Below are 856,373 nucleotides of genomic sequence, written 5' to 3'. Positions count from 1 at the left end.
TGAGACCACCGCTGGAACTGTTTTTGTGTTTGGTAATGAATAGGTGCACATATGATTTACAAGGATACAATGTTTTACTAGCGAGTTGCTAAATTTATTTTAAAGCTCAGATTTTCTTTAGTTAATGAAGAGAAGTGAAAGCACTTGCATTTTAAAAATATTAATATTTCATGTTTTGAATAAATGCGAACATACCGGCAAGCTGGTGTAGCTCTGGGCGCAGCCATCTTGGGAATGCGTGCATTGACGTCAGGCTTTATTACAGCCGTGAGCGCACATAATAAGAGTTAATGTGGGGGGAATATAGATTATTTAGCTGGGTTTTAACTATAGTATGCTTAACTGGCGAGAGTGGATATATAATGTTTAAACAAAGGGAAATTACGCTAACATTTTAATAAGTGTGAATCAGTTAATGCAGATACTGTAACATATTTATAAGACTATACTTTAATGAAGGTGTAGTGGATTAGTCCTGGGGAGGGGCTAGTGATAAGGGAGGGTATAAGTACCTGTGTATAGCTCATTTCTGGGGACTAGATTTGAGACTCCAATGAGGCTGGAGTGACTGAGTAGCTGTGTACTCAGTGTGTAAAATCTGTTAAATACAGGCTTGTGGATTTGTTTTTGTTAAATTATTAGTGTTTTGTACTGCCAGTCTTCACCCGAGGCTTAAATAAAAGCTTACTTTTGACATTTTAATCGCGACTTCTGACTGTTTTCTGCCACATGCAATAGCCACTTGACCATGATACTTTACAAGGACCTACAAACTGAGTTTTCTAGGCCTTTTGAGGCCCAGGTGAATATACTGCAACTATCGTTTCACCAAATTGCTGCTTATATTGTTTGGGACTGTGTTGTGATAATATATTGTGTGGAGTGGAATAATTGTAATACTTATAGCCCCCCTGAAGTGACAAGTAGTCTGTTAAAATATTTTATGGAAGGTTTAAGTGGTTTTACTTAGTAAACAGTTGTAGGCATTTTTAGAATAGGTTTTGTTTGGCGATAATGTGCAAGGTGGTTGAAAGGGGGGAGTTTGCAAATTGTCTGATAAAATAAGTTGTATTTGATTGTCTAAATTTCCTGTAATAAAGAAATCATACTTACCTGTTTGTGTGGTTCCTGTACACTCATTGGGAAGGTCCGGGTGGTCAAATCCAAAAACAGACTGTGGGCAAAGGGTTATAAAGATAATTATACAAACTTATACTTACCTGGAATGAACAATATATACTATGAGGGAACCCTGACATATACAACAATAAAACCATTATAAATTAAATAAAAAAATAATTGTAACACAATACATGTTTTCACTTTCTTATTTAAGCAGTGACAACTTATTTGATGTTTTAGGTCTCTTTCTGTTAATAGGATAGTACCAACACAACAATCAGGGTTTGATTCTCTCCTGATAGCTTTTTACAATTCTGGAGAGTGGCTGTGAAGAAAGATATGCCAGACCTGAATAAGTATAATGAACTTCTGTGCCAAAAGGTCATTGGATCTGAGACACTGTGGGATGTGTTAACAGGTTCTCAGACATTTTTGTATTTGTTTATCAATATAAATTATTTCATAGGGGCCTGTGGCAAAGTGGTACGTGCAGGTGCAGTACAGTAATCCAACAAGAAACGACAGACAAACAAAGTACGGGTGAAAAGGTTTCTGTTTATTTTAATCCAGGGGTCTGATGACCAAACAGAGACAAACAATGATGGCTGGCAATGAACAACGATGTGTATTGCACAGTAAATAATGATGGGTTGCAGTCCCGTTTACAATAAACAATTATCCCACAAGAACAATAATCCCAATGCAAATACCCAAACACAAACAAGACAATGTAGACAGACTGACAAAAAACAAACAAAACACTCACATTCTTTTTAAACACAGAAATGCAGGTCCTTTCGGTTCTGTTTCAAAACCACAACAAAAAGGACCAGCTTATGATTCTCCTTCCCCCTTATATACTGTCACGCATGACCCCTTGGTAAACGAATGCAGCTGCCTTTACAATTTGCGGCTGCTACATTGTTTCCCTTCCGGGTCAATACGTTTTTGTAACGGAATCTCGCCTTTTTCCAGACTGACTGACTTCCCGACCCGGGGAAAGACCTGTCAGGCCAGCCCGTCCAAAGAACTCTGTCCTCGCTGCTTAGCGCCCTCACAGGTCGGGAGGGAGATTTACAACCAAGATTCATTATATTTCTGTCACAGGGCCCTAAACTTAAAACTGAAAAAAGAAAATACTAAACACTACTTTTCTTATATATGTATAGTGTTCTCCACAAAATAAGTTTCCACTGAATATGTAAAAAACTTTTAAACATCAAGGGTATTAATATTTGAATAAAAAAAAAAAAAATTCCAAAAAATAGATTTTCAGTCTCAGGGATATAAAAAGAGAAAAAAGAAAGTGTAATATACTATGGATTATGAGTTCAAGATACCAATAAATCAGTATAAGACTGCAATGACGTTTTTGCATTTTTAAATGTATAAACATTATTTGGCATATCTCAGAAAGTTATTGCCATTACATACTCACATTCAGGCCCCATGTTGGCTGTTGTTTTGGCTGGTCTGCACTATAGGATGCTTGAATTTCCCTTGGGCTGAGACATGATAGTATTTCTCAACTCACTGTGTGTTGTCTTATTCAATATCCCAGTCATAAAATATCACTTATTACTGTAAGGTGACATTAAAAAAATGGCCTTGCTTTTAAAATTAAGATTTGTCTAAATACCAGCACACTTCTTTATACCAGGCTTACAAATACCAACAGCTGTGCATATGGAGAGGATGTTGATTTTGTACCAGTGAGGAAGTTTGTACCAGTGTGACAATACTTTATAAATTAAAAGACAGCTGTATTTAGATAATTTTACAGGGTCTAACATTCTTATTTTTCTTATTTAGAACATACCCAAAGTCAGTTGTCCAATTGAACTTAATGCATCTGTAGCATGGGCACTCTGGCCCCCCTGCCAAATTGCCCCCCCCAAATAAAAGTATATTAACATACATTATTAATACACGTTACAACAACAAAACAACCAGCACTATTGGTGTGTCTGTCAAAGACTAAATGAGTTAAAATTAGATTTGGATTTTTCAATATAATATTACAAATAATAACTGAGCTACATGTATATATGTAAAGCATAATATATAATATACATTCACACACGCATATCTATGATTTAATTACTATTATATATATATATATATATATATATATACAGTGCCTTGCGAAAGTATTCGGCCCCCTTGAACTTTGCGACCTTTTGCCACATTTCAGGCTTCAAACATAAAGATATGAAACTGTAATTTTTTGTGAAGAATCAACAACAAGTGGGACACAATCATGAAGTGGAACGAAATTTATTAGATATTTCAAACTTTTTTAACAAATAAAAAACTGAAAAATTGGGCGTGCAAAATTATTCAGCCCCTTTACTTTCAGTGCAGCAAACTCTCTCCAGAAGTTCAGTGAGGATCTCTGAATGATCCAATGTTGACCTAAATGACTAATGATGATAAATAGAATCCACCTGTGTGTAATCAAGTCTCCGTATAAATGCACCTGCACTGTGATAGTCTCAGAGGTCCGTTTAAAGCGCAGAGAGCATCATGAAGAACAAGGAACACACCAGGCAGGTCCGAGATACTGTTGTGGAGAAGTTTAAAGCCGGATTTGGATACAAAAAGATTTCCCAAGCTTTAAACATCCCAAGGAGCACTGTGCAAGCGATAATATTGAAATGGAAGGAGTATCAGACCACTGCAAATCTACCAAGACCTGGCCGTCCCTCTAAACTTTCAGCTCATACAAGGAGAAGACTGATCAGAGATGCAGCCAAGAGGCCCATGATCACTCTGGATGAACTGCAGAGATCTACAGCTGAGGTGGGAGACTCTGTCCATAGGACAACAGTCAGTCGTATACTGCACAAATCTGGCCTTTATGGAAGAGTGGCAAGAAGAAAGCCATTTCTTAAAGATATCCATAAAAAGTGTCGTTTACAGTTTGCCACAAGCCACCTGGGAGACACACCAAACATGTGGAAGAAGGTGCTCTGGTCAGATGAAACCAAAATCGAACTTTTTGGCAACAAAAACGTTATGTTTGGCGTAAAAGCAACACAGCTCATCACCCTGAACACACCATCCCCACTGTCAAACATGGTGGTGGCAGCATCATGGTTTGGGCCTGCTTTTCTTCAGCAGGGACAGGGAAGATGGTTAAAATTGATGGGAAGATGGATGGAGCCAAATACAGGACCATTCTGGAAGAAAACCTGATGGAGTCTGCAAAAGACCTGAGACTGGGACGGAGATTTGTCTTCCAACAAGACAATGATCCAAAACATAAAGCAAAATCTACAATAGAATGGTTCACAAATAAACATATCCAGGTGTTAGAATGGCCAAGTCAAAGTCCAGACCTGAATCCAATCGAGAATCTGTGGAAAGAACTGAAAACTGCTGTTCACAAATGCTCTCCACCCAACCTCACTGAGCTCGAGCTGTTTTGCAAGGAGGAATGGGCAAAAATTTCAGTCTCTCGATGTGCAAAACTGATAGAGACATACCCCAAGCGACTTACAGCTGTAATCGCAGCAAAAGGTGGCGCTACAAAGTATTAACTTAAGGGGGCTGAATAATTTTGCACACCCAATTTTTCAGTTTTTTATTTGTTAAAAAAGTTTGAAATATCCAATAAATTTCGTTCCACTTCATGATTGTGTCCCACTTGTTGTTGATTCTTCACAAAAAATTACAGTTTCATATCTTTATGTTTGAAGCCTGAAATGTGGCAAAAGGTCGCAAAGTTCAAGGGGGCCGAATACTTTCGCAAGGCACTGTATATATATATATATATATATATACACACACACACACACACAGATTGATAGATACAGATTAGTAATTCAATTTTTTTACTGTAAAGGTTATGTATTTAATCACACAAAGATCAATGTAATGTAAAGAGATGATAAATAACAAAAGCAAGAAAAGTATAAACATTACGATTAAATACCAATTAAAAACTATACATTTTTTTGTTTTTACTCTGTCACTCTGAATCACAAAACTACATTGTCACGTGACTCATTTAGGACTACGGTGGGGGGGACACAATTTGCCCTGACAGCGGTGCTGACGGTGCTGGCAGTGGCACGGGGAACTCTGGGTGTGTGGGCACTTGTCACTCCGGACGCAGACCTGCAGCTGGCTTTCGCCATGCTTGCCTCAGTAGCAGTTGTAGCGGCTGCTGGGGTTGGCTTGGCGGTTGCCCTGTTGACTCTGAAGCTTTCGGAAGCTCCTCCCCTTCTGGCACTGGAGAATGCAGAGGCTCCTCCTCTTCTGGCATTCGGGACATCAGCAGCTCCTCTGGTTCTGGAGATGGCAGCAGCCCCTTCCCGTTTGGCACTGGAGGTGGAAACAGCTCCTTCCTCTTTGGCACTTGGGTTGGCAGCTCCTCCTTCTCTGGCACTCAGTCAAGCAGTCCCTCTTCTGGCTCTCAGGCAGGCAGACCCTCCTTCCCTTGCACTTGGGCAAGCAGCCCTTCCTCCTCTGCCTCTGGGAATGGCCGTTCCTCCCCTTCTTCCATTTTTGGGCATGCAGTTCCGCCTTCTCCGACATTTATTTATTTTTTTATTTCAACTGCAGTTCCGCTCAATCTCTAGGGGGTAACCCACCTCTAACACCATATGTAGCAGGATACCGTCATGGCCCAAGCTGTTACTGGCAGGAGGGAGACAGGAAGCTGCAGTTAAAGCACAAATCTGCTCATTTATTTAACAAAACAGGAACGAAAATAAACAAGGCACAGACAGGAACCAAAGTAAAAGGTTTAAACAAAACAAACAAAAAAAAAATCAAACATAAAACACTCCACTATTCAGGCTGGGCATTTGCCTTTACTGAATATACTCCTAGCTACCTCCAACTAAACAAAGGCTGTCTCCCTTTATATAGCATGGGGCTGGGGCTTGGTTGACCATCAATTATTCAATCAAGGCCCCAGCCACATTCTCCACCTGGATTCTGGCAGGATGGAATTAACCCCATCAGTATGCTTGTTACCACTTGGGGGAAACAATATCCACAGCAAACTGTAAGGACTGATTGGTGTCACTGGACTTCATTGATTAAGGTCATTGCTTTTGTTAGCATGTGGGAAAAGTTAAGCCATGGCCCACACAGGTCCCATATTTCAATCCATTTGAGCAACTGTGAAAGCTTTAGTGTCTCCAGGAATCCAGCAGAATCATGTGGAATGTATGCAGCTTTAGTTTAAGGAGGACCAAGCAAGTGCTGAGGGGTGTTCCTAATAAAGGGATACCATAGATTGAATTGAGTCCAAGAGGGAATTCTAATGCCATCTGTTTTACAGTAAGTGTGAAGACATTAGCACAAGCTGGGAGCAGCATTGGTCCTGGGTATTGGCTCTGGTTACCAGTTCAATAGTTTTATTACAAATGCTGGGAATTACAAAGTTGCTGAGCTGGTCAAAACAAGAAATGTCTGGCTTCCAAGGGTTATATTTCAGAAATGGATAGAAAGCAGATGCGAAAACTTCACATTACTTTGTAATGAGACCAACCACAAAACTGTAAAACAAGCAGCAAATCAATGACATCCTGGGAATTAATTAACCTTATTTCCTCTTCTTAGAGGCTTCATGGAGCTGTAAGTTTAAGGGCAGTGTTAGACAGATCCATGTGTTCTCATGTATTAAATGAGTCTGCTACAGTAAGTACAGTATAACAGAAACCAATAAACACTCAACTGTCCATTAACAGTACTGAATTTTGCCTGGGCCATATGAGTCATCCTTGGTTTGATTATACTTCAATCAAAGTCTTCAACCACCTTTTAACAATACGTGGAGATTGAACATCAAGTCACAGCAGGTTTTTATTTTTTTATTAAAGAAAGACAATTTCCTCTTGGACTTATTTTTGTCATCAGCAGTTACTATTCTGTCTTTAACAGTTAATCCTGGCACCCCCATCACTTTTGTAGTTAAGTGAAGTATAAACTAAAAAAAAAAGGAATAATAATCTTAATGTTTAAAACAATAAACATTACTGTGTTGATCATATTCTTGCAATGTCTTTTTCAAGATAATCAAGATTTTTTTGTGACATTTTTCTCTGTATATCTTGGGTTATAAATCACAGATGCCACTAACAGTAGAGCGTCCCTCAGTGGAAGCCAGATTGTGCAATTTTGAAATACTTGTACTGTAACACTTGAAATGTATTTGCTTACAATTGTAAGTCGCCCTGGATAAGGGCGTCAGCTAAGAAATAAATAATAATAATAATAATAATAATAAATATACATTCTATTTTCCAGTACTACTTTAGATTAAATTGAAGTTCTCTGTTCCCATGCCTCATTCTCTGGAGATATGTTGCTGCTTCACTTCTAAATCCTAAGTAATTATGCCTCAGCAGTGTCTTCTAGAGCAGGGATTTTCAGCCGAGGGTATGTGTATCCCAGGGGGTACTTCTAAGGATCACAGGGGGTACGGATGACTCAGAAATGAAAAAATAAAAATGAAAGCAAAAGAAAATAATGATCTTGAATTTATTTTTTTACAGTGTTATATATTATTTCTAAACCATGAAAATGACAATGGACTAAATAAAGAATTCATAAGTGACACTGTTCTTCATATCAAACACTATGCAGGTTGACTAGTGAAAGACAAAGTGAAGAACATGTGAAAATAACTAGCGCAGGTCTCTGCACATCAGACCTTTACATGTTTGGATGTAACAATACAATCACATACATACATACTGTACATACATACAGTCGCAGACAAAAGTATTTGGGCAGTTAAAAAAAGAGAAAACACACAAAGAAAGTGATTTCTGTCATTTCTAATTGTTCTATTGAAAGATATAAATTCAAGTAGAGATTCAGTTTTATAATAAAACAACAAAGTATCATATAACATGCATACAATGAAATAACATGCAAAAACTAATCTCATCCTTTGACAAACATATTTGGGCAATCAACATATTAAGTATGAAACATATTAGTTGCTAATTATTGAAAACCAGCACCTGATGATAATTATAGAATAAATAAATACATAATCATCAAGTGCTGTAAAATAAATTGGAAATTTGTGATTCAGAAAAGCAACAAAAATGGTTAAAACTGAAGAGTACAGCAACAATCTCAAAATGGAAGTGATACAACTAAACGAAAAAGGAGAAACTACCAGAAAAATAGCAGAAAGACTATTGTGAGGGCTATCATTGACAAACACAGGAGAACAGGAACTACTGCAACTAGGTCCAGGTGTGGAAGACCAAGAAAGATTTCAGCAAAATCTGGAAGAAGAATCGTTTGAGCAGCCCGGCAAATGATTTGACACAAGAATTGAGAGAAGATGGTCAAGAAATTCACGAGCGAACAATTCAGTGATACCTTAACAAGATGAATGTCCATGGGCGAAAACCAAGATTTTGTTAAAAACAATACACAAAAGAAAGTGATTGGAGTTTTCCATTGTATACTTGAAGAAGCCTGATGATTTTTTAAAACCAAATTTTATGGTCAGATGAATCCAAAATATAACTTTTTTCACCAAGAAAGCAACAATATGTTTGGAGGAAGAGAGGAGAAGAATGTAAAGTTCATCATGCCCAGTGTTAAACATGGTGGAGGTTGTGTGATGGTATGTGCTTGTTTTTCTTCCTCAGATACTGGCAACCTTTGTACTGTAGAAGGATCAATGAATGCTGCAAAATATCAAAACATTTTGCACTCTCATTTGTTACCCAGTGCTAGAAGGCTTGTTGTCCGGAAGTTTGTATAACATCAGTATAATGACCCTAAGCATTCTGTGAAGTCTGCAAAGGAATTTCTGAAAAAAAGGAAGATTACAGTTATGCATTGGCCATCTCAGTCCCCAGACTTCAATCCCATCGAGATGTTGTGGATTAACTTGAAGGCTGCTGTTGCAAAAAGGAAACCAAAGTCGATTGTAGAACTCAAAGCTGTATGTGTTGAAGAATGGGCAAAAATATATCCGGAAAGATGCCAGAAACTGGTTTCAAAATACAAAAAAAGACTGCAAGTTGTAAATTTATGATTATGTATTTATTTATTCTGTAATTATCACCAGGTGTTGGTTTTCAATCATGATAATTGTCAATAATTAGCAACTTAATGGGTTTCATACGAAATATGTTGATTGCCCAAATACCTGAAGTATGAAATTAGTTTTTGCATGTTACTTTTCATTTTATGCATGTTATGTAATATTTTCTTGTTTTATTATGAAGCTGAATCTACTTGAATTTATATCTTTCAATTGAACAATTAGAAATGATAGAAATCACTTTCTTTGTGGTTTTTCTAATTTCTTTAACTGCCCAAATACTTTGGTCTGCCATTATACATACATACATACATACATACATACATACATACATACATACATACATACATACATACTGCGAGATAGCAGGGAGGGGGTTAAAGCTTCCCTGAAGAAAAACATGTAAAAATGCACATTTGTTTAGTTTAATTGGTTTATTGTTTTGCTTTTCTGTCAATCAGTTTTTGTTAATTGTTTTATTGTTTAATTATCCCCTGCACCTGGGCGACAATTGTAAATTGGGACCAGGTACAGGGTATAAAAGGGGAGCAGTCAGAATGCTCGGGGCTGCTGAGTAGAAGGAGGCATAAGAGTGGTGCTCTGCTTCCGAGCAGTCTGAAAAGAAGTGCGTGCTGTGTTAAGCCCGCGTAGTTTCTGTGTGTGTTGGACAGGTAAACGGCTTAGCCGTCCTATGAGATAGTCAGGGAATAACCTGTTTAGTTAGCGCTCCAAAACGGAGCTAGGTGTTTATTTTGTGTTTTGTTGTGTTTGTTTTATTTTTGTGTTTATTAAAATATAGCGCGTCAGCGCAAGAAAAAAATCAATTTCTGTGTACTGGGTCGTATTTTTAAAAGGGGCACGAACCTGTGAGAGGTGCGAGTCTTCTACAATACATACATACATACATACATACATACATACATGGCTAAGTACATCTTTTGCCCTTGCTCTAACAGTAATATACTGTACATGTTACTCTTTTCAAATTATACGTTAGCCTTTAGGCGTAATTCGGGGGATGACGTAGAGGGCTCTCTCCCTCTTTGTGCTGCCTTTTTCTTATCCTATATCCTTTTCTTTAGCCAGTCTTACCTTCCCTCCATGGCGTCCTGCTCGGCAGCGTCTGCTGATTTCTTCCGGGTGGAAGCTTGTGACAAGGATGACAGAGGTTTGAGACTCAGAGACAAAATAAAATAAAGCTTTTTAATAAACAAAAATAATCAAATAAATAGGCACAAGGGCCAAACAAAAAGGTTTCAAAAACACAAAACAATCAACTCAAAACAAAACTTACAAATAAAGCTTCCAGGCTGGGCGTTGCCTTCACTGGTTGCAAAACAAACAGAAACCAGCACACACAGAAAACACTATCTTCCTCTCTTTCTAGAACTCTCCCTAGCCGGGACCTCTCCCCTGGCTTTAATCCCCTGTGGCTGGAGCCCAATTAATCAATAATTGCTGATTATTCAATTAAGGCTCCAGCCACATTCTCACATGTTTTCCTGGCAGGGAGGAATTTAACCCCCTCCCTGCCAGTCCCAACCATGTTCATAAAGACGGGGCAGTCCCCCGTCACAAAGCTGATCCCAGTTCAGCCTCATTTAGTATTTCCAGCTAACCACACAATGCAATGCTCGCTTCGTCAATTATTAGAGCATGGCCAGCGCTGCTCCATGTATGTTATTGGCTGCCCCTCCTGTCTATCTCTCTCTTTTTCTGCTTTAACCCAGCACTATTTCCGCTTCCTTGTCTGTGTTTGTTTTTTGTTCCTCCTCCTCCCCACCTCTGCTCCTTTCTGTATCGCACTGTCCGCACAGGACTCCCTCAGTGGGGGAAGTGAGTCTCACTCCCCCGGCTGTCTGGGTCGGCCTCTCGTCTCAACCACTGCCGCCCGGCTGTTCCTCGCCGGCCTGAGGGGACCCCCGGCCACATCCTATTCTTCTGCTGCTTATGCGCTAAGCCTTCCAGGCCTCAACCTTGCTGTCCCATCTCCTCTCTTCCATTTCAGGTCCAGGACCAGTTCAGCCCCCTCTTGCAGTAGGCCGTGCCTCCACCTGCCGGGGGGGTTCTCTGTTTTCGTCTCTCCTAAACGGACCCGAGACACTTTTCCTAAGCTCTCCACGCCGCCCAGCTGCCAGCTTAGCTGCCTGAGGATGCTGCACTGAGTTGCGAAGGATCTGTCCTTTTGTCCTGTTTGTCCCCTTCCTGTCTCTTGCTACACTAAACGCCCAGCAGCCAGAGGATGCTGCCTGACCCGTCGGGAGCGAGAGTCAGATTTGTTGTATGTTATGTGTCTAAACTTTGCTCTTTCTCTCTCACTTTTACGTCACCCAGAAGTCGAAGGATGCTGCCTGACCCGGCGGAAAGTGTTTATATCTAATCCTTTGCTCTTCTCTTGTCCCTCTCTACGTTGCCCAGCAGCCAGAGGATGCTGCCTGACCCGACGAGAAGGGAAAACTCTTTGTCTACCCTATCTCGTCCTGCTATCAGTATCTAACCTCAATGTTACTAAGCACCATTCCCAAACTCCATCCCTTAATCTTGCCATCCCTCTCAAACTCGTCTCACTCTTAAACTCTCAAATCTCTTGCCCCTCTCAAGCCTCCTAAGCAACCGGAGAAATCCTCTCATCTTGTCTCATTCTCAATATCTCACTCCCAATTTTGCCTCCTCTCAAGCCCTCGTAGGCAACCAGTGAACTATTGTTATTCTACTAAGGATATTTTTTTCTAATTACCCAAAGAGTTTAAGGTAATATTATCGTCTTTGATCAGGTAACTACTCAAGCATTTTATTTATTTCCCTGTTTTGAATTGCTCCACCTGAAGCATCAGATCTATGTTAACATGTTCAGAATAGTGTTACCAAAAAAAAAATGTATATATCATTTTAAATACAAACAAAATGTACTTTTGTTAATGTCTAGGATACTAAATTCAATACATTTTATGTCCCCTTGAGAAGCTGCCAGCTCCTGCTGTGCAGTGGTATTCCAACAGCTAATGATGTTCCTGCCTGGTGACCAGAGAATGATGAAGAAGCTTCCTTCTCACTGAGTTCCTAACCAAGTGCAACTTGGGCTTCTAAAGCTCATCATTAAAGTATCAAACAAGATTACTCTGAATGATGACAGCCTTAGTGGATTTTTGTGGGGTTTGACCACCATCTTGTAGTAAATAGCAAATACCACTATGCACAGAGTCAGTAATGGTTTTCCACTTGCTGACAACTTGACCACACGGCACAGACTGCTATCCTCACTCTTCCCACTGAAGACATTCACAGAATTTGATTGAAAGAAAACTTGTAGGGGTTGGTGCAGGTGCTGTCCTCAGCTGTTGATTGATAAGACAAGACTGGAGGTTATTTGAGAACATAGATTTCCATGTCTCAGTGTCCTACGGCAGGTGGTCTTCTAAAGACAATGCAAACACATATTGACTGAATCTGTTCTGAGGGCACAGGTGGTCTCCTACAAAAGATGGCCTTTAACTTATTGTTTTTATCTGCACTGTATTGCTGGCTATTGGGAAGTTATATTTTATAAAAGACAAACTATTATTTGACCTGTTACAATCTCTTTGAAAAACTTGCCAATTGCCTTAATTGCCTGTGTAGAGGGACATGATAGGAATGAAAAAAAAAACGTGTTTGTCATTTTGTTTCTGAAACTGTAAATAAAGTAAATTAATGGATACTGAACATTATCCCTTCAGCAGAAATGTATTAAACAGGATACCATTAATAGTTTTGTGTTATTTTTAAATTTATTTTAAATCAATGTCAACATTTGTATTTTCTACTTGTGTATGGTGTAATTCTTTCGCTATCAACACAAGTCCTCAGTTTTCCTCACCAATCAATGCATGATAGAAAGGAGACATGTCTTTGCATCTCAATGGCATCTGACTATTTATAGAAAAACGAAACAGCAAAAGTTTGTCTTGCTGGTTTTCAAGAGTGGGCTGAGACAAGTACTGCTTTGCTTATTGATGAGAATTGATCGTACAGAAGGTCTTCCTAGATAGAAAAGTTATTTGATTGTTCTTCTCAATACAGTATTAGTATTAGTATTCCGGGCCTCCCATCACCCTATTAATTAGCATTTTATTAATAAACCATACCCAGTCGCCGACATAAAAAATGTTTTTTTTTTCGAAACAGAAATGGGTTAAGTAATAGACTTATTCAATCAGGTTTTAAGGAATACATATATGTAGCTAAAACTGAAAGAAAAGTATGTCCCAGCAGAGCACATTTAATAACAGGGTAATTACATTTAATTAGAATGTGTATAATATGACTATACAGTAATAAAATGAGAACTCAGAAATGCCTTTCAGCAAACCGGTGGCAGGCAATATATTGAATGTTACTCTTAGAGCTACATTTTACCCCAGATGTTCTCATTTAAAACTGCTGTTTTTGCTTTAACACCTGCATTTCCTTTGGTGAGAGACACTATTTTAGAATTCTATTTTAGTTCAAACTGAAATTGGAGTGTATTCAAGTTATGGACAAAGAAGTTACAAAAGTAGTTTCATACAATTTAAGGATGTGTTCCTACGGTATAAGCACTCTACGGTAAAGGGAAATTGCTGCTGCCAGTCTCAGCTCTAACTGAGGAATCGAAGTTAAGGTTTGTCTGGAAATGACACTGATGGAATTGTGTGAAGAGTGTGAGAGGGAGGTAGCACCCATAGTGAGAACTGGGAGAAAGTGGGCAGCAAAGGATGCAGTGGAAGATGCAAAGGCTGCCCTTTGTATCAGTGATATCATGGGGCAAGTACAACAGGGAAGAGGAGGCCTTGGTCTCAGTTCAGCTCCCACGAGATGGCACTAAGCAGCTTTAGCTGAAAGGAGAAAGTTGATAGTTACTGAAGTACAAAAGCAGGAGGAGAGGGTTTGTGTCAAGGCAGGGTCCCAGGCTAAGCAGAGATAATGGATGAGATAAGAATGAGGAACAGCCAATGGAACAGTGGAGGATCAGCTTCCTAATCTGGTCCATATATGAGCTTTTTTCATCACCGCAGAAGGGGAGAACCCTGCATGTCCTTTGTGTTCATCACCAGCTACCCTGAAGCACATTCTTACAGGATGTAAGGTGGCTCTGAGTCAGTGTCGCTTCACTATCCGCTATTCTGAGTTAGCCACTGTAAGATTATTTTATAATCTTTATTAAAGTGTATACTGCACAATAAAGGGTTTACAGTATATTAAACCCATAAGAGTGTAGGATTTTTGTATCAATTTCTATTGTTTCTTATTCTTGTGTGTCAGGAATGAGTGCAGTTTTGACAATGTCGATTTGGGGTTTACTGTCAAGGGTATGAGATAAGCAGTGACAGAATTTCACAGAATCCGACATAACACCAGCAAAAACTTATCATGTGTGGACAAAAACAACTGGAGCCATGCCATCCTGTCTTCCATTCACACAGTATATTATCCCCTTTTATCTGCATATTATCTGTTTAATAATAACATGTATGTAGAACTTTATTAAACTTGCTTATTAATAACCATATATGGACATTGTTTGTATTTCAAATGCTGTGCATGTCTTGTGCTAGAGTGGATTAAACTCTATTATGTATAAATTATGATGCAACCAAGCGTCTGTGGCTCAGGTACATCCTACTGAGAGCGGAGTTAGCTGCTATGTTTGTATTCTATTACTACAATAAACTATACCTTTTTTACCACCTTTACACGTCAGTGGTGTGTATTTTCTTAAACCGCTGTGGTGGAACAGCAGGGGTGGAGAATCCAGGTTTATCCAGTAGAGGTGGACTGTCGGGATTTTGTTGCAAACACCATGTTCTTAGAGTTAGTGGATTCAGTGGACAGGAGTTGTGGCATATACTGAAGGCTCTATTTGAGGAGGCAAAGATAAGTAGTTGATTAGGCAATAGGTTGATTGGTGACTTCAAAAGTGAGGTGATGAAAGTTAACATCAATGAAAAGGAATGGATGGCTAAGGTAAGTAAACTGGGCTGGATTGGGTGGGGGGATGGAGGGGAGCGATGCGGGGATGCCAGCATCTCTGTCGAGCCTTCCCAAGGTGTTGTGGGCTAGTCTCTGAAACACAGAAGACAGGAGATGCCCACCTGATGACCCCTGCAAAGTGCCCCACCCAGCCCATTCCATACGGTTGCCTTGCAGATGTGCCAGGGAGACTGAAAATAGACTGATCCCTGGAGCTAGCATTATACTTCAGCCATCAACACTGGGCCAATAGGAAAGCCATGTTACCTGGCAGAGAAAAAGTGCTGAAGGCTCATATATTACAGCAAAACTACATGTTAGTGCTGCTATCTCATTTTATCTTTCAGAAAGTCGAGTACAATATAAGCATGAAGTAAATAACACCTACTCTCCTGTAATACAAATTATTTATACTGTACCAGAAAATCTACTATGCTCTGCATTAAGTCTAATATACTGTACACTAGTAATGTTTTTTTTTTTATGCAAAAGTGTTTTGAAACTTTAATTTTCATCTAATTATTCACTGACAAATAAAGCAACTGTTTTGGCAGTACATACTACTGAAGTGCCTACCAGCAGTGTTGTGGTTCAGCACTCAAAAAGGGTCCCATCCTTTAATCTTTAACCTTATGCATGAGGAAGTTGGACAGGGAACAAAAATACTAGAAAGGGAGTATGCCCTGTGACTGGCACATAATCAGATTTGCAGGTGTTGGCTGGAGGTCCACAGGGACATCTGAATTGTTACCCCAACGGGACCCCTTCTGGAAAGGATCCCCATAATCCATTGGGAGATTCCCCAAGCTGGGTCCATACCTCCAGGATCCTGTTGCTTTGTAACATTTGTTGCTTAAAGTACATGGTGCTACCAAAATAATCCCAGTTAATCTTATCTAATATATATTGCTATAATTTCATTGGTCTCAGATTCTTGTATATGAAAAACACTCACATTATGGCAAAGGTGAATTTGATTTTTTTTTAATGGTAATTTATTTTAAGCTGTCGGAAAATTATATTTATTGAACACTCCTTTCAGATACTTCAATACTGTACATCCGGTCAACTTCCTAAAGTCGCATGAAGGAAACAAATCAAAGTCATAGGAAAGGCAGTGATTTGTACTGAAATGCAAGCCAATGCATCTAGTTTCTGTGAGTTTGAGTTATTTTAAAGAAAATTAATGGCAAATATTTAGAATGTTCAAAGGGTCATTGTCTAAAAAAAAAAAAAAAGGTATGTTCAGAAAAAAAGGAAACATTCTAAATGTTTGCCTTTTATTTTCTTTCAATAACTCAAACTCCTTCACATGTGTTCCTTCACTGGGAATCACAGCATAGAAAAGAGTGCGAGATGCGTTTGCCATTTCTATTGATTATAAATGCTATGAAAAAATATCACACAAAATGTAATACATATTTATCATAATGTGTGCCTCTTTCATGTAGGAAAATGTGAGTAATAATGGTAATACATATCAGATAAGATGTACTTGAATTGATTTGTTAGCTATATGTACTTAAGTTTGGAGAGTGAAAAAGAGGATTGGGTTAATAAAAAAGCTTGCCTGTTGATCTTCAGTCCCTCTGATAGTTTAGGTTGCAGTGATGAGGCAGATTTTGAATAGGGCATTTCAAATTGAGTAGAAAAAACAATTGTAAATCAATAAAAAAAAAATTAACAAATAAACTGAAAGAAATGAGAGCCTTTTTGACTGCACCTGACACTATGGTGTGGTGTGGTGAGGAGCAATCACTAATTAGATGACAATTAAAGTTTAAAATTACAGAAACAAACATGATTATTTTGGACTCCAGGTAATTATTTTCTTCATTGGTTTTATTAGGAAGCTTGATCATTTTCTGAAAATGTTTTTTGCTTTAGTTATTTATGAACACTTTTCAGAAAATGGTGTCCTAATTTAGGATAGATCCTGAGGCCATTGCAATTATTTTTAGTAAGACAGCTGCCGAGCCATGGGGAATGAGTGGGCTTTAACTTTGCCCTTTAAACATTAACTCATAAAGACTGGTTGTGGCAATGGAATTCAACACCACATGCCAATGCCGTAATTCTTGTCATTGTCACCCACCAACTTTGACACTAAGTCATACGGAAGTAGTTATCACATTAGTAATTAACCCTCATTCTTGCCCTTCCTCCCCAATTCTGACCAACAAAAATCGTGGTCAGAATTGGGGAGGAAGTTTGGTCATTGATAAAGGTCTCCACACACCGGACCACGACAAAAAAAAATAAAACATGTATTTTTAATTTTTTTTTTAAATTTTAGTAGTCAGCAATTGTTTTTTTAATCATTTTCTCCCAATTTAGAATATCCAATTATTTTTAGGCTCAGCTCACCGCTACGACTCCCACGCTGACTCGGGAGCGGCGAAGACGAACACATGCTGTCCTTTTTTCACACTGCAGACTCACCAGAGCTACCTCAGAGCTACAGCGTCGGAGGACAATGCAGCTCTGGGCAGCTTAGAGGCAAGCCCGCAGGCGCCCGGCCAGACTACAGGGGTTGCTGTTGCGCGGTGAGCTGAGGACACCCTGGCCGACCTATGGACGATCCCAAGGAACGGACGATCCCAAGAGGACACACCTCCTCCATGAAATAGGGGAATGCTGGGAAAGGCTGTGAACGGGGAGCCACTGCCTGCGTCCAGAGCACGGACTGGCGTGGCTCAGCTGCTGTCGTCCAGAGGACCTGCAAAAAGTTTGCAGCGTGCCCCACCAGTGCCGGCATGGAGCTTACAAGCAGGGGGAACACTAGCTTCTGAGGCAGCCTCGGAATTAGGCTCTGCCTCAGCAGGACAGCGCAGGCTCCTCTCCTTCCTCCATCTTGGTGGGGACAGAGTCCTCACCCCAGGAGGCCTGGGGAGACAGGGGCAGGTACTGGGGCAGGTGATGGCGGAGCCTGCTGCCTTGTCAAAAGCTCTAGGACCTGGGCCATCTGTGCCTTGAGGTCCATTATGTCCCTAGTCTGCTTCGAGCACTTAACCCGTCTCGCTTGTGGATGGGGAGTGGCTACGAGGGGTCGACACCCGAGCCTGCACACAGGGGATATCCTGAGAGGGGCTCTGGGACAATCGGAGGAGCGGGCGGACTGGGAAAGGTAAATTACATTCTAGAGCGTTGTTAGCTTCAGAGGGTGTCTACTTGTAGAATAATTACATCTTTTTGATAACATGATTGGCTGAAACAATCTGTGAGGTTTATAATTTAAGGTAGACAAATGCTTTGAAAAAGCAAAACAGCATTTAACGATGGTATTACTGTTAAAGTGTCACAGAACCCCCTGCGGTGTTTACAAGAAACACATGACTATTGAGCAAATCGGAAATGCTGACGACTTACATCAACAGTTTGCTGTCCAGGTGTGCATTATTGAACACCATGTTTCGTTTTCTTGTATAGTGGTGCATTATCCAGCGGTTTCAACACCTCCACTTCTGTCTGAAAGGATAGTGCACATTTGCTAAATTTGCCTGGGTCCTTGTAGGAAATTCGTAGTATAAGGAAATGTGTCTAATCTGAGTTCATTTTAACGAGAATTGACTGTAATGTGTAGGATGATATGAAAGCTAGTGTTTATATCAATTCCAATACAGGGTAATAGATACTTTTAATGGATAATATATAATGGGCTAAATGCACTAAGCACATATTTCAATTCCGTATTTGCACATCTTAACCAAATACATTTCTCTTTGAAAAAATCATAATATTTATGTAACTTGATACATTACATTTACCTTTTAACAAAATTATAAGATCAATAAAGTTCAAGAGAACATTAAAATAACATGTAAACATCAGTTAAAAACACTCCCAAAAATTAGAAAGTAGCCTCAAATGAGGACAGTGGCACTTAACGGGTTAACATGACATTATTACAAAGCATGTGCAGGTTGAACTTAATCAGGCTTTTAACTTGTAACTCCCACAAAGTGTATTTTGGATCGTTTAAATTTTTCTTGGGCTAATAAGGTATTTTGGCAGGCCACTGCTTTGTATCAGAGAAAACAAAGCCATGAGAAAATCTGCTTCACCTGCTTAAATGAGCTTCTTATTTTTATTATGTTTGTGGTTCTTATCTTGTCAACAAATTCCCTACAGTGCACATGGCTGCACTATTAAATGCACCTCTAGAAAAGAAAGGCACAATTGGCTTCTTCATGGGGTACCGTATCATTCTTTGAATTGTTGCTAATAATTGTATTAGATTTTGAAAAAAAATAATGCCTTGTGTTTTATTGTTGCTGTTTTTTTTATCAGCAGAAACAGTCATTTACTGTATTTTCCATTTCTTCAACGACCACAGTCACCCCCATGGGTAATCACTTGCTTCAGTCTCTGAGGTCTTTTTTTAATCAAAGAGTCTCATGTGTTGCAAAGTTATATACAGTAAGTTGTCTTCAACTGACATCTCTGTCTCGGTTACTTTTCTTGTGAACTATAAACAGAGGCAAGGGGAATTCAGAGAACCCAAGTAATTCCTAACACAGTAACACCCTACTATAAAGCTGGTAACCTTAAACACGAACATTTCTTTTGAAAGTTTTCACATCTTCATTCATATCATGAGTCGTTTGAACAGTGGACTTGGGAACATAATGGTACACCTATAAAAATCATATAGTAACTGACCATAGTAAAAACATAGCAAAGTGTAATAAATCATAAGCTAGCTTATAAAGCACTAAGAAGTATGGTAAAGCATATTAAAAACATGGCAAACCATGGTATACTATGATGAATGAGTATAACCACAGGAAAAGCATAGGGAAACTGCAAAATTATAGTGCAAATTTAGCAGAATCAATGTTTATAAGTGTATATCTACCCAAAGGTTGTAGAGTGGTTAGTGGTTGATAGCCCATTGCCACACCTCCTGAATTGCACCAAGGTTATAATTATGGTGGTGATATCCTTATAGCAGATATTAAAAAGTAATAAAAAAAAACATAACAATTTGCAGTTAGTTATATAATAGTAACACTTCAAAAAAAATTTTTAACACAATTTAGGAAAAAAAATGTAAGAGCAAACTAAGCACTTTGTGCAAAAGCTTAGTAAATCAGGCCCAATTAAATCCTTATAACAGATGGTTTATTTTCTACAGCTGGTTAAATGGATGCAATTGATGTAATATGTTGTGAAGGTAACTGGTTAAACACGTGGTCCTCAACACCAGCTTGCCTTTGGCACAGTTTTACATGTACCAGAACTGCTACTAGTTTCACAAGACTGCATACTGAGTTGAACTTGCCATATAGACAGAGCTATACATTCCTGAACAGTCTCAGGACATGGGATGGCATGGGCCCTGTGGTTATGTAAGTGCACAGGGGTTTTTTTCTGATATGGTGGAATAAAACAATTTAACTGTATAAAACTAGAAAGAAAGAACTTAGTAGCAGGGATGCACAGTATAATAATATTTTGCATATATTGTATACAATCATAATACTGATCTCTGAAAATGTGTCTTTAACCTTTGCACTTTGTTTAATATAAATGTATTGAATACAGTTATTAATATAACACTAAGACTCTGCATCTCTGAAACAAAGGGTGCAAAAATAAAAACGTGTTAATAATTAATTATTGGCCGGGTTCTGCTGAGTTGTGAATTACGTTTTAATAATAATACATATTCAGTACAGAACCGCAACTGACAGTGTAGTGGTAAGTCGTCGCCTCCCTCCCAGCGTCCCCCGCTCATGTGACTGAAAAAAATGCTCTTCTGCTATTAGCAGTCTGTTCAAAGCGAGTACTAGCGGTAACTGTATACTTCCAGACAGTTGGGAGCCGCAAACAAAATTGTTGCCTAAGTTAGGAATATACATGTAGCTATTTAGAAAACATTGCATCTGACACACACTGGCACTCAACTCAGTTTACAGTGTAAATGCAGTACAGTGAGTGGGCACAACATTTGACGGATGCACTGAATCATTTATGCCTGCATTTTTTTGTTTACTGTATATTCACTTATTGCTGCATCTGCATTGATCGCCTCGGAAATAAAAGTTCCAGGAGTTTGGAAGTCGATGTTGATTTATTGCATGTCAGGTTTTATTCATCCCTGCTCTGCTTTCGCGTACCTCTCCACATGGTCTATTTTAAGGAAGAGACAGATCAACACCTGTTTTCACTGATCTGGATGCTTTGACAGTTCCTGTTCCTGATGTCACTGGCATCCTATTTTGCTCCCTTGTCCCTCCGGGTGTATTGCACTTAGGCACTGAGCTGAGCTCGAGCCATTTACTCTTAGCTTCAGTTTCTTCATTGTATTTTTTCTGTGATTCTTGACTTCTCGTTTCACTCATTAAAAGGATTCTACGGATCTGCGTGCTACTACACTTTACTATAAGGTTAATCATGGCTGAAGCAGGACGTCCCGAAGATCAGAGAGAGGACTCGGTTGGGGACGAATTCAATGAAATCATCAAAACCAGATCGGGTAAGTGAAACTTTCTATTGAAACGAAACGGGATTTGTAATGTAAAAAGTGTAAATGTATTAATTGTTCTTGTTTTTCTGGTTGTTTAAAGGCTTGCAAACCAAAGTGTCTTTGCTAGCACTTTCTGCTTTTTTTATTTTATTTTTTTTACACATTTGGTAATCTGTTGTTCAGTTTTGGTTAGGAGTTTAAAACATCCTGCTACTTCGAGTTGAATGCAATTGAAAGAGCGTGACCGTTATTGTATATATGCGACAATATGTTTTAACTTTGCATTTTTAAGTTACATTGTTGTTTATGCAGGGACGGTCATTGTGCGTTGTGACTGATGTCAGGTTAAGTTTATTTTGAGATTTGTTTTTTATTATTATTATTTTTTTTTTTACAAAAGTTGAAAAAGTTATTGTGGGGATTTATATGATTCTATGCAATGATACTTAGTAATACCATACTCTTTATTGTTATTTTGTTGTCTTTTTAGTATGTACTACTATTGCAAATTATTATTATTATTATTATTATTATTATTATTATTATTATTATTAATAATAATAATAATAATAATAATAATAATAATAATAATAATGACATATTGAAAGTTGTTTAAGGCATAGTTGTTTTTAATGACATACAGATTTGAAAGTTTGGCCAATGGCTGAGCTGGTAATTAATAAATTATCATTTGGACGTGACCTTTTTGCGTTAATGATTCAGTCAATACTTCATGGACTCGTTAGCAGAGGAGGTAGACATTATTTCTGCTGTGTTTGAAATAGGACGGGTCATTCAAGACCCTAAATAGCACAGCTGTAATGTTTCCCTCTGGTGTGAAGTTTCAGTGCCCCTTTTGGAATCCAGCCATGTGCTGTGGCTTACCATTCTTAGACTAGACAGCAAAACTTAACACAATGTACTTCAGTTATGATATGCAATATATTCTGAGCTTTGTTGTAAACTGTATAAAAATAAGCATTATGTAAAAGAAGAAGCCAATAACAAACACACTGCTACTGATGTACACTACGATATCTACAGTGAAATGAAGGTCGCCAAATTTTAGGGCAACGGTATTAAGATCTGTTAAGAACACTGAATAGACACCAGTGTCTTTACAGTTGGTACACACCTGTATTCTATGATTCTCTCAATACAGTTCCATTAGAGTTTACTGTATAACTGAAACATTGTTTTAACCTCTGCAGTATTAATGATTCTGATCACATGCTTTTTCACGTATATATTTTTCTTCATGCTTACAAACCGTCCGATGTCTGATGTAAGCCACTTTAAATTAATCTTCAGGGGATGCTTTGTTTTGGGTCACACAAAAAAAGCATTGCTATTTGAATAGGTCACAGGCCTCTATCCAAGCTGACTTGTGTTGGTTCAGATTCAGTAGAGAACAGAGGCACACAGCGAAAGGTAATACAGTCGTTAAGGTTCCGGAACAGTTTTTGATTGGGGGCGTTGTGGTAGTGCAAAAAACACGTATACAGCTTTGCTCTGTTCTAATTACAGTGCAATTATTACAAAGAGCACAACAGGTTCTGTTTTGTTGAAATATTATATCTCTTGTAAAGGCCATTAACCATTACGTTGCAAAATGTATGTTTAACTTTTCTTTTTTTTTAGTAACACATGGTAGTCAAGTTAGTTTTGTAATGGGGGCTCTACAACATTTTAACACAATGCTCCGGGGTTGTGCATTTTATGTTTGACAGTGTACTTGACTGGTATTACATAACAGCATAAGAGTACCAACTGGTTCCTTGAGATACACTGAAGTGTTAACCTACTGAAACGTATGTAAAAAAACATGAAATACAATTTGTTTCACTCACAGAAAAAAAGACAATGATATTAACATGCATTGTAAATATACAGTACCACAGTATATACAGTACAGTTAGAATTATAATGTTATGTGTTAACATCACGTGTACATCATTTTTGTGTTGTATTGCTAGTCCCTGTGGCAAAAACAACTTACCTTTTCAGACCTCAAACTAATGTTCACTGTACTGTACATGCTTCAAAATTACAGTCTGCACTGCTGTTGTGGAACTGAGGTTAAAAAAATTAAATACAAATCATAACTTATTTCCTTAATTTGGAAATGCATATTTAATACTTGGCATTATCCCAGCAGTACAAAGGAGTCTTTCATACAAAATCAAGTACGTGCAATTAGTTCTAATGGCTTGGGTCATAGTCTTAGCCATATTAATTTTTTATGTCCTGTTGCTATAACAACATTTTCCATTGGCCCTCCTGTAGTGCCAAAGTGTGCTGAAAGTCACAAGGTATTTTTGCTGGAGAATCATTTTACAGATTTTACAGTTCCAAAGAAAACATTAAACACATGTGTGTGAGGAGAAAGTAGCCCTACAGATGGTGGAATGCCTGCTCTTTTTATTGAGGTATATCCCAGACCATGGTGGGAGTGCTTTGCCTTTTGACAAGGAGAATCCTTAATAAAATAATCAGACGTTTATGGGATTAAAATATGCAATTCTTAGAAATAATGCTGTAATACAGTACTAATACTATCAACAAATGACCTATGCAGGGTTATCACACTGTAGAATTTTAGATGTATTCTGTTTTATAGTATATTTAAAATAACAGTGCTGTATATTTGTCAACCTCAGGGCTTGAGGATCCTCATTTTCACAAGAGTTATTCATAAGATATGAATAAGCTAAATTATTTTTATTCAAGCACTGTAGCTTTGATTATAACCAGCTGCCTGCATTGAATAGGTACAGTGGTTGGCTTCCTCACAATAGTATAAATGACACTTTATCAGAGAATATTTTATTGTATGTAATGCTTTTGGCAGCTATATTTTCACCCAAAAATGTAAGGTTAGGAAGCAGACAGTCAGTCCATTAAAGTATTAATGTTTGGTTTGGTTTCTTTACAAAATAATACAGTGAACCTTTTTTTCCCCCGATGAGGTAGTTGCGTTGAATGTTCCCAAAGCAGCCATGTGTCCTATAGCCAGCTGGTGGTATAAGGAAGGGGGTCAGTGAATGAAGTGTGTGTTGGTGAAAGTGCATCCCTGTGGGTTTGGCACCATTGCAGTGAAATATCTGCCTGAAGGTTGTCAGACGACCTCATAACACCTGAGTATATAATAAGCACATGGCTCTTGCAATGTTACATGTAGTCGGGTGAAGGGGCCTAAAGCAACATGAAACAAATTGTAAACCGGAACCCTTTTTTTTATCAGCCACTAGGGATAAAAATAATTAGTGACTTCAAAGAACAGTACAGTCAGCACCCGTTTGTCCACCTCTTATTAATCCGTCATCTCATTTGGCCTCGGTCAGCAGTGTAACAGATTGATTCTATTATAAAATACTACATATAACCGTCACACGTGTTTTCCAACACTGTATTTTTCAGTTACACAAGCATTATGTTGCTCATTATTTACTCTCATTAATCTTTCCCAAGACATGCGCATGGGCTAAGAACAACCAGGAAGCGACAGGAACGCACACGTCAGTAATGACTGAACTGTGTAGGTAGCCGACTATTCGAAATATTTTTTTATTTGTTAACTAACTGAACAAAGTTCAAAGTTAAAGTACTGTATCATTGCACTTGATAAAGTGAAGCAAGTGCTAGCCAACAGTACTGCTCCTGTCATAAGTAAGTGCACTTGCACTTTATATTGTAAGTATAATAGTCTTTTTTAATGTTTTATTCATTACTGTTGGTTTCAGTGTTGTAAGCTGTAGGCTTGAAGTTTTTGTTTGAATGTATTTTTCACTGCCTAAAATACCATTTAATGCAGCACAGTATAGAACGGTGAATGTTCTTTTCCAGTACTGTAACTTCAATTGCAATATAAACTGTATGAATGTTGTTTGGAAATTCATTTTTTATACAAAACTTATGTGCATTTATGGACTTTTTCTGGTATAATGGTGTTATATACATATTTGTTGTGCATATGAAATCAAACCACTCTAATGGAATTCTCACACCCAAAGGTTTTCATGCAGGTAGGTATATAAAGGATATAAATGAGAAATCAAGGTGTTCTAGTACATTTTTTTTTTTCTGGTTCCGCATCATAATCTAGTGGTTTTATAAAACTGTCACTCATGTATCAGTCGTGGGAACCTGTGACAGTACAGTAACTGGCAAATCCTGATCTCCAGCCAAATTGAACATATTTGGTATCCAGACAGTTGTCAGCTAGCATTTTTGTTACCTTATTTTTGTTACATTGACACGGTATTTTTGTAGTTTGTTATGCTTTACCATAGTTTATCTGTGATTTATAATATATAGACTTTTAATACACTTTGGATAAGATTTACAAAACATTTTACTCATTTTTATACTAAAACAACTTAAAAGTACTTACAGTCACCTATATTTAACAAACAGTGTGTTAAAACTAATGGATCTGTTTTGTAAAATATAGCTAACTGGGAAAAATACAGAAAGATCACCCAGATGGAAAAAAAATACACATTTGGCAGGCTGTTTATAGTTTTATTTGTGATGGAACAGAAAGCAGAAAAATATGTTAGAAGTGGTAGGTGTGTCTAAAGCAATTAACATAAAAATGGAATTACCAGTATCCAACAGAAAAGAAAAACTTTGATAAGCAGCCTTAATGACTCAGAGAGGCAGCAGTCTCCTAAATCTCCAGTGTAACCAGCATTTCAGCACCAGCATGGCCTCATTGTCCATATCTTTCTTTTCTTTTGTCTATATAACAAAATAATAGATGTGTACCTTATACTGCCATTTGAGAGAAGCAGGTTTCTAAAGAACAAATCACACTAAAAATGCAGTGTGCCAGATGTTTTTATTTAATGGATTCAGCATTATAATAAGTGGAAAACAAGACATGGCAAGAAGAGAACAAAAATGCTAATAATTTGTGCTTCACAGCTTGGGTAATTCAGTTGGTATCACGTTGGTCATGGCTTTTTGTTGACATTCAAGTATTTTCAGCTGTCTCTTGAATTAAAGCTTGAACCATTACAGATGAAATAAAATAAACCCATCCATCCACCTGCTGTACATGTAGCCTTAACTAATGTAGAGCAATCTGTCTGTGCAAAAGTTTTAGGCAGGTGTGAAAAAATGCTGTAAAGTAAGAATGCTTTCAAAATAGACATGTTAATAGTTTATATTTATCAATTAACAAAATGCAAAGTGAGTGAACAGAAGAAAAATCTACATCAAATCAATATTTGGTGTGACCACCCTTTGCCTTCAAAACAGCATCAATTCTTCTAGGTACACTTGCACACAGTTTTTGAAGGAACTCGGCAGGTAGGTTGGCCCAAACATCTTGGAGAACTAACCACAGTTCTTCTGTGGATTTAGGCAGCCTCAGTTGCTTCTCTCTCTTCATGTAATCCCAGACAGACTCGATGATGTTGAGATCAGGGCTCTGTGGGGGCCATACCATCACTTCCAGGACTCCTTCTTGTTCTTTACGCTGAAGATAGTTCTTAATGACTTTCGCTGTATGTTTGGGGTCGTTGTCATGCTGCAGAATAAATTTGGGGCCAATCAGATGCCTCCCTGATGGTATTGCATGATGGATAAGTATCTGCCTGTACTTCTCAGCATTGAGGAGACCATTAATTCTGACCAAATCCCCAACTCCATTTGCAGAAATGCAGCCCCAAACTTGCAAGGAACCTCCACCATGCTTCACTGTTGCCTGCAGACACTCATTCGTGTACCGCTCTCCAGCCCGATTGCGAAGGGAAGTAAGCATGATATGTCTTTCATCTGCTGCAGTAAATTTCCTTGGCCGACCACTGCGTCTACGGTCCTCAATGTTGCCCGTTTCTTTGTGCTTCTTCAAAAGAGCTTGGACAGCACATCTGGAAACCCCTGTCTGCCTTGAAATTTCTGACTGGGAGAGACCTTGCTGATGCAGTATAACTACCTTGTGTCTTGTTGCTGTGCTCAGTCTTGCCATGGTGTATGACTTTTGACAGTAAACTGTCTTCAGCAACCTCACCTTGTTAGCTGAGTTTGGCTGTTCCTCACCCAGTATTATTCCTCCTACACAGCTGTTTCTGTTTCAGTTAATGGTTGTGTTTCAACCTACATATTGAATTGATGATCATTAGCACCTGTTTGGTATAATTGTTTAATCATACACCTGACTATATGCCTACAAAATCCCTGACTTTGTGCAAGTGTACCTAGAAGAATTGATGCTGTTTTGAAGGCAAAGGGTGGTCACACCAAATATGGATTTGATTTAGATTTTTCTTCTGTTCACTCACTTTGCATTTAGTTAATTGATAAATATAATCTATTAACATGTCTATTTTTGAAAGCATTCTTACTTTACAGCATTTTTTCACACCTGCCTAAAACTTTTGCACAGTACTGTTTATATAATTTTTTCTTCCATTCAAAATGCGCTTACAAGTTATCAAACTTGTTTGCATGCTGCATATAGGCAGCAGTGGGATTATTTTGAGATACGCACATGCCTCAGTGGTTTGTTGCATTTTTTCCCATGCGATGACATACACTATTAGTAATGTATTTTTAATTTGTGAACTTTCAGTATTATAAATGTACTTTTAAAACATCAAAACACATGTCAAAATAATGCAACATTCAGCATGACACCGAATATGTGTCATGCTGAATGTTGCATTATATATTATAGACTACCATTATAGATGTGTCGTGCATTAGAGAAGATTAAATAAATTACTTCTGGATTGGATACTCTGCGCAGTGAAGTACAGTACATTATTTCGTTTTTGAGGTAGCTGATGATGGCATAGAATAGTAAAACAATATAACGACCTCGTCTTTCACCATGGATATTAAGATACTAAGTTAAACTAAGTTATTGCTTTTCTTATGTTAACATCTGTTAACGTCTGTGTGTATATGTTTCATATTGCAATTTTGTTATTATATTTTTCTGTGTTTGGGAAGACTTCAATATTATCGATATCAAAATACGTGCACGATATCGAATACAATTATCATATCATTGCCCACCCCTATTTTTTATGCATTTACAATAACAGTTCCTCTGTCTGCATGCCCTGATAATCAGAAAAGCAGGAACTAAAGTTAACGATTAGTTAGCTGCACATTAACTTCAAGCTAAAGCCAGCTGGCAAGGGCTGAAACTGTATGTAAGATTGGATGCAAAGGGACATGATATATCTTTATCCATAATAATTTGAGCTTTTATTTGCATCATATGGTTGTTTCAGAACGCAATACAAAAACTACCATTTGAATAAACATGATGTGTTTTGTAAATATTATTTTTAGGGGAATATTCCAAAAAATGCAGTGACATTGTAATGCCCAAATGATATATTTCCTTAGTGATCTGTAGGCTCCAATCATGATCAACATGCTCGTTGGGTTATTAAATGGCATACCCCTCCCATAAATACCATTTATTACGTTCTGTGTGGTGGGGGGTTGTTCTAACTATTGAAACGCTGTATCAAGTATGATGTTGATGTAATGTTAACTACTAAAAGGTTTCTTTAACGATTTTTATGAGAATGCTGGTTTTAATTACTGCATCTAAAGTAAATCTAAAGGGCAGCAGTGTGGAGTAGTGGTTAGGGCTCTGGACTCTTGACCGGAGGGTTGTGGGTTCAATCCCCAGTGGGGGACACTGCTGCTGTACCCTTGAGCAAGGTACTTTACCTAGATTGCTCCAGTAAAAACCCAACTGTATAAATAGGTAATTGTATGTAAAAATAATGTGATATCTGTATAATGTGAAATAATGTATAATGTGATATCTTGTAACAATTGTAAGTCGCCCTGGATAAGGGCGTCTGCTAAGAAATAAATAATAATAATAATAAATACAGTATGTAGTCCATGCTGGTAGCAGCAAAATACACCAAGGTAGTCCCCACCTTTACAGACAGAGCACACAGCAATGTGTTTGAAAGCAGCTCTGGGGGGATGCATTTCCCTGAAAGAACTGTTCAAGCTAAATTCAGTGTAGACAGGGATGATTAAGTGAATTCAAGTTGAGCCATGGTTTATATAATTTTCCTTGGCCAGTAGGTCAGTATTATTGTACTCATTCAGCTTGAACAAAGAAGTATAGGGGTCGAAAGAGACCACCCATATTCAGCGCCTTGACAACCGCAGTAAATTTAAACAGGATAACTGCATGACTGTGTGTTCATTGATTAACTGCTGGCTATTATTATCAGGTCAAATACTTTGGTTTCTGCACAAAATGTGACAATGATTTCAATGATTCTTAACTCGCTTTCTTAAATTGACTTGTCTTTCTCCACTGAACTCAATTAGTGGAAGCTTGCATCCCTGATGCAGTATCCATGATGCAGGGTCTTACTAAATTAGAGCCGGAATATATGAACCAAGCAAAAATGAGGTAATCAGACAAGCGGCACAGCTAATAAGTTGCTGATTAATTTTTACTTTGATTAGGTGCAGTCTGTAGGGTATAACTGGTGATCAGTGGCATATCAAATTCTACAAACTTTTAACAAACTTATAGATCTAGACTGTTAAAGCAATCTGTTCATTTAAGAGTGGTTTGTGTTGCTAGGGAAATCGTCCCCAGATTCACTAAGAGAGAACAATGCTGTAGGTAGAGAAGCTGGCGAAATGCGTTAACAAGGTGAATATTATAAAGGAGATGAGCACTTGAGAGTCCTGGGAGATTAGAACCGATTTAAAATGATATACAGTATTTCATGGTAATTCAAGGTTAGTTTCTTGATACATTGCTTAAAGTGTTACAGAACCCCCAAGAAACATTTTACCTTTGCTGTATCCCATGTTGCCTATATCGCAGATTTTCTTTTTCCACATATTCCCGATTGTTTTGATATTTGTATTCACAAATCATGGATAAATCAATAAGGGAATTATTTTCTTTCAGCTTTCTTGGGAACGTTCGTCAGTAGAAAGTATTTTTTCTTCTAAACACTGCAGTGTATCCAGTTCATGCTCCCTCCTGCAATAATCCTAGTGCTGTTATTGAAATGAGTGGTGTATTGTGGATACAGAAAATCTGAATTGTTGCATTAGTTTTTCTCCTGAAAGATTAGTTTTTCTCCTTTCTAAATTTTGAAAAATGTATTGCCCTGTTGATTTATGAGCCATGTGATTAAAAACGTCAAGAGTCGGCAATTTGTTTAAAAATAAAACAATGCGATACGGACAACACGGGACACAGCCAAGGTAAGGTAATGCATTTCTTGCAAACGTTGCAGAGTGTTCTGTAACACTTTAATGTCATATAAAAATACATTCCTGTTGATATTTTAACTAGGAAAAAACTGGTGCAGACTTATGTGACAGGGCTAAGGCCTTACATGTAAATAGTTTGATTGTGTGTGTTTACATTATAAATGGGGCCATTCCCAAATTGGTTAATTGATTGTCAATTTGGGGATGGTCATCTGTATAAAAGAGCCAGATCCTTTGTTGTTTGGTTAGTTTAGGGAAAGGACTGGGAGCAGCAGGTTGTGCTAACACCCTCATGCTAACCAACAGATGCCGTGTGGGGACAGGTCACCCAGGGTAAAATGCATTAAATATGCCCTGGCAGTTTCCGCTTGGAACAGTGGTGTCATATTTCTTCTACTTTCTGACAAGCTCCAAGTATCCCTGGGGAGGCAACCACCCCCTCCTTCCACAAAAGCATTCAGAAGACTACCATGCTATAATTGTAATCATATTAAATCCATACACCCTTTTTGTAAAAAGAGAAATCCATGCTGCAAAACATAAAAGCTTGCTTAAAGAATTTAAAGAGCAAGGACATTACATTTTGTTCCAGCTTTATAACTGTAACCTTACCTTTTGTTTGTTGTTTGATAAAATTGTTTGATAAAATTATTCCGCATGGTGCAGTGTCTCAATAATGTTTTATTTATTCTTTCAGTTTGATATTTATAAACATTCAATCAATCAATCAATCTATATTTTATATAGCACCTTTCATAGTGGACCACTTTACCCTTTTTCCATTAAAAAATAAAACCTACTACAAAAATAATAATAAATACATTTCCCAGTGCTGCTGGGCAATGTCCCGCCTTCCTGATTTGCATCTATAAACCCGCCCCAACTACTGAGTGACAGCACATTCCTACATTTCTGTTGGAGACTCCGCTTGCGAGATTTAAAATGAGATTACAATCAGGATGGAGGCTTGTTAGCGGGATTTAAAGATGTATTACAGTTAAGATACAGAGGATGTAATACAGAATTGTGGCGAAATGTACAAAAATGCCTCCACACAAAAACCCAGAAGAATGTGCCCGTGACTATAAGGATTTAGTTGTGGAAGCCAGCAAAGGAAAGAAGGTACAAGTGTCTAAGTACTGTCGAGTTACTACTATACATATTTTGACAGAAAAAAAACAAAAAACGCTCAAGCATTTTGGAAAGTAACCAAAAACACTAATTTCATACAGTATATCAAAAGTGAAAGCCCCGAAAAAAAACGATTTACATAAAACTCGAAAATAGCTAAAAATAAGCACCGAAAAATACAATTAATAAAACCTGAAAAACAGAAGCCCTAATTATAAGTGATTATAAATAGGGCTACGATTTTATCATAGATGTCACGGTGGTCATGGAAATCTTGAAAATGATGAATTTGAACAAAAGTGAAATCTTGGAAATGGATGTAAAAACACATTTGGCTAGGCCCTGCTTTTATTTCCTTTAAAATGCAGTATCTCATGCACTGAAAATACAAATCTGTAAATTGTTTGGTTGAGTATGCACGCAGGATTTACGTGTAGCTATGTAGCACAGCGAATGAGATTTGTATTTTGTAGCTGAGCGAGCGTGTAAATGAACACAGATCATATGTTACTGTAAACTCTTGGTTGTGATCTTCACATACACACAGCGCTTGTTATTTTTTTTTAAACAAAAACGTGAGCTGCATCTTCAAAAAATATTAATTAATACTTTTACTATTTTATTTCTTGAAACTTTTTTCAGTCTGTTGAAAATAAAACTCCCTTTCTCTAAAATTTAACATTGCTAAACAAAATACTTCAGACTGCCGTTGAAAATCTTTTTTTTATTTCTTGCAAACTAGATAAAACAAGAGGTTCTTTATAGCTTCCCCACATTGTCTAGATGAAGACATTTCTGAGTCAACATAAACTCCTAGGTCTTTTTCATAGATTCCTTCTTCAATTTCAGTAACTCCCATATGATATTTATAAAGCACATTTTTACTGCCTGTGTGCAGTACCTTACACTTTTCTCTATTAAATGTCATTTGCCATGTGTCTGCCCAGTTCTGAATAGGGATGTCACGGTATAACGGTTTTACGGTAAACCGTGGTATAAACTGCAACGTTTTGAAACTGCAACCGTTTTTCTATACCATGATTACCGAGTTCATGCAGCTTAAGGTGATATGGGCACGTTTTTTTATTCATCGTTTGTCCATCGGTGAGCCACTGTGTTCATTAGAACTAACTAATGAACACAGAAACCTCAAGTTCTTAAAACTGCCATGCATGAGATTATCCGAGTAGGCTATTAAATAAGTGACATCATATTTAATATAAACCGTCCTACTAAACAACGATCGGTAGCAAACGTGATGTCAGTAAATGAAACACAAATACTGGAAAATATCAGCAAGAACAAGGCACTGTAACTTTTCATCACTGCCTTCCTATTAATTTACCAAACCAAAGAAGTAACAGCAGCTATTATCTATCGTATCGGTCAAGAGAAACGCAGTAAGCACACACCAATGTAGCATCTTAACTAAGTCTAAGATGCTACAGGCATTTGTATTATTTTTATTTTAAAAGGTATTGTAAAGATGTTGCCGTCTCCTCGAGTTGACAGTGTTGTAGGGATTTTGGTTTTATGTATTCAAAAATTAATACAATTTTATTCCCATTTAAAAAAAAAAAAAAAAAAAAGTCCCCTAGATGCTGCTTAACTTTGCAACGGTGTCATACCCACCTTAACTTTTCTTCTTTCCTTTGTGTTCGTTGCTGTTAACACGCAGTCCGTCTTCTCATCATTAAGTTTTGCACTGCTTAGAGATCAGTGGGCGGGACCTGCATGTCTTAAAACGCACACGATTGGCTATTGCTAGGTAACACTTTGCTTCTCTTAACTAATAGGATGCCGTCCAAACTGATAAAGATGAAGAGGGTATTCAGTTGCAGTGGTCACATCCTTCCCCGCTATCGTTCCAGACTGAGCCCAGAACATGTTAATATTTTGGTATTTCTCCACAGTAATTTGAAATAAAAAAGCAGCATTATTTTGCTGAGCCTGTGTGAGCTGGAGTGAACACTACTTCCAGTTAGGTAGTGCCTGACAGAACTGTAGTACCAGTGTGTTGTATTTGTTTTAAAACTTTAAATTAAAGTTATTTTTCTTGTTAAAAAATTACTTGACTTGAGTGTATTTCTTTACTCCAGGGATCTCACTGACTCCAGCAAATACACTTTCATTGTGATAGTGCAAACATATTGACAATTCCCTTAACATTCCTGTTGCCTCCAGTTTACCATAAATAGCCTTATGTCTATTTTATCATAATTTTATTAAATTATAGTTAGTTGCTAGACAGCATGCATTTAGATAATGCATAAGTATGTCCTTTTTTAGAATACACATACATTGTTATTGGTTTTGTATTAAACTGGGGGCTGAAAGTTGATATTTCTTCTGTTTTATTTAATTTTTTTTAATGCAAGGAAAATGAAATCAATGCCATGATTTTGTTAACTCATAAAAACCCAGTAAACTTTAAACAATAAAACAAAAATTATAGGGTGCCAAATCTATGAAAACTTGAGAGATTAAATGGAAAATATAACCAATATTAAAAACAAATACATTGCAGTACTTTATTGACATCCCTTCTATGTGATTTCATAATCTTCTTTTTTTTTTAGCCACCATGAAGAAAGCTCACACTGTAAATTTTACATGGCAGTTTTATAATGTTTTTTATTCCTTTCTGAACTCAAATACAGCAGATGTGTAGGGAAATAGTTTCCCTTAAAAAGGCCAGCGTTACTTTCCACTGCCCATAATCTGGGATCGAAAAGCTTGGACTACAATGCCAGTAAAACAAAGATTCAGCACACACTCTTCTGAAAAAATAAATTAGGACCTGGGCAAACATTAAAAAGGATTTGAGGGCTAGACTGACTTTTCAGTATTTGCCAGTTTTGGCCTCAACCCTGTTCTGAAGGGGTTTAAAATGCAAAATCATAATTTTCCTTTATGCTTAATCCAGGCTAATGGTTTGTCTGACCAAAGACAAATTCAAATCAGCTGCTAGCTGCCCTCAATACATTAAAAAAGCAATTGAATGCACTACCCTGTCTTTTACTCTTTTTTACATTGCTTGCAGGCAACTCAGTGGCGGTGGGTAGTAAACAGTGTTATCCGAGCCACTCTGATTCTGCACCATAAAACCGAACACACAGACCAGTGACCCGTGATCATCCACTAGCCACAGCTGTCTGATTAGTGGCAGAGGAACTACTATATCTCTTCTCATGTTAACACTGTCATCAATCTTTGAGAGACCACTGCTTTTATTTGTTTATTTATTTGTTTATTTAGCAAACGCCTTTATCCAAGGCGACTTACAGAGACTAGGGTGTGTGAACTATGCATCAGCTGCAGAGTCACTTACAATTACGTCTCACCCGAAAGACGGAGCACAAGGAGGTTAAGTGACTTGCTCAGGGTCACACAGTGAGTCAGTGGCTGAGGTGGGATTTGAACCGGGGACCTCCTGGTTACAAGCCCTTTTCTTTTAAAAGAGATTTGTTGATTTGGATACCTTTGTGTTTATATAAATGTCTGCATGTACTGTATGTCTTTATTACAGATTCACTTGTATTCTCCTCTAACCAGTGGTGTAGTGGGTAAAAGTGTTTGGTGGCATTGAACAGATACATTGTTATTGACCCTCAGCCAACCAGAGCCCCCCATACAGTTCTTTCCCCTCTCAGGTGCTGTTCACAAGTGAACAGTCATAGACCCGATGGTGCGCTTCAATGAACAGTTCTGTGAGCGTCCTTTCTCAGGCTAGGAAGAAGGCTACTAGCACCGCCCTGCAGGTCCAGTGTGCCTAACAAAAAAACATTAAGAGAACATAAACAACCAATCACAGAACACTCACACACACAAATGGAACACTCAGTCCAGTGGCCACGCCCCCTGCTCACGCTACAGTTCTGACTGAGAGCTCTCAGCTGTCAGTCTCGCACGTATCGCAAATATCTTGTCTTTACCCAGGATTTGCATATCACAGGAGAGTAGACATGAGTTAACTGTATCCCTTATGAGAAGTGGGTAAACACTATATTGCCCAAATTAAAAGTGGGTAAACACTGTTTACCTACATATACCCTCGACTACACCACTGCCTCTAACCCTCAGCTGTCTTTAAAATGTGTGAGTGTTATTTTCCCGAGCTGGCATTGTAATCGGATATCAAACTACATGTAACAGAACACAGCTCAGTGCTCTAGTCAATAGCCACCTGTTGTTTTAAAGCACATGTGTTCGGAAGCATGGCCATTCTGTGAATTAAATGGGTATTTTTACAATGTGTCTCTGTGACACGATGGCTCGTGTAGTGACGTCAGACCAGGAATGAATGGACAGAGTCTGTTTAGTACAGTTGCGCCGGTTTATTGTAAATTAACAAATAAAAAGGTGTAACAAAACAGCAACACAGAACAAACTAAATGGCACAGTGGCCAAAACAAATATACAAACAAAAAACTAACAAACAACAAGTACCGTGCTGGTGTTTCCAACACGAGTAGCAATTGGTTTCTTTTATAATTTATTTCTCCTGTCTCTCCCATACCACCTCACTGTACACCCAACCCTGTGTGCGTGAAATATTCATTCTTTTATGCAGTTGTACTGAGACTCGATTGTTAATCAATCATTCACTTGACTCTCGGCACAGTCTGCACATGGACTTATTGTGCACTTCCCGTGCCCCCATACAAATACCCACTTTAATCTGCACGTGAAGTGGCTGTGCATTTCCATGTGCCTATATATAAATTTACATTTTACATCACCTGTCCTACATAACCCACTCTCCGTGCACCACTACAATAATACATATAACAGACAACATATAACACAAAATACACACAGGGGAGGGGCACCCTGCCACAGTCTCGCACAAAACTTGTTTTTATAAAACTTAGTCGAATACCTCAACAAATTATGTTAAAATAAATACCGTAATTAGTTTGATTCCAGGACAACACCATTTGTTCTTAAGGATGAGCAAGATTGTGCTGAAAGATAACACAGGTTGTCCTGTGAGGCTGTTGTAATTTCTAGTTTGCTACAACTGTGTTGGTGTTTCTCATCAATTGGCCAGCTTGTCAGGAGTTGATCTCTTTATGATAGCAACATGTGGATTACATAGTTCTCCTTCAGTTTACATCCAGATTACATCATGTTTCAATAGGTTGTGGCTAGTCCCAGACCAACAGTGTTTGTTCAAAATAAGTCACACTCCATACTACTAGATAGTGCAAAGACGAGGTGTAGTAAGTATTGAAGGAAAGATCGACGTACGATAGCACTCTTGCACTGTGAAAAAAGTCAGAATAGTCAGAAATGGCCCAAAGCAGTCCTGCAAAGTTCAAGGGATCTTAGTGAATGCAGTTTAGACAGCAGTAATTGGAAACATGCCATACAGTCTTATTTATTTGCAACGCCCCGCCAAATTTTGGAAGTAACCAGCCAAAAAGTAGCCAAATTGTGTTTTTTAAACTAGCCAAAAACGGCCAAAAACCTGTACTTACATTTAAGACTTAAATATATATTACAAAAGCATACATACATGCTACATATTTATTAAAATAAAAATAAAAAGAAGTAGGCAGGTTCACCATTTTCTTCAGCCGGATTTGCTGAATGCAAGTGTGGGCATTTGTGTGATTTGTCATTTTATTGGATGCTGAGCTTCAGAACCAAATCACGCCCCAGGGGGAGGGCGTGGTAGAGTATGCAGGGCATTGTGCCGATCGAAGTCCTGCACTGATGACAACCTCATAATCAAAAGGAATAGAAAAAAAAAAAAAAACACATGCACAGTAACAATATTTACCTGCGAGATGTTTTAAAAACAAGCCAAATTTGGCTGGAAAACTGCCAATCTGGCAACCCTGGTCCCAGCACATAAGTTTCAATTCTACGAGCTACTGTGTATATGCATCATGTGTATATGTTTCTTGATCAGTGGGTGGAAATAGAGAGAAAATAAAATAAAGCTTTTTGTTTGTGAAGATTGCCTGCCTTGGAAGGAATGCTGTATTTTTTTCAAATGGCAATTAGTGGTTATCAAGCACTAGGAGCGTCAATTTATGCCAAATGTAAATTTGAAACGGCATGAAACAAGGATTTGTAAAGGCTTCAATGTACAATGTAGACTGGTCTGGATAGGATCTCCACATGCAATACTGAAGTAACTTAATACAGATTCGCTGTTGGAATAATTTGAGCACCATGGGTGCTGTAGGTGGTACAGTTTCAAAAAAGGTACAATGTTTCTGTGTATGCTGGATATTTCCTTGATTCCATCTGTCTGTAATTTAATATTATGTAACTGGCAGAAGTGATTTTTAAAGTTTGGGTTGTCTTTTCATCATCATCTACTTGCTGCAGGGAGAGGCAGAGCTGAAGTGACAGAAGTCTTTCTCCTCTAACAGCTGCTACCCTGTAGATAAAATGTTTATGATTCAAACACACTTTAGGGTTGATATACTACACATTCATATTTATTTAGTTGTATATTTGCCGGTTGTATATTTACATACACATATTTTGGTATGTGAACAACATTTTCACAAGTGAAGATAGCTGAATAGCACAGTTTGTAATATAAGGCCATCTTCATGCGTGCAATACTAAATCATGCTCTATCTTTTTATACAACATGTGAATTAGAATCACACAGGTCCCGAGTACCTCCTCAACCTGCTGACCCGTTGTGATCCGCTGTGATCCTGCCTGCAAGCTGAGGTCCTCTGCCTGCTTGTTATCCCCAAGTAAAAGTGCACCACACTTTGGAACTCTCTCCCAGCTTTGGTTGTGATGCTCCCACCGTCGCTTGCTTTAAATCTGCTCTCAAGACCCACTTGTTCTCTTTTGCTTTCCATGCTCTTTAAGCCTGATATCTGCTATTAGCTGCTGTGTTGCTGCTACTATTTCATGTATTATGCACTTTCCACTGTATTTAATGTATTATGCATTTTTTTTTTTTTACTGTATAGCATGTATTATGCATTTCTCTGTATTTCTTGTTGTTACTGCATCTTGTAAAGCACGTTGTGATGGTGATCCACTATGAAAGGCGCTATATAAAATAAAGATTGATTGATTGATAGAAACACAAATATTACATAATGCTTGGAATACATAAAGTCAAAGGAACAGTTTTTTCAGGAGGCAAAATGTTACAGTACACGTAGAATGTTTCAGTTCCAATACAATTGTACTGTTCAGTTTTATAACTTACAGCTATGACAAAACTTTGGCATCACCTAGAATTTTAGAATTGAGACATCATTTTAAAAAAAATAAAATAAAAAAAGAATATATGAACATAATTAAGATATTGTATTTAACATCATGCAATCAAAGAAACTACCAATGATATCACAAAAGTCTACTGGAATCCATAATTGTAGTACAGTATTTCATGTCCCTTTTTTCAGTTTTCGTTAAGTATATGGAAAACTACAAAGCAGTATGTAATTAATATGTTAACATGACATTATTCAACCGGTTTCATTTGACTTTAGGAAGCAAAATGTGTGAAATCTATAGGGTGATGCAAAACGTTTGGCCATAGCTGTACATTTGATAGTAAAAGCTGCTCTTAACTTTAAAGTAAAATTATATTGCAAATAAAATAGTAGTAGTTACCAAGATATATATAAAATGAAATTGACAGTAACAATAATTTCAACAAAATACTAAATTAGGCATGACAATGAAGTGCTTCACTTTAAGTAACTGACTGCGTTTTCCTGATTGAAATTGTATGGCTATTTCCTATCGTAGTAGATAAAGATCACCAGTTGGTGACAGCAAACATTCAGCCTTCAAAAGAAAAGACTGCAAACTAGATTCAGCTTTTGATAATATTAATAAGGAGCGTTAACCAAGACATTAAAATGCATTTTCTAACTAACCAGTAGTATGATCCCCTCTTGTCTTGTCTTGAAGGTGCATTGGTTCTTTGCTCACCCGGTACATGTTTTAATTTGAGAATGTACAGATCCTTATAATACAACACTATACTATATATTAAACATTGCTGTTGCTTCTAGGAACGAAGTCACTTTCTGTAAATCACGTGTACACCAATGGTCTAGCTGCAGACCAGTGACCGACAGCACAGGTAATACTTATGCCTAAATGCAACTTTTTTGATCTATAGCGTTAGGCTTGCAAAATGAGGACATCCCTGGGTTAAAGTATACAAATAAGCAATGAATGAACCAAAAGTTTATCATCAAAACAAAAGGGGGGATTGGGGGCAGTGATGAGTTTTCTCAAGCTATGTAAATGAGATGGCAGTACATTGTTTAAAAGTGGCTTTTCGTCATAATAGCTCATATACAGTTAGCATATGTTAATAACATTATTTGTCTAGCATATAGCATGGTTGGCTGATTTAAATGAAGTTGATTTAAATAACTTAATTTAAATCACTTGATAATCATAATTTAAATCACTTGATTTAAAAAAAAAAAAATCATTGATTTAAATTATTTTTTGATTTACTACCTATTTTATATAGTTTCTCAAGGAAAATAACCTTTTATTAACACAAACATCTTAAACTCTGTCTATAAACTAAAACTCTAAGGACTGTATTCTGATCACAGAACAAATGCGAGTGCAAGAGCGAACGGCGCTTGCCCCCGATTCTGTGGAGCATAAATGGAGTGAAGTCGTAAAAAATAAAAATACTGCACTGAAATGGTATTCTGAAGACATGTCTTGCCCTGTTATAGAGCACCTGCCCCATCATTAACATATTCGCCGAAGTGATTCTGATGACAGTGCAATGGGGTCCCAAATAGACAATTGAGCACTGTGTGAAGACCCGCTGAAACCAGGTTTATTTAGTGGTAAAATCAGGAACGATAACAATTGAACACACTATAAAAAGCAAAGTAGTCATAAGTAACAACTGTGTGTGTTTGGACTGACACAGAAAGAGGAAATCAAAGAAAGAAAAGTAAAAGAAAAGAATGACTGGGATGAATGAGGGGTATTTCTTCTGGTGTACTCCATCGCTACATTCTTGTAGTTTACATTTAGAGGATGCCACAATGATAAATAAAGTGCTTTATTTATGTATTCATTTAAGATTGAGTAATTTAGTTTGGTATGTAACTATTCACAAACCACCATTTCCAGCATCCTTGAATTTACAGTTTGGAGGTACTGTAGAGCTACAACTACAGTACTACAAAAAAAATTCGATAATTAAAAATAAATCGATTAAAAAAAATAATAATAATAATCTGATTTAAATCAAATAAATCAAATAAAAAAATAATAATAATAATTGCCTACCGTGACATATAGTAAGCTGTTTCTATCAGTTCTCTGTTATGTTAATATTAAAGCAAGACTATAGTTATTATATATTGTGGCGTACCAAAGATGATATCAGCATTTCTGACAAAGCAACAAAATGAAGTATGTTTATACCTCAGAGACTAAAATGCTATGTATGCTTAAAGAATAATAATAATAATAATAATAATAATAATAATAATAATAATAATAATAATAATAATAATAATAATTTTGGTCAAGATAACACTGTATTCTAACATATGTGAAATTAAAGTAATAAATAAAACAAGTCAAATACAGTAAAATCACTGCTTGCATGACTAGAATGTCGAAGGGATGTTTTTTTTTGTAGCGCATCCATAAAGGTTTCACAGTGGGGTATCAAACACTGTTGTGCTCAACCTTGATTTAAGAAACACAGCTGGGTGAGAGTTCTTGTCTAATCAATAAGGGCTGAGATTACAAATCAAAGACCTTTCATTGCTTTGAAACCACACAGACACCTCTTCTGGGGCAATATCTTACTTTTTAGGTTATTCATACAAACTCTTTCTTTTGAATCGATCGGAAAGGATAAAAGAGGCAGTTATTTGTCTGGGTCTTAAAATAGATTCCTACATGAGAAAATCTCATTTTCTTGTGCTAAAATATTGATTGCGCTCTGTGTAACAGCTATTTATATCGCCCCCTTGTGGTGAATTAGTAAAACATGCTGGCTCTTAAGGCACTTAAGTATGCAGCTACTCAAAGTTTAAATAACTTGTACTTTGAAGGATTTGAGCATTAAAGCTTTTTTTTTAACTGCACTTGGCCCCTTAACACTTAAATAATTTCAAACAAAAATGAAAAATACCGTATCCTCAGAAAAGCTGTTTTGTTATGTACAAGTAAACATTCTTTCAGGTTCAAGCATATTGCTTTCAGAATGATGTGCAGTATATGTGGCCTGACAGTCAGGTTGGTTGTACTTCCAGAGTCTTCAGTACTGTGAAATGAAAAGATGTGTGTCTTATCTGAGGAAGACTTTTGCCATAGAGAATAGTTGTAATGATAAATGTAAGCAGGAAGGTTTCTGCAGTACCTCATTAAAAGAACATTGGGGAAATGAATCAAAATAATGTAATGTTTTACATTAATAAATTGTAAAACATGTGTCAATTACAACCAAAACACTCACTCTATTAAACTTTAAAAAACGCCTTGTGAAAGGATGGCCACGGTCAGGTCAAAAAAGGAAGAGGTCGACACAGTGAACTGTAGTTGAACGCTGGGTAGGACACATGTATTGTATTTAACACATACAATAAAAATAAACTGTTAGAAACAAAGACAATTAATACAGTAAACTCGGGTAGGCAAACTAGCCTCTGTTGTGGCACTTGACCAGTGTGTACTGAAAGCACAATTTGCTACCAGTCCTCTCTCCTTTCTGGCATTCTGCACCCTTTTTATATCCACACTTAAACCATAATTAATTAATTGATTAACCAACTGGCAACCAGTCAACTTCCTCACATGACTGGATTGGAGGAAAAAAAAAATTCCTCTGAATAGAGGAAACAAAACAAAAACTAAAACATTTACACTACCAATTCTATTTAGTGTATATAGGAATCAAGTTGCTTAGTAAGCACGGTCTTCCTCAAATTACTATCAAGCATCCCTTTCGCTTGTTTTGCAGCTTTGCCCAGTTTATTGCTTATTCAGTTTCCCAACTAACATTTTATTTTCTTTCAATACTTTTGCATTTGGCTTTTTTAGTTAGTTTAGCATCATTACTTATTTATTTAAGTCTAAGTAATGGTCTACACAGAGTAATTTAACAGATGCAACAGACTCAACAACATTTTTTAACTCAAACTTCCAGCTTCAACTTTTCACTTAGGAATTTTTTAACAAAGGTTTAAGTTAGAGTGCACAGCACCTTTCATCAACAAGCCTAAAAAAACAAAAAAAAACAAAAAACAAAAACACAGCCCTAGACACCTGAACACCCAGACTAAGTGTGAAGCTGCGGTTATCCCGCCAGGTATCAACCAGGTAAGTCTTGTCATAACTTTTGGTTTATGTTACTATATTCAAATTTCTGGGTGGCTCAACTGGGATACATGGTGAGCTAGTGGATGGGAATGGATGCAACTGGAATCTCTTTCCATCAAAATGCTATTTTCCACTAAAAATGTGCTCCTGAAAATGCCACCGGCTGAAAATAGACCTGTAAAAGACACTTGATGTTCTATGTACATAAATGGATATAGACTTTCCTGTCTTGTCTAGACAGTATGTTCAAATATGTATAAATGATGTATATCAATACCTAATTCACGGGGCGTGAGCTGGGTTGAAGAGTAAGGCAGAAGAAGCAGCAAGGAGCTGTTAGTAGGACAGAAGGTGGTCACTGACTGAGGGCGACGATGCCGACACATCCCAGGGGTAGAGGACCCAGCAACCGAAATGAGATAGACAAGATGATCGCTGACTGAGGGCGACGATGCCGACACATCTCAGGGGCGAAGGACCCAGCAATCGAGGACAGGATAGAAAAGAGGTCGCTGACTGAGGGCGACGATGCCGACACATCCCAGGGGCAGAGGACCCAGCAACCGAAAACACTAATGAGGGTTATGACTCGAAAAGCCGCCCCTCGAGAGGAGATTGGAGAGGTACCCAGCATCTGAGACTTCTGTAAGAGGCGCTCGTAAAACCCCTGATAGGCCGAGACGTCACGCTGCCTGGGACCTGAAATAAGGACAAAGCATTGCGGTTAGTATAGGACTCAGCACGAGTGACCACGTCCTGAAAGAGAGGCAGAATAGAACAGAGCCTCGAGTAAGGCAAGATGAGCGCAGGAGCTGCGACAGGACAGAGTTTGGCCGGGGGTCCGCTCTGACTCACATGGTGAGAACCCCCCTGAAGGTAAGGGAGGCGGATGCCTAGCCCTGAGGTCGGGGAAGTGAGACTCACTTGCCCCCCAGAGACGACCGATGCGAAGGCATGTAAGAAGGAGGAGGAGGGGAGGAGGAGGAAAACGAAACACTAGACAGAAAAGGTGCAGGTGATCAGGGCTTAAATAGAAAATAGATGCTAATTAACAGGAAATTAGAAAATTGGGAGATTGAAAGATTGGAAGCACCCAGCTCCACGCCCCCTGAACCACGCAAGCTAACATTTCACGGGGCGTGAGCTGGGTTGAAGAGTAAGGCAGAAGAAGCAGCAAGGAGCTGTTAGTAGGACAGAAGGTGGTCACTGACTGAGGGCGACGATGCCGACACATCCCAGGGGTAGAGGACCCAGCAACCGAAATGAGATAGACAAGATGATCGCTGACTGAGGGCGACGATGCCGACACATCTCAGGGGCGAAGGACCCAGCAATCGAGGACAGGATAGAAAAGAGGTCGCTGACTGAGGGCGACGATGCCGACACATCCCAGGGGCAGAGGACCCAGCAACCGAAAACACTAATGAGGGTTATGACTCGAAAAGCCGCCCCTCGAGAGGAGATTGGAGAGGTACCCAGCATCTGAGACTTCTGTAAGAGGCGCTCGTAAAACCCCTGATAGGCCGAGACGTCACGCTGCCTGGGACCTGAAATAAGGACAAAGCATTGCGGTTAGTATAGGACTCAGCACGAGTGACCACGTCCTGAAAGAGAGGCAGAATAGAACAGAGCCTCGAGTAAGGCAAGATGAGCGCAGGAGCTGCGACAGGACAGAGTTTGGCCGGGGGTCCGCTCTGACTCACATGGTGAGAACCCCCCTGAAGGTAAGGGAGGCGGATGCCTAGCCCTGAGGTCGGGGAAGTGAGACTCACTTGCCCCCCAAAGGATGGACCCCCGGCACCTCACGAAAACTCCCACACCGTGCGACAAACAAGAGACAGTACATGCCTACGCATAACATAAACAAAAGACCAGAAGGACAAACAGGACAAACAGAGGGAGATTAGTAATTTGTTAGTAGGATGCGACTATGTGTATACCTGCCGCTCAGTGGAGAGGAAAAAACCCCTTGAGGCCAATTAGGGGAAAACCTCTGGTGGCTCCGGCAGACAGGTAGCCCCCACTCCGGGCATGCTAGCGATTTTAAAATGGGCTGCAACTTTATGAGAGGAGAATGAATGAATGAAAGAATCCACTGCAGAAGAGGGCCAACTCCCCACACTCATGATCTGACTGTGATTGATGTTGGCCCCTGCAGCAGAGGGGGCTGTGCCTACAGAATGATTTGGGGGGTGGGGTAGGGGAGGCGTGCTCTGGAGGCGAGGTAGGTTGAGATCCAGTGACGAGTGATCCGAGGAGTGGGGTAGAGTAGAGGAGGGAGGCTTGCTCTGGAGGGTGGAGAGGTGGGTTGAGAACCAGTGATGAGAGATGATAGGAGCGAGAGGAATCAATTAACTGAGGGTCCTTGGGGGGGGGGGGGGGTAGAGGAAGGAGGCTTGCTCTGGAGGGTGGAGAGGTGGGTTGAGAACCAGCGATGAGAGGTGATAGGAGTGAGAGGAATCAATGAACTGAGAGTCTAGGGGGCAGGGGGGGGTTAAGGTTTCTTGCTCGGGAGATACCTTGATGTTGAAAAGAAGGGAAGATAGGGGATTCTACTTGACAGCTAAATGAACTAACCATGCTGAAATTGATCCATCTTGGAGGTACGGCCAAATGATGAAGTACATTAGAAGCAGAAGAAACTTCGAGTTCTGAGGAGACTGAAGAAGGCTGAGATGCAGAGAAATACCTTGACATTAAAAAGAATGGGCAGATAGGGGACTCTGCTTGACCGCTGAATGAAGTGACCACGCTGAAATGGATCCGTCGTGGAGGTACACAACTGAATGATGGAGTAAAATTAGAAGTAGAAGAAACTGTGGATTATGAGCTCCTGAGAAGACAGAAGAGGGCTCAGATGCAGATGATCTCCATAGGTAGATCCTTGTATGGGGTGAAGTGGCATTTCCGAAGAGTAGAATGAGCAAACAGAGAATGTTCATTGATGTAGACAGGCGGGAAGGGGAGGCAGAAGGGAAGGCTCTTAAGAATCTCACGAAGGGTCAGGCGAACTGCTGGTATGGAGAAAATGGGGGGGGGGGGGGGGGGAGAGAGAGAGAGAATCCCTACCATGGATGATGAAAGCCAGGATCTGGTTTTGTTTGAAGGAATAGGATGAATCTGATTCTGGGCACAGAAGGCTGAACACGCTGATCAAGCTGTCGAATATGAAGCTCTCGAAGAAGGGCGAGGGATGCAGACATGAAATGCGGAGCAGATTGAAGCAGGTTACTGAGAGTAGGATTCAGTCAAATAGCAGCTGATGAAGCTGGGGAGTCTGGAGGGGGGAGGGGGGGGGGGGGGGGGGGGCAGCAGACGGGACCAGCTGACGGAACTTGGATACCGAAAGTAGAGGCCGAAGGGGAGCTGGAATTGAGGGTTGAGGTAGCGGCTGGAACTGAACGAACATTGTAAATTGACTGCTGGGGAAGCTCAGCACCCTTTGTGCTCCATTTTCTGGAAACAAGGGAAGAGAGGAGATGTCGACCATCCTATGTGTTAGTTAATACAGGATCGATCAGCGGTCTGCTACTATCCTGTCCGCTTGAAATGGAAAAGGTGAACTCACGTTCAGAGATTGGGTTTCACAACTCCAGTCATTCTCCTAGTAGTGGAACTCCTCAACTCATAATCAAGACGGATTTCCAGTCTCATACCACGTCTCTCACCATGCATTAATGCTGTAATATTTGAGAGGATGTGAGGACATCCGAATAGATTGCTGAGAAGGTCAAGCACCTCGTATTTTGATTAGATGGGGATTAGCATTAGCCTTGGTTGTGGAATGCTGTGGTGATCTGCATATTGGAGGAAAGCGGAAGCGTTGGAAGCTCTGGAGTAGTGCAGGTACAGATTTAAACTGTAAACTAAAGCAACTTTGCATGCTATAATAGTGAGTAGATCTGAAGAGGAAGCAGAGATCTGCTGCAGTGAGGAGCAATTAACAGAGAGGACGGGATCTGCTGAACGGTGCAGAGATCTAAAGAAGTAACGATGAAGCGCGGTCAATGATGAGCAGTGGTCTGCTGCAGAAAGAGATCTGCTGAAGCAGTGATCTGTTATTGTGAATGGTGGACTACCATTGGTAGAGTGTGGTGGTCTGCTGCAGAGCGCAGAGATCTGCTGAAGCAGTGATCTGTAATGGTGAACGGTGGACTGCCATCGGTAGTGTGGTGGTCTGCTGTAGAGCACAGAGATTTGCTGAATGCGGTGGATATTGGTCTTTGAGTGAAAAGTGATTTAGATAAAGCCAGAGATGAAGAATGCATAGAGCTGAGGCCGCTGTAGAACCTGAGAGGATAAAGAATGCGTTGCTCTGAGGCTATTGCAAAATCTATTGATTTGGTCGGGAACAGTCTGAGTGTATTGTCTAATCGCAGGGTAGGAGGACACTTGACTGAAATGATGATAGTTGTAGGACATGGTTTCCGTTTCTGACTGGCAGCTCACGTTGCTGAAATGAAAACTTGAAGGTTGAATAAAGTGCCTTGGTGAAATTTGTCGTTTTGAAGGAGAGAAGCCAGATGAGGAAGCACGAATCCGGGAACAGGAAGAGGTCACTGGGATGGAAGCCTGGTGCAGGGAAGCTGGAAGTTAACGTGACGGTAGATTCGGAGCATCTCAGAAAGCCGACAAGTGCGTGGCTTCATGACCATGTCCTCGAAGGGCGGTGGGGGGGGGGCAGGTAGAGTTGAAATTGAAGAATGTCAGTTGATATAGATAGACAAAGGATGAGGCAGGAGTGGAACTCCCGAGAATAACTGCGAGAATAAATAGAAAAGCAGTAGTGTCCGAGCTTCGCAGCGATACCAAACTCGTTTAATATATAGAGAGAGAACTTGTGGTATTATACTGCCATCCAGAGGTTATGATTGGAATTAAACCATTGACTTGAGTGAAGCAGGGTAGAATCTATGAAGTTATTACAATTAAAATCCTTGTCTATGTAGAACAACATTTGCTTATTCCCTTAGATTTAAATAATAAATGTTCTAGAGATGTTAGGACAGTTAGTCATGTATATAAATAAGTAAACGCAGTACTTAGAGGTCATGATTCGGCGCGTTGAATTCGTCTCCACCAGTTGTGAAAGCGCAGCAACAGGAAGCCGGAAGACAGCAGTACTGAAGCACAGAGCACGCAGAGCCTGATGAAGCTGCCTGGTCACCATGACAACTTACCACTCCCCGCAGTCACTCAATGACGGCGTTACCGTGGTAACCGTGGTCTGTAAGGCGCCGGTGGAAAAGTTGCAGTGCAGCACTATCGTTGGAGCATGTTGTGACCAGTCAAACCACGAGCCGACACTGGTTAAAGTGGGCAGGATACGTCTTTTAAAAGGTTGAACGTAGCTAATTGAGGTCCAGGGCAGGATCTTCCGATGGAACGGTAACTGTGCTGGCTCTGTGGGAGCAGGGGAGGGGCGTCTGATTGCAGGCGAGGAGTAAAGAGAGATTCCGCAGCCAAAGCTTAATGGTGGATTTAATAGATTTAAAGTAGGGCAATCGCTGACAACGTGAATGTCGATGTCTTGTCGAAGGAGCTTGAAAGTTTAGCAGAGGACCAGTCTTTCTGAAAAAGTTGCAGACAGGTTGAGTAATGACGCTGCGCTTGAACGGCGCTGTTGCTGGATGGAACAGGAAAGACAAACGTTGGAGCTCTTGAAGCCGAAAAGAGACGCTGTCTGAAAAGAAGGATCACCTGAGCAGGTAGGAAAATGATTGATAATATATCTTGGCAGCGCTGTGCAGAGAAATGACCTGCAGAGCGAGGCAACGAAGTTTAGATATTTAGCGGTGGAGCACGAAACGACGGCGTCTGAGCGTTTGCTACAAAAACGAAACACTAGACAGAAAAGGTGCAGGTGATCAGGGCTTAAATAGAAAATAGATGCTAATTAACAGGAAATTAGAAAATTGGGAGATTGAAAGATTGGAAGCACCCAGCTCCACGCCCCCTGAACCACGCAAGCTAACATTTAAACCCAGCCACACATTGCCTACTGCTTGTATTAAAAAGTAATCCATGTAATAAATTCACTTATGTGTAGTTACAGACTAAAAGCACTTCTTGCCATTGTGTTACACCAGTCTTGTAATTTTTAAGTTCTGACTTCAAGTGAAAGAATGGAAATCTCTTCAGCATTCAGCAGCCTATTGCCTTCAACAATCGGGGTTCAGGGATCCATTAAGCAATTCGGAGATGGTACATTAAATTGTAATTATACAGGAGACCCTGTACTCACGCTGAATGTGATTAAAATAAATCTGGATGCTTTATCTCAAGATGAAGTGCTATTAAAAACAGAAACATGTCATATCTCTGAAAATAAAGGGTCTCCTAACAAGCAAATTACTGTCCATTTATCAAGCTGGATTACCAAAAAGGCATGCATGCTATAAAACCAACCTAACTTTGTCTCTGGGTTTACATTTCAAGGCTATCTTTTACAAACTCTCCTATAGTTTTTTTCAGTGAACCAGTTCTGCATTATGTGGTGATAGACAAGCCTTTTACAACTCTTGTGAAAATGAATGGGCTGGGGGTCACACAGGTTAAAGTGGCTGTAATTACCATAACATGGTATTAGGGTGGTGGAAATGATGTGTGGAGAGTGGATTAAAGTTCTGTAAGGAACACAAATCGTAGCTGTAGAACATTGTGGAAAGCTTTTAGAGACAATAATAGGAACCGAGCTACAAAGCTGTCACCCAGTTTATCAGTGCCCAGTTAAGTCTTAGTGTAAACCCACCATGCATATGCAATAGAGTGGTCTTTTGGCTGGCGCACTATTGTTTTATCTAAGCCAGGAGTATTAAATGATCTGCAGAGTTTCTTTAGGATGCGCAATACTGCTCCTGTTTCACTATTAAATCATAGTTAGTGCTGTGCCATACCTGGTCTAGTTTTACCGTACAAAATCATAAACAGCAGCATTTGAGTACGTACTCAGAATGGACTGAATAAAAATTGATTTTAAAAAGCAATACATGTTAAGGTATGTTCCATTATAAAAGTTGACCATAGTAAAAGCATAGCAAAGTGTAATAAAGCATAGTGAAAGCATGGTAAAGCATAGGAAAGCAATGTAAAGAACAATGATGTATGGTAACACAAAGAAAGAAGTTTTCTTGTATTTTTAAGACTACCTATAGTAACATCAGTAATCAGACCAGGGGTATTGTCAATACTCATTGACACATATTAAGTAGTGACAGACAAATGACTAATCTTTTTAAAGATCCTCCATTGTATTTATACTCAAAGGGTAAAAACCTAAGAGATAGATTGGTGAGAGCAGACACTAATTCACAGCCTGTTGGGACAGGCACGCTGAGTGGGAGTGTTGGGAATTTTCCTTGTCAACATTGCACAGCTTGAGCTCATAGTCTTGAAATTAAAGAATGTTTACATCCCCTAAACTCCAAGAACTTTATGATTGGACTACTGATCACCTGTCAATCTAATTATGTAGATAATTACGTTATGTCGTGTCCGTGTCCATCTCTATATGTTGGTAAAACAAAACACTCTTTGCGTATACGGATTGGAAGACAAGATATAAAGTATTTAGTTTTTTTGGCATTTTAAAGAGGCACAACATTCATTCTCTTTCTGATTTAAAGTTTTTTGATTTAGAAAGAATTTGACCCCATCGTAGAGGTGGAGATCGGGACAGTAAAATATTACTGAGAGAAGCCTTTACATTAGATACATTATTTCCTAAGAGGAAGAATGAGTATATGGGCTTGCCATGCTTTCTTTGAATGTAATATATGGAATTGTGAGGTACATACACTGCATTTTTACACTTATAAGCTTTCAATTATTAACTGCGGATTTGCATCAAGCCAATGTGTTCATTAAATAATTTTGTTTGCAGTTAATTGAATGATTGTATCATATAATAACTTAATTTATTTGGTATGTGTAACTTGAGGCTTATTTATTTGTGTTTTTACTATACACAGCCAGCCTCTTAACACAGGTGGCCTCTTAAAAGAGGGCCCATAACTGAATTTTCGATTTGTCTCTGACATGCTTTCCTGTAGTTATGTATGTCTTACATACACTGTAAAAGCCAGAAGATGTAATATGGACAAAAGGAAGTATGCCATTTAATAACATGCATTTAGATAATGCATTTACAAAACAAATTATTTTGTGAAACTAATGAATGCTTGCCTGTCTCAGGTCACACAAAATGTTTTAAATCCTTTGCAAATTTCAATGCCTGGGTCTGCCTTTCAGGTACGTGTTGATTCATTGCATCCTAAAACCAACGCCAGCATAAGCATAAGATCTTTTTCAATTACCACGCACATTGTTTTCATACTCTTATAAAAGAAGAGGGTGAAACAGAATCAGTAAGTCAATCAGGACATCAAGGTACAAAGAAGCGACTTGGTTTAGTAATTAACAGTTTAATTAAGATATTGAATCGGCTCAAAACACGGTCACGTGAACAAAAATAAAAACCTAAAACTTCAAGCTGTAGTTCTTTCCATTTCAAAATGCTGTATCTGCGTCTTTCTAGTGCCACATTTTTCTGCAGTTTTTCTGGCACTTACTGTCTTTACAAGTTTAATAACTTTAACTCTGTCATCTAGGGTGAGGAACTTTTGTTTCTCACGTTTTCTCTCTTCCTTTACAAGAGAGCACTGTTATTTTATTGATTATGGATAAAAGACCTCTAAAATGGTTACTGTATTCCTTTGAATTTAGGACGTACCATTTAAAACTTTTCTTCCATTTAAAATCATTTTCTTATAACAATAGCCCAGTGTAAGGGTGCTTAATACAGGTTTGAGTCTTTGCTGGGTAAGAGAATTGTGGTCGCTGGTCTTGTTAGACAGGTGGTCGCTTAATACATTTAAATAAAAGTGGTCACTTAGACCAGGTAGTCTTTAAATAAAGGGGTGGTCGCATGAGCAGGCTTGACTGTATGTGTGTGTGTGTGTGTATATATATATATATATATATATATATATATATATATATATATATATATATACAGTGGCTCTCAAAAGTATTCACCCCCCTTGGACTTTTCCACATTTTATTGTGTTACATGGAATCAAAATTGATTTAATTAGGAGTTTTTGCCACTGATCAACACAAAAAAGTCCATAATGTCAAAGTGAAAAATAAAATCTACAAATTGTTCTAAATTAATTACAAATATAAAACAGAAAATAATTGATTGCATAAGTATTCACCCCCTTTGCTATGACACACCTAAATAAGCTCTGGTGCAACTAGTTGTCTTTAGAAGTCACATAATTAGTTGAATGTAGTCTACCTGTGTGCAATTAAGGTGTTTCACATGATTTCAGGTTAAATACACCTGTCTCTCGGAGGTCCCACAGTTGGTTAGTACATTTCCTAACAAAAACTACATCATGAAGACGAAGGAATATTCAAAGCAAATCCGGAATAAGGTTCTTCAAAAGCACCAATCAGGGGTAGGATATAAGAACATTTCCAAGACATTGAATATCCCCTGGAGCACAATAAAGTCCATTATTAAGAAATGGAGAGAATATGGCACAACTGTGAACCTGTAGAACAGGCCGTCCTCAAAAACTGAGTATCCAGGCGAGAAGGGCACTAGTCAGGGAGGCCACCAAGAGGCCTATGGCAACTCTAAAGGAGTTACAGTCTTCCATGGCTGAGCTGGGAGACACTGTGCATACGGCAACAATAGACCGGGTGCTTCACAAAACTGGCCTTTATGGGAGAGTGGCAAAAAGAAAGCCATTGTTGAAAAAACTCACATCAAATCTCGGCTAGAGTTTGCCAGAAGGCATGTGGGAGACTCTGAGACCAAGTGGAAGAAGATTCTATGGTCTGATGAGACCAAAATAGAGCTTTTTGGCCTCAACGTTAAGCGCTATGTTTGGCGCAAGCCTAACACCGCACATCATCCTGAGAACACCATCCCTACCGTGAAGCATGGTGGTGGCAGCATCATGCTATGGGGATGCGTCTCTGTGTCAGGGCCTGGAAAGCTTGTGAAGATAGAGGGCAAAATGGATACAGCAAAGTACAGAGAAATCCTGGAGGAAAACCTGCTGAAGTCTGCAAGAGACCTGGGACTTGGGAGAAGATTCATCTTCTAGCAGGACAATGACCCTAAATATACAGCCAAAGCCACACTGGAGTGGCTTAAAAACAAAAAGGTCAATGTCCTGGAGTGGCCAAATGGCCTGGAGTGGCAAATGTCCTGGAGAGTCAAAGCCTGGACCTCAATCCAATTGAGAATATGTGGAAAGAGTTGAAAATTGCTGTTCACCAAAGGTTCCCATCCAACTTAACAGAGCTTGAGCAATTTTGCAAAGAAGAATGGGCAAAAATTGCAGTGTCCAAATGTGTAAAGCTGGTAGAGACTTATCCAAATAGACTCATGGCTGTAATTGCTGCCAAAGGTGCCTCTACCAAATATTGACTCAAGGGGGTGAATACTTATGCAATCAATTATTTTCTGTTTTGTATTTGTAATTAATTTAGAACAATTTGTAGATTTTATTTTTCACTTTGACATTATGGACTTTTTTTGTGTTGATCAGTGGCAAAAAAATCATAATTAAATCGATTCTGATTCCATGTTGTAATGCAATAAAATGTTGAAAAGTCCAAGGGGGGTGAATACTTTTGAGAGCCACTGTATATATATATATTTGTTCATTTAAATATATGTGTTATGATCAGCATTGTTCGATGTCATTGACCTCTCAATTTAAATACATGTCAAACATCACCTTTGAAAATAATCTGTAGATGTCTGCAGGACACAGAAACACAGAAACCCACATAAAAATGGTGTAATTTAGGGAGCTGATGATCATGTTATTATGACACATGGTTCTAAAATAGCAAATTATCATTTTCTGTGGTCATTGCGTGGTCAGAGGTCAAATCCAAGATGGCTCCACATCTGAAAATAAACCTTAGGGTATGTAGAAACACTGTAGAAAATTTCACACTTTTATGATAAAATGCACAATACCTTTTCTTATCACCTTGTACTATAAAGGAACCCAAAATATCCACCTTTCATCTTTCCTTTAATTCAAGGAGATTGAAGAGTGGGTGTAAGAATAGGTTTTGAAATATTTAATTACTTCATTTTTTGGTTCTCAAATTTGACTGTTAGGCATGGGTTGCACATCAGTGAAAGTTTCAATTTGATGAATTAATTAATTAGAAATAAATGGATTTTGCAGTACAGGACTGTTCTACTTTTCAAGGTTGCGATTACCCATACTGTATGAAAAACAACTTGCAGCTCAACTGCAGTGAAAGTGCTTTCATTCCATAGAGATAGCTGAGTAATGTTGAGTTTAACTGCTATGTGACTGTATAGTATAGTAAAAGAAATGCATTGCTTGCTGCCCCCTGATTCCACATTTTAACTACTGTAGTTTTTATATATTTTTGAAATAGAAAATGCAATTAGAGAATAGAAGTTGCTTTCATTATATAAAGCATAGAGTTGCTTTCATTATCCCTCAACTACCAGTTCCAAAGTAAATACCTGGTTTTCAAATAAATTCCACGTTTTTTGTTTCGTTTTTTTTTTGTCAGCTGTTGAACAAGGAGGAATACAGATACTCTGCTCTGATTTTGAGGGGTTTGGGATCTGCTGACAGAGCACAGAGAGATAGAGGGTAGCAGCTGGACATCCAGTGAATGCCTGATGTTTATTTACAGTTGTTGCAGTTCAAGGCTGTATTTATTTATTGCATTTATATATATACAAAAGTATCGCAAAGCACAGTACAGTACATAGCAGAAAAAAAGAACAAACCACAATATATTTGTATAGCATGTCACACCTACAACTGCCACAGTAAGACCATTGAAATAACAGTATCACATAATAATACAAAAGCAGCGACTTTAAAGTTACATTACAACCCACTAAGATAAGAACGCCTTTTTATAAAAGTGCGTTTTTAGTCTTGACTTGAAATCTGTAACGGTCCCAGCTTCCCTGCCAAACGAAGGCAGAGCATTCCATAATTTAGGAGCTCTACAAGAAAAAGCCCTACCTCCCGTGTTGCTTTTGTTGACCCTAGGAATAACCAGCAGCCCCGCATCCTGTGATCTCAGAGTGTGGTTTGGAAGATATAGGATCAGTAACTCCTGCAAATAACTAGGTGCTAATCCATTCAAGGCCCTGTAAATTAACAGCAAAATCTTCAAATCAGTTCTATACTACACAGGGAGTCAGTGTAAAGAGGCCAAAACAGAGGTAAAATGTTTACTTTTCCTGGTTTTGGTCAGAATTCTAGTGGCGGTATTCTGAACAATCTGCAAGCGGGATACCACACGTTTTGGGACCCCAGAAAAAAGTCCATTACAATAATCAATAATAGATGAAACAAAGGCATGCATTAGTCTCTCGGGATCAGATCCGGAAATAAGTTTGGCTATATTTCTCAAATGGTAAAAAGATACTTTAGTAACTTCCCTAATATGAGTCTCAAATGACAGATTAGGATCAAACTAATTTCTGGTTTAAGTTTTGATGAGAGACTGCAATGGTCGAGCTCATGTAATCCTACATTTAATCATACATTTCCTTTAAGTTGGTTCTGTGATCCCACTAGCATAACCTCTGTTTTATCTGAATTCAACATTAGAAAAATCTGTAACATCCAATGCTTGATGTCTGTAAGGCAAGTAGCTAATAACACCCAGGCAGAAGAAATTCCTGGCTTTAGGGACAAATATAGCTGGGTATCATCAGCACAGCAATGGAAGTTCACTCCGTGTCTGCAGATAATGTCACCTAATAGTAGCATATATAATGAAAACAGCAAGGAGCCCTGTGGAACACCACAGACAACGTCCAATAATGCCAATTTTTACCTCCCCAATAGTGACGAACTGAAACCTATCAGAAAGATAAGATTTGAACCAGGATAGGACAAGGCCCGACAGTCCTATTGTGCTTTCAAGATGATTCAGTAGGATGGAATGGTCTACATTATCAAAGGCAGGACTTAGTTCAAGAAGAATTAATACTGATTGTGAAAGCCCTAGTCAGAGCTTATCAGCAGATCGTTCACAACTCTGACAAGGGCCGTCTTGGTGCTATGTGCAGCACGAAAACCAGGCTGAAACTTCTCGAATATACCATTAAGAGTTAGAAATTTTTGTAATTCTTCTTCTTCTTCTTCTTCTTCTTCTTCTTCTTCTTCTTCTTCTTCTTCTTCTTCTTCTTATTTATTTCTTAGCAGACACCCTTATCCAGGGCGACTTACAATTGTTACAAGATATCACATTATTTTTACATACAATTACATTATTTTTACATACAATTACCCATTTATACAGTTTTTTTTTTTTTTTGTTTTTTTTACTGGAGCAATCTAGGTAAAGTACCTTGCTTAAGGGTACAGCAGCAGTGTCCCCCACCTGGGATTGAATTGCAACAACTCTCTCTAGAACCTTATCTAAGAATGGTAGGTTGGAGATTGGCCTACAGTTATTGATGACTTCAGGGTCCAAATTGTGTTTCTTAAGCATAGGTTACTTAACCACAGCTACATTAAGTGCTGAGAGAACTATACTGGAGGAAAGTCAGTTCCTGTAAGGTAATCAAAGCAAAAGCCCCATAGTAACCTCAATAGGTGTAGTTGGTAAAATTGTGCTGGAGTCCTCCTTAATAGAAGGTGTCTGTGGTATCTCATTTCTGGTGTCTAGTATTTTATTTTTAAAGAAATGTAAGAAGTCATTGCAGCTGTGAGCCAGTGTCAGGTAGGACTATATAGCGGGTGACGGTAGCTCTTGCAGAGTATAATTTGACACGTTACAGGAGGGGAGATTCAAAGCTGCTCAGCTTTTCTACGCTTGCACACCCTGGTGATGAACAGCTACTTGAGAACACCAATGAAGCGCCGTCATTCCGTCCAACCTTAGACAGCTTGTTTACCTGCAGCTGGCTTGAATGTGCCTGACAAGCCAAGTCTCCCTGTCACAATTACAAATAATAACATATGACTTGCATCGTCCATTATTAATATTTAGTGTTTTTTATTATTCTGCAAGTTGGAGCCTGGATTACAAATCTTCCTAGTTTTGTAACAGTTTTGGGACACATTTCTACAAAAATTTGTAAATGTGGCAATAGCATTATGGAGTAAATGGGAACCTCACTTTACACCCTGAAAAGCAGAGGTCACTGCCTTAGCAGGTCTCATCAGGAAGCTAAAATCCTCTCTTCATTACCCTGTTAACTCATGCAAGTAGTACAAAGAACGGTTAGATATAAATTCACAAACTGTTTAATGTTATATCAGTGGCGTGCCGTCAGGACCCTCAAGGTATTCTCTGCTGACCAGGCAGTGCCAAGTAAACCGTCAGTCAAATGACATTACGTTGCCTCACTCACTTGCGTACAGTGTGCTTGCTTATACTATGAAACATACTACTCTAATTATTATTTGTTCATTTGTCAGATGCCTTTTTCCAAGATGACTTACAGGGTTTACTAGAGGTTTTTTAAGAGTCTAGGGGTTTCCTGAAGGGGATGTGATCAGCCAATAAGAGATCTGCATTTCCACCACATAAGTCTAAAACAACGACCAGATAATACAAAAAACAGTTGAGGGTATTCTCCGTTTCAGTTGAAGGTCTTCAGTGAGTTTAACCAATAGGCGAGTTGAAGAATGTCCTTTTTTTAGACAGGCGACCATTCAGGAGTGAGCAGAGGCTGGCCATAAATCTCCCAGGGTATTCTGTGCCTCACTTGAAGGCCCTGCTTTAGCAACCAATGGGAAAGTCAAAGCTCTGATAGCTGACCAATCAGTAGTGAGCAACCCCAAAACATGAATATTCCTTGGTCAGCACTGCAGTTAGGAGGATAGCTGGATTTCGCACGATATTGCTTATAAATATACATTGGTAAAGACAAATACCTTTACAACATCTCATTATTTCGAATTTTATTTTACACTAAAATAAAAAAAAAAAATGTGAGAAAACGGAGACATCATAGTCGATTTGGTTACGAATCCTTTTTCAAGGAGAACTTTCTGTGAAAAATTGGAGATTGTTAAAAAAAGGGAGATATACACCACAGATCCCCGAGCTGACACAGGAAGGGAAATGATATACTTGGCACTTTCAGAATTCAAATTATGAAAGGTATCTGTGGCTTACAGGTAGCTGCCACTTAAAAAAAAGGAGGTATATATTGAAGGATGGGATTTGACACTACCATCAGACAGTTTTCTATAAATAATCTAAAATCCATGCAAAATGGATCAAGAAAAATTATGTCAAATAACATGGTTAATACTGTATGGACAACAGTGCCCTTGACTCTGGTTTCTTTCAGAGCTGACCATAACTCCTTAGGGTAATCCCAGGCGAGCTGTTTCACTCAGTGAGCCCTGTAATAATATCTATCCCGGTAACCACACATGCACTCATTGTTTTAATATTGTATCGAACAGCCTGTAAAACACTAGTTACATACTGAATAACCAATGCACAGCTGGCACTGTTGTTTGTAACAATTTCCATAACAGTGTAAGATTAGATGTTCTGGCGATAGATTTTTATTGGTTGCTTCTAATTGCATATGCTGGTTTCTCAATCAATATGATAGTTAATGCAAGATAAACGTCAACACAGCCTACTGCCTGGTAAATTACAGTTCAGTCAGACCAAACCAAACCCAGGCAGCTGTATTTTCAGACATACGCCTGTTTGAAACAAATAATCCTCTGAGCAGCTCTATGCACATTGCATCAATCAACCTTGCCGGACAAAGTTGGTTCAATCTACAGCCTGGCAAGAGAAAGCAATACAAGTTGTTTTGAATGCCACAAATGGTTTTAGCCTGCCTTGAGCATGAGATCATCTAATAATTCAGCCCCCCCTCTCCCACCCCTTGCTGTTATTTTTAGTACAAAGTCAGTTATGTGGAGCTACCTGATTATCCCCGGGTGTGCAGTGGCTGCAGATAAGTCTTCCATCCAGCTCACACGCTTGGTATGTAGAAAGTGGGGTAGAGCAACAGATTCATATTTTGCTTATGGGCATAACCAGCACTACCCACCTACCTTCGGACCTGCACATTTTAGGCCCAATTTTGATCACAGGGCAAGGCATGAATACTAAGGCAAATGTTTTTAGTGCTTGATTATATAGCTAGTGCTGAGACATAAATCCCTTGTCATTTCTGCTTTGTTACCATACCCCACAGACTTTAGGCGTCCTAGTGCAAATCTGCCTATTAAACTCTAAGAAGCACCATCTCTTTACAATTATGTCTGGATAGCTTTTGGTGTTGTTTCCATATAATGAATGCTTCTGCTAACCCTCGCCATTTAACTACCTATCTACCTGTAACTGCATCCCTTCTAATAAGAAAAAAATACCACATACCTTGTTTTGGTCGCTGCGACTGTGGTTTCTCAGTTTTCTGGATGGGCCATGACCATAATGGTATGGAAATTCAATAGCCAAGCCATTATCTGACTCACAGCCCCCTAGTATCCAACATGCTATTTTTTTTAACCCTGACTAGCGTCAGGTTTTCTGAAAATCAGTTGCTGCAGGGGGTGGTGTTAAATGATTGACAGCTTAGTAATTATGCTGTTTACATTACAACTGAATCACTGCACGGCAAAGCAATTAGCTGTCGGAACAGCGGGACAAAATAAATATAAAAAAACTCAACACATGTGCTGACCTTTTCAGAGGGTGTAATGGCTGTCAAATGTGAGACTGGATTTCTACTGCTCAAGTGTAGAGCCCTAGTAGTGCTGTAAACACAGCTGCAGCTGCTGTTATCTCTTGTATTCAGTTGCAAACATTACAAAGAATATTACTTTGACTCAGAGAATATGAGCATACACGTCAAAACAAAGACCAGGCTTACTGTTTGAAAAAATTGAATGGAAGCCTTACAGTATTTACATGTATATAAAAAGGCTGATTGACAGATAAAACAAAGATACGGCATAATGAATGTGTTCTGTAGGATTTAATGTCTTAACCCTATCTGTTCCAGGTCAATGCTTTGAGTAGAGAAGGCTGTGTCACAAAACAATGCAAGAACATTATTATTGTTATTAGCCAATTTGCATGAGACATGGGTGTCAAGGCCCAAGGCTGGGAGCTATACAAGGATACCTACACTGACATCAATGGTGCATAACCTTTTCAGCCTGGGCCCTTGAAACAAAGTAGCTTTAGCAATGCTTGTCTTATGATCGTGAGTCCCAAAAGGACCTGTCATGTTAATCTTTGTCAAAAAGGAACTCTAAGCCTGTGAAAGAGCCACATGCTTCCTTATACCAAAGCCTACCAAAGTTTGGATCAAGTGGAAAATGGTTGATATTTCAGCTCACCTTGTATTCACAAAAAGGACAAGGCCTGCGAAGGATTTGGGTCATGTCCTTTCACAAGTAAGACCTTGCTTCAATGCAATGCAATTATTCAAATTATTGTTATCTTAACTCAGGTTATTGCCTTCTCTTAAATAGTTCAATTTGGTTATATTTTATGTACTAGTATTCAATGTGTTTCAAAAGACACCAGAATGCTGTTTCAGTTTCAGTACTAGAAAAGCATCAGATAACCTTTGTGTTTGTATGTTGGTAAAATGCCCAAAGCTTTCAGTAACTTCCCAGTGATGCCTTTGTACTTTAATGGATTTCTAAAGTCGAGTAATCACTCTATGTGATTTTTTGTGCCTAAGATTCACAGGTTCTTTTAGCTTTCCACTTCTTTTTCCCTGGATGTTGGGATTTAGGAAAGAGGTAAAGTGTGTATAACAGTAAATCAATGTATAGTATACATACACTGTATATTCCTTTGATCTACCTTATTTGACATTAAATATTTACAAAGTTAGGAAGGCTGGTTTGTAATGTATAATTCACGTTCTGTAGAAGAAAAAAAACCCTCTGATTTTACAGGCTATGCATTTTGCTGTAAGCAAAAGTATGTTGGATGAATTGATTATACAGTCCACTCACATGCTATTATATATAATTTACAGTTCAACTCAAGAATGTTCAGCCATATTTTCGAGCAATTAACCAGTAATCAGTCTCACGCTTTCTTGGTATTGATATAATTGAACACATATTAGAACGTTCATTTATTAATTTAACCTGTACAGGCAAAGCAACAATTTTCCAGATATGAGAATCAGGACTGTATATCAAGGGTATATAACCAAAGTTATTTTTAAGACAGGTGCTGTTAAAATGTACTGTTAAAAGAGAAGTGCCACATGTTACTGCTTCAGGCATAAACAAGTATTTAATTGAACTTAATACCATGATGGTTAGAAGCCTAATTCGGCAGGAGTAGACATAATTATAAAACACTACTTCAGTTATCAGAGAAAAGTTATTTGCCGTTCTTGGCAAAAGTTGTTATATTTTTCCTGTATTTTGCTCCGAGGTATTCTAAAAGAGATTATGGCAGTTGTGTAGAATCCATCACTCCATGATTCTTTTTTTAATTTACAAAAAGAAAAAAAAAAAAGAAAAAACAACATTCACTATCTAGATAGAATCTACTGCAAGATAAAAGCCTGTCTCTTGCCTTTGGCTCTGTTCTCCTTCATCAAACTTGAAACAAATGTGCTGACTGCTTTGATACAATAACTCTGGAACACAGCTCAACAGCACGGGGATGTAGTTAGAAGAGTATATCTTAAAAAGAACTGGGGGTGGGGGGGTGGTTAGAAGACATTTTTGCATGAAACACAGCAAAGTCATATAAAAGCACTTAAAAGCACATTACATGTAGGTTAGTTAGGACTGTCAGCATGAAACTAAATAACCAAGTCCTACAAGTATTTTGACCTATTTATAATACCTGAAACCTAGAAAGGTTAAGACTGCTAACGGCAGCAACAGGAACGTTTGGCTCAGTAATGTGGCAGTCATTCCCTTAAATCAGGTGGTTATTGTCCACTTTACAGCAAAGATTACTTTGCATAATAAAAGCTCCCTTTGGGTTTTATCACCTCATTTTTTCTATATGCTTAGGCTTCATTTTGTGTACTGTAAGTGTGATTTGTTTCTTGGAACTGAATTGATAAACCTGAGGCTGAGTGAAATGCTGTGTAACCACACATACTGTAGGGGTGTTCTGCACCAGGGAAGCAGCATTATTTATAGTTGACTCAGCCAAGATCTTACTTCAGAGAGCCTTCTTAATCCTACCAAATACCTCCTTTTGGAGGTAATTAGCAATACAACACTAAGTTTGACTTTTTTTTTAGGTAATGCTAGGCAAGAGCATTATAACCTGTTGAGATTAAATAACCATTTTGTTAATAGGGATGTGCATGACAAATATTTTGACTATCGATAATTCCACAGCTGTTTAGGTCGACTAATCGAATAGTCCCCGTCCCCCCCCCCCCATTCAAAATGAGACGTACATTAAATGCGAAATAATGCAAAGTGACAATTATTGCAATTGCAATAAATTCTGAACTTTATTTTAAAATACTTAGCTAACACAACAACTTTAACAACTTTGTTAAATAAACATTAGGCTATGTAAAAAACACCTTCCTATTAGGAAACATACAGAAATGCCATAATAACAGCAGCAATAACATAAGCTTACCTGTCAACCCTCGTGTGAGACTCTCGTATTTTGCAAGCGTTATTTTTTTCACCGATATTGCCACAACCTTTTCCGTTAATTACAATTTCAAATGACGCTTGCTTATAAAATATGGGTGTCTCCCGTATAATTTTTATTCAATTATTCATTTACTATCCATTCAATAATAGTTTAGCAATGTGAGCTGCGAGGCAAATGCCTTAACATTAGCATCCTTGTGGCAATAATGTTTTCCGGTCATAACAGCAAAATACCAAATGCATTAGACTATCTAGCTAGCTAATTTATACAATCCACTTAACTAAACGATTTATTTTCCCCACGTTTTCTAACCACACTCAACATATAGACTACCGGTCTACGTTAAATCAAATCGGTAACATACCTGTGCGTTTGAGTTCCAGTGAATAAAAAATAAATAGCCTGTATAGGCAATAGCTTGCTATGTATGTAGCTAGCTTAATAATATTAATAAATAAATGAATGAACAAAAAGGCCTGAGTGGCATTAACACACTAGCTTTCCATAGAAGCAAAACAAATTCCTAACAAAAACTTTAGGAATAGTTAGGCTAGCAATGTCCAATATTATTATCATGTTCACTTATTCATGTTTAAAAAAATCAGCATGTCCATCAGGTCCGGCAATACTGCACCAGACGGTGCTCAGTTGAGTTTGTTGTTTATGGCCCTGTCCACACTACATAACCGATCTCGAGAACCATACTCGAAACCGTTCTAATCAAAGCGTCCACACTGAAGTACCATTTCATGTTTAGTCGGGCTTAATGCGTCCACACACCATTAGAATAGTTCAGTTACAATTCCCAGCAGCACAACGAACCGTGGAAATTAATACGATAGTATCCCACCATGCACTATATTTTTATTTTTAAATAATGTGTTATGCCCCATATTAACAGAGGTCCATATTGCTAAAAAGAAATATAACAAGTATTGTGGAAAAAGTAAATCCGAACACACACACACAAGTAGGGCTTGAAGTTTTCAGGTTTTATTTTTAATCAGGTGAAGTCCCTTTAAACAAATTGAGCTGATTCTGTTTTATAATTAAACTCAGAAAAAGCTGTTAATTACAAAACAATCTTTGTTTTTACCTTCATATCTTGCCTGAGCCTAATTCTGGTCCTCTTAATATTATTTCAAACAGATCTGACAAATTACATGATTTGTTCATCCCCGATCCTACTTTTAACTTGCATTTCATTTTTGCAGTCGCCTAATTTAACGTTGTGTTTTTGTTATTTTCCCCACTAGTTTAACAGAGATGTCCTGACAGATTTTTTGAAGCATTAAAATGAATACCTCGTGCGGAGTGTACACTGATAGCAAGTCCTTCAGGCGCCTCCAGTATTTTGCCAAACATACCACAAAGCATATTGGAGGAAAGCATATTGGAGGATACACAAAAAAATGTAGTTTGGTATTACAGCGTCCACACTTCTGATAAACCACACTACCTGATGCGATCTAATTAGAACCGGACTCGAGACTACCTCCTGAGGTGGTCTCGAGTCCGGTTCTCGAGTACGTGTACGCAAACCGTATATAGCATTTTTAAGCCGGCTTAAATGCAACTAATACAGTTTAAAGGCATAGTGTGGACAGGGCCTTTGTTTCAACTTCAGAGCCTGAGTAGCTATTGCACTGTGATGAAAATGCGACACAAAACGGCTGGCCGCACCGACTACATTATGCATGGCACCAAGTTTAAAGCCATCGTTGAAGGTGAGCTGCAGAGTGTGTGCAAAGCACAAATTCGAGTCCCATTCAACAAACTCTGAGTTTGCTAAGATGATGTTGCTGGCATTGTCGTGAACACAGGCAGTGATTTCCCCCTGTAAACCCCAATGGTCTACAGCGGTGTTCAACACATTTGCGAGATTCTCTGCTGTATGCCTCTCTGGCATGGCGCGAGTCTGTGGAACTACGTTTTTCATTTCTCAATCCTCTATGAAATGACAGGTTATCGTGATGTACGACTCGGTAGTCAGTGCAGTCCACACATCTGTAGTAATCGCCACCTTCTCAGCCTTTGACAAGTTTCTGCGGACAGACACTGCTGAATTGGCATGCATTTTTTCGAGTCGAGTGGTAATTGTTTTTCGAGCAGGGACTGTGTATTCAGGTTCCACAAATTTCATCAACTCCTGAAATCCCTCACCTTCAACAAAACTTATGGGAAGCATGCTCTTTGCCACCATATTAGCAATAAGGACTGATGTTTTTTTCAGCATGTACCTTGTCACGCTGACGAGGCCTCACCGCAAAGGCAATGGCAGTTTGTTGCGGTCCTCTTTCCTTTTCTGTCATTGCTAGCGTCACAGAAGGGTGTTTGGCTTTTAGGTGGGTTAACATACTAGTTGTAGATTTGTGGTAGTTTAATTGCACTGCACATATTTTACACTTAACAGTGTTTTCATTTACTTTGTCAAAGTATTTCCATGTTGAACTTTTCTGTGAGGAAGCCATCGTTAGCCAAGGTACGTTCTAGTTTAGCCAATCACAGACAAGAAATAACAAATCCCACCCTCCAGTCAATCTTCATTACCGCTACATAGAGAGCCAATCAGCAGTACAGGCTTTAAAATATATAAAATCAATATATACATTTTTTTTTTTAACTTTCGAATGTTGGATTCACTTGTTGATAGGTGCCATCGTTATCGAATAGTGGAATGTTCGACTATTCGGTTTCACCCCTATTTGTTAATGAGCCTTATTATGTATTATGAGCATTAATGAATGTATTGTAGCGTTCTCGGTTAATGCAGGCAGGCGCATCACACAGGGCGAGGCAATCCACACACAGGCGGAGGGCAGGTGCGAACCCAGGCCCTCTCGCACTAAAGCATAGCACCGATACCGCTGTACAAAACAGCCGGCTCCTTTGCAAGGAGCGTATATCGGCTCATGTCTTTGTGTGTGATTACGTCACCTACCATCCTTGCTGCTGCCTTCCGCCGTGCACGCTACACGATGTCCCTCACAAATATAAAATAAATCTTTTTTCAGTGTGAAAAGCAGTGTTTAATTTGTAAAGAGAGAGGTGCTGGCGCAAGCAATGACAATAATACCGTCCTTAAGAACTGCACATTCAAAATGATAACACGCTTATTTGAAAGAATATTGTACGTACTAGTGTTAGATGTTTACATGCACGTATTCTACATCATATACAAAGTAGTAGTGGGCCCTACGTGCAGAAAAATTAATTAAAGGCAACCGCAGGACAAATAATACATAAAAAAAAAGCCTGTATACATGTTTTGTTATGGTTTTGCATTTAAATGGTTTAAAAAACAAACAAATTAAAAGGCATTCAGAGGACTCCATAAGGACGACATTGGTTAAAAAAAAAATTCGCACCCCAACACGAACATTGGTTTGACCCACAGTCTGCACTATTGTCAGCGATGTGTATGCAACAGAAGCCGCTGGTAGATTACCAAAACGATTAATTAAACTTAGGCTAGGTAGTTGTTATCTTAGTATGTTTTTATTCTCTATTAATTAAACTATATTCATTAAAAAAGGCAAGAGCGAACCAGATCATTATTGTTTTGGTTTAATATAATATAGCAGGCTAATGTTCCTATTGAAGTAGGCTACAATATTTTTTTTCATTTAAAAGTTGTCATTGTTCTTTGTTGAAATTAATAAGAACATAAGAACATAAGAAAGTTTACAAACGAGAGGAGGCCATTCAGCCCATCTTGCTCGTTTGGTTGTTAGTAGCTTATTGATCCCAGAATGTCATCAAGCAGCTTCTTGAAGGATCCCAGGGTGTCACCTTCAACAACATTACTGGGGAGTTGGTTCCAGACCCTCACAATTCTCTGTGTAAAAAAGTGCCTCCTATTTTCTGTTCTGAATGCCCCTTTATATAATCTCCATTTGTGACCCCTGGTCCTTGTTTCTTTTTTCAGGTCCAAGAAGTCCCCTGGGTTGACATTGTCTATACCTTTTAGGATTTTGAATGTTTGAATCAGATCGCCGCATAGTCTTCTTTGTTCAAGACTGAATAGATTCAATTCTTTTAGCCTGTCTGCACACAACATGCCTTTTAAACCCGGGATAATTCTGGTTGCTCTTCTTTGCACTCTTTCTGGAGCAGCAATATCCTTTTTGTAACAAGGTAACCAGAGCTGAACACAATATTCTAGGTGAGGTCTTACTAATGCATTGTAGAGTTTTAACATTACTTCCCTTGATTTAAATTCAACACTTCTCACAATATATCCGAGCATCTTGTTGGCCTTTTTTATAGCTTCCCCACATTGTCTAGATGAAGACATTTCTGAGTCAACATAAACTCCTAGGTCTTTTTCATAGTTCCCTTCTTCAATTTCAGTATCTCCCATATGATATTTATAATGCACATTTTTATTGCCTGCATGCAATACTTTACACTTTTCTCTATTAAATTTCATTTTCCATGTGTCTGCCCAATTCTGAATGCTGTCTAGATCATTTTGAATGACCTTTGCCACTCCTCCTATTTTTGTGTCGTCTGCAAATTTAACAAGTTTGCTTACTATACCAGAATCGAAATCATTAATGTAGATTAGGAATAGCAGAGGACCTAATACTGATCCCTGTGGTACACCACTGGTTACGTCGCTCCATTTTGAGGTTTCTCCTCTAATCAGTACCTTCTGTTTTCTACCTGTTAACCACTCCCTAATCCATGTGCATGCATTTCCTTGAATCCCTACTGCGTTCAGTTTGAGAATTAATCTTTTATGCGGGACTTTGTCAAAAGCTTTCTGGAAATCTAAATAAACCATGTCGTATGCTTTTCAGTTATCCATTTTCAATGTTGCATCCTCAAAAAAGTCAAGTAGGTTAGTTATACATGATCTCCCTTTCCTAAAACCATGCTGACTGTCTCCCAGGATATTGTTACCATAAATTGTAATTTTCCATTTTGGATCTTATTATAGTTTCTATAAGTTTACATACAATAGAAGTCAGGCTTATTGGTCTGTAGTTACCTGGTTCGGTTTTGTCTCCCTTTTTGTGGATCGGTATTACGTTTGCTATTTTCCAGTCTGTCAGTACAACCCCTGTGTCAAGAAACTGTTGCATGATCTTGGTTAGCGGTTTGTAAATAACTTCTTTCATTTCTTTGAGTACTATTGGGAGGATCTCATCTGGCCCAGGGGATTTGTTTATTTTAAGAGCTCCTAGTCCCTTTAACACTTCTGCCTCTGTTATGCTAAAGTTATTTGAAATTGGATAGGAACAGGTCGACATGTCCGTGTCCTCCTTTGTAAAAACCTGTGAAAAGTAATCATTTAATATATTTGCTTTTTTTTTTCTTCATCTATGATTTTGCCATTTGTGCCTCATAGACATTTAACCTCCTCTTTGAATGCTCTCTTGCTGCTATAATATTGGAAAAACATTTTGGAATTGGTTTTAGTCCCCTTAGCAATATTGATTTCTATCACTGTCTTGGCCTTTCTAACTTCCTTTTTGACTTGTGTTTGCAGTTCCAAGTACTCTTTCTGTGTACTTTGTTTTTGGTCCCTCTTAAACGCTCTGCAAATGTTCAGCTTTCATATTTTGTTGTGTACTACTCATTTAATCAAACTAAGTAGTGTAAGAAGTTGCTTGTATCGTTCATGATGTTTTTCAAATCAAGTAAGCTTATTTGTGTATAAAAAATGACAATAGAGTTGCAGCCAGTGTCATCTTAAAGGCACTCAAGCTGAAACCGTAAAGTAATTTTAAAGTAGGCTACAAACGTGGCAGCGGACTGTCTCTCTTTAGCGCACACGCAAGAACTTGCAGATTTAATACAACTGTGTTGAGAATTTAAAAAGAAAGCATTTTATGAGATTTTTAACTAGAGGTACCAGGAATATACCAGGAATTGCTCTTATCTGCCCCCTATTTTACTGCATTTAATCCTGTACCTCAGAATATTGTAATCTCCCAAGTGTTTAATCTGTAGTATTTTGTACTTAATCATATCCTGATGTAACTATCACTACTTAATCATATCCTGATGTAACTTTCACTATTATCTGCTGTATTATTGAATTGTGGTTTGTCACACTTGAGAATTATTGTATTTCTTGTTCTTATTGTATGACTTATATTGTAACACTTGAATGTATTTGTATTTGCTTGCGATTGTAAGTCGCCCTGGATAAGGGCGTCTGCTAAGAAATAAATAATAATAATAATAATAATAATAATAATATGACTCTGCACGCTCAGAGGTTTCGGGGCTGAGCCCTGGCACAAATTAAGCACTGGTGAAAAGAATTATGTTGCCTGATCTGATAGTAAGTACAATAACAGCCACAACGGTAATGTATCATTAATTCGTCTAACAGCTCCCCACAAAGACAAATTAAGAAAGATTTACATAAAATACATTTAATTGATATTATGTACAACTGGCACAAATCATTTTTCAATAGAGGTTTGAAGTGACAGTAACATTCTTGTGGCAAACCAAAAAAATGCTTGTAAGACTGTAATATCTCAAATCCAGATCATCTATTTTTTTGTTATTTGCAGATATTAGGAATGATGATAAACATTATTTACAGTCCAGGGGGACAGAGTTAAATAAAACACAATGCTTTAGCCCAGGCTTATTGTATCTCTCCTTATGTAATAATTATAATGAAGGATTTGAATTAATTGTATTTGTGATCTGTAAACAAAATTGTATAAGATTATGATTATATGAGTCAACCAGCATTTTTTTTATTTGGGGTTTATTTTAGTTATCTACTTATTATATTAAAATACTTGTATATTAAAAGGCTTCTTTCCTGTCAATAACCAATCAGCTGCAACATTCTTCAGCCAGTAACATACTTTTACCCAGAAGATACTGCTGTGGTTTATTTTCAACAAGGAACATTGTCAGAATGATTAACAACCATATAATACTTTTTTTTAAAAAATGCTAAACAAAACCCATATCCAATTGTTTTGACAAAAATAGAAAAGCTTCCATAGAGAAGCCAGTAAAGCAGCCCTAATGAAAGAGATCTACATATTGAATTTCCTTTTGTTTTATTTCATTCAATTTAAGACTGGTTTGCAGTCCTCTGATGAAACCTGTATAATATTATGGGTGAAATGCCTGTAGGAACCTTAGTGTTTGTGAAATCCCAACGGAAAGAAATATTAAAATTCTACTAAATTCCTGGTTTAAATGAGACACGCAATCCCAGTAGATGTTTCTGGAACCTATTTTTTCCCCTCACTGGAAAACTCTAATTTAAATTGCATTTCCAGAAATACCCAGTTAAGATGCAGCAGCTCATTTGAAGCAAGTTTGACTAAAACTGATAAATATGTATTTGTCATATTGTGTATTGGAATAATGCCAAGAGATAGACCATCTCATTTTAGAGTGAAGTTTTGAATATACTGTTTATATACAAGAGGGAGGCACTGAGAAGAGAAACATAAATGAAAAGAAAATGTGATTAAAATGCAATTGCATATTACATATAATAGAGTAATCCAAAAATGGATTGCCATATTCTTTGGCAATTATGATATGTATAAATGACTTATTAATGTAAATTGCATCTACAATACTGTAGGTGAATACAGCTTCATGTGATCTACTTTTTCCCTCTCTTCCTTCCGATATTCATCAGTCGATGTCTGTATGTCTGTCTGGCATGGGAAGGTGAAGACAGGCGCTTTTCATCTTGTCCATAAAGAACCACAGGCTGCAGCTCAAATACCAAAGTATAATATATACAGTAGTACTTTAACCTAAGCATGCGGTTCTGTGGTATGGCATAACGTATATTTAAATGTGGATTGGGTTATCAACTGATGCATCTTAAAACAGCAACAACAACAAAAAAGTTTCACAAACTGCAAGCTTAATTTATTTTCTCTATGTGGGTTTTAAAAAGTCAGCCCTAACAAAAAGTTTTCAATACGTTTTGGTCAAAGTTCCCTATACTGTATGTGAAAAACCTTGCCTCTGCTTTAATGTGTTTTAAAGCTTCCATACACTTTGCTGTACTTTTTCCCCACCCTAAATCAAAGTGAACTTTTATAATATTGTTTCCTGCCTTCTTAATATATTTCCACAAAACAGTAGCTCACATTAATAATTATACAAAACAAGAAGAGTTTTTTTGAAAATGAAACTTTCTTCTGTATGGTAGCATATGTAAAATTACAGCTGCGTTGCCATTTTATAGACACCTACTATACGAAAATCACTGTAGCTCACAATAAACAGTTTAGAAATTGAATATTATGGAAATGCAAATGATATAAAGTATCCCTTTAAAATGTAGGACTACCTTAATGAAATCTCAGGAGCTCCCAGTAAACTGGAGTCATACTCATTCACAAATAAGCAGTGGCCCAAGACAACTGTTGGGTCTGCAGGCAGCCTATAATTACTGCATACCTAAGCTGTGAATATGGCAGCTGACAGAAAGGTGGTTTCCTCAGTCGCATAATGCCCAGCAGGGGGTGCAGCAAATATCAACCTTTTATGAAACAGCAGATGGTCTTCTTTTAGAACCACAATAAGTAATTAATTTTTCTATTCCTTCATTTCCTTGCCTTATCCAGCTCTGCGATAGTAAATATATTTCCTGTTGTTTTATTTACAAATCCACCAAGCGCTGAGTGTATCAGTGGATTAATTAATAGAATCAGGCAGGTACAAAATTAATAGAATGTAGCTTCCATGGAAACAGGGCCAGTGTTGGTGATGACAATGTAAGAACAAAAAACATTAGGGGGGTAGGGGAGCTTGGAGGCGATCCTTAATAAACAACAGCTTTAAAAGACAATAAAGGCATCTGCTAAATAAACAAATAATATTAAAAAAAATGTTAAAAGGGTTTGTCTGACTATTAAATATGTGTAGCACACTGGATGAACATACTTCATTATCCTCATTAGCTAACTGGTCCAGACAAAAGCCTTTCCAACTCTCTGTATAGTTTCCCCATCAATAACAATTTCTTTCCCATTGCGCTTCATACACCAAGTCAGTTGCTTATACATACAGTGAGTCCCAAAGAAAAGGCCCCCGGTACTCAAACTTTACCACGGTTGTTCTGCATTGCAACTTGAAGTGTAAACTCAATACTTTCATATATTTAGATTCTGTTATGTTTTTGCTTCTTGCTTTTGAATAATAAAGTCCTGTCAATGCATTGATTATTGTTGATTAGTACCGATGTTCATTTCCACAAATTGGTTGCCGATGGCACTTTTAATTAAGTCCACTTTTTATAAAGTGCTGATCATGGTTTGGTAACACCTTACAGTACTTCACAAGAGTATGTTTTAAAATAAGGTTGTTCAAATGAATAGGTATTGAATGTATCAAGCTGCTTTTTACTTCTGTGGCACCATTTGTTAATGCAGTAGTATTTAGAAATATTTACATTCATTGAACTGCATATGTGACTGCACTGTTTTGTTATAGTACAGTATACATTTTGATAATTTTTTTTATACTTTCAGCCTTTACCATATAGATCTTATACTGTATACAATGTATATGGGGACTGTGATTTGGAACGTGGCTTCATTAACGTTAGTGCAGCTGTGAAAAATAAAGATTTTTATGAAACATAAAAAATAAAAAATAGGCCTACACCTTTGTGGTTTCTGGAAGTGATTTAGTCTAGAGTGATTTAAATTTGAAGCACTTGTTACTGTGCTGTGTTTTTGGAATATCCGCGTATATGTTTGTTATGGAATAAATTACTAAACATATGTATGAAATATGGGCTACCTGTATATATTATTTAAGAAAACTGTGTTTTTATTATTATTTTTTAGAAACCTTTTTTTATTTTATTTTAGATCAGCACTAAAGTTTATGAAGCCGGGTAGTGGCAAAACAAAGTGCTGGAGCTGTCCTAAAAATAAATAAGGGTACATTGTCAGCAGTTAACCTTTACTAAATTTAACTTTAAAAAAAAAAAATTATTTAGAGTGACCAATTATTATTATTTATTTTCCCCCAATTTGGAATGTCCAGTTATGTTTTTTCTCCTCACAGCAGCGAGTCCCCACACTGCACAGATGTGCTGAGGGCGTGTGAGCGTCCTCCGATCTCACAAGCCTAAAGTCAGAATCGCTTTTATGGCAAAGCAGAGGTGGCTGGACTAGCAATCCCGGAGAACAGAGATCAGCCCTGCTTTTTATCCACTCTGAATGTGCTCGGTGTCTGGCCAGTAGGGTTTGCGGTTGTGCGATGAGGAGAAGCAATCCCTGACGGTTTCCCATCCCCCACCCTGGGAGCGTCAGAGCTCCCGGGGTCCCCAGCAAAGTGTGGCCGCTTTGCACAGCCTGGACATGATTAAAATTTAACTTTTAATTAAATTAAATACGAACTTAGTCAACATGTGCATACTAACTATTGTTTATACTAACAAGCCTGTATAAATAGAGCGGAGCCATGTCTATTGTATATCCTATACAGAGTGAGTCCAATCAATCATTTACATTCATCTGGAGGTACTTATAACATTGTTTTTGGCATATCATGCTGGAATGTAAGTTAGGTCATACAATAGTTGATCAAATGCACAGAGACCTGAGGAAATTAATAAAGCTGTGTAACTTTGTGCACTCCATACATTGTTATAAATGCAGTTATTTGCAAATCCACGACATCATTTGAGAGGTTGGAGTCTTTAGAATATTATTATTATTATTATTATTTATTTCTTAGCAGATGCCCTTATCCAGGGCGACTTACAATTGTTACAAGATATCACATTATACATTATTTCACATTATACAGATATCACATTATTTTACATACAATTACCCATTTATATAGTTGGGTTTTTACTGGAGCAATCTAGGTAAGGTACCTTGCTCAAGGGTACAACAGCAGTGTCCCCCACTGGGGATTGAACCCACAACCCTCCAGTCAAGAGTCCAGAGCCCTAACCACTACTCCACACATCTAACCAGGATCCCTCCATTCCCAACTGCATAAAAACAAAACAAAACTGTATGTATGTAGTGCAGTGAAACACTTCAGATCTCCCCTTTTTTCTTTTCTCTTTTCCTGCTTGCGTCCTGTTCCCTTAGCCCCGCCTCTTCTCACTCCCTATTGGCTTCTGTCCACCCCAGTTCTTCGTAAAGCCGAAAGCTATTGGTTGATCGACATAAACATATACAAATATGCCAGTTAAAGACATTCTATAATTGGCACATTGACTTTCCAACAATCAAGACTTTCATTTAACAAGTGTTTTGTCGAGCCTCATTATCAAAATGTCTATTTTTAAACACCTATTAAAAATTATAGGATTTTAAACCATTAACACTTAAACCTACCAAACCTCTGGAACCTCCCAATAAAAAGAAACACAAAGCTGGATGTCAAAAACAAAAGAAAATACAAATAAAACTGCAGTAAGTACTGTCAAATTTTCGATGTAAATTTTAAAATTATTATTTCTGTAAAGCGTGTGTTCTGTTTTCTGTTAATTGTGTACTAAGTAGGCTACAGTAAAAAAGAAAATGTGCTAAAATAATTTAGTTTTATTTTTAAAAAAATTATGTTTTACTATTGTAATGGCATGTTCAGGCAAGACGCTGAGACTGAGAACTCTCCGAGTTGCAGCAGCAACGGTTGAAAGCCTGGCCTCTGAACTGTGTATTGAGTTGTTTATTGGTTGTTTTCTGTGTGCTTTTATCAGTTATCTTCAGTGCCTTATTTGAATAAATGTATCCAAATGTTTATTGTTTTTATGTAGGCTTGTCTCCAACCAGGTCCGCCAGGACTGGATTTCTGTCACGCAGTGACCTAGCTGGGAGTTTGGTCTTCGGTTCCAGAGAAAGGGAGTGTAATAAAGAGACTCTTGTGTTAAACTGCATTCCGAACTAGCGTCTTCATTACACCATTTCACACTGTACAGTAATGTGTAATGCAGCATGATGTATTTTGTGTTATCGGCAGGCTAAAGTAAAAAGAAAGTGCACTACAGGTATTACTTTGATTTTACTACTATACTTATTACCAAATGATATACAGTATGTATATATTTTTTTTTAATCGGACAACTCATGTCTCCCTCCAGACATGTCCGGTTTAGTGAGGGACTACTGATTATGAAAACCTTTTTGATAGAAAAATATTTTTGATGTGGGGGTGAAGGTGGGGTGAAGGTGGGGGGGCCCACTGGAGGTCCATTACCCAGGGCCCAGAAAAACCATAGCACCAGCCCTACGTCTGTATAACAGATCGGGGGGGGGGGGGGCAATAAATATGTAACTTTGTGTCTTGCATACATCATTATATATTCAGTTATTTGCTAATTCAATATGTCATATAAAAGGATGAACTTTTCACATTATCACTAAAATTTAGGTATCAGTTATGTCTTTTCAACAGAGCTTTTACATCTCCAAAGTGACAATGTACAGACAGAATGATCTGTACCAGCTTAATACTGTACATTATTGCTTCTTTTAAAATATAAGAAATATATATATAGCATAGAACATTGTTTGGGAAAAGTGTGTTCTCTCTCTTCCTCATTTGCTCCTTCTTTCACCACTTGCTGTTCCCTTTTCATAATGGGATTGACATCGCCTGCATTACAAATAAACCTCCTCTACCTATTTAGTTTGAGACACAATCACCCCTGTTAGCACTGTCATCAAAATCGCTCAAAGTTAACATGCCACACCCTGAAAGTTGTACCGACCACTGGCACTAATGCAGACGGTAAAGGCCAAAGACAGTTTGCTCCCGTTTTAATCAATAACAGGGGCAAATGCGTTTTGCCCTAGCTTTAGAAATTTGTCTCGTAAAAACCAAGCTCTATAATTTACCTAGTTTTTGAAAATTCAACTGTAATGTACAAAAGCAAGACCTTGGATTGTGTTATCTAGATGTGTGATACTACTTTTGTAAAGTCAATAGATGTTTTCCTCCTTTCAAAAATCAGGAGTTAATTATAGACTGGAGTAAACTCTTGAAAATATAGTCCTAGGGCCGGACCAAATCAAACTCTGACCGCTCTTGCGATAACATCGCTAGTTTCCATATCGCATTTTCTTTATCATGAAACCAAAACTAGCCATTTCCAATCCGAAAAATAGGCAGAGAGAAGTTTCGCAGGAGTGTGACCGCCGAAAGCAACATGAGCAGCTGTTGACCAATCCCCAGCCGGTATTTGTGACATTTTGAAGGGGCGGAAACAAGGCGGTACCATGCGAAAAGGCAGGCGAAGACAGTCAAGGCATAAAAATAAAAAAAAATCTGTGTTGTACTACTGTTTAGTTTGAATATCAGTGAATGAATGCCATTACATACAACTACGACTAGTAGTAATAATAATAAAAATATGTTTATTAATAATAATAATAATAATAATAATAATAATAATAATAATAATGTCAGCTTTTGTTTTTATTGTGTAAAATATTGAACAATACAGACGTGAGTTTGAAAGAAAACACACACACGCACACACACTTGGCAATTACCTCGTTTCCATGACGTCTGCACTATCGTGCTGCATTCTTCTGTCACTGTTATGAAAGCGTGTCACATTGTTTTCATGATTTGTGCCCTGGCTTTTGTCAGCACCATGCAATCATGCAATGCCAGCATCCTCATGTCTGACTGGCACAGTGCTGCTCAGAACCCTGTTGTGTACAAAGCTGCATAGTACCTGCACAAGAATGAAGATTAAAAAAAAAAAAAAAAAAAACTTAGGGTGAATAGAACATCCAAAAACCAATGTAGCACTGTCGCCAGGATCAGTACCGGTACATATTATAAAATAAAAAGTCGAATGAAATGCTATCCAGTGCCGTGAAAAAAAAAATAAAAAATGATTGCAGTGTCGGGTAGTTGTATTATTATTATTATTATTATTATTATTATTATTATTATTATTATTATTATTATTATTATTATTATTATTTCTTCTGTTGAAAACCCAAAGCAAATTAAAAAACTTCATCTTGATGCTTCTGAGATTACCTTTATAGGTATTAATTTTGTTATCTACACGGATTTATACGTTTCGAGGGGACTGCTTGGCATGCCGACACGGTATAACCAAAATGTGCTCCCTTGTACTGGAACGGTGGGCTTGTTCTTACATGCCAAGAATTTGGGCTTCATAGTGTTTCTGTGTAGGCCAACGTGTTGAAGTACTTTAAGAGAGTAACCAAATGTTTAAAACTAAAAGTTAACATCTTTAAAGTGGTTAAAACATGCATACATTCTTTATTAGTATTCTAGTTTGTTTACATTTGTTAGCCTTGAGTTTGATCGAAGTTCAATTTAATGGAGCACTGTGCCTTTAAGAAATAAATAATTTGAACAGAGGTAGGTGATGTCACAGATTACGTGTGAATATGTCCAAGTAGGCTAAAGAAGAAAACGGTGTTGTGCATGTTTCGTTTAAGGGTGCAACAAACACAACATATATTATGATAATAATAGGAATAATACATACACTGATATTTGTGACTGTAAATTATTAATTTTAAATTATTCAGTGTTGCGTGCAAGTGTTTGATATATGATGTCAGTGGAGCATCTTGAGGCATCTATTGTTTTGTTTTTTTTTGCAAATATCAGGATGTTTAGTGTTATTTTTTTACTATTTGCTTAATACGCGATAGCTTTCGACAAGTTCGAAGTTGACTATAAAATCCGGTCTTGCGATGTGATTTATAGCTGGAATTGAGTAGATTTGGTCAGGCGATAGCAAATCACTCCCCCTTCTCAACACACTTGTACTAGTCAACAAGCGATAGCTGCTTTTTGAAGGGCGAAAAGGGCTTGTTTTGTTTCTGCGAGATTTATTGGAATTTTTTTTATTACCGCAAATTCTTTTGTGTCCTCGTTCGTTAAGCGCTAACTTTGATTTGGTCCGCCCTAGTTGGCTTAAACAGACTTTTAAAAGTCTGATTGTCTTTTGAAACAGATTTTAAAATGTTTCTGACCACCATAAGTCCCTATTTTTTATCGTTAATACTTTGAGCCAATGAGTACAATCCAGGGCAAGTCTTTTTCTGGATTTCTTTGGGTCACCATTAGTCACACCAGAGTGAAGCTATTGGGGAAAGGCATTACATTATTATTATTTTTTTTTTAAAGGACAGGTTGGGCATGATTAATGTAAACTTTAGCTGCTGCATTAGCTGCATAATACATTAGACCCAAATCTTCATTTAAAGAGTTGTGATTTGCATTCTTTAGCATGATAAAGGAATGGTGCTTCAATACATACGTATGAGGCATTATTATCAGTAGATTACTGTATGAGCAACACAGGTCTTGGAGAAACAGAGTACTCATGGTTGAGTTAAAGAATGCCTTTTCATCGTCCCTTTTTATAAGTAAAATACAGTTTTGGTAAGACTATTGATAAATAAATCAACCCCAGTCTAGGACAGTTTCATAAATATCAAACTGTGTTTTATTCATAAAAATAGACATTCTTTAATTCTTTAATTGAGTAAAAGCTTTGTGAATAGGGCACCCACTAGTACTGCATGTTAACATAAAACACCAACAAGAATGACTGCTTTTGAATATATCTGAAAACAACATTTCTGTGTTCAGTATTTTATTGTACAGCCCTGCATGTGCCATCTGATGTGCTAGTTAAGAAAAGTGTCATTAATCAAATAATAGCCTAATAGATGGCAGTTCTAATTTCATGCAGGTGGCCTAGTTTAGATTTTGCAGACGCAAACTAGGTCGACCTAAACTGTATCCCACATCCACTGTGGCAAAATGTGCAATGTATGACTTAGGTTAGTTGTTTTCTGATGGGTTCTGATGGGGGGGGGGGGGGGCACTGGATAGATATGCTGTATCAGAAACAGATGTTACTTGAGGTAACAGGGTTAATCTTCTCAAATAATTTCTTTGAAACAATTTTGATGAAGTTGAATGATTCTAAAGCCAGGTCTTCCAGGTAACCCAAGCAACTGCACTGATTTACACCAGATGTGTCAGTTGTCCAGAAACTCTGTATTTGGAGACAAATAGAAGCTGTGGATATCCAGAGTTCAAAGATAGAAGTGAATAGAAACTAGCTTTACAATAAGTAAAGGATAAAAAATGTAATTCTTGGCCCAAGATTGGAGCTGTTTAGGGTGAGGAGGTCAGGTATTAAGTAGGCGACAGGAGGATAGAGAGGGTACATTAAAAGAGCCGGTTGAAGTGATGTGAGGATTAAGCATCTTACACAGGCATTCATTTTTGGCCTGTTTTTCAAATAAATATTATCATTTTAATACATGTATGTCCACTGGGATGCAGCACATATTTTTCAGGCACATTCTGTCATGGTTCATTGGTAGAGAGCAAGTAAAATACAATTCTTTTATATAAAAAATGTAGGTGTGGGAATTACAGGTAAAGCAAGTTAGTTTCATAAGACATCCCCTGTAACAGTGCAGTGACCCCTACAATTATACAGTAACAGGCAGAAAAAAAGTAAAAAAATAAGTGTGTAATCGTGAGTGTCCTGGCTGACTTTTTACCGAGAATTCCAGTCGTCAACGAGAATAGAGTTGCCAACCTTCCATTTCAAAACCGGACATCAAAACAAATCTATTCATTGTAATTACAAGAATATTGTAACGTCTGCTGTGTTCACCCAAATAAATTGAATGCTGCTTACAAGTCTTTTATTATCCTCCAGCTAGCTGGAGACATTTAGGGAAATCATCTCAACCTGAGAGTCCTTAAAGTGACCTTCTGAGTTTCTCATTACTTTCTTAACATTGACAAGCTTATTTGTTGTAAACTGCACACTGGAATAAAAAGCTTTGATAAATGGAAGCTGCTGTGCTTTAAATAACATTGCGCTACACAGCGCTCATCCGAGAGGCTTATGGCAGGATGCACTTTGTGGGCCTGACATCTTGATGGAATGTCTTCTCCAATGTAAATACTTAAAGTTCATCATTGCGTTTCATTAAGAGTGAGCTACACTGTTCAGAATTAAAAGCCATGCTAAAAGGAAAATCTATCTGTGGTTGTGTTTACTGGGGAATGCACCAGACCAACTACAGTAGGAGAAAAAAAAAAAATAACTTCAGAAATCTATGATCAAATCCACTGAACCTGAAATGAATCGTTGGCCTTTGTGCCAACTCCAGCAGTTGTATGCCAGTAATCAGACTTGAAATGTACAGGACCACAGGGACCAAGTCCAACGTCGTGAAGTGAATCCTTGCTGTACACAGCACAAAATAATGGGATTTCCAAATGCTTTAGTGGCAGCTTTGTCAGACTGCATCAGGTTCTGCTGATCTTCCCAAGACCTGCATAGTCTCATCAGTCTTCACAAAAAATATTTATCTGGATACATGGTTACATGTTGCTGTGACTTTTGTTTTGTGGTTTTTTTAGTTTTTTTTTGTAGCAAGGGTAATTTTAGTTCACATTTGACAAAAATAAAAAAATATAGGCAATTTACATAGGTTCACATCACATGATTAGTAACAGCATCTGTGAACAATCAGAATCTCCATATTAGCAGGAAGTATAATGCTGTGATCTGGGCTATGTACTGATTAGTTAAAGGCTAGCCTGATTAGGTATCTCACACTTTGCTTTAAGGCCAACTCAGTAGAATTGCCATGACTTTTCCCATTGACAGCAAAATAAAGTCCTGAAACCCTTACCGTTCAATATTAAGGCTACTCTTGCATTTATTAGTATTCAGATTGAATAAAGTAAAACTAAAATAAATAATAGCAAGAAAAGGGTTAAACTGGTGGCAATAATAGTGATAATAGGGCATAGGACCTTTAAGAAATGGCTGTCTGGCTTCAAAAACTACGTTCCCCAGAAGCCCTGGGGTTAATGAATTTTGGGAGGAGTCTGCTGTGATATAAAGAAGCCAGCAGATCACTCGGGGGGGGTGTGGCAGTCGGGAATACTCCACCAGAGAGATCTACAGTCTTCTGAAATCACAGCGTGAAAAGGCTTCTATGTGTCTGAATAATTCTAGTTATTACGCGCTTCAGGAAAAGTAAGTTTCTTGTGTTAGACCAAGTACAATTTATTTGTTGTTTTCGGTGCACTACGGAATTACTGTTTATTGTTGTGAAGACATCACGGTTTATTTTTAGTTGTAGCAGAGAGTGAGTATAATCTCTGTGTACTAAATAGTGCACAGAGCCCATCTCTGGTTCTGGCATGGCTGTCGCCTTTGATACAGTTTAGAGTCGGGACATGTTTGGTTTTGCTATGGTGTGCTGTGAAGGACTCTGCAAACAAAACACCCAGGCAGTCGGACAGGATTTATAAACGTTTATTTTGGGATTGTGTACTGTGTGGAACTGGACAAACAAAATACACAGACAACGGGACAAAGTGTTAGGACTCTGTTTATTGTTTTAACACACACCGGAATTTAGTACTGTTGTTACCACCGTTTCACGATTGCTGTAGCTATTGTATTGTTTCAGCGCACCCCAGCTACTTTCCTGGAATACAGTTCAGCACGATTCCAGGAGCTAATGTGTTGTTTCAATGCACTCCAGTTTACTTACCTGGGATACAGTTTGCCACCATAGCAGGAGCTATCATACTGTTTCAACGAACTCCCGTTTACCTACCTGGGATACCGTTCCTCCACGACAGCAGGAGCTATCATACTGTTTCAACACTCCCAGCCAACTTGCCTTTGTTACTGACTGTTCTACGATTGCAGCAGCTATTGTACTGTTTCGCCGTGCTCCAGCAGATGGAGCCAGTTCCTCTAAACTTACCAGTGTGCTCGCCGTGCTCCAGCAGAGGGAGCCAGTTCCTGTAACCTTACCTGTGTGCTCGCCGTGCTCCAGCAAAGGGAGCCGGTTCCAGCATACTTACCTGTGGGCATGCCGTGCGCCAGCAGAGGGAGCCGTTGCCCACGACCTCACTTACCTGTACCAGGTACTCCAACAGGAGGAACATCGCTTCACCCAGGGACAGCAGTCAAGAAATCATACTAAGACTGTTCCAGTACAACAAAGTATCTTCCTGGGGTAGGCCTAGACAGAGAATCAAAGTGAGATAGTTAGTGGCCCGTACAGGGCATGAACTTTGGGTGGTGGGAACCAAAGATTGTTTTGTAAATTAATAAAGTTACTCACCGGTGTAATTATACGACTCCAGTTTCTGCCAGAACTACGACGCCCTCTGGAGGGCATCTTTCACAATATATATATATATATATATATATATATATATATATATATATATATATATATATATATATATATATATATATATATATTGTGACACATGCTTAAGTGATTGCACCTCTTAGGTATGTTACAATTTGGAGGTCAGGCAACACACAGAGTACAGCACAGGTGGTATTTGCTGACTTTACTTTTGTGTGACAGTTCTTGGCAACAAAATTGGTCCTGTCTGATAGTTCTTCATCAAATATACCAGGATCAGAGAATAAGTACTTGATAAAATACTGTGCAAATACTCTGTTATGTATATGATTTGGGTGAGAGTGCTGCAGGGGATGCTTTGTGGGATATGGTAAAAAAAATGTGACCCTGAGACCCGGACCATCTGCTTGGCTTCAAAGATGTTACCGACGGTGTCTTCTGACCCTGCTTTAGACCTCAGGAGAGAAAGATGAATTTTAATTAAGTAAATATTGAAAGTCTTTTAGAAGAATTTTAATCGAATCCTTCAGGGTTTTACACATATTAAATGAGGGTTGCTGGTTCATTTAATTGAGTTTTCTGTTGAAGTTAACTGGAAGGAAATTGTTTTTTGTTTTTTTTTCTGATGATGATGGCAATTTAATATCTAATTTAGCATCTACTCTTAATTGTAGGTTTATGTGGGTGCTTTCAGTAACCCACTGCTAATAGGTGTTAAACAAAGGGGTTTTAATTGTAGTTTTTGTCATCTAAAAATAGCGATAGCATGACCTCGGGAAGAGCACCTCCGCTGAAAGATTTCATTTGAAAGTAAAATGGTCCCTTTATTATTTCCAAAGAAACTGCTCATATTTCAAACTAAGGGCCTTGTTTACTAAATGTGTTCTACACAATTAAGGTTGAATTAAACATACATTTCGCATTAACCTTATTCACCAATAAAGTAACTATCAACATCAGTATCAATGAGGTTTCACATCTATACGAATGTTGTGTGCTTGCTCCCGTTACAAGTGGATCATGAATAATTCAATCCTGATTTTTCCAAATTCACAAATTATTTCACTTGATGAAATTGAGATGCTTTGTCCAGGCCGTTTTCACCTACTTGGAGCATGTGGATTTTGTCCAAAGTTTATTTAAAGGGTCGCAATTTCCATTAAAGTATGTTGGAATACTGGCTGTTGTGTATAAGAAGAAGGCGACAGCTACTAAGACAGCGCCGGTGGCGTGCACTTCGACCGAGGGTATTTTTGTCTAGAATTTGCACTTTTGATAATGTCTAACTACAGACTGAAAAGATAATCTACTTTAGATGTGTATCAAGAATTGGCAGATGTTTTACAATGCCAAACTAAAATAAGTCATGCCCTGTAAGTGGAAACCAAAGTGGCAGCAGCACTCCAATTCTATGCAATTGGTAACTTGTAAATGGTAGTGGGCGATTAGCTGGAATAAGTCAACCTTCATTTTTAGGAGAGATTGAGGTGGTGTCTGAAGCGCTTGTAAAAAGAGCAGATAAAATAATATTATTATTATTATTTATTTCTTAGCAGACACCCTTATCCAGGGCGACTTACAATCGTAAGCAAATACATTTCAGAATCACAGTACAAGTAATAATACAATTAAGAGCAAGATAAATACAATAACTTTGGTTCAAGCTAGTACAAGTGTGACAAAATACAATTTAATAATACAGCAGATAACAGTGATAGTTACATCAGGATATGATTAATTACAAAATACTACAGATTAAACACTTGGCAGATTACAGTACTCTGAAGTACAGGATTAAATGCAGTAAAATAGGGGGCAGATAAGAGCAAATAAAGCGCATTTTAAGGAATGGTGATAGTGTCCCAGGTGAAAAACAGAGGAGTTCTACAGGTGCTGTCTGAAGAGGTGAGTCTTAAGGAGGCGCCGGAATGTGGTCAGGGACTGGGCGGTCCTGACATCTGTAGGAAATATGTGTTCCACCCACTGAACATCAACTACAAGAGGAAAAAACAGGACTGTGGCATTGTAAAGTATCCTCCCTCATTTATTGGTGGAATTCGGCCTCCCGACAGGTGGTGATGCTGTGTTCACTAACTCCCATTCCTTACCAAGATGGCGTGGACCTTAAGTCTCGTGTCCTATTGTGGAGGCCATCTTGGTAGAGGAAAACTTCACATGTGCTACAGATGACATTTCCTTGAGTCATTGTTAGATTAGCTGCACCTGTTCCTTAGGGATAGGTGCAGGACTGATTCAAGGGGTGGAGTCTGGATTGTATAAGGGAAGTGTGCATGTTAGGGAGTTAGTCGTGCTGGGGGATGAGAGGAGAGGAGCGGCGCCATATTCTATGCAGCAAGATATAGAAATTGCTTGCTGACTGACTTTGTGCTGTGAACAGTATGCAGGTTTTCTGAGGACATCGATCCTGCCTCGGACTTGATACACGGAACTACCCAACTACCGGCTCCTGTGTTTCCTTGGATCCTGTGCAAGTGCCATTGCTGGTACTTGGACTAACTCATTCCCTGGCTGTTAATGTCAGTACCTGTTGTGACACACCGGGGTAAGTCTGTCACTTGCAGGACCGTCTTCACTGTCTCCTTTGGTGTAAGACAGAATCACAGGACCACAGAAATGAAATAAAACAGTACGGTGCCTGTATATTTATTTACAGCAAACAAAACAAAACTAAACTAAACTAAACAATATCTAACTCAGTTTGGAGATCTGACTTCCCCCCCCCTTTATCTATCTTATTCACTGGGTAGCTAAGCTACTTACCAGTTTTAAACTTGTTTCACCGTATTTCTTTTTGTCTTTTCCTTAACTTTTCCTTTCTCCACACAGTCTAACCGCAACCACCATAAGCCTCCCCCAGCTCGACCCTGAACAAAGGAGACCATTTCCTTTTATTGTAAACCAGTCCAGCCACTTACAAAACTAACACATCTTAACCACCTGCAGCTGTGCTGGTTTACATTTCAATTAAACCCTTGTACCCCTGGTACTTGTAGTTTCTTTGGTGGCTGCCATTTTTGTAGGCCCTATTAACTACAACTCCCGCATTGTCTCTTGGGAGATGTAGTCTTTCCCTGCTCAATCCGGCACTTTCCAGTGCCCCGGTCCTGTATACCCTAATATGCTAGGACCCACATATTTACCATTCGTGACCAGCCCACGTCTATGGTCACACTGTGTAACCAGTGTGTTTTGTTCGCCTTGTTTATTTTGCCCCACCCATGTAAATATCATTGTTACAAGACCTAGATTGTCCAAATAAACGTTTGTTTTGAACTGCAAATTTTTACTGTCTAGTTTGTGTACATAGTCCTCCACTCACAAAAGTGCAATCTCCAACATACGTGGATTCCATAGGGTGATCTGTGCAATAGATTGCACCAATGTTCTTATCTTCCCACCATCAAACGATGAGCTCGCTTACAGAAATCTCAAGCATTCTCATTCCATTAATATCCAGGTTGCTTGTGATGTCATCTATAACATTACTAATGTTGACATGACTCTTACTTTTTGGAGCAATTTTCAATGCCCATATAATAAAGAGCCTGCCACCAGGCAGTTCTTTGCTTCTTGGTAACTTTTTTATTTTTATTTTTTTTAAATATTCCAGTTTTTGCTAATTCAAATAATGTGTCTAAAGTGAAAACAGCCCCAATTCAGACAACACAAACAGTCCTGCTTCATTTTAAGTAGATGAGTAGTTGGTTAGATGGGTTGGCTTCTTTTGGGGAGAGGTTTTATTTTTCATTCCCTGTGGGACTGTACATGAGAGAATGATGGCCCTTCAGGTGGCATTTCTGTACTTTCCTGTGACTTTGAAGGGCAGCAGAAGAGAGAGCTGTGTGGTCTGGATCCTAGTCTCTTCTGACTCTCTCTTAGAGATCCGGTCCATATGAATTCTTAAGCATCAGTGTATCAAAATGTCTGTTGGAGGCTGTGTGGTCCAGTGGTTAAAGAAAAGGGTTTGTAACCAGAAGGTCCCCAGTTTAAATCTCACCTCAGCCACTGACTCATTGTGTGACCCTGAGCAAGTTACTTAACCTCCTTGTGCTCCGTCTTTCAGGTGAGACGTAATTGTAAGTGACTCTGCAGCTGATGCATAGTTCACACACCCTAGTCTCTGTAAGTTGCCTTGGATAAAGGCGTCTGCTAAATAAACAAATAATAATAATAACACTTTGAATGAGATGATAACTACCCTATACCATTGACCCTGTAACCTATGTACTCTATTTATAAAAAGAACAGATCTGAAGATCATTAAAAAAAATGTTGTTAGGTGCTACCTAACAACATTTTAGGTGCTCTTTCCTCCTGTAATCTCAACATCAAATGCTGTGCTTGGAGCGTTATATCATTTCAATAAACCGTCAGGATCAAATGAACATTCTAAAAAGTTTTAGCATTGGACAGTTTAAAACCGTATGTTCTCTAATTTCTTATACGGTATGTGGCCAACATTGAGAACTTGAAAGGAATAGATTTTAAATCGCCTCTTCTTAACCCACAGGATATGGTTACTTATTAAAAACATAACTATACTATGCCAAGACCACCCTTTAAAATGGGAGGTGTGGTCATCGCTCCTTTTGACCCGTAATGTCCCTTGTACTTGAATTATCATTAAACAAATAGCACTGTCTCTTATCTGAATATACCAGTTTCCTAGCTCATATCATTGTGTCTTAGACATATTCATCTATCTATTAAGATGTCTTTTAAATTAATTATGCTTGGACATTTTTATTTGATTATTGGGCTTTGTGTTAAAGCACACTGACAAGTGTACATCAGACTTGCCCTTTCTAGCAATACTTTAGTGACGGTTAAATGCCTGTTGTGTGTGCCAAAACATCTATACAGTATGCATTGCTGACAGATAACAAATGGAACAAATCACAGTGATTTGAGATTGTTTGAACTTTTTTGTCCTTTGTATCAGTATAAAAAAACAAACTGATATTAAACCTTAATCTTAAATTCAATAGAGCTTTGCAGCAAGCATGTTTCCCATTACTTGTGATAGTTTTCCGAGACTGGGACAGAATGCATGGTGTGATTGGAGACAACAGTAAGACAAAAGATTGCATTAGATCCACAGATTAGGAGATTGTTCTGTAAAGTAGTAAGGCAAGGGACGGCGTGCTGAGCAAATGCATTCAGCACTAACACAAATCCTGACACTAGGGTTGGAGCTTGTTGCTGTGATTCCAGAAGAGTTTGATGGATACCAGATATGTTAGTTGAAGGTTACCAGATATGCTATACTTGGAGGCTGATAATAACAATATTACTCTTTATTAGGACAAAACAATAACTTTTGCTGCCCAACGCAAACAAGTAGTATATTATTTTTTACAGAAAATCCCTACCTTTTGCCTGTTCTGTGTGTTCAGTGCATTCTGGAAGAGGGTGACACTGGTTAAACGAAGGGATGTTCTCTAGGATGGAGGTACATTGTGCTGCAGTTAGCCGACCGCTAATGAACATCATTTACATAAGCATGATATATTGGTAGAGGACCATTTACACACACATTTTACACATACAGTAATGACTAGAAAAGAAATAGTATGTTTAGGCATGACGATGCCTCAGAAAAAATATTCATTCTGTTAGGCAGTTGAACAGGACAGCCCCACGTCTCCCCCCAAACAGGCTTTGTCATTTCTCTGAATAAAAATAGAGAATAAATCATCATATTCTACCCACTACCTGACATTCTGACCTAAAACTGACAACTCAGATATTTAAGATATTGCCACACTCTTCTCAATACTCTTGTAGACAGATTGGCACGTGTTTAGCATTCAACGGCACAGTGGACTTCGGAGCTGTAGGATTTAAGAGAATCTGATATCTGTGTAACTGAGGTTCTGGGGCAGACATATACACATATTCATACAATGTATGAAATGGCTTTTTATATTTATGAATAGACCTACAGGGTAATGGGATATGAATGCAAAATGTAACAAAAAAATAGTCACTTAAGAAGTATGTTAATGTAAAAATCCCCTTGGTGCAATCCTAACAGAGAAACCCCTTAGGCCAACCATTGGAGGCAATCAAACCTGTTATGTCTGCGTTTAATAAGGATTCCAAATGAATAGCTGCAAAATGGTTGTAAAGATAAAAAAAACATACAATAGATTTAATCGTGTAAGCTGTGTATGCAGTTTTAATAAATATTTGTTTTAATCATACCAATAGGTTTATAGGATTTAAAGCTTTAAACAGTTAAAGACCATGTCCAGTGAATAATATGCCAGCTTTCAGAGGCTTATGTTTCTTTGTTTTATTTTTAAGCCTGACGGCATCAAAATATTATTCTGTCACTGTATATAGTACTAGGGGACTTGGACCTGTGACAGAAATGCTGAAACATACAGGACACAGAGAGCAGTAAATTGGGCTTTCTCTGCCCTGTCTTGACAAACACCTCAATCACTCTCTGAACCTTTGCATCTCTCTTGGCTGAAGCTATTCAAGTAGGTGCCAGCACTTGCCTTCTCTTGCAGTATACATCTCTTTTATCTTCTTAGTCCCTCTGGAACTGTGGGATAAGGTGCCAGTTGTGTGTTTGGTTTCTTATCTGGAATCCTTTCCTGCATAGTAAGACGTGTGGTAAAGGAACACAAGGAAAAAGTAACACTCTCATTGTTTTCCAGGTATTGATTACTGCAACATTATAATGCTGTTACTTAAAATCACAATTCATTTTTGTATGTGAATATCAAATTAGATTTCTGTCCACCTTTTGGAACTTGTAATGGAAAATGACAATTAATGATTGATGTAACTCTTTGAAAGACAGGCATTCAAAAGACATATAAGAAAACTTATGTAGACGAGGATGCAATTGGGCCCATCAATGCTTTGTCAGGCCAGGTCTTAAAGGAGCTCAATGATTCAGTTTTAACAACATGGCTAGATAACCCATTCCATACCCTCACTTTTAGTTTAAAGAGGTATCTCCTACCCAATTACCTTTTTTCCTAATGTAATATGTAATGACAAGACTCCCTAAGCACATCTGTCTTTTAGGTTTTAAATTTGTTATTAAATGAACTAGCTCCAACCTGAAAAAATTAACTTTGGTCTCTTAGTGTGTAATTAAGTTACTGTACCTTTTATGGTTGGGGAGAAAAACTAAACTTGGGGAAATTAAAAGTTCATGCTGAGCACTAAATAAATGTGAAGCAGTAGTGTTTCTAATTACCACTATAACCATATAAAAAATTATATAGATTTTTCTTTAAAAATACTGTAGGCTAGATTAATATAAACATATTGTTGCCAATTTCTTATGGCTATCTCGGTAGATCACACCAATTTCTATTTTTATCATTTGCTGCAGATCTGTAAACTTTCTGTAGATTTCTGTAAGCATCTATAGATTTCAGAAGGAATATGTATAAAGGGTATTTGGATTGAATTAACGGTCTTGGGGTCCTCAGGGGTCTTGACCTTGTCCTTAGTGGGGGTCTTGACCTTGTCCTTAGTGGTGGTCTTGACCTTGTCCTTAGTGGTCTGGCCTCAGAAGACTTTAATGGCGTTTTTTCAAAACTGGTTCCATGTAACTTAATAAATCCACAAACCTTGAGTGACTGATCATTTTGATTAAAAAACAAATAATAATAATAATAATAATAATAATAATAATAAAAATACATGACATAAATGATGCATTTCCAAAATGAAATTGTGAGGAGCTTAATGAGATATGATGATCAGTTTAATTATATGTGTGGAGTAAGGTATAGACCTTACTAATGTTTTTTAAACATTATTTAGTTTTATGTTTTCTACAGTGATGGAATGTTGACATTTACTATCTTTTTTCTGACCCTTTTCAAGGAGACAGTTAAATAGAACCGCATGTTTCACTTTGTCATTTAGATGTTATGACATGAGAATTACAGAAATGGAAAATGATTATATAATTTTCGCAGTGCATATTCCAGCTAAAAGGTTAACTGAGCTAGTTCATTTAAAGAAGCTGTATTTTGCGAGGGGACAAACATGTGTTACCTACTGTACCAGTCCCCTTCAGAAACACACACTCTTGTTGCTTTATCTGATAGTATTTATGAAGACAATTTACATGGACAATTTACGTCTCATTTTATTTATCACCATTGGCCACTGGGAAGTTGGCCCTAACTGTTACTTGGATCATTTAGTTGGAACTGAAAATTACAATATTATTTATAATACATTATCAGTCTATAAAGTGTCTGGTTTACTCATCTCTTCTTCTATAAAGACTTGGTTTTTCATTTTTTTTAGGTCATCACTGAATAATCATGAGTCAGACACAGAGTAGTGGGTGTTGACATGCCGCACATGCGCACAGATTTAATAACACATGGGTGCTGTCACTATGGTACCAGCAATGGTAGCCCTAGTGTCAGATTTAACCCTTTGCGGTCCATTTATTAATCGCGCGTCAGGCACGCCAGGTCTAATTAATTTTCACACGCGCAGTTAATTTTAGACGCGCTGTTTAAAAGTATTTTTTTTCACAGTCAAACGGGTTTAAATGGCCCTGCATATCAACAAAGCACTCACTAGGCATCTCCAGCCCCGCCCCACCCTTTCGTTTGCTATAGCGTTCACCTATGTAAGAAATAAATAATAATAATAATAATAATAATAATAGTCAGACATACCGATCGATCATCTCCGGATCACTCGTTTTATCACCAAACTCCTCAATAATGCAATCCAAGTCACTATTTTATTACTATAACATCTCAAAAAAGCTCAGCCAACTTGTTTACTTCAGACCGCCCCCGTTATCTGATACCTGATACCATGTATGACTATTCATGAGATACGCCTTTTTTTTTTTTTTTTTTTTTCGACTTGTCCCGGCTCTTGTCGCTCCCACTCGGCAATTGAATGGTTTTCTCGGCTTTTTCCGGAGAAAAAACGACTAGACACCCATTTATTGCGTTGCTATAATGATGTTGGACCCAGTCCGACAAAGGACCTGTGAGGAATAATTGCAATGTCGGACCCAGTCCGACAATGGACCGCAAAGGGTTAACAAAGAAAAGAAAACAAAACTAAAACTAAAACTTTGCCACAAAAGGCGAGCGCAAGCCTCACTAAAAGAGACATCCCACTCCAGGAACCTACTACACTACAAAACCCTCTCTGGTTGGGATCAACATCCCCTAAACTAACCTACTGCTGTTGCTCCCAAAGTCCCGGCCTCCCAGTGACTCTGGGTCATTGCGACGGTCCTGGCTGAGCAGAGCCTTCACAGGCACCGTCTTGCAGTCGAAGGGTTCCGTAGTAGTTATCCTGCGAAGCGGACGCTCGCTTCCTCGATGTAAACAAAGCACCCATCTGTGTAGCATGACGGTGCAGTTGCCTCGAGCTGCGGCGCACTCTTCTTGAGCTGTGCTCAGCCTCCACGGGCACGCCCCCCAGCCAATCCGGACCTCCCGATCAGCTCATTTCCGGGCAAGCCTACCTACTCAATTGGTTGCCTAGCAACATGTCTCCTATTACACGTCCCAGCTGCACACATCCACGCAAGAACCAGCGACAGGGTTCTCTTTGTCACAAGGGGTTATACACATTACAGTATATTTTTCTATAATGGCTCCTAATAGCTTGAGCAAATGATGATAAGCATCAGTAGCAAAACATTCTCAATACAGATGGAGTGAGAGTAAAGGGCTCCAAACAGGAAAAGAAAGACAGGGGGTTAAGGACCTGTCACAAGGCTGGCTGAGTGGTGCCGTCAGATCCAGGAAATGAATAACACACAGACAGATAAAATTAAATGATGAAGGCGTTTACTTGCGCCGGTTTATTGTAAAATAAAAGGTTTTAACAAAACAAAAGACAGGACACAGCACTTACGCCAAAATAAAACAGACAAACAAAACGGACTAACACTTAACAAACGGTGCACGGACAGACACACAAACAAACACGGTGAGTAAATAAACAAACAAGTATCGTGCTGGTCCTACCAGCACGCGATAGCAATTGTTATTTAACTTTATTTCTCCTTCTCTCTCTCCCGTTCACTACTCACCGAACACCCAACCCTGAGTGAATGAAACGTGCATCTATTTATACTGTTGTGCTGGGATTCAATTACTAATTAATTAATCACTTGAATCCCAGCACGTGAATTAATTATGTGCAACCTCGTGCGCGCATATTACTTACTTTAAATGCACGTGCAGTGATGTGCAATCCTGTGCCTAAATACAATTATACAATTTAAATACCACGTGAAACACAGACCCGTTTATATCCTGTGTACCAATCTCTATACACCAACATTAACACACGCAACATACAACACAGAAATGCACACAGGGGCGGAGCACATTGCCACATATACCCCCCCTTGTGCGCAGCACACATGGCCTCAACGGCCACCTCCCCCCTTAAAAACCCAGCAGTCCAGGACAAAGTCTCGGGCTGGGAAGGGAGGCTTCAGTGGGTCCATGGCTGGACATGCTGTCAGCACCCCTGCTGGTAGTGGCACGGCTGACAGCATGCTGGTCCACTCCTGCAGCGAAATTGCTGCGGGGGATGTGGGGCTCCGGCCACAGTACTTCCGGCAGCGAAGCGGAGCGGCTGGCAACCCCAGGCGATGCGGAGCGGCTGGCAACCCCAGGCGATGCAGAGTGGCTGGCAACCCCAGGCGATGCGGAGCGGCTGGCAACCTCAGGCGATGCGGCGCAGCTGGCAACCCCAGGCGATGCGGTGCGGCTGGCAACCCCAGGCGATGCCAGACAGGCATCCTTGGGTGAAGCGTTGCAGGCATCCTTGGGCGAAGCGAGGCAGGCATCCTTGGGCGAAACTAATGGGAGTGGCAAACACTCTTCCCACAGTGGTGAAGTCGGAACCAGCAGGTATTCACCCTCTGCTGGTGGAGGTGGGAGGGGCAAGCAGTCCTCCCACGCCGGTGAAGGCGGAACCAGCAGGTATTCACCCTCTGCTGGTGGAGGTGGGAGGGGCAAGCAGTCCTCCCACAACAATGAAGGTGGAACCAGCATGTGCAACCTCGTGCGCGCATATTACTTACTTTAAATGCACGTGCAGTGATGTGCAATCCTGTGCCTAAATACAATTATACAATTTAAATACCACGTGAAACACAGACCCGTTTATATCCTGTGTACCAATCTCTATACACCAACATTAACACACGCAACATACAACACAGAAATGCACACAGGGGCGGAGCACATTGCCACATATACCCCCCCTTGTGCGCAGCACACATGGCCTCAACGGCCACCTCCCCCCTTAAAAACCCAGCAGTCCAGGACAAAGTCTCGGGCTGGGAAGGGAGGCTTCAGTGGGTCCATGGCTGGACATGCTGTCAGCACCCCTGCTGGTAGTGGCACGGCTGACAGCATGCTGGTCCACTCCTGCAGCGAAATTGCTGCGGGGGATGTGGGGCTCCGGCCACAGTACTTCCGGCAGCGAAGCGGAGCGGCTGGCAACCCCAGGCGATGCGGAGCGGCTGGCAACCCCAGGCGATGCAGAGTGGCTGGCAACCCCAGGCGATGCGGAGCGGCTGGCAACCTCAGGCGATGCGGCGCAGCTGGCAACCCCAGGCGATGCGGTGCGGCTGGCAACCCCAGGCGATGCCAGACAGGCATCCTTGGGTGAAGCGTTGCAGGCATCCTTGGGCGAAGCGAGGCAGGCATCCTTGGGCGAAACTAATGGGAGTGGCAAACACTCTTCCCACAGTGGTGAAGTCGGAACCAGCAGGTATTCACCCTCTGCTGGTGGAGGTGGGAGGGGCAAGCAGTCCTCCCACGCCGGTGAAGGCGGAACCAGCAGGTATTCACCCTCTGCTGGTGGAGGTGGGAGGGGCAAGCAGTCCTCCCACAACAATGAAGGTGGAACCAGCAGGTATTCACCCTCTGCTGGTGGAGGTGGCGGAGGCAAAGGCAGCTCCTGCTGCTCTGCTCCTGGAAGTGGCAGAGGCAGAGGCAGCTCCTGCTCCTCTGCTCTGGGCGGTGGCGGAGGCAGAGGCAGCTATTGCTGCTCTGCTCCTAGTGGAGGAAGCGGTGGAGGTGGCAGAGGCAGAGGCAGCTCCTGCTGCTCTGCTCCTGCCGGTGAAGGTGGTGGAGGTAGAGGCAGCTCCTGCTGCTCTGCTCCTAGTGGCGGAAGTGGTGGAGGTGGGAGCAGCGTGTAGTCTCCTGGCGATGGAGGTGGGAGCAGCGTGTAGTCTCCTGACGTTGCAGGGGACTGGTGCGGCTCTGCCTCTCTTGCAGGGGACTGGTGTGGCTCTGCCTCTCTTGCAGGGGACTGGTGCGGCTCTGCCTCTCTTGCAGGGGACTGTGGTGGAGGCAGTGGCGATGGGGCTGATGCTGGCCACTCAGAGGGAGGATGTGGCGGTGTTGGCTCCCTCTGCTGTGGCGGCTGGGCTGGTGTGTGCCGTGCTCCCTTCAGCAGCATAAATAGAGGCTGCTGGGGGACACCAGCATCCTGCCCTTCTCCCCCCCAGAAAAATTCAGGGGGTTGAGCCTGTAACTCCTCCCCTTCTGGCTCTCGGGATGGCAGCGATGGCTCCTCCCCCTCTAGCTCTCGGGACGGCAGCAGCAGGTGAACCAACAGGCATGCTTCCTCTGCTGGTGGACACGGGGACAGCAGGCATTCTTCCTCTGCTGGTGGACATGGGGACAGCAGGCATTCTCCATCTGTTGGTGGACATGGGGACAGCAGGCATTCTTCCTCTGCTGGTGGAGGTGGAACCAGCAGGCATTCTCCCTCTGCTGGCAGCTTGGGTCCTAGGGCTGTGGAAGCCCCAACTTCCCCCTCTTTGGCTGTGGACGCACCGACTCCTCCCTTTTGGGCTGTGGACGCACCGACTCCTTCCTTTTGGGCTGTGGACACACCGACTCCTCCCTTTTGGGCTGTGGACACACCGACTCCCCCCTCTTGGGCTGTGGACGTTCGGGCTCCCCCCACTCAGGCGTAGGACGTTCGGGCTCCTCCCGCTTGGGCTGTGGACGCTCTGGCTCCTCCCGCTTGGGCTGTGGACGCTCAGGCTCCTCCCACTTGGGCTGTGGACGCTCAGGCTCCTCCCACTTGGGCTGTGGACGCTCAGGCTCCTCCCGCTTGGGCTGTGGACGCTCAGGCTCCTCCCACTTGGGCTGTGGACGCTCAGGCTCCTCCTCATAACTGCGGAAGGGACAGTTGGCGAACAGATGATCCTGGTCGTAGAGGAGGCACCCCGGCGATGGTTTGTTAAATCGTCGTGGATGTCTGGCCCTTAGGCGGCACTCCTCCTCCCTGTCCTTCACCTCTTTATCCTCCTTCCATCCCATGTTATTTATTTATATATATTTTTTTGTGATCGCGCTCAGCATTTAATAATCAGAACAGAAAATAAAAAGGTTGTACAAACAAAACACAAAAACAGGACACGGCACTTTACGCCAAAATAAAACAGACAAACAAAACGGACTAACACTTAACAAACGGTGCATGGACAGACACACAAACAAACACGGTGAGTAAATAAACAAACAAGTATCGTGCTGGTCCTACCAGCACGCGATAGCAATTGTTATTTAACTTTATTTCTCCTTCTCTCTCTCCCGTTCACTACTCACCGAACACCCAACCCCGAGTGAATGAAACGTGCATCTATTTATACTGTTGTGCTGGGATTCAATTACTAATTAATTACTCACTTGAATTAATTATGTGCAACCTCGTGCGTGCATATTACTTACTTTAAATGCACGTGCAGTGATGTGCAATCCCGTGCCTAAATACAATTATACAATTTAAATACCACGTGAAACACAGACCCGTTTATATCCCGTATACCAATCTCTATACACCAACATTAACACACGCAACATACAACACAGAAATGCACACAGGGGCGGAGCACATTGCCACAGGACCTTAACCTAGTTTTGACACATGGGTGTAACATGTTATTTCCCACTTGAGCATGGCTGGAAACAATTGCTTTTCAGGGCACAGTAAGCACAGTTTTTAATAGTCTGAGTTTCAGAGCAGACCCCTGAGCACAGCAGTCATGGGTACAGCAGTCATGGGTACAGCACAGACTAACAGGCTTAATAATTGTTTGTTCATCCAAAACTTGGTCAAGACCCGATTGTGAGGTACAGTAGATACCTATCCATATACAAATGGGCTGACACCACCAGAATTCAGTTCACATAGACCCCACAGTTGCTGTCAGAAAAAAATACTTTTAAACACTTAATTTCTGACAATTGACATTCATAGTGACAGCTTGCAATTATTTTGTTTCAACACATTGTTTTCATATGGAGTCAAAACATAATTATCAATTCAGTTTTGACAAACTGACATACAGTATGCAATATTCTTTTAGCATTTGTTGCTGTTGAAATTTGTAAGTTTGTATTTCTTGTAAACTTTTGCTCTCCAGGATATAACCTTTTGAGAGGCATTATGTCATTTACAAGAGTCCTGGCAGACAACAGCCACACTCAATCCAATTACATCTTTCATACTAAATGTTAAGCCCGCCGCACACAGCCCAACTCAAGCCATCCCAACTCATCTCAACTGGCCGTACAGAGTCTGGATGAATCCTAGCAGTGTGCGTGCCTTTAAAACCAAGATTATGCAGATTTCAGTCGGGATGTCTTCAGATTTGAAGATTGAACATGTTGAATCTTTTTCAGACGCAGTTTCGTTCAGATGTGATCAGTCTGTCTGTGTGCGGCGGATGCCGACCAAGACTGACTGAGACCGATTAGTCATAAGGGTGTCAACCAATGGTGAAGTAGGTTTAAGTGACATAGCTTGTCATGTAAATTGTCACAAGATGGCAGAATATTGACAGCTTTAGTTCCACAGGTAAAAATACATTAGTCTTGAATTGCTCTGTGTCCCAAATTCCAAAATACCAGATATGTGCACATTTAAATTGTTTTTTTAGATGTTTACTAATCAAATGTAAATGATCAATTTACCTTTTTAACATCAATCTACTGGCAGCCTATATTTTCTTACTGCGCTGAAACAGAAGTAACCGGGGCGTCGATCTCCAATAGGTCACAAATCACAAGCCACCCACAAGTCTAATCATTAGGTGCTCTGTATGCAAATGTTTTTTTTTATTGTTCAAGTCTTTTAATTCAATTTAATTTAATTGCTAAAATAGCTAACAAAGGTATTACCCACAAAAAACTAATCTGTAATTGAAAATATGTGTATCATAGAAATCTAATATGGTTAGAATAAACAATATTAAATTGCAAACACATTGGACTAAACAAGGTCTTCTTTAAATAGTTCACCAAGGAATTATATTTTAGGGTAAAACTGTGGGACTCTGCAAATAAATATTGTTAATTGTAATTATCTGTGTTTCATGTATAGATACATAGATATTGCACTGTAGCTCTTGTACCTTAGTCTTATTTTATGAATAGGGTGTTGATTGGAGGATTTGGTCTAAAGGATTGTATATCCTCTGCCCACTTTTAGTAGCTTTGGTCGTGTGTTATTGTACAGGGGTCTAGGTTACTGTGATTGACATATCAGATACAGAGGGGTTAGCAGACCAGACCTGATCGTGTAGCAGCTGCATAATAAATGATGGAGAGAATCACGTTAGACATGCCCACCTAGTTTAACTTGAATCATGCAGGATGAGAGCTGCTGGAATTCAAATAGACTTTCTGTCTTCGAGCAGCCGACAGTAATAGAATGCTCTCAGGAAGATGACAGATGCAGGGAAAAGATGCCGATTTGCACTGCCTTGATTTGTTTCAGCCGCCAACTTATTGGCGTGATGGAGTGACTGGAAAAGCAGCTGGTATGGAAGGTAGGATTACAAACGGCATCACATCATTATGCATGTAATTAGAAACTGACCATGACAGAGCATGTGTTTAGAATGCCCTGCGATTGATGGAACAGGATTTGTTGCTAGGTGCTGAAAGGGGTTTTTTTCAGTCAAACTACCAAAAAAGCATTGTTTTATTCATACAGTCTGATTTTTTTTTTTTTAAATGGTTGGATTTTTATCAGTATCTGCACAGTAAGGTTTTGTTTAGCTTTAGCTCTCAAAACCTCTGTGGGGGGAACGCTGATCTAAAAAAAATCATTGCAGTCAGACACCGCTCTGAAAACAGTGATCAACTATTAATAGACTGCTTGTAGTTTTGGAAAGAAGCAGGAGACCGGATGATATATTCAGGTATGCTAAACATTTGACACAGTTTTAAAAATGGGACAAAAGCGCCAATGTTTAGATCTTGGGCTGATGGTGTTTCAATCTGGGATTAACGTTTATACTTGAACTGTTTTGTCACTTGTGAAATAGGAACGATGTAGTGGTTATCGGCGTCTTTCTGTTTATTGATGTTTATTTATTTATTTATTTATTTATTTCGAACATGAATTTAAACTGTTCATGCAGTCATGCTTTAGCCACGAATGCATCTGTTTCAGGCAAAGAACTGTACTCACATTTTGCCAATTTAATGCCTTCCCAGCTGCTCTGTAATTTTGCACTTAATTACTGCTCCTAATTTCCCTGTATCTGTTTATTTGTAAAAAAAAAAAAAAAAAAAGCATTGGACTTTGGTAATGAGACCTGACAGCTAATTTTGAATATTAATGAAACATGCAGGGTAAAATCTTGACTATCTGGAATAATGAGAACAGAGTGCTCCCTGTCAGCATGAAGCTTTGTATGTTTTTGGCATGTCCTCAGCAGCAGAACTCTTCTGGCTGAATACAGCTGTTGCACATCATGCTTTTGAAAAAAATATAATAATTGGTAAGATCTAGAAGGTACAATATATTATATCTGCAAGTTGATGTTAATTATACAAAGCAGATCTCTACCAGTTTACTTTAAATCCCAGCTGCAGGATTGAAAGTTTGAGAAGTAAATGATATGCACTGTATTGCTGAACGTTATATTACAGCATAGAAATCAGAAGTTTGCCTTATAATATGAACATTATAACTGGTTCAGCTGGATCTCAGAAAATCATCGCCATGGGATGAGATGAGGCACATGCAAATAGATTGTTTTCAAATTGTGTTTGCGTAATCAACCCCATTGCAGTTATTCTTACCTGCTATACTATCAATGAGTGGTACAGTTCGATTTACATATTCCTTATACTGTTAGGAAAAGCATCTACTTGCAATTATAGGGTTTTTTTAAAAAAAACATTCCAGTATACTTTCACAGTAAACATGTCACTGTATTCTTCCCCCTGTCCACTGACTTGAACTCTAGACACCACATCCCTTGTGATCCAATTTAAAGCCATTTAATGGTGCAAGTGTGAAGCTAATCCTGAAGTCAACACAGTTAATCCCAAGGGAGTACCCCATAGGAGAATGCATAATCTGTCACCTATTATATTTCACATGTTGGAAAAGTGTCCAGTGCCCTTCAAATATGTAGTAACCTTTTTTTTTTAAAAAGACTATGGATATTTTTGTGTATTGGAACGTCGCCTTCTCACAAAGCACTTGTGGAATGCAGATTTGTATATACAAAATATATTAAATGGCAAATACACAAAAAAAGGGTGCCACTTTAATATATCGTCCACAAATGGCTTCAGATGGACTTGCTTCTACACTTCTGTATGTTTTACAGATGACCCAAATGCCGGGATCTCAATTATATACTATACATCTTGTTATTTCAGTTTAACATTTAATCCAGAAGCCAGTGAAAAGACTTATTTTTTTCGGTGCAGCAGTATAATAATTGCCTTTTATCTGGCAGCCTGTGTTGTTCAAATATGACAGTAGTGAAATGAGTTTGGCGCTCTTAGCCTCCAACAAACATTATTTCACAGAAAAACAAAGTACCAAACAATTGGTAGTTTCACTGAAGACAGACCCAGGACTGAATGGCAGGGGTGTCAGGATTAATGGTGGTTTGCAGAAGTAAGAAGGACAGTGGTCTGTTCCCTTTTCACAAACCCATGAGCATGAAATTCACAAGAACTACATTTAAAAAGAAAATAAAAACAGCTCCTTAGGGCTGCTATATTAAGGCATTAACCTGCTTCCCTTAGAGACAGAAGACTGCACATTTTTAAAAGATATGACACAGTAATAAAGCCATTTTAAGAGACTCTCAAGCACATTTCTTTGTTCATTAGCGGTGGACAGAAGTGATTTTTCACAGAAATGCATCCTGTTTGGTTTCTTTTAGTGATTGCACATCGTTCCCTTGTTAATTCAGTTAATTCACAGGATGGTCAACTAAAATTATCTAGATCATTTAGTAAACTATACATAGATAATTATTTTGTATTAGGTTTCCACGGTCCCTTTTCATTCATGCATTTACATTTTACTATATTACTTTTGTTTACTACTTTTTTCTTTGTATATTGTTGGATACATCATTTTTTAAAGACAATAACTCAAACCTTAAATAAAGGAGTCATTTACTGCATCCTGCTTGGGAGCAGACAGTCTGAGCACTTTTAATTCTTTCACTTACATGAGTCCTTTAAGTCCTTGAGAAATTAAATTTTCATAATATATTTAAACACGTAACCTGACAGGAGTTTAGATGTTTGAGCACTAAATCTGTGGGAATGGATTTTCATTTTCAGCAAGTTTAAGTCAGTGAGGAACAGTCAAGATTGACAAAAGTGAATGAGTTTGGGTTTACAGTTGCGTTTTTACCATAGAGGGCAGCATAGTTCTCTGTACTGTATAGATCAGTATATGCCTATGACAGAGCATAGGCTCTGCACATGGGGGTGTATGGGAGTGTGTCTGCGAGTGAGAGTTTGGTGGCTGGCGGTTATTTTGATGAAGGAACAGCCTGTAACCAAGATGCTCACCGTTTGCACAGCCACATGGCTTGATTGTTAGATTCAATGATTAATTGTTTGATTGAGAGTGAATGTAAGTGTGGAATGTGGCCAGGTGGTGATTGGATGATTGATTGAATCAATCAAGCCCCTGGCCACATGGTATAAAAGGGAAAAAAAGAGGTTTGTTTGTGGAGAGCGTGTAGGAGAGAGGTGAGGGTGTGAGAAAAAGTGATGCACAGGCAGAACCATGTGAAAATCAGCAGCCGAAGGAGTAATGGAGACGTGGGAGGAGCTTGAACCCCTAAATCCAGAGGGGGAGGAGTTACCGTCCTCAAAGGCCAAAGTAGGAGGCTACCGTCTCAAAGGCCAGAGTAGGAGTGGCTGCCTGCCTGTCAAGAGCCAGAGGAGGAGCTATGGTCAGAGAAGGAGTAGCAGCCGAGCTAAGTGCCAAAGGAGGAGCTACTGTCCTGAGCCTGAGGAGGAGGAACTGCCGTCACTGAGAGCGAGGAAGGAGAGAAGCTTGAGCTCCAATCTGGTGCCTATGGGTCAGCTTTCTCGGCCCGTGCTTCCAGACACCCCACCGACCCATTGAGCCCCCCCCCCCCCCCCCCAAACAGAAGAGGAACCATACTGAGGGGGGGGGGGGGGGGTATGTGACAAGGAATACCCTGTCGCTGGTTCTTGCGTAAACGTGTGCAGCTGGGACTTGGAACAGGACACGAGTTACATTCAGGAAGAGAGCGTCCTCTCGGCAGGATAACTACTGCGCAACTGCAAGATGGTGCCTGTGAAGGCTCTGCTCAGCTAGGACTTTCGCAACAGTAGTAGGTTAGTTTAGGGGAGTGATCCCAACCAGTATAGAGAGGGTTTGCATACTGTAATAGGTTCCTGGAGCGGGACATTGCTCGCCTTGTGTGGCAAACTTTTATTTGTAGCTTTGTTTTGTTTTGTTTTCTTTATTAAATCTGACACTAGGGCTACCATTGCTGGTACTCTAGTGGCAGCACCTGTGTGTTGAATAAATCTCTGCGTCCGTGCGGTGTGTCAACACCCAATGCTCTGTCTGCCACTGACAACCCACACACGTAACTCCCTGTGAAAAAGAAAAATATATGCAATGTGCTCCAAAATATTAGCAGGGGAACTGTGATATTTTAGCATTATTATGAAACAAATTATAGACGTTTTTAATAGGGTAATAATTCCATAGCTCTTACAGGTTGTGTAATTCCATTCTCAAAGGCTCAGTTTTGAAAAAAAAAACACATGCTATAATACACTTTTTATTTTATTTTAAAACATGATATATGGTACTACACTTGGTTTAAGAAATCTCTGTTTGTAAGCCATGCCTTCAGATAGATTTGTACTTGTGGTCATTTCAACTGAAGGTTTCCTGTCATTAACCAACCAGCTGCTTCCTCTATTGATCGACATGTTTTCAGCCAGTAACCCGGAAGACACTGACCCAAGTGCATAAAGATAACCTGAAAATAAGGCATATATGCTACAATTACATTACTATTTACAATGACTTTAATATTTCATAAAATATTTGTTTTTCAGAGGATGAGACATCTCTTATATCTGAACTAGACCAGCAGTCCGGGGACTTCTGTGTTTAAGTGGTTTTATTTTTGTTCCTGGAAAAAAAAGCTTAAAAATCTATAAATACCTTGAACTAAATAACTTGAACTAGTCCCGTTTTTTTTTTTTTTAAATTGAAAAGTTCAGCTTAAAAAGTATACATGGCATTACACAATAAACGTTTGTTAATTTTTTTGCCATACATTACATTCGTGTTTTTTCAGATGTTTTAAACAGGGTTTGGCTCAACAACAGGTCATTGTTTCCAGAGATAGCCATCTCCAACCAAAAAGTGTGGGGGTTTGGCCAGCTTCTGTGGATATTACTGTTCAGATACACCCAGGCAAGGTGTCTTGTGAAACGTCTCCTGGATATTAACCTTTAATCTTTAAAAGCTTCAAAAAGAGTGCAATGTTCTAGGTTAGAGGTCACCTCGTTGTAAGTTCATCGTAAGGACTGACATTGAAAACATGACTACAGTCTGACAATTCACCCATAGTTATAGGGTTCAGAGACTGGTTATAAGTGCCCAGTAGGACCTGTGCTGTTTGATCACAGTCAGTGTGATGCTCTATGGAACAGACTTCACTAATATCTCTGCCCATGGTCAACCCAACCTATTTTCTTGATACTTCTGCACTATGACTCAACGCCATGAAAGGTTGCACCAAGGACACTAGGAATTAAAGAATGATGCGGTGGTAACTGTCACGGTTTATTTATACTTATAACTGAACATTTGGAATAAATTAAGCAATTAAGAAGACCATTTGTATGGCTGTGTGATGACGTGGATGGCAGGATGATGTATTTATGAGTGGAATTAGTGTTCTGTTGTTTTTTTTTTTGTTGACATTGTATGGCATTCATGGATTGTCGTTGTAGCCTGTTGATATTTTAGGAAGATGGTCTGGTCTGGCCATGTAATTACAAATAACAAGCAGATAGCTTGAAGTTGGTATTGTATAGTATATTTATATTTGTATTCTCATTACTTTTAATGCAGTAAGTGAGACTTGTAATGTAAATTTAACATCCTTTTGTATAGGGAAACAATGGATATGGTTGATAACTATTCAACCTCTATTTGACCAGTATGTGCATTTGCATTCAATTCCAATAATATGTCTTTGGTTACAAGACATAAGTGCATATTCTCCATATTTCTAACTTGAGCACAAAGATTAACTAACAGACCATGGAAACAGTAGGATGTATTCAGTTCCACAGCAAAGATTTACTTGTTATTGTTTTATTGGCATTTCTGTTGCAGTCATGAAAATTAAGTAAATTAGTAATTTGGTAACCAGAGTGCATTTTGTGTTTGAACTTTGAATTATTGATATCTTTATTGACCAGTGTTTTGCGAAAATGTCACTACCTGATACCTTTACAAGTTATTTGTTCAGGTGATGTGTATTATTGAAAAAAAAAAGTATTAGATGCCTGGTGCTTTACAGCACTGAAACATCTAAACTGCTTGTACTTCTTGAGAGTCTCCATGTATACATTCAATACCTCCAAGTGTCTTTTAGACAAATGTTGGCACTTAGCATTTTTGAGTTTGCAAAAATGCTAAGTGCCAGCTGTGTTGAATTGTGCATTGGTTTTGTTTTCTAGATTGCTGTCCATAGAGGGAAAAGTTGAGGACACCAAATTAATTTCACTTGTGACCCATAAGCCAGATTCAGATCCAGAATGGAAGCTTATGCATTTCCCGCTGTGTCACTTAGCCTCATTTCCATAGTAACTTTAAGTGTACTGCCATTCAAGTGGAGGCAAGTGTAAGAGTTTGACAAATCCATGCCTGCTACTGTAAAGACAAACCCAATAGCCTGTACTTTGATTGAATACAACATTGCCCGAACACCTGGGCATACAGTATACAATATGTTGTATTGTGATGCATGTTTCAACAATTGATAGATTACTGTTTTTAATGGTATTCATTCCAGCCCAGGACCTTGTTCTAGCCATGTCCTTAATTATTGAATTGAGCATTCCAGAGCCTTGGTCTAAACAGGTCTTTAATTGTTGAATTGAACCTCAGCGTTCGATTAAGTAATTAAGGAACTGGCTTGTACAAATCCTGGTTTGCTGGGAACTGAACGCTTTAACTTCTTATAACCCCAGCCTGTCATCAAATCAGTGTCTGTTTATGTCTCTTAAGCACTCTATTTGGCAGTAGCAAGTGCATAAAAGACAGCAAATTGTTTAGCTGAAGCGCCAGTCTAGTTGCCTTTGGCAGTGAATGGCGCCATTTCCCACTGCATCATGAGTGGGCTGGGATTGTAATTAACTCTTTCAACACTGCAGGCCTCTGGAGAGATCTAGGAAAAACAACCATACTCAAAACAGCTAGTTTAAAATAACTCAAAACAGTTGGAGTCTTGGGTAAGCTCCTATATCATTTTTGTAGTTTTAGCGTCTCATATTTCCATATAACATTACTCATTTGTGACAGGGTGGCTGTGCGGTGACGTCAGGCCAGAAGCAGGAAGGGAAACACTGACACCGGGGAAGTACTGCAGTTCAAAAAGACGCGGGACGTTGTTTATTTAAATAACAAAAATAAATAAAAGGTTTAAACAAAAAGACTTGCTCACAGAGCGAAATAAAACAGACAAACAAAACAAATCTCGAGCACAAAATAAACAATATAGTTCAGGCTGGGCGATCACCTTCACTGAACCTATACGTGTTTTTAAATAAATTGCTCTCGCTCTCACTCTCGCTCTCCCATACGCTCCTGTACAACCCACCCTGAGTGCAGAGAACTGCAGGCTTTTATATCGTGGCCGAGGGGTTTAACTGGCTAGTAATTATTCTGTTACCCCTCGGCCACAATCTGCACGAGTTTATTAATCATTCCTGGCAGAGGACAAGCACTAATCTCGCCTCTGCCAGAACACGTTTTAAATAAAACAAAACAATAACAAAACATACGGCGCTTTGCCGACATGTAAATACATAACTCATAAAACAAATACAAAATAACACAAATGAGACACAGGGGCGGAGGGGGAGACCCCATTCTAAAATAAAATAAACACACACATGTACAGGGCTCCTCACCCTGTTACATCATCACTAGCACTACATGTTGAACCATGATTCTGGTTCACATGGTAACTGTTGGATTATATTAATTTGTTAGCTTTTGACAATAGAGCTAGCTAGGCTTTATCAAGGGGAAGAATTTTGTATGGGATTCTCTTGATCATATAAACCTGCTACATGTGCTTGAAACTTTAATGTGCAAAAAAAGCTATAGATGCTTTGTGTAAATAGAATCTGTCTTTCGGGACAGCAGTGCAGCCTGGAAAATGTCACTAGATAGGTATCTTGTCAGTGATTTAATGAAGATTACTTGTTTTTTGTGTAATCCTATGACTATCCTTCAAATACTGCAAGTAATGCAGCTCATGGCTAGACATGGCTGGAACTGAGAAGCAGGCATTGTTAACAAGTTTAATGTATGGCTTTATTTTCTAAAACTCAAAGATTACATATTGTATGCATGAAAAAAAAAGATTTTATTTATTTTGTATATGTTTATCTCATAAGTGGTTTTGCCAATGGCTTTTACATGTAGGCATCCCTGTACATTGCCACCCAAGGTCACCGATCCACTTCCGCTGACCTGGTACCACCCCGGTACTGAGCCGACCCGGTATCACCCTGTACAACCCTATACTGTACATTGCATTGCTTACTCTTTGCATCATGCCCGAGTTCTATCCCTGTGAGACATGCAAGGCCAGTCTGCCTATGGAGAACGAGCACGGCAGGTGCTCTTCCTGCCTGGGGCCAGAGCATGCCAAGGAGGCACTAGTTAATCGCAGTTTTTGCAAATTTTGTACCCCTTTCTCCAAGCACACAAGGTTATCCCGCAGCTCTAAGGAGCGTTCTGCGACCCTTACTCCTGCTCAGTGCTCTTTCCTATCACCCTCTCTTAGAGATGTGGCTGTGTCCTTGTGCCAAGGGTGAGCGGACAACATACCAGGGAAAGTAGCCCAAGCAGAAAATCATCTTCACTGTCTTCCTCATCCTCCTTGAGCTCTGCCTCTCCTGCCCCTCCCTAGTGGAAGAGGAAGAAGAGTCGCCATTCCAGACGGTCGCAGACTCGAAGCAGATGGAAAAGATCTGGGCAGCTGTTTTATTACTGTGGGAATGTTTGGCGCCACCTGCCTCGTCTGCAGTGGTCCCATGGGGCTGCAAGCACAGATTGGTCCATCGCCGCCTCTGAGGAGGTGGGCAAACAGGAGCTGGCGTTCCCATCTGAGGATGTGGAGTTGGACAGCACGTCCCCTGTGGTTAAGGTCTCCCTGTCGGTAGAGCTCATACCACGAATCAAGAGGGCCACTGCAACCTTACAAGTGCCCTGGCCTACAGCAGAGTTAACAAGGCAATCCATTTTTGACAGGGAGTCTACCACCTCTCCCGTATCCCCCCACGTTCACACAGATTTTCTATATGAAATCCAGTCTTCCTGGGTATATCCAGCAACAGCTCCTGCTATTTCCCGTTCGATGGATGCCCTATATAGGGTGCATGTTGCGGGAAAGCTGCCTGGCCCATTTTCCGACGGTTGAGGCTTCCATTGCTGCCTTGGTCCAGGCACCTAATTCGGTGCTCCTATCCAAGGACGTTGCCTGTCCTAACAAGCAGTGTCAGGTTTCTGAGGTGATCCTCAAAAGAGCCTATTCAGCCAGGGCGTTCGCTGCACGGCTGGGGAACTACAGTAGCACCCTGGTAGCTTACCAGTCGCATTTGCCGCGGCCCCTCTTTCAGAACCACAGTCCCTCACCACAACAGCTGGATGAGCTGTGCCTGGCGAGCAAAAACCTGCTCTGTGTGTCCAAACTCAGTGGACAGGCTGTAGGCAGAAACCTAGCTGCGCTAGTAGCTGCACCCGCTGCCAATGTTCAGGACCGCCCCGCGGCTGCTCGCCGAGGAGGCTATAATAGATTCTGCCGCCCTGCGCAGAGACAGAAGCCACAAGGCAGGGAGCCATCTGGGATATTGGTGTCAGTGCACCACAGACAATAATTAGTCAGTATTTCATCTGCAAATTTCTGCTTACAAAACTCATTGCACAAACTCCTCTGATGGGAACAGGCTTTTACCTGCTACTTTCTGTATCCTGTCTCCCATATCCCCAGCAGTTGTTTGGGTTTCCTTTTACTTTAATGCTCCATTTACAGGCTAAATGCTAATCTCCCACAGTTCCATTTTTGGGGCCCCAACAGAAAGAGTTAAGTAGACACAGGAAATGACTATTCTTTTTCCATGAGCAGTGCTTCAAAACTGTCACAATGCACCTGCTGAAGCCGGCACTGTATGTGCATGGTACCTCAGTTAGGTGTCAGTGTGTGACACAGGGGCTTTTTTTAGCAGCTCATAAACAATGCAAAAAAAAAATGTGTTTACCATCTTTTCTTAGAGGAAACACATGATACATTTGTCCAAGTCCCGTGGTGACTTTCAATACAATATAGTACAATTATGGAATTTCACAGCGTGCTTAAAATACAAAGCATCTACATAGATAGACACTCTGTACTAAACCCAAGACCATGTTAATTTGTTTAGACAAAAATAAATTGTCAGACTTTCTGCAGAAAAGAAGGTCCAAAGCCTAGATGTGCAAGAGCAGAAGCTAACCCACAGTAGACTCGTTTTTCTAGAATACAAAAAGGGAAGGGAAGCAGGAGAATAGTCTAGCAGAAGGTCAGGTTCCACAAGTTGAATCTTAAATTGGAAGTAATATTTTATCTATTTTCTCCTAATGATTTGAAGATGATTTTGGACAACAGATCAGACGTAACAGATCCACGAATAATAATAAAGATAAGTAAAGCCTAGCAGCATGACTCAACTAAAAAGACTCTTTAGTCTCTGGCAGGGTTCCAGGATTAGCCAGTACTTAAGGCAATATATTTGGCAAAGCCAGTTACTGGATACACTGTTGCATTAAGACAGAATCTAAAGGAATGAATCAATCCTGGAAGAGACAAAAGCGTGAATCAGGATCTCTGAATCCTTTTAAGACAGCATGGGTCGAATTCTTGAAATATTCCTAAACTGAAAATAGGAGGTTTTTGTATCACATGCATGTGAGAGTGAAACGAGAGCTCAGAATCAAAGATAACTCAAAGATTCCTTTGCTGCAGATTCAAGTTGATTGTCATCAAAGGACAGTGAAAAAGAAGAGGATTTTCTCAACTGATGTCTGGATCCAATCAGCATAACTTCAGTTTTGCCTGAATTTAGCTGGAGAAAGTTGTTACTCATCCTGGACTTCATTCATCACTTACAAGGAGAGAGTAAAAGAGGCATGTTCGTCAGAAGGATTAAAAGATAAATCTGAGTGTCGTCGGCATTGAAATGAAAACCCACGTTATGTTTCCGGATTACCTGCCCAAGAGGGAGCGTGTAAATACTGAAAAGAACAGGAGCCAGGACCGAACCCTGAGGAACCCCAGAGGTTACTGGCAGAGACCCTGAAGATTTGCCAGCCATTGTAACAAACTGGAAAGGTTGTTACAACGTCAGATTTGAGGCGGTCACTCAACCTCCCATGGTGTACAGTATCAAAAGCAGCAGTGAGATCAAAGAGTACACGAAGAGACAGTTTACCAGAGTCTGCCTGAAACAGACAATTGTTTGTTTTGCAGTACCGTGTAAAGATCTAAATCCAAATTTAAACTGTTTAAAATCTTACTGGCCCCATAACTGGCAAGCACTCACAGAGTAGTTTAGTAGGCCATTGATCAAGCACACAGGTGGTTGGGCTCATGTCAAGATTTAGCTTGTCAACTGAGAGAGGAGAAACAGGCTAAAAAGACTCAAATTTAATGACATCCAAACTTGAAGTAAGATGGAAGCTGGCACAACTGCTGAGAACATTGCTCTGATAGAAGTCACATGATCACTGAAGCAGAATTACATGCAGGGTGTAATATATTATTAATCGTCTGAAACAGGAAAGCTGGATTCCCTTTGTTTGAGGTGATCAGGGATAAAAGTAGATGGTTTGGGCAAGACAGAGAGAAGACCTGTAAAGAGATTGGTGTTCCTTAAATGAGATGTAGTGGACTTGGAGCCAAGATTCCTAGATTAGATTTGAATACGTTTATGGTGGCTGCTGTAAATAGTTCAGAACTATCAATTTTCCATAATGAATGTACTGTATGTTCTCTTGGATATATTGCAAAACCTGAAGCAAGGTGTGATATAGACACTAACTAATTTTATTTCCATGTCCTCAGACGTATTGAGAGATACACGTGCAATCCTAGCATTTATACCGTAGACAAGCTAACATGCATTATATCTGTCTTTTTTTCAGTCTACAAACAGCACTTTGGAAAACAGAGACTAGGGTGTGTGAACTATGCATCAGCTGCAGAGTCACATCTCACTCAACAGACAGAGGACAAGGAGGTTAAGTGACTTGCTCAGGGTCACACAGTGATTCAGTGAGTGAGCCAGGATTTGAACCGGGGACTTACTGGTTACAAGCCCTTTTCTTTAACCACTGGACCACACAGCCTCCTGTAAATACTACTGAAGTGTAATGATCCTATTATTTTCTCCATGATTTTTCACTTGCACACACAGGGGCCTATGTACTAAGAGTTGTGCATGCGCAAAAATGTTTTCCGCATGCGCAAAATTGCGACATGTGTATGAAAGGGAAATACCCAGTACATCTCAAAAAATGCGCATGCAGGACTTGCAGTAAATGATGTGACGGGGCTATAAAAAAGTGTTCTTCAGACAGAGATAGGTTAATGGAAGCCATGACGTATGGTATTTTTGTCATGGGCAGATGTGGCAATAACATAAAAATGCCATATGTCATGGCCTTTAATGAGATATCTTGTTAATACCAAGAATGCATACATCAGTAGTATACTGTATATACATATTTAATTTTGTTTTAAACACATGCCTTTGGGGGAAAAAAATGTGACTCAGTGCCTACATTTGTGTGGCTTAATTCATTTATGGGCCATATTAAAAATAAATTGTATATTTTATTGTAATGTGGTCAATGTTTTCTCTGTCGCTCGTCACTCTCGTCAATTACAAATGTTTTTTGACAGTGACAAAGAAAAAATCAGCCCAGTAGTCACTAGTGACGACACTTCTGTTTTGTATAATTTGTTTCATTTTTCAATAGTTGTTTTATAGGATTTTAGTGGTTAAAACACAACCGCACAATATGATAGAGAGCCACACAATTTAGCAGCCACACAATTCCCCCTTCAGTCAAATCCAGAGCCTACACTGTTTTGATGCACAGCACATTCACTTCATTTAAATATACCAGCGCACATTCAGAGCATAGGTGCAGTTTTCAACACTCCGCAACTTTTGAGATGCGCACTTGCAAATGAAATACATACTCACAGCTACTTGCGCTTGTCGGCTCTTAGTACATAGTCCCCAGGGTCTTAGAATTACTTTGATTTCAGCTTCGTAAGCACTTTTTTTCTGTGCAATATGATGGAGGTCAAAACCAAATACAACCGTTGACCTCAAATACTTAGGGTAACGGTGTAAAAACAATATTGAGTGTTGACATGCAGTGCCTACTGAAACATACATGATTCTTCATTTGTTTGTTTTGCAGCAAGTTAATGGTGCAGAGCGTCTACCAATACAGACTGCATCCAATGAAAAGGAAAAAAAAATAAAAAATATGACCTCCATTCTCAGATTGATCGTGTGCAGTACAAAATTGACCTGCATGTTAAATCAAGCAGTAGATATCACCAATTATGAAGAAATTTAGGACAGGATTTTAAGTTTGTATTTTTTTTTTTCTTTTTCTGAATTGTCAAGAAGCTAAAACTTTTTCTGAGCCGCCTAAAAAAGCATTTATGTTTCAATAAAGAATGTAATGTATGCATTAGAGCTGCACTGTACTTCATTATACTACATTTTAATATGGAGCTGTGTGTATTCCTGGACTGGGCTGCACCAGCTGTGCCTAAGTCAATTCATGTTAGACAGCTGATTCAAGAATATGTTGTAATGTCTTCTGTCTGTCACGACTATCTTGTCAGCTTGCCTGTCAGAAGTGAAGGTTTAAGATATGAAGTAAGAACAAAAAAGTTTGCCCTCTCAGCATCCAGATTCACAAAAAGGCACTAATTTAATTTTAATCAGTTAACATTCCCATGAAATTATTTTCGACAGTTTAAAGGTCCTGTCCATACGTGTTCAGTAGGAGTTTCGATCTGTATCACTGACCAAGCCCTCTGAAATATCATAATTGGCTACCAAGCAGCGATGACATCACCAACTTAGTATGAACCGCTCTTTGTGATAAACTAACAAAGTATTGTCTTAAGTACATGTGGTGCGACTGAAATTAGAGAACGCTTAGTTATAAACTAACTAGTAACAACTAAGGACTTAGTAGAGACTTTATGTTCTAACATGAATTGACTTAGGCACAGCTGGTGCAGCCCAGTCCAGGAATACACACAGCTCCAGTACATTAAAGGGTTAACATACTGGAGCTTCATTCAATACTCTTACAGCTCATGCTGATCAAGGACCTTGTTCCAACCAGGTCCTTGATTATTCGATTGAACACCCGACTTGATTGGTTCAATTAAACAATTGTATACCTCACAGTTTTCTCCCAATATTTAACAAGTACTATATTTACACTAGCTTAATAATGCACGATCATGAAGAAAGTCAATCTCAATCCTGTGGTTTCAATGCATGCTGATCGCACATTATTTATGAATAGGATAAGGAATCTGAGCCAGCCTTTATTGTGCACAGGGAAATTGGTAGCATTAGTGTTAAATAGCACCATCTGTGTACATGTGTTAAAGTAATAATAAGTATTTTGTCCAAATTGAGATTTCTCTGTTTTTGAATGACACTGTATAAGATAGGAAATCTTATTTTACATACAAATTAGCACATAACAACAGCACTGTTATTCATGGTTCAATGACTGCCAGCCTGAAAGTAATGAGCCATGATGACATGCATCACATAAAAAGTGTGTGATGTATATATTTTTTTTATTTTTTAGAAACTTAATTTTTCTCTCTCTACATCCATGAAAGTCTCTTCCAAAGGTTTTTTTTTTGTTTGTTTGTTTTTTTACCAAACGGTTTCAGAAAAAAAAAGTGTGGTAAAAGAAGTATTTCTGACAGCCTTGAATTGTTACAATTTTTTCCAGAAAACGATGCTGGGAGGGTTGTCAAATAAGTTCCTTATGATTTTATTGGGAAAGGAGGGAAACGTGCCTTAATTCAGTCATCCTTCTATTGTGTGAAGAGACTAATAGTTTTACTTTAGCTTACTCCCTCACTGTATTGAAATGAACACAGCATCCTTACATCGTTAACATTGACCTTTGTGTCTTGTTTGCTGACACTTTCTTCCAGGATTTATTTTTCATATAGCACATATAAACTTAATCTGTGGAAAAAATGCAGAATTTATTTTTATTTGAAAATCATTTAAAAAGTGAGATTATCATTAAAACTCGTGAAAAGCCGACTCAATGGCCATCACAACTTGAAAATAATGTTGGGATTATTGTGATAATTGTTAGCTGTAATCGATAACTGAAAATGTCATATTGTAACATCATCCACGTGCATACATTCCTTTACAGAATGTGTGAATTACATTTTGGTTTGTATTTCCAGGCTCTGGACGTTTTAGTTGTTTTGTGTGCTGTGCAACACCAGCAACTGATGAAGCGGTTGGCACATAATAGTCATGTATCAGGAAGAGAGAGTGGGGAAAAAAAAGCATTAATGTGACTTTATTGTGAAAATAAAACCTTGTGCACAATACCAAAGCAGTTTCATTGTTTTCTCCCTGAATATTTAATTACAAACATTTTAATTAAATCCTGATCTCTCTTGATCAGTTTCTGGATATCACTTGATATTTCATAATTAATGAGAGCTGGACTTACTGTGATGGACAAAATTCAGGCTGTGGTATTTCAGTGCCGGCTCAATGGCATTTACAAGCTAATTATTTGAACACTAATAAATCCACCTTTGGCCAACATGTGAATATACAAGTGTCTTTATTAGGCACCATAAAGAGTCCCCAGTGTGGAAGTTATTTATTTCATTAATTATTGGCACAGTAGACTGTGTCTTAAAATAGTGAAATATTCCATTAATCACATTATGAGTTGCTATGATGTAAAACAAGTTTCTAGGTTGTTTTCATCAGTTGGTGCACCGCACACATACTGTACAGTGCATCTTTTATTTTCCAATTCAAGGTAAAGCACTATAGCAATGTTGCTGCTCAGATCTAATCAGATACAAAGTTATATACACTAAAGGAATGTGTAGTCCTACCATCAACCCCTTTGGGAAGGTGTCCAATATATAATTGACTAATAGAAGTACTAGAAGGGCAATACAGACACTAGAGAAATTTCACTATTTTCCAATTGGGAACGATTTTATATATATATATATATATATATATATATATATATATATATATATATATATATATATATATAGATATATATATATATATATATATATATATAGATATAGATATATATATATATATATATATATATATAGATATATATATATATATATATATATATATATACTATATTGATCATCAAAAGAAACTTATCACTTATATTTGGATGACATTCACTAGATATTATCGAAAAATGACAAACTCTGTTTTATTGTGCTGATTAACAATTGACATGACGAAGATGCTGCAAAATGATCTGTTGATCTTGGGCAGGTGTTGTGACTCTTGGTCTCCCAGTTCTCGCCAGGTTTGAAATTGCTGGCTGTGAGCACCCAAAACGGCGAGCCACAGCACGCTGCCCTAGTCCAGCTTCCAACATGCCGATTGCACGAAGACTCTGCTCGCTTGACTGACGTGGCATATTGTTTTTTTTCTGTGATTTTCTTTATTGCTTTTATTCAAGCTTGCGTGTGGAGTAGTGGTTAGGGTTTTGGACTCCTGACTGGAGGGTTGTGGGTTCAATCCCAGGTGGGGGACACTGCCGCTGTACCCTTGAGCAAGGTACTTCTCCTAGACTGCTGCAGTAAAAAAAAAAAACAACTGTATAAATGGGTAATTGTATGTAAAAATAATGTGATATCTTGTAACAATTGTAAGTCACCCTGGATAAGGGGTCTGCTAAGACATACATAATAAAATAAACAGCTGAAAGCACTCCATATCCAGTGTCCAATCAACTGTCTCAGTAATCAGGTGATTAAGTGCATCACTGAAGCATGTCATGGTCAAGGATGAATGATTGAGTGATTATTTTATTTTATTTTGATGCTCTGTATGTATATATATATATATATATATAGTAACAGAGCAAGGGCTATGTATGTAAATACTTTGGGTGATGTTTGTGTTTTGGTGGTGGTTGGCAGGGACGGGGTTAATTCCTCTCCCTGCCAAAAACATATGAGAATGTGGCTCTTCCCAAATGAGGTAATTGGTGTTGATTGGCAACAGCCACAAACTATAAAAGAGAGCTTCCAGCTCCATTAGGGGGAGATCACCAAGGAGCTGGTTTATGTAGAGAAGTGCTGTTTGGAAGGAAGGAAGGAAGGAAGGAAGGAAGGAAGGAAGGAAGGAAGGAAGGAAGGAAGGAAGGAAGGAAGGAAGGAAGGAAGGAATTGTGTAAAGTGTTTGTCACTGATAAATGGCTTAGAAATCTAGTCTGATAGTTAGCGACTGTTGAAGAGAAGTTAGGCTCTATGTTTGAGCTAGGCTTTTGTTTTGTTTATTTTCTTTTGTAAAAGTGCACGAAAGTGCTTCATAGTGCAATTCTTGTGTCTGGGTCTATGTTTTAAAGGGCAAACAAGCCGACTACATAGAGGCTACATTACAATATATAATATATACAGTAATCTGTAAATCCGACTGCGATGGGACCAGAGTAAGGGCGGATATGTAAAAAGTGGGATGAATGAATCCTGTTTTAAATACCATTATACACAGCTGTAAAAATTACTATATTCACACAATTATTGTTTTGAGATTCATCTTTTATTAGGGAGCTCCCCTAAATCCCTTGTTTAGAACGAAATAGGGTATTAATGCTTGTGACAGTAGCCACCTGCCATGTGAGTGCATGCATTCACTGAGAGTGACAGGCAGGAGATAGACGGAGGTTTAAGTTGTTACGCAAATGGGATTTATTTACATATCAATGCACTGAACAGCTCATGTGACACTACCAGCAATGGTAGCGCACATACAACACAGTGTACGAAAACTTTGGTGGGATCCACAATCCCTGTACTAATCTTCTCTGTTGAATAATAAACTAACGTTGCTGAAATGCATGATTGTGGCGGATAAACAGTTATGGCGGATATATGACGAGTGGATGTGCGATGGACTATATATATATATATATATATATATATATATATATATATATATATATATATATATATATATATATATATATATAATCTATCCTTTCACTGTTAAGCTTTTTGTACTGTTCTCTTATTTAATTAGGTCAAAATCCCTTGTTTATTTGATGCACTATGCTTTTTGCGTGTAATTAGGTCCCAAGGATTTAAAAAAAAAAAAAAAGATCTCTTCAAGGCCACTTGTTCAATGTGCCATGGCCCTGGTGTGCTCTGTAGCTTTTTCCCCCTTGTGGCTGAGGTGAAGGGCCCTCATTAGTCTCAATTGTTAGCTAAAGCCGAGAAGATATATTTTATTCTTCTTACCCTTGTTATGCCTACACTCCCACAAAGCTAAAGAGCAAGCGTCTACAATGAACTGGTTCACTGAACAAGGTGTCATCCCTATGGTTCTGTACATACAGCATAGCAGTGAATACAAGTCACTTTTGAATGATTGCTTTGCCATGTTCTTTCTGTTCCAGATTTAACAGAAATAAAACAACAAAACACATACCTTTGACCTACAAATGCTGGTTGCAAAATACAAATAGACCCAACTGGAAATGTCAATGAGTCAAATACAATAATAAAATGTAGATAAAAAAAGACAAGTACTCACTGTAACATTAAAGCCAAAAGTTTTTTTCCATTTTTGCTTTGTTCCTCTCTGCCCTCCAACTCATGTTCAACTTTCACACAGGAACAATCATCTTTTTTTACCCGAAGAACTTAAGGAACACATGTTACCAACTTACTGAATTCTAACGGCAAGGACCCAGCCTGGAAAGCCTCCGCCTGCACTTGTTGCCATCTGATCAGTTGTGGTTGTTGAAGCGTGATGAGGCGAACTATCCCCATTTAGCTAATTGGGTACACAGCCACTTGCTATAAACAGGATTCAAACTGTGACTGCATGACCAAACAGAAATGCTTTTAGTAGGTGACCCTCAATCTGAGACTTTTTATAGCGTAGCTTACTTGCATCTGAAGATGAGGAGCCTATTTTTTTTAACTGATACTGTACAAAATGGGTTGCTCGCCTCCTTCCCCCGAGTTGCATATTTTTCTGACACCATTTAGCGAATTGAAGTAATATATACAATATTGGAAAAGCTATTGCTTGTTTTCTATCCTTTTGTGAATTTTTTCAGAGGGGTGCTTTAGTAAAGAAAAGAAATGCTGACTTTATTTCTGGATCCTCATTAAACTCAGTGGCAAAATATATACAGGTATATATATATAGCTATTCCTCAGCTATTCCTGTAGCTTCTTTCTTTTGGGAATGCTTCTTTGACATTTATTATTTATCTATCAGTATCCTAGTATACTGCCTAATTAGATGCTTTTATTAAAAAATATCTAAATATCCTAGCACTAAGTCATATAATGTACCTAATATATATTGTACTGCACAGAAAATGGCAGGAATTCTGGTTCTTTGTCCATTATTCTAAGACCAGAAAAAGCAGCTGGTAGGCAGGGAAATCAATGTGGAAACATGTACAGCACTGCATGCAACTCAGCTGAAGCTGTCTAAAAACACCCTTAGCGTCAACACCTGTGAGTTACTTGATAAGGATACAATTAATTAACTAAAGTCGTTAATTGGTATCAAAATGTTTTGAGATTGAATGTGTCTCAAAAGACAGTAGGTGTCAGTACCCCTGAGTCATTTGTCAAGGATGCAACTGAAGAATTTGCTTCTAGAGGATAAGCAGTGATAAGATTGCCTTTATCTTATCTTAGAAAAAAGGCTTGTTAGGTAAAAAAAGAAAAGATTACATTTTTTTGCCAAAGGCTAATTTTTTGCATCACTAAGCACTTTAATATACCCACATTAAACAACTTTAATATAACTGAAACAAAAATGTTTTCTGCCTGTCTATCTATAATATATATATATATATATATATATATATATATATATATATATATATATTTATTAGGTTACCTTGAGTTATTAGGCACCTTATGAAGGAATAACCAGTGAGTGCTAACAGAACTCGTTGTTTTGGTGAGATCAACTCACCATCCTGAGGGAAACTTTAACTTTCATTGAAACAAACTTACAAATCATATAGTCATAATCATCAATCATATCAAACTGTTTTTATTTGTGGAGTCTCTTACTCATGGTAATGCATTAGGTGATCTGGATGGAGAATATGTCACTTGTGTGGAGCTAGGTTGATTGTACTGCATCCTAACCTACTCCCGTGGATCAAGGGGTAGCTCGTGCAAAGTAGTTGTGCCTTTTGGAATAATCTGTTTCATGACTATGAGAATATATTATACTATTGTAAGCTTTAGTCAAAAAGTATTTTTCGTTGTGCAACTATATAAGTTGTATGTACCGTATTTACTGAAAAGTATGTGCAGTTAACTCACATCAGCATCTTGCTGAAAAGGCTCTTGGAAAGGCCAATACTACCCACTCTGTGTACCAATACTATGTCAATACTTGTTGCAAAAGAAAAATAGAACTGTTAATGTTACGAAGCAAATTGTTTACTGCTTTTGTATTTGTTTATTTTTCACGATTCACATTTTTGTTTTACTTGCAAAGTGTAAAGACCCTAATAAATCTGTCCCAAATGCTTTTCTAATGCTTTCCTGATATTATTTTATGTATTTCTTAGCAGACACCCTTATCTAGGGCAACTTACAATTGTTGTAAGATATCACATTATTTTTACATACAATTACATTTTTTTTACACATTATTTTTACTTACAATTACCCATTTATACAGTTGGGTTTTTACTGGAGCAATCTAGGTAAAGTACCTTGCTCAAGGGTACAGCAGCAGTGTCCCCCACCTGGGACTGAACCCACAACCCTCCGGTCAAGAGTCCAGAGCCCTAACCACTACTCCACACTGCTGCCCAGTGGTCCCAGTATTTGTTTGAGGATGGCCTATATTAACTGGCTATAACACACTGCAATTCTTATTGTCTGTTTATTTAGCAGACGCATTTATCCAAGGCAACTTACAGGGACTAGGGTGTGTGAACTATGCATCAGCTGCAGAGCCATTTACAGCAATGTCTCACCCGAAAGACGGAGCTCAAGGAGGTCAAGTGACTTGCTCAAGGTCACGCAGTGAGTTATTGAGTGAGCTGGGATTTGACCTGGGGACCACCTGGTTACAAGCCCTTTTCTTTAACCACCGGAATTAGTGCAGGGTGATACTGTAATTTGTTAGACAGGTCCTTTGTTATTTTCATTATGTTACCTTTAGGTGACTATCCGCCAACATGGGGTGAACTTCCATTGTTACGCTGATGATATAAGCTGTTTTCCTTGCAGATATCAAATGTTGGATGTCTCAGAATTTTTGAATGTTAAATCCTGACAAAACAGGTTATGCTTGTGGGCTCTCAGAACCAACTAACAAAAATAGGATTACTTCAGTTATACTTGAGCAGTCTCTCATTAGAAGTCAAACTGGAAATGAGAAATATAGCTAAACTCAGACCTATTATTTCTGTACCTGAAAGACTAATGCATGCCTTTGTTTCATCTAGAACTGATTATTGTAATGCACTTTTCTCTGGTATTATAGCTCATTGAGAACACTGCCGCTAGAATTCTGACTAAAACCATAAAAAGTTAATATTACTCCTGTTTTGTCCTCTTTGCACTAGCTCTCTGAGTTTAGAATGAGTTAGATTTTGCTTTTAACTTCTAAGACCCTGAATGGATTAGCAACCAGTTACTTACAGGAATTATTGGCCCTGTATATTCCTGACCGCATTCTTGGATCACAGGATGCAGGGCTGCTGATTATTCCAGGGTAAATAAAAAAAAGAACCATGGGAGGAAGGGCCTTTTCTTGTTAGCTCCTAAATTATGGAATGCTCTGCTTTCTTCTGTCAGGGAAGCTGGGACTCGTACTGTTTTTAAGCCAAGACTGAAAACATATTTTTATAAATTAGCTATCTTAGTTTTTCTATTTTACATTCTAAACTGCGTTTTTGTTTGGACCTTTTTTTTAATTCAAATCTTCTTAATTTTTTTTGTTTTAAATTCTTTTTATTGTTTTATTGAGCCAAACTTTTTTTTTTTTTTTTTTTTAACAATTTAAAGCCACATTTTTTTAATTGCTCTTTTCATCATATTCTTTATTGTACTGTTTTTTAAAGGTCTAATTGTTGGCTGTTTTGTGTCTGGGATCCTTATACAAATATATTCTATTGTGATTCTTTGCTTTGAGATACTTTTTGTATGAAAGGTGCTATATAAATGCAATTTGATTTGATTTTATTCTTGCCTTGACCAGCAGTGCATTGCAATGCAAGTACATTTTCTTGCTGAGAGACAACCTTCTCGAGTCATACTACAAACTAGTTGCAATGATTTTTGCACCCTGAGTGCTCTTTGAAGTAAACAACGGCATTTTTAATGTGGAAAGAGCTGTTGAATGTTCAAACTCCAAGGAAGCTGTTGTGTATAATTCAAATCTATTCCATATGTCTAGCTTGAAAGCAGGGGCTTATATGTACAGCCCATGGGCTGTCCTGCTGCTGGTTGGTTATTGCTTCTGCGCGGGGCCTGGAATTCAAAACATCTAGAGGCCTCTACAGTATCTGGCATCAGTGCTTTTTCAGCTCATTGGAAACTAGGATCAATCCTGCCCTTGTACTGCGATCCTCATTCAAAGATTAACTTTGCCGAGAAGATATAAGGGAACCTGAGGTGGAGTTTTTACAACTACAACTGACTTTGGTATTCGGCACTGGTGAAGAAACAAAAGCCATTGTACCATATCCTATAACACACTGAAGCCATTTAAAAATCTGTTTTGCTGTGTTTTTTTTTTATTTTGGACTGTATCCAAGCTCTTCCTTTTGCAAATGCTTTGTTGTGAGGAAGATGTGGAAGAATTGTGTAAGTATGACCACAGTAAAGTAGGAGAGACTTCTAAACTCTAATGTTGCGGGTTATAGGAACTGCTACTGTAATTCATCAATGTTATAGAAAAACAGAAATTTGAAATGCATGTTTTAAGCTTTACAATATTGTCTTAAACAAAACTAACAATCTTTATTGTGCAATGTTAAATTACTGCAATTAAGTTGTTGGTACAACAAAGTTATTTCTTATAAAAGAAATAGATATTTTTGCCTCCTATCACTTGTCATATTTTGTTGTGAATGACTAATATAACAGTACCTGTAGTTTCTACCTTTAAGTTACATGATAACTATAATGTTGTATTGTTTCTATCTTGGACTCCTGTGCTGTATAATGCCAGTAATAAGTTATAGTTCAAATGTATCACACTACAAAGCTTTGCGGCGAGGTGTTGATCTATTGTATCTAAACTAGATCTAAAGAATTCATTTCCATTTCCTTTTTATTACTGTGCTTTTGATATATGTGGAAAATACATTGCCATCCAAAGCAAGTTCTCTCTAGCTTTTTTCATATATAGGTATGGCCATTTTAAAAAGAAATCAATGGTGCTTAAGAACTATTGTTCACTGATGCTAGTGACAGCAGAGGAATGTGCCCCCTTTTTTTTTTGATGCACTTAACCATATCCTTGATGACACACCCTAATATAAAACCTTGTTTCATTAAGGCTTGGGTGGTGTAAACAGTGGATTAAGTCTAACCAGAGCTGTGATTGATAGTATACAGGGTACAGGGGTTGAAAGGAAAAGCCAAGGCTATTTCCATGGGGAACCCTCCTCATTCAAGTTGAGTCTTTTAAATTATCTGAAAGTTTTTTTGTGTGTTGTGAAGGAAGCAGTTTCACTTCAGTCTTTGAAGACTCTTCATTTTTCTTATACATGCTTATCATTCTTGAAAAAAGAAAATAAAATTGAAAAAAGAAATATATATATATATATAGCTCTGGAAAAAATTAAGAGACCACTGCAAAATTATCAGTTTCTCTGGTTTTACTATTTATAGGTATGTGTTTGGGTAAAATGAACATTTTTGTTTTATTCTATAAACTGCTGACAACATTTCTCCCAAATTCCAAATAAAAATATTGTCATTTAGAGCATTTATTTGCAGAAAATGACAACTGGTCAAAATAACAAAAAAGATGCAGTGTTGTCAGACCTCGAATAATGCAAAGAAAATAAGTTCATATTCATTTTTAAACAACACAATACTAATCTTTTAACTTAGGAAGAGTTCAGAAATCAATATTTGGTGGAATAACCCTGATTTTATAGCACAGCTTGCAAGTTTTCTTCCAGGACAACCTTGTACTTGGCTTGATTCATGCCAAAGCTGCCCGATTCCAGTCTTGCTGAAGCACCCCCAGATCATCACCGATTCTCCACCACATTTCACAGTGGGTGCGAGACACTGTGGCTTGTAGGCCTCTCCAGGTCTCCGTCTAACCATTAGACGACCAGGTGTTGGGCACAGCTGAAAATTGGACTCATCTGGGGGTGCTTCAGCAAGGCTGGAATCGGGCAGTTTTGTCTTTGTGAAGGACGCATGAATCAAGCCAAGTACAAGGTTGTCCTGGAAGAAAACTTGCTTCCTTCTGCTCTGACAATGTTCCCCAACTCTGAGGATTGGTTTTTCCAGCAGGACAATGCTCCATGCCACACAGCCAGGTCAATCAAGGTGTGGATGGAGGACCACCAGATCAAGACCATGTCATGGCCAGCCCAATCTCCAGACCTGAACCCCATTGAAAACCTCTGGAATGTGATCAAGAGGAAGATGGATGGTCACAAGCCATCAAACAAAGCCGAGCTGCTTGAATTTTTGCGCCAGGAGTGGCATAAAGTCACCCAACATCAATGTGAAAGACTGGTGGAGAGCATGCCAAGACGCATGAAAGCTGTGCTTGAAAATCAGGGTTATTCCACCAAATACTGATTTCTGAACTCTTCCTAAGTTAAAACATTAGTATTGTGTTGTTTAAAAATGAATATGAACTTATTTTCTTTGCATTATTCGAGGTCTGACAACACTGCATCTTTTTTGTTATTTTGACCAGTTGTCATTTTCTGCAAATAAATGCTCTAAATGACAATATTTTTATTTGGAATTTGGGAGAAATGTTGTCAGCAGTTTATAGAATAAAACAAAAATGTTCATTTTACCCAAACACATACCTATAAATAGTAAAACCAGAGAAACTGATAATTTTGCAGTGGTCTCTTAATTTTTTCCAGAGCTGTATATATATATTTTTACGAATCAGCAAAGTGGTTTCAATTTACTTTAACAGAAAACCATTTAAATTAAAACTAGTTGGAAAAGCAGTTGCTGTCATTCATATAAATTAGTTTTTTTCCCCATGTTCATATTTTTTTTTAAATTCAGGCTTAACATAAATAAATAAATAAATAAATAAACAACCAATCAATAATTGCAAATATTTCTGTTTGTTTTTGATGAGATAAGGTAACCAGCACCATTAGAATACGGTCACTTTAACACAGTACATTGAGAGCTGAGTAATGTTTACCGACTCTTAGTACTTATACAAATGCAGTCTCCTCATACATTATTTATTAAAAAGAAGTTCATAATGCATGTAGTGGATAAAACAAAAATTGCATACTCTTAACGCCTAATGGACTATAAAGCCGGTACATTTAATACTAATCTGACCTGAAACTACACAAGTTATACTGCAAATTGAACATTTGTATTGCAGAGGCAATTGAGTTTTGTATAGAGCACAAATCAGTTTCAAATATGTATAGCGCTTTTAAATGTGCATGAGGTATATTGTGAAGTAAATAAAAATGTAATAAATAATAAGCCTTCTGTTAACACTATAAGCTATAATAAAAGAGCTAGATTTATCAAGTTCCTTTTCAAGTATTGTTAAAATTACAACATACTGCAAGTAAACCATAAATAAGGTTAATTTAATGTCTCAAAAGTGTGCCTGTGTTGTTTGTTACTGTTTAAAGACCTTAACTACTGTAAGCTTCCCAGTAGGATCTTAACACTGTTTTTGAGATTGGGTGGTTTATTTGTGGTATTTAAAAAATAAAAAAAGGTTCTTGTTCAACTATTTAGCTGGGAGTTTTGATTCTTGCTCTGTGTCACAAACTTTGATTAATGTCTACACTGAATTAATAAATTCAGTGTAGACTCCAAGAAACAACTAGTAACATCAATAATATTGTTACGGTTTTGGACTTGTGAATACATTAGGTGCACAGATTTAAGGAAAAAACATGGCTGGTTCTGACAACCCTCCAAATCAGCGTTCTGCAGCATGTAGACTGTACAATGTACAGTTCCAGCTGAAATATCTGTAGCATGATTAGGAAGTAGAAAGCCACGCTGCAAATAAATAATATTGCACTAGAAATTTCTAAGGCGAGTAAATCATTTTTATACCTTCAGGCAAATTTGTATTTTATATTGTTTCAGTTTCTAAATCAAGATTATTAGACAGCTAAGGACACAGTTATGAAGTACTGTAATGGGAATTGTATTGTTCAGTTCAAATTATTTTTGGTTGTTTGTTTTCTTGTTTGTTTTTCAAGCCTGGAGTTTCTAATGTTGAAAATCCATGTTTTCTAACCAGTAGGAATACATTAGATGCTGTAAATACCTATATTATGTATCAACGTTTGTGTCAAGGCCCTCTCATACTGACACATTTGAAATAATAAGATTCCAAGATATGTGTACAAACTCTTTTTTTTTAGCTATTTTTACACAAAAGCTCTAAACATTAAAGCACTTATCATTCAGTCCTGTGGTAACTCAAGGTTGATACTCTCAATCAAGTGTTAAAAGAATATAGTCCTAGAAAAAGTAATTAAGAAATGATTACCTGAAATCGATTTTGCTCTGTAGCAGTCAAAAAGGGTCCCCTTCCCTCAGTTTTTATGTTCCCTCTCCAACACCCACATGCAAAAGATTGGTAATTACGCATCCCTGTTTGCCTACATTTTCAAATACACTTCTGCTAATACTACTGCTAATATCTTCTAAATCTTTTTCTGCTTGCAACTTTCCTATTTTCAGGGTTATGGAAACCCTAACGGCACCCTTGACCTGTGACTTAAGATGATCATGTGATTTACTTTCTGGATGATAAAGACCTAACCGTTAGAGATATTGGCTTCATACACTTTCTGTGATACTGTTGGTTCAGTCTGATCGTGGGTATCGTACAAGAAAAATTAACCCTTTTGTGTAAGTTATTTTATACAGTCGCCACTGCTTAGAACGGGCGTGTTTGTGTTAACGTGTCTGTTTCAGGCAGAGCGTCCTGGTCGCCAAGGTGACACAGCTGAGAATTCTTCCTCTGACATCCCCTCTGGTGTCAGAGTTTTAGTTTCGGTTGTATTTTCATCAGCACTCTCCTCCTCAACTACAGAAATCCCAGCTTTTTGAAGCCACGTTGCATTGTTTGCTGACTGACAGTTCTAAGCATGCTTTAGCAAGCGCACAGCATTTTCGTGCTGATGCGCATCGCTTTTCTCTTTCCAGCCGTTTGCTGTTGTAGTCAGTGCTGTTTTTTCAAACTGTAAACCTGACACTACGTACAGGGATTAAATAGCCGAGGTACAGTACAGGGGTAATCGCTCAGTAACGAGGTGCAAACAGCTGATTGATCGATCTGTCAAGCTTTTACTACAGTAAAGTACTGCTTTTTGTTTTGAAATCTATGTGAATGGCATGGTAACAAGGTGAAAATAGCTGATTGGTGGATTAGTAAGAGTGATTACTACGGTATAAAGCAGTGCGTTTGTTAATTAAATCTATGTGAATGGCACATAACGAGATCCAAGCAGCTGAGTTTTCCGAAATATACGGTGTTCTTAACGTGGTATAAATGATGCCTTTGTCATTGAAATCAATGGGAATGGCAAATGGCAAAAGCGGTTTGTCCGATATAAATGGCTGCCCGAAATAACCCTGTACGGTGAAGTGGTGGATACTAGCAAACACCGGAATCTGTGCTTCATATCGCAGAAACCATTTGAGGTAGTGACTTCATATTTTCTGGGTTATATAAACCCTTCATGTACTGTAAAATCTCCTATGTGTAGCTCCCATTTATAATTTGAAGGCAATTGCTAATGCAATCCTACGAAATACAATCTTTAAAACGAATACTGGGTTTAGGCAACAAACACCAATACTGAAAACTTCAGTAAGTTAGTAATGCTCATACAGAAGACAAAAGTAATTTAGGAGTTTTGTATTCTCAAGGTTACGTAATAGGCAGTACATATAAAGACCAAAATAGGCTGTTGGTTTTCACTTGTTCTGGGGGATATGGAGAGGAAGAAGCATTTCAGGGTGATGAGAATTTGCCAGTATTGCCTTTCTCCTGAAAGCTGTTTGGATTAAAGTGTAGTGTAAAGCAGTTGGCGGAGGCGTCTCAGCTATTCCAGATATGGTATTCATGTTGAAAGAATGCTGTTTCAAGGGAGAGCAGGCATAATGATGACCTTGATTTTTTTGTTCCGACTGTATTTCTTTCTTTCTTTTTTTTGTTTTGCTCTGCGTTTTGGATCGGTAAACCCAGTAGTTCCCACAAAGCTTCTCTGTTGTCCTGGAAGGCCTTATCTTCTTTATCAATGCAGCTGATTCATAGTCACATTTTCTTTTTTTTTTCTTTCTTGAAGGTCGTGGGCTACAGAGTGGGAATACAAGAAGTCTCTTTTTCTCTGTTGAGCCCAGCAGAGTTACTGTTTCTCTGAGAATTTATTTATATATATATATATATATATATATATATATATATATATATATATATATATATATATATATATCTACAGTAGCTCTCAAAAGTATTCACCCCCCTTGGACTCAAAATAATGTCAAAGTGAAAAATAAAATCTACAAATTGTTCTAAATTAATTACAAATATAAAACAGAAAATACTTGATTGCATAAGTATTCACCCCCTTTGCTATCACACACCTAAATAAGCTCTGGTGCAACCAATTGTCTTTAGAAGTCACATAATTAGTTGAATGGAGTCCATCTGTGTACAATTAAGGTGTTTCACATGATTTCAGGTTAAATACACCTGTCTCTGGGAGGTCCCACAGTTGGTTAGTACATTTCCTAACAAAAACTACATCATGACGAGGCTCCCGAGTGGCGCATCCAGTAAAAGCACTTGCGTAGAGTGCCGGATGCGCCTTATAGTCTGGACGTCGCGAGTTCGAGTCCAGGCTATTCCTTTGTTGACCGAGGACGGGAGCTCCCAGGGGGCGGCGCTCAATTGGCCGAGTGTCACCTGGGGGGAGGGAGGGTTAGGTCGGCCATGGGGTCCTTGGCTCACCACGCACCAGCGACCCCTGTAGTCTGGCCGGGCGCCTGCGGACTTGCCTGTAAGCTGACCGAGAGCTGCGTTGTCCTCTGACGCTGTAGCTCTTGGGTGGCTGCATGGTGAGTCCGCAGTGTGAAAAAAGCGGTCGGCTGACGACACACGCTTCGTAGGACAGTGTGTTCGTCTTCGCCCTCTCGAGTCAGCGCAGGGGTGGTAGCGGTGAGCTGAGCATAATAAAATAATTCTCCATTCCAAATTGGGAGAAAATAATAAAAATAATTGGCAACGACTAAATTTATAAAAAAAAAAACAAAAAAAAAAACTACATCATGAAGACGAAGGAACATTCAAAGCAAATCCGGAATAAGGTTCTTCAAAAGCATATAAGAGAGGATATAAGAACATTTCCAAGGCATTGAATATCCCCCGGAGCACAGTAAAGTCCATTATTAAGAAATGGAGAGAATATGGCACAACTGTGAATCTGTCTAGAACAGGCTGTCCTCAAAAACTAAGTATCCGGGCGAGAAGGGGACTAGTCAGGGAGGCCACCAAGAGGCCTATGGCAACTCTAAAGGAGTTACAGTCTTCCACGGCTGAGCTGGGAGACACTGTGCATACGGGTGCTTCACAAAACTGGCCTTTATGGGAGAGTGGCAAAAAGAAAGCCATTGTTGAAAAAAAACTCGGCTAGAGTTTGCCAGAAGGCATGTTGGAGACTCTGAGACCAAGTGGAAGAAGATTCTATGGTCTGATGAGACCAAAATATAACTTTTTGGCCTCAACGCTAAGCGCTATGTTTGGCACAAGCCTAACACCGCACATCATTCTGAGAACACCATCCCTACCGTGAAGCATGGTGGTGGCAGCATCATGCTATGGGGATGCTTCTCTGTGTCAGGGCCTGGAAAGCTCGTGAAGATGGAGGGCAAAATGGATGCAGCAAAGTACAGAGAAATCCTGGAGGAAAACCTGCTGAAGTCTGCAAGAGACCTGGGACTTGGGAGAACATTCATCTTCCAGCAGGACGATGACCCCAAACATACAGCCAAAGCCACACAGGAGTGGCCCAGTCAAAGCCCGGACCTCAATCTAATTAAGAATATGTGGAAAGAGTTGAAAATTGCTGTTCATCAAAGGTCCCCATCCAACGTGACGGAGCTTGAGCAATTTTGCAAAGAAGAATGGGCAAAAATTGCAGTGTCCAGATGTGCAAAGCTGATAGAGACTTATCCAAATAGACTCATGGCTGTAATTGCTGCCAAAGGTGCCTCTACCAAATATTGACTCAAGTGGGTGAATACTTATGCAATCAATTATTTTCTGTTTTGTATTTGTAATTAATTTAGAACAATTTGTAGATTTTATTTTTCACTTTGACATTATGGACTTTTTTGTGTTGATCAGTGGCAAAAACTCCTAATTAAATCCATTTTGATTCTATGTTGTAACACAATAAAATGTGGAAAAGTCCAAGGGGGTGAATACTTTTGAGAGCCACTGTATATATATATATATATATATATATATATATATATATATATATATATATATATATATATATATATTAGTTGCTGTAATGCCCGGGCAGTTAGCGAAGTGCCCAGCTACAGCGGGCAGATGCTGAATTAGCTTTGAACTTTATGTCATTTCGGCATCTGCTCAGGCTGGTCAACTGCCCACAGCCACCCAGGCGAAGAAAGATTTTTAACAGATACAGTATAATACAAATAGAGATTGAATTACCTTTGTTGCCTTTAAGCTCAAAAGCGCACCACCACCAAGCCACCCGTTGCAATGTTTATTTAGATAACTTAAATACTTTCTGAAAACACTATAGCAACGGAACTAAACAAAATATCAATGCGCAGTTTATTTCCATCATGGGTTAGATATAGAGGTTAGAGAAAGTATGTGTGGGGGGGAGGGGGCAGTCCAGAATAAAATGCAACAATGCTTTATTTTATTCTTATACAAGACAAATTTCTGAGCAGAGTTGCGTTGTTTGAATGAGAGATAATTCAGTACCAGCAAGAGACTAATAATAACAGTTAAGTTTAAACGTGTAAAAGCCACCCAGTTAAATATAGTTACCTGAAACTCAAAAGGAAGAACACAGTGCCAAAACTAATTTATCATAGCAATATTAATTAATCATTAATCAACAGCATAAAGTTTGTATTTTTCTTATTTAGAAATATGATCGACAATTTGACTCAGAAGAAAACGTTTTCTTATAAAAAGTTTAGTTTTCATTCTGTAGAAAATATTTTTTACACATTCAAACAATATTATTTTGAGAGAGAGAGAGAGTGAGAGTGAGTTTTTATTTTTATTTTTTTTTAACTTTGGGACCTATTAACCCCAGTGGCTGCATTTACTATTGATTATATTTAGATTAAAACCACCATGAGTTTTTTTGTTTTGTTTTGTTTGGTATGAGTCTTGCCAAGATTGCTAAGTCAACCAGTAAGGTCAATCAGCAAAATAGCAGAATGTTTTTTTCTGGGAATGTTGTAGTTTTAGTTAGCATGAAACAGAAATGAACAAACACAAGGAGCTGGTAATGCAATATTTGGAGAGAAATTTAAATATTTATGGTGCATTAAAAAACAAAGCAAAACAAAAACTGTTTCCTTTGAAATAATTAATTATATTCACTTGGGAAGATGAAAATGGAGCCAAAAAACGCTTTGGTTATATTACTGTGGTATCATATAAGTCTATTTGTGTCGATTTAACTTAAACACAGATACTCACTGTCCTATTGCTCAATCATATAATGCTTTATTGTTAATATACATTATTTTAGTCTAGAAGAGTAGAAGAAGCAGTCAAAGGGACATCAGTTGCCATGGCGTTGGCTACAAACTGTCATTTCCCCCAGCACACAGTCAAAGGAAGAAACCCTATTGTATGTACATTTGTAACACTAAAGCAACACATGCAATTCTATTTCTACTACAAGCCTTCCTCACTGTCAGTGTAACGGGCAGTTTTATATTACCTGCTATTACAGATTCTGCCCCCTATCGGTAAGATGAAATGAGGGTGAAAGCTCTATAGCCACGACTGCAGACCAGCTCTTTTGCATAGTCTTTTACATTGGGAGGAAGCAGGTGGGCTTACAAACTGAGAATTCTGCTGGGAGAATTAGGGAGGTTGGCAGGTATGATACGAATATGCTAATATGCAGAGTTTAGGAAAAAATAAAGATGAAACAGGAACTACAGGTACTGGTGCTTTTGATAAAACCGTACCAGTCAGAATCACTAACTACCTTTCCTGTCCACAATAAACACAGAGTTGTGCAAAGGAAACCTTAAACAAATAACACCAACCACGTCCCCAACTCCTATTGACCAAGACAGAGCAGTTGGCATTGTATATTTGACTGGTGTCCATGAATATCCCTTGCCAACCATACTTCAGTAGACATTGCTGAGTATGTACTAGAATAAGAATGGGTTTATTTCATACTGTACTGAAAACTCCAGTTCTAACATTTTTCTTCAACTTCAGAAAGCCTTTAATGAATGACAGAATATCTCCCTGAAGGAGGATAATTGAGGCAAAAAGTTTTTTTTTGTTTTGCACTGCAGGGTGCCAGGATCAAAGGCAATTGTTGGCTGCTGTCCAGATTTTCAGGGACAGTACTGATTTAAGGTCTTATGTCCTTGTGTCCTAAATCCCATGTCCTGAATTACAAACACTTGAACAGCTGTGAGTTTCAGTACCCCCAAGCCACTGACAATTGTTTTTTAATCTCCTGTGTCACTTTCTGTGAGCATTCAGACCATTTACAGTTCATGTTGTTTAATAAACTTCTAAGCTAGGTTGAACACCCGCTGCTTGATTGCACAGAATGGCATATAAAAAAAAGAAAAATACATAAGATTTTATATTGAAAGCCCCTTTGTGATTTACTGTTTTCTAACCAAGGCTGTAACTCACAGCCTTATTAGTGTTACATCTACGACTTTAGACATGGCGAATCAAGGCTTGTTCAATGCAGTTTGCAGTGTAATAATGTAAACTGGGGTGAACAGTCACCGTTTGAGTGCGCAGAATTAGGTCTCACTGCTTTTGCTGGTAAATGGTAAGCAATGCCTCTGTTTCATAATGATATCCCACACTTTGATATACTTCACCATGTTGTTACCATGGTTTACCACACAGCACTGTAAACAAACCACTGAATTATTATAAAATCTCATGAAGAAAGATGTACACAGTGGAAGATCTTGTGGATTTATCAGTGTCACCTGGCATAGGGGGGTTGAAAAGAATGCTTCAAAGTAATTGTGTTATTAATCCTGAGTACATTTGTATAAAGAAATATAAACATAGGAGTTTGAAAAAGGAGTCTTAAGAAACATTGCATCTCATTTATACTGGCAGCTTGCTTCTATTTTGCTTTATTTTTTTTCTCGAGCTGTGTAGACAGAGAAATTAATAAGGTAATTTCTCCTGTTTATGATTTTATTTATTCAGTAAGCAATGCTCTTTGAGCCCTGACTCACATCCTGTATTGAAAGGGACCTGTCTTTCCTATGGAGGTCTCAAATGGTGGTCTATCTCTAAGCTCTATCTGAATTACTTCATAGTTTCTTGCCAGGAAGGGTTACGCCTGTGTCTAAAGTAATGAAATCTGATGCAGACTGCTCCACTGCTGTTCCCAGGATTGGGTCAGAAATGACACATTGTGGTTGGTTTGACTTTTAAGCTTGTTTAATCAAATTGTGGTCAGCAGTTATCATTCCTAATCTCATATCTGATTGATTTACATGTAATCTGAAATCAGCATTCTATCGACATTATTGTATTGCTTTAATTAATATTTGGTTTTTCATCGCATAACGCTTGGGTCAGTAAACAGTGTTGATATTCAGTTTTCTAATGCTACTCACTTTCTTCATTGGAAAAATACAACCCTCTATCTTTCCATTTAAACAAACGTTATCTATTTTGTCTAATGTTTTCATAATGTGTCTAATGTTTTCATAATGAAGTTGACTCTACCAAAAAAAAAAAAAAAAAAAAATGTTTTTATTGAATTTAAGGAAAGACATGTGTTACATTTAATATGTTAGAGTTGTATTATAAGGGGTAATCCATGTAGCAATTCCATTAAAAACCATTATATATACTGTAATACAAAACTAAAAATAGCTTTTATATTGGAAGATACCTTTGTGCCTGTTTTGCTGCATAGGCTGCAACTGAGCCTTATTAGGCATTTCAGACTCAAAGCATTGTGAAGGTGTCTGTGAATTTTCAATAGCGATGGTGATGTGTGTAAGCTAGCTGGGTATTTTTGTAAGATTTAGAACATCTCACATCTTTTTGAAGTTTTTAGTGTAAAACTGCAAAGAGGATTAAAATTTTGCTCATGACACTATTTCTTTTTAAAGTCTCTGACTGAACAAAACCTGATTTATAGACATCCTTTACATAAAGCTTGCGATGACAGCGAAATTAAAGGCAAGTCATACATTCACACCATGTGATCAAAACTTCCGGTAGGGGGTGGGTGAGGGTGTAACTTAATTATATAAGTTACACCAATTTGTATAACAAATATAAAAATATGGGTTAGAAAAAGAGTCTTAAGAATCATTGCATCTCATTTACAGTGGCAGCTTGCTCCTATTTTGCGTTATTTTTTCTCAAGAGCTGTGTAGTCCTGACCTTCCTACAGATGTCAGCACTGCCCAGTCCCTGACCACCTTCCAGCGCCTCCTTAAGACTCACCTCTTCAGACAGCACCTGTAGAACTCCTCTTTTTTTCCCTCTGGACACTTATCACTCTTCCCTAAATGCGCTTTACTTGCTCTTATCTGCCCCCTATTTTTTTGCATTTAATCCTGTACTTTAGAGTACTGTAATCTGTCACAAGTGTTATTTAATCTGTAGTATTTTGTATTTAATTATATCCTGATGTAACTATCACTGACACTGTTATCTGCTCCGTTATTGAATCGTATTTTGTCATACTTGTACTTGCTAGAACCAAAGTCATTGTATTTATCTTGCTCTTAATTGTATTATTACTTGTACTGTGATTCTTGAAATGTATTTTTGTTTACGACTGTAAGTCGCCCTGGATAAGGGCGTCTGCTAAGAAATAAATAATAATAATAATAATAATAATAATAATAGTAGAAAGAGAAATTAATAAGGTAATTTCTCCTGTTTATGATTTTATTTATTCAGTAAGCAATGCTCTTTGAGCCCTGACTCACATCCTGTATTGAAAGGGACCTGTCTTTCCTATGGAGGTCTCAAATGGTGGTCTATCTCTAAGCTCTATCTGAATTACTTCATAGTTTCTTGCCAGGAAGGGTTACGCCCGTGTCTAAAGTAATGAAATCTGATGCAGACTGCTCCACTGCTGTTCCCAGGATTGGGTCAGAAATGACACATTGTGGTTGGTTTGACCTTTAAGCTTGTTTAATCAAATTGTGGTCAGCAGTTATCATTCCTAATCTCATATCTGATTGATTTACATGTAATCTGAAATTAGCATTCTATCGACATTTTTGTATTGATTTAATTAATATTAGTTTTTTCATCTCATATCGCCTTTGCACTTGTAACTTGTTAAAAAAAAAAAAACATGTTAATTGAACTTAAGGAAAGAAGTGTGTTACATTTAATATGTTAGAGATGTATTATAAAGGGTAATCCATGTAGCAATGCCATTACAAACCATTACATACACTGTAATACAAAACTAAAAATAGCTTTTGTATTTGAAGATTCCTTTGTGATTCCCTGTTTTGCTGCATAGGCTGCAACTGAGCCTTATTAGGCATTTCAAACTCGAAGCATTGTAAATCGAGGCTCATTCAGTACTGCTTGTGTAGTAATAATGTTGCACATTTCCTTTTAAAGTCTCTGACTGAGCAAAACATGCTCACAATGCATAATGCTCACAATGACAGTGAAATTAAAGGCAAGTCAAATTTTCGATAGGGGGTGGGTGAGGGTGCAGTTTAATTATATAAATCTTAGGGGTAGATGCACTAAAGTGTTGCGCCTGCCGTAATAGTCACAAACCAGTTGCAAACAAGTCTGAAGTCTTGTGTGAAATGTACTAAACAACCACAATGCTATTTGTGACTTTTTAGGGAATGCTTTGCAGCAGCAGTTTCTGTTTGCAGTTCAAGTGTAAATGAATATGTAATTATGGGCATTCCTGGATAAATTCGCAAAAAGGGGGGCAGAGGTAGTGCAAATGAGGGTTCTCAAATATTATAATGAGATGTTGAAAGCTGCAGGCAATTGCGACACTTACAATTGCAGCAATTTGTTAAGAACTTTTGAAAGCATGTTTGAAACACTTGGGCATTTCCCAGTGTGTTTTTTCTTGTGCATGCATTTTTGAGGTGAACAGCCAAGTACCTAATTTTCACGAAAGGCAGTGTGTACTTACAAGCCTTGAAAACAAATTTCTATGACATTTCAGGTTTCCCCAACGTGTCGGGAGCAATAGACAACACACATGTGCCGCTAACCCCTCCAGCTCATTCTGAACACCTGTATAGGAATAGGAAACACACCTATTCTATTAATGTGCAGGTGGTTTGTAATTGTGCACAATTTAGCACTGCACCCCTGACTAACTTAAATAAAAACGGACAATATACATTTGGCTTATAGGCTACTCATGATAATATGAATTAAGTGGTATAATGGAAATTAAAAGCAAAAAGCCTTTAAATAGTATACAACTAGAAAGAAACATCTTAATTGGAGCTAGGAGAAGGTACATTATTGTTCTGAAAAACACTGTATTTTTTGCTAGGAGGATAGGTGTTCACCCATCTGAGATCTATTTTTCACCAAGATTTCCTTATGTCTATATCAATGGGGTAGATGTAGTATAGGCGCAGTGCAAATAATTGCGGATGCAAAATTCAAATTGCATTGCGGCTAGGCAATTATTTTGCACTGTGCCCTGTGTAAGCTTAAGAGCAATGCAATTACTCAACACACAATTATGATAAAGAGGGTCTCAATGAGCACATCGATCTATTTAGTGGCAGCACTTGCAGCCTAGAGGTGACGGCGTTAAGAGTACAGAGAGCAGTAGGCGCTGTATGACATTTGTGGTGCACAAAAATACAAACCAAAAAAAATATGACAGAGTAAGGACAACAAAGTCCTCTTGGCGCACAAAAAAAGAAAGGAAAAGTTTTCTGAGAAGGAGCTGAGAGTCCTTATGGCTGAGGTCACTCAGCATGAAACAGAGTTGTTTGGAAAAGCCTCAGCCAACATCAGTTATGCTAGTATCCTTAGGAAATGATATGTATTGGCCTGCCCTTTTCAGCATGACATCCAGAAATGTGCCTAGTACTCTGGAAAAGGTGAATTGGGCTATCCATTCAGACATTCAGCTGTGGTCTGAAAGGAACCAGAGGCTAAGTAGTGCAGAGAACACAGCACCTTCATGTGTAGGGATAGCGGTCCCTCAATTCAGCTATTAGGTCTAGGATGACCTGCAGAGTAAGATGATAACGCTTTAGCATGGCATCCTCCGGCATCCCAAACAAAGTGACCCTGGGATTGAATATGCAGGGTCTTCTTCGTCTTGACCGTCTCCGAACGTGTTCCTTCCTCTTCTCAACAAGAGCCAAGTGTCGCTGCATCAGGAAGTGTACCACAGCAGCCATCCTGATGCCAATGACAGGTCTCTGCAGGTGTGTGCTTTTATACAGCTCTTAATTACTCACTTCTACAATGGTTTGCACCTTATAAGAAGAGGTGTAAAGTTTTTGGAGGGTGAGGCAAAATCTTAGTATCCAGATCCTGCCCAATGTCATGCTCTTTTTCTTAATTTGAATGCATTTCAATATCATTTTAATGAATTAATGATGGCAAAGTGCTAATTTGAGGGCGGGTGCAGAGCGCCAGGTGAACACCATTCTTTCCATATGGCGCACTTTTAGCGGCCGGTATAAAATCAGACTTTACGGCTACTAAACACGATTTGCGACATTATGGGGGTTTTGCACCCGCAAATCACTTTGCACGTATCCTTACATCTACCCTCCTTACATCTATTTGATTTAATGTAAGTATTTATTAACTTTGTTTAAAGATGAATGATTACTAGCATTTGTGTTTAATGAAATAAAAGTGCATACAGTTTCCTTCTTGCACTACCAATAAAGTATAGCAAAACCTGAGCTTACAGTACAGCACAAGGTCAGCATCCATAACTGAAAAACACTTGGGGGTAGATGCACTAAAGTGTTGCGCCTGTCGTAATAGTCACAAACCAGCTACAAACGAGTCGGAAGACTAGGGTGAAATGTACTAAACAAGCGCAATGCTATTTGCGACTTTTTAGGGAATGTTTGGATGAATAATTATGGTTGTTCCTGCATAAATTCGTGAAAAGGGGGCGGAGATAGTGCAAATGAGGGTTCTCAAATATTTTAATGAGATGTACGAAAGCTGCCGGCAATTATGACACTTAAAATTGTATCAATTTGTTAAGATCTTTTGAAAGCATTTCCACTTTTTGTTGTGCATTGCCAGTTGTGCTCAATGCATTTTTCAGGCGAACACCCAAGTACCTAATTTTCACGAAAGGCAGGGTGTACTTACAAGCCTTGAAAACGAATTTCTGACATTTCTGGTTTCACCAATGTGTTGGGAGCAAAAGACTGCACACATGTGCCACTAACCCCTCCAGCTCATTCTGAGCATCTGTATAGGACCATGATCCATTTTGTGTTAATTGTCTAGGCCACCGTTTCTTAAACTGGGGGTCCCGAACCAAAAGGGGGTCGCAAGACTATTGTAGGGGGGTGTGGCAAAGTGCCCCGCCCCTGTGTGCATTTGTGTGTTCTGTGTATGTATGTATGCGTGCGTGTGTTAATGTCGGTGTATAGATTGGTACACGGGATATAAACGGGTCTGTGTTTCACGTGTATTTAGAAAGTGTAGATTTGTATTTAGGCACGGGGAGAGCACAAATCACTTCACGTGCTGGTTAAATGTAATATGTGAGCACGGGGTTGCACAGAATTAATTCACGTGCTGGGATTCAAGTGAATAATTAATTAGTAATTGAATCCCAGCACAACAGTATATATAGAGACACGTAGCACTCAGTCGGGGGTGAGGTGTTCGGAAGAGGAGAACGGGTGAGAGAGAGAGGAGAGTTAAAATAAGTAAAATCGTAAAGAGAAGTGTTTGTACTCACCGTGTTTGTTTGTCTCCGTGCACCGTTTGTTAAGTGTTTAGTCCGTTTTGTATGTCTATTTATTTTGGCGTGTAGTGCCGTGTCCCGTGTTTTTGTCTGTTCCAACCTTTTATTTTCTGTTCTGTTTATTAAATGCTGAACGCGATCACGCGTTCAGCCTCACCAAAACCCCATCTCTCTGTCGTTTGTGTTCCTGTTTCTGGTCTGACGCCACCCACTCCGGCCGTCTTTGTGACACGTGGTGTCCTGCGTGGGATCGACAGCGCCTCCAGGACTCAGGCCAGAGCAGGAACCGCAGTTTGGATTTAAAAAAAAAGAAAAAAAAAAATGGCAGAAGACGCCATCAAAGTGCGGGACTGGATGCTGGAGAATGCTGGGCTGGAGGCCCAGTCTCTGCCCATAGTCGTCCAGGCCCTGTGGATGATGGACAGTGAGAGATGGGAGGCCTATCAGCAGGAACACACCCCAAACACCTTGGAGGAAGGTGTGGAGTTTGTCCTCAGCTACCTGGAGGCAACCATAAACGGAACAGCAGCCCAGGTAGCAGGACCACCAGCAGAGGAGTACCTGCTGTCCCCATCTCCACCAGCAGAGGGTGAGTACCTGCTGTCCCCATCTCCACCAGCAGAGGGTGAATGCCTGCTGGTTTTGCCTCCACAGCCCAAATGGGAGGAGCCTGAGCATCCACAGCCCAAATGGGAGGAGCCCAAGCGGAAGGAGCCCGAATGTCCTACGCCTGAGTGGGAGGAGCCCGAATGTCCTACGCCTGAGTGGGAGGAGCCCGAATGTCCTACGCCTGAGTGGGAGGAGCCCGAACGTCCTACGCCTGAGTGGGAGGAGCCCGAACGTCCTACGCCTGAGTGGGAGGAGCCCGAACGTCCTACGCCTGAGTGGGAGGAGCCCGAACGTCCTACGCCTGAGTGGGAGGAGCCCGAACGTCCTACGCCTGAGTGGGGGGAGCCGGGGCGTCCACAGCCCAACAGGGAGGAGCCGGGGCGTCCACAGCCCAACAGGGAGGAGCCGGGGCGTCCACAGCCCAACAGGGAGGAGCCGGGGCGTCCACAGCCCAACAGGGAGGAGCCGGGGCGTCCACAGCCCAACAGGGAGGAGCCGGGGCGTCCACAGCCCAACAGGGAGGAGCCGGGGCGTCCACAGCCCAACAGGGAGGAGTCGGGGCGTCCACAGCCCAAAAGGGAGGAGTCGGTGCGTCCACAGCCCAAAGGGAGGCAAGTCGGGGCTTCCACAGCCCTGGGACCCAAGCCACCAGCAGAGGGAAAATGCCTGCTGGTTCAGCCCCAAGAGCCAGAAGGGGAGGAGTTACAGGCTCAACCCCCTGAAAATTTTTGGGGGGGAGAAGGGCAGGATGCTGGTGTCCCCCAGCAGCCTCTCGCTATGCTGCTGAAGGCAGCACGGCGTGCACATGCCCAGCCGCCACAGCAGAGGGAGCCAGCACCGCCAGGAGCAGAGGAGCAGGAGCTGCCTCTGCCTCCACCACCTCCAGGAGCAGAGGAGCAGGAGCTGCCTCTGCCTCCGCCACCACCATCGCAAGGAGCAGAGGAGCAGGAGCTGCCTCTGCCTCCGCCACCACCACCGCAAGGAGCAGAGGAGCAGGAGCTGCCTCTGCCTCCACCACCTCCAGGAGCAGAGGAGCAGGAGCTGCCTCTGCCTCCGCCACCACCACCGCAAGGAGCAGAGGAGCAGGAGCTGCCTCTGCCTCCGCCACCACCACCGCAAGGAGCAGAGGAGCTGGAGCTGCCTCTGCCTCCACCACCGCCAGGAGCAGAGGAGCTGGAGCTGCCTCTGCCTCCACCACCGCCAGGAGCAGAGGAGCTGGAGCTGCCTCTGCCTCCACCACCGCCCAGAGCAGAGGAGCAGGAGCTGCCTCTGCTGCCCGTACCTCCGCAGGGAGTACGGTGGCCGGAGCCCCAGAAAGGGGAGCTGCCGGCCACGAAGAAGGGGGAGGAGGTCTGGAGACCACTTTCCCCAGCAGCAGTTTCGCTGCAGGAGTTCTTGTGGCCGGAGCCCCACAGGAGGGAGCTGCCGGCTACGAAGAAGGGGGAGGTCGGGGGACCACCTGCCCCCGCAGCTTTTTCGCTGCAGGACGGGACCAACAGGCTGTCAGCCGTGCCACTACCGGCAGGGGTGCTGACAGCATTGCCAGCCAAGGGCCCACTGAAGCCTCCCTTCCCAGCCCGAGACTTTGTTCTGGACTGCTGGGTTTTTAAGGGGGGAGGTGGCCGTTGAGGCCATGTGTGCTGCGCACAAGGGGGGGTATATGTGGCAAAGTGCCCCGCCCCTGTGTGCATTTGTGTGTTCTGTGTATGTATGTATGCGTGCGTGTGTTAATGTCGGTGTATAGATTGGTACACGGGATATAAACGGGTCTGTGTTTCACGTGTATTTAGAAAGTGTAGATTTGTATTTAGGCACGGGGAGAGCACAAATCACTTCACGTGCTGGTTAAATGTAATATGTGAGCACGGGGTTGCACAGAATTAATTCACGTGCTGGGATTCAAGTGAATAATTAATTAGTAATTGAATCCCAGCACAACAGTATATATAGAGACACGTAGCACTCAGTCGGGGGTGAGGTGTTCGGAAGAGGAGAACGGGTGAGAGAGAGAGGAGAGTTAAAATAAGTAAAATCGTAAAGAGAAGTGTTTGTACTCACCGTGTTTGTTTGTCTCCGTGCACCGTTTGTTAAGTGTTTAGTCCGTTTTGTATGTCTATTTATTTTGGCGTGTAGTGCCGTGTCCCGTGTTTTTGTCTGTTCCAACCTTTTATTTTCTGTTCTGTTTATTAAATGCTGAACGCGATCACGCGTTCAGCCTCACCAAAACCCCATCTCTCTGTCGTTTGTGTTCCTGTTTCTGGTCTGATGCCACCCACTCCGGCCGTCTTTGTGACAGGGGGTCACGTGATCACAAAAAAATACTGACATAACCTTAAGATTAGGCCTTCTGATTCTAACCGATAAAACACCCCATACAAAAATGGAAACATTGGAAATGGTTACTGAATTCACGTGGACTTCACCCCTTTTCCAATAAATAAATACATTAAAAAAAATATATACTACAGTGCAAAAAACTAAAACGAAACCACCTTTCCAAGTGCAGCAGGGCAATGTCGCTCCTGCCTGACTTATAACTATCATTGATTTGTTATGAATACTTTAAGCCCACCCAACTACTAAGTGGCAGCAAATTCTACATTTCTGTTGGAGACTCCGCTTGCGAAGGCTTGTTTGCAGGATTTAACCCTTTGCAGTCCATTTATTAATTTTATACGCGCTGTTTAAAAGTATTTTTTTTCACAGTCAAACGGGTTTAAAGCTATATTAGAGTTAGATAGTGAGAATTTAAAACAGAATTGCAAATTTTGGCTGAACGTAAAAAGAATGCCTAGACACACAAAAACCCCATAAGAATGTGCCCGTGACCATAAAGATGTTGTTTAAGACAGCAAAGGAAAGAAGCTACAACTACATGTGCAAGTACTGTCTGTCGAGTTACTACTTTTGTGACAGAAAAAAACGCTCAAGTATTTTGGAAAGTAACAAAAAAAATAATTTCATACAGTTTATACAAAGCAAAAATTGATCAATATAAGCACCAAAAAATGAAAAAGAAAAAAACAGAAGCCCTACTTAAGATCCTTAGCATTACATTACAGTGCAGATGCACTTAATCCTTAACAGTAAATTGCGTAATGTGAAGCCAGACCTCCTGCCATGTTTACTAAGTGTCCAAATGTTTTGTTTGTTTGTGTATATTATAGTTGTGTATAACGTGCTAGCACCGGTCAACAAAAACTCTTTTAAATGTACAGGTTTCACACAGTTTCTCGATTTACCACAATCCTAGGACAATGTTATGATTATTGCTACAATCATTGGCGAACTCTGTTTGTTTGCAAATACTGTACATTTCGGTAAGAAGACCCAACAACTGTTGAAATTAGTATATAGTTAAAAACAATGAAGACACCGAGAAGACTTACAGATGAAATGTTTTTCAATGTAGGTTTCTTTTAGTTTTAGTACAAAGCACAAGGCCAGACATGTAAGAAAGCCACTGACGATCAAGAGCCATGGGAAATAAAGGAAATCTTAATTCTAGTTTGAAAATTGTGAATAGTTTTTCCCTCTTGTTTACAATGGGTAGCACAGTAGCTTTAAAGCTTGGCTACAACAGGACTCTTCCCACTTTTGGAAGTTGCAAGTAAGCCACCTTAGCCAGGCATCAGTAATTAAACAGATGAGTAAGAGAGTGAAACAGGACTAAGGCCACTCACCCCTTAAACTCCAACAGTTTTTGACAGCCATTGGTCCAGAAACAAGCAAGAACAATAACCTGTCATTAAGCTGTGAATGCTCCTGCATATACCACACCGAGCTGTGTCAGATAATTGAGTGTCTGCATTTGTTAGTTGGTTTGAAAGGGCTCAGTATGCAGTACAAGACACATGATTCCTGCTGCAGGCAGGCATGCTGGAGGTTTTGAAAACATATGATTCCACTGAGGTAAAAGGGGATAGGGACTTGGCATATGATCAACCAAGATTTAACACAACCCGAGTTCGACACAAGGCTAGTGAAGGTATATATTAATATATTTATTCACAACATGAACCAGAACTTTTGTCAATGAGACCTGACAGTCCTGGGGCATGAGACAGTGAAAAGAAAATTACCCAGTACCAGAATCTGTGAATGACGGGGGTATTCCATCAGACACACAGCTGAAGTGTTTCAGAACCAACTGAAGCCTATTAATCACAGTGAGTGGAAGTACAGCAAAAAAAAAAAAAAAAAAAAAAAAAAGGCATTCACATAGTAACATGGCCATCCAAATGATGGAATAAATAAGATCTTCATATAGAATAAAAGGCTGGTGGTGATTGCTGGTGATGACATCGCCGTAGTAGTCTTGCCAGAACTCAAACTACAACTAGCCATCCAGTACTTAAAGCAGTCAAAATCATAATCTGTCTGTCTGTCTGTCTCTTTCTGTTATATTGTAACCGTATTTACAGTAGTAAAGGGCTCTGGACATACTTTCGCAGCTATCAGCTATCAGAATCTGGGGATACATGTTCATGTTTATGTCTACATAACATTTATGGTGTCATGATGATCTACTTTTTTCATGTAACGGATAGCTCAATGTTTGAATATACTGTTTGTTTTCAAATAAAACTACCACAATTACCAATCAGGAAGTTTGTAATGCTTTAATCATATCAAGGCAATGAGATAACTGAGGGTTGCCCTCAGGGGCAGGAACTAATTGCTATCCTGATTGTAATTCAGAAGAGCAGTGCGCTGAACATTAAGTGGACTGTGACAGGAATGGACGAGTGGTGATGTCAGGCCAGCAGCAGGAACAAAAACAAAGAGGCAGTACTGCAGTTCAAAAAGACGCAGTGAGCGTCGTTTATTTTTAAATAACAAAAGTCAAAATAAAAGGTTTAAACAGAAACACTTTGCTCACAGAGCGAAATAAAAAAGATTTAAACAAAATAATCACGAACACAAAATACAAACAATACAGTTCAGGCTGGGCAATCGCCTTCACTGATCCTGTATGTCTTGGTTTCGTTTTAATCTCTCCTCTCGCTCTCCCGTACTCTCCACTGTACACCCACCACGAGCTGGGAAAACTGCAGGCTTATATACAGGTGACCATCTCCTGATTAGCAACAGTTTAAACAATTGATTAACCCGGGAGATGTTCACCTTCTGCACAAGGTTTTTAATTACTGTGGATGGGGCTTCCCATCCACACTATTAAACAATACAAAAATAAAACAAACACTCGGCTATGCCGTCAGTACATTTTTAAATAAATACAAATAAACAATAACACAGCTTTCGTCGTCATATTTACACAATACAAACAAATACAACAACAACAACAATAATAATAATAATAATAATAATAATAATAATAATAATAATAATAATAATAATAATAATAATAACAAAACAACTACCAAATAATAAATTGCACAGGGGCGGAGGGGTACCCCGTTCTAAAAATAAATAAATGTACAGGGCTTTCTACCTCCCTGCTACAGGGACTTCCATGTTTTGTATGTGCGTATAGTCGTGCAGAATGTATAGTTGCCACAGTTTCGGAGCTTTGAAAGTTGCCAGCGTAATATAAATTGCAGCAGCTGATTGTCTGAAAGTCATGAACGTGTGCGTTAAATGTGAAGTATGCAGGCATGGAACATGGAACTGAGAAACCCATATGTGAGAAAATAAAGAGTATCTAGTGAAAGGAATAATAATAATTATAATAAACATTTTAAGGATGCAGAGGGCTTAAATGTCAACTATCTGATCATTTCAAAGGAATGTCAGGCACCCCCAGTTGAGCACGGCCTACCTGTTCTGTTCCGATAAGGACTGTCACCGTTTTGAAATTTATCTTACATAATTAAATTAGATTGCTTTGGATGGTTGTTGTTGTAATGTTAGGCACATTTTTGCCAGGTTTCAATTTCCACACAGTCCTCAAATGGAAGGTCATATGCAGTAGCATAACAAGTCACATTACTGTTTTTTTTTGTTTGTTTTTTTATAGTGCATGTCATTCTTCTAATTGATAATGGCAGTTTTTTTCTTCAGCTCCATGGCAACTAATATTAAGAAAGCTTGACTTAGGGTACTTAAAGTGTATTAGGCCTAACCATTATTTTGTATTAGGCATTCAGTACCAAATACAAGCTTTTAGGCTGAAGAATAAGAATCGTTAAACATTACTAAAAGGTTTTGTCCATAATTATGCGTGCACTTTTATTTTCACAGAAACAAAACAAACACAAAACAAAAGCCTAACTCCCACTTAGAACCCAGTTATACTTTTCTCCTTGCTAACTAGTATGGGACCGCTACACAGTTTACCCGATTCAAAAACACCTTCTCTTGTTTTTAACACACAGTGACTTACACGCCCCGACTTCCCACAGACTCCTACTTCATAACCCCCCACCAACACAGACACGCTTATATACACACTAATTACAGGCACTTAAACAATAATAAAATTACACGATCCCCAGTGCACCCAGGTGATTCCCATTTAGCCCTGAAGGCTTCTGGGACGTGCAGTCTTTTAGCCCTATGACCATGACATATATATATATATATATATATGTATGCTCTGAGCACACTCTTAAACTCAGAGGAGACGTTCAGGAGGACATAAAGATGTTTCAGACTCCTGTAAGTGGATCGTTCGTGCACTGGGCTTGCAACCTTGCAATGTCTTTTAAAAAATTCGAGAAAATCACACAGACTCATTTAATTTGAAGTTTTAACGAATCAGAGTAGTACTCCTTCGGTTTATTAAATGATTTAAAAATTGGATTGGTTGGTTGCGCAGACCACCTTAAATCCCAAGTAAAAGCAGTCTGGGCGATCCAGTGCTTTACAGGTTTAACAGCATTAGTACTTCAATACAGTAATACAGATATGGTTATCATACATATAGTTCTTAGGCTATAAAATGCAAAAAGCTAAAAAACACCTACCACTAAATTCTAGAACATTCAATATATATATCACTCTCTTAAGACTAAAACATAATTTCTATACCTTATAGCAATGCATCAATTTAAAAGAGATATTAAATTCAAATGCTTACCTTCTAGTATATGGAAGTGTAGTGTAGGATATATTGAAAGATAAGAACTGTCTTCAAAAGGCAGAGACTTTTGAATACGACCAAACAGCAATCAGTTTTTCAGAGATCCTCAGAGCATGGACCACACAACTTATAGTTAGCAAGTCGCGCAATACTTGACTGGGGTTTTACCTTGGTTTTTATAGGATTTTCCCTCCATTGAATACATCAGAAGTCCCAAGTAAATCTAATCATCACTCGGCCTTGACATTTCTTATCTTTAAGTTTAATGATACATTCTAGGAGGATCTGGTCAACTCCTTTTTCAATACTGATTAGATACAACTTCTTACCAAAAAATATTGGAACATGGCAGCAGTGTGGAGTAATGGTTAAGGCTCTGGACTCTTGACCGAAGTTCACAGAATCCTTGCTATAATATAATACAAGTGTATGTGTATATATGAGAGATGTTTTTAATATGTAACACCAGCTCTATTTGATTATATTAAGGTGGGTCAAAATATATGTCCCTCTGAGCCGCATAATATGTTACCTTTTCAGTGTGTTGTCAATGGGCCAGTTTAACTTCATATACAAATGTTTGTTAACAAAGTATGGGGCAAAGACTGCCTTTGAATAAGCATACAGTGGTCAGTTGAATTATTTTCATTTAAATTTTAAACTACAATGAACATGTTAAATATAATAGTCTTATATTAACTTGTACCATGGTTGGACCAAGCCTGACCTCTCTGTCTGTTTCTAAAAGTTGCCTGCACAAGCAGGTTTCCACACACCTTGTTTACTTGCCAGGATTATTGTTTTGATTGATATGAAACACCATTGTAAGCACTTCTCCAAATTCACCACATTAAATCAGTTTTCTCCCAAAGAAAGTCACTACTTATTTGATAAGAACTATGACTGGACACAACTCACCTAATTTGTGGAATGCTCGCTTCAACTGCCACGTTTTCTTATCATAGAAAGACCTTGGTTTCAAAACTGCGGACTACAAGTAAATCTCACTTTGAATGCCAAAAATAACCTTCCATATCTAGCACTGCTCTGCTTGCAAGCAGATAAGGGCAAGGCTATTTTTCAGTAGGCTTGTTGTGTACTAAAATTATTAATACAGTTTATACTATTTGTCTAATATTCCAACCTAACAGTTCCTGTTTTTATTGCAGTAAAACCTTTATATAAACTAAACATTTATATTCTTTAATTGAATGGATATTGTAATGTCTAGACTTTTTGTTTAGTTGGAGAAACTAAACTAATTCTTAAATTGATTAAATTAAATGCTCGCTCCTGCTTTTACAGTCTATTTGTATTACAGTAGAGCCTTAAACAAACAAAAACACTTGTTAGTTTAAATATTATGTTTATTATTAGATCAAAATACTTAAAATATTATTTCTATTCAGAGTTTTGTCACTCTGTTATTAGATCAGAATACTTTTTTAAAACCTCTGCTTAGTAACAACACAATCAAATACAATCAAATAGGTCTTTTTAGTTTCAAATATCGTTCTGTCTAAAAAGGGATACCCTTTTGTTTTTAATAATTTGCAATACCTAGTCTCCGTGTTTAGTTTCCCCAGATGCCTTTCTTTCAAGGTTAAAGGCTTCCACGAGTGTATGTGCATGTGACAGGGTGGCTGGGCGGTGACGTCACGGCAGAATCAGGAAGGAAGAACTGACACCAGGCAAGTACTGCAGTTCAAGGCGACGTTTGCTGTTTTATTTAAATACAAAAAATAAATAAAATATTCAAACAAAAACACTGTGCTCACAGAGCAAAACAAAAGGGTCAACAAAAATAATCACGAACACAAAATATACAGGTCAGGCTGGGCAGTCGCTGTCACTGTTCCTGTATTTTTAAGTTTAGTTTTTCTCTCTTTCTCCAATCTCTCTATGCTCAGTATTACAGTTGCTAATATTATTTTACTGAATTAAGTCTGACCCCTTTCTCTGTTCATACAAAATCCAGCTGAAGCAGGTGTTAAGACATCGTAGCCTTTTGCCAATTGTTGGTGTTGATTAGTATGAGACACTACCATAAGCATTTTCTAATACTCCTACCTTCTGTTATCCGAAAGTAATGAAAGTAAAGTAACAAAAGAAATTGGCTACTTTTTCTCATAAAACTGGAATATGTTAACAAGGCCTTATGACAAGAGCCTGCCAAGTTTGACTCCTTCCAGCAGGTGCTTTCATAGACTGCACACAACAACTCTCCATTGTTTTCTACTGAGTATACAGATCTTTTTGAAAGGAACGTATACAGTATTATTATAATTCTTGACAAAGAGTATATAATACTATTTCAATCAATACAGGTTAGTCTAAATCATCCAATTCATGTCTAATAACTCAGCACGTTCCCAACAGGATTCGAACTCTGCGCCAGGCTCAGCTCGGACTGGTTCTGTGAACACCACAACAGGCCTGTGCATCCAGCGTTTTACATCAGAGGTGTGGGCAACCAGGGCCTTTTCTTGATACCTGCAAAAACTTAAATCCTGTTAGCTGGGCTCCCATCTCTACATTCCCATTCCCATCATTAGTGGGCAAAAACATTTTAACTGAATCTGGGTCCATCAAAGAACCGCACACCCTTGCAACCGAGGCCTTCCATGCAAAAGGATCTAATGACTTATAGCACAAAAGGGACATACCAGAACCATCTGTGACTCATATATATATACATATATATATATATAGTATTTCTACAGAAATTAACAAATGCTAGGAAACCATGCTTGGTATGACAGAATTATATTTATGCACTAGTTGCTTTAAAGTACTGTGATGGGGTACACCCCGCCCCTGTGTGTGTATTATTTTGTATTTGTTCTGTTATTGTTTAATTTGTATAAAACACAATGTTTTGTTATTATTGTTTACAGCCTGGATGGGGTTAAAATGCCCCATCCAGATCAAATTATGAGAATGCGTGGTGAACAGCGAGTGCTTATTGATAAACTGGCTGTTGACCACGCATATGATAAAACACATGCCGAATGTGGTTGAGGGATAAATTAGGCAACTGATAGGCAGTTGACCCCTTGGCCACAATATAAAAGACCTACAGCTTTGGCTGAATGGGGTGGGTTGTCCAGAGAAGGAAAGAGACAAGTAAGAACAGGTACTTGAAAGTAAACAATTGCTACTCGTGCTGGCTTTAAACCAGCCTGATACATGTTTGATTTAGTGTTCACTTTGTTTTGTGTTTTGTCTGTTTGGTTTGGCCAACGAGCCGTTTTGTTTTGTAAAGTGTTTTGTTTTTGTTTAAATATTTTATTTAATAAAGAAACTAGTGCATTTGCGTCTCGCCCCATAGTACTTGCCTGTTGTATATTCCATTCATTTCCTGGCCTGACATCATCACAAAGACAACCTGCCACAAGTACATATAAAGCAGTACCATGTATCCGCATATCAGATTACCGGAAGTTTACAAAAATATAATTTGAAAATGGTCCTAAAATGGTGCTTTGCGTTAGAATCTTGTGTGTGCTATTTGCAAATAAATTTTGCAATTAAGAAAAGTACCCCTGGAGTGCCGACAAGCACCTGTTTCATTTACTGCACATGATATCAAGCTTTAAAGCTGTTGTCAACAAGCTACAGCAAGTTTCATGAAAACCATTCTAATTTTCATTGAACTGCTAGGCTGTGAGACATTGTCCAAACTACCTGAATTATAACAGTCAATTAACAAAATAGGATTAACAGTTTGGCAGCATAATACACAATGTTTATTTAGTAAGAAGCATACCACAGAATTGAATTCTTACCATTGTAGAAAAAAATCGACAGCATACTGTAACCAAAAAAATAAATGCAACCTCTTTCATAAAAAGGTCAATTAAATAAGTCCAAGTTCTTCATACAAAGTCTACATGAAATATTGCAAACATTTTTTTTTTTTTTTACAATTGCAGTTGTGCTGTGTGTTTTTTTTGTTGTTCAATACAGCTGTGTGCAGTGTGTGTGGCAGAGCACATTATATCTGAATCATTAACATTAGAGAGGGGCGTATTGGTGCTTTATGGGTATGCATGTTATTTGTGGGTACTGTGTATGTATGCGTGTTTGTGGAAAAAGTGGGGGCAAAATATTTTATTAAATTTACGGTAAACATTTTTTTTTATTATGCATCTGGAACACCACCTTTCCTGGCATTGACAAATATTATGTGTGTAGGAATTTCCCTGGCCCTAAAGAGCAGGAAAGTACTGTAAATATGGTAGCTAGGATTATAGATATGAAAGGTGGGCCAGCATGGCTGCCAGTGTGCTTGTTATCATCACTGCATCTCAGCATTGTCGGCATCAGAGAAAAGAGTTTACGTGTTGACAAAATGATGTGCCATTAACTGCCTCTGGAGAACGGCAGTTAATATTTATTAGGGCCATTTTTATTACAGGGTTAGTTATACAAGTGCCATAGTTGAATATCATCTGCTTTCACAGATTCCTATTGTGTTTTTATCACTGTCATAATAAAAACAAAGTTATATTGGAAGATCTTGTTATAAATTCAGGCCTGACTCATATAGTGATGTGACACATATGGATAGTCATGTTTTAACCTTCTGAAAGGAAAGATTTTAGGATCAAATGTTAGCTCTCCTTGTCTGGGACTTAAACCCATATAAACATTGATGGTTTTACACATTCTTTGTGTTTACAGTTTAGTGCTGAATGCTCACTTGTAACTGCCTGTCTATTTCATTTCCTTGTTTCTTATTGTAAAGTCACCATAGACACACCATGATAACATTAATCAATCAAAATCAAATAAGTACAAATGTATTTAAACTGATTTAAACACTTATTGGTTCACAGCTGGCTCTGACCCCTTAATATACAATGTTATCTTTACTGTGTAGTGCAGTTTAATTGCACGTCTTTGCTGCCCTGTGTTTGCAATGGAAACTATTTTTGTACTTCATGTATGTGCTAATCATTAGATGCATGCCAAACCAAACACAGCTACATTTTAAATGGTTAAGGTTATATGTTTTCTTTGTACAAGATTCAAAGTAAATGTTTTAGATATTATTTTTGTTGCTTTTAAAACCGCTGAGCTTATCTGTTAGAATGCATCTCTGCAGTGAGTGGAGGCAAACAGCAGCCAACAGAGTATTAAAAATGAATAAATGTATAGCAATTTGCTGAAACAGTCTGACAGCTTTCTATTTCAGGTGACAGCCAAGTTAAAGAAAACAAAAAAAAAAACAGCAGTACAAAGAAAAATGACCTGGATGCATTGCTGAGCAGTACTAGAATACTCTGCATATTTCTTTCATGCTGAAATTTAATAGGCAATCAATGCTGTTTTTTTTTTTCTTCTGCCAACTCAGTATTAATTCCAGTAGTCATCTGACTGAATTCCCTGGCATTATTTCTGACAGTTTGTTGATTATGATCAGAATCTATAATATTTACTGTTATTTCCCTCCTTCTCTTTTAGCCTTATTTACATTCGACCAGTGGAAGGGAAAAGCTAAAACTGTGCATAAATTATGCTGAGGTAGAAACACAATACAAAATTCCCTCCACTTCCAGATTTCTGACACCTTCTAGATATGGAAATGACTGAAGTGACTCCCTTGCATGTTAATTCTTCAACTGCCAAAATCAATTTTAAGCTTATAAATCTGTGGTGACTGATGTGCAATGTTTAAGTTAGGTGGTGGACTACTGTGGTTTTCGGAGTATAACGCGCACCCACTTACATACTTTGGAGGATGATGAAGAGGGGTGCATGGAATGCATTGAAGCGTGTTATTTATGATTTGTTTTTCAAATTTGGCACATTCCCCGTGAACATAGGGAGTGCAGGTCATGTGCTGGACGCATAGTGTTCCATGCCTGTGTGTATGTTGCCAGAGAACAGCTGAGATGAAAGCAGGAGACACCACTAAACTTTGAAATATACACGCTTTCTGAAAAGCGTGTGAAAGCTGCTGGTAGTGGATCACAGTAAATCAATGAGACCGTATAAGAACTACTGCAACCAATGACATTAGAATAAACAGATGTATTTTTGTGTGATGTTTTGCTAATTGTACCGTATTCCAATTGATGTCCCATGCATCATAGCAGTAACACTGGGAAAGTGTGGTTTACAAAGATTTAATAAATTAAAATGCATCAACTAAAATATATTTCACATTATATAATTTGTATACTGCGGAGCCTGATTGCAGTACAAAAAAAAATGCTTGATGCAGTCTTAAGGTTAGCAAATATTTGGTGTGACGCATATTAAGGTAACATAAAATACATCAACTATATTTCACATGAAGTCAAAGTGTATTTAATTTGTTTAAAGTTATATCCGTATGAATATACACAGCTAGATGTGACTGATTGTTGTGACATATATTAAATGAGTTGAAATAGCTGAGATACAGAGCTCATCCTAATGTAAAATCCAACACATTGGTCCATCTTAAAATGCAGTGAAATAATGATTTTTTTAAATCCTTTTTTTTTTTTTTTCACTAGCAGTCTTTGTGAGCAGCTATGGGGTATGAAAAGTACAATCTTCAAACTCATATGATGCTTATTCTAGTTGTGAAATTCAACAAGCTTGTGTTTTGAATTCAGCAACATATCAATATACCGGGGCAGTGAAAATAGTCCACAACAAACTCATTACAAAAATGACAAAAAGTGCATGGAATGCATCAGAACGCATTTTGCACTGGTGTGTGGCTATTTCTGAAAACTAAGTGTGTGTTTACTTGACAATGTGAGCTGTGGACAGGGCTTGGTATCTTGGTAAACATAACATACTGTACACTGGATACTGAAGGTGACAGGCTCTCATTTAAAAATAGTGCACGAAATTGGGCTTTCACCTCAGGCAAGTAATGCTCCTTTTGAACATCCTATCAGCCTTTTAAACTTTCCAGGAACACAGACCTTAACAATATGAAATAAATTGCTAAAATATGGACTGTTATGATTGACTGCCTGCAGCACCTGTTCAATTTTGCATTGGCCATTTATAGCAACTGGCTGAGAAGTAATTTGCTGTGGAGGCTGCTTAAAGAAACTACAGTGACGGTGCTCTGTATACACTGTTTGAACCATAACTGTTTTTTTTTAATGGTGGATGTCTGTTTAGTTCTTGTGGTGGGTTTCACAGATCCAGATTAGCACTTACCAAAGCTAACATGAGAAAGTCCAGGACACGTGCTAATCAGGTGATTTCACTCACACATGTTCCATCATTGTGTTGTTATAGTGTGACAATGGAAAATGAATGGTTAGAGTTTTGGAAGAATTCACAGTCAAGCTAGGATTCATGTAAGGCTTTTATCGTTTTAAAGATTAATCAATTTATCACACAACATTAACTACAAAAGAAGTCAGCACTTTCATTAAACATCAGTTTAAAAGTTATGAATGTCATTGTCCCTTTTAGCCTTAATTCATAGGATATAATAATTTGACTTTTACTACAATTCCATTTCATATAGGACTTGTAAAATATGGGATTCATAAATTAAACAAACTTTGACATGCTCTAATTTGTAGATACAAAGAATAAAATCCCTAGTTTAAGGAATTACAAATATTTTCAACATTTGAAAGCCAATGACATTGAATCATAACTAGCATTAAGCAAATCAGGGATCTTAACCATCTGTTTTTATTAAGAAAGGGGTTGCCTGCCAAAAGGGGAGTTATTTTACTTCATTCCATGTACAGTACTGTAGCAATGATGGTGGCTGGCTGTGAATAAACAAGTTCTGCCAAGAATCATGCCCTTTCAGTGGAGAGAAATGTGCTATTTTATGGTAATTATTTTTCTTGCAAATATTCAAGAACAGATACGTGTGAGACTGTGTGTTGGAAAGGTAACCCAAACAAGTAGCTAATGCGCAGCGTAATTCAGAATGTGTGTGACAACACGTGAATTAATTTCTCTTGTTAAATGTTTTTATCTTCATGGCAACGCATGAAGCTCTCCTTGCGATATTCAGAGTCGTTCTTTTCCTACTTAGTAAACAGACACGGACATTTAAATATCCCCTCCCCTAAATGACTATGAATTGAGTAATCTGCATTGGTACGGACCATTTTTTTTCCTAAATCAGAACTGCATAGCAACACATTTCCTGAAAAGTACGGCAAACAGGTTGTGAGGAAAACTGTAATGACTTGTGCATGTAAACGCCGCCACTGTCGCAGGGAATGATTTCATTCTGCAGCTAGAGGTCATTAAAAAGACAAGAAAGCCTGTATGCACCTTTCTTTTATTATGACTGCCATTGTGTCTGCTCATGCCTACAGGAGTAACAGAAAATAGATATTCTGTTATTCTATATCAAGAAACCAGTTCTTGATTTTTTAAAATTCTGAGATGGTTAGGTCAGCACTCTGTAAAGAGAAATTGAGTTTCCCTGCTTAGTAAAATGCAGCCAGGTTTACTAATCATGCCATAATCACAGTGTCTATTGTGATTCTTATAATTCCTGGCTTATAAATCATTACATACAAAAGCAGCACCGGGAAGATAGAAAATGCTTGCATAGCTGAAGGACATCAACGGGCATTTTTGTGTTGTAAACAAAAGCTCCTAATACTGTATGTGTGTTGAATCTCCTTGTGTTTGCATGTAAATTACAGCTTGACATTAAAAAGATGAAAGGATTCCTGATTTAAAAATGTTTCAAAGACATTATACACTACTGTGAGCGAAAATGTATGGAAATATGTCAAATATCTAGTGAGAAAACAAAGGATGAGCCAAACCTGCTGAAGACTTCTACTGCCATTTAAAACTTTGTATCCAGCTTCCCACTAGCTATGCAGGCGCATCTCCACATTACTTATGTATATGAAGTGCGTAGATAACTGTAAACATACCCCATGCAGAGGCATCCCGTTTCTTCTAATGAAATTTAAAGAAACCACCATTAAAATAACCTAAATCGCCCAACGGCATTTTAGCATTGCTGTTTAATAGATGCCGTTTAAAAAAAATAAGATTTCCCAAGTTCAGTTTTTTACTTCAGTATTAAGCTCTGCTCGCTACTTTTTGAAGAATGCTGTTAATAAAATGTCCAAACGTGCTTTCAGATGGAGGGTTAATATCGGTATGGGTAATTTATTTATTTTCCAGCATAACCATATACTCTAGACCACCTCTAGATGTCTACAACTGTTTTTTTGTTGATATACAGCATATTTTATTATGCTGCCAGGTGTGTTTTTGTGAGTGTGTGTGTGTGTGTACATTTTTTTGCCATGGTATCACTATAAATCATATGCTTTTGCAGGGCAGAGTGGCTCAGGAGTTTTCTATAAAAAGCACAGGCGGGGTATATTTGTTGAATGCACCGGGGAATGTGCTTATCTGTAGCTGATACACTGTCCTAATGTCACCGTGCTTTGCACAGAGCCACCTGATTGTATATCTTATTGTTTTTCAATCATCTGTCTACAGATTTCATGAATTATTCACAGCCTCTCCAATCATTTCTCAGGGTTTACTTCTGGGTCTGCACTCCAGTGACACAAACAATAATACTCTTTTCTAAACTTAGAAATTCAATTATATGGAATTTATATTTTCTGCATCTTCTCATTGTGAATGATGAAAAATGAATGATATATGATGAAACCCCTTTTCCAATGTATATTGGTTCTTAACTGCAGCAGAGACAGTCAACAACCAATGCCCTGTCTATTATTGCTTTTCATCATATCTATTTATATATATGAATGTGTGTATATATAGCTTTCAATTTAAGGTGATAAAAACCAGTAGCAACCAGTAGTATTGTGGGTAATAGTAATATGCAAATTGTAGCATTACAAGAACCAATCAAATTGCGTGAAAGTCGGCAAAAGGCTTTTACATTCACAGTTTTATAAAAATCAAGAGTACAGCAGCTGCAGACATGTTTCGCCCTATTTGGGGCTCATCAGTGAATTGTAACTGTCCTCCGACTAGTAAAAAAGGAGTGTAAGTAAATAAAAGTAGCTTTCAGGTTAAGGTGAAAAAAGCAGTAGCTATGGAATTGTGGGTAATATAGACAGTTATCTATTCAGAGATACCAAGATATTTAGGGAGAAAGTAGTCTGAGTTATCTGTCAACAAACTCCCCATCCCCAGTTGTACAGCTTTCCTAGAAAAAGGAGACCGTTTCGGGGTACCATTCTAGTACTTGTGAGATGTCTTGCTCCATAAAATATTTAGCATTTTTTTTAAAGAGGAGACGATGCTCTATTCAGAGATACCAGGAAAAAATGGGCAATACAATTCCCACCCCTAGTCTTGTTGTAAATAATTTCTGAACAACACTCGATCTTATTACACTACTAAATGATCAAAGAATCTGCCAATTGTTAACAAACAATTAACACGTTGCTGTGGGCCATGACCTACGCCGCTAAAACTAATTAATTTTTAAAAGGAATCTCAGGATGGTACTATTCTGTCTGTGCTTATTTGCTTTTCTCTGCTTCACAACAACAAACACTCCCCCTGTCACTGGTCTTTAGCCCCAGTTAACCTCGCCTCGTCCCACTCCACGGCCAAGCACCAGCATCTCCTATGGTCCGTGCCTGTCGCCCACAGGGTGTTCGACCGAGATTTTATTAGGGGTCCAGCGGTTAGGTTTGTTATAGCCGAAGATTTTTTATAATGAAGGGCGTTATAGCGAGGGTGTACTGTGTGGGGGAAAAAATAATATACATGTTATACCCCTGTAAAACTCTGCCCGGACCTCTTAGATTCAAACAACAAAAAAAATGACTTTCATGTCTCTACATAGCGTGAGTATGATTCACCTCAGGTCTTAATCCCTTATTCTCCAGAAGCCCTTCCCCTAATATGTTTCGTGTTGAATTTTGTCTGTTTTATTTTTTGTGTACTACAGTACTAGTTTTATGATGTCAAAATAAAAAAATATGGGAATATGTTATATTTAGTGTACATACATGTGTACACTATACAACTATACATAAACTATACACTATACAGAAACATACAGCTGTTTCAAGTGTGTAAAGCAATCTTTCTTTGCTGTACGTCTTCACTGCTGAAAGTTAAGTGTCTTCCCATTTGACACACAGACACACATGCACAACACTTGCTTTCTACCTGCTGAACACAGATCATATGTTTCTGTAAACTCCCGGTTGTGATCTTTGTATACACACAGCGCTTGTGCACACTTACATTTTGTTTCTTGAAACTTTGTTTCACACAATGCGGTGTACCTAGTCTTTTGAAAACAAATATTTTCTCAAAAAAAAAAAAAACTAAACATGGCTAAAAAAATACTTCCGAGTGCTGTTGAACATATTCTTTATTCCCTGCAAACTGTAGATAAACAAGAGGTTTATCTGTTTTTTAGTCTTTTTTTCTGAGCTTTCTGATCCCCGTTTCATGGACACTGTAGAGGTGCATGCTGTGACCTTTCAACTCTGGTTTGTTTATTTCTTTTTTTAAAGGGGCAGTGCTGTAGCAGGCTACTCAACCATTCACAAACGTCTTGTTCTTATTATTGAAGACAAAATATATATGGTTTCATTTTGAGCACGGTAATAAAAACAATTATTTTAATCTAAAAGTAATTGACAATTTTATGTTTTACTTGTATATATAACATTAAAACACTAACAGGTCCTTTAAAAAACCTTAACATATTGTAGATGGCATTTAAATAATCCATAGCTCTGGCTGAATGTGATAATATCATCCAACCCACCCTGATTTTTTTGAATTTTTGTGCATACCAGCACCTTTTTCAAACCACTTTAAACACTATATATAAATACAACTAACACAATAAAATGTCCGGTTCAAGCTTGATCAGCAGCATACAGAGATCAGAAAACATAATACATAGGGTATCTATTTTTAAATGTGATTGTGAACTGAAATTTTTTTTTTTTTTTCAAATAAAATTACAAATATGTAGCTATAGTAAGCATTTCTAGGAAATAAACTGTTAATTGTGAAGAGAACATACAAAAAAAACCTGTCTTCATATCCAAAAACTGCAAACTAAGAATTGTTAGGCTTTACATACTACACGCAAAAAAAAAAAAAAGGAGCAACGCAGCCTAACTCATTTATTATCATGATCATACTCAGCTTGATATGGGCTTGCAGCGATCCTGCATTTCTGTCGAAACTGGTGGTTTTAATTTGTACTTGTTATTGTCTGTAGCAGAAGAGCTGCTAGTGTATTTTGAGAGATGAAGGCGTGTTCAGCACGCAGCTGACTAGATGTACTTGTGTGTGATACTGGAACTCACTTTGACAGTAGACAAGTAAGCGTCTTTCTGTCCATTAAACGTCAAAAAAAAAAAAATCCCATTCATTTTTAGTGCTTTGCTCCATTAAGCGTTTCAGTGACTAACTTTCTATTTAAACAACAACCGCCTCAGACACTCAATCCAATGTTGCTGCGGTCGGGATTGAAGTAGTGTGCCGAAAGGCTCAAGACACAGCAATGCGATTTTAACGCGCTTTAAAATAATTAATCTCTAAAAACATTTACGCGTTAATCGCAGAAGTTAACTGCGATTAATTGACAGCCCTAATATATATATATATATATATATATATATATATATATATATATATATATATATATATATATATTCATAAAACTATCCTAGACCAAACTTTAACAACAAACAGTATAGAGCAATGCGCCATTTTTTACAATCCGGTATTTCCATTTTTCCTGGCCTTTTGGAATCTTCTGTAATTTAAATAATCAATCATAAACTCAGCGGCGATGATCAATTATAAAGTCAGTGGCAAAAATTCTAAGAAACTAAGGGATTGATTTGATCAACCTATACTCTGCTATGTTTAAAAGCATTTTACAGTACCTGGGCATCCACTTGGATTGCACCTAGTATTTTTATGGGACATACCCATGATAACCATAGGTAGGCAGTTAATGCAATCCAGGATGTTTCCAGTGTTGCAAAATGCTCTAATAAAAATCCAGCCAAGATATAAATCGATCAAATGACCCTTTAAGTCAAGTACATACACATTTCAGCCAGCGCCTTAACCCATTAAGTGCCACTGTCGTCATTTGAGGACATTACTTTGTAATCTTTTTGGATATTTTTTAACTGGCATCTACCTGTTATTTTAATTTTCTCTTTAACTATAGTGTCATGATAACTTATTCTTATTTTGTTAACCGCAGAAGTTAAGTCTAAATGTAATGTATCAAATTACATAAATACAGGATTGTTTCTTCAAAGAAAAATCTATTTGGTAATTAATGGGTTAATGCGTTCATCTGTTTTGGTGGTGTTTTAATGCATTAAATACAATCTGCAGTTTCCTCTGCTTCAGTGAAAACTGACATATCTAAACTGTGGGGTTCATTCTCTGAATCTGGACTGTTTTATTTTTTAGAAAGCTTGTAGCTGAAACCTATTGCTGCATGCAGTTTTTATGTCATATGACAGAGAACAACATGCTTCACTCTTTTAAAGACAAAGATCAGCAGGGTGCCTGAAAGCATCTCTTTTCATAGGATTTGTTACTGCTTTTCAATTCTGAGGGTTTACCGTTAAGCTTATTATTCCTGGTAATATGGCAGGCAGACAAGATTAAATAATATTATTTAAATTATCAGCTGGAATTCAAGTACTACACTGGTTGAATTAATGCTTTGTTGCTGCTCAATTTAGTTATTCTCTTTACTAACGGGTAAAAAAAAAGTGATCATTTTTCCAAATAATAATTAGATACAATTAACTGTATAAATTCCCAAGACATTGATCAAGAAGTTATAATAAGAAGTCAAAAGAGCATCTGTATGTTACAGGTAGTGCACAACTGAATAATGTAAGAACGAGGATGACTGATTACATTCAACACAGGATCAAGACTTTCATTTACATATTGTAGTTGTTTTTCTGGGGGTGAACAATATCACATTATAGGATATATTGCACAGTAATTGTACATGTTTGTATTCATTATTATTTATTTTATACATTTCTGCTGATACTACTGATGTGTTTGTGTTCAAAGGGATAGTGCCCTGTGACAGGTTAGCGTGGCTAGCAAGGCTGTTTCCGCCATGGAGAGAGACTCAGACACTAGAAGCTGCAAGTTTAAGCACTATTGCACACATTTATTTACAAAAACAAACAGACACACTAAACAAACAAATAAACAGGCACAAAGGCCAAAATACATGGTTCAAACAAATGACAAAAACTTCTGTACATACGCCCTTCAATCCAAACAAACCACAGCACAGCACACACCAAAACACCAACACTATCCTTCACCATCATTAACCAACATTAACTCTAATATTAACACCTGTGATTTCCCTTTTATACACCTGCGACTGAAGCGTAATTAATCATTAATCATTCAATTATGGCCATAACCACATTCCCATGTGTTATCTGGCACAGAATTTAACCCCCTCCCTGCCAACCCAATATTCCCCACACACATCCACACATTACACCGGCAGGGCTTCCGCCCTGCCACATGCCCTTATGGACATTTCCTATATAAGCATGAAAGTACTCTATTTTGTACCTCCTCACTGTGGTATACCATGGTAAAAGAATAGCAAAGTGTGATAGAAACAAGTACATACAAGTAAAGACCATGGTTAACCACGTCAAAGCAATGTAAATACATAGTGTACGTGTGGTAAACTGACTGCCACATTTATCTGTCAGGAAAAATTGAGGATCCAGATTGAGTAAAAAAAAAAAAACTTTAAGGCAGACCAGTGGCAAGGCTTTAATAAGAAAACGGGCAGAGATGAGACAAAAAAAACATGTATTTATCAGACTTTTTGCTGTAGCTGTAAGCAAGAAAAGTGCAATAGTGAATAGAGCAATATGTCAGGATTACAATAGTATTCGATTGGAAGGCTTCCTCATGTCTTATGACCTACTTAGCAGAAAAGATTTATGTGCCCGTCCATAGCAACAGTCTCATCTCGGGGGAAAAAAGAAATGTAAAATTGCCTGGCCTTCCCTTCTCTGCCTCATGTGCATTATATTGTTTGCAGGTAGCTCAGAATTCTGCTAGAGAAACCTATTCTGTCCCCCTACTGTACACTCAGAACGCATTGGCTATCAATCAAATTGTTGCCGATATTTCTGTTTCATTGGAGCTCAGTTAGTTTAACCTGTTCGTTCTCAGATGTATAAAAACAATATGGAGCCGGGCTTTTTCATCTGCATGAATTCTTTGAGAACAGTTCAAGTGGTTGTTTTGTATATCAGTATTGACCATCTCCATAGAAGAGAATCTATCCTTGCAGTAGTTGTGAGGTCCATTTAGAATAGATATTGGAGTGTTGCCAATAACAAATCGAAAGTAAAAATGATGTATATCTGTATAATGTGAAATAATGTGATATCTTGTAACAATTGTAAGTCACCCTGGATAAGGGCGTCTGCTAAGAAATAAATCATAATAATAATAATAATTTGTACAGTTTTGTATTCTGGCAAATAAGTCAAAAATTCAGGCTTGATTGCTCACAACAGGGATTTGTTTTTGTTTTCTGGTGATGTGAAGTGAGAGTTATTAAAATAAGCCGGGTTCATTAGTGTCTATGTGACCAATTACACAGCGTCCTGCAAATTGCTCAACTTGAACATGCAGGCGGCGATTCGCTGCTGAGCAAAGCCAGGCTTTTGTTACATAGAATGGGCAAATTAATAGAAAGGGAAGCTATGCATAAATACATTTTAAACAAAGTCATCATGATTATCCTATGGCCACAAGCAGGCTGTAGTTTTTGTTTTGTTTTTTGTTTAGTGTAATCATTTAGTAAATGTCTCTACATCCCTGTGGCAAAGTGGTTAACTGTGTGCAGGTGAAGGCAATGCAGCAGTGATTAATAAACAGACAGACAATGATAATCCAGGTGCAATGTTGTTTAATGGTTTTTAAATCCAATGGCCTAATGGCAAAACAACAGTAAATAATAACAATGGTAATGAAGCAATACAGCGGCGTGTATTGCTTATTTATAATCCGCGGGTTGGCCCTGAAATAATAACAGTCCTGTTTCAGTTCACCCACATGTAACACATACACAAAAACACAAACACCACTACACAGTGCGTGCTCTAGTGCTCGTGGTAAATACAGTTCTTTAGTGCCAACAAAGTGCAGTGTTGTTGATCCAGGTTTAGTGCTGGCCTTTGGTGACAGCTCCAGATCGTGTTAGCCGTCCATATAATTACAAACAGTATTATTAACGACAAACAAAAACAAACAAAACGTTTCACAACGCAGGTTCTCCTTCTGGTCATTTAATTTAACCATTCACCAAGGAACAGATCACATCACTACGTCCCTGTTATATACCGTCAACCATGACTCATTGGTTAACTAGTGCATCCGCTCCTCCAATCCACGGATGCCACGTCGTTTCGTGTCTGGGTCAATGATTTAGTGTACCGTAGCTCTGTCCCCTTTCTAGATGGCCGACTTCCACCTAATTCTGTTCCCTTTACATTGCGCCTTCTCAGGTCGGGAGGGAGATCTAAAACTAAGAATCATTCGATCTCTGACACAAATAATTAAATCTATTCAGTCTTGAACAAAGAAGACTACGCAGTGATCTGATTCAAGCATTCAAAATTCTAAAAGGTATTGACAATGTAGACCTGAAAAAAGAAACAAGGACCAGGGGTCACAAATGGAGATTAGATAAAGGGGCATTCAGAACAGAAAATAGGGGGCACTTTTTTACACAGAGAATTGTGAGGGTCTGGAACCAGCTCCCCAGTAATGTTGTTGAAGCTGACACCCTGGGATCTTTCAAGAAGCTGCTTGATGAGATTCTGGGATCAATAAGGTACTAACAACCAAATGAGCAAGATGGGCCGAATGGCCTCCTCTCGTTTGTAAACTTTCTTATGTTCTTAATCCCATTTATAAAAAAGGACCTTTACAGCAGCTGTGTTTTGCCATCTCGTCAATACGTAGCTTCACAAAGCACTAACAGAAAGGCAAAATGGCACTAACATCTAAATAGTAACATGTCATTTTATACTGTGCTTCAGGGACTGGATAACTAGTAGAACAAACTGCCAACACTTTATTGTAGATGTATCACTCTTGAATGTTCCTGCAAACCAACCGCTTGCAAATATATCCTGGTCAAAGTATAGCAAAGTGAAGTAAAGCCTAGCAAGAATATTGTAAAAATAAAAATTATTAAGTTTTAAAAGGTTATATTATCATCCCTTTTGATCTGTTCAACCTGTGTAATATTGATTGGTTAAATAATTAAAGCATCTGATGCAGGATCCTCTGTTATTTCCCTTTCATAGATGTTGTAATATTAAGATTCTTGACTGTTTTAAAATACAATCTCTGAAAACAACAACAATAAAAAATTAAAAAGTGAGATATACCAAGTGTAACTCACAATGGTCCCCAAGACTTAATTTCTTCATGTTTAATATCCTATTATATATGTTCTTCTGTATGATTTTCAGGTAGTTGTATTACTTTTCTAAAACAGTGAAGAAATGTAATATATTAAAAAAATAGAGATATACTGTATGCCTTCAAAAAATGGTGTGCTGTATACAGGTAGCATGTTATATAAAAGGTGCAGTTATAGTATTCTAATATACTATGGTGTTTTATAATATTGTATTATGCAGGTTTGTGACAGAAATAGAATGATCTTTCGTGGTAAATCTCCCTCCTGACCTGTGAGGGCACTAAGTAACAGGAACAGAGTACCCTGTACTGTTTGGCCTGACACTTCATTCCTAGGGTTAAAAGGAAGTCGGTCATCTAGAAAGGGGGCGGAGCTTTGGTGCACTAACTCATCGACCCGGAAAGGAAATTATTTGGCAGCCGCGGATTGAAGGAGAGGCTACAATCGTTTACCAAGGGGTCATGTGTGACGGTACAAATAGGGGACGAAGCGACATGATCTGTTCCTTTGTTTTATTTTATTTAATTTGGCCCATTTTGGATTTAAAATGTTAATTACTCTTCCGTTGTGAATCGTATGTGAATCGTATGTGAATGTCTGTTTTTGACTTTTCCTAAATATACGAATTAAACATCCAGATGGCGTTTGATAGCCAGAATCGCAAAAATTATAAAGTTATAAACAGTTACCTAGAACTTGCCACGTGGGTCAATGTGACCCATGCATTACAATACATGTCTATTTTTTTTAATATAATGTAAGATATTCTATTTTTTTTGTAAATGCAGCAAACAAGACATACCCCTCCTCCTAGCATACGTGGTTTTTTAAAATTTATTTCAAGCCTTTCTTTGTAGACTGACTACGAGACAGAGATTTGCGATGATTGTGGATTTGTCAAGATGCAAACTCAGTGAAAGCCTAGTTGTTTATTTTTCAATGTACCTGGAGACAACAATCCTATGTTATATATTATTTTTTTATATTACTATTAGAAAACAAAAACATGTTGGTTTTACAGGTTTGTGTGTACCAGTTTACACGTGTTTACACAATAGTGTTCAATGGAACTGCGTCTGTGTTTACAACACAGCTCCTGGATGCAGGCACAGTCAGCTGGCAGATGCGTACACTCCTCCATAGAGTACAATGCAACCGTCATAGCGGAAGTAGTGTTATATTTTCTTTTTATGCAGTATTAGAAACAATGATTTCGGTTTTATAGTTGTGTGTGTACATGTATCCGTTTACACCTGTACACGGGTATATGTACATACCCGTTTCTTTTGAAAAGTATTTTTTATTATATTTTTTCACTGTTTGTAGTCGTGCTGTATATGCGTTCATTAAAAATAAAGCCTTTATGATACGATGTTTCTGCGATGCAAATGTTAGATATGATGTTCATCAATAGAACTTTTCAGTTGTATCCAATAGGATGTCTTTAATTTTCATAACGAAGCAGTTAAAAAATGTGTGGTTCACAGTGACCCACGTGACGGTTCTAGGTAGTTCGAAAATCCGGCGGTTCTAGTGATAAAGCATTGAACCTGGAAGGACCCATATTATTGTATTGAGTGTTTTGTTTGTTTGTCTAATTGTTACTTGTTGTTATTAGATGGCTAACATGTTCCGGAGCTGTCACCAGAGGCCAGCACGTTATGTTATACAAGAGATCAAACAGGCTGTGATGTTATGCATGTTACATAATGGGTGCTCTTTATAGTTATAAAATTATGGTACAGTATGTTGCAGGTTTGCTTTGACTGGTAAGGGGCATATAATAGCAGTTCATTGAGTTTAAACGCATTACGATTTAACAATTTTGCGATGTTTTGTGCTTTACAGAGCTAACAGGTATATGGAGTAGTTGGAAATATCTACAGTAATGGCCTGTTTTTTCTGTGGATTTCTCCACTGCATTCAGTACCTAAAAAACTCACCTAAAATGGCTCAACACCATGACCATAGACCAACTTTAAAAAACAAAGAAGCAAAGTTTCCAAATGAACATATTAAATGAATAGCATACTTTTTGTATATTTCTGTTTAGCACTATTGCATTTAATGTAGTGCATGGGTTGTTTTGAAAGGCTAGAAATGTATGGAAATGTTGTAGTCACATTTTCTTTAATTGTAAATCAATAGTTGTTTGTCTCTGGTCAGTCCGATGATTCACTAAACAAAGACATGATTCCCCTTGATTGAAGTCCCAGAAGCTATTGATTTTGCTCTGTAAATATAGCTCATCTCATAGCTACCAGAGAGCTTACATTTCAAAAGAAAGGCTGGTTTGGGTTATTATAAATGACATGCTTCAATTCACAGGTTAAATAGCGGCATTTTGGGTATGTAGATATATGTATAAAATTCTCTGTAACTTTATATGCAGTACTAGAGCTTAGTCATGCAATGGGTGTGTGTGTGTGTGTGTGTAATTTGAATCTACATACATTTTTAATCGAGAACATACTGTTTTGTATGCAGATATTAGGAAACGTTAAGGCATTTAAAATCAATTAAACAGTGTTCTTATTGTGAGCTAAATTTAGCAGCCCAGGGACCTTTATCAATAAGAGTTGGTTTAGGAATAGGCTTGTCTTATGGCATCTGTTGCTGTAATTTGGAGCACAGCTGTAATTGCCCTTGGAGGAGGTCTGTATACTAAAATGTAATGAAATGTCCAAAAGCCTCTGACATTGTTATCATTCAGCAAACCTAGAGCACAGTACTATTCATTTTTCTGTAGATTGGCTCTCAAGGGGGGCATTTATTTATTTTTCTATTTTTGCCTTGGCTTTACGAGTTGCATCCTTCCGAATGTAGTAACTATTGTGTTTTGAGCTTCTATGGTATTCTCATTAACACAGTGTCATCTGGCATGAGGTCAAAACAGCAAAAAAATTGTCAAGGCATGGTCTTTTTTTATTGTTAAGCCACTAGAACAATGAAATGCTTCTGTAGTAGTTTGTAGTATTACTAGACAATCATTATCTAGTAATTCATGAAGGGTAATTCTTACTGAGTGGCTGACCTGGTAAAAGCACAACCATGAGGTGTGCAGGGTGAGTTATACAGTCAGGGAAGGGTTGCGCACTGACTGGGAAATGTTTTTGGGTTGGGGAGGTAAAATATTCAGGGACTGGCCACCTTACCATTTAACAGATGCCCAACTGGCCAGGCGCCTTGGAGCTTGAGCGGACACCTGTGGGGTCGGCCTCCATGGGTCGCTGACAAGCTTCTAAGTATAAAAAGGAGGTTGGTTTGACATTAGGACACCCACTGACCTTAAATCCCTTAAATCTGTTGTGGGATTTGCAGCAGTTAGGAAACATAATTGGAAATTATACATTTATTTTAAAGAAAGTTGTATTTCTAAGTCATCATTTTAGTAAATATACCCCCACAAAAATGAATAAATCTCTCTGCCTCGCTTCGCCCACGCTACTCCACTACTCCGCTCGCTCCACTGGCTCCCGATCACCGCTCGCATCCAGTTCAAGACTCTTGTACTAGCCTACAGATGCCTTGACCAGACTGCACCCAGCTACCTCCAGACCCTCATCTCTCCCTACACCCCCACTCGACCTCTCCGCTCCGCCTACACTAGAAGACTGGCTCTACCTCCGCTACGCTCCCCTGCCTCCCGAGCCCGCTCCTTCTCCACCCTTGCTCCGCAGTGGTGGAACGACCTTCCTACAGATGTCAGGACTGCCCAGTCCCTGACCACATTCCGGCGCCTCCTTAAGACTCACCTCTTCAAACAGCACCTGTAGAACTCCTCTGTTGTATCCTGGGACACTATCACCCTTCATTTAAATGTGCTTTATTTTGCTCTTATCTGCCCCCTATTTTACTGCATTTAATCCTGTACTTCAGAATATTGTAATGTGCCAAGTGTTTAACCTGTAGTATTTTGTACTTAATCATATCCTGATGTAACTATCACTATTTAATCATATCCTGATGTAACTATCACTATTATCTGCTGTATTATTGAATTGTGGTTTGTCACACTTGAACAAAAATTATTGTAATTCTTGCTCTTATTGTATTACTTGTATTGTAACACTTGAATGTATTTGTATTTGCTTGCGATTGTAAGTCGCCCTGGATAAGGGCGTCTGCTAAGAAATAAATAATAATAATAATAATAATAATAATAGAATAACAAAATCAAAACCACAGGTACAAGCTAGTGTACTACAGGCATCTGCCATGCCATTTCAAAAGAATGGTTTTAGTGATTATGAGAATTAAAGCAGGTGGCTCTAAGTTCTTTGGAACACACCATTCCAGGGGAGGAGGGATGGAGAGGTGGGTGAAACATTCCGTAATTCTGCCACACGTGCTGCTTCCTTGCTTTGCAGTCAAGCAAGAGACTTAATACTGATTATGTGGATTTCCTACAGGAATTAACTGCTTGGAATGTTTCATGTTTTGTGATCTGAGGTTTCATGTTTTCAGAAAGCGCACTTGACACAGGTTCACCCTGTTGGTATTAAGAGCCTAATGGAATGTGTTAGAGAATTTCCAGCAAGAGGAGACAGGAAGGCATTGCTTTATTTTTTGCAATGAAGGTAGCTATAGAGACTGTCACAGTTGTCTGGGAGCTTAGCTGGTGAGTAGAAAGCTTAGATGTAACAAGCATCGAGGTGATAAAAATCAGCACTAAATTGATTTGCTATAAATAATGTTTGGAGACAGCTGCAGTCTTCCTGGATATCTTTTGATATATCACTTGCTAAGATGTGCACAGTATGAAACAATCAGCAGTTTATTGACCTTTACTGATAACTGGAGTTTGGAAATAAGATGGTGTTTTAAACAGAAAGGTGTTGAATTACATATAGTAGTTGTTGCTTTTGTGTAATTGCTTCCCAACAACATGAAACAAAACAGTTCTCTTCACAACAGTTGGGAGGCTGTGTGGTTTCCCCTGGGTTCTAGATTTTTGTAGTCACTAGTGACTAATACTTGAAAAGCTACACAGACACAGAATGCATTATGAATACCATGTATGTCTTTTTACAATAAAAAAAAAAAAAACAGTGTTAGAATATTATATACAACCCATGGAAACGAGTTTTGCAATAAGGCTGAAACTTTGCTGCTTGTTTTCTTTTTCTTTTATCTGACGCTTGTGAGCTTTGTTTGTTCCTTTATTTCTGGTGTTCCGAATCCAAGTCTTCATTTTCTACAACTTGTTGTTCTGTTTGTTATATTTCACTCTTGCTGAAAAAACGAGTGGATTTTCTTCTGCGACATTTTACAGTATTGGCTAACGTTTTGTTTTTTAATTCGCGTGCACGTTTACCGCAATCTTATTTATATTGATGATAAAGTTATAGAAAAGAAGGCAAAGAAAAGTTCACTATCCACGCATCTCTACAGCTGACCTCAATACGAAAACATATTACTGGCATTTTTAAATTATTGGTGACTAAAACGTACAGTACTGATGCTAATTAAAAAATAATAATAAAATGCTTACCTAGTATCAGTGTAATGGATGTCCCTGCTTGTTACCACACAAATCACTGATGATGGCAGGGAAACTGGAGAGAGCTTCAGTCGCAAGACATTTTTGGCGTTTTTAATCTTTGATGGTATTTCGTCTTGATCACCCTTTGCTAGTAATGTACTAGTATTGAGCAAACAATCCACATTTTTTCACTGAATTGAAAGCTAAAAACTCTTACTACTCTCACACCAGCATGTCAAACTAGACCGCATGACAATACTGCGGTTTCTGACTGGCCATACATTCTGTATTTTGAAATGAACTAATAGTACTTAAGTTACAATAAACTTTAATCGGGTCATTGAAACAAATAAATATCGACTTGCAGGCATGAACGCACACAGGAAATAAAATGAGTTAAAGACTAGGCGTTTAGTTTTTTAAAATGTCTTTTTTTGTATCCCAGACAGACTGCAGACACCGCCCAACTGTTTATATTACATTTAAACAGGGCTTATTTAAAATGTACATATTTCATATGTAAATTAGCCGTGTGTGCACTGAACGCTCTGTCACATCATATCAGTCTGGTGTTAGCGATTAAACGTTGATTACATGACAAAAGTTTGCAATAGATTGGCAAGTGGTACTAAATAAAATGCGTTGTCTGCCATTTCAGAATTTTTCTCGAGTACCCCCAGGGGTACGTGTACCCCAGTTTGAAAACTGCTAGAAGAAACCACATTACCAACAGATACAGTTTAATAGCAGTAGTATTTAAATGCCGTTGTCCTGAATACTGCTGTTATTTTAATACTGCACATAATGATATGGTTTTGAAAATGCTACTTATCAAAACCATGCTGCACGTGAACTGTATTACATAATAATTTCCTTTATTCCGATTCCAGTGGTGTTTTCTCAATGCAAGATGTATTGTAGGCATATATAATACAGTGCCGTATAAAACCACACACACTGTATATATATATATATATATATATATATATATATATATATATATATATATATATAATTTTATCATGCTCGTTATAGGCCTACTGGCGAAATGGTCAAGAGACAGTTGGTGCTTAACACATACGGAATAATTTTGGCCCTGAATTTTAGCATTTTTGGTCATAGAAAAGACACATTTCAAATATTTTATAACGTTACCGTAGGTTTTTTTTTTTTCTTAGTTAATGATGCGTTTTTGTTTCACAAATCTTCTGCACACAGTATTTTTAAGCACAACTGTAATAACCTATATTTCAACAGTCACTGCCGAAGCTGATTACTTATTCTTTCAGAAGTAATGGTCGGGTGTAACAGGGATACGAGGTTATATTTGCGCAATATGAAACTGAGGCGCTGAATGGCTGACAGCATTTACGTCGCCTACCACGGGATGAGAACGTTGCAGAGTCAATGAATCGATGAGGCCGAGGCGCTGATCTGATCAGCAGCAGTGATTATGGTTTAGCGATCCCTTCTTTTGAAGAAAGAGACGTTGTGTGTGTGACTTTAACAAAAGGGATTTTTTTTTTATAGTACAAACATTTTTTTTTGTCGTCACTTTCAAAAAACATTCGCAAATTACGAGAGTGACAAGCGACAGCGAAACCCCTGATATTAGTTATATCATTGCTTATACGCGTCATATAAAAAGGTATACAGTAATCACCAGTATGCTTCAAGGGTTTTCAAAAGGACCGTGAAGCTCCAAAGTGCACAATGAGAAAACACTTTTAGGAAATATTACAACATTAATGTTTGGTAACAATGGTAAATCCAGGAATAGCTCTTGATAATGTAGGTTTTGAACCAAATCTAAACTGACATCTACTGTAGGACTTTAAATGTCAAACAGTGGTGTAAACAAAACTCTTAAGCAAGGGCATCATTTCAGAAAAAAATTTGGTTGTGTCAGCATTGAACATTCTCTGTCCCAAATAGCATCATGAATGGAAAAAAGGCAGTTATTGGGCCTATTTATAACGAGATGGTGTGCTGCACTTTGTCAACGTCGGTCTTATTCTTAAAATAAATTATACAAAATGCGTAGTGCAATTTCCTTCTGTCAGTTTATCATAGGAAATGGGAACTTGATTTGCTTCATGCTGCCATTTAAAAGAAAGACAGCAAAAATGGTTGCTTCACAGGCTGACACGTCTATACTTGTAAATTATTATTAGTCTACCAGTACAGTGTTACTAGTGTGCTTGTTATTTTCAAATATTGAAACTAGTACACCAAACAACAGTGAATTGTGTTACCTTTGTGCCTAGTCTTACAAAATCAGGGGAACAAACATTTATGTAAACATGTGAAGTTATATTGAATGAACAATGTCTAATGGGATTTAACACATATTTCGAGTTTTTTTTCTATAAATGTAAAGTTATCTCCTCTGTGCACTTGACACTAAAAAGCAGGACATTTATTTATAAAAACAACATGTAACTTCAGGGATCTGTGTGTGTGGTGCATGTAGACTGTTGTTGTATTTGTATGCATATTTATGCATGTATTGTATTGCTTTACTGGTCCCAGAGCTCCTGCTGAGCTTAGCTTTGTCTTCTCTGGCATTTTATCTGAAGCTGTGTTGGTTTGCTGTACATGGAGACCTGTTTGAACTTTGCTGTTTGAACCCTGACAGTTGACAGTCCTGAACTCATTTCACAGAGTATTACATTTGAAGTGATAAGAAGATTCAGCAATCCTTTCTCCTCAGTTTAATGATTTTTAATAAGAAATTAGATGTAGATTGGGAAAAATATGGGTATCGATTTTTACATCTGAATTTAAAGGAAAGTAAATTTAGTTGAACACAGTTTCTGCATGTAGCAATTGTTGCTTGATTTACTTACAGAGTGTTTCATTTTCTGGCAAATTAGGTATGAATTAGGTATAATGCTATTTAATGGCTTGTCTCAGAACATTTATACATGAGCACCTTCATGCATGGTAAATGCATTTTTTTCCTTTAGCAAAATAACAAGTGTCTAACAATAGGCAATTCTAGTTATGTTTATTGAGGATAAAAATGAGGTAGGCTACTTTGTCAGCATTCAAAATGTGGTCCATATGTGGTTGAAAACTATTTAAATGGCAGGTATACATCTTGGACAAAATGTTGCACACATTTCTAATATTCTCGCAACTTACTGTTTCTGCCATCTGTTGCAAATGTATTAACACCACTGTTTTTATCCACACATCCTTTGGTAATTAAGTAATTAAACTGCACCAATTGAGCTGTCCAGATAGCTTCCCATCTGAAAATCATATTGATGCATGCTGTGTAAATGAACCAATGAAAACAAAAAGGATTGAAAGAGACCTTTATGGACATTATAGGTTTGATAATGACCTTATTATGTTTTAAGAAATTGCAAACAACACCTGAGTAAGGTACACAGGAGGCAGTAACAGCAACAATGTTTGTAAAAAGTCACGGCACAGTTCTGAAACACTTTATAAAGTTCTGAAAGAAAACAGCTTCAATGAGGTTCCAAAACTCCAGCCTTAATAACACTTGAGCACCTGGTCCTCAGTTGACTAATGGCAATTTAATAACGTTGTGATTTACCAGATGCTAAAGAGGTAAGATCCCAGCAGTGGAAGGAAAAGTATTTTGTATTCAGCAGTAAGATACAAATGTTAATTGAGCTGCTCGCAAAACTTTGCACGGTAAAAGGTGATATGGATTAATGTGCACTAATAATTTCACAGTGGTCTGTCCATAAAAGCTGTTTTCTAATATGCATAGTAATAGATTTTTGTAATACTTCTCAAGGTGTTGAAGTCAGGGCAAAATCCTTTCTGGCAAGCTTTTAGAAACGTTCAAATACATCAGTGTTCATCTCTCAATCTAAGAAATGAATGCACTCATCCTTTGCTGTTTTAACCTGTCAAAACCCCAGCCCCTCACAGACAATTTCCGCCTGGGGGGCTGTGCCCTTAAATAAATCACAATATCTTCCAAAGTATAGACAGCGCAGGCATGGTTCAGGGCTTGAATTCAAGGTAACCCCTTGGGCATCAAGACTAAAACCTCAGGTGTGATAAAAGTCTTACTCAGTACCACACTGGAAGGAGATATCCAGAAAAAATACATAAAAAAACAACAAACGCTTTTCATTTTTTTATGTTCTATAGTCATTTTTTCAACTTGTAGCATATGAAAAGAGCCAGATTTTTTTTCCAGTGCTTCACCAACATGTCTACTATACTGGGTAAAAATTTGGAACTGTTTGAACAAAGGGATCAAATTCTACAGGAGTTTTTACAAAGCTAAGCCCAAGGGTCCCCAAACCTCTCCAAAAATAAACATTGTGTAAATCTTTATGTCAATTGATACACTAAGTTCTAAAAGGGATGTTATCTTCTGGCACCTCACATGCTATCCACTGCCACATGCATTTGCCTTTGAAAGTAAAGGTATGAATGGAAAGCTTGTGACCTCCCCTACAACGTGATCAGGGAGACTTTACCGTCATCAAGGTTGTAAGACCAGAGCAGCAAAACGCAAGCTAGTCGATTGCTTTTGTTTTGAATGCATGGGGGTACTAGACACATTGAGAATGGGATATCTCAGCGGTGAAATGACGGATTCGAAAAATTCCTTCGCTGTTTGACGGTAGGAAAACAACGATTTTGATATCGAGTCAGCTTTTTTTCTCTTTTGCTTTTGTAATAATATTAAAAATGAGTTATGAAATATAATATTTACGTGCAGTTCCGTGTTCCGCCCGCGGGACTAGAGGGCGTAAGAGGTAGGGCCGTGTTGTACAAAGGTATGTCTGAAAGAATTAATAGATCAGAGGGGTCATTCTTGCTTTGGCCAAGCACTTGCTTTTTTAAATTGTGAGATTCTGTTTTCACAATCCAAATAGCAATGCACCTTAACTCTTGTGTTGCTTTTCATCCAATATACTGGACAAGCCATCCAGACAGTGTTTCTTTTTTTAGGCTTTTTATAAATTTTTTAAGTAGTCATAGTAAGGTGTGATCAGTGCTCCAGATAAGGTTTTAACACTGAGAGAATAACATGTATTTTCAGGGGGTAAAATGCGACATTACCTTGAAGTCATGAGTAATCTCGATAAATACTGTAATCTTTAATGGTAATGGGGTAGTGTGACAGATGGCTTGAGTGGCGTGTGTGGGTGCAGGTTCAGGAAGCTGTAGTAAACACAGATGATACAGGGCTAAAACGTCCGCAGTCATATCTTTATTAAATAACAAAACAAAATATTTAAACAAAACACACCAAAGAAAGGGGCACATTGTCCAAAGTAAAGTACCTTTGTTTGCTGGCTGGTAGCATTCGCTCTCGCTCTTATCTCCTAAACTCTTCAAAACTCTGAGCCTGGAGTGTTTTTTTATACTGTGGCTGGAGCCTTAATTACCTATTAAACAATTACCTTATTAAGGCACGAGCCACATTCCCACAGGCTTTATTGGGATGGGGATTTAACCCTATCCATGCCAGCTACACTTTATGAGATCGTCTTTTCGTTTCAAGTAATATGGTGAGGCAATACCAACAGTGTCTGAGAAGCCAGTGAAGGGTCTTGGGAGATGGTACAACGGGGATCTAAAGGACACAGTTCGTGTGGGAGAAGTTAGACAACAAGCAGTGGAAGGGTTGAAGAGCATAGACAGCTGCGCTCTACCAGGCAAACTAAAACTCTGGTGCTTTCAGTTTGGTCTACTGCCGAGGTTGCTGTGGCCACTGGCTGTGTACGAGGTTTCTTTGACAACAGTAGAGAAGCTGGAAGCTTTAATCAGTTCATACATCAGGAAATGGTTGGGAGTTCCACGCTGCCTCAACAGAGTGGGACTTTATGGTAAAGGAATACTGCAGCTACCAGTCTCCGCTCTAACCGAGGAGTTTAAGTGCGCCAAGGTCAGACTGGAAATGACATTAGTAGAGTCACGCGACAAATGTGTAAGGGAGGCAGCACCTGTGTTGAAAACTGGAAGAAAGTGGGCGGCAAAGAAAGCTGTGGAAGATGCAAAGGCTGCCCTTCGAATTGGTGATATCATGGGGCAAGTTCAGCATGGAAGAGGGGGTCTTGGTCTCAGTTCAGCTCCTCCTACATGGCATAAGGCAGCCCCAGCTCAAAGGAGGAAGCTGGTAGTCAACGAGGTGCAAAAGCTGGAGGAGAGGATGAGGTGTATAAAGGCCATTTCCCAGGCCAAGCAGGGAGAATGGATGAGATGGGAGAGTGTGGGACAACGCAAGATTGGCTGGCAAGACCTATGGTCAATGGAACAAAGCAGGATCAGTTTCCTCATCAGGTCAACATATGATGTTCTCCCATCACCACAGAACCTAAACCTCTGGGTAGGAGAGGATCCCTCATGTACTTTGTGTTCATCACCTGCAACATTAAGGCACATTTTGACAGGATGTAAGGTGACTCTTAGCCAAGTATGGTTTACTTGGCGCCATGACCAGGTGCTGCGATGTTTGGCCTTAGCATTGGAAGACAAGCGTAACATGACCAATAAGTTGCCACCTGTTCCATCAAAACATTACACACAAAAGACAACATTCCTCCGCCCAGGAGAGCAACCACCAAAAAAAGGTGTTAAAACCAGTCCTCGCCCAGGACAACTGGAAGCTGCTAGAGACTGGAAAATGCTGGCGGATGTTGGTCAACGGCTTATTTTTCCACCTGAGATTGCCACCACTAACCTTCGACCAGATATTGTCTTGTGGTCTGGATCATCACGCCTTGTTCACCTGGTAGAGTTAACAGTGCCATGGGAGGATGCTGTAGATGAGGCGTATGAGAGGAAGAAACTGCGGTATGCTCAACTAGCCACTAAAGCGGAACAGCGAGGATGGAGAGTCCGGGTTTACCCAGTGGAGGTGGGTTGTCGAGGATTTGTGGCACACTCTACAACCCGGTTTCTTAGAGACGTCGAATTCAGTGGCCAAGAGTTGCGTCGCACAGTGAAGAACTTATCTGAAGCAGCAGAGAGGAGCAGCAACTGGCTGTGGTTGAGACTGAAAGATTCTGGCTGGGGATCTCAAGAACAATAGAAAAAAAGAAACGCTGATGTACAGGTAAGTAAGCTGGGCTGAGTTGAGTGGGGGACGGAGGGGGGTGATGCTGGGACGCCAGAATCACCGTCGAGCCCTCTTGAGGTGTCGTGGGCTAGTCGACGAAACACTGAGGATGGAAGGTGCCCAATTGAAGACCCCAGAGATGTACCCTACTTAGCTCAATCCAGACGGTTGTCATGCTGATGCGCTGGGGAGGCCGCACTGTGGTTGATCCCCGGAGCCAGCATCGCAGCCGTTGTGTGTGCTGATGCGCCAGGGAGGCAAAATAAGCTGATCCCTGGAGCCAGCATTACACTTCAGCCATTAACACCAGACAGAAGGATATCTACATCATCATATGGAAGGAAACGTAAATGGATGGAGACACATATGGATCACATTAGTTTACTGTAAAGCTACGTCTTAGTTGGTGCTTATCTTGGCGAGAGCTGAGTTCAAATCAGCATGAAGTTTTAACATCTACTCTCGTGTAATGGAAATCATAGCAGATGGTTATCGCCCACACACACACACACACACAATAATAATAATAACCTACAACAACAACAACAATACAAATGAATACATACATAAATAAGTAATATCACAAGGGGAGGGCACCCTGTCACAGGTAGGCCTTAAAATTGAGCCTTCCATTTTAACAGCAATGTTACTTTGAACTACTGTACAACCATGTGTGTGTTCTGCAAGGTTCTTTATCTGCTCAGGGCATTTTTTTCGAGGTGTCACACTAACTGCAAATTAATTACATTACTTATATTTTAACATTAAATTCTTAAACTCAATGAACATGTTAAAACTTCAATATAAAGCCATACAGATAAATAAAACCAGGAAATGCATTAATAAGTTATAAAACAGTTTGTTTAATGTTATAGGCACCTTTTTTAACTGTTGCCTCTGACGATGGTTCCAGTTGGATTTGTAGCTGGACTGCGGTGTTTACGATTCAACCCGTGCAACTTCGAATTGTTCTTATTCTTACTGTGATTGGCTGCAAAAACAACAGGGCTAGCCAGAGATTGGCTAATGTTTGGGTTGGTTTTTCTTGTGTACAGTTTCCTAGTAACTGAAGACATTGTATCCATGGAGATGAAGTTGTTAGTGGAAATTCAGGGGAGGCGGGAGGGGGAGGCACACAAGCTGTGCAGCAAAATTGCTAGGCATAAATTTAGTGCGTATTTCGGATTTTGTTAATGTGTAAAAACGGCAGGTACGCAGCTTATCTGGACTGCTGGGTGTGCTTGAATACTTTTTTTGCAAATCATCTTATAGTAGAGTAGCGTGCACGGCGGAAGGCAGCAGCAGGGCTGGTAGGTGACGTAATCACACACGAAGACATAAGCCGATACCGCTGTACAAAAGAGCCAGCTCCTTTGCAAGGAGTGTATATCGGGCTCATGTCTTCGTGTGTGATTAGGCTACAGTCCGACGAGTTCACTCCCGCCCTCCGCCTGTGTGTGGATTGCCTCGCCCTGTGTGATGCGCCTGCCTGCATTAACCAAGATCGCCACAGTGGTGCCTGATGTGGCTGCAAGTACCCGAGCATGCACTCGTCAGACTGTAGCCTGATGAGCAAGTCCGGGGCGGACTTGAGGCTGGCAGGGGAGAGTGTAGCGTGCACAGGGGAAGGCAGCAGCAGGGCTGGTAGGTGACGTAATCAAGACATAAGCCCGATATACGCTCCTTGCAAAGGAGCCGGCTGTTTTGTACAGCGGTATCGGTGCTATGCTTTAGTGCGAGAGGTCCCGGGTTCGCACCTGCCCTCCGCCTGTGTGTGGATTGCCTCGCCCTGTGTGATGCACCTGCCTGCATTAACTGACAGTATGTTTCTCTTTTTTAAAACATTATTTTTATATACATTTTTTGACCAATTTTGATTAGTTTTGTTGTGTGTTTTTGTGGCGGAGTGTCCTACCCCTTTATTTATTATTTATTTATATTATGATTTATTTTTATATATGACGGCGAAAGCCAATATTATTTGTTATTGTTTTGTGTTTATAGTTTAGAAACGTCATGAGGATGCGTGACTGATCAGCTACTGATTATTTAACTAGCTGACAAGTCACGCATCCTTATTAAACTCGTGCAGACTGTGGAATATAAAAGACCTGCAGCTTTGGCTGCGGGAGGAAAGTGTCAGAGGAGAGACGTGAGTTTGTGAAGAGAAGTAAACAATTGCTATGTATGCTGGTTTCGCAACCAGCATACTACTTGTTACTGTTTGTTTCTTTGGCCCTTGTGCCCTTTTTGTTTTGGTGTTTTGTTTTGTGTCTTGTTTAAATCTTCTGTTTTATTATTTAATAAAAGCTGAACGTCGTAGCGTTTCAGTTTTTCACCCGCCAGTACTGTCTGTGTGTGTTCCTTTCTGGTCTGACGTCACCCCTGCAAAGCCATCCTGTTCACAGTTTTGCATAAACTGTTTGTATGTTTTTGGCAAGTGGTCGGAAAATAACACCTTGAAGAAGATATTACACCAACCACAAGTACTGTTACCTGAAATTAATTACTGGTCTCTGTATTTATTTGATACATATCACAGCCATTATTTGGCTTAGGAGTTATTTCATGGTTTTCTTAAATTTTTACATTTGTGTTGTAGGTTATGACCAGGTACATATTGTGCTGAAGGACATAATTCATGAAGACTGTGATTACATTGTAATATCAAGATCTTCGGCTCCCATTTAAAGCTGGAAGGCAAAGGTGCTGATGCATTTCCAATTAAACTGTGGATTTATGATCAGGAGGTTGGCTATTCTACATAAATTACACTACAATGGTAATATCATGAGGAAACATGAAAAGGAGGAGGCGCTACACCGTGGGCTAGAAAGCAAATTAAATATGTCAGTCAGGTCTTTAAAAGATAGGCAGGGAAAAGAATTGAAACTAGATACTGAGTGAAAATGAATTTTCATAATTCAAATGTTCCAGAATTTGTATTATTATTATTATTATTATTATCATTATTATTATTATTATTATTATTATTATTATTTTTAGAATTGTCAAGATTGGGTTTAAACCTACTGTAATATTACATTAATATTAGCTGTTTTTATATGAAGGTAACACCCTATTATGAATTCCCGAAAAGAAGAAAGAAAGACTCTCAACAACAGTAATTTCCCACCAAGCTTGGGATTTAATCGTCCTCGTATACAGTTTACCATTGTAAATGTCCCCATACATATAAATGTATCTTGACTTTTAACATGTTTTCAACATTTACAATGCTTGTCTACAGTAAAACATACATAACAAGTGCTGTGTAGATGAGGCATTAGATAGAATGAATGTCCAGATTACTTTCTTTTGAGTCTTAGCTCAGAATGTGTACGGCAGATTTATAAGTTGAATCATAATATGAAAACTGTGTTGATAGAGATGTTAAGTTGCCAAAAGAGCCAATAACACAAGATTCACAGTAGAATTTCTTTATACAGTATTTAATTCAGAATAATTATCCAGATGTGGTGTATCCTGCTGTGACAGGAATGGACGAGTGGTGACGTCCGGCCAGAGTGCAGGAACAGAAAAAGACAGGCAGTACTGCAGGCAAAAAGACGCTGTGGCGCCATTTATTTAAATAACAAAAATAAATAAAAGGTTTGAACAGAAAAACACTTTACTCACAGAGCGAAAAACCATACAGGTCAGGCTGAGCAATCATTTTCACTGATCCTGTATTACCTATTCTAAATCTCTCTCTCGCGTCTCGCTTACTCTCATTCCTCCTCCGAACACACACCACCCTGAATGCAGAGAGCTGCAGGCTTATATATCGTGGCCGAGGGGTTTAACTGGATAGTAATTATTCTATTACCCCTCGGCCACAATCTGCACGAGTTTAATTATTCCTGGCAGAGGACAAGTACCCAACCTCGCCTCTGCCAGAACACATTTGAAATAAACAATAACAAAACGTGTGGCGCTTCGCCGTCATATATAAATACATAAATCATAAAATAAACAAATACAAAACAGTAACCTGCACAGGGGCAGAGAGGGAGACCCCGTTCTAAAAATAAATAAACAAATACATGTACAGGGCTCCTCGCCCTGTTACACCTGCATTATATACTCTTATGAATGTGTGAGTGTTTCCGTGAGAAAGCTAGAAAAAGAACTGCTGATTCAGCTTTTGTAAAACTGTATCATTGAAGATATTCTAACATATTCTTTATGCCTTGTCTGGGTTGTAAGGTAATTTAATGATACAGAGTAATTACTGAAAACAAAATGAAAAATCAAACTGTGTAGTATAGTTTTTCATCTTTAGGACTCGAGGCAGGAGAGTACATTTGCTGTAAAACTAGCTCTATAACAATCTTTAGGAAACTATTATATTTGAAAATCTTTCAGATAATACTTTGGTACAGAGCTGCTGTGTTCTCAAATCATTGCTGGAAGCTTTTAAATCAGTTGACAATCAGTTTATGTAAATCTGAAAGATATCATAGCGCACCATTCAGATGATCAACAAAATAATGTATAAACCATAGAAGTTGGTTTGCATCTCTGTGAAAGCTGTGAATAGTAACCAAGTTAGACAGGCACACTACCAAGAACTGGAAACAAATGTAGAATGACTGTGTGGGGACTATGCTGCCTGTATTACCCCACTTCTCAGACCCCTTGTTGATTAAATATTTTGGTATCCCTAAATAGAAAACCATCTTAAAATATATGCAACTGACTTTTATTGAATAAGCCATCCCAATACAGTGGTAAAAGAAAGTTATCAAATTAATGCCAATGTTGCATTTTTGTTGTATATTTGCCTAGATACTTTGATACTGCAGCATGATTTCCTGTATTTGCTATGCTTTTTAATACCATAGTATATGACTGCAACTTTTACAAGCACAAAGGTGAAAGACGGATATATAAAGGAGCTGCTGAGCTGTTGTTGGCCATAATACCTGAACAATCAATGTACTATCATGTGTGATATTCAAAACATTTCTGTGAATACATTAGGTAAACATGCTGCACGTTTAAGGAGTTTAAATGTACTTCTGTTGCACCATTTCAAACTCAGCAGTTCAGTAGTTCAGTTTATAATGGAGTAAATCTAAATACTCAAGAGAGGAGGACTCTGATTGGGCTGGTATCCCTATTTCAATTAATTACCAGTCCTGGGAAGGTTAACTAACACATCCACAGTACTGTAATTCATTATTTATTCCCACCGATTGATGATAATGAGCACTTTTGGACAGCAGATCAGAAGGTTCAGTTCCTTCATGGGAATAATGGGGACAAGGGGGGTAGATTTATCAGCTTCGTAATGATACATAACTGGGAACTCAAAGAATCTAATAACATCAGACTAGTAATGTATGTTAATTCACAAACTGCTGTTGTAATGGGCTCATCTTTCTTAAATCCAGTCACCACAAGTAGAAAAATGTATACTAATGGTGGTCATTTTCACCCAAAAAACATGATGACTACTTTTCAGTTTAGGGGCTCAAAGTGTTTTTAATAATAATAATAATAATAATAATAATAATAATAATAATAATAATAATCAGTAGAGGGAGGCTCGTTCTTTGAAAATGTAATTGCTGTATTACTTGTTTCTTGAGTGTGTACAATTTAATATTATAGTATTGCCATGTATCCACATACCTGTAATAATAATAATAATAATAATAATAATAATAATAATAATAATAATAACAGATCATTTATTTTCATTTTGAGGATGCATTCCTTTTTCTGGTCTCTGGCAGTTTTTTAAAATGTATAGATTTCATGTTATTTTACAAAATATTTCTCAATTTAAACCAGCACCACAGTGTGTTCATTGTGACAGGTGAGAATTGTTGTCTGCTGTGTGCTTTGGCAATAATCCAAACAGATGCGAGTTATAGTAATAGATCCTACCTCTTTGCTGTCAGTCTGCCTTGACTTCCAGATGTTGCTATTTAGTGAAAATGCAGAATGGAATTTACATTGTTTATTCAAAAGCAGACCAACTGTCATTCAAAGGCAGATTTTCTAGGTGTGTGAGGCAAACCAACTGTCAGACAAAGGCAGATTTTTTAGGTGTGCGAGGCAACACTGAGTATTTTTTTAAAGTATATTTAAATTCATGGGGAATCTTGAATTTTCATTCAGCATGCTCAATCTGGATCAATAGTGGTTCACATTTATCACCAAACCTTTTGTCTCGAAAGACTGCTGTATAAATATTGGATACACTTGGTAGTCTGATTTAGTTGCTCAGTCTTATGGGGCATTGTGACAGAGACAGAATGATTCTTGGTGGTAAATCTCTCTCCCGACCCGTGAGGGTGCTGTGTAAAGGGAACAGAGTGCCCTGGACTGGATGGCGAGACAATTCCCAGGGTTAGAAGGAAGTCGGTCATCTAGAAAGGGGGTGGAGCTACGATACACTAAATCATCGACCCGGAAGGGAAACAACGTGGCAGCCGCGGATTAGAGGAGCGGTTGCACTAGTTAACCAAGCGGTCATGATTGACAGTACAAAAGGGGGCGTAGTGAAGTCATCTGTTCCTTGTTAAGGTTAAGCAGAACCAGAAGGAAAAAGACGTGTGTTATTATCATGAGTGTGTTGTTTGTTTTGTCTTTATTAAATATACTGATGTTGTTATTTAGATGGCTAACACGATCCAGAGCTGTCGCCAGAGGCCAGCACAAACCCGGACTGCACTGCACTTTGTTTCACAAATAACTTTTTGCACCACGAGCACTTTAGCACTCACTGTGTACTTGTGTTTGTGTTTTGTGTTACGTGTGGGTGTATAAGATTGGGACTATTATTTCGGGACCAACCCGTAGATTAAAACAGTACAATACATGCCGCTGTATTGCCTGTTTCTCTTTGTTATTGTTTACTGCCATTTTGGCATCAGACTTTGGGTTATAAAAATAAATAACATTGCACCTGGATTACCATTGTGCGTCTGTTCATTGATCACTGCTGGATTCCTGCACCTGCACACTGTTAACCACTTTGCCACAGGCATGCACTCTTGGTATTTCATTACCAAAGACTAATAAATATAGGCCCACAGTTCTGCATCGGCTCGTATTATTACAATGTTTATTGTAGTTTTAAAAATACACTTAATTCAAATACCAAGCTGCAGGAGGTAAATAAAAATTGAATACACAAGTGTTTAGTCTTTCACAATCAGGGTAAGAAATTATCTGAAGATGTTGTTTGCAGTAGATAGCTTAGCCAGATAGCGAACGCTGTTTAAAGTTTTAAAATGTCTGTTTATATTCTGTCCACATGCATGTTATTATTGAGTTGTTAACCGTAGAGAAGCAGAATCGCTTATTATTATTATTATTATTATTTATTTCTTAGCAGACGCCCTTATCCAGGGCGACTTACAATTGTTACAAGATATCACATTATACAGATATCACATTATTTTTACATACAATTACCCATTTATACAGTTGGGTTTTTACTGGAGCAATCTAGGTAAAGTACCTTGCTCAAGGGTACAACAGCAGTGTCCCCCACTGGGGATTGAACCCACAACCCTCCAGTCAAGAGTCCAGAGCCCTAACCACTACTCCACACTGCTGCCCAATATGAGCGTATACAGTCTTCCTGAAAGCAAAGACCACTTTTTTTTTTAAAGATTGATGTGCTTGATTTGCTATGTGGCATACCGCAAATGAATATTTCTTGTAAATAACTGGCCATGCTAATTTGAGTGCAATACGATAATGTTATGTTTATACATCTATTGGACAGTTTGGTCTGGCTTATACTGTTTGCTAAGGTTGTGAACCATGATTTAATTATTACATGCAAGTCAGATCTGTATAATTTATATAAAAGAAGGTATTAGAGATCTGGTTTTTTTTACTGATCCAAAGGTTTACAGCTCATAAAATGGCCTTGGAGATAAGCCTGAATGCAGGATGTTGCAGTAAGCAGAGCCCTTTTAGAGTTTTCAAGTCAAGGACGTAAAAAAAAATGTACTGCAAGAAACATGGACTTCATCGCTCACACATTAGGTGGCAAGATTATAGGGATAAAATCATTCTTCAGATGGTACAGAAGAGGCTGAGGAATGGATCTGCCCACATCGTGTTAAACAAAACCCTTTGAGTAATTGATTGTATCCACAAAATGTAGTTTTCTAACTTTGTCCCTAAAGTTTTAGAATGCTATTCTCTGCCGAAGCAGAATTACTCCACAAATGTAATAAGCCAGAAGATGATGAAGACAACACTGGTAATATGAGGTACCAGAAGCCTATACTGAAAATGTTATTTTATACAACCAGTATAGAGACGTAATTGTAAGTGACTGCAGCTGATGCATAGTTCACACACCCTAGTCTCTGTAAGTTGCCTTGGATAAAGGCGTCTGCTTAATAAACAAATAATAATAATAACCAGTGTTGCCTGTGAGTGACAGAAATTAAATGGTTACATAAGTCTTCAAAGAGCATTGTAGAATTGAGTTTGGGATACAAGTCAGCAATAAGAGAGAGGTAATCATAAAAGTTTAGTTCTGACGGATGTGAAAATGACTTGCGGATTTATGCAGTGCAGTCACATTAATCCTTTTAGCTCCCTGTAGTGCTGGTTGGAAGATATTATGAGAATTTCTGTCTGCTTTCCATATATCTGTCCAAAGGTATCTCTATAGGCTCTACATTTACTGAAAGAATATACCTTTGTGAGAAAGAAAAAACTAAAGTTTGATTTTTAAACACACATTTGAAGGAAGCCTTGGGGCGTCTTGCATGAAATAACAACTGCTGGTCCCTAAAGGACATGATGTTCTGTACAGAATGGTATTCAACTGTCAGATCTTTAACAATATCTGCAAACCTTTATAGCTTTAAATGTACCATAAAAGAACAAAGGAGCGTAACCATTGGTCCTCTGCATCATCTAGTCTATTTGGTACTGTAGTAAATGTAAATGATGCTAAATTATGATATTTAATAACCTATCAGCTTTTGAAATCCATAATTTTCCGCAAATGTTTACAGAATTCTTACTTCATAAAAAATGTATATTATAGTTCCAATTACACCTGACAACTTAAGGCATTTAACAGATATGCACATCTGTTTGAAACTGTGATATTAAAGAGGATGCTTCAAAGTGTTATGAAAACTTCTTGTCCTGACAAGTTCTCATTGATAGACTGATAGGGCTCTGTTTTCAAGCAAGTGCAATGACACAAGCTGATCTTCTGAGAGGAATATTACAGTTGTAACTTAAGATAGCTGGCACAAAGCATATTGTTTTGCAGGAAAGAGTGGTCATTTCTTGCTCGCTTTATTCTGATACATTTATTTGATTCCTCTCTGAAAATTTGCATTTGTCTTTGATCCCTTCAAAATAAGGCCCAGAATGTTGTAAAGAAGCTACCTTTACAGAACCTAGTCATCTAACAGGGGTGCCCAGTCCTGGTCCTGGAGGGCCGGTGTCCCTCCTGGTTTTTGTTCCAACTGTACACTAAATTGCTTAATTGGACCAATTAAGCTTCTAATAAGTGCTTGATTGGTCCAATTAAGTAATTTAGGGGGCAGTTGGAACAAAAGTTTTTTTTTTTTTTTTTTCCAGCTGTGCTTCGGTAAGTTCGATACTAGCAGTATTACTTTTTCTTGAGCACTTGAATAAGTGTTGGTGTCTGATTAAGACTCAGCCAGAATCTCAAGTTAAAACTTGAAAAGTTTAAGTTAGCACTCATGGAAAGAGTTTATTTTTGTTTTGTGTTTGAAATAAACATACAGGCCTGCCCTGTTAAAACCTACCTGTTCTTGTGGAGTGCTGTTCATTTTACACAAAAAGACAAGTGAAGGCGCTCCTGCATGTGGCAAGCTCACCCTGGTTTGTCACTATATATATATATATATATATATATATATATATATATATATATATATATATATATATATATATATGTGTGTGTGTGTGTGTGTGTGTGTGTATATATATATATATATATATATATATATATATATATATATATATATATATATATATATATATATATAGTAAATATTGACAGGAGAGGAGGGCTATAGTGGAAAATTATTAACCCGAGGAAGACTATTGTTACCGATAGGGGGCTATAATGCCCAAAGCTGCAGGCACCCTGGAGGTAACAATAGTCTTCCCGAGGGGCATTTAATTTTCCACTGTAGCTGAGTCTGCAGTACATATTTAATATATGAATAAGTCAAGAAAATAAGTGAGGCAAGGTTGGATAGTAAATCTGACTTAAATATTTTGTTTAAATATTGCTGATACAGCATAAGTAAATAACTAAATAACAAATAAATAACAGAATGTTTTTGACGTTCATACCGTATCGTTAGCATACTCCAGTTTATATCCCGCCTGTCATATTTATTTTCGTCGAGTTGAATTTGTTTGAATTTCAGAAAGTCAAAACAGTTTGACAGTGATGTTTTAATCACCGATTTAGTGTTTTGAGCATCTTAACTCATTTTTTCTATGAAGAGTGCAGGGGACACCGGCGTTCCTTTGAAAAGGAGCAGGACTGACAGTGATGTGAACCAATCACATGGCAGACCGAGACTATTGACTGGTGGAGTAAGGATGTTAGGGCAGTAGTTCAATCTAGTTTTCCTCTTATGATGAGGTTTTAACCAATCACAGGCCAGGATTTCCAATCACTGACATATATATATATATATACAGTGCCTTGCGAAAGTATTCGGCCCCCTTGAACTTTGCGACCTTTTGCCACATTTCAGGCTTCAAACATAAAGATATGAAACTGTAATTTTTTGTGAAGAATCAACAACAAGTGGGACACAATCATGAAGTGGAACAAAATTTATTGGATATTTCAAACTTTTTTAACAAATAAAAAACTGAAAAATTGGGCGTGCAAAATTATTCAGCCCCCTTAAGTTAATACTTTGTAGCGCCACCTTTTGCTGCGATTACAGCTGTAAGTCGCTTGGGGTATGTCTCTATCAGTTTTGCACATCGAGAGACTGAAATTTTTGCCCATTCCTCCTTGCAAAACAGCTCGAGCTCAGTGAGGTTGGATGGAGAGCATTTGTGAACAGCAGTTTTCAGTTCTTTCCACAGATTCTCGATTGGATTCAGATCTGGACTTTGACTTGGCCATTCTAACACCTGGATATGTTTATTTGTGAACCATTCCATTGTAGATTTTGCTTTATGTTTTGGATCATTGTCTTGTTGGAAGACAAATCTCCGTCCCAGTCTCAGGTCTTTTGCAGACTCCATCAGGTTTTCTTCCAGAATGGTCCTGTATTTGGCTCCATCCATCTTCCCATCAATTTTAACCATCTTCCCTGTCCCTGCTGAAGAAAAGCAGGCCCAAACCATGATGCTGCCACCACCATGTTTGACAGTGGGGATGGTGTGTTCAGGGTGATGAGCTGTGTTGCTTTTACGCCAAACATAACGTTTTGCATTGTTGCCAAAAAGTTCGATTTTGGTTTCATCTGACCAGAGCACCTTCTTCCACATGTTTGGTGTGTCTCCCAGGTGGCTTGTGGCAAACTGTAAACGACACTTTTTATGGATATCTTTAAGAAATGGCTTTCTTCTTGCCACTCTTCCATAAAGGCCAGATTTGTGCAGTATACGACTGATTGTTGTCCTATGGACAGAGTCTCCCACCTCAGCTGTAGATCTCTGCAGTTCATCCAGAGTGATCATGGGCCTCTTGGCTGCATCTCTGATCAGTCTTCTCCTTGTATGAGCTGAAAGTTTAGAGGGACGGCCAGGTCTTGGTAGATTTGCAGTGGTCTGATACTCCTTCCATTTCAATATTATCGCTTGCACAGTGCTCCTTGGGATGTTTAAAGCTTGGGAAATCTTTTTGTATCCAAATCCGGCTTTAAACTTCTCCACAACAGTATCTCGGACCTGCCTGGTGTGTTCCTTGTTCTTCATGATGCTCTCTGCGCTTTAAACGGACCTCTGAGACTATCACAGTGCAGGTGCATTTATACGGAGACTTGATTACACACAGGTGGATTCTATTTATCATCATTAGTCATTTAGGTCAACATTGGATCATTCAGAGATCCTCACTGAACTTCTGGAGAGAGTTTGCTGCACTGAAAGTAAAGGGGCTGAATAATTTTGCACGCCCAATTTTTCAGTTTTTTATTTGTTAAAAAAGTTTGAAATATCCAATAAATTTCGTTCCACTTCATGATTGTGTCCCACTTGTTGTTGATTCTTCACAAAAAATTACAGTTTCATATCTTTATGTTTGAAGCCTGAAATGTGGCAAAAGGTCGCAAAGTTCAAGGGGGCCGAATACTTTCGCAAGGCACTGTATATATCAGTTTCAATAAAAGGAGGAGCCTGTCTTTCTGGATATGTAACAGTTACAAATGGATGACAGCAATTTGTTTAATAAGCTACAATTGCATTGCTAACCCTGGCATCTGTACTAACAGCAATTGGATTTTGTCTGTTCCCTTTGCATTTGTTTTCATTTTGTCTGCTGACAGCTGGCTTGAGACCCTGGGATGATGGGCAGGCCCTCTGTATCTGTTGTGCTGAGTGATGGCTGAGATACTGGCAGTGCTTAGATTGGTTATGGGTTTTTCTGTGCCTTGTCAGTTTTGAGCATTGCGCAAGTCTAATAATACTGTTCAGAGTATTTCTATCAGAGCTCTGTTGAGTCACGGCTTATCACAGTTTCTTGTAAGATAAGATAACGGTTTCCTCTTGTGATGAGTTTGTAAAGTGTTCATGTGTTTGGAAGGCTTCTTTGATGTTAAACAGAAATAATGCTTGATGAAAGAGACCCACTTTATGTGTGGAACATGCTGTAAACCTCTCTCTCTCTATATCTATCTATCTATCTATCTATCTATATCTATATACAGACGTGCTCAAATTTGTTGGTACCCCTCCACAAAAAACGAAGAATGCATAATTTTCTCTGAAATAACTTGAAACTGACAAAAGTAATTGGCATCCACCATTGTTTATTCCGCATTTAATAGAAATCAGACTTTGCTTTTGATTTTTTATTCAACATAATACTGTAAATAATAAAACAAATGAAAATGGCATGGACAAAAATGATGGGACCGCTAACCTAATATTTTGTTGCACAACCTTTAGAGGCAATCACTGCAATCAAACATTTTCTGTAGCTCTCAATGAGACTTCTGCACCTGTTAACAGGTAGTTTGGCCCACTCTTCCTGAGCAAACTGCTCCAGCTGTCTCAGGTTTGATGGGTGCCTTCTCCAGACTGCAAGTTTCAGCTCTTTCCATAGATGTTCAGATCAGGACTCATAGAAGGCCACTTCAGAATAGTCCAATGTTTTGTTCTTATCCATTCTTGGGTGCTTTTAGCTGTGTGTTTTGGGTCACTATCCTGTTGGAGGACCCATGACCTGCGACTGAGACAGAGCTTTCTGACACTGGGCAGTACGTTTCGCTCCAGAATGCCTTGATAGTCTTGAGATTTCATTGTGCCCTGCACAGATTCAAGGCATCCTGTGCCAGGCGCAGCAAAGCAGCCACAAAACATAACCGAGCCTCCTCCATGTTTCACTGTAGGTATGGTGTTCTTTTCTTTGAAAGCTTCATTTTTTCATCTGTGAACATAGAGCTGATGTGACTTGCCAAAAAGCTCCAGTTTTGACTCATCTGTCCAAAGGACATTCTCCCAGAAGGATTGTGGCTTGTCAATATGCATTTTAGCAAATTCCAGTCTGGCTTTTTTATGTTTTTCTTTCAAAAGTGGAGTCCTCCTAGGTCTTCTTCCATGGAGCCTACTTTTGCTCAAAAAGCGACGGATGGTGCGATCAGAAACTGATGTACCTTCACCTTGGAGTTCAGCTTGTATCTCTTTGGCAGTTATCCTTGGTTCTTTTTCTACCATTCGCACTATCCTTCTGTTCAATCTGGGGTCGATTTTCCTCTTGCGGCCGCGCCCAGTGAGGTTGGCTACAGTTCCATGGACCTTAAACTTCTTAATAATATTTGCAACTGTTGTCACAGGAACATCAAGCTGCTTGGAGATGGTCTTGTAGCCTTTACCTTTACCATAATTGTCTATTATTTTCTTTCTGATCTCCTCAAACAACTCTCTCCTTTGCTTTCTCTGGTCCATGTTCAGTGTGGTGCACACAATGATACCAAACAGCACGGTGACTACTTTTCTCCATTTAAATAGGCTGAATGACTGATTACAAGATTGGAGACATGTGTGATACTAATTAAAGAAACCAATTAGTTTGAAATATCACTATAATCCAATTATTTATTATCTTTTCTAAGCGGTACCAACAAATGTGTCCAGGCCATTTTAGAATATCTTTGTAGAATAAGCAATAATTCATCTCTTTTCACAGCTTCTTTGCTTTATTCTATGACATACCAAAGGCATGCAACTATACATGATAAAATAGCTTTTAATTTCATCACTTTTCAGGAGGAATGAAGCATTATTTCAATGAGCTGTAAGGGTACCAACAAATTTGAGCACATCTGTATCTATATATATATAGTAACAAATCTCACTCACTCAAGGTTAATTTTCCCCTTTAAATACTGGACCCAACACAGGAATTTTGATTTTTAAAGAACGTTTCACACTTTTATTATTTACAATAACAAAAATAAACAAACAAAATCCTACCTCTGTTTTGGAGTACTAACTAAACTTTTTCAGATTCCCAAATCTAACACAATTGGATGGCAAAGCTGTTTCCCAGTTACAAAAACAATACTTTTTCACTCAGTTTACAACATAAACAAAAAGATTTACACACTACCTTTTTCTATTAAGCCACACAGGAACACACAGCCTGGCACAACAGCCCTCACTACAGGGTTTCTACCCCTTTTATGCAGGGCTTAATTACTTTCATGGGAGCCAGGTGTACCTCCTCCTGGCTCACTCCCATGGCTTTCTGGGGAATGTAGTCCTTTAACCCCTCCTGGACTACATTTCTTTCTCTCCTCCTCCCCCTAGTCTGCCACAATATATAGTAATGTGTTGTGTGAGAGAAATACAGGAACGTGTAGGGCAAGTAAATGCTGTGCTAACTGGTTGCTTATTCAGCAGTCATTTAGTTTGAAATTGACGAGCAATCAACAGATCTGTTCTGGTTGATGGGGGTTATGCTGTGTAAATGTTATTGAAATACAGAGCTGTGGAACTTTAAGAAGAAACACTTTACCAAAAGATAAAAATTCCTTATCTGAATAATCAACTGGGTTGTAGTGCTTCTGAACAATTTGGAGGATGAAAAATAGGACAGGTATGAAACATGGACAATTGGGGCCCCCTTTTCCCAGTGTAGACTGCATATTGCCATCACCTCACCTAATACCTGTTTTACATTACAATTACACTAGAGTTGTGTTGGTCAGTATTACAAGAGGATTTGGGGATTTACAATGCTACACAGTCTGAATATCCCTTAATTGTTTTGAACAGTCTAGTTTATTTTGTTTTTTTCAAAGTCAGCTGTGTGATTCAGAATTACACCAGCACTAAAAAGGTCCAGGCATCCAATACTCATAAAGACAGTGGCACAAACAAACCCTGCAATGCCAACCATGTCTTCGATTGGAAATTGGTCAATATTTGCTGCAAGTCCTAATGTTTTTTTGTTTTGTTTTTTACTGATTTGGTATAACTAATGAAACATTTCTTACCATGTGATAATAACACCTGTAGAATATATTAGTAGCTTTCATTTATTTAACTCCATAAGGTGTTTTGAGCATTTCTGTTTGACACAGCATAAATAATGCAAGTTTAGTCGTGAAGAAATTCCAATGCATTTCCCTGAAGTTAAGTTATTTTATAGCCAGTTCCTACCAATGGATTTGGTATTGTTATAACTAAACATAAACAAGACAAACTTTCATTTTTTTAATGTGTTATATAAGATATTCATACAGACAACAGTAAAAATATAATTGTTATTTTATTCTCATAACCTCACACCCACCCACCTTTCTGAAACCCAACCCTCCTAAGCTATGACCTCTACGTTTTACCCCTTAAAATGGTTGAAAGGGGTGCTTCCTTTGGGTGTTCCTGACTATGATGCCAAACATCTCTCAATTTTTTTGGAAATTAAAAGAAAACCATAGGTATATAAGGTAGATACAAAACAGAGACAGATATATAAGCAGGAGTCTACTTAACTCGTGGGAAATTTAGGTATTTTTCACAGGTATGTTGCGGAATAAAACTAGGATTTCGCAGACATTTTGTGGACCTGTTTAAAAATTAAATAAACCTAAGTAGACAGTATTTTAGAACACTATAAGCCTAAAAATAGTGCTACTTGCTTCCTTACTAAAACAGAGTGCGGTCATTTGTTAAAGGCAAGCATGCAGCATCCCCCTGCAGTTGACTTGCCCATACATTAAAACTGCACGTTCTGCATCCACTGAATTGGTTGGAAGTTAAGGCAAAGATTTGCCAAGTTATACAGATTAATCGATTAGAAACAGCCCCAAAACTCGTTTACCCAAGGGCATCCGGCATACTTTAATAAAGGCAATGTATGCAGCACGTTCGTTGTCATATTATTTGTCCCATCCAATAATTGATTTAATTAGTACCGAGTCAAAACATAGAGAACGTGGCTATTTGGGTCTAAAATTCCAACAGCGAAAAAGTAAGCAGCAGGTTGAAGCGAGGTGGCTGTGCTGGATCGTTTTAGTACTGATTTAACTTGCAGACAGGAATATTTTTTGTCTGCGCTGACTTTCCAGTTTGGTTTCTGAAAGCTGTTTTATTTTACGTTCTGTTCAGCAGCCTCTGAAGTAGCCTTTTGTTTAATGTGTGATTCTAAAGCTAAATAGCGATCGATCGTATTTTCTTCAGACACATTAAGATATGGAAAACAGTTACCTCAGTCTGCATGTACAGTTTCTTTGGGAAATATCTTGAAACAATCATCAGCTGAAATATACTTTGCTTTTTTTGTCGTCCATTTCTGGTATTTTACGTCCAATGCGAAAACTAGATTTTAGCAACCTAAACCAAAACAACACATGAGTATTTATTGTACTTGCAAATGAAAGGCTGGGACCAAATCAAAACTTTGAAAACCTGATAATCGCACTTAACAAAACTGTTAATAGCGTTTTCTTTTTATGAGTAGAAGAAATAAGATACTTTCATAAAAAAGAAAACGCTATTAAATACAGTTTTGTTAAGTGTGATTTCACGGGTTGTCAAAGTTTTGATTTGGTCCGGGCCTAAGACTAATTTATTCAACAAAGGCTCCCATATTTTGCTGAAAGTTTAATTTTCCTGTGTCAGACATAAGAAGATGTTCTGGGTTTATCCATTGATTCAATGTAGGTATTTTTAACTTCTCTAATACATAAAAACACTTAAACACCAAAATACATCAATATTTTATGACCTCAGTTTTTCTTCTAGAGTCAAAATTCAGTAGCAGCTTACAGCATACACACAGAAAAAAAATGTTCATCTATGTGGTAACACTAAATGTCTTTATGGTACATTAAATGCAATTTACTGTGGAGCAGATCAGCCCAGTTGATTAAATAGCCTTTAACTTTTCTTCTCACTTCAGGAAGATTAATCTGTTAAGATGTTTAATGGTACCCAACAAAACATCTTTTACAAAAAAAAGAAGTGTAATTTCCTCAGTCCTCCAACGGCATTAGTTGTCCATTGCTAGGGAACTGTTTTAAATAGAATATTGATTTGCTGATTTACTGATGCTGCTCTAGAGATTCAAGTCAAGGCTGCAAGTCAAGCTTTCTTGCAGAGGCTTTGTGTTGCACTAAAACAAACAAACAAACAAACAAACAAACAAACAAACAAACAAACAAACAAAAGTTTCCAGTCTTTTCTGTTTGATCAAATTAGTTCTGTGTCTTTAGATGGGAACATAACAACACATATGTTTTTTGTAAAACCTTCTCAGTAGTAGCACACAAGGCTACACAATAGTAGACGTGTTTGAGTGAGGAATCTATCTATCTATCTACTGTAAATAGATACTTACTTAATATCACACAGCTTTGACACAATGTGCTGCAGTCATTGATACTTCATGTTGTTGTTCATCTTGAACATGGAGATCTGGGGATTGTGATGGCCATGGAAGATGCTTGAAGTCTCTTGTCATGCTCCTAAAACCATTTGTGTACATATAAAGTAGCCAAGACTATTAGGGTACAAGTGCAGCATTGTTGGGTGGACGATCCACAACAATGCTTAAGTAAACTTCATTCTGCTTTCCAGAGTAATCAAGGGACCCAGGGTATGTACCAGGAGAACATGTCACACATCAGGGTAATGCCAAATCTAATCGGACAGATAGATCCTAATAGGCAGTGTTTGTCTGTCTACAGATAGAGAGACAGAGAGAAAGAGGAAAACATGTATTACCGGTAAGTGTTGTAGATGGATCTAGCTATTTATATAATTCTAAGAGATTGATTGTTGGATTTGTTTGGGCATATCCATTCAGTGTATTTTGCATTGTGTTCATGTATCACTGTCAATGGTAAGGTCTAAAGGGGAGCCACTCTTTGACAGCCTAGGGTTACAATTGTGGTAAAAATAATTTTGAATAGCAGTATTTATCATATTGTCTTTATCAATTCATATTTCAATGATTGGTGAAAGTAAACATCTAACTCGACCATCTGCTGTATGTGCTTATCCAGGAGAAAAAATGAACTGAGGTGTCAGTCATTCTGCAATCCTGTCCATAAATTTGACTTGCCAATGTAGTTCTGCCTGAACTGTGTACTTATGTTAAAGGGTTGAGTTTGTAGATTTTAAAATGAATGTCATGGAATAAGATAAGACTCATATAATAGAAATGTTATCTGTTTTTTGTTTTGCTGCTAAGAGATTGTGAAAATGACAGGCAGTGCCTCCTCTGTGCGTGCCTCCTGCTGGCTTATTATCGAGTGGCATTGATTGATGGCAGTGGAGAAGTCAGCAGTTGCATTTCTTAAGCCTTTCAAAGCAGTAGTAGTCATTTGGGAACAATGTTCTATAGGCAGAAGGTGTTAAGATTGCTGAGTAGCTGTGAAAATAATACACAATCATGGACATGGGGGAAGAAAAGTGGGGGGAAAAATCTCATATACAAAACTTTTAAGTTAGAATTCTGCTCAAATGACACACCAGTTCCAAACATTTAAATGTCATCATTAAAGCTCAGATGACTCGACTCAATATGCAGACTCCACAGATCACCTTTAGAGCTGACTCCATAATGGACCTAACTGATCTTGTCAGTAATAATATCCATCAGCTACCACGGCTTCGAATTAACCCCTGTTAATGAACCCAAATTCAAAGGTTCCACTGGGGTATTTCACATTGAAGTGAAATTCATCCAAAAATGAATTAAAATGGATCTCTCTGATAGGTACAGCATTCAGTTCTGTGCTTTTTTCTCTGTGTATGACGTGTTGCTAAAACGGAATTGCTTTATCATGTGGTTAATGTAGTTAAATAAAATCTATTATCTCATAATAGCCTTGCATTTAAAATGCCGCAGGCCCCCTATATTTCTATACAGGCATGATATTGATAGAATTGTCATGCTAAGGTGTTCCCTTTTTCAGACAGGATAAATTGAGAATGAAGCTGTAATAGTGACCTTGAATATTCCTGCTAGACGTTTCAAATTAGATTTCTCACGTTGGCCACAAATAAATGATACCGAATTGAATGAATTGTGGGACCCATTATAATGCAGATAAAAAGCTTTCTATTTGGTAGATTTCCATAGAATTTGTTAGTCTTGGAAACAGAAAAAACTTAATAGAGGAGGACATTATTTAAGGGTTTATATTATTAGAATGAATACTTTTCTTCTGGTAACATTCAGACCTCTTTGCCTTTTTGTTGCGAGTTATTATACCTCATGCCCTGGTCCGCAAATCTTCATCCTTGTGCACTGATGCTGAGGTTTTGGATATTAATGCAGCCGTCAGCTATGGACTATCTCTAATGTAGACAGACACCAAAGAATGGGAAACTGGAAATGTCCTCCTGTGAACAAATTGGCAATGATTCAAAACACAGAGGCCTTGTTACAAATCACATCCAAATCCACTATATCATCTTGCAGGTAGTTTAATTAAAGGATATTCTAATCATTAGCATTTCTCACACACAAGAGAATTACACAAACATTAAAAGCAAATGTAGCCTATGTTTAATATAACAATTTACATTTCCTGCATAAGAAAAAGTGGCAGCAGTGTGGAGTAGTGGTTAGGGCTCTGGACTGGAGGGTTGTGGGTTCAATCCCAGGTAAGGGAACACTGCTGCTGTACTCTTGAGCAAGGTACTTTACCTAGATTGCTCCAGTAAAAACCCAACTATATAAATGGGTAATTGTATGTGATATCTTGTAACAATTGTAAGTCTGCTAAGAAATAAATAATAATAATGATGGTATTTTTTGATGTATAAGTAATCATTTTCAAGAATTCTATTCACACTGTTTTGAATCCCAGTTTTCATTTTCTTTTTATATTTGACTTACCGAAACTATTATTCATAAGCTCGCTAATATTGGAACAGCACAGGTTGCTAAATGCTTCTTCTGTTGGTACAATGTGTAAATATAGTTTTAAAATATTACAATTGCAGAAAGCAGTTGCAAAAGATAAGAGACATGCAGATATGGTTGATTGTCAAATGTATGAAAGAATAAGTGGGTTAGGGGATAACACAGTATAAGAAAGGATACACATTAAGCATTAAACAAGTCTTTGTTTATCTGGGAAATGAAGACCTCGTGGTACAGGACCCACTTAAAATGTGTTCAGCATACGGTATGTTAAGCATTGAAGGTTTCCCATCTATTTATGGATCCAGACAGCCACTGCTGTAGTGTAAATCTGTGTACTTTAGCATAATTCACCCATGAGATTAAATCATTCAAACATAAGATTAGTGCCTCAATCAATAAACAATCTTCTTACAGTACTTTGTTATAAAAAAATGTTTTGAGCTGATGATTCTTCAGGTTGTTCATTTTTAAGGTTTTAAAACAGTATGCACAGCTCATTGGCACCTTATTGAGAGGAATCCTGATTAGTTTAAGCTCATTTATCGATCATTTCAGAGCAGTAACATCTCATGACTATTAAATACCTCATGTGGGTTTTGCTAGCAGTTTCTCATAGAGTTGATGTTTCTGACAATTGTTCAATTGGGAAATAACATGTAATTGTATATGTTTTAGTGTTTCGTTAGTAGTGTCTGTATCTAAACTGCAGCATTTGATTTTAAACTACCCAAAATTCCCAAATGCAAACATGAAGCATTGTTTACATGGCATTGGTAGCAGCAGAATAATTAATATTCAGTGGCTTCCAACTGGACTGAAATTCCATTTTCCAAAGGTAAAGGACCAGTGGAGTATGGCAATACTCCTAATCGTTTAACTTTATCATTTTTTTATTGTTTTGTTCAGAACTAAAATGCCTTAACCCCTCTGAGCCACATTCATGCGATGAAGGCTAATTAGCCACATTTAAGCTGCTGTATCACGGGTCATTAGTAATGATTGGGAGTTGTTGTCACCAGTAGTGGATTAGGACATCTCCATGCAGTATATTGTGAAACATGTCATAGCTGTGCGAAACTGAGACCTAAACAAAAAAGGACATCTGATGCTAAAAAAAGTCAAATGGAAAATATATTCCCTCTGCTTGTGAATGTGTATTGGGATTAATATACAAATGATTGTCATTTACACACCATGCAAAGTCGTATGTGTCAGATTAAGCACATTGGAATAAAGCTTCCCATTTAAATACTCTTGATAATCACACATTTTTCTGTAGTATTTTTTTATTATTTAATCTTTATTTGTATATAGTTGTATATGTGTTTATTTTTTGCATGGGGTTGTACAAGAAGATGAATAAGAAAAACGGAATGGGTACTGTGGTTGTTTTGATGAAATGGGCATCTGAGAGCCCTGATCTCAGAATCGCCCTGGCAATATGTGACTATGCATAGCAAATGTGACATTGACATATATTTTGGGGAGCTTAGATGAGACAGCTTGACTTCTGCGTGTTTAAAGCTGAAGCAACTGCACTATCTAGCACACACTTGTAAGCCAGGGACTGATTACCTGACAAGGTCACCTATAATATTTAAATTAATATGTCTTTTTGTTGCAAGTCAGTTTTAGTCACATTTGGCAGCAGACCTTTGGTAGAAGTGTGACTGTAGAACTGAAAATAAAGTCATTTAAGTCACATCCAGATATTTCTACACACAGCATACCATTGCCCTGTTGTAGTTTAAGCAGCGGACACGTTTATATTGCTTTGTTATATGTATATCATTAGATAAGAAAACAAAATGCGTGCTGTACAGTGCCAACAAAAGACAAGTTGTGGTGAGAGCACCATTTTTTATTCGACTAACATGAAAAAAGTAATACATGCACGCTTCAATGATAAAACACTTTCTTCATTAATATATGAAATAAAGAGATGGAGAGCCCAGAACAATAGGCAAATGTTAATTCAGATCAGTGGTTCTTAAGTATATTAACATTATTCAAGAGAACAATAACACTGTAAAGTATGTTGCAGGACTGCTGGTTGTAATGCTTGTCTGATGGAAGGTTTTTAACACATTTCAAAAAGGGAAGGAAACAAATATTAATGTGACCAGTTGAAATAAAAGATACGATGAGTCTGGTTTCACAAAAGAGTTTCCAGATCCTTAATGTACAGTATTTATAATGCAATGGTGACTCACAATCTCTAACCCAGTGTGCTTTTGTTCAGACCCTGTCTCAATGACTGCTATATGGATGGTGTGAGAAATACATGTTTCGATCTTTCCATGCAGAAGAACAACAGATGCATTAAAGTGTAATCTGACCACATGTGATTGATTTGGTGACACCCACTTGTTACTTACATTATATGTAATCTATTTTATTTTCAGCTCAAATCAAAGTAATAATATAGTTACCAGTGTAACAAGATAGGTCGAATAAACACACAACACAAACAAAACAATTTGCATCTATTTGTATATGGCTAGATATGAAAACACTTATACTGTAGATTACATCTACACAATAATAATAATAATAATAATAATAATAATAATAATAATAATAATAATAATAATAATAATAATAATAATAATAAATATAGTACTTGTGGTATAGTAAACACTGGTTTGTTATATTTTTGGTTTATTTACCACTGTCTTACTGCACCTTTATAAGTGAGAGTAAGCAGTCAATATTAGCCTAGTTAATTATATTTTTGTTCACTAACACAGGAAATACAAAAGTTTGATGGAAGATATTCATTAACATTAACAGTCCTCCCTTATAAATTCATGATGCAATAATAATAACTAGTTAAATTCACTATTCGGCTTTGTTGACAGTAAATTGTACATGTACTCTACTTTATATTATAAAGACCCTTAGCTAATTCTCTGTTTTCAGTATTCCTGATCTGTAATTCTATATAGATAGATAGAGAGATAGATAGATAGATCAATAATGAATATGTGTGCTTATTTATCTTAAAGTTAACATAAATAAAGTAATTCGATATTTTCAGCGTTGCTAGATGTTTCATCATAATTGTTCTTAATTTAAGAAAAAACAAATATAGGTGAGGGACCCATTTGGGAAATAAGAAATGACTTAACAAGATGTCATATTGGTCATATTTCTATCTTGGATTTGCACATTCTTACATTTTCCTGGATATGACTGTTTTTTCTGAGACTTTCCACGAATTTCTTAATATGTCAGTATTTTCAGATTGTAATATGCAGACCAATGCAGATGTAACAGTCTCAGAAGTAATTAAACATGTCCAATTAAATCAGTCCATGCAGATGATTGCCTGATTTAATCCTCCGGAGGTCATAGCTAGCGTATGTATGGTTAACGAAATATAAAATAACACTTTTAGACAAAAGAAAAAAAAAGTGTGTGTGTGTTTAAAAAAAAAAAAAAAAATCAATATCGTCATGTGTATTGATGTCTGTTTCTTGTCTTATACTGTTTGGTTTCAATACCTTGTGGTATTACCACTGCCATTAAGAAGAATGGATTCTCTGTAAGATTATGCCTCTGTATCAATCAGAAGAACACAATATGGTATCTTATATGGTATCTTAGACCCAGAATCTCATGGTAACATCTAGTTTTGAAGCCAATATATTGTAATATTTTATTACTTCTTTTTTCCCTTAGTTGACCTGGCATGTGGTCCATTCTCTTCAAATCCAATGTAAATGCTAGCACTACTTGTTATGAAAAAATCCAAGAAAAGTTTTTACTTTTTTTAAGCAATTGAATTGGGGCATTTTAACATTTACACAGCATTCAGCTAGATGTGATCAATAATGTCAAATGAAGCTGGCAGCATGATGCATAATAGATCTGTGTAAAGAATGCAAGTTTGTTCAACTAATAGGTCTGAGCCATTCTAAACACTCCTGTGGCTTACTCCGTCAAGCTCCAATATTGAATAAACTTTGTAATATATTGTCACCTTAAAACTAAAAAAAACAACTTTGTAACACACCCCATATGTTCTTCTAACAGTTCCCTGCATCACTACTATAGTTTACTAAAAGTAAGTAATCAAACATATTTAAACAGAGCAGGGCCTGCATACTTGCAATTCAAAAACTGTGCTGTTGTGTTAACATTTTTCTTTTTCTTTTCAGATGAAAGAGAAGATGTTCAAAAGAAAACATTCTCAAAATGGATAAACTCACAGTTTGCTAAGGTAGGAATAAGTTGTACTAATCATCTATATGAAGAGAGTAACATTTCACAATCATGCTTTTTGTTTTTGCTTGATTTAATTTGATAAAGGTTGTTGGATAACATGTGCTTGTTTCTACTGTCAGATTTACAAGAATTTAAGGGATGAATTACCTCAAAAATGAACAAGTTAATTGATTTTCAGATTTCTTGGCAGAAAACACCTGGTATATTTTGATAGCTATTAACGTACTGTTATGTAAAGCCAAGGTATGGTACATTTGAACATGATTTCTAAAGATATTTTAAGTAAAGAATGAAAACGGTACACTGTTTGTTCCACTGAGAATCTAAAAAATTAAATATGTTTTATCATGATGGTGTTTAATAAGCAATTAAGTGTTGTGTTACCTTTTGTTGATGGGAATACAATATCTACTTAATTGTTTGATGTATTGTTTTAAGGAGAACTGTATTCTGGGAAATTTGTTTGGTTTGTGTGATCAGTTTATTGTGACACTTTAATTATGAAAATAGTGTGTCTGGTGATCGTGGTTTGTCTGCAACAAATCTTAATATAATAAAGAATACCACTACTGCATTTAAAAATTGGATGACACGGGCATAGCTGTTACTTTTCAAAATATGCAAAGAAACCCAAATCTCTAAATAACTCTTGAGATGGAAGCTCTTTACTGTTAGGTCACTTCTTTGTGCAGTAAGTACTTAAGGGACAATATCAGTAACGATTTCAGTCGTATTTAACTGTAATAGGAGCTTGATAAATTAATTATGCTGAATACAAAAAGGCTTGAATAGAATTTGATTGTGCTCCACAATTTTCCCATTGGTCAAATGACATTGACAATATGCTAAATATTTCAGGATCTAGCCTTCAGTCATACTGATCTGTAGAATCTGATATTTTTTTTATTGCATTTGAATATATTTTATGTGATATAATTTGCATAATGATTATTGCACTGTGTGTTTTGATATCTCTAGTATTTCAGGGCAGTGTCATTACTGCATGATGTAGTTGTTCAAAACCAATGGGCTAGATATTCAAAGATTTTGCAAATTTATGCAACTTTTAGGAGACTCTGTGAGAGCTGTGTAAATGAATACATTTAATTTAGAGGTTTTAAGTGATTAATGATTTAGCGATTAATCACACCTGTGAGCTTTGATTGATTAAAATATAATTGATTGTTTTAGTCTTGTGTACCTGAGTGTGGTGTCAAAAAAACAGTGCACCAAAAATAAATCTTGAAAAAAACAAAGGGTACTTCTAAAGAGCTTAGCAAAAGGGCAGCTGTAAGGTATACCTAACATTTCACAATGTCTCAGAATGAAAAAAAAAAGACTGCAACTTGCAGCATTTGTTTTATCGGTGCTTTCCTTTCACTGCAAGTTTATTGCATCATCTGAGTCGCAAGTACATTTATTATTTCTTTTTATTCAATGTACTTCTTTCAAACGGTATCAGAAAATTAACAGCTGACTTCAGCTAACTAAAATAAAATACCTCAATAAATGACATTCCTCTTCAGCTAAACTAAATAAAATAACACCAGTAAGTTGCCTTTATTAATTTGTTAACTTGAAAGTTTACTGTATGCCAAAAACAGCAATTAAAAACTAACTTAATATTTTAAATGACTCGCTTCCAATTACCTGTCAGTGAATTAACGTATTTCACAGACTTGGACATTTTAATGTAAGCCTTTAGGCAAGGTTCGGGGGACGGAAGCAGGGGCTCCAGCTATACCCTATTAAACAATTAACATATTAAATTGATACATTAACACCCTATACGTTAATCACTTAACTCACCCATTTAAAGCCTGAACACAAGCACCTCCGTGTCTAAGTGTTTCAGTTCTTGAACAGGACACAGCAAGAACTTTCCATTTTGCTATTCCATAGACAAAAAGACAAGCCTGCTACCATGGCTACCAGCCGGATTGTTACCTTCTCATCTAATTCAGACGAAAGCCAGCGGCCAGGTCCCTCAAATGCAGCCAGTGGTCCACCTCCCAGAATAGCAACTTTGTAGACCCAAGCACCACAGCTCAGCCCTGCAACTGCTTCATTACAAGTACTGGCCGATCGCAAAAATCCTGAAATATATATTTAAAAAATGTTAGCGTTCTGCGAATCAACATTTGTGGAGTATGCGCCTCCACTGCCCATTCCACATGACTGTGTCCAAAAGCAGCCTCGGCATCAACCTCATACCATCAAAACCGCAGCTCCACCCCTCCTCGTTTCAACACCAGAATCTCAGCTCCCAGCCCAATCCATGGCTCTGCTCCACCCGACTACTCGACAGCCACTGACTAATACGAACGCAACATTAATTTTTCAGGCAACAGGCAGATCTGCAATAACTTTAATAATACAACCTGTCTATCTAGAGCATCTTCTCTCCTGCAGGTATCCACCCCGATAAACGTGGCAGCTTTAGCCAAAGCCCTCCATCACCATCCAGATAAGCAATTTGTTTCCTACCTCATCGACGGCCTCCAAAATGGATTTTCCACCGGCTTCCATCGGCTTTCCACATACCATTTCTTCTCCATCTTCTTGATGACTTTCTAGTGATTTCATCACCTTCGGATGCCCCAGCTCAAGCTATTATCAAGCTCAAATCAAATTTTCCAACACTCTGAGTTCCCCTGTCAGAAGAGAAAACAATCGGGCCACTCAATTCCATTGAGTTTCTAGGCATTACACTAGATACTTTAAAGTTTGAAGCCCGCCTGCCTCCTGCTAAACTGGAATGCATCCGCCTACTCATTGATAGCGTTCAAATCTCCACAACAATTAGGAAACGAGATCTGCTGTCTCTTCTCAGCCATTTCAACTATGCCATCTGAATCATTCTGCAGGGCAGAACCTTCATTACTCACCTCCTAGCTCTTTCATACAGTAAAAAGCCTCAATTCCTATATCAACATTTCAAATGAATCAAAAAAGGACATACAAATGAGGTCAACACTGATACACCATTGGAATGGGCTGTCTCTATTCCACGACAATCTAATTTCAACTCCACACGATCTGTCCTTGTTCACCGATGCTTCATTCATAGGATTTGAAGGCTATCTAGGATCTGAATGGTTTTCAAGCAGATGGCCCTCCGAGATACAGGATTTATCTCCCCACCTTAAAGCCTCAGCTCTACTAGAGATATACCCTAATGTAGCAGCTGCACATATCTGGGGTCAGACAATTACAGGGTAATAATGAGATCGTAATGACCTTTTATAGATATCTGGACCCGACAGCAAAGAAAAGAACAAAATTGTCCTTCCATTCTAAAATTTGGAATCATGTCAAAGATATTTTAAAGATCAGCTGGGTATGGTTATGAAATATCAGTTATCTTTAGTCATTTTCAATTTAAGTCATCACATTCTGGTGACTTTTGAAAACCCTTCCCACAGATAATTTATTGCATTATTGGCTGGTTTCACAGATCCCGATTTATCATTTATCTTGAACTTCCTTACCTAAGGTAACATTAGATAGTCCAAGACTAGTGCTAATCAGGCTGTTTGAAACCAGCTGTAAATGTTTAGATAAAATACAAATGAGAACTTGCAGATTATATCACAGTATCAAGAAATAAAGGAAAGCTCATATTCATAATTTCATTTTATGAGTTTATTATTTCAAGTTGTTCTGTACTGTAAATTGTACTGCCGTATCCCTCAGGCAACAGTAATGATATTGCCCTCAAAAACAGGCACTGTTTGAGCTACAATGTCTTAAATTTAGTGCAATTAAAATACATATTGTGATAGATTCTCAAAGCAATATAATCATTTTCTGAAAGGAAAAAATAATTAAAATATTTGAAAACAGTATGAAACACATTTAGACTACAAGCCCCGAAATTAAATATCTTGAGATGTTTATTTTCAATATTGAACTGTATGACCAAAAAAAAAAAAATACAAGCAGATGAGAACTTGAAGCATATATGGAAGCGACTATAAATAATAGTCAGTATATTAGGTCTGATACCTTTTTGTTTACAAATTAACCCCTGGTAATATTGCCTTTTTGCGAGTCCCTTATCATCTTATTTAGTTTTGTTTTCTTGACTTTTGTTTTTCACTTAGAGTGATATCCATATATCCTGCCACAACACTATTATCTGCAACCGGTATTAATTAACCCCTTTCCTTTCCAGGTTATATCCAGAACAAACCAAGTAATGTATACTGCAATGCCATCTGCTGGGCACTTACATAAATGCTCCCATCAGTTGTTTTTTTAATTTTAAATTAAATGAAGAGAATGTTTTTTTGTGTGTGTGTTTGTGTAAGTCTTTATGTGTTTATATATATATATATATATATATATATATATATATATATATATATATATATATATATATATATATATATATATATATATATATATATATATATGACATGCGTTGGAGCATGGCTTATAAGCCATACAATTAAATAAATATATTTTAGATGAGATGCTTCACTGGGTCTTTCTTTCTGCACTTGGCTGGAGTGTCACTGAATCAGAACTGAGGTTTCATGTTTGTAGTTCCCATAATTTCATAATTGTTTCATAATAGTAATGCCACTCCTCTGTCAATGAAGATATTAGCAGAGGCTGGGGTCTATTTTATCAATCTAATCGTGGTGGATTTAAATAACCTCTCTCTCACACACACACACACACACACACACACACACACCTTTACTATATATGAATTAATCTGGGGTTTTCACGTATTTAAAATATTTCTTATAAACTATATATATATATATATATATATATATATATATATATATATATATATATATATATATATATACGTATATACGTATATTACGTATGTGTATATATATATAATGAGTATACTATAAAATGTCTGCATTACACCAAGAAACCTGGTTACTAGGGCTGCTACAATTAAATTGAAAATCAAATTTTCGATCGTTTCCATTCATTATATACATCGATATAAATACTGAATAATCGATTCAACAATAAAGTTAATAACATTATTTAAGTTTATCAACAAAAATGCACCAAACGCCCTGCCTTGCTATTTACAGTATTTCTGCTTAGACAAGCAGTGGGCGTGTTCTTCTTTTCCTACTTGTGTTAACTGGCAAGTGATTGGCTGGTCCCATCCTACCAGCGAATCAGTTTTGAAAATGCTTTGTAACTACGCCCCTTTGTGTTTTTGATGTAAACAAACAAAAAAGCGTGCTGGCTTGAATCCAGAGCAGGACGACAGGCTTGTATTCCTGGAAAACAGCCTGTAAATAAATTGTGCACATTGAAGAAAACTGACTGTACACTAGGTATTCTGAATAAATCAACTATGTTTCGTACAATATGCTTTAAGAGCAGTTGAATGACCTCTTCTAGTTGTCTGAGTAGTGTAATTTCTTACATTGGCTTTTGTGTCAGGCCTGCAAATGAAGCGAAGCAAGTGGCAAATTGTAAGAGATGGTCCTACCATGCATATAAATCTAATGTAAAGTGAGAGGGTGAATGCTCCTAAAGATGTGCTTTCTGAATTGGAAACTTGTGTTGTTTATTACACCTGAGAATTGATTCTAAATACTAACATACATTGTTTTTCAAAGATAAACCTTTTAAAAAAGGGGAGATTGTAATTATATACATTTTATCATCAAATTGCAATCCGGTGAAAATGCAATAGTTCTGTACAATGGGGCAAATGTAGGACATCAGCAGTTAGCTATTAGCCATATGATTTGAACTGCAGTTTCCACATATTTACTAAATGTTAATGTATATACAGTATATTCATTTGGTGAACACATTATTCTGAGTAAATTACACCTAAAATTTAACTACTGTCTGTTTTGGAACTAATGAAACAGTACACTGCCAAATCCAGGAATCAAATTGAGTTGCCTGGCTCAAGTTTCTTAAAATTAGTTTTATCCATTCACATACTATGAGTACATTACAGACTTTGAAAATATTCCCCATTGAGATCCCATGGTTACCTTGGCTTTCTTCATTGTAATACACTGGTATAATATGCTGATGTTTTTCCTTTTAGGGTTCACTGTATGCTTTAGTATTTATTCACAGTTAGTAGGGTAAGACAAGCTTTTTTCAAATGTAAAAGTTGTACAGAATGGGAATCCGCACACCAATAAAAGGTGTTAAGAACTTAAGAAAGTTTACAAATGAGAGGAGGCCATTCAGTCCATCTTGCTCATTTGGTTGTTAGCAGCTTATTGATCCCAGAATCTCATCAAGCAGCTTCTTGAATGATCCCAGGGTGTCAACTTCAACAACATTACTGGGGAGTTGGTTCCAGACCCTCACAATTCTCTGTGTAAAAAAGTGCTTCATATTTTCTGTTCTGAATTCCCCTTTATCTAATCTCCATTTGTGACCCCTGGTCCTTGTTTCTTTTTTCAGGTCAAAAAAGTCCCTTGGGTCGACAATGTCAATGCCTTTTAGAATTTTGAATGCTTGAATCAGATCGCCGCGTAGTCTTCTTTGTTCAAGACTGAATAAATTCAATTCTCTAGGCCTGTCTGCATATGACATGCCTTTTAAAACCGGAATAATTCTGGTCGCTCTTCTTTGCACTCTTTCTAGAGCAGCAATATCCTTTTTGTAGCAAGGTGACCAGAACTGAACGCAATATTCTAGATGAGGTCTTACTAATTGTGGCGGAGTGTCCCGCCCCATATATATTTTTGTGCACTGTTTTATTATTATTTGTATTATTATTTGTATTATTGTTTGCGGCGCGGATAAAAGCGCTGCGTATTTGTTATTGTTTTTGTATTTTTAAAAACCCTGTGAGGATGCGTGACTGATCAGCTAGTGATTTATTTAGCTAGCTGACAGTCACGCATCCTTATTAAACTCATGCAGACGGTGACCATCTCCCGAGTTAATTCATTGATTAATTGTTGCTAATCGGGAGATGGTCAGGGTATATAAACCTGCAGCTCTCTACCCTCAGGGAGAGTGTGTTAGGAGTGAGAGTGGAGAGAGCGAGGAGAGAGAAAAACGAAACTTATAAATAACTGCTAAGCATGCTGGTTTACACCAGCACAATACTTATTTGTTTATTTGTTTGGCCCTTGTGCCTTTTTGTTTGTTGTTTGTTTAAATCTTTTGTTTGTTTTGTTTATTTAATAAAACGCTGAGCGCCGTTGCATTCAGTTCCACCACCGCCATTCCATCCGTTCATTGCCTTTGTTTACTTCCTGGTCCGTGACATCACTACCCACACGTCACTGCAACAACAGCTCGGTCACACTAATGCATTGTAAAGTTTTAACATTACTTCCCTTGATTTAAATTCAACACTTTTCACTATATATCCGAGCATCTTGTTGGCCTTTTTTATAGCTTCCCCACATTGTCTAGATGAAGACATTTCTGAGTCAACATAAACTCCTAGGTCTTTTTCATAGATTCCTTCTTCAATTTCAGTATCTCCCATATGATATTTATAATGCACATTTTTATTGCATGAAACATGGAAAAGCCTCAGCCAGCATCAGTTATGCTAGTATCCTTAGGAAATTATATGTATTGGCCTGCCCTTTTCAGCATGACATCCAGAAATTTGCCTAGCACTCTGGAAAAGGTGGATTGGGCTATCTCTCCAGACATTCCAGCTGTGGTCTGAAAGGAACCAGAGGCTAAATAGTGCAGAGAACACAACACTTTCACATGTGCAGGGAAAATGGTCCCTAGATTGATGCTCGGGTCTAGCTCATCCCTCATTTCAACTGTTAGGTCTAGGATGACCTGCGGAGTGAGACAATAACGGTTTAGCACCGCATCCTCCGGCATCCCAAATAAAGTGACCCTGCTATTGAATATGCAGGGTCTTCTTCATCTTGCCCTTCGTCTCCTAACGTGTTCCTGCCTCTCCTCAACAAGAGCCAAGTGTTGCCGCATCAGGAAGTGTACCACAGCAGCCATCCTGACGCCAATGACAGGTCTCTGCAGGTGTGTGCTTTTATACAGCTCTTAATTACTCACTTCTACAATGGTTTGCACCTTGTAAGAAGAGGTGTAAAGTTTTTGGAGGGTCAGCAATTGCCTAAGTGCAAGGCAAAATCCTTACATCACATTATAATGTACCCAAATTCCACCCTCTTCATTTGAATGCATTTCAGTATAATTTAATGGATTAATGATGGCAAAGGGCAAATTTGATAGCGGGTGCAGCAAGCCATATGAACACCATGCTTTACGTTATGGAGGTTTTGCAAGTAAATCACTTTGCACTTATCCTTACATCTACCCCTGTGTCCACCAGAGGAGAAGTCTGGCATCCCCAGGTTTTTTATTTAAGATGATTAAAATGGCCTTTTTTTAGGCACACCCAAAAATAAATGATGCCTTAATATGAGATGTCCAGAATCACTTTGTGTCTTTACAGATATAGTAGAATGGGGTTTGGGGTTATTTTCCTACCATCCACATCATGGCTGTGTTTATTCCTCCAACACATGCCAATTTTGGCAACTGCTAGGACAGCAAATAGTGATATGGCTTCCTCAACACGCTGGAATGGTCCATTTATTCAGCGCCAGTTCAGGCGCATCATGCCAATTTATTTTCACACGCGCTGTTTATTTTACATGCGCTGTTTTAAAAGTAATTTTATTCATAGTAAAATGGGTTTAAAATGCACTGCATATCAACAGGACACTCAGTACTGCATCTCCAGCCCTGCCCCACTCCTTGTTTGCTGTATTTATCACATATCTCTTCATAGTAGTGCATACTGATAAATCATCTCCTGATCACTCGTTTTATCACCAAACTCCTCAATAATGCTATCCAAGTTATTATTTTATTACTATAACATCTCAAAATGCTTGGAAAATGTCTGTGATATTCTTTGAGTGCTGGATGCGGAAGCAGCTATTTTGTTTGTTTATGTCCATGTTATGTCTGTAGTGAAGGGACTATGTGTATTGCTCAGATCCGCTTCCTTTTTTTTCAGCTTCTCTCGGCTTGTATCGGCCTCACTTGGTCATTGAAAGCTTTTCTCGCTTTTTCTGGAGAAAAAACGACTAGGGACATGTGCTTGACATCTTTTTGATGAAGTCAGACAGGGTCTGACATCGGACCGGAAAGGGTTAATATATGCCCCCTACTAGACACTAGGAACTGATGTCCCTTTCATTACAGTAAGATATTATTCATATGTGAGAATCTGCCAATTCCACTGTAAACCATTTATAATCTAATGCAAAAGGAAATAGTCAATGGTTTGCAGGCAGATTCTTCAACTAGAGTGGGTTTTGAAATAGAGACAATTGCAAACAGATGGTGCAATCACTTAAACATAAGTCCCTTATCTCCCCAGAACACATCTCAATTTCACTTAAGAGCAGGACAGTATGGATACATAACTGAGATTCAGTCTGAAGTGAGGCTTCGTAATAGTAAAAGAAACTTCATGTTTGGTTTGCACGCAACACTCATTCTAGTGATGCCAATTCACTTGTCTTGTTAAGTACAAGAATGTAGCACACAGATTGTGTTTATGTACTTGTACATGTGCAAATAAATGTGATAGAAAGCATGGCTAGAGGCTAAATATAACTCAGCATTATCAGTTCTAAAATAGACACACGATGGTTGATCTCCTGTGCTGTAAATCTCTCAACCTTTGGAAGAACTATTAAGTGAGTCACACATTTCTGATCTGCTGTGTTATGCGTAGCATGTTTATTTACAGCATAGATGTTGAATAGTGATTTGGGACTATATTGTATTCTGTATATACAACCTGAAAACCAATGCGCTTTTTTTTTTTTTTTTTTTGCTGTTGGCAGCTTAATTATTTTAAATTAACTTTTATAAAAAACTAAATACCCAAGGGTAATTCAACATGTACAGTAGTTGATGTCAACTTGAAGTGTGTAACACTGCAGGCAATAGTTGATATTATTTTCAAGGTGTAATTTCAATATTTCCCAGTGTTTTATTCACTGATGCAGATTTTTTAAGTGATTAAAATATATATTTTTGACTTCTAAAATCTCAGATGTTATGACCATCCTGAGGATAAAAGTTTTTTTTTTTTAAATAGCAAAGGGCGAACAAAAGTATGCTGGCATTTACACAGAGGACCAAAGTCATTCATCACACAGAGCAATTTATGTATTGTACTGAAATCCTCATAAAGTTTTATTGTATTTTACTCCTGACTGTGTTAGGATTGTCATCGGATTATATATGAGTGTGAAAAGGCTGGCTGTAGGGGTGACGTCAGGCCAGAAAGAAACACACAGACAGGCAGTACTGGCAGGTGAAACTGAGACGCTGCAGCACTCAGTGTTTTATTAAACATACAGAAAAATAAAAAGGTTGAACAAAAACAGCACACGGCACTTTGAGCCAAAATAAATAGACAAACAAAAACAGATTAACACTAAACAATAAATAGACAAACAAAAACAGATTAACACTAAACAAACAGTGGACGAGCAGACAAACAAGTACAGTGCTGGTGCTTCCAGCACGGTGTAGCAATTACTTTCTTTTTCTTACTTTTTATTTTCTCCTTCTCTCTCCACACCCATTCTCCACTCATCGAACACACAACCCCGAGTGAGTGCTTCGTGCCTCTGTGTATACAGCTGTGCCGAGATTCAATTACTAATTAATCATTCACTTGAATCTCGGCACGTGCACTAATACCTGTACACCAACATTAACACCCCACAAGCAACACATAACACACACATGGGCGGGGCACACTGCCACAATGAGACAAAAATTAAAATTGATAATTTAGGCTAGTTCATTTTCCTGAAGGGGTTAAAACATAAGGTCCTTTTTTGTGTACATGTTGTCAACGCTCTTGATAAGTGGCGTACTGGATGTTTTACACATTGAAAAAATATGAATTACGTATGATTTTTAAATCTAAAGAACATTCAGAGCAATTTTTCCAGAAACGTGACCAATAATTCCGGGTTTTCAATAAAAAAAAAGAAAAAATGTATAATTGAATCCACTCACTAACAATGTGTGTTTTTGACTGGTGAATAAGCCACTGGATTCCAAGGGGTAAATGTACTAGAGTGTTGCACCTGTTTTAACCCTTTGCGGTCCATTGTCGGACCTGGTCCAACATTGCAATTATTCCTATCCAGTCCATTGTCGGACCCTGTCCGGCGACATCAAAAAAACGCAAAAAACTGGTTTCTAGTCGTTTTTTCTCCGGAAAAAGCCGAGAAAACCATCCAATGGCCGAGTGGGAGCGACAGGAGCCGAGACAAGCCGATAAAAAAAAAAAAAAAAAAAAAACCATAAAGGCATATCTCATGAATAGTCATACATGCCCCTGGCATCCCATATGGGCGGTTAGTGTATCAGCGCACAGAAACTATCACGGACATTTGCAGAGCTTTTTTGAGATGTTATAGTAATAAAATAATGACTTGGATTGCATTATTGAGGAGTTTGGTGATAAAACGAGTGATCAGGAGATGATTGATCGGTATGTACGACTATTATTATTATTATTATTATTTATTTCTTAGCATATGTGAAAGCGATAGCGAACGAAAGGGTGGGGCGGGGCTGGAGATGCCTAGTGAGTGCTTTGTTGATATGCAGGGCCTTTTAAACCTGTTTGACTGTGGAAAAATAATACTTTTAAACAGCGCGTCTAAAATTAACTGCACGTGTGAAAATAAATTGGACCTGACGCGCACTTAATAAATGGACTGCAAAGGGTTAACCCCTTCAGGAAAATGAACTAGCCTAAATTATCAATTTTGTCTTGGGTGAAACGTACTAGACAAGCGCAATGCTACTTTGCGACTTTTTAGGGAATGCTTTGCGGCAGCAGTTTCTGTTTGCGGTTCAAGTGTAGATGAATATGTAATTATGGGTGTTCCTGCATAAATTCGCAAAAAGGGTGCAAATGAGGGTTCTCAAATATTATAATGAGATGTACGAAAGCTGCAGGCAATTGCGACACTTACAATTGCATCAGTTTATTAACAACTTTAGATAGCACGTTTTAAAAGTCGCAATTGTTGCTGGCATTTCCCAGTCTGCATTTTTCTCGTACGTTGACAGTTGTGCTCAATGCGGTTTTGAGGCGAAAAGCCAAATACATATTTTTCCCTAAATGAGGGTGTACTTACAAGCCTTGAAAAAAAAACATTCTATTACATTTCTGGTTTCCCCAACATGTTGGGAGCAATAGACTGTACACATGTGCCACTAACCCCTTCAGCTCATTCTGAACACCTGTATAGGAATAGGAAACGCACCTATTCTGTTAATGTGCAGGTGGTTTGTAATTGTGCACAATTTAGCACTGCACCCCTGACTAACTTAAATAAAAACTGACAATATACATTTGGCTTATAGGCTACTCATGATAATACGAATTAGTGATATAATGCAAAATTTGTTGCTGGTCCCTTGAAATTCATATTAACGAAAGCTGACTGTCCTCCTGTAAGTATTATAACTTGTCAATGCGGCACCATAATTTATTTTGTATTAATTTTCTAGGCTGCCAAGTTAATAATAATAATAATTACCCACACCCCCACCCCGCTAGAATCATTTAGTTTCAATTTTAAATAATCTTTTATTCGCATTGTACACCAATGTGTACAGTGCAGCAGCATGATTTATGTTGTGTTACCAAACCGGTAGCCTACAGTCTAAAGTAAATAGAAAGTGCGCTTAGGTGTTCATTTAATTTTACCACTGTACTGTATACTGTATAGGCGTACTGTAGAGATTTATATTTTTGTTCATAATGTAATGTGTAGCCTACACAAAACACCTTTGTGTTATTTTAGCACAATGATTTATACATTTAAATTATTATTATTTATTTCTTAGCATAAGGAAATAAAGGACCTCGATGCCCATCCACCCAGACTTTCTGCATGAGGTCCAATCAACTTGGGGACACCCCACGACAGCCCAGGTCATCCCTAGGGCTGCTGACCTGTTATATCGGGTCCACGACATGGGGGAGTTGGAGCTTGGCCACTTTCCTCCTGTCGAGGCATCCATTGCCTCCATTGTACAAGGCACACATCTGGCGGTCCTTTCCAAAGATGTGTCGTGCCCTAACAAGGTCACAGAGGCGATGTTAAAAAGGGTCTATGTGGCAGAAGCTCTAGCTAGTCGGCTTGGTAACTACACAAGCATCCTGGTGGCTTACCAGTCGACACTTCTACAGAGCCTGTCAGTGAATCACAGGCCCCCCCCAGCGGACGCTAGAGGAGCTGAACCTGGTCACTGACCATCTGCTGCAGCTGTCCAAATAGTCTCTTGGCCGAGGCCTTACAGCACTGATAGCTGCTCAACGGCAGCTTTGGTTCTTCCAGGCACGAGTGCCTGATGAGGACAAGGCCTCCCTTTTGGATGCCCCGGTCACACCAGGCCATATATTCAGTCCAGCGGTGGACAAATTTTTGCTGAGCTCCCAGAAGGCGCGCAAATCCACTAAGAGGTTCGCTTGCTGCCCAGAGAAGCTCCTCAAGCCAGGAAGCAAACGCCGCCTTGGCATCCTAGGGCTCAGCAGCCCCAGACTTAGCAGCTGATAGTGCCTGCAGGTCGTGGGGCTCCCCACCATAGGGGTGGCCAGACACAGAGGGGATACTGCCGACCGCTTTACACACAAAAAGCAACGGCGAAACCACCAGCGGCTCAGCAGCAGCCATAGGGGTTTGCTGCCAAAGGTCCAGGGCCCTTATTCAAGGTGCCAACTTAATAACTGGCGATCAAACACCACGGACATCTGGGTGCTCACCACAGTTCAGCTTGGCTACTCGCTCCAGTTCAAACAGGGCCCTCCCCCTTCTCTGGAGTGGTTACGACTTCTGTCTCCAACCCTCAGGATGCCCTAGTGATGCCCCAAGAGGTGAAGACCTTGTTACAAAGAAGGGCTATTCAGGTGATAGACCCCTCCGACCTGGTCGGGGTTTTATTCCAGGTACTTCCTGATGCCGAAAAGGGACGGCGGCCTATGGCCCATTCTCGACCTCAGACAGCTCAATCTTTTTCTTGAGGCGCAGGAATTTCAAGATAATGACAATGAAACAGCTCTTGCGGTCTGTCAGACCAGGCGACTGATTCACTACGGTGGACCTCGATAAGACTCAGCCACAGAAAATATCTGTGGTTCTCTTTTCAAGGGACCGTTTACGAGTTCTGTGTTCTGCCGTTCTCTAGCCACTCACACATTTCGAAGTGCATGGAGATTATCCTGGCTCCTCTGAGGCGGCAAGGCATCAGAGTGCTCAACTACTTGGATGACTGGCTCATATGTACCGAGTCTCAAATGCAGGCAGTAGTGCAACCAGAGCAGGTGACCGCTCACCTCGACAGGCTTGGCATGATGGTGAACTTGTCAAAAAGCCAGCTGGTACCGTCCCAGACTGCCATCTACCTGACAACCTGCTTGAGCTCAAGCAGCATGATCGCCACTCTGTCAGAGGACAGAATCCAGAGGCTCCTCACATGCCTGAGGCTGTTTCAGCCCGGCGTGTCACGGGAGGTCGTCACCTTCCAGAGGCTTCTGGGCCTGATGGCTGCAGTATCCCAGACCCTTCCACTGGGTCTTCTCCGCATGCGCCCTCTTGCAACCACATCTCTGCCTGTCAGTGTCCCGACACTGTATGGAGGCACTCTCGTGGTGGAAACAGCCAGCTCACCTGTGTCTATGTGTGGCGTTGGGCAGTATCACCAGGCAAGAGGTGATCACCACGGACACCTCCGGCTCAGGCTGGGGCTTCGTGTGGAACGGACGAGGTAGCGCAAGGTGTGTGGCAGCCCTCTTGGGTGCAGCTACACATAAACGTCCTGGAGTTGCAGGCAGTTTTTCTGGCCTTGCAGAGTTTCTTCCACGAGGTGCAGGGGAGACATGTGTTGATCAGGACGGAACCGTGGTGGCTTACATCAACCAGCAGGGCGCTCGCCTCGTCTCCATTGGATAGCCCACAATCATGGTGCATCAATGTGACAGAGAGTGAATGAATCTGAGTAAACAATCTCCCCCCTGACATGTGAGGGCGCTGTATAACAGGAACAGTGTGCCCCGGACTGGATTGTTTGGCAGTTCATTCCAGGGTCAGTTGAAAGTCGGCCATCCAGAAAGGGGGCGGAGTCACAATACCAGAAGTCATCAGCTTAATGAGGTATGTGATGTGGCAATCGCGGATTGAAGGAAAAGCGATTGCACTTGTTACCGAAGGGGGCATGACTAAGCGATCTGTTCCTCTGTTATGCAAGGACCACTGGAGGAGTGTAAAATAACCATGAGTGTTTCGTGTTGTCTTGTCTGTCTATTAACTATTGTTGCTTGTCATTATAGATGGCTAAATATCTGGGAGCTGTAGCTTTTAAGCCAGCACCAAACCCAGACTGCACTTCACTACTCTTCACCGTTTACCATGTATTTCACCACTTACACTGAGAGCACGCACGTTGGACTGTCATTGTGTTGTGTATAAGTGTCACAGGATTATTGTTGTTATTATTTCGGGACTGAAATCCCTGTGGGGTTTTGGCTGGGCAAATACACATTGGTGTGTGTTGCCAGCCTTATTATTTATAAAGCAAAAATAAAGCTTTCATTAACTGGGAACTGGGTTGGGTTGTTATTCTACTGTACTGCATCAGCACTACACCTGCGCACTGCAAATCACTTTGCCACAATTGGTCTCTGACAGGTTCAGAACCCTGCCTTTGAAACCAGAGTGCTGACATCGGCGTATCAGCCAGATTCAGAAGCACATGCATAGGTAATCCTGCATTCTGAGGCGTTACTGTGCCTTATAATTGTGGCAAGCCATCGGTCTCGCCAGATTGGCTGTTCTGCAAGTCATGTCCTTGTGACGGCTTGGGTATACTTACCCATTGTGTAATGGAATACATTTTGTACTTGAAAGGGAACATTATTATCGTAACCCTGGTTCCCTGAAATAGAAATTTATCCATTACAATTTGGTCGCTGCGTACATTCTATGTAGTAGGCTGAAGAAAATGTATGGTGCTGAGCGCCGTCCTGGATGCAGTTTTGTCTCCTGTGGGGGCGGAGACAGGTGTGCTGAAGTCACAGGTGTAAGACGCAGCTTTGGTAGAGGTGTTCAGTTGAATCGGGCGTAATAGGTTAACCCATTGTGTAATTAATACATTTCTATTTCAGGGAACCAGGGTTATAATAATAACATAATGTTTTTATATGTTTTAACCTGTTCGCCTTCTTCCACAGACTTAAAGTAATGTTGCTTCAGCAGATTAAAAATAGTACATTATTTGTTTTCTTTGACAGTTGGAATCTGCCTAATGGATAAAGTCGTACATTTCAACCACAGCTTGTAGTATCACATTATGCATTCTGACAGAAATTTGAAAAATTATACTTTTTCTATCTGAAAGAGCTCTTATTTAGACCCACAAACGAGAACCGCATTGCCAGTTGTTAATATTTTCAGACAGGTTCCAGATTTAAGTTAGACAATATCTAATACATTTTGCATGTTCAATTTCAACACATTGTAAGTACCTGTGAAAAAATATTAGGAAACGGTGGTGCTGCAAACCACTAACCATACAGTCATGTTGAATGTCATCTGCAGCAGGTGAAGTGGAAACAGCCTAAATCAATGTTGAACACACAGTCTGTGGTATGACCATCACAATAAGGTTCCCATTAATCCAGAGGGGGGAGACACTCTAATATTGGCAGAAGCTAAATTCCTGAAAATAGCAAAGGAACTCCTTGTCTTTGAAAAATACCAGCATTCAAACCCCTCTACTGTGTCTGCCTTTATCTTCATATAATTAATCTGCTCATAAAAATGCAATACAGTGTGAAGTAGAGTGTATCATCTCAATACACTGCTCATGTACAGTACAGCAGTGTTGTTGTTTTTTTTTTTTTTTGGTAAGCATGGTTGCTAAGATCTGTTTAATATCACAAGTAGTGTATTACAACAGACTTTGTCTTTAACTATACAAGTATTGTATGGTTTTACATTATTCCTTAGACAAACTAGAGGGACCAAGTGATGACAGGAGAAAACAGATGAGTTCCAGTAACCCTCATGCCATAGCTTTCATTAACAGTGTGTGTGTTTCCCATTTCTCTTTTGCTATGTGACAAAGATTATTGGGAATTCAAATTACAAAACGTTAAGCAACACTTCTGGACCGCTTCAAAGTCATGTATTAAAACACAGCTGTCCTCCCATTTAACATGAAGTTCAAAGTCACTGCAATGGTTATTTACCTTCCATACCACAGTATATCAAAGTGCTTTACATGTCAGTTAAAACAGAACACAAATATGCAGTAATAAGAAGCTGTACAAATTACAAAATAACATTAAATAATTAATAAGATTAATATCAATAATACACATTAAAAAATTAAAAAAAAAAACAATTGAAGAAAACAAGAAATTAATAACAGTGATAGATCAAACACATTGTTTAAAACACAGAAATAAGCTAAAAAAATTGATAAAAACAATTATGTTTGTAGGTCAGGTTTATCTTTCATCACTAAGGCCTGAATTAAATTTCCCTTTTAGCATCCAGATATTAATAGCAGAGTTCCAGCCCTACCAAACAACACAATAACTGTAAGTGATAAATGTACCATTAACAAATGTCTGCATAATAACTGACAAGGGGGGGGGGGGATATGTGTCTTTATTTCAAGCTACCATTTATTGCAGTGGTTAAAGAAAGGGGCTTGTAACCAGGAGGTCCCCGGTTCAAATCCCACCTCAGCCACTAACTCATTGTGTGACCCTGAGCAAGTCACTTAACCTCCTTGTGCTCCGTCTTTCGGGTGAGACGTAATTGTAAGTGACTTTGCAGCTGATGCATAGTTCACACACCCTAGTCTCTGTAAGTCGCCTTGGATAAAGGTGTCTGCTAAATAAACAAATAATTATTATTGAAGAGATTAAGCATTTAATCATGCCCTGACTTTTATAGGCCATTGGAAAGGATTTGTATTATTCTAATTTCTTTTTTCACATTACACATAAACGTGTTTATATAATACAGCAGCTTTTACTTTGGATTGGATGTACCGTATCTACTACAATTTTACAGTACACAAAATAATTCAACCTAAAGAATACAATAATGATAAAAAATATACATTTTCAACATCATGCATTTGCACATTTTGCTTGATACATACTGTGCTGTTACATGCTGCTGTCCACCAGTGTTTTGGAACCTACATTATTGGCTGATTTGGTGTGGGAATGACAGGAGCAGGGGGGCATATTTTTAAAATATGAACTCATAGAAAATACTGTATTGTTTTAGTGTGTTTTAACTTTTGAAATGGGGTAAAGTGTTATGGGAAAAGTTACAGCTAATGCAGCACATTTAAAACTTGCTGTAGGCTGGTATAATTTAGAATTTTATTCTACGGTTAACAACTTTACAGAAAAGTAATTTTAAGATAACTAATTAGCATTTTTCTAAATGTCTTAAATGAAAAAAAAAAAATGTAAATGGCCTTAAATGTAAAACACCCTTGGATTTTTTCTTGACTTTTTGGTTAAAGGGTAACAAGATATATTTTAGCTTGTATCGTACCCCTTAAAAAAAGTAAATGAAAATGTTTTAACTGGTATTATTATTATTATTATTATTATTTATTTATTTCTTAGCAGACGCCCTTATCCAGGGCGACTTACAATTGTTACAAGATATCACATTATACATTATTTCACGTTATTTTTACATACAATTACCCATTTATACGGTTTTTACTGGAGCAATCTAGGTAAAGTACCTTGCTCAAGGGTACAACAGCAGTGTCCCCCTCTGGGGACTGAACCCACAACCCTCCGGTCAAGAGTCCAGAGCCCTAACCACTACTCCACACTGCTGCCCCCATAGCTGACCATCTTGAGTAGGACTCATTTCGTGCAAATAAGCCTTCTGGTACAGTAAATGCCCTAGTGTATGCTATAGTATACATTCAAATTCAAATTAGAATGTTGTATGAGAGAAAAAAATATTGGGCATATACTGTATGAGGACTGATCAGGACTCAGGGTCAGGAAACTTTTACTGTCATTGATCACATTTGTTACTAGTGACAAGAATTCCAAAGGAATTTGATTGATTGAGATTATTTACAAAAATAAAGTCAGCAAAATAAAATCATTGCTCTCCTACAGTAGACAGAGGTGGAGGAGGAATAGGGGGGCTTGCAAATGAACCACACATTTCCCTTGCTGTCCAAGTTTAGTCAGGCGCAAGTCTCAATGAGAAGATATTCAATACTAAAAAGTGCTAACAACGAAACATGGTTACATGGTTAGACAAACATTTTGTCAGTAAGTCATTGTGACAGGGTGACTGGTGGTCTGACGTCAGGCAGAAGCAGGAAGGAAACTGACACCAGGGAAGCACTGCAGTTAAGGTGGCGTTTGCCGTTTTTATTAAGCAAATAAAATAAATAAAATATTTAAACAAAAGAAGCTCGAACACAGAAATAAATAATAATACAACACAGGTCAGGCTGGGCAGATTGCCTTCACTGTTCCTATGTTATTTACGTTTCGTTTCTCTTTTTAATCGCCGTCTCTCTGCTCACTCTCTCCTCTCTAACACCCACCCTGAACTGAGAGTGCTGCAGGCTTTTTATATCGTGGCCGAGGGGTTTAACTAGTTAGTAATTATCCTATTACCCCTCGGCCACAATCTGCACGAGTTTTTAAATTACTATGTGGATGGGGCTTCCCATCCACGTTACCAAATAATAAACAAACGGCTACGCCGTCATCTAAACATAATAATAATAATAATAAATACAAAAACAAAACCTGCTGCCCCTCGTCGTCATATAAAATACAATACTAAATCATAATACAAAATAAATACTAAATCCACTGCACAGGGGCGGAGGGGGACTCCGTTCTAAAAATAAATAAACAAATCAAATGTACAGGGCACCTCGCCCTGTTACAGTGATTTTCATTGTTTTCTGTCATTGTCTTCAGCAGTAAGTCTGAAAGCAATTCAGAACAAACAATATACAGTAACAGGGGAAAGATGAATGAATTAATTCCACTAAACAGTAGATATACAATACAGTAACAGTATCCCACTTCTCTTATGAATATTTCTGTGAATTATATGGGATAAAAAAAAAACAGTCATCCATGGTGACTGTTCTCTTTGTAAAGTGGTTCCCCCTCAGCACACCACAGCGACCCCTACTTGTCAAGCCAAAGACAAGGACAGGTGGTGGGGCTGCCACCTGTAAGGTATTTTACAGAACTGTTCCTAATGTGATTGCAATATGCAGCTTTCTGTTCCAGGTTAATACGGAATGGGGTTTGTTGTAATGCTGAAATGCTGCACTGGAAACAAGTTTGTTTTTATTAAATTGAAGAATGTTAGATGAAATAAAAGCATAGTTTACAGAAAGCATATTTTAGGTTAAAATTGAATATTTTGCATATATATTCTTATTATTGGCATTACTACAACAAGTATAATATAAGGGGTCATCATGCCACATTGGCGTCGTTTTACAAAGTGTGGTACACTGAACATTAACAGTGATCCTAGTTCAAAAGTAAAAATGTACATACTAATAATGCAATACAATATCTTTCATTGTGATGTCTAATTTATACCTACACAATCAGGTACTGCACTTTAATAAATTGTTGCTAAGATTTTTAATTAAAGCAAATTGTCAAGGACAGACAATGAATAGTGTTCCTTATTTTACAGCTCTTCTGGTGGCAAACCTACCAGGTGGAGACCAGGCAGAGACTTGGCATGGCTTTGTCTCTGGGGTCAATAGCTTGACAGAATACTAGCTCAAGGAGTTAAAAGCCTTCAGGAATGGTTTTGATAGGGTGACCATATGGCTCCATGTTCACCAGAACAGTTTGGGACAGTTCAGGCTTTTTAACTCACATTGCATAGCATTACAGGTAAGTGTAGCCCTGGTTCTCTTAGAGGCGAGACAAGTAATCGGTACTAAATCCTGATTCTCCTTGGATATGGAGATATTTGCTCTCTCTCTCTCTCTCTCTCTAGAGAGAGAGAGAGAGAGAGAGAGAGAGAGAGAGAGAGAGAGAGAGAGCGAGAGTCACAAAGACTTCTGAATAAATCTAAACTTGCTTCCCCTGTGTCTTAGCAGGGAGGCACAATATCTGAAGGATTCATGGATAGCCAAGACAATAAATTTAATTAAAGCATATTATTGGAAGCAGGCTTAGGCACTTCACTCAGCCCTTTGTAATAAATGCTTTTGTCCTAAAGAAATACTTTTAATTACATTGCTGCTTCTCTGAAACCATATAAATGGGTTTAACAATTAGTTGCCAGGTATATGATTTTGTGTGAATCTACAAAAAAAAAAAAAAAAAAAAAAATCCTGCCGATGCTTTTTAGCAAGGTTATTACCAATTTAGAGGTAATTGTTTGTAGCACAAGGTTAGCTGTTTTATGGTAACAAAATAGTATCCTCAGCAACAGTAATTGTGCCATTTTTTCATTCTATGATTAAATCACATTTCCATTATAAAGTGATTTGAGGGGGAAAAAAATAGTGCCTAATGACCTACAGTTGGTAATGTTGAGGGATAAAACCCTGGAGTTGGAAAACTGTGAGGTTTACATTTTTTATTACAGTTTCATGAGCTACAATCATAATAATAATCCTAATAGTCCTGCACCTTATGATTTCATAGAAATGAGTTACAGTGGTAGCCATGACAAATTATGCCATGTTATGCAGCACGATAAAATTAATGATCAATGCGATATGCAGTTTAGTTAACCAGTCCTGCATCTTCTGCACACCAAAGCGCCAAAACGTGTTATCTGACTAGAAACTACTTTGCCACAGATTACTACTAAAATACAGTGTTTCACCTGCAGGTGTCCTACACTGAAGATGACTTAGAACAGTGGTTCTCAAACTGGGGGGCGCAGACTGTATCCTGGGGGGGCGTTAGAAGTTTTAGGATTTTTTATTTATTTATTTATTTATTTTTAATTACAGCACACATCTTAACCTAAGCTATATCGTATAATGGGCGGATACTTCATTTGGGCTTTATTGGCTATTTTGATTGGATCGCCAATAATACTTCCACCAATCAGAGGGTTGCATACAGTACTCGTAGCAATCCCGCCCTCTGTCAGACAAGGGAAATAAAAAATCTGGAATTGATGATGCGATCAGAAACCCAGAGGCACTGTAAACTGCCTGCCACTGTAGTAGGACTGTTCTTTTTATGTTTTCTTTTCTTTTAAGGGTTTGATTAAGTAACAGCAAAAATTGTTTGTGGCAGACTTGGTGAAAGTCTGTAACAAAATGGTTGATTGTTATTGTAGATACGACTATTAATGCAGGGATCACAAAGTCCATAAACAAAACAAAATGTTAAAACGTTTTGCACTGTATAAAACTGAGCTGATTTTGCCAGTGCTTGCTAGTCTATTAACCAGTTTGAAATGATTTCGAAATAAATAAAAGCATTTTCGTTTCAGAAAGTTCAACATAAAAATTTACAAATCCTGATCTTAAACAAAAACATACAAATAACCTAATATTACTGTTTGTGGCCAACAAGGTATGTTCAATATACTGTAGCATAATGCTTTATAGTTAAGATCAGTAAAAAAAATAATAATGGTTTTTTAGGGCATATACATTTGTTTCCTCAAAGCAAACTTTTCTCATTGGTCTGATAGAGCAATGTGGTTATGTTCAAATCTTTGACACTTTTGCAATTTAATTTGAAACGAAACACCGAAGTGAGAACAGACGCTGCACAGCCAGCAGTTGCATGACAAGAAACATGATCATGCATGCAGTTTGAAATTATATTAAGTGGAGTGAAAATAAGTTGAATACGGGTATCTGATAAATCAGATTGATATGAAGCGGAGTGTGATAATAACTGCAGTGATGTTATCAGGAGATTTTTCCATTGACTCTGTGTTAAGGCTGGTTTGTGGGGTGACGTCAGACCAGGAAGTAGACAGACACAGTACTGGGGTGAATGAAGCGCTGTTGCGCGAGTTTATTGCAAATAAACAAATAAAAGGTTTGACCATGTAACAAAACACTGACCAAACAAAATGGCACGAGGGCCAACAATAAACAAACAAATAAAACATGACGACCACTAAACAAACAAGTATCGTGGCTCAGACTCTTTGGAACTCTCTCCCAGCTTTGGTGCGTGATGCTCCCACCATTGTTCGCTTTAAATCAGCTCTCAAGACCAACTTGTTCTCTCTTGCTTTTCATGCTCTTTAACTATTTCATGTATTATGCATTTTCACTCTATTGTATTATGCTTGTTTTTTTACTGTATATCATGTATTATGCATTTCTCTGTATTTAAAGTGTTATGACTTTTCTTGTTGCTGCTGCATCTTGTAAAGCTCTTTGTGATGGTGGTCCACTATGAAAGGTGCTATATAAAATAAAGATCGATTGATTGTTTGATCGTGCTGAGCTATGTCAGCACGAGTAGCAATGGTTTTACTTCCAGTTCATACTGTCTCGCTCTATCGTTCCACCTCTGAACACCCAACCCCGAGAGAGAAATTTGTGACTCTTAAATACAGCTGTGCCGGGACTCAATTGCTAATCATTCAGTCTGGCCCTGGCACAGTCTGCATGTGAACTAATTGTGACATCCCCGTGCCCACATCCAGACTGTAATACCAAAAATACTGAGATGTTTTGTATTTTCTCTAGATGGACAACAAATGATGAGTTAACTCGGTTATCTTTTTGAAGCGAATGCAAGTGGAATTTAAAAAAAAGCAAAGAGCAGCATCTGTAACCTTTTTAAATTACATAATTTCAAATACACATTTTTAAATATTCTAAACATAGATCACAGAAGTTGAAAAAGCTCCACTGTGAAACTGCTTCAGAACTAAACTAAACAGTATGTTCATACTTCTTTCCATATCCTTACAGTAAAACCTTACTTTCGCTTTTACCCAAAAAGGCTACACTTACACATATAACTAACACGTTTTTTTTTTTTTTTAATCAGTTTACTTATTTTCTCGGTTGGCCATTGTAAGCCTACTAGATGATCGAAAAGGAAATGCAATGACTCCTACCTTTTTGACACAAGATCCAATATCAATCCTTGCATTTTGTGATTTTTATGTTCTTGGGACAATTACATTTTCAAACTTGAAGTTTCCTCAGCACGGTGCCAGAAACTAAACTTTCTTGGCTCCAGGACCCCCATGACATTAGGTATCCTGACTGAGAACCCCCACCCAATGAATCCGTAGAAATGGAGTATCTTACTTTCATTGTAAACATTTTGCCTTTCTCTTACAAAGTTCAATAGAGTTCCCAGCTTCTTTGGGTGTTTTTGCTGTAATGGCATTTCAACTTTGAAGTTTTGAGGCACAGGACAGCAATTCCAAGCAGATCAGACACTCCAGGTAATCAAGGCCATCTTCCTTTGTAATCAAGCAAATCCAAACTGAAAATACCCAATTGTGATCCCTTTAGTGAGAGAAGTTGTTCACTTGTACCGGCAGTGGTAGCAGTACTACTGCCTTCATTATGTTCAATGTCATTTCTCCGACGTTTACATTTTCTATAGGTTTCCATGATCAGTCTAACTCGGCCCTCTTGATCGGATCAGCGAAACAAATTAAATGGATCTTCTGATTAGTTTACTGCAACTGGGACTCATTTTGTTCAGTTTCTAGGAGTTTTCTAGTTCTGAAGTTAGTTTGCTTAAAGTGGACTTAACCATATGTTTCAATTGTCCCAAAACATTTAGAATCTGTCTATTTAAACAATGCGTATATAACATTACAGTACAAAATTACCATGACTGTGGGTTGACATTTTGTATTAGAATTTTAAAACTCTTAATACAAATATACATTGAAGTGAGATATATCCTGGCTGATGTGATAAGGACAAGAGATTTGTATCTCTCCACCTCTCCCATCTCCACCCTTACAGCTACTCTTCATGGGGGATTTATTCTGATACCGCATGGTCAGGCTGTCTTGCTTCATCAAAGCCGGTTTAGGGCCAAAAAAAAATGCTGTTTTATGTCTAAGGGAAAATCTTCTAATAAAGTATACTGACATTATCTAGATTGTGCTATGTTGTATTGAAACTCTGTTATGCACTCCATAATCTGTATAATGATTCACAAAGCTGTTAATTGAAACATGATCAGTGCAAATGTCATTGAAGTAGAACCCAGATGAACACATTTCTAAATGACATTTAGGGGGCCATTTGAATGCCACGTTGCTTTAAGCAGACATACCAAAGCACAATCTCGCCAGATGGCAGTGGGTGATTAATATGCGTCTGGCAAAAACTTGGAGGGATTTTTTATTTTTTTTAATCTGTTTACTTATTTTCTCGGTTGCCCATTGTAAGCCTACTAGATGAACGAAAAGGAAATGCAATGACTCCTACCTTTTTGACACAAGATCCAATATCAATCCTTGCATTTTGTGATTTTTATGTTCTTGGGACAAATACATTTTCAAACTTGAAGTTTCCTCAGCACGGTGCCATAAACTAAACTTTCTTGGCTCCAGGACCCCCATGACATTAGGTATCCTGACTGAGAACCCCCACCCAATGAATACGTAGAAATGGAGTATCTTACTTTCATTGTAAACATTTTGCCTTTCTCTTACAAAGTTCAATAGAGTTCCCAGCTTCTTTGGGTGTTTTTGCTGGCATTTTAACTTTGAAGTTTTGAGGCACTCAGGACAGCAATTCCAAGCAGATCAGACACTCCAGGTAATCAAGGCCATCTTCCTTTGTAATCAAGCAAATCCAAACTGAAAACACCCAATTGTGATCCCTTTAGTGAGAGAAGTTGTTCACTTGTACCGGCAGTGGTAGCAGTACTACTGCCTTCATTATGTTCAATGTCATTTCTCAGATGTTTACGTTTTCTATAGGTTTCCATGATCAGTCTAACTCGGCCCTCTTGATTGGATCAGCGAAACAAATTAAATGGATCTTCTGATTAGTTTACTGCAACTGGGACTCATTTTGTTCAGTTTCTGGGAGTTTTCTAGTTCTGAAGTTAGTTTGCGTAAAGTGGACTTAACCATATGCTTCAATTGTCCCAAAACATTTAGAATCCATCTATTTAAACAAGTACTACATCAATTTTAAGATAAAAAAAAAAAAGTTTATACCAGTTTATTAAATGATTCTTACTTTTTGAATGCTAACTTCCACAATACTTTACTAAGTTATTTCCATTGTTATTCTCCAGTTGTCAACAGTAAAATGTTTGGCAGATACAATAATTTAGGGTCCTTTCATACCTAGTTCGTTTATAAAGATCAGATTTAGAATTCACTTGCAAACTAACTAAAATGCTTCACTTGGTTTCACATCAAATATCAAGCAAACTGTTTTTTTTCTCCAAGCAAGTTTAAGTTTGCCTACACACTGTAATCGCACCAGAATGCGTTTGCTTTCTGTTCTTTCAAGTGAATCTGATCGAGTATTTGGACATGACCAAAATGATATCTTCCTGTTGATGCCTAGACAGATCTTAGTGGCGATATCAGTAAAGAGCCTTCAGTGAATGTATAAACATGGAGGTTCCACCCGTATCAGTCTTGTGATAGTACTACTATAGTAGATGCCACTTATTATCAACCCCTTGGTTCCCAGCCAAAAGTTGTTAATAACCAGAGTTGTTAATAAGCAGAAATCCACCATTTCCAGTTAATTTCAAGTTTATTTATATGGAGCCTATAGACACCGTACTTTTAGAAAGCACATCACTGAAATACGCATTTTAAGAGAACATCACTGAGATAGATGTTAGGTTTCTGTTTATTAAACAAAATACAAGTATAAACCATTGTAAACTATAATAAAAATACTCCTACAGTAAGCTACTGTAGGCTACTCTGCAACATTGTAGCCTACTATAGTACTGATTGTCCTTAGAGAAAAGTAAACTGTTGATACTGTAATTACATTTAATAATCAAGCGCAATTTTTAATTTAGCTGTCCAATGTTGTCTGCTTTTACGGTTCACCATCTCCAGCTGTAAATCCCTCTTAATTTTGCAAGCAGCTTCATAGCCGTTTTCAAAGCCACGATTCTGGCATATCCTGCAAAATGCGTGCACTGCCTGCAACTGTTCTTTCAGTGAACTTTATCGGTTACAGACAGGTCTACACGTTTGGAAGACAATCAGTGGATATAAATGTACAGAGCGTCTATTAAATACTGTATCTGTAATAATTACATAATGTACGTTCATTTGGTTTGTTTCACATCTGCTTTTACAATGTCAGCACGAAACCCGTGTTAGTCATATCCCTGAGGAACACCTATGCGTGCTTTCCACTCGTGATGTACTGTGGGTTATGCATTATATCAGTTTGTTCGGTTTCGTTTGCATCTTGGATTGTAACACGATTGCTTTCACACTTTGAGGTTGAAATGCATTACAGTTCCCTCTCAATCGGGCCAAGACCACCTATTTAAGTGACACCTAGTCCACTTGTTTGGTTCGCACTCTGATGCGTTTAGATGTTTCACATCTGCCAAAACGAACCGAACTTAGGTGTCAACTGAGCTCAAGTGCGAATTATCCTCTCCAAATGAACTAGGTGTGAAAGGGCCCTTAGAGATACATTTCAGTATAATGAAGACATTGTAAAATACATTTTGTTGAATCTTGAATTTGTTTACTATAGTTTACCTTCTACTTTATGATTGGGATTTTAATATAATGGTTTATCTTTCACTGGTACAATAATATCTAGCATAATCCCAGTTTAAACACAATGTCATCTCACCCTTTATTACACTGTGTCCATGTAACAGGGTGAGATCTGTGCTGGCTATCTGATGTATGCATGAGCCTGCAGGAGGAGCTCGAGAGCCCTGAAGAGTCCGCCTGTCAATCATGGCAGTGACACGGAGAGGTTGGGTGAGGGCTTGCTCTCTCTCTCTGAGTGGTCGGGAGGCGGGCCTTGACGGGTGCTCGACCTATAAAAATAATGCTCTGCTATTCCTCAGCTCTGCCATCTAGGAAGAAGGACAGCGGGAGCTCTGGTCAAAAACTCAGACAAATAATAAACCACCAGCGTCTGGAGAAAAGGGAACAGACAGGCAAGCCAGGCTGACGAAGACAGCCTGAACGGACATTATTGGTATTGTTATTTTTATTGTTAGCGACGGCCCCAAGGGGGACATGAGTAATTAGCAGGGAAACCCTGGGCAACCCGACAAGTGTATAGAAGTGGAATAGCAGAGCACAGGCTAAAGACCCGAACCGTAGGGTTAGCGACAGTGGAGGAGCTGCAAAAGCAGCACCTTTTACTTTGTAGTTTTGTTATTGTGTTTTATTTTACTTTTTGCTTTCACCTTTTGTTTGTGATATTATTTTGATGCACTTGTACGTGTGTGTGTGTGCACCCAGTAAACTCCTTTGCCATCGTTGGTATTGGAGTGATCCAGCAGCCCAGTGCCACCTTGTGGTGAAACTAATAAAGTACACCCCTGCGGGGTGTTTAAACCTTCAAACTACTGTGTTGTGTCCAGTGAATTTCCCTACCCTCCTACAGCCCAGTATACCGGACAATCAATTAAGTGGTCCAGATGCTGTATTTTTTTTCAAAATGTTGTTAATAAGATGGGCTTGAATTCTTTTCATTATATGTTTCTGTTTTTTAAATCATTATGTATTGATTTTTGGACCCAGTAACTGAAAAATAAAATAAAAACAACCAATCTAATTTATTTTGGGTGTGACCAATTTCGATCAGTTATTGACTTGTAAATATGTTTGTATAATTGTATGTAGCAAAGAAAATCTGAGAGCATAAATAATGTGCATCATCTCAGGAATATCTTTTTATTTATTTCTACTAGCTATGGGCCAAGATAATTCTGAAGTTTTGGAGGATGTTGGCAGCACACTACTGTATAAAATAAGGCATTTTAGCAATTGGTGAAGTGGTAGGAATTTCAGTTTTCTTGTTTTGATCATACTGAATTCAGCTGGCAAGAGGGCTTTTGATGAATAGCAGCAAATTGGTTAGCTGTAGTCAAAGGGGAAAAGCATATTCAGAAATTGTAAGGCGCTGATTTGGCAATGACCCAAAAGCCTGAAGGGCAAACTTGTACTTTTAGCTGTTGATTTTTTTTCTGAAAGTGATTTTCTTGCCTCCTGTATAAGTATTTTTTTTTTATTTTTGGCATTTGTCATGCAATAAAAAATGAACAAGCTGTCAAGTGCTGCATAGTTTGAGACACACCATCAGAACATGCAAGGTTAAACCCTAAAAGGAGATTAAAAAATATTGCACCCATATTTTTCCCTTTTTAGATGTACAATATATATTTAATATATAGTTATTTAAAATAAAAGTTTTATTATGTTTTTTTTTTTCCTTTCTGCACCTGGAAATTTGACTGCATAGCACCTTAAAAAGGTACATTACGGTGGTTATAAAGCAGACCTGTTGTGCAATAGCACTCTTTTGATTAAAAACACCCCTTATTCAAGTATACAGATATTTCAGCTAATGCCTTCATAGTAGTTTCCAATAATTTTACCTCAGAAGGTATGGATGAAAGATCTGCTTTATAATGTGGATCTCTCTGTTTACAATACCAACAATTACAAGCAGGTGGCTGTGAATTGTTTTGTTGCTGATGGGTTCTGGACAGACAACTGTGACAAACTGGTTGGAGGTTAAAGGGTTAAAACAATAGTTGGTCTCCTTCGGATTTAAATGTGTCACAGCATTCCGAAAAGATCATTACTGCTGTCTCACAGGCTTAAAGGTCTCATGTAGAACTGCCACTTTTTGACTGGAGGAAATGAATCAAAGTTGACATACCAGTCAGAAGTCATTGTGAAGTTGACTGGGGGTGCTATGTGATTGACTGTGCAATAAAGGATACATACTAAATAGTGATCTGATCTGCCAAAAGGTAGGCCAAGTGAACAACAGAGGTGGTTAGGTTTTTAGGTGTCAGGGAATAGGTCCGAAAATTTAAGTAGATTCTATGAAAAGTTGTTCAAGACCATTGAGCATTGTAAATTCTTCAGTCTGTGACTTATATCTCTGGAAGTATCCAAGCACAGCCTCCTTAGACATTTGTAAGAAATGAGATCAAACAGGGCATGGACTTAATTTGGACAGCAATGGAAAAGAGGCGTTATTTTAATTCAAAAGGAGATCATGTACAATTTTCTGTCACTCAGGAGTAGCAGAAAAGGGGATATATTTCGGAGTAAACAAAAGACTAAACACCACCTCTGGATCGAATGGAGGTATACAGATCATAAGGGAAATTGAAATTGATTTAAGTCTACAAGTCTGTGGGAAAACGGATATGGGGTTTGATTGATTTTAGATGAAAGTGCCCTGGGTCAGAGTTGGATGCAAGGCCTCGGATATTACAAAAACAAACAGAACAGAGAAACAGAGACTTCCTTCCTCTCCTTGTGAAGATTTAAGTAACATGCCGTAATAAGAATTGACAATTCTTGCTTTAGAAAAAGCAGGAGAAGATGGACTGAGTTGATAAAGGACAAGGCTTAACCATACAGTATATGGCAAGGTACAGGGTTAATCAAGAAACCTGGTGATGTAACCCATGGTTTTAAGTTTCCACTCTGATGTTAATGTTTCACTCTGGTAGCTGATAGCTTTATTATTTAAGATTTTCCACCTAAAATACTATACAATTAATAGTGATTGTAGAAGTTATACTGTATAGTAATCAGCGTTTTAAGTCTGCCATAGTAATTGTCTTTCATGTTGGACTTGATAATTATTTGTTCCTTGGACCAGCTTGCTTACGTCCATTTCATGAGAGCAAGCAAATAACAATGATGAACAACACTTACTTCAAAGAAATACTGTAACCATGTTTCCTCAAACTGTTGTGGGTATGACTGCTGATTGTCAAGTTTCATTAGCGCTGGTATTCTAAGCTCTGGAATACCCAACCATTTTAAAATCATTTTTCATTTTTTCAGTACCTAATAAGCTAGACTGTACAGTACCACAGCATTGTTGCATGTCTTGGAACATACACTAACCTCCTACAAGTGCAATCTTGATACAATTGTTTATTATTAGTTTACCATTTAAAAAAAAAAATATTGTGCCTTTAAACTTGATTCAGTGTGACACAAAGAGATATGGGGCTACAAACTGAGAGTAACCCATCTGAACAGCCTCTTTCAGCCTCTTTCAAAGATTGGACTTATTGGCCTGTCATCAATGTTTGGTCTTCAAAAATAAATAAATAAAAAACCCTCATCTTTCAAGGTTGACTACTGGAAGAAAAGAAAAACTATTTTTATCAAGGAAGCACCCTTGTATTGAACACTGGGTTCCGGCACTCTGTGCAGAAGGTAATAATAAAAATGTGTGGGTAATAATGAAAAAGAAAAAGGCTCTGTCTGAATGGTTTATAGAGATTGAGGATGCTAGATTTTGATTTATTTGTTTTTTATGGCTTTTCTTTTTTTCATTACTACAGGTTTAAATGCTGTAATTACCCAGTAATTGTGACATAATATACAGTTATTATTTGTTTATTTAGCAGACGCCTTTATCCAAGGCAACTTACAGAGACTAGGGTGTGTGAATTATGCATCAGCTGCAGAGTCACTTACAATTACGTCTCACCCGAAAGACGGAGCACAAGGAGGTTAAGTGACTTGCTCAGGGTCACACAATGAGTCAGTGGCTGAGGTGGGATTTGAACCAGGGACCTCCTAGTTACAAGCCCCTTTTCTTTAACCACTGGACCACACAGCCTCCTTTTAAAAGTAAAAGTTTAAAAGTAAGGCTTTGGTATTTAAAAGTTTAAAAGTAAGGCGCTGGTATTGGGTCTGTTGCCCAGACTTAATTAGTATTACTTTATACAGGCACTAAGGAATGACTAAAAATGTGGTCTTTATTCTTTACTCATCTACAGGGTGCCAAGGTGCAATTAGCAAAAGGTCCAGGGTGAGGAAGGAAACATATTGTATCAGACGTTGATAAATGTGCATTAGGGCTTTCATGTCATTGAAAAAAAGCTTCACCTTGATTAGGACACCTCTCTAAATATTTGAATGATTTGTGTCATTATTTTATTGTGTGGGTGAATATATTAATGTTTTCTGGTGTGATTAATTTCAGGAGATATAAAAGAAAGAAAGGCTACTTGTTTTGTGTACAATATTTTCTAATGTAACCCTGACTAGATCTTTTGAAATAAAAAAATATTGATGTCTGTCAGGAAAATGAGTTTGCTGGTGGTAATTTCCATTGTTTATCCTTTTTTTCTGGGAAAGTGGTATTCAATTATCTGTTTTTAAACTATTTCATGTTTTTTTTTTTTTTTATTCTGTATTTGCAACACATTTTTAATTATTTGATTTTTATAGTACCGGTACCCATTTAAGTCAATGTAACCTAAATTATTGCAACACTATGTATTAGACATTGCTCCGCTATATAAAGGAGGCTGTGTGGTCCAGTGGTTAAAGAAAAGGGCTTGTAACCAGGAGGTGCCTGGTTCAAATCCCAGTTCACTCACTGATTCACTGTGTGACACTCCTTGTGCTCAGTCTTTTGGGTGAGATGTTGTTGTAAGCAACTCTGCAGCTGATGCACAGGTCACACACCCTAGTCTCTGTAAATCACCTTGGATCAAGGCGTCTGCTAAAATAAACACATACTAATAATATACATTCATTGACATTTTATGCTTCAGCACATGTCAATTAGTGGTTGGTTTTCAATGTGTAAAGAAACTTCTTTAGACTGCATTATCTTTTTGTCTTTTACACATGTTGTATAATATAATTTGTACTTTACAGCTCAGTTTGTGATAATACAGTACATATTTTGTGAGGATGGTCTTGCATATGCTCACTTGTGTAATTAATAGAGAATAATGCATGGGTTAGTGCCCACCCAAGGAGTGGGATGCTACATAAACCCAGAGGGTGAAGTCCGAGGAGTTTATCCAAGCATGTGGGCATTCAAATATTGTTGATCACACACTACCCCATGCAGTATTTTTTAAAATCTCTGGTGAGCAATTTTACTTTCCGGCTGAGAAGCGAGAGAAGACAGCAGCTATGTGAGGTACAATTGGAATTCCTTTCAGTTTGACGGCTCACTCTGGGGTCATGCTCTGTTGCTATTGTTAATGAGCATGTGTTTCCCGTATCAAATATTATGGGAAATATCAACTGGATGAGCCCCTTAAAAAAAAAAAAGTACTCACCAGTTATAAGTTGTTATCACACACTGAACTATGCAGTATTGTATGCTTGTGACTGTGTGTTGGAGAATAAGCTGTTACTGTCCAACGTAGAATAAGGCATTACTGTCCAACGTAGTGGAGCGACTATGATGAGAATTAGGAGTCCTGAGTTACAGGTTATTTATCTTGCTGGAATGACTACTGCAGTGTATATTAATGCTATTATAAACTGTTTATATATATATATATATATATATATATATATATATATATATATATATATATACAGTGCCTTGCAAAAGTATTCAAACCCCTGACCAATTCTCGAAATTTCGTTGTTTGATATTTTATTTTAAAACACTGAAACTCAAAATCAATTATTGTATATATAGGCTGTGTGGTCCAGTAGTTAAAGAAAAGGGCTTGTAACCAGGAGGTCTCCGATTCAAATCCCACCTCAGCCACTGACTCATTGTGTGACCCTGAGCAAGTCACTTAACCTCCTTGTGCTCCGTCTTTCAGGTGAGACATAATTGTAAGTGACTCTGCAGCTGATGCATAGTTCACACACCCTAGTCTCTGTAAGTCACCTTGGATAAAGGCGTCTGCTAAATAAACAAATTTTATATATATATATATATATATATATATATATATATATATATATATATATCATTTGCATTTTTTGTTTGTGCCTGAAGAGATTTGTAATGTATTCAATCACATAAGTGAGATTGAAACTTATGGATCCTAATATAAAAACTTCTGTATCAATTCACATAAATTAAAAAAAAAAAAATAATTAAAACAAATAATTCTTTACACTGTAGCACATTTTGAAAGGAGTTTTTATTTCTAGACCAGTTACTATGTTTTTTATTTCAAGACTTAATTTGAGGTGAACCCAATGCAGTAATTAGTATACCTGCAGGATAACTACTGAGCTTTGGTGCTAAATGTGGACATATTCCCCAACGTATTTTTCCTATGGCTGAAGTGCATCAGGTACCAAAATTGTAGGCTTTCGCAGTCATCTAACATGGGATAATGTCCACTCTACTCATAACCCAACTGGGTGAGACGAACCAATCTGCTTATGATTTCTTACTAGACATTCCAGTCCAGTAAGATTCTATCAATCTGAATCAGTGTCAGATACAAATAGTTCCCTTTTGAAGTTTTGCTTTACATTGCACTTGTCAAAGTTCTGAAATGTGTAAAATCTTAAGGGCAAAAGGCTTTTGGAAATCACCTTCAGGATTGAGTGTCTGTGCGTGCAATGGAGGAGTTGTTCAGCATAAGAATAAAAATAAAATCACAAAAATGTAAGGTAGTGTTTAACTGTCATCTAACCATTGCTAACAAGTGGTGTCGACAACGCAGGTAACCGCGAGTCACTTACATCACTCACTGACAGCACCATTTCAAGGGTAATAAAGAATTCCATTTGCATTGTGCAGAATATCTATGAGTGTTTTAAGTTGCTAAGCAACCAGTGGTGCTGCAGAATGTTATATATAAAGTGGATTCATTCATAACCTCAAGGATGTGACATGCCATGAGTCAATTAAAATAATAACTATTCTTTTTTTATATAGATTCTGCAGTAGCCATTTCAAATATAATATGCAGTACATACAGTATTTTTAACAGTTGGGTGTCTGCAGGCAGTCTCAGTGCATACATCACTGAAGCATTCTTGATTAAATTGTAGCCCAAATTTAGAATTTATGTTTTTGCACTTTTGTTGGAAGCTGTAATGTTCTTGAAATATTCAGGAATAAAGTTGGACTTTCCCTGACTCCGTGTGGTAGAATTGTAGATTCCTGCAAGTACATAAAAAGGAAAAAGTTTAGATTGCTTGATCAGTTTCATGCTGAAACTGTCGGGCCGATAACTTGTAAGTCTTAGCAACTTGTAAGTCTTTTAGTGAAATGTATTAATACTCTTTAGTGCTTTATTGCATTGGTTTAGCCATACTTGATTGAACAATCCTTGCTTTGAAATTTGGAATGTTCAGTCACAAAAAAAGAAGATTGTGCTCATCAGGCAAAATTCTTGGTGCATCTCAATGTAATTTCTGGTCAGATTATGAGCAGCAGTCATATGTGAGTACAAAGGTTATAGGGATCATGGCAGAAGGTCACAAAAAAAACCCATCTAACCCTGGAGTTGGACATCAGATCAATATTAATTGAATAATGGCATAGGAGCAGTAGCACAATTTAACAGTTTTTATAGAAACTTGGAGGTTAACCACCCATGGGGCTCTACATCATACCACTTTTTTTCTAACATCTCACATAAAATATAGAACCACAGTATGCAGTTTGCCTTGAGGTAATGGTTCTTGCAGTTTACTGTACAAATAAGGTAAAGTATATTACAAGTATGTGACCTATACTAAAAGGTGTGGCAGGGTTTCTTGTCAAAGACATGTATGTACTTATTACCAACAGCCAAAAGTTACTTATAAAACATATTGCAAATAATATGCTCTATCTAGCATCAAGTTGACAAGGCCAGGGATAGCAAAAACAGGTAATTTAGTTTGCCAGAATCTTAGCTTTAACATTTAAGAGTTTAGCATATTTGGATTACTGATAAAAATAAGTCTTTACACTGAAACAAGACGTTATTACTCAGACTTGTTTTTTTACTCGCATCTCTCATGTTAAATTAATCATCACCATGCTGTTAATGTAGCTAATGGAAATTCTGTTTGCTAAGCTTAGGCGAAATCTGTTGTTACCACATCTTTTGAAGAATAGCTTCCATCATCTTCTCTTCTCTTAGAGAATCCCTTTGCGGAAGGAAGAAAAAGCCCCTGCTGATCTGCTAATTTTGTTTTAGCAGCTTCATATGCTGCAGGGAAGCAGTATTGGTTTGAGGTGTCCAGACCTGAGTTTGGAAAGTGGATGTTATAAAGTATGCACATTTGCCCTCATCCATGTACAAGCCATGGCAGGAGAGTGATAGTGGTACTGAAATCATAAAAACATGAGTATTTCAGTCTTAAACCAGATGACAGGATTATATCAGGCTTGATCTATCAGTCATGTGTTGGACATTTTCCTGGGCACTTTTACATTAATCCTCCTGTTTACCCTTTTGTTTGCAAACTGTTAAAAAATAACAAAAAAAGAAAACTTCGATCTCTTTAATTGTGCTGTGTCAACAGCATCTTAAATCAGTATCAGTACTTATTCAGTTATGATCATTCAATTTAAATGTAATTTCATTTTATAACAAATTATTTTCTGATATATAGTTTATATCTGCTATTTTAATTCTTAATATTTGCACCTTAATTTTCAGTATATAACATCCACCCTGTTGGGCTGAAATGCTTTCTATTATCTACCACTAAATGCACTCCCCCAAAACTACCAGAGCAAAAGGAGTTGTGGGGTGGTGTAGTTGAGTGTCCTTGTCAATGTTTTGTCTATTGAGAATATGTAGATACTTTATAATTAAATCCTGCGTAAGGTTAGGCTAATGCTTCAGGTGAAATCTAAAAAAAAATACATGCACCTGTATAGAGTAGTTACCTAAACAATATATGTCTCTAAGCTCTGTGGAGCAAAATATGTAATGACAGTCTGTCTTTGTGAGTAAAATCTCTTGTAAAATAAACTGTTAAGTTTTTAATTCCAAATGGCAGCTGCCATGCTGTAGGATTGTTGAATATTGCATGCAATGGTATTGTGGTATATTTGTATAATAACATGGAACCATTTGCAGTGATATGCATATACAGCAAATTTTCATTAACACAGACTCGGTGTGGCAGGACAGCATGGTGATGATATCCCCAGACCAGGAAGTTGACACACACAGGTACTGCAAGCTAGTGCGTGTATTTATTTAAATAAAAAAACGCTCCCAGAGCAAAATAAAAAGGTTTCACAAAACAAATCATAAACACAAAATAATTCACAAAACACAAGTACCATGCTGGTCCTTCCAGCACGAGTAGCAATTGTATTTCTACTTTTGGTTTCTCTCGCTCAGGTTCCTCCTTCCTGAACACCCACGTTTGCTGAACGGGGTTTTTATACCATGTGATCATCTCTCTATAGTTACACATGGTATTCATTGTTTTCCTTTCCTCAAGTTCACCACCAGAATGTATGTATGTATGCATGCAGTTTACTCCATCCATGGTTACACTATTCAGATACCAAAAATGTCACTCGTCATATTGTTAAATAATTGGCTTGAACATATTGGTCTTATTTTACTCATTTAATATCACTGCTTGTTTCCGTTTCCCTCAGTCTAAATAAATATATTATGAGCTTTCTGAAATATTTATATCTAGACTTGTTTCCAAAGGGGACCAAGTAAACTGAATGATGAAAATAAATTTGGATGTGAAGAGAGATGCAACAGGCTTTTAAGATGATGAGTGATGAAATGTATCTCCTTGTAGAAATCCCAAAGCAAAGAAGATAAAGCAATCTGGCTACAACGATTGTTACCTCTTTTCGATCAGTACCATGTGATACTTTCTCATGTGATACTTAGATATCTTTCAAAACGTCTTCAAACATCATGTATTTCTTCACATTGTTACAAATCAATAAATTTTTATAAAACTTGATATGAAGATACCTGACACTTGGTTTCAGTTGAACTAAAAAAAAAAATGACTTAATTTCAAATACTTTGCTTTACTCTTTATTATGATATATTTCAACATGAATAAAGTGCATTTAAAAAATGTTTTTTTAAAAACACACAAGAAAAAGGCAGTTAGGATTGTCTTCATCTTGTACTGAATGCCTTTACAATTCTTTTTAGGATCAAATACTTACATCAGACAAAACAGCATTTGTATCTTGGTTAATGTTAAGCACATATTACACAGTATTACGCACCTCAGTGCTTATCTTCAAAACAGTCCTGATCACTCAGTTTGTTTCTTTTATTGTTCAAGCTGTTTGCTGTCTATTCAGTCTCAGGTGGCTTTGGAACCTGTGGCGAGTGTCACAAGCAATGAAGCACTGAGATGCATGTGGAACTGGTACATACCCAAAACGTTTAAAAGCATTTGCACAGCACCTGAATTCTAAAAACATACTATAGCATAATATTGACATATTATCAAAATTAAAACATCACCTATTAACTAAATGTCAAGTAAAATATATAAATAAGTAGAGCCTCAGAGTTACGTACACCTTGGGAATGGAGGTTGTTCATAAATCTGAAACGTTCCGTAACTCTAAAAATGAGTTTTCAATGTTTTAATAAATGTGAACACAGCACAGCAATGCAATACTAATATTGTTATGGTTTGAAAGGCTTTAAAACTGTACTATACATGGGAAAATGCTAACTTCCTATTCAAATTGTAACTGTAGCAAAAACAGAAATTTCAATGTAGTGGGTGTTTAATGTAACCATTGAGGGTGGTTCGCAGGGCAGGAGCAGGGGCTCCTCTCTAGTTCAGCCAATTTATGAATTAACCTCCCTCTTCAAGCCCTGGGCTTGCTTTTTGCGTTTTCCACCTTCCTCCCCTCCTCCTCCAAAATGCAACGCCACCTCTGCAACGGTCTCCCTCTGGGGGCAAGTGACGTTCACTTCCCAACCTTAGGCCCGGCCAAGCTGGCCTCAACCTCCAAAGAGGAAGGTTCTCCGAGAGCCAGAGGGGACCCCTGGCCAAATCTATCTTAACAATCTCTATCATTCCAGGTTCCCCCTGGGGGCAGTATACATGCTCCCCAGTCTTGGATGCTGATCAGTTTGGCCTAACCTCTGAGAGGGCGGCTCTCCCTGAGCCAGGGGGACACCCTTTATTCTTTACCAACAACTTGCTTTCATCTACGCCAGTGTTCCTCTCTGGCCCCTTCTTTGCATCTTTATTTTCTTCTCTTTTTCAGAATTCCTGTCACCCCACATGGCTGTGTCTCAGAGGTCTGGCGGTGCCGATCTCCCTAAGCATAGGCATTCCTTGTTAGTCGGGTCGACTTCTAGTCTTCTTAAATGTATCCGCTATCCTTCTCTTCATTTTCCCCTTGGGGGAAGTAACGCTTGCTTCCCAGCCTTGGAGGCCGATCGGTTTGGTCTCACCTCTGTGAGGGCTGCTCTCCACAAGCCAAGGGGGAAAGCATGTCATCTTCCTAAAGTCACAAGCACATAATTCCTATTTCAAGTCCCAGGGCTTACTCCACGCAGCCCTAGCTCATGTCGCGTGAATTTTATTTTAAATAAAATGCATTCATGCAGCTTGCTCAGTCACTCAGACTCCTTTCGCTTGAAAAAACGTTTGGTATGTTTACTTGCTTTGAAATCTACCTCACCTCTTGTCTGGATACTTTTGTTGGTACAGTAATTTTGCCTTCTCCATGACTAGCATGCCGATTATGGAGTGCTTTATCAAAGTCATCAGCAGCAGCTCTCCATAAGATGCATCTGTTTTTACTGCTCTGCTATCTGTTGTCTTCATCTCTATGATCAGCACCAGCTGTGTGGATCTGATCTTGCTTATTACTGTTCTCAAACTGTGTTTTGACTTTTTGCTGTCATTGTCTCATTATGACACCCGAATGAAAAGGGCACTGACTTGCTTTAGCTTAATTGCTTTTGGGATGCTAATGTGTATCCGATGACCTGACACTTTTTCGAAAATAGTTAGGATGAAGGGAGGCAGGGGTTTGGTAGCACAGCATTTAGTAATCTAAAATGTTGCCTGTAAGATTATGATACTGTACTATGTCAGTATTTTCATGTGAAACTTGCAAGCAGCACCACCCCCAATAGACAAGATCTGAAAAACTGCACCAGCTTTATACCCTGAAGAAATCTTAGTAAAACAGTAAGCATGACACTATTATCAGCATTGACAATACAATGAATTGTTCTACACAGTGACCATTGCAGCGCCCTATAGATTGCTTTATTGTTACAATCCCATTAAAGATCATTCAGGTGAGATACTAAGAAAAAGGGGTGTTTGGGAATCAGAAAGAGCAATATGCTACTGGCAATGTATGACTCACCCTGCACACCAGGTCAGTCACACAGAGACTTTTTAAAATTGGATTCCGGTTGCATTCTTGGCATGATTGAGTGATTGCATACTTCCAGATAAAAGTGGTGTGTTCGGTTGACCGGTCAATATTGGTGGTGTTCATAACTCTGAGGTTCTACTGTGTATTATTGATATGAAACATTATACCATATTTCGCTTGAGTAAAAGTCTAGGCCCCCATTGTAAGGGCGACATTCGGGTATACATTTTCTTTTTCATTGGTTATTGAAACAGATGGTAAGTTTAGTGAAACAGAAAACAAAAAAATAACTCCTGAAATCGAAACTTTTATTAGAGTGCACTTCAGGCGTTAATTTTGCTAAATATATGTATTAGATATCCTGACACCGTTTGAGTGGCAGATTTGCAAAAATAACAATTTTGACATGTATTACAATACAGTACGTTTCTTTTTTTTTTGTATAGCCTACAGTAGTATTATTTTAGTATACAATCCTGTGGCAATGTGCCCCGCCCCTGTGTGCATGTGTGTGTTAAGTGTTGTATGTTGCGTGTGTTAATGTTGGTGTATAGAGATTGGTACACGGGATATAAACGGGTCTGTGTTTCACGTGTATTTAAAAATGTAGATTTGTATTTAGGCATGAGGAGGGCACAAATCACTTCACGTGCTGGTTAAATGTAATATGTGAGCATGGGGTTGCATGTAATGAATTCACGTGCTGGGATTCAAGTGAATAATTAATTAGTAATTGAATCCCAGCACAACAGTATATATAGACACATTTTCATTCACTCGGGGTTGGGTGTTCGAGAGTGGAGAACGGGTGAGGAGAAGGAGGAAAGTAGTAAAGGAAAGGAAAGGAAAGTAAATTAAATTAAACTAAAATAACCATTTATTTTACTCACCGTGTTTGTTTGTCTCCGTGCACCGTTTGTCTGTGTAGTCCGTTTTGTTTGTCTATTTATTTTGGCGTGAAGTGCCGTGTCCTGTGTTTTTGTATGTTTACAACCTTTTTGTTTTCTGTTCTGTTTATTAAATGCTGAGCGAAACCATTCGCTCAGCTCCACCAAACCACACCTCTCTGTTGTTTATTTCCTGGCTCTGGTCTGACGCCACCCACTCCGGCCGTCTTTGTGACAAATCCCCACCCCAACTTCCTTCCTAGCCCACACGGAAGTATGCATTTCAATGGAATTTGGGAGGTGGTGTGGTCTGGCTGTAATTCAATGAAGCTGAGCTCCTGGATGTAAACAAACCTGGGATTATTATTTTTTTTATATATAGACAATGTTACGGAATCATTTTCGCCAAATCTTGAGATGTTTGCATTTTGATTTGAGAGAAATTAGAAGCATTTGCTCTGACACAAGGATTTGCCCACAAATGTCAATGGAGGTGCGCTGTTTCCACAGAAGCGCTCTGCTGCAGGGTCACGCTGTAACAATCACCCCTTAGCCTATAGTCAACTATATACGTTCCCAGAAATTAGAACTAGTTACTGTGCCAAATATAAGAATATATAAAATATTTAAGTACAGAAGGATTGATTGACAGTGAAAAAACACATAACTTGCACTATTTGCTTAACACAAGAAAAACTATTTGCACTCCAATAGGACATGAAATCAAGCTTTCAAACAAAAAATAAAAATAAATAACGCAGCACTTGCACAGGCAAGCGCTCACAATTCAATGCAACAACCACGACAAACAATTCATTCAGAATGAATAATATTAACTGGAGAGCGTACATTTAAACTTCATCCCCCATGAATTGACCGTAAGGTTGCAATGTTCCGTTTGTTTAAAGCAATCGTCCAGTACAGGAAAAAAAAAAAATCCAATAATAACCAATTAGCAAAAATGATGCACATTTAAAAAATAATATCCAAGTTAGCCATCCAGCAAGAAAAAATGATTGAACTGTTTCTCACCCATTTGAGAGAAGTGTAGTAATGAGATCTTCTGAGTTTTAGCGTCCGAATTAAATCTTCATTAGTTTGTAATCCACAAGGGAAAGACAGGCACGGCAATGCAGGTACACAGCAGCAGTGTAGTGAATGATAAAAGCATGTTCAGTGAAACAGAACAAGTCCGTTCTCTCTGAACTAAGTTAACCTGATCTTAACCGAACTTTCTTTTCAAGCGCTAATACAAACTATTGATAAAGAAAAATAACAAACAAGTAGCAGTGAGCAAGCCTCAAAGCTAGGCAGCCCCTCCCAGCAGACTTGCAGGTACTGTATGTGGACTTGCCTCACGCACTGAATGCATACCTGTACAGGGCTCCACTGGGTCCTAAACCCTGCTAGGTACAGACAGGGACTGTAGTAACCACACATCGGATATGACTTTTGCAGACATTAAAGGTTTGCTGACAAAGTTTTTTTTTTTTTTTTTTTACTCGTGTATTAGTCAATCGACCCAACTTTAGGATTGTGTTTTGGGGATAAATTTCTCGACTTAGACACAAGAAAATACGGTAGTTTTCAAAATGAAAAGACATGGTGTTTGAAAAACCAATAAATATGAGGCATTTATGAAACGGGTTTATTTACAGTAGCTTAATTCAGAATATGAATCTTTTCTCAATACTTCAGTGGATTTTTAATTAAACCAAGAACAATAACTTAAAGTAAAATATAAATCTTTTTGTAAAATCCCTGCAAAACTGAAAATACTCTTGGGTAAAGGTATTAGGATTATACAGTAGTGTAGGTAGAACGCTCCCTATTTTCCACAGTGCAATGGTGAAGAAGAACTATTGTCTGTTCACCTAACAGTGAGATAACCCAGGAGGTTATATACTAGTTTATATTCGTTCGTTTTTCAAAAATAAAAGCCATTATATTGCTCTGAACGCAGGCAGAGACAGCATAGCAGCAGTGGCAGGGGGGCGTATGTGTGCCTTTATTTTACAGCAAGACCTTAAGATATGTAACACGTTAAAATAGAGAAATATACCAGGAACAAATACATTGTGTAGGACTTACTTTAACTGAGTAAAGTAAGTCCTACAAAACAAAGGATGCTAAATAGCAGTTAAAGTTAAAGGTTGCTTGTTTATTCCCAAAATAAATAGTACATAAGTTGACAACGCATTATTTTTTTTTCGTTCCTTGCCATTGCCATTTCTTCACAGTAAACATAGACACGTTTTCATAAAATACATTAATAACATGAGGTTTACTTGTGCCCTTTTGTAGCTGAACAAGCAAACGAAAACTGAAATTTAACTTTAAGCACTTCAAATAAAACAAAAACGTGGAAATGGCGTTGTAGTTTTGGTTCTCGTTTATTACATTCCATATAACAGAAAGTCGCAACAAAATATTTATACAAATTATATGGTATATATAAAAATCACTCACAACATTTTCAGAAAGTTGGGTACTGTTTAAGCAAGGCATTTTAGAATGATGTGCTTGCCTTTTATCTGTCCCATGAAATGCTGGCTCGCTCTAAAGCAGCACAATGCATTTTTGTCCCAGATGGCTTTCCATAGAGAACACTATGCATGTGCTTGCATAATCTGGTTTGTTTACTTTTTGATGTCTAAAGCTTTTAAAATAGAGGCTCAAGAGCTGCTGTGTTGATCCTGTGTTTGTTTTATATATATATATATATATATATATATAAATCTCACATATCACACAGGGCTCTTTTTCATTTGCCATTTTTGAAACTGTCACGCAAATTCTGGCGAGACGGTAAATAAGTGCAAGGTATTTGTCATTTCTAGCCAATACGAACATCTGATTTTTGTATCCGAATACATGTCAAAAAACTTTTGTTCAAATATTCAGATTTGTCCCAGCACTTGTGTTAACTTTGGTTGAATTTTGGGGTGTATTTGTGAGTTTCACTGTAATCTGATCTCCCTATCAGCTCATGACACATTCCCTTGCAGCATGGTAACCAGATCTGTAACCCCAGTTTCATTGACCTTTCATGCAATCTACTGCCTCCTATAAAACATTCCATTTTTTCTACTCTGTCTTTTGAGTTTGTTTGTATTTGCTGCCATTTTCTTATCTGCTATTTTCGTATTTGGTTTGACAATTTTTGCATATCGACTACCCTTCTCTGAATATTCCTACCTGTTTCTGGCTGACGTCTCTCTCTCTTTGGATCTCCCTTGCAAACTAACTTTCGACCATTCTTTTGGATTAACCCCTATTGTTGTTTGCCTGGAAATAGAATCACCGATCTCAGATCTCCTTCCATCCGATGTGGAAGACAGACCCCTGATGCCGGTGGCCCAGCCCCACCATGGGAAGAGAGCTGCTCCCTGTCCCTGCATGCTGACAGCAGAGCGCTTGTACTGCAAGGACTGGCCGACAGTAAGCGATTGCCTTTCCTTAGCTCTATTTAAACCCATGAAGCATTGTCTGCTGAATCTGTCTTTACTCCTTGCCTGCAATCAGGCACCCCTCCCCCACTCCCCACTCAGCACCTGCTCCCACAGAGCCAGCACAATTTACCGTTCCATCAGAAGATCCTGTGCTGGACCTATCCAGCCCATTACAAACTCCATTTCAACCAGTGACGGCTCATGATTTTGACTGGTCACAACATGCTCCAACGACACTGCTGTACTGCAACCTTTCCACCAGCGCCTCACAGACCCTGGTTAACATGGCAACACCCTCATTGAATGACTGCGGGGGGTGGCAAGTTGCCATGGTGACCAGGCAGCTTCATCAGGCACTGTGAACTCGGTGCCTCAGTACTGGAATCTTCTGGCTTCCTTTTGCTGCGCTTTCACAACTGGTAGGGGCGAGTTCAACTCAATCTACATACTGCAGGCTTGTCTTGTAGACCTTCGTTAACTTATTCATATACATGACTAACTGTCCTCTAGGCGTCCAAGTGCAGCAGCAGCTTCAGCAAGTCAGGATCCAGACCAGCGGTCTGCTACAGAGACCCGTGGTGACATCTCGCCGGTATCAGTGGCTGCATCCACCAGGGCCGCCAGTATCCATGAAGAGAGATTTCTAGACTGCTTCAATCCACCCAGGATTATAGGCCTGCAGCCCTGGCTCCGGCTACCAATCCATCATATCGTACTGCATGGAATGCGTACTCTCGATTCTGTGCTCAACAGCAGATAATCCCGGTGCAGTTCAACCACACCGGGATCCTGACATTCATTGTTCACCTCCGAGATAATTACAGTACAACGTCACATATCCGACCCCCTGTGGACTGGGGTATAGACGGATATGTGAAAAAGTCGGATTTGCGAACATCTATAGAAAAAGCATTTACACATCCATAAATAGGTTAGTGAACAAAAACACACAAACTGCTTTAAGCATGGGAAAATGTTTTGCTTTAAAAGTAAACATAAAACGAGATTAATTAGGCTACAAATACACAGTGTTGCTGTGCGGTTTGCTATAAGCCATCTCCACACAAAGCTTTTTCTTAATACAAAACAAATGGTAAATGTACAGTAACCTGCAACTGGTGGCTGCTTTCTTAGCTCTAGAAGTGCCTGCCTCCCTGGTTCTGCTTTCTTAATATCTCTGTCACAGTACTTTGTGGTCTTTCTTGATATTGCCAACAGCCGATAAGCAGCTCGGTTTGAATATTGCTTTGGTTATTTTGAACAAACGGCCGGTAAGCACTGCATTTATGAAGTTTGCTTTGTTTCATTCAAATGTATTTAAAAGATACAACAACAAGCTGCCAATACCTGCAAGCATGCGCTCCATCATCATCATATGAACACATTGCACAAAAAAAAGCTTTCTCGACTGGTGTATTCAAACGTCACTTAAAAGGGGAACACACTAAAAGGCTGATTGCTATAACGCTTTCTTTCTGTTTCCATCGTGGAAGCTGCATTTGCTGCCAATGCCATTACTCTCGTAGCCTACTTTTATATTTATTTATTTAGCGAGGCAGTTAATTGATGAGGACGGTTATGTGGCGGTCGGATATGTGACGTTCCACTGTACCATCCATTCGTTCCTATCTGTCCGGAATACAGCACCACTGTCTTCAGTGCATCCCGCCGCCCACCCTCCTCTCCTTGCCTACTGTACATACTTTTCAAAGAGGTCCCCATCCTTCATCGAGGATGCTTCAGTCCCTCGGACGATATAGTAATGGAAGCTATCTGCATAACAGCATTCTTAGGATTCCTAAGCTGCAATTAATTCACGGTATCGCCCCCCTCCAACTTCCTGTCATCAGGAGTTCAAGCTAGAGACCACTACTGCACAAAGATCAGCACTTCATGCTATTCCTGAGATCAAAAAAGATCAACTTCGCTCTGGTCACTGTATTTAACTGTCTAAGATTAATTCTCCTTTATTTCCCTACAGCCCTGTAGCAAAACTCCTAGCACTCAAGAACCCCAGTCAATCGGACCCTCTGTTCTCCAACTGTGCAAAAAACATTACAAGAAATTGGTTCTCCTCCCATCTGTCTTCTCTTATACCTAAAGCAGGCTTGCCACAGCAATTCTTCACTCCACACTCCTTCTGAATCGGAGCTGCAACTTCCACTGCAAGAACAGGCCTTAACCAACATACTATAAAATCTCTAGGTCCCTGGACATCATCAGCAGTCGAATCATATATTTGCTGCCCAACAATCCCTTGCTAGCTTGCCCAGAGTGGGACGCCCTCTCCGCCGGGACCACCAGAGGTTTCCACCTAAAGAAAGAAAAAAGAAAGGTGGTTTTTCCTGTCCACTGCATGGATGGCTTTCCTTTAGGTTGTCTAAAGTTATTCTGCTATGTCTTGTTTGTGTTTCATCCTAGAATGTCGTCAGGGTGCAGGCTTTCTAGTGGGGGGGGGGGCGGATTTTGGTAGTGATCACACTACCATGCCTTCCGTGGCATCCGCCATTATCAGCTCCAGGCTCTCTAGCCAGCGGGACCCCCGGCCATAAATAAATCTGTCCTGTAGCAGCTCATGCTCTATAATGCTTTTATTCAATTTATCGTTACCTGCCTTTCCAGTCTTATATATATAACTGTATACTAACTATATATATTTCCTATTCAGGGTACCCCTAAAGCCGATGCCAACCTAAACATTGGGGTCTCTCTATATCTATTGTTTTCAAGGGCACAATTGCGAGTCCATTCTGCCCTCCGAGACGGATCATCTATCCTCTCCCCCCTATGGGTTTGCATCCGCATCCAAGTCACCGCCGCAGCTATAGCAGGAGAGGTTTTGTTGGGTGTGGCAAGATGGCTGCAGCAAACTTCTGATGACTCAACAATAGCCATAGTCTGACACAGTGTCATGCGCTATCCAGTTTTTATAGATCAGTAGAGAGGACCGTCTCTATGGGAGGCCTTGCAATTGCAGTTTTAAAATACGTCATCACTGTAGGCGTTACACCCCTATCACGTGACAATTGAAAAATGAAGACGTACCACCCTGTTGCAAATGATAATTCTCTTAATGATCGGGTCCGTGTAACGCTTATGATCACTTCACAATTTTTTAATCATGTTCTTAAATTGACAAATATATTGTTTTTCAATGCTTGACTTTGTTTGTGTTTTTATTTATGTTTCTTATTCTGACCTAAAATAATTATATTATCTATTTATTAATGTATTTTATAGGGATGCAAGTGCTTAATGTGCTTTTTAAAATGTATTAACCACAATCCCTGCAGGTTAGAATATTGAATCCCGAAAACGGTCAGTTGCTTCAACATGAAACAAAATACATTTTAAACAACTGCAAGCAGCTGACGGTATTGTTGTAGATCTACATTTAGCTGATTATGAAGAATACATCAGAACGATGATCGTGACAGCCATTAATATAATAATCCCCAATAATGTATTTGTTGCCTATAATGTAATAATCGCCCAATGATGTAATAACTCAACTGAATGTAATAGAAATTTAATAGTAATAACTCTGACCTGCCTGATAATGTAATACACTTCTAACTGATAATGTAATAAATTACTTGGTCACTCAATTTACCTTTTATGAGATATCCACGACAGTAATCACATAAAATCGAGACACTGTTATTAGTGCCTGTGTGCACTATGTATTTTATAGGACTGAATATGAAAAGCAAATTTTTACCCATTACTGAAGATAAACAAACTGACAGTTCATCTGATGGCCGCAGCTACTGTCTTAATAAATACTCTGAATTACTGCAGGTCTTCCCTGTTACTTTATAAACTTTCATATGTTACAATAATGCATTACTTTTATTAAGTTCCCAAACTAAAGGAAAACTGTGTATGTATATGTGTTATTGATTGTAATTATATGATTGTTGGGATGAATACATATGTTTTAATATATTGCCTACCACAATTCTAAACTGTTCCGAAGCATAGGAAATACTTTGCAACCATTCTGAACTGGCACGCAAAACAAATACTAAATCTATAGCCAGGCTTATCTACTGGCAGTACAGCTGCATCAAAAGGACATTCCTTTCAACTTCTAGTCCTACCTTGGCTATGTGTGTACTGTACTGTGTGAATTTATATTGGAGTGAACTGCAGGGTAAACTTGAAACAATGTACTTGCTTTGTTTCCGCAGCTGAAAGGCATTAAAAAAAAAAAAAAAAGAAATCGGCAGATCTGAAACAATGTATTGGTTAGATTGCCTGAGAATGCTAGTTTGAAACATTGTAACAAATTGAAATACAGCACTAAATTTAATAGGTTGTGAAATTAGTTAAAGAAAAGTACTTGCCCTAGTTTCTGAAACTATTATTTTAACACTGTAATGCCCCCAAAAAGTAAGGAGGGAAGCTACTTTATATAAGTAGATTTTCTGTGCCTTGCACAAAACACTTTTCTGTTTGTTTCTTGTCCTGCTACACACATACAATGTACTGCTTATGAAAAAAAAACAAAAAAAAACACTGAATATTCATGAGAGCTGGCAATTTCTGACAGCACTGTGGCAATAAAGAGCTCGTCAGGCAAATTGAAAACATTGATCGCAGAAATAATAAAGCATGTGTTAAGGGGGGGTGTCTCTGAATAAATCCAGATGAATCTTGCTAAAAAATACAATCATTTTCAAAAGAGAAAGCTTGGAATAGGTAATGGGGGAGACTTTCCATTACAGAACTCGCCACCAGAACTCTTTGGATTCCCATGATGCACCGCTTCGGCTCGGACGGAAGTTGCAATGTTAAATCAGCGGAGTTGACCGTCTTGTGTATCGAGAAGATCTTTGGTTATACCCATCTCGTTGAGATCGGTGCCCCTGGATGCACGTGTGTCTTGTTTTAATGTTCTTAAAGCTACAGTAGCGCCTCGCTGCGATGTGCACTGCTTGTAGCGATAGTGACAGAAAATAAACTTGTAATGACCCAAGTCTTTTCTTTCCAAGAAACTATAGAAACATCTTAGAATTGTTTGACGAGGATTGCATTTGGCCCGCGGGCCACACTTTGAGAACCCCTAATTTAGGGGCTCATGCATAAGGGAATAATTTCCAGCAGCTAAGTAGTAGTAAGACATCTGTATGACTTTAGCGAGTCTTTCTACAAGTGCAGGTGACTTATTGGAAACAGAATAGTTCTGCATATCCACCTGAAGACACACACAAAAAAAGAGTACATTTCTGTGACAGAAAATAATAAATTGGAGTGATGGTTTCAAGCCTTGAAAAATGTGGAATGTGGAAGAATGCAGTTAATAGTGGGTGGCTGTACTGTCTAAGTAACTGAATTAATTTGCATCCTTCTGTATTATCAGCACCAGCTGTGTGGATCTGATCTTGCTTATTACTGTTCTACTGTACTGTGTTTTGACTTTTTGCTGTCATTGTCTCGTTATGACACCCAAATGAAAAGGGCACTGACTTGCTTTAGCTTAATTGCTTTTGGGATGCTAATGTGTATCTGATGACCTGACACTTTTTCGAAAAATGGTTAGGATGAAGGAGGCAGGGGTTTGGTAGCACAGCATTTAGTAATATACAATGTTGCCTGCAGGATTGTGCTGTGGCTGCATGTCAGTATTTCCTTGTGAGACTTGCAACAGCACCACGCCAATAGACATGATTTGAAAACCTGAACCAGCATTGTACCCTGAAGAAACCCTAGTAAAACAATCATAACACTGTATCACCAGCAATAACAATACAATGAATTGTTCAACAATATTACACAGTGACCATCGCAGCTCCCTATAGATTGCCTTAGTGTTACAATCCCATTAAAGATCATTCAGGTGAGATACTAAGAAAAAGGGATGTTTGGGAATCAGAAAGAGCAATGTGCTACTGGTGCTGCTTTTAAAATGAGACTTTAAAGCAAATTTAAGATTCTGTGGCACTTTTGTACAGGAGGGAGGGGGGTAGGGGTTAACTCGGTTACCAGAGGGAGAAATTCTCGTCAGTGAGCATAAATTGTGAGTGTGGTGTATAAATAAGGTGACCAGATTTAAGTCCTTAAACTGCGACAGTACGGAATATTTTGAATAACTCCTAAAATCAAAGCTACGGGGAAGCTCTCTGGGTTTTATTTTCACTATGGCAATGTCTGATCTAATATCATATTGAAAGTGAATGCAGAGATTCATGGTGATAGTCAGATTGGAATCTTTTACTGTCAAAAACTCTCTTTTTGTGAATAAATTATCTTATTGTCTTTGTAATTTCATTTATACACAACAAGTATAGTTATTACATTACACAGCAGCAATTCAGTGATATCAAATTCCGATATTCTATTTGATTACTGCTGCAAATCTAGTCCATTTTCTGCCTAAGAAACTGCATCTTCTCTCTCTGATTTCCACTTTCCATCTTTCTCTTTCTGTATCTCTATGTTGTCCTCCAGAATCTGCAAACCAGGCCCTTCCTGTATGAAAACATATATCTCAATATGTCTATGTATTAAATGGTTACTTCATTTTTCAAAATATTGCATTTCTTACCATTTAATGTGACATGGTATTTGTCCTGTATATATTCTTTTTAATTCAGTTTCTGTGTGCATTAGTGTGTCGAGATAAATAGATACTAGGATTTTTTAAACTATTACTATTAAAGGTGATGAAATGTGTTAAATATCCTATCTTTTGACTGTGTGCAATAAATCAGCTTTTCTGAGTTTTGTTTAGAAGCTGCCCTGATTGCAGAAACAGGAATTTCCTTCTGAAGTTAAGTTTGGAAAACTTAGGCAAACCCTTTAAGTTTCTCAGAAGGGTTGTATTTCCAAATTACCCCTTGAACATGTTGTAAGTGGACAGGCATCACTCAAAAAGGAAAGGAACCTGTTAAAAACGTGTTCATTGCATGATGAAATTACCTGCTTATTCCATTTTTCAGTACCAATCAATGATCATGAGAAAGTGTCATCTGACAATCTAAACTAACTATGCATTTCACAAAGGTTAATTTCTTTGCTGATCTTGGCTGGAGTTTATTTTTTTTGAGTCATTAGTATAGGTTGAGACATGGATCAAGCTGTAATAAGACTGAATCATATTCTTTTTCTGATCAAATGAAATGTTGTCACTTCTTTACTTACAAAAGGAATACTATTTAATCTTCCTTAATATAAGTATTAGCCTGTGTAAAATGTGCAGAGTTTTCACATTGTCAGGAGACGCTTTCTCATTATCATTGATTGGTACTGGAAAACTGCACAGACAAGGCAGTACATATCATCATACGATTAACATGTTTTTAACAGGTTCCTTTCTGTTTTAAGTGATACCTATCAGCTTAAAACATGTTCAAAAAGGAAATTTGGAAAGAAAACTATTTGGAGAAACTTAAAGAGATCGACCCCACCCCAGCCTCCCAGTAATTCAAGCCCTGACATTTGCCTGTTATGCTTAATTTATGTTTTTATCAATGTGTTGTTCTTCTATTAAACTAATAGATGTGATAAAGTAAAATAAAATAAGTACTCATTTTTTTACTTAAACTTTACTTCTTCTATAATACATTTAACACAGAAATTAAAATAAGGGGTCACCAAATTAAAAAGAGATTTATCCTGCCTCTAAGGCAGCTTTAGATATTTTTTCAACAAGGAAGGTAAAATGAAATGAGGACATGATTCTTTTTTTTGTAATTGTTTTAAACTATTTGTATCATATACGGTACTCAACTATCAATGTAATTTTTTTTAAATAAATTAAATGGGCACCTGGAGACCTGAAACCTGGGACGAAATGAGTGTCCCAAGAAAGGTTCTAGGGACACTGGGACCAGTGTTCCAAAAGTGGGATTGTCTCGTCCAAAATGGTATGTCTGGTCACCTTATGTATAAACCATGTAAGAGCTGCACTAGCAGACTAAAACCAAATGCAATTAGCTTAGCAGTTTAGTTTGGATCCTCAACAGTTTAATGGTTGGATAAAAACCTATCTGAATCCCATACCCTTGTTGGATATTGTTTAAGAGGAGTGACTCATTTTTTAGATTTGGCTCTTGTCCTTCAGTCAAAAGCCATAATAGTACAGCATAACAGTGATCATTCGCACTTGAAACAGCAGTGAACTATAATTCTCTGGCAGGATTCCTTTACTTCTCTACACTAGGGTGATCAAAGGCAGCAATCTGGATAGGAGGACACCAATAACCCTTAAATAGCAGGCAGCATTGCTTTCAATTTAATTGTAATGAACATTGCTGCTAAGGCTGCTCTGCATTATGATGTAAGTAGGGGGTACCTTTGAGAGTGTGTATTTGATACTAAGCTAACACGGTCTAGATTAGGGTGACCACCTGTCCCTAACTGGACAGGAGAGTCCCTAAATGTAACAATCAAGTCCCAGTCCCGGACTAAATGCCTCTGGGATGGAATTTGTCCCGGATTCCTAGACACAATGCAATCTTACAGTTTATTGCCACAGTCAAAGCATAGCATATCTGTTTGGAGCAAAGCCCAACCCCTGCCGCATCATTTTCCAATGCCTCGCAGCCCCAGAATGATTGACACATTGGATAGCCAATCTAAGGCATAAAACTATGTAATCCCACTATCATGTGACTTTTTACACTCACATCAGATGTTCCCCAGCAGCCTGACACTGATCTGCTTTGGCGACAGCAAACTAAATACAGTTCGTAGACTAATTTAATTTCAGTGTTTTCTTTCCTTATGCGAAATGGCTGACTAAAAGTTGAAATGACACTGATAGTTGTATCAGTAAATATACAATAACCCCTCCCCCCATAAAAAATGGCAGGTGTCCTGTTTTTGCATTTTGAAAAGGTGGTCACCCTCGTCTAGATGTATACATCTGAAATGATGCTTTCGGGTGAGGCTGACCAACTGTCCAAGAACTAATTGATAAATTCTACTTGTAGAATCAACACTTTTAATAAGTACTGTTTACTTTTTAGGTTCTGTAAGGGTTGGTGGTTCTTGACACCCTGGATCCAGCTGCCCTACATCTGTTTACTAGCTCTCTATTATGTAAACTGAGTGTACACAGTACTCTGTTGTGGCTTACTTTCTCAAACGTAACCTTGATGTATATATCGACACATGTCAGGGACAGTAAAAATGTGTAGAATGTACAGGCCTAACCCTTACAAAAGAGAGTGTACATTGAGTGGCATATGGATATATAAAAGAGATATCTTGCTCCACGTAAATGTGACAGCTTGATTTTCAAAAACAGCATCAACCCAGAGCTCAAATGGAGGTACAGTTTAAATTTAGATGCTTGGCTAATGTGGCATATTAAATATTAAGAAGCTTCATCATGATTCTCAGTGCCACAAGAACCGATTTACATAATCCCTGATAATACTTCATATAAATGCAGGCCCTTCAGATTTTTGGGATAGACTTTAATAAAGTGCCTCAAAGTAGACACCTGAAAGATAGATAAGAGTTAAAAAATCCGAATTATTATTGTCTGTCTATCATTTAATGTTTGCTTATATAACCCCCCACCCCCCTCCCCTTCTATTGCATCTAAATAAGCATTGAAAGTGCCTTGTCATGTGTAATGAACGGTTGACAAAATGAACACTGTTAGGGTTCTAGTTGAAGGTTTATATGTCAATTAAAAAAAAAAAAAAATGTCCCTCATACTTTTGTCTGATTTACAAAAAATCTAAAATATTCTCACACATATGTGAATTTCTCTCTTGGGTCAGTACCCAGTTAAGTTTAATCCACAGGTAAGGGGTTTGCTAAAGAAAGAGTAATGTAGCTTTAATTACCTTTTAATCCTAATGAATATCACTGTGTCTGGCACCAAGAGGAAACCTAGGCTACAACACATAGGCTGGGACCAACCCGCTAATCGCACTTAACAAAACTGTATTTAATAGCATTTTCTTTTTTTTTTTTGGTAAGTATCTTATTTCTTCTACTCATAAAAAGAAAACACTATTGAACACAGTTTTGTTAAGTGCGATTAGCAGGTTGTCAGAGTTTTGATTTGGTCCCAGCCAAAGTCAGATGTCAAAATATATTTTTTGCTATACGAGCCTTGACGCTAATCAAAACCTATCAGTCTGCTGCATGGTAATTATTGCTAAATACCCGAAAATAAAATGACCTGACACTGAAAATTACAAGAATAACTTAGGACAGGGAAGTGATCGATGCAGGGACCATATTGGCTTTGCAAAGTGTACCATCTGTGCACATTTGGATCTGCAATGGTTCAGAACGGCCTTATGTCACTTAATGCCTGATATGGGACATATCTGAGGCTTTTCTTTTTTCTTTCAGTGCAAAATTGAATCTCCAGTTTTGCAACAAAAATGTATGTTTTTATTTTTTTATAATCAGTTACATATACTGTCAAACCCGCTTAATATTTTCAAAGGGACTGGGCAGAAATGGTGCAGAGTTAAAATTATCAGTCCACTTATAACTTGACAAAGTAACCATTTCTGGCAACAATTAATAAAAAACAAACATCAGTGCTATTATCCTGCAACTAACTACACAGTTTTTCATTGTGGTTAAACTAAACAAACTATGCAAAATGTATACAGTATATTGTCATTTATTTCAATTTATTTTAACTTATCTACTTCCATACATTACACAACAATAAAATGCAAAAATACTGTACTGTATGCTGTTAATATACAGTTCACTGGACAGGAGCAATATCTGTTAGGATACAGATTGGTTTGTGCTTGCCTGCCTACTGGTTCTCTTACGTTTTTGACCAGGGCTCCCCGTCTGGCTCACTGCCAAGCCTCTAAGGCTGGGAAACGAGCGTTGCTTGCCCCACAAGCAAGAAGGGCTTGGAGTAGGGCTTGAATAGCAAGCTGAATGAAGGTAGGGGAGGAGCCCTTGTTCCTGCCCCCTGAACCACCCCTATGGCAGTAAGTTCAATTGTAAACTTGTAGTACAGGTATGATTAATCATGAATCGATTAAAATGCCTTAAATAGGGGGTTTAATGCAGCCACAAAACAGTACGTCCACTGAAATATTTATTCAGAGTCTGTCTTGGCAATATTTCTTGATGTAAGTGTTCTACTCTACAGGGTACTGTATGGGTATGAAAAGAAACCACTCAGGGAGGTTAATCCAAAATGGTAGGACAGTGTGGTTCAAGTTATTTGGGGAATGATCTGGTAATATGTTTGGCAGTAAAGCAAAACAAAGAGGACAGTATGGTTGACACTGTGCATTAGCACCTGTAGACATCCTAAGGAGCCAACTTCTTCCCTATCCCTGGCTGTTACCACCTTCTAAGTTTCATTGCTGGGCCTAATGGGCAGTCTACTGATCTATTATTTTTAACAAAAAGTATAATGACACATCAACTTGGCTAATGCACTTCAATTTACCGTTTATGTGATAGAAGCTTCTCATGAAATACCAAATGAATGTCAAGTATTCTGATTGCAGCGGATTGGCTTGAATTAATTGTTTCACTGCCCCTGTGTAATGTTAAGAAAGTCTATTTTGCAACATCACTAGAGTGCTTTGAGTGTCAGAATTTCAAAAGCATTTGAAAAAATAAGCGTTTAATGATTACAATGGCTAAGAATATATATCTTTGCTGGAAAATAAGCAAGGCTGGCAGTGTGGTACAAGATCACCAGATTATACTATGGATCCTTCATACAGAAAGCTGGTCAAACACACGCTCTGCTGGCATTGTACTTTCTGGTGGTGGGAGAGCTTAATGCCACAACAGGGGTTATTTTACTGTATCTAAGCCACTGGATTGGGGTGGTCTAGTAAGTGCAAGCTTTTACACCAAGGACTGGCCTTCGAGAGCAATTAAAACCAGACGCCTGTGTGCAGGCTTCACAGAAACTGGACAATAAAACCAGGCCTACACTATTTTCTAGGTACTATATGTTTAACCTGTAATTTGTACATGCCTTTTTTCCCCAGTTACATTGGCGCTGAAAACTAGAAAATAATTGTATAAATAAGTGCATGCCTGAAGAGTTTTGTAACATTGAAATGGCAGGGTTGAATCTGAGCGCAGGGTACAGTACCAGCTACTTAAGTCAAAGCATTACAGCTGGTGAGTGCTTGTTTGATATGCTCCCTGGCTAACAGCCACTAAGTAAAGCCGAGCTTGTCTCTATCACATTCAAGAAAAAATAAATACTTAACAGCAACCTTGGTAGATTTACTAGAACTGTCGGAGCAGAGGTCAGAATATGGATAGATTTTCAAGAAATCATTTTCTTGGAGAGTGTTTCCATCGTACGACAGTAGATTAAGCACTGCATCCAAATAAAATGCAAATGATGGATAAATAATTATGCCATATTTTAAAATGCTAACAAGCTGTTTGCATTTATTAGTGCTTCTTTGGCTGTCGGTCTGACAATAACATTAATTTGAGAAGTCAAGGTCATTTTTTGTCCATCCAACCCAGTTTTTAAATATCTGAAGTCATGCACAGGTGTGGCATGCATGGATAGTGGAGCCCCTTTGATCGTTTGACCGGGTTTAGTTCACAGAAATTTAAAACTGTAGAACCAATATGGATAAAGTTTTGTATAGTTACAAATGTGGTACTTATTGCATCAGTGAAATAGAAATAGGTCACAGCTATAAAAGTAGACCTTAGTATGCTTTTTTTGCTTTTCTCAAAGTATGTTTGTAACAGGGGGTCCTGTCACAGTGCGGGTATCTGCTGAAATATTAGAGAGACACAGAGGGTTTGCAGTTGAAATACCGCTCAGGTGTCCATGTTTTAGTAACAAACAGGCAGTTGCGGAGGTTGGTGGCTGCCACTAGTGTACCAGCAGTGGTATCCCTAGTGGGGAAGGACATGCACACAACACAAAACAAAACAGTGGGTAAAACCACCAAAAACAAAAGTTTGCCATTCAGTGGCTCAGCGGTGCTCCCACTAAAGGGAGTTCCCGCTTCAGGAACCTTCTCCCTACCACACTCTAAATAAAATGGGGTGGGATTAAAATCCCCTATATTGATCCATATGCAGAGTACTCAGATCCCAGTTAACACACGGTGATCACGAGTGGTGTGGATTCCCAGCCAATTCACTTCCAGCTTGCTGACAAAAGAACAACAAATGGAGAACCAAGAACAGAGGGCTTGGCTTTCCAGACCCTTTTTAAAGGCTGTTAACCAGTGTTAATGGATCAACAATTATGCAATTGACACCTGGTCACCTGCTGCACATTACTTTCAATTAGGCAGGGAAAGAAAATAATTTGATTCCAATTTTTATAAAGACATTAGTTTAAAAGTAGGAGTAGTACCAATGATTGGACTTCCATTCAATTTTGTACAAATTAGCTCAGAAATTCCTAATGTTTTTTTTTTTTTAATGATTATGTTGTCTGTGTATGGTAGCCAATACCAGAATACATACTTTTAGTTACAACTGGTATGTTTTTTCTTAACCTCAAGTCTCTGGGTAGACATACAATACAATACATGGCTTTTGTTTCTGTGCAACACTGTTACACTCTTATAGGCTGTAGTAACACATCTGTGTGCTTTGTTGCTAGGCTTCAGCAATAAATTACATTTTTGCTGCAGTGTGTCTTTTAAATGACTGTATACAGATCAGATCTGAAATGGCCCTGTGTATCTATTCAGAGAGTGGCTTGTGTTACACACTTTATCAATAAATGCAGTGCATTTTGTTTGGTATCACATCTCTATAGTAATTTCTTAATCTGACAGTATCTTTTACTCCAGTTATTCTATATCTTGTACAGGTTGCCTCCACAGATTTATAGAAACACTTGTAGGAGATGTCGTTACTGCATAAAATAGCTTTGCTCAAGGTTTCAACTGCATTTCAGTAGACATACGGTAGATTGTTGTGTTTGTGGATGTCTAAGCAAGTAATTGGATGTGCTTTATTTATTTATTTATTTATTGTCCAGTTCGATTGTCGTTTATATGAACCGGATCATCACCAGTAGGTTAAGATACAGTATCTGTCAGATGAACCTTTTTTTTTTTTAAATGTGTGCATTTGACTTATTCATAAAGCTCACTGGTTGTTGTTCAATAATCTTTAAAATACCAGCTAAGATCACAAAGAAATACAAAAAAATACCTTTTGCTAAGAGATGTGGAAAAAACAAATTACTATGGTTAATACAAATGATATATGTAAAAAAAGACCCTTTTGTATGGCACAATATTTTCAACACATCAGCACATGCTATGGCTTATCTAGCACACGTAAAGTGGTAGATTTGTGTTTCCAGTACAGAACAAGCCATGGGGGACACCATGATGCAATATAAAATAAACAGTTAACAAAAAAGAAAAGGGGTTGTTACAAAAAGATATATATATATATATATTATCCACTATGGGAAGTATTTGAGTCAGACATTCATAGACTTGTCTGGTGAGAAACTTTGAACCACTTGAATAATTTATAACACATATTTGAGCTTCTCCCAAATTAACTGGGCCATTGGGCTCAATTTATATTCTGTTTGCACTAGTCAAAAGTCTCCTCTCATTTTTCTACAAGGTTAAAAAAGCTACTCAGAGCTATATTTAACTGCTAACACCAAATTTTTGGTTCCAGTTTTACACCATTAAAAGGAGACAGAATACGTGTGCACATTATGTGATAGACTAATTGTGGCACAGAAGTTGCACGTTTCAAAGCCTTATGCACACATTTAATTATAAATACAACAAATAAGTAAAACACTAAACATTAGACAGAACAAAACACATTAACAAACGGCACAAGGGCCGAAGCAAAAGGTCTACAAAAACACTTGGAGATGTGAACAAACACGGACACGGACGTAAATACAGCACAGCACAACACAGAACACAGCACATAATCACCCTATTTATACACCTGCGGCCACATTCCCAAATGCTTTTGGAGGGAGGATTTTAACTCTCCCTGCCACCCATTATTCCCCACACACACACATACCTGTGTTTCGACAGGGCTTTCACACTGCCACACACCTTCCTCCTATGTGCGCAGCACACTTGGCCGCCATTTGCCACCTCCCCCCTTAAAACACAACCTCCCTCCCCTCTTCTGTCTTTCCCCATGTTGATTCTTGGGCTTGGGTTGGTGATCGGGGCTGTGGTGGAGGTCTCCTCACCACCTCCTTCTTCTGCCAAGGTGTCCTCACCGCTGACAGTGGGGCGAGGCGTTCCAGCAGCGAAAAATGCTGCTAGGGGCAACACTGGCAGCGGCAATGCTGCTCGTGGCAACACTGACAGCGGCAATGCTAACAGCTGTGCGGGACATTCTGGCAGCGGAAATGCTGCTTCCTCTGGACTTGCAGCCAACAGTGGCAACACTGGCAGCAGAGCGGGGCACTTCAGTGGCAATGCTGGTAGTGGCAATGCTCTCAACCTGTAGACAGTGGCGCTGGAGAAAGCGGGGCTTCTCTCTGTGGCGCTGCAGAAAGTGGGGCTTCTCTCTGTGGCGCTGGAGACACCGGGGCTTCTCTCTGTGGCGCTGGAGACAGCGGGGCTTCTCCCTGTGGCGCTGGAGACAGCGGGGCTTCTCCCTGTGGCGCTGGAGACAGCGGGGCTTCTCCCTGTGGCATTAGAGACAGCAGAGCTGGGCACTCCGAATGTGGAGGTGGCGCTGGCAGCGGCAATGCTGCCCTCAGCGCGGGACACTCCGGTAGTGGCGGTGGCGCTGCGCAGTCTGGCAGTGGTAGCTGCGCTGGCCAATTCAGCAGTGGCGGTGGCGCTGGGCATTCCAGATGTAGCGTTTTTTTTTTTTTTTTTTTAAACTTGCACTCCTGGTCTGAGTCTCTAGGTGCACTGCCCCATTCCTGAAACCACCTGTGACAGGCCAGCATCACTGGTAATGGTGTTTAGACCCGAAAGGGAGACTCAGACACAGAAGTTGCAGGTTTCAAGGCGCTTATGTGCACGTTTAATTATAAATACAACAAATAAACAAAACACTGAACATTAGACAGAACAAAACACATTAACAAAATAAACGGCACAAGGGCCAAAACAAAAGCTCTGCAAAAACACTTACGGAGACGTAAACAAACACGGACACAGACGTAAGTACAGCACAACACAGAACACAGAACACGCACCTCCACCTCTAACACCAATCCTATTCTCACTAACCAAGCTAACACCCATGATCACCCTATTTATACACATGTGGCTGGAGCCTTAATGAATTATTTAATCACTTATTCAACTCACGGCTCCAGCCACATGTTATTGCAGGGAGGGTTTTAACTCCCTCCCTACCACCCAATGTTCCCCACACTAATGCACACCAGTTTTGTGGGAGTAACAACAGAGTTTATGCACACAAGTATAATAAAGCATACATTGAAATAATCCAACATGCCACATTTTTTGACATTTTTGTCAAAGGTTGAGCACAGTTTTCCTATATTACTTCCAACTGTGAGTGGGGCTCCTACAAGAATATAGGAACTCTGGGGATTATATTCACAAAGCCTATTAGGAGTTATTTAAAGAATATATATTCTTTAAATAACTCCTAACAGGTTTTGTGAATATAATCCCCATATATATATATATATATATATATATATATATATATATATATATATATATATATATATATATATTGTAGCACAGTGGGGGATGGGTTGGAAATCATCCCTGCAGTAAAATGTGTGGGTTTGTTTAAATGTTATTGTTTGATTGTTTTGCTGTATTGGTTTTGTTAATTGTTTAATTGTTAGTTATTCCCTGCACCTGGAAACAATTGTAAATTAGGACCAGGTGCAGGGTATTTAAAGAAAGCAGTTAGTTTGCTCAGGGCTGCTAAGAAGAAGGAAGCAGGAAGTGGTACTCTGCGTCCTGGCAGTCGTGAGAAAACCAAAGAAGAGGTGCTGTAGTAAACCTGTGTTTGTGTTTTTGTTTATTGTTTTAGTGGGGAAACAGCCTAGCTGTCCCACTTGTAGTCAGGGTGTTCTTGTGTGTTAGTTAGCGCTCGTACAGAGCTAGGTGTTTATTTTGTATTTTGTTTTGATTTCGTTCTGCATTAAAAATTAGCGCAAAAGCATGTTTAAACCCTCCATCTCTTTGTCTGGTCAGTATTTTAAAGGGGCAAAACGAACCCGTTTACAATATATATATATATATATATATATATATATATATATATATATATATATATACAGTGCCGTGAAAGTATTTGCCCCCTGTCTGATTTTCTACATTTTTGCATATTTTTGACACTAAATGTTATCAGATCTTCAACCAAAACATAATATTAGATAAAAGCAACCCTGAGTGAACAAATAACACCCAATACCCCCGTGTGAAAAAGTAATCGCCCCCTTAGACTCAATAATTGGTTACACCACCTTTAGCAGCAATAACTGCAACCAAACGCTTCCTGTAGTTATTGATTAGTCCCTCACAGCGCCGTGGAGGAATTTTGGCCCACTCCTCCATGCAGAACTGCTTCAACTCAGTGACATTTGTGGGTTTTCGAGCATGAACTGCTCGTTTCAGGTCCTGCCACAACATCTCAATGGGGTTTAGGTCTGGACCTTGACTAGGCCATTCCTTCAATGATGGCAAGGCGTCCAGGTCCTGATGCAGCAAGCATCCCGAAAACATGACACTACTACCACCATGCTTGACCGTTGGTATGAGGTTCTTACTGTGGAATGCAGTGTTTGGTTTTCGCCAGACAAAACGGGGCCCATGTCGGTCAAAAAGTTCCACTTTTGACTCATCTGTCCATAGAATATTGTTCCAGTGCCACTGTTTACGCTTTGGACTCAGCCAGGATTCTTTTTTTCTTTTTTTTTTTATAACTTCCTCTAAGAGTGGTATCCTAGAGATGCAGAGGTAATGCATTGGGATACACCACCAATGGGACATCAGTGTATTGTTGTACCCTGCTACAGTAATCATTTACTCTCTATTTCATTGTGCAGGCTGGGAAATCTCAGATTGAAGACCTCTTCACTGATCTTCGGGATGGGAGACGGCTTCTGGATCTCTTGGAAGGCCTAGCAGGCCATGCACTAGTGAGTCATCACTCTGTTTCATGTCTATTGCCTCTGTGAAGTGATTCAGACAACTCTGATGCTTTCTTATAAAAAAAAAAAGATTAGAAAAGATCTTTGTGAATTTAAATCTCATACATTTTAGCTCCCCTCTTGCAGATTTCAATGACTTGTTTAATTGCTTTTAGAACACAAAAAATGTATAGACATTTCTTATTTGCATTGTTTATTTAACTCACATTTTCTTTCCTTAATGGCACAAACACTTATGCTATACAGAAAACAGGAGTAAGCAGATGATACTCTGATAAAATAAACACATTGAAGTTGTTATTTAATTTACAATCCTCAAAGTTGTTTCCTAGTTTTGAGAGGTAAAAAATACCTTTATTTCCCAAGTACTGTAGTAAAAAAAAAAAGTTTTTGTTTTGTTTTCAGCATACACACTTCAGAATATTGAAGCCAAATAAGAAATTAGAGTGGGCTGAAAGTAAGGCATATGAAATTAAAATACATGGAAGGAATTCTTTATAACTGGTCTTTGGACTAGGCTGAACTGTGATACTGCTGGAGGAATTCACATACAATTCCCACTAAAACTCCACTCAGTGTCAGGCAACGTGATTGCATATGCATATACCCTCCAGGCTTGTTTTAAAAAAAACATTGAGGCTGAATTAAAATGGTCATGCAACAGTCTGATTAAATTAAATTGGTTTGAAAGAAGCCTTATTTGAACTTTGTACTGTGTTCTGTGAAAAAACACATTAACCAACATTTTCCACACAACAGAAATTCTGACTTTTTACAAGACATTTTCTGCTTTATTCTTGCTTTCAGGCAAAAGAAAAGGGCTTCACAAGAGTTCATGCGCTGAACAATGTCAACCGAGCATTGCAAGTCCTGCAGAAAAATAACGTAAGTAAGAGAAATACTAAACTCAGCACTATTCAGTGTTTGAAGGTTATGGGTGGTAAGTACGTGGAAACTGTCAGGAAAAGTTTGCATCTGTTAAGCAACCCTAAAAATGTTCAGTCTATGACTAAAGGCTGGTTCTAAGTCTTCAGATTTGGTTCAGTATTTTTTTTGGTTGTGATCCAGCTTTCATTACACTGGTCTGGTGTTCTGTCTTTCCTGTTTGTGGGTTTCTGTGACATTCTTCGCAAGCTGTTCCCTATCCCTTATCCAGCCATGAGTTGGTCAGTTGTTTAGCCACTCACTCAAGTCTACCAGACATATGTGGGTATATTCCAAATAGCTTATTTAGAATCACTTTGAAAATCCATTAGGGGTGTGCTGATAGTCACAATTTTTGAGTAGCTGCCTTTAAGAAGTTTTTGTGAGAAGGTATTACTGTAAATACATCCAAACACACATTTTTATTAATGTGTTGATTTCAAAACAAGAAAAGCTGCTCTTCCCTTTACAAATGAGTACCAATAACTTCTGAGTGTTTTAAAAGCTGTTTGGAAGTGAATTTTGCTCTCATCCGGGGTGCTACTGCTGTACCAAAGCCATAAATCGATGAGGAAAATATGTTGCAAAAACTAGCAAATGCAACTGACTCGTCATGTAAATGTGACCTTTCCTAAGACTTAACGTGAGCTGCCGCTGTAGAAACTGGTATATGTATTTGATTGTCGAGTTTAGTCAGAAATACACCTCGCCCAGGACTACAATCCCACAATTCACTGCAGAGATGACGCATTTCTAAGGAATCGAAGGAAAGTTTATATTTTTTTAGTTTCATATCAAAAGGATAAAAGGAAGGTAAGACAAATAACCGCTTATACAATATGAGTTTTAATTAGTTTAATCACGACAGGTTCTATATTAAATAACACTGCCAGTTTGTTACTGATTGCTACTCAATAATTGTTTCACGGGACAGGAGCAAGGGCTGCGTGGAGGAAGAATCTCAGAAATTGAGAATAAGAGAGAAGTGCTTTGTGACTTAGGAAAGAGTACAGGGTTTTCCTTTGTCTCGCGGAGGGCCACCCTCACAGAGGTGAGACTGCGGTGAACGTAGAGGGGAGAGAATGGGAAAACTAGAGTTAGGATAGATTTGGCCAGATTCTGGCTTGTGGAGAACCTACCTGGTGAAATAAGACACTTTGAAGAGACTAATTCTATTTAAAATACCTGTTGTGTTCATTGCTAGTTTTGCATTCCTTTCAGAAAAAAAAGTAATGTAAAGTTAGTGTGACAGGTGGGAGGCAGGATGCGACCCTGCACACCACAAACAAGCATCTTAACCACTATGCAAAAGAACCGGGGTCGTCTGTATTCGTGGTTATAGAGCTTTTCAACTCATCTCATCTCACTGACAGAGGACAAAATACTGCCTGTTACATTTGCATGCTTCAGAAAATAACTTCTATTTTTAAACTTTAACTTTTATTAACTGTTTTCCTGTTGTTTTCTACCAATAGGTTGAGCTGGTAAACATTGGAGGAGCTGACATAGTGGATGGAAATCATAAACTTACCTTGGGTTTGATTTGGAGCATTATCCTCCACTGGCAGGTGAGGGGCGTGTCGTGATGTTGTTAAAGTTATACCGTACAACACGACAGAGACAAATAAGGTTTGAAAGTCGTATGAATCAGGGTTGGAATCAGACTGTTCATATGAATATGTGTGGTGTGCGGGCAGGCTGGTTTGATGTTAATCCAGAAGGCAGTACACAAGTACAAAAACAGATCACATTTATATTAGTAGTATCAAATGCTTTACCATACAAAGCATAGTTCTGCAGTTTTATTCTATAACATACATGTCAGAGTCAGGTACCTTTATTATTTGTCCCGATTGTACTTCAGATACATCCCCCGAACGTCTTCGTATATTTAACAGTGTGCAGCCCAATAGGTGGCACTGAAAAACTATACATTGCCTACGCACAGTAACCGGTTACTAAAGGATCATTACTGTTGGTTTGATGATAGATCATGGATAACAGATTAACAGATTTACTGTCAATTGTGTTATGTTTCCTAAAAACAAAGATTTTTCTTAAGAACAATAATAATAATAAAAATAATAATAACAAATAAAAAACTAGTACGAGCATAATACTCCTCATATTTTATAAGATATTTTTTGTCATCCAAATCATAGATTTGCAACGAGAAAGTAAACAGGCTGTTTTCCTTTCATATATTTTAAATGTGACTGCTGCCATATCACTGTGGCACTAAGAAGTCATGTTGCTTGTACTGTATGAGACCAATTTTACAAAACTCCTACTTAGACAATTTAATAAAACAAAAGCAGTTTTTATTCTGTATTATAGGATGGTTATAAAAAAAAAAATGCACCAATGCAATTTAGAGCCCTATTAGCATGCAAGCAGGGCCACTTTCTCTTACAGTTACATGAGGTATGCTGGACCTTTAAAATTGCATTGCATTAAATTGCTAAACGACTTTGGTGGAATTAGGTCATTGTATGCAATACATTAAAATACATCAAAAGGCTGTTTATGATGCTTGTAAGCTAATTTAACATGTCTAACTGTTGGGGATGCATTGGAGTCAAAAGCAATTTTGAAGGATACTGAGATGGATCCATTGACTGATATTTATGAGTATTGCTGTTTATCTAAGTTTATTATTGCTGGTCATAACTTGAAAGCTTCTCTGAATGTCATTAATTCATCTGATGGTTTCCATTTTATCAGAGGTAACCTGATGTAATTAAAAGTAGGAAAAAGTATGTAGTACAGCATATTATGTTCTTCTCTTAGTAGATTTCTGTCACATTTTGTCTATTTTAAATGGGATTGAATGGTTGTTCCAAATCACAATGAGCTGTGTCCCTGAACATTTCTCACATACAAGTAGGTTTTGATTCAGAATGACAAAGCCAAAAGATTGTTATTACTGCCTATTTTCTGTGGTGTAAAATCACTGTCTCTCACACAGGTAAAGGATGTTTTGAAAAACATCATGGCTGGTTTGCAACAGACAAACAGTGAGAAGATCCTGCTAAGCTGGGTGCGCCAGTCAACCCAGGACTACCAGGAAGTCAATGTCGTCAATTTCACCAACAGCTGGTCTGATGGTCTGGCCTTCAATGCACTCATCCATAGTCATAGGTACGATTTATTTATTTTATATCATTGATCTTGCAGCCTTTTATAATTACTATAAAATGTTAACATATGATGAATAAAACACAAATAAATGACGTAAACTGTTTTTTTCATTAACCCTTTATGCTGCTGTGTACTACATACCCATATTCAATATAGAGATAAAAATGTTTTTTTTTTTATTCAATATAGAGATAAAAACATTATTATTATTTTTTTTATTCAATATAGAGATAAAACGTTGTTTTTTTAACAATGTAAACAAAAACGCTGCTAATAACGATAATAACAATAATAATCAGTAAACAGTAATTATCAAATAAAAATCAAACAACATCAAAATGTGTGCCATTTATTGAAATGTTCAATACAACAGAACCCGGGGTTGCCTTCGCAACCACTGCACATTTTTCTTTTGTCTTTTCTTTTCATTTTCGTAGCAGACCTTGTACCTTTTTTACGGTGCCTGCTTCGCTTGTGTTGGAGGGATAGTCACAAATGCATATACACAGATACTTTGCGCAGGCATTGTGATGGATCTGGCTTCCGCATTGCCTGCTGTACCCAGCACTGTGTTTTGATAGTATTTCGTCACAACACTGCCATTTCAAAACAAATAGCTTCCCGTTTACAGCTGGCTTACCTGTAAAGTAGCTGCATGCTCTTTTGTTTGTACAGTTTGTACTGTTCTTGGTTCCACATCCTCTTCATCATAATCGCTGAGTAATAAGTCAGCATCACTGTCGCTGGTATCGAAATCCTCCGAACCAGCTTCACTCCCGTTGCTCATTATAGAAAGACCATGTACGTTGCCATGTTTAGCTTTCGCTGAAAACTATATAAACTATAACTAAACAAGTAAAACTAATAATAAATAAAAAAAATAATAATTTAAAACACTATATATATACTTGTAAAAGCTGAATGGCTTCCTGCAATATATCTCAGCCTTCTAAACGCCCAGAGCTACAGACTGGAATTGCTACATGACACGCAATTGGATAAAAAAAGTCACCTGACCCTTCCCCAACTTTCATTGCACATTCCACAGTACTAACACTGCTTTAGAGAATGAAACCTGAAACGCTAGACTGAGAAACCGATCATAGAATAGAATGGGAAACGTGACGTACGCACATACGGCATGGTACTGTAAGTGGGTTTTCAATTGACGTACGTGCGTAAGTCATGGTGTTGAAGTGGTTAAGTGATGGTTCATATCAGCTTCATGAAAACTGAAATGTGTAAATAAAGATGGGTGGTATTCAGTAAATGACAATCTAAGGCTGAAAAAATAGTTTTCATCTTTCTGGCAATGAACAATAAACCAGCCACTAGTCTGATCACAATGGGGTTACTTGGGTTCCTGAAATATATACAACCAGTCACGTTTAGAGAAAGGCAACTTGGTATGGGTTTGAAATACCATATTTAGTATTCTCCTTGTTTAGATTAATTTTGTATATAACTTTATATTTCATTAATCACATCCTAGTGATATAATTCAAACTAAAAAAGGAAAGCACCCTTTTGGGCTCAATATAACAATCAAATATGTCTTCTCTCTAAGTGCAGATGGTAAGTATTAACCTGCGCCTCTGCAATACACTGCACTTCAGTGGATATAAGAAATTTACTGGGGGGGAAAGCGTTGCAAGTTAATGGTTACACTCTGTACCAGCTCTGCTTAGAGAGAAGACATGATTGAGGGCTTTATGGAGGGTTTTAACTTTAAAAGTCAGAATGTGATCAAGGAAACAAAGAAAAGTATCTGCAAAGTGATTCTAAACAACAAGAAGATTACATGAGTTAAGATATCTGTAATCTGTTATACCTATAACAAATTGCCCGTCAAAAAGGCTATATTTTACTCCTTAGTGATTTTAGACACATATACTTTACAGATATATTTTGAGATACCTCAGCTATGCAGAGTTTCCTTGGACCATAGGTTTGGGAAATACGTGTATCTGTGTCTATTTTTATAAAGCAAAATATTCTGGTGCATAATTTGTATTTTTCAGTGTTAATTGTGCGAAACGTGCCAGTCTTAAAGCGAAGATCTATATATAATATATTCATAGAGGCTTGTCAATTTACTTGCCACTATTTTCTTCGAGAAATATGATTGGCTTGAGCATTTTTAAGCAGTCAGTAATGCTATTTTAATAAATCATCCAGCATCATAAAGAAAACATCTGTCAATCTGCATAATTAGCTGCTTCACAACTTATTATGTGACTTTGGTGCTACTGCAGCTGTTAATAGCAATGTTCAGTACAATGTCCTTGTTTAAACTTCGAGGGGTTACAATCCATTACTCCATTACTCCATTGTCAGGAGAATTGTTAGGAAATGCAGCCTTCATTAGGGAAAAAATGGCAGCATTAATAAATCCCATATTGTTCCCCAGACAGTGGAAGTAATATAAAGGTAATTTGTTCAGGAATCATTCACGTCAGGCTTCAGTCACAGATGTTCTGTGAGGAAGTCAATCTTTAAATATTCTTTTTAAAGTGTCCAGTGTTTCTACTGAGTTATACAGTTTATTTAATAACCAACATTTTTACATTACAACAAAGAATTGGACAAGGAGAGTTAAAGCATGAGTTAAAGTTCTGTGTATGAGAATTAAAAAAAAAAAAAAAAAAAAAAAGATGTAGAATTCTGCAAATGTGGAGCTATTACGGGTTGAAATCAGCTTTTTAATAACCACATCATCAAGTTCAAAGTCTTAGTTGAACTGGAGTCGTTCCTTTTGGATATTTTTGTCTTGATAACATGGTTAAATGGTGTATTTTATTTGAGTGTATTCTTGTTTGTATTTACATTGCAAATCAATAAAGTGACTGCATTTTTACTATGACTATCTTAATACTTACTTATTACCAAATACTGTTGAATTGTCAGTCACATTCTGCTGTAGCCTCATTCTTGGGGCAATGATTATTAGTGGTAGCATTAAGGGAAGAATTATACCCACTGGAATCATACATGTGTTTGTGAATTCTTTGTGTGTTTGTCTTATTTGTGTTATCTTTTTTTAACACAATTGCTGTTGTGAAAAAGTGAGTTTAAGCCACGCAGTACCTAATTTAACATGGCAAGTGCAGTGGGTAGAAATGTAGAATGTTCTTCACCCTTTGGCAGGGTGTCTCATTCACTGTAAAAATTAACATTTCTAAGCCAATGTATTTAGAGCAATATAGCCCGTCGTGTGCCATAATAACCAATGCAAACCAGTACGAATAATCTCGGAATACATGAATCTAATGGTTAGGCATTTTTTATATATAAAAACAACAGTTTACCGCCTTTCATCCATCTGCAGTCTGAAAGGTCTAAAAGGATATGAGATACAAGTGAGAAGAAGTCCTTCAAGTTTAAGGCAATTATTGTGTTCTCTATTTAAACTATGACAGACAGGGCGACAGATCAGACACGATCATGCATAGGGATCTGCTATATGAATGAGAACAATAAAAATGGCATAAATGTATACATTAAAACATGTTCAAAGATAATTACTGTCATTCATGAATTCCTAAACAAAATTCAGAATAATATCTCTGTAAACTACTGCATCACCATTTTAAACCTGCTTCTGTCTAATCCAATTGCAAATAAAGAGATTCCACTAGCCAACAAAATCTAAATTGACTTGGACAAAAAAGAAAAGTGTGTTGTCTGCTTCTTTGTTTGTTCCACAAGTCATCACACATGATTTATTGATGCATGTCCAGCTATTAATGTTTCTACATGTAAATATTGCTTAATGCTAGCATATTTTTAGTATAAAAAAAGATAAAATACAGTGCCTAATAATATCTTTCAAAGCGCATTCGACCTGTGGGGCTTGCAGAGTTTCTGACAGTAACTTGAGATCAATTAAATAGTTCACTGCTCTGCCTTTCAAGCACTTGGCAGGCCAACAAGGAGACAGAGCCACTGTCAGTTTTTATTGCATGCTAGGGAAGGCAGTAATAATAAATCAGTTTTTCTTGGGTAAACTGTAGCCTTGGAATATGTTGATTGGATTAATATATTATACATATTAGTTTAAAAATGTATTGGCTTTAAAATCTTATTATTTTAGGAGCAACATTATCAACAGACTAAACCCAGACAAGGGCTTTGTATTTCACTATGTTATGTAAACTGGCCCAAATGTCCCTACCTTACGATTCTTAACATACTGTAAATCTCTCCAACACTGCACCTTGTATAAGTCAGTATTTAATATTCCATTTAGTAACCATAATTTGAATACAAAAAAACTCCTTTTACATTAACAGAAAGAGAAATTGACCATGAATGAAGGCTTGTCATCTGTCAGTAAAATAAAGCTTCCAGTGCCATTGACTCATGTTCAGTGGTATACTGTAATATGTTTCCTTAGAGCTCACTTACTACAGTAGCTTACTCGATTGTTCAATAGAAGCCTTTGTTGACTCATTCTCAAGCTTTAGTGACACCCCTCGCCTGCTCTCCTCTCCTGAAACCTTACTACTCATATCAATCTATTGGCCAAACAGTCCAAATTCTCACCGAAGAATGAGCTTATTATGAATGTCGCCCACGTGCTCCACTATGATCCCTCAGAAAGAAAAACTGAAAACTAAAAGAGGATCTCATGCTGTTTGAGTTTATATTGATGTACATTTACAGTAAATACCTGCAGATCTATGTTAAAAAAGAGTACATTTTATAACAGACTCTTGACCGGAAGGTCGTGGGTTCAATCCCAGGTGGGGGACATTGCTGCTGTACCCTTGAGCAAGGTACTTTACCTAGATTGCCCCAGTAAAAACCCAACTGTATAAATGGATAATTGTATGTAAAAATAATGCAATTGTATGTAAAAATAACATGATATCTTGTAACAATTGTAAGTCGCCCTGGATAAGGGCATCTGCTAAGAAATAAATAATAATAAGAAGAAATAATTCTGGAGTGCATCACAGTAAAACTTTATGATATTGCCTGGTGCTATAAAGTTGTATTCTCTGGGCCTCTATTTTTAGGGCAGCAATTTCCAAAGAAATGATTGCAATCCACAGAGAGACTAGATGAAATTAATAATCATGTTTCCTCTCTCAGGCCTGACCTCTTTGAGTGGAGCAGCGTACTGAAGTATCAGTCAGCGATTGAAAAACTGGACCATGCATTCAGCACAGCCAAACAACACCTAGACATCGAGAAACTGCTGGATCCTGAAGGTTGGTTCAAAGGGGCATTTAGTCTCCTTGTCTATCTTTTTCCATTAGATAATATCAGAGACAGTGAATGCAGATACTGTATAATTCGCAGATTATGATAGGCACATATTAGATTTTCGGTTAGCTGCTGTGTGGAGATAGCAGTTGGTTGCCATACTACATGTTGAAGGGGAATCTTCAGGTGGAACAGCGTTGTCCTTGCAAGGTGTGATTTTTTGTGAGCTTGCAAGTTTTGTAAAGAGAGAGATATACAGTATGGTGCTGTGTATCATAGGCCAGCTGTGTACATGTTATACTGTGTTCATGTTAAGGTGACCAAAAAGAGGCTGCCTCCCAGGGGTCTCATTGAGGGTTTTTTTCATCACCTTTTTCAGTTTTATCCCATTGCTTTATGAGTGCCGGTTGCACTCCCAAGCACTGCTTTAACATATTTGAACCTACTTCTAACTTGTTGATTATTGTTGTTTATTTCTCCAATTATCCTAATTAACAAATTAAATATGTGTTGATGTTAATTATAAAATGAATATAAACCAAACAGCATGAGATCATCTTTTAGTTTTCAGAACTGTTTTAGAATAATAAATAAAACAAAAATAAATGTTAATTATTTACCTTTATTGGTATTACTGTTGCTTTTCGTCAGATACAAACCTTTACATTTTTCGCCTCTTGGTGCTGTGTTGCACATACTTTAATGCTGACACCATTTATTTCTGAAAAATGGCTACTAGAGAGGGAAACATGTTCCCCTACTTCAATGAGACCATGGGCTGGTGGCACATGTGTCTGGGGTCATGGATAACACAGAGGAAGGCGATGCTTCCACCTGCCCCACACTGCAGCACCAGTTATGGTGGCATTTCGAATTGGACATGTGGTTCTTTGTTTTTCAATGTGTTCTAAACATTTTGGTTTAAGTTGACTCAGAAATGTCTTCATCTAGACAATGTGGGGAAGCTATAAAAAAGGCCAACAAGATGCTCGGGTATATTGTGAGAAGTGTTGAATTTAAATCAAGGGAAGTAATGTTAAAACTTTACAATACATTAGTAAAACCTCACCTAGAATATTGTGTTCAGTTCTGGTCACCTCGTTACAAAAAGGATATTGCTGCTCTAGAAAGAGTTCAAAGAAGAGCAACCAGAATTATCCCGCATTTAAAAGGCATGTCGTATGCAGACAGGCTAAAATAATTTAATCTATTCAGTCTTGAACAAAGAAGACTACGCGGCGATCTGATTCAAACATTCAAAATCCTAAAAGGTATAGACAATGTCGACCCAGGGGACTTTTTTGACCTGAAAAAAGAAGCAAGGACCAGGGGTCACAAATGGAGATTAGATAAAGGGGCATTCAGAACAGAAAATAGGAGGCACTTTTTTACACAGAGAATTGTGAGGGTCTGGAACCAACTCCCCAGTAATGTTGTTGAAGCTGACACCCTGGGATCCTTCAAGAAGCTACTTGATGAGATTCTGGGATCAATAAGCTACTAACAACCAAACGAGGAAGATGGGCCGAATGGCTGGCTTCCTCTCGTTTGTAAACTTTCTTATGTTCTTATGTACAGTGGGTTCTATGGAAAATGTCCCCGGTACCGCGTTAGGCACGGTCAATGATACAGTGCTAAATGTACTGTATTTCAAGGTGAGACATTATCTTTTTGCAGAAATTAGCTGTTTTTGTTTGCTGTCATGTCATGATTTCAACAGACCACAATTTTCTCTGAATGCTTTGCTTGTTTATATTGTACTGTACATGAATGTGTTTTTTTTGTATCCTAATTAAAGAGACAGTTTCCAGGAGGATGTTTTCTAATCCTGGCTATGTTGTAATCAAGATATACTCTTGTCAAAGCCACTGTTCTTGGCGTAGGCCTAACACCACCAATTGTGAGACATTTTTTCAGACATTTGATTTTACACTCTCTTGTCTAAATAGCCCTTACCAAATTATGACCAACATCCAATTTACAGGGTGTTGACAAGAATGGAATATATTTTGTTAGTGAATTCTTTAGGCACAATGTGATTCTTAATGTTGTCTTAGACACATAGACAACTTAGACAGCTAATTAACATGTCACACTAAAGTCAGCTAAGGAATATGTGTGATAGGTGGTGACAACATGACATTAAAATATTTTGTTAAATGGAAGACATGAATATAAAATCTCAGTGCAGCACATTGTCTGGAATTAATTAACCAGATGGGAAGTTAAATATTTATATAGCTACATAACAAATTAAATTTCAGGTTATCATACATGTTGTCTAAATGGATTAATTATATGATGTTCAACAGTACAATAAGGTGTTTTAGGCCATTCAATATTCTGTTTATATTTTTAATTAATTGGAATAATTATTTTTTTATATTAAATCAATTAATTAAGGGAATATGTTTTATCTGTAATTCAGTATGTTAATGTAATATTATTCAGCAGTTTATTCAACTTTATGAAGAATAGATGAGTTAATTCTATATGGTGATGCAAAACGATATATACTGTAAAATATGTAAATATACAGTATATACACACATTATTACTGACCATGCTCTGCCAAAATAGATTATGCATGATTTACAAACAGCAAACAGCACTATATATTACTTATTAAATATTTTTTGATGGATTCTATTACTTCTAAATCTGAGGATTTAAAGAATTATATCTATTGTGTCTGAAGGATATTACTGCTTCCAATCATCCAGGATCTCATATATATATATATAGATATATATATAGATATATATATATATATATATATATATATATATATATATATATATATATATACAGTATATATATATATATATATATATATATATATATATATATATATATATATATATATATAGTATCGATTTTTTTACTGTACATTTTTTATCAAATGTATTGAAATAGCCAGTGGGATTTTACATTTTAAACTAGTCAAACCAGGGACGGATGTCTGGAAGTACTTAATGTTCATGAACATGGCACTGGCAGGTCCCTAGCTTGATGCAATTAATGGGGTCATGAAATATACTGACTGCTTGTTACAATGTCTGACAGTATCAAAAAAGTGTAGCTTCCAAACGTCTCAATCGCTTAGGCTGTTTACATCGTCATTTAGGAGGGGAAAATGGAGGAGAAGGCAAGGGCTAATCAAATCTCTTACCTGCCAATAAAAAAAAGTATTACTTGGAAGTGGAAATCACAAAGTTACTAAGCTGGCTTTTGACTTCCAGTGAGAAATCTGCATAAATAAATGGGAACAGAGCAGCACAATGAGAATATGGGTTAGAACGCGAAAGGAATCTGGAGTAAAAGAAAAGAAAAAACAACAAGATAATCTTCACAGAATGAGATCTGACAGGCCAGCGTGCAGAGGATCACCTTAGCTTTCTGCGAAAGCTTGAAGATAAATTGTTTTGGGATTCAAGTGACGTGAAGGAGAAAAGTACATAAGCTGCATCTGTATGATGGAGAATTCAGAGAATTTTTCTAGAGGACCTTTGTAAATGTTAGCAAGATACAAAGGTAACCAAGCACCAATATTTACCTCTCCCCTTACATCTCAATTAATGATTACATGTCCTGTCATGAAAGTGATTGAGACATCCAGCGCAAGGAATCAGTTAAAGGCTGGCTAGATTGGTCAGTGTACTCACTTACATGCATTGTGTTTTAAGTAAGCTTTGAAGTGTGCTGCTTTGAACTGATAATACTGCTTTACATCACTTCAAGGGGGATAGTTCAATAGGAATGCATTATGTTGGCGTTGGCGGTCAGTCAGGCATGATTTGTGATGTACCTTTCAGTGAAAATGAAAATGTTTAGACTACATTTTCTGACCATTGTGACGGTATCTTTGGATTGAAGTATACAAGTACAGTATGCAGTGTTTTTCTGAAATATCATAAAATATCTGTTCTATTGTAATTTTTGTTTGTTTGTTTTGTTTTTAGGAGAAGGACACTGTTGCAGTATTGTAGTATATTATGTTTTAGATTTAAATGCATAGAACACTATGGTTGTTGTAGATTCTCTATTTGGGATTAGCTTCCTTGGCTGGCTGGTGGGTTAGTGTACCACCACATTATTAATAATTGGCGAGGGACTTTTGCTACTATACTCATATTGTTGCTATGTTATTGGGTTGCTTTGGGGTACATTAATAGAGCGTTTACATGGAGGTTAGTGACAGGCAGCTTGTTAAACAGGCAGCCTGATGTCACAATAGGGTATGGCACAGCAGGGAAGGTGAATAGGGAAGGCAGTGCAGTGGGACAGGGAGAGCATGCGATGGCTGTGACTGAGCTGGATTACATCTGTGTCATAGCCAAAGGGCAAGAGATTGGGCCTTAGAGGCCTCTCAGTGTGTCCAGGGAATTAATACAATTCCCTGCTGCTCCTGGGGGTGAAAAAATGACTCCTCTGGTGTGTGTATTTATCAACCTCCTTTTTTGCAGAAGTTTGAGCTGAAATCCTTAGATTGATATTGTTAAATATAACAAAACTCTAACTTCTTAGCCTCTGACAGCCTTTACTTACCTAGCAACCTTTTTGCTTATTTATTTATTTATTTTTAGTAGTTTCTGTCTTGAGCCATTGCAACCATTTCAGAACTGCAGTGTGGCTTTGACATTGCTTGCAACTTCTGAAGACTGTTGAATACAGTGATACAGTGTGTCAGACAGGCAATTTTACACATCAATAAACGACCATTATTTAAAAAACAAAAACCCACTGATGTCCATTTCTACAAACCTACAACATGAATATACCACAATATCCCCCACACACCCAAGCACACACATGAATGACTTGAAAGCATGCTACTGATATAGAAGTTAAAAGGTAACGTACTTACCACGTGCCTGTGTTTCCGTGCTTCTCCCCTCGCCTCCAATGTTCTCCCTCTGGGAGCCAGTGACTCTTGCCAACCTGCCTTAGGTGCTCAGTCACCGTCACGCCTCTTTTCTATAAAGGCGGCTCACCACTGGGCCAGATAGAAAATCTATTTGCTAAACTAGACGCACAGATTGTGCCTTGTGATTGTAAAATATGTAGTCACTGGCCCTAAAAGGTTTAATAAAAACAGGCCTAACGTTATACAACTGTATAAGTCTTAGCTTGCTTTGCCTTTTTAACTTTTAAAGACATTTGGAAAGTTAAAAATAAATAAATAAATAATGACAATCTGGAAAATGGCAAAAGCATAAAATATGAAAATGCTTTATTTCAGGGAATATGCAGGCTTTTAGCCATACTGTATTTTCCTTTATCGGTGTTAATGGCCAGTAACAGACCAAGACACATATAAATCTCATTGTCTAGACTGACAAATTGTCATTCTTCTTAACTCCTACAACAAGGAATAACAAGGACCAAGGATCATTCAGTAATGTATTAGTTATGAATTACCTTCAGAAAAGGCAACTGTTTTGTAATAACCACATGGAGGCTGTAATAGGCTGTTCCTTACAACAAAGAAAAAGCTTTTCAGATTTGACACTTTCTCAACAACAAAAGGCTGCTGTATGATGTGATAATGATAGATGATGTGTGATGCTATTTTTTGGTTTGAAATACTTTTTTTTATGGAATACCATTTTTTTGAAGAGGCACCTTTGAATGTTTGTCTTTTTAACGGTGGAATGATGTTTCCCATTTTAACAGTAGTTTTTATTTACATTTACTTTCAATATGATTTTTTTTTCCATAGCACACAGGTTCAATTAGGTTCTGAAAAGGAAAGTCAGATGTGAATGATTTCAATTTGCAAAGAATATGCAGTAGAATTTATTTCAGATTTCTGTTATGAATTTCTGGTGAAAATCAGCAATAGAAAAAAGGGAAACATTTTGCTTGGAAGGTTAATCTGGCAATAGAATATCAAAGCAGCCTTGCTGTGACCTTCAGGAAGGTCAGTAACAGTAGTCGAAACCAGCTCTGTTCCAGGAGGCCATGGTAATTGTTCTTTATCACAGTTTTTTATGGTCTGTAACACTTCTCTTTTATTTGGCCTGTAATAAAAGCTACAAAAAAGCCAACAGAAACCTCTAAAACATTTTAAATTACAGGGAGACTTGTAAACTTTATGATGTGTTTTTTGTTAGTGACAGAAATGAAGTCCATGCTTCAAAAATAGGTTTCTTCTTATAGCAACACAACCCTTATAAAAGTTTACCACAGTTTTTTTTTTACAGTTTTACAATGCTTTAACCATGGTTATACTATGCATGTACCATAGTATACCCTGGTTTGCCATGTTTATTCATATGCTTTACCACACCTGGTTGTTCTTTACAATGCTTATCTATGCATGACCATATTTTCACAATAGTTTATTACACTTTGCTATGTTTTTCTAAAGTAAAGTTTTATAGCAGTTTATAAGGGACAATACTGATATATCATGATTAAATATTTGTAGCATAAATATGTATGTAGGGGGAAAAATAGCAAACCTGGTAAAAATGGGAGTAACGCATCATTAAAGCAATATGTAATTGAAGGCAACAATAGTTTTGTAAACTAGGTCATCTGTGTGAACTATTGTTATATAATTGCATCAAGTTTGTTTATTTTTATAAAAAAATAAATGATGGTGAAACGCTCATTACGCATTCCTGTACAGTTCTAAAAATGTAATTAGTTTGCCTGCATAATGCTTCCCTTTACATTTGCAAAATAAGGATTTTTAAAGTGACTCAGGCTGGTTTTAATTACACCTCAACTATTGAAATGTGAAACTTTGTTTTTCTGTACCATATTATAATAAATTACGATTATACAAATAATTGGATCCAAAAACAATGATTTCAACCTTCCTTGAGGGCGCTTTTATATACCAGCTCCACCGAATCACACACTTTTCTTGGTTCATTTTCTTATTATAATACATGGTGATCTGTTATTTTATTGGTGTAGTTTTGGAATTCCTTGGTTATTTCACTAGGAGAGTGAAATTGGCTACCCCTTTAACACATTATTCCTCATTAACCAGTCATTTCCCCCCCTGTTGACTAACGTGCTTAGCAGCCAGTAACGTCCTTTCACCCTGAAGTTTAACCAAACAGTAACCAAAGATACACACTTGGGTTATCCTCAGCTAAATGCAGTTTAAAAAAAATGTATGGATGTTTTTTGTCTTTGCCAACAATTTTGGTATCCTGTTGAACTATGCTTTTCTAAGTGCCTGAAGCATATTCCAGGTGCAATGCAATCTGCATCAAAATACAGACTGCTTTCTCATTGAAGAATGGAAAATGTGCAAAGAGGTGATATTGGATGATATGGGACTGTTGTAATAATGTTAGAGAATTGTCTCCTGACTGAAAATCAGCAGTTCCATGCAGACCTATGAAATGACTGAATGAAAGGGTGCTAAAGAAGTTAACTTTTGTAGCCGAGTTAATAGCAGGTAACCTAAAAAGTTCAGTAGGTTACTGTAGGTGAAAAAAAAGTCTTTACTTTACAATACAGTGGTATGTTCAACCCAACAAGAACTTTTATATAAACGGCTATAAGACTGTCGACAGGGTGTGAGACCACATGGGCAACCAGGTTAACACTGGTTTGATGTGACATATCGTCAAACCGTTTAAATTGTTCTGAGGTACATTAAGTAATCGTTCCTGTGAAGTCTTGGATAAAACACCAGACTACCTAACGTTACTGTCAGCCCATCATGGCTGAATCTCACTTGAAACTTAGAATAAATCCAAATAATTTCCACAGCAAATCAAACTGTGAAAACGCTGTACAAATAATTGCAAAATGAAACATTGTGGAGTTTTATCGAATCTTAACATTGGTTACTATTTGCTTTGTGTGTGGGGTTAAAATTGCTTTTATTCCAATTCAGCCTCTCTTAAAGTTTAAGGACCAATTTTCTTGTAGCAGAAAATGTTTGCAATGTCACAGCACGCTGCTGTGCACATTACTCATCACAGTTTCCTTGGTAATGCCACCACCACTTAGTTACAAAGATGGTGATTTCAAGGTCTCAACAATTATTGTACCACTGCGTAACCAATTTTAACATAAAAGGCTTTGCATTTCAGCTTACACCTTATAATGGAACTGCTGTTATCTGTGAAGCAACTGGAAGTATTATGTTTAAGCACATAGCAGTTCCAGCATCATTCTGCTTTGGGGTGGTTTTAGATTTAAACAGAAGATGTTATTGCTGCTGAAGATAGACAAGTACATGTGCCTCTGGTGTATTTTACACAGTGAGATTGAAAAGAAATAAGCAAGAAGGGCTTCTTCAGTCATACGTTTCCATTGCTGTCTGAGAAAAGTACTTGAATCTTGGTGCTTAGCCCAAGCAATATCTTTAATCGATTCAATCAGTATACTGTATATCTTGTGCAGTCTGCCAATCTGTAATTGTCTCTGATTATGATTTGTCGATGATTACAAGTGACCAGCTGTTATTAGATGGATTTGGAAGCCTTTCAATCCCTGTATTCAGTGTTGGCCAAACCTGGTGTTAAAATCGTGTCTATTTAAAAAGACATTTGATGAAAAGAATAGCAATGACTTCTTCTGTGGCTATCTTAATTGAAAAGCAAACAGATGCATCATAGCTCCTGTTACCCATTGTAAGACAGAGATAATGTAAAAGTGTGAGTTGACTATTGTATCACCAAATTGACCCGCCCCCCAATAAAACGCAGAGGATAACACAGAAACACGTCTGATTGGCAATTTTCAATTTGGAAAAATGCCCATAGTGAAAGGCAGAGCTGCTGAACGATCGGTGAGGTGCCCACATTCTCTTTCACAAGGCATTGAGTTGAGAAAACAAGGGTAAAGATGAGCTTTTTTACAGCTTGATTCTAGGATAATAGCTCTTCTGGTATAAGGACAGAGACAGAAAGATTGAACTTTCACTAGTCTTGTAATTTGTAAAGTGAGCCACATCGATGGAGACGGGCTCGCTCCGCAGCCGGTATAGCAAGGCCATGATAGCTCAGTTGAACTGGCCATCTGTGCTGTAATCGCTACCTGTGAGAAGTTGTTTTTGGCTATGACTGTGCATGAGTCAAGCAAAAATGGGCACCTCTGTGAACTAGACTGGGCAGGGAACCAACATGAGAAAAACGCCTCTAGCGTTTATTTAATTTTTAAATTTGAGATATTATATGACCAGTAAAACAGTCATTTTGTAAATCAATTAATACATGTAAAGAAGACGCAAAAGACCTACACTCGGGAGTTAATAACATTAGCTGCAGGTGAGGTGAGAAGGTGGGGAGCTGTGAACCAAGCTTGCCGAAAGATGTATTAAAACTGTCTGGAAAGTGCCAATTACAGTAGAAGAGGGCGGGGGCCAGACAGATTTAATTGCTTGGAATTAATAGCTGGCTATAAGGAACTAAAGTTATACTATTCCTTAGTATCAATTAACAAGTTTAGGAATGTTAACACCATCCCAGGCAAACTTAAATCCTACACCAATATATTTACATGCAGGGGCCTCAGCCCAGCCACATATTTACATGCAGGGGCCTCGGATCTCGCACAGATGGATTTCATACTTCCTGAAGGGAACTCACAGGGAGGTTAATGGTTACATTCTTAAGTAAACTTAAGTAAACGTCCTAGTACAGTATTAAGTCATCAGAATGTGACAACTGAAACAGAAAATGATATACCTATGATATATATAAACTGGAAAGAAAATCCATTAGTTAAGATATGTGTGATATTTCAAATTATATAGGGTAGTTAAAACAATATTTCTTCTTTAAGCAATTGGTAACATTGACCAAATTTCTCTTTACGTAAGGAACACTTCAGTAATACCATGTCCCACTTTTCTATGTTGGCAATTCATCTGAGTGGTTGTACATTTTTTATTATTTCTATGTAGCCAGACTCTGGATTTGTTTTGAGTAAATCTATTAGTATACTGTTATACTGGAAGGATCAGTTTGCATAGTTTCTTTCTCAAGGAAATGGTGCAACCACTATATCACAGACAGTGTATTATTATATTTAGCCAGGCTCTCTGTCTTTTCTCAAGTGTGTTACAGCCCTCTAAAGCTTTCTTCAACCAGATTAGAGAATGGCTCAAACAGTTCTATTACATTTCCATGGTGACAGGCATTACAGGGTTTGATAAGGATTATTGACCCTTTCAAATTCATACCATGCTTCTTTCTTCTTATTATTTATTTCTTAGCAGACGCCCTTATCCAGGGCGACTTACAATTGTTACAAGATATCACATTATTTTTACATACAATTGCATTATTTTTTACACATTATTTCTACATACAATTACCCATTTATACAGTTGGGTTTTTACTGGGCCAATCTAGGTAAAGTACCTTGCTCAAGGGTACAGCAGCAGTGTCCGCCAGCTGGGATTGAACCCACGACCCTCTGGTCAAGCGTCCAGAGCTCTAACCACTACTCCACATTGCTGCCCCACTCAGAAACCAAAGCTCTCTCTTTGGCTTCTGAGTTGATAGAATACCCCTGAAACAGTGGCTATTATGAGATTCGAGGGGCATTTAAATCATTGTGTTTTGTCTTAAAAAACTAAAAAAAGATATTTATTAGTGATATCAAATGATCCAAAACTGCTCAGTGCTTCATTCTTTGCCTACAAATGCAGTTCCAACCAACAAAAAAATATAACACCAAAGGCAACGCAAATGATTAAAATACATAGGATAACAGTCCAGTAAAACAGTGAGAGGTTTTGATGACTTCAGAAATATATTGTAAATAAACTAGCTTACGCATGGTCTTTAGGAAGCAAAATGAAAACTATGGCAGAAGAAGAAGTGTGACTGGATAGCGTTGGGAATGAAGCGTTGACCAGAATGCGCTCACATGCATTTATTTACAAAAAACAACAAGCAAACAAAACCAGCATCGCACCGGACCTTCACCATCACAATTGTAAACTAACACCTATGATCACCCTTTATACACCATAGGTAAAGGACAAGTCCGGTTGCAGGTCTTATTAAAGCGGGTTGGGTCGGGTTGTGGGTTTGGGTCGGGTCTTGGTCAGAAGCTGGTCGTAAAAATGCAGACCCGTGCAGAACTCTGCCATGAACTGAAGTAACTGTTCATTTTTTTCATATCTTTGTTTGGTGGAATCTTGCTCACCTTTTCCCTAACACAGTGTTACTGTGTAATCAATAACCACTAGCCTGACAAGTATTAGTCTGTGGGTAATTTATCATGACCTGACAAGTGCCAGAATCCATCCCCACATCTGTATCATGTAAGCAGACAAATAGCTGTAATATGAAATATTTATGTCTCTGGGTTTGGAAGAATAGTAATACATTAATATGGCCTATAGGGTGACATGAGACTTGTTTGTATCACAGTCTCAATAAAATAACAACTAATTTCTGCTTCTGTCATAAAATCCAGGAATATGTTTCTACGTCTATCATAAACAGAGAAGGTAATTGTATTTAAACATGCCATTTACTACAATGGTGTTTGGATGAAAAAAGGAATACATTTGGGAGTGTTATAAGTGCTAAATCAGAGGCACATTTTCTGAAGAATAACATTTAGTGGCATGAAAGAGCAGTTCAGTTACTGTTAGTAGTTCCTTGCTGGTTTGCTAGTCTTACAATTGTTTTAATTCTTTCTGTCCATTCTCAATGTTGAGTCAGTGGGTATGCATTTCAGCTCTTTTTAGCACTAAGAGGATATATCTTGGAACCAGTCCTGAGCTGGAAAAGTAGCCATGCTAGCATGGGGTAAATTCATCAGAAAAACTATTTAGCATTGGTTTAACTTTGGAGGTCTGTAATTCCAAAAACACAATTTCTCTCACCGTTTCGTCTCTCTCTGGGTCTCTCCTCTCTCTCCTTGACCATCTCAGATTAACCTGTTTTAAGTGCTGGGCAATCAAGCAATTACCCAATTAGGACCAATTGCTAAATACTCTAGACAACAGTCTGTTCCCCATGGCCTTATTTCCCAGTTTGTTTGCTGGCCAGTTAGTTTATGTTGTCTTCACATTTTATTATTTTACTTTCCTTTGAAAGCTTTAGCACAACCTTTACCTGGATGGAGTGTGTACTCCTTATAGCCACGGCCTCACAGCTGACCAAGATTGCTGTGGAACGTACACTCCATCACAATATGTTCTTTATTTACATCAATGTAGTTGTGTATTTGTTACCTCTCTAGTAATGTATAGTGCATTATTAATGTTTAACAAGTAAACGTGAAATGAAGTGATTCAGATTCTATCCTGTAGCAATATCCAGGCTGCTGGGAGAAGCCCTGGTTCTAAACGCTAACACTTTCACATCAAGGTACTGCTTGGGTCAGGTCAAAAGCTTATCAACCACTATACAGTTAACTGTCTTGTGTGAAGGCTAGAGAATAGTTCAATATGGTGACATTTAGAAATAACCAAAAAGGCCCTATATAAAGGCAATGTTGTTATTGTTTTGATTTGAAGGTGTAAAACAGACATGCAATAAAGACATTGCAGTACTTAAAAACAATGTATGGCAATGTTTTAACAGTGTGTTGACAAAGTGGTAGTAAAACAAAAGTTAAATAAATCAGCTTAGATTGAAAGGTAAAACAGTTTATACGTGTGACTAAAGCACACAGCAGTTGCACAGCAGCAAAATGTGCACTATCTCTGACATAACAGTGGTGTCCTGCAAGGGATTCAACCACTTTAGTGAAAGGTTCCAATTTCTATAAGCTTGTGGAATTGATAGCATTAGAGATAAAAGCCCACTGTTTACCCATGTCCTGCTTTATCTGTTTGTCTCAACCTCTGTCTTTATTGCAGCTTGAAGGTAGTTGGGTCTCCATGTGTGAACAGCAAAGGCATTATTTTCAAAAACTGCCAATTGCTTGATTAGCTTGGTGATTATGACAATATACTGGGACAAGACAGTTGCATTGACATATGGTATACTGTAACATACAGCACATGGTCGAAGATGGAAATACTTGTTCCATCAGAAGGGATACAGCAGATGTGCATTGTAACCCACATAATGGTAAACACTCCACTGGCAGGCTAAAGGGCCATTGATCTGTGAGGGAGAAGTATTCCATTTTAGTTCCTGCTCTAGAATGAAATGCCACTTGTTTTGATAACTTTTTCATTTTTGTCATGTTTTCTGATTGCTTTTGAAGCCTATTTATATGGGCTTTCAGCTTTTACATTGCTGTACTAGCAGTCAACTTGACACTTTACAACTGCAAAATATGTAGACATAACAAAAGAAACAATTAAAACGCTTTGACAAATGTGTTGACTTGAGGTATTTCTCAATTCTACTATATTGTTTGTATTCGATTGATCACCAGCACAAACCGTAAGAGACTCAAGTCAAGATGCTTAAAAAAACCCCAAAACATTATTCAAGATTCCAAACGGATTCCTGTCACAGATGGTTGGGTGGGTGACATCACCAGACCAGGACATACCCAGGCTCAGTACTGTGGAGTGAGACGCAAATTCGCTCTTTCTTTATTAAATAAATAAAACAAACACAATAAACCAACAAATATCGTGCTTGTCTAAATCCAGCACGATTAGCAGTTGTTGTTGTAAGTTCCTTCTTCTCCGCTCTCTTTCATTCTTTCTCCTCTTTTTCCTACCTCCCAAAGCGCTCAGGTGCTTCTCTTGTTATACCCGTGGCTGTCCTGAAATTGGCAAACAATTAACCAATTTGAAGACTGCCACATTCTGCACGTGTTTTGGCAGGGAAGGTAATTGTCTGCTTCCCTGCCAACCCAAAACCACATTAATAATAATACAAAATACATTTAAATAATACAATTAATAATACAAAAATACAAATAAACATAGGGGCGGGCATACCTCGTCACAATTACAAAAAGATTAATTTGACATTTGGAATTCGTGCCAGTGAGAGACATATGAACATTAGCTTGAATGAAACCTTTCAGATTGTATGAGAAGAAAACAATTAGTACAGGCGGGGGTGCTCTGATGTATACCGTTTTATCGTACAAGATTGACTGTGTATAGCATCCATGCCATGTGTTAAATCTTTTTCTTAATGATATGCTGTAGCAAGCTGTTCATTTCACAAATGGAGCCATTCTTCTCCCCAGAAGGAATTCCAGATTGTGCAAGCATTTAGCACATTTATCGTTATGAACTTTCATAGTTACTGACGGGGAAGAACATTTCTGCCACAATTCAAGGCAGTACCCAACACGGTTTTAAAAGGATTTGGAGAATTGCTAGCTCCTGCTAGCTGTCCTTTCAAAAGCAGATTAATATACTTGTCTTTCATTTTCACCCACTGAACAGGTCTGAAGTCAAGCTATTGCTGCTATATTGGCTTAGAATGAAAGGATGTTATATGGCAAAAACAAAATAAACACTACTGTTTTTTAATGTGTTTTCCTTGTACTGTGAAAATTACATTGTGTAGTAAGCTGTCATGATATATTATTGTTCCATATTCTGCAAATGAATTTCTTTTAATAGCAGTTGTTAATGGGAATATATGAATATTGTACTGCCACATAATTAATATGGGTAACAGACAGAATAGAAATTTGCCAGCTAAGTTCACAAAATAGTTTTATCAGCTGATCAATTCTAAATAATTGTACATGTATAAGGTACACAGCCATAGATGAGGCATTATTAACATTGCTCCAGTGGACCAGTTAATAGTTAACCACATGGTGAAAATGAATGCCTCCATGTTTTTGAGGCTTACTTCTTGAAATGAAAATAAATGCATAAACTAAATGTGTAATCAATATAAAACAGTTGTATCCTATACAATATAAATGATATGTGATGGACTGCATTGCTTCTCCAATATACAACATGTCCTCTTTTTCAGCAAGTCCTGCTCCCGTTTATGAGATTGTGGAAGTTTAGTTATTTAATGAAATGTGGATTTTTTTTACTTGTATTGAAGGTTAACCAGGATACTGGAGTAACTGTCACAGCTGTTCTTCAGAAGACTGACATAGGATCGTTAGTGTCCACAGAGTAGACTAGGCTTTGGCTTTCTGAACGCTTCCAACATCATAGTGCCTCTTAGCACTGACAGTATTATCACAAAACTTATTTTTCTTCTTTTGGCTCTTGCTTGTACAGTATTTTATCCTTTAATTTGGAATATGCAGCAAAGACAACACTAAAAATGAAAAGCTGCTGCTGCTTCCCGGTACCTCATCACTCCATGGGGTCCATTCAATTAATCTAAAACAGTGACGCATATTGAAAAAAAAAACCAGAATATTTTGATCCAACACTGTTTTAGGTCAATTGAATAGAACCCTGTGTGTTGCAGTTTAAACTGACTCCAGTGGTCTTGGTGCAATCAGTCTGACCATGTGACCTACAACAAAGTTACTAGGATGCAGCAGTTCGTCTCTCGTGTTGTATTTGAAATATTTGCATATTCTGAAAACAAGGGGAAAAGATCATCAGCAATAAAAACGGCATTAGTGATAATGTTAATAAAGCTAATGAGTAAAAAATTGAGTTTAAAGCATTGAGTAGCAAGTACTGTTTCATATGGAAAAGGGCCCCTATATGAGCTACTGTACCAGCACCATTCCTAAAATATCTTTGGAGTTTCATTTGGAGGTTTCCCATCCAGCCACTGACCAGGCCCATGTGAACTTAGTTTCTGCAGGCTTGTGATGAAAGCCAGAATCTGGTGCCAAATGATTCTAAAGTGATTGTTTTGTCACATTCATGCCCTTCTTTAATTCTCTAGTACAATAAGGGGAGGCAAACAGGAGGGCAAATACAATTGAATAAATTCCTATAGTGTATTGTTTGTGTACTGGCTTACAGATTTTCACATACCCAGACAACAGTTAATCAAGAATAATCAGTCACACAGACTCAGGTATTCAAAGATGAACTAATCAGAGTATATATTTACTCCTTTGGTTTATTAACGCTTAAATGGATTGAGTGATCACAGATCTAATTTGAATCCTAGCTTATAGACAGTCCAGGCCGTCTGGTGTCTTTGCAAACTAACAGCATTAATAATATATAAAGCAATATGGCTACAACACGTACCTACAGGCAGTCTAAGGCACCCATTTACACTAATTGCATACAATCTCTAAAGCTAATAATAATCCTATCCTATAGCATCATGCTTCAGTATAGGTGAGATATAAATTCATGATTATGCTTACCCTCCTACAGAGAAGTATATCGTAAAATATAAAACAGAACAAAGAAATGACAGTCGTCCAAACTCAAGGCTGAGTGCAACAGCCTTGTGCTGCAGTGTGGAGTAGTAGTTAGAGCTCTGGACTCTTGATCAGAGGGTCATGGGTTCACTCCCAGGTGGGGGACACTGCTGCTGTACCCTTGAGCAAGGTACTTTACCTAGATTGCTCCAGTAAAAACCCAACTGTATAAATGGGTAATTGTATGTAAAAATAATGTGTAAAAAAAAAGAATAATGTAATTGTATGTAAAAATAATGTGATATCTTGTAACAATTGTAAGTCACCCTGGATAAGGGTGTCTGCTAAGAAATAAATAATAATAACAATAACACAACTAGTCAGCTTCACAGAGAGGTCTTCAAAAGACTGACCAGTAAGTCTGTGTTACCAAACTCCACTGATACCTAATTTTAATTTTGCTCCCATATTTATAGGACTTTTTTCTCTCCTTCGTGCATCAGAAAGCTTAATTAAACCTAAAACATCTGGTTTGTTAGACAACCTTTATCTCTAAAATTAATAATATACTTTCTGGTTCCAAGCTACTTCCAATTTTTCTAAGATAAGGATATATGAGGTCTTCTCTAAAACTATTAATATATATTCTTGTACCATGGAGTTCCTCTCACTTGTTAAAATAAAGATTATAAAACCGAAGGGTCCTTGACTTACAACACCTGTAATGTCAGTGTGTTCAGCCTTGGTTGTTAAAATATATTTTTCTGGTACCATAAGAATCCTGGTACTCCCACAAAAAAAGAGTAGAAAGTGAGAAGCTGTCCTGAGGCCCTATCAAGGTTATTAAATTAGGTCAGTGTTTTATTTATTCATTTAGGCTTACAGATTTCTACAATAATATTTCTGCATAAGCTGTCTCAGCATTCTTGCCCTTAATAAGTTGCTTTTCTTCCAATGGTCTTTTGAACACAGTATCCAGTTTGTGTCCAGGATATCAGAGTACTCCCAGCAGGATTGGAAATCTTCGTCTAGCTCTACTCTCAGTTCCTTGAAAGCCACCCCAGGATCTGGAATCCAGCGCTAAATCAATTGCCTGGTATCTACAGGATATCAGAACCCTTGTAGCAAGTTTTCCATCTTTGCTTTCTAGTTTTCCCAAGTGAGCCCACTTCACTGGATGAGTTACATTACATCCCATACATTCAATTATCCTTACATTGTCTGATTTAACATTCAAATGAGAAAATAATCCTTGTGGATCATTACATTTAAACATTGTTCTGCAATGTTTTACCATATGGGTACATGCAGGACACGGATTTGGTTCTGCTTGTGGCAGCCCGGTTCTACATCTTTGACATCCACATATTAGTCCAGACACATGCCTGTCTATCCCTCTTTTCAGAGAGAGTTTCTAGTAATGGTTCTGGACGGATAACTATTTTTTTCATACATTTTAATTTGATCACAGAGGACTATTGTTATGTATTCCTTCCATCCAATCTGAGTTGGCCAGAAATCACTATTTTTCATATCAGAGGGCTCCAAAGCATTCCCAAGCACCATTTCCATCGTTCAGTGGTAACCCCTAGAGAAATGAAGTTGGTTTGATCGAAGGACCAGTTACTTTGGCTGTATGAGCCTTCCATTCAAAAGGAACCAATACCTTATTCAAGAGAGAAGGGGTTTGAGGGTCACATGACAGTTTCTTCAAAAGGGAAAGCAGTGCCTTAAAGCATAATGAGTAAAATGAATACACATTTACGCTAATTTTTCATTTGTAATCCTAAAAGCAATAGTTCTTTTTGAATAATGTGTTATATCATAACATTGAAGTGTAAATGACAAATGTACTTTACATATTTTGGTATAATCAACATCTTCTCATGTACAGAGCCTAGCACCGTGCTTGGCTTTGTTGAAACATAATGAATCATCCTATGTAAATTTTATAGTATTGTATTTGTTTTTGCTTAAGGGTATAAATCATAATCTAATGCTTAATCAGTTTTAATTGTGAAGTTTCTACACCATAGCTCCCTTCAGAATTGCAGATACAAATTAAAGTTAGAATTAAAAAAAGTGGAAGACTGCATCTCATGACAGCAAATTAGGTTTGAAAAACTTTAAAAATTGATTTTTTTATCAGGTCAATACATTATAGAACAGAGAAAATATGCTTTCTGAAAAAGAAAAACAAATACACACTGTGTGTTTACCCTCACTGTTAAAAATATTGCGATCCTGGACAGTAAAATTGCTTTTTTTATTCCTAATAATTATTATTCTTTATAATGGCAATGATAAAATAACATCCTACAGCTATCAAAGTTGACTGACTGTGAAGAGAGTCTTTTAATGAATGTCATTATAGCTTAGTTTTCCCTTAAAGATGCAAAACGTTTGTGTTCTCTGGTGCTTCTCAACAAGTTTGTACCCATGCTTTTAAGGACTTGAAAAACCATTACAAAAAAAACAACAAAACATGTGTTATTTAGATGCTACTCCTATGCAGTCCTATGAAACGACTGAAATTCATATGAACTTGTAGCCATTGTTTTAAAGCGTTAACGGAAAATACACACCTATACAGTACATTAATGTTATTTTAATAAATGATCTCTATATTTAAAAGTATGGTGTGTATCTGTACATTACCATGCATACCTACAGTACAAGAATTGCTTTCAACCAGGATCTGGGTTAATAAACTTATTCATTTGTTGCATACGCTTTGATATTCAATAAATGTAACTTATTTTATTAAACACAAGAACTCTCCACTGAGATATACTTAAAGGATTAACTGATGTACAGGCTGAGGCCGACATCAGTTATGATGGAACATACAGCTAATTTATTATCTGTATGTTAAATTCGCCTTTGATAAGTTGCAGGTTTTTATTATTTTTTATTATTATTAACCACCCACTCGATTTAATGCGGGTGTCGGGGTCCAATATAAATCCACTATATATCGAGGGACGCGATATAGCGAGTGACCCATGGAAAAACAAATAGGCTAACAAATAAATACTGTACAACCACTCCCTCATTTTATTGGGGGCATCAGGGTCCAGTATAAATCCTCTGCGCAACCTGCTTTTTCTCATTTTTCATATAAAAAGCAGCACCCTGTTTTAATTCGTACAGTGGAGGGTCATTGCTTCTCATCAACTTCAGTCTCCAAATAATTTCATGAGTTTTGCTCTCCTTTCTCAAATGCACATACCCGCTGCATTGATAGAATCCATTCCTAACATAGGAGGCTTGTTGCTAGGGAGCTGATGTCACTGCCCTGTGACTTTTGCTAGTGCATTGCTGCCGCACGTGAACACCTCGTTGGCTAAAATAAAAACCACTTCAGCAAGTAGATATTTAATTTGCTTTGTGTTATTTTGCAAGACATATGTATATGATAACAGTACGATATTAATGCTTTGTTTTTAATTGTTTTGTATATTGTTGTTTGTGATGTGCAATAAACAGTAATTCTAAGTGCCTATGTAATTACAGCTAAGGCATATGCAGTTAGACAGTAAAAATGGGGAGCCAACTCTCAAAAGATACGACCGAATACGAATCTACAAAACTGTCAAGAAAAACTGAAGGAAACTGTTGAATGAAAAACAGACTGGCAGCTACTAACAAGGGTCTATTATTTTGAGCCTTTTAGTTCATAGTGTTTTTATTAACGAATGGAAATATATCCCTGAATAAGATTTCAGTTTGAAACTTACACAATTTACCGCTAGCCCCCTCCCACCACAACGTCAAAATATAGAACTGTTTACTTTACCTTACAAGAAAGGAGAGCTGCATCTTTGCCATAACCCACTATTTTCTTTAATGACGTTTCAACCTGTGTCACCTGATCTGAGAGTAGGTTTGTCAACAGGCTCCAGAATCTCGGGACACTTTAAGGCAGGTCAGGTTTTGTAACTCACCTCTCTAAACTGCAATGTATTCAGTAAAGTGAAAGTGAATTGTGTGAACTGTCGCTAAATTAACTGAATTGTTTTACTTAGTTGTTACCAAAAGCACACACATACCTGCGAGGATCGTTTCCATCAATCAGACCTATACAGCAGCTGATTGGCTTTCTGAATCTCTGACTGGATGGGACTGTGTGAAACAAGAAATATTAAACAAATAGAAACTTTACCTGCTGCCACAAGGTTAAATGAAAGAGTGCAGGTGAGTGCAAAGTTATAATAATGGTGTTGCGCTATTTTGATAGATATTGTTTACTGTATAAAAAAATTAAAGCAATACGATTAATCATTGTTACGAGGCTCTCTGGATAGAATCGCCACCACAATGAAACAATTAAATACATTTACTAAACTGCTGCAGCAATTCACACTCACTGTACATGTCGAATACATTGCAGTTTAGAGAGGTGAGTTAAAAAAAAACCTAACCTGCTGTAACAGGGGAGGTCTGTGCTGACTATCTGGCGTATGCGTGGTTATGCAGGAAGAGGGCAGCAGCCTCGTAAGATCCGCCTGTCAGTCATGGTGATGACACGGAGAGGTGGGGAAGTGGGTGTGTTGGCTTTCCCTCTCTCTGAGTGGCTGAGAGGCGGGCCTTGGGGGATTGCTCAACCCTTAAGAACTGCGCTTGGTTGTGCATTCGGGTGGCCATGACAGGGGAAGCCCAGTGACTCTAGCTGAGGAGGCGAGCATACACAAACACCAGGCAGGAACGCCAGTGGTAGAAGCAAGAAGAATAAAATCAGGCAAGCACGGCTGAGGAAGACAGCCAGCCTTAAACAAACCATTTATTAAAATATATGGTTAGGTACTCGAGGGGACGTGTGTAGTGACAGGGGAACCTTGGCCACCCTAGTGTATAGTGCACAGCGAAGCGTAGGACAGAGACCTAAGCTGACCGGCATAGCGGCAGTGGGAGCACTGCGTAAGCAGCACTTTTGTTTTATAGTTTTATTTCTGTGTTTTATTTTCTATTTTTCTTTGTACCTTCTGTTTTGAATTATTATTTTTAGGCACCTGCGAGTGCTTGGACCGTAACCCTCTTTACCATCCTTGGTATAGGGGAACAGCGGAACCACAGTGCCACCAGCTGGTAAAAATAAAACAGTGCACCTGAGTGGTGTTTTCAACCCCAATCTTCTGTCTCCCATGTCAGTGAATACCCCCACCCTTCCACACCTGCCTTAAAGTGTCCTGAGATTCTGGAGCCTGTTGACAACCCTATCTGAGAGTTATGAGGAAAAACCTACCGTGATGAGTGACCTGAGGATAGAAGAAGTGAAAAGGAGATGAAAAAGTGATCAGAGGAGAAGAGGGGGGTAATAGTAGGGGATGGGAGAGAGCAGTCTCTAGAGAAACTCAGGACTACCAGCAATATGAGTAGGAGGTGAATGTGAGAGTTGAAAAGAAAAATAATTAAGAAGGGGGAAAAAACAGTAGAATGAGTTGAGTTAGAGAGATGAAAATTAAAGTCACCTAAAAAATACAGGAATAGAGGTAGAGGTAGAGGAAAGGAAGAAATCAAGTTCATCAGTGAAATGAGTAGGAGGACCATGGGGATGATAGAGAACTATGAGAAGCAGATGACAGGGAGAGTGCAATTCAATGGCATGACATTTGAAAGCAGTGACTGAGAGGGTAGAGAGAGCAGAGGGAATTGAGAAGTTCCAGGAAGTAAAAAGTAGGAATCCCATTCCCTCACCTCGTCCTGAGGAATGGGGAGAATGAGAAAGAACATAGAGAGAGGAGAGCAGCTGGAGTAACAGTGTTTTCAGGGGAGATCCGTGTTTCTGTTCCAGAGGGCATCAGATAGAAGAGCAGGGAGGAGGCAGAGGCAGGGAGATCAGATTGGAAGGTTTAGAGAGGTGCTGGTGAGAGAATTTGTGTAAACGAGAAGAGCGAAGGACAGGGATAGCAGAAAAAGGAGGATGCTTGCAATGGTGTTGTTATTGTTTGAATGAGAATTGAAAAGAAATAAAACACAACAAACAAAAACAAATAGTTTTCAGTTAAGGTTAGGCTTTTACTACAACTAGGTGATTCATACAGTTGTGCGTATTGATGTTAATAGTTATTTAATTTTTGGTTGGCCTAAAAAACTAACTTAATTTGAAAAGATAAAAAAAAGTATTTAATCTGTAGTATGTTTTTATAACCGGTATGAAGACTGCATGTATTTATTTTAGAATAATACTCTTGTTCCCTGGCTAACTAATTGTAGGTGGCCAATGTTCACAATGATAAAACCTGAACTTGAAATATTTAGTTGGAAAGTCACATCACTTCAGGTTTTACTTCCCATTGCTAATGTGTAGGAGGTAAAGCGTGCAATAATAAATAAGGCAGCCTCCACTTAAATTACATATTATTATTATTTATTTCTTAGCAGACACCCTTATCCACAGCGACTTACAATTGTTACAAGATATCAGATTAGTTTTTACATACAATTACCCAAATACAGTTGGGCTTTTACTGGAGCAATCTAGGTAAAGTACCTTGCTCAAGGGTACAGCAGCACTGTCCCCCACCTGGGATTGAATCCACGACCCTCTGGTCAAGAGTCCAGAGCCCTAACCACTACTCCACACTGCTGCCCTGCATGCATTTAGTACATACTGTACATACATAGCGACATACATACATACACTGTATACATAGATATATACATATACTGTATACATACGTACATATATACATACATACATATAGTAAATGTATTGGTACTGCTGCTTCACAGTTGAGGTGAATAGGCATCTATAGTGTATTTGAGAAGTTGTTTTGGCTCTAGGTTTTCAGCATGCACAATACAATATCAATTATGTTTAATATAATTTATCTTTTTCTATTGCATAAAAAAAATCCATAGTGCTCCAAAAATATATTGTTGATAAATGTCATGAAATGAGGTTATTTGACCTTTGTGAAAAGCAGCCAGTGGATAAACATGACTATTTTATGATCTTTATAAATGTGTACAGGTAGTTTTTCACTTTCAAAAGCAAATTGCCTCTTCAGGCTATATAAAAAAAGCTGGTCTCACTCTCCTGTCTCTGAACAGTTTTCCTGTAGTGAGGGGTCAAATCAGGACAGCAGCTTCCACTTTTTTTTTTTAACCATTTAATCTCCAACCTGGTTTTGACTTGAATGCAAATCCACAACCTAGTAATAGTAGCAGCAACAAAATATCCTCAATCAGCAGTCCTGTATCTACTTCACACCAGGTTTGGTGCAGATGAATGCTCAGTGGCTTTTTTAAGTGTCTCAATTTGCACTGGAAGATGGCAACAAGTTTACACAAATCAAACTTAATTTAAATAGTCAAAGAGCGATTCAGGAAGAAGCCCAATGTATAGTATTTTATAACATTGTTCTTCACTTTTATTAGCTAAGATTTTTTGCACATAAGTTGCCAAGCAACATTATTGGATGCTTGTTCGTTGTGAATGCTATAATATTATTCACTCTGGAGTAATGACAGCAGGGCTGCATTTTAAACTGCGTAATCATCCAGTATTTTAAATTTTAATCTTGGAGTGAATGGCTCTATACCCATGGCTTGTTACTATAGTGAACTTCAGTATTTACAGATGCAGACCAGTTTACTCGCTTTCTAATTGTTCTGTGTCTAGTAATAAATATAACATTTTTTTACACTTGTTCTTTATTGTATCCACTTTTAAAAAGTAATTTTAAATGTCGTGGCCATGTGATTTACTATAAACATGAGTCATGGCCACTGTGATCTCCCTAGCATACAGATTTTTGATTACCAGCAGCGAATGGAAATGCTAATCAGACTGTTAAGACGAGTAGTGTCTTTTAAGGATGTGTCCTTTTTTGTGCTTGTTACTACTCTGAAAACCTATTGCAGTGTTTTGATAGCTTATCACAATAAGAATCTCAGAGTACCAATACTGTTCCATTTTACTGTCTTCTTTGCCTTTGTCTGTTCGATCAGCACTGCTGTCTTGTACTTTGTAGAGGTACAGCTCTTATCCTAAATGTTGACAATGCAGACATGGTTTGTAGAGCTTAAACAAAAATATTCATGAAGTACATTTTTATGCATAAAGTAAAGTTTGATATTGATGAAATCTTGAAGACTGTTATTAAAAAATCAAAAACATTGATATATACTGTGTATATATATATATATATATATATATATATATATATATATATATATATATATATATATATATATGCAAATAACTCATACTATGCCCTACAATTCAGATTAACATCTTATTCACACAAAACGTATATGCTACACATTGCAGTTACCATGTAAGAACAAGAACCATTGGTAGTTATGACCCAATAATAATTACATTGTTATTACATGATTATATATGCTCCATAATCTCAAGTGCTTCTAAATTAATATATTCATGTGTATGTAATACCTATTTATTCATCTACCTATTTATTCATTAATTTAATGAATTGTCAATTGGGAAGGTCGTTTGATGGACCAGATTCATTTTTGGCACAAATGATGGTATTATGAATACATGCTATGACAAAAAGGTGCTCTTAAAAGCCAACAGTCTAATACAATCATAAACTATGACAAGCTCTTCACTTAAAAAAGCATGAACACAATAATCAGGTTCTTGGAAGTACATTAGCTTATCTGACAAAAGTCTTAATATGATGTATTTGCTTGAGAGTGTAATCTGATGAAGTCCATGACATGGTCACTTACTGAGATAGCCATTATGTCCCCAACATATTTACTATTTGTATTTTAAGACCTTTCTTGAGAACATAGAAGGGTATATTTTTATATACCAGTAAACCGGATGGCTATGGCAAACTACCTAATCAAGACTAAGAATTTCAAAAAACAAATACTTCCTTCATAAAGTAGTTATTAGATATCTTAGTTTGCTTGAACGAGGTAATAAGTACCATTTTAAAATTAGTTTCTATCTCATTGGAATGCAAAGAAGCAGCCAGGGGCAATTTGGAGCTGCATACACCTACTCCCAGTCTCTGGAGGAATCCCCTGGCAAAATCACCCTGCTTATTAAGAATGTCTAATTCCTCAGTCTGATTGGCTTATATAGGTTAAATGCTGCCTTCACTCAGAATTAGGATCAATTTACCAAACATTGTTTTTTCTATTGACAGACATTGCAACCACACACCCAGACAAAAAGTCCATCATTATGTACGTCACATCGCTCTTTCAAGTCCTGCCCCAACAAGTAACCATTGAAGCCATCCGAGAAGTGGAGACTCTACCCCGGAACACAAAGGTGACTCAGGAGGAACATTTTCAGATCCAGCATCAACAACGATATTCCCAGCAGGTGAGACCTATAACAGTATAAACAGTAGCATCAAATGGCTATAAAATAAAGGTTTGTTGCTGCTTGTGCAAAAATGGCCAGTCTACAGGGGTCACTGGTGTACGGTGAGCCGAGGAAACCCTGGCCGACCTAGGCCCCCCAACCCCCCCCCCCGGCGGCGCTCGGCCAATTGTGCGGCGCCCCCTGGGAGCTCCCGTCCACGGTCGGCAATGGAAGAGCCTGGACTCGAACTGGCGACCTCCAGGCTATAGACTCTGGAGCCTCTGAAGTTGTTTTTAATGAGCAATTAAAAAGAAAGTACAGGACTCTGCAAATTCACTTAGCTCCAGGCAATCATTTTCTTGTCGCTTTTATCGCAAGTGTGTTGGTATGTGTGTGGCATTCCTTCATTTTCTACTTTTATATCACCTCTCTGTTCTTCTTTCCACCTATATCAATGTTTTGTCTGCTTTTTTCTTCTTCTCATCTCTCCTTCGTAGATCACAGTCAGTGTTGCACAGGGCCGTGTGCGCACCCCCTCTCCTTCTCTTAAACCACGCTACAAAAGCTATGCCTACACACAAGCTGCTTATGTCATGTCATCTGACCAAAAGAGGAGGCGCTTTTCTCCCCAGGTCTGTCTCTACTATTGCTATAATATATTTTATTTATTGTTGCTTACGATTTGTGTACATGTGTGTGTGTGTGTACATGTCTGCTTCAACTAACTGGTAAAAGCACAGCCGCATGGTGTGCAGGGTGAGTCATACAGCACAGGTTTACGTTGTGGCTGTACAAAGTATAAAACTGGTAAAAAAAACTACACAGGACACCAATTTAAGCACACCTTCCTGCCACTAACAGAAGGATTGTATTTGAATTATGGCAGTGCTATCCTTATAGTAGCTTTTAAAAAGTAGCCAACTGAAAAAAAAAAAAAACTTTGATAACAGTGTGATTACTTAATGATTACAGTTTTTTATTATTATTTGTTTATTTAGCAGACGCCTTTATCCAAGGCGACTTACAGAGACTAGGGTGGGTGAACTATGCAATAGCTGCAGAGTCACTTACAACTACGTCTCACCTGAAAGACGGAGCACAAGGAGGTTAAGTGACTTGCTCAGGGTCACACAATGAGTCAGTGGTTGAGGTGGGATTTGAACCAGGGACCTCCTGGTTACAAGCCCTTTTCTTTAACCACTGGACCACACAGCCTCCTTTTGTTTTATTATATATATTATTTATAAAAGCCGCTCTAATGATAACAGTGCTATAATTAAAATTGAATTCTTGGGTAAGTTTGGGCAATTTTATACTGTTTCAGTTGTTTTTTTCCTCTCTGAATAATTGTCTTTGCCTTTGCAATTGCTTCATGATTAGGCACTACATGGATGGAGTATTTATAAATAATAAATGTAGGTATCTTTATTAAATGTGATACAGGATTCTCAAAGCTCTTTAAAGCTTTTTTTTCATAAAGGAAAAATTAACCTAGTAAAGTTTCCAAAGAAATAAAGATCTCTTTTCATAAGTGTGAAGTTGTTTCTTACTAGTTTTAATGGCTGGTTTCACAGACCCTGATCAGCGCTACCGTATTCTTGGACTTCCGTTCGTAAATGTATATATTCGGTAGTCCAAGATTATTCCTAATCAGGGTCTGTGAAACCAGCCATTAGAGTTTTCTTATGTATTTATATTTACTGATAATGGTTTGCAGTAAAAAAAAAGAAAGGATTGAGAATCTAGCCCAGAATGTTGAAATGACAGCCATACACATATATCACAAACTGTGCATCCAATAAAGTGATCAACCTTTTTTGTTTGTGTCTGCCCATGGTGGCTTACAGACAGTAATTAGTGTTGGAGAGTTACAACAGAAAAGATTTACTATTAAGTAGTGCAGATAAAAACAATGAAGCTATTGTGACTTATTTTTGACTTTACAGTGCCAAGATTAAATAAGTGCCCGCCTTTTTTGGAACTTTCTCTGAAGAAGCTAATTTGTACTCTGTGCGTGTGTTTTTTTTTGGTTTTTTTTTAAACTATTGTGTGTAGAACGTTTCTTTATACTGTATAACTTGATCGTTCTACAAAAGGAAACTGAAAATAAACCGTCTATAATTAGGGTCACACCAGACAGTTTGTCTCTGAACAGTCCTTATAAGTTATTAGTCTTAAAATCCAGATGTATTAGTGTATCTCTAAAAAAAAACATGCAACAAAATAGGCAACCTTTGGTATGATTTAATACAAGGTGTCGTAGAACGAAGACATGCATGTTGACAGCTTCAGTTTGAGACATACAGTACTATCTGGTAACATAACACATTTAAACGTGTGGCTTGTCTTTCCCTGCTTGTTGGTCACTGCTGTTTTTTATATTTGTTTTCTGACAAAAAACACATAAGTCTGAGACTATTTTCTGACATTTTTTGCATTATTTTATGCTGCTGTGTTACATAAGACTAGCCTGATAAAATTGTGTAGTAATTACAGCAGATGCGAGTGCCATGAAGCTCACACGTATCTGAGTGTTAAACTGTTGCAGTTCAAAATTCCTGTTGCTTTAAATGTAAGTGAGCCAAATGAGAGCTTATGGAATACAAACGAGAACTTAATGTACAAGTAATAGCTTAGGTAGCAAAAGATTTTCAGATAATTGGGCTGCAATAATGGCAAGTACAATCATTAGCTGCTCTGCCAAAAAGAACTAGAAGCCAGAATACCTTTACTGAATTAAGTTTTTATTTATTTATTTATTCATTTATTGTTATTTTTGGTTTTCTGGTGGCATTAATATTACCACCTCTAATTGTCTGCCTGCTGTAAGAATTATTAGATGACTTATCCATAGCAATAAAGGTATCCCTAATGCTATTGATTAGTTAATGTAGTGAAAGACTGAGCATCCTCTAATTGTTGATCGTCCACTTGATTTCCTGTTTGGCTGAAGCCTGAAGCCCAGGAAGGCAAGGTTGTGGGCAGCCCGCTGATGGAAGCTGAAGTTCACCTGGACAGCTACCAGAGTGCATTGGAAGAGGTGCTAACATGGCTTCTGTCAGCTGAGGATGCTTTGCACACACATGGAGATGTCTCCAGCGATGTGGAAGAGGTCAAGGAGCAGTTTCACACCCATGAGGTAGGCTCGGATACAGTCCAGAGGTAATGACCGATACTGTACTTAGCTGGTATGGCTGACAATGATTTGTTTTATTATTTATTTTATTTGTCAATTAATAAAATACGTCAACCATATACAGGTCTAAAGGCAGCATGGCTGTTAACATTCCAGGTCAAAGGTTATATTTAGCCTTTTTGTACCGAACAGGGAATTATTCACCCTAAATCTCCCTCACTTGAAAGTAAAGAACTTCTGCATTTTGAATTTGATTAACCTTGCACTTTTAACCTCTTCCAAACAGGTATTTATTATTAAATTGAAACTAGATGATAATTAAATAATTAAGGACGTGGTTGGAACAAGGTCCTGAATTGAAATAAACTGAAAGAGTCAAGTGAGTACCTCCAAAAAGTTCCAGTCTGTATGGTGTGATCTGCAAGCAGGTCTGTGATCATGAAGATTATTACATGAGAATCATTTTGGGTTTGAGCACCAGTCATCATCATCATCATAATCTGTAGCATTTATATCTATAGTGACACAAAACATGTCATAAATGATGGAGTTCATCAGTTTGTATAGGAATGTGTCTGAGTGACTTTACAACCCCCCTTTATCTTTCTTATTTACAAAGAAACTTTCACATCACTCTCCTGAAAAACAAACCCTTCCTTAAGCATGAATTTTAACAGTTAGGAGACCTCTGCGGTGTAATCTCTTCCTTGGAACTACTTTTGATCTCAGAAAAGCAACCCAGAACCAAAGTATTCCCATCTGATGCTCTTATCCTGGGCCCCAAAGGGATGGGATAGCTGTGCTGTTCATTTCCACTTTTGTTGCACTAATGATTAAACAGGAGATGCATACAGTGTCAACACTGTACTTATACCCTATTCAGACTACCTACATGATACGCAATCATCACATTTTGAAAACACAATTGTGAATGCAGTGAATGGCAATCACGTGTTGATCGTGCATTATTTAGTTAGTGTGGATGGCTTGTAGATATGAGATTTATCTTTTAAGTGACTTCAGACTTTAGACCTATAGTTGAGGGGGGGGGGGGTTCACAGAAGGAGCCATAAAACAAGATGGATCGAGTGGTAAGGCATCACAGTTATACAATCAAAGTTTGCATCTATTTTTCTTGTTAGTGTCAATCGAAAATAAATGAAGTTAAAACAATTCTCATAGTTAGTCAGTGACATGGTTCATGTTCTCTTTTATTAGATGCACGTTGTAGCTAATAAGTTAAAAAGCACATGAGTGGCATAAGGGTTTTATTGGCATTCAACGTTTTTTTTTTTATAGTTTCCTGTAGCCATATTTTTCTAAATTGGCAACATCTGCTACTCATTGGTCAATTACTGTTCTAACTTGAGCCTCATTAGATGTTATTTCCTCCCAAGTATCTGGAGGTTGGAAAACACCCACTGCTTTTAATTGTTAAATGCCAATGGAGTACAACCTTAACCCTTGTGGAGGCCACTTCTTTTTAACATTGTCAGCAGCCTCAAGTAACAATTCACATGGAATCAGGCACGGCTGTGTGAAGCTACAGAGTTTGGGCAGATTTCAGATACCACAGCACAAGCAGCTCAGAGGTGAATGAGGTGAAATAATAGTTAGGCAGGACTAGTACATGTTGTGGCCTTTTCGTTATTAAGGCCAAGGGCTTCTGTCAAAACCAATGAGAATCACTTTTGGTTCACAGCCTACTGAATGGACAGCCTTACCTAAAACAGTACTTTACATAGCAGACATTACATTGTTGGGATGTCTATGATGTTTAACCTTAGAATGTGGCATTTTCTTCTTGTGTTTAAAACTACAGCTTCTAATCTTTACCATCTTGATATGCCATCGGTCCATCTCATTGCCTGTACATTTCTAAAGTGCATGTTTTTGATACCGTTGAACAAGTCGATGTTAACAGCGCTTTTGACATGCAGCACGTCTACAGTGATTTACACTTTGAAGCAGGGCAGGTCCAGGTCACATGTGCCAGCTTTGAACTTTGTATTCTGTTTGGAATAAGCAGCAGAAAAAAGTGCATTTGACATAACCAAAATGTATTATAGGGAGCACTAGTAGTTATTTTGTTTTGATGCTTTGTGCTATAGTACTGAAGTAGAAATATACAATACACAATAAACAACATGGCTAGGTAAAAATCATTCTGTTTGTAAGTAGGCCATGTTTCATCTTCGTCCAATATAATGTCTACTACGATGGTTGAGTCCTTCCATGTTGCTCCAGGGTGATTGTAATGAGAAAGCCATGCACTATGTTTCCAAACTGAAAAACATGCATTTTATTATAATTATATTTTATTATATTTTACTTTGAATATTACTGTAAGACTATTTTGCTTAGAAAAATACAATATTTAGAAACTTATTTTTGTATTAATACACCAGGCTTTTGTCAGCATCTAGTTTGTTTGTGCGCTGTGCTGATTGCTTCCTGACTTCCCCTGGTAACAGAGGGGCTGGGGAGTGTGTGCAGAAAAAAAAAAGAACCTTCCGCTTTGCAATAAGTGTCTCTTTCTGTCACAGCTGATGAGAGGCAGTGATAGGCGATGTAACAAAAGAGTCATACCTACGTAGTGGTGCCTGTTTTATACAGAATATTCTTCTCATAAGTGAAATTCATACATATCAATGAATAACGTTTTTGGTATATTAATGCTGAGTCTACTGGGACCTGAAAAAGTATCAGTTCATCTGAACCTGACAAATACTGTGTCGCCAAAATAAATGATATAGTCATGTATAATAATTTACACGTGTGTGTGTGTCTGCTTGTTTATATATACAGTTTTCAACATCGTATAAATTATATTAAAGCACTGAATGCTCATACCTGCAGATTGATTACATATTGATATAAAACATTTATGGATTTGTCAAAGAAAGTGTTCTATAATTTGCCAGCAAGCCAGCAAAATAAAATGAAACAGAGACATGATTGGTTCACATCACTCTCAGTCCCACCCCTTTTCAAAGGAACGCCTTTATCCCCTGCACTCTTCACAAGAGAAAATGGCTGAACACCGATTCTGTGAGTTGACAGAAAATGAATTACAAAACATACTACAAAAGAAAGATGTTCCAAACACTAAAATGGTGATTAAAACATCACTGTCACTGTTTTCCGACTTTCTGAAATTCAAACAAATTCAACTCGACGATGTAAACAAATATGACGGGCAGAATATAAACTGGATTATGCAGCAGTCAGCAAACTAGACAGAGACAGAGAAAAACGTATACTTATACTTATATATTAACTATACGGTATGAATTTCAAAAACATTTTATGTTATATTTATTTATATCTGCTGTATCAGCTATATTTAAACAAAATATGTAAGTCAATATTTATTTACTTATGTTGTAACAGCTATATATATATATATATTTTTTTTTTATTTAGTAGTCGCCAATTATTATTTTTTTTTGTAGTTTTCTCCCCAATTTAATAGTGTCCAATTATTTTTGTTTAGCTCAGCTCACCGCTACCACACCCGCACTGACTCAGCGGCGAAGACGAACACACGCTGTCCTCTGAAGCGTGTGCTGTCAGCCAATCACTGGCCTAGATGAAGACATTTCTTAGTCAACATAAACGCCTAGATCTTTTTCATAGATTCTTTCTTCAATTTCAGTATCTCCCATATGGTATTTACAATGGACATTTTTTTTATTTTTTAAATGTAGTAATCGCCAATTATTTTATTATTTTCTCCCAATTTGGCTATCCAATTATTTTTAGGCTCAGCTCACCGCTACCACCCCTGCACTGACTCGGGAGCGGCAAAGACGAACACAGACTGTCCTCCGAAGTGTGTGCTATCAGCCAACCACTTTTTTAACATTGCAGACTCACCATGCAGCCACCCAGAGCTACAGCGCCGGAGCACAACGTAGCTCTGGGCAGCTTACAGGCATGCCCGCAGGCGCCCAGCCAGACTACAGGGGTCGCTGATGCGCGGTGAGCCATGAACACCCTGGCTGACCTAATCCTCCCTCCCGCGTGGTGGCGCTTGGCCAATTGTACGCCGCCCCCTGGGGGCTCCCGTCCTCGGTTGGCAATGGAATAGCCTGGACTCGAACCGGCGACGTCCAGGCTGTAGGGCGCATCCTGCACTCTACGCGAGTGCTTTTACTGGATGCACCACTCGGGAGCCCATATCAGCTATATTTAAACAAAATATATAAAGTCGTATTTATTATCCAACTTGTTTTTTGGATAATAATAATAATAATAATAATAATAATAATAATAATAATAATAATAATAATACAATCAAAATGTCACTTATAGCACTCTTGATTGCAAGCATTCCAGGGCGCTTTACAAAAGAAATATTAAAGCAGTGTGGCGTAGTGGTTAGGGCTCTGGACTCTTGACCGGAGGGTTGTGGGTTCAGTCCCTGGTAGGGGACACTGCTGCTGTACCCTTGAGCAAGGTACTTTACCTAAATTGCTCCAGTAAAAACCCAACTGTGTAAATGGGTAATTGTATGAAAAAAAATAATGTGATATCTTGTAACAATTGTAAGTCGCCCTGGATAAGGGCGTCTGCTAAGAAATAAATAATAATAATAATAAAAAGCCTGTGTCTATAATATATAATCTAGTTACAAATAAACAGACCCAAACAAATACGTTTTTAAACAGGATTTAAAAGATTCAATTGTGCTCACATTCCTGATATGAATCGGTAGCAAGTTCCAAAGATTAGGGGCATTATAACTAAATGCCCTGGCTCCGAGTTCAAATTCATTTTAGGGACTGTCAGAAGGTTAGCATTTTCCGATCTCAGGGAACGACCAGGAACATATGGGGTCAGCAGATCTTAAAGATAAGAAGGTCCAAGACCATGTAAGGCCTTATAGGTAATAAGAAGAACTTTATAATAATAATAATAATAATAATAATAATAATAATAATAATAGCATCAGTAATAAAACAAACAAATGAGATATATGCGATTAAAACCAAGATTAACTAAGATTTGTTGTTTTAATCGCAAGATTAATCGCGATTCATTTTTAATGACTTGACAGCCCTAGTGTGTGTGTGTATAATATATTAATTGCAAGCAAGAGTGTTGCTGATTTCTTCTGTTATGTGTAGTGTATCAGAATTATGGTTTTGGTTTGTTAAATGGGACCACAAGCTGAAAACCTATACACAGTAGCTTAGAATAGATTGCGCTTTGGAGACTGCATATTTCTGTAAGATACCTTGAGGACCAGGTTATGTAAATGTGAAGGCAAAAATAATTGGTGCTGGCATCTTGGAATATTAATTTAGTTTTTATTAAGTAGACAAAACAGATTATCATGCCAGTCATTATAATTTTTTTACTCCATCTCTGAAATTTGCATCTCTTAGTGGTTCTTATTGCAGTTATTCAAATATTGTATTAAAAAAATAAATAAATAAAACGTTTTGATATAATCTGTGATTAGTATACACCCCTGGATCTTACTTACAGAAAGACACTTGCTCTAAAAAGTTATGTTACAAATGTCTGTGGTGTGCAACTAGAACTGAAGAGCAGCTCCCAAACTCCTTGCTCCTGAATTTGGTGGCTGTAATTGACTCTTGTTCACCTGTGTTGCAGGGCTTCATGATGGAATTAACATCTCACCAGGGCAGTGTGGGAAAGGTTCTCCAGGCTGGAGGCAAGTTGTTATCAGAAGGGAAGCTGTCAGAAGATGAAGAAAATGAGATCCGAGAACAGATGAATCTCCTGAACTCCAGATGGGAAAATCTCAGGGTATCCAGCATGGAGAGGCAAACCAAGTATGTAAATTAAAAAATAATGTAGTGGTAAATTATTTATGATTTTTGAAAAACAATCTACAGTATATAAGCTGCTTGTGAATTGTATGAAGTGATTGCCTGTTAGCTATCCATCAAGACAGTTTGAACACCACTACCGGAAACCAGGTCATAATAAACTGATCCCACCAATGTGTTCAACATATTGCAATAAGCAATAGATGTTTTACAAAGGCCCAAATTGAAGAAAATTTAAACACTGAACAAGACAGCCCTGTTTCTACTAACAATGGACCGGGAGCGAAGTGGTCCTACCCACTGTAAAGATCTCTAGTACTTTATACCGTGATACACATAGCCTCTTTTGGCTCTAACACAAAACCTTGTAGAAAGCTTCTGGTTCTGTTGCAAAGTAGTGGAATAATATTTTGTTTTAAGTTTGATGAAAACATCAATCCGATTGTTAGGTATAAACAGTAAGAATACAGCCATTTATGGGGTTCCAGAGTGAATCACCTGATAAAAGCACAGCGGCTCGAAAAGCATGGCTGCTTGCAGTAGCATGAACCCTACTGGCCAGGCGCCTGGTGAGCTCAAGCGGACACATGCAGAGCTGGCCTTTGTCCTCCAAAGCTGCTCACAAGTTACTAGGTTTAAAACAGAAATTGTGGTGAAATGTAAAAAAATGCCTAGACACACAAAAACCCCAGAAGAATGTGCCCGTGACTTTAAGGATTTTGTTGTGGAAGACAGCAAAGGAAAGAAGGTACAATTTAAGTGTGCACGTACTGTTGAGTTACTATACTATACAATACTATACTATGCTATATAGTGTGACAGAAAAAAACACCCACGCATTTTGGAAAGTAACCAAAAACAATAATTTCATACAGTATATAAAAAGCGAAAGCCCCGAAAAAAAAAAAAAAAAAACGATTTACAAAAAAACCAAAAATAGCTCAAAATAAGCACAGACAAATGAAATTAATAAAAACCAAAAAAACAGAAGCCTTACTTGTAATAAAGTGCTGTACTGAATTGACCCCGACATCCCTATGTACCATAGCTCTTAGGCAGGTTATTTTATATCTAAGCAAAACATTATACATCTCTATTGTTCAAAAAAAATAAACAAGAAAGCATTGTACAGTAGGCCTAACAATATCTACCCGTAGTTAGCTACATATACTTTGCCTTTAACCTCTGCTGTATTCTGGGATTTATGTGGACAAATGGGTACTCTCAACTTCTGGAAATTGCTCAGCTAAACAAGTTCTTGAAAAAAAAGTTGCAGAAATGTTACAGAAGACCTGTATATCAGTCTTACAAAGTTATTATAGATCCTAAAGTTATAAAGTGATCAAATGTACTTTATAACCTGCCAAGATAGCCCACAACTGTATTTTATTACAGCATGTTACAGCTCTGGGGAATCATTCACCTATCTTTGGTTATCCCAGGACTAATATTTGGTTGATGCGATCCAGGGTGATTCCAATCCCCAGTGCTGTATCCAGCTGTGGCAATATTTTGAATTTATAATTGAGGCTCTCGTAAAAACAACAGCCATAAATAATCAATAAAATCTGTTGATAGCTGCATCTATTATTATTATTATTATTATTATTATTATTATTATTATTATTATTATTATATCTAGGATATATTTTTGGTTAGCTCTCTGTTTAAAATTGAAATATTCCAGTGGTTATGAGATCTCTCAATTATAGTTCACAGGTGGTGATAACACTGCAAGCAGAGAAGCAGTTAGATGACATTTGAAAACTGTCATTTCTATCAAGTGTATACTGTATAATGCTATTACTAGGTCAGCCACAGTGCTGACAGTTTCATCTTTTATTTTCTGATAGAGGTGTGCTGTGTGAAAAGGCTGAGCAAAAGTTAGAGGTATTCCACCCACACATACACTCAAACGAAGCCAAACACACAGAGATAACAATAGAGGATTAGCAGTATGAACAACACACAGATGACATAAATCACTAGGGACAATTGTAGTTAGCTTACACACAGAGAATTAGTATGGAGCTCTGAATGCGAGCTCTTTCCCTTTAGATTTTACATATAGCAGTACGGACCTTATCACTTTTGTTATTGGAGCTAACTGAATGGTTATCCCCTGAAAGCAGACAAAAAAGAGTACAGTCAAGAGGGAACCCACATAATACTATACTTATAACATACAGATTGTTCTTAATTTCAAACAAAATTCAAGGCAGTATTTGTTAATTAAGCTTTCATGAATTTGGAGTATGATGAGCAGAAACAGCTACAGCAACCCTTTTTGTTGTTGTTAATCCAAAAGCTTTCATAAGAAAGCTTGGCCAGAGTGCAGTCTATGCATTTGACACATGCTGGAATGAAGATAATAAAGCACAATTTAACTATCTTGGTTCTTTGTTACAGTATCTACACATGTGGCAAAACTTTTTTGAGACGTCCGTTTTAAACCCAAGCTTTTTTCAAAGGTTTAAGCCTATTAAATGTTTCCTCATCATATTGTATGTGGCAGATGATTTTATAGTTTGTTATTATTATTATTATTTATTTCTTAGCAGACGCCCTTATCCAGGGCGACTTACAATCGTAAGCAAAAACATTTCAAGCGTTACAATACAAGTAATACAATAAGAGCAAGAAATACAATAACTTTTGTTCAAGTAAAGTACAAGTTTGACAAACCACAATTCAATAATACAGCAGGTAATAGTGATAGTTACATCAGTTTGTGTATTATATCATACAACCACATCTGTCATACTATAAACCTCCTTTAAAAATAAACTAAAATAACAACCTTAACAGTATAGTATTTAACTAAATGTTTAACCAATTAAATATCTTATGCAGATCTTTATTGATTTTTACATTTTTTAAAAATAAAATTTAATCATTTTTATAACCTGTCTACATTTTATTGAAATTACTTATGATAGTTAAGCAATCGTTTACACAAAATGCTTGCTTAAATGTTTATTCTATGAAGCGTATATTTATAGCCTTGCCTTAAAAATAAATAATTTCTTCTGGCATCCTGTAGGCCTAATATAGTGCTATGAAACTGCAGGCCATCTTTCTGTCATACTTTAGTTCCAGTTGCTTAGATACAGAACTTTCAGTGCCTTTCTCAAGTTTCTATCTCCTATATCTCTGGTCTTCAATCGCAAATGTCTCTCCCTTGCAAAATCTTGCTAAGTTCAGCTGTTGAATGTTCAAGACCCTAACCAAAACTGAATATAAGAGACATCCTGACAAATAAGGGTTAAATTGATTTGTGCAAGATAAAAAGAGGGTTAATACACAGTTTAGGCACTTGTTTGTGTATAATTATCAGAACCAGAGGTTTTGATCTCCATTACTGCTGCACTCCACCACTCCATATTGTTTAAATGCTGGAGCTCTGCCTGCTCTTAGACAGAAAAGCATAAATTAGTGTGGCTAATCTATGCTTCATTGTTTTTTAATTGTTGATCCTCTCATCTCATGTTTTTACTGTTATTTATCAGCAAAATAAGTGTATCATCCGTGGAAACTTGCTAAAATAATCCATGCCATAATGAATAAGCATATTATCCAAATGCAGATTAATAGTGCGGCATTCGGTTGAATGTAATATTTATAATCATGGACTCCTGGAAGACGCTGAACAGTGTATTTTAATGAATCACTTTTCTGGTATAAAGAAGTGATAGAATCGCCATGAACTTTGCACACTGCTAAATGTTATTAATCACAGTATTGGATGTATTTTAATGTGTGCCAAGAGAACAATTTGAACTATAGTGTTTTATAAGAGGGCCTGGGCAACTGAATTATTCTAATAGTACTCATGAAACAAATAGAGGTCATGATCCAATGCTTGTAAATGCAATGCACTTTCTAAGCCTTAGCTGCACTAATACATAAACCTGAGGCTCATCTTGATTAAAAAAAAAAAAAAAAAAACATTACTATGTATTACTTTAGCGAATAACAGAACATAGCACAATAGATACACTGTTCTATCTTCCATCTTGAACTTCCCTAATCTCTCTAACCCTCTCATTCTACTACGGTGGCTCTTAAAGTTCATCACGTATACACTCCTATTAAAGTGGAGTAAACAGTATAATCAGGGGTGAAATTCTCAACAAAGTGCAAGTAGTCATATTTGCAGCCGGGGGGAGCAGACCTGTGGGTTATTTCTTTTTTTTTCCTACATGTAAACATTAAAGACAATTTGAGTGAATGAATGCTTCTAAAATGTATAGATATCGGTACACAATACATTTTTTAATACAAAATAATCCTTTAATAATAACTGATAAATTATAACCAATTCACCATAAACAAGGAAGCTGAAAATACTGAATGTGTTGTACCCTCTGCATGTATCACTCAGTCATGCACTCAGTTTTATAATGCTGCTATTTTTAGATTCTTTTTTTAAATCTAGTAAGAATGTATTTTTCAAATGTTAGTTCAGTTAACCTGTGCTGGCCGAAGCCTATTAAAGAATCACCATAGGGGTAAAAAATATTAATAGTTGTTTTACGGCCACATTTGTTTTTATCTCCCGGCACCATATTTCAGAAAGGATATATACAAAACCAGTAAATCATATACAAGTGTCTGCTAAATGACTAATAATAATAATACTAATAATACTGTAATTTTCCCATATTTGCAAACCATTCTTTCTGGTGCCATTCCCCTTAAACTATGCCCCCCAGGGTGCTTTTTTTTTTTTTTTTTTTTTTTTTTTTGGATCCACGAAAATGGCAATTTCTAGTTTCATGTCCTTTGTTTCAAATATTTGAGTTTATACAATGAAAACGAGCTTATGCTACACATCCATTCTCACTTGCGATAAGGCAGGCTTAATTACAGCAGCCCCCATTTCGGACTGGGCATTAAAGAATGATCTATTGTGGCAGTTTGATTTGGGGATGTGTGAATTTATATATCCCATTTCTCGGATCTCGGTGATGGTTAAGCTACTATTGTTTGTGGAGCTTAACTTCAGGAAATGTAATTGTTTCCACAGTTTGATATCCTGATAGAATACTCAGGACAGCAGTGTGAAGGGGCCATTAAAAGAACTTGGACTCACCAGCATCACAATGGCTCATATACTGTTCACTGATACCACCACCCAAAGGGGATCACATGATATTTGACCTAATTTGTCTATTCCTAACAAGTGTTTGACTTTTTTTCTAGACTACATGAAGTTTTAATGTACCTGCAACATCAGCAATTGAAACAGCTGGAAGGTTGGCTTACGACAACAGAAGCAAGAATCAACAGAATGGAGACACAGCCTCTCGGTCCTGATCTGGAAGATGTAAAGAACCAAGTAGAAGAACACAAAGTATGCTTCTGAGCATTCATCGCCTACACATACTGCATGATTTATGTCCTACTCACTCATAAAGAATGCATCACTTATAATTGGACATAGTGTCCTTGGCAGATGCTGGTTGTTTAATGTGATGCCTTGTTAATATGGAAGAAAATATGTTCCTAACCTATGTGTCATCATGTGGATGCTTTACTTGATGAAGGCCAGGGAGACAAAAATACTGCAAGCATCATTTGATTACCTTTAAGTGCATACTGTTTGTGCAAAACATGCCCCTCTAGACCTCTGTCTAATTCTCACGGTGACAGTCTAAAGATGCTCCAGTTAGCTGTAACTGTACAATGGCGCTTCAAAAAGAAATGTCAGAGTGAAGCTTCTGTCCCACATTCTGTTCATTGAATATTTATGAAATGTGAATATATAACAGTTTCAATGCAGAAGATTTATGAGACTGTTATTTTATTACATAGCAGTACTATTAATATAGAGCAGTAGGTTTTCAGTATAAAAGATGCTGCATTGGATTCAGAGGTTACATACATATAGATGGCTATGCCTACAAAGAATTCAATTGGAAGCAATTTTTTTTTTAATAGGTCTTCTCCAGATCAGAATTACTTTTGAACCCAACTGACCTACACTGCAATTGAAACAGTGACCTTGGCTTGGATTCAGTCAGAATTATAACAGCACTTCTTATTGTGTATTAACATATTATTTAATGCAACTATAGTGCTCTATATAAAGACTGCTCCATCCACCCCCCTATGTTAGTTTTAATGAATAAATTGCATTGTCATTTTGAAGCTTCTCCAAGAGGACCTAGAGACAGAGCAAGTGAGAGTGAACTCCCTAACCCACATGGTAGTGGTGGTGGATGAGAGCAGTGGAGACAGCGCCACAGCTGCCTTGGAGCAGAAACTGCAGGTAAAGACTATACTTGGTATGGCAAATAATAATTTAGTGTTAAAGATTGAACATTATTGATGCTGAACATGTTAAAGCAGTGATAGTTCACCACTAGTTATAAAGGATAAATGTGGACACCTGTGGGTCTAGGGCTATGGGCTGACTTATACCACCTCAACTGGGTAATTAGCAGACCACCCAAGTACACCACAAAATTTTGTGGGTCAAACCCGCAAATTGACATTAAAACCTGCAGACCCGTAAAAGTCATTGCACAACACTCAAAAATAAAAAATGATATGTAAGATCACTGTTTGGGTGATGTAAAAAACTGAAGTTTGCCATTATCAGCATATGATTGTATGTACAATCCATTCATTGATGGGTTCGTAATTGAAGTTGCATATTATATCAATTTAAATTAAACAATGCTGTTTTATTTTTCTTTTATTGATTTGAAATGTAGTTTTAATAATCAGATTAATCATTGTCCAACATTTTCTCAAGGAAGGGGGATACCCCTTCTCATCCACAATAAATAGTCTGGACCAGCATTCTAGTTGATGAAACTTGGGACCAACGAATCAATAGATAATAGGTCAGATGTTAATAGTTTTACAGTTAGTTTGTCCTGAAAATATTAATGGTAAGTGTTTGAATTCTTAACTTGATGAAAGCCCATGGGAGATATTGAAACACTATTGTAAAGGGTGTTGCATGTGAAATTATTATAGTCTGGAGGAGTATGTTAAGGCTTTCTGGTCAGTTGTTGCTAAAAGCTACGTATGGGAGGCCAAAAATTGACATTATTTTTGCACACAAAAATGTATGTCTGTATAAGCAGTCATCTGCACCAAGGGAAGCTCCTGCTACCAACTGCACTATAATTCTATACCTTAAATCAGGTATTCTTTTTGTATTATGCAATCAGCCCTATTCAAAACTATTTTAGGCTTATTCAAAGTTAGTTCAGATTTGCCCAAAGATCCACCAGAAATATCTCATGATCAACCCGATTAGATTTTCTGCTGATCCTTTGACATTTCTGACCACAAGAAGTCTTCTGGAATATGGAAGTAATGGTTAAACCCTTCTGCAGTGCAATCGGTTAACCCTGATGTAAATTCCAGTAATCAACAGCACTGGTGTATGCTGGTCAGAGCTGGTGGTTTACTAGTTTGCAGCTGCTCGTGCCGGCTCAGGAGACGTGGGGCTGGTGGAGCAGCTGATTAACCTGGTCTAATAAAAACAGATCAATACAAAATACCTTTATGGTAAACTTCTAAAGTCATTTGTTGTCTACGCTCCTAAATTAATCTATTTGCTGAACAGCTTGTCTAGGATTTTACTGTATATACCTGCTAACTGACCAGTAAGGGGCCAAAACCAGCAGTTGCTCAGATTTTAAACAGGGAAGTAACCCATGAGATGCTTTACCTTTTGAACTAATTAAATATTAATTTGATTTTAGCATCAAGAAAAAGTAAAACATTTTTGCTGTTATAAAAATATAAATATTATAACCACAGCATTTGGAAATGGCAAATAGGGAAAAAAGAAAGGAGAGTGAAATTCTTAGCTACTCAAGTTGAGCTTTTGCTCGATGAGATTTTAGCACATCAAGCTTTTTCTTTTCAGCAAAAGATCAGGAGCCACTGCTTAATTAAAAATACAGAAGGATATAACCAAAAATATTAATGCAACCTCTTCCATAAAAAGGTAAAATAAAGAAGACCAAAAAAGATTCTGGCACCTAAAGTGCACCAGCTGTGATGCATAGTGTCTGTAAGTCACTTGGGATAAAAGCATCTGCTAAATGACTAAATATTAAATAATAACACATGATTATATGTAGCAGGATGTTTATTAACATCATAATATTTTCTTCTAATATTTCATAATTTTCAGTTTTTTATTTATTCACCTAAACAGTAATCACAATGACAAGTACATTAATACATACATGGCAGATCTGTTACTGTTTAGAAATGCATGATCCTCAATCTTCTGTTGGAGGACTATTCTTTATAGATTATTTTTTGCTTAAATTGTAGAACAAGAGGTAAAACAAAAAACAATCCATCATAAAAAAATAAAATATATACCTGCGTTTTATTTATTTGTCCTTGTTACATTTTTGGCCATTGTTTATTACGATGCTCAGGAAATTAATTATATTTTATCACTCTCAACTCTGCAACCTGTTTTCCTTGTCTACTCATTTTTTGTAATCAGTTCCTTCACATTGTTGTCCTCCTCATCCTCAGCTTCTCAGAGTTGGTTTATGTTTATTCTGATTAAATTTGTTCTGTCTCTCCTTACATTCTAATTTTTGCAAGGGTTTATGTAATTTCACTGTAAAACACACGTTCATGAATTCCATCCACCATTTTGTAGACATGAAATGTTTGTTACTCTAAACAGCATATTAAATGCTGGGTGCCAGGCTTCTGTCTGCAGGCCAAACCATGGACACTTCTCAACCAATCACTCCAGCATTAGTCCTTGCTTCTCAATTAGTTAGTCCCAAAGAATCAGCTTTCCTATAAAGATGTTTATATTTAATGCATCATTAATTTGTCATGTTTTGTTTTTATTTCAGTTTGCCCTCAATTCAAATAACTTTTGTACAATATCGTCTTTGTTTAGCGAGCAATAGTTCAAAAGTGGAACTAAATCCCTGTGACATAACTTGTGGGGGATCTAATCTCTTCTAGTTTCAATTCACATGCTTTAATCGATTAAAATGCAAATTAAAAGGTGTCATGAGAGGCTGGAAGGAAGTTAATTTGGTGGCTGGTGAACGATCTGCATTTAAAGACACACTCCTTTATAAATATCTTAAATACCATACAGCAAATTAATTTGTATACAGTTGCAGTTAAAAAAAATGAGAAAAACCACAAAGAAAGTGATTTCTATCATTTCTAATTGTTCTATTGCAAGATATAAATTAAAGTAGAGATTCAGCTCAACAAATTATTACATAACATGCATAAAATTAACAATAACATGCAAAAACTAATGTCATACTTTGACAAAAGTATTTTGGCAATCAACATATTTCGTATGAAACCCATCCATTGCTAATTAATCATGATAACTATAGAATAAATAAATACATAATCATCAAGTGCTGTAAAATAAATTGGAATGAATGGGATACAAACAACAAAATTGTGGTCTATGAACAACAAAATTGTGGATGCAAGTTGTCAGCGTTACCGATTTACTCAATTCCCTGATGTTGAGAACACCTTGCTTTTGTGGTTTAAAAATCCTTGTGATAAGAATGGGACATGCAGATTTCAAGTTGCAATGTATACTTTTCAAAAGTTCACTTACAACCATATTTTCAATAAAACGCACAGTACTTTTAAATGTGTAATACTTTTCATTGTTCTGTAATTGAAATTTGATTAATTTTTTATGCTGGTCCCTTGAAATTCGTATTAACGAGAATTGACTGTAGTATATGCCATATATAGAGATACAATAATTGAGTGAACTAGCAAGCTGCAATGCCAGGCATTCCTTTGAGGGGACTGTATTGTATTTTGCCATATTTTGTTCTATAATTTTCCTTTTAGGATTAAGTTAAATTTTTATGGGTAACAGCAAATAGTGCCAACCGGGGATGGTTGCCAAGCTGGTGGGTTCACTTTGTAACCGGGAGCTTGATAGTAAGCTTGGTGCTATTGTTCATTTATCAAGCTTCACCCCCGGAGCCCTTGTGTAACCAAGATGAACTCTAAGTGGATTTCTCGTTTAGGAAACAGCCTAAATAAAAGTGTCACCTAGTGGCTACTTAAAAGAATTAAGTTAAAACAGTGTTTTGGGGAAAGTGTGTTGTTTACAACAGTGTTTGGTCAGTAAACTCTTGTATGTTTATTTGCAGAGCTTGGGAGAAAGGTGGGCAGCCATTTGCAAGTGGACAGAGGAGCGCTGGATCCTTTTACAGGAGATTGTTCTTAAGTGGCAGCACTTCACTGAGGAGCAGGTTGGGGGATGTTAACAGAATTTGTTTATGTGCCAATTGTTCATTTTAGCTTGAGATATAGCGGTTTTGTGTTTTGTTGTCCCCCTACCCACTCACTGTTCTTTCTCTCCTTGCTATGTCTCTTTTCAGTGCCTCTTTGATGCCTGGCTGATGGAAAAAGAAGAAGCTGTTAACAGGATCCAAACAACCGATTTCAAAGACCAGAACGAAATGGTTGCCAGTCTGAGACAATTAGCTGTAAGTGTTAGAAAAACATACAGTAGCACATCTGATGTTTATGCTTTTTGTGAGACATACTGTGTAGATATACAACTTCTAAACAATTCAGCCTATTAAATTGTGTTGTCATTATATAAACTTTTATATAAATGTTTTAAATATTTATTTTTCAGAATAATGGTAGTGATACTATTGTACCTACTACAGTATGTTTGCTTCCCATTGGCTTGGAAGTAAACTGTATATGCTATGAACCATGCAGTACATAAACCTTTTTCAGTCATATAAACTGCACTGCCAACCCAGCCTCTAAGGGTTGGGCGTGCAGTATTAGCCTGGGGATCCGCAGAGGTTTGGGCCCGCTAATTCCCCATGACTTTCTGTACTGTATACAAGTGGCTAAAAAAAGGTTTGTGGTGATTTCCGTTTTAGTTTTTATGTCATCCCGCTGGAGACAACCTTTCACCTCCTCACTAAGAAGGCTGAAAATACTCCTCTCAGGGAAGAGTGGGATCAAAAATTTAGAAACTGCGCGTGTTTCTGGACTGAACCCCGCTGTCGCGCTACAGCCTGAACTCCCAGCCTCATATTCCCATGCAAGGAGGCCTGAGATGTAGCTTCCTTGATCTGCTCTCAGAGCCATCTTTGCAAAATCTTGATCTACACAGTGCTCTGAAGTAAATCATATTTTAATCTATCTATCTATCTATTTTTCTATCTATACACTTCAATGGAAAGATTCCCAGCACTCTGATTGGCTGAGCTAGGGATATACAATACCTAGTATATGCCCTTAGAATGTTTGTAACTGCATCACAAAAATAAATCCAATGATGATCCAAATTGCTCCATTAAGTCACTTTTTATATCCCCAACCTGATATAAAAATACCACCAAATGCAACACTAGCTGAAACGTTTGTCTAGTTGACTTAGGTCCAGACCAAATCAAAACTTTGACAACCCGCTAATCGCACTTAACAAAACTGTATTTAAAAGTGTTTTCTTTTTTTTGTAAGTATCTTATTTCTTCTACTCATAAAAAGAAAATATGTAATATGTACAACATAACTTATAACAATTGTTGTTGCTTGGTTACTACAAAGCATTATCAGAAACATATTACTTTTAAACATTAAACATTTGATTATATTATTATTATTATTATTATTATTATTATTATTATTATTATTATTATTATTATTATTATTTCATTCAATGTTCAAAACAAAAAAGAAGAAAAAATAAAATGCCTTAAGTTAAACAGAAGATCAAAGAGAAGATACAAAGCTCAAAGGCAAAAACGCAAAATACAGGAGGATGGGAACAAAACAGAAAAAACAGAAATGGAATCATTGAAACAGCTTAATAAAAAGCTTTTTAACAAAAAAACTGCACTACTACTTTAGAAAGCAAAAATGTGTTTTTAGTTTTTAAGTCACTGACTGAGAACACACAAATGTTTGTCCTCCCAGGAGTAGTAACAGCTCTAGTAGCAGTAGCCGTAGTAGTCGGGATAGATGCAGAAGAGGACCCGAGTTGTCAGCCGAGCATATTTTGACTGCAGTCTCTTGTTTGACAGGTCCTGAAAGGGGACTTGGAAATGAAGAGACAGACCATGGATAAGTTGTGCGCACTCAGCCAGGACCTCCTGTCAGCCGTAAAAAACAAGGACGTAGCTCACAAGCTGGAAGCTCGTCTAGAGGATTTCGCCCAGCGCTGGGACAGCCTTGTGCAGGCCCTGGAGAAGAGCTCCACACAGGTACAGTAACACAAAGAGAAGTGAGATGCTAAGCAGAAGTCATGCCATACATGATCATTCACTGGGTATTTTGTGAACCTCAAGTATCCTCATCACTGATGCATGCATGACCATATCTTTAGAAAGATGACATGGTGGTGAGGAAACACATTAGACAAGCTCTTCATACTTATTATTTCGAGCATTGCATGCCCAGTGAGGCAGATCCTAATTATATTTATGACAAAATACCTTTTTTGAATGAAGCTCATTATAATTCAGATGCATGTGATTTAAACTGAAAAATCAAGTTCCCTTGTTGAAATGTTCTGTTGCTTGGTTTGCCAAACCAATTCTGATAAAATATAGCTGTAACTGTTTGCCACAATAACTTGATCATCTTTAGCTTTTGTAATAACTGCTTTTTCAAAGCTGATCTTTTATTTGAGCAATTGTATTGGGGCCTGTGTAAATATCAATGTTTGGTTGGATGAGCAAATGAGACACGTACCGTATCCTTTTGTTGTTGGCTATTTAGCTAAAGGAGCATATTGGTTTAATCTCTTTTTAGATGAAACAAAGAAACATGTACTTACACCTTCTGCGAATATTGCTCAATTTCAATTTGATCACAGTATCAGTAAAAAAGTAAATCTATCACAGACTCAGTTTAAAGAGACTTAACCCTATCAAGAAGGTTAATTGGTACTGAGCTACTTACCATATTCAGGATCAGTTCCATTAAGGAAATTAGGATATACTGCAGACTACAAAGCGAAGACCTTAGACACAACCTGACAGTCTAATATTAAAGCTAATGCTAGACGATTTTACATACAGGTGTTTGTGTGTACTGCTGTGTATGGTGTACTGGGTTTCGCAGTCAACAAATGACAATTCCTGCACTTTGATGGGAAGAAAACAATGAAAGAGCCCTTGATTTGCAGCTTGTTATTACAGTATAATATAATCCTGTGTGGTAGTGAGATTGCAGACAAACTGTACTTTGTAGGCATTCAATTTAAGGTGACCAGACGTCCTGTTTTTCACGGGACAGTCCCACTTTTGGAACACTGTTCCCAGTGTCCGCAGAACCTTTCTTGGGACGCTCATTTTGTCCTGTTTTTTTTCCCCCGAGCATCGTCGCGCCGCTAACAGAATATTGTATTTTCATGAAGGCTGCTGTGTTACTACCATATGTAACTTATTACAGTACAGTGACACTTGTTGTGACTAAAGGGAAGGTTGAACACCCAGTAGCATTAAAAAGCAGCTGTACAGTGCCGTGCAAATCTGGAGAATTACTGAACAGTCACCGTTCACATTTGCAACCAATCACAGAGAATTGCAGGTGGGTTTATCCATGGCTCTGTGCGATGCACCCGGGAAAGTAGTCCATGCAGGAAGCCATCTTCATGGTTTTCCTCATCCTCCTCTGCCTCTCCTTCTCCTCCCATGAGGAAGAAGAATAGTTGCCATTCCAAGTGATCGGCAGACTCGGAACAGATCGAGAAGCTCTGGGCAGCAGTTTCCCACCAAGGAACGATGCTCACAGAGTTACTGCATGAACGTTCAGCAGATACAGTCAGGACTGCCTATAAGCGAGACAACTTGCCTCCTCCAGAGAAGCTCACTGCCCATTCCACCAGGAGCATGGCAACTTTGTGGGCTTTATTCCAGGGTGCATCTGTCAAAGACAGCAATGCAGCAGTGGGCTACTCCCCATACCTTCACTAGGTTCTACAGACTAAATGTATTGGATCCCCAAAACCCTGGCTTAGGAAGTAGACTGTTAACCCTTTGCGGTCCATTTATTCAGCACGTCAGGTCCAATTTATTTTCACATGCGCAGTTTATTTTAGACACGCTGTTTAAAAGTATTTTTTTTCACAGTAAAACAGGTTTATAAGGCACTGCATATCAACAGGACACTCAATACTACATCTCCAGCCCTGCCCCACCCCCTGTTCGCTGTATTTTTCACATACCTCTTCATAGTCGTGCATACCGATAAATCATCTCCTGATCACTCGTTTTATCACCAAACTCCTCAATAATGCGATCCAAGGCATCAGTCTCACTCGGCCATTGAATGGTTTTCTCGGCTTTTTCCGGAGTAAAAACGACTAGAGATCTTTTTGATGATGTTGGACAGGGTCCGACATAGGACTGCAAAGGGTTAAGGACAGCTTCTGAGTCAACCCTTACAACACAGGTATAAAGGTGAGTTTCTCCCTCAATTTTTTAGCCCTAGCTACTTGTTACTGGAGTTCCTAATGGTAATGCACAAGGCAGCCTCTCAGCTTAGCCTTGTAGCATTCCAGTCGTTCTGCAACATTGCAACTGCTTGGGTATACTCACCTATTAGGTAATGGTTACATTTGTACTTGAAAGGGAACATTAGGTTATTATCATAACCCTAGTTTCCTGAAATAAAAATGTAACCTTTTACCTTCGCTGCTCGGCTGAGCAGCTTTGGTATAGAACATTCAGGTTTCGGGTCTTTAGGAGTTAAACACCCATTAGGTAATGGTTAAATTTCTATTTCAGGAACCAGGGTTAAAATAATAACCTAACATTCTCCAGGTTTCATAGTTATCATTAAATAACTGATTAAATTCAGTTAAGTAATCAAGGCCCTCATGGGATGAAATTGTGCACCCCTGCTGTACAACTTGAGTCAGCTGTATAGAGAGACCATCTTGGGAATCCCCAGTCTCACACTAATGCTTTTATTCATAGAGCCTTAATAAATATTTAAAAGAATGTGGCTCTCATCTTCAGTGCTAATAGTGCTGCTAAAATTGAATAATTATTCTTTTTTATGTACATTTTTTGTCTACCTTGTTAGAAGCCCTATGTTCTACAGAATGTTCTCTATAGGCAGTCGGGGTCATTGAATAAATGGACACTTGTAATGCTTTTTATTAATGTTTCAGTGTATTCATATTATTATTATTATTATTATTTATTTCTTAGCAGACGCCCTTATCCAGGGCGACTTACAATATCACATTATTTTTACATACAATTACCCATTTATACAGTTGGGTTTTTACTGGAGCAATCTAGGTAAAGTACCTTGCTCAAGGGTACAGCAGCAGTGTCCCCACCAGGGATTGAACCCACGACCCTCTGGTCAAGAGTCCAGAGCCCTAACCACTACTCCACACTGCTGCAGACAGCAGCTAAATTATTGAATTATTTTGATAAATGACCAACTAATGGCCACATTTCCACAAATAAATAAATCACCTTGGCCCATTTCAGCATGTTTTAATTAATTGCGCCAGCCTGTTGACATCATCACTGACATATCTGCTTATAGGCCTGAGGAACGTATACAGTTTAAAAGTTATTCTGGGAATAAAGAGCCACACAATGAACTTTAGAAAACACTGAATTTTTAAAGACGACAGAACATTATTGTGCCCTAAAGCTCATTTTGCATTTGTGACATTCTACTTTCCTTATGAATTAGATGTTTCGGTTTGGGCAAGGAAGTCACATTTACAATGCAAACAGAAAGGGCAAGGGCTTGCGTTATTATTGTGATGCGTTTTAAATTGCATTAGGTTTCTATTTGGGGGCCTGTTACACATGGTGTTTGTGTAATCATCAACAGCTTTATGAGCTTTTTGGTTGAGTTGATGGGGTGACACTGATGGGCTGCTTCTTTGAAGGTTATATTATTCACCCCAGGGGTTACCTGAACATCCTCAATCAGGACTCCATCAGGATTAACCTGGATGCTGTTCTGATGGGAATGTAGTTTTTTTTTTTTTTCAAATAAGCTTTAAAGATGTTAAGATCTCAATGCCCTTTGCTGCTGTGTAAGCAAAAAACAAAACAAAAAACATTGCAGGCATATTCAAAGGTTCCTCATAATTGCATTTGTATAAAATTGAGAGTTTATTGGATTTTAACCAAAGATCAAAGCAGTCACTATGTTCATAATGTAAAGGGTGTCAGGCCGACGGAAGCAATCATCGCTCAAGGGGCCCTATTTTTGGGCCCTAAAAATGTACTTGTGTGCCTCTGTGTGGTTTATACAATTATTGATACATAAATCTCATTTCATGGAGTTGCATTCGTATCAAAGCTTTCTTTGGCAACACATAGGTTTTGTGTTAAAGGGATGATTCATATTTTGATAACGTTGGCAGCTCAAACATGATGCATATCGGTTGTATTTAAAATAAAATACAAATACAGAAATAATAATTAACAAAAAAATCCTACTGGAATAATGTATATAATGATACACTATATACATTACTTTTGGCCATTCTAAAAGTGTGTGCCATTATAAAATAAATTAGGCCTAAGTGTCATTAGTTCCACCTAGAAATTTAATACATAAAGCCCAGGGATGGCTGTGCATGGACATAAAAAAACAGGCACCAAGCTGTTTAAATACATTCAAATGATTTATTGAAAGTAACTTCACAGAACAAGAACTACAATTTAGAAGTAATATAAACCACACACTCACACGTCGTTTGTTTCTCATTTTGTAATGTAACCCTCTATTATCAGAAGTTGCTTTAAGCTGTTGCTTATTTTATTTTACAGTAACATAATTTGGTTTCTCATTCCTTTGGTAAAGTGTGTGGATGAGCCAGAAACCAATATTTGTGGCATAATATTTTAAATATGTTGAATAAAAAACTATGTTGCCTATGACATTATAGGGTTAAATGTAGGAGTTTATTACAGACTGAAATTAATGACTTGAAAATATGGTGCTTTCAGTATTGTTTTATTTTATTCGATTTTTTCTATAAATGTCAAGTCATGATTTCAGGTGGAAGCAGCTTCTCATTATTTTCTATTGGCGCTCCAAACAATATTTATATTGAAGTCTTTCCTGCAGCTTGTGACCCCTTTCTCAATATTTCCCACAGATTTCACAGGCTGTCACCACTGCTCAGCCATCACTAACGCAGACCACAGTAATGGAAACTGTAACTATGGTGACCACCAGAGAGCAGGTCCTGGTTAAACATGCTAAGGAAGAGCTCCCTCCACCCCCGCCCCAGAAGAAGAGGCAGATTGTGGTGGACTCTGAACTTCGGAAAAGGTAAGCTTGATTTCCATGTTCACTGGGTTGATAAACTAACACGTATAAAGTCTGTTAGGACCAGCTCACAGTGAGCTGTGACATTTAAAACATATATATGAATCAGTCATTGGAAAGCCTGGCCCGTGATTGGTTCAAAACTCATCATAGGAGGAAAAATAGATTTAACTATTGCCCTCACATCCTTACACCACCGGTCAATAGTCTCCGACTATCATGTGATTGGTTCACATCACTGTCAGTCCCACCCCTTTTCAAAGGAACACCTTTCACCCTGCACTCTTCCGAAGAGAAAATGGCTGAATACCGATTTACACTGAACACTGAATTACAAAACATACTACAAAAGAAAGATGCTCCAAACACTATAATGGTGATTAAAACATCACTGTCACTGTTTTCTGACTTTCTGAAATCCAAACAAATTCAACTCGATGAAAACAAATATGACGGTCGGGATATAAACTGGATTATGCAGCAGTCACAAACCGGAGAAAACATTGCTAACTACAGTAGATAGTTAATTATCTGATTTTTGATCAACTGTACTGTCTAATCAACCGAGCACACCTGTAATCAAGTGATGAATTACATGTGGTGTATTTAGTGGTTGCAATCCTGGGAATCCCATATGGTAAATTCAGCTCCTGAATCCCGATTTCAGGATTGTATTAAGGAAACTCTGATTCTGTTTTTACTCATGATTTTCCCTTGTTTCGTTATGTGTGCTACTCTGCTGCACTTAGTAACTAGGCAACCAACCCCTGCCGCTAAAATTAAAATGACAAGATTTGAAATTCGCTTTAATGATAACAACCACTGTCTGCAGCTACTCATCTCAACATGGCAGAGAGAAATAAAAAATAAAAAATACTTTTAATGACTGTGATGAAGGAGACACAGAGGAGACATTCAGGAGGCTATGTGGTCCAGTGGTTAAAGAAAAGGGCTTGTTAACCAGGAGGTCCCCGGTTCAAATCCCAGCTCAGCCACTGACTCATTGTGTGACCCTGAGCAAGTCACGTAACCTCCTTGTGATCCGTCTTTTGGATGGGACGTAGTTGTAAGTGACTACAGCTGATGCATAGTTCACGCACCCTAGTCTCGTATCTTGTAAAGCGATACGAGATAATGTGATGGTGTTCCATTATGAAAAGCACTATATAAAAATAAAGATTATTAAATTATGCAAGCTGTACTGCAGAACCATGTTAATAAATCACCCCTGGGGAAGAACACCAGCAGAATGAATAGAGTTAAAAGTTTTTAAAATAGATCCCTGCATTTACTGACCTGTACTGTAGTCAAATTGGCCATTTGGTTATTATTTATTTCTTAGCAGATGCTCTTATCCAGGGCGACTTACAACTGTTACAAGATATCACATTATTTTTACATACAATTACATTATTTTTTACACATTATTTTTACATACAATTACCCATTTATACAGTTGGGGTTTTACTAGAGCAATCTAGGTAAAGTACCTTGCTCAAGGGTACAGCAGCAGCGTCCCCCACCTGGGATTGAACCCAGGACCTGAGGGTCAGGAGTCCAGAGCCCTAACCACTACTCCACACTGCTGCCCTAGTTCACCTGGTAAAAACATCTGAGGGGTCTATCTAAATACTGCCACTGTTTAAAATAACTAATAAAAGCCATAATAGTCTCCTTATCTTATTGTTGTCTGTAAGTAATAAACAAATTCTATTTTAATTATTTAAATTATGCTGATACAATATTTAGATGTTTCAATCAATTAACTAGACCCCTTGTTGTGAAGGTGAAGGCTGAATGTTTGCAATTACAAAACCATGGCCAGTTCTGGGCACATGTAATACAAGCAGGACAGTGAATTGAGTTGAAATTAAAGGTGCTTTGGTAGCATGGGTAAAAGTACAATTATTTAAGAAAGCCTAGCTTGGACAGCTCTCTACTGCAATCATGCCCATTAGAGGAAACTGTACAAAAAAAAAAATATTAACAATGTAACAATACGAGAGCGTATCCTGGGGATCACTGTGAGATCAGAATGTTGTATCTTGTAGTGGGAAAACAAGCAGTGGACCACTTTGAGTGTGAACCAAGATCTGGCTCATATCAACTTCTCTAATGCAGTCCTGTGATTTGATGTGTGTATTTCAAACTGCTATCATCTCACTATTTAACATTTTAAGCCACATCATGTATCGTGTCCTCAAATTGTTAATTTGTCAAATATACACCTGTGGAGGATTTGCACAAGCAGTGGCAATGTGAACTTCCCCTATGTTTATTTGTTTTCTTTACAACGAGGTAGTCAGTTTCCATGTCACCAGTTGTGATGAATTGTTTAGTTCTTTTATTACGTACTGTTCGACTACTGTCCACTGAGAGTCGACATAACTAAACTCTCTTCCCCAGTGATCTAGCCAAGGTCCACATTTCTCCCTGTTACAAGTAAATAATGAAACATTTTAGCAGAAAAAGGAATCTTAGATTTATTTTACTCTTTTAAAGTATGTTAGTCTGCAGAGCATAATTCTATTGTATGCCATGACAAATGTTTCTAGGATTACATTTTGCACATTATGGATGCAGAGCATAGAAGCTCATAATGGCTTTGCCATTTTAGTTTACCTCAAGCAGTCGTCTTCCACACACCATTAACATCTCCTTATGCAGTGTTCCTCTTTCTAGCCTGCTGTTTTGATGTTCCTTGTTCCTCTAAAATGTTTCTGTACCTATTTGCGTTTAATGGGATTTTACTTAGCCCACTGTACCACCTGGTGGCCAAATGTTGCAAGAGGTTTCTGAACAGGATTTTGGCATAGCCCCATATTGTCATCCTGTGGATTAAATGTATTATTATAGTTAAATGGTCTAAGAAGACACAAACAGAATGGCATGGTTTTGCAAAATTCACCCCAGCTAGTCAAAATGGTTACATTTATCTTTTCTGCCAAATAATGTTCTACTATCAAACTGCAGTGTGGCTACTTAGGAATGGCTTGTGAAACTGACCCCAGATACGTTTTCTTAGCTTATCAGATCCTTTTGCCGTTCTGTCAGTTTAACGACTACAACACTTAAAGTGATGCTGTACTTAAGGTAAAGGACTATTTTACTACAGTGTTTTCCCGACTGTTAAGCTACCATCTACAAAACAACAAATAACATCAAATGATTTTAGGGTATCCATATGGCAGGTTTTAAAGATAAATAACTGAGAAATTAACTGTATATTTTTACTTTAAAGACAGCTGCATTAACTTTTTACTCCAAGGTGATTCATATCCGTTTGGAGGGCTGTTTCGGTGATTTGGGTTGGCATACTCTTGAAACTCTTGGGACTTGTATGTTGTTTCCTCCTGTCTCCTTGTCTTTTATTTGATAAAGATATTTGTCTTGGCTATCTATTGTTTAGGACTGCTATGTGTTTTAAGACTGCTGATGAATGGCTGCGTTCAGTGTGAAGTGTTATTGCTTGTTTGTTTCCAGTAAAAATGCAGCTGCGGTTAAAAGCTTTAAGGTTTGTAAAGTAATTTATTGCATTCCCTGCAGCAATATAAATGGTAGGAACTGAAGGAGACCTGCAAAGTGCTTGTAGTAAAAACGTTTTGCCTTGTTCACTTGACTGCAACAAGAAAATGTGCTGTGTTTACAACAGAAAGCCACCCCTTAATAAATGTTTTTTTTGGTAATAGTTTTCACGCCTTCTGTGTTTTAGGTTTGGTGTGGATACGACCGAGCTGCACAGTTGGATGACCAGATCTGAAGCCATACTCCAAAGTCCAGAGTTTGCGATTTCCCGGAAAGAAGGGAACCTCTCAGATCTTCAAGAGCGAGTAAATGTAAGGAGGCAGATTATGATACCTGTATAAAACAATAACAAAACATATACACTGCCTGGTCACCTCATTAGGCCTTGGGACCTTGGGTTGGGTTACCATTTGCTCTAATCACAGCTTTGACATGATGTGGCATAGAATTCCCTCTGTCCGTCACTCACTTTGGCCACAGCTGTCTCCCTTGGCAACCACTTTCCTTTTGTTTTGATTTTATAACTCAGATGGAGCTTGAATCAGCCTCCCAACATGTTGTTCTTGCTACTGTGGTTCCTAATCAACACCCATTCTTCAGTATACATTTACCATAAATGTTTATTATGTTAAAAATGGAGACGATTTTGATACATATATTTTGTCATAATATTCATCTGGGTAAAAAAGATTTCCCTTTGACCTTAAAAAAAAAAAAAAAAAAAAAAAAATCAATAGCTTTCTTTTAGACCTGTGAAGGACAACCCTATTGTGTTAAACTGCTGTTGAAAACACGAACTTCAGCTGTGTTCCTTCAATACAGTTTATTGATTTTTCTAACACTTTATTGCTATATTTTGTGCCTGGTTGGCTTTCTAGTTAATTACTGCAGTGTTTATTTTTTCCTGTGTTATAAAACTGAGGGGTCATAGTCAGGCCTCAGCTTCTAAACTATAAGCTATCAGACTGTGAAACCCTGGGGTGATTCACTTCACCTGCTTTAATCAACCCACCTGTTTTAAAAAAATGAAGTAAGATCCCACTGAAAAGATATGTTATGTGTCACTGCAGTACGACCACAAAAAATGCATTTTCTTGTTATTAGTCTGCTGTGTTTGCTTGGAGCTGAAAGAGAGTAGGCGTGATAAAAATGATAAAAAAGGTAGAAACAACCAGGGCTGAGCCCCATTACTTATAGATAATATATTTAGGAGGGATCATCTTTATTGCAGCCTTTTTGTGATAGAATTCATAAAATTAATCTATCAATGAATTAATATATATATATACTGTATATAAGCAATAAGGCATGACAGGGTGTGGGATATACTCCAACTGCGTTAAGTCATGAGGCGAAGCAAACGATTTCGAGCAACATGGTGTTTGATTCATTGTTGTCCTTGTCGTTGTCTGAGGAAGTGTTGCAGGACAATCACGCAGGCCGCCTTTGCCACGTCTGGCCATGTTTATTTGCACATCAAAACAAACCTTTCTCACAAAACCTGCGGCAGTGTCAGGTGACAGTGTTGGGGAAGATTTTTTGTTTTTGTTTTTTTGTAATCGTCCTTTGTGATCCGGGAGGAGTGACAGGAGGTATCCATGCCAGATTGGATTTGCGGTACCGTTTCACAGAGGCAGCAAAGATGCTGTTTGCATTTTGAAATACTCGGACAGTGGCATAAAAAGGACACCCGATGTCCAGAAGCTGTGCTTCAGTAAGTCCGATGCTCAGCAGTATTAACTTTTTTTTCACCACCTGAATAAGTGTCTGATTCAGACGCACCCAAAATCTCATCTAGAGTTTGGTTTCCGAAAAGATGAAAATTGATATACCACGTCAGTCTTAAAATTTAAATATGATTACCGTTTTTTTTGTTTTGTTTTTCAAAATCCTAGTGCCGTATGGATAGCTACAAGTGATTCGCCCCTTTTTGAAAAAAGTTTCAACCCATGAGAATATATATATATATATATATATATATATATTCTCATGGGTTGAAACTTTTTTCAAAAAGGGGCGAATTCCCTATACTAGTGATTCATGCAATGCTTCTACAGTAAATATAGTACCGGTGTTGTTCAAACTGTAAACAACTTCTCAGTCTGACTTCTGTTTCTGTCTATCCTTTTATCCTTTTTGATACAGTATCTGAACTGAAGAAAAGCTGTGCTGGCACTTTATAACACAGACATCTTATTCAGCATTTGTTTTATAACTAAATAAATATTAGGCCTATTACGTGCTTATCTTTCCTTATTTACTTTTTTGCTGCGAGAAGAGCTTCGAAATGAACTCCTGACCGTCATTTAGCCAGGCTATTTATAGTTTAAAAACTGCTAAGTAAATTGATCCATGAGTTACCTTTTTTTATTTATTTTTGTATATAAAATATAACATTGATTGCATGGTGCTTTATGCATGGTTAATTCACAGAAAGTTACATTTTTGCTTCACTATATATGTATTATAGAGAGGGAGTTATTTTATTTTGTATTTTAAACAGATGTGTGTTGTTATGTGTCCCGCGGTGCCCCTACACCCCCTCTTCGGTTATAATGCTCATATTTTGTGTCCCCCAAGACCCACGTTATAGCGAGGGAGCACTGTAGATATATATATGTACTCTGCATATATATATATATATATATATATTGTGAACCGACTCGCACCACTCACGGTTCGTTGCCCCTTTAAAACCAGACCAATTTTCACGCGGTTACGCGTTATTTTTAAAAAGCACAAAATCAAACGCAAAATAAACCCCTAGCTCTTTACGAGCACTAACTAACACACAGGAACCTAACTAACACAGGACGGCTAGGCCGTTTACCTGTCACACAAAAACCACTTTAACCGAACCACACTGCACGCTTTTCCTCTTGACTGCTCCGAAGCAGAGCACCTCTTCTGCCTCCTTCCACTCAGCAGCCCTGAACAATCTGACTGCCCTCTTTAAATACCCTGCACCTGGTTCTAATTTAACAATAATTACCAGGTGCAGGGGTAATTAATAATAAAACAATTAAGAAATTTAATTAAACCATAAAGCAAAACAATTAAACAATAAAGCCAATTACAATTAATTTTTTTCCAAATCCAAATCCAATTAAATGTTTTCCTGCAGGGAGGCTTTAACCCCCTCCCTGCTGTCTTACAATATATATATATTTTTTTTTTCATTTTTTTTTTCATGACTCTTTGATCTGTATTTTCATTCACATTTTCTGTGATTTTGTTTGATATCTATGTTTAAAATATTTGATTAAATCCATTAGACCTGAGTGTTGCGTTTACTTGTGCATCAGTGCGTGTGTGTGTGTGTGTGTCTATATATATATATATATATATATATATATCACAGTTTCTGGTGAGTGAGAGGGGGTTTAGTAGATGTAACTGGGCCTTGCAGTGCCTGATTATGATGTCCAAAACGAGAAAAGTTTCTGAAGAACTGTGATTATAATTGAGTTACAGCTTCTTGGTCAGACAATATGCCATAAATTCTATTCAAAAAAGTGTTTGATGCCTTGACACATGACACATTGATGACTCAAGATGACAAGTAACGTACATGCACCAGTGGCTTTAAGTTTGAACTTCATATTGTAAAACAAATTTAGACCTAAAAATAGTTCTGCTTTTTTTTTCTTTTAAGTTTTCTTTAACCTACTGTTTTGATTTGTGGAGCAAGTAACCTGCCTCTCCTTGGAAATGTTCAATCACTGCTTTCCTTGCTGCAGGCTATTGAGAGAGAGAAGCCAGAGAAGCACAGAAAGCTGCAAGATGCCAGCCGATCAGCTCAGGCACTGGTGGAACAGATGGTGAATGGTAATTACATGGGAGATGATTTAAATAATCTTCTTCAAGATTTGTGCAGCACATAGGCCCCTATCCTTAGCACTGAAGTTATTAGAAAAAAAAATGAGAGTGTGTGTGTGTGTGTGTGTGAATATGTGTTTTTTTCTTATTCTGAATAGATACTACTGCAACCTAAATTAGCCAGTTGGATATTTTAATGTAATATTAATGTCAACATGTACATGCATTTTCTTTTGTAATGAACAGTTTTCAGTCTACAAACATGGTTTATTCATAGTATTTTTGTTTGTGTGCCTAAATGAGCAACAGTTTAAATAATTACAGACTGCAGTACTTTAAGCATGTACAGGTTTTACTACTGTATGATATCCCTTAAAAAATGTTTTTGAGGACGACCATTGAGATGCTGTTAGGATACCATTATGAAACCCCAGAAAAAAACAATTAGCTAGCTGCAGTATTACCAGTGGTTCTGATACAGTATATAAACAGTATACAACAAGTGTTGAGAGATCTAGTATCAAATAACTTTATCGTGTTCGGTGCTGTTAAGTACATATTTATTTTTACTGGATTGCATTTTGGAATCTGTCTTGCTTTTGTTCAAATCCAACGACAGAATGATCAGGACAAATTATACCCTGTTGCTAAGCAGATTAAGAATCCATGGAGTTATTCCATGCTCAGTGAGTGTTCATGGTGTGCTGTGGTTATTTTACTCATGAGAATGGCTGTAGACAACCCACTCAATCCCTTTTCGGGGCTTGTGGGTTATTCGGCCATCCTCTGTGTATCCTGTATTTATGCAACTATTACCACTGTGGGACCATTCTCTCAAGGGCACATGGCACTGTAGTTGCCCTTGCTCTTCCATTGCACCTTGATAAAGAATCATCATGTTACCATTGTAGTGCTGCTGCATTGCCACTGAAGATAAAGGGCTTACATTATGTCATTAAAGTAATATAACCTGACAAAAGCCTATGTAGCTTTAAACTTCTATGCAATTCGAGCATTATTTCCTTCACTACACTTTCGATAGAAAAATGAATGTAATATGCACACTTCCATGCAATGTGATGCCTATGTTGGTTTAATTTATTTATGTATTTATTTATTTTCTTACGGGCTGAACTATGTAAATTTTAACCAATGTAAGTAACTGCTCAGATTTGCTGACATATAAAACTTGGATAGCCTTGAAGAAGCATGACAATTGAAATATTCTATCACCTTATCTGAAATGAAGGTAAATTTGCTCTGGTTGACAGAGCAGTCGGTGGTGAAAATAAATATATATATATATATATATATATATATATATATATATATATATATATATATATATATATATATATATATATATCAGAGTGCATGAAAAATGAGCAAGTAAACATGAAGGTAATCAAGGAATCTAATGTTGTATGAAGAGTAGTGACATTTCAAGAGTGTTATTAGTTTTTTTGTTTACCCAAAAAACTATTTTAATAAATCTAACCAGCCTTCATTAAAAATTAATCTTGAATATTTGCATGCTACCATATTTTAGGGCTGCTTCAGTCAACCTTATCCTAGCCCTGTAAATGAGTCTTGGGAAATGGAATGTGAAAATGGCCATGCTGGTTCATTTTCACAGCATCAACTGTAAATCAAATGTAAATCAATCCATGCAAGTACCGTCTTTTTCATTTTGACTTGCCGTAATGAAAGCTCAGTTAATATCTATTGGACAGCAAATACTAAACAAAGACACAATTGATCCAAATTTATTTCATTATCCACCAAAACCAGCCAATCAATAATTTGCACTGACATAAGCAACCGGTCCTTCACCCGCAACTGCCGAATAAGCAAATCACAGCCAGTCAGCTCGACTGGAGCTCAGCATTTTTTTGTTTTAACAAACCATGACATGGACAGTTCAGTAATATTCCTCTATTCAGATAACTGTTTAGATAAACTATAAACAACTCTGACAAGTAAAACGTTAATTATTTAATAAAGCTAAAAAAAAAAATCTCTCATTATGTATGTGATCTTTCATGAAAATTGTCAGGACTATTTTCCTAAAACCTAGATTTTAAAGTGTTTTTCTAAAAAAAAACATAATGAGAAATAGTGTTCTAATAGCAACAGTGCCCTCTAGATGAAGGCTGTACCGCGCGGTAGTTGACCTTGACTTCAGTTAGTACCCTCGCTTTCGGCTTGGGACGCATAGAGCCTTCATCGACGTCCTCTATCACTTAAATTAAATACTGTCATTTCAATCAGTGTAGTGGCAATACCATACTGTATGACACAGGCTGACAACAGAATGGCATAGCAACTGAAATGGTACAAAAAAACAAAAATATGGGCTACAATGGTTGAATCTTTCTGTCTGCTGTAGCTTCCAGTATGTTTCCAATGTAGCTAGTCTCTGATTATAGTTATTATCAACAAGATAATAGACCCGAAATAAAAAAGTGCAGTATTATTAACAGAGGAGTAAAACCCTATCTAGGAAAGCCTTTTTTGTTTTATCATGCTGACAAAAGTGGATGTTTCTCCAACAGATTTTCATGTTCCTGCCTGACTTTGTGTCAACTGTATTTCCACGCAGAAAATTAGCTGCAACCAGAGTTTCAGTCTCATGATCTCTTTTTTTGGTCACAGGGTATTTTTTTGTAGTGGCATTAGTTGAAAAGCTTGCAAACTCCTTAGAGGCTCTTAATGTGACATACAAATTATACGGATAAATACTGAGCAGTTATCTGTATACACCCAACAAAATGAACACACAAATTCATATTTTTTACACATTTTAGTCCCTAATACACTTTCCTTTTTGAAATATGCCATGTCTATGAAAAACTATACAAACAAGGTTAATTTACGTGTGTAAACTCTTCATATGTTTTGCATAGAACCCATAGCAGTTTACTGATAAGAGTTCAGTGGATCATTTAAAAATGAATTTGCCACTGTGACTAAGCTTAATGTCTAAGTCTTGCTTTGCAGCTTTCCTCTTAAACAAAGGTAGGAGCTTCAAATAGTTTCATTTGTAATGGTCAGTGTTCCAAGGGGTCCTTCCCTGAATTGAATGCTTGTTTTGCTTGACTTGTGTTTTTTGTTGGTGTTGTTTACATTGTAAGAGGTTTCATTTTTTTATGTCTGCATCTAAGTGACACTTACAAGAGGATTGAATGGCATTTTATTTTTATCTGTACCATCCAGAGGGCCTTAATGCTGATGACATCAAGCAGGCCTCGGAGCAGTTGAACAACCGCTGGGTTGAGTTCTGTCAACTGCTTGGAGAGAGACTGGCTTGGCTGCAGTACCAGAACAAGATTTTAGCCTTTAACAGCCAGCTTCAGCAGATTGAGCAGGCTGTAGTGACTGTGGAGAACTGGCTGAGGAGCCAACAACCACCAGCAGCAGACCCTGAACCCATCAAACTACAGCTCGAGAAATGCAAGGTAAGTAGCCTATGGCGACAGTGCATGGACAGTCCAGAACCTTTTAGTCGAGCCCTATACTTACTGCTGTGCTGCCAATGGGTGCTATTTTAAAGGCTTTCTAGTACAATAATAGTATATACATTGCAAAGTAATAAATACAAATATTTCTCACTTTGAAACTTTTTCATTTTTATCTTTTAATGCAGACTGAAATACTATAATGTGTTTGAAAATTTGCAGTGTGTATAGTGTGTTAAAAAAACAAAACATTCTGTATACAAATATTTCTGGTATACAGTACAATTTATCAACTGGAATTATGTGCATAATGTCATAACATCAGTCATAATATATATATATATATATTTCAACAGAAAATAACAATTAATGTTAGCACTTTATTTGAAGTGTCCGTAATTCAGATGCAATTATGTATGAATTAACATATGATTTCCTTTTGAACTTGTATTGATGTCTTAGAAAGAATCACTTTCTTTAAAACAGCAAATCTATATTAATTAATTGTTGCTGTTTATATATGTACAACAATGTTTTGACAACTTTGCACTGTTTTAAAAATCACCTTTATCATTTAAGCTAAAGATAGGTCATACCAAACCCAATTTATATAAGGAATATGACATTTTCATCTGCACTCCTTCTTAGCATAAGTGCTAAGTATCTATATTGAACTATTTTGTTTTTTAATGTTAAGGTTCGGATGTGCCATCTACAGTACATTGAGATATTGATATATATACTTTCATCTGCAGCAGTGTTTTTTGTTACGTCTTGGTCTGCATGCTTTCTTTGTCGGACTGCAAGCCAGATTTTCCTGTTAAAGCTTAACACATGCTGTGTCAGAAAGTGACACACCAGCACAGATAATATTGAATGAATCTAATAACTGCAAACAGACACGTAGAAGAGGGCTGTTTTATACTGTGGTACCATATTACTTTAACCCAAAAGCTATGTAAAGGGCATTGAAGCTAACCTGTTTATCTTAAGAAGCTGTTCTTTTAATGCTGCTCCTTGTTCTGTAGGATGAGGTCACTCGCTTGTCTGGACTGCAGCTTAAAATTGAGGAGCTGAAAGACCAAGGGAAGGAGCTCAAGGAAAAGGAAGACGTGCCCATGTTTCTTGAGGCTGATATCGCAGCGCTCACCAACCACTATAACCAGGTTCTGGCTGACCTTCAGTCAAAGGAAACACAGCTAAAGACTCGTAAGTTTGTACTTGTACGGTGCCCATAAATACTGCCATCGTGGGGTTTCAGATATTAAATGCATTATTTTGTAGTTTAAATATGCTGGTAATATTGTAATGAGTACTGACACACATTCAGCGTATGTTTATTAAAGCTTAAAAATTGACTTGTCATAGCAATATCTTTTGCCACTCTTAGTTTCAATTGCTCAATACCTGAAGTTGCCTCCTTTTGATTTGCAACCTCATCAGAACCGTAAATCTGAGCTAGGGACCAAGAACCACCCGTGTTAAAACATGAATCAAAATCAACTTGTACTGTAAGGCATGCTACTCAAAAGAATAAGACTGAAATTCATAGTGGGGGTATAAAATAGTATATAATAGTACCACCACTAAAAAACCCAACAGAAAGTTTTTTTTTGTTGTTATCTGTTGAAGCTTGGCTCCGAAGAGGGAAACCTCTCAAGAACAAGTTTGCACACCAAAATGTACCTTCTTTTTTTGTAAATTACTGGCTCTCTTCCCCATATCTAACTTTCAAAAAGACATCCTTTTTCAGTTTCAGTCATACTGTATTTTTGTGTTTGATATAATATGTCATGTTTATATTTATTTATTTATTTATTTATTTATTTCATTTATATAGCACCTTACATCATAGACCCCAAGGTGCTTTACAGAAAACATAATACACACAGCAGAATAAAACATTAATATAGCATACAAAATATTATAATAAAAAGACTATTTTAAATAAAAGTAAATACATTTAAAAAAAACAGTAATAATAAAAATACTATAATAAGGCCTGTGTATATAAATAAGTCTTCAATCTTGACTAAAAACAGCAAGACTGCTAACTTCTCTGACAAAAAAAGGCAGAGAGTTCCATAATGTAGGAGCCTTATAAGAAAAGGCCTTTCCTCCCATACTATTAGAATTTACTCTTGGAATAACCAAGAGCCCTGCATCCTGAGATCTAAGATTCCGCTTAGGAATGTATGGGATCAACAGCTCTTGTAAATAACTGGGTGCTAATCCATTAAGGGCTTTATAAGTTAAAAAATAAAATCTTAAAATCAATTTGAAACTGCACAGGAAGCCAGTGTAAGGGGGCCAAGACAGGAGTAATATGTTTGCCTTTTCTGGTTTTAGTTAGAATTCTTGCAGATTCTTTGGAATCCCAGAAAAAAAGTGCATTACAATAGTAGATTCTCGATGAAACAAAGGCATGCATTAACCTCTCAGCATCAGATACAGAAATAATAAAAGTTTAGCTATATTTCTCAAATGATAAAAAGATGCTTTAGTAATTTTCCTAATATGGGACTCAAATGATCAAAAATGGATCAAAAATGACCCCCAAATTTCTTTCTTGAAGTTTTAGTTCTGAGGAAAGGCTGCTAAGATCTATTTTATATAAATCAACATTTTTTAATTGGTGCTGTGAACCCACAAGCATGACCTCCGTTTTATAAGAATTCAATATCAGAAAATTCTGTGACATCCAACACTCTATGTCTGCAAAGCAAGCAGCTAATAGAGCACCAGTGGAGGGATTGTCTGGATTGAAAGACAAGTACATCTGAGTATCATCTGCATAACAATGGAAATTCACTCCATCGCCTGCATATAATATCCCCTAATGGCAACATATATAATGAAAACAACAGGGGACCTAAAATAGATCCCTGAGGAACACCACAGACAACCTCTGACAAATCAGACTTAATCTCCCCGACAGAAACGTACTGAAACCGGAAAGATAAGACCTGAACCAAGAAGGGACACCACCTGCCAAACCCACTAAACTCCCAAGCCGAATTAATAGAATGGAATGGTCCACGGTGTCAAAGGCAGCACTAAGATCAAGACGAATTAAAATTGAAGTTAAGCCAGAGTCTGAGCTTATCAAAAGATAACTTATTTCCCTAACAATAGCAGTCTGAAATATCTCAAATAAAGCATTACAAGCTTCATATTTGAGTAATGAATGGCAACAACTTTCTCCAAGACCTTGGGTAAAAATGGAAGTTTGGAAATTGGCCTATAGTTGTTGATTATGTTGTTTGGCACCCTTTATACTAACATTAAAATGAAATGTATACCTGTTAATATTTTATGCACAGTTTTTTTTTTAATAGTCAGGCTCTTGTTTTACATTTGGACGTTCTGTTCTCATATATTATTCTGAATAATTAATGCTTAGTGCATCAGTTTTCATCAGGTGTCTTCCAAAAAAAAAAAAAAAAGTCAGCCATGCTATTAATAGTGCATACTAATAGTGATAGGTAAATGGTCCATTCTTTATTGAACTTTGAATGTAACCATTAAAACTAACAGAGAGAAGGGAATACCCTTATACAAGTTTACCATAGTAAAAGCATAATAAAGTGTAATAAAGCATAGGAAAGCAATGTGAAGAACAGTGAGGTGTGGTCAAGCACATTAATAAACATGGTAAACCTGATTAAATGATGGTTAATACATGGTATTACCATGGAAAAAGCATGGTAAAAGTACAAAAATACAGAGCAAAAATACCATGGTAAAGTTGTATAAGGGTAATGCAATGCATTTTGAGGACAAGTTCAGAATATTTATGCAGCAGCTTTAGTTCATCATTAGATAATAGATGTAGATGATAAATAGATAAATATTCTTTCAAGCATGAATTTTTCAGTCTTTCAAGGGACCAGATTCATTTTTTTTTTTTTTTTTTTTTTTTTAGCAGCATTAGGATTTTTTAAAAAATGTTTTATTTTAAAAATGGTTTTTACCCCGGTTTTCTCCCCAATTTGGAATGCCCAATTATTGTTTTTATCCCGGTTCACCGCTGCAACCCCCCGGTGACTCAGGAAACGGAGGCTGAAACACACGTCCTACGAAACGTGTTCCTGCCAATCCGTCATTTTTTGCACTGCGGATTCACAGTGAAACCACCAGATCTATAGTGCCAGAGGACAACACAGATCTAAATGGAACCACAGGCGCCCTATCAACCACACGGGTCGCTGGTGCGCAGTGAACCGTCGATTCCCCTGCCGGCGCTCGGCCAATTGTGCGCCGCCCCCTAGGAACCTCCGGTCACGGTCGGCAATGACATAGCCTGGAATGACTGTTCTGTTTAAAATACACCTGATTGCTTTTGTCAAGCTACATAGGTTAAGGGCCTATTTTAAAAACATATTTTTTAGCCTGGTTCACTGGAAGAAAGAAGTAGTTGTGCAGGAATGCATTATTAAACACTAACCATTCAATTAACTAACATTTTATATGAATCTCAATAATCTCACAAAATTGCCAGTGCTCAATCTAAAACAAAACTAGATCCAGTAAAGGTTTAAAGCACCCTGTGCTGTAATCCCCTAGAGCTGCATGTAGAAACAACATTTAGCATATAAACAAAATGCACAGTGTAATAATGTAGACTAAAATTAAGGCTACAAAATGACAATAACAAACACCAAGTAACTGATTGAGAAACACTGCAGCTTGGATTACCAATGTCACCTTTCAAATTAAGTGAAAATGACAGACCAGTTACAGTACAGATACTGTAATAATAATAATAATAATAATAATAATAATAATAATAATAATAATAATAATAATAATAATAATAATAATAATAATTTGAACCTTGAAGTGCCTTGTAATGCCAAACATTGATGATGGTAAAGTCATGTTGACTTAGCTAAATAGAATGACAACCAGCACCCAACCTTACTGTGGACATTTGTGGTGGAAAGCTTCTGAAACACATCAGCGGCCTACTACAGTAAAGTCTAATTTTGGATGCCTCTCTGTCTCTTTATACAGTAGTTTTTCTTTCTTCATGAACAGTTGGTAACAAAGAAATGTGGTGCTAGAACTCTTTCCTCTTTGTGTAGCAGTATTGTTGGCTTCTCTCCAAGCTGTAGAGGAAGTTACTTTGATCAGGGACAGATTAAACAGGTCAGCAACTGGCAAGGCTGTCGTCTTGACTGCTGTTGATCTGGCCACTGTATAGAGGAGCTGAGCATGAACCTTTGTTGTGATATGAATTCACTTTGGGGCATGTTGCAATGTGTCTTTTTGGACCTTGTGCCTTTACATTTAAAAGAAGGCTGCCAGGATTATTTCTTTAAATGCCCATCATTACCAAATGTGTCAGCTGATTGGGAACATTTAAAATCCGAATAGACTGATTACCTGACCCTAATAACAACATCAGATTAAAGAAATTGTCTGTAGAAATCAATATTCTGTTTTGATTTACCAGACAAGTGCTAAACTGTGTTGGAAAAATTGAATGGAATTTGCTTTGACTAAGGGTGTGTTCACACTAGGTCAGTTTAGAGGGTTTGGTCCACGCTCTGTACAGTTCGGTACGTTTGGTGTGAAGTGTGAACAACAAAGTCCACTTGGGAAACAAACCTTACTGAGTCCACATAAAGAGGTAGTCTCGGTCCGTTTGGTAAACACACCAAGTCTGGTTTGCTTGCTGAACTCGGTCCTTTTGCACATAGTAAATGAAATATACAAGGTAACCTGACTCGGAAGTAAACATTTCACACGTAGTTTAGTTCATATTCTGAAGTGACCAAAATGTCGTTGGGAACTACATTAGGGTTACCAGATATCCCATGAAAACTGGGATTGTCTCAGTTTAAGCCTTAATTTGTTATCCTGGTCAGAAACTGCATCAGTGTGCTCTAAGCCGAACTAGACAAAACTCACAAAAGTAGTAAAATATAGTCTTTTCTTAAATAATTTTGTTTAATGGCAACAGTAGGAGAACTGTGCAGAATTGTGTAAACTGCATTATTCTCCTACTGTAGGCATTCAAAACATGCATTAATTAAATCAGCGAAATGCTCCTCCAGTGGTTTCTTCCACAGCAATATGTAAAAATCTAAAACATGCTATATTAAAAACCGGAGCAATACATCAATAGCTGCCATCTTTCAATATGCCTTGCAGGATATTGTAAACATCCGGTTCACACACTTGAAAACTGCATTGTGAATGCAAACGGACTCGGTTCTGAAAAAAAAATTGAAAAGGACCAAAAAATAAACTTTAGTTGCAACCAATCAAACTCTGTCCCTGTGCTTACTGTGAACAGATTCCGTTTCAAACGGAGCCAGTGTGAATGCAGCCTAAGTTGTATTTTCTATTTAATTAGTGAGGTTTTACTGATACTGTATAGGCAAATATGCAGTTTGCACAATACCCCAGAAGCCCAGATTATTTAGCCTTTATTTATAACTAAATAATAGATTTGGATATATTGGTAATTTCAGGAAGATACATTGTCAACATCAGTATATATGTGACGTCATGAGAGAAAACATCATATTACTCCTCTTACAAAAATATGTCATATTTAATGGATATTTAACAATAGCAAGTTCAAAATAAAAACTAATAATTGTGTTGCTTAATACATTTTTGTCATATGGATGCAAATCTGGATGCAAGAGCTAAGTTCCGTAATAATAATATTGTCTTTCCATCTTGAATAGTACATTCAAAATGGATGTTCATAAACAGGGGCTCTGACATTCATATCAAGATTTTAATCAATCACTGAGTTCTGTGAGGAATTACAGGTTAGTATATATATGCTGTGGATAGACAGGCAGACAGACAGGAAGGCAGCTACTCTTGGTTTTTATAGTCAAATGTATGGTAGTGATGAATAACTTGTATGTCCACAGTTTTTAGTAAAAACGGTACATTTAAGGTGGCTGAGGACAACATTGGCATTGCTCATGCAATAATGTTGCAATAATTGTATCGATCACACAGATCTTTCAAGTGAGTATGAACATTCTTTTGTTCTTTTCTTGGGTCAAACTGGGTTAAACAGTCTCTTGGAATTGACCATACTCAATCTAATAAAACCGTGCAGATGTTTGGGCTTCAATGCAGCACTGGAACACAAACTGGTCACAGCAGTTTTATCTTCTGTCTATGTTATCCCTCCTGGTGATAAAGGGATAGAAAATACCTTAATTGTAAGCTGGGGGAGAGCTTTAGAGTAAAGCAGCAGCAGTAAAGCATTCAACGCAGTGATTGTTTCAGGAAAACAGGCTCCCTCAGTGGGTATCATTCCTTAGAACTAATAGCTTAATAATGTAGACACATCATTAATTTTATAAACCTGAGACACGATCCTGCAAACTACTGGGGCACCTGACAGATTGCGCCTGTTCAAAATGAGTGTCCTAAGGCTGGCATACGACTCTTGTGAACAAGAAATTATATACCCCAATGTGCCAGCTAGCATTTGGACCTACAATACAGGGGTGTCCTGGGGCCATTATACTCCAGGTTCAACAAGTAAAATTAAACAATTAACTACTACAGGGTTTGGATGGAGGTTTAATTGGTTTAATTAAACAATTTACAACAAGGTTGGAACAAAGACCAGGAGTGGAAGAGCCAACTTTGGCCACCCCTTTTATAGTATAATGCATGTCGTTTTGGTTAGAAGTGTCATGTACAATACACAGTAGCTATCTGATACTGAAAGCCTTATTCACAATATTTTTTATGTTATAATGTTGAGTTATTTGAGTACAGGCAGTCCAGGTAAAGCCATCTGTTTCCCAATATAAATTCACAGACAGTTTTCTGATTCATTTTGTCAGGGAATCATATGCACAGTTTTAATGTGACCGTAAATTCAGTTGCTAATACGACAGCTCCCTTAGGATGTGCCAGTTCATTCAGTAATCACCCCTTTTCTGACTTATGCATGCTAATGACGCTATTATTTTAGCACTGACTTCTCATGGCACTTGCAAGTTCAGATTATGTGGCTTTTTTCCCTAGGAAGTCTAGTTAATTGATTATGTGTTTCATACAGCACACATAAACTTTAGAATCCACTTGTTTTATTTAATTATAGAAAGTATCTGTTAAAGCGTGTTTGCCTATTAACGAAGAGACTCTATGTATGCAGTAATGAGAGAAGATGAAGCTCCCTGAGGGAACTGAGCAGCAGCATTGGGATTATTACCCCACTCTGTTTTGACAAGTGCTTGGGGACCTTTTAATGTCTAGAAAACAGACAAGCGCTGTTTTTTTTTTCTTCTCACATCAAATCTGAAGGACAATACCTCCTGGTTGCTGGAATACATCAATTCTAATAAAGTAGTTCCCTCAGGACACCACTGTAAACAAGCTACCATTTTCTTTCTTCAGGTCAAATATTTGAAAAAAGTGATATTTCTGCCAGCCAAGATATTGCTGACCTATTGCTTTCAATCCAAATACCTCTGAGCTATTGCACAATATAAAAAAAACATCCAGTTAAATTAGCTTAAACCCTTCACAGTCAGAGCTGATTAAACCGTTAGTGCTTTAGTTCAATCCTTCTTCTTCTTCTTCTTAAATTACTAATCGGTCATAGTAAATGTAATGCTAGTGCCATTGATTAAGGGGCAGTAAGCCTAATTTTTTTTTAATTAAAAAATATTCAACCACTACCACTGGTGTGTGATGCTTACAGATGGGACATATGTTGGCAGTATTGTTCAATCACATTGAGTATCAAATATAATAATTTTGTAAATTTTTTACAATGATCATACATTAAGGCATAACCTACTTAATAATTGTTAAGGGCTACAGACAACAAAAAACAAGGCCAATTATCTATCTATCTATCTATCTATCTATCTATCTATCTATCTATCTATATATCTATCTATCTATCTATCTATCTATCTATCTATCTATCTATCTATTCAGTGGTGTCCTCAAGTATTGACATCCTCTATTAATGAGTATAAGGCTAAACAATGTTGATTTTAAATGATTGTTATAACACTAGTGTGGAAACATTAATGTTCTTGGTCCATAGCCCAGACTATCTCATAATCCTTGCATTGCTGGATCGAGTTGGAAAGGTGACAGGTGAAAAGAAGCAGTTGAAACTGATCTGTTCAGAATAGTGGCAAAAGACATCCCACAGACTATTGCAAGCAGGTTGTACTGGCTGCTTGAAACTCATTTGTTGTAACAGCTCAAGTTTCAAGATTCTGTAACCTTGCTAGCTTAGTGGAACAACTACCACAGAACAATGTCTGTTCTGCTCTGAAGCTCATACTGAACTCCACAGTTTCAAAATATGGTTTCAGAATTTAAAGTAGTCTCACAATTTGCTTGTGTCAAGCAGACAAGTGAGTCTGAATCCAAACATAACTTATTTAACGGGTGAAGTTGTCTTATCCCTGCCATTCATTGTGGTATACTGTTTATAAATTCAAACTGGATTTTGGTTTGTTGTAACAAGTTATAATTGAACGTATACATTACAAAGTCAGTACTTTTTTGCATTCCTTCCATAATAGTTATTAAAGTGCTGATTTGTTGCATTGGATAGCAAGTGCGCATCTGTTGCCTGTGTTAATAACTCACTTGACACACGTGACAGAGAAGAGGGATTATGGAAGGGTGGGGGTATTCACTGACACGGGAGACAGAAGATTGTATTTGCAAACACCTGCCCAGTTTTATTTATTTTCTTTTTGATTTATTTTAGCCCGCAGAGGGCGCTGTTGTCTGTGGCCTGTATACCGGCAACGGTAATCAGGACCACAGATTACCAACACTGGTATATGCAGGCGCACTCACAGGTGCTCAAAAATAAAAATGAAAACCAAAGGCGAAAAGAAAAAGGAAAATAAAACACAGAAATAAAACTGCAAAACAAAAGTGCTGCTTGCGCAGTGCCCCCACTGCCGCTATGCCGGTCAGCTCAGGTCCCTGTCCTACGCTTCTCTGTGCACTATACACTAGGGTGGCCAAAGATCCCCTATCACTACACACGTCCCCTCTGGTTCGTAACCACGGCTGAGGAAGGGTGGCTGTCTTCCTCAGCCGTGCTTGCCAGTTTTGGTCACTCGCTCCATTGCCTTGATCACCAGAATTGGCAGCTCCATCATTGGGCACCTGTTTTGTTCACTGATGAATCAAGATCTTATCGGTTCAATAATGATCAAAGTGTTCCAGTATGAAAAGCCAGAGGAGAACGATTTGCTTATTTCAACATTGCTCAATATGACCGTTTTGGAGGGGACTCACTGACAGTGTGGAGAGGTTCCTGCATTGGAGGTTGCACAGATCGTATTGTGCTTTAAAGGAGTGGATTTACATTTCTGTGATACATAGAAACTGTCTTGGACCTTGTAGTAAGACCATTTGCTGGTGCAATTGGCTTAGTGTTTATTCTGATGTAAGATAATGCCTGTTGTCATACTGCCAGGATTGTCATGGATATTCCTAAACAGGAGACCATAGAGCTTATGGACTGGCCAGCAAGAAGTCTCGATCCTAATTTCATAGAGTACCTTTGGGATCTTCAAGGACATTGTATTCATCAGCATTGTAACCTCTATGTGAGACCAGAGAGCTTGGTGTTGCACTGGAATGGGACAGGATCCCCCTAAATGTCATTTGACGCCTGAATGTTGATATACAGCAAAGATTGCATCAACACAAGATGAGCCCATACTCAATACTGAGACATTCAAATGGAAAATTTTTAAACTTTATGAAAAATCAATCTCCAGGGACCAAGCCTTTTTTTATTTCAATTTCCACAGGTCTTGTGTTCAGATGCATGTTTCTAATGTTACGCACATAATACAATTAAGTTACCTCTAATTTCAGTGTTTTATTTGTTTATCTTTTGTTGTTTTGTACTAGTTCTAGAGAGCCTGCCACCTACCCAATATAAGGAGACTGTGACTACCCTCTTGTTGTGGATCCAGCAATCAGAAACCAGGCTCTCCATTCCTCAGGTTACAGTCACTGAGTACGAAGTCATGGAGCAGAGACTTAAGGAATTAAAGGTTTGTACTTTTTTCTGACATGAAAAACAAAACAAATGTATGAAGTGTATGAGGTGATATCCACATACAATTGCAATAGTCTTTTCAAAGACTCTTTTCAACACTGGACATTTAAAGTTTTTCAGCATCATTAATTTCACATGGGCATCCATAAAGGGCCTCCCCTGTACTGTTGCATTTCACTAACCTGTGTTCTATTTAAAGGGATAAGAGTACAGCTGTGGAAACCCACTATGGTACAAGCTTTGGTGCTGAAAACCTTTTTATTTGTTTAAATGACTGCCTGTAGGGAACTACTGTTTTGTATTCTGTATATATATTTGTATGTATTCCTTTTTTATTTTTGATGAAAGTGTGCAAGTTTGAGCTGGACTTCAGTGATGTGTTTATGTTTTCTGAGGGAAACCAAAAACCAAAGCTTGGCCTGTTACACTTTTGATTATGCAGCATATATAACCATGCAATAGTATGGTAATAAACTGGTACCTACCAATGTTTCCTGGTCTTACAAGGTAATTACGAGTGGAATGATTGTGTCATTTCATGGTGTTACCATGTAATTATGTCAGGTAAAAAGGTGTCCATGTAATTACATAGTAGTTACAGTGTGAGATCAAGAACCATTGGTAGTTAGCCAGGTATTACAATGAAATTGAATCTAAAGTGTGACCGATGTTACAAAGGTTCAGGGAAGACAATACCAGTGGCGTGTCTTAATAGTAAACAAAATAAGTTAAATAAAAACAAACTGGAAAGTTAGAAAATAAAAATGGCATTGCCATTGCTGAAGCCAGTAATGTGTACTCCTTTGCAGTAGTGGTAGAGTACTATAAAGGGCTTTCAGGCTACAAATGGGAGCTTGGAGAGCCTAATATGTACCTGGGGCTGTACAGCAGAGAACACTTGAGCACAAAACAATCAAACTGATAGAAGGGATATTTTTATAAAGCACAGCACAGGCTTCAGGGACAGCTTGAGTTATCAGCTCACTATATTTCAATACCCTCAATACCATTTATTTACAAAGTAAGCCATGTTAATATGCATTGCTTCAGTGTACACAGACTGTGGACAAAATCCATTATTCAGGGAATATGAGAAAAATTTAAAAGTAAAACCTGTCTTTGAGGTGGACAAAGTGCTTTATTTACACTTTGCCAATACGAGAGATGACTAATACGACATGGTGGTGTAAATAAAACAAATCAATTGGACTGTTTATTTTTTGCAGGTACAGGTGTGGTTTGTGTTACACAGCAATTCCTCTGTTTCTTATTATCAATATAACTGATACAGTCAAAGCCGCTAAAGAGAAGTGCAGTTAAACAACATGAGAAGTCAGATTAGTCAATTAGTACCCCAGATTAAGTGCACAGTATTGAAAGAAAAAAACATTTATTTCTAATTAAGTCTTGCTTGAGAGCTGTAATTTTGTTTACGGAACATGTTTACATTATGTACAGCGAGGTCCCGGGCTTTTCATTTAAGCATTGTCCTAATATACGCGCTCCTTTGACAGCAGCCTGCTGAAACCAAACAAAAAGTACATCCTCTACATTACTGTCTTTCCCCTGGCATTTCCTTTTCCTTTCAGGATTTACGTTTGATCGTCACTCACCCACAATAACATATCTGTTTTTGCTTGTCTACTACTACTACTACTTATATTACTAGAAAGTTCTAGAAGTTACTCCAAGTTTACTCAGCACTGAATCTATCTGGAATGTTCTGGAAAATAGGTAAATTTCAAAATATCACTGTCCTGGTCACAAAAGCAAAGTTTGTGGGGAATAATAGCCATTTTCTATACTTTTGAGGCATAAGCAATTAGGAAATAACACTTACTACCCAGGAACAAAAATTGTGTTACATAGTGAAATCGGTTCCTATTAAAGCGGACTAAAGTGGTCATCCCACTTAAGCGTGTCCCATTATGCTGGCGTGTACTGTACTTCTAAATTGTAAAAAGACACTTGGTTAGGCAGATACTTAGGAAGGTAGGAAGATTGTTTTAAGAGAATGTTAAAGTAATAAAGAACCTTATCTATAAATTGTGTTTTATTAGATTTAAGTTCTCATGGTCTCACTTTATGTCGAGCGGTGCAGTCGTTTTATAAAATACATTTTTTTTTCCCTCCAGGTCTTACAGGGCTCCCTGCAGGAACAGCAGAGTGGCCTCAACTACCTAACATCCACCATGGAGGAGGTGTGTCAGAAAGCCCCCGTGGAGATCAGCAAGAAGTACCGGCTGGAGATCGAGGCCATCCTCTGCCGCTGGAAGAAGCTGTCAGCTCAGCTGGGAGAACAGTGCCAGAAACTGGAGGAGCTGATGACCAAACTCCAGCAGTTTCAAGTTAGTTGTGTGCTTCTTTGTACGCTGTAGCCTTCTCAGCTATTTGAAACCTACTGTACCTGAGGGCAACAACAGAGCTTATTGCAGCTGCTTGAAAGGACCTGAGTCTAACTTGCAAACATGATCGTGGGGCCATGCTGACATTATCCTTCATTTTTTGTATGAAAGTGCAGTTCACTCAAAATGATCGTCACATAGGCTGGCAGGGAAATGTGTTGCAGGGAAGGCCATTCTTTGACTGCATGAGGACGACTCCATGTAAAGTGATGTAAAAACCTGCTTGCATTATCTATTTGTTGAACATGGCACTGGGTATTTGGTTGTTTAATACAGCACTTTAGACAGCATATAAATTCATTAGCTGGCTTCCATTTTTTGTTCACTGCTGTTTAATTAAAGCAAAATCCCTGAGGTCTCCATAAGTAAGATGCACATGTAGCTTTGAGGTAGCAACCCTGGCTGCTGCTTTAAAGCTTGCATAACAACGGTTATATTGCAGTGATGGTTTAAGTGATGGAACAAGACTTTATAAGAAAAACACAATAATTAAGTTAAGAAAGACTCGCAGGTGGAAGCTATTATCTCAGGATACAGAATCATTATATTTGTGTTAGCAAACAATACATCATTATAAGAACAGCTTTCAAGGGATAATCAGTAATTAACACTGCATATTGCTTGCTCACCTCGTGTATGCCAAGTGTATTGGCATTAAACCTGCGTATGAGTAGGGTAGCACTGTGCATACTGTGTGTGCGATAATTAAAATAAGTGATTCTTTTTACTGTAATTTCATTTTACAAGAATATAAATTATGCATACTTATTAAAAACCATATGAATTGTCTCAACTAATCAGATTCTGAGCAGTCATTCTAGTAATAGAGTCCAAAACTGCCAAATATGATCTAGCACCCTGAGTATAACAAGCATGACTGAGCAGCACCACTAGTGTAACATTCAAAACTGGCATTCAGTATACTTTAATATGGAACATGTATGAAGGAGGACAACAGCTTAAATTATATAACCATATGTACAGTAAATATAACCCTCATTAAGTTAGTTGCATTACGGTTTGTGTGGCTCTCAAACCACGTTAACCATGCTTTCTTTACAGAACGACACAAAAACTCTGCAGAAATGGATGGCAGAAGTGGATGTTTTCCTAAATGAAGAATGGCCTGCGCTGGGAGATTCAGAAGCTCTTGAAAAGCAACTGGAGCAATGCACAGTGAGTACATTACTCAAGCCCCTCTAGTGATATTATATTCTTTACAATAACTATCAGGCCTAATCCCCAAACGCAGTGTTTTCATTTAAACATTGCACACATTCAGCTGTAGAAGCTGGTGCAGCTTAATAATGACATTTAAGTAAATGCTCTGTACTCGGCATGTAAGAATGAAAACAACAACAAAAAACCCTAGAAATGAAACTCCTAACTCGCAGCTACTGTACAGATTAAATATCCAAGTTTCCCCACAGGTTGTAAAGGAGATTAGGCAGCTAGAGCTCACTCATCATTTACAATGCAAGATAGAAATATATTTAAAAAATCCTCTTCTCTGTATCAAATGAACTCTGAATACCTGAAATACATTCCCACACGTGAGAAGTTTGAAATGGATTAAAAGTGTATTCAGTAAATACACTGGCTAACCTTTTTTTTTCAATTAATTTGAGGGCACAATGTTGTGATGGGACATAGCTTGCTTATCAGCTGGACTACTGCAACTCAGTAGTCAAGATCAAATATAATTGAAAGGCTATCATTAATCTATTTTATCAGTACCGAGTCAAAACAAAGAAAACGTGGCTATTCTGGTCTAAAATTCCAACTGCGTTTAAAAAGTAAGCAGCAGGTTGAAGCGAGGTGGCTGTGCTGGATCATTTTAGTACTCATTTAACTTGCAGACAGGAATACTTTTAGTCTGGGCTGACTTTCCAGTTTGGTTTCTGAAAGCTGTTTATTTTATGTTCTGTTCAGCAGCCTCTGTAGTAGCCTTTTGTTTAATGTGTGATTCTGAAGCTAAATTGATCGTATTTTCTCCAAAGACACATTAAGATATGCAAAACAATTACCTCAGTCTGCATGTACAGTTTCTTTGAGAAATATTTTGAAATGATCATCAGCCGAAATATACTTTGCTTTTTTTGTCATCCATTTCTGGTATTTTACCTCCAATGCTGAAAACTAGATTTTAGCAACCTAAATCAAACAATGCAGCACCAACTTTGTCCCACCCCCTACTGCACAGTACAGATCACAGAAAAGCAGTACAGACGCACTGATAGGCTGATTAAAACTTTGTCATTTGAATAGTAAACAAGAACGTTAACAGCTTTGTGTAAATATTATTTGTGGATGTTTTTTGTTTGTTTGTTTTTTGCTTAAGTGCAAGGCACACAGGACAACGAAGGAATAAAAAAAGGCTATCTACAGAAGGAAGATACGTAGTTTGCGTCACTTGCGTTGTGCAGTAGTTCATTTAAACGAGGTTTCTTTTTTTCGCAATTTAGGTAGATCCCTACTTACAGCGAATCCTGACAAAGCACTTCTTGCTCCCTCTACTGATACGATGTAAATCAATTATTTATTGAGTTGAGTAGTTCATCTTTTTCTTCTATCCAATTAAATTGACACAAGACTCCATAGTTGGCAGTCAGATACAGTACAGTACATCCATGCCAGCTGGTACTTATCAATGTTATTAGTTTTATTTTACCTGGGGGGGGGGGGGCATAAAAATGTATTATATAAAAAAGGATACACAGTTAAGTATTTGATATGCAGTACTGCTGCTGCATTACAATTTTTTTTTAATTTTAAGAAGGACACAGGTATGAACTGTATGTCTGAGACCATTAATGTTGAGCTAACAAGTTCCTCTTGTTTTAAGAAAATTCTTATCTGAGAGCAAGTAAAATGTTAAAGTAAATGAACATGGAATCAGATCAGATTTATAGAAGCACAATGCCTGTATTTGACTTATTACTCAATTTTGCCATGCCCAACAGAGTAGTGAGTCAATTTTTACTCATTACTCAGTAGAACTGAATTAGTCATACAAGTCTATTAACCGTATGCGGTCCATTTATTCAGCGTCTGTCAGGCGTGTCAGGTCTAATTTATTTTCACACAAGCTGTTTATTTTACACGCACTGTTTAAAAGTAATTTTATTCACAGCAAAACAGATTAAAAAGGCACTGCATATCAACAGGACACTCAGTACTGCATCTCCAGCCCCGCACCACCCCTTGTTCGCTGTATTTATCACATATCTCTTCATAGTAGTGCATACTGATAAATCAGCTCTTGATCACTCGATTTATCATCAAACTCCTCGATAATGCTATCCAAGTCATTATTTTATTACTATAACATCTCAAAAAGTTTGGCAAATGTCTGCAGAAGCAGCTATCTTGTTTGTTTATGTCCATGTTATGTCTGTGGTGAAGGGACTATATGTATTACGCAGTTCCGCCTCCATTTTTTTGTCTGGCTTCTCTCAGCCTCTCTTAGCCATTCAAAGGTTTTCTCAGCTTTTTCCAGTGAAAAACCGACTAGGGACCTGTGATTGACGGAAAGGACACATTTTAATTGTCAGACCTGGTCCGACACAGGACCGCAAAGGGTTAAGGGAATCTTTAAGAATGTATTTCCAATCAGTGTAATGTAAAACCTGTGTAAAACTACTAAGCATGGAACCATCTAAGGGTTTTATTTTTAAAGAAAGGTAGTCCTTCTGTAGGTTTGAGTGCATACTATGATTTAATGGTATTTCATCCATAACTGATAAGCAGATTTTGCAATCCTAAACAACATTTAGTAATTAAATGACACACTTCTTCACATTATGAAATACTTTTAGTCTAAATGTTTAGAAAAAGTTATTTTTTCTACTGTGTTTTTAAGATTAAATGGTGAAGTGGCAAGATGATATAAGGACAATGACACTCATTGTATTTGTGTGTTTGTCTGTATATTCTCATTAGGCTTTGGTGAATGACATCCACACGATCCAGCCCAGCCTGAATGGTATCAACAATGTGGGTCAGACTCTCAAAAGCGAGGCGGAGCCTGCCTTTGCCAGCAAGCTGCAGGAAGAGCTCACTGAACTCAATGCTCAGTGGGAGAATATCTGCAAACAGGTGCAGGATAATTGAAAGAGCAAACAAATGAATTCTACAGTGACAGACCAATTATGTAGCCTTGCTATTGTCTACAGCACAAGCAGGCAACTTTCACGTTTCCATTCGATTCCAATTGCAAGGACCCTGTTGAAGATCAAGTAAGGTCTTGCTCTTGCAATGGAATTGTCTGGAAGCTTGCCTACCCCTGAACTGTATGTTTCGAAATGGCACCTGTATAAATGCTTTGACAGCAAGGTGTCGTTTTCTTCCCCACAGCCTTCTCTTTCTACACATTTCATTTCTCTGTAAACATAGTAGTGTAGATTGAAAACCTAGTTTTAAAAAAAATTAAACTTAAAATAAGTTAGACAGACTTATACATGTTACCCTGTAATTTAGAGTACCGGTAAGTGTTTTTGAAATTTAATTACTCTTTAGATATTAAACGTGGAATTGTATATATTGCTGTCATTGCTGTCAACAATTTTTGTACATTACGTTTTCAGACCAAAGGACTTGCCTGCAGTGCATTTTCTGACTGGAATCTTTTTTTTTTTTTTATATATATATATATTTAAGGCTTATGCTAAAAAGTCAGCCTTAAAGGGTGGATTAGACAAGACGGTGAGTCTAAGGAAGGACCTCTCTGAAATGCAGGAGTGGATAACACAGGCGGAAGAAGATTACCTGGAGCGGGATTTTGAGTACAAAACACCAGAGGAGTTGAAAAAGGCAGTGGAGGAGTTAAAGGTAAACCTTTGAAAATCTGTACCAGGGGGCACCGTTATTCAAACATTATACGGACCTCTTGGTTTCCCATGTTTCTATATGTTGTAATTTCCTTTTTGTTCCTATGTGAATACTGTACAGGTTAGGTTATGACTCTTTGCAATTGGCACATCAACAACAAAGATATTTGCTTTAGGGCAAATATGTACATTGTTTCTATCTATCTATCTAGCTAGCTAGCTAGCTAGCTATATATATATATCTAGCTATATAAAAAGTAAATAAAAAGTATAGCATGTTTGTGACGAGTCTTAAGGCACAAAATATGAAAATGTAGGTAGTGGTAACATCTTTTCAAGAGCTTTACAATGGTACCTTATTTTATAAGATATCTAACTGTATGTGGTTCTGAATATTAAACTTTATCTAGCTTTGTGAATAAAGCCTATAATGTTTTACACAATGTTCCCCTATTGTTAAAACAGACAATAGCATAACTACCAAAACTTGGCATGCTGTTACAGTGGAAATTTAATTTTATTTAAAAACAAGTATCGTTTTGCCATGGAAATGTCTTTTTCCTTTAATCTAGTAAGGGATCTAGAAAGGGATTACCAATATATTGCATTTTACCTGTTTAAAAAAAAAACATTTCAAGAGGGTCTCAGGTGGCTTGTGTAATTACTGATAAACGAACATATGTTTCTGGATTTTTACTGTGCTTTCATATTACAACAAAGAAGGTTAAGTCTGTTTTGTCCCTGAAGTAATTCAAACACATCTCCTTTGTGTAACAAAAGTACACAGTGGTACTGTTATTTAAACACAGATGTGATAACTAAATGAACACAGCGATTTACATTCTATTCTTATGATGTTAGATGAAAAACTGTAGGACAGCGTTGACAGTTTCTTGCTCTTTAACATATTTGAGCTTGTCCATTGATACTCCAGCTAGATTTCATTGGCAACCGTTTTAGAATGCTTCGTTTTTTGTGTCTCAATGTATGTAAGGTACAGTACTGCAAAATGTAACTGCGTGTTTTAAATATTATCAAAACCCCGAATCCAGTCTGAACCTTCTTTTTCTGTCTCAGACTTTATTTTTGTCTGTCTTCTGAACAGACAGTTCCGACAGAGAATGAGGAAGATTATTTTTAATTTAGATTATTAAAAAAAATAACAAGATGTATTTTTTTTCTTTTAAACTTAGTAGGGGGCTGTTGGTGAGGGCAACAATCTGCATTTTAGAATACCCCTTTCAGGATGAGGAGACATACATTATATATACTAAATATGCAGGAGGTCTGTGATGCCTATGGAGTCATTACCAATGCTGTTACTAATTATGTCGACAACTCATTATCAGTTGCCACCTGAGAGACTTTGTAAATCCTGGTGTATGTATTTATGTGCCATCCGTGCAGGTATAATAATAATAATAATAATAATAATAATAATAATAATAATAATAATAATAATAATAGGTGGTGGTCCCCTCAGACTAAAAATGATGAGACCAGGGCTGGTGTAGATATTACTTTTAAGTGACCTGTTCATTTCAGTAATACAGCATAGCATTTTTAAGTAGTGTGGGATATATTTTGGCATGGTTTAGTCTGAATAATAATTGTTATCCAGGGAGCTAGCTGACACAAAGGTTGACATTTGGGTAGTTACAGAGGCCGTACACCAGGGCTTTCTTTTTTGATTATTTTTTTTTTTGTGTGTGTGAATTTAATTCAGGGTTTAGAAGAAAGTGTCAACAGTTCTAGTGGGGTTCCTTATTATATTTGAGCAAAAATAGGGGATTGAAAAATAGTTGACTGGTCAGTCAGCTGTGATGACTGACTCTTTTCAATCAGTAAGTTTGAAGAAATCAGCACTGCCAAAGTATCCTTGTATCATATTTAACTGCCCATCAGCTCAAACCCTTTAAAAAAACAGTTTCCAAAAATGTTAGTCAGAGAAGACTCTTTTCAATATCTACATTCTGTAAACTAAGTTTAAAGGGTTTACATTGCTTACCATTAGTTATGCATGAATATATGGAACATAGATGGTGAATAATAAATTAACAACTGATGAAACCACAGGAAGTTATAACAAATGAACTGACCCGAATGATTAAACTCCAGATGTTCATTACAGGACACTAATTATGGAATTGAGAAAATGCATGAAATACCTTAGAAATTCATTGGTAATTAATTATTCAATATGAAGTCATATGCACTGGTAACTTTTCAAGTGTTACCTCATGCGATGCTATAAGAAAGAAAGAACCATTCTCAGATCAAATGTTTTCCTAATGCCTTCCCTACAATTATTATTATTATTATTATTATTATTATTATTATTATTAATGAGTTCAACCTCAATGTTTCATTTTATATAGGCTATCGTGAAACTGTAAACTGATTTATTAACGATTAACGTAAATTCTTTAGTCTGCGGTAAATAATTGAAAACCTGGATACTCCATGAACTAATAACTTGAGATGACTGTATGCATGTGGTTTTAGAGGGCTCGAGAGGAGGTCCAGCAGAAGGAGGTGAAGGTAAAGCTCCTCACAGATTCGGTGAACAGTTTCATAGCAAAGGCTCCTCCCGTCGCTCACGAGGCCTTAAAAACTGAACTTGGAGTTCTGACGTCCAACTACCAGAGACTGTGCAGCAGGCTGAATGGAAAATGCAAAACATTAGAGGTCAGTCTTTGTTTATCAATCAGCATAACACATTACATGACCAAACAGAAATATTGTGGGCTACACTTTGCAGAACCTGTAAAAATGATGTTTACCATAACCAGTTTACCATGGTTCTTCCCATGCTTTTCCATACTTGCCTTTGTTTCGCCTTGCTTTTACTGTGCTGTTGCCATGGTGTACAGCTGTACGCATTTATAAGAGTACAGTCCAATATCTATTGCATCCAAATCTAGCAAGGACTCTCTATGTTTCTGCAAGTAGTATATTTGGAGTATATTTGAAAAGTTGAGTAAAGAAGCCCATGGGAGCAGTGATAATCAAAATATAAATTGTGTTAAACAGCTTCAGGGCAGAAGTAAGATTTATTTTTGGACAAGATGAAAATTAAAATCTACATTTATTAAATCCAAATGGCATGTTTATTCTGGAAACTGAAAACAAGTATTAAAGGAAAATGATGATGCAAAATATAAAACGCTGTTTATACCTGAGGGGGACACATACAATAACAATAAGTGAATCATTGAAAATAAAGATAATCTATCCTAAATGTAGCAAATTACATTATGAACTGTTTTAATACCGATTTATTATCTATGTCCAATGCCAAGGGTATGAGTAACACGTTATAGCTGTTATTTCCCAGAAAAACTAGACCTGCATTCAAGGGCGCTGGAACTAGGGGTGCTGGGGGTGCGGCAGGCTTCCGTCATATACAGGGTTTACAGTTTTATTCAATGGCTTTCAGCACCCCCACTTTAAAAACTGTTCCTGTACACAAAAGGTTTAAAAGATTTTTTTAAAAATTATTTCAGGACTTTTTGCACACTATCCCTTCTCAGCTTTGTAGAACAAAAGTTGTTATATATATATATATATATATTGTGAAGGGTTTTAGTCCTTCGGGTTCTTTTCCAGCAATTAAAATGACCCAGCCACACACAAAACTTGATTTTTAACAGCGCTGTTGCGCTAATTTTTTAATAGTCACGAAAACCAAAGTAAACAAAATACAAAACAAACACCTAGCTCTGTACGAGCACTAACTACACCACAGGAACACCCTGACTACCAGTGGGACAGCTAGGCTGTTTCCCCACTACACAATAAACACCACACAGGTTTCATACAACATACTTTTACCTTACGACTGCTGGGAAGCAGAGTACCTCTTCCTGCCTCCTTCTACTCAGCAGCCTAGAACAGACTGGCTGCTCTCCTTAAATACCCTGCACCTGGCTCTAATTTACAATGATCACCAGGTGCAGGGGATAATTAAATAATAAAACAAAACAATTACAACAACCAATGTGCATTTGCACATGTTTTCTGCAGGGAGGATATTAACCCCCTCCCTGCTGTGTTACAATATATATATATATATATATATATATGCATATGTATATGTTATGGACCGATGCCAAAATGTGAAGTACCCAGCAGATGCCGAATTAGCATCCAATTTGATGTCAGTCACCTCCGTTGCCTTTAAGCGCACCGCTTAAATCTTAAATACTTTCTGACAACGCAGGTTAGAGCAACAGAACTCAACAAAATATCAATCCACAGGTTATATCATGGATTAGATACGGAGTGGGGGGTCAGAATAAAATGCAGCAATGTTTTATTGTATTCTTATTGCAGTAATGCATACAGATCTCAGTGCAGAGTTGCTTTGTTTGAATGAGAGATCATAAAACAGGCAAAGATGCGGAAGCTCAGTTATGTAAAAAGGAGTTCATATCTACCACATCATGCTTTTAAACTTTCATTTCCACGAAGCCGCGTCCTGGTCAAACTTCACTGGCGACATCTTTCATTGATTCGTGCAGCACGTCCTCTCTATTCCAGTTGTATTCCCAAAATACGATTAATATTGCCATGATAAATTAGTTGTTTGGCACTGCACCAACAACTATGTTTAACTGGGTGGCTTTTATACGTTTAAACTGTGATTAGTCTCTTGCTGATATTGAATGATCTCTCATTCAATGGAACTCTGCACAGACATCTATGTTGCATTACTTCAATAAGAATACAATAAAATACTGTTGCATTTTATTCTGGACTCATTTCCCCCGCCCCAATTACTCAAATCTCTATATCTAACCCACAATGAAAATAACCTTGTGCAATGATACTTTGTTGAGTACTATTGCTCTAAACTAGCGTTGTCAGAAAATATTTAAGTTATTTAAATAAACATGGCAATGGGTGGCTCGATGGTGGTGCGCTTTTGCGCTAAAAGGCAACAGAGGTAATTCACTCTCTATTAGTAGTATACTGTATCTGTTAAAAATCTTTCTTCGCCATCAGCCCGGGTGGCTGTGGGCAGATGTCGAAATTACATAAAATTTGATCGGCATAAGCTGGGCACTTCGCGAACTGCCCTGGCATTTTGGCATCGTTCCATAACATATATATATATATATATATATATATATATATATATATATATATATATATATATATATATTATTATTATTTGTTTATTTAGCAGACGCCTTTATCCAAGGCGACTTACAGAGACTAGGGTGTGTGAACAATGCATCAGCTGCAGAATCACTTACAATTACGTCTGACCCGAAAGACGGAGCACAAGGAGGTTAAGTGACTTGCTCAGGGTCACACAGTGAATGAGTGGCTGAGGTGGGATTTGAACCGGGGACCTCCTGGTTACAAGCCCTTTTCTTTAACCACTGAACCACACACAGCCTCCTAGCAATATTAATTGTATTTTGGGAATACAAGTTATTGTCTGACAACCATAAATCTGGTTATGGTTGCTATAAATCACAAACATATATTTTTTAGGTGGGTTGAAAATCCCAAACTGTATTTAATTTATTTATTTTTTTCTTAAATGCATTTACTGTATGCCTTACTGGAATTCTGTATCAGCTCATAAGTCTTTGTCCTTAGGAGGTCTGGGCCTGCTGGCGTGAACTCCTGTCATATCTCGAGACAGAGAACAGATGGCTGGACGAGTTGGAACTTAAACTGAGAGCTACAGACAACATCCAGGGGGGTGCAGAGGAAATCTCAGAGGCATTGGATGTGAGTGACTTACTCCACAAGATATCCACGGCCATACATCTGAACTCGTCACTCTCAACATGGCTACATTATTCATACCTTGTTTTGTCCTTGGTATTCGGTTAAAAAAGGACAATATTTATTTATTCATTGTTCAGTAACACTCATTACAATAAGCATTATGACATACTATATCACAAATAAGTATTGGAATTAGGGTGTTCATATGAATGGAATTTTTCGTTATTGAATATATTTTAATTCAAAAGGAAATAATACTTTCATTTTTACCGGATTGCATTTGAATCCCAACAACTGACTTTCCTCATGTTTAAAATACTACATTTGAAATTTAACAAGTTTTACACTGCTGAATGTTTAGCATACAAGAAAGTGGCTAACACCAATATAGGGGTCTATCGGAGTTCCTGTAATACAGTACAACAAGTATTACAGAAGGTAGACAAATGTGTCTTTATCAATGTCTTTAGCAGTTTGTGCTTGGATGTGCTTAATATTAACATAGTTAGACAGATGCACAATGCATGGCGATCATGTTACTGTCCATCCTGTTGGCAGTGCCCATATGCATCTACTTGGCTGCTGTTTCCTATACCATGTCATACCGCCTGACTCCTTTCTCTATGTTTCAGTCTCTGGAAAGCATGTTGCGCCACCCAGAGGACAACCGTAATCAGATTCGAGAGCTTGCCCAGACACTGACAGATGGAGGAATCCTAGATGAGCTGATTAATGAGAAGATAGAGACCTTTAATACTCGCTGGGATGAGCTTCTGCAGCAGGTAGGAGTAAAACTTTTTAAAAGCATTCACAAACATTTTGGTTTATGTATATGAGCATGACTTCAGTTATTGTCCCCACAATAAGGGGTTTCTGAAATTTTTACTGGGAAGTACTGAAAACCTGTTTTCAAAACATAAAATTATAATCCTATTTAACTGTGCTCCACCCATCAAACCGTCAAACTCGTAAAAGGGGCCTGTCTGGATCAAAATGAATCACTTTCTCTGCAGTATATCTGTTTCTCTGTCTGCCTGCCACTCTCCTTCACACTTGAATTGCTTGTGATGTGATACTACCCCACAAGTGAGAAGAACGCGTTCCAAAATGTGTAATAACATAAATTCTTAACTTGAGGCAAGAATCAGTTAATTAGGTCTTTGTCCACGACAGAATAAATACAACAAATCTGTGACAATCCATTACATCTTCAGTTTGTTATGCAGAATGCTAATGAAGTTTGTTTTATATCCCCCTAAAGGGTAGTACAGTGCACTGCCCATCCAGCTGTAACAAGGCTAGCTACTGTAGTGTCATCCCTCACAAGTTCATGAGTGTATCACAGAATACATTATGGTGTAGGTTGTCCTGTTATCTGCTGGGATGGGCTAATAAATGCTATGGATAATAGCATGCTAGTAAATACATAGGGCTTCAGTGTAGTACTGGTATGCTAATGTTTTATGACCAATGGCGTATCCAAATACCCCCACTGTTTAAATATGAAATTGGGACCAGACCTATCTTTTTACTTACTTTTAAGAACACACTTATCACTAGTATAATTGTTTCTAGATAACTGGGCCTATATCTGCTCATCTGAATGTAATGAATGTCTGTCAGTACTTGTGTATTGTGCTGTGTGAAGTTGTAAAAGCAATCACGGAATGAATGCAGATTAAAACATAGATAGTAGAAACCTTACAATACCAAACATGTTTTAAAATACCACTAGTGTAGGTATCAAATGTATATCTGAGGTGAAACATTCTGTTCAATTGTACCTAAAAAAAACATCATAAAAAAGGAACAAAGAGCATGCCACTTGCAGCACGTACATCTCTGTACTGTGGCTGGACAGTAGAATAGGCTACTGCTCTAATCTCGATACAGAACTGACCACACTCTAGAGCCACTGGAGGCAAAGATTGGTAATTGTTAGAAAAAGCCTAAAACAACTGTCCAAAAATATTGTTATTTCTTGCTTTATAACCATCACTAAAGATAAAGGTAATGTAGTTGATATATATATATATATATATATATATATATATATATATATATATATATATATATATATATATATATATATAACAGAGCTATCTGAGATTCTTGTATTAAACGTGACCAGGTACCAGGACTCCTTTTAATTCCTAAACACATCTATAACCAGAAGGTACTGTATGTCATTTTTAGAGTCCTCAGAAACAGATTAGCGTTCCAGCAGTTGGCTTTGCCAGTGACCTTGTTCTTAGTGTAAGAAATCTCCTAACTCACATAATGAGATGAGAGCACCGTGTAGCCTTGTGGGGTTCTTTGTTTATGTGCTGTACTTGAATCAGAATAGAGTTCATCATGAATACAAACACATCTAGCGAGCTCGTAGATGGGTGAAACACAAGGAAGACTTGTTGAGGCTGCAGCTGAATATGTGGAAAGAGCATGCAGGCATTCTCCTGTAAAAAGGTGACCCTTTTCATAACCAGTTTGAATCAGTTTTTTGTAGAAAAATGAACTTCTAATTGTCTTAATCTAGTCTTTAAAGACTACACCCTCATGCACATGTACTGCTCTTCTTTGAAAGAATACTGAGTTCTGTAGTGAATTGAAATAGTCTTTTATGGTGTTCCTAATTAGCAAGTTACGACTTCCCACTTGCTTTTCAATGATAAAATGGTTGAATATTATCTGGCAAAACTGCAGATAACTGGAATATCTTCCACATCCGTGATATAAGTGAAGACATAGAATTTCTTTTAGTCACATTTTTAATTTTTTTTTTATTATTTCAGGCTGTAAGGAGACAGCAGTCTCTTGAGCATAGTATCCAGTCTGCTCAGGAAACTGACAAAACAATGCGCTTAATCCAGGAGTCTCTAGCAACCATTGACCGCCACCTAACAGCCTACATTACAGATCGGATTGACGCAGCTCAGATCCCAACGGAAGCACAGGTAATGAAAAAGGTTAACATTCTTAACGACAATATCCAGTGAAACAAGTAACAGGTAACGTCTTAAACCTTTCTTCAGCGCCAGAGGCTGTAAAATACAGACTCTTTATCAGTGGTAAAGGTGGTGTTTGCTTTTTTAGGCAAATGACTAAAGCTAAATAAACCTACAGTTTTAACGAGCTGAGAGAGTAAATTCTGTAATTGAAAATTTAATGCGGCGGAGAAATTGTTCACTTTATCATAAAGTGCAGTTAATCACTGTAATTGCTGAAAATTAGTTTACTTACAATGTTAACATTAGCCTTACAGGCTGTATTTTGCAATTAAGTCGTGTGTGGCTCATATTTAAGACACCCCAGGGTTCTATTCATTAAGTATAGACACAAAACAAACAGGTAATTTACTATGACATGCTAAATGTAATTTATGTAAATCTTGCAATGATTTCCTTGGATTCTTTATCCGTTATAGATCTTCCTGGGATAAAATGATTGTGTGAGATTGTGTGGACACAGCTCTGACAGCTATGCCATTGAAATTAAAATTATTTAATCCAACAGGACATGGTTTTCCCTTACCTCTGGCAATTTAACTTTGAGAAACAGCCTGATATTTTTTCCATGTGGCTCATACACCATCTTGTGGCAGTCCAATGATAATGCTGAACAAAACTGACAGAAACGCTTATGTGTTCATTTTCTGCTTCCCATAGAATGATACTATGCATTGCACAGCTGCCATTATCCATCCCCCTTGTTTTGGTAAATGAAATGTCACTTGGTTACCATGCTGGTTTAGATAGCTAACAATAGAAACCGCAGTCTCACTCAAGTATTAAAAGCTAATCTTGCTAATCTCTGCCACGTGGAATTCTAAAGTAGTTACCCGGTACACTCTGAAACACACACAAACACAGGTTCGTGTATACTGTAACTCCAGTCCATAGAACGGTATCTGAAATAACAGAGGGAGCAATAGTCATTACAGTAAACAATAGCTGGATTCTTTAGAGTAGCTTAAGTTTTAATAGGAAATCCATATTTTTTTCTGACACACACATACTTTGTTTGCTATGTCTGGAGGCAAATACTCCAGAAACATCTTTACATAAACCTAATCCTAATCTTAAATCCTTTAACCTAATCTCAGACCCTAAAGTCACTAACAGGTTGCAAAATTGTGCGTCAGTAACCCTGCAAGATGATTGAAATCATTCTCTATGCATTGGATTCTATCCAAAATGAACAAAAGTGCATAACTACCATTTTTATCTGGTTGACATATTCCAAACCACACATTTGTACACAAAGAGTTGTAAACAATGTCCAGTGGCATATCATAGTTTACCCGGGCAGCAGTGTGGAGTAGTGGTTAGGGCTCTGGACTCTTGACCAGAGGGTTGTGGGTTCAATCCCAGGTGGGGGACACTGTTGCTGTAACCTTGAGCAAGGTACTTTACCTAGATTGCTCCAGTAAAAACCCAACTGTATAAATGGGTAATTGTATGTAAAAATAATGTGATATCTTGTAACAATTGTAAGGGCGTCGGCAAAGAAATAAATAATAATAATAATAATATTTTCCCTTTTGAAGCTTGTAGAAAATGTTGGCTAATGACATGAAACTGTATTGATAGCATTATAGTAAATATCAGGAAATATTGCAGTTGGTTATAAAAAGGTTTATAAGACAATATGAACTTGTATTTGGGATGGGTGCAATCTACTTGAAGTAGGCATAAGGAGGTAATTTTGTGTATACTGATAGCTTGTTCAGTGACTTGTAAAATTAAAAGCTCTGTATAACAAGCCCCTATGACAGCTGTGGATTAATGCACTCTTATAAGACTTCAGGCTCTGCACAGTGCACTCTGGGTAAACCTACACTCAGCCCCCTGGAGATCATTGATATCTGTGCTACAGAGCAAAAAACATCTGATAACTACTTAGCTTAGACTAACTATTCATTTGCTGTTACACTATCAAGGGCCTATGGAGTGGTGTTAATATGCTGTTGTGATGCCAAAGCACTGTGGAGTGGCAAAGAAAAGGGCTTTTGTAATGAGAGAGATGGCACACTTCAGTGAGTGCAGGCTGTACTCCTGGGATGAAGAGGGTGCACTGGCTTCCTCATACAGTTGTTTATTATCGTGCTGAAACAGACCATCACTTCTGTCTATCTCAGCACCAACAGTCACACAGATTAGAGTGGGTAGACAAAGAGGAGGCAATAAAGAGAATAGGAATTGCTTTTTGAAAGGAGATTACAAATAAAAGGTATAAAATGGACCGCTGTTTCCATTTGTATTATGGTTTCAAAATGTGCTTCAGCTGTTTTAACATAAATCCTTGTCCATCAAGTTAATTCCTGGTGCTTCTAAATTACAGAAGGAAAGAGACGCAGTAAAGATTGGGGAGACAGATGTGAAAACTTTTTTTAAAATTTTATTTAGTCCGAGCTTGTCATGCTCATTAATATGTAAAGAATTTAAAATAAATGCCTCTTCATGATGTAAATAATGTGTGTATTAATATGGTATGTGTGGAATGTGAATAGATGTGTAGTGCATATGAAATAAGAATATGTTGCATATATAAGACTGTCACACGGCTGGCTGAGTGGTGCCGTCAGATCCAGGAAATGAATAACACACAGGACAGATGAAATGAAATGATGAAGACGCTTGTTTGTGCCGGTTTATTATAAATAAAAAGGTTTTAACAAAACACAGGACACGGCACTTTACGCCAAAATAAATAGACAAACAAAACGGACTAACATAAACAAACAGTGGACGGACAGACACACAAACACGGTGAGTTTAAATAAACAAACAAGTATTGTGCTGGTCCTACCAGCACGCAATAGCAATTGTTATCTTTTTATTTCTCCTTCTCTCTCTCCCGTTCTCCACTCACCGAACACACAACCCCGAGTGAGTGAAACGTGCACCTATATATACTGTTGTGCCGGGATTCAATTACTAATTAATTATTCACGTGAATCCCAGCACGTGAATGAATTATGTGCAACCTCATGCTCACATATTAAATACTTTAAATGCATGTGAAGTGATGTGCAATCCTCGTGCTTAAATACAATTATACATTTTAAATACTCGTGCTGCACACACCCATTTATATCCCGTGCAGCCATATCTATACATCAACATTAACACACTAACATGCAACATATAACACAGAAATGCACACAGGGGCAGGGCACATTGCCACAAAGACATATGTACATTTAATTTTTTTTTTTATAGTAAACTGTTACCTGTATTTCATACAGTTTGTGGTCACTGGTTGTACTGTTTGGTTTTTGATTGAAACTTTAGTCTTCTGTGTTTGATCCCTTATTTAGTTATACTTGTACATGGTTTTACCTCCTAGGTCTGGGTTTGAATTAGCTTGTAGTATTAACAATTGAGCCCCAATGGAAGATATCTCAACTAAATGAGTTTGGTGGGCAAATAAATACTGTTCAGGAAGTCATATTGCTTTTTACTATTAGCCTGTCAACAAATGCTTATGTATTTATTTATGTATGTATCTGTTGTTTGTTTGTTTCTTTTAAAGAAAATCCAGTCTGAGCTGAGCAGCCATGAAAGCAGCCTGGATGAAATGAAAAAGAGAAAGCTTGTAAAGGAAACTTCAGAGCGAGTCACTTCACAGATTGACATAACGCAGGTACAGTAAAAATGGACACAAAACAAGAACATGCTGAATACAGGTTAAAGGTCTTATAATGACCACGCTCATAAACTTAAACACATTCACAGAGGCCCCTTATCTGTTGCTTTTTGACTTTTTGCTTTTCCTGCCGCAGCTCTAAAAGTTTACTTCACCCATTGAGCCTTAAATGCCTTGTGTCCCATGATTCATATACAGTGAAAACTATATGGGGTTGGATGAGATCATTTCAAATTCCATAAGTCTTGTACATCATGGCAGTAAAGCAGTAATAAATGAAAAAAAGAAAAAACTCAACAGCAATAAGAGTGATAAAGGACCTATGATGTTAGTAAGAGGTACAGAAATGTAATTCAAACTTTATTTTATTACGCATTTAAGATATGTCTTTCATTACCTGAAATGGTTTAAGAATATAGGCTCTACAGGTCACATACAGTAAGTATACAATTAGTAATACTAAAAGAAACAGATACAATTCTTCAACAAACATTTTTACTAGTTTTCAATGTCTTTAATTTAAGTACTGTATACATACACACGCTTAAAGTGACAAGGAGGTGAGAATGTACTGTCCCAGCCAGTGACTAACTTAAAACACTTCATTGATTTCCACATTCTGCAATAAACTTGTGTGTATGAGTGTCACCAAATGCTGGTACAGTAAGTAAAAGAAGCAGTCATTTTGAAGGAATGGTATTAAGAGAGATAAAACAAGCCATTCACTCCTATTCTTCATATTTTATGTGCATGTTTAAATGGAGGGCGGCTCACCACCCGGCCCATTTGACAAACATTTAATCTATAATGGATGCATTAAAGAGAAAGAAAAAATGTCCGATGCAGTTTACATTAAGAGGGATGAAAGCCAGCTAGAGCTGCAGAACTGCTTAAAACAAAATCATCAGCTACTTCTATGAAGTATTCATTAAGAAGTCAATGTTTTATTAGTTTGTCAATAGGAGGATTGAACACAATCCCAGGCGCCGTTAATAAATAACACATACTTAATAGCTCTTAAAATAGAGGTGTCTACAGTATTTGAAAGGTTTATTCATTATCATTGACAGGGGCGGCTGCGTCCACAATATTGTCCCAGGGTATATTTATCTTGCAATCCGTTTCTTGACAGTACCCAATGAGAATGATTAACAAACTCTAGCATGTGGGGTACTAAGATATTTTAGTGTGTTAACACCATAGAACGAGTCTAATGGTCTGATGGGTAACATTTTAAAATAAGTGTCTGTAATTCCAATGTATCTAACACATGATTTCCTACTGATTTCAAATGAAATTCCTATTGAATTCAAGAGTCACAAGCATAAGTTCATGAAATACCTTTCCTGACTTCATAACATTTCCCTTAATACACATGAAATAATCATGAGCAGACACTTATTTTAAAGTGTTACCGTCTTATGAATAAGCCCCCACAATTCCTCAACCCATATTTGATATTCATTTGCATTAGTACCTAGATACGGCTCTGTCTCTTTTATGTCATCAAAAACGGACCTCTAAGACTGGTCTGCCTTCTGAGTAATCTAAAACCATTACTAGCCCTTCTTGTAAGCCACCTGCTTCTGTTCTCAATTCAGTAATACCAAGGGAATCCTGTGACATTCTATGACCCCACTGTCTTTAGGTATTTTTTGGCTTTTAATTTTTATTGACCGATGTAATGATTGATATACAGTGCTGAGAGGCTCTGAAAATTCTAAGAAAACGTCATAATTCAAAACAATGTGACGTCAGAATGATGATTTCAGTTTTTTGTTTCTTTGCTTTAGAAGGCAAGAGAACGTTAGGTTACTTACCGTAACCCTGGTTCCCTGAAAGAGAAGACAACCACCAAAACATTACTTATGGGATATGCCTCCTATTGGCAGGTATTCACTGAGCTCTTTATATCAGAGCTGCCGATAGGCCCCTTCCTGGGGTTTAAACAGTCAGCCCACGGAAGCCACATTCTCTTTTTGTATCGAACCCGTGATGGTGACCAATGCGACCTTGCTGGTTGGTGGTCATCTTCTCTTTCAGGGAACCAGGGTTAAGGTAAGTAACCTAATATTCCCTTTCAATTCGAAGACGACCACCAAAACTTTACTTATGGGAAAGTATACCAGAGCTGTCGCGAGGGAGAAGGAAAGACAGCATATGAGGGACGCATCAGAACCGCATTAACCCAAGGTTAGCGGTGCGAGCATGCAACTTCAAGGACTCTCATGCCTAATGAAGGCAAGGAAGGATCTATCACATTGAGGCGATAGAACCTAGAGAAAGTATGCGGCATAGCCCAGCTAGCCGCAGTACAGACATCAGACAGTGAGGCCCTTCTGAAGAGGGCCCAAGATGTAGCCAACCCTCTGGTAGAATGCGTGGCTACTCTCCCAGGTGGGGGTAAGCCGGCACTATCATACGCAGTCGAGACAGTGCGACAGTCGCTGCCTCGAGAGGGGCTGTCATTGGGTCCGTAACCCATGACAGACAAGAGCTGATCAGAATGATGCAGAGCTCTTGTCCTATCCACGTAACACCTCAATGCCCGCACCGGGCAGAGGAAATTCAAACTCCTATTCTCCTCTGAAGAAAACGAAGGTGGATGGAAAGACTCCAGTTCCATAGACTGATTCATGTGGAAGGCTGTGATCACCTTAGGGAGGAAAACACGGTTTGTATGTAGTGACACCCTGCTGCCATTGTCCCAAATACGCATACAGGAGCTGTGCACCGACAGCGCCTGTAGCTCACTGACCCGCTTTGCGGAGGTGATAGCCAAGAGAAATGCTGTCTTCATAGACAGATACTTCAACTCTATGGAGTATATGGGCTCAAAAGGGGCCTTCGTGAGATCCTCCAGTACAATATCAAGGCTCCATTTGGGGAGAACGTCCTTCTTAGGAAGGCATAACCGCCAAGCACCCTTCAAAAAACGGGTTGCTAGTATATAAGTGCCCAGGACACTGAGTCAATGGGGACATGGCATGCGGATATAGCTGCTAGGTACACTTTCAACATAGAGGTGGATTGACCTGCCTCTAACAGAAGAAATTGCAAAATAGTTGCTATAGGGCAATAATTGGGGTCATGACCTCTGGCCATGCACCAATTTTGAAAATACTTCCACTTATAGGCATGCAACGCTCCTGTGGAGGAGGCACTAGAGTTCTGCAGTGTACTGACAACTGTGTCTGAGAGCCCTAAGGCGGACAGACGGTCCCGTTCAGGGGCCAGACTCACAGTTGGAGTCTGCCCGGTTCTGGGTGCCAGAGGGTGCCTTGCACCTGACTGAGGAGATCCATGAAATTGATTCTATTAAAAAACGTTGCATTAGCTCATACTTTATTATGCATACATGCCAACAATCCCTATATGGTCGGGACAGTCCCGATTTCCTAGCAAATGTCCCATGTCCCGATGCATCGGAAGAAAGTCCCGATATTTATAGAAAAAAAATAATTTATTCTGCACAGTAGAATCAGTGAAAACCACACGCTGTGCTGTTCGTGCGGCTAACGCAACTGCTGATCACTAACTTACCCGTATACAAAGGTAAGAACGCTTCATTGTGTCTGTTTACTATCATGCTGGTCGTGTGGTGTTGAGTTGAGGGGATACGTCTATTAATATATGATAGAGTGTTTTTTGCGTATCACCCCTCCCATGTGTATGATGCGTATAACACCCCCAGGGGACGAGCGTCCCGCTGAACTGTTTCCTAATGTTGGCAAGTAAGTCATGTATATAATGATTGGTCTACGTGGTGCTGCTGGTAACTGGAAAGTGCTAGTGATGCTTTGAACACAATTTCGAGATTTGTTGTTTTGCAGAAAAAGCTACAGGAAGTCTCCATGAAGTTCCGCTTGTTCCAGAAGCCAGTGAACTTTGAGCAACGCCTGTTGGATTGTAAGAGGACTCTGGATGATGTGAAGGCCCAGTTGCCATTGTTGGAGATGAAAAGTGTGGAGCAGGATGTTCTGCAGTCACAGTTGGATCAATGCATGGTACGAAAGGAGTCATTGACAAAAGATGCAGCCCACAGTTAAAATAATTAAAAGAAACTACCATAAAATTGAATGAATAAATCTCACCTGGAATTGTTATTTAGAATGCATTTGATATCGAAACATTTTTAGCAACATTTAACTGAAACATACTGTTCTTCAAACCTTTCCTGCACCATTACAACACACCAGTATATAAACTGCATTCACTTTCTAAGTCAACTTATTTTATGGTACCAATAAAGAATTACGCTAGGGTGCACTTGGGAATATTAGTCTATATATATATATATATATATATATATATATATATATATATATATATATATATATATATATATATATATATATATATATATATAGGCTTTCTGGAACTAGATCCTAAAATAAATACTTATGTTGAAATTTCAGAATAATTAGCATAGTCTTTTTGGAACTCAGTATTTCCTTGTATGTGCTTTATGAATTTAATTAAAATAATGCCATTCTTAGAACCTGGTTAGAATGAAAAGCTGGCCTTGTTACACCCCCTTCAGATAATCCAAGGTGATCATTACCTTTAAATATTTTGTTTATAATTGGTTTTAAAATATATGATAAACATCTCAAACTAACATGCATATTTATTCTCTGGAAACCAGTTATTAAAAGCAGTGAGGCAAATTACTGTTAAACATTTTTGCTTTCATGTTTGCATGCAACAAATCCTTAAGTGGCAGGTCATTTTGACAAACTAATGAAAACCAAACACCTAAAATGAAATTAACTACGTTCACAAAAATAATTGGTATCCCACGTCATACTTATTTTGACATATTTTGAAGCATGTGCAAAGACACATGCTTCAAGAACATACATTTTAAGAACATATCATTGTCTTTGCATACTGAGACTTGAGCTTCCCAATTTCCTAGTACTTTAAAATATTGTTTGGTAAGTTTACACAGTCTTCTACATTGTCGTTTTTTTTTTTTTTTTTTTACCAGAAATTTTACAAAAGTTTGAGTGAGGTGAAGTTGGAAGTTGAGACAGTCATAAAGACTGGGCGCCAGATTGTTCAGAAGCAGCAGACTGAAAACCCCAAAGAGCTGGATGAGAGACTCACAGCTTTGAAAGTGCAGTACAATGAAATGGGTGCCCAGGTAAGTGAATTTTCAATCATGATCATTATTAGGATGACAATGACGATGATGCTGATGGATATTATTATTAGTAGTAGTCCTATTTAATGGCCAGCTGCCCAGTACGGCCGGGGAAGAAATTCACTTTAGCACCCCTAAACAAAAAAGGGTTGCTACAAAGACTGGCCATTAGCTAATTTAACAGAAAAAATGGTTCAAAGGGCTGTAAATTAAATGTGCAAAAGAAGAGTGGAGGTGGTACAGAGCACGCCCCCTGGAGCCCACTGGTTGACAAAAGCTGTTATGTCGCCAGCGGACTCCGCGTGGGCACGCTCTAAATTAACCCTGGACCGGACCAGGGCCCTGAACATAGCCCCACAGTCAAAGAGACCCTCCCCGGTGATCTTACGCTTCCTGGTCTTGTAAATGGATTATTAGTAGTCCTATTTAAGGTAAGTTTGAGGGACTACACCAGCTGTCAAAAGACAGCTGGAAAATAATTCTAGTTAGCACCCTTGAGGGTGCTAAAAAAGACGTACCTTAACTAATTTAACAAAAACACCAGACAAAAAAGACTGTAAATTAAATTCTCAAAACAAAAGGGGAGGTGGTACAGAGAATGCCCCCTAGAGCCGACTGGTTGACAAAAGAGGTCATGTTGCCAGCTGACTCCGCGTGGGCGTGCTCTAAATTAACCCGGGATTGGACAAGGGCCCTGAACATAGCCCCACAGTCAAAGAGATCCTCCCCGGTGATCTTACGCTTCCTGGTATTGTAAATGGATTATTAGTAGTAGTAGTCCTATTTAAGGTCCGTTTGAAGGGACTACACCAGCTGTCCAAAGACAGCTGGAAAAAAATTCAAATTAGCACCCTTGAGGGTGCTAAAAAAGACGAACCTTAACTAAATTAACTGAAAAACCGGTCAAAAAACTGTAAATTAAATTTTCATAACCAAAGGGGAGGTGGTACAGAGCACGCCCCCTAGAGCCGACTGGTTGACAAAAGAGGTCATGTCGCCAGCCGACTCCACGTGGGCGTGCTCTAAATTAACCCGGGATTGGACAAGGGCCCTGAACATGGCCCCACAGTCAAAGACCCTCCCCGGTGATCTTACGCTTCCTGGTCTTGTAAATGGATTATTAGTAGTCGTAGTAGTAGTTTTCCATTTTATCCTATTCATTTTGCTACAGAAGTATACCAGCATGCTGTGAATTCATGAGCTTTCAGTTTGCATTTCCTCCCACACTGTCCTCGGTCTAACGTATATCAAGTGCTGAAATGCCAGATCTTAATTTATTCTGATCTATTTCTGTCTCTCGCACTGACTGAGCAGCCATTGTTAATATTCTATGGTTTAGACAACAAAATGCACAGCGTTTTTGCACTTTGCACACTTCGAGCTGGAAGCAGTTCTCTGACACTGCACAGTAATTTGTCTTGGGACCTGTTGTGCTGCAAATTATATGAGCAAAAGGGGAGATAACTAATGGGGACAGCAGAACAGCCACAGCTAATCTGTACTGTAAGTGAAGAGAGACATTGAAGTGACCCTTGATTATGCTTTCCAATGAAGAATTCTAGTCCCAGAGCTGCATTGTTAAGGCACGCTTGACTCCACAAATTGCATTATGGAGATGCCTGGATTTAATAAACACTGGCACTGGAATCAAATGATGCTGGATTTATGCTTACTTATTACACATTCTCAGACAACAGAAGAATAAACATGTCTTTATTTTTACTTACAAAATGTGTAATTTATTTATTTATTTTGAATAATGCTGTTGATGTCTTCTATATAGAAAGGACAGTCGTGTAGCACTACACTTGTTGCCTCATAAAAAAAAGACCATTATTAAAATGCCCACATAATGAGAATACACATTAACAGGATAAAGTAAAACACAATAAAATCCTGTGGTATTCTTGAGGACTCTTTAACAGGTGTCTCTCTGAATCCAGAAACATCTCTGCTAGCGCATATCACACATTTAAAGCCATTGTAAAGCATACTGGAATAGATTGGTTGAATGTGGTAGGTGCACCTTTTCAGGAGTGGTTCTGTAACGTTAGTTGGCGGTTCAGGGGATTGAACAGTTGTGACTGTTTACAACAGATTTTAAAATAAATCAAATGAAATACAAATTTTGACTTGCTAGTATCTGACTACTACATCCTTAATTTTAGATGGCTTATACTTCCGCTGGAACAGAAAAAAAGCCTCACAATTCAAAATCTTCTTTATGCAACATTGTGTACAAATGTTTACAAATTCAAAAGTCTCCATGAAATTTCCAGCATAATAATACTTTACAAATGTTACATCCAAGTGCAACTACTGTAGTATAGCCCATATTGTTTTCTTTGCTGAGAAATCATAAACTGTAATTGTAGGCCGCACAATATGTTATGTCAAATACAATACAGTACCATTAAATAAGTTGGACAGCCTTCATAAAGCCATGTTGAGTTTTAAATGCTGCAATGCTAATAATTTAACACGCTATTCATCCGTGCACGTTGATAAAAGAACTTGGAATCGTAGCTCTCAATGATCACATTATGTTGTCCTTGTCACAGTATCTTGTAACACAAGTCTGCTGCAGATGGCAGTATTGCTTGACTATTAGCTATTTGTAGATCCCTGAAAAAGTAAAATCCTACAGTCTGTTTTGTGAAATATGTTGAGAAATCGCATTTTTGTTTAGCAAAATTGTTCATTTTAAATTATGCTACTAGGCAATGCTTTTGTTTTTACCAGTGCTGTGTGTGTGAATAATGTACAGAGCCATTTGTTTCTCTCTGTTTGTTAGTAGTAAACCTATTATTCCTAGAAGTTGCTTTAAAAAAAAAAAGTACAGTAATGATGCTCTGTAGTGCCCCATTAAGGTTTTTTTATTTTTTTTTTTTTTTTTACAAATTTCAAAAGGTTTGATGGTATGAGCTGAATGGTGTAAAACACCAAGCCTATTAGTATAAGTTTTAAAAAGCTATCAGTAGGCAAAAAACAAACACAGAACAATCATGCAAGTATGTTATACATCAGTCCGTGTTCTAGCCATATATAGTGCAGACTGAAAGCTGATATAGATGGATGGAGAAATGTCAAGAGAAAACACAGTTTGGTGTAAAACTGGAAATTATTGTGGGGCATGCCAGCTTTAAGCAGCAAACCTTTAAATTACAGAATCAGCGGCTGTAAAACACTGGTAGCACTAAAATAATAAAGAGAATATTTACCAGCTCAGTGTATGACTATTGTAACTTACCACAAGCACACCTTAAAACATGCTGGTAAGCACTGTCCATTTTTTTATGTGCAGGTGACGGAAGGGAAGCAAGACCTGGAGAAGTGTTTGAAATTGTCCCGGAAGCTGAGGAAAGAGTTAAATGCTCTGACCGAATGGCTGGTGGCAACGGATACAGAGTTGACAAAGCGGTCTGCAGTGGAGGGGATGCCCACTAATTTGGATGCTGAGGTTGCATGGGGAAAGGTAGGAGTGGCGTTTTAAATGTGATAGGCTAGCAGGTAGTTAAAGAAGTACATCTAGTCAGACTTTTATTTTACAAGAAAAGTTTTGCCTGCAGTGCATTATAAACCAACAGTGTGTTCTTAAATGAATACAAACTTCAAATTGACATACAAAATCAAATCAGTTCAGAGTTAAGGAGGAGCCATCTTTCATCTCATCCCCACCTCGGGAGTGCTCATTGAACGTCTTTGTACGAGACTGTGCTGGCATTTATAAGAAGAATACAAGCGGTTTTTTTTTTGGTTTTTTTTTTTTTAAATCAATGAAAAGTTCAATAAACAGAAGTGCCTTGAACTAGTCAACTGAATTTGAGTACAGAAACAAAAACACCACCAACAGCAGCAAAAAACATTTTCCATGGAGCTTCAAATGAATGAAGCAAGCCCCCATACTGATTTACTGAATGATATAAAGAATTACATCTAAATTATATCGCCTTTAATTTGTATTGAAAAGGTCTTTCCCTTTGTCAGCCTGCTGTGAGATGCTTTCCTGCAGTACCACATCGAGAGGTATTTGTGAATGCGAGGTTAATGGTTGGTTTTTGACTTTTAAATCAAGCCTTCGTGGTGAAACCCTATTGCTGCTCAACATTTTATCCTACTCTGTCCCACACAGACTAGAGCGTGCCTCAGTCCCTCTTTAGCACTGATTCATTCTGTGATCTTGTTCTGCGTTGTGGTGGAAATGTCCGATTTTTTTAAGACTGAAGTGAGTATCCACTGTGCTTCATATTCACTTGGACTATAGCCTGCCAGTCACCAGCCCTGCTTTCAGTCAGTAATTTAAGAGCATTTTGGCTGCCACACACCATTGAGATGAGATTTATTACTTCGAAATGACCATGCACCCCAGAGGCGACACTGATGCAATGTCAAAAGTGACTATTTTTTTCTTTTTTTTTTTTTCCACTATTTTTCCATTAATTAAATGACATTGCAAAAACAAATACATGTCATTTAAATGGCCGCCTTTTATATTTTATGTAGACTTTATTTTTAAATTGTATTTTTACAATTCATTTTTAGATTCTTTATTTCTTGGTAGAACATGTGCTTGAATGGAGATTTACAAAAAAAACATATTTGCAAAAAAAATAGGATTATATATATATATATATATATATATATATATATATACACTGAGCGTACAAACGGGTCGGCTACATGATTTCACACTGCTTTTGATAAAGCAAGGTTGACCTGGGCGTATCAATGCCCCAGAAGCAGCTTGTTATGGACACTTCCATCCAAAATTCTCTAGATTATACAGTTGGCCCAAATGTTGATAAGAGCAGATGTTTCTTCATCGCTGCTACAATCTGGCTCATGGTGTGTCTCAATCAACAAAAATATAGCTGAACGGAATAAACTGAAATGTTCCTTGAAGAAGTGAAACCTTCACGCAGGTGTGGCTTTTTATTTTTATTTTGCTATTAACTTTAATGATTATTCAGTGCTTTGTAATCACCAAAATAATACCATCCTAATATAGCAGTTGAACTATAAAGGTGTATATAAAGTAAGAATATAATGTGTCCTTTATGATAAAAAACACTTGTCTTTTTCCTTTTCAAATATATTCCTAATGCAGTTTAATTAAATGCCCTTGTGAATGTGTTCCATCTCAATTTATTGTACTTTCTGAATGTTAAATGGCTGCTTAAGTTAACAATTCTATATCCTGATGTGCCACATATCATAGACTCTATCCTTTTTTTCAATGCTTGTCTTCCTGCTGTTCTTTATCAAAATGCACAGAATTGGAAGTTGCTTCGAGGCTGACCTCAGTCCACATCAGCCTACACCTGAGAATTTGTGTGTGTGTATGTTTGTGTTTACAGTATGTATTCACATAAGGTCATTACTTGATAATACAAATTAACCTTTTCTAGCCGTTCAACCAAGACTGTATTCATATTTCTGCTTGCTTTGATGACCTATGATCATTTTCCACAGTATAATTTATTTCCATATTGTACTTTTGTTCCACAATCATAGCCTCTAAGAACAGATTTTGGGGCAGGTTGCTATGCTGGTGAAGATTGAAATATTCTCCATTTACTTTGTAACTAAGGCTATACATTTCTTAGCAGCGATTAATTGATTTTTTTTTTTTGGGGGGGGGGGGGGCAAGTATGGGTCCACAAAAATCATATGTTGAGAGAAATTCACACCTTTACAACCAAGCAATTCGTAGAGATGCGACTAGACACTAACGAGGGATGAATGGCCCGTCCTCAATAAAGACATTGGGACATTAGATTATTAAGCTTGAGCTGTATTAAATGTGAACAGAATTCAAAGATTCAACTGTGCCCACATTTCTAATAAATAACACCAACTGATAAGATCATGCTGCATAGAAATTGCAGTTCTGTATCTGTGCTGCACAGCATAAGCAGGTACGTAGCCTCACAATATGAGAACTGAGGCAGTTGTATCACTGGACAGCTATTATAGTTTCCTGAAGTACTCTATCAAGGGAAGGTGATTGGCCAAATTATCTGATAACGGGATGGGTTCTGCCTTTTCTGCTCTAAAGTTCACATATTTCTATTAGGAAATAAATGTGTCTGGCAGCACTTGAAAGCCTATCATGTAATATGTAGCTTACCATCCTTAGCATTCTGTTTTTTACTTAAAGGCTATGTGGGAGAATTATTTAGTATTAATAAAAAGGGGGGCTACCTCCAAATAACCTTTTGTTCTTTTTACTACATCATTTTACCATGGTTAGAGCGGTCAATTAATGAAACTTAAGTTTCATTTACCTTTCTGAAACTCGGCATTCCTCCAAATCTTGTTTTTACCTTTTATTTTGTATTCACATTAAAGCAATTGTGTGTGTTGCTGGGGTAAGTTTAAGTCTTGTTTCCATAGAGACTAATGGACAAGCTGCCTAATATATTTTTAGTGACCCAACTTAAAAACCTTGAGTACATGAAATGAATATATATCATGTACTTTTCTCCAATTTAAATAACATTTTCAAATGGAATTGTCCATGTAGAAATAGAGGCTAATAGTGTTGAGTGTTTTTTTTTTGGTGTGTTTTTTTTTAGAAAGCAGATTCACAAGATTTCTCAACAAAAACATGTTTTAGTTTGGATTTCGAAGGTCAAAACTCCAGCTGGGTCGCTCTTCCACATATTAAGCTTACTGTTCCAACAGTAGTATTTCCCATTAGATAAATAGAGTAATTTCTGTTATATACTATGCTAAAGGGACCTAGGGAAAACAGTTAAATGTAACTGAATTATGTAAGCTATGGGCACACATGTGTATACTATTTTAAGACCATTATGCAATGCTGGCATACTGTAAGATAATTATGTTGCATTTGTTCTAAATAAATAAATGCAAAGTTCAATAGAACCATTCTACTGCATGCAGATCAATTTAAACTGATTGCTGTAGGTATTTGCACTATGTGGTTTTATCTGGTTTTGAGCAAACAGTCATTTTCTAATAATCGTTTATAAATATGCAATATTCTCTGCCCTTGCTGCATGCTTATGACCAGAATTTCCAATTTAGTTCTGTTAACATTTTTGAAGGGTTCAGAAAAAATAATAGCTTTGTCTGTAACTGGAGATAATGATCAAGTTGTTTAAAGGAGGGATAATCAACATCTTAAAATCAAATATCTATCTCTTATTAGCACAAGTAATATCATGACTGATCCCCCCTTTCTTTTGCTATAGAAAAGTTGCTGCTGCTTCCGAGTACCCAGTCCCTTCCTCTGTTGCAGTTCAAACTCACTCCAATAGTCCAGCTGTAATCTGTTCATGTCAGACCTATAACAAAGGCACTATGATGCAGCACTTTGCCTATATTTGAATTGGAAGTATTTGCGTCTCTTATATGAATGTAACAGTTAATTAAATACAGATCTAAGGTCACGATAATGGGAAAGCCATGTTCCATATGTAACAACAGTATGTATCTTGTGATGTTAGTTGTTCTCTAAACTATTTTTGACATCCCCTCTAGGCTGTACAGAAAGAGACTGAGAAGCACCATCAGCAGCTGAAGAATATCTCTGATCTGGCTGAAGCTGTGAAGTCTACACTTCATGGCAAGGAGAACCTAGTAGAAGACAAAGTCAGCCTCCTGAACTGTAATTGGATAGCAGTGACCTCGCGGGCTGAGGAGTGGCTAAACTTGTTGTTGGTAAGGACAGTTATACAGCATGTATGTTTAGAAACCCTGTAGATGTGTTCAAGTGTGTTATTGGACATAACTGTATATGTATATGTATGTGTGTATATATATATATATATATATATATATATATATATATATATATATATACTGTACATTTCAAGAGAGTTTTTAAAACAGCGAGACACCAAAAGGAATCACTGAAGCATTCACGTTCATGACACGTTGACTTTTTTTTTGTCAACTGATTCTGATAACTGTGGCATTGTAAGTGTAACTGTTGGTGTTGTGGGGTAGTTACCCCAGCAAAGGAAGCAGCAAAGGCAATAATAATAATATTACAAAAGATATGTATTTTAATCAGTTTTGCTTGCCTTTACACATTTATGTTTATGTACAGTACAACCAGACTGAAAGGTTTTCTTTTTTATTTGTTGGGAAAGAACAATAGAACTCGGTATGGATGTTGATAGAGGTCTGTAAAACTTTTTCAGTTGTAGTGAAAGGCAGTCCTCTGAACCCATCTGCATTCCTTCATATGCTTCTTTTACTTACACAGGATTATCAGAAGCAGATGGAAATTTTTGATCAGAACATTGCCCAAATCACCGCCTGGATGTACCGCGCTGAGATACTTTTGGACGAGTCAGAAAAGCAGGAATATAGAGAGGAAGTGTTAAAGGTGAATCTCTCTCTCAGTTATAAAAAACAAAACAAAAACACCCTTATTGATTTTATAAAACATTTGAAGTTGATACTGCTTATTGGATCAACATCGAATTTGAAAATGTGTCTTTTTAAAAAAAAAAAAAAGGGGGGGGGGGTCTTTTTCATCTCTGGACCAATATAGCAAATGAGAGTAAAGTGTAATTCGTTCAGATTTACCCACAGTATATTTGCATTTTTAGGCAAGGGTTTTTAATGGAGTTTTTGAGATTCTAGAATTAATGCAATGTATGTCATATTGAACAAGACTGTACAACAGGGAAAAATACATGTTTATACTCAAACAACCACTTTGAAAAAAACATTTGTGTAGATTAAACATGCCTTCTAAACGATGAACACCAGTATTCCACAGCCAGCAGGAGTACACAACTAACCCTAATCTCACGTTGATTGGTTCCAGAGTTTGAAGGCTGAGTTGAGTGATAGTCGTACGAAGGTGGAGGCAGTGCGTGACCAGGCCGAGGACCTCATTAAGAACCGTGGAGATCACTGCAGAGAAGTCATAGAGCCCACGCTGACAGAGCTTAATCAGCGATTTGAGGCTTTATCATGCAGGATAAAGACTGGGAAGGTAGGAGCTTCTGCTTGTCATGCAGATTCACTTCTTGAATATGAGGTGGCTGTGAGGATTTTCTGTTCATCACAATTCTTACAATTACACATACAAGCTTTTCATTCTGACCGTGGTTTCATGACTGCACGTGCTGGTTACTTGCTCGAGGCACACAAGGGTTTTCCAGTGAACCATTTCCATGGGATACACTGCAGCCTACAGCTGCTGGCAATGCCTTAGAGTAAAATCAAGGCTTCCGGCCAGAAATAGATTTTGTGATTTAACAATTTGACTGCCTTATGTTGTTTGATAAAAAGGCTTGATTACTGTCTAAATCCCCAAATGATTAGGGTATATAAATTACATTTTTGCACCTTCATTTTGCTAGCTTCATTACTTAAAGTGTCAGTACTGTTCTGTTCGCCTGAGTTACTGGCACTTCCCCTAATTGGCAAGTCAATATTAGGGTTATATTAAAGGGGTAATTATAGATAAGATTTGAATGTAAAAGAATCTAAAAAATCAATGTAGTTACCTTGATTAATGGTATTTGAGAAATAGAAACAGGTTTATTGGACACTACAATGGGGAAGGAAAAAACAAACAAACAAAAAAACCAAGGTATTATTGGTTTAGTAAAAACAGAAATAAGTAAATTGAGATAATCTGTTTTGTCCAGTAAAAATATGGATTTTTAATGTCAGCATGAACAAATACAGTTTATTGTTTCAACAGGCTTGAAAAATCAATCATCATTTTACAGTTACAATAGATCGGCATAGTTGGGTTAATAGTAGATATATTGATCCTCAGATTAAGTTCCTGAACCATTGCATTTATCTGTCCGTCTGTATGTTTGTCTGTCTATCTATCTACATATCAATCTATTTATCTGTATCTATCTATCATTCAAGCAAATTGCAATGTTAAAAACAAAGATTGTACTGCATTTCACACAGCTTAATATCAATCATTCCTATGTCACATTTTCTGTACATGTATTGGCATGGCAAATGGATCTTGTGTTGTTAAAATTGATATTATCATATTAATAATCCTGGCTGCGCACCCTGACAAAGCGATCATCTTTCTTGAAGCCCTGAATTTCATTTCACACTTTTTGTGGCAGCTCGACCTGCTTCATCATTATACAGTACTGCAGAGTGGAACTAAAGTGAAACAACAGCATCATTTTCAGGAATTATGTGTAAATGCAGGGTAATACATCGACATGAATACAGCAGTGCAGTTCAGGGTTTTCTGAGTTGAATTTCTCATTATTTACACAGTAGAAAAAGGGAAGCATAGCCTAATGGTTAGAGCTGAGGACTAGGAGACAGGGGATATTGGTTTCCAATGTCAGCCAACTATACCATTGTTTACATTGGTCTTAAAGTTCTTAGATGCTACTCCTTATTAAAAAAAAAAAAAACAGTTTTTAAAATACCATTGTGATACTAGCATTATAATAATAGTATATTCCCATAAACCTTAGTATAACCATAAGCAGATCACAGCAGCAGATCACAGCAGTACCACATATTGTTTTTGGCACATATGTTTAGGAAATTAAAATTCACGGTACTTTTTCAAGAAATGCATGAATGACAATAAAAAAAAAAAAAAAAAAAATACATTTCACAGATTGTCACGGAAGTGCCATTTTATTTAAAAAAAAAAAAAAAAAAGTTTCTATTGTAAGTTGCCTAAAATTAATTGCGCATCAAAGAAAATCACAGAGGTTGAAACATTTTAACATTTAGTGGTAGCTACTGAGTCAACATTTACATTGTAACGTTTAAAACAATCTTTTAAAATGTAACAGACAAGGGTCATTTAGATGTGTTGGCTGAAAAAAGTAACAAGCAGACAAAACTGATTAAAACAAAACAAGTTTGAATGACATATTCGGCAACATTGATGAGTTTTGTAAACGTTTAAAACTTAGGCTATGTTCATACAGTAATTAAACGGACTGTGTTGTATAGCGTTATGCTGACTTTGAAAAACAAAATGTTAAAAACAGGGTTAAGTGCAAGTGATAAAACCGAAACTGTGTTTTTCTTACACACACTAAATTATATGACGTTTTAAAACCACATAACATCGTGCTACTTGAGCGAATCAACCTATACAAAATAATCTTAAGAACAGGAAAAACAGGAAGAAATCATATGCGACTTTTTATCCATCTCGCATGCTGAGCACACACGTACACAAAATAATTATCCGGCCTGTGAGCAGAAAACTAGTTATTTGTTCCAACTCTCATTAGTTTCAACACTCATGGTTTGTCTTTGTGGTGTAAAAACCTGTCCATATGCGGAAACTGCTCGTTCTGCATCCACAGAGTTTGGTGGAATTGACAAAAAGCAGCGTGCAATTTTTGCCATGTTTGGGAATCTGATTTCAGACCTCACCCAGAAAGACTCAATTTCATCTCTACAGCTTGTGAAATCAGGGATTGCATCTAGTGGCAAAGATGTGACTTCCAAGACTGACACCATGATAAATATAAGATCTATTATAGTCGTAGTTTTATTATTGTTGCAGACATTTCTATGTAGTTGTCGATGGTTTCTACATGATAAAAGCTGGTGGAGAGTGATGTAAAAAAAAAAAAAAAAGTTTTTCACGGTAGGCAGTCAAATACTGTGAAATCGTGAATTTTCCGTGGTCCTACATATGTTACACTGTGGTGGTCCTGGTAATATAGCACACAGGTAGTCATTTTGAATCATGAAAATGCAGATGGTTACTAATGTTTGTTGGTTCATACTCTTGTGATATCAAAGGTATGTCGAAACAGGAAAATTTTACCACTGTGGTAAAATTATCTCAATGGCTAATGTTAATGCAGTTATCCTTGGGCTACCATTGTCACATAGTACTGAACCATTGTCATCATAGTACTAGTGCATTGCCATTGTAGATCTTTAGGCCTAGCCTGTACTTGGACAGAAACTACAATGCATATGCTACAGGCACTCTCCTTGTAGGCCAGAATTCAACCAACAGCTCAGGGTGGTATTAGAGGGCACTGGGAAGTCAAATTCTGCAAATAGAACTTTAGCATCTTCATAGACACATCATAACAGGAGACAATTACATCCAGAAGAAATAGTGATAACTTAAAAAAAAACACAGTACACTGAAGCTTAATAAAATTAAAATATTCTGGGATCAGATATTTTTTAACACGTAAAATGCATTACAAGAAACATGTTTGCATGCAGAAAGTAATAGTATGTAATGTATCATTTTATGCAGTTACTGCAGTCCTGACCTCTTTGTGGTGGTCCGTGATACCCAATTACAAACGAATAAATTGCAGAGAAATTGCATCATGCAATTTTTCTGCAGCTTCATTTGAAAACGTAATCTGGTGTTCTACATTACTGCCCTTCCCAAACCCCATTTAAAAAAAGATATATATTTTAGGCGAGCATCTTGTTTATCAGTTAGTATTTACACTGCAACAAGCATTTTACCATGGGGCTGGAAAGCCATTCCTCTGAAAATGAAATACAAAATACAGGTATGTGTCCAATATTTTTTTTAGACTATTTATAGTGCAATAATGTTTCCAGTCACCTTATGTAAATAAAGGTGATAATTGAGTTTTGTGTTTTTTTTTTCCTCAAGGTCCTTTCTTTGTAAATAATTAATAACATTAATAATACATAACTAAGACTTTCTAGAATGTTTCTTCAAAGGTATGGATGTGTTATGAAATACATTAATACATTTAGAAACAGTCAATGAAGATTTTATAAATAAATGATTTCAGTACGCTTTCATAATCTATGTTTTTTCCAGTTGAATATGTTCTGTTACTATTGCCTGGATTATTGTTACTGTAGATATAGTCAGTTCCTCATTCCACTCAGAAATGGACTGACTTCTAATTATTATTATTATTAGTTTATTTAACAGACACCTTTATCCCAGGCGACTTACAGAGACTAGGGTGTCTGAACTATGCATCAGCTGCAGTTACATACAACTACGTTTCACCTGAAAAACGGAGCACAAGGAGCTTAAGTGGCTTGCTCAGGGTCACACAATGAGTCAGTGGCTGAGGTGGGATTTGAACCGGGGACCTCCTGGTTACAAGCCCTTTTCTTTAACCACTGGACCACACAGCCTCCCTGAACTAAAGAATCCAATATCTTGTTGGCCAGATCCAACTCTGAACAAAACTAAACAAATCTTATCAATGAGATCTCAACTGTCAATTGTATCAAAACCTTTTTGAAATCTTTTAATACAATATTCTGAATATAAAAAACATGTTGCACATTTGACAAAGAATAGCATAATCTGAGAATGTTTTGTTGTTCAGCATTTCAGTGTCTGTTTTTGAGGTACTTATTAAGTAGGGCCTTTGGAAAATTCTGTTCAGTCAAGCACACTTTCTTTACTCCAGAGCAGGAAGCATTCCTCAAGTGGGTATGAAATTAGGCCCCTTAACAAACACAACCACATTAATCATTTGTTATTTTTATCCCTTAATAAAGTCTGAGGTCATTTTTAATACTGTAAATACTGCTCATATCAATACATCAATTTTCTCACGGGGTGCATAAAAAAGGAAATTAGCGCCTCAGTAATACAGGAAAAAAGAAAAGTCAGACAAATGCTCTGTAAAAAGATACCAGAGAAACACTGGCTTGAGTCAGTCTCATAATTAAATATTCTTGGATTATGAAAAAAGAAAAATAGTTGCAAGTACATAATGGAAACCGATTGCTATATCCTATCCTATTAATTATATCTCTGTGTATAATTTTAGTCAAGAGATTTGATACAGTCTTATTTGCGTGCTGCTTTAATTGTTGTATCTATGTAAACACTGACTGAACAACCGCGCCTGCAGCAATAGATATGAATCGACATATTTTTCTGTAAAGACATTTCTATAATGTTGCACACTCCCTTTTATTGAAGCCTCACTCAGGATCCACATTCAGTTTTGAAATGAATGGGAACTATTTTCTAGCATAGTCTCTTAAATTCTGAATTGAAAAAACAACCAGCTAAAGGAATGTATTTACACTGATTGTTTAAAATCAAAGAAAAAAGCTTAAAGAAGGTTTACCGAAAGTATCAGTGAAATCTATTTTTTCTAAAAGACCCGGTTGCTAAGGTGAAGAACAAAGACAGACTTTAGTAGGAATAGAGGGAGTTTAGGTGGCCAGTTAGAATTCCAGAATTTTTTGGTCTATGAAGAATAAAAGCATTATCATGTGACATAAAGCAAGGATGTAACTGCCAGCATTGCTAGTATTGCTATTATATGTAGTATTTATTTATTTATTTGGAAATTTGTATATTTTAACATAGTAGCAGTAGCAGTTGTAGTATTATTAATGTTTTTTTTTTTTCATTTTATTCTTTGCAGGCCTCTGTTTCCTCCAGAGAAGTGGAGCAATATCACGCAGATGCACAGAAATGGCTTGAACAGCTGGAGGCAGAGGTTAAGCAAGGAGAGAACCTGAAAGAAGAGGATTTTCAGAAAGATGCGGTAAATGATCTGTGTCTGCGGGTGTCTTTCAAAACAGCCAGAAAGAAAAACAAAACAATTTAAACCAAAAAAAAAATAAAAATCTTCTCTCTATTATGGCCCCGAAATAGTATTTCTCAAATCCCCTTGTCTTCACTAGCACATAAAGTCATGAGTGTGACCTGTTACCAGATTCTGACAGTTTCTCTTTCTTGGGAAGCCCAGCAGTCAACCCAGTTACCCCTTTGTTTTCAATAGAAACCACAGAAACAAGCGCCTCATATGGTGCCTGCCCTTTAAGTGTCTGTTCAGTCAGGAATGTTTTGAAACAGGAAGCCTGGTGCTGAAGGTCGATCTACTTGGTGATTTGTTATTCTTATATATAATTAGCTAGTAGCTGTGGCTCTACCAAGAATAACATGTTTACACTTCACAGGACTGCTTCAGTCCCCAATGATCTATTTTATAAAAGCAAGGGTATAATACATATAAATGAAAGTCAAGAATGATTTAGCATTTACAGCGTAAAGCCTGAACACACTAATGGCAGTAAAGTGGCCCTTACAAACCATTACCTGCTCTCAAAGTGAAAAATAGATTTACAGAGCATACAGTACATTAAGCTCTTATATGATTTTTGGTTTTGTATATAGGAGACAAAGCATTGATTTGTAATAGTTTTACCAATGTGGTGCAGTGGAGACCACAAAGAGTATGGTCAGACACCAATTAAAACTAGATGGTAACTTTACAAGTAAAGTTGTGAGGCTTGCTTTATTGGGAAAGTGGTCAAAGTAGCTGATTTGTGTCAAAAGTCACATTGTTTACTAATTGTCTCATGCTTAGAATGTGCTATAATTTTAAATTTCTGTAAGTTCTATGACAGTTAATTCAACAGTGGGAAGTTACTTAAACAGCTGTACCTCTTGATTGGTAGACGCCATTCTTGTTTTGATTTCATATTTGAATAGCTGAGAAGTAAAGGAAGATTTCATTTGCTGTAAGTCGTTGTCTAACTTGTTGGGAAAGTGGTCAAAATGGCAGTTATTTCTAAAAGTTCACAGAAAACGTAGTTGGTGCGGTTACTAAAACAGGTGTACCTCTTGATTGGTAAAAGTTATTTCTGTTTTGATTTCATATTTGAATAGCAGAGAAGTAGATGAAGATGTCATACCCACTAAGTTTTTGTCTAGCTTGTTGGGAAAGTGGTCAAGATTTCAATTGTTTATAAAAAGTTTGAGAAAATGTAGTTGATGCGGTTGCTAAAACAGCTGTACCTCTTGATTGGTAAAAGTTATTTCTGTTTTGATTTCAGATTTGAATAGCAGAGAAGTAGAGGAAGATTCCTTATGCTATAACTTTGTCTTACTTGTTGGGAAAGTGGTCAAAGTAGCTGTTTTGTATCAAAAGTTACATCGTTTACAGTAAATAGAATGTTGCAAGTGGGAGTTTTTAAACAATGGGGAGCTTTAGAATGTTAAAAAAAGTCCCATTAAAGTGAATGAAGATGGACAAAAAAAGGACAAAAAGCTTAATAGTTTAAAAAGTATAAAATATATCAAAAAGCTGTATACAAGCACACTATTCCTGACCAGTCTACACGTTTTAAAGTTTGAACGGTGTTTCTAGCTTAAACGCTGTAAGAGGAGTAGCGTGCCAAAGAAGAAGAAGAAGAAGAAGAAGAAGAAGTATGTCGAAGATTTAAAGTGGGGACTCTTGCTTCGCAAGCCCCACTAATTAGTAAAAAAATGTTTTACCCCAAAAGGATAAAAAAAACATAAAACACATTTACCACTATATATGCTGGCTTTTTGCTAAACTATTTTAAAGATTTAAAAACACCAATACAAGTATTTAAATGACAATCATTAAAACTGGTGGTATACTGCCTGTATAATTAGTATACGTTCTGCAGGAAGCAGTTTCTTTCATAAACATAAAGATGGAATCACATTTTATCAATGTTAGGAAATGAAAGGAACAGATCATTTTTTTCATACAATTTAATTAGTGGAGTTGTTGCCTGTTCTCTAAGTGAGTGTCACATTTATTTGTTTTGGCTTTTATAGTAACGTTTTTGCATTTGAATAACTTTGCAAATCACTTATTTGCTACGACGACTTCACTGTTCAAAGTAATATTACTTCTTGACAGGCTTGGGTACTTAAATACATTTAATTATTGGTCAAATCCAAAATCTAATATGTGGGATAAAGTGGATCTGTGATCTAATTTACGGTGACAAGAACAAATACTCTGCATAAATAAGAAACAAACACAGAAAAAATACAAACTAGAATGTTTTATTTTTTGTCAGATACCAGTTTAGCAATATGGTCAAAATAAATTCGTTTGTTATCTGTAGTTCCATTCCTAGTACAAAATGTAACCGTTACCTAATGGGTAATGGTTACATTTCTATTTCAGGGAACCAGAGTTATGATAATAACCTAACGTTTATCATCTTTAAGGATCTAAGGGCTTGATTCACCTACCAGTGGTACAACTGGAGTTAAGGTGTGCTATTATCACTGCTGTAATTCAAGAACGTTCTAATGGTGTTTTTTCTGTGGCATTTGATCAGTTCTCGTGAATAATTACCTTCAAATAAATTGACATGTGTAATAACTCCAGTAAACACATTCAGTAGTTTGTATTTAAAAAGCCTTTGCTTCAACTAAAATGGCCCAAAATAGGGACACATTTTAATATTCATGTTCTAATATAAGTTTGCTAAACGAGTTTTCTTTCGAGTTGTATTTCTGTTAGTTTCAAGCAACAGCAATGTGAAATGTATTATTACATGTTGTGTATAATTTTCTGTGACTAATCATTTGTTAAGTGAGATTAAAAATGTTAGGGACGGTGAAAAAGTACGTCTGCGGTATCAGCACTCAAACAATCCCTGATTTAGTTAAAGTGATTACAATTTCACACTACAATTAATACTTTTATAGTTGGACTACCTGTATAATAAAACAGAGAGTGAGTGAAAGCTGGACCAAGATAAAACTGCCCGGACAGGGCAATAATGCAAACTTTCTTAAACGATGCCACACAATTACTCCTCTCTATAGTCTACATATTAAAAATAATTATTATATTAATTGTCATATATTTAATACATTTAAATGCTACTGGACTAAGACAGAACGTCTCGGATGGGGCACTGAAATCTCGTATAACAATAATTACTTTTAAAATATAGAGTAATCGTGTGGTATAGTTTTCAAGACATTTCGCATTGTTTTAGTGCCCTCTCCTTACTGTTTTGTCTTGGTCTGGCTTTTAAGCACTCCCATTAAACCTTATGTGCTGCTACGGCTGAAATTCTTGCTCTCTGATGTCTTCTATATAACCAAAGAATGGCAGACGTCTCCTGTGTATAAGAATGGGGTTAATGCCGAAGTTTTTAAAACTGACCTCTCCTGGTTTTGATAACATTCCATTGAGAAGGTGCTAACAAGTGTCTTGCACCTTCGTGGTTTGCACAGATTAACACAGGAACACCCAAAATGTGTTCACAAAGTGCTATTAAGAAAATGTGTTAATAGCACTAACTCAAGCACACAGACTGACCTTTGTGGGTTAGATCATTTTCTTAAGAAGGATATTAGCAGTGATATTAAGTCAGAAATGGTAGTAATGGCAACAAAACAAGTTTATGAATCGGGCCTTAAATCTCTAAAGGGTCCCTGAGTGGCTCACCTGGGGAGCGCAGATTCACGCCCTGGCGGTGCAGAGTTACTGTTCTTAGCTGGGGTTTCCACAGGGAGCGTTGCATTGGTTTTGTTGCTCCCATGTGTTAGGGAAGCATTGTGCTGCAGTGCCCCCTACTGACCAGGTGCCTGGTGCACTCAACGAGGACACCTGCAGGCTGGCTCTCGTCCTGCAGAATCTAAATCTTACAGGTGACATTCCATATAGTAGTTATTGAAGGCAGTTTAATCATATTCTATTGTACAGAACTTTGGAGTTTGTCTGGGTCGTGTGAAATATAACCCTGCAAATCTGATGAGCATTTTAATTGTACATGCCCTCTCTTAGCAAACCAACTTTTATCTGAAACCCAGAAACTGAATGGAAAAAACCCTCCCTTATGTAACAACTTCACATGGAAAGACCTGGCACTAATTATCATGACAGTTAGTGTTAGTAAAATCTCTGCATTCATTATTGTTCATGCCAATAATGTAAGCAGGATGCATTAACTAAATCCTTTGTTTTTGTGTGTGCTGTTTCCTCTGTAGGGAGATGCAGAGGAAGGGGCAGTGAAAGAGCTTTTGCAGAAAGGAGAGAACCTACAGCAGCGAGTTCCAGATGAGAGGAAACGAGAGGAGATCAGAATAAAACAACACCTGTTAAATTCTAAATATGACACTGTCAAGGTATTATCGCTGTGTCTATAAATGGCATTAACATATACTGTATATTTTTTAACGTCCTGTGCATTTCTGGAAAGCTGTAAATGAATTATGAATTATGATCTGGTTAATTCTGTTAGGAATTGGAAGTGTAAGCTGGATGAATGCTAAGCCTGCAACTTCATGAGCTGAGAGTCAAGTCTCTGAGCATGTCTTCCGATTGAAAGGGATGGTGTCTGTAGGACTGCAGCACTTGTATTTATTGCTTTTTTAGATTATATATATATATATATATATATATATATATATATATATATATATATATATATATATATATATATATATATATATATTTATATAGATATATATATCTATATATATATATATATATATATATATATATATATATATTAGGACCTGTACTTCATACTATGGTGGAACACCACAATTTGCTCTGATCACAGCCTTGGCATAACATTGCGTCATACACATTGTGAGTAACTGGTGCAGAGAGGTAGGAAGAGGATGTTGGTGACAAATGTGTCATTGAAGTTCAACTATGTGTTTGTGTGTATGTGTGTGTATATCTATCTATCTATATAGATAGATAGATAGATAGATAGATGCATACATACAGTTGTAATCAAAAGTTTCATACCCCAATGGAAATTGATAATTTCTAGAGATTTCTCGAAAATGATGAAGTTTAGGAAAAATCTTTTGTAGCAAGTTTTGCTTTTGTGGATGAGGAAGAAAATTTAAAAGAAATCGTTTACAATTATTTATTTAACCAATTTTTTTGCAAAACTCCAAAAATGCTAATTCAAAAGTATTCATACCCTTGATAGTATTGTCTACAAGGTGCTAGAAATCTCAATATGATAATGCATGACTTAATTCTAGAAAAGTTTAGAAAATGTTGGATTGTAGGTGAACATTCTTAGAGAGTATAAAAGGGTTAGGCATAAGATGATTCCTGTCATTACCAATAAGTCAATATGGGAAAAAGTAAAGAGCTATCTGAAGGCAGAAAATTATTTATTGTCATAAAGCTGGAGAAGGATACAAGAAGATTTCCAAGCATTTGAGTATCCTAATTTCAACTACTGTTTCTATTATAAAGAGGTACAAGACTCATGGTACTGTCACAATGCTCCCTCTGTCTGGAAGAAAGAAGGTTCTTTCACCAAGACCAAGAAGAAGAATTGTGAGGAAGGTTAATAACAGTTCGAGATTGACTGCCAAAGATATTCAAAGTGAATTGGTTGCAAGTGGGACTGAGGTTTCCATTTCAAGCATAGGTCAAGTATTGCATGGTGAAGGAAAAAGCCACTCTTAGGAAAACGTCACAAGGACAAATCGCTTAAAGTTTGCACAATGGCATTTGAATGATGGATATGAGTTCTGGTCAAAGGTTTTGTGGAGTGATGATATCAGAATTGAGTTATTTGGTCACTCTGATAGTCGTTACGTTTGGAGAAAGTCTGGTGAGGAGTACAAAGAAAAGAACACCATACCTACTGTCAAGCATGGAGGTGGTAATATCCTTCTATAGGTCTGTTTTTCCTCTAATGGCACAGGAAATTTAGTTCCAATACATGGTAAAATGGATTCCATAGCATACCAAAAGATATTGGCCAATCATCTGAAACCCTCCGCTACAAAACGTGGTTTAAAGTGCAACTGGATGTTCCAACACAACAACGATCCAAAGCACACATCAAAATCTACTTCAGAATGGTTAAAGAAGAAGAAAATGAAGGTTCTGGAATCGCCAAGTCAACATCCTGTGTGAAGATATTGTTTCTAAAACCTTTTGATACAAAAGATCCAAATCAGAAAGAAATAGATGAAACCAAGTGTTATAACTTTTCCTTTGAACACAAGCTTTTAAGGCAGTTGCTAGGTAACACGTACACCTATACATGTCATTCTCTAATCAGTTTTAAAAATGCATCTGTCCTTATACCCAGGCAATCCATGACATACAATATTGGAACAGGACACCTCTCTTTCAGTGTCTGTGATTTGTATTTAAGCTGGGATTTCAACTTATATTCAAAACACATCCCGAATTAGCGCTTTGGATTGTGGTTTCTTATCTGATTGCTTTCAAAAATTGTTCTTATTTCACAATCACAATCACTCCAGAGCTTTCCCCATAGACCAGTCAAAATCCTCTGCTTTGCATCAGTATGAAAACTGGCATCCCACTAGCCACTGAACAATCAAGACTTAGGCACCACAAAACAGAAATCCTATCTTACTGAGATACCTACCTTTCCTAAAAAAGGAAATCACTTACTTCAGAGACTTGTAAGGACTGCATAGTATTTATCTGAGCTTCCATTCTGGTGTTAGATGTTTGAATATATTTAGTTTTTGCTGCCAGTGTAAGTCTTTGTTACCAAGGAGATTTTTTTTTTGTCTTTGGGGCCTTAACTCCCAATGCAGTCCTAGTGCTGTTGCTGTCTCAATCACTGCCACATCTTGACATGTATTTCAGCTTCATAATCCTACTATCACAATCTGCCACTTTATTATAGCTGGACAGCCGCTGTTCATAGAGATGAAAGAGCAGCTCGATATTATCCCAATGCAGATAACCAAGAAAAGTCAAACTCGCAGTTCTTTTGTGTAGGTGAAAAAAAAAAGAAATAACCTTTGTATATTCTGCATTTCATCTTTCATCAGCTATCATCTTCATGGCATATTTCATAGGCTAAGTAAGGGTTCAAAATTAATGCAAGGCCACTGCTTTTTCTTCAATTATAATAGAATAGCATGCAGACCTTTGATATTGAGCAGGCTACGTATAAAAAGAGAGATTGAGTGTTTTTCACAAGGACTTGATAGGTGTATTCAACTTGGGTTGATACATGATAGCACAGCATACTCTCTGTGAACATTATTATTATTATTATTATTATTATTATTATTAGTAGTAGTAGTAGTAGTAGTAGTAGTAGTCGTAGTAGTAGTAGTCGTAGTCATAGTAGTCGTAGTCAGATTCAAGCGAGCTTCTATAATAAAATATACAGAGCTGCACAAGGACAACCAGAACGTAGATTCTCATTCAGGGGTTCCGGAGCCAGTGCCCCCTCACTTTTTGACAAAAGAAACTTGTCCACAGTGGAAAACAGGCACATGTATACAGGCCAAGACTTTTGAGAGAGGATACGTCACCTCGTTCAGAGGCAGACAGACAGACAGGCTTTCAGTGTGCAGAGCCTTTGCTTTTGCTGTGAGATCACTTTTTTTTCAGCGCGAGAAATAGACTACTTTTAAAACGGGAAATATACAGTGAACTTGGATAATTAAATGGAAAAAGTAACACTTTAGAAGACGATAATGTAAATCTTAATTTCACCGCCACCAAAAAATAAAATAAAACAAGGCAGCATATTAAATGTATTTCCACAGCAAAGCAAAAACACTGACAACTTTAAATGCAGTGGCTTTGATAAGCGTACACAAAGATAAACATGTTTATAGCAAAGAATGTTAAGCCAGTTAAGCCGACTTTGGGTGTGACAGCGAATGTTTCTACAGTCGTCATCTTGTAACACTGTAGAAGACAGCTGAAACATTTGTTACCATGTAATATTGTGTCAGAAGCAGTAGTAGTCATAGTAGTATTATATTCCAGTGATTGAAAAGAAAGATTTAAACCAGAGAAGAATATCTGATATCTGCTTTACGAGAGAAAAACTGACAGATTTACAGACACAACTGTCCCCATCTCTCACACAACTGTCCCATGTTAGGAGGAAAAATTTAAAGCCCCTGTAACTTATACCGATATTTTTACAGTGTTCATGTATTCTGGCATTAATTATATTATTCACATTGCCTTACCTTATATTTATCTCTCTGTATTGTAGAGTGGCGACTATAATAGCCTTGAGCCTGATTAAATCTTTCTGCATCAGAAATTGCCTGTTTCTGTTTTCTTACTTTTAAAACCACTGTAGCTAATGCATTAGTCATTATTAATCTGGTTAAAACTCAGTGCTGGCAGCAGGAGCCTGTTTCTGATTGATGGCATCTGCATTGTTTCTCGGTTCTACGTCATGAATGGTTGGAGGATAATGGGAGATAGTGTGGAGTAATTACAGTGTTGAACCTGGAGCCCAGCGATCCAGGCCTGCCTGCAGAGGCAAGTTATCTTTAAAGCTGGGTGCAAGTAAACTATTGTAGATCCCCACTACTAACAAGACGAGACACCCCAGCCAGATTCTCCTGCAAAAAATAATTAATAAAGGACAACAAATAAAGAGAACTGTGAAGGCCAGACAAATTACAGAGTTCTACCTTATCAGCATGTTGTGCCAAAATGTAACTCAAGAAGCTGACAAAAGTCAGAATTACTGCAGATTCTTTAAAGGACCTTCCAAACAACAGAACATGCTAATAGTTGCTTCCCTGAAGTCTGTAGAAACACATGACAGGTGTTAAGAAATTGCCTCACACCGCTACATTGGTAATATTCTTTTGGACCACACAGCTGTAATGCATCTTGTCTCAGAGGAGTTTTTTTTTTTTTTTTTTTTTTTTTTTTTAACAATTGTTGCAAACTTTGCACAGGACCTGAGATCTCTGAGGAAGAAAAAGGCTCTGCCAATATCACCCCAGTGGTACCAGTACAGGCGGCAGACTGACAACCTACTGCAGTGGCTTGATGACATTGAGAAAAAGGTAGCCAGTCTACCAGACCCCAGAGATGAACAAAAGATAAAGGTAATGCAGCTTTGTAATCAAGCAGGTACTGAAGAAAAATAAGTTGTCTATTGTGTATACTGTAGTTCTTTTGAAGAGTTAACATGTTTGGTTAAAATGGCTGCAAGGGAATATGATAGTAGTTCGATTTGTAATGTTTATATTAAGAAATCTGTAATAACTTGTTTAAACTGGTATCAAAAAGACACCTGTGACGGATCACCTTTTTTTTTTTTTTTTTTTTTTACTAAGCTGTTTATTAAATTATGTACTGCCTAAAGGAAAAGTTGAGTTGTTTTGACATTGTGTATCTTTGTTACAGATGAACAAATGAGCTTTCAGTAGAACAGAAGACCCCTTTGTCATGTTAGGACCTTCATCTGATCCCAAACATCTCTTGTCATTTTCATAGTCACACCACTGTAGATTTATGCACATATTTGTCAATGTCACCTTTTTTTTAATACATTTCACTGCCTCATTTTTTGCTTAATTTGATCTAAAAAGCTCTATTCTAAAACTATAAAAACAGAGCTTGACTGGCCACGTTAAAGTGGCAAGATAGGGGCCCTTAGACGACAGTCTTACTCTTTGATTTTTGACAGCATAAACCCAATACCCACATCCCTCTAAAAAAAAGTATTTCATTGCACATCAAAGGAAAGCCCTAAAGCTTAAAATGCAGAAGCTCCCTTTCAGTTCTAATTGAGTTCTACATTAGAACCGATGAGATGACAAGTCTGCTACAAGGCAGACAGGACATTAAATTCTTTCTGTGTATATGGAATAAACCTGTTTTAATTGTAACATTTGCTGCATAAATAAAGCGGAGAGTGCCTCCTGAAAGGCTTTTTTTTTTTTTAAATAATTATTTATTTGTTTGATTTCTCAGTTTTGCGCTTTGGTCTATTCAGCTAACTGCCTTGGGGCCCTGTATTGGTTTTGCTCACTAGGAGATTGATGCTGAACTGGAGGAGAAGAGAGAAGACCTGAATGCAGTCAACAGGCAGGCTCAAAGCTTGTCAAGGGATGGGGCTGCAAAGGCAGTGGAGCCGAGCTTGATCCAGCTCAACAAACGCTGGCAAGAAATAGAGAGCAAATTTGCTCAGTTCCGACGACTGAACTTTTCACAAATTGTGAGTTACCCCACCCGCTCGCAAACGGCACTGTTTGCAACTGCTACTAACCAAATGCCACTAACAGAGTGTGTGAGGTGAAAAAAAAGAAAACTAACACTCTGGTTTATTCCAGGGAGTGAACATAAAAGTATGCAAGTCACAACAGACTTCATTGTCAAACGGAACGCAGGAACAATAAGGATGACAGATTTGAACTTTTTGCTAGGAATAAATATTGGTTTATGTTGCCTCATCAATTTTCCATTTACATCATACATGCTGTGACACATGTTTTTATTATTTATTACCTCCCCCCCCCCTCTCCCTGGTGTGAAAGCTCATATTCTAGCCTCCCAGGAGACTGTAGATTTGTAAATTAAAATGGCACAGTAACAAATATTTACAAACCTGACACATGTCATTAGAAATGTATCAAACAAGCGTTTCATCTTATTAAACCATGTTTCAGCAGATTAAACACCAGTGCCTACAACATTCCTACATTAGATTCATTAAATCACTTCCAAACATATTAGATTCTGAATTGAATTAATACAAATTGACTGCCAAGTTTATTTACGCATACGTCTTTTTAAACATAACAGAATGGGCAAGAGACTTTCTTTTGTTAGAAAAAAAAAACATGGGATTTATTTATACAGAGATGCAATACAAATGTCACCTAAAATGGATTACAAGGCTAGAAGATATATTCTGAAATTGTACACTTTTGGCATTGAGCTCTAAAGAGTTATTGGTGTAATAAAGTGTTTATGTTACTACTCTGTTAGAAAAAATTATATCAAGTCCAAACAGTTGTAGGACTCTGCAGCCCAGTATCTAAGAAGTTCACTTGGCAAGGCTGCTACAGTATGTGGTGTCCACTGTATAATACATCAAAGTGAGCTGAGAGCTAAAATGATTGATCAGCATCTTTCTTTCTCTTACTTTTTTGTTTCTCTCTTTTAGACTTCACCCCCCTTGTCTTTCCTATGACTCACAATTTTAATCACATGTCTTGTTTACAAATTGCAAATATACTGCATTAACAGAGTTTTCTAACTTTTCCTGACAAAAAACAAAGAAACACATGCAAGTGTTGCATTGGTAGTTAAAGCCCCTGCATTGGTAAATACCACCTGATTGACAAGACAATATCAAAACATTAATAAATTGCAATTCTGAGATGTAGCTGTAATGCATGCATTTGGAAAGATAACTGTTCTACATTATCTGTGACACACGTTGTTTTTTACTGTCAGTGGGAAAACTGGCATAATATCCAAGGAATTAATTCATTATTTATTTATACATTTATTTATTAATACATGGCAAAAGCTTGTAATGTCCTGTGATCATTTTTACTATCAGTTATTAGACTTACTATGAGATAGACATGTAGCAAGTCGGCAAATGGTCAGGCAGGTAAAAGCATTAGTCATGCAAATTATTTGTAGATTGCAGTGCTATTGCACACTTGTATTGCTAACAATTAAACAAACAGAATAATTAAACAAAAGACAGATGGTCTTCAGGCTTTAAGACTGGGAAGACACTTTGGAGTGGCTGGAATGGAGGGAGACAGAAAACCATTTACATTCAGGGATTTTTTTTTGCCTTATTCCTGCTAAACTAAATCAAAATATAATAACAGTGTGACAGGGGACACCTAACACTGCCACAGGACAAGAAGACAAGCCGCTATTTGGCTTAATTATCTACCCCTGTTGGACAAGACATTAATAGTAGGTTGCTTGCTGGTTGTGCAATAACGATTAATTTGACTTTTTAAAGCTTACTGCTGTGTTAAACTGAGATTTAGGGTGAAAATGAAAGAAAGGCCAAGCACTGCAAATACGACTTGAACCCGTAATTGTTTTTAATATGTACTGCTTTGGCGTCAGTGTTCATTCCAATTAAGCAAAAAAAGTAAGAATATATTTATATTACTCTTGCATTGGTTAACCTCTGTGGTCTTCATTAGACAGTAGAAATATTTTATCTGGGGTAATGAGAAACCAAGAATTAAAAAATAATACAATAACGTGAAGTGTTCATGTTGTTATTGCTTAAATAATCACAAGGGCACATCTCCACAGCAGATAATGTAATGTCTCTTTTTAATGTATTTGTTTAAATTAACACAAGAGGAACACCATTCTGACAGTGTTCTTTGTCTTTAAAAACTAGCAAGAAGGATACAACTAATATTTTTAGCAACTTAATCATGCAATCCTGCTTCACTGTTGAATCACATTTAAATACGTTTGAGAGGCTGACCTTAATGCATACTGACACAAAACAAAGATTGACATTGGGAAGAATTTAAAACTATCCTGGATAGCATCTTCTTTTAGAAACATTTTAGCATGCGGTCACTCCCTCGAGAGGAAGCATGTGTAACAGTAATTTGTATTGTGACACACTTTTGTTATTAACACGGCTGCCCCATGCTGGGGTAATGGGTAATAAGATACAAGCTCAATAACTACTGTACACGATGAAACAGATCTCTTTGAACAGCGTTTAAGATACTCATGAGGTAGCTTCTGTCAATTACACTTTTTTTGTCACTTCAATGCAAAGACATGCACACTAACTTCAAGTAATGACTGGAGACAGACATAGAGGGTAGGAGACACTTCTTTATGTAGAAAGGGAAAACACTCACAATATAATATGGTTCTTCTTCCAGGTCAGCATTAACCATAACATAACGATTGCAACAGCTCCTCCAATCCGCACTTGCCCCATCGTTTCCCTTCCGGGTCGATGATTTAGTGTACTATAGCTCTGCCCCCTTTCTAGATGGCCGACTTCCCCCTAACCCTGGGAATGAATTGTCTGGCCATCCAGTCAGTCCAGGGCACTTTGTTCCCTTTAGACAGCGCCCTCACAGGTCGGGAGGGAGATTTATCACCAAGAATCATTCTGTCTCTGTCACAGTTACCTAGCCATGTTGTAGATGCAGTATCATTGGGAACCTTTAAGACCCGACAACATTTTGGGATCAATCGGCTACTAGGTACCGGACAGCACTGATGGGCCAAATGGCATCCTCTTGTTCGTAAATGTATAATTTCTAGCTTACAGTAAAAAAAAAAAAAAAAAACATCAAGAAAAATGATAATAATAACATGCATACTAATTTTCTCTCCAGTCTTGGTAATCCCTGGTGTCTCCCCCTCTAATTCAGTCATAAACCCAAGTGGTGCACCATGTTTACTGAATGTGCCCAGCAAAAAGAAGGAATGGACATGTGAATATTTAATATTTATAGCTGCCTGAAGTGTAACTTTTAAGTCAGAAGAATGTTAGATATTGCGTAGCATTGCCCATGCATAGAAAACATTACTATTTCCATAAATAAACCCTATCAGTATGGTGCCGTATAAATCATTAACCACTTTACAGGAAGATATTTCAATTGCATCAAGTTTTTGACCATTCATCTTTGCTTGAAACTTAACATAAAATATACCAACCGTGCAATAATGAAGGATTTCTATCTCTTCACAGTGTTGTAACAGAAGGTTGTGTTTTCAGCACTGATCTTTGAAATATAGACACATGTGTCCTCACTCAAGGGACAAGGATTTTCAGAGACTCACCTGCTGTTCTATTTAAAACTCTGACAGAGCCTTGATAATAATAGAATTATGATACAGTTTTAATATTTAGAATACTGAGCAAGTAAAGTAGTGTGAACAAAAGCAAGAGACTGCAGTTTTTAAGGATTATGTCAGTGTTGCCAACAAAAACGTTATTTAATCATTTCTCAGACACACTATTGACAGTTACAAGCCACGTATTGGAAAAGAAACACAATTTTAATGAATTGACCACCATAAGTGAAACCTGTGTGTATTCTTTTTCAAGCCCATTCTTGTTGAGAAGAAGCACTTCTGGGTAGTACAAAATATTCCCAATAAAGCTGTGATATACATGCAAATCAGTTATATTTCAAAACAAAGCTTTGACAATAAACACAGCATCCCATTTAATATGGAGGCAAAATGAAAAAGAAGGTAGCTGATAGAGCAAGGCAGGGACAACAATGTGGGTCCAAATTTTTGAGACCAACATTAGTGCCAGTCTTAATTTGCCACATTTTTGTCCAAAGGAAGCAAATACTGTATTGACTAAAATATTGAGGTTTTAGCAATACAGTAAAAATGAGCATAAGCTCTATATATCATAACAAATATTTTATGGTTTGCTATGAGTTAGCCTTCCTTTTTAAACAAGATATACAGAAAATGTAATTAGAACCTCTAACTGTGTAATGTTATTGGGTTTTTCTCTCACAGCAATAAGAGAAGGAAATACATGTTGGTCCCTTCACCATGCAGGCATTGTGTTTTGTTTTTTTTTACCTAGAATTAATTCTTGTAAAGGGACTGCTATAAACTTAGTGAGAAATGACTGCAAGATAAATTGCCCTTGTAGCTCTGAAAGAGCAATATTAGAATATAGAGGGGATGCTAATTATCTGAAGCTGCAGCATTAAAGAAAGTGTAAGGTAAAATGGATGTGAAGGTCAGACTGACCAAGGTTATTGATTTATCAGAGCACATAATGGCATTTCTAAATGGATTTCTTTTAAGAAGTAAAAACATAAAATTATGGACAATTACTGTAATTGTCTGGTTTAGTGAAAATGGTTAATGTACTTAATAAACACATGTTATTTCCTCCAAAATTATACCTTTATAGTACATCTGAGACAATCATTCAGAAATATCCCTCTTGTTGGGTACATTATGTTTGTTTTGAGTGACAGCCCAGTAGTGAGGACCATTTAGCGTAGCGTAAATACTCAATTAATATACCAAAATTAAAAAGGTCAACTTTAAAACAGTTATAATCCACAGCATTCCTTACAGTTATGCTGATGAAAAAAACGTAACTTAAACATAAATTTATATTTATTACTTTAGTCATTTAGCAGATGTTTTTATCCAAAGTGACTTACACTTGGGGGTGAACTGTGCATCACAACTGCTGCTCATTTGTGATGTTGCTTCCCTGTGGCACATGTTTTTTTTGGTGGTGGGGGGGGATTTCGAAATTGCCTAGTTGCTTTTCTCCAGTTATCAAAACCTACCGAGATGAAGGCTTGTTCGTTGAAAATGTAAACATATTCTGCTTCTCTCACAAAGAACAGAATTTACAAATAACTTTATTTTTCCCTTCATTAAAGACTTGACCCAGTTTTATGTTTTAATCCATTGCTCTTGAAAATGTCTTTTTACCCATGGTAGCATGTTCAGTACTTGTTTTTTAATTCTAACATTTCAGAAACATTAGCGCTAGTGCATGGAAGAGACTGACCTGGTTCAGTGGAGTCATTAGCTTTTTGCCGAGATTCACAAGTTATCTACGTATCCATATCTTTGGATAACATTTAAATTAAAATAAAACTAAAATAAATAACTTAGTTAAGGAAACTTTAACCTAACTTTAAAATGAATTAGATCGCTAAAGCTATGCTGTAGCCTACTCCCCACGTATGTTTCTTCACAGGGTAATGTTTTTCATTTGAAATAATTGCATGAAAACACTACCCATGCTTTTGGGTGCCTTCATAGTAGTTTATGGTATTGCTGTGTTCATGCCCCTTTGCCCCCTCTAACTCGGCACTTATGGTCAGGACTCTGATACCATAATTGATTCCAAATATGTGGCATCGTTTTGCGTAAATTCACACACTTTACTTTTTTTTTTATAAATGGTAGGCCAATATCCCCACACTTGCTTGAGGCACCACCTCTTGTGAATTATGGGTCTTACCCAATGGAGAAGATACCCCAATCCCCCCCCCCCCCCCCCCCCCCCCCCCCCACACACACACACATGACCTTGATGTATCCTCAGTATATAATTATCCTTTTTATTTTCACCTTGAAAATAAAAACTGCTAAGATACATTTAACCAATCACCCATCTATCTATCTATCTATCTATCTATCTATCTATATATCTATATATCTATGTGTCATGTATTGTTTATCATGTTCTCATTGTGTGCAATACTTTATGCATCAATATATCATTTTTTTAGGCCCACCGTATACTTTGTTGTCATGCCCCTTAAAATTAAATAAACAGTTGTGAGAAGTTATTATAATGTATGGCACATGCACAATAGTGAGAACAATCGTTTTCGCCTGGTGAGTATTATCACTGGACCATTGTTACCATGCATGGAATATTAACCATTTGATTTTAGTCCAAACCCATCTAAGCTGTTGATTTTGAAAGAAAACCAACTCTTGTTATATATCTACGACAGCAAACGGTTTATGGAGAGACGACAGTTGTGACGACTGAAGGGGTGACTGTGGAGACCTCTCATGTACCTTCTGCATACCTAGCAGAGATACGCTGCCTGCTCCACTCCATAGCCGAGGTGGAATTTCTCCTCAACTCCCCTGAATACTGGGCTGGAAACTTCCACAACTTCTCAAATCAAGAAGATTGTCTGAAGGTAAGGGCAAACGGATTCCAAAGAAGAGTTACAATATGTGATTAGTGAAGTGTTGCTTCAAAATCCTCTCATAGGGGTTCAGTTATTGATCATCTGTCCTTAAATTTCCCAGGCTTTGATTACATATTGGTGAATCGATGCATCAAATTAGAACCCAGTTTGAAGTCTCCTGTTGCCGGTTTGCATTAAAACCTTGAGTGTTAGTGCGCTTCTTTTAGTGCTAGTACGGTAGATTAGCATGTTGCTAGGATACACACTTTAGGCCTCTACATTCGCGTTGGACAAGCCAAATCAGAAGTAGACCTATTCTATTCACGTTTTCTTGATTTAAAAATTAAGGTCAATACCTTCTTTTGTTTCAAAGCATGTTGTGTTTTGTTTAGTACAATAGTTAAATTAGACAGGATTTGTGAGATTAATTCAAATGTTTTGGACATAAAATGTTAACAGTAGTGAACAACCACAGTTCAGATAGAAATCACTTCTGTTAAAATATAGTATTTTTTATTATGTTAAAGGGACATCAGATGCAGATGCACGCATATTCTTTTCAGTTGTTGAACTCAAGTCCTTTTGTATTTCTTTTTTATAATCGGAAGTGTTCTAATTTGAATAGAAGTTGTGCATTTTTGTTTAACTATCATGTACAACAGTGTTTTTAGTTATTGGATCTTCTGTTAAAAAAACCCTGTTTGTTCTTTATTTTGAAAAATAAAACATCAATGCATCGATAATTGTTGATAAATGTGTATACGATAATCGAATATAAAATTAGGGTGCCGATTGCACCACCACACATTATTTTCATCAAATGTGCAATATACATACAGCATGCATACCATACTGGTGCATGCTTTAGAAACAAAAATCATTGCAATCTTTTTATCATGATTAACTGGCTGGTAAAGGACAAAATATACCATTTATATTAATGTATGACTAAACAACCAAAGCTTCCCTTTCTATTAAGATATAAAATGCATTTGCATGGATTCTCTATGCTATAGGTCAGACTCAGTCCCATTATCTGGCTGCAATCAGATCTTGTAAGGCTGACCTACAGCATTGAAAGTAACTGTTTTCACACCTCAACATGTCTGTGCCCTGCCCAAACCTGTGCTAGCCAAAACACACTTGGCCACAAGACATATGTTATGCTCCCACTGCATCAGGGGCTGTATACTAACCTACTGCAACTCGTGGAACTATGTGTGCTCTCATAGGACACAATAACCCTTTATTTTTGTAAATGTATTTGTACTTGGAAATGTAGCCAGCTGGGCTGAGAAAGTAGTTTGTCAGTCTGGTTAAACTTCCTTTTTTTTTTACCTTTGAGTCTGTTATTTACATTCCCCTCTGGGCTGAACTGACCTGGAATCACCTGATTTGACAGCTGCACTGATTTTGTGTCAAGAGAGTCCAGGTGGTCTTTTAGCCTGGTCCCCAGTGTACATCAGCATTCATCACAAAACCTGGGCTGGCAGAGGCCCTGAAGAGAATAAGTGCAGACATTGACATCCTCTCACGCTGATAGAAGGTTCCGCAGGTCAAGGTTGAACTGACTTTATTTATTGCACAGAAGGATAAACAAAGGGTCTCACTGTGCTGTCTGGCCTGTTATAACCAAACAGCTACATGTGTATACAATGAAAAACAAAAGTAACTTTTTAGCTTCCGCCTTCTTCAGACAGCATGGTAGAAATAGCTAGGCATACTGATGTTGTGTTTAAGTTTGAAAAGTTGCTCAGTGACTTTCTGTACAGATGAATGTTCTAAGAACACTGTGACAGACAATTGGTGTTCCAATCCTAAAAAGGATGCATCATCTTCCAGTTTCACTAAATAGGCTATCGTTTTAGCTTTTGTTTTCTGCAGGTTTATTGGAAAACCAGTAGAGATGCAGTTGACAGTACTTTCCTATTTTACTGTCATGTCTCCGTACATATCAAGTTATTTTGGCTTGCAGGCAGAGCATCCACAGTGCCTGGCTAATTAAAACATTTCATTTTCTTCATTTTTGAATAAAATAGGCTAATCTCTGCATTATGAGCATTGCAATGACAGATTATATAGTCTTTAATTAATGCAGATCACAAAACGATTTTCTCCTATTACATAGTAAAATATGATTTGCCATTCCATATTTTATGTAAGCTGTGCATGATTAAAGGATTTAGTTGTGTAATAGTTGCTTTTCTATAGACATTTCACACATACTTTTGAGCCTTGTTTATATTACTTTACATTGTAAGAACTAGAATGGTCAGAAGAAGCTGTGACCCAGAAAACTGATAGTCAGCAACTGAAGGGTCGTCTATTAGTCTACCCTTACACTGAACACCCATGCTGCCCTGGCTTGATTTACATCCACAACTAATCACTTGTTCTCCCACATATATCTGATATGATTATAGCTGACACCTACTTTAATGGTATTGATCACTGTGGTTACAAGTAAGTATTGCCGTTGGTTTAATTTAGCTGAACTGTTAAATTGTCATGAGATGCGGTAGCGGGCACAATTCCATCTCCTCTCAAAATAAATCTCTGGCAACAGGCAAATGGGCCTTGTACGTTCATGGGCTCTGGGAGAGGGGGATGTGTTCTAGCTTCTAATGAATATTTATTTCCTCGTAAAATCATTCATCATTGTCGTTATCCAGCAGTAATAATAGGAAAACTGTGCATAAATCGTACAGCCACAGAACTGTAACGCAGTAAGCTACTCGTATTATCTTGTGCAGAATATTAAAATGGTGTAGCAATAATTTGACGATAATAATGATCAGTATCTATCTATGTATCTCTGATGTCTGAGCCAACATTTTATTTGCTGCTTGTTTTTATTTGTATGTATGCAAATTAGGCATGATACAACAAGCTAAATCGATTAAATCACAGTTCTCCTGGTTTGCATTGTTTCAGTAAGGGTTTGATTTGCTGCATTAGCATACAGTATGTGAACCCTTCTATTGTTTTTATTATGTTGTTGCACTGTATACATTTAAGAAAGAAGAAACTACTGTGGTTTGTATATTTGAAAAGCATTTTCTGAACTTACTACAATATAGTTTTAGACAGCTGTAAAATATGTAAATGAATAATAAAATAAAATATTCTATAAATTAGTATAATGATTGCTCAAGGTTATAGCCAGCTGGACTTCAATATAGGTGTGACTGAAACTCTTATGAAATTGATCAGCTTGTGGAAAGGCGAAGTACATTAAAATAATCATCCAAACGATGTGGCACGTTAAGAGACGACCGCTTTCACTGTGGCACCGTAGAGCCTGGTGATGTAGTTAGCCATTGGTAGTGTGCAGCAGCAGGTGTGGTGTAATGATAATGAAGGAAAGCAGCAGGAACAAAAGAGGCAGAGGTGGAGGAAGCGCATTACATTTATAGTCTATGAATCAAACCACTGCTGATCCACATACAGGGGAAGCTCACAATTCCCATTCAGTAGCAATAGCAGAAGCAACCAGACAGCCATCATCAGTTAAGACGAACAACATACAACTCTCTGCAGATAACACAAGAGACATGCATCTACACTGCTTAAGGATGGATATTTACAGAACGCATGTGTGTGCTATCTGCCAACATAGTCCTAAAACACTGGAGAATACAGAACATACTGGTATTACAGCACAAAGTACACAGCCCAACTGTGACAGTGAGGCCATCCATCTCATTATACTGTATTCTGTTGCTCTTGGTTGATCTGTGTTGTTGGTGCTGTCCTCTCAAACTGACATGACACAGCACATTCCGCTCGCCCATGTAAACACAGTTTCATAACAGTGTACCTCATACACTTCAATTTTTGTAGGTGACAATATCATTGTGTCATACATCTGTTGCATCGGTGTCCTGTTCTTAAAGTGCTCCCATTCCCCCTATCCATGTTACTAGGAATGTTAATGCTGCCTCATCACCCCTTCCTCCCTTGCAAAAGACTCTATTATGCCATTGAACATCTGCAATTCCATACAACAGAAAGTTATGCTAGGACATAGATTCATATTACAGCACTATTGGTAGTCCTTCTGTCATGCACCGGTGTCTCACGATTTACCATACATATACACTTCCCATGCTGCCCTGCATGCAGTTCCCCAGCACAAAAAGTAAAACTGGCTATATCTGTAAACTTGATTAAACACGTCACAGGTGTATATGTGTTAAACACTGACACACAGCACTTTGATTTACTGAGCCCTGGTACAAGACTGTGAAGTAGACATCCCCCCACCCCACACACACACACACCACACACACACACACACACACACACACACACACACACTGAAAATAAAGCACAGAACCTAAAGAAAACCTTTTGAAAATTAATACATCAGCAGCAAAATCTGAATCGGACAAAAACTTATTATTTTTCAACAAAACATATTCTAATGTTATTTTAAGATGACTGAACAAGACAGTAATCAGTCAAGTAACAGTATATCCAAACATTTTAATAAATCAATCGTGTAGCAAGATGAATCGATTTGATTAATAACTCGATTTAGTTAATACTGAAACATATGAATAGCTTCAAATTAGTCACAAAACGTATTAAAACATATTAATCATAGGCATTAATTGGATTTTTAAATTAATGTTATCAAGTACAAGAGTTAGTACGAAAACGTTTCTATAAAAAAAAACCACATGTGCATGTCAAAACCTAGCCCACAGTACAGATGCATCCGTTACAACTCATAAGTGAAAACATCTTTCTATGAACACACTTAACAAAATAATATCCCCAAAGAATGTGTTTTTTTTTTTTTAAATACCACATTTTGACCATCTTTTAGTAATATTCAAAGTTGATGGAATTTTGTGAGGCAGGAAGACTCCGACACGTTCAGCTTGTTCGATGAGGAACTGTGGCAATGTGCCCGGCCCCTGTGTGTATTTTTGTGTTTTATGTTGTATGTTGCGTGTGTTAATGTTAGTGTATTGTAGTTGGTACACGGGATATAATGTGGGTAATGAGCACGAGTGTGTAAAATGTATAATTGTATTTAGGCACAGGGATTGCACTTCACTTCACGTGCATTTAAAGTATTTAATATGTGAGCACGGGGTTGCACAGAATTAGTTCACATGCTGGGATTCAAGTGAATAATTAATTAGTAATTGAATCCCGGCACAACAGTATATATAGATGCACTTTTCACTCACTCGGGGTTGTGTGTTCAGTGAGTGGAGAACGGGTGTGGAGAAGGAGGGTGTGGAAAAGTAAACTAAAATAAACTAAAATAATAATTGTTAGTGTTTAGACTCACCGTGTTTGTTTGCCTGTTCATCCACTGTTTGTTTAGTGTTAATCAGTTTTGTTTGTCTATTTATTTTGGCCTCAAGTGCCGTGTCCTGTTTTCTGTTTAAACCTTTTATTTTACAATAAAACACTGAGCACTGATTCTTTCTGGCCTGACGTCATCCCTGCAGCTAGCCTGTCACAGGAACATAAACAGGTTTTAGCCTTTTGGCTGACTGCGATTTGGGGATGCTGTTTGTGCACTGTGGAGATTTAGTTTTAGACAAAAAGTTCCAAGCAGTAGTTACATCATATATAATAAACTATAACATTAATATTATAAATATATAAAAACATCTTGCTATACAGTAAATCGAGGCTGCGTTTATTGTATTATGCCAGTATTGCATGTTCAGTTGTAATTTATCTATTAGAATATAGTGAATTAGCAGTACAGCTATGGCCAAAAGTTTTGCATCTCCCTATATAATTAAATCATTTTGCTTCACAAAGTCAAATGAAGCCTGTGAAATAATGCTATGTTAACATATTGAATTAGATACCGCTTTGTAGTTTTCCATACTTAACAAAAAACTGTGACATTTAAAAATGTGACATTTTGAAACCCAGCATGCCTTAAATATTACTATTATGGCGTTCGGTAGACTTTTGCAATATTGTTCTGTAGTTTCTTTGATTACATGATGTCAATAAATAAAACATCTAAATTATTATTTTTTTAATTGTCTCAATCCAAAAAAAAAAAAAAAAGTATGTGATACAAAGGTTGTGGCCATAGCTGAACCATCTCTCGCTCAAAAAAAAAAAAAAAAAAAATATGCAAAAACTTAAAAGTTGATAGTTTTCAAGCGAGGACGTTAATTTTACTATAACCATTAAAATATTTAATATATACAATTTAATACACTTAGCATTTTGGATATTCGCACATGAACAAAAACTAAAATTATGTTAGTATAAAAGTATAATTAAAAAAGTAAAAAAAAGTTTTCACCAGTTTTCGATCCACAGATCTTTGGCGTGCTAGGCAAAGGTGCTAACCTCTACACTACAGGCTCCAGCTGCATGCCCACCCCGTCTTAGCCAAGGACCCAGCGGTGGTTAATGGTTGTTTTTTAGTTTTCACTGGAAAAACTAAAGAAACCAGTTCCATATTCCAGTAGAGGGAGAGCAGAGGAACCACATGAGGGGTATCTTGTGTTTCTAACTCGAACAGAGGGTGAGATACCAGCAATTAAAATGGAAGGGAGGTATCTCACACTGCTGCCCTGGGAAGTGCTGTCTGTCTCGGTGAAACTTATCTCGAGGACTCGGCGGTGGCTGTTCACATTCAGTATTCTCTTTTCACGAGAACCTCACGAAAGAAGATCTCGCTCACGACAAAAGAAATTACATTCTAAATATTTTTTTCGCCAGAGTACTTCTATTTTTGCAGAACAGCTGCTGCTTTTCAGGCAGTTTCAGTGTTTTATTTTTATTTTATTTTTTTAATGAAAAAATGTCCGCTTCACAAACAAGATTTTTTTCTGACGAATGAAGATTAGACCCTCGTGAAAAAGGATATTTTGTTGTGAGGCCAATTCCTTTTTCGAGCGAACATTTAACTGCAAGAACTGTACTGAGCATGCTCAGAACCAACATTTAAAATCCCAATAACTCAGGAACAAATTAATATTTTTTTCACCAAACCAGAAAAAAGGCACTATTCTGGGCCAGTCTCCTTGTATTCTAAAATTGTCAAATAAAAATTCCAAACCGTTTTGGAGCTGGAGACACAACAAAAAAACAGCAAAAAACAGACATTTTGTATTATCTGGATCTCGGAATCTGCATATCCGAGCAGAAGGAAATGGCCCACATACCGCGCCACTATAATATAAACTGCAGGGAGGAGCTGTGTTAGCTAATCTGCTGATGTTGCACTTTCAGCACCACACATCTCAGACACTCTTTGAGATACATACTTTATTATTTCCAGCATCTATAAATACTTTACCAGAATCTTCTAGACCATGCGGCAGGTTAATGCACTATGAGGGCTTACATTTAATAATGTAACAGCGTTTGTTGTAGGACATTCCTTCCGTGATACTCCCCCTGACCATGTATCTGAGCCCCACCATCCACAGAATGCCCTCTGCTCCATCACCTCACTTTATTAACACACTTAGTTGTCGATCCCAGTCTGTTGAAAAGTCAATTACATTTGGAAGTGCTTGAACTCATTTCACATTCAAACCCTGGATGCCCTTATGGTGCTGATGATTATTTGTATTATTTCCAGTTGAGTTGTACTCAGGAATACATAAATGCAGTAATATTATTAAGGGCACATATCCGTTTTCTTCAAAAAATTATTAATAAATGCATACATATGTAAACCCTTTTCAAGGATTATTTCAAAAATGGAGACCCGGGGCCTCCTGAAGGATGTAAAGCAAGTCCATAAAACTGAATTGTAATGTTATCAGTGCATTTGGATTGCACTACACAGTTCTAAATTGGTTTGTAAGAATTTATAGAAATGCTGTACACACATACAAGGGGAAAAGGAGGATAGGGAGAGGAACTGATTTTTTTTTTTCAAAAATAATATAGTTTTATGCTGCTGTGTTACTTCAAAAAATCAATTACGAACCTCTCACAGATTTCTTCACATTTTTGTTGTTTATAGAAGATGTTTTTCTCCTCAAGGCCCTCATGATTAAAGTTTGTTTGTTAACTTAAATGGAAGCTTACTTTACAAGCCGTTTTCCAAGGTTTTTTTTATTTGTCCAAAGCAGTTTTGTTCCGCTGTCAATTTGCATTGGAAAAGATAAAACTTTACGTATTTTCACTCAATGTTAATTTTAATAATTGAGCATGAAATCTCTGGCATAGGCCTACATATATCCATAGTCATTAAACTCTGCATTCCTCCTTTCTGTACAAATAGTAAATAACCAATAAATGACTTCAGTATTTTAAGGACCACATCCTTCTTAATGTATGCTGGTGCTGTTTGGATGCTGTCTTTCTCCCTGCTGCTTTAATCTAGGACTTCACAGAAAAGGTGTATTTGTGGACACAGTGGGCTAAAACTGCCAAGGAAATAAAACATATACCATCCATCCACTGTAGACACCAGCTACTCAGTGATTTGCAAAATCTGGAATAAGATCTACTCACTTTAACACCAAGGGGTAGATGTACTAAGATGGGCCAGTCACAGTGCAAACATACTGCAGTTTGCATTTTCGTTACAACAGTTCGCAAAGTGCACATTTTGTCGTATGTACTAAGAAAAATATGTTAATGAAGAGAGCCGATATATATAGTCATTTAAATATTATTTGCATAATCTTAGTGAGATCTCTAACGAGAGTTTTGCAACATTTTTTCAAATAAAATAGCGGCAGTTGAGTTGTGGTTTGCTGTAGCAGAAGGTGCCTGAAGGATAACGTCTCTACATGCAAGGGTGCAAGAATCAAAACAACATTGTTTTTGTTAAATGTAAACGTCATCTGTACAATGCATTCTGTTTCGTCTTCATTTTACCTATTTTATATATATAAAATATATATATATATATATATAAAATGAAAGGCAGTTTAATCCCATCAGATTCTATAGTGAGGCCCTAACCTTCACCCCAAAAAGCTTTTCATATTCATACAGTAGCCCCTCGCTAAACAGGACATGTTTGTCCAAGGAGGTGTCGGTTTTAAAAACAATACAATAAAATCGCACACACATGCATTTACAGTTCTCGATGTATTTTAAATATAAATCATTGGGTAGGCTACACATTACATTATGTACAAATATAAATCTGTACAGTAGGCCTATACAGTATACAGTGCAGTAGTAAAATCAAATTAATACCTAGCCCACTTTTTTTGTACTTTAGGCTACTGGTAACACAAAATAAATCATGCTGCTGCATTGCAATGATTTTAGTTTTTTTTTTTTAAATTTTAATTATTATTATTTTTAACTTGGTCTACTTAGTAGCCTTGACAATTCACACACAATCGATCATGGATCATACAGATGCTCAGAATGAAAACAACTATTTGGCATCAAACCCACCTAGTTTGAGGGTCTACCACCTGGCCATCTGGACAAGGCAGGAGACCCCCCATAATTGATTGTATTAAGAGAAGCTACTGGGGCAGAGATGGGGGAGGTGGAGGGATGCAAATGAATCAAACGAATCAAATGCAAGAGAGGGGTGAATAACATGGGTATGTATACGTTTTTGATCGGTTACGTTGAGATGACGAAATGTGTACTTTTAGTTTTTACTGAACTTTAGTTTTTAAACATCATTTGTCAGATTTTACACTTTTTAAAAATATTCAGTTCAGGGTTCTTTTGACAGCCTTGGCAACCTCACCATTTAAGGATAACATTTTGCTGTAGTGTGAATGAAGAAAAGTTGATTCTATAAATTATAGATCTGTTACTATGATGAGAATATTTCCTGATAGCCATGAAAAACTATGAATTTGTTTTTGTTAACTTGTTTTGTATTTGTTCCACTTGCATGTGCAAAGTCAACATTAAAAGCTGGAACTAATCTTGAACAAAGATCTGCGAGACTGAATGGTACAACACAGAACACAGTAGTTTGTCGTAAACTAAACCCCAGCCACTGTAAAATCAATAATTTATTTTTGCTCTGTGCATTTAGTTAAGAAGTGAGGTTCAAATGTTTTCAGATCTGTCTAGTAAGGATATCATTTTCTTACTGCAGTTCTGACTGTTATAAATGAGACACATTTGCTAGCACTTAATATATGAAGTGAAGGACACTGGCTACAGGAAGTTAATCAATCACTTAATTTCATCCGACAGAGCGGAATGGATACATTATATAATTTGTCCCTCTACAGTACGACTATTATGTGTGTCTTTTATAAGATTATATTAGACCAGCAGAGTTGTGGAATTACGGTAAAGAGTTGAAGTTAAAGTCAATTTCACAGTTTCCTCTGTTGGGCATTACTGATGAAGTGCTCAGCACAGTTATTTATTGATCGGTGTAATTTAAAGTAATCATGTTAATTGTGAGTCTATTTAATCAGTGGGACCATTTGTGACAGTTTGAGTGTGATAGCCTGCTATATATCTGGGTAGCATGGTGGCTGTAGGCTTGTTACCTGGCAGAAAGGAGACCCAGAAGAGGAAGGCTGCAGTTTTAAGTGTTGGAGTGCACTTTTATTAACAACCAGAAAACAAAAACAAATGGTTTACACATAACAACAAGTCAACCTGGGCAATGGCCCTCACTGCATTGCAAAAACCCCATTCACAAACTCTAAACTCCTCCTCCAAACAAAGTTTTGCTTCCTTTTATACCATGTGGCTGGGACTTGATTGATGATCCGTTATTCAATCAAGACCCAGCCACATTCCACACGTGAATTTGGCAGGAACGGAATTAACCCCATCCCTGCCAAAAATAAATAAAGATACACTGTTTAAGTGCGGGGCTTCTGCTTTGACACAATGCCACATACACAGACCTCAATGCATACTAAAATTGTAAAACCTTAAATTGTAACATACAGTGTGTATGTATGTACTACAGTATATCCCATTTGCAAAGGATATGAACTCAATTTCCAGATATCAGTGGATTTACAATGCAATTCTCACAAGACACTAAATTATAAAAAGTGAAGCAAACAGAAAGAAGTTTTACTGACAGAGAATTAAAGTAAATTATAGAAACAGTTCTTGCAAAGACAGTACTCAGGCCACCCTTAAGGGACTGCACAACTAAAGCCAGTGCCTATGGGATGAATGCCTGTGTGATGAATGGAACACAGTAATCTCTGAGAATGCTGCAGTGGAAAGTCTGTAATATTTGTGTATTTATTTATTAAATAATGAATTATAAAGGAGTTCGTAACTAGTGAGCGTTGGTACAGTATGGAAGTCTTTATATCTGAGCTGGAAACGACTCAGTCTTGATGGGAGAGTGCCAGTGGGAGAGTAGATAATCTAACCGGGTCAGAAATGAATCTCCAACAGGAGCTCATTTTGGTGCTCAGACTCATAACTCCTTTCCGAGAGATACTGCTAGCAGTGCAAGGCTTTATCATTATTGTGTTAGCAAAACTCCCAAAGCAACTTTAAAACAGTTAGTTTTTTTATTATTATTACTGGACTCTGGCCTTCAAAGCTATTGCTGCCACTCATCTTGACCGTAGACGGATGATATTTGAGCAGAAGCATATTTGGCAGAGATGATTAAAATCATAAGGGCTGTCAGAAGGCATGTGTGGAAGCTCATTGATCATATTAGCAGGTGTTCGTTTAATTCATTAGCTGTGCATATTGGATGTAATATCTTTTCACAAGAGCAGTGTTCATAAAGAATAATCGCTTTCCCTGTTATCATGGGCTTATCATGTCCCTGACAGAAGACCACTACAAACCAACCCAGCATTATTACTTCTATTGTCTTTGTGTTGCTAGGCAATAGTTTATTGTCAACACCAACTTTTTATGTGACTAATTTAATTCTGAAAGGATACACCTTGTACTTTTACTGTATGTTTTGTATGTATATACTGTACATGTACTATAATATTTTTTTTGTTGAAAAGGGCCCTCATAAAAAAGGAGTTACTCATGATATCCCAGTTGTTGACAACTGTTTCTGAAATGTATCTCTTTTTTTTTTAATCGTTGATAGATTTATTCCTGCTCGGACTAACTCTTATCTCCCTCATTTCATCAGAATGTGAAATACAACCTGGGGCAGCTGTCCAGTAGGGTGGAGGGTGTCCACAGTAAGAAAGCAGCAGCCCTTCAGAGTGCCTCACCCGTGGAAACCGAGCAGATCCAAGAGGCCCTGACTCAGCTGGATGTAAACTGGGAAAAACTTAACAAGTTGTACAAGGACCGTCATGCGTGAGTAATACCACTGGAGTTATTTAAGCAATAATACACAACAGGGTGTGTGTTATCACAAGATATCACCACGCCTTGGGTGTGCTGTCAAGAAGTGGTGATATCTCATGATAACACACAGATCCTGGAGTGTATTATTGCTATTATTATATGGGTCTATGAGTGTGTTGTTGTTGGTAAATAAAGAAGACTTTAAACTTTTTTTAAAATATTTCTTTTTTTGTGTAATCTTCCACTGACAGAAAAAGTAGTATCACAGTAACTAAAATTGTTAGCTTAACAATAAAACTTTTAAACCGTTTTCTATAATATTTTATTTTTGGGGCTTCGATAATAGTTTCTTGTTTAGGCTTTGTAGATACTGAACTGGATGTTGCCATTCATTCTTTCAACATGTATGTATGGGTTTTGTCCAGTAGACGGAGCTGCTGCTGCTGCTATTGTGACGTTTTGTTTTTAAATCAATGTCAATGTTCTTTTCAGTTAGCTAGTGATGGAAAACTTTCATAGTCCATTTTGTCTGGCGCTTGGTGTTTTCCTCAGTTGTATTCATTTCTAGGTTGTCTAAATCTGCTTCCTTTACCTCAGTATGTTGACATTTTCTTTTCTTTTTCAATGTTTTCAGCTGCAGAACTTTTGTAGTTAATCTCAGGGATTGCTGTCATACTGCCTGACTCGAGTGGTTTTGTTTACCCAGGCGTACAGTTAAAGTTGGCGTATTGATTTTGTTTACTGGGTAGAAAGAAGTTCCGCACTGCTGTGTTATCACCAGACATCTAATGGCTAGGGAGAAGTCCTCAGCCAATCAGAATCTAGTATTTTCTCCAATTGTTTCTACCCATTTAATAATAAGAATTAATATTCAATGCAGCCATCGTTACCTGCAAGATATTGCGAAATACATTATCTACAAGTTATACCAGCTGCAGAGGATATTAATGCTATTATAAACTGAAAAAAAATTGTGACTAAAGACCTTTTTAAAAAGTGTTATTGTTTGAAGAGGATTGATTATGATGCTTTTAAAGCAAGTTTCAATAAGTCCCGTTAACTTTAGAGGACATCCACTTGTGAGATAATGACTGCTCTACTTGGAACCTGACCGAGATCCATGAGGTTTATTCATTATAGTTGGCTAACTGGAGTGAGTGCAAGAGATGAGACATGGGAGGTTTGGAAATGCAAAACGATGAGATCCCTGTCCTCTTTGTCTTCCTCTCTAACCCTTTTAAAACATGTTTATCTCTTTAGAATAGAAATGAGTCTTTTAACCTGGACCTTCATTATTGTAGTGTAAACAGAGATCAGAATTCAGAACTCCAGAGAACATCCTCTGTGACCTTGGCTCTGCAGCACATTGCAGGGGAAGCCAGCTGCACATTGGAATGGAGACTGCATTAAACACTCCATTTTATTAAAGGAGACAAAACAAATATATTAAAAATATATTTTAAAAAACTACTGATTACTGAGCTCGCTATCTAGCATTATATTCAAATGGTATACTGTACCTCTTGCAGTATCTTGCAATTCATCTGCACAGGCTGTATTAAAGGGCATCTTGGTAGGGTCAGAAATATTACAGTTATCTTAACTAATGATTCTTGTTTAACTGTATAGGATTTTCTTTTCAGTTATCAGATCCATAGGGGTCACATGGGTGCTTTTTACTTCTGCATTAAAAAAGCCACCATGATTGACTGAAACAGAAAGTCATGTACCTAAGCATTTTAAGCAATAAGAAGAATACATTAGTTGACTGTGATACTGTATTTCAGACCCTTATCAAGTGTCTCTAAGCCTTTAGCCTTGGACATAAACCCTACCTATTTATGAGTGTCATATCTTGAAGTTTGTCTTTTCTCCCTTTTCCTTGTGAATAGGAAGTGATGTTTGGAAGAAGACAGCAAAGTGAATACATGAGTATGTGATACCTGTTGAGTTTGTCCCCTTATCTTTGGGGAGCTGGTAAAGCATAGATGCTGTCTATTGAATTGAACATAGTCCTGACCTAAGTTATCTTTCAGTTGTCTGTTTCTTTTTCATCATAAATCATAACTTATATGCAGGCATTTATTGACTTCAACTGGTAACACTTGTAATGCTGCTGATAGATACTTGTCCTTAGATGCCTGTTCTTCCTCACCTTGTTGGGCCATTGAAGGCTCCCATGAAAGGTAGCTTGTAACAATGTTTAAACCAAAAAATAATTTATGAGAGCTGCCAGGTTTTTTAAATGTAATTGGGATCCATAAAACATTAACGCCTGGAATTGGTGCTACTTGAAAGTGGTTTTCATTTTGCATCACCATCCTACACTAGAAAATATTGCTGTGTTGAAGATTATCTGACAGAGTTCTGCTGACACATGATGCCTCTGGTTTGATACTCAAAGTTTCAACTACTGTACCAAAGTACGTGTTTGGCTTTACAATTTTTAGTGCAGTTGTAAAAGTGGTGTTGGGGCCTCCCCACCTCAAGGGCAGCTCTCAGCGAGATGGAGGGGGGCCCCTGGTCAAATCCTTCCAAGCCACTCAAATACAAAACCTCTCAAGCACAATCCTGTGAGGCTTTTTGCAGACAATGCTTCTGTCCAGTGAATATTTGCTGTATACAGAATAAAAAAAAGTGAAATAAAACTAGTTTTAGGAAAGGTAAATTTCATTGGAAAAAAACTGTTTGTGTCTAATTCAGTTTGCATCAAACAGCAAAGCTGTCCAATCATCAATATAACCAGAATGTATGTGACAACTGTAATACCCAGGCAATAAAAGAGAATCACATTATATTATTTCCTACAAATGTATTTGGGGAAATTTTTTTAATTTGAACACTGAATAATTGAGAGAACAAAAACAACAAATATAAATTGCAGTAATCAATTGGAATCCCATGTGCATGTTTCAACCACTGGTAAACTAAATTGAATTTGAATTTAAACAAGTGGAGTTAGGCAGAATGAAGTCATTTTTGTGTTTTTACAAACACTAAGCTTACTAATAGAATGTAGTGTTTACAATGCAACTTCCACAGCACATTTTACTCTCAACAGCACAACTGCTCTCGTATACAATCGTGCCATCATCATTTTTAAAGCCAGTATCAGAGTCAGGCCAAAAGGAATGATCCCTACATACCTTAAAGAGCATATTTTTTTCTGCTCTTGTATTGTACGTGTATTGCATAGGGGGCTGTATGATAAAAGTTGATATCCACTCCACATACAGTAAGTTCAGAGCATCTCAGTAAGTTCAGGCATGTCATATGCAGTCAGGCTAAAAGAATTGAATCTATTCAGTCTTGAACAAAGAAGACTATGCGGCGATCTGATTCAAACATTAAAAATCCTAAAAGGTATAGACAACGTTGACCCAGGGGACTTTTTTGACCTGAAAAAAGAAACAAGGACCAGGGGTCACAAATGGAGATTAGATAAAGGGGCATTCAGAACAGAAAATAGGAGGCACTTTTTTACACAGAGAATTGTGAGGGTCTGGAACCAACTCCCCAGTAATGTTGTTGAAGCTGACACCCTGGGATCCTTCAAGAAGCTGCTTGATGAGATTCTGGGATCAATAAGCTACTAACAACCAAACGAGCAAGATGGGCTGAATGGCCTCCTCTCGTTTGTAAACTTTCTTATGTTCTTATCTACCCACGAGTGGGCTGACTGCCCATTCTGATCTTGAGTCATCTGAAAATCAGCTTGTATCTTACACAACATCCGATATTGTATACAGAATGGCTAATTTTAATGTGATGTAATTTCCATCTGCTACAAACTCTGACAGAAGCCATCTAATACATCAATATCAGTGTCTATTGTCATTTTAGGCAGTTTCTCAATGCAAACCCTTTTTCATTAAACCAGAAAAAAATTCCTTATGGTTCCTAGACCAGAATAGCTTGAAGTTCATCGGCTGACATGAATGTCATTGACTTACACTGCAGCATACACGGGCATAACCAGCAGCAGCTATCTCAAATTGTTTTCTTCCACCAGGCAACCACTCTCTGCATCACTAAGAAAGTGAACTCCCTGATCCATCTCCTCTGAGACACAAACTCTTTGCAATTTCATTATAAGCTTCATTTCCATTCTGGGGCTCAAACTTACACAGGCTTGCCAGTAAACAGTAGTTTTGTTTTGCCAGTATCTACCCAAAAAAGTGGGATGAAAGATGCCAGAATTCCCTTCACAATACATGTTTCTGAAAGCCAACTTAATCCCTCCATACAGATTGGACTGAGAATCGTGTTTTTTTTTTTCCTTTAAAGAAATGCTGCAGGAAATAAATTAAAATAATCACTTTTGTCAAACACACTTTACCATGCTTGACATTATTACAATTGTAATCTGACAATATGCCTGCCTCAGTAGATATATATTAACCTGTCTTTAAAATCTTTAGATTTTTTGTCACTTTTCAGACATCCCACACACAGTCACATCTGAATGAATAATAAGATGTCTGTTACCCAGTCAGTGGTCTGTAGCATTGTGATTAATGAAGGGCTCAGTCCCATTTCGGCAGAGGAGTGTGTCTCTGTCAGAAATGGGATTCTATATATATTTGTCTCTCAGGACTGTTTTAATTAATATTTTTGTTAAGCACCATTTTGATTAATTAAACCCAAGTTTGCCATTCATGAAACCTAAAGAGGGTTTATTATGTAGTTTATTCTATTTTTCCAAAGCACTGTTTAACCTAAGAGCATGTTTGTGAAATCTCTTTAAAAAACAGTCCTTGGATAAATATTCCTTAAAACGCTCCTTACACTTTGTGAATAGGGACCGTAGATTTAATACTTTTTCGAATTGCATTTGACTACATTTGTACACCAGTGTAAAAAATGTTTAATAAACCATAGTGAAATGATGGTAACTTATATTAATCTGAAAAATTACAGTATTGTAAAAAAAAAAAAAAAAAAATTAAAACTTGTGTCAAAGACGGCCGGAGTGGGTGGCGTCAGACCAGAGCCAGGAAATAAACAACAGAGACTTGGGGTTTTAGTGAAGCAGCATTTAATATTACTTGTATTGTATTACTTGTATTGTAACACTTGAAATGTATTTGCTTACGATTGTAAGTCGCCCTGGATAAGGGCGTCTGTTAAGAAATAAATAATAAGAAGAAGAAGAAGAACAGAAAATAAAAAGGTTGTACAAACAAAACACAAAAACAGGACACGGCACTTACGCCAAAATAAATATATAAACAAAACGGACTAAACAGTAAACAGACAAACGAGCAGACAAACACGGTGAGTGAGAACACTTATATTTACGTTCTTATTATTTTTACAATTATTACCTCTGTCTCCTATCCCGTTCTCCACTCACGAACACCCAAAATCGAGTGAATGAAACGTGCATCTATTTATACTGTTGTGCTGGGATTCAATTACTAATTAATTATTCACTTGAATCCCAGCACGTGAATTAATTATGTGCAACCTCGTGCGCGCATATTACTTACTTTAAATGCACGTACAGTGATGTGCAATCCCGTGCCTAAATACAATTATACAATTTAAATACCACGTGAAACACAGACCCATTTATATCCCGTGTACCAATCTCTATACACCAACATTAACACACGCAACATACAACACAGAAATGCACACGGGCGGAGCACATTGCCACACTTGTGTTGCAGATGTAACTAAATACTGGTAATTCTGAGTCTCTGGCAAGCTCATCTGGTAAAGGCACCACCACATTACAGTCAGGGGAGCTGGGGAGCATTGCACTGGATGGGTGGGAGACAAAATCTTGTTTCCTATTTGTTTTAGAAATTTAGTAAAAATCTGTTTTTTTTTCCTTTTGACTTATTTTTTATGTAACAGTTTGAAGTAAAAAGCTTTGGAGATATGTCTTAATACTGTAGCTCACTGCTTCTTTATAAGCAGTGAAACAGAGTGAAGGGACACATGCAAGTTACTGCCTGTGCTTCAAAAAGATATGATCTTAACAGAATTTTAGTGTAAAATTCATGGGACGTTCTGAAATTAGACCCTGTCCTTCACTGGCCAATGTTCTGCTGACAACGACTTATTGTGCACGCAGGCTTAACTATTGTCATGGTGACAGACAATTCAGGAACACGTGTCACTTTTCAGTTATATAAATTCATCAGTTTGTCCCACTGCCTCCTTCTGCAGTAAGGCTGTTTTCATCAGTTTATTACACAGCCTGGATTGTAATACTTTGAACTCAAATTGTGAATATTTTCATTTCTCAGCTCAGCTTCATAACAGTTTTGAAAGCAACCATTATTCAATTTATGAAGCTCAGAAATCTAGCAATATGACCGAGTTGAGGAAATGTGTGATTCTGTACTGTACACTATATTATCAATATGTGTTGTAGGATGCCAGGATGAACGATAGTGGCTGTCCTCTAATGTGGTACTTACTGATGTCATTCGGATGTGTATGTTTTATTCGTTCTTTGACCCATACAGATGGCTGTTGATGTCACTAGGCCACAACCCTCAACTTGCAAGTACAAGTTGATAGTGCAGGGCAGCACAAAACAAGAGATTCTTGTTGATCTTTACATGACTGTTGTGATCTATAAAGTAATTTAATTATCTTTACAGACTTTAAGAGAACGTTACAGGACAACATAGTAGGTATTTGCTAGTGTTGGCTTTACTGCATTTAAAGGTCAAAATACATAATGTACTTGTGCTAACAATAGGTAGCCCCATAAAACACCTGCTTCTTCAGTTGAGGCCTATGGGTTGGCATCTCTTGATACAGCTCATATGAATGACATTCAAAAGTAACAAAAATGATTGGGACAAGAGACCCTTTCAGGTACTGTGTGTTTATTACATGATTTTCAGGTTCTGGTTCTTTGCATGTTTTTTTTGAAAGAACTGTTATTCCTGGGAAATTAGATTTTCTTCATAACCCTGTGCAGGCTCCAGTATGTCCTGCAAAGTTAACTACAGCTTCTCAGCACTTGGTCGAATATTCGTAGGGTTTTGTTCTTTTTAAGAAAAAGCTATCACGTTGAAATGTTCTCTTGGACAGAGGTGGAAGGGTTCCCAGGAGCCATTATTAACAACTGCAGTGGGACTGATCTGTCACTGAGGTTACAGGTTAGATAGAAGAGTTGTCATTACGGCATGAAATCCAAAATGTGTGGGCAAGCAATTCTACTCCACATTATGTGAGAATTGTTTTAAAAATTTAGTTTTTAAAATGACCTATTTTAAGACTGATCCAGACATAGTGTAGTGCACTTGAAGCAGGTTTCCTGTATTGTATCACATCAAAGAAACCAGCAGTATATTTATTGGTAGACATTTTTCCCCACTTGTTTTATTTTGCCCATAGGATTTAAATGTAAACATTTTAAAGTACATCAGAGACATTCAAGCAGTTGCATTGATTCATAGAGGTTTGTGTCAAACCATTCCAGTTAGGGTAAGGTGACCATATTTTGTAAACCAAATCCATGGCCCATAAAATATTGTACTCAACAGTATCCCTGATGCTTGCTGAACTAGAAAAGCTTGCTTCATAGCTGTATTTCTCTATTTGTTTTAGAATTGTAATGTTCTTGCTCAGTTTGTTTAAGAACTCAAGACAGGGCAAAGTGCAGTTTGTTTTGATGATGGGAAGGTCTTTCACAGTTTCAACCTTGTATCTGGTAGGCTTGTAAGGATAAAGATAATAATCAAATATTTATCGATTGGGACCCCACGATAACACGTCGATTCATATTTTAATGAAATCGAATATTCCATGAAATTAAAAATGTGTCTTGTATATATAAACTTGCTGTCAAGAACGTAATCTGTGTTGTTGCTTCTAAAAGTTACTGAGAATATGCGTCTGTGAACAGATACAGGATGATGATGCAGAGATCGAGTAACCTGTTAATGTATGTTATACATATTATTTTGTTTTAAATCAGTCCTAACTGTCACCTTCTGTCTTGAGTGAAACTAATAATATTTAACATTGCTGCGTTGTCACGTGCCGCTGTTTCAGACTTTTATTTTGTACCTTTTCGTTTTTAAGCAATGCACTATCCGCAACCTTTTTCGTTTTTGATTGCTTTCTGAGTCTAAATGCCACTCGATCGTAGCTCGACGTATATGACCCAATAAAACATTGCAGGTTGTACAAACTAGTTTGCCACCAGTAGAATGCAAAATTATTGTACATGATCTGCTGCAGTAATTATTGTAGATTTTTTTTTTTAATTCATTTTGGACACTCACAAAATGTTCACTCTCTTAACAATATCAGTTGAGCTGCCCATATCTACCAATCAGTGAGGGGAGCCCGGAGTGGTAATTGGCTGCTGTTAAGTGTCAATCAATAAGTCTTTCCAGTTTTCATTTTGAAATTGAAACAAGCTTATTTCACGGTGAAGAATGAATTTCACGGTCCGTGTTACGTCTTTCATGGCTGTGAAATAACTAGGGCCTTAGTAATGTACTGTATAAGTATAAGTGAATCCATGTTGGCGAAACGCTTCTCTGAGCACTCCAGTATGTGATGCATTTTTGGTTGCGACGTGGTATGTAGATTGATTAGGCCTATGCATGTATGAAAGAGATTTTCTACATATCTTGTATGGGAGGTGAAAGTAACAAAAAACAAATAATGAATGACAATTCATTAAATGTTTAATTTAAGCAAATATTGAATATTGAATTTTAGCGTCAAATAATAAATACTAGCATTAAATATTAAATAATGTATAAAATGTTAAATTTTAACATCAAATAATAAATTCAACATTGAATATTAAATGAAAGTATTGAATGTTAAATACTACCATCGAATGTTAAATGCAACAGTCGAATGTTAAAAAAACTAGCATCAAACATTAAATATAAGCTTTAATACATTCAATGTGTCTTTTATCTATTCGATGCACGCTTTATCCATTCAATGTGCCTTTTTATACATTTGATGTATGCACTTGCAAACTGTCAATCAATCCCATCCGCCCTGCCCATTCCCACCCCTTCCACATCACTAGTATTTTACCTCAGACACGAGCAAAAGAAAAATCATACGTGCCTGTGGGACGATCTCATTTTACGCATGCGCAATGCGCCAGGGAATACAGGTTTCTGAGGGGGTACTGAATTGGTTACAACACATGTAAACTCACAATGTAACTCAGAAATTACTTCAGATAAAACTTCCACCAACGGGCCGTTTGCATAAATTCCGCTTGCCTCTGAATTAATCAAAATACTTTGAAGCCACTCTAAAATGTACAAGACGGTATCATCACTGGTATTAGTTTCTAGCATATTTCTCAGTAGAATACTTTTTTGTCGAGCGTAGTTCTGTAGCTGGGTCGCTACGTTGGGGCTCGCAGCTTCAGCCATGTGAACCTAATAAAATAAAAACCTGTTGTAAAAAAAACCCGCAAGGCTTAATAACGTTATTTAATATGCAACTTTTTACACACAAAACAGGTAAAACAACAGGACACTTTTTAATTTCTACAGACGGCACAAGACAGCTACCGTTTTTCAGTTTGACAATCAAAGCCTCTCATTGGCTGAACAGGTTAACAGGTAACAAGGAGGAACACCGATCTCCGCAATGTTCAAGGGGTGGGAATGAGCGGGGCGGATGGGGATTGATCGACTGTAGCTGGATTTGTAACATTAAATCCACCCGCTGTTATTTAAAGTATTATTTTAAGAATCAGTGTTGTTCTAAGTACTGTATCTTCTGAAGGTGCACCTGCCTAGACTGGGAATTGGTGGGTATTTTTCCATTTAAAAAAAATATATATATAAATCAAGAGAAATACGACCAAGCAGTTTTCAAATACTTTTGAAATATTACCAGTGTAATTCTAGTTTTCTCAATCCTGTCTCTTCTATTTTTTCCTCCATTTCCATCACCAGGAGGTTTGACAGATCTGTGGAGAAGTGGCGTCGATTCCACATTGACTTAAAAAGCCTTGTCCAGTGGCTGACTGAAGCTGAATGTGTTCTGGCTAAGATGAGGACTGACTCTGGGTGCCTTGACCAAACCAAAGCCAAAGAACAATTTAAGGTATGAATACCAGGATTTCCTGTCTTTTCCTACTTAAAATGCTGTTGTGCAAACTTCCATCAGCTTGAGATATGGTACCTAGGGGTTCTTTTAAAAGCTTGGAAATTGGTGTTGAATAAATCACTGGAGAACATTCATTTAACTTGTACAAACAGAAAACAAGTTTTGAAAATAATAGTTATGGAGGGTGTTCCCATAAGTGTGTTTGGTGAAATAATTTCTTATTATATAAACATTCAAAATCCTAAAAGGTATAGACAACGTTGACCCAGGGGACTTTTTTGACCTGAAAAAAGAAACAAGGACCAGGGGTCACAAATGGAGATTAGATAAAGGGGCATTCAGAACAGAACAGCATTCAGAACAGCTAAATAGCCCTCAAATGCCTGTAGGGTGTAATGATAGAATAATTCTAGGCAATTACCTTTTACAAACTGGGCATCTCCGATATTACTCAGCTCTCTTTTTTAAAAAGTTGTGAATAGCTTCCTAATGCTTTTTAGTTATGTCTTTTAATTTGCAAGGTGCACCAAGGATAAGTTTTATTTATGTAGCCCAGTGATATGCCTTAAAATACCCTGGGAATGTACTCGCCAGCCAGATGACCAATGGAGGTGAAATAAGAGGACAGTGATGCAATATTATACTAAATGGGCTAAATCTGTAATTTCACAGTCTGTTGGCCACTTGGATGTTTAATGCAGACCTACAGCACTTCTACTTGTGTGGGCCACTTGCTGTTTGTTTATTATTATTTGATTTTCTTTCAAATGAGATTGAGCCTCCCTTGCAGATTATAACATGTTAAACATAACCCTCGGGTGCTGAATGTGGGTTGAAATTGTTCTTGTTGTCTAACAGTAGATTCTGAAATACACTCTTTCTGTGACTTGTGTTTGCAGTGCTGTTTGAAATAAACTTAAAACTAAAAAATCTATCCCTGGTATCTAATATATCCAATAGACAGTATGAAATAAATATTTGAGATGAAATGCATGAAAAAAGTATTGTATTACTGTATTTGTGTTTCCGATGTAACATGGTAATGCATGGTAAAAGCTCAAGCACAAGAACACAATACATTTTCATACTTTAAGAGAATGGAATGTACAAAAAAATGCATTGTATGAAAGGCTGTTGAGGTAATTAGCGCTGTAGCCAGTACCTTCTGAAGTCCATATAAAGGTCCACAACAGACGTCATTGCTAAACATTTCGAATCATGTTGTCTGTTTATTTAAGACAGTGTTTTGAAGCAGTTTTATTCATTGCATCACTAGTTCTAATGGGTCCTGTTGGCAGTGAAATGAACAAATGGTTTCCAGTGGGCTCTGGCATATGCTGGTGCACAAATGGCATCTTTAAGTGCTGCACAGAACTTTATGAGGCCAGTTGTTTTGAAGGTTTAACACTCAGTTACAATGCTGACATAGGAAGATGATAAAAACCTCCATTAGACAGTGCTGTTAAGAGACCCATCAAATGATGCTGCTGCCTTTTATTAGGCTGGTGGCACTGGTGCTGTTTCAGATCAGCACAATTAGTTGATCAGAAAGTGCTTTCTCAAACAAGATTTTGACCTTGTGGTCTTTCCAGCAAATTGTATTTGATACATATACTGTACTAAGCACCCCCTGGATATTGCTTGTCTGTTTTGCAGAGCCTAATGTTTATTTTCATAGGAACTGCCAAGCATCAGCTAATTTAGACAGGTGGCTGACTGATATTGAAATTATTTTTTGACCTGGAAATGATTCAGTTATAAGTTTGCTGCTGCCGGCTATACTGAGGACTGAAAATGAACTGTAAGTCCTATTAGAATGGACCTGAAGAAAAGATTCATTACACATTGTAAATGTGTTCATTATTTTCCATTTCTGCTTAATATGCAGGACCTTTTGCTTGCCGTTTGATTCTGTGACGTTATTTCACCTTAGTTACGAGAGGGAAACCAACACATTTTTTGGAATTATTTCCATACATTGTCCTGAATGTTATTATTGTATGTATGGATGTTCCTCCTATTTCCTTTTCACTCTGAGAAGACCAGATATAAACTCCATGCTTTCAAAGCATGTATACAGCTTGTGTCTCTGCAGATCTAATACTGTTACACTTTCCTGATTTAGCTTTGAAATTAAACAGTTTTACCATTCAACAAAATGTTTAAAACATATTCGTTGACATGGATCCCTATTAAGACATCTTACGTTAGCAATACAATGCCAGTTAAATCTATTTATATTTAATTTGCTGTGGTATATGTTGCTATATATATATTACTGTAACCTAGCACACCGGAATTAAATGAGAGTACATTCTAACTGGACTACAATTATCCTTTTATACTTTGTATTTGGGTATTGCCACAGTTGCAGAGGGGAAAGAAATTCCAATTGCACACACTTGATGGGCATTTCTAAAACCAGTTCAGAAAGTTAGCTTTTTCAGTGGTTGTAAAGGAGCATTAGTTTGTAATCCTGGTAAATAATAAACCTAAGCAGACACAAAGGTGAATGACATAAAAACACCTGAAATTATATTAAACAGGTATTGAGAATGGTATAAAGGATCCATTTAAGTGCATAATATAAAGCAAGTGCATAATACTGCGGACACAGTACATTGCCATACAGCTTAAGGGAGTCACATTCAATTCTAGTTACTTCCCAGAGCCTGCCACCAGAGCCACGTTAACCAGATGACCAGGCAACTAATTACATTCACACTGTTTCTAATTACTGAGGAAAGAAACAGAAGCTCCCTGTGGCCTCTTGGAAATGCTAAGGCAGGAAATGTGTAAACTACTGTATAAACTGGGTACTAGGGAGCAAGATTTGCAGATGTTCACACATTTTCTAATTAGGTTCTAAGTTCCAACAGAAGTCATGTTTGGTTAGTCTCTTGTACTTTACTGGTAACAAGACCACAGTGTCTCTTTAGCCAATTATCCATAATGTAGTTCTAAGGACAAAGAGGGATTGTAGCAACATTAGATGCTCTTATTATGAACTGTTAAATCCAAAAAAAGAAAGGCAGGAGAGCAGGCAATGTTTATCAGTCTGGTGGTTCTGTCATTCTTAGCCCTGTCCTAGGAGTGTTTGGGGGTTAAGGGGCATTACAGAAAAGAGTTGCTCGCCCTCTGCTCACCCAACCTATTATTTCTGTGCATTGGCTTGTGTACTCCATTAGTAGCAGGCATTTTATGCTTCCTAAAATGAGATCTCATTCTGGCACATTATTATAGGAATAAAAGTCTTGAAATTATTACTATTACTATTCCTTTGAAACCTTAAAAACTCATTATTGTACTCGTTTTTTGGCATCATAAGTTTTATTTTGTTGTTGTCGTTGTACTGTATGACTCACCTGGTGCTCGCTTCATTAGAGTCATGCCATGGCTGTCAACAGGGAATCACTATGAATTTGATGCTGCAGCTCAGAGGGTTATCCTGTATAAATATTTACAATAAATACTAAATAAGTCATTTTGTTCTTTTATAGAACCTGCTGGCTTGTTTTTAACTGTGCTATAAGGCACACAGTAAACACACACATTAAAGTCAGGCCTGTTCGGATCTCGGAACCATTTCTCTGTGCAGATGCCTCTTTAGGGGATATTCTTGTCGGTGGTCAATGGCCAGTGAAATGGACAAGAATAGACTTCACTAATTACACTAATGGGACAGTGATGGATAATAATGGCAGTGCTTGAGGGAAGAAACATTCTCAATAGCAAAGGTGAAGCACACCTACAGTACACCCAGGCACACAAATGTTGTTAGATACTACTAAATAACTAAATCAGGCAGGTTTATTTATTTAAAAAAACAGCAGCCATAGAGCTTGAGAGAGTTTAGCGAGTGCTGTATAAATCATAAGGACAGTCATAAGGCTCCAAAGGTTGACTTGCTGATAATTTGTTCATGAGGGAATGGACATCTAGCTCATCCAGAATGTCATTGTGTTCATGTGTTTTTAGTATTGCTCCACAAAGCAGCACCCCCAGTTAGCAGCATATGTGACAAGCTGATTTTAGCATGTGGTGTCGCAGAGAATTTACAAAATAAATCCGATATTCTTATTCTTATATTTTTGGGGGCCTTACAATAACCGCTCTACTGTATACAAGCTCCTAATGCGTCCCAACTTCTAACCTGACTCTCATGAGATTGCAACTGTGCGCTTTATAAAATATCCCACCCCTATTTTGACAATCAGCACTGATTGGTCTATTATCATTTATGTTCAAACATATATATATACTGTATATTTATGAATGCAAACAGGTGGTTCCGTCTCAAGCGCCTTGGGAGGACTGCTTACCGCTCCCAGCTCCGCCAGCAGAGGGTGAATGCCTGCTGGTTCCGCCTCAACTGCCATGGGAGGATTGCTTACCCCTCCCACCTCCACCAGCAGAGGGTGAATACCTGCTGGTTCCGCCTCAACCGCCCAAGGATGCCTGCTTTGCACCGCCCAAGGATGCCTGCTTTGCACCGCCCAAGGATGCCTGCTTCGCACCGCCCAAGGATGCCTGCTTCGCACCACCCAAGGATGCCTATTCCACATCGCCTGGGGCTGCCTATTGCTCCGCATCGCCTGGGGCTGCCTGTTGCTCCACATCGCCTGGGGCTGCCTGTTGCCTGGAGAGCCATTAGTTACAGGTTACGAGGGAGAAGTGGAGCTCCCATTGCCACCTCCATGGCCAGGGGCTCCCCTCCTGAGTTCACCTCCCAAGGGTCCGCTGCTGCTGCTGCCGTCGCCTCCCGAGGGTCCGCTGCTGCTGCCATTGCCTCCCGAGGGTCCGCTGCTGCTGCCGTCGCCTCCCGAGGGTCCGCTGCTGCTGCCGTTGCCTGCCGAAGGTCTGCAGCTGCTGCCGTCGCCTCCCGAGGGTCCTGTTTTGCCTAGGGTCGCTACCAGTCCTGCCATGCGGCAGGAAATACTGTGGCTGGAGCCCCATGAAGGGGAGCTGCCGGCCATGGAAAACGGGGGGGGAGGTCAGGAGACCAGCTCCCCCAGCTGCACTTTCGCGGCAGGAAATACTGTGGCTGGAGCCCCATGAAGGGCAGCTGCCAGCCATGGAGAAGGGGGGGGAGGTCAGGAGACCAGCCCCAAAAATTTTTTGGCCAGAGGAGCCGACCTGTGCGTGGGCCATCGGAACGCTACGGCTGTTTGGGTGGGAGGAGATTCCACCATGGCCACCACCTTTGGCCCGTTGCTGCCCCTGTTCCTGCGCCGGGACTGCTAACCGGGACTTTGGGGACTAAGGGGGGAGGTGGCCGAAAAGGCCATGTGTGGCGCAGTGTCCCGCCCCTATGTATTATTATTTGTATTTTTGTTTGCGGCGCAGTTAAAAGCGCTGCGTCTTTTATTATTTAGAATTTAAAACCCTGTGAGGATGCATGACTGATCAGCTACTGATTATTTAACTAGCTGACAGTCATGCATCCTTACCAAACACGTGCAGGGTAATAAGATAATTAACAACTAGTTAACCCCTCGGCCAGAGTATAAGAACCGGCAGCTGCCCGTGCTGCGGTGTTGAGTGTAGAGAGGAGAGTACGGGAGAGCGGAGAGAGAGAGAGCGCGAGGAGAATAATACATAATTAACAATTGCTAAAACGTGCTGGATTAGCCAGCATGACACTTACTTGTTTGTTTGTTTATTCGTTTGGCCCTTGTGCCTTTTTGTTTTGTGTTTTGTTAAAATCATTTGTTTTGTTTATTAAACATGCTGAGTGCCATTGCATTCAGCTTCACCTGTCCATCCACTGTTTTGGTTTCAGTTACTTCCTGGTCCGTGATGTCACCACACCTCACCACTGCGAGCCAGCCTGTCACACTCCCAATGTGGGCTCCTCTTGTTCCCTTAGCTGCCCTCCTCTCGTAGAGACTAGAATATTGCAACCTTTCATGGAAAGGCAATTTATATAATGCTTATGTCAAAAGAATGTGAAATCAAAAACAAAAAGTGCATCAACTGTAGCCATTCATGATTTCAGATTGCTGTGTTTCCTTTCTGTATAAACCTATCCTGCTTTGTCTCCCATCAGATCAGTGATGGAGAACACCTTCAGTCATGCTTTATCCAACCCTGTGGCTACAGTATTTTGCTGTCTTGACTAAGGCTGTCACAAGTGATGCATCATTTGCAATTTCTTTTCATCATGCAGCTCTTGACCTCTCTGGGTGGCTGCCAACTGTGGTGTCTATTAGTGCCAAGGACTGTAGGATCTTATGTATTTCTGTTTTCCAGGTACTAAGACCATCATAAAGCCACTAAATCAAATTAATTTTATGTAATTTTAAACCAAATCAAACAGCAGCCCAGGAACACATTTATCACAGCATGTTTTCCAGTCCACTGTACCATGCAAAGAGTTGACACAGCTCTGCATAGAATTTGAACATTTTTCATCTGCAAGTTCACATGCTTGAAAGTCATTATGAAGTGCAGTTTTTTTTTTTTTTTTTTTTAGAGCTGTCAATGGATTTTCGATCGTTAATTTATGGGCATTAGTTGATTAATTGGTAGATTAATCTGTGCACATTTTTAATAAAGGCAATGGTATTACAGTGGCTGTCCTGCATAGTAATACTAAAAAAATCAATGGAATCTTTTTAAAAGCATTTTTATTATTATTTGTATTTTAGTAAATGTAACACATTTTCACAGAACAACCGTTCTTTTGGGTCACTGTCACATACTAGTACCTGAAAACACAAGACAGCTGAGCTGCATTTCCAACATCGGTTGTTTAATCTACCATTATAGCTACGTACTTGACTTCCTGTACTTCTGCATCTAGCAGAACCTGAGGCACCAAAGAGATTAAGCCGTTCGGAATCTTGTTACAGGTACCCGAGAATACTGCGGCTATTGACAAGTTATTGCATAACATGCTGTCGTAGTCAGAAATCAGAGAAAGTAATTCCACATAATTACCTCTGTTTGAGGAATTGGTGCCTTCATCGTGCCCTCTGAATGTCAGTTCTTGCTTGCCAAGGTAAACAACAGAATCAATCAAGCATTTAGAACCTCACATCCCTACGCTTCTGCTTATCGAGTTGAACATCAATCCGGGTTTGTCCAAAAGTTTGTTACAGTGGCTCGCAAGCGAGTTTGGGAACTGACTTCGTTAAACATCCTAGATTGCTGTACCCAGTGCTGTTCCATATTGCCTTTTCTGTACTGAACAAAATACTGTTCCAGCAGTATACTTTTTTTTTTTACTTGACAGCTACCGGTAAGCCATGGATACCTTTCATAATTTCAATTTTGGAAGTGGCGAGTATATCCCTTCCCTTCCTGTGTCAGTTCTGGTATTTGTGGTGTATACCTCCATTTTTTCTGATAAAGTTCTTCTTGAAAATTGATTCATAACCAAATCGACTACAATGTATCTGTTGTCTTATGACATTTTTTTTTTAATTTGTAAAAAGCAATTTGAAATATTACTTTTAAGTTCTCAATATAATTCTCAATAACGGTCTCTATATTAAGCAATATTGCACGAAAAATTCAGCTATTCTTACACCCTACCATATCATATTTGTGTCCTGCCTGTGCTCACTAATGATTGGACAGCTGTAAAACCAAGGCAGATCTTTGACTTAGCCATTGATTAAACTCCCAATTATGTCCCGCCTTTGCCCACTCATGAGATCTTTGACTCTCCCATTGGTTAAACATATTAAAGACCTTCAACTGTTTATGTCCCGCCTCCTGTCATTTATGATTGGACTGCCAAGGAGTTCAAGTCTCTGTGAGCGATTTAAATTAACACACAAAACAAGATAGACTAAGGAAGTCAACAGCCATCTTGCAGACACACCAACGTTTAAAACCAGAACTGTACACAAAATATGTTAAAAGCTGGGTAATGCTTACCTAACAGTGTTGTGAGTAACACAAGGAGACCATTGGAGACCAGAGCATTAGAATATGCATAATTTCTCTCTTTCTTTTCCCTCCTTAACATGAAGTTTACTGGTTGTGAATGTATAGGTTTTGGGTTGGTTTCCAGACCTATCTGCATTTCAGGGTCTCCCCTTGGCGCCATGTACAATATGGGGAAGCAGAGAGCTGTGGTGGATACGTTAGGAGTAATTAGCTTCAAATGTCATTTATACTTCCTTTCTTTACATTTCCCTCACTATGTGATGGTGTTAGCAACCACTGAGTGGTTCTGGGTTATGTTGCTACATAGAGTTATCATTTTTGCTCTAAATCTGCCTTTGCTTCCCTTGAATAATCCTAAATGCTGGGACCAAACAGCCTTCAAATCATGTGACAATGGTACCTTTCAACTCTGCCAGTCCAAACGACTCTGCTTTTATATACACAGATAGTAGGTGGGGTGATTTAGAGATAGCAAATATAATTGTAGCAACAAAACTAAGGCCCTGTGAAAATCGCACAAATGTTCTTTAAAATTCACGGCAGTGTCACATGTAAAGTATCATATTTTCTGGAATGTGCACGGAACTACTTATAAATTATGTTTACAGATTTTTTTTTAAAATAATTGCAATGACATCATCAAAATCAACGTCAAAGTTATTCAAGCACTTTACAATAGCTTGTGAAACGGTGTTGTAATTAACAGCCTGTAGGTAAAGTGTATCTGCAAGGACAGCTTTCAGTTCTAGTACGTCAGATGCATGTTCACCATTTAGGTCTTGCAAAACAAATACAATGTGTAACCCATACTGACCTTGGGCATCAGTCGACTCGTCAGTGTGACCACTGACAAGCAACCAGACCGTTTTACCAATTCCATAATCTCCTGCTTGTGATACTCTGCAACTTTAGGTCTGGAGAATTTATGTAACTTTTGGTTGTCCAGTTTTTCAAGAGGGATATTTGTGCAAACAAACGCCCCTGTAAGGTCAAAATTGAATGTGTTTCATGCTTCACGGTTTTCAGTGGACTTTTGGAACATGGAAGTCACCGTTTTTTGTTTCTTTGCAAGTAAAGCAGTCGCAGTACTGCGCTGGATTTCTGCATTTCTCTTTCGGTGAATACTTGAATCTAAATGCCTGTCAACAGCCGATTCTCAATAGTGAGCTACAGTAACATTGCAGGATGTACAGAAGAGCTCACCTCTTCTTAGAGACATCAATTTTCTTGTAGTATTTTAACTTCCCACCTAGATTACATATAGTCACATGACATAATCACTGCACAGCACTATGTGCATGGCAAATATTACATGCAGGCACACAGTAGAGCTGTACAGCTTTGTTAATGTGATTTTTTTGTATGAAATACAAATAATAATAATTTTTATTTCTTAAGAATATTGTAAAAATCACGTTATTGGGCTAATTTCACGATTTCTGCACAACCCATAAAATAGGGAAATGTAAAACAGAAATTGAAAAGTAATTTGAAGCTGCTTACTCTTTAATAAGACTTTATGGTTCATCAGTCAGACTTGTAAGCACATGGAGCTTCTCTGTTTTGTTTTTTTTTTCTGACGCAGAAATGTACAAGTCTAAAGAAAAGGACAAACTTGACACTGGGGCAAAGAGGCCTGTACAAACACTGTAATTAGATATGGTGACCTCACTGACTCCCTGTCTGTCTTAGACTGCTTTTAACTGTCTCCCAGAATCCCTGACTATTGTGCAGGGCATTGTATTTGAATAAGGCATTAAGTTGCTGGCAGCCAGGATTGATTTATTGAACATATGACAGGTGTAGAACAGCACCAGAGCAGCTTAGTGAGGTTCTCATCAATATGTGTGCTGAGGTCAAACTGTAAAACTTTTATTACTAAACTAATGGAAAATCTAGAGACATGATGGATGGGGTGAACTTTTAAACCCAGATGATGTAAATGTCATGCGGAATTAGACTCAGAAAAATGAGGAGCTCAAAAAATCTGACTATTTTTTCACCTGATTAGTGTTTTATTTATAGTCACCAAAAAAAAAAAAAAGTTTTATGTTTGTTTGAAAACTTGATGACTTTTCAATTTTGTACTTTGTTGATTTGCTTGTTTGACTAAGCTAATAACATTGATGAATGCAATTAAAGTGAAAATATGAAATGAGTAAAAAAAAATTACTGCCAGATTTCAAAATGTCATTTTTACAGTCCCAAAAAAATTACAGTAATCAGGAAGTGCTCTAATTAAGGAAGCCTCGGACAAAATCAGAATTCCTAAGTGCATGAAAGCAGAACGTTTAAAAATGGAATTATGCATGTTGTTGATGACAGCAGTTGGGTTTTATATACTATACAACACCATTCACACTCATTCAGTAACAGAAGAGACAGAGTTCATTTTTACCTTTAGAGAGTATTTATGGCATATTAACATAATGACTTGTGAGATACAGCATTCCTCTTTCATCACCAGATTAGCTTGTTTTGCTTGTTCAATAACATGACATGTTTCTGTAATGCAAACCACTGGCTTTCTTTAGATCAAATTGCTTAATGAAAATGAAAACATCACTGCATAATATTAACTGCAGCTGAAGATGTCGTAAACACATGAAGGAACTACTTAATTTATGTGCTGCTTCCTGATAATACTAACAGTATTTTGTGAACTGACACTACACGATACAACCTGATTTATTTTATTAATCTAAAAATGCATTCACACAGGGTGTAATGACCTCTAATGCTCAGGAAAACATTCAGTGACGTTCCAGTATTGTGTAATTATTTAGGTTATTGGAAATACCCACAATGCGACATCTTCCACCGCTGGAATACTGAAGCCTGAAGTAATTATTGTAAATTTTGGCAATGTAAAATAAAACCAAGGTCACAATATAAATCAAACCATCACGATACAAGTTAAACCATGTAAAAGATTTGTAAGGGTCCACTTTAATATGGACAACTGATGTGTGTTTGCATGTGCAGTCCATTGAGACCTCTTGTTATTGGAATGTGTACTGATATCTATTCATTTGTCTGTGTACTGATGTGGAACAGTTTACACCACCATTTATTTTTATCCCCTGTCATTATTCTCAAGATACAAAGCCTTTCCTTTGATCAGAGCTTGATCTCAAAGGATTCTACTTGTTTTGCCTTACACTGTAATATTTCTCTGTGGCACCAAGCCCCTAATATCTTAAAGATAACCACCAGACTGAAAATAATGCATTATGGGTTACAAAGCCTCACGATTTCTGGCAGTTAGTCAGATCAGGCCACTTGACTGTGGGAGGACAAACTGGGGAGCGTCCTCTACATGCCTGTCAAGTGTCTGTCATTCACACCTGACAAGCGGAGTGTTCTCTTACACAGGATCCCCACTTTGACAGTCAAAGTAACAGTCCTACCTAGTATAATGGATCTGCAGTCATCTGGTGACCATTGTTCAATCTGCTGTGTTGTTTGTAGCATTGTTGTTATTAAGAGGTCAAGCTCTACTGAGCTATGTATTTATATTCAAAACATCATATCTCATAACCTGGCGAAACAAACAAAATATCAGACAGTTATACTTCAACATGCTTTTTTGAACCATAGAATAACACGATTCAGTGAAGTCCTGGAATAGGTAGCTGTTCTTTATTATTTTCTCTGTTATTTTAGTATTTAGTCCTTACAAAGTGGCACACAACATCCAGCTAATAATGTTTGAGATATCTCAATAGATTGAACATTTGTCAAAACTCTGCCATTTAATTGTAAAAAAAAATACAGTCGTGCGGGTCCCTGAGTGGCTCACCTGGTAGACGCATGGCAGTGTGGTGTGTAGCGTTATACAGCCAGGGGAGCACAGGTTTGCATCCTGTCTGTGTGAAGTCACACGTCTTTGCTGGGGATTCCAGAGGGAGCGTTACACATTAAAAGCCATAATAAAAAAATAAGTCTTTAAACAAGATTTAAAAATGCCTACTGTCACAGAGTCTCTGATTGTTTTGGGCAAAAAATTCCACAGTCGTGGTGCTGCACAACAAAAGGCTGTATCACCCATCGTGCGTAGCCTGGTTTTAGATAAGGTGAGAAGTCCTGCATCAGTAGATCATAACTTGAGTGTCGGAGTGTACTCACGCAGTAAGTCCTTAAGGTAACCTGGAGCTAGCCCATTCAATGCCTTATATGTAAGTAGCAGGATCTTAAAATCAACTCTGTATTTCACAGAGAGCCAATGTAATTTATACAGGATTGGAGTTATGTGCTGAGATAGAGAAGTTTTTGTTAGTATCCGAGCTGCTGCATTCTGGACATGCTGGAGCCTATTTAGTACCTTAACAGATACATGATTGTTTAATTAAAAGCTCAGTAACATCTGCTCAATGTGCTTTTCTTAAGTATTATAAACAGCCATACTCCCTCACCCCCTGTGAGATTTTAAATACAATTACAGTTTTAATTTTAAAAAAGCATATTACAATTAAACAGTAGCCAGTAGCCTGTCAGATCTCGGAGATCTCTTTATACAGAAAAAACAAACACTTTTTATATAGTACACTGTATGACCAGTAACTTGACAGGACACGGCATAGACTCCACAAGGTTCTGGAAGGTGTCTCCATGGCAGTGAATTAATTTAGTCATTAATATTTCAGACTTGACAGACCTCTCCAATCGTATTTTCCCTCTGTCCATCACTACTGTTTTCAGCCACAGCTATCTCTCTTGGGGACCACTCTCCCTTTGTTTTGCCATTGTGTATACGCTCTGATCACAAGTGAGTCATTTCTATGTAAATGCCTGTTTAAAGAAACAATTGTTTTGCATTGCCATTACTATTAAGTAATAACTGTTGTTCTTGTAATGATTCTGCCTAATTATTTTGGTTTATGGCTCTGAGTTAGAGCAAGGTAATGGTGTTTTAATCACTTGTGCTGGTGTCCAGAGAGTAACAGTTTCCAGCTCTTTTTGTGATGATAATATACATTACAAATTCTCAAGAATTAAAAATGTAAAGATATCTCAAATTTGTTTAATGGTTTTGTCTTCAATCTGCTCCATAGATCTGGGGTTTAATAAAATGAAGAGTTATGATTTAAATCAGTTTTGTAAGCATTGTTTTATTATACTTGGCCTTAAAGTACTGTAACAACTTTGTACTGCATTTTTATTTTGTATGCCATTGCCATTGACAGAGAGATTGTTATTCACCTCTCATGAGTAACAAAGATCTGATATAAAAGAAAACCGCATAACTGAAGACATTGAAGATATTTATTGTATTTCTAAATGGTGAGTTCAGACTGATAGTAATTCAAATGTGTATTCAGTGTTGGGTATTTTATATGATGTCGAGGAAAGGAAATTCAAAAACAAAGACAGTAGCAGTACCTTGGACAGCAACTGGGCTGACACAAAAGCTTGTATGTATGCAGGCTTCATTTATCCAGTCCTCCTGCAAGATTTACCTTTGCTGGGAAATGTTGATGCCTTCATTTTGCACATCTTTTATTTGATTTAGTTTAATCCTTTCAACTTTTAATTTTCCAATAATATCATTGCAAACTACATTTTCAATGTCAGCACCCTATCAGGCATCCTTATATACAGATATGTGATGAAAGATAGTGATGGAGGGGTGTCTACAGACATATGCCAGTACCCCTTTAAGTCTTTTTAAACCTTCATAAAGCATATCGTACCAGCATAGGAAAACACAGTCATTTTACCTTTTATACATACAAAAAGAATGGATTATTTGATAGGTATAAGAGATGAATAGCTGTTTAAATAATATTCACAGACTCCAAAATATTGCTCCTAAGCTTCTTTTTTTATCTAGAAAATGCAAAGGCATTTAATAACAGATTTGCTTAATTTTTTTCAACGAGAAAAAAAAATATATATAACCATCTGAAAAAGTAATTTTCAGAAGGATGTGTGTATTATAGTGAATGATCAATCAACCCTTTTAAAATTAATAATGCAATATTTAGAATACCAGACATAATAATTGTCAATAATTGATGCATTATAAATACTATTATTTAGAAGCACGCTAAAGCTAGGCACTGATTGGCAGATGGCACTTAATCATTTTCTAATAACACTGTTATTACATATGAACTTTTTAGTAACTATACATTAACTGTACAGGTGATTATAACAAGTAAATACTGATATACTTTTATTTCGGAATAACACATGCTACTACACTATAACTACAAAAACAGCATTATTGTTTGTGACTTTAAAAAATGTATTACAAGTAGGCAGTACAAGTATAGACAGTAAGGGTCTATAGCTGGACACAGTTGGACTCATAGGCCACAGTGCCTTCTCATTTCACTTACAGGCTTGTCAGCTGGACTAAAGGTTAAAGATAGATAAAATAAACAAATTAAGTTCTGAAATGAAATGCTTGTTTTCCCATTGACGCAGCTGTTACCGAAGGTAAGCTGGTGTTTAAGTCTCATGGTGTGCACAGTTCACAACCTCCCAGTTTGGCATCTTTCAGAGATGAGTGTTGGTTTGAGGACAACATAATATGCCTGGAGGCACCCAGCTGTAGTTATTGTATTGGTTACAAAGAGAGATTTTTTAAAAAATATTATTATTTAGTACTATTAATGCAAAACATAATTGCCTCTTTTTTTTCTTAAAGACAAATTCAGCAAGTAATAAGCAAGTTTGTTACATGGTGATAAGGGGATATGAGCCGTATTTGAGGAATGCATGTTTTATTCAGGAGTTTGTACAAGGTTTTTCTGTGCATTGCCATGGGAATATATTTTCTTCTCTGGGTTATCATGAGGCACAGCCACTATTAAACTAGGAGACAGCAATAAAATGATGTGTCACCAGAATCATGAAAGTAATCTATAAGTAATCTCAGATGAAATGGAAATGCATGACATTTAAATCTGATAGCGTTTATTTGATCATTACACCATTTAAAAGGAGGCGTCACTTTACAGTGTGGTATTTCATTTTGATTTATTTGTTCATGGTAACTGGGGGAATTATGTTAACTATTGACTGACACAAGATATTTGTTTAGAGACCTAAAACATTATTTTAGTATTTAGCATAGTGTTAATGAAATCAACAAAATCATATCATGTTTAATTAACTTGGTTTCACCTTTCTTTTCTTAGAACAGAGACAATCGTATTTCAGTAGACAGAAAACACTTAGTTACCATCACTAGTTGTGATCATTTTTCTTGTTTGCATGAGCGCCTTTTTAAAATGAACCCTAACAATGTTGTCAGTAAATAAATGGGATGACAATAAAGTGGCAGTCTATGTCTTTGACAGATTTGCCAGGTATTGTTCTTTGCTTGCTTGTGTTAGCAGAGGGCAAACGAACACTGCACCGTCTGGCACTGGTGTTGATAAATTGACCCTTGTACACCATACAAATGAAGAAGCAGTTTGTGCCAGACATGCCCAAATGGGTCACTATAAACATTGGACGAGAACGCATGGAAAGGAATGCCACTCCTGTCTAGTCACCATGAAATAATTATGCAAATGAAAACTGTGAACTCAGTTTTAAAACAAAATAATAGCTTGTACAAAAATAAAAGGGTTAGCATCTGAAGATCATAAGTTACTTCAGTGTACTCAAGGCAACAGCACAGCAACATGCTGCTGATTAAGATTGTTTCTAAAATACTAATCCAGATTCTCTTAGCAGTAAAACAATATTGCTCTTTTATTCAAAGCTAAGGTGTTCTCTTTATATTGAATCCTGTTTTCAATTCTGAACTATTTATCTTATTAGAATATAAATTTAGTAATCTCTTTATTCACGTATGTGAGCAATCATTCATAGTAAGAATTCAGAAGCATCAGCATGTTTTTAATTAATAATTTTGTTTTCTGGTTTTCTTAACCTTTTGCCCTTGTTGATATTAGTTCATCTGCCTGCACTCTGCAGTACATCAAGGAGAGAGGGAGACAAAAAGAGAGAGATTCTGTTTTCTTTTTTAATCCAATCCATCACCAGTGAAGAGGCAGGCCAGGTTTTCTTTAGAGTCCGAGCAGCTATACACACACATGCACACACACAAAGTTGCTTGATGTACCATTCACAGCATCCTGGCAGCTCTCGCTCCACACAAGCAATGGAAATGCACTGTACAGATCCGCTGCTGGATATACTGAGCTAAAAATATATATATATATATATATATATATATATATATATATAATACTTACAGGACCTTAGCAGATTTTGAAACACCCAATTAAAGGTAAGAGTGCATGTGCTATAACTCTGACTGTGCCTTTATTTTCTGGTTTTCTATAAGAAATGTATGTATCTTAGCATTCAAATACAGCTTGTACTTGAAACTAGAAGGTCCAGATTTAGTGTTTGTACTGTATAAAGGTTAGTTTTAGCTGGGAACAAGAGAAAAACTGTCTCTCCACGCTGTCTTCAAACACCTCCTATAGTGGTACCGGTGATGTATCTGAATGTACTAGGAAAACGACAAAGGCCAGCATTTTGGTACCGTTAGCGCTAGCCTCTGACTGTTTGCTGGTTTGGAAGCCAGATGATCGGAGCCAAACTGGACAGTGTCCCTATAGGGAGCATTTATCATGTCCTCTCTGTCTTTTTAATTGTAAGAACAAGAAGGTGCAATTTGAGACATTACTTGGGATAATCTACATTCAGAGTTGTTTCTGGAAGTTGGACTGTGGGTTAGTATATTGAATGTTATCTTCTGCCATCCGTTGTTCTTTTCTTGGGGAGAAGGTACATGAAAAGTGTTGTTAAAATGTAACGGTTGGTGTTATATCACTTTTCACTCCAGGTGCTGGGATCTTTAGATTGTGTAATATAGATAAAATTGTTACCCACACTTTTAAGCTATATACATCTGGATGAAAGAATTAAAAGAGAAGAACTTTATATGACTTTCTCGTTTCACTTTCTGTCATCCATCAGTACTAATGATAGCAGCATCATCACTCTATCAAGAAATTTGTTTCCCTTGATTACTAATTCAATAGATTTAATGCAGGCAGCAGAGGTAAGTACAATATTTGCCTTGTTCCACTGTGCTCCTTTAAATTGCAATTAGATGGCAATCACCCCAAGTATTGTCATATAAAAAGGTTTGTATATTGGTCTCACCCTACTGTGTTAGGATAGGGCTAAGGCTTTGTGTCTGCAGTTTAGGTGGACTGTCGGGTCCTGGATTGATATTTTCAATGGCTTTTCATTACTGTCTACCGTTCAGGCAGTGTGAGGGCTCTCAGAAAGATGGAGTGGTGTAATTACCAGGTGCACTCGCTCATTAATCCTTCCTTGCTAGGAGAAAGAGACAAAAACGAAGGGGGGGGGGGGGGGGGGGGGCGGGGGGAGTAGCAGCAAGTTCTTTTCCAGTGGCCTGTTTTTAAAGCTATTAATATCCAACTTGTATCTGCCAAGAAGTCATTGTCAAAATTCAGTCCAATTTCATGCACTGTTTCTGAGATCTTTTGAGGGGAAAAAGGGTATATAGTAGATTTTCTTACAGGAAATTTACAAGGGAACTCCTGAGCAGTTGGTGGCACCTGTGGTGGCATTGTTATGTGTTGGCTGTGCTGCTGGAAAAAGGCTTTGAAATAGTGCATATAGTTTATATAAATGATTCAGAGTATTCAGCATGCGTGTACATGCATACATACATACATACATGCATACATACTGTGCATGCATACACATAGACATCTCTTTGATGTTGTAAGCATGACAAGATGTGGATTTTTTAAATCTAAAATATGCAACAGTAGTCAGTTGCCACCATTACAGGCCAGATATCTATGAAAGCCTGCATGTAACTTATTTCATTCAGTATTGTTGTTGTACATTAGGTACATCTTTTAAAGTGCATATATCAGTTTGGCTTATTTGGGTACTTTCTGTCTTCCCTGGTTATTATATTTGAATAGACATACATTTTCATAAGTGCAAGACCTTAGACAGGAAACTATAACAATACTAGCAATAGATAACCAAGATCTAATTAATATATTTTCTAATTTGCTGAGATTCCTGCTTTCCATATGCAAATGATCACTCACAGAGAGCATTTCCCACTCTATTCACAAAGGAGTGTATGACTCAGATTGTGAAATTAGTATCCTGCTCATTGTCCCCAAGTTGTAAACAAACATTGTGTATCTTTTATGTATGCCTAACAAAAAAGGTAACGTGATTAGGTATTAGTATTCTATTTAGAAAATATGCTAATTTACCATGCAACAGTCCCCTTGAATACCAAAGGATAATGTTACAATATAGCAAGCTGCTATAGAAATTGTTTCTTTCAAGGAATTTTCATGAGCAATCAGGAGATTGTTCTCCTTTTAAGGGCTCATTGACAGAGCAGAAGCTTAAATAAGTTCAGAAACATAAACTGTAGGAGATCAAGGCATAAAAAGCCTGGCACTGATGAGCAGAAGTTGGTTAGTAGTGGTTCAACTGGAGTGATCGTCTCAGATATTTCTGCTGGCCTAAGCATGTATTTTAATACAGAATAATTACATTTCGCTGTGAATTATTAAGCACAAAGTTAACCTTGGAGAAATCATACTTGATATTTGCCCAATTAAAAATCTTAAATGAATCATCAATCTGTACATCACGAGCAAGGTTTCTATTCATTGGATTGAGGAAATCACGCTGGGATCCAAAATGCTGGTACACCAATGCCCAGATTTCTAATCTCTTTGGTCTTCGTTTGTTATCATCAAAGGACCACCACCAGAGATTGAGACTTGAATTACCCTAGAGACATAGCAAGCGTCCATATCTCAGCATGAAACAAGCCTGTAAAGATATTTCTTATCCTCAGTCTGAATACTAATGGCACAGCAAGATATATCAGTTTTTTATTTTTCTTAAAAATATTTCCAAACATAAAACCAATGTCACCTTACAATAATTGATTTTGAGTTTTAGTGTTTTAAAATAAAATATCAAACAGAATGAAATTTCAATATACCATTTGTAATTCAGTAATATGAGAGAATTGGTCAGGGGTCTGAATACTTTTGCAAGGCACTGTATATATATATATATATATATATATATATATATATATGTGTGTGTGTGTGTATGTGTAGTGTGCACGGGGGAAGGCAGCAGTAGGGCTGGTAGGTGACATAATCACACACAAAGACATACTCCCCATATACGCTCCTTCCAAGGGAGTCGGCTCTTTTGTACAGCGGTATCGGCAATATGCTTTAGTGCGAGAGGTCCCGGGTTCGTGCCTGCCCTCCGCCTGTGTGTGGATTGCCTAGCCCTGTGTGATGCGCCTGCCTGCGGGGACCGAGATCGCTACATTGGTGTCAGAAGTGGACGCAGGTACCCCGGCACGCACTCGTCGGACTGTAGCCTGGTTGGCAAGTCCGGGGCGGACTTGAGGCGGCAGGGGAGAGTGTAGAGTGCACAGGGGAAGGCAGCAGTGGGGCTGGTAGGTGACATAATCACACACAAAGACATATGCCCGATATACGCTCCTTGCAAGGGAGCCGGCTCTTTTGTACAGCGGTATCGGCGCTATGCTTTAGTGCGAGAGGTCCCGAGTTCGCGCCCGCCCTCCGCCTGTGTGTGGATTGCCTAGCCCTTTGTGATGTGCCTGCCTGTGGGGACCGAGATCGCTACACGTGCGTGCGTGCGTGTGTTGGTTTTCAGTTACCCGCCCTACCCATAATTTCACTATGTAACACAATTTTTGTTCCTGGGTAGTAAGTGTTATTTCCTAATTGCTTATGCCTCAAAAGTATAGAAAATGGCTATTATTCCCCACAAACTTTGCTTTTGTGACCAGGACAGTGATATTTTGAAATTTACCTATTTCCAATGAGAAAACGGGCGAATTTGTGTCTTTTCGTTCACATAAAGTCAGAAAAAAACAACATATGAATCCAAATTAACATGTATTTATACTAAAGTAATACAAAAATGACTACAAAAGATTTAGAAGCGAGTAGTTTTTCGAGATTTACGATTATACTGTAAATCACTTTCACGAATCAGCCCCCAAATGTAGTCTCCCATCATGTTCTCGTTATACTGTCCTTGGTAGCGGCGTTCAAAGTCCAGTATATCCTGGTGGAAGCGCTCGCCTTGCTCCTCCGAGTAAGCTCCCATGTTCTCCTTGAATTTATCAAGATGAGCATCAAGGATATGGACTTTGAGGGACATCCTACAGCCCATTGTGCCGTAGTTCTTCACCAGAGTCTCAACCAGCTCCACATAGTTTTCGGCCTTGTGATTGCCCAGGAAGCCCCGAACCACTGCGACAAAGCTGTTCCAAGCCGCTTTCTCCTTACTAGTGAGCTTCTTGGGGAATTCATTGCACTCCAGGATCTTCTTTATCTGTGGTCCGACGAAGACAGCGGCTTTGACCTTTGCCTCAGACAGCTTAGAGAAGAAGTCTTGACGGTACTTGAAGGCTGCCGACTTCTTATCTAGAGCTCTGACAAATTGTTTCATAAGGCCCAATTTGATGTGCAGTGGTTGCATCAGCACCTTCCGGGGGTCCACCAGTGGCTCCCACTTGACGTTGTTCCTCCCCACAGAGAACTCCGTCCGCTGTGGCCAGTCCCGCCTGTGGTAGTGCGCCTTGTTGTCCCTGCTGTCCCAAAGGCAAAGATAGCAGGGAAACTTGGTAAAACCGCCTTGGAGACCCATCAGGAATGCCACCATTTTGAAGTCTCCTATTACCTCCCAGCCGTACTCATCATACTTCAAGGCGTCCAGCAAGGTCTTGATGCTGTTGTAATCCTCTTTGAGGTGCACCTTGTGAGCCAGGGGAAGAGACGGGTACTTGTTACCATTATGGAGCAGCACGGCTTTGAGGCTCCTGGATGAGCTGTCAATGAAGAGGCGCCACTCATTCTGGTTACAGGCGATTCCGATTGCCTCGAACAGACTGGTCACATTGTGGCAGAAGCAGAGCCCATCTTGATGGGTGAAGCAGCTGGAAAAAGGTTGGTGACGCTTCCTCTGATCTGCGACTTGCACACTTTCATCCAACAAGTTCCACTGCTTGAGCCTAGACGTCAAAAGCTCGGCATTGGACTTGGTGAGACCAAGATCTCTAATCAAGTCGTTGAGGTCTTTTTGGTTGGGGTAGTATGGGTTTCTCTCCTCAGCTCCACCTGAAATTGTCATCTGGATCTACAATGTCTTCCTCGCTCTCTGACTTGCTGCTCTCCTTGGTGTCCCTGCTGTCCCAAAGGCAAAGATAGCAGGGAAACTTGGTAAAACCGCCTTGGAGACCCATCAGGAATGCCACCATTTTGAAATCTCCTATGACCTTGATGCCATCTCAGAAAAATGCAGATATGTATCCACTTAGGCAGCTGGAACTAAACTGAACTGGTGGGCTTAAGGCCCCTGTATTTATACTACTATTTATATTACTGGAAAGTTCTAGAAAGTTCTAGAAGTTACTCCAAGTTTACTCAGCACTGAATCTATCTGGAATGTTCTGGAAAATAGGTAAATTTCAAAATATCACTGTCCTGGTCACAAAAGCAAAGTTTGTGGGGAATAATAGCCATTTTCTATACTTTTGAGGCATAAGCAATTAGGAAATAACACTTACTACCCAGGAACCGAAAAAAAAAAAAATTGTTACACTGTGTTTTCAACCCTACCTACATATTTTCCATGCTCTCAGAGAATAAACATGTAAGAAACAACCTTTAGATTCAGCTTCTCCCGGTACATTTTTCAGTACATAAACAGAAAACTGTATCTTCATACCAGCAGAAACCTTTATCTTCGTAGCTTCTGCTTCAGCAGAAAAAAAAATCTCTTACCTCTACCTGGGTTACAGAAAACCAATCCTTTTCTAAGGGTTGCCTAGATAAGGGATGAGCTTCTCTGGCCCTTCCAGGTCTTTGGCAACCATGTTCCTAACCATCCAGGTCCCAAAGCAGTTAATTATTCTATTGTACATGTTAAACATAGTAAAGAAGGGCCCTCCAAGACTGAATTTGTCCATCTCTAGCCAAGATACAGTACTCTTTGAAAGTAATGGTAGTCGAGTAGTTGGTAACAAGGGTAGACTAGTGTCAGCCTATTGACAGATACATGACTCTAATTTACAGAATGAAAAAATCATGTTTTTTTTTTTTTTTACATACCATGACTTTTAAATATGTTTAAATCAGATGTGATAGCAAGGCTGTAGTATTGCAAACAGTATAAGCACCTAGACATGTACAATTTTAAAAAGTGGGGAGCACACATGCCATATGTACAAAAATTAGGCTGACTTCTCAACTATTTATTTTGCTATTTGACTACCTTAAATACAAATTGTGGCCGGTTTGACGTATACTGTAGTCCACAACAGTATTTGCAAGATCTGGTTAGGAAAAAAATAGCAAACACAAAACATGACGCAGCAACATTTTGTTTTGTTTTCATAGCTTATTCAAGTAAATGGCTCATTGCAAGGTAGCTCAAGGGAATACCCTCAAAAGACTGTATAATATGAAAATCATTCTTCCAGCAGCATCTAAAATTACAACCCTCTGAAATACAAACTGAAGAATTTAAGAAAGGGACAATAAGCAGACAGGATCAGGGTGCATATTTATTTTCAAGATCAATGCAGCTCTAATTAAAATCTGGGTCTCTTTATGGAAAGGTTTCGTCGTGTGCCTGAGGCAGAGCTTGAACACTATCTTCTATGCTGCAGTCTATTGCTTTACAGATTAGCTGTTTATTGTGTGGCATTGCAGGTGATTATCCACTGTGTTGAAGTGAGCAAAACATCTAGATTCAAGAGTTTGGAGCAATGTCATGTTTATTACGACATGTCTCACTGCGTAACCGGAGAAGGCGCTAGCTGAAAGGGAACCTGCAGTATCACCAGCAAAACCCCAGCAGGACTTCAGTTGAGAACAAATTCTCATTTACAATACTGTCTTGGCCAGTAAATATCAGACTGCAGCAAAGACAACATACAGTTAGCATCCAAAACATAAAACCATGCACACAATATCTACATCACATACAAAACTCCATAAATATGTAAGAAACTCCATTCAGTGAAGAGGGTCAGTTAGTAGAATATTTGTTGTGGCTAAAAATGTTAGAAGAAATTAAGTTGATTAATATAAATCTGTTTGTAAAGCATGCCAAGTGTCTGCTGCTGCAAATTTTAACAAATGTCTACCAAATGTAGATAAGACCTTAGGAATTGCCAACTTAAGAACCACATCAGATCTGAGCCGGTAGTTTGTCTTTTTCTGTGCCTAGAGGCAATAAAAGGGAAAATATTAAGTTAAATATGAAAGGTATAAAAATGTAAAGACAAGCGTATACAATTACAGTTGTCCTGTCTTGTTTGTATTCTATGCTGTCAAGGGAATAAGCTTATTTAGCCCCAACATCCCCTGAAACAAAGAGGTTCTAAAAGCTATTGACAGGTATTTTATATTACCAAGGCACTATACATTTTTTTACAAGAATAATATGATTGTGCCATGATAATAAAACATTTAGAAGTATGTCGTGTGGTGTCCGTAGGCTGGACATAAATTACAAAATGTTAACCCCTGATTTTACATAAATAGTAATTCAATTTACACCCCCCAAAATAAGACTGGGTAAGTCTTTATGTGAATAGCAAAAAGTAACCATGATATGTAGAATACTGTTAAACTATTTTTCCTTGAAAGTCTGCACTGGCAGTTACATAGAGTCTGATTCATAAAACTATAACATCCTGTAAGAATTTTCCAAATCCAGCCACAGACTAATGCATTTTAGAAATGTATTAGACACGCCCCTGGTCTTTAATACTGAGAGCCTGTCTTAATACTGCATAGAAACCCAGCTACACCCTCTCCTCATGGAACAAGTGTAAGAAAAACATCATTCTTTAATGTGTTTACATGGCAATGAAGTTATACATGTAAGTTATTCATTCATGACCAGATTTGACGACAGAGTAGGGAGTATTGTTTTTTCTATACTTGCCTTCACGTCTAGCTGGTGTGTTCAAAAGCACTGCATGTTTTTGCAGGTGACATTCTGGAGTGCTGATTAATGTTAATTTGCCTGTACGGAAGAGGACATTTCCTTTGCACAAATTCTTTAGAAGCATTACTGATGCATGTGGCAGTGAGCCTACTTTCCTTATTTAGTCCCAACAGGTTCTGAAACCAAGGGCAATGCTAACATGCATATATCATGATGTACAGTGTAAAATTACTAAGGTACCCTTTGATAAAGATGAACAAAGACATATTTCTATATAGGCAGAGCAATTCAAATTAATGAATAGTGTTTTAGGTTTAATGAATAGTGTTTAGTTTAAGCAGTTGTACATAAAACGATCTTCAATGTGCTTTATGTAAAGATGCTGTATTTCTGCTATTTATAACAACCTGCTAGTGATAGTGAATCTACATGGTTTTGCCTGTGTTAATGTAAGCAGTAGGAAGATTTTGGCCTTATATGCCTGTTTATGCATGCAGCTGGTATACCATACAGATATGCACATATAGTCATGATTATGCTGCACCTATGTGTACATTGCAGCTGTAACATATATGTGCGTCTGTGTGTACAGTATGTATATATTTATGGGATGTGTGTTTTAGTTCATTTAATCCTAACCACCATGTCTGCTAGCTGGTATCATCTTCCTTAATTTCTTCATAGACATTGAACCTCTGCTTCTACTTTGTGCCCCTAGTGGGCAATTCTTGTATGAAATATGTATAAATTCACCCTTTGCGCTCAATTTATTCAGAACCTGTCAGGTGCGGGTCCAATTTATTTTCACATGAGCTGTTTATTTTACATGTACTGTTCAAAAGTAATTTTATTCACAGTGAAACAGGTTTAAAAGGCTCTGCATATCAACAGGACACTCGGTAATGCATCTCCAGCCCTGCCCCACTCCTTGTTCGCTGTATTTATCACATATCTCTTCATAGTAGTGCATAGTGATAAATCATCTCCTGATCACTCGTCTTATCACCAAACTCCTCAATAATGCTATCCAAGTCATTATTTTAACACTCAAAAAGCTTGGCAAATGTCCGTGATTTTCTTTGAGCGCTGGATGCGGAAGCAGCTATCTTGTTTGTTTATGTCTGTGTTGTGTCTGTGGTGAAGGGACTGTGCGTAGTGCTCAGATCCGCCTCTGTTTTTTTTTTTTCCCCGGCTTCTATCGGCCTCACTCGGCCAGTGAAAGCTTGTCTCTGCTTTTTCCAGAGAAAAAACGACTAGGGACCTGTGCTTGATGTCTTTTTGATGATGTCGGACAGGGTCCGACATAGGACCGGAAAGGAAATTTTGTAATGTCGGACCCGACATAGGACTGCAAAGGGTTAATGACAAAGATGCTGTCCCCTTTTCTGATTCTTGCAATCGTTAGATCAGTAAAAGCGCTCCAGCGTCCTCTAGTGAACACCCACAGTGGATCAAGTTTACTTCTGTATTGTTGGCAATACAGAGTATATATTTGGTTTTCAACGCAGGTCAACGCATCTAAATGCTGTAATGGATGCATTACAATTGGTTATGATGCTGTAATGGATGCATTACAATAGGTTATGATAGGGCTATAGCACTAAGTAACCTCCATACACTATTATTATTATGGACACAGAATAATTTGTTTATTTTGTAAAACAATATGATTTCCAGCATATGTATGTGTCCAACAAAACATTATTTTTAGGCTGATAATAATTTCTTAGATGTTTCTGTGTGCTGGTTTTGGTGCACCATGTAGACCTTAAGAAAAAAAAAAAAAAAAAAAAAAATATATATATATATATATATATATATATATATATATATATAAACTAAAAAACGTAAAATGCACCACAATGCTTGTTATTAGAAGTGGAAACTAATAGAGCTGTCTTGGTTACACACTCACCATATAACTTCTATTTATAAGGACATGACCACTACAAATTATTTAATAAAACTTATTTCATTTTATTGTTAAAAACAAAAGCAGCATATAAACATATAGCTGTACACCACAACACGTTTCGACACACTCGTGTCTTTGTCAGGTGGATAGCGTTTGCTGTTTAGAAACAACCCCAATTTTAACATCTTTCTTAATTACTGTAAATGATTATTCAATTAGTATATTCAAATGCACAAGCTTAAAAAAGTTGTATACATAAATAGCAATACATCTATTACAAAACACAATACATTTTCAATACAAGAAATAGTCACTCATGCAAATTGAATAATTAAAAACATTGATTATAAAGCAAACTATGCTTATCTAATCATATAAATGAAGAACACACAATCATAATACTTAATTTATATTTTTTACACAATCAAAATACTCCATTTATCCAGTAAAGGAGTGCAGGATGTGCCCTATAGCCTGGAGATCGCGAGTTCGAATCCAGGCTATGTCACAGGGAGTTCCTAGGGGGCAGTGCACAATTGGCTGAGCGCTGCCCGGGTAGGGAGGGCTTTGGTTGGCAGAGGAATCCACGGCTCACCGCGCATCAGCGACCCCTGCGCCTGTGGTTCTGCAGTGAAGCCGCCAGATCTGTGTTGTCCTCCGGCACTATAGGTCTGGTGGCATCGCTGTGGATCTGCAGTGCGAAAAATGACGGCTTGGCAGGAGCACGTTTCAGAGGACGCGTTTTCCAGTTGCCATTTCCCGAGTCGGCGGGGGGGGGGGGTTGCGAGCAGTGAGCCGAGGATACATATAAATAATAATTGGGCATACTAAATTGGTGAGAAAATTGGCGACGACTAAATTAAAAAAAAAAAAAGATAAATGGAGTATTTTGATTGTGTAAAAGATAACTGAAGTATTATGATGGTGTGTTTTTCATTTATATGATTAGATAAGCTGGGCGGCGTGGTGGTTAGTGCTGCTGCTCCCACAGCTCCAGGGTCCTGGGTTCGATTCCGGCCTCAGGGGTCTGTCTGTGTGCAGTTTGCATGTTCTCCCCGTGTTTGTGTGAGTTTCCTCTGGGTACTCCAGTTTCCTTCCACAGTCCAAAGACATGCTAGCTAGGTGGATTGGCCTCTCTAGGTTGCCCTGCGATGGACTGGCGTCCCATCCAGGGTGTAGTTCCACCTTGTGCCCTATGTATGCTGGGTTAGATTCTGGCTCACCGCAACTCTCTATAGGATTAAACTGTTACAGATAATGGATGGATGTTTTGCTTTAAAATCAATGTTTTTAATTATTCAATTTGCATGTGTGACCATTTCTTGTATTGGAAGTTTATTGTGTTTTGTAATAGATGTATTATTATTATTATTATTATTATTATTATTATTTATTTCTTAGCTGATGCCCTTATCCAGGGCAACTTACAATTGTTACAAGATATCACATTATTTTTACATACAATTACCCATTTATACAGTTGGGTTTTTACTGGAGCAATCTAGGTAAAGTACCTTGCTCAAGGGTACAGCAGCAGTGTCCCCACCGGGATTTGAACCCACGACCCTCCGGTCAAGAGTCCAGAGCCCTAACCACTACGCCACACTGCTGCCCCTGTATGTATTGATATTTATGTATACAACTTTTTTTAAGCTTGTGTAATTGAATCTACTAATTGAATAATCATTTAATTAAGAAAGATGATGCATATAAATGGGGGTTGTTTCTAAATAGCAAACGCTATCCACCTGACAAAGACACGAGTGTGTCGAAACGTGTTGTGGTGTACAGCTATCTGTTTATATGCTGCTTTTGTTTTTAACAATAAAATAAAATAAGTTTTAATAAGTAATTTGTACTGGTCACTACAATTCTTATAAATAGAAGTTATATGATGAGTGTGCAACCAAGACATCTCCACAAGGTCTACTATCAAGCTACAAGCCTTTGCCAACAGCGATAAAAGCATCAGGATCTTTATTGACACTTATATATATATATATATATATATATATATATATATATATATATATATATATATAAAAAGGTTGTTCATTGTGGGCAATTTTAAGTTAGTTCATGCCATGGACACTTCGGAAGTCGTGGGGGGAAGTGTTTAGCATCTTTTAAAACTAACAGGTAAAAAAATTGAGCATTTCACTTAGTATTATCAGATTTTCAAAATGGTTTCTGTGGCACTGACTAGTGATTGCCTTGCCAGTGTGTTTACACTGAACTGTAAAATGATTGCAGATTACATTGTCTGAATCCTTTGAGCTTTCTCACTGTAAACCTTCCCTGTACACTCCCCCGGTACCACTGCTAGACTAGGTTTTTCTGCAACAGCTTTACAAGAATAGTAAAAAAAATAATAATACTCCTATCCAAAATACCCAGTATAATTCTCCTGTAATGTTATCATGAAATGTTATTTGTGAGAGTTGGGCATGTGATTATACTGGAGTTGATGGCAAAACACACAAACCGGCAAACATAATTCAAATAATAAATGACTACCAAAAGAGAAATGCTGTACTGTTATATAATTGTATGCACAGTGTCCTGCTGGGTATAGAGTGCTTTGATAATGGCACATTGCTTAAGGTGATGATGCAGGGGTCCCCGAGTGGCTTATGTGGTAGAAGCACAGCCACGTGGTGTGCAGTGTGAGTCATACAGTCAGGGGAGTGCTGGTTTGCATCCTGGCTGCATGAAGTCACCGATCTTCGCTGGGGATTCCTGAGGCAACGTCACGTTGGCTGTGGTGCTCATGCGGATTAGGGAGGCAAAACCAGCAGGGATTTTCTCCTCATTGCACTTCAGCGGACCCTGCAGGCACCTGGTGAGTCTGGCTAGACACCTGCAGGGCTGGCCTTTGTTCTGCAGAGGCCAGTAGCTAGCTGACATCCTCTCTCGAGTTCCTGGGTGTTAAAGAGGAAACTGTCTTGGTCATGAGATTGGAGGACGCCCACTGATCCTTCAAGGGAAAAAAGGTAATTATGGAGAATTGAACAAAATAATTGGGCACGAAATTATTTATAAATGAAAATAAAATAAATAAATAAAGATGGTGATGCATTCACAAAACTTTTTTTTTTTTAAAGCATGGAACGCCATATTCAGGTTTCAACACGTCCTGCTTGTGTTCATTATGGTACTGTATGTTACTTTTTCGGACTACCCTTATTTTATGTTGACCTATAAAATGGTTGGAGCTAATTAGACCTTGATTCACCTCTTTGGTACTGGGTTTGAATTAACATGAATAGAAAATGAGGCATGTAACCTGAGACCTCTACAGCAATTCAAATTGAACTTCAGAGCACCTTCCTTAATGAAATGTAGTGCTTTGGGTAATGAGTAGTTTTTGTATTACTGGAAGACAAAATGTAATATATTCATTTAGTAAATCTTACCTTGAATGCTGTGCGTTTTACTTTTCTTGTCTTAAATGGTTGGTTATGAAAGACCCACATTTCATGATAGTAATGTTTTATAGTAAACATTAATTTCTCCTATTTTCCTCTGGATTGGCTCTTGGTCTGCGTGAATTGCCTATACCGTCACAAAACCGTCATATTTTATGCCGTCTGTGAACCACCTCGCGGCACTGAACCGTCTCAACTCCTGTGTGAAAGGCTATGCCGACACTGAAGCACTATAGTGGGCATGGATTTAAAGTCAACATCCCATGTGACTGTCGTCGGTGTTACATGCTTTTGTTTTTTTCAAATACAATGGCTGATCAAGAACGAGGTAGTAATTGGATACCAGAAGAAGTTAAGGAATTGTCAACTTTACAATTCTAGGAGTGGCCGCTACTAAACAGATGTGGCACTTTGAACTGTGCAGTAGAATTTGGGGGCACAGACCCTGTGCAAATCCAGTTAATGTGATCAGGGACTTGGAGAATGCAGAGGAAACTCAAAGTGAGGAACAGACACAACAGGCTGTTAAATATATATATATATATATATTGTAAACGAAACGCTGCTACACAGGTTCGTTGCCCCTTTAAAAATACAACCCAACGCACTGAATGGAGTTTTTAAGCGCTGACGCCCTATTTTTAATTAAACACAAAAACAAACAGAACAGAAACAAAAAACCTAACTCCGCTTTGGAGCGCTACCTACACAGGGTATTTCCCTTGCAGGATGGCTAAGCCGTTCACCTGGCACCTCAAAACAAAACACACTTTTAACACAGCACTTAATTTTTCCTCGACTGCTCGGACGCAGAGCACCACACTTCTGCCTCCTTCTACTCAGCAGCCTCGTGCAGACTGGCTGCACATCTTAAATACCCTTCCGTAAATAACTAACAAAACAATTAACAAATTAAATTAAACAATAAAACAATTAACAAAAGGCGCAATTTTTTCTTCCGGGAGGTTTTAACCCCCTTCCTGCTGTCTCACACATCCCGCTGCCTTACACATCCCCCCCTTGTCTTTTCAAGACACCGGCCACTCGATGACTCCCTCCACCTTTAAAAACACAAAAACAAACAGAACAGAAACAAAAAACCTAACTCCGCTTTGGAGCCCTAACTACACAGGGTATTTCCCTAACTCACTCGCAGGACGGCTAAGCCGTTTACCTGGCACCTCAAAACAAAACACATTTTTAACACAGCACTTAATTTTTCCTCGACTGCTCGGACGCAGAGCACCACACTTCTGCCTCCTTCTACTCAGCAGCCTCGTGCAGACTGGCTGCACATCTTAAATACCCTCCCGTAAATAACTAACAAAACAATTAACAAATTAAATTAAACAATAAAACAATTAACAAAAGGCGCAATTTTTTCTTCCGGGAGGTTTTAACCCCCTCCCTGCTGTCTCACACATCCCGCTGCCTTACAATATATAAAAAACAACGCATCTGCAATTTTTTGTAGCTGTTGACAGTATATGCAGTAGGTTGAACTTTTTTATTTTTTGATGATCGACAAGCCTACAACTTCTAATACACTGCAGTTGGTATCAGATGGCTGAATGAAAATAATATCAATAATGCATCCCCATGCATTGATAATATTTCTATTTCAATTTTCCACACACACACACACACACATATAAACATTCTTTTTTTTAAAAAAAAAAAAGTAGCTTACTCATGTTGTTCAGCTTATTTATTTATTTGTTTTGTTTCCGTTGCCATTGCCATGAAAATGATCTGTTGACTGACTGGTTTTAAAGTTGTACTCACAGGGTCCCTTTTCTGTGCGAAAGGGTATGACGGTATTATACCCGCATATATTGCACAATTTCGTGCTGTGTCAACGGGTATTTTAAAGAATTACATCTCTGAGACGGCTCAGTAGCGGCATTTGTGTGAGAAAGTGGTATAAGAGGCAATGATTTAAGTGCAGTTGCAGCTGGGCAGAATCTGTGTTCTACTTTTTTGTAAGTTACCTTTGTCATTCATTGCCAGATGACGTAGCAACAGTGTTGCAATTGCTGGCATCCTTAGTTGAAAACACAACAGCTTCATAGAAAAATGTACTTGTGTTTTGCAGTTTTACAGAACATGATCCAGAAACTCGACTTTCAGATGTCACAGCCCTCTGCAAACATGGTCTATTCCTATCACTCACATAGCTTCCACATGTGAGACAGATAAGAAGTTGTCTTTTGGGATGGTTGCCATTCATTAAAGACGCATGACACAATGGTCATTGGGCACCTGCTATGCCCCTTTCAAACTGTAAAATCTCTTGTGTTCAGCTTTTATGATTCATGCTACTTTTTTAAGAGTGGACATAAATAGAGCCAAATTCTTCCTTGATAGAAAGGCATTATTGGGTTAATAACATGTGTATAAATACAACTTCCATTTCACTACCAATTGTAAGGTACCCATTATGCTCTGCACTGACTTTTCATAAGTCAATAGACAAGTCAATTATGACAAGCCTCCTGTATAGATGTGAAGTTTTGGACAAATGTAAACTTCCTCTTTCTTTTGTATTGAGGAGATAAAGGATGCACTGCAGTACCCTACAATCCTCATTGCAAGATCTGAGCAGACATGAAAGGATAACCACAGTCCTTTCAGCTTCATATTTCAAGGGATTCATTTCCAATGCAGATTCATCTTCCTGCCAAACAAAACTGCTTACACAAGTCTAAAGAGAGGTGATGTTATGTTCAAGCCCCAACTCAGATTTTTATATTAAGTCTATCGGGGTTAGGATAATTGTTCAAGTCACCTCCTCTGTCATGTTTCACCATACCAGGATCACATTTTCATATGTCAAGTTTGCCTTGTTATTGTAATTCACTCTTCCAGCTCCCACCATTTTCAGAAAAGGATGACTAAACCAATACTGATTGTAGAAGATAAGTCAGTATTTATAGGAAAGGTATTAAAAACAAATTAAAATTTGCTTCTGTGAAGTTGTTTAGCAGCAATGAAAACAGATTTAGCATCCCTGTGTTTAATTTTATTGATACCTGAACATATACCAGACTTCAGCAGGTGGTGTTTCCATTTCCAAAGGATTATTCCAGCTATATTACATGATAAGAGTCATCTTGAAAATATTAATCCAAGTGGGGTTTTCTATTTTTATGTACTAAGCTCTGTAGCGGTAGTAGGAGAGTGAATAGTGACACTTGCACATTGACAATGTCAGTCGTCATTTTTCCATGCTGTTTTGATCTGATCTGCCTTGATGTGGAGGGCAATAGTCTGAACTTAACATGTCCAACAATGGTTATAACATGATGCTAGGAGTAGCAATTAACAAACAGTGGCTTGAACTAGTAGGTACTTCAGTCCCATGTCACCCAGACCATTCTTATAAGGAGTCTGGTGATGAGCACTGGGAATAAACAGGAGAAACTAGGACGTAATTGCAGGATATATTCAAAGACACTTTTAATTTCTATTGAAGGCATTTGGTATGTCTTAAAAAATATGATTTAAACCTTTTTACCATCAATGAGAAGAATATTGTTCGACGCGTCCATGCTACAGTATAATTATCACCTTTTTTCTATAATTGGAGAAATCAATAAATTCAGAGAAATCAACAAATCCTGTTTTGTTTACCTCTTTCAGTAAAAACTATAGCAATAAATCCTGTCTGTAAATGCTGCAGCACTTGATGCAGTAAGGTGAGAGAATCAATCGGGTGGCAACCAACATATTTGCACTTGGCGATGTTCAATTCAAATTAGAGTTGAATGAGAGTGGAAAGAGTTGAATGGAAACAGTTGCTGCAAGTTGGATAAAAGATGGTTAGATTATGTTAGATTTGTGCCTATAACTCTTTAACTATAAAGGTTACAGGTACATGTCGTACATGAAATGAATGTGCACACACTAGGCTTCCATAAAAAAAAAAAGTTAAATAGCCTGAGACACCCTTTTTAATACAGATAACAAAAAACACAGAAAAAGAGACACTTTTTAGAAAAAAAAAATATTGGTTGTAAAAATTATTTAAGCATGGCCAGCTCAAATCTGACAGTACAATGAAACTTCAACATGAAGGGAACTTTTTTTTTTTTTTTTTTTAACAAACTGGATAATAAATAAAGGAATTATGGCCATATATACAAAAGGGACCAAAAGCAACAAAAAGCAAAAAATGATTCATTGAAAATGTGCAAAAGAAAACAAAGAAAAAAAATGCATTCAAATTATTCATCCCAGCAACCCTGATCATGTGGCACAAGGTGGGGCTGTTGCCAGCATGGTGGCGACCAAGGCAACATAACCCTAACAGGCTCTTGTCTCGTGCATCTGATCCACAAACACGAAAAACAAATATATTTATCGGAAAATATGTCCTTGTGACTTCGATGTTGCCATTTCTCTTATTTTGTAAAGATTTAGTGTGAAAATGTTTGTTTACTGCACCAAGGTAGATCTGTCTTACAGCGCAGCAGTAACATTGCAAAACGCTCACATTCACGGCTATTTCCTAACATGGTCCTCTACCGGAAATACACAAATAGGACCTTGTTTTAAAGCTCTGATTCTCCTCTTTCTATTGGAGTAAAAAGAGCTAAAGGGCCAGGTCACCGTCAGGATATTTAACATTGAGCGGACCCTATAGATTTAGAACTGGATTAATTAGGTGAAGTTTTCAGTGGGGTATATCCCCCAGCTGGAGTTTAACTTCTACAATAAACGTGAGCTGGTTGATTATACTGTAATAACCTCATCAGTGCAGATTTTCAATGCTTTCACCTTTCTTGAGGTGTCTATAAAAACCGGTCTCCTGGTTCCTGTGATTATAAATCATAATGTTCTTCAAGGGGGTTTGCTGAGTTCTGAATTTGCATCTTTCAAATTAATTAAATGGCTGTAAGGAGTGTAGGGGGATCATTATTTTTTTTCCCCACAGGGTAGCACTTTGAGAATGTAAATTGTATAAGCAGAATGTCAGAAACATACAGTCTTCTGTCATAGTCAAAGTGGGAGAATGTTGTTTTGCTAATGGGAAAATTCTAAGACACATTATAAATCTGCCTGTGGCTATGGAACCTGAAACAAGCAATGTGATTGGTTTAGCAAGGTTCCAGCTGTCCGTATATATGATGTATATGGACAATTGGGACCTTATCACATATTAGAAATCACTGAACTGCCTCACAGACCTTCACAGAATGTTCAGTAGCCATCTTTTTTACCATTCAGTTACAGTAGCTATAAAATTGAGTGACCAACTACAGTCCAGGACCTGCAAATAGGAATGTCTTTCAATCTGAAGATACTGAACCACCAAAGAAAATCTCAAAAGTAGTATGTAAACATGCTGATTTGGGGGAAGAATAATTAAATTAATGAGAAGATAGCAAAACACACACAAAAAATTAAAATAGTGAAAAACTGGGCAATCACCATCTTTCAGGACTGGCAAAAACATAAACTAATTGATCAACAAATTAATTTATCAACAATAGAAAATATACACTTAAACAAAATACTTTCTAGGGAAGTGTAAGAAATGCCAAGGGGGACGAATATAAAATTTCAAGCTACATTCGTCTCCGAGCTGTATTAAACTCCTATCTAAATGAAAACAGAATCTGGAAGTCAACATACATATTCACTCAGATTTCATCACTTCAAATAACGTCTTTTAAGCGGTTTGTAAAAGCAACAGGAAATCACAAAAAGACCCTTCTGAATATGATCCACAGCTGGACTGCTTCTTCCTCCGAAAGACAAGCTTGGTGTAAAATCCTACAACAGAAAACTACAGGCGAACTGTCCTCTGCCCTCTGGTTCTTCTGAAACTGCAGCGTCCTGAACAGAGAAAAATATATATATATATAATCCAGAGTCGTTTTAACACCGCCACCAGGTGGATTTTTCCTTCAACAATGTACATTCAATAGCAATCCAACACATATCAACAATAAATTGGACTGTTTAAATTAATTATTTACTCACTTTTACATGTTTATTTACTTAGCTTTACTTAGTTTGCAGTTAGACGTTCTAAATGGAACTAGTTTTTTAGTTCCTTTATTGGTGTAAGAATATTTAATTAAAAAATATATATATATATATATTGCCTTCAAAATTATTTCTACCTTTTTTTCTTAAATACACAGTGATTACAAATGCAATAAGGCCCTTCATGGTGTCTGTATACGTCCAATATACAGAGTCATCTGGGGATTCACAAAGCCCCAAGGCGTCTGTATATTGGGCGTATACGGACACCCTGTCGGGTCTCTTTGCATACGTAGATGCCCGCTAGAACATCACCGCTAACCTGTGAATCTAATTTAAAATCTACCCACGCAAGAACTGGCTCTTTCATTTTGATTGCTGTATTTTTAAGCGTAGTTCATATCATCTATTGGAAGTAAATACTAAAAAAAGACACAATTGGTCTACATTTATTTTATTATGCACTAAAACCAGCCAATCAATACTTTGCCCCGATGAAAGCAACCAATCCTGTATCTGCAACTGCCGAGTCAGTCAAACACAGTCTGTCAGCTTGACAGGAGCTCAGACAGTATCTTTCAATAACAACAAACCGAGACACAAGGACAATTCAGTAATATAGCTGCATTCAGATATATGGCACTATTCAGATAAACTACAAGCAGATTTGACAAGTAAAAAAGTGATATGTTTAATTGTGTTATTTTTTCTCTAATTATGTGTGTGCTCCTTTATGAACATTTTTGGGACTATTTTCCAAAAACTTTTCTCAGCGGAAGGGTACCCGACGAATCATTACACATTCAAAGTAAATGTAGGTTTTTAAGTGTTTTTTTTTTTAAAGACAATAACAAGAAAATCGTTTTCTAATAGAGGTAATGCCCTCTTCTTGAAGGCTGTACCATGTGGTAGTTCAATTCGTGCACTCGCCTTTGGGACGTATAACTCCAGTCGCGGTCAGCTACTACACTGTAGAGCCTTCATCGACTGGCACTATTGCTTAATTGTTTGTTAAAAGAATATATGTATTAAATGGATAGATAGATAGATAGATACACAGTGCTACCCGTTATAATGCGGTTGTCAGGGTTCATAATTAGGAGACCGTATTATTTGTGTTTCGCTTATAACAAATATTGGCATTTTTGTTCCTGAACTGATTTACAATGCCCACACACCAAATTGATATTGTAGCGTAGGGTGGAAAATAAATTCTGGTTTGTTACAATATATACAGTATAATACAAACTGCTATACCTCCAGTTTAAAGTTTTTTAAATTGTATATTTTTCATAATAAATACATAACACAGAATCCAAGGACGTTTCTACACACTTGTATTGTTTCGTACTTGTTTTGTAACATTAACGGGCCGTTTGTTTTTACTTTTAGAAAGAAGAAAAATACATTGCAAGCACGGGAGCTTTAAAAGTACTATATGTCCCAGTTTTAACTTAAATGCGTTTAAATATGGCAATGTAAAACAATAAAACAAAATCACAGTGTTGTAGTTTTTCTTTTTTTTTTTTTAGAGTTTCTATTACAGTTTATCCTAGCATATTTCACGATAACATCACCAGGATCACCTAAAGTGTCTGGAACGTTCAACCAACATCTGCGAGTCGGATTGCATTATGGAGGAAATGGGAGCCACGACCTTACCGCGTTATAACCGATTCCACACTATAACAGGTCGCTTTATAACGGAGTAGCACTGTGTGTGTGTGTATATATATATATATATATATATATATATATATATATATATATATATATATATATATATATATCCTTATGTCTTTGCTCAAATAATGAGGAGTGTTTTTCATTGCATTACTTGCTATGGGAATTGACGCATTGGAGAGCAGCAGCAGTTCTGGAAATTGCAGTGTGTTCTGAGTTCTTGTTTAAAGCTATTATGTGTGCAGCACATAGTGCAGCTTAGCCTGACACAAAGTGTTTGAATGACAGCACAATAATGTTTAAGCTATGAGGAACGTGGCTTGCATACATTGAAGCAAGCAGCATGAGTGGAATAAAGAATACAGTCTATTAGGGGATGAGGAAAAATTAAGAAGACTGAGATTGATGGCAAGGTAATCTAAACAGCAATGTCTGTCTAACAAAAGAACAAATGGAGAAACAGAAAAATTAACACTTAAGATCCTAGTTCCTGCCTATCAGGAATTGACATGAAAGAGATTTATAAATCATATATGAACTAAAAGTTGCCATCTATGTTTTAAGCCGACTTAAAAGAAATGAGTGAATATGAACGAGGAATTTGTATCCTCTGAGGTATATTTATGGAATAACACTGGATCATTTAGGACAGTACAGTACCTTTATAATGCCTGTGTTCCACCTTAAAACATGAATACAGGTACTAGTGTAATGGCATTATGATGCAAATAAAAGCCATGATCATACCGCTTTATTATGCCATACACTGTAGGTGTACCTTATAAAGAGGGAGCACTGCACATAAAAAAGAGAAGTAAAAAAAAAACTTCAAGCAGAAAGCAGTCTTTTATTGTTTATAGTTTTGTATAGTTTACAGGTGGAGTTTTGATATGGCCCTTTCTTTCTTTGAAGCATGGTATAGGGAGTTTGTTTCACAGCAAACCCTCTCCAACATAAATTGTGCTGGTAGCCTATGGAAATGTCAATAAATCAATACTTTGGACAGTATGAACTACTAACTCTGTGTGCCTACATTATAATTTATGCTGCTTTATGGCAGGCCTTCAGCATCCTTCAAAGAGTGGGTTTTCAACCTCTATAATGTATTAAGCATGTGGTCTGTGCTGTACTTAAATGTGGGGCCATTGCCAAGGCTGCCCCAATCGATGCAGAAACTTGGTTGTGAGCTTCTGGGGAGCTCAGGTTCTCTTTCGTTATTTATGGAAGGTCTTAATCAAAAGGTCTTACTCAAACATCAAACTGCATGATATTCTCAATTCAAATCAGGATACCATGGTCAAAGTCTCACCCGAAGGCATTCTCCATTTATTGAATAAGATCAAGATCAACTATTTATAATGATTTCCTGGTAAAATAAAATTTGCCATGTATTTAATTATCTTGTTTAAATGCCTTCTTTGTGGTGAAAATCTGGCTTTGACTATGATGACACACATGCACAGTAAAAATATAGAATGCATGGATCTTACACTCCAGGGGGAGGAAATGATTATTTTTCACAGGTTTTTACAAAGGAGGACACTGACAACATGCCCCACATGTCGACCTGTTCCTATCCAATTTTAAATAACTTTAGCATAACAGAGGCAGAAGTGTTAAGGGGACTAGGAGCTCTTAAAATAAACAAATCCCCTGGGCTGGATGAGATCCTCCCAATAGTACTCAAAGAAATGAAAGAAGTTATTTACAAACCGCTAACCAAGATCATGCAACAGTCTCTTGACACAGGGGTTGTACCGACAGACTGGAAAATGGACATGGATTAGGGAGTGGTTAACATGTAGAAAAAGAAAGTACTGATTAGAGGAGAAACCTCATAATGGAGCGAGGTAACCAGTGGTGTACCACAGGGATCAGTATTAGGTCCTCTGCTATTCCTAATCTACATTAATGATTTAGATTCTGGTCTAGTAAACAAACTTGTTAAATTTGCAGACGACACAAAAATAGGAGGAGTGGCAAACACTGTTGCAGCAGCAAAGGTCATTCAAAATGATCTAGACAGCATTCAGAACTGGGCAGACACATGGCAAATGGCATTTAATAGAGAAAAGTGTAAAGTATTGCATGCAGGCAAATAAAATGTGCATTATAAATATCATATGGGAGATACTGAAATTGAAGAAAGGAACTATGAAAAAGACCTAGGAGTTTATGTTGACTCAGAAATGTCTTCATCTAGACAATGTGGGGAAGCTATAAAAAAGGCCAACAAGATGCTCGGATATATTGTGAGAAGTGTTGAATTTAAATCAAGGGAAGTAATGTTAAAACTTTACAATGCATTAGCAAGACCTCACGTAGAATATTGTGTTCAGTTCTGGTCATCTCGTTACAAAAAGGATATTGCTGCTCTAGAAAGAGTGCAAAGAAGAGCAACCAGAATTATCCCGCGTTTAAAAGGCATGTCGTATGCAGACAGGCTAAAAGAATTGAATCTATTCAGTCTTGAACAAAGAAGACAATGCGGCGATCTGATTCAAACATTCAAAATCCTAAAAGGTATAGACAATGTCAACCCAGGGGACTTTTTTGACCTGAAAAAAGAAACAAGGACCGGGGGTCACAAATGGAGATTAGATAAAGGGGCATTCAGAACAGAAAATAGGAGGCACTTTTTTACACAGAGAATTGTGAGGGTCTGGAACCAACTCCCCAGTAATGTTGTTGAAGCTGACACCCTGGAATCCTTCAAGAAGCTGCTTGATGAGATTCTGGGATCAATAAGCTACTAACAACCAAACGAGCAAGATGGGCTGAATGACCTCCTCTCGTTTGCAAACTTTCTTATGTTCTTATGTTCTTATGAAAGCACAGAAAACCTACCTGCAATAGCTTCACACAAAAGCCAATATAGTTATCAAGTTAACATTCTGTATACAGTAGCTTCTGGCAAATGTAACTCTTGGTGTGCTGCTGCCAAGCACAGTTGCCCATGGAGGGATTTTTCTTTCCTTTAGTCTTATGGAGGCATGGTAGGTTTCTATGGAAACTGGGGTACAGTTAGGAGAAAGTATGTCTTTATACCAGGTGTGCCCCCAGAAATGTTTCACATGGTACGCACAACTGAACCACAGCAACATCCCTTCTCATGCCAATAACGACTCTGCATCACCATGCTGTTAAGTGTTTCAGCCAATCAGAGTGCTGCATTTTTATTCTGTCCTGAGTTTCACAACACCTACACTATCACATTAGAAAACTACAGTCAAATTGCATCACTGTTTCCGCTGCCATTGAGACAGAACAGCACCTATAGTGACAGCCAAATAGTCCACAACAACAGTAAAGCTACAGATAAACCTATTTGACATACATACTTAAATTTGGGGAAAAACTAGCTAAATTATTGTATGTTGATTCAATTTCTACTCATTTTGAGTTGCTGTACTGGTATTTGATGAATTTTCCTGTTTTCTTCATTTTCTTCCAGATACGCTTTTAGTAAATTTATATCACTCTTATCTGGTGGCAAATAAACTGGATATGCTTGTCTGACATAAAAAATACAATAAAATCACACACACATAAATTTATAGTGCTCAATGTATTTTAAATGTATAAATCATTGCGCTGAAATAACACCAATGTGTTTTGGGTAGGTTACACATTACATTATGAAAAAAATATAAATCTGTACAGTATGCCTATACAGTATACAGTACAGTAGTAAAATCAAATGAATACCTAGCGCACTTTCTTTTCACTTTAGCCTACTGGTAACACAAAATAAATCATGCTGCTGCACTGTACACATTGGTGTACAATGCGAATAAAATATTATTTTAAATTGAAACAGTTAAATTGTCAGTTTTTATTTAAGTTAGTCAGGAGTGCAGTGCTAAATTGTGCACAATTACAAACCACCTACACATTAATAGAATAGGTGTGTTTCCTATTCCTATACAGGTGTTCAGAATGAGCTAGAGGGGTTAGCGGCACATGTGTGCAGCCTATTGCTCCCAACACGTTGGGGAAACCAGAAATGTCAGAAATAGGTATTTGGGTGATCACCTCAAAAATGCATTGAGCACGAGAAAAAGAGGACTGGGAAATGCCACAACAATTCCGACTGTTTAAACATGCTTTCGAAAGTTCTTAACTAAATGATGCAATTGTAAGTGTCGTAATTGCCGGCAACTTTAGTACATCTCATTAAAATATTTGAGAATCCTCATTTGCACCCCCTTTTTCCGAATTTATGCAGGAACGCCCGTAATTACATATTCATCTAAGGTTGAACCACAAAGAAAAACTGCTGCCGCAAAGCATTCCCTAAAAGCCGCTAACAGCATTGCGCATGTTTAGTACATTTCACCCTAGACTTCTGACTCGTTTGCAACTGGTTTGCGACCATTGTGACAACTGCAACACAGCTGCAACACTTTAGTACATCTACCCTTGAGCGTACTGTTCTACAGCTGTAACAGAAAGGCATGAAAAGTGCCAATTATTTTTTTATATATATAAATTCCTTCTCATTCAGTGGAACAGATAGCTCTATCAGCAATGATGGATAATTGTTATAAATGTTATTTGGAGGTTGTCTTTCCCAGGTACTGTTGGTCCAATGTGAGGGTCTTCACTGCGGCAGTATGCATTATTACTGCAGAAGTAACCAATATTTTATTTTTTTATTTTTCTAGCAGAAAATGCTTATAGAAAACATTGTGAAATTACATATGCTGTGGAGGTCCTTTTTAATGTGAATTAAATCTGATAATGTTTTCCTAGCTCGTTAGAACTAGTTTTATCCATTGCAATAACGTATTAAAGGTGCATCAAATTGCTGTATACTGGTGTAAGGAAAACAACAGGATACAAAGTGTTATAATTATAGAAGGTTACTTTCAAGCAAGAGACAGCTGCACACCATCCTCAAGTGCTTGTGAGCCAAGAATTGTATGCCTTGCACTTATGTATGTCATAATAAATTAATAGTGGAGTGCTTCTTTAAAACAGGAGTCAAGGTTGTCAAGAAGATTATTGGAAACACATCTTGGGTCGGTAGATATGAATATAAATGCAGGTAAAAAGTAAGACAAAACACATTCACACTGGGTCCGTTTCAAACAGACTCGGTCTGGTTTGTTTAGTTTAAAACAATCTGTCAATTTTCTTGCTGTTCACACTTATCTGCGAGCAAAGGGAACAAGTTTGTTTGGATGCGAGTTATTTTTTTTCAGGACTGGGTTTGTTTGTGTTCAAAATGCAGTTTAAAGAAGCACTCGGTTTGTTAATAAGTATCTCGTCTTGAGATCATTTTGAAGAACGTTCTTCACCTTAGGCCTACATTGTTCACATTTTCATTGTTCACAGTTTCTCATTTAGCCTTTGAGAAAAGACTGAATATATTACTATTTTTGTGAGTTTTGTCCAGTTCGGCTTGGATTTTGGTGTCCGACCAAATTTCTATCAGAGCTTCAGTTCCTCACACTGTCCCCTGAGACATTTTGTTTTTTTGCTCAACTTGTTACCTCAGAATATGAACTAAACAGCACATGAAATGTTTACTTCCAAGTCAGGTTACCTTGTATAGTTAATTTCCTAAGTGCAACAGGAACCCAGCAGGAGCAGCAGTTGTTCACATTGAGCAAGCGAACCAAACTCAGTTAATTTGCCAAACGGACCGAGGCCACCCTTTAGTTTGACTCGGTACGGTTCAGTTCCCAAGTTGTTCACACTTCACACCAAATGTACCGAACCGTACCGAGTGTGGACCAAACCCTCTAACGTCTAAACGAACCCAGTGTGAACACAGCCTATATTTGTGTTTCCCACAACACACTCACAAACACATTCAGAGGAACAAATTATCTTGAAATGAATCAAGTCATCTCCTCCCAGGCATTTAAAAAGGTATAATCGTTGATTAAAGGAATGTTACCAATAATAATATTTCAGTTCACTGGGTACATTCAGTATCCAAGAATAGATCAGTTTATCCTTTAATCTGTGGATATGCGCATGAGTGTACAATATCTCTCCCCCTATTTAGTTAGCTATTATTACCACCATTGCTGTCTTTTGTTAAAGTGATACATTGTGTTACAGTATTAAATGAGTTTTGTACTTGGCTAAGAACTGAACACTGCAACAGTATTCAAATAAATTGAGAAATACCTTGAGCCCCATGTTATGCAGCTGCAGTAATTATTCTCCTGCATGTAATGCTATTCATCTACAGTCACAAGAAACCTTTGGTGAGACACTTACATTACTGAGCTGGACTATGTCGAGGTGGGGAGGATTCATATATTAAAACACACAGACCTATTTCTTATGCGCTAGATTGAAATGTCATTGTGGAAATGTTTATGCTGCTACACCACAGTAATATGCTGGTAAATAATTGTGTCATGCTCATAACGCTGGGCAGTAACAGTGTTTAGACTTGGAGGAGTGGGGTTGTACTTTAAGTATGTGAGAGATAGAGGTCCATACATTTTGAAAGGTTCACATTTAATTATTGAGATTCCATGTGCTACAATTGCTAAGCTGTGATATTGGAAATGTGCACGGGAACTACAGCTATATTAGTACTGACATAGTAGCTTCCAGAATTACTGGTGGAAGGAAAATCACATAGTCTGTGTCAAGATTCATATTTATTTATGATGGAAAGTAACCACAAGCAAAAGCCTTGCTGTGTAAGAAGTAATTTCATTACAAATCAGAACATGTTACTTACTAGGAAATTGGCATTTGAAAGGGAAATATCAGTGTTGTATTTGAAAAATGCTTGAACTGTTTGAAAGATAAAAAAGGGGCTAAACAGAAACAGCACAAGAAGACCAATGCTATTTTCTTTGTAGATATATTCTAGCTAATTAGATATATTTAAAACATGGAATTTTACTGCAAACCATATGTACAGACGTGCTCAGATTTGTTGGTACCCTTACAGCTCATTGAAATAATGCTTCATTCCTCCCGAAAAGTGATGAAATTAAAAGCTATTTTATCATGTATACTTGCATGCCTTTGGTATGTCATAGAATAAAGCAAAGAAGCTGTGAAAAGAGATGAATTATTGCTTATTCTACAAAGATATTCTAAAATGGCCTGGACACATTTGTTGGTACCCCTTAGAAAAGATAATAAATAATTGGATTATAGAGATATTTCAAACTAATTAGTTTCTTTAATTAGTATCACACACGTCTCCAATCTTGTAATCAGTCATTCAGCCTATTTAAATGGAGAAAAGTAGTCACTGTGCTGTTTGGTACCATTGTGTGCACCACACTGAACATGGACCAGAGAAAGCAAAGGAGAGAGTTGTCTGAGGAGATCAGAAAGAAAATAATAGATGAGCATGGTAAAGGTAAAGGCTATCTCCAAGCAGCTTGATGTTCCTGTGACAACAGTTGCAAATATTATTAAGAAGTTTAAGGTCCATGGAACTGTAGCCAACCTCCCTGGGTGCGGCCGCAAGAGGAAAATTGACCCCAGATTGAACAGAAGGATAGTGCGAATGGTAGAAAAAGAACCAAGGACAACTGCCAAAGAGATACAAGCTGAACTCCAAGGTGAAGGTACGTCAGTTTCTGATCGCACCATCCGTCGCTTTTTGAGTGAAAGTGGGCTCCATGGAAGAAGACCCAGGAGGACTCCACTTTTGAAAGAAAAACATAAAGCCAGACTGGAATTTGCTAAAATGCATATTGACAAGCCACAATCCTTCTGGGAGAATGTCCTTTGGACAGATGAGTCAAAACTGGAGCTTTTTGGCAAGTCACATCAGCTCTATGTTCACAGATGAAAAAATGAAGCTTTCAAGGAAAAGAACACCATACCTACAGTGAAACATGGAGGAGGCACGGTTATGTTTTGGGAGTGCTTTGCTGCGCCTTGCACAGGGTGCCTTGAATCTGTGCAGGGCACAATGAAATCTCAAGACTATCAAGGCATTCTGGAGCGAAACGTACTGCCCAGTGTCAGAAAGCTCTGTCTCAGTCGCAGGTCATGGGTCCTCCAACAGGATAATGACCCAAAACACACAGCTAAAAGCACCCAAGAATGGATAAGAACAAAACATTGGACTATTCTGAAGTGGCCTTCTATGAGTCCTGATCTGAATCCTATCAAACATCTATGGAAAGAGCTGAAACTTGCAGTCTGGAGAAGGCACCCATCAAACCTGAGACAGCTGGAGCAGTTTGCTCAGGAAGAGTGGGCCAAACTACCTGTTAACAGGTGCAGAAGTCTCATTGAGAGCTACAGAAAACGTTTGATTGCAGTGATTGCCTCTAAAGGTTGTGCAACAAAGTATTAGGTTAGTGGTCCCATCATTTTTGTCCATGCCATTTTCATTTGTTTTATTATTTACAATATTATGTTGAATAAAAAATCAAAAGCAAAGTCTGATTTCTATTAAATATGGAATAAACAATGGTGGATGCCAATTACTTTTGTCAGTTTCAAGTTATTTCAGAGAAAATTGTGCATTCTTCGTTTTTTGTGGAAGGGTACCAACAAATTTGAGCACGTCTGTATGTGTTTAGGAGAAACTGGCCCATTTCCAAACATTCATGAACTTTTCTTTGGCAATGAGCGACAAGCTGTTGGGTACAATAGTAAATGAATATATACCGCATTTGAAGGAAGTTTTGTGGTGGTAGATGTACACCTAGAAACTCCATTGTGCATTCCTTATAATGTTCTACTGACCACAGATCTTTGCCAAAGCTGACCTTTTGCAGTACAGCACAAGATAAACACTAGTCTCCTCTTTCATTATTGCATAATTGACCAGCCATGGCTAGTCGACTTTAGTTGGGCCCCAGAGGTCTTACTATGCGCAGGGTTTTTTTTTTTTTTTTCATAAATCATTGTATAATAGTAACAAGGGGGAATCAGTTTTATTACACCTATGGTTAATTTCTGTTAGAAAAAAATGCTAATCTTTATTTAAGGTAGACTATTGTGTTTAATCTTTTATTCCTTTCAGGACATTTATTATATGCAAAGGATTTTTTTCATTTTAAACATGGATAATAATAACAAATCATACAACAGTTAACATATTTTGCTGTTGAACACATTGCACTATCATAATCTGCAGCGCACAAATGGCCGAGCGCCGCCTGGGGGGCGGGGGGAGGGGGGGGCGGGGGGGGGAATTATTGATATTTTGCAGCATTCATTGATCCTTCTACAATACAAAGGCCGCCAGTGCCTGAGGAAGAAAAACAAGCCCATACCATCACACAACCCCCACCATGTTTAACACTGGGAATGATTAACTTTTCTTTACATTCTTCTCCTCTCTTCCTCCAAACATTTTGTTGCTTTCTTGGTGAAAAAAGTTATATTTTGGATTAATTTGACCATAAAATTTGGTTTAAAAAAATCATCAGACTTCGTGTTCAATGGAAAACTCCCTTTATTTTGTGTATTGTTTTTAACAAAGGTTTGCATTTTGGTTATTACCCATGGATGTTCATCTTGTTAAGGTATCATTGAATCACTCGTGAATTTTTTGACCATCTTATCTCAATTCTTGTGTCAAATATTTTGCTGGGCTCCTCGAACGATTCATCTTCCAAATTTTGCAGAAATCTTTCTTGATCTTCCACATCTGTAGCTAGTTTCAGTAGTTCCTGTTCTTCTGTGTTTGTCAATAACAGCCCACACGGTGCTTTTTGGAAAACCAAGTCTTTCTGCTATTTTTCTGGTAGTTTCTCCTTTTTCATTTAGTTGTATCACTGCCATTTTGAGATGGTTGCTGTACTCTAGTTTTAACCATTTTTGTTGCTTTTTTTAATCACAAATTTCCAATTTATTTTTCAGCACTTAATGATTATGTATTTATTTATTCTATAATTATCATCAGGTGTTGGTTTTCAATCATGATAATTGTCAATAATTAGTAACATATGTGTTTCATACGAAATATGTTGGTAGCCCAAATACACGTCAAAGTATGAAAATAGTTTGTGCATTTTTTTTTTCATTGTATGCATATTATGTAATAATGTATTGTTTTATTATCTCTACTTTAATTTATATCTTTCAATAGAACAATTATAAATTGTAGAAATCACTTTCTTTGTATTTTTTCTCATTCTTTTTAAATTGCCCAAATACTTTTGTCTGCAACTATATATTATTATTTATTTATTTATTTATTAGCAGACACCCTTATCCAGGGCGACTTACAATTGTTACAAAATATCACAGCACAAAGTATCGCATTATAAAATATCACATTACAAGTTATCACATTATAAAATATCACATTGCAGAATACCATAATACAGGTAAGAGCAGTTATGAAAGTACAGTAAGATCAAATTCAAGTAAGAGCAAAATAAAGAATACAGTAAATTATAAGTAAGAGTTTGACTAAGAGCAATGTGGAAGGGTGTGGGAAAACACAAGACAGACACAAAGTTCGAATATGAAATGCAGGCACAGGCGTCCAGATTTATTAAACCAAAAAAGAATAAGTAAAAGGCGAAAGAAAAAAGGAAAACAAAAAACTTTAAGGAAAAACTGCAAAATAAAGTGTGCAGGTTTTTTAACCGAGGCTCGTTGCTCCCTCAAGCAGTGGAAGCCCAGAGAAACAGGCACTGCTCAATATCCTCACATATACACTGTGGGATGGCTCAGTCCTGCTAAGCTAACTATCTAAGTTAGCGAAAAGAAAATAACCGGTGTGTGGCTTGCTTGCAACACCGGGTCTGTGTGTCTCACACTGGACTCGCTGCTCCAGAGTTTCCAGTTTCGCTTCAAAGTATCAGGATTCCGCCGTGAAGTCACGCTCCACTATACTTCCTGTATGAGCCAGACAGCATACAAAACAGTGCCTTTTTATTTAACCATTCACCCCATATTGCCCCACCCCCCCAGCCAATGACAGAGCATCAGCTGATTCCTTCACAGCTGACTCCTGTCAATAAGACATTGCCTGACAGCATGGGAATACATGGGGCGTCCGAACCCCCTACAAGCTCACACATGCGCCTGACGGCCACTCCAGATCCCTTCCCTCTCACAAGCAGTTAAAACTTACAGTCAGTATTTGCTTATATGAGTAAAGTCCAGTAAGAACATGTAGTAAGTATGATAAATGGATGTGAATGATTTCAAATAAGAGTAATTACATGAGTATGGTTACCAGAGTAAAATCAAATACAAGATACAGTAAGTAATTATAGTTAGGTGCAGTAGTTGAATGTGGTAAGATATGGAGCAGTTCAGTGCAAGTACTGGTACAATTGGGTGCCATATAGTCCAGTATGGTTGAGAGTTGTGATGTTTGTAGATGCTGTCTGAACAGGTGTGTTTTGAGTAGGCGCCGGAAGGTGGTCAGGGGCTGAGCAGTCCTGATATCTGTGGGTAGGTCGTTCCACCACTGAGGGGCAAGGGTGGAGAAAGAGCGGGCTCTGGAGGCAGGGGAGTGGAGGAGGGGTACAGCTAGTCTGCCAGTGGAGGAGCAGAGGGGGTGAGAGGGGGTGTAGTTAGAAAGGATAATCTGGAGATAGGAGGGAGCAGAAAGGTCAAGGTTCTTGGTGTATGAGGAAGGAGAGAGGGTGATGGATTCAAGTGGAATAGAGATAGAGAGCTCAGCGGTGGGGGAGGAAGAGAGGGGAAAGAAAAGGAGGTCTGATTTGGAGAGGTTGAGTTTGAGGTGATGCCAGGAGGAGATGGCCGAGAGACAGGTGGAGATACGGGAGGAAATGTCGGAATCAGAGGTGGGAAAGGAGAGGAAGATCTGGGCATCATCAGCAGTGATACTAGAAGCCATGGGAGAAGATGAGGGGACCTAGGGAGCAGGTGTTGAGAGAAAACAGGAGAACACCTGTCAAAAGACAGCAAGAGATGGCAGGTGAGCCACGGCAGGACACCCGGTACACGCGCTCGGAGAGGTAGGAGGAGAACCAGGCAAGAGCCATGCCGGACAGTCCCAGGTCAGCAAGGGAGGACAGGAGAATAGAGTGGTCAACTGTGTCAAAGGCAGCAGAGAGGTAGAGGAGAATTAGGACAGAGGAGAGGGAGGCGGCATAAGCAGAGAGTAGAGTGTTCGTGACAGAGAGAAGAGCAGTTTTAGTGGAGTGTTTTTTTAAGGGAGGGTTTTTTTAAGATGAGGGTGATGCAGGCTTGTTTGAAGGCAGAGGGGAAGCAGCCAGAGAGCAGAGAGGTGTTGAGGAGAGAGGAAATAAAAGGGAGTAGAGCAGGGGCAGCAGCCTGGAAGAGGTGAGTGGGGAGGGGGTCCAGAGTACACGTGGTGGGTTTATGGCTCTGGAGCAGGGAGCAGAGATCAGAGTCCAAGAGGGGCGAGAAGGAGGGTAGAATAATAGGGGTTTCAGAGGGTGATGGGGAGGGAGTGAGCAGAGGACAGGGTATGGGTGGTGAAGGAAGCGAGGTAGTGAAGAGTTTGCGGATGTCTGCGATTTTGGAGGAGAAGGAGGGAAAGTCAGCAGCCAAGATGGAGGAGGGTGGAAGAGGGGGGATGGGCTAAGGGGGGAGGAGAAGGTGGAGAAAAGTTTACGAGGATTGTTAGTGGAAGACTGAATGAGTGGAAGAAGGAGCATTTGACAAAGGTGAGTGTAGAAGAGAAGGAAGAGACGAGCGAGTGATAGAGATCCAAGACCGCTGAGAGATTGGTTTTCGTCCATTTCTTTTCAGCAGTGCGCAGTTCAGTACGAGCCGAGTGGAGCATGGAGGAGAGCCAGGACTGGGGCGGGGAGAGGCATGCAGGTTGAGGGGTGAGAGGGGAAAGGGAGTCAAGGCAGGAGGTGGAGGTAGCTGAGTCGACAGAGAGTTGGGAGAAGGAGTTGATAGAGGGGAGGTGTGAGAGAGCAGCACAGGAGAAGACAGAAGGGGAGAGGGAATGGAGATTTCAACGGAAGGTGACAGAGAGGGTCGGCAGGGGGTCAGGAATGGATGGGAGTGACAGAGAAGGAGATAAAGTGGTGGTCAGAGCTGTCGAGAAGAGTGACAGAGAGGGTGGGGGGCAAGTAGTCCCTGGTGAAGACGAGGTCCAGTTGACGGCCAGCTGAGTGAGTGGGGGGGGTTGGAGAGGTGGATGTTGAAGTCACCTAGTAGAACAACAGGGTTGCAGGGAGAGGGGAGGGAGGAGAGGAGGAAGTCAAGCTTATCAAGAAAGTGAGTCAGGGGTCCAGGAGGGAGGAGACAGAGGACAGGAACAAGAGGAGAGGATTACAGGGATATAGATGGTAGGGAGCAGTAGAGGAAAGGAAGTAGAAATTGGTATGGGAGAGGGTGGTGACGAGAGGGAGGCAAAAACAGACAGGTACAGGAGGAGCGAGAGCACTGAATAATAAAAAGGAAAAAGAAAGAAATGTATGCAAACCTGGTTTGGAGTTGGAGCCTGTAGTTCAAAGCTTGGGTAGAGAGTTTTGCAGCCAGTCCATGTTGGCCTGTCCTCGTGTGGACTCCCACGGTGTAGACCACTGGCCTTTTGGTGATAAGGCCCTTTGGTGAGCTGGCGCAGTAGCTTGGCGTCAATGCTTATATAATACCCTACAGGTTGAGATCAGGGGGCTATAGACAATTGGTTGCAAATTATTCTAAATCCAGTCAGCTGTGCCCTGTGCAAGTTGCTAGATTGTTACACCAACACACTCGCTCACATTACAACCTCAACTGGCAATCATTCACTTTACAATAAATATTATTTACTTACAGAGCAATTGGTCCATCAACTGCTAGCCTTCTTGCAGTGTTGCTATAATATATAATGCACTACCATGTATGTTTACCCATACTTGTATGGGGTAGTTTATGTAATTTAGCTGTTAAATTGACTGTGCTTAAATCTTGGTTAAAATTCTTTACAGCATTGTGTGTTTCTTATTAGAGATGCAGTATATCATTAATAATAATAATAATAATAATAATAATAATAATAATAATAATAATAATAATACGAAGAACTGGGTTTAATTATAAAAATAACTTATAGATGACATGTAGATTGTACAGGCAATTATTAAGGTACCTCCAATTTCATGACATTGGGGGTATAATTATTGCAGGTCCGCAACGCATCATAATAGAAAAATAGACATTTTCAGTGTGTTACTGTATTTCCATTTCCATGGATTAGTCTGAATTAGAAAGAATAGTGAATCAAGAGCAAGACTGGATATGTTGGCAGAAATACTGTTGTTACCATGCACTTGAACTCTATGAGAAAAAGAAATACCCAACCTCTTTCAGATGATGACTGCTGGGTTACTTTTCAAAGCAGTCCTATTACAGTGCTGAAAATCTCATTTACTCCTGTTTTTCTATTCATAGCCATCCCACAAATCATATTTGGATTGGATCCCCAGGGATCAAGTCTAATGTGCAAGTGGCAACATTGTCTATTTGCGCAAAATACTATTTCCATCCCATGGAGGTAGTGAACATGCTTCTCAATTAAAGACCATGTTTTTCAAAATCGTAAGTATAGGAATCATAAAATAACAACTCTCAATTAGAGATGAACAGCTATTTTGGTTCCACATCCTTGTCGTCAGTTCTGTTTCATTATTGAGGAAATGCATTTTAGTAATCATGCAATAGAGAGGTGTTGTAGTCTATGAGCACAATTAGCTATTAGACTTGACATTCTGCATTTAAGCTTTTAATAATTAGTCCATTAAAAACAACTATGTAGACTCAATCACTCTTTTACATTTAAAATGTCAGACACCGAGCTGTGACAGAGAAGTTTTGTGGTTTGTTATGGTCTCACTTCTTTCTGTGCACATAAACATGTTTTATTATTTTCAGATGGTATGAATTTAGTAGACATACACAATATATACCTTCCATGCTATCAATACCAGCCTTTATAGAGTTGAAACTCTGTCAAGTTGTTAGGAGGCATGCTGCAAACATTTACACAGCTGGTAATTCATGACTTGCTTGAGCATTCCCTTAAAACAACCTCGAAAACCATTTGTTGGAATTTCCATCCATATCAAAGCTATTTAGAGCTGGTGCTAATAAATAAAAAAAAAGTAATTAAAATAAAGAGTCAGTTCTCAAAACTTCAAAATGTTAAGTCCATTTTACATGTTCTGCTGACTGCTCCATTTGCACACTATTGAATTTAAATGGCAACATAATGAGAAAGTGTGAGAGCGAAATAAAAGAATACTGTACAACTATTGTTCTCTGTGAACTGAAATGGTGGAATTAAGGCAGCTGTACATTTTTAGCTGAGCTTTACTACGTCATTTAAGTAAATTTTCATACTGTTTCAGATTGACCAAATTAACAGTATTTACTGGGTTGCAGAATCCTTCCTTATTGTTTGGTATACTAGGCACAGTACAGATGCTGTTTGTCCTGGGCAGAGCTTGGAGAACTATAGGCATCATGCCATATATGCTTTCTATGCATTGCTTCCTCCTGGTTCACCGATGTGGCCCCAATTGGGTCTCATAGGGTGTATTGTATACCCATGGAGCCCTAATGTCTTTTATGTCTTCATTCACATGGTCTGTCTTACTTCAATATATACTGTATCTTTCAAAGAAACTTGGAGTGGAAGGCAAACAGTGTGAGGTGTCTTCCCCTTTGGCAACATGTTGCTTGTGTTGGGTTGTGTTTTAACAGAAAAATAAACTTGCCTTACCTTAAATATATAATACGACAAATAATTTTAATAATGTGTTGTCTTTCGTTGACTATATCTTGGTGCTCTTTTTTTGTTATACATTTTCTTTTTCATTACTGTTTTTTATTATGGTAAATTACTGGGCTTATTTAGGCACTCTACGATTTGACAGGGGAAAGATAACGTAGAGTTATTGGAGTTCACACAAAAAAACAAAACAAAAAAGGTAACCTTTTCACTTAATTCAGTCTATTTTTGTTTTTCGCTGTTCTACATTTTTTGAATGCAACTGTTCATTTTAACAATTTTTTTACACAACAGTACACATGTTTGGTCGCCATCATAACTGCTGCATGAAACCGGACTGTAATAATCCAGCACCTCTGCACTTAAGCATTTGTAATTGTATATCAGCTGACCAGTGTTCAGTGTACAGTCTTTATACATGAACCCCCAATATCTCTCACAAGCACCTTAGTGCATATTTTTATGATATTACAACAAAAAGAATACACTTTTTTTGAGCATATGTATAGCTATTATGTACTATATCACCTTACAGTACAATAAATGGACTGAATGATAATACCCGAAAATCTTAATATTTTTAATAAAGTAGCCGGCGCAAATATAGTATTAGTGGGTGGATTGTGCTGATTGCCGGCTTATTTTGAAAACCCTGAATTCATTGTCACTATTTGCTTTGAAAATAAATAATCGGTTATTTTTTTTTAGTAGTCTAACTTTTTAGCCTCTTGAAATGCTTAACACAGAAAACCCGCCCCTTCAATTCTCTGATTGGTTAAATGTTGTGTCGAGACGTAACACAGCTGTCATGTGGTTCCAAGATTTTTTTTTTTTCACCCAGCAACGTGCAAGTGCTCTAGTCTGCTAGAAGCGCAATCAATCCTTATTGCTAAAGGCACAGTAGCATCTGCAAGACGGGATCAGTTTTTTTCAGCCGGGCGGCGACAGCCACTTCGCCGTGCGGTCGACCCAACTGAAAAGGCCTGGGGAGAACCCTGCACAAGTTTTGTGAATAGGGCCCTGTACAGTAAGTGGCTACTGCAATGTGTATATGCAGCCCTTCTGAAAGCAGAAAAAGCTTGTGTTAAACAGTTCACCTAAGTTGCATGTTCACCTAACATGTTCATCCCATCCCTGAGGTAATCCAGAAACAAGCAAAAAATAAATAAACTCATTCTTCAAACTCAGCAACAAAGTTCACGGTCCAAACAATATGTTTATTTGTAATCCTGGTCTGGTGACCACAAAGAATAATCCCAGGCAATACACATGTGTATTGCACTGTTCCAAAACACTGGGTTGCAGTCCTGAAATAATTACACAGTACGTAAATAATAAACACAGTAGAACACACACAAAGACACACATTCACAAGTCCAGAGTGATTATTATTGTGCTCGTGGTGTAATACAATTTATTAGAGGAACAGTGGTGCAGTGTGGCCGGTTTTAGTGCTGGCCTGTAGCGACAGCTCCATATCGTGTTAGCTGTCTAATAATAACAAACAAGCACATTTTTTAGACATGACAAAACAAACAAAACACTCACAGTAATTTTACACTCGTCCTTCAGCGGTTTGCTCTTAACCATTACAAAGGAACACATCACCTAGTCACGTCCCCTTCTTGTACCGTCAGTCACGCCCCCTTGGTCAGCGATTGAAGCCGTCTCTCCTCCAATCTGTGGTTGCCACATCGCTTTCCCTCTGGGGCGATGACATAATGTACCGCAGTTGTGCCCCCTTTCTAGATGGCCGATTTCCACCTAACCCTGGGAATGAATTGTCAGGCCATCCAGTACAGGGCACTCTGTTCCCTTTATACAATGCCTTCACAGGTCGGGAGAAAGATTTATCACCAAGAATAATTCTGTCTCTGTTACAGTAACAAACCTGATCCACAATTGACCTCATTTATGAACTATAAATGGTCATAGTAAAACCAAAACAACAAATAAAAATGCTTGATTTGTTTGGATTCTGACACCTAAAAATTGGATTCTACAATCAAAACAGCAACAGTTGTAGCTTGATATTTACTCCTTTATAGATTATGTTGTGCTCCACTGGAATGAAAAACAATGATTGCTTTTACACCATTTTTGCTCAGTAACAAAGTAACAGGAAACTGCAAAAAACAGACTTAAGTACGTCTAGGAATCTTTCTGCAGTACAAGATAACCACCATGCCACCCTGTTACAAACTATATATGTTAATTACTTCAGGGTAATATACAATGTAGTCTTTAGAAAATGATTACACAAGCATCACGTCACATATGTAAATTAATATTTGCCAGCCTTTTTTGTTTTCATTTATACCAAGGCTTTGTGTTTTAACCGTCTCTATTTGCCCACTCTGCAACCTACTGTAAACTGTAGCTTTTCCCATTACGGTGACTCAAAAGCTTTTAGCTTTTGTAGAAGGTGATGCATCACAGAATCTAATTATAACTGATAAACAATCTAGATACTGTAGTTACAAATATTGTACATGATTGCCTATACTAATAGACAGACTGTGAATGTGGATGAATGTATTGATTGCAGAGCATAAAATCCGGTTTGATCTATACACAACAGAAAACTTGCTGCAGGGTTGCAGCAAATCAACCTTAATGTTTATTTTCATCCCAGTGTTAAGAATTGACAAACAAGCCAACAAAGGTTTGTGAGCTGAACCCTTTTGTTCCACATACGTTTGCTGCAGAGATTTAATGGAATACACCTTTTTTTCTGCACCTTTTTAAATACATTCTCTGCATTGTCCTATTTTAAATTTGCCTCCAGTGGCATTATTAGGCAGAGTTGCAGAAAATCAGGTCATCATGAAGGTTTTCAAACAGCTGAGAAATTTAAAATGTCTTTGTACTTTTGTATACAGTTTTAGTTTTGCATACTACGAGGAAGAAACAGTTCTTTGTTATGTAAAATGCAGTTGTAAACCATCTATATTGTGTATACTGTATTTTAAACTAGATTATCTTTATAAATACAGCATTGAATAGAATGCATGCCTTAGCATCATTCTGATATTCCATTCTAATAAAATAAAATCCTTTACTTTCTAGAACATCAGCTTACTGGCACACTACAAAGACCAAAGTTATGCTGAGTAAATGGGACATAAGTGACTGATGTAAATGTTATAAATGAAAAAGCTTAGACATGCAAATAATGTTTGTACTGTAACCGGTTATATTTTTAACAATAAAATGTGACTGAAGATTGTTGAACTAAATCTTGATTTCCTATTCAGATCTATTATTTATCTTACTGACTGCCTATGTCTATGTATTATTGATGGCTATTGGTGCATTGTAGTGCTACAAAACAAATCTCCATCAGACACCAGAGATACATATTGTAGTGAATGCTGCATAAGCCTGTTGATATGAATGTCATATTGATCATTGGTTGTGCATGCTGATAGTTGCTAGTATGGTAACCTTAGTATTAACCAACCCAAGGTTTTTTATTTAATTCCATCCCTAGAAACCATTGAAACCAAGTTAACTTAGTACCGGTGTCGACAGGAAATAAGTTGATCGGGAAATAAGTTGATCAAGCTCTAGAATTTAAAGGGGAGGTTCCATTGTTTCTAATGTAAATGAGCCTAGGCTAGGAAAGAAGTAGATCGAGCCCAGGAAATAAGTTGATCAGATATATTATTGACAATAAATAATTTTAAATTAATTTTGTAAGTATAATTTATATCAATTAGTAGATCTGATTTATTCGGCAGTATGCTGCTAGATAAGATGATGTGAATATCGCTTTAGATCCGATATATTAGCCTAACAAAAATGCATAATTTAAAATGACTTTTGTACGTATAATTTACATTAACATGTAGATCGGATATATTCGACAGTATTACGCTAGATAAGGGAATGTAATATATATTAGCAGCAAATAAATTATTTAAAATGAATTGTATGATTGTACATTTCTGATTGTGTATTTCTGTTTGTGTAACAAACGTTAACTAGCAAAATGTGTTACATATTGACGTTATTTTGCATTTCTGGAGGTGTTTTTGTTTTGGGAAGCACTACAGTATGGACAGCAGGTATGCGAGCGATTGTCCAAAAGTTAAAGCATGAGTTTCAATCATGGAAAAAATTAAGCTCCATGCTGCGATTACTAACTAGGCCACGGTGCACATCAATCACATGATGTACTTGAAAACCGTTGCTTATACAGTATTATTATTTTATATTTGTTCTTTCATTTATTTTTACATACAGTACTTTGTATATTAAATAAAGAATTTAAAATGAATAGATCAGATATATTCGACAGTGTGACGCTACATAAGGGAATGTGAATATCGCTGTAATATATATTAGCATCAAATCATACTTGCCAACATTTGGAAACTGTTCAGCGGGACGCTCATCTCCGGGGGGGGTTCATACGCATCATATACATGGGAGGAGTCATACACAAAAAATACTCATTGTCATATCAGATTGACATCGATGTTATAGAATCATAAAAAGACAGAGGTTTAAACAGTTTACCATATAAACAGTCGTCGATCACACATTTTAAAGTTCATACGAAAAGACAGTGGCACGAACACGCACCAACATACAGTCTAGTAAATAAAACGACCAGATAAAAATAAAAAGCCATGCAGTGAACCTCCCCTTTAATCAAACTGTAGCCCCGCCTTACTTTTGTCTACTTTTGCCTTACTGCGCTTGCACGATCAACTTATTTCCCGGGCAACTTATTTCCTATGACACCGGTCATCTTCCACACTTAAAAATCTCACTTAGTACATCATGTGTTTTTGGACTGAAGGAGACACAGATGAACACAACAAAATTAAACTACTATAATTTGTTATAAAATAATAATAATTGTTATTATTATTACCCTATAAACAATGGCACGTTACAAAAGAAATATAAAAAGCCTGTTTCTATTATGTAATCTAGTTACAAATAAACAGACCCAAACAGGATTTAAAAGATTCAACTGTGCTCACATTCCTGATATGAATCGGGAGCAAGTTCCAAAGACGGGGGGCATTATAACTAAATGCCCTGGCTCCGACAGAGTTCAAACGAATTTTAGGGACTGGGATCAATTAAATATGTGATAAAACCAAGATTAACTTTTTATATATATATTACAGTGCAGCCCACCAAGTGAACAGTCTTAACTTAAATGGCCCTTGCTGCTAGATTTTTCCATTTAAACAAATTTTCATTACAAAGTAATTCAGCAAGAGATATTTATTTCACGTTAGTGAATCAGTGAATCAAACAAACTAGTCTGTTGGATTGATTCACTAATCTGAATGAATCAAACAAGTCGAGTCAGTAAAAAGAATCGTACTCAACATCACTAGTTTTCTGACCAGAAAAATAGCACGCCTATCAGTGGTAAAAGCCTGGTTCCCATACGCACTAATGAATGATCACTTTAATGTGCGCACTAAAATTAACGTCCTTTAGTAAATACCATGTGAATACAGCTCATCTCATTATTCTGAGCTAGATGAGCATTTAAATACATTATCATGCATTACCATACAAAACACAAATTCATTCTGAGTACCATAGTATGGCACAATAAAATTAGTGTGCACCATAATATGCCCACTATTTCGTGTGATAATGAATAAAATTGCAATAGTAAATACGGAAATCATTAACGTGCACAGTAATTGCAGTTATTGCGCACCACAAAGTTTAGCGCCCTTTCGTAAATGAGGCCCAAAGTATCTGTTCTTCCACAGTGACTTTCAGCACACAATACTTGTGATAGTTAATTTAATCAGAGATACCTGTGAAAGAGCTATCATTTCCCTGATTTAAGATGAAGAGTCACTTCTCCTGCTGTGGGGAAAGAACCCCCCCCACCCCCTCCAAATAAAATAAAATAAATAAAAAGCTTGAAGCCTGTTAGCTGGACACAAATGATTCTTCAATGATTTCACTTACAAAGCTGCATGGACGCCTGTCCATGCATACAAGTTGACTAATGTGATCGTAACCCTACTCAGCCAAGAGTGCTGCCACAGAGTGCCTGTTATTTATGTGTTGTGATCGAGGGGCATTTGTATCTGCTAAACACTGCAATGGCTTCATTTACAGGCTGACCTGTGCATTAGTGAGGCATTAAATCAGATGTATTTAATAACATTCAATTAGTTGTAAAATCTTCCTATTTCCCAGTTTGTTTGGTAAACAGAAGTCATTTTATTAGTTTCCTAAAGAGTGAGTAAAACGTATTAATATAGGATAGTGCAGATAATGAGAATTAATCCAGGGCCGTGTGGAAAGCATGTTGAATTGCTATCTTCTGGGTTTGTTCCCAATGATAGAGGACCTTGCAGAATATCATTTTGGAATACAAGCTTCTCTATTTTTTATTGTATGTGTAGTTTTTCTTTGAAACAGTCGTAATTGTCCCTGTAATGTTCCTGACATCTTCTATTGGTTTTACAGGTTATATGCATGTGGCGGAGTGTCCCGCCCCTTTGTTTATTATTTATTTATATTATGATTTATGTTTATAGTACGGCGAAGCGCCGCGTATTTGTTATTGTTTTATATTTTAATTATAAAACATCGTGAGGATGCATGACTGATCAGCTACTGATTATTTAACTAGCTGACAGTCACGCATCCTTATGAAACTCGTGCAGACTATGGCCGAGGGGCAATAATTAATTAATAGCTAGTTAACCCCTCGGCCAGAATATAAAAGCCTCCAGCTGTCCACGCTAAAGCGGAGAGTGTCAGAGGCAAGACGTGTTTTGCACAGTAAGAGAGAAAAAACAATTGCTATAATAATACTTGTTAACATTATCGTTTCTTCGTTTGTTTGTTTGGCCCTTGTGCCTTTTTGTTTGGTGTTCTGTTTAAGTCTTTTGTTTTTGTTTTATTATTTAATAAAATAGCTGAGTGCCGTAGCGCTCAGTTTCACCCGCTACTTCCTGAGTCTGTGTTTCTGGTCTGACGTAACTACTGAAGCCATCCTGTTCACAATGCACCATGTATATAACCCAACTAACATATAAAATTGCCATACAAGAGGAAGCAATGTCATTGGCTAACAAATGTTCCAACCTTTGCAGATATGTCATCATACCAGCACAGCTTGGAACTTTTAGAACCATTCTGCCTAATTCACTGGACTACTAATTCACTTTAGGAGGTGTGGGGTTACCATTTTGTGCAATGCCCTTTAACGACACTTGCCTTCGCCTCGTCGTGAAAAATATCCCTAGGCGTGAGGATATTGGACCATATGTAAACACCATGTAATTTGTCATTGCCCACAGTTCAGTTTTTAATACAGCTAAAGCAATCCATTACAAAATGTAATGTTACAATATTCACCACAATCTTTTTTTTTTAAATAATTGGTAATATGATATGGACTAATTGGTGTTTATTATTATTATTATTATTATTATTATTATTATTATTATTATTATTATTATTATTATTATTTATTTTGTACTATTTTTTTAACAGATAAATAAAAATGGACCTGGCAAGTGAAGGCTATCCTTTTCTTGTGGTATAGGTCTATCACTAGGGTTTATTGTTTACATTTCAGATTCACTTGTTAATTGTTTTTGCTATTAATATTGCACATTTATTGCTGTGACAATCATATTCAGTCAGAGACTCTGAATAGCAAATGTGAATAAAAGATTTACAAAAAGGCTTCATTATTTCCATTTGAATGCATTATCATAACCAATTTTTCAGGGAAATGCCAGTTCTGTCCTTTTTTCATTTTTTATTAATAATGTACATTACTTACCTTTTTTTATCATGTCTCAAGTTAAAGCTTCACAATTAAGAAGCAATATTAAATGTAAAATTAATCCGCTTGAGCTTTGGTTTTATGAAATTCCTGGCATCTGTTGCATATTCTTTGTATTATTTCAGGCACCCGAAACATGCATAATAAAATGTAATTATAAATATCAGGTAATTAAATGCATGCTCTGGTCTGCGGCTACTGTCTTCTAGAAACTTCACATTTATGCAGTAGTACCTCCTTAGAGCTATACTGATATAAAACCCTGTCCAAAATACTTTGTGGGCACAAAAAAACAAATCTAAGATGTAGGGGTTTGATTTGATAAAACTATACACTGCCAGGATAAGGCACACCTGGATTCTTAGGGCATTTTACAGCAATGGTCAATCACCCTGGTTTTTATCCTGGGATTACCACACCAAATAAGTAGATGATGCAGTTCTGGAGGATTCCCTGGTTCTGTAAAATGCTCTACAAAATTCAGCTGTGGATTATCCTAGTGGGCTGATCAAATCCACCCTAAAGCCTCCTATTTTAAAGCGAGTGTAAAAACAAACAAAGCTATTATATAAAACTCATAGGAAAGAATTTTGGTGCAGTCAGAATAACTTGTTCTCAGTAGTTTATTGACAGTTTTATATTGTTAGAATGATTTTATGCCTGTCTGAAAGTTTGCTCTGCCTTTGTACTTGCTTCAAAATAGGGACTAAAAGTCCAAATATATTAATAAAACCATGGGAAATAATTGTTTAAGAGTGTAGGTGGGCTAATCCCCTTTTGGTTCATGTGGTTTTTTGTTTTTTTTTGTGGATAGAATTTAAATCCATAACTCGCCTACCATAAAACAGGACAGTGTATTCTCAGACTTAAACTACTTCTCCTACCTGCTGGATATGTTAGTGCTGAATGTCTGAGTGATACTTAAATCTTGTATTTTTATTACAGGTAATTGAAGAATTTGATCTTTTCATAAAAACGTCTTTCCAGTCAATTTATCTCAGTGTGAGTCTCTCTTTTCCCTCACATTCGCAGCTGCTTTGGACGAAATGTATTTATGCCTACCTCCGTTGTCAGGGACTGATAGCAGTGCTTATGCTGCTGCCACACATTATAAAGTAATGGACTTGCAATTTAGAGTGTCTGAGCCCAATGCTTATAAATTTCTAAAGATCAGGGAGGAAAATAGTGAAAAAAAACGTATTAAGCCCTTAGACAGGGACAAGAAAGAGGTTACGATGGTTTAACCTGGTTTATCTCCTGCTACAGCATTTCACACTTTAACTTTGTCGACCCCCCCCCCCCCCCCCCGCCCCATAGATGATAACAATTTTCACTTCATAGGTTGCTCTGCCTTTTTTAAAGTGCCTAACATTTGAAGTAAGGGATTCTAGGACTCATACAAAAATAAATAGAAGAATTCATAGTATGCGTCCTTGCTAAAGTAGTGATCAGAATGTTTGTTGAAATTGTTACTATTATCCATAGCTATTAAACATTCAGCAGTGCTAAATTTAGAAATTCTAAGAACATCTTTAAAAGTTAAATGATAAACGTTTTGTCTGAATCCAAGAATGTACTGATGTTTCACGCAGATATAGCTATGACTCAATGTGTAGTTCTGGAGAACCAACTTCAATGCAGAATTCCACCTAATTTGCCTGAAGGAGTTGGTAATCATTATGGAAATTTTTAATTAACGCTGCCCTTACAGCTCATGCTGGCTGTATACCATACTTACAGTGTTATGGCAGGTGCTTGTGTAACTTTTGTCTGGACAGAAATAAATTAAGAAGCCCTTCTTTTAAATTGGCTATGGTTGGATGTGCAATACAAAAAAAAAAAACACTTGCTGGCTCTTATGTAGAGTAGGACTAGGTAAAAAGAACTGGCCCAGTGACAATGCAATTGATCCGAAGCAGCTAATTATCTCAAGGTATCAAGCATTCTTTTTCATTAAGTACATCAGCAGGGGGCATTGTCAATTCAGGGAAGATCAATGTTGCTAAGAAAGTGAAATGGAGGGGATTTGATAGCTGTATAGTGGAATTTAATTTGACAAAGTAGTATATACACTGAGTGTACAAAACATTAGGAACACATTCCTAATATTGAGTTGCACCCCCTTTTGCCCTCAGAACAGCCTCAATTCGTCGGGGCATGGACTCTACAAGGTGTCGAAAGCATTCCATAGGGATGCTGGCCCATGTTGACTACAATGCTTCCCACAGTTGTGTCAAGTTGGCTGGTCGTGGATCTCTACTCCGAATAGCTCGTTCCATCTCATCCCACAGATGCTCAATTGGATTGAGATCTGGTGACTGGGCAGGCCACTGCAGTAAGCTGAATTCACTGTCATGTTCGTGGAACCATTCCTGGACAATCCGAGCCTTGTGGCATGGGGCATTATCCTGCCGAAAAAATCCATTAGCAGATGGATACACTGCTGCCATGAAGGGATGCACCTGATTGGCAATGATGTTCATATATCCTGTGGCATTCAAACGTTGCTCCACTTTTATCAAGGGGCCCAATGTGTGCCATGAAAACACACCCCACACCATCACACCACCACCACCAGCCTGCAATATTGACACGCGGCATGATGGATGCATGTACTCATGTGGTTTTCTCCATACCCTAGTCCTCCCATCAGCGTGAAACAGCAGGAACCGGGATTCATCAGACCAGGCAGTGTTTTTCCAATAATCCAGTGTCCAGTGTTTTCGTTCCTTAGCCCACTTCAACCGCAGTTTCTTGTGTTTTGCTGAAAGAAGTGGAACTCTGTTAGGTCGTCGGCTGCCATACCCCATTCGTGTCAAGGTACGACGAGTTGTGCATTCTTTTATGGTTCTTTCGGCACCAATGTTGTATTGAACTGTCAGTTGACTAACTGTAGCCCATCTGTTGCACTGCACAATTCGTGTCAGCCTCCTTTGGCCTCTTTCATCAATGAGCCGTTTTCGACCACTGGCCTGCCGTTGGCTGGGTGTCCTTTGGGTGGTGGACCATCCTTGATACACACAGTTCTTGACACACTCCAACCGGCGCGCCTGGCACCTACTACCATACCCCGTTCAAAGGCACTTACTGTAAATCTTTTGTCTTGCCCATTTACCCTCTGAATGGCACACATACACAACCCAAGTCTCAATTGTGTCAAGGCTTAAAAATCCTTCTTTAACCTGTCTTCCCTTCATCTACACTGATTGGAAAGAGCAGGTGTTCCTAATGTTTTGTACACTCAGTGTATATATACAATGTATCACTTTTACACATACCCTTCCTGGGTGAGATTTTTTGTGTATCAACAAGTTGCAGTAAGTATTTCTGTTATGCCTGATTTATTGTGTGAATCACTGGTAAAACGATTTAAAATATCAAGACAATCTGTCTTGATATTATAAATGTGTTCCAATGCTTTGTTATTTTTCAGTTTAAGTTGCAGTTTATGGCCTGTTAGTTCAAGTGAAAACTGTAGCAGAGTAAAGCTTACAGTTATGTTATTTGATATTTCTAATTTATATGGGGAACATTGTCTAACATAGTAGTGAATAATGAATTGCTGGCCGCAGTAAGCATTCAATTTATCCATGATGTAACTCAAAGATAGTTACCATTAACACAGTGTTTTTGTACACAGATGTCTGTTTTTTTTTGTTTGTTTGTTTTTTTGTAGCAAGCTGGGAAGCAGTTAAAGAAAAGCATATCTGGGGCAATTCATGCCAGCTGAGAGTTACTTTAGTGCAACAATAAACCAAAAGTTTTGAAAGGATACTCTTATAATCACCTACCACAGACATTGAAGGAAACTTTATTTGAGGTAGAAACCGCAAGATAAAAAGCTGTGTTTGATTGTCTGTTAGCCCACACAGCTGAATATCACTGGTTGAATTATACAGGTATCTCTTGTTTGCCGTTGGTTGCCTGGGGCAACTCTGCAACACCTGAGGAATTTTAAACAGACAAGACAGGTGTTTTTAGAAGCAGTAGAAGTAACAACATTTTGAATAATAAAGTGAATATTATCTGAGAGAGTATTGAGTAAAATAGGACTAAAAAGGGGGATTTCCGTAACCAGTTTATCCAGCTCTGCCACTCAAAATGGACATTCTGACCTTTTTAACTGTACTTGAGACAAGTGATTTATGCAGCCCTCGTACCCAGCTTCTGAAAGGCCCTATAATGAAGTTTTCAGCATGCATAAACAATTAATCTCCTAATTACCGAAAAGCTACAAAGCAATTAAATATCAGCTATTGACCTTTTGCCATCATCACAAGGCATTCATTTTTACAGCATCTGCATTAGACTAATGTATATACACCCAAACCATTGCAAATAAAGCAATTATGAACCATTAATTTGTGTCAAAATCAATTATATGCATTTTTTCCTTTTTTTTCTTTGAAGGAATGTGTTTTATTACTGAAAGTGTTTAATATATGTACATTTGGTATCTACATTGGACCCCCTTACCACAGAAATAATACAGTTAATAAATAAACACATAATACAAAATATATTCATCAACATATAATAACAATTAGCATTCTAGGGGCTCATTAATTGCTAATTTAGCTAAGAATCTGTGGTTTGTTTTATTCCCATGTTGATATAAAAATGTGCATCAGTTGCTGCTTTTTGTAAACGCTCGCTTGACATCTTTTTTTGAAAAATAATATGCACTTACAGTTGAATTTACATCAGTTTAAAAGGGTTCCTCAAAAATATTTTACCATTAATTACTATGCTGTTTAACCTTACTGGAGAGCTAAATTGCATGGTGTCTAGTGGTTTTCTTCGGAGTGAAGAAGTGTAAGTAGGCTGTGTGGTCCAGTGGTTAAAGAAACGGGCTTGTAACCAAGGTCTCCGGTTCAAATCCCACCTCAGCCACTGACTCATTGTGTGACCCTGAGCAAGTCACTTAACCTCCTTGTGCTCCGTCTTTCGGGTGAGATGTAATTGTAAGTGACTCTGCAGCTGATGCATAGTTCACACACCCTAGTCTCTGTAAGTCGCCTTGGATAAAGGCGTCTGCTAAATAAACAAATAATATTGAGAATACAAAAAAAGGCCATTTGGCCCATTGAAGAGAAAGTAGCGGGGTTCCGAAATATAGTGTTACACATCCCCAAGTGTTGCTACAACTGTTTAAATAACACACCTATAATTGTTCTTTGTATTGTTAACATCCTGACAACTGTTTACAATTATAACTTTAAACTCTGTTTCAAAGCTCTTTTCAAAATGGCCGCTTGAGTGGGCTCTTACCTTGATACTGCTGTACAAATACACAGTTTAATGTGAAACCATCCTTACCTAGATTTAATCAAATATTAGTGTTGTACTCTGTACTCATAGAGGTTGTAGTACAATTAACCTTAACCCTAAAGGCCTTTTAGTTTTATTCACATGTTTGTATTATGTAGGCTGTTGAAAGGCATGTAGGTCTTCCATGACTGCAAGTCGTGTGTGTTTTTGCCTTGCATGCATTTGGCAATTACATGTCATCATTGAGCTTAAGCTAATAGTGATTAAGAAATAGATGGATAGTAACGTCATCAAAGACAAGAAGCTATCAACCAGTATAGCTGCTTAAAGGTCAGACTACTTAACATACATGTAAGCTCACTTTTATCACATCATTTTGTTAGTAGTTACAGAGCAAGCATGGCCTCTTGGCATTGCTTTATTGTAATCAAGATAGAAGAGACAGATCTGTAATTGGCTTATGTGGTAATTTGCAGTAAAAATATGTTCATTTTTTTCTTTTTTAATTTGTTGGCTTTCCTTTCTGAAGTGTATTTTTATTCTCTCTTGTAAGGTGCATGGAACTGTCTGGGTGTTTTAATTAAACTTTATGTTGAGTCTGATGTTCACAAGATTCTATAAAATATGAAAAGAGAGTTTTACTCTGGCACAAACAATCCCACTATCAGTTCAAAAGAAAAATTATGGTATAAACACGTACAACAGTAAGATACAGGGATACCCTGGGCTGAAATAAGTTAAGTTGCATTGCATGAATTGATCATTAGTGAAACACACCTAAATTCAATTCCCTTGAGTTCCTACTTAAATATGGAATGCTACCTTTAGGCCAGGGGTGGCCAATCCTGGTCCTGGAGGACCGGTGTCCCGCCTGGTTTTTGTTCCAACTGAACCCTAAATTACTTAATTGGACCATTAATTAATTTAGGGTACAGCTGGAACAAAAACCAGGAGGACACCGACCCTCCAGGACGAGGACTGGACACCCCTGCTTTAGGCTATGCAATATTATTTCTAATATTGCAATATTATTTCTAATATTGCAATATTATTTCTAATATTATATCTAAGAACACACAATAAAGGCACCTTATTTGTGATCCAGCTATAAAGAGGGTATCACAAAACTTGTAATTGCAAAAGGCACTGCAAAATTCAGAAGATAAAATATATGGAAACATATATACTCAATTGAATAACCTTCCCAGTGGACCAGCATTCATCACCAACAGCTCACACAATAATGCAAATCAGTAGGGGCCTTGGTGGAAGTGAGTAATTACAAGTGAAGTTGTCAAGATTCCTCTACAAAATACTGCCAGCCCAGGATTTTAATATATATGGAGAGGAAGATTACCATAAATTTAGATTTTCTTTTCTTGAGATATCTATATATATATATATATATATATATATATATATATATATATATATATATATATATATATATATATATATTATATTATTTTTTATGTTTTTGTTCCATACTACTGTTCTATACTGTATGCCAATGTATTCTGGCTATATGAAGCAAAAAGTTGATGATGGTGGTTAAAAACTGTTCAGATACTGTAAACGTAAAAGACAATCAGACGTGTAATAGAAATCTATATGTACATTTATGGGGACAAGAGCTTAATTTCTCTCTAATGTGCAGGTTTAAAAGTAGTTCTCTACGGCCTATATCGCTGAGCTGATTTTACAATATCTATTTCATGGAAGAGGATATTTTACCAAACTTGGTCTATATCCAACTATGCATAGAACTGTAGACATATGATAATACTGAGGTTTCTACAGTGTAATGGTACTTAGACAGAGCAAGAACTGGTTAACTTCTTTAACAATCACAGCCTTTAATGCATTTGGTAGATAACTCATCCATAACTGTAACTCTCAATCATACAGTAGGGAACACAATTATGAACCCACCTGCAGCAGTCCAAAAAGTAACTTACAATACAAGAGCAAGCATAACAGAGGCAGAAAAAAAGCTGTTTACAACAAAAGTGAATGCACACCACGCATGGCATGATCTTTGGATAAATATCATCACTTTGGCCTATGTGTTATTCAATAAGTTAGGTAATGTTTGTTTCTACTGTACATTTTGAATGTATTTTAACTTTTTAAAGAATCTTTAATCTTCCAAAACAGCTTGAAAATAACTTTAGATTTACATATGATCCAAACAATGACACATGTCGCCATGGTTCAAAGCATCCGGCCAAGATTAGACTCTTTTACTTTGTGAATGGGCCAAGTAGTTTGTTATTAACAATGCTTGTTTTCAAAGGTGCTCTAGAACTGTTCTGTAGACAGTAGGTAGAGAACCACAGACAACCAGTATCAATCTCATTAATAATAGTGCAGGCTCTTTGTCTATCTCAATAGATAATGTGGTTCCACTCTTATCAAGATATGTAGTCGTGAGATCCTATGACTCAATAGTGGCAACCTGCATAAGCGTTTGAGAACTGGCATGTAATCTGTGATTCAGAGCACAGAAAGAAAGCAGTAAAGGGGCTCTGGCAGGCTTTCTCCAGAATGGAGGCTTGCATGGTTCTGTTTTGACATGGTCAAGTAGCACTAACTAAGTTTAAGTCACGTCTGTAACATGTTATATGGTTTCCTGGATGCATTTTTTTTTTTCTCAGTCAGTAGGTACTGTATTTAGATTTTCTCTCGATTTGCAGGATGGAAGTATTTGATATAAACAATTCAGTGCATTTGCGTTTTGTGTGTGCATGTGTGTTCCAAAGATGATTTTTGTAGAGTTGCATGGCTAAGATACTAAAACACGAGGAGTCATCATAACTACAAAAGAAGTTGGGGAGAGGGAAACTTCAGTCCTGGTTTATGTTTCCATGATGGCTCTGACATGTTAAAAGATGCATTGCTATTTCTCTGTAATAATTAGAAGTACATTAACTGTAAAGATGTCTTCAGACTTTTCCATCATACACAGTCTAGCAGCCTGAAGTCTCTTGCTGTGAAGGAAGTTGATATGCGTATTGTATTTCATGATAGAAAAACAAAAAGCACTATAATTTATTACAGTTTTGCAAAGAAAAAAATGAAACTCAGAAGTGCAGTACTTCAGTGCTTTTTAATCGTGGTTTATGTAGGTCATGACAAAATATTTTTCAGAGCCATGCAAACTGTATTCTGTAATTACCCCAGATGATGTGGAATGCTTTTTTACAATACATGCTAATTTAAAAAAGAGAGAGACTCATTTTCAACTTCATTATTCGTACGTCTTACACAAGAAGGCAGTTTCTTGCGCCAAATTGTATTGAATGATTCAACATTCAATGTCTCTCCTCATTACCTAGCTACTGTAGTGTTCCTATGCTCAAACTTGATTTACTGGTGACTGTTGACTACATATTCTATAGTATAACATTAAAATAATAAATATTTTACATAATCTGTCATTCTGACAGGAAATTTTCATACTGTACCTTCTAGCAAGGTTTGTATTGCCTAACTGTAGTTCATCCATAGCATTACAGTATAACACTCAATCGTAAGATGGTAGATATGTATTATTTGACAAACATTTTGACTAGAATTCTTTATCAGCGTCTTCTATATAAATAGTTATGGTTGGTTCAGCTTTGTTCTTTAATGAAAAAAACATGACAATGTTTGATGCATTAAGTCATTTTTGTTTCTTGGTAGACTTGAGATCCACAGAGGTGCTTGCAGCTTATAAAATGTGAAAAGGTTTTCATTCACTCCAAAAGAGGTATATTTTCTGTCAGACAGAATTGAAATGTAAATTCTGACCTGCTATATGAACTGGCAGTATCTTTAAAAAGCACTTGATACATACCTTCCGATGTGATGTTCATTCTGACAGCAAGGCGTTTAATAAAAATGACTTGAGCTGGACTCAAGGGGAATTACTGCAAAGAATGTAATATGAAATAAAAGGTATCAGAATGCAAAAAGCTGTGTCCTTAAGTCAGATTAAAACAAAAGAGGTAGTGCACATTGTTTTCCCTTTTGCCAACATGTGGTTAAGCACTAAGTAGCTTTAAATGTCATTTTGTTGCTTTTTCTACATTTCCCTTTGTGAAAGGCTAACATCACTGGTCATTTTAGGTCATTTGAAATCATTGTTTGTGGTTATGGATTCTTTTGCTTCAATATTCAGATTTCATCACTTTACTCTAAATCTGCCTGTACATGGCTTTGCAGTGCTTTCAGCTTGTCTGGAAAAGTGCTGGGATTGGTCAGCCTTCTTCATTCCATCGAAATCATGTGACAATGTGACTTTTTAGCTCAAGCCCCACATACACTCTCTGTGAAATAAATGCAGAGTAGGTTGGGCTGACAGAGTTAAAAGGTCACATGATTTAAATTAAAGGCTGTTTAGTCCAGAACTTTTGATTTGTTTGCTTCTAGTTACCAGCAGTCAGAAACAAAGTTAAATAAAATAATATTTTGTTATAAACCATTCGATTCTGTTAATCGACTTCACTGTTTATATCTGTAATATAGCTCCAGGTTTGACATGGGACCTAATTTTACTCAAGATTAAAAAGAGGAAGAAATTAACATCATTATAACTTTCTTGCCACTCAGTCTTTCATTAAAGAATGGGTGTACTTTATTTTTTCACAATTCAAATACCAGTGCAGTGCATTCGTTATATAGGGTATGGAGTTGTTTTAAAACGTTATATAGAGCATGGACTGTATGCTTTCCATATCCATGTGATATTCCCAGCAGAGTGAATTAATGTCAGTCTATATAGATGTAAGCTTTGATATTTTAATGTTAATTTTTTGCTGCACAACCACAGTGTGCAGTACTTATAGAGACAGCTGTATTTTACTAACAAATACAGAGATGCAGCAGGAATATAATACCGAAGGATACACAATTCATCAAAATGAAACCATAACATTTCAAGGTTATCTTTAAGGACATATTTCAAACGACTGGTTCCTTTATGGTACAGCAAGTAATGCAAACACGTTTTTCCCTTCCTGACGCCCTTACCTGTTGGGGATTTTGCTGCATTCATTTGTTTATTGTACACAGCCTGGGGCAGACTTTTAAATATTAAAGAGAATCTTAAAGGAACACAAATCACTGTTTAGATTTGTTTGTTTCTTTTGGCAGGGTTGTTGTGTTTCAAGGACACTGCAGCATTTTCAAGGGATCTGAATGTCCTCTCTGAAAAGGAACCAACACTTTATAGTGATACGCATTTATTTATTTGTATTATTTAACAAGCTCCCTGCATATTGATTAAAATAGAAGTGCAACATTCTGAATATCAAATTGTTTAGATTTAAAAATAAATAAATAAATGTTGTAAATTAAACTTAGAAAGAAAGTTGAACATTAGTGCTCTAGATCTAAAATATGAATGTTCAAAGAGCGTTGTGTTTTGCTGGCTTTGAAATGCGAATAATGGCTCATAAAGGACAGTGGAAAAAATAAATAGAAATGTGTTATTTCGAGATCACGAGATACAGCATCTCAGGATTTCAACATTTCAAACCATTATGTCGAGATCATGAGATCAATTATCTCATGATCTAGCCATAACAATTTTCTTTTCTATGTCCTCAATGAGCCACCATAAATATGTTTTTAAATCCCAAAATATAAAAAAAATATGATAATGTTTTAGTAGTTTGGCAATGTAATTAAAAAAAAAGTAGTATATATATATTTTATTTAAATTGCATAAAATGAATCAATCAATCACTGTTACAGCCTTATAGACTAGCACATAGTGCATTAAAGGAAAAAAGGAAGGGATGGTTGGAAAATTACTTCATATAACATTAAGACATCCTTCAAAAACCGGTACACCTTATCCTTTTGTTTAATTTAAATATGTTAGTTATGAAATATAAAATTATAGCCCGCTACTTAATAATAACATTGTGCCTGTGTTTATTTCATCTTCAGTTTTGCTAAATATTACACAGATATGAATGGAGGGGGGAGTCCATTACTTTCTAAAACATGAAACACAAGGCCTAAAGAAAAAGTAATGATCTTTATGTAGTAACAGATGGAGGGAAATAGGCATTTGCAGTTTAAGCATTGTGTTGTTTTAAAGTGCACTGAATGGAATATTTAATGTTTTCAACCACATTGGATTTATGTACTAGAGCTGCTTATACAAATAGTGTTTCCTGCATGTGATAACACAGCAATGCTGGAGGTTTGCCAAGTAAAACACAGTCCTGTACAGTGTATGTTATAGATGTATCCAGCACATACTTGCAGAATTAAAATGACCCAATGAAAATGTCCCATGACTGAATCATAGGACTTGGTATTCTTTGCCACGGTATACTTCAACTGCAACATGGTACAGCAGCAATGTTGGGTGTATTTTAGACCCCTAAGGTGAAATTCCCTAGTGCTTCATGAGTGAGCAGAAATGTGGTATAATGTGAAACAAATACACAGTCTACAGGTTACTGTACCCTTTTCATGCTTATTAATGTAAGCATATACTTTTGGTCGAAGATATGTGCACGGAATATTAAAGTTCAGGAAATTACAGAATTTAGCAAGCCAAGTTATGGCCAGAAGGATCGAAGAACATACTGTAATTTGTTGAGGTTAGAATTATTATTCTATTTTAAATTGCCTCATTGACCCCCTCTAGAGAATTATGCTGTTAGAATCTGCTGACAAATAGATCTATATTTGAGGTCTATATTCCGTTTCTTGTCTTTTGGCAAGTCAGTGTTTCCATGGAAACTAGAATGGAGAATGGGAAAAGTCATGCTTTAGTTCTTGTAACCTACATTTTAATTCTGATTAAGTGGAAACTGTAAATGTTGGTGAACCTGTTTTTGGTTGACAAAATGTGAATAGTCTCATGCAAATGTGGTCCAAAGTAAGTTTAATGGTTCCTGATAAAGAAAAGTCAGCTAACCTAGAGTATAGGTTGGATCATGGAGGCGTTCACAGGAAGCTGTAGTTGTTTATTGAATTTGCAGTTAAGGAGGGGCCCTTGCTAAATGAATCCCTGTGGTTTGTTTTATGTAATTTGGCTGTTTTGGGTTTCACTCTCATGTCGTGCACACACACGCCCGCTCACGTAGTGAAGGCTTGTGTTTCAGTTGTTGTGAACTTTCCCTGCCGATGACTCAAATAAAAGCACCCATGATGAGCCGCTCCATATTGTGTTCACCAAAAACCATCGTCTCGGACTCCTGTCTGTTTGTTGTCTTTCTGCATGTTACAGGACTGTGACAATATTCAATCATTTATTTAAAAAAAAAAACCCAGTGAAAGATGACTTCACCTTATCAGAGTTGTCCTACATTAAACACACACCCTTGTGGAAACTATCAGTTTATGAGGAGATGTCAGCCCAGTAATAAGCACATCATTTGCAGGAAGATTTATATCAATAGCATTGCTGTGTGTTGATCACAGCAGTGTCTGTGATGACTTCCCATTTTAATTACACAACAAGTCTGTGATAGTATCATTCCAAAATTAAGTAAGCAGATATGAAACAACAGAATTCTTCTTTATCTTTTATCCATAATTAACTTAATGGAGCATTGGGTAGAATGATGCTAACGAGAGGGTCAGGGTGTGGTACTGAATAGTGTTGGTATCTGTAACATGGGCGTTTTAAGGGTTAATATGTGAGCCTTCATTGGTTTAGTTAATCTAACTGCCTTTATGACCTTAAACAGTGTACATAAGATATGGGTCTTATTTTGAATAAGCTCTTTCCTCCATTTGTAAATGGGCTCTTAACTACATTCTTGACACCACTGGCAGTTAATATGTTTTATTTGTTTTACTGTATGTCTTACGTTACTGCAATAGAGCTTTTATTTTCATTTTCTTTGGTGGATTTGTTCTCAGTTTAATGTATTGTTTAAAAGAAGAGATACACATATTTTAGATCTAGAGCATCATTTAAAAGATATTCTGGAATTATGTGACACGACGAGCATTCAGGGAGTTTCTTAACGGTGTTTAATTTGGTAATATACAGTATGTATACCATTACGCACCCATTCTATAATGTGCACCCCTTGTATACCCTATCAAAACACCATACTATAGGATACTATTGTCTGAGTTATACTGCACACCACATATAAAACATACATTGTATATATACCATGCTGAGATTCTCATGTAAAAGGGTGCTTGCAATATTCTTAACATTATGGTACTCAATATTTTGTTTTTTTGTGTTTGTTAAAATAAATAGGAGCAATAAAAAAGCCTATAATCTTAAATATGATTAATTAGAACTATCAACATCATGTATTGGATCCTTAAATGACACTTAGACATTTATTGTATCCACAGAACCATAGGGGCAAGGATAATAAAATGACTGTAATCAAAGATTCAAGACCACAAGTACTTTCTATTCTTCTTAATCAGATTCCACTACCCGCCCCCTCAAAAGACACTATCAAGGGGGCTAATTTTTTCTGACACTGTTTACTTTATGCCTTGATTAACAAAGGACTGCAGACTCTAACAACACATAGCAATTAGCTAATGGTTTGTTAGGAGGAGATGCCAGTGTATGCAGCTCTAGACACATCATTCATTGCCCAAGGTCAGGCCTTTCCCCAGCATCCACTGCACAGTTTTCCTTTCCATTAGCCTTCTGTGTATTCTTCCTGCATAAACAAGATTAGTTACTTCTCTACTAGATTGTCTTAAACATCTGTGTTATTAAAGGTTTCATACAGTTTGTGCTTTTAACTAATGTTTTAGTTTTGTGTTAAACCACCTCTTTCTTTTATTGCTTGTTTAAATGATCCTGGAAGACCTGGATGGTAGGAAGGTCTTAGAGGTAACCACTGGGCTGGGTTCTTGTATCAAATCAAAAGAATATTAATTTGGATATTTGTTCCAGAGATGGGATTCAGCAGATCATTATGGTGATATTTCGATTGTTGTCGAACATCATTTCTGCTCTGCTAAGGTACCATGGCAATCAGCCGTTGGTTGGAAAATGACATTGAATAGGTAAAAGGCAAGTTCAGTGTCTTTACCAGGGAAAGATCCTAGTATCCACTTCTATAATTTTACACCATAAGTGGACGGTGACCAGTATACATTCACTGACTGTGTTGGCAGTGGGGAAGTTCCTAACATGTTGTGTTGTGATCCTGAATTGTGCACGCTGGTTTTTTCAAATTATGGAAATGTTGAAAGCTTGAAAAATGAATGAATTAAAAATAAAAAGAAGAAACTAATATTATAAGGATATTTTATTGTAAAAGAAACAGTGGAATCGTTCATCACTTGTAATATGCTGCAGAATAAAAAATAACATATAATGCAAATTTCCTCCTGAGAGCATTTTGGGTACTTCTTTTAAAGTGTTTCTTTGATGAAAAGTGATACATATCAGAGATGTAAGTTTGTGGATGGCAGACCCATCCATCTTCGGAGAGAAAATGCTTGATGCAGCAGTATCATTTTGCATTCATAAGCTAACCTCTAAGCACCCAGGAGTTGATTAAACTCTGCAAAGGGTACTGACATCTCTGAGTCTCCCGTGGACAGAAGCCACTAGGATGTCTGTTATGTTCTATCCACTGCATATTCCTTAGCAAGCAGCAGATTTTAGGAATTCAGAAATATATATATATATATATATAAACCTTCCTCGTAGACAGACAATCATGGCTGTTACTGGGAAAACCACATAACTCCGGAATTTAAGGGGCCTGTCTCTGAGAAAGCCTGACTAGGGTGGAATTGTAATGAAGCCATTACCACCAGGGGTGTGCAGTGGAATAGTGAGTTTTAAAAGATTAACTTTGCACTGGACCACGGGGGAATACATAGTAATCATTTTTATACTGGCCTCATATTAAATAAATTCTGCCTTGTTCACGCTTCCTCAAAGTTGTTCTAATAGTAATATACTGCATGCAGTTGACTTTAATAAATATGCCAAATGTCCGGATTGTTCTAATATCCTTTGAACTAGTTGTGAGAGGTAAAATATTTAAACTTTTATTATATGGCACTTCGTTTATTTGGGTAGTAACTTACATGAGTTTGTGAAATATGCTGTGTGAAAAGGCAGATGGACAAAAAGCATATTTTTGGAATATGGCACCTTGCTTTGCAGGGTTTCAGAAAGAAGTATTTAGTATTGTTACTCATAAATTACCTTTAGAGGTGCTCTTCATCAATCTAACTCTACGACAACTATATAGTGCAATGCTAAAGGCTATTACATGTTACCAAGGCATTTTGAACTTCTAAATGTAAGTAGCACATTTGTTTTTGAGACAGATGTTTTTGTAACTGTGCCTAAAACCCAATGTCTCTTCAACTTTGTATCTTTCAGATAATTATAATTTATAATTTTGCCCAGCTTGCATTGCTCTCTGGTCAAAAGAAAAGCCCTGTGTAGGCTCTAAAAAATATTGTTGGTATAAGGCTGACAAGAGTGATAAAACAAGAGCCTGTGGGATATATTGAATTGAGCTGAACAGTGGCTAATCTAAATGCCGTCACTGCTTAAATAATCAAAACAGAGCCTTTTGTGTACCAAGGTTATGGAAATCAATCCTCCACCAATGAATGAGTCTTTTGTATTTTTTTTAAAAACTGAAATGGTCAAATTTATAGATATTTAATAAGAGATACCCCCCTGACAATAAAAAGTTTTATTTTAAAATACTTTTACTAATTTTACTCAATTCTTCTTAATTAAAACATATTTATGTATTATTTTTCAGTATTATAATTTATATTATAATTTTGTTTAACATGCCTCAGCATTTTTATTTTCTTTAAATCATAACGCATATACAATAATAGTCCACTGTTTTGTACATTACTTTTGGGGGTGTTCATATTGGATACAGTCACAGTTGTTAATAAGGAATGCTTGATTACATATTGATAATTATAAAGTGCTGCCCAAGATAGATGAAGCCTGCAGAACAGCTAATGACCAGAAGTGATTATCATATTCAAAACAATTAAAAAACATCTAAAACATTCATGATTACTGTCAACTCTTGATGTACTAATAATTCAGTTTACCATATATATGACTCTATAATCAAAGCACTTAAATTGTTTTTAAGTCACCCTGTAACCAGAAAATTACTAGAGAATGCATAAGCAGTTACCAACCTTTTCAGTGCTAATAATAAAGTGGCCATCTAAAAAAAAAAAAAAGTGCAAAATATACTTTAGATGTTGCTGGGCTTTATAATTTGGTTTTTTTCCGTGTTTATTTATTCCTTTTTTCTTTTATTTTGTTAATTAGGCTGTTTGCCAGAAAAATCTGTGTTAACAGGGCTTTTATTGTTTATATTGTCAGAAAGGTGAATTGAACCCTTCTTTCTGGTATTGCCTAAAATACTTTTTAAACCCTTTCCTGTAAACACCACAAAATATACACTTTCACAAGTAAAGAGCACCTACCCGGCCACAGATATGTATCACGAGAGGCAGGCCACTTGCCCTGATGGGTTTTCTTTGTACGATGTGTAGAAAGATACAAATTAGTCATGAATTATGTTTTTAAAAGGCATACCTGAAATAAGTTAGGTGGAGCATGTATTCACCTCAACAAATCACATGTATTTCTTCTTGAAGTACCAAGTTTTAACAAAGAAAAAAGAACCGTCTAGCTCAGTAAAATGTACAATATGTACAGTAACTCCAAATAGTCCGGTCCAAGTTTTTGAAAATATAAGCCAAACTGGATCTTACCGAAGACTCACATGGTCTTTGAAGTCTAACAATAATATAACAAAATGTTTTACTTTATAACTGTCTGTGAGGCACAAAGCCTGTTTTTTCCACTGAGCCTGCTGTTGAATGCTGCAGTTAATTCATGCTGCAGCAAGACAAATGAAACTGGGGGCTTGTCTGGTTAGTGCAGACTGGAGAAGGTCAACTTGTATTTTAGATGAAGTCAAGAGCTAATGATAACTACTGTATATAGGTCAGACTTCGATTTCCAGCTCCAGCTGAGTTTGGGATCAGATGAATCTGAATGCATTGTGATTAATGGAGTGGTCAGCTTTTATGTGTGTTTAAAAACAGTGGTAGGTCAGATGACAATTACCGTAAGTCTAAGCCTAATACCTGTCAATGAGCAATAAGAAGTACATAATTGGATAAGCTTTCTTTTAAAAGTAAGTGTGTGTCATCTATAGGTGCTGGTGGTGAACCATTTGTAAATCTGGTTTGATTCACCATGTTTGGTCAGTCTGTGGCCATGTTTATATGTTACAATTCACATACACCCAAAATAAAAAGAGCTCATAGCAGTAACATGCTTTTGATTGATCTGTATGAGTTAATCAGTTTATTACTGTATTACAAATCACTCTTCAGTACATGATCGGCACTCTTGCTGGAAAAAAGTTTTTGTAATATTTAATTGTTTTTCTTTTTTTACAGTGTCATACAACAATACTAAAATGTAATTTATATATGTCTGATATTAATATTATTCCTAAGCTTCTGTGTTATTTCTACAAATGCAGTTTCAGCTGTATAATACAGTTCCTCCCTATGCAAAGCCTTTTCAGTCTTTTGAAACAACAGCTGTGGCAATAACTTAGATCTTCCATAATGGTCGGTCTATTATTGGTTGGTCTTTTCCCCTATCCTTTATTCTAACTTGGCCTGAGTAGCAACCATGACTCTCAATAGTATATACTAAACTAAACAGTATCAATATATAAATGTTACTACACAAATAGAAGTTTGAAAGGTAAACAGTATATACTTGTATTATAAAAGCAATAACAAATTACAGGACGTGTTTCATCTCAGGGATTTCTCTGTCTGGTTGCCTTGATAAAACTATACAGTGTTACAGTATAATATACTTCCTGCCATCTATTATTATTTTCCTTTCTTAATAAGCAAGCTGTCTGGCAGGCACTGTGGTGCCCCAAATATCATCCAAGTGTTTTCCAATGTAGGAGGACTGGGACTTTTACTCCCTTCACTAAATATCTTGGTATCCTAAATAGACAATTGCCCATCTTCATAAACAGGCAAAATATGTTAATGAGCATTGACAATCAGTGCAAAATGTTTGGATATGATATTTGTTCTTTATTTTACACCCCCAAAAATGTTTTCTGCAATGGTAATTCTCAGGCTTAATGCAGGAACAGACTGGGGAGTCACCATTGCAAAAACCCAATAAATTCTGCACCCCATCCCCCCCCCCCCCCCCCCGACTCCCATAGCCTGCACTGTAGATGCATCTATCAGACAGCCTCTTCATTAGTATATTTTGCCTATTGCTGAAAAGATGATCTATTCAGTGTTTCCGAGAGGGCTCACAACCAGTCCTTCTCAAAGCCATGTGTTGCTTAATGGTAATAGCAACAACAAAAGAATGGATTTACTGCTTCAGAAGCTGCAGTCCAACTGCATGGATGTGTTCTCTTCCAAGACCCTCATGGGTCCTATGTTTAGCTCCTGATGAGTTCTGCATTAATCATTTCACTCTGCCGTGGGTCAATAAATGTTGATCTAGTTCAATAATGCATGTGGTTTGTAATAAATGTTTTTCACCTTCTGCTTTCAGCACATTATTTTCCAATATTTCTGATATGGGTTTTGAGTAAATGTTGTGGCTGAAATCATTTAGTCGGTTTCCTTCTTTTTTTCACATTCTTTTTCAAAGTGCATAGCATTGTTTTTTTTGCCTATTATGTGCTGAGTGGTTTATGCTGTTCTGGGCCATAACATGTGTTCTACACTGTGTATCCCTTTAAGGGACCTCTACAAAGCATGCAACAGTGCAGCAACAGTGCTTGAGTCACTGCTTGGTTTGGTTTCTCTTGTCCATATAAAGAGTTTAGGGTTTTTATAATATGTCTATAAAAATGCTACTTAACCCAGGTTCTAATTGGTAGACAAACTGGATTCCTAGTTTATTAGTTCTAAAAGTGCCACTTTAACCAAGGTCATTTCTTCATGGTGTTTGATCAGTGATGTGTGATAAAGTATATGGACTTTTAATAAAAAAACAGGGGCCTGTTTAAACACTATTGTCCCATATATTGAACAGAAAATAAGTATATAGTGCAAAGCTAATCAGCTTCCAGCCTAGCAAGCTGCTATCAGATGGTAGATGCCCACCCCGGTGTCTGTGCATCACTTATGATTGGAATATGTTTTTTGATTTTCATTTGACAGCTTTGTATGCCTGTGAGCATCCACTATAAACTCCTACAGGTTCAAAAGCTGTGCTGCTTTAGGCTCTGTGAATGATGTTTTAACAATATCTCAGACTCCACAGACTGACTGTAGTACTTCTCTTGTTTCAAGTCACTGACAATGTCCTGAAAAACAAAAAGCTTTTCTAATTGTTGGGTGAGGGTAGGAAATCAGTGGCTGATTCTTTTAAAAAAAGTATTACAATTACATTCCCAAATCTCTGTAATTCTTTTGAACAGGCAGTATTACTTTTATGTATTGCTCCTGGGGTGGGGGTTCAAAAGTGGTGCTGTTTTTTTTTAAATTTTTTTTTACAGAATTACAGAAATGTGTAATTGATTGTTTTTAATCTTAAAAAACATGTCTAAAGTTTACATGCCCAAATAAGTCTGGTTCTAAGGAATCAATGCTTCTGAGCCTATGCAATTGAATCCAATCAAAACCCCAACTTGATTCCAACCTAAAAACTGGTTTACATGGGGAATATACTGTGTAGAGCATTTAGGAATTGATTCCTTAAGATATTCCTCAAAATTCCTTAATCAAATTAGATATGTAAACAAGGCAAAGTAAATAATTTGTATTAGATTTAAAATGTGAATTTGAGTGTTGTCCACCCCCCCAAAAAACACAAAAAACAGGCTAAACGCCATTGCTATTTCCAGCTGAGTAGGTTTTTTGGCACAGGAGTTTTTTGGCTCTCTCTTTGTTAGATAACAAAAAAAATGCATCATCATTTTTTTTTTATTTCCAAGATGAGAGAAGATATATAACACAACAACTCCTTTCCTGTGCGACTTAGTTTGCATGCAGTTCCAGATATCACACTGTTCAGCAGCCTGCTGCAGATAAAGAGTGAAGGATGATGTCCTAGATTTTAATGGAAATTCCAGAGTGCGTGCAGCAGCAGCAGGGTGCAGTCTTTGGAAAAGAAAAACGACATGACACGCAGGCATGTGAGGTCATCAAGAAAGATAAAGAAGTAGGACATCCTCACTCAAGGATTTTATGGAAATGAGGGAGAAAAAAATAATAATACAGCTTAATAATGGCCATCCATTTCACTTCAACATACAAGGTGGAGGTCTTGTGCTTTTGCTAAAGAATTAAACCTTCACCATGCATTTAATTCGGCCTTTAACATGCCCCATATGTTTCTTTCAAACAGTATTAAAATAGTGCTAATCAACGTTTTAAAATCAATTTTTACTTACCTCCAATTAGCATTATCACTGCCCCTCTTCTCTTCCGTTCAAGATATTTGAAATCTTTTCTAGTAGTTTATACTGCAGTTTGCAATAAGCTGATATTTCAAGTAGAAGCAACTGTTAATGTAGAAGTAACAATCGCTGCTACTTCCTGCTATAAAATAATGTGCTGTAACTAAGTTTCAGTGCAATGGTCCAGCTGCAGTTTGGTCATCTGACCTACCAGATACCAGGAAAAAAAAGTTAATTTTGTTTTTTAACCACGGCATTGTACTTTTTTGACAAGCACAGAACTAAAATATCTTCAACAGCTGTAACGCTGCTAACGCTAAGAAGTGTTTACTCTCAAGTGCTTGTTGGTATAGTTCCATAATTCTCTGTAGTTTTCTCTGCAATGTATGGTACCTCCCTTTAGCGGTGTCAATGTTTCACAAATAGAGCAGTGTTATGAAAATGTTTTTGGTTATAGGATGTCTTGAATTGAGTTTGTTTCATTATTGTTAAAACTGTATGTCAACCCACGAGATCTACCACCGGTGTCTGTGAAATAAAAAAGGTCAACAATATGGATTTTGTTGAATAAAAATAAATATATGCATCAAAATTAAATGAATTAATTGCGCTGAAAAAATATTCTTAGGGAGAGAATGCAACGAGTCATGATTTTATTAATTCCTTTATTAAGTCTGTTCCTTTATTATCTATATTACCATTGTTTTAAATGTGCTTGGTTTAGCAGTGTATTATTATTATTATTATTATTATTATTATTATTATTATTATTATTATTATTATTATTATTTATTTCTTAGCAGACGCCCTTATCCAGGGGTCTTACAATTGTTACAACTCTCCGGTCAAGAGTCCAGAGCCCTAACCAGTACTCCACACTGCTGCCCCAGTAAAATTTGATTAACGATTGATATTTTTTTTGTATTATTATTATTATTTTCATACAGCTGCTTTGTAATTCAACTGATAGCTTTGGGGAGTAAGAGAAGGTATCTTTTCAACTCAGTTTTAATAGTCTTGTCCCCATACTGTTGTGGGCTAGTTTAAGGCTCTCCTGTGACAAATGCAGTCTTTCATATCCAGACGTAACCATCGATTCAAGGCTTATGACAGCACCTCCAACTGCACACCTCCCCCAAACACGAGTTGGCGTTGATAGATGAACAATTGCTAGGTTTCCCTGCAGGCAACAACTGAAATAAAAACATAAAAATTGAGTGTATAATGCTTTCCTTCTTTCTCATTATAGAATGCTCAGACTGTAGATGTAACCCTTAGGTGGAAAGTTGGAAAACCGGAGGTCAGATTATTATATGGGATTGGAAATGTGGTTCTCATCCATTAATTTCATTACCATACTGCATTGACTCTGTGAAGGGAGTGATCTGTCCATGGTCCTGAAATTACAGGTATTTGCCTTTTTTCAGTCACTCTTGTCTCAAAGCTCCCAGTTTATAACTGTTAGTTTATAACTGTGAAATTCATTTATGAGATCACATTATTTATCAAGTCCAGGAAGCAAAAAAAAAAAAAAAAGTCAAAACCACCTGACACTGGCCATCAAGCAAGATGGCAGCCAGTTGGATCAGTGGAGGTTTTTATTTTTTTTATTTTTTTTAAATCTCAGCAGAAAGTGTTAAAACTAAAAACTAAAAACCAATAGTAATTCTAAGTTAAGGGAGAGGTAAATTTTTTTTTAATTAAATTGCATTTGTATCTCGTTTTACTATCACCCTTTGCTTGAAATTTGGAATTTAATTGCATATGCACAAATAGAATCTATTTTGCCATCTGTAAGAATGGACACTGCTCTCTTTGTGAGTTGATGTGCTCCTGTGAATGATAAGAGAAACAACCAAAGAAAAAATATCCGTAAAATGTTTTGACACAGTGAGTTGATTAAAATACTGGATAAACGTATTGGGTGCCTGGCAGTGCAGGACAGGATCAGCTACATGTGTCTGAATTACAACCTAAACCCAAAACGCATTCTCTTGCAACAGCTTTGCTGTACCCTCAGGGCATGCAAAAGCAGACACTGCAAAGCAACTTTAGGAGAAAACAACTGAATGCCCCATAAACTACCTGAGCTTTGCCTGCCACAGAAATCTGCTGAGAAGATGAAATAGGAAGTGAGTTTGTCAAGAGGAGAAAAGAGTGATTGCAGGATATAAAATATACATGATTTAGGGTGATTTGTTCATTACAGTGATGCAGGAGCCTGTTAGTAAAAGAAACCCACCTGTGTCTATTTATAGTGCTTGCTGTAGTTTGCAATTACTTAAGGGAAGCCAAATGCTAAAAAGTGTAGGCAGTCAGTGAGAGGACTGGCTTGTGCTGAACTATTATTTATTTCTTAGCAGACGCCCTTATTCAGGGTGACTTACAATTGTTACAAGATATCACATTTTACATACAATTACATTATTTTCTACATACAATTACCCATTTATACAGTTGGGTTTTTACTGGAGCAATCTAGGTAAAGTACCTTGCTCAAGGGTACAGCAGCAGTGTCCTCCATCTGGGATTGAACCCACGACCCTCTGGTGAAGAGTCCAGAGCCCTAACCACTACTCCACACTGCTGCCAGTGCCACCCCAGGGCAGGATAGAGGCAAATGTTAAACAGATATAAAAAAAAGATCCTTCAACCACCTTGAATGAATGCCTTGCTGCTGATGGTAAAAACAGGACAGATGATATAAGCAAAAGATTGTGCCAATGAAGACAATGTAATCCAAAGAACTGTGTGCGCTGTTCATATTAACTCTGTATTTGTTACGCAATGTTCCATTTGAATGGTCTTATGCCAAGCATACCAGTCTTGCATGTGACCACCTATTCATCAAAATAGACTTTGTTTTTATTTTTTTGTGATTCTGAAAGACTTAAACAGCTGGCTGTTACTGTAGCATTTCTATCACAATATACAGTGGCTCTCAAAAGTATTCACCCCCCTTAGATTTTATTGTGTTACAACATGGAATCAAAATTGATTTAATTAGGAGTTTGTGCCACTGATCAACACAAAAAAAGTCCAAAATGTCAAAGTGTAAAATAAAATCTACAAATTGTTCTAAATTAATTACAAATATAAAACAGAAAATAATTGATTGCATAAGTATTCACCCCCTTTGCTATGACACACCTAAATAAGCTCTGGTGCAACCAATTGTCTTTAGTTAGTTACATAATTAGTTGAATGGAGTCCAACTGTGTGCAATTAAGGTGTTTCACATGATTTCAGGTTAAATACACCTGTCTCTGGGAGGTCCCACAGTTGGTTAGTACATTTCCTAACCAAAACTACATAATGAAGACGAAGGAACATTCAAAGCAAACCCGGGGGTAGGATATAAGAATATTTCCAAGGCATTGAATATCCCCCGGAGCACAGTAAAGTCCATTATTAAGAAATGGAGAGAATATGGCACAACTGTGAATCTGTCTAGAACAGGCCGTCCTCAAAAACTGAGTATCTGGGCGAGAAGGGCCCTAGCCAGGGAGGCCACCAAGAGGCCTATGGCCACTCTAAAGGAGTTACAGTCTTCCAACTGCTGAGCTGGGAGACACTGTGCATACGGCAACAATAGCACGGGTGCTTCACAAAACTGACCTTTATGAGAGAGTGGCAAAAAGAAAGCCATTGTTGAAAAAAACATCAAATCTCGGCTAGAGTTTGCCAGAAGGCATGTGGGAGACTCTGAGACCAAGTGGAAGCAGATTCTATGGTCTGATGAGACCAAAATATAGCTTTTTGACCTCAATGCTCAGCGCTATGTTTGGCACAAGCCTAACACCGCACATCATCCTGAGAACACCATCCCTACCGTGAAGCATGGTGGTGGCAGCATCATGTTATGGGGATGCTTCTCTGCATCAGGGCCTGGAAAGCTTGTGAAGATAGAGGGCAAAATGGATGCAGCAAAGTACAGAGAAATTCTGGAGGAAAACCTGCTGAAGTCTGCAAGAGACCTGGGACTTGAGAGAAGATTCATCTTCCAGCAGGACAATGACCGCAAACATACAGCCAAAGCCACACTGGAGTGACTTAAAAACAAAAAGGTAAATGTCCTTGAGTGGCCCAGTCAAAGCCCAGACCTCAATCCAATTGAGAATATGTGGAAAGAGTTGAAAATTGCTGTTAACCAAAGGTCCCCATCCAACTTGACGGAGCTTGAGCAAATTTTGCAAAGAAGAATGGGCAAAAATTGCAGTGTCCAGATGTGCAAAGCTAGTAGAGACATCCAAATAGACTCTTGGCTGTAATTGCTGCCAAAGGTGCCTCTACCAAATATTGACTCAAGGGGGTGAATACTTATGCAATCAATTATTTTCTGTTTAAATCCATTTTGATTCCATGTTGTAACACAATAAATTGTGGAAAAGTCCAAGGGGGGTGAATACTTTTGAGAGCCACTGTAAGTTGCAACGGCATGTTTGTTCCATTGTGACTGCACATAGGTGCAATCCAATGCTGATCTCAAACACTAACATTGTATTAAAAGCTGATTCACCCTCGAACTAATAAGATAGTGATGAAATCCTCTAATTAGGAGTGAAAAATACATGACCTTTAGAATGAGTTAATCAGGTAATTCATTTCATAGCTCATGAGGAAGGAGTTCAGCAGAGTTATAAAAAGCACACAGAACACATACTGCTCAACTGAGTCCCTCCACTGGCAATAGTAGAATAGAGACGTATCTGCATTTAAACTTTGTTCTGTTATTGATGCTGCTCACAGTATTACTTAAGCTACCATTATGAGAAATACATTAAACTGTAAACCCACAGAGAGAGGTGAGAAATAAATGTGGCTTTATAAATTACAGTATTATAGATTATAGGATAAATTATAGCTATCAGAAGCATAGTGGGAAGGAAAAAAGACAGACATAGATATCAGTGAAACTAAATAACATTGCTTTCATTTTGTGATAGAATTTTTTCCCATTACTGATTTTTGCATTGTTTTCATTTTGTTTTATTAAGCCATCTTGATTGTTGTTTGGACAAGATCTCTAAAAAAAATTGAAAATCGTACTTATGTCAGATAAAGATTTTTAAGAAGGTATTCAATTACTAAAACCACAATCGTGTTAATGGGTTACCAACTGTTGGGGGTATTTGGGGGCTACTGTCTCCTTTCTAAAGAGGTGAACACCAATAGGAAACTGCCTTTCCTTTAGTTTTTCATCAGCATATATTTATCTGGCTTACAATATATTCAATCCTAAATAAAGTAGCAAACAGAGACAAAACTGTAAACACTCAAATCTAAAACTACAGTGAGTCAAGCAGAAGACATATCAAGCCCTAAGTGTTCTTACCAGTGTGGCTCCTACTGAAAAACTTTAGGATTGATGACAAACCTTTTGACAGATCAAGATTTTTGCACATGACTGACAGCTACGCCACTGACCTAGACTTAAGGGTTATGCACATCAGGAGCAAAGCAAACAACATGAATACAGCACGAGTAGATTAAAAAAAAAAACACACACACACACAACTGTAGCTAGTCATGAGCAAAAATCACTGTCTGCTTTTGCTCCTTTGTGGAGATGAAATAAAATAAATAAAACAAAGAAATAGTCTGGGTACACCACACACTAAAAAAATGACATTTAACAGTAATGTTTATATGTGATCTGGTTTAACATGTAAGTATTCAAAATGAATACATCTACACATATTTCTTTGTAAATACTGAGAAAATTAGTTTAATATACTTTCTTTTATTGATTTTCAGTTTTAATAAAATCTTCAGTTAGTTTGTGAATGTGATTATTATTATTGGTCAACATTATGAAGCGTCATTTTACAGAAATACGAAACCAGTGTGTGGTGCTCCCCATCACTTTCACTAAAATTAAGGTGAAATAAAGAGATAGACATACCATCAATTTCCAATTGTTCTGTTATTACTTACCATATGGTGTCTTTCTTTTATTGTCTTTATAACCACTAACACTGGCATCATTTATTTCTATGGTAATTTCTGCGTGAACGAAACAGAGACAGTCTGACAGCCTCTCCTTCGACTCTGTTGAGTAGTGACGTGTTGTGTACAGAAACATAGAAGGTTCGCACAGACAAACCCGTCAGTTTGAGACGAGACAATTGTATCTTTGGAGTGAGGGGGGAGTTTGCGTAGCAGCTACAGGAATATAGAATGGTAATGTACACCTCTTCATGCCCCCCCCCCCCCCCCAAATGAAATAATACACTTGGACATTGTATTGGATTTACCGCTGTATCATGTATAAAGAGTTTTGCAGCCTCACAAACAATAACAAACTTAATAGGCACAAATGTGAGAATCCATTGCATGGCCGTGAGACTCAAAATTGTGAAAAAACGTGAGTTTCATGGGTAAACCTTGAGACTTGACATCCATGAAGCAGACACACGTTTTTGGCTGATAACACTGATAAAGGCAGCAGCTAAATACTTAGATGTGTATGTGTATGTAAACAATACAACAACAAACTGAAAAAGAAATAGTTATTACATTTCCGGGTGATCATCAGAATTGTGAACAACTTGTCCCAACTGGGGTGGTTCAAAATCCCAGCCTAACGTCTTGGCGGAGTTAGCCATTTATGATAATAAATAACCCATTTTGCATTTTTGTGGTGGGAGAGTAGTTTATTTTCAGCTGCCCAAGCTGTCAGTTTGGCAACACATCTGAAGAAAAATGACTAAGAGCCAAAATAGATTAGAATCAATTGCCGCTTACACAGCCACATGCTTTTCTTTTCTTGGGCCAAATTTGAGATTACATGCACCTGACCTTCAGTACAAGTATGGAAGTATTATGTGCCCTGCAATTTATAAATGACTACGAATTTATAGAAACTGGGCAATAACTTCCAAGTATGATTAATATTATCTTAGTCAATAGCAGCCATAAGCAGATTATTCATCAATGACATTTGCAGGGAGAATCGTTTGAGTGGGTCTGTCTTGGAGTGACTCTTTAAAACGTATGTGGTGAAAAGTAGGTTGGCTTTGAAACATGCTGCCAGAAATAACACCTGTCCCATTCTGCTCCAACACCTGCTTACTCCTTGAAGTGGCTAATGAATAATGTGCGGCACAAACGCTGCACAGGGAACAGTCACCTTTTTGCTGTTTGAACTGGCTTCTGTAATTGAAGCCTTGCCTCAACTGCTTAATTCGAGCCCCCCATGGACCTTTCAGTCCCTGTATTTCTGGCAGAAGGAGGAGGTGATTGGGATTGTTGTATGTTGAATAGATGATCTTCTGAATATTAAACGTTTATAGCACACACAAACATATATATATATATATATATATATATATATATATATATATATATATATATATATATATATATATATATATATACATACATACATATAAATGTTATGCTTCCATGACTGATGTCTAGCATAACTTTATGACAGTTTAAGGCTCCCATGCCTTCATATAAGTACTTTTTCACCCATACAGTGGCTCAAGCCATCTGGCTACAAGTTCATCTCTCTGCATGTATTAGCTGGTTCCCACTCTGTGTCTGTAAGCCATTTGAATTTAAATTTATGAGTTCCTTTCAATTCAACTTAATACAAATTGTATTGTTAACAGCTAATACCCCGTCACTTCAGTTGTCTTTCCTTCGAAGACAAGTATCTTCTACAATAATACAACTGTTTGGATGGCTTATGACTATTTAAATGTTATTTACTTTGAAGGTAACCAGTCTCCAGTTGCAAGTGCTGCAGCACACATGCTGTGTCCCTTAAAACTGTTAATGTAAATTAATATTTCCAATTCTCATATACAGTAATCTTCTCTTTTTGGGTTCTGGTTATACAGTAGGTATGTTTTTATTCCTACTATTCCTAAAACATGGTGCCCCCAACACCTTTCTAGGTGACTACATTATGTTCTGTCTCTGAAGAAAGAGTGTTTTCAAATGATTCCCACTGTCTCGTGCACCTTGGTCACCCATCCAAGCCCTGCCTTGTTTACATTCTGAGAGTGGACAAGATCAGACTACGTGGTGTTGCAGAGAGGGAAAGCTACGCTTTGGACAGGAAAAGCCTGAATTGCTCTGAAGAATTCTAATAGACTATTGATTGTTCAGATGGCTGTTATTAATAGTGGGGTTTCCATACAGTTTAAAAACCCCAAATTCTCTCTCCATTGTCAAAAGCATATGACATAGTACGTAACATATCACGCACATTCCTCACGCAATAGGACGTGCGTGGTCAAAATGTACGACTGAGAAGGGTGTGTAAATCGCCTTCTCGCGCTAGAAAGGGCAGTAGTGTGGAGTAGTGGTGAGGGCTCTGGACTCTTGACTGGAGGGTTGTGGGTTCAATCCCCAGTGGGGGACACTGCTGTTGTACCCTTGAGCAAGGTACTTTACCTAGATTGCTCCAGTAAAAACCCACCTGTATAAATGGGTAATTGTATGTAAAAAAAAAAATAATGTAATTGTATGTAAAAATAATGTGATATCTTGTAACAATTGTAAGTCGCCCTGGAGGGCGTCTGCTAAGAAATAAATAATAATAATAATAATAATAGAAAGTCATGCAAATTAACCAAAAAACAAAAGTTGTTTTTGCATGGAAACATGTATGAAAGCTGTACCTTATGTTCACGAGACTTCAGTAGTGAAGATCCCGTTTGTGATGTAACCTCACACAACTTTCTACTATAATTAAAGGCTGTACCAAGTAATTCATTATTAGCAACTGAGACCTGCTGAATCTGTGCCATCAGATGATCTAACGCATTGGGAAACAAAAGTTTATCTAAGGTGAAAACAGAACCATTTACATGACAATATTATAAAAAAAAAAGAAAAACACACTACCTATGTACCGTACATTTTGAAAATACAAACTTCTATAAAAACCTTGCCAAAGGGCAAGACAGACGTTGTCATGCCAACTACTACCGTCCCCAATACTGCCATTCTAATTACATACAGTACTGTAATTACACTAACTTCATGCTTTTAGAATACTTGCACAAGTCCCAATGCATACCTTCTTTTCTTTTTTCTAAAGTACAGGAGGCCTTAGTTCACAAGTTTATAATTATTTTTAATAAATTTCTCAGTTGTAATTGAGATACACAAATGGTTTATCACGGATCAATTGAATAACCCTACACACCTGTCCGTTAAATGCATTGGTGAGGATGGGAGTCTGTAAATCTGAACTGTCTCAGCCTGTCCCGGTGTTATGCCAAATAGTGTCTTCAGAAGAAAAGTGTTTCATTGGTGACACAGGGCCATCTGGTCACCCCAGTAATAACGACGTATGGGTAAGTAAGACATTTTTAATGTGATTAGCATTGCTGAGAATTTGTGCCAGTGGTCTCCTGTATTATTCCTGTGGGTTATCGACAGCACCAGGCTTGAGCGACCACCTATAGAGTTGAAGTAAAATCTCTTAAACCTGATTCCTTAGCAAGATTTGTTTATGAAGAACAAAAACATGAAATAGAAAAAAAAAATGTTGGTTGCATGATTTCGCTCAAAAAGACAAATACGGGGCTTAATATCAGCTTGCTGAAAGACTTCCAGAACGAAGTTCCAGAAAGTTACAAAAATGCCTGGGTGGATTAGCATCTAGTGTGAAATTTGTTATTTTGTTCACAGCTGTTAGACTACCGGTAAAATCTGCACTTGCGATCTTCAACAAAACCTGAAAACCCAGTTTAAGAAAGCTGCACAATATCAGTCGTCGCGCAAGGCCACATTGGAAAGCACACAGAAACATTTAAATATACCCTCCTGTATTGTAATATTAATTAGGTTGTTTGGATTTGGAAGTATAGCTTCTCTCCCTAAAAGAAAAATACATGTAAACCTAAATTACCTGGAAGGTACTCCCAAAATAACGTGAGAGAAAGGTGAGAAAGGCAGACAATTTTTTCCATTGAAACCACACCAATGAAAATGTGGACAGAATATTTAGTAAAGTAAACCCTTTTCAGACGTTTTTGGAGTTATGGATCATAGTCCTTAGTTTGATGCCTGCTCCCTGTTGGAAGAAAAGGAAACCAAAGCATGATCACTTATTTAGACAACAGACAAGACCGAAGCTTGTAACTGGGCCACAAAGCAAATGCAGAGTCCTTTGCAAACCTTTACTAGAATAGGTGAAATTTGGGGTCAAAGTACACACACACTAAATTTCCTGAGGAAGGGGCTAAAATGACTCCACTAAGTTTAGACGCTTCTTATCACTTGATGTAACATGATCCTTTTTTGAATTCGGACCCACTGCAGTTAGAGGCACAAGTCTATGTGCCAGTGTATGATATTAGCATAATAATCACATCAGAGACTGGCAATAAGCAATATTGCTAATAGGAAAGTAATGAAGGTTTAATGCATGCTTGCCATCAAAAGTGAAATGCTGGAAATGGCCCGGTGGCACCAGTGACCTGGGTGGCTGCTTCAGTTGCTACTGAATAATGAACACTGAGTAATGATTAGCATACAGATGGGTTTTTATGCACCACATTACAGGAATAGGGAATGTTTTAATCTTGAAGCGGCAGTTAATAAAACTGTGGTTTTAATTTATCAATTTTATTAGAACAATGCTTAAGTGTTTACTAAGAAATGAGTTATACTGTGGTTCAGTGTCATGCTTGCCTTTTGTAATTGTCAGGTTGTTAGTAGATAAGTTGTTAGTAGTTGACAAAAATAAGTGTTATCTTAAATTAATAGCAGTGGTTTCATAAGATGACTTCTGGACACATAAATCATTTTAAAACTTAAGGAGAAGTTTTTATATACTGTACGTCTGGGTGCTACTGTTTTGGGTGTTTTGTTGTAGGTTTCTTTACTGAGGGAATAAATATTGTTGTAAAGAACCTTGATGCCTTAAATACAGGACATGCCTCGTTTGCGGCACGTATTTGTGTTTATAAATTAATCTGTTTGAATATAACATCACAGACATAAGGCCAAAATAGAATGCACAATTATCCAGTTGTAAATTGTTAGTTTAGACATTACAGGTAGTCATTACAAGCTAACTCTTAAATGCACAATTCCTCTTACTTTGAGTTTCTTCAAGGTCCATTGAATTATTAATGCCAGATTGCTGCAAGAGAACTTTTGTTATTATTGGTGACAAGGCAGGAAAATGTGCAAAATCCTATGCTGAGTGTTTTGGCAATGCTTCTCTATGACTTATCACGGTGCTTTGCTTTTCTAAAACATGTGTTCTGTATAAAAGAAGTCCATGCTTTTAGTGTACAGTATTCAGGTTTATGAAACTATTACCAGAACTCAATGTAACACCATAGCCTACAGTTCATATCAATATTAGTTTGAACCTGGTTCTTCAAATGAATATGAATGAAATGTATTCTGAACTTTGATGGAATCAAATGAGAAATACAATATTGGTTGAATTGTGTTTTTAAAAGGAATAACAGAAATCCACTGGCTCATTACAATAGTACAGCAGTGTGGAGTAGTGGTTAGGGCGCTTGACTCTTGACCGTAGGGTTGTGGGTTCAATCCTAGGTGGGGGACACTGCTGCTGTACCCCGTGAGCAAGGTACTTTACCTAGATTGCTCCAGTAAAAACCCAACTGTATAAATGGGTAATTGTATGTAAAAAATAATGTGATAACTTGTAACAATTGTAAGTCGCCCTGGATAAGGGCATCTGCTAAGAAATAAATAATAATAATAATAATAATTATAAAAAGGGGACTGTGCAATCTTTCTCTTGCCACTTCAAAAGTGGTGCCTGTCTTAAGATGCACCACGAAGCTGAAACTGTGAGGCCATTTTAAAATAAACACTGTTGATTTTAGCTACTGTTGTTTATTGCTGCTGTGGAAGTGAGCTCCCAAAGGGAGGCTTTAGTTTCCATTTAAGTTAGGTTCCTGATTAAAAAATGATTTATAGTTTAATCAAAGGTGCACCTGTTCAATGGAGGAAATCCATTGGCTGATAAAACACATACTATTTCATGTATTATGTTACTATCATATATTATGCGCTTTCCACTGTATTTAATGTATTATGTTTTTTTTTTTTTTACTGTATCATGTATTATGCATTTCTCTGTATTTAAAGTATTATGGATTTTCTTGTTGTTACTGCATCTTGTAAAGCGCTTTGTGATGGTGATCCACTATGAAAGGCGCTATATAAAATAAAGATTGATTGATTGATTGATTGATTGACATAGCATCGCTAGCTGAAAGCAGACTTGTGGCGAGCATCTGTGTGTGATGCCAGGTGGATCTCAGGATGTTTTCCACAAGTAGAATTGATGGGAGTCAGAAACGCAGAAATAGTTGTTGCACTATTGATTAATGTTGTTCTTGACTAGAGTGTAGTCACCAGTGTTTTATTTGTGTTTTTTTTTTTTTTAACCTTTTACATATTAGAATCAGGGTTGTCTGACATCATTTTATAATTCTGTCCAACCACAAACTGTGCACAAACTGTTGACTATACTTTTAGGTATTGGCTTAATTTGACGGCTTAAATAGCAAAAGTTAACAAATGTACATTATACAGAATTAACTCGGTGAACAAAAACAATAATAAACAACTTACAGTTCCACACAGAAATCAAACATTGTCGATATGTTTCGCATACAAAAACACTCACTTAGAAAGTCCTGCTGACAAGCTTGTATCCTGAATAACCTGAGCTGTAAAGCCAATTGAACGAGAACTCATTTTTCACTTCTCATTCATTATTAACTGACACTGTAACCAGATGCACTTGGTAGTTGCGAATGAATGAATTAACGATCCGTTTCCAGTCAGAGGTCAGTCACATGAAATGACAGTGTTGAGTTATCCATCTTTTTAATAGTTTTTATCCCTTTGGTACTGGTAATAAGTGTCAAGTTACGAGTAAAGTATGGTGTCAAATTAAAAAAATAAGAGGCAGGATGCATATATTTTATTTGGAGAAAATCCGGGACGACGACTGCCTGTCGAATTAAGCGAAGGTGTCGAGTTATTATTATTATTATTATTATTATTTATTTCTTAGCAGACGCCCTTATCCAGGGCGACTTACAATCGTAAGCAAAAACATTTCAAGCGTTACAATACAAGTAATACAATAAGAGCAAGAAATACAATAACTTTTGTTCAAGTAAAGTACAAGTTTGACAAACCACAATTTGTCCAGTCAGTTTGAGTTATCCACTGGTCAGGTTAACTGCGGGTGACTGCATGTATATATATATATATATATATATATATATATATATATATATATATATATATATATATATATATATATATATATATGTAGTTGTTTAGCATTATAAAATAATAATGTTCAATAAAACAAAAACACAAATATTGTCTAAAATGCAGGAACATTTTGTTAACCTTACCCTAGATTCAACATGCCTATATTAAAGCAGTACTTGCCTCAGAGGAGGCAAGTCTCCATTATAAACTCCTATCTGCTATCACTACAGTACTGCTATACTGTATCTGCTATAACTACATTTCCTTTACTCTGCTAGAAGAAATCAAGAAAGAAATTAATGAAGCTCCTTTTTTTTTTTTTGCATGGCAGGTTGATTAGATGAAACAGCAGGTTTGTAATTGTGCCTCTTGTGACTAGAAGTCACCAGCCACCACTCGGTACAGAACGGTCTACAGTTATTTTGCTGGTCATTTATTAATGTTTAATAAATTAAGTCAATAGGAAGTGCTTGATTTTGGTCTGCCTTTCCCCTGCCTTAACAATTTGTTTAGAAAATATCTTATGCATAAAAGCACATGTGTTTTGCATATTTTAGCAGGTGTGATTTGACAGGGGGTGTCCCTGGCTCTGCTTTTTGTATCCCAGGCTCTGCTCTTTCAGTTTTCATCCCCGGCATGGAACATATATTCTGTACTGACAATGTCTTTCTGCAGGAAAATGTCATTTGTACAGATGATGTTATTTTGCATATAGTATGGCAATTCTGAGCCAGTCCTTTCAATGCTCCACTGTGCAAACGTTTTTTTTTTTTTTTTTCTACTATGGGTAGAGTTCGTTAAGTTTGAGAACTACACTGAAATGTATTCTGCGTTGTTTTGCCATTCACTGCTTAGCGGGATACGATTACTGAGCATCTATATTTTAAAAAAATGGGGTAACATGTTAAGAAGACATGAAGAGTGTTGTCAGTCAGATTACAATAATAAGATTCTACTGCTGCTGGGGTCTAAACCCCCAAGTCCTCTGCCTTTTTTTCTCCCTCCCCATTTTTTTTGCCCACCAGCCGCCACTGGTTAAAAGTTACATGACGCTTGTTAGGGGATGAGTTGCATTTCCTTTGAGCAACCTTATGAGCAGTTAATAGAACTGAATACATTTTACATTAATTACATTTTTATGTGCCACAATTTCTAAGGTTCATAAATTATTATTGTTATTTCATTTTTGTCAACTTGTGGAACGGATGACTGATATACATTATAACACCGCTACAAACCAGCTCAGCTTCTTTTGTTTTTCATGTACTTTATTAAGTCCTCTTTGTACTTCAACCAAGTCTAGAAAGAAAGACTGGGTCTTCCCCACAGCATATACACACAGCTATATGGATGTTATTATGCAGACCTTGCATCTCTTTTAGTGTTTTATTCTAATCTCGACATAGTAATGGGTCACTGCTACAATGGAAGTTGGAGCTAAACTTAATAGTTTTTGCACACAACGTCAGCAATATTATACATGCACACATAGGCAATCTATGAATTGTCTGTTTTCTGTTTCGAAAAGGCCAGGTCTCAGAGGGTTAAAGCAACACTTTTGATTTTCAAACAAAATTGACTGCAAAACACAAGTGTCAAGTTCCTAATATTAAACCATTAATAACACGCACACACACACACGCACACACACACACACACATACATAATGTCAGGCTTCAGTGGGGGCTCTTAAAACATGTGCCAAGAATAAAAGAGAAGCCACATTCCCAACCTCTCAAAGAAACTTCTAATCTTGACTATCACAGTCATTTTCTGGAACAAGGAAGCCACTTTCACACATAGGATGTAGTAGGGATAGATTTAGTTCATTACCTGCTGCAGTTGAAACCGAGTCAATACAGGCTGGCTGCGAGCCCGGTGTCTTTTTCCATTAATTTGTGTTATGAGGTACACAATCTGATTGCTTCAATCCAGTGTTGCATTTCAAAGAAGGATTTTACACTTTTTTTGTATAGATAAAACAAACCCAACATATTCTTTTGATCATGGCTGTCAGAACATAGTTTCTTCAGCTGATAATGTGAGACATGGAGATTTCAAGGGTCCTGTTTTATCTCAAACAAAAAAATTGTGTATTATTATTATTATTATTATTATTATTATTATTATTATTATTATTATTATTATTATATGGTCTTGTGCCTTCAGTAAACCATTTAAAGTGTTGGATTACATGATAAAGAAATACACAGTATTTAGTGAAATTATTAAATTATACTAACTATATATTTTGTTATTTATGATTAAAAATAATATTTATTTACATTAAAGGCCATTAGAGAGCACATTAGGTAATTGCTGGAAATACTGATAAATAAGTAAAAAAAAAAAAAAAAAAGTTAACCTTCCTGGGATCTCATTTCTAGGGACCATATACTTTTTTTTTGGTATTGGACTTGAATGAAATAATTCAAGTAAAAAACTAATTTTTTGTGCTTGTATTCAAAGCTTTGAATATGTTTTAATAATAAAAACTAATACTAAGAGCATTTTCTACAAACTTTTTTTTTTTTTTTTTTTAACTATTTATCATACAATCAGTGTAATGGACCAGTTTTGGCTGTATTGTTGTAACAGGACTTGTGTTAATTGTTTCCTTTTCACTGACTTAGCATAGCATTATCAGTTCAGGGACAGAGATAGCACGAACCTAGCTAATAAACCCAGTGACACGATTAAAGGCTAAAGATTGTTTGCAAGTAGAACTACAGAGCTGAGAAGTGTTCTTAGCAAAGCCTTGTACTAACGGTAGTTCTATAAAATGCATTAAAAATAAAGACTGGATACAAATGCACTTGATGTCAATTTTAATTTATAAACATCTCTTCTCAATTGATTGACAGTATCAGAAAGAAAACGTAATGGCGTAATTTTGCTGTCTCATACAGGGCAACACTGAATTTAGCATTATTAGGACTTGTTTACATTTGTTTACACTGGCGTTCTCTTGTTTGGATGCCAGCTGTCATGTTTGGACATATAGAGCTAGATTCTCCAAGCTATTTACTACAAATCCTCATCAGTGCATTTATTTTCGGGGGAAAAAAAATAATAATAATAATTAAGTTACCAAGCCAGAAAATAATCCAGGAATGTAATTTAGAGGCTTGTAAATAGTCTGAAGTAGTTTTAGAATTTTAATTGGTCTCTGGAAAAAAAAAATACACTAATCAAGATCTTGAATAAATAGCTTTGAGAAACTAGACCAAATGAACGTTATGAACGTACGTATTGTTAAATGTACTGTATTAAAATGTTAAACAAATTACAAGCAGAAACATATAAAGCTGAAAGTATATTGTTTACAAGAGTGTTCTTTGATGTGTAAAATAAAAACAAAACCTTCATTTTCAAAAAGAATGTTTTTCAAGTGTAAAAAAATGGGTTTGTATTCCGGTAAACTGCAGGAACACATTGTACATCACATAGATTCATCAGGTTCTGAAAATTAAGTACCTGTTTGTAATTAGACCAGCAATTAAGCTTTTGCAAAGAAAAAGAAAAAAAACATTCCTTCTATATACAATGTGAAATTCTAAAGCTGCATCCACACTGGACGCGAGCGACGAGACTTGGAAACGATCCAAAAGACTGGTAATAAATACATGTGTGTAAAAACATTCTTCTTGTCACAGATTTGTGACACAGAACAATTTAGTGAACAAAACGTTATTCATCATAAAAGGAAACAAACCAGCAAAAAAAAAAGCCATAGCTTAAAATTAGGTCACATGTTCAAGTTGTGTGAATGCTGGATCTTTTTTTGTGTCATTTTTAAAAGCCAGCAAAAGTGCACATTTTTCATTTAAATGCTGGATATGTAGACTGCATGTATACTCCGGTTTATTTCTGCTCATTAATAAACCTATTTTTATGCAAATTGCACAATCGGAAAGAAAATGTCTCTGTGCTGCTAAATGCACCACCTGAAAGCCATGACTATGGGTACTACATAAAATGATTAACTGTTCTCAGGCGTGACGTGTTTCGAGGCGTGTGTTTGACGTGTTTCAAGGGTGTTAACCTTACTTCTGATTGGTCAGTTTCATTCCAGTCGCACAAAAAAAAAGGTTATATTTTAGCGACGCAAAATTTTCTCAAAGCGACGTCGCTGCTGCTGGTGTGGATACTTCCATTTGACTGCAATGACTCCTAAATTATTTGCTCGCGTCCACTGTGGATGCAGCTTAAGTTTACAGTTCTGTAATAAATGTGCATACTTCCTTGAGCTACCAAAAAAGCTAAAGATTGTTCAGCTATTTTGTGTGGAGGACACCAGTGTGCTATCTTTACTTGGATTACCAGGATTTAAGTGCTTGAAAATGTAATACATTTCTGGCCCAATTTCACTGGAAGCTTTCTCATTTTTGGATTAGGCCATGCACAGGGTGCTGCTTCGTCTGCATAAAAGCACATGTGTTAACCTTTCACCTTTGAACAGTGCTTGAAGGCAGGGGGTGTGTAATTGCCTGTGATACAGAATTATTATTATTTTTTTATTATTATTATTATTATTATTGGTGTGGTGTTGTCAAGAATGCTGAATAAGTGAAAGTAGATTAAGTACACAAATCAAAATAAATTTTGGAGGATTTTACATTATTGTATCAGCAATGCTAGAAACCCCCCCCCCCCCCCCCCCCCAAAAAAAAAACAAAAAACAAAACAACCCATCACTATTTTGTAACATCTTAATTTTGTGATATATTCAATGTTATAGTTACACAGAAGACCACAGCAACAATAGTAATTGCAGGTACACAAAGCGAACGCCATCACTCAAAGAAGGGTTAACATAACACTCCCAAAATATTCTGTTGATTTCACACAATGGCGATGGTTGAATACAGAACAAGTGGCTTCTTCCGGCTAAGAAATCTTGTAGTTTTGTAGCATAGTACTTTTGCGGCATTATGTGAAAATAGATACAACCCTCCAGTGAAAAAAAACCAATATGTTTCACAGTTAAGCAGGCATATTAGCACTTGTAAAAAATGGATAAACTTGATACACTACACACTTATCAGTTTTAGTTTCATGACCATAATAATAACACCCCTAATTAGCCCTTGGCTCAGTGACAAATGAGTGTAATATGATGATGGCTGACTTTACCTGGAGAAAAACAAACGGATCCCTGTGAAGCATAGGGCTTGATCACATTCAGTAGGCAACTGCAGCAGCTTCACTGGAGGAACAAATGAACAGGATTTTATTTTTATTTTTGCTAGTTCTGAAAAACAAATGCCAAAGTCAATAGATTTTGAAACATTTAAACAGAAGTAAACATGTACATTGATATAAAATAAATCAACAGACAACACTTTAAGATAATAATTTAATATTATTATTATTATTATTATTATTATTATTATTATTATTATTATTATTAACAACTGTTTCACATAACATTTGTGTTTTAGTCATAATTGTGGTTGTCTTCAACTGTGTTTACTGCTCATGGTCGCTAGGCTGAAGCTCCTACATTCCCCTTACTCCTGCTCTCAGGCAGAGTAGTTTATGCGTGGTATCTCCTCCTCTATTGCCATTTCAGAATGCCAATATCTTCCGCGTATCTGTGGGAACTCCTATTTTTAACTAAACCACACGTACTTTTAATCCTGCGTGCCCTGAAGCACGTATCTGTGCTCCAGATAAGTGCGCGCTTTTCTCACTCTCGTTACAGAATGTGAACAGCAGCTCAGACCCCGCATAACCTTACAAGGCGCATAAGTCCTTTGAGAATATGACTCTTCATCGTATTATTTAAGGGATTATATCCATACATTAACCAATACCATAGCCCACTAAAGAAAAGCATTAAAACATACATAGCTGTGGAGATAAATATAAACAAATGAAGAGGGCTACTCTGAACAATGCATGACCAGATTCAAAAGGTAAAATGAGGAATATTGTAGAATGAAAACAATGTAATGCTGAATTAAAAATTATATAAATATATTTATAATATAGTTTGGGATCCAATGGTAAGGAGAGTCTGCAGCCTTTGGTTATAAGCTTGCAAATGATTTTCCAATGAAATGAAAATACATACATGGAGAATGTAAAGCAATTACTGATGACAATTATTGAACATAATATAAAAAAGTCGGGTTTGAAACCCAGCCAAAACCAGCAGTCCACAGCTGTATCCAGTAGACCACACTGGTCCCCATCTGCTCCTTCCACCATGTCTGGCCCTTTAGTGTCATGTAACGTGCCTGGGTACCAGCCACTGTGAAACATTGATTGCTTTGATGCATTGTCTGCTCAGACCTTAAATATTTAATATGAGACAAGAGGCATGTGTACAGGTATCCTAACTTGTAACTGGTATTTTAGTGTGATATATATAGCAGGTAGATCAGTCTTCAGCATATTGCCCCTAGGTCCCATTCCTGGCTATAGATGTCCTATGTGCCATCTGACATTCAACGAGAGCAATTTGACATGCCGCGAAGGCAATCAATTACATGCTCAAAATTATACAGGACTCACTGGAATTGGATCGCCAGGCTATCGAGTGTACTTCTGAAACCTTCTGCTCCTTTCTTTAAGGTTGACATTTTGGAAATAGCAGTAGGTTCTTCATTAAACTGTCAGCACATGTAATAAGGAATGTGGTGCTTTGTGAGGTAACAAGGGAGATATGTGTGCAAGACCAAAGGCAGCAGAAGAAAGTGAAATGCCCTGCACAGCAGTGCTCTTAGACTGAAAAGAACTGTTCACTGAATCACAGTACTTCACTACACAGTAGTGAAGACACTTTAGTGCAATTTTGATGATAATAATAATAATAATAATAATAATAATAATAATAATAATAATAATAATAATAATAATAATAATAATAATAACTAGAGTTGCCAGCAATTTTATGGCTTAAAGTACCAGTGCCAGTACCAAACACTTTAGCAAATAGTGCAGAGTGCATACGTGGGTTACTGTATGTGTTCATTAGTAACCATGACCCTATCTGCACAGTCTTAGGAGTTATAAGGCAGTTTTACATTTCACCTTTAGGAGAGGTCAAAGGTCACGGGCAATGACATTTTTTGATAGAGCATACATGGGTTACTATGTGTTCCATAGTAACCATGGCCCTATCTTTACTCTACAAGGATTTATTAGCCAGTTTTGTAAGTTGATGATGTCATCCAACGTGGCCACCATGTTTTTTTTTATTGTAGCAACTTCCCTTGAACAACGTTTAAAGACAACCACACTAGGATCATGTGTGCCAATTTTTGTGACGACTGTACCGTGTGATTATGACGTCATGCAGCATGGCCGCCATACCACACAACCTATCAGCTTCTTACGAACACCAGTTAATCTCGGACTATCCCTCAACAAGTATACCAACTTTCAGCACTCTGCAATAAGTGGTTTTCGAAAGACAAATTTTTACATTTAGGCAAAATTGTTTTTTTTTTTCAATCCAGTATGGTGGCTAAAACGATGTGACCTACGCCATATGTTCAATTAACATCTACCAACTTCCCATAAGTGTCTACCATCCAGTTTTCGAGCAACTTTTGGCGGAAAGAATAATAAGAATAATCCCAGCAATAACAATAGGCTTCCCAGCCCTATGGGCCTGGAGGCCTAATAATAATGTTACACATTATTAATCATGTATAAGAAACCAACCATTCACAGTTATGGATTTGTCCACGTTCCAGTTAATCTCATCCTTTCTACACATGTCGTCTTGTGTATAGAACGCAAGTTTATATAAAAAAAAACCGCTGATGACAAACATATTTGTTTGTAATATACTCCACATCTGCCTTTTTAAAATAAAACTTTATGGATAGAAAATTGGAGTTGGCAACTTTTCTTGTTTTTTCTGATATTGTGATGGTGATTTCTGTACACCAGAACTTGATGAGAAGTAACTGGCAAATTGTGTGAAGGTATTTGTTATTACATTTTGTTTTAAGTTAAATGTTTAATAGTATTTCCTGAGAACAACAGTAATGTTTGTGATTTATGGTAATTTAATAACACTGTGTTTAGGGTGTCTCTTATAGTATAAGAGGAGTAATTTTCTTAGATAGTTTGGACTGAGCTGTCCATGGAGTTGAAAAGCTTACCCAAAAATGAAGAGGAATAATCATTTTACAGAATCACACAAAACAAATCAAATCTTCATTATTATAGGCAAATGTGTTGCCCTTTCCCAGTGTACAAATCATTTCTCCAGTTAAAGGCCCAGAAGAATGCCATCACAACGATGACTATTCTAAAAACTTGCTGGCTTTAAGTAAAACTGACCTTTTATTTTTTTGACAGACTGTTATCACCGTGTGACAAGAAACAGCTAAGCTTAGTCATTACTAAAGATATTTTTTGTGGCAGATATTGGGACCTGTTCTTTTTAAAGACAAGAAAAATAAAAAAATCCTTTGTCAGTGTTGACTCCTGGTTGGCAGAAAATAGAGCATTGGAGGCTGGGTTTCAACTAGGAAATCTCCTCAATATGAGCTTTTAAACTGAAGGCCTTTCCTTCTGTCCAGTCTGACTTATCGTTTAGTTCTGGAGATGTATGCACTACCTTTTTATGTTATCAGAACTACCATATTTAATTTAAGTCAGTTGCATCTTTAAGGAATATAGCTTGGACTACATATGTATGGCCCACAGTTCATATGTTGACTATTCATAGAAGCACAGTAGGGAATTTTAGCGTTAGATCTGATTTTTTATTTTGAATGCTTGTTCCAGGTGACTTATTGATTGCGGTGTAACATGTTAGTAACACAGGCATGGTGGAAGAACAGATCATTTGGTAACAAGGATTAAAGCTACCTGACCCCATACTTATCCTGTGTGTTTATATGTTTACCCAACCTGCTAGAAGTTATCTTAACGGGTGAGCTTGTACTTAAATAGCAGGGTTAGAAGTGTTTTTTAAAGAAAATAATGAAAAAAAATAGTGATAGTGCCCTCTCGATGAAGGCTCTACGGTGTGGTAGTTAACCTTGACTTGCATTAGTGCCCTTGCCTTCGGCTTGGGATGCATAACTCCAGTCGTGGTCAACTACCTTACACTATTTACAGCAAATGTTTAAAAATGCCAATTAATGCTTAATATACATATATTTACTTCCAGTATTTCAATGTAATTTGACAGGTTGAAAATATCTGCTTACATGTAATTGGAAGTTAGCCAAAGTCATTTAAAATATTAAAATGGCTGTACGTGGTGTTTTATGGTTTGGGTCTCTTTTCAGTTTTAATGTTTAACTGGTGGGAAGACTAACTAAAAATGGAGGGTTTTCTTTTTCTTTTTAATCAATTGTGCTAGTTTAAAAGGTGTATAGTGCTTTTAAAAGCCAAAAAAAAAGATGGGTAACCGTTTGGCATGTCAAGGTGTATTTGTTTCACTGAATTATACATTTTTTGACTGACTATAATAAAGTAACATTTAAAAGTAAAAAAATAAATACATAAATAAGCTTGTCCAGCATTGGAATCACCTTTAGCTTTCTTCATCTTATGTTTAACACTCCTAACAGCAAACACTAATTATATACACTGTAGTTAAATCTCTAAGCCAGACAGGTTTTCAAACAAGTGTTTTTTTTTTTCTGATACCGTTTGAAAGAAATATGTTGAATAAAAAGATAAAATCTACTTATGACTAAGATGATACGATAAAGTTGTAGTATTGTCAAAGCACCGATGAGCAAATGTTTCTTCATTCTGACATATTGTAAAATATTGGGTATACTTTCCAGTAAGTACCCTCTGCCATTTTTCAACATTTCTTTCTTGCTCACTATCTTTTGATACTACACTCATGGGACTGGCAAAGTCATATTGCCATATGATTTCAATGGAATATCGAAGGCTGTTCAATGCATAGTAAGTTCCAAGCCAGGTAAAGGGACATTTAGAGAAAATGATAATAATGATAATAATTCAATATTTGAGCAACATAACACAGAACCACGCAGAATGTTTGCAAACATCATACATTTCTTATAATCACATTTGAAGCTACTTGCACTTTTAGTTGGGAATCCCAGAGTCTGGCCGCTTTAGATCATGTTTGAGGTATGCACGTATGGTAGCTTAGGTAGTTTAGGTTGCCCACCGCTGCTCTGGGGTGTAATGGTGTTACATGAGCCCTTGATCAGTTAGTTATGGGCCTGTGCCTTATTAGCATCTCTTTAAATGGAATGGAAAAGTAGGCCCATTACAAAGTAGTACAATATTCATCTCTGTGCAAAATAACTATAGGTTATTCCTGCATCTTTTCACATTAAACAGAAAACTATCCTCACTCTAAAATCTGTGCTAGGTTTATGCCCGAAATATGCTTGTTTTAAGCTCTTATTCGGGTTCAGAAGGCTGTAGACACATACATGATATATGACTGCCCTAAGGCCAGTGAAGATATTTCAAGTGTGTGTTATCAGCAGTAAAGACCTGTCCAAATTAACTAACTTGCAATCAACCCCTGTTATGAGTAGCAGTGAAGATGAAAACAGTTATGTAATGTAGTTCTTAATTTGTTGACATTTGGTGTTCAAATGCAGTTACTACCTTTGTAAAGATCTGTCAGATAGCTGTTACATTTGTAATAGTTTTTAATACATGTTCTGGTTTTGTGCCACATAACACAGGAGTCAAAGTACTGTTTGCCTTCGAATTTAAGACACACCCCAAATTTCTCACCCTCACTTTAAGGAAAAAATAAAACATCAAATACAGATGCATTTACAAAGATACCTCAATTACGCATATAAGAAAACGACATTTGCTGTCACACAGAGCATTATAGTTATGTGCTGCTTCTCATTTCTAGTCGTGATTACTCATGATTACTTCGTTGGGAACATTGCTTCTGGCTATCATGCTATTATGCAAAGTGAAATAGCAGACTTCGATACTCTTTAAAGTACACTCTCAATTTAATCTAAGAATAGCATCCAATCTCCATCTGATTTTGATCCTATCTAGACTTCTACCCGGTTGTACATCAGAAGTTTTGCATCACCTAGAATTTTAGGACTGAGACATAATTAAAAAAAAAAAAACGGTTTGTAGAACATTTAAGAAGCATTTGCATTAACACCACTGCATTTCCAGTAGCCCATCACTTCAACAGTGATGATCACACCGCTGAAGACATCACAGTCTGTGTGATCAGTCAGTGCTATAGAACAAATGTTGTTCGGAAACAAAAGGAACGAGAGTTTATCTTCAAACTGGGAACTTTGGAACCTCTGGGAATGAACATTCTATTCTAATAATCTTGACATCATCCACAGAATTTTGGTATTACAATTCTTGAATAACAACAAGTTTACTGCACTGTGTTTACTTTTCTTTTTAAACAGCTGAAGGGCTTTTGCCCAAAACGTCCTGAAAATAAAATATTTTTTAATCTTTTAAAAAAATGTTGTGTACATTTCTTTAAAAAAACCTTTTCTTTCATATATAATTTAGATCTTTTATTTAACATTATGTAATCAAAGAAACTACTAAATATTACTGCCTAAGTCTACCGGAAGCCATAATAGTATTAGAGTAAGTAGTAGAGTATGCCGAGTTAGATTTCAAATTGCCACATTTTTCAATCTTTGTCAGTTTTTCATTAAGTATATCGAAAACTACAAAGCGGTATGTAATTCAATTTGTTGATGTAATATTATTCAACAGGTTTCATTCGACTTTATGAAGCAAAACTAAAACTTATTATAGGGTTATGAGAAACTTTTGGCCAGAGCTGTACATGTCTTGCGTAGGTATAAAGGGAATTAAGTGCAACATGTTAAAGTCAGTTCCATTCCAGCATGGTGAAGGAAAGGCTGCCATAACAGGAGTACATAAAGTGTATGTCGTTGTGTAAAAGTACAAAGTGGATAGACATGGGTTCAAGATAATTGATAGTTTCGCTTGATGTACTGTATAGAGGTACAGTAGATTTTGATCTTGAGCTTATGGACGTCTGTGATTGAGCCAGATTTGTGTTGGGTTTTCATGAGGTATTATCTTCTTTTTCCCCATCTTGAAATAACTTTTTAGTGTCAGTTAAATTAGGTTAATGACAGTTTCAATGACCTTACTTCTGCTTTTCTGGATCGATTCCCACCCATTGAAACTGGTCTGTTTAGTACTATTGCTTCTTACCATTGTTAAGCTCTTAACTTCATTTGGACAAAGTGTAATTTCATTAGCTACAAGGATACAGTAAGTAAAAATAGCCTGACATCCACTGTGAGGTCTTTAAACTTTTTAACGCTGTAAACAGGAATAACTCCATATATAGATTACTGTGCTACATATTTCAAGGATCAAAGTCAGAGATGTAGTGGCAAAAAAAAAGTGCCATAGCTGCCCTAAACTCAATAATGTTTTATTATAAACAGTTAACCTTGACTGTATTTTACATTTAATTAAATTAAATGCCTAACTGAGTTAAAATACACATACTAACAAATGATTACTTGCACTTGAAGTAGTCTCTCTCTCTCTCTCTCTCTCTCTCTATATATATATATATATATATATATATATATATATATGCATACTGTTATTTACATATCTACTTAATGTTATTTACATTTTAAATAGTGAGCAGATAGGTTTGTTGATTGTTTGAGTAGTATTGTTCCTTGGGATAACAAAATACTTGTGATTTCATAAAAACGCCTGGTGCTCAGTGTTTGGTATTTGAGTTGGGTTAAAAATGCCAAAATGAGTTGATTTAAGAATCTGTATAAATAGCCATTTGAAAATACATGATTTTAATTAACAGAAGAACAGCGAAAGATACGACCATGCCCCGCTTGAGTAATGAAGATCACCTGGTTGCTATCTGCATGATTGATGGCGGCCTGTCTGTGAGAGAAGTTGCCTGGAGAATGAGATGTTCTGCTTCAATAATCAGCAGACTAGTCCAGAGAAACCAGGAAACCGGCTCTGTGAGGGACAGGACATTATAAAATGGGTCTTTTAAATACTCTATCCTGATTGTTCAAAACAAGTCACATGGGGTGTGAATATTACAGCATATACCCATGGTTTGAAACTTTTTTTCAAATAGGGCCAAATCACTTGCAGATATCCGCCACTAGAATTTTGAAAAAAAAAAAACGGTAGCCATATTTTAATTTAAATTAGTAAACATGACTAACCACATTTAATATATAAATTTGAAAAAAACGGTAGGCATATTTAAATTCGCAATAAAGATGACTGACGAGGTATATCAATTTTGATTTTTTGGGAAACAAAACTCAATGAGATTCTGAATCAGACACCAACACTTATTAAAGAGGTGATAAAAAGTAGTGCTAGGCATCGAACTTACCGAAGCACAGCTTCTGGACATAGAAAAAGAAAAGGAAATAAAAATACACAGAAGTCCACCATCTGGGCTTCGGGTGTCCTTTTTAGTATTTCAAAATGCAAACATCTTTGTTGCAACTGTGAAACGGTACCGCATATCTGGCATGGATACCTCCTATCGCTACACCCGGATCACAAAGGACGATTAAAAAAAAAAAACTTCCCCAACACTGTCGCAGGTCTTGTGAGAAAATGTTTATTTTGATGTGCAAAGAAAGTATGCGTGATTGTCAAACACCATGTTGCACAGAATCGCTTGCTGCAGCTCCACCCACTGTTCAGAATGAACATATAAAAAAAGGGCCTGTAAATCTTCAAAGCTGCAATTTCAATGGCAGTGTTCAATTTAACATCTATAAATAGTGCTTCTTATTTTTAATTAGTTAAATGTTTATTAAAATAATAATAATACTTTTTTAATGAATACATTTTTGTTTTTATTTTTTTAAGTTTTAAGGGACTATTTTTTAAGTTTTATAGCGCAATAAGGCACTTCAGGGTGTGGGATATACTCTAATATCCACACGCCCCCGGGCGGTTTAGGGGTCTAATTAAATCGCGGTAAATTTTACGTATTTTTCATGGGTATGTTGCGGAATAAAATTAGGATTTCGCAGACATGTTTAAACATTAAATAAACCCAAGTAGACAGTATTTCAGAACACTATAAAGCCTAAAAATAGTGGTATGCAGGCGAGTATGCAGCACCCCGCTGCAGTTGACTTGCCTTTAACAAATCTGACTACATTGAGACTGCACGTCTGCATCCACTGAATTGGTTGGAAGTTAAGGCAAAGCTTTGCCAAATTATACAGATGTGGAAATCGATTAGAAACAGCCCAAAAACTTGGTTACACAAGGGCATCTGGCATACTTTAATAAAGTCAATGTATGCACCATGTTCGTTGTCATGGTATTTGTCCCATCCAATAATTTATTTTATTAGTACCGAGTCAAAACAAAGAAGACGTGGCTTTTCGGGTCTAAAATTCAAACTTTAAGCAGCAGGTTGAAGCGAGGTGGCTATGCTGGATCATTTTAGTACTGATTTAACTTGCAGACAGGAATACTTCTTGTCTGCGCTGACTTTCCAGTTTGGTTTCTGAAAGCTGTTTATTTTACGTTCTGTTCAGCAGCCTCTGAAGTAGCCTTTTGTTTAATGTGTGATTCTGAAGCTAAATAGCGATCGATCATATTTTCTCCAAATACACATTAAGATATGGAAAACAATTACCTCAGTCTACATGTTGTTTCTTTGGGAAATATCTTAAAACGATCATCAGCCGAAATGTACCTTCCTTTTTTTGTCGTTCATTTCTACTATTTTCCCTCCAATGCAGAAAACTAGATTTTAGCAACCTAAATCAAAACAATGCAGCACCAACTTTGTCCCGCCCCCTCCTGCACAGTACAGGTCACATAAAAGCAGTAAAGACGCACTGATAGGCTGAAAACTTTGTCATTTGAATAGTAAACAAGAACGTTAACTGCTTTGGAGAATTTATTTTGTAAATGTTACTTGTGGACATTTTTTGTTTGTTTTTTGCTTAAGTGCAATGCACGCAGGACGGCAAAGGAATAAAAATGGGCTATCTACAGAAGAAAGATATGTAGTTTGCGTCGCTTGCGTTGTGCAGTAGTTCATTTAAACAAGTTTTTTTTTTCCCTCTCCGTACTTGTTTGTATGCATTGGCCCCTAAGAGGTGAATTTCGTGGTGTCCCCTCAATTTCACGATTTCCGCGAAATCCGCGAAATCACGATTTAGGTAGGTCCCTACTTATAATGCACCCGGGGTGTGTGAATATTAGAGTATATCCCACACTCTGTCGTGCCTTATTGCTTACATAACTCACAGTTAATTCAGTTACTCAATTGTAAAAAATATATTGATAATTTATACTTTTTCTCATAATAATCTAAAACTTAATTATAATCCAATGTTTGTACAAAAGCAGACTTCTTCCTGGTTGGATTGTAAAATACAAATACCCTCATTAGAGCGTAACAAGAAAAGGTTTTTCAGTATTAAATAAAGTGCTTGATGTACACCTATGTTTGTGAAAGCCTGTGTTAAAAATACATACAAGGAATTCATGGTGGCAATCACATATGCTGTGACACAGTATATATAAAAAGGAGAAAACTCAAATGTTAAGCCAATCTTTATATTGTAGGCTATTTTTGTATAATAAAAAGAGGTGTGATGAATTAAATAATTGTTCACAGCTTTTGAGTATTTCAAAATAGAAAAATAATATCCTGTTTGATTTTTCTTTTCTTATCGAGTGTATTTATACACTGTTAAAAAGAATGCATGTAAATATAAGCAAACGTGCATCTACGGTTCCTTTCACGTAAAGATATGCTATCAGAGAGAAGGGCACTTAACTTTACCAACTGACATTTATTTAATACACCACTCCGAGAGACCTGTGCTGTGTGACTGAGGCGTGGGCACTGTGAGCCATCTGACAGTGAGTGGCAGTAGTTAATAATAAGCTATACACCCTTCAAGAATGTGAGTTGCAGCCAGGATGTAGGAAAAGTGGTTATATTAATTAAATACAAATACCAAAATAAAATGTTGCTCCAGCCCTAATACACCTTTGATCAAATTACAAACATTACATAAGACATTATGTGTAACTTTCTTATACACATACAATTTTAATGATTTATTACACTTTGCAATGCTTTTGTTATAAGGAAACATTTACTGTGTTTTTAGCAAAAGACCCCTCAGCATTAGCAGGAGAAGCCATAAAAAATGAGACCGCTTGCCAAAGGGATTGCAGAGGTTAAAGTATTATTCAGAGATACACTTCAATCAGTTTCCATGAATGTAACTCATGTTCAGTCTTGGGATTGTTGTCAAACTGGGTGACTGTGATGTGCTTTTTAAGTGGGCTGCCACACTCATTAGTTCACAGGCTCCAAATAAGTAAGAAACTGCTGTAGGAGTAGTCATGCGGAAAAAGAAAGTCTGCCCTGTTAGTTCTACCTTTCAATCTTTGTACTTAGTACTTGTTAAATAGAGAAGACTGGAGATATTTTGTAAGATATTGCTGCCAATATTTACGCTGTCTACAAGGCATGGCTCCTTTGCATAGCCGTTGTGTTTTAAACCACAACAATTCAGATCGATAACTTGCAGTCTGCTTAGAGTGTCCCCAGGAGATACGATATGTTGCTTCTAAGGCCTTCTGTCAGACACACTTGCCTCAGCACTTACGCTGAGATTTGCCCAGTTAACATCTACAACAAATTCAAGTTGGCAATAAAAAACCCTACGTATTCCAGCTATCTTATTTAAACCGGCCTTGCATGGTCTCAGGGGTATTTTTCTGTGCCACATTTAGGTATGTCTCGAACACCAAGGTGTTCCCTTGTCAGCTCAAGTTTTGTGAAGCACTTGGTAAGCATTACCCAGGAAGTATTTCTGCTACTGCTGTATTTTTTTTATGAAGAAAAACTGATCTCTCTTGCGTTGTGAACTGAAAAAGGTTAAACAATCAGTAGATGATGAAGTCTGCAGCAAAGTCTTGCCGTGGCTTGTGAAACAGTTTTATGAGAGTCTATAAGTACAAATCGAGGTACTACTGTATATTTTGTAGGTGTTTTATATTTCTTTTGTATCATGCATGTTACTTGCATTGGCCTTTTTTATCCTCCCAATGCACATACCTCTGTGGTGCAATGTTCGTCTCATCTTTGCTTTCAGAAGGTCTCCACAGCATATGCTTTTGTGGGTCCAGCCCATGACTGCTATGAAAGATTCCCTTGACATGAGAAACTTTATTCAGTGAGAAAAAAACCTCTGGCTTTGAAAAGAGACAGGCAGTCTGACAGGTGCACTGCAGGCCCTGAGCTAAGCACTTCTCCCTGTAGGTCCTGTATGTGTTTGTAAATTCTGTGTCATTTTGATCTTCAAAAGTTTACCTAGGACCAGGAACTCATCTTGTACTCAACAAAAATATGAGTCATGGCATCAGCCAACCCTGCACTTGTCTAATGCACTGCATTATGCATAATGTATATTCACAGTTTGATGTTCCTGAAACTGTTCAAGACTGTTGTTGGGTTATTTAACAACAGCCTAAAACGTTTTTATGATACTTATTCATAAAAAAAAACATTTGGAAATAGCATTCTTTAAAACTCATGAGCAAAAGCTTTGTGAAATATTAAGCACACTATCTGCAAGAACATGTTTTAAAAGATTCATACTGTATGTAGATCGTCGCTTTAAAAATATCAAATATATGCTACTGTAGTACAGTATCAATATTTCTTTCTAGTGCATGATTTGTAGGTTAGAACAGAAAAGATATTGCTCAAAAGAAATCACTCACAGCACTTCCTCCTGGGTGCACTACAATGAAATGATGTAGAATATTAATATTCTTATTATAATACCTGTCAGCATGAATACTTAACAAAAACCTTTTTGCTAGATTGATGGGTAATATGCAACTCCTTAACCTTTAGACATTTTAACATAACATAATTATAAAAGAGATTATTAAGTAAAAATGTATTTGCAGTATGCAAATCACCCTGCATCCTCCATCCCAAGTTCAGTACAAAATAATAGTATGCAGTAGTTAGCAGGGTTCTTGTGCCAGTGCACAAAAACAGCATTCCTGCTCAAGGGAACACCCTGGGGCTAGCTTGGGCAATTATCCAATGGTAACCAAGTTTTATTAGCAATATTATCATTGGTTCCTTTTTTCTGCTAAAGATTGTGTGCTTTTTTTTTACTTATGTTTTTTTATTATTATTTATTTCTTAGCAGATGCCCTTATCCAGGGCGACTTACAATTGTTACAAGATATCACATTATTTTTACATACAATTACCCATTTATACAGTTGGGTTTTTACTGGAGCAATCTAGGTAAAGTACCTTGCTCAAGGGTACAGCAGCAGTGTCCCCCACCTAGGATTGAATCAACAACCCACCGGTCCAGAGCCCTAACCACTACTCTACACTGCTGCCCTATAGCAGGGCAACAGTGGTGTCTATTCTATTTTCATTTTCATAATATTCATAATATTGTGACATGGACACCACAAAATTATCTCAACAATCAGGCCCATGCTTCAATTTGGAATATGCAGATTTTTCAAGGACAATGCTACAGCTTCCTGGTACCATATACCTACGTAATGTGCTGTAGTTCATTTTCATTCCTTTGGTCTAGCTGAAATCGACCGATGTAAAGTATAGCAAAAAGGCCTATATGCAGCAGTTGTATTTTAAATATTTCCCATAACCTGAATTACTATGATATGAACTTAAAAGCACTGGTTAGCAGCCCTTAACTGCAGTGGAGAGATTGATTGCATTAAAAGCATGTTGTCTTGCAGGAGCTTCAGGATGGCATCGGAAGTCAGCAGGCGGTTGTCACTGCGCTGAATGTGACCGGGGAGGAGATCATCCAGCAGACGTTTGCCGACGACGCCGGCATCTTCAAGGGGAAACTCGCCAGTGTCAACGCTCGGTGGCAGGAGGTCTGCCGGCTGGTGGCTGAGAGAAGAAGGAGGTACACAACCTGGGGAGAGACATGTCATAGACAGAAGGCTAAACCTGTCATTTTGCTAAGTGTGTCGAAAATAAATCTGCCATTTAAGAAAATGCCTGGGCATTTATCGTAGCATATTCGTACATGTCTGCCATTTGATTAAGATGGATTTTGTTATATGCTTGAGACAAGTGGAATATATGTTTCTTGTCTTACAAATACAAACCTATTTTCATTAGGTGTAAAATAAGAAACCCTGATGTCACCTCAAATGAATAAAATGACATGTCAAGATTGTTTGGGGAAAAGAAAAATGTTTCCAAAAATGCAGTCAGCTGATGGGAATCAGGTGGGCTGTCAGAATCTGTTATCAGAAGCCTTATGATCAATTTTCGACTTGTCTTCTGTCAGATGCAATAGCCACAAGCTTAGTGGGAGAAATCACATGGGTTAAAAAAAGGCTGTAGAACTGTGCAACTGTATTTATTATTTTTAATAGCCAGCAGACACTTTTGGTTAGCCCTGTGTTAGTCTATCGCGGGAGTGATTGTGACATGCTTGCTACATGCTGCTCTGTGAAGTCGTCATATTCCTAAATGAAATATTTCAGCACATGTGAAAATAGTACCCTAGGCAGAAATATTTTAATGAACCTTTGCTAATGTTTGACATTGGTTAGCACAGAAGTCACTTTATAGGTATTTAATACCAGTGTGATAACATAAAGAGTAGGTTATTATGGTTTAATGACAGCACTTTTTTAAACCTACATTCGTGATAATGAATTTAACCTTTAGGCCCATGATGAGAGTCCTTGTCATTTTATAGTGCCTACCAATGTACCTTAGAGATCGTGATGTGCCTTAGATTGCTTAAGTAAATAAATGCTGTACTAGTGTGTGATCAAGTAGGCACTAAAAATGTGTAGTTTTTTTTCATCACAATGGGTCTCATTTTTATATTTATATTACGGTAATCTCATTGTTCCTGAAACTGGAGGAATCAATGCTGACACAAGTTACGAAAATCTTTCCAGGAGGTCCTGTTTCTGAAATCCTATCCAAAGTTCAGGCAACACTGAAGGGTTTATTATAGATGGTACCCCTGTACTGTTATTTGGTTGTAAATACTCAATCAAAGATTTGAAAGATCTCTCAGACTTTTTAATCAGACATGCGAAAAGTATGCGGTTAATTTGTTTTATTCTGTTGTGTTAACTTGCCCCTAAGGAATTTTTACACAATATTAAGACTTGTTTCACGTTATGCCACCTTGCATATGTTAGTTTCTTGATTATTTCATTAAAATGTTGTACCACTGTCCTCACAACCCTTGTGCAGTTGAATAAACTTGTCTTAAAGAATATTTTTGGAACTGAGAGCGCTGCCGATTTTACATATGAAAAGAAAGTATTACTCACCCCCACCCCCAAAAAAGAGAAACGCTATAGCAAATGCAACAATAGCAGATACTCCTTCAAAATGTTCTGTTTCCAGGTGGCTATTGGGCCATTCCAGCTAAAGTAAGCCAAATTCTAGGGAGGTATTTCCTCCATTTGAGGTTGATGACACCTAAACCACATGTCACTGAGAAACTGGGTCTGAAGGTCGAAAAAATAATGTGTTCTCCATGTAAGAGGTGACCAAGGTACAGTAAATAATGTTCATTTTAAAATGTTTCAAGGGCTTGCTATTGATGTTATTAAAGTAAGGAGTTAAGTAACCCCCACTGATCCATGTAATAGTTGGAATATGAAGCAGATATGACATTACCTCAGTGTAGTCCTCCCTCTTTATTTGGCTATCTGACTAAATAATGAATAGTGCCTCTATATAGTAAAATACAGTACTTTCAAGATGTCTTAACGGTGAATTAACCAAATCAGTAGATTAGCTAATGATGAAATATTGAGGGAGCAGTGTATAGGATCACTACTGGTTATGTTTCTCCAAGTTGTTGTTTAAATTCTGTGTACTGTGCCTTTTTCGAATCAGATCGCATTGTGTTGGCTAAATCTGATTTGTGGGCTGTCAGAATTCTTCTGGCTCGCATTTGGAAGCTTTCTGTCTGTGCTTTGATTGGAAGGCAGGCCACAGATTTGATTTTGCATGCGTTGGCCTGCTGAGGCATCATTAACGTCATAATGATAAATGAAGCTTTGCTTTAGTAGCCTGTATTAAAATATCAAATATCAACCCACTGAGTACATAAGAAAGATACAATGAGAATAAAATGGTAATGGTGAACTTTTAGGTTATTGACAGCTGTTGAGGTTAATCATATTTCACAAAATGAGCTGTGTGGATTGACCACGTCAGTCACACAGATGCTACAGTGGGAAAACAATTGCTTATAAAGTTTAATCCTTTTAAAAGTCTGAGAATAATTTAGTTTGACAGATAAAGTGTACAGTTTGTATCAGAGAACAGTATGGAACTTTGCAGTGGGCCTGACTATACCAAGGAAGCACTGTAACCTTGCTGTCAAGATATTTGTCTAATCATAGACAAATCAACTAGGCTTGCTACTTTTCGAGCAATAGAATAGCCTGGACTCGAATGCCTTTACCAGATGTGCCACTCGGGAGCCCCTATTTCATCTTGTTCTGACAGATCTCGTTGACTGAAGCAGCGCTAGAATGCTCTCATTCGTTTAAATGACTGCCAATCAAAAAGACCTGCACTGACTGTGCACTTTCAATTGCCAGCTACAGCGCCTGACCTTCAAAGCACCTACTTTAAAATTAGCGGGTTAAGGTGTAGGTAAGCTTTTGCTATAGGTATACGGCAAAAGTTACTGGTTTAATTTGAAAATGGGGCGCAAGAGGAAAACACTTAATCAGTATTGTGCACAATACCCTGACTGACGGCTGAAGTCTCTGCAGCAGGACGAAGCAGGCCCGTCTGCCTTGCCCTGCAGTGACTTTGAGTCTGAGTCCGGCTGTGCTAAAGCAGGAGAGGGGTGGAGCTCAGACTCCCAATAATAAGTTCAAGTTAGTTCTGTTCAACTATCTAATATTTTTTTTTTTCTGTAAATTTATGCTATAAAAGTCTGTGTAATACACTTTTATATGCTGTATTTTCTACGGTTTATTTGAGACAATTTTTTAATTTGTGTAGGATCTTTATCTTTATAAGGTATAGCTCCGCTGTGGCCAAACGTCATTTCAATTAGAATGTTGGTAACCATGGTTTGGTTGCATGTTGAATATGGTAAAGGGGTTTCGCTTAATTAGACGTTTTTTAATGGCATAAAAAGTCAGTTTTTTTAAAGCATAAAGGTTGATTTCACCGGTTCTCTGCTTGAATTGAAAAATAAAGATTGAAAAATAAATGTCGATATTAATCGTTTTTGACTGTTTTACTTTACGGATAAACACAGCTATTGTTTACTGTATTTTTTTCAAAAAAAGTCTGTATGCAGCTAGAAAATACATTGGTTTTCATAATTTTATATTTACATACAGCTATACCAATTAAGTGCCATGCTATTCTGATTAACTAACAACATGGCCGCAAGGGAGTTTATTGAATGGCACAGCTATATGACGTTAGGGAGCAACACCACAATTTATCTTGTGTAGATACATTTCAAAATGCAGTAGTAGTGAAAAAAGAAGAAAAAAAGGACTTGCAGCATTGTGTATGCAGAGCAGGCCACTCAAGTCAGTAGAGACTGATATTAAACAGCTGTAACATTTACACTGATAGAGTAGATTGATAATATTGCTTTGAATTTTGTAGCAGTAAATCATCACCCTTCCACAGTAGCACCATAGTCCATGTAGGGGTCTTAATAGTGAGTGACTATGATTCCAGAACTCTGATAAGTTCCATCACCTTCTGGCTGGTGGCTGGGGGGAAGGGTCTCACAATAAAGAGATGAAAGATCACTCGGTTGGTTCCGATCTATATAAAAAAAGCAAACTAATTAAAACAATATTTGCTCTTTGTTGCACATCCTGTAACGACAGTGGCTGCTGTGTTCTTCCCCCTACGTTGATTGTATTTCCATTTGACTAAACCTTAGTGGCAACAGCTGCTTTACATTCTCCTCGCACTTCACAATTTCATCAACAGAGTTTGAAGCAATCTGCTGTTCAATCGGGCTGGAAGGGTGTCACCCTGGCTTTGCTGGATGCATTTTTCAAACGTTAGAGCTCCCCATCCACTCATCCCTAATTCACAGCCAAGTGATTAACTATATTTTCAAGAATCAGAGTTGGAATTTTTTTATTATTATTATTACAGTACTTCTTAAGTTTGCCGTGTGTGTCTGCAGCTAATTACATTTTCACTGGCGCCTGCACTGTATTGGTCCCATTGAAGATTTACCCATGATTTACTCCAGCTTCCAGTGTGTGTGTGTGTGTGTGTGTGTGTGAGTGTGTATAGGCGGGGGTGGGGGGGTGGGGGGGTGGGGGGGGGGCTTAACAGGAATAAGAGGAAATTGAACATTGAGAACAAAATGCTGTGATTGGCACTTCTGGGACATGGAAAAACACTAAGCTCCCAAACTTTTTAAAAGTGCTGGAAATGTTCCAACAGTATTATGTTAATTGTACATCATTATTTTTCATCCCTTGCCCCTGTCAACAGTTCATCTTTGATTCCTCATTTACTGAATTGTCATAAAAACTTTACACAGCACTTTCAAAGTAATCCATATTTTCTGAATATTCATCAGCTGCATTAGTGTTACTATTTATAAAACAGCAGATTTTCCCTCCCACGGTATATTGACAGTGATGTGTGTTGTGCAATACAAGGGAATTCAGCTCTGCCCAAGACAGTATTTAACCTTTTCCCTTCCCATTGACTTCTAGACATTAGACATTCCAAAACATCTACTGATAAGTTATAGTATGAATCAACCAACAATTATCAAAATGATAAAAAAAAGAAAAAAAAGAAAGGACTGGCTGTTGCAATTACACCCACCCACTGGTATATCATTGTGGCAAAGTGCCCCGCCCCTGTGTGCATTTGTGTGTTGTGTGTATGTTGCGTGTGTTAATGTTGGTGTATAGATTGGTACACGGGATATAAACGGGTCTGTGTTTCACGTGTATTTAAAAAGTGTATATTTGTATTTAGGCACGGGATTGCACATCACGCACGTGCATTTAAAATATAATATGTGAACACGGGGTTTCACGTAATGAATTCACGTGCTGGGATTCAAGTGAATAATTAATTAGTAATTGAATCCCAGCACAAACAGTATAAATAGATGCACGTTTAGTCACTCGGGAGTGAGGTGTTCGGTGAGTGGAGAACGGGATTGGAGACGGAGGCAAAGATAATAATAATAAGAAGAAGAAGAATAATAGTTAAGTGTTTTCACTCACCGTGTTTGTTCGTCTGTCCTGCACCGTCTGTTTAGTGTTTAGTCGTTTTGTTTATCTATTTATTTTGGCTATAGTGCCGTGTCCAGTGTTTTTGTCTGTTCCAACCTTTTTATTTTCTGTTCTGTTTATTAAATGCTGAACGCGATCACGCGTTCAGCCTCACCAAAACCCCATCTCTCTGTCGTTTGTGTTCCTGTTTCTGGTCTGACGCCACCCACTCCGGCCGTCTTTGTGACACGTGGTGTCATCGTGGGATAGCCGCGCCTCCAAGCGTCAGACCAGGAGGGGTTTTGTTAAAAAAAAAAAAAAATATATATATATATATATATATAATGGCAGAAGACGCCACAAAATGGCGGGACTGGTTCCTGGAGAATGCTGGGCTGGAGGCCCAGGCTCTGCCCATAGTCGTTCGGGCCCTGTGGATGATGGACAGTGAGAGATGGGAGGCTTATCAGCAGGAACACACCCCAAACACCTTGGAGGAAGGTGTGGAGTTTCTCCTCAGCTACCTGGAGGCAATGATAAACGGAACAGCAGCCCAGGTAGCAGGACCACCAGCAGAGGAGTACCTGCTATCCCCATCTCCACCAGCAGAGGGTGAATGCCTGCTGGTTTTGCCTCCACAGCCCAAGCGGGAGACAGATAAAGAGGTGAAGGACAGGGAGGAGGAGTGCCGCCTAAGGGCCAGGCATCCACGGCGATGTAACAAGCCATCGTCGGGGTGCCTCCTCTGCGACCAGGATCACCTGTTCGCCCACTGTCCCTTCCGCAGTTATGGGGAGGAGCCTGAGCGTCCACAGCCCAAGCGGGAGGAGCCTGAGCGTCCACAGCCCAAACGGGAGGAGCCTGAGCGTCCACAGCCCAAATGGGAGGAGCCTGAGCGTCCACAGCCCAAATGGGAGGAGCCTGAGCGTCCACAGCCCAAGCGGGAGGAGCCCGAACGTCCTACGCCTGAGTGGGAGGAGCCCGAACGTCCTACGCCTGAGTGGGAGGAGCCCGAACGTCCTACGCCTGAGTGGGAGGAGCCCGAACGTCCTACGCCTGAGTGGGAGGAGCCCGAACGTCCTACGCCTGAGTGGGAGGAGCCCGAACGTCCTACGCCTGAGTGGGGGGAGCCCGAACGTCCACAGCCCAAAAGGGAGGAGTCGGTGCGTCCACAGCCCAAAAGGGAGGAGTCGGTGCGTCCACAGCCCAAAAGGGAGGAGTCGGTGCGTCCACAGCCCAAAAAGAGGGAAGTCGGGGCTTCCACAGCCGTAGGACCCAAGCTGCCAGCAGAGGGAGAATGCCTGCTGGTCCCACCTCCACCAGCAGAGGGTGAATACCTGCTGGTGCCGTCCCAAGAGCCAGAAGGGGAGGAGTTACAGGCTCAACCCCCTGAAAATTTTTTGGGGGGAGAAGGGCAGGATGCTGGTGTCCCCCAGCAGCCTCTAGCTATGCTGCTGAAGGCAGCACGGCGCGCACATGCCCAGCCGCCACAGCAGAGGGAGCCAGCACCGCCACAGCCTCCCTCTGAGTGGCCAGCATCAGCCCCATCGCCTCTACCTCCGCCACCTCCACCGCAGTGGGAGGACTGCTTGCCCCTCCCACCTCCACCAGCAGAGGGTGAATACCTGCTGGTTCCACCTCCACCGCAGTGGGAGGACTGCTTGCCCCTCCCACCTCCACCAGCAGAGGGTGAATACCTGCTGGTCCCACCTCCACCAGCAGAGGGTGAATGCCTGCTGGTTCCACCTCCACCAGCAGAGGGTGAATGCCTGCTGGTTCCACCACCGCCAGGAGCAGAGGAGCTGGAGCTGCCTCTGCCTCCACCACCGCCAGGAGCAGAGGAGCTGGAGCTGCCTCTGCCTCCGCCACCGCCCGGAGCAGAGGAGCAGGAGCTGCCTCTGCTGCCCGTACCTCCGCAGGGAGTACGGTGGCCGGAGCCCCAGAAAGGGGAGCTGCCGGCCACGAAGGGGGAGGAGGTCTGGAGACCACCAACCCCAGCAGCAGTTTCGCTGCCGGAGATCGTGGGGGAGGTCCGGAGACCTGCTCCCACTGCAGCTTCTTCGCTGCCGGCAGTACTGTGGTCGGAGCCCCACCAAAGGGAGCTACCGGCTACAAAGAAGGGGGACGAGGTCTGGAGACCACTTTCCCCAGCAGCAGTTTCGCTGCAGGAGTTCTTGTGGCCGGAGCCCCACAGGAGGGAGCTGCCGGCTACGAAGAAGGGGGAGGTCGGGGGACCACCTGCCCCCGCAGCTTTTTCGCTGCAGGACGGGACCAACAGGCTGTCAGCCATGCCACTACCGGCAGGGGTGCTGACAGCATGGCCAGCCATGGGCCCACTGGAGCCTCCCTTCCCAGCCCGAGACTTTGTCCTGGACTGCTGGGTTTTTAAGGGGGGAGGTGGCCGTTGAGGCCATGTGTGCTGCGCACAAGGGGGGGTATATGTGGCAAAGTGCCCCGCCCCTGTGTGCATTTGTGTGTTGTGTGTATGTTGCGTGTGTTAATGTTGGTGTATAGATTGGTACACGGGATATAAACGGGTCTGTGTTTCACGTGTATTTAAAAAGTGTATATTTGTATTTAGGCACGGGATTGCACATCACGCACGTGCATTTAAAATATAATATGTGAACACGGGGTTTCACGTAATGAATTCACGTGCTGGGATTCAAGTGAATAATTAATTAGTAATTGAATCCCAGCACAAACAGTATAAATAGATGCACGTTTAGTCACTCGGGAGTGAGGTGTTCGGTGAGTGGAGAACGGGATTGGAGACGGAGGCAAAGATAATAATAATAATAAGAAGAATAATAATAGTTAAGTGTTTTCACTCACCGTGTTTGTTCGTCTGTCCTGCACCGTCTGTTTAGTGTTTAGTCGTTTTGTTTGTCTATTTATTTTGGCTATAGTGCCGTGTCCAGTGTTTTTGTCTGTTCCAACCTTTTTATTTTCTGTTCTGTTTATTAAATGCTGAACGCGATCACGCGTTCAGCCTCACCAAAACCCCATCTCTCTGTCGTTTGTGTTCCTGTTTCTGGTCTGACGCCACCCACTCCGGCCGTCTTTGTGACAATCATGCATCAGCATTTCTATTTGATTATATCGCAGTCATGCCCCCCCCCCCCCCCAGAGTTCAGAGATTGTAGATCCCACCAAGGTTTTCGTACACTGTGTTGTATGTGCTCCGTGCGTTCCCATTGCTGGTAGTGTCACATGAACTATTGAGTGTGTTGATATGTAAGTAAACCCTGTTTGCCTGCAGGGTGTATCAACTTCAACCTCCATCTCGATCCCCTGTCTGTCACTCAGCAGCGAATGCACGCACCCACATGGCAGACAGCTACCCTGTCACAAGCATTAATACCCTGTATCTTTCTAAACAATTTAGGGGAGCTCCCTAATAAAAGCTGAATCTCAAAACAATCATTGTGTGAATATATTAATTGTTCCAGCTTTGTATTGTGGTATTTTAAAGAGGATTAATTTATCTGACTTTTTACATATCCGCCCTTACTCTGGTCCCACTTCAGTCGGATACGCGACAGATTACTGTACTTGGTTTTCTGGATTTGGATTTGTGATTTGGGTGAGGTCTGACTGGTAAGGGTCGTACAGGACCAGCGAGGGAGAGTTAATGTCCTTGTATCATGGAAGCCTTTCATCTGTAAGTACAGACTCCCTTTGGCTCTTGAAATTCTTTACCCTTGCAAGATCCTTGTGAAAGGCTCAAGGAAGAAGCTTTTTTACTGTCTTACAGTAGTTGCCAAACAATTATGTGACTAAAAACCCTTTAAAAATATATTAAAAAATCAATTCTAATTGTACAGTTCCTAAATTGGTGACAAATAAAAAATAACTGAGCGTTTGTGTGTTTCCTAATTTTATTGAATGCAGAGCTCCAGAAAAAAGAGGATGTGATATACTAATACTACAGGGCATCGTGATGATTGAAGTTCTGCCCTGGTGATGACCTCATAATTGAAAGGAATAGAAAAAAAACATGCATAATAAAAATAACCACAAAATAACCAAACCATTAAACACAACATTTATCCGCTAGATGCTTTCAAAACAAGCCAAATTTGGTTTGAAAATCTGGCAGCACCTATCAAGGGGAGTATCCTAAATGTCACCTGCGAGACGCATGCATTACCTATTAAATGTTACCTCAAGTTCAATGTACAAATAAAATGTGTTTTAGAAAAATCTATATATTTTTTTATTTGGCGTTCCGGTACTTTAAGATTTAGGACTACACCACTGCTTACTAGTGTCATCAAAGCACGGTCCCCTGCACTTTTTAAAATCCAAGCCACACCTTGTTCAGCTGTTCTTTTACCCATCTTGTAGAATCCGAGAAAGTCCTTGTGAACCTCAAAGTGTCATTGACCCAGCGAATACAAACTGAAACTTGCTTATGTCTGCTGTTTCATTAGTCATGATAGAAAAAAAATTACAATTTGGAATGTTTTTAAACACCTTTCGCAACACGTCCTGATACATTATCATCAGCATTTCATTCGTTGCGTTGTATGATAGACATTTGAAGTTACTTTGCTGTAGCCACTGGTTTATTTCAGGGACATCACCCCTTAACTTAAGCAAACTCAAAAAATTGGATGTGTCATCAGTATGACCACATATAGCTGAGCCTTGCTACATACATTTTTTAACACCAGGCTTGCAACCTGCATTCCATTTTTCTTGGCTTCACTTTTCATTGCGAACACATTTTGCGTGCTTGATATTTTACTAGAAGCTTCCCGGCACAGTCAGATTTTTCATGTTTATGAAAACCTTTCTATTGCATGATGCCTTCCATCAAATCCATTGTCAATAAATGCAGATTCAGCTCTTGTAAAGAACTGTATTAAACCCCTACCTTTTGCATTTTTTTTCTTTCTCATCGCCATACTTGAGCCACTTGAAAGTAGAAATCAATTTTTGTAATTTTTGCTTCGCTGCTACTGCTGGGTTTTTCGTCATCGTTCAGCTTGCCAGCTGTTGTTCTCAGTAGGCCTATTAGTAAAATGATTTACAGATCTGGGGGTTCTGTACTATCAGTTTCTTTTCTTGATATTGAACTTGTTTTCTTTATGTTCCGAATTACGAACGTATCCATTACACAATTACTGTACTTTACTCTCCGAAGATAAATTGGCGGGTACTGCACAGAGACCTACATTTATGAAAACAGGGGGTGTTGAGTTCACGCAGGGGATTAAGGTTGACCAGTATACGAATTTAAGTTACATTTGTATTAAATTTTAACTGCTGTTTTAGAATCAAAGTATTTACAAGCGAATATAATGTAATATCATAAAACTGTTCCTGATTGCATTTGTTACAGCACCGTTTTCTGTGACAACAAGGTCTTCACACTCAACAACACCACCCATAGGAAACTGAATAGTCCGGGTTCTCCGCAAGTCACCGCCAACTTGTCATGGGAGGGGAGTAATAAAAAAATGACCGTTCACAGAACCATAAGTTAATTAATCTCACAGTCAGGTAACATTGACCCCTCTCTGGAGCTTCCATGCAAGCTGTGGGGCGAGCACGCAGTAAGAGTTATTACTATTGCATTACGTGTGCTGTTTTTTTTCCCAGTGTAAACATTTTTTTGCACATCCTCAAGGAGCTCAGCAGCACCTGCATCAATACATTTTGGTGGTTCTCAAGCACCCACAGCACACACAGACCTGGTACCTATGGGTGGGAGGTGTCTATGACTAAGGGTGAGCATCTCAAGTACAGCTATGCCCAAAGGTTTTGCATCACCCTATAGAATTAACTAAGTTTGCTTCATAAAGTCGAATGAAACCTGCTAAATAATGTTACGTTAACATTTTGAATTACATACTGCTTTGTAGTTTTCCATAAAACTGACAAAAAATTGAAATCTAACATGAAATACTGTACTACTATTATGGCTTCTGGTAGACTTTTGCAATATCATTTTGTAGTTTCTTTGATTACATGATGTTAAATAAAATATCTAAATTACGTTCATATATATGTTTTATATTTTCCATTATGTCTCAATCCTAAAATTCTAGATGAAGAATTTGGCCATAGGTGTATACTTGAACCACCTGTATATGTACCTGTATATTTGGCCATAGCTGTATACTTGAACCACCTGAATGGATGCCAACTCAACTGAACAAATTCTAAACTGAGACCAAAGCCTATTATTTATTTATGTAGAAGGCTTGATCAATGCACTAAACTTATACACTCTTTCTCGAAGATACCATCATGTTTGGGGTATTCTACCAAACCCCATGGTATGTTTTATAGAATACTATTAACTGAATATACTGTGCACTTCATGTAACAAACTATTTTATATAACACACCGTGATTCCCCTAATATGTTGTAAAAAGTTGCAAAATACAGTATATTCTGAAATGTATGGTATTAGAGGTACTAAAAATAAACTTCATTGTAACTACGGTCTGCAATGTTATACTGCACCCCATGACAGTCTTTTAAAGAAGAGCAAAGGTATTAGGCCAGGTGTTTTGGCTCCATTTTCGCTGCCTGGGTATTTTTTAATATAAATGTATGTATTACCGTAATCTTTTTTTATGAGGACAGAACATTCCTAATCTGTCCTGAATAAAAAAAATCTTTAAATAGAGGACATGTTGGACATGCATCGTAAGGGGTGGGGATTAATAATTCTTTTTTTTCATAATGTGGGTTTTTCTTTATTTCTCCAGGTTGGAGGAAGAAGAAAATATCCTGTCTGAATTACAGGAAGATCTGAATGAATTTATCTGTTGGCTCGAGGAGGCTGAGAGCATTGCAGCAATCCAACCGGAACCTGGAAATGAACTGCAGTTGAAAGAGTGCTTGGAGAAAGTCAAGGTAAATACAACAGCTCTTTTCCTGCCTTGTGCACACTTAAATGGTGATGGAAATGGTCTGATTTTCTGTGCTGCCTGGATGAAATAGTTACTTGAAAAAGCGGGAATCAACCAACAAACCAAAGTTAGTTTTTTTTTTTTTAAATCAAAGATGACCAGCATCAGTGTAATACAATTGAGCCATCGTTTTAAAGTAGATGAAAGGGAGGAATGTCTTTCCCAGCCCGTTAATTGTAACCTGAAGAGACCAGAATATTTCAGAATCCTCATGCAACATGGACAGTGAAGCTTGCCAGATGCCAGATAATGAATTGTGTTTTTTAGCAGGTGGTTGGTTGGGGGTAGGGGGGTGGTTGAATTTCATGAGGTTTGATTTCTCTCACAACATACTGCATATTTTCTGTGAGGATAGCTGATTCCATGGCCAGATTTGATCTCCCTGCAGGATTGTAAAAGACCGTTCTAGGCTGGTCAAGGGCTATCTATTTTGAGACGTGACAGATAAAAGCAAACAGTTATAGAAGGACTGCCCCGGGCATCTAAAGAACATATCTAAAAAGGCATCTGCGACAAAAAGGCAGTTTGGCTGTCATTGAAATGTGTTAAAGCGCTATTAGTAACAAGAGGGTAAAGGTGGATAGTTTTATACCTCCCCAACAATCTGGAAAAACTGCTAAGAGGACCACACAGTTTTAGTCAGTCTTTTTGTTGGCCTTTTCAGAGCAACCAAGTCAATGATAGGTGGGTTAATAATTAATATGACACCAAACCCATGGAAAGCAAAATGTTTTGTTCATACTTTACTGTTTCTCCTTTGAGAAGGTGATTATGCAGGCACTGACATCCAGTGTACTGGAATTTGAGATTTGATGCGAGTTATATCAGTACTTATGTGCTTATGAAAACAACACAAAGGGGAGATGATACAGGAGGCTATGTGGTCCAGTGGTTAAAGAAAAGGGCTTGTAACTAGGAGGTCCCCGGTTCAAATCCCACCTCAGCCACTGACTCATTGTGTGACCCTGAGCAAGTCACTTAACCTCCTTGTGCTCCGTCTTTCAGGTGAGACGTAATTGTAAGTGACTCTGCAGCTGATGCATAGTTCACACACCCTAGTCTCAGTAAGTCGCCTTGGATAAAGGCGTCTGCTAAATAAACAAATAATAATAATAATGCACATACTGGTGGTCATTGAAATCATGTCACTAAAACCACGTAAACGGTTAAGTTAGTCAAATGCAAGATGACTTCCCAAGGATCCTAACTCCCCACAGAAGCCAGGCAATAGCCTCCAGCAGCAAAAATAGCATAAATGCTGCAAGGTGTCAGAAGTGAATTATTAAGAGTGACATCATTTAGTGGATTATGCTTGAGAAATAGAGTGACCCTGAGGTTTTAAGACAAGAATGTCTGCAATGTATTCTCTTGTTTTGTATTTTTCCAGTTAAGAGTGGAAGAACTACCTCCACGTGAAAGAATATTAAAACAGCTGAATGAGAGTGGAGAGCTTGCACTTGAGAGGAAGCTTAACCGTGAAGAACACAAGAAAATTGAGATTGACCTGAAACAGGCCAACCACCACTGGGCACAGGTATTGAGCAGTATATTCTTCAAGAAAAATAGTGAAGCACTCTATGATATAATACTACAGGTTTAGGTACAAAATTGGGAACTTATTAAGAATGCCCACATTAGTCACAGGTTTAGTTGAAGCATTTTGCAGGTTTTAGAAATGTTTGCAGAAGCATTATAAAGGTAGATTTGCCTGTGCCCGAATGACTGAAATAACTAAAGAAATGTTCCAACCTTTGTTATTCAACAAATAATAACAATTTAAATTATTGTGCCATGGAAAAAATATGTATTTATTTTTATAACCTGTTCTCAGTGCAGCTGGGCTCACTGTAGACAATAAAAGTATGTGTCTGTCTACCCTATACCCCCCCACACACTCACATTACACTGGCATCTCAAATGTGTTATTCAGTTTCTATTTTCTAGGCAAGAAAGACAAGAAAAAACCTTTTTTAAGGGACAAACAGCCCACTCAAATCCCCCAGAGTCACACTTTCTGTTTCCAATATGAATCACATCTGAAGTCTGCATTAAACAAAGCTTTCGGTATTGTTTCTCAGCTGGCATTAAGTACGCCATTTTGTTATTTGGCAGCAGCTTGTCTACTGTGGTTAAAGTAAACATTCTCTCAAGGTTTAGTCACACTTTAAGAGCTGGAGATATGAGAGATGCACCTCATGTTGACTAGGCAAACAAGATAAGGTAATAACAAGGCAAATTGGATTATTTTCTGTTCAGAATCTCTGTATTGATGCTAGCCACACTAACTGAGGAGAACAAATGTCAAATGAATCAACATCTTGGAGTGGCATAATTAAAATAAGTCAGTTCAATCTTCTCTATAGTCACAGCCATCCCTTGCCCTACAGCAAAAAAATAAAAATAAATCGAGTCAGATAAAAGGTCTTCTGCTTAATATTTTGTCAGCCCTTTCAGCCTTGTAGATCTCATTATAATGACCTTGGAGGAAGGCATATAAAGGATATCTTTTCTATTACAATTTGGAAATGACATATTCCAGGGTTTCTTAATTCTGCTGCCTGGGTGTGCCTCAGAATCGTTCATTTTAATTGGAGGCAGGCGAAAGATGAGCCATGCTCTTTCAGAGTGATGGCACTTTTATGATTAAAATGACTTAATACTGGAAGGATGTCAGCAGTTGAGTGAGAATAATAAGAAGTCTTAATACTTCAAATATGAAACTGGTTAAAAGTCTTTTTAATAAACTGTAAATAATAATAATAATAATTGAATAATAACTGTGCATTTTATGCACCTTTTCTGCTTATTATAGTTAGTGCAAATTGTTTTAAAATGCCATATTATTCTATTTTGTTACATGTTTTATATATGTAACCAGATATTTAGCACTTTTTCGTATGTGAAATGATTATTATTACATACAGGACATATAGAAAATTATTAAAGTGAAGAGGAAAACTGCATTATTCCCTGGCCACATTCAAACCATGCCCCAAAACTGAAGATCACTTTACTAAGAAAGAACATCTCAACTATTCCACCCATTGTTTTAAATAATTTACTCAGCAAGTGCTATAAGGCCTCCTTGTAAAATGGGTCAACTCTCCAGCTCATCAATTATCTGAACAAGTAAAAAAATATATATATATATACCGAGCATCAAAAGAAACATCACTATTAAAAAAATAAAATAAGGTATATAAATGATGGACATCGACGAAATGTTTTAAACACTCGATCATTCATCCTTGACCATGACGCGCTTGAGTGACTATGACTGAAGCATATGTACTTAATCACCTAATTAGTGAGACAGTTGATTGGACACTGGATATGGAGTGATTTTAGCTGTTGAATTGCAGGCTTGAATAAAAGCAATAAAGAAAATCACAGAATAAAAACAATATGCCACGTCTATCAAGAGAGCAGCGCCTTCGTGCAATCGGCATGTTGGAGGCTGGATTAGGACTGTTGCTCGCCATCTTGGGTGCTCACAGCCAGCAATCTCAAACCTGGTGAGACAGTATAACCAGACACACTCTGTCAATGACAGGCCATGAACTGGGAGACCAAGAGTCACAACACCTGCCCAAGATCGACAGATCATTTTGCAGCATGTTCGTGATGTCAGTTGTTAATCTGCACAATAAAAAGTCACTGCACCTGCTCTAAAACAGTTTGTCATTTTTCGATCACATCTAGTGAATTTGATCCAAATATAAGTTTTTTTGATGTTCAAATATCAGTGATAAGTTTCTTTTGATGCTCAGTATACATACATACAATGCAATAGAAGTGGTACTCAGCTCTGGCCCTCGAGATCAATTCCAGTCCTGGTCTTTATTCCAACCAGGTCCTAAATTAGTTAATTGCCTCTTAGCAGCTTCAATTAAGTACATTAGAACCTGCTTGGAGTAAAAACCTGGACTGGATTGGATCTCGAGGGTGAGAGTTGAGTACCACTGCACTAGACCCATATCCAAGAATCCAAACTTATATTTAAATACTGTAAGCTTCCCATACTGGCAACATGAAAGCTAAAGACATCAGATTTAATTGTCAATCTCAATATAAATATAAACACATGTTGGCACATTTCAAATTCTAACTACATATTTCTCTTCCAGAATATATTTCAATATTTCAAATTTCAAATCGGCACACTTTAATATATTCCTATTCCATGTAGGCCAGTGGTGGCCAATACACCAAACACTGCGATCCATTTTGGTGGATCTCAACGGGCTCCACGATCCACCAGTAAGCTGTGACCAACAGTTATTAGCAGGATTTAATATAATAGTGTCCAATACGTAATAGCAATAATAAAACAAAACAACCACAAAAAAAACATAACAAATGCTCTATGCTAACTTTTTTAGGCACATGTGCACCTAAGTTTTTAAAAAAATATGTGTTTAATATATTTTCATGTTTGAACTTCTGGCTCCCTGTTAAAAATGCAGTCTTGCCTGCCATCAGTTCCCCTGTATCCTGATAAAACGTGCAAAACATGGATTTTTTTTAACATTGTCAAACTTAAGCCATGGAAAATCTTTTAGCCACTGTTGGTTGAACTTGTATTTTACAACTGTGAACACACTGTAACTAACTCGAAGCTCCCTGTTCCCTTTCATTTTTCTGACATACCTGCATTGCTCATTTCTTGTAAAGACGCCGACATATATGAATTTATTATTTTCCTCATCTTGGTTTGACAAATTGCCTGGAAAATAGTAGCCATCGCACTGATAAATCAGTGAAATTGGCGGGCTATGGGATTTGTAGTTTTAATGTATGATTAACAGTGGGCAGTGGACACCAATAAACTTCATTCCCAGTATACATTACAATTGAGATATGAGTTTAGATCCGACTGTTTTTTTTTTTTTGTTGTTGTTGTTTTTTTGTTTTATACTTTTCAGCAGAAAAAATAAATCACGTTTATTGTTTATAGTCATTAGGAATTTCTAGTCGCATACGTGCTCCTAAATTAAAATGTACGTTCGCACACAAGCATTTTGTTAGTCTCGTATGCAGAAACTGTTGGGATATTTTCATCTGTGCTACTGGACGACACAGAAGGCTCTGTCCATCAGCCGAAGCAAAAACTGTTGTATGCTGTGACCGAGCAGCTGTTGAGTGGCGTGTGACTAGTGATGTCACGTACCAGGAAGTAACAGTAAACAAAAGGCAATGGATGGAATGGTGGAACTGAGCGCTACGGTGCTGAGCGTTTTATTAAATAATAAAACAAAACAAAAGGTTTAAACCAACAACAAAACAACAAACAAAAAGGTGCGTTAGCCAACAAGTAAACAATATGGAAATAAGTATAGTTTCTATATAGCAATTGTTTCTTTCTCTACGCTCTCTCCGCTCTCCTGTACTCTCCTCTGTACACTCCCCCCTTGTGCTGACAGCTGGAGGCTTTTATATTCTGGCCGAGGGGTTAACTAGCTGTTAATTATCTTATTATCCCTCGGCCACAGTCTGTACGAGTTTAGTAAGGATGCGTGACTGTCTGCTAGTTAAATAATCACTAGCTGATCAGTCATGCATCCTCACAGGGTTTTTAAAATGCAAAAACAATAACAAAATAAGCGGCGCTTCGCCGTAATATAAACATAAATCATAATATAAATAAATAATAAACAAAGGGGCAGGACACTTCGCCACATATGCTTAAATGCTAGTGCTTGTTCTGATTTGTCCCGCAATCCACCGAAAATCTTCTGCGATCCACATATTGGCCAATCCCCCCCCCCCCACCACAACCTACCTCTACAAAAACTAATGATCCTTCCTGGCTTATTCTACAATAACGAATGAACCTTCCTGACCACCAGGGCAGGCAAGAGGAATTGCTAAAAGTTTACCACCTGGTGATTCAGAGCACTTGCAGGGAATATGAGAAGTTCATTGGGTCTCAGTGATGAATTCACTGTTTTGCCATATACCACATGCCTGGGCACACCGGAGCTCTGTAATGGTTTCTCACCTTTTATTGTGCAGTAAATGGATTGATAGATTAGGCCAGGGGGCCAGTGAACCATGGAATCAAAGGTTTGCTGCGAGGAATTTATTACTGTTTAATGTTATTCCTGGTCTGATGTCAACCAAGAGAGATGAGCTAGATTATCAGAGTGTAAGCTCAGTGCCTGAGTCGGCTTTCGCCTCATTTGTCCACCTTACTCTTTAAGTCACCAGCTATATGGATGATGAAGGTTATTACAGGAGACTGATAGAGACATTACAAAAAAAGAATCTGCTGTCTTGAAACCCTACTTATTTTTTCCCAGGTGGCTGAAGTTGCAGGATGTGAGATTTATTTTGTTGTTGTTGTCTTTGTTGGGTTTGTTGTTTTTGGTTTAAGTTTACACAGCATTAGTCTGTAAGAACACACCAGAAAACTTTTATCGGAAAATAAAAGTTCACCTTGAATTATAATGATAACCAGAAGGGTTTTGCCTAACATGGTAAATCTCCACAATGTGTTCTCAAATGGTTATTCCCATAGATCGATTAATAGCCAGTGGGTGACTGTTTTCAATGTTTCTTGGAAAGCCTTTTTATGGTGATCTACAATTGTTTGTGTTTATTTCTCCAGCATTATGAAGGCATATGCAGTTTTCAAATCCATCCAAGAAGTTAAGTAAGAAACAAGCTGACAGGTCACTTTTAAAAAGAAAAAGAGGACACTTTTAAATTAAAGTTTGAACCTGACTAGGACTTCTGAACCTCTGTTCAATGCAAGAACTATTAAAAAAGAGCTCTGGGACAATATAGCCTTTTATTATTCTAAAGAAGGACAAGCATTGCTAATGTGTATTTTGTTGCATAACAAGCAAGCGGGCTTCTCTATTGTGTAGACAAAACCATCATTATTGATAAATGAAGAACAAAAAAAAAAAGAAAAGTGCTTACGAATCCATGGCATTCCTCTCTAAAATGTGTCACATGTACCCTGCAAGCAAGGTTTTAAAGCGTAATGATTATCAGATAAGCACACCAGAGTATTGTTTGTTACTGGAACAAAGGGATTGCTTGTGATGTATGAAGAAAGCTGTGTGAGAGGGGTGACCAGGGTAAAAGTTTACGCTGGTGTTCAGGAAAGATATTGGCTTTCGGTCTTCCTGGCTTGGCTGAACAAGTGCAGCGAGTGACAGATGGGTCTAGCAAGGGTGTACGGCATCAAAGTCACAGCAAGGTCAATGTTCACATTCTACAACTGGTCTCTTCCAGGAAGTGCAACAGTTGTTCAAAGCTGCTTCACAGTACAGTTATTATATATTACTGCAATGTATTATAATAATAATAATAATAATAATAATAATAATAATAATAATAATAATAATAATATCACTAATGCATAATTTCACAGATATTAAAAATCACATCAAAAGCTATCTTACATTTTTCCATAGACAACTGCATGTGTTGGACTGTATTTGTCTGTGTGAATTGAAATTGTTAAAAAACAAAAATCCCTTTGTCAACCTGCAGACCCAATCCACACCTTAAGTGCTTTTAATTATTGTGTCTGACTCAGAAATGACTGGGCATCAGAGTCGTAATTAAGTAGGCCAGAGTGCTTGTTAACTAATATGGGTTTACAGAAAACATTAGTTAAATGGCAATCTTGTAATACAGTATAATGCTCTATAGACTTTTCAATCTGTCTCAAATTTTAGGGTTTGAAAGCAATACACGTCACGCAAAACAATATTAGTGGTGTGTTTTAGGAGCCCGATGGCCGGGTTTCCTTGCAGCTCAGGATCTCCAAATTCTCTCTTCATTGTCATGAGAATGTGACGTAACACGCACATACCATGCACATTCCTCACGCTACAGGGAGTCTGCAGCCAGACTCTTGTATGGCTTAACAGGTTGGGTGAATCGCCTTCTTACTTTAAAAAACCGTGCCAATTTACCAAACTTTTAGGTTTTTTTTGCATGGAAGTCTAAAATCTGTACCTTGTGTTCAGGAGACTTCACCAGTGGAGAGCCCGTTTGTGGCGTAACCTTGTGCAACTTTCTACTATCTAAAGGCTGTAGCAAGCAATTGTTTGTTAACAATCGAGATCTGCTGGAAGTAGCCCTGGCAAGTTTTTTTTGACTAAACAGGAAAAAATAATATAATATAATAATAATAATCCATTAGCAATGAGATGCAATTCATTGTACACTTGCTTTAAGTAGCATCTAGTCATGAATTCAGATTCAGGTATTATTATTATTATTATTATTATTATTATTATTATTATTATTATTATTATTATTATTAATAATAATAATAATAATAATAATAATAATAATAATAATAATAATATAAGAGTAGTATGTAGTGGTAAATGTGGGTGAGTAGGGTAGCCTTTTGTAGATTCAGTACCAGTATTTTTACAATGTACTGTACTAAACATTTTGACTGGATCATTTTTACACCATTAACCTAAAGTAAAAATGTTTGGCAAATAATACATGGATAGTACACAGCACTTTCCTATGATGCTGGTATTTGTAACACAGTGTCTGGGTTTTTAATTTCTTTCTCTTGCTATTTTATTATATATTTTTTTTGACGGCCTAATGAGGCAGGCTGCACTTGCGTCCTTCAACACAACCTAAAAACTTTATGGAAACCCAGTTTAAGAAAACTGCACAATATCAGTCGTCACGCAAGGCCAAATTGGAACGAAGACAGAAACATTTAAATATACACTCCCATATTTTAATTTTAATAAGGTTGTTTGGATTTGGAAGGAGAATTTCTCTTCCTAAAATAAATTTACATGGAAACCCAAATAACCTGAAAGGTACTACCAAAATAGCATGAGAAAACTGTGAGACTTATTTTTAATTTTCCATGGAAACCCTGCCAATGTGTAACAGTAAATTGTGATACAGTACTTAAAACCTAATTTAGGAAAACCCATTGTCATCAATTATGCATATTCTTCCACTTTAGTAGATACAGCCACTTACTGAAACATTTAATTAGTGTGTGACAAGTCACAATTACTCATTGTGTGAGGGGGAGAGGGGAGTTGTCATGGTCAGGAAAATAATGGCATTTTGCCATCAACATTTTTTTTTTCATCAAAAAGGGCCATATACTTGCAAAGGGAAATAGAGATATTTTCCTATCCACAGTGAAGGCGTCCGGTTGAACTGTTATTGTATATGTTTTGTGAGTGGGGGCTGGGTAGGGGGGTTGGACTAATGATGAAATGACATGGAGAGAGTGTCAAAGGTGTGATAATTGTTCATGAGGAGGGGGTGGGGAGTTGACTGATGTTGGCCTTGATGTCAATCAATGCTTATTAAAATAAATGTAGCAATTATTTTTCTCTAATTACAATGAATGTATTTTATTTATTTAAATTTGTTTCATGTCTTACAAATGTGTGAATTTACAGCTGTGGTAAATCAAATACTGGTAAATGAAATAACTTTAAGGAACAAGTCAGTATTTTAAAACATGTCTTAGCATTGAGGAACTTTCCATGGAAAAAGAAAAATAGGTCTCACCTCGGTTTTGGTTGTACTTTTGGGTTATGTGTGTTTCCATGTAGTTTTCTTTCAGCCAGATAAATTCTTGTTCCAAATGCAAATAACCTAATTAATATTAAAATATGGGAGGGTATATTTAAATGTTTCTTTCTGACTTCCAATTTAGCCTTGGCAACTACTGATATCGTACAGCTTTCTTAAACTGGGTTTCAATGAATTTTTTAGGTTGTGTTAAAGCACTGCATGCAGCCTGCCTCATTTGGCCACCAGTCTGCATTTTTTCTCACATGCCAAACCATTCTGTCTTTATTGTGTATTACACAGCACTCCAGTTTCACATGATGACCAGCTGCTTAATGTAAAACAGTTTTAGATACTGTGCTGTATTTTTTTTTTTTTTAATCTGTGATCTTTAGTTGCTTTTGTACATTTTCATTTGCAAGTGAACTGTGACATTAGGGCCTTATCGAGCACTATATTCAATTTGATTGATTGCAATTTTGAATACTGACTTTGAATTCTGTTTTTTTTTTTATCTTTTGCTAAATTGCATTGCCTTTTACAGTTTTTTGCATGGATAAAATTTAATTCTGCTGTTGGATCATTAATGGGGAATTTTACATACTGCTACAATTGGAACGGACCATAATGAAACAATCAGATATGTGTCACTCTTTTAAGCTTCACTGAAGTCTACATTTTATAGGGTTGGTTTGGTTACTTTTAAGCACCAACTGAACCGCACCATCGGCCTGGTCTCCAGTTATTGCCATCATCAACACTGCATCACCTCCCGCTAGAACCAAAGCACATCCAGCGCTACAATATACAGTTCAATATTACAATCCATAATGTGCAGTAGCCATGCACAGTGCATTACTGTGAAAACATATTAAACTATTCAACCAGATTTCGCTCTGGGATAACATTGTAGTTATGGCATAGCTATTCTTACAGTTGAAGTACCAAATACCAAAACAAATACAATTTTTCACAAAGCAGTGCTTCACGTAGTTATCATAGTTTTTTGTTATTTAGTTCTTTTTAAAATTACATTAAAAGGATAGTTACACCATAATTAAAATGCAATCCCAGTGAATGCTTCTGAATTATCGATGTGGTTTTTAAGACATGTGTACACTATTCATGGGCCCATTTGTTTTATACAAGTTAAATCCTCTTGTTTTCAGAAACTATTTGACTTTCAAGTTTGTTTACATTCACTAAAGGTAGTTTCAGCGACAAGCACATATAAAAAAGGGTTTTGTTCTTATTTTTTTTCTTACTGATAACATTACACGAGAAAAACCTGATACTGTAGGGTGAAAACCTTCCTAAATATGTAAACAGTATTTTTAAAACCGTATAGGGTAGTGGTGCTGGTTTGTGTTGTGAATTTGACACTGAAAATGTGGTACAGAAAAGAGGTCATCCTGAAACATTGTTGAATTGCCCTACAAAGGATATTTTAACGCAAATTTTTAGGAACACCTTCTTAGAATACATTGGTGATATTAGGGTGATTGTACGCTGTATTCGCTGTGGTGGCTTCAGTGATTGTGTTTATGAGTTAACAGAATCCTTCAGAATCACTTCAGTGCTTAAGGCTCAAGGACAATTCCTTAGTGCTGTGAAAATTAAATTTGCAGAGATTTACATGATGACCTGACATGCACAGCCCCCCAAGGAGAACTTCAGAACTACAGTAAACACATTTGCTTTCATGCACACTTAGCAATCACTACTGGGGTCGATGTAAGGATACGTGAAAAGTGGTTTGCAGCTACAAAACACCCATATTGCTGCCAAAAACCGTGTTTAGTTGCTGTAAAGTGGGACTTTAGCGGTCACTAAAAATGTGGTGTATGTTTTCACCTGGCGTTCTGCACCCACTATCAAATTAGCACCTTGCCAGCATTAATCAATTTAAACGATATTGAATTGTATTAAAATGAAGGAAAGAGTATGAAATTGGGCAGGGATCTGGAATACTAAGCGGGCACAAACATTATAATGAGATGTAAGGATTTTGTCTTGCACTTGGACAATTGTTGACCCTGCAAAAACTTTGCACCTCCTCTTACAGGTGCAAACCATTGTAGAAGCGAGTAATTAAGACGGAGAAGACCCTGCATATTCAAACCCAGGGTCACTTTGTTTGGGATGGATTGTCTTCTCCGCTTGCCTCTCCAGCGGTGTCAGCTGTGATGAGGATGACAGCCCTCCTCCTGTTCCTGCTGCATGCCTGTGCTGCGTTGCGATTTTTGCTTTTGTTCACCGCCACAGTTCCTGCCACCTTTTCATCACCTGATTGACTGTCCTCCTGGTAATACCGACAGCATTGCCTTTCTCCACTATAGAGGACCATATGGCCTCTTTAGTAGCATAACTGATGTTGGCTGAGGCTTTTCCAAATTTCAGTGACCTCATCCATAAGGACTCTCAGCTCCTCCTCAGAAAACATTTTCTTTTCTTTTCCGTGCACCAAGAGGACTTTGCTGCCCTTCTGACATATTTTTTTGTTTGGTTTGATTTTTGTGCTCCACAAATCTCATACAGCGCCTACTGCTGTCTACTCCTAACTCACCTCACCTCTGGGCTGTAAGTGTGGCCGCTAAATAGCCCAATGCACAGGCGGCGCTCATTGCGATCCTCATTATCATGATTGTGGCTCATTATTTGTGCATGTTGAGTAATTTGCATTTCTCTTAAGCAAAATAATTGCCTGGCTGCTAGGCATTTAGCATTTTGCAGCCGCAATTGTTTGCACTGCACCTATCCTAACATCAGCCCCACTGCCTCCTTGTAAGAAAAGTTGGTTTAAGTCTTTCTGTAAAATGTACAGTGGTTTATAAAGAACAGATAAACAGCTAAAACAATCCCACTGGTGTTTGGGGAGGGAATTGTCTTCTCTCTTTTGCTGGGAATGTACGAGATTTCTCTTTTGGTAAGATAACTTCATAAAGTAATTTTTTTGTGGGTGTGTTTTTTCTTTTTTTTTCCCCCCGGAATTACCAGAGATAACATTTGGATGTGAGAGTACAGTAGTGCACAGAAGTGAAAATGAAAATGTATTGTTGAGCTGAAAAATCATATATTTGAAATTTTAGATTGCGTCTAGCCATTAATCTGGTTTAAAGAGAGCTCTTTTTTATCTGTAGCCATCTGGTGGGTAGCTACTGCTACTGCACATACTGAATACAGTAAAAGAGTTCAAATGGGTCAAAAAATACATGAAGTAAAATGCATTCTTGCCATGTCACCTATTATTGTTTTTGACGAGTTTATGTCAGAATCTGAAGGTTAATTGAAGGTGGGGTGCAATGACATCAAAAAAGTCATTGTTGAGTGCAGCTAAACTTTCTGTACATTTCCTGAAAGTTTCATTAACATTTGTTACTTTTGAGACCTCTACCCAGAAGAGCGCGCGTGCGTGACGTCACACCAGGACATTCACTGTTGTAAACAAATGCAGTAGAACTGAAAGCGGTGTTACCGGTTTGGATGTTTTAGCATCTTAAATCAAACAGATCAGAAATGTTGGTCTTGTGCTTTATTTATATTGGCTTCACAATGTAAAAAAAAAAAAAAAAAAAAAAGCTTTTTTACTTCTTTAGGAAACTCGTGGAGAGATACCACACCTATTTACCATGGTACCTCTCCCCTGGGCGCATTGTGTTTTGGTGAGCGGTAATGCAGGAAAGCAGCGGGCAGGATAGCGAGCTTGTCCTGGTGTGATGTCACGCATAAATTAGCCGCAGCTTCGAGTGAGCTGGACTTTTCATAGAGGTGTCAATTTCAGAGTTGTTTTTTATACACTTAGCATTAAAACCTATACATTAAAACTACACAGATACTTTTATTGACCTACCAACAGTACTATAGAAGTGAATTCCTTTAAAGGGTTTCAGTTTGAGATACCAATCAGGCCGTTCTTTTACAGCCATGTTATATAGAGACAAAGACCTCGAGGAAATACTAGATCTGCCTGTTGTCTTGGTAGTGATTAGTAAATTTCCTCTGCATTATCTGTATTCCATGTGTTGAATAATATGCTGATCATGACCTTTCATTTTTAAAAAAAAAGTGTGTTTCAATTGTGTTTTATTGGAAGGTAAAAAAATGGGTTGTGTCATGAGGTTGTCCCTTTTTCTGCACTCCAGTAATGGTTGTCATGGTAACCACCACAGACGAGTATTCTTGTTCCTATGGGTTTGAATTTATTGTCTCCTGTAAATGTCTCATCAAAAGGGATTAGCGTGGCAAAATTCATCAGAAATACTTTGTCAGTTTGCAGGACAGTAATTCCATTATGAATGCAAGAGCATCCTTATCTGCTAAAAGAGGCTATACCTTAATAGACCAATTAACCTTTTTGAACCTTGTTTTTGCAAGCTAAATTTAATGCAGAAAGTGCAAGTACAGGAGTTTCAGAGGACACCTGTTTATTTTACAGCAACGCTCTGACTGTTGTGAAAAAATTATTAGAATACAATTGGAACATATGTGTTTGACTTACTGTTAGTATTATTACATTCTGTGACTTTCACATGTATACAGATATATCCACTTCAGTAAACAGAAAATTCTCCTTGAGTTATTTATGGAATATTTTAAAGTAAATGTACATATTCATTAGAAATGTGTTTTAGATGAAGGTACATCTTGTTAAACTTCTCTTGTCAATAATTATTGCACCTTATTTTCTAAACAAATACATGTCTGTAACTAACACTTGGCTCAGAAGTGTCCCCTGCAGTTTTGTGCTGTGAATGGCTGTAATCTATCAGTTCGATGCCATGTCTGTTCACTGTAGACAAATTACACTGATATTCCATGCCTACATTCAGATGTGAGAATGTTGAGCCTGTCCTAAGTCTAGGATTCATGTGGGCTTGCTTCTCGTATCAGTCCCTTCTCCCTAGATAATTTAAACCCCAAGGAAACTCATCTACCTGTTGCTGACTCAGTCCCACGTGAAACTTTATCCTCCACATAACCAATCTTTTTTTTCAGGCAGTCCCCTTGATCTTGCAGAGGGTGATGGCTTCCTTCTCCCCTTGGATGCAGGACCAGTGGCCAAATCTATAGCACCAACATCACACATATCCCAAAAACGTAACCATGACACAGAGACTAAATTCCTGCAAGCAGGTTTTATAGCTGTGTGGTCCTGTGTTGAGAACAGTCAAGGAAGACTCAAGAAACCTTCTCAATGTAATTCTTTATTTCACTTTTTCTACCAACAGGTGTCCAGAGATCTGCCTGAAAAACAAAAAGAAATTGAATATCTGCTGAGAGGTGTTACACAATTCCAACAACAGCTACATCAGCTGGCACTCTGGGCTTCGACCACAAAAGACCAGCTAGAACTTTACAGACAAGTTGGAATACCGGGGGCTTTCGATACAAAGGTAATGGCAAAGAGACACTCTTACCGGCTTTGAAATAGCAATAGGTTTCTCGTTGATCAACATTTATAGCATTTGAAAGGGCTTTAAGGCAACATGAATGTGAAGTACACTCTTGGGTGGCAATAAACGTTTCCAATGCAATCCAATGGCAACCATGGTGTGGATCCAGCCTGATGTATGTAGATATTTGTTCAAGTTCTGCTAAACAATGAAATGCCTAATTGCAAATTTAAATGCCGTGAGTAATTAGTACCTGTTAAATTCTTATTACTTGTACTTTATTGCTTCAAATGAATCAAATTATGGTGCCTAATACATTTCTAATTACCTGTAATTAACTGTTATTGTTAAAACTCCCCAAAGATGTAAAACAAACATAGTGTTCTTATTACAGTAAGGCTACACATTCACATATGCTTACATTATCGTTACAAGGGCCTACAAAAGGTATATTGATGAAAAAAGAGCCTAGCAGACACATCTTTTTGGTAATCAATCTGAAATTATATTGAGTCATTTCTCATTCACAGTGAAGGTGAACAGGTTATGTGAGAGGATGATCCAAATAGATTCATCTTGTTCAGTCTATGCTTGATTGAAAGATGAAGTGGGGTCATCCTTGATCCTGAACTCAAAAAGAATATTGGTTTTCTATGATAGCCCACTGCGTATTCTTGAACATGTCCAATTTATTCAATGGCTGAGCACCAAATCATCTTTTAGCTGTTTTAATGCAATAGTGCGTGTGATTGCCCAGCATTGCAATGCTATTACTGCAGTGGTAGACTCGCTTGTAGCAAACTGTAAAGTGCATTATTTTGGGTTTGCAAGATAAGCAGATCAAGTATTCGTTGATTGCAGCTCATAAGAGCAGACGTGATTGCTTGATACCTAGTTCAGCAAAGGTGAAAGTCTTATCCCATCCTTGTAGCAAAAGGTCAGCACATCTTCTCTGTCAATAAATCTGATAGTCCCTCTGTTTTCCCATGTAATCAAATGTAATTATTTGTTGAACAGATGTTTCCTTTTTCCTTTTACCCTGTAGCTTTTAAAAGCTGTTGCTATGGAAAGAGAAATTGCACCAAGTACAAGCTCAATGTGGATTACTGTGAAGAGCCTCTCTTAGTGATAGCTGTGGGCTGATTCATGTGTTTCAAGTTATAGTTGATCATATCTGTGTCTGTTTATTCATGTATAAAACCGAGAAAAGTAGGCTTAACTGCATGTCACAGGGTCATAGACAAGGTCAGAAAATACATAATTGCTGGCATGCAAGACCATAAAAGGGACTGGGTAAACTGGTCATCTTGAGAGTTAGGCATGGAGATCTATACTGGTTAATGTTACACTCTAGGAAACACATCTGTCCCCCTCTTTTACCTGTTGTACAGTCAACAAACTAGCAATTGTTTGCTATAGAGTTAATGTACTACTTTGTGTAACATTGTACATATCTGTTGGTATAACTACGTCCTTTATTCTATGGGGGGGAATCGTTTTAGGATTTAATTTATCTGTGCTCACTAGCTTACAGTACATTCACCATTCTAATGATGTTTATCATTCAATCACCCCGGTCCCCTTGGGAAATTAAATGTATTTTTTGGACTTGCTTGGTGAAGGGGGATCAACAAAATAAAGGTTTAGAATAAATGTATTTAAAAAAAATGCATCAGGTATTCAGTGAAGTCTCTCATGAAGACTGTACTTCACTGGCCTGTGAGTTACTTGTCAAGGTCTTCTGTTATTGTTTTATATATATATATATATATATATATATATATATATATATATATATATATATATATATACAGTATATTTGATATATACTGTATATATATACAGTATATATATATATTTTTTTCATCCAGTCCAGTAATAGGCCACAGTCTGATATTAGATGCTCTGCTGAATTGAAAAATCATTGATTGAATTTCTGATTAAGCAATGAACAGTTAAGCAAAGAAAATTAATTTCTGCTTCTATTAATAACCAGCAAGAACAATGAGTGAAGAGGATATGATTACTATCTTTGCAGGGAAATAAAACATTGGAAAAAAAATACATTTGCAACACTTGCCACTTGTGAATTTAGGAGGAATTGCCTCTTGTGTGACAGTCATATTATGTATGCACTGTGACAGGACAGCGTCACTGGCAATGCTGGGTACCGGCAGGAGGGAGACTCAGAAACAGAAAGCTGCAGTTAAAGTGCTGAGGCGCACATTTATTTACAAACACCATAAACAAAAACAAATAAACACGCAGCAGGGGCCAAAATAAAAGCTTCAAACAAACTCAAATATAAATCAAACCCCCATGCTTTGGCTGTCACAGTGTATCAGCTGACCTTTTCTCTTCGTTCACTCTGAGCATGTTCCTTCACTGAGCCCTCTCTTCTTAACGAAGGATTCCTCTCCCTTTATATACCATGAGGGTGGGGCTTGATTGACCATCAATTAGTCAATCAAGACCCACTGCTTATCCAATGGTGATGATGGTTTGGACATTCTTCAGCTCCAGCTTTAGAATCTGGTGATGTGCTAAATATTGATGTAGGTCATGGAGATCGCTTTTCTCATGACGCTGACAGCTCTGATATTGTTACATTTCTCCTTCCAGTTTTATTATCTGTATGAGTAACCTTGATTTGTGTGTGGACTGTTTTGTTGGGGAATGTGGCATACTGCTTAACTCTTGCTGTAGTGATGAGACAGTAAAAAAAGAAAGATTCTGGTACACAGTATTATTGCAGAAGTAGGTTTGAACATTTCTCTTTAATGGCATTACTCTTTGATTCAGCTTCTGTGGGTCGTCCTTTTGGCCTGTATTACTCGTCTCAATCATGTTTCTAAAGTGTTATATCTATGCTGCATACCTATAGTATTTTACCACAGAGTAATTGATTGCCCCAGTTCATTCTATATGGATTCCAAAGGGATCAACACAGTAAAGAATGTGCTCACATTATAAAGACTTGTATGTTTTAAACATCAGCATAGCTCAGACTAGCATCCAATGAATGAAATTGATACAGAACTATACTTTATATAGGCCAGTCAAAAAAAACGTTGAAATCATGATCATTAAAAAAAAAAAAAAAAATCTTTAAAAAATAACTTTCTGTCCTTCTAAATAATGACTCAAACTTTCAAAAATACTCATATATATTGAACACATCTTTTTAAAAAAAAAAAAAAACTCAAAATCCACTGCTGGTTGTGTGCAGTTCTACAGTTATCTCTTACATATTTTCTTAGCAAACTGTATTCATTGTATCCTGTACATCTGTACTGCAGTACACCAATTCCACAACCTCTGAGCCGGAAAAAGCAAAAGTGAACCCCTGGTGTTGGGCTGCCAAAAGGTTATGAATCTTGCATTAGCATTGTGTCATGATATGAAGAGCACATACTGCCTTCACAAGCACTGTGTTTTATTTGCCTTCATGAAATATGGAGAATGCTCCAGGCCAAACTAACCCATATTATCCAGGGAATTTGGGTAACAGACAGACAGACAGACAGACAGAGTCACACATACAAGCTGTTAGACAGCGTTTAATGTTATATATGATTTACAGCAGAAAAGATCATTCTGAGTGTTATCTTGTGTATGCTTTCAAATATAAATGTATGTTCTGTTTTGTTCAGTCAATTACCATGTTAAAGGTGTTATAGCTAAATCAAGAAATCATACCTGTAACTTCCATTTGCTATGTAGGTCTCACTTGTAAAGTTTTCGAAGGAGCATATCTGGTACTTGTACTGCCTAAGTCAGTGGAATTGTCTCCCCCATTCAACACCCTATACTTTACTATCATAAACCAACAAGCTACTTCCCTTAATGGCATTTGACCCCAAATACATTACTGAGGTGAAAAAAGCCTAGGAAGTGCTGAAAGTAAGGCTTGCAAACTGGTAGCTTCATTACCTAGAATGATACCAGATTTTTTTTTTTTTTTTTAATGAAAATAAATGTTGGAAAACTGTGCATTAGCTAAACCCCTTGACATAAATGTACACAAAATATTGTATTTATTTTGCCCCTTTTTGAGTTTCCAAGCTCGTACAGTATTTCCAATTCAGATTGCGTTTGAGACTTCATTTGTTGTCTTGACGCAAACTGTATCTTCAGCAATGCATTGGCTTTAAGACCACTGTAGGAGTTCAAGGGTCTCTGGTCATTGTCATAACCACTTAATTTCCTTGTGGAAGTGGCGCATGATCGAAAAGGCTTTCTATTCGTTGTAGATGCTGATCTGTGATGCCATGTATAGCCTTTGATCTGTGATATGTGTATAAATTCCCTGTGCCACAATTTAATATTCTGAGACATTCTGATGGGAATGGCAACCCGATGGGATCGTCACTGTGTAAAATATGTCATTGCAAAAATAACTATTATACCCGATTTAGACTAGCTGTGTCTACACATAGGACCGAGCTTTTTCCCTACACACAGTGCACATAAGTGAGAAATTAAATGTCTATATAGAAAGAAAAAACTGTTGACCCTGTGTGAGCTACTTAAAGGGGGGGTTGCTAACTTTGCTAAGGAACGTCTTTGTGAATAGAACCCAGGGTGTACAAAATGTAATACTTTTCTCACCCACGTACTATGCATGGTACTTGGTTTCCAATTCTAGATTATTAGTCTCACCTTGTACACCTTCATGAGCTTCCCTGCTGACAATTGTGTTGTGTTCCAGTACTTGAGTTAATTGCTGCTGCTTACAAGAAGCATTGAGCCTGATGGGTTTTCTTTTCATTACAGGGTTTCTCGCACAGGTGTTAAAGGTGAGACTAATAATCAAATTAGTCCCACTCCATTATGTTTTGTCTCACTGGCAATCTGTAAAGAAATTAAAAAGAAAAATAGATCTAAACAACTGGCAAATAAATAAATACAGTATTTTATTAAAGTCTTATGGTAACTGCCAGTGTTTAAACTATATTGTTTGTCAAAGCAATTACGCCTAAATAGCATGTAACATAAACCATGTTTTTATGATTTATTACTGATTTGTAAAGTAGAAAAGGTTATAAGCCGAGCTCCATCTCCAATGTGTCTCCACTCATGTAACCCTCTGGAGTCAACAAAACAAGCAGATGGATGTAATTTTATTGAGATATCTCCTTTGCTCCACTAAAAAGTCAGTTTTGCCAAAAAAGTGGAGCTCAACTGCCAGTGAACAGCTACTCTAAAACATAACAGCCAATTTTAAAAACTGGCACGGTAGTATTCATGCCCTCCTCCAGAACTGAAAATGAACATTTCCATGCATAACGTTTATTCTTTCCGCATCATCTAAGGCAGGTACAGTAGGTATCATATCAGGGCAGCAGTGTGGAGTAGTGGTTAGGGCTCTGGACTCTTGACCGGAGGGTTGTGGGTTCAATCCCCAGTGGGGGACACTGCTGTTGTACCCTTGAGCAAGGTACTTTACCTAGATTGCTCCAGTAAAAACCCAACTGTATAAATGGGTAATTGTATGTACAAATAATGTGATATCTGTATAATGTGAAATAATGTATAATGTGATAACTTGTAACAATTGTAAGTCGCCCTGGATAAGGGCGTCTGCTAAGAAATAAATAATAATAATAATATCATTTCATTTGGATCCTGGTCAGTGAGAAAGTTAGGTCTACTTCATTTGGCAGCATTTTTGACTGGTGTACTTAGGAATGATGTTTTAGAAAGCTCACATTGTGTTGTAGAAAATAATCACACAGCAGCTGGCAAAGAGAGTGTATGGTCACTTTCCCTCCAAGAAGCTACACTTAAATCCTTGCCCCAAGTAGTTTCCATGCAATACTTTCCTTATGAAAGTTTACCATAGTAAACTTGCACAGCAATGTTTCCCTGCAGTGATTTTACTATGGTTACACTATGCCATTACCATAGTTTAGCATGGTTTGCCACACTTTTGAATATGCTTTACCATATTTCTGGTCTTTACAGTGCTTACTGCTGTTTTACCATGCTTTCACAATCATTTATTGATGTATTGCACTTTGCTATGATTTATAAGTTTTCTAAAGTAAGCTACTTGTCATTGGCTTTAGTGTCTAAAACTGTTTAAAATGGCAGCAGGCACGCCATGTGGTGTCAGAAGCTCTTCCGAGCAGAACATCTGCACTGAAGATATGACTAAGACCAGTGAGGCATGAAGGTGAAATTATGTTGTATACACAGTTTGCTTTATAAATGGTTATTGCTGTAAGTCAGCTTGTCTTAATGCTTTAAATAGCTTTCTTAAATCCAGCTCAGTGTATGAATTGAAACCAGTATACATAGAAACACCATCAAATGACCTTGCCGTATTTATTGAAAAATAGATTAAGAAATATTATTATTATTATTATTATTATTATTATTATTATAAATATAAGGGCTGGCATGAATTAAATATTATTATTATTATTATTATTATTATTATTATTATAAATATAAGGGCTGGCATGGATTAATTATTAGCATCTTGGCAAACTACTCGTTGGACTTAATTAGGATTATTATTTATTTATATATATACTTTGTAATTAATATTATTATTATTTATTTTTTTATTTTCCCTGGACAAAATTACTTTAAGCAATAAATTGTTAGTTAATTAGCACCAAATGCGTGTATTACAGGCACATTTTCTTTGGATTCTTGTTTCCTTCAGCTATAGCGTAATACTTCAGAAAAATAATTGTCTTGAGTTGTCTTAAATTGAACTTGTTTTGAAGTTACCAAGACACAACTCAATGCCAACCAACAGCAAAGACCTACAGCTATGGCTGAAAGTTTTGCAAATTTTTCCACCTAGAATTTTAAAATTGAGACATAATTTAAAAACTAAAAAAAGATATGAACATAAGTTAGATCTTTTGTTTAATCAAATAAACTACAAAAGGATATAGCAAAAGTCTACTGGAAGCCATAATAGTAGTGCAGTATTTCATGTTAGATTTCGAAATGTCACATTCTTTAGTTTTTGTCGGTTTTTGTTAAGTATATGGAAAACTACAAAGCGGTATGTAATTCAATATGTTAATGGAACATTATTCAGCAGGTTTTATTCGACTTTATGAAGCAAACTTAGTTAATTCTATAGGGTGATGCAAAACGTTTGTTCATAGCTGTAGTACTGCTGGCTTCTCACATAGTTTGATGCATGAACTGCCTCTTCCACAGATCTTCCACTAGCCCTCTTTAGAGCTTCAGTGCTTCTTGTGAGGTGCTACCCTTTATTAACCATAGCTTTCTAATGTAGAGTAGACTTTTATACATAGAGTTTCCCTTAAAATGGTACCCCACCAATACCCAATTATTTTAACCACATTTATAAGACATGGTTGATGCTTTAATACTCTCTCCCTTCAGGTCCAAACATCATAAATGTACTTGTAGTTTATGGGAAACAGGTAATGTCTGCTGTATTTAGACCCTATTTGGTTTTGCTCATTTTAACAGGTCTTTGTTATGAATACCTCCAGTGTGTCATCCATCCATGGATCTGCCATCCATATGTCAGATACTGCACAGGCAGTAAATTATGGACCACTTACAATTTGCAGGCCCACCGCATTCCCCAATCTGTGTTACTAATATATAGTCCTGCATTTGTGCAACAGGATATGTTATTTTCACCCATTGGACAGGTGTCTCTTTCTTCACTCTTTTTAATGCCCAGTTGATAAATTGACCAGTAAAACTCAGCTGAGGTGCAGAATTTCATTCACAACAATGACCTGGTGATGGCAGCTACTTGTTATAATGCAGCAAAAAAAACAAGGCAGATACTAAATTGTAATACAGTTTCAGTCTGGGAATAATGCCCTAAATGGGGCATCTTTTCCTGCTTTTTGCTGTCCTTGTCTCACTGTCATCTGGTAGCAACTTTCAGTGTATGTCATGTGTGTAGTAGTAGTAGTAGTAGTAGTAGTATTAGTATTATTATTATTATTGTTGTTGTTTTTCAGGAAACTGAGGACGAAGCTCAAGCCAAACAAGCAGATGTGGAAGCAATCTTATCGAAGGCTCAACAGTTGTACAAGGAAAAACCAATCACCCAGCCAATAAAGGTAATGCATTTTCAAAAATAAAATAAAATGCATTACCAGTGGCTGCGCTAACCCAGACCACAGAGCTCCTACACATCTCTGCCTTCCGCATCAATCAGAATTAATCAAATACCAACTTCATATGCATTGCTGTGACTCAACATTATCATTGGGCGGTATGATCTGTGCACCTGTCTTCCAATCGGGATGAACACTACAGAATGCACGAAGCAACACCATATTCTACAGAAGATACTTAATTATCCCAACAGCATAATTATTTGTATATGTCTGTAAACCTTAATACATTAGAATACGGTTTATGGCTCATTAGCTAATGCAGCTCATCAAACGCTTTGCACAGACCACTGGTGTTGGTAACATTTAGCATGGAAGTCGATGATGTGCACCAGTATTCATGCATTTGTTGAAAGCAATTGTTAATGTGTAAATCAGCAGATTTGTAGTCCACTGTAAATTGTCAAAGTAGGGAAAAATTATAATAATCTGAATTAAACTTTGAAAGCAATACATTATTTATGACTTGATTTTTCTAGCAGGCATTGATTATGAGAAAGTATTTTACCACCCGTTTTATTAAGTGTCTGTGACTAGGATGCAAAGTGCTCCCCTAAAAAAAATAATAGTATGTCAAACCATCAAGGAGACAAAAATGTCAACAGTTAAGCAGTTTGTTTTCTCAAGAAACGCTATGCAGTTGTGTTTGCAGCACACAGATGAGACCATACCCTTTTGTTTCCATCATGTTAAATGGTTAAACGCTTTTCTATCCATCACTTGCTCTCAACAGTAGAGTCTTTAGCATGTCTGCAAACAACCGTCAAACAACCATGGACAGAAAAACACCTACTAAAATACTTGAACCGCAGTTGATTGTAATAAGGTCAAACAAAACAAGACAACAACTATCACTTTGTATTAATATCTGAACTGGAATGGAAAACTTTGTTCTGAAAATGGAATTATAAACTGTTTCAACTATTTTAGTGGGAGGCAGTATCAAAATATTGTACTACTGTAATTTCTAATATACAGTATGTTTTTGGGGTTTGTTGTTGCTTGTGCATGTTGTGTTAGTGTTGTTGCTAGTGCATGCTATATACCAGTGTTATATATAGAAATAGTATGATTATACATATTAAGTACAAAAAATATGCTTAATACCCAGTTGCATTTTGTACAGATTATTATATATTACATGGTTGTGGCTTATACTGTATGATTTTGCTCAGTATATATACTAAACATAATGGTTTATGTATTATGTAATCTGGGTTTTGCTGATTATTATTATTTATTTCTTAGCAGACGCCCTTATCCAGGGCGACTTACAATCGTAGGCAAAAACATTTCAAGCGTTACAATACAAGTAATACAATAAGAACTGATGTCATAAGAACCCTTTTAGTCTTACTTCCTCACTTCATCATTAGAAATGTGCACTGGTTAAGTACTGGCTAAGTTCAAGTAATACCAATAACACTTAAATAAGTTAGTGAGTACACATTTCAGCATGTTCTTAAAGTGTTCAATACACAGGTTTCATACATGCATTGGCTGTACAAATATTATTTCATATACATTAAGTGTCTGCATTGTTGTCTTTATGGCAATGTGTGTTTGTGCATTCAAAATACTTTTGATGATGACAGTCAAGCATTTCATATACGTTTGTTTGTTTTAGTTTTTTTTTCTGAAAAGGTAACTGCAGTGTCTAATATACTTGCCCATCATTGTTACTACCGGTATTCACTTTTTGATAAATGTCAAGTGATAGGTGGTTTTACTGCGTTTAAAATTATTTAGTCAATTTGACATCGTTAGACCTGAATAACTGAACTCCTCTGCCAAATCAACCCCCACACCCCCACGCCCCGCATCAGAGTGTTTGCCTCATCAGTTTATTATTTCTGATTTAATGAAATCCATTTTGGTAAATCGGCATTTGGTCCCTAGTTTTTGCATAATGTAATTGCCATGGACAAGAAGACAAGAGGTCAATTACAATCTGCCAGCTACCATTTCCTCAGATAGGAGCTGCAAAATGACAGCATCATTAGACATATTTTCACTTTCAATCACTCACGGTTAGCCCCATTCCATTCGCACCTTGCGGCTGTGCAGAGTTTTCTCTGGTTAGTCTAGATTTTAAGCTTTGTTTCAATTAACTAGTGTTCTATTTCACTTCTATTTCAAAGGAATTGAATAAGAGGTAGTACTTGACAGCCCCCATAGTAGCTGACTGAAGTGAGAAACATTTTAATTACATCAACACAAAGAGTAGTCAGGCTTGTCCAAAACTGCGATTGCTGCAGTGCTTTTGACAATTGTATTTATTTGTTTGAATACAATACAGTAAAATTGTTTTGTTAACCACTTGCTAATGTTTAACTTTCATGGTCTTCATTTCAGAAATGTCACTTTTTTGTAGGTATTTTTTGTATGTGTGAGTTTAATAGTGGAGCACCATATTACCAGATAACGTTACTGTTTCTGTGCACATCCTTTATACCAGTGTGTGTCCTACAGAGTACATGCAGTAGTGCAGATAATGTATTTGCTGTGAGGTTCCTTGCCAGAGTAACAATGGATAGAATAATACTTCACTGAATAAGGGGTCCAAGAGGCATTGGTACAGTGGAACCTCAGAGTTACGAACACCAAACTTATGAACTGACCGGTCAACCGAACACTGCACATTTAGCTGTAAGTATGCAATCACTCACCCATGTGTGCAATGCATCCAGATAGGCACTCCTGTAAGCGACTTGCTGGTCATGAAGGCAAAATTACTGTACCAGCAAATGTATCCAGACAAGGTGAGGCAGATTTCACAGCAAGAACGGGCAATTTTAATAGGAACATTTTAGTTTTAAACAAAGCACAGTTTTTTTTTTCAAACCAAAGGAGGCTGAATGACTGAGCAAGCTACATGAATGCATTTTGTTTAAATTAAAATTAAAAAAAAGCACTATGTTAACCCAGGTTTTCCTGGACATTTAAATCTCAACTCTAAATCAGAACTATAAATGGGAAAAGGCTAAATTTAAGTTGCCATTGTAACATAAATTTAGCCTTTTCCCATTTATAGTTCTTTTTTAAAGACTTAAGAACCATAACAATATGAGTATTGCATTACTGTGCTGTATCCTTGTATTATTCACCGGATTGAGGGTGCAGGTAGCAGGTGTACTCTGATTTTCAGAGTTACAGACATTTCAGACTTACAAACAGTCTCCATTTCCAAGGGGTTCGTAACTGAGGTTCTACTGTTTTAGTATCACACGTTTGGTTACACAAGCCACAGATAATCAGGAACAGTATGTTTACAGAGTTTACCTCCTGGTACTGAGTGACATTTCATGAACTACATTCAGATTGTATATTTTATTTTTTATAAAGTTCTGCTGCTACAGCATAAACTAATAACTGCAGTGCTCTTTACTAACTCCATGTCCATCTTCACTCACGCACCCACAATGCATTTTCTTCCATTGGCAGGTGGGGTTAAATCTCCAAAAAGCCTAAACCTTGAAGGCCTAGAGCTTTATCTTTATCCATATTATCTTTTATGCAGTGTGTGAATCAAGTACAGATGCCACTGGTCATGTCTCAGCAGCCAGATAATTGCCAGTTCTTTTTAATCATCAGTAGTTGCTGTGTTTATAAACCAATAAATATTATCTTCGTCAAAGTATCTATAAAAATAATTCTAAACAGTCTAACTATAAGCTTTTACAATGTGCATAAATAAGATGAGCAATAATTGCTTTTTCCAAGATATAATATCCGAGATGGGTTATACCAGTCCCCTTCAGACAGGCTTAAAGCCCCTTTGGGATTTCAGTGCTATGAATTGAGGTTGATAAATCTAGATATATCATTATATGCTGTCTAACAAACCATTTTGGATTACATTTATATTACGATTTATATATGACTGAAGTGCTACAAAGGTGGATGACGTTAGATAAAGGAATTCCTGACTCGGGCTCTGAACTACACCATAATTTATTTCTCATTTAAATTTTAAATCAGCCTGTCCTCATAAAAAGTGCTCATTCAAGTTCTCTTAATTTTGTTCTCATTATCCTAAAATGTATATATTTGTGTCCATTCAACAAATATGGGCAAGTTCAAAGAACTAAAACAATTACTTAAATAAAACAGAATGTAACAACTTAACTTCATGAAGGAGTCATTACCAGACACCCTAAAACATAAAAAGCTGATAACATTGTATGAGTACCTGGCCATTTTTCTAACTGAATAATGAATGGACGTTCTGAATTATAACACGTCCCTTATCTTTTAGGGAAAGCTTGAAGACCTGAGTTCTGATTGGAAAGCTATCAATACATTACTTCTGCAGCTGAAAGGGAAACCAGAGGCATCAAGGGTCATCTCCACTGGTGTCTGTAAGTTTTTTTTTTTTAAGGATTCATAATTTGTTCATATTTTTAATTGTGATATTTACTCAATATATATTACATTGGTTGTCTCTAATTACACTGCAATTGATTGTCTCTAATTGGTTGATTGTCTCCAATTGATTGTCTCTAATTACACTGCAATTACACTATACTGACATGTGTAGTTGTATTGTAATTACAGTATAATTGCACAGCCACATGTGAAGGTACAATGTAATAATTACAAAACATGTTAGAAACGGCCAACATTTTCATTTTGTTTTAAGCATGTTGTTGCATTGTAACTACGCAACCATATGCATAATTATTTTATTTACAGAGACACTTTATGTAGTATTTTACCTTATAATACTTTTTGTAAAAGCAAAGAAAAACTAGTGCTATTCTAGACACAGAATAATATTTTGCCATAACACATGACATGGTACAATCTGTTGCTGTCATAAAATTTATGTTAGTCTGGGTGCACATACTTTTGAGTCCAGTCCAAAAAATATGTCAAGCATTATGGTGACTTCCAGGATAAGTTAAATGAATGTTTCTTATTTTTCACACTTTTAGCTGCTGTTGGCACTTGTGCTGGGGAAACGCCTGTGGAAAACGTGATCAGCAGCATGTACAGTAATAGCACCGTTTTTGACATTATGCAGGCGAAATTAGGTGTCTGTAGAAAATAGAGAAGATGTTTCAATTGGTTTTCAATTCAGTGGTTTTAGTAGGTTTCCAGTAGGGTTAGTGTAAGGTGAAGGGTGAATAATAACAGTATTGTGGAAATTGCCAGAAAGATTCCATGTTGGATTTATATGGATTGAGTGAAGGGATTGCCTCCTGCCTCCTATGGGGCATACAGTAGGTTAACAGCATATGCTTAGTGTAGTTCTGTTTTCTTTCTGCATTCTCTCTGCTTCTGTTAGAATTGATGTTGCCTAGATAGAACAAAGAAGAGGGTATTGATTGACATTTTTAAAAATTTTACAAAGTTAACCCTAACCAATATTTTGAGCACAGCACAGAAACCAGGACCAGAGGACACATTTGGAAATAAGTGGAGATAGGACAGAGGCTAGGAGACACTTCTTTACACAGAGAATGGTAGGGTATAAGATGGGTTACCTGGCCATGTTAATACTAAATCATTGAGCTGCTTTTGACTTGACATAGGTTTGACATCAGTCACCTGCTAGGAACCGGATGAGCATGGGTGGGTCACATGTCCTCTCGTTAAAAATTGTCCTTTGTTCAAATGTTCTTTTTCATCTGTAACACCATTGGGATTTCATACTCCTGCATAGTGATACCACTGACGCTAGCTTGTTATGGCTCAGTCGGTTGGACCATGAATCTTTAGCTAGTATAGCAAAGCTGGTCCCACATATGAGTTTTCACTTTCATAGTATTTGTTTATTTAGCAGACGCCTTTAGGGTGTGTGAACTATGCATCAGCTGCAGAGTAACTTACAAATACGTCTCACCCGAAAGACAGAGCACAAGGAGGTTAAGTGACTTGCTCAGGGTCACACAATGAGTCAGTGGCTGAGGTGGGATTTGAACCGGGGACCTCCTGGTTACAACCCCGTTTCTTTAACCACTGGACCACACAGCCTCCAATAGTAAAGACAAATGTAAAAGTCAAAGACAATCCATTTATATTTGAACTTGGGTAAATAAATGAGAAATTGTGTACTTTTGGATCATGAACCCAGGTTAAATCTGTGTTCAGTTAAAATTTAACAAGAATTTACAGTTCACAATTTACAGTATACTCTTAGATCAGACTGCTCAAACTGTAAACTTTTTAGGATTAGTTTCTGATTCTCATTATAAACTGTTCTATGGTTCTAAAAAAAATCAATACAAATAGATTTTTATTTTATTTATTTATATAAAAAAGTTGGAGTATAGAGGTGGCTTATGATGGTTTTCCATAGTAAAATCACAGTAAAGTATAGCATAGGTAAGCATTGTAAAGCCCAGAGACATACATTTACATTTTTACAAATGGATTAATGACATCCTTTGATCCTATCAATCCGAGCTGTCACTGTTTTTTTCTCCATCCCCATTGCAAACGACATTGAGTAAAAGGTCTAATGTGTGTAAATATTAAAATCACCTTCACGGTTTGCCTTAGAAATTAGATGTCATCCTTAATATGTTATTTCCTAGTTAAACATTAAAGAACAAATATTGTTACCAGCTAATTGAAATTCATGTTACAGTCCATCTTCACTAACAACCACAACAAGCCATTAGACCAATCTCACCCCATTATCCTTTTTACCACCGGTGATAAACACTATTCTTGTTTCAGCTGAACCACAATGAAAACATCCCTATAATACACACAGGATCAACCACTCAGATTATGTTCACAAATTAAGATAACAACCATGAAATTACACTAAAAACATTCCACTTATATTTTGCCATGGATCACCTTGGAGAAACCTGGGCCTTTAGATATTTAACCAGACTGTGAATGAGTGGTTTGCAGTGCTCAGGTGTACAGGTGATGCAGGGGTTGCAATAATGACAGACACAAAGGTACGATTCAAACAGCACTTTAATAATGCTCTTTCGGTTTGAGACTGTTAAATAATAAAGCTGGCTCTACCCAACCAATGGTATTGCCAGCATATAACAAAAAGGGTTGCAGTCCCGAAATAATAAGACAAACACAAAACACGTAACACAGACACATAAACACGTCTCCAGACTGTGTGTGCTCTCAGCAGTGGTGGTTTGTGCGTTCAGGTCCGGGCTTAGCGCTGGCTTCGTGCTGCATTAACCGTCTAGCAAAGACAAATAGATATAATTTATCAATGGGAAACACTCCATTCGCATTTCCTGTCCTCGTTTCCTCCTATTAACCACAACAAAGGAACCGACCACGGCGTCACGCCCCCCTAAAGTACCCTAAGCCCCGCCCCCTTCCGATAGCTAGTTCAATCACGCCTCCTCCAATTCATGACTGAAACTTCACTTACCGTACTAGGGCGAGGACTCCTGGTACCGTGACACCGCCCCCTTCCTGAATGGCCGGCTTCCGACTGCCCCTGGAATGAACTGCCCAACCATTCAGTATGAAGCCCGCAGTTCCTGCTGTACAGTGTTCTCACAGGTCGAGAGGGAGATTGTTGATTCGGATTAATTCGCTCTCTGTCACACAGACTTACAACATGCAGGTATCAGGTGTGGGTGATGTTCACGTCTGTTGTTTCAACAAAGCATTTAAATAGAGCTTTTTCAATAGGGGATATACATTCACATAAAATGTATCTTTAGACATGGCTTTGAGAACAATGTGATTGCGCCTTACATTGGGCTAGATTGACAAAGCTATTTCTTTGTAATTTGCAAAATGTTTGTCTGAAAGGAAAAAACTAAAATTCATGAATAATTAGCAAATAAGAAACAGCTTCTGACTACTTTCAAACCACTCAATTTTAAACTTTAGTTAGCTCATTGTATATTTATAGATGGGTAAGGTTAGTTTACATAGTTTCATTGTAAAGGTAAACATGTTTTACATGTATATAGAACTGGCCACTGAATGACAGGTTCTTAAATCTGCAGAGGAATCTAAGGGTTGAGTTATGTGCATAAGCATGTGTTGCCTGCTTATTTTATTCACTTACAGTGCTGCAGTGGCGGCTGGTGGCCATAAAAAATGGGTAGGCAGAAAAAAAGTCAGGGGACTGCAGCAGTAGAATCTTATTGCATTCCGACTGAACACTTTTCGAATCTTCTTAACATGTTACCACAATTTGGTTGTTAAACACATTTTCTGCACTTCTCATTAATGTCTTTATTGATTTCTCCTAGCACAGTAAAGGAAATGGATGAAGCTTATTCTGGATGTTTTTTCACATCCTGGTGAATACGGTTCCTTATGTCCATGTGAGCAGCAAGCAACTCGTTATATCGAGCAATTACTTCTGTTAAGTTCCCTGTGTCGTTCCAAATGTTGCATTCCTTTGAGATATGCGCATACTAATTTATTCATCGCCATGGTTTCAATGTGAACTTTTGGCATTATAAATTAAATGCACTTTTTAGACATCCAAAGAGTATAAAAACACTTTTCATTGATATTTTATCTTTGAAATATGCGACATCTGCCATTGCTAGTACTGTACTGTGTGTGGTTATAGCAGATAGGAGTTTGTAACAGAGGTTTGTCTCTGATGAAAAAACTCTCTGGGCTCCTCTAATTAAAATCCGTTCAACATTATTATATTATAATGCTACACAACTATATATATATATATATATATATATATATATATATATATATATATATATATATATATATTATATACAGTCAGCACTCGGATATGCGTTACCCAGATACATGTCAGTCATGTTTTACCGTCATTGTATTAGGAATAGAATCAATCCCCATTATATGTATGTATATATATATACAGTACTGTGCAAAAGTTTTAGGCAGGTGTGAAAAAATGCTGTAAAGTAAGAATGCTTTCAAAAATAGACATGTTAATAGTTTATATTTATCAATTAACAAAATGCAAAGTGAGTGAACAGAAGAAAAATCTACATCAAATCAATATTTGGTGTGACCACCCTTTGCCTTCAAAACAGCATCAATTCTTCTAGGTACACTTGCACACAGTTTTTGAAGGAACTCGGCAGGTAGGTTGGCCCAAACATCTTGGAGAACTAACCACAGTTCTTCTGTGGATTTAGGCAGCCTCAGTTGCTTCTCTCTCTTCATGTAATCCCAGACAGACTCGATGATGTTGAGATCAGGGCTCTGTGGGGGCCATACCATCACTTCCAGGACTCCTTGTTCTTCTTTACGCTGAAGATAGTTCTTAATGACTTTCGCTGTATGTTTGGGGTCGTTGCCATGCTGCAGAATACATTTGGGGCCAATCAGATGCCTCCCTGATGGTATTGCATGATGGATAAGTATCTGCCTGTACTTCTCAGCATTGAGGAGACCATTAATTCTGACCAAATCCCCAACTCCATTTGCAGAAATGCAGCCCCAAACTTGCAAGGAACCTCCACCATGCTTCACTGTTGCCTGCAGACACTCATTCGTGTACCGCTCTCCAGCCCTTCGGTGAACAAACTGCCTTCTGCTACAGCCAAATATTTCAAATTTTGACTCATCAGTCCAGAGCACCTGCTGCCATTTTTCTGCACCCCAGTTCCTGTGTTTTCGTGCATAGTTGAGTCGCTTGGCCTTGTTTCCACGTCGGAGGTATGGCTTTTTGGCCGCAAGTCTTCCATGAAGGCCACTTCTGACCAGACTTTTCCAGACAGTAGATGGGTGTACCAGGGTCCCACTGTTTTCTGCCAATTCTGAGCTGATGGCACTTCTGGCTTTTTTCCGATTGTGAAGGGAAGCAAGCATGATGTGTCTTTCATCTGCTGCAGTAAGTTTCCTTGGCCGACCACTGCGTCTACGGTCCTCAACGTTGCCCGTTTCTTTGTGCTTCTTCAAAAGAGCTTGGACAGCACATCTGGAAACCCCTGTCTGCCTTGAAATTTCTGCCTGGGAGAGACCTTGCTGATGCAGTATAACTACCTTGTGTCTTGTTGCTGTGCTCAGTCTTGCCATGGTGTATGACTTTTGACAGTAAACTGTCTTCAGCAACCTCACCTTGTTAGCTGAGTTTGGCTGTTCCTCACCCAGTTTTATTCCTCCTACACAGCTGTTTCTGTTTCAGTTAATGATTGTGTTTCACCCTACATATTGAATTGATGATCATTAGCACCTGTTTGGTATAATTGTTTAATCATACACCTGACTATACGCCTACAAAATCCCTGACTTTGTGCAAGTGTACCTAGAAGAATTTATGCTGTTTTGAAGGCAAAGGGTGGTCACACCAAATATGGATTTGATTTAGATTTTTCTTCTGTTCACTCACTTTGCATTTAGTTAATTGATAAATATAATCTATTAACATGTCTATTTTTGAAAGCATTCTTACTTTACAGCATTTTTTCACACCTGCCTAAAACTTTTGCACAGTACTGTATATATATATATATATATATATATATATATATATATATATACATATATATATATATATATATATATATATATATATATATATGTAACAAATTAATGCACTTACCTGTCACATGTGATTTCCGACTCCGTCACCAGTTTTCTGATACAAAGCCCATCTCTTCAATGTTACAATTGACTTGTTTAACCGTCACAGCCCATGTTTTCTTTCTTTTTTTTCTGGCATGACAAATCAGTTTGTTTTTATTGTGCACTGCAGTTACTCAGCGCTTCCTCCAAAAAACAAACCGAATGAGACAAGGCACGGTAATGTAAATATTAACAGTTTTAGCTGTGATGCTTTTTTTTTTTAATCTGTGATCTTTAGCTGCTTTTGTGCATTTTTATTTGCAAGTGAACTGTGACATTAGGGCCTTATCGAGCACTATATTCTGCAATTTAGAATACTGACTTTGGATGCTGTTTTAATTCTGGAAACTGGTATTTTTTAATCTTTTGCTAAATTGCATTTTATGCTTTAAGCAGTTTCCTTTCAAGTCGAAAATAACCATCAAGGTATGGGATATTGCCGTCAGGCAGTAGCGATTGGCTGAGCTTTATAGCAAAGCTGCCGATAGGCCTCTGCGCGAGCTGCCACGTAAGCCCGCCCCCCTGGGAGCTTACTACACTCTCTTCAGAGACTCTCTTCCTCTATTGTCTTCAGCATTAGTAGCGGTAGGTAATAGAGCTGGTAACTGATTGTACTCGCTAAGCTTAGGCTTGAGAAGCTGGTTATTTCCCCTTCTCTGAGTTTATTTCAGTTATACTCTTCGGAGTGATTATTATTTGGTTAAGGATTATATAAATTGTTTTACACATATATATATTTCCTTCACGCTTTGCTTCGGCATCGCGTTGTCTCATGGTCTCCGTCTTTCCTGTGTTAATAATTATGTTATAATTATTTTATAATTATTAGTGTTGTGTTTTTGGGTTTTTTGTAAATAAAATTGTATATATTGTGTTATATATATATATATATATATATATATATATATATATATATTTGTTGTGAAGGACGCGCGCTGCGTTTGCCTCGGCCGCGCGCGTATCTGCAGCCCCGGTCTTGCATTGGCTAGACCGCGTGTGTAGAGCCTGCACTGCAGTCTCCCACATACTACCTCTGCGGTGTGTTCCACCAACCGCGTGGTAGCTGTACTGTGCCCACAATCATTGTGCCCCAGTCACATATCACTAGCATATAGTGCTGCTGCAGCGTCCCCAAAAAAAAAAAAAAGAATTCCCATTCACTACACAAAGGAAGACAACCACAAAGCACCAGCACCAACAGGTTAAGTAGTGCACAGCATCAAGACACTGTACCAGCACTTAGCGTTTCCGCTCTGCGGGTCAGCTGATGCTTAGGCGTCTGTGCTAGCGTTCTACCATTGGTACTCACGCTCCGGCGTGCTGCGCTTCGGCGCTTTTGTGTCAGCGCTTCGGCGCTTTGTGCAGCGCTTCAATGCTTGGTGCTAGCGCGTCTGTGCTTAGGGACTCAGCGCTCGACGCGCTTCCCTCGACGCATGCACCGTCGGTGTTCGACGCTCGGTGCTCGGCACGTCGGTGCTCGACACTCGGCGCCCGACCCATGCACTTCAGCGCTCGACGCTCGGTGCTTGACGCTCGACGCACGCACTTCGGTGCTCGGCGTTCAACGCACGCATTTCGACGCTTGGTGCTTGACGCTTCGGCGCTCGACGCACGTACTTCGGTGCTCGGCGCTTCGGCGCTTCGGCGTTTTACGCACATCGGTGCTCGAGCACTATGTCGGGCTTTCACCGTTGCGTGACCTGCCAGGCCAAGTTGCCTGCCAGCGATCCGCATGATGACTGCGTAGCGTGTTTGGGGCCGGAGCACGCCGCATCTGCCTTGGCGGATAAGGCATACTGCCATCTATGTGCGGGGTTCCAGACACGCACCCTTCGCCAGAGAGCAAGGAGGGCAGTTGGGGGTCATTCCCCATCCTCAGGGTCGTCCCATACTATATCGGCCCCGGCGTCCCAGCAGTTGGCAAGGATGATTATATTCACCGGGTACACCCTTCAGTTCCAGTTAAAACCTCCCCCCTTCCGGGGAGTGGTGGTAACTGCAGCGAAGGACTCGGTTCAGTCCTCAGCTCTGAATGTGGAAATACAGGCATTGCTCAGGATGCGTGCCATCCAACAAGTAGACCCTGCTCTGATCGACCAGGGGTTCTATTCCAAATACTTCCTGGTGCCCTCGTGTTACCATCCGGTGAAGGCGAGGGGACCGTAGGCCGCCCTGGCGGTTGATATACGCCACAACCGTGGTGTTGTCTGTCCGCACTAACATGTGCTTGCCTAGAAGCACTGGCAAGAAGTGCCGGAGGGTGAGGTCCACCTGGCTGCCGCGCAAATGTCAGACACCGGCACCCCTCTAAAGAGGGCCCAGGATGTCGCCATACCCCTAGTGGAATGCCCTGGTGGCGGAAGGCCTGCAGATTCATAAGCTAATTTAATAGCATCCACTATCCAATGGGAAAGGCGTTGTTTAGACAACGGCTGACCCAAAGTCCTAGAACCATGGCATATGAACAGCTGTTCCGTTTGCCTCACAGTAGATGTATGGTCAATATAACAGATCAATGCCCGCACGGGGCAGAGCATGTGTAACCGTTCTTCCTCTGGGGAAGAAAAAGGAGGAGGATGGAACGCCATCAACTCGACTGATTGGTTCATATGAAACGGGGATATGACCTTGGGTAAAAAGGCTGGATTTGGGCGCATGGAGACCTTAGAACCGTCTCCTGCGAAACGAGTACATGATGAATGCACTGACAGTGCATGTAACTCGCCCACGCGTTTGGCTGATACCACTGACAGCAAAAACGCAGTTTTTATAGACACGAGCTTCATATCCACGCTGTGGAGAGGCTCAAACGGTGCCTTGGTAAGGGCTTCTAGCACCAGGTCAAGGCTCCATGACGGTAAACTGGTCGTCCTTGGAGGCCGCAAACGTCTTGCGCCTTTCAGGAACTGCGATGCCAGAAAATGGCAACCTGGTGATAAACCGTCAATGCGTACATGGCAAGCCGATATTGCGGCTAAATACACCTTAAGTGTAGAGGGAGATTTCCCTTCATCCAACAGTTTCTGTAGAAACTGTAATATCACTGCCATAGGGCAGGATATTGGGTCATGGCCCTCAGCCAGACACCAATCTTGAAACAACTGCCATTTGTATGTATATTGCGACCTAGTAGAGGGCGCTCTGGCGCTCTGAATGGTCGAAATCACGGCCGTCGAAAGCCCTAAGACTGACAGGCGCTCCCGCTCAGGGGCCAAGCCCATAGCTGCATGCGCTTGGGGTTCGGGTGCCATAGCCCTCCTTGGGCTTGGGACAACAGGTCCGCTCGCAGAGGGAGCTCCCTCGGGCGACCGTGCAACAACTGCACCAGACTCGGGAACCATATTCTCCGAGGCCACCGAGGAGCGATCAGAATCATTGTCGCTTGCTCTACCCTGACCTTCTCCAAGAAGGCGGGAAGCATCGGAATTGGTGGAAACGCATATAAGAGCCCTGGCGGCCATTTGTGAGCCAGTGCATCGACTCCTAGGGGGTTGTCGAGGTCCCTCACCGAGAACCATAGGGGGCAGTGCGTGGTCTCTCGCGAAGCGAAGAGATCTACTTGTGCTATGCCGAACCATTCCCAAACGCGCTCTACCACCTGAGGGTGGAGACGCCATTCCCCCGCAAGAGGACCTCCTCTGGATAGGAGATCCGCTGCATAATTGACTCTGCCCGGTAGGTGAACCGCACGCAGAGAGGTCAAACGCGGTTGTGCCCATAGCAACATCCGTGTTACCATCCGGTGAAGGCGAGGGGACCGTAGGCCGCCCTGGCGGTTGATATACGCCACAACCGTGGTGTTGTCTGTCCGCACTAACATGTGCTTGCCTAGAAGCACTGGCAAGAAGTGCCGGAGGGTGAGGTCCACCTGGCTGCCGCGCAAATGTCAGACACCGGCACCCCTCTAAAGAGGGCCCAGGATGTCGCCATACCCCTAGTGGAATGCGCCTTCAACTGCCCTGGTGCCGGTGTCTGACATTTGCGCGGCAGCCAGTTGGGCTACACCGCATACCTTCATGAGGTTTTACCGATTGAACGTACTGGATTCCTCTGCTCCACTATTTGGAGCATCTGTGCTACACTCTATGACGCCTCAGGATGCGGACGTATAGAGTGATTGACAACATGGTGTTGACTATTCCACCTTAGGACAGGTGTCATTGCGAGCATAGACGCTGAGGCACAGCTCTGCATATGCGTAGATGTATTGCCTACGCAGTTGCGTCATGACGTAAGTCTGTCCTACTGCCGAGAATCCTCCCTCACGACGGCTTGGGTACTCTGTTCCCATACCTTGATGGTTATTTTCGACTTGAAAGGGAATGATAGGTTGCGGATGCAACCCCGGTTCCCTGAAAGAGAAAATAACCATCAAGCCGCGAGGTCGCTCCGGAAGCCTTCACGGCCTGAAGAGCAAAAGAGGAAGAGAGTCTGTGCGCGCTGCATGTAGTAAGCTCCCAGGGGGGCGGGCTAACGTGGCAGCTCGCACAGAGGCCTATCGGCAGCTTTGCTATAAAGCTCAGCCAATCGCTACTGCCTGACGGCAATATCCCATACCTTGATGGTTATTTTCTCTTTCAGGGAACCGGGGTTGCATCCGCAACCTATCGTTCTGTGCATGGGTAACATTTTGATTTAATTTTGCTGTTGGGTTAGTAGCGGGAAATTTTACATACTGCTACAATACTTACCGGTTTTAAAAGTATGTACTGTATTACAGTACACGTGTCGTCTCTTTTGGCAAGTGACATTTTCAGAATCATATTGTTCTGAATTAAAATACTACTTCTGTTGAAAATATAGTACTGTACCAACAAAACCAACTACAGTACATCTAAGTGGAAGCTTACTTATTTTAAAACAAAGTCCTTTCAGCTATGTATTTTTGACATTGTATCTTTTTTGTGTTCCCTGAAAAAACTGACGTGTTTTTGTCTTTTACTGCTGTGTTATTCCCCCAACTCATGCGCAAACAAATTTCAATGAAAGAATCAACGTCTCCCTGTACAGTTCCTCAAACCCAAGTCATATATTTTTTTTTCTGTACAAATTGTGTGTGTGCGTGTGTGTGTGTGTGCCTCTGTATGTGTGCAGGGCAGGTGGTTGTTTTTGTGGTAGGGGGCAGGTTACAACGTGCTCACCTACATACACGTCAAATCAGATGAAATAATCAGATATGCGTCACACTCGTTTAGCCGTCACTGAAGTCAAAATTTTACGGGGTTGGATATGTGAGTGCTGACACTTTTGAGGGGGCATTGCCTCCCCTCCTCTGCAGTAGTGATACCGGTAAGTCATGCTGTGCAGAAGACTCCAAAGAAATACTTAATGCATCTTACTGCACTTCTTGTGAATTGACAACATTGCATTTTAAAACAACAACAAAAAAAAAATTGTAATTCTGCTTTCCCATTATTTCTTGGCCATATTTTCTCAATTATATTTGGTTTACAAATCTCTCTGATAGCTATGATGTTGGAGGGCAGTTCATGAAAATGTGTTGTTGGGAAGCCATGAAAGTGTTTTTTTAGCTAACTGCTTAAGGCAAACCTATGAACCTCAGACATGTAGTTGAGCTATTTAAACCTTTTTTGGTGTATCTTTACATTAAGCAAATATATTTATAGTCATAACTGTATTGCTTTGGAAATGTATTGAAATGGAAATGTTGAACCGTAAAGCGCTTTAACTGTTTCCACATTAGAGTGTGGAGTAAAGCATGCTACTTGAAGCAAAATTACACTAACCCAATACATTTAGAGTCTGCACATGTGTGAGCTGGAATGCCTTGTGTGTGTGTGTGTGTGTGTGTGTGTGTGTGTGTGTGTGCATATTAGCATTAATGAAAGATTCCTGTGAATATTAACTAAATAATTACAATGTATGTTTTCACTTTGAGAAAGGGATGTGTTGACTTGAAATGGTTTGAAAAGAATTTATTTTCCATTATTCCCTGTTTAACATCCAGCAGCACTCGCTGCCGAATTGAATCTCTCACCGTTTGATTGGAGATCTTTCAAGGTCAAGACCTACTTTTGTGAGAAGTTTTATTTTCTAATGTGGCTGACATCAGACACAAGCTGAAAGACAAACTTGTCTAATAAAGCTTTCAGATTCAATTTGCAGGCATCACATTGCAAAAAGAATCGCTTGAGGTCTCTGAGCGTGTGCTGTAGCACCAACTGAGAGCATTATTAAAAAAAGACTGTGAGATGACATGTACATTAATATAATTTGAAGAGTTTGTCGAAACAATCTGTATAATGATAGCAGAGCTTAATTCTGCACCCCAGAGATTGCTATTATAATGAGAATCCATTCATAATCTTTTAGAAATATATAAGCACAAACTGTTTCTCTGAGCAGTTTTTCTTTGTAAATGGTGTTAAATGATTTCGTTGAACTGCTTTTCTTTTTCTTGCAACCTAAGCATAATTAAGAAATAGGCTGAAAAGTTGTAGCATTCCTTTTGTATGTGTAATTGTGCAATATTGTTGCATCTTAATTATAAAAACTATATAAAAATTATCATTTAATTTATTCATGTAAAGGAAAAGTGCTTTTATCATAATTCCCCTATTGGTTCGTGCAGAACTATAGGATATAACTTGTCATTACTGACATTCCTGTCATTAAAATTGAGCCAAAAGTGAAGATTGCATTGACATACCAAAAGTCATGTGAGTGCATGAGGAGCCAGATGTAGACAGGTATTGAAACTGGAGACAGTGACATTGCACAGAAAAAAAAATGTCAGATGTATTCAACATTAAAACTGCTTTATTGGTATAATTACTGTAATTGGACTTTATTAAAATTAGACAGACAGCAATATGCTCTGAAAGCTCAGTAATTGTGAAGATATTTAAAGTATTAAATAATACATTGTGGCAGATGATGGCTTTGAGTGGCATGTGTGGTGATGTCACGGACCAGGAAGAAGTGCAAAACAAATGGTATACGGGCAAAACTGAGGTGCATTAGCACTCAGTGCTTTATTAAATAAACAAAAGTAAATATTTAAACAAAACAAAAGACTTTACAGGAAACACAAAGAAAAGGGCATGTTGGCCAAACAAAACAGACAAATAATAAACAGTAAGTTCTTATTTTAATTACGAGTACCTTGTTTGCTGGCTGGTAGCATGCGTTCTATTTCTTTAACTCTCCTCACAGCTCTCTCTCCTCTGAGCCCGGAGTGGTTTTTTAATACTGTGGCTGGAGCCTTAATTACCTATTAAACAATTACCTTATTAAAGCTCCAGCCACATTCCCATGAACTACGCAGGATGGGGATTCAACCCCATCCATGCCAACCACATTGTACGAAACTGGCTTTTTGCCGGTCTCAAATAATAAATAATACTGTTGGATGGCTTTCGTCTGTCTGCACACAAACATAATATATACATAATGATAATAAAAATAATAATAATAGCAACAACAATACATAAATAATAAAAGGGGTGGGCAACTTGCCACATGCATGTTATAAGAAACATGCATCCGACAAATCAGAAAGACTACAGAAGAAGGACCTGTCTAATAGAAGTTCTCATGTAGTGTCCGTCAAAATATGTTAAAATGACGAATGTGTACATTTTAAACCAGAGAAAGGCAGTGACCAAAATGAAAGACGACTTGCAGTCCATGTAATGTTAATTTGTTTGACTACAGTATGCTAAGTTATTGTACAACTATATACCTCACTACAGAAATGAATGGCATGAGCTAATAGGACAAGTTAAATACATTAAATCATTGTAACATGGGAAAGAGGGGATGTATTTGCTATACAATCCTAAATGGTGTTAACCCAAGTCACTACTTCAAACTTAGCACAGTATTACACTTTCGTATGAGCGGGCATTAATGGAAGTTGAGTAAAAGTAAGTTCAAAAGTTTAACCTTTTTACATAGGGAGTTATAAATGCATGGGATAGACTACCAGATGGAGTAGTAACATCTAAAACATTAGAAATATAAATAAATGATTATATCTTATTAATAGGGGCAAATGTGCTGGGAAGGTATGACTGATGGGCCATACCCCGGCCGTCTAAAGCTGTACTATCAGGTGGAGATGGAAACGGAATGCTCCGTGTATGTCTCATTTACTGTGTTAATATTTGTTTGTCTCATTAGTCCAAAGTGTCAATAGGACCATTTCAGAGAAAAGTTTTGTTAATGTTATTTCACAATAAATAAACCATATTTCAGAAAAGTGGCACTAATGACACCAAATTACTTTGTGAATTGCCCCTGTCATGTAGAAACATTTCCAATCTGAAAAGTCCAAAGACTTAATTTTATTATAATATTGGATAAAGAGAAACTGCTGAAAATGCACAATCAGATATGAGTTGTGTGTGCTGATACACTTAGATTCTGTTGGCAAGCATTAAAATCATTATAACTAGTAATCTACAGTAAAACCTTCATCATATTTTCTTCTAACCAATCCAAGCCAGTTGGTGCCAGACCCTGGTTTGATTAGCGAGTTGTTTGGTTGTAACTATACTAGAAATGCGTTGTCTAGTCTTTGTTTCATGCAGTTGATACTTCTATCTAATTTATAAATAAATAACAACCCTTTTAAATAACTTTCATGCTTTGCATTTGGATTTTGGAGACACCGAATCAGTAGAAATTGGTATCTGTTGTCTACCCCTAGTACTACAACACGTTTTGCTTTTACCCTGTTCAGACTGTTCAGGCATTACAATGATAGCTTTCCTGAGCTTGCAAAACCTGTAAATTCATGTGAAGGTTAATTAAACATGTTTAATGCTGCAGCTTTAAATGGAAGACTAACTTCCACAAAGTAAGATAACCACCAATAATAAAAGCAAATTGCTTACTTCAGCATGTGCTTAGATTTCCTCATTTAAAGTCAATTAGTTCCTATACATAAGGGATGCAAAGGGTATAACAGTTATTTCCTTAAAGTTGCAAAACAATTATTTTGATGTTTACAAAGTTTAAAGTGAATGCTGTGGGGAGTGATTAATTATAGTAATACGATGTCTTAGAAATATCCCTTTTGCACCTGGTATTACTTTTCATTTAGTGTGACGAGAGATAGATAAGATGAAATGCAATATTCTGACAGCAGATCATGTGGAGATTTCTTGCCTAAAAGGTAGAAAAAAGGACAGACAGCAGGTTAAATCATCTTTTGAAACAACTAAAGGAAATGGAGAAATGTTCTGTGTCCTTTGCATGCTTGTATTTAAAAAGAAAAGTGGGTTTACCAGAGTGCTACACTGAGCTGGTGTGTGATATCACACAGTACTATTGACTGTTAGAGTGACAGACCAGTTTTGTGGGCAATACCACAAACTAGTGTTGGTCATGTGACTCTACTTTAGTCAATTAGTTTGAGGGTTTCAATCTTAAGAGTTTAATAATACATATTGTAACAAAGAAAACATGGTCCTGTCACCTATGTATATAATAAAGGTATAGATGAGTGAGCAGGGTTGCATAATGGTTTTCTGACTAAAATGAAGTTGCTTGAATTATATATAAATAAGCTTTAAACATTTTTTAAAGAAAATTAATTTACAATGTTCAAATATGTATATGCGAACAGTATTTATTAGTGGGTCTAACAAAATCCAATCATCTGCAAATGAAGGCTCCTGTATTGCAAATATAATTTTGTAAATAACATGAAATTAAAAACAGCTGAGCAGCAATATACTTTTAGTTGCATGGCTGATTGTTAGAAATGTGGTTTCAATAACATATGCATTGACGTTATTTTAACATGGACACCCCAATTGATCACATTTTCGATACGCGAGAAAACTTACCAGTCCTCCCTGATACATGTAATTGAGGAGTCAATCAATTTGAAAACATTTAAATTAAAAAGTTAGAAGTGATATTAAGATCTCTAGTAGACTTATTCTTATTGTTGATTATATGATTTGGGGGCAGTACAAAATTAATTAGGCCTCTCACACACTTATTTTTCTCATACATACTTTTAACAAAGGTCATACTTACTGAAATTGACTTTATGTAACCAATGGAAGGAATGGTGTCATCCAGACACTCTCTAATAGCTTTATTTTGAGTAAGATAACAAAGGGATTAGAGGTATAAATGGCTCGTAACTGGCTCCCTGCTAATATAATTAATCATTTCCTTTCAATTGCTACCGTAGGTCAAACTGTTACCGTACTGTCACAGACGCTGGTTACAAAGGAAACAACCACCTCTAAGCTGGAAATGCCGTCGTCCCTACTGATGGAGGTGCCAGCCATGGCCGACTTCAATAAAGCCTGGGTTGAGCTCACAGACTGGCTCTCTCTGTTGCATCATGTAATCAAAACCCAGATAGTGACGGTCGGAGACCTTGAAGAAATCAATGACATGATTGTCAAACAGAAGGTATGAATACCATGAATATATAATTAGTAGTAATAATGTTTCCAGCAAAGCAGACTACACTTCAGAAGCTCCTGCACCTGTTTCTAGCTGCGAGCTGCCAGGTTTTAAAGAGAACACCACCTGTTTCTCGTCCTATAAAATTATTTGCAAGGGAGTTCTGTTTGTTCCCAGGCGATGAAAGCAACGGGATGCAAAGTTAAAAGAAATGTGTGCTTTGGCTAAGGGCTGTATGTCATGTATGTATGGGGACATCTTTATCCCTGGGAAGAAGTAGGCAGTCCTCTGTAGCCACTGCTGTTGTGAGACAGTCCATTACTGACCAAGTAATTGTGTGTTTGTCTTATTCTGGGGTAGTTCAGCAGAAAGTGTGCAGATTCATCAGGTTCATTGCCTGATTTATATTATAAGTGCAGCTCCCATGGGATGCTAGAATGCAATGACACTAGAGCACCAGTTATATGACTGCCCTGGTCTCCTTGGTGCAGTCATTTCTCTGGTGTTGCAAGTCTGGTGATTAATTAAAGGGAACCTGTGTATTTCAAGCCCAGAATAGGAGCTTGGAAGTGAAATAATTATGGTCACCACCTTCAGTCTTTTGCTACCTTGCACCAATTAAAGACATTTTTTAAACTGGGGTTTACAGCACTGAAGGCAACAGCAGTATTGGATAAACAAAAGGGCTTTTTGTAATGTGTGTATTATGAATCTGAGAAGACACAAATCAGAATAGCTGGAACTGATGGCCAACCAAGTACAGTAGCACTGCATCAAAGCAAAACCCCCAGAGAGTACTGTGACCTACTGAACACAATATAATGTATGTGTAGTTATTTTTTCCCTAGCAGTTGCAGTTGTATTTGTATGTCACAAATGGCATATATTGTGTTTGTATTAATTTTATACTGTGGTGTTTGTCTCCGCAGCTTTAGCTGTGAATGTGGGGCTCCATTAGAAATTGGATTTCATATGAAGTACTCCTAGTATATTTAGAAGTGTATGCCCCTGAGACTTGGTAATGTGATGAACAATCTCAGAATGTGTTCAAATGATTTATAACCAACTGAGAAACAGTACCCAGTGGTTTCCATGTTTTAAATGTCCCTTAAGAAACTGCAGTTCATTTTCTTGATCTAGCCTGAGAAGATTCTCTGCAGCTGACTATATTATCTATCACTTCTGTTACAGTATTATAAGTAAAAAAAATGCTGTAAATATTGAAGTATTTCTTTGGTTGCGTATGTTCAAAATAATGGGCTTGTATGTGAAATGACATTTATCTCTCCTAGTGAGGCTAGACCTAATCATCCATTTAAGGGTTGCTGGGCATACATGTTTTTGATTTATGTGTCTATTGTTTTCTGCTGAGAGAAGGTTATAAAAATCACCTTTGAATTTTGTAAGTTGACATAAAAATCTAAATGAAAGAGCTGTCACTCACTCGAGGGTTAGATAGTGCTGCCTTATCATTTACTAGCAGTATGCTGTGAAATCGAAATGTATTTAAAGAGCAAATCAGAATAGTAATAAAAAGATATTTGTATGTAACCATTGTCTTATTGAAATGTTCAAATCATTTTATAGGTAGTTAATTAATTTAGTAAATATAACATCTCTTTATTAAGAATGGACAATGTGGCAATATGCTGTGGTCTAGTCTTAAAGCTGATATGTTTATAAAAATGATACAGTTAAAAAAGTACCTATGCTTATTCATGTCAGATGGTTATTACCTTATTAGAAATTACAGTATGCTGGTATTTTTTTTTTTGATAATGTTCATGACGATATGTTTAACCTATTAAGATTTCCATCTTTTTTGCAAGGAAGAGTGACTAGCTGGTAAAATAAAGATAAAATAATAATAAAAAATAGCAGTGTTTGGATAGGCCTACTGTTACAGTTTGTTTGTTTTTTGTTATTTCTGTTTTGTTCAGCAATTTTTGTTATTGCTGGTTTTATTAATTAATTTCAATCTGTGCTTTATCAGTTGTGTACTGCTGTCTGGATTTGCAAAACTGTAGTCAACTATTCTTCCATTATGGTTAGATGGCCTGATGAGGGAGATGCTGAAAAAAAAAAGATTGAATTTGTCTGGTTCGGTCGAAGGTATTGACGTTGATTTGTGTTCTGTCTTTGCTTGTTTCCTGATTGGTGAGTTGTGACAAAGAACAAAAGATCCTTCAGCACCCCTGGTAAATTTAACTCCAGCTTTCTTTTTGTGTTTGCAAATCGTTTCTTGTTTGTGGTTTAAAAAAGGACACATTATTTTAAAGGGAGCTGACCTAAAAAAATAAAAATAAAAATAAAACAGTTTACTCTCCAGTAAGGGCTCTGTTTTGGCAGAGATGAGATTGGGTAAGGATACTGTATTTGGACTCAGTGCCCTTGCACAACATCCCAATGCTGATTGGCACCAGCCTGTTGTCATTGATGTGAAAGAAAGTGTTAAAGACATCATGAGCTTTTCACTGAACTTTGCCTGAATGGAGTGTAAATTAAACAGCACTGTTGTATGGCTTACAGTATAGAAGGGGGTGAGGAGGGCTGCATGAAGGTTGTCTGTTAAACATGGACAAGCACATCGGGAATGATCCTTGCCTAGATTTTTGCCATCTGTTACACAGAGTTAGTTGTTATTAAAAAGAGGTTCTAAGCTCTCTCTCTCTCACAGACAGTAATATTTGTTTTGAATCAAGCTCTACATCAGCTTGGCAACAAGGTGTCATTTGGAACAGTGTGATTCACCTGGTCATTCTTTCATTGGATTTCTAGGAATGCAAAATGGATCCCAAAATTAGATCTGTTAAAAAATTAAATTAATAAAAATCATTCTTTAGCATTGAGAATGAAAAACATATTCAACGCAAGTATTGTGTAAACAGAGATAACCAAGCTGGCATCCTTCCTCACAGAGCACTCTTTGCTTAACCCACTTTGTCCGGGTTCTGTCCTGTACACGTCACGGAAAAAGCCCTCCTCTCTGTAACTGACTCTCTCCTCTCTGCTCATACTGCCTCCCTCTCCACCATTCTAATTCTCCTTGACTCTTCCTCTGCCTTTGACACTATTGATCATGCTATTCTCCTCTCTCTCTGACCTGGGGATCTCAGGCACTGCTCTTGCCTGGTTTTCCTCCTATCTCTCTAACCGTTCCTGCCAAGTTTCCTGGCATGGTTCTCTCTCTTCTCTTCACCCCCTTTCTACAGATGTACCTCAAGGATCTGTCCTGAGGCCCCCCTGGTTTCACTGTACACCCACTCGTGAGGTACTCTCATCTCCTCTTTTGGCTTATCCTACCACCTCTATGCTATACCCGATCTTCCTCTCCTTTCCCTCCTTTCACTAACACGTACTTGCCGCTTCATTCTTAGCAACATCTACCGAATAATCACTACTTATTCCACTCAACTCCTGGTCCAAGCTCTTGTGATCTCCAAATTGGACTACTGTAGCTCTCTCTTGCTGGTCTCCCTGCTTCGGTTATCTGCCCCCTTCCGCTCATTGAAAATTCTGCTGCTCGTCTTGTTTTCTCCCAACCTCGCTACTCTCATGCTACCCCTTTGCTTCACACTCTCCTCTGGCTACCTATCTCTGCTTGCATTCAATTCAAGCCACTTATTCTTGCCTACCGCTCTCTTAACCTGCCCCTCCTACCTCCAATCCCTTGTGTCTCCCTACACCCTCTCTCATCCTCTCTGCTCCTCCTCTACTGGCTGACTGGTCATGCCTCTCATTGCCTTCTGCGTCCTCCTCAAGACCCACCTGTTTAAACTGCATTTATAGATTTCTTGATCTATCCCTCCTACTAGGAACTGGACTTGCTTGACCTAAGCACCATGTTACTGGATGCTCAACTGATGCACTATCCTTGCACTATTGCAGCACTATTATTGTAGATAGAAATTGTATTAATGCTAAATTGTTACTTCTTATCTCTTATTGTATTCTAGTAGTATTTGCACTTACTGTAAACTACACTGATTTTAAATATTGTTTTTGCACTATAACCTTGTATTGCCCTGTAACACCTGTAAGTCGCCTTGGATAAAGGCATCTGCCAAACATAATACTAAATAATAATAATAATAATAATAATAATAATAATAATAATAATAATAATAATAATAATAATAATAACCAATCCCTCTTTTCATAGATGTAGAGTCCCCACCAGTTCTGACCAAAAGTCATTTCAGAAGCTCTTATTCACTCTGACGAACACCATGTTTTCTGTTTTCAATGTCTTTAAGGACATTGCAGACAGATACATCCATCCATTATCTGTAACTGCTTAATCCTACAGAGGGTCGTGGTGAGCCACAGCCTAACCCGGCAGAAATAGGGCTTAAGGCGGGACTACACCCTGGATGGGTCGCCAGTCCATCGCAGGGCAACAAAGGGGCATTTTAGAGAGGCCAATCCACCTAGCCAGCATGTCTTTGGACTGTGGGAGGAAACCAGAGTACCCGGAGGAAACTCACACGAACACAGGGAGAACATGCAAACTCCACATAGACAGACAGACCCCTGAGGCCGGAATTGACCCCAGGACCCTGGAGCTGTGAGGCAGCAGCGCTAACCACCGCACCACTGTGCCGCCCTGCAGACAGACAAATACAGCAGAACAAAATCAAAACATTTCATTAAACTCACTTATAACAGCTAGCGCTATAGCATCATTTTAAAGGACCTAAAGCTGGTAAATGATTTTTCCTTCTTTCACACACAGATGATTTTGCAGGAAACAGCTATAAAAACAAGCCAACGAAGCACGTTGCAAGTGAAGTCTTCTCAATCATGAAAACTGTTGAATTCATTTTTCTGCTTGTGCCACTTTACATCGAGTTACCGTTCCTCCAGCCTCTTCCCGTGGGTCAAGCGGTGTTTCCCACAGAACATTAGGGATACGCCAGGTTTCAACATCACTTAAAAAGTTCAATTTTGTAACAAGCTTTGGTGCTAAAAAGTGCTGTGAAAATTCTGTGAAGTCAAAGGATAATTTAGTGAGTATCTGAAAAGTATAAATTTTGAACTGGTACTGTAGATTGATTGTTTTGTGTATGATTAACTAGAAAGAGCTTTGAAGAGCTTTGTTATGTAAAAGTACAGACTAATATGTTTTTTTCAAATTCAAAAAGCTTCAAATAACTGAGGAGGTTCATTTAAGATAGCTTTGTGGTAAATTGGCTTTGCTGGTGAAATATCATAAGTGTTAATTAAGTTTTATTTGTGAACCAGTTCACCTTGTTTTATGTCCTGATACTAGATTTTTTTAAATTATGCATGTGTGGCAACTCAACCAATGTGTATCATATTCGTTTACACATTACATTGAACAACCATATCTTGTGTCTAGAGAAGATTTGCCTAGTGCACTCTGCTTATATTGTCTTGTGGATATTGTCATTGATTATCTGACAATGTAAGATTTTTCCAGATTACATTTTTAAAGAAAGTTTGAAAAACTCAGGTCAAATTATTCCAACATTATAGAACACTAACGTTAACGTTGATATTAACCCTTTAAGGACTGTGATCGTGTTTACATTTATAGTATTTTTATAGTTGCTTAAGTATTGTATAATATTCTCTAGAGTGTCCTGAACCAAAACATATATATATACAGACTATCTTCACTATAACAAACCCTTCTTATAACGAACCCCATTTTTTTAACGGTATAAGCAGCAAGATCCATTTTTTTCAATGGAAATTAGCCCTATTAGAATGATCACTTTTACATAATCTGTCCGGATAAAACAGTAGTGACTGACACTGAACTTTCTCCAGTGTGAATGTGTTATTCTCTCAGTGAAAACAAAGACCTTGGTAGGCTAATTTGAAGATAAGGCTGATTCATAGATAACCTATTGTCATGTGAATCATGTGTGACGTATGCAACCGTTGCCATCTTCACACAAACTGCAACCATGGCAACAGGTGTGAGGAGGTAACGAGATTGAAACAGTGTGCATTGAGAAAAGCATGAAAAATATGAAGCAATCTACACTGGGTATGTTTTTCAAGAGAAAGGGCATATAATTACTGTATTCAGCATGTAAGTGTACTTTTTAATTTTTTTTTCATTTCTTTTCTGTTTTCTTTTAAATATACAGTTTAAATGCTGTATAGTGTATAAAGATGTTCAATTCAATTTGGGTGTTTCTCCATCATTCTGATACAGCAAATTGCCAAACCCTATTATAGTGAACAACCTGATATAACAAACATTTCTCCAGGTCCCAGGGGGGTTCGTTATAGTGAAGTTAGACTGTATTTTTAAGTTTGTACAAACTGATTTTTGTAAAGAACAGGTGTTAAGATTCATCCAATTCCAATTTTGTTCCAGTCCAGGTTGCACTGTTCCTTTGCAATTAAATTAATGCTATTTCTGTTGTCAATTATAAATCTTTTTTTTTTTTTTTTTTTGTATAAATTTAGTCGTTGCCAATTATTTTACCCCGGTTTTCATCCCAATTTAGCATGGCCAATTATTATCTGTATCCTCTGCTCACCGCTCGCAGCCCCCCCGCTGACTCAGGAAACGGAGGCTGGAACACGCGTCCTCCAAAACGTGCTCCTGCCAAGCCATCATTTTTCGCACTGCAGATCCACAGCAATGCCACCAGACCTATAGTGCCGGAGGACAACACAGATCTGGCGGCTCCACTGCAGAGCCACAGGCGCCCTATCGGCCACAGGGGTCGCTGATGCACGGTGAGCCGTGGATTTCCCTGCCGACCTAAGCCCTCCCTTCCCGGGCGCCGCCCCCTAGGAACTCCCGGTCACGGTCGGCTGTGACATAGCCTGGATTCGAACCTGCGATCTCCAGGCTATAGGGCACATCCTGCACTCCGCGCGGAGCGCCTTTACTGGATGCGCCACTCGGAAGCCCTGTCAATTATAATTCTAATCACTGCTGAATCACGGCTGAACAAAGAAAACAACTAAACAGTCAAATGGTCAAATAGAACAGACAAAAGATGGATGAGGCTAATCACAGAATAGCAACCAGAGGATCAAGAGAGAAATATGATTGCATATGAGATTTTTGCTGCTTGTAGGCACACTGTTATCTTAAGAACGCCATTATAAAAGACATGCAAATCTAAATTATTTTACACAATATGAAAATGTTAATATATTAAATTAAATGAATAATGCATGCAATGATAATTTGTATATTTCTGAGAATCAAGCAGATGCTGTGATCCAATCTATCTTAAGTACAGACAGGAAGTTGTGATTTTACTTAATTTCCATGGATGAACCAGAGATCATCTCTTGTGATTTAAAGACTGCAAATAGCTTTATCTCTAAAATGGAAGAGATCAGGAAGAAAAAAAAACACTTTCAGTGAATGATAATGGGCATTTCAATCCACCTTGTTAGTTTTATCAGCCCGAGGCAATAATTACATCATTTGTTATTTTTAGCAGAAACTTGGCATCTTAACAGCAAATGTGGCAACTTCAATAGGTTGTTTATGCTACATATACTATTGTGCTATAAATATGTTGAGATTCTACTTTATTGAGTAAAGTTTATAATTATGGGTTGCCTTTTTAGGCTGGCGTGGCTGCAGGAATCCCAAATATTTTTCATACGTGAAAGGGTGTTCACTGAATTCTTATCTCCCTATGGTCCCTCATAATTTGACATAGCGGAGACATCTTTTAAAAATGTTGCAAAGTTAGACCTTCTGAGACATTAACATGCACTGGAAACCTTGCCAATGTGATTCTGTTTTCAGTGTTTGTAAATGCACATGACTGTTTAGCAGACAATAATGCAAACCTTGCTTTCAGTTCAGGTGTCAAGAGCTGAATTCCAAGGTATTGAGTAACTGCATTAGTTTTTTTGTTGCTCAGAAATAGCTTTACAGCTATACCAATTTTTATGTGAGAGCTGGAACTTCTTTGGTTTTTTTTTAAGCAATGAGGGTTATTATGATAGAAATAGAAATCAGAGAGACCTAATTTAAAGGGTCAGCAAGTATTGTAAATGTACACTGTAAAGAGTGGCACTAACTTTTAAGTAAGGACTTTAATGAACATTTTGTGACCACATCCCCTAATTAATATTTATTGGTGGTTGGGCAAAGCACATTGTTGAGGTTTCAGTGCTCAATAATGCAATACTGAGACAGACAGGTTTTCAAAATAAACTAAGTCACGCTAGGCTGGTCACTGAATAGAGGGCCTTCTGTGCATAAATTAATTCATAAATTAGGTTTTTGGTTTTGGGGATTATCAAAGCCTATTTAGGTCAGCCTAAATTTTGTATCCCATGCAAAAACGCTTAACCGCAAACCTATTATAATTCTTTGGTCTTTCAAGAAAGATGTCAGGAATACATTTGGGTTTAGCAGGGGTTGGGAAGCCAAATGAAGAAATCCGTAATGTGCAGCCTGGTAGAGAATGCCCATAGATGTCTTTCATAAAGCCTGTTTATTTCTGTAATATTAATTGTGCCTCAATACGAGCACCATATGGAATCTGAATGCTTTATATTTCTAATTAATAAACATGCTCATACTAGGAATGTTTTTTAGTGAACAAAAATAATACCTATACTTGTATTTGGTGTACAGGCATCCTGTAGTCAGAGCCACATAAAAATATTATTATTTATTATTATTATTATTTTATTTCTTAGCAGACGCCTTTATCCAGGGCGACTTACAGTCGTAAACAAAAATACATTTCAAGGATCACAGTACAAGTAAATATACACTTAAGAGCAAGGTAAATACAATGACTTTGGTTCTAGCAAGTACAAGTATGACAAAATATGATTCAATAATGGAGCAGATAACAGTGTCAGTGACAGTTACATCAGGATATAATTAAATACAAAATACTACAGATTAAATAACACTTGACAGATCACAATACTCTAAAGTACAGGATTAAATGCAGTAAAATAGGTAAGAGCACGTAAAGCGCATTTAAGGAAGAGTGATAATATATTTCATTGCTAGTTGTAGTAGAATTATGGGTCAGATCTTGCTGTAGTACCCAGGCATACGGAGCACCAAACTGTCGTCCCACATACCAAATTGTATTACAATCCTCAAGTTCTTCATAATTTATTAAGTGGCAGAGAAAGCGGAGAAGGGGGAGGCTGACAGTCATCATTTCTCCCCCGCTGTTGGAGTAGACATAATTAAATTTGAAAAAATATTAAATTAAAATGCATGTTTTCACATACTCTATATGTATGATAGAAATGACCCAAGTGTCGAATCGGGAGCATTTCAAACAACTCTCAGCTTAGCAAACCTCGGATCACCCCAAATCTGATTGATGAACGTTTAGTTAACTCGCAGCAACCAACTGCCAGGAATGCGGGAGGCAAAATACACAAAAAGGCATGTAAATCATATTGAGAAGACGTCAATATCGATGTCCTATGTGTTGATATATGTTGACTCTTTGTGAGAGCAATGTCGGCTGAGACTGACAAATGTGGTGAATAGTGAATATTGGGGGAAGCATACATTCTTGTACTATGCCAAATTAGTGATTTTTAGTTGACTAAAGCTTGAAGTGTACTGGAGCTACAGTTTTTGTTACGTTTAAGAAGGCGATCTTGGGGCTCCCGAGTGGCGCATCCAGTAAAAGCACTCGCTAGAGTGCAGGATGCGCTCTATAGCCTGGACGTCGCCGGTTCGAGTCCAGGCTATTCCACAGCCGACCGTGGACGGGAGCACCGAGGGGGCGGCACTCAATTGGCCGAGCGTCGTCCGGGGGGAGGGAGGGTTAGGTTGGCCAGGGTGTCCTCAGCTCACCGCGCACCAGCGACCCCTGTAGTCTGGCCGGGCGCCTGCGGGCTTGCCTGTAAGCTGCCCAGAGCTGCGTTGTCCTCCGACGCTGTAGCTCTGAGGCGGCTGCACGGTGAGTCTGCAGAGTGTAAAAAAGCGGCCGGCTGACGGCACACGCTTCGGAGGACAGCGTGTGTTCATCTTCGCCCCTCCCGAGTCAGCGCAGGGGTGGTAGCGGTGAGCTGAGCCTAAAAATAATTGGGCATTTCAAATTGGGGAGAAAATAATAAAAACTGATTGGCAACGACTAAATTTAAAAAAGAAAGAAAAAAAAAAAAGAAGGCAATCTTGCCTTCCATTATACAATTATTTCAAATACAGGGAAATGACTTCCTAAAAATAATAATGGAGGGTACCTGTCTTATCAGGGTATCCTACATATATAAATTAAAGATGTTTTACTAAAATTAGCAGAAAATTGGATTGTGTATCTGGCTGCATTCTGATCTCTGGCTTTATTCAGCTATTACAAGACAGATTGTGGTCTTAATAAAATTCATTGAGGATAGCAAATGTATCTATCTATCTATCTATCTATCTATCTATCTATCTAAGATAGATAGATAGATAGATACACACAGTTATAGTCAAAAGTTATATTTCTAATTTCTAGAAATTCCTCATAAACTAAGAATTATAGGAAAAATCTTTTGTAACAAAAGTTTTCCTTTAGCTGCTGAGGAAAAAAAGTTACAAGAAATAGATGTCTATAATTATTTATTTCAGCATTTTTTTTTCAAAACTCCAAAAATGCTTTCGACTACAACTGTGTATATATATATATATATATATATATATATATATATATATATATATATATTGAAATATATATATATTGAAATAAGAGCAATAAGAGCAAGACTGCTCAAGCGTTCCTGACCTGTGGTATTCCTTGAATATGTTTTGATTCACTTTAGGCAAGAATGCTCAGTTCAATAGCTTACTATAAGACACATTAGACGGTAAAGCCGGCACATGGCTTTGTCCAAATTGTTTTGCCTGAAGTACATTAAGAGAGAAGAAATATCCCCAGTACCAACTTGGAGATTTTTGACTGCATAGAATACAATTCAGCTTCCTTTTTGATAAGGCTGAGTTGGGCACACAGACCTGGAAATAAAAGGAAAAGGTAATGGTAAAATAAAAAGATCTTTGATAACTGTGATTATTTGAGAGTCAGTAAGCGGTTCAGCCGCCTGACCTTTACATAGCAACGTTTTGTTTAAGTTTAGTTAATACTCCAAAGAGGTTTAATTTATTCTTTTTTTTTGTTGCCCTGTGTCAAAAGAAACAGTTTTACCTCTGTGAAGGGACGCTGCTAACATAAACATACAGGCACCGTCCTGTTTTCACTTGACTTGCTGTTGTGAGAGTCCTGTTTTATCACCGAGAGACGGAAGAGGAAAATCCTGAACTGTGTTCAAAGTACACACCAAGGGCAAGCTTTGTCACAATCACTATATACAGTGCCTATAGAAAGTCTACACCCCTTTCAAAATGTTCACCTTTTGTTGCCTTATAGACTGGAATTAAAATGCATTAATATATATATATATATATATTTTCATTTATCTACACATCCTACCCCACAACTTCCAAGTGAAAAAAATATTCTAGAAATTTGTAGAAAATTAATTAAAAATAAAAAAATGAAATAGCTTGGTTGGATAATTGTCCACCCCCCTTGTAATAGCAATCATAAATTAACCAATCACCTTCAAAATCACACACCAAGTTAAGTGGCCTCCACCTGTGTTAAATTGTAGTGATTCACGTGATTTCAGGATAAATTCAGCAGTTCCTGTAGGTTCCCTCTGCTGGGTAGTGCATTTCAAAGCAAAGACTCAACCATGAGCACCAAGGCGCTTTCAAAAGAACTCTGCGACAAAGTTGTTGAAAGGCACAGATCAGGGGATGGGTATAAAAAAATATCAAAGGCCATGAATATCCCTTGGAACATGGTAAAGACGATTGTTAAGAAGTGGAAGGTGTATGGCACCACCAAGACCCTGGATGACCGAGCAAGAAGGAGACTGATCAGAGAGGCTACCAAGAATGCCAATGGTAACTTTGCAAGAGCTACAGGCTTTTATGGCCAAGACTGGTCAAAGTGTGCATGTGACAACAATATCCCAAGCACTCCACAAATCTGGCCTGTATGGTAGGGTGGCAAGAAGGAAGTCATTACTCAAGAAAGCCCACCTTGAATCCCATTTGAAGTATGCAGAAAAACACTCAGGAGATTCTGTAGCCATGTGGCAAAAAGTGTTGTGGTCTGACAAAACTAAAATGTAACTTTTTGGCCTAAATGCAAAGCGATATATTTGGCGCAAACCCAACACAGCGCATTACCCAAAGAACACCATCCCTACTGTGAAGCATGGTGGTGGCAGCATCCTGTTATGGGGATGTTTCTCATCGGCAGGGACTGGGGCAGTTGTCAGGATAGAAGGGAAAATGAATGGAGCAAAGTACAAGCAGATTTGATCTTGAATATATGTTTAAGGGCATTCATAATGTAGACCCTTAAGCCTTCAAATACAGTACACTTTTGCATTTCAATTGCTGTTCCATAAAAGGCTTTGGAGCAGTACTGAAATGAAAAATGTTGAATGTACTGGGGAGGCACACCTCTTAGTGTAAATTCAATCAGGAATGAAATGCTAGTATGTGCAAACATTTCCCTGGCTGGCTGGTGCAGAGGTAATGGAGCATAAGAGATGCAGATATAGTTAGAGGAAATATTGCAGAGACCTTTCAGGGAAACAGCTCTGTTTAATGAACACCGACTTTGCATTATTATCAACTTATGATGGTTTAAAAATTGATTCAAGATGATAATAACATATACAAACAAAACAAAAAAAAATATGTGTGTATTCCAGCCAGGGACATACTGTACCCCCCATGACTCTTTGTTTTTCCAAAGGCACTGAACCATTTTTGTGATAAATCTGTAAACATTTTCAGCTACAGTCATTAAAAGCAGCTGCACCATATTGCTGATTAGGAGTAATTTGCATTATGGCAGCAGATAACAAAACATGAAAGTAGGTGTGGTTCGGCTTCGTTGTGTCAACTGAGATTTGACAGTTCAAAGAAACTGATGATATTGATATTTCCGTAAATTATTTCATTATTGAGTGAGTGGAATTGTGGAATCAGTGATCAGGAATCAATATAAGGGTGATATTGGCCAAATCTCAATTGAATGCATTCTATTCTGTTGACTCAGAATAGAATGTGTCTTGCTTGTGTTTTGCTTGTGTCTGGCTATTCAGAAGGGAGAAGCTTACAGGAGATACATACAGCAGTTCAATTACAAACTTTTAGAAGTTCATATCCAACCTAAAGTTTAGGCCCTGGAAGTGATTTTGCAGAGGAATTGACCTGGAATTCTAATGTAAATATAGGGTGGATTGCGCAGATCGAGATTCAGCCTGGATCAGTCTCAATCTCGTATTTAATCCTGGATTGATATTTTTTTTCCGTTGCGCAGAACGAGATTCAAATTCAATCCTAGATTATATTCCAATCCTGGTAGAAGGTGGATTTAGTCTGGATTCTTGTGAAGATGGTTGGTTATTTTGAATGGTTAGATATCATGTTGTTTGTGATAGTAGTGATCCTTTTATTGAATATAGTGACGAAAGTTTTATACAAAGATTCAGAATGAGAAAAGAAAGCATAACGGAGCTGGTTAATATATTAAAAAGACACAGAAAGACAAAAAATACTTTCTTCCTCCACTCATTAAACTGCTACTTGAGATTTCATGCCACTGGGTCATTTCAGTAAGTAATCGGGTTCAGTACCTGTTTCATGTCAATGCGTCATCTTTGTGTGGTGAGTCTCAGGATCATTGAATTTACACCAGCAAAAATATTCATTTTCCAACAGGAGAACAGATTGCATTGCTCAAGCTTTGACATCATAGGGTAGGTTTGCCTGCACAAACATTTGAAAGCGAGTACCATTAGTTCAGATTAAATGTATTTAACTGGCAGTTTGTTCATTTAGTTATCTTTGCATAATTGAGTTGTATTCATAGTATTCTTGTAAAGGGTACACTATAGCACAATAGCTCTGTTTTGAGCTATTCAGCCCTGACATTTTGAATGGACAGCTTGATTTATTCTGTTAATAATTAAGTTTATTTTATTTTTAATAAATCCAAGGCGGATTTATCCAAGGCGACTTACAGTGTTACAGGGCAGTACAGGGTTACAATGCAAGATTAATATTTAAATACAGTATAGTTTACAGTAAGTGCAAATAATACTATTAAAATACAATATGAAATAGGGTGCAACAAGTTAGGATCTCAACAGGTTGTCCCACCGCAGTAACAGAGCACAGCAGATATAGCTAGGGGCAAGTCCAAATCTGTGGACAGCAAGGGATCTGATCCACTAAAAAAACTCTCTATCTCATTGGTCTTTTTTGTCTAAATAAATTGAGAACAAAGCAGCAGCTGCGCCCTTAGCCTCTTTGGGTTTATTTCATCATCATGTATAAGAATGGGATAAGAATATTACAATATTACAGGAGATTATCTGTTGATTGTAGATTATATTGTGACCCAAATTGGCTATACTAGCAAACATTTCCCAAACCATTCAGCACACCTGAAGTCTTTCTTAATATTACAGGCATACCTTTTGAATGGGTATTCAAGGCTTTGGGATCAAGGTTGTAGATGTAGGGAAACTATTGCTACTTTATCTATAACTGTTCTCAATGGTTCCCTGAAGCTAAAAGCTAATTAAATTTAGCCCTGGGTGTTGTTCACCCAAGAGGTATTATGTAGCTCACTTACCACTGGACTGGAATGCCATAGAATTCATTATTGCAACGGCTTGGTGTGGTGTATATTAAACTGTTCCATTTTAGATTCCTCCACTAAGTTTTGGGACTTGTGCGTCATCTTGATTTGATTTATTTATTGGTTTTCGTTATTCTGGTAATTGCATTTACAGGCTCTCTCAGTTGGCTGCAGACTGGCACAATAAAATGTATAATGGAATAAATGTAATTCACAAAATACAGTGAAGCACAATAAATAAAGTCCATGCATTTTTAGCATAGGCAATAAAAACTTGCTTCAGTTTCTCAAATCTACTTGTACCTGCAATAAAAACCTTAAGGTGAACTCTAATGTGACTGCTTATGAAGAAGCAGGGATAAAATCTATTCTGAAATAAATATACTAATATGAACACAGTTCACACTTCTATATAGAGTGAATATGTGGTTAGAAATCATAGTTGTGCATTGTGCAGTTAGTCATACTGTATCAACCTCAACCTCTTTCAGATAAATAAAATCCCCAGTTTGGGGACCGTCCCTCTTAGAATTGCGAATTCATGTTCTGTATGCTAGACATATTGATAACTAACACTGCAGCTAGTTCAAGTTATGAGGTAGATCCCTATTTTTACAATATCACTGTAGTGTTCTGACTGCGTCTTCTGTCTGTCTCTTAACTAGTGTATTTTTTAAATGAAATTCACTTTGAAACTGGCATTGCCTACATTTTAATCATTAATTTTAATTCTGACAGATAAAAAAAAAAACTATTACCGCATGTCTGTTGAGCCAGACAGGAACCAAGCAGACATAATTAACTTTTGGCTCAAATTTAAAAAAGGCGAGTTTAATCCAAAAATGTAAATTAGTCACATTATCACAAGAAAGTGTTAAAATCATTTAAAACCATCAATGTGCCCGTAGCCTTCAAGCTTCATGAATTAATTAAATCTTGCCGCAAATGGGCCTGCTAACCACATGTCTATTTTTCATCCAGATTTTTTCTTAATAAGAAATGTTTATTATGTTTCTCACTTATAAAATATTTGAGCACAGCTATAAAAGTCTAGCAATTTCCATCAGTTCAGAAATTCATTAGCATATCATTATGGCAAGTACAGATGTAATTAATCTTGCTGCTCAGCACCCAGAACCTTGTGATAAATGACATTCCATCTTTGGAGATGCAACGTACACAAATGTTCTTATTTTGATGGTTACATATTATGCAACACTGGGGAATAACTGTATTTAAATGACAAAAAAAAGAAATAGTGTCTATCTATCTATAATTTACAGCTTTGTGCCAAAGCATGTGCATACATTTCTATGCTGAATATCCTGAGCAGTATTAAAGGAGGTTTGTTCAAGATAAAAGCTGCAGTGGCAACAGTGGGACAAATCAAAGTAAAATGTAATTAGTGGCACAAATATTCTACTGATTCATCTGCATCGGTTAAAATCAAAGGGAAAATAAATAGTTTTGGCAAATGAGATTGTTGGTTTTCTGATATCATTTTGAAGAGTTCTTTAAGATCAGTCTAGTGGGATTAGTTAGCTCACTAAATCACAATGTCTATCTCCCATCAACATATTAGGGTGAAATAATTGAAAGGTTTATAACTAATATAATCTGAATGCCTGTGGAGGAAAAACGGTTACTTGGGAAATCATACATTCAGTAGATCAATTCAACACATACTGCTGGGCCTGGAGCTATTCGTATGCAATTTCTGTTGGAGGGTCTGCAAGTTCCGTGTTGTGGGGGACTGTTTTTCAACATTACATTATTATAATGGATTGATTTGTGTTTAACAAGAAAAAATAGTGTCAGCTAATTTTTTGGTTTGGTTTAAATGTAATTTGCTGCAACACTGGCATTCAATTGAAATGACGGTGCTTCGTTCTTAAAGTAGCTTCTAGATAATTGATATTATGATATGCTAACAAATGTCTTATCAGGAAACACACAGGACAGGCCCATCATTATGAGTTGTATTAAAAAGTCATTGTAAGATTGTCATTATTGCAGAACTGCAAGTCCATCAATGTTTTATGTGGTTTCATATTCTGTGATGCACTGCTGTTAGGATATACTGACTCCCAGAGGTAAGGCGAGGTGATGGCTCATAACCAGGGCCAATAGAAAACTGCGGAAAATGTTTGCCGAAAATTGTGGTGATATTTGACCAAATTTTGAGGAAAATTGCAGAGTGTATTTAGGGGCAAATTAATACTGTAATACTCTTATAGTGCATTATTTTCTACTTTATTTTATTGATACATACAAAGAAGGGCAGCAATGTGGAGTAGTGGTTAGGGCTCTGGACTCTTGACCGGAGGGTCGTGGGTTCAATCCCCAATGGGGACACTGCTGCTGTACCCTTGAGCAAGGTACTTTACCTAGATTGCTTCAGTAAAAACCCAACTGTATAAATGGGTAATTGTATGTAAAAATAATGTAATATCTTGTAACAATTGTAAGTCGCCCTGGATAAGGGCGTCAGCTAAGAAATAAATAAATAATACAAATAATAAAAAAGAAGAATAAAAAAGTGAAACAGCACAGATTAAAACTACACATGGTGGCATATGTTTCTTGAAAATGTAGTTGCATTTTGAATTTGAATAGTTCAGAGGTGTTCAATATTGCACCGCAAGGAGGACGAAGAAGCTGTTGCTAGGCACTAAAGGTTTCTAGGGTTACCTTTTGACCTCTTAAGCTTAATGGAAAAGTATGTGCGGAAAATGGATCCAGGGAGGAAGTAGCATGTATAAGTATTTGGAAGAAGCATGGCAGATAACAAGGAATGGAAAAAAAACATAGTTAAAAATATAGAATTTGGTACTGTTTTCAATGTGATGATGATGGTGAGAACACATTTCAAATGGAAAGTAAAAGCTTCTTTTGAGCTAAAGGCTTGCAAGTCATCATCGCTTGATATAGGGATATATTTACATAATGTATGTTGAAATAATATAAAAATATGAAAATGGCCGGATGGTTGATAGTTATTTGTGGGGCATACTGTTTTTGGGCATTCTGCTAAATAAATGCGGCCCATAACTAACCTACCCAAGGGGCTCTCCAGCCTCTGCTGATCCAAATGTATTTGGTTAGAGTCTGCTGTACAGTACGTGATGTCATTTTAGATGTGATTCTGAGAGCTCTATTAAGGCCACAGGGGTACTTCTTAAATGGTGATGCAAAGGGAATCTGAACAAAAGGAAGAATAAATAAGTCAGGTCACCGCTGATATTTCATTAAAAATACTTTTGGATCATCTCCTCTTTGTGTATAAGATAGTAATCGAATCCTTATACTCAGTAAAAGAACTTTAAGCAAAAAGAAATTAGCTTAATACTAGCGTTTTGGTGAGAATAAAAACCTTACTACCTCTACATGTTGCTTGAGCTCAGCTACAAAGAAAGCAAATACATTATGGAAACAATGAAAAGACTTAACTTTCTCCACCGTCCCATGTGAGCAATTTGCTCTCATTTCCTCATGTAAAACAGAACAACACAGGCTATGCATTATTGATGGCCCCTGTTGTGTGGTAATATTACATATCCATTAAAAATGTTTATGCATTGTAGAACTTAACTCAAATGAGGATGGATAAACTAACAGATCTGACTGTGACAGAAATCACTCTGGAAAAATTATGGGCTACAGCTTTTTATACAGTGTCAAATAAATGGTTTAGATAGGCAATATTTGTGATGGTATTTACTAGTAGGAGTGTTTAATGGTTTTAGAGCACATACACTATACCAGAATAAATGCTGTGGAGGGTAAACTGTGCCTTTTACAACATATAATACCCATTTTACAGTATTAGACCTGTATATGTAATCTCATACCACTCAGCATGAATGACAGGAAGATTTTCAATCTAGCTTTGAATAGCAGCAGAGCAAACGAGTCTCACCTATTTCTTCAGGCTGGAAGCGCTAGGTGCATAATTAATAAATACCCTGAGTCGAGGTGAAAAGCAAGGATGATTGGTAGAATGGCAGTCAACGACCTTAGACAGCAACCAGGATTTCTAGTAATACCCTAGGATTTTAGAAAGAGGCCCCACGCAGTCCTCTCAGCCTTTTACCCTGATTGAAAACAAGAAACCGAGGGAAACAGGCCAATATACAGGCCAATGGGATGAAACCATATTTAGAAAAAGTGACCCGCCAACACAGGCCATTTTTAATAACGCCTCAGAAAGGCGGCTATGAGGACATTGCTTAGGAAGCCTGATTAAATGAAAAGCATCAATGCAAATGCCCTTTCAGAAGAGAAATGCTGCAGTTCCAATTACTTTGAACTCCCTTATTTATGCCTTTAATGACACCTGGGGAAAATACATCTAGTCTAGATTAAATCAAAATGCCAAGTCTCCCATTTGTATACTGATAACTTAATAAAAATGCATTTATAAAAAGTTTATTATATACATATTTCTGATGGAAAAAATAACCAAAACTGAGGTATATTCCTTTAGGGTAAGATTCATTTAGCACCACTTTCAATGCTCCACCCACCATACTCCCTCCCTACACACAAATGCACAGTCATGATTAGATTAAAATAAGACACCATGTCCAATACTGTACGTCTGCATTGATAATGTTCATGCCAGTTTGAAATCTTTATAATTATTCACATGCCTACGGAAGGTGAACTACAGTCAGCCTGCTAGAAAAGCACAGCACATTAATCCAGGCAAATGTGCATGGAATTGCAAATAAATGGTCTGAATATAAACGTAAAACTATTGCCATTAAATCTACTTTTTAATTACTTTTTCACCCCTTTACTTGTATATTAATGTTAATTTAAAGTGAAAGCTTCCTGTAAATTGTATACAAATACACTTTTCATCCCTAACCTAAAACATATGGCTAGATTCTCAAAACTCTTTACTTCAAATTTTTGGAAGCAATAAAGTTACCAAACCAGGAATAAACAACTAATGTATTTACAGGCTTGACAGTATAGTGTGCCTTCTATATTTCACCATCTGACTTGCACATAAAAAGGTGAAATACTAAAAATGTCAACATGGCCACAACGCAAATTAATCCTTATCAGTGAATTATCAAATCAAGAAATATCCATAGAGCGGAAGTCTTAAATTGTTTCTGTTTGTTTAAAAATTGGAATTTGTGTGTTTTTCCTTCAGAAGAAAACCAGTTTGGATACAAAAGCTTGAGAATCTGGCCCATACAGTATGTATCAAAATGTAACAGACTGTTGCAATAGAACAGGGAAGTAATGTATTTTTTTATTGAATCTGCCCCTTAGTTCGCTATTTATATATTATATATATATATATATATATATATATATATATATATATATATATATATAGGGTTGCCGCTAAGTATTTAGCTGTCGAGTCCCAGCAAGGATTTCATTGCAAATAATTTGTAAGTTCCACTATTTAAAATATTTCCTTTTTTGTCATTAAAATGTATAAAGCCTTTATTGTAAAACATTTTTTTAAGCAAACTTGGAATGGTCTTTCAGTCAGGGAACTCATGTGATAGATAACATATTTATTACAGATTAGACATGATAACACATTTATGCATATTATATGTTCTTGGATAGCACATTTAACATATAATACATCTTTGGCCTTGCCTTGGGGAACCCCTTCCCATAGATAAGTGGAGAGGCTGACAGTAGGAAAGCCATGGGCATGGGGCAGAATAGCTGCCCTCCCCCTTAGACGAAGCCAAAAAAAACAGGTGGAGGCTGGGGAGGAGGAGGCAAACTCTAACTCGCAGGAGGGAGGTAATGGATCAGGTAAGATTTGAATCCCTTCCCTGATGGTCATTGGACAAGTAATTACATTATTAGCGATAAGGTACTGCTATTTCGATGGACAATTGTCTGATTATCGACACTTAATAAGCTTGATTTGGTTGACTGGTTAAAAGTGAGTTCCCTGCCTGAACCACCACTTTGCTTCATTTCTCACTAACTTTTATTGCTTGAAAAACTGGGAACTTAAAGCTTAATAGCATTGCAGTTGTATCACTCTTGAAATGAAGACCCTTGATAATTGGGCATATAACTAATGCCTGAACATCTTCCCAGTAGAATTAGAAACAGCAACAGAGGAAACGTTGCTTTCCTTCGTAGTTTTATGGAAATGGTCAGGCTAATTTCCCATATGTTAATTTGACAAAAGGTTACGCCACAGATTAATGATTATAGGCTTTTGCTTTGCATCACGAATGTTTAACGTGGCTTGTTTTGGCTAATGTTTCTCCAGTTAATGGATTTGGGGCCGCAATAATCTTTCACAAAACAAACACGTTTTGTCACTTCTATAGTTACAGTAGCTTTTAAGAGACAGCAGGGTTAAAACAGCCATGCTTTTAAGTCACCATTGATTTATGAGTGCATTACGGCACATTAAATAAGGTGGTTTGTTTGTTTGTATTTTCTTTTCTTTTTTTAACAGCCCAAACTGAAGAAGAATTGCAGCGTTTTCTGGGAAACACTCGCAGCACAGCAACAAACATTAATCATGTTTTGATAGTGTAATTAATGTTTTCTTGAGCAAACTATGTAAGTAACGTATAATGACGGGAGGGTAAAGTACTGTGAATGTACAAAATATGCTCTAAGAAACAAGCAGGGCTGCCAGTACTGTGTTCTCTAGCTAGGTGTTGATTTGCCAGTGTGTTAATGGGGTGAGATGTCACTTTTGCTTTTCTCCTTGTTCTTATCAGGCCACTCTGCAGGACCTAGAGCAAAGGCATCCTCAGCTGGAAGATCTGATTACTGCAGCACAGAACCTGAAGAACAAGACCAACAATCCGGAGGCTCGAGCCACCATCACTGACCGCAGTAAGTACCACTGCCGCACTACTATGGAAAATTAGGAATGGGTACCACAGTATCTGAAGTGCAAGAGTTTTTTGGGTTGTGCTGAAATATAGAAACAAGTGTTTCATACAGTACAGTTCTGTATGTCAGTTGCTATGTCACATGATGCCTTTTCAAATATAAACTATTTTTGTTTTTTATTGACACTGAAGTGTATAAGGTTATGCTTTCAAAATAATTTTAAAAGATAACATATAGTTGATAGTTCCATAAGATACATAGCACAGTAGCCAGACTTTTTTTAAAAGAAATATTGCATGTGTCTGAAGGTTTTAGATCTAAGTGAGTCTGGAGTCTAACCAGTCCAATAGCCATCAGCGGGGCTGCAGTGTGATGTATGGGGGAGGAGGGGGCATCAGCCTGATGCTGAAATCTGTAGGTGGTCCAACAGAATTTTAAGGCAAAACAACAAGAAACTAGTGCCAGACAGAATGCCTGAATACTGTGCCACATAACTGACAGACACCACAAGTGTATGAGGAATTAAAACAAGATGTTTCTCACAGGACACCTGTGATAGATTAGACAGTATAATTTGTATAGTATGTGGTGAAAACAAATTAGTGTCAGCTATGTTCAGCTGCTAGTGCCAAATGTATGTTTAGTTTTAAAAAGTTAAATGGGTAAAACAAGAATTTTCTGAGGTAATTTTTGTACCAGTTTGCATTGGGGGTTTTTGGTGCTGAAAATGCAGTTTGGGAGTTTACCTAGACAAGTTCTATTAATTTTGATAACCTACTGTTATTGTAGACACTATTTGTTTGCGCCATCGCGTTATTGATATTTGTAATAAAACAGAATATTACGAGAAATAATTGCGGCTGTAAAGTACCACTGTGCTGGAATACATAAACCAAAAACCATTATACAGGACTGAATTGAACACACCATGGCTGGAATAAGGAATAATGTACCATTGATTTGTAAACTCAAGCCAACCTTGAAATTTGAACATGGTTATAAAATTGAGCTATTTAGTAAAGGAGGAAAGTGACCTTGAGCTAGAAATTCACTGCATCCTTAGCTGGGTTCAGATACTGCTGTATAACCAGACAAGGGTTTTTGGATGTATTTGATGAAAAAAGCACAACTACACTTTGCTTATAACTAAAATTCCTTTTTGTACTGTTATATCCTAGGTGTACAGATCCATCCAAACGTTTTCTTAGCCCCTCTAAATAACAAGGTCCAGTGATGCATACAGTGCAGCTATGCGATTCTGTACTACCATTTAGATGATTACAGTTACCCATCGGCATATTAAATACCTATTAACTTAGCAGGTGCAGGACAATTATTACAGTGTCTGATTGGTAGGAGGTGCAATTGCATGTGTAGTCTCTAGAGGTCTGTAGATAACAGATGCCTTAATGGAAGTATTCATTATGGCTTCCTTTACTCATCTGAAAAATTGACTTGCCTACAGTAGATCCATATTTGGACCTCTCTGCAACACAGACTCTTACAGTTTAGTGATTTTGGTAATATTTTAAAATAATGGTCACAAAATGAACATGTATTTAAATTGAATCCCCTGGTAATAACTTTAGAAACTTAAAAATTGTATTCTACTGGTGATATTGCATTCAGGCAAAAGCTTCATAAATCAAGTATAGAGAGTTTATATTTAAAAAACTAGCAAAAACAGACACTAAAAGGAACCAATTTAACATTGCTGCATGTTGGTTGTTAATAAATTATTGCATTCTTCCTTTTCATTAACCTTGGAATATGTTTTGCTCAGTGTTAAATAAAAACATGGCTGAGACCAAACAATATTAGATGGTAAATCATTTTTTAATTTAATTTTTCATTTAATGAACTTTGTGTCAACTACAAAGAGTATCTTCTACCTTTAGGTCCCCTTTTCCACAAAGTAACGCTTGCCTGTTTGCTACAGTGGGATTCGGGTTAGCAGAATTTCCTATCCTGAGACTCCTGCTATCTCCTGCCTTTAGCTCACAGCCATCACCTTGTGTAATAGGGTGGAGAGTGGGCGCAAACCGGCGGCCACGCACACTGCAAGCAAGTGTATTAACCACTATACAAAAAAAATGTATATCACTGACAGAATGAGGTCTTAATCCGTAATGGCAGTGTATCACACTCTTCTCCTTTTAGATTTGCAGTAGTCAAGCTGAGATCCTAGTCATGGCACTAAGTTAACAAGAAGTAGGCCGGGCACAAACCAGTCGGGGCACAGGACGTAACTTAAAATATCGTGACAGTCCTGATTTTATCAGGATGTCAGGTCATGCTAGTGAGACCTGTGGAAAATAACTTATTAAAAATAAACTCTACCACTATTACTCAAAACCAAAACAAACAACAATGGTCTGCAGATTGAAAGTTTTATCCACAGAAGAAGGGGAGAATTTTGTGGAAGAGCAGAATAACACAAGTACTTTTATGCCCGCCGCACACAGCCCGACTCAAGCCGTCCCAACTCATCTCATCTCAACTGGCCGTACAGAGTCTGGATGAATCGTAGCAGTGTGCATGCCCTTAAAACCAAGATTATGCAGATTTCAGTTTTCCCTCTCCCCCAGCCGAAAAAAAAAATAAAAAATACTGAAATTTAAAATTAATTGTTAAACTCAGAAAAAGCTATTAATTACAAAACAATCTTTGCTTTTACCTTCATATCTTGCCCAGTTTTCCCCATTAGTTTAACAGAGATATCCGGACAGATTTTTTTAAGCATAAAAATGAATACCTAGTGCGGAGTGTACACTGATAGCAAGTCATTCAGGCGCCTGTTCTGTTTATTTAGCCAAACATATAACAAAGCATTTGTGGATATTGGAGGATACACAAAAAATGTAGTTTGATATTACAGCGTCCACACTCCTGATAAACCGGACTACCCCCTGACATGGCCAGATTAACCTATACGCAAATTACGCTATAGCGTAGTGTCCCCAGCAGAAATGGGGCCCCCGTGAGGTCGCCATTTGTTTAGCACATTTAACAAAAACTGCATGCGGGCGGACGGACCCACACACACAGGCACTCAGAAGCTTGGTTTTGCTTAATTTTGTTCTTTTATGACGGCTATGCATTTCTTTCTCGATTACATTATACCTGGCCTCTGAGTCTCTCACGCAAGCAACTTCCTGCTAATGTTCCTTTTTCATCTGGGGGTTGGAATTTTAGAAAAAAGGCGGGGAAAAGGTAAACATGTACAGTGCGGGAGGCTGAAGGAAACTGAAATGTGGATGTCTGCAACCGGCAAGAAAGGTTTAAGTCCATAGTATTTGTTTCTCTCGATACAAACGAAAACCCAAAAAGAAGTAAAGGACAGAAAAGTTATTCCCTTTGCAGACAGATGGACACACTGACGTTTATCACATTTTTATATGGCAGCTCCAATATCGGAAGAATATACATTTTTTCCTCCATAATGAATTATAAAGTGCAACATCAGTCACACTGAATATAAAAGTTTTTTAAAAATGCAATTTTCAAGTCTGCAAAACATAAAAGTGTCTAATTTTGGTTTGTAACGGGAAAATGAATGGTTACCATGCACAGGCATGTTGGAAAATACTGTACAGTGACTGCATCTGTATTTGTCACCTTCTTTTTAAAATTGTTTGTGCAAACTCCATGGCCAAACATGTATTTAAGAAAAATAAAACTGTAATCGGTCCTTCACAGTGCTGTGAAAGAGCGGGCTGGAAATGTCAGCTCTGCGCTCCGCTCCAGCAACTACCCCGCTCCGCTCCCCTGCTCCATATACAATTGACTCACTCCGCTCTCCGCTCTGCTCCGCTCACAGTCTCTGTCCCAATGCAGGGCCAGATTAATCAATATGCCAATAACACCATTCGACATAATATGCACAGGGCCCCCAAAATATGGGTTAGCGTAGGACACCCACATCCTTTAATCCAGCCCTGCCTCATGAGGTGGTCTCGTGTACGGTATTAAACGCTGCGTAGTGTAGACGCAAACTGTATTTAGCACTTTTAAGCCAGTTTAAAGGCATAGTGTGGACATGGCCTAAATTAGGTTTAACAACTGTGTCACATCGAAGATATTTTATCTGTGTAACATAATGAAATTGAAACCACAACCCAATATTATCTGAAAGAACTTCTTGATGACCCCTGAGTGAAATAACGGCAATCCAGCTTTCATTTTTTAAAAATGTTTTTAATAAGGACGTACCTGGTACGTCCGGCAGCACTAAGTAAGCTTTTCTGAGGACGTCCAATAGCAGTCAAGTGGTTAATTGTGAAGGTTATGATATCACATTTATGCATTTGGGTATTAACATCACCCATAAATCTCTTGTTGGTAGGTACAATGTTACCCTAAAATAACTGCTGATGAAATAACATATTTCATAGTTTACTGTAAGCTTCTTAAACTCACACTTTCCCTAAGTTAACACTTCATTAAGTAGGTAATGAGTTCCATATAATCCCTGGATTTAAACTGCTACAGTGACCATAATATCTTATGCATCAGTAGGTCTTAAAGTATATTAAGGCTCCCACTACTGCAGCTCTTATTAATGATAATATTGTGTGTGTTTGTCAGGGAGGGAAATGGCAGGCTCATTTCATAAACTCTGTGTTCTGTTTTGATATCCATTTCTGCAAGAAACCGTATTCCCTTTAAATCAGTTTTTGATGGACTGGTAATTAAAAGTACCATCATCTTCAGAAGGAAAAATTGATTTCTGCGACTTTCATTTGTCTTCTGTTAGCGTTCAGTTTGCATTTTGCATTCAATCTCATCAGGCCCTTCTGTTTTGCTCTGAACGCCATTACATTTAGTGTTAGTTCAGGGTTATGCAGTTATGTCACAATTCATAGCTAACCTGCAAGGCCAAATGTTTTACACCCGTGAATGTAATTACAAAGCCCTCTAATGTAACGCACACCCAGGGGGCTTGCGGTTACAGGAATAAGATATTTCACTTTTAACTGTAAAGACCACAGTTCAAGATCTGACCAACACCCAAGGGGAATACACTTGATGATCAGCAGCTTTTTTTTTTTTTGCTGCTGCTGTATTATATTTCCTGGGATATATAGAGAGAAAAGCACAAGTGGCAGTGGATTGATCTCAGCTTGATTACTGCTGATCAGTTACAATTAATTCCTTGGGCATATACACTGTAGGTGGTTATTCCACTTGAACCCCACCCCCACTCCTCTCCACTTCTCTCTTGTGATTCACTGACGTGCACTAATTGTTCATAATATCCTAAATTAAGATACCATTGCTTATGAGTTTGCCAGAACCAGTGCTTTGAAGGTCTGCTGTTACGCTGAGCAGAACAGGATGCGAATGGACATGAGTTTGTTTTTGGTGGTCTTAACCTAATTAGTAGCTATCACACAGTACATTGCATGTATGGTTTCCAAGGCCTATCATTTGTTACATCACCATTGGTATCTAGTTGAATGTTATTGGCTCAATCTTTGCACACTGCAGGCAATAACTCTTCTTAGGAAACTGGGCCAGAGCTTTCAATAAGAAAGAAAATGTTACTTATATAAATGGTAGAAATGTGTTTTTGACCTCCTGGTTATGTGTCTAGGCTTCAAATTATGGTGGTTGCTAAGCACCGGCTTGAACCATATACCTATGATGCTTGGTTCCAATCCAAATAAATACATGTTTTTTTTTGTTCTTAAAATATTTCTGTGACTTGACCCATTGATATTTTAATTGATTAATGATATGATTCTAGTAACTAAAATGGCTGTGTGGATTTGAAGAAAAAGGGAGTGTGGAGCATATTGTTGATTAACGAATCCACAGTTTGTGCTACAAATCCACAGAAAACTGTTTATTCATCAGCGAAATCACAGTCAGAACAATTCAACAGAAAAGCAAATACCATTTTATTATGCAACAATCATTTAAACAATTAGTTCATTATAGTATTACACATTTCGAACGTAACACAACAGAAAAAGCTTGTGATTTCAGTTTAGCATTTCATATTGTTTACTAAAAGTAATATGATTATACATAAACATAGTGTAAAAAAGACTTTTCATAATTTCTACTTCATTTCCAAATAAACACCCCCCTTCTAATTTTTATTTCACATATTTTGTGGACATGTTCAGGAACAACAGCAATTTCATCATCACTTAGTAAATCTCCATCAATTGCACAGATGTTAGATTTAAACTCAGCTTTTGCATGTCTTTCGTTTAACCATTGTTCAAACAAGCTTACAGCTCACTTACATTTTGCCTGAGTACTTCTCGAAAACCGATTGCTGGCAATGATATTTAGTTCTTCAGCTAAACTATCAATAACTTGACTCTCCGTTCCTGGTTCACATTCCTTTGTTTTTTGCATTTTTATTTTTCTAATGCCACTTTCATCTAAAACAAAGTCATCGCTACTATCTTCAATTACAACAGACATTTTTGTCTTTGTAAGTGGGATTTCAAACTCAAACTCCAAGAAACTCATGTCATCATTTCCATAATATGAGAGAAACGTTTGAACTGTTTGAACTAAGCATAACAAAAGAGCAAAAACCAAATCCAATTACCAAATTAACAGTCAATTATCAAACAAGTATCAATAAGGAAGACATGTTTTAAGTGGGATAGTGTTAAATCAGTAAGATGATAATCCACAGTTTCTTGAGGCTAACGGCACTCGAAAGGTAATTAGTTTAGTGATTCAGCACTTATCCTTTACTGAAATAACGGTCGTATTGCTGAAAACCATTGTCATTTTATTGGTAGCCAGTCTAAAGAAACCCTTTTTTAGCTTCTGTTGATGACTAACTTGCATACTTATTAAGTAGACTTTCCAAGGGCATTTTCATATATCTTATTAACTTCTAGACACTTTACAAGTGAACTGTCAGTGAACCTAATTGGAATGTAATTTATTTGCAAGCTTTAGTCTGTATTTAGCATAGCACACATTGGAATATCGATCAGATATATTACCAAGTTTCACACTGTGCTTAGAAAACAGTGAAATGTTGTAATTCACATAGCCTAAAGCAGTGTTGTCCAATAGAAATCGCTGACTAGACACAGGCGTGAAAACAACAATCTTGATCACATGGTTCACTGAAGCATCCTAGAAGTTAAACATTTTAGAGTGTGCTAACTGTCACTTCTTAAACATGCAAGCATTATTTCTTGCTTTTTTCACTAGAATCTCTTTGGGCTCACATTGTGTATTCTTAAATCGTTACATACTTAAAGTACGTATGGCACATATTTATATGTGGATGCAGGTCATGGTAATCTGGTTCTAATTTTGTATTTACATTGTTGTTACATTCAAGTACTATGGATTTAAAAACTGATTCATAGTATTGCTGTTTATTAACTCAACGTGGCTTTTATTTTTTACTACTGCACATTCAAATTGTTGTGTCAATAATTACAGTATGGTATTGATACTTCATGACAAACCAGTGTGAGTAAAATAGAATTTGGAAGGTTAGTATTCTATATGATTCTAATTTTAGTTGAAAACGCCCTACATACACTTACACAATACAGTTAAATGTGCTTTAACACTGTAAAACCTGATGTATATAACACAAACCTGATGTTCAAACAGGAACAACACAAGTTAGTGGTAATATCAAGAAACAACAACACAATAATGTGCTGGGTTTTTTTTTAAACACACGTCTATGTTTGCATGTATATTTACTGAACAAAGTACTTAACAAACATCTACTTAAGAAAACATCTACCAGCATTCAGTGTGAAACTTTGCAGTCTTTCTCTTTCACCAAAGTTTGGAATTCTGGCATTCATTTATCAGACACGACACATCTTAGTGTAGCTTCTAGGTTTGTATCCAGCAGCTGTGAATGGTACTTTGACTTCATTAGAATGATTTCTGTGAATGTTGACTCGCACAACCTTTTTCACTCATGTTAAGGAGGATTTTTTCACACACGACTTGAGCGAGGCAAGGTAAGTGGCACAAAAATGCTTTTACAAAGCTGTCACTTCGCAGCAGTGTTGATTGAAATGGTAGAGATTTTTTTTTTTTTTTTTTTTTTTGCTTTTTGTGCTGCAAGCCTTGCTCAAATCGTGTATGTGTAAATCCAATGATCACTGCTTTTTGTCTTACCATTTTACCAACAAACACACAGAGAGGTCAAAGTACACATGCATACGCTGTGTATGTATTGAGATCACCTGCATGATGACAGTGTCTACTACTCATTATTTATTTACAAATCAAAAATGCAATTTGCATAATCTTGATTCCCAATTCACCACATGTGGGTAGTGGCTAATGTATTAGACAACAGTGGTCTAAAGCAGGGCTTCTCAAACTCTGTCCTGGGGACTTCCTGTGTCTGCTGGTTTTCATTCCAACCGAGCTCTCAATTACTTAACTAGACCCTTAATTGAACTGATAATTTGCTTAATTAGACCTTTTCAGCTCTTGAACAGTTGCATATTTCAAGTTAGTGATAACATTTGATAAGTAACTTGAACTGCAACTGTTTAAGAGCTCAAATCAAGTAAAAAGGTCTAATTAAGCAAATTATCATTTCAATAAAGGTCTAGTTAAGCAATTGAGAGCTCGGTTGGAATGAAAACCAGCAGCCACAGGGGGTCCCCAGGACCGAGTTTGAGAAGCCCTGGTCTAAAGCTATCTCTGTTACCAGGCCAACAAGCATAGGCGTCTGCTCTTCTTGAGTCCTGCGCTGAACTGACTCCAGCAGCTAGTACGTGCCTAAAAACATGAACCCCATCCCTACCAAAACCATACACATATATAGTTGTGCAGGGCATCTGGAGGCTGTGTGGTCCAGTGGTTAAAGAAAAGGGCTTATAACCAGGATGTCCCCGGTTCAATTCCCGACACGTCACTTAACTTCCTTGTGCTCTGTCTTTCGGGTGAGATGTTGTTGTAAGTAACTCTGCAGCTGATGCATAATTCACACACCCTAGTCTCTGTAAGTCACCTTGGATAAAGGCATCTTCTAAATGAACAAATAATAAATAATAATAATAATAATCTGCCATGCCACTATTGGGTAGTGGGATTATTTCATTAAAATATCTGTACTACTGCTGGAAAAAGGCCTTTTCAAAGTCTAGTCTGTGTGAATGTAATTAGGTGTATTCAGCACCTGCCATGTTTTGTACATTTGGAAAATGTTGTTTTAAAACAGATACCCAAGTGGTCTACTTATAGCCATGGCAACACAACAAAATGTCAGCGCCCATCACCAAACCAAAGCAGCTGATTAAATGCAGTGAGAATCTGAAAGGAAGATAAATGATAAATACAGTACTGGTCGCATAGATACTGAAAAATCTGAATGAAAAACTACATTTAAAAAACCTTTAGTGCCAACCTGTAACAACTATAAAGCTATAGACTATTAATGCTCATTATTTGAATCTCATGCTGTTTTTTTTTCAGTCTCCCTTTCGAAAAGCAATGAGGAAGGTTGGCATGAAATAAAATAAAATGTGTATTACACCTACCACCTCACCACCAAAAAGCACAAAATAACCTGAAGTAACATTTTCTGGTGATAGTAGTAAATGATGACTGGGAGACATTCTGTTCTGTATCCACTCCTGCTGTGGCTTGCCTAATAAGGATTTATAGGTCAATGTCTGCATCCTGATCTTTAATGAATAAATGGTATCACCGGTTTGCCAATTTTCTACCGTACTGTTCTTTTTAAGCTATAAAACATACAGCAAGAGTCTGTCATGTTCAACTCTCCGGATAAAACAGAGAGTAATGAAAATAAAACATAAAAAAGGATTAATGGAATAATGTGCCATCATTTATAGGGACTTTTATTCCAGGGGATAGTTGTTGTAGTTTGCTGTCTTGGAGTTGTTTTTTCATTTTGACTTTTTTACTTTTGTTTTCTGAACATTGGGCAGATATCACCACATTGATTAGTCACGTCTACTGTGTCATGATGCACTCACAATAATAATAATAATAATAATAATAATAATAATAATAATAATAATAATAATAATAATAATAATAATAATAATATTTCTTAAAAAGAACCAGACTGTTGTCTCAGCTTTAGTCACTTAGGGTTCTAAAAAACAGGAGTACATGGATTTCATCCATAGCCGCCTATTTAACGGCAGTTGCTATTCATAAGAGATAATTCAGATGTGTCGTTAAGCCACAGCGATTTTTGTCTATGAAGGCATGTTTTTAATGAATTGAGAGAAAGGTTAATGATGACCTCATTAGCATAACATTTTCATCGGTCCTGAGCGTCAACCTGCTATTCATAAGAGTGAACGCTTTCTACAGTCAAGTCTAAACTAACGACATATTTTATTACTACACTTGCTCTGTTAAACAGTTTGACATACCTGTGATTAACACTGCCTATTTTGAAAAAAAAAAAAATTAAAAAATCTGTAGCTTTATATGAAGGAAAATGTTTAATATAAATATATACTCCCAAAAGAACACATTCTCTGGCATAATCATTTTGAAGTTAGAGACTGAGCATAGACAGTTATTTTATTATTATTTCTTTGCCGTGATCCGCGGCTGACAGTGGTCCTTTTCTTTTTATTTCTTTTTATTTCTTTAACCTGCGAGGCTCGATCAGTGTTCGAAGGGAGTCTTTTTTTTTTTTTATTCGCGCACCACAAAACGATCCATAAACAGAAACTCGCCCCTGATTGATTCCCTGCTTTAATTAAATAAGTTTTCAAATTATTATTATTATTATTATTATTATTATTATTATTATTATTATTATTATTATTATTACTAGAATTACAGTATTATTCAAATGTCCTCCTACAGTGCTTTTTGTTTATTTTTATTTTTTTTTATTTTTGGTCCTGCAGTTAAGAATGGAAATCTTATGTGTGCATAATGAGTTTACCAGCGTTGCCAAACAAAACGAAAATACAAAGTATTTATTTAAAAAATACTTTTTTTTTTTTTTTTTTTTAATTATGACATGTCCTGAATTTTTAGCAGACGTGATGGGGGGGGGCATCGAAATCGGGTTTTGCAAACTGCCCGTGACTGGCAGCACCAGACTCGGGTTTCGGTAGTAGGCTATTGTTGGTGGATTCCGTTTTTTTCATTTTGCAACAGCTATTGACGCCACCCATGCTGGTGATGTCATCAAAAACGACTGTATACCCATTCATAAAGTGCTTTGCGACAGTCGCCCGTTTGCTCAGATCATTTTATGAATAGCAATAGGGACGACTTTCATTAGTTTTAAACTAAATTAGTTTTATTAAGGCAGTCGGCAAGTACTTTTATGAATAGTGCCCTTAGTGTTACCTGCTGCCGCAGTGTCTAAAGCAGACTCTACCATTGCGATGGAGAAGAGGGGAAAGTTGCGGGCATTTAGATGAATTGATGATAAAAATATTCATCTGACTGCAAAATTTGTGATTAATTGAATTATTCTAATAATTGTTGCATCACTAATATTCATAAAGTCATTAGCTTAGCTAAATCATTACAACAAACAAGCACTATTTCAAAACAGCCTTTGCTTATATTCTGTTCCATATAAAATGCGACTACACAACAGTATACTCTACATAGACAATGGATACTGGAAGCTGGAGGGATCTTTTTCATCTTAATGAATGTAGATGAAAATCAGTTGCCTGAAGGTTATGCTTTATATTACAACTCTGAAGCAAGTGTAATGAATTGTTATCCTTTGTAATTGATTCTTAATGTGCTGCACAGGTAGTGAATAAAAAGGACCCACTATTTAAACCTTTGGATGCTCCATGATGGCATGCATGTTACTTTTAAAGGTAGAAGCACTCTGGAACAGTGGGTGATGCACCAATTAAAAGGGGAAAATTAACTGGCAAAATATGTCACAAAATCTAAGTTTTTTCTTGCCATAGAAGGAAGTGTCTTAACTAGACACTTCCATAATACAACAGTGACACCCCATGACCAGAAAGGAGTATCATTGCCCCTAAATACGAGTACTCTGTAAGCAGTATATGTTCCTCTCACACTCCTATTTGGTTAACAGCTGTAGGCCAGTGAAAATAGTACCAGGGTTGGTTGTGCCTCTGTATCATTCTTATCAAGTCTCTACATTCATTCAGAACAGAAAATAGGAGGCACTTTTTTACACAGAGAATTGTGAGGGTCTGGAACCAACTCCCCAGTAATGTTGTTGAAGCTGACACCCTGGGATCCTTCAAGAAGCTGCTTAATGAGATTCTGGGATCAATAAGCTACTAACAACCAAACGAGCAAGATGGGCTGAATGGCCTCCTCTCATTTGTAAACTTTCTTATGTTCTTATGTTCTTAATGCAGACAGTGTTTGCAGGGGTCCTGGTCAGCGGAAGGTGACAGCAACATCTAAGACAGTGGTTATCAAACGTCTTTGACTGCGCCCCTCTTCTTCTTATCTGTAGTACTTGACCCCCCACCCCTTCACATACATATACATATGCCGGTGAGAAAAAAAATCCAACATGTCACTGGCTTCTCTCAGTGTCACTGCTGTTGTGTTTTTTTTTTTTCTTTTGCACAAACCAGCCACCAATCCATCATAATAAGAGCAAACTTAACACTGCAAATAATAGTTTACCAATTGTGTCCAATACTTACTAATGTGCACACCACATGGTAAACTGATAAACAACTTACATTACCAGATGGCAGCGGACTTTGAGGTGTCAGCAGTAAAATTTGCCTTAAGTTAATATATATTGGTTAAGATGTGCGCAGTAATTAAAAAAATAAAACTTTTTCAAGCCCCCCAGGATACATTCCGCCCCCCAGTTTGAGAACCACTGGTCTAAGACATGTTGCTGTTCAGCTGGATAGGGAAATTAAATATCACACCATAACTGATTCAAAAGGGAATCGTGTGACATTTAGTCAGTGTGGCAAAAATGATGACATGTGGCTCCACATTCACAAGTTTTCCTAGAAAGATATGATTTGAATCTCTGCCTTATTATCTCCCTCTAGTGAAGTCTGCCATGTTTTTCCATATATCTGGAGAACCACTTGGTATTTAACATAGGTTACTGAGAGTATCAGATTCTGGAGATATAAGCGTTTGTACATGTATATTACTGACATGCTTGTTACTTGACGTACGTACTGTACTACGGTTGACCTTATTTTACAGAAATTAAACAACCATTTTACTTCCTGTAATGATGCCTCGTTTATGTAAGACTTTTTTTTTCCCCAGGACAGATATTCCAGGTCCTGATTTTTGAGGGCCACCATCCACATTATTTAGGTGTTAGTTGTATCCTACGAAAGCATTCTTTATATACAGCAGATTACAGCAGTAAGAAAAAAAAATAAAGAAAGGAAATTAACCTTGGAAATGTAATTTTTACAGAGTACACACATTTTAGATAATGCAATTATAAACTACACCTGAGATGTGTTTGTTTTAAATGATCCTCCATGAACTAAAGGTCCCTATGGTATTACAATTTTGCCTGGGAGCACTCAACTAGAGTAAGACTGTGGCGTTACCATTTCCCTGGTTTAATAAAGGCAATTTTTACACTTTTGTAAGTGGTTAACAGTGCTATTACTTTGCTGCCTTGCTTTACTAAATGCTCTGGGGCATGACATTTAACGAAGCCGCATGAGGAGGAAGAAAAACAGCTGTGTTAACCTGAAACATTGATGCAAAATCTGCTTAATAAAAATAATAATAAAAAAGGTAAATGCCATCACACCAGTAATTACCTTGGTGTCAAGTGAAATACAAATAAAATATCTTCAAAATGAATATAATTAAATCTGTGTTTTAAAGAGCTGTGTCTCAGCAGTGTTTTTTTATAAGCTTAAATGGCAATAGCATTGTTTTCAATTTACACACATTTACAATAAAAACAAAACTATACAGTGACATTTGACAGAACTACCTGATTATTTTCTTTCTTCCTGTACTACTCTTTATTGATTTTGTTGTAGATGTTGTGTGTGCAGAACTTGGTGTGCTGTCTACCGGGACTCCTTGGTAAAAGAACATCTCAATGGTTCTCACCCTGGTCAAACAAGAAAGAATAGATTCAAATCAGAGTTCCCCTGCTTTTGTCTCTCATCCTGCAGTAGATAAGATCCAGGTCCAGTGGGAGGAAGTACAGGGCCGGCTCCAGAGCCGAAGGCAGCAGCTTCAAGAGATGCTGAAGGACTCGAGTCAGTGGCTTGAAGCGAAACAGGAGGCCGAACAGGTGCTGGAGAAGGCCAAAGCCAAATTGGAGTCATGGAAGGAAATATCTTATACAGTTGAGGCACTGAAGAAGCAAAATGCAGATCTAAAGGTAAGAAAGTTTTTTTATATATGTTTATTATTCCTTCATAGATGTAATATACTGTATATATATATATATATATATATATATATATATATATATATATATATATATATATATTAGCTCAGTTTGTTTTTTAGGGATTATAAACTCCCATTTAATTACATCATTTAGACCGCTGGTTTTAGTTTCATTAGCACTCATTTTACCTAAAGTCAGATTAGGTATTCCAAGATTAGTACCAAACTGTAAAAGACTTTTTGCAAAATGGGATTATTAAATAAAATAAAAAGAATATAATAAGGTAACTAAATATAAATTAACCATTAACAAAAAATAAACAATATGTCATAACAATGTTAGTAAACCAACAGCTCAGAAAAAATGCCCTCAGCCTTAAAAAATCTTAAAAAATGAGCATATCCACAAAACGGCATGCAGCATTGCCTAATGGTAAGAGTCTAATCCGAACGGTAAACTGCAAAACAGGCTCGTGTACAGAATAAAGCCTAATCCTCACTAAGTACAAAACAAATGTATCATTATTTATTTTGATCCTTGTCCTGTCAGCCCAATAAATCAAATCTAATAAAATCTCTCCTCTGCTCCTTCAGTCTCTAATGCTTAAATGCTTCCCACTGAAGCAAACAGAGAAAAAGTACCAAAAAAACCTAAATAAAATGTGAATACTTTAACAAGCAAAAGACTCTTGTGGAATAAATTAAACCCCCAAGTAAGTTTTTTTTCTTCAGTTTTGAGGAAATGCACATTTATGTATACGCAGAAATCTGCTTGATTAAAAGAGACAAGCATTTTGCTGACTAGTGATTGAGTGAGCGATTTGGAAAGCAAAGACAAACGTACAAGTAAGGTCAAGCCCTTCACTTTTGACGATCACTTCACACACAATAACAAAACAAGGTGTATTCTGAAAATGTACTCGGATCTGCCTGTGTCTCAAGATAGGCCAGTGAACACAAAGCAGTTATTCAAGATCCTCGTATCTACATAATGTAAATAAGAGTAGGTATGTACAGTATGTATAGAACACCCACAGCACTTATTCCAACATTCTCTTGTTTAAACTTTATAATGTTTTTTGGGGGGGTTTTTTCTGAACCGTTATCATTCTATAAAAAGTCATGTCCACATCAGGTCGATTTTGTTGACCAACACTGTAGAGCAACCAAATCAGATAAAAATAAAAAAAAGGATAATGTGGACATTGTGCAGTAATGTTAGTAATGTAGACCAGTATCTGACTTTTGTGGCATACTAACTGGCATTTTTCATATTTAATCAGAACTGATTGAAAATATAAGAAAGCTGTCCTTGCCACCACAATTTGGGGATTATACATTGTTGCAGCGTCTGTGACTCATGCAGAAAATATTTTACAACAGAAGAAATACTATAATGTCGTTCTGTTAAAAAAAAACAACACTGACACTAAATGTAATTACTACTGTGATCTGTTATATTGTCTTTCTCATGTTAAAAATAAAAATAAAGGTTCAAGAAATATCTGTAATATAAAACATAAATATGTTTTTCATTTTACGTGCCAAATATCATAAAGGTATTATCAACTGATCATAGTTTTGTTTTAGTCCTTCATAAAACAACAACTAAAATGACTTTAGAACAGTTACTCAACACAATATACTCCAATCACATTTTCTTACTTTTTTTTTTTTAATTAAGTACTTTCATTACCTAGACTAATAACTTTGCAAGTGTCTGTTGATTAAAGAAATAAACATGAGCAGTGAAATGAATGTTTGCATTACAATGTTAAAGCTCCTTAATAAAGTCAGTAAATTCAGGGGGTGACATGGCTAAGTCTCAGGGAACGTTTGGTGGAATGTCATAATGAAATTAAGTTAATGAAGCACTTTCAATGACGTTTTGATTATTCAGATGTAGCTCAGAAAGAAATGGGGCCCAAAAAAATGTGTGTCATTAGTTTAATTATAAAAATCCATTACATTAAGTCATGTAAGACAGAAAATAATGGGTCCTTAATAGAATGGCCCATGAAACAGTAATTGCAATGCCATGCTTCTAATTTAAAAAAAATAGGGACATGTAAGCAGCAACTATTTAAGTACTATCAATTTGAAGTAGTGGCAATGATTAATACCACTTTATTTTCTATGGACTAAATACTGCAGATCATTTGTTTAAGCGATGCTTTGTGTTTCTTAGAACTTGCTATTAAATTACTTCTTGCGTCTACTGTAAGGTGCCTTTTTGTCATTCCTGGAATACAATGTCAATAATAGCATTAATTTAAAGAACACCATAATTAACTTTAAAATGTACTGCACTTTCTAATACCAGCTGAGTTAAAACATCACTTTCTATTTCTGTAATTTTTTTTAATGCAATTATTGATAACTGTTTGTGTGTTATAGCTGTGTCCTATCATGATCATAGTGGTTTATTTGAGATGGCAAATGTGCTTTGAAAAAATGAGAATAAACCAATAAATCATTTGCATCGAAGATGAGAAGGGTTTCATTAAATGAAGTTTTAAGTTCAATAAAATAATAATCAAAATGAACTTTAACACAGCATTTCTTAAAACAGTGCTAAAGCTCAGTTCACAAAACCTTTCTCAATTATTTTTTAAGAGGGTTAGAGGTGTATTCTCATTTGTCAAATAATTGCTTAATTTAAAATATATCCATGAATAGAATAGCGTATCTTGTTTTTCAAGGGCAGCCTGGCGATCTCAACAGCAGTTTATAAATGCAATGCCAAAAACACAAAAATACAACAAAGTAATGCCAGTCTCTGTATCTTTTATAATGAACTGACCAATACAACAGTATCAACTGACCTCAGCTTTTTAAACAATATATTTCTTCACCAAAACGAAGAGCAAGAGCAAATAAAAAAAATAAAAAAAACACCTCAAATGAATTTTCCAATCAGTTTTGTAACCATTTTAGTAATACTTCATTAATATGTATGCTGCTGGGAACAATCAGTTGTATCCATAAAATGTTTCTTTAATTGGCAAGTAAGCAAATACAGAATGTAATAAACATGTAATGACAATCATTAGTTTGTCATTTGTATTATAAAATTCCAGTAGGTGGCACTAATTGAATAAGCAGATGGATATGTATTTTTTTTTTAAGTTATTGCTGCAAGCCATACAGCTTATCATATATTATAACATCTAATGTGGCGTTGTATAATTATGCTTTTTTCTTTTACTTATCCCAAAGCACGGTTCTGTATTGGAAGGAATACCTGACTGTATGCAGCTGTTTATTTCTGCGAAAGATAATAAATGGAGGAATTTGTGCGACTGGAGCAACACTTGGGGCTGTCACATCCTCTTTACTTTTGATGATGCTGTTAGTTAAAGTTGTCAGATTCAGTCTGAATTGCAGGGATATATATGCTGTGCAAAAGTCTTAGACATGTTGCATTTTTCTACTCTAATGCATTATGAGCATCAGCAATTTACTCAAGCCTCCACGAGTGTTTTCCACTATTATAACAACCTTGACTTGCATAAAGAAGGAAAAACATTGAGTGAAATAGCTTGCATCACTCGATTTTCAAGGTGTGGTATCCGAAGCATAATCAACAAGTACAGATAAACATCATCTGTAATTGACCAGCCCAGGACTGGAAGATCCAAAAAGCTGTCTAACAAGGATGAGCAATACTTGAAGATAATATCCTTAAGGAACAGAAGGAAGACAAGCATTGAATTGACAACAGAACTGGCAGGTGTTGTTGTCCATCAAATCAACAGTACGAAGGTCACTCTTGAAATCAGGACTTAAAGGATGTGCTGCAGTAAGAATACCTCTGTTAAGAAAAGGGAACGACTAAAAGGCTAAAATATGTACAAGAACACATAAATTGGACTATGGAACAAATGTAAAAGGTGATTTGGACTGTTGATTTGATGGACAATGACACCTGTGCCTTCTGCCAGTTCTGTTGTCAATCCAACGCTTGTCTTCTTTCTATTCCTTAAGGATATTATCTTCAAGTGTTGCTCATCCTTGTTAGACAGCTTTTTGGGTCTTCCAGTCCTAGGTTTGTAAATTACAGATGATGTTTCTCTATACTTGCTGATTATGCTTCGGATACCACACCTTGAAAATTGAGTGATGAAATGTTTCACTCAATGTTTTTCATTTTTTATGCAAGTCAAGGTTGTTATGATAGTAGAAAACACTAGTGGAGACTGAGTAAATTGTGCATGCTCATAATGCATCAGAGTAGAAAAATGCAACATGTTTAAGACTTTTGCACAGCAGTGTGTGTATATATATATATATATATATATATATATATATATATATATATATATATATATATATATATATATATATATATAATGCATAGATTTCAGTGAGCAAAGGACTAAAGTGACGGTTGTAGTCAGAATATGTAAAATAATTTAAAAGAATCTCTGACTTGTCATAGATTATGAGATGAGGGATTTCCCTGTATACCACTCAAGGAATATGTGTGTGTGCTTGTGTGTGCATGTTTTTATTCCCCAGTTGTTCTTTCTATGGTTTATTGTGACTGACTGAATGAATGAATGACTTGTGTAAAAAAATCTGCTTTTTGCAGCAATTTGTGAAGGAGCTCCGGCAGTGGCAGATTAACATAGATGTGGCAAACGACCTTGCATGCAAGCTGCTGCGGGACTACTCTGCTGACGACACCAGGAGAGTCGATCTGATGACAGAGAGCATGAATAAGTCCTGGGCAAGCATTAATAAGAAGTAAGTACTCTACAGCCATGACTTCCCTTTCCAATCCCACAGGACCGCTTCCAAAATGCATAAACAACAATATATACAAGTGCTAAGTAGCAGACCAAGCAGAGCGTTCATTTTTTTGGGTTATTCAAGGATAGATACTGTATAAAGGAGGGTGTGGAAGGGTGTGGGTATTCACTGACACAGGAGACAGAAGGTGTAGTCGAAACACCACACAGGTGCTCAGTTTTATTTTGTTTTTTTTTGTTTGTATGATTTGTACTGATTTGTTTTAGCCCGCAGAGGGCGCTGTTGTCCGTGGTCTGGCTACCAACTATGATATCCAGAACCTACGGGAATACCACGGCAGGGTACTCGGTACAGTTCAGGTGCACTCGCAGGTGCTGCAAATAATGAAAACAAAAAGGCAAAAAGAAACAGGGAAAATAAAACACAGTAATGAAAACTACAAAATAAATGTGCTGCACTTTGCAGTGTGATTTCCCCCAGTCGCCGCTACCCGTACGACCCGGGCCTCCGTCCTACACTGTGCTGTTTCCTCAGCTTACTTTAAAACAATATCGGGGTCTGCCCAAGGATTCCCCACTTTCTCTCTATTTCTTTAAATTCTTTTCTTTACATTCCTTGTGGAAGTTTTCTCCCGTCCGTCCGCGGTCTTGCCGAGCAGCGCGACCGCTAGCTCGTTGTACAGGTCTAAAGGGGCAGATCTGAGGAAACAACAAACTATTAATTTATAGGACCAGCAATCCCCCCAAGACCCGTCTCCCAGCCACTCAGAGAGGGGGAAAGCCCAGACACCTTCTTCCCCACCTCTCTGTGTCACTGCCATGACTGGCAGGCAGATCCCACGGGGTTGCCGCCCTCTTCCTGCAGCATCGTGCATACGTCAGACGGCCAGTCCACGTCTCCCCTGTTACAGAGGGTCACACCTGCTATTGTAAGGAATACAGTTCCTTCATTGTTTTAATATTCTGCAACAAAAATCAACAGTGACATACTGGGCCTGTATTTACAAAACAGTCACTCGGAACTGAAACCTCCCTTCATCTCCCCTGCAATGCCAACCTCACTTAATGACATTTTATGTTTGTGTTCTCCCTCTGCGCAGGATGCAAAGTGTATTGGGTGTTTGAATTTACTGAAACACGTTACATCTTTGAAGTAAGTGTAAAGTCATTTTACAAAAATGTGTAGATTTATATCAGGTTGCAACCCGCCCACCACAAAAGAAAAAAAAAGGACTGAAGATGTGATTAGCAAAGGGGTCTGTAGCTTAGTGTTGTTTACATTATCGTCAGCATATTTTAAGTGATCGGAAGCTGAAATTACTTTTTTAAAACACACTTTTCTCTCAATTAATACAGTCTCCCAGCTTTCTTGAAAAGATCTGCGGTTCCCTTGTTTCTTTTGTATTTGTTATGCTCTCATTAGTATCCAACCTAGGAGATTCATCATCGGTCAGTTCTGGCAGATTCTGCTGTACTTGCTGAAGGCTTTTTCTCCCTGCTAATTAAAAATGTAGCCACCTAGTTAACAGTTTCACCCTGAGGGTTAGAGTGAAACATACTGTCTTTAAATTGGGACTTTAGTGAAGACTGTGTGTGTATGTGAGTACATTAATTATTGTAGGTAGTACTTCATAGTTATCTAATCACTCACGGGCTGTAACCCCCAACTCCACAAGCCAGCCAACATTTTTGTAAATAGCGACACATGTAATGAACAATAAAATAAACATTTTATTTGTATCATCGGTGTCAATTTCAGGTGGAGCTTCGTGGTCGGCAAGGTGACACGGCTGAGACATTTCTTTTTCCTCTGTCATCCCATCTGGGGCTGTCAGTGTCAAGTACAGTAACGAGGTGCAAAGAGGTGATTGATCGATCTGTAGGACCATTTACCAAGGCGCCTTTGTTAAATTATTATTTTTTTAAATCTAAATTTACATCTGTGTTTCTTTTTTAGGAAAATAAAATGTAAGCCTATTTTTAGGGACCCCAACTGTTGTTGTTGATTCCAACTTAGGCATTTGGTTTACATCAGGACTAGCAAGTTTCAAAAGGTACTATTCCTTCTGACTAGTACCACTAGTACCACAATATTGTTAGTTTCTAACCAGGTCTCCCCTGGTGGAAAAAGGTTCGTCCTCGGACCGCTTCAAAACAAATGTAATTCAGGTAATTATGGTCCTCGGTGAATGCTTAACAAACATCGAAATAGAAAAGCAATCATGGCTTAGGAAGAACTAGAGCAACGTATCAAATATAAACTTACTTATGTCACTACTTTTTAGATTACAGTAACTAAGTGCAACATATATACATATAGCCACTGAAAATATATACAAAAAAGAAAAGTAATGCATAACTACAGAAAGTTATTGTTTACACTTTCTTTGTCAAAGTAAAGAATATCGGCAATGTTAAGGTCACAGTCTGGGCTATCAAAAATTATTTGTGTGATGAGGGTGGGTCCAACCAGTTTTGGACCAGTCTTGGGTAATCCTTGGCTGTCACCTGACACAAAGTCCATAAGGTGCCGGAGTACCAGGCATGTCATCATTTATTTCTCCCTTAGACTCAGGATCCAGGAAGTCTGCGTGTAGGGAAGCATGAGGCAAGTGTCTCTGATGTGTCACATGGAATGCATCTTTGTTTGATCAAGCTGTTCAGTAAAGACATGAGAGAACGTAGTGATCTCGATTTGTGAAGGCTGTTCTTCCAGCTCATGCGGAGTTGGGGGGTGTCTCAAGAAGGTGACTCAATTGAGAAGAATCTTCAGTTGCAGAATCCCAAGTCCAGTAGGGATATGAGATTTACTACATGGTAGATTCCAGCATCTACAATCAGGCAGCTTCATCAAACGATAGGTTGCGGATGCAACGCCGGTTCCCTGAAAGAGAAAATAACCGTCAAGTCATGGGATATCGCCGTCAGGCAGTAGGAATTGGCTGAGCTTTATAGCAAAGCTGCCGATAGGCCTCTGCACGAGCTGACGTGTAAGCCCGCCCCCCTGGAAGCTTACATTACGCAGCGCGCAGAACGCCCTTCCTCTTTTCCTTCAGGCCGTGAAGGTTTCCGGAGCGACCTCGCGGCTTGATGGTTATTTTCTCTTTCAGGGAACCGGAGTTGCATCTGCAACCTATCGTTCCCTTTCAAGTTGAAAATAACCAAGGTATGGGAACAGTGTACCCAAGCCGTCGTGAGGGAGGATTCTCGGCAGTAGGACAGACTTACATCATAACGCAACTGCGTAGGCAACACATCTGCGCATATGCAGAGCTGTGCCTCAGCGTCTATGCTAGCAATGACACCTGTCCTAAGGTGGAAATATAGTCAACACCATATTAGCAACCACTCTATATGTCTGCATCCTGAGGCATCATAGAGTGTAGAACAGATGCTCCAAATAGTGGAGCAGAGGAATCCAGTACATTCAACCGGTAAAACCTCGTAAAAGTATGCGGTGTAGCCCAACTGGCTGCAACGCAAATGTCAGACACCGGCACCCCTCTAAAGAGGGCCCAGGATGTCGCCATACCCCTTGTGGAATGCGCCTTCAACTGCCCTGGTGGTGGAAGGCCTGCAGACTCATACGCTAATTTAATAGCATCCACTATCCAATGGGAAAGGCGTTGTTTAGACAATGGCTGACCCAAAGTCCTAGAACCATGGCATATGAACAGCTGTTCCGTTTGCCTCACAGTAGATGTATGGTCAATATAACACCTCAATGCCCGCACGGGGCAGAGCATGTGCAACCATTCTTCCTCTGGGGAAGAAAAAGGAGGAGGATGGAACGCCATCAACTCGACTGGTTGGTTCATATGAAACGGGTATATGACCTTGGGTAAAAAGGCCGGATTTGGACACATGGAGACTTTAGAACCGTCCCCTGCGAAACGAGTACATGATGAATGCACTGATAGTGCATGTAAATCGCCCACGTGTTTGGCTGATACCACTGATAGCAAAAATACGTTTTTCAGATCCACACTGTGGAGAGGCTCGAACGGTGCCTTGGTAAGGGCTTCTAGCACCACGTCAAGGCTCCATGACGGTAAACTGGTCGTCCTAGGAGGTCGCAAGCGTCTTGCGCCTTTTAGGAATTGAGATGCCAGAAAATGACAACCTGGTGATAAACTGTCGATGCGTACATGGCAAGCCGATATGGCGGCTAAATAGACCTTAAGTGTAGAGGGAGATTTCCCTTCATCTAACAGCTTCTGTAGAACTGAAGGGTGTACCCGGTGAGTATAGTTTTGTGCACCCAGATGTCGTTGGTGCAATGTTGCCAGAACTGGAGCTGTGGGATAGTGTGGGGTGGGTCAACAGCTGCCTGGGTTTCTCAGGGCTGTTTTGGCTGTGCTCATTCGCGAGGGGCCTGGCCAGAGCCACGAGGGTGCTGTCTGCCACCTCCTCTAGGGCGCCACCTTGCACGCTGCGGTCTTGCAAATGGAGGTTGACCGCGCGTTGCTGTACTTGAGGGAGAGGTCTTAGTACCCCCTGGGCTTGGCTGGTGCTGCGGTGGTGTTCTACGCCACTGGTGCTCTTGTGGGCGTTTAGGCTGGAAGGGCTTATGTGGCCACATCTTCGCCATCTGCTGAGATGCCTCCCGGGCTTTAGCAGAGCGTTGCAGCATCTCCTCCACTGCTGGACCAAACGTGTGCCCTGGTGTGATAGGAGCATCTAACAAAGGAGCTTTGTCAGGCTCCTGGACTCTTGCCTGCAAGAGCCAGAGCTGTCTTCTGGCCACCACCAGGGACGCAATACTCCTGCCCTGAGCCCATGCGTTCAGCTGGGCTAGTTTCACCAAGAGCTGAGCAACTAGCCCCAACTCTGCCCTTAGAGACACCGAAGGGTATTCTGGGAGGTATTTCACCAGCGCCGCTTGATAAACTGAGAGGAGGCTGGCCACATTGGACAGTCTAATCGCCTCTGTAGCCGCCAAATAGCCCTTTCTGAGGTGCACCTCAGTGATCCTGCACTGCAACTGAAATTATTTTAGAGGAACTGCAGCCTCACTAAGTGCAAAAATATTTGTAGCGTAGCTACAGACGTACAGCAACCACACGGTGTGATGTTACAATCCGCGGGTGGTATTATTGGAGTGGCTGCTAGCAGCAGGCTCCACTCTGGGTCTAGCCGAGGCGAGACCGAGGATGCAAAAAATTGCGCAGCCTAGCCAGGCGCGCAACGTGTCCTCTAAACTGTATTCTATACCTAAGGGAGAGAATAGACAATACCAAAAACCCAAATAACAAAAATATATAACAATATTAATAAAAATATTAATATGTAAGAAAGACGGACGGCAAGAGCCAACGCGGAAAGAACGCAATGCCGAAGCAAAGCGTGAAAGAGAAATACAATATATATAAAATTATTTATATATATAATGCTCAGTAGAGCGAACACTGAAATCAACTCAGAGAAGGGGCGGTAGCCAGCTTCTCAAGCTCAAGGCTGACGAGTACAATCAGTGATGCAAATTTCTCAGAGAAAAAACTTACCAGCTCAATGTCCTACAGGGCTGAAGGCAAAAGAGGCAAAAAGGGGCTTAAAAGTCAGCTCGCGCAGAGGCCTATCAGCAGCTTTGCTATAAAGCTCAGCCAATTCCTACTGCCTGACGGCGATATCCCATACCTTGATGGCTATTTTCGACTTGAAAGGGAACTGTAGGTTATTTCTGCGAGCTTTTGTCTGATGCAATATGGTCCAACATTAATAGGAGCAAGTTTGGAGGTGAAACGCACCGCTTCGTCAGACCGATGGTGTTTCTTAACATGAACAAGATTGTTTGGTTTAAAGTGCACCACTCTGCATTTCTTGTCGTAAAAAAAATTCTGTTTCTTATGACTCTCAGCAAGGACTGCTCTGACATGATTATAGGCTGTTTCAAGAGAATCAACATCTTTAAAGATGTGGGCACTGCTGGTAGCGGGAGTTTCAAAAGGAAGTCCAGTGGCACAGATAAGTCTCTGCCATATAAAAGGAAAGCAGGCGTATTACCAGTGCTTGCGTGTGGCATTGTTCGCAATGCAAAACAGATGTGCGGTATAAACAAATCCCAGTCGGTGTGGCGATCAAACACATAAGCTTTAATAGCAGTCTTGATTGTACGGATGATTCTCTCTGTCTTATTCTGTTGAATATTTATAAACTGATTTACGTTTTCTCCCCGTTCCTCATCCACTAAAAATATTATATTTTCGTGCAAATATTTAAATTTAGTTTTTGATCAAGCTCGTAGTTACTACACCAGCAATTGCCACAATAATCAGACTTTGATTGGCCAACGTAATCAGGTGATAATGTGTTTGCGAAGTGACAGAGAACCACGTTTGAATGTTATTTGATCCTCTGACGTCTAACCGTCTGCTGTATCCTAAGATACAGTGTAGGGCTGCTTATTACAATGTCAGAGTCAAAATAAATCAGTATTTTAATCAAAATATTGTGTATTTCCTTGAAAATAGTACTGGGAAAATATTGAATAATAGACAAAAATCGGGTATAAATCAGAAAAAAACGACGTCCAGTTAAAAAAAAAAATCCTTTAATTTTTTGGTAAAATTCAGAATAAACTGCAAACACGGAACACTACGTATATACCATGATTTTAAAGCGCAGCATTACCTGAGAGCAGACTAATTGCTTTACATAACCAAGACATGGTGCCGACCCCTGATGTTGATGAGTTGACAGTTGTAGCTGATGGCGAGCTTCTTCACATTGCACACCCGTCAAACAATTTGTTGTAAAATGAAAACCAGACACAGTATTTATAAAATCCTAAGAGTTGTGGCTCCACTGATACTTTTACAGTTTTTAGGTAGGAGATCACTAAATTACACTTATGGAGACATTTCTAAAGAAAAATTAATTTGAGTACATTTTAAAACTTATTTTTTACATTCAAAGTACGTAATCGTAAGGTATATTTCATCATAGAGTGAAAACGTTATGCTCTTAATAATCTTCATATTCTCAGCTGTTTAGAAAGGTATAATACAGTATACTTTCGGTGGATATTTGTCCTGATACACAAGCCGAAAGCCACGTTATGTCAGTCAGACCTCAAACAGGCAGAATGTTCACCGGAGCGGAAGGTTAAAGGATTGGTTTCTAAACTACATTACCCAGAAGAACGGCGATGACGCTTGTTTAATACTCGTGGAAATCAGAATACAAAACAATTCAATGATATGACGCCAGTTCTGGAAAGATTTAATAAACCAATCAGTGTCCCTCAAGACTCTCGTGATGACAAGTCGCTTTTTTACAAAACAGTACTATATGCGTGAATCCCTATCGGAGCCAAGAAGGTGTTCTTTTAAGCAAAGTTCCTGTTCCTTTAGATGGGAAAAATCCTGTTCCTTTACAATGGGAAAAATCTGTTTCACCACAAGGGTATTCGCTTAGGCGAAGTGTTCTCTTAGGAGGTGTTCCTATACACAGAGACTACTGTGTGTATATATATATATCCTCCTTTGGGCCTTTGAGTTCAGAACTCGTTGGGTGCCACTGTGAGGGTCTGCAGGCTGGACCCCAGACCTTCAGTGGTGTTTGTATCCTTTTCAGAAATGAGCCGCATGAAATCCAGTGTAAAACAAATATATCCACTTTATTAATGGGAAACCTTTCTACTCTTCACAACAGTTTAATCTGAGCACAATCTGAATGCTAGAAAATGATAATAATAATCCCTATGACTTGTACAGTCGATAAACAGGCAGTTCAGTAATAGTAAGCTACACGTGTGCACTCAGTCTCACACTCCCTCTCTGTGTACTCTCTCTCTCTCACACACACATAATATATGGGCGAAACCAGCACCACCTATTGTTAAAGTTACAGGAACCGTTACAATGCCTTGAAGTGAAGTTAGTGGGATTACAGTAAACCGTTTGATAACACAATTTCAGGTGACATTTCACTGTATGCAAATGAATTGGAGTCAATATTATAACAATAGCTTTACATGTTTTCAAAAGCCAGCTATTACAACTGTTCAAATGAGTGTAGGAAATTAGATTTTTTATTTTATTTTAAAGTTTACGAAAGATCATTATGGAAGTAAGGCAAGAAGGGCTTTGCAGAGGAGTTAGTCACTTATTAGTAATAATGAAGGTGAAGTTTAGTAGATTGTGTTTGGCTTTGATTCAAGCTCATAATTGCCTAAGTACTCAAACAATGTTATGGATAAGTATAACAGTGTGTACGTTATGAATGCTATGGTATACATTTTCAACAGATACAAAATATAAAACTAAACAAGAGCATCTCTGCTCTGACACGCACATCACCCTCATCACAGGATAACAAGACTTTGTAATGAATTATATAATGTGTTACAGTATATTCTGGCAGTATTTCTTTTTACAATTTGTTTCTTAAATGTTAATTTCTGTTTGGTTTAAGTTAGAACACCATGTCAGGAAGGAGAGATACTGTAATTTGATAGATGTACGAAGGGTTCAGTTCAGTTTATAACAAGAGCAAACAAAATAATATATCCTTGCTGGCCCAAGTGAGGCCCTACGTAGTTTGTAGTTGTGTATCAAAAACAGGCCACGCTGTTAATTGAGACACTCAGCTACGTCATACAGGCCTAAAACTGTAAATGATACATTCATTAGGGGACCATTTTGCACTGGCTGTGAGGGGGAATGTTCTGAATACCCCCCATTGTTCCAGTTTTGGAGTAGTGTCCTTGATTTTTAGACCATATCGAAACATTCTTGGGAGTTGCTATGCAGAATGACATTCAGAATTTCTTTAATTACTCATAATTACACTTGGCAGATAGAAATGCACAAGTTACTGCACCACATCAAACAAGGAACGTCTCATAATAACAATCACATATTAAAATATATATAATTCCATAAATTGAAAATATTGTATTTTCAGCATTGTCTACAATCAGGCAAGTGAACTCGACAATAATGAGACTCAGATAATCATTTCAGTGGTCATCGATCCAGTAGTGACCAGAGCCCCAATTCACCACGCCTTAGGGTTGAGCTTGGTACTTTATACTAACTTATTGCTCTTTGAGCTGCATGTCACATGCAGGGTGTGTAGAGTATATGAGGAATATATCACAGGGATGCCCAAAATCTGCATTTATATAGGTTTTCTTATCCACAGGTTCATGTGTTCTATAGAGAATATGACATGATCTTTATGTTTTGAATTCTACTAATAGACACTACAAACAATTGCAGTTGTGGGTGGGTAGGGGGTTTGCCTCTTCCCATGTGCCTTTTTGATGTTGATGAATATCTTCTTTCAGGACTAGATTAGAGTTAACAACAGAAAGGCATTGCATCTTTCCATTATGCTTTTCTTTAAAACATTTTGTCTGATGTTACTTACAGTCTAGAAGAGATTAGTTGTTGTGTTGCGAACAAGACGGGCATTAGGGACACCGCAGGCCTGAAAGACATTTTGCAAATTTAACAACAGTCTAAATTAGCTTTAGTTTGTGCTTTAGTTTGTGCTACAGGGTGTAACTAAATACCCAAATCATATTACTGTATGTGACAGGCAGAGTTTGTTAGTTTGTTTGTTACTTTTTCTCTGATACATTTTGTTTTCTTTAATAATATTCTCAAAAATTGGGATTTCAGTCGGCATGGGCTTTTTTGCTGGACAAAATCCATATCATACTTTTATGCAGTTACACAGAAAAGTGTTTATTGATTTTGCTTTATCATACAGACAGGACAAATGATTAGGTTTTATTTTTCTTGATTATGGCTGAGATTTTTCACAGGGTTCCAACACACTCTAATGATATAGCCTCTTATTTCAAAGCCTGCAAAACAGTGCCACCCCAGACTACTGCACCCCCCTCACAGCAGTCACTAAAGCAGAGAGATCTCCACCCACCCACTGTATTACAGCCCTGTAATCTAAAATTGCACTTCAGATTACATGGTTTATATGACTATTTAATAACATGGTAGTAGCTGGGTAGCTATAAATGACATGGTAACTACTGCAATAATAAATATGTAATTACATGGGAATGAATGGTGTTCCATGGTGTTACCATGTAATATGTCAGGTAAAACATGTGATTGCACAGTACTTACCAAGTAAGAGCACTAATGATTCATCATCACCCAGTTATTACAATGTAATACTATTCATGTCCGGTAATATAAAGTGCTACCAGAAAAACCCATGATATAATAAATCTGATACTGACTAACATCATACACAGTATCTCCATGCATAGCTTTTACCAGGCAACTTACTGTAAAAATGTCCCTGTTTTCTTACAGTGGCTCTAGCTGAATACTGATCACGTACAGACCAAGTTTGACTTGGCCAATAGGAATGCTGTCTTTGAAGGCCTAACTCTGCTCCCCGGTTTACTTAGTTAGGAATTCACAAACTGTCGCCTTCCTAAGAAGTTATTACTTGGTATCTAATTTTATATGCAACCTCGGAAAGGTACAAAACGTCCTAGGCATGTGTACACAAGTGGCATTACTATCTATTTTCAAGGGGAATTTCAAAGATTATCTGTATTTTCCCCTCGCGAGCTGCTGAGATCACTGTGCCTAATAAACAAGTCTATTATAATGATTTGAAAGGTATGTAGTCTGTACAATATGTAGACTTCTGGCTTGTGGTGATTTCAGTTGTATCGGCATAGTTTCATAGGTTTTTTTTTTTCTTTTCAAAAAGTAGGATTCAATTACAGACTGAGGAAATGGCCAAATGTGCCTTTTACAGGTAACTCACTGTATATACACATTAGCACTATGGTAATAGTTGTATTGTCATCATTTTGGCAAGGAGATTGTTAGTTGGTTTCTGTTTTGTTTGTTTAACTCCTTAGTGATGTCTCAATTAGTATGCACATTTACAATAAGTTCCACATGTGTGTTATCTTTTCAAATACCCGATGCAGCAGTGTTACAATGGCATTGAATTTTATTTAAGTTTCGGCCCTTCTAATAAACCTATTCGGTGAAGCCTGGCTTCCTTGACCGAAGCGTATAAGACATTCAACTTAATATTCTGAGGCATTGCACTTTTCTCATTTTTGTGCCTGGGTGGAATTGGAAATATAAACTTATTTTCCCAAACATGAGCGGGCCTGTAATAGGATAATTGGAAAAAGCAGTCCTGAGTTGGTTGCTGTCAAATTGATTTCAACCTCAATATATGATGATTATTATTGTGTCATATACAATCAAGGCTGTGGAACTTGAGATGATCTGGGGGTATTAGTGCTGGTAACATAGGGGGTTTAATACAGAGCAGGCCTGCAAGCAAATAGCCACTGCGGTTACTCAGAGCCGGAAACCCTAAGCATACTGTTTGCCTTTGATGTGTTTTTATGAGTAAATAATATACTGAAAATAAATGACATGAATAACATATATTGTTTGTGACAGGTGCTACCAGCAACTATATATAGAGAGAGAGAAAGAGATGATGCTGAATGATCATTCATGGTATACTGTTTTTATTCACCATAGGAGGATGTCCCAGTAAATCACAAACTCTGACGGGTGAGTGGTTTGTGTAAGGACATACTCCTAAGGGGAATAAAAACCGTATACTGCAAGCAATCATTCAGTATTCTGTTTATACCACAAGTATATATTTAAAATAAATAGCAATAAAATGTGTATATTTTTTATATTAAATCAATTAATATTGGGATTATTTTACCTGGCAAATCTTTACTTTCATTGTCAACAGACTGTGCTTCGACGCAGATTCATTTCAAACCCTGTTTATGGCGTCTTCGCAACTGTCTTTCGCTATAACCTTGAGTTCAATCTGCCAATTTACACCCTCTCTGTTGTTCCTACCTTTACTGGTATTAATGAAAGTGCTACAGGCTGTTTGGATAAGTTAGACGGAGGCAGATAGGTAACATTCTTAAGTGTAGGGAAATAAATTTGTCAAATTATTTTTGTTATCAAAAATACTTTATATGTATAAAAGAAAATAATGTTAATACAATTGTATAAACATTAGATACAAGCAAGTAAAGACGCGCAGGTCACAGCATGCACCCTAATGTATACGTTTGTATCATAACACAGACATCCGTGGAGTCAAATCAAGGAATTATTCTATTCAACTATTAATTGTTCTATTCAACTATTCAAACTAAAACATTACATTAAATACTATGAATATATTAGTATTTCAACCCCATTTTGTATACTCTCTTCCAGTCAGTATGGATCCACCCTGCTATCACACCTCCTGGAAAGGGGGGGGGGGGGGGGGGGGGGGACTCTCCCAAATCACATTCTATGGTGCATCACATTTAAGCATCTTAACCTAATCTGTTAAAAACTGTTTTTAACTAGTCCTTTGTTTGTAGTGTTCTGTTTTCACACTGTGTCTCCACTCCTCCACCCATCTTGATTAGACACCTGCTAACTTTGGCTCTCTTCCCAGATGCTAAGATATGAGAGACTGCAAATGTCTTGTTTAGCTAGTTACATGTGCTTTAAGCTGTATCAAAATATAAAAATATAAAAATAAAACTTTATGCAGAATGTCATCTACACAAGAAAATCAGTGTCCAAATCAAAACAACAATAGAAATTAGAAATTATTTGAGACATTTTTAAGTGTTATAAAACACATATAGGTGGCAGTGTTGTTTGAACAAGCGCAGTGATGTTAGCGACTTTTTTGGGAATGCTTTGCGGTAGGTTCACCCTTAGATGAATATATAATTAAGGGCGTTTTTGCATACATTCGCAAAAAGGGGGCGGAGATAGTGCAAATGAAGGTTCTCAAATATTATAATGAGGTTGTGGAAACGTGGTGGACAATTCACTGGCACACAGGAGACAGAATTTTATTTGTAACACCGCTCAGGCGCACTGTTTTATTTTAGCCCGCAGAGGGCGCTGTTGTCCGTTGCCTGAATACCGACAACAGTAATCAGGTCCACGGGAATACCAACACAGGTAAACAGTTCACAATGCTGTTGCACTCACAGGTGCTCTGAAAATAATAATAAATGACAAAAGGTGAAAGAAAAAGGGAAAATAAAACACAGTAATAAAACTACAAAATAAAGGTACTGCACTCTTCAGCTTCACCCTGCACTCTTTAGCTTCGCTACCCGCACGGCCTGGGTCTCCGTCCTTCGCTCACTGGTTCCCTAAGTAACTAGGTGTATACTCTCCAGGGTTCTGCCCAAGTCTTTTCCCCGCTACTAAAAATAATATATTTTTTTTCTTTTTATTTTGGTCCTCTCCAGCTGTGCTTGGTCCAGCAACAGCGCTTCCGCTGGCTTGTATCTCGTCTTAGAGGGGCAGATCTCTGAGGGAACAACAGAGCGTTATTTAAAGGTTCAGCAATCCCCCAAGGCCCGCCTCTCAGCCACTCAGAGAGAGGGAAATCCAACAGACCCTCTTCCCCACCTCTCCATGCCATTGCCATGACTGACAGGCAGATCTTACGAGACAGTCAGTACAGATCTCCCCTGTTACAGAGGTGTATCCCGGCAATTGCAACACTTACAATTATATCAATTTGTTAAAATCTTTTGGATGTACGTTTTAAACAGTCGCAATTGTTGTTGGCATTTCCCAGTCCACTTTTTCTCGTGTGTTGCCAGTTGTACGCAATGCATTTTTAAGGCGTACACCGAAGTACCTAATTTTCACTAAAGTCAGGGTGTACTTACAAGCCTTGAAAACAAATTTCTATGACATTTCTGGTTTCCCCAACGTGTTGGGAGCAATAGACTGCACACATGTGCCACTAACCCCTCCAGCTCATTCTGAGCATCTGTATAGGACCATTATCTATTTTGTGTTAAATAGGTTACCAAGTAGGCCAATTTATTAATAATAATAATAATAATAATAATAATAATAATAATAATAATAATAATAATAATAATAATAATAAAATCATTTAATTTCATTTTGTGTTACTGGTAGACTAAAGTAAAAAAGAAAGTGGTATTTATTTGATTTTACTACTGTACTGTATACTGTATAGGCCTACTGTATAGATTTATATTCTTACATAATGTAATGTATAGCCTACCACATGTCGGACAAATGTCCAGTTTAGCGAGGGGCTACTGTATGATTATAAAAAAGATATTTGGGGTGAAGTTGGGGGCTCCGCTATCGAATCTGATGGGATGAAACTGCCTTTCATTTAATATATATTATCAGTATTAATAAAGGCAAAATGAAGACAGAACACAATGCATTGTACAGATGACGTTTACATTTAACAAAAACAATGTTATTTTGATTCTTGCACCCTTGCCTGTATAGACGTTATCCTTCGGCCTTCCTCTTCTGCAGCAAACCACAACTCAACTGCCTCTATTATATTTGAACAATGTCGCACAACTCTCGCAATGTATAATGCTAGAGATCTCGCTAAGAAGATGCAACAAATATTTAAATTTGTATATTACGGCTCTTTCCATAAACATTTTTTCTCTTAGTACATACGGCAAAATGTAACCTTTGCAAATTGTCGCAAACGAAAATGCAAATTCTGGTATGTACATCTACCACTCAGTCTGTACTAAACTAAAACGTGTAGGAGTGTGGCAAAGTGCCCCACCCCTGTGTGCATTTGTGTGTTCTATGTTGTATGTATGCGTGCGTATGTTAATGTTGGTGTATAGATTGGTACACGGGATATAAACAGGTCTGTGTTTCACGTGTGTTTAAATTGTATATTTGTATTTAGGCACGGGATTGCACATCACGCACGTGCATTTAAAATATAATATGCGAGCACGGGGTTGCACAGAATTAATTCACGTGCTGGGATTCAAGTGAATAATTAATTAGTAATTGAATCCCAGCACAACAGTATATATAGATGCACATTTTCATTCAGTCGGGGTTGGGTGTTCGGAAGAGGAGAACGGGTGAGAGAGAGAGGAGAAACTAAATAGTGAAAGATCGTAAACGTAAAGTGTTTGTTCTCACCATGTCTGTTTGTCTGTCCGTGCACCGTTTGTTTAGTGTTAGTCCGTTTTGTATGTCTGTTTATTTTGGCGCAAGTGCCGTGTCCAGTGTTTTTGTGCTGTTTGAAACCTTTTATTTGTTAATAAACGCTGAGTGCAGCCATTGCACTCAGCTCATCACCATCACCGTCTGTCTGTGTTTGAATTCCTTCCTGCTTCCGGTCTGACGCCACCCACTCTGGTCGTCTTTGTGACAAGGAGTCATTTAAAAGGGTCATGTTTTATTTACAACATATCAAAATATGATCATTAAATGTATGAGTGTCCCGATGATCCAAACTGCCCCATGAAGTCACTGGAGAAATATATAATGAAATGTCCGAAGAATCTGCCAGCTTTCTATCTTTCCCCAAACCAGACTAGATCCAACCAATGTGAGCGATACAAATATCTGATATACTTGTGGGTCATTAGGAAAATAATTATATCGGAAACATAATGGCAATTTATTAAAATAAAAAAAATAAAAAAAGTTTTTTTTCCTAGGCAACATTGTTATAATGGAGGACTATATTTGTAAATGAAAAACAAAATAAATACAGTTAAAATAAATACAAATTATAATGAATTGTGCTGTAACATTGAAGTATAAAAGCAATAAGACCCTCCACATCAGGCATTGCCAGGCATTATGGTCCATCATGCCTGGTAATTCCCTCTGTCAGGTCGTATTGCTTTACATATATAAACAGGTAAAACCATCCCTTATGAAAAGTGTTTCTATTTTGGCTAATATGGCTCCAATCTGTGAGACTAGAATAGCGAGCCCAAGAGTTGGCCAGGTCCATTGATTTGAAGGTGTCCTCAGTGGATTTGTTTGTTTTGTGTGTGTGTGTGTGTGTGTGTGTATTTTGATTATCAAATTGGTTTTCCTGAAAATGTTGTTCTTAAGGAAGCAGAGAACGTGTTAGATAGGTTGCACAGCTTCTGTGGCCCATAAATATCATCTTGGTTGTTATTATTATTATTATTATTATTATTATTATTATTATTATTATTATTATTATTATTAATAATACATTGTATGTGAGTATGTGTCCTTTATGTAATGACCTGTGTTGCTTGTGTGTGTGAAGGTTTGTTTTTGTATTGTCCAAATCAATTTATCACATTTTGCAAAAACTATTCATATTACAATTTCTACAGCTTTATATGTTGGAACAGATCTTCTATACTGTACTACATCAGAATACACATTCTCATAATGACTATAGTCTCATGCTTGTCTTGTGGTTTATTGCACACATCCCTGAAAAACACCCAAATTTCATTTTTTCTAAATTGTAAATGTTGTATCCCAGGTACTTTGTATACTGTCAAAATTCCAGGTAAAATTCTTGTCTGTCTTCACTCCTAAATTTGCTTGTCAGGTCAATGTACTTAATAGAACACTTAAGTTTATTTTAACAGCATCATTCGTCTGCATTGGACATGATAATTTAATATTCCAATCCCATTTAAAATGGAGGCGTGGTTTCTCATGTAATACAAAGCAAACATGGTGATATGTTGATGAAGAACGATTGAACTCTATTTTCAGTGGATGTCAAAGATAATTAAGTTTGTGATGTCTCCTATTATCTTTCCAATAAATAGCTATATAAATTATAAGCAAATATCAATTGAATTATTTAGCTGATTATATTTACATTTTATTTTATGACTTGTCGGAGCAATATTATTTTATTTCCATATCTTGGATGTAAGTGCTGTGGAGTAACTTTCATTTGAAACAGTGCTAAATTAACTTTTGTTCATTAAGGAAACCCAATATTTGCACATATATATATATATATATATATATATATATATATATATATATATATATATATAAACAGCATGCAAGCTATATGCCTTTGCAATAGGTTCTGCATATATAGGTCAAGGAGATCCTTGCTGTATTTGTAGATATATAATTGTTCAAAAATAATCCTGGGCTAAAGTTTTTGGATAAGGCCCAACATTCTTTATTAAACATTTAGCCTATATTCTTGAAACGCTTAAAGATCAGGAAGATTGTCATGTGAAAACAATCAGTCAGCCCCTTATTTACCAATGGGCTCTCCTTGGAGTGTTCTGCACTATTTGTTTTGGTTTACTTTTGCACATGAATATTTTATTGGAGTAACTTGAAAAGGTCTTTATTTACAATGAGGTACATATCTGTCCTTCTTAGCACATCTAAGTCTGTCACTTGATAGCTAATTTTGTCATTCATACAGATATTTACATGTGACTGCTGCAACAACTACCATTGCAACTAGTATATACTTATTCCAAATTGCCAATGTTGAATTTAGTATACCAATGTAGGGCCAGAAAGTGGTACATTGTCAGAATGTGGTACGCCTACCAAACTTTACCCATGTAACGCCAGAAAATGGTACGCTGTCAATGCTGTGATTGACTAATGCACAAATCACTACGAACAACACAAACTGTAGTTCACCCACAAAATCATATATGTTTACAATTTTAGATAACCCAATGTGTTGCTCATCAGTTAGTCACATAAAATTTCCTGAATTGTGAAAAACATTATATTAAAAATAACTTTAAGGGCCAAACTCAGTACATCGTACCCCTTTCAGTTGGGCATTTCCTTGTTTTCTGAGCTAAAATCATTTGTGATTGCCCAGGCAAGCGTATTACACGGTGTACCATGTTTTAACGCATACCACAAAATAACACCACACCGAGTGTTTTGGTGCTGTAGTTTTCAAAACCTCTGCAAAGCCTTACTTGAAGATACAGTACATATCTAGGGACATGCTGCGTACAATTTGCATGCAGATGTGAGATTGAAGTGAGATCTCCTGGACGTCTGTGACTGATGATGCTTTTTTTAGTGGATATAGCGCATGAATAAGAACTCTAGTGAATTATTTACAGCAAATTATGCCCTCTTGTTAAAATGATGATGGTTCACAGGGAAGATTTACATGTTAAGTGTTAAAGAAGTAACATTTAATTTTAATCTGTTCCTTTCAAGCAGTGTAGCATCAATTATTAAGTAACTAAGATTAGTTGCTAGCACTTTACATTACGTGTCTCTAATTTGTAACACTGTCATTGTAAATGTGATACATTGTAAATTCACAACCACAAGTGTAAGTGCACTGTAATTTCTAAAGAGGTTTGCAATTACCTAAAATTTCCCAGTGAAGGGAGCTTATATTGTTTTTCTAAAACTGCTGCTGCCACAAAATAACCTTTTCACAGCAACACTGTTTTAACCTCCAATACGCGCCGGGTCTGCAGGCAAATATTGCAAATAAACGCCAGAGGCGTTTAATTGAAGTTTTATGGTAGCAATGTTACAGATCTTTTTCACATATTAAATATGTCTTTCACCTAGGCCTTCTTTTACCTGTGTTACAGAGCAACACCCTCTAGCATCCCTACTGCTGTCATTGTTTGAATGGGCATCTTGCACAAAACATGTTCTGTTAATACATTCAGTTCTGTGAGGAATACGTTGGCAGCAACTCTTTTGTCTTTTTCTAGCATGTATTGACTTATGTTTTTTATGTTTTACTCTGGAATAGAAAAACACAATTTTCTAGTTTCAGACTAACAAAGGCAACTTGCTGAGTGCTATTTTATTTAGGTTAGCTGAAGAGAAATGTCATTTATTGAGTGCTATTTTACTTGTTAGCTGAAGAAAAAGTATGATGTAGCTGTTCATTTTCTGATATTGTTTGAAAGAACATTGAAAAGAAAAATCAGCTTATTTGTGACTAAAATGATATGACAAACGCATAGTAGTGCCATTAAAGGAAAGCACCGATGAGCAAATGTTGCAAGTTGCAGTCATTTTTTCTTAATTCTGACATACAGTGAAATATTGGGTATACCTTCCAGTTGCCCTTTAGCAAAGGTTTTTATAAGTACCCATTTCCATTTTACAAGACTTCTTTTGCACACCGTTTTTTGATACCACACTCAGGTAGACAAAATTAAACGATCAATTGTTTTTTAACCGATCAAAGGCCACAGGTGTGATTAATCTATGAACCATTAATCAATTAATTATAATTAATTAATATTAATGATAATTACATTTATCATTGCTGTATATACTGTGAATATTATCAAAAAATGTATTTAAAAAATATTCTATGGAATAGGACATTCCTTCCTGAGTTTTATATTTGTATAAAGTGTATACATAAATACACATTATTGAAATGTAAATCACTTTGGCTTGAAAGCCAGCTCAAGCTGGTCATGTTGCCAGTGTAACAGATGTGGAAGCAAGAAAAAACATAATCCTAAAATTATATAACAAAAGGTGAATGAAAGCATAACGTATGTAGATCAGGGTGTCCAAATACCATCAGAATGGCGCAAATGCTGAAGAGAGACACCATTGTTTACCCACCTGGCCAAGTACAGAATCTGAGATTTCAAATCATTTTTTAAAAAATAGAATGTGCTAAAGCTGCATGCTAGCTGCAGCTGCATTGACAAAAAACACTGTGTCAATGCAGCCTAAACCAGGCTTTGGAATAATAATTTAGAGCCAGCATCATGCACTTGTTAGAAGACATTAAAGTCACAAAGGAAAAGGTATCATTAAAAAGTCTTTCATTGAAAAACAAAACAATGAGGTGTTAATTTTGAATGATTAACACACAGGGGTGAAGTGAGAGAAAACACTTTTAAATGGGAAATACAAAGTAGTTTCTTAATCACACTGGATGCAGGCATCTATGGGAATTGACAATGGTGGCAATTTGTTTCTGACAAAAGGCCTAATCACTCCGGAAGCTCCAGCCTGCAGTCTTCACAGAACATTGGTTTGTCTGACCATTCAGAAAGAGGATGTCATTTTAAAGTGTATGAAAAGGAAAGACCCTTGGTAGCACTTTGAACAGTTGTGTAGCTGTAAGCTTTCCGTCAAAGAGCCATGAAGTTGAAGGTTATATTTTTCAGTAAAAAATATATATATATTTCAGTTGTATTTCTTTCTTTCGTTGTTTAAGACGTTTTTTTTTCTGTTTACTACAGTATATGATATTACTGAAATCAATCATAGGCTGCTTATATTTTTGTCAGGCATCTGGATTTTTGGCTGTTCTATGCAGTAGTATAATCCAGTTGTTTTTTTTTTCACACAGGCTTTTGCTTGTTAGTAACTGTCTTAAAACATACAGCTCCATTTGTGTGGAGTTCTTGGCTTTCAGGTTTATTTTTTGAAATCACAGCAAAGCAAAACAATTACTGGATTTAATTTACCCCCAACTGCTGTATACGCATTTCATTTTACTGTGTGTGGTGGGGGGATTTTTTTACCTTATGAGGCTGTTCATATTGCAAGACACGTGTCCTGTTGCTTGTCAGTTAGAAAGAACTTTGTTAGGAATCGTTCATTTTGGTTCTTTTACTTATGAAGGAATTCTCTGTATTCACCGTAACTTGTGTAATGTGCTCTCTTGATAAATAAAGCGGCACTGAGAACGTATTGTTGAATGCATGTCTGTAGCTCAGATACACCCTTGCATCACAGACTTTCAGCTCCTGCAAGAAAGCAGTCGGTGTGCTGGTGTTAGGTAACTGGTCTTAAAATGTTTTACATATTCACCTTTGCAGAGAAGCAAGTGGGATGCCTGCTTTCCAATTGAAAATAACATAGAATCTAAAAGAAATAAATATGCAGTTTGGTTTGCCAAATTGTATATTTTTTTTATAACACATAGCTATAATAAAAGTTTATACTTTTTATTTGTGTTTGGTTTCTTTGTAAAGCTAAAAAAAATATTTCCATAGAGAAAATGGCCATTGTACTATAATCTCAGTTGATTCACGTCAATAGAGTCCATCAGGTTATTTAACAATGATTTTGATGTCATATTTTGTGCAAAGCAGATCATCTTCCCCCTTTAACCTTGGCTTTGCACTCCACTAATCATCAAACAGACATCAGTGTCCATTAAAGGGCTAACACATGCCTTCATCTGAACCAGAGCAGTATTACGCATTTCTTTCAACTAGGGTTAGAAGAGGCTCAGGACAACCAGTTGAGGATCAGGATTAGTCCACTTTTGTCAGCAGAAGAAGGGTTTCCTTTGAACCTTTTAGATAAGCTTGGGCCTTGTGCTCTCCACTTTATGGAGCCTTGCCTGTCTTTAGATGCTACTATCTCCAACTGCAAAAGCAAAACGTATGTTTTTTTTAAATGTCTCGTGCCATCTAAGCTGATCAATCACTGCTGCCCAGAGCGAGTTGCCACAGATCAGGGAAAATTAGGGCTGTGTATTTCTTCACTGTAAAAAATGCTTATTTCAGTGCATTTTACAGTCTAAAAATAGGTATTTCAAGATATTTCACGATTAAACATAATATTTATTGAAGCAGAAAAAATAGCATGGTCGCATTCAAAATGGATAATTTTCTCTAAAGTTATTATACAACAAATGTTCCTAAATATTAAAATGTTTACCTGAAAAACAATTTTTGATGTCCTCCTTTTTAAAGACATTCTTGTGTCACCATCAGGGAATTATAAAGCAAAATAAAAACATAAGTAAAAGTAAAAATAACAACAGACACATGAAATGTCCCTTTCTTGTACTGCACAGAGCGATCTTTAGTATTTCCGATATTTGATGCAGCTGGTGTCTTTTTGGTTGAAGACATTTTAAACAAATCGTTCAGCTCTATGCAGTGTATTCAATCAGTTACCGGAAGCAAACTGAACCGGCTGCCAGGTTCCTAAATGCAGAGCTAACCCAACCCACGTGTTTGATGGGCCTAACACAAACTTCTAAGAAAGCCATTTTGTAGGGGATTCCATTTAGCTTCTACCCAACCTAGATTATATGGCCGATGACCAGAGAACCGACTTGTTTAGCCACTGCAATATGTAGGTAGGTTGGTAGGTATAAATTAATAGTGTTTATACACACATCCATTAATCAGAAAGGTGCAGGGCATGAATTAGTCCAAACAAGTAAAAAGATAGCGTGCCCACACATTTGTAAAGAGATCTTCATCAGGATATCTTTTAAATATTCATGGAGTATATTCATGCTCTGATGTAATTTTTTAGTAAATATTGATCTACAAGGAGCTTTTATTATAGTATCAATGACTCAAGTGTGTTTTTGGTTAAACTGAACTAGTAACATCAACACTTTATTTAAAAAATAAATACATATTTTAACCCTGAGATAAACAATTTTAGGATTAATTTGTAATTAGGATTTAAGAGAACCCAGTAATAAATGTATTTTTAACACGTCTTTAATCACTTAAAACACATTTTATTAAATTGGAAAAACTAATTATTTTAGCTCTTCATTAGAAAAATTCAATTACAGGCATACATCTTTATTATTTGATATACCGCCAAAAAGGGAACCATAAATTATTTGAGGACATTACGCAATCAGCTTGCGGTTATCTTTTCAAAAGGGAAGGAAATTATTTTCTATGAGACTATTAATTTTTGTATAGGATAGATTGATTGCTAGTTTATTGAATTCCAATACCCGGCTTGAAGAGGTGACTGGACTAAGAATGTACCATACAGCTTGGCATAAAAACAAACAAACAATGAGGCTATATTAGAGTTATAGCGGGGGGGGGAGAAGATGTAGTCCAAGAGGATGCTGCAGGACTACATTCCGCAGAATGCCACAGGGTTACCAGAAGCCAGAGTGGAATCACCTGGCTCCATTTTAAAGTGAAACACCTGAGGTTGATTAAGCCATGGATAAAGGCAGGGGAAACCCTGTAGTCAGGGCTGCTGTCTGTGTGAAGGCCAAAGTCCTGTGTGGGCTTAGAAAGATACTATGTGAACCTCAGAGTATTGTTTAACTTGTGAACTGTGTGTAACAAGTGTTTTTGTAAACCGGTAAACAGCTTAGCCGTCCTGCTTATAGTTTAAATCACATGTAAAAGTTTAGTTAGCACTCCTAAGAAGGAGCTAGGCTTTTGTTTTGTGTTTAATTTGTTTTTGTTCTGTGTGAGTAAATGTGCACGAAAGTGCTTAAAAGTACAAGTCTGGTGTCTGGGTTCAATATTTGAAAGGGCGTACACAAGCCTTAGCCGCACCCTCCTGGACTGCATCTTTTCTCCTCCTCCCTCTACTCTACCACACTGCCTGTGTGAAATGCTATGCCAGTACTGAAGCGCTATAGTGGGTGTGGATTGAAAGTCAACATCCCACGTGACTATATACTGGACGTGTTGGGTCTTTTTGTCGTCAGTGTTACACAATTTCATTATTTTCAAATACAATGGCTGATCAAGAACGAGTTAGAAATTGGTGTCCGGAAGAAGTTAAGGAATTGTTAACCTTATGGGCTGACGAGGAGGTAAATTCACAAATAGAAGGGACGGTGTGATGCTGTAATTTATGGGCGAATCGCCAACATGATGCGTGAGCGTAGCTACAACCGTTGCCATGACTATGATCTGTTGACTGACAGGCTTGAAAGTTGTACATACATGATCCCTTTGTTTGTGTGAAATGTTTGTGGTGGTATTATACTGGCATAAATTGCGCAATTTCATGCTGTGTGAATGCGTATTTTAAAGAATTGTTTTAAAGCCTGTTGTGGCATTTGTGTGTGAAAGGGGTATAAGACAGAGTCTCAAGTGTCTATCCTGGTGAACGAAAGACAAATAAACCAATCACTCAATCAATCAAAAAACCACCTGCATAAACAATTCATCCACACATGGTTTCTATTTTTTTTTAATTGTTATTTGTTTTAGTGAGTTGTTACGTATTGAGCCATTCTGAATGGCAATTACAATTAAAAAAAATCATGAGAGTTGTTAATGTGTGGTCTTTTCTACCACATGTCTATAAAGGTGTCCCAATACTGGTTAGAGAGTAGTATCTCAATATTCACTCGATACTTTTAGAATCGTGTATATATATAATAATGAGTTTGGTGTACCAAAGAGGAGGTAGAATAATAATTATGCTGCCTTTTACTGAAAAACTGAAGTTATTGTAATGAAGTGTCTTCTTCTCGGCAGGGTGGGAGAGAGGGAGGCAGCGTTGGAAGCAGCTCTCAGGCTCCTGCAGCAGTTCTACCTGGATCTGGAGAAGTTCCTTGGCTGGTTGACGGAAGCTGAGACAACAGCCAATGTTCTCCAAGATGCCACCCACAAGGAGGGTTTGCTGGATGATGCCCATGTGGTTCGAGAGCTCGTGAAGCAGTGGCAGGTACGGCTGGTTGTCCATAACAGTTCCGTGCAGTTTATAATGCGTCTTTTTCATCTTGTGTGATCCACTTAACCTCTTGCTTGTTTTTTGGTTATAAAGAAGGCAGAACTATATACATAGTGCTAGCATTTAAGAGAAGAAAAGAAAATACATAGAGATGTAAAATTTACTGTATATGGGTGTTTATGGAATAAAATCAGACCTTAAAGTAGTTACAAAGCTAACCCAATTATCCCAGTATCTCATAAATTTGTCTGATTGTAGTCTGAGACGAAAGGTTAATTTTTCCATTAAATAGATTTCATTTACAATGTCAATCCATTGCTCATATGTTGGAGGCTCTTGAGCAAGCCTTTTTCTTGTGATAGCTTTTTTACTGGCCACCAGAAGAATACCCAGGATGGATCTTATTCTGCTCTCAAATACCTCGCTGGGGAAACTTCCCAAATACATTGACAAAAAATCAAATGGTATATCACAATGTGTTAATTTTTTAAAAGCTACATTTAAGAAGTGCCAAAACTGCTGCATCTTTGGGCAGGACCAGAAAATGTGTGTATGAGTCACTACTTGTTCTCCACAAAGTCTCCAACACTGTGATGTTTTGTAGTGCTTGTATTTTGGGACTAATAAAAAAACGAGTTATGTTTTTCCAGCCAAATTCTCTCCGAATTTGTGAATTAGTGGAGCTCTGTTGAAATTCACATATTCCTTCCCATTGTTCAACAGATATTACAATATTGTTTTCTTTTTCCCACTTAGCTTTTATATATATTGTTGATTCTTGTTTATTGTCTCGAAAGCTGTTGTATAATTTAGATACAATTTTCTTCTGATTGCTTTGTTGATAGGCAGTAGTGAATATATGAAGAATGTCATTAATATTAGACCCTGTTTTTCTAGATTTTATATGTTTGCCTAAATAGTGTCGTATTTGGAGGTATCTAAAAAAAATCCTGTCTTTCCAAATTAAACTTCAAAGCTCTCCATCTGACCCTGCCGCATCATTGTGCATATCGCAGTAATACCTACCGCAGTCCAGGATTTAAATCTCTGGTCAAGCTGAGCAGGGTGGAAATCTGGATCATAAGCAATCCATTTTAACAATGTCACATCTGTCTCCAGGTGGTATTTCTTTATAAGTTTAAACCATAATCTAACAGGCATTATGACCCATGGCACTTCAGTTTTATTTAGATCCTTTATTAATGATTTATCCCCCAAAACTGCTTGTATTGGGAATCTATGTATTATTGAGGTTTCTATATCCTTCCATCTTGCAACATATCTAGGGTTGCACCAACATACCAGAGGCCTCAGCCGAGCAGCACAATAATAAGACTGGAGACAAGGTAATGCCAGACCACCCCTTTCTTTGGATAACTGAAGGGCTTTAAATCTGACTCTTGTCTTTTTGCCATTCCAAATAATCCTTAAACTGTCCCAACGAGACCTCTATAGGTAGAGTTTGAAATAGGTACAGTAGCCTTGGCAAAACATTAATTTTAACAGCCTCCACTCTAGAACTCAAAGACAAAGGAAGCAAATTCCACTTCCTCTTTAATTCTAGAGGTCAAGGGGTTATAATTTAGATTAAATAATTTTGGTAGGTGGACTCCCAAGTATTTAATAGATGTTGACTGCCATTTCAGATTTATATTTTTCTTCCAATTGGACTGATGGATGGAAGTTATATGGTAAAATTTCAGTTTTTTCTATATTCAGACTGTATCCTGAGACCTTACCAAATTCCTCCAGGAGAGCCATCAACCCTTCAAGGGAAGCAGCAGGTTGCTCCATATATATTAGAACATCATCCACATAGAGTGCAATTTTATGATCTTGCCCATTTAATTGTATACCTTTAATCTCTGGAGTCTGTCTTATCCATTGTGCTAGCGGTTCAATATATAAAGAAAACAAAAGAGGAGACAGAGGGCAACCTTGTCTTGTACCTCTTCTCAATTTAAATCTGTCTGAAATGTAACCATTAATTTTAATTTGTGCATGTGGATCTGAGTATATTGTTTGAATTGCTTTAATGAATTTGTCATTAAAACCAAATCTCTTTAGGGTTTGATACAAGAATCCCCAGCTAACCCGGTTAAAGGCCTTTCCTGCATCAAGACTAACCATTATCGCGCTTGTCTTTTTTGTTTGTATGTGATTAATTATATGTAGTGTACGCCTAATGTTATCTCGTGTTTGTCTATTTAAAATAAAACCTGTTTGATCTAGATGTATTAGTTGAGGTAAAATATTCTCTAATCCCTTGGCTATAATTGAAGCATAGATCTTGTAGTCCACACAGAGGACAGAAACTGGACGAAAAGATCTGCATTTAGTCTGGTCCTTTCCTTCCTTTGGAATTACAGAAATAATCGCTTCCCTCCAAGAAGGTGGGAGTTCTCCCCCTTCCCGTAACCAGATGCACGTGGACAGCAGCATAGGGCATTCCTGATCTTTAAACATTTTGTAAAATTCACTGCTGAAGCCATCAGCCCCTGGGGATTTATTAGATTTAAGATTCGATATAGCTTTATTAATTTCCTCAATAGTTATTGCTCTTGTCAAACCTGTGTTTAATAAGGAGTCAGCATCTTGTCTATTCTGATTCTCAGGTTGTGCATATAAAGTGTTATAATATTCTACAAAGATTGTTTGGATTTCCTCTAATTTGGAGCATATGCGCTTGGTTTTTGGGTCTTGTATTTTATGAATTGTAGCCCTGCTCTGTTGTTTACGTAGTCTTCTTTTTTTTTTTTTTTTTTTAATTTAGTCGTCGCCAATTATTTTTACCCCGGTTTTCACCCCAATTTAGCATGCCCAATTATTATCTGTATCCCCGGCTCACCGCTCGCAACCCCCCCGCCGACTCAGGAAACGGAGGCTGAAACACGCGTCCTCTGAAACGTGCTCCTTCCAAGCCGTCATTTTTCGCACTGCAGATCCACAGCAATGCTACCAGACCTATAGTGCCGGAGGACAACACAGATCTGGCGGCTCCGCTTGCAGAGCCACAGGCGCCCTATCGGCCACAGGGGTCGCTGATGCGCGGTGAGCCGTGGATTCCCCTGTCGACCTAAGCCCTCCCTACCCGGGCAGCGCTTAGCCAATTGTGCGCCGCCCCCTAGGAACTCTCGGTCACGGTCAGCTGTGACATAGCCTGGATTCGAACCAGCGATCTCCAGGCTATAGGGCACATCCTGTGAGGAGCGCCTTTACTGGATGCGCCACTCGGGAGCCCCGTTTACGTAGTCTTCTTGCTAATATTTTCATAGATTTGGTTCCAGATTCGTAATATTTTTGCTTTATCAACTTAATTTTTTTCTCTACCTCAAGGGTTTGTATATTATTTATTTCTGCTCTAATTTTCAGGAGCTTTTCCCTTATGTGAGGCGCCAGTTCCTTGTTATGTTTTTGTTCTAAAAGTTTTAATTCAGATTGTAGTTCAATCATTTTGGCTTCTTTTAATTTTTTTCCATGGCAATCGCAATAAATTTTCCACTGATCACAGCTTTAGCTGCGTCCCATAATATCGCAGGGGATACGTCACCTGTATCATTATTTTGTATATAAAGTTTGATTTCTTGTTTGATTTGTTCTTTGATCATATTGTCATTTAGAATGCCAGAGTTCATTCTCCATAGAGTTTTTTGTTTCTTTAAATTTAAATCCAGTCATATAGATTGGAGCATTGTCAGATAACTCAATTGTTCCGATCTCACAATCCTTAATCTTAGCTCTGTTCTATTATACATTAAAAAGTAATCTGTTCTACCATAGGATGTGTGAGCGGCAGAAAAATGTGTATAGTCTCTACCTGAAGGATTCAGATCCCTCCATACATCTAGGATGCCTAACTCTTCCATAGATCTATTAACATATTTGATTAAGGGTTTAGAGGCTTTTAATAGCACTCCAACTGTTTCCAGGGCCATTAAATCAAAGATTTGAAAAAAAAAAAACCTCTGTCGCTCCCCGGAGGGGCATAAATATTAAATAAAGTAACTGAGGTCCCCCACATTCACCCTTTAAATAGAATGAATCTACCTTCCTTATCTTTAATTTCTGACAGGTATTCAAAATTAGTATTATTGGGTATCAAGATGGCAACACCACATCTATGTCCAGATCCATGAGAGGAATATAATGTTTTCTGGAATCCCATACGTGTCAATTTAACGTGTTCAGAGTCAGAAAGATGGGTCTCCTGGAGGAATACAGCATGTGCCCTGTCCCTTTTAACTTTTGTCACGATCTTACTCCTTTTTATAGGATTGTTTAAACCTTTCACATTATAAGATATTATTTTAATCTCCCTATTCATTTTAATAATTATTTTTCAGAACTCAGGTTGACATCAAATATATAAACCTTTCTTTCTCTTTCACATACTGAACTATTGCTTTCTTCTCTCTCAGAATACAAAAATGCCAGCAAGTAAAACAAAAACCTAAGTAACATACTATAACAATTCTGTAATAAGGACTTCAAAGAGGGGGTCCAGACACTTATCGACCCCTTGTGGCCCAGCAGGGAACCTGGTTATCTAGGGGAAATCCTCTCCTGATTGAGAGAAGAGGCCCTAAATGGCTTGCATATTAAAAAAAAAAAAAAAAAAACAGCAGCTGCAGCAATACACAAAAAATATATATATACATCGATTCAGGGATTATGAAATTTTAGTTGCTGCTCCCGGTCGTTGATTTAACTCTAAATTGTCATCTAAAATTGCGGAGATGTTTAAAAGAGAATTCAAATCTCTGCAGTAGGCTATGCTGTTATATATCGTTAAAAGAAATACGATTAATTTACTTGTCAAATAAGGTAAGGTAAGGTAAAGTAACTTCTTAATTTCTATGCCTGTGCAAAACCATACAATACATGCCCAAATTATGGGTCCCATTACCCACAGATTACACTATGTAACACAATTTTTGTTCCTGGGTAGTAAGTGTTATTTCCTAATTGCTTATGCCTCAAAAGTATAGAAAATGGCTATTATTCCCCACAAACTTTGCTTTTGTGACCAGGACAGTGATATTTTGAAATTTACCTATTTCCAATGAGAAAACGGGCAAATTTGTGTCTTTTCGTTCACATAAAGTCAGAAAAAAACAACATATGAATCCAAATTAACATGTATTTATACTAAAGTAATACAAAAATGACTACAAAAGATTTAGAAGTGAGTAGTTTTTCGAGATTTACGATTATACTGTAAATCACTTTCACGAATCAGCCCCCAAATGTAGTCTCCCATCATGTTCTCGTTATACTGTCCTTGGTAGCGGCCCTCAAAATCCAGTATATCCTGGTGGAAGCGCTCGCCTTGCTACTCCGAGTACACTCCCATGTTCTCCTTGAATTTATCAAGATGAGCCTCAAGGATTTGGACTTTGAGGGACATCCTACAGCCCATTGTGCTGTAGTTCTTCACCAGAGTCTCAACCAGCTCCACATAGTTTTCGGCCTTGTGATTGCCCAGGAAGCCCCGAACCACTGCGACAAAGCTGTTCCAAGCCGCTTTCTCCTTACTAGTGAGCTTCTTGGGGAATTCATTGCACTCCAGGATCTTCTTTATCTGTGGTCCGACGAAGACACCGGCTTTGACCTTTGCCTCAGACAGCTTAGGGAAGGAGTCTTGAAGGTACTTGAAGGCTGCCGACTCCTTATCTAGAGCTCTGACAAATTGTTTCATAAAGCCCAATTTGATGTGCAGTGGTGGCATCAGCTCCTTCCGGGGGTCCACCAGTGGCTCCCACTTGACGTTGTTCCTCCCCACAGAGAACTCGGTCCGCTGTGGCCAGCCCCGCCTGTGGTAGTGCGCCTTGGTGTCCCTGCTGTCCCAAAGGCAAAGATAGCAGGGAAACTTGGTAAAACCGCCTTGGAGACCCATCAGGAATGCCACCATTTTGAAATCTCCTATGACCTTGATGCCATCTCAGAAAAATGCAGATATGTATCCACTGGAACTAAACTAAACTGAACTGCTGGGCTTAAGGCCCCTGTATTTATACTACTATTTATATTACTGGAAAGTTCTAGAAGTTACTCCAAGTTTACTCAGCACTGAATCTATCTGGAATGTTCTGGAAAATAGGTAAATTTCAAAATATCACTGTCCTGGTCACAAAAGCAAAGTTTGTGGAGAATAATAGCCATTTTCTATACTTTTGAGGCATAAGCAATTAGGAAATAACACTTACTACCCAGGAACCAAAAAAAATAATAATTTTGTTACACAGTGTTATAAGTAAACTATAATTCGCTATGTACTGATCCGAACTTAACATCCATTTAGATCTACATTGTTATGTGAGTGACTGAAAATATTAGAGAGATATAGGAACAATCTCAACAAAATATCGGTAGCTCCTTCAATTGCACTGTTCAGTGGGCTATTTGTGTCCAACAGAGTTCAAGCATTTATTTCAGTCTTCAGGAGAGGTACAGCGACGAAAGGGCTGGAGTGCTATTTTGTATTGGTCATTCGTTTTCTGTCCCTTGCGTTTCCCTCGCTGACCTCCTGCCATCTGCCAGGCATTGCGTTTGATCTTATGCATCATTGTTTCAGTTTTCTTGAGACGGAAAACCTCTGTCTGATAGGTCCTTTATCGCATTATCCGCTGACGAGTACAGTTGCTCCCAGATTCAAAGAAAACCCTGAGTTTTGCTGGAAATGGCGTTTGAAATTTGATTTTGTTTTCCTTTAGAACTTCACTTCCTTGTATTCCATGCGTTTCTGTAGAACTTCGGGTGCATAGTCATGGTCAAAGTATATCCTTTTCTTTTCATAAAAGATTTCCTTTTTCCTCCATGCTTTCATCAAGATTTCTTCTTTGGTTTTGTATCTCAGGAATTTGATCACTATAGATCTCGGTCTGGCACTGGAATCCGCGGGCTTAGGGTCTAAAGATTGGTGAGCCCTTTCATTTTCTAGGTTAAAGTCTTTGGGCAGGTCTAGTTCTTTTTTAATGAGTTTATCGACAAATAGTGTCATCGAGTTTTCTTCAAGTTCCTCTGGTACACCGTATATCCTCAGGTTCTGTCTTCTCGATCTCCCTTCTTGGTCCGTCAGCTTCGCTTCTACCTGTGTCTGTTTTTGAAGCAGGTGTACCATTACGTTATCCATTTTTTCACCCCAGGCTTCAGTTTGCACAATGCGTTCCTCTGCTTCGTCGATTCTCTTGTTGATGTGTTTTATATCCTCAGTAATGTCAGATAGTTTTTTATTGATATCTCTTCTGAAGTCAACCGGTTCAACATATATTTTTTCAAGACTTACACCGGGGGAGTCGTGTTTCTCCATTTCGCCAAAGCAACGTCTCGTCTCCCGCTGGGAAACGGGAGAGTTGCTGCGGCTTCTTTCCCCTTCGTCATATTCGTCTCTGTCATGTTGTTTTGTAGATTTACGTCCTCCGCCTCTTGTCTCCATAGTCAACCAATATTCACTATTAGAAGTATAGGTTTTTAATAATATTTGGTCGGGTTTATTGGGTAAATTCTAATCAAGACCGAGAGAGCTTTAGTTTCAGGCAGCCATTAGCTTGCTGACCTCACTGGAAGTCCGATCCACTTTTTTGTTAACATGTTTTCTAGGATTGTTGTAGATGGAAAGGCCTATGTTAGTAATTACTTAATGGCATGGTTTACTATATATACGTCATTCAAATGTCATCTACTTGTTTAACTTCTATGGCATACCATAACTAGACAGTAACTAAAACATTTTCCATCACAAAAAAACTACCAGAAATAAACAACTTAAAATGTAATACTTTTGATGCCACAATATCAACAAAAAACATGTGTTTTTACATTATTGGTGTGAAATGAAAGGCCCCTGGCAGGGTTTAAATGACCTAAAAATGTCATGTCGTCACAGTATACTGGATTAACTTCCATTTATCATTAACCCATGAAGACCATGAAGATGTTCTTAGCATAACCAATTATTGCTTGTAAATCAAAAATGTGCCTAAAAGGTGTAGTCACTAAGCTTATAAAATCATTATTACCTTTACTCCCATTTACTGTAGACGGTGCATGTTGAAGTCTGTTGAAAGTATAACCCTGTAAAACAGGGATCCACGTTAGTCCACAGATGTTCAAATCCCTCATACATTACATCCAAAACTGTGGGACAGATACGTTCAGCTAAAGATTTCCTCAGAAAGAGACACTCTGTCCTTAATTCCTCATAACTTATGGACCCTCATGCACAATAGTGTTTTACATTCAGAGAGACGATTCAAAGTTAAGAAAATCTATTAGAAAAGCTTGTTAAGGCTAGAAAAAATTATTTGAGACCTGCTTGGTACCCTGTTTCTTGAGGGTTGTTTTGATGTTATAGTCTCAACTTAAATTTACATCAGTTTATGATTCTGTAAAGACTGATTCTGTGAAAACAAAGAAGATTCTGTGGAAATGCTCTTTGCAACCAAAATCAGGTCTTCCCTCAGGAACTACAATCCTCAGTAGGTTTATTTTCCCTGATGCATTAAAAAAACTTCAAAAGAAGAAAATAGCAGTCACTGTTTGTTTCTACAAACTTCATATTGTCTATTGTGTACTTAACAGTCTGAAACTTGAACCTCTTTAAAAAGCTAATTATATGAATAAATAATGGCAGTTTACTCACAAATTTTTATTGAGTTTTGAATTAAACCATGCTAATAGTTTGCATGCACTGTTCTGTAAAAAAAAAAAAAATAGACCCTGTAAATTTTCAGTGACAAATTTAATTAAATTAATTAAGGTAAAAGAATTGCATAAAAATCAATGTCATTCATTCAGAACTTCATTGCACTCCTGAATTTGTTTAAACAACTGCAAAGGATTAATACATGTGGGACTTTTTGGTTTAATGCAATTGTTTAGAGAATGCAGCAACACATGTGAAATGACAGTCATTGTTCTATATTTAAGTAGGCGTGATGTAAAAAGCAGATTCAGCTGGGATTTGGCTGATGAAGAGTCTTCAACTGGTTCCCGGTGGATTGCGATTTTGCAGTTTATCTGCTACAGTTGCCAGCAAACATATACTGTAGCTTTTGTGCTCATCGGTCATGTCTGAGTCTTGTTACCAGTTTGGCCAAGCATGCTGACCCGCTATATCTACCCCTTTTTTCTCGAATGACTTCACTTCTTTCTTCTCTGATCCAGATCTCTCTTCTCTTTTCTTAAATAGACATGTATGCGCATGCATTTCCCCCAGTCACCTGTATTGGAGATGTGAATGCCACTATACTCACCTTTTTAGTCTTTTGGTCTATTGTGCCACTGGTTTTTATGATAAACAAGAAAGGAGAAATGCTAATAACAACAATCCGGAGCACAGCGCTCTTCCCCATCACCTTCTGTTAGTGAGGTGGCAGCTTCGGCTGCCTATGAAGGACATTGTTCCTTTCTGTAGGCTTAACGTGGTGCTTGATCCACTCATGAAGCCTCCATCTGAGCCCTTGCATTCAGCTGAGCTGAAATTTTTATCGCTCAAAACAGCTTTCTTGCTTGCAATCACCTCTGTAAAGCCTGCTTAATTTTTTAACACTATCTCAGCATTTCATGTCAACCAGTCTGTGGAATTGGATGCTTTCCATCCACCTCCTTTCCAGTCCTTTCCAGAGAATGGCAGCTCCATACGCTCTGTCCAGTACGGGCCCGAGCTTATTATGTTGACAGGACGAAAAGTTGGAAGCAGTCCAAACTATTTTTTGTCTGCTATGGGGCGAAGTCCCATGGTCAAGTCCTGTCTAAACAGAGGCTGTCCAAATGGATAACCAACACAGTCTGGACTGCCTATGAGCGAGCCAGCTTGCCCCCTCCAGAGAAGCTCACTGCCCAATCCACCAGGACCATGGCAACTTTGTGGACTTCATTCCAGGTTGCATCTGTCAAGGACATTTGCAATGCAGCCGTGTGGGCTACTCCCCATGCCTTTACTAGGTTCTACAGACTTAATGTCGTGGATCCTCAAAACCCTGGTTTTGGAACTAGAGTGTTAAGGGCGGCTTCTCAGTCGACCATTACAACAAAGGCTTAGAGTTGAGTTTCTCCCTCAATTTTTTAGCCCTAGCTACTTGTTACTGGGGTTCCGAATGGTAATGCACAAGGCAGCCTCGGTATACTGACCCATTCGGTAATGGTTACATTTCGTACTTGAAAGGGAATGTTAGGTTATTATCATAATCCTGGTTTCCCAAAATAGAAATGTGACCATTAACCTTCAAGGTCACTGTGTCCATGATTGCAGCAGGCTTAAAGGAAAAATGATGCTGGGATCTGTGTGTGCAGTCCTTTATCCCTTGGGGGTGGGCATGACTGCGTCACAGGCTTGGTGGAGCAGCTTTGATATACTGTAAAACAAGAAAATTTCGCGAGCAAGAAATGTTTGCTAATTTCGCGTTGATTAAAAATCTGCAAAATTAATGTGCTGTGAAATATATTATTCATACATGTGCCGTACATTAAAAGAAAAAGTAGCGCAAACATTTCTTGCCGCGAAAATGTACCTTGAAGGCCATTAGCGAAATTATGTTGCTGCAAAAATATCCTGTTTTACAGTATCTTATTTAGGTTTCGGGTCTTTAGGAGGTAAATACCCATTCGGTAATGGTTACCGTTCTATTGAATGGAACCAGGGTTATGATAATAACCTAACGTTTTGCAGTATTGTTGTTGATATGGTGCCAGCTTTAGGAAAACTGTTATTGCAACAACCTGCGCTGTCTGTGTCTAAGCTACCTATTACCCAATCCCAATTACTGTCTGTCAGATCTAGTTGTTTGCTTGATCTTGGATTCAGACCAACAGGCCCTATGGAACTGCTTGCACCACTGTGTCTCCTTGGCAGAGTTATGTGCTTCACCTCAAGCCTGTGACAGTCAAAGACATCTCGGTTTTAATAAAGAATATAAATTATATCCGTAGAGACGTGGCATGCTATGTTTTGATAAGTCCTGTGTTCAGGTCCTGGCCATCTTTAAAATATTCCTTTCGAACTCTGACGTAAGAATCATTATATATCATTGCACTCTAAATTAGCATTTAAAAAATCTACAGTAATGATAAATAACTTAGAGACAAACTTTCCTAAATGAAACTACTACAGGAGTTGTGTAACAACAAATACGGAATTATCATAAAAAGTTGTGTGTGGTCCCTTGGCAGTGGGCCTTCAAGAATTGTAATTTTGACAGCCTGAATAATCTGTTAGTAGCTAAAATACATTGGATCCCCCCCACCCCCCAGGATTCCATAGACAAAATTATGAATCAAATTCCAACTTCTATCAGGCTTGATACTGTATATTAAAGTATTGTAACTTCCATTTGCCTGTTGTTAAAAATGAATCAGTATGTTAATGTTAAAAGATACATTCACAAATGCCTACTCAGCCATCCCACAGCAAATGTAAATTTCATATGTAGGATTATTAAAATGAAAGCACCTGGGTACTGAATCGTGGCATCTATTTTAGCAGTAAAGGTAAATAGGATCTGGGACACTGGGAGTGCACAGACTTTGTAATAGAGGACAGAGATGTCCACCATTAAGTGAAGCAGTTGTAAAGCTTCCTAATTAAACTAGACTGGTCTCCAGGAATAGCAGGAATAACATGGCCCTATAACATAAGCAAGTTTGATCTTTTGCTTGCTTTAAATTGGTTCCTTTCTTGCTAACCCATTAAAAAAGTAATTTCCTTTACTTCTGCTTGCTTGTCAGCTGTTTCAATTGTAACTGTGGTGCACACAGAACACGTGTGATGACTTTATCTTTGCTCAATCAAATCTGATCTTGTGTCGTGTCAATTATTTTATTTAAAAGATTACAGGCAGGTATGTTAAGATATGTGTACCATCAAACCTATCAGGTTCCTTTCTATAAATTCTCTTTATATAATTCTCTTTTTAAGTCCCGTATAAATATACAGTGCCTATAGAAAGTCTACACCCCCTTTCAAAATGTTCACCTTTTGTTGCCTTATAGCCTGGAATTAAAATGCATTAAAATAGTTGATCTACACATCCTACCCCACAACTTCCAAGTGAAAAAATATTCTACAAATTTGAAGAAAATTAATTAAAAATAAAAACTGAAATAGCTTGGTTGGATAAGTGTCCACCCCCCTTGTAATAGCAATCCTAAATTAGCTCAGGTGTAACCAATCGCCTTCAAAATCACACACCAAGTTAAGTGGCCTCCACCTGTGTTAAATTGTAGTGATTCACATGATTTCAGGATAAATTCAGCAGTTCCTGTAGGTACCCTATGCTGGGTAGCATTTCAAAGCAAAGACTCAACCATGAGCACCAAGGCACTTTCAAAAGAACTCCAGGACAAAGTTGTTGAAAGGCACAGATCAGGGGATGGGTATAAAAAAATATCAAAGGCCTTGAATATCCCTTGGAGCACGGTCAAGGCGATTATTAAGAAGTGGAAGGTGTATGGCACCACCAAGACCCTGCATAGATCAGGCCGTCCCTCCAAACTGGATGACCGAGCAAGAAGGAGACTGATCAGAGAGGCTACCAAGAGGCCAATGGCAACATTGCAAGAGCTACAGACTTTTATGGCCAAGACTGGTCAAAGTGTGCATGTGACAACAATATCCCAAGCACTCCACAAATCTGGCCTGTATTTTACTCAAGAAAGACACCCTGAATTCCGTTTGAAGTATGCAAAAAAAAAAAACACTCAGGAGATTCTGTAGCCATGTGACAAAAAGTTTTGTGGTCTGACGAAACTAAAATTGAACTTTTTGGCCTAAATTCAAAGTGTTATGTTTGGCACAAACCCAACACAGCACATCACCCAAAGAACACCATCCTTACTGTGAAGCATGGTGGTGGCAGCATCATGTTATGGAGATGTTTCTTATGGGCAGGGACTGGCACTTGTCAGGATAGAAGGGAAAATGAATGGAGCAAAGTACAGTGAAGTCCTTGAGGAAAACCTGCTGCCCTCTGCAAGAAAGCTGAAATTGGGACGGGAGTTCACCTTTCAGCATGACAACGACTCAAAGCACACAGCCAAATCTACACTGGAGTGGCTAAGGAACAAAAAGGTAAATGTCCTTGAGTGGCCCAGTCAGAGCCCCGACCTAAATCCAATCAAAAATTTGTGGAATTATTTGAAGATTACTCTCCATCAATGCTCCCCAAGGAACTTGACAGAGCTTTAACAGTTTTGTAAAGAAGAATGGTCAAATATTGCCAAATCTAGGTATGCAGAGTTGGTAGAGACCTATCCCAACAGACTCACAGCTGTAATTGCTGCCAAAGGTGCTTCCACCAAGTATTAACTAAGGGGGGTGGAGACTTATCCAATTATGATCTTTCAGTTTTGTATTTTTAATATTTAATCTTTTTCTCAATAAAAACTTTTTTTACCTTAACAGTGTGGAGTATGGTGTGTAGATAAGTGGGAAAAAATCCTCATTTAAATGCATGAAAATCGGAGGCACTGACACAACAAAATGTGAAAAAAGTTCAAGGGGGTGTAGACTTTCTATAGGCACTGTATGTGGTATTGTATTTGAAACCTTCTTCCCAGCTGCCACTGCGGCTGAGAAAGGCCTAAGTCCTGTTCATATCCAACGGCAGCAGACCAGAATCAAATCAGCCCATGTTAAATTACAGACTAACAGATCGGTCTTTGTAGATCATTTTAATGGATAAAGTACCCCAATCAGTGTCTAAGTGGTAAATATGCTGCTATTCATAATAGTTACATTCATATTTGTAATAAAACAAAATTGGTGTTAATAAATTGTAAATTAACTGATTGCAGTTATTCATAATGCATTCAAAAAGACACAAACACCTTGATAAATCAGGCCCATGGTTCTTTTATATTCATAATCAATAATGCCTATAGGTTTATCACGCATAACAATATTACAAAAAATTGCAAAAGAAACAAACCAAAACTCTTGGGAATAGGCTGCCCCAGTTGTGTCGTTACACTTTGAACAAAACAGTGGAAATATGACATCCTGTCCCATGAGGTACTAGGCAATTGCCTGGCTTTGCAAAACTCTCCCATCTGTAGAATACAGAATAAGCATGTCAGAATTTCATCAATGAAAAGAGTACCTCTAAAGGGAGCACTCCACCTTTACTCCATATACTCTTTAGTACATTTAACACAATCATACATAACACAAATATATTATACACTATACAACTGAAAAGACTATTTCAGCTCTCAAAAAAGTGGTACAGTACATGAGCTTGGACTCCAGAGACTTGAAGAGTGAGCAGAGCAGATTGATCCATAAGGATTTTAAAGAGGGTGTTGGAAAGCGTGCATCTTACAGCTTGTTTAATTAAGAAAAAAATCTGGATGCAGAGAGAAATACCAGAGATTACGGACTGGTTTGGTCAGTAATGAGCTTCGGTAGGTGTTGCTACTATGATTCCCTAGGTTTTTGCTGTTTTAGAGGTAGTTGCGTCTATTTTAATAATATAAATACCACCAATCTTAAAATCTTAAACATTTTTTGCATTGTATTTTTATTGTAATAAGTGGTGTTAATACAGGGGTCTGTAAAACAATCCTGAAGGGTTTAATATAGAATTAAAATAATAAAATGGACCGTAGGTACTGATTTCTCACATTTTCCCTGAATGTATTGACTCTCAGCTTGAGTTTTAAGGTGGTGCTTGAGCATGTTGTAGGTTTGTGCCAGGTCAGCTGTGTCAAGTGCTGGGGGAGTTGGATGTGCCACCAAAAGACAAAAAAATAAAATAAAAAACAGCAACTGACGGCAGTACAGAATATTAATATCTATAATTTGTCTCTTTGTCTCTCAGTAACCACTATCACATGTTTTCAAAGTCTATGTGTCACGTTGTAGTTGTAGGGTAGAGATACAAATTAAAAATGGAAGTGCGAAAACAAAATAGTGCAGAACCAATGCTATTGCTGTGCCACTGAATTGCTGTCGGAGATCATTTGGTTTGGTTTTGTGTGATAACAGATCAGATATCATTTGGGATCCCTATCGTAAAAATCCCTTTATGCTGCTACCCATGAGCGAGAATGACCGTTTCAGTAAATATCTCAGTTTCAAACTGATAACGGAAGGGAAAGCTGTTTTTCTACAGTACATTGTTTTGTAAACACACAGATGACTCTTTCCCTCAGGGACTGCTTGCTCAGGAGATACTCAGCTGAACCTGTCGTATGGCAACAAATCAGACTCGCCGGGCTCCGTTTGTCCTGGCTTATCATGTCAGGAGAAATATAAAAGATTGGAAGATTCAACGATGACTGTTTAAAGAAGGCTTAAACAATAGTCAGTGATGTTTGGTCAGCATCATTTTACAAACACATTTTAGTCTCTAAAAAAGTCAAGCAGGTATATAGCCACACTCAATTAATGTGAGATCTTAAACAGTGATCAGAGGTCAATCAGGTTTGTGTGAGGTTTGATCCTTCCGACAGGGAGTGCAGCTATAAATAGAAGGTAAGAGAGAGGAGAAGAAACTACTTTAAAACATTTTTAGAAAGAAAAAGCAATTGGGTAAACCGTTCTTTGGGGGCTTTTGCTTTTTATATACTGTATGAAATTATTGTTTTCGATTACTTTCCAAAATACAGTTTTTTCTGTTTTTATAGTAACTCGACAGTACTTCAACACTTAAGTTGTACCTTCTTTCCTTTGCTGTCTTGAAATCCCTATGGTCACGGGCACATTCGTCTGGGGTTTTTTTCTGTCTAGGCATTTTTTTACATTTCGCCACAATTTTCAATTTTGTTTTAAATTATTATTATTATTATTATTATTATTATTATTATTATTATTATTATTATTATTATTATTATTATTATTATTATTAATTTCTTAGCAGACGTCTTTATCCAGGGCGACTTACAATTGTTACAATATATCACATTTTTACATACAATTACAATCATTTTTTATCTAACTGTAATATAGCTTTAAATCCTGTGAACAAGTCTGTGTTCCTAATTGTAATCTTGTTTTAAATCTCGCAAGTGGAGTCTCCAGTAGAAATGTAGGAATTTGCTACCAGTCAGTAGTCAGGGGTTATCGTTTAAAACTGAAAATCAGAAGCCCATAGTATAAGTAATGGGTATATGTGATTTTCAGGCTCCTTTTTTTAAGTCCCATAGAGGGAAGTTAGATACACAGGCCTTTCTGAGATTCTGAGAGGAGGGAACACCAGTTTCTACTGCAGTGATAAACAGAACAAGCACTAGTAGTAGAACCATTTAAATACCTTGCAGAATAATAACACAACATCACTGCTGCCCTGGATACCAGTGATACTGATGGCAAGAAAATTCTACCTCTTTCCATAGACAACAGTACTGTAAATTCATAAATGGTTCTTGACCAATCATACTGGGGAGCAGTATGGTGAGAATGAAGGAGTTGGCCACATACCACTTGCTCATCCCTGCTTATAGACTTCCTTCCAACTTGATCATGCTAAGATTATTAAACCATGCTTGGGATTGCATTTTCTGCTTTACTGGCGGTGAGCACTTTGGAGGTGGGTTTAAAAGTTTACTGGTGATTTACAAGAAGAACTCTCTCTCCACAGGTCTGTGGTTCAGACACAGATGTTTTCAGCACAGAAACAAAATGATCAAATGGACCAATATTATCTGAGAAAAGGGATAGTACAGTCAGGTGAAATAAGCTGTTTTCACCAGCAACATTCCGATGGACAATGTTCATCAGCTAAGGAGTGGAGCCTAGCTTGAGGTTTCAAGTAATTACAGTCAAAAACTCAGAAAAAACGAATTTCCTGATACTACGAATGTTCTACATGGTCACGTATTGTAACTTACTTCTTATTATAGGAAATCACTCAGCACAAATTTCCTGTTAGTGCAAATTGTTTTGGAGCCATCTCATGGAAGACAAATTTGAATAAAGGCAATTGCTCTTGTTTGAACAGCTGAGTGTAAAGGATATTGGGAAATGTATTAACTTGCATCCAGATTAGTGCCTCTGTACTGTGTTTTAGTGGTGTTATGGGACTACTGATCCTACGACGCATTTCGGGTTGCCATAGTGTTCACGCATGCCATTTCCATGAAGCAGCGTGCATTATCCTTTCAGGTTACTTTTACATTTATTTAACCCTTTGCGGTCCATTTATTCAGCACCTGTCAGGCACGTCATGTCCAATTTATTTTCACACGAGCTGTTTAAAAATGTATTTTATTTACAGTAAAACTGGTTTGAAAGGCACTGCATATCAAAAGGACACTCAGTACTGCATCTCCAGCCCTGCCCCACTCCTTGTTTGCTGTATTTATCACATATCTCTTCATAGTAGTGCATACTGATAAATCATCTCCTGATCACTCGTTTTATCATCAAACTCCTCAATAATGCTATCCATTATTTAAGCTGAGTCATTATTTTATTACTATAACATCTCAAAAAGCTTGGCAAATATCCACGATTTACTATGAGCGCTGGATGTGGAAGCAGCTATCTTGTTTGTTTATGTCCGTGTTATGTCTGTGGTGAAGGGACTATGTGTAGTGCTCAGATCCGCCTCCATTCTTTGTTTCGGCTTCTATCAGTCTCTCTCGGCCATTGAAAGCTTTTCTCTGCTTTTTTCCAGAGAAAAAGTGACTAGGGACCTGTGCTTGACGTCTTTTTGATGATGTCAGACAGGGTCCAACATAGGACCGGAAAGGAAAAATATTGATGTCGGAACTGGTCCAACATAGAACCGCAAAGGGTTAAAGGAGTTCTAACCAAGTTTTTAAAATCCATCATTTTATCTATTATTTGCATTAGCAGCATTATCACTGGCCACCGTTTGTATTTTGTACTGCAGTTTCGAATATGCAGACTACTTCCTGGTACAAAATCACTTTCTCCATTTCACTTCAGTGGTCTAGTGGCAATCAGGCCATGTGAGCTAGCACAGAAATGAATGAGATACCAATTCCTTTAGCATGCGCCTTCCCGCTTATGTCTCATGGATTGAACCTCCCTCTGAGTACTTCTAGCTATGCCCCTGTGTAACGATGGCTCGCATGTTTGCACTTTCTGAGTGACGTAGTATTAAGATGTATCCGACTGCTTCACTAAACGGGGCCCAGCTCTTTTAAAGCAACAGTAGCAGGTTCACTCTGGATCCCAGACAACCCAGGTTTGCATCTCGTCCCCAGGCATGAAGAAGTTCACATTGGTCTGAAGGATGGAGGTGTATCCGGCTGCACTTAGCATCTGTTAATGAAAACAATCTAGTAGACTAAATGAAGTCTGCCTAATTTGCCAGTCGTGTCAGTACCCCTTTATAGCTGCAGCATTGAACAGTAAAACAACAGAGCAATATCACAACACAACAGATTAGGTAATATTGCTTGAGGCGCACCACACTTTCTTTTTGCAATGAAAAAGTCAGATTTAATTTTACTGCTTGAACATTTTTCAACTGAAATTGTGTCACTTTCTAAATGTCTTTGTGATTCCATGTACACAGCAGTGACACTGCTAATTAACACTGGATTCTAGAGAATAATGACCACTTTTGTATGAAGGTGATATATAATCTCAATTTCAGTAATAATGAGCTAATCCTTTAAACTGTCAAACTGAGGTAAAATGTTTGAAGCATTGTGATTTAGAAGTAAGAAAAAAAAAAAGTCTTGCACACATGCAGTTTATATAGCAAATTAGGAGTCCCAGGCTTAATTTACATAGAACAATAACCAGTATTATAGAATATAGTTTTCTTTTTTCAAAGCACACAAGTGCTGATTTGCATCTGAATGGTATTCCACTGAAAAATGTATTTGTTTTATATAAAACTAGGCATTTGTCTTTTATGTCTTCTTTCATAGAATCTCAAAGGATTTATTTATCTGAAGTTCTAAAGATTTGTTATTCTTCTTATTCAAGAAGAGTCTTAGTCTTTTTTTTTTTTTTTTTTACTTATGCAGCTGTTTAATTTCTTGCACAGTTTCTATTTTTCTGTGTATACTGATGTTGCTGTCAATAGTACTCTCGGAATCATGTCTGACTGCTAAGTATATCTGAAACATAAGAGTGTAACCATTAACCTCAGACATGATTCTGAGAGCTCTGTGGAAGCTATAGGGGGCTTTAAACTTGTTAGTAACTAGAAATACGAAAGTAAACGCATTTTGTTTAGCCCAAATTCAACATAATTTCTTCAAAAGCAGTTCTTTTTTTTATCATTGTGGCATTTCTTGATGAAACCTGGCATAACTTCAGAAACAAGGAAATAAGAATCTGTGCTTGAGATACAAGTTTGCAACTGGATCTAGATGATAAAAAAGGAAGATGAATGGACATGCCCTTACAGCATGGGTAATGAAAAGATATGCTTGCTGGATTGTCAAAACAACCAAAAATGTTTTTAAGTTTACCTTCGCCACATTACTGAGCGTAGACAAAAACAAGCAGAGCAATAACATGTCATAAAGTGAAAAACTTGTGAGGCCAATTACCAATTAACCTTAACCCCCACCTCTAAAGAAGAAATACAGAAGGCTGCTGCAGAAAATCTTTCACAAAATAAAACTGGACTTACTTTAAGTGCTCAGCGTGGAGAACGGTACTTCTATTTATTTATTTTTTTCAGTTTTGCAAGAAAAGATTTTCTCTTCACTCATTTTAAGTGTCTAATTGTTTTTCTGTTCCTGTGCCCTGACTCCCTGTTGTAAAGGAAAATCAGTGCTAATTGGAAACAGTGGGATGTGAGTGGAACTAATAGCAGTGGCTCCTCCAAATTATCCAGAAGGTCTTTACCTGTCAGTGGAAACAGGCAGTGAGACATTGGGTCACTGAATGAGAGGGAAAGCTGCTTGCATCAGAAGTGTGCCTGCATTGGTGATGTGACTTTCTCAGAACTGAAAGAGGGAAAGAAAAATATAATTGCAGGGGTTTCTAGTGCCGCAATATACTGTGAAAAGTTGGGTAAGGTTGACGTGTTGACAAAACGTGCAAAAGCACAATGGAAATAGACTTCCACTGGAGTGATTGGGACTGGAGCAAGTCCAGCATTTGTACAGTAAGTAGCATACTTTCCAGATTATATGACTTTACATTTCTGTGTAGGGCTGCTGCTGGTTATGATGGTGCACTCATAAGTCATGTCAGAACTGAACTTCAATAGAATCACTTTTTTGTCAAGCAGCAGCTGAAAGTTACTGGTGCTGCACTGTAGTTTGAATTGGAGGCAGTTAGAGTTAAGAAGATGCAAGTGCTAAGCTTGACTTTGGAGATCAAAACTGTTGTGGAATACTGCAGCTGGGTAATCTTCAAGCTCTGTTTTAAGGCCCCTGGGGCTAATTAGGAGTTGTGGGGGCCAATTTCAGTGAACACAAATATTTTTGTCACTACAATAAGTAGACATATCAGCAACAAAAGAAAATGAGATTCAGTAACCCCTGTGTCACAAATACGGCCGGAGTGGGTGGCGTCAGACCAGAAGCAGGAAATAAACAGACAGAGATGTGGAGTTTGGTGAAGCTGAGCGAATGCTTTCGCTCAGCATTTAATAAACAGAACAGAAAAATAAAAGGTTTTAAACACAAAACAGGACACGGCACTTGCGCCAAAATAAATAGACAAACAAAACGTACTAAACACTTAACAAACGGTGCACGGAGAGACAAACAAACACGGTGAGTACAAACACTTCTAGATTATTTCACTTTACTACTTTCCTCCTTCTCCTCACCCGTTCTCCACTCACCGAACACCTAACCCCGAGTGACAGAAACGTGCATCTATATATATACTGTTGTGCTGGGATTCAATTACTAATGAATTATTCACTTGAATCCCAGCACGTGAATTAATTCTGTGCAACCCCGTGCTCACATATTACATTTAACCAGCACGTGAAGTGATTTGTGCCCTCCTCGTGCCTAAATACAAATCTACACTTTTTAAATACACGTGAAACACAGACCCATTTATATCCCGTGTACCAATGACTATACACCACCATTTACACACGCACGCACCATACAACACATAATATGCACACAGGGGCGGGGCACATTGCCACACCCTGTCATATAGCTTATAACCTGTAAATGAGATTTGTTTTGAATGCTGTTTTTGAAAACTATTGAGCGTGACGCTGATATTCTGTAAACATTATAAGACTAGACACAGCTTTTTGTTATTATAGAGACCATTCTGAGCTTCAACATTAAATACCATGAGGAATACATTTGAAGTACTTTCTTTGTAGTTCAAAGGTCTGTACAAATACGAAGATCATAGATTGTGAATAATTTACTTTCAGGTAAATTTAGGTATAGGAGGTGTTGAAATAATGTTGTGAGCTTTGAGTATTTTAATTGGTATAATTATTTATCCTTTGTTAACACATTAAGGCATCCTTATGTGTTTTTCATTAGAAGGCAGGTCTTGAAAATAAGTTTGCAAAAAACTGACCATGTGATCCTTACATGCTTTTTCATAAAAAATTCCCACAAAGCTGTAATCACACCTCAAAACAGAGCCACATTAACTACATATAATTACGCTGTAGCTACCATTACCTTTTACTACATGAACTTTGCACATAATTGTGAGGTTGTAACTTCATACATTAACAACATGTATTTTAAATGTATTTATCCTGATCATATATTTTAGTTGTGAGTACATATATCAAATAATGTTACAAACGTGTAATTATAATGTGTTAATGTACCTGTATTCTGAAGTGTATCCCACATTTGTAAATAGGGTGTTGCTTCAGTTTCTGGTGGTACTCATGTTCACTGTATAAACCAATAAACTATAAAGTGTGATTATAGAAGCCTTGTGCCTAACTGAAAAGGGTGCAGGCTGAGAATTACACACTACATCTGGTGGTGATTACTCAAGATCAGGGTTGAGAGCAGTGGGCTGTGTAAAGGTTGAGTAAGGTCAACGTGTTGACAAAGTGCAAATGCACAATGGAAATAGAAAGTACTGCATTTGTACAGAAAGTATTGCAGCACACTTCCCAGTAATACCTTTAAATTACTGTGCAGGACTGCTCATGGCACAATGGCAGAGTAGAAATGTTTTTGATTCAGGTCATGCCCACTTTTCTTTCAAGTTCTTTCTTTCAAGTGTGCCACACAGGGCAATGAAAGGCTCTTATATTTTGTGTAGAAGAAAGTCCCTCCAACAAAGAAAAGACATTTATACAGTACAAGATGTGTTCCAGCACACAACCCAAATATAGAGACTTTTTAACTGAAAGAAAAATGTATACGGCTAACAAGATTGAGGAAAATTACTTTATTAAACACTAGCGGGACTTTATACAGTTATTTTAAAAGTGTGTAATTCTAATAGTTTAACTTTCTTTTAAAAATGATTTAATTAGCATTGCCTACCACAGCATTTAAATTATCCCTGCCTCAAAGACATTCACTGCATCGTGGCATATACATATGATTGTACTGCAACTACATATGAATTGTATTTGTGTATTTTTGTTGGATTTAGCAGTAGGAATGCTGTGATCTTTATTACAAGGAATATTTGCGATATGGTTCTCTTTAGAAAGCAAGTCTCTGAACCTCAGCATTTGTCTAAGTATGTATTAGTTTCTTTGAAGACCAAAATACAATCTTCAAGCTTATAAATATAAATACAGCATTAACAAAAGCCTGAATCCAGAATAAGTTTAATAAAGCATAGTGCACCACAGGCAACCAAGCACAGAGAAGTGTGGTGATACATGATAAAATTAAATGCATAGTATAGTTTTTGAAAAGTTTATTGAAAAAATAAATTTAACTTTCATGTGGGTAGAATATCCTACCTATAAATATTCCGGCACTGCAACTTGTCTTAGTGTATGATGATCTAAGTCAGTCTTCCTCAAAGCAGTGCTCCAGGGCAAACATGTGCCCACGAAACCAGAAGGATATCTGTGCCTGCTGTGGTTGACAAAATATAATACTGAAATACTGATGTATAGTTAGAGGAACTAAAGTAATTTAAATATACTACTTTGTGCTCTCAAACTCTGCTTTTGTTCCATCTGTATTATAACTTCCTTTTATTTCACATTTTATAAGAAGTAGTTAGCTAAATGTTAAAGAGTGAAGAGATCATGCCCTTGACCTTGAGAAATGCACAAATGTGCCTGTTGCAAAAAAAAAGGTTGAGGACCACTGATCTTAATACTGCTGTTCTAACATAAGAACATAAGAACATAAGAAAGTTTACAAACGAGAGGAGGCCATTCAGCCCATCTTGCTCGTTTGATTGTTAGTAGCTTATTGATCCCAGAATCTCATCAAGCAGCTTCTTGAAGGATCCCAGGGTGTCAGCTTCAACAGCATTACTGGGGAGTTGGTTCCAGACCCTCACAATTCTCTGTGTAAAAAAGTGCCACCTATTTTCTGTTCTGAATGCCCCTTTATCTAATCTCCATGTGTGACCCCTGGTCCTTGTTTCTTTTTTTGTTTAAACCAGACCTATTTACTAACTTTTTATGTGGTAGCGATGTTAATAAGGGGCCAATAACTCACCCTGGTTGGGAAAACACAGGCAAGATTAATTTTAATCATGAAATAGTGTCTATATAGTAGATAAAAATTGAATATTGAATAGCTGCATGGTGATTATGAGTTGAGGGATTCATATTTACATGGATAGAATTAAATGTAAAAGCCTTGTTAAATAGAGGACACAAATAATCATTTTTTAAGTGTAGCGTGTGGAGAATGTATGTGCTGTGTAGGAAGTTTGGAATCCTGTTACTTGGGTGTCTATGGATGGAATGTGCACTTGGCAGGAGCATTGAAGTTTCTTTTCAAATAAAAAAAAAAAAGTCGCCCCCCTAATTATAAAGCGATAAGAGAAGAGGCTGTACAGAATGGGTCTGTCAGTGGCCTATTTAGTGTTTTTCGTTCTGAAAACCTCCTACACTCACTGCCCTGTCTGATTCCCCCCCCCCCCCCCCCCCCTCTTTTTTCATCCAAATGACAAAGTGGCTGTGTTTTATCGACCAGTAAGGCTTGTGTGCTTAATTATATTCTGCCAGTGAAATGTAACTAAGCACAAAAACTGGAAAACTGTCCCAGTGTGGAAAGCTGGTGTCCTGACAGTAGTGGTGATGCGTCGGGAAGCAGTGCTTTAGTCCAGGGCTAAACATGTTACACAGGAAAACCTACAATGTCAAGGTCAAGGTCAGAGTTTAATAGCCATTCTTTGTTATTCCTAGTGTTTGAAATGCTGGTGTTTATTTGGTGTTCAAACAGCACCGATATTGAGAACTATTTATCCAATGTGCTTCTCTTTGTTTAGCATAGAGATGAGTAGGTTTTGTATCTCTTAAATGAATTAGAAGGATCAGAAGGATGCACCAAGCAACGCTGGTGGTTACCTTTGTTTATAGCATCTTTAAACTGCTAAATAACTGTGGTGTTTATAGTTTACATTCTTGGTTATATTGTCAGACAAACATTTTCTTACAGCTATTATTCAAGTGACTATAAATGCTCAGGTCCATAATACAAGAACTGCTTTTACAAAATATGCACCTTAGATTATACTGTATATTGGTGGGTTTGTCAGTAGCAAATTGTGCTGTCAGGGATGTTTTTTTTCCCTATTGATGATCTGATGAAATTATTATGATTATTATTTATTAACAACTGCCTTACCAGGAGCACACTTGATGTGAGCATATTTCTTTCGCCTGTTTCAAGACAGCACTGTTTTATATTGTGTAATGACGAGAATACGAAGCTTCCAGCAGGTCTCAAGGGGATGATTAAAGGCTTCTGAAGCAGGAACATAAACAGTATATTTGTTCTAAAGTACATTTATAGATAACTGCAACATTAGGGGTTGATCTGACCAACCAGTATACCACAGGGATAAGCCACAGCTGGGTTTTATTGAACCATTTTACAGCAGTGGGGGACCACCCTGCATTGCATCTGCCAATTAGTTATCCTGGGAGTACTCCGACAATAGGTGGTTGGTTAAATCCTCTGGGATTCTTCAGTGCTGCAAAATGCTTGGTATACATTTATGAAATCAACCCCAAACGTCTAATCATCAAGTTTAAACATTCCTAGCATAGTTACACCTGTAGAGACACTTGCATATAATTTTTCAATGAAAAAGCAGAACTAATAATAATAATAATAATAATAATAATATTAATAATAATAATAATAATAATAATAAAAATAATAATAATAATAATAATAATAATAATAATAATAATAATAATAATAATAATGTTTCTTGTTTACAGTTTCATCCATAACTTTAAACATTCAATCGTAAATTCTGAGGTAACTATAAAAAAAAAAAAAAAATTGTTACCATGGCAGAATATCTTGATCTTTAGAGGTATCCAAACGTTCACATCTGAAAACTGAAGATGAAGTTCTTTCCTTTTATTAACAAGGCCTTTCAAAGCTGTGGTGTGAAAACATTTACTTTCTAATATCTGTATTGATTTGTTGTGCCTGCAGGCAAACACAGATATCTGCTATCTCTCTGTATCTGTGTGCTAGAAGCTTGGTAGTGCTGAGTAATGCCTGTTAATGTAATGCAGACAGCTCCACTAGCCTATCCTTTATTTTTCCTAGCATGAAGAATTTGTAGGAATTCATTTGAAACAGACATATTGAAAAGCAACTCTTCATTTTGATGTGTGTGTGTGATTTTTTTTTGTTTGTTTGTTTTTTCATTAAAGGTTTTTAAGGCAGACTTTTCAAATATCAAATGGCTGGTATAGATTTTGACAATTTGAGATATTATGGGAGCTCATTCCAATAAGCAGGGACCAAATGGAAGAAGGATCGTTGAGTTTCTATTGGCCCTTGAACAGAATAGCTTATAATATATATATATATATATATATATATATATATATATATATATATATATATATATTGTGTTCGTCCCTGTGTGTTAGTGTCTGTTTGTTTTGGTTATCTGTCTGTTTATTTTGGCGTCAAGTGCCATGTGCTGTTTTTTGTTTAAATCTTATATTTGTTTCATTAAACATACTGAGCGCCGCAGCGTCTCAGTTTCAACCCCAGTACTGCCTGTCTGCGTGTGTGTTTCTTTCTGGCCTGACGTCACCCCTACAGCCAGAATAAAATATATATTAAATTATAGTCAGAACTGTTCAAATACTATATGCTTGCAAATACAATGGGGTAGAACCTTGGATGAAATTAGACACAGCCAGTGATATTTTGTTTTGCTCTTTTGAGACTGATATAACGTATGAAGTGATGAGGCTCCGGACTGAAGAATACATCTGCTGTATGTCTTCTAAAATTCTCTTTTGCTTGGCAGGACCTGCAGTCAGAGATCGAGGCCCACACTGAGGTGTTCCACAGCCTGGATGAGAATGGGCAGAAGATCCTGAAGTCTCTGGAGGGCTCAGAAGATGCCACGCTGCTGCATCGACGGCTGGACAACATGAACGTCCGATGGGGCGAGCTGCGTAAGAAGTCCATCAGCATCAGGTAAATAGGGTGCTTTATTTAAGTTGCTTATCTGTTGGCTCATAATCACCCAGATGACTCTATTTAGTACTGAATTTATTATATACAGGGATATTGTTGTACGCTAAACTTAGTACTATGGATAGTTAGAAAGAAAACACATTATATATCTGTAACAATACACATATGTATTTTTAATATTAATATTATTATTATTACATCCAAGCATGTGTTCAAGAGATCAATAAAGTTGTCACGGTAACAAGGGAATAGGGGTTGTCAGTGTAATGCTCTAGTATTACAGCCTCCCATTATCAGCAGGGTAAACTGTGTGAAGGTATTTTTCTGATGCGTCTCACTGACAGGGACACTATAGCAGGTTGCATTTTGTCAAATTTCCAGCAGGGGGGAGGGGGGATAAAATACACAAATTACAAAACAACAATAGGCAAGCCTATAATAAAGATACACAATGTCAATACATCACTCATGTGCCAACATCTGCAGCCAAATGCAGTTATTGTTGTTTAACACTTTTTATTATTCTCATTAACTAAAAAGCAATAACAACCTATGCTTATAATCAACCAATATATGTATGTGTATATATATATATATATATATATATATATATATATATATATATATATATATATATATATTAGGGCTGTCAAGCGATTAAAAAAATTAATCGCGATTAATCTCACGATTAAAAAAATTAATCTTAGTTAATCTTGGTTTTAATCGCATATTAAATTGTTACAATTACTATAGCCATCTAATTTAAATTTGTTTTATTACTGATGCTATTGTTTTTCTTATCCTTAACTGTAAATAAAATTGTTTAAAATGTATTTATTTATGTATTTATTTAACCAGGAAATTTACCCATTGAAACCACCACCAAAATGTACTAGGGGCAATAATTTAGAAATTACAAATACAACCAACACAATAAAATGCGCGGTTCAAGCTTGATCAGCAGCATACAGAGATCAGAAAACATAATATATAGGATGGAAAACATAATATATAGGATATCTATTTTTAAATGTGATTGTGAACTGAAATAAATTAGTTGTTTTTTTTAATAAAATTATAAATATGCAGCTATAGTAAGCACTTCTAGGAAATTAACTGTTAATTCCGAAGAGAACTAAAAAAACAAAAAAAAAACCTGTCATCATATCCAAAAACTGCAAACTAACAATTGTTAGGCTTTACATACTACACGCAAAAAAAAAGAAAAAAAAAGGAGCAATGCAGCCTAACTCATTAAAAAAAAAAAAAAAAGTATTATCATACATAGTTTGATGTGGCCTTGCAGCGATCCTGCATTTCTGTCTAAACTGGTGGGTTTAATTAGTTGTTGTTATTGTCTGTAGCAGAAGAGGCGTGTTCAGCACGCAGCAGACTCGTGTGTTATACTGGAACTCACTTTAACAGTATCGAAGTAAGCATCTTTCTGTCCAGTGAGCTGTCAAAAAAAAAAAAAAAAATCCCATTCATTTTTAGTGCTTTGCTCCATTAAGCGGTTCAGTGACTAACTTTCTATTTAAACAATAACTGCATTCAGACACTCAATACAATGTTGATGCGGCCGGGACTGAAGTACGGTGAAAGGCTCAATACACAGCAATGCGATTAACGCACGTTAAAATAATGAATCTCTAAAAACATTTACGCGTTAATCGCAGAAGTTAACTGCGATTAATTGACAGCCCTAATATATATATATATATATATATATATATATATATATATATATATATATATATATATATAAGCATTCAGAACAAGTAATTGCACATAACCTCATTGATAACCTACTCCTGTAGGAAGTGTATTTTCACTTCAAAAACAATTGAGCATGGAATGTACATATTTTAAACTGTCCTGACTTGCAGTACTAGACAGTTCAACCCTCTGTGATATTTATGTTCTGTTACCAAACAACTGCTGCTAAACTTACCCAATCCCAAACAACGGGTACAGTAGCTGTTCTTCTGATGCGGCTTCTGATAACTACTTCCTTTGGCTTTGGGAAGATTGTGTAAGGCTCGTGTATCAATTGTCGACACACAATCAGTGCGTTCAAAAGGCTTTATTGGGAGAGCACACGGTATTAAGAGGTGTACCGAGCAGGAGGGGATAGTGCAGCTGGTTCCCGGTGTCTGTATGGTTGAAAGTGCTGAGGCAAAATGAGGCTGTTCACGTTTTTGTGTGCAAGAATGAACAAGACATTCTCCAACAAAAATGAATATTCAACGCTTAGAATAGAGTCTCAAGTTTAATATACAAGTACATTTAAAAATTAATTTACTCACATTTTCCATTTTTTTAAACATTTTCTGTGACCAACCCCAAAAAATCTCATTACTGTAATAAAGTCATTTTTACATTAAATACTTTTAAGGCAAATTTGTGATGCAATCATTATCAAGTTAATAACTACTAATGTATTTTGGAACAAATCTGTAATTCAAACAATTTAATCTCATTACCGTAACACAGTACATGTAGAAGAAATTGTATTGATTTTCCTTAGCAATTTCGCATAAAGTCTGTGACATTTTCAGCTATTTTAACAACAGCCTGTTACAGTAATGATATTTATGTTACGAAGAATGAGATGGTGTAGTACAGTACTGTGTTGAATATATATTTGATTAATTCAGTAAAAAATAATCATTGATTTTTTCAATGATGTTAGATTCAAGTGATAGCAACAAGCAACAGTAAAAGTTTAAATGTAGAAAAATGAATAAACACAGGTAAAGACTTATAATCTGCCTGTAGTACCATATGTAGTCCCTTTTATCCCGATTACAAGTTTTGAAAAACCGGCCCCAAGGAATTTGAAGCTATGATTGAAGAATCTGTTTTCACCAGCTCATTGCATCCACTTCATAATGTTCACCTACCACCTCAAACATTCACAAAATAGATTAATGGGATGATAGGCATCAAAAACAAGCAATGTGAAATAATTTAAGATCTATTTAAAATGCTATTCATATTTCCATACTTGTGTGACAACACCCGGAAACAGAACACAGCCGTATTCAACTCATTATTTTAAATTAAACCTGCTCTAAATTGAGTTCTACAAATTAATTATATCAGTGTTCTATTATAGATTGAAAATAACTATCTTACCTGGTGAAACGTCATGGTTTCTGGTATTGTTTTAAGGGATGGGGATACTAGTTCAGCACTCCCTTTGATATCTTTTTCAATTACCCTGTGAAGCTTAACTGAAGAATGCTGTGAGAGTTGCTCCATCATTGTGTCAAAATTGTGTATGTTCCGTAGGCAACGATTTTGTCAGCCAAATTCTTAAGGGCTCCTCCAACACCATCAGGAGCTCCTTTTCCACAAGATGCTTCACTATAATGCCACGTAACGTATTGAAATCCCTTTATGAAAGGCACTGTGGCAGGGAGGTAGAAGCATGTTTTGTTTCTATACTGAGATGTAGGGCCATCGGACATAAAGTTTATCTTAATGGCACTTGGGAACTGGTTTCATATGTAGTCCAGCACAGGTTCCAAATGAGCCCATGTGGTGACAGCATTATGCTGAAGATGTCAGATATGGGTGTAAATGAATCTACAGTACCACCACTCAAGTAGATAACTCCAGTATGGCGTGTTACTTGGGCATGTGATCCTCTGAAGGATCTCCTTCACCTTATGGTACAGCCATAGTTTTTGCTTTAGTCTATAAAATATATAAAACTGGAGGTAAAATAAGATGTGGTTTCTATTTTCAGCTGTAAATAGCACTAGTTACTGATTATATCTATTTTAGAATGTTTTTAAATCTCTATCTTTTAATATACAGTGGCTCTCAAAAGTATTCACCCCCTCTTGGGCTTTTCCACATTTTATTGTGTTACAACATGGAATCAAAATGGATTTAATTAGGAGTTTTTGCCACTGATCAACACAAAAAAAGTCCATAATGTCAAAGTGAAAAATAAAATCTACAAATTGTTACAAATATAAAACAGAAAATAATTGATTGCATAAGTATTCACCCCCTTGAGTCAATACTTGGTAGAGGCACCTTTGGCAGCAATTACAGCCATGAGTCTATTTGGATAAGTCTCTACCAGCTTTGCACATCTGGACACTGCAATTTTTGCCCATTCTTCTTTGCAAAATTGCTCAAGCTCCATCAAGTTGGATGGGGACCTTTGGTGAACAGCAATTTTCAACTATTTCCACATATTCTCAATTAAATTGAGGTCCGGGCTTTGACTGGGCCACTCCAGTGTGGCTTTGGCTGTATGTTTGGGGTCATCGTCCTGCTGGAAGATGAATGTTCTCCCAAGTCCCAGGTCTCTTGCAGACTTCAGCAGGTTTTCCTCCAGGATTTCTCTGTACTTTGCTGCATCCATTTTACCCTCTATCTTCACGAACTTTCCAGGCCCTGACGCAGAGAAGTATCCTCATAGCATGATGCTGCCACCACCATGCTTCATGGTAGGGATGGTGTTCTCAGGATGATGTGCTCTATTTTGGTCTCATCAGACCATAGAATCTTCTTCCACTTGGTCTCAGAGTCTCCCACATGCCTTCTGGCAAACTCTAGCCGAGATTGATGTGAGTTTTTTTCAACAATGGCTTTCTTTTTGCCACTCTCCCATAAAGGCCAGTTTTGTGAAGCACCCGGGCTATTGTTGCCGTATGCACAGTATCTCCCAGCTCAGCCGTGGAAGACTGTAACTCCTTTAGAGTTGCCATAGGCCTCTTGATGGCCTCCCTGACTAGTGCCCTTCTCGCCCAGATACTCAGTTTTTGAGGACGGCCTGTTCTAGACAGATTCACAGTTGTGCCATATTCTCTCCATTTCTTAATAATGGACTTTACTGTGCCCCGGGGGATATTCAATGCCTTGGAAATGTTCTTATATCCTACCCCTGATTGGTGCTTTTGAAGAACCTTATTCCAGATTTGTTGAATGTTCCTTCGTCTTCATGATGTAGTTTTTGTTAGGAAATGTACTAACCAACTGTGGGACCTCCCAGAGACAGGTGTATTTTTACTTCAAATCATGTGAAACACCTTAATTGCACACAGGTGGACTCCATTCAATTAATTATGTGACTTCTAAAGACAATTGGTTGCACCAGAGCTTATTTAGGTGTGTCATAGCAAAGGGGGTGAATACTTATTCAATCAATTATTTTCTGTTTTATATTTGTAATTAATTTAAAACAATTTGTAGATTTTATTTTTCACTTTGACATTATTAACTTTTTTGTGTTGATCTGTGGCAAAAGCTCCTAATTAAATCCATTTTAATTCCATGTTGTAACACAATAAAATGTGGAAAAGTCCAAGGGGGGGTGAATACTTTTGAGAGCCACTGTAAATTCAAATGGTCTTAATGCAACTCAATACAACACAATGTAGCCTTATTCTTAATTATATGTCACTATGTATTATACACCAACAAATGTATGTAAAGATTAGGGCAGTACATTAATTCTATAATAGAAAGTTAAAGATAAAAAATATATTTAATAATAATTTCAATCAATCTACCTATTGATTGTAGTTAATCTGTTATGCATCAGGGATAAGCCACTTGATATAAGAGGTGAATATATATACAGAATAAGAATATATTTGGGTAAATATATATATATATATATATATATATATATATATATATATATATATATATATATATATATATATATTTACCCAAATATATTCTTATTCTGTCATCCAGCTATAAAACAGTCCATAGAGACAGAGGACCATCAAGGCAGTGCGCTGGACGAGATGCAGCATAAATGTATTTGGGTATGAATATCATCTGTTTAAATTCAGTTTTCCAGCAGGGATGAAATTGAAAGAGCAGTATGCACAGTGCAGTGCCATGCAGGGACCCCAGCTACTTTGACCCCCAAACACCCTTGCCTAGAGGAAGCAGCAATAGAGTAGCATTAGAGCAGGAATGTGAAACCATGAATGAATCTCTGCTGCGGCGCCTGATTATGAGTGCAAGTCCACAGCTGGGACTCCAGCTAATGGCACTAGAAAGATATGGATAAGTTGAGCCACACTTCATCCTTTCTAATTTACATGTGATGCTTGGCAGCTGGGCTCCAGAGCAGCAAAGGATATATTAGAAGAAATGATTATTATCCAAGACAGCGTAACTGAGATGTCACGTCCTTTTTAATGTAAGGCGCTATTAATGTGTACAATTTTAGAGCTGAGTGGAATAGAGGTGCCTGGAGATAGGCCACTAGCCCTGTGGTGATGTAAGTCAGTGGGTGAGATTGAAAACCGAGTCCCATAGACCCAACACAAAATCCACTCGGCAAGTGTATATTTGTATTCATTTTTTAATTTTTATTAGAAACCTGCAGCCTGCATATTATAATTCTGCCATAATGAAAGGAAATATGCCCCTGGCAGTACGCTATGTCACCTGACACTGGCCTGTAAACCTAGCACGTTTACATTCTCACATTAACACTAGAACGACCGCGTTATAGGCATACAAGTGCTGGCACAAATCACACAGATACCACGCTTTTCAAAATATGCAGTGCAGTTACCGTACTGTCTGTCTTTTCTGCATCAGCTTGATTGGAAAAATATACAGTAATTCCAAACGCTCTTTTCAGCTATCCATTTGCAATGTGTATTGGGGTAACAATGAATTTCTTAGAAAAACATGTGGCTTATAGTAACCAGTGCAGACAGAGAGCCTGGTGCCATGAGCTGTCGAGGCTGATTGATGGGCTGTCAGAGGCTCTTTGAAACAATAGAAATGTCAACAGATAGCTCACTTCAGGAATGCAGACTGACATAAGTCCCAACTGATAAACACAAATAATAACGCAACATTTAATTGTTATAATATGTATCGGTCAATCTGACCGTGCCTGGTCTGAATAGGTATGACAGTATTTTATCTTGCTAATTTTTGCAGCTACGTGATTCTTCTTTATCATGGGAATTAGTACATATATTTAGGAAAAGTCAAGAAAGCACAGCTCCTTATCTTAAACACACACACAGCAATTTAAATTTCAATTCCAAAAACAGTCAAAAATGACTGCCTTGGTCATTCTAGTGTTAAACAGCATAATTTTAGCTTAAATAGTTGTATTTTTCATTTTATACTAAAACTTCATAAATATACGCAAAATGCATTTCAAACACCAACATTTTAACCAAAATTGAACAAAAAAAAAAAAAAAAAAACCTTATCTGACGTTGTCAAGTTTCCCCTATATTTTTAGTTCTATGACAAATCTGTGAGGAATTTGGTAAGCATATTGATAAACATGATATTGTTTTGATTTTTTTTTTTTTTGTGATGCACTGTTTTAGTTTATTTGAAAAGCATGGGACTATGAGACGTACTGTACAGTAGAAGGTGTTTACAACTCTTACCTGGAGAGGATCTCTAAGTCTGATATGATTTTCATGAGTCATAATATTTAATGAGTTTAGATACAAAGTTAAAAATAAAACAACACAATCGATTTGTCCCATACTTCTCCAATGTGTGAAGTATACTAGTATACTTTTATAAGGAGGATGTGGGTGAGTGCACTTGTTTTATCCCTTTTGTAGCACTTGAAGGCTCCCTCTTCTCTTGTTTGTTATCGTGAATGCAGTTTGCCATATTCTGTGCAGCTGCAAGCCAAGGCGCTGTACAGTAAAGTACATTTATATCAGATAATGTCAAAAAAAATGACAGCCGCATGATGAAGTTCAAGTGTGTCCTGAAAGAAAGCATTCTTCTGAAAATATTTCAGTAGCACAGACATTTTCTTTATGGATGTTGGCAGATAGCTTAGTTCTCTGAGAGTAAACATGATACAGTACTCATTGTCTGAATGGAACCATAAGTTGTCATGAAAGAGCAATGATTCTGAATGAAGCTCTTTGTTGTAGCTGTTTAACCCTTGTTGCGTTCCTTTTTTTCAATAGATTGTTTTTTTCTCTCTTGACAAAGTAGTGGCAAAGTGTACTTGGCATATGGAAGTCTCTTTGTTTCCACCTTAGCTCTGGTCAGATCAGGTTTCCATGGAAACCCATTTCGAGCATCAGTGCAACCTCTTGTGATTCTTTACCGCATTATTGTATAATAAAATTAGGTCAATGATCTTAAAGATAATGTATAAGGGGTGCGATTTGGGTACTAGTGTTAACTGAATAGGGTGACTAGCTAATATTAAGTACAAAATGGCTGCCACAAATGCATATGTAGTGATGTGTATTGAAGTACCATTCAATATGTCCTCAGTCAGTCTAGTGTTGGAATATGCTATCCTGCAGAAAAGCTCTCAACTGAAATTCTTGGAAATTTATAATAATAAAAAAGATGCACTGGGAGCAAGGGAGGTATGTTTTCCATTCAGGCTGAATAATATTATCACCCTTATGATCTTCTCCAGGAACAAAAGACTCCGGTGACAATTTATGTATGTATCCATTTAATTTATTCCAAATTAGTTTTTAACAGGATAACCTGCTGGGATATAACCACTCATTCACAGCATTTCTCATTGGCAGTGGTAGGAAATACAAATCGGCAAAACATTAACACTGTACAAAAAAGTATTAGAGACTTAGATGAATTGGTCCCCACAGTCATTTAGAGACTGTCTTTATTATTTAAAAAAAATGTCATCATTGTGTGCACACTCTGCCTCTCAGGAAAAGCAAACAAAATAGGTTTTACTTTAGAAAAGTTTTATAACTAGTAAAGAAAACTGGTCCCTTGTATAAAACGAACCATGACCATCCTGTTAAATTAAAACATTTTGATGCATTTTGTAAGTCTATGTGATGTGTTACGTTTGCTACATCACCTGATAATAAACACAGTCCCCAGTTCAATTCTACAAATCAATATGAAAAAAGAAATCCTTCCTATCCTTACGTACTACACAAAAAATGTAGTATTTGACCTGTAGTAACCTGTATCAAGCTAGACATAAATGGTCCCACTTGGCTCATAACACCTGTAGTTTACAACAAAGTCAGATAAATGTAGTGCCGTATATGATGTGCTTTAAGCAGCTTCAAATCTGCCTTGTAAGACTATTGTAAGAACCTGGTTACAGACGCTTGTGTTACATTTCTTTCCCATTTGGTTAGGTCCCATCTGGAAGCCAGCACTGAGCAGTGGAAGCGCTTACACCTCTCTCTCCAGGAACTCCTGGCTTGGCTCCAGCTAAAGAATGAGGAACTGACCAGACAGAAGCCCATTGGGGGCGATGTTCCTACTGTCCAAAAGCAGCTGGATACACACAGGGTAAGGGACTGCTATAACAACCCCACCCGTATTAAGGTTTCCCATAGTAAAAGCATAACAATGTGTACTAAAGCATAGTGGAACCATGGGTAAGCACTGTAAAGCCCAGAGAGATATGGCAATGCAATGTATATTAAAAACATGGCAAACCATAGTAAACAATGAGAACAGCATTGCAATACTGCATAATTACTGAGGCAAACTTGTATAAGGGCAACCCCATTACAGGGTATTGACAGTGGCGCCTTTGCTTGAACCAGTAAAAAGCTAGGTACATCCAATACATTTCAAACAAATTCCAAGACTGTCTGAATAAATGTCCTGCAGCTATTCATTATGCTGGCGGCTTTGAGGCGTGTATACAACATGTACTGTACCCATAAAAATGGAAATTAAGATTTTTTAAATGTATTTTATAGGAAGGAAACTCATTTAATTGTTTGAGTTAATTACACAATAAGGTGCGTTTCTAAGCTGATGAATGAATTAGCCTTGGGATCCTCTGGTTTGCCATAATGGTATAAAAATAATTTGCAGAGCATTAGCTTCTTATACAGGTACCCAAACCTAATGGTGTCATTTGCATTGCCTTAGCTTTGGGTAGTTGTCTTCCCAGGCATAGTATATAGATCAATATCTCCTTGTCCCCATTTACTCCCCCATTTCACCCCAGGATCCCCTCTAGCCTATATCAGCTTTTCTTTTAAGATCCCACAGCTTTCCCTCTAGGGCTGCTGATGGAATCTCTTTTGAACAGCAGGTGGGTATGGTTGGTTTCTGCCAGAATCTGTAACTGAATACAAAAGAACTAATTGGGCATATCTCGTGACATTTCAGAGCACCAGCAGCATGATAATCTTAGGGTATATCATCTCACATGTATGGGTATTAATGACTCGCAGCTGGGTGAGGCACTGTTGCGCTTTTTTTCTGAATCATTGAGGGCATTTCTTCTACTTAGAAAAACAAACTCTCTGTTTTATATCTTAAGATTGAATCTATGGTTCCATTACACATAATCAGTCATTTAGTTGAAAAGTATGGTTAAAGAAAAGAGAGCATATACTGTGCATATATACGGTGGAGTGATATTGTTTGATTTGTTTTTGCGATGCGGCTACAAACGTTCTAAGGGCTTTTGCTAGGACTTACATATCCCTCTAGCTCAGGGAATCTTTCTACTGAAATATAAGTAAGCAATACAACCTGACACAGAGGGCATTATCAGACATTATGGACTGTTTGGGTAATGGGCTACAAGACGAAGTCGAGGGTGTTATTACAAACAAGCAGTCCATAACGCCTGGTAATACACAGTGTCAAGGGTCTTAATAATTTTATACTTCAATGTTACAGCATGATTATTTATAGTTTGTATTTATTTTAACTGTATTTATATTGTTTTTTGTTTTTTTATGTATACTTTCACATAAGCACTATAAAATCAACATTCTACACTTTAAAATGAACGTTCTATGTCAGTAATGAAATTCATAAACATTAAATTATGTATATTTTCTTAAGTTGTTTGTATGGCTGGTTACCTTTACCTTCTTTCTTAAGCTGTTTTTGTTTGTCTGTTTGTGTAAACTGTGACGGGCTGCTCTGGAAAATGCACAGTAATGCCTGTACAGGTAGCAGTCAACGCTGCTAAGAATGCTTCTGAGAGAACTTGGTTCAAAGTCGCCCTCATGTTTTCTTTTGTTTTTTTACTGACGAGATGAAATTCGAAAGGTGTTTATCCAGGTCTTTTTCAGGTATCTGATTCTTGTTTCTCCCGCTGAATGACTTTGTCAGTGGGAGAAACAAAACGACTTTGTGATTTTATGTTAGTTAGTGTTTTTCTTCTTGTGTTTTCATTTTCTTGTTCTTTTAAAATTGCTTGTTTAAATTATTCTGTTACTGGTGTGAACCTCGAATTGTCCGTATATATGTTTTGAATGTAGCGTATTGTTCTTCTTATTGTATTCTGACAGACAAGTCTTTTCATATCTTCTTAACATTTTACCCCAATTTGACTGCATTTTACAAAACAGTAGTAAAGTCTATAGTAAAGATACATCACGCTGATACACCACTAATATGTTAACATTTGCCACCATGCAAATGTTATTGTCGTACACAGAATTGCCATACTATATGCACATTTTTGAATATCATCTGTATAAATGAAATTTTCCGCAGAAAGACATTGTCAGTACAAAATCTATCTTACCTGCAGAGGATGAAAATTGAAAGAAAAGACAGAGCCTGTGATACAAAAAGCAGAGCCAGGGACGCCCCCCATCAAACCACACCCGCTAACATACTTTGCAGAAAATATTTTCTAAATAAAGTTGTTTAGGCAGGAGAAAGACAGTCAAAACTCAGGCACATCCTATCGACTTAATTTATATACTTAATATTATATAGACAAGAGTGAGTGGAGAGAGTGTGTGGATGGAGAGATAGCGAGAGAGGGCGGGAAGGGTCAAGTATGCAGAGAAATAAACCAAAATGAATCATTTTATTTTCATTTTCGACTCCCAGTTCCCTTCCCTCACTTTATGCTTTTATTTTCATAACAAATAAACGGCATGAGCCTTTCAGCTCAATTCAGCCTCCATCTGATTTCTATCTCAAGAATCCGAAAGGCTACAATATATTTGTTTTGAAATATGTGCTATAGCTAGCCTCAGACAACTCACAGGCAGAAGCATTTAAAATCATCAAAACATATACACTACATGTATGCGTAATACAAGTACAGTATTAGTAATAATACTGGCACGAATTCGTAGTTCATTATATTTCAATGTAATGTTTTTCAGTTACGTACTGTATTTCTTTTGTTAAAGATATAGAGTGTTTTTAAAATGGTCCTGCCGTTATAAGGGATGTCATTTTTTTCTGGTCACTTTTTAAAATCTCGACACTGACTGATGCAATTTCCATTATTCAACAATTCACTCATAATCGCACATAGCAGGCCTACAATATTGATCCTCCAATTAAAGCCAGGGATCAGACTATGTCATCTGCTATTACTGTACTGTGTGTGGTTATAGCCAGGGTGCGATTTGTCAAATTTCCAGTGGGGGGGATACAATAGACAAACAACAAAACATCCTGGCAAGCCTTGATACATCTGTAGTACACAATGTAAACAGTTAAGAGAATCACTGAGTTACTTATTTATACTGAATCAACTGCTAAAAAATCTTTAGGAATCACACATATGCCAAATCTGCCATCATGCGGGACAAACGCAGTTATTTTTATGGATATGGTATCAAAAGGCAAGAACAAAAACTACCTACGCTTACAGCAACTAAAATAATGTTAAAAACGCACTCCTGACAAGTACTTGCATTGTTGCACATAACCTCATTGTAACAACAATAAATGGAGCATAATACAACATAATACATCTTAATTGTTGTTAATCTTGGCCTTTTTCCCCACTGTGCTCAGCGGGTGACTCTGTGGGTGACTCGGCAGGTAAAAGTTTCAGTCTTTAGCTCTGGGGCTGTTTAAAAAAACCTACTATAGAAGTTTTCTTTAGTATAGTATGTACTTCCATTACATGTAGAATCTACACAAACTACTGCACATTGATAAAGTAAAAAAAATGCATATACAATATAAATAAGTAACATTTACAGAGAAAAACAGATTAATCTCAGTTGCATAAGTACTCAACCCCTTTGCTACTGCAGTCCTAAATCAGCTCAGGTGCAAATGATTTGTTTGAAAGGTCACAAAATTAGTGAAATGGTTTCAGCCTGTGTGTACTCAAGTGATTTAACTTGTAGATAATTTCCCTCAGGTATATAAAGACTTTCAAGCTAATAAACTCACCTAGTGATCCAACAAAGCAACCATGAAGACCAAGGAGCTTTCGAAACAAGTCAGGGATAAAATGGTAGAGAGGCACAGAGCAGGAGAAGGATACAAGAAAATTTCAAAGGTGCTGATTATCCTTCTCAGCACAGTGAAGTCCATCATTAAGAAGTGGAAGATGCATCAAACCACCCAGACACTACCCAGATCAGGTCGCCCTCCCAAACTGAGCAGCCGGGCAAGCAAGAAACTGGTTTGGGATGTCACTCTGAAGCCAACAATGACCTTGAGAGAACTGCAAAGTTCTGTGTCTGAGATGGGAGTCAGTGTTCACACATCAACAATAAGCCAGTCCCTACACAAAGCTGGCCTGTATGGACTGGTGGTAAGAAAGAAGCCATTACTCAAAAAGCCTCATCTTAAAGCATGTATGGAGTTTGCGAAAAAGCATGTAGATGATACTGCAGACATGTGGAAAAAGGTTTTGTGGTCAGATGAAACAAAAATTGAACTTATCGGTCTAAATTCCAAGTGTTGCGTCTGGCGCTAGCCCAACACTGCACATCACCCAGTCAACACCATCCCAGCTGTCAAGCACGGAGGTGGCAGCATCATGTTATAGGGATAGTTCTCTTCAGCAGGGAGTGGGAAGCTTGTCAGGATAGAGGGGAGAATGGATGGTGCAAAGTACAGGCGAATCCTTGAGCAAAACCTGTTTGAGTCAGCCAAGACTCTGAAACTGGGGAGGAAATTCACATTTCATCAGGACAATGACCCGAAGCACAAAGACAAAGCCACACTGGAGTGGTTGAACAAGAAGAGAATTGATGTTCTTGAGTGGCCCAGTCAAAGTCCTGACTTGAATCCAATCTTGAATCCAGAACTGGAACAATTTCCCCGTGAAGAATGGGCAAAAATTTCACCCACCTTATTGTGCAAAGCTAGTAGAGACCTATCCAAAAAAACTCATAGCAATAATTGCTACAAAAGGTGCTTCTACCAAGTACTGACTTAAGGGGCTGAATACTTATGCAACCAGTAAATTTCATTTTGTACATTTTCTTTGCAAGTTTTGCTGACATTTAACCTCCTCCTCATATAACAGTGTTCAGTTTAACCACTACAGCTTTTAATAAAAAAAGTAACTGTAGCCCCCTTTGTGAGCTGACTCCACATTTATCAACAACTCTGGACATATCAAAACAAGCACAAATAAGCTGAAACAGAAACTGCAACAATATCTAGAGGGCCCAGATTGTAGGAAGAATTCCAACCTCAACGCATGCCTGTTCATGAATAAAAAGATGTAGAGAGCCTGTGGTACAAAGATCAGACGTTAAACCATGGTTCATCTGTTGTGCAGACATTAACAATCTCATTGATTTTCGAAGAAGCGCAGGGGTGTTGACCCTGGTTTCATGAATAAAAACTAATACGGGTCATCAATTAAATCCCCCCTGACTAATTATTACAAAGGGTTTACTTCCCCAATCCCTGTACAGAGGGACAAGACATCCCTAGATGCTTTATCTCCATTTTTAAACCATGACAAATCGCACAGCGCTTCACATTACAGGCCTTTTTTTGTCTTGTTTTTGAGTCACCTTACTAAAAAAAAGCCAAATCAGACTTTCATATGATCTTCTACATGGGAAGAGTAGGAGACTGTCTCCTCCTGACATCAAGCCCTGAGGCGCTCTCTGGGTTCTCAATGCTGTGCGTTCTCCCAAGCGACCTTCCTCCTCTGTGAGATGAGCTAATCAATTCTCTCAATTAAACCAGCGGACAGAATGTCATTACGGTACCCATAACTGACGACAAATAGAAAGACTTAAATAAAGTAGTTTGGTTGCACTTTTGGCAGGCCATACATTATAAATGGTCGATTTCCTGTTTTACCTAGCTTTCAACACACGATTTTGCAAGTGCATTCATTTGCCATTAAAAAGTAAATAAAAAAAATCTTCTACAAAAGGTGAAATGTGTTCTCTGTTTTTCCCCATACTTTTAGTATGCTTTACTTATTTCACTTACCATAGTATACACAGTGTGATGCAGTAGAGACAGAAAGCATTACGAAATTGATGAAATGTTGTAGTTTTTGCTTCAGGTTTCGGAAGCACAAGAATGTGTTTGTTTTGCATGGTGGAAGGTTACAAAACAAAGATCATCATTACTCGTTGCATCTTTTACAATTATAGTGGATTTCATTTGAATGGCCGTTTGGCATTACTGTGTTCCTTGAGAAGATATTATTTATTTTTAGGCCATTAGTGTCTTGTAACACTTTGTGACTTAATTAAAGGCTTGTTTAACAAATTGTAAAATGTATTTATTTATTTATTTATTTATTTTTTTAAATACCGTAACCGAGCAAAAAATGAACTCCATACTTTACCGTGAACTTAATTAGTAAAAACTTGGAATGAGCTGAACTGCAATGCAATGGAAGTCATATTTTTTCCTAATCTGTCAGTGTCATAAATATATATTATTATAGCTGTAAAATCTGTAAATCTTTACTGATTAATGCATTTCGGAATATTGTCAAATTGCCAAAGGCATCTATGATTGAGTTTCCGATTACTAGACATGAATTCCTTGTGTTTCAAGCAACATCTCAAATATCTGTATTAAAGGTCTGTTTTTTGCTAAACCTTTTGACTTCCACATACATAGTAAGTGCCCACGGTTCCACAAAAAACATGGTACTTTTACATTGTTCTGCTAAAATCCTTGTTAACGTGCACACCGGGAAAAAATCCTCAGATGAACCATCTGTGCTTTACACCCAAAATGTGTTGAGATCATGTCTTGAATTTGTTCATTGACCCTAGCAGATTCATGGAAATTAGGTACATGTTGGAACAAGGTACAACAATGGAACTGTTTTGAAGTGATTACCGCGGCAGTAGGAAGTGGACCACAGTTCAGTGCAGAGTGATTTGTCTTTACACTTTGCTTTGGCTAAGAATACAGTGCATAATAAAGAAAAATAACATATCATTTCTGTTTTGAAGAACTGTTGCTCTAATCCTGTACCTCAGAATATTGTAATCTCCCAAGTGTTTAATCTGTAGTATTTTGTACTTAATCATATCCTGATGTAACTATCACTACTTAATCATATCCTGATGTAACTTTCACTATTATCTGCTGTATTATTGAATTGTGGTTTGTCACACTTGAGAATTATTGTATTTCCTGTTCTTATTGTATGACTTATATTGTAACACTTGAATGTATTTGTATTTGCTTGCGATTGTAAGTCGCCCTGGATAAGGGCGTCTGCTAAGAAATAAATAATAATAATAATAATAATAATATATAATATTTCACATTAATATTTCAAATGTGTCTATAAAGAAGACAACACCTATGGATAACGCAACAGGAATGCACCTGTGTTCGATTGTCCTTGAAGTAGATGTTATTTGAGAAACACCTGTCCAACAAAAGAAAACGATCATTTGCTGATGGTATAATTAGAAACTGAAGATTTTGAGTGGCACACAATACCAACGGCGGTAGTTTTTGCCACTATAACAGGTTTGAGTCTCAGTGATTCCTCCTTCACTGTTGCTGCGTAGCAGATACAGTACAGTACCTATCCTTCAATAAGTCCATCTACTCTTTAAGTATTCCACTATTCTTCCAGTAAGTCTCTCTGTGAGCTCAATTGTTTATTTTCTAAATATTTTTTAGTGATGTATCTGACCTTTTGTACTTACGGAAGAAAGCAGAGCAAAAAAGCAAGCGGAGCAGTTATTAACACAATCAAGAAAGACATTTCTGTGTTTCTTTGGGGTTTTTTGATGATTTTTAACACCAATACAGTTACATTTAATTCCTTGCCAAAATGGCCTGCTATACAGTAGTATGCCAATATAAAAAAGTAAACATCTTCTTCTCTATCGCTTGACTCTGGGTGGAGTTGTTGCCACAGCTAGTTCTGTCATGGTTTCAAGTCCTTTCCCTGATTTCACCGGTGCTGCCCTCCACACCTTGAAGGATATGAATCTCAGTCAGAGTGACAGAGTTCCATAAACCAGCTCCATTCTCATCAGGAGTGCAAGTCCCCCATTGGGATTTTGAAACTTGCAGCTCTGCAGTGCAGAGGTTCATCTGACTAAAACACATCAGTGAGCCTCGCCACTGTGCCAGGCTGAGGGAACATTTCTCAAAAATCAAACAGGGAGGATGGATTATCACAGCTATAAAACCATTTCACTCCTTGTCTGCTGCTAGGTCCCTCTACTCTGAAATAAGCAGAGCGTCAGTGTGTTTTATGTTTGTTTGTTTTATCCCCCTTGCTGGAGATGGGTATCCCTGGCAACAGGGATATAGCTGAGGCTCTTGTACGTACTGTCTCACTTATGTGTGTCCAACAAACTGTGTTCTTGAGAATATCATAATACATTTAATGGAACTTGCTTGGCATTTTTTTTACACACCATATTTACAGTCATGTTTATCTCCTTTTATGATGCTGCATGAGATACAGAGCTGAAAATTCTTCCATTTTACTTATTCCTTTAGTGTTGCAGTTTGTCTGAAATAAGTTGTGAAAAGATCCATCACTGTATAAAGTGTTGTTCATATCCACATCACAATCCCCTAATAATACTGATATCATTACTAAGTTCCATTTCCGAAATCATGAGATGTCTAATGTATGTTTTTTAGGCTTTCAAGAGGGAACTGAAAGCTAAAGAACCTGTTATATTGAACACTCTGGAGACAGTGCAGATGTTCCTGGCAGAGCAGCCAGTCGAAGGGCTGCAAAGGCATTATCAGGATCCAAGAGGTATGAACACACAACAATAGAAACACACTGCCTTTGTTAGTTGTGCGGCAGAGTAATTTTACTAGCCTTAAATGCCTTTCACCTCTGGAAGCCAGGTTTTTAGACCGACTCAGGTCACGAGTGAAATAAGCTTGTAGGTCCCAACTCCCAGTGATTACAGACCACTATGCTGTACAACTAGCAGTCTCCGCTTCAGGACTGAATGGCAGGTAGGTGTTATGGTGCACTTGCAGTGATATAAGGTGAAGTTCTCAATTAATAACTGAAGCCACGTGCCATTTTCCCTGACCTTTCTTCCAACAATTTGGAGTCAACAATTTATGCCAGTCCATAATTCTAATTTGTGCTGAAATAGTCACAAGATTGGTTTGATTTATACATACCAGTTAAATTGGCAGACTAGATCCATAGATAATAGCTTAATTGTGCTAACTTGTCTTCTCAGAGCTGTCGGCTGGGGAACGGGCCCAGAACATCTCCCGAATCCTACGCAAGGAGTCAGATGACGTGAAGACGGAGTGGGAGCGTCTGAACAGGCGCTCTGCAGACTGGCAGAAGAAGCTGGATGAGGCCTTGGAGAGGCTGCTGGAGCTGCAAGAGGCCATGGATGAGCTGGACCTCAAACTGCACCAGGCTGAGATGGTCAAGCAGGGCTGGCAACCCGTGGGTGATCTTCTCATTGATTCCCTGCAGGACCATATAGAGAAACTAAAGGTTTGTTTGTTACACCAGCATTAACCAAGCTTCACAGTCAGTATGCATGCTTTTCTTTTATTAATTTCTTGTCGACTGACAAGTAAACATGCCCTGTTTGCATCCCAGCTTGAATTTGCTTAAGTTTCCATGGAAACTAAGTTTGAAGAAGGACAACCAACCAACCTTGCATGGCATGAAGGAGAGAGAGAGAGAGACGTGTTGCTGCTCTGCCCTGTTGAATTAACAATGTCAGGTCAGCAGCTCTTTGGGAGGTAGCTCAGGAGTTACATCAAGGCACTACAGATAAGCTGAATATTAAGCGAAAACCATGAAAAACTGGCTCAATGACACAAAAGCACTGTGAAAAACTGCATAGCTACAAAAGCAATAGTAGGATGCCCAAGTGGCAGTGTAAAGAGAAGCGCTTCTCTATGAAGGTGCCACATGAAATCAGAGGATAAACAAGACTATTATTGTTATTATTATTATTATTATTATCCCAAAAGGCGTTAAATGGATTTCAAGTAGACCAGGTGGTTTTGAATTCATGGAACTGTGAGTGTTAGCGGCTCTGAAGGTAGCTTGCTTCATTCCTAGGGGGCTGTGTGGTCCAGTGGTTAAAGAAAAGGGCTTGTAACCATGAGGTCCCCGGTTCAAATCCCACCTCAACCACTGACTCATTGTGTGACCCTGAGCAGGTCCCTTAACCTCCTTGTGCTCCATCTTTCGGGTGAGACGTAATTGTAAGTGACTCTGCAGGTGATGCATAGTTCATACACCGTAGTCTCTGTAAGTCGCCTTGGATAAAGGCATCTGCTAAATAAACAAATAATAGGGTGAAAAGGAAGTCGGTCACCTAGAAAGGGGGTGGAACTCCAGTGCACTAACTCATCGACCCGGAAGGGAAACGATGTGCCAGCCGCGGATTGGAGGAGCAGCTGCACTTGTTTTATGACGGCATAAAAGAGGACGAGAGATGTGATCTGTTCCTTCGTTTATGGTTAAGGAAACGACCCGGAAGGACCATTGTTGTGATATCGTACGTGAGTGTTTGTTTGTTTTGTCTCGTTTCTAATTGCTGATTGTTATTATTAGTAGACGGCTAACACGTTCCGGAGCTGTCACCAGAGGCCAGCACGAACCCGGACATCACTACACCTGTGTCACGATATTTATTGTATTAGCACCACAGGCACTGCAGCACGCATCCAGGTCTGGTGACCGTGTTTGTATCTTGTGTTTGTAACTGGACTGTGTTTATTATTTTTTGGACTGCAAACCCTTTATTTTGAACAGTGCAATACACATTGCTGTGTATTGCCTGGGTTATTGTTTTGGTCATCAGACCTGGCTTATAATTAAACCTCCTTGCACTGGGATTCTTGTTGTCTGCCTTTTCATTGACCACCACATCACTCCTGCAAGCCACTTTGCCACACGTGGTGTAAGGGATTATGGATCGCAACACACTGGCGGAGCTGCTGGATGCGCTTGAGACCAGACAGGAGGCAGAGGAGAGAAGGAGAGAGGAGCGATACACCGTACTCATTGAGAGGGTAGGGCTGGCAATAACGCCACACCCTACAACAGCACCCGCAGTGACGGCCCCTAAAGCACAGGCGTTGAAGATGACGGCAGAGGATGACCCAGAAGCGTACCTGGTCACATTCGAGTGGCTAGCCACCACCGCGTCATGGCCGAGGGAGTTCTGGGCAAGCCAGCTGGGACCCTGTCTGATCGGGGAGGCTCAGGCAGTATACCAGGCAATGAGCAACATAGGACATAGAGGCAAGATAATGCAGGGTGGACAATAGTTTGACCACTGCAGGGATAGCATAGCTTCTCTGGGTGACAGACTCCAGGTCATCTTTTAAATCAGACAGCAGCTCAAGAAATATATGGCTGCCGAGCCTGTACCTGTGCTTAATTTGGTCTTCATTTAAATCGAAGAGGGTAATGCGGGTACCAAATACCCTTTCTCTTCTCATCCTATAAATTACTCGTTCTTGCTGATGACACAGTGGCCATGGTTAGGGGATAGTGTTTTTCATACTACCTTTTAAAGGTTTGCTAATTGCGACTGTTAAAAATGTGTTTTCAAAAGCTCTTAACAAATTGATGCAATTGTATGTGTTGTAATTGCCGGCAGCTTTAGTACATCTCATTATAATATTTGAGAACCCTCATTTGCACTATCGCCACTCCGTTTTTTGCGAATTTATGCAGGAATGCCCATAACTACATATTCATCCAAGGCTGAACTGCAAAAGAAAAACTGCTGCTGCAAAGCATTCCCTAAAAGTCGCTAACAGCATTGCGCTAGATTTCGGACTCATTTGCAACTGGTTTGCTACTACTGCGACAGCCGCAACACTTAAGTACATCTACCCCTGAGTATTGAGGATGTCCACCATACTACAGCACATCTTTGCCTCATGGAACCATTTAATCTTTGGTCTTCAGTGCTTTCCTTTTTTAGGAATCCATAAATGACCTGCTTCAAGTTGTTGGAGTCCCAACTCAACATATTAACATGCTGTTGTTTCTCTTCTTGTGACAGTCAGGGCAGTTCAACAAAACAAAGACCCCAACAGTATTTCTAGAATATCTTCAAACACATGTTCGCTTTATTCCGATCAATTTCAGATTTATGTACAATTTGTGAATTTCTTTGATTGCCCTAAGAGTAGTCACTTAAACATTGATCAACAGTTTATTCAGCCATGATTAATGTATTCCAGTGAATCATTTTTGTAATCAATCAATTTCTATCTGTCAGTCTTTTCTTCTTTCATATCTGTCATACCAGTAAAGGCTGTTGCTGGTGGAATACCACCACAAACTCAGAAAAGGATTAGAGAAACAAAGCAACTATTATCCTGTCATAATCTGGAGCTTTGTTGTATTGCAATATGTATATTGTAGTTCAGCAGAAAGGAGACTCAGTGTTGAACAAATTCATTTCAATTTTAAACAAAAACAAGAAAACAAATGTTTAGTTGTGTTCACATCAGAAGTCCATTGGTACTTCTGTCATTGGCTCATATGAACGAGGAAAGCTGTCATATTTGTATAAGATTTTATGTTTTGCACAGGGTGTTTAGAAAAGAGCTGCAGGGTGCATTAAATCATTCTGCTGAAAATTCATGAAGTTATACACTGGCACAAACATAAATCTTCTTGGTGCCAAGACTGTAGAGCAGATCAAACATGCTTTTCCCTGTGGGATCAACGTGGCATAAACAGAGGTGTACTAGTTTCAGATTCCTGTATGAATATAGAAAGTACATGTGCTTTATCCTCTTTTGTTATTTCTGATAAAACGTCCATTAGAATGAGTAAAGTTTATGGGCCTCATTTACCAAGTGTTTACCGTACGCAAAACATTACCGTGTGCAGTTCTGACCCTGTCCTATTTACTATTCCCATTTCCATGCAGAAAACAAGGATTTAGCAGATGCAAAATAAAAGGAATAGCGCCACCGCCTCATTTACATTGAATTAATGATGTTTACGTATGCAAAGCAGCATGTTAAACACAGATAATGAGCTGCCATACATTCATGAGCTATTCATGAAGGTCTGACATGGATTTTGCGCACAGGCGGCAGAAGCTGTGTGCACGATTTGGGGGTGTGGGGGGTGGTGTTTGGTGTTCCAGCTAAAACAAATTTATTGAATTAATATGGAACATCAAAAATAATACATACAACATACAGCTAGATACAGGTTGAGCACTGAAATCATACTAGCCTTATATGTAGGGCTCCGGAAAAATTCATGATATTGTGTATTTGACTGCCTACCGTGCAAGTGAGGATGCAGCTGCTTGGGTTTGTGATGATCACTGCTTTATCTTAAGAGTCTATGGAGAACAGCGATCCACAAAAACCCAAGCAGCTGTTTCTTCGCTCGTTTCACTGTGAACGGTAAATTAGCTTGATCAGGAGGCTGTAAGAGCTTGTAACCTGGAGGTCCCCGGTTCAAATCCCAGCTCACTCACTGACTCACTGTGTGACCTTGAGCAAGTCACTTAACGTCCTTGTGCTCCGTCTTTCAGGTGAGACATTGTTGTAAATGACTCTGCAGCTGATGCATAGTTCACACACCCTATAGTCTCTGTAAGTCGCCTTGGATAATTATTATTATTATTATTATTATTTATTTCTTCGCTGACGCCCTTGTCCAGGGCGACTTACAATTGTTACAAGATATCACATTATACATTATTTCACATTATACAGATATCACATTATTTTTACATACAATTACCCATTTATACAGTTGGGTTTTTACTGGAGCAATCTAGGTAAAGTACCTTGCTCAAGGGTACAACAGCAGTGTCTCCCACTGGGGATTGAACCCACAACCCTCCGGTCAAGAGTCCAGAGCCCTAACCACTACTCCACACAGCTGCCCTATGCCCTATAATGGTGTCTGCTAAATAAACAAATAATATAAATATGTATTTTATTTTCCTTACAGTATTTTCCATTTCTCTTCACTGTTCATTTCATACTTCAATCAAGTAGACCAGCGCTACAGTAACTGTACACGGTCCGGCATCAATGCTGTGCATTTGGCAACTGGGGTCAAACAAATGGCTTCATGATTGGTGAATTCATCATACTGTACAATGAAAAAAATCCCGAATTTTGGAGCCATGCCTAACAGTGACACACTCAGACGAGAGTATCTCCCTAAAGTGTATGCAGCACATGAAGAATATTCAAATCGACCTTTACAACTGCTAATTCAGAGGAACGTACTGCTTACTTAGTAGATACACTGCATCTTGACTCTGTTAACCACACAACAGTAGTGGGTCAGGCTGTTTTTAAGACGCTTGTGAAAAATGCCATTGGTTTCAATTGTGTGTCTGCCTTTGTAATAGGCAATGTAAAACACTAGCTGTTTACGTCTGTGCTTAGTCGTATAAGATGTTTTATTTATTTATTTTTTTAGGTTGATAGGCTGCAGTGGCATATATGATATATAATTTACTAATAATTTGACGGTATCTGTGGTTTTAAAACTTCATAAAAAATAACTTTTACGTATTATTAGAAATGTACACTGTGTATAAAGAAAAACACAAAAGCTTCAGTTTTGTCAGTTTTGCAGTAAACGCTTCTCCCGTGTTTAATATTTTGGGCTAAATGCAGCAAAATAGGCTATGGTAATTAATTAATGTGTCAACATAAGTTTTAAAGGATTACAACACTCAAATGTTGCTGAATTTGTCATTCAAGGTTGTTTTTAAAAAATTGATTTTGTCGACTTGTCACTTTTTTTTGCAGCTGACACAGACCATTTTAAAACACTCTTGTTTCCAAAATTGTTTCAATAGCGACTCGAGTTCCAATGTTCCAATGTACATTTTAAAGAATTGACACAGTAGCTAGCCTACATGTTAAAATGTTTCAGCCTTGGTTTTTGGTGAATGTTAAATGGTTCCCTTAGAGGACAATTCCGTTGAACAAAAACAACTGTTACCATCAAGACACACTTTTCCTTATTTAGTCTCAACAGACAAGCTTGGTAAACATATTTGTTTTATTGGAACAATGCTGTTTTACATTGATTAGAGTCAGATTGTTCGTTTCCTGTTCATCATTTTTGATTTGTGTATTTAGTTATGAAATGTTATGAATTGACCAAAGCAGTTAGCATTCACAAAATAAATATACAGTACAGTATATCTGAGACAGTAAATATTACACAGGTGATAATGATCTGGAACACAAATAAAGGAATGTTAACCATATGTAACACAAAGTACACTGACTATATTACCATTTCTATTACCATACTTCTATTCTTTACATCCATACTCTTCCGTCCTGTAAATTTCAGCAAGTTCAAACCATTGTTATTTGCTGTGTATTACAACTACTTCCAGAGATGTCTCCTTATTTTTTTTTTCTTATTTCCTTATCAGGTTATAGAGCTTGATTCTCACAGATGTTTATGTTTTAATAGGAAAGAAAAAACTGGAAGCAATCATGTCTTGAGTTTCCAATCTGGCCTTCCTCTACCCCCTGACTAAATGCTGGCTGTGAATTAAATCTGATTTCTCACTTCTTTCTCTAGATCTTATTCTTCACACCTCCTGAGTTTTGCTCCTTGTACCATTCAGCCCTTTCTTCTTCTAGTGTAACATGCATAAATGTGCTCAATCATAATGTAACAATTCTTGGATACCTCCACCAAACTTGGTGGTATTTATATTTAGAACCTTCTAAAAACATTTGATTGCCTGTCAAAGTAAGAAAAAGTTCTAGCTCCATGGCAATACTGTGTGATATATTTTTGCTGATGTATAAACTTACCATATATTGCAATAAGCACTAGACCCAAGGGAATTTTCCAGTTAAAGTAGAAAGAACAATATTTACCAGTCCCTGAGTGAGTCATAATCCACATTGTTTACGAATGCAAACATACAATATTCATTAAAATAATGTGCTAGCATAATATACAGTGTGCACTACCAGTGAACTGAATAAGTAACTTAGAAAAGAAGCAGACCAATGAGTGGAAATACGGTTGCAATTTAGAGACAGTTCTCGGAGGTCTTTTTGAAACTCTACTTTTGAATTCTTTATTCTAAATTATGGAGAACAGCATTTACAAAATGAGTATTTGACAAACATTCTAATATGACGTAATCTGAATTTTGACTGGAACCCTTTACATGATTTATTGGAGGCATTGTTGCAATATATAATAAGAGAATATGTTTTCCAAAACAAACAATAAATGAACGTGCGCCTGATGACCATTTATAAAAAGCACTTCTCTCTGCCTCGTAAAGATTAGAGTGAAGAGAATACGTAGCAGTCTGTTCTTGGCAGTTAGAGTTCCTTGAGCTAACTCAATGTTAAGTCAAAAGCACTAGTTGTAAAAGGCTCACTCATTTAGATTTAGATAGTGACTGGCCTTACATTAAATTAAAATATATCTTTGGGATACCATTATTATATCAGTGTATTTTCCTTAAGAGAACCATGTGAAGAACACAGCATTCCCAGCAATGGCAACACATTGGATTATGCGGTAGCACATATATTATTATTATTATTATTATTATTATTATTATTATTATTATTATTATTATTATTATTTATTAGCAGACGTCCTTATCCAGGGCGACTACATTGGTAGTGACATGTACCATGCAACCATGCTGCAATAGATTAACAGTACAGGGTATAGAAATGTTACCCATTCTACCCACGGCTCATACCTTGACTTCAGCTACTTGACTATACCAGTTACTTGATCAAGTTTATTTTAGCCTCACCTAGTGGTAAACCTGGCTTCAAAATGAACCTTCTAAACCAAAACAGCCCACACTGGATTCAGTATGTATAAAGACACCAAAAGGATCAATTTTGGGTTATCAACACTAGCAGTTTTGTGGTGTCACTTGAGCCATTGGTGAAGACCATTAATTAGTTCAAGACCATTAATTAGCGTCCAATGCTACTTTTTCACTTTTTACATTTGCAATGAATCAGAGTGGTTCTTTGTTTTGTACTAAGGATGATTTTATAGATAGTCCTGAATCCATTCTTTTTCTCTGATTGTTTCTACCAAGCTTTGAGGTTGTTTTTGTGCATCTTGATTCCAGAAGAGAAGTTTTGTGAAACTGTGACCCTATAACACTAAACAACCTTAAACCCACTCAGAATATTCTGGCCAATCTTTGAAAATCATCACCATTAATCAATGTAGTATGCCCTGTGTGCTGTCTGACAGATTCCAATTCAAGTTCCAATTCCAATTCAATCAAGCCATTAACTTATTAGCCATTTTGCTGCCTACCAATAGCTGCCTCTTAGGGCACACGAATCTCGAGTAATGCTGTTACTGAAATGGTGTTACATTGCCCAAAGCAGAAGACATTTAATTACAGCTCATTGTGAGATGAAATAGAAACAGACAACTTGGAATCAATACATTTTGTTGTTTTAAATTAGACAGCAAAAGTTAACCACATGAAACGGGCAGACATTTAATTATTTATGTTTAAAGTGCCTCTTATAAGTAGAGTTTGTTGAGTTTTTGCAAAGATTAAGTCTTCCTTCAAGACTTTTCTATTAGGTACAATATTTAGTTGCTCTAAAATTGATTCCCCCTGAAGATATAGACAGTTCTACTAACATGTTTATTTTTGTTCTGTTTGCTTGGTATTCATTATGCCAAAAACTAAATGAATTTAAGAGCAGCCCACAAGTCTATTGGCCATCACAGATTGCTTTAATAAAACTGAATGATAAAGGAAACATATTGTAGCTATTTAAATTAAGATTCTATATTGAGCATCGCAAACAACTTCCATTAATTTAAAAGGTTTATTTATGAACACAGTTTCAGAGCTCCGGGTGTAGGTATGTAAATAGTTTTTGACATGGTTTCATGATGATTAGAATATGGTTCTGGGGTGTATTTTAATGATTTAAGCTGCAGCATATCTAAATACAGCCACTAGTCAACTGTATTAAACCCTCTGTTTTCTCCCAAAGGTGATTAACCAGTTGAGCTCCCTTGATACTGGCATGTACTGGCAAATCTGGTTGTCTTTTAAAGGAATCTGTTAACCTGTCAAACAGTTCCTTTTCCTATCAAACATAAGTCAGATGTGTCTAACTGGTGCTTAGAACAGAGCCTTTTATAGCCCTTATAAAAGTTTAATATATTGCATTTTCAATTTCCCATACTTAAACTATTAACAGTGCTTTAAAACAATTTTACCATCCTTGGCTGTGCTTTTCCATCCTTGGCTGTGTTTTATTATGCTTTCACTTTGCTTTTGCTATGTAACTGCACTTTGCTATGTTTTTATTGTGGTGTATAAGAGGGCAACCAGGGAACCAACACATACCACAAGTATCAAGGGGCTGAAAACCAATAGCAACAAGATACAGTTCTGGTTCTGAATCTCAGCAAAGCACTGTCTTACTTTCAGCAGTGTGTAACCATGGGTGGCAGTTCGCTTAACTTTAATGTATTTGACAAAACCAGCCAGCTGCAAAATCAAGAGACACTGGAATTGAGATAGGGGTATGACAGTCAGGTTTTTTAAAAAAGTGTATTTGACCCACCAGGGATAACAAGGCATGTCAGTAAGAAAGAGACATCCCTTGCGGTCATGGAGAGTTCAGTTGTATGCAGTAGCACTGCACATAATCAGGGCATGGAAGGTTATGCAACTGAGCATACCAGCTGAGAATACCTATCTGACCGTGCAGATGGGAAAGCAGGAAGGTGTTGAACATTGAGAAAAAAGCAATTCAATTAACTGTTATTGTTTCTTGTTACAGGCCTTCCGAGCTGAAATAGCTCCGATTAAAGAGAATGTAACCCATGTGAATGACCTGGCGTCCAAGTTCACCCCTCCAGACATCCAGCTCTCCCCTTACAACCTTAACCGTCTGGAGGATCTGAACACACGCTGGAAGCTCCTGCAGGTAAGCCTCCATGTCTAGTGACACTCCCTTATCAATCCAAAGCATAGTCTAGTGTCTTAAAATCTATTTCACTATACTTTTCACTGCTCCTGTGTACAGCAGAATTTTACTTGGTATGAAATTAGAGCATATATACCACGCTCTATTTCATGTTGGACAGCCATCCTGATTTACTGATACTGGGCTCCCCCTTTATAACACTATGTGAAATCTTTCCAGGCTAGGAAGTAAATATAACAATACCAGTATATGCAGCATACAATACAGACTTATGTGTAATACACACTTATATACAATATAACCCAATATTTTTTTTGAATTCCTGTAACAGTTTCTGTCATTAAAAATCATTATTGCTTTAACATTTACTAATGAAAAGCTTGTGTCTATGGTAAACGTCATTGTGATCCGAGTTTGAATCTTGGTCTTGTGGGAAGAAGAGTGGAGCTGGCAGCAGTAAAAACCTTAAGGAATCTTATTGTACAGTACCACTGAGCTGCTGACCCACTGCAAAGCAGGGGAACACGGACAACCTCATAGAATAGTACATTCTGCTTTTAATCTAATATGTACAGTTTTCCTTGTTTTTGCTGTATGAGTCTTATTGGAAGCAACAATGGGTGGATTCAGTTACCAAAATCCGAGATCTGCTAACTGTTTTAAGAGACAGGGGTCAACCGCACATGTACATGTTAAAACATGTCCCTTAGAAATTACTTATGAATACAGATTGTAGCTGATGGAAAATTGTTAGAAAGGCGGTGCTGGTGGCAGAAGGCCCAGTCAGGGATTGCAGGAGCATCGCTCAGGGGGGGCGTAGTAATGTGCTGCACTCAGGAAGCAGAACTGCTGTAATGGGCAATGCAGGGCATGACTACTCCCACTGTGGAACACATATTTTGAGACAAATTATTGAGAACACTGGCACTCTATTGAATAATAATTAATTTTATGTAAGCCGAAGTAGCAGGGTGGAATAGCCTGCTGTGCTAATCCAGGGGAAGTCCTTTCATTTTATCATTTCTTTTGTTGCTAATTGCAAACATTGCATTGGTTGGAATAAAATGAAAGGCATTAAATATGTGTCTGTCAGAAGCTACAGGGACAAATATTTCCAATCCTTGCTCTTGCTTTATGAGTAGAAACTGGCTTTGTTTTCTCAGAGTTCATTCACCTTTGACATGACCCCAAACCACCATTATTAAAATATATACATATATATCCTCTCATATTTTACTGCCCACTGGATATAGTGGAGATTCCTGCATTTTGTATTTACAGCCTGGACAGGGTTGTTCGTTTTGTTTTACAGTAGGTGGCAAGCATGGACTTTCTGCCTATTAAACTGTTATTTAATAAGGACATAGCTGGTTGGCTGCTATAGTGCCATTTTCTGAAGCTTGATGGTAACTCACAGGCCTTTTACATTTTTTTGCAGATGCATTTTACTTTGTAATATCGTCATTGAAATAAACCAGATTTATGAACCCGGTTGACAACCCATACGTTTCCAATTGTAGCATTTTTAGTTTTCCATTTACAGTTTTCCACATGCTTAGCATTCCAGGAGTAAGGACTGTTTGGTCGGTTAAAGTATGCAGATATGTCGGATAAGAAATAGCAGTGATTTGTATATACAGCACTGACATCAACAAACAGAACAGAATGTAAAGATATGGCTTGATAAGCTCACATAATGTCTGGGAAACATGCTAATTAAATTAAACAAAGTATTCAAGCCAGAAGGCACCAAACCATACAATAAAGCTGTGGAAAAACAGTTTTTTTCTTTTCCAGTTTGTTTTCAAGGACTTTTCAACCCACTCCTACAGCTTTCATATTTAACAAAATACCGTTTTTTGTTCCCTTTTAAAATATTTACAAATATTAGTATTTGCCATCTTTCCTGGTCCTTGCCAGATGATTCTTGCTGTTGGCTCCTTTTAATTAAGTTATGCATATTTATAACCTTAAAAACTGTTCCCTCTTTATAAAGCTGTAGTCGGGAGCCATAAGCACTTAATGATTGTTTCAGTATTTTGGCTTATCATTAAAAAATGTTATCATGACTGTGCAGTTCATATAATTAATTGTAAGTGATTCCTACACTTTTACCATTATGTTTTCATTGCAAACACTCAGACTACTCCTGCTGAAAGTGCCAACTCATGAATGTGAGATTTTCAAACAGTAGACTTGCGGTGGACTGCCTTCAGTGGTGCTAAGGTCCCAAGCACAGCAGCACACCCAGTAGACATGGATTCACATGGCAGACAGAAAGCAATGTTATATGCCCTCCCCACCCCCCCACCCCCCCCTCTGGGAATGTGAAAAATGTCTGTCTATCTTGGTATAGTTAAGTAGTCTTTCTGGGTCCCTTCATGATAAAAATCTTAGCAACAAGCAAAGGTAACAGGATCCCTGAGGGTAAGGTTTAAACAAACACAGGAGAACCATGTATGGCAAAGATGTGTGCCAAACAGAAATGCAGGGCGCTATTCGCATTTTCAGTCCATTAAATAAGTGTGTGGGATCAGTTACCAAAAACAGAACATCTTCAGCTAGATTTGTGTATGTGCACAACAAAGATGTGAGCCAAATAGATTAACAGGATGTTATTTTTAGCCTGTTTCAATCTATTAAATAAGTTTTAATGATGCTGAAACATTTCTCCAGAGTTTCTAAAAGGGTTTGTTCTTCTGTTTGAAAACACTTACATTTACAAGAATATTGACAAACACTAAAATGTGAGCTGAAGGTTTTTGAACAGGGTCTTCAAAACCCATTTCACTTAAGCATTATCACGTGGGGTGAGGGTTGCATGGACATTCCATTCTCCAACCAAGATTGACCCTTGGTTTACCACACTACTGAGCCTCTTGGTTGTTGTGTGCATGATAGCTCATTTATAATTTATTTTACCTAGGATTTATTCCATTGTGTTAAGTAACAGGTGCTAACTAAGATTGCCTTGAGACAGATATTAACATCAGCACACACACACATAAATTACACACAACCATCTGAGATGAATATATGCAGAATGACTAGAGGCGGTTTTACCCCTCTGATTGAATGTTCTACCAGTCTTGGCATTCATACCAGTAATGGTACTACTGCACTAAAACAGGTAATACATGACCCAAGTAGTTCTTCGTTTGAAGTCCCTGCAACCTCTGTGAGTTTGAAATTATGTATCAGTAATACAATAGCGGCTAATATTGAGGCACAAAGACCTTTTGGTCCAAGAGTGGATCTTACTGTACAGTAAGTCTTTTGAAATATGTTTTCAAATGCAGACTCTAAGCTTTTCAATCAATTTCTTATCAAAATCATTAAAAACATCAATGATTTGGTCAGAGGTGGATTTTTGTCAGACGCTTTCAGTTCTTTTATCTGACACTCTCCAACCTTTGCATAGAAAGCTAAACCCTTTCATAGTATTAGATTATTAAAACTGTTACCCACCTGCATAAAAAATAGCAGTATAGAAATATTCATAAGATATGGAAAAGTAAGTAATCTTTTACAAGAATAATAAAAAAGAACAATAATGAAATCATTAAAACACCACACAAATTGTTACAGTACCCCAAAATAATTTTCAGTTTACACTAAAATATGGTTCATGTTACTGTAATATTGCACAGGAGACATCTAAAGAGCAGATATTTTTAACAAAGATATGTAAATCATCTTTAAAAAATGTAAAAAAAATATATATATATATATAGATAAAACATATAGGAAACTATGCTTTTAAGTCAATGCAAAATAGGTTCTAGCATCTCATTTATTGGTATATAATTATGTTTTAATTTGCATGAAGTTGTTTTCATATTTCAGCAGTACTTTTATAAACATTTGAATACATTTAAGTTTAATACAAGTTACAAACCAAGTATTAACCTATACAGAAAAAATGTGGTGCCTTAAAGGCAAAATAATGTTTACTACTGATCATAAACAGTACTTCAAGCTTGAACGAAGCATATACTTTGTTGTTTGGCTTAGTTAAGTAACTGATCAAATGCTCAGGCAACAGCTTTGGGATGCATTTAAATAGAATTTGCCACAACTGGTATATACTATTAATATATGTAACACATAAATGTATTAAATTGGTCATGCTTTCCATGAAACTGACAATATTTCTCTTTCCCAGTAGTAAGTGTCAACCTGTTTGGGCTAAAAGTGGGGTTGAGGGCTAGGGTTTGAAAAAATTTAATCAATAATATAATACGACTTGGCAATCATTTCCTGGTTAATAACATGAAGTGCTATTAATAAATGAATTGTTTTGAGTGGGGGATGAGGGTGAAAACATGAGATAGGATTTACTACAAAAAAGACATGGTAACACAGTTTCTATCAATCATTTGTGTTCAAGGCTTCTCCTCATGTAAGAGTTGCTGAGTCTCTGAAACCGTGCAAAAAGAATCTTCAAAGTCTGCAGCGCCCTACCACACAAACTTAAAGTGACCCATAACTTGTTTTGAGTATCTGTCAAGAGCGGAATGTAAAGCCCAAGAACCTCCTGACATATAACATCAAGTCATAATCTGTCATGTAGGAGAATTTATAAAAAAAAACCTTTTCCCATCATATTTAGTGTCTGCAGTTCTGTCAGGGTTTCTTTTGTTTTTTACATGTGTATGTGAGCTGTTAATGTGGAGAACATTAAGTACAGTTTGTTTTTTTTTTGCTTTAACAAGTTTCAATTTTTAATTATTGTCCGAATGACAGGCCATTACAATTATAAAATTTGAAAACAAATACTGCTAATAGTAACAAAAGCCTTGACTGTTGAGGAGGAGTTGAGTACTGCTTTTTAAAATGGATATTCACTGTAAATATAAAACCTTTCCAGTCTGAAGTCTCCACTTCAGCAACCAGCTCCTGGGTTCCTGAAAAGCCAGCAAGCAGGTGATTAAAAGGAGAGCGCTGGCTTGTGTTATTTATGGATGCTTGTGGCAATGTGCCCCGCCCCTGTGTGTATTTTTGTGTTTTATGTTGTATGTTGCGTGTGTTAATGTTGGTGTATTGTAGTTGGTACACGGGATATAATGTGGGTAATGAGCATGAGTATTTAAAATGTATAATTGTATTTAGGCACGGGGATTGCACTTCACTTCACGTGCATTTAAAGTACTTAATATATGAGCACAGAGTTTTCACAGATTAGTTCACATGTTGGGATTCAAGTGAATAATTAATTGGTAATTGAATCCCAGCACAATTGTATATATAGATGCACGTTTTACTCACTCACTTGTGTTCAGGGCGAAGGAACGGGAGTGAGGAGAGAAATAAAAAGAAGCAATTGCTATGTGGTACGTGTTTGTTTAGTGTTCGTACACGGCAGAAGACATCAACAGCAGGAATGGAGAGAGCATCCAGAGCCCAGGAGGGAGGAGACAGAGCCTTTCCCATCCTCTGAGGAGATGCTGGACTGGGTGTCAGACCCAGAGTGGAACTGGGAGGACCTCCCGAAGGTTGTTGACCTGCTGTGGGCCAGAGATGGGGAACATTGGGAACACTGGGAACAACACTACTACCCAGTGCCCTTTGTGAACCCGACAGCTGTGGTAATCAACGATATGGGATTGCCCCAGCAGGTTGCATTCCAAGTAGAAGGAGCCACACCTACCAGCACCCTCACTGGGCTGAAGGGAGAATGCCTGCTGTCCCCTTCTCCATCAGCAGAGGAAAAATGCCTGCTGTCCCCATCTCCACCAGCAGAGGGAAAATGCCTGCTGTCCCCGTCTCCACCACCAGAGGGAAAATGCCTGCTGTCCCCGTCTCCACCAGCATTGGGAAAATGCCTGCTGTCCCCGTCTCCACCAGCAGTGCGAAAATGCCTGCTGTCCCCGTCTCCACCACCTGAGGGAAAATGCCTTCTGTCCCCGTCTCCACCAGCAGAGGGAAAATGCCTGCTGTCCCCGTCTCCACCAGCAGAGGGAAAATGCCTGCTGTCCCCGTCTCCACCAGCAGAGGGAAAATGCCTGCTGTCCCCGTCTCCACCAGCAGAGGGAAAATGCCTGCTGTCCCCTTCTCCATCAGCAGATGAAAAATGCCTGCTGTCCCCATCTCCACCAGCAGAGGGAAAATGCCTGCTGTCCCCGTCTCCACCACCAGAGGGAAAATGCCTGCTGTCCCCGTCTCCACCAGCAGTGGGAAAATGCCTGCTGTCCCCGTCTCCACCAGCAGTGGGAAAATGCCTGCTGTCCCCGTCTCCACCACCTGAGGGAAAATGCCTGCTGTCCCCGTCTCCACCAGCAGAGGGAAAATGCCTGCTGTCCCTGTCTCCACCAGCAGAGGGAAAATGCCTGCTGTCCCCGTCTCCACTAGCAGAGGGAAAATGCCTGCTGTCCCCGTCTCCACCAGCAGAGGGAAAATGCCTTCTGTCCCCATCTCCACCAGCAGAGGGAAAATGCCTGCTGTCCCCATCTCCACCAGCAGAGGGAAAATGCCTGCTGTCCCCATCTCCACCAGCAGAGGGAAAATGCCTGCTGGTTGCACCTTCAGAGCCGCACCAGTCCCCTGCAAGTGAGGGAGACCCGCACCAGTCCCCTGCAAGAGAGGGAGACCCACAGCAGTCCCCTGCAAGTGAGGCAGAGCCGCAGCAGTCCCCTGCAAGTGAGGGAGACCCGCACCAGTCCCCTGCAAGTGAGGGAGACCCGCACCAGTCCCCTGCAAGAGAGGGAGACACACAGCAGTCCCCTGCAAGTGAGGCAGAGCCACAGCAGTCCCCTGCAAGTGAGGAAGAGCCACCCGCACCAGTCCCCTGCAAGAGGGGGAGACTACACGCTGCTCCCACCTCCGTCGCCAGGAGACTACACGCTGCTCCCACCTCCGTCGCCAGGAGACTACACGCTGCTCCCACCTCCGTCGCCAGGAGCAGAGCAGCAGGAGCTGTCTCTGCCTCCACCACCTCCACCAGGAGCAGAGCTGCCTCTGCCTCCACCATCTCCACCAGGAGCTGTCTCTGCACCACCTCAACCGCTTCCACCACCAGGAGAGGAGAGCAGCAGGAGCTGCCTCTGCCTCTGCCACCGGCAGGAGCAGAGCAGCAGGAGCTGCCTCTACCTCCACTGGCAGGAACAAAGCAGTAGGAACTGCCTCTGCCTCCATCACCTCCACCAGGAGCAGAGCAGCAGGAGCTGCCTCTGTTTCCATCACCTCAATTGTATATATAGATGCACGTTTTACTCACTCGGGGTTGTGTGTTCAGGGCGAAGGAACGGGAGAGAGTGGGGAGAGAAATAAAAAGAAGCAATTGCTACGTGGTACGTGTTTGTTTAGTGTTCGTCCCTGTTTGTTAGTGTCTGTTCGTTTTGTTTGTCTGTTTATTTTGGCCGCAAGTGCCGTGTCCTGTTTTCTGTTTAAACCTTTTATTTTACAATAAACTCACTAAGCGCAACAGCGTCTCAGATTCACCACCAACTACCTACCGTCTGTCTGTGTACTCCTTTCTGGTCTGACGTAACCACAAAAGCCAGCTTGTCACAATGCTTAATTTGCTGTTTAGGTTTAACCAGTTATGGCACCCTTTGGAAAAAAGTATGAAAGATCCATCCACATCTAGTTTATAAACCAGGGCTGGCAATGGAACGTGAAACAAGTAATGTGATTGGTCAAGCAAAGTTCCAGCTATCCGTATATTGGATGGATACGGACAGTTGGAGCCTTGTCACGTATTCTAAATCACTGCGCTGCCTTACAGAATTTAAAGTACTGGTAGCCATCTTGTTTACAGTTAGAGATGTACAGTAACTATAAAACTGAGTGACCAAGTACCAGCAAATAAAATCCCAAAAGTAGTAAGCAGTCATTACGATTTGAAGATCAATGAAATGAACTACAAGATAGCATAATTCTGTCTCTATACTCACTCACCCCGACTTTGTCACTTCAAATAATGTATTTTAGTGGTTTGTAAACACTACAGAAAAACACAAAATGACCCTTCAGCACATTATCCACCCCCTCTGACACAGAAATCTGAGACGTCATTATTTATTTTTTTTGTTTTACTCCCGTTCTGCTGAAACCGTTCTACACTCACAGAAAAAAAATAATTCAATGCTGTCTCAACTCCACCTCCTGGTGGATCTTTTCAATGGCAATGTACAATTCAATATTTACTTACTTTTGCATGTTTCAATTAAACAAATGTACTCACCTTAACTTAGTGTGTAGTGTGGGACTACTTTTTTTCAAATCCACTATTTGACCAGGTTATAAATGCAATAAGGCCCTTCAGGGTTGGAGGCACTGGACTTCGTCTCGTGCCGCACAATGCCCCGAGGCTTCTGTATATTTGTCGTATACGGAATCCCTGTCGGGCCTTATTGCATACATGGGCACAACCCTGTGCCCTCAATCTGATTGTATGAATTCTCAGACCAGTTATTTACAGTAAACTGAAACATATAAACCAACCAGAGAAGACCTATGTTTTTTTTTTGTTTTTTTTGCATTTCAGAACCTAGATTGACAATTTTGTTGTCAACTCCCCCTACAAAATTATACTGCATTACTAGCACAATAAATTGCAGTAAGGTGATTACATTCTAATCCTAAATCTTGATAGCATGTTATCAAACAATAAGAGAAAAGAATCAGTCACATGTGATCAGTCCCTTTGATGTTTAATTCAGGTGTCACTATATTTCTACCGTGTCTGTCTATTTGTATAGACCCACCCCTGCTGTTTTTTGGAGATTTTATTGCACTCAAACCGCTTGCTCACTAAATATTTTGGTATCCTTGAATTGATAATTCCCCACTCTTCAAAAATAGGTAAACCCTAACCCTAACCCCCCCCCCAAAAAATCTATCCATTTACTACCAATGCACAACGTTGTAATTAAAGCACCTAGGTAAAAAGATATGGGTTGGAACAGCTCTGGGAAGCTCAAAGTGAGGACATGGTCAGAATCATGTCCTGGTATGGAATGGATCGAAAGAGTCACAAGTGAGTACCGCTGGTCCAAAACATTGACTGTGATGTGAATATTTGGATCCTGGTCCTGTAATGTTCTACAGCATTCATAGGTTTTTCAGTGTGGACCCAAATAAAGTAATTGAAGGGAGTCATGTCCGATGAGCTGGGAGGACACTCCACAGAGCCTTTGTGACCTATCCGATGGCCTGGGAAGATCTAAGACATGTTAAGACATGTTGTTTGATAAGGTTTTTATTTTTTTTGGTTTTTAACTGTGGTGCATTGTTTAGTAATCACCTTGCCTATAAAAAAATGTAAGTCTTCTCTACAGCATTAAAGTGTTAGCAGCAACATACATATTGCAGAATGAAGAGCATTTCATTTTGAAGTTGATTGTGGTTTAATTATAACTTTATCAAAGGAATGCAGGAAATTCAAGATAGATTTTACTCAGATTGCTGATGTTTAATTATAACTTTATCAAAGGAATGCAGGAAATTCAAAAGATAGATTTTACTCAGATTGCTGATGTTTAATGGATTATAAATTGGCAGTTGTTTGGAAGTGGCGTACAGCAAATTAAATTTATGTGAATGCATTTTCATATTTAATTATTTAAAGTTGTCTCTGGATGCTATCAGTTTTTGTACGATTGTGTGTATGTGTGTTTGTAGAAGGGGGTAAAGAGGTTTTTTTTTTTTAGTCCTGCCAAACACAGATATAAATTCTGAACCTTCACTTTTCTTTTAAGAGGCATATTATGAACTAGTTGGTTTGTTTGTTGCAAAGACTGACAATGAAGTTCAACTGCCTGTTGATTACCTTGGATCACCTTATTCTGACTGTGCTTTTCCCCAATAAAGCATGTGTTTTATGTGCCATGTCACAAAGACGGCCAGAGTGGGTGGCGTCAGACCAGAAAAAGGAATACACAGACAGTGGTTGTGATGAGCTGAGTGCAATGGCTGCACTCAGCGTTTATTAACAAATAAAAAGGTTTTAAACGGTACACAAAACAGGACACGGCACTACACGCCAAAATAAAAAGACAAACAAAACGGACTATACAGTAAACGGACAGACACACAAACAAACACGGTGAGTTTTAAATAAACAAGTATCGTGCTGGTCCTACCAGCACGTAATAGCAATTGATATTTAAATGTATTTCTCCTTCTCTCTCACCCGTTCTCCACTCACCGAACACCTAACCCCCGACTGAGTGCTACGTGTCTCTATATACACTGTTGTGCTGGGATTCAATTACTAAATTAATTATTCACTTGAATCCCAGCACGTGAATTAATTCTGTGCAACCCCGTGCTCACATATTACATTTTAAATGCACGTGCGTGATGTGCAATCCCGTGCCTAAATACAAATATACACTTTTTAAATACACGTGAAACACAGACCCGTTTATATCCCGTGTACCAATCTATACACCAACATTTACACACGCAACATACAACACAACACACAAATGCACACAGGGGCGGGGCGCATTGCCACATATACCCCCCCTTGTGCGCAGCACACATGGCCTCAACGGCCACCTCCCCCCTTAAAAACCCAGCAGTCCAGGACAAAGTCTCGGGCTGGGAAGGGAGGCTTCAGTGGGCCCATGGCTGGCCATGCTGTCAGCACCCCTGCCGGTAGTGGCACGGCTGACAGCCTGTTGGTCCCGTCCTGCAGCGAAAAAGCTGCGGGGGCAGGTGGTCCCCCGACCTCCCCCTTCTTCGTAGCCGGCAGCTCCCTCCTGTGGGGCTCCGGCCACAAGAACTCCTGCAGCGAAACTGCTGCTGGGGAAAGTGGTCTCCAGACCTCCTCCCCCTTCTTCGTGGCCGGCAGCTCCCCTTTCTGGGGCTCCGGCCACCGTACTCCCTGCGGAGGTACGGGCAGCAGAGGCAGCTCCTGCTCCTCTGCTCCGGGCGGTGGCGGGGGCAGAGGCAGCTCCAGCTCCTCTGCTCCTGGTGGTGGTGGAGACAGAGGTAGCTCCAGCCCCTCTGCTCCTGGCGGTGGTGGAGGCAGAGGCAGCTCCAGCTCCTCTGCTCCTGGCGGTGGTGGAGGCAGAGGCAGCTCCAGCTCCTCTGCTCCTGGTGGTGGTGGAGGCAGAGGCAGCTCCAGCTCCTCTGCTCCTGGCGGTGGTGGAACCAGCAGGTATTCACCCTCTGCTGGTGGAGGTGGGAGGGGCCAGCAGTCCTCCCACTGCGGTGAAGGTGGAACCAGCAGGTATTCACCCTCTGCTGGTGGAGGTGGGAGGGGCAAGCAGTCCTCCCACTGCGGTGGAGGTGGAACCAGCAGGCATTCACCCTCTGCTGGTGGAGGTGGGACCAGCAGGTATTCACCCTCTGCTGGCAGCTTGGGTCCTAGGGCTGTGGAAGCCCCGACTTCCCTCTCTTCGGGCTGTGGACGCACCGACTCCTCCCTTTTGGGCTGTGGACGCCCCGACTCCTCCCTGTTGGGCTGTGGACGCACCGACTCCTCCCTGTTGGGCTGTGGACGCACCGACTCCTCCCTGTTGGGCTGTGGACGCACCGACTCCTCCCTTTTGGGCTGTGGACGTTCGGGCTCCCCCCACTCAGGCGTAGGACGTTCGGGCTCCTCCCACTCAGGCGTAGGACGTTCGGGCTCCTCCCACTCAGGCGTAGGACGTTCGGGCTCCTCCCACTCAGGCGTAGGACGTTCGGGCTCCTCCCGCTTGGGCTGTGGACGCTCAGGCTCCTCCCGCTTGGGCTGTGGAGGCAAAACCAGCAGGCATTCTTCCTCTGCTGGTGGAGACGGGGACAGCAGGCATTCTTCCTCTGCTGGTGGACCTGCTACCTGGGCTGCTGTTCCACTTATAATTGCCTCCAGGTAGCTGAGGACCAACCCCACACCTTCCTCCCAGGTGCTTACAGTCTGTTCCCTTGCATATGCCTCCCATCGCTCTCTGTCCATAAACTCCAGGAACTGGACGACTACTGGGATAGACTGGGCCTCCAGCCCAGCATTTTCCAGCATCCAGTCCCGCACTTTGATGGCGTCTTCTGCCATTTTTTTTTTTATTTTATTTTTTTTTTAAATCCAAAACTGCGGTTCCTGCTCTGGCCTGAGTCCTGGAGGCGCTGTCGATCCCACGCAGGACACCACGTGTCACAAAGACGGCCAGAGTGGGTGGCGTCAGACCAGAAAAAGGAATACACAGACAGTGGTTGTGATGAGCTGAGTGCAATGGCTGCACTCAGCGTTTATTAACAAATAAAAAGGTTTTAAACGGTACACAAAACAGGACACGGCACTACACGCCAAAATAAAAAGACAAACAAAACGGACTATACAGTAAACGGACAGACACACAAACAAACACGGTGAGTTTTAAATAAACAAGTATCGTGCTGGTCCTACCAGCACGTAATAGCAATTGATATTTAAATGTATTTCTCCTTCTCTCTCACCCGTTCTCCACTCACCGAACACCTAACCCCCGACTGAGTGCTACGTGTCTCTATATACACTGTTGTGCTGGGATTCAATTACTAAATTAATTATTCACTTGAATCCCAGCACGTGAATTAATTCTGTGCAACCCCGTGCTCACATATTACATTTTAAATGCACGTGCGTGATGTGCAATCCCGTGCCTAAATACAAATATACACTTTTTAAATACACGTGAAACACAGACCCGTTTATATCCCGTGTACCAATCTATACACCAACATTTACACACGCAACATACAACACAACACACAAATGCACACAGGGGCGGGGCGCATTGCCACAGCCACCATTGCCTGCGGTTGTCATAACACAGTATCCTCCTCAGAAGGTCATTAATTCCTATTCAGCGTTTCTCAAACTATTTTCAACTATGCTTAAATATTAAATGTGTTTTAGCAAGAAAGACAGACAGTCAATGGCAGCTTTATTTGGCAAGGTTGTGGTTAATGTGTGCTGACATTTGTTTAATTTGTAGCTTGGAAATATGTTCTTGTTTGTTCAATAGCATAAAAAAAACAGAATGCAAAAAATGACTTGTGTTTTAATACTGTTTCCATGTTCACTTAATAATGGTATTCATAATGTAGGAAAAGCAAAGACAAAGGCTTCTTGTGTTTCATAATTCATGTCTTAGCAGAAGGCCTGATGGAAACATTAGGTAAAGGAAACTAGAGGATTTAAACATACAAATTATAAATTTGGACTTGTGAATGTGCATCATCAGCAAACATGCTTTGAAACCACAATGTCCAAAGATTAAACATAGTGATGCTACAACACATTTTACACATCAACAGAAACATGTTCCTGCTCTAAACCATTATTTAAAAAAAATGCTGACATCCTTCGGGAAGAAAGCACTGATTACAAATACTCTTACATAATATGATGTAGGCACTAGGACTTAACTTGTTAACGTGTTTAAAAAATCAGCATTGCATAGACTCAGATTATACATCCCCAAAGGACACCAAATTTAAGCTTCTGGTTTGTAGAAATACAAGAGGTAAGAGCAGACTGGTAGTGACTGAACAACATTTCACATTTGTCAACCTAAAAGCTGGGCAGTTTTCAGGTTTTGGCAGCTCAAAAATGTCACAAGTACTTGAGTTCAAAACAAAGGCAAACCCATAAAATGAATAGGTCTACTGTGAATGTTAAAATACAATTGTTGGCTTGTGTGCAGTAAGGGGGTAAAAGATACATGGTTGGTCATTCATACACAAGTAAAGCGTTGTTACCACATGCTGTTAGAGTGCCATTGTCCAGGCAGTACTATCACATAATAGAACATCAGCAGTAAATCTTGCAGGTTTTGAAAAGTACATACTATAACGGGGTGGCCAAACTTCCTAACGCTACGAGCCGCAGAACAACATTTTCATATGGCTCAGAGCCGCAAGACACATACTGTAAAACATGAAAAGTTTGCGAGCAAGACATTTAAAAAAAATGTAATTCTCTCGAACATTGTAATGGAATCTTGCACTTACTCTGTGCAGTACAGCAGTTATCTCTTGATGGCTGCAAAATACACAAGAACAAGGGAGAACATTGCAGAGCCTTACAGTTTCTGTGTAATTTTTATTGTACTGTAGATCTACAGTGTATTAACTTTAAATGTAACATTATGGTGTTTTTCCATTATTCCTGTTTATACTGTATGTTTTATACACTTTGGGCCTCATTTACGAAAGGGCGCTAAACTTTATGGTGCGTGATAATTGCAATTAGTGTGCATGTTCATGATTTCCATATTTACTATTGGAATTTTATTCATTATCACATGCGATTCTTGGCATATTATGGCGTGCACTAAATTTAGTGCTTCACACTATGGTAACACCGTGTAACAAATTTTTTTGTGTTTTTAGTTCCTGGATAGTAAGTGTTATTTCCTAATTGCTTATGCCTCAAAAGTATAGAAAATGGCTATTATTCCCCACAAATTTTGCTTTTGTGACCAGGACAGTGATATTTTGAAATGTACCTATTTTCTAGAACATTCCAGATAGATTCAGTGCTGAGTAAACTTGGAGTAACTTCTAGAACTTTCCAGTAATATAAATAGTAGTATAAATACAGGGGCCTTAAGCCCACCAGTTCAGTTTAGTTCCAGCTGCCTAAGTGGATACATATCTGCATTTTTCTGAGATGACATCAAGAGGCTGCAATGGTGGCATTCCTGATGGGTCTCCAAGGCGGTTTTACCAAGTTTCCCTGCTATCTGCCTTTGGGACAGCAAGGACCAAGGCGCACTACCACAGGCGGGACTGGCCACAGCGGACCGAGTTCTCTGTGGGGAGGAACAACGTCAAGTGGGAGCCACTGGTGGACCCCCGGAAGGTGCTGATGCCACCACTGCACATCAAATTGGGCCTTATGAAACAATTTGTCAGAGCTCTAGATAAGGAGTCGGCAGCCTTCAAGTACCTTCAAGACTTCTTCCCTAAGCTGTCTGAGGCAAAGGTCAAAGCCGGTGTCTTTGTCGGGCCACAGATAAAGAAGATCCTGGAGTGCAATGAATTCCCCAAGAAGCTCACTAGTAAGGAGAAAGCGGCTTGGAACAGCTTTGTCGCAGTGGTTCGGGGCTTCCTGGGCAATCACAAGGCCGAAAACTATGTGGAGCTGGTTGAGACTCTGGTGAAGAACTACGGCACAATGGGCTGTAGGATGTCCCTGAAAGTCCATATCCTTGATGCTCATCTTGATAAATTCAAGGAGAACATGGGAGTGTACTCGGAGGTGCAAGGCGAGCGCTTCCACCAGGATATACTGGACTTTGAACGCCGCTACCAAGGACAGTATAACGAGAACATGATGGGAGACTACATTTGGGGGCTGATTCGTGAAAGTGATTTACAGTATAATCGTAAATCCCGAAAAACTACTCGCTTCTAAATCTTCTGTAGTCATTTTTGTATTACTTTAGTATAAATACATGTTAATTTGGATTCATATGTTTTATGTGAACGAAAAGACACAAATTTGCACGTTTTCTCATTGGAAATAGGTAAATTTCAAAATATCACTGTCTGGTCACAAAAGCAAAGTTTGTGGGGAATAATAGCTATTTTCTATACTTTTGAGGAATAAGCAATTAGGAAATAACACTTACTACCCAGGAACAAAAATTGTGTTACATAGTGTAATATGTGATTTTTATTGTAATGCATGCTGATGTATTTAAGTGAGCATCCAGTTCAGAATAATGAGATGAACTGTATTCACATGGTATTTACTAAAGGATGGTCATTTTAGTGCGCGCATTAAAGTGATCATTCATTATTGCGGATGAAAAGCAGGCTTTAATCACTGATAGACGCACTATTTCAACCTCTTTTTCTGGCCTAAAAACTAGTGGTGTTGAGTTAGATTCTTTTTACTGACTCGATTTGTTGGATTCATTCAGTTTAGTGAATCAATTCAACAGATGTGTTCATTTGATTCACTGATTCACTAATGCAAAATAAATACATCTTGCTGAATTACTTGGTTATGAAAAAATGTTTGAATGGAAAAATCTGTCAGCAAGGGCCATTTAAGTTAAGACTGTTTATTTGGTGGGCCGCACCGTTAAAAATAAAAAAGAAATTATATATATATATATATATATATATAAGGGCTAAAAAACCCGGTGGTCTGGCGAGTCTAGTTTTGCCCGGGCCAATCTAGTTTCACCAAGGGCTTCTGGGCGAATCCCGAAGTTACTACTTTTTTTCGGCACTCGTCTGCGTCCAGTTGGGTGAATCTAGATTGACCCGGTTTTTCAACAGTTTTCACTGAATTTCGGGGCTAGCCTGGGCGAGTCTAGTTTCGTCCAACGCTTCAAAACCGATGCTAGGCGAATCTGGTTGCCCATGCCATTAATTTTGGCGAGTCTAGTTTCATCCAAAGCTTCAACATCGATGCTGGGCCAATCTAGTTTTGCCAAATGTCAATTATTTGGGCAAGTCTAGTTTTGCATTTCTACACTCTCCCCTACCAACTTCCAAGTGCGTGTCGGGGTATCTGCCTTGCCTGAGTCGCCTGCACTTCTGACAACAATGAAGCGACTGTGTGCTGTGTTTCCAGCGGTGGCGAGAAAAGGCAGAACAGGGCTGGTTTTAATAGCGGTTAAAACCACTCTTTTTATTAGCTCTCTCTCCCAAAAAGTTAAAAGTCAAAAAGTGTCGCTCCTCCATACGTGCAGGCAAACTCGCCACACACACGAGCGAGAGAGAGAGAAACAGTAAAGTACAGACAAACTCGCCACACACACACACACACACACACACACCAATCACACACAACAGAGAGAGAAGTAATATGTTAATTATTCATGTTCAAATCTTCTTTTGTTTCATCTTCATTAAAAGACAGTTAAGATTGTAAAAGAGTCAATAATGCCCGTTATATTTAATGTATTTATTTGTCACTTGTATGTTTTATTTTTATAATTGTTCACTTTAATTTGATTGGTGCACGTTTTATATATATTGTCGACTAGCACTTTATAGGCGGTGTGGTCCAGTGGTTAAAGAAAGGGGCTTGTAACCAGGAGGTCCCCGGTTCAAATCCCACCTCAGCCACTGACTCATGGTGTGACCCTGAGCAAGTCACTTAACCTCCTTGTGCTCAGTCTTTCGGGTGGGACGTAATTGTAAGTGACTTTGCAGCTGATGCATAGTTCACACACCCTAGTCTCTGTAAGTCGCCTTGGATAAAGGCGTCTGCTAAATAAACAAATAATAATAATAATAATAATAATCATAATAATAATAATAATAATTGATTTATCAATTTCTTGTAGCTTATCCACTCAGTCCCCTTCTAATGCCTTATTGGGTACCGACTAATTGAGTTATTGATAGAGACTTCATAGCTTGTTTCATTTCCAGTAAACTCAAAATGCATTGTTTTGTGCAGCATGTCATAGTGACGTTGCAAATCAGACATGTTGCCTTGCCGTCAAAATTATTCATTGGACAAATAACCATCTGGCTTATGATTTTGGAATCTTCTGTGTTCTGGCTCAACCTTTCGCTTTTAAATTAGATTTTAAATTTTATACAAAGTAAAATAAATAGTTTAAATAAGCCTTTGCTTCGCTATCCTAATCAAAATTATGAATTATGTGTTCTGTGCTGTTACACGTGTGCGTAAGAAAACGGATCCTGTGTGCTTTGATTGGCTATTTTGCTACCTCTGTGAGCTGTGATTGCCTTAATGGGAATGTCACTCATACAATGCAGACTGCACATGTTGAATATGCGTGTAATATTAAAGAGGTGAGTTGTTTTATAGAAGAATTCCAAAACAATACAGTACATCAGTGCCAAAAATTATTTATTTTAAACTATGTCATTCAGGAATACATGTTAAAATTAAAAGGTAAGCAGAGCAGTTTCAACTTGACGTTGCCTCTGCCTGTCCCCTGCTGAGTGCTGTGTCTGCTGATCGCTCATTTTCGGTCAATGTAAGCCACCTCCACGTTCAAAATAAGCTACTGACCAAAAGATACGCCTGGACTGCTGGGGCTTTTGATAGCACGGTTGTCATGTGTAAGTCTTGTATATGTAAATATAATATTAATTTTAGACCTGCAATATAACATTTAAACATGCATTCTCTAGACTAGCACCAACACTCCAATTTTCTAAAAGATTCATTCATCTGAATAAGGACTTTTGCCATGAGCGATATCCATGCATGCCATACAAAACTCGCTTGAGTTGTTACATCAGCTTCTTTACTAAATGCCAAAAGGAGCATTTGCTGACTGGTAAAGCATGCTTTTAAAGAGGCTAGCTTGTTTCTCCTCAAGTCTGATCCAGGAGAATAATCAGATGAAAATGTGTTGTGATTTGTTTCATAATGACATTTGAGGTTGCTCGCCTTGTACAGACTACAGTGTGTAAGCGATTTGTTGTAAAGGAGACACAGTCTACTACTGTTTTCATTGAAAGCAAATTCTTCCTCCCATTCTGGTTTAAAGCCTCATACTTTTGTTTATTACTTGTGGATGGTTTGCTCAATGCCATTGTCTCCATGAAACGAACAAGCACTTAATCAGATCGCCGCATAGTCTTCTTTGTTCAAGACTGAACAGATTCAATTCTTCAAGCCTGTCTGCTTATGGCGTGCCTTTCAAACCCAGAATAATTCTGGTCGCTCTTCTTTGCACTCTTTCTAAGTAGCAATATCATTTTTGTTGCAAGGTGACCAGAACTGAAAATAATATTCTAGGTGAGGTCTTACTAATGCATTGTAAAGTTTTAACATTACTTCCCTTGATTTAAATTCAACACTTCTCACAATATATCTGAGCATCTTGTTGGCCTTTTTAATAGCTTCCCCAGTTTGGCCACCTCTGTACTATAATTTCACTAGAAACAAGTGGACCTGCATTGAGGCCAACAAGAGCAGTCACATCTCGACCCAGGATTTTGATTGAAGTTAACCTTTACCGTATGATAGTTTTGTATTATCTTAAAGTTTACAGGTCTAGAAAAATCCTAAAATGTGTTCATTAATGAAAAGGAGTGTTATCTGTCTACATCTATCTATCTATCTGTCTATCTTAAATGTCAACATTTTTATATCAATACAATTGTGATGAATGTACTAATAACAAATAAAAATCCCTCAAAGCAATTTACTCGATCATTTATCTACGACCTAAGGTCATAAATTGAATTGTGGACAAAATTAGAAGGGGCCAGTGACAAGAACGGTGACCTTGACATGAGTGTTTTGCTTTTAATTAGGAAGAACAATTAGTTTTTAATAGAATAAGAAATACTTGATGAATGTGTCTGAGTAAAGCATTCAGTAACCAGAAAAAATGATCTATATATGGATTTCTTTAGACAGAAAATGTCTCTAATACATTTTCTTTCCAAACAGCTCTGAGTCGAGTACTTGTCCAGCTGTTCCCAACACTCATAAAAAGATCCAGTTTCCCCTAAAGCAGGGGTGTCAAACTCAGTTCCTGGAGGGCCGCAGTGTCTTCTGGCTTTCGTTCTACTTGAGCTCCCAATTACTTAATTGTTCTAATTATTTTATTAATTGGACACATTTAACACTTCTCTCCAGGCCTCAAAATGTTTCATAAGTAGTGTACCTGATTCAAGCTTATTTTTTAAATCATCAAGTGTAAAAGACCTTGAAAAATATTAAATATGTCTAATTGAACAAATAATTAGATCAGTTATGTTCATAACCTGTTAAGTACAAAATACATTTTTCTTTGAAAGAAATCCGAACACAAGCTGTATTCATGTAATCTGATACATTCTAAATCAATATTTCTTCACAGGAAAAAAATTGTTTTGGCAACAAACTGCTGCGTCCTATTTAGAGGACAGGCAAGTTAGATGTGCCCATAATCAGACCAGTGAAATTTCCCACCGGCTATGAAGCTTAACACATAGAAAATTGAGCTTTATCATCACAGTGGGTTGGAAAACACTAAGAAATAATAATAAGAAAATAGTCTTCAGTTGCTGGTTTTTATATTAAGGCGTCATAAAAGCATCTGAAGGGCTATCTATATTTGCAGAATTAACAGTTACATTTAGACTTTTTCACATATTAATTTTACTTCATGTTTACAAATCACTCGTGTGATATGCCATTCCCCTTACATTATCCTCCTAGGGATGCTTTATTGTTCACAAAAATGTACATTCTTGTTTTACATTTATGGCTTTACCTAATATTTAAATTATCCTTGAACAAAAAAAAAACTCAATGGTAGAATAGGAAGTAACACAAAAGAAACTTAATACAAGGATTTGACAAAAGGATTTTGACTAGAAGCCTTTTTCAGTCCCTTCAATGGTACAGTAGTTTTTATTTTATTTCAGCTATCACTGGGAAGCACTCTGTCTCCCTCTAATAGGGACAGACCATTTGAATCTGTCTTTTTGCTCTTCATAACTGCCTTATCCTGAAAATCAGTAGCTTCTAACCAATTTTGCAATTTTACTTACTGTCATCGCTTCCACTTTAACAGGGACTCTTTGAGTTGTCTACGCTCGGAGAGTCATGGTTTTTGTAAATGTCAAGTGCACTCCTTTCCTGGAAAGAGTTCAAAGCTGTGCACATTTAGTCTTAATGCAAAGTCGCACCTGTAATAATTAGCATTAATGTACTGGGTGCAGAAAGTCTATTGGTACATTAATTAGTAATATTGTTTGATGGACTGGAGGAGAAACTCGTAATGCATCAGCAGTCAGAAAGAGGGTTTTAATATGACCCATTAGCATTGATTGGCTGGGAAGCAGTCGGTATATTTGAGCTAGCCCGATATGATTGAATGCCTGTGCTTGGCTTCTGTGGAATGGACAAGATTGCTTATAAACACTCAGTGAGTATGTTCTAAATAAATTAGACTATATCAAGCAATGTGAGTCAAGAAGGCCAAATCAAAGCCATTCTTGTAATGCTTCATTACATTTTATCATTGTAAATGAAAGTGATGAATTGCTTGGAGTTTACTTAAAAGCTATTGAGTTGTTGGTGCAAACGCAATCAAAAAGAAAGGAATGGCCTTTTTTATAAAATATTGTTTTTTTTTTTTTTTTTAAAGCAAATTCTTTAATTGGGTATAGTACAAGGTTGTATAATTTCCTTTTTAATATTTACCATAAAGTGGTTTTTCACAATGTTGATATGTGAAATTAACTATGAATTAGGCATTTACAGTATTATACAAAGCAGTGGCGACGGGGGGGGCGCCTGGTCACGTGCCTCTCCAGATTTCTGCCAGGCAGTGGTTTAGCCGCTGCGTTAGGATCGTTCACAGTGAAACATGTGTAAGAAATAAAGAAATTGCAATATTGTTATATTTTTCGCTTCCCATTATAGTCTACCTGTGTGTTCACACAGGACGCGGTGCGAGCGGGGCGAACGCGGCACGGGCAGCGCTGATTTTTCTTTTCGCTCACAGAGCGAACTTTTTATTTACTGCGTTGCTATCAACCAATGAGAATACATAAGCAAGCTGCACTCGCTCAACCCCACACACAGATGCATGTAACATATAGGCTATGATTACTGTATATGCTATGTAGCCTAGCTACTACACACATAGATGGGGTAGAGGACATCTACTATGTAATAGTAACGTAGAATGCACTCGCCTCTCGACATATCTTGCTGCCAGCTGACCTCCCCAGCGGCCAGCCTATTAATACAATTATCATTTTTTACGGATTGTGCAGGCAGCTTCATCAAGGGACGGTAACCAAGCCCATCCAGGTCTTGGAGATGGAGTGGTAAATGTACAACCTATTATTAATTGAATAACTAAAGAAATAAATCAGAATGAAAACAGTTCTGGACGCTGCTGAGAGAGAAACGGCAAAACTGTTTCAATTCCTGAGTTTGGTTACCTATTTGTTTTCATTCTGATTATTTGTTTAGGCTACAGCTCGTCTGTCAGCTCAACAAAGCGTGATAGGCTAGCGAATGTCAGTGCAGTGTGATACCATAAAAACGAGTGGCTGGATTTGCTGTCAATCAACCAAAGTTTTTTGTTGGATCAGCTGTTCGTACATTTATTTTTTTTTAAAGGCACTGTAGTTATACAATGTAGTTAATGCAACTGTGTGCACAAGTCCCTCCTCCCCCGAACCTCCAGAAGATTAGGTACCACCGGCAGTCCTGCGTCAGTCAAACGGTAATTAAATGTCAGGATTTGTGAAATTAAATAAAATGGTTTGCTTTGCTTTGAACACCAAATGCTGGTTAACAAAAATGAACAACCATAAGTACAAATGAAATTATATATAGTTATTTGTATTTATTATCATAATGTGAAATTGAAATCTGATGCGCATGTTAAAAGTTCAAGTCCTTTGCTTTGTATTTCCTTTTTTGTTTTTAATCGGAAGTGTTCTAAACTAAATCTTTTTTTTTTTTTTTTTGCACAACAGTGTATTTGGTTATTGGATCTTCTGTTAAAAAAAAAAAATGTTTTTTATTTTTCGAAAATAAAACGTCAATGCACTAATAAGAAATCAGGTTGCCAATTGCACCACTGTGACTACTCACCTTAAAAAAGTTTTCATTTCCACCCTCTCCCGAAAAAAAATCCTGGATACGCCACTGTTGCCAGGGTTTATTATTTAAAAATACGTAAGTGCGCAGTTTATTTCAAACTTTCAAAACTTAGTAACATAACCAAAGAGTGTCTAAGACCCTTCATCGTTATATATTTGTTCTCGTGTGAGACTTTCACTTTTTCAGTCAGCGAAAATATGTGCTAAAAACTAAGTGAATTTGAGCCCTGTTAAAATGGCAAAAAGACAGCTACGTTTGGAGTTTTTCTACAACAAAAAAGCTAAACGCCCAACACCAGAGGCATCAACAGAAACCAAACCTGACTCTTCTGTAGTTCAGAACGTTATTAACAGCACGAGAGTGTGACGATACTTCCATTTCAAACGCTCAGGTTAGTGCAGGTGTAGCTGTCCGTCGATAAGAGACCCTTGCCTGTAAGGTGTTGTTTGAGGCTCTCTTGATTGTGACAATCTGGCGTAGAACTGTTTGTGATGAAAGATCTGGTAATGTTAGAAAGCTAGTTTAATGTTTACATAAAAATTGTTAAAATTAGGCAACGGGTTTGAGCACAATTTTTTTTTTGGGGGGGGGGGGGGGGGGGGGGGGGGCTGTGCCCCTCCAGTTTTTCAAGCCAAAGTGTTCTACTTTTAGTTTATGTTAATTATTGTTCCATACACTACCATGGCATTGTTAGCTAAAATGATGCTGCTACATTTATGGTTTTGTTTTGTTATCCCTTTTGTGACTGTTCCCACTGGATGAATGGATGGTTTGGGAAGAGTAATGTTGATTGAAATTATGTTGGGTGAAATAGGACAGGAATGTTTATTTACTCTAGCCAGGGGAGGGATATCTATTTCCTTACTGTAATTATACCTCAGGATTGGCCAGCCACTCATACAGAGCTGGGGTGTGGTAGGAGTGTATTTAACCCTGGGCAGTTGTTTTGTTAATGGATTTCAGTATACTGGTTGTGTGTTAGTTTAACTGAGAAGGAAGTGTAGATTAGGCATACCTCTGGAAACTGCACTACAATGTGACACAAAAAGTCTGTAAATTCTTTCTCACATATTTTGTAGACTTTTCCAAAACGCAGCTGTTCAGCTTCAGGAGTCCAGGGGAGGGAAATCCTTCTACATATGTCATTATAGGGTTGGGGAATGTTGGGGGTGGGTGTGCTGTTTTCAGCAGTTGTTTACTCAGTGGATGTAGAACGCAGGTTGTCGCAGAAATACTCAGCTATCAAAACCGACTTTCTTTGACATTCAACACAAAAGCCCTTCAGCAGCAGAGGGGGAAAGCTGCACACTCAGGGTGAACATTCTGAGAAACAAGCTTCCTAATGAATACAGTCGTGTACCGGCATGCCTCGGTGGATCAGTAATTTATCAGCAATTTGGAGCTTTCTCGGCAGCTTTGAATTAATTCCTCACACGCTCTGAGAAATGCTTTAGAAAGGTGCCAGGTTTTCTTTTTTGCAATGTTATTTTGTACAAGAACACCATGGGCACAATACAATATGGCTGTTAAAAGTATGAGTACAATCTTGTTGGATATTGTTTACAGTACCGGTAGTTTACGCTGACAAAAAACTAGTCCCAACACCATTTGTGTTGGATACAGTAGCTAGATATTAATGTATTTATTTTTGGTACGCTGATGCATTCTAGTATTCTCTCAATAAAGTTCCATTACAGATTACAGAGATCGGTTCTCAAGGTATATTTGTACAGAACAGCTTTCCACTACTTGGTCATATCCAAGTCAATGAAGGAGAGCCTTTTCATGTGGTTACAAATTAGCTATACAGTGCTCCCCCTTTACAAGGCTCAGAGACCATATAATGACAATACTAGTGCTAGTGCAATGGCATTATGGGGCAAATGGGAGCCATGACTGGGCAGCAGTGTGGCGTAGTGGTTAGGGCTCTGGACTCTTGACCGGAGGGTTGTGGGTTCAGTCCCTAGTATGGGACACTGCTGCTGTACCCTTGAGCAAGGTACTTTACCTAAAATTGCTCCAGTAAAAACCCAACTGTATAAATGGGTAATTGTATGTAAAAATAATGTGATATCTTGTAACAATTGTAAGTCGCCCTGGATAAGGGCGTCTGCTAAGAAATAAATATTATAACACCATAAAACCTGTTCCACTGTATAAAGAGATGACGTATAATGAAGGAGCACTGTATTACACAATTAAGTATCAGATTTATTTGATTTACAGATATAGAGGGTGGAATCCAATTTTATTATCTACTGCTAAGAATGCATATGAGTGTTTACATGTATTCAACCCTTGAAACCTCAGATATGGTCAAGTATAGGTTTTACTCATGGGATTTCTCTACATATGGAAAAAAAGTACATTGCTTTATCATCAGTATCAAATTACTGGCAAGCCCAAGCCCAGGCCCTGTTTGATGATCAATCTTCTGTGTACTCTGATAGACATATCATCACAAACATCTCTGTCTTGCTGTTAGTTGAATATCAATGGCTTACCAATATAACAAACATATCATTTTCATGGAATGACCCTGGTGAAAAAATAAATAGTATTGATTTAAAGTTGATGAAAAAAAGAAAACTCTCACATCACAGAAAGGTAAGCAAATTGTAAAGTGGCATAAAAATGCAATTTTCTAGCTGTTTGCCCCTTAAAAATGACTTGAATTGATTTTTATTTATAAGCTACAGTACAAATTATTAGTATTTATCTTGTGGAAGCCAGGTAGCTCACTTGACTCCTGGTACTGAGTTGTATTCTCAACCTGAGGATACTGTATAGCTAGTTTGATGCCCAACAAGGGAAGTAACCCTGAAACAGCCCAGTAAGGATGCTCACAGGCACCAATCCTAGCCAGGGTTAGTGTGGTAGTTGATGGTTAATTTCATATATTCCAACTTAAATTATAACTACAAAATAAACAACCTATCTGTAATGTATTAAACATAGCTCATGCTGAAAACAAAAAATAGTAATTTAAACAATTACACAAAAATGCTTTGAAAAGCACCCCCATACAAAATATTATAGCAAGCTTATGTGGTCACATTCTACTAAGTAAGTGTCCTTGGATGATGGGTGACACGAGACCACAACTAAAAAGGGATGTTGTACTCTTTGAGGTGTGTGAGGAGTTGAATTGCTTCTGTATCATATCAATGGACTGTATCATATCAATTGATTTTGTTGACATCCAGTGACCATTGACTAAAAAAACTAAAAATATTCCTGATTACAGACATGTGTGCTTAGTCACAGGGGTGAAATATAAGACGTTTGTAAAAACCAACAGAATGATTGTACATGTATACTGTGGACAGACAAACTGACGAAAGAGACAGTATCCAGACCGACTGAGATCTGTGGGCTCTAATGCACTCTCGAATTGCACCATATTAAGTAATAAAAAAATGAATCACAAGATTACAAAGATCATAAGATTATCTTGAACACAAACACTGCAGCAACGTTGTGTTGCATCATCAAAAGGTTTTTAAGCTCCGTTAAATACCTTTGAGATATGTTAATTGAAAGTAATTACAATGTTCAACAGTTCTGTAAAGCTAAAAGATACAATTGAGCTTTCTTGTTTCCATAACTCTAATCAGGTTTCCAAGGAAACCTCCAGAAACTCAGGGCAAATGAAGGAGGGAGGGGAGATCTCCAAGGTAATGTATATGCTTCAGTTTTACAGAGTATTCTTGTAGCAAACCATTTCCCTGAAACAAAAATGCATGTTTTGTCTTGTCCCACGTTTTATCCCGTATCATGACGTATGTCCATCCTGGATTATATTGTTTGATACAAGTGCCTTTGTATCATACCAATTCAAAATCACCTCTGTGGAAATACAAACCTACATTTATATTCTTTTCATCCCATTGTGCCCCGTCCTACATTAAAGACATGTCACGTGTAGTACCATTCAATCCTCCCTTCCCATTTCAAATCATTGTCAGATCATTGCATTTGAGTCATTAGAACGTCTTGTAATTTATCGTACAGGTTAATGTTGTCTCTTTATATCTTTCTAGGCTGTGCTGCCTCCCCCCTCATCGTCAGCATTGACTTACCAAACCCTGGAAAGCCCCTGTAGCTGACTGAGGGGGGAGATTCAATCAAAATACACAATGTTGCTTTATGACCCACAAAGTAATATAATATAAAGTTCCTATCTGCTCCTTCTGTACTCTGTAAACATATCTCACATTGAAAACAAAATATAATAATTTAATAATTTACACAATTACACTAAAAAGCTTTGTAAAACACCCCCATACAAAATGGTATACCAAGCTTAAATGCAGTCACATTTCACTAAGTATGTGTCCTTGAATGATGCTTAACCTTGGTCAGAACCTTTCAAAATGTTCCAATCATTTTGGACTTATTTTAAAAAAGAATGCAACCAAGCAACAGCTTATAAAGCAGACAAAAAGAAAGACCAAAAATACAAAAAAAATAATGTGTCTCCTACAAATTCATATAGCATGACACCCTGCTAGAATGTATTCCCATATATTGAAAGCAGAACTCAGTAATACCACAAGGTACAATACAGAATACCCCTTCACACACGATAAAGAAAAGAAAGATTCAAAGAAATATTGACTACTTTTTTTGGTATGGGGTGGCTCAAATTCATGTGGGTGTTATCAACAGTGTTGTATAGTGCTAAGGAGGATGAACTTTTTTTTCTCTAGTTTACAGACTGGAAGTTTTGATGTCTGAATAAAGCTGCTGTTGCTAGGGGTAATGTTTGGTTAGATATTGGATATCATTTAGTACCTTTATCCATGTTAGATAAATTACAATTAAGCCTTTTTTTTCTAGATTACCCCCAAAAAATACTGAACGCAGGATTTCAATTAAGCCATGCAATGTACAGTACAATAGATAGGAAATGGAAATGCCCCCTAAGTATACAACGTCAATTAGGCGGAACCACTGTATCATTAAGGGGCTTTTGATTAAGCACAGTCGACTGCATCTTCACTTCACTAATGATGAGAGCCTCACTACACTCTCTTACTCTTTTTATGAACATCTCTCAAACAGTCAGAAGCTAACGCAGGTCTACAGTTTTTAAAGAAAATTGGAGACACCTTCAGGTCTGCCACCTTGAAGTTTGATCTCTTGAAGCTCTCTGAAGCTGTTTAGTTAAGGAAGGTACTGGAACAAGATTAAATTAAGTTTTACAGACTGTTTTCATGGTGCAGATGGAGACCACAACTCCTTGCAAGTTCTTGAAGTTTGAATCATATTTAATTAACCAGTAAATCCCAGCTTGTGAAAGGAGGCTCTGTATCTCACTCCTAAATCTGATAGCTTTATATTCTTATGAACCAACACCTTTTACAATTAAAAAAGGATTAACGCTGTGTTAGAGGTGTGTTTTCATGAAATGAAAAGTTAGTCTTTCTTTAGTGACACAAAAAATACATTTCATCTGTTAACTTTTTGGTTTAGTCAAATGTTACCTAACAACGAGGTATTACCTAGATTTAAGCAAATATAATGACATTTCTTCTTAAAAAACTGTTTATTTGTCAAGAGATCTGGAATGATTTACAATCTGAAGATACATATCCATCAATCCTGTCTCTATCCATGACAGCCTACTGAAATAAATGCATTTATTTCAGTAGAGAGTTGAGACAGTGGAGAGCAAATAGACAGATCCTTAATACATTAAAGCATAACGTATATAGAAGTATTGACAAAAAATGCAGTTTAGAAAGGTGTTTTTTGTTTGGGTTTTTTTACTCAAAATTTTCATAATATAATATGTGTAATGTCTGTGTTGTAAACAAACAGAGAGATATTTAAAAGTTTAGCTCCAGGTAATATTTAAAAGTTTAGCTCCATGCTAGTTCCAGTAAACGGCAAGTCATATTATTTCAGTCTCTATCATTTTTCCAGTACAAACAGGAATATAAAGCAATGTGGGTTTGTTTTGGTGAACAGACACTGTGGTTTCACATTTGGCTTGTTAAACAAATCTGCGTGCACCTGGAGTTCTTGAAAAAGGCCCTGGTAATAATTTGCAGATTGGAGTTTGCACCATTTACTCCATCTGCTCCTTTGTGCATTAGCTGGGATCAATGTCTTGTCTATGAAGACAACAAGTTGTCTGAAGCCAATAGAAGTTTGAATAAAATGAATAGCAATCTCTTAAAAAGCTTCAGTGCATAAATGCAAAGTGAACGTTAAAACTCTAAAGTCAGCAGAGACGAGGGAAATGTTACCTCTATTATCATGTTACAGTCTTCCATTCCAAAGCCAAAGCCTCTGTGTGCTTGGCTCCAGGTATTCTTTTGTTTACCCAACACCTGTAATGGTAGTATTTATTCACCCCACACTTGGCTGTCTCAGAGTCTCATCTACTGGTATCTGGTTTGCCTGGTATATTTTTTTGATATGGCACTCTGAATAACCCTGTGTGTGCTGTTGAGAAATAGAACCTTATAAAAAATCAATTCATATTCAATAGAACTGACTTTAAACAATTTGTATCCGGTCTTTAATAACAGTAACGATGGATTATTTGGTTATCCTCATTTGTGGAATAACAACAGTACTCTACGAACATTTAAGGTGTATCCTTGTGCCAAAGTGGTTTGTAGTGCACAGGTGCAGTGGTGATGCGGTGCTCAGTAATGATAGACACAAGACAGTTTACACTGAAAAAGAAGCTCTTTATTTGCTGATAAATAATAATACCTGGCTCTACAAAATGATATGTATCGCTCAGGTTTGTCACAGGGTTCAATCCCAAAATAATAATAGCAGTAGACACACACTTTTAAACACACACGATCACAAGTCCAACAGTGAGTGCTCCAAGTGCAAGTGGTGATTCAATACAGTTTATTCGTGACAACAATTGTGTAGAGTGATCCGGTGTGGGTGCTGGCTTTTAGCGACAGCTCCCGCATTAGTTAGCCGTCTACAATTGACAAATAACACAGGTTACAAGACTGGCAAATAACACACACAAAAACTCACTGTTTTCTACACAGTACTCCTTGCAGGTTGACACGTAACTATAACACAAGCAACAGACCTCTCGGCCACACACCTTGATGTACCTTCAGTCACGCCCCTTTCGGTAGCTAGTGCAATCACGTCTCCTCCAATCCATGACTGACACATCGCCTACCGCAGTAAAGCGCTGACTTCTAGTGTTGTGGCTTCGCCCCCTTTTTGGATGGGCGACTTCCAACTGACCCTGGAATGAACTGTCAAACCATCCAGTCCGGGGCACACTGTTCCTGCTATACCATGCCCTCACAGGTCGGGAGGGAGATGGTTGACTCAGATTCATTCGCTCTCTGTCACAATCCTTTACATACCTTTTGTGGGGTTTTTTTTGCACACTGAGCTATTCAGAATTTCAGCGTCTTTGTTGAATCACTGTACTGTACGATTACCAGTATATCAGCTTTGGGTGGCACTATGCCTAGTCATCATTCTAGAGGCCTGGGAGTCAGCTATGGAATCTCAACACAGCTTCTGGAGCCAGACACTCAGCCTCCCTTAGCCACCCAGGTGTTTTACTTGGCATCATTAAGATTTATTGTGCCTTTCTGTCTTTGTGTCTTAAGTAAACATATCAAACAAACAGCTTTTAGTCTGGTCATTGAGAGATGTTCAGCTTTGCATGCCACATAGATTGTAGCATTAGTAAGGTAGTGGGGAACAGAAATGAAGATAAGGTTACATTAAACAATATTTACAGATTATGTACAGGGAGAACCCTTTGAAATGATGATTGTATGCCTTCATTTTGGCATTTTTCAAGGTACAGTAGGCGAGGTTGATTCAGTTAGACAGTAATTATATTAAATGGGTTAAACTATTAATTGTATTTGTAATGCAGCTGTGCTGCAGGCATAGTGCAGTCGGTCTGCACCCCATCTAAAATTGAAAAAAGTTGTTTCTAAGTTGACACATAGCCAGGTTTGCACAAACAGTGAAGTGTACAAAGGAGGCTTTGGCTGAGAACTTTCAGTTGCCTTAAGTGAATTGAGTTTTCTCCAGTTGAGTCACTGAGACTTGCACATGGAAACAAATTGGACACTACTTTGACAGCAGTAGAGAATGGCGAGTTTACTCAGTCAAGTTGTGCATGCCCAAGGGCAGTATTTCAAACAAAGGGTGTTAAAGATTTTTTTTTTATTCATGTTAGATTTGAGCCTTTATTTTTGTGACTGTCTGGAAACATTTAGATTTGAATTTCCCTTGACTGGCTTTCTATGACTGACCCTCATATAACATTATTTGCTTGCATTCTAAATATAACTACTGATATATTGGTGGCCTCTAAGGAATAGCTCCAGTCAAAGGGTGATTTTGTGTAATCCTTGTAAATAGCTTGTTGTAAAGATAGTGTCTATATTCAGCACATTCAACGGTACAGGGCTGTCAGTGTTAGTGTTTTTGTTACTTTCAAGCACAACTGAAAATGGGTATGTCCCTCTTGTTCTATAAGAGTATCATTTAAGTATAGAACTGGCTTTAAAATAAGCTTCTTTTTCAGTAAAACAAACTATGTGCATCAAAAATGTCTAATAACACAAATCAAGACAATTTCTTATTTTACTGTGTGACAACTAGTAATACAAACATATGTTCTGCCTTTGTTGTACATTTAAAGTACATTTAAATGCATTTCAATAAACATGATTGTGGGCTACATAATTTGCAGGTAAAGTATGTACCTAAAAATAGCAATAGCACCTTTAGACAGAATCACTGTGGGGAGTCACTTGCTGGCTTCTTCAAAATGTGAAAGCATAATACATTTTATGAAAAAGAAGATATTTAAAGAAGTAGTCCTGTAGTTAATATGTTAGATGTGAAGCATAATTGTGTTGCTACCCACTTCTGGCTAAAGAAATGAGCTGATGGAAGAACTCCAAACTGTTCCATTTGATACAATTAAGGGTAACTGTATTCAAAACCGCAGTTGAGGTTGTCTTAATGTTTACCTTTCGTACAAGGTTCTTCAGTGTTTGTGAGGCCTACAGGTCAGCAATGTGAACTAAGAGGTAAGGCCATGATAAACACCATGCCAAGGCCCTATTGTGAATATTTGAGAATTTCAAAAAATGCCTTTTGAGGTACCATTATAATATCAAATACTTACTCTGAATCACCCTTGTAGAACCATTCTACCACAGCATTACCAGCAACGACTTGCACAGCAGCACATTGGAGCTCGTTATGGTGTCACTGCCATTCAGTCAGTTACTAATGCATGTGTATCAGTTCATATTTCTGTGACGTCATTATTTTGTCAACAGTTTTCAAATGTTACCACTGTAGCAGCATCCTACCAGTGGCTCATTTCCTTTTATCTAACCTTGTGTTGCCCTTGCCCCTTTGTACATAACCTGTGTTTACATTAAAGGTAATTTAGAAGATCAGCTTTGATAACAGGATTGTCTTTTGTCTTTCCATTCTGGTTGATTAAAATAAATTCAAGAATTATTGATAAACAGTGTAGAGCTGTGTTTTTTACTGACCAATATCCTTTGATTGCCTTCTGAGTTAGAGTTCAGGAGTTAATAATTATAGCTTTAGGGCAATACATGCTTTCAATTGTTATGCTTCATGCTGTTGTGGGAGATTGCCTGTTTTATGAGAAAGATATTTAGGGTTTAATTGCCATGCAGCATGTGCTTTAACAGTCCCTCCTCTTTTTCCAGGTGTCCATTGAGGAGCGCCTAAAACAGCTGCATGAAGCCCACAGGGACTTTGGCCCAACATCACAGCACTTCCTCTCCAGTAAGTTAACACAGTAATGACTTCATGCCAAATACCTTCCCTCAGGTGTAATGCCAGCACCAGTCGGTGCAAATGGCAGGAGATGAGGTGTGTTGATTTCTGCAGATGATACCATGTCATTTCATCAAGTTGTAGAGCAGCTGGCCTAGGTGCATTAATCAACCAAAAAAAGTGCAATGCATTTTAAAACGTGTTGCCAATATAGTGCTTGTTTTTACACTGGGATAAAACAATAACTTGTACCAATCAGCAACACAGTTTCAAGCAGGATGTGTAATTCTATTAAATTACACATGCTAATTTCAATGGAATACAACAGTGTAAGCCTCAGGGGGGAGGTTTACAAAGCAAGGGTGAAACTATAACTAATTGGCTGCAATTGATTGATCTTTTAAAAAATTAATCAGTTCTTTATCGTAAAACCCAGAGGTTAATGAAATTCCAATTGTTGTGTGTTGACATTACCTTCATCACATCACAGCAGTTTTTTTGGAGTACGAAGTAAATTCCACTACAGTTAATATTCACAGACACAAGCAGCTTTGAATAAACTCAAATGCACCTATTATATGTGAGTGTGAATGAGAGAGGGTTTCAATACAAGGACGTACTAGAACAGTGGTGAGTAGGCTTTTTATATGCCACCCCCCTTACACTTAGCATACATTTTAAATCAGTGAAATGAAATCCATTTTTTACACTTGGCGATTCAACTTTTACCTAACAGATAAATCTGAAAAACATAGATCGTTCAGCAATTAAATCTGAAAATGGAGCTTATGTTTATTTTACCAGCTAAATCTGAAGCTAAAAGAGCCCATTGAAGCTCTTGATTTGGTGTGCTGCAGAGCTGCTGTTACCCTCAGAGAGCCAATTTCTCTGCTTCCCCGCCTCCTCTGCATACTACAATGCCAACAAAATGTACACATTTCAAAACTTTTAAGAATGTGTTTGTTAACATTTATGTTTTAAGCTATATCATAACTTTTTTTTGGTTAAATCTAGGAATAAATACACGATTTACATTAAATCCAGGGAAAAACACTGTTAAAATACAAATACATGGAAGCTGCCATATAATATATGGAAAACTACAAATCGGTATATAATTCAGTATGTTAGGTAACATTATTCAGCAGGTTTTATTCGACTTTATGAAGCAAAATGTGTTAATCCTATAGGGTGATGCAAAACTTTTGGCCATAGCCAGTGTTTGTTGCAGTTACCCAGCATTATAAAACAGCTGTTTTCTAATAAATATTATTATGTTGTATTTTTTTATTTTATTTACTTCAGTAAATATTTTCATCTGTATTATACGATCTACTGTTGGAAGTTTTATCCTAACACTGTATCGTTATTGTAATTCTGTAATACTCAGTGTAGACAGGGCGAGACAAATCCTGAAGTAACTTAACTAAAACTGCAAGTAAAGCAACACTGCATAAGAAAGTATTTTTTATCTTATTCGCCAAATATTTTGTTCGCAAATATGTATGGCCAATGACCTGTTTTTTAAGAACTGAACGGAGAGTAATGACAGGAACATTTTTTTAAATATGTCATAATTCCAAATTAAAACGAAGCACTTGTTTAGGTTTTTTTCTTTAACAGCTTTTTAAAAATGTTCTAGAAAACAGAGATTCTTGGGAAAAAAATGTTGTCACATTGTGACCTCACGTCTCTGAAGGCTGACTAATGATACAGTGTTGACATCTTGATCTTAAAAAGCTAATTAAATCATCTGCATATTCCTCAGTTCTTCCGCCACGGTCTGGAAGTTCAGATATTATATCCCCGAAGGAGAATTAAGTAGGTTAGACTCATCCTTGACTCTGCAGGGCATTTGCAGTATAAGAGAGATCTAAGAAATGCCATCACAGACCATCTTTGCTTCATGACTAAGACAACATCATTAAATAAGTAGGAGTGTACTTCCATGAGTAAATTATAAAAGTTGAACAGTTTGACTTTCCTTTTTGCAAATAAAATGGTGCCAATTCCATGTGGTCATAAAGGGCTTATAGCTAATTCCATATATCTTACCTGTCATGAACTTCTATTTTATGTAGATGTTGTAAATGTAGTTTTGAATGCAGACATGTATTTTCATTTAAAATTATATTTTGTACCTGTGGCAAAGTGGCAGTGCAGGAGTGATGCAGTGCATATTCAGGAGACAGACAATTGTCTGTGTGGAGTAGTGGTTAGGGCTCTGGACTTCTGACCGGAGGGTCGTGGGTTCAATCCCTTGTGGGGGACACTGCTGCTGTACCCTTGAGCAAGGTACTTTACCTAGATTGCTCCAGTAAAAACCCAACTGTATAAATGGGTAATTGTATGTAAAAATAATGTGATATCTTGTAACAATTGTAAGTCGCCCTGGATAAGGGTGTCTGCTAAGAAATAAATAATAATAATAATAATAATAATCCACGTTAAACAGGTTTTTAATTATAATCCGGGTCTGGTGACCAAACAATAATTCCAGGCAATACACAGCAATGTGTAATGCACTGGAATAAATAAACAGGTTGCAGTCCCAAATAATAAACACAGTAAATAGTACACGCACAATACACAAACACTGACACCAGTCATGGGTGAGTGCTGTAGTGCTCGTGGTGCAAATACAGTAATTATTGTGACACAGGTGTAGTGATGTCCAGGTACGCGCTGGCCTCTGGTGACAGCTCCGGAACGTGTTAGTAGTCTACTAATAACAATAATCAACAATTAGAAACGAGACAAAACAAACAAACACTCACGTACGATATCACAACAGTGGTCCTTCCGGGTCATTTCCTTAACCATAAACGAAGGAACAGATTGCGTCTCTCCGTCCCCTTTTATGCCGTCACATGACCCCTTGGTAAACAAGTGCAGCCGCCCCTCCAATCCGCGACTACCACAATGTTTACCTTCCGGGTCGATGAGTTAATGCACCGGAGTTACGCCCCCTTTCTAGCTGGCCGACTTCCCTTGAACCCTGGGAAAGAACTGTCGGGCCAACCCGTCCAAGGTACTCTGTTCTCGCTACTTAGCGCTCTCAGGTTGGGAGGAAGATTTACCACCAAGAATCACTGTATTTCTGTCACAGTATCATACTATGTTAAGGGAAGTTCTCAGTTTGCATACATTACTTTCAGGAATCGTGTTTCACTTTCTAGAATTTCAGCTCAGCAGTGTCTTTCAGGTCAGAACTTGATTACAGATGTTAAGGGATGTAGCTGGTTGATTAATAATAGCAATTAGAAAGCTATTTAGTATCATCAGCCAATCAGCTTCCAGCTCTAGCAGGCATTAATAGACAGTAGATGCCTGCTGGAACGTCACCTTTGAATCAAATCTAAAATCAAACCACGCAAGTGCGTTTTTTTTCATTTTGACTTGCCTTAATGAAAGCTCAGTTCACGTCTATTGGACAGCAAATACTAACCAAAGACACAATTGGTCCAAATTTTATTAAGCACCAAAACCAGCCAATCAATACTTTGCACTGACGGCAGCAACCAATCCTGTACTAGCAACTGCCGAGTCAGCCAATCACAGCTTGTGAGCTCAACTGGAGTTGAGACAGCATCTTTCAAAAACAACAAACCGAGACACGGACAATTCAGTAATATTGCTCCATTCAGATATCTGGCACTGTCCAGATAAACTAGAAGTAGGGTTGATAAGTAAAAAAAGTTATTTGTTTAATAAAGTTATTTGTTTTTCTCTAACTATGTATGTGATCCTTTATGAACCTTTTCAGGACTATTTTCCTTAAAGTTTGCTCAGCAGAAGGGTACCCGACAAATCATTATAAGCTCAAGCTTATAATGATTTTAAAATGTTTGTTTAAAGAAAATAATGAGGATTATCAGCTCAGGATGCATAACTCTAGTTGCGGTCCACTATAACACGGTAGAGCCTTCGACGATCACTATCGTTTAAAAAAGACATTCAGGGCTAGATTCTCAAAGCTAGTTTCTCTAAGATATCATTAGCATGATATTTTCGCAAAGCATTAACACACCCAAAAAAATTACCAAACCAGATATAAAGCAGTCGTGTGAGTCATCTTGAGTTGCTCATGATGATTTGAAGTAAATAACCTTGAGAATCTAGCCTGTACTCTCCAGGTGAAGTGCAGGACTACCTGAAAGGAAGACATGCAAAGACATCGTTGTTTTACTGGATATGGTTCCAGATATACATTTTAAATTAAAATGCATATTTACAAAAACAAGTGCTTCTTTCAAAGCTCCATAAATGAGAATATAGAAAAAAAACAATAGTTAAGATTTATAGAACAATTCTGGTAGCTATAATCACTCTAGACAATCATTTGTGGGATGTATTCATAAAGCAGGTTTTACTGGGGATTAATTGGCCAACAGTTAAAAGGCTTTTCATCTTAATTTAAGATTCTATGCAAATAACAGTAATCATACATTTGACTGAAAGATCATGAATGTTGTATAACAAATTATGTTGTGTTTAAAATGTGTGCGAGCAACCTGTATTACCTCACACAATATTTTTATTGAAGCTTTTTATATATTTTTTGGTCTGCTTGGGTTTAAAAAATGAAAATGTAAAGGTGCTTTTAGTAATATGAACTAGATTGGGGTGTTACATTACCAGTAAGATCTTGTGATGTTACTGGCTCAGTAAGTAGTATACTTATTATCGTAATATCTGTTGATAATGCAAACTCACTGCTATAACGACCCATAAAATGCTTAATCTCATTTTCATTGGGTTTTGGGGGGACAGAAGGAAACAGTCTTGTTACATCACTTAATCAATTAAATAATGTTTCCCTTGTATAAATAATAGCTGGTGCCACATCACACACTATTATGTGAAATCAGTACCATGGTAAAAATATGAAAAGATATTATATGGACTGTCAAGAGCCAATTAAATTGCTCATGAGGTCTGTGGAACATTGATTCCAGTGTTATCACAGGATAAAATTGACCTGCATGCTGACCTCTGAGCCTGAGGTCCGCAAGTTTAGTCCTGCCTTGGGACAAACAGGAATATATTCCATTTACCAATCCTCAGCTTGGCATTTATTGGATCTTTCATAAGCGATGTTCTTTTTACAGTTAATGAAGCCAATATCCCACCCACTATTGTGTGGGTGATAAGGATCTCTCTTTCAATGCAGACGGTCTAGCATTGCCCTGGTGATAGTCATCCATTTAAACCTGGTGACTCCTTTTAAAATAAGCCAAAGGCTACTTACTACCCAGCGTTAATAAAACCAAAGACAGTGGTCCCTGTAATATGTAATGGATGAAGTACTGTACATTTGCATGCACTAAGAGATTTCATTTTTTTATAACCTTGAAACACTACGAGACCTAGTTTATAAATCTAAATGGTATTAAGATAAGCTTCTGTTTACATCATCAAAATGGGGCCAAGTATGTCAGGATCTGTAAAAGCCACGCATTCTCACTTTTCCGACAGTATAAGAGAGGAGTCTGAAGAAAAAAAAAAAAAAACATTTGGGAAACTTGACTTGATAAGGGAAAAAGCCAGAATGGCAGATCCGCTGCTTGTTCAGCTCTTTATCTGGTGGTTGAAGTGCAAGTAGTCGAAGAGGTTTGCATTTATCTTTACGCTTCAGCAAGTTTAATTTCTCTCAGATTAGGACAGATTCTTCAGAGCAGCAGGTTAATCCTTCCTGCCTTCACGGGCAGCTGAGCAAACAGACCCATATCAGGCAGGCTGAGTGTAAAAGTACCAAAATTGTAATTCCAAAGATTAATGTTGTCTTTCCTGTTTGCTTTGAACTTGACCTCCATGTCTGCGGTTTTCTTGTTTACAGCTTCTGTCCAGGGTCCCTGGGAACGGGCAATATCACCAAACAAAGTGCCCTACTACATCAAGTGAGTATACCATGGGCCTTCCTGCGATTATTAAAAAACAGTATTTATGTGAGGCAAGCCTAGTCTTTTCGATAATCATTACCTTGCTCAGGAAATTGGTGCTCATGCAGCTGAAGCTGAAATCACAAGCTGAATGGTTTTGTAGTAGTTTTTTAACCATTTGCTTGAAATTCTTAAAAGAACGTACACCCTGGCTAAAACCATTACTAGGGGTGTTGATACGTATGTGTATGACAGTGTCTGCTAATGAAAACAAAGAATCTTTACTGTTTATGGACTTGCTGGTTGCCTTTTGTTTTTACCCTAACCATGGTTGTTCAAAACTAATTGCTGCATTTGTGTATGCTTTCTGAATGAGTAATACATGCTAAGTGCATTTAGGAAATGTGGTTTTAAAAACAAGACTATGCAGTATCTATAAGTGTTGTCCTTTTTAGTTTAATTGGATGTGAATTTAAAGGCCTATACGTGAAAAATAATATAAGGGTCACTTTTATGAACCGGTTAAATTCGAGGGTCCTCTGGGGACACTTCTAGCATTAGCCAGGCCCTTTTTTCAAGCTGTATTAGTGATGTTCCTGTTGTCTTGATGAGGAGAGTACACAGTCTATATAAGTTTCCCTTTCACAACAGTACAGAAGAAACTTGGAGGGTTCTGTGATATTGTTGACTGAACCTACATAGGCTTGCCTTCTGAAATATATTCTTTAAATGCACAGGCTGTCTGCAGTGGATGGTGCGGAATCACTGATGTGTCTGCAAAGATCCCTGCGATATACAGAGACTGCATTTATTTAAATAGCAATTTCTTGCTACTTTTGCTTGGTGGGTTATGCTTGTCCTTGCCCATATACAGTAAAGGGTTGCATTGTATAAACCAGGCTTCTCACCACTGAAGTTTGTCAGGCACAAGACTCGTTCTCAATGTTTGCCGTTTTACAAACAAGATCTTGCATGCTGCCAGCCTCTGAAACCTTGGTATGGTTAATTATGCAGTTTGCCTTATTAGGAACAGTGATTAATATTTATCATGCCCATTTTCAAAAACATGAATTGGATTAGAAAAACGCTGATAGCTTGCAGTGGTTACCAGGAATCTTGATTGTAAGTAATGTATAAAAACAAAATATATAAATCACAATAACACATACAGAGATACATTAACAACAAACAAGTCTTGCATAGCAGAAAGTTACAGTTGTATCTGAGACAGATATAATCTGCTAAGGCTTTTTCTACAGATCAGTATCATGTACATATCCTGTAAATGCAGTTTTAACTAAAGTGGAATGATAAAAATAGATGTTATGTGTATCTAAATTGCCTAAAGACTTGTCCTCTTATTAGAGCAAATAGGTTGGATGCTGTACAGCTGTAGCATTGTATTCACATTTGTACATTTTCACATGTATTAATATAGTTTAAAATATTATTTTAATATGAAAGATATCAGGTGCTCACAGTGTTGTTTGATTTTGGTGGGTTAGACTCCTAACCTTTGGAGCATGTATTCCACAGAGAACTACAATCAGCCCTGACACTGTATCTCTTCCTCCAGAGGTCATACTTTACTCCATCCTCCAGTTAGACAACCTTCCCCCATATACTGTATAAACAATGTAAATGTGCTACAGGACCAGAGGCTGTACAGGTTAGAAAAGGAGCAACTGTCCATTACTGTGACTGTCTGTCCATCATCAGGTCAATGATATGGGAGGAAATGTCCCCCTTCTTTCATTTGACATTATAATGGAAATGGAAACACCTTATTTCAAGTCAGAATCCAGTGAAATGTCCCTCATATTTTATCTGGAGTGTAGGGAACGGGCTCACTTATTCTTCCCCTACTCACGGGTATCAGCACTTCATTTTGAAGAGGTGTTTTCAAAATGGCCAGGTAGTTATTTCTCCTTAGATTGGCTCCCTCACACACCATCTGGTGGCCAGTCTATTCTCTACCTGCTTGACTAGCGCAACATATGTTGTGAGTGTGATTGACACCAGGATGTGAGTATGAACGAACAGTGAACAGTGACAGCTGCTGTTATGATTCCATGACAGAGTCTTGAAAGATTGCAAGTCTGCCACTTGGGCATATAAGATGCACTACAAAACACAACCATGATTCAACACCATCATCTCTAAGGCTACACTAAAAGGACTCTTATGCTGTATTCTAGTTTAGTTTCTAAGCATCTATATTTTAAAACATTAACAGACCCCTCCCTGTAGGAGGAGGTTAACACCTTCCCTCTTGCTGCTTCGCTCGCTTAACACTGACCCTTACAAAAATCTTCTGGTCATGTGTCCTGGGACCTTGACAGGTATGTGTTCATCATTTGAAAATATTGTATTCCAATGAAATGATATGAAGTCCCAATTGAACAACATAAATAGCATTGAGAAGAACTGTCTCCTAGTGTTCTGTCCCATTTAAGCAGAAATCTCGATTATCAGTATCCCGAGTAGTTGGCGGCGACTGTACTATATTGATACAAGGAAAAGATACAGGTAACTATGGAGGGGTTAAGTATTGGCCCGATGGCTAGCACCTGATCATTTTGACACAAGTAACAAGGAATGGGTGCAGGACTAGTAGAACCACTTCCCCCTATTTTGGATTTGTTATAGAAAAGTTCATATTATATACATGGTTATTAAAAAAAAAAAGGTTATCTAACAGTTTTCACAGCAAGGTTGGTGGAGTCAAATAGTATGAGATTTGAATTCATTTACTGTAAGGAGAAAAATAAACAAGAAATATCTAGCTATACTAGAATTCCTTTATTTACACGTTTGCAGCTAAGCTTGGCGTCAGTGTGACAATACTGTAGACAAACACATAGAGTGGATTGATGGAGCTGTTTATTTTATTGTTGTTCATGTAAATAAGTCCAAAGATAGTTGTGTGTAGGATCAAATTAATGTTACAGCTTACTGAAAACCTGCAATGTCTTTATGATTATTATTTGTCACAAAGTTTACCTGTAAAGCATCACCATATCCAGGGCCGCCGAGCAAGATTGAGGCGACAAGTCATAAACAAACATCCATTGATTCTCACTATATATTTCAAATACATTAGAGTATCACAGAATCACATTGGTTCAGGGTACAGTACTATAGTGGAGTGCAGCGCGACCTTACCCTGAAAAACAAAAAGGTGTGGTGGTGGGCGCAAACGCAGTTGGTCCAGTACAGGACAGGACGGGCGCAGTTACTTGTTTTTTTTTGTTGTTTTTTTGTAATGTAGAAATGTTCAGTATTGATTGACCAGAATCTTTTTTTACATTCTTTTTTTTTGTCTTCTCCAGGGCCCCCTTGGTGGCAGAATGCCCCGGGGAAATATCACTGGCCTCCCCGCCCTCTCCGTGGGCCTGACCATATCATAAAGCATTATTTATATTGTAAGGCAAAAAGTAAATCGACTCTTTCTGAATCTTTACAGTTAAGAATAGTTCAGTACAATGGCAGGCTTGTTCATTAGTCTTTCACTCGTCACCTGCCTTTTTATCACTTTCTGCAGGCAATGCGTATTTGAATCAGGAAAGGGAACTACCCCTATAGATCAATCAGGGAATCACCAATCACATATCCCCAAGTATATCAATATCCCTGCTGATGACTTCCTAAGAATTTGTGTCACTTGTTCCTTTTCTCCTCCTGCTTGCTCCTTAAGGCTTGGACCTTGCATTAGGAAATGTTAGCACCATTATAGTGGCATGTTATCATTCAAGTTTTGATTCAATTCAGGGCCCTTCAGCCAATACCTGACCACATCATTAAAGTGATTGTAGCTAACAAAATAATTCCAGATATCTTACCTGCCATCCATTTCTATTCACTATGTGTCTCAAATGTGTATTTTTTTTTAAAGAAAAACAGTTATAGCAAAGTGTATTTCAATTATAAAACATGAAATCCAGTAATATACCAGGTTAAAGGAAGGTTTGCTGGCATTGCCTACCAGGACGTCTGTTACTGCTTTACTTCCTTGATCATTTCACCCCAGCAGTGTCTTTGGGGTCAAAGCAAGTCTGTAATTACAGGAAGCAGCTGGTCAGTTATAGGAAAGAAGATGCTGACGGAATTAACTCTACAAGTAAAATGACCCAGGAAGTGCAAAGACAGTCTACAAATACGGCTTGCAAACAGAGATTTCTTTAACTGTATGTACTGCATGGTATCATGATTTAAAATGCAACTAATGCATTTAGTCATCTGAGTTTCATGCCCCATTGTTTTCATTCATTATGAAATAACAAAAAAATATATATAGATTCCGAAGCAAGTTACCTGTTTAATGTATTCCAGTTAGTGATGTTAAGCCTTTTTTTCTCTCGTCATAAAATAAATGTCACAAAGAATACTTTTAATTAATGGTAAATGGTTATTTAATGACTCTTGTTTAAGAATCATTAAATAATCATTTGTTAAAATTGTAATTATGGTAGTAGAACCCTGCAGTGGCAACTGAGAATCTATTGAAGAGTTATTTTTAAGAGTCTGTGATAAATCACTATTCTACCATTGGCTGGTGCATCTGGAATGGGAAAGGAGTTTGGTTCAAGAAACATGTTTAATGTTGTGTTTCCGTTTGCACCATTAATCTCGTTCCATTATCAAACTGTGGCAAAAGTTCCATCTGCTGATTTCAGTCCAGTCTGCAATCTGAAGCTAAGACAAAAAGGTTTTATGTTTTTTTTGGTTTGTGTCTTTGTAATTTTCTGTATATCGGAAATGTCTACTTATTTACATGCCATTCATGCTACAGTAATCATTCAGTTTTCTGTAAACTATGCAATCATGTTGGTCCTTTTATAGCTTTTATGGTGCTTTTTTTAATTAAGATGGCCTTGGATATACAGTAAAGAGTTACAATGAATTGATAGCCTTCCTTTCTACCTGCATGTTGTTATTGCACAGGGGTGTGTTTTGTAAATGGAGGCACCATGTGAGCCAGAGGAAGTACAGCTGAAGCAGAAGATTTAAAACAAACAGCAAGATAGACACTTAGGGGATTATCTCTTGTATTTTAAATATAATAACTGTATATAATGATTCATATGAGAGGTCTAAAAGAAACTTAGAACTTTAAAATAAAAAAAATAAAAAGAAATTGCATGTTTTGTAACATTTTTGTAAACGTTTTTTGTAGCTGCAGAAAATATTGAACTAATACAGAATATTGAGTTTGTTAACCACAATACCTGTGTGCAGAGACACCAAAAAATATTCATGACATTTCAGGTCAAATCTTTATATGATTTTGTTTAAAATATTGCTGTTGTTGCATCATCCAGTCATATTATGATTTACAACAGAGGTTTAGGGTGAAAGGAGCAGTGATGAAATGGGCCCAGGTGGTAGGTCTAGGTTAAATGTTCATTTTATATCATAAGGAATAAAAACTTTGAATTCCAGACAAGTGTTTTGTCACCCAATACTAGTCAGAAAAGATGTGAACACATCTGGTCTGACTGCTAGAGCTACATTAGATCTCTGCTGTTTTTGCAGTCACCATGGTTTCACTGCTGCACCACTTAAGACTCCTTAGAAACCCCTGGCGCATATGTATGCTTGATGCTTACAAACCACAAGGGTCCCACTAGCTATGCTAGGGAATAAATTGCAATCTGTTTTCATCAGACTGGATGCATCATTTAGAGTAAGAAAAAAATGGATGAATTCACGATCCGCACCGGAACCCTTGATGTGTTTTATTTATAATCATGGCTGAGACAAGATCCATATTTTGAGACGTTAAATGCTCTGCAGCACATAAAAGCAATTAAGGTTATAATGTACACCTAATAAGTGACTTTGTGCAGGGGATTAGTCAAGTTAATCAGATGTGATTTGCATAACTTCAGACAGTCATCAAAAAAAGATTATTTTTTTCTGAGAATGCTGAGGAGTTTCATTCCTAGTTGAGGAAATTCCATTGGTAATTTTGATCTCAGAAAGGATAGGAAAAGAAGCGAAAAGCAACCCTTTCTACGCAGAATTGCAGTTTGTATCTAAAAAATGTCAGAAAGGAGTATTGCGTTTCATTATAAACTATAATGGGAATATGATCGTTATAGACAACTTAAACACAGTAAGCAGAAGCATTTAGGGTTGCCTTTGCTAGCCTCTGATGCAGCAGTACTGTTATCTTTGAAGACCTCATCATCAACTACAGACTAAATTAATATGACAGGAGGGAAAGTTGTATTTGCATAACTTTTCTTCTTGATCTAAAACTTTGCTGATTCAGATGACATCTTGGTGTTTCATTTACAAGAAAATGAACTGACAAACCATCACAGCTATTGACAATCTGCCAGGTCAGGCCACAGAACGCAGCTGCAATACAATTAGATATTTTCATCCATGTAAATCCAATTACTGAGAATGTAATTTCTCCTGCCATTATTACGTTATGCAAGGGACTCAATTGGTTGAAATAAGATTAGGAACATTTCATCCTTGGGTTCAGTTCTAAACCAGGATCAGTAGTGGTGAGATCTCCATCTCATACCAGGACTGGGTTGAAACAAGTTCTCAGCCAAGTTGATGTGGACAGTCCACACTGAAATGCCATATTTCATTGTTCATCTCTCAGTGACCAGCCTTTGAATAGGCATGGAGACTAAACATGCCCCTATGGACATTTAAACAGAGCTGCATCATGTTTATGGACTTTTCTTCCTGTATAATTTTTTTTTTTTAACACATTAATTGAAGTTCAGTTATTAAACAAGGGCATCTGCTAAGAAATAAATAAATAAATAATACTAATAATAATAATAATAATAATAATAATAATAATAAACAGTCATCATATGTTAAATAAGGAGCTGTTACCTTATGAAAATTACAATATATCAGTATTATTGCAAAACATAATAAACACATAGCATATATGTCCTTAATATTTGTTTGAGCTGTCTTAATAAACATACACAACATAGATGTGGAATATGAGCACAACATTCCAGTGGTAATCGTGAATACACACAAGCACCCCTAATGCATATCTATTGACTGTGGATTAACATAAATAGGTAATTGCAAAGTCAACTCAAAATAAACTGTTGGGTGTCTGATCAACTTTGTGACGTTTGAAAGGGGCATGTTCCAGTAAGCATGTGTGCGTGCATATACTAACTATATCTGTGCTGGCCTTGCTTTGTGATTTTGATTTTAACGTCCCTGTTTAACAAAACAAATCCTGCCCGCAAACAGTGTTGCCATGCTAACCGCAAAAAGCACATGACAGGAAATGGACTGCATGTCTGGAGTTTAAAGTACATGTCGAAACATTTTGGAAGTGTTAAAAAAAAAAATCTTCAATTTTTGTGTGCAGAAAAGAAAAAGGAAAAAGGCCTCTGACACACACAAGGACAGAAGAAAAAGAAAGGTAGGGGAAATTGTTGATAGCATCCCTATTTGAGTGCAATGTTATAAGGATGATTTTAATGGAATTTAATGAGTTTTATGACAGACTAATGACTATATAGCCAGACAGAATGTGCTGTCTCATAGGCTCCTATTATTATTTTATTCATTGCAAACCAAACTGCAATTTATAGACTCTTGTCCTTGAATGACCCTAACAAAATATTTACCCAGAGGATTACCACCTCACTCATACATGCACAAATACAAAACACAAGAACACAAAAATATTAGGTCAATCAGTGTGAAAGAATGGAAGATTAAGAACCAGCACCAAGAAAACATCACTTCTTATCTACAAGTACAAAATATCTCACCAAGCAGATTTTCTTAAAACTGATACTGTGTTACTTTATTAGTACTATAGTACTTGTTACTGTATAACATAGAAAACAATTATAGATATCTGTACAGTACACAAAACAACAGCACTTTATCCTTATATGTAAAGTGTATGCTTCATTAACTTCATGCCTCTTACATTTAAACACCCATCTACTGTAAGGAGGAACAGCCCTGAAAGCTTCATTTATTGCATATGGTGGTGAATCAAAGTGACGGAGCAATGCAACTGTGTTTAACAGTAAACACTTTACAGAAGCTGAGCACTGGACATTTCTGTTCCCATGCGGAAATACTTGAATGAAGAAAAATGGAAATACTGTACATTCAAGGTGACGTGTATCATTGTATATTTGAGAAGATAACCCATGTTGAAATCATCATTTAAAAATCAAAATGTGATTCTCAAATGTCCTTACAGTTTACTCTTTGGAGAAATTAAATTAACTGGACTAGTCTGCTTTCTGAAAAAACACTGATGTTGCCAGAAGGCTACACTAGGAAGACACTGCATACCATATATTACTGAGGAAAACTGAACAGAATTATGGGATGCTGCAGCTTAAAAAATGTAATGACAACATTTTGCATCCACATAATGGGAAACTGTTTTAATAAAACAAGGACCCATAGAGTGTAATGAGCACAGCACAGCTTGCTAATGCTTTTTAAACCACAAAAACTCGCCATGGAGAGCAATTGATAAAACTGCATATTTAAAAAAAGGATTTTTTTTCCCCTGCATAAATGATTCATCAAGAACTCTGGTGAGAAAAATACTGCAGAGGACTGTAGACTTCTCAATAAATCCAGTAGTGCTAATAAAGTGCTGATGTGTGTGGGTGTCTTGGTGCATGGGTGTTTATGTTGTTATTATTATTATTATTATTATTATTATTATTATTATTACATAAACTACAATAAAGCATGTTTTTAAGGTATGCCATGTTCAAAATATTTCTAAAGGAGTTCATTAAATCAATACCCTTTTATATCCTGGTAGGATAAACCACTGCTGGATTGTTTTAGAGAATTTTACAGCACTACAGAATCCCCCTAGATTGCATCATCAAGGCTTTTTTGGGGGGTAATCCTGGGATAACCAGAAATAGTTATCAATCTAGGATGCACATGATGTTGGGTTTACTGAAACACAAAATCAGTAGACACTGTGCTGGAACAATATCTAGCAATTAATTAAATGCGGTTGATGCAATCCAGGATTACTCTGTAGTGCTGTAAAATGCTTAAAAAAGAACCCTATCTGTGTCTCATCCTGGTGGTGTATAGGTTGATCAAATTGACCCCTTAGTTTCTTTTAGCAATACTGTTTGTTAACTGTGTTCTATTCAATACATGGCTGCTTACTTAAATTGGTTTCTTATTCTTAAAACAATCACGATCAATGTATTAATTTACTAGAATATATATTTTTTTTTTCCTAAGCTAGATTTGTTTCTTTTTTTTAATGGAAGGAAGACAGGAAGTTTTAAGCCCTAGCACACGTGTGCATTAAGTTTATTTTTTTTTCAGTAGCTAAAGATCTTAATTAACTCAATGAAACAGAGAAGATAAATATAAATTGCACAACAAATTGACAGTTTTACGGTCCAACAAACAATTAAGGACATAACAAGTGTTGTTTTGAGAGGGTTTGTAGTAAACTGTAATTGGACTTTCATTAATCAAGACGTTTATTATGCCAAAAACTGCTGCTTTAGAAAATTGAAATATTTTACAGCTCTTATCGTTTACTTTTCCTCAGACATTTGTCTGCTCTTATTGTTTTGCCTACCAACAGTTTTTTTTTTGTTTGTCAATTGTGTGATTTTGCTTTTTTGAATTTTGGTTCTTTGGTTCCTCGTGTTTTCCAATACAAACCACAGACGCTGAAACAGATGCATAACAACATTAGAAATATAGCCACTGTACTATTCAGTTGTGCAATTATCTAATATTAGCATCTATATATATAAAGATGTTGGTTATATGAAATATGTTCATAGAGAATAGTGTCCTAATACACTTGTTTTTGATGAATTACTGTGAATTCTCACTGTATTACATATGTAAAGGTGTAGGCTTAGAATGCATTTTTATGAGAGGAAAATGTATTCATACAGAATAGCATTATAAAACGTGCTTTTGATGAATTAGGGTGACATCTCGCTGTGAGAATGTAAAGAGCTGCAGAACAGTCATTTTAGATGCGGTTAGGCAAATCTCTTTACTGTGTATTTTAGGCATGATATATACAGACATTCTTGTTACAAAATTAAATTGAACCAATAATCTTGATGAATCTTGTTTGGGCGTAACCTTCTTAGAAAATGGTGCGATAAAAAAATTGTGAAAGCAGTAGAAAAACACCCTGGTGCAAACTCAACATGTTTGCAGATGGCTTATTCATGCTAACATAATAGTATTGGGGGGGGGGGTGAGACAGCGAATTGAATTCATTGCGAGATAGTTTTCCAGCACAGTGTCTACAGATTTTTTGTTTCAGTAAAGCCCTTTTCACGAATCAGTTCAATTCATCAGAAAGACAGTATGCATGTGTTGTGGTTCAGATAACTGTGTCAAATTCACAGTGGGAGGGAAGTGTTTTTAATGCCTCTGGGTTTCTGAAACTCAATAAACCAGGCATTAGGATTAATAATTGTATTGTTTTTATTGATTTGCATGTTTATTTATTTATATAGCATAAAATGGCTGTACACCAATAAGGGTGTTTTCTACGTCTGCATGCTGTGTTTAATATTTAGTCAGACAAACTTCATATATATTTTTTAATTCCTCTTGCACATTTATTTATAATTTTTGCACGAAACCAGGATAATTACACACAAGAGACTAACATGCTGTTTGAAATGCAGCAATCTAAATTTGCTGGTTGCTGACAACACCATTTACTGTATACACAGTGTGTTATGCATTAGGTTTTTATACAGAAAGTGGAAGGTCAAGCCATTTTTTCATGACAAAAGTTACGTGTTCATGAAATTTTGTGGATTGTTGATTTGTGTTCTGATAAAACATCGCCCACATGTTTTCATAAAATGTTTGCATTTTTTAAGCAAATGTGATGACATTTTGCCAGTAGCTTATACGCAACATTACTTTAAAGTACACAGAAGCATATGAAAAAAAAACATTGTGAACAAGTTCTGCCTTATTTTTAAGTAAAAGCTTGTTTGGCCTGAGCTATGTATTTTTACTCTGCCGTCATTAGCATTTTTGTTATACAACTGCATGAGGATTTCCCACTCAGATCAATGTAAAATTCCAAGAGTACTGGTATCATTTAAGCTCATAAATGCCTGCTTGTTACTAAGCATTCCTGACATTGTGTGTACTGATCTGTTGGCAACGTCCAGTCCCCTCAGCGCTGAGTGAGTACAGCAGACGCGTCACTCAAGAGTGCCTTGCTGTACTCTTGAGATTGCAGCATAGATAAAAGAAACTGCTGGAGTTAATGATCTGGCCAGTTTGTTTTTGTGTAGAAACACAGCACACAGAAGTAGAAAACACTAAATAAGTACTGAACACTCTTATTGTACAGCCAGTTTATGCTGTAATAAATTAGGGGGTGGCTAGGAGAAAAATAATGAATATGTTATTTATTTATTTTTGTGTCTCTCCATTGAAGGATCAGATCAAGGTTTGCAGTATTTACACTCCTCAACTGCTAAAAAAAATTAAAAAGGACCATTTACAGTTCAGCAGTCATACCTCCTTTGCTTGTTGAAATGGGCCTGACACCTGTAAGGTTATCTATAACATTTTTTGCAACCTAGATTCAATATAGTCTTGCAAATAAAAGCAGATATTTCTGGACTAATGCAGAGCCTAAGTGAGGCTGTATTACTGTACAATCAGACCTCAAGTTGCACAAATGCATAAAACAATTGCCATATTTTAAAAGTATGTACTCCTTTAAATGAAAATCCCCCTGATACAACATGAGAAACAATCAACTTGTGAGTGTAATTCTCGTTAATTATAGATTATTGTTTTTTTTGTTGTTGTTTTTTTACAACCTTGGTGTCATTGGGTGGCCTTCTCTTGCTTGACACTTGATTGGATGAGCAATTGAAGAACCATGATCTATAGTAATACTTAATACCAGTTAAAAATATTAAATGTCAAGTAAAAATGTAATTAAATTCTTTCTCTTTTTTTCCGTACCATTTCACGCAGTTTTCAATCATTCTGATTGGTTCTGGGGTCTTTTGCTCCAATACTAAGTTGTTATCCATTTTCTTTATAGCTGCCGTTATCTGGCATGGAGCTTTGTCTGGAGAATCCTAAGTGCCAGGATTGAACAGCCTTCCAAATTCCATTCAAATCATGTAACAATGTCACCTACTTTCTCTGACTGTGTAGAGCAGATGGGGCTGGCAGAGTTGAAAAATGTCACATGATTTGAAAGGATTGGTACTACAGACATGTTCAAAGCAGCTCAAAGCCAGGTAAAATGTAGAGAAAAATGATATGTTCGATATAGGACCATCAGAACCAGTAAGAATGATTGCAAACACCAGAAAATAGCTGGAAAATGCAAATAAGCAATTGAAATGACATATGAGGCTACTTTACTCTTTTGTCCTGTTTCTGGAATTATTTTGTAGACACCAAGCATTTGTCTTGTAGTAATATGTTTCCATGCAGTGTCCATTGGATGGTTTATTTGTCTGCAGTAAAATTATGATATATCTGTCAGCGGCTTTCGAGAAACTAGAGACCAATGTCATTACCAATAATCACACAACTTGTCAACTGCTCAAAGCTTCAATTATGTATGTGCGTGTTTTTTTTTTTCTATTCTCATCGATTGCTGTGTTTTTTGTCTCCAGGGTGCTTTCCTGGTTGAAAAGTCAAACTTAACTTGACAGTTCCCACAAAAAAAATGTTAAGGTGTTTTTGTGATCACTTTATACTGTAGCTATCTCGGTTATCGCGGGCAGGCGCATCACACGGGGCGAGGCAATCCACACACAGGCAGAGGACGGGCACCGATACCGCTGTGTAAAAGAGCCGTCTCCTTTGTACAGCGGTATCGGCGCTATGCTTTAGTGCAAGAGGTCCTGGGTTCATGCCCGCCCTCCGCCTGTGTGTGAATTGCCTCGCCCTGTGTGATGCGCCTGCCTGTGTTAACTGAGATTGCTACATTGGTGTCAGAGTGGGATGCAGGTACCCCGGCACGCAATTGTCGGACTGTAGCCTGGTGAGCAAGTCCGGGGCGAACTTGAGGCTGGCAGGGGAGAGTGTAGCGTGCACGGGGGAAGGCAGCAGCAGGGCTGGTAGGTGACATAATCACACACAGAGACATAAGCCCAATATATGCTCCTTGCAAAGGAGCTGACTCTTTTGTACAGCGGTATCGGCGCTATGCTTTAGTAGATGAGGTCCCGGGTTCGCGCCCACCCTCTGCCTGTGTGTGGATTGCCTCGCCCGCCCTGTGTGATGCGCCTGCCTGCGTTAACCGAGATTACTACAATATTTATTTTCCCATCCATTAATTACATTTGAATTAAGCAGTGTTAATAATAATAATAATAATAATAATAATAATGTTATCGTTCATAAAATATTCTTCTCAAGTGTGTGTAAAAATTACTCCACTGTTTTTTTTGTTTGTTTTTGTTTTTCTTAATGCAATTCTATTTCATCCTATTAATTAAACTCAAGTTTCATAAAAAATAAATAAATAAATAAATAAATAAATAAAACGTGATAAAATGTAATGTGGTTTTAAATGATGGCCTGTACTGTACTACAAGTATTCTAGTAAAAAGAACAGGCTCGCCAAAACAATTGTCCAGGTGTGCTGCAATACTAAACAATCGCATTTAAAAACAGCTTTTTTTTCGGTCCACCTTAAATCCTCTTTGAGTCTCTTCCACTCTTTCTTTGTTTGTTTTTTTTCCCTGAATCTCAATTGTTTTCTCCTTTTTGTTTAAACTCGAGTTATATTGTTCAGTTCAATAGGTTGGGGGGAAGGGACGGGACGAGAGGCGCTTCTGGCTCCTCCCAGTCTGGCCAGCCGCCTCCCTCACCGCTGAGTGCTCGAATCGAGCTACTGCAAGTGCCACCTCAGTGCGGTTTACCAGTTGTATGGTGGTGGTGGGGCTGTGGTTCAGTTTGGATTCATTCTTTGAAACCGGTAGTTTTACTGTAGGATTTACTGACCCTGCAACAATGAGGGAGCAACTTAGGAGGTAAGTTTGTAAAATCATCCAGATAAGTGAGGGAATTGTAACTTCTTGTGGTCTACATGCAAAACGGACGAAAATAAAATCACAGGCAAGGATCGGGAGCGCAAGCAGCGGCAGCAGATGTTCAGTAGGAAACCGCAGCAGGTGTCCATTGCTTTTTAAACAATTACAACTCCAGTTGCTTTATAAATATCCCGGCACCATCGCGTTTTAAGACCGGGTTGGAGATGGTGCTACATTGTTGTTACAGGCAGTATGTGCTGTAAGAAACGCAGCCCGAATAAAAGAAAGGTGTTGATTTTATTGAATTAAGGAGAATTTACTTAGGTTAGTCCTTTGCATTTTTTTCAGAAAAGAAAGCTTTGCAAAATGCGTGCAGTATTTTAGTTTATTATTATTTTACATTGTGTGCTAGACTTCACCATGTTGCAATGGTTTGGGACTAACGTGAAACGCTGTTCCTGATTAGTGAATACACATGCTGGTGTACCTTTTTTGATTTACAATACTTTTCCACCTGTTGCTTGGTCTATTATTTCAAATTTTTTTATCGCATCAGTGAGCTTTTTCTGAATTGTGATGGAGCAGGTGTACCTGTAAACTTTATGGGCATTTTATTTTACAGATGCGCTAGGATGTTGCATTGCTAAATCGTAGATCTGACTAGCATTCAAAAATGATGTCCGATATTAGAGAGTTTCTTGTTTTTCTTTTGAAATATATATATATATATATATATATATATATATATATATATATATATATATATATTATTGTTACAAAATCACTATATTCCGCAAATGAATCAGTTTGTTTTATTAAAGGAAATACTGCATTGAAAATACGGTACGGTACGAAAATAAGCTACGAACGAAGTAAGTAAAGGTGAGTGACTGTGCACAGTGAGTGGACATGTTTCCTGTACTCATTCTGCAGGAGATTAACATACTTGTCCGAGGTGTGTGATCTCATATTGGTGAGAATTGTTTCAATATTCTGTGTTTGATCTGTGTGTTCTGAAGTGTAATTGCTTTAACAAGGATGGAGGGGAACAGCTACAAAAAGCAAACACAGAGCAATGGGGATTGTGGTGGACCTGCTAGCCCAGGTTTCTTTACCAGCCTTCAAATAAACTAATAATAATAAATAAAGGCCTTGCAGAGATTGCTGGCCTAGTCTAAACAGAGTCATGGGAGGTCCTTCATTTCCTTATGTTTCACACCCCTAAAAAAAGATTAATATATACATTATATATTAGTAGGTCTATTGCCCAAAATCGATAACATAGGTGTGTGTTCTGCATGTACATATCAGACCAGTCAGTCATATCGAACCAGAGTTGCTTTTCTTGGTGGAAAACATTTTTGAGAGTTTCAACACTTATTTGGAGGTAGTGTACATTGTGTGGCATATTGTGATGTTTGCAAGCTGCTTACTAATAATTGCGTGTGCTTTGATTAGTACCAGGATTAGTATTCATTGACTATATAGAGATGTATATTTATTTATTTATTTATTTGTTTATTTATTTGTTCATTTATTAATTTAGAGGATGCATTCTCCTGTTTCTGTATAGAACAAATGTGACTGATCATAGGTGATTTTTCTAATTCCATTTTAATTAATGAAGGGTAGTAGCAGAACATCATAATATCACAAACCCTAAAATCCTGGAATTGGATGTACGAACTAGACTGTATAAAAAATATTTTTTAAGTAGAATTGTTTTATTTCGATTTGCATTCCATGTGTGTGATAACAGGGTAGCGAAGAATTTAGTAAAGCTGGTACATTAGCGACACAACACAACTTAGTTTTTTACATAGAGAACAAACATTTTACAAATTGAATACCTGTAGAAATCCCCCGTCCCATTGACCCCATCACACAAGCACAATTAATATTTTATAACTTACACAATACATTAGATTTGAGGTAGAAGGTCTGACTTATGATGTGAAGAATGTTTCAGAAACATGTCAGTTGCTGTGGAAATCAGTGTAAATAATTACCCAGTTTCCCAGGGTCAAAGAAAACAGCTCACTTGATTCTATTCACTGTAAGTACCAACTACTTTACAGTGACCAAGTTAGTGAACCTGTATCAGTACTGCAATCTGTTAGACAGCCTTGTGTTGCACTAAAAGTTTTATTATTAAATTATGTCTGTATTTTATTTGTATTTCTGATCGGTGGGCCAAATTCCAGATACAAATCAGTAGAAAAATGGCTTTTGTAAAACCCATAGAAGAAAGTTTACAAACGAGAGGCCATTATTAGTAGCGTATTGTTCCCAGAATCTTATCAAGCAGCTTCTTGAAGGATCCCAGGGTGTCATTTTCAACATTATTACTGGGGAGTTGGTTCCAGACCCTCACAATTCTCTGTGTAAGAAAGTGCTTCCCATTTTCTGTTCTGAATGCTCCTTTGTCTAATCTCCATTTGTGACCCCTGGTCCTTGATTCTTTTTTCAGGTCGAAAAAGTCCCTTGAGTCGACATTGTCAGTAGCTTTTAGATTTTTGAATGCTTGAATTAGATCGCCGCATAGTCTGCTTTGTTCAAGACTGAATAGATTCAATTCTTTAAGCCTGTCTGCATATGGTGTGCCTTTCAAACCCAGAATAATTCTGGTAGCTCTTCTTTGCACTCTTTCTAGAGCAGCAATATCCTTTTTGCAGCAAGGTGACCAGAACTGAACACAATATTCTAGATGAGGTCTTACTAATGCATTGTAAAGTTTTAACATTACTTCCCTTGATTTAAATCACTTTTCACTATATATCCGAGCATCTTGTTGGCCTTTTTTATAGCTTCCCCACATTGTCTAGATAAAGACATTTCTGAGTCAACATAAACTCCTAGGTCTTTTTCATAGATTCCTTCTTCAATTTCAGTATCTCCCATATGATATTTATAATGCACATTTGTATTGTCTGCGTGCAGTACCTTACACTTTTCTCTATTAAATGTCATTTGCCATGTGTCTGCCCAGTTCTGAATGCTGTCTAGATAATTTTGAATGACCTTTGCTGCTGCTTCCTATTTTTGTGTCGTCTGCAAAAATTTAACAAGTTTGCTTACTATACCACAATCTAAGTCGTTAATGTACATTAGGAATAGCAGAGGACCTAATACTGATCCCTGTGGTACACCACTGGTTACCTGGTACACCGGCCCAGTGGATTTGTTTATTTTAAGAGCTCCTAGTCCCTTTAACACTTCTGCCTCTGTTATGCTAAAGTTATTTAAAACTGGATAGGAACAGGTTGACATGTGGGTCACGTTGCCCGTATCCTCCTTTTTGTAAAAACTTGTGAAAAGTAATAATTTCATATATTTGCTATTTTTTCATCTATGATTTTGCCATTTGTATCTCTTAAACATTTTACCTCCTCCTTGAATGTTCTCTTGCTGTTATAATATTGGAAAAACATTTCGGAATTGGTTTTAGCCCCCTTAGCAATGCTCATTTCTATCTCTCTCTTGGCTTTCCTAGCTACCTTTTTGACTTCTATTTGCAGTTCCAAGTACTCTTTCTGTGTACTTTGTGCTTGGCCCCTTTTAAACGCACTGTAAAGTGCTTTTTTTCTGTATTTTTTTTAAATTGATCTAGTAAACAATTTTAGCAATTTTGTTTTAGATTTTAGATTTGTCTACTTTTAGGATGTAATTGTTTTACGTCTCTAGTACTACATTTTTAAAAAACAGCCATTCTTTTTCCGTGGATGTTTTCTCTATTTTACTCCAATCTACTTCTGTTAGTCTCTGTTTCATATCTTCATAGTTTGCCTTTCTAAAATTGTAAACCTTAGCTTTAGTCATTACTTTTTGGGTTTTAAGAAGCACTTCAAATGAGACCATGTTGTGGTCTGAGTTTGCCAGTGGTTCTTTGTCCTTTGTTTTAGTTATTCTGTCTTTGTTATTTGAAAAGACTAAATCCTCCCCTCTAGTCGGTGCCTTGACAAATTGTATTACGATGCAGTCATTTGTCATTTCCACCATTTCAATTTCGACTGTCATGCTCCCCACTGGGATTTCCCATTTTATATGGGGGAAGTTGAAATCCCCCATTTAATATGGCTTCTCTTTTGCTGCTTGCATTCTAATGTCATTGTATAACAGATTATTTTGCTAAGTGTCTGAATTTGCCGGTCTATAGCATGCCCCTGTTATTATGCCCTTTGAATTTTTGTCCATTATTCTGACCCATATTGATTCTGCATGGTTTTTTTTTCTTCCAGATTTAACACCTGGGCTTCAAGACTATATTTGATGTATAGTGCTACCCCTCCGCCTCTTCTGTCCTGCCTGTCTTTCCTATACAGTATATACCCACTAATATTATATTTGTCTCCATCGCTCCTGGATAACCAAGTTTCTGTAACACCTATCACATCATAGTTACTTGTTAGTGCAGTAGCTTCAAGTTCTAACAATTTGTTTCTGATACTTCTAGTATTTAGATAAATACATTTAATGGCTATCTTACCTGAGTTGTTACTGTTGTTTTGATGTGGTCTCCCTTCTGTTTTTTTGTTGATTTCTCTTTTGTTGAACATTGTTATAAATTTGACAGTAAAACAAGTCATGTATTTTTCTCAGTTCAATTTGGAAAAGTTTAGTTACATAGATGCATCCTAATCACACAGATTAAACATAATTTTCCTCCCACATAACTTCTTTCTACACACTGATTCTCTTCCAAGGCAGCCGACATGTTTTTTGAGTTTGAATAAAATGTCTATAACACTTTATGAACAAAGGCATTCAAATCAATTTACTTGCTTAATATAAGTTTTGTTTTTGTCAAGCAAAGGAGGTATTGTACCGAACTGTACAGTACACTAACTTAAAAGCACATAATCTAGTCTTTTTTTTAACTATTCCCAGTGTTTTAGATCCTACTACTTCACCTGGTAGGTTGTTCCGTGCATTTATAATTCTCTGTGTAAAAAAAGTGCTTCCTACCTTCTGTTCTAAACTCTAAAATTTTAATCAGTTCCATTTATGGCCTCTTGTTCTCTCTGTGCTGAATTTGAAGTAGTGGCTTGGGTTAATGATTTTAAAAACTTCAAGGAAGTCTCCTCTTTCTCTTCTTTTTTTTCTAGGCTAGATAATCACTTATTTAAAAAAAAAAACTTTTTCAAGAAACTGCTGGCAAGTTGTTGACCTTCTGGTCACCCTTTAGAAATATTTACTTGTATTAGAAGGTTACAGAATTGACATGTTGCTGATGGGCTAAATGAAAAGTATGACCTTGGTGTTACTTAAACTTCATGTGTTTTTTTCTGTCCCGCCTTCACCCTTTGTCCTGTTTGTTATGGATTCTGTAGTGTTGAAGCGCTGGGTTTGGGAGTTTCCTGAAAAACGCTGAGCTGGCATGTGTTGATTTCCTTGTGCTCTCTCACCACTTCTTCAGTTCACACCAAATTGAGATTGTCAAAGTATGGCAGGGGGGTATTGGAAACAGTTTCCTTGGGCACTAACCTTTCATTTATCCTTGTTGATAACATTCAAGGTTTTCTGAGACTAGCGAGGGGAAAAAAAAGTCTATACTATTTGTTCAAATGGAGGCAAATAGCTGCAGCCTCCATGCGTTCTGCATAGTAATGCTCCAGTGCTACCGTTTTCAACATTTCTCTCTCTGCATGAGAAATTGGCTTTATTTAATGAGTTTTACTATGGACTATTTTTTTGTTTGAAAGGGGAAGGTTATTTGTAATTATTTGTGCCATAATGGCTTAGATTTTCCTTTACCAGTAATTGTAACCAAGCTAAAGGAAGTTTGCACACATTGTAGACTGTTTTGTGATTGTAATATTTTTATAAGAGTATTGTGTTCCAGAATATAGTACAAGCAGCCTTTCTACTGTAAATGCAGCAATGGTGTTACCTGTTACAGCCAGGATCAATGCAAGTTTTTCATGTGGATGCACAATTCTGTTAAAAAGGTATTAAAATGCAGACCTCTACTGTGCTACCAAAGAAACCTGTGAATTACATGAATGTTTCATGGCAAGTTCTCTGGTTTTCAAAAGAACAGTGGGTTGTCCTAGATGAGAGAAATCTCTAAATATTGACAACAAATCAAATAACAATTCCAGTGTGTTGCAAAATGTGTTTTGAGCTCCGCTGTGATCTAAAACAAAAATGGCATTTCTAAATACTGCCACTGTTTTTAAATAATAAAAATGCACCATTATCTACTACTATACCAGCCATGACATGCAAAGGATAAAGGCAATTCCCCAGGGAAGCTCACAGGCACTGTTTTCTTTTAATGATTCCAGTTAGGGTATATTGATTTCTCTTTAGATAAATGTAATATATTCCACAGTGGAGTTGAAGAGTTCTTCCATTCTTGGCAATGTCTAACCTCTATCTGTCTTTGTTTTTTAGCCACCAGACCCAGACGACATGCTGGGATCATCCCAAGATGACTGAACTCTACCAGTCTTTAGGTAAGGTAGACCCAGTACTGGTCTTATGTGGTCTCATCTGCTGTTTATGGACATTTCTTTAATGAATGCCATTTTGTTTGGTTCATTGGCACTAGAGTAGGAATAGGAATGTTAGTTTTTGAGGGTGCTCTTCTTCAACCTTTGAAACCAAGGTTCAGGTTCACTGGTCTGTATGTAAGGCACTGTTCAAAAACAGTTTTAAAGTCCTTAACACCATTTGCATCCACACTAAACATGATTTGTAACCGTGTTAAAAAAATATGTTTGATACCTACTTGGGGTAGTCTCAAACTCAATTTTAGGCTAAACTGGGTGAGTTAACCTGGTTTTCCTGTAATCTGAACGTGAAGTGTGCGAGTTTGGTTACAGTGTCTTCCAAAATGCCAGCGTTGCTGGGATACCATCCTCGACTAACCCACAATGCAGTATGTTTCAACAACAACCAGGCTGAACTAACTCTGTTTCATCACTGCAATCTAAATACTTTTGGGCTAGGTTTAGCTAACATGGTTTCGAGCTTGATTCTCAAACGGTTGTGCTTATATGGACAGGGCCTAACATCACTGTGCTCCCCCTTTCTAACACTGTAATCAGGAGGCATACTATAGGTAAAAGGCTGCAATTGGTGTTCTGCCTTAAAACAAGAATGTAAGTGTTAGTGGAAAGACATGTAGCAAATAGCAGCCTTGACTTTTCTGTCTTGTAACTAGGGATGGAAGTCGGTTATGATTTCAGCTGAAATGAAAGTTAGTTACAGCTTAGAAAGGATAGCATAATGTATTGAGACATTCAACATTTTTTAATTTTCGTGGTACCCCCATTGTCGTTGTGGTCAGTTATAATGGCAAATTGCGTGCAAATCACATCTGAGCAAATTGCAATTGTTTAACCAACGTGTTGACTTCAAAGTGACTGAGATGTGTGGCAGCATTTTAATAGTTAAATAATAGTTTCTGAAGAGGAAACACCTAGATTTATGTCAGAAAAAAACTAAAGCCAGAACTCAGGCTTGCTGTCAGCCCCCCAGAAAGCATACACAAAGTTCTTGTTTAGTATAGCATGTTACTATATATACATATGACTGGATAAGGCCCTTATACGGGAATTCAATCAATATGCTGATAGAATGCGGCAACAAAGTAATGAGTCAAACAAAACTAATTTCAATACATGCACAGTAAATTAAGCTACCTTTTAAAAAAATAAACTGACCTGCTCCCATACACATCTCATTTAAAGCAGCTTCCAGATATCTGTCAGCAGTATCACTTTTTTGCTTCTTTTCCAGTTTACAAATCACCTCAACTAACATATCTATTTATATATACAGTGCTCCCTCGCTATAAGGCTCTCGATTTATAACGCACCTTGGATATAACGCCCCTACAGTATGTCCGCCAATTCCCTAGTGATTCATGCAATATTTCTAAAGTAAATACAGTGTTGTTCAAACTATAAACAACTTCTCAGTCTAACTTCCATTTCTGTGTCTCCTTTTTGATAAAATATCTGGACTGAAGAAAAGCTACGCTGGCACTTTATAACACATACATCTTATTCAGCATTCGTTTTTTAACAAAAAAAAAATTAGGCCTATTATGTGGTTATCTTTCCTAATGTATGTACTTTTTTGCTGCGAGAGGAGCTGCAGTTTTCTCCGGGAGACGAGACGCGTCAGTCCCACTCCTGGAGCCGAACCTGGGACGAGCCCATTCCCTCTTCCCCTCGCCTGACCCGCTCTCCTTCTCGCCCTTGGTTTGCTTGTCTGTCACTGAACTCCTGACCGCCATTTAGCCAGGCTATTTATAGTTTAAAAACTGCTAATTAAAATGATCCACGAGTGGGAATGTTACCTTTTTTTTTGTAAACAATATAGCATTGATTACATTGTGCTTTATGCATGGTTAATTCACAGAAAGTTACATTTTTGCTTCACTATATGTGCATTATAGAGGGGAGTTATTTTATTTAGTCAGATGTGTGTACGTTTTTACATTTTTTTTATTAGGTCATACAGAGTAATTAACACTAGAAGCCCCGCGGTGCTCATTTTGGCGGTTTTTGGTTTTAAATTGTAATTTTCTCCAGTCGTGTAACACATATGGGGCTGTGCGTTCGTGTACCTTTCTGTCTGTATGTATTGCATATTCTCACAAAGTATGACATGCAGGAGTGCAGAAATAAAGGAGATATATTACATTATACCTAAAAGCCCCAGGAGCAGTCACATTGACGGCCACACAGAAAACAATTGTATTTTGATTATACAGAACGGTATTCTACTTTATTATTTTTATTTACCAGTCCACAATGTGTTTAGCTGTAATCAGATTAGTCTCTGCTCTCTGTCTGAGTGAATGACTGACAGTCTATTGTTTTCAATCATCCTTTTGAAGGCTGGCGCCTGCTTGCCACCTGCGCTGCTTTGGTCAGTCAATTAGCATCGGGACTAGTGAAAATAAATACCAGAGACTGTGGAGTTTTACAACGCAACAAAATACGGAGTTGATGTTTTGGATCAGATGGCACGGAAGTATTCCGTGAAAGCTGGCTCCCGACGGTGGTCTGTTCAGGTGTTTTACATTGTATTGGATCTAGCAGCCATCAACTCCTGGGTACTTTACAAAAAATGCACAGAAAAGAATTTACCAAGGAGAGAATATATTTTACAGTTAGCTCAGGAACTTCGCAAGAAGCATTTGTAACAGAGGGAGACTGCCAAGCGTGTACCCACAGCTGAAGCTGGCAACCCCGTTGACAGCCACAAGAGACGCCAATGCCAGGTTGGCAAGTGCAATAAAAATAAAACTTCGGACAGCTGTGCCCTGTGCAGAAAGGCTGCGTATTACCTGTGTTGATTGTGAACCGCCTTAGACTCAAGGTAAAGGAATACCCATTTGTGAAAAAAAAATATATATATATATTTTTTTTATAACTTCTTGTGCTGTGCGCTTCTGTGAAATGTTTTCTTTTAAGTTTTTATTTATCTACGCTGTTCAGTTGCTTTTGCTCATCTGATAATAAACCGATTGCTGTTGAAAAGTTAAATGTATTGCTATCGTTTCAGTTTTATAAATATGTACAGTATGTTGTAAACTGATGTCTGTTCAAATGTTTATTTACATTTTCTTGGTTTGACTTGTAAAATAAATGTTTATATATATATATATATATATATATATACACACACACACAGTATATATAATATATGCTTCAGATCTTTGTTTCTCCGACTGTTTCTCCTTTATGCTATTTACAGTGTTTTGAATACTGCCGTCAGAAAGACTGCTGCAGGGCTTCTAGCTATGAGTGTATCTCCGGTCCTTATAGTATTAAACATCCAGCTTCAGCTTTTCACTTCTTTGGATGCTTTTTTTTTTTTTTTTTAAACAAAAGGTTTAGGTTAGGGTGCACAGGCCAAATTTTTGGGTATACCTGCTATCAACAAACCTGAACACCCAGGCTAAGTATGAATCTGTGGTTATCCCTACTGAGGGCAGTCAGAATCAACTGGGTAAGTCTTGTCGTAACGTTTGATTTATGTTACCATATTAAAGTTTCATGCAGCTTAGTGCTGAGACTGCCAACGCATTTTCATTGTACAAAAAAAAAAAAACTCTTGTTTCGGTTTTATCTTTTGGTTCTGTTTTGGTTTGGAAAAATATGGCAAGCCAAATTATCGTTTAGAGATATCTCAAATTCATTTAGAGATATCTCTAAATGTTTGAAGATATCTCTAAATCTTTTTAAGATATCTAAAATACATTTAGAGTTATCTCAAAATGATTTACAGATACCTTTAAATTGAGCTTTAAATGAGATATTTTTTAAGATCTCTCTAAATGTTTTTGAGATATCTTGAAATACTTTTCAGATATTGCTAAATCATTTAGAGATCTCTAAATAATGTCCTGTTCATTTCAAGGTATCTCTAAATCATTTAAATATATCTCTAAATCATTTGAAGATATCTTCAAATAACTTCCTGTTCATTCAGAGATATCTCTAAATCATTTGAAGATATCTTCAAATGAACAGGAAGTTATTTAGAGATATCTCTAAATGAACAGGAAGCTATTTGAAGATATCTCTAAGTGATTTGCAGATATCTCTAAATGAACAGGAAGTTATTTAAAGATATCGTCAAATGATTTGCAGATATCTTTAAATGAACAGGACGTTATTTTAAGATATCTTTAAATGATTTACAGATATCTTTAAATAATATGTGGATTTGGCTAGCATGGTGCGCCAAACTGTCATTTAGAGATATCTTAATGAGGGTTTTAAAGATATCTAAATCATTTTAAGATATCTTAAAATAACTTCCTGTTCATTTAAATATATCTGTAAATCATTTTAAGATATCTTCAAATGAACAGGAAGCTATTTCGAGATATCTGGAAATGACTTCCTGTGAAAATGCTCTATGTTTAATGGACTTCCTGTTTATTTAAAGATATCTTCAAATGAACAGGAAGTTATTTAGAGATCTCTCTAAATGATTTAGAGATATCTCTAAATGAACAGGAAGTTATTTAAAGATATCTTTAAATGAACAGGATGTTATTTTAATATATCTTTACATGATTTAGAGATATCTTTAAATGAACCTTTTTAGATATCTCAAATTGATTTACAGATATCTTTAAATTAATTTTAGATATCTTAAAAACTGCACAATTAAAGATATCTGGAATTCAATTTGAGATATCTGGAAATGTTTTACAGATATATCTAAATATTTCAAGATATCTTAAAATGCAGTTTGAGATATCTCTAAATGATAATTTGGCTTGCCATAGAAAAATCATAACTGTTGCATTCCTACTTATAACCTAATGTGTGGTGTAAAGAGCCGCCTTGTAACAACTGAGAGGTATTTTAAATATGCACTGTGCTTCAGTGCTTTAATGTACATAGTCTGTTAATGTGCCTGACTAATTCATTTAAGTATATGGCTTCATACTGTATGAGAACTGTTACTTCAGTGATAGTTTTTCCTGTGTGAATTTAGTGGTATGAATGTTTGAAAAATGTTGTGAACACTGCCTTACTGGTCTACAGTGCAATGAATCCTGGACTGAAAGACTCCAAGAACACCATCTATACCTGCAATTTAAAACTCTTGTGTTCATTTGCATTCTGGTAAATAGCTGTAGTAGTGGGCTTGCTTTTTAGACAATCACAGATTCCTGCAGTAGTGGTTTTAGTGCTCTGTGCTACTCTCTTGTGGTACAATCCCTCCTGGTATGTTATGATACATAATGGTGTTTTTGAAAATACAGAGAGAACTGTCCAAGTTTACACACTGTTGCAATAAATCAATCGCTGTTGGACTCCCAGTCAACTAGAAAGCACTCTGAAGAGAACTTGCCATAGATAAGTAACGCAGGTTAGAAACTGTTTTTAACTAGAAAGAAGCTTGCAAGAAATGTGTAAAGTGTCTTTTTTCGACAAGCTTGTGTCGTGGTTTCTTGTATGTACTGTAGATTACAGCTTTTGCATGAAGTATTCTTTTTGAGGTGCTCAGCAAGACACAATGTTGAATCATACAGTTTTTTTTTTATATAGCCTTTTGCCAGAAAAAGGAGGCTAATGCTGTGCTGCAGCAGAAAAATGCATGATAAAGCATTTCACTTCAGTACTAGTGCTACAGTATATTATATCTTGCCTTTATAGAGCACTGCTTTTTACCAGCTCCTAAAAGTTAAAATGAGTGCATTGTGTAACATACTTAGGAGGCTGTTCAATCCAACAGAGCAGGTATGGTTTATTAGTTTGATTACATGGAAACCCAGGCTAAACATTTTACATTGGTGAGATAACTTAGCACTGCACTCCCCCACATGTCATACAGAATTGGAACAAATGTACTTTTTGTATGCTTGAATCGATGTTGGGCAAACGCTAACATTGAAAATGATTAGACATTACTAACAGGGCATGCGATGGTCAAGACAGATAGCAGGAATTACAACAAACTGTGTTTAGGCAATTTCTGCACAAATTTATTTAATAAAAAAATAATAAGCAAATAAACAATCTACCTAAATACAGGTTGTTTGTGGCCAGGGTAAATTGGCAATCAGTTCTCCAGTGTATTGTTTGTCTTCCCCCTCCAATTAGAACAGTCCTCCAATTTATACCAGTACATTTTTACATCTACAGTTGGCCTACTCGGTTGAAGGGGGAAATACAAAATATTTTCCTTGCAGGGAGTTTTGTTTCTAAGTAGCAAAAAGCACACAACAGTATTTAGACTGTGCTGGATCTTGACCCTGTCACAGTCCCAGTGTATGAAACTTGTAGAACCATGACATCTGTAATCACCGGGGGGGGGGGGGGGGGGGAATAATCTTATACAGTAGCTTTCATTGTTAAACTAAATTGTTTTAGTTATGGATTTCCACATTACGAAGATCAGCCTAATTTTAAATGATGTGGCTCTCGTTCGTGCGTTCCCCTATTTGCGTTGCCGAAATGAATTTACATTTAAACCAAGATGTAGCCGTGTAATCTCAGAAGTGCTCTAGGTTTACTGTGGTTGAATTCATTCAATATGTGAGAAATTAAACTAAACTTGAAGTCAAAGAGCCCAGAGGAAATACAATTTTTAATTTGCCTTCAGCCAAGATTAAGTAACTAGGTTTGAGTTACACATCTTACCTCAAAACATCTGAAGGCTTATGGAACTGTCACTGGTTTTCATAGAGTTTGAGAGTTCTGTCGCAAAGGCCTTTATTCTGATTGAAAAGGAAATTTGAACTTAAGTCAAAAATATAAATACATTATTGTTGTTATTTATTGACAGGTCTCCATTTCTAACTTCTGGAAGTCGATATACTGCTGGGACACTAGATTTAAAAAAAAAAAAAAAAAAAAAAAAACAAAACTTTTTGTATCTAACATGTTCTGGTTATCAGAAGTGCATTTTCCATCCATTTATCGAGCGAGTTTATAAGTTACTCGGTAAAATTGCTACAACAAATAGTAGTGACACAAGGGTGAAAGAATGGTTTTCCATCCACTTCAAATTCTAGCGAGTCAAAGGGAATTCCTTGTGACTTTTTGATGTCATAGCCTAATTTGCATGTGTCGCTACGTTTTCAGGTTATTCGCAAGAAATATACTTGCTAGATGATTTTCCATACATTTTTTTACTCTCTCACTAGTCTAGCGAGTATATTCTATGAACCTAGGCCCTGTTCCACAAATGCAGTTCACAAATTCAACAACAAAATGTACATCCCACATGGGGAAAACTGAACCTGCAGAAGGTGTCAAATGATGTAAATAAGTGTTGCATGCGTAAAAGGTATTTACAAAGGTAAAGGTATAAAACCTGCAGCATTGTTTTCATATTTTCCCACTAGTTTAAATGTTGCTTATTCTATTTCTGTTCTTTTGTTAGAAGTCTTCCAATTTTGTGTAGCACAGTGTAGACTACTAGGATGCATACTACTAAACTGCATAAGCAGAAAGAAAAAAAAAACAGTTGTATTATAAAGCCATTTAAAAAGTACGTGTTTGTATACTGTGTGTGTGTGTGTCAGCCAATCAAAAGCTCACTTTTAAAATGGGAGAAAATAATTACTGAATAAAGAATAAAAAGATTAACACATTTCGACATTATTTCTCAGTTTGTGTTATTGCGTACATCTGAAATTATACAAAATAATGCTGACAGTTCTCCCATTTACAAATTGCAGTCGGGGTGGAGGAGGGGTTAAATTACTGAGTAATTTATTTTAAATTAATATCTTTAGCAAAAGGTGACGCATTCAATAAGATTTGCTTGTGTGATTGTCAGGCAAATCAGCGCATTTTTGGCAGTGACACGAAAAAATAAAAAAACATACTAATACTTCTGATTGGTTTATATTTGGGGAAAACCCTGATACAGTCTGTATATGGATAGTATTCATCACGTGATTTGAATTAACGTATAATGTGATTCAGAAGGATTCCGTAAAATAGTCACTACTTGTTCTTAGAAAACAAATTCATGATTTCAAAAGTACAGTTTAATAACATAACACATTCATACAACTCACCCACCAGGAAATTAAGTTTCTACCATTTTATTTATCAGTAGTTTGAACTTTAAAATGTAAACAAATCAAGTGCTGAGACATCATCATATTCGTTCAGTAATTGTGAAAATAATTGTGTTTCTTTTTTGCTCAACGTCTGCCAACTTGTTTTTATCATCAGAGCATGCGCATTAAACAATCTGACGTCACTGTAATGTCTGTAATACGCTCGTTACGGTTTTCCTTTTAAGTGTCGAATAAAATGTCGCTGCGAGTAAAAAATAAAACCACCTCTAGCGAGCGAGCTTGTCATGCGAGTAAAAACTTCTTAAAAGTCGACCTTAAACCATTTTCCATAGCGTTTGTCGCATATATTTTTTTTATTCGCGTAAGTTTTTCCAAGCTTAAAAGTTGGATGGAAAAAGACCTATAGGCTTTGGAGTTTGTTTGGTCATTGTTCATGGCATTGTTTTTTTTTTCAGGCGGGATGGGGTTACTTTTAATTATTTTTATTAGACGGTTACATATTTTATAAATGTTGTTCTTGTGTGACTCCCTGCTTCCAAATATCACTGCCTTAGCAAACGCACACTGTAGCAAATCAAACAAATACATGGATGCGTACACTCTACACAGCTGCCTGCATGCCCCCTCAACACACACAAAGTTGATTAAGAAACACATATCCTTCAGACTGTCTTTGATGGTCTCTTGAGGAATGAATGGTGTATTCTAGGGCTCCTAATCCTATTGATATAGCTGCTTTTTATCTAAAATGGCATTTTTTATGTAACAAGACTAACAAGCTACTTCTGTATAAGTACTTGGACAGAAGCCGGACATCCAGGTTCCACTGCTCAGTTATCTTTGCTGACTAGCTATTGCTGACTTTGTCTCCTGTTTGAGGTCCTGTACCAATTTGTACAACTGGCCTGTGGCTAAAATCCTAACCCCATTGAAGCAAGCCATTCCACTTGGACTTCTGCTTGATTCCAAAATACTAGTGATGAGCAACAAGTAGCAAAGCAGCATATCCAATATATAAACAATCCACTACAGAAACCATTTTTAAATAAAGAAGAAAAACACACACAAAGCACTCTCTTGCTCTCAACTGCCTGAAATTTTCTCTTAAGCTAATAATAATAATAATAATCCATGGCTGGAAGTTTATTAACTCATTAAATATAACGTAATGCAAGAAAGAATGGTGACCTGAAACAAAAGATTATAAAAAATAATTGTTAAATGAAACGTAATATAAAAATAGTAATTTGAAACATTTTTGTTTATTATAAAATAAATTAAAGTCATTTATTCACCTGTCTCGCTGACTAAACTAAAATGAGAAAACAAGTCAACAATAACAGATTCATCCATGTAATAACTTTGGGGATCTCACTTATTAATACATATTTATATCAACATCCATGAACCTTCGCTTCGGTTTCGAGGGTGACTGATCCGACATGGACTAACCCTATATTTATATAATTTAATGTCCACCGCTTTTGTCTCGTGGAACGAAATGTCATTAATAAGGTGATTTGATAAATGTGTAAAGAAAATGCAAATAGTAATACTGTAAAAACTTACAGTATTTAAACACCCTCTCACCTTCTTTCTTTGACAAGTATTTATAATGAAGAGTTCTGATACGCTACGCTCCCTGTGTTTTTGTTCGTGACACCGTTTTGTATGCATTATGGGAGCTTTACAGGCGGGTGGGTCTTGAGGTTGCCTTGACTACAGATCCCAGAGTGAGAGCAGCTTCAGTGGTTATCTGAAGCGAACCGCTGGAATTGAAAGTGGCTGAGAACTTTTATTATGAGTGACCATAAAGAAAACGTTAAGTTTTATAGTATAATAATCAATCGAAAATTGTGCAGTTTATTAATCGTTCGAAGTCGGTTTCGGTGTTTAATTTAATAATCAGAAATTAACCATATTTTCGATTAATCGCTCATCACTACATAATACATCTTTGGGTAAATCTAGAGATACAATCTGCAATCATTATTAAGGCTTTAAAGTTAAAATGTGAAAAGTAATCAATATGAAAATCCTTAACGTGGAATTGTATTAAACGCGTAACTGTAATTGAATGCTGTATGTGACATTTGAAATGAATACAAACGTAAAAATATAAAGATGACAAAATTCTACTGGTCTACCTTTTTCAGTGAAAATGTGTAATCTGTTTATTGTAGTGTTACAGACTTAATCAGTATACACACATTGTCTGTAATCTGTGCATTCTGAAGAAAACATTCATTATACTTTACTGTTATAGTTAAAAGCTAAATAGTTTCTCCACCCAGGCTCCAATTAAATTCTCTATCCATGAATCCAAATAGAATATTTGACCTTGCGTTTAAGAAACCAGAAACCGACAAGAACATAATTTGTAACAATTCAGACAAAAGTGTTATCACGCTATGTTTTAATGTTAGGCTGATCATTTAGCGTTGATTGCCTGCAGCTTGTGCTATGTTGATCCATGAGCTGCTTTTCTTTGATTTCTAAACAAACCTGTAGGGTTGACAACCTGTAAGTAAGAATACAAATGTAGCATCTATGTTTTGTTTTGCAATTCAGTGGGGAACATTTCAGTGCTATTTTCAGAATGATCTTTTCTTTTCACACTGAGATTTTTCTTGTTAGAGGATTACCTTGTTACTTGTACAGAAAGCTTGATTAGAGTGGTGACTGTGTTAGTACAGCAGCTCAGGGAACCGCAGAACATAACAATTTGCGGTGGAGAAAATAAATCCTGTCAGAGTAGCTAGTGAACAAATAGTCTTTCTACTTTTTACTAACCTGCAATATGTCTACTAATTAGACATTGCAGATTAGTATATGGTATTTAGGCTTTTTTAATTGCATTGAAGTGAATCCAAAGTAAACTATGAACCACCAAAACACCCTCCTCCTGATGAGATTGAAACCTTTGAATCCCAATCTGGAGTATGTTGCATAGCCATGCTTAGCAAATTCGTGCCTAGCATTATCTACTCAATATAGTCTGAGCAGATGCACTTCCAGATTCATTTTGAAGTAAGACGGTGCATTGATTACTGTTTCCAAGAGTACATTATCAGTTTATCATAAACCTTGACTATTATGACCTTTTGTTTTGTGTTTAACAATATTTTGATATATAAATATCATAATAAACCGTATGTTGTATTAATATTAATGTCATATTTCATAGCAGATCTGGATGTTGCAGTTCAGACATATAATTTGGAATCTGTATTCTTGTAATGCAGTGTGATTTTTGAATGTGGGAGTTAAGCAGGAAAAAATTCTCATGGACACATTTTTCTAGATTTGTTCCACATATTGCATTAGAACGCATACAGTGTTATAGTTTTACCAAAAGCCCCAAAACACTAAATGCAGCAGAACAAGTCAACAAACAGAATCTACCTACTTATTTATCTCATGATCAGGGCTCTCCAAAACTTTTTCCCATTGAGAGTCCAGGACTCTCAACTAAAAAAACTGAAGGTCCCAGAGGAAATTTTGGGGGTCCCAATAAAGTACAAGGGTTTAAATATTATGGTAAACATTTTTTTTTTCTTCATTTATTAAAGTTTTGACAATTTAACAATAAGAAGCAAGCGCTAAAAAAAAACACATTTTTTCTGACTAAAAGAACAACGAACAAAAAGGCTAAAATATAACTAGGGCGACTATTTTTCGGGTTTTATTAATTGTATTTTTCGGTGCTTATTTTTAGCTATTTTCTAGTTTTATGTAAATCGTTTTTTTCAGGGCTTTCGTTTTTGATATACTTTATGAAATGTAGTGTTTTTCGTTACTTTTCAAAATGCATCAGCGTTTTTTATTTTTTCTGTCAAAATATGTATAGTAGTAACTCGACAGTACTTGCACACTTAAGTTGTACCTTCTTTCCATTGCAGTCTTTCACAACGAAATCCCTATGGTCACATTCTACTGGGGTTTTTGTGTGTAGGCATTTTTGTACATTTCGCCACAATTCTGTTTTAAATCCTATCTTAACTGTAATTATTTATGTTATTTGTTTATTTAGCAGACGCCTTTATCCAAGGCGACTTACAGAGACTAGGGTGCGTGAACTATGCATCAGCTGCAGAGTCACTTACAATTACGTCTCACCCGAAAGACGGAGCACAAGGAGGTTAAGTGACTTGTTCAGGGTCACACAATGAGTCAGTGGCTGAGGTGGGATTTGAACCGGGGACCTTCTGGTTACAAGCCTGTTTCTTTAACCACTGGACCACACAGCCTCCTACAGCTTGAAATCCCGCTAACAAGCCTCCATCCTGATTGTAATCTCGTTTAAAATCTTATAAGCAGAGTCTCCAATAGAAAAGTAGGAATGTGCTGTCATTCAGTAGTTAGGGCGGGTTTAAAGTATTTAGAATGAATCAGGAAGGCGGGACGTTGCCCAGCAGCGCTGGGAAATGTATTTATTATTATTGTAGTAGGTTTTATTTTTTAATGGGAAAAGGGTAAAGTCAACGTGAATTGATTAACCATTTCCACAGTTCTTCCGGTGTTTATTGGCTATCCACCGATTTCATTTTTTTGTATTGGGGGTGTTTTATCGGGTTTTATCGGTTAAAACCGAAAATCAGAAGCCCTAAATATAACCCACAAAAGCAAAATTCCATAAATATCAAAGGACAACTAACCATTATACTCAATCAGGCATCCCCCACTGTTTTTACATTAAAGGAGACCAAATGCTCCAGAATCAAATTCATAAATCATAATTTTTTTGTCATTTTTCTACTGAGTTCCCCAAACTAACTAACTTGCTTATTCAATATTGCAAAAGGTGCGTGCTTTGTTCTCAGTGACAGAACACTAAGCTCTAAGAAATTGGGAAGTGAAGTCCTGCTTTAGTTGCATTTCTTAAAACTGAATCAACTTATTTAATATAAAATGTAACACACAGTTTTAAAACATATTTTATACGATCGGCTAGTAGTATAGAGACTTAAATGACCGCATTTCTTTCTTTTTCTCTATATATCTAGCTACCGGTACAAAACATCAGAACTTCTTTTGCAAGGAATGAACAAGCAACCAGTAGACAAGTTAAACTTAGCAGTATTGTAACTACAGTGCAACTAAATAGTGAAAAAAGTCCACTAAACTTCTCTGAGCCATTTCTTTCTGTCAGCAGCTGCTAACATCTTTCAAACACAGCTGCTTATGCTTTGGAGGCAGTCAGCAAGAAAGACAGAAATGGATTTCAGCAAAACACGCAACTGTACACAGGAGGTCACGTGAAAGGGGCGCAACTCGGTATAGTGTTCAGTCCTTCAGTCCTTCAGTCCGCTCCGATCCTGGGTCCGTGTTTTCCAGTTCTGTATTACCTGCATGATTTTATAAAAAAAAAAAAAAATAAATAATCTATGATGGGGCTGCCTGTGTCAGACAGACAGACGTGTGTCCTGGGGACGCAGACAACTGCAAACCTGAGAGTCCCGACAAAACCTGCGTGCATAAAGGACATGGGTGCCACTTTCAGGTTTGGACTCCATGCAAAATTGAAATTGGTTTGCTTTATTTTGCATTTAAAGGCAATGCTACTATTGCTACTGTAGTAAAATAGTTTCACTGCCTTGTATGGAAATTAGTCAGTGAATAATGAAAAGAATGTCCAAGACCAAGGGTATCTGGTACAGAGTGCTATGAGAGCAGCTATTTTGAGTGGAGCTGCAGCTCTTCAGCATTGAAATAGTCGAGCAGTGATGCCTCCAGTGATGTTTTACAATGGGAATGCACATTAACAATAAACCGTCTGTTAATAAAGGTATGATGTTGTGTGTTATCATAAATGGGAAGGTGTTATAGTAAAGACTGTCTTTTGTTTTTTTTTGTTTTTTTCCAGCTGACCTGAACAATGTCAGGTTCTCTGCGTACAGAACCGCCATGAAGCTTCGAAGACTGCAGAAAGCTCTCTGCTGTGAGTATGACCCACTTGGGTTGAGATCTAATTTCATTACCTGCCTGGAGCAAACTCTTATATTGCTGACTGGCCTGAAAGACGGTACTTTAAATGCGAAGTGATGGGCGCAGTTTTGTTTATTGGAATTTGACCTCAGTTGCATGTTTGGCAATTCAGTAGTCTTTAGGGCGAAACAGAATAGGTTTTCAGGTGAAGCCGGCTGAAGAAAGATAAACTAAATAAACTGCCTAATGTACAATGTGTATTTCACATCCGGTAAAGTCAATACCAGTTGTGCTAGTACCAGTCTGTGGTAACCATGTCAATACCAGTTGTGCTAGTGTGGTAACCATTTGAACTCTCATACAAAGTGAACCTTACAACCTCATGTCATAATTGAATGTTTTCTTTAATTCACTGGATACCCAAATGCCAAAATGAACTAACCAAACTCACTATTAAAAAAATATATCTTTACACTGGGATAAAACCATTCATTTTGGCATGTGGTTATCTAATTTACAAATTCTTCAAGTAGTGCATCAGAAAAGGGACTGCAGCACTGGTTTAAATGTATTTTTGGAAAATATGATCAAGTTGGACACTGTTCTCAACTGTTTTTTTTACAAAACACTGACATTCAATTAGTAGATAAAATGGGAAAGCTATACTTAAGTAATAATAAGGGGTAATTTTAGTGATTCATTGTAGACAGGTAAGATTTAAATTAACACAAAATAGCTTAGTTTTTATATTTGTAGACCAAATATTTACCTACATAAACCCTATTTCCTGCTAAATGAGGTTAATTGGAGTGACTTTCTTAGCTGTACATCCCAGAACACATGGATGGCAAACCATCACACTTACAGTAGTGACCTTTGATTTCATCTATGTTAAATGCATACATTTCATTCTAGCTGGAAAGCTTTCTGCCAAGGCCCTCTTCTGAAAATCAATCTTGCCCCTGTCATGCAATTCCATGGAGGTCACTTACCACTGCTTGTTTCTCAAAGACAAGAGTTGTAATGAGCAGATAATGCCTTTCTAGTCATTTAATCCCATTATAGTAGTCAGTGTTGGAACATCATTGGGTCAGCAGTGTTTTTGTGTGTAGGCTATTGTCTCATCTGTAGTAGGGGGGTGCAGGATACAAGTGCTTTTGACTATGAATTTGGAACAAGTCCAACAGTATTGTTGGTTTTTCCATACAATGCCTGCTACTGTTATCTATCTTGTGACTGCATACACTACATTGTACACATGAAGGGCATTACGTTTATCCAGATTGTCAACACGAACAGAATTCTTTTAAAGGCATAAAAAAAATTGAAAGTTTCAATCCTAGGCGCCGACTCCATGGGTGCTGCGGTGCTCAAGCACCCATGGGGGGGAAAAATAAGCGCGTGCTTAGCACCCACCCCACGAGTTTGTGTTTTTTGTGATAAAGGTCATTTAACGATCTGTCTTGCTAAAAACATTGCCCAGAAATCAAACGTTAAAAAAATGGCTGAAATGAAAAGCTCCCGCACAGTGAAAATACATTTCTCAGACCATACTGGTACAGTTCCATCAAACTGAACTATTGTAGCTGTAAAAACAAAAATGCTAAAGTCAAACAAGTAATGGAGTTTTATACAAATGACAGATGTGTAGAGATAAAACTTCGAGACATGTTTTTGGATATAATTTAGCAGAAAAAATATCCCAATATCTAGTGTTCATGAATGATTTCATTGCATTTCATTGAAAATTTATACTTGCAGACTATGCTACCTTGAGTACTGCAAAGTTCTAGGAATCCTTCTGACTGTGGCCGTTTTGATCCTCATTATTGCAGAATAATCATTCTCCAGACTCGGAAGAATCATGTTGCTGTCTTTAATGTTCATCGAGACCTTACCAAAGATCTAGAGTTCAATAAAATTGCTGACAATTTCATCCAGAGGGCTACAGAGTAATGTCTTAAATTTGGACAGTGGTGAAGGCTATGTGTGTGTGTGAGTGCAATAGTTATTGTAGTAATACCAGTTCAAAGCACCCACTGGCAGAAACAAAAGATTCAATGACCTGTTTTTTTCATTTACTATATTGGACAGGACTGTGTCCTAACACATGAGTTTATTTAACTGACATGCACGTAAAACACAAGACCTTATTTTAGTACACATAAAAAGTGTTCATCTGCTTCCATTTAACATGACCTTACAATGTGAGTTCCATGTAATGAATACACTAGCATGCAAACCCTTATACAACATTTCTGCAGAGAGATGATCAAAGCAGAATGGTCGGTGTTAAGCACTTGCAAATGACAACATAGGGATGTAACAAAGCAGCACACGCTGCATTAGTATGTACAGGGTTCTCCCAAGGCCTTTTCAGTCAGACAGACGGTCCTGCTAAGTGTCTGTATATGCAGCATTAAAGAAACTATATGAAGTCGCCTGTTACCTGTAACACAGGAAGTGGTGGAGCGGGAAAATTGACCTCTTGAAGAGACTTAAGAACCTTCTTATTCTTATGAGAGGGACTGTAAAGTAAAAGCATGATTTTCTGAGTTTACAACTTTAAGGGAATTTGCAGTAAATGCATTGCAATGAGAATGCACAAAGACATCATACACTGTATTGCGTTGGCACGAACAACAATGCAAGTACAACAAGGCAAGCCCAAACTAGACAGGAAAACAAAGTTCATTCTAAATGGCATCATTTAGATGCTAGCGTTATCTACTTAGCAAGAACGCCTTCCCATATACTGAGAGACAGAGGTTCATTATGAAGCTGCATGTAGAACTCAAGTGCTACCCGACCGCTTTAGGAGCTCACTTAATTACTATTGATCACTGCTCTCTGGGCAACCGAGCTTTCAGCTGAGCGCCCCCGAGATGGGAGGTGTTTTGAAACCACCAGGGCATTACCAGTTTTACTAACGAATTGATATTAGAAGAACCATCTTTCTCTGGCCCCGTGGGAAATGTATTAACAAATAGGCTGTTGATTTGCTGATGTTGGACAAGACACAGATCTTGAAACAGTTACATTTCTATTTGTCAGCAAATTAATGTACCAGGATCTGCAAAAAGGGGTAAAGAAGAAGAGGAGGAGAGGGGGGGGGCTGTTGAATAGGGCTGTAAGGTAACAGTAAGCATTCTTTTTAAATGACTACATAAACACTGTTGAAAGACACAAGATTGTCTGCGACTGGATACATCAGCAGAATATCAAGTACTTAACTTGATTTACGTGCTCATTGGAGGATTCCAGCCAGAGTCGCATACATGGCAAAAATGAGGATGTGTTTTCAATTTTCTGGCGACAAGGTAAATCTTCTCCCGGAATTTCCCTGTTTAGGCAGAAATAAAGCAAGTTAGACTTTTCTTTCTTTTATGTCTTTTTAGTCTTTTCACTTGCATCCCCTAAAAAAAGGCTGGTATAGTAGTCTGCAGAAAAGGCTTTTGAAATGTAGTCATTTGTTTGGATTTAGCAGTGATATTTGTTTTCACTTTTCAGGCATGACAGGCGTTTGAGTATCAAACTCCTTTAGAGATATACTTAAATTCAGTTACAGTTACATCAGTGGTAAAAGACAGGTCTGAAATGATTTTGATATATTAAAGGAGAAGTATTCAGGACTGGAAATGTCTGAAAACAGATTGCAGTTTTCTTATATTGATGTGAAGAGTCTATAAACAGATTATTTGACATTTCACAGAGATTTCCTACTAGGGATTTAGTGGGACCACAGGAAGATAAAGTTGTAAAGCATCCATTCTAAGAGAATAAAATACTCACATAAGACATCCAGTACTTCCTCGTTTTAAAATCTGGACACAATTCTAAAAGCTGAAAGTCAAATAAATAAATAAACTGCATCAGAAATACTCCTCAGAAACCTTGTTGAAGTGGGTGCTGGGAGCTTTGCATTGGTATGTTATTGTTGTTACTTGGTTCTGGGCAACTGTCAAAATTAGTTGGATCCTAAAGGGTGGTTATACGTTTGTTTAAACCGCTTATAACTTTAAAATGCGAGGTCATTCTGAGTTTGGACCGTGTCCATTTAAAAATCAGTCGTAAAGGGTTAATAAAAAAGACATTTAACAGTCAAAAATGATGGTCTTTTTAATTTAGTTTTTTTACTGTAAGTTGAATTTCACCTCTGCTGGTTAGTGTGAATGGACATTTCATTGTTCAGGTTATGTTTAACAAGCTTTATAAAGCCACTAGGCCTCTTCTGCACTGTTGCTGTAGAAAAAAAAAAGATTTATTTCCAGAACGGCAGTTAATGCAATAACACTTTAAAGCTTCGGATGCATCGCCGTCTTGACCGCTTGTCCATTGCTCTGTGTTAACTTGTGTTATAACAACAGCAGAGCGAACAGGTCACATGACTTCATAACCACACCATGTTTTTAATGCTTGTTTATAAGTGTTCGATGGCTAACTCCTAATCAAGTTGTATTTCTTGTGCACACTTTGCTGTGTCAGTCATACAAAGAGTGCAAGAGAAAGTACACTCAACTTTATTCCAGGTAGCCACTGTACACTTAAACATAATCTAAATAGAAGAAACAGATGAAAAGCTGATATTGGAGTAAGCAGCAGCGTTCCGAAAAATATAGCATGACACGTCCCCACGTGTTGCTACAACTGTGTAAATAACGTACCTGCCATTTTTTTCTTTTCATTGTTAACATCCTCTAAATGACAGGAAGAGCGATTTTTAAAAAAAAATAATTGTGGGCCAACCTACCTGCCGAGTTCCTTCAAAAACTGTGTGCAAGTGTACCTAGAAGAACTGATGCTATATATATATATATACAGTGCCTTGCAAAAGTATTCAGACCCCTGACCAATTCTCTCAGATTACTGAATTACAAATGGTACATTGAAATTTCGTTCTGTTTGATATTTTATTTTAAAACACTGAAACTCAAAATCAATTATTGTAAGGTGACATTGGTTTTATGTTGGGAAATATTTTTAAGAAAAATAAAAAACTGAAATATCTTGCTTGCATAAGTATTCAACCCCTGTGCTGTGGAAGCTCCCAGTTTACACCGATGAAAGAAATTGCCCTAACGAGGACACAATTACCTTACCATTGGCCTCCACCTGTGAACCATTAAAGTTGCTGTCACATTTTCTGGATAAAAACCCCACTGTTGAAGGATCATTGGTCAGGCTGTGAATCTGAAGGAAAATGAAGAGCATTCTACAGAAGTTAGAGATAAAGTAATACAAATGCATAGATTAGGGAAAGGGTACAAAATAATATCCAAGTGTTTGGATATTCCAGTGAGCACAGTTGGATCAATAATCAGGAAGTGGAAGCTGCATCACACCACCCAGGCACTGCCAAGAAAAGGCCGTCCCTCAAAACTCAGCGCTCAAACAAGGAGACTTGTGAGAGAAGCCACAGAGAGGCCAACAAGCACTTTGAAGGAGCTACAGAGTTCAGTGGCTGGATGTGGCGTAATGGTGCACCAGTCAACCATATCAAGAGCTCTGCATAACACTGGCCTGTATGGGAGGGTGGCAAGAAAGAAGCCGTTACTCAAAAAGTAGCATCTGAAAGCACGTCTGGAGTTTGCCAGAAAGCATGAGAGTGACCCAGCTGCGATGTGGGAAAAGGTTTTGTGGTCAGATGAGACCAAGATAGAGCTTTTTGGCCAAAACTCAAAGCGCTGTGTGTGGTGCAAACCTAACACTGCCCATGCCTCAAGACTCGCCATCCCTACAGTGAAGTATGGTGGTGGCAGCATCATGCTGTGGGGATGCTTCTCATCAGCAGGGACTGGGCATCTTGTTAAAATTGAAGGAAGAATGGATGGAGCAAAATACAGGGAAATACTGCAAGAGAACCTGCTTCAGTCCGCTAAAAAACTGAAGCTTGGGAGGAAATTCACCTTTCAGCAGGACAATAATCCCAAGTACAAGGCCAAAGCAACATTGGAGTGGCTCAAGAACAAAAAGGTGAATGTCCTACAGTGGCCCAGTCAAAGTCCTGATCTCAATCCCATTGAGAATCTGTGGCACTATTTGAAAATTGCGGTCCACAAGCGTCGTCCAACCAACCTGAGCAACCTGGAGCAAATCTGCCAAGAAGAATGGGCCAAAATCACTCCGACACTGTGTGCAAAGCTGGTACATACTTACCCCAAAAGACTTAAAGCTGTTATTGTAGCGAAAGGTGGCTCTACCAAATATTAATGTGTGGGGGTTGAATACTTATGCAAGCAAGATATTTCAGTTTTTAATTTTTCTTAAAAATATTTCCCAACATAAAACCAATGTCACCTTACAATTATTGATTTTGAGTTTCAGTGTTTTAAAATAAAATATCAAGCAGAACGAAATTTCAATGTACCATTTGTAATTCAGTAATATGAGAGAATTGGTCAGGGGTCTGAATACTTTTGCAAGGCACTGTATATATGTGTATATGTATAGTGCTTTGGCTTTTCAGTTTCGTACCACATCATGGATCAGTGCACTAGAGCGGACATTTTGAAAAGAGCTTTTAAACAGAGTGTAAAAAGTTGTTGGGATGTTAAAAATGAAAAGAAAAATGACGGGTATGTTATTTAAACAGTTGTAGAAACACATGGGGACATATTATGCTATATTTTTCAGAACCCCGCTACGTACTCTTTAATATACTTAATGTATTTTTTATAGAGCCTGTTGTGGTTTAAACATTTTAGAATGCTATGTCGAGATCTACACTCTCCACAATTTATTATAAGTACTAAGGCTGGGGCGATGCCTAATTTTTTACTATCGATGTATCGTTCACGAAAAAATCTGGTGCATCGATTCATCGACGTTATGAAAGGGTAAAAACAAAACAAAAAAAACTCAGTAATACATGTGGAGCTGTGGATTACTATGCAACATGGCAAGTAACGCTTTAAAAACTATTATGCATATTAATTGATTACATCAGTTTATGCATATGCAGTAGTAATTAAATATATTTTTTACCTTATTTGTGTTGATTTGTACCAGTTGGGGGTCAAAGCAAAATCCAGAAAAAAAAAAAGTTGTTTAAATCCATAACAAGTCACAGTAACAACCAATCAAGAGAAAAAAACACATTTTAAAAAAGGCACTGGCACTTGCTTACAATCTGCCTAGCTATAAAGAATACCTGGGGACTGATGTTGCCGGGATGCTTAATACTTCTGACCTAAGATACAACTTTTGGAACGATCTTGGTTGTTATTAATTTTTACTCAGGGGTCGTTCAAATGAATAAATGCAGATGAGTATCATCTAAAACTTATTACAATTTCAATGGAAGCTCCTGAGAATTAAGACTTTGATTTGGAGACGTCATTTTGGACTTGGGTGCTAAAAGGATAATTTAAAGAATCTTTAAACAGCAAAACTGTGAATAGTTATGATGTTGACAGCTTCCCGCAGAGACGTTGGTACATGTTCTACAACACTGATTTTTACGGTGGGATTGGTGGATTTTCAAAAGATAACATTTCATGGTAAGCTTGTCTTTATCCCAAACATTACTTTCTTTACTTTTCTTTCTTGCCGTCTAGAAAATAATTGTCAAACATCGGAAGGCATTGCAGTTCGGGCGATACAGTATCTGTAATTCTAGCACAACGCTCTTAACTCGCTCTGTTACTTTGAAGATTCCTGCACAGATCCAATCCCATCAGTAAACACTCACAGGGGGCCTCAGCCTTAAGTACAGTTGCTGCTAATAGGTTGCAGTGGGACGGGACTTCTAATGTATTATACCATGTCATTTTGTTTGATGCAGTGGATCTCTTGGGCCTTTTGGCAGCGTGTGAGGCCTTTGACCAACACAACCTCAAACAGAACGAGCAGCTCATGGACATCCTCCAGATCATTAACTGCTTGACCACAATATATGACCGGCTAGAGCAGGAGCACAACAACCTGGTCAATGTGCCACTGTGTGTGGACATGTGCCTCAACTGGCTGCTCAACGTTTATGACACGTAAGTCTTGGGAGATTCATCTCTTGGTTCTCACACACACACACACAAGAATAAAGAATATTGAGAGTAAAATACAATTTATGACCTATCCTGTTTATACTACTGTGTTAATAAAATGTTGTATATGTCGGTGCATTGAACCCACTCTTGCAGGTCTCCTTTGGTGTTCAAATTTGCATACTTTTCATGAGGGAAAGAAAAAGAAGCACAAAAAAAATCTAAGTTAACCTGACAAAGGCACTAGCAGAAACATTTTCTACTTTGTCTATTTCTAAGTTTTACCTTAAATGTTATTTTGAAACCTGGGAGCCACCTAATTTTATTCTGCGGTGGGAGTTGATGTTCCTTGAGGAAAGGATTGTTACAGTGGGGAGTCGGACCTGATCACTGATAGAAATCTCTGCCATGGCACATCATTAGTTTTGTGACCACATAGATGCAGGGGCGGTCATCTCAATTAATTCACTTTTGTTGTGTAGTACAATACGCAAGATGAACTGTTGTCAATTTAAGCGGGGAAAAAAGCTAAGATTGAAAAAAGATTTATTGATATGCCATTAGTTGAACCCAGGAAGTCAATAAGACGTGTATAAACACTGCTACTCCACGCTAACTGCTCACAAGGTAGCACAGTTTTATGACATGACCTTTGGTCTTCACAATGGTGAAACTCTTGGAGAAAGAAAAAATCAATAAAAAACATCCACAAGGGAGATTACTGGGCACTACTATGAAAAAGCACTTGCAGTGCATGAACATACAGTACAGGTTAATTCAAAGTAAAATGTTATCTAAAACGCAGCCCAGTAGTAGCGGTAACTAACCGTGACTATGCACTGCAGTAGCCTTTTAGTGAGCCTTTTCTAAGTGTACTTGACTTGTGGAGCCACTTACCTGGAGTCTCACAACAGCTGATAGAGTTTCTCGATATTGCTCCTGACCTAACCTGTTTAGGTCTGACACTGCTGTTGTCCAGTAGATTCTGATATTCTACCCAAAAACGTGTGGAAGCCTGAAGATAAATGCTGGATTCACACCCCATGTTTTAAGCATCCTCGGATTGAGATTAAGTGTCCCATGCTTCAAATTTCCATTAGAGAATTGTTGGGAATCCTGCAAAAGATATTTCCATGCATCTTGTGTATCTGCTAGCTGTTTTTAAGACCTTAATCCTGTCTCTCCACTGAGTGCCTTGCAACTTTTGTTTTGTGCACGTGGCAGCAGAAAACCTTAAGGACACAGCGTACTGTATATCCTTTTTAATTGAGGCGATGCCACTTTATGTGAAACAATGGGCTTGCATCTTGATTGGGCCTTATTTGAGTCTCAGCTGTTCTGTAAGAGGATTTTTTTTGTTTGTTTGTTTCTTGGCCCTTGTGAAACCCTAAGGCCATAATCTGAGCCATGAGAGATGCATTATGTTCCTTATTTACAAAGCGCATTGAACAAAAAATAAATAAATGAGTAAACATTTTAGGAGTCTTTTTTTATGTACTTTTGCAAATTTGTTTCGGATTTGATTAGAATTGGCTGATTACTTAAACGTGGTGAGCAGTGTTGTGCATCTGAACACTAAAAGGCTACTCTAATCCCAGCACTCTTCACCCTTCCTTCAGTCCTATGTTAGTATGTAGCAGGTTATTCTCCATCAAGGGAATCTTCCCGGTTTTGTAATAATTGTGTTCTTCAATAGCTGCACAGCTGCATTACCTGAGTACTCCAGTTACAGCTAAAAATAAACTTCTCTAGAAGCTTAAAGCTGTTTGTATACTAAGCAGATTTTTCAACAGTAAAAGGTTAAATAACTCTTCAGGGATTCTTTAACAAAACTAATTGTGCTAACTGAATTGGCTGATTGCTTAAAATTGATTTGCAATGTTGTACATTTCACTAGGAGATGATTGCATTAAAGCTGGGTTGTCTCAAATTGTTGGTGTATTTGATTAAAATAGGAAAGAAGTGGCCTTGTTTATATAAGCAGTGCTGTTTATGTGCATCTATTTGTTGTAAACTGCCATTGAGTTTAGGATTATGAGTTTAATGCCCTGCCTTGGTTGCCATTCACAGGGGCAGAACAGGGAAGATTCGTGTTCTGTCGTTCAAAACCGGCATGGTTTCACTCTGTAAAGCACATTTGGAGGACAAGTACAGATGTAAGTTAATCTGGGTTTTGTGTTTGTTTGTTTGTTTGTTTGTTTGTTTGTTTGTTTGTTTTTAAGAGGGCTGCCCAACAAAAAAAGTATATATTTGCAGAGGCAAACTGTAGTCGAAGCAGAGGCCTAGTAGGTAACGTCCTAATGCAACAACTTTGATGCTGTGTTATACTTGTCAATGTGTGTTTGTTTGTTTTAATAAACACAAACATGCAGAGGCTTAGTGTAACAGTTTACAAAGTTTTTTAGTTTGAGTAAACATTTCCTAACATTACATTCAGTATTAAAGTTCACATGTTTGCCATTTTCTGGCTCTGCAAGAGAACACTGGTCATCGGTATGGCTCCTTTAGTCAAAAAGGTTGGAGAGCTCTGCATTAGAAGTAGAGGTTGAACCTGAGTGAATGTGGACTTACTATTGTTTAATCAAAAGGTATTCAAAGGAATTGCATGCTTTTACTTAATTTTCAAAAGTCTTACTTGATGGAGCTCTACTCAATTTCATTAATCAAGGGGAAGGCAGAAAAAACCTTTATTATAAAAATGAATTACAAAATGAATTGCAAATTGCTGACCTATAAACTGTATATGATCAAGACATATAAAAGCAAAGAATAAAGTATTTTCCAAAACTTATGCCACTGAGAATATTTAAATATTTGCTTAACTGCTATAGACCTTGCGTTGTTTATAATTAAACTTATTCAGATCTCCCTGAATCTGTGCTCTCCGTTTTCAATAATGTTTAAATTTCTTACTACAAATTAATGTATGCAGAAAAAGGCCTGGAGGGTAAGTTTGGAGAAACGGTCTTGACATTGCCTTACTATTTTGTTTGTTTGTTTTTTGTAAGGTAAAAAAAAATCTATCTATCTATCTATCACAGCTGATGCATAGTTCACACACCCTAGTCTTTGTAAGTCGCCTTGGATAAAGTCGTCTGCTAAATAAACAAATAAGAATTTACACGAACACAGCGTGCACACAGACTCGAACACACAACTCTAGTAAAACTTATATTCTCCAGACTAATTGGGAGCGACTTATATTTATTTATGGCTTGCTGAATTAAAATACAGACAATTCCCTTGAAATATATATTGTACTGTATGGTAAAGCATATTTTAAAAACAATCTTACTGTAAATGCATAGTATAACCATGGAGAAAAGCATGCGCAAACTGTAAAATGACTGTGGTAAACTTTAATAAGGGAAGCTGCACTTCGTCAGCCCACCTCCGCTGACTCGGTTGGTTCTCCTCAGACTTGTTTAAGCAGGTGGCCAGCCCCACAGGTTTCTGCGACCAGCGAAGACTAGGCCTCCTCTTGCACGACTCCATCCAGATTCCTCGGCAGCTGGGAGAGGTGGCTTCCTTCGGCGGCAGCAACATCGAACCCAGCGTCAGGAGCTGCTTCCAGTTTGTAAGTCGTTAAGCACTGCGGTCCCAACTAGCCACCCCCTGCAACAACATTGCTTCCTTTATTCAGAGGTTACAGAGACTGAGCTGCTGGCAGGACGAGCAGTCTGCTTTCTTGCCAAGGACTTCATTAATCCACTAATCGCCTTTCCTGGCAAAATGTGTCCTGGGAACCTACTTTAATTTTTATTATCCTCCACTTCCCCTTAGCAACAGCTGTGGTGAGTGAGAAAATAGGGATTGTTTGAAGGAGAAAAGGACAGTCATCAAGAATTTGCCATTAATTTTTTATGTAATATGTATTACCAAAAGTTTGTTTTGTTTTGTTTTGTTTTGTTTTCCCCAGAACCCAGTGTGGCATGCTAAATTGTATAGGACATCTCTATGATGTAGGTTAACTTGTATCTGGATTGTCTATTCAAGTATAAATTCACAGAGAGATTATGCAGACTAACACTTTCCTGTGAAATGCAAAACCAACTTTACTCTGTCAAAAGACTGAGGATTTGTAGTAGTCCGGGAATGATACGAGACCGAAATATATGAAGATTTGTAATAGTGGATGTTAGCCAGAGCTATCATGCTCTTTTACTTCCAAAACCTTGATGACTTTTGACATCCTAGGGATCGGCATTGTTGATTTCTGACATGGTTTCTTTGTAACATGGAACTACTACTACGACTACTACTACGACTATTAATAATAATAATAATAATAATAATAATAATAATAATAATAATAATAATAATAATAATAATAGGATAAGTACACAATCTGCTTTGAAGATGTACAATATGTTGCCCATGATTATGGCATATATAAAATGCCTACACCGAGCATTACTCTATGGGTTTAAACTGCATCCGTGACTTTTGACCACTTCATAGGAATTCTGACTGCTGCAAAGGCTTTATATTCTAGTGATCTCTTCTGTTTGCTGTGCTGTTATTTTGAAAATGGATTGTTTTTGTTTAACTGTTTTGCCTATAGAGTCATCACTGTTTTCATCACTATGAACCATATTATTACTACAAGTAGATGATAGCTTAATCTTTACCATTCAAAAAACAGTTGTCACTTTCTCCTTGAGCCTAAAACCCTTTATGTGCCTACAGGAACGAGTCCTATATTCAAGCAGTGAGAGGTGTTTGAAATAGACATACAAGGTCTCCCTTGCTCTTTTGTTAACTGAGAAAAAGCCTTAGAAAAGTAGTGTTCCACTGTCAAGTTACAGACTGCAAATGTTTACAAACCACTAATGTGCTCCACAAGCACATTCTTCATCCAAAGAGGAGTTGTCTGTTTGCAGTGCATTTTCAAGGAGCTGTGCCATTTGTACAGGAAATTGGGTTGAGTTTGGTAGCAAAAATTCACTTTGCCAACATCTCCACCTCTCTTTCATAATAGGTTTTGTTTTTCTAGTAGTGCTGTCTTTAGTCATTTTTTTTTACACCTAGTTCTAGTCCTATTGATTCCATGACCATTGAGAAAAGAGTGGGAGCTTATTTAGCAGAAGTTTTAAATCAAGAATTGCAACATTTAAAAACCCTTGTTGTTCGTGGAACTGTTCGGTTGTTGGCTTCTTTAATGAATATCAAACTTCATTTTATTCATAAAAATATATCAAGTAACTTGTGCAACTTCCTTTGTCAACCCCACAAACAAACTAAAAGACAAGGTTGGTTCAGTAAGCAGCGTCAACAGCAGCAGCAATATATAAAGTGAGGGACCATGTCTGCTGACAGTAACAGATGCATTTAATTTGTGTAGTGGTGGCACTTCCTTGTCATGGTAATAGAATTCTCCTGTGACCTGGAGCTTCCTTTTATTCCTTCCTTTTGTTCGCCAGAACTTTGTTCTTTTTGACACTCTTATGACCCAGATGAGCTACTAAAGCCCTTTCAAATGATGCACTGCTTTAAATGTCATTTAAAAGAGTTTCCTCTACAGTCATTTCGCTTGGGGCTATTTTTAGCCACTTTGGTGTTGTGAGTTTGAGCAACCTTTTCTGAGATTCAGCAATGATGTTAAAATAGATATATTATATATTATGTATTTTTGCTCCCTTAATCTTGCCTAGAAATATTACTGCTGGGAGACACTTTAAACTGATCAAGTTTTTTTTTTTTTTTTTTTGCTTTGTTTTAATGCTTCATGGGATTTTAAACTGTTTTAATGTGTCCCTGTGGGAGTCGAAGAGGTGCAGTAGGTTGAATGCTTAGTAGTCCATTGCTGGAACTGAAACCCGCAATCTATCTCAATTTAAAAGGAAATAGATTTAAGTGTTCTCAGTTTAGCCTCTAGTGAACCGTAGTCGACACAAAGCAGCCAAACTGATTTGAAATTAAGTTTAGAGTTTTAAAGATCTGAAAATTCTCATTGTCTCCTTCTGGTTCAGCATCACTCCCCACTCATTGTGCGGGCATTCTAGCTTCTCACCCCGCCTCAGAAGAAGGTGGCCTCTAAACTCCAGCAGTTGAGATTCAAACATTTGCATCTAATCTGTAAGAGTCACAGCTCACATTCACACTGAGTTACCATGACAGACATTTTAAAATAAAACAGATCATACCTGTGCAATTACAGTTGATAAGCGTCAGTGTTAAACTTAAACTACCGGATTGTGCCGAATCAACTCCCCCCCCCCCCCCACCCCCCCCCCCCCAGCAGAATCCGGTACTTTGTACTAATTAAGGTTCTCCAAACAGAAGACCACTGTTTTGTTTTTCTACAACTAATGACTGTTTAGGAGTCTTACTGGATTTTCTCTGAAAACACATTAATTCCCTGTCAGCCTAACCTCAGCATGTCAGTCCTTTAATTCAGTTAATAATAAGACAAATATAGAGAGGTCAAAATAACAAAAAAGATGCAGTGTTGTCGGACCTCGAATAATGCAAAGAAAATAAGTTCATATTCATTTTTAAACAACATAATACTAATGTTTTAACTTAGGAAGAGTTTAGAAATCAATATTTGGTGGAATAACCCTGATTTTCAAGCACAGCTTTCATGCTTCTTGGCATGCTCTCCACCAGTCTTTCACATTGATGTTGGGTGACTTTATGCCACTCCTGGCGCAAAAATTCAAGCAGCTCGGCTTTGTTTGATGGCTTGTGACCATCCATCTTCCTCTTGATCACATTCCAGAGGTTTTCAATGGGGTTCAGGTCTGGAGATTGGGCTGGCCATGACAGGGTCTTGATCTGGTGGTCCTCCATCCACACCTTGATTGACCTGGCTGTGTGGCATGGAGCATTGTCCTGCTGGAAAAACCAATCCTCAGAGTTGGGGAACATTGTCAGAGCAGAAAGAAGCAAGTTTTCTTCCAGGACAACCTTGTACTTGGCTTGATTCATGCCAAAGCTGCCCGATTCCAGCCTTGCTGAAGCACCCCCAGATCATCACCGATCCTCCACCACATTTCAGAGTGGGTGCGAGACACTGGCTTGTAGACCTCTCCAGGTCTCCGTCTAACCATTAGACGACCAGGTGTTGGGCACAGCTGAAAATTGGACTCATCTGGGGGTGCTTCAGCAAGGCTGGAATCGGGCAGATTTGTCTTTGTGAAGGACGCATGAATCAAGCCAAGTACAAGGTTGTCCTGGAAGAAAACTTGCTTCTTTCTGCTCTGACAATGTTCCCCAACTCTGAGGATTGGTTTTTCCAGCAGGACAATGCTCCATGCCACACAGCCAGGTCAATGAAGGTGTGGATGGAGGACCACCAGATCAAGACCCTGTCATGGCCAGCCCAATCTCCAGACCTGAACCCCATTGAAAACCTCTGGAATGTGATCAAGAGGAAGATGGATGGTCACAAGCCATCAAACAAAGCCGAGCTGCTTGAATTTTTGCGCCAGGAGTGGCATAAAGTCACCCAACATCAATGTGAAAGACTGGTGGAGAGCATGCCAAGACGCATGAAAGCTGTGCTTGAAAATCAGGGTTATTCCACCAAATATTGATTTCTAAACTCTTCCTAAGTTAAAACATTAGTATTATGTTGTTTAAAAATGAATATGAACTTATTTTCTTTGCATTATTCGAGGTCTGACAACACTGCATCTTTTTTGTTATTTTGACCAGTTGTCATTTTCTGCAAATAAATGCTCTAAATGACAGTATTTTTATTTGGAATTTGGGAGAAATGTTGTCAGTAGTTTATAGAATAAAACAAAAATGTTCATTTTACCCAAACACATACCTATAAATAGTAAAACCAGAGAAACTGATAATTTTGCAGTGGTCTCTTAATTTTTTCCAGAGCTGTATGTATATGTGTGTGTGTGTGTGTGTGTGTGTGTGTGTGTGTATATATGTATATATATATATGTATATATATATATATATATATATATATATATATATATATATTACTGTGTAACCCATGTCAATTCAACTAGTGCTCTCTGTCTGACGAGCTCACTTTTTAATGGAATTTGGCACAAATGTTTGACAGTTTGTATCCCTCCATATTTTCCCCCCTTTCATCGGTGTATGCGGTTGAATCCAAAATAAATAAATAAATGGTTGATGTAGTGATTGCTGGTTTGGTTCATTTAAAAGGCATGTCACTTAAAGATGTCTACCTTCCAGATACAATTTTCACTGTCCAGTTTATGAATGTTTGATTTCCTTTAGCTTAGTATTGATCTATTTAGCTCTTGATATTCTTTTAATAACAGTGTGTGCCCAGTTATAGATCCTCCATTGGTGGACTCAACTTTGTAATAAAAAACAAGTAGGTTTTTTCTCTGGATCAAAAAACGGCTTATAATACTGTTATTTCTTGACCTACAGACGTGTGAGATTTCGTGTGATGATAGTTGTGGCTTGTCTAATGAATAGTGGTTCAGCTGACAGGTAATTTTCCTGTCTTTGTTTTGGTGAGGGTATAATTCTTGCTCTGTAAAGTGCATTGAGACCGCTATGAAACTGAGCATAAGAACCATTATTTTTTATTTGATTAATTTTAAACTGTACTTAAATCTGTCAAACAACAAACATATTGAACACACCTGACAACGTTGTTTACTTTAGCCAAAATACTTTAAAATGTTTCCTTTTAACCTATGTAACCATGTACCATATTAATGTATATGCCAGTTATTCTGCAATGCCAGAAATATGGGCTGTTTAGCTACAATGTGTATAAAGTTTTCCTCTTTTTAAAATAATAAACACATACCAGTGGTGTGCAATGTTTGAAAAACACTAGAAAAATCTACTTGTCCTTTTAAATATATATAATTTTATTTATTTATTTATTTTTTAAACAACTTGTCCTCTCCCCATAGCACAAAACACATACAAAAAAAGTAGAATAGGATTTTGCTTTTATTTAACAGTTGAACACAATCAATCAGTTAGTGATTAACCATTTTGGCTTTATGAAATTTAAGATAAAAAGTGACAGCGGCCGCATTATCACTGGCACCAGGTTTACACAGCTCTTACATAGGTTTTTTTTTAATTATTTTTATCCTGGCTTTTCTTCCTGAAACCAAAGTTGAAACTACAGAGATAGTTAAAACTATAGTTGTGTCCTAATGATTTATTTAAACGTCATCTGGTATTATACAGCACACTTTTATCTGTTCAACTAGAAATTTGACCTGAAAATGTGCTCAGGTCTTTACAGCTTATTATACCCCGCTGGTGATGCATAACTGCATATACAACTGATAAACTTACCATACCGTGTGTCTCAAATCCATTTTTTACATGTACACACTGTGGATGTAGGTCACGGTCATTTACTATTGAATTACAGAGGACTGTAATTTTGTGTTTTACAGCCATAGTGAGGGATGGATGTATTCATCTTACGTACTTGTAAGCACACAAGTACATAGAAAACCACTTGTGAATGTCAGCTGAGGCCTTAAGCTTAAAATGAGCTTTTTTCAGCCATTAAACCTTTCTGCCCCTTACACATATTCGACCTATAAAGCCAGTGATTCATGCGAGACATGAAGGCATGTATTAAACATTTAATGAATACAGTGCAAATTACATAGCCGCATAATATACAGTTAATCAGGATATGTAATTATCAGGAACAGAAGATGTGAACCTCACGATTGTGTGCAGTTAACAGAAAAATTATATTAAGTGGAAGTCTCTTTGTCTGCACGTCCCAGTACTGCCATTTGACATTTAGAGAACATTTTCTTCGTTAAGTTTGCCTTTTTTGCCTTTTTTTTTTTTTTTTTTTTGTATTTGTTCTACAGCGATGAAATCAGCCAAGTGTTTAAATGAATCACTTGCAGTAATTTAGAACTGATCCTCCTAGTGGAACGTGAGATTTATTTTTCATTCTTAGATCCTTTGCCATGTTTAATTTGTCATTTGTTAAAGCAGGAAGAAAAAGTATTTAAGAATTTCATCTAAATTCAGTATTGTCAGGGGGGGTGGAGAATAAGAGTTGATTATTCAATTGGATTTAATGCACTGCTAAAGCAAATGTATCCTTTATTGTCCTATAGACTTACATTCTTATGTATTAATATTATTAAATTGTCTCTAGATAAAACTATGGTGACTTACGTGGCATTACAATTGAAAAAATGTGTAAACCTGAGAGGTACTAGTTTATAAATTGATAGCAAACAAGCACATCATGAATGCCTGATTTCAGAAGATTTTGTAGATGGCTATTCTAATGCTTCATGTCCTCAAGGGTTTGTGCTTTTTTTGCAGAGTTTCATTACTGAGGAATTATAGTACTAAAAATGCAAATGGAGTCAGGCAGCTGGTGGCTTAGCAGGCTAGGGCTGCTGCTGCGGGTGTGAGGATTGCAGGTTCAGACTATAATCCTGCCACATCATTAGGAAGATCTGATTGTAAGTGATGTGTAGGGATTCCCTATTCAAATGAATTTGTTTTAACACCAGTGTGTGAATAACTGCCCTTAACGAGCGGGCATGTCATTTTCTTAGGGTCATCCAATGTACCAGTGATGAAGAATATATTGATAAAAATGTCTTTCTGGTCAAGTTTTAATTTTTGTGAGGTGCCTCTGCGGGTCCAGGTTCATGATACAAGTAGCATAATTAATATTGTTAAAAAATGGCATATTGTATGAATTATGAAACCATTATATTAGATGGACCAACTCATCCCATTCATAATTAAGCTGTCAATCATTCTGCAGCTGGGACTGAAGCCAGAGCCAGCGCTGCACTTTCAACTCCTTATCTCTGAAACCATTTCCAATGCAGGGTTCATTTGCATTGTGCCATACCCATAATTTAATTTGACTGAGAAAAACATGCCGTATTGTTACAGTGCCACCTCTGATGAAAAAGTATATGCCTGTCATTCTTGGCTCACTGTGTACAAAATAATGAAAACTTGGTAACATATGAATGAATACATTTACTTTCAAGTTAACATCAATTGATAGAGATTCCTTTCAGGACCAATCTCCACAGCTTAATGCCAGCCCTTCTTTTTGATGAAAAGAGTAAGCCTTAATAATGTGTAAAACACATTCCTTCTAATTCCATGGATCCTTCTGAGGAGGAAGTTGATTCATCCCTGTAGAAACTAGGGATCCAGTATGCAGACTTTCATTTAATTCAGTGATCCTATTTGACTGGATTTGCAAGTGCAAGTGCATTATATCCATGCTCATAAAACACTCGGTAATGCTACATTTAGAAATACTAAAATATATATATATATATATATATATATATATATATATATATATATATATATATATATATATATATTGGTTTATTGTATTTCAAAAAGTGTGGGTAAATGTATTGCTCTCTTTTTCCTTTAAAAAAAAAAAAAAAAAGTTTTATGCCAAACTTTTACAGTCCAGACACTGAAGGAAATTGCTCTTTTACTGACTTAATCTAAATTAAAAAAAAAATAATAAATTCACAATGACATTTATCTGTGGTGTATTAATAGCAACTGGCTGTCTCACCTCATAAACCCTTTATCCCTCCTCCTGTTATGGAAATTTCATCAGCCTTACTTGAACCAAAGTAATGGTAGAAAGCTTATCTTCCCTTTGTAGTAGAAATTTATATTTCTTCTTTTAGACCCCGAAAAGATGCAACAAGGAGACAATGTAAAATAATCAGAAGTTACCTTTTAATAAGTTTGCAAACTGGAGCGTTCAACAGAGTGACACAGACTCTGTTAGCAATCGCAGAATCGCACACCCAGCTAATTTTTTATGCAGCTTATATAGTTTTCTGAATCAACATATAAAAGAGGAAATTAAACGGTGTAACCATATAAGGATTGGTTATCTAGCTTAAAAAGAAGTGGGGACCATATAGGGTCACAGTCAGGTTATAGAACAGGAAATTATCTCCATGTTTGGAGAATCATAAAACAGTCACAAGACAGCTGTCTATCAAAACAAGTTTATGCTAGCATGACAGCTAAAACTAGTTTAAACTGGTTGCTCCTTGTTACCCACAAAGTTGTTTACTTTTAGATACTCATTGGTTCGTCCGGATGGGGAGATTAATGGTAAGTCTCTGATTGGTTGTTGCTACCCCTGTCGGTGGGGGATGGTTCACCCCTGTCGGTGGGGGATGGTTCACCCCCCCCCCCCCCCCCCCCAGTTCAGTATAATGCAAATTATACTTTTTATACTTATTACACATAAAGTTATTATTTCTCTTATTACATGTCCTGCTAGTCCTATTGACTTGGGACAGGCTTCAACTTGAACTTAACGTTACAACCTATATTGTTATCTTAAAACCTATTTGTTTGCTATTGAGCAAGCTAAGCAAGTGTGATGTTATAAAATTCCATTACACTCCCCCAACCCCTCTTTATAAAAATTGCTTGGTTGAAGCCTATAATGATCACTTTTAGCAGCTAGAAGCTTTTTGATGATCTATAACAATGCAATGGCAGAAGTTACTTCTAAAACAGGAGAGCTGTGAAAAATGTAAGATGTCAGTGTAGATGGTTTCTTTTTTTTTGTTTGTTTTGTTTTGTTTTTTGTTTTGGCAAACAGTTAAACTCAAACCCTTGTCTGATCTTACTCAAATGTCTCAATTCATTAAAAAAAGCATAGAAAACCATGTGATAACAATGTGAAACTTCTCAGTCACTGAGCTGTGTTCTTGCCGTCACAGAAGGGTGACTAGATATTTTTGATGGATCCGAGCGTTCGGTCAGATGCACTGTCACTAGGTGGAGCCTTGTGAACTTGCAGCTCTGCTTGTTGGCTGATTTGATCAAAAATGTCATCCACAAAAGCAATAACCGTTGTTGCACCACCAGTAGCAGTAGACAAACAAATACTGATCTCTGCCGCTACTTGAGTTGTGTTGAGTACATTTCAGGGATGCGATCTGAGCTCAAGCAGTGTGAGCAAGTCCTGTGTTGTCCTGAAAATGACTGATTTCAGTGTTTTAATGGATGTATCTTTTCTTCATAGGCCAATAACAAACCAGAAATTGAAGCTGCTATGTTCCTCGACTGGATGAGGCTGGAGCCCCAGTCCATGGTCTGGTTGCCTGTGTTGCACCGAGTAGCAGCAGCCGAGACCGCCAAACACCAGGCCAAGTGCAACATTTGCAAGGAGTGTCCAATTATTGGATTCAGGTACATTGTTATGCCACTCTTTCTTATCTAAGACATGGATGTTTAACTGTCAGCTGAATACTGGCGTCCCGTCCAGGGTGTAGTCCCGCCTTGCTCCCCTATGTCTGCTGGGTTAGGCTCTGGCTCACTGCAACCCTCTATAGGATTAAGCAGTTACAGATAATGGATGGATGGATGACTACAGGAGTCACATATAACCCTGGAAATGTGACTTTGTGCATTCAAACCCCTATACATATAATTGAAGCAATGCACGCTCAAACAGACGTACCAGAAAACTGAGACCGGTAGCGTTTTGTGTTTTCCGCATTGATTCATATCGTATTTGTTTGCTTCAGAGCGATTGAATGTGATGGTTAGCATAACAAATCGTTGGAGAGAAAAAATGATAATTAAAAAATAATTCTGTTCTGTGGAAATTTGTAATTGGCACTGTTATATGATGTAACTGGACAAAGAATACACACACAGGTTTCCTGTAATTTAGTAACAAAGCTGTGTCACAAAACTATTGACCACGTCTTATCACCCAATGTCTGGTGCCTCCATGTGCCAGGTTTCATTGAGTAACAACACCATGTATATATTCACTATGTATTCAATCTATACTTATTTGTGTAAAAACTGTACATACTCGCGTGCGAAAATGTATATGAAAAGCTAGATCATACTACACACAAAATGGCAGAGAATTCCTGTTCTGTTACAGTTGGAAATCTTCAGCAGTGTATTAGCATGGAGCTCCATTTATTTCTACAATGTATTGAGCTATAGTAAAGCTAATGTTGTTACTGTAGATGGGTCAGACAGTTAACAAAGTGTTTCGTTTTGTGCTTTTACTTTTTAGGTACCGAAGTTTAAAGCACTTTAACTACGACATCTGCCAAAGCTGCTTCTTCTCTGGGCGTGTTGCAAAAGGTCATAAAATGCAGTACCCCATGGTTGAATATTGCACACCGGTAAGTTCTAATTTTTTACAGGGTCATGCTCATTCTCTGCTATACGAGAAGCTACTGTTGAATCAAATTGAGCTAATGGCTGTTCCCATTACAGCTGTAAAAAGCTGCATTTTCAAATGTTAAGCCCCAAATAAGGAAAGCAGCACAGGAATACTAATGTATCAACCAGCTCTGTCAGCTTTGAGTAATGAGTGCTGGAGAAGACACTAAATATGCAGGTTTGTATAACAAATAACAGCAATAAAAAAATAAATTTTAAAAAAATATGGCAGTTTGAAAGAAATCTTGCCAAACACATTTCCTAATATTTCATTTCTTACCCGTTTTAATAATAACCGGATATGTGTGTTCTGTATAATTCTCTAATGTATCTGCTTATATGCTATCCTAACTATTCCTGGAAAAAAATGGTCCAATTCAGCAAGCTGTCACAGTGGTAGATGTAGTAGAAATTACAGGTGCACACCCCTTAGGGGTAATTTCTAAAACCATACAGAACACACATGAAAGAATACCAAACAGGTAAGAAATAAATATTTAAGTATCCTGTGAAGGATGCTGTTCATCAAGAGGTGTCTTAACAATGGGACTCAGAGTGGTTATTTAGGCAGCTGTTCAAGTTACCACTAGAACACCACTATGACCAGCAGTGGTAGTTCTAAGATCTTATTAGGTTCTTTCATCTGCCAAGTTCCATTGCTCCTGGTTCTTCAGCAGAAGTATCAAGTGACTATGATCACCAAGTACATTTTGCCCTTGTTCTAAATATATCCAGACCTTTTGCATGTAAAGCCACATTTAAGGTATATTCTGTACAATGCTCATATCCACAAGGTTAGGCTGGATGTTTTAATCTTTTTAAAGTTTATGGAAAGTGCTCATATTCACAATCCTAATTCTGGGTATTTTAGCAGGTAGATTAACATGCTTTAATCCGTGCTGGGCTTCATGTCACCAGCTAATTCAACAGTAATCCCAAAGGCTTAGTTATGCAAGACTTGTAAGGAAGTGTAAATGCAGTAAACTGAGTATGAATTTGCTCGTAATTACAAAAAAAAAGAAAACTCTTGTGTATTGTGTTCATGTCCTGTTGTTGTATTTAATAATACAAGTCACAGCCCTGCAGTATGTAATAGTTGGTGTTTAGGGAGGAATTCACAGCACAGATGCCAGCATTCAGTTTAATTCTATCTGATATAGAACTTTTTTTTAACACAGATCTTAAAATGTAACCATTATAAGACTGAAAATATGTTTCAGCTAAGTTTGCACTTCTTATTTTCTACCCAAAAAGTTAGCATTTTAACTTGGGGTTGTGAATAAAAAAATAGATTTGTAGCAGCATGAATGTATTCATGTCAATGATTAAAACAGTTATTGTACCAAGAGGTAAACTTGCACAATGGAATAAATCTTTACTATGATCTATCATCCATAACTATTATACCCTCAGTAGTGTCAAGAAATAATCGACTAGAAGGCTTTTTCAATGTCTGCATTTGAATGGACTGTTGTTTTAGTGTTTAGCAAAGCTGTTTTGACTTAGTATGACTATGTATGTATTCTCTGAACTTCTGCTGGTGAAGTTGTAGCAGGAATTGTAAGTTACTGTAGGTGGTAGAGTCAAGGAAAATAATGAAGCCTTTTGATGCACACTGTGAGGGAATAAAGATACTGGCATGGTGAAGAATACATACTTTAGCTTTTTTTGAGAGAGGATGGGATAATGAGAAACAAAATCTAGCTTTCATTAAAAAAAAAAAAAAAAAACCTGAGGGTAAAATAAGTAAAAGAGCTTTTATGTTCGACCATACGTTTCTTAAAATGAACAAATAAAGCATCTGAAAAAAAGAAAGAGGAAACATTTCTAACACGGGGGGGAAATAGTACTCTAAAGTAGTTATGAAAGTGGAATCAAATGGAAGGAAGAGCATTACTAACATGACTCTGTATTCTTGTTAATTCGTTCACTTGACACCTACTTTCTTACATATTTTATCTGCACATACTTAAGTCATACTTGAGTATGACTGGGAATATACACCCTTAAAGTTAATAGTGTAGTTAAGCCCCTGTACTTCTTTCATAAAGCATCCGAACCCTTTACTGCCTGATAGTTGACTATCAGTAATTTATAGAAAATGTATATTGATGGAACCAAGTAAACAAGATCTTATTGTGCTATTTTTAATATGTAGACAAAAAAACATGTTTAAGAAGTGTGCTAAATCTGGTTCAGTTATATATATATAAAAAATAAAAATAAAAAATTATTTTCTAGCTTTTAGACTACGAGCAGGTTTCTCCAAGACTATGCCGTTCTGTCTTGAAGTATGCTTTGAAAAACAGGTAAAAGTAGATAACTTGCTAGCTAGCAGCCTGCATAGTACCAGAAGTTCTTTGTGAAATTTGCCACATATTTCTTTTCCATTGTAGAATTAGCTTTACTCTAAAACTAGAGTAAAATCTTGCAAGTGTGTGTTCATATCTTCTGTATTGTTATAATATGTCAATTCCTGAACCATTTAGTTATAATTAATACAGTAACTTTTCATTTTAGCAAACTTTTGACACTTTTTTATGGGTAGATTAACATCCTGAATCCATTCTGGGACTGTGGGCAAACAGTGTATGGTTTTGTCAGCAACATTAGACGAAGAGACCTTGAATTTCGAGAATCGATACATGACCTTTGCACCCATTCTCCAACCAACATTTAATGGAGCTGAGTAAGGATTTCCATGAGTCTTCCATTTAAAACAATGGCTGATTGTTGTAATGTATTCCCCCCCAGACAACTTCAGGAGAAGATGTGAGAGACTTTGCCAAGGTGCTGAAAAACAAGTTCAGAACAAAGCGATATTTTGCAAAGCACCCTCGGATGGGATACTTGCCAGTGCAGACAGTGCTGGAGGGAGACAACATGGAAACGTGAGTGAAGCCAGAACATGATTAACTTTTCCCCCAAAACAAAACACAATTCTAGTGTAACCCTTTATGAGGTTTTTTTTTTATTATTTTTTTTTTTTGCCCTTCTGTTTTTGGTTCTGCTCAAAGGAGATGCAAGCTAATATGCAATTGCCATATGTTTAGATTTTGGGTTTTTTTTGTAAATGTGTTTTTTTGTTTTGTTTTTTTATCTGTTTTTAAGAGTTTATGTATTTTTTCCTCAAACACAGAAGTCTGTTACTTAATCCTCTATATATATATATATATATATATATGTTTCTTAATGTAGAATTGAGATTCAGGTTTCTTACTTGCATGTGTACTTTTATGTGCACGTTTTTACATATGATTACTTTTGTTACAGAAGTTTTGATTATTGTTGTGAATCAACTTGTTACTGAAAATCCATCCTCGTAATCAGGACTACTTTTGAAACCCACACAGTAGAAAGTTCAATGGTTTCCAGTTTAGTTTCATTGAAGCAGGGCCAATCATATTCTTGACTTGAACATAACTTTAGCAACTATAAAAATGTGCTTCATTTACTTGTAAATATATGAACATAAACTATAAATAAGATATAGACAAGTGATTGGTATCAGTCACAAGCTGTCTGTAGAAAAACATTGTAAGAAATCCTAAGGGCATACTTTCCTTTAGACCGACAGCACTGTACTGTCTCCATTGGTATTTTGTTAAAGGCCTGACAATAAATCAGTCTCTAACTTTAGAATATTTCTAATATAAATATGTACAAAAAAATAAATCTAGTTGTGATATTTTTTCATACTGTTTTTGTACATACATAAGGAAGTGATAGAAATGTAAAGAGCAGCAGCAGTTGGAAGAACTTACAGTAACTGTATAACCCTAAAGGGCAATTGAAACTTAGCTTGCCGATCTTTATCCTTCCTTCCTTTTTTGGCTGCTCTCACGACCATTCACATTTGCTGTTTGATTTGGTCCTTTTTGAAATATTTTTCGACTCCGTTTCTACTACCTCTGTCTTCATCTCCCCATTTTTTGTCTTGCAGTCCTGTTACTCTGATCAACTTCTGGCCGGTAGATTATGCGTGAGTACTTCTGCTGACCTGCAGCTGCTTATCCCTTACCATGTGTTTTCATTTTATTACTTCTTTTTTTTTTTAACATATTTTTTTTTTCCTAAGTTATCTTTGGTTTCCTAAAGCCTCCCATGTTCCAGTTTTAGCTGAAAGGTGTTTTTACTGAAGTGTCTGAAATGCCAGGTTGGATTATGAATGACATTTACAGTGAAACCTGGCATTTTCTTTCCCAGCTAATAATGTATCTGAAGTGCCCTTGTATAATAAAGGGTCAGCATCTTGTATGGTGGTGCATATTACTCATTTAAAAAAAGACGTGTGTGTTTATTTATTTTAGAAAAACATAATCCATTTTAATGTTTGCACCATCTTACTGTCATTTATGTATTTATTTGCAAATGAAAATTAAATTACTCTTTATGATAATTTGAGAGCTCTCACATAACTTTTTTAACCAAATAGAAATGTTGCAAACTTTACACTGAACCAGTGCATCTCAGCAGCAGGGTTTCATTCCTTTGAGTTTTATATTTTAAAAATGCAGTATGCTGCTGTTTCTCTTGACTCTTATTTGTAGCCATTAGTAAATTGGTTTGGTAGCTAAATTTATATATTTTCATGAATATTGATTCATTTGGCAGGTGTTTGTAACATTGGTATTGGGACACACTGTACAAAAACATATTTGATGTTGTGTTTTTTTTTTTTTTTTTTGACGTTGACAAATGTTTTGGCAAACACCTTCATCAGGGAGTTGGGAGTTCAGCAGTTTTCTAGTGGTATTTGTAATAACGTTTTAAATGTTGGTCCTCCTTTTTTGGAGATAATGTATATCAAGGTGGAGGGGGTAAGAGGAAAGAAAAACCATTCTAAATCTGAATAGTACAGTTTATCTTTTTAATACGCTATAGTCGGGAGTTACATAAGTGAAAGTGGAATGGCATTATGGGGCAAATCAGAGCCGTGACCATGCTGCCCTGTGGCTGGTTCAGCAGTTTAAAGGGACTCCATATAAAGAAGGTACTAATATGTTAACGCACTGGTTAACAAGTTGCAGCAAGGTGATAAAATAGAGAAATTACACAAAGCAAATGGAGTCGAATTAGGGATAACTTTCCCCTAAAATGACATCATTTTATTATTACAAATGGGATATTAACTATGACTCATAACACTGATGAAGGCATTAGCTCAAGAACCTGTCAGCGACTTAGTTGAATGATTTCAGGGAATAGTGCAGTAGTTTTTCATCCCAAGACAGTCCTCAGATTGGTAGGCCTATCCTTTAAAAAATAAAAGTAATAATAAATTGGATTGTTTTTCATACTCATAAAAGTTTGATTTCTATGCATAACACCAAATCCTGTTGTCCTGATGTAGCCCAGATGGTGGTTGAACTGATTGTGCCCTACCCTGAAACTGGGATCTGCAGGGACTGCAGTGCTGTTTGTACAGCAAGAAAACCTTGGGACACAATTGCAGCATGGTTATTACTGGAAGTGCTATTGAAATGTAGAAGTAGCTTTGTGAAAATGTGCCATTGGGAACTGTGTGGGCATGAACCCTTTCATCGCTGTTTAGTTGTCATGGCAACACCTAAGCTGTAGAAAAAGCTTATTAAGAGCCCATTCATGGCAGAACAATAGCAGTAACTTGTGCTACAGTCTTTTAAGATTTAAAGGGGTCAACAAATCCCAGGGATGCAGAGTCCTTGTAAGAAGTAATATATAATGTCCTTGTAGAAATAATATATAATGTAAATATAATTGTTTCGGTAACATTAATATTAGTGTAGCCATTTCTCTTGTTGTTTTTGTTTTTTATTTTATTTATTTTAATTTAATAAGGTATAGAAACATTTTCCAGTGCTGTTGTGTAATTTCTATACTATGAATAAAGTTTGTTGTCAAGGAAACCAATCTTTTTCACTGCTCTTTTGTGCCAGGGCCATGTATTTTTTACATCCCGCAACAAACTTTATTTACAATATGGAATTGCAAAAACAACTGAAATGGTTAACTAGAAGGAATCATTACCAAGGGATGTATTTTTTTTATTTTACATATGATATTTTTATTTAAGAAGTAATTTATAAGGGCATTTTTTAAGTAGCCATAATGGAGTGGCTCAGGAGGTCTGCAGTAACTCGGAATAAAATACAGTAGCTTTTCTTACATTGCCGTGTTTGGGTTTTCCAGCCACCTGACAGCCAGTGTCAGTAAAATGGTAAATAGACTGTAGATTTGATTGCTGTCCAGGATTTTTGACCTTGGAATCTGTTGTGTTACACAAGAAAAGCTGCGGAACCAAGGCTTTAAATATGTAATATGCAGTGAAATGCTGTCTTGAAATATTATCTTCAGTGTATCAAAATATAATAAATAAATGCATGTCAATTTTAATGTTACTGGTATCTGAAAGGTCTCAATCGCAGGCACGGTTTGGTGCTTGCTCAGTCCATTCTAAATAAAGTAGTCAAGCCAGACAAATAGACAATGTCCATAGTCAAAGAGCGAATACATAAGTCCTTTCAATTCAAGCAGTATTTCACCTTGATTCTTGTTGTAAATATGCACAAGGGTGTTTCAAGTATGTGAATGAATTGCTTCGGTGTGTGGAACCTAAAGCATAAATATCAGCTGCCAAGGACCTATTTCAGCACCCCTTTAACAATCAGCCACAAATTACCCAGTCAATCAATAAAAATAACTGAGCAGCCTGGTGCACCGGAGTAGGTAACACACACACACATAATCGCAAACCTTTTGTGCTTCCATCTTCATCTGAAAACAAATCATAATAACTATATGTATTATCATTATTACAGGAGTGTATCACAAGATGACCAATTAGAAAGCCATCAATGTGGGCTGCTTTGTAGATACTCTGGAGATAATAATCATGTTACTGTAGGCTGAATCCAAAGGAAAGACCCGGTGCAATGTGATTTCAAAACCCATAACACATGTGAATTCTCTTCCTCCTTGTCATTTTCAAAGACTTATTTTTCTTTCTTTTTGTTTTTTTTGCAGCCCTGCCTCTTCCCCACAGCTGTCACACGATGATACGCATTCACGAATTGAGCATTATGCTAGCAGGTAAGCTACTTAATGCTATTCTTAAACTCATTCCAGGCACTTTTTTAGCTGGGAGAGCAATCAAAGGCAAAAAAAAATAACCTCTTCCTCCATTATACTGTTTATTTATATAAAAAAATTACAACATCCAGCTAAAAGTGTATTAATATGAGCCACTTAATTACATTTAAAATAGATGCTCTTAATGTGCTGTGCCCTCCTTTTTTAGCTACTTTTATTGTATTGCTGTCAGCTCTTTTAAAGAGAATAACCATATGAAGCAATAAGATATATACTAAAAACAGCACCTTTTGAAAGTCAGATTTATGAGTTTGCTATGTGCAACGCTACAATCCTAGCCAGAAGGTGTTCCAGGGCCTCATGTTTGTAATACAAATATTAAACTGACATTTCGAGCCTTCCAAAAGGGAATTGGGTGACAGTAACAATCAAAGATTTTTTTTTTCTTGTATTGCCAACAAAGATGAAATTATACAGCAAACGTAACAGAAAGCAACTGTTTTTAACCTGCTGGGCACATTTACGAGATGGAGGGGGGAGGAGTGGGGGGGGGCTAGCTAGAAGGCAAAAAATGTTTGAGAAAGTCAGATGTTACCGACAGAGATACATCTAGGGAAAATTCACAGTAAAGAAAATAAATAAACTACTCATTCTAGTGTGCCATGCTTCTATAGTATGTGACCTTGACTAAGGTTTAAAATGCCCGATCGTGTTTAGAATGCCCGATCATGCTATCAGCATACATTAAAGGCTTTTTGTTGAGACTTATCAGACTTACCTGGGGAACAGTTTTGATACTGCACAAGATGACGTGTTAGACAATAAGAGACACACACGGCTTATTAGCTTATGAGATATGGTTTTCAACAACTGCCAAATTGGCCTCTCCGAGTATGGTTTTGTAGGCTGGAGAGCTATTTTAAGGACTAACGGCTTTTGAAAATTGAGAAATTCAAGCCCAGTCGATCAGGCAGCATATAGGAAAGGAAATGCATGTCCTTAACATTCCTTCTCTCTCTCACACACACACATACACACACAGTAACTGTGTCTTAATTTATTCTTCTGATTAATCGTTTTGCCTTTTTTTTTCCACCACAGGCTAGCAGAAATGGAGAACCGTAACGGATCTTATCTCAATGACAGCATCTCGCCCAACGAAAGCATGTAGGTTCTTCAGAAATTGTTTGCATTCTTGTTACTGTCTGCTTGGATGTTTTCAATACTTAGCTGACAAGGATCTCGTTGATCATTTCAGATCTATGTATTACTTGGTTAGGCCTTTGACTGCACTTGAAGGGCACAGTCAGTCATACAATCCCATGCCTTTTCTTTGCAATTGCTCGTAGAAACAGAAACCAGATTTTTCAGCCTTTTGTTTTTATAAAAATGTAGTGTCATTCACACTATAAAAAAGTTGCACTTCTAACAAATAAAACTACTTCCGGTATGCCTTTTAAACTAATCTATTTCTAGTTTTATCTACTTCTTGGAAACAGCACAGAAGCAAAAAAGTGTGAGATACCTCTATTTTTAATTCCTGGTAAAATATATTAAAATCATTCATTATCTTTTAAATTCTTAAAAATAAAAGCAACTATTGCCCTGAATCATACATTTTCATAAATTACACAATGTATACTATGTTGAAACACTAAGCTGTGAAATAAGTTTAACCCAGTAGGTCAAGCATGCCTTTATTATAATAAAAAAAGGAACATTTAAGAGGTAGCAAAGTCAAATAGGGCTGTGCTGTGAAGTTTAAAAAATTGTGACAAAGCAGTTTTGAAAGATTTAGCATTTTCATGCATTACACGCTGTGCACATGCAGGGTATGCTTTTAATAAGCTGTTTTAATTAGAATTAGGGATTTTTTTGTGTGTGTCATTTCGTTGTGCTTACTGGAAAGCGAAAATGTGTGTGTTTGAAATGATCCAAAGGAAAGTTTTTGTCATTTAGGACATGATGGAAAAAGAGGAAGAAACTATTTGTAATATGGACACACCGTCTATCTAATCAGTATTTTGTCTTGTTACACAGCTACGGTTGATACCAGTTCTGATGGTAGAACTTGCCTCTCAGCTAAATCCAATAGCAAACACTTAGCTCCTCATGACAGTGATGTAATGGTAGAGTTTAAATGCAAATTAGCAACTGGTCGTTTAAAGAAACCAATTTAATGATTTACCTTTTACATTTCTTATTAAACTAGGTAAGGGATTGGTTTATAAACAGCCGACAAAGACTACCTCCAAACTAGGTAGCTGGTAGGATGGCTTGTCAAAGCAGTTTTTGAACAAGGGGTTAAAATAAATGAAGCACCCACATGTATTATGAATAAACAGCAGACTACAAGGCTAAGGAATCCATGCTATGCCCTGAGTGCAGCTACACCACATGGATGAGATTTAGAAAGGCAAAACATATGTCCATAGTTGTTGCTTTGGGCAGGCAGATGGAGAAGAAAAGATGAATGCCAACACTTGGTTTAGTGTGTATGGTAGACAACTGAAAGGAAAATGGAGAGTTAATAGCATGCAAGTTTTAAGAAAAAAAAATATTACTTTATATATTGTGGGGGTAAAACATGCTTGGGGGCGGGGTTAATTGGTGAATTCATTGATTTGCTTTTCTCATTCTTTTCAGCGATGATGAACATTTGTTAATCCAGCACTACTGCCAAAGTTTGAACCAGGAGTCTCCACTGAGTCAGCCTCGCAGCCCGGCCCAGATCCTCATCTCCCTGGAAAACGAGGAGAGAGGAGAGCTTGAGAGGGTCCTGAATGACCTAGAAGAAGAAAACAGGTCAGGCTCGCTGCCATTCACTTCTGTCCCCCTTCACCCCTCAAACACACACCAAGGTCTATTTACCTCCAAGTGCTCATATTTTCTTTATTGCTATTTTTCTTTTTTTTTTTTTTCTTTAAATTCTAGATCAGTATTCAACTGGGCCATTGCTCCTGTTTTACCGCCAGTATCCGTAGTTGTTCACATATCAGAATAGTTCTCAAGTCTAAATGTTTCTGTGTGAATGTCTAAATAAAAGGCAGTATTTGCAGAGGATTATTTGCTCTCTGTTGTCAAATTAAATGATTTTGTTGCATAGGATTTATTTGACCATGTAGAACTATGTATTGCAAGCTAGATCATTTATAATCTTGTAAAGCACAGTTAAGATCACTACAGAGGTACACTATAATTAATAAATTATCTGACAAAATGATTGAGACAGAGAGCTGGTTTTCCGGTTCTTGACAGATCGATGAAAGGACCGTATGAATAAGCAAGTGTAAAAGCAATACGTTTTATAGTTCCAAAATGAAATAATGATCAAATAACTAACATAGCGCATCATATAGACTGCTATATAGAATACTATTATTTGAGTATATTGCATGCCTTTTATATAATGTACAGCATGTGTAACACACAGAGGTTCTTTAAATGAAGGATTGCTGATTTATTCAGAAAATTACTGTAAGTGCCTTACTTGCACGATTGGAACAAGATAGTTATCAAGAAATCTGAATGGAAATGCATTTCAAATGAAGTTTAAACATTTAATTGCTATACCCATTTATATGTTCAGAAAGCCTTGTTAGGATTTTATATTACTGTACTTTAATTTGGTGTAAAATTGAACTGACCAACAGTTCAGAGGAATGGTAAAATCACTCGGGCTGCTGTAATGTAATTGTTTCAAAGAGGCTATTTCAAATGGTTTAAATGGCTGGTTTTATATCTTTTGAATCTCTATAGCATGTTCATAAGTGTCTGTGATCTGCTTGTGGCAGTAGGTGCAGAAAGTTGTTTCAACTTAGTAGGTTAAATAATACATCTCCTTCCAAACTGCTCAGCAAGCACTTACAATCTCATCAAAAAGAAAGACAAGCTTCAAAAACTATCAACACAGACGGCAATTAAGGTTTCAAACCCATTTCCAAATGTTTCTGAAGAGCAGGTTCAATAGCAACAAACATAAAAGGATGCCATTTAAAAAAGAAATGAAGTATACTGCCTGAACTGTCATTAAATAATAAACTGAAAACAAACAAGAAAATGAGCAAAGAAAAAATGTTGGTGAATAATATTTTGCTAATATTTTGTTTGATAAACCTTTATCATTATCTTTGGATTTGATCAATTTCAGATAGTAATGCATGCCAAACAGAGTTCTTCTGTAACCGACTACACTGACATGTTTCTTTTCATTTGTTCCAACAGAAATCTCCAGTCCGAGTATGACCGACTGAAAGAGGCGCACGATCACAAGGGCCTCTCCCCCCTGCCTTCCCCTCCTGAGATGATGCCTATCTCCCCCCAGAGCCCTCGAGATGCCGAGCTCATTGCAGAAGCCAAACTGCTCCGCCAGCATAAGGGCCGCCTGGAGGCCAGGATGCAGATCCTGGAGGATCATAACAAGCAGCTTGAGTCCCAGCTGCACAGATTGAGACAGCTGCTGGAACAGGTATTTATACCGGGTGTAACTCAGCGGGACAGTGTCCACTGCTGCACGGTGATCTGAGCAGCAGCCGATCAAACAAATCCCTTCTTGGTGGTTTCATACTTTACAGACAGAAGCGAAAGAGATATATATTATATGTAATATTATTATAAAGCCTTCCATGGCCGTGAGCAATGCCTTTTATGTGCACTATAAAGTAATATACATTTTAAAGTGCTCTTTTTGCACCTGCTTGTAACCAAAGCCCTAGGCTATAGTCAGTGTCTTTTTAATTTTATTTTTTTTATTCAGTGTTTGTGATTCCCTATCAATATGTGTAGAACGAGCAGACAAAACACTTCAGGTTTATCCAAGGAATAAAGATGTGGAATACAGGGTTCTCCTCAGGAGTTCTGTACAGCCGGGCGGCAGAACACTATAGCCGGGAGAACTTATAACGGAAAAATAAACTTGCCTTACCTTAAATATATAATACGACAACGAATTTGAATAATGTGTTGCTTTCGTTGACTATATCTGGTTGCACTTTTTTATGTTCTACATTTTCTTTTTCATTATGGTAAATTGACCGTGCTTATGTAGGCACACTGTGATTTGACTGGTAAAAGATAACTTAGGTTTATTGGAGTTCATAAAAAAAAAAAACCGGTAACCTTTTCACTTCCTTTTTAGCTTAGTTATTGAGCTTATTGCTTCATTTAAATTGTTTTCTTTAAGTTTTCAGGGCATTTTGTTAATGCACATCTATTTGTTTTTCGCTGTTCTACATTTTTTGAATGCAACTGTTCATTTAATTGTTTTTACACAACAGTACTCGCACACGTTTGTATAACTGTTGCATGAAATCGGACTGTAATAATCCAGCACCTCTGCACTTAGGCATTTTTATGTCAGCTGACCAGTTTTCATCTGATATCCCATCACGCCTTTCTTCTTAAAGGCATACAGCCTCTATACATGAACCCCCAATATCTCTCACAAGCACCTGGGTACATTTTTTTTTTTGGTGCATATGTATAGCTATATAGTAGTAGGCGTGGATTGTGCTGATCTCCGTCTTATTTTGAAAACCCTGCGTTTATTGTCACTACTTTTGCTTTGACATTAATTGTTTTTTTAGCAGTCATTTAACGTTTTAGCCTTTTGAAGTGCTTAACACAGAAAACCCGCCCCTTCAATTCTCTGATTGGTTAAGTGTTGTGTCGAGACGTAACACAGCTGTCATGTGGTTCCAATATTTTTTTTTTTCACCCAGCAACGTGCAAGTGATCTAGTCTGCTAGAAGCACAATCAATCCTTATTGTTAATGGCACAGTAACATCTGCAAGACAGGCGGATTGGGTTTTTTTTGCTGGGCAGCCCATCTGTCTGAAAAGGCCTGGGGTGAATCCTGCTTGATCTTTATAAGCCAGTACTTTATGCAAATTATTATTATTATTATTTATTTTTTAGCAGACGCCCTTATCCAGGGCGACTTACAATTGTTACAAGATATCACATTATACATTATTTCACATTATACAGATATCACATTATTTATTTATTTCTACATACAATTACCCATTTATACAGTTGGGTTTTTACTGGAGCAATCTAGGTAAAGTACCTTGCTCAAGGGTACAACAGCAGTGTCCCCCACTGGGGATTGAACCCACAACCCTCTGGTCAACAGTCCAGAGCCCTAACCACTACTCCACATTGCTGCCCTGCTGATCAGTATATCTAGCCTATCTATAATGGACTTGCAGTGAAGGTGTGATAGTAATTGTTCATTTTGTTTCAGCCCCATGCAGATGCCAAGGTCAATGGTACTACAGTCTCCTCTCCTTCTACCTCCTCCCAGCGATCGGACAGCAGCCAGCCAATGCTGCTCCGTGTAGTTGGCAGCCAGACTACAGAAACCATGGGTATGAACTATTCCCTTGATTTTGTGATAACTATATTTACATAGGGAGCTGACCAGATGCAGTAAAAGTGAAACCCTTAGAGTAAGTAGCGGGGCTCAAAAAGAAATCTAGCTTTATACGTCCCCATATGTTGCTACAACTGTTAAAATAACGTACCTGTAATTTTATCTTTTCATTAACATCCTGATAACCTTTTACACTTACAACTTTTAAAGTCTATTTCAAAGGAATTTTCAAAATGACCGCTCTAGTGTACTGTGGTTTGAGATCTGTCCTCTAAATCACTGCAGAAAAAGCTCTGGCTTTTCTGTTCCGTACCACATTATGGATCTTATTGTTGTGTTAGCTGTTTCATAATGTGGTCAATAATCCTTGCACTAGGATGGCCATTTTGAAAAGAGCTTTGAAAGTTATAAGTGTAAAAAGTTGTCAGGATGTTAACAATGAAAGTAAATATTACAGGTACATTACATTATTTATAAGAGTTGTAGCAATACCATGTGTAACGTCATATTTTCCAGTACCCCACTACTTTCCCTTTAACTGCAGCCTCATATTCTGGGGATTTTTAAGAAACACAATATAAAAAAAGACAAGACAATATATTTTGTGTTGCAATACATGGAGCAATTAGAAGCCATCCAGGTGTATTCTTAAAGGTGTGTTTTTATTAGAAGTGTGTTCTGAAACAAGTGTTTTTTGATGAACTTTCAAGAATATAGCAGATTGAAACAGGACCTAATTACAGAAAACCTGCTGAAATTGCACAGCTCTTTCATCCCTACTGCAAGTTTGAATTCAGTCTATAAACGCAGTGGTTGTACACTTAGTATACTTTTTTTTTTAACTAGAAGCATACAGGCGCTATATTGTGTCTTCGCAGATTAGGGTAACAAGTTATATCACCTCTCTAATACAGAAAATGAAAAGCTGGTAAAACTATAATTAATTATGATTTAGTTCAGTGATCTAAAGAAATTAAATCTGGTGGCCTACTAATTTTCATAACGTTTTTAATAACTGCTGTCTACGGTTTCTCACCCCATACTTTGAACTTGTAAAAGAACACAGTCCTGTTGAAATTAGGTGCACCCACGGACCTCGATGGAGAAGAGAATTTCACTTTGCGAGATGCATTGTATAATTTTGCACCAGCAGAAATCATTAAAACCTTTCTATACTACATTTCATTATTGTTTTCCATTAGTCAGCTTTTGTATGTAACTTTTAATAAGGAAAGCAATAAAACATGACTCTCACACAAACAGAATGTAAGGAATGCAAGTTTCAAGATAAAACGGTAAGCTCATTGTTTACAAAAATGTACTCCCAAAATCTGCGAGATGCCAGTTTATGATCCTATATCGCAGAAATCTAGACAGGTTTAGTTGTTAGTAAAGAATTTAGGTGCCAGCAATGAAAACAACAACCCAACACATAATCGTTTTTTTAACCATATAGATGTTTTGGTTCTCAGAAGACATTAATAATATCGGAGCAGTTTTATCATGTGAAGTTTTAATACCTTAAACGCGATTAGATATCTCTTTGGGATTAGCAGTGTTTTAGCTAGGGGAGGCCAGCTGTGTTCTAAAAGTGGGTACAAAGGATTTTATATAGTTGTTGTTTTTTTTTTTTTAAAGCAGAAAGATAAATGGTAGAATTATTATTTGTAAGGGTGTTTTTTAAAAAAGCAATTGGTGAGAGTTTCACTGTAACCTGGTAAGACTCAACTGCCATGTCTTCTGGTGTGTTATCTCCATGCTAAGTGCATCACAAAGATGAAAACGATGTTGGTCACTAAAAGGTGCCTCAGTACAGTGATTCTCAAATCAGGATCCACAAAGGATGCTCCCCAGGAGATTCTAGAAGCATCTCTCTTGTAAAACAACATGCATATTTAATGTGCAGGCACGTGTTCTTTTTCTGTTGAGGAGAAAAACATACCTTGTGTGTTTAACTTAGACATACTGAGCATAGCATCATCTTTTGATTTTAAAGTTTGTTTTTTTTTCAGACTTTGTAAAACAAAGGAGAATTTATTTAAAAAATAAAAATAAATGCTTTGTTTCTGCACCACATAATATGATTTTAAATTATTTGTTTTTGTTTGCTTTTCGCTGAGTTGTTTTGTTGCGTTATCACTGAGATGGTCGGCTTTTCTTTCCATAAGGTGATGACGACCTTTTGAGCCCACCCCAGGACGCAAGCACAGGTCTCGAGGAGGTGATGGAGCAGCTCAACAACTCTTTCCCCACAACCAGAGGTCAGTGATTTTAAAGCAGCAGCTGGCTCTCCACTGCTAATAGTATGTTCATGAGAAGGCTAAATAGCCAGAGTAGGGAATGCTATCATCTGAACACACAGACTGCATGGAGATTTTAATATCTGTTTGCAAGCCTCAGTTGCTCGTAATATACTGCTGATCCTTTTGTTTCTGTTCTTGATTTATGACTGTGCAGTTCAGTTGGGAACATTCGCAGTGATTTATGAGTGGCAAAATTATCCAGAGCCTAAAAAAAAGTTTAGAAGTTTGTCATAAATAAATGCAAGCTAAAGAAACAACGTAGGCACTTAGAAATGTAACGCACTGCATCTTATGTGTGGTGTATCTACATTATCCCATTGACACACACAGTGCTTCTGTCTCCTTCAATCACTGAGCACTGTTTTATACTGCTTACAAAACTATATATCAGGAGTATTTATTTTATATAAAAAGATACAGCAGCTGTTCACGTTTCTTTTTTTTTTGAGCATCGTCGTTTTGGATGCAGCTGTTCAAAATAATTTACAGCAGATTCTCATTTCTCACAGGAGTTGTTGAAAACAAAGTTTGCGTTTTAGAAGTGGGCAGGTGTTTGTTTTTGAATAGGCAAGTGATAAAGAGCACTTACTGTATATATGTGTACATTTTCCTGGACATCTAAACTTGCAGTGTTACTCAGTGAAACCTTGCAGCAATTGTGGCTGGTGTGTTTGAGGTGCATTCCACAGCTGTTGGAGCCGAATAAACCAGCTGCTGTGCTAATTCAAACCAGATGTGCAAGTCAAAAGGTCTGACACTCAGGGGAAATGTACTGTTAAATGCCAACACTGAGCTTACTTTACACTTGTAATTGGCTGCGGTTTTACAGACTATAAAAAAGAAATAAACTGTACAACAATACAGTAGATTGCCATATCGTATGGTTGGTTTCTAATTCAAAACTGGAAGTGAACCAAGGACTGAAGGAGACTGAGCTTTCACTCCCTCACAGACTATCCATTTGTATCTTCTTGGATGCAGATTTCCTCATGTGCATGTATTATATGTGGGAATTTATGTTTTTTAAGGATTTGGGGGGCATGGAACATGAACAGCAATTAAAGTAGTAGTTTCAGACAACTTTTTTTTTTAACTTCTTCCTTTTTATGATCTCTACAATTGTTCTGAGTGCTGGTGCTCAAATTAAGTGTTATAGGTTTTTTTGGGTTTTTTTCTCTCGTTTGACCTTATCAAATTTGCCTGGACTTCTAATTTGTCTTACACTTGTCATTACCACTTGTAGCATCCCTTCACCCCTCAGAATTTGCTCTAAAACAGTTTCTGTCAGTTATTGCTCTAGCAAGTACAGTGCAGACTGGGCAGTAAACAAACACACTAACTAAATTGGTTTGTAAGTATTAATCAAGTAAAGTTGCAGTAAATATTACTAAGGCTCCATTTTGACAGTTCCCTTTCAAGTACAAAATGTAAACATTACCCTTTTGGTAATGGGTAAATTTCTATTTCAGGGAACCAGGGTTATGATAATAACCTAACGTTTAATGTATTATACTTTGTCTGTACAATTGTTTTATTCCAGAAACCCTTTGCGTTTACACTTGCTTCAAGATAGTGCCCTTTGTCTGTTTTGTAAACTGTGCATGTCAGCATACAACGCTTTATAATAATCAAGAGTTGTATCCGGGCATGCAGTGCAGTAAATTGTACATGGCTCTTGAGCACTGAAATTCATTCGGTTCAGGTGACTTGGATGAAGTACCATACTCCGGAGAGCACATTATTGAGATCATTTTGTGTGACTCTCTAAAATAAATTCCCATTTATTTTTGTGATGCATAACATCTATGGAAGAGTGACTGTTCTGTGCAGGCAAGGTCATAAATTCACCCAGACTGTCAGCTGCATTAAGTTCTCCAAACATAATACTTCATTTGCCTACCCAGGGTAACTGTTATTAAAAAACATTACAAAGCTGTCTCTCCTGAAGCCCATCGTTCACATCTTAAATGTTAGGAAAAAGTACCAGCCTCCATGTTTTTTGCTGTTTACCTGAATTTGTTTTATAAGGTTTTTGGAATGTGGCACCAAGCCTTTGGAGTTTGAATTGAAATTTAAAAAATGCTTTACAGCTATTTAGCACCAACATGAAGCGTGAAGTACTGAAGGGAACTCTGCTGTTTAAGTTGCCAGTTGCCAGTCTTTTTTAGTCCGTCCATCCCCCGTCCTGCTCTGTGTTCAGAGCACAGGGTTATAAAGAGCATTGCACAGGGTGATTTGCGACAAGTGGGCTTACTGGCTGCTCTGGGTGAAAATGTGCTTGTTTATATCAGATATAAAAAAATAATGGTATAGGGTTGCTGTGAAAGATATAAGCTAATTTTTCACCCTCACAAATTCAGAGCCAGTAGTCGGTGTCTGTAGAGTGGATATCAGCTTGTCTCTTACAACACCCTATACGATATTCTATATATAATTTATTATTCCGTTAATCATGATTTATTACCGTTGGCAAATCTTTTCACAAACAGATTTTTTCAGAGGTTACAAATTACCGATGCACACCCCCTAGTGGCCATTGTTATACTGACTCCAGTGTTGAGACAGTGATAAAGAACACACATCACGGGATAGACAAAAAATGAAATAGTATGCAAACTCAGAGGGCTTAAAATGTCTTTCAATTTATTTATGTCCTGTCTGATTCTGACCTAAAAAAAAGATCTTAACAAAATCTCCATTGAAACAAACTGAAACACAGTCTCCATTGAAACAAACTTGTTCACAAAAATCTCAGTGGATTTCAATGACAAATGATATCAACACAAACCCCAGGTAACCAGAAAAATGACAACTTTCATGTAATTTGAATACGGACCACAAACCAGTACCTTGACGAGACTTGTCCAAATTGGTACTGAAAAGAGTTCCATATCTGTTTTTCTGATCTTTAGACTCCTAAAACCATTCAATATGATTTACCCATCTTGTGAGCATGCCTGGTTCTCATTCTTTTGTGAAAGTTTAGTTACCTGTGTTATTTGTTTCTTTCTTCCCTTCCCTCCCTCCCTCTCTCCCTCCCTACCTGTCTTCTCTTTCTTTCCTCCCTGTCTTCTCTTCCCTCCCTCCATGTCTTCTCTTTCTTTCCTTCCTGTCTTCTCTTCCCTCCCTCTCCATCTTCTCTTCCCTTTCTCCCTGTCTTCTCTTCCCTCCCTCTCTCCATCTTCTCTTCCCTCCCTCCCTGTCTTCTCTTCTCTCTCTCTCCATCTTCTCTTCCCTCCCTCCCTGTCTTCTCCTCCCTCCCTCCATCTTCTCTTCCTTCCCTCCCTGTCTTCTCTTCCCTCCCTCCCTCCATCTTCTCTTCCTTCCCTCCCTGTCTTCTCTTCCCTCCCTCTCCATCTTCTCTTCCCTCCCTCCCTGTCTTCTCTTTCTTTCCCTCCCTCCCTGTCTTCTCTTTCCTCCCTGTCTTCTCTTCCTTCCCTCTCTCCATCTTCTCTTCCCTCCCTCCCTGTCTTCTCTTCCCTTTCTATCTCCCTGAAAGGAAGGAGTGCTCCTGGAAAACCAATGAGAGAGGTTAGTGAGAGCCCAGCTCACTGACAGGCACCCTAACACAGCCTCTGCTTTTCCGCGTCTGTCCTTTGAATTTGTCTTGACTAGCATCCTGTCCCTGTGTGTGTGTGTGTGTGTGTGTGTGTGTGTGTGCGCTTTACTGTCTGCCATTTGCTTTCATGTGCAGCGTGCACCCACTTGTAAGAACGGCTATCAGGCCTGATTGTTTTGTTTGTAACTGGGTTGGTTTTGATAAAGCAGATACATGGCCAAGCATAAAGTAAATGCATATTTTTCAGATCTGTTTAGGTGAGGTTTTAAGAGGGTTTTTTAGAATAAGGACTGAAAAGGAAGTTTGCCAAGTTTTAAATGGCATAAATAAAACATGTTGAAGATTTTGTTACATCACTGACTGAAATTGATATTCATCTGTATTTTTTTTTTTATTTTTTATTATAAGACAACTGTATAGTCTTGTAAAAAGTGTTGCTTGGCAGCTGGTAACCATGTATACACTGTGGAACATGTTAAAGCAGATATGTTTTAGTTCCTGATTGGATTGCTGGTTGTTTTCTTTTTATCAAGGCCAGTTATAGATGCAGTATTCTTAGAAGTGGGTTTCGTCATGTTGCTGCGGAAGGTGCTAAATGTTATTGACTCCAGTCTGTTTTACACAAGTGATACTTCCCTGCTGTGAAACAACTACTTGCAGTTGAACCTAGTACTGCACATTATCACATTAATCAGCTCCCTTATATTATCAAAGAACATTGTATCAAAAATTAAGTGGTGCTTATATTAAACTGAATTGCATTGAATAGCAAAGTTGACTTGTGTTAGATCACCAAGGTAACAAGTTTCTATTTTTCCTAAAAACTGTAGGTGGTCAAGCAACAATGCTGTTCCATTTTAAGAAATCATTTTCATTTTATTACTACTCTGCACTGGTTCACTCGAAGTTCCCTTTTAAATGCGCTCTGCAACATGTTGTGCTGTTGGTTGCATACAGCCATATGTTTAAATGCATCATTATACACAATTTCAAGAAGTAGCTTGCAGTGCTTTAGGGATCAGATTATTAGTGACATTGCTTCAGAAATGCATGCTGAAATGGCTTCCGCTTGTGTAGTTAGATCCTTTTTAATGTGGCCTCAGCTTGCTTGATGCAATAGACCCCACAAGAAAGAGACATCTGGCATGAGAGTCTGCTCTCTCTGTGTTGATATTTTCAATAAAGATAACTTACAAATATTGAAAAGCCTAATGCTGGTGCAAGTATCTAAATTTAAAAGACATACAGTAAGTCCATGGTGATTCATACTGGCTTTACAGTTTTGTTCTTGTTATGCAGAACACAAGGTAAACCAGTGCAGCACCTTGTAGACCTTCAAGTGCAAATTTTACACAGCATTGTAAATCTTAACCAACCATTATTAATGAAAAACATCAGCACAACTACAATCAAAATTTAAAATCATTGCGTCGACTGCAGTGTTCCAGTAGAGTTTGAACTGTAGCGCAGAATAGTGCACCAGGACATATTGCAGCAGTCCTGATGTGCAGAATTGCAAGCATCCCGTTTTAGCTCACGATTTCTGAAATGGCAGGTTCTAAATAATTCTGTGATCTTGCTGTTTTATCTCAGAGGGTTTGACTTTCGATTCACAGCAAGGGCCCATTAGACAATGAGCAGGAGGCTTCACATATTGGAGCAGAATTAGTGCAGATCAGCTGTAAGGAAAGATTTATCCTTTTAAATAAGCAACTTTTTATTTTTATTTTAATTTAATAGTTGCCAATTGATTTTCCCCTGTTTTTCTCCCAATTTGAAATATCCAAATGTATTTTTAGGCTCAGCTCACCACTACCACCCCTGCACTGACTCCGGAGCAGTGAAGACGAACACACGCTGTCCTCGGAAGCGTGTGCTATCAGCCGACCACTTCTTTTCACTGCAGGCCCGCCATGCAGCCAACCCAGAGCTACAGCGTCGGAGGACAACGCAGCTCTGGGCAGCTTACAGGCAAGCCTGCAGACGCCCGGCCAGTCTACAGGGGTCGCTGGTGCGCAGTGAGCCAAGTACACCCTGGCCGACCTAAGCTTCCCCCCCCCCCCGGGCGGTGCTCGGGCAATTGTGCGCCACCCCCTGGGAACTCCCATCCACGGTCAGCAGTGGAATAGCCAGGACTCGAACCGGCGACATCCAGGCTATAGGGCGCGTCCTGCACTCCATGCAGAGCGCCTTTTACCGGACAGCTATGGGATACAACATATTCTGTGCTTGTTCATCAGAACCACATAACATGATGTCGACCAACCGAAGCAAGTGCAACAAAACCAAGTTGCACATGAAGAGATTTAACATTGAAGCATTTCATCTTAGCCCGACTTTTCACTCAAGCAGCTCAGTGTTTTTAATATTTGTATTAAAACCAGAAGACACTGCAGTGGCTTTTGTGATTCCAGTAAGGCTGGTGAATTACAGGAATGCATTCTGATATTTTACCAACATATTTGCTTCTCCTCCTGTCCCAGACCCTGTCAAAGCTACGTCATGTGTCCATAACGGTCCAGTAGAAAGACTATGAGAACTACCTCCCTAGGTTTGCACTTTGGTTTTCTGTTATAGGCCTATACTTACTTATTCTTTTTTTCGTGTTCTCTCTTCTATATAGGTAACAATGTAGGAAGCCTCTTTCACATGGCAGATGATTTGGGCCGAGCAATGGAATCCTTGGTGACAGTAATGACAGACGACGAGGGGTTGGATTAACAGAATTTTCCTGCAACACTGAATTCTGAATATCAAGCATGCTTTTTTTGTTTTTTGTTTTTTTTATAATAGTTCATACAACGAAAAAAGGATCGGATTGTAAACGTTTACAAAGAAAAAAAATGATCTATATTTTTGTGAAGGATAGTGGTAATAAAACTGTAGATTTCAGTAGTTTCCTAAGTCTGATATTGTTTTGTTAACAATGGCAGGTTTTACACTTCTATGCAATTGTACAAAAGAAAAAAATGAACTACATGTAAAATCTTGTTAGTTGAATAACTTGCCATTTTGTATGGAACGCGTTTCGGATTGTTTAAAAATAAATTTGTAACCATTATAAAGAAAGATTGTAAACTATAGGGTGCTTTATAAAATACATATTTTATTGTTTATAAAAACCAAAAAAAGAAAAGAGAGTAAACATTTAAAGGCAATGCATTTGTTTTGCTGCATTACAGTTCTGTAATTGTGTAAAGTATACATTATCAGTGTTATTTTTCTTACTTATCAAAGAAAAGTTATCCTATAATGGTACCAAATTGTTCATCAGGTCATCTGTCATTTTTTCATCATTTTATCATTATTATCCTAGGGCTTGGGACAGGTTCAAAATTGAACATCTTCCACAAGGAAAGTGCCAGATTAAAATGAAAGATTTTTGGGCTCATAATTAGTGGCAGGCCAGAAGTGTCTCTCTATTCTTGCTGCTGTGCAATTATCAGAGTCTTGGAAGTTTAAATAATGCAATCGTACTTACAAAGTTTATTTTTTATTTTTACCATGGTGTTTCGGTATGTTGCTAAGTAACGTCTTTTAACCATTGCAATTGTGAATACTTATTTTCAAGCATGGATTTGCCTTTTTTTATATAAAGGTAGTCAAAGGGAAATACTATAATTGTATTCTTTGCAAGCGTGACAATGGAATTCTAGTACCCTTATTTTTTAATGGGTTTTAAAAATAATAATAATAATAATGACTATAACAACATACTAATGAATATATAGATTGTGAACATCATTAAACTTATCTTTTATCTTTGTCCCAGTTCTAGTTTTAAGTTTGTGTAATAAGTAGAATGTTGCATCAATGAGCTGTGTTTCAAGGGTTAACCACTAGAGCTCACATTTTGGACTATCTTTATGCTTTAGTGCATTCTTGGTCGTTTACTGACTGACAGAAGCTCTTTTTTATGTGAACACCAGTCATTTTCTAATCATGCAATTTCTACCTCAGTTTTGTTTTATGGTACGCTCTACTAATGTGACATGACCCCTGCCCGAAAAATGTAGTTTCTGTCATCAACAAATCAATTTACAAACAGATGAATTTAGAACCATGCTTTGAGAATGAACACCTGCCTCATGCATTTTAAGCCTTTTATACTCTCACAGTTAAGGTACTACTATTTTTTTCTTGTGCTTTTTTTCTTCTATATCAAACTGTTGTGTTTTAAGCTACTTTTATTCTATTATTTTAAGGGGAGTTGAGTCTGTTTTATTAAAAAACAAAGGTTTGAGAGTTTCTTTTTTTTTTTGCTTTATGTATTATGCTTTGAAATTTCATTTCATATATATGTGTAACCACAAAGTATTAAATTTAAACCATAAACAGTCAAACTGACCACCTATGTATCACAGCAGCATGTTATTTCATTTTTAATCACTTAGATATCGTGTTCTTTTAACCCAAAAATTGTCATCTACTACTAATTTTACAACTCATTTTACATTTTGTTTTCACAACATATCAAATTCCACCAAATATATGCCTTACTATTGTATTATGAATTGCTTTATGTGTATATCAATAAAGCACGCAATTATGTTACATTGGATTGTCTTTACTCTGGATTTGTGATTAGTGTTGAATGTGAATATCTGCTTTCCCGGTCGAGAGAAGGTTCTCGGATTCAAAATGTATTAGACCTATTGCTAATTAGACTAGCTACCTCTTTCACATCTTAACCTCTGTAGTCATCTGTCAAGAACCAACACAACAGTAAAATGCCATGAATCTGCAAACCATCCAAGTTGTGTACAAATTAATGATAGTATGTATTCGTTTCAGTGGACCAGTGTGAAGGCTGATGGATGACTGGCTTATCTGGGTAATAAAAAGTTCCATTATTGGTAAACAGAGGGTGCTATTGAACAATGGGTATCTTGCATCAAAGACGTACCACCCTTCCTCCAGGCAGCTAGCTAAAGGTTTTATTATGGTCACAGAGAGGGTTATACAATATTGTTCATGACAACATCCAGTCTTGAAGGATCTGAGTCTGCTTCAACAACTCTGTCCGGCAGCCTGTTCCAGTGGTTCACCACCCTTCCTGTGAAAAGGCTTCTCCCCTCAGATCTGAACATACCCTTCTTCTGCTTCCATCCGTTCCATTAACAATGTTGTCCAAGAAAAATCAACCATTAAAATCATCCATTTAACTGCAACATATTAGCCTTTAGTCATATAAATGATACAGACCACACACTTTAACATACAGCTAGTTTCACAGACCCAGATTAGCATTAATCTTGGACCACCACCATCAGGTAGACTAAAATCAGTGCTAATCGGTGTCCTTGAAACTAGCCAGGTTCACAGGCGATTTTCAATGATTCAGTTCCATTAACAATATTCAATCAGATTTTCTTTCTTTTTCTTCATTTATAATTTTGTTCACCGCATATCTGGTTCAACAACCCAAAGCTCAAAGGAAGTCTTTTTCACAAGCCTCTTGGATTTGCCATAGACCAAGAACCTTGATGTGCCTACCCAGTGTCAAAACCTTTAATGAAAATCAACATGTTACTCAAGCATGTAATGTTGAAATATTACTGTATGTTGCCTACTTGGTGTCAGACTCTCTGACAAAGCAAAGTAGTCTGTTTTCATTTTCAGATAATCATTGTAAAATAAATCTAGCCTTCTGTGGAATGTGTGCTGATGCAGCACCTAACCTCCCAGTGGCCTACGTCGTTTAGCAACTTGGCAATTATTTTGTATGAACACATTTATATGCACAAAGGCAAATTACTTGAAAATGCAGTGTAATCTGTTTTTTCAATGACATTTAGACACAGATATTTATTTTGGTTAAGCTACAGCGTCTAAAAATAATATGTTTACACAAAGATACAAATCCTTGGTGTACGTTTACTTCATTGTCCCATTGTACAGCTTTCTGTGCACTTCACTTTAGCAAACCTTGTTGACAGTCAAGTTCATTTTCTTAATGTTTTAGCTGACTTAAATTGTTTCTGTGTTAAATCTCAGGATGCAAAATTCAAGACAATACAAACACAGAGGTCTTCCTTTGTCAAACTGTAAACAGTTTCCACTCCGGCCTCCTTCCTCCATTGCGTTAATCATTGGAATCATATTTAAATAAAATGTAATGGCCGGTCTGTGGTCTGTTTTATTGTCTATTATCAAAAATCCTGATCTCATCATTATGTTGCAGGGCAATTTGTGGAACACGCTATCTCATTAAATTATTATAATTTTAGCACACACAACAGCTCCCGTGATCTCAGGAGAATGAAGGTGGCATTTACTCTTGGTATCAATTAAAAGAGCTGGTTTATTTTAATAAGCACTTTTTTTAATAAGGGCACTTAATTGCTGTACAGTTTTCACCTTGCTTGTATTTAATGTAACCTGTATCTCTGAGTGTAAATCTCCATTAACTGTTCATTTGTGTGTTCCTCCCAATGCCATAAGCCTCATTTTCATTTATTAGGACTGAGTTGCCAAGGTTTCACTTCCTCCAAATAATTGGCACTATTTACACTCCCTGGAGTTCCATAAGCATTGTTTAAAGAGCAAAAGTTGTCACTTTGTATCACTTTCCACCCAAGACATGTTCATGTTTTCCCATCTAAATGAGTGATTAAAATTTTAACATGTACTTAAACATTGTATTTTAACATAGCAGTACATGCCATAATGGATAAGTTATTGTACAGCAGAAACATGAATAGTGAAGTCATTAACATGTTGAATTACCTAAAAGGGCCTTAGCTAGAGCAACTGTGTTTTTAACTACTTTGATCACACCTACTACTTTGAATGGGTAATATGCCACATGAATTGTCTTGTTGCCTTTTCTCTGTTATACACCTACATGTGTTTTTTTTTTTTTTAATTAAAAGTACATTTCAGTTCAGTTGTAACCGTAATTGTGAACTGTTCTTTATTGTATTTACAGTCAGCCCCACACGCCGTCAAACCGGAAACACTAACAACTCAGCTTACGGCAGTTCTCAAAGATGTAACTGCTATTTTCCTTGAACACTTGGAAACCCTGAACACAGCTTTCATTGTAACCCTTAGGTGTTATTAGGAGAGAAGGTGCAGGGGCTCCTCCCTAGTTAATCAAGCCAATCTATCAATTAAGCTAATATCAGAGTTAACTAATGTATTCTTCTTGTTGATGACATCATTTTCTGTTTAAGTCATCACATCCTGGTAAAAATATAAGGCACCCATGTGGCCTCAATATAGCTCTCAAAAACATGTCTAATCTCCCGTGTTGGGCACGTTACTGAAAAAAAGTAACGTATTATTCGTTACTCGTTTCTTCAGAAAAAAACTAATATAATGTTCTAACTTATTACTTAATAAAAAAAGTAGCACTGTATCTGTCATTATCTAACTTGTTACATTTCTTTCGCTTGTCTTGTCCTGCCAAACAGTTGTTGTGACTTTTGTGTAACTGTATGTCTGGTAATTCATGTATTAAATGTGTCAAACAGGTTTTTTAAATGTTTGTAGTATACCAAACAAACAACAAACAAATAATTGACTGGATATACCAAATAATACATTGTAACCAGTACAACACATGCAACTGGGTGACATCATGGGCTGCAGACTGGGGAAGCTAATAGAGTGTCTGCAGACCAACAACGTGTGCCATTCATGCAGACCATAGTCTTCAGGAGCTTCACCTTCATTATAGAGGAGCTCCGAGCAGGCTGCTCCAGACAGGGCAGCTCCTTTGAGAGGGGTAGCTGAGTCCGACTCTTCACAAGCACAGCAACATTGCACCCCCCTTTACCCACAACCAGAACCCTGTCACAGGCACCCCCCCAGGAGAGGTGCTTTCTATCTTGCTCACTGTAGCTGATGGCCTTGGAGCATTTACTGAATGTATTCTTGGTTCACGTTTGTAATTTGCTGCGATTGTTTTCATTTGTTACTGTTTGTATAGTATTCTTCATTTATTATAAACCTACTTACTTGCAGCTGGTTTGTGAGTGTTTAACTGAAAACGGCTCCTGATTCATAAATAAATAAATAAATAAATAAATACATAAATAAATAAACTTGAAAGGTTAATTTAAGGAAGCATTGTATCTGTTTTATTTTCATTTCATGAAGAATTGTGCAAATTGCATTTTGAACTTAGATGTTCATAGATGTGTCCCAATGTGTTTACTAGTGGTGAGTTTGCAGTCCGAGCCGCAGAAATACATACATCTTTGGAATTCTGGGAAAGTGGGGGGTTTCTGCTGGGTTTCAGTTGAACAGAAACAAGATGCAGGCAGGGAGAGAGACAAGGTTAAGCGTCTGTGAAAATCACAGAAACAGGAACGGATGTTTATTTTAAAGACTAGAAAATAGTATTGCATTGCAGAATATGTGGCTGGCATAATGAATAATGGAAGTGGAGTAAAAGAATCATTGCGCGGAGCTGTACAATTGTCTGGCTAATCACAGCCCTCCCAGTCATTCACAGTTCTCTAGGTTACCTTGTTTTGTGACAAGGTAAGGGGACGACATCTGAAAGAGTTCCAAATTCTGCTTTGTGCAGCCACTTTGCTTAATGAATTTTCTTTTGAACCTGAGCAGCATGTCGGGACTTCCAGCCCTCACTTGAAAATAGGAAAAATCTCCAAATTGAAAAGTTTTATTGAATGCAAGCAGCACAGTCCTATTCATTAACTTGCTGTTTATGTACTAAGGACATTGGAGGAGGGGCGGTTGGACTGAATAAAAAAGCTAGCCAATTAAAACAGTGATGCATACTTTCAAATTCCACTTCTGGAATAAAAACTAATATTGAAAACAATGAAGTCAGTTGGTATGCACACTACATATAAATAGACAGAGAGAGTAGGGAGAGCTGCCATGTCATTGTCACATGATTGGAATGGAATGAGGAAGGCTGTTCAGCCCTGACACATCTCAAAGCCGGGTAAAGACAGGTTTATAGAACCACAATATTGGATATTGGAGCAACAAAACCCCAAAGCACTCAGAATGATTGCAAACACCATACAATAGTAAGGAAATAACAAACAAATAAATAAATAAATAACAAAATGCTACTAAAATTATATTTAAAGCTGCACTTTTTACACTTTCCCTGATCTTAAAATATAAGGTAAAGCATCTAACTGGGTTGGAGAATAAAAATAATGGCCAAAATAGGAAAAAGCAATATAAACAGTGGGGGAGTTCAGTGTCGTGCTTTATTGAAAGCGACGGCTCAGCCTGAAACCACAGGGGATTTAAAGTGTTTGTATTGTTTTTGTTTAACTGTTTATTTTGGCCACCATGCCTCTGTTATTTTGTTCCTGTATTTTGTTTGTTGTTTTATTATTTATTATTAAAAGGGTGTTCTAGCGCTTAAACTTGCAGCTTCTGTGTCTCACTTCCTGCCTGGTACTAACAGCCTTGTTCTGATGTCCTGTTCACACATGCCAAAACCATAAAACGCTTTGAAATCAAATAATTAGCAGTAGGAGAAGTTTCCAACTGTTAGTTTTACTGCCAGCCTTCAATAGAGCATATAGGCTTTATCTACACCTAAAGCTATGGACTGGAACAGAACTACCATATTATGGACTTTAGTTAGATTGATCACTTCAACTTTGGGAACACATTGATTATATAATTAATAAAGTAAATAGAGAGTTTGGGACTCCTGCACTGCCAAAAAACAGATGTAATGGTTTAAGATCTGAGGCGGTGATCAATTTGTGGGGATATTTGTATATACTGCAAGCCAACTTTAAACTACTTTCCATCGTTTAGTGCTACTTAACAATAAATTGTGCTGGGTTCTATTGTATTTTTTTCTAAGCTGCACAGATGACTAAACTATGAGAATATGTAGTAGTTTTAGTATGACATTAAAAATGGTTGTGGTACACTGCAGCTTTGTAATAGACTTTGTTATGTTTTTACCAAGGTCAATCACGGTAAGCTGCTTGTACTGTTGGGGTTTGAACAATGTGTTCAATAGCAATATCCTGTGTGGTAAAACAAAGGTGTGACCTCTTGGTTAGAGGAGATAAATAAAATTAAAGTATCTTTTAACCTTTTGTTATAAGACAATGACAGTGCTGCCTGCCTCAGAATCAAAAGCTGTTTGATTTAGTTGATGGGGTTGAGAACCAGAGTGGAGTAAATGATTAATTAGGCAGTCTTTTGCTTGCCCTTTTGTTCTGCATTTCCTCTCCCTGGCACCTTCTTAATGTTAAACATCATTAAAAATGCTGGGCTTCATAACATGGCAAAAAGCTAACAGCGTATGAAACATAATCAATATGTAATTTCTAAGTGATAAATATAACTGTTACATTTTTGCTGTTAATCTCCTTGGGAGCCTGTTTTCTCCTAAGCCTTTGCCCAGAAGGTGTCAGTTTATTAAAGTGATGGATCTCCTGATTCTCAACGAGCGTCAACCCACTGCCTGCAGCCAGTTTTAGATTTATCTTCCCTATAGGACTAGCCATTATTTACCACTATGGAAACAAAAGTTCCCCATAAGTTTTTTTGTTTAGTTTTTAAATAATTCTCCTGCACTTTAAAATTGTATTGGCTTTTGCATAAAAGATCAGGTTAAGTTCTCTAAGGCTATTCCAGCCCTGTTATTTTTTCTGAGATAGATAAGGTATCCAATTTATTATAATGAATTTTGAACATATGAATAATATGAATGCCAGTGGTGTCATTACTGAATTAGCTGGTCACTAGTGTCACAGAACATTTTTCTTAAGGCAGATGGCTGCTTATTCAAGGTCCAAATTCATTAGAAATAATAAATGATTAATATAACTTACCTTCCTGGTGCCACCACAAGTTAGGTTTATCAAATAAGACAAGTACTTTCAACACCTGAGGAATAGGTTGTCTCACTATAATCACAAGCCTTTGTGTGTTATAGTCCTTAGGAAATTACCTTTAAAGTATAAAATAATATATTCTAATAATAATAGTAGTGTCAGGAGACCCTAATGAGATCCGAGTCAGAAGCCTGTACTGAGACAACTGCATAGGGTTTTCCATGGAGTTTTTCGCAGTAGAATTTTTACTGGCAATAAGGCAGCTGATTTTGCTGTTGTCAGTAGCGATAGAAAACACATTTGAAATAAAACTACCCATTTTCCTTTCTCTAAACTTAAGGCCAAGATATATATTATTATTTTATTTCTTAGCAGACACCCTTATCCAGGGCGACAGACAATTGTTACAAGATATCACGTTATTTTTTACATACAATTACCCATTTATCCAGTTGGGTTTTTTAAACTGCAGCACTCTAGGTAAAGTGCCTTGCTCAGGGGTACAGCAGCAGTGTCCCCAACCTGGGACTGAACACACGACCTTCTGGTCAACAGTCCAGAGCCCTAACCACTACTCCACACTGCTACCCTATCTATCTATCTATCTATCTATCTATCTATCTATCTATCTATCTATCTATCTATCTATCTATCTATCTATCTATCTATCTATCTATCTATCGATCGATCTACTCTTGCTGTCTGTCGGGAGTGTATGGGAGTGAAGCTGGAGGGAGAGAGAGCGTCTTGTGTGAGTGGAGTTTGTTTTTTCCTTTTCCCCCTTTTTTTCTGTTAGTTTCTTCTAAAAAGTTTTCACTTTATTCTTGAGTTACTGGGTGTGTTTTAACAAAAAGCTGAATTGTCAGTTGATTTAGTCAGTATGGTTCCGGGAAAGGGAGTCCCAAGAGGACACGATTCCTCCTTTGATAAGTTAACTAGAAAACACGGTATAAAAATCATTGTCGATTCCATCGTTAGTGTGGAGAAATGTGTCACTGAGTTGGCAAAAGTTGTAGCAGGGAAGAATATAAAATCAGCTTCTCGCATGAACAAGGCAGTGGTTGTATTTCTAAGTAGTGAAGAGCTTGTGCATCGAGTTGTTCAGGAGGGGTTAGTCATTGAGGGGGTTTTGGTTTCGGTTTTGCCTCTCGCTCTTCCTGCGAGAAAAATTATAATTTCAAATGTACCACCTTATTTAAAGAATGAGCTGTTGTTTAATGAGCTGAGCTGCCATGGCAAAATAATGTCAGAAATCACAATGATTCCGTTGGGATGTAAAGCACAAGATTTGAAACATGTAATTTCATTTAGACGACAGGTGTATATGTTGCTAAATAATCCAGATACCGAACTGAATATTGCTTTTAGGTTTCGTGTTGATGGCAGTGAATATATCGTTTTTGCATCTTCTGAACAAATGAAATGTTATGTGTGGGCGTGTGGGGCATATTGCGAAAAATTTTAAAAGATCTGCTGCTGAAAGTGATGTGGTTGAGAGTGATACAGAAGAAGACGCAGCTGAGCCGGCCAGCTCAGAGGCAGGGGTTTCAGCAGAGAGTGTGAGGGTTGAGCTTGATACTGTGGGAACTACAGAGGCTGTGGCAGAGCCTGAGGTTGCAGGTCAAGGGGGTTCGGATAGAGAACAGGTATGTGGTGAAGTCAGGGAGGGGAGTGAGGGAGGGGACGAGCTCCAGATTAGTGAACAGACAAGAACAGGAATGGTGATTGAAGGAGAGGGGGTTGGAGAAGTAGGAAGTAATGAAGATGTAGCTTTTAAGTTCCCTAAACGGAAAACGAATAAGGAAAGTTCAACATAGTGATAGTCCTGTTAAATGCGGTATGAGTTTGGGTAATGTTGCGTGCGATGAGAGAGCAGTGACGGAGGTGGAAAGTTCAGTCCCAAAGAAAGGCGTTGCACCTCAGGCTCTAGAGCAGGGGTGGGCAATTCCGGTCCTGGAGGGCCGGTGTCCCTCCTGGCTTTTGTTCCAACTGTGCTCTAAATTACTTAATTAGACCAATAATTGGTAATAATTGGTCCAATTAAGTAATTTAGGGCACAGTGAGAACAAAAGCCAGGAGGGACACCAGCCCTCCAGGACCGGAATTGTCCACCCCTGCTCTAGAGCATGATAGTGCAGACAGTGACGGTGAAGAGGGAGGAAGTGACACAGATTCTTTGTGTAGTTATGAGCTTTCAGCGAGCCAGCAGGCAAGAGGAGGTTATAGCGCTCAGAGTATCCAAAAGTTTTTAGAGTTTGTTAAAGATCGTAGAGGGATTAATGTGAGGGATCACTTTCCCGATGTCATACTGTTTGTAGGACCCGCTAATCAGGTGATGAGAGATGCGGCGGCGCTAGGATTTGAGAAAAAAGAAAAAGATCAATTAAAGTACTGGATTAGTAAAGTTTGTGTTTCCCTTAAAAAGAGTAACAGTGATGAACTCAAATAAAATGCATTTTTCTTTTCCTGATTATTTCTTGTTTACTATTTGGATAATTTCATGTTTCTCTCTATATAATATCGCCATGCAGAATATTAAGTTGGGCATTTTAAATGTAAATGGTGGGAGGGATACAATAAAGAGGGCAATTTGCTTTGAGTATTTGGAACAGAAGAAAATTAAGTTAGCTTACCTTCAGGAGACACATAAAGATAAGGTTAATCAGGCAGATTGGTTTAATGAATGGAAAGGGGAGGTTGTTTTAAGCCATGGTACAAATTTTAGTGCAGGCGTTGCTGTATATTTGCTCCAGATTTTAAACCTGATTCTTTTACTATAACTGAAGTGGTACAAGGAAGATTATTGCAAGTGAAGGCTTGTGTGGGACGCAGAACATTTCTTTTTATTAACGTGTATGCTCCTAATGATGGGAGGGAAAAATTTAAGGTAAAATACTAAATGAATTACAGTGTAAGCCTGAAGAAGTGATTGTATTGGGTGGTGATTTTAATTGCACCATGGATGCTAAATCTGACAGGAATAGCCTTGAGCCTCACCCTCAAGCAGTCAGGGAACTGGTTACAGGGTTGGATGCTCATGAACTTGTAGACATCTGGAGATCAATTCATAATAATGTCAGACAATACACTTGGGCTAGAGGTAGTGCAGGGGGGGATTTCATTAGCCAGGTTAGATAAGTTCTATGTTTTTAAACATTCTTTAAATCTTTTCACTAAGTGTGACATTTTACCTACGGGTTTCTCAGACCATAGTATGGGTGTTTTAGATATGGTTGTATCTAAAATAAATGTTCATTCTTCTTATTGGCATTTTAATAATAGATTGCTGCAGGATGCTCATTTTTTTAAATGTTTTAGTTTTTTTGGGAAAGATGGAGACAGAAAAAATAGGTTTTACTTCATTGCAACAGTGGTGGGATGTGACAAAGGTTCAAATTAAAATGCTGAGTCAACAATATACTATAAATGTTACAAAGAGCACTAGTGTAGAAATGAAAGATCAGGAGGAGGATATTACTGAGCTCCATAGAGCTCTGGAGTCCAAATACAGTAATATATTGTTTGAGGACTTGAGATTGAAAAAGAGGGGGCTTGCTGATCTGTTGGACATACAAGTACAGGGGGTGTTGGTACGATCGCAATTTCAGAATATTGCCCAGATGGATGCACCTACAAAGTATTTCTTTGCCTTGGAAAAGAAAAACACTCGGGGAAAAATGATGCACTGTCTGCGGACAGAAACGGGACAATTGTTGTATGAGCCTCAGGAGATCCGGAGGTTGGCAGTGGATTTCTACTCAGAAATGTTCAGGGATGAGGCGGTGGATGTGTCGGAGGAGGCTCAGCGATTCCTCCAGGATCTGCCTCAGGTTCTGGAAGAGGATAAGGAGTTGCTTGAAAGAGTGTTGACATTGCAGGAGCTCACAGAGGCTCTGGATGGATTAAATATGGGGAAGGCTCCAGGAATTGATGGACTGTCTGTTGATTTTTTAAAAACTGTTTGGCCACAGATTGGACAAGATCTGTTGGAGGTCTTTACGGAGAGTATGAGAACACATGAGCTGCCTTTGAGCTGTCATCGTGCAGTCATAAGTTTACTGTCAAAGAAGGGAGACCTGTGTAATATAAAGAATTGGCGTCCTGTAAGTCTCTTGCGTTCGGATTATAAAATAATGTCTAAAGTATTGACAATCTGCTTAGGTACTGTATTGAATACTGTTGTGCGGCCAGAACAAACTTTTTGTGTGTCCAACAGGTCAATTAATAATATTTTTTTTAGTCTGAGATCTTTTAGACGCCTCCAGACTGTTTGGTTTCAAAGCAGGTCTTATTATGCTGGATCAAGAGAAAGCATTTGATAGAGTTGACCATAATTATTTGTATAATGTAGTTCAGGCATTTGGGTTTGGTCCGAAGTTTGTAGGACACATTAAGTTGCTTTATAATAACATTTATAGTGTATTGAAACTTAATGGCAGTCTTAGTTTTCCTTTCCCAGTGTTGAGGGGCATTCGTCAGGGTTGTCCCTTATCTGGAATGCTATATTCTCTTTCAATTGAACCCCTTACATAGACTACGCACTTTACTGAGTGGTCTGGTTATTCCAAGTGTGCTAATGGAGCCTGTAAAAGTGGTGGCTTATACAGATGACATTACAGTAATTATAAAGAATAGCCAGGATGTACAAGTTCTAGATGACTGTCAGAAATTGTTTGAAAGAGTGTCTTCTGCAAAAGTTAATTGGGCTAAAAGTAATGCTTTTTTAATGGGGGATTGGGTAGGTGTTAGGCCCCCGGATTTACCTGCAGGTTTGCAGTGGAATCAAAAAGTGTTTAAGTATTTGGGTGTCTTTTTGGGAGGAGAGGGGGTGGCTAAAGAGAATTGGGATGGGATTATTGAGCAGGTACGAGGTAGGCTTCAAAATTGGCGCTGGCTTATAACGAAATTATCCTTTAGGGGAAGGGTCTTAGTTATAAATAATTTGGTTGTCTCAATGTTATGGCATAAACTCAGATGTGTTGACCCTCCACAGTCCCTAGTTAAGGAGATCCAAAGGCTTTTGATAGATTTCTTCTGGGATGGTATTCACTGGGTTAAGCAGAGTGTGCTGGTTCTGCCTGTGGCAGAGGGGGAGCAGGGTTTGGTGGATGTCAGTAGCAGAGTTGCAGCTTTTAGACTGCAGTCTACAGAGGCTGCTGTTTCACGCAGAGTCTCTCCTTTGGAGAGCTATAGCTTTTGGTTTCCTGCAAAAGGTAGAAGATCTGGATTTTGACAGACAAATATTTATAATAAATTCACAAAAACTTAATCTTGCTGTTTTGCCAAATTTCTATAAAGGGATGCTGGAAATGTAGGGAAGGTTTAAGGTTCAGTGGGAGGTTGGTACAGATGGATTGTATTGGCTTTTAGAGGAGCCTTTGATTTATAATCAAGCCTTGACCTGTCCCGTGTTTGAATCTCAGAGTTTTATTAAGATTTTAATCTCTAGTAAAGTGCTTAAAGTGTCCCATCTATTAAACTTGGATAGACGAGACTGGAAAAGCCCTGAGCTCTTGGCAGGTCAGATGGGAGTGAGGTCAGTACGGTTTATTAATGTTTTTCTAATGCAAATGCGTGCTGCCTTATCAGGGGATGGGCTATCTGTACTGGAGGAGATTTTACAGGTGCTGTTGGTTTAGAGTCAGAGCCCCCAGATTTTGAGCTACAGTGTAGTCCAGTTGTGGAGCAGATTGAGGACAGGCCAGGAGAAATGTTGCAGTTTAGAGATAGTTATACCTTAAACCTTAGGGCCACTGATAAGAAAGAATTGTATTGTTTGTGTGTTAAAATTAAATACTACCAAAACCTTAAAGGGAGTCTCGACACACACTGGCGTGCAAAATTAACAGGTGCATGAGGCCATAGTTCCAGCCTGGAGGTCTCTGTATAAGCCACCACTGCAGAAACGTGGTGGAGATTTACAATGGAGGGTGTTACATACTGTTATGGCTACTAATTCCTTTCTTGCGGTAATTCAACCAGGGGTTTCTGATAAGTGTAGTTTTTGTAATAACCGAGAAACTATTTTCCACTGCTATTTGTACTGTTCCAGATTACAGCCTTTGTTTGGGGTTTTAAAAGAGTTATTTGAAGGGCTGAACATCGAATTTTCTTCCATTGTTTTTATTTTTGGTGTAAAGTATGTTGGAAAATATAAGTGTGGTTTGCAGCTGGCAAATTTCTTGCTGGGTCAGGCCAAGATGGCCATTTTAAAGAGTCGTAAGAACCGGGAGAGGGGGGTACTGACTGGGGATGTGATGTTGGTATTTAAGGTATTGGTTGCCTCCCGAGTAAGAGATGATTTTACGTATTACAAACTTGTGCACAAACTGGACATGTTTGAGAAGGTTTGGGGAGTGGGGGAGGTGGTGTGTGCAGTAAAGGAGGGGCAGTTGTGTATGAACTTGTGAAGGGGGAAAAAAATAAAAAATGTTTATGTAGAGGGGGGAATTATAAAGTATGAATGTACATGTATGTTTTATTGTGGATTGTATTTTGTTGGTTAATTATTGAAATAAAGGGATTTAAAATAAAAAATATCTATCTATCTATCTATCTATCTATCTATCTATCTATCTATCTATCTATTACACCACTGGCTGCAGTCTTTGTGGTGGTTCTTACTGGCAGTAGAATGTGTACTGCTTTGTAATAATAGATACCTTGAGAAATGAGTTTTAATTATTACCTGGATGTTTGAATATATCATTGTATATTGACATTAAAAAATAGCTTGATAGCAATGACATGAAATACCTTTTATGATATATTACTATTGAAACATTTAATTATCAGTTTCAGTAAGTGATCAGACCTCAATACAGGCCACATGATTATCTAAACATATGAAAGACTTTTAACAACAAATACACTTTACTGACTAAATAATGAAGTGTCACCACCATAAAATACTGTAACATGTGGAGCATCACACAGCGCTCATTCCTGGTTTCAATCCATTTAGACCAGCCAAGCAGTTCCAGAGACATCAACAACCCAGCCAAACAGTCAGTTCTTCAGTATTCAGACACACAGAACCTCATGTAATAAGCAGACACTACCACTAGATGGCAGTCTGGTCAGAGCCTGTTTGGGTGCCACCAATTTATTCCAGCATCTCTGAGGGATATCACCCCCTACTGTAATAAGCATGCTGTGCAATAAGAGACGCAGGACTCTGTTACAACTAAGACCATGTATAATGTTATCTTCATTGTCCTGCTCCTTTTAATATAGAAAGTTGTTGATCATCCAATGTTGTGTTATTATGGTGAATAACTACATTGCAGCCGAGCATTACATGTACTGCACACAAATATAAATAATGGGTAAATAAATACCTGCCTTGTTACTTTCATAAATTGTTTTAGCATTTTGTGCCATTGTGTGGGTATGTTTATTTTATTATTATTATTATTATTATTATTTATTTCTTAGCAGACGCCCTTATCCAGGGCGACTTACAATCGCAAGCAAATACAAATACATTCAAGTGTTACAATACAAGTAACAATATGGTAAAGCATAGTATAACCACCATTTTGAAATGAAGTCTGGGTTTTCAATGTTACGTAAGGTCACTTTTCCTAACCAGTCTCTGCACTTCCTGTTTGGCTTTTCACATGACCTGACCATAGGAGTGAAACTGAGCTGCAGCTCAGGACATGATTTGGTACCAGGAAGCAGCAGCAACTTTGAATTCTACAGGATGTCCCACAAGTCAAGCATCATAGGCAGTATCATAGTAAATTGTGGGGCCACACCATTAAGAGTCTCTGCCTAGTTCTCTCAATGAAAAGTACCAAAAAGTATCCCACCAGAAGAGACAGAGGCAACAGTACATATTGTAAATAATCAACTCAGGATCCTTTGTTAATGTATGTAGTCAAATGAGATTTTATCTGACATGTTGTAAGCCTTGATATGAATTGTGGGAGCTACTACTTACTGCATGATTGGGTTGGCTGAGGACTGTATTATTGTAATGCTAAGTCTGACACCAAAATAAAACATAATGACATTCTGCATTTATGATGTACACAGACTGCAGTTCCCTTGGTTTTCCTAAAGCACAAACCTGCTTCTGAGTTCTCAATTAACGCTGCTGATTAGTAAATGGGATTCATAGTGACAGTATAGACAATCAACCTGGAGCAACAAAAAAAACCAAAAACATTAATTTAATGTTACAATTACATTTCATTTGCTGCTTCACATATGAATTAGGGCTAAAATAAAACCCTGAACTATTGTATTGCACACAGCCAGAAATATTCATAGTAACGCAACATGAATGAAAAATGTCCTACTAAGTCGAGTCAATATTTATTTCAAGTATTTAAAAGCTAGCAGTTTTATTGAGCTCTGTCTTTGACTAACAATCGCCGCGTCCCCACACTTTCTATGTTATCTCTCAATACTTAGTCTCCAAAATACCCTTAGCAAATGATCTTAAGTGGCACTGCAATGGTTATGTATTAAAGTGCAGTAACAGGGTATCTGCATTGGTATGATCCATTGGCACAATGTTACCGCAGTGGTACAAATTGTTTTGAAGCGTCTCATTGTATTGAGGCAGTTCTGAAACAAATGGATGCACATGGTAAAAATATTATACAAATAATGACTGGAGTTGATGCTTATAGTGGAAAACTGTTCCGTTAGACATTTTTGTCATAGAAAAAGCATTGAAAAGTGCAATACAACATAGTGAAAGCATGGTAAAGCATAGATAAGCATTGCAAAGCTAAACTATGGTAAAGCATAGTATAACCACGGGCACTACAGACCGTTCAACAACAGACCATTTTTTCAATCTAAGGGTTTCATAACAGTTTTTAATTCTGTAGCAGGGACCCATAGTTTAGAGGCCACACTGTAGACTATCTTTTCTATTTTTTTTTTTTTTTTTTTGCTTTATTATGAGAATGCAAGTGAAATAAGATTGTTATGGAAAAGGAAGCATACACCCTGTACCACCATTTTAGCTTTTCTAAAGGGTATCTTTATTAAGAGGCCGCGTACCACTTCTAGTTCAGTATACGTTTTATTTGTGCCACTCTACAGTTTGTATTTCAGATACAACACTGACAGCAAAGGGCAAATCCTGAATTTGAAAACTGGAGACCCTTAGCTCAAGTTCTAAATTGCTCTGGAAATCAAAATCCTGGCAACAAAAAAGATTCCTGCCACTTTCAGGTCACGGGGACCTTCTTAGTACTAATAAAATCAGATGACATCAAAGCACAGTGTGCAGGGGGTTCTGTTAACTGTTAACCTGGTCAAATAGCCAGGGGTCTTTCTTGAAATAGCATTATGGATAAATATATTGCTCAAGAGCATTCGTGTCAGAGCTGTGGTTAGAATAATTTAAGGCTTCTTGCATAGCACATTAGTGTGTGTACATTAAGGGCCATTGAGTTTGCAATGCATTTGTCGTCATGCTAATGCATTATGGATTCACCTCCATATGACAAAGTGAACCATTTCATTATCAAAATGAAAACTGCATTTTTAGACAATAAACACTAAACATGGCTATAAAATAACTCACTGTAATAATGGAAAATGGCATGGATTATCAATTTTATTCTACAATGAGTTATACCCAAGGCTTTAAAATCAATTTCTCACCTCATATTACCGCACTAGCAACTTTATTGTTGTTCCCCTCTTCTTCTGCTTAGGATCATTCTTTGCTTTTTTACATTTGACGGAATTCCAACAGGGAAGCTCCAAAGCTAACAACATGGTTGGGGATCCTGAGTGGCGCATCCAGTAAAGGCGCTCCGCATGGAGTGCAGGATGCGCCCTATAGCCTGAAGGTCGCAGCTCTGGGTTGGCTGCACACGTTTCGGAGGACAACCCCTCCCGAGTGCAGGGGTGGTAGCGGTGAGCCTAAAAAATACAATTGGATATTTCAAATTAGGAGAAAAATGGGGTAAAATCAATTGGTGACTACTACATTTAAAAAAAAAGCATGATTGAATGTTCCAGTAGAACTTTTGGTATCACTTTGGGTGACAGGGCATGCAAGACCAAGTAGTAACATGGTAATAACTGGGTAACTAATGTTTCCTTCTTTTACATGGTAACTACTGATGGAAGGAATGTGTCATTAAATAGAAATGACCTGTGCCATGGTGTTACCATGTATTTACACAAGGTAACATGTAATTAAACAGTAGTTACCATGTAAGAATTCAATTTATTAAAATAGTAATTGCATGACTAGTCATGCCTTGTACTGAACTTTTAAATAACAATTGTGTGTAATTTCTTTATTTTGAAGTTCAAAGAGTTTCATGATTCACTTTAAGAGAAATAAACCACAGTTACTAGTTTTGGCCACCAAGTGTGACTGTTTCTTAAATGTACAATTACAATTTAAAACATAAAAAAAACACATCTTAAAAGAGAGGAGGCGTAAATCATAGTATGTACTATACATTGTATTGCACATGTTCATTGATATTAGATAGGGGTTTTAACTGATGAAAGATTCATTCATTGTGTGCTGTAATTGATTTATTTGATCAAATCCAATTAAAATTTTATCGGTTTCAAATGCATTTTCTAAAGCATCTGTCTTTATCTGGTTAAGCTTAATTAGAGTAAAAAAGTTCTCCTTTTTTTACTGAATGCTTTGGAGAACATTATTTAATAATTTAAAAAGCAAACATCAAGATGCTATAATATAACCACTGGAAAAACTAGGATGTTATTTCTGGTATTTCTTTAAGACACTGGCTTGACTTAACAACATCCGTGGAGACGAATCCAATAACTTTAAGCTTCAGTTATAGCATATTATTATAAACATAACACAGTCTAATTGGATACACAGACAGACCTTGTCATAAAATGTTTGGTAAATTCTTAAGAAATCTGTGGACTACTGATGGCTGGTGCCTTTTGGTTGTGGCATTAATCTCTTAATATATAAAGAAGAAAGTTTGTCTGTCTGTCTGTTCCTTTATGCATTCGGACACCACAGGAGCCAGTGCAACCAAACTTTGCATGGCCTCCTCTTTCATCCAGGGGAAGGTCAAGGGCTATGTTTGGATCCAAAATTTTGACCCCCGGGTACTTTATTTTGTAACCCACAAAACCAAAACAAAAAAAATAAAAAGAACAAGATTTAAAAAAAATTAAAAATGGCAAAAACCATTGTGCGACACCCAAGATCGGTAACTTATAGGAAACCATAAGGCTACCGTTCCCCAATTTGTCATACATGAAATACTGAAATATTGAATTTCCCCGGGCAATGCTGGGTACTTCAGCTAGTACAAACTAAAGCAGATATGCACAGACCATGTAGTAAAATAAGTTGATTCACATGACTAGTGGAATTAATAGGTGTCATGAAAAATCATATTTGAAATAATTCGTGCAAGCCCATGTTATTTTGAGTTGATTAATAGGAGACATAGACCTGACATTTCAAACATCAAGGCACATTATCTAGCCCCTATGAGCAAGAGGAGCAGACACCTGTTAACTGTTATTACACAGCTTGTCACAATATGTAATACCAATTACACAGATGATTTAAGATGCAGATGCTTGGCCAAAATACTTTATTTAGATATGCAGGACACATACATGCAAAGTAATGAGTGAGAAGCTTCAGCATTGTTTGTAATCATTCTGAGTGGTTCATATCTCAACAGTGTGTACAGAACAGTATAGAATACGAATACATACTTTTTAATGCTAGCATAGTATAATATAATGATTTAGTTCAAAGTACCCTTTGTTAGATAGGCTAATAAAACCGGAGGTGTGGAATATATAAAGGTAATCCTCCCAATTTTAGAAATAGATTACACTGACAATACCCACAAAGAGTAAGCTTTGGATTCTCTGAGCTTCTGTTTAGGATGTCAGAGGACAGAGGGGCTTATCTTCCCAACTGTGGAGGTTTAATCTTCACACTTTGCTGTAAAAAGTGCACAAAGGTGACTCATTCCTGATGATCTGACAGCTAATGTTTTTTGATGTGCTGAACTAGGATTCTACTAGTCCGTCTGATGCTATGACTCACTCTTTTGAGACTTTATTTGCACAGCATTCAGACCGAGATAAATCTTCACTGATAACGTTAAAGTTAACTGGTGTTATTCAATTAGATGGAACTTGAAATGGAATATATATTGTTAACGGGAGAGAAGGAATCTGAGCTGCAAATCTACCTCCCGACCAGGAAAGGCGCTAAGGTAGGTTGATGGTACACCTTCACAAGGATGGGCTGACTCAATGGTAGGACAGAACCAGAAATCGTCCATCTTGGGGAAAGGGCATAGCTGTAAGACTGCGGAACAACTCTATTGTAATCAGCTATGTTGTGTGCGGCGATTGGATAGAGCGTGGTGCCGCAGTGATCAGAGGTAGGAGTTTTGCAGTAGTTGGCAGAGAGAGACCACGGGAGCTAACACTATCCAGCCAGAACTTCCACCCACCTACAATCTGCACCTAGAACACCTTCTCTTACACACCCTTTCAACCCGTGCACTGTTGGATTACTGTATTGTAGTTTGTTTTGTGAAACCTTTTTGTCTGGGACTGTAAACCCGCCATTTTACCCCCATACCCTTGCTGGTAAAGGGGGTGGATCATTTATTTATTTGTAACACTTGTTGTTCTGGACATTCAATTCTTCCCACACCACTCACATCCTGATACATGGTGTCTTCATGGGATCCCACGGACTGGAGGATGGATCCCAACATTATTGCGGCTCTGCTGGAGACCATGGACCAGCAGAGGAATGAGGAGGAGCGAAGGAGAGAGAAGCCAGGGAAGCACAGCAGTAGGAGGAGATGGCCCAGCGGTATGCCACCCCTCGTCGAGAGGATGGGGGAACTATGCGTGCCTGGCCGCAAGGGGGACCCAGCAGTGGGGACGTCGGGGATACCACTGTTGAATAAATGTCCCTGGAGGATGATCCTGAGGCCTTTCTTGTCACGTTTGAGCATGTGGCAATGGTGGTGAGATGGCCTTGGGAATGGTGGACCACTCAACTTGCCCCCTGCTTGATCGGGGAAGCACAGGAGGCGTACCAAGCTATGGCAGATGAGGCTGAATTGGATTATGACCAAGTCAAGCTGGCAATTCTCCAGTGACTCAGCATCACCGGGGTGAATATCAATAAGACAAGGTTGGCATTTGGTAGGGACTCCTCAATGTCTAGCAAACGCCAGGGGGAAGGGATTGGAATTCAAGCTACTGTAGCCCTGTTCAATATACTGAAATTCTGGGACCATAATGTTGACTTTGAGTTGGAGCAGAATAATGATCCTTATCTGGTGAACATTCGGTGGCAGGTCCGGTCTATTGAGGGGTAGCTCTGAAGTGGCTGCATGGTGGGTCTGCAGTGTGAAAAAAGCAGTTGGCTGATGGTACACGCTACGGAGGACAGCGACAGCGTGTGTTCGTCTTCACCCTCACGAGTCAGTGCGAGGGTCGTAGCGGTGAGCTGAGCCTAAAAATAATTGGATATTCTAAATTGGGAGCAAATGATAAAAAAACAATTGGCGACTACTACATTAAAAAAAAAAAAATTGTTACTGATTCAATACCTGAGGAGCATCTGATTGGCTTGCTTGGATTGCATCAGTTGTATGCAGAATACATTACAACTCAAATACTTCAACACCTCTCTGAAGTAGGTTTTAATGCTGACAACATCATCAGCCAGTGCTACAATGGTGCATCATTGATGAGTGGGGTTAATGGAGGTGTGCAGGCTTTGCTGCAAAGAAAACTAGGAAGGCACATACCGTACATACATTGTTATAACCATCAGTTGCACTTAGTAGTAGTGCATGCAATTCAAAGTGAACCATGTGCAGAGATTTTTTGCTCTTTGTAGTTATCTGTATGCATGCTTTCATCGGCACTACATTACTCAAAAGTACAATGGCCCTTCACTAAAGAGATTGCTAGAAATTCGCTGGACAAACCATTTTGAAGTGACCAAATGTGTTGTTGATAATCAGGATCTTATTCTTGATATACTGTCAGAAGTCTCAGAGGATAATATTGCTTCCATAGACTTATGTACAGAAGCATCCGGACTTTTTTCACAGCTGAAGAGACAGAGCTTCTTTGTTTTTATTTAAAAGTATGTGTCTAAATGATGGCCCCTCTAAGAGTTCTACTGGCCCCCCCATCCTGAAAGCGCTGGAGCCGGGCCTGGTCAGCAGCACTGTTTATGGAGCGTTTGAGACCAGCACAGAGACTATAGCAAAATCTGAGTACGCCTGAGAAGCAGAATTACATACTGAAGCATAGCATATCATAGCAGACCCTTTCAGACCCTATCATAGCAGACCCTTTCAGACCCTATCATAGCAGACCCTTTCAAGACAAACTTTTTAAGTTGATTACCATGTCTTTATGTTTCATCAAATCAATAAAAACACAAGCTGCCGAAGCCGTGCATTGTACTATTCTGCACGGTAAAAAAAAAATCCTCAACAGCCAATCAGCGTGCAGCATCCAACCATTCCTTTTTATAAATAAAGATTATAGCTGGAGATTTGTATTTTGCATTGAAACAAAGAAAGTTAAGGCTACAGTATTATAATGATTTTTTTATGTGCATATTTTTCAGTAACCTATACTGTTTAATGTGTGGTCCGCCTAGCTAAAAAAAATTAAAAATTCAGGTGGTCCGCAAACACAAAAGTTTGAGAACAACTGCTGTAGTGTAAGGATTATCACAGTATGCACCACTCTTTCTAGCCACCAGATGCCAGGCTACTCATTTTCAGGTAAGCAACAGCAATTGTCATGCCAAATAACAATGACCTTTCCTCAACAAGAGGTTTTCCGTATTTCTATTTGTTGGTAAGGTAATTTAATGTATGGACAATGGCTTTTGCAATGGTCCCTTAATCCTTACAGCGTAAATAGGAGACACTTGGTTAAACATTTCTCGATATCACAATAGACACATAACGATAGGTTACAGATGTAACCCCAGTTCCCTGAAAGAGAGGATGACCACCAAACTGAATACTTTGGGGATTTAGGTAATAAATAGTCACTGAGAGGAGATCTCAGTCTCTTTTGCATTGAACCCACGAATGCAAGTGATGCGACCTCACAAGGATTGGCAGTCAACTTCTCTTTCAGGGAACCGGGGTTACATCCGTAACCTATAGTTCCCTTTCAATTCCAAGATGACCGCCAAATTTAATACTTTCGGGAAACTATACCAGAACCAACGTGAGGGAGAATGAGTGGACAGCATCTGAGGGACACCTCGCTACCGCCATCTAATTTTGGTGGTGTGAGTGTGCAACCTCAAGGAACCTACTGCCTATTAAAGGCATAGAGGGATCTACGACTTTAAGTTGGTTGAACCTGGTAAACGTATATGGGGTAGTCTAGCTAGCCGCAGTACATATAATCAGTCAACGAGGCACCTCTGAAGAGGGCCCATGACGTAGCCACGCCTCTGGCTGAGTGTGTGGCCATCCTCCCAGGTGGGGTAGGCCGGCATTAGTATACGCAGTCGAAACCGTGCCCACACTCCAATGGGCACCTCGGGTCTGTTCACCATTACAAACGATGAGCTGGTCAGACTGACGCAGCGCTCTCATTCTATTCACATAGCATCTCAATGCCCGAACTGGGCAGAGGGAATTTAATCTTTTTGATTATTTTGACTGCACGATTGGGTTGGCTGAGGACTGTATTATTGTAATGCTGAGTCTGACACCAAAATAAAACATAATGACATTCTGCATTTATGGGGGGAGGCTGTGTGGTCCAGTGGTTAAAGAAAAGGGCTTGTAACCACAAGGTCCCCGGTTCAAATCCCACCTCAGCCACTGACTCATTGTGTGACCCTGAGCAAGTCACGTAACCTCCTTGTGCTCCGTCTTTTGGGTGAGACGTAATTGTAAGTGACTCTGCAGCTGATGCATTGTTCACACACCCTAGTCTCTGTAAGTTGCCTTGGATAAAGGCGTCTGCTAAATAAACAAATAATAATAATAATAATAATAATAATAATAATAATAATCTCCCTCCGACTCCTCTGCAAAGGGATGGAAAGCCTCTAGTTCCACTTACTGATTCAAGTGAAACGCTGTAATCACCTTAACACAGGGTTCATGCGCAATGATACCGTTTCCATTGTCCCAAACGTGCATACAGGAACTGTGCACGGACAGTGCCTGTAGCTCACTGACCCGCTCAGTGGAGGTGATAGCTAACAGAAAGGCTGTCTTCATAGAGAGATATTTCAGCTCTATGGTATCTATGGGCTCAAACGGGGCCTTCGTGAGAGTCTCTATTACCACGTTGTCAGAATTCACACATACTTTTTTTATTTATAAATATATATATATATATATATATATATATATATATATATATATGCTCTGAGCACACTCTTAAATTCAGGGGAGACGTTTAGGAGGACATATAGATGTTTCGGACTCCTGTAAGTGGATTGTTCATGCACTGGGCATACAACGTATCCAGGTGACTTTTAAACAATCGAGAAAATCACACATTTTGTGTAATTTGAAGTTTTAATGAATCAGAGCAGTACTCCTTTGGTTTATTAAATGCTTTAAAAATTGGATTGGTTGGTTACGCAGACCACCATAAATCCCAAGTAAAAACAGTCTGGGCGATCCAGTGCTTTACAGGTTTAACAGCATTAATACTTCAATACAGTAATACAAATATGGTTATCATATATTTAGCCTTCAGGCTATGCATGCATAAACCTAAAAAAGTCCACCGCTAAATTCTAGAATATTCAACATATTATTATTTATTTCTTAGCAGACGCCCTTATCCAGGGCGATTTACAATTGTTACAAGATATCACATTATTTTTCACATACAATTACCCATTTATACAGTTGGGTTTTTACTGGAGCAATCTAGGTAAAACACCTTGCTCAAGGGTACAGCAGCAGTGTCCCCCACCTGGGATTGAACCCACGACCCTCAGGTCAAGAGTCCAGAGCCCTAACCACTACTCCACACTGCTGCTCAGTTCACTCTCTCAAGACTAAAACATAATTTCTATACCTTACAGTAATGCATCAATATAAAAGGGATATAAATTCAAAATAGTATTTTACCTTCCAAAATATATGGAAGTGTAGAATATAATATAAGGACAGGAAAAATAAGAACTGTCTTCAAAAGGTAGAGACTTCTAAATTCGACCAAACAGCAATCAGTTTTTCAGAGATCCTCAGAGCATGGATCACATCACCATGGAGCAAGTTGAGCGATATTGAATGGGGTCTTGCTTTGGGCTTATATAGGATTTTCCCTCCCTTGAATACATCAGAAGTCCCAAGTAAATCTAATCATCACTCGGCCTTGACATTTCTTATCTTTAAGTTAATGATACATTCAAGAAGGCCTGGTCAACTGCTTTTTCAAAACTGACTGGATATAACTTCTTGCTAAAAAATATTGGAACATGATTTCATCGCTCTCTTTTTCCAACTCCTTTTTCTAAAAAGTCAGATGGACCAAAGTTCACAGAATCCTTGCTATAATATAATACAAGTATATGTGTATATATGAGAGATGTTTTTAATATGTAACACCAGCTCTATTTGATTATATTAAGCTGAGTCAAAAATATATGTCCCTCTTAGCTGCATATTACGTTACCTTTTCAGTGTGTTGGGCCAGTTTAACTTCATATACAGATGTGTGTTAACAAAGTATGGGACAAAGACTGCCTTTGAATAAGCATACAGTGGTCAGTTCAATTATTTTCATTTAAATTTTAAACTATAATGAACATGTTAAGTATAGTAGCCTTATTTAACTGTGCCATTCTCGGACTGTGCCTGACCTCTCTCTGTTTCTAAAAGTTGCCTGCTCAAGCAGGAGTCAGACACCCTGTTTTCTTGCCAAGACTATTGTTTTGATTAATATGAAACACCATTGTAAGCACTTCTCCAAATTCACAGCATGAAGTCAGTTTTCTCCCAAAGAAAGTCGCTACTTATTTGATAAGAACTGATATTGGACACAACTCCCCTAATTCATGGAATGCTCACTATGACTGCCATGTTTTCTTATCATAGAAAAACCTTGGATTTAAAACTGTGGACTACAAGCAAATGTCACTTTGACTTCCAAAAAGAACCTTCCATATCTAGCACCGCTCTGCTTGCAAGCAGATAAGGACAATTTTTCAGTAGGTTTATCGTGTACTAAAATTACTGAATACAGTTTACACTTTATTTGTCTAATATTCCAACCTAACAGTTCCTGTTTTTTATTGCAGTAAAACCTTTATATAAACTAAACATTTATATTCTTTAATTTAATGTATATTGTAATGTCTAAAATATTTTTTGTTTAGTTGGAGAAAGAAACTGAACTAATTCTTAAATTGATTAAATTAAATGCTCGCTCGCTTCAGAGAGTTTTGTCACTCTATTATTAGATCAGAATACTTTTTTTTTATTTAAAACCTCTATGCAACACAATCAAATAAAATCAAATAGATCTTTTTAGTTTCAAATATCACTCTGTCTAGAAAGGGTTACCCTTTTGTTTTTACTAATTTGCAATACCTAGCCTCAGTGTTTAGTTCCCCCAGATGCCTGCTTCTTTCAAGGTTACAGGCTTCCACGTGCAATAGTCTGACCAGCTTCCAAGAGTGTATGTGCACTAATAACAAAGGCACATAGACAATCTTTTTTTCTAACATTAACACTTGTTCAGTTTACTTAGTTCAAATCAACCTGTTCATAATTTGTTCACAATAAGGCGGACTTGTCCGTGTCCGGGACCCTCGCCACAGCTGTCTGCGCGCCACCACTAAGCCTGCCAGGCTTCTGCCCAGGGCTTGCCCTTGGAACCCTGATATTTGCAATAAAGTGCCAGGGACTGTGCGTAGCTCTGAAGCTAGTGGCTCGGGAAGGGTAACAGAGCACAGCATGCCATCCAGGTAGGCCGTCAAGAGGCCTCCTGTGTTTGCAAGGCATGTCACCTGTGCTTCAGCTGCTTAAGCCTTTTTCAGGTGAGCTTCTGTGTTCCTGCATTGGCCGTTAGGGAATACGGAGGATGCCAAAGCAC

The 856,373-nt window shown here is 37.8% G+C and overlaps 1 protein-coding gene across 13 annotated transcripts; it reads left to right on the top strand.

The window, feature by feature from the left end:
- The first annotated feature begins 21,393 nt into the window (after window positions 1-21,393).
- Window positions 21,394-831,047, top strand: LOC117407249 (dystrophin-like). 13 transcript variants are annotated; one of them, XM_059028874.1, is made up of 82 exons: window positions 97,832-97,943; window positions 199,791-199,852; window positions 262,443-262,535; window positions 263,355-263,432; window positions 264,947-265,039; window positions 266,440-266,612; window positions 271,710-271,828; window positions 297,134-297,315; window positions 297,795-297,929; window positions 300,251-300,436; window positions 306,059-306,240; window positions 311,443-311,593; window positions 312,392-312,511; window positions 316,392-316,493; window positions 316,623-316,730; window positions 318,294-318,473; window positions 323,360-323,535; window positions 327,245-327,368; window positions 330,798-330,885; window positions 334,093-334,334; window positions 335,363-335,543; window positions 345,234-345,379; window positions 347,520-347,732; window positions 348,852-348,965; window positions 351,732-351,887; window positions 352,449-352,619; window positions 355,124-355,306; window positions 358,232-358,366; window positions 358,999-359,148; window positions 361,159-361,320; window positions 364,901-365,011; window positions 368,848-369,021; window positions 370,008-370,163; window positions 373,468-373,638; window positions 377,673-377,852; window positions 378,403-378,525; window positions 378,973-379,143; window positions 384,530-384,652; window positions 388,882-389,019; window positions 393,583-393,735; window positions 394,668-394,850; window positions 401,128-401,322; window positions 413,348-413,520; window positions 423,429-423,579; window positions 536,642-536,817; window positions 548,864-549,011; window positions 550,455-550,601; window positions 563,830-563,994; window positions 571,971-572,072; window positions 576,388-576,490; window positions 577,067-577,126; window positions 592,822-593,048; window positions 614,431-614,548; window positions 628,654-628,865; window positions 633,471-633,625; window positions 657,629-657,818; window positions 684,145-684,317; window positions 693,440-693,596; window positions 702,105-702,225; window positions 702,671-702,939; window positions 712,251-712,397; window positions 738,498-738,557; window positions 744,603-744,681; window positions 750,512-750,572; window positions 757,924-757,977; window positions 770,975-771,036; window positions 784,966-785,040; window positions 792,811-793,012; window positions 795,080-795,165; window positions 796,429-796,586; window positions 806,013-806,179; window positions 807,027-807,138; window positions 809,933-810,069; window positions 811,122-811,160; window positions 814,184-814,249; window positions 815,351-815,416; window positions 816,896-817,054; window positions 818,474-818,717; window positions 820,498-820,621; window positions 822,795-822,887; window positions 826,429-826,460; window positions 829,112-831,047. In XM_059028874.1, the coding sequence occupies exons 1-82, from the start codon at window positions 97,847-97,849 to the stop codon at window positions 829,121-829,123; spliced, it is 11,262 nt and encodes a 3,753-aa protein (XP_058884857.1). In that variant the 5' UTR covers window positions 97,832-97,846; the 3' UTR covers window positions 829,124-831,047. The 13 variants fall into 13 exon arrangements, with proteins under 13 accessions (XP_058884856.1, XP_058884857.1, XP_058884855.1 ...); XM_059028873.1 differs by lacking the exons at window positions 97,832-97,943; window positions 826,429-826,460 and adding an exon at window positions 21,394-21,623; XM_059028872.1 differs by lacking the exon at window positions 826,429-826,460.
- The last annotated feature ends 25,326 nt before the right edge of the window (window positions 831,048-856,373 follow it).

This window comes from Acipenser ruthenus, chromosome 8 (assembly GCF_902713425.1).
Source record: "Acipenser ruthenus chromosome 8, fAciRut3.2 maternal haplotype, whole genome shotgun sequence".
NCBI classification, from domain to species: domain Eukaryota; kingdom Metazoa; phylum Chordata; class Actinopteri; order Acipenseriformes; family Acipenseridae; genus Acipenser; species Acipenser ruthenus.
Note: the sequence above shows the minus strand (reverse complement) of the source record. Positions and strands in the feature narration are given on the sequence as shown.

What these genes read in the sequence shown, in the direction of transcription:
- LOC117407249 (XM_059028872.1), top strand. Translation starts at nt 97,847, where the DNA reads ATGCAGGGAAAAGATGCCGATTTGCACTGCCTTGATTTGTTTCAGCCG. An exon ending in AGCTCGTGAAGCAGTGGCAG is followed by an intron (nt 657,819 to 684,144) that starts GTACGGCTGGTT and finishes TTTGCTTGGCAG; the next exon opens with GACCTGCAGTCAGAGATCGA. An exon ending in AGGACAGAAGAAAAAGAAAG is followed by an intron (nt 757,978 to 770,974) that starts GTAGGGGAAATT and finishes TTTGTTTTTTAG; the next exon opens with CCACCAGACCCAGACGACAT.